The sequence below is a fragment of the Hesperophylax consimilis genome, chromosome 15 (assembly GCF_061612785.1).
Source record: "Hesperophylax consimilis isolate HC1 chromosome 15, BYU_Hcon_1.0, whole genome shotgun sequence".
NCBI lineage: Eukaryota > Metazoa > Arthropoda > Insecta > Trichoptera > Limnephilidae > Hesperophylax > Hesperophylax consimilis.
The window spans coordinates 11,068,266-12,221,698 of record NC_142850.1 but is presented as its reverse complement, the minus strand read 5'-3'; the positions used below and the strand labels follow the sequence as shown (position 1 = coordinate 12,221,698).

The 1,153,433-nt window shown below is 32.8% G+C and overlaps 6 protein-coding genes and 3 non-coding genes across 9 annotated transcripts; 5 read left to right on the top strand and 4 right to left on the bottom strand.

Moving 5' to 3' along the window:
* The first annotated feature begins 41,647 nt into the window (after positions 1 to 41,647).
* LOC149417299 (uncharacterized) lies at positions 41,648 to 137,045 on the top strand. Its single transcript, XM_089640573.1, has 7 exons — positions 41,648 to 41,818; positions 47,554 to 47,743; positions 125,808 to 125,991; positions 134,212 to 134,412; positions 134,945 to 135,156; positions 135,589 to 135,670; positions 136,820 to 137,045. The coding sequence occupies exons 1-7, from the start codon at positions 41,648 to 41,650 to the stop codon at positions 137,043 to 137,045; spliced, it is 1,266 nt and encodes a 421-aa protein (XP_089496699.1).
* Positions 137,046 to 212,673: 75,628 nt separating this feature from the next.
* On the top strand, positions 212,674 to 726,406 carry LOC149417296 (atrial natriuretic peptide receptor 1-like). Its single transcript, XM_089640190.1, has 20 exons — positions 212,674 to 213,043; positions 403,229 to 404,442; positions 443,348 to 443,538; positions 451,779 to 451,989; positions 513,785 to 513,899; positions 553,152 to 553,299; positions 559,372 to 559,570; positions 563,226 to 563,317; positions 594,811 to 594,949; positions 603,187 to 603,268; positions 630,878 to 631,004; positions 662,411 to 662,740; positions 663,546 to 663,714; positions 665,876 to 666,034; positions 666,782 to 666,977; positions 688,439 to 688,588; positions 692,873 to 693,065; positions 711,756 to 711,930; positions 718,966 to 719,156; positions 722,933 to 726,406. Exons 2-20 carry the CDS (start codon positions 403,308 to 403,310, stop codon positions 723,536 to 723,538), a joined length of 4,608 nt encoding a protein of 1,535 aa, XP_089496316.1. The 5' UTR covers positions 212,674 to 213,043; positions 403,229 to 403,307; the 3' UTR covers positions 723,539 to 726,406.
* LOC149417298 (U5 spliceosomal RNA) lies at positions 234,859 to 234,973 on the top strand. Its single transcript, XR_016303379.1, has one exon. It is a non-coding gene; the product is annotated as a U5 spliceosomal RNA (small nuclear RNA).
* Positions 288,937 to 289,009, bottom strand: TRNAY-GUA (transfer RNA tyrosine (anticodon GUA)). Its single transcript has one exon. It is a non-coding gene; the product is annotated as a tRNA-Tyr (tRNA).
* A 6,813-nt stretch (positions 726,407 to 733,219) lies between the features above and the next one.
* LOC149417295 (pancreatic triacylglycerol lipase-like) lies at positions 733,220 to 742,081 on the bottom strand. Its single transcript, XM_089639977.1, has 5 exons — positions 742,024 to 742,081; positions 738,675 to 738,759; positions 738,451 to 738,599; positions 737,193 to 737,435; positions 733,220 to 736,233 (listed from the first exon to the last, which is right to left on the bottom strand). Exons 1-5 carry the CDS (start codon positions 742,073 to 742,075, stop codon positions 735,845 to 735,847), a joined length of 918 nt encoding a protein of 305 aa, XP_089496103.1. The 5' UTR covers positions 742,076 to 742,081; the 3' UTR covers positions 733,220 to 735,844.
* Positions 742,082 to 782,213: 40,132 nt separating this feature from the next.
* LOC149417291 (atrial natriuretic peptide receptor 2-like) lies at positions 782,214 to 1,148,253 on the bottom strand. The gene is made up of 8 exons (XM_089640191.1): positions 1,147,785 to 1,148,253; positions 984,897 to 984,981; positions 984,672 to 984,734; positions 889,698 to 889,847; positions 837,279 to 837,471; positions 792,001 to 792,175; positions 787,240 to 787,430; positions 782,214 to 784,907 (listed from the first exon to the last, which is right to left on the bottom strand). Exons 1-8 carry the CDS (start codon positions 1,147,930 to 1,147,932, stop codon positions 784,290 to 784,292), a joined length of 1,623 nt encoding a protein of 540 aa, XP_089496317.1. The 5' UTR covers positions 1,147,933 to 1,148,253; the 3' UTR covers positions 782,214 to 784,289.
* Positions 955,833 to 972,962, top strand: LOC149417294 (protein D2-like). Its single transcript, XM_089639976.1, has 4 exons — positions 955,833 to 956,430; positions 956,797 to 956,889; positions 963,124 to 963,172; positions 972,648 to 972,962. Exons 1-4 carry the CDS (start codon positions 956,167 to 956,169, stop codon positions 972,839 to 972,841), a joined length of 600 nt encoding a protein of 199 aa, XP_089496102.1. The 5' UTR covers positions 955,833 to 956,166; the 3' UTR covers positions 972,842 to 972,962.
* On the bottom strand, positions 974,858 to 974,931 carry TRNAC-GCA (transfer RNA cysteine (anticodon GCA)). The gene has a single exon. It is a non-coding gene; the product is annotated as a tRNA-Cys (tRNA).
* Positions 1,088,496 to 1,107,008, top strand: LOC149417292 (uncharacterized). The gene is made up of 7 exons (XM_089640537.1): positions 1,088,496 to 1,088,547; positions 1,089,240 to 1,089,304; positions 1,091,856 to 1,091,976; positions 1,092,061 to 1,092,129; positions 1,092,227 to 1,092,761; positions 1,105,787 to 1,105,819; positions 1,106,920 to 1,107,008. The coding sequence occupies exons 2-7, from the start codon at positions 1,089,249 to 1,089,251 to the stop codon at positions 1,107,006 to 1,107,008; spliced, it is 903 nt and encodes a 300-aa protein (XP_089496663.1). The 5' UTR covers positions 1,088,496 to 1,088,547; positions 1,089,240 to 1,089,248.
* Positions 1,148,254 to 1,153,433: the final 5,180 nt, after the last annotated feature.

Below are 1,153,433 nucleotides of genomic sequence, written 5' to 3'. Positions count from 1 at the left end.
GATATTTTTTTTATTTGTACCAACTCGAATCTTAACTTTCACATTCTTTATACAGTTTGGTGGTTTTATTTAGTAAGGCTGTTGAAGTTTGTATTCGAGTTGGTACTTATAAAAAATATCTTTGACTAGGGTCCGAAAGAATTGGCAATGTTGGATTTTCCGCAGACTGGCACTTGAAATTACGCTCCTGAAAAGGTTATTTCGCACACATTATTCTGAGATTGACCAGAATTTAATAAGAATTCTATGAAAGTGATATTTTTTAATAACATATAAGCTTTGTGTATGTGTAAGTAAATATAAATCATAAAAATAACGTTTATATTGCGGTAAAAACGAATTCCTGATCTCATTTTAAATTTAAATTTATTGTCAATAATTATTGTAAATATACGATTAAATAAATAAAATACAGGAATGTGTTAAACATTTATGAAGTGGAATTTGTTTTTGATTTTATTTTTTATTTTCCTTATTATTTTTTTTTGGTAAACTAATGTTTTAAGACAAGATTTTTTTATGCATAGCACAAAGGGTAACAATTATTTTTTATAAGCAATAATTATTAGCCTGAAACACTCATCCACCATAAACATCATCATCTTTTATCAGGAGATTTTTCAACGTGGATGAGTGTTTCAGGCTAATAATTATTGCTGATAAAAAATAATTTTTATTTTCCTTCCTGTCCACTGTTTCAACTGTCCACAGCTAGTGGTAGGTATTGCTGGGTGCAGGCGCAATTGGAGCAGTCCGCTCCGAGCGCCGGCTTGCCAAGGAGCTGATAATACCTAACACCTAGCACAGCACCCTTGAGGTTTAATTAACGGCAGGAATTGTTATTTGCTGTATATTATAATATTTTTTTAAATATATTTTATTGCTTAAACGAGATTGGATGACAGTTTTCTTGCAGATTCCCAAAATAAAAGTTATTTGTTTTCTTAAATTTCGCATTCTCTTAATTTGTCGTCGTTTGGAGTAAACATTTAGGAGATTTAATTTATACAACAGATAAACAACCCCCTTTGGCTGTGTAAATAAAGTATATACCTTTCCATGAACTATTTTATGTCAGCTACACATACATGTTTTCACATACACGGTCGTTTATCAAATGAATTAAATAATCACCACGTTTTTAGTAGGACCGTTAGTATTTGTACCCACACAATATTAAATAACAATAACATATTTTAAGGAATCAATCAATTTGGTGAGCTGCATTTTATACGATTTTAAGTTACACTTCAAATTGTTTACACCTTGTAAAGCATTGTGAGTTTTACAGATACGCCCTTTTATATGGAAACCTACCTATACGGAAATGAAAAATATATGGTCAGTAAGTGGAATTACTACAGTTTGATGATGAATGCTTTCAGAAGGCAAAACAGCTGTCACGCGTAGTAATAATTACATAGCAGAACATGTTTATAAATAAACTGTTTTTTTGTGAAATTAAGGTTGCTAACAATAAAAAACTATTATTTTTGGCCTAGACAATGTCTTACGACCACCAAATTGTCTGCAAGAAAATCGATATATTTTTCCTTTGTACAATCAAATATGCAGAATTAATTATTTAAAATACTCACAGAGACCGGTATTACAAAATTACGAAACAAGATTTAACATTTTAACTTTAAAATTTACAAAGAAGGCTTAGGTACTTTGTAGAATTTAACCTTCCCACATAACCCGGTCAATAAAAAAATGGATAGTCCCGAATAGCTTTCCGTCATTGGATGATACAATTCAGCGAACTAGACATACGAATTTATACTACCCCATCTATACATTAGCAAAATAAATTCCCCAAAGAATTTGCCAATTACTCGCGCAATCAAAGCGTATGTCGATTACGAGAAACTACAATGTAGAAATTTTGTTAAAAAGATATTGTATATTCAATTGAATTTATATTACCATAATGAAGTTTGTTAACCCTTCAGGTTCTTAAATATTTTTACCAACAAGTCCTAACGACATGTGACTGTGAATCTTCTTAGAATTTACTTTACTTATTTTTGAAGTTGTCGTTAAAAAAATACTACTATTTTAGAAAAAAGATTAAATTATCTTTGAAATATTTGCATTTGAAAAAAAACATTGATCTTTTTAAAAAATAAGTTTTTAATATTAACATGAAAGTGTGAGCAAAAAACTTACAAGGACATTTTGACTCGGAATGTCCATAATTTTGAAAGAATTTGAAATTTATAAAACATATTCCTTTTGTATAGGTAATTATTATACTTCATTTTTATGCCGTTCATAGAATAAAAAAAGATATATAAATTTTTAACTTTCAACTGTCAATGAAAAATTGCTGCCAATTCGTAATGACGCACTTTTATCCATGTAATAATGTACAAATATTTGATACAAACTGTGAAGAATAATTATTTATCTTTCCAATCACGAACATTTCACATGGAAAAAAAAACTTTTGGCATAATGTATTGGCGCCCCGGTCAAATCTGTATAGGCTATAATGGATATGATGTTAGTGGCTAGAAATGTCCTTCCGAGGTCTGAAGGGTTAAAATTTTTACATAATCAGTGTTAGTATTCACTTTTAAATAAAATTTCTTAAGAACATATTTAATGAACATCCATATTAAAACTCTGGTAAGTACTGCTAAACACTCACCAGTGATTATGCAATGATATACTGTACAAATTTGAATTGAACTTAATTGGCTTCTTCATCTTCATTATTCATTCTTCCCGTATATTTCCAAACACAATAAACGTACTTGTCATATGTTGAGTGTTTAAAAAAAATCAACAAAGTTTTTAAAGTCATATTACAAATGTGGGCATTTTAACAAAGAAAACATTAACAAATCACTTACTTCAGTAAAATTACAAGGAGTCTTGATTTCCACATTTTTTGGTTGTAACACACATTCTGAATTTATTGGCATAATTAGCTGTACACTCTCTAGGTAAACGAATAATGAACGTCAACAAATCTGTAACACTAACAAAGATATTCGTAAGGTTCACTAATGGGAGGGTTGACGAGAAGAGATTTTTCTTGTTTGTCGCAAGACCGTTGCCTAGATTGGCTAATGAATAAAATGAAGCTGCGAGCTATTTTTAACATTGGGGTGTAAATGGTGATTGCAGGGTAAGAATTTGACACAACATGTTTACGTCAGCAATGGCGTTACTAGTCATCTGGTCTAGTGTCAGGGTGAAAACCATATTAACCACCTCACGTACCAGAATAAACAAATCTGGTACGTGTCTTTGTAATCCGTGGTAATGTTGTTTGTACTAATTTACGCCACCCGTTAAAGCATGTTTTCCGAATAAATCACAAACATCCTGTAAGGAAACAGGAGGTACACATCGTGATGAAGATATATAAGGATACAACAAAATGAAGTTTATTTTATTTTTAAAATTTTTCAATTCTTCATTACATTCAGTACCCGCTAAACTGCCAAAGCAATTTATCAGCAGGTCGATTTCACAGTATTAATTAAAAAACTAAAGCACACACATAACGAGAAGCCACAATGTGGAAAATAGATACAGAAGAATAACATTTCAAGTGACTACAATACAAAGATATAAAAATACTTAGATTTTTATTTTTATTTTTATTTTTTATTATTGTACAACAGAACATTCGTTCCAGTTACAGTACAATTTTACAAACAGTATAATTTAAAACAAATTCAATACAATTTTACAAACAATTCAATACAATTTTACAAACAGTATAATTTTACATCATATCAGCATTTGGGTACGTGACTCTTCAATAATTGTTTTAGGTCGTTTAAAGAACAGTCATTTACATCCAAATTCTTTGCTAGTTCGTTCAACAGCACCACTCCCCTCGTCATGCTATGCTTTCCCAGGACGTCGGTTTTGCCTTTTGGTACTCTAAATAAGTCATGGTATCGACTTCGGCTGTAGTGGTCTGGTACATATAAATCATAGCATCCCAAGAGGAATGGGCTATCAATAAAATTGTTCCAAATTTTGAAAGATATAGTGGCTAGGCTTGCTTTCCGCCTAGTTTCCAGACTCACAGAATTGGTTTCCTCAAGTAAGTCGATATGGTGCATGAACCTGGGATAGGTTCCATGCGTCCGCATATAGACATACCTGAGGAATTTCTTCCGGATTTGCTCTATCATTTCAATGTACTTCTGGTGGTACGGTGCCCAAACATCGCTCGCATACTCCAGCTTGCTTCTCAGTATGCCATCGAACAATGCTAACATAGCATCTTGGTTATTGAACTGCTTGCATGTCCTAATGACGAATCCAAGAAGTTTGTAGCAAGACTGAGTGAGCTGCGATATATGGCCAGAGAATTTCAGTTCGGGATCAAAGACGACACCGAGATCCTTTACAGAATTTACACGTGATAGTGTTTCGCCCTTTATCTTATAATCGTAAAGTATAGTGTTTAAAGAGCGAGTGTAAGACATAGTGACACATTTTTTTGTATTGAAATCTAATTTGTTTATCAACGACCATTCAGATAGTGCATCCAGATCAGCTTGCATTTTAAGACAGTCTTGTTGGGAGCTTATTTCCATTAGAATTTTAAGGTCATCTGCAAACAGTAGACATTTACTATTCTTAACATAGTTTTGGATGTCATTTATTAGTATTAGAAACAACAGCGGTCCGAGGTTAGACCCTTGAGGAATTCCAGATTTCGCTGAGAATTTTTTTGAATTATGTCCATTTACCGAAACAAATTGTTTTCTGGATTTTAAATATGATGAGAAAAAGTTTAGTGTTGGTAGGTCGAAGCCTAGTTTAAACATTTTCCTCAGTAAGATATCATGGTTAACACGGTCAAATGCTTTGGCAAAGTCGGTGTAAACTACATCTGTTTGGTGCCTTGAGTCTAAACCGGTGGCTACCAATCTCGAGAAAGTAAGCAGATTTGTGACTGTTGATTTCTTTGGAAGGAAACCGTGTTGATTTTCTCCAATGAATGGCATAATCTGGAGACTTAATTTGTCAAAAATCATTTTTTCAAATAGTTTTGGTAGCACTGATAATACGGCTACCGGTCTGTAGTTTTTGACGTCTGTCTTGTCACCAGCCTTGAAAATGGGACTGACTCGGGTCAGTTTCCATATCTGGGGGAAAGTAGAAGTCAAAATACTGGTATTAAATATATGACAAAGAGCTTCACTTATCATTGGCGCTATGCTAATGATAGTACTGGAAGGGATTCCATCCGGCCCTGTAGCCTTGTCAGTCTTCAGTTTACGGATATAAGCTTCTACCTCTGTCGGGCTCGTTAATCTTAGGGAAATGTTACCTACGTTCCATGGGACCTCTGTTCGCGTAAAATCTGTACTAAGATTAGGGGTTTCACTATCATACACAGATTGAAAGTAGTCTGCAAATTTCTGACAGATAGATTCTGAGTCTGTTATAAAATTGTCTCCACTATTCAGGCCGTTATGTGACCTGGAGTTAGCTTTCTGTGATTTTATAAAATCCCAGAAGCATTTGACATTGTATTTAATCCCGTCCTGAATTCTGTTTAAATATTGTCGTTTAGTTATGACAATATCTTTTTTGAGCTCGGATCGCATCGCAGAAAACAATAAGTAGTCTGATTGCTTTTTGTGTACTCTATATTTTCTGCGATGCGCTTCCTTGATTTTTATTTTGTCAATAATTGATTTTGTGAACCATACCGGGTAGGTTGCACTCACATTTATTGACTTCTTAATTGGAACACATAAATCAAAAACACTTGTTAAAACATTATAAAAATACTCTACCGCAACATCAACAGAATGTATACTTTTAAGAAATTTCCAGTCAAAATGTGACAGAATGTTTTGACACAGTTCTATATTAGCACGTTTAAAGTTATATTGCGAGTAGCAGTTGATATTGTGTGTAGACGAGGCGGGGCGGGCGCGGGCGCGGTGATGTTTGTGGCCGTTGCTATGTGATGGTGCGGCTCGCGTTAGACGCGCCGCGACGGCCAGTGTTGGATGATGATGGTCTTCCTTGACTAGCGGCTCTTCGCTTCTAGTCACTTCACACAGGGACAAGTTACTTAGGACGAGGTCCAGGATATTGTCATAACTGTTTAATACTTCACTGTGCTGAGTTAATCCATTTGAACCACAAAAATATTTAAAGTCGTTTAACACGTCCTCAGGTTTATTATGTTGGTTAAAATCACCCAGTATAATAATATTTTTATTCAATAATAAATTGGATTTAGTATCTAGATGCTCATAGAAGTTGCGTCTAATTTCAGTATCGTCTGAGCAATAAAAATACGTAACACATATGACTACGGTAAAGTTAGATTTAACTACCTTTACCCATAGATTCTCGCCGTCTGTTTCTAGTTCCTTTAAGCGCATCGATGCAAGTGGTTTGCGGACAGCAAGAAGTACCCCTCCCCCTCGTTGCCCGTCTCGATCCCGCCGATGTATTGTATACTGATCGGTAAACAGTTCCTTGTCAAAAACAGAGGTTTGCAACCATGTTTCTGTCAAAGCAATTACTTCTGAATTTTGTGAGATAACGTTTCTTGAAAATTCATCTATTTTCGTGTTTAGGCCACGAACATTTTGATATTTTAATTCTAGTATCGCCATAAAGTCAGCACGCTTTTTCCTAGGAATTTATATTTTGAAATTGAAATTCCTGCCGGCCAATTTGCTGCGTTTAAGAATGTGTCTTCTTTGTCTTGAGGAACGCCAATTTTAAAGGAACTGTAGTTCCCTTTCGCATTCAATTTGTCAATGTCAAAATCTATGTTTGCTTCTATAGACCTAAGAAAGGTATTTATATGCGCGATTTCGGTGTTCGGGCTAAAACGCCAAGCGTGAATGTAGAATTTACGTTCGACGGCGCGTAAAGAGGTGTCTTTCCTAGTACCCGTTATTGGTCGCGTGCGTGTCCGAGGTTTGCGGGCTTGTGTTTTCCAGTCTCCTTGGTCTTCCGGGTCGAGAGAAGGACGGTTTGGTTCTTCTTGATGTTGCGCAGCAGGCACCACTTTCCTCTTTCTCGGTTTTCTGTTTTTCTTCGGTTTTTCCGTTTCTTCAGGTTTATCTTCACCGTTGTGAAATATTTCGACAACCTCCGGAATTTTCGATGGTGTCGGGATATTGTCCGCAGGTAGGGCGGGCGGGGCGGTCTGGGCACCCGGATCGCTGGTTGCGCGCCCCTCCGTACGGTATGCCGCCTCTAGTGCTACTATCTTCGCCGATAGATTGGCGAAGGTAGAATTTTGAGTGACAATAATATTGGATTGCTCACCAATTTTGATGTTGAGCTCCTTCATATGATTTTTAAGTCCTCCTATTTGTTCCGTGAGGTCCTTTAGGGCCGTGGTACTTGTTTCCCAAGCTTGGGATGATCTGGTCGCCATATCAGATAGTTGCGATGTAGAGCACAGTCCGACACGTCCGACTCGAATTACGACAGTTACTGATATATGTATATGTATAACACCGTCGCCGATGTATTACACGCACACAATCAATGGATACTGATCTATTTATGAACAATAGCAATTAAAAAATATCTCTATCTATTAACAATTTTTTTAGATTTTTCGTAGTTTGGTGGTGCAGGTTGATTAAATTTTTACATCCACTATTAAATATAAAACGTACAAGGCAAGTGAATGTTTTTGGTCGTATTTATTAGTAATTTTTGTAATGAACATACCGTCATTTTGACTAAATCTTGTGTAGTGTGTGCGATATACCATGAAATTGAACTTTGGAGATAAAACCCTCATTAATGTGAATTTGCTGATTAAAGTGGTTTACCAAGTAGGGGGGGAAGAATATTATTTAAGGTTTTTTAGTTTATTGAATGAATTTTTCAATTTAAATGGTTTGGAGCTCTGATATTGTACCTCTGCTTACCATTGTTAGAGATTTTGCAAAAGTAACTTCTAATTTTTGAAGTTGGGTTGCTTTAAAAACTCGTCACATTTGATCTATCTTGATGAAATATCTACATTTGAACGGTCCCCGTTAAACGCCGATTGTGGGCCAATTTTAGCTTTTCATCAAAATTTTCTCAATCACAACTGTTCAATAATGCGAAATATTTTAACATCTGAAAATTAAGAATATGTGATTAAAAGTTTATTTTAATTATATTAATTTTCGCCTGACAAGTGAGATAAACGTCTGTGCTTAATATATTTAACTAGTGCATAGTTATAATTTTAATGAAAATGTTTAGGTTACATTGAAAATGTATAGGTATTGAAGGTACACCCACCCTGTCCCACCCCGGTATAGGTGACTTATGGTCACCCCTTCGGAGCTCTCGCATGAATCTAATTTTTTGAATAAAAGGCTCTACAATTTATATAAATGAAGCTAGGCCTTCAAAGTCCCCGCATACGGTGTTATGAAGCGGTATGCAAGCGCTTACAAGTACTAAACTAAGGACAACACAGAAAAATAAACAACAAAAAAAATCAAGATTAAGTGTCAGGCAGATAGTTGGTGGAGGGGACCCACACTCCAGTACCTGTAAACACATAAAAGTAAAATAAACAATAGAGTGAAGGGGGAGTTTCGCCGAACCACGACTGGCAGTCCTGTTGAGAAATTGGTGGTGGTTGGGGCGACTGGTGCAGGTCAGGACTTCCACACCCCTTAGCCGACCACCCGGTGGTGCCCTGAAGATAAGTATTGGAAAAAGAGGGATACAACCCTAAAGAACCTAGGGGAAAGAAGCGTCAGGAGGTCGGAGGCAGGGTGGAGGTTACCCCAGCCCGCACAGTCACCCCTCTGACCACCAACGCTCATCAGGGGTGGCGCAGGTGATTGGCGGAGTCCCCCGGTAAGAAAGAATAATAAGAAGCTCCAGTCGTGCATGCGGGGACGAGGCCCGTTATCCAACCCCTAATGGGGAAAATAAACAAAACAAAACAGACAACGGAGTTCAGTTCTCGCCTGTAAACTCGTTGCTGTTACTAAAAAAAAAGAAAAGAAAACCGGAAAAAATACATGTAAAAAGAAGAGAAAATAAGAGGAAAAGAGAAAAACAATAATCAATCCAAAAAGTGCCACATAAGGGCAACGGTAAATAAGTAAAAACAAAAGTAAAGGTGTAAAAATAAGATCTGCATGGTCTGTAAAGAGGACAGTAAGTATTGAATAAGATAACAAAGTAAAGTAAGAGAGATAATTAGTAAACACAGATATATAAGAGTGCTTACAGTGTCTGTAAAAAGAAAAACAGTGTGTTAACCTTAGACAGGGAAAAAGAAACATATGAAAAGAAAACAGAAAATAAGAATTAAAAAGTACAAGACAAGTTAATTAAAAAAAAAAAAAATATAAACGAATGGAAATCATCTGCAACAGCTGGTACAGTAAAAAAAAGAAATATGATAAGAATAATAAAATAAGAAAAACAGAATAGCATATACAATAATGAAAGAGTTGTAAAATAATAAGTCATGGAGCAGGAGCAGTACACCGGGGGTTCCCAATTATTACATTAGTCAACGACTCTAAGCACAGGCCATCTCTCAACCCAGATCCTAGTAAACTTCCTCAAACATTCGAAATTCACACTGTTAGAAACAAGATCGGTGTTCCACACCGGTCTAATGGGGACATTCAGACCGTCTATCATTTCGTCTCTGGCATCCTTCAAAATCTCACAGTGCCACAGAATGTGCTCGGCCGACTGGTAATTATTGCCACAAGCGCAATTGGGGTGGGTGGAGAGGGCAAGGCTGTGAAGCCTTCCCCTGAATTCCCCATGTCCTGAAAGGAGCTGCGTAACGTGATGGTCCAGTTTGAGGAAGGCCCCTTCCATTCTGAGTTTAACTGAAGGGAAGAAGGAGAAGGTCCATCTTCCCTTGCTCGACCTATCCCAACGGACCTGCCACTCTTTGAGCGACAGGTCCCTCATCGTTCGGAGCAGTCCTGGGAGAGTTCCTGGTCCACCCGGTGTCAGGACGACACCAAGGTGGTTGGCCGGGGATCCACGGATTAATCGCTGCTTCGTTAACACCTCCCTAATTTCTAGATCGATTGGTAATATACCAGCTAAAATTGGCAAAGCGTCCGAAGCAACGGTTCGATATGCCCCAGATAGTGCCAGCAGGGGAGTGCGCTGACCCCTAGTGAGAGCAAGAAGTATTAAACAGTTATCCAGGCGATGCTCCCAAACAGAGGCGGCATATGCGACTTGCGCAACATATACCCCCTTGTAGAGAGCGTGCAAAGCCGGTCTGCGAAGTCCCCACTCTGCCGTGGAGATTCTTCGAAGCTTCAGAAACAGCGACTGAGCCCTGCAGGATACATCTTTGACATGAGCCAGAAAGGAGGACGATCGATCTAGAGTGACACCTAAATATTTAACGTTATCCACAAATTTGATATTAGTGTCTCCCATACGGATGGTAGGGTTTCTTGTCTTATTGAAAGAACCCTTCATCAGGAGGCCCATAGTCTTCTGGGGAGCGAAGGTCATTTTATTCCTCTCCCCCCATTTAAGGAGGGTGTCCAAACCTTCACCAGCCTTACATTCGACTTCTCTGCTACTGTCCCCAGAGACAAGATACATTTTATCATCCGCATAGTCGATCATGATACATCCTTCAAGTAAGGGTAACCTAGAGGAGTCATCGAAGGTTATATTCCAAAATTTAGGAGCTAGGACGGAGCCTTGAGAACACCCCATATCGGTCTCGCGTTCAATAACAGTGTCACCATGAGAAATAATGACAGTTCGGCCCGATAAATAGTTGTCTACTGATTTAAATAGGGTTTTTGGGCAGTTCCTATTTTTAACCTTGATACGTATCATGTCCCACCATGCGTAGTCGAAGGCACCAGTAATATCGAGGAAGATTGCAACTACATACCTCTTTGTACAAACCTTCACCCAGTTAAGCGCAAACGAAATGGCGTGCACGGTGGATCTACCGGAGACGAAGCCAAATTGGAGATCACTAGACGGGGAGAGTGATTGTTGTAGCCTATGCCGGATAAGTTTTTCCAGGATCTTGCCAAGCACTGGAAGTAAGGTGATGGGCCGATAGGCCTTGACATCAGTTAGTGGCTTACCATTCCCCTTTGGTATGACCCTGAGCACGCCTCTCTTCCATTCAGAAGGGAAAATTCCTCTTCTCAAACACGTTTCCATCACTTGGAAGAGCTCCTCCCTAGCGTGGATCCAGACTTGCTTCGCTATCACGCCATTAAGTCTGTCATGCCCTGGTGCCTTCTTAGGACCCAAACCCTTAATTATTAGGTCGATTTCTGCTCTAGTGACTGGAATGACTCTATCCTCTTGGGCGAGGTCTCTAGGTGGAAGCCGTGCCAGGAGTCTAACCTGTTTATGGTGGTCACTTTCCCCAATTACTGATTCTACAGGAACTAACTTGCTCAAAAGTGTATTGAGAGTAGAGGCCACATCTATCGTCTCAGCATTCCTACCTTCTGTGATCCCAATGAGACTAGACAAAAACCGATCCGATCCTTTCCCGGATTTTTCAATTGCGCTGTGGATTTCCCACGGGTTGGCGTTTCCCACATTATTAACCCAGTCATGCCAAGCAGCTCGTTTCGCAAGGAGAACCGCCTGTTTGAAAGTTGCCCTGGATCTCCTGAGAGCTGCCTGAAGGGTGGCTGTCTCCTCCTCCGTACAGCATCCCCTCCTGGACAGTCCCAAGGCCCTATAGGCTCCTTTATAGGCCCCCTTTAGCGAAGTCAGCTCAGGTGACCACCACGGCGTTCTAATTTTCGTCTTTGGGTTTGATCTGCCCAGAGAGGAATCAGCCGCAGATACAACGGCAGAATTGAAAAAGTTCCCCAAATTGTCCGGATCACTAGCTGCTACGTGATGAAAATCCCTTAATGTATCTCGTAGCGCCTCCCCAAAGTTATCCCAATTCGCCCTAGAGGTTTTGAAATTCCAGGAGGATCTCGGAGTTTCAGTTTTCTTAACACCTATTGTAAATGTGATTAATCTATGATCCGAGACTATTGCGCATTCATGGACCCTCCATTTAGATATCCTGGCCGCAACTGATCCAGAGCAAAGAGTTAGATCAATGTTGCTCTCTCCCATTGTGTTTGAAAAGGTAAAGAACGAACTCTGTTCGTTAACGATACAAAGGCCTTGCGCAGCAATAAGGTCTTCAACGGCGTCAGTCCGTGATCGTTCTGAATGGTTTTTATTATTGTCAAACCAAAGAGGAGAGCGAGCGTTAAAGTCCCCTCCGATAACTACGTTACGACCTTTAAGCGCGTTTAGGGCGCGCGTCAGACTCAGGATATGTGGTTCTACCGGATTCCCCCATTTAAAATAGACTGAGATCAGATAGATCTCAGTGTCAGCAAATTTAATACATACACAGGTTTGGTACTCATTAGACAGCCCTGCCAGAAGGAGGGGGCAGATCAATGATGTATTGACCAGAAAACCCGCCCCCGGCGATGAGCCGACTTCGAGTACCGCTCCCGGAAATTCAATTGGTGTTTTACCTTCCCAGGTGTACTGCTCCTGAATAAGCAAGATGTCAATGTTGAGGTCAGACATGACCCGCTGCGCGTCCAGGGTGGCCATCCGGGATCGCTGCAAGTTAATCTGACCTAGGGAGAGGAGATTAGCAGGAGCCATAATCTGTCATTCTAACTTGTGCATTGATGGCTGCAAGCTGTGCAGGACAGTCTCTATCCCCAGTAGGATGATCAGCAGTCTTCCTAAAACGGGTGCAAGTGGCACAGACAGCGGGAAGTGCCTTCTTGGGGCAATCCTCATGTTTGTGTCCCACAGCGGCGCAGTGGCGACAAGTTTCTTTCTCCTGAGAGCAGGACTTACTAATATGACCATACTGTTGACACTTAAAGCATCTGGTCGCGCCTGTATAATCGCGAGTGCGACAGGCATTCCACCCAAGGAAGCACATTCCGCTGTCTAGTAAGACCTTTCGAGCAGCTGGATGACAGGTCACCACCATATTCATGGTGGGGATGTCCCGTTTTCCGAAGAGCGAAACTCGTCGCATGGTCCGAAAGTGATCCTCCAAAGACAAAGAAGTCTGGCCAGATAAATTACTTGCGTAGATCTCGGAGAAAAGCTCCTGGTCGGCAGATTGTTCACATTTAGGAACATTATAAATAACGATTTTCGGAAGACGGCCAAGAGGGTTGATCATCTTTAGACCACTTGCCACGAGTTTTGCCTCGGCCTTTTAAATATTTTCCAGTCCCTTGATGTCCTTGGCTTGAAACGCCATGCCAGCGCCTTTGATCTTCCTGGAGCGTACGATTTGGAAGTCGTCCTTCCTCGGGTTCAAAATTTTCTCCAGGGTCTTGAGGGTTTCCTCCGATGTTTTACCCTCTGGAGTTTGCGGATAAACCAAGACCGTTAGTGGCTTCTGTGGAATTGGACGCTCAAAGCCATTAACAACTATCTTTTTGGATGCTGGCATTCCAGCCGCAGCATTTGCGTAGGAAAGTGTTTCCCTGTGAATGGGAGTGTGAGAACTGACTGTGCGACTTTTAATAGCTTGATCCAGTTTTGTGGAGAGCGTCGACTGTGCACTAAGCATCTCATCAATGGTAGAAGACCTGGTGGAGAGCGTATTCAACTCAAGCATCAGTCTGGTGATATCCGACATCAAGTCGTCTAATGTGGTGTTGATAAGGCTTTTGTCCGCCTTATTTAACTTATTGGAGCCGTCCATCAAAACTGCTCTTATTTTCTGGCACTTATCCAAGGCTGGGATGGCCTTCCATTCCTGGTTACCCGGGGAGTCGCTATAACGAGTGCGTTTTTTGTTTTCCACATTAGGGGTGGTAGAGGGCACAATGGAAGGCATCTCATGATTATCCGACGAGAATGGATTGGGACGAGTGGGTGGTTGATTGGTTCCCAGTTCACTATCAGTGTCAATAACCGATTTGTCCCTCTGGGATTTTGTTTTGTACCTTTTCCGAACCCTAGAAGGCCCGGGTCTTGGTGATCCAGGATTAAGTAAGACTTTTATTTGTTCCATAATTTTTTCCCTTTCCCCCATAGGTAAAACTGGATTTTCAGAACCGCCATCTGAATCTACAGACGAAACTGTGCCTGACGGCATTTTTCACGAAAAAATGGGGTAAATGTAAATTTACCCCAGATTTTGAAAATTTTCCCCAAAAATTGGGAAAAAATGGGGAATTTTTTTTGTTCAAACTGCCTTTAGATGTGTAGAAATGTTAATTTTATGGGTACAAAATATTTTTTAGGGAATTTTGACTGAGAGTATAAAAATTTAGTATCCCTCCCCGAAAGGAAACAGAAATTTAGATTTAATGTTCAAATGTTCACACTTTACTAGACCTCCACTCCAGAATGATTATCGAAAATTTTAGAAAAAGAAATGTCACTGTCACTTTGAAAAAATTTATGCTTATCAATACAAAAAAGGAAAAATATTGTCTAAATTTCACGATGTTACAAAGCAAAGGATGCGTCCTCCTATAAGTTCTTTCATCACTTTACGTAAATTGTCGTGGAATGTTCCAGAATAAATGGACACGTGGCGCACACAAAAACACTACTAGCAGAAAAAGTATAACACCCACAGAAAAAACACGACGATCACTAGACGCAGAAAAAAATTCTGCGTCGAATAAAGTATGTGTCGTCGAGATTCACTTATAACTGTGCATTTAAATCGTATATCGATGAGGAACACCGCACATAAAAAGAAAATCACTATAGAAGCTCAGAAAAAAGTGTCAAAAGCACCGGGAATTTTAACAAGACGATTCAGATGGAAACTTTTCACCCAGTATCGGTAGTGGATACCGGGGATGTGGTAGAAACCACCACTAGGGCAGATTTTAGTTTTTTGACACTTAAATACTATTATAGAACTAAAGAAACACAATCACAGGAAAAAAAGTATTACAGGCGGATAGCCCGTAAAAAAATACACCTGGTGGCGCTTTAACGTTTGTAGAAATCTTGACCGGAACCGATTTTAGAATAATAGATTGCGGAGCAAAATTGTAGCATGTTCTAACCTCTTAGGCGAGAACTGAACTGTCATGTATAGGTATTGTAAATATTAATTGCTCATTAATGAGACTGTACATACAAACAGACATGCCAATTATTTCAAGTTCAACAGCTCAGTTCGATAAGCCACGCGCAGTCAATTAATTTATTCATTCGGAAATCTAATTATGTGGATGCAAATTCTACTCTTTTACGTACAGCAAAGCAATCACGTTAAACCAACTACTACATTTAGTTGTAAAATGCGTGTTTATGTATTATTCATAATATTGCATTAAAATTGTTAAATATGCACGTAAATGTGCACTATCAACGTGAACATATACACTAGAGAAATTTTGAAGGAAATAACTTGTTTTAAAAAAAATCATTCCTGGGGAGTGGCCGACAAAAATTCACAGCAATATCAAGTACAATCACTGTTCTTTCCAATAAAAAACTCTTGTTTCGGAGAATTTGAACAATTCATCAAAATTCAACGTTCATTTTCAAGTTCTGTGAAAGATTTTTTCAAGCTAACATCTAACACAGAATCTCAATTCTATACCCCCGTTCGCCGTATACAAAATTTGTGTAATGACTATAAAAATGTTGTTGATATATTCAACACATCATTAACCAAATATAAACAAGTCATTACCAAATTTATTTCAGAAAGAAGAATATCATATGTAATATAATTTAACTATAGAAACTACGTAGCTCTGTTTATCTTACCAAAGTTTTGAAAAATTTCCTAGTATTATATTTTTCCATCTTGCACGGCGGAGTGTCTAGTTTCCACTATATTTCGTTATGACATTGTTTTTGTTTAAGAGGTTGTATTTTATTATGTCTTCTATTTTCTTTTTGATTTTGTTTTTTGATTTTACTTTCATTTTGTTTTTTTTATGATTTTGATGTTTTTATTCAGATGTTCTTTGTAAAAAAATAAAAAAATAACATGTGAAAGCCCAGCCGGGCGTGAATTTAAACTAACTAACTAACTAACCATCACGCCGTTTCCTCGCAGGGGTAGGCAGAGAGGACGGACCGCCAAACAACTCGGTCTTGGCACACACTCCTTGCCTCATTCACATTCATACATCGTCTCATACATACTCTTCTTTTGTTCTGACTCTTGACATGGCCCGACTCAAGTATCTGATTCACTTGGTCGTGCCATGTCTTCCTCGGGCGTCCCCGACTTCTGCTACCATTCACATTATAAATAAATAAATAAATAAAGTTCAGTTTTTATTTCAGTTCTGTCAAACAACTAGCCTACAATTATATAATAACAGAACTTGAATAGGACTTTCACAGCACCTGAAAATGAACGTTGAAATTCGATGAATTGTTCAAATTCTCCGAAACAACCCAAGTACTCCGTTCTAAAAATAACCGGATCCTCGGGGAAAGACAAGAATATCGGAAGACGGAAAAAGAGTTAAATATGCACTGACGTATCTAAAAGGTCAAATATGCATTATGCGTAATATGCAAGAGCATATAACCCGGTGTCTACTTATAATTTTATTTTAAACATGTATGAATTAAAACTTTTTACCGTCTCTCCGGGATTTGAACTCCGAGACCTTTGATGCTGGGCGACTGCTCTTTGCAACTGTGCTATCAAGGTGGCATATAAACCCGCTGTAAACAGTTACTACATAAATTTTTTTGGGTGTTGTTTAATCTGCCAGAAGATTCACATTTGTGTACCATTTGGGTTTATCGCGAAGTGTCATGTTTTTTAAATACCGCCCAAACGATATTGGAGAATTAAATTTTAAACTTAAAAAAATATATATAATTCAGGTTTTGTTGTTCTGTTTTTTGAGGCTTCTCGCAGTAAAATAAGATTTTTCGTAGAATTGTATTCGTAGCTCTTCTTCTTGTTACTTATTATTTCCATAACATCATTTGCATAATGTATAGTGATAATCTTCCTAAATCATAAAGTAAGAGTGTCTACCGTCTGTATTTATTTTCCATTGAACAACCCACGTTCTCCCTTCTGAATTGCCAGTAATAAGTAAACTTACAGTCATTGACTGAGTGAACAAGCTCAAGCTCAGAGTATTTCACTATGACCTCAACAACTCTCCCAGCTTTACGAGAATATTTTATTTCACCATATATTGGATAATATGCTAGTACCTACCTCTGTCAAAGGTAGACCTCGTGTATTGTTGATTATTTAGATGATGGAGTAAAAAGTATGTATAATCCAACACAGCTACCATCTTGACAGGATTGACTGGACACGGAACACTCAGATATATTTACAGATAGACGAAATGTAAAGCACCCGAGTTAAAACAGGATAGTATATATATGTAAGTGCTACTGGCATCTGTTTTTTCTCCATCATATAATCCGGGTCTCTTCAAGACCCGCATTAATAACTCCCTTCTCAATGTCCCTATCATAACCTACCTCACAACGCTGCCAGACCAGATGGCGACATAGCTCCACTACTTCTACACTGTACAGTGAGGTGATTTTTTTGATAATGTAATATACGCATAGGAGGCATGAGATAAACAATTTTCCTCAGGGCTTGCATCATCTTTGAGGGTGGAGGGTTTTTTCGGGGCGAAGGAGGAGTGAACATGGGGTTTGAAACTCTCGAAGAGATCCGTATTTTTGGAGGGACAAAACAAGGGTTTTTTCATCTATTTTGGGGTTTCAGATCAGAGATTGCTTCCAAATTCAACAGAGGGGCACACTAGAATTAACGTATCCAATAATAAAGTAACGTTGGTTGTTAAGCAAACATTAAAAATTATTTAATATTCGTAATTAAAAACAGGATAAAATTATATTTGCTCAGTCAACAATTCAACGCAACTGAAAAAACATTTAGACGAGACCCGCAGTAGAGCGGAAAAATTTGCGCCAGCTAATTTTATTAAATTTATTTTTCACAATTAATAAATTCTGAACAGAATATTTGCAACTCATCTGAAAGTTAAATATACTCTCAACATTGACCATTTTAATTTACAGAGGGTGGGGGGAAAATATGAGCAGCTATATTATGGGAGATGTTCAAAGGCGGGTTAAGACAGGGAATTTAGGAAAATATATGTTAATACGCATCTTGAAGAGTACCAGATTATGTTTAGCTTTGTTTAGTTATCACAAATGAATATCTCGAAATACATACATTTTCTTTCTTTTCTCATTCCCACGCCCGTTTCACTCTGTCACGATTTGAATTCTTCAATTGAGGTTGCCGTTCTTCCAACGTTATTTTTCTAAATGCCAACGTAGCACACGTAGTAAAAATGTTTGCTTGCTTTTTATTGAAACGAATAAAACCAAATTTAGCCAGTAAATATAAAAACAACAAATTCTAATAATATTATGAACGTTTAATGTAAATGTTATCTTTACAGAACTGTGAATATTTGATATTCGTAGCGCGAATGATTTATTCATAGTAAAATATATGCGCGGATGTGTAGCAATAAATCATTATGGATTCATAAATAATTGAACTGACTTCTGCCACCGTATGTACCCATGGTACCGATTAGGAATTTTTACGCTGTTATTTTTGATTTTATGTTTTTATTATTTATATGTTCATTGGTAAACAAGTTGTAAATCTAAACAACTGCACGGCTGTGAGTCATAAGTCATATCTAATGTACGCATGTGCTTGTTCTGACTTTGTTGCTTTGTTTGATGTTGAGAGTGCGATTGAAAAAGTGCAATAAAAACGCAATAAAGGCTCTAGATTCCCGTACAGATGAGTTTTTGTAAATACGTTGAGAAGTACAAAATGAAAAAATGAGTTATCTCTATATCTAGCAGTGGAGTGGATTGATCTAAGCCAATGTAAGTGTTTAGTTTCTCAAGTTTGGGTAAAAATTGTGCATTGAATATTTGAAAAAACTTTTTTTTATATAATCATTGCTGTAGCCAACAAAAGTGTGGCGTACAAGTTCTTCACCATTTTAAATATTTTTTTTATTTTAAAAATTTCTAATAATGTGTTTTAATTTCTCTCTCCAGTCACTTATACTTAGACTATGGATCGTAAAAATGCTCATTTACGCATTTTAAATGTTTCATTAAGCTTTCAATACAATTTGAATTTATAAAAATAACAATAAAACACCAAAATAAATTAAAAATAATCATATAAATTTTCTTTATCGTTCGTTCTTTCGTCTATTTACAAGTTCTTTACCATTTCAAATATTTTTATATTAAAATTTTCTAATAATGTGTTTTAATATCTAATTATTTAGACAATATTAGCGAAACCTAAAGGAAAATCTGAAAAAACAGAATAAGATGTGACTGTATCTTTTTCTGATTTTTCTGTTTCAAATTTTCGTTAAGGAATCACTAATATTATCTCCAATAATCAAATATTACAATTTGAGGTTTTAATCAGAAGTTATTAAAAAAACAATGTTTTATTTTCTCTTAAAATTGTCATTTACGATTTTAATCCGACTTTATAAAAGCAACGATAAAACACCAACATAAATTAGTTATATATACGTTATGGAAACACTATTCGCCGAAGCATAGCTTGATAGAAAGGGATTTTCCATATCGTTGTTTTTACACGGTATTTTATTTTTGTTAAAACCACGTCAAAATAATTGTCCTTATTCGATCGATTGATTTGAAACGATAACGATTTTTTTGGATTTGGGTAATTGGTTCGTGATCATCATTTTAACTTATTACACATCCGACCCAATACGATCCACCAATACATCACAAAATATTGATGGTGTCAAGGATTTTTTTTCTCCCCTTTTTGATAATTTGCCCACTTTCCGTTACAATATTATTGCTCTAATGTCAAAACCTGCCCTGCAAATCCGCCTTTAAATAATCCGCTCAAAATGTTGATCTAATTCCTAAAAACAACACCAAATGGCCCAAGAGAGATTACGCAATGCGAGCTTGATTACCAGCCAAGAAAATAAACAGTCCTAGAAAATAATATTGAGCTAGCAGCAAGTCCTTAATGCCCAATAACCTTAAATATGACTTTCATAATAATAATAAAGATTCGCCCAGTTGTTATATTATGAATCAAATGTTGGGTGTTCGATTTTTAAACAACGCGATGTCACGAACCTTTATAAGAATTTCAATGACGAGTATCTCTTAAAGAATTTTAGTTTCCTTGCTGTTTGTTTATTTTTAAAAGAGTTTGTTTGTGTTTGCCCCTAGCCTAGTTTTATTATGTAGAAGATATATTTAAATAATAAATAAACATTTATAAAGACAAACAAGCGATCATGCTTCAGCACCATAGTGAAAATGTAAAATTTTAAAAATCGATAATCTATTTAGAGATGAATTTATTTTTTTTAAATTACTTCCATTAAAAACTATTTAATTAATATGTGATGTAATTAAACATTTTTATTATTTTTTAAAAATATTTGTAAAATCGTTAGGATGCAAATTCTCCAGTTAATTTTTTTTATTGTCATGTTAATTACTGCATTTTATTAGTTATTTCGTTGAAATTAAAATCGATTGTTCATTTTGCGGCCAATGTTATTGATGTGAAAGCTTAAGGTTGGTTTTTTTTTCTTCTATTATTTAACGCAAAATATGAACCCACGCTCCTAAAATATTAAAAGGTTCTTAGTTTGGGTTAAATTAAATAATATACAAAAAACTAGCCTAAAAATCTTTATTTTCATATAATTATGTCAAAACATGAGATGAAGAAAAGACTTCAAATTTTCCTTTTTTTAACGAAATAGTTACTGAAATGCATTATTTTCCATTTCAGAAAACTGAATACATACTTCTCATTATAAACTATTGATTCGTAGTGTTTTTAAAATAAAATTAGCACTTTGAGTATGTCCCTATATTCTGTATATTTACGAAGATTTGTTGAAATATAAGTCGATGAAAATCGTTCAAAATCGCTAAAACCCTGAAGTAAGAATACAATGAACTCTGATAAACATGTTTGGGTTTATACTAATTAAAAACTTTTGAAATACAGAGTTCTTCCTGTAAAATAAAACCATGAGGTACAACAGCGTTCAAACAACAAGAAAACAGATGATGTTTCTAACAGTAATTATATGCTTTGAGAAGGCAGCAAGGACATTAAAGAAAATAAATACGGCGAAGCAGAAAACTGAAACAAAACATTCCACGGAGGCTTGAAAAAATATGGATTATTCAGTTTTTAAGTAAAAAAAAAAGATTTTTCAAATCAGCAGAATTTTGACAAAAGTTTCCTGTGCAGGTAGCTTAAGATGAAAACTTTATGCAAGCACAAAATATTAATGAATAGAATTTCAACGTAGATGACGGGGCAAATATTTATCTAATATTGTGAATAACCATCAAAATCCATTGTAAATTATAGTAAATACCTGTAAGTAATATTAAACCATCAATATTTCATTGGAGAATGCTTATTAACACGTTTAGCCGCAAATCCTGCTATAATCGTGCGATGAGCAGCATGCGAATAATAATTATTATTACCTACGGCCAGTGCCGGATTAATCACTGTGGGGGGCAGTCAAAATTTTGGAGCCTTCACCAAACTATCGCTGATTCTGATCTTATTATTGAGTCGTTGCCTTATTATTGAGAATCGTGACTCTAATTTCTCTAACCAGGCTCCTCCACTTCTTGCGGTCCTGTGCTGCATGGTGAGCCAATGACACCGACGTTCCAGACTCCTGTGAAATTTGGTCACTCAAACGCTTCTGTAATCCTCTTCTGTTTCTTCTACCTTGCACGGTTCCAGTGACCATGAGTTTCTACAGGCTTAAAATAATAATTGTGTGGAGATTTTTTCTTGTAAAGGAAAAAGGTATGAGGGTAGGAATCTGGGTGGTCAGTGTGTTCAGGAGTAAGGGACGTATGAATCCAACCCTCTCTGTACAAGGCGATGGGTTGAAAGAGTCCAGCTCGAAAAGCCAAAGAGTCTTCCCCATGAACCCGGGCACTTCTACTAAGTCACCAAATTTTTTATGGCAGAAGTGTTGGTTATCCAATAAATACTTGCCGGGACTGTGGCGGTACCCAAAAATGTCCCAAATTAAATTAAGTTTTTTTGATAGTTTGACTTTTATCTGTTTCAAGGTTTTTTCCACAAGATGAAGCTGGCCCCTAGGCAATTTTCTACTTTGTTTTATGGTTAATCCGGCACTGGTAGCGGGGCGCGTGTACCACAATTTGTGGGAAAGATGATATGCTTTTAATGGAAAAGGATTTTCACTGCCGTATTTCAGATCCCAAATATTTTGGGATGTCAATCATAGTCGGAAAAACTCTTTATGGTGGAGTTTATGTTGAGTGGTCGCTGTAATTAACTGATATTACGATTTTTGGCAGAGGCCAAATTAATTTTCATATACATGCATTTATACGGCATGGGCGTGTCGTGATTTTTAACGATTTTTATTAATAATCCTAGGCGAAGAGCTTTTGGATGATAGATATATATATTTTTTTTTATAATAAGAAAGTCAAACATTCCCAGGTTACGAATAACCTGACAATATTTGAAAATCTCCTACTACCACCACAGTAAGCTGAAAATGTTGCTTGTGTTGTGATGGAGGACTTAGCCAGCCGAGGAATTGAACACACTACGCCTGGGTGGGACCCAAACGCGATGTCAACTCGGCCACCGACCGGTAAAAGTACTGAAAATATATTTTTCTTCCTGGAAAAATAATCTCTGGATTCTCTTTCTCATTAATCATTCTTAAATGTAAACAAGACAAGCCTTGAATCTGATATCATTTGTAAAACATATTAGAGTTCTATCGAACTAATGGAAAATAGGTAGTTTTTAATATTTCTGTTTATGATACGATGTGGTGGAAATCCATTAAAATTATAAATTGAAACAATTTTATACTTATTTCCACTTCTTTTATTTTTTGACCGTTACCGGTTTCAGCTTATGGCCAGTCTATTATTATGGCCATATTATTATGGCCATTAGACTGCTTCACTAATTCATTTTAATATGGTTTACAGCATTTATAAAAACGCCTGCTGGTAATGACAAACATGAGAAAATCCATATAATTATAATAAAATCATATTATACTACCCATCATAACCCCCCTCTTCCATATGTTGGATATGTAAACCATAGTTTAAGGAATAATTGTACCAGTCTAAAGTTGGCCACAATAGTTAGAAAAGAGTTTAAAATTGCAGTGATTTGTTTTTGGGGTATTGTGCCGTGTTGAGCTACCTCCTTTTTTAGCCAACGTTTCGGACAGCATTGCAGTGTTCATCATCAGGGTAGATGTGTAATTGTAATTACATGATGATGGATACTGCAATGCTGTCCAAAACGTTGGCTAAAGAAGGAGGTAGCGCAACACGGCATAATACCCATAATGCCCGTGAAAATCTCAAATCATACCTAGTTTAAAATTTTTCCATTATATCAGTATTTTGGCACTTAATTAAAATTGAAATAGAGTCGAGATGAATAATTTTGAGTCAAGGAAGATGGTTTGAAAAGTGTCAAACTGTTCAATATTTCTAAAACTACTTTAAAGCTTAAGGAATGATTTGAAAATTGAATTTTTAATCAAATTTCCTATAAACATATTTTTTCTATTTTACTTTATAATGGTAACAGAACATACACACATAAACCGAATTGAACAATATACGGGAATTTTCAGATGATGTTTTGGTGGATTTTTAGGGTTGTTCAGCTGTATTTCTCTTCAAGAATCAACATTTGAGAAGTCCGAAGATATAATATTTTTGTTGCCACTTGAAACAGATGGAGTCTACAAACTCAACTGCTCAGGATGTCACAAGACGTATATGTTGGGTCTAACATAACGGACAGTAAATAAATGATGTCTGAACAAATGTGTCATGTTCAGAGCTTTTTGTTACTGTTCATACCACGTTGGCAAATTACGTTTATGACTTTCTCGGTACCGGGCTTGGAATACCAGTGATTTCCGGGAGACAATCAAAATAGGCAACATCAACCGAGGGTTGACAAATATGCAGAGATGTGCAAAATGGGTACCCAAAACCATTTGAAATGCAAAATGGAAATGGGTCAAAACTTTTCCATTTCAAATGCAAAATTTCAAAATACCTATTTTCAAAATGCATTGAAAATGCAAAATGGTTTTTCAGGTCAAACAATAAAAATAATTACAGAATTTTTAAATAATTTTGTCATTTAATAATGGACATCAATGTAGAACAAACATATTACATGATGTAAATCCAAAAACACCACAACTACAGATCATGAAACCACAAAAATTTTGCGCGGGACTAATGTTGCCAACGTAAAAACATAGAAACTGCTATCTAACATTCAATATTACAGCGTCATGGCCCCATGTTCAGTATTTGAATCAGTATTTTTGTAATGGTATCACTCAATTGCCAGGGCTCCTACCAGGGAGCAACTTGACAAATGTAAATTATATCTCATAGCGAGGTTGAGGACCGACTGATATTTGGGGCTTATGAAAAAAAGATGAGTGGAGATAGTAGGAAGAATGTTGCAAAAAAGCATTTAAAATGGAAAATGCATTGAGAAAAGCATTGAAAATGCAAAATGCAAAATGGTTTTTTGAAAAGCATTTAAAATGCAAAATGGAAAATACCCATTTTGCATTTTGCATTTCCATTTCAAATGGATTTATTTGATATAAAGCACATCTCTGCATATATGTATACCACTCCTTATAATATACGCTACACGGTTATTCGAATAACTAACTCATGAAGCAAAAGGAAGGAAAACTAGTGTTAACAACTTAAAAGTTAACGAAATTATATTCAAATCCATTTGATAGATTCTTATCACCGCTTTTGAAAACTGTGACATCTTGATCTAGATTTTTTCATGGTACAATATGTTCTCAAAATCCAAAAATACGACAGACATTTCTTTGTAATATGACGGCCTCTGTGGTCGAGGAGTAAGGCTCTAGACTAGAAATCCAAATATCGCGGCTTCGAATTCCGGCGTGCGCAAGTAAAGTTTATTTGACTATTTTTTGTTATTTATTCGTTAAAAATAATATACTTGCGGCACGTTCCAGACTGGAAAACACTTTCAGTATCGCTCTGGTGTAAGACTTGCTTGAAATGGATTTAGCCGTGTTTGGTGACTAGTTTTGAATAGCCAAATACCTCCCCACCTTCCTCTTATCTATCTCCTTCCCCGCCCTACCTGCTTCACAACATATCCCAATTGGGGGTCTCATAGTCTCACTGGCTCCAGACGGTGGGGAGCAGTTTCACACAAAATACATCTTATGCGTTTACATGTATATATATATGGCTGCCTACATCAATCAAGTATGAGGAGTCGTTGAGTACCCGAGTAGCAAAAAGCAGACGGAAGTAGAAAATATATTTTTTTAGCAACTTTTAAAGTCAATGCCACGATACTTTCAATACAAGTTTTAAATTACTTTTAATTAAACTTTGGAAGCTTCTGAAAGAAGCGTTTAAGGGTGATATACGACCGGGCTCCATATTTTATAAAAGTATTTTTTATCTTTTTTTCTGAAATTCGGTTTTCTTAAAGATTCCCTAAAAAATGTCTCTCGGTGATTATAACTCTGATTCAAAGAGCTCGGATTTGTTTTTAATAAAATATTCATTTTCAAAATTGCAACTGATTGTGTCATGAATTCAGACAAGCGATAAAGTACATATACATATTTTAATTATCTAAGTGTTTTAAAATGTGTATTTCTTATGTTTAAATTTAGTCTAGTAAAGACAGATTTCGTAATTTTGCGTTTTTTCCATTTTCAAGAAAGCGTTATTTATGAACTCACCGTCTTCCAGTGATTTTTCACGGCTTTGTATTAAAATAATATGTATATCAACGGCGAGAGAAATTGGGTGTTCTGGGCTTATAAAAGGATACACCAAAAATACCCTGATTCTCTCTACTAAGGTTAAATTTCCTTGACTTCTTGTGAAAGTGATAAAACTTTTTTCAAATATTGAAATTCTTTCGGATTGGTTGTCGCAAGTTTTTTTCAAGTCTGTTCAGATCACTTCTAGGCTTTAGCTGTTCAGTGATAAATATTATTTCTCGTAATTGTTAACACGTTTGATATTTTCCTCACTGACTGATTTGAATTCCATGGTTTTTGACCACATTAATTCAACTCGTGTAATTTATCAAAGTTTCAATAGATTTTGGAGGTGTGCTAATTTAGATGAACATAATTTATTTCAAACATGTTGATATCGTGTTGTCAATATTACGCAGTGGATAGTGTCATGTTGTATTATTATATTCTGATTTAATACATGTTTGCTTCATCCCACGTGATTAAATTGCGTTTTGATTAATCAATTTAAAGGGTAACGTTGACACGTGTCATAATCTCATTACAATGATAATACAATATATATAGACGCACTATAGAAATCTAAAAATGGCAAGCCAAAAGCAAGACAATTGTATTGCTTTCGATTACGTAGTTTTAGTACTTAACTACCAGGTGTCGTGCGCTACCTCTAAGAAAATTGTATTAAAAAATGCCAAAGAATCTTATTAGTTAAAACAAACTAATAAGAAGTTGTTCGTAAAATACATACTAATTATTTTATTATTATTATAAAAAAATCAATTATTTCGATTGTTTTCCGAAGATTTTCAGCGCCATTAGAGAAAGTGAGAGAGCGAACGTTAATATTAAAAGGACAACCTAATAGCAGGAGGTTATCTCATTCATAAGCATAAGAGTGTTTTAAATGACTACATTTAACATATAAGTTTGTGAGACAATAACGAGTCTAGATGTATTTTATTGTCATTAGTATCAACACAATCGTTTTATGTAGATTCCCAAATGAAAAATAAATAATGCTTTATTTGTATAATAGGCCAGTGCAATTAGCGATTCGCGATCGAAGTAATTCCGGTAGTCCCAATTTTTTTATATGTTATATAAACTGATCCCCTGATGTAAAATCTGAGTTTCCGACCTTGGCGCACCTGTGCTCGCGCCGCCATTTTGAAAAAAACTGAAATCGGGCCAAAATCTAGTTTTTTCCCAAATATCTCATTTCAAATGCAAATTTCGGCTAAAGTATATTAACAAGTATAATAGAACATAAAATAACCTACAACTTTTGTTACAAAAAAATTTCTTCTATCTCTAATAGGTACCGAGGTAGAAAGTCGTAAAGGTACGTATATTTTTGAAAAACAAGGTTTTTGTGCGACCAGGTTTGGTTTTTTATAAATACCTCGTTTCCAGTACAATTTTGTGAAAAATTTATTGATAATAATTTTGTAGAAAATAAAATTTCGTTAAAGAAATAGGTATATAATTTATATTTTTTATCTCTATTACGTATCCAAACTCTAATCCACCAAAACCAGGCCAAAAATTGAAACAGAGGTTAGGTGTTTTAAACTTGGCATTCCTTGATTTTATTTTTCTTTGACAACTATTGTTCTAAGAACATATACGTTGACAACAATCGTCATGCCTGTGTCGGAGCTAGCTATAAATATAGTAGATAGACTATTTCAGCATATCGGTCGCCATACATTCCCAATGGGAAGACCACTAAAATAGGCCAAGCCACTACATTTGTGCTCGCAGCTTGGTCTGACATGCCTATCAACGTAATCACAACATACATTTAAGATTATTAATACAATTAAGATGATAAGGTACATAAAAAAGATAAAAAAATGGTATTTTCGTAAAATTAACATTTATTGACATTATTTTCTTCATTAGTTAAGTTGTCAGCATAACAAAAAATAAAATTAATGGTAGATCAGTTTAGACAGAAGTACGAGCCCTTGACTATAGTTTCTTACTTCTGGCCCTGAATAGCTTCTTCATCTGTCTTATCACCCAAATTTGTGGCGACTGGGTCATCATATTCCTCGTCATCGTCATCAACGAAGGCTTCTACAGCATTCTCGCGGGAGTTGCCATTGCAATTAATGCAGAGTAGGGAACATTTAAAACCCGACTTTCTGCAGGTGCACTTTCCATCGCAACCTTTTTTGCATTGACATGATATGAAGTTCAGAAAGGCCTGAGGTGCAGCTTCCTTCAACATTGTTACTGGAGAAAGTAACCCAACAGCATCCTTTTTCCACCCCCATTCAGTCGGATATTTATCGTTACCAAGCCAAGTCTGCACTTGCAAGTATGTTCTTGAAGCGTGTTGCTGGACTGAATCTTTGGTGGGTGGTAGCCTGGATAAATTGAATTTGTTATTTTTTACTCCTTTGACAAAAATGATGTATATTAAATTTTCCAAATTTGATTTCTCGTTGCCGCCATACAAAAGTGCAAATAGTTGTTCGGCAGCCAAAGTGATTGTTTTTGTCTTTGCTTTTGGGTCTTGAAATACACGAACAAGTTCATTCACTGAGTGGTTCTTGAGAAGAATATTACAAAATTTGTGTTTGTCTTGACCGAACGGAGCTCCAGTTGTATCGCAACCACTTATGGCATGAAGGAATAAAATGTTTTCAACTATTTCAATGTGTTTAAAACATTTGTTTGAGTACAACGCGTTAGGTGATTTACCTTTTCCAACTCTTTGTTAATATACGTTGGGAGGTGAGAGAGCTGTGAGGAGTACCAGCAGATCAATATCCTGACCAACGATTATGATTACATCATGTTGAGATGACAACGAATTTGCTGTGTTCACTATGAGAACGTCAGCATCCTCTTCAGCTTCTACTGTCGTTATGTGGGATCGTGCAAATGAGGTACTGAGTAGGGAAATAAAACGAGACTTGTTCTTCTCATTTCCCAGAAACTTTTCCTGTGGCACTTGTGGGTGCATGCTTTCAAAAAACATATATCCATCGAATACCACTACTGCATTGGATCCATAATGATTTTGTACATACCTGACATATTGCTGGAAAATTACTGAAAAAGGTTGAGCACGACCCCATACAACTTTGTGCAGTAAATATCCTCCATCAATTACGTTTATTTTACTGCTTCCCAGTTCTGCATTATTTGGTAGAGGGTTGAATGATGAATAAAATTTAGACTAGGCTATACTATACTATAATATATAATGTATAATATATAATAATACTATAATATAGGCTCAAGACGTGACACGCGGCAACTGAAGGGAACCGGAGGGGAGGAGTAGAAGGGGTAGCCCTCCCCATACCGAAGTGCCCTCTAGTAAATTTATAGATGTATGTATTTAAAAATGCAAACAAAAATCTAATAACGTGATAATAAACCGTGATAGATTTTCTGTGCGTACCTACCTAGATTTTTTTATTCTTTATATCGGTAAAAAAAACTATATAAACATAAAAACTGCACAGCTTTTTTTAAATTTTATGTTCTACATAATTGCAATCAATAAAATTTTCATGAATTTCCACTGGAAACGAGGTATTTATAAAAAATCAAACCTACGCGTAAAAAACTTGTTTTTTCAAAAATATACGCACCTTTACGACTTTCTACCTCGGTACCTATTAGAGATAGAAGAAATTTGTTTTTGCAAAAGTTGTAGGTTATTTTATGTTCTATTATACTTGTTAAAATACTTTAGAAGAAATTTGCATTGGAAATGAGATATTTGGGAAAAACTAGATTTTGGCCCGATTTCGGCCAGTTTTTTCAAAATGGCGGCGCGAGCACAGGTGCGCCAAGGTCGGAAACTCAGATTTTACATCAGGGGATCAGTTTATATAACATATAAAAAAATTGCGACTACCGGAATTACTTCGATCGCGACCCCCTTTTTAGCGCTAATTGCACTGGCCTATAAATATTGTGAAGGTTTTTAATATTAGTTATCATCATCAATTCGTGTAAATTATGTATGGATTACAAACATTGTTTTCCGATATGACAGCTTACCTCAGCATTTAATCTGTGAGTGAGTTTATCCATGTTTATGTTAAAAAATAATGGAGATTTCCTCCATACATCCTCCCTGTCTAACACCACTTTTTAAAATGGTTCAGACAGTCCGTCTTTCCATTGTACATTTGCTACATATTGTTGCCGGTGCCAAATTCAAGTCTAGAATTTGTAAGACCTTTGACTGAATCCCACTTTTTAAAGTTCAGAGTATAATAAAGGATTAGAAATTCTGTCAAAGCCTTGCCGATGTCCAAAAAAAGGAGTATGTTGTGGATTCCAACGTTCTTTTCACACATAATGTCACTGTGTTAGTTGAGCACTGCTTTTTAAATCCCATTTGATTATAAGTAGTTGTTAGGTGGGGCACAACCCGATCTAGTATCAGGCGTTCAAATATAGATGCAAAAGTTTTGGCAATAGATATTGGAAGGTAATTTTCTTGCAAGGTAATGTCTGCCAATTTAGAATCTACAATTGGTATAATTATGGTTTTTGTCATGTCTTTAGGTGAATATCCATTTTTTTATCATTCCTGTAAAGAACGTCACCTACTGTCGCATATAGCTCCCCTGGCGTGTTTGACGTGCTCAATGCTCAATCCATTATGTCTTGCTATTGTTCCAGCTTTAACGTGGCCTCCTGCGCGTAGAACCACGTTTTCGGTAATCCAGAGGTCGATATCTTCGTATGTGGTTGATGGTATTTCGTTTGAAGAAGTGAACGGTGCTGGAATAGAGGAGTGCATCTTGAAGATATTAGCAATGGGCTACAGGGTTCTTCTCTCCATTTATGTTACTCGATATTTTACATCGCACATTAATCTGATTGTTCATCTTGTTCTTCAAAAGTCCCGATTTTCAAAACTCACTGTCGATTTTGTCCATTTAAAATTGTTGCATTATTCAGTGTTATTTTTAAGGCAGCATGTTCAACTTTCTAATTTTTGATCCAAATCATCATTGCATATTTTTCTTTTTGCTACTAAGTCATTCCAACATCAAATTTGATTATAATGTTGGATTAGGTTAGGTTATTTGCACACTATTTTGGAGTCCATCAATTGTTAGATCGTTTATGTTTGCATCTGCAAGGTTATTACCGTCCTGATGGTAATTTGTGGTTCGATTTCATGTAACAAGACTTGCCACCACTTATTATATGTTTCATTTTCATGTACATTTTAAGGATTTCTCTTTGATGGGTCATTTGTCATTGATGTATAAACTTCAGTTTTTGGCATTCCTTCTATATACGAGTATGTATATTTTCATATCTAGAATTTGTTTGAATGTTTTTTTTGTGACTAGGTAATGGTCTAACCATCTGGTTGTATGTATATACATCACTACGCACGTGTAGAAATCGTGCGGTAGAATTTCAGTGTCAGCACAAAAATATTCTTTATCTTGACAAAAATATTTTAGCTCTTAGCCGAAGAGCGAGTGTATTAAAGTCGCTAATGATAATTATGTTGATATAATCGTTTTTTAATAACTAATTGTAAAGTAACAAGATAGTTGTAATTCTCTTCGAAATTATCTGTTGCTCAAGTCGAAATATAAATTGAAAAGATGCTTAGTATTTCCGTATTTAAACTCACCTCAAATCCCATCCTACGACAATTATCAATCGGGATTGGGTAACCTTTAAATTGTGTCCGTAGATTATTCTCACTCCTCCGTGCGGTCTGCCAATTAATGATCCATCAGCGATATTGACGGCAGAGGTGCCCAAGCTGTTAAACTCCGGGTGAATATGTGATAGAAAGTCGACATCTGTTGGGAGTAACCACGTTTCTTGGATCACTATGACGTCATATAATTCACAAAGATCATATATGATTTTTTATATCACAGAAATATTTTTATTTTTATTACTCGACATTTTGATCTTTAGTTGATGCTCACGTTTCTATAAATCTTCGGAATACAATGCCTTCTGGTCACAGTTCTTCCACCAGGTATTTCGTTACTAATATATGCTACGCGCGCCCCTGGTGTATTGGATAAACCTGCGGTTGAGTTCGCCCTTTCAAATCTCTAAAATAAAGTGGGAATATAAGTGATGAAGTCGTGCAAAAACAATATTTGGCGCGCGGTCCGGCGTAATGGATGGATCTACGGTCGACTTTGCCCTAGCACGCCTAGAAAAACGATCTTTCCGTGGGGTTTATTTAAATTATTTCTGATGAACGTATTACTAAAATCTCAAATGTTTCTAAAGGTATCCCTCGGGAAATTACTAATTCATTGCAGGGAAAAATAAAATCTGGTGCTTACCGCGAATTTTATAGTTGAAAAACGTTTTACAAAATTTTCAACCCGTTTTACATAAAATATTTTATTAATCTTAAATATAAATAACTTAAATCGGAAGATGAAATAAAAATTGAAATTTTAAAGTAAAAAGGAAAATTTTAAAGTTTTTTTGTAATACGTTTATCAGAAATACTTAAAATATGAGCGTCGAGCAAATCCAGCTATTAGAGTCTTATGTCGCCTTAACAGAAAGTTTAAAGGTGAAACGACGCTGGACGAAAGGCTTAATCCTTTCGTTCCCAATACCTTCTAGCCCTTTTACTTACTTTTTTATATTTGAGCGTTCTTGTTTGATTTGGGTGAATGTTTCTTTGATCTGTCTGAGCTCCTGCTCAAAAGCGTTAGTGTCGATTATTTTTACCTTTACGGCCATTTCGGCTTTCAGCAATATCAAGTCTTTGATAAATTTTGTGACGTCGATGTGGTCAAAAGTAACTGGTAACGATCCCTTTTTGAGAACACGGGCTACAGAAGTTGGTAATTTATGGTCATTATGATACGTTATTTGGAAACTAGAAGAGCATATTTGTATAGTAATCATTTTGTCTAAAAAATTCACTTTATTTTGTACGAGTGTTAGTAACTTGTTCATTACTACGCGACAGGCGCATTTCGTTGACATTTTTTGAAGTTGACGTTGACATAAACGCTAAGGTAACAAATATGGATTTATGTGTTTTTTAGTTAATGTTACATGTTTTTAAACCAAGCGCAAAATCTAAACATATTTTTTTTGAATAAACGTAAGGAAATTGTAAAAATATTATTTTGGTACCCGATAGCAAATTCAATATAAGATGCAAATAACATATAATAGTAGGTATGATTTGTGATATGATTACACATCTGCCCTGATGATAGACAATGCTATGCTGTCCGAAACGTTGGCTAAAAAAGGAGGTAGCGCAACACGGCATAATACCCCAAAAACAAATCACTGTAATATATACGATTAGTTTTCACGAGACAAATCATAACTTTGAAATAGATATCTGTTTTTATGTTTCCCTAAAAATTTTTACGAAATTTATTTATTTTATATAATTTCCCTGCTAGACGATATAATAACAATAAGTATATTTTAATTGTAAATATAATCAGTAAGAAAACAGATAAAATTAAAAATATTTCTGAAACTTTAGGGTAGGGTAAGGCCGGGCAGTAACCACTCGTCACATTTTGCAAATGAAAATAATTTACAACATGTTAACCAACTCAATAAAAAGCTGTGAATTGATTCTCAGAAGGAAATGTATGTTAAAAAAATGGTTATGTGAAATAATTTTATTGTTCTAATGTAATTTTATGTATATTTTATGTACTTGTTAAAATTGCAAAAGTATTTAAAAAAAATAATTGTTAAAAGAACCCGTTGACAAAATAATGTCAATCAGTTTAACGGGACTTAATAGTAAAACTGTATTTTTGAAAGTTAATAAATAAAAATAAAAAATTGACAGCAACAATTAACAAATTATAAAAAAAGGCTCACAAGACAAACAGCGTACAACAATGAATATGAAGTTAATGTGTAACGTTTGCGTTTATGTTTACGTCGCGTCGTTGTGATTGTCCTAGTCTCCGGAAATTGCAAACAGGTTTACATTTGTCACATCAGCTGTCCTACGCGTTCGTGTTTGTGTTTACATAGTATATTATGTTCCGTATTCAGAAATTGCGATCAGTTTGTACGTGAACTGGTTCTAAAGCAAACATACGTGATGGCACCAGAGTTCCCACTGCGCCATAGCCTCGGTACTATGGTATACCCTTCGGTACTATGGTATACCCAAAGGGAGTATATTGTGAGAATGGAAGTAAGAATCTAATTGGGAGGCTAAAGAGATTGACTCTACAAATCTGATAATACCATTTGATTTACCCCACTGTTCTCTTCCCCATCTCCTCATTCTTATGCGGTATTAATAAAAAAATGAGAAAAAACCTGGCGTTGGATCACCAGATTTTGTGTATGAAGAATTTCATGAAATCCGTGTGGCGAACGGCCAAACTGAAAATTCCTGAAAATCTTTATACAAAAAACAGATTTTCGAAAAAAAAAAAAAAAAGTTTTCACCTACAAAAACATCAATAATGGCGCTATTGTAATAATAGCACTCTAGAGCACCCAAAAGTTACGAGCCGCCACTGGTCAGAAGGGATGTACATATTCTTCTGACTGATTCGTAGATGGTTCATTTTTATGTTCCCGATGGTTATCTCCGTCACCGATAGCATAGACTGTTCTCGCAGCCTGCAGGACTAACTTGCCAATGATCACATTGAACATGCCTGTGGGGAAAGCAATCTTGCCGTTGAACGCTCTATTCAGCTATTAAACAATCAATTCAACAATAACTAATAACAAATTGGATGATCCGATGCTCTGTAGGGAATCCGCTTACACAGCGCGGGTGCAAACTGTGCACCCTAAAGTTTAAGTTTAGACTTACGGAATTCAATACTTCGTTTGTGTGAAAGCACTATGAAACAATCATTTCGGATATCGACATATTTATCATCAATGAAGTTGTCTTTAAACTGAAAACTCTGTTACTACTAGTGTATATGATACATCCGCTGTTTATTTTGATGTATTTCTTCTTTACAAATGAATTTAAAAAACGTAATAAAAATGACAAGTATATGACGTTTTGAAAGAAAATAAATGATTTGAATTGAATAATAATCATAAATAATGAAATAGTTCGGATTTTCTCATTGGAATGCTAGGAATATATCATCTAGAGGTTAGTAAAAAAATTGCAATGGTGTTCGTAGCATATAATCTTCGCAATGGGCACATTTGTAATCCTGATGTTCTGGAACGTATCGTTATGTCCCCAATAACTTCACTAGAGCTAGGCAGTACAGGCTTTATATTTTTCCAAGAAGCAGGATCAACTTTCCACTGATAACGCATTTGGGGAGAATGAAAACACTCTTTTCAGTTAAACTATAGTTGCTTCAAAATACCAATAAATATTTTTTAACACGGTACTGCACAAAGATATTAGAAGAACGAGATGTGCTATGAGCAGTTCATACTGTGTGGAATTGTTTTGCCCAGTGTCGCCGGTTTTGTTCACCAATACTACTGCACACCTTCGCTTACGCTAAGGACGTATCGTTTCAGTTGGCACTAATACATAGAACAGATTTCTGTGCGTACACGTCCCGATAGTATTCAAAGTACCCTAATTAGGTAGTACTCCGCCTACGGTCCAGCGGACAACATAGCATATCTCGTTCTTCTAATATCTTTGGTACTGCATCTCAACTGATACAATACGAGTAAACGTTATTTTTACTAACTGTAAATTTTGTGAAATGGAATTGGATTTACTGTTTTCACATTCTATATAAGTAAAAATGTAAATGTTCGTTTTGTCAAAATTTTAAATCTCCGAAAGTTCTTCACCAATTGCTTGGAAATTTTGTGAAATTTCACAGCAATGCGTGGCAAAGGGTACAGATAGTAAACAATGCGTGGCAAAGGGTACAGATAGTAAACAATGCGTGGCAAAGAGTACAGATAATAAACAATGCGTGGCAAAGGGTACAGATAGTAAACAAATAAATAATTTAACACGGCTTAAACCATTTCAAGCAATGTTTCTAATCAGAGTGGCGGTCTTCAAAATCGGCAGGACCTTAAATTGAATGTGTGGCTCTTTCTTAAAATAATCCTACACCTACATTGACAGATCCTATATACTACAGATCCTTAATATATTATGCAAAATAGACTTCAGAACTTGCTCAAATTATGGTCACCTTACCCCCCAACCCTATTAAAAGCCATGTTCTCAAAAGCTTGCTCAGTTGTACTTCAGGACCTTAAAAAAAAAATAATAATAAAACAGTAAACCTACAAGCGGACACCAAACTCGATAAAATTACACAAACACCGTGTGACAAGAGAATTTTTCCATTATTTAAACACATCATTGTGTGCATGTGTGCAAGTAATTCACGGTTATGCCGATTACCTAGTCTGTTTTAATTTCAAAACCTCGTGAAATCTAGAATTGCTGCCATCAATATCACATCACTACAGAATATTTAATCCTGATTATTGCTGCATAAGGACTACTGGCATAATATTGATTTACAATGAGTATGAATTACTTTTGATGATTGTCGATACATGGACATTACGATATCTATCTAACATTTTATCAATTTTAAAATTGTAATAATATTCTAATTTAAAATAAAATAGTTACTTAGTAAACACGAAATCCTAAATGCAACCGAATCTTTTTCTGTTTAAAAATATTGTCATTAATAATTTAATAGTGTTAATATTCGATACAAAGAGGTAAAAGTAGTTATTTTTGAAGCTGAGATTGAGTACAAACTAAGCATTATATATTATAAAAGGGAAATAATATGTAAGTAATAATAAAGTAACTATATATTCTAAGTGTGTTTACTGTAATAGCTTCTAGCCACCATTATAACGCTTTTAAGCATTTAAAAGATACAGAAATCAAAATGAGATAATGTTTCATAGCTCTCGTGCAACGTTTAAAAGTTTAAACATAAATTTTAAATTTAATAGAAAGTTCAAGATATCCCAGGAAATATGACGACGGGCTAGAATTCGCGTATTTTAAAGTTGTTGTCAGATTCTGGAGCAAGCACACCAAGAAGAAGAATAGTTTCATTTTGGCTGTAGTATATTAGCCAAGAGACAAGAGATGAAAGTAACTCACATTAAAGTTTGTTTTCTCAGCTTCCTGACTGCTAAATTTAATCTAAAATAGTAAAAAACACAGCGAAATTTTAATTAAGATGTATTATCAAATTTAACATAACTTGAAAATTTGAAAATAGGTAAAGGTTATTGCCGTAACTAGAATTTGATTTCCGTGGCTTTCCACCAACCCATATGGTTTTCTACACCACAGAGCTACCTAAGCTATATTTAGCTTAACCCCTATGACACTGGCAATAAATATCTTGAAACCAAATTTAATATTGAAAATATGATACAAACTAATAGAAACGCTTCTACAAAATTAGCTTTTTCATGTTGGAATACTCTTGGACAATAATTAAATGCGTTAAAAACTTCTAAAACCTAGCTCTATACACTGCACACTGCAGTGTACCTCAGTGCAAGGTAGTCTTCATTTCACTGGACTGCAAATGTAACCAGCCACGCGGTAGGGATTAAACTTAGGCTTTAGTTTAGCAAAAGTCAAAGACTTGTTGCTAGCAACGACCTCTTTAGTTTATTACAAACATGATTCATGAATTCAAAGAAACTGGGCGTCTTTTTTAAGGCTTGCAGATTCTTCACTAATGACCAGCTGTTAACCTTGTACAAATCTGTTTTTCCTCCTTCATATAATTCGGGACTCTTCGAAAGGGATTTATTAAGACCCGTCTTAATAAATCCCTTTCTACGATCCCTACCTTAACGCACATCGCAACCCTGCCCAACCCGGCAACGATATAGTTCCCCTTGTCTTTGCAATGTATAGATAGGAGCGCTCTTGCGCGAGGTGTCACATAAAAAATAGATTTCTAACAAACTGATATTGCGCATCCAATTTATCGCCCTACGCTAGAAAATGAATCTTGAATGAACCCCATATTCGATATTCTATTTGAGCGTGAAACAAACGTTGTTTTCGGTATGTTCGAAAGATTGAGATGGGCTGGCCATATGGAAAGAATTCCAAGAGTTGTCAAAAACACAGAGAGAATAAAACATAAGACAACGAACAAAAATTAACTTTTCCCGGAAATCGAATCACGGTCGTAGAAGTATGTGACGGTTTCTGTGGTCGAGGGGTAAGGTTTTCGACTAGTAAGCCAGAGGTCACGGGTTCAAAATTTTATTTGATTAATTTGCGTTATTTCCCAATCTACTTATTAAAAATAATATAAAGCATATTCCAGCATGATCGATAGTGGAAGATGCCCTCAGTATCGCCCTGGTGTAAGACCTCCATTCAGAATTGAAAAGTTGCTGTAAATGGCTCTGGCCGTGTTTTGTGACCAGATCTGAATAGCCAGGTAATTCACCACCTTCCTCTGCACCATCTACTTCCCCTTCCCACTGCCTTTGGTCTCACAGCATACCCCGATTGGGGATGCCATAGTATCACTGGCCCCAGACGGTTGAGAGCAGTTGGAACTCTTGTGCGGCATTTCACAAAAAAAAAAATTGCGTGATTTTATCTAGAAAATAATTTGCCATAATTTCGTGTAAAGGGTTGAAATAATTTCTGAAACAACCGGTTTGTCTGATAGCTTATTCAGAATTTCGGGTCTGTTAACAGACCTTCGCGAGATACAGCCTTGATATATGTAAAGCTGTGATTTATACTACAAGCATCAAGAGATTACAAACATAGTTTCCTAAATTAATCATGGTTGTAATATTCGTGCTGGCTCAGCAGTATTCATGTACGGTAGCAGTAACAAGCGTAGAAACTTATATATAATAGTTATATTACTTACTTTAATATGCGCATTCAGAGCGGTCCCTGTGGCTTTGTTTTCCGTACTGTTGCAGAAGTTGCGATTGTTATGAATCCTTCTATACATTCAGAACTTCTATAGTCTATATGTATGGAAGAGTCTTAGCGTATTTTTAAGATATTCAAAGCAAATAGATCTATTATATGAAAATAAAATACTTTTTATACACCACTTTTAATCAATAATAATGTACATGTTTTAAAGGCAATGGCTTCTGCGTCTGGATTATTATAATGAACGAAATAAAAATTCTTAATGTTAATTATCCTAAGTAAGAAGCCATTGATTTTTTTGTGTTCCCACAATTTTTTTTTTAAAAGACAAACATTGAATAACCTGACAATATTTGAAAATCTCCAACTACCACCACAGTAAGCTAAAAATGTTGCTTGTGTTGTGATGGAGGACTTGGAGGAATTGAACACACTACGCCTGGGTGGGACCCAAACGCGATGTCAACTCGGCCACCGACCGTTCTCCAACTCGTCGTGGAAGGAGATTATAAATAATTGGTTCTTTGTGATAAATCAGGGATTTTTAATACTCCTCGTATTACAATGGTGACTCGATAGTCGACCTAACTAGAAGCTGGCTAATTGAGATCTGAGACACTAAGTTTGTTTGGGAGCATTCTAACTGGCCCTGGCGACTACTGGCTACTGGCTACTAGCTGCCATCTTACGGACTTCCACGCAAGCTCTATGCACTGCCCTCTATGAGTGCATCTGTGAAGCTCTTACTTCCCAACAGTTTTGAAACATGTAGATTATTATTGATTAAAAGTGATGTATGCAAAGTATTTCATTTTCATATAATTAAAATGACGCCACAAAGTCGGGGTTTAGGATAACAGGGGCCTAATGACAAAAACTAGTGTTTTGAGTTAAGATTGGTTTCAGTAATGCAATAATCATATTTATTAGTGACACGAATCTCTATCTAGTACATACAGCCGTTTAATATACAGTTGGTCATATCAGTCGGGCGTACAGGTGGGCATACGGACATTATGAGCATTCCAATCTTTATTTGCATTTATCTCAAAACTATGTTTTTTGAGATAGGCCCATGTGATCCTAAACCGCCGAAGTAATATTGCAATATTGAAATTTTTTAATGTTTATTGTTTTACCGGGTGTCGAGCTGTCTTTCACTCCCTCCTTCTACTCAGTAAACTTAGTTTTGTAACTTTTAGGTAGGTACAGACGATGACTCGATTATTTCGATAAGTTCATTCAATTAGCTAATTCATTTCATATTTCATACAAATTAATCACACTCAATTGGTCACCATGAAACACGCAGCCGCCTAGTATGGTGATTCATTATATCTACTTTATGTAAATTTCATAATAATGTAACATGTATTAAATAAATAAATAAAATAAATAAATAAATAGACAAGTAGTGCTTTTCAAAACGTCAGTTCCTAAAAGAGAACTATGGTTTTACAACTAAAAAATACAAAAGTAACTATAAATAAGACTATTTTAAATTTGTTTAGAGATAGAAAGGTTTAATATGCCAACGGGAAAATCAAAAATTCTCCCCCGAAGTTATTGTAGCTTTAAAATACTTGTTATTAATATGAAATATATTTCCTGCTTTGATGAATGTAAGGTAAAAGTACCACATTTTAGGTAAAGTGTATGAATTTAAAGTAAAAGTATCACTTTTAAAATATATTTTATGAATGTAAAGTAAAGGTACCACATTTGAGGTATATTTTATGAATGTAAATGTAAAGGTAAAAAATATGAGGTATATTTTATGAATGTGAAGTAAAAGTACCACATTTAAGGTATGTTTTATGAATTTAAAGTAAAAGTAACACATTTAAGTTATATTTTATGAATGTAAAATAAAAGCACCACATTAGAGGTATATTTTATGAATTTAAAGTAAAATTACCACATTTGAGGTAAATTTTATGAATGAAAAGTAAAAGTACCACATTTCAGGCATATTTTATGCCCCTAATCGGTAAGACAAAACAATCAAAATTTTCCGAAAATTTTCTTGTCTCGAAGAAAATATTAAATGGTTTCTTTATTCACATATTCATTTACATTATTTATAAAATGTACTAAAAAGCAGTGCTGTAGGTATGCCCGATATAAACAGATTTTCATTTTTTAAATATTGTAAACCAAAGAAAAATTGCAATTTTATAGGTTACATGGTACAAAGTAATATAAAAGTAACACCTTTAGCTACCGAAGCAACGCCCTTTTGCACATGCGGAGATTTAAACACTTACACCAAATAAATCAGCTCAACAGGAACAAGTAAAATATATAAGAGTCAGCTTAAAATGCAATATTGATGAACTAAATATATATTATTAACAACATCGGAGTAAATGTTTCCCAAATTTTGAATTTGTTTTATACAAGACTCGAAATATCCAAAAACAATACATTTAAATTTAAAAAATATTATTCCATTATTTAACATTTTTTTTCCTAGAGTTATTTCCAATATTAGTAGTGCCTTTTTTACTAATTTACTCTTTATATTTTAAGCATTTCAATTTTGTTATTTGTTTCAGAAAAAAGCACAAAAGGCATAACAAAAAATAATAAACGAACATTACCAGTGGAAGAGCAAAACTAAAAAGAAAAATATATCAAATACTAACATAAAATAGTGCCAACGGACGATTTAAAAAAAGTTTTCAGGTGTTTTACAAACTATTTTGAGTGATAATACTCGTACATGTGTTAAAGTGATAAAATGTGTTAAAAATAAGTTAAAAAAAAAATAGTGATTTAAATTCGTGTTACGTCAACTTAATTGAAAACTTTCTTCGAAATGTAAAAACTTTTAAATTGTAAACTTTCATTGAGCAATTTAATAAGGGGCAAAAATATGGCTTTTTCTTTTGAAAATTGTGGAGGTTGTTTTAGGGGTGTTTCCGCAAGGGGCGGGTGGATGGTGATCGGTATCCTGATGATGAACTACCTCGCGGTGTCTGCAACGTCCTGCAGAGACGAGAAGGAAGTGAAGTCCTGCGAGTCTTTGTGCGATGCGAGTGGAAAATGCGAGATCAGAGCAGCTGTTATTCTATCTAAGAATACATCCACGAAGGCTTCACTGTCAACTGTAAGTATTCAATTGTTTTGTTGTTGTTGATATTCTTATCATACTCTTTAAGAATATTATTTTAAAGAGTGTCAACATTTTTTTACGTTAATTAATCTAATGCTGAATTCGATGGACTCAAAATACAACTGGAATATTTCACAAGAACCACGGATTGAGTAGAAACTTGTGGTTTAGCGAAATAGTGAAATTGCTATATAATTAACATTTAAACCAAAAAGATTCTCAGTAATGATAAAAACTTCGAGAACACTTAAAATACTTAAAAACCTGGGCATTTCGTCATTGGTGTTTTAGTAAGTAAGTAAGTACCTTCTAATTTCTCTATTTAATACCGTGTTTAGTTTAACAAATATATCCGAAATTAGCCTGGCGTTTTTTTGATAATTCTTTAAAAAATGGTGTTGTACTTATTTATTAGAAAACTCTTAAAGCATTCAGATAGTTTATTTAAACTTAAATATTTATTACTTTTTTTAATTTTTATTTTTTTTAATGTTTTTAAAATGCTTTTAGGCGATTAATTATGCAAAATATAGAAATTATTTGAAGGGCAAATGATTTTGATTGCAAAGCAGAAAATATAGAAAGTATTTGAACGGAAAATGATTTAGATTGTACAGCAGAAAAACCGTTAGAGGTAAACACTTGAATTGTGTTCTGTCGTAAAGGAGAATTTTCACTTTGAAATTTCAATGTCTATTTTCAGTTTGCAACATTAATAGAGGGGCTTTGAAATATCCACGTATCTGTCTAAAAAGAAAAATATGAAATTAACCGATAGAAGATTATAGAAAATCTGGCAGTAAGTAAGCTGGGTACTACTAGGATTTATTAAAAGGGAAATTGAATAGTTTTGGAATGTAAAGATTAGGTTTATTTGCTGAGAGATATTAATATTTAAGGTGTTATTATTTTGCCAGTCTAAAGTTCTAGGAAGGACAACAATGTTAAAAAAGGTACTGTCGATATACTTTACGTTTGTTTTGTCTCTGCCAAAGATATTAGAAGAACCTGCAAATATTAGTTTTACTAAGAAATAAAATATGTATTTTCTTGGGAACTGTTAATTAAATATGTGATTATTTTCTGCAGTATGAGCTTCAAAACGTAAAAATAATGTTAAGATAAGGAAAATAACACCAGGGATATATTATTATAAACAATAATTAGTTGCCTGAAATATCCGTACAAATTGAAAATATCTCCAGAGTAAAAATAAATGCTGCTGACGGGAATTGAACCAGCACCTTCTGATGTCCGGTCAGGTGCTCTGTACCACTGAGCTCGTCGGCTTATTTCCAACACGCCAAATAATTCAATATGTACTAGTACTTAAATCAACAATTACTGCTTATTATATTTTTTCACCTGTAAACAACTGACTTTATTTTTGTAGGAAAGGCTTTGTTAGTGCTAAGTTTCCCACTAGATGGCGTCGAGACATATTTTATCTACATTTGTTGGTGATATATTTTTACGTGTCCAATATTATTCTTTTTTTTTAATGATAAACTAATGTTTGTAAGATAATGTTTTTTATGCATAGAATAAAGGATTACAAACCTTGTCTCATAAAAATTATTTATCATTAAAAAATTGAAAAAAACACCGATTATGTAACAGTTTTGATTCAAATGATACAATATAAAATTGTCGCTTTTATTTATCTCTTGCATTCAGTGGACAATAAGATATTGGGAAAATTTAGAAAACAAACTTTTTTTTTGACAGTTAAAAAAAACAGTCGAGTTTCTTGGGGTAGAAAATAAAATCATTTCTCCTGCCACATTTCTAAAATCATTTCTTTACTAGAATCAAAGAAATCTGTTTTACCACTTTTTGATAAGTGGAAACTATTTGTTGGGCTAGTTTTTTTCGTATTTCCATTTGCAGTATTGTTCAGATATCTTAGACAGTTAAGATCTATTTTTGTTTTATTGAACAGTTAAATTGTGAAATAAACCCATAAGCCTTTACTGTATAGTATTTGTTTTATCACTGTAAATGGCTTGAATTTTGAAGAATACTTGTACTACTTATGAATAATTTTAATGACTTTTAAGAAGCCTAAGAAGTTATATTTCACAAAAATGGCGTTACATTAAATAATATTATTATGTCAAGCAATGGCCAAAGGAATGGGAATTTTTACCGTAAAATAGACCTTTTTCCTTTGTTCGGCTCGGTGATTAGGACAGCCTAAAGTGTTGAGAGTTTAGTTGGTAGTTTCAGTCAGTTAGTCGTCCCACCCCCAACACGTGGAAAGTGCATTTGGTTGATTAACGAGATGGTCCATTTGAGGATCACAAAATGCTAAAATGTAATTCCTGAGTGGCAGTTACATTATGGTAAAGAGTTAGCAACCCCATATTTCCCCAAGCCCTTGGCATTAAATCTCTGCCACTGAAATATCCTAGATGATAATATATGATGTCGTGAAAACGATATCCGGTCGTACGTTAACGGCATTGAATACAAGCGATCCAAATTCAGTCAATATTTAGAGATGGATTTAGATGACTTTACCTCCCGGATGCACGTTTAAATTTGTTATGCCGATTTTTCCGTGAAGTCTTCACGCGATACTCGTATTTAACGCTATGCGTAGGTGCGTTCTGAACTGTGCACATTCAAAATTATTACCATTATTTTAAATCTAGTAAGGAAATAATGCAATTTCTAAAATGAAAAAAAGGTGGAGACCGTTACAACATAACGAAATATGACTTCACTTATCAAGAGTACCCCTATATATTTTAAACAAAATAAATATTTCAAATATAGAATTAAAATAATTTACTAGTAGTAAAAATATTATTTTAAAGGTAGGTACTTTATCCCTTATCTGAAATCTTGATACATCATAATTAGTTTTTGAAATGGTAATTAAATAATTTTATTTTAAAATATTTTAAGAAAAAAGTTTATTCAAAAATTTACAGAAAATATAATAATTATTTCAAATATTTTTATACTTAAGAACATAATTAAGCTAGGCTTGTGTGTATGGAGGATGTGTAATTTTGTTCGTTATTTTTTTTTATATATATATAGTAGTGTTTTTAAACGTGATGTTTAAAATCTTTATTATTATTTATATTTCGGATACTTTCTAGTAATAAATTAAAAAATACATATATTCCAAGATATATTATAAGTATAAGTTATACTATAGGAAGGTAAATTATCGCTTGTCTGAATTCTTAATACATCATAATCAGTACTTTTACACATTTGTCTTGATGATGGACACTGCAAAGCTGTCCGAAAAGTTGGCGTAATTAATCACCATAATACTTTTAGCGGTAAAAAGTTACTTTACTCAGTAATTTTAAAAAAATCTATTTGAATTTTGTTTTTGTTTTCTTGAATGCATGAATAAATGAATGAATGAATTGATGAAATGGAATCTTGAAATCGGAAATTAATCAACTTCCCGCCATTTGATCTAAAATCGGCAGATAGTCTTGCTGTCATAATGCTCGTTGTCGATGAAAATGCATTCATTCAACTTTTAGTGACACACACACGAGCACACATGCATTTTTTGAAATTGGATAACTTTAAATTAAAAAAAAATTACATCAGTTAATAGCAATAAACGATGTAAATGTCAGATCTATCCAATTGGATTTTGGCTTAGGAGTTAGCGGTATTGTCTCCAGTCCCTTGGGAGGAAGGTTCAGTCTTCAGTCAAACCAAAAAAATGAATATATTAAAATACATCTATATTAATTTTTTATAAAAAAATAGATTGTATTATAGTGGAAAAGTTGTTTTTTACGGGTTATTTTTTTATTGAGAGAGAAATCAGTATGTAATGGTGAATGTCTCCTGTTTTTACCTATTTCGCAAAATAAATAAAATATTTTAATTTGGGACGGAGACTAAGGACTGAAGGCGAATGACAAGCGACCGCAGCCATTGGATGATATCATTTGTCGAGGCCAAATCTCATACTGAATTGAATTTTTGACTTTATCGGATTTTCGGGAAGTCATCTTAATAATTAATATACACACTTATCATACCCACCGAGATTGATGGAGGACGTTGAACGATTATCGTTTATTGCCTTTTAACGACACACTTTATAATGTGAAGGTAATCTACATCATACATAATATACGTCAATCAGCAACTTCAGATTATTCAAATCATCATTGTAGTATGTATATGAAATTTCAGTTTGGAATTATAAGGGCAACAAAGAGCCATAAAGTTCAAGAAACCAAAATACAAACGCGTCAGAACTATGGGTAGATTATACTGAATCCAAAGTCACCATTAAAATTAATATCGCCAATTATTCCACCTACCGAGATACTGCAGCGCCAGTGGCCGTTCGTAGTTCGTCGTGCGTGCGCTAAAAAATGGAGAAGAAACGGCGAAAAAGTTACACTTATCCTCACATCCAAAATATAGAAAAACTTTAATTTAAATGTCACCAATGCATAAATTCCACAAGTCTTAAAATTACTTCAATATAAATATTACGTATGAATATTTTCGTATTTCACTAGAACTGGTTGTCTTTATACTATGTAATTCATAACAGTGTAACGTAGCCGGCCTATCCTATATAATATGTGGATTTCCGCCGAGCTCAGATATACACAACGCAGTACAATATTACGCTAGTGAGGCAGATATATGGCCCGCCTCCGCTGATTTTATGTAGGCGGATGGAAGTGGGGAAGTTACATGGAATCGAAATGACCGGTAGCTGATATGATCGCGCGTGGTTTAGTTTGAGGCGCGCCTCAAAAAACGAACACTCTGAAGTAGAATCGATCATTTACGATTAGCTCTAGGGCTCTAGTGACCGAGTTTGTGTTGTGTCTCCCCAGTTTTCAACCCCGCGAACCGCCATTGCGCAGCGCACCTGAAATGTTCCTGGAGGGTCGAGTCGACTCTTTCATAGCACTTCTCCGCCACCGTGTGGGAATTACACCACGAGAACTACACAGCTAGAAGAAAATACCACAAATTGAATCCTGAGGCCTACTTGGCCTAAACGATTCAAACGGCGAATTAAATACATTCTGGAATAGTAATTTACATTAAAAACCGGTCTATCATAATTTTTCCTAGGGCTCAATTTATTTAAAAAATAAAATAATTATCGTGGTTCAATAAAATCAAATTTTTAAATTACTTCCATCAAAACCCTTTTGAACGGAAACGAAAAGATACGCAAAAAACCTTTGAACTGTGGTATAATTGCTAAAACAACTTGTTAAAAATCCATAGAGTTTTGCTTTAAAAAAAATCTTTGGAAAAGGTGAAAGCGTAATCGAAATAAATACCTTTTAATGGAATTAAAGGGCGTTTAAAAAAAAGCAATATCAGCATTACGTAGCGTAGCAATAAACATTAAATTCAAACATCAGAGAAAGATTTAGAGTTTCAAGGGAAATTTTTTAAGCCGAAAATTAGTACGGTAGATTTTTTTCTTCTAAATATGACTCTAGACAGCGAGGAAATGTGACAAGGGACAACTGGCAACGGTACAACGGGACAAAAGGATAAAGTAACCATAAACGGGACATATGGCCACGTTCTTTAAATGTACACTAAAATATTAAAGACAAATTTTAAACTGAACTTATACGTGGTCCATCGCATAGAGGATTAGTAATTTGACAGTATTTGGTGGTACCGAGGTGTTGTGTAGAAACACCCCGGTACTGAGACAGAGTATATCTCCTAACTTGACGTTTTCCTTGCAGGTGATGCCCGTACTAGATCTCGCAGAAATTGAGATAAGGAGGCTACAGCTGATTCCGGACCATTTTGAGATAAAGTGGATTCCCAAGGACGACCATTGCGATGCTTCCTACGCGCTCATATCCGCTATTGACAGTTATGCTGATGATTGCGTCCATGTCTTTTTGGGTCCAGTCTGCGAATACGCTCTGGGTAAGAAACTTACACAAGAAAGATTTTTTAAAATTATATCTATATTTATTTATTAAAAAACAAACGGCACAACATGTGCCATTAACATAGGTATAAAGTTACAACTACAAAGTATAAAGTGTAAGAAAATATAAAAATACAAAAGGTAAGAGAAAAAAAAAAAAAATTATTTATTAAACTAACATAATTAATTATTTTCCATTGATGCCAATCTGTACAAACACATAAATAACTGTTATTATCAAATTCTACGTGACTTAAGTATCGTAGCTATCTGTTTGTTGTCAGGATAACCACTTATTTTTTATGGATCAAGAAAAGACAAAAAAAAAATTCTAAGAAAATCAATAATCTCAACACAGTGACTATTCAACACACCTTTAAAATATGATATAAAGTCATTAAAAATGATGAATTTTTATTTTTTACCTAACCTAACCTATCCTAACCTAACCTAACCTAAACTAACCTACTTAACACAGTTAAAAAAGTTTTTGTTTCATCACTTTCCATGAATTTATATAACTTTTTAAAGATATGATGAATTATCATTTTGATGATTTATCAGGTCACCAATTAAAATACCTGGATCAAAATAAGACATACACAAGGCTTCACAAACATTATTGTCATATCAAACAAATACACTTTGCATATGCATGAATTAAGAGTTTGCATCGACTTTGTGGGTTTCATTTATGCATTGCATATTAAAATAATATAAAAAAATACAACATATAATATAAATAAAATTGAATCTAATCAGAAAATAAATCATGAAATACATTTCTTATAAATCGCACAATCGATCTTGTAATTAATTATCTTGTAATTATCTTGTTGCAACTCTGTTTTTCAAAATTTGATTCATTGAGTGTACGTAAACAGTTTTGCAGATATTATTGTATAAACTCGTAAACAACTTTACCTTACTGAATGTTCTAAATTATTAGATGGAATTGAATTGAAAATATTTACGTGGCAAGCTCAGTTGTGATTTTTTTTAACGAAAAACATTGTAGACGAATTCGAATCAAAATACTTAGATTGTGTTCAACATAATATAATAACATTCTTTTTGAAGTAGATATCTTTAATTGCAAGTTAAATAAACGTATAATCTCTGTTGAAAATGTATTCTTATCCGAAATAAACCAAAGTACGTATACAATATTGGGTAACTCTTGCAATTTTAAATTAAATGTAGTAGCTGTAATGTGTAATTATTAAATACATAATGTATGAGTAATGAAATCAATAATTAATTTCTCTGGTAAATTTCATATGTACCTACATCTATAAACCTAAAATATTATAAAATGTTGTTTTCGAAATAAAAAAGTTAAGGTGATTTAATCAACTATCATAAAATACAGTTAGTGAATATAGTATGCTTAATTAAGAGGCAAACCTAACAGTGACATACATATAAAAGTACATTTAAATGACACCTGTACCCCAGGAACACAAATATCTTACTCATGCGCATGTCAAGACCTTGAAAAGGTGCAATTAGTCAAATATCTGGGTATTTTAATAGATGACTCTTTGACCTGGAGAGCGCATATTAAAAATACGGCCAAACGAATAAGCAAACTAATTTTCTTCTTGAAAGATATACGCAACATTGTTGATAAGAAAACCATTAAAATTGTAGACTATGCTTTGTGCCATTCAATTATCAGGTATGGCATACGATCCGTTAGCCAAGGCACAAAAAGCTGTTATAAGAGTGATGGATAAAAAACCTTATATGTATCCATCGACACCCTTATTTAAGGAAACAAAATTATTAGATGTAAGACAGATTTATATACATGCACTCATAATGTACTATACAAACAATCCCAAGCTTCATAGTCTTGTTGATCACAGCTACACAACAAGACTAAGATCAGAACAAAGGATGATAGTACCAAAAATGAACACATCGTTTGGACAACGTTTCCATGTATTTCTGGCTCCTAAGGTGTATAATGGGTTCAAGCAGCAATGCAGTAAGATTAAAACAGGCCCTCTTCAAAAGAAAATAACCGTATGGCTCATAGAATGTGGCAGAATTAAATCAGAAAGCTTCCTGAATGAAATTATTGTCTGACTGAAGAAAGACCATTAAGTGATTTCATTCCGACTTTATCCATATTATCGCATATATATTTATTATTTTTGTTTTTGTTTTACCATTTGTATAACGATATATGGACAACATTGTATAATTGTGTTTTTATTTTATTTTATATGTTTTTTATATTTTCTTATGATTTCTTTTTTATATTTTCTTATTTATTTCCACCATAATACGGGCATTTGCCTAGTTTGGGGTATTAATAAAAAAATAAAAAAATAAATTACTTATCTTTTGATACTTTCATCATTGATATCAAAGTATTCATTTGATAATCTATGCAGGTAATATATTACAAATTTTTGTTCTGTATTAGTGGCAGTATTGTTACAATAATATGGAGATATGACTCAAGTTGGTCTACTAGATATATGATAATTTATCAGTGAGACTAGTTCAGGGGAGTATATGAAGTATATGAAGAAAAAATATCCCGGCTACAGTATGTAATAGCGTGATAATAATTAAATCATCTTACATCTACTATCAAAATATGCGGATAGTGATACCTATGCAATGATGCATTGAACACGCGACGCCTGCTTGGAAATCCGACGTTTTGTGCCACTCGATAAACTAACCGACTAGTGGGTCTAGTATAGGTAGTAAAATCAATAACTTTAAATATCGGAAGGATGGGTGTAACCATTGATGATTTTATACCGATTTCTCGAGCACGGTCACGCTGTTGACAGGCAACATATTGATAGTGCAATACATACGAAATCGACATATCCTGGCCACACTGGAGGTATTTTCTATAAATTCACATGTCAGACAGCTACGTAAAGTTGAAAATATTGATACAAAAAAAAATAAAGTGTGTGGCAAGCCTACGCACGACGGAAGTGAAACTTTTAGTATTCTTCTCTCTCTCTTTTCATTTTATTCTTTATTTTTTTCTGTCTATTGACATATTTATAAGTAGCATGTGATAAAAAAATTAAAAGTTATAAAAATATGGGATTCAAACCCGAGTCCTGCATAACGAGTGTCGAACGCTCTGCCTCTAGACTCTAGAGAACCGCGTATACAACGTGTACTCCTCAGTTGACTTGTCCCGCGCAAATTTTCGTTTTCAAACACGGCAAATGAATAATATCACATAACGTCTCGTTAACGCTTTATATAGGGTCAAATCTTAGATATATCGGCAGTGTGAAGTCATATCTGTCGTTTTTCAAAATATTTCCGTATATTTGTCCGTTTTGGAAAAGGTCTATCGTGTTTTAACAGTCTCATACCCGTATGGAGTCTGAATTTGAAAAAATTTCTAAATTTTGAAAAACTCACTTACGGCTGTGTTTTTTACTAAAAAAACTTGTCACGCACGTCTGCGAGGGTAATTAGTTGCGTTATCGGCCTTGATTAGTAATTTTAATGATTCGAAATAAAAATAATTATTCAAAATACCGAGCGACTCTACCGGCTCGATTTGTAAGCTATATTTCGACCAAAATATCATATAGTCAAAATATCTAAAAGTCGCAGCACGAGAGCATTTTATCACTTTTACTCGTATTAAAAAAATCACATAAAGAAAAAAAAAAATTTGTCAAAGCGGGAATCGAACCTCGGTTCTTCACGACGACAGTCGGGCGCTCTGCATCTAGACCGCGAAGCTGAGTTTGGAGAGTGACCTAAACTAGGTATATAATATTAGCTGGGCTCCTATAGCGAAATGATCACGGTTTTTCGTGACGGTCATGAGTCGGTTTTACTCCGGTCCTCGAAAATGCATGACGCGCGTAAAAAAGTTTCACTTCAAAATTTATATACATTAACAGTCAGCATATTTTTCGGACACTAAAAAGAGAATTAATTAGTTCAGTAAGTCTTTAGTCCTATCTAACAACTTTTGTTTCTCCAGGCTGGAACGGAATCGATATATCGCATCAATGAATTAATTTAGTCTATGGAACGTGTACCTGATTTCGTTTAATTCTTAGTGCTTAGTTCAACTCCATTAATTAATAAGCCAGTTATTTTGCATAACGAATGACGTTATCAAAAAAGTTGTCCATATTTGATATGACAGCATATCTGACACCTTCGAGACAGCACTAAAAGTAGCTGCTTTTGTCTACCGACTGTCAGAATTTTATTTTGACCATGCTCGCAAATATCGCTAACTGACAATAGATGGCGAATTTTGTCAGTATCGTAATATTGGGTTAAAAATCATCAATATTGGGTTTTATCAATCTACCGTGCAAGATTACAAGGAAAGGACACGACTGCTCCATAAAATAAATTGCCGCTTGCATGGGCTTTTTTAGGTTCATGAAGGGTTTCTGAGGAATTTTTGGCAAAAGAAATAAAAAAATAAATAATATTAGGTACATAAATAATTCAAAAATATGTTGCTTAAAATGGATTGTGAAATTTTATGATAACTCTGAATGGTGTACTTAGAAGAATTCATAATCTATCTTTCATAAATGGCTAAAAGTAAAGGTAAATATGTATTTTTTCAAAAAATAATTAAATTAGCCCCATCTATAATAGGTTCTTATAAGAACACCCAACAAATATACACATTGTCTAGTAATGTTTAAGCCTTAATTTCCCTATTGCTGTGTTCACGTCTGTTCACGTATACTGTATCTTTTATTTCACGTAAAGCAAATCTGCTTAATAAGGAATTCAGTAATTTCAGTAAAGGACTATTTATTTCCTTTGTAGCAAACCTTTCTAAACCGGCAGGACATACCAGAGTTCCAAAATAGCCTCGCACCCAGGGCATGTTCACGAGGACGGGGACTTACAATTTTGTAGCTGTACATTCTCTTGAGTACAGATACCATGGTTATATTCTCCAGGCATTGTGCGGTATTTTTTCTTTGAAATTATCTCGGAATATACACCGCTTTTATGTTACAATGAGAAGAAACTGTGGCAATTATAGTGCTGTTTGGGTTTGGAATCTGCACTACCCATTTGTCACAAATCCAGGTATTCTGATGGCTAAATTTATAAATGGAGTTATCGAACCCACAAAGGTGTTTTATATAGATTTTCGAGATTTATTTTTCGAGTATTATGCCAGGTTGCAATTCCTTCTTCTTTAGCCATGATTCGGGAAAGTTTGGACAGCGTTAATGGTCCAAAACGCATCGAGCACGCCTAATTACGGAGGTTATTGAAATCCACAAAAACCCCATAAATATTAACTACTTAATAGTTCTTGGTACTCGGCCGATATTAGGCGTCTACACCAAAACAAAACGCATAAAACCACACTTTGATAATCACATCTAATCTTATCATATCTACATACATAAATGCACATTTCACCACAAACTACACATCTGCCCTGACGATGAAAACTGTAACGCAGTCCGAACCGTTGGCTAAATAACGAAGAAGTGAAACACGGCATAATAACCCTAAAATTAGTCACGATAGTAAGTAAGGTAATTCTATGAAGGGGTTCCTAACCCATTTGATGGAAATGGTACACAAATCTATCTTGGCTCCATTTGCCTAAATACATCGTGTTATTTGAATTCCATACTCTCTCTAGTTTTTACTCGGCTCAAGTAATTTTGTCAGCTCTTCATCTATTTACAGCGCCATGTCTTAATTAGGGATCCCCGATATCAATCTTCATACATTTACTAATCATAACATCACCTGACAACTAATTTATCCTTTCAAACGCACTTTTCTCAGTTCATCACGCTCGTAATGGAGTTGTTTGTAGTTTTACTCACTTCCACAAATTTGACTTTTATAATGCCTCATTTAATCTAGTAATGTTCCTATTTTCGTTAATTTCAAGTTAATATTTAATTAATTCTAGCAGACAACAGCACTTTAATTTGAAAATTTGTCGAATTCCGCTGCATACAAAGTGAAAAAACGAAGTGCTTTTTATGTATTTTTGTGCGTGCTTCGAAAAGTAATTAATTTTCCGTTTCGTCAAATTCCGCTGTTAGGAATTAAAAAAAAACCTATTTTGTGCATTTGACTTAAACCCCCGACTTAAATAGTTGTCTCTATTTGATATTTAAGTTGAAAGCAAGTGATAGAGTTAAAGAGACTTTGCATGCAGCTGAAATCGAAGACTTTTTTTTAATATCTGGCAACATTACTAACGTCATTAATTCCAAATTCCATCATAGGTGTGTGCGGATAAATGTCACGCCATTATTTGCCTTTATTTGAAAAGAGTTAAGGAAATAACACAATTTTCAACGTAAATGTTAATTTACTGTTTTTTATGGGTCCTTTGCTAAAAATGAGAGCTAATAGAACCCTTTTACATAATTTAAAGTGGGTGAAAATAATCAGTTTCATCAAATTTAGACTTCTGTTTGTGACATTGAAAAAAATGATTGAAATCGCACCCGACAACCAAAATTCGAGTAATTCTTAATTTAAATTGAAATTTCTTTGCGGAAAATCTGTCTCAAATTAAATTGGGTAGCTACCTACTGAAATAAAAAAAAGGAAACTGTGCTGCTCAACAGTAGGCACAAACAAAATATTAGTATATTTATTTGCCAAAAGAGTTTTAAAGTTCCCATTATGTCCTTGAAAATTTTGCAAGAACTCGCGTGTACCTTTCATTATTCCGAGATGTAAAACTTATCTACCACTCGAAAAGCCTCTCGGAAAAAATAATAATGCTCTCGAATGAGTTTACGCCACGTGTCGACATTCCCCACGTGAATATGATTAAATTCAAAATAATAAGTAACTAGGCGTTGCGAAGACCTGTTTTAACTCCATTTAGCATTTTATTTATATGTAAATTTGTTTTTTTACGTTCCTGTTCCACTTTCAAGGGAGTGGTCATTTTAACCTGATAGGCACGACAAAAAATATTTATAAGCAATAATTAGTCGCCTGAAATATCAATACAAATTGAAAATCTCCCGAGTAAAAATAAATGCCGCCAACAGGAATCCGTGCCTTCTGATGTCCGGTCAGGTGCTCTGAAACTACTGAGTTATGTCGGCTTATTTACAACTCGCCAAATTATTCAATATGTACTAGTACCTCAATTAACAATTACAGCTTATTGAATTTTTCCACCTGTAAACAACCAACTTTATTTTTGTAGGAAAGGCTTCGTTAGTGCTAAATTTCTCACTAGATGGCGTCGAGACATATTATATCTTATTATTGGTGAAATATTTTTGACTTGTCAAATATTATTATTTTTAATTTTTATTATTAGTTTATCATTAAAAAAAAAAAAAAAAAATATATATATATATATATATACATACCTATATATATATTTATCTATATGAAAAAGCCATTCTTGCTTATGTAAGATTAAATACTACTTTTATAAAAAATACATTAGCACATTATCTAGAATCTAGATGGTAAAATTTCTTCGGATAAATTATATAATTATTTCGTATTTGAAATATAAAAAAAGGTTACGTGAAGTATGTGGTTTATAATTAATATAAGGATAGTTATTTAAGTACCTACTTACAAATCTTATGATATCAGAGAAAATTTTAGATTTAGATTTATAACACGAGAAAATTACAAACATACTTTTTTGGACGCGAAGTCTTACATACTGTTCACAGAAAGTAATTAAGTAACGAGTGTCGACTAATAATATAGTGTATAATATTGTTATTGGAATGTAATTCTGTAATTGTACATGTCATATAAAATAAATCAGACAAGTGATGTTGGGAATGGGAAGGTGATAAAAGCAGTATACGTCTGACTTCGTTATGCGTTTCTGGCTTCCAACGATGACCGTTTTCCTGGAAATAGGTCATCTCGATTTCTAGTTTTATTCCGACACGAGTAACCACAACTTCCAGGATTTCTATGGTATTGAGGCCATCCCACACTTGGTGATCGCGAAATCATTCACTAAGGATTAGGTAAGGTTCAATGGTTGTACATGTACACTGTGTTTCAGGGTGGTACGGTAAATCTCGAGGGGGCGATTGATTATAGATGAAAATCCAAGGAAATATGATTATTTATCAATGGTGATGTATTTTCGATTCTCTTATGGCTGATTTTTCAGTAAAATAATCATTATGTTAATGAGGTTTACGGCATTTAGTTTTGATGTAGCCGTCAATACCGGATACAAATAAATTATTTAAAAAATTTGTTTAAGGAATTTTGAACAAAACAGTTGTGTTTTCGTTCGATAAATTAAGTTTTCGTATAACCGATCTAAACATCACCCACTACAAATGGACAGCTATTGAATGGCCAAACGTTTATTTAACCGACCGTATCCTAATTGGTTATGAAAATACCTATGAATTATTTCTTTTGACACCCGATCATATGCATTGCATTTAAAATTCTTACACATTTTTTTTCCAATTAACTACTGAGAATTTTCACAGATATTTTTAAATCACTGTGATAAATAATTTACACTAAAAGTATATACATAATTTACACTATAAATGTTGAAAAGTTTTCGTTGCCACTGGGAAATGTCATAAATTATTTAATGGGGTATCTTTACTTTTGCCGCATAATTAATTAAACAAATGAATACAGATTTCTTATTAAGTCCAATTACAAACAGAATTTTTTTACCAACGTTTTTTGTCACTATGGATTTGTTTGCTAATTTGTGTACACTGACACCCTCTCTGCTCCCGTTAAAGCCAACGAATAAGCAATTCCGGGAACGATTTGTGTGACAAACCAAAAAATTGAGTGGGCATAGCGCTTGGGTCTCACCCGAGCGTCGCGTGTTCGATGCCTCGGCTGGCTAAGTCCTCCATCACAACACAAGCAACATTTTCGGCTTTCTGTGGTGGTAGTAGGAGATTTTCAAACATTGTTGGGTTATTCGTAACCTGGGAATGTTTGTCTTTCTTTAAAAAAAAAAAAAAATATATTGGAAAAAGATTTTTCAACGCACAGTGATTTGTAAATATGGTTACATGATAAATCAACACAGTGACAATTCAACACACGTTTTAAAAAGTAATATAAAATTATTAGAAAAGATGAAAAAAAATTAAACCTAACCTAACCTACTTAACCCAGTTTTTTTTCAAAATTTTTCTTTTATCACTTTCTATGGCTTATATAACTTTTTAAAGATGCGATGAATTATCATTTTGATGAGTTATCCGGTCACCGTAAATATAAACTACGTCATACGATTACTGTGTAGTAATGTCTGGCCATTTAATAAATAAAGATTCGAAATTTTAAAATTGGAAATTCATATGTCATACGGCATATATTCTGGTCTAGTAATGTGTAATTACTATCACCTAAGAAATTCTAAAAATATAGTACTATAGGTTTCATATGTCTTATACTGATTTATAAATGTGGAAAATCTAACTATACAATTGTAAATGATCTCCAAAATTTTATTTATTTATTAATCTTAAGTAAGCTCACATCTTCGTGTGTGCTAATAGTTTTATAAACATATAAACATGTACATTGTTTGGCAAACATAATCTTTCTTTAAATATTTCAATAAAGTCACAAAAAAAGAAACATTAATAATTGAGATAGATATTTTCTTAATTCATTTTTGAACTTATTATTAATATTTTCTATCACAGCAATTTCCTTCGGGATTTTGTTATAGAGTTGAACGGCCTGGTACATCAGAGATTTTTGGGTGCTTGTTTTTTTTCTTGTTGGCATTCTAATTTGCTTAGAATTTCTCGTCCCGTGTCCGTGTATCTCGTTATTGTAATTTATTTTTCTTTCAGTTCCTTGGACATCATCCCTATGTTAATTTTATGTATAAAAATAAGTACATTCAAATACACAGTTTGCTTCACCGTCAAAATATTCAGCTCCTTTAACATGTCTCTTATCCGTGTGTATATGTTGCGCCTAAGTATTATTCGGAAAATGCCCTAGAAAGAATCTCAGACTTGTGATGTCCCGAAAGAAACCATTCATCTGTTCTGAATGCAATTACTAATGTTGAAACAATCCTGTCACTTCGAATGCAATGAACAATGTTCTCAAAATTTGTTTTGATAGCATCGCCATTCCATTGTAAGAATATTATGAACTAAATACACAATTTGGCTGTCCTGAAACGGGAATCCTTCCTAGTTGGACAGACAAAGGTTCATTTTGTTTTGTAATTTATAAATACATAAAAATAAATCAATAAATAAATATAATCTTATTAGATTATTCCAATTATCCTATTATTAGACCTTAAGATTTCATTGTGTACTTAATTTAAGTTTCAATGCCGGTGTTAAGGCATAAAGCTAATTGTTATAATAATTTACTTCCTACCTTCCCGTCCTATAACCTTGTCACCAGGGGACGGGAAGTATCTTCAGTACAATTTCTGCAGCACCTCTGATAACAAGTTGTTAGGTTGCAATTCCATGTAAGTGCAATACGCCACAGAGTTTTTTCGTGCTGGCAGAAAGAGGGAACATTGAGGACACCAAGACCAAGGGTAGGAATTTCATTATTCTAGTGGAATCCTCTCATAGTTTCATTCCGTTCCCCTTTCTTTATTTCATACACAAGAAACTCGCGGTCGCAAATATTTCCGGTATATTTCAAGAGCTATCGAAACATCCGGAAAACCGGGCGTTTATTTTATTTTAATATTTATTTACAAAATATATTTATCCATCTTCTGGACAAAGTTCATTCCGTTTCCTGAAATCCTGTTTTAATTTAATAATTTATATTTAATAATTTATGAAAATTCATAAATTTTATAAGTAGGTACTTCATAATAAATATTTCAAACAAGCAGTAAACTGGGTATTTTATTATTTCGAAAAATTATATAATTTCGTCAGAAATTGTATAACATTAAAATATAAATATAAAAAAATATAAAGTTAAAATATTTATTTAATATGATTTAACCTTAACATATTGTTTCAATCAAATTCCAAAACTTGGTATGTTTTTTTAAGAATACTGTTTCGGGCCGCGACCCCACAGAAAACCCTTCACGATCCCATTTGAGGTCCCATGGGATATAGGAATTTAAAAATAAAAAATAATAATTTTGAGGAATGTAGGATTGTGCATTATACTTATAAATAGTCTGAAAGTTCTACTAATTACATATTTACTGTATATTTATGTAAAAAGTGATTGCAATAAAATTTGCAATAAATAATATATCTACCAGTACATTCATCAATCACATACATTTATTATGTCAGTTGCGATGCAGAATCGTGTTGAAAATACTTATTCTTAACATGAATTCATTGAGGTTTGACTGAAACATGTCAATATCGAGGAACGCTCATTGGTAGGTTGGTCTTCCCTCTTGGAAAAATTAAGAGCCTGTGCTGCCTAGCTCTGGTGAAGTTATCGGGAATATAAAACCTATTACGCTCCAGAACATCAGGATTGTAAATGTGTCCGCGGAGCAACTTATGTGCCACAAACACAATTGAAAATTTTCTCCTAACGTCTAGAAGATAGTCTTTTCACTTCAGCGAGAAGCAGTCATACTAGAGTAGTAGTGAAAGGCCAACATTCTGATTTGAAAATATGCTTGTAATGTTATTGGTTTAAATAATTAATAGTATATATAGTCTGTCCCATTGTTAAATTTTCATAAATCTCTAGTCTGGAGCCCCAAAATACTTGAAACCGTGATTATGTGCAGAAACGGAAGGTCCGTTTAATAGATTTCCCTATCATAACAAACAGATTGCAATCTTTAGAGCACTAGCATCATGTAGGGATGCTGTCCTGCTCCGAGGAACTAGTGTCATCGATCCCTTCGGCGCCAGTGCACAGTCGGGATCTGAATTTGTCATGTGAGAACGGATCGTTTTCATGATCCATTCTTGAGTTCCACAGTTCGGGTGTGGAAACATTTACCAGCCTCTGTGATTCCTATTTCCTGCAACATATCCAAATATGACACAGGACCCGAGGGAATTTTTTATTGTTGAAAGCCAGGTACTTCTCTCACAACATATCCAATCTGCCAATGCCAATGGTTGCGAACAGATGGGATTCTTGTGCGATGTTTACAAAAAAACACGTGAACTCTATAGTCTTTAATTATTGAAGATGATATTAGCGATTACTAAACAAAAATTTGAAACAGAAAAATCAGTGCCCCGGCAAGACAAGGGTCCTGGGTTCGAGTCCTAGATGTGACCGTATCTTTTTCTGTTTAAAATTTTCGTTTAAGAATCGCTAATATTGTCTTCAATAATTAAATATTACAATTTGAGATTTTACTCATTAAGTTATTACAAAAATAAAATATCTATTACTCTTGTTCAATGACTGCTTTTGACTAGAAGACTACAAATGGAACACATTGATGGAATTTTTTTCTCATAAATGTTGACATTTACTCTTATTAATTGTTTATTTTTTACCTAATCCAAATACGTATCATTGAGACTAAAATCATTGCGAAGGCTTCGTCATAACGTACCAACACTAATTTAAGTAGAAAAGAAACACAATTGACTCATGCGCGAGTGCTTTCTTTGGCGGCATTATTTTTCCCTAAAGGTTGAGAAAAAAATCCCCCGTCAAAGGGATAGCAAGGAAAATGCGGACAGAAAGATAAAACTCCTAAATTATTTTCTGAACTGAAAGGAGAAATTGGACAGAGGGAATAAACAATATTCTCCAGTTGTTTTAGTTCTTGACCCCTCTTGTTCAGAAAGCAATCAAAATGGATAAAAGCATTTTTTCACTGAGAAACAAAAAGGTTAACATGTTTATTGTTTGGTTAGCCACTTAATTCTAATTTAGGCAAAGAGCTTCATTGAAAAACCAATTCGTTATAAAATTGATAATAAAAGTGAGAATTCGACGCAATGCTTCTCATTTCTAAACATAAGTTTTTTGTAGAATCTATTATTTATATCATAATTAATATAATAATCAATTATACTGTACTGATAAAAAATTTAAACCCAAAAGCTCAATATTTAAGCATAATTCTCAATTATCAATAATTATCATTACTTATTACCAATAATCATTTATCAATTTTCAATTATCAGTCACCAATTATGTATTGCCAATTATCGATTATCAATCTACACTTATTGTCAATCACACATTTCTAAATTATCAATTGACAATATTATTGTTAATAACACATCTCTAAATTACCAAAAAAATATGCAAGCATGTCTGTTACTTATAAAAATATCACAACACCCATTATGTTATAAAAATGTTATTAGAAAATGTCGAATGCTTAACAAATTATCAGCTTGTATTTCCCAAGAATCCAAGTCTGTTATTTCAAGAAATGAAATGAAGCGTAAAGATTAATTTAGAGATAATGTATTCCCCCGACTCTCGTAACAAAATCATAAGCACTGCGGTCTAACTCTGGAAGCTGAAAGAAAATAAATATACACATATCGATGTTTCTTCTAATAGCAGCAACATTACTTGTTTGTATTTTTGTAAGGTCTAACAAACTCAATCAGAATAAGAACACCAATATCTGCAACATCCATGAAAATAAAACAAAAAATTTAAATTTATTTACATCATAGTTGTAGATCTCATATTTCAAGTTCAGATTTAACAACACCATCTTGCAACTAATTTTTCTCATATTTTTGGCAGCTGTTTATATGTTCACAACGGTCCAATGAACTGGTGTGTAACCTAGATAGTGTCTCGGATAAACAAATTAGAATTTTATTTATATGGGATATCTATTGATTTTTTATAAAATAAATATTCCGGAACAACTTTTTTTAAGGTTATACCCATCAATATAATATATCATTGAAGAAGAAGATAGTACTAATAAATTTAAACGAAAGTTTAATTTTTACTGAAAATATACTCGACAAGAAAGTTAATAATATTTTAGGTAAATTAGTGAAGAGTGGTTGATAATACTATATTCGGTATATACGTGAGTCGGGCCATGTCAAGAGTCAGAATAATAGAAGAGTATGTATGAATGTGAATGTCCGTCGTATCTGCCTCCCCCTGGTATCCTGAAATAAAGCTCCATAATTTAGGCCCCTTCTAAACAAAACCGTATCCTAGAAAGAGTAAAGGTACAAAAGGGATTTGTTTAACTTACCGTACATGGAATTTGGTCACTATTCAAATAGTAAGTACTTGAAATACACGTATTCCTTTCCACAAGATCCTTTATTAAAATCCACAGAGAACTTTGCTCTCAAACTTTGGTTTTCAGAATAAGATGGAAAAGAGCGTAAATGTGGGTTGGGACACTTTTTGATTAAATAATAACTTGTAATAAGACATCAGTTACGACATAATATTTATTTACCGGAAGTCTGTATTCCAATTTTAGTGGAATTTTTTTTTTACTATACATTTACGAAAAAATATTTTTTTAATATTTAATATTCTTGATTGATTCATTCGGTCTGTTTTAACATTCGGGACATTATTTGAAATTTGACCATGATTTTATGCGAGTTAAAAACGTTGTTTTCCTTGAATCGAAATTGATTAAAAAATTGATTTGTTGGTTTTATTTTTTCTTTACATTCACATAGATTTAAATAAATTTAAGTCAGGACCGAACATACCAAAGGTGACTAACTTCTGACCAGGGCGGGAAATTCCTTAAGGCACGAGGAATCATTTAAATTGTTTTAGGGGTTTGGGCACCGCAGATTTATTCTTATTTTATTAAACACCTACATCCCACTTCACCCCTTTGTTACGTGGAGAAGTAATAATGCCAGTAATTAGCAAAATTTCAAATGTTCAATGAGCAGGTTACAAATTCAACATAGCGTAAAAGAAGTAGCAATCCGGATTCGTTGTGGAGGATATTTACAAAAAGGTAGGCCTATTTCAATATTCAGGTGGCATCCTCCCAGCTGGACCATTATTCTATTTGTTCTAAATATCTTAATATCTTTACCGAAATCAGATTAACCTTGCTGCCCAGATTGCAGTTTTCAAAAGCTATCGAAATAACAGGAATTAAATTTTCGACATCGACCCATGTGTTTTACTTCGTCAGGTCAGATCACACTATTGCAGAGTCTGCCGACAATCATCCTGATTTTTTTGTATTTAAAAAAAAACGTAAGCACTTTAGCAGACTAGTTTTATGAAGCCATTGACTTTGAAACATGTGGATTATTATTAAATAAAAGTGTTTAATTTATAAATAGTTTTAAAAAGCTTACCATGCGTCCGTTTTTGCCACAAATGCAATCTTAGTTTATTAATTTCACAATTATCCATAATTCTTCACCTGTAATAGTTCTGCAGCTTAGTTTTAGATTAGTCTCGTTTTCCAAAATAAAATTAATGAAATTAATACTGCTTAAGAAATTTAATTTTCCAAGAGAAATTTTGTGGAAAAGCGTGAATATTTATTTAAAGTGATTGTGGGAAGGGCATATTTACACTTTACAATTAGTCAAAATATCGTTGGTTCGGCCCTGTTACAAGGCAAGTACAACGAAATAACTTTTAGCGTAGTATGCAGCACCATCATCCATTTCAGTTGACTATGAATTTTGCATTTCGCATGGTGCTAATTGCGCCCTATTAATTATTCCGCTACAAGTCACAATCAAATTATGATGAAAATAAACAGAAACAGCTTGCGTCTACGTTTACAAGATGAGGATTTAATGATGCGTTCAGATGAGGGGGATTTATTGATGCGTTTAGATGAGGAGGATTTATTGATTCGTTTAGATGAGGAGGATTTGTTGATTCGTTTAAATGAGGAGGATTTATTGATTCGTTTAGATGAGGAGGATTTATCGATGCGTTAAGATAAGGAAGATTTATTGATTCGTTTAGATGAGGTGGATTTGTTGATTCGTTTAAATGAGGAGGATTTATTGATTCGTTTAGATGAGGAGGATTTATTGATTCGTTTAAATGAGGAGGATTTATTGATTCGTTTAGATGAGGAGGATTTGTTGATTCGTTTAGATGAGGAGGATTTATTGATGCGTTTAGATAAAGAGGATTTATTGATGCCTTTAGATGCAGAGGATTTATTGGTGCGTTTAGATGCAGAGGATTTATTGATGCGTTTAGATGAATCCGTGCTGTTTCTAGTGTATTAATATTATTAGGTTGCGCGTGGATGATTCTAGTCATAAAAGAAGCTTTTTTACCCTGCCAGTTTTTGATCAATCAGAACATAGGAACATACTATGCAATGAAGATTGTTATAATGTTGTGCTATATACGTCACATTTTCAAACCCATCGATGTTTATTTGCTTTCGTGTTCGAGAGGTAAGGCTCTCGACTAGCAAGCCGAAGGTCGCAAGATCACAGTAATTTTTGTTTGTTGATTTGTGTTATTTCACATTTTAATCATTAAAATAATATAAGGTATATTTGCGATACGGTGTAAGATCACCATTCTGAAACGTTGCTTGAAATGGCTTTAGCCGTGAATGGTGACCAGATCTGAATAGTCAGGTACTTCCTCGCCATCCTCTTCCCCATCTTATTCCTCTCCCCACTACCTTCAGCCACACAACATATGCCAATTGGGGATGTCATAGTCTCACCGGCTCCAGATGGTTGGAAGCAAGTGGGAATCTAGTACGGTATTCATATACAAAATCAGATTCGATTATAAAATACCATTGCGGCCAAAATAATATATTGGATTTGATTTATTTCCATAAACCATGCAAAATCTGCTTTCCAACAGTACACTGATTTGTTTGACAAAGAAGTATCGTTGCTTGCGTATATATATATATATATATATATTAATATACTTTAAATACTTATTTATGGACGGTAAAATTTATCCCCTTATAAAAAAAATACTTAACAAAGCGTTCCATGGGCATAAAATGTCAAAAGCAATTTTCTTTTCTTGCAAATTCCATTCATAAATAAATTACAAAAGTGAACATTTTATAAATCAAAAAGAATGAACAAAACTTGAATTTTGTCGAATTTGTTTAATAAAATTATCTGCTACCTACCCTAACATGGCCTTATTATTTCAAGCTGAAAATGCAAGAACATTAATGTAACGTAAATCGACTTTGTCAAAGCGCGTCTGAACATTGTTGGTGAACATGCTTACCTTTGAACTAAGTTTTTCTGTTCTTGGTTTATTAAACGTCTTTGTGAAAGCTGTTTTACAAAGTCCCTGTCTTTCATAAGATTAAAATTTCATTTAATATGTTTGTTTTTGCATGTAGGATTGTATGTGGAATTGGCAGAGGAAAAATTAAAGTTTTTTGAGATTGTATGAGGCAGACAGGAGTTCCCTTTCGCGCATTTGACATTTATTGTAAATCCACATTGGTATGATTGTATTACAAATAGAGATATCCAAAAAGATGAAGAAGATAAAGATAGTAGGTAATCTTTAGATTACCAGAGCATTTGAAGAACGTAAAGTAAGTAGCAAAATTTTTGACAATGATAGCGATTTTCATGTAGAAAAAGCTTATAATTATTGCGTCTCAATCAACTTTCCATAAGAAATTGATTTAACTAAAACTTGTTCTTTAAAGCTGTACATGTAAAGGTTCCTAGATTACTTATCGTAGTTTATGTATTTCTATGTTTATTTCACAAAGATGTTGAAAACACATTGGTAAAAAATCACTTCCATCTCGTAAAAAAATATTTCTGGAGGCGTTTAAACGAAATCTGTCAATTAAAACTACCCAAAATATTAACATTTTCTTCAGAATCCCTATTATAATACTAAAAATTAAAATACATAATATCCATCTCAGATTTTTTTGCACATTTAACGTCATTTGCGAGGCTAAACTAAACTACCTGAAAATTTTACCATTTACATAAAATACACTAGATTGTTATTAGCTTAGTCATAAATTATTTTTTAAAGTATGAATTGTGCAAAATTACCGCTTGATTATTATTTTTTTCTGCATATTTACAGCGTTCAGTCAATATTATTTCACCAGTTGAACAATTTAACATAATGATAATTTTTTTTTAATAAAAAATAAAACATTTCAATAAATATATCAATATAACTCACTTGGATCTCTCGTGCTGGGGATTTCATTAATATATTATTTAAATGTAGTGGTATGGAAAATGAAGTAATTATAAATATATGGCATGGTTTTTTTCTGATATTATTATAATTATATGTTATAGTACGTTGGGTTTTTTAGTGCGGTTGAGTGATTTCCGTTTCAGTCGGTATTTGATGCATATTTTATATTTCTGATCTCCTTATGTTATGTATCCAGCTTTTAATTTGAGATTTAAATATAATAATAATTTTGTGAGTTTTGAATGAGAGTGTAAAACCTATTTTTTATCGAGATGAATGTGTGCATAGACCAAAAAATTTTAACCTGTAATATTGCATATAACATTCGTAATTGTTTTAAATTAAGTGCAAAAGAATACAAAAACAATAAAAAAAGTGTAATGACATTGGGAATCTTTCACATGAGATTGATTAATAGTTTATTGATCACGTAATAACTGGTGTCCTTTGGCGATAGTGTTGCGTCCCTCGGAACTGACTAGCTCGTCAATAACGCTTCGTCATTGACACTGCGCTGTTACTTTGCTCGGAACTAGAAATAAAGGGCTACCTAGTGCATTTCATATCAAAGGTTATATGGCATTTTCATTTAACAAGTGAACAGAAAAACTGGTGGAGAATTAATTTGTGTAAAGCTTTTGCTGTATCCTTTCACCAGCGGTAGCTTTGTGGTAACCTAATTAAGTAATCTTTTTGAAAATGTTTCCAACGGCCTCCGTGGTCAAGAGTCAAGGCTCTTGACCTAAACTAGTAATTCGAAGGTCGCGGATACAAATCCTAGTGTGCGCTAATAAATTTTATTTAATTAATTTGTAAATCAGAAATAATTAATAAAATATAATAAATGTAAGGTATTTATTGTATTATCGAGTGGAAAATACTCTCAGTAGGTGTATCGCTCTGATGAAAGACAATAATTCAGAATTGAGACGTTGCTTGAGATGGCTTTAGCCGTGTTTGGTGACCTTCCTCTCCCACAATATTTTGTCCCCTCCCTATTACTACCTTCAGCCTCACAACATATGCCAATTGATGGGATGTCATAGTTTAGCTGGCTATAGACGGTTGGGAGCAGTTGAGACTCTTGTGCGGTATTTACATAGAACAGATTTTCTAGATAAATTAATTAGATTAAGGTACTTGTAGGTATATAGAAACACAGAAAAAAAATTTTTTGTCATAATTTTATAAAAAGTTAAAGAAAACTTATTTTGTAAATTCCACAAGAAAATCAGATACTAAATAAAATAGTACCTATTCCTGAAAAAAAGTTCATGCCTACTCAAAGGTATTTCAATTACTTTGTAAGAAAATAAATAAGTTCTTTCCCTCTTCGGTATTAGTGATTGAAGTAGTCTTATAATTGAAGAAATTTGTGAAGTTTTTAAAGAAGATTTATTTTATTAATTATTCTATTCTCTTCCAAAGTTACATAATACAACTGATTACACTTTTTTCTAACATTGCATTAATATAACAACGAGAGTAAAAATAAGATCGATGACTGAAATTTTGTTTCGACATTGGAGGTACATAATTCAATGCATGCATGAGATAAGTATTGCCATGGGGATGGCTTAAATAGAATTTGGAAATTGAGACGTCACACGTCTAAATACATGACTTGTTTATTTAGATTTTAGATATTCTAAAAATAACTACAGCTTAATAATAAGCTCTTTAGCGGGTGAATTAGGTTTGAGTGAAATTCTTTGCTTTATAGTAAAGAAAAGGTTGAACAAATGATCACAGAATGCACGAAAAAACTTATGTTTTTTCTGTTACGCCTTTAACACGGGAAATTATTTTAGTTCTGTGAACAGTAGACTTTGCTTAATGTTGATTACTCCTACTCGATAGCTTGCAATAGTCACAACAACGCCCATGCGCTCTTGCGAAATAAAAGAGTACTATCCGACACTGCTACCACTTTGACAGGATTTACCCGACACAGAACACCCAAACAAATTTACAGAGAGATGAAATGCAAAGCGGTCAAGTAAAAATAGGACTTCGCTATACCCGCTAAGTCAATTATGGATTCAAAATCATAGAAGTAAAAATTTAAAATAAGAATTAAAATGGCTTTTTATAATTAAAAATCACTTGTTAACTTTATGCTTCATTGTGATATTAATGAAGCAAGTCTTAAATATATTAACATATTAAAATTAACATAATAATAATGGTTCATTCCCAGATAGCTTGGCGTATATGTGCAGTTAAATTATCATTATGTTTCTTTCATACTAGCTGTGCCCCGCTACGCATTGCTCCGGCTCAGTCTGTCTGTGCAGATATAGAAACAATAACGCGTGTTGCTTGTTGAAGACGCTGTTTTTAAAAATAGCAGGTTTTTTCCAGAGATGGCGCTGTTTTTCAAAAAGCATGTTTTTACCTGTCGCAGGTTATATACTGATTAGGATTAACCCATGCTTCCCATTAGTTTTATTTTTGTTTTTACTCTAAAATTATTCTATTAATTTTAAAGAATGTTAAAAAGTATTAAACCTCATAATTTATTTACATATTATGTGTGTACGCATTCATGTACATCTGTCTACATCCTACGTCTATCTTGATCTCATCCTAGTGAGACAGGCATTGAAAAATATTTATACAGGTGTCCCAAAAAAAAATGCCAAGCAAAAGTATAGAAGTTAAGCACCTATAGGGCTACCCAAATCATCCCTCATGAATGTTCCATGAGTTTTTGTAGTTTTTTAAGTTATGATTTTTTTTCGTATATTTTGTGAAACCTTAAAAGAAATTTTTGATTACAGAGACATGAAATATTAATATACATGATTGATTTTTTTTCTTATTAGGTGAATAGTATGTTTTTTAGACAGTCGCGGGTAGATCTGATACCATTGCGCCATAAAAAAAATTAATCCCAAAGTTAGTTGAAAATCTTAACTTTCAAATTTCTAGGACGATTAAAAAAAAAGGTTCTAAAAAAAAATTCGCCTAAACCTTTTTTAAAAACTTGTCGACTTTCAACTATTTACCCTTTAAATATCATTGAGTTATATCTACGGCTTTATACTTGAAAATTGTCAGAAAGCAAAATAAGTCCAAAAAAACCCGTTGAAAGGGCGAGATTAAAAAAACTAAATAATAATTGTCATTGATTTAACATTAGTTTTCAAAATGTCGACGTTCGTGCTCAAAATAAACCCTATATCTTCTTAAAAAGTTTTGTTTTAGTCGCATGAACGCCACTCTGTTAGTTTTTATAGTTTTTTCTGCCCACCAAGATATTATAAACTTGAGAAAGAAAATTGAAAAAAGTTTCAAAAAGGTTTGGGCACAACTTTTTCAGTGACTTATTTTTTAAGGAACCTCGAAAATTTTAAAAGTTTATAATTTCAATTTTTAGATTCAGCATTTTTTATAGCGCAATGTTATCGGATCTGCCCACAAATGTTTTTGTAGAAAAGACATTCTATACACCCAATAAAAAAAAATCAAGCATGTTTCTCAATAATTCAGAAGTATAAAAAATGTGTAACCTTTTTTGAAATTCCATTATTAATTTCTATGGAAAAAATATTTTAAAGTAAACATTGGTATGACGAAATTTTTTTTTCTTTTTTCAATTCTACCATCATGTAGAATCACCTCCCGAAGTTAGAGCATTTTACCCCCGGACATCCTGTATATTGTAACGTCATTATGTGTTATACATTAGTCAATAGGCCCTGACGAAATTGGAGCTAAGTGAAGCTTGCTTGGCTGTCATGTATTGATTCAATAAGAGTGGTGCATTACAAAGGGTGTACTTTTTGGGTGTTTTCATTTAAAATTGTTTTTAATAATAATAATATTTTAAACCACTTGAATTGAAAAAAAGACAGAGAAAAGAAGAAACATAGTTGGTTACAAAAAATACTAACTCGGAACTATTCATTTTAAATATTAAATTTTACCCTTTCTCATTCTAATAAAACTTGTATTAGCTACTTTTAAAGAACATATTATTATAAACAAATAATGGTTTGTTTAGGTCTTGGCGGCAGTTTTTACTCCATCTTCAATCTTTGTAATGCATGGTGGGCTGGATTGGAAGAGACTGCTTGAAGGAGTCCTTTTGACCTCTCCAGCCGGACTCCCTCGACCTACCGCCTTACACCGCAGTGGGTGGGATGGATTCATACGTCCGTCACCCCTAGACAAATTGACCCCTAGATTGCTACCCACCCCTCGTATTTTTTCCTTCTCAGAACTTCATCTCCTTCCTTTTATTAAAAACACCCTCCACACAGAATCAGGCTCTGAAGAATTTTTTATTCTCAAGGCTTCGTGTAAAAAAAATACATTGCCTGGAAAGAGATACGCTTGTAACATCAATTTATCAAATTTTACTTTAGTCGTTAAACCTTCGAAACTTTAAAACATGTTTAATCGATGCAAAAAACGCACGAAAATACCATAAAAGTTTGTCCATATGTCAGCTACAGCAGTATTGCTTTTGTGTGTTACGATATATTCTTATATTATCCTTAATACTGTTTTCAGCACGTTTCCATGCAATATTTTTATTTTATTATAGAAATTTCCGACAGCTAAATATATTGTGGAACCATTCTGCTTCACCTACCGAGCTATTACTGTGATTATAACATACTTTCGTTAATTATTCTTAATTGCTTTATTAAAGTACCACCCTAAAGTTTTAAAGTAATTTGACTAACCTGAAGCCTGAATGCTTTTAGAACCCTCTAAAGTAAGGTGATCAATCACCTAGGAACATGTTATGAAAGTTTTCTTTGAAATTAAACCAATTTTTTATTATAAATTTACGGCACAGTGTTTTGAAAATAAAGCAATTTAAAACAAAGCAACGGTAACGAAACGAAATATATATGTATTTTCCCTTAGAAAATTTAAAAAAAATATTGTCTCTATTAAAATAACCTCAAACAACCTCTCAAATACATTTTTTAATGACACTATTGATTAAAATTTCTGCAATTTTTTTTTACATTTAACACGTTTTCATAATGCATTTAATCGCAAAATACAGCGTTGAGAATTAATTATAAACAACGAGGGAGAAATAGGTTTTTCAGATTTATTTATTTATTTATTCATTTTTGGGAAATTGACAGTTTACATTTAATCAGTTTATACATAAGTGTTATTTAGTAAAATAAAACCAATTATGGATTTCCTCCTTGTGAATTTAACTGAGACAGCATAATTTAAATTTGTGAGAAAGGAATATTAATTAAAAAAATTAAATAAAGAAAATATTATATGAAACGAAAAATTTACAAAACAATACATTTATAGCCATGTAGAGAGGTTGTAGATATAAATCAAATCATAATAGAGATATAAACAATAGAGACATAAACATTATTCACAAATCATCAGAGAAATATTTTTTTACGGACCTCTTGTATTTGGTAAGTTCAAAACTGAAAATATCAACCTTTATATGTAGTTCACTGTAACGACTCTGCATTTTGTCAGTCTGTACTCAAATTGCAAATAGAGATGGTGTAAGGTAGATACATAAATATTTTGCAGTATGGTAACAGCACCCCCGTTACAGTAGGCCTGTAATCCAGCTGGCTTTGGGTTTTTGCTAAAAGCTTGTAACAGAACACGCTATAAGCGCGCTTTATTTGCATGGCTTTGCCTATTTCAGCATATCGCTCACCATACATTCCCATTGGTAGTGTTTGGCGAGCGGTGCGCTGAAATAGGCCAATTCATGATGCTTATTGCGTAATGTGTCGCCTACGTAATGAAATTTTAAATTGAAGATATTACTGTGTTTGGATTGTGCGAAAATAGACAGTAATTAACACATAATATTATTAGCTCGGTGACAGTTCAACCAAAAGACCCTGAATAACCTTGCACGCCAATACCTACATTGTTGTCTCTCTCATACAACATCCAGTCGCACTTTAATCAGTCGTTTTTGTGCAGACTCACCTTTAGGGCGCTGTAGAAATAAAAAGCTTATGTCTACAATGATCCTTTTCTCAAACTACGAGTATCATCAACTTATTGCATCCACAGGTTCGTTGATCAACAAAACACCCGTATCACCCATCCCCATAGATGGCAGTTAGTAATATTCTCAAGGTTATCCTACAGTAATAAGGTATTTCAATATTAATATATTTTCAAAGAATGTTGCCTTTCTAACCTTAATGAAAACACTGGTATAGACCATTGTAGATATATATTTTTTACAAATGTCCATTTCACGGTTAAAATAATGAAAGTTTGCAATTTTCAAAGCAACTATCTGGCGGGTTACGCGTGACATCATACTTACCTCGGTTTTGTCGGTTAACAGTAAGGTAAATCCCACTCGATTCGGTATGAAATCAGCAAATCTCAATTTAATTATTTGGCAAGGTTTCCCAAAAACACGATTAAAAAAAATGTATACCGCGGTGACAAACCGAATCTACGCAGCGCAACTTGGTACAAAATTGTCCACATTCTTAATTCAGGCGGCGTAAGTTCTGTTAGAACCTGCCGACCAATCACAGGGCGTTTAAGTCTTTTACGGTTTCGATCGTTTTTAAATAACGATGTATTAATTCCAAGCACAATTAATTATGAACAATAAAACTTATATATTCTGAATCAGAGTATGTTGATTTATATGAATATATCTTTTTTAATCAACAATATTTTTCACTCAAGTTCTATGTTCTCATATTATGTATCTCAATCTGCTTTTGTTAGTCGTCAAACTCATACGATAACTTGTGAGTAGGTATTTACTACTCAATGTTTATAAAATTTCTTGTACTACGTTCGTAATATCATTGGTAAAACCTACTTCACTTTGACTACTGTTTTAATCACTTTCAATTCTGCTCTGTTCGGCTATGTCAGGTTCTTTAGAACTTTTATGTAATATTATTACTGTAAAAGTTCCGCTCGATTTTTCTTGTACAATTACGCTCAAATTAAAAAGGTGAAGTCATATTTATGAAAGTTTTTAAATTTTGATTTCTTTTCCAACATTAATTGAAACGCCTCAAAAGCAAAACAAACAACAAATTTCCAAGTAATAATTACCGGGAATTTGTTCGGCATTTAATCTATAAGTGAGAACATAAGTGTATTTCAAGATGGCTCCTGTCTTTTTTTTCTTTTTTTATTTTGTTAGCATTCTTTTATGTATTTAGTACTTGAATTTTTATGTAGTTTAATTTAATCTTATCTATACATACTGAAGTAACTACATGCATTTCTGTTCTTGCATTCAGTGTATTGCATCGGAGTACTTAGATGCCTACATAATTGATATTGCAAACATTTATTATGCATTACTAGTCTGTTAAGAAAACCTATGCAGTGTACACGTTAAGTGTTCCCTCACAGCGTTTAATTCGAGTCAATTACGGAGACTTGTACAGTGATAAACAGCATTGTCCTTCACGGCCATAATATCGATCGAAAAGATCAGGGTAAGTTAGAATCGCTTTTCAATTCTAACCGTTAACCACAGCACCCCAATAGTGCTTTCAAATATTGATTACAGTGTACAATAAAACCTCAAAGTGATTTGCTCTTCACATTTGCGATGCCCATATATAAATTGCATGTTTATTTTATCCTTTTTATCTCTCAATTCCACTATCAACTATCACGACAGGCGGAATCCTTTGCCATTTGCTACGGATTAGAGCAACTGGTTCAGGAGCCTACAAGGGTTCCTGATGTCCAGACTCACCGCTCCAATCTGTTAGACCTATTCTTAACTACTGTGCCACACGGTTATAAGATTGACGTCACAGCGCCTCTGGGATCATCCGACCACTGCCTAGTGACGACATCAATCCCCGTTAACCTCAGACCAACCAATGAGAGGCTGAGGAGAAAAGTGTGGTACTATAGGTCAGCAGATTGGTTCGGTATGCGGGCCCATTTCAACGCTTTTCCGTGGTCAGCTGTTTGTTTTCGGACTTTGGACCCTTCAAGATGTGCCCAAGAGATTGGTGAAGTCATCAAATTGGCGATGGATGGCTTCATACAATCGATTACTAAAGAAACTGGTGTGGGCTCAAAGCCATGGTTCAGTCGACAATGCTCCGAAGCAGTTTGACAAAAAAACGCGGCTTACCGAGCCTACAACACATCTCGAACGCCCGAAAGCAGATCAGCCTACAACAAATCGGCAAAGGAATGCAAGAGAATCATTAATAGGTCAAAATTCGAACACGACCTGCAGATCAGCAAAAAGCTGGCTGCCTGCCCGCATGGCAGCAGAGCATTCTGGTCGCTTGCGGGCTCAATAGGTCAGAATTTTTGCAAAACCAGTTTGCCACTTCTTACCAGACCTGACGGCTCACTAGCAAACACCGCCACCGAAAAGGCTAACCTATTAGGGAAAATGTTTGCGGAAAACTCGACCCTCGACGACGGAGGTGGAGGACGGAGGCCGTCGGTTCCTCACTGCGGCTTCTATATGAAAAAGCTGAGGATCCGGCATCGGGATGTACTCCACGTCATACGGAGGCTCGATGTTAACAAAGCTAGTGGACCTGATGGAATACCTGCCCTGGTATTGCAGAGGTGTGCTGCGGAAATAGTTCCAGTTTTGACAAAGCTCTTCAAAATGTCCCTGAAGTGTGGCACTGTGCCCTCTGGTTGGAAAAAAGCGGTAAATAAAATAATTTAACGGAGTGTCCGCCAATCAGACATGTTGTCATTTTATTTTCTTATTATCTTCAAGATTGCTAACTGATACAATCCACGTGCCAATTATAAAATACTAAGTCACTAGTTAATATTCAAATATTATACATTGTCCACAAATAAGTATGACACGTTTTATACTTAAGATATTGACGATGTTCTTAATCCGACATGAATATGCAAAATTCGATGTAAAACGATATAAATTATTTATGAGTTAATTTAAAAAAAAATTATCTTATCTATCAGATATAAAAAATTGACATTTTAATTGATTATTTCTCATCTAATTGGTTTATTAAAAATACATTGATACTGATTTTATTCAAAATAATGGTGTCTTACCGATTGAGCATGAAAAAAAAGAATGACATCTTGTGGATTTCATACACACCCTATTCCTTACATGCATCGTAGTGTGAGTCTGTCTGCAAAGAAAATGCTTGCGTTAGTGTTAGTATTCCGCTGTGGCACATGATTGGCCAAGCGGCAGAATCGGAAGCAAGGTATAGGGTGATCGCTAAGTAAAAACTTTTAATATATTTGTTACAATGCATTATGCAATGAGACAAAAACTAGGTTCTGTTAGGTCTTATATAAAATATTTATATTTAAATCACTTTTATTGATATTCGAACTATCTATAACACAAAAAGCTTGTGTCATCGTGATTAATAAAATTAACATTTTTACGATTGTCACCAGTAAACCGCTTAGTTGACAGAACCTCTTTTAAATTCAATAATATTACTTTTGAAAACTTTTTTCATAATAATATACATTACATGATGTTTATTACCCTTGAAATAATAACTCCTACCTCTCAAACAAGTCTGCGTGTCTTTTTTTTAGTACTAATACCTACATTGTTGTCTCTCTCATACAAAGATATTAGAAGAACGAGATATGCTATGTTGGCCGCCGGACCGTAGCCGGAGTACTACCTAATTAGGGTACTTTGAACGGTATCGGGACGCGTACGCACAGAAATCTGTTGTATGTATTAGTGCGGATACCTTAGCGTAAGCGAAGGTGTGCAGTAGTATTGGTGAACAAAACCGGCGACACTCGGCAACACAATTCCACACAGTATGAACTGCTCATAGCACATCTCGTTCTTCTAATATCTTTGCTCTCATACAACAGCCAGTCGCACTTTAATCAGTCGTTTTTGTGCAAACTCACATTTAGGGCGCTGTACAATAAAACTCCTATAATAATAAACGAGTGGGTAAGACGGCCTGGAAACCAACGTCCACTTTACTATCCTCAAAAAATCTATCTGACTCTCGAAACCTTGATGCTTCTCGTACTTTGGTACTCACCATCGAGGGGCCACCCTATAATATATTACTGACATCTGTCGGATAGCCCTTTAAACTTTTCGATCCGTATACACTAGAGCCATCTATGTATCGTTGCTCGAACTATTACATATCAGATCTTAATTACTTCAGAATAGGATATATTTTTACTACTTGCAACTTTACGTATATGTTTATAAATACTCAAAACTTGCTCTTGGAGTATTGGAGTTACTCGGAACATTTCTCCTAACCAAAACGTGTGTTGACTGCCGTATTGACTTGTTGAGATACTGTGCGAAATATGAACAGCATTTCCTTTTGATGATAGCTTCTAAATGTCATCGTAGAATATGGGTCACATCGAAACCCTTGTAAGTTTCATGCTAAACAAATTCCTGAATATAAAATTGAATACATTGGAACGTGTATATTGTAGTTTACTTGTATTTCTGTTGAATCAATTGCATTGACAAGTGAATTTATCGCTCCTGTAAAATATATTTTACTTTAACAATTATTTTATAAGCAATAATTATTAGCCTGAAACACTCATCCACATTGAAAAATCTCCTGATAAAAGATACATGACGCCAACGGGACTTGAACCCGTGTCTTTTCGATTTCCGGTCGACAGCTCTGACCACTGAGCTATGGCGGCTTATCTCTTATCCGCGAAATAATTCAATATATACTAGTGTTTCATTCAACAATTACTGCTTGTTACATTTTTCACCTGAAACAACCAACTTTATTTTATATGAGAAAGGCATTGTAAGTGCTAACTCTCTCACTAGATGGCGTCGAGACAAATCGTCTGCATTTTTTGGTGAGAATATTAGAACTTGTCAAATATTAATTATTATTTTTTTGGTAAACTAATGTTTAAGACAAAATTTTTCAATGTGGATGAGTGTTTCAGGCTAATAATTATTGCTTATAAAATAATTGTTAACCTTTGTGCTATGCATAAAATCGAAAGGACATGGGTTCAAGTCCCGTTGGCGTCATGTATCTTTTATCAGGAGATTTTTCAATGTGGATGAGTGTTTCAGGCTAATAAATATTGCTTATAAAATAATTGTTACCCTTTGTGCTATGCATAAAAAATCTTGTCTTAAACATCAGTTTACCAAAAAAATAATAATTAATATTTTATTTTATTCAAAAAGACTCTTTTATTGCTGAATGTTGAATAACGTATAAATGTGTACATATACTTAAAAAAATAGTACTGCACAACAGTTCCAACCGCCTGTAGAGCATCCACCACTCTCAGTGAGAAAGAATGGAATACGATATTGGAATTGCAGTCCATCATATCAGGCAGACTCGTGAAAAATCAAGGGATAGTCTGAATCAGTTCAATTTTTAAAAATGGAAATTAAATTAATAATATGTTAAAATATCACCTTGGGCACCTACTTTATCGCTTGTCACAAAATTAGTACCTACCAATTTTTAAAATGAAACTGTAGTTCGCTGAACCAGATTTCACGTAGGACTACCGCTCAGCCAACCGTATTTAGTATTTTTGATAATTTTTTTATTTTTATATAAATATTATTATAGTATACATATACATACAAATACAAATGTCAAATATTATTATAATATATTCTTTAAATACACTCTTCTATGTACCAACTAGAAATACTAGATCAAAAATTCTTTTTAATAGCAACAAAAATATTAGGACTGAGTCATATATATACTCGCTTGTACCCAGATTACATATAGTTGGCAATACTTTCTCAGAAAAATTAGATGTACAATTGCACGGAGCTTACTTACAAGAAGGCAATAATAACATATCCCATAAATACTAATAAATATTAAGACCAACACAATTATTTAAGCCCTTTTCTGTCTGAAATATCAAGAACAACGCAACTACTTTCAGCACTTTCTGTCTGAAATATCAAGATCTTTTTTATTTAATATATATAAAGTGGGTACAGGATATAATATGAGTACATAAAAAATATATTTACATTACAAAATATATTTATGTTCGCAATCTCACCAATGAAGAAACTGGTTCTTGTGCTTGGCGAGAGAGTTACACTAATTATAAGAAAAAATAGAATCATTATATTATAGACAAAATTGACCGACTGGAGTACCTAAACCAAATATGCAATATCGATATAAGAGGTATTCCAGAATCAAACACTGAAAATCATATTGAAACACTAAAAAAAATATCCAAAATTATTAACTATGGAGATACCGCACTACCCTTACAATCTGAAATTACGAAAATACATAGGCTAGGACCAAAACTGTCCGAGAAGAATCCCAGATCATTAATAGTGTCTTTCAATAATATTAAATCACGTGATGATTTTCTTAACAAAATTAAAGCATATAAAAAATCCACTGCGACCACCACAAATAAACTAAACACAGCGGACCTAGGACTGTCACAAGAAGCCAAACGTATTTATGTGTCCGAACACCTGACACAAAAAGGAAAATATCTACTTTCGCAAACAAAAAAATTTTCAAAAGAAAACGATTATAAACACTCCTGGACGGCTTCGGGGCGTATTCTGCTGAGAAAAACGGACACCTCCAAAATCATCACAATAAAAAATGTCCTTGATCTCGATCGACAAAAACGTCAATCACTGTGACGGTTGATAAAAGGTATTTCATTCTTTACTGTGCTACATAATAATAATAATCATTCGGCTGATATCTTTTTTTTCGCAAGTTTTTATATGTGCCGGATCTCTAGTAACAAAGTATATACAAAAAATAATGCATCTTTACTGTCTTTAGTATTTTTATCTTGTAACAGAACGATTATTGTAATAATTGCTAATCTTGCTACTTACTATTCTTACTATATTTTATCTCCTTTGTTTGAAACTCGAGTTTTTTCAGTACCCTATAAGGAAAAATTTGTTCATTCCGTAAATATTATTTTCCTTGCAAGTTTCTCTTTGTCTCGTATCACTCTTAACAATTTAAATACTCTAAATAATGTATTCTTACCTTCTTTAGTAGATTTCTCTTGTATGAACATAATTTTTGTAATCACTGCTAATATTGTTGTTAAACATTTTCACCATATTTTACTTCTTATCATCCAAACACATTATTTTTTAACATTATTCAAGAAAAAAATAGATCATTCTGTAAATATTTTTTTCCTAACATGTTTTTGTATGATCCATACAACTATTTTCCATTTATTAACCATTCAAATGAACATATTCGTACTTTCTTGTAACAGCATAACTACTGCAAAAATTGCTAATCTATCTTGTAATTACTCTTACCATAGTTTATTAATTTTGATAAAAACTAAAGACTCTTTAATATTCTATAAGAAAACAGTAGATAATTCCATACGTATTGTCCTACTCACATGTTTTTATATGATTTACACCATCATCAATAATGTATTTACCCAAAATAATGTGTTCATACCTTCCTTAACAGATTCCTCTAGTTTTGACATAACTACTGTCACAAATTCTAATGTTTTACCCTATCTTTCGACATTCTCACCATATAAACAAATAATACCACTTTTATTAACACGAATATTTCTCACCAGTATTAATATTTGCGGTTGTTTCTTGACAACACTTAATACATTTACCTCAATACTATTTAAATCTTGGAAAGAAAGTTACTGGAAATGCTCTAACTCTGTTTTAATTACATCTTTGTTCACTAACCTTGTTCTTATCTATTCATCACACTTACCCATACTCTTCATACATGCTCGTGATACAATTAGCTGGTACTAGCCAAACGAAATGATTGATATTAATCTACAAATAGAAAACCACGGTAACGTGATTTCTCCTGAAACCAATGATGCCTCAAAGTGCATAAATATTCTAAAACCCTATAAACGATTAAAAATATTCTCAACAAACATTCGAAGCATTGATAAGAACTATAATGACCTTCTTGTAACACTTGCCGATTTGAATAATATTTTTGACATAATAATTTTAACTGAATGTTGGATCAAATCAAATTGCACTCACAAAAACATTACAGGATTTACAGTTTTCAATACACAAAATAATAAGACACAGTCAGATGGAGTAATTGTCTATGTAAAATCTGAGCTGGACCCGATTATCTCTGAATTAATCATTGATTATGCCAACTGCCTTAAAATAAAAACCATCCAAACCACAATTCTTGCACTATACAGGTCACCTAAACACCAAAATATTTCATCCTTCCTTAAATCCTTAGACTTGGCCTTATTTAACTGTACACCAAATGAAGAGCTAATGGTGATCGGTGACATTAACATAGATTTACTTAAACCAAAAGCATCACAAACTCTCGACTATAAAAATCTCATGACTCAACACGGGCTTATTTCTTATATTAATGCTCCTACTAGAGTAACTGATACTAGTAACTCATGTATTGATCACATATTTCTACGAACAAAAAAAAATGCAAAGGGAATTATATATCAATCAACCATAACGGACCATTTCTCAATAGCAATTGGTCTTATGCATAATAAACCCACTACCGGAACGTCACGTAGTAATATAAAAAAGAAACACATTAATCTCGAGAAACTAACTTCTAAAATTATTTTAGAAAATTGGCTCTCCACTCTAAACTCCACAGACGTAGACATTGCTTTTAATACCTTCTCTGAAACTCTCTTGCAACATATTGAGGATGTCACTGAAGAATCCCATGTGAATAATTCAAAAAATAAAAAACTGAAACCATGGATAACAGATGGCCTAATTTTTTGTATTAAAAAACGGGACAAGCTTCACAAAAACTTACTCAATAATCCAGACATTCAAGCCCAAATATTTTATAAAAAGTACAGAAATATATGTAATAATATCATTAAAACCACAAAAGAAAACTACTACAAAGAAAAACTGTCCAGAGTCGGTAATAATAACAAACAAATTTGGAATATCGTCAAAGAAATATCTAACACTGATCACCCAGTACAACCAATCAATAAATTAAACATCAACGGCCAAGACACCTCCCTAAATGACCATCCAGACACTGTGACCAATCACATAAATGAATACTTCTGCAATATCGGTAAAAATCTAGCATCAAAGATTTTAAATAAGACATCAACCGATGAAAATGCCCTTGCCGACATTATCAACCAATGTGCCAGTGAAACAGATAATATACTCACCTTAAACCCGACCAACTACGATGAAATTTCTCAAACTATTAGACAGTTAAAGCCCTCTCATTCGTGCAATCATGACAAAATTTCCTCAACTATACTAAAAACAGTTGAACCCTTTATAATCCATCCATTAGTACATATCATAAACCTCAGTCTCACTAAAGGTGAATTCCCAAACAAACTCAAACTTGCCCTAGTTCAACCAATTTTTAAGTCCGGAAATCCTACTGACATAACAAACTACAGACCAATTTCTATATTATCATCACTATCAAAAATTATTGAAAAAATAGTTAAAAAAAGACTTATCGACCATCTTACAAAATATAACATACTCTCGTCAAACCAGTATGGCTTTAGAGAAGGACTCAATACAGATTCAGCTATTTTAGAACTAACATCACATATAACACAAGCCTTAGACAAAGGTGATAAATGTCTGGCAATATTTCTGGATTTAGCTAAGGCATTTGATACAGTATCTCATCCAATCCTTCTAGCCAAGCTCAAAAAAATCGGAATAAAGAATAAGGCTTTTGATTGGTTCAAATCATACCTCACAGACAGAAAGCAATGTGTTAAGCTACCATCGCATAAACCATCCCATTCAACTAGCATTAACTTTGGTGTGCCACAGGGCAGTGTACTCGGTCCCACACTTTTTCTCATTTATATCAATGACTTATGTAAACTATCTATTATTGATGGCAATATAATCACTTTCGCCGATGACACTGCCCTAGTACTAAAAAGTAAGACATGGGAAGAAACATTTCACAGAGCGGATCTAACATTGCAAATTATTAAACAGTGGTTGGATGATAATCTACTCACCTTAAACATAACTAAAACGAAATATATAACGTTTAGTCTTAATATTCCGAGTCAGCCTTCAATTAATCATACACTAAAAATACATTCTTGTAGAGATAACTCTAGTTGTCTGTGCAATCCACTAGAACGAGTAGATTCCATTAAATATTTGGGTGTAATAATTGACAATAAACTACGATGGGAAGATCACGTAATAAATGTTACAAACCGTATACGGAAACTGGCATATATCTTCAGGTCATTACGAAATATTCTAAATAAAAATACACTAAAAACGGTATACTTTTCTTTATGCCAATCAATTATATCTAACGGTATAATAGTCTGGGGAGGATGCTCTAACACGATATTAGATCCATTAATTAAAGCTCAAAAATTGATAATGCGGACTATTTACAAAGTACACTATATTCACCCCACGAAGGACTTATTTAACGACTTCAAAGTACTCAACATAAAATCCTTATACGTCAAAAACATATCCTCCTACTATAAATTCAAACATACGAAAAAAAATATTTTTGAATCGACCCATAATACAAGATATTCCAACAAATCGAATTATACTATTCCCCCAATAAAAACCTCAATGGCACAAAGACAATTTAACTTTCTTGCTCCAAAAATATTCAATAATTTAACATTAGAAATAAAATCAATAGCCAAATACGACAGTTTCAAGAAAGCGCTCGGGGATTTTTTGATGTGTGATTGTTATAGTGTTAGTAGCCTATTCCAAGTACTCAGATAGAGGTGTATATATTGTTTATATGCGTGAGGATGCGTCATATGGGTGTATGTATACATGTGCTGTTATATGTATATAGGTATGTCTGCTGCTATATACACATGTGTGCTTGCATGCACACATATTAAAAATTATATATATAATTATGTACATTTTTACAATCTAATGCTAATTTACTTCTTTCTCCTTTCTAATTTCTATCTTCTACTTTTTATTACAATTTTTCCAAAATTTTAGCTTCATCTTTAGTTACTAATTTCATATGTTTACACTAGATTTCATATTTCATACAAATTAATTACACTCAATTGGTCACCATGAAACAGGCAGCCGCCTAGTATGGTGATTCATTATATCTACTTTATGTAAATTTCATAATAATGTAACATGTATTAAATAAATAAATAAATAAAAATTATGCTATAAGTAAGTATATATATGATAAGAATAATATATAAAGAGACAAAATCTAAATACAGTGGAGATGAGTATAGACTGATGAGAAATATCAATGAAGGGAAAAACAGGCAATTATTTAGTTCTTTATTTCTGAAAGTGTAACTTCAGTTTTAGTTTAAGTATGTTAATATCCTTTAATTTCTTTATTTCAATCGAAAGGTTGTTGAAATACTTTATTCCTAAATATTTATAGTTATTTTGCATTTGTTTGGTTTTACATTTTGGAATTTTGATATTGTATTTATATCTTTTAGATAAGTGGGTTTCAAATTTGTTGATTATATTATCTTTATAAATTTGGATAATTGCATTTTTCTTGAATATATCTTCTACTCAGGGCACCCCGAAATCTGTGAATAGTGTTACTGTTGGATACGTGGAGGGTTTCTTGAGGATTACTTTGAGGATTAGCTTCTGGACCACTTTGATCGGGGTTAGAATCTTATTGTATGACCCCCCCCCATCCAATAATTCCGTATTGAACCTACGTAACTATTTTAAGCATTTTTCTGTCTGAAATATCAAGACCGAATCAACTACTTTAAGCCCTTTTTTGTCTGGGATATAAAGACAATCTCATCCATTTTAAGTCTTTGTCTGAAATATGAAGACCAGCTCAACTATTTTAACTCCTCTACTATCTGAAATATCAAAACGAATTCAACTTTTTAGTCCTTTTCTGTCACATAGATAAATTCAACTATTTTAAGCCCGCAAAGTCATTAATATCAAATTACAATAAAAAATAGACGAAACCAATTATTTTTTCAAATATTACAATAAAATTTTACGAAACTGGGGACCAAAGGCGTGAAATATGTCTCCATTGAAATCAGATCATCATTATTTCCGCTCTTTTTTGCCTTTTTTATTCTCTCACAGTAGATAAAAACTACCTGCCAATTTCCTAAAATAGATGCCCTATGAGTTCACGTTTTCAGCTTACTTCCTCCGGAAAAGCGCCTACAGCAAAAATTTAAAAGCTCCCTTTTTCATCGCACCTTCCTCAAAGCACTAAAACTCTTATCCCTGACTATCTTTGAAGAAAAAAATCAAACATTCTTTGTTTACGAATGAAAACCTGACTATATTTTGAAATTTCCTGCTACCATAATCATTAGCAGAAGATGTCGCTTGTGCAAAAATGGACTTAGAATTGGAATGGACTTGAACCTAGAATTTAGAATCAGCCGAAAAATTGAATGGTGTTCTGCCTATTAGTAAAATCATCTCCAGACAAGATTCCTCTTTAACAGTCAACTCGAATCTCTTACTACCATTATTATAAGCGTAAGATATCGCTTGTGTAATTATTGAATTAGGACTTAGCCAGCCGAGGAACTAAATGGAGTCATGCCTATTAGTACGGTCATCTCCAGACAAGTTTCCATTAAAACACTAGTTCCAAGAACAAAAATTGTTTAGTGAAATCTTTACTTTAGCGAGTCGTATAACAAAATGGTCTCCATCACATTTCAAATTTTATACACAACAGTAACCGAGCGCGATGAAATAATAATTATGAAGGTGTGTTTATACGAACTCTCTGTAAACCACAAAAATATGGAATTTTTCGTTGTCATAGAAACAATTTTTATTTGGGCAGTAATGAAAAAAAAAACATTTTTTATGAATTCACACCCTGAAAGTTTTAAGGTATGAGCTTGGAAAGTGGTGTAATAATTTTCCTAAATATTACTGCATGTTTCCACGTAACATTAAACAAATATATAATCGATATAAAACTTACAATATATAAGCCCTCTTACATCTAATTCAAATCTAAAAATAACACAACGTAAGATTAATTTCATAATTCAACTCGCCATCGAATTTCGAGGTCTCGCTTCGAAAGTCTAGAAATAAATGCAGTATTCTTATAATTTATTTATTGATTTTCGGGAAATCGACAGTTTACATTTAATCAGTTTGAACATAAGTATTATATAATAAAATAATACCAATTAAGAATTTCCTCCTCGTGACTTTACCTCTACTGAGACAGCATAATATGGAATAAGTAAATTTCTGAGAAAGGAATATGAATTGAAAAATTTAAACAAAACAATAATATATATAAAATAAAACACAGAACAAATTATCGCTCAATAAATAACCAAATTACAACATGGGATAGAGCGATAATTTCTGCTGTATTTTATATTATAAGAAACTTCGAAAACCTATATATAAATGCTTTCTAAAAAGTTTCTTAATATAATATACAAAAATTTGATTTTTAAGTCCATGAGAGTTCCTACCAATAATATTGCTAACTGCTTCAAATTCGTCTTTGAACATTTTACACAATAATCGCAGGAAAAACTGCAGACCAAACTGTGGTTGTATGTATTTTTGGATGTATCTTGTCCAAAGCTATCTTTTATTTAAACTAGAAACCAACCAAACACATTCACAAAATTTAATTGAAATCGGTTGGGCAGTTTCAGAGATCAGCGTGTACGAACACAATGAACCTTGGTTTTTATATTTTATTGATTTTTATTTTTATTGATTATTTTTATATTTAATTGAAATCGGTTGGGCATTTTCAGATATTAGCGCGTACGAACACAATGAACCTTGATTTTTATATGTTTTAGATAAAGTTCACAAATATTATTACATGTACTTTAGATATTGTTAATTTAGTTAGCTGTAAGAAATAAAATGCACCTAATAAATAATATATACCCTTTGTAATTGATTTATTGTGTACAAGTTGGTATCCCGATGCAATAATCAACTTAGCCACCGACCAGTTTACTTATGTGTGTGTTATGAAATCATCATACATACGTTTGTGTGGCGTGATTTATTCGGTTTCAACCGGCATGAAAACCAATTGTTATTATTTTCAAATATTACGTCATCGCTTAGGGCTAATACATCACAATTCAAAAGGCTCTGACAGGCTGTTGTTTGTTTGCACAAAAAACAACACTTTAACCCAGTCCAATAGAAAGGCGACACCCCGGCCTATCCCAAACAACAGGCGTTCATTCAACAAATGGTGTTTGCTCGGGGCGTCGCGACGCTTCGGGCATATTAGGGACTACGGCTCCATTTCCGAATCTCACACGTACGTAATTTCATATATTAGTACGTGGAAAGGTAAATTGAATAATTGGCATTTTTTTTGCCTAAATAATTAGGATTATTGGATATGATTACGAAAGAGAATTTTAATTTATCCCCAGAGCGATTTTAGGATATTTCTCCCAGAAGCAGACACTGTTTGTGGGAGATGGTCAAGGTTAGAAATTTTTTTTCATAAATATTTTTCATAAAAAAACGAAGAAAAAATGTAGCGACAACATCTTTTAAAATACCTTTGTCCAATTAAATATGTTTTTTTAAGTTTCGTGTAAAGTGGTTACAGTTTACATATCATAAAACCATCGGGAAACTTTAATAAATTTATCTATGGTTGCGCTCTAAATTTTTAATTTCACTTGTTGATGTATAGTACAAAAATTCGAAAGAATACTTTTCTGGAATCAAATGAAATGCAAATATATTAGGCTCAATTTGCATTTTGACAGTTTGCTGAAATTGCAAAATATTAAGGGGTAAAATATAAGGGGTTAAAAAAGAAAGATCAAGAAAAACAAAAGAATCAATGACACATCATACATATTACCTGTAGATGGTAGTGGAAATACAACATGATGAAAGGACGATGCAAGTGAAACAGGTTTAATTACACACATTATGTGTAGGAAATACGTATTTATGGCTGATACGAATCTCTTAATTGATGAAATAATGAAAGAAATTCAAGCGGTTTCAAAAATTTCAATATTTCACCATTAGCCGCATCTTTCTCAATTATTACACAAGTCACGATTTAAGACAAGATCACTTTTGGTGAATAGAAAATTCACCCTACATTACGGGTTTGGTCAGGAAACCATTTTGTTGGAATTTTTCAACATTATTTTAGAGACCGAACAAATTAATTTAGGTTAATTCAGACGAGGAAGTCGACAGCGCTAACTCAAGTGGAAAGTTTTATCAGAAAATGTCAAAATGTTAGAATTTCAAAACTTCTATAACTATCGCAGAATTCAGGTAACAATAATAATCAGTCGGGAATAATAATTTGAATTAATTCACAGGCAAAATGTCTATTTACTAATTTACAAAAGATTGCTTTTGGAATTTTAATGGCATTTGTTTAGTTACATTAGATATCACAAATGACATTGGTCTAGATAGTAAGTTGACATATAATTTTTTCTCATACATAGTTTTTCGTATATTCCTTGAAAATTTTCGGAAAAAACGGTTAGTAAGAAAATAAAAGTGCCACCAAAATGCTAATTTATGAGGATTATCTTTTTGAATTTAAATAATATTTATTCTACCCAAACAAACAACTATTTTGAATTTGAATACTAAAAAAATTAACCCGTAAAACACAAAGCATAATATGATAACATCTATTTTAAAGACTTTTAAAATTAAAAAACTTTTTTTTGGTGTATGACCGACGATTGAAACATCCAATCAAGGACGTATTTGATAACAAAATATATACATTTTTTTGATAATAATAATAATTGATAAATAAATTTGGAAACTTTACCAATCTCGCTAAATGCCGATCGGGTGAAACCGACATTTATTTCGTGTATTATGATGTAATGTCATGCGATTTAAGAGAAATGCGGATGTGTCTGCGTGTGACTGCCACCAAAAATTGATATAATCCATTGTCATCGACAGCGAGTCTGCCGAGTTTCAGCCGAGTGTCAGGAAGTGAGTTAATTTCCGCTTCTAATATTTGCATTCATTCATTATACAAAAAAGTGAAATTCAAATACATATATTTAAAAATATATACGATCGGTTAACCCTTCAGTACTTTCAACAATTTTGTTCAGTTTGCAATGTTTTCTGTTCATTTCTAACTAACTAACTAACTAACTAACCATCACGCCGTTTCCCCGCAGGGGTAGGCAGAGAGGACGGACCGCCAAACAACTCGGTCTTGGCACACACTCCTTGCCTCATTCACATTCATACATCGTCTCATACATACTCTTCTATTATTCTGACTCTTGACATGGCCCGACTCGAGTATCTGATTCACTTGATCGTGCCATGTCTTCCTCGGGCGTCCCCGACTTCTGCTACCATTCACATTTGCATCATATATCCTCCTTACACTCCTATCTTCGCTCATTCGCTCTACATGCCCAAACCATCTAAGCGTCCCTTTCTTAATCTTACTCATTACGCTTACATCAGCCTTGCACTCTTTGCGGATCTCCACATTCCTCACACGATCAAACATGGTTTTACCACACATACGCCTCAGGGATCTCATTTCAACAGCATTTAATCTACTTTCATCCTTTCTTTGCCAGTTCCATGCCTCACTTCCATACATCAAGGTAGGTACCAGCACTCCGTTGTGGACTGCTAACTTCGCTTCTTTGGACAATTTTTTGTTAGCGCCTACGGCGTTTAGTCCTCCATTAACGGAATTACCTGCATTTACCCTTCTTTCGATATCTCTGTCAGCCTTCCCATCTCTCGTAAACATACTTCCTAAATACACAAACTCATCCACCTGCTCCAAGTATTCCCCATTCACAATTATATTGCACACTGTTTTCGTACTCTCTCTTTCAAACACCATTACTTTAGACTTACTTACATTCATCATTAACTCATTCTTCATGCATACTTCGTTCATCCTAGACACGAGAGACTGTAGATCATCTATACTATTAGCAATCAGCACCGCATCATCAGCATACAACAGGCAACATACTTTAAAATTATTCAAATTCGCGCCCAATCCCACCTCTTTCAATTCTTGCATACAATTATCCATGTATAGATTGAATAACCACGGTGACATTACGCAGCCTTGTTTAACACCTTTTGTGATATCAAACCACCCCGTAAAACCACCGTTTACCCTAACACATGCAACGCTTCCCTCATACAGAGACGCAATTGCCTGAATCAGATTCGTATTCACTCCATACTTGGACAACACCTTCCATAACTTTTTCCTGTCGACTCGGTCGTATGCTTTTTGTAAATCTACAAAGGCACAGAAAAGTTTCTGGTTTTTTGCCAGAAACTTCTCAGTGAGCATACGCAATGAGAAGATCTGGTCCATGCACCCCCTTCCACTCATGAAAGCACCTTGCACATCCCATATTTTATCCTTTGTTTCCTTTCTTACTCTTTCAATCAAAATTCTACCATACAGCTTGCCAACTGAACTAAGCAGGCTAATAGCCCTATGATTCCCACATTCCATACGTGACCCTTTACCTTTGTATAATGGCATGATCACAGCCCTTCTCCAATCTAAAGGCGTGTAACCTTCCTTTAAACATTGGTTAAAAAGATTGCACAACCATGTGAGAATTACACGGCTACCTCCTTTAAAATATTCAGCAGCAATATTGTCAAACCCAACAGCCTTACCATTCTTCATACATTTAATCGAGCTTTCTATCTCATCCATGCTAATTTCGGTAACATTCACTCCATCGTCATTCATATCTGATTCGCCACTGGAATCACTGTCATTCACTTCGCTTTCGAAGACTTCCTCGAAATAATTCATCCATCTCTCTTTTATTTTTTCCTCATTCGTCAACATTTTTCCATCTTTTGATTTTATCACTTTCATGCTTCCGTTTTCTGGGCCACTCCGGGACCTTTTGACTTCTTTCCAAAACAACTTAATGTTTTCTTGGAAATGGTTTGTCATTTTCATTCCTTCTTCCTCTTCCAGGCGTTTCTTTCGTTCTTTCACTCCAACTCTTACTTTTTTCTTACATTCCTTATATACTTCTTTCGCTCGATACTTCTCTTCGCTGGAAGCACTGCCAGCCGCAATCAGACACAACCATGCTTTCTTCTTTTCTGAGACCAGTGCTTTAATCTCATCATCCCACCATGCATCACCTTTCTTCCTACCTTGCGTACTTATTCCACAAACCTCCCTAGCAGATTCACAAAGACACACTTTTATGTGGTTCCATGTTTCGTCTATGCTTAGACCATCCATTTCCTTCGCATTCAATCTTATCTCTGCACAATTCACATACTTACTTCTCACATTATCGTTTTGCAGTTTTTCTATTTTGACTCTTGTCGGAGCTGGTACCGTTTTCACTTTAGAGCGCCAACCGCGAAAGAGGTTTACTCTCGACACTACAAGAAAGTGGTCAGTTTCGACCTCAGCCCCTCTGAAAACTCTTGTGTCCTCGGTAACAGCTCTCAACCTAGAGTCAATTACTACAAAATCAATAATTGACCTCTCATTTCCTCTTTCCCACGTATATTGGTGGATACCTTTATGATCGAAGAAAGTATTCGACACAAACAGGTTCCACTCTAAACATACTTCAAGCATTCTGTTCCCGTTGTCATTCGTTCTTTTATCCCCAAACATACCTAAGACCGAATCAAATCCGTCACGTCTAATTCCCACCCACCCATTCAAATCGCCTGCCATTATAATCCTTTCGTTCATATTTTTTAGTCTCATTACAACATTCACACCAGTCCAAAAATCATCTTTCACTTCATCGCTTTCAGAATTAACAGGGGCGTAGCAAATAACAAGAAACACCCTTGTCAAACCGATTTTAAATCTGATCCACATTATTCTCGGACTTACACATTCATACTGCAACATACATTCAATCATTCTGGGAGACAGTAGCGCTGCAACACCTTGACAAGCCCTCTCCGTATCTGGTCTCCCAGACCAAATGACGAGCCTATCATTATGCTGCATTGTACCGCTACCTTTTTTCATACTCTCTGTTATACAAAGTACGTCCAAACATTTGCTCACCATAGTATCACACAGTTCGTTCATCTTTCTTTCCATTCCTCCTCTAATGTTCCATGTACCAATTCGACATTGATCACGTTCCGTCCTCCTCTTTGCGCCACCGAAGGGTTGGCGATGTGATGGATAGCGAACCTCATCGACATCTTTGTCGGCCATTCCCTTCCAAGTACTACTTAAACATCTTAATTATACAACTTATCATATCGTTACACACATAAAACAAATAATACATATTTATACGCTTAATATAACATTTAACTTAACAAATAAACTACCACTAAAAATAGTTATTTTATCACTATATAATTGTTTTAAAACACTCCATGTAGACAGCAAACCAAAGAGCGCGGGTTCATTCCGATTTCATCCTTCATTTCCGATGTCATTATTCCACGCGCGGAAGGGCACGAGCGGTGGGGAGCGGAGGTTGCGGCAGGGGTTGCATGAGTCGCCAAATGACTCTTTTCTTGTGCGGGTTCAGGGTAGATTCCGAGAAACGATGATTCTGTGGCCTAAGCAATGTCATATGGCCCACATTCTATAACGGCACTGAATAAGCACTGTATGCGTCGGACAGCGGGGTTTGCAGTATTGGTGCGGGTGGACGAGGGGCAAGGGGCAAGGGCCGAAGGGATGATCACATCTGGTGAATGTTCAAAGCACTGATCTCGTATTATAGGCACAGGAATTCACACATCTTAGGATTAACAAAATTATTTGTCACCTTTTCTTAAAGTCGTTATACGTCCACACTGGTCACAGTAAAATTAGTTTTTAGTACACTTAAGCAACTTAAATACAGTAAGGAACATTTATTGACACTTTTAAGGGCGGAATATATGAAATTTCACTTGTAATTGTCGAAGAAAGACGAGACCGACCAAAACGCGTCAGGCTGCTCCGAGAGCCCGACCTGAAACTAAATAAAATTATCTTTTTGGTTTACGCATTTAAAACAAAATACTACTCTTTCTAAATAATACAATTTTAATATCAAATGTGAAAAATGTTGTCAAAAGCGCCAACCACATAAAAGAATATAATGATTTAGTAATATATTTAATTTCATTAGATAAAATATCAAAACATTTATACGTAGTACAATACCATAACAATACATATTTTACTTTACAGGATGTCCGGGGCTAAAGTGAGCTAACTTCTAGAGGCGTATCTATCTATTTACAAGAAGTAAATAAGATGAATAACTTTTTTAGAAATCCAATGTTTACATACAAAAATATTTTTTTGTTGAAGGATATTTATTTTCCCAAACCAATTTTTTAAACTTTTTTTCCTAAAAAGTACCTTAAAATTTTAGAGTTTCGAAAAAAGTTATACATAAATTTTACTTGTACCATGATATAGAATCACTTCCCGAAGTTAGACACGGCCATTCTGTATACAAACGTACCTCATAAAATTTGCTGGTTTTTTTCATTACCGATTTTACTGTTGTATTTTATTTTATTACATCTCAGTTGTATTTTTTTTATTTCTATTTATTATTTCATATTATCTTTTAATTAAATTGTAAAATGGGGGCCTCGGCAAGGGAAAAGCACCCAGTGAGGCCCACATAAATAATGTTTTAAAATATCTAAATTTAGTGTTATCAAAAAAACTAGAATTTCAGTGTTTTTGATTGACTTTAAACGTCAGTGTTTAAATTGCACACACACAGAAAAAATTTTGGTTTGGAGGCGAAAAATCATAAAAAATAAAATTTTTACTTTTTCACTCTAGAGTTTGTGCCGATTCATACAAACAGATAAAAAATACAATAAAGATACAAAAAATAAATCGAAGTATAACTATATAAATAGTTCTGTGTATCGATTCCATATTATGTAATTATTTTCATAAATATTCTATTGATAAAGGAATCCAAAAGAGTCTTGAAAAAATTGCTTCTTACCTCGGGCTAATGGAAATCTAAGGGTGAGTATAAACACGCGTGCTCCACTGCCGAGCTGAACAACGACGTATGGGAAAGTAACGAGCCAACTTAACTGCAAATGCTGCTTGCGGTTGCTTCGTTCATTTCCCGTAATCGTGGCTCGGCTAGAGCGTGTTTACTGATGTTTATACGCAGCATAAAATATTTCATAATAACTCGTGAGGCATCAATTTTATTAGGGATAAGCTATTTTTATTGTAATACTCTTAAATGTTAGATCGATGCTTATTTCAACCAGCGTTCTATTTGGAAAATTATAAATATTATCATTATTTCTCTATAAATAAACAAGATCTTATAAACAGACTTTGACCTTCGTCCAGGGACGTCGCATCCATACATGCAGTATATGCAGTGCACAGGGGCGGCAAATCTTAGAAGCGGCCTAGGTCGCACTTCGATTTGGCTGTCTTATTAAAACAAAAAAATAGCCTTAGATAGATCGAATTTTATGAGGAATCCGCTTAAACTGACCTTATAATCTTTGCATACAGATAATTTTTTTTAATATGTCACCATATACTTAATCTCTAAATACGCAAGTATTGCGTCATAGATTTTAGGTGTAGGTACCTTCTCAATGATCTTGGTTGTGGTGGGAAACGGGACGTTGTTAATTTTTTGCCATACAACTCGATTTTATTTTGCATAAGCTTCACGCAGTATGCCCTGAGGAAAATAATTAATCATTGATGATGCTGTACGGAGGATCTTTTTAGGAAAGGAAGAAAAGGAAGTTCTCGGAAGGAAAAGGTATGAGGGTAGGAAGGGGTCAATATATCTTGGCGTAATGGGTGTACAAACCCACCCCTTTCGGTGTAAGGAGATATTCCGAGAGAATCCTGCTGGAGAGGTCAAAATGTCTCACTCAACTAGTCTCGCACGATCCGACTTGCCATGCAGTTGGTGGGCATACGCATACGCAAGACCAGGATGCACCTCACCCCCATGAACCCTAGGACCCGTGCTTACTCACCAAACGTAGCAAGCCACATGGGGTGACCTATGTCAGTGGTGGTTGTACAAGTATTTGCGCATAAAGAATAGCATTACATTATAAAAGCTTATGATTTATGACAATAGCTTATAATTTATGACAATAGCTTGTGATTTATGACAAAAGCTTATGATTTATGAAAACAGTTTGGGATATATGACAATAGCTCAGCAAAAATAATGGGCATATTATTATCAAAATATTACAAAACTTTCGTTCTATATTTTAAATAAAATTTTACAGGTCACCCTTAAATAAAAATGAGAACATTGTGTACTTTTTTATTAATATTATATTATATGGAATTTGGCAGTATTTTTGATTTTAAACACAAGCAAAGGTACCTCTAGCACCGGCCCTGGTTTCATCTCTAAATGTGGATTAACGAATTCAACATGTGTGTGACACGCTCACAAGTGAGCAACTATTTGTTCTTTGACAGATGAAATGTTGTGACAAAAGTGAAGGGAGAAGTAAGAGAATGAGGTTGGGGAAGTATTTGGCTATTTATATTTGATCACCAAAAACGGCTAGTACCAATTTTTTTAAATGTGAAACCGCACAAGAGTCCCAACTGCTCCCAACAGTTTGGAGTCAGTGAGACTATGGCATCCCCAATTGCAGAATGTTGTGATTGTAAGAGTGATTGAAGGTAGAGGGGAGAGGAAAGAGATGGGAAAAAGGAAGGTGTGGAAGTACCTGGCTATTCAGATCTGGTCTCCAAACACAGCCAAAGCCATTTCAAGCAATGTTTTCATTTCTGAATGGTTGTCTTACAACAGGGCGATACTGAGAGTAGCTTCCACTCTAGAACGTGCCACAAAAATACTATATATTATTTTATATGAGTAATTTGTGAAATTAAAAAAAAAAAATCATATACAATTTACTTGCGCACGCCAGGATTTGAACCCTAGACCTCCAGCTTGCTAGTAGTGAATCTTACCCTTCAACCATGTAGGCAATGCTAAGAGTATCTACTACTAAAAATTCAAATGGTTATTTCAGATTATTATTTCCACACAAGAGTCCCCCAGGAAGATAGTTTCTCCAAGGGTCTATGTCATCTTTACGTATACCTGCTTACACCCCCGCTAATTCACTAAACGTAGCAAACCAGTTGGGCTGATCAATGACAGAAGTGTTGGTTATTTACTGGATGGTTCACGGGGCGTCTGTTTCCACCTCCCAAATTGAAATTAATTCCTAATATTGTGCTGTGATAAAGAAAGGTTACCGTACCTGATACGGGCATCAAATTTGTACAGTAATTAACGACATGCGTTCTACAGTAATTGATGTGAGATTAAGGTCGAGGTTCATGAAAGCGATACTTGAAATGGGTTGCTCCAGTCGCAACACGAATTTCAAACACACTTGGCATCGACATTTTATGGAAAACTTATGTAGCTTGTAAATATGCCAAACGAACGACTACCGAACAAAATTCTATCAACAATTCCAGAGAAACGAAGAGTTGGCCGCCTTCGTGGAAAACTATAGAAAATAAATTTGAACGAGGTAGGTAAATTAAGGAAAAATTAGGTTTGCAATGGAAGATAAGGATGCCTTTAAAAATTAATAGGTCGCATCATGGCATCTAGAAGAAGAAACGAATCGACAGCCCCTAGGTTGCAGGTTCAAATGCCGGCGTGCCCATGAAAATTTTAACCGATGAATTTGTGTTATTTCACAAATTACTTATTTAAAATCATATACAGTTTATTTGCTGCAAATTCCAGAGTGGAAGATGCTCTCAGGGTGGCTCTGATTAAGACCACCATTCAGAATTGAAACGTTTGCTTGAAATGGCTTTGGCCCTGTTTGGTAACCATATCGTAATAGCCAAGTACTTTCTCATCTTCCTCTTTCCAATCTTCTTCTTCTCCTCACTACCCTCAGCCCCACAACATCCCTTTATTGGGGATGCAATAGTCTCACTGGCTCCATAAGGTTGGGAGCATTTAGGACTCTTTTGAGGTTTCACATAAAAAAATGACTAGGGATAAATTTGTAAAAAGTCTTAATTTAATAAATATATAAAATATGTATAAAGGTATAGAAATTTGACACCGTATCAAAACATCTAATATTATATGTCAATTAGGCAAATTTCGAATGTAGAACTTTCTTCCAATTTACTCCAGTGAATAAGGTAATTTGAAAGCGTTTGATTTCACTGATTACTGACGCATCTGAATAATATATACAGGGAGCGTTGGAAGCCTAATATATTATATAAATTTAATATATCGTCGCCTAGTGATTTATAATTCTCCAAACTTCCAATTAGAAAATTTTACAAGAGATTTTCTCTCTTTATTTCAATGAATTATTATAATAGATGTTTTAGAAGAAGCTATTTAAAGTAAAGGTTACGCCAGCTTATGTAATTCTTAGTAAAGTGACTAATTATCGGTTTTGTTACTTTATTTTTCGTTTAAAAATGGAGATCAAACAATTTGTTAATTAGTCGTTTGGACAATTAAGTAATGAAGCGACGATATGATGTTCAATGGACATTTGTGTTTACAAAAAAAACTAAATCTGCTATTCTCACGTAAACAATATCTACTTACCAATTTTAAAAAAGGTTAACAGGATGTATTCGTTACGCCTTTACTACCACGCATTTTACATTGAGCCTAAAACCCTTCGTACACGGATATACTTACAAGGTACGTGACTGTGACGCAACCACAAGTAAGTAACTTAAAGATATAATTCTCTTTAATGCTGTTTTCCGCATACGGCACTACCCTAAATATACTGAAAATTATCATTTTTCGCGTGCAGCCATCGAATCAATACGATGTCAAGTGACTCTAGTGACGAAGACAATGATATTAGTCTATTTTATATTCACAAGCATAAAAAACGATCTTCGAGATTGGTTCATATAAGGTTCACCCATACAACAAAACAAATGTTAAATGTACGGCGTTCGTCAACGCGAAAGAACTATATGAGAATGACGTAAAAATGAATTTTCTTTCCAACCAACTTTTCTTTCAATCCACGACTCCTATGCTTTTTTTTAATTTTTTTTTTATTTAGTTACTTTTTTAAATAATTAGGTACATTTTTGTATGGCACATGAAATAAAATATATATATAAAATTAAAACAGATCCATGAAGTCCTCTTCACTAGGAGATCCTGTGCTGAGGGGGACTACATATGTTAGTATACGTTTTCAGCAACTAAGATGATGTTTTAAATATATTAGCTAGTTCTTCTTCCGATATTTCCTTAAGCCAAGATTTGATGTCCTTAATGTAGTTATTTTTCGTTTTCCTTTGTTTGATGTTGAGAGGGAGTTTATTATATAATTTAATTGCTACAAATTCAGAGTTTCTTTGTCCAAAGGTAGAATTACATTTAGGAATATTTAGCATGTCTGTTTGCTTGGCTTTGGTTTTATGATCGTGAGAGGGGTTTGCCTCTGGTTTATTTTTTAAGTGATGAACTAGAATATTTTTAGCATAGATTTTTTGTAAACTTGGAACATCAAACAGATTAAAAATATCAGTAGTTGGCGTCCTTACGGGGAGCTTTAATATGGTCTTTATGATCCAATTTTGAGTTTTCTTTAGTAGTTTAATATGGTTTGAAGATACTCAGCCCCATCCTATTATTCCATATTACAGTAGAGAGTGGCATAGAGCATAATATACTCTCTTTAGATCTGTAGTTGACAAGATATTTCGTAATTTTTTGAAGAAATAGATGAGTTTAGTTAGCTTTTTTGAGGTTCCTTCGATGTGTGCATCCCAATGAAGTTTGTCGTCAATTACGATCCCAAGATATTTAATTGTTTTAGTTTGGACTATATGCGGGCAAGAACATTGCGGATGTTTGTTTAGACATTCATGTAATTAGAGTGTATGCTCATTCGTTGGTTGACCTCTTTTGGTTTTAGAGAAAGTTAGATATTTAGTTTTACTCACATTTAATGTAAGGGAGTTTGCTTTTAACCAGTTTTGGAGTACAATCAGACCTTGCTCCGCTTTTTTATGTGTGCTTGTCCAATTTCGTTCATAGAATATAATGACAGTGTCATCTGCAAAGCTCATTATGTCTCCTTCAATGGGAAGACTCATAAATGCTAAATCCTTTCTTTTGTATTCCGGTAAATTATTGTTAAACTAAATATATATTTTTTCACCTTCAGAACAAGTTTAACATTAAAATCATGTTCGGACGAGTAGACCCGAATGCAACTCGCGTAGCGTGCCACCAGCACTGTCAGAAGCGTGCAACTGATATCAAACCCGTAGTCGACGCGTAGCGTCATGTACAAAAACTGCCAAAATAAGAAAGTCGAATTCTATTGTAAGTATCTCCATGTACGAATGGCCTAAAGGTTGTGGGGTTCTATTTATAAATTTCTAAAATTATGGTGATATTTTATTTTTCACATTTTTTCATTGCAAGTGTGGGTGAATGTAGTGATTTTTATATTGAGTTGTAATAACCATCTTGGAATAGCTTTGGTAATATAGGTCAATAGTGTAGGTAAATAGTCAATGTTGTAAGATTTACACTAGTAGTTTTGTAAAAAATACAACTTACGTAAAAAAAAGTGAGTTCTTTATTTTCTCTGAAATCACAAAATGTGTAAAGTAGGTACTTAAATACCCACATACTTAATTAATAAATTTGAGAATTTCACATTTGAAAATTTCAAAATTTGAGAAAATTTGAGAATTTCACATTTGAACAAAGAATCTTTATTGAACCATTAAAACGGCCACCACCTTGAAACCGGAACGTAACAAATTAATTTAAATACAGATGAAATGTTAAATGGTCGAGTTGAAATAAGACTCCTTTGCACTCAGCACAAAAAACACTTATTAAAAAGGGTTATGGTTTATGACCCCCAGCAAGAGTATTTTCTGTATTGAAGGCACAGTTAAACAGCATTTGCCAGTGAATTTATGTTCATTCACTGCAAAAAAAAACGGAAGAAATACAGATTATTTTTGTAATGGCTCACTACCATTATTAAATTGTAAATTTAAAAAATCTTAAAATCTTTTCCGTGAGTTCAATTCCATTTAGGTTTTGAACATTTTGAGTCACTAGCTATCACTGTCTGTAACATAAAGAATAATAACCCACCATGAGATGAGTGACACCGACATTTCCTTTCAGCCTCCGCGGGTGTCTGAAAGTATTGTAAAAAGTAATTTGATACGGACTGATACAAATTTAAATTTAGAATGTAAACGTGATTGAAAGTACCGAAATATTTCAGACGTAATTGAATAACGGTATTTTCTTCAGCAGAGACTTGGTTTTTTTGGTAGTGGTTGGGGTAAAGAAGTAAAAGGGATGATCCCCACTTTATTTTTACAAGAAAAGGAAAATAACAAAAAGTAAAATAACCGAATGGTGGCCTGAGTGAATGGTGTAAACAAATTATAATGCTACTACTTGACGTATACCGGCTTTGCTCGGATATTTTCCTCTACTGTATGTACATATAAACCTTCCTTAAAAAGAAAGTCTCTAAATGATAGTGCGAACCCTTACGTTACGTAGCTTAGAAAAACTAAGAGCATAACCAGACAAACGCTTATAGCGACTTTGTTTTACACTATTAATTAGGATATTGATGGTAAATTCAAAGTTCTTAATTATTTGTACTTTTTGGTATAAATGGTTAAAATGACTGCACTAGATATCTCTGCACTAGAATGAGATATGGAATCGAATAAACGTCAATATAAAACAGTTTTCTAACAGTAACAACATGGTGAACATTAGTGAATGGTATAAACAGTTGGAGATGCCGAGAAAGACTAAACGCATTATTATCTATGCAATGAAATGAGATACAGAGTCGAATTAAAGCCAATGTAATGTATAAATTATTAATTATTTAACTTATTTTTTTAATGACAAATTAATGTTTTAATTATTATAAGCAATATAGTCGCCTGTAATATCAATACAAATTGAAAATAACTCTCGAGTAAATTAAATGTCGCCGACGGGAATTGAACCCGCGCCTTCTGATGTCCAGTCAGACGCTCTGGACCACTGAGCCACGTCGGTTTATTTCCAACACGCCAAATAATTCAATATGTACTAGTACTTCAATCAACAAATACTGCTTATTTTATTTTTTTCACCTGTAAACAACCAACTTGTAGGAAAGTCTTTGTAAGTGCTAAATTTCCTACTAGATGGCGTGTCGATATAGTATATCTACATTTGTTGGTGAAATATTTTGACTTGTCAAATATTATTATTTTTTTAATGATAAACTAATGTTTATAAGACAAGGAGTTTATGCATAGCACAAAGAATAATAAATTATTATAAACAATAATTATTTTTACTCGGCAGATATTTTCAATTTGCATTGATATTACAGGCTACTAATTATTGCTTATAATAATTTAGTGTTTTAACAGTAACAATTTCGTGATACTACATGAAGTTAATGGTAGATTAACATAATCAAGTTAAAAGCAGAAACCAAGAAACATTTACTTATCAACTTTTAGGACACGAGAAATATTTGTTCGTGAGGTTAGTGTGAAAGAAATATGTTACGCACATCAAAATTCAATTTGCTTTTCACTTCTCCATGCCCTATAAATGAAAGTGATTTTTCACACAATAATAAAGCAGTGAAAGTAAAAGTGTTTTAAGGTCTCACTGATATTGTTAATTGTTTCATTATATTGTATCAGTGTCTACCAAAGAATTTTTAACCTCACTAGGACAAGCTTGCGTTGATATGATTGTCAGAAGTCACCAATACAATAACATAAGCAGCACTTGAACACAGTACATTTTATGACAGTCGTTACAATTATTCACTTCTTACAAAAAACGAGAAAAAAATGAGTACATAATTTATTCGTTAGGTTCATTTCATTGTAAACGCTCTGAGGGGATTTAAAAAAATAAAAACTAACCAAAGTGTTTTGAAAATCATTGTAAGCGTTACTGAATGGTTGCATATTTAAAGTCCTGCATTACGTTATTACATATGTAAGTAATAAATACCAAGTGAGATCTCCCATAAACCACTACTCTTTCCCCGTATATTAGCTTTAGCTCTCATACCCATGGCCCATATTTACGACAAATTGTAACATATTTTGGACGGAAATTTTGCCAACGACAACTGGATATTTTAATCCTATGTAATTTGTATAAACAATGCGTGTGTAAGTGTGTGTGTGTGTGTTTATGTAAGAGGGTGTGTATGTGTGTGCGAGAGAGAGAGAGTGTGTGTGTGATGTTTTGTCTGCCACTGCAGCGCTATCAAATTTTGATATGAATACTGCTGACGCATTTTCTAGAGACATTTATATATGTATAGTAATATTTTTTGTATTACCTAGTACGATGTTTTATAATTATCTTGTTTGTGTCTCTAATAAACTCGCCTGCTCATCTGAATTTTATTTTCACTATCCATTTAATCATTGTCTTTCCCTTCGAGTAGAACCCTTGAAAAGCCGACCTTCCACTCTAAATCAATTACAGATCGAAACAAGTTTCCTTTTGATATACGTAGTTCTCTCTCAAAGTTTTAACCGCCACCTTCAGAGCAAAATAAAACAAGCACATTCTTTTCGCACCTGCACGATGCTCCACGTCTATCGACCTCAATTAATTTACTTTCCCTATCCCATCCTTTCACCACATGAAACAATTTGTTTTATTTAAAAATACATTCTAACTATTCGGAAAAATCACTACATAAATCTATTCCCGCTGTTAATTTGGGTTGTGGTGATAAATTGGCAATGCCAATAAGCTCACATTTACACAACATCCGATATGTTTGCATATAAATTGAAAATAAATAAATTCACCTATTTCAAAGGATTGTACCAATGATCAGATGACGGGTTTTGAGAGATAATCACTGTGGAAAATGGTCGATCTATCGGAATCGAAACATCGTTGCTTGAAGTGATGTTAACCGTGTTTAGTGACCAAATCTGAATAGCTAGATACTTTCAAATATTTCTATTCTGCATAGAATAAAATATGAGTACAATTGAGGATTAAACGGTCTCACTTACTTCGGACACTTAATATAATACATTATAAAGGAGAGAGGCTCTTTTTGTTGAAAGGAACGACTGAACCTGGGTCTTGAAGATATCCTTGTTGTGAGGAGGGGGGAAACACAGATGATGTTAAATTGTTCCAAGTTGAGCTGTTGAACTCAAGAAAAAACGACGTAGAAACGAGCTGGTCTCATGTGACAAATCTCAACTGTGTGGTGCTGAATGAATCAATAACGCTAGTTCCTCGGAGCATCATTGAAATGCTGGTAGAAAAGCGAGCATTCTCACCTGCTGTGTTCTAAATATTGCAATAGGTTTGTTAAGACGGGAGAATCCATCAAACGGACCGACCATTTCTGCACAAGTTTAAGGGTTTTTTTCAGGTACTTTGCGATAATTCCAATGGGCAACTGTTTGGTTGTAAGTGAGATTATGAAAGCATTCTAGCTTTGACGTTTCGAGAATTCAAGAATGATTGGTGACGATGCGAATCTCATGATTTCAGCAGCGACGTATACGGAATGTGCGCTATAAGTTACTTATATTCATGAGTATCAGATTCTTGCATATCCCCGTGGGAAAAGGGTCTTAATACGGGCTCACAAACTACCAAATCGGATATGCCAGAGTCCCATAAACTACGTGCAATAATTGGTGTTCTTTTACAGAAATCGACAATTTTTTTCCCCTTTAATCTGGCGCCGTTGACCACTAGACTTCTAGCCATTAATGAAAGGCGACCTTTAGGTACCATTACTTTAACGGACATGTTAAAACTAACTCTCACAATTAACTGGGTTTATTGAAGCCTCGCTGATCCATTACCGTTAACTCTCCACGGAAATTAGACTCGTAAATAGGACGGTTTATGGGGCCACAGTTCTAAATAAAAATAATGAAAATGTGTTTATTGAATAATAACATGAAAACAACATATTTAATATTATTATCTTAGTTACGTTACTGACTAATTTAACAAACAACGCATTACAAATAATTTGTTTTAATAATTAGAATAAAATAACTTTGTTTTTTGATACCACGTGTATATTTTTTATATGTACAACCAACCGGTTTCGGTTCACCCTGAACCTTCGTCATGGTTATATTAACAGAGTTACAGTGTATTTATAGGTAAGATAGAAGAGGGAGAAAGAACATCAAATTTTTGGCAGGGGGAGTGGGGAGGGGGGGGGGGGGGGGGGGGGGGGAGGGGGAAAGTAGAAGTAAAAGTTAGTGGAGAGAAAAGGAATATATTTAAAACGGGGCTATATGAAAAGTCTAGTTTTTTATTTAGTAAATTAGTTTTATTTATTTTCAGGATTTTTTTTATTTCCAGAACTTCAGATATTCCTATTATGTATATTACACATGTGAAAACTTATTTCAATTTCATTCAAAATGTATTTAGAGCTTAACCGTTAGAGAGTCTGAAGTTAAGTTTTTTTTAAATATCGAACCGCACAAAAGTCCCAACTGCTACCAACCGTCTAGAGCCAGTTATACTGAAGTTGTGAGGCTGAAGGTAGTGAGGAGGGGAAAGAAGTGGAGAAGAGGAAGGTGGGGAAGTACCTGGCTATTAAGATACACGGCCAAAGCCATTTAAAGTAACGCTTCAATTTTTAATGGCGGTCTTACACCAGGGCGATACTGAGAGTATCTTCCACCCTGGAACAAATATATTAAATATTATTTTAACTCTAAATTTAAATCGTAAAATAGCACAAACAAAGTAATATTTTACCTGCGCACGCCGGGATTTGAACTCACGATCTTTAGATTGCTAGTCGAGAGCCTTACCTCTCGACCACGAAGGCCGTTAGTTAAATGTACTGTCAAGTTTTTTTTTGGTTATACATTTGGCTATGATCTTGGGATGATCTTAGCCATGATTTTTTCTTAAAATTAGTTCTTCGTAATTCATGGCTCTGACGTCATAGATAACCGTCGGAAGCGTCGCCGCCGCTGAGATTGACAACTACGTGACGTCATGTGGCATTAAAATTCTTGGTGCCACTAAACGTCTTGAAAAAAAGTTAAAAAAGTTATTTTCATGATAAATTAAAATGTTGGCAAACACTGTAAAAACCAAAAGACCGTATTTCCCCAAAACGGAAGTAAATCCACATGAAAGAGTTATATACAAATTCAGTACATTATATAGATCAAAACAACGAGAAATGACAGCGCTGACAGACTGATAGAAACATGGTTGGGGATAATATTATTATTTCGCATTTATTTCAAAATTAAATGTCAAAAGCTGCTTTAAAAGGAATTGGGGATGTGGGAGCCCTTTGTGAAATCTAATAGTGATATTTGAGACCAAACATTTTTTTTGTTTTCAAAGGAATCTTCGTTGAAGTTGACATGAATCGAACTGATCGATTCTGAAGGATTCGTTCACAAATTCAAATTAAAAAGTCTTATTAAAATAATTCCACATCGGTTAACATTACAGGTGAAAATGAGTGTTAGAATAATTATTCCATTAGCGGAGATATAAAGGGTCATCGAAACAGGAGTCTCCAATAGCTGTGCGGATGTTGCAGAACCCGGATTTTTTCTCAAGAAAAAAAGACAATATGGCTTCTAGGTGGCCATTATTTCGTAATTCAAACAATGTTTTCTACTACAACTACTTTGAGGTCATTTTTGCAAACAAAAAAATAACTTAATTTATTTATTATGTGCATCTATATAAAAAGGTTTACATATATTTTTTTGGCTTTGCTTGTCTCACTAAGAAATCCTGTATCGAGAGAGACTAGTTAAAAAATATTTATAATATTAACACATTTTTCAATAAGGCAAAATATTTGACAAAAGTTTTCAGGTTGGTAGGTAGTGGTAAAAATAATGCGATAGAGGATTTTATTTGGGTGAGGTGACTAATTATTACACGTCCTTTTTCGATGATCCATTGTTTGATCAGGATTTTGTATTTGTTAAAATTATTCGATTGTCTTGTTTTTTCAGGTAGTTTATTGTATATTTTAGACGCAATGTATTTGAAATTTCTTTGACCAAATGTTGTGTTTGTTTTAGGTGTTTGTATGAGTTCTTTGGTTTTGTGCCTCGTGTTTACAATATTTTGGGTATTTTCATAAAATTGATTTTTAAACGGATGAGTTAAGATAGTTTTTGTGTAAATTCGTCAAATATCTAATACATTGAATTTGTAGAATATATCTGCAGTACTTGTTATAGTATATGTATACAAAATAAAAGATATTGGAAGAAATTCGGGGTTGTATTTGTAAATAAGTTATGAAGTTTGAATTTTATATGAATGCAACAACATTCATGGGAAACTTTTGGTTAAAAAATTAAATTGCAAAATACTAAAATCTAACAGAATAATATCAAGAGAATGGAGGGAATTTAAAAGAACCTCTAAACTGGGCCGATAATTGAGAGCATTTTAATGTTTTTCTTCTAAAATCTCAAACGTAGTTCTAGTTCTTATACTTTGTTTGTTAAAATAAAAAAAAAGTATACTCATTTTTATATATTTTTCTACTAGACACGACACTTTATTTGGACAAAAAATTTCACAATAAAAACTTCAAGGCGTTTTAACTAAAAATTAAGTAAAAAAACGCTGCGATGTTATGAATTTATTCAATTTCTTTCAAATAAATGAATGTAATCAAAGTATCGATTCACTGTAATATTCTTCATAATATTTAGATTTTTTTCTTCACATTTATTAAATTTTCCGAATAACATAAACTCCAAATGTGAATTGGGAATTTAATTTGAAGTATGATAGTGGGAAATTGCTTTCTATTCAGAGATATTAGCCAAGTCAAGGGTATACCTCTAGCATCATAATATTATTGACAATGATGGCAGTCTCTCAACCATCTCCTATTTCTTTTCTAAGGAAAATAATATTCTCTCGCAGGATCCTACAATTAAATTATGAAATTATGGCCCCGAAGAGTGGGACTCTTGTTCAGTATTATACAGAAAATACAATTCGTTTGTAGAAGAGAAATAATCCAGTAATATGCCCAGTTTCAAGTGATTTCATAATAATAATTGCTTTTCGGAATAACGATAACAAACCTTTTATACCAACGACCTACCATGACACGCAGGGTATATTTTTCTAAATTAAACTAAACTAGACGTATTAACAATAGTGATTTTACTTTAAAATAGTGATACTTAACCTCACTTTTGCGTACATCTATACAACCATTTACTTAGACGATTAATTTGGGAGGTGGGTTTGGGTACGTAGTTCCGGGAACCATTTATAAGACAACCAACACCTTCTGCCATTGGTCACCCCTGATGGTTCGCTACGTTTGGTGATTTAGTAGGGGTGCCGGGTTTCATCGGGTGAGTTGGGTTCAGGATGCATCTGCGTGGCGTACTGGATCGGGAGAAGCTTTGTGTTTGGGGAGACCCTTTGACCTCTCTAACTGGTCTCTCTTGAGCAATGGCCTTGCGCCTCAGCGGGAGGAAAATATCATTCAATCGTCACTCACTTACTGATCCATAAATTGCTAACCATCCCTCATACTTTTTTCCATCCCTAAACCTCCTCTCCTTCCTTTCCTTAAAAATACTCTTTACACAGCATCCCCAAAGATGAATTAAAAAAACGAAATAAATTATTTTGCTCATGGCGTCCTGTTTGGGTTAGTGTAAAAAAACTCTATTTACTGATGACCTTTTTACAAAAATTACTCACATAGTAGTGTGTACGTAGGACGTTCCACCGTTCAGTCATAGTAATCATAAATATACAAAATAAGCTTAAACATAAATTCTTTTGAAGCCATTTTGAATTAAAATTTTCTATCTGTATTGATAAAGTGATAAGTCTTCCTTATTGTGATAAATTTACTTAACTACCTTGTATTAATGTTTTGAATACAGTTTCCGCATTAGCTTTATAACTGGATTGAGAATTATCGTCTCAGTTGCTTAAAAGTTAATTAAAACGCTGCTTCTTTCGGACTAGTTGTCAAGAATTTTGAATATTTGAGAGTAAAGTATCATGATAAAAATATATTACGCTTTTTCTAGATACTATTTTCAGCTAATGTTTAAAAGAAATCAGATGGTTACATAAAAATATTCTCCCCCATACACCTAAGCATCCAAAATATGTGTTTTAAGTTTATAATGTAAAATACTTTTAACATAATATTATGTGACTGATTTTTGGTTATATATATATACTTTCATTCCTTTATGCACTGAACAAGAAATTTTGAATTCCAAAACTGAATTAAAAGAGTAATGGGGTTCTAAATTCGTATGGCAAAACAAACAAAAAAACCCTTCAGCTCATAGTAAGCTGTTTTTGGTCTGAAAATGTTCCAATGAATTCATAATAAACATATGTTTGGCCTTTGTTCCTAAAAAACACTGTACTCATTTGGTAGCTATGTGTAAATATTGCGAAGTCCCGAGTTAAATTGTAGAACAAAAACTGCAACAGAGCCTTGCGCACTAATGTGAAAAGAGATTATAATTCAATCTACCAAATCTTCTGACCGAAAAGTCTGTTGTTTATCAAATGACAATACCTTCATAGAAGTATGCAATGAAAAAGATTTAGAGACAATCTTCGAATATTATAATTATGTTGTGTTCCCACAAACAGTTCTCCAACTCGTCGTGGAAGGACATTATAAATAATAGGTTCTTTGTGTTAAATCAGGGATTTATTAATAATTCACGTATCACAATGGTGACTCGATAGTCGACCTAACTAGAAGCTGGCTAATTGAGATCTGAGACACTAAGTTTGTCTGGGAGCATTCTAACTGGTCCTGGCGACTACTGGCCACTGGCTGCCATCTTGCGGACTTCCACGCAAGCTCTATGCACTGCCCCCTATGAGTGCATCTGTGAAGCTCTTACTTCCCAACAAATTATAAATGATAACATGAAATTACACAGGCGTGAATATCACACACCAATATTCAAAATTTTAGAAATTACACATGGACGAAAACACACACCACAGAATTATATCAAGGTGCTTAAGTTACACCTACTAGAATTACACATGTTATTCAATCCAAATTTTTTCATATTTTTATAACATACCTAAATATATATTTTTTTTAACCTTTTAACTGATTTTTTATGACCTGTTTAATTCTACAATTGAGGTTCTACGCGTTCTGTGTAATTCTCGCATACATTATTGACACTAAAACTCTTAAAGTTTTCTGGCCTCCACTCTTGTAAGTTTCCTGCTGTTTCCCTCCAGTGAGTTATATCTAAGGTTCTGTGTTGGCTTTCATAACAACAAGCCATCTATAGTTACACTTTCGTTAATGTTTAGCCTTAAGCCTTAGTACACCCCTTCGTCCTGCAGGTTGATTGGATCGAAGCCCTGATCCTTTCTTGTAATATATACCACTGGGTTTTCTTTACTGCATTTTTACATGATACCGAGGACCTCACTGACCACCTGAAAAAGTATGACTAAGGTATCTCAATTTTGGATATGTTTGGGAAAGAAGTTACAAAGAATTTGCATAAATTAGATCTGTTTACCAAAATACATAACTTAAATCATTACAATCAAAGTTTTGATCCTAAATGGCTCTCTCGAGATGTAAATAGTATAACTACTTGTTTGAAATTAGCTCATAATTTCATTTTATTAAAGTTTGAAATAAAATGAATATCATTTAAAATGATTTGAACACAATAAAGCAATCAAAACAGTTTTAAATTCCAATTTTAAATTAGTTCCGTAGCACCAATTTGCAGGATGACTCTTTTCTCAATTTTTTCTATAATTTCACAGATTCGAGTGTCCACAAAACTGCCTTCAAAATATATTAAAAAGAGCGAAAATAATCATTGCTACCATGTAAACAGATTGTGAAAAGAAACAGAAGTGTGTTTTGGCCGTTTCCGGTCCCGAGGTAGGATCAAATTTTGCTTATTTCTAGAAATTGTTGAAACTTTTTCAGTTAACGAAATTCTTTCACAGATAATCAATTCCATTGGCCGGTTTGGGTTCTAGGAATCAAAAAGTTTCGTGAAATTTGGAAACAATAGTTTTTTTTGCAAATTAGTCTAAATTGGTGCGGCCAAACTGAATTTTCTGAAAATCTTCATAAGAATTTTCGAAAAAAAAACAATCATTTTGGACTAAACAACATCAATATTGTCGAACTTTTCAAAATTACAACTCTATTACACTAAAAAGTCACGAGCCACCACTGCGAGGGAGTAATCTGTTGGTACAATTATATCCGTCTGCACTTTTTGTGTCCTGTATTTTGTATTCCAACATTTCACAATATTCCATATTTCTATTGTAATTATTATTATCTTCCTTAGTTTTGTAGCAAATTTCAGCTCTTAGCAAAATTAACTTGTTGAGTTTATAGGTAATACTGCAAAATTCTCCGACGATGAGTTCTGGCCTAGTGAAAATGGAATAGTTTTTTTAGTCTTGAACTCATCAGTAAATAATGCATACCTAGTTCGGAAAGTTATGTCTATCTGAGATTTACAAATTGGAGCTGTTCAATGGTGCGCAAAGTTTGTTAACTTAGCAGGGGTGCTGGGGCGACGTTTGTTCAGGTCTTTGCGGTGAATGTGTCTGCCCACGAACCAAATTGGAGAAGGCCGTTTGAGGGATACCTTTTGAGCTCTCCAAGTTGTCGGCACTTTGTGGGGCAGTGGTGGGTGGCTGGGTGATAGACTTACCCATACATTTCCACCCATCCCACACACGAGTTCTTGAAAAATAGATTCGCCGATTTGAAATATAAAATTTATCTACCGTATAAATATATTTTATAAGACTACCTAATTTTATTATTATATTGTTTGTTCAGTTGTTAAATTTTTAATCCCAATATAAAGTACTCCTATATAAGTGTGAATAATTTTATGGTTAATATATAATTGTTAACTTACTGAAATAGTTGTAAAGCTTCATCTTTAAGTTATCTTCAAATAAACCATTTTTTATGCTAAATATTCAGGAATACTTTTAACATTTCGATTCCAACGCAAATATATACAATGGATTGAGCACGAATCGTTTCGGTTCGATGAATAAAGGACCGATCATTGAGCTAACCAAAATATTATGGTGACTTTTTTTTTAACCTGAGATCTTTATATTTTTACTTGGGCTTAAGGGAAATGTTAAGAATTTAACCCCCCATGCTAAAAAAACACCCGACGCTTGGCTAAGCAATACGCATTGAAAAAGCTTGTGACGTATTTTATTGGTATTGTTATGATAGAAAACCATATACGCTTTCAAACGTGTACAGAATATATTGTATTGCCTTGATATCAGGGGGTCTAGCACAGTGAATTCGATAAATTTACAATATCAGACCGATTGGCGTAACTATAGATGATTTTATATACATTTTCCGAGCATGGTCGTGCTGTAGATAACCAGATCGATATTGATAATGAAATAAATAAGACTTCTTAATACATTTTTTTAATTCTGAATGCGTTTCTTTCATTCTTAATTCTTTCAAGAATGGCTTACAAACACAATATTTGCTTGAATCACCGCTTACCGATACAATTTAGTATTTGTATGCCTGTATTGTAAGCGCCTAAAGATACTCGTCGCATCGCCCAGATATAAGACCACCCTTCAGAATTGAAGCGTTGCTTGAAATGACATTGGCCGTGTTTGGTGACAGGATCTGAATAGGTACTTCCCCACCTTCCTCTTTCCCATTTCCTTCCTCTCCCCACTACCTTCAGCCTTACTTCATATCTCAATTGGGGATGTCATAATCTCACTGGCTTCAGACAGTTGCGAGCAGTTGGAATTCTTGTGTGGTATTCACATACCGCGCTTTATAATATGACCATATATATTTTTTAAATAATTCAGTTTGTTTTAGTAGTTTCGTAAATCAAATGCAACATTAACCCATTGGCGGCTGCGGATACCAAATGGTATCCGAAATAGTGTTGTTACTTTTGTCGTCGCCATTTTGAAAAATCTGATGGGAGGTATGTTATGATTGGTTACATAAACATATTAGAGATATGTGAAGATATAAAACTCAATGGGCAGTTCATTTATGACGCCGATACAAGTATGAGCGAGGGTAAAATTCCCTTAAAAAAAATTGACTGATAACCATATGGTATCAGCGGGTGGTAAGGTTAGCAAAAAATATTTGCTCGGTAAATGTAAAAATTTTATTTCCGGACCTATATTTTCACTATCTGAAGCATTTTGGCAAACTAAATGAAAACACCGATATAGCTAATAATGCCGGTTATATTCTTCCAACCACCCGACTCAAATATTTTATCGCATTAATTAATAACTCAAATTTCTTCTCTAGGAAGGAGAAGTTTTTGTATCCAGTCAATACTGGATCGTATTGTATTGACTGGATACAAAAACGGAGTAGATAATTCTAACAAGTTGGGTTGATAACCCTGTTGTCACGATTGCATGTACAAGTCATGGAATTTTTCCTACCGGAATCGTAAAACGGTTTTCTCTAAAAAAATATATGTACTCTGTTTTCAGGTGTAGCGTCCAGATTGTATTGATCAATACGGTGAAAATATGGGTGGAGCTGATCTAACGGACAAGGTGTCTCAAATTCTAGATTAAGCCTCCGCAGTTAAAGATAATATATATATATATATATATATATATATATATATATATATATATATATATATATATATATATATATATACATATATATTAAATGTTGCACACGATTAGTGGTTTTTATACTGAAAACATAACAATTAAGTATTAAATCTGAAATTTCGAAGAGAAAACGGTTTTACGCGTTTTGTTACACCTTCCATGGTTCCCAAAAGAAAGAGATTGGGAGTTCGTACAGACATAAGATTCGACCAAATGGACCACTTTGTCGTTCCATTTAATAGACGTCGACGTGCTAGAAAATCTTGCAAAACGATTGTTTGACCGATATACAAAAATATGTGTCGTGGATTCCTTGTTTTGCCAAGTATCATACAAAACCATTATACGTTATAATAATAATAATAGCTATTTTTAAAGCGGTTATAATATAAATTATTGAGATTATTACGCTTTTTACTTGTTACCATATTTTTGTACCAATTGCACCCATATCCGCCCTTCGATTCCGTATGGTAGCACCTATTATTTCAGTGAAAAATTTTTTTTAAGAAGAAAATATTAAATTGTATATTTTCGTTTGGTCTCATTAAACCAAAAAAATAAATAAAGGGAATACGTAGCGTAGATTCAATAAAACATTAATCTGGGCATTAATGGGTTAAAAACAATATCTTTTTACACTATTGAAGACATAAAATAATTAGCAGAAAATTAATTTAATTTTGAGTCAGTTTTAAATTAGTTTATTTGAAGGCTTCTCATGTTTTCGTCAGATCCTCAATTCATTTTGAAACCCACCTACATTTGTTAACATATCCTTGTAAAAGTTCTAACGTAACTTTTGGGATAAATAGCTCCCGTACAAACTTAACTTTTGAAGTCTTTCAACGTTTAAAAGTTGTATTTGATCTGGTAATGAATATTTCATTGAAAACCACATGAAATTTATACAAACACTTTTAATAGATTTAAATATACAATTTAAACTACTTGCTACGTAATATTTTTTCATAGAATGAAAATCACCTACGTGCTAAAACAATTGAAAAATGAATGGAATCCACTGTATGTAGTTCACCTTTCAACAAAAAGTTGTGGATATTGCATTATCTATAAAACTTCCTTGATATGAAATTGTTGATTAAAAAAAATTTAGCGGTTTAATTTTTTTTTAGTGAAACTGCACAAGAGTCCCAACTGATCCGAACCGTCTAGAGCAAGTGAAATTATGGAATCCTCAATCGGGGTACGTTGTTAGGCTGAAGGTAGCGGGGAGGGGAAGAAGATGACAGAGCGGAATGTGGGGAAGTACCTGGCTATGCATATCTTGTGACCAAACGCGGCCAAAGCCATTTCAAGCAACGTTTCAATTATGAATGGTGATCTTACATCAGGGTGATACTGAGAGTATCTTCCACTCTATTTTATTATATTATTTTATATTAGTAAATTGTGAAATTAATTTAATAAAATTTACTTACGCACGCCGGGATTTTAACCCGCCGCGACTTTCAGCTTGCTGAGGCCGTCCAATATTAATATTTGCACATAAAAATTATTACCTACACATGACATAAACCTGTTTATTTTGATTTCGAAAGTAAAAATATTGGGCAGTTAGGAATTTCATATAAGTAAAAAAGTTTTTTGAATCACCCTTTAAATCAGTCTCGCCAAATCTAATTAAGGCTTCGAAAGTGTTAATCAATACATTTCTATAAATAACACCTTTATTAATGTCAGCCATATTTGTATTGACTTTGAATTAATATTGAAGATAACATTTCTATTTATAGGTCACCTTATCAGTCAAAGTGTGCAACAATAAATTCTATGATTAAATTACATTAAAAAGGAACATTTTAAAATAATCACATTCCATCTTATCGAGATACGGGAAAATATTTAATTGTGTAATTAATTTAATTTATTGTAAGAATCAGATAGAAAATATATTTTTTTAGAAATTTGTCATTGCGATATAAAAATCTGACAAGTTCTAATTAACTTTTAAAAGTGGAACAATAAATTAGATAATTATTCTATTCGTTATTATTTTTTTGATAAATTAATGTTTTTAAGACAAGATTTTATTTATGCATAGCACAAAGGATAACAATTATTTTTATAAGCAATAATTGTTCGCCTGAAACACTCATCCACATTGAAAAAATCTCCTGATAAAAAATACATGACGCCAACGAGACTCGAACCCGTGTCCATTCATGTAACAAGCAGTAATTGTTGAATGAAACACTAGCATATATTGAATAATTTCGCGGGTAAGAGATAAGCCATAGCTCAGTGGTCAGAGCTTTCGACCGGAAATCGAATGGACACGGGTTCGAGTCCCGTTGGCGTCATGTATTTTTTATCAGGAGATTTTTTCAATGTGGATGAGTGTTTCAGGCGAACAATTATTGCTTATAAAAATAATTATTCTATTCGTATTCGTACAACTAAATTGTTTTAACGCTGTTACTATATATAATCTAGTGATCGTTTTGTTTTAAAAAAATTCTACTAATTTTGGAAAAATCTGTTTTGTTAAATAACGAAAAATGCCCACTGTTATTGTACACAGGTTCCTATTATTATAATTTTGTAATTACCTGTTGTTACCAGCTCTGTGCCGTTTATGTTAAGTATGTTATGTAATGTTTATGTAAGGTTGATTGATGTTACGTTATACATAAGTTCATATTGTATAATCATCTGTATAATTTCTGTCATTTTATGTATTTGTTTATAAGAAAAAAATGTTAATTGTCTATGGCCAAGATTTTCCTTAAGGCTTCCCTTAATCTTTATAACGAATTGGTGTACATTATGAATACCAAAAAGTATGCTTTAGATAAATTGTAGAATACAAATAAAACAATAATTACTCAATGAAAATGTAAATATAAACTACTAAAAAATTATTTTTTTTTCAATAGAAATGTATGAACGCATAAAGGAAACAACTTAAAAAAAAAAAAGTATTATAGCTACGATTATCTGTGACAGTATCACTTGATTAACTTTTTTGCTTTCTTATGAAATTATTTACAAAATAAATAAAAACCAGTTTTGTGCTTGAAATCGAACGTTTATGGACTCCGTTTATCAAGCGATTGTAATGCCTATTACCTACGATATAAGATAAACCAATAATATATACATTTTGGCTTGTAGCTTCCTCTTAATGAGTGAAAGCCAAAATGAATGATTTAAAAAAAAAGTTACAAAAATCGTTCGTGACAGAAGATTGACATAAATAATTAATTTAAGCAGAAAAGTGTGTAAAGCGTGAAGAAGGATTGCTTTAAAATTGCTTACTTTTTATTTACCTTGACTAAAGAGCTCACAATTTTTTTATCATAAATAGTTTCAGAACATAGGATAAGCCTCTTTTTATCTCGTCATTTCTCTCTGATTAAGGCCACAATATTGTGCCAGTTAATGTGAAATCAGTGAAAATTTCACTAAACTTACAAAGTTTCTCTCACCCATAAAACTTAATTGGTAATTAAAAATTAATAAATTTTTAAATGAATTATTTCTTAATTGCTCATCTTTGTATTTATTTACAGCTTGTTCTTAAACCATTAAGAAATGCTAGAATTAAATAGTATTACACTTTTAGAATTTAATTTAATGTCAATTTTAATCCAGGCTTAAAAACAACCTAAAGAACTTAAAAAGAAACGTTGTTATACAGAATCTTAAATAATTTAAGGGGATTCGAACTTGCGAAATTCAATTTATTTGAAAATTTGTCTATTGTCCCATCTTTTCTATAAAACTCCACGATAAGAAAAAGGATTTCAGAATAAGAGGGTGAACTATTTTGATAAATTTCTGCTTTCTAAGAAGAAAGCTGATGAAGCACTGATGTGCACTGATGAAATTACTGAAAGGGGTTTATTTATAATTGCGCAATAGTGCGTTGTATTGTTTTTACGTGGAATATCACTTGATTGCTTAATACCACCAAATGATACCTCAAACTGTCATTAGTAATATGCAAGAAAAAAAAGTGTAAATATTATGAAAATATTATAAGCACCAATATAATAATATATAGGTAATACGACATAGTCTCATGATTAACTTAGATTTTATCATCTAGATTCCATGTATACTAACTGACGTGTACTCGGCGTTGATCGACATTTATGTACTTTCTGTAATTATAATATCCATGTATTCTATGTACTATAAACCTTCCGGAAGAAAACCCTATCAAAATCCGTTGTGAGGTTTAGAAGAAATAAGCGCACAAACAGACAAATGCGGAAAGCGACTTTAATTTAGTACAATAGAGAAGATATGATTTTTAAAGGAATTACTATATTTCATTTGTGTTTTTACAATTTTTAAAAGGGAACTTTACGTAACAACCTTATAATATGCAATTTGGTTGATAATAGGCGACAATTTTCATGTAAATAATAGGCGACAAAAGAGCATTTTACTATCAATTTTTCATTGCCATCGTTAAATAGTTATGAAACATTCTGATTAGAATTATTCCCGAGCATGACATTACAAACTATCGTCGTTAGACGCTAGAGAATTTCTCTACCAGAATAGCAAATCATTTGTCAATTCCTCAACAAAGCTTTTGACAACCATTACTTCTTGACAGCATTCATTTCCATTGTCCTTTTCAAAATATCCTCAAACAAACTGTTGTAATCTTGAAAGAAATATATTATTCCTCCAATATTAGAATGGAAAAAGAATTTTATTTATCTATGATATACATATTATAACTGATAGGTACATAATATAATAATTGAAAATGTTCTGCAGAGAGTGGAGTTATACAAAAAAAATTCTTGCAATTACCTGATTAAAATAGAAAAAAGTCTACTTACCTAAGCGTAACGAAGTCCTGTTTTAAGTCGGAAAGCTCAACTATTTGACATTTCGTTCTTCTGTAGATTTCGTTATTCGTTCCGGTTCCGGTTAAATATGGCGGCCGTTTTAACCTCTCGATGCCTAGCCGATGAGGTCAACGTGTTAATTTTTCTGCATATAAGTAGCTATTCTGAGAAAATACCTGAAATGACAGATTTACATAAAAATTATAAGTACGAAAATTGACGCATGAAATTTTTTTTTTGTTACCACCCACGAGTTAATGGTTCGGTAAATATTATTTTTAGTGAGTGAAATTGTCGTATTCATTAATTAAGTAGGTAGGTAATTAAGTACCTACTTACAATTCTTATAATTTCAGAAGAAAATTAAAACGAGAGAAAATTATAAAAATCCTATTTTTGAACGCGAGGTCTACTGTTCACAGAAATACGTTAAGTAAATTCTTATTTAATTTTTATTTTTAAATAAGTTAAGTATATTATTATTTAATTTTTAATGGAACAACTTTTTAAGAATTCGTCTTTTGAAAGTTATACCCATTAATGTAATACATAAAAAAGACCTAATTATTAAACTAGATATTTGTCGATCTCACAGTTTTAATGAAAAATAAAAAAATTTATTTCGAAAGCAATTTGTGCCACATAAAGGCGTTGTCCCGGTTAGATTCCCACTTGAGACCGTTACCTTTTCCGTGTCTTGTTTTATTTCATGTTTCATTTAGATTTGTTAGTATTACCTTCTTCATCAATGTTATAATCGTATTTATTTACTAACTTCTTTAAGCAGGTACTAAGTAAATCAATTTTTCAAACGACCTATTGATATTGGATAGATAGACAAAGAATATCTGGTTATTTAAAAAAATATGTTGACGCCTTTCATTGAAAATCCGTCGTAATTTCACGCTATTTTTTTAATAAACGACGCTTGAAATAAAAACAGATGTCGCAACGAAACTCAGTGCGACACCATCATTCAAAATTCAATATATTTTGTATTGTAATATCCCACGCTTGTTCCACCTACCCGAAGCCAAAATAACTGTGGCATCACAATGTGTAAAATGTTGAGGGTTGGTGGAAAAATAAAGGATAGATGATGGGAAGAAATGAGTGAACTGACCCGGAGTCATTGAGTTGATGATGCCAAGAATAGAGTGAACTGACCCGGTGTCATTGAATTGATGATGCCAAGAATAGAGTGAACTGACCCGGTGTCATTGAATTGATGATGCCAAGAATAGAGTGAACTGACCCGGTGTCATTGAGGCGATGATGCCAAGAATAGAGTGAACTGACCCGGTGTCATTGAGGCGATGATGCCAAGAATAGAGTGAACTGACCCGGTGTCATTGAGGCGATGATGCCAAGAATAGAGTGAACTGACCCGGTGTCATTGAATTGATGATGCCAAGAATAGAGTGAACTGACCCGGTGTCATTGAGGCGATGATGCCAAGAATAGAGTGAACTGACCCGGTGTCATTGAGGCGATGATGCCAAGAATAGAGTGAACTGACCCGGTGTCATTGAGTTGATGATGCCAAGAATAGAGTGAACTGACCCGGTGTCATTGAATTGATGATGCCAAGAATAGAGTGAACTGACCCGGTGTCATTGAGGTGATGATGCCAAGAATAGAATGACCTTTTTACTTCATCTCGTCCTCCAAAATGACTACGCAAATTAGTGTACCAATTTTTTTATCGAATGTCTTCCACGGATATTTTCTAGGATAATTTTCGAAAAATGTTAAAAAATATGTTTTTTTTACCAGATTTCGTAACATTTCCAAGCATCATAAAAAGCATCGAAGTTTTAAAATGTCGAGTCTTTAAATAGCCGTTAACAGTCGTTTGAAAATTTTTCCCTTCTTTTAAAATGAAACGAAACGTGTATTGTTTAGGTGATCCAGTCACACAGAAACTAGGGGTATTTTCTAATAAACAATGTTAAAAAACACGAGTCAAACGTCATACCTTTTTTACCCATGTGAAAAATTTGAACGTGTAATAAATTTGAAGGTATCATGAATTCTATTCACGTTTGGAGAAATGTCTGAAATTTGGTGAAATCGTAGGTCACTTTATTTTTTAAGCCTTTATGATAAAAATCAAGCATCATGATTTTCGGAATTCTGTTTGAATCGAAGATAAATTTTTTTTATAACAGTTTTTTTATCTAAGAAAAACTCTTAAACCGTGAGCTCTAAAATAATAAGATTTATGTCGTTTTTTGGTCTTGAATTTGTAAATAAACATGACACGACAACCCAATATTCGATTCAGTTTTGTCAAAACTTTTTTAGTAAATAATCTTTTTTGAAAATAACCACATCGAATTACCATAAGTTAGATGTAATCTGATTAAAATAATATCAATATCAATTTTTTTTTCGATAATTTAAAAAATATACATATATTTTCTTTTCACTTTTTTTGACATCCGATTGAGCTGAAACTCGTCAGATAGACTTGTTCTCAATAACATTGCAGTCTATCAACTTTTGGATGACGTTAGCAGTACTACCCTGTCGGGATTTGGCTCAGTTGTTAGAGCGGTTGACTCCAGTCCCTGTAGAGCACACCCGTGCCCAACCCGCGGCCCGCTGGGTGTATACTTGTGGCCCGCGGAACATATGCACACATTTTTTTTTAGTGTTCATAAAAGTACCAAAAGAACATTCCAACGTGCGTAGTTCGTATCAAATCTCATATACGGAAATATCTCAGAGTACATTGATTCAACTATCGTGACAATTTCATCTATGGTATATTCGTGTTAAAAACTATTACTAGGTGTGTCAACGACATTGGAAAACATATTGAAGATAATCTGAAAAATCGTGTATCCAAGTTCATATTTTATGCCCTAGCATTGAATGAAAGCACATACCTAACAGATTTTTATCAGGGGTAATTAGCGGGACTGTTTCCACTTATGGATACTACTTGCTCACGAGAGTTGAAGAATTTGTTAAGAGCTGTTACATCGGCATTGAATCGCTTTTTGTTACAAAACAACCTATCGGGTTTAACAACAGATGGTGCTCTAGGAATGGTTGGAAAACACAAAGGTTTAGTAAAATTGATTGAAAATGAGGCCTGCAAAGTTGATGATAATTCGATGTTAAATTTTCATTGCATTATTCATCAGGGGAGTTTATGTTCCATGTCCCTTAAAATGGATCATTTCATGAAGGTGGTCATCAAAACAGTGAACTTTATAAAGTCGAAGGGTCAACCACTTCGCCATCAGTTTCAAGAGTTTCTGACGTCTTTGGATTCATAGTATAATGACATATTACATTTTATGCAAAAGTAATATGGCTGACCCAGGTCAAAATGTTGAAAAGAGTGTTTGATTTGAAGCAAGAAATACAATCATTCTTCGCAAGACAAGGAGTGGGTTAGCGACTTTGCATTTCTGATAGATATAGTTAGCCATCTAAATGTTGTTAATACTCGTCTAGAGAGAAATATCAACAAATTAATAACATGTATGATATTATTTCCGCATTCTAAATGAAACTTGGGCTTTGGGAACAACAGTTAAGGACAAAAATCTTTAGTTACTTTCCTACATTGTTATTGCAGCCAGACGTCACACAAATGGCGGCGGATAAATACGCTTCTTTGATATCCGACTTAAACCTAGAATTGTAAAACCGATTTCAAGATTTTAAAAAGCATTGCGTGCTTTTTGATGTATTTGCAACGCCATTCTCGGTAGACGTGTATTTACTGCCAGGAATTTTACAAATGGAACATTGTGAAATGTGTTGTGATACGCAGTTAAAGGAGAAATTCAATCAGGTTGGTTTGGAAGAGTTTTACAAAACATATTTTGACAAGGAGAAATATCTTTATTATTTTTCGGAATAACTTATTGAGTAAAACCTCAAATTATAATATTTAAATATTGAAGACAATATTAGTGATTCTTAAACGCAAATCTGAAACAGAAAAATCAGAAAAGGAAACGGTCACATCTGGGACTCGAACCCAGGACCCTTGTCTTTCCGGGACAATGCTCTACCAACTGCGCTAATGGGACCCTATCCTATTCGGTCACTTTTAACTGTATCATACTTCGAATAAGAACTACCAACGTTGTCTTCATTTTTGTCGTTGTCTTCGTTTGTCTTCCTGGGTTCGAGTCCCAGATGTGACCGTTTCCTTTTCTGATTTTTCTGTTTCAGATTTGCGTTTAAGAATCACTAATATTGTCTTCAATATTTAAATATTATAATTTGAGGTTTTACTCAATAAGTTATTCCGAAAAATAATAATTCATTTCTAGACTTGCAGAAAAAGTCAATAGATGTCGCACATTAAAAATAAAAACAATAAGATAGGTTTATCTATAAGACGCTGTCTAGGATTGCATTTAGTTCGGGTTGAATCTTGCGATAACACATAAAGATAGTTGCCAATAAAAATGTGCGGTGAAAAAAATGAAGACAACGTTGGTAGTTCTTATTCGAAGTATGATACAGTTAAAAGTGACCGAATAGGATAGGGTCCCATTAGCGCAGTTGGTAGAGCATTGTCCCGGAAAGACAAGGGTCCTGGGTTCGAGTCCCAGATGTGACCGTTTCCTTTTCTGATTTTTCTGTTTCAGATTTGCGTTTAAGAATCACTAATATTGTCTTCAATAGAAATATCTTTAATTTTACAAACATGCTCATATCATATTTGGAAATACTTATGAAGCATATTAAAACCCAAATGAGAACACGAATCACTGACGAGCATTTGGAAAAGTAATTTCGTGTAGCAAAAACATTAATCATTATCAACATTAATGCAATTAGTTCTGACAAAACAAAAACAGACGTCTCACTAAAATTTATTGTATTTTGTTTATTTTCAATTATTATGTTTTGTATTGTCTCTTATTTAATAAATATGTTTGATTCTCATTTTTGTTATGTCTTCTAGAAATAACAATATATTTTTTATTTGATTTGAATAATAAAAGAAATGTTTTGTACGGCCCGGTAGGAAATCTCATTTTTAAAATCTGGCTCGGCTGCTGAAAAGGTTGGCCAGCCATGCTGTAGAGGAAGGTTCAATAAAACAGTAAAACCAATTTTTTATATTTTTAAAATTTTTAAAATACACTCTAAAAGTTCATGGCAGGTTAGAGCCAAAGAGGTTCAATACCCCTGGGAAGGAAGCTTCAATCCTCAGCTAAACCATTTTTTTTCGGTTTAAAGACATTTTTAAAGCTCACAGCAGTTAAGAGGCAGTCCCTGGGGAGGGTGGTTTAACTCCGAGACAAAAAAATTTAAAAAATACATCTATTAATACAAATAGATGTATTATAATAAAAAAACTTAGTTTTCACGGGTTGAAAAATTTAAACTAATCCCAAAAATTTATTACAATCACGTTTTCAGCACTTAATAAAAGTGAAAATAATGAATTGATGGCTTATGTAAAAGTCTTCTTAATATTCTTCGTAAGCTTCACATATCTCGTTAGGTTTTCTATTAGTGGTTGTCTTCTGCTTCTCTACACTCCAATCAATGATATCGGAATTCCATTTCACGCATTATTCGTGCTACGCTTCTAACACAATTCCACCATAGAGTGAAAATGTGTCGCTTAATTTTATGTATCGAAAATAATTTGCACGTTAACAGTTAGTCTTTGCAAGAAATTAATTGCTTTGCATTTGTTTTGTTTGTGAACCTTTATTTAGTGTAAGCAAATATTTTGCACCAAAACGATTGTGTAGTTGATATAATTTGACATAGGGTAAACACCGAAATGCTCTCAAAAATTATAAAAGGATTAACCCAGAATCAGTATTTGATTAAAATTTTAATATTTTTTCCCGTTGATTTGTATTCGACAATGTGATATGTCAGTTTACATTTTCAAATTAACTCATAAATATACAAATCCATTTACAAAATACGTCGGATAAAAAATGTTTTCATCAATCTATAATAAGTTTATTTCATGATTCAAAATACGTTTTGTATTAAAGATGTTTAGCATTTAAAATAGAAGTTTTATGAAAACATAAATCGTTAAAAAAAGTCTTTCTCCCGCTTCTAATCTGTTTCATTTCTCAAAGTATTTGATATATTGTGAGATACATTGAGATAACTATAGTGAACTATTTTGTTTATTATATTTATTTCGTCTTAAGTATGATATTATATTTGAAAACTTTCGCTCTTCTTCTTTACCTTTAAAATTTTAACCTGACAGGTTTCATACTAGTACTAGCATCTTTAGACGGTAGCATTTTATACTAAAAATAGGTAATTAATAATATCTTCATCGAGCTTAAAAGCGCCGCTGTTTTAAGAAACTTGGAAGCTCGCTGTTGAAATAAGTGAAGTGGTTTATTTTCTAAATTTGTATTATTCACATTTAAAATTGGATTTGTGCGTAAAGTAGCTGGAATACCGAAGGGATGATGCGAAGTTCCGTGGGGAACCCGTATAAACAGCGCGGATTTACACTTCGAAACCATTCAATTATTAATCTTTTCAAAAGGCTTATTTAATAATGAGGTGAAACAGTCCTTAAAATACGGGTCTTAAGTTGATTTCGTATTGTAATTATTAAAATGGTCAAGTTCCAGAAAAAAATTCGTAGCGTGTTAACATTTAAAAAAATCTTTTTTATAAGAGGGCCAACATGGAATCCTTGGGGTATGACTTGATACCCACATGCGCACAAATTTATAAAATATAGCGACAACTTTTAAATTTATGTTCTTGTATTGAAATTAATACGTTCCGTAAATAAATCTGTGACGTGTTAAAATTTGACAATTTTTTTTCATAAGAGGGCTAATATGGAATCCTTGGGCACTACCTGAATATTAAAAAACTATTTTGTATATGAGAAGAGATTACCTGCTATGAAATTTAAAATGAAAACAACATAACAAAAAACGAAGTTCCTCCAGAGGTTATGGCGGGCTGTTTTCCGCTAAAACAAAAATAATGTGCTTTTCAATTTAAATAACATGTTAGCAAGACATTACCATAAGAGAAAAGCAGTTATTTTGTTACCGGACCTTAAATTGGTTGTTAATCTAAACTCTTTACAATAAAATAGTATTTTTAATTATTTTAGCAGACTATTTGGCCCACTTTGCAAATTAAATTGCGTCGTGGTAATATAGAACCTAGAGTAATTTAGACAAAGGTTTTGAGGATAAGGTAATGGGACAATTGCGTCATTTTAGTTAAGGTCGCCGAGGGTGTAAAGTGACACGCTATTAAACTATACGCTTCTAAGTGTGTAATAGTATATATTCGTCATACGAACCTTCATTATATTACCTAACTAGCATAGGGCAAAGCATAGGGCAAAGGTCACTGTTGCTGATTTAGAAAGCACAGTATGAATATTGGGTATCAGGTCGTTCAATATACTTAGAAACTGAAATCTATGATTTTTGTCTTGTCACAACTGCGATATTTCTCGATCTTTGGTATTAAATAAATCTGCTAAAATCGTATCACAATGAATAACGAAATTAAGTTTGCATGATAACTCAACACAATGACAATTCAACATACCTTTAAAAAGTGATAAATAAATTCATTAAAGCAATGAAAAAAAGTTAAAAAACTACGTAACCTATTTAACCTAGTTTTTTCTTTTATTGCTTTTCATGACTGTTTATCACTTTGGTGTGTTGAATTGTCATTGTGTTGAGTTGTCCGAAAACCCGATGTTACATATTTGTACCTGCTGTAGAAATGAGAAATATTTATTGCATAAAACATGTCATCGTATGAAAAATGTGGAGATTCGCAAAGAATGCAATGCTGATGTTAGCGTAATAAGTAAAAATGATGCGTAGATGGTTGGGGCATGTAGAGCGAATAAACGAGGAAACGAGTGTAAGGAGAATATTTGACGTAAATGTAAATGTTAGAAGAAGTTGTGGACGCCCGAGGAAGATATGGCACAATCAAGTGAATCAAATACTCTAGTTGGGGCATGTCACGAGTCAGAATGATAGTAGAGTATGTGTGAGAAGACGTATGAACGTGAATGAGGCAAGGAGTGTGTGCCAAGACCGAGTTTTTTGGCAGTCCGTTTTCTATGCCTACACCTACGGGAAACGGCGCGACGGTTGGTTAGTTAGTTAGTTAAAAAACATGAAATATTATTATTTTTGCAATGGTTTTGCCTCATATCGAAAATATTAAAAAAAGAAAAAGTTTTAACTACGAAATAAATTGACAGATTTTTTTCTGTGCCTTACAAGTAGGGTAATGCCACTGCTTATATAATAAGATGATGAATATTTTCAAAATAAACGTTTTTCCCATCTTTCTGTACGGTGACAATAATATGAAAATACAAACTAAAGTAAGAAGCCAGTCGACTATAATAGAATCTCAGAAGGTTGCCAACTAACTTTTTGCACTTCCTATGCAGGTAAGAAAACACTTTAAAGTTGCTTGCGCGGTAGCTACGCTACAAAGCGCATTACCTTTCTTCTGCAGGCTGTGTATGTTTGTGAACAAACACACAGATATTTATGAACTATACAATGTTTAGGGAGAGCTAAACAGTACTTCTGCGAAAGTAAAGTTCATACGGAACTTGAGAGACGTAAACAGACAAACTATTGTGCGATTGCTTGAGATGAACTTACACTTAATACACTCCTTCAGACCAGAGTTATTTGATAAGTATTAAATAAGTATTTAATAAGTATTTAATAATAATTAATTTATAAATATTAAATAACTCTAGTCAAAAAATGATTTGATTGGAGTTATTTCGATTATTTGATATACCCTTACAAAAAAATTGTCCCTGGCTGGGGCCTTAGATTGTAGCCCTAGGGCCTAGGCGGAAGCCCTGACCGAGACGAAGCGTTACTTATTAATTTATTATAAAAGATATAAGATTACTAATATAACACTTAATTTTCTTAAAGTCTGGATTCGTTTGGGCTCGTTCCTACTGTTGGTGTATATAATAAACTAAAAAAAATTCAACTTAACACATTTTGATCTGTATGAAATATATAGACAATATTTTTGAAGTAGTCTATTTTTGAAATCAATCAAAATTTTCTATTTTATGAAGTTGATAAAGTGGGATGGTACTGTAAGCCTCTCGTAACTGAATTACAAAAATGCAAAATATGGTACTTTGGTATGGCAACATTTGGGTAGGTACTCGTAGTTGCGAATTTTTCGAAAAATGGTCAAAAGCAATTTTTTCTTGCAGGTTGGTGACTGTCATAACATGTTCATTGTTTACTAGTATAAAGCAACATTATATCATTATAACGCTATGTCCCAATCTATTGACATGCCTGTTTTCTATGCTATTATTTAATGACTACGAATTTGAATGCGTTTCTGAATAATATCTTTGAACCACCTCCACCTATTACTACGTGTTAATATTCACATAAAGTTTCTTTAAATAATTTCAACCACTTTCCTTTTGCAGCCTCAATAGCGCGGATAGTAAAGTTCCTGGGACAGTCGGGCACCCCTCTCTTGACCGTTGGGGGGCTCTCGTTCGACTTTGTCGGTCCAAAGACAGATTGCTCTCACGAATATCACATGCTGACTAGAACTGGCAGTGTGGGTTTTCGAGACATCGCCTACTTCATCATCGATCTTATGCACAAGTAAGTATTTAATCAGTAAAATTATACAATCACTTAATTTTTAATAAAAAAAATGTTGGTAAATTAAATTTAACTGAATAAGTCTGAAATGTAAAAAGATTTATATCAAATTCCTAGTTTAATGAAGATTTAAAAATACGTACCTAATTAATAATGATGAAACAACAATGACTAATTAAACGGTACACACATTCTGTTACATCTGAAAAATTCTAATTTGTTTAAAATATTTGAAACATGATACATGTTTAAAACTTATTCTTAAAAATATGTACAAATAGTGTTTTTAAAAATATTACTTATGTAAAAATGCTTGTAAAACTGCCTGTGTATCGTCAATGCACTGTTTTCATATAATTTATATTTTTTTGTGGGTTTTATATAACATTATGCTTATTTGCTGGTTTCATTTTTCATAAATATTTTGAATTGTATCTGTTTGACAAAATTTTTAAACTCAAAGTAATCATTTATAATGCCATTATTAATAAAATATTTGAGTCCATTTCAACGGAGGGAATTAAAATATTCCGAGTTTTAAGAGGAGAATTAAAAACCGTCCCCATTTTCTCAAACTGATTTTGAAAAGAAGATGTTTAAATTGGTGTTAGTAAACTAAAATTCATTTATTTTTGGAATAACTTAATGAGTAAAACCTCAAATTGTAATATTTGATCATTAAAGACAATATTAAAGACGCTCAAACAACGTATGTAAAGAAGAAAATACAGAAAAGATTCAGACGCACCTAGGATTAAGTTGATATGGTCAAATTAATTCTGTGGTCAGAGAACTTCCCTGGCAAGGAAGAGGTTTTTGGTTCAATTACTAGGAACCTTTTCCATTTTCTTATTCACATTTTTCATTTGAAAGGCATTAACATTATCTTCGGTGATTGAACTTTTTAAAACTTTTTTAACATTGATCAAAACGTTCTTAGTTTCAGACTATTAAGAACTATTTATTTCCCGTTATTCAATCTGTATTGCAATATGGTATTTTTGACCGAGGTGATGAATTCAAAATTCTCTCCTGTCATTATGAAACATACAAAAAAATATTAAAAATAATTTTTAATAAATTACACCACTATCAGACAATTGCAAAAATTTAAAGTCTGTTTAGTGCAAATTATTAACAAAAAATAAATCTTTTAAATGTTCACAACGTTTGTTTCAATAATGAAAAAAACGATAAAATATACAAACAGCAATAGACCAAATATTATTGACTCAATAACTATCGCATTCTGTAACACTACAAAGCCAAAATTTTATAAATACTAGTATATTGGAGTTAAATGGTTTAACCAATTGTCTGTTAACATTAGATTAGAAACAAATTATTCAAAACTTAAAATTTTTGTAAAAATTTTGGTATTATTAAAAAACTTTTTCAATAATATTTCTCAATATGTATTATGATATATTATAATATTTCTCAATATGTATTATGATAAATTATAATATCTTTCATTACGTATTATGATATATTATAATATTTATTCATTATTTACCCTCGTTTTATAGTTATAAAAGATTTCCGTGGCTTATTTACTTTGCAAGTGGATATTATTACGAGTTCTATAGTAATATAATTTTAATAATAATCTACAGGGAAGGTAAATTTGTAGAAAATTATACCATGGAAAAATAAATAAATAACATCTATGCTTTTCACATTAAAAATATGATAGAATCAAAAAAAATAAAATATTTTGTTATTTATCGCATTTTATCCTATTTCTCGCATCCTTCAAACATTCAACTCAATTCAAACAAGCACAAATACCGATATATTTTTTGATTCTCTCCCTCTATTTAAGAAAAACTTTTTTAGCACACTGAATTCGCCCACATAACACATACAACCACACACAGACACACATGCACACGTACACACACACACACAAACACTCACACACACCTCTCTCCTTCCCCAGCACACTAATTTAACTTAACTTAAAAATGTAACTTAACCGTAAAATGTATAATATACCTCATATGCATATATGTCAGCGACATGTCATTGGTACCAATTATTTTACTAACTTTTATAATTTTGTAACTATTGTCATCTATGTAATTATGTACTGTTTGTTTCTGCAATAAACAAAAATAAAATAAAATAAATAAAATTAGAGTGAACTAAAATAATACATTACAATAATTAGATACATCCATGGAACTTAAGAAGATTTGACCTTTTCGAGGGCTGTTTATCTGAATTAGATCAATGACCCTATGTAAATCAACAGGTTTATTCCCAGACTATTTTTTTTAATTTTAAGTTTTTTCATATTTAATATTAACATTATTTAAATCATAAAAAAGTTGTTAATAAACACGCTCTGATGTGTAATTATTATTTCGCGAAATAGCTGTTTCGCCTTCCGGAGGCATTATCAAACTGTGGTTCGCCATATCACTTCCACACGATCCATTTATATTACTTGACAAATTAACAATTAATATTGCTTTTATTTTAATTATCGCCCCCTTAACGATTTCCGAGTAAATTGTCAGAAATTATCAATGGTTCCTGTAAAGTTTCCCCGCTTATTGTATTGTTTAAGTTTGATTAAAGGTCATTAAAGTTATGTATTTCCGAATTAATAATTTGAATGGCATTGGGTTTTTCGATAATTCGTTTTAAACAAAATGTAAATTAAATAATAATATTTAATTATTGAACACTATATTAGCGATTTTTAAAAGTAAATCAGAAAATGATTTACTTTAAAAAATCAGAAAAAGATACGGTCGCATCTAGAACTTGAACCTAGAACCTTCGCCTTACGGGGCGCTGCTCTACCAACTGAGCTAATGGGACCCTATTTCCTTCGGGTCATATTTTAACTGCATCATTCTTCGAATAAGAACTACCGGTAGTATTTTCATTTTTCTCACGGTAGATTTTTATTTGCTGCTATTTTTACGTATGATAGCAATATTCAACTCAAACTAATTGCAATCTAGTTAGTGTCTTGGATAAATATATCCCATTTTCATTTTAATGTGCGACATCTATTGACTTTTCTGCAAGTCTAGGGTGAATATTTATTTTTGGAGGTGAATGAATTTAGTATGAACCCATGATCCTCGCATGTAAATATTCACAGACGTGCAGAAAAGTCAATAGATGTAGCACATTAAAATTAAAGTAGGATATATTTATCAAAGACACTATCTAGATTGCATTTAGTTCTTTGTCAAAAAATCGCAAAACACTGTTTTCAAAAGTTAAGTATTACAATTTGGGGTTTTACTAATTAAGTTATTCTGAAAATAAATAAATAATAATAATATTAATATGAAAAAAATTGAAATGGAGTTCTACAAATTAAACTTGATAAAAATAAATATAAATTTAACATTTTTCATAAGTATAAGCAGTTTATGGATTAAACAAAAATTAAAACTCTAAGCTTTTAAAGTATCGTTTGTTAAAAAAAATGTTGTCGCGATTTTAAAAGTTCTCCGATTCATTAAATTCAGGAAAAAGTTTTGAAAGAAAAGAAAACTTTTTTTTTAAATACTCCTCGCTCTTTTTGTGACAACATTAATTTGAAGAAGAGCTTTTAAATTGAATTAATAGCTTCTTTCAGTTTTCATTTTTGTCAAACGATATTTTACAATGTTCCATGTGATTATACTGTAAACATTTATTAAATTATAGCGCGTGATAATATTACCTTTACGTGAATATTTCTGCTAGTTAGTGATAATATCTTTCGTGTTCGTGTAATTTTGAAGGAAACAATAATTATACTCTTTACATTAAGGTTAAACGCAACGCTCGTTGTATTCTACGTGTTCACAGATGGCGTTAATTAATTAATTTTGTTTAAATACGCTTTTGCAAGGTATTGCTTTACAGTATTAAGACAAATTATTTGTTTGCGCCCGTATATACGCAATATGAATATGAATCAATAGTTTTCTTCGTTTAAAGACTTAATTCTTTCGAGAAAGGCACACAAATACAATATTTTACCGATGATTCAATCCAATATTGTATTTGTATGCCTTTCTCAATAGAATTGAGTTTTTATATGGACAAAACTATTTATTCATATTCATATTGCGCATATGAGGGCGCAAACAAATAATTTGTCTGAATACTTTAAAGCAATACCTTGCAAAAGCGTATTTAAACAAAATTAATTAATTAACGCCATCTGTGAACACGTAGAATACAACGAGCGTTGCGTTTAACCTTAAGGATTAAGTTACGTGAACTTGCGAGTGTCTTTAACACCCATTAAAGCATAACTTACTAATTAGCATTGACAATCTCCTACTCGAATTATCGTAGTAAACTTTTCAAACTGTGTCTCATTAGGTTTATTACAAAATATTACTCCATCAGGGCCGGACTGGGCTTAGTGGCATTATGACTTAAGGGGATTATAATTCTTTTTATGATATCATTTCCATACTCATATGGTGAAGGGAAAATGGAAACCTTTAAAACATACCAGCTTAACCGGCTAGTAACCGAGTGGAAAATTATTTATTTTTTTATAAAAGAAAGACAAACATTCCCGGGTTACGAATAACCTGAAAATATTTGAATATCTCCGACTACCACCATAGTAAGCTGAAAATCTTGCTGGGTGGGACCCAAACGCAATGTCAACTCAGCCACCGACCGGTCTATGTACAATACAAATGTATCGAATTCCCATCAAGGCGTCGCGAGTTGAATCTATTAATGTGAAGCTTAATGCTAAATCACTATTTTGATTAATCTTTATAACGAATTGGTGTACATTATGAATACAAAAAAATATGCTTTAGATATATTGAAGGTTTTACTATTAATTGTTTCGCTTGAGTAGAATAGAAATAAAAAATTAATTACTCAATAAAATATAGATAATAGAAATGTATAAACGCATAAATGAAACAACTTTTTAAAAATACAGTATTATAGCTTAAATTATTTGTGACAGTTTAACTTGATTAACTTTTTTGCTTTCTTATAAAATTATTTACAAAATAAATATAAACCAGTTTTGCGCTTGAAATCGAATGTTTCTAGACTCCATTTGTCAAGCGATTTTAATGACTATTACCTACAATATAAGGTATACCAAGAATATACACATTTTTGGCTTGTAGCTTCCTCAACTGAGTTCAGCATATTTCTATAGGCGAATGTGTGGATGCACGGTTCGGTAGGAAACTGTGCAGGTGTTGGGGTCGAGCTCGATTCGGCAATCCTCGGCAATGCATTGATGTGAGTCATTCCGTATCGAATCGCGCGCTCGCGAACATCATAAAACTTACGCTCATGTAAAAACACTAAACATGTTTCATTAAAAATATATATTAATTAATTATCCAATCCATCCTCTTAATCCTGCTGAAACAGAATCCGCTAGGGGGAGCCACACTGGCCAGTCCGACTCTGATTACAATTATGGTAATATTATATTCATAAAATTTTTAATATTTCTAAAAATATCTTTCAACTTATAATGATAAAATATTAAAGCTTATTCCATTAAGTTTAAAAATAGTTTTTAGTTATCGGATACGTTCAGAAAAAATTAATTAATTTGGATTTTATTGCAAAGCGAAAAAATTCAGACCTTTTCACAAAATATGGCTGAGGCCTCAGAAGTAAAAAAAAATCTCATTACTGTGACATTAGTATTTTTTCAAGTAGTATACCTTTCCCACTGTGCGAAAAAGTACCCGCGCTTTTTTTCCAACCCCCAAAATCTAGTGGAGTGAAATTCTTAGAAATAGAAATAGGTAGTAATAATTCGGTTCGACCTCGCAACTAGTAGCATAAACGTATTGAAATACTCTTAAACTTATTCATATACAGTGTGTCTCTGGGTAAAGTGCGCCAACTTCTGCAGCTGATTCTATGGCAAACACATGACACAGGCACTTGGAATAATATTACGAATTTGTAATTTTCTGCAACCATAAATTATCATCGTAAAGGAAGCACCATCTACTCATTATAATACAGGATTTTCCAATAAGAGGTGTTTTGATATTCAAGCGTAAAAGATCAATGGTTTTGTTGCTTGTGTGGCACGTAGCGCAGTTTTGTTGAAATTAAACGTATCAATACTATCCAATTCCGGCCATAAAAAATCATTAATCACATCTCGATAGCGATCCATTCTCCGTAACCGTTGCTCCAGCCTCATTTTCGAAAAAGTAAGGTCCAATAACTCCGCCGGACCATAAACCGCACCAAACAGTCACATGTTGAGGATAGAGAGGCTTTTCAACAATAACTCTTGGGTTTTCCGAGCCCCAGATGCGACAATTTTGCTTGTTGACGAAGCCACCGAGGTGGAAATGGGCCTCATCCCTTAAGATGATTTGCATTTGATTCACTCAAGTGAATTTTAGTAATTTCAATGCGTTGTTGAAGCGTGTGTCGTTCCATTTTTATCAATGGCGTAGTTTTTACTTGTCAAATGTCAAAAAATGATAGCTTCAAAAGTAACATCTACTGAAATAGCGGGCTTTTCAAAATAACACCTCTTATTGGAAAACCCTGTAGTATAATATGAATCTTCGCGCAGTTGCGTGTCTCACTAAAACACCCGCAAACGGTGAACTCTGAACTGGATTCACTAGGTCAACGCAAATGTGTTCTTATCGCAATGATTTTCATTGCGAGTTAAAGAGTTTTTAATGTTATTGTTTGTTCCTTATTTTCAATTTAAACATCCACTGAAGCCAGGTACTAAAACCGGATACGGTTATGTACCTATATAAAGAAATACACGTTGGTGTAAATAGAAATACAATTAATTAAATACGCCCGAATACGGCCTCTGGCACACGGAGAAAAATGAATATTGCTAATTTATTAAGAATCTCTTAAAATTATTGGTAATCCGGTAACAAACGGGATTGTAGGCCCTTAACGAATGAATTGATGTGTTTCCTGATAAACTTTTAGTAAAATACGAATGTATTATCATTTATAATGATGTTGTAACACGTGTTCATAAAAATCCTATCATTTTCGAATTTCGTCATTATTGTTATTTATGCACAATGGAGTGCTGGTAACTACCCTGATGTATGGAAGTGAGGCATGGAACTGGCAAAGAAAGGATGAAAGTAGATTGAATGCTGTTGAAATGAGATCCCTGAGGCGTATGTGTGGTAAAACCATGTATGATCGTGTGAGGAATGTGGATATCCGCAAAGAGTGCAAGCGTAATGAGTAAGATCAAGAAAGGGACGCTTAGATGGTTTGGGCATGTAGAGCGAATGAGCGAAGAAAGGAGTGTAAGGAGAATATACGATGCAAATGTGAATGGTAGCAGAAATCGGGGACGCCCGAGGAAGACATGGCACGACCAAGTGAATCAGATACTTGAGTCGGGCCATGTCAAGAGTCAGAACAATAGAAGAGTATGTATGAGACGTATGAATGTGAATGAGGCAAGGAGTGTGTGCCAAGACCGAGTTGTTTGGCGGTCCGTCCTCTCTGCCTACCCCTGCGGGGAAACAGCGTGATGGTTAGTTAATTAGTTAGTTGTTATTTATTAGGAATTTTAAAAGTTTATCAGGAAACGGCCTGCAATCCCGTTTTTCAGCCGGATTACAAATAATTTGAAGAGATTCTTAATAAATTAGCCATACTCAATTTTCTCCGTCGATTATTAAATCTATCCGTCTGCAATGGTAGAAGTAAAAAAGATTTTTTTAAATTCCATTTTTCATTTTCTCAAAAAAAAAAAATTCAATAGAGAATATATATTTTTCCATGCAAATAATTCATATTTTTAACCTGAAAACATCATTAATACATTAGAAAGTAATTATTTTCATGTGAATCATCCCACGAAGTTAGCGCACATTACCCCCGGACACCTGTATTACAACTAGCTTAATATAAATAAGTATATATGTAATCATTGAAAAAAAACTCTCCAACGTTACCTGAAAACATTCCTACATCATACAAGCGACCGAATCTTTTTATGATTTTTCTGTTTCACATTTTTCGTTAAAGAGTTGTTTATATTTCCTTCAATAATTTGAGGTTTTACGCAATAAGTTATTCCACTATAAAATTATTATACATCTTAATATTAACACTATGTACATCTGAATATTTACTATGTATTTGTCACCACAGTTATCTTCCGTGTAGCATATAATTTCACGCTTATTTTCACGCTTTTCGCACAACACTGGGATTAACCGGCACATTACCGCCATCTAGGTACAAGTGGCGGAAGATCTTGATCGTAAACGAGCCGCAGGGTCAGTACGATGTGGCGGGAAAGACCACGTGCCACCTCATGATGAAGACCATGGCACAGTACATCAAGAAGGACCCCGACCTTATGTACTCCTCATGGGATACCACGCAGAACATTATGCAAAACTTCAGCGATAATCTGCGGCTCGAGATGGCCATGACGTATACAAGTAAGTAAGTTTTCACTTGTACATAAGGTTTGACTATTCACCCATAGATGGCAGTAACTCGGGAAATGTGAAATTACGGACAATAATATTTTGTTTATTAGCAACACGGTTTTCCCTTTGCACGATTTTCAGAATGCGTTTATTTTTTAATTAAAACCCTTCAGGCTTACATTTAAGTGCATTTAAATTTACGTATCAATAATAAAAGAAATGATTTTATTTTTATTCCCAGCTGCATGAATCGGATTTGCAAATCAGTTATGGCAATAAGTATAGCAACAAAATACTATAACAAATATGATAGGAACAAAATAAATTAACATAATACACATTAGTCCAACAAATACAAAAAAAAGTTTATAATCAATATTTTGTCCGTTTTTTCCCTACATAAGAATTTAACTGAAATGTAAAATAGTGTTTTCGTTGAATGGTGAGGTATTCGTATGTACAAACTGGAATTTATTGCACCTTCGCTTTGTGGTAAAAAATCGCTACAGGCTGGACGACTTTTGCCATTTCAGATACAATTGGCTAAAGGTTTTCCTCATGTACGAGACACAGGGTCACTACGAAGTGATTGGTTTGGACACCTGCTACCTTAATACCAAAACACTGGCTCAGATGCTCAAAGAAGACCCGCTTCTAATGAGTTCCTATAGATCAGTGGAGTTTGTCAATGATGGAAGGAGTATAAACGACAAACTAGTAGAGCAAATCGGAAACGACTTCGGCAGTGAGTCATTGCTAGATTAATACTCACTCTTACCGCCGTCGCTAGATGGCAGTAATGTAAATAACACGTTGAGTTTGATTCGATAAAGTTTTCTTAAAACTTTTAGACTAATTTGGGCTTTTTTCATAATTATTTAAATTTTCGTTATTGCAATACCGCGTGGGTGTAAAGGTTGTTGCGTGAAACTTTTATTTATAATGATTTTAAGTGAACATCGTTTCGAATCTTGGATACAACTGGCAAAATAAAGGTAAGTGTATAAACATTAAAATATTTTTTGAATTAGAAATACAGATACACAAAATTTAAAATTTGTACCCATATTTTACTAATAATAGAACATGAGTCAAATCAATACAAAGTCCTCACTCGTTTCCGAGGATATGTTTATAAATATATGTTTGACGATGTGTGTCCTGCTTCTGTGTATAGTTTCACAGTCTTTGGAAACATCCGAGTGGCAGCAAATCCAAGAAGTGCAACGACCATTTTTCTGGATGGTTCAACTCAGAACGTAAGTACCTACATGGGAAGTTTTATAAAACAGGTACATTTTTAAAGGTTGTCATATTTTTCCGCGTGAAAAAATACGTTTTTTTCTGGAAAATCACAATATGCCATTGTATAAATCGTTCGGAGACCGACGTGGTGTTATTCTTATACAAGGAACAGAATAAACAATATCCAACATACCTTTAAACATTTTAAAGTGCGAGATTTTTTTTAGTTATAAAGTTTGCCATTACATGTTCAAGTCATTTATTCTAAAATGAAAGCGAGAGATATATTCGACATAATATCATCAATATTATCTCAACCTTATAAAACATCTGATATTTTAGAAATTTAGACTTTGATATTTTGCAATGTTCTCATAATATGTGAATTGTCAGAATGCAGATGAATTCGCTGTTATTAAACTATTCAAAAATAAAATACTTTGTGAGAGCAGATGAGAGACTTTCAGATTTTGATTTTACAAACAACACATGGACACATGCAATTAAAAATACTGTTTTTTTCCCGCAAACATGGATAAAGTTTTTACCATGGTTGTATTACGTTAGCTGTAATTCCTACTTAGCACAAAACTAAACACATATATAATTATAAAAGTCATTTTCACTTAATTTTTTCGGTTTAAATAAAAATAATTAATTTGCAAGCCTTGACGAATATTTTTCAAATGCTAAATGTTGTTGCTAAGATTTATTTTTATTTTTTCGGGAGCGTGTATGTGTGCAAACTAAAAGCACGGTATTTCTCTTTCTAACACTGTTTAAAACACATTTCTCAACGTTATACAAACTGAGATATTTTGCATATTTTTTGTGAGACCGTGTCAGGCTAGGAGATATATCTCCCAAAAAGACTATGACTGTTTTGTTAAAATGCCCAATGGGTTATGTTCGTACGTAAGTACACCTGAAAAATCTTTATATTTTCTTTGCAGGTTTTCCAGTTTGTGTGTTTTCTTCTTCTATTTTTTTGAATGAAATGTACAGAAGAATTTTGGTTTTTTTAATGGTGAGGTTTTCGTATGTAAATAATGGAGTTTTTCGCACAGTTTTAGAGTTATGTAAAAAATCACGTTGTATAATTATGTTCCCGTGATAGATTTTGTGCAGGTTCGTTACAATCTGGTCGACTTTTACATTTTCAGATATGAATGGCTAAAGGTATTCCTCATGTACGAGAGGAAAGGTCGCTACGAGGTTATCGGGCCGGACACTTGCTACCTTCAGACCAGCACACTTGCCCAGATGCTCAAAGAAGACCCGATCCTGAAGAGTTCCTATAGGGCCTGGGAGTTTATCGACGACGGCCGCAGTATAAGCGACAAACTCGAACAGCAAATCGGCAATAATTTTGGAAGTGAGTCAATTTAATTCTCACTCGTACCGTTGTCGCTAGATGGCGGTAATGTAAATATCACCAAACATTAAATTTTCTGAACAGTTGTTTTCTCTCGTAATTTATTTGATTATAATAAGTACCAACATATGTGAATAGATTGTTTAGGTACACATTTGTGATTTTTGAAGAATTTCAGTGAATTTCGTCTTGGAAAGACAGCCGCAAAGTGGGATGATAGCAATAATTATTTTTATAAAGGTAAGTGCATACAAATTAATAAGTGTTAGGACATGATATTACTTCCAGTATCTTAATAAATAGAAAGCAAATTTATTCGTCAGCATATAATAAAATAAAAATAGTGCTAATGCTAAATAAAGTTTTCTAATTATAGTAAATCAGCGTAAAAGTCGCCATTATTTTAACCCATGTATTTTTGCACTGCTCGTTCATAGATAGTACTAATTTTATTATTTTATAAAAAAACACATTTTGCAAAGTATATTTCGAAATTTGCGAATGTATTGAATCAGGTTCCAGAGTGGAATATACTATCAGTATCGCTCTGGTGTATGAACACAATTCAGAATTGAAACGTTGGTCACCGTGTTTGGTGACCAGATCTGAACAGCCATGTATTTCTACACCTTCCATCTCCTTCTCCTCCCCACTACCTTCACCCAATTGGATAGGCCATAGTCTCACTGGCTCCAAACGGTTAGGAGCAGTTGAGACTGCTTTGCGGTATTAACATTAAAAAAATGTACAGGTGAAAACAAACCAGTCTAGTGTTTTTACCTAGAACAATGAAATTAGTGTTATATGTGAACGAGCATGAATTATTTTCATTTTTTTCTATCTGCGATTATAATAGGTCTAAACATGAATTTTTATAAAATTCCGCGGTTACAAAGTTATTTTTAAAACATCGTTTTATGTTGGGAAGTAAGAGCTTCATAGATGCACGCACAGATGGCAGTGCATAGAGCTTGCGTGGAAGTCCGCAAGATGGAGCCAGTGGCCAGTAGTCGCCAGGGCCAGTGGTAAGGCTCTCAGAGAAACTTACTGTTTCAGATTCCAATTAGCAAGCTTCTAGTTAGGTCGACTATCGAGTCATCATTATAATACGTGGAGTATTAATAAATCCCTGATTAATCTAAAAGAACTTTTTATTTATAAACTCCTTCCAAGACGAGTTGGAGACCTGTTTGTACGAACACAACATTTTATTATAAAGGTATCGACTTGCTGACGCAAATGATTGATCGGCATCTGAAACAATCCATCTATTTTTAGATGGGCATGTTGGTATTTGGACGTGATGATAATAGCATTTATTACTTATCAACGCACCAGAGAGATATTCGTCGAATGCAGGAACGTACATAAATCAAAGGCCACCGTTCAGTAACACAGCACTTAGTACAGCAAGCAATTAGCATAATGGTAAATGGAATGGTGGTTTAGATAACATGCCAAGAATTATTTGAAATCCATGTTTTTTCATCAATGACTGACTGGGGACTAAGTAGTCATAACACAAAGACAGTAAATAACATACACGGACATGAGGAAGGACTTAATAATTAATTATGAAAAAGTGGGGGAAAAAGTGAAGATATGTGGTAAAAAGAAGATATTTATGTACATAGTTACAAGCATTACGCATTCAATATTGAAGGTGTTTTATAGTAATTTTTTGTAATAATGTTGTACAGCTTAGCCTTTAATTATAGAAAAAAAAACACCGACAATATTCGATTTTATTGCTCGTTGTCAGAAATCTAAGGTACACATAAAATTATCCATAAACTGCTGGTTCGTACATGGCGCTAATTTGATTTTTTAAGGAAAAAGAATTTTTGCAAGTTACGCATTAAAATATTGAATTGTTTGTTTGCGACTGTGCATACGAAATATGCACATGAATAAATAGTTTTATAGGAATAAAAACTCAATTCTTTCAAGAAAGGCACGAAAATACAATATTAGATTGAATCACCGGTACCTACCCTTGTACTGCGACTTTTCATACTAAATTTGGGGAATAAAAAACCAAAATATTCTAATGGATAGTGTACACTGTACATGTAGGTACTTTAATTCTAATGGATAGTGTTCACTGTACATGTAATTAATTTAATTCTAATGGATAATGTTCACTGTACATGTAAGTAATTTAATTCTAATGGATGTAGGTAATTTAATTTTAATGAACAGTGTACACTTTGCATTTAGGTAGTTTAATTCTAATGGATAGTGTACACTGTACATGTAGGGAGTTTAATTCTAATGGATAGATTACACTGTACATGTAAATAATTAAATTCTAATGGATAGTGTACACTGTACATGTAGGTTTTTTTAATTCTAATGGATAGTGGACACTGTACATGTAGGTAATTTTGGGTTCTTTGTGAGTGTCTTCACTTTTATTAATGCCCTTAAATAAATATATACGAGTATTAAAGCTCCCTACCAACCAACATTACAAGTACAAATCAAAAACCACCCTAATGTTTTATTGTTTATGGTGAAGTATACTTCTAATCGATAATACAAACTGGATCTTTAGCCAGTTAGTGGGTTCAATGTGTTATTTTCTCCCACTGTAGGAATGACTAAATATTCAATTTTTAAACACATTTTGTACGTTTTGTTTTATCCCTGACTGACATTCCCAACTAAAAACATAACGAGCAAAACGTATTCTGTCGTATAATAATTAAATTAAAGCCAACTATGAACGCGCAGTTTACAAATAATTGAAAGTATATCCTTTATTTATTATTTATGAATTTATAAAGATAATAATTCGATAACACAGTGGAACCAGGGCTGCGTATTTCAGCGTTCTTTAACTTTTTTGAGCGACGAAGCTCGTGTCCAACTCAAAATGGACCGTTGAAATTTTTTATTTTTATGTTTTATTTTTTATTTTATATTATTGAAACAAACAGTACATGATTTACAGAGATGAAACAATATACAGGAATAAGATACTTCATGTTGTGTACCTATGATATGTTTCCTTGTAATGTCTGCTAAGTGGTATGTTTATTCCTTAATTACCAGGTGACTTGTATAGTTTATAGGTGTGTGTGTGACGTGTGTAATGTATGTGTGTTTGTGTGTGTGTGTGTCTGTATGTATGCGCATTGAATTCTTTAAATTATTGACATGATGCGACGTTTGAATTTGGGCAGTGAATCCGAAAAAATGTCAATGTTAGAGTTAAGACCAATATTATTTAGAGTATGAAGAGCTCGGTTAATTGTCGAATTAGATGCTGCATTTGTTTTATAATTTAGCGTGTGGAATAGCACTGTATGTCGTGTACGTCTCAAAGGTATGTTAAAGTTAATAAGGGACAAAAGTTCAGTACAGTCAAATTCAGTACATTGTTTAAAATTCTGTGTATAAATATTGAGTCAGCTCGTCTTCGCTGCAAAGTTTCAAATGTACACTCAAAATTATTGTTGAATCTGTGGGTAATATATTTTATAAATTTGTTTTGGATTCGTTCTATACTATCTATGTAAAGTTTATATTGCGGATTCCAAATAGGCGATGCATATTCCAGTGTACTTCTGACTAATGCAAAATATAACATTACAATTGTACGCGGATTACTGAAAATTTTACTTACACGTAGCACGAAACCAAGCATTTTATATGTCCTATTGACGATTGAGTCAATGTGCTGATTAAATATAAGTTTGCTATCAAGGTAAACGCCGAGGTCTTTACATTCCGTTTTAGATCAACCTGCTATTTGTCATCCATCTTGCTATGCAAGAAGTTAATGAAAAGGGCCAGGTTGGATGTCGTAGACCGACCTCTCATGAATTCGTGCTGATTCGGTGTAATTATTGTGGAAATAGCCGAGTATAATTGATCAAAGACAATTTTTTCTAGAACTTTGCTTAAAATAGGAAGTTGGGAAATTGGACGGTGGTTTTTAACGTCATGCTTATCACCGGTTTTATAGATGGGTGTGATAACAGCTGATTTCCACTTGAGGGGAAACGTTCCTTCTGTCAATGATTTTTTATAGATGGCGCAAACCGGAAGACAGATATACTTACTACAGTTGCGTATAAAAACTCCGGGTAGCCTATCAATTCCTGGTCCTTTTTTAATATCTATGTTTGAAAGGTATTTCAAGGTGATTTCTTCATTTATTTTAATTGAGGATATTAACGTGTTGTTCAGAGGATCTTCCTTATTATTAACATTGCGTGTTGGAAGTTCATTTCTAAAGACCGTTGAGAAGTAATCAGCGAACAAGTCTGTAACTTTTTTGCATTCGTGTGCCGTTGTCGAATGATAGGTCATATGTTCTGGTATAGTGGGAGATTTTCTTTGCGTCTTAACATAATTCCATATTTTTTTAACATTATTTTGTATATCTGATTCCAATAGAGCAATGTAGGCGTTATGAGTATGACTAGAAATTTTCTTTTGTCTTTTGCGAAGTATTGAGAAAGATAGGTAATCTAGAGGATTCTTGTACCGTTTCCAGGCACGAAAAAACTTTAATTTTTCTTTAGTTATGTTAATTAAGGCCGCCGAATACCATGTTGGGAATTTGGTTGATTTGATTACTTTATTTGGAACCAGATCATCTATCAGGGCATCAATAATACCATAAAAATAATGTACTGCAGCATCTACGTCCTGTGCATTAACGACAGAGGAGCAATCACTGTTTCTGAGAGCATCATTAACTACTTCGTAGTTAACTTTATTGAACATTTTGACTATCTGGGGTTTTAGGGTGGTAGCAGGGAGAGGAATATTTAGTTCAACTATAATAGATTTATGATGTGCATCTTCGATTACTAGTGGCGAGTCAGCCGCGGAGACAATGACTGCAGTGTTACAAAGCACGAGATCTAAAATTCGTCCGTGAGTATTATAAATTTCGTTATACTGTGTTAAATTGGAAAACTAAAGGCAGCTAAGGAGGGTAGAGGTACAGAGGTCAATACTACGTGGCTGATACGTAGAGTTCCAGCTCACATTTGGCACATTATAATCGCCTATTAATAGAAAAATGTCATTTGGAAATTCAGTCGTTAAGTCAGATATGGTAGTTGTATGACTATTGATAATAGAGAAACGCTGTGCATTAGACAACTTAGAACTAACTCCTGGTAAGTAAGAGCAACAAATATGAATATTTGAAATGCAATGTTTTGAATGTCGTAGTAATAGTGAAATCCATATATACTCGGCTTCTGATGTCCATGACTTTTGAGATCGAACTTTAAAGTCTTTTTTTATACCTATAACAACGCCACCCCCTTTAGTTTTACGCGTTCGATTAGTATCTCTGTCATTTCTATATACGTTATACCGGCAATCAAACAGCTCATCATCGGATATGCTGTCAACTAACCACGTCTCGCTAATTAATATTATGTCGAATTCATTGATCAGGACGTTTTGATAGAATTCTTTCGTCTTGGATCGGAGGCCACGTGCGTTTTGATAAAAAATTATAATGTTGCTATGCATCATGTAAAAGAAGAACTACTATCCAATTTTGATTCGAAGTAAATAGAATAATATGTAAAAAAAAAAAAAAAAACATATTATGTTCACTCAACAGCCAAAAGTCCACTGGGGTGAGCATGGTTTTCGATTTGCGCAGATGTGAGTGTATTATGTTGTAGTGTTTTGAGTAAGTTGAGTAGTGTGTATATATAATTAGAGTTGAGTACAAAAGTGGTATAAGTTGAAAGCAAAAATTAAATAAAATCAAATAAAAATTAAGTTTAGAAGAAATCATTGAGTTAAGTTGTTCAATACGGTTTGACCAGAGACGAGGATAGCAGGAGAGGTAACATTCTTTCTTTTATACATTTTTGAGTTTCGTACCCATAAAAAATCATATTTGTTTATATTTTTAAATTCTTTAGCTGATCTTAGTATCAATTGGTTTTTTCTGGTGAGGTGATCATTTATAAAAATTTTACCTCCTGCAACACCTACGCTCTCGCAGTCGACCCCCTTCTTCTTTTTAATGGCCGCAAGTAGTTCGTACTTCTTCCTTTTGGAGATGAATTTAGCCACCACGTTTCGAAGGCAGGCGTCACGGGGAGCTGCTGCTATTCCGTCTTGAGAATGTTGGCGAGGTTTGGCTCGACTAATGAATTCAATGTCCTCTTCTTTAATGATTTGTCCAACGTTAGATGCGATTTTTATTAGACTGTCTGCTAGGTTTTCATCCTTATTTTCGGGGAGACCAAAGATTTCAATATTATTGAGGAGCAGCTGCTGTTCTCTTTCGTTGTTTGTTTTGTCCAGATAGGTTACGAATTTTTTAAATTCTATTACTTCGGCTTCAAGCTTATCCATTTTTTTTAGTTTTTCTTCTAAAACCAAAATTTTGTTCGTGTAGTCTTCGATTGTGCTATTATTATGAACGATTGTCTGTTCAAAGGAAGATAGTTTCGAATTCATTGAGTGGAGCTGGGAGGAGAGTTTCTTGATTTCGCTAAGAAGAATTGAAGAGTCGACGGAGTTGAGATAACTGGTCATATCAGTTAATGAACTTATTTTTACACTGTAATGCTATCTGAAACGTTGACTAAAGAAGGAGGAAGTGCAACATGGCACAAGGCCACAAAAATGAATCACTATAATATTTTTATGAATTTATGCCTATTTTGAAACAAATAATAGCCATGTTTTAGATTTGAGGTTACGTTCCATATTCGAGTGTGACAGTGTATTTGGTAAACAAGTTATAACGTTTTATTTTATTTAATTTAATTTATAATTTTGATACTGGGATTTGATTTTATTTATTTAACATCACGCAATTTAATACATTGTTATTTTGATACCCACATTTCAGAAATACCAAAAAATTGCCTATCGATGTAATTAAGTATCTTCAGTGCATTTCTTAGTACATGATGTACCTCCTTTTAGAAAGTATGTATTACAAATTTCTGGATGACTTTTGGCTAAAGAGAAGAATTTGCACTTGAACCATTGATTGGGCTTTTTTAATCTTACTTTCAACTTGGTATGACCCATCGTGGTGCTGCGGTTTAAAACCCCTTAAAAAATCGTATCGCCGCCTTTACTTTTTATTACTTAAAAAAATTTCATTTTCGTTCCAACGTTATTATTTTTGTGATATTGTTGACGGTGAACTGATTTCGCTTGTAGACTTGCCTTTTCAGAACAGTTATAAAGTTGTATAGGTGAGATTATAGGCTTATACAACTATGGAGGTGTTAAAGGTGGGACATTATATCAAATAAGAACGCCACCAAAGTTACTAACAGGTATATTTACAATCAGTTAACACCCTTATAATTTAATATTAATATTTAAACGAGAAGCAAATAAGGAAGCACCTCGCAAGCTGTGGTTAACCGATACATTCAGTCAGGAATAGAATGTATCTGTTTGGGCTAGCTCGGCCCTTCGTGGTGCTGGTGTCAGTCATCACGACCTCTATGATAGACGAGTCTCCAATAGAAGGTACTCAATCCTAAAAAACAGGGACGCCTGGGGAAGACAAGTCATGATCAAATGACAAGAGTAAAATTATTAACAGAATTCGAATCAAGCAAGGAGCATATGTCAGACTGTATAACTGTTAGTTAGTAAGATTTAACCCTAGATAACTAAACTGTATTCATTGTTTCATTGTAACTATACTTTCTTCGAGAGGACTACGCAATAAAACACTAGAAATAAATCAAAAATATTTAATTAAGATAGGAACTTTTTACATGGCACAAAAGTGAGGTTTATAATGAATAAATTAATATCAAAATATCAGTCAAATAAAAAAATGTTGTTATAACTAAAATTTCGTCCAGCGGACGACGAGAGGGTCATAGGGCACATCCTAGTATGCGTGTGGCCGCAATCACGTCACGTGATGCACTGTTTACTCAAATTAGGAAGGTAATGAAAGAGTCAAGGTCGAAGAGCGGGGGAAAGTAGGTGATTTCGAATTTCACCTAGTAGCGCGTCGTCGCCTCGACGAGCGATTAGTTATCTAGGGTTAAATAATATATAACAGAAATTTCCCACCATCGGCTTTTACAAGGGCCCAAGTAATAATAATTTATGCATATTAAACAAACACCCTAGTAAACAACGTTTTCATCTCCATCCTAAAACGTATAATTTAACTTCCATCTAAATTCAAAGCAGCTACATATTTCCAATATGTACCATCATCAGACAGCTCATAGGCTTACATTACGGAAACATCGAGACCTTTTACTTCGTCTGGTATAGTTAGGTTAGTAGGTGGTACGTATGACATCACATGTAGGCAGAGGTACACTACGGTGACCTTGCCGGCGTAATATTATGTATATGTTTCTAGGTAGGTTATGTTCTAGATTGCCTGTCAACTATCGACTACCATACGTTTGCTAGAATATCAATAAAAATACACTGGTGTTGATATAATAGGTAATTAAAAATTGTGTTTATAATCATGGTTTTTAGTTTGTTTTATAAGCGCCTCGTAGACGATCAAATTACGTAGATGGCGATAAGATTTAAATTCCCGCTTAACACCATCCGCCTGTTTTGATTTATGCAAGAAAAAAACATGGCTAAAAAGTGCCTTTTATTTTATTTTGTGGATGTTAAGGTATAAATATTAATTTGTTTTCCGATCATTTTATAAATAACTTAATTTGCCACATTATACAATAAAATCATAACCGAAAATGGGTTCTTAAGTAGAAAATTTTGAACTTTAAAGCCGTTTTCATAGGCCTATACATTATTTTTTTCTGGGCTTATAAAAAGACTTTTATAAAAAATACTCGATTATTTCATAGGTCAAGATGTATTCTACACGCAGTATTTAATTAAAGCATCTGAAACATTTCTAGGCGACCAAATTTTCAAACCAAAAACACATGATTTTGCATTACTAGGAATGGCATCGCCTTAACCAGCAAACTTACTAATGGTACATTACAAAGACGGCCAGTGACATTTCTTCACATTTTCAGAAGAAAAATGAAGATTTTTGGAATTGCATTGTAAGTATAAAAAAAGCCTGGTTTTTACCTACTATATCAAGGATGCCATTACTTTTGAAAATTTCGTTTTTGATTTATGAAGTGACCGATGAGTAAAAAGTAAAATAGCCACACATAAAATATTTTATTCAATAGACTATTCTATACTTATTCACACTACAGTATGTAATGTGTTATCGTACCAACCATACAAGACGTTCGTCGTTTTACTAGGGCTTGTACTTATGGTAATCGTGTACCTACTAATCCATAAAGTAAGTCATTGTTAAAACGAAATTTAGTCATTCCGGCAAATAAGAACGCTGTACCCATTCCGTGAAATTGACACAAGGCATGAAATGTATTTTTGTTCGAAAAATAATAATACAAATCTGACTGCGCTTGTTGTCAGCATTCATTGTAATTTAATCTTATACTTAGTTAGAATCATATTTTCTCCTGTAAAATAAATCTTTCGGGTTTGTTTATATTTATTTCTGTCCGATGTTTTCATATTTTTAAATGAACAGGTACGCGTTTTACAAAATAATTTCCGAAAATGTTAAAGTAATACCACGATATAAACCACAAGACGCAAAGTTCGACGCATCACTAAGCGAGCCATCCTATAAAATACATAAAAAAATTGTTGAATTGAACATCTCTTGTTGAATTGTATATAAAAAGTCCTATACCATTGTTTATGAATACATTAAAATAATACACCTTATAATAAACGATCTCTTTACATAAATAAAATTCTAAGTATACATTGGTGTTACAAACAATTTCTCTGCAATGGGTGTCTCAGCAAATAAAATATAAAAATTTTACAAAATTCACTGAAATTTGGAAACTGCTGTAGTTTTCAAAGCCTCCGGCAAGTAGTGTAAGCGAGATGATGCTATCTCGTCTGAATGCAGTTCAATCTCCATGATGACTCTTTTAGAAACGAAGTTGGATTGCATTTGCAAAGAGAGGAGTGGTGTGATCTTCTTTTAAAAACCTATTAACACAAAATTATTTTTCACTTCAAACTTTTGACACTAAACTCCTAAAACAGGTAATCTCCTAGTTGGACAGCCAAAGATCACTGTAATATGTAATATGTCATGTTTTTTAAAAATTAATAAATAAACTCTGGATAATCTAACAGAATCATATCTTGTCTGTCTTTTTACACCATCCGAAAAACAGAAAAATCGTTTTATAAATCTAAGTGATAATACTTGTTAATTTCAAATCAAATAACACGATGCCGAAGGCAAATTTATATTGAATTCTTCAAATATTATTTCCAATCCTCGTCAAAATCTTTAACAACGAATATAAAAACGAATCGAAAAATAAATATAACACTTTATAATGTACAGCTGAGCAGTGACTAATAACTTGCGTCCCAATATTTATTGAAAAATATACCCAGATACATTTTATGAATTTTTTACTGCACAGTGTTGGTTGGTGTTGTCAGCTCCGATTATGTTCTGAATCATTCTACAACGGTTCAAAAATATCCGAAAATTACCGATGTGCTATTATACCGCAAACTGAAAATGAATCAAAGATATGATGTACTGTAGTTTAAAAAATAAAATATGTGAAAGACTCACTCTTGTTCAAGGTACATCTTAAAATGAGAATGGTAAATTTTACAATATTTTACATAATTTTCATATGACGATTCCAGCATAATGCAGCCATGTAAGATGAATGATTTTCTATGAATAAATTATCTGGTATTCCAATCTACGCTTATGTTAACAACAAATTGTTCAGGCAGGGACACGCGTCGACCACAGAGCCATTCAACATCGAGTCACACGTACTGAGAAATTTTCCTCAGACCTGTAAGTAAACTCGCCTCTCAATGAGTCATACCAGATATCGTCGGCAGAACCATATTAACATTGAATGAATGGTTTATTCTCGGTCATATTCACCGGCACGATGCAGCCTACATTCAGAAGTATTGACCTCAATATGCAATGAATTGCCCTTTAGTTTGTCATATAACAGATTTTAGGCGCAAAGATCCTACAGTTGCCAACTTGAGTAGCGGGAATTATCAGGCTAGTTGCTGGGTCAAACGTAACGTGCAAAAGATCCGCTACAGTTCCCCCCACCCCCGGCGACCGAGCTCCTCGTTCCTCCTTCTTACGCGCCGACCTCTGACCTAGCTGGACGTGTGTTCGTTTCGGCGCCCGCGTTCCAATTCGCACCGCTCGGTCGAGAAGCCAAATGTACGACAATGTCGCGCTTTGAACATCGACAGGCTGGCACCGTTTGTTTGAAACACGGCGCACCGTCCTGCAATCAACAGGATACCCCGACAACACCATGCTGTGAGTCTCTTACATTTCCTATTACCCTTGAATGTGTCCGCTAATAACCTAAATTCGTCCACGCTGCCTGTCGGTCTAGAGAGAGCTGTTAATTATTTCCCAGAGAGAGATTAGGGAACCCTTTGATGATAATTCTAGTTAGGATGTAACAACCTGTATTCTATTGTCATTCACCCATGTAATGTCCATTTTGCCGCTCAAATACAATGTTGATTTATAAAAACCTAACCTCTTTCATTTGGGGATAGCGGTTGTATGGGAGTGTTTTGTGTAGACGGTGGGATATGGATTCTTGAGCCCCGCGCTGACCCCGAACCCTGACTATGAGAGAGACGTCTCATGCCCCGCTTCTGAGCTGGCCGAGGGTAAGTCAGGGCCCCCCCAGGTCCGACGCGCGACACTGGCGACCAACTTAGGGCAGAATTTTTTTTTAAACATATCCTTCCCGACTGCACAGAATTGCCTTTACGATTGCCCCCAATTTGAAAACATGTACTATGCAATTTTGTTGCCAAGCGCATTTTCGCCGCGAGAACTTTTGTTTGTTGTCAAGCGCATTTTGCCGCGAAAAAATAACGGTAGGAACCCTCTCGAACGAATAAAAGAGACGCACGAAATTCCCGCCAAAACGCTGTGATAACGAAAGTTTGAACATAATGTTTCTTCAATAACATAGATTCTGTGTTCTTTGTTTAAACAAAACAAACCCACTGTTTTAATTTCGGCATAAATTGCACCGTAATAATAACAGTCAGGATTTAGAACTGTGAAGCCAATTTTTACACCGGAAGTGATTTTTTTAAAAAAAAAAGCACAATACACCCAACGGCCCATCGAAGCTGATTTCTAAAAAGTATATCAGCTACAACCTGTAAAACACAAATAATTCTTTATCCCGATTAATTATATAGGTACGGTGTTCGTCCATTTTCTTGTTTTTTTTCAGCTTTTGACTGTTATAAAAGTGATTTTAAGTGAATTGTTTCAAATTAACTTCAGAAGTGCAGTGTTTTTTTGCAAAGAAGTGCTTTCTCGACGCAATAATAAGAACGTGTGTTCAATCTCACGATTTAGTGCCAGTAAATGAAGCAAATATAAAATCTTTCCATCAAAAGTGTTTTTTCGCTTCTAAAGTGCTGTTTTTTGTGCCTTTTTCGTGCCTTTCCTCGAGTGCAGTGAATATAAGTGCGAATAGTGCCCACAAAATTAAATAATGCAAATCCTAAAGTGTCCCCCTGGCCAAATTTTCTTCAAAAAGACTTAGAAAAATTTCGGAGTTTTTTTCCTTTTTTTTAAACCATTTTTTAACAATGAATTCCAATCAAATGGCTACATCTTTGGACATGGGTGTCATTCCCAATGTACACAACTTATCCAAAGTGCACCTACAAGCCGTCTTAAAAGACAGAGGAATATCGCCACTAAACAAATCAAAGTCAGCATTGAAAGCATACGCTTTGTTATTCAACAAGAAGTTCATCAGGAAAATAAACCTATCCGTTGCAAGTGAAGACAAGGCACCCAATACCCCAGTTTTGGAAATCCCCGTTTCTAACAAAGAAACCAGGACACATGTTACAGTAAAACAAGACAATGCACCCATCACGGCACAAGAAAAAACATACGATCTCACTCCTTGGAAGATCAAATATAACGGTGTTTCTGATGTACTGGATTTCATTGACCGAATCGAAGAAACGGCCTCAATTAAAAATGTTCCATTTGACGTACTGCAGAAAAACTTTATAGAACTAATATCTCCAGAATTAATCCCGTGGCACCGAATACAAAAATCAAAATGCAAGGACTGGAATAAACTCAGATCAGCCCTGATCACTAGCTTCGGCAAATCAGAGGCCCAACACAGAATTAAATTATCGTTACTATCCATTAAACAATTAGTAAACGAAACTGTGGCAACATTCATAGAGAGGGCCGAATCCATCAACATCAAACTTTCCCACCCTGTCTCGGAAGCCGAATTATTACCAGTCATAACTGATGGCCTCCTACAAAGATATGAAAACATTATCACCTCACAGAAAATTGTGTCGTTGGCCCATTTAAACGAAGTTTGCCTCATTTTGGAATCCCACCAAGACAGGAAAAACAACAAAACCACCACGGACAATATCACTGTACCAAGCCGTCCTTCTGGATTAAAACCAGAATTTGACAACAAAAAAGTTTGCTCCTTTTGCAAAAAAGTAGGTCACCTAGCTACCACTTGTTTCAAGCAGGCCAAATTTCTGGAAGCTAAAGAACCCAGAACCTTAAAGAGACATCGCTCCAGGGATCGTTCTCCTCCACGCGACGAACTGCGTGAAATTTTCAAAAAATCAAGAAATAACATGGAAAGGTTGCAAGACCCTCACTTTGTTAAACCTCAAGTGGATTTCTCTAAACCCCCACCGAATTTTCACGCAAGAAAACCAAAAAACTAAATAATAACCTCTCAGGTATTCATTCTGTACCAAGGTCTAAGGAATGGACTGATTGGTTATCACACATTAAATATTTTAACCAGACCTTAAATGTTTCTTCGGTTTGTTGCAAACAAGCTAAAGATGGAAGACCTTATGCCCTTTTCTCCGTTAACAATGTCCCCTTCTCTGGACTACTAGATAGTGGTGCATCTGTTAGTTGCCTTGGCAACAATGCCCACCTGCCTTTTGTTAACAACGGTTTTAAAGTTTTTTCCAAACCTACACTCGTGACAACTGCGGACAATGCTCCCCAGACAGTCATCGGTACTCTGCAATTACCAATTAAATGTAACAATAACACAGTTACAATTAACTTTCTAATAGTACCCTCTATATCCCAGAATTTCATCCTTGGCGTTGACTTCTGGAAGGCTTTTAACGTTGCTCCACAAGTATTTAATACTCTTGGCCAAAAACCTCCGGTCGCTCAAGTTGGTGAGATTCGCACTATAATTCCTCACGAAAACCTAAGCACTGACCAGGCTCTCCAATTAAAGGAAATGATCAACAAATTTGAATCAATATCTTTCGAAAAATGCGGACTGGGTTTAACTAATTTGGTAAAACACCACATCAAAACCAACGGCCCACCAATCAAGCAACGCTACTACAATTTAGCCCCCCAAAAATTGAAACTTTTAGAAAATGAACTTGATGAAATGTTGAAAATGGGAGTGGTAGTTCCCAGCAGAAGTGCTTGGACCAACCCAACCCTTTTGGTTTCAAAAAAAGACGGCTCTGCACGCTTTTGCCTCGACAGTAGACGATTGAACTCTTGCACTGAAGCCGACGCGTACCCACTGCCTTTCGTTCACGCAACTTTAGACAAATTACGCAATGCCAAATTCATTTCTTCCATTGATCTAAGCAAAGCTTTCTGGCAAATACCTTTAGATGCGGAATCCTGCGAAAAAACTGCTTTTGTTGTACCTGGTAGGGGAATGTTCCACTTTAAAAGGCTACCTTTTGGTCTAAAAAATAGCCCCGCCGAACTACAGAGGCTGATGGACAAACTATTCGGCCCTGAAGTTGACAACAACCTATTCTGCTACCTTGATGATCTCATCATCGTTAGTGACACCTTCGAAAAACACCTGTTAATGCTGGAAAAAGTTTTTCAACAACTTAAATTTGCTGGTTTAACCATCAATTTAAAGAAGTCTGAATTTTGTAAGTCTCGCCTGCGTTATTTGGGATTCATCGTCGACGAAAAAGGTCTGAGAACAGATCCTACTAAGGTGGAAGCAATGGCAAATTTCCCCCGACCCAAAAACGCGAAAGAAGTCAAAGGTTTCCTTGGACTTACAGGTTACTATAGGAGATTCATTAAAGACTTTTCCACTATTTCGGCCCCATTAAACAAAATTACTGGTATCCGTAAAGGTATCAGCAACTTTCGTTGGTCTACTGTAGCCGAAGAAGCTTTTACGACTTTAAAAAATGCTCTTCAAACAGCCCCTGTCCTGAATTGTCCTAATTTTGAACTACCTTTTACCCTCCACACGGATGCTTCTAACGTAGGGATCGGTGGAGTCCTAACTCAGGAATTCCCCGATGGCGAACACCCGGTAGCCTATTTTTCCCGCACCTTGAATAAACACGAGAAAAATTACGGAATCACCGAAAAAGAGTTACTGGCAGTATTGGATTCTGTTCACCATTTTCGCGGTTACATAGACGGTAGCAAATTTACTGTAGTCACAGACCATAGTAGTTTGAAATGGTTGATCTCTCTAAGTAATCCCTCCGGCAGACTCGCTCGCTGGGCTTCTCGCTTGTCCCAATACACTTTCGATGTCATCCACCGTAAAGGTGCGGACAACATTGTCCCAGATGCCCTGTCAAGAATTGAACTTGCCACATTAAACATCGATACAATTGCCTCTACCCCATCCACAAAAGATGAATGGTATCTCAAAATCTATGAAGGATGCAAAAACAATCAACAAAAGTTTCCCAATTTTATTATAAAAGAAGGACAACTATATCGCAATTGTAAGGCCCCACTGTCCATCCTTGAAGATTACTCTTGGAAACTCGTTGTGCCCCTCGAAAAAAGAAAACAAGTAATCATCAACAATCATAGTGCCCCCGACTCTATACACCCAGGAACCTTCAAGACGTATAAAAAGATTTCCTTGAAGTATTACTGGCCTGGTCTTTTCAAGCAAGTTCGCAACTACATCTCCAAATGTGAAACATGTAAAGCTTACAAACATAGTACGGCACCCCCTGCCGGCCTAATGGGAAAACCCAAACGTGCTGATAGACCCCTCCAATCGTTATCTATGGACCTCGTCGGACCTTTTCCCAGGAGTTATTCTGGACACATGCATATACTCAGCATTGTGGATATCTTTACCAAATTTTGTTGGATCTTCCCCTTAAAAAGAGCCAACGCCGCCGCCATTGTCAAACTTGTGGAAAAACACATTTTCATACCCTACGGAACACCCAAAACCGTAATAGTTGACAACGGAAAACAGTTTATAGCACAAGAATTTAAAGATTTCCTTGCTAAATACGGGATTAAAGATATTTATTATAATACCTTGTACACTCCCCAAAATAACACTGTCGAAAGGTATAACCAGACTATTAACACAGCTCTGGCCATTTTGGTTGACAAAGACCAACGTAATTGGTGTAAGAATTTAGATAAAATTCAAGCTGCCATGAATAACACTGTTAACCTATCCACTGGTTACACCCCCTTCTTTTTAAAACACGGTATGGAACAGGTGGTACATGGTTCATTGCACTGGAACACGAATTTCCCCACGTCAACCACCTCCACAAGCAATCCTGCCGTTGATTACGCTCATCGTTTGGAAGAACTTACTGCCATTTATAGTGAAGTTACTGATGCCCTATTGCTGGCCCACCAAAAAAGTGCGGACAGATATAACCTACGTAGGAAACACATCACTTTTAATGTAGGCGATGTTGTCTGGAGAAGGAATAACACCCTCTCTCAAGGAGCCCTGTACTTCTCTGCCAAGCTGGCACCCCGTTTTGTCAAGGCCAAGGTTGTAAGAAAAATATCGGACTTAGTTTACTACCTGTCCGACTCCTCTGGCAAACATACTGGTAATTACCATATTAAGGACATTGTAAAGTCTGGAAGTGAGGAGACAGTTGAAACTGCCCCACCACCCCAGCAACTTTAAACTAACCCATTGTGTATTATCACAAACTATTGTAAGCTTATGAAGTCTTACCATAATTAGGCGTGTAAAGTGTCAACTACATGTCAACCTATTCGTCAAAAACGAGTTTAACCTACCTTTGTAAATAAATGTATATTAACATATTATGACCATGAAGTATTATTCCTGTAATAACGTTCTTTCCCTCACGACAATCGTTTTCTCTCTTTTTTACGTTTTATTTTCTCACCTGTTCTGAAACTGATCATTTTAGAATAGAGACACGTTTTCGAGTTACAATCGCCGGGAAGTCGCGAACCCGCTTTTGCTTCTCAACTTCTACACTATGCAATGTTTATGTCATGTCACCCCATTTTCGTTTCATTTTGTTCCCTTCGTCGTGTTAGAAAGAACCACCCCACTTTTGTTTTTGTTCCTTGTAAAATAACGATTGGAAATCACTCATAAGAGTGCCATCCAAAAGAGTTCGGATTTTGTAAATTCCAAAGTGTTAAATACCGACCCCTTTTTTTAAAAAAAAGAAAACCTGTCAAGTACAGCCATTAATTCTTTCTTGTCCAATTCAACGTTACCTTGAGTATGTAAAACCCTATAGTGGTCTCAAAGGCAAGAACCAAGTAGCAATTAATCACATAATTGTCTTCTTTGTATGTATATAATTTTTTTCATTTTTTTCAATTTTTTCCTTTCAAAAATTGATGGCGTCCTACCCAAGCTCACATTTACCAAAAATCGGATTTTGACACATCCATTTTGGGAAATTGTATTTATAAAAGAAAACCAAATGTCGGTCCTATAAAACCACATACCATAACTGGATTCGCTTCAACTAAAAGTATGTAAAACCCATTAAGGTCTTTTATTGTATGACGAGATCTCGATTTCTTTTCTCTACTGTTACGTCACGTATGTCTCGTACCTCACGTTTCAACCCTACGGGACAGGTTAGTAAAACCTTACGGTTATCCTGATCTTCGAACGCAAATAATTATATCACAACGTAAATCAACAGGACTTTGTTCGATCATCGTTGCATAATATAAACACCCAACCTTTGTCTCACCATTTAACCAAGTGTTTGCAACCCAATTGCACGCTACAATGAACAGTATGTAAAGCCATTATGGGCCTGTTCTCACCCATCGCACGATGTAAGTAGAAATACCTCCTACCATCATCTCGCACCTTGTAACAAATGAAGTAGCATTGAAATTGTTTATCTTCTCTATTGTTCCATCGTACGCCTCTCCAGGCTACGGAGTTAGTCAATCTAACAAATCTTTGCAAACAGTATCAAATGATACTGCTAGCTTTTGTTGAATTATATTTAAATGTAAAATTTGTCACGCGATAGGAGAGATCCTTAAAAAATCCACCACTACACGAGAAGTTCGTTACAATTACTTAATACTTATAACCATGTGTTATAATTTGGTCGTGTGACATTAACTTGCCATGAGTACCGCCTTTGTGTATAATTTGGTCGTGTGACATTAATTTGCCATGAGTACCGCCTTTGTGTATAATTTGGTCGTGTGACATTAACTTGCCATGAGTACCGCCCTTGTGTATAATTTGGTCGTGTGTCATTAACATGTCATGAGAACCGCTTTTGTGTATAATTGTGTACAACCCTGTACACGAGACGTGGAGACGTAATAATAATACTTACCGTGATTCGTGTGAACGACATAATATCGACATCGTCATCTCCTTTAAGGAACTGTTTTTACACTCTTTGACTTCTGTCTATAATTGAGTTGTACCTTGCATATACTGCATACTCGTACACTATACGTGAAGACGTTACAATACTCACCATGAATCGTGCGAACGAAATAATATCAAACCTTTATATGTGAACTACGTAAGTATTTCACAGAAACCTCTTTGTTCAACGCCAATGCCCGTGGACTTCCTGTTTTTGCTGCTTTCCAAAAAGAAAAGAAGCCCAGGAATATCTACTATCCCAAAAGGACTAGTTTTCAGCTTCACTGTCAATTATGGGGCATAGTGCCGCAGGAGTTAATCGATGGGCACAAAACCACTAAACTCGTCGTCTGGGAAACGAATAAGAAGAATCCCAGGTTTGTGAAATTGGAACTAGGGTCTGTCTTTTCTCACAATCATGTAGAAGTTTAAAACGACCCCTAATCTTTTGCCAAATACACGCAAAAGATTAGCCTCTTTAGTACAATGTGTATTCAAATACTGTTTAAAATTAATCCACTTTATTAAAATGTAAAGAGTCAGGAAATCTGCTGGTTGAATATGTTTCACTCTCACATAGAGGTTGAATTGGAAATTAGTCCAGTCTCTAGCAAATTTCGTAACTCAATTCCCGTCCTTTTCCTCCCACTCCCTACCCCCATGCCCTCAGGCATATGTATGAAGTGGAAATTCTGTTGTCGACCATATTTCGCCCTCACTTCGAGTTCGAATCGGTAATTGTTCCGGTCACCAACAGGCTTCCTACCTCACCTTTCACGTATGTTGTCATTTTTTTTCTCTCCTCAACGAAACACATTCATGAATTTTGAATATGTATGATACGCACTTGGCGTATCGTCTGTCTTTTCTGACAACCTTTATTCATGAATTAGTTTCCCTGCTGTTGCCGTGACTCGTTCACGAATTTTTTTGTCTTGTTCTTTGAAATCCTACGAAAATGTTACCACCTGTATGTTAACATAGGCCAAAGAAGGCCGGTTGTTTTTTCAACCAAGACAGTTTGTCATTCGGCAAACGCCAAGTCATCCTAATAAAGGATAATGTTTATGTAATCAAAACTAGTTAGGAACCTCTCTCTACCTCTCTCTCACACTCTTCGTCACTCTCTGGACCGGCAGTTAAACCTCGTTTGTTTATTTTTTCTGGACACATTTTGTTTCTCTCCAAACTTTTCTTCATTGGTCCCTAGGCAGGTAAACTTCAAGAAATTTGCTTTAATAATAATTCCCCCCGGATTTAAAAAGAAGCCCAGGCGGATGCCATCTCCAGCAGCCAAGCTGAGCCTCACCTCCTAGCAGCCTGCGCTGTGGTTACAAAGGCCCCTCGACTACTACTCGCTACACACTTGTTCCATCTTGTTCCATCTTGTTCCTGAAACCACAGACCATACCACTCATATGTATGACGTTTGTCACACCACTGCAAGCCGAGTTGTCCCACTATACTTTATGACACTCTGAACTACCTTTCGGACACGCTAGTCCCGGAGTTCAAATTTCTTGCCCTCAATGCCAATGCCAGTTATACCGTCTCTTGCTCTGTCATGCAGTGACACATACCAGGTCATGGGTGAAACATAATTACCCTTTGCCCCTCCAGTAAACACAAACTGCGCATCTCTAAAAAGTTATCCTGAGCTACATTATGCTCCGATAACCAACACATACGATCCGTGCCCACCATAATAGCACATAGGACTCGTACTGGCATAACTACGGAACCTGGACTACTCTCTCCAATAACCACTGTAACCATAGCCGCAGCCCCGCAAACCACAGCCCCACTTCGCAAACATCAACGCCCACAACGAAGCAAAGTGTTCTTTCCAAGGCCTAAGTGTACTCCTGAGTGTTATCTCAATGGGTCAGATTACAGTGATAATGTAATCTTTTAGAGTCAGTGAAATCTCGTTTCCTTCGCAACTCTTCGAAACCAAAAAACCAACGCAACGCAAACTTAGCTTCCAGACCAATGAAACCCTAGAATCACACCTTAACATTCCGTCTTTTGTTTTTTTTTCAATTGTATAATGTTGTCTATTGTTTTTTCAATTGCATAACCATGCCCTTTTGTCTTTCAATTGTATAATTTTGTCTTTTGTCTTTCAATTGCATAACCATGTCTTTTGTTTTCTAATTGCATAATTTTACTTGTTGTTTCCACACCTGCTCTCTCCCCAAAATTATTTGCTCCAAACATGCTATGTACCCTTCCTCATTTCTCCCCACAAATATTGTTACCTAGCCTATGGCATAAGCTAGTCATTATGTTTTAGCTAGGCATCTCTCTGGCCATCCAAGTCTCTCAAACTAAGGGCAACTCTTGTTTTGTCAAAAAACCCCAAGGGAGGCACATAGAGGATCTTTTAACCCTGATGCTCCATTACCACGTCGCCCTTTTTACGAGCGCGGGGGGAGGTGTCATATAACAGATTTTAGGCGCAAAGATCCTACAGTTGCCAACTTGAGTAGCGGGAATTATCAGGCTAGTTGCTGGGTCAAACGTAACGCGCAAAAGATCCGCTACAGTTCCCCCCACCCCCGGCGACCGAGCTCCTCGTTCCTCCTTCTTACGCGCCGACCTCTGACCTAGCTGGACGTGTGTTCGTTTCGGCGCCCGCGTTCCAATTCGCACCGCTCGGTCGAGAAGCCAAATGTACGACAATGTCGCGCTTTGAACATCGACAGGCTGGCACCGTTTGTTTGAAACACGGCGCACCGTCCTGCAATCAACAGGATACCCCGACAACACCATGCTGTGAGTCTCTTACATTTCCTATTACCCTTGAATGTGTCCGCTAATAACCTAAATTCGTCCACGCTGCCTGTCGGTCTAGAGAGAGCTGTTAATTATTTCCCAGAGAGAGATTAGGGAACCCTTTGATGATAATTCTAGTTAGGATGTAACAACCTGTATTCTATTGTCATTCACCCATGTAATGTCCATTTTGCCGCTCAAATACAATGTTGATTTATAAAAACCTAACCTCTTTCATTTGGGGATAGCGGTTGTATGGGAGTGTTTTGTGTAGACGGTGGGATATGGATTCTTGAGCCCCGCGCTGACCCCGAACCCTGACTATGAGAGAGACGTCTCATGCCCCGCTTCTGAGCTGGCCGAGGGTAAGTCAGGGCCCCCCCAGGTCCGACGCGCGACAAGTTCTACAGTCGAATATCTCAAGATCAAAGCAATTTCATTTGGACTGGGGGCATTTGAATGGTGTCTGTTTAATGCCTAGCCATGGCTGGATATAATTGAAGGGCTATTGATGTTTCCCCGAAGGGCGGAACTTATGTCACGTATACGAATAATAATCTAGAAGAACTAATTGGCGATGAATTATTAGAAATCGCTTCACTTTTATATTAACCCTGATTACAAAGTGAGGCAGAATAAATAATTTGTTTGGTTTTATTTAGTTCTAGTTTTGGGCGAAACCAAAACCAAAACATACTTAAGACCCCGTAGTAAGCGTTCAAAGATGGTTTGAAAGGGAGATATGTAAATACGAATGTTAGAGGGAGCGCGCTAATATTAAAAAAAACGATAACAATTAAGCGAAAATGGCTAAAATATTTAATAAAACACGACTCGTTTGAAATAGAGCAAAAATTTCTCGACAAATGATTTAGTTGTATTAAAGAGAAATTTCAATTTTTTTCATGCCTGTGACATATAACAGAACAAAAAGTGTTTTTTAATAATTTTCAGAGCCTACTTTAAGATTTTTTTCTATCCAGGGATTCCAAATAATTAAGGTTTCCGCATTGAACTCCTGCAACTTATAAACATACATACACCCACAGTAACAACACGACAAAATACAATATTCTACAGCAGCACACATAAGCGTAACTACATTGCCCACTCTCCGATACAACGACTTCACACCATGGGAAATCATTACTTGGGTGATGTTGACATATTCAATACCAACTTGGCAAGTTTTGTGGATCATTTAAAACATTTATTTCAACAATATAACTCATAAACACATCATGTAAACCTACAAATAGCTGTAATTTTCTGTTTTTGTTTCTTGTGTTTGTATGACTTGTTGCATAGCTTTTATCAAATGTAATTTTATTCTTAGTTTTTACGTTTCAAAGTATCTGTCAAATTAAAATTATACTACCAACCATGTAAAAGCCCTCTGGGCGTTAAATAAATAAATAATAAATGTATAGATATTGTCTTGTCACACGAGGACCACTAACTATTGTAATTGCCACCAAAAGTTGATAAAATGCATTGTCACTGACAACGTGTCTATTTACCGAGTCTCAGATAATACATGCCGAAAATGCAATACGTTGTGAAAAATACATGCCGCCGACGGGAATTGAACCCGTAGTCTTCTGACTGCCGGACAGTTGGTCTACTAATTGCGCTACGTCGGGCAAGTATGGATCTGCCTTGATAATGAGGTATGCAAGGTTATGAATAAGTTGAATGGTATTTTAAATAACTCTTCTGCAACGTGATTTATTTTGGGGGTATTATGCCGTTTGCGCTACCTCCTTATTTAGTCAACTTTCGGAAAGCGTTACAGTTCATTATCAGGGCAGATGTGTGATTGAATTTACATTTATTAGATGGATTTGGGTAACACATCTGCCAAATAACAGACACTGTAACGCTGTTCGAAACGTTGAATAAAGACAGAGGAAGAGGAACAAGACATAATAACCCAAAAATAAATCAGGATCATACTTTTAGTTGTGAAAATTTTAATTCATATCTCCTTAAATGTCTCAGAAAAAGCAAGACAATCGGATTGAAACAATTTTTTTTTTGAAAGAATCTATTTAAGACAATCGGAACGAATCGAATTCATCTAATTTGTATAATATTCAATTTAGATTGGTTAAACTGAAAATTGACCAAAAAACCTAAAGCTTGACAATAAAAGTCGAGGTATAAATTGACGATACTACCAGTATGTACGTCTAGTATCATGGCTGCTTAGAGCACTTCAAAGAACCCGACACAAAGCTTTATTTTAGTTTGTAACAAAACTGGCACTTAATGCCGTTAAAAATGTATGCTACACAATTACATTGAGAGCTCCATTCCATTAAATTGTTCATTTGTTTCCTTGCTTTAATATTTAAAATACTAGAAAAGCAGTCTGTTCCAAAGATACGAAGCATATTATTGTGTCGGACGAAAAGTTTATTGTATTTGAAGATTGTGGATAGTATAAAGTGCGTTATCATGGTTATTCAAATAAAAATCTTTGAACATCAACAGTGAAAAATAGTTATTTTTTACTGTTGCCCAAATTCTTGTAAAATTACATCGACAGCTCAGATTTTATCGAATATCTAAACGTAGGTACGCAGTAAATAAAACACTAGACTCCATGCTCAATTTCATGTAGTTGCTTCTCGCTCTAATTTTATTTATAGTTCTTGTTCACATTTAATTTTAATAAAATTGCTTAATTTTAAAAACAAATTTAAAGACAAAAATTCAAAAATCAAAAAAAACTGTTTCAGTTTGAATTAAGATATTATTATTATGTTATTGGTGGTCTGATCATTATTGCATGCTTACATTTTTTTATATTTTTTAGATCAAATCTAATCTAATCTAATCTGATCAAATCTGTGAATTTTGAAGAGCTTAATAGGTGTATAAATAAATAAACCAGAAAAAAAATTCCCTACATAATGTGAAAACGCTATTCCCAGTGGATTTATGTTTCAATTTAATATATATATTCAAAAAAATATAGATTATACTCAATAGCGTTAAGAATAATAGAAATAGAAATGCGATGTGGGCGTGCTTCGTAATCTAAAAATTTGTCCAATATTGCCATAATTTCGAATACAGAAGTGCGTTTCAATATCATTATGACATTTTCATATAGATACATAAATGGGATGGCGATATATGATGTCAGGCAAGCGTAAAAGAGAATGTACTAGAAACAAAAGGTACAAAGTCTGTAACCACATTGGTTTCTATTCAAATCTAAAAGGAGGGCATGCATTGATTCGTCGTCTTTCCGCGTAAGTCAAAAAATGTTAAAATTATTATTTTATGGTATTTAGCGAATACTTGCTGACATGTACCTGGCGTTGTTTGACTTTTCCATACTTTATACAAATATAATATGTATGTTTTAAATATCTAAGACTTACGGAAGAAATTCTCTAAATGATAGTGAAAACCCTATCAAAATCCGTTGCGTAGATTAAAAGAACAAAACGCACAAAGAACAGCGACGTTATTTGAGTATAATTTTAGCAACTAATAATTGCAAATTTCAAAATGAAAATCGTAAGGAAATTTAGTCGGAACACGTTTTCATTTATATATTATCACGATAAACACAGGTGCAAGAACACTTGTTCCGATATTATTACGAATTTACTAAAAGTTTATTAGAAAACGGCCCGCAATCCCATTTCTAACCATATTATCAATAATTTGGAGAGATTCTTAATAAATTAGCAATTGATATATTTCTTTGTAATTATTCAGATTATATATTGTGGATTTTGTCGCTAATGTGGAATATCCAATAAATACCCAACGGTTATGTAAGTGGTAAATAATGCTGTAATAACCAACAAGTCAAGCAAGTAGGTAGATACCTACTTAATATTGATAGAAACTCATAGAATGAGCAAGTAGGAATATTAACAGGACACTGCCATCTCACACACACCAGCTTCCTGACATGTATGTGGCGGTTGGAGGTGGAAAGCACACAGCTGTACAAAATGACATACCTGGTATACCCGAGAATCCTTGTTGTAAATCTTTACTTAATTTTATTAAAGGGTCTGGGTTACTGTCAAAAGATAGCAATACGGTAGAGACAATTGACACAAGATTATGGCTTGAGTTTTTAAGGGAGTTATGCGGAGTGTCTCCGAATATACACTAAAAAACTTAAAAACGATGTGAAAATTTTTATTTAATTGACAAACGGCCTTGTATATAAAAACTTTACTAATATAGGAACTGACATGAAATAGTTCATGTAAAATTTTAAATAATAATAATTTCTCATCGAATTTCGAACATCGGAAATTTTCCAAGGTATTTTAAAAATTCTATATTTATTTTAAATTTTGTCGAAAAAATGAATAGACTATAACTAGATAATATTTAATAATATGTTTCAACTATGATTTTTTTAAACTGAAATATTAAATTTCAAAAACGAAAAAAGTTAACAAAAATATAACTTTGATTTAAGATTTTCACGGCCAAAAGTATTTTTGTTATTTGTTTTTGGGGTATTATGCCGTGTTGCGCTAACTCCTTCTTTAGCCAACGTTTCGGACAGCATTGCAGTGTCCATCATCAGGGCAGATGTGTTATTATATTATATTAAATCAAATGTACATGTAATCTGTCTCATACATACTCTTCTTTTATTCTGACTCTTAACATGGCCCAACACAAGTATTTAATACACTTGGTCATGCCATACCTTCCTCGGGCGTCCCCGACTTCTGCTACCATTCACATTTGCATCGTATATTCATCGTATATTCTCCTTACAAATATAACTGTGAAATAATCTATAGAATAGAAATTATTAACGAAAAATTACGCATTACAAATCAGTGCTGTATATTCCGGGAAAAATGCATTAATGCGCCAGTCTGCTAAATGGCTTTATTGCCAGATCTTTCGCAGCCAGATAAAGACATTTTTTTAATAGTAATAATGCAAAAACAGAAATTATACATTTATAGCACAATGCGTATCAAAAACACCGCTTAACGGTTGTGACGTGTTTTTTTTTAGTAAGACCGTAAGTAGTTATTATGTAGTAGTTTGATTTAAAAAAATATATGTCAATAATATTTAATTCACCATTAGGGCGATGCCATACATAGTAATGCAAAATCATGGGTTTTTTGTTTGAAAATTTGGTCGCCTAGAAATGTTTCAGATGATTTAATTAAATACTGCGAGTAGAATACATCTTGGCCTTTGAAATAATCGAGTACTTTTTAGATAAGTCTTTTAATAAGCCCAGAAAAAATACTGTAAAGGCCTATGAAAACTGCTTTAAAGTTCAAAATCTCCTACTTACGAACCCATTATCGGTTATGGTTTTAATGTATAATGTGGAAAATTAAGTTATTTATAAAATGATCGAAAAAAAAAAATATTTATGCCTCAACATCCACAAAATAAAATAAAAGGCACTTTTTGGCCATGTTTTTTTCTTGCATAAATCAAAACAGGTGGATGGTGTTAAACGGTAATTTAAACCTTATCGCCATATACGCAAGGGTTGTTATTGATAGCGGCTCAATTTAAAATATTACACGACGTATTGCATCGCCTTAACGCTTTTTCCTAATTTCTAAAATATAAAATTCATCTAATAATTGTAATCGCATTGTTTTCGTAGTAATGAATTAATTATTAAGTAAATAGTTATAAAACTTGTTTAATGTTAATTAAATTTATTGTTGTGTAAAATACGAGGTTTATCAAGTTCGGCCTTTGTTGGAATTTCTCCGCATAGTGATCGAGGGAACCACGGGAACCTTATCAATTGGATTTAAGGATGTCAATAAATAACTTCCTTATCATTATTCACTATTTACTGTGCTCTTCATGTGCTTAATGCCACAGACAAATATGATGAAGGCAGTTAAGCATGTATCAATTCAATAAAATTAAAAAAATAATAATTTTACTCCGTCACTTCTTGCAACCTCTGGCTTCTAAAGGGTCATGGGTTAAACTAAAAATAAATCTATAAATACACAGCGTTTAGTCCAATAAAGGAATAATTTACCGGGAACCACTAAGATTGCAATTCTTCGTGAGCCTTCTGGCGACGTGCCTTTAGGGTTGCCAGATGTGCGGTTTTCGACCGGACAGTAAGGTTTTTTGAACGGCTGTCCGGTTTACAAAATTTTGGAAAACTGAACAATAGAATTTCCGTTTTTTTTTTAAATACGCGATATATGTTCCTCACTCACGAGAAAATTTACAGAGACAAGACTTGCGGGGAGATTTTTATGAGGAACTGGCTGTACTTCAATGTATTTTTCTTTCACTTGATGGAAAATCCATTGATATGTGGTGTAGGTTTTTCAACGATGAATCAGAACCCCATCTGTTAAAATGGTACAATATGTGTGCAGTGTTCCCATCTCCAATGCTTTTGTAGAAAGAGTTTTTAGTGTAATGGGCAATGTATTGACTGACGAAAGAAATCAACTAGGTGTGAATACCGTAATAAGCGAATTATGTGTTTTCTTCAATTTAAATGTCAATTGCACTGAATTTAAAGATACAATTTCAGGCAAAATGATTTTTAAAAGCAGTAACATCTAGTGCCACATATGTTAAAAAGTGATTTTTTGCTTACTAATAGCAATAATAAATATAAGTTTTAATGTTTACTAAGTATTTCATTGTGTTCATCCTAAGTAATTTTCGGTATTTTTTTTTGTTTGATCTGGCGAAAATCAAACGGGTTTATAATTATCAAAGGACCCTTTGAGTTTTCGGCAAATTGTACCAAAAAAATCAAAGGGGGACCCTTTGATAAAAAAATGTTCGGGTCTCGACCATCTGGTAACCCTACGTGTCTTGGACATGTCAAATATCTCCGCTTTTTTTCAACGTACATCTTCTGTAAGTATTGCAATGTGTCTAGCATAGTTTCACTTAGAGATGGAGATTGTGATGAAATTTTCGCAATTGTTTCTTCCTGTTTTATTCCATATATGAAGTCTGAACCTTAAAACTTGAAACTTACGGTTTGTTAAATACGAGCAAAATACATTGTTTACAAATATATAAAGACAATCTTTCAAGCAGCCCAGTCTGATTTCCTTAATTTAAGACTTAACTTATACTTAGGACTAGTTGTTTTACGTAAATTGAACAATTCATCCATTATATAATAACAGAACTTGGATAGAATCTTCACAGGACTTAAATTGTATGAATTATTCAAATTCTGTGAAATAATCCGTTCTTAGTATTTTACTGTACAAAAATATAATTTAAAATTTAAATTAATATCGGTTAGGTTAGGTTAGGTTGGTGAATGCTGCCTTCGTTAGTGGCATAGAAATATAGAACAGATAGCACTATCTCACCTGAATACCTTCGGTGGTTGGTTTTTGCAATTACACCATTGCAGCGCGAGGCTCAAACAGATTAAATGCTTCTCGTGCTGATTATATTAATTCCCCACAAGTTACTGATGGTCCTACAAACCAACGACGTGTTAAACTTTGTGAAAATGAAAAATATAACATTTTATCATTATGAATATAGCTCCATTGTATCATACAACCAATCTGCATCAGATGAAAGATTTGAAAAAGGTTGAAACGTTAATCAACAATTTTTTTATTATTTATTTATACAGTAACTAAAATTATTACTAAACTACATTACAATCCAACCCTGCCCCACGTAATCTTTAGAAAATAATGTTTTACAAATAGAAATGATAATGACCACTGGCCTCCATTTTCGATTACTAAACCTAAAATTAACCTAACTTAGTCTCATCTTATTTGTAACATGATTTTTATAATCTTACAAAAAATCGTGTTTCATTTATAATTGGATACATTAGTGACCTCTGACCCCCATTATCTGTATGAATATCCTGTTGACTGTTGTTGAAGATTATAATTAGAAGACTGATTATAAATAACAATTACTTAATCTTGTAATTATTGGTTGGCAGACCGTGACTAATTACCCAAGGTCGTACGTATGTCATCGAAGATCATCCTTTTCGTTCTCAAACGTCTGTTATAAAACGAAAAAGAAGATACTAGAACGATGATGTCACGTACAAACTCTCTCTGTGATACTGTATAATACACTAACTACGCATAAAAATATTACTTTTCTTCTGTGCTCGACTAAAATTTTACGTTTTCATTTTTTTATCTATGTTTTAATAAGTTGCGTCGTCTTACCTATAATGTTTTGGCTATGACACACATAATAATATTTTTTTATTGGTGCCCTTTTTTACTCATTTAAAGTACGCTCTAGCGTGTTTAAATCGCACTTTATGGAACGCGCGTTTTTTAAAGTTACCATGGCAACATCAACAAATCAACAAAATGTGAAGTCGGACGGGTTGTTTCGGAGAATCTGAACAATTCATCAAATTTCAACGTTCATTTTCAAGTTCTGTGAAAGATTTTTTCAAATTCTGTTTTTATTTCAGTTTTGTCAAGCAACTAGCCTACAATGATATAAAAACAGAACTTGAATAAGTCTTTCACAGAACCCGAAAATGAACGTTGAAATTTGATGAATTGTTCAAATTCTCCGAAACAACCCGTTAAATGTCAACTTTTAACTATAAATCTGACAGGAATATTTTAAACGTCAAATAAAACATTACTGCTTTGGTATTTAAATTATGAATGTTCGAACTCATTTTACAACACACAATAACTAGTAAAAACTGTGATGTCAACTATTAATCTTATGTGACAGATTGCAAATTAATGTTTGTGTTTTTCATTTCCATGACAACAAGATATTGTGATGTCACATCACGAATTCATTAATAGTTCTTATTTCCAAATTTTTAATAATAATATCAATATTTATGTTTTCAAAGTGTACCAATAGAAAAAAATAGCGTATAGTATTCGTGGATAACTGGTCTTTAAAACACTTGCTTTAGTGCTCGAAAAATCGCGCGTGTTTTAAAGACCTGTTTATCCACTTATACTTTAATATACTATTTTATCTATGTTTTAATAAGTTGCGTCATCTTACCTATAATGTTTTGGCTATGACACAAATAAAAATATATTTTTTTAAAGAAAGGCATTCCGTTTTACAACCTGACAATGTTTGAAAAAACTCCTACTGCAAAAATAATAATCTGAAAATGTTAGCAGCACCTAACACATTTGCTAATTCAACTTCTGACGGGTCGTAAATGCATAATTTTAGTAACTACGACATGTTTTTGCTATTGCAATAAAAAACTATACATTAATAGCATTACCAGTAAGGGATTACAAATGCTTGGATTTATTCTCAGAATCGCTAAAGACTTAAATATCATAAAAACTATAAAATTACTATACACGTCTCTGATTAGAAGTCAGGTTGAATACAATTCAACCATTTGGTGTACTCATTTCAACTCTCATTGTTTACAAATTGAAAAAATTAAAAATAAATTTTTACGTTTTATTAATTTCAAAATTTGTATTCCTATTATTGAAATCAATTATGTCAATTTACGCAGTAAACTTAATTTATAGAAATTATCTGAAAGGCGAAAAATATTTGATCTCCTTTTATTATATAAAATTATTCATTCAAGGTTGGTCTGCCCTGACACTATAAATTTGCTATCTTTACATATACCTCCAAAGTATATTAGACTGAATATTTTATTCTACAATAATAACTTCGCTACGAATTCTGTGTTAGAAATAATACATAGGTTGGGCAATGAACTAAGTGCTGTCGCTGACATATTTAATTTAAACTTCAATACATTTAAAGCCAAATTAGTCCACCATTTTTTAAATGCAAATAATGTATGAGAAATCATTATATTTTATTTAGATTTTCTATTATTTGTTTTATACTGTTGTTAAAAGGGAAATTTGTAATTGTTATGTACTTAAAAGCCCAATAGAGCATCAATAAATAGATAAATCTTGTAAAAAGAAAAATCCTTAAATTTGTTGCGAATCAGTTTTTGCTCGTCACTTGTCAATTAAATGTTTTAATACTTGGCTATTTTGTATAGCCCCATTTTAGTGAAATATCACCTCAGGGTGAATATATCAGTTGATGATTTGTCCTGCACGGATCATCACACTTATACATTTTTAACTTTTCAAGTTTGTTTTTTTTTTCTCCTCTGCTCTGGAATTCCTGTGTCGAGATGAGCAGTTTTACAATTATATTTAATCAAATAAATAATATATCACATACACAGATATATCATATCGAATATGGAATATATATGATGTATCTTATGATAACCTTGCTGTTATCTGTTGTCAAACCTTCCACTTTTAATGGATTAGTTGCGGCTTTAAATTATTTTCTGATGGGATATAAAAAAAAAAACTAACTAACAGCAATACAGGTTACTATGAAAAACAAAATACCACAAAAAGTTGATAATTTATCGAATCGTGACTGTTTTTGAAAGTGGCATTCAAATATTAATTAAGATATTTAGTTTCGAGAAATCGACAGTTTATATTTTATCAGTTTTTACATGTGTAGTATAGCCAAAATAGAACCGTTTATGCATTTCCTCCTTGTGACTTTACTTCTGATAAGAAAACACAATAAGAATAAAAAAAATTGAATATTATAAAAAAAAAAAAAATAAAAAAAATATATTGCTGGTGAAAAGTAAGAAAACATTTTTGTAGAGTAATTAAAGGTTTCATATTGAGATAAGATATCATATTATAATAAATATAAGACAGGATGCATAATTAATTAAGTTTAATTCAGAATTATATAAAACTACCTTGACGGTAGAGTGTGTATAAAACAAAGCCAATTCAAAACAAAATTATAAATATAAACAACACAACAGTTACTTCCTCATGAAATATCTCTTTTATAGACTTTTTAAATTTGTTAAGCTCGCAATTGAAAATGTGCACTTTTTGATATTACGTTATTGTAATTAAGAGGAAGCTACAAACCAAAAATGTATATATTCGTGGTATCCCTTATATTGTAGGTAATACGCATTAAAATCGCTTGACAAACGAAGTCTAGAATCGTTCGATTTCAAGCACAAAACTGGTTTTTATTTATTTTGTAAATAATTTTATAAGAAAGCGCAAAAGTTAATCAAAGAAACTGTCACAGATATTCTTTGCCATAACACTGTATTTTTTCCTTGTTGTTGTTTCCTTTATGCGTCGATAAATTTCCATTTTTTTTAGTAGTTTGCAGTTATATTTTTTTTTGACTAATTAATTTTTTATTTGTATTTTACTAAAACGAAACGATAGGAAAACCTTCAATTTATCTAAAGCAAATTTTTTTGTATGCATAATGTACACCAATTCGTTATAAAGATTAATAGAAATAGTGATTTGGCGTTATGTTTCGCCTTAATACGTAGTCTGTTCAAACAATAATTTTGTTTACAATTTGTTTTACATTTTCTCCGAACAGTATAGAAGAGCGTGTAGAGCGTGAAGATAGATTACATTGAATCTTATTTAGCAACTCTAGTAATGAATATTATTTTTCATTAATTTACACAGGAACTAGCTGACGTGTACCGGCGATATGAAATAAACGGTAACCGGATAAATCATCACAATGATAATTCAACACATTTAAAAAAAGTTATATAAAGTCATAGAAAGTGATGAAACAAAAACTTTATTAACTGGGTTATGTAGGTTAGGTTAGGTTAAAAAAAATACTTTTTTTCATCGTTTCTAATGACTTTATATCACTTTTTAAAAGTGTGTTGAATTGTCACAGTGTTGAGTTATCATCGAACCGAAATAAACATCTACCATCCCGGACTTTTCTGTAGGCCTTTGTACGATATAAAATTACGTAGTACATTATTTTGATGTACATATCTCATAAGGTTTAGCCAGCGTTAGCAATGTAAGCCAGAAATTTTTTTTACGACTGTGTTACAAAACATCAATATTTGTATACTTTTTAGCAATGTAAGCCAGAAATTTTTTTTACGACTGTGTTACAAAACATCAATATTTGTATACTTTTTAGCAATGTAAGCCAGAAATTTTTTTTACGACTGTGTTACAAAACATCAATATTTGTATACTTTTTATAATAAATTATATATGTAAGCCTTCCGGAAAAAAATCTCTAAATGATAGTAAAACCCTATCACAATCCGTTGCGTAGTTTAAAAGAACTAAGCGTTTAGTCAGACAGACGCGGATAGCGACTTTATTTTATACTATTTAATTAATAATAATATTAAAGATAATGAGATAAATACAGGGTTTTCCAATAAGTGGTGTTATTTTGAATAGCCCGCTATTTCAGTAGATGTTACTTTTGAAGCTGTAATTTTTTAACATTTGACAAGTAAAAACTACGCCATTCATAAAAACGGAACGATACACGCTTCATAAAATGCAAATCATCTTGGGTGATGAGGCCCATTTCCACCTCGGTGGCTTCGTCAACAAGCAAAATTGTCGCATCTGGGGCTCGGAAAACCCAAGAGTTATTGTTGAAAAGCCTCTCTATCCTCAACGTGTGACTGTTTGGTACGGTTTATGGTCCGGCGGAGTCATTAGACCTTACTTTTGAAAATGAGGCTGGAGCAACAGTTACAGTGAATGGATTGCGCTATCGAGAGATAATTAATGATTTTTTATGGCCGAAATTGGATGGTATTGATTTGGACAACGTTTACTTTCAACAAAACGGCGCTACGTGCCACACAAGCAACGAAACCATTGATTTTTTACGATTGAATATCAAGATAACACCTCTTATTGGAAAACACTGTATTTGAATTGAATTAAAGATAAATAATTTCTTTAGCACTTAATTAATATCAGTAACTTGTCTGGGGCCTACGAGTAGGGAGGTCTTTTGTAAAATGATGACATCAATTTTCTTACAGTATAATTATTATATTCTATAGGTATCCATATTTTTTTAAATCGGTTGGTATTTATTTAAAGGGCCAGTTTTCCATAAAATAACACAGTTGACTGTTAAATTTTTGCAAAAAAAATAATGTTTATTTTTCGTCAAGTTAAACTATGGTAGTTTCTGCGCTTCGTAAACTACAGGTGAGTTAACATGACTGTCTGTTTAATAAGGTATCACAATCCAGCGCTTAGCTGACTTACTAAAACGATACGGTTATTTCAAGGTGATAATAACTTTAGTGGGAGGTGTGTTAGGTACCTGCCTATCTAACTGGGTAATACTCGTATAATGAGTGTTGCAACTCTATTTTTAGACTAGATAAGTTATTCGGTTTTTTTACGTAGTAATCGGAACCACGTGTTTTCATTATGTCATTATCATGAGAAAATAAATAAGTCGTGTTTGTTGATAATCTATTTATACAAGGAAAAGTGCCTGTGGCGGGCGGCTTGGATTTAATTTTCATACGAATCTACAGTTTTATTACGAGGAAGATTTTTTTTTTACATTTGACATTTGGCATCGCTAAGGACTTTAGCTAGTCTATTTATCTATTTATATAAAGAGGAATGTTTCTCGGACACCGGGCGGGTGAGGTGGATTTGATTTTTATACAAATCAACAGTTTTATTCCAAGGTTAATGAATTTTTTCACACTCAACCTTAGAAATACCTACCCAACAAGCTGAATTTTTGTACTTTTTGTGTCCTATTCAAGTTCTGTTATTATAACGATATAGGCTGGTTACTTAAGAGAACTAATAACAGAACTAGAATTTTTTTTTCACAGAACTTGAAAATTAATTTTGAAATTTGAAGAATTGTTCAAATTGTCTGAAGCAACCCGTCCTTAATGTTCAAAATTAGATGAAAATTACTTTCCATATATGATTTCGAAAAAAGTCTTCGTAATGCCCGAGTAACGCCGGGGACTTATGGTACAAAGTGAAATTAATAAGAATAACTTATTTTTATTTAACCCATTTACATTATTTCTTTGTACTTACTAGTTAAAGATGTTGTAAGGTTAGGTTAGGTTGAATTATATAAGGTTTGGTGAGAAATGCTTGGGTTAGGTTGAACTTACATATGATTTGGAAACAACAAGCTTTTGTAAGTATAATTTTGGTTAGATTACACAAACTTAGGTGAGGAAGGAGAAAAGTTAGGTTAGGCGGTTTTCCAGAAACTTTTTGAAAATCTAACCTAACCTAAACTAAAAGAATAATTCAAAGTAAAGCGAGTAGCTAACCTACTTACTAATTTTATTATTTATGATGTCGTCCTGTATTTTGAAGTCGCATCTATGCTAGGTAAGTAAGTAAGGTTTTTTAAACTAATCTTAGCATTTGCATAATTTTAATTGGTTAGCGGCCATTTGTTTAATATTTTTCAATTGATTTGACTAAACGAAAATCTATCGACGATCAATGTAATTATACTGAATTGACCTTCAAGCGAGCTATAAATAATAATAGTTTGTTGTTATTGAATTTTTCTTTTAAGATGTGTACAAGTTCACTTTTCACGGGTTCTCAATATTTTTATCAGAAAACAACGATGTTTTAAGATTCCTCAGGAAAAATCACTGGGTGTAACTTGACTTCGTCAATATGAAAAAATGAGTTTTTTCTGAATAATAAAAAAAATATTACGCTCTTTAAAGTAAGAAAATAATATTCATGTTTTGAAACATGTCAAAGGTATGCAAGTACTTTTAATTTTTGTTGATTGGAAAAGAATATTTTTTTAAATTCACATAACAAATCCGGAACATTATTTATAATTTTGAAGTAGCACACCTACGCAGGAAATTGTTTTGTTAGGAAACATGCACTTTTAAGTTTTATCTTAAGGGTAACTACTAAAAACGTATAAAATTTTATTGTTTATATGTATATATTAAAAGAAAGCATTTATTTTTTAAATATCAATTTAGTTTTGTGTTCACAGTTTTTTTTAGTTATTGCGAAGGGTGGGGGTACATTAAGCACTGTGTTGAGAACCTCTGGTTATATTAGCATAACCTTTTCCTACTGTGATAATAAAAACTAAGTGTGTTTATAAATAGACATTACATTATAATAAAACAGTGTCTTTATGAAAATATTGCGGTAAACAAATTGTACGGGAAAAACCTTTTTGGGATAGTATTTATATTTGCACAGATACAAGTACAAAACTGTGCATTATTTTAATATAATTTGAATCACTGAAGAGCTAAACAGATAGCATTGAATTGTGGACTTTGTATTTGTGTCCAAATAAAGTTCAGGTTTTGTTTACTTCTGGTTAAATTGTTCTTTGAGTTAGTTGAGATGTTACAGTTCTTTTTATATAGAAATTTAATTTTAATAATTAACATTATTTTAAAATGTATTAATTAAAAATAGTATGCAGTATATTTGCAGTTAGTTCCATAAAGGTAGATTCTTTCAGAATCCAATCACCATTTAGAATCGAAATGTTGCTTGAAATAGATTTAGCAGTGTTTGTTGACCAGATTTCAATAGCCCGGCACATCCTTACCTTCCTCTTCCTCGTTTCCTTTCTCTATCCACTACCTGCAGCCTCACAAAATTTCTACCCGAATCGGGGATACTGTAGTCGCAATGGCTTAAGACTGTCTGGGAGAAGTTGGAACTCATATAAAAACATTTTAAAATACTGATTTTCTTGTTTAAGCAGGTGATTAATTTCGGAGGACTGTCGTGAGCTTACGATTTGAGTTTTTTGTGTAATAATTTGGCGACATAAGTTTTCTTTCAAATTGGTATAGTTAGGTAGTAGGTATTTATTTTAGATTTTTTTTTTTTTTTTTTATTCATTCATTTAAATTTACACACAGTACAATATGTTATATACAAGATATAATGAAAATATATTTTGTGATTATTGATTATTGTACCTTATCAGGTCGAAATTATTGGTTCCTAACTAGGCAAATTGCCCGTTCCAAGAAACCAAAAAATATGTGAAAGTAAGTGTGTGATTTGTCTATGTCTATAATATATCTCATTAATGTTTTAATTTGTGATGTTTAATCGTTACAATCTTATGATAGAGTCGAACTTGAGCTGTTGTGTATGTTTCGAATGTGTATGAGCAATAATTAGAATAATGGGAGATATATATAGTGTGTGATTAGTCTATTTATTACGTGACGTTTTTTAACATTTTTTCACATTCTCCTCTGCCCAGTCCAATCAACCATTTAGTTATTATTGGGCCTATGTATGAAATATTACAAGTTTTTATGTTTAATTCAGGGGGGATTTTGTTGTACAATTTAGGTCCCAAGTATGTGTGTGTCTTTTGGTACTTTGCCGTATTGCTCGTTGGGATCATAAGGTCATTTCTAGTGTGGCTTCTTGTGATGTGTTTATGGTCAATTTTATTAAAATTGTCTAGATTTTTATGTACATGGATAATAATCTTTTTTATATAGTTTTGACGAACATCAAGTACATTAAATTGTTTAAAGAGCTCATCGCTAGAGAACCTATATGGTTTGCGCATTATGACTTTAATTATTGATTTCTGGGCCTTCATAAGCGGATCTAGAATTGTTCTTCCTGATGCTCCCCAGCCAATGCAACCATACATTAAGAGGGGGTTGCACAGTCCGAAATATATTTTTCTTAGATCTACTTGTCTAATTATGTTTCGCACTGCAAAGAAAATGTGAGTAAGTTTTCTTACCCTAGTTGTAAGATTGTCGATGTGATAATTCCACTTAAGATGATTGTCTATTATGACACCTAGGTACTTGATGTTTTTCACACATTCAAGATCTTCACAATTGCAGTTAGGTTCAGTATTATAGGAGTTACAGTCATGATTATGTGTTTTTATTGTGTGTGTTGTACTAGGTTGTCCCTTTATGGTTGAGCTGAATCTCATGTATTTGGTTTTAGAAGTGTTCAGTGTTAGTAGATTTTTGTTGAGCCATTGTTTTATCACGTTAATTCCACTTTCAGCAAGTTTGTGTGTGTCAGTCCAGTCATCTCCTTCAAAGATAGCTACCGTATCATCTGCGAATGTAATAATTTTACCACCGATTGGTAGCTCGCACAACTCATTGATATAGATTATAAATAGAAGGGGTCCCAATGTGCTTCCTTGTGGTACACCAAAGTTAGTGCCTAGTGAGTTACTCAAAGTTTTACCAGTTTTGAGTTGCTGGCTTCTACCTGCTAGGTAATTCTTTAGCCATTCGTATGGCATACCTACAATTCCAATATTTTGTAGTCTTTTGAGGAGTATTTTGTGAGAAATCGTGTCAAAAGCCTTGGCTAGGTCTAAGAATATTGCGATGTTTTTCTTTCCACGATCTATATTATTAGAAATATGTTCTGTGAGTTGTGCTATGGCGTCGTCCGTACCTCTCCCCGATCGAAAGCCGAACTGATTTTTGCTTAAAAGTTTTCTGTTCTCTATGTAATTACTTAATCTATTTTTAAAGATTTTTTCAATAATTTTTGAGATAGCGCTCAACAGAGATATTGGTCTATAATTGTTAACTTGGTTTTTGGGTCCACTTTTGTGGATTGGTACTACTATAGATTTTTTAAGATGATCGGGAAAAATCCCAGAGGAAAAGCTTTTATTGATAATGTTTGAAAGAGGCGTTGCTACATTGTGCTTAATGATTTTAAGTATAAATGTGTTTAGATTGTCAGGACCTTTAGAGTGTGTAGTGTTAAGACTGTCAATGATTTTTAAAACCTCTTCGTTTGTCGTAGGTGTGAGTTTAAATGAAAAAGGATTTTGTTTTGATTCTATTGACAATGCCAGTGAGTCTTCAGTTTCCTTGGTGACACTTAAGATGTTTTCTGCAAGCTTAGACCCAACCATCGTAAAGTATTGGTTTGTGTGGCACGCAATTATGTCCGAATCAATGATGGATGTATTCCCAATTTGTAATTCGTTAATATTGAGTTCAGTTTTATGTTTAGTGTATGTAATTTGTTTAACGATTTTCCACATATTTTTGCTAGATGTATCTCGGTCGAGTTGTTGCTTATAGTACCGTTCTTTAGCATTACGCATAACATTTTTACAAATGTTACGGTACCTACGGTAAATCTGTTGTTTGAGAGTATCCTGTGGGTCTTTTGTCGCCAGTCTGTGTAAGTGATTTCTTTTGTGTATGGCTTTTACAATACCCCTGCTGATCCAAGGAGTAAGTTGTTTTTTTTTATGTGCAGTGAGATTATCTGTTGAATTTTTAGTTATGTACTTGTCGATTTTGTTAATAAATAAATTGAGTGCACTGTTAACTTCAGTCATTTCACACAAATCTTGCCATGTTTCACCATTCAGATCTTTAATTAGTCCCTCATAACAGATAGTTGATATACAGTGGTTAGTTTTTACTTGGTTTTTATGGGATGTGTCCGGAATGCTTATTGCTGTTGTGTAGTGATCGGTTATTGTATTGTGGATAATAAATGCGGTGGAGTCCGTAATATTTCTGGTATTTATGTGGTCTAAACATGACCTGCTATTACCTTGAATCCTGGTAGGAGCTTTAATATTTAATGCGAAGTTGTTTTCTGCCATGGCGCATAGGTAATCGTGACATTGTCTGTGTATATTTCCGTAGGTGTTGATGTTTATATCCCCCATTACTATTTGTTGTTTGAATTCGCTACATTTTTTAAGTTCAGATACGAGATTATCCAGAAATTCCTGAATGTCAGTGAATGATGGTGATCTGTAAATGGCTAAAATACATAGATGTCCATTAATTACTATTTTTAGACAGTTTGATTGACTGATATGAATTTCTTGAACTTGAGAGTGAATATCATCGCTAATGTAGGCTACCACTCCACTGTTTTGATTCAAATGTTGTGTTGTGTGGTATTCATGATAACCTGTAATTTGTTTTGCGAGATATGAATCATTCAACCTGCATTCCGACAGTATTATTATATGAAATCTCACAGTCATCTTAGTACTATCTAAGAATAGAAGAAAATCGTCAAGATTTTCCATTGTGCGGATATTCTGATGTACAATATTAAATTTATTATTTCTCCAGTTAAATTCTTTGAGTTCATCAGTATCTTCTAGGATAGTTTCAGTATTTGGGTCCCCAATATTATCTAACTCCGAGTAGGCGTTTAAGATCATTTTAATTTAGATTTAGGAGGTGCTGTCATAAGATCACTGAGAATTAGGCCTGTATTTATACTTGCATGGCGGGAGTTTGAGCATATTATAAAACAAACATTAGTGTAAATACTTGAGAGATGAGAGAAGAATAAATTATATCTAGTGTACAATATCATGGTGGTGGTAAGACTCATAGAACAAAAAGAAGAAACAGTCGATCTAGATAATAATAATAATGATAAGTAGAGAGAGGGTACATTATTTTGAGTTTGTGTTATCTTGTCGAAATTAGCCAATAGGGAAAGTAAGAATACATATTGAGTGTTATAAAATAACGGATAAAAGCATATTATAAAGCAAACATTTCTGTAAATAGTTGATAGATGAGAGGAGAATAATTTATATCTCGTGTACAGTATCATGGTGGTGTTATGACTCATAAAACAAAAGTAAAAAACAGTCGATCTAGATAATAATAATAATGATAAGTAGAGAGAGAGTACATTATTTTGAGTATGTGTTTTCTTGTCGAATGTAGCTAATAGGGAAAGAAAGAATACATATATAGTGTTATAAAATAGTGAATAAAAGCATATTATAAAACAAACATCAATGTATATACTTGATAGATAATAGAAGAATAATTTAAATCTCGTGTACAGTATCATGGTGGTGTTACGACTCATAAAACGAAAATAAAAAACTTTCGATCTAGATAATAATAATATTAGGTAGAGAGCGAGTACATTATATTGAATATGTGTTTTTTTTTTAAAGTAGCTAATAGGGAAAGTAAGAAAACATGTGTAGTGTTAAAAAATATTGGATAGAAGCATATTATAAAGTAAAAATTAATGTATATACTCGATAGATTATAGAAGAATAATTTAAATCTCGTGTACAGTATCATGGTGGTGTTATGACTCATAAGACGAAAATTAAAAACTTTCGATCTAGATAATAATAATATTAGGTAGAGAGCGAGTACATTATATTGAATATGTGTTTTCTTTTTGAAATTAGCTAATAGGGAAAGTAAGAAAACATATGTAGTGTTATAAAATATTGGATAAAAGCATATTATAAAGCAAACATTAATGTATATACTTGATATATTATAGATGAATAATTTAAATCTCGTGTACAGTATCATGGTGGTGTTATGACTCATAAAACGAAAATTAAAAACTTTCGATCTAGATAATAATAATATTAGGTAGAGAGCGATTACATTATATTGAGTATGTTTTTTCTTGTCGAAAGTAGCCAATAGGGAAAGTGAGAATACATATTGACTATTATTGAATAACGGATAAAAACATATTATAAAACAAACATTAATGTCTAATATAGTGGAGTTGTATAGCAGCACAGTAATTTGTATCATTAGTCACAGTAATTGACGTTTTTCACTGTCCAAATCAGCAATATTATTTACTGGAATTGTCTTGGATGTATCAGATTTCCTCAACAGAATGCGCCCTCCTCTGGACCAAGCATGTTTATAATTATGGTCTCTAGCAAATTTTTTTGTTTGTGATAGCAAAAATTTTCCTTTCTGAGTTAATTGGTCGGATATATAAATGTGATTGGCGGTTTGCGATAATCCTAGGTCCCTTGTATTTATTTTGTTTGTCACATTAGTAGTGGATTTCTTGTAAGATAAGAATTTGGATAGGAACTCGTCCCGCGATGTTATGGTATTGAATGTCGCCACGATAGATCTTGGATTTTTGTCGGAGAACTTCGGTCCAATCCTGTTTATTTTTGTTATTACAGAATGCACGTCGGTATTTTCGTAGTTGATGATATTACAGATTTTTTTGAGAACTTCTGCATTATTTTCAATGTTAGACTCCGGGACCCCTCTTATCTCGATGTTACAGATTTGGCTTAAATACTCCAATTTATCAATTTTTTCCTCTTGCTTAGAAATAGTATTGAGTAGTATATTATTATGATTTTTTTGTGCATTTAATTCATCATTGACTATTTCTTGTGCTTTTTCGATAACATTTATCCGTTTTTTTAAGTCTTCTTGTTGATCTGCCATAAATTGGATAGTTTTTATTAATTCGATATTTTGTGACATGAGAGCTTCATATTTATTTACATATGAATCAAATTTGTCTTCTACGAATTTCATTATGGTTGATTTGAATTCAGTGAGCTCATTTAAAAATAGTTGCGAGGTTAATGGACCATTAGCTCCATCTATATTTGAGGTTGGTAAGCTTTCTGTGTTTGTTTGAATTGCGAGTTCAGGTTTTGGCGCTTGAGAAAACTGTTTTGCTTGTATGGCGATAGATGGCGGTTCTTTTTCGTTGTTCAATGTTATTTCATTATTCGCCTGCTTTGATTTGATATTTTTATTATTTTTAATACATTTTTTGCATTTCCACTGCAGACTCCTTGCACTACGGCGTGTCGTTTCAGTAATGTCAGCACAGCCAAGATGGTAGCTTTTTTCACAGACACTACAGCTTATGAAGTCCGATGGAGTGTCAATGTCTTTTTCACAAATAATGCACTTTGTATTCATGGTAATATTGTTTGACACAGTCTGTACGTAAAAGTGATTTTTAATGGCTAATAATATTTTAAGATAGTACTCGTTAATCACTATAGCGTCACAACCGATGATTTTTTTCAATAGGTAGAGATAACACTTCAGGGCAGTTTGACACTTCGAGGTAGTTTAGAAATGTGGGTAAAAAAGCACTAAAACAAGCCACTTCACGCGATAAAAATTTACTGGTTTGACGCGCGGTCTACAATTTAGAAGAATTGGGCACTTTAAACTCAGTTCACTAATGGTTTGTTTGGTGATTATTAATAAAATTATGTAGACATAAAAATACGTCACACTGGATGAATGGGTAGGTAGGTAATATTTGGTATCTAATATAGGTATCTAATCAATCATGGAAAAATTTGAAAAAAACATGTTGAAAGCAAAAAACTCATGGAAAGATTATCACTTTTTTACAAGCTTTGTAAAAGTTCAATTAAAATTCCAGGAAACAGTTTTGTGTTTAAAAAATTGAATTTTTTTTTTGAAGAGTGTTTGCTTGAACGTGACATGCCCGTTCAAGCAAACACTCGCTGGTGTCCAATCTTACCCTGCAGAACTCCAATGATACAGCATACTACCATACAAGCAAGAATCTGCTAAAAATTATTTTAATATAAAATTATAGAAAATCTCGTAGTTTACTGGAAAAATAAAGAATTTCAAAAAAAAAATAATTAAAAAAGTGAACTTTTCCGGTAGGTATGGTAATTTCAAAGTAAATTATGATAAAGTGATTTTTTTTATTTATTTTTATTTTATTTTTATTTTTATTTTTTATATTTTAAAAACAAAAAAGTCAAACATTCCGGGGTTACGAATAACCTGACAATATTTGAAAATCTCCTACTACCACCACAGAAAGCCGAAAATTTTGCTTGTGTTGTGATGGAGAACTTAGTGGTTGTGGTGGTTTTATCGGAAACCAGTGGAAATAGTGAACTAAATAAATTGAATTACTTCCAGGCATAGTAAAAATATAATTTTTAAATATTAAATTATAGATGTAACCAGTAATGATGATAAATTAAATTTTTTCTTCATGAAGAAATTAAATAGGTACTTATTTACACTAAACAGATAACTACCAGTAATGTGATTTGTACAGATTTTAAAGAAAATTAATGTCGTAAACTCAACGCAAATTTACGTTATTACTACTAGGCCCTAGAGAGGTCAAATTAAATTGATCGAAAAAAAGTGGGTGTGTCAAGCCTACGCAAGACAGAAGTGAAACTTCTAGTATTCCTCTCTCTCTATTTTCATTTCATCAAAAATTAAATGAATTAATTAAATGAACTACAACTATAAATGTAAATGTAAACGCAACACAAAACGCGAACACAACTTATCACAGCGGGAGCACGCTGCTAACTGATTCACTGGCCGTGGTGGGCGTGGCCGCGCAAGTGCGCTACCGGCCGACCTGCTAAACCGAACTCGTATCTCGCTCGTAACTCAAAGCAAAACGTTCGTGAGCGGCTCCCCCACCTCAACAAGCGCATATGGTGAGAGAGGGACAGTGAACGGTGAGCGGTGGTGGGGGTACCCGCATTTTCGTGTCGATCCTGACTCGGTTTTACTCCGTCCCCGAATTACGCGCCTAAAGAAGTTTCACTTCAAAAACTTTTTTGCGTAATTCGGATACACGGACTAACACTCAACATACTTCTACATAAGGGGCCGAAGAACGGCAAGTCTCCCAGTCAAGGGAAACCACTAATCTAGACGTTCCCCTCCGACCCCTCGTCAGTCGAATGAAGAAGAAGAATTGTGCCTAAAAAAGGAAATAGTAACCGTTCGTTTGTAAAAAATTCAGGCTTAAAAATCTTCTTCTCTTTGACTGACCACAAATCGGTATCCAATAATACAATTAAATAACGATATAACTAACATAATATCAAAATTTTATACCATAGAGTAATGAACTCACTTTTAACAAATTTTATCAATACTGATGCCTATTTCACAGGAGAACAGGGCAATATTGTATTTTCCCAGCTCCAGACCCATTGTCCTGGTGTGAACAGAAGTATAGAGGACAAGACAGTGATAACAAGATAGACTGGTTATCTCCGCAGGACAATATTTTACCACCACCACCGTGCTGTCTGCGTGAATAAGACAAGACAGTAGGACAATAGCCAGTGGCTCCATGCGTACGTATCTCGACTCTCGGCGCTTTGATCTCGCACTTCGGCTTAAAAATGTCGCGCAAATGAAATTACAATACATCTCGGTATAAAAGACCTAATATTTTGCATCCATTTTTTCATGTCCTGCGTGGTCGAGACTTTTCAAAATGTCACTTGTGAAAGCATGGACAGGGTATGAATATTTAATGAAACAAGACTCGGAACATTCTCATCAGTCGTAGGTTCGGCTAGCATTATTCTTCCACCGCCCTTAGAAGTCATCCAACTAATACATGTAGGTACGTGACATCTTGAAATGGAGTCTTGGTTCACGGAGCTGGGACAGGACAATATTGTATTGTCTTTTGTATTATCCTCGTGTGAACTCGGCATAAATACGGTTAGTGTGCACAAAGGCGAGATGATAGGTGTTACCTGATTTTTTAAAGCATCAGACCGAGGTGACTCCAATGCCAATAAAAGGATCACTGCTGAAATCACTAAGGATGTCATAAAAAAGTATCCCAACTAAAATTTGAGTTGCGGAATATAACCAACCAACCAACAAATAAAAAACGTTTTCTGGATTTTGTGAAAATATTTTTTTTTATATTACAATATTATGCCTGAAACGGGCTGAAAAGAATTTACAATTTTAACGAGTTATTTGTACAACTATTTAATATTTATTCAGAATAATATTTTTTTCATAAAAAAACGATTTCCATAATTATTTTTTACGAGTGACAGCTATATCGCCTTTCGAGAGCGTTGTTTAACTGTCGTGAAACCACTGTAGATTATCTTATATTTTATAATATTGGATTATAAAAATCTTTGAAAAAAATTACTTACAAAAAATAGATAAACAATATGATATTAATAAATGATTATGGGAATGACGTGAAGAGCTGAAAATTGAGTTAATTTATAAATTAAGGTAGAACAAGTTGTTCTGTTGCAGAAAACAGTTTTAGTTAAAAAATCTAAATATTTTATATTATAAGTGTTTCTAACTTTGGTTGTGTGGTGTTTTGCCGCATTCTGCAAAACTAACTTTAGTTGTGTGGTGATTAGCCGCATTCTGTAGAACTAACTTCAGTTGTGTGGTGATTAGCCGCATTCTGCAAAAATAACTTCAGTTGTGTGATGATTAGCCGCATTCTGCAGAACTAACTTCAGTTGTGTGGTGATTAGCCGCATACTGCAAAACTAAGATTGGTTGTGTGGTGATTAGCCGCATTCTGCAGAACTAACTTCAATTTATCACCTACCGTTGCGTTCGTTTTCTTATTTTGAAGATATTGCTTATGACTTAAAAAACTCAACGAAAAATACAAATTTCTTAGCAAGCAACTTTTTGGATCAAAAATTACTAGAAAAAAAATTGTATTCAGCATGTGGAATATTTAAGAAGACAAATATTTATTACAGTTAAAGCGATTCGGTATACATTTCAGAAAACAAAGCAGTTTATTTATTTGCAAATGGCAAAGATTACGAAGCAGAAAACGCAGAAAATTAAAAATTTCTGAGATAAAAACGTTACTAATTGAGGTAAGATGAATCGTAATGAAGTGGCACAAGAAGAGGATGTTAGAATGAGAAGAAAAATACTAATTAAAGAGAACTCTTGGTGGAAGGAGATAAGGTAATTGAAACACGAAACTTTTTCTTTTAAAAGAATTTGTTTCCTTCGTCTTACGATTTACAAACTTAGTTTTTTTCTTTGAGTGGGGTGCTTTATATTATTTTTATTAAAAACTCAATTGAATTAAGAGACTTTGAGGCGATTTCATTTTTTAATTCGTAATTATTTAGTTTTTTTTCCAAGAACTTTACCTTCCTTCTTGGTTTACTGAAGTAAAAGTAATTTAGCAACAATTTGTACGGCCGAAACGTTTTTACTTTGGGAACTTGTTCTTTTCTTTGGAAGTTTCGGACAAAAGCAGCAGCATTTTCGGACGAAGTTTGGATTTTCTTTCACTTTACCTTTGTATATTTTACAAGCCAGCAAATAAGTCAATGAAAGTGATCATGTATTTATAATAGTAATAACTTCCGAAGTATCGCAAGATAAACTGATTGCTAAAGTTTTGACTTCTTTTCCTTTATCTTCTAGAAATAAAATTACGCGATGTTAACCTTTTACTTGGCTGGTTTATTTCTGGCCTTTTATTTGTCAATCTAGGATTGCCAGCATCATTTTTATTTAAATAATACATTTGATGTCTATCAATAGTGTGTGGAATGTGCTGAATTAGCGGCAGCCTGCCGGCTGCCGCCTCAGCGTCGATGAGTACGAATGGCAAAACGACTGTTGGCGGTTAGTCAGGGGAGTGGGTGTTTAGATAGTGGTAATATCATCATCGGCTCCATTAGCAGTCCACGAAAAACTATTTTACCTCTAGCAAGCGTCTCCTGCCCTCTCTCTTCCTCCAGTTTCTTTTCTAGGAGCGTGGTTCCCTACCGTCTACCAATCAAAATTAAAGTCTTCCAGCAATCGTTTGTACTTCAGAATTTTTATAAAGAAGCCTCTTCAACAGTTTGATATTTTCGATCCTTGATAAAGAAGACATCTTACATTATGGCGCCCAGCGGAGCTGTCCTAGTTTGGAAGAATATTTTATATGGCGATGTTTAAAAAAAATGTAGAGGTCCTTGTTGTACCTTATCAACCTGGCACACTTTCTTTTATGGCTACAAATGTGTTCTCTGCTCATCAAAATATACCCTTTATCCTTTTTCTGACGGCTCAGCATTCTGTGCCTTAGGCTATCACCGGTGTGATCAGTGTTTTATGGTTTTCCTCGAGACGGGTTTCAATTTATGTATATAGTTAACAAATATCTATAGAAAATAGAAAGTATTGGCCAAGGAGATCTCTAATTTTCAGACACCTAGATATACATTTTACCCTATAATTTACAATGAATACATTTCTATGAAAGGGCGTATGCTGTTAAACTATTGCTGGTAGAAAGTAGATTTGTTAATGCCGTGTAGTCATTTAAATGAAGTTTAAGTTTAAAGTTACGGAATTCAATACTTCGTTTTTGTGAAAGCGCCATGAAATAATACGGCAAATTCAATTCAATACTTCGTTTATGCGAAAGCACCATGAAACAATACGGCCGATTCAATTCAATTCTTCGTTTATATGAAAGTACAATGAAAAAATACGGCCATTTCAATTCAATACTTCGTTTGTGTGAAAGCACCATGACACAATACGGTCGATTAAATAAATACACTTTTCCTTTAAAAACCAGTTAATAATCTAATAGTTTTACGAATAGGAATTATTTTTATGAATAATGTTTAGTTTTTATATTTATATGAATGATCAAATTGGTTTTTCTACTATTATCACAGTAAATTAAAAGCCAGTAAATTAAAAGTCACGGAGTTGAATAAATTTACTGATTAAAAAAATGTTAATATGCACCTAAAATATGCTAAAGATGATTTATTTACCAAATAAATTTTCCACAGAACAGAGCGTAACAGCATAGCAAATAATATCCCAGGCGGACAAACTAAGTTTGAATTATTGTGAGCAGAATGAGAAAATATGAGAAAGCTGAGAGCTACTCTCTCTAGATACTCTCAGTATCGTCCTGGCGAGACTTTAGAAATTATGATTGAAAAGACAAGCTGAATGTAAATGGTTGAAATGATATTTTCCGTGTTTGGTGACACTAAATCCGAGTAGTTGGGATAATTGTTTGGTATTGACGCAAAAACAAACAAGACTACGATTCCAAACTTAATTTTATTAACTTAAAAAGACAAAAGTTACTTTTTAGCACAGAATAAAGAATAACACAAGAAGTGCCTTGTGGGCATGTTTTGTAATCCAACCATTTGCCAAGTTGAGGCTAAAATTTCCAATAAAAAACAGTGTTTACGAAATTTAAATGGGATGGAGATCTACGATTTCAGGAGAGTGTAAGTTAGTGTGAAAGCGCTGGGATATTGGGCTATATGAAACATTTATTTCCAATTAAGACATTAAGGCAATAAAGCAATGGCCGTCTTTTTAGACTTGTCTAAGGCATTTGATACCGTATCCCACGGTTTACTCTTAAAAAAACTCAGTTCAATGGGTATTGGTAATAAATCTTTAGATTGGTTCAGATCATATCTTGAAAATAGAACACAGAGAGTAATAATTAATTATCACATTAGCTCAAATAAATCAATTGTATATGGTGTTCCTCAAGGTAGTGTTCTGGGTCCAATTCTATTTTTGTTATATATTAACGACCTCTGTAAACTGAAATTTTCTGGATCTTCAATTGTATTTGCAGATGACACTGTCTTGGTGTTTGCTGCTGACACATGGAACGAAACGTATGCTAAGTGCGAGGCAGGATTAAGGGCAGTCAAAAATTGGCTTGATCAAAACTTGTTAACCTTAAACATGAACAAAACTAAATATATTACTTTTAGCATTTCCTCTGTAAATCAACCATCTTTGGAACGTTCATTAAAATTACATTGTTGTGTGCAGGAGTGTAACTGTCAATCTTTGGAAAGAGTAGACAACATCAAATACCTGGGTTTAATTATTGATAAAAATTTAAAATGGAACAATCACATTACTATATTAAGAAACAAAATAAGAAGGCTAGCCTACATTTTCAAAAATCTAAGAAACATATTGGACAAAGTTACATTAAAAACTGTATATTATGCTCTTGTTCAATCAATGCTTTCATATAATGTTGTCTGTTGGGGTTCTTGTAACAAGACTACCTTAGAGCCTTTGAATGTTGCACAAAAATTAATTTTAAAAATAATGTATAAGAGAAATTTTATGTATCCATCAAATTTATTATACAGTGAAAGCAAAATTATGACAATAAGGCAGTTGTACATAATACAGGCTCTCTGTAAATTTTTCAACAACACTATTACTGCTAAAAGATCTCAACAAGTGCGCAGCACTAGAATGGGTTCTTCTTTAATGTATCAGCCGGTGTATACCAGAACATCCTTCGGACAAAGGAGTTTTTCATATAAAGCTCCGTTGCTATATAATATGCTTGGAGAAAATATAAAAACTATAGGTACGTTAAATTCATTCAAGAAAATGGTCAAAATCTCCGTACTAGCTGAGAATGATGATTTGGATCACCCATGTTGTCGCTTATATCATAATTCCTTGTGGAAGCTCTGTTTCGATACAATCCTTATTTACTTACTGCGCATGTACTTATTTACTTCTAAAATAACTTTTGGTTATTTATTATTATGTTACTTATTATTATTATTATCTACTTAATTATCGTATTAATATTTACTTTAATTATTTTCTAGCTAAATTATTTACTTACTTACTTTTTATTATAATATTATCTACTTACCTATCGGTTATTATTTACCTTTTTTATTAAGTTATTTTTATTTTTTCTTATAATCTATTATTCATACTATCCATGTTGTAATTTTTAGTATGGTTACCCTATGCTTGTGTCTGATAAGCCAGCACAGGTACCTTGTACTTTAGTTAACAGAAGAATATTATTGTTGCCAACTTACTTAATAATGCTTCTTTTGTTGACTTTTTTGTTTTTTATTTTATTCATACATTTGTTACTAAAATTTTGTTTTTTTTTGTCTACCGGTCTCGAAACGTCCGTGTCATAAACTTTTCTTTTTTGGTTTAAATTTAATTTAATGTTGTTATTATTTTAAATTTACATATATGTATTTTTTTAAATGATATTATTGTAAAGCTGCACATCTTGATACAGGAATGCCCTAGTGAGATGTGCAGAGTATGCCTTTTATGTAAAAACTGTTTTTTGAATGAAATAAATAAAAAAAAAATAAAAAAATCCAAAAAAAAAAAAAAAAACAATAATTTTTTGTATAGAAGGCACTTCTCAGTGTTATTCTTTATTTTATAGTTTGTATGGAAGGCACTTATAGTGTTATTCGTTATTCTATAGTTTTTATGGAAGACACTTCTAGTGGTCTTATTTATTGTACAGTGTTTATGGAAGGCACTTCTAGTGTTATTCTTTATTCTATAGTTTTTATGGAAGGCACTTCTAGCATTATTCTTTATTCTATAGTTTATATGGAAGGCACTTCTAGTGTTATTATTTATTGTATAGTGTTTATGGAAGGCACTTCTAGTGTTATTCGTTATTCTATAGTTTTTATGGAAGACACTTCTAGTGGTCTTATTTATTGTACAGTGTTTATGGAAGGCACTTCTAGTGTTATTCTTTATTCTATAGTTTTAATGGAAGGTACTTTTAGTATTATTCTTTATTCTATAGTTTTTATGGAAGGCACTTCTAGTATTATTCTTTATTCTAAAGTTTTTATGGAAGGCACTTCTAGTGTTATTCTCTAATTTATAGTTTTTATGGAAGGCACTTTTAGTGTTATTCTTTATTCTGTAGTTTTTAGTTACACAAATGTTAAGAAAGTATTAAGTATTACTTTATGTGAAAGTTCGTCTTGAAAACATAATACTTTTTTTTGGGCTGAGTAGCTTCGTTTAACTTTTTTTTTAAATTGTTGTTTTGTATATTCCGACGACATTCGATTATTGTGTAAAGCCTAAATTCAAGTGCAAGAACGAACATTATTATGTGTAAAGTGTAATGATTGCTTTAGATCTGATACAAAACTATTTCTAAATTAATTTTAGGAGCCTACTCCAAACCTTCCTCTCACACTTTTCTTTTATGTTGCCAATTTACCTACTCTTATAATATTCTTCAATTACGGGTATCAGTCTGGTTCAAAATATAAATTCATAAATCTTTCATAGATAACATGAAGCGTGTGAACTTTTGTTTAAGCTTATTAGAACATCATATTATTTCATGTCCGCAAATAAGAAAACGCAAGTGTGTATTGCTAGCATTCAATAACAATTTATTCGAAGACAAATTCTAATTAAAACTTCGAAACAATTTTTTTTCTCCGTTACAGTGTTGATATTATTATTATACTTATAAACATCCCTACTATATTAGTATACTTATCCCTCCCTTAACACTTATTTTTAATTGGAGTGTTATTAATTACGTTAGCAAGAAACATACATTATATATTTACCCTTATGCAGATCGTTTGAAAAAACATATTTTGTTGAACACCGTTATTGAACGAATGTTATATATACTTCGTAATTTTCTCAACGTCAACCCTCTGTCTGTATGTACTGACATTATATAGTAAATAAAATTATAGTGAATGTTTTCATGCTTTTAAGACAAGCGATTATTTCATGGTTACAAAGAGAAGATCTTATTAAACGTACGCTTAGCTCATCTGGATGACAAAACCGTTCTTTATATATAATTAAAAAAAATAGTTTGCAGTTTTTCATTGCTTGAAAATGCGCTCAAATGCTCTTGGAAAGAAAAGGTAATTAAGTTTAATTAAACCTGTATTTGTAAATTAAAAATAGTTCCAAATTATAATTGTCAAAATCTTGCATCAATTATGATCATTTTATTCAGGAAATGATAGATTTTACTAATATTAAATACAAATAAACCACCATACTGGCGAGGTTAAAGAAAACACCTAAATATTAATTTATCAAGATTTTGAGGTCAAAAAAGCAGAAATATAGCAGACTAAATTTTTAAAAATATTACAAAATTCTTAAGTTTTCTTGTATTAAAAAAAATCAAGTACGTGCGAGTACGTATGTAACGCCAACCCACTCGTTAAAAAATCTTAGTAAATTAATAGACCTTCCAATCTCTTTGATGCGGAAAATGCTTTCAGGATTTTTACAATTTTCATAAGGTTTCGGGAAAAATGACTTGAATAGTAGAACTGCAGAGATTTTTCTGTATTTGAATTACAAAGCTATTTTCAGTTAATTCGTAGAAAAAAAATATACATCCGATCTTTGTTTTTTTTTTATAAAAGAAAGAAAAATATACAGTTTCTACAATTTTTGTGGCAGCATAATTAATTTCTTTGGTTCTGAGCTTAGAAGTCGTTATTTTAAAACCCGGTGTAGCGGGTATGGAACAAATTTTTCAACATTTAGATTTTTCTCAAGCAAAATTAAATAAAAACCGTACAGTAGAAGTTACATTCAATATAGCCCAAAATAGCTATGTATAAGAAATCTATCAAGTGTTTTCTAACCTTTCACATCTGGACTCATAAATGGTAATGTATTGCAATTAAAATTAAGTCACATACGTACATTATTTACAAAACTCCTTAAAATAAGAAGAATTAATTCTACAACATAAAGTTCAAGCAAAAGTTTATAAGAAAAGTACTTTCGTGACAAAATAAAAGACGCTTGTCAAGACAGCAAAAAATTCTGGAAGATCGTCAGCACAATAACCAACAAAAGCACAAATCGAAAAGTACCAAAGAAAATATCATATCAGAGAATTACCAATGACACCGAAAAAACCCAAATGTCGGTACAAACCTTGCTCGTAATATTATCCTTGACAATAAACAAAGTAACCAACCAGATTAAAACTCATTTTTGGAGGAAGGTTTTCACACCTTTGTTTCAGGAACTAACAAAGATGTTGAAAATACTATAATAAGTTTAAGAGCATCAGCAAGCCCTGGATATATTTTCTCTTTGATATAATACATATATTACGTCAAAGAGAAAATAAAATAACCTTATTATTTAGCTACGAAATAATCGTCAACACATAAAAATATCACATAAAATAAAATTTGTTGACACGAAATACTCTTTGTATAGTGATCGACATATTAAGTTGTTCAAAGGAGTTTTGTCAATAAATAATATTATCGATAATTAGCTAAAGTGCGGTGCACGGGCTTTACATAGATTTTTAAAAATCAGACGTAGGCAGAAGCCTTTTTCTTGTTTTGTTGTCAAGTTGAGGCAAAATTTCATCAACCTTGAAATAAAACTGTAGATTTGTAAAATCATATCCACTTTGTCCGCACGGTGTCTGCTTCAGAATCTCTTCTTTATAGCAATTGATCGATGATATTGGAGTAATTGTGAGTCAAGGCCAATGAATTACTCAGATTTAATCTTTCAGATAATAATGACACGTAGGTACTTTATACGTTCGTTTATTCTGCAAGTACAATGCATGCTTATTGAAATGGTTATTACCGTTGAAATCCAAGACAAGAGAGCGACATGGACAACGTACGTCCTTTTTATACTGCCATTCATGCTGTCTCCCTCAGGCATGCATTCTCTACCATATTCGAAAACACACGATCACAACAAAGTTCAGAAAGAAAAAAATGCCTTTTCGAAAGATCACAAGAACAGAATCGAAACATTTAAATTACTTTAGTTTTACTTTGCTGAAGAGCAGATACTTCATAACCTTCCTCTTGATCTTCTCCTTCTCCTAGCTTAGTAAAGCTGGAAATATTTTCCGTTTTCGGAATGCCAAAATTACAGCTCGAGCTTTTGGGTGTCTAGCCATATAATAAAAAAATCTCTCAAATTGTTATATATTTATTCTATTAATAAACCTTTTACGTAAGTGATAGTAATATAATCACATGTCCTATCTATAATCAAGGTCTGTTTAACATTGGGTCTCCTTTTAAAAATCCCTACTTTTCTCTTAAATATCACGTTGTTTCTCCGCAAGAGTAGGCGGAGAGGACTACCAATATCTATCTTGGTACACATTTGCCTCATTAAAATTCATACATACTTTTCTATAATTCTGACTCTTGACGCGTCCCGACCCAATATCTGATTGACTTGATCATGCCATGTCTTTACGGGTGGACCCCAAATTTTTGTACCATTCAAATTTACGTCATATATTTTCCTTCCACTCTCTCTTCCGATAGTCATAAGGTAATATTATAACTTTATTGAAAAAAAAACGTTTTCACCGAACAATATTTTTTTCTCTTTCTTGCAACAGCGCATTGAATCGATGTCTAACAGTCTTCAAGGGTGGAAGTCTAAAAATTATAATGCAAATAATACAAATATATAATATAAGTGGTCACGTGGATTTGCTAAATCAGTTGATGAATTTTTTCCGTGAATTATCATTTTTATTTTGGTTGAAAGCAATTATTTTTTTTTTTTAATTAAGGGAAATTTAAGTATTCATGCAATTTGTGTACCTTATATTACGTTGCGTCACGGACGCTGTGTAAAGGATAATCATTTATCAAATATTGAATTGTAATTAGTTTGGCAACCCGCTAATCAAAAATACGTATTTTTTTAATAATTGGCTCACGTGTAATGTCAGACGAACCACAAGTAGCTTTTCAATGCTGAAATAAATGTTAACCCCATTGCTGCTGCGTGGGGTTATTGAGTTACCCCAAAATTAATGTTTTTTCTCTGGCGAGAATAAATAAATCATTGATGTATGTAATTCCATAGTGTTTTATTTTTGCATAAACCCCTTAGCACTAAATCGACAGGATTAAAGACTTATTTCAAAATATATTAAAATCAGAACAATAGTATACATAAAAGTAATTACTAATAATGGTTTACAAAATTACTTCACCAAAGAGAGTTTCAATTCATTTGTCTCCTGGATAGCAAAATAGTAAGCATTCATGAAACAACTGAGGTTGATATATCTATGGGTACAAATTACAACGCAGGAAGTGTACATTGAAGGGCGGCGGCTATGTGATGTTTTTCATTGCATTTACGCTATATCTGTTGTTTAATTTAAAGTAAAAAAAAATAAATGATAGTGCAGTTTATATCAATCACGCAATATGAGGTGGTAGATTACTTCGATTTATCGACGTTTGAAAATAGTATTCTTTAAAAAAAACCTAAAATCATTCAGTGGCGTACTCAGCTAACTTGGTAGCCAGAATTAAACAAATTGTTCTTTACTGATATATCTATAGATGCATTTGGGAATTTTTCATTTGAGGCAAAAAATGTAAAAAAATATTTAGAATATTATTTCATCCGCTAGGCTAGGACATGCATTACAAAGGTAGTACTTTCACCCGCCATGCTAAGACAGGCATTACAAAATTAGTACTTTCACCCTCTACTCTAGGACATGCATTAGAAAAGTAGTACATTCACCCGCCATGCTAGGACATGCATTACAAAAGTAGTACTTTCACCCGCCATGCTAGGACATGCATTCCAAAAGTAGTACTTTCACCCGGGATTGCAGGACATGCATTACAAAAGTAGTACATTCACCCGCTATGCTAGAACATGAAATACAAAAGTAGTACTTTATTGGTGTGAAGAATAATTAAATGAGTAATAAAATGTTAATCAGGGTATCAAATATAGAAACTAAATTAAGAAAAATATTTCGAAAATATTAGAAAAAGTATGCGTTAATAGGTATAAGTAAATAAAATAGCATCGGTAAGAATAATCCGAGCATTTAATTTAATATTTATTTATATCGGTATAATACGTCGGATACCCCACATAGCGATACTATTCTACAATTTAGGCTTGTGGAAGGTTAATAAATCACCTTACTAACAAACGTGTTTTAAATTTTAAACAACTGATAAATACCAAAGCCGGGTAAATAGTTGTTTATCCGTTGTGTAAAATAAAGATTTAACAGTAAGGGAGTTTACCGTTTTATTTTTGTTTTATTCATCAGCAAGTCTCCGATGGAGTACAATGGGAAGATATTTTATACTGCAAGGTTTTGAACGTCTTTACGATTTTATTATTTATTTATGAAAGTGAATTATGTTCCTCGAGCATTGATATTTACTGCGCAAAACTGAGTCATAAATTTATTTTCTTGCTACGTCGTCATTTCGTCAATTGTTAAGTCCCATAAGTTCTCATAAATTATGTATCGCAATTTAATTATTTCGCAATTTTTGGAAAGTAAAAAGTATTCTGAAAAACTTGCACTGATTCCGTTCATTTTTATCTTCACTGCGCACTATTTATTTTTGGAAGCAAGCAGGGAATTGTAAGTTTTGAGGTATCTGTCAAAAAAATTACTAATCAACTTTTTTTATTTCTACATACCAATTTATTATAAGCACAATTGCTTGCTCCATAATCATTGAGAAAAAATGGTAACCAACTTGCATAAAACTTTGTCTTTTAAACATTAGTTTATCATTAAAAAATAATAATATTTTGCGTCAAAAAATATTTCACCAATAAATGAAGATATTATACGTCTCAAAGCCATCTAGTGAGAAATTTAGCACTAACAAAGCTTTTCGTAGAAAAATAAAGTTGGTTGTTTAAAGGTGTAAAAAATATAATAAGCAGTAAATGTTGATTGAGGTACTAGTACATATTGAATCATTTGGCGGGTTGGAAATAAGCCGACATAGCTCAGTGGTTTCAGAGCACCTGACCGGACATCAGATGGCACGGGTTCAATTCCCGTTGGTGGCATTTATGTTTACTCGGGAGATATTTTCAATTTGTATTGATATTTCAGGCGACTAATTATTCCTTATAATTATTTGAAATACATTTCACCCCAAATGTACGTAATCGTTTAAATACAACTACAGGACTGCATGTCATTTTGGTGAAAAATAAAATGTCACCTTTATCAAGCCCAGTTCACATGATAACGTAGAGTAGTGGACATTTTATACGTATATCTTATCCATGTCATAAAACGGAGAGAGATCGTCACAGTCTAAACGATTGCCCATATTTCACATGATATGAAAATGGTTTTGGTATTAGAATGACCCCGTGCGGGTTCTTTCAAGGTCAGGTGTTCCTTCCAGGTACTCGATATTGAATAATGAATAATGAATAACGAACTTAAGGCCTTGGTCCTTCACATGAGGTCATTATCAAACTCAGATGTTATTTTTAGATTCTTGTCCGTTGTCACGTGATTTTTTTGCGTCAGGTGATACATTTTTGGTCAACTACGAATATAATATTTTACTGGCGGTTCTGTGAACAGTAGACCCCGCGTGCAAGAGAGATTTTTTCTAATTTTCTCTCTTTTTAAATCAAAACCAAAATGTTCTCTAAAATCATAAGAATTGTAAGTAGGTACTTAAATACTTACCTATTTATTTAATTAATAAACACGACAGGGAGATGTTGAACAACGAAATTTATTATTATTAAAGGAAGTTAAAATGAAAGTAAACAAGGATTTTTGACGATAAAACAATGCTTTTATTATTATTTACATAAATTACATATTTAAAAAAAACATTTAAATAATGCGATTAAGTTGTATCATCAGTTGTTAATTCCAATATTTCAGTAATAGTGGCAGATATGCTGTTTGTGTTGGTAATAAATTGACAATTGGTCGAGTCTGGTCGAATGATGTGTCGTTCCATCACGCCACGCAAGAATCGGCCTTCCCCATACAGAGTTTTGGAGGCCGGGAGGAAAGAACCAACGAGTCACGAGGGTGGCCAAATGAGAGCGTCGTCCCGTCTTGCCACGCTTGCTATAAAGAATCAGTTTTAACACTCTAGGCGCGCCAAAAGATGTTTCACATGTATAGAAAATATTTTGTACTGAACCAAAAACGGCCACCATCTTCAACCAGAACCGGAACATAACAAACAAAATTGCGTGGAAAAATAAAATTTATTTAATTTATATACATATATTTGAACAGTGTTCTAGAAAATGAAGTATAGCAATTACCTCGTCCGGTCAGTGGCTGAGTTGGCGTCCCACCCAGGCGTATGTTCAATTCCTTGGCTGTTCAAGTCCTCCATCACAACACAAACAACATTTTCCGTTTACTGTGATGGTAGTAGGAGATTGTGTTATTCGTAACACGGAAATGTTTGTCTTGCGTTTTAAAAAAAACCCTTGTTAAAGACAACCATGCAGATTTGAAATATTTCTTAAAATGGCTTTAGTTTTCTTAAGTGACAAAATCAGATCACTAGGATATTATGCGCCTACACAAAAATGTATTGAATTTAGTTGTCTTTTACTATAAAATTTTTCTAAATTAACAATAAAAAAATTGTACTCGAAATGACTTTGGTCGTTTTTTGTTTTAAATTTATTTAAAAAAAATGCCAAAGAAATGACTTTTCTCGTCGTTTTTATGCAGTTGAAATAACTTTAGTGATACATAGCAGATTGGCATTGTTGGTGGACGCGGTGGACTCTCTCGCTGCAGCAGCTTGTCCAGTTTCTTCAACACCTAGGATTCTTGCTGCAGAGTCTCCATTTTCTACCTTCGTCGAACGTCATAGCGGTGCTGCCAAGGTCTGGTATCTGTGAGAGGATATTGTGTCAGCTCTTTATTAGCAGCAGACACATACCTGGACGGATGACGAACCTCGTGCTGGCACTGTTGGTTGACGTGGTGGACTCAGCTCGCTGCATCAGCTGGTTCAGATTCTTCGCCACCTAGGATTATTGCTGCAGAGTCTTCATTTTCTATCTTCATGTCACTTGTTGCTGTACTTCATTTTACTTAACTTAACTTCACTTTATTTTGTAATATTTATATTTTTTGTAATACCTGCATGAACTGCAAAGCGCCCCTGAGGTGATATCTCACAAAAGCGGTGCTATACAAATAGTCCAATGAATAAATACATTATCTTTGCCTCCCAATATTTATACTACGGAGGTGTCGTTTTTTTTAATAATTAATTTTTTAATAATATCCAAATTATGGGGAAAAATAAGTGGGCAAAATCAATAAGACTTATTTTAAAAGTATTAGATTAACAATTCATCTACCGAAAACCTTTGATGACAAACCATAGGACTAGATATAGAAGGCTATTTTTAAATATTAGAAAAAAATTAATAGCTCTATAATCACGGTTTTATTTATTTTAAAACACGCCGCTCGCCGTAGGTCTATTTTTATTCCACGGTTGGTCTATTTTTCAAGTAGGGTTAAATCTATTTTGGTAAATAAATCTGCCGTCTATAACTTACTGCTTATTGGATATTTATAAAACACGAAGCAACAGGTAGTAAAAATAGAAAACGCTTAATTTAATGAAATTACGCGCAACTTGGCTGGAAAACCACAATTCTTGATGAGCGAATAAGATTTATTAATACTCATTCTACATCATTGTTTTACTAGCACAGACCCGTGAAAAAACACGGGATTAATTACTGAAAGAATATATAAAAAAAAATTTGCTTCAGGATACATGACTTTCAAAAGCAAATATTGTCATTTTTATTTTTAATACATAATAATAATTGTTTGTTGAAAATGAATGGGAAGACGATGGGAGATCAAAAAAACACCCTCGTTAAGTTTAGTTAACTACTTAGTAAATAACGCTATCTTGAAAATAGAAAAAGCTTGAAGAAAAAAGCAATCTGACTTAACTTGTTAAGATTAATGCAAAAAATTTTAACAAAAGAAATACACATTTTTAAATGTAGTATAGAAATGATTTTTTTAATAAAAAAATAGGTTATAATGTAGGTAGGCGGTTGTGTGAATTCTTCACAAAATCGGTTTAATTTTTTTTAAATGACACTTAAATTCAAAGCAAATTTGAGTTCTTTGAACAAGATTTCATGCAGGTCTAAAGCACGGACAGCCAATATTTGGATTTTTGATATTTGTTGGTAATAGTCAAATTTTAAGCATATAAATAAAACATGTCTTGTGTTCAAAATGTTATTGTCACGATTTGGATTTGTTACTAAGGCTACCACAGCAAGCCGTCTTGATACCCAAATTCCAAATGTTCTTAAACTTCATTATTTACTAGCTGTACCCCGCCACGCGTTTCAATGGCTCATTCTGGGTGTGCAAATAGAGAAACAATAGCGCGTGTTGCTTTTACGTCCAACAAATGGCGCTTTCAAAAAAATAGTATGTTTTTACCTGTCACAGGTAACATTCATAAAATGTAGGTATATAAAAAGACACGCATATAAATGTAACCTTGAGTCAAAATTTCAAAGCAATCTGTAAAGAACTTTCGGAGATTTAAGATTTTGAACAAACGAACATTTACATTAATTAATATTATTTATTTTTTTGGTACATATTTTACATTCGATAGTACTATTCAGTATACTCGTGCTGAGGCCTTAATTTTAAAAAACAAAAAATAAGAATAATACCTATATTTAAAGCAAAAACATATAATAGAAGAAAAAAAAACATAAGATTAAGATAAATTTAAACTAAAAATTTAGATTTAAAATTAAAGTAAAATATGATTTAAATAAAAAGAAATAAAGTTAAAATCGGTATATTTATATTACATGTTGTGTGTTTGTTATTTATGGTTCAATGATAACTCAACAGTGACAATTCAACACACTTTCAAAAAGTGATATAAAGTCATTAGAAACGATAAAAAAAAAATTTAACCTAACCTAACCTAACCTAACCTACTTAACCCAGTTAATGAAGTTTTTGTTTCATCACTTTCCATGACTTTATATTACTTTTTAAAGATGTGATGAATTATCATTGTGATGATTTATCCGGTCACCGGTATTTATATACATAAAAGATACTTTTTAAATCCACCATATTATTATTAGTCGTCGGTAAAACGGGTTCCTTAAATTTTAGAATCTTATTGTTAGTAGTGTATTTTTAAGTAAATGTAACATAAAAATTTAAAGAATAAAAATATTTTTAAATAAAATTAGTAAAGACAAGAAAAAAACTTAAAACCAACGAACGTATGCCCAACTAAAAATGATTTTCAAATGAATTTTGATGTTAATCATAAGGAAATTTTTTAACTAACTTTATAGGTACTTTTTGGCACTTAACTCAGAACAGCTTACACCTTGTGAGGTAGGTAAAGTAAAGCACATAAATAAAATATACAAATTAATTGTTGTATCCACTAACATTGTTTCTTTTGTACGAAAATTTAAAAATGATATTTCAGAAACATCGATTGGAGGCACCGAACTGAACAGAAAAACAAGTGTCAGCCCAGATTTGATTTAGCAAAAGTATTAGTAACTAAAGGCGGTGATAAATTTAATGCGTCAATGTTAGCATTTACCGTAGTATCATACCTCAGTGCCAAATACACATAAAAACCCTACTTCAATGCCAAATCGACTTTTAATAAGATGATTCTAATGGATGATTCTGACCCAACCCGGAAGTGTTTCTTCATTCGAAATGGCTATGTTTATAACCGAATTCGCATCAGGAATATTCCTTTAGATTTACACACATTACAATATGATACAAGTTATAATTAAAATATTTTTAATGATTATACATTATTGTACCTTATCAGGTCGAAATTAATGGTTCCTAACTAGGCAAATTGCCCGTTCCAAGGAACCAAAATATGTGAAAGTTAGTCTGTGATTTGTCTATATCTATAATATATCTCATTAATGTTTTATTTTGTGATGTTTAATCGTTACAATTTTATGATAGAATCGAACTTGAGCTGTTGTGTATGTTTCAATTGTGTATGAGCAATAATTAGAATAGTGGAAGATATATATAGTGTGTGATTAGTCTATACTATGTCTATTTATTATGTGACGTTTTTTAACATTTTTTCAGATTCTCCTCTACCCAGTCCAATCAACCATTTAGTTATTATTGGGCCTATGTAGGATATTAGGTAGAGAGCGAGTACATTATTTTGAGTATGTGTTATCTTGTCTAAATTATCCATCAGGGAGAGTAAGAATACATATTGACTATTATTGAATAACGGATAAAAACATATTATAAAACAAACAGTTTATATGTAAATGTAATATGTAAGTTAATGTTCTTTTTGTCGATGTACGGGCTCCCATAGGATATGGTATCTACAGAGTATATGCATGTCAATACTGAGAAGTTTATTTTTCAGCAGAAAAAAAAACAGTTTTATGCCGTGAGGTTATTAGAATATGTTTAAATGACATAGGGGCTAAGAAAATACATATTTTTACGAAACATGATGTTTGAAAAGTTTTCAGGTGTTAACCTACAAATATGACGTCTAATCATTGAAGATAATATTAGCGACTTTGGAACAGAAATATAGACAAAGATTCAGTCGCATTTAGAAATTGAACCGAGGACCTTAGACTTGCAGGGGCATTGCTCCCCTGTGCAACCGAATATTTTTTTGTTGAAAATTTTCGTTTTACTAGTCGCTAATATTGTCTTCAATGTTTAGATACGTATTGAGGTTTTACTCATTAAGTTATTCCAAAAATATAATTTCACGTGTAGAAATGTAAGAATAGCAAATAAATACTTTTGTCAAATCAAAGAATCCTCATTTTGAAACATTATTAAGGTAATGAATTTTATCCTAAAAAAGGCTACGTTTAACGAAATCCTAGCTATATCTTACCTCCCCGTTCTTTTGGTGGTCGGTTTATTATTGAAGTAAGATGAACATTTAGTATTGATAAACACCATTAATCATTTTCAAAATGCATGCAAAATTTCAAAATGGTGATGCATTTTACGGTCAATTAAATTTAAAAGATGACCCAAATAAGTGTAAATGGTTGTATGAGTCGTAAATTAACATAATTAGGAAAATTTGTGAGGTGATTTATTACATGGAATTCTTTAATGATTTCCTAATATTTCTTATTATTCGAAAGCGCGATCTTAGTAAATTATATAGTATTTATAAATAATTAAATATTTAAAAATAACATTATCTTTTTAACTTATTTTGACGCCCATACTAATGATGTAATATATCATTGAAGAAGAATATAATACAAATAAATCTCAAAGAAACAGTACAAGACGCAGAAATATAAAAAAGATAACGGTCACAATTAGGAATCGAACCCAGGATCTTCCTGTCTTACCGGGAATGGCGTCTTAACCAACCTGACCACTGGGACCCAATTATCAAACGTCATATTTCAAATTCTTGTGGCAAAATCTTTTCAATAATTGCGTCCGTGTCAGGATGAAATTACACATCCGTAAATTTTAAGCGGCAACATTATGCTGCCAGAATTACACACGGATTGAATTACATAAAAAGAGAGATACACGTACTTAAACGACACCTACTGGAATTACACAGAACAACAAAAATATTTTTTTCAATTGGCTTAAATTTAAGAGTTTATAGTTTTGTGTTTTAAATAAATTATATATTGAAAAAAAAAACAAAAGTGAGGTAATGTTAAAATAAGTTAGATATTTTTGAAGTGCGTAATTAGGTGTAATTTTCTCCAAATTAAATTTGATCAATGTGTAATTAGGTCGGAATATCATTCTGGCAGTATGTATTATCTTTCGTACGCGAAATTAACTTCTGTGTAATTTCGTCACGTAATCAATTTTCACCATAGATTGCGCAATACGTTTCTTACAAGAATTGGATTGCTACTGAAAGTCGTTTGTAGATAGTCGTTAGTAAAAATAATGAGCTTAAATAAACCTTGTGAATTTATTATGCATAGTATTATTTTTTAAAGTGTAATCATCTATCGTTGTTTTCAAGTTAAATATCTTCGAATATGCGCACGGCAATGAAATTAAAATGTAAGTGGGAGATTAATCTTTGCAAATTTTACTTTTAAAGTGTAATGCTGACGTTGATAATTGCTTGGTTGAGCATATGTTGACTTCACAAGCGTAGAAAAATTCAATATTTTAAAATTAATCTGTTATTTTGGTTTTTTGAAATGGTGCGGGGATGGATTATTAAATTTATGATGGAAGAAATGGATAAAAAAGTACTTGAAGGATGTTGGGAGAAAACAATGAAAGTCATTTTTGAAGTGAAACTTCTTTACGCGCGTCATGCAATTTCGAGGACCGGAGTAAAACCGACTCATGACCGTCACGAAAAACCGTGATCATTTCGCTATAGGAGCCTAGCTAATATTATATACCTAGTTTAGGTCACTCTCCAAACTCAGCTTCGCGGTCTAGAGGCAAAGCGTCCGATTGTCGTCGTGAAGAACCGAGGTTCGATCCCCGCTTTAACTATTTTTTTTTTCTTTTTGTGATTTTTTTAATACGAATAAAAGTGATAAAATGCTCTCGTGTTGCGACTTTTAGATATTTTGACTATATGATATTTTGGTCGAATACGTAATAACCGCGGTCTAGAGGCAGAGCGTTCGACACTCGTTATGCAGGACCCGGGTTCGAATCCCATATTTTTATAACTTTTAATTTTTTTTATCACTTTCTACTTATAAATAGGTATGTCAATAGACAGAAAAAAAGAGAGAATGAAATGAAAAGAGAGAGAGAGAAGAATACAAAAAGTTTCACTCCGTCGTGCGTAGGCTTGCCACACACTGTATTTTATTTATTTATTTTTGAGTTAACCGTGCAATCTGTGTTTCATTTTACATTTCCAGACTGAGAACCATGAGATTAAATGTTAATAAATTACAAGTAACATAAAAAAAAACAATATATGTGCAATGCATTATGATAGAGAACATTGTTTGTCTATTCTTAGTAATGCTTTAGTTTTTTTTCTACACATATTTGTCGGTTATTATCATGGCTTTCGTACCATCTTTGACTTTGAACAATGATCATGACTTGTCTATTGTTTTATGTTAATTAATATAAAAATGAATTTTAAAAAATATATATGAAGATGGGGCGAGTAAAGTAAGTAATGAAGAAATTGAGACTACAGTCTCAATATTTTTTAAATTCCTGTGATATATACATATAGATACAATTAGAGGCGCTGATTCGGACTAATATCTTATGAAATAGCGATAAGCGGTGCGTGTACATCGGATTAAATAGTTAAGTTAGAGCGTTGAGAGAGTTGGAGGTCAGTTGGAGGTATAAAAGGGGAATATATTTTTCGCTTCATGTCTCACCTAATGAATATATAGTGCACTAATAAAGGGAGTGACATTAAAAAGCTACATAATATATAGAACTATTTATGTTAAATGCTGTTATTAATAATCCTGATAAGACATAAAAAAACTCGTACAAATTTGATTAAAATAAAATAAAACCTATTTTACACGATATTTATATTTGCGTTGGATTTCATTAAATAAAAAAAATCATAATTTGTTAATTTAAAATACATTTTTATTTATAATATTGTTACAACAATACATGACATGAAGCCGAAAGACGTCCGAATGGTGAGCTGTGGCATCATGAAATTTGCACAAATTTTTGTATCTTAAATTTCTTGGTAAACCGTTTTATGGATATATTTTTAATGTGAACACAGCACATGAGTCCCAACTGCCCAAAGCCAGTGGGGATAAGGGATCTCAAATTTGTTGTTTTGTGCAGTTTTCGAACGAATTAGGTTAAGGAGGTAACGCGATCCAGATCTGTTCACCAAACAATTAAAGCAATGTTTTGAGTCTGACTTGTGGTCTTTCACTGGGCCAATAATGAGAGCATCTATCACTTGTGATGTTATTTCAGGTATGCGCTACGGAGCTTTGAAATATCTTTTTAACTGTAAAAAACCAGACGGGCTGTCAATACCTAGTTAGTTATATTTTTTTAACTTTTAATTTTTCAATTATTCATTCGCAAAAATATTCTACAACGTTGGGCGTAAAAACCATATAACTAAAGGCCAAATTATAAACTTTTTTTATATAATGTTCTCCCGAGATAATTATAGTTATACTATTTGTTTAGTTTGATGGACATTGGATAATGGCTCTTCCAACTCTGGTAACTAATGGATAAATAAATAGAGCAACAGTTCCACAAAATAATTTTTTTCGCTTGAATTTAATGTATTTATACTTGCAATAAATTGGTGGATTTTTGCCAACTTTGCGAATTAAACGATATCAAACGTGCCAATTTTTTTTCTTATACTTATTTCTGACAGAGGTATGCGACTGTGTTACAAGAAGTTCCATGATTTTAGTATTTTAGTATCGGGAGATCGTTCGATAATTATTCATCTTATATTATAGTTGAAATATAAATAACAACGTTAAGAGCGACATAAGACTATAAAAACGGGGGTTTGCTCGACGCTCACATTTTAATTATTTTTGATGAACGTATTACAAAATTCTATAATATTTCTAGAGGGATCCCTACGGATTTAAGTTATTTATTTATTTTTCGGAATAACTTTATTGAGTAAAACCTCATTGTAATATTAAAATATTGAAGACAATATTAGTGATTTCTAAACGAAAATCTGAAACAGAAAAATCAGATAAGGAAACGTTCACATCTGGGACTCGAACCCAGGAATGATGTTGATAATGAGTCCTCACATCTGGGACTCGAACCCAGGAATGATGTTGATAATGAGTCCTAGATGTGACCGTTTCCTTTTCTGATTTTTCTGTTTCAGATTTTCGTTTAGAAATCACTAATATTGTCTTCAATATTTAAGTTATTTATATTTATGATTAATAAAAACAGGGCCTTAACATTAAGATATTTTATATAAAACCAGCGGTAAGCACCATATTTTATTTTTATAGACGATGAATTAAAAACTTCCCGAGAGATTCCTCTGGAAACATTTGAGATTTAAATAATACGTTCATCAGAAGTAATGAAAATAAATCGATTTTCTAGTCCTGCTTGGCCGAAGTCGACCGTAGGTCCGTCCATTAGGCAGAGAATATTACAGAATATTGTTTTTACTCGACTTTATCACTTATGTCGTTAAGATTCCCACTTTATTTTAGAAATGTGATAGGTCAAGTACAAGCGCAAGTCTGTCCAAATGGCAAGTTTATAATTTTGATTTACTAAACATTGATGTATTATACTAGATTAGCCCTGTCTAGTTAAATTCATTTTAAAAATAACGCCACGTAGCGTACGTCACAAATATGGAGATGAACTTAACAACCCAACTCTGTTTAAACGCCTTGTACAAGTGTTCAAACTCGTAAGCGAAACCACGGAGAATTTGTTGTCAGAGGTGTTGTAATATGGACATAATTCAAATTTAAATATTTGGAACTCGGTTATTTTTGTGATTGAAAAAAATGAACTTGCCCAGCATAGCTGAGAAGCAAAATAGACCAACAAAAGGTAAAACGCAATGCACAGTGCCCATTTCGCATTGCTACATAACGCGTGGGCCTTTTCATAAATGTGCTTGTGAACCAAACCAAAATTGTGTTGGGGTTATTTTTAAATGAATATGCCGTGTCTAGTCTAATTTAGTCTATGGTTCTAAAGTATCAAATTATTGCGTTGTATTTTTTTCACTTTTCACTGGTGCTGAAAAATATAAAATTTCCACAATTTTTTAACATTATCATAACTTCTTCGGATGGTAGACGCCCTGGTGAAATATTCAATTCAATTCAATTCAATTTGTTTATTCCTTTAAAAACATTACAAAATTACATTTTATTTCGTTTTTAAGTATATTTGTAAAATTGTATTACATAATAGTTAGCGGTGTATAAACTATACCAGCATCAATAGAGCTTGCCTTTTAAAGGCAGCTTCACCGATGCTAAATATGTCGATATCCGAATTAATTCTGTTCAACAGCAAGACTGCTCTCCCCACTGGCATGACCATTGGCAAGTTAGTCCTATCACCATTCGGAATCGAAAAATGACTTTGGTCATGTTTGGTGACCAGTCTTACAACACCTTCCCTTTCCCACTCCTATCAGCTGAACAGCGAAAGCCATACGCCATAGACCCATTCGCTTAAGAGCGATTTTCTAATCTATTTAAATGAAAATGTAAATTTTCTTTCGTTTAAATTCTTTAATCTCAGAAAGTTCTTCACCAATTGCTTTGAAATTTTGACACAACGTTCCATTTAAATTCGCATGTATTTTATAACTACATATTAAAGATGTCACCTGAGATCTCTTAAGGTATTTTCTTTAGTATTTGCCTATGACTGGTAAAAACATACTTTTATTGAATAGTAGCTTCATCTGTAGGGCAACGACGCTATTTTGAAAAAACAGCGCCATCTATTAAGAATGATGAAATTTTATAACTTATAACAATATGAATAACATTATTCATGAAGAAAATTATTCGAACAATTTTTAATATTTTGTGTTCAAATTTAATAACATATTAATGTTACACAGATGACTGGGAAATTGTTTATGGTCGATGAAGAAAATAAAATGTGTTATTTTATAGATATATTACGCTACATGGTTTGTTCACTACGTTGATTACTAAGAAAATATTTAATATATACTGATTGTGAATTCAGATAAAATGTCACAAAACTTGAAAAACCGTAGTCACCGCAGGAACTATGAATGCAAAAAGTTATTGCATTCAACACGAACAGTAATAATATTATGATCATCATGTAAAATCTACAAAGTAAGATACCTATATTTAAAAAAGACATTTGTGAATTTATTGTGATTGTAATGTCTGTCGCTAGCATTAAAGTATATAGATAGAGTCGACATTCCTTGTAAAATCAGTGTAAAATGTTGTTCTCGTGCGAGAAGCAGGAAGGGGTGTATGGCGACTGCCAATGAAATCCGCCCGCCACGCCACCCCCTGGAACGTTTGGGTTATCATTCATTTTTCTATCTTTTTCATTACGACTTGTACACTCAGCGTTTAAGTTAGCGATTGTAACCGACTGAAGCCCGTGGTATCGCACAGCGGACAATGAACCAATGTTAGTGGCCTAAACATCGAATATCAATGTTAGCTCTGTCTATACATGGTGTATCGGCACGTACCCGACAAACTTTAACCAGCTATTTCCTTAGCATATTTGGAGTAAAAATCTTATGTGCACTTTGCTGTCCGGTAACGTTTTTTTTTAGTAAAAAAACTATTATTCATATTTTCACCACACGTCACCACTGTTTTATCCTTTGTCAAAGTTTGAAAACCCATCTGGCAATATTTTATTCGAATTCCATTGAATAATGTACGTGTGCGCGCTTTTACAATCACAACGAAATGGCACGGCACCATTCGTCTCATTTTTAACTATTATTATTTAGTGTGTGCGAAAGAGCGAAGACGCTTTTCGACATACTTGCTTATAACAGCTGTTGAACACGAAAAGCAATGCCAATGACAGTGATGTGGTGTGGAAATTTTTAATTTTTTTGTTTTTGATTGAGAAAAAAATGCTACCGGACAGCCAAGTGCCCATAACATTTTTTACTCCAAATGTGCTAAAGAATAGCTGGTTAAAGTTTGTCGGGTTAGTACCGATACACCCTGTATACATCAATGGTCGCTTGTTTTCGAGCTCACGAGTATTACTGAGCAAGAACACCTACCAGAGTACAAGTACCGACCAGACGAATTTTAGTACTGATATAGGGCGGCCGTATTGTGGCTTGTAGTTATTCACTCTTGTATTGAGAAAAAAATAAATATCACTGTAAATACGGAGTTACGCGTCTTCCCTATTATAAGAGATTACCTGTCACACATCCGAAGACAAGTACAACGCTTTGTATGTTGGATAAACTGATTTTTATTTTTTTTACCAAAAACCGTAAAAAAAAAATAAAAAAAATAATATTTAGGAAACACCAATGCCTTTTAAGAACTTAAAATATTCATAATCTGTAGATGGCAATAATTTAATTAATTTACAAAAAAAAAACTTTTTGCTAGTTATGGTTTTAAATATTTAGATGAATTATTTGTTTGCGACTGCACGTATGTAATACGTATATGAACAAATAGTTTTGGTCCGTATAAAAATTCAATTCTTTCATGAAAGGCAAACAAATACAATATTGGATAGAATTACCTACACAATATTGTATTTGAATGACTTTCTGAAATTGAGGACGGACTACTAAACTATTCTTTCATATTGCGTATTAACGGGTGCAAACAAATAATTCATATTTAAATGCAAAACCATTTTAAAAAATGCTAATGGAGTCCAAAGAAAAAAAAACAATCAAATAAAATTAATAAAAAAGGGAATACATACTGGAATTTTTTTTTAAAGTATTAAAAATTCATTGTTCTTTATGACCTGTTCACTACATTGATTATTAAAAGGAATTAAAATACATATTGATTATAGTTCTAGTTAAAATACTGCATAACTTAAAGAATATCGCAACAGTAATGGTTTTTACTACCAGAAATTTAAATTATAATTAAGAATACCTGTACCTAAGAAAATTCAATGTAAATAGTTGTATGCAGATCCGGGGAGAGATGATAATGGTATTGTAAATTATTTACCTGCCACGGGCAGCGCTGTTCAGATATATGTACTTTAGCGCATTACTATGAGTACAGAAAATGAATACATAGATATATTCGGAACAAATTGCACCAATGTATTCAATTTCAGAGTCTTGTAGGTATAATATCGATTTCGAAAAGGTAAAAGAGCTTAAGCGACAATTCAGTAAAAAATGAGTTCAATATACAGTTTCGACTAGACAATAGTTCTAATGAAAACTGTACGATATACACATTGTGACAAAATTGTCGCTTACGCCTTTTTGCGCTTTCGGTTTCGATAATCTAGTCTAGTAGGATATAATATCGATGCTGAAAAGGTAAAAGAGCTTAAGCGACAATTCAGTAAAAAAATAGTTTAATATACAGTTGCGACCAGACAATAATTCTAATCAAAGCTGTACGATTAACACAGTTTGACAAAAATTGTCGCTTACGCCCTTTTGCCTTTACGGCATCGATAATCTAGTCTAGTAGGATATAATATCGACGCCAAAAAGGTGAAAGAGCTTAAGCGACAATTCAGCAAAAAAATAGTTTAATATACAGTTTCGAACAAACAATAATTCTAATCATAACTGTACGATTAACACAGTTTGACAAAAACGTCGCTTACGCCCTTTTGCCTTCCCGGCATCGATAAAACATGAGGTGTTACAAATACATAAATTCGTGAACACCGTCAACGATAAAGCGTTCGATTCCAAATTACTATCGGATTTCACTTCTTTTCTTTTATTTTTTGTTAGGAAAGAATTTAATAAATCTGTTTTATTCTTCTATTTTTTTCCGTCTGCGCAGCGTAATTATATCAGTGATAGCGCGTATATTCAAAGCAACTTTTCAGAAGTTTGTTTGTTATGCCATCAATTTCGTGGAACGCAAAACTTTTCCGTTTACCTGACAACAATTTCCGTAACGTTCGTCAAAGGTAATGTCATAAATTTAAGCCGAAATGACCGCGAAAAGCAGCGAAAGAAAACATTCTAAACGAATTTGAAATTAAAATTTCAATGTCGTCTTTCATAAATTGTTATTTAAGAAGTTTTTTTTCACATTAACCCCACACAGAAGGTTGGTATGAAAACAGTTTCCAAAATATCATCTTTGGGGATGATGTATGGATGGTCTTTTTGATGAAATGGAATTACAACAGGGTTTTCCAATAAGAGGTGTTATTTTGATATTCAATCGTAAAGATCAATGGTTTCGTTGCTTGTGTGGCACATAGCATTGTCTTGTTGAAAGTAAACGTTGTCCAGATCAATACCATCCAATTTCGGCCATAAAAAATCATTAATCATCTCTCGATAGCGCAATCCATTCACCGTAACTGTTGCTCCAGCCTCATTTTTGAAAAGGTAAGGTCCAATGACTCCGCCGGACCATAAACCGCACCAAACAGTCACACGTTGAGGATAGAGAGGCTTTTCAACAATACTTCTTGGGTTTTCCGAGCCCCAGATGCGACAATTTTGCTTGTTGACGAAGCCACCGAGGTGGAAATGGGTCTCATCACTCAAGATGATTTGCATTTGATTCACTCAAGTGAATTTTAATAATTTCAATGCGTTGTTAAAGCGTATATCATTCCATTTTTATAAATGGCGTAGTTTCAACTAGTCAAATGTCAAAAAATGACAGCTTCAAAAGTAACATATACCGAAATAGCGGGCTATTCAAAATAACATCTCTTATTGAAAAACCCTGTATAATATGGGTTTTGGAAAGACCCATGGTTTCTTTATATTATTATTATTTTTATGAGAAACCGCACAAGAGTAACAACAGCTCCCGAACTCCCAACCGTCTGAAGCCAGTGAGACTATGGCATCCTCAATTGAGGTTATGTTGTGAGGCTGAAGGTAGTGAGGAAGGTATGGAAATTGGATAAAGGAAAGAAAGAAAAAAAAAAATTAAATCAAATAAAATTTACTTGCACAAGTTGGGATTTGAACCTGCGACCTCCAGCTTGCTAGTCTTGTAGAGGACGGAAAATTGTTCCACGCTTCGTAAAATGATAACCAATTTATTGATCCACGAACATCTGAATTTAAAAAAATGTTTTTGATGCAGGTAATGTTATAATACAAAAGACCGCAGTATTGTCAAAACATCCACCAAATAGCATTGTCAAACCACACGACATGACTGGCAACAATATTATATTTGAGCAAACCACAATTTTGAGGTAAACTCGACTAAAAAATTGTTTGTGGAAATCTGAAAACTCGATAACATTCTTCAATAGTTGCGCAATATTATTTCGTCAATAGTTGCAAACTATTATTTCTTCAATAGTTGGAAAATATTATGTCCTAAATAGTTGGAAAATAATATTTCTTCAATAGTTGGAAAATATTATTTCTTCAATAGTTGCAAAATATTATTTCTTCAATAGTTGCAAACTATTATTTCTTCAATAGTTGCAAAATATTATTTCTTCAATAGTTGCAAAATATTACTTCTTCAATAGTTAAAATTAATTTGTGGTGTCATTTTAATTATATGAAAATTAAATTCTTTTTATACACCACTTATCAATAATAATCTACATGTTTCAAAGACAATGGCTTCTTCTTCAGGATAATGAAAATAAACAAATTTAAAAAATAACTATAGACAAATATGTAAATATAGAAGAAATTAAAAATATGAGAGTTTATTAAATAGTTATTATTACAATAAAAAAATACATAAAATAAATTAAATTATCATAAAATAGTTAATTGCTACATTTATTTTTATAGCGAAATTTTATATAAACTACACTATTATTTAAGAAATAAAAACTTTTAAAATTCTACAGAAAACAATCAAAGAGTAACTTTAAGAATTAGCTGACGTGTACCCGGATTTGAACGGGGATTCATGAACGGTTTGGGATAAAGTTTTGAGGTTGTGATGATCTCATAAGATTTAGCTAGCGTTCGGTAAGAGCACGAAAATATTTTTTTACGACTTGATTATAAAACATAAACTTTTATATAGACTTTTACATAGACTTTTATTAAAATAATAGGCATGCATTTTATTTAGAAATCTTCCTGAAAAAAATTTCTAAATGATATTGAAAACCCTATCAAAATCCCTTGCGTAATTTAGAAGAACTAACAGACAGACCCGGATGGCAATTTTGTTTTATACTATTTAGAGATAATAATTATTAATTTATTACTAACATGGGAAAAGTAGAAAGATAGCTTGTTAATTTATAGCATTGGGTATGCTAAAACATTTTCTTTTATCAAGGTGAATTATCATTAAGCCAGTGTAAAAATATAATAAATCAAATTCGGTTTTCAATAGCAGTACACCTAAACCCTTGTTTATGTTGTTTTATGACTGCCGCTCTCTACATTAATAATACATTAGGTAGGTATTGTTAAATATTTTTATCATTTAACATAGAATAAAGAAGAACACAATAAATAGGATGTGGGCGCTATTAAAAAGTCTCGTAACTCAGGCATTAAATTTCAAATAGAAAACTGTATTTCATCCTTTGACGAATTGTTCCATGATCATGACGTTATACAATATAAGACAAGTGTGAGAGAGACAAAGCGAAGATACCAAGAAGCATAATCAAAACCGATTTAAATAAAGAATTAATGACGCCAGTTTTTTACAAGGCCTGTAGATTTCTATGCTCCAGACAGAAGAATTTGAATTTATTCTAGAAATAAATTCAAATGTTTGTTTTTTCACTCTTGAGTTTTTTGAAAATATTAATTTTTTCCTTATTTTGAACGGCGAGAGTGTAAAGATCAAAATTATGCTTTGAGGGGTGGAAAAGGGGGTTGGGAAGAGATCTCGTGTAAACAGTGATCTTCCTTGTTTTGAAGGCCAAGTGTGCAAAATTTCATCAATATCAGAAATAAACCGTAGATTTGTATAATAAACAAAGTTACGCCGCTCGCTTGCCAGCACTCCAAAGACATTCAGATAGATTATGTAAAAGGTATTAAATAATTACAAAAAACATAAATTTTACAAATTAAATTGATTTTTTTTGGATTCGTAGAGAAAGATACGAGTAAATCAGTCTGCCAAAATGTTTGCTAGTTAAGAAATATTTTCAATATTTGGAAATTAATGATCAATTTCACACAAAGTAAGATAACATTGACTTTATTGCATGCACAGATAAGCCCACAACACACTTCCATCAGTTTATGTCTTTAGTGTTGTTCGCATTCCATACAGCAAGGAATGTCAATATAATTTATATTTTAAATAACATAAAACCAATAAGGTTTATAGAAGATTCTAGAAGGAAAAAAATATATTCGGGTTCTCGCGCGCAGTTTGTTGAATTTCCGTTCCAAGTTTGAATTTGAAAAGCGAATCTGTTGGTCGCGTGGAGTTTAGCCTTTTGCTTCAGTTTTCGTGCGTCCGCCGAAGCGATTGGCCGTGTCGCGTAACCCGCTCCGCGAATAGCTCACGAAGTATTATTTGTGCGGAAGAAATATCCAAGTTCACATTATACCAAAATAAATAAATTGTTGAAATCTAAAATCAGTGCAAAGTGACAGTGTACAGATTATGTGATTCTGTTTTTCACAAAGTTAGAAGAGTTACAGTTTTTACAGAGTGTTTTAATATTGTGAGTTTTTGTGTGTGATTTGTAATAGATATATTTATTCTGCTGTTTCTGCGACCCTGATCTGGCATTGAATAATATTTAAATAATATTCTAACATCAGAAAGTGATCAACTTCTTCTATTGACGACTCGAGGTATTTTTATCTCCAAACAAGAAAGTTTCACAAAGGTATTTATCAAGTTTGACAAACTAGTTTTCATATTTTTATTTATGTTATTTGATATATGCATTTCGCAATATTATTATATTTGCCCAATAGGCGACACCAGTTATAAACATCGAAAAATTACCAAACAATCAAAATTGCCTTTAAAAAGCAAGTTTTTGTAAGTGATTTCAACAAAAACTACACCATATTTTATAATTCTTGAAAAGTTTAGGTTACTGGACATACTTAGTAAGAACACTTGGATTCAACTTAATAATTGTAAACGACGACTATTTTTTACGTTGTATTTTAATAAATATTTCGTTTATCTTTAAATTGTTTGTTCACTTGGCGGCCATTATTTTTGTAGTGACAGTTTAGTTTTGGTAAATGTGCATATAATAGGGACTCGGTCAATACGCACTTTTAATAGAAAAACCACTATGTATCAGTTAGATAACATTAGGAAGTAAGTATTTCTGGTTCAGAAAATTTAAAATAATTAATTTTAGTAGCTATTTCTTTAAAAAATGCATTTTCTTCACGCCATTTTGATCTAATAATTTAAATTGTTTTTTGTGTTGCTAGTTCTTATATATTTTTGGTTTGATTAAATCCAAATTGACAAATTCAGAACCTTTTTTAGTGTCATAGACTAATATTTAATTTAAAAATAAGAGAAGAAAAAACTAACCTATATAATTTGATATCAATAACAATGGCCGCCAAGTAATAATCAGTTTTTAATTTTAAGGAAATAACTATTAAAATGCATTATTTTACATTTCCGAAAACTGAAATACTTCTCAATATTATCTAACCACCATAAAGTTATTGAAAAATAAAATGTGTTTATTAAGCGTGTCCCCATTTTTTGTGTATTTACCGTAAAATTATCCGTATTTTGAATGAAAATTTTCCATCTCAAGTTGTAATTAAGTTGAGTCAAAATGTATATGCACGTTCAGCTAATAATTTGTCAATATTTCTTGTCTTTCCACCGATAATTTCAGGCTAAAAAGATGTATACAAGTATTTCTAAATGATTTTTAACAATACCTACATAACATTATTTAATATATCCGATGATGAATTCTTTGCTAAAATTATTATTGTTTATTTAGCAAAAAAATGGCAGAATGTACCAGGAATTTGAGCAAACGAAAAATAAAATCTCGTATATTTAAGAATAAGTTTTTTAAATTTTTTAATAAGAAACGGAGTGATAAGGAAATATTCAAATTTATTGAACTTATATCGAATAATTATGATGAATTTTATTTTTAAATTTATGATTGTTTACGCAATAGTGTTGTACGATCATTTAAATTACAAATGATTAAGCGATACGCCATTTTTCACATTAGTTGAAATGAAAAAATGTCAAAAAATGACAACAGACTGCTGAGCTTTATTATACGCTGATAAAATACGGATACCAACACGATTCACATGAATGGCTGTCGATATGCTGTTAGGTTAGTTTAAAGTTATTGGTTTATGTCATGTTTGGTTTTGTATCAGTTTCGGTGCTTGATTTTTTTTATTCACTTATTTTTAGCTGTCAGATCAATTATTCATTTACAGTACAAAATTTCATACACACGATAGGTAGGTATTCATAAACATGTGAACCTCTATTTACTAAAATAAAGTCACTGTCCGCGTCTGTCTGTTTGTGCTCTTAGATCTTCTAAACTACTCAACGGATTTGATAGGGTTTTCACTATCATTTAGAGAAAGGCTTATGTACAATAATACATTATTTATGGAAAGTAGAGAAAAATCGATCAACGCCGGGTACACGTCAGCTAGTGATATTTAAAAAAATAAATAAATATAATTACTGTTTTAAAATATTTATTCGATATCACCATTCTTCCTGTCGTGCTATGTTGTGCTAAAACACCTATTCTGCCGTGTGGTATCTTTAACAAGTGGTAGCAATGGCTATTGCTTGAGTTTTCAGGCACGATGAAAAAAAAGTTGAAAATTATCGAATTGTATATTTCAATCGAACAATCGAGCAAATTTTTGTCGATTGAAATTTATATATTTTAAAATGATCAATTGATTTCCTCAGAAGTAAGGAAAAATGATCTTACCTCGGCCACACAGAAACGTCCCTAACACATTTCTATGATTGATCTCGTCAGTGTGGTTAATATTAATGCCCAATGTCGAAAAGAATATTCGCTGAACTATCAAACTACTTAAAAAGGTAAAATATATTATTTTTATTCATATATTTTTGGTAAAATAAATAGTTTACCTAACTGACAATCAATAAATTGTAGATTAAGGAATATATTTATGAATCAAAAACTTGATCTGTTTTCAACGGCTTAACGTTAATTTTCAACAAGCAATGACTCACTATTATAAATGAATACAAATTAACAAGTGATCTATGTAGCGATCATGTTAAATAGAATATTTAGGTAGGTGCTTAACTGTTGTGATATGAAATAATTCAAGTATCTAGGTACCAAGGACGGTTTGTTTCACAGAATTTGAACAGTTCAGTTTCAGTTTCAAGTTCTGTGAAAGTCACATTTATTTTCTGTTATTATCATAGTACTGTGAAACAACCGACCCATGATTAAATATAATCAGAACTTGAATAAAACTTTCACGGAACATGAATTTTTTCTTTGGAATTTGATGAATTGTTCCAATTCTGTGAAAAAAACCAAGTTTGAGTGAACTTCCCACCACATTAATTATATCACTGTCAAAAACGCTGAAATACTGGATTTGTACCATTTTGATTTTTTTTTTGTATTTTGAACCGTTCTGTAGTTATTTCATCTTTGGTCGGTTGTTTGACAGTACTTGGATTATAACATAACTTTGATGGGACTTTCACAGAACTTGAATATTACTCTGAAATTTTATGAATTAATTTTCTTATTTTATGTAACAACCTTTTCTTAGTTTTTGATCAAATTGTGAACAGCTGACAAGCTTAACAATATTAACGCTATGCTTGAAAGCTGACAACAATTTGTTAACTGCCAAAACGGGCCAAGATTTGGCGTCAAAACTTAAAAATGATGCCAATCGTCAATGATAGATAAAATCTCCTCAATTTGAATTGAAATTTCTTTCAAAATATGCTCAGTAATCTAATGAATGCTTTGAGACAGGCGATGCTAATGTCAGATCATTCGGTCAATGTGAACAAGACATGTGAGCCAGTTACTAACTACTCTACGCTATCTTAGCTTCTCAGCGCAATGTCAATACCAAGCCTCTTCGCAGCTTTAAGTCCTTGAACCAATAATACGTTGACAGAAATGCGACTGAAATAAATGTTATCCGCACATGTTGTGTTGTTATCACACCGTCGCGCTATACCGACTCGCTCATATTTATAGCACATCTACAAATTCTTGATATTAACATACAATGTACAGAGTTGAGCCAAATTATTAGAACAAGTCACGGAAAAACAGCAAAATTGAAAAGATATACAAGTGTTTTTGCCTCTTTCTGTAAAACATTCATATGTTTTGGGTTTAAAAGTGACAAACTTATGACAGTTTTCAATTAAGTTTGCAATTTTCAACGTCAAACTTGTTTTTAAATATCTATATTCTGTAAATGTACATGTTTTTCACGGTGCTCAAAACCTTTGACCAGCAAACTTGGCCCGTGTTGTGGCGGTTAGTGTAAATCGAAATATAATTGGTTTATTTTTGTAAAATATAGAGTTATCTAAATATATATAAAGTTACATATATTTATATATAATGGAAGAGGAAACGAAACGTTTTAACATTATTTAACAAGTATCACAAAACCGTAATTTTTGCCATACAGATGTACCCATTTAAACATTAGTTTTATATGCAAATTCATGGTAATTTTTGTGAAAGATTTTTTTCGAAGGAATATAAATTTGTTTTAAGTAAAAATTTTACAATGCACCCATTTACTTATTATTTAACCCCTTTAGCTCTCTTGGGGAAACAGTCACCATAAAATAAAAATTTCACAGTTTTTTTTATTTACTAACCAATATACATATAATACATAATTAACCAATATATATAATATATAATATTAGTGGTAACAATACCTCCCTAATTGAGAAATTCTCGTGTTTAGGGAGGGAGCACTATCAAATTGACAGTACTATACATACTTATCAGTTGTTACAATTTGGATGCATGAAGGACTACTTTTTTTATACATAATGAAAATAAAAGTTGCATTTTTTTTTGTACATAATGAATTTTTTTTTATACATAATGAAAAATATAAGATGGCATTTGTTTTGTACATAATGGAAATATAGGTTGGCACATCGTAACACATACTTAAAAATTATTTAATTGTAAAATGTTTTTTGAGTTTTAGTTTAAAAATTTCATAATTCCTCTCGGATTGTATTTCTATAGGGAGTTCGTTAAAGCATTTTATTGCTGAGTATGTGTAATGATGTTGAGGTGTTGTAGTATTAAGTTTAGGGATTATTATTTGTCCTAAGGTTCTCTACAGTTGATATATTTCATTGATTTTGGGGCTTGACTAGTTATTTTTTTCCACAATTTTCAGTTTCCCAATATTGTCACAGCCATGAAAACACCATACGTTTTATCCATTCTAAGAGTTTTTATTGTGTATTATTATTTGTATTGTTTTTAAATTATGTAGTACTATGTGACTGGTAATATCTTATCTCGTGTTTTAAATATTCACGACTTACAAATAATCTCTAAAGTTTTTTAATCAAACGTATGCAAAATATGAACAATAGTATCTCATAACTTATAACCACTATTTGGAATTGTTCATATTTGGTATATTTATCATTTGCCAACTATAAACCCTGCACCCATTGGTGGAAAGGGTGTAAATGGAGCTCAAATCAAAGTTTTTCTACAAATCTATCAAATGCTTTTACAAAAGCTCTCTGATTTTCATAAAATTGATGTAGGTATTTTTGGAAATAAGTGCAATTTTATTACCAGGCCGAAGTTTTACGTAATTCTTGGCTAAATAATTGTATTTTTTCACAGGATGTTGGGAATGGGAGATAAAATCTAATTTTCTTCCCACTGTTCTAGAAAAGCACTTACGTCTTGTTTACGAGAAAATTTCATTAAATAAGAGAAAATTATTTTCCTCTCCTATGTGCTTACTCTAGATTCAGATATACCATATAGTATAATGTAGGTACTTAGATAGATAATTAAATATCGAAAAACTTTTAAATGTTTCAACATCAACGCATTTTTTCTCAGATTTTCTTGTATTTATGGTGTTTCATTTTCAAACGTCATGCAACGTATTACTTTGGGACAAATAATGGAAAAATTAAGAAAAATAAAAGACGTTTTAATATATTTATATCGCATTAAACTACAATTAAGCAGTTTGTCTACGGGATGTACATGTTCAATTCCAATGTAAATATATGTTTATAAATACATTATATTATTAATAATAAATATTTGTACATAATATTATAAAATTTAATATTCATGCTTATGAACTACCTATTGAGTTAAATTGATGACTATTTTAAAAATAGTATTGTAAATTGTACCTACAAAATTTATCATAAAAAATTGAAAAGGTACTAAAGATATCGTGAAATTCACAAATAATGTGAAAATTAACGATGGTACCGAATAAAAAAAATAGAACTTATTCTTTCATTTTTCGATTAAAAAGGACGGCCTAAAAAAACACTTTATTAAAAATACAAAAAGACTTTATTACAAAATTTACAACATTAAGGCTTTACACAAAATCATAAATTACAATCTAAATTACTTCTCGCAAAAAGGGAACACACAGAGGAACCAACAAATTTTCGTTTTCGTGTAACAGATTAGATGATTTCTTTAAATTTTCTTAACCCTACGTTTTCTAAACATCATCAAGTAAGATATACTGACAGCACTGTCTATTCTAGTTTAGAATTTGCTATCGTCCGCTTCGTGACACTACTGACTGCTGTTATTCAATGTATTTTTGCTGATACGTCGCGCATTTGACATGTCGTAACGCAGCGGGTACCCAAAACCTAACGACCGCGACCCGCGACTGGCGGAACTCGTTTTTGAGACAGCACATTATTTGCGCCACGAACCGGACAATTATTTTGAGATGACATTCGTATTTCACACATTCCTAAAACACAACTAAAAAAACGAATCTATTTTCGTTCAAATATCTACGCTGCTTCTTAGATTACTGGTATCTTCTCCCATCGAAGATTGGCTTTCATTAAAAATCTAAATTTCATTAAAATTCTAAAAATCAGCTTTAGTAAAATTATCAACGTTTTTCTCTTGACTACAAAAAAGTTGTAATTTTATATAACCCATTTTATCAGTTGGTTCGTTAGTCATGACACTGTTTTTAATACGTACAAACAAGTAGTAGTAGAAAAGACAATTAAAAGTGAGTTATTATAGTTAGGTACTTAATCGCTTGTCTGAATTTGTTCAAATTCAATTCAACATAAAAACATTTCCTATTTTGAAAATTACACTTAAATTCGAAGCAAATCTGAGTTCTAGAGTTCATCTAACCGAAGTTACAGATACAATCGAAATTGGTATTTTTATTATAATTCGTAAAAGCATTTCCTTTTAACAATTACAATTTAAACACAACTTTCTTTTAAACCACTTTTTTGTTTTTGTACGTTTTTTTTCTCAAGCGGCGGGGAGGGGGGATGAAATGCCATATTACTTTTTAAATGTTCTTATTGTTGTTGTATTTTATTCCAATTATCGACGTAACCCCATATACGTTTTTGATTCACTTCATTATGCCGTGAGTAAGATGTCCCCGTTCCCTTTGTATAATTCTGAGTCAGACGTTACGCACTGCGTCGCTCTTGTTTCTGTTATTAATCTTATTCAATACTCGAGCATTTATCTATTCTATTTAGATGAGACGTGAAGCGAAAAAAATTGGTTCCAAGTTTTTACCTCCAACTCTCCCAACGTTCTAACTAAAACTACCGAATTTTGCCTTAGAGCACCGCTTATCGCTTTCTAATAGTGGAACAAGTTTCGACGGCATGTTAGTTAGCAGTAGCACCTCTAATTGTAGTTCTATGTTCGCTATACCTATTTTGTAACACATAAACAAAAAACTTATAAAACCGAAAAAGATTTCCACAAAATTTCACACGCATCACTTTATATTGGAGTCAGTAAAATTATTTCATAGCTTCAAATAAACTGTGACATAATTTTGGCGGCGGTAACCTTACAAATTTACGTAACATTAAAAATAACAATATTATTCTATATAAATAAAAATATAAATGTTAATTTGTTCAAAATCTTAAATCTCTTTAGGACGGGTTGTTTCGGAGAATTTGAACAATTCATCAAATTTCAACGTTCATTTTCAAGTTCTGTGAAAGATTTTTTCAAGTTCTGTTTTTATTTCAGTTTTGTCAAGCAACTAGCCTACAATGATATAATAACAAAACTTGAATAAGTTTTTCACAGAACCCGAAAATAAACGTTGAAATTTGATGAATTGTTCAAATTCTCCGAAACGATTGCTTTGAAATTTTGACACAACATTGCATTGGAATATGAGTGTGTTTTTAGATATATTGGTGTCACCTGTGACAGGTGACATCTGTTGTATGTAAACAGCTATTTTTAATAAAAAAATAATATAAATCTTTATAATTGTTTTCCGATGTTCCGAAAAATATTCATTACTACGGAAGCAATTTAATATATTTTGGTTTTGCGAATGAAATTTTTCTTGTTTTTCATATGTCCGTATTACCATTATATTATTTAAACATTGTTGAAACAATACAATTATGCAGAGTTTTTAGTTCAGTCACGTTAGCTGGCTAAACAGCTGTTAACACAATCAATCTTTTTTAAATATGAAAATCAGCATTCATAGCCAGCATGAAATCATTTTTAATTAAGTAAATCATGGGAGCACATGTTTTGATACGGAAAATTTATACAGAAATTAAAATCAACCTGAAACGAGGCGCATAGTTTCATATGCGTTCGGTGAATTTATTAAAATGATGATATCTTACCTACATCCGTGAAATATTATTTTTGTAGATAAATCAATTTTTTTATTAAAAAATACGACTTCTTAACAAATTTTCCCAAAGAATGTTCATAGGACTTTTACTAAAATGTGAAATGAATACAAATTCAAAATTCGTTATAAATTTTATTTCTGAATCGAAACTGAATGAAATTATTGTTTCGACAATACCTATCCGAAAAGTAGTAGACCCATAGAGCCGCAGAAAATCTAATTGGAGTATGCAAATGATCACATATGATCACATAATATATGTGGTCAGAGAAGATACAACCTATTGTAATCGAAGTATGCATATTTGACAGCTCTCTCATTATGCTTTTATTTCCTTACAATAACAAGCGTTTATAGAAAAGTTTGCGTTGACTCAAGGTCACTCAATGGATGGCCCAACACATACATCAATAAATTATAAGTTTGCGTTATATCAAGGTCACTCAATGGATGAACCTACACACACATCAATAAATTATAAGTTTGCGTTGACTCAAGGTCATTCAATGGATGGACCTACACAAAAATCAATAAATTATAAGTTTGCGTTGACTCGAGGTCATTCAATGGATGGACCTACACAAAAATCAATAAATTATAAGTTTGCGTTATATCAAGATCACTCAATGGATGGACCTACACACACATCAATAAATTATAAGTTTTCGTTGACTCGAGGTCACTCAATGGATGGACCTACACACATATCAATAAATTTTATACTGAAATTTTTTTTTACAGCAACCCTTTTAAAATTATTTTACAATCAATATATTAAGAACGAAATGTCTTTGTACAGCTGAAATAAAAAAAATATCATTAGCAAATTATGAGCGTAACCCAACCGACTCTAAATCAACAAGTATATTATTTATAGGTTTGTTTTACACAAATATTTTATCAACTATAATAATCCAGTTTATATTTAAACATATTTTTTGCAATTGCATCGAATACACAAATAACACGCGCTACAAGTGAACAGGAAATAAATGGCACGATACACCTACATAATTTCGTCTAATAGTTGCTATTTGAGTCATTTGAGTCATTTTTGTTACCATAATATTATTTAACTTGTTTGTTTTTTCACCGCACCTCTTTCTCACAATGCTAAATCCTTATCAAAAAGTGTTATCGACTCAGTTCATTCCCGATAACATTATTTGTTTGTGATCCTGACATTTGCGTTTGACAGCTGTTTACAATTAATTAGTCAATGTTGAACCTAAATGTAGTCTTTACCGTCGGGTAAGGTTGAAAAAGGTGAAAAATATGTGGAAGATTTCAAGTTTATTATTCTGATTATGATTATCATACTAAGAATATGTAGTAAAGGGTTCTCCAATAAGTGGTGTTACTTTGAATAGCCCACTATTTCAGTAGATGTTACTTTTGGAGCTGTTATTTTTTGACACTTGAAAAGTGAAAAGTACGTCATTGATAAAAATGGAACGATACACGCTTCAACAAGGCATTGAAATTATTAAAATTCACTTGAGTGAATCAAATGCAAAGCATCTTGGGTGATGAGGCCCATTTCCACCGCGGTGGCTTCGTCAATAAGAAAAATTGTCGCATCTGGGGCTCGGAAAACCCAAGAATTATTGTTGAAAAGCCTCTTTATCTTCAACGTGTGACTGTATGGTGCGGTTTATGGTCCTTCGGAGTCATTAGACCTTACTTTTTCAAAAATGAGGCTGGAGCAACAGCTACGGTGAATGGATTGCACTATTGAGAGATGATTAATGATTTTTTATGGCTGGAATTGGATGGTATTGATCTGGATAACGTTTACTTTCAACAAGACGGCGCTACATGCCACACAAGCAACGAAACTATTGATCTTTTACGATTGAATTTCAAAATAACACCTCTTATTGGAAAACCTGTATTAACATTTTCATTAGTAATAGCATTACCCCCGACGCGTTGCTATGGATCAGATGATGCTGTTTTAAAAAAGGTTGTTTTTACCTGTCTCGGGTGACTATGTAATATACGTATATATAAACACACGTGTGTTCGAATTTAACGTTGTTTTAAAATTGTAAGCATATCATATTATAAGCAATTGTGCAGAACTTTCGAAAAATTTAGGATTTTGCAAAAACGAACATTTATATATATGTAGTATTAATAGGTAAGTTTTTAGATTCTCACGGCCAAAAGCATTTTTGTTGTTTGTTTTTGGGGTGTTATGCCGTGTTGCGCTAGCTCCTTCTTTAGCCGACGTTTCGGACAGCGTTGCAGTGTCCATCATCAGGGCAGATCCGGTAGATCCGAAGATGTGTCGGCTAAAGAAGGAGTTAGCGCAACACGGCATAACACCCCAAAAACAAACAACAAAAAAAAGTAGTATTAATATTTTTATTAGTAACAGCTTTGCTTTCTGTGCAGTTAGAGAAACGATAGCACATGTTGATTTTACGTCCAACAGATGATACTGTTTTTAAAATAGCTTCTTTTTACCCGTTTCAGGTGACATCTATGTAATATACGTATATATAAACAAACGTGTATTCAAAGTTTACGTTGCGTTAAAATTGTAAGCGTTTCATATTATAAGCAATCAGTGAAGAACTTTTTGGAAATTTATGAATTTATTTATTTAGATAAAACGATCTTAAGCCGTACACTCTGCACCGGTTCCAACTGGCTACAACGTCATTTTGACGTAGAGACCGTCAATGTCTGGTAAGACAGCTGTCACTCGATGTGACGTCAGGGCAGCTGAATTCAAATTTCAAAAACAAACATATCGTTTTGGAGGCAAATCGAAAATAGCATATCTTAAGTCGCATTAGAAAATCTATTCGTCAACATAAAAATGTACTTCGGTATCGTAATTTTTTTCACTTCGTTCTATTTTCTCTTTTATATTGTGTTAAGATTATTTTTCTACTTATTTATATAAGTCACCACCAGTTCAACCCAGGATACCTGCTGTATCAGGAAATAACAATTCATAAAATAAAACAAATAAAAAAAATTTCCCAAGAAAAATATCACTGTCAATCAATAAAATCAGATAAATAAGTGTAGTTGTAATAACACAATAAATGAGTTAATAATCATTTTTTTATACAATATTGTTATTATGGGTATTAAATATATTTATTTTTATGACAAAAATGCATGTAATAATTTAAAATATAATATGAATCGTTTTGCGAACAACAGACCTTCAACCAGTATTCAATTATTTATCTAACCGACAACAACAGTTTCATGTAATGCCACCATATGGCCATAAAAAATTATATGTTTTATTTTTATCCGATATTTGTTATTTTCTTAGCAATGTTCGATCGCAAACGCAAATCTACTTGCCAAACATCAATACACTGTTCCATTGGTATCGTAAAGAAAACAGATGTTTATTGCTAGAAGTACACAAAAATACACAATTATGTAATCAAGGCTACTGATTTACGAACATGAGAATTATTCACGAGAATGTTGGCATTATTTTTTGCAATCACTGATTCTTTTTTAATATTTTAATTTTTTTCGTAAGATTATTGTTGTAGTTCGTATATTTTTACGTCTTACGTTTGAGGAAATAATAATTTTGTAAAATTTTCGTAAAATATTTTTCGAATTTCTTAAAAATAATCACAATAATGATAAATATAGACAGTTATTTATTTATTTATTTATTTATACATTTTAGGAAAAGTTGACAGCAAATCTTTAATTATAAAATGATACAATAATAATATAGTTAATTATGCCAATTATGAACTTTCCACTGATGAATAGTTAATGGTAAGGTATACAATGTCATAGAGATGTTCTCTTAAATTAATTTCTTCTTTAGTTAGAAAATATTAAAATAGAGGAGGGTGAGGGGTGAGGAGGAGGAAATATAGGATAAGGATTAAGGACGGGAATATACAGGAATTGAACTTCTAGTTTGAGTTTTGTTGATTATTGAGTTTTTGTTTTATGTCGCGTAAAGTAGAGTTAAAAATGTCAATATGGTAATAATTTAAGTTAAATTAATGTGTGGATCTGTAGATAAATGAGTTTTGTTTGGAATTGGTCTTACAATGAGGGAGATTAAAAGTAAGCGACTGTCTGCTGTTGCGATTGGGAACATGGAATAATAGGCGTTGAAGAAGATCAGGACTATCGATTAAATTGTGTGTAATTTTAAATAACATTACCGAATCTGCTATATTTCTTCGGAAAGTTAACTTCTGTATATTGAAGAACTTTGCAGAGTCTTCATTACTAATATGAGATCGAAAAGAGCGGAAATTAAGGTATTTTAGAAATCTATTTTGAACACTTTCAATTCTATTTTTATGTATTGCATAGCCTGGGTTCCACACTTGTGATGCGTATTCAAGGATACTACGAACGTATGAGAAATACAGTGTTTTGAAGGTAGTAATATCTTTGAATTGTTTACAGGAACGGATTATGAAACCCAGACAAACAAACCGGGATAATGAAAGTATTCCGGTGCAGAGTTATTGTTTTAAGTATTACTCGGACGTTTCCGACTATTTCTACCATTCAAACCACTCCTGGCACTAATAAGAACAAACTTTGAAAATTTTAACGATATCGTTCGACTACTTTTCGAATGTGCGAGCACAGGCATACGCAGTATGAATTTTTATATATTACTAGCTGACGTGATCCGACTTTTCTCTACTTTATATTTATACAATATGCATCTCTTATATTTATAAACTTTTTGGAAAAAATCTCTATATGATGGTGAAAACCCTATCATAATCCGTTGCATAGTTTATTTATTTATTATTATTACACGCCCTAATGGGCTTTTACACACTACAAAGTTTAATAGTTGAGTATCACAGTTATTATAGATTCTACAAAATTAAAACAATAAAGGAAACATAAAGCAACGAAAAAAGAAAAAATATTAAATGTTAGTAAAAATGATAAGAAGTCTCACATAAATAGATATTCAAAATAAAAATAAAAATAAATATATTGCGGAAATTATAGATGTCTATTTGTATCTCGATCTATAAAAGAATTGAAATAAACAATATTTATATTGATTATTTTTAAGATGAAATATATCTCCCAGATCAGAGTATTTATTTCCGAGACTGTGAAGTCTTGGAATTGGAGAATTTTGATAAGACAGTGTCCTGGTGTTGTAAAAATAAAAGGGTAGTAAATTTCGGCAAGATCTTTTGGGTATGTGGATGCTGATTAATTGGAGTAACTCAGGACAGTCAATTTTGTAATGAAGTATTTTATGTAGTACTATTAAATCTGTGTTTATTCTTCTTTCAGAAAGTTTTAATAGGGACAATTTATCTAGTAAGTAGTTATAATCAATGTTTTCTACAGGAATATGCAATTTATAGTTTATATACTTCAAGAACTTATGTTGAATCTTTTCAATATTATCGGAATGAATATTGTAAAAGGGAGACCATAATGTAGAGTTATACTCAAGTTGGCATCTAACAAGGGTTTTGTACTACATGATAAATGTATAAGCAGACAGACGCGGATATTGACTTTATTTTACACTTTTTCGAGATAAACATGAATCACAATTTTTTCATAAGCAACCATAAATTTGAATGCATGACAAATAATGTTATCTAGTGTTGAGAGCCCGAAATAACTGTCCACTGTCTGTTCATCAGAATTCAATTATAAAACTTAATCTAAAAATACGTTTGATTATTGCAGTAATCCTGTGGGGATAAACAAAATTTCTGTGTATTTACTGAGATGAACGTAAATTTATAATATATTGACTTTTAAATTAACAATTTTACAGCATGGTGGCAGTTTATTATTTCCATGAGGGCCTTCTAACGAGAATATTACGTGAGTAAATTTAGCTGTGAATATTTGCAGAAAATTTCACGTAGAATAGTAGTATTTTCAACAATTTATTTTCATTACAGGATTTTTCTATACAGTTTTAATGATAACATTGTAATTAGACATAGACATTTTCTATACAGTTTTAATGATAACATTGTAATTAGACATTTGACGGCCGGCATAGTCCAGTGGTAACGCATTGGACTGCCATTCCGAAGGTCGCGGGTTCGAACCCGGCGTGCGCAAATAAATTTTATTTGATTAATTTGTGTTATTTCACAATTAATTAATTAAAATAGTATATAGTATATTTGCGGCACGTTCCAGAGTGGAAGATACTACCAGTATCGCCCTGGTGTAAGACCACCATTCAGAATTGAAACGTTGCTCCAAATGGCTTTAGCCGTGTTTAGTGACTAGATCTGAATAGCCAGGTACTTCCCCACCTTCCTCTTTCCCTTCCCCACTTACCTTCAGCCTCACAACATCCCCCAATTGGGGATGCCATAGTCTCACTGGCTCCAGACGGGAGCAGTTGGGACTCTTGTGAGGTATTCACTATAAAAAAAAAAAAATCAAAAATGGCGTCTATAAGGTCACAAATGCAGATTATTGGAGAAGAAAATAAATGGTAAAAAGGTGTGATGGCAATCGGTGATTTGAAAACATTGCTAAAAACTGAATGTTTAAATCTTTTTTATCTACTTTATTTCTTCTTGGTAATAATTATTAATAATTAGTCACGGTTCAAATATTGTTACAATATACTGTCAAATTAATTTCGTAACTCATCTAATACACATTTTTGCGTATTTTTTAAAATATTTTTTATTTGTACTCGTATGTAGTATTACTTCATGTTTGTGATTACTCTAATTTTGCTTCACTTAAATATAAATTGTTAACCTCGATATAGTATTACCCCTAGTGAGGTTGATTTTTATGAGAAAAAAAACATTATTTATATATGGCGAGATGCAATAAATAACTAATAAGCAATCCATAAAATTAAATTATAACTAAAATGATAAAAATGAACTAAAATCTGTAATACTTTATTTGTTCATTGAAAAGAAAAATTAAATATCTAAATTTTTTTTGTATGTTTTAATAAAAAGTTCTAAAAATGGACGAAATTGTCTGAAACCGTTCGGATAAGTGAGAAATAGATATGGAATAAAACTTTATAAAATGTTTTTTTTTTATTGATTATCCGTAGATTTATTATTTTTAAGCTGAATATTCCAATTCAATATATCATTGATATCATTCTGATTAAACAACTAAAATTGATTACGTTGTCTTATAGGTATGTGGTCTGTGACTTTGTTTTTTATAAAATTATTAATGATGGTATTTACAGCCCTAAAATTCTCGCCTTAATAAACTTACATGTAAGTAAGAGACGAAATGCTACCTTTCCTGCTACAATTTTTTTCCCTTGACTTATATAAAGACTTGTCGAAACATTGTTCGACTGTAACAAATGCCTAAATGTGTACTGGTACTACCAGTATATAATTAACACATCTATAATACAGGGTTTTCCAATAAGAGGTGTTATTTTGAATAGCCCGCTGTTTCGGTAGATGTTACTTTTGAAGCTGTCTTTTTTGACATTTGACAAGTAGAAACTGCGTCATTAATAAACGATACACGCTTCAAAAACGCATTGAAATTATTAAAATTCACTTGAGTGAATCAAATGCAAATCATCTTGAGTGATGAGTCCCATTTCCACCGCGGTGGCTTCGTCAATAAGCAAAATTGTCGCATCTGGGGCTTGGAAAACCCAAGAGTTATTGTTGAAAAGCCTCTCTATCCTCTACGTGTGAATGTTTGGTGCGGTTTATGGTCCGGCGGAGTCATTGGACCTTACTTTTTCGAAAATGAGGCTGGAGCAACAGTTACGGTGAATGGATTGCGCTATTGAGAGATGATTAATGATTTTTTGTGGCCGGAATTGAATGGTATTGATCTAGACAATGTTTACTTTCATCAAGACAGCGCTACGTGCCACACAAGCAACGAAACCATTGATCTTTTACGATTGAATATCAAAATAACACCTCTTATTGGAAAACCCTGTATGTCTAAGCGATTAAATTTTCAGGGCAAAAACATAATTTTGCACAACTTCGCAGTGCATCACCTCAAGTATTTTCTACATGTGGCGTGGGTATGCTAGTATGTGTGACCGACTCAAAACATTTTTTCCCAATCGACAATATCAGTACTTGCTCCATGTGGCACAATTCTATAAATAACTTTTTTCATACCTGCCTTGGAGACATTTCTAGAATATTAAACAAAAAATTGAACACAACACACATCGAAGTGCGCATATTAGTTGCTAATTAAGAAAAATCTGTCTCCGAAATGCTAATCGAAGTCAGCTAAGAGTTACTGTTAGTTCAAAAACGGTTTAAAGAGAATATAACAGTTTTATCAGGTATAAAATTGATAATCTTATGCACTTTTATGCTATGTACATTGGTGAACTTTTTCTGTTTTATCCATAACAATAATCATCATCACCAAACTTATTAATTTCGGTTATAAATTCTTGCGAAATGTACATAATGTAATGTAAAATTATTTACCTTCATTGAACTCAATTTTCTTAGCAATAAAGAAGGTACAAAATTTTATTTTATTCTACATTAGAAATTTGTATTTATTTTGTTAAAATATTTGACGGATCTAATCTGAATCAGTAATTATTTAAAACTTACCAATAGTGTTCATTTGAAAGTTAAATAATTATCTCGAATAATTTTTTAATCCTGAAGCATTTTTTATAAATAATTTTCAACTAATCACAATTCACAAATGCTACCGTTAATTTTTCACTGTTCTACTATATTAATAATAATAACAATAAAAAAAATATAACTTAAAAATTTGCAGAAAAATCGAATATTTTGAATCTATCACGGCAGTCTGTAATTAATAATTAATTAGTGTTACATCCTTTCCTCTAAATTTGAGAATATTCTTGAATATTTTTATCATAATTCTGAGACAACTATAACATTTTGTATTATAAATAATATATGACAGGTCGATTGGTCAGAGTTGATGAGGTCAGTCTGTAAAAATGTGAAAATAAAATAAGCTTTCCACCGTCGCGGTGCTACGTCCCATGGTGAGATTCCACCTCCACCACAGATAGTCTTTACTGGCTAGAATTCCTCACCATTCACCTAGTTTTCAGTCCATCCCATCCTCCTCCAATCTTTTTTCAAGCAGTCTATCCACCTTCACATACAAAAATGCGCTCCGCTGGCTGCCGTCCTTTGCCATTCGCCTAGTCTTCAGTTCTTCCCGTCCCGCTTTAATCTTCTTCTACGCAGTCTATCCACCTTCACATCCACATAAAAATGCTCTCCACTGGTTGTGGTCACTCGTCTTTCACCTAGTCTTCAGTCCTTCCCGTCCTGCTCCAATCTTCTACGCAGTCTGTCCACCTTCACATTCACATAAAAATGCTCTCCACTTGCTGTGGTCATTCGCCTTTCACCTAGTCTTCAGTCCTTCCCGTCCTGCTCCAATCTTCTTACACGCAGTTTATCCTCCTTCATATCCACATAAAAATGCTCTCCACTGGCTGCCTTCACTCGCCATTTGCCTAGTATTTAGTCCTTCCCTTCTGCTCCAATCTCCTTCCACGCAGTCTTTTCCACCTTTTCCTTGCCTTAAGGTTGCTTCTACTGAAACACCCACACAGAAACTACTATCAATCCGTTATTTCCGTATTTGTAACATAATTATAATAACATATTCAGTTTGTGTTATAAATATCATTACGTTGCACGATTTTGATAACGTTACTAATAATAATAATAATAACATTAACATAAACAGCGAACTGCCCAACTGCCGATAAGTACGTCGAGACGCGATAATAACACATGTTGATACGCGTTCAGAATAACGTGACCTTCTTTTCATTCGCTATTTATGTTATTTTTACGCTCAACGTGGGTTAAGTACAACTGCAGGGATTGAAAAAAGATCAAACATTTTGTTCAATAGCAACAGTTGGCAAATGTTCTGGGGCTAAATTTATACGGTTATCTTCAGAACTTTAGCAGATTTATTATGCTTTACCTCTAATTTTTTTGAAAAGTTTGTCAGCTCTGTCTGTTTTGATTTTAGATTTATTTCAAATATAATAATTCTATTTGAACTGTCAACAATAATTTTATATTAAAATAAGTATATAGCATACCAATATTTATTTATTTATTTATTTATTTACGCCCTAATGGGCTTTTACAAAAGTAGTTAACGAGTAATACAGTTGTGTTACATAATTTACAGTAAATTATGATTTTTGATTAAATTAAGGTAAATTCAAATTAATAGTGTGGATTGCGGAAAGCTAAATATGTATTAAGGAACATATAAATATAAAAACAAAAGTGTATTCACTACGGAGTTGTGAATTCATATATCTCAGTAAAATGATTAAAAAGATTTCGTTTTATAACTAATACGGAATCTTTAAGCATGTCTACAATATTCCCAAATTTATTGCCAAAATGATGTAGTCTATTTATAGGTGTATGAGCTTCATAGTTGGTTTTAAAATTGTTACAGAAAAATGTAGCACTTTGCCTCGTATTTCTAGTCGGTACGTAAAATTTTATTTTGGCAATTCAATATGTATTTTTATAAAAATATAATTAGTTATAAAACTCAGTAAGTCGGTGGGATTAAGCCAGTGTCAGACCACGCTATAAGTGCGTTATATTTACGTGGCTAAGCGTATTTTAGCATATCGCTCGCTTCCCATTTGTAGTATATGGCGGGCGATACGCTGAAATAGGCCAAGCCATGATGCGTATAGCGTAATGTGACGCCTACCTTATGGTATCATGAATTATTTGTTGGTCTTTGTAAGGTAGAAACGGTTAAGGGAAGGGAAGGTAGATGGGAAGAGTGTATGTAGGTTAGTACCTACCTGGCTTTTTGAGCCTAGTTATTATTATTAAAGCGATGCACTGCAAATAATGCACGTGTTTTTAGTTAGAAAATTACACTTCTTGGCCTTTGAAATTATTGATAATTTTTCTCAAAAGCCTAGGGAAAAGATAAAGTATCAGGCTGAAAAATTGCTTTAAAGTGAAAACTCTTCTACTTACGAACCCCTTTTCGGATATGGTTTTATTGCATAGTTCAGAAAATTAGGTTCTTTGAAAAATGGTTAAAAAAATGTTGTAGCTGAAATTCACAAAATAAAATAAAATTAACTTTCAAAAATCAAAACTGGTGGCTGGTGTTAAGCGGGAATTTTAACCTTATCACCATCTATATAAGAGGTGTTATTGTTAGTGGCCCGATTCCATATGTTGCACAAGGTCGCTTTAATACTTATTAGAGTTCATGCGATTTATAGCAACGTGTCTGTTCTGAATGGTTGTCTCTTTTCAATACAATTATAAAAACATTTTCTTATATGGAAAAAAATACAACACAATACACTATCTTTATGTTAATTTCAATTATATACACTGTATTTATAAATAAAAAATACACAAAATGCATTCAAAATTGGCTAAAAATTCCTTCCCATTACAAATATGCCCAGTGAACGAGGTGACATGCTTTAATGATCTTTTCAAACAATTCTTTTCTATTTATGTTATTATTTAAACAAAAAAGTAAAATTTCATAGATAATTTATTTCGAAGCCGTCAGAGAAGCTGCATTCGTCAAATAAAGTTGTTTCTAAACATATATTTAGTGCAAGCTTTCCGACCTTATCCTTCATACATTTTCTTTTAAATCGTTTAAAAAATCGTGGATTTTTGTATGGAGTATATCGGTGTCCAAGCACGCTTGATTGATGTCATAAATTTGTTATTGTAATATCTATCATTCTAATGTGTTAAATGTTGTACAATAAGTGTGTACAACACATTCCTGTTTTTTTTGTAAAAAAATAAGTATTTGCCATTAAAAAAATTAACACCATATAAACTAATCAAGTTTGCTGGCACATACATACATCATAAATGAAACTTTGTTTTAGAAAAAAAACCCATGATATTCTATCTGGGTTTGGAATCAAAGATGTCTTTTTACACTTTGGTACAGTCATCGTCAAGTTTTAAAGAAGTTTAAACAAAAAGAGTTTCGCTTTCGCAACCCCTGGTCTATTGTTTTTGACTAGAGTTGTGACGTCACGCTTCGAACAGATTATATTTCGTTAGGTCATAAATTCGCACAGCGACGTCTTCATTCCTTAAGCGATCGTTATTTTGACTCCGTTTTGGTCATTTTGCTTCTACCTATTTATTACTGAATTGCAATGGCGTATGTATTCCATTTTTCTGGAAACCGCACGTTCGGCAAAATAAATGTTCGTTCGCTTGTGATACTTAGCTACTGTACTGCTCACTGTATACGTCAATTTATTTAAATTACTACATAGTCTATTTTTAAACATAAATTTGGTAATGTGAAGACACGAAAGAAACCCAAAATAACACGTGTAGAGAAAATATAAAACTGTCGTGTGGCGTCGCTTTGATTTTTTTTACAAATCTAGTTTTCTTCCGAGTTTATGAAACTTTGTCCCCTTGCCGAAGGTCACATGATATTTCGTAAGACAATCCCAACCCCCTTTTCCACCTATTTGAGCAGATTTTTTATACTTAACGAAATTTTGCACATTTGACATTCAAAATGAGGAAAATAACTGACCACATTATTTTAAACTAATCAAGGCCGTGGACCTCGCTTAGTTTATAATAAACCACGTTTTAAACTGTGAATATGTAATATTTATTGAGAAAAAATACAAATCATTTTAAATCAATTATATTATAAAATAAGTGTTTAATGTGCATACAGCTAAAACTCAGAAACGAGTCCCGGTACGATCAAGGGAGTTATATGGTGTGGTAGCCCCATACACCCCACAACCAAGAAGAGGGTTACCGTCTTTACCTGCATTCCAGAACATCCCGAAACATTCTGGAATGTTCGGGAAATAGTCTGGAACGTTCGGGAACATCCCGGAACATCCCATATCATAATTTACTAAAAACGGGAATACAGGCCATTTCTTAATAAACTTTTACTAGATTCGTAATTGTGACAGTACATTGATATCTCTTATCTAAATAGTATAAAACAAAGTTACTAGCCGCGTCTGTTTGTGTGTTTAGTTCTTCTTAACTATGTAACGGAGTTTGATATGGTTTTCACTATCATTTAGAGAATTTCTTCCGGAAGGTTTTTATACATTATGTGTATACAAACCTTCCGGATGGACTTAAATGGATATTAAACTTATTGAAAGTAGAGAAAAGTTGAGAAAAGCCGGGTACACGTCAGCTAGTAATAAATAAAAAAATATGGTTATCTCCCATATGTATCACAGCTACAAAGTTACTGAATCGTGTGAATATCCAATAAGCTTTTATCTGAAGCTTAAAACCTTTTTTTAGGAAAATTACAGCATAGTGGAAAAAACTAATCAAAGGAACAAAAACTTAATTAACTTATTTTGCGTTTGATTTCTGAGTAAACGGAGATTAATCATTCTTACACAAAATAGCAATTGCTATGGGTATAATTCGATGGTCTTGCATCGAAAATAGGAGAAGTTTTATATCGTGTTTATTAATTGATGTATCTATGCTAGTTTATGTTGATCAGGAGATCTTTTCGATCCATCGCCATCGGGAAAGATGTTTTGCAGCAAAAAACGACCTTAAAGTGAAGTTAGCGTAAGTATTGCCTTCCGAGTAATCGATTCATTCAGATTTGGTTCGTTTGCTAGGGCGTTCGAGCATGTCCGTTGCTTTCAAAGATTTGCTACTAAGAACTGCTATCAGACTTTTTATCAATTAAAAATAATCACTTTGAGATTTTTCATGATATATTTTTTCTGCATACTAATCATCTCGACGCATTGGGGAATTCCACAAATATTCCTTTCAATAACCAATAAATCTTTCGCCTTTTACTAAAGATTTCCGTGGAGGGGAGCGCTCAAATGAGTATATAAATTTAAAAAAATATTTTGGAAAACTTTTAATGAATGTGGAATGATTTAAAAACTTTAAGAAATTGGAACATAAACACAACACTAGGTTCACGAAGATGAAGACATGCTTTTTCCAAAATATAACAATAAATACGGACAACGAACCCTGGAAATTTAAAAATTGTAAATTCTCAAATAGATTCAGGCCCGCACTGAAAACATAGCTCGTAAGTAAAAATACTTTATACTTGTCATCACTATCAATCAAAAGTTGTTATTTATTAGCTTGTAGATTTAGTGTTATTTTAGATTAAGTATTATTATTATGTATATTTATAATTAGTAATAATATTATGTTCACATATTTACATTGTAATTGAACAAGTACATCTTGTTGACAAACTACTTAATTGTAGTTTAAGGAGATGATACTTAATTTTTAAAAATTTATTTTCTACTTCTAAATTTTTTTACTGAATCACAGATTTTCCACTTTCATACATTGCATTATTATTTATTTACTGTACATAAGTACCTTTAAATACAGAATAAAATATTTTAAAAAAGGATTGTTACATAAAGGAATAGTGTGGTTCCTTCTAAGTGATTTATATCTATGATTTCGATTACCGAACCTCCAGTATTTACTCAAGTAATCATTATGCATTGGTAAGATTGCCAACCCTGCGATATTTTTAACTCTTAGGTTTGCCACACCTGCGCTCTGAACAAACACTGAAAAACTGTGCAAAAAGCAAGCACTGCCATTCATTGAACGAAAGCCAGAAAGAATTTAACATTTCAATTAATTTTATTTGTTGCCAACAAAATATACAGTGTAAACATACTTATATCATTACTAATTTCTACAACTAAAATTAACAATCAAGTTATAGAAAACAAAATTTAAACTATCTATTTTTTTTCAAATACTCGTATATGAAATCCTTTTTGTAAGTTCTTTTGGTGCTGTTAAAATATCTGTTACTTCTGTAAATTGGTTATCTAAGCTGAGTATATATGCTTTTAGGGAGTAACAAACGAATTGGTAATGACATTATTGTTGCACTAAAAGACAATTTTAGTTCATGTGACTCTATTAAGAAAATGAAATCTAATCAATTGAAATAATGCAGGGATAACGTAATTAATGCTTTTAAAAAGAAAAATGACATGACACATTAATCTTCTGTCGGAAAGCTTTATTAATTTTACAGTTTTCACTAGACAGATAAAGTTTATATTTTCAACGGGATATTAAATTTATGTTTTGTACGTGTTAAAAATTAGTGTTGTATTTTTTCACGTCATGATATAAATCGATTCAAATTGCTTGAATTTGACAACAATACAATAATCCCACCTACGTTTTGTGCTATTTTTAGCATCTAACTCGCATTAAAATAATTGTTTGAAACAATGGAATACGAATTGGAAATGACGAGGAGTTTTGAAATTCAATAATATTTGTGTTTGACGTATTGAAAGTGCTTTGATCGCAATTTGAAACCTTGAGCATCATTTCGGTTAATGCAACACGTTGAAATAGTGCACTGTCACTTCTCCAAATATTGAGTATGTTTATACTAATCAGTTGATGTTGCATACAATTTATTTTAAGCATCAGCAACTACTATCGATTATTGATATTTGACGTGAAACTATCCAGTACACGCGTTCTCTCACTTTTGGACCTAGAGAGACTATGGCATTTATGACTGAGTAGCTTTTTTTCAAAACTCAACAAAGTGCCCTACATAAACATTCCATATTTTTTTGCCGTTAAAAATCAACTGGTCATCAAAATTTGTTCTTATTTTTATGTTAATTTATTTTTAACAATAAAATCTTATTTTATAAACTTTACTCACTTAGATACAAAGTAATTGAAAAAACAAATAGGCCAGCGCCACACTTGACGGAAATTCCGTCGCGTAACTTCCGCGGGAGTCAATCCGTTACCATACGTTGCAGCCACACTGAATATTCCGTGGCGGATTATCAGTCGACTGCCAACGCTTATACGGTGTGGTCGTAATGGATCCAATAGAAGTGATAGCTATTTATGAGGCATTAGAAGAAGAAAGAAAAATAAATCGTAAATATTGGGTTCATCCCATAAATACTCTTCGACTAGAAATTGGGCAATTTCATACCTTGTATATGCAACTAAGACATTATCCAGATAAAACATTCGAATATTATCGAATGTCCATACAATCATTTGATGTAGGTATTGCTGAATTTAACGAAGGACTATATTACCAAGCAAAATACAAAACTTAGAACGGCTATATCTCTAGAGTCCAATAAATCGTTCAGTGTCGAACATCCTGTGCGTTCGTCGTCGCCGCGTTTTATCCGCCGAATGTAGCGCGATGCATACAAATACTTGGAATGCGACGTTGATGCCGATCTTCCGCCGACGGAAGATCGCTGCGCGGAGGACGTAGCAGGCGCGAGAGTCGGCGGTCAGCCACGGAGCGACCGATCGTCCGCGACGGAACGACCGATCTTCCGCGTAGTGTGCCCGCTATTTGTAATTTATATGCAATTACATGTATTGGCGTTCCGTCGCGAAAGATCCGCGACGGAATTTCCGTCAAGTGTGGCGCTGGCCATAGGCGCGAAAAAAAAATGTTCTACGACATATGTTGATTTTTGAAAAAAAAAAAAATCATTAATCGGGATATGTTGTGGGGCTGAAAGGAGTGGGAGAAGGAAGGAGATGTAAAGATGATGGATAGGAAGTACCTGGATGTTCAGATTTAGGCACTAAGCATGGTCAAAGCCATTTCAGAGAACGTTTCGATTCTGAATGGAGATTTTTCACCAGGGCGCCCAGTTTTTTTACAATTTGTTCAAAAGCTGTAACGGACTAAGGATGGATTGTTTGACAGAATTTATCAAATTTTAAAATTATAATACAAGTTCAGTGAAAGTTCTCTTCAAGTTCTGTTATTATTTTATCATGGTCCGGCTGCTTCACAAAACTTGGATAATAGCAGAACGTGAATTTTAATTGTGTAATTTGATGAATTATTCAAATACTGTGAAACTACCCGTCCTTGGAATCGGCATTTAACGGGAGCTGTTAAAAAAACAAAATGGCGGTGAGTGGCCATTTTATGACTAGGGTCAATTTCTGCGGGTCTTGGAGTATCTACAACACTATGTTTTTGGCAGACACATGGAGATAACTTAGGACTGGTTGTTTCACGGAATTTGAATAATTTATCAAATTTCAAAGTTGTTTTTTAAGTTCTATGAAGGTTCTATTCAAGTTATATTTATATATCCTTATTGGCCAGGGTCTTCATAAAACTGAAATAATAACAGAACTTGAATGGAACCTTCATAGAACTTGAAAATCAACTTTGATATTTGATGGATTGTTAAAATTTTGTGAAACAACCCGTCCTAAGTTTTCTCCATGTGTCTGCCACACAACAATCTATCCATCCAAGCCGAACTCAACCAATGTTAGGCAAGTGGCGCTGCCAGTAAGAGCTCCATTGTAATCACTTTTCTCTTCATTTACATCAATTTAAGACAAATATGAACCTTCATAGAACTTGAAAATCAACTTTGATGGATTGTTAAAATTTTGTGAAACAATCCATCCTTACTGATATGGAACACTGTTAATCTATTTAAAATCCAGTAAAATTATTCCCTTTCCAGTAAAAAACGGGACTGCAGGCCTGTAATGAATGAAATGAGAGTTCCTAACAAAGTATCAGTCAAAAACAAATGTTTTATGAGGACGGCGGATTACGTGTTCATACAAATATTGATACTGAAAAACTGATATTGTACCATAACGTCATGGTATTGATTGGGAAAGGAAAATGTATTCCCGATATATTCTCAATGACTAATGTTATATCAGGAAATTGGCATGCTATAATTTTTTTTAATTTGACAATATTTCTTCGTGCATTAAATTTTATATAAAAGATATAGATACATAGATAAGATATATCCATTAATGGAGGGCTGAACGCAGTTGGCGCTAACAAAAAAATTGTCCAAAGAAGCGAAGTTAGCAGTCCACAATAGAGTGCTGGTACCTACCCTGATGTATGGAAGTGAGGCATGGAGCTGGCAAAGAAAGTAGATTGAATGCTGTTGAAATGAGATCCCTGAGGCGTATGTGTGTATGATCGTGTGAGGAATGTGGAGATCCGCAAAGAGTGCAAGGCTGATGTAAGCGTAGTGAGTAAGATCAGGAAAGGGACGCTTAGATGGTTTGGGCATGTAGAGCAAATGATCGAAGAAAGGAGTGTAAGGAGAATATACAATGCAAATGTGAATGGTAGCAGAAGTCGGGGACGCCCGAGGAAGACATGGCACGACCAAGTGAATCAGATACTTGAGTCGGGCCATGTCAAGAGTCAGAACAATAGAAGAGTATGTATGAGACGATGTATGAATGTGAATGAGGCAAGGAGTGTGTGCCAAAACCGAGTTGTTTGGCGGTCCGTTCTCTCTGCCTACCCCTGCGGGAAAACGGCGTGATGGTTAGTTAGTTAGTTACTTAAAAGATATAGATAAAAATGTAGTTTTTTTTAAAGATGAAAACATTATTATGCTTCGGATGTGGGAGTCGGTTGATTGGCACTTGTCCGGGACTTGCGCGAAAAACCTTTTTTTTTCTTTCTTACCGAAATTGAATCGTGAAATTATTCTCTTGAATTCACCGCTCTGCCAAATACCCAGCAAAGAAGCACTAATAACATAATTTTGGTTTAAAAACTTGTTGTTCACGAATACGTTAGTAGAAACATTCTCTACAGACAATCATCAATTTTACTTAGGTAATTTATTGTTGATAACAGACATATATTGTATGTAAGAGAACTATTATAAATACATAGGTTACGGGTCAACTAAAAAATATTTGGCTAACAAAAACGAGTTGAAGAAACGAGCCGTTTGTAAGAAGCCAATATCACCTGTGAATAGGTGTTTCGTTCGTGTCCGTCGAGTTTCAATTATGTGCACTGATTCACAGGGATTGAATGCTGCTAGCTCGTTAGATTGCATTAAAATACCTGTAGAACAGCATGCCTGCATTACGTCTGTGCATTAGATATCATATAACTTGTGGGCATTTTATATCAATTAAATTTTCTATGCATTTATCAAATAATTGAAACCCTGAATAGGCAACAGAACATAATAAAATTAATTTGTACCAGATTCAGAGAGAAGATATACAATTATTTTTGGTTTAAATTTTGTTAAAAAACATATTTATTTTTAATAATAAAACCTCACAGACAGAAAAAAAACACAAATGCATGAACAACAAAATATCTGCTATAATGTGATTTCTGGAAGTATGATTTTGGATAATCCAGCTAAAACCCGGATTACCACCATTTTTGGGGATTCGATATCGAATGTTATCAAAAATGTCTAAATATGGATAATCCAGCTGAAACCCGGATTACCAACACTTTTGAGAACTCGACATTAAATGTTGTCTAAATTTTGGTGTTAAAATAAAAAAAAAATATTGTAAAATATAAATATTCAGGTATCAAATCACTATTTAATTCAATGCTAATTTTTGAAAATATTTATTATAATTATAAATATTTACCACCTAAACCACATTGATCTTCAACGAAAACTCAAAGGCCTTGGAGTATTACTTGACTTTAAATTGCTATTTAAATATCACTTTGAACACATCTTAGAAAAAGCCTACAAACAAATGGGCTTCAGGTAAGTTTTAAGATTCTCACGGCCAAAAGCATTTTTGTTGTTTGTTTTTGGGGTGTTATGCCGTGTTGCGCTAACTCCTTCTTTAGCCGACGTTTCGGACAGCGTTGCAGTGTCCATCATCAGGGCAAATCCGGTAGATCCGAAGATGTGTCTTGACATCTTCCGAAGATGTGTTTTGACATCTTCGGATCTACCGGATCTGCCCTGATGATGGACACTGCAACGCTGTCCGAAACGTCGGCTAAAGAAGGAGTTAGCGCAACACGGCATAACACCCCAAAAACAAACAACAAAAATGGGCTTCATTCTACGCATCACAAAACCATTCAATAAACCTTTTACACTTGAACTACCATATATGGCTTACGTAAGATCTCATCTCGAATTTGCATCTGTTATCTGGAATTCCCTATACCAAACTTATATTAACCGAATTGAAAATATTATAGTATTTTTTTTTTGGAAAATCTATCTAAAATGTCATTTAAGCGTGGTTAAAAATTTACATTTGTATTTAAAATACTGATAATGTGTTTATTATTTATTGATTGTAAACGTGTACAGCTTGTCGTTATTGTGAATTTCGCGTGTATTTTGGTAATTTGTTGACGGCAACGGCAAAGGCAAATGACAGATGCTTTCATATGATATGTGTGAAAGTATGTTACTACCGTTCCAATCTATTATTTCTTCTCTAATGGCAGATGACAGATCAGCACTTTATTGCCTACACACTCTATAACTCTCTTCGAAATGTTCTTATAAATTCCTACCTTGGCTTTGTGCTTATGTGTATATCCATGTCTGTTTAATTTTTCGTTGATTCTTGTTTGTTCTACTTATAACCTCTATTTTTCCATTATTGTACTGTTTTGTATGTGAAACTAATAATTTTGATATCAAAATACCTATGTAAAAATGTACCTATTAACTCCCACATCTATATTGTGAATTCCTCTCGTCCTACAATAAGTTTTGTAACTCATCGGCATTGCTCTAACAAGAAATAAAAAAATATGCTAAGTATTTTTGATTAGGTCCAGATATAATTTACATATGGGGATCGGTATCAATAAATACCATTTTCGACCATTTCTAAAATGTTCATTTTCAATGTGTAACACCGGTCACCCAACCAACATTTTTAGTTTCTCATTGTTCATTTATTTGCATCACAACTTTTCCCAATATTGAAGTTTTCGTAGCTCCTGGCAGTTGCCACTTTTGTGTGGCGGAAAAATTGAATGACGGCAATTATAATAAGAAGACACCCCGAAAATAGAATAGTTGAAGGAAATTGATGACAGTGTTCAAAGCAAAAATGTTTTCACTCCGGAACATATTTTGGCCCATCTCCAAACAGTCAATGCTTCATTTGTACTTCCACTATGCATGAACAGCGCAGAAGTGGGCTTATTGTAATGGAAATGAGTTATTTGGCTTTCTATCAGCCATAACATGGTTTGTCAGTCATTTTCTTCAGTTGTAAACTAGCCATGATAACCAGATTCACGTAGTTTTCTGAAAAATTATTTGTATACTGGTTTGTTTTGTTTTAGTATAAAAAAATACTGGTGGACTATGATTTTTTTTTGCGTAAGTGGTCTTGAATGGATTGAATAGTAAATTATTTATTTATTTTTGTTACAAATCGTAACTCCCCTAACTACATAAATTGATGAAGTAGGTAAATGTTTTTTATGGTAACAGTTTTATGGTAATCACATTATTTTACTAATGCTGTGTAGGTTTTAGAAGGGTTGATGGGAAGGAGACTGGAACGTATCTGGCTATCCAGAATGCGTCAGTGATTCGGCTAAAGTCATTAAAATTATTTTTTGTTTTGAATAGGGTATTTTCAAAAACTACGAATATCGTTAAAATGTGTGGAAGATTTAAATAGACATAGTATAGATAATAAATAGACATAGTATAGACATAGACTAATCACACACTATATATATCTTCCATTATTCTAATTATTGCTCATACACAATTGAAACATACACAACAGCTCAAGTTCGACTCTATCATAAGATTGTAACAATTAAACATCACAAATTAAAACATTAATGAGATATATTATAGACATAAACAAATCACACACTTACTTTCACATATTTTTGGTTCCTTGGAACGGGCAATTTGCCTAGTTAGGAACCAATAATTTTGACCTGATAAGGTACAATAATCTATAATCACAAAAAGTATTTTAATTATATCTTGTATCACATTGTACTGTGTGTAAATCTAAATGAATAAATAAATAAATTAAAAAAAATCGTTCTGATAGTGATCATTATACTAAAAATGTATAATTTTAATATTTCCATTCATAATGACTGATTTTAAAAAGATCTAAAACCGCATATCCGAAACGGTTTCAACTGGCTATAACGTCATGATGACATCAAAAACGCCCCTTGACGGTTAGACGGCTCGCACCAACGTTGCCCGGCGTGATGTCAATGCCGCCATATTCTAAAATAAAAACGAACATGTTTTTTTGGTTGCAATTCGAAAATGGCACATATTAAAACTTTATAGACAATTTATTCGTCTACATAAAAAAAATACCTTCACTATCGTTACCTTTTCCGAGAGTAAAAAATTCAAAATTGTGAAAATTCTCTAATTTTCCCAGGGCAACACTGAAATTATTTAGCAGTCTGGAATTATCCTTCGCCACCCACCAAGTTCTAAGGGAAGAGATTAAGTAGGCAAAGTAACTCTATGGCACTCAAATTAAATACATTTTTGATTTATTGGAATAATTTTCGGAAGCCTAAAAAAAATACAGAAAATAAAATTAATGTTAACGGTCGCAACCGGGATTTAACCCAGGATCGGTCTTTCAAAGAAAAATCTTTAACTGCTGAGCTATTGAGACCTTGCATAATTTTTTATCGATATAATATTAAAATTTATGTTTAGCCAATGTTTTCCTCAGTTAATTCCAATGAAATGATACTTTTCTCTTTTCCTGTATTATTTATTTCTTGTTTGTATTGTATTATTACCGTTTTTTTTAATGAAAAAAAAAATTAAATATAAATATTACAATAATTTTACAGTCGATGATACGCTCGTATAATTGGCAAATTTGTTTTTGTTTGTTAAAACTGTTTATAATTAATATTTATTCACCACACTATTTTCTCAGCCCGCATTGCAGCGTATTTTAGCGGTAATATTGGTTTGTTGTGAAAATAAAACTAATTGTATCAAAATAACCGATAATCGCGTTATATTACAGTGTACATCGCGTATCTATAATTCCGATATTTGTAATGTGGGGTTATCGGCTAAAAATAAATTGATAAAGTTTCCATTCACTAAACAACTATCGAACTATTTCTGTAGATATGTAGCAAATAATTCACATAAAACTCGACAAACAGATAATATAAGTAGGTAGGTATATCGTAATATAATATGACAAACTTGAAACATTTTACGGCCCGCTATATTTGTAAAAACTAGATATTGTTTGATAATAATTTATATTATTGCTTTCCTATGTAACATACGGACATTTTTTATTGCTCGTGTAGATACTACAAAATACATTTTTATAGTGAGGTGATATTTTCACAAAAATGTTTCTGTACAGTTTATTTATTTATTGACAGAAAATATTTGATTTTTATTTGAACAAAATAATATTATATACCAAAACTTACATAATATAAAAGTTGACGGTTACCCGGCGTAGCTCGGGGACTTAAAACCACCAATAAACACTCCTGGCACTAATAAAAACAAACTTTTAAATTTCCGGTGAAATTGGAAGAATGGCATACAAAAAAAAACAGAGAAACATAAATTTTATACATAGATAATATTGCACAGTAAACACAATTGAAGTAGTCTTGAATACAAACTGTACAAAAGGAACACATGGAGTAAACAGAAGAAAACACAATGTTTTTTTGTGTTAAACAGACAGTTAAAGAGCAGAGAAACACTTGTTAATATGGCAAATATTATAATTACTTTGTGAAATGTTGAACTTTAAAATGTACCGAATTTAGATTCCAAGTGAAAATTCTCGCCTCTTTTCAAAGCAGGCTATCCTTTTGATGGATTCACCTGGCTAAACGAAAGGTTTTGCAGACTTAGGTATGATAGGTAGGTATTCTGTGTTTGTTCTACCTGCATTTAAATGAAATGTGCTCCTAAGAACTAATGCCATTGATCTCTTTGGCGTCGATGCACGGCCGGGATACATGCCAAAAATTCATACATGGCTGACATTTTCCGCTTTGGAACGGATCTTTTACAGTGTTTATACGACTTGTTGTTGTGCCCAATTAATAGATCATCTCTTCAAGATAATCAAAACATGTAAGTACAATTAATTTTGTTCCCAGACTGTAAAAATAGGAATTGACAAATGAACTTATTTTATGAAGTCTGTGGATTGCTTTATTATATCCATATCAAGCGATGCTATATCTTTGATTGCGAAGAGAATTATGTCGACCTGTACGACCTTTCTTTTGCAAACATTATTTTCTTTCGACTGTTCGAATTTTGAATCGAAAGAATTTCAAGAACATAATAATGTTTGAGTTTAGTTACCTAACGAATTTAAATATTTATTCGAATTTTAAATTTATATTGCTTTTGAAGCTACACCCTTGATTGCGTAGATTATTATGTCGACCTGTACCACCTTTCTTTTGCAAACATAATTTTCTTTTAACTGTTCGAATTTTGAATTGAAAGAATTTCAAGAACATAATAATGATTGAGTGTAGGTACCTAACGAATTTCAATATTTATTCGAAATTTAAATTGCATTTCTTTTTAAATTTTGAAATGATTTGGGGACAAATTGTAAGAATATTATTGGCAACCCGTTTGAGTAAATACAATGGCGTATCCCCTGGTGAATTCAAACTCTTTATTTGTTGGTGTAATAGAATCAAAGAAGATAAAAACATTTCTAAAATATACTTCAAGCAAACTCCGTAAGGTATTCGTGGTATACAAGAACCATCTTTCAGTTCGCAAAGTTATGAAACAGATTCTTTGATAAACCTTCACAAAACGATAACTTAAAACAAAAAACCACGGTAAAATTTTACTTAAATTAATAAAGATATTTCACATAATTTTAAGCAAGATTTAAAAATATTTCCACGGAACCTTTTTATAGGAAATCTTACATATTATAAATTTTACGTAGGTATGAATCTTTCACTAAGGTTTTGCTCTGAGCCAAACAGCGTCTGGTGCTAAGATAAAATAAATTCAATTGTTGGATGTGCTTGAAGTTTATAACTTGTATTATATATTTTTCGATGTATTAAACAATGCGTGAATAAAAAATAGTAGAAAAAAGTATTGAAACTTGGACGGAGCTGGGTGGTTACTAGACACTAGTGTGGAATAATTCAGTTCCTTGCGCAATGAATTTATATTTATTTTCAAGTTTTTAAACAAATTGTCGCTTTGTTTTAAAAACAATGCCCGATTACCTTGCCGTGACCAATGGGTTTATATTATCAACTGAACAATGGTTTGTAACTCCATACACATATTCATGGGCAATAACCATTACTAAAAAAATAATGCTTAATTTCATTATCTGAATTTAATTTTTCAATTTCCGTATTAAAATTCAGAAAACACTTTAAAATAAAGTTGCTTGAAGTCGGTCATTAATTTAAAAAAAAATTATTTGATCATTTTATAAATTTGAATTAAGATTTAGTAAGTCTGGTTGATTGGTTCACTTCATGACATTTGATATATCAAATAAAAAGTTTTATGGTAATTTGACTATTGTATTTCCAGCACGGGTTTTTGTGATTCAGCAAACAATTAATAATTAAAACTAATAATTTCGGTGATGTGTCTCTGTGTAGCTTAGGTTCAATGAACTCTAGAACTGCGATTTGCTTTGATTTTCAAAATTGTAACTAACTGTTGGAACAATTCAGACAAGCGATACAGTAGATACATTATATATTGTTAAACAATAATTCTTTATTTGAGATGTGTATTTCACTTGTTTATATTTTTGACAGATGTCCGATGTAATTTTGCATGTTTATTAACGCTGTTTATTTGAAATGTTAATTTCTGTCTTTTGGCCATGATCCTGATGCAAATATTTTTTTAATGAATACTCATAGTATTTCAAATCCTACACTTATAATATCCCGTGATTTTTTACGGGTATGCATTAGGATGATTTTAATGGTAATTTGACTATGGTACTTTGAGCAGAGGTTGTTGTGATTCAGCAAATAATAAAGAACACAAGAAATGCGATGTGGGCGTGTTTCGTGATCCAAAAGTCTGGCCATTCGGGCCTTAATTTAAAATCAAAAAAATCGTTCTCTCAGTAAGAATTACGAATTTATTTACGAACGGAATGTAACATACGATATCAGGCAGTGTAAAAGGGACAAAGTGCTGCATGTTCATTGGCTCTCTCGGGGCTGTAATCAAATTATACTTAGTAGCTACATCGGTTTCCATTCAAATCTACTTGGATTATTTGAAGGTGTGTGTGTGTTATGTATTCAGCTTGTTATAGAATAATGTGGCCCCAAACATCACTACTCCTATAGTTTGTACCGAAAATTCGATTTTGAATAGAGGAGACCTAAAAAGGGTGAAAATGGGTTTTTTTTTATTATTAGCGAGGTTGAAATTAGACCTTTGAAAATCTATTCAATTTTTAATATATACACATAATAAAAAATATACATATATTTGAAGTCAATTTTATTGAAATTCACCCTATTTATTTCTGGATTAAAGTCTCACTTGAACTCGACCTCTTCTCACGCCAAACCCTTTAATATTTTCTTTTTATAAAAGTTAGTATTTTTATTTAGAGTACGTAACTTTTATAAACTAGTAAAGATGTTTTCATAATTTTTTTTGCCTTATTTTTCCATTTTAGAATTTTTCACGATTACCATACATAAATATTGATGACATATTTAGACTGGAAAATTGGATGTAAAACGTATATAAGAATCATCTATGATAAACGAGTACATCTGACTGACTAAATACTATGCGTCCTCCGCATTCGCCTAGAAGAGATCCATAGAACACTTGAGCAATCGAAGTGATTTTGTCTGCCATAGTAGGTGGTGCCCCGCGTTCTAATTTCACTTCCGATTGCATTCACGAAGTCGTTTTAGTAAGCCTCCCAATTTGTTCTCACGACGATATGCATTTGTTTTTATAATAAATAAATGTAAAACTAACGTCACCAATTGCATCATTTTGATGATGAATTCATCGGAGATGGGAGGAGAAGTTCTTCTGACGTATCTCCTTACTTACATCGGGTCACATCGTCTGCACAATTCAATAATTTTTGAACCTGTATATGCTGAAAAGGAATAATCGCTCAATAATACGAGTATCTACTAGCAAATGCAATACATCCTATCTGGATTTTTCATTAAATTAGTAGCACGGGAAAAGCACCATAATATTGATTATATTAAGACGTTTTATTAACTTCAAACATATTTATCTATCTATCAATCTGAATGGTAGTATAAGTCGGGGACCTCCGAGGAAGACATTGAATGATCGAGTGAATCAGATACTTGAGTCGGACCATGTCAAGAGTCACAATAATATAAGAGTATGTACGAATGTAAATGAGGCAAAGAGTGTGTGCCAAGACCGAGCTACTTGTAGGTTCGTCTTATCTGCCTACCCATGCGGAGAAACGGCGTGATGGTTAGTTAGTTATCAATCTATACATATCTATTTATATAAATTAAAGCTTTTGTGGCGGGAGGCAATTGAATTTAATACACAATTAATATTTCTATTTTTGAGACCGATAATTCGTGGTGGAATTCCATTATAATATATTATAATAAAACAAATAAAAAACTTTATTCCACTTAATTTTATTTTGACCGTAACCGGTTTCAGCTCGTCAAAGCCATCTTCATCTTCATGAAGATGGCTTTGACGAGCTGAAACCGGTTACGGTCAAAATAAAATTAAGTGGAATAAAGTTTTTTATTTGTTTTATTATAATATATTATAATACACAATTGTAGTGTAATTACAAGTTTGATGAAATTTTGCACACTAGACCATCAAAACAAGATGACATTGACTATCTCATGAGATTTAAAAAAACGCTCCTTTAAATTAAATTTAAATCATCACTAAAATTTTTTTTTTAAATGTCACTACACCTTAAATGAATACCTTACATAAATAAAAAAACCTCTGTTATTTTATTTATTATTTAAATACATTTGTTAACATGTAATTGTTTGGTTATGTAATATAATTTGTATTTGTTGGGTTATCTGGAAGAAATAGGATTTAACCTATAAGCTTTACCCTTTGTACTCTGTATTTTTATGCAATAAATTTTTTTTTTTGAATTTTGAAAATAAGAGGAAATCTACAACTGATTTGGGAAAACTCTGCATAAAGCACGGGCAACGCTTGGGATTTCAGCTAGTCAAAATAAAAAAAATTTCAAACGTCACCTCTTTGGCAGCAGATACATGTACAACATTCTGTTTGGGTTCAATTACATAGGCAGGTATCTAATGTCATGACTTAAGAATATACGAAGTGGCCACTTTCGCCAGCCTACAGGGAAACAACTTTAAACAAAAATAAAGTGGAGAGCTTCGATACAAGAATAAGCGGTAAGACGTCGCTGGTCGCCAGTGAGACGCCTGTAAAAGTCTTCAGTGTGAGCCTACTCGCCTTTTGTGATCACTCCTTAACACGATCCATCTGTTCTTTGTCTTCATTCGTTTGTGCTTTGCATGTTTACATCACTCCTATTACGTTTTATGCGTGCGTAAGACGTAAATCTTTAATAGACGTGTTTTTACAACCTTCTTTAGATTTTAGATGGTACCCCCATTTAAGTTTCGTGTTAAAGTAATTTAAATAAAAAACAACGGTAGTGCTATCTACTAAATTTTGCTTAGATTTATCATCACATTGACACGGTGACCGGATAAATCATCAAAATGATAATTCATCACAACTTTAAAAAGTCATATAAAGTCATGGAAAGTGATGAAACAAAAACTTTATTAACTGGGTTAAGTAGGTTAGGTTAATTTAGGTTAAAAAAAAATTTCATCGTTTTTAATGATTTTATATCACTTTTTAAAAGTGTGTTGAATAGTCACTGTGTTGAGTTATCATGGAACCCATTGACACATATCATTGTCATTAATCTGCACGGAGAAAACTTAACTGATTTGAAATGTTGTTACTTTATTAAAAATATGGTCAAATTATTCGTTTTCCTGTTAAAAACGGGACTGGAGGGCTTAACGATTAATTGACAAATTTCATAACAAACTTTTGGTAAAGCACGAATATGTTATACATAAATCGGAACTTGTGTACTTAAAAATAACAATAATATTGTCGCATCTCTTTCATTAAACAGGGTATCCGGGGGTTAAGTGAGGTAACTTCGGCAGGTGATTTTACATGATTTTAGAAGTAAAAAATATAATTTTACATGTAAAAAAATTTGAATTGCTTGTATATAAAAATAAATATTCTGATGATGGAAAAACATGTTTGTATGGAGAAATAAACATTGAAGTTTCGAAAAAAATTATTTATCGTTTTTACTTCTACCATCATTGTAAAAGCACCTCCCAAAGTTAGCGCACTTTACCCCCAGACACCATGTATTTATTCGGACATGTCGATCAGATATATTCTGAATGACTGAATATTTTACTAGGAAATGGTCATGCAGTCACATTTTTAACACTATCTTAATGTGAAAAGCCGTACTCTTTTGTCACTTGTATTGTGAGAATAATTGGGACAGTTAAGAGATCACATGATTTTGTAATTTGGCAGCATCTTAAATACATGTTGGTTATTTTAACCTGTTGGGACTGCTTTATATCAATAACCAGTGAATTAATGCTCTACTTCTTCTAACATATACATAATCAAGTTATCTCGCTGTGGCCATTATAGATTTCTTCAACAGCTCTTTATTCTCATCTTCGTCGATATTAGTTTCGGTTAGTGAATTGTCAGAAAACATATAGAAGTTTAGGCATCACCCATAAAAGTGTTGACTGAAGTTTTATCAGTTAATAATACCTGGGCATCATCCAACAACCAAAGAAATTTTTGATTACTGTTCATTATGCCGTTTTACCATCCGAATTCATCCAAAAATACATAAATATGTATTTTATCTCTCAGAAGATCGATTAAAACATTCTTAAAAATTCTATTTTCTTACGAAACGAGTAAAATCAGTGAATACCGCACAAGAGTTCAAACTGCTCTTAACTATCTGGAGCCAGTGATACCATAGCATCCCCGATTGTGGCACGTTGTGAGGTAGTGGGAAGAGGAAAAAGATGTAGAAAACAAATGTGGGAATGTTCCTGGCTATTCAGATCTGGTCACTAAACTCGTCTAAAGCCATTTAAATCAACGTTTAAAATTAATGTTTGTCTTACACCAGGGCGATACTAAGAGTATCTTCCACTCTGGAGCGCACCGCAAGTGTACCTTATTTTATTTTAACTGATTTAATCGCCAAATAATACATATTGATCAAATAGGGATTAGAACTCGCGTCCTCTAGATTGAATGCTGAGAGTATTACCCCTCGACCACGGAGGCCATCATATATACATTGAGTTATATATAAATAGAGTCTATATTCCTTGCAATATCAGTGTGAAATATTGTTTCCTTGTGGAAAGTAGGAAGGGGGTGTGGCGGCTGTCGATGTCGCCCTAATCCTTTCGACCGCGAACGAACTCAACAAACGAGTCGAAAGGTTACTGGCGGCCGCCCGCCGCACAATGGGCTGAAAATCGCCTTTCATAGACATAGAGACTTGAATTTTCAAGGGTATTTTTTTGGCTAGAAATGGATTCTGCTGATCATTACTGTGCTATAAAATGTCGTACGAAGCAATTGCGTGTACAAATGAAGGAGTAATAATTTTTTTAAGAAAAATTTGTATGGCGCTGACATTAAAAATGAGGCTATCTCTGGAATCATAAGGTTGGCCGTTCTATCCTTACACACAGATAATACTATTATTTATTTGTATTTTTTTGACATAGATACTTCATATTGTGGCGCAAGGTGCGATTTTTTTTTTTAAATCCTAAAGTGGAAAAAAAATCTTTTTTTGTTGATGATTCATTTTAATGCTTAAATGAAACATTAATGTCTATGAAAGGCGATTTTCAGCCCACTGTGCGCCGCATCGCAAATACTCCACGACGTTACAACATAAATAAGTCAATTTACACGGCTACTGATTATAGTAAAGCGGTACTTACCGATGAAAGGTTATACTAATGCTTTCCCTATATTTTCCAGTACTAATTGTAACCGACCGATGCCCGTCAAATCTCACATCGGACAATGATTCGATTTGCGTGGATCATACTGCAAACGTCGTAGCTGGCTCTAGCTATATGAGTATACCTCAATACATAGATTGGTTATAAGCGTTTCTTAAATTTTTATTTCGTGTGGGTACATTTTTTATTACGAGTAGGTATAATATTATATTGTGTCATTAGCGACAGTCTGTAATGACCTACCGCACAAAACATCGTTAAGTCATAATATCCCAACGAGCCAGCGGACAATTCATCTTCGTCTCGTGCCGAAAATATTATCCCTGAACTACACTGGCACGAAACTTCAAAATTTGTAACGAGTTTTTTTAAAGTTTCATTTCATAAAATGTTAAAAATAGCCCAGTTTATAACGGCCGGGCCAACGAATATAATTAATTAGTCTTTTCAAGCGAAGACTTGCACGCGTCTGAGATGTAAGTTCTGAAGCGCGTTGGTGGAAGAACTAAAAAATATGTAACGTTATACTGCTTATTGATGAGCTACATGGCATAGCGGTAAGCTCTTTAGCTTTGAACCATGATGCAGCCAGTTTAAAATGATTGATAGTTATTTGACATGAAGCTACTTATGATTGATCTGATGAAATCTACTTTTTTGAATATTTTTTGTTTTAGTGTGAAACTGCAATAGAGTCCAATCGGATCATGTAAGAATATAGTACCTATCCCCAGTCTGGGTGTGTTGAGAGGCTGAAGGTAGTGAGTAGGGTAAGGAGATAGGGATGAGGACGGTGGGAAGAAAATGCTGCAGTCCTACATGCTCTGGGCAATTGAACCTTAGCGAAACTTTTATAACGTAAGGTACCTTAGCGCAACTATTTTCAGGTTAAAAACAAAATAATGTTAAATGTAGGTAACAGCCAAAGACGAATTATCACATTTAAAGCTTTTACCTGCGGCTTCAATCGCTTGGTATTAGGGAGAAATTAGCGTACAAAGAGTTTTACCGCGGGGATTTTTCCGAGATGAAACATAGCCTTGTATCACTACCCAGTCCACCAACCATCCCTATGCAAAACTCACGTCGATCGGTCGCATCGTTGCCACGTCAAAGAATACTTAACAAACATAAGTAAATAAGTAAATAAGCAAGTAGTTGGTGGGTTCTTTTTAAATCTACAATTTTATTCCAAAATCGATGAAACTTTGTACACTCTCTATCTACGTGAGATTTCGGAAACCATCCTCACCCCTTTTCACATCATTTGATTTAAAAACAAAGTGTTAAGCTAAAACTTTTTTCCGATTTTTTTTAATATGTGAATATTAAATTATACACATTAAAATCGGAAGATATTATTTATAAAACTTTTTGTAGTATCCACAATTCCACATTTACCAATCGTACGATGTGCCACACAGTACGGCCTACCTTGAATGGGACAAAGACCGCATAGAATAAACTGGTTTGACTTATTTGGCAACTCGGCTGCCTGGTGAACAAAAATAGATACAAACATGTGCACAAAAAATGATCAACGAAGCGTCTAAGTCGTGAGTGGGTAAACCGGTACAAACACTTGTCTTACGTGGATTCTAATACCATTTTTTGCACGTGCGCAAAAATAGTTATAATTTATTTTGATTTTTATGCTCATAGTAGCATCAACCGTGAGTATAATCTCAATTTAAAAATACAACGGTAATGAAAAGCATAATGATTGGTATGCAATGTTCTAGAGTGTAAGGTAAGCGTTTGAAGGAATTTCTATGAAATTATATCACTGAATTCTGCCGTGGTAAGTAAAAACACACTAATTACCACGAGAGAATGAATTTTAATAGTCCCTAATTTTTTTAATCTCTGTTGGCAATCAAACGTATCATTTAAAAGAATGCACAATTTCTATGCATTAAAACGACGCAACTGAGTGTGTTTGTAGCTTAACAGTACAATAGTTTGAACCTTCAATTTACCTTATTAAATCTTATTACACGTCTTTTAACGTTATTTCTGAGAAATTTTTTCCAAGTCAAAATCACAACTTTATTTTGAAATGTGTATTTTATACGTTTAGGCATTTTATCATGTAAAATTATGCAGGTATCTAATATACTTCGCCATTTTTTATAATATTTATTTATCTGTTTTGTTTTGTGGTGTTTGAAATAGGTACTTAGATGTCCTAATAAAATCCTTATACACATGTATTATTAATAAAACATTTGTTAGAATAAATCCATCGTATAATTTTATTTTTTCTAATAATTCGCCAAATATCTTCATTGCTATGTACATCAACAATTTTTTACTCTGTTTTTTTCTGAAGTGGAATCTTATTTACTTTATTTTGTTAGTCTCATGGGTGTGTTTGTACTGCAGGTATTCATGTAATCTAAGACATTCAATTGCTGTGTGGTCATTAATTATTTGTGGATGAAAATGAAGTATTAATAAAAAAAAAATATCTTCATGTCAAATGGAATTTTGCAAAAGTTCAATCAAAAGATGTAGAAAAGTCTTTAAGGTAACGTTAAATCAGTCTTTCACTGCAGGTTATGAGTTTATAGGGGTTATTTTTTAGTGTATTTCACTTAGTTTAGGATTTATTTTATCTCAGAAACGTAATTTATTCAAATCCTTGATAGTCCATGTTCTATATTATGATTTAGTTTTAATTTTCTTGTTTTGTCCATACTTGCTGTTATTGTTATTCTATGTTTTGTCATTCCTTTTTATAAACAGTATATTTAGTTTTTTTAATATTAAATCTGTATTGGGTAAGGCACACTGTAGTAATAATTTTAAAAACATGACCAATAATACTAAATTACCGTTTTTAAGTTTGTTATAGTAAAGCGCACTTGAAGTGAAATGACACTAAACTGCGATATATAAATGCCATTTTTTTACTTTTTTTCCCACTTTATGTCCGGGTTAAATCTTCCCCGTGGGAAAAACTAAACCCTTCTACACACTTTTCCACAGATGATCATCTAGTCAATCCACATTATGCAAGTGCATTATATAAGCAAAATAAAACAATACAAGAATAACACGTCAACTCACCAGAGATCAAATGGGAAAATAATTCACCGACTCCAGATATTTTCATATCAGAGGGTTCGGCTCGGTAGAACTTCTAACAGGGCCTATAAATCCTACTGATCCCTCAGCATAAATATTTAAAAATCTTTCGTTATCCTACATGTATTCAAAATGACCGACTTTTGCATCTTTATATATAAATTTTTTGATAGATCTAATACGCCTAAATTTTTAATGAGAGAGCTAGGTATAATGCCAGTAGCCGAAATAACGAATGGTAATATTTTTTTAGTCTGAGAATGCCAAATTCTTTTTATTTCATTTCCTAAATCTGTGTATTTTCTTATTTTTTCACTAACAGATTTTTGAATATTACAGGAATTCGGAATAGCGACATCAATGATATAAGTTATTTTTTTTTTAATTTTGTCATGTAAAACTATATCGGGTCTATTATGACTAATCGTTCGGTCTGTTAGTATAGTTTTATCATATCATATATTTCATAAAATTCGTTTCCTAAAAATGAATTTGGTTCGTATTCATAATATGGTACTATATTACGGCAGTCAATCAAGTTATGTTTAATTATCAAACTTGGTGAATTATTTTTAAAACTTGATTGTGCCTAAATGTATACTCGGACGGTGCTAATATAGAACATCCCGATATAATATGTTCTATAGTTTCCGGAAAAGCCAAAAATTTTCAACACAAATCATCAATTTGATTTGTATCTTTGATTATATGCTTCCCATAATTTTTAGTATTAATGACTCTATCCTGAATGGCAAGCATAAATCCTTCTATTTCTGCGCTCAACTCTCCAATATTCAAACATTTGTTTGACGAAAATTTGTCAACATACGTTTGGTTGAGGTAATTGAAGTGTTTTGCGTGTTAAATTTTATTTGACCAGGAATTTAATAATTCCTGGTTGGGATTTATAAAAATGTAGGCATGCTCATCGTATAAATTTAAAGGTGTAATATTTCTATCTGCCTTGCAAATTATTATTATCATCTCAAAACTAATTTGTGTGATTTGATATGGCGTTCCCACGGCAATTTGTTTATTTTGCTAAAATGCATTCTAACATGATGCATAATAAGGTTATGGCTTGTCAACACAGTGTGGGTGTTGTATCGTTCACCATAAAAGGGACAAATGATAAGGTTGTCTGAAAAATGTTACACATTTGTTACTCCAAACGACTTCTCGTTACTTTTATGACAGACTGTGGTGTAAGTAATAAACTTTTATGAAAGTGCCTTGAATTTTACATTCTACATAATATTATTTGATATACGCGACCCTAATGTGTTATCGTTCCAACCGCCTATATTAGTAATATAGTTTAAGTTTGAGTCATGTTTCATAAATATAAAATACAAACGAAAATATACCTGCAAGATTGCGCTTGGCTGTTTGAAATGCTCACGAATGCATTTCGCATACTCACAAGTTATGCGTCATTACCTAACTTAAACCCATAAGCAAGACCGTATGTGGGGATTTTGTCTAATGTAACAAACAGAATATAGGCACGATCTTGAGCTAGGTTAGGTTTGGTTAAGACGGGTACGCGCTGCACAATTAAACAATTCGATATACTTGTCCCAGAGAGAGGTCATACGTCATTGTTCTAGTATCTTTTTCTAGGTCTATGTGTGAGAAGGAAGAAGATGATCGTCGATGACGTACGTATGAACTCTCTCTGGGACTGCTTTAAAGAACATGTTAAGAGGAAGCTACAAGTCAAAAATGTATATGTTCTTTGTATACCTTATATTGTAGGTAATAGGCATTAAAATCGCTTGACAAAAGGAGTCTAGAAACGTTCAATTTCAAGCACAAAACTGGTTTTTATTTATTTTGAAAATAATTTTATAAGAAAGCAAACAAGTTAATCAAGTGAAACTGTCACAGATAATCTTAGCTATAACACTGTAATTTTTAAAAGTTGTTTCCTTTACGAGTTCATACAGTTCTATTGAAAAATTGTTTTTTTTAGTAGTTTACATTTATATTTTTTATCGAATAATTTTTATTTATTTGTATTCTACTCAAGCGAAACGATAGGAAAACCTTCAATTTATCTAAAACATATTTTTTGGTATTCATAATGTACACCAATCCGTTATAAATATTAATCAAAATATGGATTTAGCATTAAGCTTCGCCTTAATAGAGCAACACTAAGACGTGAAGGTTTAAAAAAATTTATATATATTTTCTCAGAACCGTAATTATTTTTCGAAGCGGTATAGGCATAAATATTTATCCTTCATCTTAAAAAAAACATTAATAAGGCTGCGCTTTGTCTATTTTTAGCCGAATTATTGAAGTTTTACATCATTACGCTGATAGAAATTCACAAACCCGGCATCAATTTTAAAGACTTTTTCAATTCAAAACGTAAAGTTTTTACTTGATGATAATGTTCGAATCAACTAAATTTGTGATAAATAACATTTTTATCTAAGGTCAACAGACTTTTGGCGTTTCCTTGAAATCGTTGACCTCCAAAAAAGCATGGATTTTATAATGAATTGGTTTGCCTAAATTGGGTAATGCTCATTGTTGGCATGCACATTAAGAAATAACGTGGAAGCGAGTTATATGGACATTATGTATTAAGACCGTGAAGTCTGGCACTTTATCATGTCGTTGGTTCATTTCAATTTCTTTAAATGTGTCAATTACGTGCTAAACACATATTTCCTTTTATTGATCTAATAAAGAATATTGTAAGGTATTGTTGATCCAAAATAATTCACTTAAAAACAATTATTCATGTTATGGTAATACTTCTATCGAAAATTAAAAGTTCATAAAAAATACATCTTACTATGATGAAGCATCAATATCTTTTCAGCTATGAGTTTTGGTGTCAAGAAATTAGTACAGTTTTTTCTGTGCAGAATTTCTAGGTCATTTTTCTAGGGAATTTTAGGTTATTATTTTAACGAAACTTATGGAAATGCGGCTGTATAAATAAATATTAATATAAGTGTTGGATCTATTTATTATTTGAGTTACATTACTGTAATGTACTGGTATATTATTAATTTTCTTCATAGTATGAAATGCACTTAATATCGGGAGTTTTCAATAAATATTTCGGTCTATCAAAGATTACTAGTTATGAACTGTATCGTAAGATAATTACAATTGATACTTTAGAGGACGTCAATTCGTTCTATTGGAAAATATGATATATTCCAACGAGGGAAGCAACTGGAACTGGAGTTTCTTTTGTAGGGATCAGCTTGAATCGAAAAAAATCTGGTACAGCCGGCATGTTGTCTCTGTCATGGGGTACCGCCACCTATGCAAATATATTAAAATACACAAACTGAAAAATAATAACTTCGATTTACACACTCTGCCGACACTTGGTTGGCGGTATTGAAACTACAACCAAATAACAACACAACAACTACCAATGCGTATTTTTTGTGATTTAATGTATGTTGAACGACTTTAAAAGATTTTACACGTAAAAGGATGAGTATTACAAGCTAAGGGTATGGATATTAGTTTCATACCCTTAGCTTGTAATACTATAGTACAATACAATACATAGTACAAGAGAGGAAAAAAATAGTGGGATACATAATATAATATAATTTTAGTGGTAAAAACAAACACCTAAAAATCCATACACTTTTACAAAATACGTTGAAATTTTTTATACTTTTATAGAGCAATAACAAGGATAATCCTATTCTGATAATTTTAGAAACATGACTAAAACCGAAAATCCCTGCATAAATAGCAATAAAAAAAACAACCATCAGGTGCATAAGTATTTAGAAACAAATATTCAATCAATGTGTTTTTTAATTGAATTACCTACAAAAATACATCTCGTGACCTGGGGCTTATAAAATATCCCAAAACCTTACTGCATTTTTATAAATAGCAAAATACAAAAAAGCAGACAACCAGTCAGACAAACGGCATTCCAAATAAAAAAGAAACGTCTTCTTATGAATAAATATAAACACATATAAAATATTCATATGAAGGACCTTGTAAAAGGCCATAACAGGTTGTTTCTCGCCACAAATTAGTTTATAAAAATGTTAATTTGATGCCACAACTAGTAAAGAACGAAGTCTTATTTAACAGCATTTTTCTGCAAACATGTTTGTCGTTAATTTTAACATTATTCGTTGTTTTTTCCAAAACTAACACTTTTTAGGATTTTTTTAACTGTCTGTATCGCTCAAGAGTCTCAACCGCTTCCAATCGTGTGCTGCTAGTTACGAGGCTAGAGCTAGTTGGAAGTGGAATGAGATGGGGATCAGGAAAGTGGGGAAGTGCTATTCAGATCTGGTCACCAAACATGGCTTAAATCATTGAAAGCAACGTTTCGTTAGGATGGGACAGCATTTTTCCACGAACAAAAAAAAATAGCCAGAAAAAAAACGCAATTTCGTAAAGCAAGCAATCTCATGTAGTTCATGTGGGTAAATATTATATTTTGTATGACGGTACTCAGGGAAGAAATAAAGGATTTTAATGCAATCACTTTTGACATTAAAAAAAATTGTGTGTTACATAACGGATCTTTACGATGGTATTAGGTTTTTTTTTTATTCAGGTGCTAAAATCACAACGAAAGGCTTTTAATTTGCTGATTCCTAACAGCATTTGAAATAATATTTTTTAATTTTAACATTTGGATGTCATGAACTTTCAAAGAGGTAATTTAAAAATTTGGTGTCAAAACGGCGCAGTCGATTTGATGCTCATGATATTATAAATGTCTTTACTGTCAACGAAGAGCCGGTTATAACAGGTATTAAAAAAATGAAAAAAATTACTGTTTAGATTTTTGTATTGTTTATTATTAACTTTTCATGCCTCAGACACATTCTGTCAGACGATCGGAGTATTTCCGCTTTGCAATAAAATCCACATAAATAGAATATTCCTGAACGCTTCCAAAAACTAATAACAGTTTTAAAAAGGTGTTTAAATACACTCTCGTATTTTATTATCAGAAATAAACATATAATTTTCCAAATATAAATTTTTGACTGCAAACTTAAAACATAAAATGAAAAGGCTCGAATGTATAATGTACGTTAAAGACACCTCATTTTACTGTCGTTTCATATAAGAAAATATTTTATGAAAAATTCTGGTCGGTACCTTTGGTTTCATTAAAGTGCACGTTTTAATTCGTCTTTTGTTAATTTTTTTAAACTTTTGGATAAAAAAGCATGGTGCTTTCTCTTTCTATCACCGTTTAGATCACATTTTTTATCACAACAGTAAGAAAGTTACAACGATTTCTGTGCATGAGTTGTTCCCGAAAGAGATTTTTTTTTCCTGATAGGTTAAATGAATCTTCGTAAGTTTCTGTACGTATGTAAAACACTTTATCTATACAAATATGCCAACCAGTTTCATGAAGGTGTTTAATTTAATTTTGTTTTTCATGTGAATACTTCACAAAAGTCTCCACTGCTCCCAACCGTCTGGGGCCAATGAGACTGGCATCCCAATATTGTAATAATGTAGTGAAGGGGGAATGGATGAAGAAAAGAAAGTCATGGAAGTACATGGCTAAATTTGCCCTAAATGAAAAAATTACACTTGGTTTTAGTATAATATTTTTATATTTGTCAGTGGGTGAGAACCCTTTTCAAAGGTTGCCCAATGACCTCGAAGTCTACCGAAGCGCTACTGACGGGAAAAGGGTGCCTTCCCTACGAATTAAAAATGTTCACTGGATATGACCATTATTACTAACATATTATTAGAGAAATTAGCAACGATATTCTACAAATACGATAGTTTGAGTGGGAGTTGGTTTCCAATATAATGGTCAAGCGAATTGATGAGGAGTCATATAAGATGAATATATTAAGAAGTTAATTATTCATTACGTGTCGGTACCGTTGTGATGTATTAATAGATTTCACCTTTGAAATATAATGTATATTTTGCACTTAGTGTGGAGGGGGAGGGGTATTTCATATTATTTATTATACTATATATTATCTCTTCAGCACACCTACACGTAACAGCAAGTATCGAATCCAGTGGTGTTCGACAATGTTTTTTAGACTTTGGACTTCACTGAATGTAAAAAAAACATTTGTGATGTGTTGTTTAGGTCTAATAAGCCAAAGCAGGCACCAAATATTTTACGATTATATTTTATGAAGATTTTTTTTTACCAAAAGTGAAACGTGTCAAAATATTCTTGTCGATAGTAAATATTTGAAAAAAAAAGTAAAATAAATAAAACTTTTTAATTTCAACACAATAATGAAATGGTTTTACAAAAAAATCCAAGATTCATAAAAATACTGATTTCGGTAATATGTGCGTCCTGCGTAACTCTGGTACAATGACCTAAAATTTGTTTTGAATTTAAGCGTAATTTCCAAATGAAAAATAAAAAAAACTAATTTGGGCTTTCTTTGCTTTTTGCGTTACTCTTATTCAATGAACTCAACTTTACTTTGAATTTAAGTGCGAAGATTTCAGACAAGTGAAAAAGTACCTACTGATAATACAATATGGAACAGTTTTGTCAATAATTACTATCCCGTGATTTCTCGTGGGTCTGCGCTAGTGCGTAAATAAAAGCCGATTGTGTTTTCAATCGTTCGCCTTGAAAATGCTAAATAATGTTATTCAAAGCTTGTCAAGACGTGTTTCGTATCCCTAGTAAATAAACTAAATCAATTTATATATGTATGAAGACAAATATGTAATGGTACTGACTCCTCTGAGACTAAGACCCAAGGCGACTACCCATATTAGCTAAACAGTCTCTCTCTACGTTATTCTCTCATTCTCTAAGATAAATCGGCCGAATTAAATGCTTATGCAGACTATGTCTGTGTGAACTTTGTGTTATAAAAAAATATGCCAACTGCCAATACTTGATTATTTTCTTTCTTATGATGGAAAAGCAAAAATGACTCTCGTTTTGATTCTGATTTGTTCAAACTCACGTATTTTTATCAACCAAATGGTTTTTAAGTTATTTCTAAATTTATTGTGCACTGTCGGTCAAGGTGTTTGTCAATGATTCTTATCAATATAGCCTAAATATCGCAAGAAACCGTTTTTCTGGTGGAATCTAGGATGTATTTATTACTGCGAAAATATTTTACTATCTTGCACCGCTTCAATAGCCTCTGCATTTTTGCTTTTAAAAAAGTAAAAACTATTATGGATTTAATATACAATCACATAGATCAACAAACGCTGAACCGAAATATATTAGTTTTATTATATATAAATAATTCACGGAATAAGTAAATCGTCATTTGAAAACGATTAAGACCGTAAGAGACGTCCTATGCTTGGTCGGTGGGTTCTGACAAATCTTACACCGCTACCTCAAGGGTTAATTTTCAAAGTTGCGCTGCATAGACTTGCAGACGGGTTACCACTGTGGTAGACAAATTATGTCAAAAGAATTTCCTGTATTAAATTATTTACATTGGGATTTTTTGATTTCATTCCGACTCGAGTGGGATTGACTTTTCTGTTAACCGACAAAACCAATGTATGACGTCATGCGTACCCCGTCGGATTTCGATCGTTTTGGCGGGCTTTGTAAATAAAAAATTCTTGTATTTAGGTAAGAAGGTGAAATTTCATTAAAAAATTAATGGAATTCGTAATAAGACGTGCTTCCCCTAGAATTGTATTTTATAAAATGTTGCTTGGTAGTGGTGGATCTGTTGGTAATCTGAAGTGAATACATGTCTTAACCACAAAATCTAGGATTTTTGTTTAAAGTAGTAATTCCGGATAAGACCCTAAAACATTTTATCTTTATTCATTGTTTCGAATGTTATGTCATAGAAGCCACTCTACCCAAATGGCAGTTCCCTTTATAATAGTTAATTATTTGAACCCTCGCGGGAACCTAAACAGTAAACATCCCCAACTGTTTATCATATTGAATTATGTATAAGGTCTCCCTCTGAATGAGTGGTGAGGTCCTGTAAAACGCCTGAGTTTTGATGATACCGTATATTAATATATACCATAAAGTGATGTGAAAACAGTAAACCAACCGAAAACACGATATCGATTTTAATTATTATAGAAATATTGCCTGAAAAACAGAAGCCTTAACCCCAGGATATGGTTTAATATAAACAACTTTAAAGAAATAATCCTTCTTGAATACCACTTTAAACAGTATACTGAAATATCTACACCTTACAGGTATATTTTTATATCCAATGAATTGTATTAGGTTTTAAATTCAAAATGGTTTCAGGGGAAACACATTGCACCTCACATCAGAGTTGATTGTAATAACATTATTGCTCTACAGAGACAACCGGTCAGAAATAAAACTTTGCCGAAAGTGGCTTTAAACATGTTTAGTAAACAGATCTGTATTATTGAGTACTTTCCAACCTTCATATTCTATTAATTCTTTACCTGTTCCACTTCTCGAAGCCTCACAGCAATCGTAAATTTCGTATATCGTAATTTCACACGATCCTGACAGTATCAGTTTTGGTGTAATATTAAAATTTCTCGAAGAATTTTTGACTGTAAAATTCATTGTAGGACCGGAGGAAATGATAATATATAGTTAGGAGTTAATAGGTACAATTTTACATTGGTATTCTGATATCAAAATTATAAGTTTCACAAACGACACAGCACAAAATGATAAGTTTTACATACTGTACATAAATAGAAAAATGGAGGTTAAATAAAAAAAAACAATAAAAAACAAAAAAGGAAACAGACAGGGATATACACTAGGGTGTCCCAAAAAAATTAAAGTTGTTATTTTTGAACGCATACCCTCTAATTTTGTTTTAATAATAAAAAAAAACTTGTAAAAAAAATTTCGTTTACTTTGGACAACTGCAACCCGTGCCGACTTGCATCGAAAGATGTTAGTACTTGTACATTAAGACGCCAGCGAGCAAACGTGTTGATGAGCTTGTAGTAACTTGCTTTTTTGTTAGTAAACGAAAATCACTGGTTCAGGCAAGATGTGGTTAGATTTACGCACTTCTAAAAAGAGTATATTTTTAATAGGAGTCGTAAAACACCAAATATCGGGTTCTAAACTACCATCTAATGGACAAGTTCTTGAAATTTTGTTCTACAATATCCGGAAAGTGAATTTAACTGTCAATTTATACCAAATATAGCCATAGTTGGTATTAAAAGCTGTGTTTGAAGTAAAAATCAGTCAAGTGACTACAAGCCCTGACATACCACTCTTCAAAAAGTTTCGAGATAACTGTAAAAATGTTGATCCCGATAAAATTCAGTGCTACAGAGAAAATCTCACATTGCACCTAACCGCTTCCGAAATCGATGATTTGCCTGACTTTTACCGTACTGCATTGACAACAAAAATACTTGGAGATGACTATTGAGAGTTTTTAGAGCTCTGTGTGATAGTTTTAGGAGGAGATACAGCGAGAAAATTTAAGATTCGGCCTCCAGGTGCTCGATGGATGGCAAAGGCGCTTTATTCCTTGAAAATATCATTAATTTGTGCGCAATTTAAAATTACCGGTAAGTATAAGGCGGCACTTTTAGACGTTTGCCTGTTCATAGTAACATCTTATGTCAAGCCATGGTTACAATGTATTATAGCAGTTAAACCACCTTACCAGGACTTGTGCTTTTTGAAATCGATGAAGGCTTACGAAAAAATTGATGAAAACATCTCAATGGCAGCTTTATTTCTGTTCACTAAGCAGTTATGGTATTTGACCGATGAAGGATCTATTTTATCGCTGTTTGAAGACGCTGTGGATCAAACTAAAATAAAAATGCTCGAAATATCAAAAAAATAATTTATCAACCCATGACAAACGTTATATCCCATCGAAGGAAGATCTTGATGGTAAATTGTATGGTAAGTTTATTAAGTAGTTTAAATTATGTTTTGTATTGAGGTGTTTGTTCATATCATAATTTAGTGACTTTTGTTTCAGAGAAAAATATTTACGACTTCATTTCAGTCAAGAGCAAGTATTTGTTTGATCGTCTGAAAACAGATGCCAGTTTTCTTAACGAATTCCCTACGATGTGGTCAAATAATGCTTCGTTTCAAAAAGTCAGAAAGAAGGTGTTGCCGCTGAGGGTAGTGAATGATACAGCTGAAAGAACTGTTAAGTTAATGCAAGATTTTCATGGCTTAATCTCACGGTCGAAGAGGAACAAAAATAATTTTTGTTACGATGCGTTCAGGAACACCGGAAGATTTATCCTGACTGTAAAAAACAAACTATGAAGACCAAATTGAATCAATAAACCATTTTTAAATATAAAATACTACATAATTGAACATTTGTGCATTTTTAAATTTTATTTATCCATCAAAAATGAATGTTGAAAATCCTTCCATATTAACTCTGTACCATATGTTTGGCATCAAGTCGGCACGGGTTGCCGGTGTTTAATCAAAATAATATTTATTAAATGAGTTATTCGGATCAAATGAAATAAAATAAGAGGGTATGCATATTTAAATTCATGAAAAAAAAATTCTTCCTTATGTCCTGGGACACCCTAATATACACATAAACACAAAGCCAAGGTAGGAATATATAAGTAGGTACTTAACCACTGATAAATTTGTAAAAATAGATTATGCTCGATTACAAATAGAGGGGATAGGAAAGGAGAGAAAGAAACAAAAATATGCCTTTAAAGCATTATTTTGAATTTTTCTAATACGCTGGCTGTTTTTATACATATCTAATTCAATTTAATTTAATTACTAACCTCACTAGGACTAACCTGTATTGTGACTACAATATTGTTGCATGAATATCGATACCCAATAAGCTGAAGGAACCTATTTCGAAATTTTAGGGTGACGATGTGAAATAACATATTTTGCTGTTAATTAAAAAGAACAAAGATGAAAATTAGAAGAAAAAATTCAATATTTTATGCGATTATTTATTTAGGAAGTAGACGAGAAAAAATACACATAAAAAAATAAATTTACATAACTACCACGAATAAGTACGTAGATTAAGTAGAATAGAAGCCAACAAATAACTTACCTCGCATTTGTAATTATTACTCATTTACTATTATATAACATGTTTTTAAACATATTAATTAGTAAAGATTAATACTTATTCTTATCTCAGACGAAAATACTGATATATTGTATGAAAATACGTAATCGGTACACTAACCATGTAAAATTCAATATTCCACCCACCTTATCACTTGCAATTAAATGTATTCTGTATGTTTAAATAAATAATATATACATTTTTCGAAGTGCCCGGAGCGAATGGAACTATAGAAAACGCAATACTGCTGAATTTGTTAACCGGAAGCTAGAGAAGGAGAAATGAATGAAAGTGGTAGGAAGGAAGTACGTCATGAAGCGGTGGGATTAGTATATGACGCTGTATACTTCTCTCTTTACTCCCACGAGCATTACGTGGCATGATAAATCCTAAAGTTAAACAAATAAATTTTAAGGCAAATACCTTTCAGCAAACCGTAAGAAATATTATCAATAATTCTCTTTTTAAGTCTTCAGTAAATCATCTGAAATCCTTTTTCCATTTCGAACGCCCAAATCTTTTATGCTTTGTAACAGAAAAAAATAAATACTAACCTACGTAGTATCCATCTTTCAAAGTAAATTGATGACTTCAAGGGGCAGTTTTTCATGGGACTAATTCAGAAATATGTTTGCGACGGGAATACATATTTTAAAGTTACTCTTTGCTTTCGATATCTCTTGATCTTCTGACATCTTACCTTCCGTATTGAGCGGCTTTGAGCTCTGTAAGGTTGTAAATATCTATGCTAATATTGTCGTCAGAATGGTAGTGATTCTATTTCGTTCGTATCATTTGGAAAAAGCTTTGAGATCTTACAAAATCCTTAAATCCTCTTAAAAAAAATAGTAAATACTATATTATCTAGTATTTCGGAAACCCGTTAAACCATTTTTAGGTTTATTTTTATATTTATTTTGTGTTTAGTGTCTTAAAAAACATGGGCACCTAAACATATGAAGTAAAATGCCACGTAGATTGCTCTGTTTTGGCACGGAGTTAATCCTTGCTTTATCCATAATCCTACATCATTGGTGTCTGATATTAACTAGTTCGCTTTGACCAATCATTCCACGTCTACTTACGTAGTGTTGGGAAGGATGCACTACAGAACATATTACAGAATGATTTTGTAAGAGGTACTCAAATACTTAAATGAGGTATGGAATGTTGAGGTGTCCCACCTCAAATGAGGTGTGAATAATGTCCCAACTCCTTTTATTTGTATTGATTAATACAAACAAAAAGAGTTAGGACAAATAATACATATGTGATTTGTTTTTTTTTTTTAATCCACATGCGCGGCATATATTCTTCCTACTCATCGTTTTTCTGTAAGCCCAACTGTCACTATGAAATAGTGAATCTATTAGGACAGATAGATAGGTAGATAAATTCTCCAGTAGCGAGTAATCAGACATATATTCCGACCCACTGATTTTGCCAAGCAACTGTGTTTTTTGTATCAAATAATGACTCATATTACTAGAACAGAATGGCCTACCACAGTGGCAACGGCCATTGAACTCGGGTAGTTCAGTTATCATTATAAATATGGGTTTGGTTACGTTTCTTTTATATGTGCATACACTGTTTCGAACAAAACTGTCGGCAGTATATCCAGTTAACAGGTTTGATGAACAGATCAAAGAACTAAGAAATTAGAAACCTACTTATTAGACCCCTATTAAGAGGATAGACTTTACTTCTTAGAGCTGTACCACAGTTAAACCATATAGAACTACTTTATATTTTTTAACAGTTGAATAATTATATTGTATAATTTATTATTGGCATAACCCCGCTGGCAAGCGTTGTCGCTTTCATTTGCGAAAAATCTTACATACCTATGTGTATAATAATAAATGAATGCTTTCTCCCATCATCTCGACTAATAATAATTGCAAATATATTGCAAGTTGTGGTCGTAAAAATAAAATAAATCGCTAAGATTATTGTACGAATTTAGCTAAAAAATACCCTCGGAAGGCGAAACAGTGGTCAAGCGTTAAAAAACTATATAGCAGAACATTTTTTAAAACCTTCCTAAAAATTATATTAAAACATATAAGTTGTGTAAAAATATATTTTTTTAAAAAACGAACCAGCGTGTTAGATCTAGGATATATTATTAAACTGGCTGTATATGGATGGCGAGTGTTTTTCGAAAAAAAAAGAATTACCTGTCACAGATAAAAACACACGCGTATTCAAAATAAATGCAACTTGGGTCGAAATTTCAAAGCAATCGGTAAAGAACTTTTAGATATGATTTTGAAAAAACGAACATTAACATTTTTATTTATATAGATTTAATATTCCTTAGCAAAATCATTTATCTAGAATACATTCAGAAATATTCCATATATTCGGATTTTATTTTATATTCATACAAATACACACAAATTCTCCGACTTTCTTATAAAAAATTCTTATTAAACCTGCAATACGAGTACATTATTTTACAAAGAAGTATTACTGTACTAAGACCGCAATAGAGATTATCGTATTATCTGCTTATAATTTTATAAGATTTAAATAACGGTGTTTTGAATCCCTTTTGACTACAACATAAAAAAGAGTGATTTCAAGTTTATTTTGTTTTAAAATAGCTCTTGACATATAAACCTAAAATTTTTGTTATAAAATATTGATAAGAGAGCAAATAAAAAATATCTTTGTTTACGATTTGAGTATTTTGAAATTAAAAATAAATTTTACGGCAACTAAAGGTTTTAGAAACTAGTAAAGGGTTAACAACTTTTGGGGCCGGCTCTACATTTCGATGCATCTTAACCAATCGAGCGACTTTTGGCACGTTATGAAATATTTGCAAAAACGTTTTGAGTGATCACTTGCCAAATTTGTAGAACCTAAACATAAGGGGAAAACGGCAAAATCTAGGGGATTAATTGGTTTTAAACCACATTTAGCAGTTCATTGGTTCACATTTTTTTTTGTTTTTCTTTATTCCTAAAAATTTATATGATTACAATTATTTTGTTTTCTACAACCCCCATACTAGGCGATTATTGAATGATATTAATTAAATAATATGATAAATGTATAAATATACAACTAACAACGGTTAAAAGACAACACATAACGGATATTAACCCTATAGCGGACGATTTTTATCACACTTGATGGAAAAAATTCCAACTCACCTCAAAAAAGTTAAATTATAAAATCGACTCTAAATTCAATCGTCTATTAAAGAGTATTAAAATCATGAAAAGTGATGAAACAAAAACTGGAAGTAGGTTAAATAGTTACCCTCGTAAAGTATAACCTAGTTTTTGTTTCATCTCGGCATGGATTTATATTATTTCTATGTAGCATGTGTACTTTTATTAGATTGTAACAAGCACGTCAAATGAAAACGCACCCTAAAAATTGACATACGACGTAAACGAGCAAAAATATCGTACGCAAAAGATCGTAAGCAAAAAGATCGTATGCAAAAGACCGTTTAGCAAAAAATATCGTATGCAAAAGATCGTATGCAAAAGATCGTAAGCAAAAAGATCGTACACAAAAGACCGTTTAGCAAAAAAGATCGTATGCAAAAGATCGTAAGCAAAAAGATTGTATGCAAAAGATTGTATGCAAAAAATATGTTCATTATCATAAGCGCATTTGATCGTAAATTTCCATTTGATCGTAAATTTAAAAATGATCTTAAATACGACAATGATGATAAATACTCGTAATTACAATGTAAATTATGTTTACAAATGTTAACTTCAGGAGCAAACAAGCTGTTTACATACTGTGTGTGCATTATTTTATTGACATAATATTACCTGGATATATTTATTGTTAAGTGTTATTTAGATTTGTTAATAACTACTAATAACAACTCTGTAAAACCAGCATTCAAGATGATGACAAGTATTAAAATGTATCGTTTTGTATGTTGTGTAATACAACAATTGAGCAGTTACCAGCTGTCAAAGTATCTTCCGATATTTTTTTGAAATCTTTGAGAATTTGAAGTGAAATAGTAACAGAAAACTGTTCTAGTGAATTAATCCTAAATTGATACACAAGTTAGTGAATCCTAAATAAAAATAAACCCAATAGAACAAACTTTATCTGACAAATTCTAACTATCTTTGAATAGAATTTGTCAACACTATATTTTTCAGTATCCAATAAGTGCAAATGTAAAGTGAACAAAACAGTGGCTTTCCATAGCAATTAAATAATAATAATCAGCTGATTAGTTCAACATAAAGCAAAAGAATATCAGTTAAAAACTTTTATCAACTTAACCTAGAAATTGGCAATAACAATTTGGACAATTAATAGTGGATACAAAAAGTGATACTCAAAACAATCAATTTGACATTAAATCATCTGCGGTTTTACTCATCATACATAAAAATTAATAATTAAGTATAAAAATAAATCTCAAATGCAATAAATAATACTAAAGTTGATATTGATTATTTATTTTTATCTTATCACATCTATCGACCAACAGACGAAGCTTAATCTGCTGCCAAAAACACCATAAATAGTTGCTGCCAATAGATGTCACTCTAGCCCAAAATTGAAATTTTATAATATCCAAAATAATATAAAAATCATTTAAAAATGGCTCCCAAAAGTGATTCAATGGAACAAAAATTAGAATGTTTCAAAGAACAATTGTTACTAACAATGAGTGACAGAATTGACCTTCAACTAAAAAATTTTCTAAAAAAAGATGTCAATAAAATATTCTTAGACATTAAAAAAGAAATTCAGGATATAGTTAAGAGCGTAGAATTCTGCTCTAACAAAATTGATGATTTCGAAAATGAATTAAAAAAAACCAATGAACATCAAAAAAAAAATGAATCGAAAATTGAAGAACTACAAAAAGAAATAAAAAATCTTAAACAGTCAGTAAACCATATCCAACAGAGCTCACTAGAAACATCCATTGAAATTCAAGGAATCACACTGAAAAAAAATGACGACATCAGAAAACCAGTAGAAATGCTGATGTCGACACTAGACTGTAGTGACCTCCTAAAAAATAACTCATTGGTGAATTACTATAACAACCCGGTGAAACAAATTATTACTATTCAATTTGATACAAAGGAAACGAAGGATAAGGTCATCAAACAAAAAAAAAATAAAGGAATCTTCACTCCCAAGGACATCAGGTACTCAGAATCAACTGAAAAAATATTCATAAATGATAAACTTACCCCAAAGAATAAACAACTTCTTTGGTTAACAAAATCTACCAAATCTTTGGGATATAAATACGTTTGGACGAAGGATGGAAATGTATTACTGAGAAAGAACGAAGAATCCCCTATAATAAGAATAAATGATGTTAACGACATTCCAACCCAATAACCATGTACCTACTAGAGTAAGAAATTTATATAATTAAATTTGAAAATGGATTACTATGACGATTTTTCGGTCCCAGACACTAAGGTTTATGAAAATATGACAGAACTAAATAACTACATAATTGAGGGAAATACAGATTTCAATTTAATAAATTTAAATATAAGAAGCATACGCAAACATTTTGATGATTTCTGTATTTTCCTCAATTCTCTAGATTTTCGTCCAAATGTAATCATACTTACCGAAACGCAAATGCGTGACTCAATACCCTACCACATCTCCGATTATGAGACTTACTCACTACCCTGTAAACATACTTCTCACGATGGTCTCTCAATATTTTACAGTTCAAATAAAATAACTAACGTAATAATTAATATCCCCAAATTTAAGTATTCTAATGCCATACATTTATCCTTCACACATAACAGTAAAACATACTCTATACTTGCTATATATCGCTCCCCTTCCTTAGACTCTAAATCCTTTATTACAGAACTTAAATATTTTATAAATGAAAATAATTGCAATCAATCCGATTTCTCATTTATTGTAGGTGATATAAACATCAACATTGATAATTCGATCCTAAACCCTATTGCAAACGAATATCTAAATGTAATATATAGCGAGGGTTATCTGTCTTACATAAATAAACCCACTAGATATGGCCATCACGCTGATTCTTGCCTCGATCATATATTACTCAAAACTAATAAAAATTTTATACCCAGATCAGCTGTCCTAAAATTCGATATCACAGACCACTACCCAACCTTTTTCGGTCACAGTAAATTAAATTTTCATCATACAACTAAAGAACAACAAGTGGAAAAAAATAAAATTAACTACCAAACACTAAACAATTCTCTAAAAAAAGAAACTTGGAACCAAGTTTTATCCAATGATGACCCAAATCAATCACTGAATACATTCTATTATATATTAAATAATAATATCAAAAATAGTCTAGAATTAACACGAACACCTAAAAGAAAACATAAAAAAATTAAACCATGGATCACGCGTGGACTGATAATTGCAAGTCAACACAGGAACAAACTGTACAAAACTTACAAAAACCATGAGAATTACTGTATGGTAAAAGGTGTACCATCTAATGGAAATTTACGTCAGCAATACATAATCTATAGAAATTTTTTTAATATTCTTATGAAGAAATGTAAACAAGAATACTATGCAAACCAATTGCAAAAAGCTGATAATGATTCTAAAAAAACATGGCAAGTCATAAATGAAATAACGAATAGAACACACAAAATAAAAAGATTTCCCGAAAAAATTGTAACAGACGATAAAATAGTCATAACGGATGTAGGAAAAATCGCAAATAAATTCAATGATTTCTTTACAAACGTTGCCGCAGATTTAATAAATAATAATCCCTCATTTCAAAACAGTATACATAAATCAACCCAAATAGACATACCCACCCCCGAATATACTCCTAATTTATCTCAATTTAAACGGATAACTGAATCTGAAATTATAAAACACATTGACAATCTTAAAACAAATACAGCCAATGGTCCAGATGAATTAAGCTGTATCACAATCAAGTCTATTAAACAACACATTTCTATGCCCTTACAACACATTTTTAATTCCTGCCTTGAAAAAAACATTTTCCCAAATGCATTTAAACTCTCAATTATTGTACCCATACATAAATCTGGATCGATCTCTAAACTTGACAACTACAGACCAATATCGCTGATATCCCAACTTGCAAAGATATTAGAAAAAATCATAAAGATACAAGTACTAGAGTTTCTAGAATCTAATGCACTCTTGTCACCACACCAATATGGTTTCAGATCAGGTCTTAGTACTGATGATGCTTTATTTAATCTAACAAAAAAATTATACACCAATCTAGATTCAAATATGAAAAGTTTAACAATATTCTTAGACCTAAAAAAGGCTTTTGATACCGTCAATCATAATAAACTGCTTGGAAAACTTAATAATATGGGAATCAAAAACAATTGTCTGTCACTTTTAACAAATTATTTACTTGATCGCAGACAATCCACAAAAATTGGCGTAAATATTAGTAAACCAGCATCTATGAGACATGGGGTTCCACAAGGAACAGTTATAGGTCCGCTTTTGTTTCTAATTTATATTAATGACCTATGTAATATTAGTATTCCGGGAAAACTTTTCTCGTATGCTGATGATACTGCAATCACAGTTCATGGTAAATCCTGGGACGAGGTCTCTAAAAATGCAAATAAGTGCACAATTATTGTCAAAGAATGGCTCAATCAAAACCTTCTAACTCTGAACTGTGAAAAAACTATATATATTCCTTTTTATAATACCAAAAAAGCGGCACCCTTAACTCATCTAAGTATAAGGTTTCACAAAAATACTTGCAATCCTGTCCTATGCACTAACTGTACAGAAATGAAATCGGGGAATACAGTTAAATATTTAGGAATTATAATAGACAGCCAACTCAAATGGACAAATCATGTAGAAAAGCTTGTTAATAAACTTAGATATTTAACTTATATTTTTAAACGTTTAAATAACATAGTAGATATCAAAAGAATCAAATTGGTGTATCATGCATTGGTGCAATCATCAGTATCTTATGGAATAATTGCATGGGGGGGGATTTATAACACCCATATTAAGCCACTAGAAATAACACAAAAACTAATACTAAAAATAATGTTGCATAAAGATATGACCTACCCCTCCTTGCAATTATTCGAAGAGGCTAAATTGTTAGAGATAAGAAAAATTTACTGTACACAATGTTTAAAATATATATTTGCTCGAAATTTTCTTTTTATAAAAAATGAAAATCGGTCTAGTAATAGGGTAAATAATGTATTTAAAGTTCCACTGTGCAAAACAAGGCTTGCGCAAAGACATGCTTATTTTATTACACCAAAAATTTATAATGCACTCTATACCAATACAGAAATCAAATGTGAAAATATATCATCCTACAGGAAACATAAAAATGTAATAAAGTCTTGGATAAATACCATAGATATTAATATTTACCTGCTGTAACATCTGATCTTAATCTCTATTAACTTTTAACAAATCCTTATTAACTTTTATTTTTCATATTTAATCCCGTAAATACAGTAAATAATGATTTTACTATAAATATTTTCATTCTTTTCTTTTCAATTTTCTACAAAGATAAAATATGTATATTTAGAGTAATTTTAACTGAACTGCCTTAAAGAAACACAAGTATACCCACGAACTGGCGATGCCTATGTGGGATTTTTTTGCTATCATACATTTATGCATATTATTATTTTTATGTATATGCTGTTTATGAACTCGTGTGTGTGTACGTGTATTGTGTGTGTATGTTATGTATGGTGTGTAATACACTATATATGTATACATATGTGCATGTGTACATATACTTTTCTGTAATTCGCATTGTTTCTTTCTTTTTTTTAATATGTATGTAAAAAACATAATTTGTATTTTAAAACCATGTATGTAACAAAAAAAAAAAAAAAAAAAAAAAAAAAAAAAAAAAAAAAAAAAAAAAATTTAATGTAGATCCTAGGAAACAAATTGTACAGCGCCCTTGAGGTGATTTTTCACAAAAACGGCGCTCTACAAATTATCCAATTATTATTATTATTATTATTATTTGCATATAATTTGCCTACGATTATTTGAAAGTTACGATCATTTGATCACGATCATTTTACCTACAACGGTAAACATCACCGTCGAACTCACAACATTTTGTATTATTATTCAGCGATGTTCGAAAGCGACAGAGAAGATTAATAATATCCGGGAAGTGTTTCCAGTTGATACTGTTAATACTCCGATAACAATTATTGGGAGTATGTTGTACTAATAATTAACGTAAATTATTGCAATTTTCCATCGTGTAATCGTGCTGCACATTTAAGTGTAAAGCAAGCCCGTTTAAAGTGCTTGCAGTGCAGATACGTACAGTAATTGGTTTTTGAATGTTTAATTCATCTATTACCAAACAAAAAAATTAACGAATAAAATATTACTTTTATTTCTAAGTACATCTATTTTAAAACTTTAAAAAAAAAGGTTCTGCTGAAAATTGTAATTACCTTCCCTGGGACTGCAGTCAACCGCGCAACAGACCTTGCCAAATGTAATGTCATCCGATTTCAGAGAAATTAGTAAATATCCGCGTCCGTGTACGTGATTGACCCCAAACGTTTTCTTGAATGTCTGACATAACAGCCATTCTAACAATATAATACTTTACCTGCTTGTCACCAATACCTTTAATGAGTAATATAAAGATGTCATGAATGTCATTACCATTTTAACAATATAATACTTTAACTGATTATATGCAATACCTTTAATGAGTAAAATAACATGTTCATAAAAGTCTGACATAACCAATTTTTTTATTAACCCTTCGGGTTCAAGTCTCATAAACTTTGCCGGAATTTCGGAATGCTTCCGAGGTATCTAAAGTGTATACTATATATTGCTTATTTTTGAAGTTGTTAAAAAAACATTATTTTAGAAACTTGATAAAATTATCTTTGCAATGTTTTTATTTGAAATAAACATTGATAATTATAAAAAATATTTTTTGAATATCAAACATGAAAATGTTAACAAAAAAACTCACCGAGACATTTTGACTCGGAACGTCAAAAATTTTGTAAGAATTCAATATTTACAGAAAACATTCCTTTTGTGTTGGTAATTATTAAGAAAACTGACACTTCACTTTTTACGCCGTTTATACAATAAAAATAATATTTTAACTTTCAACTGTCAATACAGAAAAAATCCTGCCGATTCGTAATCATCCATTTTGACATTATTTATTTATTTTATACTAAAATACTTGTATAATGTATGGACGCCCCGGTCAGATCTGTCATTCAGAGTCTCTAATGGATTATGATGTTTGTGGCTAGTAATGTATGGACGCCCCGGTCAGATCTGTCATTCAGAGTCTCTAATGGATTATTATGTTTGTGGCTAGTAATATATGGACGCCCCGGTCAGATCTGTCATTCAGAGTCTCTAATAGATTATGATGTTTGTGGCTAGTAATGTATGGACGCCCCGGTCAGATCTGTCATTCAGAGTCTCTAATGGATTATGATGTTTGTGGTTAGTAATGTATGGACGCCCCGGTCAGATCTGTCATTCAGAGTCTCTAATGGATTATGATGTTTGTGGCTAGTAATGTATGGACGCCCCGGTCAGATCTGTCATTCAGAGTCTCTAATGGATTATGATGTTTGTGGCTAGTAATGTATGGACGCCCCGGTCAGATCTGTCATTCAGAGTCTCTAATGGATTATGATGTTTGTGGCTAGTAATGTATGGACGCCCCGGTCAGATCTGTCATTCAGAGTCTCTAATGGATTATGATGTTTGTGGCTAGTAATGTATGGACGCCCCGGTCAGATCTGTCATTCAGAGTCTCTAATGGATTATGATGTTTGTGGCTAGTAATGTATGGACACCCCGATCAGATCTGTCATTCAGAGTCTCTAATGGAATATGATGTTTGTGGCTAGTAATGTATGGACGCCCCGGTCAGATCTGTCATTCAGAGTCTCTAATGGATTATGATGTTTGTGGCTAGTAATGTATGGACGCCCCGGTCAGATCTGTCCTCCAGAGGCTCTAATGGAATATGATGTTTGTGGCTAGTAATGTCCTTCCGAGGTCTGAAGGGTTAACAGAGTGATTACATATTGCTAGAAGTAAGTAAGAACACCAATAATTGTACATCAGATATGAAATTAATATTAAAAAATTTACTGAGTAATAATAAAAGCTTGTATACCAACCGTCCAATGACGGTCTACAACAGTATATTATTTCAAATAATCTGAATAAGGGTAAGCATTTAATATATGTTCCAACTGTTAATTAATACCTCCCTAATTGAGAATAACTCGTTTTAAGGAGGAGATGTGGTCTTAAGTTTTAAAGAAATAGTTTATATAAACATTAAAATTGTGAACATATTTGGACAGAATAACATATTTCCAATACGCTAAACATTGCCAATTAGAAAAAAAATTACAGAGAATATTCCTGTGTCTATATATACTCGTATAATAATATATCGTACCACACAAGCAAATTAGTTTGAAGTAAAGTGTATTTTAAGTTTATTCTTAAAATTTTCATATTTTTTCAGCTTGTATTTCTTATTAAAATATTTAATGGCTGAGTATGAATAATGGTGTTGTGCCGTTGTTGTGTAGAGTTTAGGGATTATTATTTGTCCCGTGGTTCTCGGTCTGGTACTCAATGACTCTATTATTAATTACCTTCTAACAATAAAATACTTAGGACGGGTTATTTACACAGAGTTTGAACAATTCATCAAATTTCAAAGTTGATTTTTAAGATGGTTCTATTCAAGTTCTCTTATTATTTTTTTTAATATCATATCAGTCGGTCATATTGTCAGGGTACTTGGAAACCTACTAAACTAAAGGGTACTTGGTTTGTCTTTCTTTCTTTCTTTGAGATAATTATATATAAATAAATAAAGTCATTCATTTTAAATGGTAGGTACAAAATGAGAACATCGTAGATATTTACCAATACTGAATTTAAAATTATTTTCAAATTATCTGTTTGTTTTCAACTTATTATCTTCATAGTTGTCAAGAACCTTTCGGTGACTGAGTTGGCATCGCTAGTTTAATTTGTCAATTTCTCGGCTGGTTAGGTACTCATCACACAAGCAACATTTTAAGCTCACTGTGGTGGTAGAAAAAGATTTTCAAATATTGTCAGGTTATTCGTAACCGGGAATGTGTCTTCCTTAAAAAAATAGATCCGTTATCAAAACGGTACCAAGCTAATGGATAAATATAAACAAAACCGTTGTTTGGACAAAAAAATAGCGGGAAACATATTTTATGGAAAGGGAAATAATGGAAATGATTTTATAATAAAAACTTCAAATAATTTAGCACTCAGGATGGGTTGTTTCAGAGAATTTGAACAATTCATCAAATTTAAAAGTTAATTTTAAAGTTCTGTGAAGGTTCAATTTAAGTTCTGTTATTATTTAAGTTTTGTGAAACATCTGGTTAATAACGATATAATAATAGAACTTCAATATCAGCTTTGAAATTTGATGAATTGTTAAAACAAACCGTATTACGTTACGTAATTAAATGCAAAATATCAATTTTTTGAAAAACTTTCAATTGAAAAATTTTAATATTTTCACGAATTCGTAAACTAGCGTGATGTAAAATCATATTATCAATAACAAATAAAAACATTAAATGTGTTATTTTTTGCTTTGTTTGCCTTTTGTTTTGCACTGAGAGGAATTGAAAACAAATCAAATTTTGATTAAAATCTGTATTATATTCGATGTATTGACCGTCAAACAACCGACAACGCTTATAAACCAACAAAGTCGATGAATTTGTATTTCGTACATTATTGACTGTTTTTTACAATTTTTTTAATAACAGAAAAGTTAACAACCATATTATTGACAGCTTAGTTCTTAGGTTCTGCTTTAACTCGACCGTTTGGCATTTCATCTGGCTGGAAATTTGTTTGTACGTACCTTTTCCGGTTTCAAAAATCTTCTACATCCACTAATATAATCATTCAAGCAAGCCTTACTTTGACTAGATGGCTAGCTTCTACTATGTGACTAACTTTGACTAGATGGTCCACTGTTTATTATTATTCTAGTAAACCTTATTTTGACTCACTTTACTAGGTGTATAAACGTAACTGGAGTATTAAATGATATGGCACCAGTTTTTTGAATAAAGTTTGAAAACAGGATAAATTGTCATTGAGATGGTGACGTTTCTTTGGAAAAAATTGATAATGTTCCTTATTTAAAGTTTAAAAAAAAAATACTTTAAACTATGTAATGGTTTATAATTAAGTAGGTTAATACTTACAAATCTTGTGATTTCATAGGAAATTTTGGTTTTGATTTATTAAATAAGAGAAAATTAGAAACATACTTTTTTGGACGCGAGGTCTACTGTTCACAGAACTACTAGTAATTATAAATTTTATTAAAATTGGTATAATTATTCTACCAGCATAACAAATATTTTGTAACAATTCAAAAACAAAATGTGATACAAAATAATAATCTAGTTATCTAATAATCTATTAATCTAGTTATCTAATAATCTATTAATCTAGTTATCTAAGTATAAATAAATTTAACCGGACATCGAAAAACCTTTTTCTACGCAATTAATTATGATGGCAGAGTATGCAATAATGATTATTTTTGGAACTACCAAAAAAATAGGTTTTCTAAAATTATTGAATTACATTTTTAATGCATTTAGTGAGTTTATATTGGTCGAAAATTCAGTTCAAAAAGGACGTAAATAAAAAATATTGCATTATGAAAGCCAGTCATATATTATCTTTATTTTTTGTGCAATGTCAACGTTAACATTCACGCCAGGTTTGCTCCTTCCTTTCCCCAATAATTCCGTCTACACAGCATCCCCAAACTTGACATACGATTTGAGGGAATTTTTCCTGGGGACCTCCTATGTGGAGTTGATATAATTTTTTTTTCAAATATGTGCATTCTGAGCTATGGAGTTTGAAGTATCCATTTAACATGGCACCATATTGATAACGCCACGTACGAGAATATATCAATAAAATTGTACATCTCACCACGGACCCTAATCAATCTTAGACAAGTTCGACATTTTACCTTAGACATATTCGAAATTTCACCTTAGACATGTTGGACATTTTACCTTAGACATATTCGAAATTTCACCTTAGACATGTTCGACATTTGACTTTAGACATGTTCGGCATTTCACCTTAGACATGTTCGAAATTTATTATTTTTGTAAAAGATACGATGATGATATTTTTTGTATATGGACTGGTATTTAATAATCAACAATTTAAATTTTTCCCATTACCTTGGAAATTAGAAAATAAAATGTGTCATAACTTTTTAGGATTTGAGTATTTCTATTGTCAAAAAAAAGAATTTAACGTCAAAGCGTCAGCTACACTACTCGCTTCGACGCTTCGACGAAGTCCTCGACGAAGTTAGCCGAAGTTCGAAGTGCGTACCCACACAATCGTGCAACTTCGCGAGTAACTCAGTCCAGTCCTATAGCGTTAGCTACACTACTCGCTTCGACACTTCGACGAAGTCCTCGACGAAGTTAGCCGAAGTTCGAAGTGCGTGCCCACACTCGTGCAACTTCGCGAGTAACTCAGTCCAGTCCTTTGACTCGGGCGCATTTACCGACAACAATCGGAAGTCGGGCGAAGCGAAGCGAAGTTGCCCGAAGCGAAGTGAAGTTCGTGCCCACACTATCGTATTCGGTCAACTTCGATCAACTTCGCGAGTAGTGTAGCTGGGCTTTAAAAAACACGTTTGTAAAGATATTGTTCAAATTGTCCATTTCTTCAAACTTTTTGACTGTTTTTTGCCTTCAGGGCGAATTGATATAAATAGATACTGACATTATAAAAGAGACAAGCCACCGATGTAATTCTCAATCAAATAAAAACTGATAATCCTGTGCTATAACCTGGCCGACAGTTTGTGTGTTGAACTTTGTACAATCGATTTAATAGATAAAAAAAACCATTCCACACGAAGGTAAAAAACCACGTTTGAGAGGAACGAAAAAAACACGATAGTGAATCATAAACTTTTGTTGTTCGAGTTCTTGTTGCAGATTTGTATTATAAAGGCTTGCGAAGCTATTGTCGGGTTGATATAAACTGGGTGTATTGTATGACGATAAATGCATAGTCTATATAACGTTTGCATTAAGTATTTATTGTACTGATTTATTTTTAATTTTAATGAAAAACTTGATTTGTATACACACTGCTCATTTATCTAAGCGCACAACAGACGCGGATAGTGCAGATAGCCACTGCCACCCAACGGTGGTTATGGTTGTAGATAGTCTTTGGTGTCACATCGAAAGTAAGAGAGTTTGGTGGGGCGGCTGAGCGTGGGTGGGAGTCGGTGACGAAAATGTGCTTTGTTATGGGAAGACCACAAATGCTTCAGATTATTTCAGAATGGGCCCGCCGACTATGTCGGTGAGTCTCGATGGTTCCAGAAAGTTCATAAAGGTTCTCGAATGCTCTAGAAGGTTCTGAAAGGTAAAAGTTCAAAAAGGGGTTTTAAGGTTATAAACTGAGTGGCGGAGTGTTTCGGTGATTCTAGAAGGTTCCGGAATGTTCTAGAATGCTCTTGAAAGTTCTGAAAGGAGCCAAAACAACGCGTGGCGAGGTACAGCTAGTTTAACAAAAGTTAAGCTTCTTCAGTGCTAAAATATTAATTGAATAAAATAATATACAGATACAGATAATATGTATTATTAAACATTTACGAGTACCTAAATTTCTGTTGACGGTGCGTGGGTGCGTGATTTGTAAAAATGATTAAAATTAAAAGTATTTTTTCTCCTCTTTTAATTATTTGTTTTGCTCAATAATTTACAACATATTACACAAAATAAATTTGTAGAAAATAATGTTTAGGTACGTATAAAATGTAAAACAAAAGTAAGTAAAAGGAACCCACTAATGCACTGCCTGCGTGCGGGTAACATAACCAAAAGATAACAATAAAATGAGAAAAACAGAAATTTATTTTAAATTTTAAAAGCAAGTTATAATGTAAATGTCATTTTAATTTAAAATAAATGGAACTGTTACGTATACATCATATCAGATAAGTGATATGTACGTAATAAATTAATTTTATTTTTATATGTTTTTATTTTGTTTAAATGTTTGACTAATGCGATAGATGTCGTAGTTTTCTGACATTTGAAAGGCAAATTTCTTGTTTTGAAAGGCTTACTTCGGCTTCAAAAAGCCTACAATTATAGTATCCCGTGATTTTTCACGGTTCTGCGCGATTACATACTTATAATAAAAAAGAATTGCACAACAGTAGCAGTAGATTTATTTAAAAGAGATATATATTATTTTATTTTAATTATTGGGTGGTAAATTTGGTTTGTACTTTCATCCTTCGAGTGACGAAAGAGCATTATTTTCAGTAAACTAGGCAAAGTTTGTAGAATTCAATGAATCTTCGTACCCAATCCTTTGACGCCAGTAAAATCCTTTCGTTATTTGAGCCTCATTCGCAGGATAGTATAAAAGCAGCACTGGCTCTTTTCCTATCACATATATCTAATGAACAACAGAAAAAGTTAACTATTTGGTCTGCTTTTATTAACCGAAAAAAACGCTAGGCTCATTTTTTGTTCGCTCGCAAAGGCGGTTTCATGCTTCTTGACCTCGCCAATGAAAATTTAGTAGTACCTCGATTGTTGGATATGAAAAAAATATGTAAAGAACTAATTAGCTGCCATGAATTCCATTCCCTATTTTATGACGAATTCACAAAGTGGTGGAAAAGTTTTTTTCTGTTATTTTTTTGTCACGTAATATGTTGAAAATTTTTGTACGAAAGTAAGTCGGATGTTTAATTAATATTTTTTTAAATCTCTCCCAAACAATTTCAACAATAGCCGTGTTTTAATATTTATTCAGTCTCAAAACCATACTGACATCCCACGACTTTTAATTCGATTGTCGAATTCGCGGTATCATTGCTACATGCCTTTACAAAACAATAGAGAAATAAAATATGGTTGTTGTTTATTTGGAACAATAAGATTTTAATCGTGTATAATAACACAAGCCAGATTCATCACTTAACTTAAAAATGGTGACCGGATAACTCATAAAAATGACAAATCAACACACCTTTAAAAAAAGTTTTAAAGTCATGAAAAGTGATAAACTGAACTAAACAAAAACTAGGTTAAAGATGTTAGGTTTATGCTTAACCTTTTTTTCATCGCTTTTAATGACATAATATCAACTTTTTGTTGAATTTTCACTGTGTTGAGTAATCTTGGAAACCTCTAAAATATACCGGTATATATACCGATCGGTGGCTGAGTTGACATCGCGTTTGAGCCTCACCCAGGCGTAGTGTGTTCAATCCCTCGGCTAGCTAAGTCCTCCATCACAACACAAGCAAAATTTTCCGTTTTCTGTGGTGGTAGTAGAGATTTGTTTGTTTGATTTGTTTGTCTTTCTTAAAAAAATACCAATTTAATTCCTTTTGTCGATTCGCGCAGCTCTCGGAAAAAAGTCTCATATATGTGCCAATAATACATTAAATATTGGTTAGCTAAAAGTAAAGCGACGCAACAAATGTTGCGTCGATTGTAAGAACATTTTTCAGCTAGAAAATTAATTTCAATCGTGAGGTTTCATGGACCCATTTAATTGTCAAAAAAATAAGACAAAACACCGTAATGTAAGTTCTATCATTTTTAGGTGATCATGTAAGGGTCCCTTCAATTTGATTAAACGGTTACTAATCGGGACCGCTAAAATTCTGTCTTTTGAAAATGGGGGCTAATCGATGATTTTTTGATGGTCAATCAAATGTGACAGGCAAGTCAACATCCCAACCTATAAATAAATCAATGTCAAGTTCATTCTTCATATAAGTAACACAATAAACATGAATCATAAATAAACACTTTGTATAATCCGCACTGAAAAATATTGATATTGAATTAGTGTCCATTCCTTAGGCTTTGTTTGCGTGATCGATTTCCAAATATTATCTTAAATATCTCAAATCCAGTTCAACTTCATCAATCATTATATTACTTCTAATTCCATTTATAATGTGACATACCGGGATTATGTATGTGGGTATTACGTCCAGCCTTGAATGTCGTGTACAAAGTCATTAATAAACAAATGGCCCTACAATCCTTGACACTTTTGAACTTAATTTGAATATTGATGTCTATGTAATAATAGTAGTTGTGTGTGCAATTAAACCCCGCAGTGTATTGTTGTGATTTGTGTGAGAAAATATGAGACGTGATAAAGGCAAAGCGTCGTACTCAACTGCTCACAGAAATAACAGGGAGAAATAAGTATTGCTAATTTATAAAGAATCTCTTAAAATTATTGGTAATTCGTTTTAAATTGGCATTATTTCATGACGAAATGCAAAAATATCCGTACTTCATCCTTCATCATTTATTAAAAGTTTATCAAGGAACCTGTTAGTTCATTTGTAATTCCTGCAATCTGATTTTGAAGAGATTCTTAAAAAAATAGTAATACTCATTTTTCTCCATGGGTGCTCGTGCAATGCCACTTCAACCCCTGGGGTCTTTTGAGATTTTGTCTTTTAAAGCAGATGAAAAAAAGAAAAGAAAATGCAAATTATATGAATAAAACGGAATTCTGTGATAACGATCGATACAAACGATTGCAAACTGTAAAAGTAGGTACCACTTTATATTTAAGAAGAAAAACAAATTATATATGTATATATATATATATATATAAACCTATTATACAGATTATACGTCACTTGATACTTTTTTAAAATTTCATATACCTAGAAGTAATTAAAAAAAAACCAATGACGGTCGGTGACTTTTTGTAATTTTAAATCAATGGTCAATTTTAAAATGTAATTATAATGTACGACGTTGCCAAATTCTAACATATATTCTAAATCATATATCTTACCGTAATACAACAATTGGATTACATATCTGCCCTGACGATGGATACTGTAACGCTGTCCGAAGCATTGGCTAAATAAGAAGTTGGCACAACACGGCATAATACCCCAGAAATAAATCAAATTGCAGAATCGTATTTTACACCATTTAATTTATTCATAACCTTGTAAACCTATGTCTTTTATTTGAAGATCTCGTTAACAACAGCTCATTATAATTGAAGACACGCCCCCATGAGCGGAATAATCGCTTATTGTAACTCATTAATTATTTATGTAAAGAGTTTGTAGAATGTTTTATATTAAATTTGTATTATCTCAAGGCTGAGCTTTGACACTGATGTAGCTAAAAATAATAACATGCTTATCACAAAATTTACCAATATTTTTGTATTTTTTTAATGTTGATATTTGTAAGGTTGGTAAAACTTGAGAATGATCATTGCAAGAATCAGAGTGTTTTCACAAAATTATTATAAAATAAAAATGTTGTTCGAGGAACGAACAAGGGTTGGGATAGCCGTATTTTAAAGGGCTATTTATTCCACACAGATAAAGCATGGATGAAGCCTATGGCTTATGACAGGCGAATGCAAAAACACAATTTGTAAGGTTAATTCACAGTCAGCTTACCGGGTGGCGAACGAAATCTGCATCTCGAGAATCATCTGTCAGCACTGGAACGGTGATCGTTGTACGGTAGCACTCGTTATTTTGAATAGGATTGGGATAACATACCTTTAAATCATAATTTCTCACACAGATCACGTTTCTGGACTGATATTGAAAATCAGCTTTAAAATAAGATTTGTTTTAAAAAGATTTTTTGACAGATGTTTACAATTAATTGATAATTAAATATATTTCAATTATTATTGAACTCGTAAACATTTTTTAACCTTTTGCCGTACCAAATAATACTTATAATCTCTTTTAAACGAATGTCAGAAAATGTAAGCTATCGTTCTAGTTCGCTAAAGTATGCTAATATCGGTTTGTTCCTGAATAAATTACTTAGTCTATGTCAACACCACCTATAGCTGGTGGCCATCTTTGAGGGTCTGATTTGCAGAAGCAAACACTTCCTAGTCTGAATAATTCATCTCGAGGGATGAGTAATACATTAATTGAGTCCGGAATGTGTAAAACGACTGTGTTATAAAGTGATAAGGGTAGCAATGTGTCCTGTCAGACAAGGGTTGCAAGTATGTAGTAGATTTGGGAATCTTGTAAAGAGACGCGAATGAAAAATGTGTGAGGTATTCTAGCAGCGTCTTTATTGAAGTAGGCGATTTACAGAGTCCAAATAGAGTAGCCAACAATGATGTCCTCAGTAATTAATGTGCATCACGATGGGATGCATGTTGTTCACATCACGGTGTAATGTAAATCCGTGGTCCATGATCACGGCGATGAAGTCGGTGTCTCGACACCGCATCGGCGGAGACCGGACTTTCTGACGACGAACGACGATGTTGTCAGTTGATGTGAAGGCCTTGAGTCTACCTGGTACTCCAGTGTGAATTAAGCCAGTAGTAAGTTGGACCTAGTTGGCCAATGGTTGAACCGCGGGCGAAGCCGGATACGCTGGTAAGTGTGGAACGTTGCGGGAGCGGGAAGCGCGGCGCGGAGCGTTGGCGGAGTGGCCGCCCGTCATCGGTTGGGCACTTGAACGAGATTCATCGACTGAGTACTAAAGATTGACTCTAGGTACCGCGATGTGGTATTAAAACAGTAGTCTCACGCGCACAAGTCTAGAACCTTTCACCATTATTCTATATAGGTAAATGTAGCGTACATTTGCCGTCTTACTCGTAGGTTCCAATGTGATGCGCGTTGCATATGTTGAATTTCTAAAATCTACTAGTAGCTGTCGTTTCAGTTAAAGAATACCCAATAGGTAATTGAGTGTGAATTAGGGTGATCAGGAGTTAGAAAAAGGGTATAGGGTGTGATAACTACCGACATACGCGACGGTTATTGGAAACCTTCATCCAATAGTATACTTAAAATAAATACAGATTTTCTTCAAGCTCAGCAAACTTATTTTGTGGCACCATTTTAATTAAAAATTAATAAAATACTTCGTTTTAACCACTTTTTAATAAAAGTGGTTAAAACGAAGTATTTTATTAATTTTTAATTTTTAAATAAATACAGATTTATACGATAAAGACGTTGATTTTTCGTACAATAAAACCCAAAGTCAGTAACATTCCCATTTAAAACCTATTGATGAACGTACTAAAAAGAATCGATTTTTGTTCAGTGGAATTAATTAGTGGTCTAAAATAGGTTCATTTTGTTATGTTTATGCTTTATTTACAAGTATGGTCTATTTCCTAAATATTTTTAATATGTATGTAATAACGCTTTACTCATTTAAAAACATATAATTTAGTTAGTATATTTGAAGTTTACAAATGTTTCTAGGTTTAAATGCCGATCAGTTGGAGCTAAAACGGTGATCATCTGTAAAGATAATTGAGTTTCGTAACGCTTCATTATGTAATGAGATGCAATATTAGATTTTCCAATAACCTATTTGTTGTTTAAATATATTATAATTTCCTAAAGTATCGCAAATATTATTTCTCCAAAACATTTAATTTACGCGGGATTCGAAAAAACAACACCGGCAATAAATTGTTTTTCAACATATTTCAAAACCAATTTCAGTTTAAAACCAGCAGCTCCGATTGACAGGGCAAAGGATTCGCGTCGTTCCATCATTCGTCGATCTGGAATATAAGAGTACCTATACAGGGGTACTTACTGATGACAGTTTGAGGACGGTTTACTTCAATTTGCACTTATAAAGGTTCACATACTTGACCCACAAATTCATGAGAGAATTACAACAGCTAGGGTGGTAATAAAATTTTCGTCACTGAACAAAAATAACACCTACCTCCGCCGCCACGTCGTCTTTAAAAGCGTTAGGCACCCATTTTCAAAGTTTATTTTGATTCCGGCTTAACGAAAAAAGATTTACTTGACTAAAAGACAATGATGGCACTTTGCTATATTTTCCTAATTTAAGGGTTTTTGCATTTGTGTCTTTATGGTTAAACTCTGCTTTAAGGTCCACTAAGCCTGAGCTATATTATGTTACAACCATTTGGTTTTTTTATGGGAATACCGCACCAGATTCCCAACTGTTACCAACTGTCTAGAGCCAGTTTATGGCATCCTCAATTGGGGTATGTTCGGGTAGGCTAAAGTTGATGTGGAGGGAAGGAGATACATTATATAATAAAACATGTTTCATTATTTTTTTGTCCCAATGATATCTTCACTGATATCTCCTGTGTTGAGGATTTCATTTTAATTTTATGGTGTGGATAATATGAAGAATTTATAAATAAATTAAATAGTGTTTTTCTAAAATAATAACAAATATATAACACGATGTTTTTAATGAAGTTAGGTGGTTTCGGTTTCAGTCTATATTTTGTGTCAGTATTTTTCTCTTTCTGATCTCCCTATGTTTAGTATCCAGATTTAAATGTAATAATATTTTTTTGAATTTTGAATAAGAGTGAGATTTTGTTGTAGAGATTAGTAGCATAGTACCTACATGATGCTTTTTGTGCAAAAAATGTTGTATTATTTTGCTTGTTGAGGATGAGTTAGAGGAATAAAAGTGGAAGAGGAAGGTGGGGAAGCACACGGCTATTCAGATATGGTCACCAAACACAATATTTGGTGGTCTTTGGCTAGTTTTTTACGACTTTCGTTTCTACGCCGATAAGCAGACAGTCAAGTAAAATTATCAATTTTTCGAATCGAAATGTGTTTAATTATTTTACAAGCAATAATTATTCGCCTGAAACACTCATCCACATTGAAAAATCTCCTGATAAAAGATACATGACGCCAACGGGACTCGAACCCGTGTCCCTTCGATTTACGGTCGACTGCTCTGACCACTGAGCTATGGCGGCTTATCTCTTATCCGCGAAATAATTCAATATATACTAGTGTTTCATTCAACAATTACTGCTTGTTACATTTTTTCACCTGAAAACAACCAACTTTATTATATATGAGAAAGGCATTGTAAGTGCTAACTCTCTCACTAGATGGCGTCGAGACAAATTGTCTACATTTTTAGGTGAAATACTAGATCCTTTATCAGGAGATTTTTCAATGTGGATGAGTGTTTCAGGCGAATAATTATTGCTTGTAAAATAATTGTTACTCTTTGTTCTATGCATAAAAAAATCTTGTCTTAAACATTAGTTTACTAAAAAAATAATAATTAATATTTGACAAGTTCTAGTATTTCACCTCAAAATGTAGACAATTTGTCTCGACGCCATCTAGTGAGAGAGTTAGCACTCGAGTCCCTTTGGCGTCATGTATCTTTTATCAGGAGATTTTTCAATGTGTATGAGTGTTTCAGGCGAATAATTATTGCTTGTAAAATAATTGTTACCCTTTGTGCTATGCATAAAAAAATCTTGTCTAAAACATTAGTTTACCAACAAAAATAATAAGAAATATGTTTGGCTGGCTATTATTTCTGGCACTCATAAAAAACATTAACGAATTTCGTTTTTTTAAAGAACTTCGTCAATTTTCATATTTGTAAAATGATTCAAAAATAATAAATTTGCTGAGAAACTCCCTTAAAGGACTAACAAATATAAAATAAGTTTTTTAAATAAGCCTTTTTGATTGTATTTTTACCCTGAAAGCTAATAACAACAATATTGTTTTCTTTATAACTCTCTTCGGCGAAAATACATTATTACAATAATGTGAGTTCTTAGAAGGGGAACAACATAATTTTTCCTTTGATATTATAAAGTGTTTCAAAATTAAAACCACTCCCAGTCAGACCTCTCATCGTTGAACAGAAAAACTGATAGAAGTTTGTTGTGGGCGTGTAAGTGTGCCAAGTAAACTACATTCCTTCTAGTTCTGATAAAATTGATGTAAAAATTCTTTCTTGAACAAATAATCAAGTTCACTAGCTTTTTTCAACTTTAACTTGGCATCTCCTCAACATGGCATCTCCCTCAAGGATGCCTTGAGAGAGATGGATGCCATGTGGAGGGTCTTTTTGAGGAGAGGAAGGAGTAATGAGATCCACGTTGAAGGAGGAGGAAAACACGAGGATGCCATGTGGAGGGTCTTTTTGAGGAGAGGAAGGAGTAATGAGATCCACGTTGAAGGAGGAGGAAAACACGAGGATGCCATGTGGAGGGTCTTTTTGAGGAGAGGAAGGAGTAATGAGATCCACGTTGAAGGAGGAGGAAAACACGAGGATGCCATGTGGAGGGTCTTTTTGAGGAGAGGAAGGAGTAATGAGATCCACGTTGAAGGAGGAGGAAAATACAGACGCCGGCAAATCGTTCTACAACCGATCTGTTGAACTCAAACGACCTGTTCTCATGTGACCAATGTCAACCGTGTGCAAATGTTGGTTGCTCGTTTGGTATGTTTCCCGGCTGCAGCGGTGCTGATCATTTATGCCAGTTCCTCGGAACATCTTCCATTGAAATACCTGTAGAAAAACAGCATTCCTACCTATGCTCTAAAGATTGCAATCCGTTTGTTAAGATAGGGGAATTTATCAAACGGACCGCTTGTTTCTGCTATGATTCCAGTTTTTTTTACAAGCACTTTGGGGCTCCAGACCTGAGGTGGCTGCCCGATATCTAGGAGTTGAAAGGTTTTTCGTAAATTGTCAATGATTGTTTTGATTCAAATCTGTTTCGATAGGTATAGGTACTTCTAGGGATTTTCTTTTCAGTTCCTCTCATATATTGCCTCATTTCGCCATTATAACAGGTTTTATGTTTGTCTGAATAATTCATTTCAAAATTAGAATACCCACGCGGAGATGATTATTTCTTGCTTCATTTCAGTATAATTATCAAATTTTACATGGTGTCCGGAAACTAGTAATACAAGTTGGAAACTGGTTAATATACATCACACAGAGAACCGCAATTTTTTCGATCTGAACATCTCAATATATACACATAAAAACTTTGTTCTGTTTTTTAAAAATAAAATTCTTCCCAGAAAATTGACTCCAAATGTGTTGCAGTTTCCCAGTTTCTCGCTTATTCCACTAGTTTCTGGACACCATGTAATAATACCATAATCTTTTCTATACGCCTCTTCACATGCTCGAGAGCGTAGAATAAAATAAAGAAGAACACAAGAAATGTTACGTGGGCGTGTTTCGCGGTTCAAAAGTCTGACCATTTAAATATAAAATTCAGAAATTCGGTCTCATAGTACAAATTCAATATGAAATAGAATGGCGAATACGATGTCAGTGGTGTAAAAGAGACAGATTGAGCCAAGTTGTTTAGCTGTCTCGTTGTAATAGATATTTCTATTTGAAGTGTGTATTATCTATTCAGTGCTTGAAAGTAATAGTCGTCGGTTTTTGGGACAGATTAAATATGCATTTAAAAACGTCATTGCCAAGTGAGGTTTAAACATTCGTTTCTTACTTATGTTACGTAGCCTCTGTTTGGCGTATTTTTTTTTCAAATTTGTAATTAGCGAATGTATATTTTTGACTTCTGTTGTCTTTGCAACTGTAGTCACAGATTTTGTTATTGTTATTCATAAAAATGAATGTAATTAATAATTACAACTTTTCAAAAAGACAGAACAATTTATTCTAGCTGATTAACAATTGAAGTTGGGAAAGGATATAAAATTTATCCCTATACACGGCTTGGTGTGAATCGATATTACGGCACTGAGTGACACCGTGGGTGGTAATCGCTGCACAAATGTCAGTCATATATTCGATATTAAACATACTGAGGGAGCATTTAACATTAACAGGCCCTCTTAACAGAGTGGTTTGTACAATTGTTGCAATGTCACTAGCGTAGGTATGTATTTCAAACTTTCAGACTGGGACAAGTAATTGGATGGAGGAATGCAGGAACATATTTTAAAGGGAGATGTATATATATTTGCGTCAACAGCAACGTTTGAAAATCAAAATGGTAGTTTTAAACGCCATTTGTGGTTCCACGCCATTTAGCAAAATTGAATGAAAAGTGTGACAAATGCGAATGTTTTATGTAATATTTAGAACAAAAACTAACAGTTTAACATAGTTTGTTCGAACACGTAAATAAATCATTCACAGTTATAAAAAAAGAATAGCTTTTAGTTATTGACTACGCTATGTAATTAAAAAATTACACAATTAAAGTGACCAAAAAAAAGGTTAATATAAAGTTTTCTGGTTATTTTCTAACACTAGCCTGGTATTTTTTTATTTCTGTAAGCATTACATGTTTTATGTAATACCTTTTGATGTTTCATGTTAAAATTTGGTTTTCACTACCCTCTTGTCCATTTTGAAGTATTAAAATCACATCGCGTTGCCTCAAGGGTACTTTAAACACGTACCGTTTGCCTTTCAAACTATTCCAATGCTTGCCGAATACGTCACGTATGTATGTTTGGCCATCTCGTTTTCCAAAGGGTTGATTTTCCCATTCTATTAAAGAAATGTGATTCCTATCACGTTCGAATCCATGCGTGAAAATTTATTGAGGTGAATCTTGTCATTGACCTAACCACGGTCACGCAAATGGCACACTAAAGTCGGCCTTAACGACGAATCCTGGCTTAAAGCAAAACCTCCTAGATCACAAGGCCGGGACACTCATTCAAATCAGCCTCCTAACTTGTATGTGATCCTCCAAAAAAATTTTGTTATAAAATTAACTTAAATATTCGAAGATGTTTTAATAAATAAGAATAAATTGAAAAAAATATTTAAAACGATTTTTTTACTAAAATCCCATACAAGTTAGGAGGCTGCTTTCAATGAGTGTCCCGGCCTTGTGATCTAGGAGGTTTTGCTTAAAGTGAGCTCGCTTCTTTAAAGTTATTGAAAAATTATGACCCAATATGATTCCAGATTTGCTATAAGAGGGTAGTAAAAAATATTCGAGGGGTAGTTTGATTTGCAAAATTCAGGGTTGAGTGAAAGGAAATATGGATTAGGAAGGAAAAATGAAAAATTTATAAGGTTTTAAACAATAAGTATAAGTTCTACAAAAAGCGCAATACCTCTACACGAAGATGTCGTCTCCCACCCGGCATGCCGCTTGAAGTCCCGAAAGCCCTTCTGGGCGGAAGGAGAGAGGCTCCTCCGACTACCTCTCACCCCAGAAGATAGGTGGAAACTTGAGTGGCAAACGGCCAACGTGGGAAATGCCCATCTCATACAGGACCCCACCGAGAGACAGCCTGGGTTCTCACTGCCTCGCAAAACCTGGTCCGCCATCAATAGGTTAAGGTGCTCCCATAGCCGCTGTGCCCACATGATGCACAGATGGGGCCTTAAAGAGTCGGCGATGTGTGAATGTGGTGCGGTGCAGACTACCGAACATGTTGTCAACGAATGCCCGCTCCATTCATTCCCCGGCGGGATTGATGAGGTCCACATGGCGACGCCTGAGGCCCTAAAATGGCTCGCAGATCTAGATGTCCCCCTCTGACCCCCCACCATACGAAAGAAGAAGAATAAGTTCTACAGTCACTGTCATAAAATTCAATTAAAAATTGAAAGTAAAGAAAATATTATTTAAATGGTGGAAAAATATGAAACAAATAATTTAACCACCAAAAATGTAACAATATTCTCATTTATCACTTTTAAATGTAAACGCGTTGTATTTTGTTAATTTTATTTGAATAAAATATTTATCCGTTAGTCAATTCAAATCGAAGTTCTAAATATTTTTTCAACACCAATGTTATTTTAGGACAAAATCAACAATGAAAATAATTCACACGGAATCCATTTGGTTGTTTATCCACGTGATTTGAAATACGGGAAAGGGTTTGCAATAATTTTTACAATCATTTTTCATCAGTAAATATACACCTACTTAATTTTCGCTGTTTACAATCTAGGAAAAATAATATTATTAGTTTTATGAGTTATATTGCAGTGTGATTTCATTCAAGGAAGAAATTTACAAAATACATGAAAATTGATGAATTATTGATTCCAATTTTGAATAAAATGTCATATTATCCGTAGGTACTTTATCGCTTGTCCGAATTCTTCAATCTGTTCCAAATTTGAAAAGATACTTACATAAATTCAAAGTAAAATTTGAGTTCATTGAGAACAATATTTTACGCAGGAATAACGAACGCGCATCACAGACAACCGTAATTAGTTTGATTAAATGTTAAATATATACTTATACAGGTAAGATATTTATTTATTACAATTGGAACAGTTGTTATTGGAATTCACACGAACCGAAAATCTAGTAGTTAAATGGAATGAAATTAACAAGTTTTTGCTAAATCTTATTTAATTGAGTGATATCAAAAACAAATATCAAGCACGTTAAATTATTTCAATCATTAATTTGAATAAACCAAAGCTGTTGTTTAGAACGTAAATAAATAATAATCAATAAACATAGTCGGGATGGAAGTACCAGTAACAGTATGTATTATTTGATGAGTAAATATTGTCGTGTGAAAACATTTGTATTACCAAGGCTTAGAGTGTGGTGGGTATACCCACACACGTATTTTCGAAATTCTCAATCAAACAAAGCTGCTTTTCTGTGTTGTGCTGAACATCTTAAATTTCAAGAGATAGGCAACTGAAACCAAGTTCTTAAGTCATACTTTGACTAAACAATAGATCTGTGAAGGTAACTGAATAATAAATTTAATCTTACATAATCAAATTAAATTTTAGCGATTTTTCGCTCAAACAGGCAGGTTCTTACTTTAAACATGTGAATAATTAATATTTACTCGGATAATACTAAATTCAAGGGTGTTTCTTTTTACGATACTTTTTAAATTACTTCCACATTGCTTGTGACATGATGTAAACTATTTTAAATACATTTTTTGTTGTTGTTATATTGACAAACTAATATGCTATATTTTCAAACATTATATGATAATGTGGGCCTTACTGGGTACTTTGCCGTGCTGAGGCTCTTTAAAATTTAATAAAAATAAAATCTAATTTAATTTGTAGAACTCCATTTTAATTTTAATTTTTAATTTTTTTATTTTTTTTAATTTTTTATTTTTTTTTTAATTTTTTTTTTAAATAAAAAAAAATAAAAAAAATAAAAAAATTTAAAAATCTCTCTATATAAATGAAAAAGTAATTGTTCGTTTGTTCAAAATCATAAATCTCCAAAAGTTCTACAAGATTGCATTGAAATTTTGACACAACGTTGCTTTCGAATACGCGTGTATTTTTTTCCATATAGATTAAATAGCTGTCGCCGTGACAGGTAATATGTTTTTTTTTTAAATAGTGCCATCTGTTAGATGTAAATACAATACGCGCTATTGTTTTTCTTTCTGCACAGACAGATTGAAGCTCGGAAATGCGTGGCGGGGAACAGCTTGTATGGAATAAAACTGAGATGAAATAAAATTAAATACAATAATAAAGGAGGTAAAGAAAAAAAATCAGTTGGTATCGGGAGGTAAGGGACGGGTTGAGGGGTTGTACGTTTACTCCGCAGAGTGACCAGTGATGACACGTGGAAGATTGTTTTGTTGTTTGGTTTTAAAGAAAAAAAATGATCAAGTCACCGAAGACCAAAATTTAATTGACATTTTTTACACCAAATAATGTCAGGAATCACAAGTTAAATACGTCACTCTATATTTCCTTTACACCTCATACATTCGCCCGCACCTGGAACACTGTACACCGATCTGGACTCCTTTATACCAAGCCCATATCGAAAGAATAGAAAGAATTAAAAAAATTTTAAACCCATAAATTATAAACTAAACTTACACTTCTCAAATTATACCGAATGTTTTAAATTTCATAATTTTAACTCCCTCCAAACACGACGTCTAATTTTTGATCAAATCTTATTATTTAAAATCCTAAATAATGGTCTGCACTCACCAGTACTTACCAATTTAATAAATCTTCATATTCTGTCTAGATCAACCCGATAATCTGATTTATTTTATTTACCCTCTTGTAGAACAAACATTCGAAAAAATTCCCCAATTCCTCGTATATGTACGCAATATAATACAAAATTTTACAGCATTGACATTTTTGGTAATAACCTAAAGAAATATCGATATGATGTAATGCGTACGATCGATTATTAATATAAGAGTATGGAATGTATCGGGAGCATCTCCTATCCTCTTCCTATTTTCCCCTTTCTCTCCCTTTCCTAGCACCAAATTAATTTTAAGATACTAAAACTTCATTTTTAATATACTTTAACATAAGAAACTTCTGTGGCTTGACTTCAGTTAACTTGTATATTTATATCTATAATTGTATATTATACAAAAGCTGTTTGTTTCTTACAAAATAAATAAATAAACAACCTGTTCAATGACGTGTATTTTGTATAAAGTACATTATATATAGTCCAGCTTAGATATAAAGTACAGGGTTTTCCAATAAGAGGTGTTATTTTGAAATTCAATCGTAAAAGATCAATGGTTTCGTTGCTTGTGTGGCACGTAGCGCCGTTTTGTTGAAATTGAACGTTGTCCAGATTAATACTATCCAATTCCGGCCATAAAAAATCATTAATCATCTCTCAGTATAGCGATCCATCCACCGTAACTGTTGCTCAAGCCTCATTTTAGAAAAAGTAAGGTCCAATGACGCCGGACCATAAGCCGCAGCAAAAAGTCACACGTTTAGGATAGAGAGGCTTTTCAACTACAACTCTTGGGTTTTCAGAGCCCCAGATGCGAAAATTTTGCTTGTTGACGAAGCTACCGAGGTGGAAATGGGCCTCATCACTCAAAATGATTTTTCGATGGAATTCCGGATGATTTTCACGCATTTCAAGGACCCGTTGTTGAAGCGTGTATCGTTTCATTTTTATTAATGGCGTAGTTTTTACTTGTCAAATGTCGAAAAATGACAGCTTCAAAGTAACATCTACGGAAATAGCGGGCTATTCAAAATAACAGCTCTTATTGGAAAACCCTGTATATTAATGATTTCCGTTGCAAATATTACATTCATTCGATTTTAACTGTGACATGTTATCATTGTTTATGGTATATTTATACCGTTGTTTAAATAAATAAATAAGTAATTTTGATCATTAGAATTTCTCGCTTCCAAAAAAGTGTATGTTATTTTCTCTTCTCTAAATAGTATAAAATAAAGTCACCATCCGCGTCTGTCTGTTTGTACGCTCAGTTCTTCTAAATTAAATATAAGATACATGTATATTATATATATATAAAGTAGAGAAATGTCGATGTTTTATAATCAAGTGAAAATATATTATCGGGCACTACATTGTTAACGCTGGATAAACCTAATGATATAGATCAAAATAATTTACTACGGAATTGTATACATTAAAAAGACCTATAGAAAAGTCAATCAATCTCATAAGGATAACCCCCAACAACGCCAGGTACACATCAGCTAGTATTTAACAAATCAAAACTATAATTTCCTAAGAATCACATAAGATTTGTACGTAGGTAGATATTACTATAAGCAATGTAATTCATGTAATTTAAAAAAAAAATTATACAATTTGTTCAAAGAAACCATAGACATATGAATATTAGTAGACCTGCCCTAAGTGATTAAAAGCGTATTATCCGCACTCCCCATACCGGTTCCATTGGAGCCGGCTGGGCTCGCGTATGGCCTCAAGTGAAATTTGAAAACGTGACGTCATCATTCTTGTGCGAACTATGGTCGAGGAATCATCGGTTCATTTTACGAAATAACACGGCAAAATGTTGACTTGTGATATGAAAACTTGTAAAAATAGACGTGAAAAAGAGAATAAACCCAATTGTCGTATTACATTCCATAAGTAAGCATTATTTTACTTTATTTTAAGCTTATTCACACCGTATTATATGGATCAGTTTTAGAAACATATACTATCACATCACAATGTAGCGATTCTCAAGTGTGCTCATCGTTGTTTACTGGGGTAAGTAAATTATGAAACATTTGTAAAAGTGTCTTAACTTAATACTCTGAAACTAACTACGACTCTGCAAACAGAAGAAATTTACTTTGCTGAATTTGGACTTCGCAAATTAGTTCATAACGTGGCGAGTAATTTGCGCTCCCATGTAAAAATGTCTATTCATTCAAAAGCAGATTTTACTTTTAAGAAGTAAATGGTGATATTATAATGCGAGATGCCTATTTACTGTCAGATTGATTTATTGACGAATCACAGTCAGCTTAACCCCCTTCGTTCTTCAACAGTTGATTTTACCCCTCGCCATTATCTTCTCGTCTATTAATTCCTATGTCTGTGAAAGAAACACTTCTGGCAGGTAGGAACCAGTTTAATGAAAAAAATGCAAATGAGAGTGTCCATAAAAAAGGACGATTTAAATTATGAAAAAATAATTATTGCTGAACGGAAACGGAATGAACAAAAATAGTTACAGACGGACGAAATAAAAAAAAAGTTTAAAATGTTTTAACGTGGTTCCAAGTAGAATTCTTTATTATTATATTGAGGGCGGACCTTTTACTTTATCATGATCCTAATCAATCAATAGTCCATTATTGTATTAGAACAATAAAAAACAACCTTAAATTTTGACTTCAGTTTTGACGTGCTTTTGTCGAGTCATAAATATTGCAGTTTTTTTGGTTTTTCTTCAATTCTACAATCAACTTTAGATTATTTTATGATTACAATATGGTCGTCCCACGAAAACTAAACAGTTACTTCGACAGTTCTTTGCTTAGCAAATATTTACCCAGATGTCTTTTCTTTAAGTGTGCCGCACAGCAAAAATGACATTCAGTCAACGATTAAATCAATATCTAAACAAAGCGGTCGTTCAGTAAGATAAGAAAGTTAATTAGAAAAAAAGTTAAATTAATAATTATAAGGATAGGTTGTTTCGCAGAATTTAAGTAATTCACAGATTCCAAAGTAAAAATTCAAGTACTGTGAAAGTTGCAATCAAGTTATGTTATTATTACATCTTGGGCCGGTTGTTTTACATTAGATACTTGGATAATAGTAGAACTTAAATAGAACTTTGACTTCCACAGAACTTGAATTTTAACTTGAAATTCGATGGATTAATCAAATTCTGTGAAGCAATCCGTCTTAATCAATAATTACACTTTAAATAAATAAAAAAAACAGTTTTTTTTCTCTTGAAGTTCTGATAAGACCCAAAACGCATCGAGCACACCTAATTACGGAAGCAATTGAAATCCACACAACTACATTACTATTAATAGAGATAACGTGGCTAAGCTTAATAGTTAACGGTATCGTTACTTGAAGGCTACACCAATCCTAAACTCCAAAACAGTACATTAATTATTATAATGAAATACGAGTCATAAGAGTATTAACGCGAGCAATACGGTATTACACAATCTAAACATCTTCCTCGATGATGGACACTGTAACGCTGTCCAAAACGGTGGCTATAGAGGGATAAAGCGCATACGGCGTCGTAACCCAAAAATGAATATCGATAGGCATTATTAAAGTTTTCATATAATATCAACTTATTGAAGTACCTTTAACTAAAAAAAAACATCACTCCGCCGCATACCAGGGCGAGTTTAAACTTTCAGAAAGTAGATTCTCTTCACCAACTCCTATTCTCAGATATTCTTCTTTAGTTTCCAGGACTTCCTTTTCTATTCCACCGTCAGCGTACTTCTTACTCGGTTAGCTTTGAAGACTTTCCATCGAGGAAATAGCTTCTTCCTGCCCTTTATTGCCTTGTCACCTGGCATTCTTTCGCAGCTTTTGAGACCTACAGAATTTCACAATGTCTTCACGCACACCTCGGTAAATCAAAACACGAAGGTATGTTATTATAAATACTATACAGCTCAGAAATATTAATTCAATCCAAATTAAAACTGAGAAAGCACAATTCAATTCGGAGCATATTCGATATTGTGTCAAATATTGAACATATTTTTGTACTCGCGTCATTATAACATAAACATATACGTGATTAGATAAGAGACAATGGAGTGCATTTATATAAACACAAACTGGATTATGATAGCGGTAAGAAACAAGATAATAAATTAGATTGTAAGCGTAGGTGATTGGAAGGTTTAAAGAATTAAGATAAATAATTATTCTGTTTTCAATCATGGTGGGATTCCAAAGTTGTTCAGCACGGCACCATACATGAGACCCAGCTGCTCGTAGGCAGTGAAACTATGGCATATAATTTGAATTTTGTGAAGATGCAGGACAGGAGTAAGAAAGATATCCGCAAAAGGAAAATTGCGAAGTATCTAACTCTTCAGATCAAGCTACATGTGTCAATTTCAAGCAACGCCTTCCTTGCGTTTGATATTATTTGAATTGGGTATTTTGGATAGCTTGAAATGGATGTGTGTCATTTGAAGTTCAGCTTAAAATGTTTCGCAACGTTTCGAATCTGAATAGTAGTTTCAAGCTTTGAAAATATAATATCTTCAATTCTGGAATGTATCTAGTTCAATAAAATCCATTATACCCTTCGGTGACTATTTGCCCCGATGAGTTTTAAACCCGCGGCTCCTCGAAGTATCCATTATAAGAACTTTGCATATTTACATAAATTCAAAACAATCCAACTTTAACTGATAGTAATAATTTGGTAAATATGGGTAATTTGGGTAACCAGAGAGTATAGTCTACTATTTCCGTAACTCCTACGTAATAATATGGTAATGATATATTCGAAGACCTCACCTGACCTAACCTTTCAAGATGCTTTTCCGTTTAAGACCACATAAGTTACTTAAATACTTATTTAATTGAAGTGAAATATCCAATATTACTATGAGTACGATCATAAATTTCTCAGTTTACCTTTAGTTTTAGTGTAAATGACATGTCATGGTTAATTATATGCGGTTGGGGTTAGGTAAGGAAATGTTTAGTATTACTCAAACATGTTTTTTCAAATAATACCTAGTGATAAATGTAATTGAAAAATTTTATTACTGCAGTGTAAATGTTCCAGTAGACTCTAGATAAAATTAAAGTTGTAGTTAAATATGTATTTCTTTAAGGTTTTAAGGTCATTTTCAAACTGTGGTTATAACCACGTTTAGACGACTTGTTTATAAAATTCTATTTTACCCCCTCCCAATTTAAAATGATTTATTACCGGTTAAACCGATTTACTGATAAAATAATTGTGACAATATTTTATCAGTAAATATTGATGCCTATCGATGGCTTAAAGCCCAATATTATATCCACACTTTTTGGAAAGTAGATCAGTTTTTTTGAAGTAGACTCTACAGAACCGAACTTTGTGTTAAAATGTGACGCCTAACTAACTAAATAAGTTAACTTACATACCTAAATCTTAAAACAATAGAATTCTATCTGAAATTTTGACATAAATTGTCGTTTTTTAATAAAAACTCTTGATTTTTTTTCTCCTTTAAAACTCTATCAAACAAAGTTCTATTTAAAATACTTTATATTTATTTTTTACAATAATTTAATTTATGGGCATCTTAATATTTTTTCTCCATTTTACACTAGCCATATGTACATCCAATTATATACATGTCTAATTTATAATAACTTAAATACATAATTAATAACATTTTATTTTGATTAATATTGCTTCTGCAATCCAGCTTGAATCTATCATTAAGTGCAGACTTTATGGTTTCGGGAAGCACATTTTAATTTAAATTTTTTTTTATTTATTTGGTACAATATTTTTTACATTTCAAAGTTTTCCAGTAATGTTGGCTTCACTGGGTGGCTTGCCCGTGCTGAAGCTTTCATTAAATTGTATTCCTTTGTATAGTAAACTCTTTTGTGTATTTACTTGGTCCTTTTTTGGAAGCATAATTTCATTTCACATTCTTGTGTTGATTTTTTATTTTTTATTTATTTATTTGTTTATTATTTGTGTTTTTTTACAATAAATATACAATGTTTACAATTCATACTGTTTTAATTTATACTACACTTTCGTTAAAAGCATTTGCTTGTGGATGGAAGAGTAGTGTACGTTACAAAAATTACAAAATTAAAATCCATACAAATTATTGTATTTGGAAGGAAGAAAAAATTTAAATTATGGAGGGTAAATAGAGTATAGTAGGATAATTTGTGAGATTTTCAAGTGAAACTAGAGGAATCAGTTTTTTGTTAACGATTTCCCTAAAATATTTTTTTTATTTAGTTCATAATTTGTTTTTTATCATTAATGCTTCTGGTAATTTATTAAAGAAATGTTTTCCTTGCTGGGTATAATGGTGCTGGGCAAAAGAAGTGTGTAGTTTAGGGCATGCAAATATATATTTACGTCTGGTTTGATTTTCAGCTATGAAAGAGTATTTATCTTTTTCTTCTACAATTTCAATAATTGAATTTTTCATAAAGAAGTGTTTAAATGTAGGAACTTTGAATTCAGAATATGAATGAGTGAATGTTCTTGTTGTATATAATTTGAGTGAAAAGAATTTTGGTGAGAGGTTATTTATTATTTTATGTATAAATATCATCGGGTTCAAGATCAGCATCTGTTTCACTGTTACCCAATTTAGTTTCATTAAGGTCTACCATAGATAAAATATTTTGGAACAACGTGGGACAGCAGACGGCAAATGAAAAAATAAATATAACAATTATAAAAATTTACAATTTAAAAAAATGAATAGGTATGCGGAATGTAGTTACTAATTGTATTGATTTACCTAAAAAACATTCTGTGCAAAAACATGGCATTTACCCAAAAAACAATTCGACAGAATCTGCTGCTGTTGCTTTAGAGTTTAGCTGATTTTCAAAGCAACAAGGCTATATCTGTTTTTTTTATTTAATTAATTGTTCGGCTAAACAATTTTTTTTATGTAGAAAATTAAGAAACAGAGAAAATTAAATCACATTTTTTATAATAAAGGCTTCAGCAACACCCACTGAGGCTCACTTTACTAAACCTTAATTTATTAAAAAATAATTAAATATATCAATTTTTTTTTTATTCGTGATTTAAACTTGGACCTCAAGTTTAACGCAAACGGCAGATATAACCTCGTTGTTCCAAGGGAACAATACTTCAAAGCGTTAAAATCAAATGGTTCATGAGATTGGCTTTTTTATCTTCGTTGTAATTGAAATAATTGTTTACGTAGATAAAGTATATTGGCTTTAAAACATCGAGATTATGTTTGTTCGTCCAATAGACCGGACGTTGTAATGTAACGTTCCTAGTAGACGCTATGAATGTACCTAATGATTGTATTTAAATTTATGTTTGCATTAGTCGGTCTGCACTTAAGTAGAGTGCCCATGCGCAACCTCCTTAACAATATCTGGTTTGTTTTTCTCTCCCCTACTTGTTACTCGTCGCAATAAACCGTATCACTGGGGGGTGTAATAGAATGAAACCACCCTTAACCTGGAGAATTTTTCACATAAATAAATACTTGTTTTTATTAGAAATCGCATCAAGCTAGAGGAAGAATAAATAATATTAAAATAATACACGACTAACTTTGTTTACAACACTTTAATATATATAACCTCTACATGTTTCATGAACAACGTTCACCTCATCAGGAGCAAGTATATATGTATATAAAAGTATAAATATATATAAAAAGTTATTTGTGTATTATTCTAATAAATAATGAAATCACAAAGTGATAAGCTTTCAGAAAAAATTTTCTTCGAAAAAATTAGTAAATAATATGAACAATATTTTTTACTAAAAATGTTACTGTGTAAAATGTGTCATCCATATTTAAACCAATTGTTTTAGGTCTTTTTTTCTTTAATAAATAATGGTTTAGGAGAATATTAATTATTGTGTTATTTTGGTCAGCCTAACAGCACGACCAATATCAATTTTTTATTTCATTATCATAATTTATAAAATAATTCCAAACATTGTTTATCTTCTGTTTATTTTACGCATATTACACTTTTGTTATTCAATGTAACATGTTTTCAAAACACACTACTCTAACTCCAAAGTAATCTCTAACCATCTCGTTTGAAAACTCGTTTTCCCTACCGAAATGTGTTTTACCACCAATATTAGGTACATTTGTCTAAATAACTGCTTCGGTTTTGTTAAGTACATAGTATTTAAGAAAGGAAACATACGTATTGAAATGTAAGGAATATTAAAATAGGATAAAGCACCCACCATATTAAAGCACCTGTCAAAATAATCCCCTGTTTCATTTGAAAATATTTTGTCGTAATTAATTATGATAAATTGTTTAAATATATCTTAAAATAGTTTTTTCTGGAACTCAATACCTTTTAAAAATAATCCATTGAATTCTGGTTTTCATAACAAACTTCCAGCATGAACTGTTCTCGTCAATACGAAATATTGAATTTCATACAAATCTGTCAAACAATCCACCAGGCGTTTCAAGCAGAGTGGCAAGTGCCAAGAAGTTTTTTTCCCTTTCAGAAATTGCGGTTGAAATATTTCAAGAAAGAAATAAATTTTACTTTTGCTAACGTCTTTTAAAAACTTTTTCTTTGACAAAATTTTTGCACAGTTGTAATAAATGTAAGCCTTATATTGCAAAATTCTTAAAAATTATATTTTTGTAGATCTTTTGGAATGTATACCTACTGATATCATCAAGTTCGATGGATTATCAGTTACTGATTAGTCACTAATATAATGCTTTGTAAATTTATACATAAATGAACCTACCAAATCCAAATTAATAAACTTGCCCTATCATTGGGTATCTTTTCGTCGAACTGGAGGCAATAAACATGACAATATTTTTGGCACCAGAAGGGTTCGAGAATTATTTGAATAAACTATGACATCAGTCGTATATTGACCATTGAAGAGCGTACTTTGAAATAACCAGACCATTCGCAGAAAAGTAAAGTTAGCTAAAGTAAGGCAAATGCTTGCAGCTATTTTCCATGGCTGGACTTTTCTGCGCAGGATATGAATTTTCACTCTTAAACAAATCGCCTTGCGTAGCGACGCTAAAAGTGAGTGAGGTGGGTAAATTATAACACATTTGTAAAAGTGTCTTAATTGTGTAACAAATATGACATAATTATTGGAAAACCTTGAATTTTTGTTTAGCTGATTTCGGATATGTACTTAAGTTTTTTGCGCAGCCTGAAATTTACGCGCTATTGTAAAAAGGACTAATAGATTTTGTTTTTGTGGACCGAATGGTGATATTACAATGCTAGTTGCCTGTATAGTGTTTACTGTCAGATTCATTTATTGACAAATTACCGAAAGTGAGTCGATCACGCCGCCTCCCGCACTCCTCGCAATTGGGTTTGTTTCCCTTCCCTTCTCCTGATTCTCTCGTCTATTCATTTGAATGTCTGTGTTCAATGACATCAGTTTTGCGGAGTATCTTCCATTGAAATACTGGTAGAACAAGGACAGTATTCCTGTCTGACGCCTGTGCGCTAGATATTGAAATCCGTTTTTTAAGATAGGGGAATCTATTGAACACACTGCTCATTTCTGAACGGAGTAAAGAGTTTTTACGAGTATTTTTTAGCCAAATTTGACAGTGGGATGCATTTGCGATTTGTACAGGGTCAGCAGTTGTGCACTATAAAAGTATCTGCAGGCGCTCCCTGTACAATAAGCTCAGCTTCAGCAGTTTACAGCTTGTCAGTACTACGAGTGTCCGGACACCGTTTATATTATTTCAATTGAACACAGCACCTATTCCACAGTAATGAGTAATTTCTCTGACTGAACAGTACCTCTACAGCCTACAGTCACCCTTGTGAGGTGTCACAGAAAATAAATACGCAGTCTAGGTTTTTTGCAACCCTTTGATTTGATAAAAAGAGCACGCGGGTATCTAAGCATTGCTATATTCTGTTTTGTACATTTTCAATTTAATATCGCCAGCTAAATAAGTCGGTTAGAGTACTTATTGCGCTACATTGACTTTTCAATTTCACAGCAGACGGCGGCCTGGAACATTCATGTTCGAATTCATCTGATCGTTGGATTTTTTTATTATTTAAAGGGTACGATATAAATAATGGTCTTTTATATTGGTTGGTATTTCTTGGAAGAGTTCTGTGAGAGTTATTTTTCTTTAAAAAATTGAAAGAAAATCGATGTCGCCAATTTACGCTCACAATAGACCTTTTGACTCCTAGGCCCCAGAGGGACAGATGGAATTGATTATCTCTTAATAGCGATTCTATGATGTACGAAAATATATATATATTTTTTTTTTTTTTTTTTTGGTTTGAAAATTTGGTCGCCTAGAAATGGTTTTTTTTTAAATTTTTTTTTATTAAATATCAAAAAAATATACAAAAAAATCAAAAAGTCCCAATAAACTACTTTAAAGTAGTTTGTCATTAGGTGCTTTTAACTTAAACAGATTATATCAAATGTATACATTCATATCATGAGAGGTGTAATACAATAAAAATAAAAACAAAAAACAATTAAAGCGTATGCAGTTAGAAATAGTTTGTATTAGAGTCTAGTACAAACTATTTCTTTCAGCTAGCCAATTTTTCAACAAAAAATTTCTTTTTATATTTGTACATTTTTTGATTTCTGCAGGTAACATATTTAAACAATTTGGTATCATGTAGTCTAGCGTTCTTTGTCCATATTTGTTTACATGCTTTGGTACGATTAGTCCTTCATTTAATGTAAAACGAGTATTGTAAGTGTGTTCCAGTCTATTTATGTACATAGGGCTATTTATGTGTTGAAAAATTATTTTATACCACATAATTGCTCTTACCGAGAGGATTTTCAGATTTTGATAAAGGTATGGAACATTATGCCTTTGTTCATATAAACTTTTATGAGCTAATAATTTAACAAGAGAATTTTGAACTGATTGAACATGATTCATATTTGTTTTAGAGGAAAATCCCCAAGCTGTAATTCCATACCTCATGATAGATTCAGCCAGTGATAAATAGATTATTCGAAGTGTGCATATTGGAACATAAAATTTTAATTTATATAATCTACTAACAATAGATCTCAGTCGTTCACAGACTTTATTTATCTGTAAATCCCATTTGAAAAAACAATCAATAATAACACCCAAATAAACATATTTTTTAACCAGTTCAATAATTAATAAAAATTAAATAATTAATAAAAAAATATACATTTTTGGTGTTCTTTTAGGGTTTTGTGATGCTTTTTTTTTGATACTACATGTTGCATAGCCTTGGTTTGTTAAAAACTGCATGACTATGAACCGTTGTTAAACTATTGGCCATGATAATTAGGTAAAACACAAGTTTAAAGTAACTTAGAGTATACCACAATACATTTCTACTATATAAAGACATTTTGTTATTTTAATAACACATAAAAAAATGAATTGTTCTTGTGTCTATTTATGAACCCGTGACCTCTGCTTCCGGGGCCAAGGATTTGAACCATAGATATACAATGTCTATGATCTGAGGACATAACCATAGATGTTGTCAACTTATTACTACACAATTATCCAAATAATTTCGCACAACGTTGTAAGCACATCATTCTATCGCACTCACCAAACTTGTTTGCTTCTTTCTCATTTCCAATGCCTCTTACATTTTGCAGCTGTCCATACAATAAAACAAATAATTAATTGCTGTTGTTCATTTGCAATTCGTCAAATTGTCCATACGTTAAAGAGCAATTAGTCACAGAGGAATTTATTCTAATTAAAAGAGACTATTTTAGGCCGCGACTCGAATATCGCAAGCTCTCGTTTTGCAGCTAATTAAATGAACGCCTCTACTTTTTTGTTCTTGGAAAGAAACATAATTTCAAATACGCAATTGATTTCTGGTAGTCAAAATATGTCGTCGCGTGGGATTTGTAACTAAGCAAAGTTAGCAGAATGGTAATAAAACGTACACAAATTGATGATTTGATATTGTAACTATTTAATCTTAACAGTTGATTTTGAGTTCACAATGAAACATTTTTGTACTATATTTGTCAACCATATCTTTTGTGTTCTGTTTTTTTTTTATGTTTTACATTTATTTTATTTTATCATTTAATGCTTGTATTTTATTCTATTATTTAATACTTGTATTTTATTCTATTATTTAATACTTGTATTTTATACAATAAATATACAATGTTTACATGTCACACATTATTATAATGCAAAACAAAAATAGCCTTCCATTTAGCCTTTTTATTTAATAATAATAATAATAATAATAATGTTTATTTCAGCTGGACAGAGCGGTGTGTGCAATGCTCTGCCTGCCATAAAAGTTTACATTTAAGTTAATACATAAAAATAAAATGAATGAAGATATAAATAAAAATAATAAATAAAAAATCAATACATTGATGTGCACATTAGGACTTTATGGTGGCTTGAGTGAAATTCTCCATCTCCGGTGTAGAGGCGCTCCCTGCCACTGGGCAACGGCCTGGACAAGAGTGTTGTCCGATCTCTGGTAGCGCTGACTCGTCCCGGCTATTCTGTGGCGCATCAAAGCAGCGAACCCATGCACCCTTCCTTCGGTGAACATCTGTGAAGCGCTGCATCGCCAGGGGAGGCCAAATAGGGCTCTGTATGCGTGGTTGTACTGTACTCGGAGTGTGTTCATGACGCCTTGTATGTATGTCGTCCATAGCTCGCTAGTGTAGAAGCTCATACAATATGTTTGGAAAAGTTGCTTCTTCACCGGAGGACTGCATTTGTTGAATCTCCTGGCAAGCATGTTAGCTCTCACACTCAGTACTCTTCTTTGACGTTCTATGTCTTTTTTATCATTTAGGTCATCGGTGATGACATGCCCCAAATATTTGATTTCGCTGCAAATTGTCAGGTTGGCCCCGCCGAGACGTATGGGTGGAATGACAGTGGGACCAGTATTTGCTTTAAATATCAGCAGGGATGACTTTTTAGCATTGTACATCAGCCCATGACTGTCAACGTAAGCTTCGCATATTGCCAGAAGTTTTCTCATCGCTCTTATCGATGGAGCTAGTATGACCATGTCGTCTGCATAGCTAATATTGTTCATACATACCCCGGCAATATGGCATCCGATTCTTGTCGTATTTAGTGTTTTACTAAGTTCATCCATATACACGTTGAAAAGCACTGGGGACATTGAGCCTCCTTGTCTAACGCCGCACTTTAATTTGGCTGCTTCTGATAGGCTTTCATTCCATCTGACAAAGTTTTCCTGTTGGTTGTACCATGTTCTCAATATATTAACAATTTGTGGTGGAACTTGTCGTTCGGTCAGTTTTTTCCACAACGCATTATGACAAACCCTGTCAAAGGCTTTGCTTAAGTCTAGGAAGCATGTGTACACCGTTGTTTTTCTGGCTTTATAGTATTCGATTGTTTGTTTCATGCTATATATGGCCGTATCAGTAGAGCATCCAGCTTTGAAGCCCATTTGAGAGTCCTCTGTATTGAGCTTGTCTTCCGTTAAATTTAAGATGACCTTTTCGAAGATTCTTGCAATTAAATATTTAGGAGATCTTTGAATGTGCCAGGCCCATTATATTAGGTATTTTATTCTCTATTTATTAATGTATCACTCACCCGACATATATCAATTTGAAAGGTTGATGTGCAAGAGTATAAATAGTACAAGGACCTAAGATGTCATATTTGTACAGCGTCCTTGACGTGAGTTTCCACAAAAATGGCGCTACATAAATTATCCAATAATAATAATTATTATTTGTGTTACCTATCTCAAAAAAAACACTACAAAATTCTTCTAATAGTATATAAGAGTATATTGTATAACAGTATTTTTGAAACGATAATGTGCGTTTAAAAATGATTTCTTTATCAGTTATCTGTCTGTATTACTGCTTATATTATTAGCGCAGACCCGTGAAAAATTACGGGATTCAATTATTATATTATAGGTGGGTATAATTTTGAAAATGACACCAAAATTCCAGGCAAATTTGAGTTCGTTCAACATTAATAGTTTTAGTCATGAATAACGTATATCACAGACAACCGATATTAGTGTGTTTGATCATTACGCAATTATTTATGAGTCAAAGTAATCTATTTTATAACATGACGTAGTTATTTTAAACCGCATAATATTATTGAAACTAACATCATTATGTGATATTTCATTCATTATTATTATTCACAGGTTTTATGACTGTTATTGTGAAAACTATTTTTATAATTTTTGTAATGATTTTATTGATTAATGTTTTCACTGTCAATATTGACATTTATTCAATAATATTATGATTATTCATTTACAGCATCCGATTTAAATTATAATTAAATTTTCTTCAGTTAACAATAAATAATAAAAAAAATAATTTTAATTTAATCAGTTTTTATGTGACACTTCATAAGAACTCCACTGCCTGTAAGACGTGGGTACGTGTTACTACCAGGGGAAGTAAATCACAACTCAAAGGGTTTAGGTTAAGTTAGGTGCAAATATAATTATTAACCGGTGACCAACGGATCAGTGATTATAGTTTCTCCATTAAAACGCAGATCACTCTTATGGGTAAATTTCGGGCTTCGCTATATTAATTTATAAAATAATTGAGCCATTGCCATTGTAATAAGATTGGAGATTTTGTGAAAAACACATGATTTGAAATTTTCACAGAGATGTCTCAGGTTGTGAAAAGGTTAGGAATCGTGGGAGAATCTAGAAAGACGTAGTACGAGTGGATTATAAGGAGTCCTTTCGAGTTTAATTCACTTATAAAGAGTAATATCGAGTTTATTTATATGTTAAGTCACTTGTAAGGAGTCATGCCGAGTTTAATTATCTGTTAAGTCACTTGTAAGGAGTCATGCCGGATTTAATTATATGTTAAGTCACTTGTAAGGAGTCATGTCGAGTTTAATTGTAAGTTAAGTCACTTGTAAGGAGTCACGTCAAGGAGTTTAATTTCACACACAGTAAATTCTTTAGTCTCCGCTTACCCAATTTCAACAAGTTTCTCGTTAAATCTTTAAGTGTTTAAGTTCAAAAAATTCTATTAATTGAATGCATAGATCCTTGGAGATTGTGAACTTAGGAAGTATATTAACGAGAGGTGTGAGAAAAAATGAGGACCCGTATCTGTGCAGTGTAAAGACGGAAGAGGATTTAAAGAAGGGGAGATATCTATCCGGTTGGGAAGGGTGTTGAGGCGGGTTATGGTAGGGGCTTCAGCCCCGCATACTCAATTTCTACCGTTTTATGACGACTTTATTTTAACTATTTAAGTTTTTTAAGTTCCAAAAAAAAAAGTTATTTTTGAAGATAATATCTATAGATATATTTGTTAGGCCGAAACATTGATTATACGAAATTTCCTCGATAGAAAAAAATCCGTAAAGTAAGCTTCGAAAATTATTGAAAACCCGTTTTTTCTGTTATTGAATATGTTATAGGCATGAAAAAATACTCAATGCAACTAAAGAACTTGTCGAGAGTTTCAAACGAGTCGTGTTTTATTAAATATTTTCACCATTTTCGCTTAATTATTATCGTTTTTTTATATTAGCGAGCTTCTTCTAACATTCGTATTTACATATCTCCCTTTTAAGCCATATTTGAACGCTTACTACGGGGCCTTTAGTTAATATATTATAATGTAAGAACACCCTAATCATGAAGCTATTCAATTAAAATCAATTTTTTTCATCTAGTCGAGCTAATTTATTTGATTTATCTCTGGATAGTTCGATGTATTGGTACTTTTACATTAAATATGTTATGTAGGTACTTTCTTTTACAATAATTTTATGTTTGTTTATACTTATCTCTTGCACTGTTTACGTGTATATTATCAGGATCTCGAAACACGTGATCATGAATATCCAAAAATTACAATACGAAATGCGAAAATGTGTCCCGAGATCATGATAATATATTCGTAATTTACAAAAAAATTGTAAAGAAACCTGTTACTTCAATCATTAATTACCAATAATTTGAAAAGGTTCTAAATAAATTAGCAGTAATAATTTTACTCCATGTGTTAAAAAAGACTGTACGAGCGTAAATACTTATTTAATTGAAGGTACCACGTAATGAAATCAATTCATTATCTATTTATAAATAATACTTTCCGAAGAGATGAAAAGAAAACAATAAGTTATTAACCTGTCCAGTATTTATTTATAGGTGAGTACTAAAGTCATAATATATCATAGACATTTACAACAATTGTTGTCTATCGCCAATGGCTGATTTATTGCGCCTAAGTGTTGGACGTTTAGATTCTATGGTGTCTCCAGTCTTTAGCGATAATTTATTTGTGCAGCTGTTGCCAAGTGTTTAGCATAATAAACGCAGCCGCACGTGCATTAATTTGTTGTATTGTGTTAGTGCATTCTGTATTCATGGTGTGGTACAATTTTCTAGTCGAAAGAAGTATACCTGCCTATGTAACTACCATCGATCGGATGAAAATACACGTTAGATTTCTTACATTGTCAGCTGTATGTGTTGGAGGCAAGAGTTTGTTAGCTAACACACGTAAATAAAACTGTTCATATTTAGTGACAATCGCGTTTTTGTATTAAAGCCATAATAGATGTTACTCCTCTAATGAATGTTAAACAGCGTGTAATACGTATATATTGATTCTAGGGTACCGAATTGTAAATGGGTTAGGTTTGGTACGATACCAGTATGTTCGTTCATTAGGAACATTATAGATTACTAGCTACAGACCCGGCGTTGCTCGTCTTTCTCTACATTCTATAAATATATATTTTATTGCGTATACGGTATACATATAGTTACCGTGAGCAATTAGGCTATAAGCCCATTGTGCTATCTCTTATTTTCCCTCATTATTTTAACAGTAACCCAGTCCTTTTGGTAAAGTTCACCAGGATTATCTTTGAATTCTGGTTCCACAATGTGTCTTCCTAGGTTTTATCATTCCTATCTAATCCCCCTTGGTTCCCTGAAGGCCCCACAATGAAAGAATTCATGCGGGTGGCCTCATCTCTTCTTTTAACTCCTTCTTGGTTCCCTGAAAGCCCCACAAGGGAAGAATTCTTAAAAAAGGCCTCATCTGTTCTTTACACACCTCTTTGGTTCCACGAAGGCCTCACGACAGAAGAGTCCACTCTCACAAGGGAAAAATTCACGTATGTGGCCTCATCTCTCCTCACCACTCCTCCTTTGTTCCCTAAAGGCACCACGATGGAAGAGTCCACTCCCCCTTAGTTCCCTGAAGGCCACAAGATGGATGAGTCCATTCCCTCCTGGTTGTTTGAAAAACCCATGAGGGAAGAGAATCTCGTCTCTCCTCTCCACTCCTCCTTGGTTCCCCGATGGTCCCACGAGGGAAGAGGGAGTTTTCAAATGGTCCAATTTTCGTTCCACGAGTATACAGAGAAATAGAAGGTCCACTACACAGAGCCCCGAGTGATAAGGTAATGTCTAAATACTCCCTGTTCCCACTCCCTGCGCTATGGGTTCGCCACACTTCCTAAGCTCAATTCTATAAATATAATACGCATGTATTATATTTATATAGTAAACCGTCTGGAAGAAATTTAGAAGAATTAAGCTCACAAACAGACAGACCCGGATAGCGAATTTGTTTTAAACTATTTAAAGATATGGTTGACATGGGTTGGATTATGTCACGTTAGGTGCGATTATGTACAATTATATAAAGGTATATTTTATTTGCTTAGGATGCCAATATATAGGTAAATTTCTGCTAGTATGTTGGGTTATGGTCAAATCGGTAGTTTATGTAAAGTTGATAAGTTTTATTTGTTTGGTCTGGTTAAATTGGATTATTGTAAGTTAGGTTCGACAACATTCTAAATTTTAAAATTATACATCGTATATACAGATTATATGGTGGTTTGAACGGATCATAATCTATGAATCTATATGGCTTGCTTCTAAAAGGTCCAATGTCAGTTTTTAATATATTATTTTTTGTAGGATTTCGCGTGAAAATTAATCCTTTGAATTCTAAAATCACCTTTGGATTTCAATAAAGGATTTTTAGATTTTCTCAGATTAATGTAAAACTAGAAAATCGCCTTTAATAAAATTAAAACTTGAAATTCTACAAAGCATTCGTGAAATTTGAAAAAAAAAAACATTAGCCCTTATTAGCAGTAAGCCACAGAAATACATAGTAGTTAAAATAATAACCTAACCTAACCTGACTAAACCTGACTTCGCAGCAGGGTTAGGCAGAGAAGATGAACAGCCAAACAACTACTCGGTTTGGCCGACAAGTTCTCGACTTCTTCCACTATTTACATTAATTAGTTTTGCACGCAAAAACTTGTTTCTAGAATATTCCTTAATAGTCTCTAATTATATATTACATGAAGATTAAAACATCAACTTGATTTATTTGCAAGCTCAGCCTGACAATTAAATGTTAATTTATACTAATGATATGACTAGTCCATACTATATATTTTCTTTGGGTTTCTGAATTTCATTGAGTGATCCAACATGTCTTCACGATGTCTGCGATTTGATATAGCCAGGCCTATTGGTCGTAATTCACGATTCGTTGAATCACTATTTTTCTGGATGATTAATAATCACTAGTAAGATGATGAATTATAATCACTAGTAAGATGATGAATTATAATCACTAGTAAGATGATGAATTATTAAGATGATGAATTATAATCACTAGTAAGATGATGAATTATAATCACTAGTAAGATGATGAATTATAATCACTAGTAAGATGATGAATTATAATCACTAGTAAGATGATGAATTATAATCACTAGTAAGATGATGAATAATAATCACTAGTTTCTAGATGATATTTTGTATAGCACCGTTCTTGTGATAAATCATCCCAGGGGCTTCGATTATATCAATTAAAAAACCTACTCAAATTTTGAACTTTAAACATCTTTAAGGTACAAAATATATACCATCGTTACAAGTTCTTCTCTTGTAGGTATAATGTACTGAAGAATGCTGCGCGGTCATTTTCATACAAAGATTAAATTTGGATTTCAGGCCAAAATACCAAACCAAAAACTGGATAATACATATATTTTTTTTATCAAAAACTACAGAAAATGTACTATTTTATTTGTTTATGGATTAATTTCTGATATGTGGTCCATTAAAAAAATAAACTTGTTATAATTTCAGGGGCATCTTTTGAATTTTTTCGTAAGTTTACTGTATTAAAAAAAAGTATTCTTGACTTGCCTTCGATGTTAATGAAATGAAAAATTAAATAAAAGCATATTTTTTTTGTTAAAATATATTTTTTTAATTAAAATAAATTAGAACTACTTTTTGATTAATTAAAATATTTATTGAGTTTTGTTGGGTAATTTAAGGTTTGAAAAAAAATGCCGTGCAGCCGTCCCTCTAAAGGAAGAACGTGCTAAGTACTGCAAATATCTCTCTGATAACGGCCAATCAATTAATTTATTTAATCGTGGTATATAAGTCTGCTGTTTATTAAATACTTATTCAAAATATCGTTCCGCTGCTTGCTTCTATGCGTTTGCTGCTTTCTTTGCATGTACCTTAGGGTGTCCCAAAAAAATTAAAGTTTTTATTTTTGAACGCATACCCTCTAATTTTGTTTTAATAATGACAAAACACTTATGAAAAAAATTTAGTTTACTTTGGACAACTGCAACCCGTGCCGACTTGCATCGAAAGATGTCAGTACTTGTACATTAAGACGCCAGCGAGCAAACGTGTTGATGAGCTTGTAGTAACTTGCTATTTTGTTAGTAAACGAAAATCACTTGTTCAGGGAAGATGTTGATAGATTTACGCACTTCTAAAAAAGAGTATATTTTTAATAGGAGTCGTAAAACACCAAATATCGGGTTCTAAACTGCCATCTAATGGATAAGTTCTTGAAGTTTTGTTCTACAATATCCGGAAAGTGAATTTAACTGTCAATATATACCAAATATTGCCATAGTAGGTATTAAAAGCTGTGTTTGAAGTAAAAATCAGTCAAGTGACTACAAGCCCTGACATACCACTCTTCAAAAAGTTTCGAGATAACTGTAAAAATGTTGATCCCGATAAAATTCAGTGCTACAGAGAAAATCTCACATTGCACCTAACCGCTTCCGAAATCGATGATTTGCTTGACTTTTACCATACTGCACTGACAACAAAAATACTTGGAGATTACTATTGAGAGTTTTTAGAGCTCTGTGTGATAGTTTTAGGAGAAGATACAGCGAGAAAATTTAAGATTCGGCCTCCAGGTGCTCGATGGATGGCAAAGGCGCTTTATTCCTTGAAATTATCATTAATTTGTGCGCAATTTAAAATTACCGGTAAGGATAAGGCCTCACTTTTAGACGTTTGCCTGTTCATAGTAACATCCTATGTCAAGCCATGGTTACAATGTATTATAGCAGTTAAAGCACCTTACCAGGACTTGTGCTTTTTGATCGATGAAGGCCTAAGAAAAAATTGATGAAAACATATCAATAGCAGCTTTATTTCTGTTCAGTAAGGAGTTATTGTATTTGACCGATGAAGGATCTATTTTATCGCTGTTTGACGACGCTGTGGATCAAACAACTAAAATAAAAATGCTCGAAATATCAAAAAAAATAATTTATCAACCCATGGCAAACGTTACATCCCATCGAAGGAAGATCTTGATGGTAAATTGTATGGTAAGTTTATTAAGTAGTTTAAATTATGTTTTGTTTTGAGGTTTTTGTTCATATCATAATTTAGTGACTTTTGTTTCAGAGAAAAATATTTACGACTTCATTTCAGTCAAGAACAAGTATTTGTTTGATCGTCTGAAAACATGACAGTTTTCTTAACGAATTCCCTACGATGTGGTCAAATATTGCTTCGTATCAAGAAGTCAGAAAGAAGGTGTCGACGCTGAGGGTAGTGAATGATACAGCTGAAAGAACTGTTAAGTTAATGCAAGATTTTCATGGCTTAATCTCACGGTCGAAGAGGAACAAAAATAATTTTTGTTACGATGCGTTCAAGAACACCGGAAGGTTTATCCTGACTGTAAAAAACAAACTATGAAGAAAAAATTTAATCAATAAACCATTTTTAAATATAAAATACTACATAATTGAACATTTGTGCATTTTTAATTTTATTTATCGGACAAAAATGAAAGTTGAAAATCCTTCCATATTAACTCTGTACCATATGTTTGGCATCAAGTCGGCACGGGTTGCCGGTGTTTAATCAAAATAATATTTATTATATGAGTTATTGGGATCAAATGGAATAAAATAAGAGGGTATGCATATTTAAATTCATGAAAAAAAATTCTTCCTTATGTCCTGGGACACCCTAATGTACCTACTATACAAACACTATTGTTCAGAAAACCCGTTAAAAGGAACATCAAAACGAAAGACTGCACCATTTAAATATTTTGACATTTGAACGGTGCCAGTAAAATTTCCCTGAATCTCAGCCCATTTCAGTTTTTGATCAAATAGCCCATCAGCTGTCAACCATAACGGTCAATTTGATATACTTGTCAGTAAAATTTGATCATTAGCTAAAACGGGCCTATGTTTAAAGGGAAGTTTAAAAAAATTAAATATTCAAAATTACGACGATTGTCATTGAACGTTAACTCAGTTTGAAACGGTTTTATGAAAATTCAGAGCTCAATTCACCGCTGAATTAATAATATACACATAGATTACTGTTTATTGCTTACAAATATTCTTATTAAATTCTTCAAATGTTATTTATTGACTGATTTGAATGCAGATGGAATGTCATTATATCTTGTGGATTTTGAATTTTTAAACAGCGCGAATTCAAGCGTTGTATTTGTTAAACACATAATGCTGGATTCGACAGCTCGGCTGTGGAATTATTTGCCGGCCTATTTGTTTCCTCCCTCGTAAAAAATGGGTTTATCTAAGACCCAAGATCATCTCTTGCTTTTCTTAAAAAGTCCCTTCACACAGCATCCCTAGACATACTAGAAAAACAAACTATTTTCATCAGGGCCTCCTACGGTGAGTTAATGTAAAAAAAAAGTGGGTGTGTCAAGCCTACGCAAGACAGAAGTGAAACTTCTAGTATTCCTCTCTCTCTATTTTCATTTCATCATCTCTATTTTCTCTCTTAGGTTAGTTTGAAAATTAGAGGTTAAATAATTCAACGACGAAGCATGGATTTGCTTTTTCTAATATTTTCTTATAGATGAATGACGTTCGATTAATGTATAGTTCCAAAAATTTTCAATTTATTCACAAGTATACAATATTACATAAATAACAATATTACAATTAAAAATTACAAAGAAATTACAATGACAATTTACCAATCATGTGCCATTTTCATTGTCAATTTCATGAATATCATTTCCTAATGTCGTGATAATTGGGTTATGGTAACTAAAGTGCGAGATATATACATGAGCACTTAAATCCTTAATGAATCGTGCAAAAACTGCATCGATTGTTGTCCCGTGTCGGGAGAGAACGTTCGTGAGCGGCTCCCCCACCTCAACAAGCGCATATGGTGAGAGAGGGACAGTGAACGGTGAGCGGTGGTGGGGGTACCCGCATTTTCGTGTCGATCCTGACTCGGTTTTACTCCGTCCCCGAATTACGCGCCTAAAGAAGTTTCACTTCAAAAATATTACGAAAACAATCATTAAAAAACTTAATTACCTTATTCCCAACCCTTAAATATTTTACAATTTTATTTTACTACGATTCCCAAATTCCAAATCTAATTCGATAGAAATAAATTGGAAAGCTTTTCCATATCGACCGAATGGAAAAGTAAATAAAATACATATTTTCGAACATTAAAAAACACATTCGAAATAGAAATTATTTATGTTCCCATATGGCTTATGTTAGTTGACGTTAGTTGAGATTAAGTAATTTACAAAATAATGTTTATATTATTAGGAAAAGTGTTGAAACATATTGAAATATTATAAACACATTATTTTATAATGCGGTCTCGAGGTCTTCATCATTGAAATATTTTTTGCCTAGCCGCAACCGGAATAGATTCAAGCTCGCGATATTTTTAACGACTTGTTTACTTTGAGCGCAGGATATTTTTAACCGCACAAATTGAAAAGTGGTTTACGTTCGGTAAAATGAGATGCTGTGTTTACCAACAAAACCTGATGATTTCTCAATGAATAAATGATGACTCAACGCTTATAATTTATAAATATTAGTTATTAGCTTTATCAACAGGCTTAAATATAGATTTCAACGCTATTTTCAATGTTTTTTAATGTATTTAACCACCAAGAGACGGTAACAGTGGATCCCGACACCCCTTAAGATGAATGTATTGAGGATAAAGTTAACGGAGAAGAAGAAAGAGCACAAGAGAAGTTGGAATTCTGTCTGTTCAGATCTATTTACCCAATAGACTAATAAAATACGCACAATGATTTGCATTGAAGAAGTCTTCTCTCATCAAGACCTTTCTGAGAATATTTTCTTTAAATTCGCAGTATCTATGTGAACAAATAATACCCAAGCTAATAAGATTTCTTTTTTATTTTCAATACGTTGGTTATGAAATATATTTCCTATTTTCCAATCGCTGTATGCTTTTTCTCAGTTCAATGAAAATTTTGTACTCAAACTTGATTATTTTTTCAACTATTATTTAATGATAAAATAGTTGAAAACTGTGATGTGAATAAAACTGACAAAACTTTTTAGCTTTCTCGAAATAAAATAAAATTATAAGTCGATTTGGAAAACGGAATCCTTTTATATGATCTATAATATTATTATAAAATAAACAAAAACTAATTTTTTAAACAAGTTCTGTTTTTAACAAGTGTTATTATTATTATTCGTGACAGCTGTTTTGCCTTTTGAAAACATCATCAAACTATCAATTATCAGTTTGATAATGCTTTCAGTGTGCGAAACTGCTGTCACGCGTAATAATAATTACTCAGCAATACTACTTTTGTATAAATAAAACTATTTTACTTAAATTTAATAGTAATATTATTGAAAATATAAAATTTTAATGGAGTTCTACAAATCAAACTTGGTAACAATAAATAATGCAATATTACCTGTTCATTGGTAAGTCTAATATGCAAGGAATATTATAAATTCAGAAATGAGAATGGGATTTTTTCCCCGCTGGGTATAAACCCGAGATATTTTTTAACCAGCTGGGTAATATTTGCACTTTGCATTTTCCAGCCGCTTAATTGTATACGTAATAAATGTATTTATGTCTTTAGTTAAGCAAAGTACAGCGTGCGAAATATATAAATATGGATGATTATATATCTGAAATTTAGTAAAGCATTGAATATTTTTTTTAGTAATTACATTACTAACATACTATCAGCAGAGAAATTTTGGTTCAACGGAATTCATTTTTCAAATCATGATTGTATTAGTACTGACATTTATTTCGTATATTAAATCTTTAAATATAATCAAATTTCACAAAAATGTACGTGATGAGAAGATAAGAGCTCGATCGGATGTCCATAAGTGCGTATAATAAATAGGCATATTTTAAACCCGCATTAATAAATCCCTTCCCTAAGGCCCGTAGTAAGCGTTCAAAGATGGTTTAAAAGGATGATATGTAAATACGAATGTTAGAGGGAGCGCGCTAATATTAAAAAAACGATAATAATTAGGCAAAATGGTGAAAATATTTAATAAAACAAGGGCAAAAATCTCGCGCCAAATGCTTTAGTTGCATTTAAAGATACACTTCGAATTTCGTCTTTCCTATAACATATAAAAAAGCTTAATTTGAGTTTTTTTCCATCGAGTTAATTTTATATAATAAATGTTTCGGCACCACAAATGTATAGATATTATTTTAAAAAATAACATAACTTTTGTGTAATTTAAGATTCAAATAGAAACTTGTTATCAGTATGTTATAATTGAGTATGCGGGGGCCGAAGCCCTTACCATAACCCGCCTCAACATGCTGCCCAACCGTGTGGTGACATATTTTCCCTGTATTTAACACTGCACAGATACGTCTTCAATTTTGTTCTCATACCTTTCGTGAATATACTTCCTAAGTTCACTAGCTCCAAGGATCCATTTATTCAATAAGTAGTATTATATCAATAAATCTTATATTATATTATTGCGTGTAACCAACGATTCGGATTGAAATCTATCACTAGGTTAAGTATTACGGTATCCGGGTAGCAGAATTATATAACCAACAACTAAACCACAATAATACCTTTTCACTGCCATTGTAATGCCCAATCATAACTTTACTTTGACAGAGTTCTAACTAATTCTTGATACAATAATTATAATATTATAATACATGGTATCCATTTATTTGACGGCAAATTTGAGTTATGTTACAATTTAGTCATTAATAATAAATAGTATATTTGTGGGAAATTCCAGAGTGGTAGATACTCTTAGTATCGGTCTGGTGAAGATAACCATTTAGAATTGAAACGTTGCATTAAATAGCTTTAATCGTGTTTAGTGACCAGATATGAATAGCCAGGTACTTCCCCACTTTCCTCTTGCCAAACTCCTTCCCCTCTACACTTCTTTCAGCCTTACAACCTACCCCAATTGGGGATGCCATAGTGTTACTAGCTCCATACGGTTGGGAACAATAAGGACTATTTAAATAAACAAACGTTTATGTAGTTTTAATAACCATTTGGAATCGTTCAATATGATTTTAGATGATCGCGGCCAAAAGCATCATCGTGAACTATTTTTGTGGTGTTGTGCATTGTTGCGTTTTCTCCTTCTTTTGCCTACGATTCGAATAGCACTCATCCATCATCAGAGCAGATGTGTCTTGGAAATGTTGGCTAAAGGAGGAAAAAGCGCAACACATCATAACACCTCTAAAAAAGATGAAATTGGCCGTGATAATCTCAAATCATATCCACTCTTTATCCAAGATTTAAAAAAAAACGGTTTATATGTGGTTGTTACGTCACAATTTTTTACGTCATAATTGCTATACATGTAGGAACGTTACTTTGAACAAGCCTGATTAAAATCTAGATCTAAAATTTCCTACAGGTAAAATTGTAGCATCAAATGCACAAAATAAATGAAAAATCCATGCATTCAGGAAAATTTTATAATTTTGCTTTACTAAAATTTAAAGATAATACTTACACACATTTTTTTGGCAATAAAAATGAAGATCTGCAGAGTGAGCCCAATACAAAGTGGTTGAACACCCCTCTACGATATTATCATTACTTTTTACGTCTCTATCGACTTGGGAATAGTCTCAAAAAGCAAACAAAACCTCACTCGGACTAGTTTGTTAATATTTATTTTTCGATAACTCTCCCCCACTCCTCCTCCCTCTCCCACAAGAGGTGTGTTCCTCCACTATATTTATGCGAACTGCAGATCTTCATTTTTACTGCCAAGACGAATGTCACAAAATAGCAAAAGTTTCATTAATGCACACATTTTGTCCTTTTTACCTTGTTTTACCTGTACTAGTGTGCCCTTCGCTATTTTTAACAATAATGTTTAAGTATTACCTATACGTATGTTGCTAACTACTGTATGAACTCTGTGTTTAGTATATTTACAGAGATATTTTATTAATTAGAGACGATGTTCACTCATTTGACAGCACCGGCAAGGAAAGATTAAACCACCAACTTACTGGTTTGTTGACCTGAAAGAAAAAGATTAGGCCCTTCATCCAAAATGATAATAATTAAAAACATTTATTTGGTTTTGATTGTCTGTAACGCCGGTTCAATGAACTCTAGAACTTTTGCTTCTAATTTAAGTTTCATTTTCAAAGTGAAAATGTTTGTTTGGTATATTAAATGTATAATCAAAGTTTGATATAAAATTTTTATTGGATAAATATTTGAATTGCGATTTTCAAAATTGCAACTGATTTGTCGAGAATTCTGACTATCCCCCATGTATAACTTGGAGATAGAAAATGGTCGAAATGCTCAATTAGCTATTATCTTTTTGCAGTTAGAACTATATAACAGTAGATTCGCTTGTATCTAATATTTTGCATACATTATTTAAAATGTTTTTTTACGAACAAGGTCGACTTGATAATGTTAACCACTGTTAATTTAACCACACCGGAATGATAACGCTATGAAGGAAATCAACATGTTTTATTACTCGTGTGTAAAAATAAACCATTCGAAACCAACATAAAAGTGATTGATATTTGAATAAACAAGTGTTTTTTTTTGTAAATGACCCGTGAATACATTTTGGTGGCTCGTAAATTATGTCAGCTATTTTTTTGGATAGTTTTTAGTCACTAGTAATGTAACAAACGTCACTATAATAATATATTATTATTACGTTTGCCGTATTTTCATTGTTTCTCATGACAGCTGTAAAAGTGTTTTCAAAATACTATATTTATTTAACAGTTAACATTACATAGAATGGCTAAGCTATAATAAACCGTACACGGTGTACGGAAACTCGTCGTACAAGAGGGAAACTGTCAAAAGATGTTTGAAGACATTAGTAAAGAAAATAAAATTATTTCCCTTTTTAAACGTAACCTGTTTCAAAACGATACATATTAGTTGGTGGTATATGATAAATCTTATGGTGCTTAATCAATGTTTCTATGAATATAAATATCAAGGTTTTCTAGTAAATATTATCATTGATTTTTTTTTTTATATATTCAATAATATTGTTATTGGGTTTATAAAAACAGTTTATTTTTAAACAAGTTCTGCTGTGAGAGGGCGAGCCCTTCAGAGGGCGAAACAGCTGTCACGCGTAATAATAATTACACAGCAGAACTTGTTTAAAAATAAACTGTTTTTATAAACCCAATAACAATATTATTGAATATATAAAAAATTAAAAATTAAAATGGAGTTCTACAAATTAAACTTAATAACAATAAAAAATAAAAAAATAAAATAAAAATAAAAAAAATTATCATTGATATATATAAAAATGAATTACAAAACTAAAATATATGAGCTCCAGGTGTTTTTATTGTGGAATGTAAATATTTGTGTGACGGCTGCTTTTTTAATTAATGAAATATATAATTTAGACTGTATTATTGTAAATACAGTTTTAATTAACAACTTAAATATCGTACGATAAAAAATGTATAAATTTTCAAATAAACTGATAAAAATTTCTACATATTTATTTCTGTAACTTCCATTTACCTGAAAAATGATATTCCTTTTGTTTTTTTTCTATCAAAATAATTTTATACTTGTTGGTTGTAAACTTACGTGGCATCATAAATGTTTATTTAACAAACTTTAGATTGTTTTTAAGCTAATATTTTATAACTCACCGTTCAAAACAAATGGACTGTCAACAGTAGCTTCACACGTAATGCTGGACAAATGATTTGAATTAGACAACGTAGTTTTAAAAAAAGAACGGAGGAGTTGAAAATATTCTCGTATCTAACATTCCCTATGTGAAAGTAGAGTACAAATATGCGATGCCAATAAGTAACTTATTGTTTTCTCTATTCATATTTTTAATGCACTTCCTCTGTTTATTCCCAATTTAATAAATAGATCCATCTTAAGAAAATATTTTTATGAACTCATTATCCATGTTAAAATTGCTATAGACATAGACTAAATTAGACTAGACACGGCATATTCATTTAAAAATAACCCCAACACAATTTTGGTTTGGTTCACATGCACATTTATGAAAATGCCCACGCATTATGACGCAATGCGAAATGGGCACTGTGCATTGCGTTTTACCTTTTGTTGGTCTATTTTGCTTCTCAGCTATGCTGGGCAAGTTCATTTTTTCAATCACAAAAATAACCGAGTTCCAAATATTTAAATTTGAATTATGTTCATATTACAACACCTCTGACAACAAATTCTCCGTGGTTTCGCTTACGAGTTTGGGTTGTTAAGTTCATCTCCATATTTGTGACATACGCTACGTGGCGTTATTTTTAAAATGAATTTAACTAGACAGGGCTAATCTAGTATAATACATCAATGGTTATAGATCTTTCTTTTATATTATTGATAACATCATTTTTATGTGCACCATACATCTAGCGTGATTGATCCCATCGGCATCCTCAACATACCAGTATTTGAACATGGTTTTCACGAGATACGGTGTTTTTAATGCTTTTTTGCTTAGGGCGACATAACACGCCCACATTTTTATTGTTTCTGATGAACGTATTACTAAAATCTCAAATGTTTCTGAAAGGATCTCAACGAATGTAAATTATTTATATTTAAAATTATTAAAAACAGGACCTTACCATAAACATATTTTATGTAAAACGGTTTGAAAATTTTATAAAACGTTTTTAACTAAACTATAAAATTAGAGGTAAGCACAAGTGAAAATGAATTAGTAACTACCCAAGAGATTCTTCTACAAACAATTGAGATTTTAGTAATATACTCATCAAACGTACCTAATTGAAATAAACACCATTTAAATATCGATTTTCTAGGCCTTCCCACTTCATTTTAGAGATTTGATAGGGAAAATTCAATCTCAGGTCTGTCCAATACAACAGTGCCGCGAGTTGTATATTATTGTGCACGGCTGCTTCACTTACGTCGTTAAGATTCTGGTTTTATTCTAAGGTATTATCTTAACAGCCCGACACTACCACGGTGGAATTTTTGAATGGCTTTTATGCTTTCTCCATTCTGTATAATGGTTCTTTATAAGACCCAGAATTTCTATATTTTTCTTAAATCCCCGTAGTAAGCAGTGTTGCCAACTCAACTACTTCAAAATATGCTAGAGTGATGGGAAAAATATGCCAGAAATATGCTAAATTCCTTTAAAAAATGCAAAAAAAAACCAACATAAATTTAACTTAGTATTTATTGAGAAATAGAGTGATGGGAAAAATATGCCAGAAAAATGCTAAATTACTTTAAAAAATGCCAAAAAAAGCTAACATAAATTTAACTTAGAAATAAAATCAGTGAAAAAAAATATCAATATCTTCATCTTCTTCTTCTTCATTAACAGCAGCTGATGTGGAAGGCTGAGAGACGGAGTCGTAACTTTCTTTGGTCCCAATGCAGCGTAGTACTTTGTCAGGAACAGTGTAAGAGTAACAGCACTTTCCTGCTCTCTTTAGGCCAAATCTCACGTACAAAATGGCATTCAGGGTTCTCACCGCCAAACGATTTCGGAGTTTTGTTTTGACCAGTCACATTTGGCTAAATACACGTTCAATGTCCGCATTTGAATACGGCTTAAAAATAGACATTGCAAACTGTTAGTTAAAAAATTGGTTTTTATTATTTTCATCTTTCTGTAAAAATAAGCCAAATAAATATGCTACATGCTAAAAGCATAATAGTTATGCTGAACATGGAGTAATTATGCCAAATTTAGCATATAATATGCTAACTTGGCAACACTGGTAGTAAGCGTTAAAAGAGAAGAATAAGCTGGTTTGAAATGGATAAATGTAAAATATGAATGCTAGAGGGAGCGCACTTATATTAAATAAAGAATAATAAGTAAGCGAGAACCGTGAAAAATTTAATAAAACATAACTCGTTTACAATAGGGTAAAAATCACTTAACAAATGCCTACGTTGCATTGAAAGATGTATTATACCTATGACATGTTAAATGACAAAAGAAAATGTGTTTTTAATATTTTTCGGAGGTAATATTGCGATATTTTTTTCCATCGACAGAAATTCATACAATTACCGTTTCGGCTCTACAAATTTATAGATACTTTTTTCAAAAACAACACATATGTATACATATTTAGGAACTTAAAGTGTTCAAGACAAATATGTTATAAATTAGTCAAAATTCGGAATGCCTACAAGTACATACATATGGCATACTTTTGTGCGTAGTTAATATATTTCATATAAATAATTTTGTTTAATATGAATTATATACTTCTTCTCAAAGTATCAATGTATGAAGTGATCAGCATGGAGAATAATTTTGTATTATGTGTCACCGTGGTATGCGGAATACTTAATTCTTTTCTATGTCCCCACAGCTATATTATGATTCAACTATTAATTGGTGATGCACAGACGTGTTCTCGGTGAAGGTTTCTTACAGATTGTAGAACAAAGATCAGCTGGATAAGGACTGACCTTTTGTGATTCTTATATAAACATCACAAATAATACGTTGTTATGTTATCTAATTTATACTACTCTTGTGATTTAGGTATTCGTTAATATAATATTTACTTATAACATTATGATTATTACTACATATTTTCTGTCATATTGTCATAACATAATGTATAAGTCAACAGACCGTTATAAAATAATTGTCTGTTGACGAAACCCGTGGTTTGCTAAAAATCTACCTTGGATTTGGTAGTAGCTTACTGCACATCTTACTACTGTGATGTATGGAGTATTGTAGCGGGTGAAGTTCATACATAATAATTATACTCTTAGGTGATCTATATACCCGTATTTATTGGGGAGCTGCTTGTAAAAAAAGAGGAACAATCCTAGTATGCATCGCCTTTTATAGCATCTCGCAAGCATGCTATCTCGCTTACACTTACACACATTCATACAGACATCACATGTATTTTGAAACTCATAAATTTCTCTTAGCAAACTAAAATATATTTTATTCTCTTGGCAAGGATGTCCCTATATTATAAAAATTATTCTAACTTCTCATTTTGTTACTTGCAAATATACCTTTCTTTTGCGAAAATGTGCGTCGCAAAAAATCAATGTCAATCTTTCGAGCACGACGGCGTAGCCGAGTGCTCGAAATAAAGCAAGTGTTTTAAAGACCAGTTATCCACGAATACTTTACGCTATTTTTTTTTATTGGTACACTTTGAAAACATAAATATTGATATTATTATTAAAAATTTGGAAATAAGAACTATGAATTCGTGATGTGACATCACAATATCTTGTTGTCATGGAAATGAAAAACACAAACATTTGACATTTAAAATATTCCTGTCAGATTTATAGTTATTAGTTGACATTTAGACTTCACATTTTGATTTGTTGATGTTGCCATGGTAACTTTAAAAAAACGCGCGTTCCATAAAGTGCGATTTAAACACGCTAGAGCGTACTTTAAATGTGTAAAAAAGGGCACCAATAAAAAAATATATTTTAGCTCGTCTTCATCATATAATATGTTTCAAGAATATTTTAGCTCGTCTTTATAATATTTATTTTACGCTTATTAAGACTTTTACATACATATATAACAATATTAAAGAAATTATAAAAATTATCAAAATATTCCCCTACTTGATAAAAAAAACTTCAATGAGGTATGCTTATATACTGAAATAGATGTACTAAATATATCAACAACATCGGAGTATTTGTTTCCTAGCTGTTGAATCCGTCGCATAGGATTAATATAATATTTTTGCTCGTCATCATTAGATAATGTTTAATGTATAATGATAATGTTTTGTATTTTCAAAGTTGTGCATGTTTATAAATATTTAAAAATAATAATAATACTTTATTTACTTTAAATAAGTATGAATACATATTTACGTTTTTGTTTGCGTAAATGTACCTACTATCAACCTGTTTTGGTGTATAAACTAATAACATTGTATAATTATATAAAATGATGTCATTATGACAATACACATCATAATTAATCTGATATTATTTTTGTTATGTATAATTCAAAAGTCATATTCACTTACTGATTTTTCTTAATGATATAGTTTATATCTAATTTATATCTAGTTTATATTCTAGTACTTTAATGTGCGATTTATAGATTAAATTAAATACTTGCATACTGATTCTCCGGGAATAAAATAGATTCCGTTCGTTTGAATTACAAATCCGTAATACGTTACATTAATAAAACAATATTGACATTGCTGATAAATATTATGATAGAAGAAAATTTTACAGAATTATTGCAATAATTCTTGATTGCCTTTCATTATACGTAGGAAGTTTATCAATGGCACCAAGAAGCATGCGATACCAATATGTCACAATTATAAACATGTTAATTAATTGTCAGAAAACAGATTGGCAACATCTGATTTTGTTTTTCGCAGACGTGACTTGTTTAAGTCGAGATTTTTGTAGAATGAAATATAAATAAACAAAATAAATGATAAAGGTTTTAATTCTGAGCATATGACATTATCTCTAATGAAAATTTCTGATGCAAATGCATTATATTCCTGCTTAATTATTATAATTATTTTGTCATTCAAACTGTTGAAAATTTTGAAAAATAAAACTCAACGAGTTTTTATTATTTTTTCGTTCATTGTAAAGTCATGATTAATTTTCCCTTGGTTGAGGTTATTTTTAAAAAGTTGAAAAAGATATAATCCACATGTGATATGATTCACAATCTTTTGAAAACATTGGTGCAAATATTGAATTGTTTTATCCAATAAGAGTAATTTAAAATACATGAATATCCTGTCGAGAATTTCCCACAACATTAATAAAATGCAATATAATTTTATGCAAAATTGAACCATAGCACACGTTTGACGAGATCTTTCAAGAACACGTATGTAATTAAATATAAGGCATATACTCAAATAAATATTACATTAATGTTACGAGTTTTAGAAAATATCCGTCTGTCAGTCTTTCTACATACACATATTATTTATTTTACCAGACACAAGTTTCAACTATTCCCATCTTTTTGAAGTGAGGAAGACTGAAAGTAGTTTGGAGGGGAAGAGGAAAATAATTAGTTATCTGGTCACCAAACGTGGTTAAATTCAATCTCCGAGATTATTAAACTTTACGTGAAATATTTTAAATACGGTGAGTGATAATGAGTGAAAATAAATATTTATTAACTTGATCTTCTAGCCACGGACTTGACGAATTATCATTGTCATTTGTTTTCGAAAATATTTATTTCGTATGACAGGCGATTTGTGTGAAGATAAAATGGTTCAAAACAAAAATTTTCAGCCAAGTATACCTTCTTATTTGCCGCAATAAAACTCCCATCAACATAGCCGCAATTCTTTGAAAATATCTCGTGGCAAATTTGGGCTGATTGTTCAGATATTGGCCATTTTCTCTACATTCTACATACCAGAGGTCCAGACTGTGGACTGTGACAGGCTGTGTTCGAATAATTCGTGGCATAGAGAGCTTATAAGAAATTTTGAACAAATTCTATGTATTTTTATTTTCTGTTCAAATTTGGAATATCAGTCAATTTACAGTCCGGACAAAGAAAATAATTACAACTCGAAGTGGTGTTTTCTATAAGTCTAAATAAGGAGTAAGATTTTTAAATTATTAGTATTATTAATTGATAGATTAATAGATTTTTTGACAACTATTTATCAATGGAATATCATCAACAGTTCTCCTACTCTCCAAACGCAAATTTAAACTACCGAATCCGGTCTACGCGCACCGCTTATCGCGTTCTATTAGTGGAACAAGTTCGACGAGATATTAGTACGCAATAGCGCCTCTAAAGCGTACGTATGAAATACGACAAGAGGACGAACAAAACTAACAAGTTCTGTGCGTAAGTAAAAAAATGTGGAATTATACTGCAAAATCTGGAGGAATACTTAATTCTTTTCTATGTCCCCACAGCTATATTATGATTCAAATATTAATTAGTGATGCACAGACGTGTTCTCGGTGAAGGTTCCTTACAGATTGTAGAACAAAGATCAGCTGGATAAGGACTGACCTTTTGTGATTCTTATATAAACATCATAAATAATACGTTGTTATGTTATCTACTTTATACTACTCGAGTGATTTAGGTATTCGTTAATATAATATTTACTTATAACATTATGATCATTACTACATATTTTCTGTCATATTGTCATAACAAAATGTATAAGTCAAAAGACCATTATAAAATAAATGTCTCTTGACTTAACCCGTAGTTTGCTAAAAAATCTACCTTGCATTTGGTAGTAGCTTACTAATACTACGTATTTTGAAACTTATAAATTTCTCTTAGCAAACTAAAATATATTTTATCCTCTTGGCAAGGATGTCCCTATATTATAAACATTATTCTAACTTCTCGTTTTGTCACTTGCACATATACCTTTCTTTTGTGAAAATGTGCGACGCAAAAAACCAATGTCAAATGTCATAATTCCGAATTTCAGAAATCATAGTACTGTATTATATTTTTCAAGAATATTTTCGCTCGATATCATTTAAAATATTTTAGCTCGTCTTCATCATATAATATGTTTCAAGAATATTTTCGCTCGCCTTTATAATATTTATTTTACGCTTATTAAGACTTTTACATACATATATAAGAATATTTAAAAAATTATACTCGTAAATAGTGCAGGAAATGAGTGTTTAAAACACATATAAAAAAAAAATATTTTTGAATTTGATCCATACAGTATGTTCGTACAAAAATAAATATAAAAATTCAAAAATATTTTTTTCTTTCAGCCGACAAAATACTGTAATACTGTTTAATTTAATTTTAATAGCTTTATCAAAATATTCCCCTACTTGATGAAAAAAACTTCAATGAGGTATGCTTATATACTGAAATAGATGTACTAAATATATCAACAACATCGGAGTATTTGTTTCCTAGCTGTTGAATCCGTCGCATAGGATTAATATAATATTTTTCAAGAATGTTTTCGCTCGTCATCATTAGATAATTTTCAAAGTAGTGCATGTTTATAAATATTTAAAAATAATAATAATACTTTATTTACTTTAAATAAGTATGAATACATATTTACGTTTTTGTTTGCGTAAATGTACCTACTATCAACCTGTTTTGGTGTGTAAACTAATAACATTGTATAATTTGCAATCGCGCAGAACAAACTTACTGTGATTATTTTTATGTAAAATGATGTCATTATGACAATACACATCATAATTAATCTGATATTATTTTTGTTATGTATAATTCAAAAGTCATATTCACTTACTGATTTTTCTTAATGATATAGTTTATATCTAATTTATATCTAGTTTATATTCTAGTACTTTAATGTGCGATTTATAGATTAAATTAAATACTTGCATACTGATTCTCCGGGAATAAAATAGATTCAGTTCGTTTGAATTACAAATCCGTAATACGTTACATTCATACAACAATATTGACATTGCTGATAAATATTATGATAGAAGAAAATTTTACAGAATTATTGCAATAATTCTTGATTGCCTTTCATTATACGTAGGAAGTTTATCAATGGCACCAAGAAGCATGCGATACCATTATGTCACAATTATAAACATGTTAATTAATTGTCAGAAAACAGATTGGCAACATCTGATTTTGTTTTTCGCAGACGTGACTTGTTTAAGTCGAGATTTTTGTAGAATGAAATATAAATAAACAAAATAAATGATAAAGGTTTTAATTCTGAGAACATGACATTATCTCTAATGAAAATTTCTGATGCAAATGCATTATATTCCTGCTTAATTATTATAATTATTTTGTCATTCAAACTGTTGAAAATTTTGAAAAATAAAACTCAACAAGTTTTTATTATTTTTTCGTTCATTGTAAAGTCATGATTAATTTTCCCTTGGTTGAGGTTATTTTTAAAAAGTTGAAAAAGATATAATCCATATGTGATATGATTCACAATCTTTTGAAAACATTGGTGCAAATATTGAATTGTTTTATCCAATAAGAGTAAATTAAAATACATGAATATCCTGTCGAGAATTTCCCACAACATTAATAAAATGCAATATAATGTTATGCAAAATTGAACCATAGCACACGTTTGACGAGATCTTTCAAGAACACGTATGTAATTAAATATAAGGCATATACTCAAATAAATATTACATTAATGTTACGAGTTTTAGAAAATATCCGTCTGTCAGTCTTTCTACATACACATATTATTTATTTTACCAGACACAAGTTTCAACTATTCCCATCTTTTTGAAGTGAGGAAGACTGAAAGTAGTTTGGAGGGGAAGAGGAAAATAATTAGTTATCTGGTCACCAAACGTGGTTAAATTCAATCTCCGAGATTATTAAACTTTACGTGAAATATTTTAAATACGATGAGTGATAATGAGTGAAAATAAATATTTATTAACTTGATCTTCTAGCCACGGACTTGACGAATTATCATTGTCATTTGTTTTCGAAAATATTTATTTCGTATGACAGGCGATTTGTGAGAAGATAAAATGGTTCAAAACAAAAATTTTCAGCCAAGTACACCTTCTTATTTGCCGCAATAAAACTCCCATCAACATAGCCGCAATTCTTTGAAAATATCTCGTGGCAAATTTGGGCTGATTGTTCAGATATTGGCCATTTTCTCTACATTCTACATACCAGAGGTCCAGACAATAGGCTGTGTTCGAATAATTCGTGGCATAGAGAGCTTACAAGAAATTTTGAACAAATTCTATGTATTTTTATTTTCTGTTCAAATTTGGAATATCAGTCAATTTACAGTCCGGACAAAGAAAATAATTACAACTCGAAGTGGTGTTTTCTATAAGTCTAAATAAGGAGTAAGATTTTTAAATTATTAGTATTATTAATTGATAGATTAATAGATTTTTTGACAACTATTTATCAATGGAATATCATCAACAGTTCTCCTACTCTCCAAACGCAAATTTAAACTACCGAATCCGGTCTACGCGCACCGCTTATCGCGTTCTATTAGTGGAACAAGTTCGACGAGATATTAGTACGCAAAAGCGCCTGTAAAGCGTACGTATGAAATACGACAAGAGGACGAACAAAACTAACAAGTTCTGTGCGTAAGTAAAAAAATGTGGAATTATACTGCAAAATCTATAATAACGAAATATATATAAATACATACATATTAAAATAAAAAGATATTAACACACTGATAAAATTCACTCAGGTGCGGCTTTTATTGAGCCAAAATGACTCAATGTTTAAGCTGATTTATCTGTTTGCATAAAGTCATTAAAAAGTGCTTTGTTAGTCATAAATAAAGAAGGATAACTGTTTATATTTGTCACTAATACATCTGACGAAAAATCACTTATTTCATAAGCTATTTTGATGTTGACACAAAAAATCTTGTTAAAAATTGTCATTTTTTTAATGAAAGACTAACGTTCCCGGGTTACGAACAACAATCTTTGAAAATCTCTAATACAATAGAGTAAACGGAAAAAAATGATTTGTGCTGTGATGGAGGGCTTAGCCGGTCGACGATTTGTACTCACGTACTTTGTGTCTGGATGCCAACTAGACGCGATGCCAACTCAGTCACTAATTTATCTATGGTGGATCTTGATTCTCTAGCTAAATAAAAATATTAGTTCCGTGAACAGTTAGTAGACCTCGTGTCCAAAAATGTTCCTAATTTTCTCTTGTTTAATACGAAGTAAATCAAAACCGAATTTTCCCGACAAATCGTAAGATTTTTAAGTGGGTAAGTAAATACCTACCTAATTAATTACAAAGTATAAACATTTTACTTTAATTTGTAAAATTTCTCAAAAAAAATGTCACCATAACAAAAACAATTCCTTTTTCTAAACTTTCTGCAGACCGGCAGGCACTTGTATAATAATATTGTTTATTCCGATTAGACAGTTCGTAGTGGGAACCGCAATCACGCGAACCTAGCGGGATAAAAATAACCTTAACGGAGAACAAAAATGTATTTATAAAAAAAAACTTTTTAATCTTAAGTTATCAGAACAAAATAGAAAAATGTAGTACCTATCCAATTAGGCCACCACCTTGAATCGGAACGTAACAATGAAATTAAAAGATAAATAAAATGCAATGCAACACATGGCCGCAGTCAATAATTAATTCGTATAATATATTTATTTACTAACCCCTTATTGGGCTTTTACGATAAGATTATAAATTAAATTAAAAATGACAATAACTCAAAAATAAGTTAAAAATAACAAAAATATAACATAAAAAATGAACGGGAAATAAAGTACTGTAGGGTTAAGAAAATGACGCTTATATAACCAGCTACATGCCACGAAGATAGCCTTTTTGTGTCCCTAAACCTGGTTTCTTTAACCAAGATCAAATTGGTTTACTATTAAGTAAAACTATCAAATTACACATTATAAATTTACAATATTTGTCGAAGCAACACTTACGTACTTTTTTTTAGGTCAAGCTTGCAAAAAAAAATTATTCATAGAAAGTTCGGTTTAATCCTGCTCGTATAATTAGAAATTCCAGTTATTTTTTAAATATCGTTTTTCTCCTTCTAAATTTAATTTCAGTTTTTTTTTTACAAATTTCAATTTCATAAATTCAGTTTGAAATTTGCATTTTTCAAAGTCTTCCAAAATGATCACAATCTGACGGGGCACGCGTTACTACGCGTACCTCGGTTTTGTCGGTTAGATATGAAAAAAATGGGATATTTCCAAAAACATGAAGTCTTTCGAAATAGTTTGTAAACAACAGTATATTGTGAAAATATAGACAACGCAATAAAATATGAACATATGTTTTTAAGCCATAATTTTTTTTCACTCAAGTTCCTTATTCCGTGTCACATAATTTTATTGCACAGTTGGAATTCCTGTCAGAAAGAAGAAGAAGGACCAAAATGACCAAAACGGAAAAAAAATTAATAAGATATTATGAATACTTAAGCATGTACAAGGTTTTCCAATAAAAGGTGTTATTTTGATATTTTTACCGTAAAAGATCAATGGTTTCGTTGCTTGTGTGGCACGTAGCGCCGTCTTATTGAAAGTAAACGTTGTCCAGATCAATACCATCTAATTCCGGCCATAAAAAAATATTAATCATCTCTCGATAGCGTAATCCATTCACCGTAACTGTTGCTCCAGCCTCATTTTCGAAAAAGTAAGGTCCGATGACTCCGCCGGACCATAAACCGCACCAAACAGTTACACGTTGAGGATAGAGAGGCTTTTCAACAATAACTCTTGGGTTTTCCGAGCCCCAGATGCGACAATTTTGCTTGTTGACGAAGCCACCGAGGTGGAAATGGGCCTCATCACTCAAAAATGATTTTTCGATGGAATTCCGGATCATTTTCACGCATTTCAAGGACCCAATCAGCAAAGACACGACGTTGTTGATGATCGGTCGCCTTGAGTTCTTGTGTTAACTGAATTTTATAAGCCTTAAGACACAAACTTTTATGCAAAATACGGTGTAATGACGTTTGTGGAATGCCTAATTCCAAAGAACGACGAGGAATGGACAAACCTGGGTTTTCTTCAACACTTTCGGCTACAGCAGCAATATTCTCGGCTGTTCTTGAGCGACGAGCCCGTTTTTTTATTTTTCACATCACTAAATTGTCCCAACAGTTCGAATTTTTCCACCAAATTCTGTATTGCGATCCGACAAGGTGCTTCATGACGACCCAAAAATGTTCGAGTTTTACGAACCGTCTCTGCCAAATTTTCACCATTTTTGTAGTTTATTTTAATAATTTCAATGCGTTGTTGAAGCGTATATCGTTCCATTTTTATTAATAACGTAGTTTTTACTTGCTAAATATCAAAAATTGACAGCTTCAAAAGTAACATCTACCGAAATAGCGGGCTATTCAATTAAAACCTCTTATTGGAAAACCCTGTACATAGATTATGATACGTCATTATTAACTTTACTGAAAACTGATGAAATAATTTACTGTATCAAAATTGAAAACGAAAATATCAGCGACAGCTATTAATTCATTGCTAAGTCTGTAAATCCTTTCCATGACAGAATTCAACATGAAGTTATTTTGGGAACAATATTTTCCATCTAGTATGGCTTCGGAGGTACATGTTATATTAACAAATTAATGGCCAGGGCAGTTCAATCTTGAATTAACATTTTTATACAGTAAAAGAAGATCAAATATTTTTCGCCTTTCAGATAACGTATGTAATAATGCGAATAGGTAGGATTATCATATAACAGTCAAATTGCTGCTAGATTCCATAAACAAAAGAAAAATATTAATTTTGTTTGTATCAGTAAAAATGTGATATTATTTTTAAAATTTCAGCAATCAGCATCTCTAAATAGTATAAAATAAAGTCGCTATACGCGTCTGTCTGTTTGTGCGCTTAGTTCTAAACTACGCAACAGATTTTGACTATCATTTAGAAAACTTCTTCCGAAAGGTTTATATATAAATATATAATACATATATATTATGTTTAAAGAAACTAGAGAAAAAATAATGTTTTGTAATCAAATCGCAATAAAAATATTTTCGGGGGCTTACATCACTGGCTGAACCTTATGAGAAACATCGAAATAACGTACTATGGGAATATGTATCATAAAAAGGCATACGGAAAATTCATCTCCTTAGGTTTATCCGCAGCAACGTCGGTACACGTCAGTTATTTATTATAATATGTATTCACTGTACAAAGTTTGAGTTGAGTTTGCAAGGTGTACTTACTGTTCCAAGTGTACTTATTACACTAAGCGTTCCGAGAACGGATTATACAGAGTACTGAGTTAGTTGTAAGTAGGCTTCTAGTAAGCTTATTGTGCTAAGTGTACTTACGGATGCATGTGTCCAACTTATTTGTTGCAAATAGTGTACAAGTGAATAATAAATAGTTCTCTAATTGAACATAGGCCCGGTTGTTTCGCAGAAATTCACGTGTGACATCAAACGGCCACTCAGCGCCGTACTGCTTTTTGACACTTGAAAGGTCCCCGTTAAATGCCAATTCTAGGTGCGTTTCAGCTTTATATCAAAATGAAAAAGGATGACAAGCTTAACAGAATTATGGTTGTTCTCTTCCGCTGATCACAATTATAGAATAGAATTTCTGTGAAATGAGTGCATTCAGTAAATACATACGATAAACAATCTGCGCTACCCTGGAACGGTTCCTACTGTTATACTATGGTGTATTATACAAATTTTATAATTTAAGGCGATGCCATACGTAGTAATTCAAAATCAAGTGTTTTTAGTTTGAAAATTTGGTCGCCTAGAAATGTTTCAGATGCTTTAATTAAATACTGCGAGTAGAATACATCTTATATTTTTATAAGCCCAGAAAAAAATAGTGTAATGGCCTGTGAAAACTGCTTTAAAGTTCAAAATCTCCTACTTACGAAACATTTTTGATTATGATTTTATTGTTTAATGTGGCAAATTAAGTTATTTATAAAATGATCGAAAAAAAAAAATATTTATGCCTGAACATCCACAAAATAAAATAAAAGACACTTTTTTGCTATGTTTTTTTCTTGCATAAATCAAAACAGGCGGATGGTGTTAAGCGGGAATTTAAACCTTATCGCCATCTACGTAAGGGTTGTTATTTATATTGACTCAATTTAAAATATTACACGACGTAGTGCATCGCCTTAATGTCAACATCATACTAAAACACACGTAGCACACAAAGGTTGTTGATAGGTCATTTTTTGACAAGGAAGGGATCTTAGTGCTCTATATTTCTCTGGTTATTATTCACTACAGCTTCAGCTTTGGCTTGGTTAAGAGATGGCATACAAAGATTTCTCGGTTGATTCGTATTTTTTTTAATTAAACGGGTGAACTACTTTATATCTCCTCTTCGTCTGCTCAGTATGGTTCGGGTTCGTGAGATGCATTTTTAGAGTGTTCCACGTTCCCCCAAGTTCTTGTGAATTCACAAGGTTTATTTGAATTTTAAACACGATTCGTATGAATTTATCTGCGTGAAAAGTACCTTCTCATTTGCATTTAAATATTTTTTGCTACCTGATCTCTTCAACGTGAGTATATTATTTTATTTTATTTGTAAAAACACAAAATTTTTTCATACTCATTTTGACATATTGTATATTTATTTCGTTGCACCTGTTTTTGCGCGAATTTTACTAAAAAATATAAAATAGAAAAATATAAAGATTTTTTTTTAAACTTTTATACGGATGTTTTCAATTTTCTTGCCACTTCTTGGGCCGGCACGTAGCCAATTTCTGATAAATACGTGTGTCGGCGTGAGTGCCACAATAAGTTGACAGAATGCATTGTCATCGAAAAAGAGTCTATCTGCCGTGTTTCAGCTCGATCGAATGTCGAGAAATGAGTTTATTTCCACTTCTAAGATTTGCATTCAATCATTAATTTTATTCACGAAAAAGTGAAATGTACATAGATAAGAAATTTAAAATATTTTTCGAATGAATTCAAATCAATGTGGTCACCGTAATATTCAATAACAACCATTTCATTTAAAATTCAACCATCATAAAATATATAACTTTATTTGCATATCGGTACGTGTCAAAAATCATGCTACTACGAATAACATCCGATTTTTTCTTCTATTCCTTAGTATTATGTTATTCATATGAACCTTCGCCGAGCTGATAAATATGTAAAAAAATGTTTAATCTATCTAGATTAGATACGATTTGAGATATTTAGGGTAAAACGTATTATTGTGTTTAAATTTAGGGTTATTATGCCGTGTCATTCTTCCTCTTTCTTCAGCCAACGTTTTGGATAGCGTTACAGTACTATCATCAAGGGAGATGTGTAGATTATCGTGAAGTGTGTGATTATGTATGTAGAAGTGATATTGTGTTATTCCTCTTAGGACCGATATTTCGGAACAACAATTACATAAATTATTGTGAATTTTTGCGTTTTGTTTTTCTGTAGCCGTCCATTACTGAATACCAAGAAATATTTAGCTTAGCCCCATCGTCCCATTAATATTAATGGTTTTTTTTGCCGGCTTGATGTGTTTTGGGCCTTCCGAGGAAATTGCCAATTTGTCTGGATGGCCGAGTTTGCATGCTTTGAATATTTATCTAGGCTAAATATCAAGAAAAATACAATGATAAGATTTTTCTTATTTCAAATTACAATATGAACTATTATTTATGATAGTTACGTTATTTTTAATTATTCATTTATTGACACATTAAACAACATTGTTTTTTTTTAAAGAAATCTTCATTAAGATTATTGATTTTACCACGAATTAAAATGATTTTGAATACTTACTACTTTTTTATCATATCAACATAACTCTTTTATATGGCAAGTAAACGTTCATTATAATTTGTGGGCTAACAACCTGAGTATGTTAAATTGAATAAATTGCCAACACTGAAGTGGAAATGAAAATGTTTTGAATGCAAATATAAAAAAAAAATTATATTTAAAAATGTATTAATAATATATTAAGATGGTTAACCTTTAGGGTCATCGGTGAGTGTAAAAATACTGTTGTCCGATGTTTATAAATATATTGTGATTTTTTTTAGTGTGTGTTTTATTAATAATTACTGTCGTTAAGTTCAGTTTTTTTCTTGCTAGAGCAGTCCCGATGAGTTACAAAACTCATTGTAGGACGAAAGGAACTTACGATACAAGTAGGGTTTAGACCAATGATACTCAACCTTTTTCTTCTGCGGGCCACATTCATATATTTGTAAAGCTACGCGGGCCGCAACACTATACTGCTATGACAAAATATATCATGAAACCCACCACCCCCGTTTAAAAAAATTCAAAATGAGTGCTCCCACAAAATATTTGAAATCCATGGGGGGGGGGGTTGTTACAGTACTTCGCTGAAAAAAAAATTCCGCACAGCCAAAATCGTCATATGAAATTCCCCCCCCCCCACAACAATTTTTCGAAATCCATGGGGGGGGGGGTAGCTACGGAATTCCATTTCGAATTTTTTTTTCGCCGATTCTCGTTCTGAGTAGCCTAAATGGCGATAAATCGCCTTCGGTTGGCAGCACTGGTAACCATTTAACTTTGGAGCTGTCAAAAATGTATGTGTTGCCACGAGCAAAATTATTTGCGTGCATATTTGTCTGTCAAATCTTTGTTTTTTGGAGATAGATCTAGCGTGTGCAGTAGCAACACTCTTATACCAGATCTGATGTTGACACGACAACGGCTATCCTCTTCGGGTTTCAATATCTGTAAGTCAAAGTCACAATTAATCTCAAATTAACGTGATATAGAATGCCAGATTTTGTAAATCATCTTCCTGATATTAAATGTATTGAGGGCCGCACAAAATAGCTTGGCGGGCCGCATACGGCCCGCGGGCCGCAGGTTGAGTATGACTGGTTTAGACAGAGGGTCGCGCAATAGTTTTTGCGTGAAAAACTTTTGATGTCATTATTTATAATTTTTTTTCCTACTTCTAAGTACTTAATCATTTTTATTTAGTAAAAATGCTGCATGAATACTAAATCGTGAAAAAAATGATATTTTCAACAATGTCCACCACAAATGTCAAATTTTTCAAAATTCGAATTAATTTTTTAACGGTTTTCAAATCAGTATGCGGTACACGTGTAGGTATTATTAAATGTAATAATTTCTATTGTGGGTACATGAATTTCTTGCGTGAAGTTATCGGCATTGGAAAATTGGAACTGATAGGTATATAAATCATATCATAAGTAGGTGGGTACAAAAATTATTTTATTAATGAATATATCACTCAAACGTGTATTTCTTTCTTTTAAATGTTTGATAGATTTTTCCTAATTTTTCAAATTTACTAATATAATAAAGGTAAATTAATTCTTATTTTGAAAGGCATTGTTTCTGAGGCAATTTTTTATGAATACCTTTAGTTTCAGCTAGTTTATTCAAAGTTCAAAAAATATGTGTCTGAATCCAGTATAATTTATATACCTAAAAAATGGTGTACAGTTTGTCATATTTAACATGGGTGGGAGTTAGTTGGTACAATTTTACATTGGTGTTTTGGTTATAAGTTTAATTACGGAAACACTAGTTGCCCACAGAATGTTGTGGCTTTTTAAATATTTTTGCCGCTTGATGATTCAATAAGTTATTATTAAAAAACGGATGGAAGGCGGGAAGTTTCTTAATACATTTTCTGGTTTGTTACTTCTATTAAAAATATGTGTTAAGGCACATACTTGACTTACTTGAACTAGTGATTTCTGACATTATTTGGAGTGAGAATGAAATTTTGGAATTAATTCAATTTTTCACACCAAGTAATGTCAGTAATCACGGATTAAACTAAATCAAGTACTTCTGTGGTTATCATTTTCCAACTTCTTGTATAAAAATATATATTTTTAAATGAAATTAATTGTTTTAATATGGGACATTTGAATGAAAATATTTATTCCATCTTTTATTTAGTCAGATTAATTAATATACCATATTTAAGGGCAACAGTTTGTGGCATTTTCTCCTTTAAAATTCATCTATTTCGAGTTTGTCTTGATCGAGTGAATGAATGAATGTAATGGAAAAACTCGGAAAGGGAAATGAACTCACATTACGACATCTGGACGAGATGAAACTCAAATGATCTGACTCTTTGTGTAAGCCAACACATTCTGCCATATTTTGGTGGCATTCACGCAATAAAAATTTACACCAGTCAATATACGAAATAAATGTCGGTATATATCCAATAACAAAAAATAAATAAATTAGAATTTGGCTTAGATGTTAGCCTTATTGACTCCAGTCCTTGGGGAAGATGGTTGAATCCTCAGTTAAACCAATGTATGTACATATGTATATATATAAATATATGTATATAAATCTATATTTATATCGATTAATAAAAATAGATGGATGTATTTTTATGATATTTTATATCTACCTCTCTTTTTCGTTAAAAAAATATTTGAGATTTGCATTATTTTTTAATTAATGTGGTACGTCGCACGAATGGGCATTAGAACGCAGTATGTTTAAATTAATATATTGTGTTACTTCTCTCACCCACTTGAATATTTCCTGAATACAATGTTTGTTTAGTCAATCTACTTGTTATATTCAATGGAAACCTCAAATAATAATCATAGATGGACACGATAAGAATAATCTAAAAACAGTTACGGTGACATGAAAACTTGCAGTGAACATTTACATAAACGTATAAGTCTTTCCGTTTACAATTTTTTAGTATGGTAATATTATAATTACTTTGCGATAATGTGGTTGTACAAAAAAAAGAAACACTCACCTGCGTAGTTCAATTTTAAGTTAACCTTACAATATAAGATTTAGACTATATTACGGTGTATATAGACTAATTCCGTAGTCTTTAATTTAGTTTATTCGAGAAATTTAATTTATTTGAAATTATCTTTGAATAGAATGGCAAAATGTAGAGGTTTTGAATATCATTTACCTCATTTTGACGATATTCCGAACTCTTTTTAATTAGCCTATGACACATTACCTGATAACGTCATTCTAATAAAGTATGCAGATAATTTTGAACGTTTTTAATTTGATTTTTATCTATTCGTTTAAAATATCTTCCTTATTTGAAGCTTTTCCAATAAGAAAACCAATCTCTCGGAAGCCAGCTTTATGAAAACATTTTCTCGTTGATGTGTTTTGTGGACGATAAACCGATAGTTTTTGATTCAATATTATTTATGAGTACTCCTTTCTCCCCGCTGACGTGAAGGTTTTCCTAGGGGATATTAGAGCTCTTTCTTCTGAAAATCGTATATCATATATATTGCCAAAAAAACATCAATGCAGGTTTCTATTTGTATTTCTCGAAGTATTTCCGTACTAATAAAATAGTAAAAGGAATTTAGTTCATAACGCAAAATATATGCCAAATAATATTTTGTTCCCCCCTCAGTAGAAAATGCATGCATCTTGTCATACGTTTAGGAATATTGATATATTTCTAAATGAAAATCATGGATTATTTATCAAATAAAATATTTAGTATTTTTTACGTATTGTACCTTCAGCCTAGTCAAATATCTGAAAAAAGTCAGCTTGGAGTTTTTGAGGCAGAAAACGCCTAATTAGCCATCAGGTAGGCATCTTATTTATAAATTATTATACCTATATTAATGATAATATTTGAGAATTCTTAGCTTAAAGCAGACTATCTGTGTTTTTAAACAGCAAAATGCATTAAATTATGAGTTCTGACATCATGAAATTTAAATAAACTTCGGTTAAAATGTTCTCATCCTTTTATATAAGTTGTATTATTGACGTTTGTAATAAAACTCACAACATATTGAGGCATTAATGATACTAATAACTTTGATACTAATTGAAGTGAAACTTTTTTACGCGCGTCATGCATTTTCGAGGACCGGAGTAAAACCGACTCATGACCGTCACGAAAAACCGTGATCATTACAGTGGGGGTACGGGACCCCCACCACCGCTCACCGTTTACTGTCGCTCTCTCACCGTAGTCGCTTACTGAGGTGAGGGAGCCACTGACGAACGTTCTCTCTCTCTCTTCTCTCTTTTCCTCTCTCTCTAGCCAACGACGCCACGCCAGGCATCAGCTGCTTGATTCGTGTACTGCGCAGTGAGTGTAATACGAGTGAAATACGTAATTGATTGTGGTTTATTCGATTTGGAACAGAGTTTTAGTGTCAAAAATGAGTAGTGACGAGATAGAAGTGAGAAAAACATTCGTGGCACAAGAGGAAATATCCCCTGAAAATCACCAAAGAAGAAGAGAGTCTGATTCATACAGTGATGACATTAACTTTAGGTAAACATAACCAAGAAGAGTGAATAAATATTTCACAAAATAGTATTGTTGTTTTAATAGCATGATAGGATTTTTTAACACATTGGCGAGATTATACTAACAGTGAAATATGATGTAATGATCTATAATAATAATGCAAAGTATGTTAATGATTATAATATTGATAATAAATAATGGACATGTACACACAAACAGTGTGTACAAAAACTTATTAATACATAGAAATGAAAAGAGAGAGAGAGAAGAATACTAAAAGTTTCACTTCCGTCGTGCGTAGGCTTGCCACACACTGTATTTTTTTTTATTAACCTTTGACGCTTCCGCCTCTTTTGAGGTATTAAATATTATAAGAAAAACACTTAAGGCGATGCACTACGTCGTTTAATATTTTAAATTGAGCTGCTATCAATAACAAATCTTACGTAGATGGCGATAAGGTTTAAATTCCCGCTTAACACCATCCACCTGTTTTGATTTATGCAAGAAAAAAACATGGCCAAAAAGTGCCTTTTATTTTATTTTGTGGATTTTATAAATAAATTAATTTGCCACATTAAACAATAAAATCATAACCGAAAATGGGTTCGTAAGTAGGAGATTTTGAACTTTAAAGCAGTTTACATAGGCCTTATACATTATTTTTTTCTGGGCGTATGAAAAGACTTATCTAAAAAATACTCGATGATTTCAAAGGCCAGGATGTATTCTACTCGCAGTATTTAATTAAAGCATCTGAAACATTTTTAGGGGACCAAATTTTCAAACCAAAAACACATGATTTTACATTACAAACATAAAACAGACAACATTTTAATTACGGGGCTTTCAGGTTTTTGCGCAATGGTCGGAAGGCTTTGTGCGATGATACCTTTTTGGTTTATATAAAAATGAATGTCTGTGGCAATGTGGCATTGTTTTATAAAAATCTACAATTTTATTCCAAAATTGATGAAAATTTGCACGTTTAACCTTAAAAAAACAAGAGAAAGCTGACTGTCTACATGGATTTTGGGAATACCACCCCTTTCTCCGTTTCCTACCGCTTAGCAGAATATTAATACTGTTTCATGAAAATTTGCAAACTTGAAGTTCAAATTAGAGGAAAATGACGTTCTTCTTCTGATTTCAAAAAATTCTGCTGAAAACCTTGGCAATTCTGGGGACTTCGGGCAGTTCAATAAATGTTAAAAATATTAAATTATGATATGTATAAAAATATTTTTTATATTGGTGTACTGATACCCCAGTAATAAATAATGAATTTTAATGGGTGCTATAAAAAAGCTTTCAGTCGGATTCATTTTCGCATTATTTACGGCATAACTCATTTAAACAACCCGAAATGCGTTTGTTTTCTTATTATTTGCCAGCGAGATTCTTGTTGAGAGACGCCGTATTTAATTATTAAGTTGAAGAATTCTCTTACGTAACGATCAGCGCTGTAAAAGTGTAGGATTTACAATACTTGTTCATTAGGCGCTTCGTTTAACTGATTTAGTTAAAGAAACACGATTTAATGGTACTGGAAACGAACTACGCTTTGAAGAACAGGGTCAAGTTACCTGAAAGATGTAAACCCGTCACTTGTGCGGAAACGCGTTTGTCCGATATTTTCGGACTGACAAAATAAAAGGCCTATTCTGCTAAACTAGCCTCGGTGTATTGGATGGATCTACAGTCGAATTCACCCTAGGAAATGCTCTAGTAATAGAACTACACTTGCAATCTATAAGCGAAGAAGGCGTGTACAAATATGTTCGGCGGTGACCGGATAAATCATCACAATGATAATTCATCACATCTTTAAAAAGTTATATAAAGTCATGGAAAGTGATGAAACAACAACTTTATTAACTGGGTTAAGTAGGTTAGGTTAGGTTAGATTAAAAAAAATTTCATCGTTTTTTAACGACTTTATATCATTTTTTAAAAGTGTTTTGAATTGTCACTGTGTTGAGTTATCATGCAACCCAAATTGAGCATTTTGTGAACCCATGTTATTATCTTGTGTTTTTGTTTTAAAATTATCAGGTTGCTAGTTTTGTTTAAAAATATTAATTTAGATGTATGCACATTTGTTCATAGTAGGAAACATTCACACATTCTAGTAGGAAAATATATAAAATACAAGTAAAACATACAATAAAAATAATAAATAACATTGGTTTACAAAATAAGTAAAAAATACTCAAATAATCATAAAAATGATAATTCATCACATATTTAAAAAGTTATATAAAGTCATGGAAAGTGATGAAACAAAAACTTTATTAACTGGGTTAAGTAGGTTAGGTTAGGTTAGAAAAAATTTTTTTTCATCTGTTTTAATGACTTTATATCACTTTTTAAAAGTGTGTTGAATAGTCACTGTGTTGAGTTATCATGGAACCGTAGCACATACCTTACGAAAAGTGGCTGATGTACGATTTACGAACCGCTTATCTTAGCGTACACATTTCAACAATATATGTATTTTTCATAGTTTCTTCATAATTATTTCACTCTGAAGTCAATCGTTTATCAACACATAAAATGAAATTTATTTAAAGTTTATAGAGTTTAAACTAAATTTATTACTAAATTCATTGAAATTGCTTATAAATCGAAAGTGACAAATTTTAATCATAGTTTTATTTATAGCAATTGTTTTTTTTATTCAAAGATAATACTAGTTGTTCGTCTAAGCGAATTGTGCACAGTGTTTGTCGGATGACAATAATTGACACGCGACCATCTCGCAGCGTCTGGACCCGCGCCAAGGCACGGAATTATCTTCAGCATGGGATTTATTTGTAGATATTATTACTTTTGGCGAGGTCTCTAAACGACTGCACAAAAAATCGAAAGTTTTTTTTTTTAAATTTAGAATGTTTTCAATTTTTTTAGCGTTAAGTTTACATTATTAATGACAGAGTTTGGAATATTTACAAAATATTAAATTAACCTTCACTGGCATTGAATTACAATTTTTTTTTAGTTTTTCTCCTTAATTTTTATAAACCATAATATTGAAGTTTTTATGATTTTATTATTTATGCCACCCGGCTTTGCTCTAGTTCTCCGACTCTTTCGTCGACTTTTCTTTTTAAACTATTATGCATCTTATTGTACACCAGGAATACATTTTTTTCTATTCCATTTTGTTCAATAATTGGAATACAATATAGTGTATTTCATATTGTTTAATAATATGAAATAAACTTGTGTGTATTCCACATTATAATGGTTTTTTAGCCATTTATTGTTTTTTTTTATTATTATTATTAGCATGATTTAAAGCTTCAAATCTTGTGAACCCTTGATGGATATGAGTTTTGCAAAATTTTAAAGTATGCAGTTATAAAGTGGGTAAATCATTATTATATTATTTAATAAGCTAATTTAAAAAATAAAGCATTTATTGCAATTCCTGGAACCGCATTATTATTATGACATTGTTACAGCCAAATACCAAAAAAGTTTATTGTAGCCGTAGGATTAATTTTTAATTGACAGTTTGATCGATGAAAAGCTTTGCAAATATGAAGAACTTTTTTTTAAGAACGGATTTTAAAAAAAATTTCCAGATTTTCTTTGTAAAAAAAATATACCTATTTGATTTTTGAAAAATAGGACATATTGACACAAATAAATAATAAAGAAAATAACCACCTGAGACCAACTTTTCAACATTTTATAACGAGAAATATTTCCGCTTGTTACCTTAGACATGGGATTAGAGGCTCCGTACGGAGCAATATGGCACAATTTGTGATGAGATTTTTGAAAGATTTTCAAAAAATTGATTTTATTTTGTAAAAACAGTTTTCAAAAATTTACTTCAAAAATATGAGTACCAGGATTATTATAAATATCTAATGTAACTAGACAATATACGGAGGCGATTCTAGCGTAAAGAATTCATAAATACATAGGTTTAATTTTGGGGTCGAAGAAGATGAATTAATTTGTGAAAATATAATCGCAAAGTTATTTAAAATATTACGGAATATATAAACACATTGCTTCTCTATACCGATCTTATAAAAAATCATTATGGCAGAAAATAAAAATGTTAAGTGTAACGAATTTCGCGAAAATAAAATAGGATTTAAAAGTGGAAATGAAAAGCAAAATGTATTCCTTTTGGTAGCAGGGCTGAATAATATGAAATAAGTTTTAAATGAAATAACGTATGCATGGTTTAACACATTGTTATAAATATGAAAAATGATATTCTGTCAATTACCATATTGCTAACGTTATATTCTTGCAGAAATCTTTAAAGATAATTCAACAGAATGTGGTATAATGCAGTTTTCTCGTACCTAAGTGCCCTAATTCACAAAATCCATAAATTAATTTAAATCTAAACGATAATAATATGCCGTAATATCTTATCATCGATAACAATATTTCTCAGTTGCCAAGTAGTCTGTGGGAACAAGACTCCTAGAAATACGTCTTAAAAAATATGTATGAAGCTCAGATTCCAGGATAAAATGTTAGAGATAATAACATCATATGTTATCTCTATGAAATATGTATGAAGAACAGATTTCTGGAAAAATTATTACAGATAATACCAATAAGCTAATGCTTAAAATGCTCGTATCCTTTGTTCAGAGAAACGAGAACTTTATTCATTGGAATACGACTGGAAGTAATCGAATTCACACGTCTTATGAGTATTAAATGATAATATCCGACTTCATAGTGTTTTTTGTCTCGAAATTGTGGCATTGTATTTCATATATTCGATAAATATTGTTTGTTTCCCTTCTTTTTTGTTTTCTTAATAGATTGAATGATACGTATTGGCTAGAGTAAGAAGATATAGACATTTTGAAAATGCTTCATTTATAGTGCGTCCATATAGTGTAATATCTCCTTTTTGCTTATAACGAATCTAGAAGATGTAGTTAAACTCTGCTAAGTAGTCTTCCAGACTTAAAATAAGAGTGATAAATACATATTCACTCGGCTCTGAAAAAATTCAAATTGTTGGAAAAATGTGACAAAAATGAAAGAAAACGGAAAGAGCAAAATTTATTGGCTGAGCGTAGCAACATCGTGTTTTATCTCTCCAATTTGGCAGTTAATATGTCTGTTAATTTAACTTTTACATTTTAAACTTCTTCGAATGAGACACAGAGTCGAATTTATGTCGAAGTTCGATGTAATGTAATTTTTTAATGGTAACGACGTAGTATACAGTAGTTAATAGCAGATAAGTCGCCGACACCTGAATAAGATTGTATATCTCGCCATTGGAACGAGACACAGAGTCGAATTAAGAGGAAGCTACAAGCCAAAAATGTGTATATTCTTGGTATATCGTAGGTAATAGGCATTAAAATCGCTTGATAAACGGAGTCTAGAAACGTTCGATTTCCAGCAAAAAACTGGTTTTTACTTATTTTTAAAATAGTTTTCTAAGAAAGCAAAAAGTTAATCAAGTGTCACAGATAATCTTAGCTATAAAACTGTATCTTTTAAAGTAGTTTCCTTTATGCGTTCATACATTTCTATTGAAAAAAATATGTTTTAGTAATTTGCGTTTATATTTTTTATTGAGTAATTTTTTATTTATTTATATTCTACTCAAGCGAAGCTATAGGAAAACCTTCAATTTAACTAAAGCATATTTTTTGGGTTTCATAATGTACACCAATTCGTTAAAAAGATTAATCAAAATAGTGGTTTGGCATTAAGTTTCGCATTAACGTCGATTTAATGTAGTTATTTAACGATAACAATATGAATTTCATGATACATGAAATGAAAACATGAATCAAATTATTCTTTGTTGTAAAATGAGGCGTATGTAAAATGATTGGTAGAGGAAGTCGGGGATATCTGAGGAAGAAATGGCAATTCAAGTGAAACAAACACTTAAAAAAAGAAATTTCGTACTTAACCAATATGAGAAAATAAAAGTAACACGAATATAACTCGCGAAGGTCGCGAGTTTAAATCCCGGCGTGCGTAAGTAAATTCTAAATGATTAATTTGTTTTATTTCACATTTTTTTTCATTAAAAATAATACATTTTGCGTCAAGTTCCGGAGTGGTGGATACACTCAGTATCTCCCTTGTGTAAAACCACCATTCAAATTCAAACCTTGCTTGAAATGGTTTAGCCGTATTTGGTGACCATATCTGAATAACTAGGTTCTTCCCCACGTTCCTCCTTCTCATCTTCTTCCCTCACAACATACCGCAATTGGAGATGACGTAGTCTCACTGGCTCTAGATGGTTATGAGCAGTGAAGTTTCACATAAAAAACGGTTAATTTGATCAAGTTTCTATCATCCTCCTTTTGCCTTATAATTAATACTCATGCTTTAAGATCCTACAAATAGGTGGCTCATCTCGTATCGAGTTTAATCAGTGTCCGCAGTATTATATATTATAATGACGGTTAAAATCTGTGAGCACTTAATAAAGCTCGTGTGAGAGTCTGCCGGAGCGTGTATGGTAGGGCGTGCAGTGTTCATGCAAGGATAAAGCTCTGGTTACGGAGCTTATGAGACATTACGCATGCTGCAGTTTGTCGTTAACCGAGCGCCAAACATAAGGCACAAGCGACAACCATTATCACTTGTTGAATTTTCGTACTAAATTATAATAAATCTTCTATTCTTTTTTTCAATCACTTTGTGGCATCATTTTAATTAATTAAAAATAATTATCTTTATTACCAGTATTTTAATAAAAAATGATTTTTGATTATGTTGTTGAAATTTATACAAATTTTTATTTTATAAATAATACAATATTTAATGAAATAATTAAAAATTCATTATTTTTACCGCGATAATCTTTATTTTTAAAAAATAAACAAGATTCGAGAACGATGTTCACGTGTTGATTTTTTTAAAAATAAAGATTATCGTGGTAAAAACAAAGTGTTTTAAATTATTTCATTAGCAGAATGGTGCCACAAAGTGAATTGCAAAAAAAATTAAGATTCAATTTTTTATCATTAATTGCAGTAACTCTGCTACATTATTAATCAAAAAAAATATTATTATTTTTACAATAAACAAATTACCTTTTTAAGCTTATTATTATTTAACCCTGCTACATTATTGAACAACGAAATTATCATTATTTTTAAAATAAACTCATTACCTTCTTGGATTGTTTTTGTTTAAGCCAATTTGTCTATTATTATTTCTTAATACATTTTCAGTATTCTTTGTTTTCTTAAGTAAGGATGTTTGATTCTGAAACATATAGATAATGATTGAATAAGAAGAAGATAAAACTAACAAAACTTAAGGAAACATGAAACAGAACAAGACACAGAAAATAAAAAGATAACTGTTACAACTGGGAATGGAACCCAGGATCTTTGTCTTTATCCACTTGACCATTGAGACCTAATTATTATACGTCATATATTTGGATGTCATATATTATAATGATAATGTTTTATCGTTTAGCTATTTAAAAAAGATAATTAATTGAAGTTACTTTGTTTTTTATTTGATTCGTACATATTTACTATTTTTGAACTGGTACATGTTTAGGTTAGGTTTGGTTTAGAATATCCTAACCTATTATAAATCTTTTAAAGTGTTATTGTGGGCAGCGAGTGGTAAACAGGTTTTAATTTAAAAAATATATTTATAAAACTGATTCAATAGTATCTTCCCGTACCATGAAACAGCAGAATATCTAATTAAACATATACGAGAAACACAATTTAGTTATGTATAGAGACTGTTAAAAAAATTGGTACTAAAATGTTTAAGCATAAGCAATAAAAAAGTTCCATTGCAATAATTATGAGCATACCTTTTACAATATCATTAATTGATAAACAGTATTTTTCAGGGAACATTTATTGCACTTTAAGATTGAACAATATTTCTTTTGGATCATCGCAATACGTCATTTGACGGTTTCCGTGGTAGAGGAGTAAGGCTCTCGACTAGCAAGCTGGAGGTCGTCAATTCAAATCCCGGCGTGCGCAAGAAAATTTTATTTGATTAATTTATACTTTTTCACGATTTACTGATTTAAAATATATTTGCCGGACGTTCCATAGTGGAATATACTCTCAGTATCGCCCTGGTGTAAGACTACTATGCAGAACTGAAACATTGCTTGAAACGACTTTGGCCTTGTTTGTTGATCAGATTTGAATAGCCAGGTTCTTTCCCACTTTCTTCTTACCCATCTCCTTCCTCTTCCCACTTCCTTCAGCCTAACAACATAACCTATTCGGGATGCCATAGTCTCAGTGGCTCCAGGTGGTTAGGAGCAGTTGCGATTGTTGTGCGGTTTCATATAAAAAAGTCCAGCTGTTGTAATACTGGTTTCTAAATAAAAATCATTAACACATAACCTCAATGCTACTAATTATATTGATATTTATATAAAATTTTGACACTGTCCGTTACCTTCGATGTATTAACGAGATGTAATACAGCAGCAGTTGTGTTATTGACATTTCTAATAATACTCACAATATAATGAGGCATTAATGATACTAATAACTTTGATTTTAATTTGTATTAACCTTTGACGCTTGCGCCTCCTTTGAGGTATTAAATATAACGAGAAAAACACTTAACAGGTGCAATGCAAACATAAAACAGGCAATATGTTAATTACGCGGCTTACAGGCTTTTGCGCAATGGTCGGAAGGCTTTGTGCGATAATGCCGCTTTGGTTTTTATTTATAAAAGAGATAACTTGAGACATTTCAACAAAATAAGAAAATTAATATTGCGATTATCTAAAGTAATGCACAGTATTTATAATTTAAATAGAGCAAAACCGTGAAAGAAAATTAAGATTACGATTATCAGTAGAGTATTACTACAACAAACCCGTGAAATTACGTCATAAATTACTGTAATTGTCAAATTACTGTAATACTTGTGATGCTGAAAGTATTTAAAAAATATATTTTTGTCTCAGGATCATTTTCCTGATCATTTGGGTGGCGGGTTTGGCTACCGCCACCCCGGGAACTATTTATCGGATAACCAACACCTATGCAATAGGTAACCTTGACTCGGTTGCTACCTTTGGTGACTTAGCAGGGGTGCCCGGGTTCATCGGGTGAGGTGTGTTCAGAATGCACCCGCCCACCAGCTGCGTTTTATGCCAGAACGGAGAGGATGGTTTGAGGAGACCCTTCGAACTCTCCATCTGGTCTCCCTTGACCTTGCGCCACAGTGGGATAGATTAATACGTCGATTACTCCTGGACCCCCTGATCTTTTGATTCCTACACATACCTCACACCTTTTTCCTTACCAGAACATCCTCTCCTTCCTTTTATTAAAAAGACTCCACCACACAGCATCCCCAAAGATTACACAGGCCCTGAGGGAACTGTTTTCCTCAGGGCCTGCTGTGTGGGGTAAATATAAAAAATGCCTCTAAAAGACGATCAGAAATTTAGCTTTCGAATTTTAGTAAACTAAAGAAATTACCACATCTATTAAAAATTCGATCTCTTTATTCATAAATTTGACAGTTTTATTAAATAAAAATTACGCAACCCTCTTTGCATTGGCGTCTTAATTGATTTTAATTGAATTTTTCCGATAATCGACTGAAGTTACTTAACACACTGATACTTAAATGCTAGATGAGCCCTCACCTTCGACGAAAAGATAATAGGGTTTTTGTTAAAATTTATTTTAATATGAAATTTATTCATAGACATTTATAAATTTATTATTTTGTGGATAGAGAACAAATATATTATAATTCTATTATTTTTTATTGCAACTGATGACACTTTATATTTATAATGTACGTCCGATGAAATTTGAAGATTCTTGTATTTTAGTTTTATAAGTAAAACAAAATTTTAAGGATCTTCGTCTTCAAAAAAATTAAAATAGCTCTACGTTATCATTTTGGGTGGGTTTCACGAAAGTGGCATTGTAGAAATAATTTTTTAATTTTAATAATTTTAATTATTGTTGATATGGAACAAACGAATTATCAGCACAGAAAGCTCCACAGCTCAGAATGGAAAAAGTAAATACGTTAACTTAAAAATTCACGGAAAGTGATATATGGTTCGTATGAATATGATTTTGCTTAGCGCTATATAATTTTTTTGCCAATTTCTACCGAAATAAAACATACTTTCATTGAACCCTTAAGTATTTAAGCTCTTAAAAATATGTTTTAAGATCATCGCTATTCACTACTCACTAGCCGAATTGAAAAAGTAATATTATATTATGAAATTTCCTAGATAGAAAAATCGCATAGTATCTCCTGAAAATCATAAAAAATATTATTACTTGACTATTATGTTATTGGTGTAAAAAATTAAAAAAACAACAATATTATTTGCAGATATGGTAAGATTTTGGCTCTATTTTATAAATAAATCGTGTTTTATTAAATATTTCCACTACAGTGGCTTACGCGAATTAATAATAATAGTTTTTTACATTGTTGCACTCTCTTTAACATTCATATTTACATATCTCCCTTTCAAACCACCTTCAGCAATCTTCATGTAATGATACGTATACATACGCAAGCTGAACTGCCAAACTGAATCTCAACTTACGGGAAAGAAATGATAAACCGCAAATGACGCAAAAGGCCGCTTGCAGTTGCTTCGTTCCTTTCCCGTAATTTGTGGCTCGGTTCGCGTTTCGGTTCGCAAATGTATACGTACTATTAGGTATACATTAAAGGGGATGAGTGCAAGCGAGAGAGAATGCCTGCAAATGTTGTATAAAGTTATGGATGCGTGTCTCGTCCTCTCTGGTCATAAGTCTGTTTCGAATAAACACCTATACAAATCTACCTGCACGATTTTCATTTCGATATATTACATTTGGCGCAGCCGGTAGGATATTATATATATTATTTTTGAACGCTTAATACTTAGCCTTTATCCTTCAGGCCTATTGACCGTTATATTTCGAAAATGCTGTCAGAAATCCAAATAAACGGGATATTTCAAAAAGTTTCCGAAAACTAAAAACTATTTCTTAAAGGTGATAAAATACATCTTCAAATTATATTAATAAAAATAATCATACAGTTTTGGAAATATTGAAATTAAGAAAAAAACAAAAAAAGTTTCTCCCCTCAATTTTTTTCGTCTAAAAATTAATCTAAAATTCCTGACAACAAAAAATGCATAATTTATCAAACAAATGTATTATAAACATTACTGCCACCTAACTTTTTTGTCGTTTCGTATGAAAATAATTCATAAAAAATTCACAAATATTAATGCATTTTTCCCAAATTACGGTCGGAGCTGTTAGTTTTAAAGAGGTGTACATTTGAATTATTAACTTTTATACTAAAATACAAGATTTCCGGGAGTAAAGCGCGCCTACTTCGAAAGGTGGATTCTACATGATGGTTGAAGTAAAAAAAGATAAATAACTTTTTTCGAAATCCCAACTTTATTTTCCCATACAAAAATATTTCTCCATTATGAAGAAGATTATTTATTTTTCCATAAAAAACAGTCAACTTTTTTTAACCTAAAAACTCCCTTAGAATATCGTAAAAGTTATGTCTTTTTTTCTTGAACTATCATGTAAAATCATCTCCCGAAGTTTACGCACTTTACTCACGGACACATGTAGGTATAATTCTTAATGTTTTCTCTTTTAACACCTTCAAGTTTATATTTCTAACTATGAAGGTAAGGGAGACAAAAAAAAATTATGAGACAATAAGAGCTGTTGCGATAAACGAACAAATTTAATCTACGGGTATTAGCTGTTGTTCCGAAAACCTACCAAATTGGGCTGAGGAGTGAATCAATCTATGTAGGTACAATAAGATTGTTGCTGTCTGATAGGGAAGTTCCCTGTGCTACAGTGACCAATCTAATATACTCTTAGTCGCTGGTTAACACACCCATTTGTATAAGTTTGCACTTATCGCCTAGTTCGCACCATATATGCGTATATGTCGCCGGTTTGCATGGTTAATTTATGTGCAATTCCACGCCTCCCGCCCGGCGATAACTTTATATTGCATTCGCCCCTCGCTACTAAAGTGTGGAAATGAATCATAAAATGGACGCCGCAAGGCTGTGGTTAAATTGCGAGCTTTATAAAGGCAACCGTAGTAGTTTAATTTATTCGGAAGATACATTTACAATATTGTCGATGGTGATTTAACCTTTTGCACTACCTAGCGAACTAGGTTTACGCCAATGAACAGATTACTCCCACAAAACAAACATGCAAATAATTGCCATATTTTGAAAATTTTCAAATGCATTATATTATAATTTTGTGGGTTTTTGTGCCCTATTATGCTTCTTCCTTCTTAAACCAACGGTTCGGACAGTTTACAGCGTCTATCATCCAATAGGATCTCAGCACACTGTATAGCGTGCAGAGAATTACCTACATACTGTAATAAAACAATGTACACTCCATTTTCAGCCACAAGCTAATGCTTCTATGGAAGAGGGGTCTTGAAATATTTGATCATATTCTGTAACAAATAAACAAAAATGTACTTATATAATAAAAAAATAAAAAAATAAATAAAATAAAATAATAAAAAAAGAAGGCCATCTGGACAAATTACAGATGTATGTTATACTATAATAATACACATGTAATAATTTAAATAATTTGAAAATTTTATGAATATAAATAGTATATTTAACTATTAGTACTTCGGTAAAAAAAAATTATATCGTTGTGCTGATCCGTTGTACCAGATTCTTAAACTGTAAAGTTAATTTAAAAATAAATATTATGAACCTTCCTCGTAGAGAAATTAGTTTCAAATTTAATCAAAAGTTTGCTCTGATTTACCTCACCGCTGAATGATTGTTCTAATTAAGTTTAATGCAGTTGGAAATATTAATTAATTGAATGAGTTCGCTTAACTAACGAGCACGTCAAATGGTTTATTATTTAAGCGAGCGTCGAAATGTCAGAAAGTTAAACTGAGAACTCAATTACAGAGGTCGAAAAGGCCATTGCCGTGTTTAAGTTTTAATCTTTGATTATTTTATTAAATCAATCCTCTTCAAATAGCAATTTGAATAAGGTTCACCCAGTCTTTCAGGAGGTCAGAAACTTGGCGAAACCCAAAGTTACTTGGGATAGTTAACTTGCTAAGTATCTTGGACAGTTGCGTCAAAGTTAAACGAGTATTAACTCAAACTTCCAACAACAAACTCAGCCTAAATTTTTACTTGCTGGCATGTACGTATACGCCTTTTACATGCATATCTGCAGCATTTTGAATAGAAATTTACTCAGCACTAACTATTAAACAGAAAAATATGTATCATTTTTTTTCTTATAATGTACACAACAGACAAGACAAATAATAAATACTAGCCATCTACATAACAACTGCCTTCCTAAAAGGTTTATTTTTACTGAACACACTGATAAAGAACCATTAATGTATGTTAAATTATTTTTATCAGTTGTGTAAAATTTAAAACACGTCTCAGGGGCTCAGCACGGAAAACAATAATAACAACAAAAACACAAGAGACAGCAATAATGTTTAAGTCACGTGAAGTCAAGTTAAAACGACTAATTCGAGAAATTTTGCTTATTTCTGTTAGGTTGTAGGAGGGAGTAAACACAGAAACCGACAAATCGTTCACAGCCGGGCTGTTGAACTGCAAAAGGAGTTGAACAAACGACCCGTTCTCATGTGACAAACGTCAACATGAGAATATCGGATGCTCGTTTAGCGTGTTTCCCGACTGTTTACTGGTGCCAAATGGATCAATTACGATAGTGTTCCTCAGAGCATCTTCAGTTGAAATACCTGTAGAAGAAGAACAGCAATCGCACCTAATTTTATGATTTCAGAGGAAAATTTGGCTTAATATTAATATATAAATTTAGGTTAGGTTAGGTTAGGTTAGGTTAGGTGAGGTTAGGTTAGGTTAGGTTAGGTTTATTATTTATACCGATTTATGTTGGAACAAATTTTTCATACATTATATTTAAATTTTTTCACACAAAAAAACGCTTTTCTAACGATGTTTTATTTAAAAAAAATTATTGTTCATTATATTAACAATAGGGTTGGATTAATTTTTTTTTATAATTACAATTAATAAATAAACGTGCCAAAGTTCCCTCTAAAATCACGAATAATTTGGCCTGTAGATCATAATTTGAAACACAAATAAATAAAATTGCACATTTCCATTTTTATTATTTTTGTTAAATGGTTTTGCCTCAAATCCAAATTAAAGTTATGCATGAAAACGGAGGCGCAGACGTTAGTCTTAATGATCTAACTTCCATCCTTAACATGACATTCGATTATTAGTCAATGTCATAAATGTCTCGGTGAATAACCCTTGTTTCATTATGATCCATTAATCTCCCTGTTTGTATCCTTTAACATCGAATTTTATTCAGACAACTGACAAGTCTAGTCTTCCGCAAATATTTGGTTAGGTTACTCTCCCCAAGATGTCCATTCGCTGGTTTTTAATTAATCATTTTAAATAAAGTAAATTTAAAGAGTATTAATAACTTAATTGAAATAGTTATACAGTGAATAAATTATATTAAGAAGAAGCTACAAGCCAAAAATTTGTATATTCTTGGTATACCTTTATCGTAGGTAATATTCATTAAAATCACTTGAAAAAGAGAGTCTAGTAACGTTCGATTTCAAGCACAAAACTGGTTTTTATTTATTTTGTAAATAATTTTGTAAGAAAGAAAAAAAGTTAATCAAGTGAAACTGTCACAGATAATCTTAGCTTTAATACTGTGTTTTTTCTGTTTGCGTTCATACATTTCTATTGAATTTTTTTTAGTAGTTTGCATTTACATTTTTTATTGAGTAATTTATTTTTTATTTGTATTCTACTCAAGCGAAGCGATATGAAAACCTTAAATTTATCTAAAACATGTTTTTTGGTATTCATAAATTACACCAATTCGTTATAAAGATAAATCAAAATTATGATTTGGCATTAAGCTTCGCCTTAAAGAAAATACTACCAGGCCGGATCAATTAAAAAATTCCTCTCAAACTAAACAATCCAACAGACGTGAAATAATCGTGTTATTGGTGTGTCCGAAGTTAGATCAATTTTACCCTTTACTGATGATTAAATTAATATGTTACGCATAAACCATCCAACCTCCAAATCGACAAGCTGAGATAATTACATATTGGGAGAATTTAATTAAATTGCTTTAACAATATTATTTCGGTTATATAAACCTTCTGAAATGCGTACATCCCGAATTAAAAAACTCTAATTCTCGTATTTTCATTATCTCTATCTTTATTATGCTAAAATAAAGTCGCTTATCGAGTCTGTCTATTTGTGCGCTTAGTTCTTCAAATGGTAGGTATACATTTGCGAACCTACCCAGAAATACTGGAACGAAGCAACTGAAAGTTGAAAGTTGCTTTGTTCCATTCACATAAGTTTAAGTTCAGCTCGACAGTTTGGCTCTCGTATGTATACGTACCATTAGGTATGCAACGGATGGTTTTCAATATCACTTAACCTTTAAATGCATACTGTTGCAAAACGGCAACATACCGTTCAAACCACCTTTAACTCTTTGGTGTATACTTAATGCATGCCGTTTTAGAATTATCAAGTTCACGGTAATATATTTTATCGAGTGGCATCACCTTTTTTTTTCTTTCGCGAATGTCAAATGTCACTTTTTCTTTAACAAAGTGAAGATTCTCGAAAATTGGTTGGAGGTTAGAATTTCAGTTTGGTTTTGCTGTTATTATTTTGATTTTCTGAGGTAAGTAGATACAATAATACAATACTTATATGTAATAACTCGTATTTTTCCGGTACACTTATTAGTTTTGAGAAATTTTTTTAGGTTTTTAATTTTTTTTCATACGTAAATTGTTCATATAATTTTTTATTAAATACATGGTGTTGTAAATCTGCAACAAAAAAAAAATTATATTTCCTTGCATATGCATGTAAATATCTACAAAATATATTTTTTTCAGAAATATTAATAAATAATGCATTTAAGGGTCAAGGAATTTATTCCGAAAGGCTTATGTATATAATACATACATATTATATTTATAGAAAATAGAGAAAAGTCGAGATACGCCGGGTACACGTCAGCTAGAATATTTTATAATGAATTTATTCCGCCGTTCTTACGATAGTTAGTGGTGAAATGGTCAGCATAGCTACTTTACAAGCTATTGATTGGTGTTCGATTCTCAGCCGTAATTTTATTTTTACCTTTGTTAGGCTGGCCGCATACATACGTTTTCCGTATTCGATTTCCGAATTCGTTTTCCGTATTCGGAATACCGTGAGACTAGCGCAAACGTTCGTTTTTCTTCATTCGGAATGTATAAACGTCAGTACCAGTGTTGCCAACAAGGGCGATATATCGTCATTTAGGCTACTCAGAGCGAGAATCGGCACCGAAAAAATCTAAAAGGCGACTGGTCGCCAATTAAGCTACTTCAAAAACATCAATTTTAAACATGTCCCGAAATTCTCTAGCCACTCCCCCCCCCATGAAATTTATTTTTCTGGGGACAAATTTTATATTTTCTTGAAATTCTCTAGCCTCCCCCCCCATGATTTTTTTTTTATTTTCTGGGTACAAATTTTATTTTTTTGAAATTCTCTATCCACCCCCCCCCCCCACGAAATTTTTATTTTCACGTAAAAACATCAATTTTAAACATGTCCCACCTAACAGCAAATTCGGCTACTTTACGCTACCTTATGTATGAGAAACGGCGATATTAGGTCGAGATCCGTTGGCAACACTGAATTACTGAACAGAAATTTCCGAACGTTTACGTCGGCACAAACAAACTGTATGCAATAGCTGCGTTCCACATGACGTCATTAGGTTTTTTCCATTCGGTTTCTCCGAACGCGCCGGCTCGCATTCGGAACGTGCGTGAGGAATTTGTTCCGTTCGGAACTAAAACGAACGTGTGCGGCAGTTAATGTATTTTCTACTGATTCCGTGCATTCGGATGTCCGAATACGGAAAACGAATTCGGAAATCGAATACGGAAAACGTATGTATGCTGCCAGCCTTATACAACACATTTTGTTGTTTTTTTTTTATTTTACTCGTATTCCAAAAAATTACTATACATAGTATTACAAAAAAGAAGCATTTTTTATTGTATCATATCAAAAAACTTAATTATTTTTTCTATAAGGATACATTTCATAGATTAGATAGCTTCAGAAAACTTGAAACATGATGTTTTTCAAAGTTTTTGTATGGTTTAAGCGAAAAGGTTTTTTTGTTTCTGGTTCAAAGTCGAGCACATACAAAGAAACTACATGTATATTTTCTCAAATATTTTATTTGTGAACATAAATTTTATTGCAAAAAAGTTAAAAGCTGTCAATACCCATGAATTTTTCTAATGATGCACTTTTCTGTTGGGTTTAGCGGTACACACCGTTCAAGATAATTTTTGTTATGAAATGCAGCGTTATTGTTGATTCGAGGTTTACAATGCTTGGGTGTAAATTGAATTAAAAAATGCCTGTGTCTCTAATTTAACTAATTAACCATCACGAGTTTTCCCGGCAGGGAGACAGAGAAGACGGACCACCAAACGACTCGGTCTTGGCAGACACTCCTTGACTCATTCACATTCTCTTGACATGGCCGGACTCGAGTATCTGGTTCATTTGATCGTACCATGTATTCGAAGACTTCTTCTGCCATTCACATTTGCGTCATATATTGTCTTAACACTGTTTCTCCTTCTACTTCTTCGTTCATCTGCTCTTCTTCTTCGATGGCGCTACAGCCCATATCGAGCTTTGGCCTCCTGCAACAGTCGCCTCCAACTCCTCCTGTCCTCAGTGACTTCCAGTTTGTCACCTGGAGAAGCTGTGCTGCATCCCCTCTTACCTCATCTTCCCACCTCAGTCTGGGTCTTCCCACTTTTCTCTTTCCACCTGGGTGACCAGTCAGAATTCTTTTTGGGACGCGTGTATCCGGCATCTGCTCTACATGCCCAAACCATATGACCGTCGTTTTTTAAGCCTCGCATACCCAATTTCTACCGATTTATAAAAAGTTTCTCGTTAAATCTTCAAGTTTTTAAGTTCCAAAAAATAAAATAGTTTTGAAGATAAAATCTATACATTTGTTATGCCGAAACGTTAATTATAAAAAAATCCCTCAATATTTTATAAGCATGGAAAAATCACAGTGTATCTTTAATTGCAACTAAAGAATTATTATTATTTTTTAATGATAAACTAATGTTTATAAGACAAGGTTTTATGCATAGCATAAATGATAACAAATAATTGTAAGCAATAATTAGTCGCCTGAAATACTAATACAAATTGAACATATCTCCCGAGTAAAAATAAATGCCACCAACGGGAATTGAACCCGTGCTTTCTGATATACGGTCATGTGCTCTGTAACCACTGAGCTATGTCGGCTTATTTCCAACCCGCCAAATGATTCAATATGTACTAGTACCTTAATCAAAAATTGTATCACGTGAATAATCACTTGTAAACAACCAACTTTATTTTTGTAGGAAAGGCTTTGTTAGTGCTAAATTTCTCACTAGATGGCGTCGAGACATATGATATCTTAATTTATTGGTGAAATATTTTTGACTTACTTAACATGTACTAGTACCTCAATCAACAATTACTGCTTATCATATTTATATTATAATTATTATTTATTTAACGAATTATTGATAAAATTTTGGTCCATTTCAAACGAGTCGTGTTTTACTTAATATTTTCACCATTTTCACTCAATTATTCTGGTTTTTTTTCATATTAGCGAGCTCCCTCTAATATAAGTATTTACATATCTCCCTTTCAACCCATCTTTGAACGCTTACTACGGGGCCTTAATCTTACTCATTACGCTTACAACAGTCTTAAATTCTTTGCGAATCTCCGAATTTCTCACACGATCATACATGGTTTTACCACATACCCCAGGGATCTCATTTTTATAGAATTCAGTTTCAACATAGAAAATTGTTCTCTAATCATGTTGATTGTTTATATCATCCATAAATTATTGTAAAAACCAATTGTTTATCTTGAAGAAGTATTTTCGTCTTTTATCAAAAGGCTTGACACTGAAAAAAAATGCTCAATTAGTTTTCGGTTATATATTTTGTGTAAATCGACCAACATTTTTCACCTTTGAAAAGCTTTTAAGGGGATTTCACGGTGAAATGAGCTTTTGCTTAATGGTGATTTATTCATGAAGAATTTGTGCGATATTTCTGTTTCGCGGATTGGCACTGACACATTGCCTTACAATAAGATGAATCGACGAAAGCGCTTTCCAAACCAATTTAGCGATTTTTCCATAAAGAGATAATGGTTAGTGATTTACATAATTGATTTGACATGTTTATTAAGCAGTAGTCTGAATTCTGTAGCACTTCCTTAAAAAAATAACGATTGTATTAAATTTATTTTTTACTCAATAGTCCTAAAACCGGAAAATCATTTTACTTGGACTGGACGCTCGATTTTTATTATCGATAAGTGTAGGTATGGCTTTCTATCAAAAATTAAATCATCGAAGAAAACAATCACTCTGTAGCTTGAAATTATAACTAAATGGGTTTTGAATAAGCTGGTTAGAGCAGCTGACACGCAATAAGAAGGCTGCGGGTTTGATTCCCGTCAGCGGCATTTATTTTTTCTCAGCAGATTTTTTAAATTTGTGTGGGTATTACAAGCGAATAATTATTGCTTAAAATAATTTTTAAAATGAAAAATAAGAGCATTTTCAACCACTTTGAAATAAAATAAAATAAATCACAACAAATCATAATAAAGTGCGGTTGTAAAAAAACTTTACATTATAATTAGAATAAAATATTTTTGTTTTTTATACCTCTTTATTATTATATGCAAAACCAACCGGTTTTAGTGAAGCCTCGATCATCAGGGTTATATAAAAATATATTTAATAAATAACAGAGTTACAGTGTATTTATAGGTAAGATAGAAGAGGGAAAAAGAACATCCAGTAGGGGTCAGGGGGAGGAAGGGGTTAAAGTAGGTTTAAGGGAGGGGATTATGTTTAAAATGGGAATATTTGACAAGTCTTATTGTTTATGTAGTAATTGATTTTTAATTTTTTTTGTAGATTTTTTTTTATTTCCAGACCTTCTAGATTGTTTAAACGTAAACCTATCCCGTTTCTGTGCAGCACTTCTGTGCCCGAGGATTTATTAAAAAAGTGATCTTTATCTACTATGTGTATTGTGAATTCTGAAAAATTTAATTATATGTATCCACAAAGTGTTTGCTACATCTGAAAAAACAAACTTTCATTTAATCAATATGAAATCCACTGTTTTTCAGTGTAGCTTACGCATAATACAAATTTATACCAATACAAAACATTTTGTTTAGTGTGAAAACCCTGTCTTCATTTTATTTTATAAGAAAAATCACAGTCAGCAGAAAAAAAAATCCCTTCAGTATGTCACTAAGGCGATTGAAATAATTTATAATTTTTTTATCTAATGTGATTTTTATTTTAGAATTTGAGTAAGATCCCTAGAGATGATTCCACCGAGTGGCTGATTCAAATTCTAGTTGAATAAAAATTCGCAGATGGAAATATTTTTCCGTAACTTCAAGCAATAGATTCAAGGAAAAATAGCGCAGATAATGTACATATGAAAACAACTTTTCTCCTTCGTCGTCGAAGTTTATCAGTTAAATAATTAGCTGCATGTCCATTGTTGTTGTATGTAGGTACTGGATGCAAATGTAATATCGGTTGGAATTTAATTTTGTATCTTTTTAGTTTACTCTAGGAACTATCATATACACCACAACATTATACTAAAATTAAATCACTAATAATATAACTTTCACAGACTAAAAACTGAAATAAACAAACGGCCATCCTTACCGCTGACAAATATGATGTAAAAGTTTTGGGTATAATTCAATAATGGAAAATAAAAAATAGTCAAATAAAACTTGGTTACGCTAATAAATGTAAACATATTTAAGTGTTCGGAAAGTCACAGTACAAACGAGAAACTATGGGTGATTCTATATCATATTTTAGTCGATTTTGAAGATTTTTTTGGGAAGCTCATTTGTAAAAATTCCATTACAAAAAGTTTTTTGAATTTCTGTATATGATGTAGATTCACCTGTTTTCCGCTTACGATTTTCCGAATGCTGTGTATATAATTTTCTACGTTGTAAGTTTAATATTTATATTCTCTAAATGCTTTGTAATATACTAAATTAGGCGAAAGTGAAGATGTAATTTTTAGGGTGTTTGAATTAAAATATTACTTTAAATGGCTTTAGCTGTATTTGGTAATCCGATCGGAAAATCCAGGTACTTCTTTTCCTTCTTTTTCCTCATCACCTACCTCTCCTTACTAACTTCAGCCTCACAGCATTCCCCAATTAGGATTCCATAGTCTCGTTGGTTCCAGACGGCTTGGAGTAGTTGAAATTCTTGTGAGATATTCACTTAAAAATAGCAAACCTAAATCAGAAAATAGAAACGAAAGAAAGAAGAAAGTGAATTATACTATCGTTAGGGTGACGGGGTTGTATAGATTTTTTTACGATTTATTGTATAACTTCATATGACAGGACAGCCGTTCGCATAGAACATAGTCTAGTAATAAAATATTCTAACGCATTCAATATAAATTGATTATACGTTCAATTATCGCCTGCAGGGCTTGCGAGGGATTTAATAAAGCCTTGTGACCAGTGCGGCCGACCTGCCTCCACGGGGATGAGCCACCCTTTCACCATATATCCACCCTTGGGCTTAATGCGCAAAGCCGGGATATTTAATTTTGACAGATTCCATAATAGAGTGCAGGCTTCATTGGCAGGAAATCCTTTGTAATATGACGTCATCACTCACAGCGCTGACGTTATTATGAAAATAATAATTTGATAAAAATGTTCAACTCCGTTGAGGCTTTGCCCACTTCCAAGTTTGTCATTTTTTTACTATGGTCTTTGTTTTATTATATAGAGAGGTTGGCCATTAATTACTGGTTTTATTTAATTTAAATTTTTAAAACAAATCTTTCAAAAATTAGCAATACATACTGTATATTTAGAGCATATTTTAATGTAACAAATACATGCAAAAAACATTTATAGAAATATTCTGCTGTGGATGTCTTATACAAACATTTACATTTATTTTGCTATTTTACTATAATTTTTGTTTCTGTACTTCAAGTGCTGATAATAATAATATTTGGCTAATTTATATAGCGCCGTTTTGTCAAAAATCACCTCAAGGGCGCTGTACAAATATATTAATTTATTGTTTCTTTACATTATATCTTTTTTTACGTTCAAAGTTTTAACCTCACTAGGACAAGCCTGTGTTGACATTTTTAACATTTAATTATTATGGATATTTATTTTTATTTTTTGTATTTTTTAAAATATTAATTAATTAAATAATTAATCGATTTAGAGTACAATAGTTTTACCGAGTATAATCAATAATGTTAACTAAAAGAATTTATACAATTAGTTTTCACTGCTTTTGATTTTTTAATGTTTCTCTTCTATAGAAGCTGGCGCTTGTGTCTAGAAGAGTGGTGAGCATCAAGATTAAGAATATTGTTTGTAATTGTGAATATTAAAAGATAGTTTCATCATTTTGGTACTGTCACATTTAACTTTTAATTGCTTTTAGTAGGTTTTTATCGTTTATTAAATATCAATAATATTATTTATTAAATCCCTGACAATTTATTTTTTTTAAAAGAAAGACAAACATTCCTGGGTTACGAATAACCTGACAATATTTATTGTTTTGGTGTATAATTCGTAGAACTCCATTTAATTTTTAAAATAATTTAAAATAAATCAAATTTAATAATGTTATAATAATTATTAAGTAGGTAGGTACTGCAAGTATTTCTGTTATTTTTACAGTTTTAATGTTAAAATAATAAATTTAGTTTTTAATGTTATAACATTAAAAACTGTAAAAATATCAGAAATACTTGCAGAACTTAATAATTATTATAACATTATTAAATTTGATTTATTTTAAATTTATTTGAAAAAAAAAAAACCTTACAATATTTGAAAATCTTCTACTACCACCACAGTAAGCGGAAAATGTTGCTTGTGTTCTGATGGAGGACTTAGCCGGCCGAGGAATTGAACACACTGCGCCTGGGTGAGACCCAAGCGCGATGCGACTCGGCCACCGACCAGTCTAAACAACAGTATAATCTGCGCATTATTTGTGGATCACTAATTTCCTCAATCATCGTAGCTTCCTATATTCAATGAAATGAGTCAATGTAAATAATCTGTTCCTTATTCTAACGCGTTTCCTTTGTTCTAACGTCATAGCTAAAGATTCTTTGCGTCACATTTAGATGCAAATGAGAATAATACGATCTGTATATTTATCATATTTCAGTAATTCAATTATAATTACAACGAACGAGCGATAAAAACGTCTAAAACATGTCTGCGCATTGTGTTGTTTATTTGGTCCGTTTGTGCTTTGTATATCTATTACAAAGGTAGGATTATTTCTTTGTTAGAATTTAGCAAATTGTACTTGTAGAACGCCTAGTAAGAATTTAAACAGCTTCTTTGCGGAAAAGTTGGCAACGCCAAAAAATATATGTTTTTCATTTGATTTTCTTTATTTTTATGTTTTCACTTTCTACGGTTTTCTAGGTACACGGGAAATTATTTATCTCTTTTCCTAATTCTTAGATTGTTTTACGTTCTTTATGTAGAAACATTTTAACCGGAAATATGAATTATTTTCTGTTTTCCTATTTCTTAGATTGTTATACGTTCCTTATGTAGAAAAATTTTAACGGGAATAATGAAATATTTTATGTTTTCCTAATTTTTAGATAGTTTTACGTTCCTTATGTAGAAAAATATTAGCAGGAAATATGAATTATTTTCTCTTTTCCTAATTCTTAAACGAATATTTTTAAAACATCAAGAAATATAATCACGAATATCTAATCTAAAAAATAAAAATTGCGAGAGATAGAGAGAGAGAGATGACACAAAACGTGCTTCTATTTTAATGCGCATATTTAGTCACAATAAGCAACACGTTGGTAATTTTTTTCATACAATTATGACATAACCTAATATTTTGTTCAAGCACGTTGACATTGGCATAATGCAAATGAATTGTAAACAGTCATTAAATATTAAGTTAAATTCGATACATTATTTCTTTTTATTTATTACTTTTCTTTGAAAAGGAATGTAACCTTTCTCTTGTTCGACACACGGGAAACATGTGCGTATTACTCAAAGGCAATTTGTCTAACGCCTTCGCTCAAAAGTCCGTAAGGCTTTGTGATCGATGTTCTTTTGTTCAGAAAGTGACATTTTGGAGAGGTGTAGAATTATCTTTTCCCGCGTTGTTTGTTTTGCTTCAACGTTTGAATCTTATTCGTTAAAGGTCATTTTTGTTATCGATATGTTTGAGTGCTTTGCGACTTTGTTTGCATTGAAATTTAATATTTACGCAATTTTACGTCATATATATTTTTACAAAACATGTCTAGACGTCCGATAAAGTACCATAAAATGGAGTGACTTTGATAACATTTTCACTTTGAAACTAAAAAACTTTATTTATAAAATTGTGCCTGAAAGTTTGTGTTTATTTAATTAATAATGACTGTACACGAAATAAAAATAATTATAATTGTTATGTCGATTAAAAAAAAACAGCGTGATCAAAGTCAACTTTTGGAGTTGAACTTCTTCGATAAGTAGTTTATCGATGGTTACTGATATACCTACTCTACAATGTAAGTGACACAAAGCTATTGAAATCCCTTAAGAAATTATAAAAAATAATAAAATTTCTGTCTGTCTGAAAATATCTAAAAAAACTGCTTCACAATTCTACCAACAATATGTTTGAATATAACAAGAAACCAAAAAAAAAAAATTATTTTTTAATATGATTATTTATTTTATTTACTCATTTTACACTCCCATGGGGCTTTTCTTATATCCATGTTGTCTGAAAAAAAATTATAAAAAGAATTTCTAGATATCCGCGATAGTCAAAGAATCGCCCCCGATTTAAAAGTCGCCCGTATTACGATATTACCATTTTAAGGTATTTCCTTTCCTGAAACATGTCGTAGCTAAAGTAAGTTAAAACAAAATATACACTATCAGGTATTGATATATTTTATACCTACCGATTTTTTAAACAGCAGCATCCGTGACTCCATATCTTCTAAGCCTGAACTCAGTGACACGCCCATTCCACAAGTTACACTTACCTTCAGTGCTTCTGGAAAAAACTCTTAGAACATAAACCTATCTTACGCTGAAAACAGGCTTCAGATTTCACTTAGTAAAGCTGCTAAAACCGAAAGCATGAGCCTTGGCGGACAAAAGGGTCAGGAAATATTTTCTTTAAATTTTTTATAAGGAAAACAGCCTTTTCAATTTTTTATCTTTTGTGTTTTTTGATTTCTTTTAAGAATTTTTCTTCAAAAATTGAAGAATTATTCTTCCTTTAACAAGTATTAAATGTACTTGTAATTGTCGATTCTAAATTTTGAAAGTAAATAACTCTTTAAATGTTTGGTCATTTGTTTGAAATATCGAAAGATATTAAAAATAAAAATTGTGTTTGATTAGTAAAAAAAATATATGGCAATCAAATCCACATTTCAGAGTGGGCGATTTTGGTACACCATGATTTTAAATGCTATTATTGATACGCCGATCGAATAGAAATTTGTGGTACGAATTTTCAAGCAGTTAAATATTTATGTAACGTTAACATTGATAAAGCTCAAGCAGTTATTATTACAGACAATTATTGCAGATATTCGAGATGATCAAGGTCGTGATTCAAAAGTTCAATCAATACTAAGGTAGGTTATTAAAATAGTTACAATTGATTTGTCATATATTACTGTAGGTACTTGAAATGTTAGGTACTTAAAATCGCTAAAATTGATTTGTCCAATATCATGGTAGGTACTTAAAATTAATTTGTTCTATATTACGGTAGGTGCTTAAAATCGTTAAAATTGATTTGTCCCATATTACGGTAGGTACTTGAAACCGTTAAAATTGATTTTTCCCATATTACGGTAGGTACTTAAAATCGTTAAAGTTGATTTGTAGTATATCACGGATAGTAATTCTAAGTAATGCGTTTACTTTTTAACAAATTAAAATCTCTCCAGTTAGGTAAACGAGGTAAAATAAGGTAGAGAAGAAAAACAACCTTCTGTATCCATTAAATATTATTTGTTTCATTCGAAAAACGTTGTCGAATAAACAAAACTGTTGCTAGGTAGAACACAACGGACGAAAATATAACGCAATACACAAAACATTCACAGTTATTCAAACTTTTTGTATCGTGGTTTTCGCATACTTCAGCTTTGTCCAGTTTTCAGTTTGTTCCAGGACCGGTCAAAACGTTCGGAAAATTTATTACGGTCCGTAAAATTATTTTATTTGTTCCTAACACACATCTAATTACGTGCTGTTAGATGGAACCGAAGTGAGTTTGACTAATTTTCATACAGGTTCATACAAAACTTTATGCAGAAGGTTTGACCTCCATCAACAAAACGTGTCAATGTAGATGTAAAACTTTGGCTAAAAAAAAAAAGATGGCCCACACGGAGACCAATTACTGATACAAAGAAGTGCTAATTTATTAATCTCTTCAAATATTTTGGTACCTCGGTTAAAAATAAGATTGCAGTCTTTTAATGAATGAATTGATAGGTTTCTTGATAAACTTTTAGTAAATTACCAATGTATTATCGCGATGTAGGAGGATAATAAAAATATATAATTAAAATACTTACATTTTCGCATTTTGTCATTATATATTATCAAGACAAACGCAGGTGCCTGAATACGTGTTCCGATATTATTACGAATCTAAAAGTTTGAAAATCAGGAAACTGACTGCAATCCCGTTTTTAACTGTATTAACAATAATTTCAAGAGATTTTCAATAAATTAGCAGTACTATTTTTTTCTGTGCGACGCGAAATAATTAATATCCCAAAAATATAACATGATAAATTGAGGATATTCTGAGTTAAAAAAAAATAGGAACCTGCTACGTTAATTCTGCCTTGTTGAGGCTCTCAAGGAAAACACTGTGTTTTTACTAACCACGGCAGAATTATTACCCGCTGTCATTGGCAATGTTGAGTATGCCCAAGAGCTGTGTGTGTGACTGAGGGGAGTGGGGTAGGAAATAATAAGTGGAGAGGAAGGTTCAGACGTACCTGACTATACAGATCTGGTCACCAAATACGGATATAGCCATTTTTAGCGTAGTTTCGATTCTGAATATTGCTCTTCCACCAAAACGATGATGAAATCATCAATCTCTCTGGAATGTGCCGCAAAGGTACAAACATAAATTTTATATTTTTATAAATAAAAATATATAACATATATTTTCATAATATTAGAAATAAAAATAAATTCACACACAAAATTACAAAATGGATTAAAGAACAAAAAAGACAATATTACCAAAATGTCACAGCATAAAATAAAAATAAAACCTACACGAACCACACAAAACCAATATAAACACACATTACACAACACGCAAGATTATTTTTTTTTAATGTATTTTTTTTTAATTTTAAATATATTATTATGTTTTATGTATTTTTAATTTTAAATGTATTATTTTCTATTTAAATGTATTATGTAGACTATATTTTCATATTTTAAAATGAAGGCCTCAGCACGGGCAAGCCACCCAGTGAGGCCTACATTACTGGAAAACTTAAAATGTAAAAAATATTGTACCAAATAAAAAAAATTTGAAATGCCACATATAATTTAAAATGGCTAGTTTTGCCTCGGATTATTTTAAAATATTAATTAATTTAAAAATCTGTAAATTTTCCAAAAAAATAAAATGTAAACACAATAAAACACCAATTTACCTGTTTAGGTTGAAGACTGTGAACTATATTCTTGAATCACTATCTCTATTAGAAGAGATTGTATTTCATTGCCCTGAACACAATATCAGATTGAATACCTTATTTTGTAAACATAAAACATTTCAAATCAAAATACGCAGAAAACTTTTTGCTTGGACGTATCTATAGATATTTTCCACTGTACGTTTAAAATCATGTTAACCTTAAAATGTACTTAAATTAAAACCATTATTTCTTTATTGTTTACTACCCGGCATTGCTCGGAGACATTTCTTTTCTTTCTATAAATGTAATATTCATGTATTATATATATAAATAAATATTCCGAAAGAAATTCTCCTAATGATAGTGAAAACCCTATCAAAATCCGTTGCGTAGTTTAGAAGAATTAAGCGCATAAACAGGCAGACGCGGATAGCGACTTTGCATTATACTATTTAGAACTTTATTATTTTTTTACTGAAGAAAACTAACTGATATAGAATATTGCTATATTATTAAGAATCTTCTTCAATATTTGCAAAATTACTTTGTGGTGTCATTTTAATTATACACAACTGTTTAATTTTCATATTATTAAGAATCTCTTAAAATTATTCCTTATCCGGTTAAAAACGGGTTTGCAGGCCTTTAACGAATCAATTAATAGGTTTCCTAATAAATTTCCAGTAAAACACGAATGTGTTATCGCGATCTCGGAACCCGTGTTCATAAAAATTGTAATATATTTGCATTTCATCTTGTATATTACCAGGACAAATGCAGGTGTATGAACACCTTTTCCGAATTATTAGGAATATACTAAAAGTTTAACAGGAAATATTATGACTAAATGTATGTATAATTATATATTGTATTTCTGAAATAATTAAACATTTTGATCAGGTTGTTTTAATTCCTGGCTGTTGTATTTATTAATCAAATTTACCAACTTTTCATAGTTCAACAAATAGACAATACCAAATGGCATTACTTGCCTATTTTCAAGGCAACTTTTATTTGTTTTAAGACCGCTTCCATAACAGCCGCTTAAAATCCTTTATTTTATTATTTCAATATAGCAAACATTGACCTTAACAAACCAACTAAAAAAATAAATGCATTTTTGATTAATTGATTTTTTTTTTCATCCATTTTAAATTATTTTCGTTTAAAAATAACAGGCAGTAGATAAATGCCTTTCTACTTGTTTGGTTAGTTTTCAGCAGTTATTATTCATATTTCAGTGTTATATATTCGTCTGCTTTCCACCAAGTATAATTTTACTCCTTGTACGGAAGACTTGTTGAAGAATAAGATTTTCTGAGCTAAAAATACAATATTCAGTTAGTTTAGTAACATAAATAGCTTTGGTAAACTGTAACCGGTAGAGAAATATAACTTGAAATATAAAAACAAAAGAATTAAATTATTTATTTTTATCACAAAAATGACTCATTTTGACATCCATTAAACTAGCCACCGCACTTCAGATGAAATGAACTCTGTGCTTTATGTTTTTAATATCTTGGGTATAGAACCCGCATCCTCGCAACTTGAAATTGGTAGGCCTTACGTTATGGATATTTCCAACATAGTTGAATTGTTTGTTTGGGAAAACAAACATTCTTCTATGGAAAAATACTTTTCAGAATCACTTCCCGAATTAAACGCACTTTACCTTCGGACACCCTATATTTCGTGGCGTGGTTAATTAAAGCTCTCCGAAATAATATATTATTAACACTGAAGCCTCCTTCAAAATTTTAACTATCTAAATGCGACACAATTATCAAGGAAAAGTCCTCATAAAAGATTTATATTCTGCTTATGGTTATTTTGAAGTCTGTATTGTAATATTAAGATTAAAAATCCCCTTTTCGCGTATTGATTATTAACAGTTTTATTCCGGTACAGACAATCGACATATTCATATTGAGTATCAGTGTTGTCTGTAGTTTTTCAATATCATGATAATAGACTTCTTTATGATAACTTACACGTTATCTTTTTAATATTTCTGTTTTTGATACTCACAATTAGTGGTGGAATTTTATTAAATTATTTCAATGTATCATTATATAATTTTAAATAATGTTTCATTCATCTAGTCGGAATTTAAGATATGATTAATACTTGTAGAATTCCGTTCATGAATCTATACTGTTATTTACAATTTTATATTTTATATTATAACATTGTTGGAGGTTTTTCTTTCATGCCAGAGTAAGCCTGACAGATTTAATTTATTCTCTCATATTGTACCACGTGAATACTCAGAAATGTAATACAATCAGCGGAAAATATACGCGAATTGACAAGAGAAAAAAATCTACAGTTTTATGAAACTGTAGATTTTCTACTAGTAAAGAATGGTAAGCCTTTGAAGTTATTTCACTGCAAAATATGTATTAAAAATGTGTTTTTTTGTAAAATAGTTGTTCATCTGGAATTAAATCGGTTGTGCATCGAATTAAAAATTATTTATTTCATTTTTCTAATCTTAATCATCTTAACCAGTTATGGTAAATCACAACCAATGTAGAATTTTGATCGGTTAGTAAACTAGTCAACCAATCTACTAAAATAGTTAATCTCACCTTTAACGTTATGTTTATCGTGTTCCGTTAAAAGTTTTTATATACCTACCTTACTTTACCTACGATTTATATCTGTCTTTTAATATTATATGGCCAGACCAGAAGACCGTAAAACAGAATAAAAAATGTCGAATCTTACAACAAAGGCGGTATTTATTTCGAAGAATAGATCAAATTTGTATAAATTTCTCGTTTTGTTTACTTTTGCTTATGTCAACCGAACCAATTCTTGGAAGGGTCAAAATGACATACCTTCTGGAGGATTTCCTGGGAAAGGTCAAATTGACATACGCCGCTCCCTGCCGTCAGGATTCGGGATTTGCGTGACCTGTCTTGAATATCCCTGACAAAGGTTCTATTTCAAGGGTTGATCACAGAACCACGAAGAAAAAAGAATATAATGTAATTTTGGTTACCGGAACTACAAACGTAAAAATCTTTTTTTTCGCAGAATTTTTTGTGAATTTTTGTTTAAGAAATTTTATACATTTTTAATTAATTTCATCCATAATGAATTCCTTAGAATATAACAGTTATGTTACAGGTATATTGCCTTTTTGAAATTTTGATTTGGTGATGATTTTCTAGTACTGGTTAGGTATCCAGGATCGTAGTCTTTTAGAGCGATTTTTGCCTGGATAGATAGATAGATATTGAAGACTTTCGGTCTTTCATGTTGTTTAAATTTACACATTATTTCGTTTATGATTATTTTTTTTTACATAACTACATTATAATTATGTGATTTATATATATATATTGGATATTTTTAAAAAAAAACTTTTCCTTCCTATCCACCAAACGACTTTCCACTCAACATCCCCTAAGATGATATAAGCCCCGAGGGAAAACTCTTTTCCTCAGATCCAACTGTGAGAAGTTAGTTAAAATTTATATCATGTGTGTTGTGGTTAAGGTTTTATATATATAACCTTATATATCTTAGGGGATGGTGAGTGGAAAGTCGGTTTGTGTAAAGGAAGGAGTGAATATGTGTCTTGAAGAGACGCCATACAAATACGACTTTCAGTATTTTTAATTATGTTTTCTAACAAGATATGAATAACCGAGTATTTTTAACCTTCCTTTCCACCTCTTCCCCCAACTTTAATATGCATTCCATTTTCCATTGACTCCGTCCAGAGAGGGTTAATATGGAATTTACTTAAAAAAAGGATTATTTTATAACCTAAACGTATTTACTTCATCCCTGATACAGGGTCACACCATTCTCATGTTCTATCTCTTGAGACAGATTAGTAACGATACGAAGACTCGTATTTAATTAATTTATACCTAGCAAGTAAAGATATCCAAGGACCAAAGATTTCCAATTGCTAATCAAATGTTGAAATGCTCGGAAAGCTCGCCCGAACCGTCCATCAATACTTAATCACTAATTACAAATAAACCTTCGTATTATTATACAATTCGTGGGCCTTTTGCTCTAACCAGTCAAATGAAATTGAACTCTCTAATCTATTATTATAATAAATATTGTGAAATACTAATTATTCAAAGTTTTGTCAAATTTCATTTTGTAAAATCTATAGTACCTACCTTCAGTACCTACCTTAGAAGTAAAAGGTCAGCTGTCCACGTATTTGTTTCACGAAAATGTTTTATGCTTAATATATAAAAGGTCTTTTTAGTTTTTTTGTGTCTAAATAGAGGTACAAATACACCAGACTTATCCTATGACAACATCTAATAGTATGTATATATTTGCGAACCGAAACGCGAACCAAACCACGAGTTACGGGAAAGGAACGAAGCAACTGCAAGCGGCGTTTCGCGCCCTTTGCGGTTGCTTTATTCCTTTCTCATAACAAAATAAGAACATCCATGACCGTTTATCAAGCACCTACTAATAAATAATATGCTCTGTGGAAAACCCTTGTTGTTCTTTGTCTCTTCTTTGTTTAAAATCTCGGACAATCTTTTTTATTTTTTCGTAAAACTGGAAACATTGTTAATATTTCCAAACACAACACAAGAATGCCAGTCAATACAGACAATATTATTTTATATGTTCCTCTCTAGATTTTATTTTTACAGATTTCACTTTGATAATGCAGAAATTCAATTCCAAGATTTTATTGTTATATTTGCAGTTTGTGTCCTCTACTAAAAATGCATTCCAAAGAATTAATGCAAAACATAAAAGAATAGCGGTTGGGGCTTCTATTTTGCGAGTGATTTTGATTTTAAGGTTACTTTTTCTAATGTTGTATGACCTATTGGAGGTTGATTTAAGTCTTGTGGTTCATCCTTTAGTAGTGCGTTCGGTAGCTTGAAAGAAAATATTGGAATCCATTTCAGTTATGTTTCTGAGATACATAAAATTGCTTTTCTTTTTATTATTATTATGAACATAAAATACGATTTGCTAAATACATTTTTATTTCCGTGTTGCAACTGTTCAATTATTGTGAACTAAGTTTTTTCCATAAATTTATTATCGTTTGCATTACCTATATATCTGTCTATGAAGAAATATCCATAAAACACGGCTAAATCCAATTCAATTTTTTTTTTATTTAACAATTTTTTATATAAGATAATGTGTCCTTACTGGGGTACCCCGTTCTAAGGTCACATTGTACATGGTTATATGTTTGAAATAGTATAAGTACATATGTTAAAATACTACATAGAAAATTAAAAAACAATATTTAGAGAAAAAATAAAACATAATACGAGCTTTAGTCTTTGTTGGGTTGCAAAATTATATCTATATTCTTCCTTCCCTTATCCATAATCCATTTCTTAATGTTTCTTTTGAAGTCAGTTATTTTTTTAATGTTTTTTATTTCAAAAGGGAGGACATTAAATAATTTTATAGAATAATACTGCATATTTCTTTGTCCAAAAGTTGTTTTAGTTGTAGGTTGGTGTAACATGTGTTGTAATGTGGATCTTGTGAGTCTGTCTGAGTTTGTCTGTGTAAAGTTGTCCTGGTTTTTGAATGCGTAAATTAGTATATCTTTTGCGTATAATTGTTTTGGTGTCATTACATTCAGGGTTTTAAAAACATAGTCGGTAGGAGTTCTGATGGGGATCCTAAGTATAATTTTGAGAATTGCCTTTTGTGTTATGAGGACTGGTTTTATAGTGGAATCGCATGAGCTTCCCCATCCGATAAGACCATATTGTAGTTGAGATTGGGCTAATGCGTAGTAGATTTGAATTAATTGTTCTTTGTCTAAAATGTTTCTTATTGTTTTGAAGAAATAGGTTAGTTTTTTTAATTTGTTGCTCACATTTTCTATTTGGGAGTTCCAATTTAAGTTTTGATCAATAATTATCCCAAGGTATTTTATTGTTTGAATTTCAATCAATTTTGGGCAGTTGCAAGGAATTTTATGGTTCGCGGTTAAACAATGGTAATTTACGATTAGATTCTGAAAGTTTGTAAATCTTTATAACGAATTGGTGTACATTATGGACACCAAAAATATGCTTTAGATAAATTGAAGGTTTTCCTATCGTTTCGCTTGAGTAGAATACAAAAAAAAAATTACTCAATAAAAAATATAAATGTAAACTAGTAAAAAATTTTATTTTCAATAATGAACGTATAAAGGAAACAACTTTAAAAAATACAGTATTATAGCTAAGGTTATCTGTGACAGTTTCACTTGGTTAACTTTTTTGCTTTCTTATAAAATTATTTATAAAATAAATAAAACCAGTTTTATGCTTGAAATCGAACGTTTCTAGATTCCGTTTGTCAAGCGGTTTTAATGCATATTACCTACGATATAAGGTATACCAAGAATATGAACATTTTTGGCTTGTAGATTCCTCTTAAACCGTTATGAATCACTTTGGCTCTCGCCTTACCAAATTAACATTTTTCTTCAAAGAAATCTAGAATTCTATTAATCTACCCATTTATAGATTTAATAAAAAACAACGAAATATATATTGGACAATATTCTTTGAGAAACAAAATAATTAAATTGAGACCTGTAAGTTGAAAATTTAATTTAATTCGAATTGTTATTATTTTCATTCTGAAAGCCGAGTTTCTTTGTAGCTATTTATAATAAAAAAAATAAAACAAATTCTTAACATTTTAGTGTTTTCAACATAGAATTCAATGATATTATGTAAAAATTGACACATACAGATGGGACAGCTTTTGGTAATAATTATATACCGCAAAGGTAAAAAAAAGCATCTCGGGAGCAAGATTACGTCGGACATAATTAATAATGATCTCACCACTAATGTGTTTATTTACTTTTAAAAAAGGAAATGTTTTTCAAAACCAGATTTTTCCAGTTTTACATCTCGTCTGTCGTGTTTTTTTGTGAAATTAATGCATTTCATATATCAATTACGATAATGAATTCAAACAAGTACTCACAGAACTGGTCTTAACGGAGGATCAACGAGTTGACTGTTTCAATCTGAGTTAAGTTTGATTTATTGCTGTGAAGTTGACACAAATATTAATTATCTGTAGAATTCATTATCATTTTGTTACGAATAAAATAAATGGCAAGCAATCAAAGTGAGAAACTTTTTCGCCCTACTGTTGTACTTGGTAGCTACAAGTAACTTATTAAGAGCCTCAAGACACACCTAGAAAAATGTTAATTTTTTTTGAATATGTGATAACGTACCGTATAGTACCACTTGCTACCAACCGTCAGTGAAACAGTGAGACCATGGCATCCCCAATCGGGGTATATTGTAAGGTTGGACTGTGTCAAAAATAAGGTGTTGGCTGTGATTCAAAAACTTTTCTAGGTCCTTCTTTTATCCACAAAGTCACTTCTCACAGAACGTAGATACATATAAAACGATAATTGTCTTTCAACACAGATATTGTCAAACGCTGAGAAGATAATAATATCCAATCTGCGACGAGTTTCTGAGCTAGTTCACTATCGCAATAATTGCGATTGTGAGTTAAAAAAATCTTGAAGTAGCGTTCGAGTGAATAACAAATTAGACTGAGATTTTATTCTTTGGTGGGGTTTCAGGAATAGAAAGAGTAAATTAAATAAGTAATGCATTTTTAGACCATTCAGTCACAGTTATCTTAACCAGTTTAGTCGGCGCGACCATCAGACATTCCGTCTAATAAATCCCCATTTCTTAACGGACAACCTTTGGAAAATCAATAACTGTTTATTACACCGGTATTTTAATGGATTTTCCCCAAATAATAAGTGTCAAAATAAATTTTTCGGCATAGTTACTACAAACAAGTTATTTTCATGATAATTTTGCAATAAAAACTTCGTTAGCATCACATCCCGATTTTGTTAATCGTTCCTCCAACATCATGGGTCTCTTAAAGGCTCCGTAGTAAACTTTAAAATAATAAGAAGATGGTTTGAACGGGAGTTATGTAAATAAGAATGTTAGAGCAAGCGCGCTTATATCACAAAACGATAATGGTATTTAATAAAACACGACCAGTTTAAAATAGAGCAAAAATCTTTCGACTAAAGTTATATTTAAATATACACTGTGAATTTTTTCATTACGAATTAAATAACAGAACAAAATATTTTTAATAACAGAAGAAAATGTGTTTTTAATATTTTTCATACATATAACGTATTCAATAACAGGACAAAATATTTTTCTAATATTTTTCGGAGCACACATGAATTTTTTGCTATCGATTGATTTTCAAATATAACAAATGTTTACAATGAATCTTATAAAATAATAAATTTTTAAAATATGTTATGAATAGAAATTCGGAATGTGCGGCACTTCTTCATAAAAAAACTTCCACAAAAGGAAAAAAGATGCTATTGATTTGTATTAATTTATCAACCAAGTCTTACAATATACCTTCTCAATAAAGGTAGGTATACTTGCTAAACAAAAATCCGCCTTTAAAATTTGATTCTTAAGAAGATCGTAATAATTTAATACACATTTCGACGATAATAAGTATAGCGAATTTTCCCTTTAACTTTGAGCGTTATTGACAAGCCAGCCTTAAGAGTTTCTCAAACTTTTATAAATAATTATTAACAGCATGATGTGTCAGATTGACGTCAGAACAATATTAATTTTTCAACGTGATATAATTACAAACTTAGTTTCTAGAACATTCCCAGTTTGATGCTATTGCTTTCGGTAATTGTAATCAACCAGCTTTCAACATAAACTTGGAAAACGAAAAATTAAAACATTTATGTTAATAAACCAGGATATAAACATTCATTCCTAGTTGGTTTGTAATTGATTCTGAGAATTTTTATTTTGTGTCCAAACTGATACTTTTTATAAAATAAGTTTACAGTGCCTGGAGGTTCTTACAAATTTTGCGTCTTCTTGGGAATAGTACCTAATTGAAATATACCCTTTCCTTGAATAGGTAAAAAATTGTTACATTGAATCTTTACGATTGTAAATAATTTATTTATTTACTCTTTTTATTTGCCCATGAGGCATTTACATTAGTACACTGAAATGCTTACAATTTTGTAAGTAAGGGTTATGAACAATGGTTATATTTAAAATATCTTTTATGTGAAATGAGTTTCAAATTCAATTGAAATCGGAGGAAAACTCTTGTCCCGTTGTAACACTTGTCCCGTTTTGTTAAACTAATATTATGAACAATTTGTTAATAAAAAATCTAAATATTAATCATTTTCCTTATAGTAATATTTTTTTTTTCAGCGATCACATAAAATAAATATGTGAATTGATTTATTTAATTGACTGATTTTTTTTTTTAATTTGTGGACTCAAATTATGCACGTTATCTTTATAACAAATATTGCGACAGTCTTGTGTCCTTGACAGATGATTATTGTTTCCTTTAGTCGATGGATTACGTTGCTTTTACGGCAACACAAGGCTAAGATTTTAATTAGTTTTGATGCATTAAGATATTTAAAATTACTAAAACATTAAAATATTTTATATACAACTCTTTGAAAATTTTATAAAATGTTTTAACTATAAAATGAGCGGTAAGCACTACATTTTTTTTCAGACGTTGTTTTAGTAACTTCCCGAGAAATTCCTCTAGAAACACCTAATAATACTTTCATCCGAAATAATAAAAATATACCCCACGGAAAGATCAACTTTTAGGCCTGCTAGAACAAATTCCACTGTAGGTCCATCCATTGAGCCGCGGGCCGAATATTATTTGTAAAGACCGCAGTATGTCGTTAACATTTCCACTTTATTTTAGAGATTAGCTAGGGCAAATTCATCCGTAGAGTCTGTCCAATGTACCAGGGTCACGCGTCACATATTTTCGTATTTTTTTCTCGTTTTAAAGCAGACCAGAGAAGATGTTAATCTGCTTACGTCATAAGACAATGTACATTAAAGTGCGATTGACGGAACTTTAATCGATCTCTAAATACTTTCGCCCCAGTTGCTTTATGGACGTTTGCGGAAACATTACCTATTGTAAGTGCAAATACATTAATAATATTTGCATTTTCCGCTCGGTAACTGTCGACAATCGCGATATAATGCAATCATAAGTAAAACCAAATTCTTTCCGCAATAAATCTCAATTCCAAAAGGCTCTATAGATAAATAAATTCAACTTAATGTTGTCAATCGCACAGCCAAATGATCATTGTGCTGCGTCAATATCGCTTACCTACGCGCTAAATCAAAATACAAGTCATTCACCCCGTCGATGGAAAGTTTCAATTATCAATCTCTTCAATTGCCTCTGTAAACTGTTGTTAATTGGATTGATTTTGATTGTCTCAACTTATATGTACAGTAAATATATGACCACCGTTTTAGAATTTAGTTGCATTGTTCAAGGACCTCTGTCAATATTTCTTAATGTTTATTGGAATAATATTTACTACATCGTTTTCATTGATGTGAGTTGTGAATAAATCACATTGCACAATATGGTATATTTATAAACTAAAATAAAAATTTAAGTCTTATTTCATGGTAATGGAGGACCAAGTATGGTGCTAATGAAATTGGTGCGTCAGCGTCTGTTCACTCCGAGAAGCAATCATTGGGTCAGTCCGTATTTCTCAGTATCAATTAATATTTCATTAATTGGATTGATGTGAGTTCATTAGGAGAAACGAACAAAAAAGAAGAATGAGAAGGCATACGGGATGTTAATACCGACCATATATCCAGAAAAATATAATGTAAGTAAAAAAGGAAACAATTCAGAAGAATAAATCCAGATTGATTGGAGAAATAAAGTACGGGGGACTTGTGTTGAGAAATTGTTTTATTTATTATGTTGCACTTAATTGTAATACTAAAGTTTACTCAAGCCCCATTTATTACGAGAACTTAAAACAGTATGTAAGATCGCTAATCGGGCCCGGCATTTTATTAAAATGTTATAATTTAATTTTTTTCAATGTTTTAAATGACATTTTAAAAGTTCATTACAAGTCTGTTGCCAGGGAGGAAGATTCAATCCTCACTAAAATAAAAAATAAAATGTATTTTTCAACACATCTTATAATAAAATATGTGTAATAGTAAAAAAACTTTGATTTTTACGTGTTTATTTTTTTATACAAGTCAAATACCTATATCGGAACTCGCTTGGAAGAAAGTTTTTTCTCACGCTTTACCTACAATAACAGGAAGAAGCTGCGGACAACGTTTTCCTGTTAGGAAAACACAATATTTGCTTTTGTGATTTTTATTTCCAAATCATTTATTTCAGAGAAACGATTCACATTGTCTAAATCTAAATCACGGAACATTTGGAAAAATATTATTCTGACTTTCAGACTGTGAAATACTGCAAAAATAGCTTTAAGAATATGTATCTACCCGTTTCAATGATATGAACTTATCTCCGGAATTCGGCTGATTTTAAACGGGCTTTAAAAATAAAATTATTAAAAAAAATCCTACCATTCATAAATCTAAACTTCTTTTCAATATTTTATAATAAGCCATATTCTCAAACTTTCGGCAATTGTTTGGCTTCGGTTGCTTTGTATTGCACCTTTTTTAAATGTCTGCTCAGAAGATTCTCATTTCTGAACACAAACTGCCTCCTGTTTTATAATATATATATATATTTTTTTTAAATTTTTTTTATTAGTAAAAAAAGATACACGAATTACATAATATAACAATTACATAATATAATTACACAATATAGTAGGTTATTAATTACATAATATAAGTATTCGATGTACCCCCATAAATAAGCAGGGCTTGTGTGTATCCCCCCATATGTGTTGTTATATTTGTTTATATTTGGTACGATTCAGTTCAACTGTTCGGAATACTTTTTAAGGTGGCTTTTGAATTCGTTTATATTTGCATTCACGTTCCTAATTTTTTCTGGTAATGAGTTGAAAAATTTAACTCCGAGATATTCATGGTTGAACTGTCCTATTGTTTTTTTACATTTAGGAGTAGGAAGTATTGATGTTTGTCTAAGATTTCTGTTATTTTTAAAGGGTGCAATTTTATTTTGAATATAGTTTTTATAAATTTGTAATGTTGCATGGTAGATATATTTTAGTTTTAATGTTCTTGCTTTGTCCTCCTGTCCTGCTTTTATTCTTTGTTTTGCTATTGCTTTGTTCAAACTGTACAATTAGTACATTTTTAAATTATTAGATCTAAATCGTGTAAGGCGCACTGTAGGAATAGTTTGAAGAACATGACCATTAATAGTAAATTACCATTTTTAGGTTTGTTATAGTAAAGCGCACTTGATGTGAAATTACACTAATTTGTGCTTTTTTAAATAAAATATTATTGCTATTATTATTATGATGATGAAACATTTTCGAAGAAAATAATGACTTTTTAGTGTGATATTGCAGAGTAAATAAAGTAACATTGTTTACCACTATTAATTGATATTTTGGAGACACTAGCATCTCAAGGATTGTATAATATTAAGTGCTATTTTAGTCACCCTTACTTTAGAGGTAAACAGTAGCTCCTTAATTCTTTATCATAATATTTTCCCTTTCGCTATTAGGTATGCAAATATATTTTTTTTTACCTTTTGTCTTGAATTTTTATCTCACTAACCTGAACCACCCCACAAGCTGTCACATTTTATCTGTGTAAATATGTAAATTCAAGTTTTATTATTGTATGTCCAAAATTAAGATTTTCTTAGGTAGTTTATTTTTACAACCCTTTCAGTTAACTTCTAGGTTTGTACAATACCCTTGAGGTAACATTTTTTAGAAAATTTCAATGTGTTATAAGTTAATTTGCCGTACAAGAATAAACATAACTGTAGGGACAATAAATTTTTCCCAATCTATGGGGATATTTTTTATATTTTTGTTAAACAATATAAAAGTCCTGTTAAAGTTTAAATATATACTAAATAGAAATATATTTAAAACATGCATTATTTTCTTAGGGATGATAATGAACTACAACTTTCTGGTTCATTTTTTGAAATTTCGATTCCAGAACATTGTTTTCCCAAATAAAAATGATTATTTCATAACACTATTGAGTCTTCTCTTCTCTTGTTAAATAGATAATTTACATCTTCTTAGGTCACTTAGGTCGATAGAGATCACAATTTTTATAAATATATTGGATTGAGATGGTTTAAATAATCAAATACGAGATTGAAAAAATTACAAATTCGTTTTTAGACATCTTCAAAAAGAAAAAATATATAGCACACATAAAATATCTTGGAAATATTTCAAAATTGGATGAGAAATTTCATGTTTATATAGTAGATAAACAACCACCTTTGGCCGTGTAAACTATGCATATATCTTTCCATGAACTGTTTTATGTAAGTTTCTGTATAGGTAATGTTTTCAGATACATGGTCATTTATCAATTGAATAAGAATTTCACCACGTTTTTTAGTAAGACTGAATATGTTTACTTTAAAATCTCAAAAACACATTAATCAAGAGTACCTAACTATTTTAAAAAAATTATGTGTTATTGAACATTAGGTACCTATTTATCTAACTAAGCCAGCCATGAAAACATCCACAATTCGAATGTTAGATCACGTGACCCAACATGGCGGCCCGGTGTATGATTTAAACAGATGTTCAAAATGTAGTTTGTCTATTTGTAAGAAAACAAACATTACATTGCTCAATTTACGTTTGATTTAAAATAGTGTATGATTCACAGTGTTTGATGGATACTAGTGATCAATAATTGTTTACAATTACTGCAGTTTGGCCCAAAGCCATGTTTATTGAGAGATTAATTCCTTATCTTGTCGTTTATTTTCAGAACAACGTTTCTGTTCACCATAATCACCTGTTTATACTCTAGAGACTTTTTTATAATACAAATAAATTTTATTAACGAAATGTACATTGTAAAAACCCACCGTGATCTTTTGGGCTGTCGCAGTGATTCAGAGTTTAAGTCAAGTCGCCAGGTTAGCGAAAGTTCCCTGCTTTCAAGTACTGATCACATTGTCGTACTTTCAACATGGCTGGTAAGCATGAACCTGATGTACATAACCCTAAAAGTAATACTACATTCCATCTCTTATCCTCATTTACCTGCCACACTTATTAATAATTTAAATTAAATAAATAACTTTGTATACACCACAATTCAATCAACATGTTTCGAAGCCAACGATTTCTTTGTAACGATGAAAATTAATAAATATAAGAATAGATAAATAAGAACAGACAAATGTGTACATAAAGGCACTACATATATTACAATGAGCGGTGAAATGGAGTGTGAAGAAATAATTTAAATTATTGAAGAAAATATAAGCGATTTCTAAACGAAAATCTGAAACAGTAAAATCAGAAAAGGATACGGTCACATCTATGACTCGAACCCAGGATTGAAAAGACGCTATCTAGATTGCATTTAGTTCGGGTCGAATCTTGCGATCATACATAAAGATAGTTGCCAATAAAAATGTGCATTGAAAAAATGAAGACAATGTTGGTAGTTCTTATTCGAAGTATGATACAATCAAAAGTGACCGAGGGGGATAGGGTCCCATTAGCTCAGTTGGTAGAGCGGTGTCCCGGAAAGACAAGGGTCCTGGGTTTGAGTCCTAGATGTGACCGTATCCTTTTCTGATTTTTCTGTTTGAGATTTTCGTTTAGAAATCGCTTATATAATCTTCAATAATTAAATATTACAATTTGAGGTTTTACTCAATAAAGTTAGTCCGAAAAATAAAAATTATTTAAATATTTAATTTGTCATAGTCCCACTGATTCCGGACGGTTGATTTCAGTCATTACATAAATAAAACCTTTTCCCATTCGTTACCTGAATTGATGACGGTTTATTTTAATTCTGAGAGAACGACCAACTAATTTTCCCTGGAGTTCACGCTACATAAAAAAATCTTATTCAACTTAATGCAATCATGTCACTGCCCCACCATAAAACACTCCAGAAACATAAAATATCTCGGCTTTGAAATCGATGAAAATCTTCGATGGGACACTCACATAAGTAGCATTACAAAGAAACTTACAAAGTTCATGTACTTCTTTAGAAACGTACGCAATATACTGTATAAAAATGATCTATATAAAGTCTACCATGCTCTTTGCCAATCACGCATAGAATGTGGAATTATTGGATGGGGATCTGTCTCAAACCTTCACATGAAGCAGCTCGCTAAAACACAAAAATCAATAATAAAAAAATCCTGAAAGTACCCATAAAAACTCCGTCCAAGGAAATTAAAAAAAAATTTAACATGTTCAGTATTATAAAACTGTGCTTAAAAAATGCACTTCTCAATTTTAAAGAAAAAATATGAGTACCTTTCTGAACAACACACCTATACTACAAGGACAAAATCCTCAAATCTACTAAATATTCCGAAATTTAATTCATCTTTCGGCCAGAAAAACCACTATTTCCATGCTATAAAATCATATAATGCCCTTCCTATTAAAATTAAAAACCCCATGGATGTAGAAAAATTAAAAAATACATTAAATTATGGCTAACTAAACATGAAGATGAGGAAATCATTAAATTTATGAAGTCAACCCAACGCAACCTACAGACAACAAACATAAATACTTTTTGCTTAATTTATTTTATATTTTGTGGGAACCAACAAATTAGAAGATTAGGAAATCATGATCAACACACATACAACAATCTACAGTCCGCCTCGGAACAGTAATACCTAGTGAGGAGGACTGAGAACAAACTACATCACTTTATATTTTTATTTTACTTAATATTGTATCTTTTTTTAGTTTACTTTATATTGCAGTTTAAAAAAATGTCATTCAAAAACTTGTTGATTTTTAGATCTACAACGATAACTTTCTCTCTCTCTGCAATCGGTCAAACCAAAACGATATAACTTAATATTTATACTAACTTATTATTAATATTTATATTAATAATTTAATTTAAATATTTTATAACTTTTGAAGGTTACCTATCAATGTAAAATTTAATTTATGAAGAAGAATGTAAAAAACTCGAACGAAACAAGTCGAAGAGTGTCCTAAATAAATAAAACTGGATGGGTATATCTGTGACACTATCCGGGTTATAAATAAAGCGTAGAACTTTGTAATCATAGAGAAAAATAGCAGCCAAAAATATGGAAAATTATTGTTGACGAAAATATACTTCATTCTGACTATAACTTTAACTATTTTCTTCATCCATTGTTTGTATCCAAATATTAACGACTACATAGATACGTATGTTGATCCGTAAGCTGATTCCACTGCAGCATTCCTACCAACTTGCTTTGCTAATAATTCAATAATAACTCTGCTGCCAAATCGATCAGTTGCTATTTGTATCAACATTCGATAAAGCTGGTAAAGTACAGACGTAGGTAATTTGTGATGACGTGTCTTTGTGGTGTCGGCGTAAGGGGCCTGGAGATGAAAAAGATTTTTCTTACAGTTATTGGTTCTTTTTTTATTAAATCCATAAATAAATGTATGTGAAGGAGCACAATTTTGAAATTTAATATATTTCACTGATTTGTTTTCTTTTCTTTTCCCTTCAATGAGCATAAAACTTAAAATTTTAAAACCCATTTTATACAATATTGTATACTCTCTATGAATGTTCTCATTGTTGATCAACTGGTTTCATATATCTCACGCCACCTTATGAAATCCCATTTCTCTCACCCTGATTTAGAAATATTTGCTCCCCCGTGGTTATTCTATTCTGTTTGAGTTAATAGTGTAACGAACAACATAAATTAATTTTATAATTTAATCACAAATTAAAGAAAAGGATGGGGTAAAGTTAGAAAAGCAAATTTAGGGGTGAGCAAAATCTGGCGTGACTCGAAAAACTGAAAGGAAACTTTAGGTCTAACATTTAAATGATTATTTCTTGTCAGAATCTTTAGAATATTTAAATATTGAAGACAATATTAGTGATTTCTAAACGAAAATCTGAAACAGAAAAATCAGAAAAGGAAACGGTCACATCTGGGACTCGAACCCAGGAAATATTATTATTATTTAGAAATCACTAATATTGTCTTCAATATTTAAATATTACAATTTGAGGTTTTACTCAATAAAGTTATTCCGAAAAATAAATTTAGAATATTTCGCTAAAAATACTGTATTCACCTACCCAGCGAGCGTTTTTATTGAAACAAGTTGAGAGTAACTATCTGTATAACAATAAAAGGTTTTGGATGACAAATGAGGTATTAAAAAATATACGATATAATTAAAATATTTGACTTAAAAAATACATATTAATAACATATATGTACTATCGATAATTAACATAAAAAGAATGCCATTTAAGTAAAAATCATCATTCATTTAACAAATTTATCTGCTTTTTCAACAATTTCTATAATGTTCGTTATTCTGAGAATTCAATAAAAACCACAGATAAATTTTTTTATTGAAAAATTTGCAAATCACGTACACTAAAAGTGGGCGGTAATCGATTATTTCGTCGTTACTTAAATCTGCAAATTTCATTGTTTTGACCTTCAGAAAAAATTGATGAAAATCGGAACATTTATTATAAAATGATTTAAAAATGTATCATAATCCATGAAATTCTACATAAATTTCAAAATTCTTAAATCGATAATTTCAGAAATGTGTTTTCTTTAAATTTTCAGTAATCCAATTCCAATGAATTTTTATATGAAAAAAATAAATATTTTGTTCAAAACATTATAAACGTTTTCACAATCCACACAAACTATATACAAGATAAAAGCAATCAGTTATATGAGTAGTTGAAAATCAAAAGGTACTTAACCACCATTTTGACTTATTTTGAGATTTAAATGCCAACACGTTCTCCTGGATCATAGCCATGTTTGAAATATTATTTCAGTGCCAAAAAATGGTTAAATCCTTAGTTATAGCTTGTTAAAAATCGTCTTCAATTTCAAAACGTACTTAAATCCAAAATCGTTTGTTTTCAAAACGTACTCAAATCCAACAACCAATAAGGGCCATGGAATTGGCAGCCATATTGGTTTTTTAACCAATCAATGGGCTGCTTTCTGTGCAACGGACACCATAACAAGAAACACGTTTTTGGTGAGTGGTTTTGAAGTTGATTTGGTCGTGATTTTTTTGAGTTATTAACGGTAATTTTGAAAATTAAACAAAAATGAGTGAATCAATTTGTTCTCCAGTTGTACCAGCACGCACTGGAAAAGGCAGAAAGCGTTTAAGGCGACCGGAAGAGTAGACAATCAATAAACAAAAAGTTATAAGATGAGTTCCATCATGCTACTAAGACATCAGTGGTGTATTCAAAATTTTATGGTTTTTGTCAAAAAAAAAATTGTTTATATAATAATTACCTATCTTTTCTATATTTTATACTTCAGTGGAGTATTTTTGTACTACCGAAGTAGGAATATTTCCTGTAGGAATATTTTCCGTGCCATATATATTTTCCTTCATTTGTGTCACTTGAAAGTACTAGTTTTTTTGGCGGTATTTTTATTATAAGCTTGAAAATCAGTAAATATGTTCATAATGATCCATTTATACCATAGTGTTATCATAATGTAAATACATTAGTGGATGTTTGATCATTACAAAAAGGCAATTATCTATCTACAACACTTGAATTAGGATCTAAAGTCAATGATTTATTTACTAATTTGAAATTTATGCAGAGTTTCCTTTCTCTTAGGACCATATATTGGGTTCAAACAAATATTTTCTGTACACATATTTCTAAATAATATCCTTCTCTTATTTTTATATATTCTGCTACTGAGCCTCCTAGATATCCGTTACTCTGCAATCATCAGACAAAAGCACTCAACTGTCGCGCTTTGAGAATGGTGAATCTCAAGTAGAAGTATCAGGATTTAATGTATGAATCAATTTACAGTCATTTTGCATGCAAGGATTTCTGCATTGCATTGTTATTTTTTAAATATAGTGCTTTCCATTTCATAGAATCTAAAATTTGTTTTTGTTTAATGTATACACGTTAATCTAACCTTTATAATATTATCATTTATTAAACCTTTTTGCAAAAGTTTTTTACCCACGTATTTAAGGTATTCGCTTGCAAGGATTTCTGCATTGCGTTTTTTTTTAAATGTAGTGGTCTCCATTATATAGAATCTAAAAATTGGGATATTATCTTTTTCTATTTTCCTGTGTCTTGTTCTCTTTCATATTTTCGTTTAGATTATTATTATTATCTTCTTCTTCAATGATAGACAAATTGGTCTATTTTTATTATCCGCAGGTAATACTGTATTTTAAAATAAATAATATTTGGCTTTAAAAAGACATTTATTTTTTTGTTAATATGAATTATGTTTCATCTATGCATATACAAATGATGTAATTTCTTCACTACACCCCTGGCAGAGAAGTATTATCAAACACAGTTTATGAGTTTCAAAATGTGACTAAATCCAAAGACTTCACTTTCAAAATGTATCTAAATCCATGGTTCAATATCAAAATGTATCTAAGTCCATTTTTAAATATTAAATAACTAATTAATTATCTATCAGATTTTTATTTCAAAAACGCATTTAAAATGTTTTATCTTACCTTCATTTTTACAAAACATTTAATTTTACTTTATTATACTTAAATGCTATGAAACAGTTTTCTTGCTTTTGCCAAAAATTTGGTTCGTGGAGATAAGTACGTTTTGATATTATACTACTCATATCATCAATAAAAAAATATTTCCTAAACAATTTAATTTCATAATTCCTCTCTTCTACAATATTTTTCAATACACACAAAATCTAATAACTCCAAAAAAAGGTCAAGTCAAAACACAACAAGCGCGTTAGAATAAACATTATTTCCTTTACAACCCTTTGTTAAGGGGATGTTCTGTAATCCCGAGCAAACATACTCCAGCATATTATTATAAACACGATTTGCTCCTTGGTCTGCTGATCCCCTGGTGCCGTGATAAGGTACGTACGAGGGAGATAACTCATTACTGTTTATCTTTATTCATGTTTCAAGCGGGATTTCAAACCGATTTATTTTATATTATTTTATCGCAGACCTCTGAAAAATTAGCGTATATAAATATTTTTTTTATTTCATTGCAAATTTTTGAGGCGGGATTGGGTACCGCCACCCCGGTAACCATTTATTGGATAACCAACACCTCTGCTATAGGTCACCCCAAGTGGTCAGCTACGTTTTGTGATTAAGTGGTGGTTTAGTGATATATTTATATGTCCGTCACTTCTGGACACGTTGTTAACTACCCAACCCTCATACTTTTTACCTTCCCAGAACTTCTTTTCCTTACTTTTTTTAACTCGCCTATGGTGACAGAAATGTCTATAAGACCGGGTGATTAAAAAAGTGTATGACATCACAATTTGGGGATTATTCTTAGGCAAAATAAGGTAATGTATGGGGAAGATTTCATTATACCTCTTTAGATATCATTTTAAGTTTCTATACTGAATTACCCCCTTGCCAGAGCGACACTGCGAGTATCTTTTAATCCTCGATTAAAACAAAACTCAGCTTGTTTAAAACTCATTTAATTTCTGGAAGAGGAAAGATTTTTTAAACCACAAATAATTTTATAAACGAATTTCAAAGTATTAATTTCCCGTGTTTCCATAAAAAAACACACAATTTTTCATTGCTCTAATGTGATATTTCGCTGGTTTTAGACCGGGAATATAAAAATGTAGTTACATGCGACGTTCGTATTTTCGATACACAAGTTTGTAGGTTTCTACTGAATAAACATTTCCTGAACATAAATAAACCATTTCCGTTTTAAGAGAGACGACTCTGACTGTGGAAGTCTTCGAAGGAAGAAGGCGGTTGATTCCTCTTATCATTAACACACGACAGGCTTCAGGGGTCATAAAAAATGAGATGGCGTGAATTTCGAAAAGAAAATTTTGAAAGTTGTTCGTACTAAAATCTTTAAAACAGTTTTCTTCTCAACTTCCGGTGTAAGAGCTTGAACAAATAGGATTACTGTTGAATAATCATTTTTAAGTCGACTTGAATAAAGAATTCAAATAAAATTGGATTAATTCAGCTCTTTCGTGATTTTAATAAGGTTATCTCAATGCAAATGATTTTTTTTGTAGTAAAATACAAAACGAAACAATCTTTGAAGACTGATTCTAAATCAGGGCAGCACTGGTTGTTCAATCAACACAAAAATCACAATCGCCACACCACAGGAAAGGGTGTATTTTCTTTTCCTTGTGTTATCTTTCTGCAATATTTTATTTTTTAAATTTTAATCCATGCATTTGTGCAAGGTTGACATTTGTCACATGAGAACGGTTTAAATGCGGATTCTAAGTCCTTTTCAACTTTTGAACACATTGTGATTTGCAGAAGAGGTCATGTTTTTAAACATATCTGAGGTCATTTTTTTAACATATCTGCTTTTAACAATTTTATGGAATGCTGAAACGCACCTAGAATCAACGTTTAACGCGGACCTTTGAGATGTATGATAAAACAATCAAAATATCGCTGATCTGAAGGCATTGTTACATTTGAATTTCTACGAAACAACTGAGCCTTATTAATTCTCTTTAGCGACGATTTAAAAATGGTTATGGTGAAAGCTTAATACTTTCCTCTTTAAAAACCATTGATCACTACTAATCATACGCCAATATCATGGTATATGCGGGTCGATAAATACCAGATTATTTAGCTGATAATTCAGAGGAAGAAGGGTGAATGACGTATACGAGAAAGAGACCGCACTCAATAGCTTCTAAGCATATATTACTGGTACTAGTGTGGTTCCATTGAGTTCTTTCGGGTTGCTGTCTGCGGGATGAAGATTGCTTAGGAGGTATAGGAAGGCATTGAAAGTATATTTTTTAATTGTGACCCTCATTGAAACCGAAGTTTATAAAAATTTAGTCGGGTTTGGGTACCGCCGTCCCGGGAACCATTTATTAGATAACCAACCCCTCTGCCATAGTAGGTTGTAGGGTTCACGTGGTGAGGTTTTGGCGGCGTATGCATCTGCCCACCAACTGCGTGGTGAGTTAGATCGGGAGAGACTAGATAAAAAAGATCTTTTGACCTCTCCTGCACGAGGCTCTTGGAACGACGTCCTGCGCCTCCTAGATACATCGAACCCCAGATTCCTACATACCCATTATAACTTTTTCCTTAAATTCTCATTTATCTTCTGAAAAGACCCTCCACACAGCCCCCAAGATGAAATAGACCCTAACAGAAATTATTTTCCTCATGACCTCTTGTGTGGATCTAATTTAAAAAAAATTGAATTCTCAGTATTGCCCAGCTTCTAATGTTTAATGTCACCTAGTCAAAACTGTTGGTATAAGTCTATATCGTCCAAACGGATAATCTGCTAAAACTATTGTGTGTGTAGGAATTACGTACGTCGGTCGCTTGAATCGATAGCTGTTGTAGTGCAACGCGATTATCGTACGTCGCCGGTCGACCGACGGATCGCGAGGCATTTACTATTTTGAGCCTAAATTAATGACTTGATGAAAATCTCATGGTGCTTAAATGCTCACTTACAAATGACGTTAATGAGAACTCACCCAAGAACTTATCTTTACTTTACGGTTACTCTACAAATTTAGTACCCTTTTAAGAGAAGTTATACGAATTTTTAATGCTTTGGTCTAAAAATTAGAACCATACTTGTATAACTTATTAGTTTTATTTTCCACTCACAAAAAAGTATGTGTTTTATGGCCTCCCAAACTAACTTATAAATTTAGGTTAAATTATTGTAAAATTATAAATCGTACGAACTTTTGAGCAATAAATCGACATTGACCAAAAATCCAGCCGTAGCACTCACTTAAATTATATTATTATTATTATCACTCACTTTTATTATTATTATTGCTTATTTTATTAACCTTTGACCCATGAAAATCACCGAAACAGAAGTATGATTTTTAGCAAACACTGCCAACGAACAAAAAAGTTTAAAAAAAATAAAAAACCGTATCAAATTTCTGTGCTCCTGGCATTTTGTTCTTGTCGCCAGGTTCACGTTTTGACATTCACTATTATTTTGTGTAGTATATGCTTGTGACAGTCACTGCGGAAAATAATACAAATTATCCTAAGACATTTGACCGGTCAGTGGTTGAGTGGGCATAGCGCTTGGGTCTCACCCGAGCGTCGCGTGTTCGATTCCTCGGCTAGCTAAGTCCTCCATCACAACACAAGCAACATTTTCGGCTTTCTGTGGTGGTAGTAGGAGATTTTCAAACATTGTTGGTTATTCGTAACCTGGGAATGTTTGTCTTTCTTTAAAAAAAAAAAAAAATTTCTGTGTTCCTTGTATTTTTTTCCTGTCGACAGGTTCATGTTGTAACGTTTATTATTTATACATAGCGCAGACTCAAAATTTATGGATAGTCATTCTAGTCGAAATTGTTACAATTTTGAAAATGGCAGTTAAAATAATTTTCATCATAAGACAACAGGTAGGTATTTTTGATGAAGTTAACGAGCATCGAATTTTCGGTAAATGTCGTTTTACTTAAAGAACCTACATAACATCTTCTCTCTTGCATGAAACAGCCTCAGAGCCCGACTCAAGTCTATTCTTCTGCTAAGTGGAACAATTCCACTCTGAAGTGACGGCACGTGACTCCGGAGTATCGGAGCTACTCTTGTTAACTGATGCTGTTGCAAAGGATGCTGACGCTAGAGAAGGTTGTAGGAAAGGGTGGGCGTTTAAGACCAACTGAACGGTAGACTATGCACATTGAACATAAAAAAAACTTCACTCTTCAGATACAGCTGTGGTGAATTACCACTATTTACAATTGAAACGTTGGAAGAAATACTTTGAAAAAAAAAATGAAAAAAGTACTCTTTTTAAAACATTTTTTAACAATAATTAAAAAAAAATTTTAAACGTCAAGTAACGTTTTTAGAATTGTATAAATATTATATTTGTTTCCATTATAATATTTTGAGGAATGATATTGACTTAACCGAATGGCCAAATCGAAAAACGAACACAAACGCTCGAGTGGCTACCATCCTTTGAGATGACATTTACTATACCGTTGTGTAGTATTTACACGTATATCAGGCTATTGGACGTACTATTACACAAAGGATCGAGATAAAATTGTGGAGTTGGAAGATTCATCCATATAGGGGGAGGGGAGATGCGGTAAAATTAAAGGGTAATAGATGTAGAAAGTTAGAATATTGTACACACACGTATTTTTAAAGACTAAGTAATAGTTAACAGAAACAATATTTTTTACCGTATCGCTGTTATCAAGATTTTCATCTTACTAATTGGATGTCATGTAAAACTTAAATAAATTACATAAACTAACTAGGCATACTATATAATTTCATACTAAGTAATTTCTGTAGACAATATTGGCATAAATGCGAAGGTACTTTTTTATGATTTCTCCGTTTAAAACTTTCGTTTTGGAAAACGCTAAAATTGTTTTAAACAATTTAATATTACAACTCGAGATTTTACTCATTAATTCATGACTTTTTTAACACAAGCTATATATTTGAAACATTATCCATCTTGCTCATAATAAATAATACGGGGGATAAGAACGGGTTAGTAGAAAATGACACTCATAATCACAAGCATGCATACTACGAATACCGGCCGTAATACGACAGTATTAGAAGTTCACAGATTCTTAAACCGCCCGATCCCCAGGTATAGAAACGTATTAAGACAGAGATCGCGGAATCTGTTAAAAATCTGGTCGATTTGACAAATATCGATCGGTCGCGCAATGAAAATGAAAAGAAAACAGTAATACCCATTTGCGTTACTACTAGAGGAATATTTTGAATCGAAATATCGATTTACCAAATCAATACGAAACTCAAAACCGGCCGAATTTCGAAGTAATTTAAAACATACTTGGTCAATGACATCGCAAATGTCATTTTAAGAAACGTGAAGTTAGGAACTAAACGCGAAATGCGAAAATGACCGTGTTTTTGAGGGTTGGAAGTTTTTGGGAGTCTAAAAAATCTTAGATCAATATTATTCCGAGTGAAGATTATAACCCTAGCAGTATACGGCCCTCATCACCATCTAGCTATCTATACCAACACTGCAGCGGCATATAAGGGAATCTTTATAAAATAAAGTATTTACAATTTTATTATCAAATTACTCTCTCGATGACAACATTTATTAGACCAGAGTAGATACTTAGTATTTAGTATTTTATTTTTATTTTAAATTCATTTGGTTTTACACCCTGCCGGGCTTTTACGTTGATTTTAAGAACAGAATATACCTAGTGAGCTATCGAATACCATACAATTTTTTTAAAGCTTGATACGACTTGTTTTATTATTTTGTTTGTACTGTATATTTAATCAACCACCATAACACGGGCATGTGCCTAGCATGGCGGTTTTAACACACCTTAAAATGTAAAAACCAATAAAAACACTGAATAAAGAAAAAACAAAAAAAAATAAAATTTATAAACTGAATATAACACAATATCAGTGAAACGTGTAACAGTTACATAAAATAATATAGAAACTAGAACAATACTACATTACAGCGCCCTTAAAACGGTGCTATATAAACCATTGAAATATTATTATTATTATTATTTAAAAGATAAATCACTTAAACTACATTAAAAACGCTACTATAATTTGTAGTATTCAACAAAGTGCTTGTATACATTACGCTTAGTTCTATAAATGTAGTCAATAAATATATCTATTTTTCGGAATAACTTTATAGAGTAAAACCTCAAACCTCACCTGTGGTGACCGTATCCTTTTCTGATTTTGCTGTTTCAGATTTTCGTTTAGAAATCGCTAATATTGTCTTCAATAATAAAATAAATATATCAATAGTAACCCCAAAATTGGTGCTCAGATCATGGATTCCTTTGGTTAATGAGTGTGCCTGATTATTGGTTGTATATTGCAGAAAAATGTTACATTTTGTCTTGTGTTCCTAGTCATATTATTGACACAGATATCAGTCTAGGGGACAAACGTATACATGAGTCGTGTAATTTCTATACCCGCTATATCAACTTTCATTGATTTGGAGAAAACCGCAAAAAACTGTCACATCTCTAGCGTACATAAGTAAATGCATTACAATTTTTTATATAATGAATTGGAGTAATAAAATTTCGAAAAGCATTTATTTTTCTATATATGTCTAGCAATAATTAAGTAATTTCGATAAATAAAATGGATATAGCGGATTTTGATACTCACTTCGTGATTTTGAAAGTCAACTGAGCCGACATGGCGGGTTTAGAAACTCACGCGTAGATCATTTTGACACACGAGCGTGGCGTCAGCGCGGTGGCCATATTGTATTTTGGCAAAATAACTGCTTGTGATTCGTTGAATCCGATATAGCGGGTTTTGATAGTAACTTTCTGTATGATATAGCGGATTTGATTTCTCACTCGCAGTTTAAACATGGTTTTTGGTCGCGATAAGGAGGGTTTTGAAACTCAATTTTAGGCTCCTCTTGTTGCTCGCAAAAATGTGAACAAGATGTCATACTCAGATCATTTTGTCAAAAAATCGGATATAGCGGGTATAGAAATTATAGGATTCACATACGGATTGAGATAAGATTAGGGGTGGACGTGATTCTGATGGTGTTGGGGTTGTGGAACTAGGGCATATAGCGGATTTAGATACTCACTTCATGGGCGGAGGGCGTAGATAGGCAAAGGGGTGATGCTGGGAGGCTGCCCCCAGATTGAGTGCGCCCGCTTGTGCTTTGCTGTCACTGAATACATAAAACGCACTAGAAAAATTGATGTATTATATTAAGATGAGACATTAAGCAAAAAATAGGTTCCACTTATTTACCTCCAGCTGACACCAACTCTCCCAACGCTCCAACTAAAACTACCGAATCTGATCTTCGCGCACCTCTTATCACGATCTAATAGTGGAACAAGTTTAGAAAATATATTAGTACGCTGTTGCGCCTCTAATTGTACTAGAAATGCTTTCCAAGTAGATTCGAGTGGAAATCAATGTCGCTACTTACTATCAACCTTTTGCTTTTCTTACTCTTGATTTGACTTTGACGGCCCCCGTTGTTATGGGGTAAGGCTCTCGACTAGCAAGCAAAATCAGGCACGCGCAAGTAAATTTCAATGGATTAATTTGTGTTATTACATCATTTTTTATTTAGAATAATATGTAGTATATTTGCGGTACGTTCCTGAGTGGAAGATACTCCGAATATGCCGTATTTGATAACCAAATCTGAATAGCCTGGTAATTCTCCACCTTATTTTTATACTTTTTACCCATCTTGTTCCCATCCCTACTACTTTCAGCCTAACAGTATACCCTGTATAGTATAGTCTCAATAGCTCTAGACGATTGGGAACAGTTGAAATTCTTGTGCGATTTCACATGAAAAATGAAAAAAAAACGCCTACCTGATATTGCATCCCATCGCCGTCCCATTTGAACTTTATAATTATGGTTAAACACAGTTCTGTATTACTTGAAATTTAAGGCCCGATCGACCAGACTTTTAAATCACGATATACTCCCCCACCGCTTTTCTTGTGTTCTTCTTTATTCTGTGCGCACCGGCGCGGGCATCAAGTGGATTATGTAGACGTACATTATGCATTTTGTGGTGCATTTCACTATGCAATTAGTTCAATTACACCAATCATTCATTAGTATGTGTGAAGCTCTGAAAATATGGTTCTGAAAATACCTTTGGATTAGCGAGTGAGGTAGGAAGTGATAAAAGTCTTTGGTGTAATTTTATTTATTTACTAAACTTATGTTTTATACCTCTGCAGCACTGTTAAATAATATTGTTGAAACTTTTGAAACCAACCTGGTTTCGCTTTGACTCTAGCTTAATCGGGATATTAAGACTAAGCTCGAATTAAAGTATAAGCTAGTCTACAGCAGTATGATTTGAATAGTGTTGTAGCAATATTAAATAACACAAAATTGCTTTGTTAATTTTTATGACTCTTTTTTAATTTTATATCGCACAAAGGTTCCAACTGCTCCCAACTGAGAGAGCGGAATAATTTCACGACCAATTGTGTATGATGTGAGAATAAGCGGTGGGGTTTGGAAGAAGATCGGAAAAGGGAAGAGGAATTTTGTGAAGTACCTGGCTATTCATATCTGATCACCAAACACGGCTAAAATCAATTCATGATACTAGCGTTTCAATTCTGAATGGTAATCTGGTGCCATTAATAGTAATTGACAGTCTTTTATAAACTGTTTTTCTGAAGCCACCTAAATTGTTGAATGTTGAGGTCACGAAATTTGTTATATGAATTCCACTACAAAACTTTAAAATCTTGAAAATCAGGATGACGACAAATTGTTTCTAAGACCAAACATTTTTCGAGTAATTAATCATTGGACCAAAATAATGATCAGTTTTTGCTAAAACACAATTTGATTTTTGTTTAGTTTATTTTATTATACAAATAAGCATATTTTTCGTATCAAATAATATTTTTTCGTCTTGAACACTTTAAATCATTCCGTATACTAGTAGTTCTGTGAACAGCTTATTAACTTGTTATTAACGACTTATTCCATCTTAACCGGACGCGCACAAATGCTGGTGTCAGGGATCCAATCAGAAGAATGTGCGAATTGTTAATAAAAACCAAAACCTGAAGGATTCCGATATATTTTTTGATACATATGGTTTTTTTGGTAGGAAATTGAAGTCTGTTTTCCTATAAAAAAAAGGAAATATATACTTACTTCATTCACTATACTCTTTAAGTACTTTTTTATGATTTATCTCTAAACTTGTATAAAAAAATATTTGTACACTTTTATTTGACACTGAGCATTATCTATATACAAAATAATTTTCTTTTATACTTTTTTCCTTATTTACATGTAAAAAAATATTTAAATGTATTATCTACTAGTCAATCTGTGAGAAATAGTTAGGATGCAGGCGAATTCTCAAGTTATTGTTATACAAAATTATCTTTTAATTACTGTCTGTATCTGTGTTTTCTCCTTAAATAAATAAAAAAAATGCAAAAAACAACAGACCTCACGTTCAAAAAGTATGTTTATAATTTTCTCTTGTTTAATAAGTTAAAACCAAAAGTTTCCCTGAAATCATATGATTTGTTAGTAGGTAGGTACTAATAACTACCTACTTAATTGATAAAAAACACCGATACGATGATCGATTGCATTTAAAAAATATGTTTGCTCAACCAAACAGCTACCATTTTTAACCGGAACCGTAACCTAACAAAAAAAAATTACAGAAAGATGTAATAAAACGAGTTAAAACTGGACAATTATACGAAATTAATTTTTCAAATGTAAAATTGAATTAAAATTAAACAACAAATTCCTAAAAATAAAATAATTTTCCAGCGATTTATTTTTATTTAAGCCTTATAATTAATAACACATTTTTAATATTTATATTAAAAAGATCTATTTAACAATTTTATTTATGATCTACAGTTGTTAGACACTAAACGAATATTTCCCCCCGATTTATTTAATAAATTGAGTTCCTATCCATGTCTATGGTTCCTATCTCTGGCTCGTTCTCTTCGTGGTTGAAAACGATAATTTTATCAGTGTGTTTTAATTACGCAGATTTACTAAAGTAACACAGCAATTCTCTCTCTCGGGTAGTTGGCAGTTATCACCCCCTGAGCCACCCACTGGCAAACAATACAGAACCTTCTACTGACTAGATAAAGTTAAGAATTCTCCAATGAATAAACAAAACTCGTGAAATTAACTGCCACCATCTACTGTTTATTTTATTTACTCCCGAGAAACTTCATTTTCTAATTATTTTATGAAATAATTAATACGCAATTGTATTTACTAAATAGGTACTACTAATTACTGTATTTTAAAGTATTAAAATAATTTATTTATTTGTATTTAATATAGCTTTATCTATCCTGATGAAGACACGGTTATGCTGAAACCAGTTGGCGTGTTTGTTTACACCAAGTATTTGATTGAATATTCATTACTTAATTCACCTTCATACTCGTTCCAGTTAAAGTTCCAATTTATACATTTTTATAGTAGTGACTCACATAAGCACTTCGCATTTAAAATTAATTTGACGAACAACATCATAATCTTTCCAAATGCTAAAATAGATATTATACTGCTCTTTTGACTTTTGACGGCAACATAAAAAGTACATTTATAGACTGAATCCCTTGCCTACGTCGAATGATCTTGTTTAATATCATATTTCATATTGACACACCACTTTGAAAGCTTTCTGGTGAGCTTTATCGGCATTCACCGGAGCGTAGGCGCTTTGAAGGGGACACATGTCACAACTTCAAAGAAAAGCAGCTCGTCGTGCCCTTTCAATCTTTATTTTTTCTTTATAAAGCAGAGGTAAAGTACCTTAAGATTCTATGGATATTGGAGGAACTGAAGGGATTGAAGGTTACTCATCACCGTTTTCCGCAAAGTTCGTCCGCAATTTAACCGTGTGTCAATCATGGCCGTATTGATATTAAAAGTAGCCAGCTTCTAAGAAAAGCTCCCCTTTCATCGATTTTATGGTTCGCAGGGTCCATTTTGGTTTCTTAAGATGATTTTTAACGACTGTTATATACATAACATTGGTTTAAATGTCGTTTGAAGAGTTCCGTTTAAGAATTAGGTCAGACAAAACCGAAAATAAATATTGTCATACTTCGTTAAATATTTTACCAGTCCGTATTATTATGCTTTTAAAAACTCACAGAAAATGATTTCTTTACTTAAACTAAAGGATTAAAGGTACGTATTGATATTTAGGTAATATATAAAAAAAGTTTTAAAATATGGTTAAAAATCAAAAAAACGCTTATAACTGGTGTCGCCTATTATTGAATTAGAATAAATTTTTAACAAACATAAAATAACACATGTTTCTTTTTTTTAACAGGACAAGAAATGGATTCCTTAAAAATACTGGTGTAGAAAGTGCTTGGTTTAGTATCAAACCATGATTAAGTGAAACCAGTATGAAAACAAAAGACAGGATAGAAACAATGATTAAGTTACCCAACAAGTCTACTTGCACCCCTCATCCTAAAAGTGTTAGACTCAAAAGTCACAAAATTGACCTAAGTAACTGCAAAACGAACTTAACTAATAAATTACTAGGCATACTTTTTTGTAAAGCTTCTCATAGAACGTTAAATATGTTTAATTCTAAGTGCTGCAAAGTAATAGATCTGATAAACTGTTTCGATCCCGATAAAGTTCAGAGTAAGATTAAATGTGTATGGCGGCACAAACTTGCATTGATTATTTACCTACTGCTTTCTCACTGGGCTGCGGTAGTGGTTGGCTCACACTCTAAATTAACTCCGAGTGGTGTGGGAAAGTACAGTGTGTTACCTCTACCTCTCGACAGCGCGATAAAAGCAAACGAGGGTAACCGGTACAGGGATTTTAATGGTAACTATCCCGACTCCCCTTCTCCAGCGAACTACAAAACTTTAGATCCTGGCCACAATTCTAAAACTGTTTCCGAGAAGTTGGAGTTGAGACCTTCAGCTGATAATCAGATCGACAAGATAATATCTGACGCACCGACTACAGGAGACGATTTAGACAATGATAAATACGACAGCTTAAGTGAAAACCAAAACGCTCAATTCGAAGACGACCTCCTAGAGTATGATAACTCAGCCCCTAGCCTATACTTCGATCAACATACCAAAGTTAATTATTTTAATGATAGAGAAAAAAATGTGAACGATAACCCGTTTAGCGAAATGGGAGTCATGCGTGACGAAGATTCCCCATTCAGCAGGCAAACGCGCGATATTTCACACAATGAATTCGGTGGTAAGAATGGAGAAGTTATTCCCTTCTTTGTAAAGAACATTTCTATGATGCAGCCGAGACCTAATCCCCACCCCTTTAAGGATAAGATCGTTAAACTCGCAGTGATTCTTCCCAACGATGCGAAAGCTGAGTTTTCGTTGAGGAAGATCCTGCCTCTGATCGAGCTAGCCTCCAAGGCTGTCACAGATCCTGAGAAAGGCATTCTGCCTTCCTGGGACATTCAGGTCGACTACAGGGATTCCAACTGCTCTTCTATACAAGGACCTCTGGCGGCGTTTGATTTCTACGTCAATGGAACTGCAGGTGAGAACTTTATTAATTATTTACTGTAAACACGATATCATGCTCGATGATAAATGTACAAAATTAAAAACAAAAATTTGTTTTATAATTACGATCTCCGACAAAAAATATAAGAATTAAATTTAGATGAACATATGTGGCGGTTTTTTTTTATTCTTTGCATCGAGCATGATTTCATACTATATCTCTATTTAACAGTATTTCACTATCAAATTAGTGGCAGAATAAATCGTATCCATTTAAAAATGGTGATTAGTTGAAATATGTTATTAATAAAATCAAATATTTGATAAAATAATACTTGAAGACGCCGTAACCGCGAATTGCCAGAACTTCAGATCATATTTCTATTATCTCTGGCCACAATTGACCAAAAAAGGATATCACTTTACGTGAATTATTCTTTCTTTGAATTTCAATATACCTATAAATTATATTCATCGCTAAATCTCACTTGTAATACTGAAAAAAAAATCTGAGGCAATTCAATCATTTTTCTTGAGTTTGCAAATATTAATTTAGCCTACTTATATTTCTAGTTTAATATAAAGCCTAGGAAAGCAAACACATCCATTTCGACATTTTTAGGGGAATACTCGATAGTAGAAAATAAATAGAAACATGATAATATTATGATTTTAAGAGAATTGTGTAGACACGCATAAACAAATCGCCTTTCAGACCGGTCAGTGGTTGAGTTAGCATTGCGTTTGTGTCCCACCCAGGCGTAGTGTGTTCAATTCCTCGGATGGCTAAGTTCTCAATCACAAAAGAAGCAACATTTTTTACTAACAATAGTGGTAGTAGTAGGAGATTGTCAAATATTGTCAGGTTATTCGTAACCCGGGAATGTTTGATTTTCTTTAAAAAAATAATAAACAGATAAAAAAACTCAAAATAGGATTTTTCTTTAATAAGTAAATAAGTAAGCAAAAAAACAGATTTTATGACAATTTCATTGTTCAAATTTCGATTGAAATATGTTTTTTTCTAGCTGGTGGAAACATAATCTCATAATATTTGAAATCTCAACCTCAACGTATCATGTAAAAAAAGTCTTGTTTTAATTTTGGTTTAAATTTCCAACAAGAAATTATTTATTCATCAAAAAATCGATTGTGCTTGATCAAGTTGGTGATATGATGTGTGAATATATTTGTATAAATTAAACTTATAAAAAACTAACAAAAAAATTCCGTGGCTCGTGGGGTAGGTAATTAATTGCCCTGGTAAAATTTGAATAAACAGTGTTAAAATCCACTTTTACTAAATAAATTTTCTATGAAACAAAATGTTCTTTGGTTTTATTAGTATATTCTGAGCATAAATATTACGCAATATGATAAACAATTCCAGGATAATTTGCGTGTTGGGCCATTTATATAGATTATCACCTCATGGGGTATTTTCCATGTACTCTTTAATTACCTTAATTTTACTCAAACATGGCATAACTAAATAATGATCATCCCCCATAGGGAAATTTTCTGAAGAGAAAGTGTACTGTCTCAAAACCATTGACAACCACTTCAAATTTGTACATCACCTCAAACAAATTCCTTCAGTTTTTTTGACTTTTGACACGACTGAACCATTTGAGTCACTTGATCTTGTCATGTCTGTTTGTGACTTACTTGAGTGTCATTAATGGAAAAATACTATACGTTCATTGAAAGCAAGTGCCTTTGTTTAGTGACATTATTGACTTTGTCTAGTGACATTACTGACCAAGTACTATTTTCGTCTGTCTGAAAATTTGTTTGTGCGTTCCGTGTCCGGGTAATCCTGTCAAAATGGAAGCCTTGATGTCTTATATCTTTTTACTCCACCAGAATTTGTATGAGTCGTCAAAACGGAATAATCAACATTATGTTAGATCTACTTTACTATTTACAGAAGTAAATAAAATAAAAAAAAAAACATAACTTTTCATTACCAATATTGTACCAATGCTTTAGACATCAAACGGTTTTATCTTTAATAGAAATTAATAATTAGGAACGAGTAATGTGAGAAACTTTCTGCAGATGAATTAAGTTTTTTATTAAACTTGGGTTTCAGCGTTTTTAAAATTGAACAGAACTGTTATTTTCCATGCCACATGACAGGCTATTAATCGCAAATATTATGTCGTAACAAAATGAAAATACAACCAACAGTTCTACAGCATTACACAAAGTACTTTTTCGCTCAGAGTGTCATAATAATCCTCCCAATATAGGCAGTTCGCAATCCTCAAAAGCCTTTGCTATTGTGCCTTTAATCCTTGGTGAACATCCAGACGCTACGAGTATAATATTATTCCTAACATCTACGAGTACAACCATTCCCACGAAGGGAAGATATGTATTTTTCTTCTGCTCCGTTTAAAGTTTAGTGCTATCCCCGTATACTCTTTACGCTGAAAATGTCCCGTTAACTTACTTTTACTGCTAAACATTGTTAACTTATTTGTTGAACGCGAACACAGATGGAGGAATACTACCCGACGTGTTGTGGGCGGCAGCTAAAAGCGAAAACAATGTAGAAAGAAAGTCCAATAATTAAGTCCGTGCGGTGTACATTTTTAAAATTAAATCGTAATTGGCGTTAGGGGACCAGATTTATAGACTTTTTACTTAATTCAGCTTAAATGTTGTAATTTAAAGAGTCAGTGGAATTAAGGAATTGCAATTTGGGAAAACTCATGGGCTGAAGGAGGTAAGGAGGGTTGTGATTTTCCTTTTCATTCAAAGCTTGTTATAGTTCAGTATAACTAACTTTGTCAAATCAAAATTTATTTTTCAATAATGCAATTTTAAAAGTATTTTATTTTCGTATAAAAACATTTGTGTTTCGTGTTTGCTTTTTTCTTTCAAAGTACCAAATTCAACAAAAAAATACATTATTATTTTTTTTTGTAAGCTAATGTTTTAAGACAAGATTTTTTTATGCATAGCACAAAGGGTAACAATTATTTTTACAAACAATAATTATTAGCCTGAAACACTCATCCACATTGAAAAATCTCCTGATAAAAGATACATGACGCCAACGGAACTTGAACCCGTGTCCTTCGGGTTCAAGTCCCGTTGGCGTCATAAGCAATAATTATTAGCCTGAAACACTCATCCACATTGAAAAATCTCCTGATAAAAGATACATGACGCCAACGGGACTTGAACCCGTGTCCTTCAGGTTCAAGTCCCGTTGGCGTAATGTATCTTTTATCAGGAGATTTTTCAATGTGGATGAGTGTTTCAGGCTAATAATTATTGCTTATAAAAATAAAAAAATTGTATTATAAAAAATCTTTAACACTTACCGTCGATACGTCCACACAAAAATTGTGTTAGTAAATCCGTGGCAAAAAATCGTAGCAAAATTTAAAAAAAATTCAAAATCCAAATCCGGTAATCCAAAAACGTCAATATTGAATTTTACAAATTTAATTAAAATTCTTAAAATTTGTCACATATACGGAGAATTTCTAAAATAACGCTAGAAAATTAGAAAAAAAAAATTGAAAAAAAATGATTCACTGAACCGAATAATGTCGTAAAACTTATTCGTGTAAATTTTCACATTTTGATCAGTGGCGGCTCGTGACTTTTGGGTGAAGAAGGGTGCTAATATTACAAAAATAGCATTATTAATGTTTTTGTAACTGAAAACGATTTGTTATTTTTTTTAAATTCGATTTTTTTGAAGGTAATCAGAAAAAAAAAGATTTTCAGTTTGGTCGTGCGCTGCACGGAAAAATTTCATTTAAAAATTAAATTCTCAAAAAAAAAAATTATTTTCAGCTACAAAATCAAAAATGCCATTTTTGTTATATTAGCACTCTTATACAACCAAAAGTCACGAGCCGTCATTGATTTTGATATGGCAATAAACCTTTCCAGTATAAATAGTTTTTAATTTTTCAATGGAAAATTGAGAGAAGTTTACTGAACGGTATTCGGGGCTCCTGACACTTTTCACTTTACATACTATTTGGAAAAACCTACCGACCATTTGTGAAAACTGAACGAAACCTTTGATGAAAAACAACTTCAGGGAGTACTCGTCTGTCAATAGGTTATCCTGAATGAATGCTTAATGTTGTGGGAAATTTGAGGGAAAATAAGGAAATTGGAATTCATTTATTGGTGCCAAGCGCCACTTGGCTTTGTTTGCGAGGAAATATTATTTTTCGTGGTACTTTTTGTGATTTAATTTGATATCGTCGCACATTAATTTTGAATGTGCAATCTAGAATTTTTATTCATATGTAATGCGAAAATATTTGCAGTCAATTTTTGCATTACATTAATGATTTAATGATGAATTGACAGTTAAAAATCATTGAACCATAAAATTTTTTTATTAAAATATTCCACAAAAAAGCGTTCGTTGAAATTATTTTTTTTAATATTTGAAATATAATATAAACTTTCTTTCGATAAGGTCGTGAAGAGAGAAGGGTTAAAGATTTAATACTTACCTTCTTTGAGGTAGATACACGGATAAAATATACTGATATAAATTATTGTTAATTTATTAAAAATCTGGATAAATAATTCGTTTTTCTATTAATAATGGGAATGCACGTCTTTAACCCTAGAAGCCTAATCTATTTTATAGGTACATAAAGCCTTAACATACGTCTCAGAAGCGTACACATGTAAATGACAGCCAGTAGGCCAAAATATACCTACTTGTGCCCTATTTTTCAATTGAAAGTTAAGGTCGGTATGTAAACTAATAATAAAACACAGTTTTATCAATGAAAAATGCTATCACAGGTATTTATTACAATGAATCAAAACATTATGCTTATATTCAAACAAAAACATTATCTTCTTAAAAATCAACTTGAACATTTGTTTTTTTTTAAATAATTATATATTTTTTTAAGATTAATTTCTTATTCTTAGAGCAAAAATTAAAAGTAATCATGCTTTTAATTACTAGATTTAATTTTAGAGCAATCTACACAGACATCAACTTTGTGCTCAGAAAATATTGACTTTTCGCACTTACAGCACACTAATTTCGACATTCTCTTTTTTTTAGCAGCAAAAAGGGCATTATTTATGATTTTCGGGCTCTGGTTCTCCTGCCTGAATTTTATTACCTGAATCAGTAGGTTTAGCGAGAATTTGGCTTATATTTTTAAGTCGGAGCTTCAAGTCTGAATCCAAGGCTTGACCGAATCTGTGCTGAGTTGTTTAATGATTCTCTTTTGTTTTGAGAGTTTATTTGATCATTTTATGGTCATAAATTACAGCAGAATTGACAAAAGCCATATTTAAGATGACAAAGAATACACCCATTGACCATCTATTAGTTTTGCGGCTGCACGTCATTGAGGAGCACATTTGATCAAATAAATCTACTCTTCCTTTTGTTTGGTTGTAGAAATGAATCATGTCTGGTTTGCCACTTGAATTATTAAGTATTGCATTTTCATCACAAGAAGATAAACGCTAAAACATACTTGCAGGTTATGGCTTGTACGATAGTAGTGGCCATCATAGGGCCATCAAAACAAAACGTAGAACTGCCAACAGGTCGAGATCTCGAATTCTTCGATTAATCGTGGATTTCCCGCCTATTTGATCGGAAAGTGCCCACTAGATTTAATTTGTAATTTGAGCTGGTCCTCGAGAGGTGCGAAATTTATTCATAGCTGAAGTTCTGTGACATTATTGACCCTTATTAGTTGACCAAACATCCCGCGTCCATACTTACTGCGAAGAGTATTTCCAGGAACATGATAAGTTCGCCCTGAGTTGGCAGATTGCGAAACATGAGCAGAATCAGATGCTAGGTCAGCTTCTGCAATTTTGAGTCGGCTTTTTCAGTGGAAGCAGATTCTTGTTAAGGGAAAACCTCTTCAGTTACATAGTTATTCCCATCTTATTTGAATGTCATCCACAAACTGGCTGTCCTCGTCTTCAGAAGCTGATTCTCCCAGAGAAAGACCATCTTCTTGGTATAAGATTTTCAAAATATCGTTATTGTTTAATACATTAGACCATGAAATGTTGGTATCTGAAACAATGCCAAAATAAACATAAAATGGACGAAAAATTATCGAAAGTATAAACACATAATCTTAGTTAAAAGTTACACAAAGCCTAAACACACGTCTCGCAGGCGTACTATACCTCAAAAACTCAGAAATGGTTGGAATTACCTTAGTGATACAGGTACCATCGGCGAGCTCCCGTCGGCCACTGGGTTGGTTAAAGAGCACGAGGCGCTAACTTCAACCGTTAGAAAGAGAAATAGAATTTAAGATTTTGTGTACGCCTCGCAGGCGTAGATAAGGCTTCTAGGGTTAAGGAATAAATTAATAGAATTCATAATAAACTTACAGTAAAGCACGAATATGTTATGAGGAAATCGAAACACGTGTTCTTAAAAATAATACTATTGGCGCCTTTAGTCCATTATATTTATAAAGACAAGGCCGCCTGCGTGAACACGTGTTCAGATGTGTTCTGAATGACTTATAAGGAAATGGGCATGCATTCACATTTTTAACAGTATTTTGTTTAATTATCCGTTCTCATTTTTTTCCGTGTAGAGGTATCTTATGACAGGGTGTAAAAAATTTTTTTTTTCAAATATTATTGATGGTTTTTTTATTTAGCTTTTCCGGGGTTTTACAGATATAAATGCAATGTTGAGCAATGATCCCACTCCTTGATCTATCCACAATTTTAATTCCTTAGAGTGCTTTTCTGTTATATTAATCTGTAAATATATCCCATTTTATTTTCACTAACCAACTCTTAAATAAATTTCAAAAATCTCTTAAAGATGGCCCATAATTAACATTTGCTTAAAAATACCACTCTCTTAGCAGTAGTTTTAAAACCCGTGACTTCCCAATTCAAGTCAAATGCGTCGTGTTTGTTAAATTTTACACATCCTATCTTTTTTGACTTTATTGAAAAAACGTTAGCTTTTTAGCAGAAGCGATTTTTTCGTCGCGATTCGGTGCAAAATTAGATAGATTCTGGTTACGCTCAAAGTTAATTTTTCCATTTTTAGTAGCTTTTTTTACATCGCCCCGGGAAACTAACCTCATGTCTGTTAACTTTGCTTCTGAAATAGCGGCATTGTTTTGAATGTTTTCACATTTATTTTTGAATGTTTTATTTGTGATGTTAAAAATTTGAGTATTTTTCTTATAACGATATTATAAATTGTAAAGCAGTATGTTGCTTTAAACTTATCGAACGATTCCACAAATTCCTTTTGAAATACTGAAGTCACTAAAGTGTTGTTAAAGGGAAACAAAAAAAAATAAACTGCCATTCAAACTCTCGTTTCAACTCTGGCCACTCGCAATGAATTTTCGATATTTGTGGTAAAACCATTGTTTAAAAAAAAACAAAATTGTTTTTTTAAAGACCAATTTTGTAGAAAGACAACAAATGATAATGTATTGTTGTCATTTCTTTTCACAATATCCTCGACTGAGATGTCACATCACGTCTTTAAAAGAGACGTGTAAAAACAATATTATCGACTAAGCATATTTAAAGTGAAACCTTTTTATGTTTTATGATACACGTTTTTATGCATTTTTTAAAATTTAAAATTTTTTTAAAGTTGACATGGATTTTACTTAATATTGTCCTCTTGTAAAACAACCGAAATTGAAGCGTTGTTTTTAAAACGTTACAATGCCCTAAAATAAAGCCAGAATCTTCACGACAGTGAAGCATCCGTGAACAAAAATATGCGACGCGAGGTTCAGGTATATTGTACAGACCTGCAGTTGAATTTTCCCTATCAAATCTCTAAAATAAGATGGGATTCTTACGACATAAGTGATGAAGTCATGTAAAATCAATGTTCGGCACGCGGCCCGGCTTAATGGCCAGACATACGGTTGACTTTACCCTAGCAGGCCTAGAAAGTCGATCTTTCCGTGGGGATTATTTTAATTATTTTTGATGAACGTATCACTAAAAACCCAAATGTTTTTAAAGGGATCTCACGAGGAGTTACTTATTCTTTGTCTACAAAAATAAAATCTAATTTAGTAGTTGAAAATGTTTCGTAAAATTTTAAAACTGTTTTACACAAAATATTTTGATAGTGAGGTCTCGTTTTTATTAATCTTAAATGAAAATAACTTACATCTGTAGGAATTCCACTAGAAATATTTGAGATTAAGTAAATACTTTTATCAATAATAATTAATAATTAATAATGTCAGCGTCAAACAAAATCCCGTTATTAGAGTCTAATATTATTATTATTTTTATTTATTATTTATTTATTTACGGACAAATAGTCCATTAACAACATATTAATTACACGAATAAGTTTTATAAACAGAGATGACAGTGAAAGGAGAGCATATATAAATGAGGAGCGAAGACAATAACAATGACAATAATAATATAAAAGTAAGAATGGGAGATAATAATAAGTCAAAGCATGAAGATGGTTCAAAGGGCATTAGAAATTAGACATTGCGTATAGACTGTCGAAAGTCATTTAGGCATATACCACAAAATTCAATGCTTTGACTTGACAGTGAGTTGACAAGTCTCGACATTCTGGACAAAGGAGAATGGTATCCATAATTGGTAGAATGTTGATTGACGAACAGCAATTCATTATTTCGGAGTCTACGGGAAGGGATGTTGAATTGGATAAGTTGCAACAAAGCAGGTAAGTCTGTAATACCATTGATAATCTTGAATATGCAAATCAGATCAGTGTCCCTTCTACGTTTCTCCAAAGAAGAAATGTTTAAAGTTTGTTCAACTTCATCATATGAGTACTCTCCTCTTTCAAGACCCAACCTCCAAGCGATTCCTCGTAGGAAGCGATGTTGTACGGATTCTATGTGACAGATGTGGACAGCATAGAAAGGAGACCAAATAACACTAGCGTATTCAAGGTGAGGGCGAACTAACGAGCAGTAAAGAGTTTTAAGGGTACTTATATGTTTAAAGTCAGAGGTTATTCTATGAACGAAGCCAAGTAGTTTAAGTGATTTGTTAACAATGTTGTTAATGTGCTCACGGAAAGAAAGTTTGCAGTCTAGAGTGACCCCAAGATCCTAATGTCGCTTTAATGGTCTTTTCTATATTCTGTTATAGGATTTCTTTGCCGAATACTGACAAAATATCTTTATTTAAAAAAAATTTGTAATGAATTTTGTTGGTTATTTATTTATTATTTCCATTAATCACCCTGGCTCTGATATTCAATAAACTTTAGTTAAAAAAATATTTTTAAACACTGATAATTTTGTAAAACTTTGTTTGAAAGTTCCTATAAGTTTCAAAACCTCCACAGCGCCAGCGGTTTAGAGCACATGGAAGTGACTGGAGTCTTAAAAAGCTTATTACCGCTTTCCTGAAGTCTCAATTGAATCCCTCCGTTGACGGAGTCCCTCAGAACAGATAAAAGACATCTGTTTCAGTACTTAGCCCAGAGCTCAGGGTATGTTTTCCGCCCTGGGCCAACATCCCCTTGCATTACACAAAGGTGGTAATCTAAGTAGCCTTCGAAAGACATTATGGTAACTACTTTCACCCTGTGCAAGTATTTCTTCGTTAAGTTTTACCACACGGACACATATACATATTATACATAGGCGTGTAAGAGGACTATTTTTGCCGTATTCATTTTGATCAAAAGTAAATGTAGGTGCTTGAAATAATCTTGTTTATTTTACATCAAGACGATAAGTGGTCTGCAGGTATGAGTTCGGTATGGAATATCTACAGGCTTTTGATAATTTAAATTAAGATTTTTTATCAAGATAAATGTGAATCTTTAAAATGTATTCCGGGAAATAGGCAAAGAAAATTTATCATTGACACGTTGTGAACTGAAAGGTTTAAAAAAATATTTGGGTATTTTAGGATCCGACATCATTAAATGTCAAAGATATCGTCCATTTTGTTATATTTGTAGCATTTCTGGCGAAAAGATGTGATTTGATGGAAATATTTATTTCACTTAGATGATTTATTTTATTTTGGAGGCTTTCATTTGTGTAGCGATTGCCGCCCGGCTGGCATACGAATTCTAGTGTTGGACAGGAATGGCCGTACTATGGCTAAGCAGTCATTCACCCTCGTAATTGAGAGCTAAATAGACATTATTGTAATTAAGGATCTACGCATCTTCTTAAGAGATCCTTTTACTACAAACGCTTAATTCAATCCTGTGTGCACATCCAATGCTTAACACTTCATTAGCGATTATTTAAGTAATCTTAAAATATTTTAAATAAATTTCATACATTGTAAATATTTATGTGAAGCGGTATGATTCATATCTGAGCCGGAATGTCGAAAGTTTTTTCAGGAATATTTTATATTGTTACATTGGATTTCGTCAGAGTTTCTTCACTTTAAAAAAACTTTGTTAATTTAATAAAATGCAAAGACAGTTCGAATACTTAAAAGATATTCACATGTCGAATGTTTTAACAAGTGAGTTATTCCATGATAATATTAACGTAACAACTTTACCAAACTCAATGTTGTTGTAAGTTTTGTCTTATGTTCTGCTCAATGTTGAAATGTGTAACTTTGATACAGTCGTTAGTTGTTAGTTCTTGGTACAGAAAGCAGATTGCATAGAAACATCCGAACTGGGATTAATTTAGTTTCAAGTTAATTAACAGCAACAAGAAGAGCAGTTATGATACTAAGAAATATTATTGTGTACGAAACTGATGACATGACATTTCGGATGGTATTATGATGAGTCTGGTCTATGCCACAAGTAAGTTAGAAGGTATGCTATGTAACAAAATTTTGACATAACTTTATTAGCTATAAACAGTTATAATAATTTTAATTACCTAGAGTAAAAGTGATTGCAGAGAAGCAACTGGCAACTGTTGCTATTGGCCTGTTTTAATTTTGTTCTGTTTTTTTTTGCTGCATTTCTAACCGGCCGGTTGAACTATACTAACGCTGAACCGGTGCCTAAGAATGTAATGAGTAAGACGACTTATTTTTACAAAGACGAGGCTATTTTAATAACGCCTAGAATTAATGGGGAAGTGCTCTGACCACTGAGTTAATTCGACCATGTCATCCAGTGTCATTTTTAACTCTTTCATATTTCGACTGAGAGCTACTAATATTGTCTTCATTTACATAACGCATATTTTTTGGCTGCAAAGAAGATTAAGGCGACATTAAACTAATAACGGGGGCTTGCTCGATGCTCACAATTTATTTATTTCTGATGAGCGTATTATTATTCAAGTCTCAAATATTTCTAGAAGGATCCCTACAGATTAAAGTTATTTATATTTAAGATTAATCAAAACCGGGCCTAACCTTTCCATCAAGATATTTGAACGGTTTGAAAATTTTATAAAACGTTTTTCTACTTTAAAATAATCGGTATTAAGGAGTGAGGAGGACTAAAAATACAATTACAAATACAATTACTTTACATAAATATTTCGGTGAATTATTTTCCCATTTGATCTCTGGTGATTTGACATGTTGCTTTTGTATTGTTTTGTATTTATTATGCTTATATATTGCACTTGCATAATTTGGATTGACTAGATGATCATTTGTGGAAAAGTGTGTGGAAGTGTTTAGTTTTTCCTGTGGGAAAGATTTAACCCGGACATAAAGTCGGAGAATAAAACTAAAATATTCCATTTGTAGTATGTTTAAATAGTTGTTAAAATAAAAGAATTAAAAAAATAACAAATTATTATTAGCGATAATTATTAGCCTGAAACACTCACATAAATTGAAAAAATATATATCGCCGACGGGAATCGATACCAAGCTACATTTATGTGTGTTTCAGGGTAGTCATTATTGCTTAAAATATATTTTTTTTCTTTTGTGCTTTGCATAAAAACCTTGTCCTAGTTTTTATGGAAGTTGAGGATTCGATTCTCATATGAAAGCACATTTGGTGTCTTTCAGTTGAGCTACTGTGATGTTAATACCGAACTTTTATTGTAAAATTACAAAAATGGATTCACATCTTGCTTTGGGAAATTTGAACTGAAAAAGAGTATTACCGTTTTCAGCATTGGCAGCTAGTTCGTGATCCGCTTTCTCTAATGGGTCGCAAACACTTCGTCATGAGGCATTCTCATGGAAAACAGAACAGTCGCCACCCGAGAAAACTTCACAAAGCAAAGTTATGTTAGGGGAGCTTTGTTTGCCAATTAAAAAGGACTAAGCAGTCTAAACAGGCTCGAAACAGCAACTCAGGGACGAACGAAATAACCATAAAACTTGTTGTTCTGTAGTTAAATGTATTTATGGTTATGCTTTTTGTAATGTTCAATAGTCGTACATTATAAGCACTTTACTGGACACGTTTGTTTGTAGTTCTTGGGTCAAGTTTTATTAGACGCAAATAAATTTATTTAATTAATTTTGATTTTTGGAATACCTTAACATATGTTAATCATAATTATAATTATTATGATTGAAGGCAATATTATCGATTCTTAAACGATAATTTTAAACATAACAAAATTCGTTTAAAATATTACAATTTAAGATTTTACTCATTAAGTTATTCCAAAAATAAATATTAATCCTAGACTCTCAGAAAAATCAATAGATGTCGCACATTAAAATAAAAATAGTAGAATATATTAATTCAAGATACTGTCTAGATTGCATTTAGTTGATCTAAGAGTTGAGTTATCTTGCGATCATATATAAAGATAGCAGCCAATAAGAATGTGCTGTGAGAAAATGAAAATAATGTTGGTGGTTCTTATTTGAAGTATGAAACCTGTGACTGTATCTTTTTCTGGTGTCAAATTTTCGTTTAAGAATCGCTTATATTGTCGACAATAATTAAATATTTAATTAATCTTAAAATGCGGTTTCATAGAGTCTTCAAATGTGCATGGTGAACCGATATTAAACATCCTAATTTCATTTGTTGCTTACTACAAATGTACATTCAAAAACCAAACTCTCTAAAAACAAAAATGTCTAGAAATTGTTACATAGTTATTGATGAAGAAATACTAAAAATACTAAATTAAGTTATTTGTGATGATGTCTGTTAGTTATTCCTGTGTGAAATTTTTGACGTTCAATCTACACAAATTTGCTTTGAATTCAAGCGTCACTTTCAACATTTAAATCATAATTTTACTAAGAACGAGTTGTTTCGCAGAATTTAAATAATTAATAAAATTCAAGTGCTGTGATAGTTCTATTCTAGTTCTTTTTTAAATTTTTTTTTATATTAACTCCACACAGGAGGCCCTGAAGAAAATAATTTCCCTCAGGGCCTATGTCATCTTTGGGGATGCTGTGTGGAGGGTCTTTTTGTGGAGAGGAAGGAGTGAACATGAGTCTTGAAGAGTCCCATGTTGTAGGAGGGAGGAAACACAGAGGCCGGCAGTTCGTTCCACAGCCGAGCTGTTGAACCTAAGAACGAATCGTAGAAACAACCCGTTCTCATGTGACAAATGTCAACCGTGTACAAATGTTGGGCGCGCGTTTGGCGTGTATCCCGACTACGCACCGGTGCCAAAGGGATCAATGACGCTAGTTCCTCAGAGCATCTTCCATTGTAATACCGATAGAACAAGGACAGCATACCTACCTGACGCCTGTGCTCTAAAGATTGCAGTCCGTTTGTTAAGATTGGGGAATCTATCAAACGGACCGCCCGTTTTTGCACAGAGTCAAGGGTTTTTTTCAGGTATTTAGGGGCTCCGGACCAGAGATGGCTGCCAAATTCGACAGTAGGGCGCACTATTATTGTTTCATGTTATTATTTCATCATGGACCAGTTGTTTCTCATAACTTGGATAATAGCGGAACTTAAATAGGACTTATGATGACTTCACTGAAAAATGTGAAATTTAATGAATTGTTAAAATTCTTTGAAACAATCCGTCCTAACTGTGTTCATTTGGAAATTAAATTTCTGATTGTCTTCTTTCTGATTTATAAAAAAAATGTTATTATATTGTATAAAAAATTGATCATTTTTGTTTTTAAAAGGCGGCGATTTTAAGGAAAATACTATAATTACTTTTATCATAACAAATCCTACAAAGCCAGCAAAAAAAATAACATGAATACGTTTTCACTTCGTTCCTGAGTGGTATCAATAAATCTCGCTCTGTATCGCCCCGGTGAAAGACCAATAATCGGAAACAAAACATCGGCTTGAGGAGGATTTTAGCCTATATTCTTACACACTTTTCGACTACCAAACTAGACACATGCCCGTATTATTTTAGTCGGAATTTGATAAGTACTAATCATCTATAATACATGTTGGTATTTATAGGTACAAATACAAAGATATTTTTTTGTTTAGGGAAAATTTTCATGCCGTGCTGTAGGAATAATTTTAAGAAGGTGACCGCTAATACTAATTTACCATTCTTAAGTTTTCTATCTTGAAGTTAAATAACACAAAACTGCACTATATAAATTATATGTTATTATTATTATTATAAATAAAACAGTTCTCTAAATAAGTAATAATAAGGATAAAATTATAAATGAGAACGGAGAGTAATCGAGTTACAAATCCCATTTTTAACCGGAATTACCAACAATTTAAAGACAGAGATTCTTAATAAATTAACATTAGTCATTTTTCTCCGTGAGTAGAGGTATTGCTTAGTTATACTCATATTTAACTTCGTGTTAAAGAAAAAATGAAAAAAAAGTTAAAAAAAGCATACTAAATATCCCGCAGCCAAGTGGGGAGTAGGTAGTACCTAAAATTACTATCTTCCTTATATTAGCTTAAATATTTGACATATAATTACGTATTTCTGCGCAAATACATAAGTAACCCCGAATAATTGACTGAATAATTGGGATTTCTATAGTTTAAAAGCCCATAATACAAAAATGCACGGGGTCGTCGGAAGACCCACCTGGTTACAGACGTTTTGTTTGGCATCTTGGCTTGTCAAGAGTTAAGTAGGATGTTAATTTATAATGGAATAATTAAGTATGCTGAAATGGTATGTATTTATCATTATTGTAACAGTAAATAAGTATATAAGTATAATTATTAGCCTGAAACACTAACATAAATAGGAAAAATATATTTCGCTGACAGGAATTGATTTGAAACTACATATATATATATATATATATATATTTTTTTTTTTTATATATGTATCAAGGTAGTCATTATTGCTAAAAATATTTTTTTTGTCTTTTGTGCTTTGCATAAAAACATTGTCCTAGTTTTTCTGGAAGTTGAGGATTCGATTCTCATATGAAAGCACATTTGGTGTCTTACAGTTGAGCTACTGTGATGTTAATACCGAACTTTTATTGTAAAATTACAAAAATAGATTCACATCTTGCAAAAAGAGTATTACCGTTTTCAGCATTGGCAGCTAGTTCGTGATCCGCTTTCTCTAATGGGTCGCAAACACTTCGTCATGAGGCATTCTCATGGAAAACAGAACAGTCGCCACCCGAGAAAACTTCACAAAGCAAAGTTATGTTAGCGGAGCTTTGTTTGCCAATTAAAAAGGACTAAGCAGTCTAAACAGGCTCGAAACAGCAACTCAGGGACGAACTTCAATGAAATAACCATAAAACTTGTTGTTCTGTAGTTAAATGTATTTATGGTTATGCTTTTTGTAATGTTCAATAGTCGTACATTATACGCACTTTGCTGGACACGTTTATTTGTAGTTCTTGGGTCAAGTTTTATTTGACGCGAATAAAATTATTTAATTAATTTTGATTTTTGGAATACCTTAACATATGTTAATCATAATTATAATTATTATGATTGAAGGCAATATTATCGATTCTTCAACGATAATTTTAAACATAACAAAATTCGTTTAAAATATTACAATTTAAGATTTTACTCATTAAGTTATTCCAAAAATAAATATTAATCCTAGACTCTCAGAAAAATCAATAGATGTCGCACATTAAAATAAAAGAAGAATATGTTTATTGAAGATACTGTCTAGATTGCATTTAGTTGATCTAAGAGTTGAGTTATCTTGCGATCATATATAAAGATAGCAGCCAATAAGAATGTGCGGTGAGAAAATGAAAATAATGTTGGTGGTTCTTATTTGAAGTATGATTCCAGTGACTGTATCTTTTTATGAATTATCGTTTAAGAATCGCTTATATTGTCGAAAGTAATTAAATATTTAATTAATCTTAAAATGCGGTTTCATAGAGTCTTCAAGTATGCATGGTGAACCGATATTTAACATCCTAATTTCATTTGTTGCTTACTACAAATGTACATTCAAAAACCAAACTCTCTAAAAACAAAAATGTCTAGAAATTGTTACATAGTTATTGACGAAGAAATACTAAAAATACTAAATTAAGTTATTTGTGATGATGTCTGTTAGTTATTCCCAAAGATATTAGAAGAACGAGATGTGCTATGAGCAGTTTGTATTGAGTGGAATTGTTTTGCCGAGTGTCGCCGGTTTTGTTCACTAATACTACTGCTCACCTTCGCTTACGCTAAGGTATCCGCACTAATACATAGAACAGATTTCTGTGCGTACACGTCCCGATACCGTTCAAAGTACCCTAATTAGGTAGTACTCCGGCTACGGTCCGGCGGCCAACATAGCATATCTCGTTCTTCTAATATCTTTGGTTATTTCTGTGTGAAATTTTTGACGTTCAATCTACACAAATTTGCTTTGAATTCAAACGTCACTTTCAACATTTAAATCAAAATTTTACTAAGAACGAGTTGTTTCGCAGAATTTAAATAATTAATAAGTTAAAATTCAAGTGCTGTGATAGTTCTATTCTAGTTCTTTTTTTTTATATTAACTCCACACAGGAGGCCCTGAAGAAAATAATTTCCCTCAGGGCCTATGTCATCTTTGGGGATGCTGTGTGGAGGGTCTTTTTGTGGAGAGGAAGGAGTGAACATGAGTCTTGAAGAGTCCCATGTTGTAGGAGGGAGGAAACACAGAGGCCGGCAGTTCGTTCTACAGCCGAGCTGTTGAACCTAAGAACGAATCGTAGAAACGACCCGTTCTCATGTGACAAATGTCAACCGTGTACAAATGTTGGGCGCGCGTTTGGCGTGTATCCCGACTACGCACCGGTGCCGAAGGGATCAATGACGCTAGTTCCTCAGAGCATCTTCCATTGTAATACCGATAGAACAAGGACAGCATACCTATCTGACGCCTGTGCTCTAAAGATTGCAGTCCGTTTGTTAAGATTGGGGAATCTATCAAACGGACCGCCCGTTTTTGCACTTTTTGAGTCAAGGGTTTTTTTAGGTATTTAGGGGCTCCGGACCAGAGATGGCTGCCAAATTCGACAGTAGGGCGCACTATTATTGTTTCATGTTATTATTTCATCATGGACCAGTTGTTTCTCATAACTTGGATAATAGCGGAACTTAAATAGGACTTATGATGACTTCACTGAAAAATGTGAAATTTAATGAATTGTTAAAATTCTTTGAAACTATCCGTCCTAACTGTGTTCATTTGGAAATTAAATTTCTGATTGTCTTCTTTCTGATTTATAAAAAAAAATGTTATTATATTGTATAAAAAAATGATCATTTTTGTTTTTAAAAGGCGGCGATTTTAAGGAAAATACTATAAATACTTTTATCATAACAAATCCTACAAAGCCAGCAAAGCACACATTAAAAAAATAACATGAATACGTTTTCACTTCGTTCCTGAGTGGTATCAATAAATCTCGCTCAGTATCGCCCCGGTGAAAGACCAATAATCGGAAACAAAACATCGGCTTGAGGAGGATTTAAGCCTATATTCTTACACACTTTTCGACTACCAAACTAGGCACATGCCAAACTAGGCATTGTTTAGGGAAAATTTTCATGCCGTGCTGTAGGAATAATTTTAAGAAGGTGACCGCTAATACTAATTTACCATTCTTAAGTTTTCTATCTTGAAGTTAAATAACACAAAACTGCACTATATAAATTATATATTTTTTTATTTTTTTATTTTTTTTATAGTGAATACCTCACAAGAGTCCCAACTGCTCCCGTCTGGAGCCAGTGAGACTATGGCATCCCCAATTGGGGGATGTTGTGAGGCTGAAGGTAAGTGGGGAAGGGAAAGAGGAAGGTGGGGAAGTACCTGGCTATTCAGATCTAGTCACTAAACACGGCTAAAGCCATTTGGAGCAACGTTTCAATTCTGAATGATGGTCTTACACCAGGGTGATACTGGTAGTATCTTCCAGTCTGGAACGTGCCGCAAATATACTATATATTATTTTAATTAATTAATTGTGAAATAACACAAATTAATCAAATAAAATTTATTTGCGCACGCCGGGTTCGAACCCGCGACCTTCGGAATGGCAGTCCAATGCGTTACCACTGGACTATGCCGGCCGTCAAACTATGTTATTATTATTATTATAAATAAAACAGTTCTCTAAATAAGGATAAAATTATAAATGAGAACGGAGAGTAATCGAGTTACAAATCCCATTTTTAACCGGAATTACCAACAATTTAAATACAGAGATTTTTAATAAATTAACATTAGTCATTTTTCTCCGTGAGTAGACGTATTGCTTAGTTATACTCATATTTAACTTCGTGTTAAAGAAAAAATGAAAAAAAAGTTAAAAAAAGCATACTAAATATCCCGCAGCCAAGTGGGGAGTAGGTAGTACCTAAAATTACTATCTTCCTTATATTAGCTTAAATATTTGACATATAATTACGTATTTCTGAGCAAATACATAAGTAACCCCGAATAATTGACTGAATAATTGGGATTTCTATAGTTTAAAAGCCCATAAAACAAAAATGCACGGGGTCGTCGGAAGACCCACCTGGTTACAGACGTTTTGTTTGGCATCTTGGCTTGTCAAGAGTTAAGTAGGATGTTAATTTATAACGGAATAATTAAGTATGCTGAAATGGTATGTATTTATCATTATTGTAACAGTAAATAAGTATATCTTTTGAAGGTAAAGCTCCTTCGAGTGTACATCGTATCGCTAGAGTGTAAGCCCCTAAATAATACTCTTAGAAGATGATTATTATTAATTTGGGAATATTCGTAACAAGAATTGTTAATGTTAAAACATACACGGTATATTACCAAAAACCTCTGAGTAATAATTCTGCGCTCGTAATATTAATAACTGTTTGTAATGTCTTTACACAAAGTATATTGGTCTTCACCTTTCTACCAACTACCAACCAAGGCCAATAAGTACGTACCTACATACACAGTTACTGATCGGTTTGCCTCGAATTTTAATACGTCTTTTTATTTTCCGAAACTACTCAAAAACTAAAGTAATACTAAAATAATATTAATATAAACGATATTATTTCGATATGTTCGGATATTGATTCAGCGTTTTGATATAGTTGATAAGAATATTTAACCTTCGGCATTCCAAGATGCAAAAAAAAAACTTTAGGTGCCATGAGGGGTGACTCTGTGACCCTATAAATTTTGTCATTGCAATTTATTCCTGTGACTTATACTAAAAAACGTGGTGAAAGTTCAATTCAATTAATACACGAACGTGTATGTGAAAATTTTACTAATTGAAACGTAAAATAAAAAGTGATATAAAATAGTTCACGAAAAGATGCATACATTGCTTATCCAGTCGAAGAGGGTTGTTTATTTGTAGTATAAACTTCAAATAACAATAATTTCTCATCGAATTTCGGACTTTTTCCAAGGTATTTTAAATGTTCTAAATTTTTCTTCATTTTTAATATGACGTAAAAAAATAACATTTTAGAAACTAGATTCCAATACTATTTAAATTTATGTATTTGAAATATATTTTTATAATTAAAAAGTACTTTATTTTAATTTCAAACGTGAAAAAAAATCTTACCACAAATATTTTTCACAGAAAATGAAATAATTTTTTTTTATAATTTAAATAATAATCTTGCCAATACTCAAAATAAACAGTACATTTATTTTAAGTATTGGCAAGAAAATTATCACTTCACTTTTTATCTCGTTTATACAATAAAATATATATATATATGTGTATAATAATAATTTCCGGAGGATAAACAAAAAAAATCAGACATTTTAAATTCATTTTTGCACAAAATAAATGTTGATTTTTTAAAAATCTGTATTTACTTATTTATGCAAAAAATGTTTGTTTTTTAAAAACAAACTCTAATGGACATTTTATAAATTTCACACGGTTAAAGACAATTAAAAAAAATAGTACAAAATAAGCTCTCTTTTCCGGTGACATATCACAAATAATAGTAAATATATTGAAATATACGAATATAATAGTGAATTCGTAGTTATAGTAGAAATTATTTACGAAAACATGTTTTAAATTACACATTAAAAATCATTAATCAAGTGAAAAATTGCCGAATCTTACACAGCCAGTTAAAGACATTTTTACTAGTGATAATTCGAAATAAAAATTGTACAGTGATTGTACAACGTATGAAAAAACACACATTAACGGTTGTGAAGTGATTTTTTATTAATAAGGATGTTAATGTGCTATCATGAAATAATATACTTAATTTTGTAAATGATTTATTTTTTCATCAACGAACCGGCCGTGACGGCTTGGGTTAAACTGACTTATAACTAGTTGGTACTTTGGTAGCAGTCAGTCCGAGGCACGTAATTTTACTATTACTTTTCAGATTTGCTAATAGTGCGAGCGAGTGACATGGCACGTCTCATCCAAAAATTACTGCGCGAGTATATTGGTCCATAGGCAAACTAATGCGTGAGTTAGATAGCGAATTAGTTTTTATTTTTTAATGTGAAACAGCAGAGTCCCAACTGCTCTCAACCATCTGGAGCCAGTGAGACTATGGTATCCCCAATTGGGGTTTGTTGTTGGGCTGAAGATAGTGGAGAGGGAAAGGAGATGGGAATTATCTGACTATTCAGATCTGGTCACCAAACACGGCCGAGGCCATTCAAGCAAATGTTGAATTCTGAACGGTGGTCTTACTCCAAGGCGGAAACGAGTAATTCTCACTCTGGAACGTGTGGCAAATATACTATATATTATTTTAATGAGTAATTTGTGAACCAACAAAGATTAAACAAAATAAATGTATGTTTTCCGGATTTGTACCCGCAACCTCCAGCTTGCTAGTCGAGAGCATTATGCCTTAGGAGTGCCGCATGAATCCATCCCTCCCACTGTTGTACAAGGCGATGGGTCGACAGAGTCCAGCTGGAGAGGTCAAAGGTTTTCTTTTATGTAGTTGATGGGCTGACGCATCTGCCACCAAGACCTATATAAACAAACCCTGGTACCCCTGCTATATCACCAAACATAGAAACAGAAATGGCAGAAATGTTGGCTATCGAATGAATGGTTTCCAGGGCGGCGGTACCCATACCTGCCTCCCAAAGCGAATATGCTAGAAGTACGGTAAATTTTACCTTATTTTTAATGCATTGATCAACATCTAGAGATTATCTATTCATTGGTCCATTTACTTCCTATTTATAGAATACCGACATCCCTTCAAATATAATCTGTGTATTTATTGGCTTAGAATTTATTTTAATCATACCAATCTGAACATTTAATTCCATCTCCTTAAAAAAATATTTAAATCAGTTTTTTGCTGTATTATTTCAAATTCAACCCTCGCTGGCTTATTTGCGAGTAAAAACATTAAAACCATGAGATAAAGTCCCAAAATAATATAATTCATGGTAATTCGGGGGGTTGACAAATTTAGGAATTAAGTCCTAGCCTTTTCCAAAGCTTTTTAGGGAAAAATGAGACTTCAGAACATGATAACCATTGAAATGCATTGCACGAGATGCACAGTTCGCTGCATAACATAAAAAAGTAGTTTATTGTGACTGGGCTCACACGGTGTTTTATAATATCATTTAGATCTTTTACGTCATCAAATGTGGTAATAGGTGTTAATAAATAATATTTTATCTTTTAAAAAAATACAAATAATGAACTTTTTAAATTTAAATTAGCACTCGAATGTTTTACCGAAAACCATAACGAAGAACTTACTTTTAAATGATATACTAATGTTTATAAGACAAGGTTTTTATGCATAGCACAGAGGATAACAAATTATCATAAGCATTAATTACTCGTATGAAATATCCATACAAATTGAATATTTCTCCCGAGTAAAAATAAATGCCGCCTTAATTTATTTTTGCTCTGCAAATATTTTCAATTTGTATGGATATTTCAGCCGAGTAATTAATGCTCACAATAATTTGATAAAGAAGAACGGTTGCATGACCTTTTTCATACAAAACCAACATTTAAATTTGAGGTAAAAACATAATTTTTTTTATGTCTACTTTATTTATTTGTGATTTAAATGATTAATCTGGGCCATTAAATAATAAAATTTATCGTGATTTTTGAGGCAATTTTTTTGTGCTTTAATAGATAATTTTATTTATTTTTATTTGGTACAATATTTTTTACATTTTAAGTTTTCCAGTAATGTTGGCCTCACTGGGTGGCTTGCCCGTTCTGAGGCCTTCATTTTATAATATGAAAATATATTCCACATAATACATTTAAAAAGAAAATAATACATTTAAAATTAAAAATACATAATAATAATTATTAACGTTATCCTGCCCAACAATGTTAATATAATGGCGTTTTATGAGTCAAATTTTAAATTTATATTCGTGTTCCCATGTAAATCGGTCATTTGTAAGTTAGATTTATTTCCATGAATGTTTTTTTTTATATATTTTATTTTTATAATTCATTACATTGACAAAGAAGGTAGACAAAGTAGGTTTTTTAAACAATTTATCATTAATTCGCAAAAATCGCCAAAGTTTTCTCTAAAATTAACAATTATCTACTCTTTTTTATACAGTATTAGTAAATAAACCAAAATATAAAAAATGTTCTGCCCATCTCTGTCTGGGCGGTATCATTCTATGTGCCGCCCTCTGGCACTCATTCTGTGTCCTCGAGGTTTCTCCGGAGATAATTACTTCTAAAATAATATTACAAAAAATATCCACACAAGAATTTCTTCTCCGTTTTATGAATTTCGCCCGGCACTACTTCAAATATTTTCTTGATGATACGACGAATGGAGTTACATGTCGTATGAGTCATTTCAGGTTCTGCTAGGCTATGCTTTAAGTATTTATATCAATGGTTGAGACCCACCAAGTTACTCATAAATTACTCTCAGTGAGATACCGAAAATCATGATAAGTCGGCCAAACAATGAAACAAACCTGAAAGCTCCTCAAAAAATTCAGAGCTAATTAATATGTTGGATTCTTTTTTTCGTTTCATTTCGTGAGTAAGTTATTCAGTCAGACACTTATGCATATTTTTGTTATATTTTGTATATTGTTGTTATTATATGTGTATTGTAATAGGATTGCATCAATCTGTAATGCACAAAAAATGTAACTACAATGAACTTTTTTTAAATGAATTTTCGAAAAGGTATACAAAACTTTTCTAAGAATTCACATTTCGTTCAGGCGTATGTTCATCTTTCTGGTTAATATACGCCTGAACGAAATGTAAAATCACCAAAAACCACCTTATAAACCACTACGTCATGAACATGGGATAGTTAGAGAAAGAAACGTCAAGACAGTGAGATATAAACACGCAATATATGCGATCATTGTAGATCATTGTAAGAGTCTATTAATATTTGTACACCGCCCTTGAAGTGATTTTGCACAAAAACGACGCTATATAAATCATCAAAATATTATTATTAAGTGGATAGAAGAAAGAAACGCGAACGCCCAGAAAGACAAAGGGAATCGAATACGTTGACCAGAGTCTGGAAAGAGAAAATGATGTGTATTTGTAAATAAAAAAAGAATTATTTATTTCCATCATTTCTGTCTATTTATAAAGGGAAATGGTATGATTACTAGTTAGTAACTTTATTTACAAAATAATTTATTTGAATAATACATCATTACTTTATAAATAATCAAAAACCCACCTTCGTTCCCTTAACATAAATTTATGTTTGAATCCATAAATACTCATTATTTGTAAAGGCCAAGTAATAAGGTAAATAATATTGCCTATTTTATTTGTTCACGGGTTCTAAATATGTTTTGTTCTATTTATTGAGCTTTAATATCGTCTCATAATCATTCATCCCTTTTATTTGCACGGCGTTTCGTGTTCAAATGTTTTCTCTGTTTTCTAAGAGTATATTCATTGGGTGTTTGTTTAAAACTAATTCGTTGTAATAACACTAGGAATTATATTTGTAAGTAGGATATAAACTGAATAACACCTAAAGACTGGAATACTGTGTATAATATAGCGAAATTAGGAATCACGAAAGTGAAAACATGGTTAAACACAAACATACTACTTAAGCTAAGCAAATCGAAAAAAAAAATCGCAAATTAAATAGTGAATATCAGGTGACAGCCAACAAATTAGACAAACACTATAAAAATACGCATATGTTTAAAGACTAACATTTGCAATTACCTTTTTTAGAAAAAAATTACCGAATAAAATTTCTAAGAATTATGTTCGACCGTAACCTCACATAGATGGTCACATCATATCAAACAAATCACAAATATATTTTTCGCTACAACGTATTAAAACAATAAATTTTGTCAATTCATAAAAGAAAACGGTATCATTGCTTGGAAGGAACGACAAACTCAGGAATTGGTCACATGGAAATTGCACAGAAAACTATCTTGAAGGTAATACTTAAAAACACAGGATGACTGACACTGACGAAATATTAAAAATGTTTGATTTGTTCAAATATGCCAAATAAACATAAAGTTTATTACTAAAGTACATTTTTTATCAAAAAATCAATTTTAAATAAACGAAAACACTAACATTAACAAATCGGTTAGACTAGCGTACATACACAACTTCGTCAAGCACAACCTTTGGACAAAGTCACCACAAATACCAGGCAATAAAAGCATTCAACAATCTTAACCTACAAAATGAGGGAAACAAAACAAAATTTTCAATAATAAGACAAATACGTAGGTCACATGTGATACACAATTTTACATTATTAATACGTACTTATTGCCTATTTTCTTTATTACTTAATTTCTTTATTTTATTTCTTAATATTTCGTTAATAGTTCATTTGATTTACATACCTTATAAACGAGATGTCCGGGGAGTGTTATAAGGTAGTTTTTAGGTTAAATAGTTGAATTGTTTTTATGGGAAAATTTCCATGGAAAAAATGTTTTTGTATGGTAAAAAAAAAATGAATTTCGAAAAAAAGTTATTCATAGTTTTTACTTCAACCATCATGTAGAATCACCTCTCGAAGTTAGCGCACTTTACCCCCGGACACCCTGTATATTATATTATATCTTAAACGTTTGAAAACTCTTTCTGCTCTGCTCAAATCATTTCTGTTCTATGATTATAAATTTGTATACAAGAATATTGCACAGTATTTAAACTCGCTAAAAACGTATTATTTTTGTACATAGTGAAAAAACAATCATTGTCACAATGGATTTAACTAATAATCAGGTAATCTGAGTGTTTATTATCTGGTTTACAAAGAAAAGTTTCTATTTTGTAAATTTTCGTCGATTCCGTCCATAAAGAGCCCACGGATCGCTCAGAGCCGCTCCTATCTATCAAAAAGGTAAAAATAAATTGTACTGCCTTCCCATCTATGTATTTATTTACTTACTTACTTCATGGCTCAGCGCGTTGTGCGGGCATCAGAAGAAATGTAAAGATGAAAATCGAAAAATACATTGAATAAAATTTACCGAAAAAGAGTAACTTTAACGACAAATAAATATCCTACCTTTCGTCACGTAATGTATTCTCTTTGATATCTCCTTGGGATCGTAACGCGGTGCGGTGACACCACATCTGTGTGAGGAAACTTGAACGCCAACGCGGAATTCCAAGAAAGTACAAGTTAAATTTGAAGGAGGGTGCAAATTACTTCTCCAATTACTCCCGAACTAACCGAGATGAAGAACCATGTGCCGAGGGTGTGAATTGTGAATTGAGATTCATAGGCCAAACTTCGGTGAACTTTGATGGGAAAGTCATGTTTAATGGACGCATTAAGGTTGGGAAATTCAATTACAGGTGATATTCACGGTATTATCTAAACCTTAATGAGAACCTTTTGTAACTTATTCAAGAATTGTAACTACATAGATTATAATATGCAAATCTTAAATATAACACAGAAATCGTGAATGTCAGATGTCAAACAAATTTAACGTGCATATTTATGTGATTTTTTTTACAATTAAATTTATACAATTTAAAAAATATTTTTTACAATTTTAATTTACGGATTTTGATACAATTCACTGTCGCTTGGAATTTTTTTCTGGAAGGTTTAATATGATACATGCATATTATATTAGAGAAAAGTCGAACGACGTCGGGTACACTTCAGCCAGCTAAGGCTGGCCGCATACATACGTTTTCCGTATTCGATTTCCGAATTCGTTTTCCGTATTCGGACATCCGAATGCACGGAATCAGTTGAAAATACATTAACTGCCGCACACGTTCGTTTTAGTTCCGAACGGAACAAATTCCTTACGCACGTTCCGAATGCGAGCCGGCGCGTTCGGAGAAAACAAATGGAAAAAACCTAATGACGTCATGTGGAACGCAGCTATTGCATACAGTTTGTTTGTGCCGACGCAAACGTACAGAAATTTCCATTCGTAATTCAGTGTTGCCAACGGATCTTGACCTAATATCGCCGTTTCTCATACATAAGGTAGCGTAAAGTAGCCGGATTTGCTGTTAGGTGGGACATGTTTAAAATTGATGTTTTTACGTGAAAATAAAAAAATTTTGTGGGGGGGGTGGCTAGAGAATTTCAAGAAAATATAAAATTTGTCCCCAGAAAAATAAATTTCATGGGGGGGGGAGGGGTTGGCTAGAGAATTTCGGGACATGTTTAAAATTGATGTTTTTGAAGTAGTTTAATTGGCGACCAGTAGCCTTTTAGATTTTTTCGGCGCCGATTCTCGCTCTGAGTAGCCTAAATGGCGATATATCGCCCTCGTTGGCAACACTGGTTCTGACGTTTATACATTCCGAATGAAGAAAAACGAACGTTTGCGCTAGTCTCACGGAATTCCGAATACGGAAAACGAATTCGGAAATCGAATACGGAAAACGTATGTATGCGGCCAGCCTAAATCTAAGATTATCACTTTTTAAAAACAATGTTTTTCAGTTTGTTAAAAACACATATATATATATACATGCACGTACCCGACAAACTTTAACCAGCTATTCCTTAGCACATTTGGAGTAAAAAATGTTATGGGCACTTTGCTGTCCGGTAACATTTTTTTTTAATAAAAAATTTATCATTCATATTTTCACCACATGTCACCAATGTTTTATCCTTTGTCAAAGTTTAAAAACACATCTGGCAATATTTTGTTCGAGTTTCGTTGAATAATGTACGTACGTACCTACGTTGGCGCCTTTTTACAATCACAACGAAATGGCACGGCACCATTCGTCTCATTTTTAGCTATTATTATTTAGTGTGTACGAAAGAACGAGGACACTTTTTGACACACTTGCTAATAACAGCTGTTGAACACGAGAAACCATGCAAACGACAGTGACGGAGTGTGGATTTTTTTATTTATTTTTTGTTTTTAATGAAAAAAAAATGTTACCGTACAGCAAAGCGCCCATAACATTTTTTACTCCAAATGTGCTGAGGAATAGCTGGTTAAAGTTTGTCGGGTACTGTATATATAAAAAAAATCGTTTTTTAGTTTAACCGATGAAGCAATAACTCTTGAAGAATGTGCCTTGGCATTTTTGAATGTCTTGGTATAATGACATTATTTTTACGATTTTTTTCTCTAGAATTTTAAGATCAACGTAACTGTTTTCAGCTAGTAACATTATTTCCATGATGAGGTACGGAGCTGTACGATATCATTTCAACTGTAGAAATAGCCATATTATTCGTTCCATATTTTTCAAGAATACATAAAAAAACATGTAGAAATTAGGGAAAAATCTGCAATTTTTAAATCAAATTTTTAATCTGCAATGAATCTCGTAACCCGTAAAAGAATCTGAAATAGTGTAGTACTGTGAATTTCTACTAAAAAAACAGTGTATTGCATTTTTGGAAGCCTATCATTTGCTCAAAATAAAATACAACGTTTTTAAAGCCATCTAAGGTTAATAAACTCTTATAAAATTAACCCTGACCTCCGGCAACATGAAGTATACAAAATTTTCAGCAAATTAAGCCCATTTGCAAATGAGAAAGCTGTCTAGGCGAAGCTTAGAGGTGGTGATTAAATAAGGGGCCCTGCGTCCGTGAAAGCTCCCTGCGATAACTTAATATAAACTTAAATTAAACAACTCTGATTAAAACGGCGAGCTTTCGTTGTGAGCCATAAATTTTCTAACGGGCGTTAGGAGCTTTAATGTTTTTAAAATAACAATTAAAACAATGTAAGGAACTGGGAATTTCGACGTAAATGTTTTGAAATAAGTAAATTACATCGTTAAATATTTATAGAATCCTGCTTTACAATTCATTATTGCCATTAAATGAACATCTCTCGTTTTAATATTATCATGGTTCTGAAATAAGTTTATTTTCTTAAACATCTCATTAATTTGCCCGAATCGGTACGACTCTGACATTTTTAATTTTGGGGAGCGTTGTAAGGCTGAAGGAAGTGAGAGGGGGTAAAATATGTGGGAGGGGAAGGTTTGGAAATTTGAGATCTCTCGCCAGGAAGATACTGAGAGTATCTACCACTTTAGAATGAGGTGTAAATGCATCTGCCTTTTCGTTGAAAATTTTATTTATTAATATCAAAATCTTGAATGAAAATTATTAAGGCGATGCCATACGTAGTAATGCAAAATCATGTGTTTTTGGTTTGAAAATTTGGTCGCCTACAAATCTTTCAGACGCTTTAATTAAATACTGCGAGTAGAATACATCTTGGCCTTTGAAAAAATCGAGTATTTTTTAGATGAGTCTTTTTATAAGCCCAGAAAGAAATAATGTAAAGGCCTATGAAAACTGCTTTAAAGTTAAAAACCTCCTCCTTACGAACCCATTTTCGGTTATGATTTTATTGTATAATGTGACAAATTAAGTTATTTATAAAATGATCAAAAAGAATTAAATATTTATCAACATCCACATCCACATCATTTTACCAACATCCACAAAATAAAATAAAAGGCACTTTTTGACCATGTTTTTTTCTTGGATAAATCAAAACAGACGGATGGTGTTAAGCGGGAATTCTAACCTTATCGCCATCTACGTAAGGGTTGTTATTGATAGCGGTTCAATTTAAAATATTACACGACGTAGTTCATTGCCTTAAACGCTTTACCATTTTTAAATACATATATAAAATACAGTTAAAAAAGAAATCATTGCTAGTAGTTCTGTAAAACAGTAGAATTCGCATTCGTAAAAGCATTTTTTTAATTTTCTTTGATTTAATAAATCAAAACAGAAATTTCCTGTAAAATCATGACATTCGTAAGTAGATACCTACCTAATTTATTATAAATCATACACTTTTTAATGATAATAAGGAATGATTGTGCCAATTGTCTAATTAAACTTCACTATCACAAAACAATTTTTTTACAAACATTCTTCAGGCCGTCAGGTACCATCATAATATTAAACAAACACAAATAAGAGAGTTGAAACAAACACAACTATTTCACGTTTGAAAAATGATCTTAACCAGACATTGTTAAAGTTAACTACCTAGTCAAAGTGAGGCTTTCTTGAATAATAAAGTGGATGCAGCAGATTTCAGAAAAAAAACGGAACGCACAAACAAATTTACAGACAAAAAGCAAATTGTTCTAGTTAAAACAGTACTTCACCACGCTCAGTCAAAAAGCAATTAAAAATAGTTTAATTTTACTGAACTAAAAACTTTACCTAGCAACGAACTTTTTCAGCTTCTGAAGGCTTCGTCAGAAACTGTCTCAACAGGTGGTTGAAAAATAAGCTAAATCTTTCCATTAGTTGGATGTAGATGTTCTTAGCAACATTACGATCTCTGTTTATTTCGTTCACTCTGTCAACTGGGAGAGTTTATTTTGGAAACTTTGCAAATAACTCTCAAATCTAGGCAGACTTTGAAAGTTTCTAACTCTGACTGGAATGAATAATTCTTAACAACGCAGAAACTGAACAAATGATCTTTATTATTATTTTGTTCGTATTTTTTTTAATCTGTTAAGTTTGTCCGCATATTTATTTGAAGTTATTACATCACTCTTTATACTTAGGGCTTAGATATCATCCTGTTTCCTACAAGGACAGTCAAATTAGTCGATCTCTAGAAATTAAATTAATATAATTTTATATGTACGGATTGTATTAGGACATACATAGAACTCTGTGTATAATTTTAAAGCAATATACAAATTACCACCTATTCGTATTATATTCATATTGACTTGACTGCATAGACTAAATACAATACATCAATGCTTGACTGCCTTTGTTTTAACAGAGTGCTTGTTTCAAGAAGTAAATAATCGAATTATACAGACTATAATGTATTCCTTTTTCTTTGTTTTGTTTTAAATTTTTCTACATCGCAATCCCGGTGAGTGATGAAAACTGAGTTTTCTTTTATTTTATTAAATACATATATTTGAATTTAGGTTTTATTTATTTTTTTAATGTATATTTATTTAGTTATAAGAGTTTACATCTTATACCTAATATATTATTTTCTATGACTACTACAATATTATTTACTTCTTACATACTAAAATTTAGATTTAACAACATTGAGACATAATCCACGAAAAACTGCAAGACTTTTAGCTTCCTTAACAATTACCGGGAGTTCATTGAACATTTTAAAACCTTTATAATAAATATTGTTTTGTGTTTCTGATAAGTGTGTTTTAGGAAGCCTAAAATCGTTGCAGTTTCTCGTAGGATATAAATGAACTGCACTATTAATTCTAACATTCTTTGACATATAGTCAGGTAACATTTTATTTTTTAGCTTATAAATAAACACTAAGGTATTATAAACTAATCGTTGCCACACACTTAAAATATTGAGTTGACGTTGCATGGTTTTTATTCTGGTGTACCTGCTACAACACAGTATTGACCTCATGCCTCTGTTCTGGATTACTTCCATTCTCTTAATTTGGGTTTTGTTACTTAGAAATATTACACTTGTACAATAATTTAGATGGGATGCTACAGTGGTATTGTAGACCAATATCCTTGTTTTAATGTCCAATTTTCCTTTTATCCTACTTAAGAAATTAACCTTTTTCGCCATTTTTTTATTTAAAATTTCAAAGTTAGTGTTAAATTTTAACTTGTTATCTATTATGATTCCCAGGTATTTAATTTCTTTTACTTCTTCCATATTTTGATTGTCTATATTTAGGACAGTATGTACGTTTAGTTTTTTCCCTAATACCATAAATTTACTTTTAGTTACATTTAATTTCAATTTATTTATGTTTAACCACTTAGATAATTCATTAAGTTCATTTTGTATTTTTGACAACGCATCTTCAATATTATTTGCTATAATATATAAAAGTGTGTCATCTGCAAAAAGTTTGATGGAACAGTACTTTAAGCACTTCACTATATCATTAATATATAAAATAAATAGGAGCGGTCCCAAAACAGATCCTTGAGGAACTCCAATGTTGATTTCTTGTTCTTCAGAGATAGTATCTCCAATTTTGGTTTTTTGTTTTCTATTTTTTAAGTAATCAATAAACCACTGCAATTCATTAGCACGGATTCCTATGTCCTTCAATTTCATTATTAGTCTTTCTCTGTCTATCGTTTCAAAAGCACGTCTAAAATCCAAGAACACTGCTATTGTGATTTTCTTCTGATCCATAGCTGTTTTCCATTCATTTATCACATAATTTATTGCTGTTTCACAGGAATATTTATTTCTAAACCCAGATTGTTCTTTTACTAGGATGTTATTTTTTTCTATAAATTTAGTCATCTGTTCTTTCACAATGCATTCTAGTAATTGTTCATATTTAGGCAATCCATTTATTGGTCTGAAGTCTTCGAAATTTTTAGCATTTATTATTTTGGGCACTGGTGTTATTATGGAGGTTTTCCATGACTGCGGAAAAATTCCCTTAGTCAGAGATTCATTTATTAGTGCAACTAATCTGTCTCCTATAGCTGGCAGTGCATCTTTGATTATGCTTATAGTAATTCCATCCGGCGATGATTTTGGTTTCATTGTTTTAATGATTTTCATTAAATACTCATTGTCAATTTTATTAAACCTGAAAATATTTTTATTCTCTCTTTTTTCCGATGATTGAGAAGAGGTATCTGCGACTAATGGAATACTCTTATTTATGTTTTCGACACTAAGTACAAAATTTGTGTTAAATTTTTGGGCTATTTTAAGTGTATCATCTTCAACTCCATCTGGAAACCGAACTTCCTTAATGTTTTCCCTCTGTTTGCCGCTTATAATTTCTTTAAGTGTAGTCCACATTTTTCTTGAGTCACTTTGAGAGGTAATTATTTTTTGCCTGATATACGAATTTTTGGTATGTTTTATTTCTGTACTGTACATGTTTCTAAGTTTCTTATAAGTTTCCCACCTTTCTTCAGTGAATTGTATTTTACAGGCTTTATAGGCTGTATCCCTTTGTTTTTGTAGAATATGTAGGGATTTTGTATACCATTTATTTGTATCTTTTAATATAATATTAGTTAAAGGCATTAGCTCATTTACTACTGTTTTCAGATGTCCTACTAGTTCATCGGCTTTTCCGTCTAAATTTCCTTGGGTATCGCAGATCCATTTTTTGTTTTGTAATGCTGTGCATAATGTATCCTTATTATAGTTATTTTTTTTCTATACGTTATATTTCGTATTCCCTGTGGCTTCGGACTTGTGGTCGTTTCAAATATTGTTAATATATTTTCGTGGTCAGATATTTTTGGAGTATCCATAACATTAACATTCAAGTAAAAATGATTTGTTATGACTAAAGTGGAAATTAACCCACTTCCCGACATCCAATCGTGCTGAAACTCGGCAGACAGGCTCGCTGTTGATGAAAATGCATTTTTTTTAAATTTAATCACATTATATTTGATAAATAAAATGTTTACACGTAACAAATGTCGGTACTATCCAATTGAAATTTGGCTTAGTTGTTAGCGTTGTGACTCCAATCCCTGGAGAGGAAGGTTTGATATCATATCATTTTTTAAAAAGTATTTATGGATATTTTAAAAGTTCACAGCCTTAAAGAGCCATTCTTTGGGGAGGAATGTTCAATCTTCAATCAAACTGCTTTCAATTGTTTATTTTTAATACACCTGTTATAAAAAACAAATGTAAGTAAACAAAAGCATTGCTTTTTACGAGTTGTTTTTATGATGCACAGAAAAAAAGCTAAAACAAAAATTACAAGGAAATAGTTAAAAATTAATTTCAAGCGTTCAATAATGGTGCATTATACGAAATCTTAAATAAACCAAAGAAAACAAAGTTTGGGAAAATTGAAGATTTGTATCTCATAACATAAAAGCACTGAATTTTGTCTCCTGAACGACCACCGCCATTCGTCATTTTTTGACAAATGTCTTGATCAGAGAACAACATTTTAGAATTTTCAAATGAATAACATTTTTATATCAACTTATCATTTTTAATTACGTATCGATGTCAACTAATATACGCATAAAATCATCAATCTTCATTAGTGTAAGACACAGACTTGTAAAATAATTAGTCAAGATAGATACAAACAAATTAATCTTACATAAAACGGTCTAAAAATAATTTAGGTAGTCAGTAAGTACAATGAATTCATATAAAATATATAGAAAATAATACAATTGTTCAACCTAATTTTTAACTGCTAAACTTTAAGTTCTGACAATAAATTCTAATGACCATAAATTTACACGAGTTCTTGCCTTTGTTGTGGTGGATAGTTTACCAGCATTAATATCCATGAACTTTGAACAGAGTTGTGCTTTGTTACCGCGAGTAGTTTTGGTGCTCTCATATCGACGATTGCGCATCGTGCCGGCTAATATACTGTAATATGGTGTAAGCCCCGGGGTATTAAGTTATTCCGCGTGTATGCAGACTTAATACCAATTAGCACTTATACAGACGTTACATTAGGTTTATATGGAGCTAGGAAAGTAAGAAAGATTTACATGAAGCAGAATTTGCAGTATTTGGTTAGTTTGTTGAACACGTTTTTATTTCCTTAATTAACCTTAATGCGTTGAAACAGCCCAAAAATTTCATTTTAAGATTCAAATAAAATATTCAATCAATATTTTATAATACATACACGGTGTCCGGAAACTCGTAGTACAAGCGGAAAACTGGTAAATCTATTCCATTTTGTGATTAGAGCTTTTGTTGTAAATCGCTAAATCGAGTTCGCTGTAAATCGAGTCCGAAATTGGATTTTTTTATACCAAATTAAAAAAAAAAAAACAGTGAAAGGGGTTAACATCAGTTTTTTAATGTATTTATATACTTCTAAGCATGAACCCGACTTACATGGGTTTTAAAGCTCAAAGAATTGAAAAAAAGTGGGAAATTGAAATGTTCAGATCGCATAAAAAAGGTTTACGTGATGTTGTTCACCAGTTTTCCGCTTGTACTACGACTATCCATACACTGTGTAAACACGGCGTATCAGTGGGTACTGGGCACACCAACCAGAGATTACTGAACTTATTAGGAACTAGCTGTACCCCGCCACGCGTTGCTGTGGCTCAGTCTATCTGTGTAGATAGAGAAACATGTTTGTCCAACAGAAGACGCTTTTTTTTAAATAGCATGTATACAAGGTGTATCGGCACTAACCCGACAAACTTTAACCAGCTATTCCTTAGCACATTTGGAGTAAAAAATGTTATGGGCACTTTGCTGTCCGGTAACATTTTTTTTTCAATTAAAACCAAAAAAAAAAAAAAAATTTCCACACTACATCACTGTCATTGGCATTGCTTTTCGTGTTCAAAGGCTGTTATTAGCAAGTATGTCGAAAGGCGTCTTTGCTCTTTCGTACACACAAAATAATAGTAGTTAAAAATGAGACGAATGGTGCCGTGCCATTTCTTTGTGATTGTAAAAGTGCGGCAATGTAGGTACATACGTACTTTATTCAACGGAATTCGAATAAAATATTGCCAGATGGGTTTTCAAACTTTGACAAAGGATAAAACAGTGGTGACATGTGATGAAAATATGAATGGTAATTTTTTTTATAAAAAAATCGTTACTGAACAGCAGAGTGGCTTTAACATTTTTTACTCCATATATGCTCAGGAATCGCTGGTTAAAATTTGTCGGATACGTGCCGATACACCCTGTATATATAATGTAGGTATATATAAAAAATACACGTGTATTTGAATGAAACTTTGTGTCAAAATTTCAAAGCAATCGGTGAAGAACTTTTTAAGAAAGAAAGAAGATTTTGAAAATCGAACGTTCAAATTTTTATTTAAATAAATTACGAATGTAGACAGCATTTTATACACTGATTACATAATATATTGGTCAGTGTATTTTTTTATGTTTACTTAACGGCAAACATATTTTTACTTTCATGTGTCATCCCTGTTCACTCAACCGAGTAACCGCCCACCCCCCCGCCCGACCCTTACAGTCCAATACCTAATAATTTTGTTTACTTTTAATTATTTTGGTAATACAGCTGCCTGTTTTTTGGCATCGAAATTCCGATCAGCTGTTGAACGTACAACGTTTAAATTGATTAATTACAACGTAGACCAAGATAGAAAAAAAAGAAAGACTAAAAAACCACTAAAATAAGCTTTCTTATTTAAAAAATTAAAAAATTAAAAAAAAACTTTCGCATTAAAAATAACAGTTAAAATTGCCACAAAGAAATCAGACAAAGACTCTGAAACGTTCCCATTTGGAAGTCTATTATTTTTTTGAAAACTTAAATTTCAACCAGGTAGATTGTTTGTCTAAATTATTTCCACAAACAAATTTGTAAAGGGCTCGCAGAGTAACATTTTGCGGCAAAATATTTACCAACAACATGGAATAAGTCAAAAAGTATAAAGGAAGTATTTAACCATACACTGGTGAAAGTTTAAAGTATTTCTCAATTCTGTTTATAACTAAAGCGATAACAATATATTGTTGCAGGAAATAAATAAAGGTGTTGTCAGATATTCTGTTTCATAAGACGACCTTTTTAGAGCACATTTAAAAAAAAATTTATTCGTAAAGGTCCATTACCTTCATTGCTCAGTTTATCTATCAGTATTTATATAAAAGATTTATATCTACTACCAATATGTTATTCGTACAATTATAACACACTAACGTATGACATATGTTCATGTATCTCAAATTAATAAAATAAAGCTTAGACCATTTGGCCTCCGAGTCTTTGCTCTACGAATCTTTTATAATTACTTTTTGTCTGTAAAATTGACAAATTAAAAAAAGATTCAAAATAGTATCGCCTGGTGAAAAACCACAATTCGTAATCGAAATGTTGTTTGAAATGGCTTTATCTGTGTTTGGTGACCAGATCTGAATAGCTAGGTACCTCCCATCTTCCTCTTCTCCATCTCTTCACGATTCCATTCAGTTTTATAAAATGCCAAAAGCTTATCACGCACTGCGATTAAACGTAGTTTAATTAAATAATAATACGCGGTTTAATTAAATAATAATAATTCTATTTTTTGGTGGTACTGAAATAAAATTTTGTAAAAACGCAAGCCGGAGTGCGAATTTGTACGCGGTTTGGCGTTTTCAGCTATTCAAAAACCGCTGCTCTTAATCGCAGTGCGTGCGCCTTCTTAGTCCTACTGGCTCCAGACGGTTAACCTTTCCTCATCTGTGGTGTGTATTTACTACACATTGCTTCTAATAACTTTAATAACTCTTTGAATATAATGAATTATGGGTTCAGATTTAAGTTATTCCTCCGTTATACATTTATGCACTGAATTAAAAAAATAATATTTTAGATAGTTTTCAAATTTAATTAAAAATCAGAGATTTTTGTTAAAAATCGGAAACAAATACACCAATACAATCAACCGTGTGATACTAATACTCGAAGAGTGTGCGAGGAAATGATACGCTATTGATGTCCCGCTTTAATTTGCTATGCGGGAACATGAGACATCCACACGTCTGCAGTTGTATTTTGATTTAGACCATCGATACCTACCGACCGCACAGCTGCGTTTGTGCTAGCCGCCAGCCGCTAGCAAGTCGGCCGCAAACCGTCGTTAGATGTGGACTCCTCACAAGTTTCTTTAGCATCTGCCGATGATTTTTTCATGTTTTCAGCAATTAAATTACAATTATTATCACTTTTGATATAAAATATAATAAAAATAATCGATTAGCTATGAATATTCATATTTTTCCGAAATTAAATCGCTTATTTTGAGATGTGTATTGACTACACAGCACCGGAACGCGTGGATTTTTTAGCACAGTAAGGGAAAGGTTAAGAGCTGTAGAGACTCTTATGCGGTATTTACATTATTTTTTAAAATATTTTTTATTTTAGTTTATGAATATTGTTTTTTTTTGTCTAAGAGAAATAACTGGTTTAGGTTTCCTTACGCTATTTTAGCTTCCCAATTAAAAATTCACTTCTGTCTCAATTCAATATAATTTTAAAATGTTATTTTCCGGAAACGTCCTTCAAATATGAATTCACTTTACCCCAAATTCTTTTATACTAAGTAATTCAAATTGATACTCGAATAAATACATTAAAAAGCTGAAATCACTTTTAAAGTATTCCTACAAGGTTATAAGGTTTAAGCATACATTAGACAGTGAAAAATAATTTTAACATCACGAAAACAAATTATTTAATGCTTTGGCAACCCTTAATGCAAATAATTACCACTGTATAATGAAACATGGAGCGTAAAGTCCTACTCTAATCCTGCAAAAGGGTTGTTCAACTTTACTGTTCAGTAAAAGTACATTGTAAACACGAAGTAATTTTATTTGTTCTAAAATTAGTGCCAAAATAAATTTTCCATATATTTCTGGCTTTCACCCTTCAAGGGAGTTCAAGCAAAACCTTCTAGATCACAAGGCCGGGACACTGAATCAAATCAGCCTCCTAACTTGTATAAGAATCACCAAAAATGTATTTTTATTATTTTTTTTAAATCAACTTAAACATTTTAAGATGTTTTAATAAAGAAGAATAAATAAAAAAAAATCAAAACAGAATCTTTTGTAAAATCCCATTCAAGTTAGGAGACTGCTTTGAATGAGTGTCCCGGCCTTGTGATCTAGGAGGTTTTGGTTTAAGGCTATCATTTAAAATTATGGAATGAGGGAATAAAAATATATAAAAGTTATATAATTATATATAACTTTTGTTTAAATTGGAAAACTTCAAAATCATTTGAAAGCTTTTCGAATTCAGACTTAGAAGAGATGAGTTGTTAATTATTTATTCGAATTCATGCAATCTCAATGGTGCGGCATCTTCAAGTATTGATTTTTCATAGTTTTGTCTCAAATTATCACAAAATATTTGAATTTATTGTTATGTGATTATTAATTTTATAAAGTTCTTTTTATGAAACTCTTAGGTCAAAGAACCATTTTTTTTGTTTGAGTTATATCTTTTATGTGATATTATTATACTTTTTATACCTGCGTTTTAAATCGTTCGAGTTTCATAAAAAATCATACACTAGTGTATTAATAAAATAAACTATTTAAAAAACCGGAAAGTAACAACACTGATTTAAAAAAAAATCAATATAAAACTATGAAATAAATTCAAAGTTCGGAATGTTTCAACTTCCGTCATAATAATTGATTGTTAATCAAAGTTGATGAAGTTAGATAAATTTATTAACTTTTAATTTGTTCCTAATTTGAATTTGGTTCTTTTCTCAGACGCCTTCATAGGTCCTGGTTGCGAATACGTCATTGCCCCTGTAGCCCGATACGCAGGGGTGTGGAAAATCCCCGTTTTAACGGCCGGAGCCCACGCTGAAGCCTTTGAGAACAAGCCTGATTACCCAACCCTGACCAGGATGATGGGAGGCTATAAAATGGTCGGGCAGGCTGTGAAAGACATTCTAAAGGTAAGGATGAGAAACGAAATGACAGATTATAAATTTGTTAGTAAGTATTGTTAATATCTAATAAGTGCAATGGAAGTCACTGAATTAAAAATGGATATTACCTACAGTGCTATATGAATTTCGACTAATTAATGTCGACTAAGTAATTTTTTGCAGCACAAAGAGAATTGACACCAAGTAAATGACAAGTTTTCAATTAATTGAGGCTGCAAAGTGAAAGTCATAAGAATTTCATTTGATTTCAAAATAATTGAATCTTGTAAGTTTACGTAGTACCATTTTGACGTGAAATTATTTGATTTGTCAATGAAAATGAAGGTTTATTGCTGGCGGCGTGCGCCGAGATTATACATACGAAAAATGTTATAATTTTTCGGATATAATCAGTGACATCAAAAAAAAAATTGTGTGGCATTAAAAAAATAAATAAATTGTTTAATCGTATTCGTTGAATATCATGAAATCAAATTATTTATAAAATTTTACAAATTAATTAGTGTTTTTCCATTTTATAATTCTGCTTCCACTTTACTTACAACGTTTATTTATTTTATGTATAAAATTAAGCCTAGATTTTTTTATAAACTCATTTTATATATTTACTAGACAGATGAGTAATTATGGAATATTTAACCACATTAGCAGAAATTTATTTGTTTAAAAATGGTCCCACAATTTTTGGTTGAACCGTTTATTTTTAAAACATATTTTGTTATTCAGAGAATATTAATGAACATTTTTCGATTTTAACTTCTTCCTTTTCTTGATGTTATGTTTTTGATTGGCTATTTTAATGAAAACCATTACTTCCATTTGACAAACAACAGTTATTATTCCGGACATATTTTTATTTTAAAAAATCTATTATTACATTAAAAATTAAATGAGAATTACACTGTAATGAGAGCTGGGGAAGACATGTTTATGTGTTGAATCATACTATTCAATATCGGTTTTACTTCCTAAACCAATTTGTTGAAACGTGATGTACTTAAAATGAGAGATTTAAATGAGGACTTGCTTGCGAATATTATTTAATTAAGTGACGTTAAATTGGATTGGTTATTTTCTCGTAAGTGCTCCGCTGAGTGACTGTTAGTGACAGTCATGTTAAAGTAATCAAACAAATAGAAATTTACCCTGAAAAATCTTCATACAACCTGACAGAGTAGCTAAAAAAAATTATTTTATCACAAGCACAGTAATGGAATTTATTCTAATGAAATGTTTTACTTCTGCGATTGACATTATTTGGAAAGACGAACATAAAGGAATCTGGATTTTTACTCCATTTTAATAAATTACGACACAGATGCAGTTAAACTACATTTTTTTGATTAAATTCTTATTTGATCGTTTATCAATAATATATTATAACTATCGACATGTAACAATTGTGGCATATACAATATGTGGGTGTAACGTGTAGCAATGTAAATAAACTATTTGTTCAGGAAACATTCAGAAAATAATTTTTTTCAGGGCCTCCTGGGTGGAGCTATTATAAAGGAAAAAAAACTAGCATATATATATTTTTTTTTTTTTTTACAGTAATACCGCACAAGAGTCCCAACTGCTCCCGTCTGGAGCGAGTGAGACTATGGCATCCCCAATTGGGGTATGTTGTGAGGCTGAGGGTATTGGGGAGGGGAGGGAGATGGGGAAGAGGAAGGTGGGGAAGTACCTGGCTATTCAGATCTGGTCACCAAACACGGCTAAAGCCATTTCAAGCAACGTTTCAATTCTGAATGGTGGTCTTACACCAGGGCGATACTGAGAGTATCTTCCACTCTGGAACGTGCCGCAAATATACTATATATTATTTTAAATTATTAATTGTGAAATAACACAAATTAATCAAATAAAATTTATTTGCGCACGCCGGGTTCGAACCCGCGACCTTCGGATCTGTAGTCAAAAGCGTATACCACTAGACCACGCCGGCCGATTGAATGTAGTGGTTAATTGAAAAAATGTTGACGGGTTTCTGATTTTAAAGAGAATGAGTTAAATACAGGGTAACGCAAAAGTCATCATTCGTTTTAAAAAAAACAGTAAAATTGTAAATAAAATAATTGTTTTAACACAATAATTATTCCTCGTTCTAGAGGAGTGTAGCGGTTTATGGTTTTGTCAACATGTATTCTGTTTCTATTAACTTCGTAAAGTCGTGACGTCTTTTGCAAAAATGAGAACATCTTCCGATAGGGGATCACTGCGCCACCTGGTATAAAATCATTTACATGCTAATATTTTCTTAGTTTTCGTGTGCCTGACGTCTAGTATGAAAAAGACAGCATGATAGGGCGACATAAAATAATGTCCGATATATTTTCTTCATCTCATGTTACTCGAGATAACATTGGGTTTTACAGTCTATTGACTATTATCCCGCCATCCCAATTCGAAGTATAATTGTAATATTATAAAGAGTATATACTAGCATTTTGGTTTGTAAACGTACCTATCTAGTATAATATGAAATTGGAAATATAAAAAAATAATTAATTTGTTAATTAAATATGTTGAAATTGTAAAAAGAACTTTCTCCCATAGTCCAACAATGTTTCATTTCAACGTCAAATAGCTGATACAAAGTTTAAAAGGATTGCATGGATCAGTACGCCCAAAGTGTTTGCGATTCCTTACTAACAAAGGATTTAGATTTTCAACAGTTTGGGCCCTGGAATTAAAGTTTAAACATTGATAATTTAATATTCCGCAAGCAGAAGCATCTAATCCAAGCAACACGGTGTGATCGTGGATTATCTCTTGTTACGTGTTGCAAAACGTTACGATAAAACATTTTATCAAAACACTGGGAGGTTTGACTTGAATATCATATTCCGGGATTAAAGGCGTTTTGACAGATTTGGAATCCGTGCTTAGTCATTTTTTAAAAGGATTTAAAATAAAACATATCATAATCGGATAATCTTAAAAAAATGCTTGAGGAATTTATTGATAAACATTTTTTTTTTTTTTTTATAAACCGAGTGCTGTATAAAAAAGATTACCGAGGGCAATCATGTTTGGTATAACAATGAATGATTGTAATAAAAATGGGGAGATCTGGATAGAACGCTACTACAATAAAAGTATTTCAATATTAAAAATGCCCCCAGTTGTCAGACACTTCTATTCAAACCTCAAAACTTTACCCCAAACCATTTATAAGTCCCCGAGCAACGCCGGGTGTATATCAGCTAGTTATTGATAAAATTTATTAAAAAAAAAACAAGTCGATCAAAGTACCTATTCCCCAGCAATATTTCCTATGGATCCATTATTGTATGACAAAATAATATTCCATTACAGTAGAATTATTGTATTTCACTACAAAATTATAATTTAACATTCTTAACATTTGGCATGACAAAATATATGCAAAAAAAGTTTAAAGGTTATTTAAAGAGTAGTTAAAAGTATATACCGTTTTAGAAATTTTATTTAATGGCACCGTTCCTCCCGTTATTCTAGTCTGTGCGAGAACAAGTGTTCTGCCGTGTTGTATCTTTAACAAGTCGTGGTGTCGACTGCTGAAGTTTCAATCTAAAAATAAGCCATACTATTTTAATAGGAATGAGCTATCACTAGAGTTACACACTATATTAAAAAGTACAGGAATGGAAGAAAAGATTAGGAGTTGAATGAAAGAATGCCTGGAAGAATGCGAAGGAATCGAAATGACTTTCACTTCCATGAAAACTTTAAGTTGTTTTGGAAGTCAAAAGGTTCCGTAGTGGTCCAGAAAACGGAAGCATGAAAGTGATAAAATCTTAAGATAGAAAAATAAGTAGATGAATAATGAAGAAATAAATAAGAGATGGATAAAGTATTTTGAAGAAGTCTTTGAAAGCGACCTGACTGACAGTGATTCCAGCGGTGAATCAGATATGAATGATGATGTGGTGAATGTTTAACTCGAAGATATTTCAATTACGATAGGTACTGTGGGAAAATTATTCACTTTTTTAAAAGTGTTTTTTTCTGAATTTTATAGAATCAGAAGTTGGAAAATTATTGATGAAAAAAAGTTTTTTTAATGCAACTAAATTACTCGTAAATTGCAAATAAAACCCTGTCGTTTAAAAAAAATAAATATAAGGTTTTTATATAAAGAACTTTGTTACATAATTATCTGCAAACTTACATAAAACTTGTACATGTTTTAGAGAAGATTATGAAGAGAACAAAAACTTGGTATAATTTTGAAAAGTCAAAAGTCAATGGATGGAACCTTGTTGTTCCAAGGTAATGATATTTCAGAAATTTTTTCCAAAGCTCTGTTGTTGTTACTGAAAACACACACACACGTTTAATATCTCGGTGAACATCATTTATAATTTCTCTTGTACGTAGAAATTTAATATTACTATCCTAGTTCAGTTTCAAAACATACATCCATTTTCCAGATATTAAAAATGTGATAAACAACCAATGTTCTATGCGTTGTGTTCTAAAACTGCAACATTATTTTGATAAAAGTTGCACATCGCAAAACGAAGTGCAAAGCTTGAAAGAAAATATTTGAAACTCTTTTCCCGGCGCAATTTCACAATACAATCGCACCATTGTCGATGTTCATGGAGCATATCGCGTTTTCCTTTACAACTTTACGGAAAAGATTTTGCGAAGACGAGTTTTTTCATTACTCAAACTGTTAGTTTTACAATGCTGCAACGAAGCAAACTACTCCTTTGTTGCTAATTAAAAAAAAATATATATATGTATCGCTTCAGGAAGATTTTACAACAAACAAAAACATTAAAATGCGGTTGGTATTAATGCCTAGATTTCTTCGTTAATTAATTTGTTTGTTTTATGTATTCATCTATGCCATAATGCAAACCTTCTACATATAAAGCCTCACTAAAACGTAATTTTATTCCATTGATAAACGTCCGTGTACTAAAAAACCTTGCTAATATAGAAGCTGATATAAAATACTTCATGGAAATATATATATTGCTTATCCAGCTAAAGAGAATTGATTATCTATTGTGGCAATAATAATTGAAATAACAAAAAAAGCTTACCAAAATTTTGACAAAAAATTTCACAGAATTCAACAATAAAAAAACCACAGTCCTTTTATTTCAGGAATTTGGAATAAAAATGTGCTTTCAATTTTTAGCTTGTCAATAAAATATTTTTTTTGTATATAATTTAATTTAATTCCCATAAAACAAGTTTTTATTTTAATTTTTAACGCATTGCTTGAAAATTTTTAAACATTTATTTCTACGATACACTGTTACCAACACGTGAGTTAAGCATCTATATTTAAAAAAAAACATCACTTTAATTAAGTTATTATAAAATATAAACCATTAATTTCAATATAAATATTGGTAAAAAAAGCGTTAAATAACTTTATGAAATTCAATGAAAGTACATTTTGAATAAAACTGAAATAACACAAATAAGTTGGAAATATATTGGAATTATCCGAATATAATAGTAAATTGACCATTTTATGAACAGAAAAACGATTTATGAATGATATACAAGAATACATATAAATAGCTGTCTCCTTCGGTTTCGGTGAATAATCTGATGACGCGTATGCGTGGAGTCATTGCTAGTTCCAAAAAACAATGCTGCAAGACTTAAAAAAAACAGAGTTAAAGATTTTTTATTAGTACTAACTAGAATCTAAACTTTAACAGTCTTTATACAATGTGTAACAAAAACACCGTTTAACGGTTGTGAAGATATTTTTTTTAGTAAGGCAGATATTATTTAAAAATGCAGTTTTTAGAATAAATCAATCACATATTTTCGTAATTTAAGTGTAAATTTTGTTTTCTTCTAGTATTATTTCTTCTGGTAATTCGTCATTTTTTAGGATAGGAGTCATATTTTTTTCTAGTCTCATGTGTGTGTTTATGCCACAGTTTTTCAATTTTTCTTAGAAAGGCGATTAATGCATTGTAAATATTGATGTTTTTTATGAGCTTTTTTATCATTGCACGGGGTCATGAGTTTTCCGGTAATTTTGTTAATCATCAACGATTCCTGTCAAACTGTTATAAATACTAGTTTAATATCGGCTAAATTAATGTAACTTATGTAGGTGCATTACTTTGCATAATAAAATAAGAATAACTCGGCAATGATTGATATACTCGTAGGAAAACAAAGTAATACAGTTTCATATAATAATTGAACAAATTGGTAAAACATTTGATATTCGCTCAGGTATGAAAATATAAAAAATGATATACAAATACACATAATAATTCATGATTTTCCAAAAAACATTTGATGTCAATTTAGTTGTTCAGCTCTTTACTGCACAAACAACTTAACATTATTTTAGTTTAATTTAACCTTTTAGAAAATTTTTACTACTTATTCTAAATATAATCATAAGGCATCGGATTTATGATTTGTTTACAGAAACGAAGGAATTTTGTAAAGTGGACCAATTATGCGCCAATTCTTCAAATATGTCAGAACTGATAAAGTGTTTCATAACTGTGATATATAATACTCGTATTATGATTTTTCGCTCTTTCTTTTGGATACAATTATAATACGGGTACAAGTGTGACATTTTAATAGATCTCGAGTGTTTAACCTGTTTGAGCTAATAACCTTTAGCGTACGGTGAAATAGGACCCCACGTGAAGGATTTCACGTGACGTTTACTAGGCGAGATTAATGGGACACCCTGAAACTGTAGCTGGGGTCCTTTTAGTTGGAAAACTGTTGTTACTTTTTAAACACTGTGTTGTTTTACCAGGGAAGGATTTATGGGTGGGACGAACCGAATTTTCTTTAAAAAATCAGTATTTGGAAATATACCTACAGTTTTGTTTTTAATGAATTGTTTAAAATAATCACTTAAAGAGCTTTTTGAAACTAATAAAACAGGGTACCTAGAAAGTAGATAGGGACCTAAAAAATCGTTTTTTTTTTTATTTCTATATTATGTCTAAAATCTAATGATTTTGATTAACAACATAAAAAAAACAAAAGACGTAATCAAATAAGCAATCTTTTATAGAGATTTGTCAACAAAAACACCCTTTCTTCGCTATTCTTTGAACAGAAAAATACAATGAATACTGTTTACCCAAAATCAATTGCTTTCTCCAGATAAATATTATTTTCTGATAAAGAAAAATCTGTTCTTGAAATATTTGGGTTTCGTACAAAAATAATTTATTTCAGTTATCAGTTATTCTTGTATTATTTTTGCTCTTGAAGATTGTTGAAAGAAAAAACACAAAAAATACCTTTTATAAAATGACATTTTATTATGTTTATTAATATGCGAAACATTTCAAATGAAATAAATGCTTTCATAAAGGGAAAAACAGTAAAATTTATTTCGTGTTTTTTCGCTAATTTCCCTTGAGGAAGAAAATAAACCAAGTATGGTTAAGAAAGGGCATATTATAATTTTTTTAAAGAAATACAAGGAAAACCACTCACAAGAAAAGTGTTTTTAATTAACTTCCTTTAGTTATATAACCCAGGCAGGAGGAAAAAAAATAAACCTACATCAAATTGTTGCCAATGAGAAAAATGCTGTAAAGAATTTGATTCCTGTTAGTCGAACTTCCATATGTCAATCAATCGAACATTTGAAAATTTCATCGTACCTGTATTGAACGTTATTTTAAAGAAATTTGCTTGTTTATTAGTTGAGTCTTATGTTTATTATTTCATTTTAATTAATAACATTTATTAACCAAATCATCACTAACAACCCTTATGAGTATTATATTCATGAAATGATGTAGGAAAATATCTAAAAATAATTTAATATAACAGATTTTTTAATTCAGTGCATTACCTGTAAAACACAATGATCTACAATGTGTTCTCACATTTTTATATAGGACATTGAGCTCTGAGGTTGCAGATCAATTAGTCTAATTAAAGATAAAATCAATTGTTACCACATATTAAAACGTTCTCCAACAGATTTGACAATGCCTTGTATTGAACAAAGTGTTGTTGTATTCATTTTACTATTTTGTTTTTTTTTCTATTTTATTTTACTCAAAATTGCAAATGTTTTTACATGGTTATGATACCATTTGTTTGATTTTTAGGTGGTTCTTATAAATATTTAAGTTGATTTTAATAATTTCATTTTTTTTTTTAGTTTAACAGAAAAAAAAATTATTTGACATATTCATGTATTTTGTTGACTGGCCTAACTCACTAACCATCACCTCCTCCCGTGTAATTAATGTGACCAGGATTTTCCTCCCCCCAAGGGTTTTGGCTGGGACATCTGCGGCATGATGTTCCACAACTTCGGCTCCAGCACTGGCAAAGGGAACAGTCTCTGCTACCTCACCGTGGGAGCCATCTTCAGCGTCCTCGATGGCAAGAAGAAAGACCTCAAAGTCATGTCCTTCGATGAGACCAACACTACCAAAGTCGAGTACATTGACATGCTTAGGAACATATCCAAGAAAGCCAGAAGTAAGTACAATTACCCAATAAATGACACTGTAGTATTTTTGTAATGTCTTTTTTTCTAGGATTTTTATTACTGCGTCTACTTAATTTTTCTAACCATTTATCGCACGAATATTTTGTTTGAATAAAATTCTGAGTAAAAATGGGAAATCTAAGTGATTTTTATTTTGTGTGTTACTCCATGTGTGCTCTGTGTTTTATGTGTTTCCCCCGTGTTTTTTCTAGGGTATTTTTTACGCATTTTCTTTCAATTATCTTTTTGTTGTATTTTTTCAGCACGAAGTTTTTGTGTTAATAAGAAATGTAAGGTGGAGTATGCATTACGTATATAATATTACGTAATGTTACATCTTGGTTAATCATATAGTAAAAGTTCTGTTGCGTATTGAACGCCGATTTTATTTTGTAGTAAGGCGACAGGAAAATAGAAAAAAAACACTTGGGTAGGCTAACCATTTATTGGATAACTAACACCTTTGCCGTAGGTAACCCCAAATGGTTCGCTACGTTTGGCGATTTAGCAGGGGTGCTCGGGTTCATCGGATGAGCTCACCAGCTGCGTGGCGTGCCAGATTGGGAGAGGCTGGTTTGTGAAGACCGTTTGACCTCTCTAACTGGTCTTTCGACCCAGCGGGAGGAATATATTAATACGTCCGTCACTCCTAAATTTATTATTGCTAAATCCATTTGTCTTGCAATTGATTTATTTTTTGTTATTTTATTTTATTCAGATTCCACGTATTCGTACTTACCTCTTTCCACGGATAATGTACTATTTTTTTCACATTAAGTGTCAACAGTTACTACGTTAATGTGTGCTTATAAGCCCACGGTTTTTATTTGTGGGAAGAACTCAATAAATCAAACCAATATTGTTTGCTCTTCCCTTGCGATGATTTAAAAATAATTAATTCACTTTCGAAACCATTCAAGGCTTCAAATAAAACAATCATTATTTGAATCTTTTAGGCAACCACCCTTAAAAATACAAATTCTAAGCGATTTTTCGTGTCTTTTTCCTTATCTTTCCCAGTCAAGTGTATTAATGTCATTGCTAAGAGATTGATTCCGGGAAAATAAAGTTGCCTGAAAATATTCTTTCTCACGGAAGATCAAAAAGCCGCCAGAGGGTGACACTTAAAATATATAATACTAGATTCTTCTTATATATATACCTTTTATTGTTATATATATTACATCTAGTATGTAAACCGTGAATTGATATTAATTGAACAAGATTTTCTCTCATTTTTTATGAAAAAAACATTACAACGTAATTAATATAGTGGTTTTACACAATTATTTTTTTAAATTATCGAAGAAAACGATCACTTTGTGATTATATTACAATTACATTAAAATTGACTTTGTTTATAACCACTTCAAATTTATGCATTGTGTCATCTAGTTGCAGTTGTTATATTCTTATATATTTAGGATAGTATTATTATAAACTATTGACATAGTTAACTTTTATAAGAGCCCCCGAGAGTCAAAAGTGGCAGTGTCCGCCACCAGTCAAACATGAGTTGAATATGTAGTTTTATAGAGAAAGATGCATTGTTTCGCAATAATATATCTGTTTGTAACGTAAGAATCATCAATCCACACTATTTTGGCTTTGAAGTCTTGCTGTTATAGCAAAAAGTGTCAACTTTTGAAAAAAAGTTGTAGTGTCAACTTCCGTCCGAAACAATGGCGGCAGTTTTTTCAGTAACCAATCAGGACGCTCCATTCGGCCGCCATGCTTTTATTCACACCTGCAGCACTGTCAAGTGAATCGTGCTTGTTTGTGGTTGTGTTGAAATAAAAATTTATTTCTAGTTAACGAAAGATTTTCGAAGAATTTTCTTTAAAAAAACTTTCCACGATATTTTGCCACCAGAATCAACAAGGAAATGTGAACAATAATCTCATAAAACTATCACAACCAAACTTATTAAGTTTATAGTAATATTGTCCGAAATAAATTTATAGTAGATTAAATGCTGTTGAAATGAGATTCCTGAGGCGTATGTGTGGTAAAACCATGTTTGATCGTGTGAGGAATGTGGAGATCCGCAAAGAGTGCAAGGCTGATCTTAGCGTAATGAGTAAGATTAAGAAAGGGACGCTTAGATGGGCATGTAGAACGAATAAGCGAAGATAGGAGTGTAAGGAGGATAAATGATGCAAATGTGTATGGTAGGAAAAGTCGGGGACGCCCGAGGAAGACATGGCACGATCAAGTGAATCAGATACTCGAGTCGGTCCATGTCAAGAGGCAGAATAATAGAATAGTATGTATGAGACGATGTATGAATGTGAATGAGGCAAGAAGTGTGTGCCAAGACCGAGTTGTTTGGCGGTCCGTCCTCTCTGCCTACCCCTGCGGGGAAACGGCGTGATGGTTAGTTAGTTAGTTAGTTTTTTGTCCTAAAAAAGGTTAGGATATAACCATAAACAGTTGACACAATTTGTAAATTATAATAAAGTGTTAAAAAACTTCTGTTGATGTTTTGTGTTTTGTTAAAAAAATTTCAAATTTTTAAATTTTAACATATTTTTAACATCAAAGTCAAATCACAAAGTAATTTGGTCTCACCCTCACTACTGAAAATTGAATGAGGTTAATAATATTAAGTTGGTTTTTTGAAAGATAGCAAATATCACTTTTCTTTCGTGGTCGGATCTTTTTAATTCAATGTAAATATTTTTTTTTACAATCTGTCATTGAAGATAACAATGGTCTAAAGATTTCGGTTACGGGAGTATATGGAAATATTAAACTAACTTTCTGGGCTTGAATATATCGAATATTTAAATTTGGCCACTTATTGAACACTCTTTTTCGTAATACGATATAGCGCAAAGTTTTCGTTTTCCTTGAAATAATTTGGAGTATTTTTTACAAAGCCATTAACAGTGTAGATAAAAGGCTAGTTTTTCTTATTTTACTTTCTTTATGTTATCATATTAAGTATCTTAGAAAATGGATTATGATCGTTTTGGCGCAGATAGTCAGAAATGCTAATTATTTTATCGGCGTTTTAATGTATTTTAGATTTCTTTTCTTTAAGGAGACGTGGACATATTGTATTTCATAAATAAGAAATCGTGGACATATTGTATTTCGTGGACATATCGTATTGACGTGGACATATTGCATTTCTTCCACCATCAAGATTCAGGCTTATTTTTTCATCTTTAAAACTCTTTTTTCATAAAATTGGCAGATTTATTAGAGATATTGATTGTGCTTCCTGGATTATCATTCCATGTAAATGATTTTTACATTTTCAGCTCTAGACGCTATTTGTCCATTAAAAAAAATTCTTCAACGAGTTCCAAACCTAAATGAGCTTTTACTATGCAGTAAGATGGGGCGACTTTTGAATCGGGATTTATTTAATTTATTTTTAATCATCGCGGATATCTGCATAGTTCTTGCTACCACTCGCGACATTGAAAATAAAAATCGAATTAGTTGGTTTCTAGCTACATCCAAACATATTGTTTATTGAATTGTGAAGCTGTTTTTTTTAGATATTTTCGAGCAAAGAAAAATTTAAATACATTTTTTTGTATTCCTCAGCGATTCAAAATGTTTTATATTATTTATATCATAAAGAATATCAGTGTCCATCAAAATATTATACACACACTCGTATTTTTATCGTTGTGATATTAGTTTGTAAAAGTGGTATATGAAAGCCTCTCCCCTCCGTAAGGAGATTTTCATCGCCATGTTGTTTTTACTATACAATTTTCATCTATTTAGATAGTTTAAACGTGTGCATTAAAATATCAGAAGAAGTAATTCCACACAAATGATTTTATAAAAAAGTTATCAAATTTCGTTGAAAATTGATCAAAGTCACCCCATTTTATATCGTTGTAGAAAACAAAAAATAAGATATTTTTTCAGAAAATTCGATTTTGTTGAAAAATTACCAGTAAAGCATAGTTAATTCTACCCGGCCACGAAGGAAAGCCAGTAATTAAGTTGTCATTAGAATTTGCATTCATTTGTGGCGTCTAACCAATCTTTTCTTTTCATACGATGAATTTAAAAGGTTTGAATGCAACATTATTCCCTTTTCTGTGGTTCTCTTTTATTAAATAAAACGTGCGTTACCTAACTCATTTTTCTCAACGAGAATAATTTATTGAAAGTGCTATATCATTTCGACCCTCGGAATATTCATAATGAAATATTACGTATGTGAGAGTATCTTTACGTTTTAAAATCAAGTACTTTATTTAAATACTTTAATAAGGCATGTTGCTTGGTGACTGGTGCAGCAAAATTTTTCACAAATTTCAACAGGGAACTTTGGCAACATGAAAATAGCAGAGCAATTTTAACGCAACTGTTTTCGGATTGTTGTGTCGTTTCCACCGTGAACTATAGAACTTTAAAACATGCCACATCGTTCGTGATTTAAAAACAGTCTAAAACTTGGCGAAACTGGGAATTATTGGTTATTTTTCTAAAAATAATATACGTTTTTAAAAATAATATTATTATTGTGTTACAATTCGTAGAACACCATTAATTAGAAAAAATAGGGTATAAAAAATATAATATTGTTATTTTAAAAAATCTGAGAGCATTTTAGTTTTTTTTATTGTATATTACATTATTGTGTTCATTAACTACCACAATTGATTTTAAAGTAAAAAGGTTTTTCCGAAAATATTAATTAAGTGTTAAATTATAATAACTAAATGTTAAATTATAATTAAATATTAGTTAGCTAGCGCCTCCCCGTGAAAAATCACCGAATATTTTAATTTTAATTACAATTATTTATTTTTAATTTTGGCATAAGTTAGCGAGTCAAACCTCAAATTTTAATATTTAGATGCGATCAAATCTTTTTCTGATATTTATATTTCAAATTTTCGTTTAAATACTGCAAATGGATATCGTTTTTAATTTTTAATAATTAAAAGTATTTAAAAAAAAAGTAAAAATAATTTTCGGAACTTTTACATAATTATATATTCATAAACGTAGTATAAATTAGTACCTACATCGATGATTAAGATACATAATATTTCATTCGTACGCATCTACGAGTATATAAATAAAAATTTAAGACGGGTTGTTTCGGAGAATTTGAACAATTCATCAAGTTTCAACGTTCATTTTCACGTTCTATGAAAGATTTTTCTGTTTTAATTTCAGTTTTTTCAAGCAACTAGCCTTTAATGATATAATAACAGAACTTGAATAGGACTTTCACCGACCCGGAAATGAACGTTGAAATTTGATGAATGGTTCAAATTCTCCGAAACAACCCGTCCTAAATGTTCATTTGTTCAAAATCATAAATCTCTATGAAATATGGACCCAACATTGCATTCGAATACGCATTTGTTTTTTAAACCAATATTTTATAGATGTCACCTTAAAACATGTCACAGGTAAAAACTGGCTATTTTTAGAAAACAATGCATTCTGAAATGAAATTTAAAGAAAAACAATACGAATAAACTAACTATACGAAATAATTACTAAAATAAATTTGTACCGAAATAAAATTTTACTACTTACGTTTTACGAAATAATAAACAAAAAATCGTCAAATAACGTTATCACAAAAAAACAACAGGTCTATCTATTAATGAATACATTTTTTCAAGTATCCTAAAAATTACAATATTCGAAATTGGGGGGTCACATTATCATTTCATTACTGACCAGATAACTAATCGAAACGACAATTCAACACACCTTTAAAAAGTGATATTACGTCATGAAGGTGGTGAAACAAAAACTAAGTTAAATAGATTACACAGGTTAGGTTTATAGGTTAGTTTTTTCGATCGCATTTTATGACTTTATTACTTTTTAAAGACACTTTAAAAAGTTTATGTTTTAACTTAGCTTGTAAATTAATTAAATAAATTTATATAATACTAAATTATTAGGTTAAGCTTTAAAATCTTAAGTCATGGAAATCTGTAAAAAATATATATTTTTATTCCTACGCACGGGCTTTGCCTTTGTTAGTTTTTTTTTATTAACACTTTGGTTCTTTATATTTCCCAGTGTTATGTTTTTTTTATTGTAATTTTTTCTGTATTTTAAAACTGTTCCAACGTAACCGATAATTAAATAAAAATAAATATTTGGAATCACTAGCGAATTATATGTTATGTTTGACCGATCGGTGACTGAGTTGACAAATTCGTCGAATTCCAGCCCACGCTTCGCAACGTGGGTTCAATTCCCCTGCTGCCTAAACCTTTCATCATTACACTCACAATATCTTACACATTGTATGATTTAAATAATTTGTACGAGCTACTAGTAAATATCAACGATAAGGTTACAAAAACATAGAAGAAATGCAAAAAAAAAAAAACAATTCTATGTTGTTAATTTAATAATGATTCTATAATGATGGTTATAGAATGTTTTCAAATATTGCAAGGTTATTCGTAAATTGAAAATGTTTGTCTTTCTTAATAAAAAACAGTGTGTTATTATTGTTGGTTTCATTTTAGACATATATAGATATTTCAATGACAGATGTCTTGTTCTATGTTCTATACAACTCCTTAACGTACATATGTTTTTAGTATACCTGGAGATTAAATAAACCCTTGTCGAGCAGATTTATCACACTTCTTTATGTACAACATGAAACAAAGCCCTTATAAAAGACTACACATTATCTAAAAGGGTTTACACGGTATAATTCAGTTTACAAGGAACAAACTAGTGCGGTTTCGGTGTGGGTGGCACTCTATTAATCCTCCAAGAAGACATCCATCATACTTTTCGCAGCGATCTTTTAAACCGATGGTGACAGCGACAAAGTGACTCCGCTCATGAACACGATACAGGGATTGAACGGGGTTTTACGGAAAAAAGTTCCATAACCACTCAGTACTCGCGTCAATAACTGGAATATGAGTTGAGTGATTGGTGTTCGAGTTGGAAAGTTTTCTCCTTCATTTAAAAAATTTAATCATTTAAATCATATTTATATAGCCAATGCACTCACCTACATTTCAAAGTTTGTCCTATATGTTTAAGATCAATAAAAAAAATATAAAAAAATCGTAAATGCGCGAATTCTGCGAGTCAAAAGTGGCATATTATGGCGTGCGATCACTCAAGACGTTTTGCAAACTCGGCATAGTATGCCAAAAATCACTCGAACGGATATCCTAAGTTTTGTAAAATATTAAGGTTTTTGTGGGTAAGGGGTAGAAAAATTTATTTGTGACGCATAAGTAATTGGTTACAATATTTAATGTAGATGTGGTTTTTATTTTGTGACGTAGAATTTTAATGTAAACCATCACGAACAAAAATCATATAAAATATAATAAAAGTAAATACTTATTTATTTCTGTTCAAATCAATTATTTTTTACATAATATTTAATTTTGCTCGTAAAATTACTATCGTTATATATTAAAATGACGTTCGTTATTCCAAAAAGAACTCCATTAATTTTTTAATAAAATACCAGTTTTTTAAATGTCGTTTCCATTGTCGAAATCAAAGCACGCCAAAACGATGTAAGCTGGAAAGGCACGCGTGACGTTATATGAACCCCATATGAACAGTAGGCCATTCTCACTTGGGTCCGAATGAAATCAACTAATCTTTATCTTAATCATTATCAACAATTAAAAAAGATCATGAATTCTTTAATAATAATTTAATATAACCCGTGTGCGAGTCCACGCAGCACATGGCGCGAGCTGTTAGCACCCGCCGACTAATCACAGAGCGCTTTAATCGTTTTTATAAAAAGATGTATTAATTCCACGTTTGTAAAAAAAAATATTTATGTAGAATAAATATTTGTTGATCTATATGAATATACAAAGGGGCAAAGTTAACTAACTTCGAAAAATATTTTAGTATGAGAAAAAAAAGATTAAATTCGAAAAAAGTTATTTTTATTTTTTACTTCTACCATCATGTAGAATCTGCTCCCGGAGTAAGTGCACTTTACCGTATAAATATTTTTGAGCCATAATATTTTTCACTGGAATTTCCTATTTGAAAATCAATATTGTGAATTACAACAAATAAATTTAATTTTGTAACCGATTGCGTAAGTACATTTGCGGAAAGTAATACGTAATAGATGATTTATTTTAACAGTGAAATATTTACGGTGTACGAAAATATTATTTTAAAGGATTATATTTCACTGGAGTAAGTAAGTAATAATGCATCACATTTTTAATATGTATTTTCTAAAATTATTCCAACCATTGTCTATTTATTTTTCAATAATAATAATTTTGTAATAAACATAATTTCAATATCACTATTACAAATAAATATTCTATGCTTACAGCATTAAATGTAATGCACACAATTTTGAGTAATCTAAAGCTATTACAACTTAGACGAAAATAATTCGCCTTACTGCTACAAATCTTCCCAAAACATCCCAAGCGTCTCTACAATAAAATTAAAGTTTGCTTTTATTGCTCGTTTATAAACACAATTCTTTCTTCAAGTGTTTGATTTGCTTAATCGCGCTGTGTTTTCGTATATTTCAAAGTTAAACCTTCACATATGAGGGAGTACCGGGATAGTTTGTTTCTGTAAATAACCTACCCACTTCACATAACAAATACTTTAGCGCACTTCAATTTACAGAAATCTGATTGTATTTAATCTAATACGATTAAATTTACCTCAAAGATTTATTCTAAAGTTTTTTTTCTTCTAGAGAGCTTAAGGCTCCATTAAGAGTTTTAAAAACGAAGAAGACTGTACGAAAGGAAAGTACCACATGTAAATACAAATGTTATAGGAAGCGCTCTAATATTAAATTAAACAGTAAATTGTGAAAACATTTAATAAAAAAGAACTGGTTTAAAATAGAGCAAAAATGTATCGACGAATGCCTAAGTTTGCAAATATACACTGTATAGTTTTCCATTCCTATAACATTTCAAATAACCTAACAAATATATTTTTGATATTTAGATTTTTTCACATTTTGCGATTTTTTTTCTATCGAGGGAATATGATATAATTACCGTTTCGGCTCGAAAAATGTTCAGATAATGTCTTTAATTTTTTTAAACAGCTTAAAAACACAAAGTGTACAAAAGAAATATGTTGTAGTTAAAATGTTGTAGTAGAAATTCCGAATACCGGGGCTTAAAACGAGCAATATAAATGGCCTATTATTGCCTATTGCCGGCGAACAATTGTCTTAGCCATGAATAATCTCGTACTCCCGTCAAGATTGCCGGGACATTTTAGTACAGTTTTGGTAGCGGGTAGGTGGCGAATAGAGACGCACGTATTATGTAACAAAGAGAGAAGTAAATAGGTTTGGCCATGCAATATTTTTTGTAATATCGGTAACCATCGAAAGACAGTATTGCCCTGTCTCCTATAAGAATAGGCAATACACGACGATATTATGCAGTATTGACAGATATCTACGGAAATACCTCGCTGACAACGTAAGAATGAAGTATGTGCTTTGTTTCTAGAGTCGTCAGTTAATGATTAAGTGACAACATCCTCGCCAAATTTTACCTCCTGTGAACAAAGCTTAACTACTGTTTTCCTAATAGCAACATTATAAATGTGACAAAAGGAAGTTTTTAAAACATGAAACGCTTACTTTTCTCTATATTCATTAAATGATTTTGAAAATAAACAGCTCACAGAATTTTGATGATTAATTTGAAGTCTAACGGAATATTTCCGCTATCATTAATAAAGAACAAATGACTTCCGAAAGTCAATTACACTAAATTTACTCGAATAATCGTTAAATCCTAAATTAGACTTCACATTGATAAATAAACCATTTTCAACTTGAGCGTAAACAATGGCAGTAAAATGCTTTAGTAATGCTGTTTCAATTTTCTTATTTGATTAGTTTTTGCGTCAGAAGCAAAGGAAATTTCGCTCAAGTTCGACCCTATATGCTGTATGTATTCGTATTATGTTATTACTCGAGAACTTAAAATAAAATTCATAAAATTAATCAGTAAATTAGCAAACCGTATGTGAATGACGTATTAAAATAAACATATATATTTATTACGGGGATAGTTTGGCTTTTATAAGAAGCACAAGTTTCTTCAGCCATGTAAGCTACAGGAAATCATTTTGAGCTTAATCTCTAAATTTGCTTCAGTTTGTATACGTCCTTGATGTCCAAGAAGGCGGAACATTAGCAAACATATGAAGTAATGATCGTGCTCCCTGTTGTGGACTGAACTATCAAACTTCCAAGAAGCTGTCTGCGAATTTCATTGAACCACTTCCGACGCAGTCACTGCTACTGAGCTTACGTGATGCACAAATGGTCTCTTATGGATACTGCCTTTTGTGAAAGCTCTCTGCACGTAGATGGGTAATGTAAGTTACGGTTTCCAGGTTGTATTTCTGAAACTCAACTGATATCCACTGCCTTAAGGCTACTTCCATCAATCTGAATTACAATGAGAATTATATATGATTACTTTGCTCAAAACTCGGACATCAGACAGAGAGTTGGATGGGATGTACTAGTATATGTATAGTGGATACGTCCAGTAAAGGCTGCTGCTCAGTCGAAATAGAGAGGTTTATATGAAACGTGCATCATCTAGAATCTTTTCAAAAGAGTTTTTTTTTAAAGTGATCAGCTGTCAACAGAAATTCTGTGGCTAAAATCAATGAAGTTGGTTATTTTGTAAATACAATTATGTTAAGCCATTAGGATAACCAATTTTTAAGAACATTAATAACATACTGGGATCGTTTTGTAATTTTAACTCCTGGTATCTCTATTCTAACGGATAATTTAGTTCATTTGGCATAAATTAGATATCTATTAGTTCAAACATTATTTAATTCGTGAAAATTGTTTATTATTCCGACTTACACGTAAAAATTTACTCAATTAATTATTTATTGTCTTTTGTTGCCCTCATAGATATTTCGTCTTCATTTATCGTTGTTTCGTACTTCAAACTCACACAATTTTGCAATCTCAGATTTCCACGATGTTCCAAAGGCTATAGATGTATGTTGGGTGGAAGCAGTACAAGATAAATATGGTTACGTCAGGTGGGATTCAGTGTACGTATACACAGTACACATTTGCCAAACATATCAAACCTATTTAATGTTATACTGTGTGTATCTTAATATTGCGATGTTTGCGATACGGTTGGCGAGCGATTGCCATAGAGTTGTACGCTATGAACTCCTTGCAGGCGAATTATACAAGATGTCCGGAAGTAAAGTGCGTGATTCTACATGATAGTGCAATTAAAAAAGATTAAAAACTTATTAAGAAATTTAAACGTTTGATGGTAGTTTTAGGTAAAAAAAGTTAAGTTTGTATTGGAAAATAAATATTCTTCTATGGCAAAATATTTTTGTATGCGAAATAAAAAAAAATGGAATTTCCGAAAATTCCATCTTCTTTTCCTCCATCATTTAGAATCACCTCCCGAAGTAAACTCACTTTACTCCCCGGAAACTCTGTATATATCGTTCCAATTCGAATTAAACCGTATTCGATAAGTTTGTTTTCAAAAAAGCATTTTCATGTACCTATACAAGTGAGTGACTCACAGAAATATTAATAGAATTTGAACTTTTTTTATCTTTCGTTCTTATATCAAAAATATATTTTTTAATATTAAACTCTATTTATTATATGCAATTTTTTTAATTGTTGCATAAATATTTTCATGCAATTTTGGTAAAAAAACAAGAATTTGTGCATAATGGTCTGAGTGTCCTCAATATTTTATTCCACCCCTAAACCAAACCGAATCCATATTATTTGGATCATGCATCAATCTGCAATGAATTATTTATTATATTGATACAGTAAAACCTAATCTTGGAAAAAAAAATCCATTCATTTTGCCAATTATTTATATTAATATCAAAGTTTCAAAGTTCACAGTGAAAGTAAATTGAATGTCTCCAACCACGTACCTAATATCACGGTTTATCTTATATTTATGATAATATATTGTTTTTTATTAGAAGCTAGACTTTCTAACATTACTGTTGCTAACTAGATTAACTACTACATTTCGCGCCCTATGCACTCTGAAAACGTATTTCCCAAAGTGTAATTACCTGCAAACATCCTCGAGGAACTAATCCAACTAAAATCTAATTACCCTGTTCTTAGAAACTGCACTAATCTCACTACAGTGAAAAGCCGTCCTTGCATTCTTGAAGAAAGTGTCGCTCCGGATACTCAATAAACATAACTTATTGAATTAATTACTTAAATTGACTCGTTTCTGTTAAACATTACAAATGTATATACATGTAATTTTACGGTGATATTGGGATGGCGAAATTGTAGTCTAATTAAGAGACGGTAAATAACATAATGCATTACTTCGTATGACAGATGATTACAAAGATAGGCCGGACAACCATAATCACACTTTCTATACCTTCTCTCTCATAGAAGTCTCCAGTCGCACGTTCATTGCAATAAACGAGTCTCCACATAAAATTGTAGGAAACGTTTTTAAGCTCGAATGTTATTTTTTTATCGTGAGCTTTGATACTTATAACAAGTGTATTGAAACTAGGATAAAGACAGCGTTGTTACTTTCATTTAAATTTATATAACAAAATACAGTTAATTAATTTATGAAGAGTTTTTATTCCATCTCCGAGTAACTGCTTTGAGTACTTTCAAGGGAAATTAAAGTGTTATTAAGCTTGTCACGGTAGCTGGCAGTTCTAATACGAGGTCTGCTCAAGTCTGGCAAGGTTTTAGACCCGGAATTTTCGGCTGGATAGTATAATTTGTAATTACTGAGAGCGTTCGTGAAACATTGTTGTGCTTCGAATTTAATAACGCCTGTTAAAGTGCAAGTTTAAAACTGTCTAGTAACCCTGAAAACGTACCAAAAATCATCTATGTTTGGTCATATTTTGTGCCATTATGACCCTGTGACAGTTTTAGAATAATACATTTTTGAAGAATAATAGAAATATAAGTATATCTTAAAATACATTTATTTTGTTTAAAATTTACGCGGATTCTGATGTGATTGGCTGGGAATACCAGAAGTACCTGCTGTGTGCGGTCTTGGGGGCACTCTCTTGTTTTCTAAGAATACCGCTATTTATCCGCTTGACTTGGCCTAGAGAGGCCGTCTCTATTGTGTAGAGTTGATTAAACATAAGCGCAACCCGCGTAGAGCCCCCCGACATGAAAATGATAATTTGTATAAAATGAGATGTTTTTTTCCGTGCTTTAGGGGTAACTTATCGCAACACGAATTACAGAGTTGCCAGATGGTCAATTCTATTGTCATTATATTTATTATAACGAGAGAAATTATTAAATTTTCGGAAAATAATGGTGAACCGAAATGGTCGTTGTCTTTCCGACTATTGTCAGTAGAACAATCCCATCAAACTTAAGTATAGTTGATTATTGTGTAGATATAAACTTAACGAGTAGATTTCCATCAAAAGCTCAGCCTTAGCTCTAATCTCAGCCTTTTCGATGTTGTTCAAGATGCCTTAAAAGCCATAATGCCTTTGTCTGCGAAGGCTGTAGTAATTACTCCATTATCCTGGGTATGATTGCGAACTCCGACGCCTTTGAAGGTCATGGGTTTATCTGAAAACTGAGAAATAAGGCTATAATGCCATTGGGATATTGGATATCCCTTTATGGCTGCAAACCTGAGCAATTAATGTTCTTTACTCAAGCGAATGTGTCTTGCTACGAGGAAGAAATGATTTGTTATTGGGCGTGAGCATTGTAAGGGAAGTAGACATAAATTTTAGATTAGTCATGGACGTATTCATTGCTTAATTATACGGAACTAAGATAGTAAAGGACACTTCACTTAACTATCTTAGAGTGGACTGACATAAAAAAAAATCGTTATCATATCGACTCGAAATTCAAAATTCTTCTGATTTTTAAAAGATTGATAAAACAAAGATCGGAAAGTTTTTTTTATCAAGAGCCATTTATTTTCTGCAAGAAAAAAGGTTTGAAAATTTTGTATGGGTATTAGAAAATTATATTTTTTTTATAAATAAGAAAGACAAACATTTACGGTTAACGAATAATCTGCGAATATTTGAAAAACTCTTAACTACCATTATTAAATTCGGAAGATGATGCTTTTGCAATGATGGAAGACTTAGCTAGCTGAGGTATTGAAGCCACAACGCCTGTTTGGGAACCTGACGCAATTGTAAACTTAGTCACCGATAATCTCGCTAAATATGCAAGAAAAAAAAATCGTTATGTCAAATAAAATTTTGCTTAGGTTAAGTTCATTTCACAGGATACAAAAGAATAATAAATTATTTCCGAATTCGGAATTAGGTTGAAGTAATTTACAATTTAGCGAACCTGTTACTTTGTTTTAATATTAAATATATATTTGCATGTTTAATTAAAAATTTAAAAACTTTTACTAATTTTTTTGAAGCAGGCCTAAAATTCCCGAGTTACAAATAACCTGGCTCTATTTGAAATCTACCACAGTAAGCGGAAAAAAAAAGTTTAGTTTGTATTGTAAATTGGGGACTTAGCCAGTGAAGGAATTGAACTCACGATGCATTGAGTAAGACCCAGGCGCAGCGTGACCCCCATCAAATCAGCCACTGACCGGTTTATTGGAATAACTATTTTCAATTTTTGGAGATTTTACCCATTGATGTAATATATCATTGAAAAAGAAGATAAATACTAATAAATCTAAAAAAAACACTAAACAGAACAAGACACGGAAAAAATTAAAAAAAGATCACTGAAGAAATGTGTACTTGAAGATAAAATTGTTAAATTTTCATATACGAGATCGACAACAATTACGTAAAATAATAAGGTACCCATGGCCGAGTTAGTACTGGATACCGCTTTTGGGAAACGGCATGATGGTTAATTAGTTAGTTAGTTGCGGTCTCAGAAAAACTCATCAAGTTTAACTTACATACTTAATAACACCAACAAAAAATACCCTTCTGCCATTCCTGTCAAGATACCACAGTTACATCGTGTTATTCAAAAAAATCAGCGGTTGTTGATATCAAAGATAAAAAGTCATAACATAAAAAAATGGTTCAAAAAACCTCCATCCGAAAGTATTTGAAAATAAATAAAATGAACGAATCTCTGATTCCAGTTAATTTTAAAACAATCCCTTTGTTACCTTGGAAATGTTGGAACGATTCTCCTCGCAGTAAGAATAAATACACACTTTTTGTGAAAGTCTACATCAAAAGCGGAAGGACATGTTAACGTGTCGGTATTATTTGTCCAAGCCTTCACACGTCTGTGACGATCCAATCACGTTACAATATTTTACTGAGGTAACCGGATTGTTTCTTCATAAAATGTAAATACGGGACGTAGAGAATTTAGTTAGCCGTACAATCTCTGCTGTTCTTGTAGAAATTAAACAGGAACTTTTGAAGCGCTTCCACGTAATGTATAGAATAACATATTTAAATAATTCTAAATGAAGGTAAAGTACAATATATACATTATTAAATGAAAAGTGCCCAATATATTGTTAATCACGTAAGATGAAAAAAGAAATGAAGACAATATTTAACTGTGATTCTTCTTAAATGTATCTTGGTTTTAAGTCTTATTGTAATGGAACGACGGCATTTTGAGATGTTATTGTAATAATTGATCTAATTTAAATCTTTTTAAATACTTTTAGAACAAAAACTAAATAACGTTGATGAATTTATCATTCAACTGTTCAATTAGTACAATATTTGTGTTTTCATTATTCACCTACAGCTTTGCTTACAATATTTTAACATGTCGATGCCGCGTCCGTTTACCTTTCGAATATTTTGCATACATGGGGAAATTTAAAAAAAAATGTTATTAATTTTAAACAATTATACAAAAAAAATAATCATAACATTAAAATATGCACTAGCTAATATTATGTTTGATATAATCTACCTACGCTAATAGTAGAGTAGATAACGGTTGCTATATAATATTATATTTTATTCAAGGTGTCAATGTAATAATTTTTTCGTTATATTGCTACAAAAAGGGGTTCTCATTTCCATCCTATAATTTGTTCCATGGCTGAATTCACAATTTTCGCCCCCATACTAACCTGAAAAATAGAGTGTACTACTGGATGAGCTATTTAATTAATAAAGTATGTTTTCTCTCCACAAAAAGTAGAGTAGAGGTTACCTTTTGTTTCCTTCTGAATACCTAGAATTGTTATTACTAAATAGCAAAATTTTCTTGAACATAATTCTAGGGGAATCCAAAACTGCGCAATCAACCACTGTTCCGAGTTAAGTAAGAACTAACTAAGCTCAGTTTCAGTGCCGATAAATCGGCTTTTATAAAAATATTTCACTTTTCAGATAATTTAATTTTCCTCACTAAGTGTAAACTGTTCTGAAGTTTTTACATTTACATTCTTTTTTGTTATATTTCCCTACTTGCTACGCTAGCTTCGCCGTGTTGTACAAGTAATATGAATTTATTTTGAGTACGATGAAAATAAAAATTAAACATGCATTTTTTATAAAAAAAACAATACAGGAATAATCTCAAAATAGTATAAAACAAAGTCGTCTCCAGCGTCGGTCTGTTTGTGGGCTTAATTCTTCTAAACCATTTAGAGATTTTCTTCCTGGAGGTTTATATATATATAAACCTCCTGGATATATATAGTACATGCAAAGAAGGAGCGCAATTTTTTTTTTTTTTTTTTTTTTTTTTTTTTTTTTTTTTTTTTTTTTTTTTTTTTTTTTTTTTTTTTTTTTTTTTTTTTTTTTTTTTTTTTTTTTTTTTGTAATGATAGTTTGATAATGGCCTCAAAAGCCGAAACAGCTGTCAAATTAAAAACTGTAAAAATAACAGAAATACTTGCAGAACTTATTAATTATTATAACATTATTAAATTTGATTTATTTTAAATTTATTTAAAAAAAAATAAATGGAGTTCTACGAATTAAACACCAAAACAATAAATAAAACAGTAGAGGTAAACAAAATAAAGACAAAACAATTGGATTTACGCGTAATGTTATACCAAGTCATTTTAAATTATTGATTGGATGTCTTACTTTATAATTAACTTGAATATAATTAGAAATGAATAAGTAGTACAAAAATAATAATTTATCAAAATATAAGAATACTTATCTGTTCAGAGTTGAAAAAAAATTAAATAAATTTACGTGATGGAATGTATGATAATGCAGTCGTGAGATTTCTAATTATAAGGTTTTCTCTTAAATATTGTATTGAATACCTTTTGAAATCAAGATGTTTTAGGTTAGGGTTGTAGCATGTTGTATATGGAGGGACCATGGAAAGTGTGCGATCTACGTCTAAAACTATACGATATACTTGGATGTTACAGTTTGAAGTTTTGTGGTTTTCGACTTGAGCTTTAAGCTTTTATCGAAATTGCGCTTTGCGAGAAGTTTTAATTGTTTTGACATTTGAGTCAGACGAGTTCGAATTGAATTTGCCGTTAAATATATATTTTTTTTCCATCAAGAAGCTTATGAAAGTTAAATAATTAGTTTAGACTTAACTTTCTGCTGTGAAAAGAATAAAAACAACACCCAAGACAATTCAGAAGATTGTCGGAGATTTTATTAAATGTTTGCCTTTTATGAACATTTTCGTGATAAAATAAAATTCGTGGCTTACAAAAATATGTGTGAAAAAAGCTGAACTTGTAAAAGGTAGGATTTATAGTACCTAACGATATTTTTATAAATAGTTTGTAAAGTAATGCCTTGTTCAGATTGCGAGTAAAAATCACCTGATATGTTTATTTTAGTTGCTGCCTTTAGCGGCACGTTTTACTTGCTGACCGTCATGGACTGAAAAAATATTTCTCGGAGCTATTAATATCCAATCTGATTGCAGATTTACCAGCGTTAAGAAGAGATTACCTTCTGCTACTATTCTAGAGGGATTTAATTTCGATACTTCTTAAACTATAAACATACCACTCCATAAAATGCATACCAAAAGTGTTAACGCAAACGTCTCGGTATTTGATTAGCTATATATTTACTAAACAAGGACCAAGTTATGATATGATATTAAGGTTTTTTTCATCAGATAGATATGTTCCTCTTTTCTACTTGGCGTGTAATAAATAACATAAGCTGAGGATATTGCAGACAATCTGTTGAAATGTGCTGAGATAAAGCATTTATTTTAAAATTTTAGTTTTATCCTTTCATTTTCTTTTCTGAAATTTTGGATGAATCGATATGTACATATACATATCTCTAGATTAAAAAACGCGTTAATTAATAAAATCTATAGAACGGTAGTTATAAACAAGTAGGTACTTACTCCAGGTGGTACGTTAAATAAAATTGGGAGTCAAAGATCTTTCTTTTGGACGTGCTTTCTATCTATTCGAATTGTATATTTCCCTTTTTTTCTACATATGGAAAAGGATTCAATTTAAGAGGTTTATTTTATCATGCCTATATAACGCGACATATGCTCCCTTACCTTGGTATTGGAATGAAGGTCATTAAGATTATTATCTTCTGATTTCAAGCTCTGAGAAACTAAGAGAGCTTATCATACAATTATGAATTAAATTTTTTCAGAGATTGTAGAAAAAATATTCACAATCTGCCGAATTAAACCATTCGACACAGATTTTACTCAAAGTGACTGACAATTTGTGAAAACTCGTCTAAGAATTTTATCTACAGTAAAAGTGTAATAATAATTATTGTAAGTTACAAAAGTCGCCGGTAGGATGGTAAAATTTATTTTCTGAAATTTTTTATTTAAATAAGGGTTGTACGCTGAATAACTTCATTCCACAGATCGATAATCGATTATATAATTTTATATCCCAAATTATTATTTTAGAATTCTTTCCATTTTACCGGTTGATCAAATTCCGTAAAATTGAAAAATGGAAGGTTTAGCGTCCTATCTACAAAACTTAAATCATTTGCGTTTTCCTTAATTATTTTTGGAAGTAATTACTGTCGAAGGGAAGATATGATTAGGAAGGGGAGATATTTGCCTCCAAAGGGTAATTATTACGTCTCTACAGCAGAAACAGCTCGATAGGAATACAGGAAATACTACACGAGACTTGGAATTGTTTTAGGAATCCTGAAGGGTTAACTATTTTCATTTCCCGGAACGTGAAATGCAAAACTTTAGATTCTTGGCGAAATTCCTGTGAACAATAAAGGTACATGGTTTAAAGAATTTATGGTAATTTTAATTACAAAATCATATTTGTATTGCATTGATTGATCTCTTACAATAAATGGCCACTTTCAAAGAAACCTTAATACAAACATTATGGACATGATAAACCTGTGCATCCCTTAAATCTCATGATTGTACCTTTAATATAATAATTGTATTGACCTACATAGGATTAGATACAAAGTTAAATTATAATAAATTATCATATTTATTATGTACAACGATGTTATAGTGACATTAATTTCAACCATTTGGATTTCAGAGGAACAATAATTTATTTGACTTGGCGAGTAAAGTCCTGTTGTAACTCAACTATTTGGCATTTCATCTATCTGTAAATTTGTTTGTCGCATTCCGGTTCCGTTTCAAGATGGTGGGCTTATTAGATACTACCTTTTTATCCCGCATCAGTTCAAATCGTGGTTTCATCTACCAGCTGTTAAACGGTATAATCAATATTATGGTCCTCACCGTCCTGAAAAAAGTTTCAAAAAAGAATCATCAAATATATTTCAAAGAAAAAATCCTGTAAATGTTTTCCACTTTTTAATGGCATTATTTATTTAATAAAAGACAAACATCTTTGTTTATTTCACTTTACTCACTGTCAACAAAGTTATTTGCCTAAAATTTTATAATATCTTATTTGAAATATGTTACGTAAAATATTCATGGTATATAATCAAGTAGGTAGGTATTTCAGTACCTATTCGTAAATCATAAGATTTAAAATGAAATTTTAGTTTTGATACCTTTTTGGATGCGAGGTCTATCTTATGTTCTCAGAGGTAATATTCCTAATTGTGATTCAGGGAAAGAAGTCGTTTTTTAAAACTTACATTTTATTAGGATAATTACACATCTGAAAACCAATGACTATTGTTTTATCAAAAAATATAAGGTGTTCATTTTATAAATCTGTGGCATTTAAACATATTTTTTACACAATAACACGAAATTCCTCGGAATCTTTTCTTAAGCTTCCTCGATACGGTTTCCCTAGCTAGCTTATATCCAATAGGGTGTATCGATTTTTAACTTTTTTTTTTGTTTTCAAATTCCAAGTTAAAATAAAGTTGCTACTAGGTACCACAACTTACCACAAAAAGTTTTGGATTTTTTAAAAAATGTTTAGGTCTCCCGCACAAGGCCTAAAGTTTTAATTTTTTTCAAAAAATATCAAATTTTTTTAAAATTTAAAAAATAAAAACGTAACTTTTGTATTTATTCCAAGTTAAAAAACAGTAATATTATGGCATAAAAATAAGTGAGAAAGATTTTTTTTATAAAAAAATGATTTTAGGTCTCCCGCACAAGCCCTAAAGTTTGTTAATTTTGATGAAATTTTATAATTTTGTGTACATATAAGAACCATGTTTTTTTTTAAGTTTAAACCACCGGAATTAATTGTACATTTCTAAATTTTCAATTGTTATAACCTTATTTTAAAATAAAAAAGAACATCCACTGCAGGCAGTTGTATGTCTACTACATTTGAACGAATTACCATTGAGAAAAGTTATGGTTGCTCTTGATGGACCAACTTCTGGATCGAACACATTTAGTGGGACTATTGGTAAACAACTTTTAAGCTGCCAAAATCTGGAAGTTGTAAATTTTGTTGCAATTGAAAGCGATATACCAAAGGTTGATCTTAAACAGTTGAGTATAGACCAAAAGTATCTGTACGAAATATCCAAAGCTGTATCAACAGGCACATGAAGAGAAGAGTTGGCCAAACGAAACCCTGACAACATCTCGCACGCCAGGTGGCTTACTCTGGCAAATCAAGTCCTTCGTTTGTATGTAGCCACCGATGATCCGACCCATCAGCTAAGAAAGCTTGCAGAGTTCATAATGAAGGTCTACATACCATCATGGTTCTCAATTAAGTGCAATCCCCAAATCCCGCAAGCTTCCATTCATTTTTTTAAAATGATTCTTTTCAGCAATTACTTGGAAGATGAGCTAAGAAACGTCGTCCATGCAACGTTACAGAGAAATGCTTTCTTGGCTCACCCAGAGCATGTTTTGATAGCTATGCTGTTCGATGAACGAAAACATATCAGAGCCTTGGCTTTTAAGAGAATCCAGAAAGCTCGCGCAACCGAAAGGAAAGGGGTAAGGGTATTTAAACCCCCTCAGAGCAATTTTGATACCAAAGACTATATAGATATGATTGACTGGCAATCCACTTCAGTAACCAAACCCCCTCTTGTTACTGATATGAGCCTAGAAGAGTTGGAGTCAATTGCGGGAACTGGCAAAAGTGGAAGGGTTGAATTTAGAATTCCTTCTCACACTCAAGCGGTGGAACGAATTGTCAAGGAAGTCACAGAAGCTTCGAAGCGAGTATGTGGGCTGATCGAAAGAGATAGTACTATCCGTGCCAGACTGGAAGACCGTAAAGAGCTACCTACGTTCGAGACCAAGAGCCAGTACAAAACCTCTGCAAAGGATTAGAATTTAAGTAAGTTTTTTTCGACTATTTTGTAGTTATAATGTTTTTAAATAACATCTTTATCATACTGTCTTCCATATTAAATTGAAATTTCATTTGGGAACTGTAATAACATTTATAAAATTTTCACTAGGCCTATGTAAATACTATACATAACTTTGATTTAAGGTTTTGAAGCCAAGATGAAAGGACGAATACTTAAACAAGTCAGTAAATTTGCAGTAGAACAAGAAAACTGCCACTCATGTCGTATGGAAAGTAATCAGCAACATTTTGTACTTAGTTATTAGATATTATACTACATTTTATGACATGTTATAACCTTTTATACTTTTGTAATAAACAACAGTAATAGCAAATAACATTAGTTTCTTTCGACACCTTTCTCATACAATTTACACAGTCCAACTATCTTTTTTCAGGTATAAAACATATTATATATATAGTATATATGTGGTATATATTTTTACTGTATGTATATATAAATTATGTATATATATATATATTGTCTCATTTTATGCCTTCTGTAAGAAAAGTATAATTAATTCCGGTGCTTTAAACTTTAAAAAAACATGGTTTATATATGTACACAAAATTACAAAATTTCATAAAAATTAACAAACTTTAGGGCTTGTGCGCGAAACCTAAAATCCATTTTTTATAAAAAAAAATCGTTTCTTACTTATTTTTATGCCCTAATGTTACTGTTTTTTAACTTGGAATAAACACAAAAGTTACGATTTTATTTTTTAAAATTTTAAAAAAATTTGATATTTTTTGAACAAAAATATAACTTTAGGCCTTGTGCGGGAGACCTAAACATTTTTTTAAAAATCCAAAACTTTTTGTGGTAAGTTGTGGTACCTAGTAGCAACTTTATTTTAACTTGGAATTTGAAAACAAAAAAAAAGTTAAAAATCGATACACCCTAATATCCAATCAAAAGAAATTGAATTAAAAAAGTAAACATTTTGGAACTTTTGTGTTTCTCCACAGCTGTGAGAAACTATATCGCAGGCTGCCTTTCGAGGACTTTCGAGTAACAGGGTTTGGTTTTCAAAACTTGCTTTTTTGTCACGTATGCCAATGTCTTCATGGAAAACAGTAGGACCAAGATTTCTTAAATTCGCTGTTCGTATGCTAGATAGGTTTCAACATTTACATACAAATGTGGATCTGAACCTCAAAGTTTTAAAATGGCAATATTTGTATTTTATCGTTGTTTTTATTTTAACGAAAATCAAAATATTTTTTCACTATTCTAGCGTGCCTGTAATAGCTGTCATATTTATAGGCAGTTAACAAATTCTGAAAGCTTGCTATAACTTGTCTCACAGCTGGGGGTAAACCGTTACTTTTTTATTCTTCGTCGACCCTCTTTTTTCCTGACATGGTAGGTTCAAGACCTCGATCATATTGTATAACTGTATTACACCGTTTTCAGTAAGTAGTTAACCTACGAATGTTCATTTTTTTCTTGAACTGTGAATAAAAAATATATTTTATCGTGGAAAAAGTATTCACTCACATTTTACTACTTACGTGTTCCAACTTCTGTTTGGAATCAGTGAAACTGTTAGGTTTGTGAAAAAAATGTAAAAACTTAAGGAAATGGGACACAGTGTCATTGAAAGTAGGAAGGTTGGGCAACCATTAAATTTATAACCGATGTTTTTTATTACTACCTTACATGGTATAGCAACCATTAAATGCTTTATTTTAAACTAATGGAGTCACCCATCCATGCACCATCTTACGGGCGTTTCACACAATGCTTTTCATATGAATTCGGGATGAAAAAAGGACATCTTATATTTTTGTTCTGATTTTCGTACAGTTTAAGATGGCGGTCATTATTAGATATCTGATTGTTTTACATTCTGAAACATTAAGTGTTTATTTCTTTTTAAATTTAAAATATCGATAAAAAGGCTATAGTACATGTAAATTACTGATTTTACATATATTAGTGTTCGATATTGTGGATTTCACATTTAATTTTGATAATCTGACGGCAACGGCAAAGGCAAATTACAAAAGCTTTCGTATGTTATTTTCAAAAAATGATTATTCTCCAATGGAAACTATATATGTGAAATCATAGGCATGAAAATAATGATCGTGTTAAACAAAGTCCCAAAAGTACGAAAAAGGCTTACCGACCCTTCAAGATGTAATGTTTTCGCCTTTTCACCATTTTCTTTTACTTGTTTAAAACAATATAAAAGTTTCTTCTCTCTTGGCTATGACCGATATTTAATTTTTTCTCTAAGGCTTTGCAAATGTGTTCGCAGGGATGGAAAATTCCTCCCCTACAACACATAAGCCTCCATGAAAATTGGACCCTTTTCTTTGATATCTACAGAAACCTACTTAAAGCTCTCTTGTACTATATATCTTTATAGACATATGTACTTAACTAATTAATACGTTATTTACGAACTTGAACGCAAATATTTCCGTATTTATATTGTAATTAAATTCCATCAAACGTTGTGTAATTTTTTTGATTTATGATATAGGATTTTAATTACCTTCATTTTTGTGGTAACCCCCTTGGTTCTGATCGAGGTGTTGAGTTTCACAATTTTATTGGTCTTTCCATTGCAAACCTAGGCTTAAATGAATTCTCTGGATGAGCTAACTTTCCTATTGTAATTTTCTGATTCCCTGCACCCTAACAAAATCGTAGTTAAACGCTGATAAAAGATATTATACATGTTTATTTGGACAGGTAATTAAATATAACTCAAATGGTTAATTGTTAGTAAATTTGATTTTGGTAAACTCTTGTGTCTGTCTGGCGCCACTCCTTTATGATTCTGCTGCTATAACGTACATGTAAGGATTGATTTAGTAGGTTAATGTAATTAGTTAATTGCATATTTGACGAACTCGGAATAGCCCATTTGCTGGCATAATTTGGCTCCAAATCCTCCTGCAAGTAAACGAGATGATCGTGAGTCAACAAGAAATTTGCACAATCCTTTGACACGGCTCTTTGATTGATACCTAAGTTATCGCGTCCCAAAAAGCCTTCCACGTCATCATGTACTGCATTCAAGTTTCCCCTCGAGTCCCGATACCCCCAAATTCCGACTCCTCCTTGGACTACAATTTACTTAGGGCGAACCGGTTTCGTCCTATATACAATCATATACTCACGGTTGGTGTGGACTTACGGGTCGTGAATCCTCATTCCACGTTTAAAAGAGAATGCGAGGGTGGTCTACCGACCTAAATGCAAGCTGTATGCAGGTCCGCATTCTCCAGTAAACAGTACATACGAATAAATATATGTATACATACAGTTTGGGAAAGGTTTATAACTCGCAATACGAGGCTATCTACCTCGCATTCCAAGCTCGGATCTCGCGCCAAGAACTCTGCGAAGTTCTAGGTCTGGTAACCGAATATATACGTACTAATAAGGTGATACTAATAAATACTAGTAGAATAAGATATTATTTGATAGTTTGTTTTGGAGAGCTATCGAACTCCAGGCTTTTTGTTTGGTTTTGACGTTTTTATTTAAGAGAATCGCCATCTCTATTGGATTTGGTTAATGGTCTTGTTATAGGAGCGACCACTGCCTCCTATTGATGAACTGTATTTGTTTTAAATTTTACCTCCAGGGTTCAACATTAATTTTTGTTCATCCTATCCCGTGATTTTCCAATTCTTTCAAGTAGTTGATTGCCACATTAGAGAGTACTCGACTCTCAAATGTCTCAGGCAACTGATGGGGTTTTGTATGAGCACCCAATCAATAAAATTCAAATGTTTCGTATAATTATTCGATATAAATCTGGCTAACCCGTGATTTTCAATTGTCGATTGTGAATGATAAGTATTTGTAAGCACGCAGCTTCCAGCTGTTTCAGGTAACTAATAAAAACTGTGCGATTATCTAATCAATGGTATTCAAATGTTTCATGTAATTTTTTGATATAAATCTGGCTAACCCGTGATTTCTCAATTGTCGTTTGTGATTGATAAGTATTTGAGAACACGCATCTTCCAGCTGTTTCGGGTAATTAATAAAATCCTTTGTGACTAACTAATTATGGCCAAGGTCATTTTCAAACTATGCGGTTGACCCAATTCTCCAGTGATCCTTTGTTTTGTAAACAAATAATATAAACATCTCGTGACACACTAACCTAAATGTGAGATTTGTTTATTTTAAAATTCCTTAGAAGTCATTTGTGCCTCTTTACTTTTATTGTGCACTATTAATTAAAATATTTTTAAATCCTTTATTGAAGTTAAACTATTTATTTCATTTCCCGAATTTAGTAAATTTACTAGAAGTTAGGTGAAAATAATATAAATATATATATATATGTACACATATCTCGATTGTCAAAATACGTTAAATACGATTACATATATTAATAAATAAATATAAGGTATATGATTCTACATGGTCTTGAATATTAATAAATACATATTTTCTTTTTCAATAATATAGATATGTCCTCGGGTAGGTATTAAAAATCGCTACCATTTCGATGTTTCGATTAATAAATAAAATACATATATATAATTACATTACTCATATATATATTCTTTATATACAATATTTTATTTTATATTTATAAATATATATACAAATATACAATATACATATATTAATGTGTAATTCTTTGTTTTGTTGTTTTAATTTAATATTCAATTGATATACTTCCACTTCACAGCCCTTCTGTGTCTCCTGGGACCTGAAAATTATTTATAAAAGGAAAACTCACCCCAATCAAGGTATTTCCGGTTGGGTGTACGCAACAACCTTGATGAAGAAATCCCACCTAATTAATTGTATTTTTCAACTAATTTCAAAATAAATCTTTTCGACTATTTATTCCTATTTAATATTTTATTCTCGCTTGAATCGTATAAATTAGCTGATATTTAATTTTTCTTCCGAACGAAATCCTAATCCAGAAAACCCGTTGATTTAATAACACCTTTCTAGTTTAGGCTTTTGAATGATAGCTGTTTCAAATTCTTTTTCGAAATGATAGACTGATGATTAAAATTCCGGTTAAAACGACAAACACTTTTAACACTGTCGCTATACGCACGATGTATTTTAATTGAACAATTTATTAATTCTAAATTTCTTTTTATATAAATTGATAAGAAAATTTATTCCAAATTGTGCAAACTTTTAATTTACTCGACTATTAATAAATTAATTTTTTTCTAACTGTTAATTTTAGAACAAAGATTTAAACGTTTATTATTATCGAATCCTTTTTTTTTTGTTTTTGTGTTTCTTTTAACCTAAGATGAAGTATTTGTTACTATTATTATTATTTTTTTAACCAAATTGACGTTAAATTATAATCTATTTTTAAATATCAATACGCGATCACGTTCACTTTAGATTAACGATAACAAACTCTTAAATTTAATTTGAATGTTTTCACTTTGAATGAAATAATTATTTTTAAATTTTTAATTAATTCACAATTCACTTTTTAGCACTTCTCACTTTACTTTTAAAGCACTGAGTTTAAACTGTATTTATTTTCACTGTTTGATTTAATTTAACTGACTTATTAAATTTCACTGACTCTAGCACTTGTATTTTTCACAAAATTTTCCTAAGTCCAGGGCTTATTTAAAATTTAACACTTAAAGATTTTTCACTGTTAATCCTACCAAAGACGTAGTACTGCCACGTAACAACTTTTCGAATCCTCGGCGCGACTGTCTCCTGACTGATGTGTTCCATCTTTTATACCCCTCTCAGGTTCCAAAAGACGTATCTGAATTTCTCTTGATGCTTAATTCTATCTCCTATCAACTCGTAAATCCAAACACCCCTTCCATCAATATCGATTGTGCTTCCATAAGATGTTCTGCTTTCCGGCTCAAGGCGGTGGTCAGTTTCCATCTCACAAATTTAAATCGATAGGGTCCGAATCGGGTAAGTCTGTGTTAATCGCCCAGGCTCCCTTTGTCCTCTGTTCATACAAAAATGTAGTTAAAATCTCATGATTTTGCGTTCCTTTTTTTTTCTCAATCCGCGATAGGTCCGTCCTCAATAACATATATACAGATCTCAATTTTATGCATCTCGTGCGAAAATTGTTTAAATCCATGTCGAAATCTTTACTACGCATTTTTGAATTTCGATTTGTTTAAATTCTACTTAATTTTATTGTTACTTATATGAGCTTTTCCATTTCCACCCGTACTTTCTATCTCCCTGTCGCAGATTTGAGTTTTTCCTTATCTTCTTGGATTTTCTTTTATCCGCGACGTTTTCTTGCACAATTTCTTCTTGATTCTTATGTCATTTCTCATAACTCTTATAATTACTCATTTTCCAAGTCGTATTTATTAATTTCACGGATAAATTCGAATTGTATCGCTTTTCTCCACATGGATCATTTCCTATCTCCGTTCTTTACCCTTCCTTTTATCTTTTCTTCACTTTTCCCGATGTGTGTGGTCTCCTGGGAAATTTCATACTTCATTTATTATTAATTAATATATAATTTTCCACACTTCTATGGGAGATATACCTAATTAGACTCTGGGATATCTGTCATTTTTATCGTTTTATTCAATCTCCGCCCAATTCTCTATCTTTCTCATACCAGGATTCACATAAAACATATGCACTGACATCTGTTTACGTTTAAAATTTTGGTACTAGACTCGTAAATTTAGTTTAATTTCAAACCTATTAATTTTAATCTCTTTTGTCTAATCTAAATACTTCCATAAGGTCCACGTTAAAGTTAATCGTCTCTCCAATCGTTTATTACCTTAACGTAAATAAAAATCATGCTCAAATTCCGATTGTTTATCCTTCAAAATATACATGAGACCGCCAACCTTTTATCTTGTTTCGATCCCTCCGTAATATTGAGTAACTCTAATATATATCTAACCTAATAATTATGTAAAATGTCTACTTTTCCTGAATCTAATCTATCGCCATATGTTTAGTTTTACTGTCTTCTTCTGATACTCGATTTTCACGTCCCTAGGACCTTCGTAGCAATTCAAAATCTCTGTATTATCCTTCCATTCGGTCGCCGCACTTTTCTAAAATGTGTATTTTTTTGCGAGATTTTTCATTCAAAATTGATTTACCAATATGTCCGTTTCATCTTAAATTGATAACGATTAATTTCCATTGTTTCCAACACTCACTCCTCTCTTTAGTAAGATTTTTATCGAACATGACACCCTCCTTCTATCATAAATAATTGCACTACAGTTGAAATTCCGCCAGTGATTTTCCTTCGCTTTTCCCGTCCTTTTTTATACTATCACGTTTATAGTTTTTCCATTGCATTTTCGTGTGTGTGTTTTTCAACTTGTAAAATCTTCAAAGCACTCGATTTCAATGGTTCGCCATCACCTAAATGTCTCAGTTATTGTAAACATTTCCAGGAGTTTGTCACCTTGAAAGTCGATTTTGACCCTAAAGTGCGTTCACCTCTAATTTCTGTGGGAAAGAAGAAGCCATTAATTATCTATTTCATTGCCCGATCCAAAGTTTATTCCTTTGTCTGTATTTGGTGTACGCCTCTCCGTTCACTGATTGGTTACTCAAAATTTTATAGCTCTTTGTTCAGATCTATTGGTTGACAAAATTCAATATTTATTTATAGGCCTAGGAAAGGGGAAGTACCAGTCGTCCTAGACGATTTTACGACCTCTCTGCTTTCGTCCCGGAACCTTGATTTAATTTCAACTATTACAGGAGTCTACTGCAAGCAAGCTGGATCAATTCTTTCTCCGCCAGATGTCGTTAGCATGTCCGTTTTCATAAATAATTTGCATATTTTCTTGCAGCTATGGTTTATCTGTTTTTTTCTTTCACTGTGATTTAAAGCCTTTCATCACAAAGACTATCGCCATATATTTTGTTTATATTGCTGAAGAAGTGTATAAATGTGAACTTTGACTGAGCACATCATATTATTTACGAAGTGCTATTAAGAAGTACGAGATTTATTGACTGAAGTCTCGTTAAAACTACGTTTGTTTTTCAGATTAAATTGAATGGGTATTTTTTTATTATGAGGACCAATCTGATGTACTAAGAATCGTAGTAACTACGAAATCTCAAATTGGCTTCTCAAATTAGCCGACAGATGCTGTGTCGAGCTACGATAAGTTATTGGCAAAGATCAGAAGGCGCGTAATCCAAATTTCCTTGTGATCTATTATAATCTACAAAGGGGCTATAAATACCAATTCCCCAAGATTCGTCTTTATTACGCAAGAAACTGTCAAATTGCTGTGTTACGTTATTAGTTATGTCTTATGCTAGTTAACATTACTAGTAACGAAGTAGTTAATTTACTAATTTATTTAAATATATATCTTGATGTCCTTTGAAGTAAGCATCAGCAAAATTCAGTAAAAGCCTTAGCATGGTATTATGTAATAGATTACTTACGATGAATATACGAACTCATATTGGTATTCAAAATACCAATTTTGGAAACAAAATATATTAATGCTAGTAAATTTGTTTTTAATATCATCTAAGTCCAAGTACACACGAAGTTGTTGTTTCGTTTTTATACACTTTTAAAATGAGTATTAATTTTCAGCACAAAGTTGACATTATAAAAAAAACAAAGCAAATTATCATATCATTTTGTTAAAATGTTTTTTTCTGGTTCTTTATTTTCTTCGTTTTTCATTATAAAGATAAAATAAACAGTAGATGCCTAGTGATTAGTTAATTAATTAACTGTCAGATTAAATAACAAATATTTATTACATACCTACTGTGTCTTGCAAGATAATTGTTGTTTCCGTAAAGCATACACAAACAAAGATGAATTATTGTTTTCATTATTAACAAAGGAATAAACAATACGATTCGAAGAAATAAACTCCGTTTCTAAAATATTATGGGATCAGTTTAATGCCAAGTTAAATTGGAAATTCTGTCTATTATTATTTGTATAAATAAATGCCTGATATTTTCTAAGGCAAATAATACTTGAAACCTAAACCAACAATAAGCGTTTGGAAATCTGTATTAAAAGCCATTAAATTTCTCGGCAGTACTGAATTAATTGCTCATCCAGGGGCAGAAAAAAACGGGTTAGATAACCACTATATCATTCAGAGACCCTAGAGCAGAACGCGCAAGGGTTCGGTGGGTGTTCCTTACCCTTGTATTCAGTGCCAACCCCATCATATAGGGGTTAAATGGAGAAATCATTGCCACAAACACGCTAGGCGGCGGGGGAGGGAACTAATTGAGTGGTTTAAGGCCAAATCGACTGAATGAAGAATATAGTATATTCTATGATAGAAAAACTTTTATTACGGCAATTATTCGATTAAAACTTTGAATAATTAATATTCTGAAGGTAGGTAAAACCAAAACAAAAAAACTTACTTGTCACAAAAATCGGCGACTATCATTTAGAAACTTTATAAGTTATTTAAATAATTATAAACTAATCTACAAAAAAGTATTTACAAATATTATTGTTAACATGAAGTGAAAACAAGTTTAATATTACTGTGGAAATTTAACAATCGCTAAGGGAATGTTAAAATGAAAACTGACAATAAATTAAGATGAATTAAAATATTTTGAATTATATTAATGCCATGCATTTCCCCACAGAGTCACCTGTTTTAATAAAGCATGCATTTGTAAAATCGCTATATTTTGAGGAAGATTTAAAAGCTGCCAGGGATTTTACAAATAGGAAATTGGGATATTCCCACAAACCAGAAAACAGATCGATGTAAGCATGGTTTGGAATATGTTGAACCCTTTTTTAATACATAAAGATAGATGGAAATATTCATTTTAATAATTATTATATAGGTTAGTACATTTCGTGAAAAAAAATACGGGAGACTTTTTAATTAGGAGGTAACTTTGATCATCGCGGATATTTGCATATTTCTTGCCACCACTCTTTTTTCAGACAGTGTATATAAACGCTTAGAAAATAAGTGTCAAAGTAGTTGGTTTCTAGTTATATTCAAACATATTGATGGTTGAATTGTGAAGGAGTTGGTCGAAAATAATATAAATATACAATTTCGTTCAGACAAAAATTATAATCAAAACTGTACAATTTTCGGCGTCGATACAATATACATATATATGTAAATACTTGAATGTTCGAATTCGCATTTTTTTCTGAATTGGCGTATCGTTTTAATAAGCTTATTGAAAATGGTAAATCAAAGTCACCCTATTTCGAAAAGTGATTTTGCTTTCCATGTGACTCCAAAAACACGTATTTTTTTGTTTTACATATGATTCCATAGTTCAAAAATTTTCCGATTCAAATCATTTTATAAAAAAAATTAGTTTCATTGTTGATAAATGTTCAAAGTCACATCATTTAACGGTACATTTTTTTTATAATGGGAATATATTGAATTTCTCACAAAAATAATTTGTGTAAGATTGATAATATGATATTTATAATATTTTTGAAAAAATAATCAATTTCATTCGACTATCTGGACTTAAATACTTATGTTAATTGGCAACATTAGTTCTCTTTCAGATTGTTAAATAGATGATACTTCAATTAATTGTATTTTTAGAAGCATGTGTTGCGTTTTTTCATTCCTCTGTTTGGGGCCTAGCAATCAAAAAATCGCTGTAAATAATTATTTATGACGTTTTTGTTCTTTCAAATCGGTAGGTACAGATCACAGCAAGATGACGGCCTCCGTGGTCGAGTGGTAAGGCTCGAAGAAGAAGAAGTAGTGGCAATTCGGAGGCTGCGGATTCAAATTCCAGCAAGTCAAGTAAATTTTATTTGATTGATCATTAAAAATATATAAGTTAAATTTGCGACGCGTTCCAGAGAGGAATATATTATCGCCGCTGTATCACCCTGGTGTAAGACCAACCTTCAGTTTTGAAACGTTGCTTGAAATGGTTTAGCCGTCTTTGGTGATCAGATCTGAATAGCCAGGTACTTCCCCATCTTCCTCTCCCTCACCTTCCTCTTCCCCACCTTCCTCTTCCCCATCTCCCTCCCCACCCAACTACCTTCAGCCTCACAACATACCCCGATTGGGGATGCCATAGCCTCACTGGCTCCATACCGTTGGAAAAAGCTTGACACACTTATGTGGTATTCAGATAAAAAAATATTACACTTCTCGGAATTTTGCGATCAATTTTAAAATTTTACGCATAAAAAAATTTTCTGGTCTTCAATTCCTTTGTATGGGTGTTATTTAAATAACGAATCGATATTTCTTCTTCATATGGAGTCTCTAAGGTCGTAAAACTTGGTTTTATTTGTGTCAGTATTGACATTATCGCCTAACACGACAGTTCAAAGATCAAACAACAATCATTGACAATTTCCAAAGTTATTCTGAATGTTGAATACTCTAACTTTTAGACTTACGGCAACTTTAGCCCCTAAAGGAACCCCGTAAAGAGACACAATCACGCCGTGCCAATTATCTTCGTCTTCTTGATGTACATGGAGTTAGCAATATAATATAAAATAGATTTACGTATTGAGAGTTCAACGTAACTTCCGTATTCAACATGTAAGCCTGAGTGATAATCAAGAGCTGCAGACTAATTTATTCCAATTATTACTAGGTAGACACCCACCTATCTGTTTCAGAAAAGACTTCATATATTCTATCCACGTGCGTTTTCCTCTAAAATGCGTTTGTGCAGTGAACTCAAATAAAAAGATTACGAAGTAATGCAAACTTGTATACACTTATTTTGCGACACTTTGAACAGTGCGCTATTCAAATCCCGGTCTAAACAAATCACTTATCCATATTAATACTGCCCGTAAACCAGTATTAAATGAATCCCATACGTGCGTTTTAAAAGCAGCACCTATCGAGTTTTTGTTCTAAGAAATAGTTCATATATAAAAAATTTGTGGCGCTTCAGCGATAAACCGAGCAAGTGTGCAAACCATCGGTTAGCCGCACGGTAACAGCGGCTCTGAGGTTTGCCTCAATCTTTTATCGAATAAGTATTTTGCAAGAATCAATTCATTATTTCAATGATTCTCGTACCTTAGCTTGTAATGAAAATGAGATAATTATTGAAGATGTTCCTTTTTACATAAAAAAGAAACAGTTTCTTGCGCAACTAGTGATTTTCAAAATAAGTTTACATAATTGACGCCGTTATAATCTTGTTGATAGGTCGCTAATCTCTGGTACAGTGATATTATGAAATTATTTTAGATCTAAAAAGAAATATGTATTAATATAGAAACTACCAATGTTGGATTTATATGTGTGTGGTTTTTTTTCTCCCTTTCTTAATCTCGGATTGAACTCCCAATGCAATATGCCAAGAGCTTGAGAGTGCTTCTACCATCATTATTGTAGTATAAGTAATGATATTTTGGATCCTAATTTTGAATTTATACAAATATAAGATCCCTCTTATAGAAAGTTTTATTAGATACTTTGTTTTTTAGATGTTTCAGAAATTTTATTCGCTTGTGAAATGATCAATAAAAATATCGATCCAAAGTTTCGTGTCGAAGAAGAAGAGAAATTTTGCCATTCAAATTATGTACATCAAACTCTGAAAAGTAAAATTCATAATACCATTCAATTTTATGCGGAATCTTCATTTTGTAGATTGACAACCGATCTCTAATTAAAATGTCGTCTATGGTTAGTAAAATTAAATTTGGAGGCCTAAAAACACGACAAAAGTTAAATATTCATGTTTTAATTAAATAATAATCGCAACCCTCGGAAGAGGTCTAAGGAATATAATAATGCCTTAAAAGCTCCGTTTACTCGCCTTATACTGATGTTTTTTTCGTTTATAACGAAATTCTTAAGTTAACTAAAGGAGATTTTCTCGACTAGAATGGGGTCTATCTTTTTCTAACACAAATCGATAAAGCGTTTGATTTTTTTTTGGTCATCGGTTTTGTTATTTCAATCCAACAAATTAAATAATTCAGCCACTGTAGGTACGAACAGATTATTAGATTGGAGAAATGTCAAAATTATGTATATACATACACCAATGACAAAAATTAAACTCAAAACCATAAATAAAAAAAAAAATAAAAAAATCAATCACTTTTAACAAGTTTATGACATTGTTAGATATATATTATAATTATAAAAATATAACTCGTAATCACATACCGTATTTTTAGTTGGTCTCACTTCTTTGTAATTTAAATTAATAATTTACTTTTAAATTAATAATATATTAAGATTGGTTTATATTTTTATGTATTTTTCGCATTGACCGGATAACTCATCAAAATAACAGTTCAACATACCTACCTCATTCGCAATATAAATTGTCCAATAAATAAATTTGTCCTGTTCAAATAAATGTGTTGTCCGAACCAAACGATGGTAACGAATGAAAACAGCACGATCCTCCCGACGTAGTGAGACATCTCTTAGGTTCCTACCGCCAGTGATATAATGTCACGTCTTTTCATGAAAAGTGATGAAATGAAAACTAGGTTTCAAAGGTTACGTAGGTTTTGGGTAAGTTTTTTCATGGCTCTTAATTACTTTATATCACGTTTTAAAGGTGTGTTGAATTGTTATTGTGTTAAGTTATCATGGAACCATTGTTTGCCTGTCATATCATGATATGTTTAATGTTGTGTAATATTATCAGTGTTGACCTAAAATTCTTGAAACCCCTTTGTAAAAGTGCATAACCCCTGTTTTTGTATATTTTTTGACCTAAAATTCTTGCAACCGCTTTGTAAAAGTGCATAACCCCTGTTTTTGTATATTTTTTGTCCTAAAATTCTTGCAACCCCTTTGTAAAAGTGCGTAACCCCTGTTTTTGTATATTTTTTTACCTAAAATTCCTGCAAACCCTTTTTAAAAGTGCGTAACCCCTGTTTTTGTATTTTTTTTTACCTAAAATTCTTGCAACCCCTTTGTAAAAGTGCATAACCCCTGTTGTTGTATATTTTTTCGATGAGTTTTTACTTTGATTTTTAATCTCGAAATTCGATCAATCACAAGCCGAACGTACTGTAAAGTTAAACAATAGATAAAATAAGGCCTACAGACATAATTTTAGAACTAACAGTAAGTCCCTTGAATTATAATTAATTTAGTAAAGACAAAGTCGTTCAAAAGTATTTACATTTACTGGTAATTTTATTCATTACCGTGAGCAGGAAAATCTTATTTCTGATTTTATTATCTCAGTGGTTTTTGTATCTATTTAAGACGAAATTTAATAAAACGCCATTTCCTCAATAAATACTTTTAGAGAAGTGGTTTAAAAAAAAATACACTATCAGTTCTAAATAGCTTTTAAACGAACTTCTTCTGTTTCGAAACTCTGGCATTATTTTTAAATAAGGAGGTATTTTCTTTTTAAATCCCCATTCGGATTTTCAAATCTTCATTCGGGTTACGGATGGAATGGTAGAGAAAAATATGGGTTAATCTAGACTTTAAAGGCCCCGGATTTGAAAGCGAGACTGAATGAATTTCAACCATTATAAATTTAAATTTTTCATACTGAATTTAAGAAGAATACCATTTATTTAATTGGTAATCAAGATTTCACGAATGTTTGATTTTGATTTAATTAGCTATTTAAATTAGAGAAAGCTTAATCGTTGAAATTATTAATTAAATTGGCTTATTAATATTCCTTATCACAATCACCGAGTTATTTTTAAGTCTACAAAATTTCAAACTCAAATTGTAAAAAACATAATTATTCTGATGTGTTCTTTACATAAACTTTCTACTTCAAAAATCATTCAATAATTGAAATATTCCGCAATTTTGCTCTAGTAGATACTTTAAATAAAAAAGGTTTTGACTACTATGCTACAGATACAATTATACAAACATCGATGTATAAAAATTAAAAAAAATAATGATTTTTATTCTTTGTGAATACCGCATAAGATTCGCCTTTAAACTTGGTGGGACTATGGCATCTCCTGTTGAGGTATGCTGTGAGACTGAATGGAGTAGGAAGGAGAAGGTGAGGAAGTCCACAGGGAAGTTTTAATGCGTAAGTAATATTAAAATTCGCATTATTTTAGGAAACAATCGCCTCCTTGGATGGCAACGAAAATTTCTGTCAACAACGTGAAGACATCGCAATGAATAGTTTATGTATAATCTTTAGAAAATAAATAGTTCAAATTCATCTCATCACTTTTTTTTACATTGAACCAAAAATACAACAAATAATATATAGCATCCTTTGTTATAAGAAATGAACTCAAGAAAATTAAATAAATAAAAACCATAATATTGCCTTTTTTGGTTTTCGTTTTGCCCCGGCGCGGCTTTGCCCTTGCTGTACGCAGAGTTTTCGTTTTGCCCCGGCGTGGCTTTTACCCTTCCTTTACGCAGAGTTTTTGTTTCGCCCCGGCCGCGGCGTGACTTTGCCCTTGCTATGCTAAAAGCCAAGCTACACTACTCGCGAAGTTGATCGAAGTTGACCGAATACGATAGTGTGGGCACGAACTTCACTTCGCTTCGCTTCGCTTCGCTTCGCCCGACTTCCGATTGCTGTCGGTAAATGCGCCCGAGTCAAAGGACTCGAGTCCGAGAGACTGAGTTGGACTGAGTTACTCGCGAAGTTGCACGAGTGTGTGGGCACGCACTTCGAACTTCGGCTAACTTCGTCGAGGACTTCGTCAAAGCGTCGAAGCGAGTAGTGTAGCTGACACTTGAGAGTTTTCGTTTTGCCCCGGCGTGGCTTTTGCCCTTCCTTTACGCAGGGTTTTTGTTTCGCCCAGGCGAGACTTTGCCCTTGCTATGCGAAGAGTTTTTGTTTTTCCCCGGCCCGCTTTACCTTTACTTTTTTGATTTGCCCTTGCTATACGCAGAGTTTTTCAAAATCAGATATAGACACCTTTTGTGCGTCAGGATTGCAAAATTTCATCAAAAACTGTGAAAATTTCGTTTAATGGGTGGAAAAAGAGGAAGGAGTTGGTTTTTCGAAGTAACAGTGACATTCTTATTATTTTGAAGGTCAAGGGACCAAACTGTAGATTTGTATAAAAATAAAATCCATGCCGTCCACACCATAAATATTCTTCTTTATATTGTGATGGACTCGCCCTGGGATAAATTTTTTTTATTGTTGATTTATTATGGTGGGAAAGAAATTTTCAGTTGGTCTCACGACATAGGAGATTACCAGATGTTGGACAACTGATTTTAAAACAAGTGTTTAGATTTATTAGGGTAGAGAAAAAAAAATAGGAACATACACTGTATCGGCAGAGACCTCCGTGATGGTGGTTGATAATAGTAAGCCGAGCTAAAATGCTGGTGGGCCAACACGCCACTGGACTGGGGGTAGTCAAGTTTCATCCTTTGAACGAAGAATTAGACATTTTACTGGAGAAGTAACAATTTATTGGTTTTGAAACGATTTAAAATTAATGTGACAGGTTCTAGGGCCATAATTGATGTGTTCCTTTAGTGCATTTCTGTCTTTTGAAAACAAAAAGCATTCAGAATTCAAAAGAACATAAATTAGAAATCGCATATGGTGATTTGGGGGGTTGGTTTGAGAAGGGGGAGTCTGGATTTGAAAGCGCGGGGAGACGGTTCAAGAGAGTTAGCGTTGAAGATCGGAAGGAGGAAGTCGATAGTCGTGGTTAAAGAGCCCGGGCGGATAGACAGTTAGCGTTGAAGAACGGAAGAAGAAAGTCGATAGTCGAGGGTGAAAAAAGCGGTTCAAGAGAGTCAGGTTTTGAAAACGTTGGGAGGCGGGAAATAAAGTCAAGGGGGTCAGAGTTTCAAGGTCTGGGAGACGGTCAGGAATAATCAGGATCGGTCAGCGTTTTAAGATAGTCGAGTTAGTAAAAACTAGGAAGCGCGTCAACAAGAATTAATCGTCGGGACGCGAACACGGCTAAAATCATTTAGTGTAGAAGGTGCGGTTTTCTAACAGCATGAGTATCTTACTGCATGAGACTGTGTTTGTTTTTTTATAATTATTTGGATTGTTGACACAAAGATGTATCGGTAAGTCTATTATAATCTAATTACTAACACTTATTTCCCTAATGTAAACCAAATAATCCAATTGTATTTTGAAGTAAGGGTATTTAACTTGAGCACTATAGGTACCCGTTAGCGAAGGAGGTCATAAATTACGAGACCTGGCCATTAAAAAAGGGACGAAGAACGGTTACCCTGAAACCGCTTTAGATCATCCAACAATAGACATTGTTTATGAGTTTAAAATGATTTAATAATTCTCTAGTAGTTATATTTAGCGCCAAAATTTATAGAACACAAACCATTGTATTTATGCAGTGTTTTTATAGTAACGGATAGAACGGTAAATTAAATGCTTCAATGCCTGTTATTTGAAAATGAGTTGTCGTATCCTCCTTGGGAATTCAACTTATTCTATACGGAATTCATAAAATATATTTAATTAAATATAATTTATTCAAACATCGCTCTTTTAATTCATTTTTGAATCGGAATAACGCAGCGGATCGAGGCTAGTCGCCGAGAGAGTGCATCTGTCTGGCATTCCTATTCTATCAAGCGAGATTTTAATTTTTCATAGGTTTGACGGGGACGAAGTAAACGAATTTTCCGTAGGCTGTCCTATCTTACCAAAGCGACAAAAGCGAAGGGAACGAAATTTGTAATTTGGCTTGCCTAATAGGGACTTTTGTGTTAGCAAAGTCGATAACCCTGGATACCGAGATAACGTCTATTTTAGTATAGCAGCGCCGGCTTTTTCCCCTGCTATTGGTGTGGTTGAGTTATTCCCGTAAAAAGCACCGGTTTCTGTCGAAGGTGTTGGCGAACCAGCTTTAGATAGTCACCCTGAATGGACCCCTGTTTCGAGTATTTTCAGCTGGTGAGAGGACGCTTTCACGGAGTTCAAATCGAAGGGAACGAAAATTGCTAATGGGCTTTCCTACTTGAGTTAGCTGGTAGACGAAGGAACAAAGCGGATAAGGGCTATGCTATTCTTGGCTGGCGTGTGAGGAGGATTTTCTCGCTGACAGAACGAAGGGATCGTGACGAATATGAAGTTGTTTTGGCGCTTTCTGACGTCCTTCCTGTTAAATTCAATAAGTACTTACCCCACTATAGGAGGAGAAGTCATCCAGAATTAGGTTGGAAATTGACTCCTACTGAAACCGTTTGAGCTGACGGAGATCGGATGATTTCAGATTCACGACCTGATGACTCCAGTATCCCTGATCCTTAGCGCCGGAAGTCGAGGATATCAATTTCTACCATTCTTTGATATTTGAAGCGAACGGAGGGTAACAAACGATAGAGCGAATGACCATGACTTTGAAGTGGGGTAAAATCTCCCGTCTAGGGAACATTCGTTATGTCGGATGGACGCCCTCATCCAAATTAAATATTGACATGACTATTTTGAGTGTGGACGAAAGACTTGAAGTATGTTCTGTATTGTACATATGATAAATATGTGTCATTACCTCTACTGGAACGAGAAGCTGTATAGACTGGAGCCAGGAGCTATTTGGAGTAGCGTGACTGCAGAGGCGAAGTCGAACAAACTGAAGCTGAATTCATCATTATCCTTACGAGCGTAAACCAGAGGGGTGTTCACGGGACTCCCGAACTCCTGACGTTGCTGATGCAAACCACTTCAGTATATGTTTATGTTTGAGGTTAGTAGAGTGGACTCCTAATTTTCGGCATGCTGGCAAAGCTCAACTCATCATCGATTTGGGGGAGGTTGACGCGACCTAAACCTCGCGCTACCCACGTGGCCCAAATGGTTCCTGACACCAGGCTATCATGCCACCGGACCAGAGCAGCTCCTTGTACCTAACGGTATAAGATGAATCTTCATCATTCATCATCAACATCAACATCAACAGCTACCACCAAGGACCCACATTCCACCTTCATCACCCTCCGGCAGGAGGCAAAACATGTCATTATCTCATCTGTCGCTGAGCGATATTCAATTCATTTCTGGAGGTGTTGGGATTGGACCATCAACTTGGCTGCTCTCGAGCTGGTCACGTTGATGGATGGGATTTGGACGGAGACCAATCGAAAGCAACACATGTTTTGTCTCTAGCTATTCCCGAAAATACCTACTCATAGAAATAACTCACAAAACTAACAAACCATAGTCAGATCATTAACATAGAATTTTGTGCATCTTGAATTGAATTGTCTATAGCGAATTTCATGTACTTGTAATTAATTTTCTCATTATATTAGCACATTATTGACTGCAGCAACCGGAAACGTTTGGGCGAGCAAACAAGGTAGGAAAAGGTAGTTAAAATCAGGGTAGTCGGTCATTGTCTTATTTTCAAACCATACAGAATGTAACACGCCTCATCTAAAAAGAACCAAAGTTACCACAACCAATTAAAAGGATCCTTCAATGAATTAATCCCTGTCGAAACAAAAAATTGACACAACGTGACATATTAATTCGTTAAGATTGAAGGGTTGATAAACCGCGAGAAGAGCCAAATCAAACGAGCAAAATGTTAATCCGTTAACAAGAACTGAGGTAAGAAGATCTATCTGGCTTCTCTCCTTTGGTTTTGACCAAAGGAACGTTAAAAACATTACAATATAAATCGAAAGATAAAGATGTGAAAAAAATCTTAGCATGATAATTATATTAACAGCAGAAAAATTTTCCATGACATGTCAAAAAAACACTCTTGTAATGAGTTTTTATATTTATTGAGCTTACAATTGAAGATTTTCATTTTCGATATTATGTTATTGTAATTATAACATAGTCGGTTCAAGCAAGAATTTACATATCACTTTGTTTCACATTGATTCCCTTAGAATGGGAAGAGCGTGTGGAGCGCGCAGGTATATTAATCTGAATTATATTTAACTCCAGGAATTTAATATTGCGATGTATGGTAAGAGTATTTAAGCGTTAGATGGCGCTAGTCCTAAAGCTTACTCCAGAGTCCGTCAGATGTCGCTAGAGTGTAACAAGTACTTGTGAGATGATATTGACAGGGAACAAGCTTCTCGAACCAGAGAATTACCAATCCTCGTGTAATGAACAGTGTAGCTAAATCCAGACCTATTATTTGTAACGTAAGTAAACACAATTATAAGTAGAACCTTTTACTTTTTACAAAGAGTTCCCAACAATTAAATCTGCAAAGTAAGGCAGATATAACAAATATTAATGCGAAATAATATAATTCAAGGTAAAATACCTCAAAATACATCGCAAGTTAAATAACTTATGGTTTGATTTATTAACCATTGAAACGTGATGTACATTGTACATACTTTGCATATATAAATAATAGCAACATTTATTACAAGACATGTCGTGTACTTTGCCATGCACGCAACGGTCTATCTTAGGGGACCAAAACACGTGAAAAGTCTTGTTGAGCGATTCATCTCATCTCCATCAAAGAGCCTTTAATGTCGCGATACTGATGAGGTACTAAAGGCACCGTTGAACCTTCAAAGCAAACACTTAAAAGAGTTGACGTCATCCCTCGCAAAGAGAATATTAATTCCATCTTACCAAGGACGTGTTCTTCAGAAAGTGAAAAGGAAAAAGCAAAATAAAGTTTATTAAATTGTAAGGTGTGTGCTGATGAATTTAGGGTTACACCACTTCTTTTGCAGTTGTATAAGCTAAAATTGGTTTTCTATAGTGTAAAATAGTAATACTAATAATTTATGCCATAAGGCTTGCAGGGGTGATGCAATTCAATACATTCCATACTTTAGCGTAAAATAAAAACTGAAATGAGTTTATAAATATTGATTAGGTAAATGGTCGTTAAACATGGATGTTTGACCGTCTCCCATCTCCGCAGAGCCTTCAGAGGGACTCCATCCAGGCAGCCACGAGAATGGTGATGATATTGGAATAGCCTGCGTCAAAAGTTTTCCATGTTGTGACGGAGAATTGCTCTGAAATGAGATGGAATTGTTGATTACATGCATTTTTATTGAAGGTGACTTTTAGCTTATGCCATTTTGATACAGTTTAACCTCCCAACAGGTGTACACATTATATACACACAGTTCTGACTTACCACAGTTTCATACGTAAAATGCAGTAAAATTAAGATTTTAAATGGAATTTAAATCTCTAGGAAAATACCTAGAAGATTAGATGCCCTTTTTAATTTTTAATGAGTCTTCTTGCGTTTAGTTTTGAACCTGCCTTCATTAATTGTTTTCCCGATTTACCAAATCTTGGCGGTGACTTCCATCTGAGTTTTGAATATTGGTGATTGTAAAATTGCTATTTAATTATACGATTATACAACTTACATGTTTTAATAGAATTTATTTCTAGACCTGCAATAAAATTGTGCTTCCTACCTTCTGACAATCTTGGCATCTCAATTTGAGTTAGAAAGATGCTGGTTCAATTTCTACATAGCCCAAAATCTGGATGTTTTAAAGTCGAATTTGTGATTTTTTGCACCTAACTAAGAATGTTTTCTCAGCATTCGTTAGAAAAATGAACAAAGTAGTATGTTGAAGAGCTGTTAAAAAAAACTGATTTTGACCAACAACAAGCATGTTTAAAGACGAATCAAATGATAAAAATATCGTCGTATACGCCATTTCTGAAAAACTTAATTTTAAAAACTCATTCGATGGAACGTTATAAGCAGCACCGTCTGGCAATAAAATCACCCCAAGGAAGCTTAATTTTTTTGATTGTGATAATAATGTTCGCGTTCTTTTCTATTTTTGATCGAATGGCCATGCGAATTGCAGCTGAAAATTAGGTCGCACGCTTCGATTTCGTTTTAAAGACGAAATAAACTAACATCGTAAAATGTTGTTGATCGTCAATATGACCCGTTTTCTGATTCGAGCTACTTTAAATTCTAAAATATAAATTTGGCCGATATTGGGTGACGCATGACACGCTTTCTGCTTTGTTTAACCCTCTGATCAATCTAAATAATAAAATGTTGAAAAATAATGGAGTTTGAAAAATTTTACATGTTAAAAAAAACAACGTTTTGTACTTTACTATATGGTAAAATCGAAAGATGATGTTCATTTAATAATGTTCTATTATTTTTATGCTATCGGCACTTTTAAAAATGGTTTATTTATTTTTGCTCTTTTCTTATATTATGTGCATGGAAAATTTTATGTACCATGTATTATGTTAACTTTTTTAGTTTTTGGTTATTTGTTTTGTTGTTGTTGTTTTAAAAATAAAAACCTTCTGTTGGCATTGTATTATGCAGTAAATCATATAAAAGCCCATCAGGGCGTTTATGTTAGTAAATAAATTGTAATGTTATTAATTCTAAAATCATTTCAAAGAGCGGAAATGGGAGGGGAGAAGAGATGGGGATGATGAAGATTGGTAAGTACCTAGCTATTAAGATCTCACTAGCTTTGACAGCCTCCGTGGTCGAGGGGTAAGGCTTTCGTCTAGCAAGCCAGAGGTCGCGAATTTAAGTCCCGGCGTGCGCAAGTAAATTTCATTTGATTTATTTATTTTATTTCACAAATTACTCCTTAAAAATAATATATATTATAATTGCAACACGTTCCAGAATGGAAAATACTCTCAGTATCGCCTTGGTGTAAGACCACTATTAATAATTCAAACGTTACTTAAAATGGCTTGGGCTATGTTTGTTGACCAGATCTAAATAGCCAGGTAATTTCCCACCTTACTCTTCTCCATTTCTTTCCTCTGCCCACTACCTTCAGCCTCACAAAGTGCTCCAATTGGAGATGCCATAGTCTCCCGGGCTCCAGACGGTCGTTAGCAGTTGGGAATCTTATGTGGTATTAATTTTAAAAAAGCTTTCAGCATTAAATGAAAACCATGTTTGGAGTTTCTGAAACAAAGTTACAACTTTTAATGGTAATATATTTAGTTAAATATTTTACTTGTCTTTTATGGCAGCATTTAAATTATTAAATCCTATTAAATATTATCACATGCGTAATTTATCATATTATCACATCCCTGGGGGGTATTGGTGGTAAAACCATGTACGATCCTGGGAGAAATGTGGAGATTTAAGGTTTATGTAAACAGTTTGAGGGTTTGGTTATGTAGAGCGAATGAACAAATAAAGGAGTGTAAGCAGAATATACGGAGAACATACGGAGAACATACGATGAACTTGTTCGTGGAATCTTGGAATATAGCTAAATTATTTGGGCCCCTGCTAAAGAAAACCAGATTCTAGAAATAATAAGAGTACAGACAAGTTATAATTTGAGATCTTACGTCCAAAATACCCCAAAAATAAAATCACTATAAGTACAAAAGAGGTTAATGCATTACCTCTATATGAGGCAATATACGTACTATCCACTGCTGTATCCATCCTTGTTAAACAGGAATACTTGATTTCAAAACGTTAGCAGCCCGCCGATAAATAGTTTTCAGTCAATATACTTTTAAAGTAAACATTTGAAATTATATTCCATGAATTTTGAAAGAGATTAGCTTAGATGTGCTAAACAAGTACACCTGTGGGAGATCCCATGCACTTTTTATGCTCCGAAAGCGAGGACTCCTATCTTTCAGAACGCGCCAATCAACAGAGCTACTCAACTGCTAATGATTCTTCATTGACCATCGTCATTTTCAACGTCACTTACAGACAGTTCAGAAACTATATCTTGACGCATGTCACGAAATAATAAAACTGGCCATACAAATTTGTAATATTCTTCATAACATATTGGTGCTTAACCATTTTTTGGAGAACATGAAGAAATAAATAAATAAATATGACGCGAATGTGAATGGCATAAGAAGTCGGGGACCCTCGAAGTAGACGTGGAACGATCAAGTGAACCAGATTCTTAAGTTGGCCATGTCACGAGAATAATAAAAGATATAGGATATAATAAGGAGTGTGTGCAAGACCGAATTGTTTAGCAGTTCGTCCCCTCAGAAACGACGTGACTGTTAGTTAGTTCAAATTATTTTGGTGTGGTCCATCAAACGTGCAAATGAATACTTATGAGAAAACGCTTAACATTTTCTGCTTGCAAACTGGTCGTTTTCGCTTTCCTTCAACTTGAAAATTAATATTTCACTCACTCCTTTCCTAAACAATATGTTTTTATAGCATTCTAACGATGACGATCAATAATTTTTTGATGATTTTGTCACATAAAAAGTTCGTTTTATTTACTCTTATAGCCTAACCTATAAATAAAATAGATTTGAAACTTTTCATTGAAATTAATAGTCTATGTTACAGCTTTCAAATTAAAACGAATTATAAAAATAATATCAAATAAATAATTTTAGAGATGCGCAAGCGGTTAGAATCGAATCCACAAAATCTAAAATCAGGCAGAAAATCAAATAATTTATTTCATGGATTTACTATTCAAAGATCAGAGTTAGTAATTTCCATCAAAGTTTTAACCACTGTGCCACCGAGGTTTTCTTTGATTACGCCTTCTTAAATTATTTGCTTGTTCCGTGTGGTGGAAACCAAATGATTTCTCCAATAAATTAAAGATCATGTTCTAGGGTATTTCTAAAACGTGGGATTTTCCTGTTAATATTGCCATATCCGTTTTCCAGGCCACTGACTTTGCAGGCAATCCGAGAGCCTTTTCTTTTCCTTTTCAAAGGGCAAAGTATAATACCTATATACATTTGTCGTAGGCACACATTCAATATATTTTAATAGAAACCTGGCAATGAATTGAACCTGAAATGTGCCTTCATAATATATCACGTAGACTAAAGGTTGGAATACTCACATATCACCATGGTACAAGATTAGCATCGCCTCAGCTCGAGCCGTTTAGAATTCTTTGTATGAAACTCCATATCACATCTAACACTAATCAGCATCATAACGGCATCATCTTGCCTTGGACAAGCTAGCGAGATGAGGCTAGGTGGTGCCGATCCTATGCCAAGCTGTTATTTGTGTGATAACCTACAAACAGAGTCTCGAAAATGGTAATTTTTTGTAGCTCAAAATTTTTAAATGAGAAATTCGATGCATTGGAAACTTTACGATATATTTTAACGGATCACAACAAAATTTTGTATTTCTTCACTACAGTTTTCACTCTCCAAACTAATGTGAATCGTCGTACTTTGCACGCTTAATGCGTATAGCTAATGTATTTAGAACCTCTTCAAATTATTGGTAATCCGGTTTAAAACGGAATTCCCTTACGAATGGATTAACAGGTTTCCTGTAAAGCTTTTAGTGAATTATGAATGTGTTATCACGAGGTCGAAATGCAAAAATAATCGAACCTAATGAACACGTATTCCGCATCGTGATAATACATTCGTATTTTATAAAAAGTTTAATAGGAAACCTGTTCATTCATTTGTAATGCCTTTAATCCCATTGTAACCGGATTTCTCACATTTCGATGCAGGTTACAACCCTTTTTCTGCTGTATTTACTTTCCTTAATATATTTATGATTTAATATATTATATATGTCTGCACTACCATTATATGTCGTTGTGTTAAAATTTTGATTGATTAGTTTGATGTTCCTTAGACAAAAACCCATGAAATGGTTTTAAAATCCTTTAAAATGAACGATAAACATCAAACTTTACAAAAAAATACAATAAAATCCAATGATTTGTTTAGCCGTGCAAAGGGTTGACAATAATTTTGTAATAAACAAACTCCCGCTAACAGAGGCTCTCTCGAAGGATTAAATAAAGTAACCGAAAACTCAGCTTATAAAGCGGAAAATTTTATGTGATTTTGACCGTTCGGGCTTTTACGTATGATGGATACTGGGGGATGAAAATATCGGAAACGGATATTAAATTGAAAATAAGATAAATTTTGCGTACAAAATCTCAAATGTTTATTTTCGAATAAAGGTATTTTAATACATTTTTAGAACGGAAGTTTGACCATAAAATAATATGGTAGGTTGATAAAGGTTACACGGCAACATTTTTGATAAAATTTGAGAAAATAAGTTGTACTCTGATACAAAAATGCACCCAATTCAATTGGTTTATTGAAATTATATTTTCATACTTTTTCAGAAATTTTTGCGGACAGAATTTAGCATTATAAACAGAAGGTTGAAGTAGAAGGTTGGATATTGGCAGGTTTTAGAAAATACGATCAGTAAACACGGCGAAAGCTATTATTAGCTAATTATTATTTTTATCAAGCAACGCCAACGTTTCGATCCCGATGTTAATCTCACCAAAGCGTTAAGTAAATTACCGTCCTATCTATTTAAAATAAATGTAACTTTTATCAATACATTTGTAGTGTTGATTAATTTGTTCCAAAAATATTGATGTTATTTTAACTACATTTAAAAATAAATCTACACCATTTTTGTACACTTCGTTACGCGATTTTCATTTAAAGTTTTCGTGCTTTTACTTGAATATCGTATATCGACCAACCATTCGTTTATTGTCCAGAAAATGCAGGTCATAATAATCTGATTACTTGACCGATTTTAGGTTGGAAACAAGAAAGGTTTATGATGATATCTTCTGACTATTTTAGGCCCTCGTAAACGGTAGGTTATGGGCACTAAACCCTCAAGTGTTGCAGGCAAAAATAGCCAAAAACACTCAACTTGCCTAAGATGGAAAAGAAATCGTAAAAAATAAGAGGAAAAGTCGCAATAAAATAGCAATCAGCGCTACGGGGATAATCAAACGCACATTGTTACACCCGTGCCGTTACTTTGCTACTCTCTTTGACTGACTTAGAACGGGTTGTTTCACGAAATTTGAAAAATTCATCAAATTTCAACATTAATTTTCATGTTCTGTGAATGTCCTGTTTATATTTATTTATTTATTTTACGCCTATTAAGGCTTTTACATACATATATAACAATATTTAAGAAATTATACTCGTAAATAGTGCAGGAAATGACTGTTTAAAACACATATAAAAATAATATTGTTGAATTTTAGCCACACAGTATTTAGGAACAAAATATAAATATAAAAATAAAAAATCCAAAATAATATTTTCTTTCAGCCGACGAAATACTGAAATACTGTCAATTTAAATAGCTTTATCAAAATATTCCCCTATTTGATGACAAAAACTTCAATAAAGTATGCTTATATAACGAAATTGATGTATTAAATATAACATCGGAGTATTTGTTTCCTAGCTATTGAATCCGTCACATATAAGTGTAATATTGTGACGTTGATATAGAATTGCTACGATAATATGGTAGGTACTGTCTTTTGTTATCACTATGGGCCAGTTGCTTCAGAAAATAATAACAGAACTCGGATAGAACTTTCACAACATGAAAATGAACCTTTGAAAATTGATGAATCTTTCCAATTCTATTAAATAACCCATCCTTAATATCTCCCTAATCCCATTACTTTTACTTTGGCTATAAATGTCATATTGTTTTAGGATTGAACATGTTATGCTAGTGCTTACCTACATATTTCTATATTGAATCAGAGTTTTAGAGCATTAATATTATTTAACTTATTTAGTTCAGTTTATTTAGGTCTCCGTGGTTAAGTGGTTATGATATTATGAATCCGGAGGTCGCGGGTTTAAATCACGGCATTCACAGTATTATTTTAGTAATTTAAAATAATACAATATTCTAGTACATTTGCGGTATGTTCCAGAGCAGCAGATACTCAGTATCAGTATAACCCTGGAAAAACCACATTTTAAAATTGAAACTTTGCTTGAAATACTTTTAGCCTTGTTTGGTGACTAGATCTGAATAGTCAGGTACTTCTTCTTTCCATATCATTTACCTCCCCTTCAGCCTCACAACATACCCGAATTTGAGATGCTATATTGTCACTGGTTCCAGGCGGTTAAGAACATTTGGTACACACATAAAAAAAAATTATGTGTATCAAATATTGAATATTGGTAAAGCCGGGTTCCTGTTAACTCTTCTCGTAAATGCGTTAGCTTAAATTGATGTGGAATCCTAATTAGCTGGTACCGGTGGAACTTCGGCATCCCTCATTTGCTGGAGTTGATTGACAGACTTTACGAAATAGGGGAGAAGAAGAAAGAAATGTTCAATGTTTTAAAAATATCGGGCCATTTATATCTCAAGCGAAGATTTTTTGCAATACAAGGATTTAAAAAAAATAAAAGTTTTGTAAAACAAAGCAAAGACAATGATTTTAAGGTGAAACAAATATTCCAACTTCAAAACAACGTATGCAGCGGCGTGAATTAAATGAGTATTTAAAATATTTAACAAACAATACAAAATTATTATATTATGTTCAAAACTAAAAAATTTTATAATTTAAATAAATTTTTATATTTATTATAATATATTTTATGTTTTATAATACATTCCCATACTATGTTTTCAAAGTCGGTGACCAATATAATTCAAAAACCAGTCCACGGATTTGAATAACATTTATCCAGTTTATTGAAAGCAAAAAAAACTAGTGCCAGATCGAGGGATTTAAAAAAAAAAAAAACTTTAATTTTCCACTTCTGACTTCTTTCTTATAAACAAAGAAATAGCGTTTTTTTCCTTTAAAATCCGCGAGTAAACTACCAGAGGCCAATATTTTCTTTATTTTCAACCAAACAAAAGCTTCGATCAGGCATTAAATTTTTATATTTTATTATTTATTTATCTATCAATATAAAATTTTTTATCTGTATTTATCGACATCTGTGTCACTAGGGTACACCTGTGTCAAAACAGACGTATTCAGATACTTAAAGAATATTTACATGCATGACTAAATCAAAATACAAATTACAAAGTTGTATACATTTTAAACTATGGAGTCAATAGATAGATAATACAAAGAGTAGGTACAGGTACGACAATATTGTAAATATATATGCAAAATAAATGCATTTAGTTGGAGGACGTAGTTACAAAGGGGTTTTTAAAAAATTATTGATTTTCATATTTTATTTTGTATTTGAATTGTTGTTATTGTTTACGTGTAATTTGGTTTACAGATGTTTGCGATTAACTATTAAGCTGATGATTTTTTGTTTGATTGATTTTAATTTCCATTTGGGAGGCGGATTTGGGTACCGCCGCGCCGAGAAGCATTTATTGGATTGCCAACACCTCTGCCATAGGTCACCCCGAGTGGTTCGCTACTTTTGGTGACTAAGCGTGGGTTCCCGGGTTTATCGGGTGCGGTATGTTTAAGATGTACCTGCCCACCAGCTACGTGGCATGCCAGATCGAGAGGGGTTGGTTTTGAGAGACCCTTTGACCTTTCCAACTGGTCTCTCGCCCCTTGTTTTTCTCAGGACCACCTGCGTGGGATTAATTTAAAACATATATTTTTTTAGATGAACCATAAAAATGTTAGCGTGGTCACCGCAATGACAACTTGTGGGACGGTCCAACAAATTTGGCAATAACTTGGTCTAAAAAAAAAATTAATATTTTTTCACGCCACTGACTACCCCTTAACGTGTTGAAAAACAAATTTTGTAATTAAATGACATCTGACCGATCAGTGGCTGAGTTGGCATCGCGTTTGGGTCCCATCCAGGCGTCGTAATTTCAATTCCTCGGCTAGCTAAGTCCTCCACCACGACACAAACAATATTTTTCGCTTCTGTGGTGGTAGTAGGTGATTTTCAAATAACGTCAGGTTATTAGTAACACGGGAATGTCTCCCTCTTTAAAAAAAATGTTACACTTTTTCTTTTTGACATATTAAACGGCTAACAAACTTTAGACTTTATACGAAAACTTAATTAAAATAAACACAAACGTAATGACTACAATATACAGGAAGATAAAATTAATGTAATTGTAATTCCATTTCAAAAAATTTCAAAATCATTAAACTCATAGTAATGAGTTACATCGAGCGATGAATATCTTTTAAAAATACCGACCATTATGAAATTAACGTAAAGCATGTTTAAATTTTAAAAAGTAGTAACGAAATACATATTTATATTAACTACCCAACTAACTAACTAACCATTACGCCGTTTGACCGAAGGGTTAGGCAGAGAGGTCGGATCGCCCAACAACTCTGTCTTGGCACACACTTTTTATTCTGACTCTTGACATGGCCTGACTCGAGTATCTGATTCACTTGATCGTGCCAGGTCTTCCTCAGGCATCCCCGACTTCTGCTACCATTCACATTTGCCTCATATATTCTCCTTGCACTCCATTCTTTTCTCATTCGCTGTACATGCGCAAATCGTCTCTTTCTTACTCATCAGCTTCGCACTCTTTGCGGATCTTCACATTTCTCAGACGATCATACATGGTTTTCCCATACATTCGTCTCAGGAATCTCATTTCTACAACATTCAGTATACTTTCATCCTTTCTCTGCCAGTTCCATGCCTCACTTCCAAACATCATTATATTAAGTGTAATTTTTTATTTTTCTGAATTCTTAAGTTAATCTGCAACATGTCACTTTGATTTCTTTATATTCAGTTATGTTAAAATTAACACATGTAATTATTGTACATATGACCTGTTTTAATGTTATTTAACCCAGTTAGGCCTTGTTAACCTTATTTGATATTGACTTACGCAAAACTTCCAGCAACGAACAAAAATACATTGGCAAAAGCTCTTAAAAGCTATTTCCTCAGCAGTTTTATTAATGAGTGACACATTCTTTATTTTGAACTCCAAAATAATGACTGTGTTTATTTATTTTAATGTATTTATAAAATATTTTCCATTTAACTGTGTTAAATCTGTCTAGTCTTTTCTAAAATCTATGTACACTGTTCATTGAACTTTTAAATATCATTTTCTTTTGTGAAAATAAGTTTCTTTTATTTTATTTATGTTGTCTTTCACGAAATTATTTAAAATCACTGGGAATTATATATTTTAAATATTGTTGTTTTTATTTTGTAATTCACTATATAATCTAAATAAAGAATAACAAAAATCCATTAAAAAAATCTTTCATTTTGATCCAGTGAACTTCATCTAAAACGTGTATTTATGTTGCCATACTAATGTGACATCCTAAAATTTTATTCTTCAATTGTAAAACGGGCTGTCTGTTAGAAAATTTAAAAAAAGTTTGAATTTTACAGTACCTCAAGCACGATCCAACGAGATAAAGGTATTTCAAGGATGCTTTTATTGCAGACCTGCCAAGGGAGCTTATTAAAAATACCAAAGTGCATTTTCATCAAACAAACAAAAAATATGCAATGAAAATGCGGACACTCAAGCTGTTGAAATATGCAGAATATTCATGATGGTTTGGACTAGGAATTTGTGAAGTAAAATAAGGATAATATTCAACAATATTATGAGAGCCAGGCACTTAAAAATTGCACATTGTAATATTAGTTTTACACTCACTTAAGAATGTATATATATTTATTAAAATTCTCTTGTCTATTTTTTAAATTTGAAATGCTAGCAAAAATATGGAAAAAAGATTAGTTGGATGTGAGGGGAATGAACAATGATGTTGGAATAACATAAAAATGATTGTGGACAGAGCGTTCAACTCGCTGGGCCTCCATTTTCGAAATGACCTGCCAGTTAGCATGAGGTCAGAAACTAGTTGTGAAAACTTTACGAGTCAATTAATTTGACATGGTACCTATCTGTAGGTAGCATGTCACAAACTTGAACAATTGAATCACTGAAGCGTTAAAACGTTATTATTATTTACTTTCTAATAAAATGCTATAGTATCTCATACTTATTATGTTGTGTTTTCGATAAGTTCATCCAAAATATACATTTTGTTTCAAAAACGCTACTTTTACAATACATTTTTTTTTTTTTTATATTTACTCCACACAGGAGGCCCTGAAGAAAATAATTTCCCTCAGGGCCTATGTCATCTTTGGGGATGCTGTGTGGAGGGTCTTTTTGTGGAGAGGAAGGAGTGAACATGGGTCTTGAAGAGTCCCATGTTGTAGGAGGGAGGAAACACAGAGGCCGGCAGTTCGTTCCACAGCCGAGCTGTTGAACTTAAGAACGAATCGTAGAAGCGACCCGTTCTCATGTGACAAGTGTCAACTGTGTACAAATGTTGGGCGCGCGTTTGGCGTGTATCCTGACTACGCACCGGTGCCGAAGGGATCAATGACGCTAGTTCCTCAGAGCATCTTCCATTGTAATACCGATAGAACAAGGACAGCATACCTACCTGACGCCTGTGCTCTAAAGATTGCAGTCCGTTTGTTAAGATTGGGGAATCTATCAAACGGACCGCCCGTTTCTGCACAGAGTCAAGGGTTTTTTTCAGGTATTTTAGGGCTCCAGACCAGAGATGGCTGCCAAAGTCGACAGTAGGGCGCACTTGCGATTTGTACAGGGTGAGCAGTTGTGTACTATTAAAGTATCTGCGGGCCCTGTACAGTACGCCCAGCTTCTGAGAGGCCAACTTTACTCTGGCTTCGATGGAGCCCCCGTACCTGAGCTGGTCACTTATAGTTACACCAAGCATATCAATGGAAGGCCTGTTCGGAAGATTGCTTCCGTTGAAGGAGACTAGATTATCATTTGGATCCCTTTTAGACGTAATCAGACAGGATTGGGTCTTTGAAACATTAAATTCGACGAGATTATTTTTACCCCAGGAGGAAATACTCTCGAGATAACCGTCCATTCTCTGCTTCAAAGCCCTCCGAGCCGTTGGAGTTTGTGTGCCCTTTGGGGGCTTGTCAAACAAAAAGCTATCATGAACTGTACTGTCATCCGCGTAACAATGAATCGGTGCACATGTCAAAAGGTCATTGATGTGCAACAAAAACAAAGTCGGAGACAGAACCGATCCCTGTGGGACGCCAGCATTTATGGAGTGCGAGGAAAAGGTGAAACCGTCAGCAACCGCCTGAATCGACCTATCCCTTAAAAAGTCAGCAATCCACGTACACAGGGATGCGGGAAGTCCGTAAGAATGCAATTTGTTGACAAGTCCTCGGTGCCAGACCCGGTCAAACATAACCACTAACCACCGAATTCTCTAAAAGCAATTTTACTTTTTAAAATAAAACAATTTAGTTAGCATTAATTTTTTATACCTATTGCCGACTAGGCTGCGTTACAACCGTAGAATCTTCGAAGAAAAGAAGAAAAAAAGAAAAAAAGAGGAAAAGAAGAAAGAGGAAAAAACAACAATCTTTTATCGTTTTAAATTACAATGTCACATCACAAAACAGCTGCTTAGTAGTAAAATAATAATAATAGTACAATTATTAATGTCTTTGGAAGATGAAAAAAAATAGCAGAGCTTAAAGCTTTACGAACCAAAACGTAGATTATTACTTTTACCTAACGTAAGTGTAGGGTAAACTGTCTTATTCGAGGTAGCATTTTATTTATTACATTGTTCAATAAACAAAGTGGTGGGTTCAGGTTAAATAAATGTTGGTTTGCCCATTTATTTAACCACTCACTAATATTCAAGCCACCAGCTCTAATGAGCAATTTCCTGTCTCATCTCCGCTTCCTCTCTCTCTCTCTCTCTCTCTCTCTTTCTCCCCTCCAACATAACCCTTATCGGGTCATTGTCTTGGAATATACGGAGTGAGGTGAATTTCTCACCGTTCTAGGGTGAATAAATAAGGAATATATTATAAGGGGTTGAAATTACACTGTGAAAAACGAAAGTCCCAAATTTGTATGCAAGCGTATAGAAAAATAATACACAAATATTACAACATATTTGATTATGATTAAGTAATTTTTAAAATAAACGGATATGTGTTTTACTTTTTTTAATTTTTTTTTCTCTCGGCTTAGCCTAAGTTTCAACACATTTTTTATTTTCATTATTTTTGGTAACTTAATGAGTAAAACTTCAAATTGTATTAGTTATTTATTGAAGACAATATATGCGATTTTTAAACGAAAGTTTGAAACAGTAATCACAAAAAGATACGGTCGCATCTAGAACTTGAACCCAGGACCTCGATGGGTGCTGCTCTACCAACTGAGCTAAAGGGACCCTATTTCTATTAATAAAAAAATAATATTTGAATGATTTGCATAGCGCCGTTTTTGTGCAAAATCACATCAAGGGCACTGTACAAATATATAATACATTTCTACATTGATCTATGTTGTAACTAACCATAGATTAGTGAAACTATTATCAATTTATGTCTTTATGTAACAGATTGCATTCACTGGTTCATCGATCACTATACAAAGCTATATTTACTATGCATTTGATTGACGAACGTGACGCTGGAATGTACATATTTTGTACATATACTTTATACTTGTACATATACTTTTTACATTTACACATACTGTGTACATGTGCAAATGCTTTTGTCGTATTTAACCGTAACATACTTAACCGTAACATATTCTCTCGTCATACCAGTATGGCTTCAGAGAAGGGCTAAATACAGATTCAGCTATTCCAGAACTTACATCACATATAACAAAAGCACTTGACAATGGTAATAAATGTTTGGCAATATTTCTAGATTTAGCTAAGGCATTTGACACTGTCTCTCATAAAGTCCTTCTGGTTAAACTTCATAAAATTGGAATAAAAAATACGGCATTTGATTCGTTCAAATCATACCTAATAGTTAGAAATAATAGTTACCATCACTTAAACCATCTCATCACATCAGCATCAATTTTGGTGTACCACAGGGCAGTGTACTCGGTCCCACACTTTTCCTCATTTATATTAATGACTTTTGTTGATTATCTATTGATGGCAACATAATCACTTTCGCCGATGAAACGGCCCTAGTAATAAAAAGTAAAACATGGGAAGAAACATTTCATAGAGCCGATCTAACATTGAAAATTATCAAACAATGGTTAGATAATGATCTACTAACATTAAATATAACCAAAACGAAATATCTAACCCACAGTTTTAACATTCATGGTCAACCTTCAACCAATCATATTCTAAAAATACACTCTCAATGCAACCCACTGGAACGAGTAGATTCCATTAAATATTTGGGTGTAATAATTGACAATAAATTTCGGTGGGAAGATCACGTAATCAATATAACAAACCGTATACGGAAATGGGCGTATATCTTCAGATAATTACGAAATATTCTAAATAAAAACACACTTAAGACGGTATACTTTTCCCTTTGTCAATCAATCATATCTAACGGTATAGTAATCTGGGGTAGATGCTCTAAAACTATTTTAGATACATTAATTAAAGCTCAAAAATTGATTATGCGGACAATCTACAAAGTACACTACATTCACCCCACGAAGGACTTATTTAAGGACTTCAAAGTACTCAATATAAAATCCCTATACATCGAATTTTTATCCTCCTACTACGAATTCAAACATACGAAAAAAAACATTTTTGAATCAACTTATAACACAAGATATTCCAACCAATCCAACTATACTATTCCAGCAACAAGAACCTCAATGGCGCAGGCACAATTTAATTTTCTGGCTCCTAAAATCTTCAACAATTTACCGATAAAAAAAAGGGAATTGCCAAATACGACAGTTTCAGGAAGGCGCTTGGGGATTTCTTGATGATTGAGTGGGATAGAGGTGTATATATTGTTTACATGTGTGAGGAATAAGATACATGTATGTAAGTATATGTATGTTTATGTATATGCCCATATTTATTTATTTATTTATTGACGCCCTAATGGGCTTTTACAAAAGTAGTTAACAAGTGATACAGTTGTGTTACATAGTTTACAATAAATTATGATTTTTGATTTAATTAAGGTAAATTCAAATTAAAAGTGTGGATTACGGAAAGCAAAATATGTATTAAGGAACATATAAACATAAAAACAAAAGTGTATTCACTACGGAGTTGTGAATTAATACATTTCAGTAAAATGATTAAAAAGATTTCGTTTTATAACTAATGCGGAATCTTTAAACATGTCTACAATATTCCCAAATTTATTGCCAAAATGATGTAGTCTATTTATAGGTGTATGAGCTTCATAGTTGGTTTTAAAATTGTCACAGAAAAATGTAGCACTTTGCCTCGTATTTCTAGTCGGTGCGTAAAATTTTATTTTGGCGAGAATTTCAGGGTTGTCAATGGAATTATTAATAATTTTATTTAAAAGTACAAGGTCAGAGATGATCCGCCTATCTGATAGCGTTATTAAGTTAATTTGTTTCATAAAAAGAGCATAGTTAATATTTTGAATTGGAATATTCAGTTTAAAGTTAATAAATCTTAGAAATTTGTGCTGTACCCTTTCAATATTGATATTGTCATGAATATATATGAATATTGTCAGAATGCGTTTTATACAATGGGGACCAAATACGCGAATTATACTCTACCTGCCTTCTTACTAAAGAAGTGTACAATGTTTTCAAACATTCAAGTGACTTGAAATCACTGGCCGTTCTGCATATGAAACCAAGCATTTTTATAGCTCTCTTTGTTATATCATTTACATGCAGAGTGAATGTTAACTTTTCATCAAATATAACACCTAAGTCCCTGATCTGAGCGACTGATGTCAATAGTACTTATTATTATATTATGATATTATTTAAAGAGTATTCATAAGTAACATGACTTTGGATTTTACGAAAACGAATAACTTGGCACTTTTGAATATTACGAAATAATGAGTTGATCACACACCAATGATACAATTTATCCAAATTAGATTGTAAAATATGGCAATCCTCTATACTACGTATCATTCTATATATTTTCAAATCATCAGAGAAGAGCAGAACTTGTACATCTTTAAATACACTAACAATGTCATTTATAAATAATAAAAACAGAATTGGTCCGAGGTGAGATCCTTGGGGAACCCCACTTGTGGCTTCGAAGATGTAAGATTCTACAGAATTTATTTTCACGCAAAGCTTTCTTTTACTAAGATATGTATGTATATATACTTTCGTGTTCATGTGTATGTATGTATGTACTTATGTGTACTACGTTATATATTTGTGTTTATTTTATAGAAAACTTTGTAAATTATAAAAAACATTTTTTTAACAATTTTCAAATTTTTTTATAATTATACCTACATATTTTTACACTAGACTTAAATTCAAACTAACCATTCCTCCATTGGGCACTATGGAACAGGCAGCTGCCTTGTGTGGTGCTCTAATGTATCTTCTCTAAATAAATGTATTCATCATGTCACATGTACTTATAAATAAAAATAAATAAATACTTCAAATAAGAACTACCAAAATTATCTTAATTTAATAAATACATAATTTAATGGTAAGGTCCTGTTTTCTGTCCTGGAATCTCTCTAGAAACATTTGCGATTTTGGTAATACATTCACCAGAAATAATTAAAATGTGAGCGTCGAGCAAACCCCCGTTAATAGAGTATTTTGTCGCCTTGAAGAACTTGTAGAGTCTGCAGAAAAGCTGTCTTGTGGCAACACAACGTGACTTTTTGTTGTTGTTGTTATTCTTAAAATTTTAGTAGTATCACTGTTTTATAATAAAAATAGTTAATACATAAATGTTGATATGTCCAATACAAAATTTTATCATGCATTACAATTATTACAAAGCCTCGTAAATAATGGTGGACAAATTGAAAAAAAATATGGCTAAAGAAGGAGGTGGAGAGAACGGCATAATACCCCAAAAAAATAATTACTATAATACTTTCGGCCGTGAAAATCTCAAATCATACCAAATCGATAGAAGTTCTTGAAAAACGTAAGCAAATTTTATGACGCAGGGATCACGGGTTTATAGTTTTTGCGGCTTGAGTAATAATATGTTTTAGTAAATAGTGTAGTATAAATGTATTCGGAGGATTAAAAATAATTAAATTTAATAATACATTTTTTTAGGAAGCGGAAGAATGAAATTAAATAAAATGGCGTTTAAATTTAAATGGAATTGATAAACGTCGATACCCAGCAGGCATCTTTGTTATTTTGCAGGGTAAGAGGGGACTGCTGGAATATTTTTGATTTACTTATCGGTGATATTATTGGTGTTCACAAATACATTCGAAATGTGTCCTCTTTAAAATGATTTGCCAACAGAATGTTAACAATTCATCGAATTTTTATTTGTATTAATATTCTTGTTTTCTTTCCAGGATTAAAAACAAACAAAAAATTGTACTTCCTGCAAATTGGATTACAAAGGTTATATGAAATATCCACGATAATAAAATGATGTAACTTGTGTAATACACCTCGATAAACCTATGTGAAAATAATAAATAAAATATAGTATAAACCTATACCCCGAATAAAAGCGTGTGATGTTTCGATTTATTTTCCATTACACTGTTTCTGTTCAACAATCGTATTTAAAAAATAAGGACGGGTTGTTTCACAGAATTTGAACAATTCATCAAACTTCAAAGTTTATTTTCAAGTTCTGTTACGTTTCAATTCATGTTCTATTACTACATAATTATTGACCAGTTGCTTCACAAAACTGAAATAGTAACAAAACAGTTACAGAACCTTCACAGAACTTGAAAATCGATTTTGAAATTTAATGGATTGTTCAAATTCTGTGAAACAACCCGTCAAATTTAAATAAATGAAATAATGTAACTTAATAAAAAAGTTGATAATTTTTCAATGGTTTCATTTATGAATAATATCTGTTGTTTTGTTTTGTAAATCGATATCAAATGTTTCTTAGTGATATAAAGTTTAATAATCAGAAGATGTGGAAAAAGGTATTTAAAACGTATGGTTATTAAAATTACTGAATACATAGGTATTTAAAGGTATTTAAAAAGGAATTTTATAATTTTAAAATATCGAAAACTATAAGTTGAAAACAGTGTTATTTTATTAGTGAAAAATGTAGGGTGACTGCGTGAAACATGACGAGTAACTGAAAAGTTTATCTGGGAATTCCGAGACTATAATATAGAGTGAATTGTTTGGAATTCTCAACTGGTAATTGAAATTTTTCCTAGGATGTTGGCTATGAGATATTTTCCACAAATGCAAACTTTCCAACGATCTGATATGCAATTTTTACTAGACAAAGTTTCATTAAAAATGTGACACTATTTCGCAAAAATGATTAAACTGTTTTAACAGTTCTCAAACAAATAACTACTAAAGTCTATTTACCTAACCAACCATCACGCCGTTTCTTCGCAGGAATAGGCAGAGAGGATGGACGGCCAAATAACTTGGTATTGGCACACACATCTTGCCTCATTCACATTCACACATCGTCTCATGCATACTCTCTTATTATTCTGACTCTTGATATGGCCTGACTCAAGTATCTGGTTCGATTGATCGTACCATGTCTTCTTTGGGCGTCCCTGACTTATATTACCCTTCACTCCTTACACTCCTTTCTCCTACTAAAGTCAATCATAATACAGTACTTTAAAGAATAAAGACGGTGTTCAGAAACTCGTAGTTTAAGCGGAACATGTGAATTTAGATCAGAAAGACAAATAAATTTTTCTTTTTTTTCCATTTTATCGCAACTGAAAGATTAAAACATTTTTGACTCCAGTTATACCTTTCTAAGCATTAAAATACAATCATCAGCCATTGCGACCGATTTTTTTTTAAATTTGTCAAAAAATAAAATTTCAAACATGATTTACTATAGTAAATGTTATTCCTCAAACTCTAAACCAAATTTGGTGTATAATATGGATTCATCAGTGTTTAGCTTGTACTTCATGTTACCGGATACCGTGTAAAAAAATCTTTTAAAATAATCAATAATTGCAAAGAAATCTTTAACAAGGCAAGTTATACCAAATACCTAATGATTTGGCAATGGATTTTTCACATTAACACGCTTATTTTTATAGCAGTTTTTTGGGATAAGGTAAGTATGAGGTGTTGATTTTGACAAAAAAAAAACGATCTCAAAATAAAACCACCTTCTTAAATAGGTTTCCTCTAAAAGATTTACCACATTTTTCGTGTACCTTTACAGTTTTTGTGCAAGGTGGAATAAAACCTACACGTAACACACAAAACGAATATAAACACACAAGATTATATTTTTAATGTATTATTTTCTCTTTAAATGTATTATGTAGATTATATTTTCATATTATAAAATGAAGGCCTCAGCACGGGCAAGCCACCCAGTGAGGCCAACATTACTGGAAAACTTGAAATGTAAAAAAATATTGTACCAAATAAAAAAATAAAAAACACTATTTCCTAGTGGAAAACTCCAACAGAGTGTCATGGATAAATTTCAAATGTTGGATCTTCTTTTTGGTGATAAAAATGACTGCTAAAAATTTTATAATTGAAACGTTTATTATTTTTTTCAGTCGTTGTGGTCTGTGCCAATCCTCTGACGGTTCGAGAGATAATGCTGGCTGCTGAGGAACTAAACATGGTTTCGTCTGGAGAGTACGTCTTCTTCAATATTGAGCTGTTTTCAAGGTAATTTTATTATTTTCTTTGGTAAACTTTGATACTTGGTGATGAAAACAAATACTTTCATTAAAAACCACTTTATTGAGTATATAAAGAAATATAAACCTTTGTCAGGGCTGTATAAATGCATCTATTATGTACCAGACCACTACAGTATGTACCAGACCACTACACCCGAAGTCGATACCATGACCTATTTAGAGTACCAAAAGGCAAAACCGACGTCCCGAAAAAGCATAACATGACAAAATAAAAAAATTTTAAACAATTATTTTGATTCAAACCATGATTTTTTATTAATTTACTGACCAACCGGTTTCGTTTAGCTCAAACATTATTAGGGTGCAAATTAATACTCTATTCTTTCTACAATAATATCATGTATTTTTAATGAAAATTTAATTACTTTTGACGGGAAAGAGATGAAAAAAAAAATAATACAAGGATTAATCCGAAAAGGTAGTAATTTATATACACGCCTAATAATTTTTTTGACTATTGTTACTTTTACCACCTCAACTGGTTTATTGGACATATATTATTAATTATTTTATTTATTTATTTATTCAAAAAACAGTTTTTAATATAAAAAACATACTCTGCACATCTAACTAGGGCATTCCTTTATCAAGATGTGCAGCAAGCAATAATTAACTGGTTGTAAACACAATTCTACTATTTCTTCTGCAAGCCATATGTCCAAGCTAACTCAGTCGGTTTAAAATACACCTAAAATTAGGATTAATTAACTACTTGTGAATGCAATTAGTTCTTCTGCTATCTATATTGTAAAGCTACCGCAACCCGTTTATAGGACACCTAAAATTATTAAGTAATTAACTGGTTGTAAACACAAGTTTTTCTACTGCTAGCCATATGTTCAAGCTACCGCGTCCCGTTTATAGGACACCTAAAACTATGATAATTAACTGGTTGAGAACACATTTAGTTCAACTTCTACCCGTAGATCCATGTCACCGCAACCCCCAGATGCCCAAGTCACCGTAACCCGTTTATAGGACATCTAAAATTATTCAGTAATTAAGTGATTATGAACACAAGTTTTTCTAATGCTAGCCATATGTTCAAGCTACCGCGACCCGTTTATAGGACACCTAAAACTATGATTATTAACTGGATGAGAATAAAATTAGTTCAAATTCTTTCCATATGTCCAATTTACCGTAACCCGCTTATAAAACACCTAAAATTATGATCAATTAACTGGTTGTGAACACAATTTGTTCTACTACTAGCCATATGTTCAAGCCACCGGGACCGATTTATAGGACACCTTAAAATATTATTTACCAATTGATAATGAACACAATTAGTTATTTTGCTAAGTATATGTCCAAGCCACCGGTTAGTAGGACAAACAAAAATAAATTACTAACCAAATGGTTGTGAACATACTTCCAGCCATTTTTTTGCAAAGGGCACTGGTTTATAGGACATTTTTCTTCTATTTATTTTAGTGTTACAAAATCAAAGGTAAGTTTTGTTACTATCATTAGCCTTGCTCTATAGTCTCACCAACACAATATGTACATTGAATCAATTTACTCTCAAATCTCGAAACAATAGTTAATGGTAACAACTAAATTCCGCCTATAAACTATTGTTAATCGAGTGCTGAAATCGGCTCTCAAATGACCACTTTGGTTCACCTACAATTTCCACAAAGGGATACAAATGGGTTTCAGTTACAATGGATAATGGAAATACTTAGACAACAAACTTCATAGTGAGGAACAATAGGAAACTGATATAATTTTTATTTCTAATTGACGTTACTTGGAGTATTCAAGATTGAGAAATCGAAATCGTAAATTGTTTTGACTATCGATTTGAAAATCGATAAACATTACGCACGTTAAGGTCTTATATCATGATAATTGCATTGAAATTGATTCAACAGGTAAAAAAAGGATATTTATTTCAACCCCAAAAAAGGCTTTCTTGCATGAAATCATAATTATTCAGTTAACACAGGATTACCGGATATAATGAAAAAAACAAAAATAATAGGATTAAAATTTATCTTAAGGCGATGCACTAAGTCGTGTAATATTTTAAATTTTGCCGCTATCAATAACAACCCTTATGTAGATGGCGATAAGGTTTAAATTCCCGCTTAACACCATCCGCCTATTTTGATTTATGCAAGAAAAAAACATGGCCAAAAAGTGCTTTTTATTTTATTTTGTGGATGTTCAGGCATAAATATTATTTTTTTTCCATCATTTTATAAATAACTTAATTTGCCACATTATACAATAAAATTATAACCGAAAATGGGTTCGTAAGTAGGAGATTTTGAACTTTAAAGCAGTTTTCATAGGCCTTTACATTATTTTTTTCTGGGCTTATAAAAAGATTTATCTAAAAAATACTCGATTATTTCAAAGGCCAAGATGTATTCTACTTGCAGTATTTAATTAAAGCATCTGAACCAAAAACACATGATTTTGCATTACTACGTATGGCATCGCCTTAATGAACCAATGTAACAAACGTTATGTATTTTTTAAATGTCAGCGAATATAACAAAGCTCCATAGCTCATGATAGAAGAAAGATTCTTGATGTTAGAGCTCGTCATTGGAATGTTTTTGTGGTGACATCAGATGTTCACAGTATAATTATAAGAACAAGATAAGTACTGGTTAATCATTCCGAATTCCAGCCTTGCTTATGGAGTAGTGTACGGATATATTAATAAAAAACCAATTGACGTAAGTAATCTTCATTGTAGAAATAATAATATAAAATACAATAACATAGCTTATGGGTTACTTCACATTTCTTACAGGTAACCCAAAAAAAATCCACCCGAAAAACCAAAGATTTTTTTATAACACGTCTTTTTTTTATTAAAAGATGCATTTAAAAATAATTTTTTTCGTTATGTCTGAGGATTCAAACTTCCTCCCAAGGGACGGACTCTTACTATTATGAACTTTTTTATTTATTTTTCTTTTGGTTTGATTGAGGATTGAACCTTTCTCCCCGGGGACTGGAGTCAACTTTGGTAACACCTCAGCAAAATTCTAATTAGATAGTACCGATATATATTTCGTGTATTAACTGCTGCAAATGTTTATTTATTAAATTTAATGTCATCCAATTTTAGAAAAAAAACGTTTGTTCATCGTGTGTGTGTGCATGAGTGCCACATAAAGTAAAGAGAATGCATTTTCATTAGTAACTAATTTATTTGCGGAATTTCAGCTCGATCGGATGTCGGGAAATGGGTTAAATTTCACTTCCAAAATTCCACTTCATTCATTTATTCATATATCAAACGAAATCGAAATTCAAATAAATGGTTTAAAAAAAATAAATACTATATAATTTAAATTTAAATCCTAGAATCATAATGTGTTTCATTGCTGTAATGTAATTGATTACCTATTACTTAAACTTTATCCCTTGTTATTAATTTTATGTAAAATCCTTAATTCTACTACTATTCGACTACTTAACCACCTGCATTGGTTATTTTCATTATATGTTTAACCTCGCAACATCTTTTAAGGACCTGATATTTCTTCATTAATTTCTTGTTTTATTAATTCTCCTTGTCTCGAATAATTCTGGTGCTTGTGTAAACAAATTAAGAAGATGAGAAGTAAATTTTTCAACCAATTTTTGTTCTCTATTTTCTATAAATACAGGGTTTTCCAATAAGAGGTGTTATTTTGATATTCAATCGTAAAAGATCAATGGTTTCGTTGCTTGTGTGGCACGTAGCGTCGTTTTGTTGGAAATAAACGTTGTCCAAATCAATCCTATTCAATTCTGGCCATAAAAAAATCATTAATAATCTCTCGATAGCGCAATCCATTCACCGTAACTGTTGCTCCAGCCTCATTTTCAAAAAAGTAAGGTCCAATGACTCCGCCGGACTAAAAACCGCACCAAACAGTCACACGTTGAAGATAAAGAGGCTTTTTAACAATAACTCTGGGTTTTCCGAGCCCCAGATGCGACAATTTTGCTTGTTGACGAAGCCACCGAGGTGGAAATGGGCCTCATCACTAAAGATAATATTATTAAAATTCACTCAAGTGAATTTTAATAATATAAATGCGTTGTCCATTTTTATGAATGGCGTAGTTTCTACTTGTCAAATAACAAAAAATGACAGCTTCAAAAGTAACATCTACTGAAATAGCGGGCTATTCAAAATAACACCTCTTATTGGAAAACCCTGTAGTATAAAATAAAGTCGTTATCCGCACCTGTCTCTGCGCTTAGTTCTTAGAAACTACGCAAAGTATTTTGATAGGGTTTTCACTATCAATTAGATAATTTTTTCCGGAACTTTTATAGATGTATGGTATATGCATATTATATTTATAGAAATTAATATACATATATTATACATCAGTACATGTCAGAAAGTAATAATTAAAGTTGTAAACTGTCAAACTGTTGTAATAAATAATCATTGAAGCTACTTTTAATTTGTAAATATTGTAATATTAAATAAATATCAACCAAAATCATTTATAACTGGTACAAATAGAACGGTATCGTAAGCATTTTTTTAAACATAATCTACACTCAGGGAAAATAATTCACTCAGGGCTTATGTCATCTTTGGGCATGCTATGAGGAGAGTCTTTTTGTGAAGGGAAATGAGTGAACATAGGCATTGAATAGACCGTAGAAATTATCCGTTCTCTTCTGATAGTTTTCAACCGTATACTAATGTTGGGCTTGCGTATTTCCCGACTGTGCAACGGTGCAAGCAACAATGAGGCTAGTTTTTCGGAGCATCTTAAATTGAAATACCAATTAAAATTGCCAATCCCAATTAGCATATGGCATCATAATTTGGGGCGGTTGTGCACATTATCTTATTGATCCATTACAAAAAGCCCAAAAAAACGATAATACGTGCTATCAACAAGCGACCGACAAGATACTCCTCCACTCGACTCTTCGCTGAATACAATGTCTTAAACATACGGCAACTCCACATAAAATTTACTCTAATGCATTTTTTCTACAAATATAAGAAAAAACCCTCGTACACCACAATTACACCACCAGAACAATAACCAACCGACACTACAACGTATCTACACTACATAACACGTCAGCTCGAAGACATTTCATGTACCTAGCTCCCAAAATATTTAACCTTCTCCCTTTAAAAACCGAAACCCAACCCCTTAAATTTAAAAAAACTAATATCAAAATGGATAAGTTCACTTGGAGACCACAATATTAAAAAATTGGTACATAAATTAAATAATATTATAATTTTATCAACTAATTATCAATTATTATTAATATTTAATACTATTTTTATTACAATAAATACACTTAGAAACCATGATTTTAATCAAATATGATTTAAGATTTTCACGGCCAAAAGTATTTTTGTTATTTTTTTTTGGGGTATTATGCCGTGTTGCGCTAACTCCTTCTTTAGCCAACGTTTTGGACAGCATTGCAGTGTCCATCATCAGGGCAGATGTGTTATTTGAGGTTGTGTTAAAAATGTGAGCTTATGTATGAGGTTGTGATACCGTGTTGCCAGCTCCAACCCTCTGAGCTAAACATTAACGTATCATTTTTATTTAAAGTGGTTTTCTTCGTTTAGCCCTGGTGTATCCGTCAATTACCGGATACCAAGAACTATTAAGCTTAGCTCCATCGTCTCTATTAATGTTTACGGGATTTTTATGAATTTCAATGGCCTCCGTAATCAGCCGTGCTCTATAAGTTTTCGGTCTCCCCAGGATTTCTGGAACAAATCCAAAGTAATGCCCGGTGTCAATCTTAATTCTCTCCATAGCAAAATTAAATTTACAATGGAACTGGAAAACGAAGATAAAATCCTGCCCTTTCTAGATGTGGAGGTGATGCGGAAACACGATGGTAGCCTAGGGCATACTGTATATAGGAAACCAACCCATACGAATCGGTACTTACACGCTGATTCGCACCACCACCCAGCGCAGAAGAGAGGACTTATCCATACATTGGTGACCCGAGCGACCAGAATATGTGAAGAACATAAAATCGGAGCGGAACTTACGAAGCTGACCGATGCACTGGAGCGTAACGGCTACCCAGCAAGTCAGACAAGGCAAATCATAAGAGCCAAATCTGCACCAAACGAAGACAGAATTGAACAAGAGTCGAAAGGCTGCGCCTTCCTGCCTTATGTGCACAATGTGACAGACAAAATTGCCAGGCTATTGAGAAAGGAAAATATCAAGACTGTCTTCGGAACAACAACAAAGATACAGGACTTACTGAGGTCTGCAAAGACTAAGTTTCCTCTGGAAACAGATGGAGTGTATAAACTCAGCTGTTACGGATGTGACAAGGTCTATGTAGGCCAGACAGAGCGGACTATCTCCAAAAGGATTTCAGAACACTTCAGAGCTTGTAAACTCGGCCACCCTGACAAATCGGCAATTGCCGAGCATTTGATTGACACCGGGCATTACTTTGGATTTGTTCCAGAAATCCTGGGGAGACCGAAAACTTATAGAGCACGGCTGATTACGGAGGCCATTGAAATTCATAAAAATCCCGTAAACATTAATAGAGACGATGGAGCTAAGCTTAATAGTTCTTGGTATCCGGTAATTGATGGATGCACCAGGGCTAAACGAAGAAAACTACTTTAAATAAAAATGATACGTTAATGTTTAGCTCAGAGGGTTGGAGCTGGCAACACGGTATCACAACCTCATACATAAGCTCACATTTTTAACACAACCTCAAATAACACATCTGCCCTGATGATGGACACTGCAATGCTGTCCGAAACGTTGGCTAAAGAAGGAGTTAGCGCAACACGGCATAATACCCCAAAAACAAATAACAAAAAAACATGATTTTAATATTTGTAATGCAATTAAATTTGTATAATTTAATAACTTTTAATTTAATTTAATTTGTATAGTTTTATTACTTACTTATTATTTAATTTAATTGTATAATCTTTGAAGGTACACCCACCCTGTCCCACCCCGGTATAGGTGACTTATGGTCACCCCTTCGGAGCTCTCGCATGAATCTAATTTTTTTGAATAAACGGCTCTACAATTTATATAAATGAAGCTAGGCCTTCAAAGTCCCCGCATACGGTGTTATGAAGCGGTATGCAAGCGCTTACAAGTACTAAACTAAGGACAACACAGAAAAATAAACAACAAAACAATCAAGTTCAAGTGTCAGGCAGATAGTTGGTGGAGGGGACCCACACTCCAGTACCTGTAAACACATAAAAGTAAAGTAAACAATAGAGTGACGGGAGAGTTTCGCCGAACCACGACTGGCAGTCCTGTTGAGAAATTGGTGGTGGTTGGGGCGACTGGTGCAGGTCAGGACTTCCACACCCCTTAGCCGACCACCCGGTGGTGCCCTGAAGATAAGTATTGGAAAAAGAGGGATAAAACCCTAAAAAACCTAGGGAAAAGAAGCGTCAGGAGGTCGGAGGCAGGGTGGAGGTTACCCCAGCCCGCACAGTCACCCCTCTGACCACCAACGCTCATCAGGGGTGGCGCAGGTGATTGGCGGAGTCCCCCGGTAAGAAAGAATAATAAGAAGCTCCAGTCGTGCATGCGGGGACGAGGCCCGTTATCCAACCCCTAATGGGAAAAATAAACAAAACAAAACAGACAACGGAGTTCAGTTCTCGCCTGTAAACTCGTTGCTGTTACTAAAAAAAAAAAGAAAAGAAAACTGGAAAAAATACATGTAAAAAGAAGAGAAAATAAGAGGAAAAATGAAAAACAATAATCAATCCAAAAAGTGCCACATAAGGGCAACGGTAAATAAGTAAAAACAAAAGTAAAAGTGTAAAAATAAGATCTGCATGGTCTGTAAAGAGGACAGTAAGTATTGAATAAGATAACAAAGTAAAGTAAGAGAGATAATTAGTAAACACAAATATATAAGAGTGCTTACAGTGTCTGTAAAAAGAAAAACAGTGTGTTAACCTTGACAGGGAAAAAGAAACATATGAAGAGAAAACAGAAAATAAGAATTAAAAAGTACAAGACAAGTTAATTAAAAAAACAAAATATAAACGAATGGAAATCATCTGCAACAGCTGGTACAGTAAGAAAAAGAAATAAGATAAGAATAATAAAATAAGAAAAACAGAATAGCATATACAATAATGAAAGAGTTGCAAAAGAATAAGTCATGGCGCAGGAGCAGTACACCGGGAGTTCCCAATTATTACACTAGTCAACGACTCTAAGCACAGGCCATCTCTCAACCCAGATCCTAGTAAACTTCCTCAAACATTCGAAATTCACACTGTTAGAAACAAGATCGGTGTTCCACACCGGTCTAATGGGGACATTCAGACCTTCTATCATTTCGTCTCTGGCATCCTTCAAAATCTCACAGTGCCACAGAATGTGCTCGGCCGACTGGTAATTATTGCCACAAGCGCAATTGGGGTGGGTGGACAGGGCAAAGCTGTGAAGCCTTCCCCTGAATTCCCCATGTCCTGAAAGGAGCTGCGTAACGTGATGGTCCAGTTTGAGGAAGGCCCCTTCCATTCTGAGTTTAACTGAAGGGAAGAAGGAGAAGGTCCATCTTCCCTTGCTCGACCTATCCCAACGGACCTGCCACTCTTTGAGCGACAGGTCCCTCATCGTTCGGAGCAGTCCTGGGAGAGTTCCTGGTCCACCCGGTGTCAGGACGACACCAAGGTGGTTGGCCGGGGATCCACGGATTAATCGCTGCTTCGCTAACACCTCCCTAATTTCTAGATCGATTGGTAATATACCAGCCAAAATTGGCAAAGCGTCCGAAGCAACGGTTTGATATGCCCCAGATAGTGCCAGCAGGGGAGTGCGCTGACCCCCAGTGAGAGCAAGAAGTATTAAGCAGTTATCCAGGCGATGCTCCCAAACAGAGGCGGCATATGCGACTTGCGCAACATATACCCCCTTGTAGAGAGCGTGCAAAGCCGGTCTGCGAAGTCCCCACTCTGCCGTGGAGATTCTTCGAAGCTTCAGGAACAGCGACTGAGCCCTGCAGGATACATCTTTGACATGAGCCAGAAAGGAGGACGATCGATCTAGAGTGACACCTAAATATTTAACGTTATCCACAAATTTGATATTAGTGTCTCCCATACGGATGGTAGGGTTTCTTGTCTTATTGAAAGAACCCTTCATCAGGAGGCCCATAGTCTTCTGGGGAGCGAAGGTCATTTTATTCCTCTCCCCCCATTTAAGGAGGGTGTCCAAACCTTCACCAGCCTTACGTTCGACTTCTCTTCTACTGTCCCCAGAGACAAGATACATTTTATCATCCGCATAGTCGATCATGATACATCCTTCAGGTAAGGGTAACCTAGAGGAGTCATCGAAGGTTATGTTCCAAAATTTAGGACCTAGTGCGGAGCCTTGAGGACACCCCATATCGGTTTCGCGTTCAATAACAGTGTCACCATGAGAAATGATAACAGTTCGGCCCGATAAATAGTTGTCTACTGACTTAAATAGGGTTTTTGGGCAGTTCCTATTTTTAACCTTGATACGTATCATGTCCCACCATGCGAAGTCGAAGGCACCAGTTATATCGAGGAAGATTGCAACTACATACTTCTTTGTACAAACCTTCACCCAGTTAAGCGCAAACGAAATGGCGTGCACGGTGGATCTACCGGAGACGAAGCCAAATTGGAGATCACTAGACGGGGAGAGTGATTGTTCTAGCCTATGCCGGATAAGTTTTTCCAGGATCTTGCCAAGCACTGGAAGTAAGGTGATGGGCCGATAGGCCTTGACATCAGTTAGTGACTTACCGTTCCCCTTTGGTATGACCCTGAGCACGCCTCTCTTCCATTCAGAAGGGAAAATTCCTCTTCTCAAACACGTTTCCATCACTTGGAAGAGCTCCTCCCTAGCGTGGATCCAGACTTGCTTCGCTATCACGCCATTAAGTCTGTCATGCCCTGGTGCCTTCTTAGGACCCAAACCCTTAATTATTAGGTCGATTTCTGCTCTAGTGACTGGAATGACTCTATCCTCTTGGGCGAGGTCTCTAGGTGGAAGCCGTGCCAGGAGTCTAACCTGTTTATGGTGGTCACTTTCCCCAATTACTGATTCTACAGGAACTAACTTGCCCAAAAGGGTATTGAGAGTAGAGGCCACATCTATCGTCTCAGCGTTCCTACCTTCTGTGATCCCAATGAGACTAGACAAAAACCGATCCGATCCTTTTCCGGATTTTTCAATTGCGCTGTGGATTTCCCACGGGTTGGCGTTTCCCACATTATTAACCCAGTCATGCCAAGCAGCTCGTTTCGCAAGGAGAACCGCCTGTTTGAAAGTTGCCCTGGACCTCCTGAGAGCTGCCTGAAGGGTAGCTGTCTCCTCCTCCGTACAGCATCCCCTCCTGGACAGTCCCAAGGCCCTGTAGGCTCCTTTATAGGCCCCCTTCAGCGAAGTCAGCTCAGGTGACCACCACGGCGTTCTAATTTTCGTCTTTGGGTTTGATCTGCCCAGAGAGGAGTCAGCCGCAGATACAACGGCAGAATTGAAAAAGTTCCCCAAATTGTCCGGATCACTAGCTGCTACGTGGTGAAAATCCCTTAATGTATCTCGTAGCGCCTCCCCAAAGTTATCCCAATTCGCCCTAGAGGTGTTGAAATTCCAGGAGGATCTCGGAGTTTCAGTTTTCTTAACACCTATTGTAAATGTGATTAATCTATGATCCGAAACTATTGCGCATTCATGGACCCTCCATTTAGATATCCTGGCCGCAACTGATCCAGAGCAAAGAGTTAGATCAATGTTGCTCTCTCCCATTGTGTTTGAAAAGGTAAAGAACGAACTCTGTTCGTTAACGATACAAAGGCCTTGCGCAGCAATAAGGTCTTCAACGGCGTCAGTCCGTGATCGTACTGAATGGTTTTTATTATTGTCAAACCAAAGAGGAGAGCGAGCGTTAAAGTCCCCTCCGATAACTACGTTACGACCTTTAAGCGCGTTTAGGGCGCGCGTCAGACTCAGGATATGTGGTCCTACCGGATTCCCCCATTTAAAATAGACTGAGATCAGATAGATCTCAGTATCAGAAAATTTAATACATACACAGGTTTGGTACTCATTAGACAGCCCTGCCAGAAGGAGGGGGCTGATCAATGATGTATTGACCAGAACACCCGCCCCCGGCGATGAGCCGACTTCGAGTACCGCTCCCGGAAATTCAATTGGTGTTTTACCTTCCCAGGTGTATTGCTCCTGTATAAGCATTATGTCAATATTCAGGTCAGACATGACCCGCTGCACATCCAGTGTGGCCAACCGGGATCGCTGCAGATTGATCTGACCTAAGGAGAGAAGATTAACAGGAGCCATAGTCAGTCATTCTGACTTGGGCGTTAATAGCGGCCAGTTGGGCAGGGCAATCCCTATCCCCAGTGGGGTGGTCAGTTGACTTCCTGAAACGGGTACAAGTAGCACAGACAGCGGGAAGTGCCTTCTTGGGGCAATCCTCATGAGAATGACCCACAGCGGCGCAGTGGCGACATGTTTCCTTTTCCTGAGAGCAGGATTTACTAATGTGTCCGTACTGTTGACACTTGAAGCATCTAGTAGCTCCAGTATAATCCCGGGTGCGGCAGGCGTTCCACCCAAGGAAGCACATTCCGCTGTCTAGAAGGACTTTGCGAGCGGCAGGATGACATGTCACCACCATGTTCATGGTGGGGATGTCGCGCTTGCCAAAAAGGGAGACTCGCCGCATGGTACGAAGATGATCTTCCAAAGACAGTGTTGTCTGGCCTGCAAGGTTGTTTGAATAGATCTCAGTAAATAATTCTGGGTCAGCGGATTGTTCATTCTTTGGCACATTGTATATAACTATTTTGGGAAGGCGGCCCAAGGGGTTGATCATCTTTAAACCACCTGCTGCGAGCCTCGCTTCTGCCTTCTTAATGTTGTCCAAACCCTTCACGTCCTTGGCTTGGAAAGCCATACCAGCCCCTTTAATCTTTCTGGATCGGACGATCTGGAAGTCATCCTTCCTGGGATTCAGGATTTTCTCCAGGGCCTTCAGTGTTTGCTCCGAAGTTTTGCCTTCAGGGGCATCTGGGTAGACCAGTACGGTCAGAGGCTTCTTGGGGATCGGGCGTTCAAAGTCGTTAATCAAGATCTTCTTGGAGGCAGGCAGGTTTGCCGCCGCATTAGCGTAGGACATAGACTCTCTGGTGGGAGCAGTACTCGAAGAAGCAGGACGCGTTTTGATGGCTTGGTCGAGTTTGGTGGACAGAGCTGATTGGGCGGACAGCATCTCGTCAATCGTCGTGCTTCTCGTAGACAGGGTGTTTAGTTCCAACATCATCCTAGTGATGTCTGACATTAGATCATCAAGTGTGGTGTTTATCAGGCTTTTATCGGCCTTGTTTAGTTTGTTAAGGCCATCCATACAAACAGACCGGATTTTCTGACATTTAATCAAGGCTGGAATTGCCTTCCACTCCTGGTTGGTCGGCGAGTCGCTATAGCGGACCCGTTTTTTGTTTTCCGCATTCGGGGTGGTAGATGGAGCAATCGAGGGCATCTCACACGCGGATGAGTCGCTGTCGGAGTCAACCGACTGTGGTTCCCTTTGTGTCTTTGGTTTCAGCCTTTTTTTAGTCTGCGACAGTGCAGAGGTGGAAGCAGTGGGGCTCAAGAGGTCTTGGATCTGCTTAACAATTTTTTCCGCGTCCCCTGGTGGTTCCACTGGGTTGCCAGTGGGACCACGCGACTCGCCCGACAATTCTGAGTCGAGCGGCATTTTTTTCGAAAAAGTGGGGAAAATGCAAAAATTTACCCCAGATTTTCAATTTTCCCCAAAAATGGGGAAAAAAATGGGGAAAATTTTATACCTAAACTTCGATCAAAAGTCCAAAAAAGTGAATAATAAGAAAGTTGGTCAATTTACCACTGAATTTAAAAAATTCCAAAAAGGGTATCAAAATAACTGTGTTCTCAAGGAGTGGACACGTCCTCCTAAAAGTTCTTTCGTCACTTTACAAGAAATCGACGTGGAATGTTCTAGAATTATTACGCACGTGGCGAGCACTTGAACACTAATAACTAGAAAAGTATTACACCCACAGAAAAAGTAAAACGGACACTAGACGCAGAAAAAATTTCTGCGTCGAGTGGTCTAGGTTTTGTTATCACTAACACTATGGATCACTCAGAATTGGGGCGATCCTCGGGTAACACCGCACAACAAAAACTTAAACTCTCAGTTTTATGCTCATAGAAAGAGTCAATCAAACTGAAAATTCGCACTAAGGGTGCGGAACCACAAACTACGCCCTGTATCAATAGTAGATACAGGGATTTTTCTTTAGCACAGCCAAGATGGCAATTAAACGTAAAAAACACCAATTTGTTTTATAATGGAATGGGTTAACACTTTTAAACACAAAAAACAATACAAGCGGATAGCCCGTAAAAAATGGCACCGACTGGCACTATTTGAGGTTTGAAAACTTTGTTCCGTAACCGGTTTGTAGAGACTTGTTGCGGAGCAAAAATTTCGCTGCGTTCTCACACGGAGGCGAGAACTGAACTTAATTGTATAATCTAATTAACTTATATTTTAATCTAATTTGCATAACTTTATAACTTATAATTAACTTATTTTATAAATCCAATCTGTAAACATCACCCGCCATAACACAGGGACATCCCTAGCATGGCGGATGAATTATCACAAATATGTATAAATGTTCAACAAGTTCTTATAATAAAATAAATAAATAAAATACCGGTAGAACAAGTACAGTATTGAAACCTAACGCCTTTGCTCTAATTATTGCAATCCGTTTGTTAAGATAAAGGAATCTGTCACACTAACCGGATGTTTCGGAACAAAGTCAAGGGTTTTTTAAAGTATTTGGGGTTCCACCAGACAACAGCTGGCTGCCATATTCAATAAGCTCACATGCGGTTTGTACCGGAACAGATGTTTATTATCAAATTCTCGAGTTAAATTTTTCTATGGGTCACCCAATTAGAGTTGAGGCGACAAACGCGTCATACTTGCATATAAAGTGCTTTGGAAGGTCCCCACCACTTTCTCAATGACAAGGAAAGGAATCTGACGTTTACCTCCCTCGTCTTACACGTCAAAATTCTAATGTTTTCAATAAAACTAATCTAAATTCAAATATTATGAACGACTCTAGACCCTTCAGTGTCCCTGCATATAACGTTTGTAGTACATATTCATAGTTACACACAATAACAAATATCCAGTAGATAAAAAATAGAAACAATTTGAAAAAAAATTCCTCGTTGTTTATTGCCTGGTTCTAAAGAGAAACAACAGTAAACAGTTTATAATTAAATTTTAAAATAAATAATTAGATAGCCAGGGCAGCTAAATTCACTATCACAGGGTTGTCCCATCATGAATATGCGTTATAATTATATAATTAGCCCGGTAAATAAAAAAATCGAATGCTTACTCCCTAAAACCTGTTCACCAAGGGTTTTTATTAAGAAATCTGAATTGAGGACTCTACGGCGCTATATAGGATATATAAATATTAAAATATATAGGACTGCATGTAATGTGCATAAACTTTCGACAGGGATGTCCTTGCGATACGTCACTGACACACTGTATACTATATAATTTGAATATGGTATCATTAGTTGGGGATCCACATACAAAACTAACCTTACTCCAATAGAAGTGGTACAAAGGTTAATAATTAAAAAAAATATTACGAAAACCTTCCGATTACCCAACGGATAGATTATTCGAAGAATTTCAAGTTCCTTCATTTAAAGATCTTTATACTAAAAATGCATTAATTCAAATCATAAAAGAAAAAGACAAGTTAGTATCAATTTCTAACTGAAAACCGTACTCGACTTAAATATATTTTTCCATGCCCAAAATTAAACACTTCCTTTGCACAAAATTATTACACTTACTGGGCAAGAATTTTTTTCAATCGACTACCTGAAGAAATTAGAAACATTAATGATAATATCCAAATAATAAACACTGTGAAAAAATATTTTAAAGACAAACTTACAAAAAATAAAAATGTTTCCAATTGAATTAATCTTAAGAATACCTCACTTCAAATAAGTTTAAAATCATTTTATTTTTAATTACTTACTTATTGTAATAAAAAAATGTACACTCCTCTTCCAGCCACAAGCTAATGCTTCTATGGAAGAGGGGTCTTGAAATATTTGAACATGTAGTGTAACAAATAAACAAAAATGTACTTATATAATAAATATAATAATAAATAAAAAAATAATCGGAATTTTTTGCAGTTCTTCGAAATCGTTTTGGGCTCCCCCTTTTTGAAATTTATGTAACTTTTTTCTTCAATTTCACTCACAGAGTGGCACATACTTTCAGTATCACCGTGGTGAGGACAACCATTCAGATTCGAAACGTTGCTAGGAATAGCTTTAGCCGTATTTGGTGATTAGGTGTGAATAGCCAGGTACTTTAGAATCTTTCTCTTCCTTACCTTCCTCCTCACCATCTCATTCCCTTTCCCTCTACATTCAGCCTCACGATATACACCAAATTAAGGATGCCATTGTGTAACTGGCTGCAGACGATTAGGAGCAGCTGGGACCCTTTTGCTGTAGGTAGGTATTCACATAAAAAATCTTTCTTGAAGTTCATAAATAAGCTAAAAATCAGCTGTATACAAGCAATGCATCTTGAGCACTGTGTTTGCATCAACTTTACATTTACAATTAACATTTACTCGTAATAAAAATAAAATATCCTTTGTATACACACTAAACGCACACACATCAAAGAAGTAAAATATATCAGGGACCTTGGGGTAACACTGGATGTTAAATTAAACTTTATCCAACACACTGATGACATCATTAACAAAGCCAATAAAATACTGGGATTTATAATTCGCATAGCAAAACCCTTCCACAACATAAACATTCTATATTCCCTTTACACCTTATATATTCGCCCGCTCCTGGAACACTGTACACCGATCTGGACTCCTTTATACCAAGCCCATATCAAAAGAATACAAATAATTCAAAAAAAAATTTTAAACACATAAATTATAAACTAAACTTACACTTCTCAAATTATACCGAATCCATTAAATTTCATAATTTTAACTCCCTCCAAACACGACGTCTAATTTTTGATCAAATCCTATTATTTAAAATCCTAAATAATGGTCTGGACTCACCAGAACTTACCAATTTAATAAATTTTCATATTCCGTCTAGATCAACCCGACAATCTGATTTATTTTATCTACCCTCGTGTAGAACAAACATTCGAAAAAATTCTCCAATTCGTCGTATATGTGCAAAATATAATAAAAAATTTTACAGCATTGACATTTTTGGTAATAACCTAAAGAAATATCGATATGAAGTAATGCGTACGATCGATTATTAATATGAGAGTATGGAATGTATCGGCAGCATCTCCTATCCTCTTCCTATTTTCCTCTTCCTCTCCCCTTCCTTTAACACCAAATTAATTTTAAGAAACTAAAACTTCATTTCTAATGCACTTTAACATAAGAAACTTCTGTGGCTTGACTTCAATTAACTTGTATATTTATACCTATCACTGCATATTATATAAAAGCTATTTGTTTCTTACAAAAAAAATAATAAATAAATAAAAATAAACTTTCATTGCGATAAAAAAACACGGTGTTTAGTAAAGCTGTCAACATGTTATTGTAAAACGTAACAAATCATTATCATTATAGTAATCTTAGATTGAGTATTTATCGGTTTGATTTTCTACTTTTATTTGTTCGTCTATGTTTAGCATCTGATTAACATTTACTAGCTTTTTATTCCCCTGACACAGTCGCCCGTTTTCGCAAATTGCTTCACCCGATCGTGAAACTTCACAAATAAACTAAATAACTTTCTTGTATATTCGAAAAATTCACAACGTAACCTATATTTCGTTTGGCTTCGTTGGGTTTATACGATTGAGATATCGTAAATATCTGTTAGGGATAAATTCGTATATTTTCCACTTAGTAAAATTATGAGGGAAGTTTAGTCATAAGACATAATACACATGGCTCGTTTTTTCCGCATAGAGTTATCGTAAGCTGGATAACATTAAGGAGAAATAATGGTACTGTCAAATTTATTTATTTTCAAATCTTCTTTTTATCGGTATAATTTCCAGTCTCTACGTTTAACGGTCGATCCTCTTTCACCTCTATAAAGTACTTACTTTGACCTTCATTGTTCCTTCGAAACAAGGGTTTGTTGAACTCAAGGGTTGAATTTTGTACATGGCTGGTATACGAATCGAAAGAGAACTGGAAAATAATATTTATTCGTGCATAACTGAAGATGCCACGATCAAGTTAATCAAATATGAGTATTGCTATTTTATTTAAAAGTACGCAAATTTGATAATATAAAGACCAAATGAGAAAAATATTAGGATTTTAGTGAACACATGTTCCGACGTGATAATATATTCATAATTTACTTAAAGTTTATCAAGAAACCTGTTAATTTATTCGTTAAGGTCAGCAATCCCGTGTTTACCCAGATTACCTATAATTTAAATATAATGTTAATCAATTAGCAATAATTATTTTTCTCTGTGTATAATTCAGCATGCCAGGAAAAAATTACTAAGGTGTAAATATAAAATACATATGGACGAAATTACGCACGGATGAAATAATTACACCTACTAAAATTACAAATGTAAAAATTTCTTAAGCAATATTTGTACACCACCGAAAATTGATTGTATAAAATTTAAACAAAATTTAAATAAAATAAAAACTTATCACACATTGAGGCGATACACCTCGGTTTATAACATTAGGAATCAAACAAAATCACACATTTCTTATGCAAATAGCGAAAAAGTTGAAATTTACGCTTAAAACAACCGCCTGTTTCTCACCATTGTACAATACAAACATTTTCGGAAAGGAGTTTGGTAAAAATAAATCCGAAAAAACATTTTTTTTTACTATTTATAATTATATATTTTTAATTTTCGATTTAGTGCGCCATTTCTTGGGCCTGCTAGTAGCCAATTTCAAAGATTTTTTCGGCTAAGCCTTCCTCTACAGGAACTGTCTCTAGAATCCTGATTGGGTAGGACCGTCATTTATTTTGTGTGTTAAGCGCTGTAATATCATCTAATTTTAGAGAAATGCGTTTATGTTCGCGTGTGATTGCGTGATTGCCACTATTTTATTGCTCTTAACTGCTGAGAACTTTAAAAATATCATAGAAACTTTTTTTTTTGTTTGGACTAAGGATTGATCCTTCCTCCCCAAAGACTGGAGTCAACCACTCTAACAACTGAGCCAAATCCCAATTAGGTAGGACCGACGTTTATGTCGTGTGTTAATTGCTGTAATGTCACCATTTTTAGAGAAATGCGTATATGTCTACCTGCGTGGTTGCCACATTTTTTTTAATATTTAAAAAAAATGTATGTTCTTTTTTGCTGTTGACAAAATGCATTGTCATAGACAACGAGACTGTCTGCCGAGTTTCAGCTCCATCGGATCTGAGAATGTGGGTTAATTTCAGCTTACAAGATTTGCATTAATTCATTCACAAAAAATAGATATATTTAAAAAGAACATTTTACATATCACCCAATTTTTAATTGGGTTAATACTTTATGTGTTTCTAGGGTCATAAAAATATTTATATAAAAAAACGCTATATCATAGCAAAGCTGAAGAAGTGTTCTGCGCGCAATATTTATGAAACATCTATAGTATTTCTCAGGGATCACATTGTCAAACCAAACTCTTAATATTTTGTATTATTTTTGTAGTTATTTTCTCCATGATTAATTTAGTGTAATGCTGGTAAGAGAAATTTATGTGTAATTTATCATATAACCCAATTCGATTCAAAACCATTGTCCATCACCAAGACGATATTGAGATAAGATATTATTACCCACTAAAAAGAATCACGAAATTATATAGTTCACATATTATATACTCTTTTTTAGGAGCTTAATTTATTGTTTTCGGCGAAGAGCAACGATTCATTAGACAAAACAATACAATTTACGATAGGACAGAAAAGCTATATCTCGACATTTATTATTTTGAACAAGAGATAAACAGCTTCATCTATCTATAAAAAATTTTCTTCTCTAACAATCGACTATCATTTCAGACAGGAGCATAAATAAACATTGTGATTTTATTACGCCGAGAGTCTTTGGGTTTTTTAAACGTTATTTTTGGTAGTATTTCAATGGTAAATACATATTTTTATAAATATATAAGTTTTATTTTTATTTTTATACGAATGTAAATATAAAACTAAAAACTGTCAAAATATAACGAAAAAATAGAAACGCATTAACCCACATAGACAAGGTACATATGTACTTTAAAAAGAGCTGCCTCTGAAATTGTTGCTTGAAATAACTATAGATGCAAAAAATGGATCGCCTCATTCTTCTTTTCTAGAACACACTTCTTACCTCTTCCACGTTCATCATCCAGAGTGGAAGATACTCTCAATTTCTCCCTCAACCACAGACGATGGTGTCGTCTTTCACCCTGCGTCTCGACTAGTCTCGAAAACGTTATCTGTTTATTTTTCGGTGTCTTATTTTACTTTCATATTTTCATTTGGAGTTTTTAATATTAATTTCGTTATTTAAAAAAAAACTCCTCTACATATATAGAATTGAACGTTTCTGATTAGCTTAGCCCGTCTTGTTGCCGAATTCTTAGGGCCACACTGTCTGCTATTGGTGAACGAGAGAACAAGAAACTCTGTATGAAAAAAAGAACAGGAAAGAAGTGACGAAATTCTGTATCAATTTTTACCATTAATCGTGTAATCGATTAAACATAACGTACATTTAATTTGATAGCCTTTGTTTGGCATGTAAATATGAAAGTAATTAATGCTGCCTTACACATGGCGTTCTTGGTAAACGACCAAAACTCTACCACCACGTAGCTTGTAACAGTATTATATTCAAGCTAACCACAGCCTACGGTGGAACTTGATTTAAATTTTACGACAAATATAATATTTGAAATTTCACTTTGTATCCGTTATTACAATATTGGAGTTGTTCTTGTTTATGTTTTGAAAAGCATTCAAATTGGTTAACCTCCTATAATTATAATTAGAAATACACCAACAATGTTGAAAATTCTATTTTAACAAATATTAATAAATTTTGGAATTACGCTAACTCCTTTCGGAATAATAACTCTAACTTTCCCGGTACAATGTTTTACGGGAAAAAGTGGGTCATAACAAAAACGATATTGTAAATTTATTTGCAGATTTCTTCAAGAGTGTATATGTTGAAGACAATGACAACATATTATCTGATTTACAAAAAGCTCACTCAACTTGCATAACATCCATGTGGTAGTAAATGATGTTGTGACTTTTATCAAACAGCTGGATACCAGGTCGAATTCGGGGCCAGATATGATTCCCTCAATATTATTAAAAACTGTATTCATGTTTTAGCTCTTCCTATTACTATAATTTTCAATTTATTCTTATCTACAGGTTGTGTTCCTGAAATTTGGAAAAGTAGCTTTATAACACGTTTTTTTGAAAAAGGAGATAAATGTCAAATTGAAAATTATAGACCCATATGTATTATGTCATCACTACCTAAACTTTTAGAAAAGATTATATTAAGTAAAATCATGCATCACATTAAACCAATTATATCAAAATTTCAACATGGTTTTATGCCGGCCGGCATAGTCCAGTGGTAACGCATTGGACTGCCATTCCGAAGGTCGCGGGTTCGAACCCGGCGTGCGCAAATAAATTTTATTTGATTAATTTGTGTTATTTTACAATTAATTAATTAAAATAATATATAGTATATTTGCGGCACGTTCCAGAGTGGAAGATACTACCAGTATCGCCCTGGTGTAAGACTACCATTCAGAATTGAAACGTTGCTCCAAATGGCTTTAGCCGTGTTTAGTGACTAGATCTGAATAGCCAGGTACTTCCCCACCTTCCTCTTTCCCTTCCCCACTTACCTTCAGCCTCACAACATCTCCATAGTCTGGATGCCATAGTCTCACTGGCTCCAGACGGGAGCAGTTGGGACTCTTGTGAGGTATTCACTATAAAAAAAAAATGCCAGAAAGATCTACGTCATCTAACTTATTGCTTTACGAAAATTTTATTTCTAATTCACTGTCCAAGAGTCTTCAAGTTGATACAATTAATACATACTAGCTTTAGCAAAGCCTTTGATACTGTTTCTCATCGCATTTTAATGGAAAAATTAGAACACTTGGGAATAAGCGGCAACTTTTTCGAATGGCTTGGAAGTTACTTATCATACAGAAAATTATCTGTGAAAATTCCTTCCACAACTTCTTACACTTTTTTTGCCTTAAGTGGGGTCCCCCAAGGTTCCCACCTAGGACCAATTCTTTTCCTACTATTTATTAATGACATTTCACTAATTTTCGATAATATTCACTTTCTTCTATTCGCCGACGATCTAAAGATGTTTAAATCGATTGGTAATTTTTCTGATTTTTATACTCTACAAATGAACTTAAATAAACTTTATGAATGGTGCATCGTAAACAAATTACATCTTAATATCAACAAATGCCAAACGATCAGTTTCCATAGATCTAAAACCCCTTAATTATTCTACTACTCAATTAACAATGCCAATCTAAAAACAATCTTTGAATTCAATGACCTTGGAGTTATTTTTGACTCCAAATTACGCTTCTTGAATCACATTAATAGCATTACCAGTAAGGGATTACAAATGCTTGGATATATTCTCTGAATCGCTAAAGACTTTAATAACATAAAAACTATAAAGTTACTATACACGTCTCCGGTAAGAAGTCAGGTTGAATACAATTCAACCATTTGGTGTCCTCATTTCAACTCTCATTGTTTACAAATTGAAAAAATTCAAAATATTTTTTTACGTTTTATTAAATTCAAAATTGGTATTCCTATTATTGAAATCAATTATGTCAATTTACGCAGTAAACTTAACTTATCGAAATTATCTGAAAGGCGAAAAATATTTGATCTCCTTTTATTACATAAAATTGTTAATTCAAGGTTGGACTGCCCTGACACTATAAATTTGCTATCTTTACCTCCAAAATATACTAGACGGAATATTTTATTCTACAACAATAACTTCGCTTCGAATTCTGTGTTAGAAAGTATACATAGGTTGGGCAATGAACTAAGTAATGTCGCTGACATATTTAATTTGAACTTCAATACATTTAAAGCCAAATTAGTCCACCATTTTTTCAATGTAAATAATGTATGAGAAATCATTTTATTTTATTTTGATTTTCTATTGTTTGTAATTATTTAAGTTTGTATAAATTTGTATTTCTAATGTACCTAAAAGCCCAATAGTGCGTCAATAAATAAATAAATAAATAATAAATATAATTTCACAGTGAATGTTTCATGTATGATAATGATAATAGTTCATTCAACAACAAACACAAAATCAATGTATAGATGAGTAAATTCCGATAATTGAAGCTTCCTGCTAAGTTCTCAGAAAGGATAAATTGATACGGGTCTCTTTTCTTAACCGTTGTTTGATTTTTACAAATGCTTAGTGATTTTTTAAAAGGCTTTGCCAAGGAATTAATTTTTCTCATTCGATTTCAACATATTCCATGATACACAATTTTACATACTTACTCTCTTATTGTCTATAGCTAAACGGATAATTAAAAACTCCATAGTTCGTGATAATTTTTGCCTGCAGAAAAGTATTGCTTAATTTGCTAATCAATGACATACAGATATGTACAAATGAGTACACGAGTATTTTTATGCCATATTGATATTTTCAGTTTTATCAAAGATTTCATGAAATATTTTTGAACATTGTTGAAACCTGGTTTAACAGCACTGTTTCTATTATTCTATTCTGTGCCGAACATCTGTTCTACCAAAACCGTGCTATCGAGTGCCGAGAATGTGGTCCAAATAATGTTCAGGCACAAATAAGCTGTAGCAAACCAAATGGATTGGGCTCACAATTATTTAATTAAGTATTATGAATTCCATGATTACTAAGACCGCATTTCTCGTAGCTAGTCCTAAAGTAAATTCAGTTGGCTGTTATTGTGTACATTCGATAAATTCCACAAGACCGCATGAAGTCGAACCGGAATATTTTTGTTCGATTACGTTCGTTTTATCAAAACCTATTTTGTCTTTATTCTATTTGTTTATTTTTACTAACCGCAACGGTTTCAAATAATCACGTATATATTGAGAATGATGCGTCACATCAATTTAGATAAAAATAATTCATCATTTAAAAAGTTGACTTTCATTGAATAACAACACAATCCCTGCTAATATATTCGTAAAAAAATTACTACCATTTCAAATATCCCGTTATTCATATAAATTCCTACAAAATGTCAATTCAGTGGGATAAGAACATTTTTCACTAAACTAATAAAAATGGAATTTCACAATAAAGAAAACCTTTGAAAAAGCACAATTCAAATGAAATTTTTACTTATTTTTCAAGTAAAAATTTAATGCCGGGATTTATTCTGATTTAGATTTAAAAAAATACTCTCTCTATGCATGTACGCTGTATTTTTAATTAAAATTGAGCAAAAAAAATGTGGCATTGGAGAGAAGTTGTGGTTTAAGACGGGCCTTTAGCATCTTATGAAAACAAATTGTTGTTAATATATTAATATTATTTATTTCTTTAATGATATATTACATTGATTTTCTAAAGCCATTACAAAGTTATTTAAAAAAAAAAGAAAAATCGTTGAGACTTTTAAAATGTCAATAGGTGTCCTACATAAATAAAAATTGGATATGTTTATCCGAGACACTCTCCAGGTTACACATAATTTCGTCATAAATCACTAAAAAAATATTGAATAAATTAGTTAAAGATAATATATCTGAAAATGAAATATAAGATCGACAAAGATGACGTAAGATGATTAGGTGTCAATCTCCGAGTTGGTTGATGCGTTATCCAGTAAGACAGAGATCATGGGTTCGATTCCCAGTTGTGACGGTCTTCTTTTTATTTTTATGTGTCTTGTTAAGATTTTTTAGCAATACGCTCTTCTTTAATACGATAAAAAATCACGAAACTGAGATACTACTACCCCTTCCACCCGACTATTTGTGAAACGGCTTCGAGAGGAGTACAAGTGGAGAGCGTCGATACAACAATAAGCGGAAGGGCGTTAGCGTCGCCATTAAGACGCCCATAAACTTTGGTAATCCGCGGTGTACAGACGTTGTCTTTAACACAACCCATCTGTTCTTCGTCTTTCGTTTGTTCTTCGTACGGTTTCCACTGTTTTTTTTTATTTGTGAGTAACACATACATTGTTATCTGACATATTTATACATCTATTTTTAGTTTATAGGTCTCAACTCATACCTCCACACACATCCTGTTGAGAGTGTTCATATTTACTAGCAGTCAAAAACCCGCTCCGCGGGTTTTTTTCTGCTAGGCCCTGCGGGCGGCTCTTACTTGGGCTTCGCCCATTTTCAGTGATATTAACAACAGTTACATTTAATAGATAAATATTAGAACATTCACAGAGAGAGGGTGAGTATATATATTGTTAAAAAAGGGAACAGGAAGGAGTTAATTAATAATAACATTCTAAATTTACGCATAATAAGAATGACAGTTGTTTGAATAAATGAAATTTTACGTATTTGTGATGGATTATTTCAAATGAAACACTATTATTGACTACATGTCTACAACTGATATTAACTGTTATCGTACCTAATATAATTAGCTCATAGGAGACTTGCAGTGCTTAAATATGTGTTACAACCGTCAATGTCTATAAGTTGAATCAATATCGTTTAGTTTGTCACAATTAAAGATAGTTTAAACAAAGTTGACTTAAATAATAGATTATTACATATTGATTAATTGTACCCGTGTTTATGAATAAAATGAGGGTAATTGTGCGATGACATTAGCAGTCGGTTTAATTAAAAGTTGTTAATTTTACTCCAACTGGTGGTAATTCTTTACCTACAACTGTTACTGTATCTAATAAAGTTTAAAGCTAGATTATATATACACCTTCATCAGGAGAGTAAAAATCTATATATAAAGGTAAATTATTACAATATAGCGCCCCTGAGGTGATATCTCACAAAAGCAGCGCTATGCAAATTGTCCAATAAATAAATAAATATAATGTTTACATTTTATTGTGAATACACCGAAGTCAAAAATTAAATATAGATTGCAATTGGGAAAGAAGAAGTGGAAGGAGGGGGGAGGAGTAAGAGTAGGCTGGGTTTATAATAATTAGGAATTACAATATCGTTAGACGGGAAAGACCAGTTGAGTGGGAAAATATTTAAAAGAGAGTTTATAAAAAAATTCTTGTTAATTATATCTGCTTTTATATTAATATGTTTCCTCATTTCTAAAATTTCAAAATTATTTATAGTGAAGTATTTTAAGACCTGAAAAAAACAAATAGCATATAAGCATAAAACAATATATTCATAAGACAAATAGCATTTAATAACGGTTATTCTAATAAATTGAAAGTTGAAATAATAAATAAAAAAATTAAACACATTCTCTTCAAACGGTCTTTCTAAAGATAAAAATAAACAATGGCGTAGAATTCTGTTTGTGGATAACGATACTTCTAAAATTATATATATCAACAATCCTGGTACCATTCAACTGGCGTTTTACACTAATAACAATGAAGAAATATATTCTTAATAATAATGATAGCAAAATTCAAACAAAAAAAAACAGGAGTTTAAAAACTCAATTGAGATGATTGTAATTTCTTTTACAAAGGTAGAACCAATAGAAACTTTGAAGTCAGAACTAAAGAATATCGCAGGGCTATAAATGGAAATAGTGAATCTGAGTTTGCAAATAATCTTTTAAATAATGATCACACTTTCGATAAAAATTCAGGTCTTAAAATACTTCACTCAGGATATAAAGCATCGCAAATAAATAATTTTGAAATTTTAGAAATTAGAAAACATGCCAATATAAAATCAGATATAATTAATATGAAAAAAAAATATAAAAAATAATGATAAATGCCATTACAAAGTGATAAGCTTCCAGAAGAAATCTTCTTATAAAACGCTCGTTAGTGGTAAGTAGTCAAGTATTGTTAGTGTAATGTTTTTACCGTCTACCCTAAGTTCTTATTAACGGATTAACATTTCGTTAGGTTTGATTTACAACTTCTCGTGGTTTATCAACCCTTCAATCTTAACGAATTAATATGTCACGTTGTGTCAATTTTTTGTTTCGACAGGGATTAATTCATTGAAGGATCCTTTTAATTGGTTGTGGTAACTTTGGTTCTTTTTAGATGAGGCGTGTTACATTCTGTATGGTTTGAAAATAAGACAATGACCGACTACCCTGATTTTAACTACCTTTTCCTACCTTGTTTGCTCGCCCAAACGTTTCAGGATGCTGCAGTCGATAAAGTGCTAATATAATGAGACAATTAATTACAAATTAAGTACATGAAATTCACTATAGACAATTCAATTCAAGATGCACAAGATTCTAAGTTAATGATTTGACTATGGATTGTTAGTTTTGTGAGTTATTTCTATGAGTAGGTATTTTCGGGAATAGCTAGAGACAAAACATGTGTTGTTTTCGATTGGTCTCCGTCCAAATCCCATCCATCAACGTGACCAGCTCAAGAGCAGCCAAGTTGATGGTCCAATCCCAACACCTCCAGAAATGAATTGAATATCGCTCAGCGACAGATGAAATAATGACATGTTTTGCCTCCTGCCGGAGGGTGATGAAGGTGGAATGTGGGTCCTTGGTGGTAACTGTTGATGTTGATGTTGATGATGAATGATGAAGATTCATCTTATACCGTTAGGTACAAGGGGCTGCTCCGGTCCGGTGGCATGATAGCCTGGTGTCAGGAACCATTTGGGTCACGTGGGTAGCGCGAGGTCTAGGTCGCGTCAACCTCCCCCAAATCGATGATGAGTTAAGCTTCGCCAGCATGCCGAAAATTAGGAGTCCACTCTACTAACCTCAAACATAAACATATACTGAAGTGGTTTGCATCAGCAACGTCAGGAGTTCGGGAGTCCCGTGAACACCCCTCTGGTTTACGCTCGTAAGGATAATGATGAATTCAGCTTCAGTTTGTTCGACTTCGCCTCTGCAGTCACGCTACTCCAAATAGCTCCTGGCTCCAGTCTATACAGCTTCTCGTTCCAGTAGAGGTAATGACACATATTTATCATATGTACAATACAGAACATACTTCAAGTCTTTCGTCCACACTCAAAATAGTCATGTCAATATTTAATTTGGATGAGGGCGTCCATCCGACATAACGAATGTTTCCTAGACGGGAGATTTTACCCCACTTCAAAGTCATGGTCATTCGCTCTATCGTTTGTTACCCTCCGTTCGCTTCAAATATCAAAGAATGGTAGAAATTGATATCCTCGACTTCCGGCGCTAAGGATCAGGGATACTGGAATCATCAGGTCGTGAATCTGAAATCATCCGATCTCCGTCAGCTCAAACGGTTTCAGTCGGAGTCAATTTCCAACCTAATTCTGGATGACTTCTCCTCCTATAGTGGGGTAAGTACTTATTGAATTTAACAGGAAGGACGTCAGAAATCGCCGAAACAACTTCATATTCGTCACGATCCCTTCGTTCTGTCAGCGAGAAAATCCTCTCCATACGCCAGACAAGAATAGCATAGCCCTTATCCGCTTTGTTCCTTCGTCTACCAGCTAACTCAAGTAGGAAAGCCCATTAGCAATTTTCGTTCCCTTCGATTTGAACTCCGTGAAAGCGTCCTCTCACCAGCTGAAAATACTCGAAACAGGGGTCTATTCAGGGTGACTATCTAAGGCTGGTCCGCCAACACCTTCGACAGAAACCGGTGCTTTTACGGGAATAACTCAACCACACCAATAGCAGGGGAAAAAGCCGGCGCTGCTATACTAAAATAGACGTAATCTCGGTATCCAGGGTTATCGACTTTGCTAACACAAAAGTCCCTATTAGGCAAGCCAATTATAAATTTCGTTCCCTTCGCTTTTGTCGCTTTGGTAAGATAGGACAGCCTACGGAAAATTCGTACACTCCGTCCCCGCCAAACTTATGAAAAATTAAAATCTCACTTGATAGAATAGGAATGCCAGACAGATGCATTCTCTCGGCGGCTAGCTTCCATCCGCTGCGTTATCCCGATTCAAAAATGAATGAAAAGAGTGATGTTTGAATAAATTATATTTAATTAAATATATACTATGAATTCCGTGAAGAATAAGTTGAATTCCCAAGGAGGATACGACAACTCATTGTCAAATAACAGGCATTGAAACATTTAATTAACCGTTCTATCCGTTACTATTCCGCCCATAGGTATCTGATTGTTTCGACTAATAACCGTTCTATCCGTTACTATTCCGCCCATAGGTATCTGATTGTTTCGACTAATAACCGTTCGCCGGACTTAAAAACACTGCATAAATACAATGGTTTGTGTTCTATAAATTTTGGCGCTAAATATAACTTCTGGAGAATTATTAAATCATTTTAAATTGCATAAAATAGTCTAACTCATAAACAATGTCTATTATTGAATGATCCAAGCGGCTTCAGGGTAACCGCTCTTCGTCCTTTTTTTATAGCCGAGACCCGGTCGCTTCCATGCAATAGGTGATTTATGGCCTCCCTTGCTAACAGGTCCGGACCTATAGTACTCAAGTTAAATACCCCTACTTCAAAATACAATTGAATTATTTGGTTTACATTAGGGAAATAAGTGTTAATAATTAGATTATAATAGACTTACCGATACATCTTAGTGTCAACAATCCAAATAATTATAAAAAACCAACACAGTCACATGCAATAAAATACTCATGCTGTTAGAAAACCGCACCTTCTACACTAAATGATTTTAGCCGTGTTCGCGTCCCGACGATTAATTCTTGTTGACGCGCTTCCTAGTTTTTACTAACTCGACTATCTTAAAACGCTGACCGATCCTGATTATTCCTGACCGTCTCCCAGACCTTGAAACTCTCACCCCCCTTGACTGTATTTGATCGTCTCCCAACGCTTTCAAACTGACTATCTTGAACCGCTTTTTCTAACCACCGACTATCGACTTCCTTCTTCCGTTCTTCAACGCTCACTGTCTATCCGCCCGGGCTCCTTAACCACGACTATTGACTTCCTCCTTCCGATCTTCAACGCTCACTCTCTATCCGCCCGCGCTCCCTAACCACGACTCCCTTCTCCCGTTCTTCAACGCTGACTGTCTATCCGCCCGCGCTCATTAACCACGACCATCGACTTCCTCCTTCCGATCTTCAACGCTGACTGTCTCGACCGTCTCCCCGCGCTTTCAAATCCAGACTCCCCCTCCCCAAACCAACCCCCCCAAATCACCATATGCGATTTTTAATTTATGTTCTTTTGAATTCTGAATGCTTTTTGTTTTCAAAAGACAGAAATGCACTAAAGGAACACATCAATTATGGCCCTAGAACCTGTCACATTAATTTTAAATCGTTTCAAAACCAATAAATTGTTACTTCTCCAGTAAAATGTCTAACTCTTTGTTCAAAGGATGAAACTTGACTACCCCCAGTCCAGTTTCCCAGCCCAAATTCGCTCTCCACTGAATAAAATCTAAGAATTCAAACCACATCCCGGAGGTCTCTGACGATACAGTGCATGTTCCCATTTTTTTCTCTACCCTAATAAATCTAAACACTTGTTTCTAAAACAGCTTTAAGGCCAACATCTGGTAAACCCTTACTTCGTGAAATCAACTGAAAAATTCTTTCTAACCATAATAAATCAACAATAAAAAAAATTTATCCCAGGGCGAGTCCATCACATTAGCTGCATATTTAAATATTCGCGCCAGGCATTTGGTTCGTTTTTAAACCGCCAGAGGTGCGCTCTGTCGGCCATCTTGAAGAAACGCGTGAATTTTTATAAACGTCAAACATAATCACGTAACTGTGGAGAATTTTCATTGTAATGTAATTAATCCAATGGATTATGAACTTTCTAAAACATATTTTCTTCGATATTATCCAAAAATTATATGAGCAGAAACGATGCTTATGAAGAAATCTCGTATTATTATGAGGCGATCCTATTTTAGTATGGAATCGTGTCTTAATATTCAAGTTACCCGAAACAGACAATTTAAGTTTGACCAATCAGAGGGCCTACACCGTCCAGACGCTGGGACAATAATATTCATATTTATACGGATCAAAAATTAGCTTAAAGAAGTCCTGTTTTAACTCGAAAGTATTTCATTTCATCTGTCTGTAAGTTTGTTTTTACGTTCGGTTTCCGCTTTCAAAATCTGCTGCATCCACTTTATAATTCCAAAAAGCCTTATTTTGACTAGATGGCTAACTTAAACTGACTTATTTTGACTAAGGTGCGCATAATATTATTCCAAATAATTGAAGAAGTTCTCTATTTTTAAAAGTTTTTTTTCACTTGATCGTGCCACGTCTTTCTCCTGCGTGATTAACTTACACCATTACTACTGTATACCACACTGGTAATAAAAAACTACATTTGATCGACTTTCAATCGACTCCGTATCTCAACCAGTGCAGAGTTAATGCAAAGTCATCCCGGACGTCTTCGACTTCTTCGGAGTTAATACTCCTGGCAATAATAATAATCAACTTCAGCGAAATTAGTACAGTAGTTCATTAGTCTGCAGGAGACAAATAAAAACGATTTTTTATATAAAAATTGAAGAAGAAAATAAGAAAATTAGAAACATACTTTTATGGACGCGAGGTCTACTATTCTAGTAGTATTTTTTAAAATTTGATGCTGTACTCTTTTTAACTACTACGTTTTCTAAAAAAAATATTTTTAAAATATCATAAATTATAAACAATTTCTTTTCTTCCATTATTTTCTAGTGAATGTGTTTTTTTAATGTACGTTTTTAATGTATTATACTGTTTCGTTATAGAAAGGTCTTTTTTCATGTAGTAGAAATTATGAGGGTGCCTCATTGCCATAGAAATGCCACTTCAGAAGCATCCTATTGTACATATTATAACACACACGCAAAGCTTACATATTACAATGAAGATAAATAATAATTTATTGTTCTTCCTCGCTTATTTTTTCGTACGTTTAATCTTAAAGTATTCGGAGAACAAAGTCTTACGATGTGCTTTCGATTTCGATAACATACTTTCAGAACTTCCGCCAAAGGTAAATATTTATAACATGGTGGTGAAAATAGTTGAAAACGAGTATTTTTCGTAAGAAAACTTCATAACACTTTGGTTTATGAAAAATCTTTCAGAATTTTTAGAACTGCTGTTGATTTTATTTTATACCATAAACTTGTAAAAGAATAGTAAAAGAATGCCCGCTGCATTTATTCCCCGGCGTTGCTGATGAGGTCCACAGGACGACGCCCTAGGCTCTAGACTAGCTCACTAACCTAGATGTTCACCTCTGTTTCCCCCCAAGGAGACGAAGAACCACAAACTTATATTAACATCCCTAGTTGCCTCCTTGATGTGATTTTGTCATGAAAACAGAGGTAGAAAAATAATTTTTAAAAACGATTGTCACTATCATTCTTTCCGAATATCATTTTCATTTTATAAATATTTTATTTAAGAAAGTGACCATTTTAGGAGTATATCCGAACTTTTCATTACACACTTTGGGCTTTACTAATAAAGTATTTTAAATTTAACACTATCGATAAAAAAATATTCATTTGTTATTTATTTTATTTTATACTAGAGACAATGTAACAAAATATAAATATTAAAGTGTATTTTAAATTATAAATTTTATCTCTTAGTCCTTCGCATGGGGGGTCCTGTCCCGAGGTGGACTAAAATAATTTAATTCCATTTAATTAGGTGCGTCTTTTAAATCGCTTTTTGTGTTTTTTAATTTTTTTTCATTGACCTCTTTCAGCTATATTTTAATTGTTGATTGTACTTATTAAAAATTTCTATTCGTTTAAATTTGGGGGAAGGATGTTGTAGAGTTTAGTTGAAAAATAAAATCATTTTCTCATGAATTTGTAATATCCATTTCACTTTGCATATTTCAAAACCTTCAAAAACAGCAACCTACACTGAGAACTACTTTGCTTTGACTTCTACACAAACATGACACTTTCTAAAGCTCAAGTGAAAAAAAAAGCTTTTTGAAATCCGACGTTTAAAAACTCACACACTCTGATACTTAAGTGTCTACACGACCATGGAACCGTATTTTAATGGTATATTTCATGAAACAATTTTTTTATTTAATTGTTTATTGTTTGCGGTACTACAGGGTTTTCCAATAAGAGGTGTTTTTTTTTTAATTTTTTTTTTTTTTTTTTTTTTTTTTTTTTTTTTTTTTTTTTTTTTTTTTTATTGCACAACAGAACATTCGTTCCAGTTACAGTACAATTTTACAAACAGTATAATTTTACATCATATCAGCATTTGGGTAAGTGACTCTTCAATAATTGTTTTAGGTCGTTTAAAGAACAGTCATTTACATCCAAATTCTTTTCTAGTTCGTTCAACAGCACCACTCCCCTCGTCATGCTATGCTTTGCCAGGACGTCGGTTTTGCCTTTTGGTACTCTAAATAAGTCATGGTATCGACTTCGGCTGTAGTGGTCTGGTACATATAAATCATAGCATCCCAAGAGGAATGGGCTATCAATAAAATTGTTCCAAATTTTGAAAGATATAGTGGCTAGGCTTGCTTTCCGCCTAGTTTCCAGACTCACAGAATTGGTTTCCTCAAGTAAGTCGATATGGTGCATGAATCTGGGATAGGTTCCATGCGTCCGCATATAGACATACCTGAGGATTTTCTTCTGGATTTGCTCTATAATTTCAATGTACTTCTGGTGGTACGGTGCAAAAACATCGCTCGCATACTCCAGCTTGCTTCTCAGTATGCCATCGAACAATGCTAACATAGCATCTTGGTTATTGAACTGCTTGCATGTCCTAATGACGAACCCAAGAAGTTTGTAGCAAGACTGAGTGAGCTGCGATATATGGCCAGAGAATTTCAGTTCGGGATCAAAGACGACACCGAGATCCTTTACGGAATTTACACGTGATAGTGTTTCGCCCTTTATCTTATAATCGTAAAGTATAGTGTTTAAAGAGCGAGTGTAAGACATAGTGACACATTTTTTTGTATTGAAATCTAATTTGTTTATCAACGACCATTCAGATAGTGCATCCAGATCAGCTTGCATTTTAAGACAATCTTGTTGGGAGCTTATTTCCATTAGAATTTTAAGGTCATCTGCAAACAGTAGACATTTACTATTCTTAACATAGTTTTGGATGTCATTTATTAGTATTAGAAACAACAGCGGTCCGAGGTTAGACCCTTGTGGAATTCCAGATTTCGCTGAGAATTTTTTTGAATTATGTCCATTTACCGAAACAAATTGTTTTCTGGATTTTAAATATGATGAGAAAAAGTTTAGTGTTGGTAGGTCGAAGCCTAGTTTAAACATTTTCCTCATTGTTATTTTGAATAGCCCGCTATTTCGGTAGATGTTACTTTTACTTCAGTTTTTGAAATTTGACAAGTAGAAACTACGTCATTAATTAAAATGGAACGATACACGCTTCAAAAACGCATTGAAATTATTAAAATTCACTTGAGTGAATCAAATGCAAATCATCTTGAGTGATGAGCCCATTTCCACCTCTGTGGCTTCGTCAACAAGCAAAATTGTCGCATCTGGGGCCCGGAAAACCCAAGAGTTATTATTGAAAAGCTTTTCTTTCCTCAACGTATGACTGTTTGGTGCGGTTTATGGTCCGGCGGAGTCATTGGACCTTATTTTTTTGGAAAATGAGGCTGGAGCAATAGTTACGGTGAATGGATTGCGCTATTGAGAGATGATAAATGATTTTTTATGGCCGGAATTCAATGGTATTAATCTGGACAGTGTAAACTTTCAACAAGACGGCGCTACGTGCCACACAAGCAACAAAACCATTGATCTTTTACGATTGAATATCAAAATAACACCTCTTATTGGAAAACCCTGTATAATTTTCTTGTGACAATTTTGAGTTTTTTAGCCACACTATTCGTACAAAAATGATCCTGTTAAAAAGTGAAATTATGCCAACTTCCTGATAAAATATTAGTCATTCAGAATATATAGAGGACTCATGTTATTTTTGTAAAAGATATCGTGACGGAACGTACCAATATCATTTTTCAATATCAATATCCGCATTTGTATGAACACGTGTTCCGCTGTCCCCATAAAACAATCGCTTTTGAGTGATACTTTGTAAACTCTTTCAATTAATTCGTTATAGGCCTGCAGTCCCATGTTTAACAAATAAATCTTCGTTACCAACATCACCAACCGGAGATCGCGGGTTCAAATCCCGGCGTGCGTATTTTTTTTATTATTTATATGATTTTATAATTTAAAATAATACTTAGGCCGGGTTGTTTAAAAAAAATTGAACAATTCTTCAAATTTCAAAGTTCATTTTCAAGTTATGTGAACGTTAAGTTGTGTTATTATTTCAGTTCGATGATGCAATTGGCCTACGATATTAAAATAACAGAACTTGAATATGACTATATACTTTCATAGAACTTCCGAATTACATGTAAAATTTGATGAATGAATTTTTCGCAGAGGCGAAACATATCATTATTGTATCGGAACTTGACTGTCTTACCGGTACAGGCCTTATTATGGCACAAAATATTGATTCAGCATATATCTGACTCTGAATATAAGAGGAAAGTCGAACATGAACATAATACTAGGTTCACAAAAAATGAAGGAATGCTTGTACCAAAACATAACAATAAATACGGACAGCGAATCCTGGAATACAACGTGCCCAAAATATTCAACATGTTATCAAGCAATATAACAAAATGCGAATTACCTCAGAGTTTCAGATATATGCTGAAACATGGCTACTAAGCAGAGATACTCTGTATTAGTAATACTTTTGATTTGGCAGTGGTTGGTGATAAATATGATGTATAAGTTGTATTGTAATAAGTAATAATATTATGAAAATATGTTATATTGTAATTGAACATGAACATCCTGTTGACAAACTGCTTTATTGCGGTTTAATGGGATAGTACTTTTTTTTTTTTTATGTGACACCTCACAAGAGCGTCCCTGCCTGTGCAGTGTACAGACAGCTGAACTATGTCACCACCCGGTTGGGCGGCGTTGTGAGGCGGAATAAGGTAGGGGCTGTAGGAAGGGATTTGTTAATGCGGGCCTTGAAGAGGCTCGGATTATAGGAGGGAGGAAAAACAGATGCCGGTAGCTCGTTCCACATACGAGCAGACTTACACAAAAACGAGTCGTAAAAACGGCCCGTTCTCATGAAGCCAACGTCAACCGTGAACGGGTGTTCAGTTCGTGTCCGTCGAGTTTCACGCACGTGCACCGGTGCATCAGGAATCAATGCTGCTAGCTCTTAGGAGCAGGCTCCATTGAAATACCTGTAGAACAGACACAGCATGCCTACATTGCGTCTATGCATTAGAGAAGGCAATCGGTCTGTTAACAACGGATTGTCAATCAGACGGATCGCTCTCCTTTGCACAGATTCAAGCAGGTTTTTCAAGTATTTTAGGGCACCAGCCCAAAGGTGGCTCCCAAATTCAATAGTTGGGCGGACTTGAGACTTGTACAGGGTCAGCAGCTGGTCACTGTTGAAGAATCTCCTAGCCCTGTACAAGACGCCCAACTTTTTAACAGCCTGATTTACTCGGGCTTCTATGGAAGAAGTAATGTAAACTTTGAAGAACAATAAAAAAATAAAATAAAATGAATTGTTCAAATGTCGTGTCGCTCTGGTGTGAGACCACTATTCAGAATAGAAACGTTGCTTGAAATGGCTGCAGCAGTGTTTGATGACCAGATCTGAATAGCCAGGTACTCCCTCACCTTCCTCTTCTTCGTCTCCTTTCCCTACCCACTTCAGCCACACAACATACCCCAGTTGGGGATACCATAGTCTCACTGACTCCAGAGAGTTAGGACTCTTGTTCGGTATTCACAAACGATAAACGAGTAATTTGACCAGATTTTTGATAAATTAACAGTATTTCATATCAGTTAATTTTCTCCGTGTATGAGTATCGCAAATGTCCCTTTAACATTATTACTTAATTTCACGCAATTTAACCTTTTGGTTTATTTAATAAATTAAACCTTATGCGCATTAAAATCCATTCGAAGGTGAAATACTCGTCAAAATATATTATTTTAATTTGATGTTACAAAATTGTTTGAAATAATCTCACTTACTCTCTTACAGGAAACATTTTCAAAATTATTGAATCAAAGTATAACTATGTCCTGAATAATGGTAAAATAAAAGTGCAAATTCAACTACGTTGCGATTACAAACTTTTTAGCCTTGTAATATTCCTAACTCTAACATATTTGTGTTTTTAATCATTAAATTTTAATTTCTTTTTGTATTTTTATTGAACCACGTCTCGATTGCTTCCAACCGTTTGGAGCTAGTGAGACTATGGCATCCCCAATCGGGGTAGATTGTGAGGTTTAAGATAGTGGGAAGAGGAATAAGATGGGGAAGTACCCGGCTATTCAGATCTGGTTACCAAACATTGCCAAAACCATTATATGCAACGTTTCGATTCTGAATGGTGAGCATACATCAGGGTGTTACTGAGATTATCTTCCACTCCGGAGCGTGTCACAAATCAATCAATTAAAATTTACTTGCGCACGCCGGGATGTAAACTCCGGTTTGTTAGTCGAGAATCTTTCCGCTCGACCGTGAAAGCCATCAATAATAATAGTTTTGTTAAAAAAATTACAAATTCCAGTGTGAATTAAAAACAAGGTTTACTATCAAAAACATATTTTCATATTCTCCAACACTACCTTTGATACTGCTGGTCCCGACTATTTTATTATAAACTAGCCCAGATAGGTAAAAAAACGGTAGAGTCTGAATTCTTAAAAAAATCAATTAAAATTTTGAAAATGAAAGTTAAAATAATTTTTCGTTGAAATATGATCTTATAATAAGTGCTTTTAACCTGTCTGAATTCTTCACCCAGTCAGTTCCACTTTTGAAAATGGCCCTTAAATTCCAAATAAATCCCAGTTCATTCAACCAGAATTACAATCACGGACGCACAACCAAAAACAGTTTTATGATTATAAAATATTTTTGATTGGAGATTTCCAACAGCAGACCAATGTTTTCATCCTTGGTCCGACCAACTGGGAACAAATTCTCCGAGGGTTTTGTACTACGACACGTTCGAAACGGTGTACTCCTTTATGCCTCAGGCTCTGTGTAGGAGCTATTTCATCCCTTCATTCGCAAGTACAGTTGTTATCCCCTCGAGGGAGTCAGGCAAATAATCTTGTTTTGCAACATGTTAAGTAATAAAACTTCTCGTTGGTAAGAGAAATGCTTCATATTTTCTAATGTGAAAATTAAATTTTCCGAGCTAAATCGAAAATTAATTGCATGAAAATGATTTCACAATAATACAAAATAAAATGATTTCACATTTGAAATAACAATTAGCTTTTTGATTAACATGTCTATGTTTAATTATCATGGATGGGATGATCTGTAGGTAGATTTTTGGTTTGGGTTCAATTATTCTAATAAAAAAGTGTCGACTTACCCATTTTTCAAAAAATTTAGTTAACAGCTTCTGGAAAAATATTTTAATTTAATTAAGCAGATAGAAATACGTCGGAAAATGTCATTATTATGTGTGTTAAAAGCAAGAACGCCAATTTATTTTGTGCACTTAATTTAAATCGATATTCCAAATGCTTCTTGGAAACTCAAACAGGCAAGAAGAAAATACTGAAATCTGAAAGACTCAGTATATGGAAATGTAATTACCCTGGTCATACGATGGAATATGTAGATGAACAGTCGTTTATTCAGTCATGTAAACGCTGGTGTAGTAAAATGTACCCAACATAATAGGGGATGTACATTCATGCGCATATACGAAAACACGTTGATTATCGATACGTTTTCATGTATGATGTTAAACATTTGCTTATGGAAGATTGAACAAGTTATTTTCATAGCAAATAAATTTCACGTTCGTTTTCGAATGTCAGATTGTTAGAATTTCAAAGATCTACAAGTTGGTGAACACACTGATTTGAAACCAACATACTTAATACTAACTTCGTCTGTGTATGATCTTGATCAAAATACAAAAATTACAACATGTTATGCTCGCATTATGATGAAATATCATAACACATTATATGATATCTCGGGTATCGAATATTACTACTTATCACAGCCTTGCAAAAAACGACCACACGGAGTGAAAACTATCATCAGGAATAATCTATCAAACCGCGTGCGATTAATAGCTTTGATTGAAAAGATATTGAAGCCACGGAACAGATTTTTCATCTCCATATAGTAATAATATTGATGTATTTTTTCCAGGATGTGGATTGTTTAGTGCTTTACCACACATATTATATTTGATAATATGTACCTTATAGAGTATGGTATTGTATACGAATAAAATAAATAGAACGAATAAAATAAATATTTATGTCGAGTGTGGTCCCGGGTAAGCTCGGGCCCACCGAGTTGCACTTGTCCATTATACGCATCTTGGCTCCAATGACAATTCTGTTTCTTCGGTTTGACTGATTCCCACGGGCTATACAATTTGTATGACACCTTGCACAAGCTAACAAATTAGAAATTGTCCCACTCTTCCCCATCAAACCATAATAAGAATGACTCCGAGACGAAAATTATTAAAATATTAATAATTATGAAAAATATTCGGTGGCATCTAGGAATTGAACCCATGACCTCAACCTTGCCTGGAATTTGCTCTACTACTGAGCTAATTCCGCTCCATCTCCTTCGGTCTAACATAGTCTTCATTTTAATTGGTATTTGATTAATGTATTATTGCAAGACTCTCCCGAACTAAACGCAATCCAGACAGTGTTTGGATTAATTTGTCAATTTTTAATTGAATTCGCGAAACTTTTCTATAAACAAAACTTGAATTAGGTCTTACTCATTAAGTTATTTAAAAAAATATAATCTGTTCGGTATATTTTTTCAGTAAGTTCCCAACAAACCTAATAAATCTCAAAGAATATCTTAGTAACGTATTAATTTATTTCTAGTCTCTCTTCCCCGTCGTCCCTGGAGCCATGGAGGAAGGAAGGTGACTCTGAAGAAAGGAACATGAAAGCCAAGAAGGCCTACACTGCCATGCTGACCGTCACCACCAGGACCCCGGACGATGATGAATACCTGCAGTTTTCTGCGAAGGTAAGAGTCATCAATACTTACTAATAAAAAGTTAACTGTTTTTTCTTTTCAAAAATTAACATTACATTTCAAACATTAATTAATATCCGTTGAAATATGTTAGGTATACGCGTACCGTGTTTTAATAGCGGAATTAATAATTATAACGCCTCTAATTGTATAGCTATATGCCAAATTAGACTTGTGTAAAACATGATAACTGTAATAATAAGAAAAATGTAACATTTCTGTTTTAAGATACTGACAATTCGTGGTGTAATTCCATTAGAATGACCTATTGAAACAGTTTAACAGTTGTTTCTTATTATTTTATTTTTTTACCGTCACCGGTTTCAACATATTGTAGCCATCTTCAGACTGGTGATATTATTCCTTAAAAATGGTTAAATACATAACATGGTATTTTGCACAAAAAAGATGCTATATAAATCATCCAAATATCATTATACCGAGATTTTTTTCGTTTATTTATCTCGCCGGATAAATAAACGTTTGTCATATATCTTAATTCAATCAAAACATTGAAATTCACTTTGGCCTGGGGCCAAATTGAGTTTACGGATGAAATTCAATTTCAGATAACCGTGTATATAATTGAATATCAAATATCAATTATAGTGAAAAAGTAAGAAAAACCTTCGGGTTTTGGAAGCGAGGAATATTATTTAAATTCAGGAGTCTCATAAAATCTGTCCGAAATTGGGTTTGAACATCTGTTTTGCCTAGGGTAATAAAACGGTCCGCTGATTTTCCAGCATTTATTAAAATCTCTGGTTCGTGAAGTTTAACTTAATTCGTAATGATTTTTTAAAGCATTCAGAGCGTAAAAATAATTTGTGCGTAAGTTGGCATTATATTTGCTGAGGTTAAACTTGACGCTCGTTATATTATACGTGTTTCATGGCGTTAATTAATTTATTTTAGTAAAATACACTTTTTGCAAAGTATTGTTTTACAATATTAAGACAAACTAATTGTTTGCGCGAGTATACACGCAATATGAATATAAATAAATAACTTTGTTCGTTTAAAAACTCAATTCTTTCGGGAAAGGCATACAAATGCAATACTGGATTGAATAATCGACACAATCGAAACGCGTATTCGAATGCAACATTGTGTCAATTTCAAAGCAATCGGTGAAGAACTTTTGGAGATTTTGAACAATCGAGCATTAAATTTTTTATTTATATAGATAAAATAAGATATACGGGTCTAAGTTCTTCCCTCATTTCTCGGTAAATACATTAAATGGAAGTGCATTGTAAAATATTAAGGAGTTGTTGAATGATTATGGAATAAAACTTCACGACAATTTTTTCCTTTGAACAAACGTGTTTCAAACACAAAAATACTTAAAATATTTGTTATTTTCATCTTTGAGCGATACTGAAATTTAACCAAATCGTTGAAACGTGTTAAAATCACCGTTTTCGTTGATACGAAGTACTTTAGCACATGAAACTTATAACACGTGTTAAATCCCCTTCCGCTTAAATTAACGCATCGTGTGAAGTTATTTTCTTGGTAAACAAAATTGCAACATAATGAAGCTTCGGTAATTTTGTTTGAAAATAAAGTGAGTTTTCATCCGGCTGTTCCAATAAATTTCTTCCAGTCCCACCTACCTTAATACAGTTTTTTCAAAATTTGAATAATATCTAAAGTTCAGAATTATAATATATTTTTTTAATGCACGGATTTTTTTCGTTTTTTATATTTCTTATGCATTAGCTTATTTGTTCCGCTTAAACAAAATAATTCACAATTGAGATACTCCAAACTGATATATGTAGGTTTTTTGGATTAAGAAAAATATTTTTATCTCCGTGAATAGGTCATTATTATTTATTATAAAGGAATCAAGGAATAATGAATGAAGGAGGACTCCATTACTTCTTTTTTATCTTTTATAATTCAATTGTGTTTTTTCTTCTCTGAATATATTAAATCCGTATTATTCTTAAAAGATTATGTCTGGAATCTCGTAACTTCGGCAACTCCGTGTGGAGCAAATTAATTTTAAGGGTGGATTTTTCAAAGCTTATCGCGGTGAGGAGAGATTGTCAAATTAAATTCGTTTCGCAGAGTCTCTGGGATTATTTTGACCTATGGGCTAAGGGAAACTTTCAGGCTTAGTGAATTTGGGCGATTTTATTTTGACGATGTCAAAAAGGCAAACATTAATAAAATCCAATGTGTTATGTATTTCGGCTGTCTTTCAAATATTTTAAAATTAAATTTAAAAAAATTTAACATCCTATTTAATAAAACTTTTGAATGCTTCTTTTTCATTGAATTATCAAAATATTACACTGATTATAATTTATATAAAGGCTTCAAGCAAAGTGTGATTTAAAAGGTTTATACGTTCTTCTGTTTTGTAAAAATTTCCATGAAATGCAAATATAGTTTTAGTTAATATATATATTTTTTTAAATATCGTATTTTTTGTGGACTGTCTTAAACAATACATATTTAAGAATGTTCCGTATTGGTTAAAAAGGGTTTCCGGGGGGAAAGTGCACTAAAGTGCTTCGGGATGATTATGGTTGATGTAAAAAATATAAATAACTTTTTTTAAATTCCAAATCTATTTTCCCATTCAAACAATTCAACTGTTTTTAACCTTAAACTACCTTAAAACGTTGGAATTTCTAAAACAGTTAATATAATTTTCTACTTCTAGGATCATGAAAAATCACCCCCCGAAGTAAGTGCACTTTACCCCCGGACACCCTGTATATTTAGTTAGTATACAGTCGAAAGTGGTGTGTAATGGTTTTGAGTTTGTTATATTTCAAATTTTTATTCCCACGATCAACCAGTATCTTCAATAACACCCTCAAAATCACACTTTAAAACAACATTCTATTTTGAAATTATTGAACACATGTCGTGTACTTGTATTAGTAACATATATTAGAACATAATTTTTTTCAGCCGTATTTACAACCGTTCTATTTTCCACGCATTGCGTAACTGCCTTCGCTATTTAAGGTAACGTTTTAATTAAATTCTTCTGTGTCTGATTAATATCCAATTGTCAATCACCACATAGTGAAAATGGCATAGAAAACCTGTAATTATATTGAGTAGCGAACAAAATATACACCGGTCAATATTACGTAAATCTAAATAGTTAATGTTGAATTCACGATTACTTGGATGACCCTAAAACCCGATAATTTATATTTGAAATACATTGAGTACTTAAAGGATTCGTAAAATGGGTAAATTCCTCTGTAAAAATAAGACAGCAAGGCTCTTATCGAATTAAATAAACCAATCTTACTTAGCAGTGTAATTTGTTTCATCAATCCATGGAATAAGAACATACAAGATTTTCTTTTGCCACAAAAAATGACCAAAATTACCAAGTATTTCTCGCAATAAAAAATAGCTGTTTTTGCTTCTCAAATTTACCTAAAAATATTTATTATAGTGTAAGTTCCAATATAACGCTTTCCGAATGTCAGACCTAAAAGCTTTGAAAAGACGTTCACGCAATACATGATTGATAAAAATATTCATATTTCAGAACAACATCCTTTAGAATAGTTTAAAACCGTAATTGAAAGCTAGCCGGTAGGATTTAATTCTAGGAAACTTTTTAATTTTGTTTTTTTCTGAAAGTTAATCTTCTAAGTTTGAGCATTTTCACAGCCCCGTGACATCTTCAAGTGCAAAACTTTATAAAACCTCTTGCAATTTAAATGGCGTGAATAAGTATTTTATGGGTAGCTTTTACATGAATTTTGAGTTAAAATCTTGCTTTGCCAAGCGCTTTTGGCAAAAGATAGTCACTTTTATTAGATGCTACCCGAACCCGAAATTGCTCGGGGACTTATGAATGGCTTGGGGTAAAGTTTTGAGGTTATGAATTCTAGTGTACATCTTATCTTGGTGCATTTCAAAAACGGAAATACTATAACTGTATTATAATAAGTATTTGTTTTACTTCATTGTGCCATGTCTTTCTTGGGGGTCCTTAATTTCTTCAACCATTCATTCTGTGGCGGCTTCTAATTCCATATCTATAGTCACATATATATATGGTTCCCAATGCATAACAATGTGTCGGATAGTACCTACCTGCTTACAGCGGATCTCGCCGAAGTACCTACGCTAGTACTTTGCGTGAGTTTGGATTCGGCGGCGTTCACCAAAAGTATCTAGTCTATCGCTTAGACATTATTACAACACCGCCGAACAATCTGGATTATGTGAAGGTTCGTCAATTTACCGGTAGTTTCTCGAACCTTCCATCGCCGTCAGCCGTGTTATTTAAAGCGACCCGGCATGGACCAGTACACAGTACAGTACCAGCAACCTTGACACCGATACCGAGTTAATTGCCTACGTTCCGCCCGTGAAATTATATCTCAAACTTTCCTTAGTAAAACGTTCTGCTTGTGTTTCTAAGTTTATTTTTGGATGTATTATAATAAACCGCTCCAACCAAATTGAGGCGTAATTAATTAATATTTAAGAACGAGAACTATAACGACAATTCCATGTCAAACATAATCCTCACACCTCTTTCTTCGTTCATCACGTAAGCCTCATTTTACCACATATATTTAATTGATTTGTGTCTTTTCTACCATTCATTTCATGTAAAATCATGAAATCCATATTTTTACCGTTAAAAACTAATCCAATATAATTCGATTCCGTATAACATTCCAGTACCAAAATAAGTGTTAACTCTTCTTTGGGCGTCTAGGACTTTTTCTACCATTCGATCGGTGTCTAATTCCTAATTAAAACCAATTTCTGAACATTTCTGGCACTAATGAGAACAAACTCTGAAATTATTAGCAAAATCCGTCCATTTTTGAATTTAAAGGGAACAAACAAAGAAACTATATATAATTTATATATATATATATATATATTGAAGATTATAAACCTCTTCGTAATATTAAATAATTGGATTTTTCATATTTTCATTGAGAATTGTTCATAATTTTTTCGTCAATATTTAAAAATTAGAAAAGTATAATATTTTCTTCAGGCGACTTCTTCTCGTGTTTTATATTTCAAGGCATAAAAAGCCCACAATCTTGCTTCCTCGTCCTGACTCGTAATTGAAATTGAAATATTCTCTTTAAACTGTAGATTCACAATTGAAATACAAAATGAATTCTTCAAGCATCACTTTGGAATCTGGACAGCTCTTTAATTTGAAGGCTAAACGATGAATTTTTCCACGTTGAGACGACGTTCTTAACTTATAATAAACGACCCGTTTATCCGCTGAGGAAAACAGGCTTTAAATTAATATTGTTAAATCTCGTTTGGTGAAATGGGAGAAAATGTTGACACCTTACTTGAACGGCGTAATTTGGTGAAATGTTTGTCTGGTGTTATAGTACCTATATATCTCTTTGGGACGTCTACCCTACATCGTCTGCGCTCTGTTGAAAAATTAACGTAGGTACTGGGACTTTTAGGTTCAATATATCATTTTTTACTGAAGTTAGCTTAATTATAATAATTTAATTATTTGTTAACTTTTTTGTGCTAAAACTCGTTTACAAGTTGGTCCCAATATCTCAGAACAGATTTTTCGAGATGTCTGTCGTTTTGTGGTAACCAAAATGCATTATTTTTTTTGAAAATAATTGTTCCTCCTTGTTCTAGAAAAAAATCGCTGAACCTTAATGGCGGGTATATAATTGCGAGCCAAACCACGAATTTTGGGAAAAGGACCAGCCAACGTATTCGTGGTACGGTTCGTGGTTCGGCTTGCAAATGTATACGTGGCGTAAAATACGGTCTGTTGTTTAATCTTTGAATGGGGTTGAAGATAAAACATCAATCTAAATGCTCCAAGCTCTATGTTGACCATTAATAACTATTTTTATGTTGTCCGGGTTCTAAGATTTACCATGTTTATGATTTCGATTTTTTAATCAAATAATAAGTTGTATAATATATAATATAAAATAGTAATTTTCTGCCATAAATGAATGACTGATTTATTTATAGTAGAAAGGATAAAAGATATAACTTAGAAGTACTTCCACCCTTTTTTCTCATTTAAAACATAGTTTTTTGTTATAGGTCAAAGATCTCGCTTCCTCTAAATACAACTACACGTTCGGCAATGAGAGCGTGACGGCCTTCGTGACTGCGTTCTATGACGCAGTGATCTTGTATGCCTTAGCTCTCAACGAAACCTTGAAGAGTCATGAGGGGAACGTCAACGTCAGCCTGGACAGCAGCGAAATCATAAGCAGGATGTGGGGACGTACTTTCAAAGGTTAGTTAATATTTTAAGGATTTGTTGCGCAGAACTTATATTATGACACCTGAAGAATTTATACAAAAAGCTACACAACATTGGCAGTACACTACAATCTTGACCAACAATCTGAAAATCTTGATGAAAAGACCTTGAAGGGAAAAAGTTGCTTGTTTTTCAAAGCCTTTAAACCCATTTTTCCTAATTTATTTATTTTATAATTTGTCAATGTGAAATCGCACTAACGTCCCAACTGCTTCCAATCGTCTGGAGTCAATGATACTATAGCACCCTCAATTGGGGTATGTTGTGATGCTGAAGGTAGTGGGGAGGGGAAGGAGATGGGGAAGAGGAGAAACACCTGGCCAGTAAGATGTGATCAACAAACACGGCCAAAGTCATTTCAAGCAATGTTTCAATTCTGAATGGTGGTACTAGGTACACCAGGAGAATGCTGAGAGTATCTTCCACTCTGAAACATGCCGTAAATATAGTATGTATCATTTTAAAGAGTAAATTGTGAATTAATCAAATAAACATTACTTGTGCACCCCGGTATTTAACACCCCCCAACTTCAGCTTGCTAGTCGAGAGCTTTATCCCTAGACAAAGGAGGCCGTCGTGTTTTCTTTTCAATCTGTAGTTGTGTACTATGGATGGTTTGAAAAAACTTAACCTTTTTTCCTACGCGCACTCAGGTATAAGGGAGTGACTTCACGTCCCTTTAAGAGTAGGTGACTGTAAATGGTTTTCAATGGGTTTGTTTGGTCAAAAAGGGTTTATACATTAGAAAAAACTACGTCGACTTAATCCAAGATTACAAATGCTATTCAGTTTTCTGCAGTCGGGACTATTTACGGGAGATTGGTGGAGTGAATATTCCTAGTGTTAAATAATTTGATGTTTTTTTTTGCGGATTTGAGTTTTTTGATTTTTTCTCACAGAATTTGAACAAATATTTTACCACATTCATTCTTCAAACATTATAACTCGATACTTGTTCACGTACGTGAATTGACTAGCAAAAAACATCACATCAACTCAATATTATTAGTTAAATAATGTAGGTTACTATATTTTAATAATTTACTCGAAAAGAAATTGTAAAATATTTTACTGAACCAATGTCCTTAAATATAAAAACAAATCATTTTTTTTAATTTTTATAATTAGAATTAAATAACTTAAATACCACTATATTTGAGTATTACAAATAAAAAAAACCGGAGAGAGAAAGAGAGAGAGCGAGAGTTGGAGGTGCAATTGGTTAAAAAATAAGGGTTAAAAGTGGGGTTGGAAAAGAGAACTTCTTTAAAATTAGGCGATTTTATAAATCTAACTGTTAATAATTTATTTTTATTTTTTGAATAACTTACTGAGTAAAATTTATAAGTCCAATATTAAATTATTGAAGCTAATATTAACGATTTTTAAACGAAAATTTAAAACAGAAAAATCTGAAAAAAATACAGTTGCATCTAGTACTTGAAGACAGAACCTTTGTCTTGTCGGGGCGAGAGCACCATCCCGGCTAGGCGAAGGTATCTTTTTCCGATTTTTAAATTTTAAAATTAGCGCGTCAAGATTGCTTATCATATTATTATCTTCAACAATTAATCAATGTTTATTTTATAAATTTGTTTTACAAATTTTTGGGAATTTATGTATTTTAAGAATTTATATAAATAAGATAGTAAAACCGCTGATCTGAGAGGATCACGTTTGTTATTCACGGTTGTGATCAAAAATTAAAAACTGGACCGTTTGTTGACGGCTGGCACCAACGTTGCCCGGCATGACGTCAACGCCGCCATTTTAACGAATAAAAGCGAACATGTTGTTTTGGCGGCAAAGGGAAATTTTTTAATGGTTTTTGAAAATTTATTCGTCAACATAAAAATAAATTTAGTATCGAGAATAAAAAAAAAACATTGTAAGTACCATAGTCTCTATAAGCAATTGTTTTATTATTTGTATTATTAAATATTAATATGACTAGAATTTTATAAATTATGATAAAAAGTAGTCACAAAGCAGTTTGTCTGCAGGTTTTTTTTCTTTAATTTAATAAAATGTAAATTTAATTTTACGACAATGTCTACCCACGGTCTGGTTTTGGTATATTCTTCTGATTGTAGCTGATTCCTATATCACGTTTCCAGTATTCCTCCACTGGATTATCACTTTGGGTAAATTTTGTAGATAGGTATCTCAAATTTAAGCAGACTTGGGCAAATTCATTTTTATAAATCATTTTTGAATAACACTGGTTCAGTTTGGTAAATTTTGTATCCCGAATTTTAAAACAAACAATTAATTACAGTGTGACTAAACATTTCATAACTATCGTAGATAACACAGCATCCATCATCTCTTATGTCTCACTGTATGAATACAAACGACTGAGAACCCATGATTGGTGAATTCGTAATCATTATTATTTGTTACCTCATCTACTCAGCTCGAGGTTTTAATATCAGTGGGACTGAAATTAGACAGGAAACTGGGCGACACTGAAAAATTATTCAGATATTCTATTTAAATACAATAATCCATATGTCATATTTACTTGTAGCAGCGGTGGTTTTCTCTAAGGAGCGTGTGTGCAGTGAAGCTCCAAACAGTAGTAAAGACGAATAAGAAAAGCATTTAAACTCTACTCATAAATTCGACCGATGTGAAAATCCGTTCATAGGAGCGGAATCCAGAACGCACCTATATAGACAGATTATTCCCATAAAATATATTTAATACGAAAACTATTGTGTCTTGTAGAGTAGGAGGTAGGTACGTACATCTTGAGCCAAAATATTTGTATTTTGACGCGGCGCACGACCACAAGCTTTAATAAAATTCGACTGATATTATATGTATTTGTATATAAAAATAAATTATTATTAATTTTTTTTTAAATATATATATAGAAAAAATGAAAATTATGCTCCTAATATACTGTGTGGGGTTAATGTAAAAGAATTAAGATTTCTGTGCCACGTGAATTTATTTTTACAAGAATGTAACACGTTTTCTTTGTCATGGATATAAATGTTTTTCCAATTTTCTCAATTAAAAAAAATATCTAGCAGTCACTGGACGCCTGTCAGATGTGAAATTGATTTATATTTAAGGAAGTGAAAATGAAAGTAAACAAGTTTTTTTGGTAGTAAAACAATTATTTTCTTATTATTGAAATATAGACTAAGAAATACACAATTAAAAATTCATCATCATTTAAAATGGATCCATTGCCGATTTTAGTTAGTATAAAACAAATAAACTGCACAAAATTGGCCGCCTGGGCGGAAAGAGCCGATGAGTTTCGAGACTGGCCAAATGAAGCGTCGCGTCGTTCCGTGCAATAGCGTCGTCCCGTCTAGCCACGAGTAAGAGTCACTTTTGCCGCCTAGTCGCACTAAAATGTTTCACGTTAAAAATGACTTTTTTTTGGTTGAAAACTACGTTTCTCTTACGAATACAATTTGTATTAGATATATGTAGGTTTGAATAATCCAGCAAATAGCCTTTGCTGAAAGTGAACAGACCAAGGAACGTTCCTGCATAATTCAGTAGCCTCATCTCCATTGCGATAACTTGATATCGTAGAAGACGAGGAGATAAGTTATGATGACTAGCTATTACCTATTCAACGTATTCATTCGTATTAATCTTGCAGGTATAACTGGAGACGTGACTATAGATAGCAATGGGGACCGGATCGCTTCCTACATTCTTCTTGATATGCATCCTGTTACTGGAAAATTTGAGGTAAGGAAATGAAAAATCATCAAACTACCTTCATATTATATTTGTAAGTAAATATTTTTTATGTTAATTTTGTATTATGACTAGGGGCAGACAATATAAAAATGATATTCCAATGGAGATCGGCGTGAGATAAGTGACCTATGCTTATTTTTCTAAACTGTATAATCAGAGCTATTCAGACTGTTGCGAACTTCTGAGTCTGGTCAATTTAAGAGTACTTAATCGACACACTAGGCATATTGACCTATGTCACTATGTTTACAAGCATATTATGTAACAAACAAATAGTTTAGCAAATTAAAATGCTAATGATATCGACATTTTTAATGTAACAACAAATTTGATGCTTAAAACAAATACGAATGATTTTTGGTCTAATGATTTCAGTTAATAATTGTAAACCACTAATAAAAAAAAATTGCCACTTTTTATGTATACAAATTGTTAACATTTTGAAGTACGATATTTCAATGTACGACTTTTCAATGTACGACATTGCAATGTAAAAGCTCCATGGGCTTATGAAGAGGAAATACATAGATTAGTTAAATGCATTTTACCCCCGGCCTCCTTACATAATCAAGTATTTGATTATTATTTATCGTATTTAGTTAACTTTAAATATATAGCAGATATTATTTCCTGAAGGAGAAAAAACTCTCCATTTCTGAGCTCTGACATTCTTGTGTGGGGAATTTTAAAGTGTGCGCAACTCTTTATATCTCGCAAAATCATACTGCCGATAAAAATATCGGCAGTAACAAAGCTCGGAAATATTGTTTTTTAATTTTTTTTTATTATCGTATGAATTATAGATTAAAACAAATTATTCAAAAATAATAAATGGTTGTATAACTCGAGTACCTATTAATAATGTTACTGCCTAGAATATGTTAGGTATAAAATTTCGCTTTTTAATAATATTAATGAAATTTTCATAATCCCACATTATTCACAAGCTGTTGATTTTCGAAAACAAGTCTCGTTTGAAACCGGTCCATAAACGTTTAATTTCTTAAAGTAATTTGAATTAGGTTGGTATATTTTTTTTATACTTTATTGTAAGGCCATAAATTTTACATTGGAGTTTTGGGTCTTTCTTCTGGGGGGAAAACCAAAAACACATAGAGCTTGCCTCGCTCGAAGGCAATTGAAATTCATAAAAATCCCATTAAATTATTAAAGATGACGGGGCTGAGCTCAATAGTTCGTGGTTTTACACAATTGACAGCTTAACATTAAATAAATAAAAGTTCTTAAATTATTATTTATTTACTGTTTATTTATTAAACAGTAATTTCAATAACATTTCACAACATTTACAGTTGAAATTAATCATATACCTACGAGTACATTAATTTGTTATAAATAAAAGTAGTCGTGTTAAAAAAAAAATATTCTAATCTTGAATTCATCAGGTTTGACTGAAAAATATCTTGAAAGAAGTTGGTTTAAAAACGTAGTCATGTTCCCCAGAGGCATGGGCATTGAGAGGTTGGACCTGCCTCTTGAAAAAATAAAAAAGCTTGTGCTGCCTAGTTCTGGTGAAGTCATCGGAGACGTAAAACGTAATACGCTCCAGAACATCAGGATTGCGAATGTGTTCGCTAAGCAGCTTATGTGCTACTACTACCATTTTAATTCTCTTAACGTCTAGACCTAGACAATCTAGTCTTGCATTCCAGTGAGAAAGTCAGAGGGATATAACAAAGGGTAGTACCCAAACTTTTCTATCTGAATGTATCGTATAAACTTTTTTTGCATCTGTTCTACCTCATTTGAGTGTATGGTATTTCTGGGCATGTATTACCAGTTCTTAAATGATTGAAGTTGGCGACACGGTATTACATCTACATACATGTTAACTTTACCACAAAAAATCAGTCAATACAAGGCCTCTAAGTAATAGTAATAAGGCCAAATGAGCCACAGTACTAGTTAATTAGATACATGAGAAGGTATTATTATAAGCCCTAGCTAGATAGAGGATTGCGAAAGAATCCATTAAAAAAAATCATTGCGCGTGCATTTGAGAAATTACGAATGAAAACGAAAGGTTCGGTAGCAAAATTCACGATTTCAATGTCTTCAAATCAGACCCATGTCCGTCGCGTTTTTAAGTGTTTCGATTTATAGCCTATCCAAGTTGTAACCACGATCTTTAGCAGTGTATTATCAGTCGAACATCTTCAAAGTTATCTTAACCTATCAATTCAGAAGTTCGAAAATATTTTCATCATCATTAATTTTTAAATTAATTGACTAAATTCAATTCAAGAACCAGCGTTTTCTTTTTAACGGCAACAGTAACGTGTTACAAATGTTTCCTGCTATCTGAAGTCAATGAGACTATGGCATACCCAATTTGGGTGTGCTGAGAGGCTTAAGGGAGAGTGGAGAAGAGAAAGGTTGGAAAGTACATATTTATTCATATCTGGTCACATTCAAAGCTGAAGTCACTTCTAGCTGTCTTTTTTCTTGATGGCGGTCATCGACCAGATTGATACTGAGAATATGTGCCACTTTGTACTTATAATTATGACATAAAACCGTGTCGTTTATTATATTTGAAAAAATAACTGTATACGTAAAAAAAAAAATTATTTAAAAAGGCTATCCGCGAGTTGCCTTTATTTTGTATTCACCTCGTTACAGTTTATTTTAAAGGATCAACCGACCTCTCGACTTTTAAAGGTAAGATAAAAGCTTAGGTTTCCCTGTTCACCAGAAAACAAGGCAACTACTTAACACTCCTCCTCATTGAGCAATTATCGCAGGAGTGGTTCCTAACAAAAGACCTCGACCCTCGAAACGAAACTGACAAAGCTTGGCAAGGAGATAATAGACACCAAGAAACGTAATTACAGGAAGCCTTTTATATCGGGAACATAAAACAGGCCAAAAGGACATTATTTTTGCCATATTGCTTCATGCTGTCTGTGGTTTTCTAACTGTTCTTTTAAAAATAAATAAATTTTATTTTTATGGTCTCTGATTAGCAGAGTAGTATTGAAAATTTATTAAAAAAAAATACGGACCTACGTCAATACTTCATAAAAAAGATTTTATAAATAAAAAAAATTTTAATATTGACGAATATTGAAATAGAAAAAGAGACGGCCACATCTGGGTTTTGAACACAGGTCTTTTTGTTATTTGTTTTTGGGGTATTATGCCGTGTTGCGCTAACTCCTTCTTTAGCCAACGTTTCGGACAGCATTGCAGTGTCCATCATCAGGGCAGATGTCTTATTTGAGGTTGTGTTAAAATGTGAGCTTAAGTATGAGGTTGTGATACCGTGTTGCCAGCTCCAACCCTCTGAGCTAACATTAACGTATCATTTTTTTTATTTAAAGTGGTTTTCTTCGTTTAGCTTTGGTGTATCCGTCAATTACCGGATACCAAGAACTATTAAGCTTAGCTCCATCGTCTCTATTGATAAATAAGACATCTGCCCTGATGATGGACACTGCAATGCTGTCCGAAACGTTGGCTAAAGAAGGAGTTAGCGCAACACGGCATAATACCCCAAAAACAAATAACAAAAATACTTTTGGCCGTGAAAATCTTAAATCATACAGGTCTTTTTCTTTGCTGGGGCGCTGTTCTATCAACTGCGTTGTATCATATTTCGAATAAGAACTACCAACATTTTCTGCAGTTTTCAAACCGCGCACTTTAATGACTCGAACTAAACTCAATCTAGATAGTGTTTCGTATAAACATTTACTATATTTATTTTAAATTTTAAATATATCAGGTTTTACTCATTAAAGTATCATAATAGAAATATATAACATAATAAAGGTATAAATAAAAATATCCCATAAAATATATTATGGGAAACTTTATAACGTAATGAATTTACGTTCGTTAATGCAACTCTAGAAAATATCTCAATAACAGAAAAAATTAACTTTAAAATTAAGTTAATAAAATTAGCACGCGTGATCCATTTGCCATAACAAATAATTTTGATATCCTAGTAAAAATTTTCAACACTGTTCTTATATTTCCAGGAGGAAATATACTGGTGGTATATCGAGTTGTTATCGAAACAAAGAAAAACACGTGCCTTCGCGTTCATATGAAATTATTTGGAACATAATATATAACATGTGCATTCTAAAACATTAGACTAATACAGCTGTGGTCATAATTTGAATGACGTTATTCTTTTATTACGTATTCAATTATATTATTATTAAAATTATGGATATTAATTGAATAATATTGAATACTTAAAAAAAACTTAACCCTTAAATGCATACTGTTGCAAAACTGCAACATACCGTTCAAACCACCTTTAACTCTTTGGTGTATAAATAATGCATGCCGTTTTAGAATTATCAAGTTCACGGTAATATATTTTATCGAGTGGCACCTTTTTTTTCTTTCGCGAATGTCAAATGTCACTTTTTCTTTAACAAAGTGAAGATTCTTGAAAATTGGTTGGAGGTTAGAATTACAGTTTAGTTTTGCTGTTATTATTTTGATTTTCTTAGGTAAGTAGATACAATAATACAATACTTATATGTAAAAACTCGTATTTTTCCGGTATACTTATTAGTTTTGAGAATTTTTTTTAGGTTTTTTTATTTTTTTTTCATACGTAAATTGTTCATATTAATTTTTATTAAATACATGGTGTTGTAAACCTGCAACAATTTTTTTTAATCAAATATCATTAAAAAATTACAAAAAAATAAAATTCTTTATATTTCCATGCATATGCATGTAAATATCTACAAAATATATTTTTTTCCAGAAAAATAAATAAATCATGCATTTAAGGGTTAAAAATTTAAATGTAGTTCTACTATTTAAACTTGACGATAAATAAACTACTTATTTTTTTCATTGTATTCTTTAACCAAATTGAAGTTTGAGAAGCGCTGGTCTTCAATGTTCTTAGGAATTTGATCTTATCGCAATGGCAAACACAACCAACAGAACATCTTAAACTGTCGAGATATGAAGGAAATATCTTTTTTATTACACCTTATTCCACTAGATTCTTCGTAATTCGAACCATATCGTTTTCATACCAATCTTAGTCATATAAAAAAATCAAATTTAATATTATTTTTTGTTAGAAGTACATCGAATGAGGCATCAACTTATATAATTAAACGAAAACATTATCTTGTTTTTAGAAAAGCGGGGGAAATTATGAGGATATGATAAATATGTTTCTTTATATAGAATGAAATCATTTCAATGGTGTTGTGTTTATCGCGTTTGCAATGGTGTTGTTTCAACATATCTCATAAGATATTCAGAATATTCTCCAAATTATTATAAGCAATAATTACTCGCCTGAAATATCAATGGAGATTGAAAATATCTCCGGACCAAAAATAATGCCGCCGACAGGAATTTAACCTGACCGGTAATCAGAAGGTGGGGGTTTTAGACAATTTATGAATATTTCCAAGGTTTTATGGGCTGTATATTTCTTTTTCAAAACAAAAACCATTTTAAAAACTACAAAAAATTTTAGATTTTTATAAATTTTGTAAACTTTAATATTTATAAGATGAAACTTAAACATGAAAAAATTGAAAAAAAACAAAAATTTTGTTTTGATTATTTACGACAAAAAATGTACAGAATGCGAAATTTGCAATAAATTGTCCTTTCACTTTTTAATTCGTTTTTTCAACAAAAAATATGATAAATTTTCTTGGAATTAGAATAACCAAAATATCCGATTTTTTTGACTCAAATATAAACGTTAATATTGTGGGTTTACATATTTACCTATACAAAGAGCATTTATGTTATTAAAAAATATAACTTTCATCTTATTGTTATTAAGGTCAGGCGGTAGAAGTCAATTTAAGAATAATATGAAAGAAATAACCTTTAAAAATTAAATTACTTTTTAAAAACATGAATCTCATGGCTTAAACTGATAAAATGTCATGTTGCCATTTCTTTTGAAGCACAGTTAAATTCATTTTTACCAATACGAATTAAAAACAGAGGTTGTACAGTATTTATCCAATGTATACCTAAAACGCCGTTTAACGGTTGGGAAGAGTTTTATTTATTAGTAAAGCGTTTATTGTTTAACGCGTACAATTGGGTCACTTAAGTATATGACAACTGTCACCATATGAAACGTCCTCATAAACCGTGTTTTATATCGTTTTCTATTATGGTCAGACATAATATTATGACTTGTCCAGAGCTAGGCAGCATAGATATTTTGTTTTTCCAAGAGGCAGGACCAAACTACTAATGATCATGCCTTTGATGATTTTATTGTTATTTCAATGACTACTCTTTTAAACCACTTTTCTTTTTAGGCAGACATTTTTCAAATAAACTTCTAGATTGAAGTAAATATTTTTATTTGACACAAGACTTCGTCTCATCCGATATCATAATTCCAATGTTATTAATTAGTTTTTTTCTATTTCAAACACATGTAGCAAACACTTTGAGGGCTTGAATAATTATAATAATTAGAATAAAATAACTTTGTTTTTAACACCACTTTATTGTATGTATTTTTAATACATAAAATCAACCGCTTTCGGTTAACCCTGAACCTTTATCAGGGTTATATGAAATATAATTTCTTATATAACTTTATGTTGGTTTTATGTTTTGAAAATATAAACAAAAAAGTGGTGTAAAAAACAAAGTTATTTTATTCTAATTAGTTAATTAGCCAGTTAGACACGAGAATATTTATCTACTAACCGAGTAATTACATAAGTTAATTAAGAATGAATTATTTATTTATTTACTTTATAATTTTACTTAAAAATAAATTAAATCAAATAATTTCTAAATTTTTGAAATGTTTTTGGGTTCAAAGTTTTTCCACGTAAGCAGGTAGATGTCGCCTGTTTACGTAAAACCATTCTAATCCTAGTACCCAGATCAGTAAAAATTATTAATCTCTTTTCAATATTTTTAAATTACTCGTAACTAAGCGAGGCACAATTAAGCTTACTTTAGGCATAAGGATTAAGCACACACCATATTTCTCTTCAGTGGAGCACAAGGATGCAATTAAGTTGTTGGGCAGTTAATTTTTAGGCAATCGTACTTGTCGACAGTTAATGTTTATGGGGCAATAAATTGTGTGTTTATATCCGCGATTAACCTAGCGATTACTTAATAAATTAATGTTTTAGAAACAGTTATGAAAATCCGCTTTCGTGCCTTTATAAATATTAGAAAGGATTGGTACATTAAATTAACCGATGCTGTAAATAAAAGATTATGGAAGCGGCAATTTACCAGCATAATGTAAAAATGAACCTTAACTTCCAAACCATGGAATATCATAGAGGGGATCTGGGAACTAAGTACGTTAACTTAATGAGGTAATTTTACACGACGCTGGATCAAATAAAAACTTTTTTTGACATTTCGTAGCAAAAATATTAAGTACATAAAATACGTGTATGGAATAAAGTTTCCGCAAGCAACTGATTTTTGAAAATGTAAACTCGATTGAAGCTGGGTCATAAACGTACTATTTCTCAAGATTCTTTGAACTAGGTGGGTGTACTATTTTATAAATAAAAACGCAAAAAAAAATTAAATAATATATTATAATATACAATAGAAATTATTTATATCAGGCACCACTTATGTTTAATAAGCTTCCAAATCATATTAAGCCTACCAATTCCTTAGTTAAATTTAAAAAGTAAATTAAGGTTTTTGTATTGACACACGATTTTCTTAATATTTTTTCATCCTTGTGCTTTCTTTAATAATAAGATTTTATACAAGTCCCATTTGCTAAAAACTGAATGCCATCCTATCTGTCTTTATTATCTACTTTGCTTCTTCTTTCGAATAATGATTAATGATTAGCTATGGTTAAAATATTTTTACAATATATTGTCAAATTACCCATCTGGTAACACATCTAATACTTATTTTTTCTTTAATTTTGAAATATTTTGTGTTTGTATGTAGAATTACTTTATGTTTGTGATTACTTTTATGTTTGCTTCACTCAAATGTAAATTGTTAACCTCGATACAGGCTTACTCCTAGTGAGCTAGATTTTTATTTGAAAAAAAAATGTTTTATGTATGTGAGATGCAATAAATAAATACACCATAGTTAATTTTGTACACGCAACCGTAATGTGCAGACAAAATGAGATATATCTCACGTATCCTATCCATCAAATAAACCCGACAGAATTAAGGAAAAGCTTCCCATCGTTCTCAACCGCTACAGAAAATAGAGTTCAAGGACCAACAAAGAGTAAACCATCTTCGGTTAAACCAGCTATGTTATTTAACTCTTGCTGGTTTTTTAATCAAAACCAAACAATAAAGAAAGTTAAACAAAAGTTTAGTAAAGATAAAGTTAGGCTTAAGATTTAGGCTGTTAAGATTTAGTTTGGCTTTAAATTAATTATTTATTAACATAATTAATTTAAAGCCTAACTAAAGTTTTAAATTAATTATTTATTAACATAACTAATTTAAAGCCTAATAACATCATCGTTTAATTGTTAGAAGTGGTGAGCTTCGCGATAAATAGCGAGATTTGCTTTGTACCGCCTTATGTTACATCGTATTCACCAATTGTACACTCATATCAAAGAAATAGTGTAAAAATTGGCTTAATTCTACGTATCACAAAACCATTTATTTAACTTTTTACATTTAAACTACTATATATGGCATTTGTAAGATCTCATCTCACATTTGCATTTGTCATTTAGAATACTCAATACCAAACGTACATATACTAACCTTTATTATACACATCTGCACTGATGATGGACAATGTAATTCTATCTGAAACGTTGGCTAAAGAAAGGGATAGCACAACTATGTTAAATATAAAATTAATTTACATGCACATATTCTAAAATAAACGTAAATAATTTTAAAAAATACAAAATCTTTATTTATTTTATATGGGTACGTTCAAACATGCTTAAGTCAATTAACTAATTTATAACCTAATTACATTAGTACATAATATCCTAGAAGTGTTCAACAGCCATAAAAAGTAGGATAAATTTTTTTTTACTTTAAAGTTTCAATAAAATATCACAATCCACTGCATTTCGGATTGAAGTAGGATGAAAAACGATTTTTCATACTTTCTTAAAATAACAAAACTGACGAAAAACATGTGTTAGTTTCTTTTGACAGCGCTTATTTGAAGAGATAATTTCTAGTAATGGTTAGTTAAATTGGTGAATAGAGGGTAAATTAAAGAATATTTATAAAACATTCAGCAAAGTTGCATGTACCGACCCTTATTGTAATTTTTCAGCGAATTTTGTTTTGCACCCTTAGTAATATTCTACTAATTTCGTCCGGCGCGGCGTCTATCTGGTTACGACAGCAATTTGAATTATTAGTGGAAACTTTATTCATAAAATATGGCGAGTGATTTATACGACCTGCAAGTGGTTTTATTACAAGTCCATAAATTTCTTTAAGTTCTAAATGATAAGTACGGCTTGACATACTTATCTCTCAGGCAGCAGCCAAAAAGGGAACTAACGATAATAATAACTGTTTTTCAAATTCATTGATTTTTGTGTCGACAGTGGCCCTTCACTTCATTGAGAAGTGTGTATATCTATATGGAGGTTTAAAAAAGAACTCAATATTACTATTTCGAAGGAAGCAAATACTCTGGGGTGTGATATTATATAAAATGAAAAAACACACTTTGTACTCCAACACTATTTGAACTGACAGCCAACCTGGTATCGCTTATCTCAAAGTTCACCAATCAAACTTCTAGAATATTAAACGAGTTAATATAATTTCATACGAACTTTAATTTTCTTTCTCTCAGCGACAACTCTCGAACAATGAGCTTTAGGGTTATGAAAATTTTCAAAATTTTATCAATTTCCATCATTAGCTATGGAACCTTAAGATTTTATTTACTACACAAAAAGGTTCATTGTGTTTTCGCTCCTCATTTTTCAAATTTTCATTTACGTTTTTTTATTTGTAAAAAACGCCAATGTATAGGTATCATAACTTATTTAAGTTTCATTATCGTGACCCAAAGATATTAGAAGAACGAGATGTGCTATGCGCAGTTTGTACTGAGTGGAATTGTTTTGCCGAGTGTCGCCGGTTTTGTTCACCAATACTACTGCACACCTTCGCTTGCGCCAAGGTATCCGCACTAATACATAGAACAGATTTCTGTGCGTACACGTCCCGATACCGTTCAAAGTACCCTAATTAGGTAGTACTCCGGCTACGGTCCGGCGGCCAACATAGCATATCTCGTTCTTCTAATATCTTTGTCGTGACCTGATTATTGTGACTGTTGGAGAGAAAGTTCATTGATTTCCTGCACTGACCGGGCAACAAAACCTAGTATGTCTATACTAAAACATATGAAATTAACAATGCCGCTTTATTAAATACAACTTCAATTAAAGACTTGAGCGTGACATTTGACTCATCACTTAGCTTCAATAAACATATAGAAACAATTTCAAAAAGTTCATCATAAATTTTAGGATTAATAATGTAGAAAAGCAAATTATTTTAAAATTGCAGAATTTCATTTTATTAGATGTCCGGGGGTGAATTGCGCTAACTTCAGGGTGTGATTCTACACGTAGAATCACATCCTGAAGTTAAGGTAGAAGCAAAAAAGACAAATAACTTTTTTCGAAATTCCAATGTTTATTTTCCCATACAAAAATATTTTTTCATGGATGAATATTTATTTTAGCATACAAACTATTCAACTTTAAACCTAAAACTGCCTTAAAACTGCGTTGAAATTTCCAAAAATATTATTTTTTACTTCTACCATCATGTAGAATCACTTCCTAAAGTTAGCGCACTTTACTACCCCTGGATACCCTGTATAAATCAATTGTGCGAAGTATTCTAGAAAACGCATCAACTATTTGGTCTCCCAATTATGAGGTTCAAAATTTTGGGATATAATCCATACAAAGAAAATTAAATCGTATAATCCCTTATCGTGAAGGTTTATCTGATCAATTTTGAACTTATAATGACCAAATTTTACAGTATAAACTATATTCTGACACCCAGACGCAAACTTTCTGATTTATTGCTTCTACGTAAAATTATACAATCATCAGTTAATACACCAAACATTTTACACAATGGAAGATGCTCTGAGGAACTAGCGTCATTGATCCCTTCGGCACCGGTGCGTAGTCGGGATACACGCCAAACGCGCGCCCAACATTTGTACACAGTTGACACTTGTCACATGAGAACGGGTCGCTTCTACGATTCGTTCTTAAGTTCAACAGCTCGGCTGTGGAACGAACTGCCGGCCTCTGTGTTTCCTCCCTCCTACAACATGGGACTCTTCAAGACCCATGTTCACTCCTTCCTCTCCAAAAAAAGACCCTCCACACAGCATCCCCAAAGATGACATAGGCCCCGAGGGAAATTATTTTCTTCAGGGCCTCCTGTGTGGAGTAAATATAAAAAAAAAATAAAAAAAACACAAATTTAACATCAAAAAACCGTTGGGAAAATCAACAAGGTGGATGAAATAAATTTTCGATATTTTAGCCTACCAATCAGATACCATTAAGAAATTATAACACAATACGCTGCTCTAATAATAATCAAATTGTAATTTGTAATAACCCGATTTAAACACTTGGAAAGTCAGGCAATATTCGTGGATTAGGTACATTAACCACAAAAACGGGTGTATTGAGTTAAGATTAGTCTTTCATATTTATTAGTGACGTGAAGCTCTATCTCGTACTTAAAGCCGTTTAAAAGATACAGCTGGACATATCAGTAGATCATACAGATAGGCATATGAGAGGATTCCAATCTTTATTTGCGTTTATCTCAAAACTATGTTTTTGAAGATAGGCCCTTGTGATCCCCCGTACTGAATCTACCATATTACTGCCTCATCAGTACAGGTGACAATAAAACATTGTTTATGGACATATTTGTATTCTATCTTTTACCCATTTTTGTTTGTTATTTACTTTTGCATATTTAAGCTAACTATTTTTGATATTAATGTCATTTTTGTTATGACTATGTAATAAAACAAATACATGCATGTATTTTTTTGGGCATCATGCCTGGACGGGACGTGTTTGCCTGCACAAGAAAAGACTGTTAATAATAAGCACCGGCACACATCAGTCCTCAACCTGGGTAATGATTTAAGTAAAACACCGTGGGGTGTTCTATCCAAACCATCATAAAAGAAAGACGATTCGAATCAAAATTCACATTTTAATTGCAGATATTTTACTGGAATACAGAACGTACAAAGGGGTGTAGCTTACAGGTATTTCCTATTTTTACAGCCAGCCCAATTTACAAGAAAAAGTTATATGTATTTCAATACAACTGGGATTTAAAACACAGATAGAAAACTGATACAATCGGAACCCTTTCAGCGATAATTTCAGATTGGATCACATTGTGCATCATCGCGCCATACGATACAGCAAATGGCGTAGGCGACTGCTGGAGCAGTGGCCAGTTCAATTGGTAGCCAGCAGGAATCCGCCAGCCTCTAGGCTTCAGCATCAAAGGCTAATTCAGTTGGCAGCTAAAAAGAATTGGCCGGCTTCTAGGTTTTCAGCATCAATGGCTAATTCAGTTGGTAGCCAGGAAGAATTGGCCGGTTTCTAGGTTTTCAGCATCAATGGCTAATTCAGTCGGTAGCCAGGAAGAATTGGCCGGCTTCTAGGTTTTCAGCATCAATGGTCAGTCGGTAGCCAGGAAGAATTGGCCGGCTTCTAGGTTTTCAGCATCAATGGCTAATTTAGTTGGTAGCCAGGAAGAATTAGCCGGCTTCTAGGTTTTCAGCATCAATGGCTAATTCAGTTGGTAGCCAGGAAGAATTAGCCGGCTTCTAGGTTTTCAGCATCAATGGCTAATTCAGTTGGTAGCCAGGAAGAATTGGCCGGCTTCTAGGTTTTCAGCATCAATGGCTAATTTAGTTGGTAGCCAGGAAGAATTAGCCGGCTTCTAGGTTTTCAGCATCAATGGCTAATTCAGTTGGTAGCCAGGAAGAATTAATCAGCCTCTAGGTTGTCAGCATACATGCAGCAGGGATTGGCCAGCCTCTAGGTAATCACCGGCAGTGGGCAGTTCAGTCGGTTGATTATAAGAGCTGGCACACGGAGACGCCCCATTATTGTAATGATTACAGATGCGTCTGACTCAGCTGATAGAGTGCCGGCCGTAAAGAGCTCGTTAAAAATAGTTGTAATCTTTAAAATGATTGTGCCGTGATGGAGGAACAGAAGTAACTACAGATTTCAGTTGACACTCAGGAATTTATAATTATAATTAACAGATCGCCTTTTAACTGGAGGTGTTCCGTCCACTCATGTTAATTTTTGAAATTTGACTGACAATATTTTATTTTAAAATGGCCTATTTATAATGTCTTTCTACCAGCGTTTGTGTGGCGTCAGCTTGCAAAAACATGTTTACGTTTCTTTAAAAGGCAGGTATGTTTAGTTGCCACAATAAAAATCTCGCCCAGCGACTGGTTTTGTAAAAATAGGGTTATCGAACTGTTTCAGGTAAGATTCAGACTTTTTGCGGCCTGGTAACAGATTGATAGATATTTTTCAATATTCTTTTTTTTTCTCCGGCTTGAATCGCCTAGTAACCGATTATTTTTATGCATTTTTCGACTAGCAAGTTTAATAATATTAAATGCAATAAATCGTGTTTTCATGTTCGATACAATTCCTGTTTTATGTATTAAAATAATAACATGGTCAATTAAAAAAATAATTTTGTCACTATCCTCCATGAGATTCCGAACTCCGTTACGTCATTTCTGTTTTATATTTTGACCTGTCTCTCATATTGATCATCTCAAAGATTTCTTATTCTATTCCCCTCACGTTTTATGTGTGGGGAAAAATAAATTTGCGTTTTCTAAAGGTGGAAATTGGAATTTTTGCGCGAGTTCATATTGCTGTATAGATTTCGCATTTCACATATTTTTTTCTTAAATTGTTGTCCCGGTGAAGACTCGTATATCGTTCTCGTTTTAAAAATGCGACGAACTTTTAATAGCCTTCTTTTGCACGAAAAAAGATTGTTTTTTTCCAAAGCTAATTTATTTGTGTAGTAGAAGTTCGTTTATAAATAATTTTTATTTTCCTTTAAGTCATTTTGCTAACAATTTTTAGATCTACAATAAGCGACTAGCATTCTTATTGCCTATTTTGAAGATATGCTTTAATAACTGGGGTAAGTTTTCGCTGAGCGAATTTTTTTTCTTCTAGAGACAATTTGTGATTAACCACTCGGGCGTTATTTTATGACAATCAACTGATCAATACTAAGAAAACTCAATATATTTGTGAAAAGCTTTTACTACAGTCTTCCGACAGCCCCTTCCTTAATCCGTCCCATAACGTCGGTTGATGATATTATTTTACCATTTTGAAGATTCATGTAAAGAAATGGTCTAGTAGAGAGGTGAGGCGTATTTATCGTACCCAGTAAAAGTACCGGATATTCCTATTTTATTTTATTTTATTTATTTATTCGAGACACAAACAGGATATTTATAAAAACATTAATTATGGATTACAAATTAAAGAAAATACAATTATAAATATCCCTAGACTAATGTGTCTGCAGCAATCACATTTGCACATTTACATAAGCAAACATGTAAAACAATGACAGTATTTATATACAAAACTTAAAACTTAATAACAAAGATTGAAGCACATAATAAGGAGAAAAATTAAAAGACAACATATTAAAAAAAAATTCTAAGCCACTAAACAATTTTTTTTATTTATTTATTTTTCTTTTATTTTATTTTTTTTTTTTTATCTAATTACAGAAATCGTGGAGATATTTCTTGAAACAAGTTATATTATTTGAAAAAATATCTACGACAGTGTGTGTTTTAGCAAGATCATTGTATGATCGAGACATTCTAGACATAGGATTAAAATATCCAGTGTTATTGGCAAAGATTTCGGTCCAAAATATGTTCATATTTCTGGTATATTTGGGCCTGGCGTAAAAATTGATTTGATTGACTAAGTTACTATTTACACGATTATTCACAATTTTGGAAAGCATTAAGAGGTCATTTATATTTCGTCTTTTAACTAAACTCTCTAGTTTGAAATATGTAAGTCTTTGTTCATACCCATTTAGAAGATGGTAGACACCTGATCGATAGGACAAAATCCGTGTAAATTTTCTTTGGACAGATTCAAGTCTGGATACCTGTGTAATGTAATGTGGATTCCAGACTGTTGACCCGTACTCAAAAACACTACGGATTAACGAATTGAATAGAATTATTAGGCTATTAGAGTTCTTGAACAGTTTAGTTGATCTTACAATAAAACCTAGTACTTTATTTTATTTATTTACAATGTATTCTATGTGTTGGTTGAACGTTGGTTTGTTGTCGAATATAATTCCTAAATCTTTGATCGATTCAACTGTTTCCAGATTATGACCACATATATGCTATATGAGTATAGAGTTTTATTGGTGTTCTTGGTGAAATTTATAACTTTGCACTTAGCTATATTCAATTCCATTTCATTGTCAATACACCAGGCAGATAATGTGTTAAGGTCTTGTTGTAAGAGTTCACAATCTTCCATAGATTTAATTGCTTTATATATCTTGAGGTCGTCAGCGTATAGAGAAAAATTACAGTGGAGTTTACATGTAAGGTCGTTAATGAAGATTAAGAAAAGCAAGGGTCCAAGGTGTAATCCTTGTGGAACGCCCGACGTGACTAATATTGGTGAAGAGTTAAATGTAGAGCGATACTTTGTACTTGTGACAGATCTCTAAAATACCTGGTTCCAAAATACTCATGAGTATTTTATACCGGGACTAAATATTTTTAATAGGTACTTTTACCAGGTAAAAGTACCTATTAAGTATTTTTGACGGGTATTTTTAGTAGGTATTTTCGATGGGTATTTTTAGTAGGTATTTTTGACGGGCATATTTTACCTGAGTATTGACTGGTATGTGATCTGATATTTAGTGACGGGAAAAACGTGGGGAATTTTTTTTCGAAATGGAATTCCGTAGCTACCCCCCCCATGGTTTTCGAAAAATTATTGTGGGGAGTCACATATCAGATTACTTTGCTTGTGCGGATCTTTTTTTCAGTGAAGTTCTGTAACAACCCCTCTCCCCATGGATTTCAAATATTTTGTGGGGAGTATTCATTTTGATTTTTTTTTGTGGGGAATAATGTTTTTCAGAAATTCTCTTACAACCCCCCCCCCCCCATGGATTTAGAATAATAAAACGGGGAATCAAGCTCCCGTAGAATATTTGTGCGGAATATGTGTGCAGAATTTATGCGAGTTCATTAGAATTCTGAATCAATTCTCAGGTCGGTATTAAATACTTTTGAGTATTTTGTCACCGGTATTTTTACCAGGTATTTTTTTGTACCGGTACTCATTGTACCCAGTAACGAAAAGTACTCATAGGACCTACTTCTAGTCCAGTATAAAAAGCAGTTTTTATATTTTTATTTTAGAAAGGTTCACAATCAAACAAGATATTCCTATATCAAATAGTTTAGTTCTTGTGAGAGTGTGTTAAAGGTTTTAAACCGAATTTTTTTTTTATAGAAGTGTCGTTCTTATTCGTGAATAATGCTCTCAATTATTCTGTCACCCTCCCTTATTTATTAACTGTGCTAGAAAAGATCTACGAGCTGTATTTCTAAATCAATAGCGTGAAAAGAAGAATAGTAAACCAATTTCAGTACCCCATTTCTCAAAAGGATGGAGGCACGACAAAGGCAGATTGCACCCTTAAAAGTTCCTGGACCGATTTGTTCGGATTTTGGATTTTTATTACCCTTTTTATTGCCTTTGTCAGTGTGTTTTTAGCACTTTGGAATACGGATTATAAAAAGTTAAAAAAAACACCCTAATTTAATGAAACGGATTAATTTGAATTCAAAATAATAATAATTAATGACAACATCCGTGTAATGGAATGGAACCTCGTTAGCTCTGAACCCGAAGTTCTCGAGTTCAAATCACGGTGTTTCTGGAGGTAAGTACGCTCGTCTTGAAGTTGGCCGGGCCGAGTTCGATGCTTACAGCGGCTTTTCAACTTATTTCCTTTAAGACACAAGTAAATTTTTTTTTTTTACTTTTACAAAATATTTGCTTGGTTTGAATTTTCCTTAAATTTTAGAGTTTAATATCTTTTGTAATGTTAAAAAATAATAATTTTGTAAAATTGCATTTCGTTCGTGACTGGAAAATTTTCTCAATGTGGACTAAGTTTGAGACCAAATTTCATAATGTTTGTTCAAAATGCTATATTAGGTAACTAGATCTAAAATGTTAGTCATCTACTTACTCTTTACGCCATCCCCTGAGACATATCTTGTAGCTTCAAAAAGTCACTCAAATATGGTGTACTTTTGAGGAATCATTTATTAAAAAAACCAACGAAAAAAAGGATTTTGTGAAATTTTGAGTACTTTTTTATTTTGATAAATCATGCAAATATGATTGATATGCGCGTATTCAATTTCGCCTACTTTACTATACTATAAAACATAATAGATATGCGTGTATTCAATGTACGAGTATATACTATGAAACATGATAGATACGCGTGTATTCAATGCGTGTACTGAAAAACGACACAAGAAACAACAATGAAAAGTTCTATTTTTCACGACAAGACGTAAACAATTGTATTTTGAAGTATCCGACCATTATGTAGAATGTAGACAGATCGTAAATTCTTTAACCCTTCTCAAGCAAAAGTCATACATTATCGAGATATCAGAATACATGAATAATGGTGATATTATTGGAAGTGCTGTGCATTTTCAGTTAGAATTTTGATTAAAAGGTTCAGATGTGTTCGCAAGGGAGTAATATTTACTATGAAACTTTTTTGATGGAAATACTTAGATAATATCACACATTAGTAATTTTGCTGTTAGAATTTTGATTAAAAGGTTCATAGTTGTTCGCGACGGAGTAATATTTACTATGAAACTTTTTGGCTGGAAATACTTAGATGATATCACACAGTAGTAACTTTGCTGTTTTTCGTACTGTCAGTGCGATATTTTACACATCTTGTAGAAGACTGCAGTACGTTTGTGTTTATAATTTTTGGATTTCGACAGGGCCAAATAACTATACTTTTACATGCTTATATATGTAGCTGCAACAAAGATGTAGCTATGTCCTAAACACCCAGGAAGTTATAAACATATATATCGGTATCATACCTAATTATACTTTTATTTTTTGTTTTTAATATTTTTTTAGAAAAACCCTTGTAAATGTTATTGTTGTTTGTCTTCGATCACTCCATATTCAGCACTAAAAATGTATTATCAAATTGTTCACTGAATTATATTTTGTTTATACAAAGAATTTTTTCTAAAAAAAATATGATTAATTAATAGTGACTCTGTTGTAAGCTCTCCTGCAAAACCCAAAATTATCATATAACGCTATCAATACTCTGTTTAGAAATAAAACGTATGGAGATAAACTTGAGATGCACTGGTTTCGATATCCGTAGTTTTAAGCTTAGATGGAATAAAAAAAGATAAATTACGATAGCTTACTGGGACAACACGCATCGTTTTACTGAACTAGGTACAGTGGACAAAATTGAAATATACTGCGTTTTGTATCGCGTACAAGTCCGTTCATCAGATGAGCTCTCACCAATTGCCATTAAAACGTTGTTCAGGACTATTTTAATGTGAAAAAATTCCTTCCTATGCTTTCGAGACGTGCAAAAAAAAATCACTCTTTCATTCTCAAATACGCACGAATATTTATTAATTCCTAAATTAAATTATTAACAAAGCTTTTAGCTACCCGAAAACGGCAAATTTTGAAATGAAAGAAAGTGAGATAGGGTAGGTAGCAACACACAAGTACAAGATTTTTTTAACGTACTGGCAGAGTTCCGAATTCTTACGAAACTTTTAGTACGTAAACGCTGCCCGGTCCTATATATACTTTTTTTTAACACACATATATCATACATAAACAACATTTGAATTGAGCATTTGGAAACATGAGAGCGTGTGTTACTTGACTTATTTTTGATTAATTTTGTAAGTCAATAAATAACGTGTGTTTTTGTATCGTAATGTCATTGGTTTAATGTTTTCAGTATTAAATAATGAAAATAGTTAAAATTTGTATGGTACTGAAAAAGTCCTTTCACGGGCGATACTTTAATAAGTGCTAATTATACAAACGTGGCACGGATGAAAATATCTATTTAAAATATTTTATTTGCCTTGTGTTATCGATGGTAATAATGTTTGCAATCTATATCTCGTAACCTACCAACTATGTTGAATACCCATATTTTGGAGAAAACCATAAAATAATCCGTTAATATTTTAGAGTTAAGATTTTAAGAGAAAGTTATTTTTCCACCTGACATAACTTTCATAAAAATAAACAAGCTTTTACTTACATAAGTCATAATATAAAATTGGTTTTGATTGATTTGAATTGAATTAATGCAACATTTCTCTATACAGATACTGTTATATTATTTAATAATATTATTATATGCTACATCAAGCTACGACGAAAACAGGATTGTATCTTTGTCACATGATTAGAATATTATTATAATATGTTTGTCTTTCACGTAAAAGTCTATAACTCATGTATTTTCCAGATTTTATATTTTATGAAACACGATTAAGAATGGCTTTAATTATTGCCTTGTAGATTTATGATGAGTTTTAAATTCAATTCAAATAGATTTATTGTAGATAAAAAATTGTGATATTTAAATTTTCAAATGGCACTCATAAGATTTGCCTATCTTTTACAGCTAATCCAATGAAAGTTCTGGGCTTTGTTACTCACATTTTCTTTAAAGCGTTACACAATAAGTCATTTTCTTCATTTTATTACTGTTTAAAAGAGTGATTTAAAAATGGAAATTATATTTTCAAACTTTCATATCGATAGTTTATGTATGTGACTATATTTTTTTTATTTCTTGCTAGTGCAATCCCGACGAGTAACAAAACTCATTTTAGGAAGGTAAGAACTTATAATACATAAGTGTGCGTTAATAGGAACAACTTTAAATGGGTATTTTGATATCACAAATATAAGTTTTACTTAAAATACAGTACGTAAATATAAAAGACATATTAAGTGTAACAAACAAAACACAAAGTTACACACAATGTAAGCACAAAGCCTTAATAGGACTTTACTGAAAGGTATATTATGAATTGTTACAAATACAGGGAAAAGAAAAGGAGATAGAAAGGAAACAAGACAAAACAAAACAAGTCAAGAAAATGATTTGAAATGTACCTAATAAATATTCTTTTAAAGCATTACTTTGAATTTTTTCGCTATGCTGGCTGTTTTTATAAAAATCTGTAGAGTTATATAGTGTTCATTATTTTCGTTGGTATGTATTTACAAAGTTACGGATTCAACAAAGTTTTTTATGATGAGAAAATGAAAGTTGAAGGAAATGTAAATTCTTTCTAAAATGTTAAAGTTTTGTTAACAAACATTCTATTTAAGTAATAATTAACTAAACAACAGCAAAAATTTATGAAAACATGACCTTTAAATGTCTTTATTATCTCTATTATAACAAAATGATGACAGCTACCTAAAGGGACAATGATATACAAGTTATACTTTTTCTTACCCTGCGAAATTTTTTTTATGCACATTTTTTATGTCATTTGTGACACTATAGTTATTGACGGAAACCTTACAGGCTGTCGGTAGGAGGATTACTTCGAGTTTTTATCATCTAGCATTATACAAGATTATTTATTTTATGTAACGGTAAAATATGATGGTGAAACTTCATATTGTTAGAAGCCTGCTCCTTCCCTGCAGACTATATCGGTTTTACCGTGGAATGTATAAAGTGGAAAATTACGTTGACTATTCGCATAGAGACTGGCACCGCATCGCATTCACAAACACGAGTTTATTAGGTTTAACATTTAAATATCGGTATTGAAAACGTAATCCTGTTAACCCTTACATGGTAGGTGAGAATTTCAGAAGTCAACATTCATATCGAATTATAACAATTATGTTTGGATCATTTCTATAGGGCGGTTTTTGTGAGGAAATCACCTCAGGGGGGCTTAAAAATTTAATTTATACATTTAACCTTTTACCTACCACTAGCTTCGATTTATAACTAGTGACTTATAGCTAAGATTAACAACTGAGACTTATAATTAGTGACTTAAAACGGTGCGTGCAGATAAACTAGCTACAAATAAAATTTGTAGGCCATTGAAATTATTTTCAGCTTGCTACATTATTAACATCATTCACATGGTTAGATTTTTTTTTTTTGGTTTAGTATGTATTTTTTTTTTAAATAACACACTTGTCTAAAATCAGGCGAAGCCAACTAGTAGCCATTTGTATTTAAAAAAAAAATTATCCGGTGAGGTATTTATTTTGATAGTAGATTTAATACTTTATATTACCCCATAATGTTCTTTTACCATTTGAGTTGAAAACGCTAATGGGGGTTTGTTTTGTGAATAATGAAGCCCAATTATTTACTATGCAAAGCCATATTAAGCTAAAGGCCACCAAAAAGTTGATCCTAAATATGACATTGCTACAGGGGTTGAAGACTGATAGATCTGGCGGTAGAAAGGTTATAAAAAAGTGGTCATTTTCGATTTTTTAAACCTTTATTAAATACATTTATTTTTTTTAATTTTTATTTATTGTTATACAGAAAATTTATAAGTAGCATATAAGGCCGTAGAATGTAAAAGGATATTGGAAATGTACAGAAAACACGTAATAAAATTAAGTACAATGTACGTCGATAGTATAATCGTAGATAATATGATAGATAATATGTCGATATATAGACCGGTATAGACCGGTCGGTGGCCGAGTTGACATCGCGTTTGGGTCCCACCCGGGCGTAGTGTGTTCAATTCCTCAGCTGGCTAAGTCCTCCATCACAACACAAGAAACATTTTCAGCTTACTGTGGTGGTAGTAGGAGATTTTCAAATACTTAAAGTTTATTCCTAACCCGGGAGGTTTCTTTTAAAAACAAAAAATATATAATCTGTAATACAGGGAACACACTATGGCCCAATCTCAACATTAGTTTCTAACTAGACAGTACCTATTCTAACAAACTGATAATGGAATTCATTTTTGTTATTTTGTACGTAATACCCATTAAATTATAAATATTAAAAACTATTAAAATAATACACCAAAAGCAAATAATGGAAGCAATGAAAGAAAATAATTAAAAGCGAAGATGCAACGTAATATACTATCAGATGCCTTTTTTTTTATTTTTTATTTATTTTTATTTTTATTTTTTTTTTTATTTTTTTTATTTTTTTTTTTTTTATGTGACACCTCACAAGAGTGCCCCTGCCTGTGCAGTGTACAGACAGGGGAACTATGTCACCACCCGGTTGGGCGGCGTTGTGAGGCGGAATAAGGTAGGGGCTGTAGGAAGGGATTTGTTAATGCGGGCCTTGAAGAGGCTCGGATTATAGGAGGGAGGAAAAACAAATGCCGGTAGCTCGTTCCACATACGAGCCGACTTACACAAAAACGAGTCGTAATAATATTTCAGAATCTCTCTTGCATAAATCTAATAACCATGTTGCTGTTTTTGACCTGATGATGACAATTCACACAGTTTCAGTTGTGAGTGGATTTTTTTAATAAATTTTTGGTCCGAGGTACGAGAATACTTTTTGACATGTCGCTGTGTTGCTTGTTGGAACGGAAAGGTCATTTCTGCCCTTAATTCTAGTCTGATGTTTGTGTTCGACAATTTTCATGTTGTTTTTATTTTTATTAATATGCATTATATCTTTTTTATAACAAAACACTGTTGAATATCACGTACATACGTTGAATTCCGTGAAGAGAGAGTTACTCGAATATCTGAAAGGTTTTTTCATAATAACACATTAAATAGATATCGGTGCCTTCAATAACGGGTTTAATGTTGTTTTCTCCTGTTTTTCCTTACCTGTATAATACCTAGTATAAAATATTTATAAAGCTTACCTACATAATATCAAAAAAAATATATTTAAATCATTTACAATCATCAGAACTTCTGTTAACAAAAAAATATATGAGAAAACTATATTAATTATACTTCTACCACGCAACATTACAAATTTACAGAAATTTCCTACTCAAAAATGTAAAAAAAAACAATGTTAAAATTCACCTATCAGAGTTTTTTAATACTTTACCAGAAAGTCGGAAAGCTAAATAACAATAAAGATTTTGAATTTCATTTTAAAAGATACCCTAAAAAATAAAACAAAGAAATAAACGAACATAATAACACATCCCCCATACACACAAGCCTGGCTTCATTATTGTAGTACGTCTTAGGTTTAACATTATGTGAAATAATTACCATATTCTGTATTATAACATATCTACATATTCTGTATTATAACATATTTAATATATAATAATTTTTTTAATAAAAATACATTTAGCCATTTAATATCGTTCACAAATACTTGTAACGAGTTAATTTTTAATTATTAATCGATGGCAGTACTTTTAACGCCCGAAAACTAATAGTTTACCCCTGACGGAACGTTAATCAAACTCATTAAAATGGAAAATTCGAAAATATATATATTTTTTTAAATTTATTATTTAATAAATGTTTACATGTTACATTTTTTGACATTTTTTTAGTATCTTCTTCTTCTTTATGTGCCGTATCAGGTCCCCCCGACGTTGGCGATCACTCTTGAAAATATCTCTTTGTCTTGCGCTGCCCGGAATAGCTCCTCCACACTTCTAATGCAGGTCCACTCTCGTATGTTTCGCAGCCAAGACATTTGTCTCCTACCAGGCCCTCTGCTACCCTCTATCTTGCCTTTCAATATTAACTGGAGCAAGTGATATTATAATAATAGTATAATTTTTTTAGAATACTAGGCTAATGCCCAAAGATATTAGAAGAACGAGATGTGCTTTGAGCAGTTCATACTGTGTGGAATTGTTTTGCCCAGTGTCGCCGGTTTTGTTCACCAATACTACTGCACACCTTCGCTTACTCTAAGGTATCCGCACTAATACATTGAACAGATTTCTGTGCGTACACGTCCCGATAGTATTCAAAGTACCCTAATTAGGTAGTACTCCGCCTACGGTCCGGCGGCCAACATAGCATATATCTCGTTATTCTAATATCTTTGCTAATGCCCGTGTTGTGGTAGTTATTATCTTATTTTATCTCTATGTTTACGATATTCCGCGTAATAGTAGGTACTTAAATTGTCTACCTACCAAGATTTTTTACGATTATCTGTATAAATGAAAAATGAAAATTATCAACATCTTAAATCTCCGAAAATTCTTCACCGATTGCTTTGAAATTTTGACATAACGTTGCATTAGAATACGCCAGTATTTTAATGTATATAAATGTCACCTGTGACAGGAAATATAACGCTTTAAAAAAAAGCCATCTGTTGGACGTAAAAGCAACACGCGCTATTGTTTCTCTATCTGCAAAGTCAGACTGAGCCACAGCAACGCGTGGCGGGATACAGCTAATTGAAAGTAAATTTCATTCCATTAATAAAACAAAGATTATTACGTAATTGTAAAAAGTATTCACTTTGTGGCTCATCATAATTTATAATAAAAGCACATAAATTTGTTTTTGACCACGATAGTTTTATTTTCACTCTACCGGTTTCGGAAGATCCCTTCCTTCGTCAGGAGAATATTTAAAACTAATCTACTACACAAAATATTGACACATAAATACAAAAATGTTAAGTGTTTGAGAGAGATGTCGACAAAGTGGAAGGGGTAATTACGGGAATTCCAGGAAGAACAGAGCGGTTAACTGGAAATATGTCAAGAATAGGACTATAAGACAGATTAATTTGGTTATTTATTATACTGGAGTTATTATTGATGGCTTTTCTGATTTCAAGTGCTTCTAAATTATCTAATTTTTTGCCTTTATTATTACGGTGAAGAATTTTAACCCCTGTATCTTTACTAAAAGTATGATCGGTGGAAATGAGATGATTGGCAAACTCCGAAAAATTATTGTTATTTAAACATCTTAAATGTTCGGTGATTCGAATATTTATATTTCTAGTTGTCTTACCTATGTAGAACGATTGACAATCATTGCAACATAGTTGGTAAATGCCTGAGTGGCTAAATTTGTGATCTTTATCTTTAGTATTTTTAAGTAATTTTCCCAAGTTGTTATCAGTATAGAACGCGGGTTTAATGTGGGTAGGCAAATTTTTTGTACTAAGTGAAGAAAAATTGGATATGTATAAGATTTTACGCCATTGAAAGGGATTTATGATTTTATTATTAGTTTCAGGTGTACCAAATAAAAATGTATTCGTCGAAATGAGTTTAAGTTTCTTATTCAGGATTTTATCAATTAAGTGTGTCGAGTAACCATTATTTAGAGCAATTTGTTTTATTTTTGACAGTTCAATTTCGAAATTAACAGCTGATAGTGGGATTTTTACTAAGCGGTGTACCATTGAATGATAGGCAGAATGTTTGTGTGATATCGGGTGGTTTAACGTGTTATGTATAGTTATATCCGTGAATGTCGGTTTACGATAGGAAGGAAGGGATTCTGATTCCTGACGAAGGAAGGGATCTTCCGAAACCGGTAGAGTGAAAATAAAACTATCGTGGTCAAAAACAAATTTATGTGTTTTTATTACAAAGATTATTAGTTGTACGGTATTTAAATTTAAAAAATATATTTATTTGTTTTTCAAGCCCTTTTGACTTGGAACAGGTGACATTATGCGGTAGCAAGATCAATAGGCAAGGATCTTCCATTGGTTCCTGAAAGGTTGTCGGAACAAATAATAGATTTTATTATATTATCAGTGAATGATGAATAGAATTATGAAGTCAGATTCGCATTTCCGGGATGCTGGATTGATGACATGTCAGTTTATTTCCCCATTTTATATCTGCCTGATATCAAACTATGTAGCTGCTGATTGATTGATTGTGGTGTAGTATTCATTATTCATGTCGGCAGTTGATCAGTACAATAAAACCAACGAAAACGATTAATATCAATCGGTTTTAATCAATTATCATATTCAGCGTTGTGTTATACAAATGCTTAATGATAATTTTGTTAACGTTTCTATCAATATATTCACGTTTTTTTGTTAAATATATAATAAATAAATATTATAACATTTAGTACAATATTATCTTATTCATTCATCGACATTAAAAATAATTATGCTTTTTTGATTTACCCCTTATAAATCAGTTCATATATATATTTGAATAATTCAATTAAAATTATTTTTATTACAATGTGATTAATATCATATTATATACATCTAATTGAATTAAGATTTTTGAATGAATGACGCTCGAATAAAATTGTATTTTTAGGTGGAAATTAACCCACTTTCTAACATCTGATAGTGCTGAAACTCGGTGGCAATCACGTATACACATGCAGATATGTACGCATTTATCAAATATATCATACAAATTTACCGCATTTATTATACGAAATAAATTTGATCCTATTCAATTGGGATTTGGCTTAGTTGTAAGCGTGGTTAACGGTGTTCGCCTATTTTATTCAGTCCTTAGGGAGGAGTTTTATTCAGTCCTTTGGCTACTAGCTGGCCCAAGAGATGACGCAACTAGGTCAAACATTGAAAATAGATGAACGTATTATAGTGAAAAAGATTTTTTACGCGTTGACTTTTTTAAGCATTATCACCAATAGCCCAAAATTTTACAAGCCGCTACTGCATGGGTCTAAATAATATTCTATAGGCACGAGCACATAGAAAGAACCGAAAATATATCCGAGTATAATAAAGAAACCTTTGCAATCTAACGTTCACATTGTAATAAAATGATTGTATTTTTTTGCTTTTCTGTTCCTATAACTACCAAAAATTTATTTAAGGTTTCCACGTCTTTTCCCCTAGAGTTAATTCGAAGAATTCAATGGGTACTTTCAGAATATTTACCTTTGGTAAAGTTATTCAATAAGTCAAGTATATATTAATGAAAAAGTATTTTATTTTCTTTGAAACAGTAAACTGTTTTCCTTTTTCGATTCAGAAAAGCGCGAAACCTCTAAAAACTGGAAAACTATTGATAAAAAAACACGAGTACCAGGAACATAGAATTTTATCTTTCCACCTTCTTTGACGCTTATAATAATCTTAATTTGTAAAAATGACGAAAATAGGTAAAGGATTTATTAATGAAGATAATTTTAACAACAAATAAAGTATTTAAAGGACGTTGACGGATAAATTATGAGCCGGACTATTATAATATCTAGGTATTTCAAATACAACATTCATATAATTTTACAAAATTCTAGCAATTGAGAAGCATTTTTAATAAACCAGAAATTAATTTTAAAATATTGAAGTCACCCAAATTTACAAACCAAAGCTTTATTTAATGTGATTTCGATGCGAATGACAAAATTAAGTTATCTTATACAGGGTGTCCGGAAACTCGTAGTACAAGCGGGAAACTGGTAAATCTACATCACATTTGATTTGAGTCGATATTTTAGTATATTTTTATTTTATTTGAGCTTTCGTTATCGAGTAAATCGAGTTAGAAGTTGATTTTTTTAATCAAATTCTTATAAATTATTACTGAAGATCAAAGTACCCAACTAATTGAAACTATTTGAAAGTAAAACAAATGAAGAAACTCGGATTTGAAGCATTATTTTGAAATTACCCTTCATTTAATCCGGTGTAATCATAAAATATTTCTGCTCTGCAGGGTTAAAACATCTGTTGTGCAACCCTAAACACCAGAAAAAACTTTAACCATAAAATAGCCGAAAAATACATTTTTTTTTTTTGTGAAAATGTTCAAATCAAAAAACTTTATGTTTATTTGGGTTCCCCATGTGGTGTAGATTCTCCAGTTTCCCGCTTGTACTACGAGTTTCCGGACACCGTGTATAATACAAACATTTCTTTTTATCAAATTCAATTCTTTCATTTATTTTGATGCCGAAGATTCCTTAACCTTTTATTGTGGAAGTCAAATTGAATCAGTCATTGATCGCCCTACCCACAAAAAGATGTCTTTGGCTATCAGGGAATTTTATTTCCTTCAATATTATTGAATTCTGGATTCCATCCAATATGTTATTTCTCCGTGACTGGGGTTTTTTTTTTATCTGTACAGGTGAAATACTACGTATCAAGCCATTTATATTCTGGCGAACGCAAATTTAAACATGTTTTATTTTCTCCCTAGAGCAGTTACAAATAATACTATAAAAATAATATTCCTTCGTAGCCATATGCGCATGTTAAATAAGATACTTTAAACCAATATGCCCTGTTTGAAGTAAGTAAAATACGTATGGCATTGAAGTAAGGAATGCGAACGAAATTTTAGCCCCTGTGACTTTCTTGATGTTTTTTTTTAAATTTTTTTTTTTCATAAACATTACAAATAAAAATAAATCTTCCACATAAAGTCACTTTTCACTCAGCTGAGACTAACCTAACTTAACCCAACCCCTCACATCAGCCCTAGTTGTCGATTCCTAATGATTTTTGTTGAAAAAAACAAAACTTCATAAATCGCACTGGAGACCAACATTTGATTTATTTTTTTTACTCCAAACAATGCCTGGAATCACTGGTTAAAGTAAGTCGAGTAAGTCAAGTACGTCCCTTAACGTTTGAAGAGCTTCAATTTTAAGGCCATTGTTTCAAATATTAGTGTGGAAATAGGTTTCCATAGCACAACTGGAAAGAGCATGCTTTGATCAAGAGAAAGAGTGCGAATTTTGGTCGCAACATATTATATATATATATTTTTTTTTGTTCATGATTTTCTACTTTACTTTTTTTAATGATATTAAAATCAAAATCGTACAATATTTAAATGTTTTCGGCTAAAGTATAATCCTTGTAGTGGGTCATCTGTTTTATAAGCTTTATTGAAATTCTCAGGCAAAGTCAAACCCGGTTTCAACCAAAATATACATTTTTTTAAAATTGTAGAATAAAGTGTGTTTAGTTCTAAAAGTTATTAATTTTCCTTACGAAAGAATAAATAATTTATTCCCGCTTTTTATTCAACCTAAATACTACCGGAACTACTGTAATATAGTTATATAAATGGCCCTTATTTTTTTCTACAATCTAAATTGTATTACAATTCGTAATGTTTATGCTACAACTCTTCAAATTCAATAACATTTTCCATTGATGAATTATTCATTGATTTGAAATTTATTGAATAGTAAATGACAAAATTACATTATATCTTAAAGCCATCAATCAAAATAAAATATTTTTCTAAGCACCCAACACAAGCTGCGACAAGGAAACTAGTGTTCAATCCTTTCAATTGGATATTTTTACTAATAGTTCTGATTAATTTTGTTGGTCTCCATCGATCTGTAACTGATTTTTCACCTGCATAAAAAAATACAGTCATTGTGATTTGGGAAGTATGTTTACGAGAGATGGAAAGGCTGACAGAGATATTGAAAGAAGGGTAAATGCAGGTAACTCCATTAATGGAGGACTGAACGTGATTGGCACTAACATAAAAATTCCAAAGAAGCGAAGCTAGCAGTCCGTAAGGGAGTGCTGGAACCTACCTCGATTTATGGCAATAAGGCAGACAAACGATGAAAGTAGATTGAATTCTGTAGAAATGAGATTCGTGAGACGTGTGTATGGTAAAACCATGTATGATCGTGTTAGAAATATGGATATTTGCAAACAATGCATGGCTTATGTAAGCGTAATAAGAAAGGTTTAGAAAGGTATGGGCATGTAGAGCGAATGAACGAAGATAGGATAATATATGACATGAATGTAAATGGTTGAAGAACTTAGGAATTCCCGAGAAAGAAACAATCAAGCGAACTAGATACTTAAGTCGGGCGAGGTATGAATGCGAATGAGGCAAGGAGTATGTGCCAAGACCGAGTTTTTTGTTATTCCGTCCTCTCTGCCTACCCCTGTGAAAAACGGCGTGATGGTTAGTAAGTTAATGAAGTTTTGCTTCCCATTCTAGAAAGTCAACCTATTTTAGAAAATTTACTCATTATCATCATTATAATTATGTTTTTAAATTAAAATATTTTTTCAAAAATAAACATTATAATTTTATTACAAAATAGTATATATATAGTAGCCCTTGAGTTTGGTGTAGAAGTTAAAAATCATATTATTAGCACGCTACTTCTAGTACGAAAGTATTCCAATGTGGAACATTGAAACAAATAAAAATTGTTTGAATTAATTAAATTAATGTTCTTTCTTGATGATACAACAGATATTCATTTTTTTAAAAAAGGAATTCATTTTTATAAATAAAATCTTAATTTTATCTGTTTTTTTTTTTACTTTTTCTGAAAGACTATTAAAATATATTTTTGATCCTTTTGTACATATAATTGTTTAGAAAATAAAGGAGTTCTTCAGTCATACTTATGACTTCATCAAAAATTTAATTTTTGTTGTTATCTTTGAATTTTTGCAATCTTGAGCCTTTTTTATAAATGTCTTCAATTTTGCAAACATTGACATTTTTTTTAACAATGTTGGTGATAGGAATGATTATAAATTATTCCTTTACCCTGTCTATTGGCATATAAATGATACAATAGTTATCTTTGACTCCAAATTACGCTTCTTGAATCACATTGATAGTATTATCAGTAAGGGATTACAAATGCTTGGATTTATTCTCAGAATCGCTAAAGACTTTAATAACATAAAAACTATAAAATTACTATACATGTCTCTGGTTAGAAGTCAGGTTGAATACAATGCAACCATTTGGTGTCCTCATTAAAAATCTCATTGTTTACAAATTGAAAAAATTCAAAATAAATTTTTGCGTTTTATTAATTTCAAAATTGGTTTTCCTATTATTGAAATCAATTATGTCAATTTACGCAGTAAACTTAACTTATCGAAATTATCGGAAAGGCGAAAAATATTTGATCTTGTTTTATTATATAAAATTGTTCATTCAAGGTTAGACTGCGCTGACACTATAAACTTGCTATCTTTACATATACCTCCAAAATATACTAGACGGAATATTTTATTCTACAACAATAACTTCGCTACGAATTCTGTGTTAGAAATAATACATAGGTTGGGCAATGAACTAAGTGATGTCGCTGACATATTTAATTTAAACTTCAATACATTTAATGTCAAATTAGTCCACCACTTTTTAAATGTAAATAATGTATGAGAAATCATTATATTTTATTTCGATTTTCTATTGTTTGTTTTATACTGTTGCTAAAAATGAAATTTGTAATTTTTATGTATTTAAAAGCCCAATAGGGCGTCAATAAATAAATAAATTATATTCTAATAAAAGTCTAATATATTACCATAAGCTACAGAGACCAATAAATAATTTATAATGAAGTCCTCATGAATCCTTGTATTATTCCACAGCTCGTCGCGAACTATATAGCAGCTAACCGCAGCCTCGAGTACGTGCCTGACCGCCCTATCTACTGGGCGGGAGGGCGCGATAAACCGCCCTTGGACACGCCCGTATGCGGCTTTGATGGCTCGCTGTGCCCTGACAAATGTAAGTCAACTAAAAGATTCATTCATTTAAATGTATTATGATTTCATTACAAAATAAAAAATAAAAATGTGACAATAGAGCATTACGGAAAAGTAAAACATTTTTTTTTTTTTTTTTTTTACAATTTTGACTGTCGCAAATAACATTGTGGTTATGAATTATAAATAAATATTATCTTTCATTCCCATCTTAGATATTATGTTCCCTTTCATCGTCCATTCTATTTCCCACCCCTACTCCAACACTTAATAACATATATCCACCCATTATTTAATGATGCTATGTTAGTTTACATTTTGACCTGGTGAAGAAAGGATTGTTCCGAAACGGTCGGCTATGATATAATAAATATTTGGTGGTTAAAACAAAGTAGTAATATTGTTTCATATATTTTTTGCATAAGTCGTACAATTCAATATAATACTGAGTATTATTCAATTTGATTATAAGAAATGGTTCCATGCTAACTCAACACACCTTTAAAAAGTGATATAGTCATTAAAAACGATGAAAAAAAATTTAACCTAACCTACTTAACCCAGTTAATAAAGTTTTTGTTTCATCACTTTCCATGTCTTTATATAACTTTTTAAAGATGTGATGAATTATCATTTTGATGATTTATCCGGTCACCATAAGAAATATCTCGTTCTTTCAAATTTATCTATTTTTAATCCTTAACATTGCTTCTAATACTTAATCTAACCTAACCCCAAGTAAACATAAACTATTCTATTTTGTTTGGTAACTGTTCTAATTTTTCCGGAAAACCCTTTAAAAGTAGTCAATATTTTCTGCGTTTGTTGTTTATTATTTTCATTTCACATCTAATAGTCCTCTTGCCAACGTATCATTATGCAGGATATGGTTGAGGAAGGACTGAGGTCGCCTCCTCATTTTTCTAAAATGAATATTTAATAAATAAAGAGTTATTATCGACAGGAAATACATATTTTCCGATTTCTCAAAAAATGACGAACGAGCTATCAAAGTGAACGTTGGTAAAATATGTCAAGTGAAAACTCACGCATAATAATAATATTCATATTCGAATGGCAGTGCTGTATGTCCCGTGATATCCTACGATTTTCGGCCGACTGCAAAAATCACGATTTTGACAGCTTATGTCTTCGGCACCATTGGGAATTTTCCAAAAATTATTAAAATCCTTATTAATTCTCTCCTAATAAAAAAACATGTGACAAATATAGTATATATTTCCTTATTGTAACGATTGTTGCTTCATCAAAACCTTTCAGAAACCAGGTACAGTGTTCTGAACTCTCAAATAATATAAGAACACAATTTGGATGTATTTGGTTATTTAGAGGTAGTATGTAGATGAATGGAAAAAACCTTTGTCTTCTTTAAACTGGGTAATCTGTCAACTTATCAATACGCTTTGTTCTAACGAACGGTTAGAAACTTTTGTTACACAGACAACTTAGGTGCAATTGTGTTTTTTCAACAGTTTTATAAAAAAGACTTTTACAAAAACATAATTTTTTTAATGTATGTGAATGCCGCACTATAGTCCTAACTGCTCCTCTGGAGCCAGTGAGACTATGGGATCCCCAATGATTGGGGTATGTTATGAGGGTGATGATAGTGGAGAGGCGAAGGAGATGGGGAAAATGAAAGTAGGGGAGTACCTTGTTATTCAGATTTGGTCACCAAACATGGCTTAAGCTTTTTCAAGTAACGTTTAAATTCTGAATTGTGGCCTTACACCAGGGCAATACTGAAAGTATCTTCCACTCGTAAACGTGCCACAAATATAGTATATGTTTTTTTAAATGAGTAATTTGTGAAATAACACAAATTAATTAACCCTTCGACCACGGAGGCCGTCCTTACAAAATATATATTTGCAACGTTTCAATTCTGAATGGTGGTCTTACACCAAGGCGATATTATCTTTCATTTTGGAACGTGCCGCAAGAGTACTATAGATTATTTTAAACGAATAAATTGTGAAATAACACAAACTCATCAAATAAAGTTTTCTTGCGCACCCCGGGATTTGAACCGCGACCTTCAGGTTGCTGATCGAGAGCCTCACCCTTCGAGTACAGAGGCCGTCAATGGCATCAATGATCTATTCGATTTCTGTATAGGCAATAGATAATAGGCATATTTAATATGTTTTAACAAATTCGAACACGGTCTATATTTTCGCACGGGAATGGGTTGTTTTTAACAGCTCGGCCGTAGAAAGATTTTTCGGGTATTAATTATATTTCCTTCCACAATATGTGTTTCTGGAATAATTATTTCTCTTCTAAACACCCTCGTGTTTGCGGGATCTGTGCGTCATTCGTACGGGTTCTGTGCGGGATTTGTGCGTCATTCGTATGGGTTGTGTGCGGGATTTGTGTGGATTCTGTGTGGGATCTGTGCGTTGATTACTTGAATGCTCCTGGCTTTGAGAATGCTATGAGAGTCTGAGCGTATCCTTTGAGATACTGTGCGAACACTTGGAGAATGTTATGTGGTTTCTATGCAGATGCTTTGAAAGTAGTAATTTCTGAAGTCAGTGTTAAATATGCATAAATGATGTTTGAAATTGTTGTAAATTATGTGCTAGTTCGATAAGATTTGTCAGCAAAAGGAGTTTTGATGTGAACTCAAAGAAAGTTACAATTAGATTTTTTTATAATTTTTTTAATTAATGGTTTGTTATACATGCTCATTAATACAGACTTAAAATATTACTAATATAACTAGGTGTAATTTATCATTATTTCGGACAAAATAAAGGAAACATAAAATAGGTACCATAGCTATGTAAATACAATATAATATATACCTTATAATTTCTAAAAATATACTGTTATAGCGTTAATGTTTAAATTTTAAAAAATTCAATGGGTTAAATTAAAGTAAGTAATGCCAATGCTTTCATTAGCGTAACCTAACAGTATTAAATCTATGTCTACTTTAAAGGATTGACGTTTATCTTCAACCAATATTGAAAATTATCAACGAAAACTACATATTTATATTCCACCCAGATCATATAAAAAAAAATAATTTTTACACATTACACTTTCGAGTAATAAAAAATTGGAGTAATGAGTGTGAAAAAAATGACACAGTTGAAATAATTCCATCCCACTATTTATTAAAAAACCATTTAGAGTATCAAAATTCACACAATGCTTAAAAAAATCTGTCGGCTATTAATTAAAATGCTCTAAAAACGTGACAAACAATGAATGATCACCCATTAAAAATTCATGTACAAAATTAATGATATTTAGTTTTCAAAGCCTTCGCTTCATTAATGGCTTCCAATATTTTAGGATGATGAATTAGAAGCCTCGAAGGCACTTTTAAAAGCCTGAAACATTTTTATAAAATTAATTCGGCACAGGGGAAATGATTTTCTCCAACCAGGGAAAAAGGACACATAAATATAACCGGGAAAAATAAATACAACTTTTAAAGTAATTGAATGGTCGTAATGGGTTTTGGAATGAGAGTCATTTATGGGCGCGTGGTATTTAATTAGGTAATTAGTCGATCCATTAGGGTTTTGATTGCGCCTTTGAACATCCGGCAAAATGCATACCAGCTATTATTTCGTACATGTTATGTGTGCCAACAAAATAAAAGAACGAGTCTAACACATCTATTTGGTCACCGCATTATAAGGTTCACTCAGATTCTGTTGAAAAAATTCAACACAAATTTTTTAAACATAAATTACAAACTTACTATTCCTATCTATGTAAATAAAAATTTAAATGTACCTTTGTTCAAAATATTCAATCTCCTAATGGTCTTCACTGATTACTTTGAAATTTTGACACAATTCGAATACGCGTGTGTTTTTATATGTCTATATGATATAGATGCAGGACAAACATTAATTTAAAAAAACATCGCCATCTAAGAATACGCGCTATCGTTTTTCTATCTGCACAGACAGACTGAGCCATAGCAATGCGTGGCAGGTTACAGCTAGTAGAAAATATAAAAATATAACCGTCTCATTTATTAGATTACTACACGCTCGTTCAACGATTGTGTGATAAAGCCAGCATTCAGCCTGGTTTAAGTCCGTTTTAACAAAACAAATAAGTCATTTACACTGTTCTGATCTTACGCCCTGCGTAATATTTACACCACGTTTAAGGTTAATAAGGCTGTAACTGTCTTATGAAAAATAGTTAATAAAGTTGTTTTATATTGACAGCCCGGCATTACTGCAATTAATTTTATTCCATGTCCCTAATAGAGTCACGCCAACTAAACATATCTTACACCAACCATTATGTTAACACCAATTCGTATATAAACTCTCAAACGCCACTCTAACACAAGCTTATGAACCAGTGTGCAGAAGAACCAGACATTTTAATAGCGCTAAAAAACCAAACCACATTGACTAAGGAAATCATTGTTTACGCCAAAAAATCTTCTATTAAACATTTGAAAATATTTTTGTTTATTTGAGTGATATTTTTGGTACACAAAAAAGTGTGGAAAAGTAGCAAATATTTTTAATAGCACTGAAAAACCAAACCAAATTGTCTTTGGGAAGAAAAATAATGTTTCCGACAAAGAATATTAAATGAAACATCTAAATTTTGTTTATTTTTGTTATTATTACGTACTCCTTAGGTAAACGAATTGTTGCAATATATACAATGACAAAAATTGTACCTATGCTTTATCTTGTTATTATAAGAATGGAATTTTTTTAAAATGATGTTATATATCGTTTCAATTAATGACATGATGAGTTTAACCTATCCAGAGAACACAAAGATATTTAGCCATAAACCAGATCATTTTTTAATAAAACTGATACCTTCCGATTATTTTGACAGCATACCATTACATCTATCACCGTTAATATCCTTAAATATGTTTTCCACCTAAAAATAGCGCTTGTAAAGCACTCGAGCCAAATTGAATTTCCAATAAATCATTTGGACATTTTAAAACCAACAGGATTTTCAATGGTCTAACTTAGTATTTTTCAATTCAGATTGGTTTTATTTCTGGGAACATTACTCGTATCTACTTTGCGGTTAGTTTTCACATGGATTCAAATGCAATTTTCTAACAACGTTCACAGAATCGTAATGTGTAGGTACATATACACACATGTTGAAAAATCCTTGAAGGATTGAATTTAAAGGAGTTAAAATGTGAATAATGCTGGTGACAATATGAATAGATATAAAGTATATCATTATATTTCTCGACTAAAATAGGTAATTTCTCAAAGTTCCTTCTTTCCAAATACACGTTTAACGGCAACATAATTTAGGAAATGCATTTTTTTTTTACTTATACCCATCAATGTAATATATCATTGAAGAAGAATATAATACTTATAAATCTACAAAAAAACATGAAACAGAACCCGAAAAGATTTTATTTTATTTTTGATGATTTTGTGATTATATTTTACAAAATAATAAACAGTATATTAATAATATATATATCCCAGTGGGCTTAAAAAAAATATTTCGGGAAAAATAACATTAAAATAATACAATAAAATTTATTTTTACGTAAGAAAACGAATTTTAAAGGGAGTTAAATGAACAGTGTACATAGATTTTAAAACTGACTAGACAGACTTGACACAGTTAAATGGAAAATATTTCATAAAGAAATTAAAAGACATAAGCACAGAAGTTCTTTTGGAGTTACAAAAAACAATGAGTCAATCATTAATAAAACTGCCTAGGAATTAGCTTTTAAGAGCTTTGGTCAATTATATTTTGTTCATTTTTTTATTTTTCGGAATAACTTTATTGAGTAAAACCTCAAATTGTAATATTTAAATATTGAAGACAATATTAATGATTTCTAAACGAAAATCTGAAACAGAAAAATCATAAAAGGAAACGGTCACATCTGGGACTCGAACCCAGGACCCTTGTCTTTCCGGGACAGTCACTATAAAATCACTTATATTGTCTTCAATATTTAAATATTACAATTTGAGGTTTTACTCAATAAAGTTATTCCGAAAAATAAATATTCATTCTAGACTTGCAGAAAAGTCAACAGATGTCGCACATTAAAAATAAAAAATATGATAGGTTTATCTAAAAAGACGCTGTCTGGATTGCATTTAGTTCGGGTTTAATCTTAAAAATCTTTAATCTTTAATCTTTAATCTTGCGATCATACATAAAGATAGTTGCCAATAAAAATGTGCGGTGAAAAAATGAAGACAATGTTAGTAGTTCTTATTCGAAGTATGATACAGTTAAAAGTCACCGAGGGGAATAGGGTCCCATTAGCTCAGTTGGTAGAGCACTGTCCCGGAAAGACAAGGGTCCTGGGTTTCCTTTTCTGATTTTTCTGTTTCAGATTTTCGTTTAGAAATCACTAATATTGTCTTCAATATTTATTTATATATTTTGTTCGTTGCTGAAAGCTTTAGGTTACAAGGTAATGCGTTGTATTGCTTATATGCGATATATTTTAAGAAAAAAGTGTTCTACACCACTCGACCTATGGGACCTAACAGTAACTATCATTTAAAAATAATGTAGCTACCAAAAATATGGGAAAAATTATTTCCAAGTTGATTTTGTTAATTCTGAATTTGAAATATGAGATCGACAAATATGACGTTTAATAATAGGTCCCAATGGTTGAGTGGTTTAGTTATATATAGTTGATAGTTAAAAAAATTTAGGATTCATTTTCCTAATTGTGATTTAACAAATTTGTTTTATATTAGTCAATTCCACAAGCGTTGTTTAAAAATATTTACTTAGGTAAAGAATTTTATTTCGATAATTGCTACCAACATACGCAATTATTAATTATTAAATTACATCTACAAACGTGAAAGCTTCAACGTTGACATGATTTATACTAAATACGATAACATTAATTTTGAGCGTTGCGACTGCACTGAAAACATTACCGTATGCTTTGTTAAAATTACCATCGAAACACCTAATCATAATAATTATTAATGTCATCTATGCGGTCTTTGATGTGCATTGTTTCATGTTATGGTATGAATAATATTGTGTTTGATAGGTTTGATGATGTGGAATTTATCAGGATTCAATTGAATTATAGTGGTTTTATTGTGACGGCATTCCAAAGCTAACTGAATATCTCTGAAAGGATATCTCTTTGCAAATATATTAGATATGAATATGTTTAATTAAATTTTCGGACTTCGGACACCCAAAGGCGAGCCGAGGTATTTACAGCATGCATTCAAATAAAATAGCATACTGGTTGGAAATTCCTCATATCCCAGATGTTGGGTGTTCGCATGAAGCTACGTATGAACGAAATAAATGTATTAATGTAACTTGTTATCATTTTAGAAAAATAATAACAAAATTGTCTGTTCACAAATTCTAAACTCTTCAAATTTCGACGACCTGTATTCTACATCAAGTATAATACATCTGTTGGTATTTATGACATTTGCCAATTCCAATTCAAATTATTTTACTTTGATAATTCGTACAGCCTTTTTTTACTTCATAATATTCTTTCTTATTTCAACTTATATTTATTTATTTTTAAATTTCACACCCAGCGAGCCTTTAAAATGTTTACTATTTTTCTCACAAAACTAACATCTAAATGATAATAACATCTCATATTCAAAATACTCCCTAATGTAAGATGGAAAAAATATAGTACATTAAATAATTTTCTTAATTTGATTTTTACCTCTACTTTCCGATATAGACCTGTAATTTTTTTATATTCATTAACCAAATTCTGTATACGGCAAACGGAAGTATACAATTGGGATTCAATACAATTGTATTGGAGTAGTCACAATAAAACAGCAGATATTGCCTCGATATTGGTTTGCAAGATATATGGAGAGAATTCAAGTATAATAGATCAGGGCTGTCAATGATTGAATAAATAATTATATACAATCACAATTTATAATGGTAGGCACAGTTAAAAATTCATTGCGATTTCTACATTTTATTCATCTTAGGTTTAAGAAGAAACTTCCTAATGGGTGCCAACATCTTAAATATGCATGAGAATAATTAAATTAGAGATTTCTTTGAAATGTAAAACCTGTTCCTCACCAAAGAATCAGCACAAAACTTAAAAGCTTATTTCTTAGAAATGTTCCTCGTACGCTCATACCACTAAACCACAACAAATAATACCCACATACATTTCCAAGCAACTTAGCAATTGTTTCAGTCGGGAGCTTTTCTGAAATAATGTTATTGTTTTAATAATTTTCATGTTTGTTTCAGCTGTGCCAGGATATGCCATTCTCAGCATAGTGCTCAGTATTGTGGTCGTTATCGTGGCTATTATTTCCGGAATATTTTACAGGTAAGTCAGTTGGATTTAATTTCATAAATTAGCTTACATTTGACCTTTCCTAACCAGTTGACCCCTTTCTGAATTATGAAAATTCAGTTAAAAGACTTTGTTTATTTATTTATTTACGCCCTCAGGGCTTTCACATGAAACGCGTTTTAATAAATTGTATAAGTGAATTAAACTTGACATAATAATTTTAAAAAAAGTTAAATATTTTTATTCCCTGCTAAAAAAATGTAATGTACAATTCAATATATCCATATTGGCACTATGGAAAACAATAAAATATTAAAAAATATAAGAATAAGTAAAAAATATTCAAAGAAAAGTGAAAAAAAAATCCTAATGTTTTCCTGTTTTCGAGCCAGACTTTTATGATAAACCATGTTTTTTATTTCAATTTTCTAAATTTTTTTTGTCGATTTTTAAATACGCGGCCACGAAACATGAACATACTAAATCTTTATATAATCTATAATTATCAATTACGCAAATTACACTTCTGCGCCGGTCTCCTTCAGGTCTGAGCCATATAAAACACGCAAAGAATATACAAACATCAAATTATTATTTTGGTGCCTATAATCCTTGTCAGATCTAATTAATTATACAAAATATAAAAATAATTATTTTTCACTACAATAAATCGATTTTTATTTATGCAAACATTTTTTTTGTATTTTGATGTCTGTGTATGTTACCCAGGGACTGACTAAACTGAGTTAACCACGCTTGATCACTTAAGCCAAATCTAATTTGATAATACCGATTCATTTCGCTTAACTGCGGTAAATTTTTATAATGTCATCCAATATCAGAGAAATGCATGTGTGTGCCCACGTGTGTGTACGCGAGTGCTGCCAAAATCGAGTCTATATGCTGAGTGTAAGCTCGATCGGATGTCGAAAAGTGAGTTAATTTTCACCTCCAAGATTCCATTTTATTCATTCGTGTATCTATTAATTTCATTAAAGAAAACGAAATCGAAACGGATATAACAAATGAAAAATGAACCAACATAATATCTCTTTACAAATTAATATAAAAAAATTGAAAAAAATAGCATGCCAAAAGGAAATATGAAAATATTTTACAATACGGCTTAAAAGCTGTATTTTTTTGTAAAGTAAACATATTTCGTGACGGATTAAATAGTTAAAAATGTTGATGTACGTTGGGAACGCTAATGTGTATGAACAACGGAAATTTTATATGTACGTTTTTGACGTAAATTTTTTGTCAGCATTTTTTCGTTTGTTCTGTACGGAAGAAAAATGGTTTAATTTGTTGTTTGTATATCTTAACCAATTAAGATAATTTTTAAGAATATTTTCATGTAAATCAAAGTTTATATATCATATTTTATGAAGATAAGATTATACGAGATTATTTTATTGAAATTAAAACTTTGCAATCAAAAACTTACAATCTTTTAGCCAAGATAATATTAATACAGTTATTCCCGGCATCAGAACATTTCAAAATGATCTCCAAAATATTTCAAATAAACTATTTACTTTCCCAAAACGATGGGATGTTTTTAATGGATGTTCGAAATAGACCAGTAGCAAATGGGTTGTAAAGTATACCGCCATTTTGTAATAACACCAACTCAAGGATGGATTCCTGTAATTGTTTTATTTTTGGATACTAACACATTATGAAACAAGTGAATGTACCGTATCTACTGAATTAAATTTATTGTTTTTTTGTTTCTTTGACGAGTGTTACCAACAGTCAACGATATTTGAAGTGTGTTTATTTTACGGTAGCATTTAACATTTTAGGGCGTAATTCGTAAAAGAGATCTCTTGAGCTTGTAAAAAAATGGGGCCTTACTTCCAAAAAACAATTTATTAATAGTCTATAAAAACATTTAATTTACATGATGAACACTGCAAAGCAACATGATTTTGTCATAAATAAGATATTTTATGATAATATTTGACATGAATCATAATAACTTTTTGTTATTAGTCTGGAAAAATTAGCTGAATCAAAATAAAATGTACTATTATTATTTGAGACTAGCTGTACCCCGCCACGCGTTGCTGTAACTCAGTCTGTCTGCGCAGATAGATAAATAAAAGCGCCTGTTTCTTATACGTCCAACAGATGGCGCTGTTAAAAAAATCACAGGTGACATCTATAACATATGGTATATATGGTGTATACAAGTGTATAAAAACACACGCGTATTCAAATGCACCGTTGCGCGTTGTTTCAAAACTTCAAAGCAATCGGTGAAGAACTATCGGAGATTAAAGATTTTGAACAAACGAACATTTGCATTTTTATTTATAAATATAGAAGATAAATAGATAGATTTACGTCAACTATGCAAATATGAGGTATTATTAAACCAATGAATATGCTTCATATATTTTTCCCCTTCCCTAAAAAGCTTGTTCTATCTTCTAGCAATATCCGCTGAACAGGAAATTGAACCGTAAGCTTTTTTCGATAGTCTGTTTAGCAATACGAACTTTTTTCATTTACAAACAATGCGATGTGAATGTTATTTTTTCTGTTGAATAATGCATCTTCTTTTCTTTTACCGACTTTTTGTAGGTTTTGTTTTCACGATAATTGATATCATTTTGTGACCAATTAAAGTTATTTTTGTCCACAATAAATGCAAAGTTTCGCCCACAGTAAATGCATAAGTTTTCACCCACATTAATGCCAAGTTTTCGTCCACATAAATGCAAAGATTTCACCCACATAAATGGAAAGTTTTCGCCCACGATAAATGCAAAGTTTTTGCCCACAATAAATGCAAAGTTTTCGCCCACATAAATGTAAAATTTTCACCCACAATAGTTTTTACTTCAATTGTTTTCCATCTTAAACTAATTTTAGTCGTAAAAAGTAACTTTTTGCTATATAAAAACTTTTGTGAAATGTTAAAATAAATGCATTGAGTTTAACAGCATTGTTGACAGATAAACATGAGGTCGATATTTAATATTTTCGTCACTGGGCAATCTCGGTGTCCCATTTTTTTATCTGATAACGTATACGTTAGGCTTGTGTATGTGTGTATCGGATTCTAATTTAAGGAAGCTAAATGTCTTGCAGTTGTTAGTGGGTTATGTCTCAATCTAGTGAATTCCAAATTTTCATATGTATATTGGAATGTAACAGAATAAAAAAAATAATAATTTCCATAATCGTATTTTAAGATGTGAAAACCTGTCATTTAACCTGTTTTTATTTTTTTTCGAAGAAAACTTCTTCTAACTGCTTTTCACTTTGTGATGGCATTATTTATTTTTTATTAAAACACAAATAACTTTGTTTACATCACTTTATTTCGATACAAAATCTCAACATATTTCATGAACCAAGTTCACTTCATCAGGAGCACAAGTATACTGTTTTTATTTTTACAAAAACAGATTTGCGGCTCTCAAAAACTACCTATTTGAATTTGATTTTTTGCATTAACCCCACACAGGAGGCACTAAAGAAAATAATTTCCCTCAGGGCTTTTGTCATCTTATGGGATCCTGTTTGGAAGTTCTGTTTTAAGGAAATGATGGAGAAGAAACTATGGGAAATTAAAAGGTATGAGGCTTGGGTAGGAATCTAGGTGTCATTGATCAGTGTGTCCAGGAGTGAAAGACATATGAATATATCCCCCCCACTGCGGCGCAAGGCGAAGGCTTGAGAGAACAGTTGGAGAGGTCAAAGGGTCTCCCCAAGCCAGCCTCTCCCGATCTGGCATTCCACGCAGATGGTGGGCAGGCGCGTCCTGAACACATCTTACCCGATGCACCCCTGTTGAATCACCAAACGTAGCGAACCACTTGAGGTGACCTTTGCAGAGGTTTTGGTTATCCAATAAATGGTTCCGGGGCGGAGGTACCCAAAATCGCCCCCCAAATTGATTATTTGACTAATTATTTTGAGATCTTTTATCGTTAGCTTTCATGTAAAAGTTATCCTATTAGTAGATTTAAAACTACCGTCTCCTCGTTTCAAAGTGTAAGGTATCTATTGATAGGATATCAGAAGTACGTATTTTAGTACTTCAGTCACGATCTTACCAGAAATACTGCAAATTGGTATTGCTAACTGGAGTCGTTCACTTGAAAGAAACGAGAAAGCTTCGTGCAAGTTACTGGAAATAGAATCTATATGGCTAAACGTGTTAATGCAATCTTTCACCTTTACCTTCGAATAGTTCAATCGTGCAAAGTATAGTGAAAATTTTACTTTTACGAGTGCGTATAGAAAAATATGTGTAAAGCATAGATATTAAAATTAATAGATGAGTCATTAGGGAAAAGGGGAACAAACCGAATTGACGTGGCCGAATTGAAATGGCCGTGTGACCGGCGCGTTTTTGTGTGATTTTTCAATGAATGAAGCAACTCGCATTGTAATATCATCATTCGGTCCTCGAAAATATAACCTGCTTACTAATTATCAATTCTTTTTACAATGGAGCCCAATTTTCCGGCTGTGTAGAAAACTTAACTACAAATCCCAAATGGGGTAAAGAAAAAGGCTTGTTTCCTAAATTTAATATTTTGTTACACCACTTAGTTAGACACTTCAAAAAATGTGTTGTTATTTACCTACTCGTCTCGACGCCAGGCAGTTCGTTTAAGGACAATGGTTAGCGCTAAAAGCCTTTGCATTACTTTAACAAACTTAACTTTTCTGCGCATGGTCTGGTTATTTCAATGTGTCGTCTTCGGTGGTCAATGTGCGACTGATGTTATAGTTTATTCAAAGCATTCTCAAACCTTTCTGGTGCCAAAAATATGGTCACGTGGTTAGCTTGTCGAAATGATGCCAAGATTTTATGTTAGGGTAGGTCTATTAAATTGAATGTCTGTGGTATAAAGGATTAACGCGCGGAAATCGGAGTAAATAGCTACTATAAATTTGAATAGCATTCATGTAGATAGCATAAATTGAGAGAAATAAATACTTACATAAAAACGTCTGTTGGAATTTACCGAAATATTTTAGAACGTTATAAAATAGGTAATACCTATGTATATTGTGAACTAAATATTAATTTTCTCCCTTTAACGACATGATTAAAAGTAATAAACATTACAGCATGCTGTTGGTTTACTGTGAGAAGTCATTAAATCACATTTCTGTCAAAATATAGTGAGAAGTCACAATCTATCTATTTTGTCATGCTTTATCTAGTAAATAAGTCATTACATCAAATAACACATTGTTTACATCTAAATTGAGAACCCAAGAGCCACAAGCATATTTTACATAATTGGTTTTACAAAAAAAAACATCGTGTTCCTCTATTGATATTTATATAAATAACAATGTTATGTAAGTTAATACAAAATCATTAAAAAAATACCTTGAAAATGGGAGAATGTATAGAAATTGACACAAAATACGCATAAAAATTACAAAAACGTTTTAATGATTTCATACGAGACAGAAAAACATTAACATACCTTTTGGCATATGTTTGCAAAAAGGACTATTTTTAAAATTATTCTTAAGGATGAATACCGCACAAGACTCCCAGCTGCTCCGAACCGTATGGGGCCAGTGAGACTATGGCATCCCAATTGGGCTCTGTTGTGAAGCTGAAGGTAGTGCGGAGGAGAAGGAGAAGGGAAAAAGTGTGATGTATGGTAATAAGTTGAGTACTTAAGTGATAGATGGCGCTAGTCATAAAGCTTACTCCAGAGTCCGACAGATGTGGCTAGAGTGTAACAATTACTTGTGAGATGAGATTGACAGGGAACAAGCTTCTCGAACCAGAGAATTTCTAACCCTCGGGTAATAGTGTAGCTAAATCCAGACCTATTATTTGTAGCGTAAATAAATACAATTATATGTAGAACCTTTTACTTTTTACAAAGAGTTCCCAACACCGAAATCTGCAAAGTAAGGCAGATATAACAAAATTAGGAAATACCTGGCTCTTCAGATCTGGCCACCAAACACTGCTTAAGCCATCTCAAGCAACGTTCCAATTCTTAATGGTGGTCTTATTCCAGAACGATACTGAGAGTATCTTCCCGTGCCGCAAGCATACTTTACGTGATTTTTAAGCGAATAAATTGTGAAATAACACAAATTAATCACATTTAATTTACTTGCGCTTTTGGGGATTTGAACAAGTGATGTCTTTATTGCTAGTCGAGACCTTACCTGTCGACCACAAAGGCCATCGAATGTCACTAAGTGCATATTTAAAAAAAAATCCCCATTAATTTGAATTAACCAAAAATGTTCAAATTCTACGTAAATCAGTTGTAATGCCCGAATTTACGTTTAAAAACATCGACTTCTCATTATTTTCGCTAAATCTTTAAAATTGATTATTTTGCCAATAATTTTATTTCAGTATTCTTACTGTGAAAACTAAACGATAAGTTGTTAGTTTATTCAAATAAATTCGTTGAAAATACTTCGAATTTGTAACTAAACACTGCTCACGTCTTGCTCAACCAAATTTAATGATTTATAAGTTCGTCGGATTTCAATCAATATCTTATTGTTGAACTTTTCCGAACATAAAAGTGGGTACTTTATATCACCCGTATAACATTTCAGATGGAATTTTACTGAAAATTTCAAATGACATAAGAACTACATTTTAATCTTGACATTTCGTTTCATAATTTTTGGTTTCCAGTTTTGTCTTGAACATGACAAGGATTACAATCAATATAGTCGACTTAAAATTAGAGGGCATAGGTATTGATAAAAATAATGTAATCAATAATAGAACAAAGTAGAAAAAAGTAATATACTACTATCAATGAAAATATACGTACATAAAAATGTAAATATTTGTTTGTTCAAAATGTTAAATCTCCGAAAGTTCTTCACAGATTGCATTGAAATTTCGACACAACGTTGCGTTCGTGTTTTTATATACCTATATTATATAGTCACCTGTGCCAGGAAAAAACACGTTTTTTTAAACAGCGCTATCTATTGGAGGTAAAAGCAACACGTGATATTGTTTCTCTATCTGCACAGATAGACTGAGCCACAGTAACGTGGCAGGTACAGCTAGTATTAAATAAGCAATGAAAGTAAGGTGTGAAAAAGTAAGGGTGTCAACTAAGACTCGAACACAGTTCCTATTTTTTATGAATGATGTGAAAAAGAAAGGGTCTCAACTGAGACTCGAACACAATCAGCTTTTTTATGTATCAAGTGAAAAAGTAAGGGTCTCAACTAAGACTCGAACACAGTTCCTATTTTTTATGAATGATGTGAAAAAGAAAGGGTCTCAACTGAGACTCGAACACAATCAGCTTTCTTATGTATCAAGTGAAAAAGTAAGGGTCTCAACTAAGACTCGAACACAGTTCCTATTTTTTATGAATAAAGTGAAAAAGTAAGGGTCTCAACTGAGACTCGAACACAATCAACTTTTTTATGTATGAAGTGAAAAAGTAAGGGTCTCAACTGAGACTCGAACACAATCAGCTTTTTTATATATGAAGTGAAAAAGTAAGGGTCTCAACTGAGACTCGAACACAGACCCTCTTTTTTATGTATGAAGTGAAAAAGTAAGGTTCTCAACTGAGACTCGAACACAGACCCGCTTTTTTATGTATGAAGTGAAAAAGTAAGGGTCTCAACTGGACTCGAACACAGATCCCCTTTTTATCGGAACTGGCAACTGTTGCAATTGAGCTTTTACCACTTTATTACATTAAATACTTTCATTTTTGAAATACTTACATCAATCACCCTTTTAAAATATTTTCTAATATATTTTTTTGAAAAATATTTCATGAAAAATAAGAAGATAATAAATAGATTTTCAGGATTGATAGTCGTTTTAAAATAAATTATTAGAATTTCACTTATGTGTTCTTGAATGAATGTTTGAGTGAAGTGGAAATTGAAGTATAAATTGACCCACTTTCCGACATCCAATTACTATTCCGGGATACGAAAACAATTAACTGGTTTCACTACGCAATTGACATATTTTAAGACAGATAAGTAAAAAGTTGGGCAAAGAATGTAGATACCGTATTATACTACGTTAATTTGGGGTTCAGTTCAAATAATGATAAACGATGACACTTGTGGAAAATCTCGGCAGATAGATTCGTTGTCAATGACAATGCATTTTATAAACTATTTAGTGACAATCAAGCCTACACACGTGAATATATATATACGCATTTCTTAAAAATAAATGACGGTCCTATCCAAGCAGGATTTGACTCAGTTGTTAGCGCTGTTGACTGCAGTCGTTGGGAAGATACGTTCAATTCTAACATTTAAAAAAAAAATCTACTAATATAACTAGTTGTTATTTTTATAAGCAATAATTGTTCGCCTGAAACACTCATCCACATTGAAAAAATCTCCTGATAAAAGATACATGACGCCAACGGGACTCGAACCCGTGTCCATTCGATTTCCGGTCGAAAGCTCTGACCACTGAGCTATGGAGGCTTATCTCTTACCCGCGAAATTATTCAATATACGCCATCTAGTGAGAGAGTTAGCACTTACAATGCCTTTCTCATATAAAATAAAGTTGGTTGTTCTCAGGTGAATAAAAATGTAACAAGCAGTAATTGTTGAATGAAACACTAGCATATATTGAATAATTTCGCGGGTAAGAGATAAGCCTCCATAGCTCAGTGGTCAGAGCTTTCGACCGGAAATCGAATGGACACGGGTTCGAGTCCCGTTGGCGTCATGTATCTTTTATCAGGAGATTTTTTCAATGTGGATGAGTGTTTCAGGCGAACAATTATTGCTTATAAAAATAATTGTTATCCTTTGTGCTATGCATAAATAAAATCTTGTCTTAAAAAAACATTAATTTATCAAAAAAATAATAATTAATATTTGACAAGTTCAAGTATTTCACCTAAAAATGTAGACAATTTGTCTCAACGCCATCTAGTGAGAGAGTTAGCACTTACAATGCCTTTCTCATATAAAATAAAGTTGGTTGTTCTCAGGTGAAAAAAAAAATGTAACAAGCAGTAATTGTTGAATGAAACACTAGCATATATTGAATAATTTCGCGGGTAAGAGATAAGCCTCTATAGCTCAGTGGTCAGAGCTTTCGACCGGAAATCGAATGGACACGGGTTCGAGTCCCGTTGGCGTCATGTATCTTTTATCAGGAGATTTTTTCAATGTGGATGAGTGTTTCAGGCGAACAATTATTGCTTATAAAAATAATTGTTATCCTTTGTGCTATGCATAAATAAAATCTTGTCTTAAAAAAACATTAAGTTATCAAAAAAATAATAATAACTAGTTGTATTATAGTAGAAAAACTTTTTTTAAGGGGTGATATTTTAAATTTATTTATTTATTTATGCACGATACATTTTACTACAAGTGATAAGGCAGGCACATTGAATCATACTATTAAAGTGCTTTTTACGAAAAATATCTCATTAATTTCTTCTGGCGTGAGATGGTTCATATCAGATAGTTCTACAGCAGATTTCTTCTACCACCTGCAATGAAGAAAATAATTAGAGAAACTACGTTTCATGTTTGAGATAGGAAGAGAGAATAGACCGCCACATGATTCTCTCTTCGCTTAAGACACGATCATTGATGTACCTTCTCGTACATACTGTTCTGTTATTTTACTCTACACTCGTATTTGTATTTGATTCTCTTGAACGTGTTATGTCTTACTTGTGTCTTACTAGGTGTCACCGACTCATATATTCTCCTTAAACTCCTTTCGTCGTTTGTTCACTCTACATGCCCAAATTAATGAATCCTACCTTTCTTGATCTTTTCCATCAATATTTCATAAATTTACATACATTTTGTGGATATTTCCAGAATTTTTTTTTCTGTATTTTGATAAACTATAGATTTTTCGAGATTTTCTCTGATGATGCGTTCTTCAATGTTGAACCAAGCATTGTTAACTTTGGCTGGCCAACACCCTCTTGCGTGTCACTAGTATGCATACCTTTTGTCAAAATATTATCACATCATCCCTTATCTGTAAAGCTTCTGTACAGTTTATAATCGAAGGAAACTCAAGTAGGGATATATTATGCGGAACGTTGGAGAAAGTTTTCTTTCACGAGAATTTAAAATCACAAGAGACTCGTAAATGGGAATAAAAGGGAAGAATTTTAAATTTCTTATTACGTGTGCAACGTGCACTTCCTGATGGAGGCAAGAAAACAAAGAATCGTAAAGTTTCGGAGAATAGTTTTTTTTAAAGAGCATTGTAATAAATGGTTCCGGCTTATTTATCAGTATTTATCCATTCCTGAAATTTTAAATTCTTGAAAGTCAACTCTTAGATCAGTAACATCATTATAGGTTGAAGGAATCAAATCGCACGCCAGCTATTTAGATCGGTGAGTTGTCAGGTCCTAAAGCTGAAATAAATTGTCTTATTTTTGCCTTTGACGGCTTCTGTGGTCGAGGGGTGAGGCTATCGACTCGCATACCGGAGGTCGCGGGGTCAAATCCCGGCGTGCGCGATTCAATTTTATTTGATTAATTTGTATAATTTAACAATAAAATAATATGTAGTATATTTGTGGCACGTTCTAGAGTGGAAGATGTTCTCAGTATCGCCCTGGTATAAGAGCACCGTTCAGAATTGAAACGTTGCTTAAAATGGCTTTGTCCGTACCAGATATAAATAGCCAGGTACTTCCTCAATTTAAATTTTACCATCTCATTCGCATACCCACTACCTTCAGCCTAAGAACATACCTTGATTGGGGATGCCATAGTCTCATTGGCTCCAGACGGTTGGGAGCAGTTGGGACTCTTGTGAGGTATTCACTAAAAATATATATCTATATCGGTTATTTTTAAGATAAATTAAGGCAACTTCAATTCAGGCATGTATCTAGAGTAGTCGAAAAGTATGTAAATAACTATGTACAAAAACCCTATACTATGAATAAAGAAAAGAAAATTCAGGTCGGAAAATTTTTGTTGGTAAAATTTGTTTATACTTTTAGTGGCCTAATTGGTGTTAATGAAGAAATGAACAAGGTTTGAACAAACTTTGTTAAGCAAATTTAAAGAATGTTTGAAAAACCTCTTTTCTTACAAATTTGAACAAGTTTTGCAAAAACATTTTTTCTAATAAATTTGAACACGGTTTGAAAAACATTTTCTAACAAATTTTACCAAGGATTTTTTTGCATTAACTTGATACAGAAGGCTCTGAAGATAATTTCCCTCAGGGCCTATGTCATGTCTAGGGATGCTATCTGGAGGGTCTTTTTGAGGAGAGGAAGGAGTGAACACGGGTTTTGAAGAGACCCATGTTGTAGGAGGGAGGAAACACAGAGGCCGGCAGATCGTTCCACAGCCGAGCAACAGCTGAAGAAAGAGTCTTAGAAGCCAACCGTTCGCATGTGAAAAATGTCACCCGTGTACGTATGTTCCCGAGCTGGCACCGGTGCCGAAGGGATCAATGACGCTAGTTCTAATTCATTTATTGACCTTGGTATTCAATAAACATTGAACGCCAACAATAAGTTATGTAACTATACATTTTATGTTTGCGAAACGGGTAAACTTTCGTGAGTTTTCATGTTTCGTTCCCAATAAAACATGGAATGATGAAGTTAATCAAAAGCATCGGTTTGTCAAACCACAGATAAGCGTTTGTTGACTGAGTATAGCGAAGTCCTGTTTTAAGTCGACCATTTGGCATTTCATTTGTATACAAATTTTAATTCGTATCCATTTTAGAAAATATGCTGCATCCACGTTATTATAAAAGCAAGACCTATGTTGACTATGGTTTCAGTCAAAATTATGTTTTAATGTGAAATCGTCATGATTTTTTTGGACATTCTTACTTGCGTTTTTTTAATATGATGAAAATGATCACTGCCTGCCTGAAGAAAGTTTGAAAAAAGAATATTGATTGAAATAGTGATGTTTCCTTGAACGGACAAATTGTAACTCCCTATTTGAAATATTTTTTAAAAAAATTTCGTGAAATACGTATTTTTTATAAGTCATCATGGAGGTATTTAAGAATCATGTGATTTTAGTCAAAATTTTGGTTTTGATTTTTCAAAAAACAGAAAATTAGAAATATGCTTTTTGGACTCTTTTGGTCTACTGATCACAGAACTAAAGAACTACTGAATAAAACGTAGCAAGGGCGTGTGAAAAATTATTGTTATCATAAATAATTGAACTGTAGTATATATTCCTTGTTCGGCTTGCGCGATATTTTATGATATTGTTGAGATTTTATAATAATTTGGAAGCGTACCGTAAAATATCCTCGCACTTTAACCACCAAATAATAATGCGGTGAAAATTCTGGAGGATTTTAAACTAATTATATTAAATCACAAATCTCATTAGACGGTTCAGAATGAGATGGCTTCTACCCTAATTGATTCCACCATAAATTAGCTGCCTGCGAGTGGCTGATGGAAATAAACGGAATGTAGAATCTGAACGCACCGCGTGAACTAACTTCATTCAAGTTTTGCCAAATTTGAGGGGAGAAAATAAATTAGGTACTGAAAGGAATGTGGGTTCTACTCACAGGGCGTACCGTGACTGGTTATATAAAAATACTAATACTTTGAGCAATTTAATTAAACATCATTTAGAGGTGACTTGCTTGTACTGTCAAACTGTGCCGAAAGCCGTTAGTTCGTTAAGGCTTGAAGGTTTAAATTTATAATTAAATTTTCCACTTTGTACTCATATTCATATTTCCTTATACGATGAGAAAATGGAATAAAAAAATTCTGTACTATATTCATGTTACTGAAATCAAGTAACTCATACTATTTAAAAAAAGCATTAAGTTATTATTGGTGATAGAGTTATAAGGATCCTTGGTTATATTAAGGTTTTTATGTTTTATGAAAAACAAAGGTCTGCAAACCCCACTTATATCTAAATATTGTGGCCGAACGATGGAATATTGTGTAGCAGTGATTTTTCATAAACTTAATTTGAAGAAAATGAGAAACTCGACAGTTAAATCGTAAAAAGATGGATAGTGAACGAAAAATCCAAGTATCTGTAAAATAATTTTTATAATCACGCAGTCTAAAACATTACTACATAATTTTTAGTCCGCAGACTATTAATTCTTTTGATAAAGACACTTTACAACAATATTCACCACTTTCTATACTTTGCTAGACTACCCTTTTTCAAACATAACACTGTATTATAACCATAGTTTATAACTTCCAAAATATTCTAATTGCAGATGACATAAATAAATATGGCATCCCCAAACAGGATATTTAGGAAATTTGTTTATTATTTATAAATTTGATGAATTGGACCATTTTTTTCTAAATAATCTAGTTCTGCGATTTCTCTAGAATAAAGTTAATCAAGACTCGGCTCGTATCAACTTCAAAACATTGATATCTCGACAGGTGCTCACTTTCCTGTTAGCAACAGACTCTCAGATGTCTCTAAATTAGAGAAAGTGCAGGTATTGTACTCGCGCAGCTTCTATATTACATTACTATTGCCTACCTCACTGTGACGTCGAGAGTTAACTTTTAGTTAACGACTATATAGGTAATTATTCCTACCAATATTTTTTATTTATTTTTTGTGACCGCTGTAAAAACTATGGGCTGGAAAAATACTTTTTCAGTCAATGAAAAATAAAATACCAATATGCTGCATCAAAACAACATTGCGTAGTTTGTTCATTCTAGCTTGTTCCCTGTTTTTCCCAACCTAGCTCTGTTTTCTATCATTAAATGCACCTCGTAAATATATATTTTTTTAAATTTACTCTACACAGATAGAAAAATAATTTTTGGAAAATAATTTCCTACGGGTCCTTTTTCATCTTTGGGGAGGAGATTCTTTTTGCGGAAAATATTGAAAGAAACTGAGTCTTGTTAAGGCCCATGTTGTAGGAGGGAGAAAACAAAAAGTCTCGCAAATCGTTCCACAGCCGAGCTGTTGAACTTGAGAGTGAGTCGTTGAAACGACCCGTTCGAAAGCAAATAATGCCTCCTTCAAATTTGTTCTGTTTTTATCATTCTTGGCGGCTCTCATATATTACAACCCAACAGTTCTGATCGGTTGTCATCCTATCTTAACTTTAAGTGTATTTGCCTTTCATCTGTCATTAGCATTTATAAACTATCATCTATTAGAACCCAACAGTTCTCATCGGTTGTCATCCTATATTACCTATAAGTGTATTTGCCTTCCATCTATCATTTGCATTTATAAACTCTCATCTATTAGAACTCAACAGTTCTCATCGGTTGTCATCTTATTCTTAAATATAAGTTTATCTGCCCTCCATCTGTCATTTGCATTTATAAACAAATATACGTTATTTTCCACAGTTATGAAATAAGTTTATTTATGAAACATTAGTTATTAATTCTTTAAGTTTTTTTAAGCTAAATAACTTCTCTGTTTACGAATAATTTCATATTTATTGTCTGGTAAAATATCCTTGATTTTAATCTACTCGTATGTAAAGAAATATCTTCTTTGATTACCGTCAAAAGTGCTGATGCGTACATATTGCCCTTCGGAGATAAACCTGCTCTTGATTGTAGATAGAATAAAAGCATTACGTTTTTAGAAGACTGGTATAACCTTACCTCCCTTAATACCGAATTAAATATTTATGTAGACAATGTTCTCTCCTCTGTATTATTCCACTTTCGTACAAACTATAGCAATGATCATTACAACGCGCTTGAGGTGATTTTTTTCATAAAAGCGGAGCTATGGTAATTTATTATTTAATAAGAATCATTATTGTTAATAACAGCGAAACAAAACCTAAATTATCTTTAAAATGTGATTTTTTTTCTTTTGGAAAAAACTGATTTGATGTACCTATCAATCTTTTTCAATCAACAATATTTATTTTTTATGTGAATAACGCAACAAGAGTCCCAACTGATCCCAACCGTCTGGAAACATGGATACTAAGATATATCCAATATTGTGATCAAAGATATTATACTTATATTCTATTATCATTGTTTGCGATGCTAAAGGGAGTAAAGAGGTGAAGGAGGTGGGAAGAGGGAGGTGGGAAATACCTGGCTATTTAGATCTGGCTAACAAACGTGGCTAAAACTATTTCAAGCAATGTTTCAATTCTGAATGTCTAACACAAATACGATTGTGAGAGTGTAAATTTTATGATTTTACTATTTTATCACCGTGGAAAAATAAACTTTTCTTTCACACTGATATAATCATAATATATTTTTAGAGTAGTAGCTTCTCTTCTTCTTCGATGGCGCTACAGCCCATATCGAGCTTTGGCCTCCTGCAACAGTCGCCTCCAACTCCTCCTGTCCTCAGCGGCTGACTTCCAGTTTGTCACCTGGAGAAACTGTGCTGCATCCCCTCTTACCTCATCTTCCCACTACTTCTACTTCTAGAGTAGTAGCTAGTTCTACTATAATTTTAAAATAAGGATTTTTTTTAATTATCATTCGTATTAAAGTACCTATATTGAGAATTAACTCAGATTTTTTTAAAAACACATTGCATACATGGGAAAATAAACCGGCTGATTTCCAGTGAGAAATTTCTTTCAATCAGTTATTTCAATAAGTTATCCATAATATAAATAATCTTTTACTTTGAAACGAAGACACAAAGCTAGTTTGATCTTTATAATATTAATATCTAAATCTAAATGTATTTGAAACAAGAGCAGCCTTTATAGTAAAAGGGTGTGTTGTTTATTTTAGTAAAGTACACACTTTCTGTCGATGAGTTCTCGAACAAATCGTTTAACCCTCTCTCCCCGAAGGCTGTGTTGCCAGATTTACAAAATTGGATGTGTTTGTGGAACATTCAACATAAATATCTGAATTTGTAAAAGTTTTATGATAATACGATTTGAGAGTCGTTCTATTTTAGGTAGGTATATTTTTTATGTTATATTTGTGTATAATACACATTGAACAAAACACAAACATCTTTTATCCCTTTAATCTCAAATCTAATCAATGTATAAATGCCACGGGAAGATATAAGTTACAATCAAAAAGTGTATATTTAAGTTTAAGGCAGTAAAAAATTACAATTATTCACCATATTGGCTGATTCACTAATGCCAAACGTACATGAAAACTTAAAACTGTTATTGAAATGTGATAAATACGCTTTCAAATTTAATTACTAGAAAAAACTTAAACCTTTTCAGGTATTAAAAATTTTATGCAAATATAAAAATAATAATAATATTTTGACCGGTCGGTGGCCGAGTTGACATCGCGTTTGGGTCCAACCCAGGCGTAGTGTGTTCAATTCCTCGGCTGGCTAAGTCCTCCATCACAACACAAGCAACATTTTCAGCTTACTAGTTACGTGGTAGTAGTAGATTTTCAAATATTGTCAGGTTATTCGTACCCGGGAATGTTGGTCTTTCTTTTAAAAAAAATAAACAAATAAAAATAAATAAATGGCTCACTTTTCGTTTTTTCGTCTAAACACTGAACCAAAATTACAGAACATAAAAAAACACATATTTTATGAAAAATAAACACATATTTTTTTTTACAAATAATATTACAAACAAAATGTATATAAACATTATTAGTACGCCAATGTTTGTCGTTTCATATAAAAATTTACGAAATTTTATAATTTTTTTTCAATTTACGGATTAAAAGATGTGTAAATTTTAATAGGTCTGTGGTCAACTTCTAGATTTAAATATATGTTTATTTATTTATTTCTAACACATCTTAGTTAATATTTCTCACCATAACAGAAAGTGAGACACGGCGATTTCTATAAGACCATATGAACAGTTCCTAAAAGCGAAAAAGCGAACAAATTAGCCTGGGGGGGGGGGGGTTAATGTTATATACGATCGTTTTAAGTGAGTTTATTCACATATATTATGAGTACCGATTTTATTCTTTGTACTATTTAACCAGTCTATTAGAAATACTGTTTAATAACTTTATCGTTCTGGTATTATTACATGGGCATATTTTTAATGTTGAATCCATTCAAATGTACTATTTGTTGGATGACATTTAAATATGTACATAATTGCTTGTTATCTTTGTACGGGTAAAATTAGTTCGTAAATTCGCTAAACAACTATGCATGTATTTCACACATGAAGCGAGATTGAAGGTTTCAGAAGCATTATTTTCATAATAAACACCAAAAATTGGCAGACAGAGATAATGAGCTAAGATTACATAAAAAACTATCACACTATGTCATATTTACTCATGTCAGTGATGCTTTAAACAACTGAAATCTGTAGACATATATTTTCACCGTGGGCGTAGAAACATTAATTTAACTTGTCTACGCCGTAGATTATTACGCAACGAAGGTCGTATATTTTTTTCCTAAATCTTTAAATTCAACTGACCCGGATTTTAAAGAACCCTAAATCCAGGGCTGCCCCCTATTCCTGAATACCCACGTAAATCTCGGATTCGGTGGATTGAAATCCATTTCTGCACGCTTAGATATGCAAACGACCGTCGCATTCCCTTAACCCTCCAGAACAAGGGTGGGGAAATGTTATCCCACCATCGGATAATGATAAAAGTAGGGAATATAGCCCAGCCTTGGAAAATAAATATTAAAAGTTTCTCACCAATATATTGAAATTTTAATGCACTTTCAAAACACCATTATTCTTAATGCTTTTAGTTCTTTCGTATTATAATTATTACTGTTTTCAAGAATTAATTCATGGCTGTTTGCTGAAATCATTGTTTAAAAAATAAAAATAAATAATTTACGAAAAAATGGTTTTAATAATTTGGACTTCATTGATATAACATTCACGGTGACCGGATAAATCATCACAATGATAATTCATCACATCTTTCATCAAGTCATGGAAAGTGATGAAACAGAAACTTTACTGGGTTAAGTACGATAGGTTAGGTTAAAAATAATTTTTTCATCGTTTCTAATGACTTATCACTTTTTAAAAGTGTGTTGAATTGTCACTGTGTTGAATTATCATGGAACCAAAATTCGCTATTACTTTTATGTGTTTACCGCACAATCGTCCCAACTGTTCCAAACCATCTGGAACCAGTGAGACACTATTGCATCCCCTATTGGGGTATGTTGTGAGGCTAAAATTTAGGACCGCTCTTCTTTCTAATTTTTATTAACGATATTACAGAAAATATTCTGCATTCCAGGTCACTTCTTTTTGCTGATGACCTAAAACTATTCTTGGAAATTAAAACTTTAGAAGACTGCATTCGACTCCAATCGGACATTAATAGAATTGTTGACTGGAGTAAACGGAATCGGATCGAATTCAATATTTCTAAATGTTTCATTCTTTCTTTCACAAGGGCACGTCATACTTGGTTTTACCGGTATAACATGAATGCCCGAAGTTTAAAACGTGTCTCCACTATGAAAGATCTTGGCATCATGTTTGATAGTAGGCTGACATTTCATGCTCATATCGAAATGACGTGTAGTGCTTCACTGAAAATGCTGGGCTTCGTCCTACGCACTGCGATGAATTTTAGAGACACCCGGGTTCTCCAAGTGCTATACATTGCGTTGGTTAGGAGTAGGCTTGAGAGTGGGTCGGTGGTTTGGAGCCCACATCAGGTGAAGTATTCCCTCATGTTGGAGAGAGTGCAGAAGAAATTTCTGAGATTCCTCTACCTGAGGGAGTATGGCTACTACCCGTGGCTCTATCCTACTGACTTTCTCTTGGGCATGCTCGGTATGAACCATCTACGGGTCAGAAGAGATGTGCATATTGTATCACACTTCTTCAAACTGATTCGTGGATGGTTAGTAAATCCGACTATCATGGAGAGTATTAGTCTCTATGTTCCTGATGGTTATCTCCGTCACCGACAGCATAGACTGTTTTATCTCCCGGCCTGCAGGACTAACTTGCCAATGGTCATGCCGGTGGGGAGAGCAGTCTTGCTGTTGAACAGAATTAATTCGGATATCGACATATTTAGCATCGGTGAAACTGCCTTCAAAAGGCAAGCTCTATTGATGCTGGTATAGTTTATACACCGCTAACTATTATGTAATACCATTTTACAAATATACTTAAAAACGAAATAAAATGTAATTTTGTAATGTTTTTAAAGGAATAAACAAATTGAATTGAAAAAATTGAATTGAATTAAAAAATTGAATTGAATTAAAGGTAGAGGGGAGGGGAAGGAGACGGGGAAGAGAAGGAGGTTAGATCTTGTCACCAAATACGGCTAAAGCCATTTCGAGCAACGTTTCAATTCCGAATGGTGGTCTTACATCAGGGCAATACTGAAAGTATCTTCCACTCTGGAACATGACGCATATATACCTTATAAAATTCAAATGATTAAATTGTGAAATAATACAAATCAATCAATTGATCTTGCTAACTTCGATTTATTTGTTGAGTGCCTTACCCCTCAACCATGAAAAAAATACGTATAACAAATTATTTACTACTGCCAAACTATGTGACGTGTTCTTACATAATACAAAATGTATATAGAGTGATGCCTTCTGGCTGTAAGACAGGGAATTAGTTAGGTTACGAAGCCCCTCTTATTCTTTACCTAAGCCCTTTACTACCTACTACAAAAATGTATGTACCACAAAAAACTATTACATGTTTATTATTAATTTAATAAAAATAATTCACCGACTCCACATATTTACATATCAAAGGGTTCGGCTCGGTAGAACTTCTAATTGGACCTATAAATCCTACTGATCCCTCAGTGTAAATATTTTTAAAAAAATCTTTCGTAATCCTACATGTATTTAAAATGATTGATTTTTGCATTTTTATGAATAAATTCTTTGACAGATCTAATACGCCTAAATTTTGAATGAGAGAGCTAGGTATAATGCCAGTAGCAGAAATAACAAATAGTAATATTTTTATAGTCTGAGAATGCCAATTTATTTTATTTTCATTTCCTAAATCTGTGTTTTTTCTTATTTTCTCAGAAAAAGATTTTTGAATATTATACGAATTCTGAATAGCGACATCAATGTTATAAGTTATTTTTAAATATATATTATTTATATGTGTTATAATTAAAGAAGTATCGATATTTCTCTTTCTAACAACATAATTCAAAGCCATAAATGATGTTAAGGGAATTACTCTATTGACTCCTGAAATTATTGGGGGTACAAAATGAAATTGAATCTTGGTCTCCGGCGACAGTTTTAAAGATTTTTTTCTCCAAAAAACGTAGAAAATCAGTAGGAATTGCATAGGAAGGGTCAATGTGAGGGGTTGGGCAATTTCTCAACTGAGACAGAGATTTTGAAAAAAAAATTGTACAATTTGTACAATCTTAAAGGTAACCGGAGACCAAATAATGTCAGAAGTACGTGTATCTAACACCCTGTACAACGTTATAACAATAATAGTTTTACAAAAAATATAAGAATAATACACAATTTCTTATCTTAAAAATTATAACACATAAAAGTATATATTTTTCTTAATTTACCTGCCTGTGACAGACCACGCTATAAGCGCGCTATATTTTCGTGGCTTGGCTTATTTCAGCATATCACTCGCCATTAATTCCCATTGGTAGTGCATGACGAGCAATATGCTGAAATAGGTCAAGCAATGGTGCTTATAGCGTAATGTGTCACCTACCTCGACAGTTTTTATTATTATTTATTTAATTAATTATCTGTTTTCAGGCTTCGTGAAAGAGATTGTAAATGTCTACCTTCACGGCCTATGCTTTTTTACCATCTTCACTGTTTACAGTATTAGTTCATAATTTATTATGTTGTCTTGAATAGTTTTTGTCTGCTTGGGACGTTTTTTTAAAATTAATGTTGTATCCGTTTGTATTAGTAAAATAAATTACAGTCAGACGAACAATCGAGTTAAAACAGTATATCGCAACGCTCAGTCAATAAAGGTTGAATAAATTGATAGTTTCCGACTCAGTGAAAGTGTAGCTAGTATAATGATGCCCCTGGTTTGGTATAATGAAACATGTTAGCAGGTGTCTATCATCCCCATGGGGTGGCTCCAATTGCATTCTGCTTTCGTGTGGGACGTTAATTGACTAGATTCTCCGTTTAGCTTTAGAGGCAAAGCGAATGTTCTGTGTGCACGCAAATTGTCGATAAATTTAAGTCGATTAACGTAATAATGATGCTGTTAAATGGTTTCAGTGGTTAGATATTTAATATATTTTTGAATAAATGAAGCAGAACAGTTTTGTTATTTATTTTTTTAATTTGAATACCACACAAGAGTTCCAACTGCTTCTAACAGTTGTAATCTAGTGTGAATACAGCATCCACAATTATTGAACGTTATGATGTTCAAGGGAGTGGGGAGGGAAGGAGATGTGAAGGAGGATGGTTAGGAAGAACCATGATATTCTTATATAGTCAACAAACACGGTCAAAGCCAAGGTCTTGATATTTTCACGGCCAAAGATATTATCGTTATAATTTTGGGGTTATTAAATTGTGTTGCACTTTCTTCTTTAGCCAACGTTTCGGTCAGCGTTACTGTGCCCATTATCAGTGCAGATGTGTAAATTGTGGTGAGGTGAGGTGTGTAGTTATTTATTTAGATGAACTTTGTTCTCTTTGGACGATATTTCAGTTTCATAAGTAATTAGGGTTATGTGGTTTACGGTGTTTAGTTTTGGTATAGCCACCAAGTATCGGACACCAAGAACTATTAAGATATGTTCTGTCGCCTCTATTAATATTGGTGGGGTTTTTGTGAATTGCAATCGCCTTTGAGTTATGCTGAAAAACGGCTGAAGCCATTTCGAGCAACACTTCCTTTCTGAATACTCGTCTTTTAGTAGAGGCATTGACAGATTGTATATATATACAGATTACACACACACACAGATTAATGGGATTAAGGTACTTGAAAATGAATTGTAGCGATGTTGGTTGGTGACTGGCAACTGACACACTGTATCTTAGTTGGATGTTGTTGTTGCAATGATTAATGTTGTTATACCAATAATTAATAATGTCGCAGCTGTTTGCCCCATAACTGTCCAGTTGTTACCTAAAACCCGTCAGTGCCCTGGACTCAATACTCTTGTTTAACAAGTGAAATATAAGGCAACAAATCACATGGCATCTTGTGTTGCTCTTCTACAGTTCCATTGAATAATTATTTACTAAAAGCGTTTGTATACATATTTTTAACTACGTAACGAATTCAATAATGTAGAGTCAAAATTGTTGTGTAATTTTTATTTTATTAATTTTCTTATTTATGCATTAGAAGTATTTTTTTAATAAATTATGATTTGGTAATGTGAGCGTCACTGAGTGCTTTATCCGTCCGTTATCAGGCCCCATTTTACAATTTTATCTGAAAATTGAATAAAAAAAAATTATTCAATAATTTGATTATTCACACAATTGAACACGGGTGTTCAGGAATATACCCTTTTATTGACATGGACTCATTAATTTATTATTTTTCTAATAAAATATTTTAAATTCAAAATAAAACTTCTCTTCTAAACTAAAATTAGGGAATCACGAAAAATAAAATCACTAATTTTAAATCAAGATAAAATTAATGATTTAAAATAACCTTAAGCTTCCGATTCCATTAATGTTATTATATATTTTTTTAAATCTTTTTGCTATGTTTTCGATAGATTTTGCGATATCTTATATATTTTTATTACTTATTTGATATTTAATTCCCTTACCAAACTCAAGAGCCATATCTCTTTAGGTTGAGGATAAGCTAAAGTGATTGATGTATTTATTTTACACCGTCAAAATGTTATTAAAATATTGAAAAATACGTGTATGAAATAAAAATAATAAATTAAACTTCATTTTCTCGGTTCTTTGTTCCCCCTAATTTAATTACCAATCCTACTAAAAAACTGCAGTGGTTGCGTAAGACTAATTCTATTTAACGTATTAATGGGAAAAATAAGTGGTTCACGGATTTAGGTTTTTGTTTGGACGAGTGAAAATTTGATATAGATTTCCTAAAATGAAAGTTTTTAAGAACCAGTAGTATTCAAAATAACCCCTATGTACTTTAAACAGTATCTTTTTTCAGTTGATTTTTATATTTTTATACCATTCAAATTTCGAAATCCTAAAAAAAGTATGATGTTATCTTCACAATAGCTTTGAAATGTAATTTTACGCTGATTATCTCCTGAAGTTAAGATTTCATCCACAAATGTTGATCCTGATATCTTCGGAGACCTTCTGTCTCGAAATCCTTGCTTTGTGTTCAGCGAGTTGAACAATAAAACCCTCAGAATTTTTCAAAATCCAACGAACGGAAAATTAGAAAAATCCTCCAACCATATTTGAATTACCCTCTTGGTTTGTTGGTAGCATTGTAGAAAATTAACAAGGTCAATGAAAATAGCCGGAGATAAAATAAATTGAGAGGTTATATAATATAGAATAATACAAAAAGTGACTTGTGAGCGATCCAAATTTTTTTATATGAATTCAAATGAAATGGAGATGTACGATGCCAGGTTAGTATAACCGAGACAAAACGCTGGTCTATTTACAATTTACAACAAATCAAGCAAGAATGGATACTTCAATTAATTTTTAACATCGTTTTTTATATTTGTTTTTTTTTTCGAGCAATATAACATTTTTTCGGTATTAATTACATTACACACTTTCCCTATCTTCGTCATAACCATCGGTGAATTAAAATAGCAACTCGTTAAAACAAAGCTTTTTACTTCAAAATATCTATTTTTATTAATAAATAATAAATGTAATAAAACAAATATCGGTTTGACTGAATATTGAACCAGCCTTCCCATGAACTTTCAACCGCGCCAAACTAAAAACTGAGCCATATCCTGATTGTGTAGGACTGACAGTTATTCCATATGTTAACTGCTACGATGTCATCCAATTTCAGAGAAATACGCATAATCACACATACGTGTGTAAGTGTGATTTCATTGAATGCATTGTCATCGACAACGATTCTACCTGTCGAGTTCCAGCTCGATCGCATGTCGAGAAGTTGGTTAATTTCCACAAGTGTCATCGTTTATTATTACTTGAACCGAACCCCAAATAAGCCTAATACGGTACCTACTTTCTTTTGCATAACTTTTTGCTTATCTGTCTTCAAATATGTCAATTACTTCGTGAAAATACTTGATTGTTTTCGAATCCCAAATTATTTTCGTAAGGTTTGTGTAACATGAAAACCATTACCATTAAAAACATTTAAGGTTTTTATAATGGTTTTTATCTAGTAATCCCTGCAAGTAGTTAAACGTGAAGAACTGACATTGCAAAAGTCTTAGCAATTGTAAAAGATTTTCATCTTGGTGGCCATTATAGTGGGCATTTTTTCCCTTAAGATTCAGTAACGGTTGTCTTTTTTTGTTTTATTAGAGCGACTCTTTTTGTTTGTCAGTGGAGATTGTTACTGAAGAAAATCTTTTGTAAAATTAACAAATACCTAAATTCATAAAAAAAACTTTATATCCTTTTCACACAGCTCAAGGTATTTCATCAAACCTTTTCCGATATTTTCATTATTTACGAACTTCCCAACCAAACCGGAATAAACAACTTTATTTTGTCGTAAACTTCTTTTTAGTCTGGATCTTAACAAAAACAAGCCTGCAGATATAACGGAGGGGCAAAATAGTTAATCCGATGAGATAATGTAGCTATTACTAAAATAAACGATTTATTAGCATATCCTTAAAATAACCTTTTTTCTTTTCTCTGCATTTTTACGATTTCTTGTGAAGATTATTAATGTTTGGATGATTTTTTTTATCAAAAACATAAATAACTGCGTTAGTCCGGGGGTAAATTGCACAATCGGGAGACGATTTTACATGATGGTAGAAGTAAAAAATACCTTTATACGAAATTCCGTCGTTTTTTCCCATTAAAGAAATTCATCTTTTTAGCTGAAAACTTAAGTCTAAGAGTTTGAATTAATTTTTTTTTTTCATTTTTACTTATACCATCATGTAGAATCTCCCGAAGTTTATGCACTTTATCCAAGGACACCCTGTATATTTGATATTTTTTTCCTCACCAGGCTGGGAATATACAAGTTAAATTATACGTGAATTATAATGCCACATTGAAGCGCTGTGATTTTAACATACGGAAAATTTTTTAATTACTTTGTTGTGATATTTGGCTGCAACGTTGTTTTGTTTGTTCGGCTATCTGTACTAGCTGACGTGTACCCGGCGTTGCTAACTTTTCTTTAAATACTACTCTTAATAAATATAATATCCATAGACATATGAATATGAGTAGACCTGCCCTAAGTGATTAAAAGCGTATTATCCCCACTCCCCATACCGGTTCCATTGGAGCCGGCTGTGCTCGCGTATGGCCTCAAGTGAAATTTGAAAACGTGACGTCATCATTCTTGTGCGAACTATGGTCGAGGCATCATCGGTTCATTTTACGAAATAACACGGCAAAATGTTGACTTGTGCTATGAAAACTTGTAAAAATAGATGTGAAAAAGAGAATAAACCCAATTGTCGTATTACATTCCATAAGTTTTATTATAAGCATTATTTTACTTTATTTTAAGCTTATTCACACCGTATTATATGGATCAGTTTTAGAAACATATACTATCACATCACAATGTAGCGATTCTCAAGTGTGCTCATCGTTGTTTACTGGGGTAAGTAAATTATGAAACATTTGTAAAAGTGTCTTAACTAAATACTCTGAAACTAACTACGACTCTGAAAATAGAAGCTGCCTTACTTTGCCGAATTTGGACTTCGCAAATTAGTTCATAACGTGGCGAGTAATTTGCGCTCCCATGTAAAAATTTCTATTCATTCAAAAGCAGATTTTACTATTAAGAACTAAATGGTGATATTATAATGCGAGATGCCTATTTACTGTCAGATTGATTTATTGACGAATCACAGTCAGCCTTACCCCCTTCGTTCTTCAACAGTTGATTTTACCCCTCGCCATTATCTTCTCGTCTATTAATTCCTATGTCTGTGATAATATCCATGTTTATATAAACCTTACGAAAGAAATTCTCTAAATGATAGTGAAAACCCCATCAAACTCCGTTGCATAGTTTAAAAAAACTAAGCGCACAAACAGACGGACGCGGTTAGTGACTTTGTTTTATACTATTTAGAGACAAGATGCACCCCGCCACGCATTGCTGCGGCTCATTCATTTGCTGTGGAGCAACAAAAGCGCGTGTTGTTTTTACGTCCAAGAGATGTCGCTGTTTAAAAAAAACATGTTTTTTCCTGTCACAGGTGATATCCATATAATATAGGTAAATGAAAACACACGCATATTCGAATGCAAGGGTTTATCAAAATATCAGAGCAATCGGCGAAGAACTTTTAGAAATTTAAGATTTTGAACAAACGAACATTTTTATTTATATAGATTTACCGCATCGTTGTACTTGTCAAGTTTCAGTAAACTCAGGGTTGATAGTAATATAAACTATATACTGTTTGCTTAGGGGCAAGCTGTGTCATTAGACAGCCTAGTATCATCCTCACGTTAGTGCAGCGAACCCTTGCGCGCTTTCATCCGCAAACATTTGCGACGTGCTGTATCACCATGGAAGTCCAAACCACATCCTTTACGCGCTGTTGAAGTAAATTAAATTGAATGTTACCTAGTACTTTATCCCTTCATCAAAACTGGTTCTTATTTTTTTTGTTTGTTGTTCTACCCGCATTCATAGTGATATTGCATGGACATACGTAATATACCTTATCAGTTATCACTTGTAATAAAATGAATTTGTGGATGGCTGAATAAATAAAATAAAATATTTTTATCGAAGGAAGCAAACACTTTGTGATGTGACATTATATATCAAAGGAAAAATACACTTTGTAAAACACCACTTTTATTTTGAATTAATATTAACAGCCAACCAGGTTTCGCTTAGCTCAAGCTTCATCAGGGCTTATTATGCTTAATAACTTAGGTAAATACTTAATTAACACTAAAGATATTGATGATAAACTTAGCCACTCGGGCATATATAAACTTAATTGTAATGATTGTTCTGCTTTTTATATCGGAAAACGGCCCGGAACGTAAACATAAGAATAAAAGAACACCTGAGGTGTTTAAATAATAATGCTTTTTCAGAATTCGCGAATCATCTACTAGAAACTAACCATTCATTTGATAAAACCTCTGGGACTACAATATTACATAAAAATGGAATTGGAATTAGGTTAAACAATTTAGAAGCCCTTGAAATTAAAAAAGCCGTCAATAATAAATCAAATATAATCAACAATCAATTTAACTAATAGTCCAATATTTAATTTATTCCGTTAACCTCTGATAAAACTGTTTCCTCCCTTCCCCCTCCCTTCCTACCCATCCTGTAATCAGTATACATCCTTTCTCGTTCTAGCACTAATAAGGTGTCTGCTCTTTTATTTCTATCTCTTTCACTTGTGTATTTTATTTCTATCTCTTTCACTCATTGTTTTATTTTCTTCTATATATATATGCGTCTGTATGAAAATAACTTTAGTTGATATAATAAGCCCTGGTGAAGCTTGAGCTAAGCGAAACCTGGTTGGCTGTTAATATTAATTCAAAATAAAAGTGGTGTTTTACAAAGTGTAAAATAAAATATCTTCCAATTGAGCTCAACTTTATAGATAATACATTTTTTCGCAGGCGCTACAAACTGGATGCTGAGATCAACATCATGACTTGGAGGATCTACCCCAATGAAGTACCGAGTCCTCAGGGAGCTAAACACAGAGGAAGCGTCTACTCTTTAGTCCGGAGAGGAAGTCAGATTGTGAGTAGAAAGTTTCATAAATTAAAAAAAAAATGTAGAGAGAAGTTGAAATTTAGTAATAATTTTTTTTTATGGCTTATTGCATCTTCTAATAATATATTGTTAAAAATGGAGTTGAGTATTCTAGGAAATAAGTTTTTTTTTAATTGTAACATGTATACTTTAATTTATCGAGTTTTTTCATGATTTTTTAATGCACATGGGAGATACTCATGTCGAAAATGCCAGAGAGTTTGTTAATAATTGGCAACATGAGATTCTAGTGTTTTTTGTTTAAAAATATCACTAATTCCATATAAAAAAATTTTGACAGCAAAATAGCTGGCTATTTTTCGCAAAATTCATTGAAAGCATTCATTTTCCCCATACATATTAGGGTAGATCTGATTACCAATTAACGCTAGAATTATCGTTTTTATATTTTAAAAAAACCCGTGAACCATAACAACCCTACCAGGTACAAATAAGTATATTATGTATTATCAATAAATCACAAAATCTTTCCGGAGAACAAAACAAAACAAAGATATCGGGTTATTTTACTACCTTCGAACATGAAAACAAATACCAAAATAAATAATGTATGTTTATTATGGTGACCGGATAAATCATCACATCTTTAAAAAGTTATATAAAGTCATAGAAAGTGATGAAACAAAAACTTTAATAACTGGGTTAAGTAGGTTATGTTAGGTTTGGTTAGGTTAGGTTCAATTTTTTCCATCGTTTTTAATGACTTTATATCACTTTTTAAAGGTGTGTTTTCACTGTGTTGAGTTATCATGGAACCGATTATTATAGTTATGTTTGTTTTATACATATAATTTGTAAGAATCAGAGATTTCTTACAATCAAACTGAACGATATTAAAAATAAATGAATAATCAACACTTTATTTTTAAGCAGTAATTATTAGCCTGAAAAAACTATAAATTGAAAAAAATCTTCCGTGAGAAAATAAAGCACTATGAAACAATACATTAATATGTACTTATTATTTCCTTAAAAAATATTGTTTATTAGATTTTTTTTCATAATAATAAATAATCAACGTTTATTGAAACTATACAAACACGACACTGCCACAATACTTATGTATCTATTTATTAGCCATCAATCATTTAAAAACCCATTTTGGTAAATGGTAAGCGCAAATTCGTTTATTTAGATTTAGTTTATTTATAAACTCTTATTTCCTCTTTTCAACAAGAGAGTCCTTTTCATTGTTTCGAAAAGGAACCGTCGTCATCTGGAAGGAGGAGGTATCTCTCAACTAAGTATCTTTACTTGAAGCGAAGAGTATTTATTCAAGTTGTATTGCTTTTTAGTGGTTAAAATTTCATTCAGTCCTTACTGATCTTCAAGGAATGTTTTCAGTTACCAACACGTAATCAAATTAGTTCGGAGCTGAATAGGCATTTTTTGAGAAAGTATTAAATAAACAACTTCAAAAGAGTCGGTCAGATTGGAATTTGTTCAATAGGTTTGAATAAATTGTAACTGTTAATTATTTTCTTTGGGAAAAAAATCAATCCAAAACATAGTTTTTTTTACAATAGTACATCAGTATTAAAATGTGTCTTAAAACTTAAAAATAAATGGGTTAACTGAGGATTGAACTTTCTTACCCAGGAACTGGAGTCGACAACTCTACGAACCTCGCTAAATTCCGATCGGGTAGGTTTGACATTTATTTCGGATATTAACTAATTTATATTAATAATTTACTGTAATGTCATCAGATTTCAGAAATAATCGTATATTTTCCGTGTGTGTATGTGATTTCCACCAACAGTTGACAGAACGCATTGTCATTGACAACGAGTCTATCTGCCGAGTTACAGCTCGATCTGAGTTATTTTCCGCTTCCATAATTTGCATTAATTTATTACCGAAAAAAATGAAATTAAAACAGACGTTCTTAAACATTAGTTGATGGGTTTTCTATAACCACGGATATCCGGGTTATGGTTCCATTCCACAGTTTTGCTCTGTTTTACAGATTGTTCACACATGAGTGAGAACTTACCAAAGATATTAGACGAACGAGATATGCTATGTTGGCCGCCGGACCGTAGGCGGAGTACTACCTAATAAGGGTACTTTGAATACTATCGGGACGTGTACGCATAGAAATCTGTTCTATGTATTAGTGCGGATACCTTAGCGTAAGCGAAGGTGTGCAGTAGTATTGGTGAACAAAACCGGCACAACTGGGCAAAACAATTCCACACAGTATGAACTGCTCATAGCACATCTCGTTCTTCTAATATCTTTGGAACTTACTGATACAAGTACTTCTAGTTAAGCAGATATTTCTCAGGCTAATTTGATCGTTTTTGCCAAAAATTTGTTCGGTTTTGGGAATAGCTCATGGTATATGATCTTAACGGCGGTAGAAAGAGAAAAAACGGCGCTTTATGTTAAATTATAAAAGGTTTTAAATGTATCCCAAGATTCAGACCGCAATTTGAGAAAAAAGATTGAAACTTTATGAGTTATTTATTCATTAATTTTTGTATGAAATGACAAATAGTGAGGTGGCGATAATGCTTATAATACATGTGTTTAATAAAATGTATTTTTTAATAACAGTAATTTTAGTTCAGTGTTTAGTTGAAATATTTTTTTTATATTTGCATTCAAAATTATGATATTTCAAAAACCATACGTTTTCTTATAATAAAATTTGATAGCTTATTTGTTCAACTTTAAAAAAAGAAATCGTTTTGGATACGTTATTATTTTTTTGATCTATTTGGATTTTATCGCAAAACGAAAATACACTCAAATTCTCTGACCTTCTTTAAGACATATAACGGTCAATATGCCAGAGGCCTGAGGGGTTAAGTAGCTTGTGGGGCGACCAAAAGTTAAAAATGCTTTTCGTGTGATTTAATTATTTTTTTACATTAACCCCACACATGAGGCCGCGAGGAAAATAATTTCCCTCAGGGCCTATTTCATCTTTTGGGATGCTGTGTGGAGGGTTCTTTAAAGTAAAGGATAATGAAAATGTTCTGGTAATATAAAAGCTATGAGAGTTGGGTAGGAATCTAGGGATCAGTGTGTCCAGGTGTGATGGACATATGAATATATCCCTTCCACTGTGGCGCAAGGCGATGTGTCGAGAGACCAGTTGGGGAAGTCAAAGAGTTTCCTCAAACCTGTCTCTCACGATTTGGCACGCCACGCAGCTGGTGGGCAGGTGCACTCTGAACCCGGGCACCCTTGCTAAGTCACCAAACGTAGCCAACCACTTGGTGTGACCTATGGCAGAGGTGTTGGTTATCCAATAAATGGTTGGCGGGACGGCGGTACTCAAACCTGTCTCCCAAACTGTTAAATGATTTGATTGGTGATGGGCAAGCATACTTTGTGTATTTAATTTTAAAACTGTATATGATTATTCAGCGCGTTTTTTGTTGAAATTTACTATTTATGTAATTTAAAGGTTTCCATTTCATAAAATTCCAAAATTTTTTTTTTATTGAATATACAAACACATTACAATAATTTACAAATGTAGATATTTCGAGGCTGATTGCGAAAAAAATTAGAAATTTTTAACAAAAAATTGCCCAACTCAATTGAGAAATTATTTCTCGTTTTTGAGTTGGGGAGTGTTGTGAGTCATTATGGTTTATAGGTTGTAAAATTTCACTAGTTGATGTAGCTAAAAATTAACAAATAGCTATAAAACTAGATGATAAATTTGATAACACTATACTATACAGGGTGTCCGGAAACTCGTAGTACAAGCGGGAAACTGGTGAATCTACATCACATTTGGAGTCGATTTTGTAGTATATATTTTTTTATTTGAGCTTTCGTTATCGAGTAAATCGAGTTTGAAGTTGATTTTTTTTTTTTTTTTTAATCAAATTCTTATAAATTATTACTGAAGATCAAAGTACCCAACTAATTAAAACTATTTGAAAGTAAAACAAATGAAGAAACTCGGATTTGAAGCATTATTTTGAAATCACCCTTCATTTAACCCGGTGTAATCATAAAATATTTCTGCTCTGCAGGGTTAAAACATCTGTTATTCAACCCTAAACACCAGAAAAAACTTTAACCCTAAAATAGCCGAAAAATATTTTTTTTTGGTTTTTTTTTTTTTTTTGAAAATGCTCAAATCAAAAAACTTTATGTTGTTTTGGGTTCCCCATGTGGTGTAGATTCTCCAGATTCCCGCTTGTACTACGAGTTTCCGGACACCGTGTATAATTAAGAAAATAAGAAATTTAATCACAAACTAAAAAATAAAAAATATAACTTAAATAATATAATAGTTATTAAACTTAGAAAAAATAAGATATAAAAATAAAAATGTACTTATTAGGTACGAAATAATAGTAGGTAGGTACAGTACTGGTAGTAAATTGTTCAAAGACCGAGCTGGCAATCTTGTATGAAATGGGTACTTAATAAAATGCAACAACAATAAACGCGTATTAGCACATATTGGGAAGCGGATAATATAAGTTTAGAGGATATGTATTTTTTTTTAAATATTAAATTTTGTTTATATATATATATATTTTTTTTATTAATCATTAATCAATTTTCCTAAATTCATAACGTGAATTTTAGGAAAATTTAATCAATAAAAATTACGAATGGGTTCATATAAACAATTATTTGAAAAATGTATCCAATGAAATTAAAACTTGTGATTACCGTTGGGTTTATCTAAAAGTTGTTTGATTTGTGATTTGAAAGTTTTGTAATTTTTTTCAGTTTTAATTTTATCCGGAAGGGCATTAAACAATTTTATACATTGATAATTATAATGGTGTTGACCAGCACTAGTATTACATTTAGGAATTTCTAAGTTACCTCGTGATCTAGATCGGTTACTTATTTTTGTAGAAATTGTTGAATTGAATTGGTCTTTATGAATTTGTAACAGTGCATTCTTTTTAAAAAAATTGTTTAAGCTAAGAACCCTAAACGAGTCAAACAGCTCCGTGGTTGGAAATATCGATGGTTTTCTTAGGATGACTTTCAAAATTAACCTCTGAACCTAAATATTTTACCTAATATTTCGTTAACATTTGTATCAACCGCATTTATTGGTTTTGCTTTAGGCCTTGTAATTTTTTTGGGGTGCGGTGGGCACAAAAAAGCTGGGAATCTCTGTGCGAGATGATTGCGCAACATAAATCATATTTCGTTTGCAACGTAAATACATAGACGGTGTGATTAACATATTATTTTTTTCGTCTAATCAAAATTCCAAACAAACTTTATCCATTCATTATTCAGTTTCTAGCAATATCAAAAAAGCAACCGGAAAGCTGAAACTTTTTGCAATTTGCAAAGTTTCCTGAACAACTTTCACCACTTTTGTTAAGTTTGGTGAGATCATTGCTTATTCATTAATATCAAAGCTTTGAATGAAAACATACAAGAATAATATATTTTAGTCATTAATGAATGTGACTTTACGTGAAATCGAACATTAATCAATCTTACTTTAATGCTTTGAAATATTATCTTAGCGTAAAGTTTTTAGGTAAATATTTTTTCCGTGTTGTATTATAAAATGTATTATTTAAGTACTCGTCATAATTTATTTAGTGTTGAATCTTGAAAGTGTCATGTAGTTATGTTTTTTACAAAATGAATCTTAACTTTACTATGAGTAACAAAGTCTGTTCGTGTGAAGTCTGGTAAGGCAGTAAAAATGTTGAAGAAAAAAAACCTCTGGCGTTTTGAGATAAAATTAATTTGGAATTGAACTCACACTGATGATGGACACTTATTGCTGTTTGAAATGTTGGATAAAGAAAAAGGTGGCCCAATACCTTGAACCATACATCAGTTCTACCATAAAATAGAATTAAGTAAAAACGTCATCCGCAGTGCGTGTTTGTACGCGGTTTGGCGTTTTCAGTTATTCCAAAACCGCTGCATTTAATCGCAGCGCATTTTTAGCCTAATACCCCATAAATAAATCACCGTATCAGTAATGTTTTTACAGCTTTTTGTTTCTGGAGTTTCTTGGTCAAGGATAATATTTTCAGCTATTAAAGTTTCCCATCTTGAGCTATGTATTGTCGCGAAGCAGATCTCTCAAACGCATTTAAAAACCCCCGAGAAACTCAATTCAACGTGCGATTTGCAACTCCAAAACCGGTCTGGTCCCGCAACATTACCATTACAACAGTTTTGCGCGTGTAGACGATCACAACCTTGGTTACCACTCCACAATGACTGGGAGTAACACAAAAATATTTCCTTCAATAAAAATAATGTTAAAATCTCGGAAAAGTTTTGTAGTGAATCTTGTTTCTTATAAAGTGAGTCAAGTACCTTTCAGCTAGTTGATGTTTTTTATTATAAACTGTGCCCGAAAACAATTTTCTTTATAAAAGTAGGTTTTGACGGCTATTCCCCATACAGGCATGCCAACTTTTTTTCTCTTAAACAAGTTACCCGGCAAAGACAGAACAGTTTACGGGTAAAGTAGGAAGCATAGACCAAGTTTTCACATTCAATTTCTTGTAACGGAAAACACTTCAGAAAAATAACTTTCCTGTGTTCCACCATTCCAGCCCACTACCTAAATATACACTCGTGATTTGTTGATTGATTTATGGTACAAATGATTGTTTCGAGAATTCCAATCTGAAATCTCTAATTCATAAAGCTGGGAGTCTATCCGAAAAGGACTAGATGGATTGGTACAGAATTTGGGTAAATCTCAGACATACGTTTTCATATAGCTCGTCAATTTATTAGAATAGTAAAGAGGAACATTTTTACGACGCATGCAAAATCCGATAATAGATTTGAACGCCTAGCATTTGTCTCAATAATAAAATAAAATAAAAACTTGCGGAATTTAATGAAAGTATTGTTACATTTGATTTACCATCAATTTTAAAAAAAATTAAAGAATAATTAAACACAATAATAATAAAATGGCTTTTATCATAAACCAAAAAATACGGACTTAAACTGGTGTAGATAAATAATTAATTTTACAAATCAAAAAATTGTGTACCCACCAAGCAATTAACTTTTCAAACAAAATTATATCTATGCAGCAAGAAAGCTCACAGACAAATTAGTCTAACATAAAATAGACAAAACCAGTACACAAAATTATCTACTATATAAAGGAGTTCAATGTTATAATGCGCTGCCGGAATCTATAGTCTGCGCTAATTGATAGATTCAATCTGAATTGTGGGAGCCATATTAATCAACAGAAAATGTAGTACGTAATTAAAATGTAAAAATATATTTATGTAAGTTATAATAAATTAGATATTTGCAAACGTTGATGTACTTGAATTTTATTTATGTCGCTTGTTCTTGGTGGTGATTGGACAACTCATCAAAATGATAATTCAACACCCCTTTATAAGCTCATGAAAAGTTATGAAACAAGCACTAGATTATATAGGTTACGTAGGTTAGATTTATATACAGAGTTTTCTAATAAGAGGTGTTATTTTGAATAGCCCGCTATTTCGGTAGATGTTACTTTTGAAGCTGTCATTTTTTGACATTTGACAAGTAAAAACTACGTTTTTAATAAAAATGGAACGATACACGCTTCAACAACGCATTGAAATTATTAAAATTCACTTGAGTGAATCAAATGCAAATCATCTTGAGTGATGAGGCCCATTTCCACCTCGGTGGCTTCATCAACAAGCAAAATTGTCGCATCTGGGGCTCGGAAAACCCAAGAGTCATTGTTGAAAAGCCTCTCTATCCTTAACGTGTGACTGTTTGGTGCGGTTTATGGTCCGGCGGAGTCATTGGACCTTACTTTTTCGAAAATTAGGCTGGAGCAACAGTTACGGTGAATGGATTGCGCTATCGAGAGATGATAAATGATTTTTTATGACCAAAATTGGATAGTATTGATATGGACAACGTTTACTTTCAACAAGACGGCGCTACGTGCCACACAAGCAACGAAACCATTGATCTTTTACGATTGAATATCAAAATAACACCTCTGATTGGAAAACCCTGTATTATTCTTCTTAATCGCATATTGACTTTATATAACTTTTTAAAGGTGTGTTGTATTGTCATTGTGTTGAGTAAACTTATAACCCTTTTTGACAAACGCGACAATAACGATTTGATAGTTTCATTACACACATGTTAGAGCAAACAGTACCAACTTAAATCAAAAATTTAATTAGTTTAACTTGGTAACATTAAAATCTGAAAAAAATTACTATCTACGTAATAAATTTTCTTAAATTGTAGGCTGATCATTCATTACATTTGCCAAACACGAGTAATTTCTTCATCCAAGTAATAATGATAGATTCCATTCAATAAATGAATTCCCCTTTGTTATTCGATAAAAGCGACTATTTCCAATTTGGGAGTCCTTCTCTCAAACTCAAACACAATCATTCTTCACATCTTTAGTCAGATGAATTCCAGTTGGCAAGAATGAAATGGCTAGAAAAAGGGGAAGGTACAATTATTATTATTATTTAATCATTATATCGAACTTTAAAATCCAAGGACTTGTAATGTGTCAAAGACCGATAATTTTTATAGATTTCAAAATATATGGAATTATAATAATACCTTCCGTGATCTCCGTGATCGAGGGATAAGATTCTCACAAGCAAGCTGGAGGTCGCGGGTTCATATCCCGGCGTGCGCAAGTAAATTTTATGCAAAATAATATATACTCGTAGTACGTTTGTGTCAAGTTCCAGAGTGGAAGATAATCTCATTATCGGCTTGGTGTAAGACCACCATTTAAAATTGAAACGTTGCTTGAAATGAATTTGGCTGTGTTTGGTGATTTATCTGAATAGCCAGAAACTTCCCCACCTTCCTCTTTCTAATATCTTCAGCATCACAACGTACCCCCGATTTGGGATGCTTTAGTCTCGCTGGCTTTAGACGGATGGTAGCTGTTGGGACTCTTTTGCGGTTTCACATAAAACAAACACTAAGATGTTTATATAACATATTATTATTTTGTAGTACATAACATACTATGCTTTAAAATTTCAACTAAGAAATTAATTAAAATAAATAAAACAACCAATAAAATATGGCTTATATTTCAACGTATTCCCTTTTTTTCGATTCACAACAATTTTTTATAATCGAGCAATATATTAAAACAGGACAAACTCGATTATAAAAAATATTTAAAAATTATGTATGATGCTCATTTGATATTGTAAATTGTAATTTGTTGTTTTGTTATTAGTATTTATTGTTTGGTAATGTCAATATTTATTATAAATATTATCATTTAAGATTTTCACGACCAAAAGTATTTTTGTTATTTGTTTTTGGGGTGTTATGCCGTGTTGCGCTAACTCCTTCTTTAGCCAACGTTTCGGACAACGTTACAATGTCCATCATCACATACACATCTGCCCTGATGATGGACACTGGAAAGTTGTCCGAAACGTTGGCTAAAGAACGAGTTAGCGCAACATGGCATAACACCCCAAAAACAAATAACAAAAATTATAAATATTGTTTTCATAAGTACGAAGACTTCATTGTATCACACGGAAGTTAATATTTGAAAAGTGTAAACATTATATAATTTGAGTTTTTACCACATCGCTAGTGTTATTAATAAAGTTGTTCAAGCAAAATACACAGCAAGTGAAGAAACTACGAGCTTAACAATTAACAACGGTGTTCTGATACTTACACTGATGTTTGAGGATGACGAAAGTCAACTAATACACCACATAAAAAAACAATACAAAATTAAATAAAATTGTTTAAAATAATTTTTTTTAATTAACTGAACAGTGTGTAGCAAAAAAACTTTAAATTAAATTAATCATACCATACCATTCTCACAAGCATAGCTTTTTTATTTGGGTTACATCTCTAAATTAAATTCTAGATATATTATTATAAAAATGAAATATATTACAATTACATTTTTATTTTTATTGATAGATAATGTTTTATAACACAAGGTGTTTTGTGCATAACACAAAAGATAACTTTGCTATTCATAACAACCTTGCCTTATAAGATATTAGTTCATCATATAAAAGAAAATTATATTTGATAACTCAAAATATTTCACCAATAAATGTAGATATAAAGTATCTCTACGTCAACCAGTGGAGGATTCAGAACTAACAAAGCCTTTCCTACAAATATAATGCTGGTGGTTTGCAGGTGAAAAAATGTAATAAGCAATAATTGCTGAACGAAAAATACAAGTACATATTGAAATATTTGGCGGGTTTGTAATAAGCCGGCGTAGCTATTGTAAGAACAGCTGAGCGGAAGTCAGAAGCCTGCGAGATCAATTCCCGTTGGCATCATTTATTCTCTTGCGGAAGATTTTTTCAATTTTATGGGTATTTCAGACTAATCATTATTTTTTTATTTAATTTTTATTTTTATTTTTTTACTTTATTTATTTTCATTTCTTAACATATATTATACATATTAATAGACAGTAAATAATAACATAATATATATTACCAAATTTTATACACAAGAAATGAAAACCCACTAAGGCACTGCCTGAGTGTGGATAATATAAAACCATTACTATATTTCAAGTACCTAAGTATAATATATATGAGTAGAAAAAGTTTTTTTTGTTTATAGTTTTTATAAAAGTAAAGAGAAAACATTATGTACAATAGTTTATAAAGTTTCAGCAAGTGAGTTGTAGAAAGGATCAATACATTTATATAAAAAGCGTTTCAATATCTGCGTCATTCAGCCATAATTTCACCTCCTTAACATATTCTATTGTTTTTTTAATCATTTGAGTTTGTAGTGGTAGAAGGTTAAATGTACGAGGACCAATGAAACTGCTATGTGTCTGCATTAATTTAGTATTTGTTTGGGGGTTGTAAAATATATTATTTGTTCTTTTGCTCATTCTGTTTTCATTTATTTTGAAATTATTTTTGTTTTTAAATAAATATTTCATAGTTTGTAATATAAATAATTTACAAATGTTAAATAATTTTGATTCTTCGTATAATAGGTCGGTCGAGAATGTTTTATTTTTGTTATATATGTTATATATTATTGTTAATTGTATTTTTTATTTAGAAATATAGACATGTGTTCATGCGTTCTGAGTTTTATATGTGTGCGAAAGTTTTAATAAGCGGCCATTACTAATTTGAGATGACTGTTCATAAACATAAATTTAAAAAAATATAAACTTACACTCGTAGATACATATTCATTATAAAATTTATTTTATTTTTCTTATATTAACGAGTTTTCGAAGGTTTTCACGGGGTTTTCATAGTTGTCACAGTTCACAGTAACCGTGATATTTCTGATTTAGTGCATTTACTGTCGTTCTATGTATTGGTAAATATTTGACATACAAATTATTATTTTACAAGTTCCAGTATTTTCACTAAAAATGTATACAATTTTGTCTCGACGCCATCTAGTGAGAGAGTTAGCACTTACAATGCGTTTCTCATATAAAATAAAGTTGGTTGTTTCAGGTGAAAAAATGTAACAATCAGTAATTGTTGAATGAAACACTAGTATATATTGAATTATTTCGCGGATAAGAGATAAGCCGCCATAGCTCAGTGGTCAGAGCTGTTGACCGGAAATTGAAAGGACATGGATTCAAGTCCCGTTGGCGTCATGTATCTTTTATCAGGAGATTTTTCAATGTGGATGAGTGTTTAAGGCTAATAATTTTTGCTTATAAAATAATTGTTACCATTTGACATATAATTAATTATAAAGTATAATAACCACTCTCATTCTAAAATAACGACAGATTACCACTTGTAGCATTTTGGAACTAGTGGATATCAGTATTCTAAGCATTTCCTCATATTAAACTCAACACATTTTTTTAGTTGTTACTTTTTGCAACTGAATTATCGATTTTTATCTTAAAGGAACGCTTTAATGGTTAACACGAAGCGAATGGTCACTGAAGATGAGAATGTATGATGTCCAGTGGATGAAATAAATACAATATCTCGGATGACCTGGAACGATCAAGCGAATCAAATACACTATAAAACGACAAATAATTTGGTTATGTGTGTTCTAATTTGCACTTTAATCAATTATTTTAACATATTCAGCAAATTTCAATAAACGTTTTCAATCAAGATTGATTTTGATAAAATTGAATACGATATCTGAAGCCACACTTACAAAAGTCTTTGATGAGAAATAAACTAATAAAATGAAAACTTTTGTTTGAAGTGCGTTATTGTTAGCAAAGGTTTTAAAATTATGGTTTGATCCCTCTGAAATTATAGCCTCCCTTTACTATGTGAAATTCAACGTCCTTTGAAATTCAGCCCTTTGTCGAACATTGCGATATTGGTTTCATTGTTGCTGGCTTCCAAATATCCCATTTTCTTATGTCCGCCCGTTGTTGTTCTTTTCACCCACCCTTATCTGATAATTATTATTTTTTCCCATGGGGGCTTTGCCAGATGTGATCAGACTTATATTCACAATGACATCATAGTATTATTCATGTTATAAGACTTGAAAATAAATCAAATAAATGTTGCTTGTTACACACAATTTGGTAGCCGGTCTTGGGTACCGCCGCCCCGGGAAAATTTTATTGAATAACCAACACCTGTTTATTTTTCTGGTTTTTGGACTTTACTGGAAGCACTTTTGTCGTATTTTAACTTTTTTTATTTCGTATCACAAAACATGCTTTTTATAATATCTACGTTGACAATAAAAATTTATTGATAACGGGCCCGACTCTTGTACAGCTAAACACTGTTTGCTGTAATAAATTTCTGAAGGAAAGAACACCTTTTCACTGGGAACAATCCCTTTATAGGTTAAAAATACTAATCCATTGACACTTGTTGATATACACAATGAAAAAAAAGGCAACTGCTTATCGACATATTAGAGCTCTAAAATGTTAGCACAGATTCACACCATTTCTAATAATCAACTATTCAAACAATCCATAGATGGCGACTGTATCCAGAATTATTAAAAACTTATCTTTTACAAAATTAAACAACACCTCTGCTATAGGTCACCCTAAGTGGTTCGCTACGTTTGATTAATTAGCAGGGATTCCCGGGTTCATCGAGTGGGGTATGTGCAGGATGCGCCTTCCCACCAGATACGTGACGTGCCAGATCGGGAGAGGCTGGTTTGGGGAAACTAAATTCATATGTCTGTCACTCCTGGGTACACTTATGTCTAGATTCCTTACCCAACCCTACCTTACCTTTTACCTTCCCAGAACATCATCTCCTTCCTTTCTTTAAAAAGGACCCTCAACACAGCATCCTAAAAGATGATATAGGCCATGAAGGAAATTAGAGGGCCTCCTGAGTGGGGTTATGCAAAGTTAAAGAAAAGTTATTCCATTAAAAATTGAATATTAATTTAGACTTTTAGAAAAAGTCAAGAGTTTTCCAATATAAATAAAAATCTCCAAAATGTGTTTCCAGTTTACATTTTATTTAACTACAAAGGTTAGCATGTTGACGGAGATATTAAAATCGTATTCAATCACATAATTTCCATTGAACGTTAAACACGTTCATTGTGTTTCTTGATAAAAGCTTTTTTCTGCTTTTGAAGATATAATACAGCCAACATAATCGTAAAAGTTAGGCAGTCTTTATGTGTTGACTTTGCTCCTTTAAAAGTTTAATGATTTTATGTGCCTTTCCGTATTATTCTGCGGATATCAAAGTGTATTATAAAAACATTATTATGGCGTAGTTATATTATTATCTAAATAATTATTTTAATAATATAACCACGTATTCGTGTAAACATAAACATAAAATTATGTAGGTTGAATTTTATGGAATAATTTTTGATTGCGGAATGTTTATTACGTAAAGGCTTAAAGCTTCAACGGAGTTGATACTCGGCAAGTAAGAATTTGAATTTTTAATCGATGCTTAGACAAACTGTTTACAGATGTTGCTTGGTTATGTATGAATTAAGAACTTCTAAACTTTTATAAGCTTAATTCTTCCTACGGCCACAATAATCGTTGTGAATTATCAATGTAATTTTTTGGGCATTAACTGTCGTGTACATGTGTGTCTACTTCCTTCTGATCTGCGTAATATATGCGTGAAATATCTTCTCTGACGTATTTCAAAACACATTATTTTATTTATTAAAAAAACTCTCCATCGTCTTTCTTATGAATCAATCGTTTGACACAAACATGAGCTTTTCTAGATTATTAAAATCTTTACTAACTAACTAACTAACCATCTCGTCGTTTCCCCGCAAAGAAATGCAGAGAGGAAGGACCGCCAAAAAAACTTGGTTGTTATACACACTCTTTGCCTCATTCTTCCTCGGGCGTTCCCGACTTGTTTTATTCACAATTCCATCATGTGTATATTCTCCGTAAATTATTTCTTCGTTCATTCGCTCTACACGCACAGACCATCTGAGCGTCCCTTTCTTAATCTTACTCAGCCTTGCATTCTTCTAGAAATCTCCACATTTTTCATTCAATCATACATGGGTTTACCACACATACTCTTCGGGGATTTCAAATCTACAGCATTCAGTCTTTCATTTTTTTTCAAACCAATAAAATGCAAAGATATTTGGATGACTTTCAGACATTTCTAGTGTGTTTTAAAATTACTACTGTAGCGCTCGGTATATTACTGCCAATACACCATCTCTCTCTCCCCATATGGCATTGTCCCTGTCTTGCTGCACGCAGGCGACGAGATGCGCAGAACGCTTTCTACGCATCCCCCCACGCGGCTGACCATCTCCTACGCTGCTGACACGCGATGAAGCCCTTAAAAGCAGCAACTCGCCCTTACATAGTACTGTTCTCCTGTCTGCTCGCCTTGGCTAATACCCTTCCTCAGCTGGCTACCCGTGCCCCGCACGGCCCTCTGAGGACAGTTATCTACTACCATTGCTAAGCAACCGACTTGAAGACTACTAGACTCGCTAAAGGCGCGCTCCTCTTCTTGGTTACCTGTGCTGCGCACAGCCCTTGAGAGACAGTGATCCGCCCCAAGCAAACCTAGGCTAGTCCCGAACAGTTGTGCCGCGACTCGATTCTATTTTGTTGTTCCCAATTACTATCCCGCAAGAACCCTATATAAATCTATGCCTAGTCGATAAATGTTATTTTCAAAGTGTATTCATTCAAATTGTAAGCTGTGACTATTTTGCTATTGTAATCTGTGTAACCTGAACAATAAACTGTGTTTTAAGCCACCAAAAGTCTTATACTACTTTATAGCATATAAAATAAACCTGTTTAAAAAAATTATAATTTGAGAAAACCAAGAATCATAACAAGATCCCATTAAAATTTTACCACGCTTTTCCTTTGTTCTATTCGTATCAGAAACAGTTTATGGTTAAATGGCCTCATTTCTCAGAAATTCGACAACGAGTTATGTTCGGAATTTTTCCAAAAATTTATTACATGCCAAACATAAATTTAGAGACGGTTTTCTCGTGGAATTTCGTATTCAAAATGCGTTTCATATTGCATTAATATTTGATTAACCCTAAAATCATCCAATTATCATAAATAATACGAAATATGGTATGCTATTCCCTATATCAATTACCATTAATAAATTAAATGTACCTTTTTGACTGATAAAACCTGTATCAAATATCCAAGTTATTAAGTTTGAAACATGACACACAATTCATTTTGCAATATTATCTTTCATTTAAGAAATCATTTTGAAATAAATTATGATTTATATTATATATTATATTTAGTTTCAGTGTAAAGGAAGTAATGCAGAAATTTTGTTCTTTAAATTATTGGTTTGCGAATTGAATGTTACTAAAACTAAAACATGCAAATTCGAAATGATTTTCTTTTATCTTAATGTGTATAAAAAAACGTGATTATAAAATCAAATCGATTTTCTTAATGTTTTTGGAGAATATTATTGGGAGATATTGCATTAAAGCATGGCGACTAACACCGAACTACGACCAAATTACTTAGAATTTACAGCGCAACTATTGAAAGTTATGCCCTTGGTGTGCCACTGGAGCTTATTTGGCTACATTTTGGCTAATTTGCAAAACTTTCAAGGTTTCGCTGGACAAAATGTATCCAATTTGAATATATAAATACATAATAAAAAAACACTAGGGTTTTCGGTATTTTTTATATATCTTCCATCTCTATAAATGCCGTCTAATCGTTTAAATTTCCGTGAATGTTTATTTTATACAAATTCTTTCATGTATTTTAAAGTTATTTCAAATGTCATAAAATGAAAAATAAGATGCTAAGGTGAAATTTAATTTACACCCGTCAAAAATGTTTTTTTGCTACGGGTTTCATAAATTATCGTTAAAAAAGTTTAAAATGGTAACTTATCTGATTTTTAATACACATTCAGTTAAAGTGATTCATAACAAAGATAAGGATACAATTTTTATTATTTTGGGATAATGCTTAGTCTGATAAATTACGATTGACAAATTATTTGCGATGTGAAAAAACGAACCAGCGATTTTCGAAGTTTTAATGCGTAATGTTACTATTAATATCTCTTTAGAAACCTTCTGTTTAGTTTCATTGAACTTTAAATATATATGTTCACAAAATTTCGTATATTAAATACCATTTTTTCGTTGGTTTTAAACTGCAGTTAATAAATGCTTATCTGTATGATTTTTTTAACGAGCGCGGGCGAATTCAAAACCAAACGTCCGAAAATCTCCATCGCTGAACGCATTTTATCGTCAATGTCTTGGCGCTCTTTTGGGTAGAGAAAAATAAATGTTGCATACACTTACTTGCACGTGGTTTCATACTCATGAGGGTTATTGAACTATCTGTATTATTTCTACTATCCACTAGAGCGATTTTTGGCATATTATGCCAAGTTAAAAAACTTTTTGAGCGATCGCTTGCTTAATGTGCCAAATATATAGAATATAAAAATATTGTATTAACTGACTGTATTAGAAGTGATGTGTTTTCGTCGGTTTATTTGTATTTAACTTGTTTGGACAAATTCTTGATGGAAACTTAGGAGTTGTGTGATAATAATTTTGCATAATTTCAAGTCGTCTATTATTGGGCTTGTTTTGAGAAGTTCGTATATCAGGGACGCCCGACAAACTTAACGTCGCGAAACTTCTCCAAAGTTTGGTAGGATGGAATGTTCACACCCATGGGTATTGGGTGGTTTAAAAATTAATAATTGTTTTTACCGTCCGTTGAATTTAATAAAAAATTTTGTAAAAAATATATGTACAGATAAAAAGGTTATCAAATTTCATTTCCGACCTCTCCAATATCATATTTCTAACTCTATACAGGAATTCCTAAGGAAAATAATTTCTCTTGGGTCTATGCCATATTTCGGGATGCTTTGGTAAAATTCTTTTTGAAAAAACGTAGGAGTTAACATGGTCTAAAAATCTCATATTGTGGTAGAAAGGTAACACAGAGGACGATAAATCGTTCCACAGCTATGCAGGTGAACTCAAGAAAGATACGCAGAAATGTCCCTGCTCACCGTCAGTGCGTTGCTGCTTCAGAAAATAAACTAAATGCTGATTGAAAGATTCGAGTTTCATTTATTATTTGAACGGTGAGAAAAACACACATGTCTTCTTCCAATGACTTCAGAAACATCTCAAGGGCGCTTATTCAAATGATGATAGAAATTTCCTAGAAAGCACTTGAAAGCTCGTTCAACACCTAGCGGCAGTTCTCGGAAACAACGGTGGAAAACAGATTTGCTTGACAACGACAAAATGCTTGGCTGGTTACCGTAATGAATTTTAAATGCCCTCAATATTGCGCAATCAATTGGAAAATCACTTTGAAAGTTGTTTTTTAATCTAATGAGATGTAGTTGCGAATGGGCCATTAGCGACCTCATTAATTTATTTAGGCAGAAGCGTTTACTGCCTTTTTGTTTCTAAACATCAAACTATTAAGATACCTCGATCAAAAGAGAAGGTACTTAAACAGACTATGAAAGAGAATAAGTATAAACGATTCTTGGTGATCTGTTTCACACGAATTTCCGCAGTAAAGAATCCAAAGTTCCGCCAGTAGTTGGACTCATTACGGTATCATATATGATACCATCATTCTTCTGGTGCTGTATCAAGTAGTAATAATAATACATAGATTATCTGTATATGTACTGCCGTTTTTGTGAAAATTTACATCTTGGTCGCTGTACCTACCTTAAGAAAATGTTTTAAATTTGTTATAATTTTTTCTTAGACTCTATCCTACTGCTAACTCTAAATAATAATATGGTTTGGTCGCATTTAGACCACTCCACAAATGGCTCCGGTCTCTAGTATTCATTCAAAAGCCTTCCCACTTGTTCACTCGAACGATTATGGGCATATTAAAGCAAGTTTGCAAAACGTCTTGAGCGATAGTTTGCCGTGTGTCAAATTTATAGAACCTAAAAATATGGGATTGAGGGTGAAATCTAGGTGAATTCATTTGCTTCATGTAAACCGCAGTAAGCAGTATGCGAAAATTTCATTGGTTTATACAACCCAGTAGAAATTTTATAAAATTAAATGTGTATTTAATAACTTTTTGTTTCCCAAATAAAGTTTTAAAAAATCCATTCTTCTTCCACAACCTTTCCACGTCTTCTCCAATCTGCCATAATGACACGTAATGTGATTTTTTTGAACATATTATTATGATTTTTCATATTCTCAAAACTTTCATCAGCGAGTATAATCTCGCACCCAAAATCATACCCGAAATACACAACAAAGATGTTTTCTAATCACGATGTAATGACTGAATCCTTCTAAAACACACTGGAGTTCTGATCGAGTGTCTTTCTTTGTTGATGGTCGGATGTGGGTCAGACACAACAGTTTTGCAGAAGCGGGGATGACATGTAATTAAATTACACTTTACTAAGTAGCTTCTTGGTTACTCTGGATTAAGTTTAATGTTCTGAAGGGAACTGTATTAGCTTAATAAAGCGAATCGATATAGCCACATTCTTCTAGTAGTGAGTGAAAACCGGCAATCATTAAGGATACTGACTAATTAATTCATTAATATGCAAACAAACCCCAGTTGACAAACTACCTTTAAGTTTTAATCCTTTATTATTTAGTATATGTATGTACCTATCTATTACATTTATAAGTACGTTAAACTAACAGCAGTTAACTTTATTTTTTAATTTATGATTTTAAAATTTCTGTCCATTTTTAACTTTTTTTATATAAAAGTTTTGTATTGAGGACTATGAAATGCAATGCAAACACCAGTTACTCACCTTTATGTGTTATTGCTTTATTATTAAGTATTTGTATATACCTATTTTATAAGTATGCTAAGTAAACAGCAGTTGACTTTATGTTTTAATTTATTATTTTATTTTATTTTTTCTCTTCTCTTTTTTATTATTTTTTTACAAAATATGTGGGTCCGACTATATATATGAAATGAGAACACCAATTACCTACCTACCTACTTTTATCTTTAAATCTTTTTAGGGATATGTACCTATTATTATTATTTTAATAAGTGTGCTAAACAAACATGAGTTAACTTAATGTTTTAATTTTCTTTTACTCTTTTTTTCTTTCTTTTTTTTTGTAATTACAATGTTAAATCATACAAATTTTGTCTCTACTAAAATGAAAATTTCTCCTAGTTTATTTTCTATAGTTCATGTGTATATTCTGTACCAAATAAATAAATTTAATAAAATTTAATATGAAACTTCTCGTTCTTATAAAGACGACATCAACTGTGAACGGGTGTTTCGACTTTCGCTTGTGTGCACTAATTCACGAGGGATCAATTCTGCTAGATTCTTCGAGCAGGCTCCATTGAAATACCCGTAAAACAGGCTCAATATGCTATCATTACGTTTGAGCAATAGATATGGCAATTGGTCTGTCCAACGAATAGTAAAAAAACGGATTACCCCCGTTTACAGAATCAAATAGATATGATTGTTTTCATTTTCAAATAGTTATGTTTGTTTTTATAGTTGAAAATTAATAGAGGCCCAACGATGTATGTAAATATTTGTAATGATCGCATTTAGCACCGATTTTTTTTAAAGATTTAGATCTTACCTGAAGTAAATAGGACACACTAATATTTATACTAATTATAAATAGTTTTCATTAATTCACCTCTAAAACGAAATTAGAAGTGGGCTTGGAAAATTTAATTAATATATATGTTCGGCATAAATTTCACACACTGGTTTGTGAAATTTTTGGTTTTTAATTAGAGCAATTTTTTTATTATTTCCCCATAATTTGAGGTAAAAATAAATATAATTGGACAAAGTTGAAGTAAGTTATTAATATCAATGTGTATAAAAACGCGTTAAAACGTACACCATCGCAAGTTGAATTTGGACTGTCGTCGAAACAGTGTATCGCTCGCTCTAACCTTGGTAAAATATTTATTTTTTTAAACCGTTCCTTATATGAAAGATGTTATGGGTTAATATGGGAAATCGAATCAGATAATATTTAAAATTAAATGTATGGAAAGAAATTTATTTTAGGAGGGTCTATCTGCGCCAACAGTTTGCTGCGTTTGTGTTTGGTTTAGTATTTATTGTTTCGTATGGGTTGATTGTAAAATTTCACTTTTTTAACGGCGTATTTCGTTGACTGGTTGCAATTTATCGTGATTAATTTTTGAGTTATTATATCGTGTTGCTCTTCTTCCTGTAGACAACGTTTCGGACAGCGACTCATTAGGACCCATTGCGATTTTATATCCTATCATTGATTTTATCTATTTACGGCTTAAATACGTTTCAACTACACGCTATTTAGGTACTAAACTCATAAAAAAAAGAATAAATATCTTGAAATTCATTTATTTGAAAAATACATTTTTGGAATTAGCAAATAATGTCAAATCATTAGCGAGACCTTGTAACATCCACTCACGTTTTGAAAATTCCAATTCTTCCAAATAATCGAAATGCTGTTTTATAAATAACGTATCCAACTGATATTAGAATACATTTTTTATTGTTGTTCAAAAACGTATTTCATTTCGAATTCTACAGGGAATATTTCACATTTTTCAATTGCTTTATTTTTAGGGTAGTCAACCATTTGAAATCCTTTGAGAGAATTCGATTTTGGAAAAAACGGGACACAATCAATCAGACTGTAGAGATATGCCAAAAAAGTGAGTTATGGACGTGTCGGTCTGCCCAAAAAAAGCTCAGTACTTCCTCACTTGAGAAATTGACCAGACATTTTGAAATATCGAAAGTCTTTGTCGAGCAGATTATCAATTTTCTTGGTCTGTCTTGGACTCTAAGAGTTGAAAACATCGTTCGCAAATGGTGACATCAGTTTTCTTTCAAGTCATTTTTGATCACACTTCTAGGAATTGGCTGTTCAGAGATCAATCACCTTGGTTTAGTCGAATCTGTTTCTCGATTTTTTTTATTTCCTTTCCTGAAAGGCTCGTTATGTAGTTGGAAAGGATATTACAAATGAGAGCTTAACACGTTCTAGGCTGGTGAGTTAATTTACCATTGAAGTACATGCATAGACATTGCTACGTTATTTATGGTCCTTTGTTTAAAAGTTCGCGTTTACTAGTCCTAATAAGAGTTACCAAAGTTTTCACAAAGGTTTTAAGAAAGATGGGCGGAATGTAATATTTTGCCAAAAATTGAAAACGATTTTCCTCTTTATGTACCCCAAATATTGTGATTCTTAATATTATTACTTCCGCATTAAAACTTACTGCAGTTTTGAAAAGATAAAAGATGATAAGGAAAATATGATAAAAAAATAATAGGTGTGTAAATTAAATAGTGTCCACGAATAAGCTAATTTAATAATAATAAATGTGTTTAGTAACAAATAGAGAAAATGATATCCTCATTGAGGTCTCCCGTGCTAAAGATTTCATTATCATATGAAAATTTACTAATATGGATATTATGAAGTAATTATAAGTAAATAACATAGTGTTCTTTTCTGAAATAATAATAAATATATTAACATGGTGTTTTTTTGTTGAGTGGTTTCTGTTTCAGTCCTTATTTGGTGTCAGTATATTTATCTATTTCTAATCTCTCTGTGTTTTGTTTCCAGCTTTTATATTTAAGTTTTAAATGTTATATTATTGTTGTGAGTTTTGAATGAGAGTGGGATTTTGTTTTTGACTTTAGGAACATGGTTAAGGAAGTTTTTTTGACCAAATATTTATTTGTAGTTGCTTATTGGATATGTTTTGATCCTGAAATGTAGTGTTTCACTATACAAGTGTTGTTATTTCTTATGTTTTGCATTTATGGATGTAAAAGAATATTGTTTTGGAATAGAGTTGTTTAATTGATATGATGTTCAATTCGTTGAACATTGCGTCAGTGCTAGTTCTTACAGAGACTTTCAGAATAATTTTTATTATGTCTTTTTGGGTTTTAAAGATTGATTTTATGATATTGTCATTTACACTGCCCGATTCTATAGTACGGTATTCTAACAGTGATGCAGCAAATATTTTTTTTTTTAAAAGAAAGACAAACATTTCCGGGTTACGAATAACCTGACAATATTTGAAAATCTCCTACTACCACCACAGTAAGCTGAAAATGTTGCTTGTGTTGTGATGGAGGACTTAGCCAGCCGAGGAATTGAACACACTATACCTGAGTGGGACCCAAGCGCGATGTCAACTCGGCCACCGACCGGTAGACTTAAGATCTTCATATCCATGTAGATCTTAAGTCTTTTTTACCAAGGAGTACTGAATATGTTTTTGATGGTTTATTTTGCTGAGGAGAACTAAGAACGTTCCTGATGGTTTCGAAAAAATTACTTAAAAAAATATATATTTTATTATTTAGTTTATATTTATTTTATATTTTATTTCAATTTTTTTATATTTTTTTGCACCTAGATTAGTTTAATAGTCAACTTTCTCCAATGAGGAACATTGTCTATTTAACTAATCTTCAATTCTGATTTAAGTGATGGGAGCTATGAATATTCAAGTTTAGGTTTCTTTCCGATGTTTTGTACTTTTATTTTGAAAATGATAAATTTGGTTTTATTAGCATTAAGTGTATGTGAGTAATAGTCTAGGCATTTTTGATCTTGTTTTATATGTTTTCTGCTATCTTAAATGTTGTTGCCCAAATTATTCCCACTAATCGGAAGAACGGTATCATCCGCCAAAAATAGCTAATGGGTAAGTGTGTTACTACAGATTTAATAAATACTTACATTTTATTAGTTCATTTTTATCACACATTTGGGGTAATAATGAGGATTAAGGTAGCCAACATCCGATACGGGAGTAGATACTAAAAGAAGAAGAGAAACAATTTGCCGAATAAACTGAGTGGATAATACTAACAGTATTTACCTTCCATCACAAATATAATCTGTTATTAAAAAGACTTTATACTATTTTGTACATTCGAATAAAAAAAAGAATCACAGAAAATTTCAGTATTTATTTTTATGATATCTTCGGGGCGAACAATTTTATAATTTTTTTTTTTATGTTTATGAATTCCACAAAAATGATGTCAGAAAAATCAAGAAAATAATTATATTTTGAATTGTTCAATCTGTAGAGAACACAAAAGAATCATTTTTACGTTTAATTTTCATGTATTTTTCATCCCACGCATTGTAAAATAAATTAAACAGCATGAATAATGAATATGTGATATTTATGTTTTAGATTTTTTTAATCAACCTTTTTTCACTATTTCAGTCAAGCATGAAAAATTGGATGACGTATTTTATAAGATAAACACATACATTTGTTATAAACACATCCCTATTGGTTACAGAAGTGTTCCTCCTTCATCACGAGAGTATTAAAGCGAACATAATTTATTAAATACTGGCCGACATCAGCATACATAGTTAACTTTTTTGAGCGAACATAGATACTAAATACTGACCGACATACATAAATAGTTAACGTGTCTGTGCGAAAATTATATACTAAATGCTGACCGACATACATAAATAGTTAACGTGTTTGTGCGTAAATTAGATACTAAATGCTGGCCGACATACATAAATAGTTAACTTGTTTGTGCGAAAATTACATACTAAATGCTGACCGACATACATAAATAGTTAACGTGTTTGTGCGAAAATTAGATACTAAATGCTGACCGACATATATAAATATTTAACGTGTTTGAGCGAACGATAAATAATAAATACTGACAGACATACATAAAATTTTAACGTGTTTGAGCGAATATTAGATACTAAATACTGACAGACATACATAAATATCTAGGTGTTTGAGTTTTTCCTTTTATAGTGAATAATTTTAACCCCTGTGTCCTTATTAAGTTTTATGTTTTTATTTCCCATATGTGTTTAACGTTGTTTGACATTTTGAAACTTTATAAATACAAACGTGTACACTACACACCTGCACGGGTAACTTTAATCATGAAAACATTTTAATTGAACATATTTTTTTATATTACCATTCGTAATAATTTTAAATTACAACATAAAGCGAAATCATAACGGATTTCTCACTAGTTGGTCGATATAATATAAATATTCATACCTAAAATCATGAGATAATTTTTCGGATGTAAGAAACACATTTTTACAGTGCATATTTTGGTATATGAGCTTTGGTAGTTATGATTTTCCAGTGAAATTTACAATATTATTTTTAATGATATACAAATGTTGATAAGACAAAGTTTTTATCCTTAGCACAAAGGATAACAAATTAAATATTGAAAAATTTCCCGAGATAAAATAAATGCCGCCGACGGGAATTGAACCCGCAGTCTTCTGATTCTGATTCTGCCGGTCAACTGCTTTACTAGAAGTTAAATAATTACTAAATGGTAGAGTAGATGACTGGCAATCAGATGATGGCAGATTAAATTCCCGTCGGCGGCATGTATTTTATTTAATTAGATTTTTTCAATTTGTATAGTTGTTTCAGTTGTTATTGTTCATTATTATTGTTTGTTTCAATAATTATTGCTTACGATAATTTGTTATTAATTATATTTTAATGACAAAGGGAGTCATTTTGATCTATCTATAATAATATTAAAAATAACCTTCAAGTAAAATGTCAGGGTGAAAAGGGCAAACGGGAGAGGTATATTGCTCCCGAAAAAGACAAAGCAATGAATAGTAAAAGCAATGAAATAAATAAATTCATTAAACTTAATTTGTTTTACGTACATCGAAACTTTGTACTAGCGTTTTATTTTATGAAATTTTTTGACATTTTACAATCGGCAAAAAATATTTTCACAGGCGTAAGCTAGTTTGAGGAACAATTTTGCAAATTTACTTTTAATGAGAAAGATGTTGAACGATGTAACTTTAAAAACAAAATCCCATGTCTCAGCAACATGTTGTCACTGACATTAAACAAAATACTTGAAAACTTTTCTGAATTCTTACCGATATCATTATAATATATTGTTCAACCAAACAATAACCACAAAATCTAATATATATGTAAGAGGAGTAAAAAAACACACATGAAAGAATATTTTAAATACAACATCAACCTTGTTTATTAAATTATTGAAGACAATATTAGTGATTCCTAAACAAAATTTTGAAACAGAAACATCAGAAAAATATACGGTCACATCTAAGACTCAAATTCAGGACCCTTGCCTTGCCGAGGCACCGCTCTAACATCGCAAATATTGTCTTCAATAGTTAAATATTACAATTTGAGGTTTTACTCATAAAGTTATTAAAAAAACGGTTTATGATAATTGATAAATAATGATTATAAATATTATTGTGCCGTTTCTTTGCAGCTTCCAAAAAAATTATATTAAATTTAATGTTAAATTTATTTTATAAAAAATGTATTTATATATTTTTAAAATAAGTATTATTATTTCACTTTATAAACGGTTTATTTAGTTATTATTATTATAGGTGTCAGCTGTTCCACCTTCCGAAAACATTCTGAAGGTGAAACAGCTGATAATGCCCTTGGAATAATTACCTATAGAACTTTTTATGTAATTAAACCATTTTTTTAAATTGAAAAATAATTTTAATATATCTTCTAAAGATCAATTTTATAATTTATTTATACTTGTCTATTTTGAAATTTGTTAATTTTCATTATTTTATGTTTATCCTGATGAAGAAACCATTACTTTCCAAACATGGCATTTTTTTGATAAAATAGTGCTTAATTCAAAGTTTTTTTTTCATGAAAAAATAATAATAAAAAAAAAACTTCAAATTTAAAGAAAGTTCTAGAAACTTAAACTGTGTATCCGATTGCCACCAATAGTTAAAGATATAATGTCGAGTATATCTGCCAAGTTGCAGCTCGATCCAATGTCGGGAAGTAGATTATTTGCCATTTCCTGGATTTGCATTCATTTACGAAAACAAAAGTGAATATTTAATAAAAAATGATATTACCTAATTTTCTGCTATATTTTGAATATTTTTGAATAAAATTTCATAATATGAAGAACGGAAAGTTTTCATAATAAGAACCTTGTAAGCTTCTTTGCCTTTGAAGTTTTAATTTTATTCTAACATCTTTCCTCACTTTTATGGTTCAGTAAATAGAGTTTTATCGTAAAAGCATTGGATTTTTACTGTTTTCAATCTAGTTTCTGTGTTATTTTGCCTTTAACGGGTGCCGTAATATGACTAATACTAATATTGGCACTGAAATAGAAGTGTATCATCAACTTAATAGGACTAACAAAAAATACGGAGGCAGAAGATTAAAGGAAGATTAACTATTGACATTATAAGCGATTCTTATTATCAGTTTACTCTAAGTACTTACGTCACACGTAATATTTGCGAATTGCAAGACACGATTATGTTCAAAAGAAAATAATTTCGAGAGAAAAAAATCAAGAAACTTCATTTTTTTAATTTTTGCTTGCAAGTCTTTACAGTTCTGATACAAACTAAATCGATGGGTGATATATTTGTTTAAATTTAAAAAAACTATTGTTTTACTTTGAAAATTCGAAGAAGGAAAGACAAAACCTCCAGAAGCTGAAATAGTTTTAAAAATGCGTATTTAGAACACGAATATATTCAAACTTTGTTAACAATTATTTTTATCCGCTATAATCCACCCTTTCCACAATCCGTAACAAAAATTAAAATATGTAGAAGTTTTATATTTTCGTATAAAACAATCACTTTGTGGTTTGTTATAATATTTGTGGTGAAATATTTCAATATTTGACGTAATATTTTTTTATAAAACAACCATCGATAAACATTTTAATATATTGACTCATATAAGGTTATTGTTTTATTTCAAACTGGATATTATTTTTCATTTATATTTATCTTTTCTCGCATGGTGAAAACACTGGCTGAAGTAGTTGGTAAACGGAAACTTGCAGTTCAAACCTTAGGCCACCATTGGGGAAACGGAACACTATAATGATAACCATTAATTGTGGTAGGTTTAATTGCACAATCTCCTTTGCCGGTCTTCTTAATCTGAGTCTTTGAAAAGTGAAATGTTTACAACAACTACTGACTGAAGTTGCAAAACAACTTTTCACAAACTCAGTTTACCAATTGAATTGCAATGATTTTAACCATTTTTACATAGGTAAAACTTGCAGAAATTTTGAAACAAGGATTAAGGAACATTTGAGATGTCTAAATAGCAATAATTATTTGGAATTTGCTAACCATCTAATTGAATTCAACCATTCATTTGACATAAATACTGGTTTTAAAATATTACACACTAATGTTAGTGGTTTTCAGTTAGATCTTTTAGAAATATTAGAAATTAGAAAAAATGTCAATAGAAATTTAAATATTATAAATAATCAAACTAATTTTGTGAATAACCCTGTCTTTAACATATTTCCATTGTAATGTTTGTCTTTGATCTTCTAAGCACCTCCCCTTTCCACCTCTCACCCCTCCCCTCAACCCCCCCCCCACACTACTTCCTTTTCTACCCACACCTGTCTCTATATACTTGACAATTTAGTTTTTAGTACATTAATTGTCCTGATGAAGAGAACATCGTTCTCGAAACATGTTGACTTTATATAAAAAATAAAGATTATCGTGGTAAAAACAAAGTGTTTTAATTATTTTATTAATAAAATGGTGCCACAAAGTGAATTTGCAAAATTTGAAGAAAAAAACATTGTATTTGGGTTATTTTCTCATTCTAGAATTCAAGATACTTCGAAACCATATTGATCAGAGAACCCTTCATTATCTTATTTCTTCATAACAATCTTTTTTTTCCTTTTGCACACTTAATTCCACCTCACAAACCAATAAACCGAGACGCCATAGATAGTTCTAATGCCTTTGGACAGCTAAGACTGGATTCGTGGCATAAAAATGGTGTTTAAAATTTGCTTCCACAAAGTTACAGCACATGTTTTTTGCACTCTGATTTGTTTTCTATGACTGTTATGCGGAAATGTAGAGTTTGCCCTCCACAATTTAACGTTTTTATTTACACTGTTAAAATTACCTTTAAAAAATATTAAGAGTTCTACATACACTACAAAATTTAAAATCTCCTTACAATCATCCTAGAACCCTTTTTGTTATTGCCTGAAATAAATTTTCTCTTTAATCCCAGTCCAATCTTTGCGGTGTTGCAATAAAAGCAGCGCTGCAAAAGTAGATGGACTCGGTTTATGTGAACCATTTTACCTACATAGTTGCTTTAGATAAAAATAGTGGATTCACAAAGGGTAAGGGGAACGTAGATGACCCAAGGGATTGGAAGAACTAAAGTCAAGCGAGAGTATCATAATAATGCTTTTGTTTCAAACGATTGTTGACGAAGAATTCACCAGAGAAATTCTTTGCTCCTTGTTTTGCATTGGTTGTATCCAAGCCGAATCACTTCAAAGTTTTTATATGATGAAAAGACGCAGATCTGAGTATTCTTAGTTCAATTGAGAGTTTGTTAAACGCACGCCAACCGGTCCAGACCGACCGGTCGGTGGCTGAGTTGATATCGAGTTTGGGTCCTTCAATTTCTCGGCTGACTAAGTACTCCATCACAACACAAGCAATATTTTCCGCTTACTGTGGTGGTAGTAGGAGGTTTTAAAATATTGTCAGGTTATTCGTAACCCGGTAATGTTTTTCTTTCTTAAAAAAAAAAAAAAATTTCGCACGATTTTCAAAATCCCAAAACTATTATTTTTTAAGTTAGTATCCCGCGTTGCGATTCCTCTTTCTTTATCCAACTTTTGGAACAGCATAACAATGTCGTTAGTTGTTTTTAAATAAGTTTTTGTGTATCCATCCAATGTCGGGATACCAAGAATATTAAGCCGTCGCGTTGTCTCTATTAATAATAATAGAGTTGACTAATAGATTTTAGTTCAAACCTCTAAAACCAGTCTCCACAAAATTTAACGATTGTCAGTAAAAATATAATCATTAAAAGGAGATAAAAGGAAGTGAATTATTTTTATGCAGTTTTAATGGGAAAATATTTTATATGCAGACTTTTGGGGTGAAAAGTTTTGGGGCGCTGCAGGAAAACGACGACAGCAAAAAAGAATTGTTTTTTCTTTTTATTTCACTCCACTAAATAATATCTCACTTAGCAAATCGTTATCGTAAAACGTTTGTTAAATAATTTCATACTTCTCCGCAAGAATGTTTGTGAAAATCAGTTATTATCTATGAACACTGTTCAATCAATTTCATAATATACCAATGACAATGATCATGATCATTAGATATACAATTCAGAAGTTCTGGTTACCTCTTAGAAAAGGCTTAATTTAAGATATCTATCCAGTTACTTCTCCCGTTAAGCAGTGTTTGTCCACCAGGCGCACAAAACTCCTTTTAACTTAATGAAATAAATAATTAAAAATAATCATTTATTAAAATATTTAAAAAAAAATCAAAATTAATAAATTATTAATTATTTAAGATTATTAATTTGAAAATTAAGAATTAACAATTTTTTATCTTAAATATTAATGATTTAAATTGAATAAAAATAATTACTTAAAAAAAAAACAATTTAAAATTCAAAATTGATAAAGGGAAGCTGATTGAACTTTTAATATCTAAATGAAAGCAAAATTGAAGATAATTATCATAAAGATTTCTGGTCCGTAGGGGAAAGACGCTTATCAAGCTCCTACCTAAAAAAAGCTTGTCGTTTTTATGACGGTTATTAGACAAGAATCTATTTTAACTTTCACAGAGACAGGTGATCAACGTTTTTGTATTATAAATTTATGTTTAAAAATTGTTACTTATTTTTTTTTATTCAGGTCTTCTACACAGTACTTACCTCCTATTAATTATAATATTTTTTATTTATTTTCAGATAAATTAACCTATTTAAAATAATGTAAAATAGTAAAGTTAAAATACATAATTATTTTTCATTAAAATAAATTTTGAAGGATAGTTAGTTGTGTTTGCGCTTTTTGGCAGAAATATGTTTTTTGATCGTTCAAAGTTTTTCTGAATTTGCCTTGCGAAATTTGTGATACTGTTTGGGCAAACGTTAAATTTAATGGATGGATTAGAAAGATGGGTTAGTAGAAATTTGCTTCAGTGAAATCAGTAATCTTTCAATAGTGTTGCAATTTATATGTACATATAAATGCGACAAATTAAGCAAACCAATAATAACATTATTTAAACCAATATGTTCCCTTAAATTATCTATGCTTATATTTTAGTTATGTTTATTAGTCTATCCTTACATGTCATACTTTTTAGTACACTTTGTATCTCGATGAAAAAACCTTTGGTTCTGAGACCTATAAATATTTTTTCTCACAATATTGGTTTAAACAAAGTTAATTATTTCTATTCAATTAATATTAATATTCATTTATCAAACTGGTGAATTTATCAAAATTATTATTAAGCGTCTTTGAGGTGATATTTTTTGTGAAGATTTTAAGAATTCTTTTAGTTTGGGGCAGCGTTGCTTCCCTGAACAAAAAAATCTTTTTACAAAAAATTAAAATTATTGAAAAAAAATTTTTTTAACCAGCAACAACATCATAAATGTTGTATTTTATGAGTACATTCATTTAACAGACATAATATTCACGATTTCGACCACTGTGATACGGGCATGTGCCTAGTGTAGTAGTCGAAATGCTTGCAAAAACTTTGTAAGAATAACTTAAAATATCATAAACGAAAATAAAAAATAACCGTTTATTGTAATATTTTTGTCAGTGGGTACCTATTCTCTATACTTGTTTTTCTATTCTTATATTGTATTTTAATTTTCAGTATACTTTGTATCCTAATGAAGGAACCTTTGGTTTTTAAACGTATTGATATTGTTTTATAAACAAAGTTCATACAGCCACTAAATTTTTAAAAAAATTAACAAATTTATTTTGAATTACACCCATTTTTAAACTACCATTACTAGAGGGTTTACGTCTTCAAAGTTTTATTTGAAATCATTTTTTTTTCAGACGATGTACTCGGAAGACAACCTCTCCCTTGGCCCTGGAGAACGCCAGGTCTTCGTGCCATGGGGCTTCTTCAAAGGCTGCAAAGTAGCTATCAAGAAACTGGACAAGTCCCGCGTGGAGCTGAGCAGACCCCTGCTGCTGGAGTTGAAGAAGATGAAGGACCTCCAGCACGACCACCTCGTCAGGTTCTACGGGGCCTGTGTGGACCCGCCACAGTGCTGCATACTGACTGAATACTGCCCCAAAGGATCTCTGCAGGACATACTGGAGAATGAGTCATTCAAATTGGATTGGATGTTTAAAGTCAGCTTGATGCATGATATTATTAGAGTAAGTTTCTTAGAAATGTCTACAATATTATTTTAAAATTTCTTAAAAGCTCATGGTCATTGGCAACGTGGAAGGTGGACCGTTAGATAGTTTCGCGATCTTAACACAAAGAATGCAATATTTAAGCAATCTTCCCAACATCCTTTTCATTGATATGCTTGGCGTATCTCTGAGAAACCAGCTCAGGCGTGGGGGCTCCGTCGAAGACAGTGTCAAACTTACCTCTCAGAAGCTGGATGTACTGTACATGGCCCGCCGATAATTTAATACTAAACAACTGATGATCCGGTACATATCCCAAGTGCGTCCCACTGTTGAATTTGGAAGACACCTCTGGTCTGGATCCCCTAAATACTTGGAAAAACCCTTGCCTCTCCAGAAACGGGCGGTCCGTTTGATAAATTCCCCTAGTATATTAACAAACAGATTGCAAGTGGCAGGTAGGAATGCTATCCTTTTTCTATCGGTATTTCAATGGAAGATGCTTCGAGGAACTAGCGTCATTGATCCCTTTGACACCGGTGCATATTCGTAAAACATGTCAAACGCACGCTCAATATTTTTGTACATGGTTGACATTAAAAAAATAAGAACGGGTAGTTTTTCAGTTCAATAGCTTGGCTGTGTGCTTTCTCTCCCCTTCAACATGTTCATTCACAAATACACAACATTAATTCCGGAAAAAATCTCTAAATGACAGTAAAAAAGCTCCAGTACTAAGCGCACAAACAGACAGACGCCTATAGCAACTTTATTTTATACTATTTTTAGATTCGAGATAATGATGGTTTTTGTTTTGCTTCAGGGTTTGTCGCATCTCCATGGCACTGATATTAAGTCACACGGATCTCTAAAGTCATCCAACTGCGTAGTAGACAGCAGATTTGTTCTGAAGATTACGGACTTTGGTCTTCACGGCCTCAGAACTGTGGGAGAGGAACATGACGATGAAGAATCACATGCTTATTGGAGACGTAAGTAGAAACATAATCAAATATACGTATCCCGAAAAAAGTAGGTAGGTTCCTACTCGTTGACAAACTTTATTTACACGATTATTTTTCGTTGCCTTGTCGTGTGGATTTAGGATTAAAAAAAGTAGGTGTTCTAATTTGATACTGACATAAATGACATGAAACGTGTTAATAGTATTTATTGTTTCCTATTTTATATCAATTTATTTTTTAAATAAAAATAAAACACTTTGTTTAAAAACCACGAGTTATTGAATTTTTTCAAGACCGACGTTTCGCTTCGTAGAAGCTTCAGGGTTCAAAATGAACTAATTTTGAACATTGAAGATGCTTCTACGAAGGGAAACCAGTTGGTCTTAATAAAATTTATTTTGACAAAGTGTTTTATTTTTATTTAATAATATGTCAAACCACAAAGTGACTGCTTTTTAACGAAATATCAATTTATTTACTTCATAGATCACTTCAATCAGTTACAAGAAGACGTTAAAAAGTTAAGCAATATTGCAAAAACAATTAACACTATGTAAATATAGATTTTACATGTAAAAACATCCAATTAATTATACTTACAAATTAAACCATCTACCCACCTTCGAGTAGAAACAATGAGATTTTGGAGTATTACTAGATTCTAAAATGTTATAAGGCTCCTATAAAAAATGACAAGCTTATACGCAATCGGGCTTTATTATAAGCATTACAAAGCTTTTTACTGTAGCACACACACTAATTCTGCTATGTATCAGTCTCTCTTCAGTCATTTGGAATACTCTATATCAAACATACCCAACATATATACCATCGTATGTTAAAGTACTTGCCATATTTGACGATTTAATATCGTCTCAAAATATTATTTCTTTTCTAATAGCAACTATCTGTAGGAAATTTTATGTATAAACATAATAATCGTGCATGGAGAAAAATGAGTGTAACTGATTTATTAAAATCCTATAAAAACGTGATTTAGTCTATTTTATATTTACATTTTATGATAAAATATCAGTCCATTCAGAATATATCGGAGCACGCGTTCATGCAAGTGTCCTTTTCCTAATAAATATAATGAAGAAATGCCACAATATTAGAGTTTTTATGAATACTTGTTCCGCCGTTCTTATAACACATTCGCGTTTTACTGATTGTAAGATAATTTGTTAATTCATTCTTTAAAGGCCTGCAGTCCCGTTTTCTACAGTAATATGAATAATTTTACTATATTTTTTTTAAATGAGCAGTATTTTATATCAATTCGTTTTCTACTTGTGAAAAGCAAAAATTTTTCATCTTATAGTCTCCACACGGGAATTGTTATGAAAAAAGTATCTTATAAAACTCCGTATTTTTTTCGGCAAAACAATTGATCAAAAAATCTCATATACTCGTACGTACGCTACAGCAAAAAACTTCCCCTACGTGGAATTGTTTGGAACTGCGATCCAATCGATTATGCAATCGGTAATTGGATTTCTAGCTATGGGTGTAATGAATAAAGTGTGTTGGGAAATAAAATGTGCCTTCCATTGAGTTAAATGGTATAAATATACCCATATTGTATTCCAAATAACTGTATACATGGTATACAGTTAATTGGTTTACATTTTTTTTTGAGGGTGCTAAATTATATATGACTATTGTTAATCGTACGCAATGTAAGTATGCAATGTACCTACTTAATGTTATATCTCGCACTATCTTGAGAAGTGTGTTCATAAAACGTAAAAATTCAGGTAAAAACCTTTAGTAACTGAGGCTGGCTTTTTACCCACATGAATATAAATGGGGCCAAGTAAATGCGTTTATTTTAAAAAACGCTAAGGGGTTGAACGTAGTAATATCTCGTTACACATGCATCATTTTACTCTACTTTTGTCTATAATATCAGCCTTTTTAACGGTGGTAAATGTGCTTTTCATATTCTATTTGTTTGTGTGACTTTGAGTGTGTATGTATGCCTATGAATATGTTGACTGAGTTATATCTATACGAGTATGTCTATGCATTTAATGCAATTGTAATGTGGTCAATTGAAATTTTATTCTTCTTTATTTATTTTCTATTTTGTGGCTTCTTGTTGTTTGTGTGCTTTTAGTATTATAATTAACTACGTGAAATCGACCTGCTAACAAATTTAATGATTAACAAACAATTGGTTTAGGTCAACTCTGGACAGCTCCAGAACTTATGAGGATGGAGAATCGACCTCCAGAAGGAACACAGAAAGGAGACGTATATTCATTTGGCATCATAGTTCATGAGATCGTCCTGAGAAATGGAGCTTTCTGGCTTGGAAAGGACTTATGCCAATCACCCAAAGGTATAATATTCAGAACTGTTTCATACAAAAAAAACAAACATCTTAATATATACCGAAATTATCAACAAAACCATAGATTTACCACTTTCAAGGTACCTTTGTTCAAGCCAATCGAATAAAAAAGTTATGTGTGCAGTTCGACTAATATAAATTGTTAGCCATTTAAACGTGTACGCAAAGTGCGTGTACCGTTCAACGATTCATCCTGACTTCCAACCGCAACATTCTGAAAGTGTTGAAGTGTGAAGAAGGGTGAAATGTCGAAAGATTTATTTGAGTCAGTGAGTTTGATTCATCATTGCTGACATATAGTAGAAAACATGTTTGTATTTAAGTGAATACGATATTTTAGGTTAAATTTTGTTGACTGTGAAAGGATATTTAAAGGATTTCTTTCTGCACCACTACAAACATACGACTATTTAAATTGTAAAGATTTTAGGTAAATTAATGTTGAATACTTTCCGCTGCGTCTTTTTTAGCATGTTCTTCTGTTTTTCATGAAGTTGGAACTATATGATGGGTATAATAAATAAACACATAAAATAAATTACCGTTCGAGTACGCACATTACGAAAATACCATAAAAAACCTTAAACGCAATTTGAGAAAGAATTACTTTAAAATTTGTGCATTAAAATACCGAAAAATGGAATGTTTTTAATTTGTGAAATTATTGAAAGTTGGCGGTCAGAACGCCAACTAATATTTTCATATAGTTGGACATTTTTCGATTTTTTTTTTTAGAAATCGTGGAGGCAGTGCATGCAGGGATAACTACCCCTGGCGCAGGCCCTAAGGGAGAGGTGCTCCGTCCTTACATCGAACCAATGGACTGCGAAAACGAAGGAGTGGCAGACCTCATGAAGAGGTGCTGGGCTGAGGAACCGACCGACAGGCCGGACTTTGGGGCGCTCAAGTCGGCCATCAGAAAACTCAACAAGTAAGAATTTCATTATTTAACGACGTTCAAAATTAGGTAAGATCTTTCAGTCACGCTCAAATTTCACCCACGAAATTAAATCGTTATTGTCTTCTTCATATAGATGAGATTTGATAATGTCTTCTTGTGATGATAGTTTCTTGGTGTAATGTTCTTAAATTTGAAAACGGTTCTTATTTTTTTTTAAATGTAAATACTGCAGAAGGGTCTGGAACCAGTAAGACTATGTCATCTTCATTCGGGGTATGTTGTAAGGCTGAAGGTATTGAGGAGGGAAGCAAGACAGGGAATAGGAAGGTGAGGAAGTACCTGGTAATTCAGATCTAGTAACCAAACACGGCTAAAGCTATTTCAAGCATTGTTTCAATTCTGAATCGTGGTCTTACACTAGGGCGATACTAAGAGTAACTTCCACTCCGAAACGTGCCGCCAGTATACTTTATATTATTTTTTATTAATCAAACAAATGTCTCTTTCGCACGTCGGTATTTGAACCCGTGACTTCCGGATTGCTAGTCGATTGCTGTATCCATTGATCACGGAGGCCTTTTAATATATTTATTTTTATTGGAAGCTTAAAAAAATAATAAGAAATATATTTATATTTTCTGTTTCTCATTACGAAGACAGTTTCAAATGGTTTTTCCAAAAAATAAAATTGTTTATTGGAGGTCCAAAATTTAATCACGAACGCAATTTAAAAATGAACACATGTTTTAAGGTCACAAAACTAACACGAGTTGGTCTTCATATCGCTTTTCGCTGGCCAAATTCAATACTCGCGGTGGAACCCACGATATTAAATTAAAAATAAGTAAGTTCCCTAGTTACCAGCGGTGGAAGAAAACCTAGAACCAGAGAAAAATAAAAGTACGCACCACATTTTCTTACGATACTGCGAGTAATACCTTTATGCATGGCTGTAATTATGAGTTACGCTCCGTGCATTAGTGGTTATGTTTTTTGAAATTATCTTTCGGCGTATTATTCATGGCTAGCTGCTTTGTGATTCAACGCGCCAAACCAAATGTGATTTTTAATCAATCCCTGGACTGAATGTTCCCAAAAAATAGAGGAACCGTCATTTGCACATTATTTGATAGTTGTTACACCCTTGCGTAAATATAGTCTATCATTATATCAAATCTATATTTAAAAGTATATATTTATAATTAATATTGTCTTTTAATATTATCATCGGGAATATATGTTTTTATGTTTCCTACAGCCCAAAGCTAGTGAGACTATGCCCTACTTAAATGGGGAATGTTCCACAATGAAGCAGTAAGTAGTTGAATAAGAATAAGCTTTTATAGTACCGCATTATTCAGAATATTAGTGCAATAAACATGAACTAATGACGATGTTTTATTTTTTACACGTTTTTAAATAGTTTTTTGAAAGTTTAGAGGGTCTTACTTACCGAATTTTCATGTAGGTTGTCAATATCATTTTTGTTTTAGTGGCTAGTGATAAAAAAATCGTTTTAGTGGCCTAATTAATAAAAAATCACTTAACAACCGTTAAACTGTGTTTTATCACATATTGTACAAAAACTGTTAAAATTTTATTTCGAATTATTACTAATAAAACATATACCTATCTGCGCTGCGAAAGAACTGGCATAATTGAATTTTAGCAGTCTGGCGCATGCGTCTAATGCGACATGCTGGTGTTTTTACCGTTAAAATGACTTTTTTGAATGTTTTTGTTGGCAATTTCTGTTCTAATGACCAATTATATATTATATTTGAATAATTCAATTATTACTTCTTACTGTCATAAATTTACGTCAGTTTTAATCAATTTATAATGTCATATTATGAATATAATTTCATGTTATAGGAAATAAACGAAGATATTTTGGAATTATTCTTAGGTTATTTTTTTTATATTGACTTTTACGGCCAGAATTTAATAAAACCTCCGTGAAAGTAATAATTTTTTTAATACACATTAAAAAAAATAAACGCTCATATTGTGGCAAAATGGATCCAAAATGTTTTATATTATTGTTTACTCTACGAGAATTATCATAATAATTTTTAATTATATGAACAGTTATCTGGCAAATTCGATAAATAAAAATGTCAAGTTGTAATGTTGTGTTTTGGTTGAATTTAAAATAATGTAGTTTTTAAGTATAGTTAAAATAAAAATATTTAAAAGGTGATTTTATCTTATTTATAAAAAGTTTCTTTTTTTAAAGACATCTTTAAATGAAGTAATATAAAGAAAATTTCTGATGCCTTTCTTCAAACAACAGATAAACAACCCTCTTTGGCTAGATAAGAAATGTACATTCTTATATACCTTTCCATGAACAATTTTATGTCAGTTTCTATTTTACGTTTCAATAAAGATTATTTTCACATACAAGGTCGTTTATAAATTGAATAACATTTTCAACACGATTTCTAATAAGGCTGTTTGTATCTAGTATGGGAGAATATCAATTAGCAAATATAAATAATTAGTATGTAGTCCAGGAAAAACGTGATTAATGATCCAGAGGGTTAATTTTACGTTCCACGTTCATATCACTTTTATTTCCGAATCTTTGGAGCATGATAAATTGACTTGCAAAGGTGCCTTTCGCTAACATGTAAACGTCACTAATCGGGTGATGATTTATTTGCTCGACGATGATAAGATATTTATTTTGTCGGTTACTTGGAAAAATGGTCTGATACATTTTCGTAATTTTATTAACTGATATCAACAACAAAAAAAATTATGTGCGGTGAGGGTTCATCCAGATTATAAATGAAAATATGTTAATTAATTAAAATTATCAATCATGTCGTATTCATTCATTAGAAAGTTTTTTGCAAATTTCCGCAGTTACACATTTTCATCACAATAGTATCATGATGATTTGTGATGAATTGATTCTTTTCCGGGGCGCTATATTATAAAAGCGGTGAATATCGGCACGAAGGAATTAAAACCTTTTTTGTTATAAAGAACACTTAGATACATTCAGATGTAAATTTAGTATAGCCGAAGCCAGGTACCTTCACAATAACGATTATATATCAAACTTATATTTAATAAGCACACCGACTCAATCGTTAATAGGTCGTATAAAATGCTTGGTTTCGTGCTTCGTATAAGTAAAGTATTCAATAATCTGCGTACAACTGTAATGTTATATATCGCATTAGTCAGAAGTACCTACACTGGAATATCCATCGCCAATTTGGAACCAACAATATAAACCTTACATAGATAGTATAGAACGTATCCAAAACAAATTTATAAAATATATTACATACAAATTCAACAATAACTTTGAGTGTACATTTGAAACTTTGCAGCAAATACGAGCAGTAGCTCACTCAATATTTATACACAGAATTTTAAACAATGACATTGACTGTACCAGACTTCTGTCCCTTATTAACTTTAACATACCCTTGAGACGTACACGACATACAGTGCTATTCCACACGCTTGATTATAAAACAAATGCAGCAACTAATTCGCCAATCAACCAAGTTCTTCATACTCTAAATAATATTTGTCTTAACTTTAACATTGACATTTTTTCGAATTCACTGCCCAAATTCAAACGTGGCCTCATGTCAATAATTTAAAATCTTCAATGCGCATACATACATCCACACACACACAAACACTCACCCTTACATTACACACACACAGCTATATTCTACACACGTCACCTGGTAATTAAGGAATAAACATACAAAATAGCAGACATTACAAGGAAACATATCATGCACATTTTGATAGATCGAGTCTCGTCGTACTTCTTCCGTCATACGGGTCCTATTTCCGCACATCAACTTCAAATACTTAATTTATGTTGTAATGTGCATCAGTATCCTTCATAAACCTCAATGCATATAATTAAAGTGAACGTGTTTTACTAAGCACGCATCTTTTCATCTAATAATTAATTGTATACATATTTATACTATACTTTGTTCCATAGTTATACCACGGCGATCCCATATGTTTGAAATTTCAAAATTGTCCTCCAAATAATAAAATATTTTCAGGTATTTAAAGGTAACAAAATTCCTCAATAATTTGTGTTTCCATAATGGCCACATAAATCCATCACATAGCTCTATTTATACATTATTCATGATTATTATTATAGCACAGGGTTATTAAAAATGATGGACTCAATTTTTCAACTCTATATTATAAACATACACAACCAACTATCAGACACACTCACTGACCATTGATTGATGTATTTATCGACTCAATTTATAGAATTAAACGTAATATATACCAGCACTTTGTTGAATCCTACAAAATTGAGGAGCGTTACTAATGTAGTTTAAGTGATTTGTGAAATAAAAATTTTCTTATATGTCGTATTGTTCAAGTTTTTATATTATTTTACTAATATTATTTTATATTCGTCAGCTTAAATTTGTTTTTTTGTAAAATTTTCGAAATCTGCCTATTTTAAAAAGCACGTAAAAGCCCGGCTGGGCGTAAAACCAAATAAAATAAATTATTTCAAACAACAAATATGAAATAATTTTCATTTGGTAAATGTTCAATATTACCCCTCGTTGGCTGCACGGCAAACATCTAATCGGTAGTTGAACTCCTTCCACACCATAATGTGTTATTGAGGTCATTGAAGCTGTAATACGGTTCCACAGGTCGTTTGGCTAGATTTGTTGTTAGTGGTGATACATAAACTGCTTCTTTTACGAATCCTCATAAGAAAAGACAGGTCTTCTTACCCTCAACAGCTTATTGGCACCAGAGTATTAGAGGTTTTCTGAATGAATATCTACCTCAACGATGGATAGCAGCAACATTTGGAATGAAGACCTTCTTCATCAGATATCCTGATCTCGTTCCTTGCGACTTTTTTGTGGGGTTCGCACTACTACCTCTACTAATATCTGTATTTGTTAACAATATTGTTTGTATTAATGAAAATTACTTCATATTTGTCATTAGTTCAGAGTTTGAAATATAGAGTCATGAAATTTAGTTCATTTTGAATAAAACTGGTAACTTCTTTCATTTGATTTGTGTAGAGTTTGAAGGGTTGGATAAAACAATTTCAGGCTATTTTCATCAAAGCATAGTTACAAATATATTAATTTGGAGCAGAATTGCTTACAAGGCTTTATATACGAGCCAATAAAGAAACTAAGTGAAACTTCCATTATTTATGAGATGGGGGAACTTTGGAAATATTGCTTGTTGAAATTTAAATGATAGTAAAGGAATTTAGGGAAAGCCAACCTATTGAACCCAATAAAGACTTACAGCTTATTTCGTTGAGGAAAATGGAAAGTTATTGGTTTTTACCAAATAACTTTTTCCACGTGTTTCGTGATCCAAGTCTGTCCGATCGATGTTCGGTCTCTCGGTGCATATTCAAAATCAAATTAATGGAATGGTGATATACGATGTCAGGCAGTGTAAGAGAGACAGAATACGCAATGTATTATGTATTTCAATATAAGATTTCAATTACGAGGTTTTTCAATTGAGCCTGCGTTTCAGCGTTGATCCCCTGTGCACCGGTGCGATACTCGACGGATACGAGCGGGACACCCGTTCAAATTTGATGTTGGCTTAATGAGAATGAGTCGTTTCTCCGACTCGTTTTTGTGTTTTTGGCTCATACTTCTTATAATTCGGGCTTCTTTGAGAATTCTTCTTCCCACCATACATTCCCTGCCACAACCCGCCTAACAACCCAGCCCAACAGGACTGCGATATAGTTCACCTGTCTTTAGACTGAATATATAGGGGCACATACAAAAATAATTAAAAAAAAATTCTTAGCTTTTTTGTGAACTAATCTAGGTGGGCATATTTCCGAGGAGACAGACATGTGCTATGATCATAAATTTTATTAAAAAAATATCCTGTCACTTTTTGTTTTCGTGGAATAATAAAATTTAAATAATAAAAAATAAATTATTGAGAATAACATATTTTTCGCTATACTTAAAAAACCGAAGTCAAATGTTAAAATGAAATTCTTTATGTTTAGAACGAAAGAACAAAGGTACTTTAATTTATAAATGTTATTCGCATAGTTTGCCCTCGCATGAAATATACTCCAGCAAAGAAGGGAGAAAGGGTCCCCTTATAAATATAATAAAAACGCACAATATCGAAGAGCAAGTTTAAGCTAAAATAAAGAGAAAAAAACCTGTTTTTAGCAAAATGTTTATTTAGGGTTAAAAGTAACGTTAGTTATAGTCAACGCGTTCATAAACAGCGCTAACTTAATTATTTTATGAAAATACACTTTTTTCAAATTATCCTTTAAAATATTACGTTCGTAAATACGGAATATGAATATGGATAGATAGTTTTGTCTGTACAAAAACTCAATTCTTTCAAGGAAAGCAAACAAATACAATATCTGTGATTCTATCAAAATATTTTATTTGTATGCCTTTCTAAGAATCATATCACGAAAAACAAAATTTTGTACACATTTTGCGCGCCAGTCGATCGAAAAGTCACACTATTTTGGTGAAAGAATTATTATTTTGGACGTCATTTCGTCTGGTTTACTGTTGACCTATGTGAAAATCATAAATCATTCCGCTGCTCTCGTTCCGAATCCGCTATGTATTATTCATGTCCTAATAAAATCCTCAACCGAGATGTATATCTGATATATCCACGACGGGAATTATCTGTGAGCGATATTGGGACGGAGGCTCACGGACTTAAAAGCTCTGATAACCGCTCTGAAATAATATTACATCGCCTGGAAAAATGCGGAAGGAAACATATAACATTTTTTTATTATATTTTGAAAATATTTATGAGGGGTTGTATTCTTTATTAGAAAGTATATGTACCTACCTATTATTTTAAAAAGTATGATAAACAAACAGCAGTTAACTTAATATAAGCAATAATTATTAACCTGAAACACAAATACAAATAACGGGAATTGAACACGCACCTTTTGACTGCTGGTCAGGTGAACGGAACCACTGTGCTTCATCATCTTATTTTTGTTTATTTATTTTAATATCAACGGTATAAAATATACCATATACATTAGATTATAAACAGTGACATCAGAAAATATACAATCAACAGAAATTCTAAATGGATATAAAAAGTTAGAGATACAAAAACACGCAAAACTTATAGGTAGACTAGGTTAGATTAGTATTGATTGAAATATATGACAGTATAGATACATGATATAATATATTACATTAGCTAAAATGTATGCATTTATTTTCAGGTTTTGGTTGAAAGTAGGTAAGTGCCAATCAAGCTATTGGTTCACCGTATTGACTTTTATTATTGACCAATGTTTCCTCATTTGCCTCAGGCAGTTCATTTTATATATATTTATTTGTTTAGCGGCCAAATAGTTCAATAAATACTAATATTTCACCCAACAATCATTGATTTTTTTTACTTACTTCTTAAATATTATTAATATTTATTAAAGGTGTACAATACTAGGTTTTATGCAAAGCACAAAGGATTAAAAATTATTTTAAGCAATTATTATTAGTCTAAAACACGAATATAAACATCAGTTAACTCAATGTTTTAATCTATATTTATTTTTTATTCTGTCTTTCTCTTTCTTTTTTTTCTCAAAATATATGCTAATTCTACCAAATTTGACTATCCTAAAACGGGAATTCTTCTTAGTTAAACCAACTTTTAGAATTAAACCTACTCCGTTAAAAATACATGTATAGTTTCATGGCACAAATCTCTTTGTTTATACATTCTATGTGTAAATAACATGTGGGCCCATTTTTGAATGGATTTCATTATTTTCAGAGCTCAAACCTACTTTTCAGGGATTTCATTCATAACCCACTCGTTTTACATCCATTGTAATGATAATAATACACAGTTTCCTGAAATTCGAAGTACAAGCGGGACACTGGAGAATCTATTTCTATATAACATAGAGAACCCAATAAAACTTTTATTTTTGGCCTCGCATATCGATTTTTATTTTTTGGCAACTAAAGGGTTAACAAAAATTCGAGCTGACCCACTTACCACCGATTGTTTCAAATTTGACCCGAATAATTTGGAATAGATTTATATTAAAAGCAAAAATATTTATTTGATCGATTTGTGATCGATTATTTCACAATGCATTCATTTTTTTATATTTGCGATACGTTCCAGAGTTGAAGATACTCTCAGTGTCGCCTTGGTGTAAGACCACCATTCACATTCGAAACATTGTTTGAAATGGCTTTAGCCGTGTTTGGTTACAATGTGTGAATATCCATGTGCTTTCCCACCTCCCTACTCCTCATCTCATTTCCATTCTCACTACCCTCAGATTAACAACATACCCCTAGTGGGGATTGTTTGGAAGTAGTTGGGACTCTTGTGCGGTATTCGAATTAAAAAAGAAACACAAAATCGACTCCAAATGTGATTAAGACCACTTGTACTACAAGTTTCCGGATACCGTATAGGTATGTATTTTCAATATGAGCAAAACAAATAACTCTCAGACTGTTATACTTATTCAAATGAATTGATTAAATTATCGTTCAGTTTTCTAAGATTGTAGTGAGATATATCGAATAGTTAATTTATTTGTCCTGTTCAACCAACAAAACTATTTTTTTTACGCTACATATTTAGACAGCGAGAATAGAATAACCTATAAAAACACCCAGTCGCCGCGGTGAAAGATCATCATTTAGATAAGAAAAGATGCTTCAAATGACTGTAGCCGTGTTTGATGTCCAGATCTAAATAGCCAAGGACTTCCCCATCTTATTTTCCCCATCTACTTCCCCTCCCCGCTATCTTCAGCCCCACACAATACCCCTATTGGGTATGCCATAGTCTCACTATCTTCACATGGTTGGAACCGCATTTGAGACACTTTTGCAGGTACTCATATAAAAACGGATTAAAAACTTGTACATGATTTAAAGTGCATATTATGCATTAAAACATTTATAACCTTTTTGCCTGAAAATTTTTAAAATGAACTATGTAATTTCTTTTATATTATCTTCTTATTTTTTTATAATCATAAACTAATTTTTATAAATTATTGAAGACAAAATTAGCGATTTCTAAACGAAAATCTGTAACAGAAAAATCAGAAAAGTATACGGTCACATCTAGGATTTGAACCCAGGACCTTTGCCTTACCGGGGCACCGCTCTACTAACTGAGCTAATGGGACCCTATCTCCTTCATTCATATTCAACTGTACAATACTTCGAACGTTCTTCTTGTGACCGTATCCTTTTCTGATTTTTCTGTTTCAGATTTTCGTTTAGAAATTGCTAATATATCGTCTTCAATAATAAAATATTACAATATTTGAGGGTTTACTCAATTAAGTTATTCCAAAAAATAAGTAATGTTTATAAGACAAGTTTTTTATGCATAGCACAAAGGATAAAAAAATATAATAAGCAATAATTAGTAGTTATTAGTTATTTTTAGATATTTTCAATTTGTATGGATATTTCAGGGGGCTAATTATTGCTTATAATAATATATTATCTTCTATAACGTCCTATAATATTTCAGCATCAAATAAGAGCTACCCTGTATGTGGATATTGGTAGAAACGAAGCAATTTCATCTTCAGTAGGTACTTTAGTTTAGCTGCCATCGAAAACGTGCAATTCTCTCCTTACAATATTATCTCGAAAGCTCCTACACCTAGCACACGTTCTGTTATAATAGTATTATCATGCTCTGCTTAGGGGTTTCCACGTTTAGATGTAAGTCACGTGTGATTTTAAGACTTAAACTCAAGTTTATATAGAGAAAAATAATCTTTTCCCTTTCCACGAACTTTTTCCATAAAAAGTAATGATAATTTACGTCATTTTTAAACCATCTTTTGCATAATAAATAATGATTATTTCTTATCGGAATGTATTACAAAGAAAAATCATACCTAGGTTCGTATGATAGTGAACCGAAACTAAAAAATAAACCGAATCTATTTAACAGCGTTTGCAGAAAAAAATCATTTTCAATGTAAAGTATACAGTAATTTCCATATGAGACAATTTTAATTAATTTTTCGTAATTTGTTTTATGAAAGAAATGTCTGTAATCTTGAAAAATTTATTGTAACTTTAATTTGTAAAAAATAAATATTATTTATTGTGTGTGATACCGGTGTTCAAATACCTAGACAAAATATGTGAATTTTTTTACAATTGTTAGTTTTTATAAATATGATCGACAGTCGTGTCGTTGGATCGTTCTGTGTAGTTAGGAAAAGCTAGGAAAAAAACATTTTCGTTTTACTAACCGACGAAAATAAAATGTGTTTAACAGTAAGTATCATATATCTATATACATATTTATGTAAATTTATTTTGTAAGAAATAAACAGCTTTTATATAATATGCAGTGATAGATTTAAATATACAAGTTAATTGAAGTCAAGCCACAGAAGCTTCTTATGTTAAAGTGCATTAGAAATGAAGTAGAAATGTAAAGACAAGTGTCTGTTGTAGACACCGTTCGTTAACAAATCTTTAATTTTATTCCCAGACTGATCATATTTTATTCCCAGACTGATCATATTTTATTCCCAGACTGATCATATTTTATTCCCAGACTGCATATTTTATTCCCAGACTGATCATATTTTATTCCCAGACTGATCATATTTTTCACACTTGGCCTTCAAAACAAAAGAAAGGTCATTGTCTACATTGAATTTTTTTAAAACTCTGTTTAAAACCCGGGCAACGTCGGAGACTTCTACTAATATATCAAAAAAAAAATAAAAAAAAAAACAAAAAAACTTATTCTCTTTGTATTTATAATTCGTAACAATTTCCAATTGAAAGAAGAGTAAAATAACACAATCTGGCTGATGATCGTAAAAAAAAACTTTTATCATAGTTTATGTCCACGGGAACATTATATCAGCCTAGTGAAACTTTCCAAAACGACATTAAATCAGATTTTTTACATTTAATTTACCAATCTAAAAACAAATTGTCGAAGAGATATAAGGATTTTACATCGATAAGGATTAGAAGTGTATCTGATAGAGTAGTCTAAAAATATTATCCCATATTTCGATGTCCGCTCTTGGTGGAGAACCTCATTACGCGACGAAAATCCAATCATGTACGTCAGCGCAAACGTAAATAGATTTCCGTAATTTTTTTCCTGTAACGAAGTCAGCTTTGATGGAATGCGTGTGGTTTGGGTTGTCTTTGAAACGAACGAGGCCCGACTCTGTAAGTGTTTGATGGAAGCAAACAGGAAATCCTTCGATTTGACGTACAGGTTGCGTTTTGAGCAATTTGTATAGCTTCCAAATTTACTAGAATACAATAGGTAGGTAAAAGTTATTTCTTGTTTCGAAACCGTTATAATATTCGTGTTGGATTTCCATTTAAATACGTAATAATTCTAGTACATTTGTAACTATAATTTTCGTCCACTTATTATCGAAACCTTTTTTACTTATCATAATTATGTGAAACAAACAATCCTCGCCACATGACTCGCTTCATTTTTGACAGTTCTACAGTGTAAGTTCTTCAATGCTCCTTAGCTTATGATAGAAATTTGTATTCTTGATTATAAGATGCGGAGAATTCAATCGTGAAAATTTCCATTTTTTAGTAGGTTGAAAGTAATATAGTATCTAATGGATAAAACGCGTTTCAAAGTTTTTCGTCAAGAGCGCTACAATTTAAAAATAAACGGTATGCTGTAATCAACTTATCGAAACCTTTAAGAAACTGTATTATTCGTTAAAAAAAACTCGTTATATTTATATATATATATATATATATATATATATATATATATATATATATATATATATATATATGTAGAATAATGTTCTCGGTTTACCCGCGTAAAGTAGTCCTTAAAAGGACTTTTTAAAATTAAAAAGTCCTTTTAAGGACTACTTTACGCGGGTAAACCGAGAACATTATTCTACATCTTACACCCGTGAAAACCTTAACCATAACATATATATATATATATATATTTATCCCCTCTCGTACTATGTTGATCTCGCGCGACGGTACGCCAGGTATATGTTGATCCGTTTGCATTTGTTGATCCACCCCGGATATGTTGATCCACTACCCAAGCTGGCATACATATGTAAATCCCTACAGATCAACTTGTGTCATCGAGATTTTGCTGTAAGCCACGCCCATTTTTCGATCGCATATACATTTTACACGATTTATTTTGTTGATCTATATATTTCTGACAAACTTGACCGCTTGCATGTGTTGTAACTTGTAACCGCCAATTTCGCGCGCGTTGTGGTACTTTTTAGATTCCGTTAGAACATCCATATTCTATGAAAATGACTCTGTACTTAAAGAGGATAGACTGCCTCACGCGTATTTATATTGAAATGGAACTTTCAAAAACGTCAAATCCATGCTTAAAAAATCTTTTGAACTTGATTAAACAAAAATGTAACTTTAATGCATCATTTACTACGTTTCGTGACTTAGCAGGGGTGCCCGGGTTCATGGGGTGAGATTTGTCTAAGTCATTTTATAAGAGAAATTTTGAACATTGATTGAATAAAATTTTATTTTAATGTATCTTTTACCATCTCTCCCGACGTGAGTTTCTTGTAATGATTAAGTTGAAACAAAGCGTAATATCCATAATATGTGCCTATTAAAATTGCGGTGATTAGATTGGTGAGAATTTAATTTTTCAAATTTTAAATTGAAATTGCTGAAAAATTTATTCCAATTTGTTTTTTACTAAACATGGCTAAAGTCATTTCAAGCACCGATTCCAACCAACGATGTTTTAGTAAATGTTCGTCAATCAACAGGAGCCATAATGTCTGTACATCAGAGCCCTCGAGAATTATTACAATTATGTGTACCGACGCCCCGGGAGCCATTTATTAGATAACCAATACACCTACCATTAGTCACCGCCAACGATTTAGCGAGATAGTTGTTTATTTTTTGTATTTTTTTACATCGTCTCCACACAGGAGGCCCTAAGGAAAATCGTAACCCTCAAGGCCTATGTCATCTTTGTGAATGCTGTGTTGGGGGTATTTTGAAAGAAAGGAAGGTCAGTGAGTTCTGGGAAGGAAATAGGTATGGATGGGTGGGTAGTATTCTGGGGGTCAGTGTGTTCGAGTGATAAACATAAGATTCCAACTCTCCTACTGCGTTGCAAGGCGATGCGTTGAAAGAGGATTAATCGATCCGGCCCACCACGCATTTGGTAGGCAAGCGCATCCGCCGCCAAGAACCGAACAAACCTCACCCCATAAACCCGGGCACTGCTGCTAAGTCACCAAACATATCAAACTACTTGAGGTGGCTCTCGACTAGCAATCCGAAGGTCGCCGGTTCAAATAAATTTTATTAAAATTAATTTGCACTATTTTACAATTAGTGTTTGGTTATATCTGAATAGCCAGGTACTCTCCCACCTTCCTCCTCGTCATCTCCTTTGAGGTCTCCTTTGAGGATGCCATAGTCTCACTGGCTCCAGACGGAAGTTTTTGTAAGTCTCCATATTCAAATTCGGCGGTATGATTTTTTTATGTGACACCTCTCACTAGAGCGCCACTGTCTTTACACGTTAAATACATAGAAACTATGTCGCCAACCGGTTGGGCAGCGTTATGAGGCGGGTTAAGGTAGGGGCTGTAGGAATGAATTTATTAATGCTGGTCTTAAAGAGGCGCGAATTATATGGACGAGGAAAAACAGATGCTGATAGCTCGTTCCACATGCGAGCCGACTTACGGTAAAACGAGTCGGAGAAACGACCCGTTCATATATAGATAACATCAACTTTACTGTGAACCTGTGTTCCGCTCGTGTCTGTCGAGTATCACGCACGTGCACGGTGCACCGGGGATCAATGCTGCTAGCTTCTTTTAACAGGCTCTTATAAAATACCTGTAGAATAGACACAGCATACGCACATTTCGTCATACATGATTTTACTGCACATATGCCTCAGGGATTTCATTTCTACAGTATTCTGTCTACTTTCAGCCTTCTTCTGCCAATTCCATGCCTCATTTCCATATATTAGGGTAGGTACCAGCACTACATTGTGGACTGCTAGCTTCGCTTCTTTGGACAGTTTTTAGTTAGCTCCAACCGCGTCCAATCATCCATTAATTACCCATTATAACCAAGAACCCGGCCTCCCCTACTAAGTCACGAAGCGTAATCAGGAGAGATGGTAAAAGATACAGGTTCAAAATTTCCTACATAACATTATTCCTTTTGCCGCCATTTTGGATTTTTATGGTCGAAAGGTATCCCTCAACCAGTTTCTTTCGATCCGGCCCGCCACGCAGTAGATGGGCAAACGCATCCGCCGCCAGGACTTAGACAAACCTCACCCTAATTAACCCGTGTACCCCTGCTAAGTTATGATTTTTTTATGGATTTGTTTTTGCGAAATTTTCGTTTCAATCTAAATACGCATACATTTCTTATAAACAATTCAAGAAACACACGTCATTTTGATTTGAAACGGTACCATCTCACAGTCATTTCATGCGATATTCGACTCTAGAGACTAATACTTTGAGTTCAATATCACAAAAAAAAAGGAATCACATAAAACCTTGTGATGAACAGTCCACCGATTGCCCCCTTGATTGGTTCATTTAGTAAAACCATATATAGGGACACAGATCAACTTTGTCTAATAACTTCTTACCTGGATCAACATACTACGGGAATAGATCAATATATATGAGATCAACAAAATCTTTTGAACATCCATATTCTATGAAAATGACTCTGTACTTAAAGAGGATAGACTGCCTCACGCGTATTTATATTGAAATGGAACTTTCAAAAACGTCAAATCCATGCTTAAAAAATCTTTTGAACTTGATTAAACAAAAATGTAACTTTAATGCATCATACTACGTTTCGTGACTTAGCAGGGGTGCCCGGGTTCATGGGGTGAGATTTGTCTAAGTCATTTTATAAGAGAAATTTTGAACATTGATTGAATAAAATTTTATTTTAATGTATCTTTTACCATTTCTCCCGACGTAAGTTTCTTGTAATGATTAAGTTGAAACAAAGCGTAATATCCATAATATGTACCTATTAAAATTGCGGCGATTAGATTGGTGAGAATTAAATTTTTCAAATTTTAAATTATGATTGCTAAAAAATTTATTCTAATTTGTTTATTACTAAACATGGCTAAAGTCATTTCAAGCTACGATTCCAACCAACGATATTTTAGTATATGTTCGTCAATCAACAGGAGCCATAATGTATGTACATCAGAGCCCTCGAGAACTATTACAATTATGTGTACCGCCGCCCCGGGAACCATTTATTAGATAACCAACACCCCTACCATAGGTCACCGCCAACGTTTAGCGAGATTGTTGTTTATTTCTTATATTTTTTACAACATATCCACTCAGGAGGCCCTGAGGAAAATCGTAACCCTCAGGGCCTATGTCATCTTTGTGAATGCTGTGCTGGGGGAATTTTGAAGGAAAGGAAGGAGAGTGAGTTCTGGGAAGTAAATAGGTTTGATGGGTGGGTAGTAATCTGGGGTTCAGTGTGTTCGAGTGATATACATAAGAATCTAACTCTCCTACTGCGTTGCAAGGCGATGCGTTGAAAGAAGACTAATCGATCCGGCCCACCACGCAGTTATTAGGCAGGCGCATCCGCCGCCAAGCCCCTCACATACCTCACCCCATAAACTCGGGCACTCCTGATAAGTCACCAAACATATCAAACAACTTGGGGAGACCTATGGCAGAAGTGTGGGTTATCAAATAAATGGTTCCCGGGGCGGCGGTACACATACCCTCCTCCCAAATTGTGAAAAACTTCTACTTTCAAATGTAAAACATAATTTAAAACGTACCTAAATGACGGCCTCCGTTATCGAGGGGTAAGGCTATCGACTAGCAATCCGAAGGTCGCGGGCTCAAATAAATTTTACTAAAATAAATTTTTACTAAAAGTTGGGCAGCGTTATGGGGCGGGTTAAGATAGGGTCTGTAGGAATGAATTTATTAATGCGGGTCTTAAAGAGGCCCGGATTATATTGATAGCTCGTTCCACATGCGAGCCGACTTACGATAAAACGAGTCGGAGAAACGACCCGTTCATATATGTATAGATAACATCAACTTAACTGTGAACGTGTATTCCGCTCGGTCCGTCGAGTATCAAGCACGTGCACGGTGCACCGGGGATCAATGCTGCTAGCTCCTTTTAACAGGCTCTAATAAAATATCTGTAGAATAGACACAGCATACGCACATTTCGTCATACATGATTTTACCGTACATATGCCCCAGGGATCTCATTTCTACAGTATTCAGTCTACTTTCAGCCTTCTTCTGCCAGTTCCATGCCTCACTTCCGTATATTAGGGTAGGTACCAGCACTCCATTGTGGAGTGCTAGCTTCGCTTCTTTGAACAGTTTTTGTTAGCTCCAACCTCGTCCAATCATCCTTTAATTACCCATTATAACCAAGAACCCGGCCACCCCTACTAAGTCACGAAGCGTAATCAGGAGAGATGGTAATAGATGCAAGTTCAAAATTTCCCATATAACATTATGCCTTTTGCCGCCATTTTGGATTTTGATGGTCAAAAGGTATCCCTCAACCAGTCTCTTTCGATCCGGCCCGCCACGCAGTAGGTATTTTTTATGGATTTGATTTTTGCGAAAGTTTCGTTTCAATCTAAATACGCATACATTTCTTATAAACAATTCAAGCAACAAATATTAGGGTAGGTACCAGCACTCCATTGTGGACTGCTAGCTTCGCTTCTTTGGACAGTTTTTAGTTAGCTCCAACCGCGTCCAATCATCCATTAATTACCCATTATAACCAAGAACCCGGCCTCCCCTACTAAGTCACGAAGCGTAATCAGGAGAGATGGTAAAAGATACAGGTTCAAAATTTCCTACATAACATTATTCCTTTTGCCGCCATTTTGGATTTTTATGGTGGAAAGGTATCCCTCAAACAGTTTATTTCGATCCGGCCCGCCACGCAGTAGATGGGAAAACGCATCCGCCGCCAGGACCTAGACAAACCTCACCCTATGAACCCGTGTACCCCTGCTAAGTTATGATTTTTTTATGGATTTGTTTTTGCGAAATTTTCGTTTCAATCTAAATACGCATACATTTCTTATAAACAATTCAAGAAACACACGTCATTTTGATTTGAAACGGTACCATCTCACAGTCATTTCATGCGATATTCGACTCTAGAGACTAATACTTTGAGTTCAATATCACAAAAAAAAAGGAATCACATAAAACCTTGTGATGAACAGTCCACCGATTGCCCCTTGATTGGTTCATTTAGTAAAACCATATATAGGGACACAGATCAACTTTGTCTAATAACTTCTTACCTGGATCAACATACTACGGGAATAGATCAATATATATGAGATCAACATAAGTATGCCAATTTGGGTAGATCAACATACTACGGGAATAGATCAATATATATGAGATCAACATAAGTATGCCAATTTGGGTAGATCAACATAAATTATGCATCCGATTTCCATACAAATTTTGAAAATTTTACTAACAGTATATCAAATGGTTTTTCTGGCAAACTGGCAACATTGATAATTATTGTACCACTGTTGTCAATTCCTTCAGATGTATTCCATAATAGCCAAGTTATATGGTGTTAAAGGTGGATCAACTTAGTCTAACAACTTCTTACTGGATCAACATAATACGGGAAGAGGACAATATATATGTATATATATATATATATATATATATATATATATATATATATATATATAGATGACGTGTAATAATAATTTAAGAAAGTAAATTAAAATATTCATATATACCAAAAACTTATTTGTTCAAAAATGTTGCTTTAATTTAAATAATAAATTAATGCTTCAGCCAAGTTTTCAATAATGATTTTCGTCTTTTAATACAAATACAGGGTGTATCGGCACGTACCCGACAAACTTTAACCAGCTATTCCTTATCATATTTGGAGTAAAAAATCTTATGTGCACTTTGCTGTCCGGTAACGTTTTTTTTTTAATAAAAAATTTACTATTCATATTTTCACCACATGTCACCACTGTTTTATCCTTTTGTCAAAGTTTGAAAACCCATCTGGCAAATATTTTATTCGAATTCCGTTGAATAATGCACGTGTGTACCTATATTGGCGCACGCTTACAATCACAACGAAATGGCACGGCACCATTCGTCTCATTTTTAACTATTATTATTTAGTGTGTGTTTTTGACATACTTGCTTATAACAGCTGTTGAACACGAAACGCAATGCCAATGACAGTGATGTAGTGTGAAATTTTAATTTTTTTTTGTTTTTAATTGAAAAAAAATGCTACCGGACAGCAAAGTGCCCATAACATTTTTTAATCCAAATGTGCTAAGGAATAGCTGGTTAAAGTTTGTCGGGTTAGTGCCGATGCACCCTGTATATTATCGGACTCGTTACGCCTTTTGGCGGGCAACCGTCGCGTTGCTCTTTTCAAAGAGAAGAAAGTCCTTTATTGCTGTGGGAAAAAAAACCCTTTGAATGGTTAAACGATTGTTCTGGTCATCCAGTTGAGAGGACTTAACATTTTCCGGAGTACGGATTCTGAAATCCTTTCGTTAAAGTAACAAACACGGATTTTCTAAAAGTGAAAGACACTTAATGTCGACATTTTTGGGTTAGTAACAAGGCTTCTCTGATTTTGTCGGTTAGCGTAACAAAGTCACTTAACGATGTTTCCCAAAATAAAACTGAATCATTTACTGTACCTAAAATTTTTAAGGGTTAAAAATTATTTTATATACCTTAGTATAATGTTTCAATACTAAACATAAGTACTTATGTATTTTTATGTGTTTTTAATGTATTTCTGCGCCAATGAAGAGAACTGGCTCTTGAGCTTGGTGCAAGAACTAAATATGATAATATATTATAGGACAGTGCAATTAGTGTACTAGGATGATGAAACATAAATAAAATATTATGGTTTGAATTAATTAAGGTCCTGCTTTTTGTTGACAATTTTACGAGTGTTAAGATATTATTTTTTTTTATATTTTTTTTATAGTGAATACCTCACAAGAGTCCCAACTGCTCCCGTCTGGAGCCAGTGAGACTATGGCATCCCCTATTTACAAAGGGATAAAATTTTTTTATCCCTTTGTAAATAGGTGTAATTATCGTGCATTTTTCATGTGGAAAAACTAAAAAAACAGCTCATATGGTTTTGATTGTTTTAACGTGTTTATTTATGAAAATTTGTAATGCTGTGCTTTTTATAGATGTCTTAATATTTTAAACAATATTATCAACGCAAATCTTATAAGTTTCATGAAGAATGGTAAAATGTCGTCTAAGTAACGATTAAATGTTAAGCCCCTAGTCGATAAATGTAAACTAGTTATCCCGTGATCGATTAGTAGCCGATCGAGAGGAATTATTTTCTCGGGCGTTGCGGATTCAGTCTTCTGCTAGCTAAGTTCTCCAACAATTTCTAACCTGGGGACGTTTGTCTTTCATTAAAATAAAGGAATCTGTAATAAGTATTATTATCAAATAATTATTAAAATATAGGATACAGCGAAATATACTTTTGGCGGCGGTTTCGTGTTTAAATCTTTAGTTTGGTGGTTCAGAGCAACAATTGTCCGATTAAAAATAGTACAGTTTAAATCTCGGTCGTGTTATTAATAGTTACCAAAATACAAAGAAATATTATGCTATTAGGAATTCTGATTATTAGAGCTAATTATTGGTTGAGAAAAGTAGAACACGAAGGAAAATATCAACGAAATGCTTTCTAATCTTTTACGAACTACATATTTTAAGAATTATATAAACTAAAAGAGTTCTTTGATCAAACAGCTATTGACCTTTATGTCAGAGAACTTTGTGTCGGTCTGAGGTTGTCATTTGGGTGAACATTTTCCAGACGGGAAATGTCTCATTTTCTCTTTGATTAACTAGTACAAAATTCACGTCCTTAGGGGTGGATTTGCTTTTAATAACCCTGTACAAAAGATTCCTATATACGTACTGAGGTGTAAATTTTAATCAACGAAAGATATTAGGTAGGTATAATATGATGTAAATAACTTCTTAACTTATAGCCTGCTTAATAATAAATTATAACATTCCCAGGTTATAAATAAACTGACAACATTTGAAAATCTACTACTAAAATCACAGCAAATAAAAAATATTGCTTGTGTTGTGATGGGGTACATAGCCAGCCGAGGAATTGAACGCACGACGCCTGTATGAGAACCAAACACGAAGTCAACTCAGCCACTGACTGGTCTATGAATGAATTAGAAGAATATGACAATTTGTCTTGATCCGAGCGATTTAACAACCTAACCTATGTTTTTTTTTCTTCCAGTTGCTGTTTATGATTTTCCTCTTGTAATTTTTTAACATACTTTCAAAAAAGAACATCAGTACCTACAAAAAAGTAATTTTATTTATAATTCAAACACAAAACCATTAGTTGACAATGTGACCTTAGAACGGCGTACCACAATAAGGTCAGATACTTTTCAACAATTGTAAATACGTAAAAAACAAGTAAAAGTAAATAAGTATCACTTCAAAATTATTTCGTCCAGGAACTAACCACTGAAGAGGTAAACTGATAGAAATGAGTCTGTTGGCTTCAACTTTCATTACTTTTTCAAGATTATAGACACATCTCTATTAATCTTCTTTGGCAACTTTTTTTAATAAATCTATTCATTAACAAAGTTATTCCAACTCATTATTACCGACTACAGAAAAAAACATCAAACATCGCTTTTGATGGCTATAAATCAATTGACTTTATTATTTTCATGGTGATTTCACTAATAAACTACAAACAGATAAGCCGGCGTAGCTTACATAAGTTACCTAAGCGTCATTTTATCGGTCCACAAATAAATGCAAATATTTCTTAGATTTTATGCAATCGAATTATGATCATTGGTTTCCATCACATACACATACAATTTTATGACTGCAAAATCTTAAGAAATTGACGCATATCTCTTATTCCTTCTAGCTTTTTATTTATTTAACGTCCAGAGATCTTTTACAAATTCGTTTTACATAATGTAAATAAATTTAAGATAAGAAAGGATTTTGAACATGAAAAATATATAATATAAATAAAATAGCAATATACAAAAAAATTAAGAAACAAACAAAAAAATACAGTGATCTAGTTTAAGAATAGGGTTGAAATAAGTATTTTATATGGTCCACAAAATTAAATATCAATATCACCTCAGAAAATCTTGTTTTTTTAATTGGTTCCCTTAATGTGAAACCAATTAAACCAGTTGCCTTAGGCTTAGGTATGCTGCAATATAATAGTATATTTGTCGCATTGTTCTCTTGGATGTGCCTAGATTTATGAGTTGCAGGAGTTGGGAACAGTCGAATTGGGGAGTTTTTAACATTATGATTTACGTTTGTCCAGAGCCCACGAGACTGGCAACATCCTGGACAATCTCCTGTCCCGTATGGAACAATATGCAGACAATCTGGAGGCCCAGGTTCAAGAGAGGACGGCCGCCTACTTCGAGGAGAAGAGAAAATGCGAAGAGCTGCTGTACCAACTGCTACCAAAGTAAGACATTTCATCATTTTTGTTATCAGATTTAGTTATAACAGACCTATGCTTAATATACAAATCTGAATTATATAATGTAGAGGGATTTCCAATAAGAGGTGTTATTTTGAATATCCCGCTATTTTGGTAGATTTTACTTTTGAAGCTATCATTTTTTGACATTTGACACGTAGAAACTACGCCGTTGGTAAAAATGGAACGATACACGCTTCAACAACGCATTGAAATTATTAAAATTCACTTGAGTGAATGAAATGCAAATCATCTTGAGTGATGAGGCCAATTTGCACCTCGGTGGCTTCGTCAACAAGCAAAATTGTTGCATCTGGGGCTCGAAAAACCCAAGAGTTATTGTTGAAAAGCCTTTTTATCCTCAACGTGTGACTGTTTGGTGCGGTTTATGGTCCGGCGGAGTCATTGAACCTTAATTTATCGAAAATGAGGCTGGAACAACAGTTACGGTGAATGGATCGCTATCGAGAGATGATTAATAATTTTTTATGGCCGGAATTGAATGGTATTTATCTAGACAACGTTTACTTTCAACAAGACGGCGCTAAGTGCCATACAAGCAACGAAACCATTGATCTTTTACGATTGAATATCAAAATAACACCTCTTATTGGAAAAACCTGTATAAGAAAAACAAATTGAATTGTTTTTTATCGCTTGATTAATTACATTTACATTTATTAAATTACGCTTTATTTATTTTTTTCATTACATTTTATTATCTACTGGCTGATATGTACCCCGCGTTTCTCGACTTTTTCTACTTTCAATAAATGTAATATCCATGAATTATATATGTAAACATTTTGGAAGACATTCTCTAAATTATATGAAATCCTATCAAACACGGTTTATTTATTTATTTTGTAAGAAACAAACTGCTTTTATATAATATACGAGATAAATATACAAGTTAACTGAAGTCAAGCCACAGAAGTTTCTTATGTTAAAGTGCATTAGAAATGAAGTTTTAGTATCTTAAAATTAATTTGGTGTTAAAGGAAGGGGAAAATAAGAAGAGGATAGGAGATGCTGCCGATACATTCCACACTCTCATATTAATAATCGATCGTACGCATAACTTCATATCGATATTTCTTTAGGTTATTACCAAAAATGTCAATGCTGTAAAATTTTGTATTATATTGTATTTAGAAAAACTAAGCGCACAAACAGACAGACGCGGATAGTGACTTTGTTTTATACTATTTAGAGATACCAATGTATTGTCACGATTTCGAATTTACTAAAAGTTAATCAGAAACCGGTCTGTAATCCCGTTATTAGTTCCCGAACGTTCTAGACTATCCACGAATATTCCAGAATGTTCTGGGATGTTCTGGAATGTTGTGGAATGCTCTCAAATACTCTCGAATGTTCTGGACTGTTCTATAATTTTCTAGAGGGCGAAACTTCCAACCCTTGTATCTTTAAAAGCACGCCCTTCACATAGTAACGGAAACCTTCTTCGTAGACTGGGGATATAGAACTACCACACCATATAACTCTCTTGATCATACCCGTACTCTGAGTTTTAGCGGCACGCACGTTGTACACTTACTTTTATAATAATTTTGATTTCTCTACTTGCTACGCTAGTTTGCGCCGTGCTGTAGCAAGTAGTCTACGACTTCATTATGAGTATGAAAAAAAATTTAACATGAATATTATAATAATAATAAAAGCTGTAAAGCTGTAAAAAATTCAAAATAAAAGAGGTAAATAAAATAAAGACGGGTAAAATTTAAATTTACGAATTAAGTATTATCTAGTGATTTTAAATAATTATTTGAATGGCAAGCTATAAAATTAATTTCAGTATAATAAGAAAAAATATTTAAAAAAAAAAGTTTAGTAAAAATACATTTGTGATGGAATGCATTATATTTTCATCAGCCGAGATCACTAATAATAAGGTTTTATTTTAATCTTGTGTCTTTCTTAAACAAGATGTTTTTAGTTGGGGATCTAGCCTATTGTATATGAAGGGACCATGGAAAGTTGGGATCTCTGTATGAATTCAGTATGAGTGTAGGGTTCTTGCGGAAGATTCGTCGTCGCGCCTAGTACCTACTGCTGTCATGGGAGACTGATTTGTCGAGGTTGGGGTGGTCTCTACAGTATTTCATTGAAAAGTAAATTAATAATTAGTGCACCAAGAGGAGTTGAAATTTATTTATATATCTCTTAACTGGGATATCTGTTAGATGTGTTTATTATAACCTTTAGTACTGCGCACTACGCTCTTTCGAGAGGCAATAAGATTGAGGATGCTGCACCTCCCCAGATATCATATGAAATTATGGATTCACAAAGAGCATAGGATATGGTTTTAATTATTTCTTTACCAAGGATAGATCTTAATATTATAAAAAAATACGTACCCTATTATTTAGATTTACGCCTAACATCCATTTTAATCTTCAGAAACTTTGAACTGTGACTCGGTCATATAATAATATTTACCGTCAGTTTGTGTTAACTTTTAGTATTTTTATTGCTCGCCCTTTTTTATATTGATTTTAGGTAATACACGCATTTTGGTATTTTCACAAAAGCTATGGTGGTGATACAATACACATTTTAAAATATAATCGTATATTGTTTTATAAATTAAACGCATTAGGGATTGATAAAAATACTGGTACCTAAATAATGTTAAAGGTTTCTTTCACATCAAACGGTTCCCAATTGGATATGCTGTTGTTTCATAGACGTGAGAAAAGTGCATGTCAACAAAATTTATAAGCTACCTCGCAAGGTACTTGACTATTTTTTTAACTCGTTTAACAATGCATTGCATAAAAATTTTAACTTAAGATTGACTTTTTTAATTAAAAATATTGGGTACATATCTCAGGAACTAGAAAACATCATAACAATATGATGATGAAAGAGAAATTCTTAAAAGCTTTTAAATCAAACAAAAAACAGACGTACCACCACTCCGTTGAAAGCAGAACCTCAAAGAACATAAAGAAGTAGCATAAGTGTTGCCATATTTCACCCTCTTTGCGAAGTTTTCAACCCCAGGGTTGCTAATGCACATAAAAATATAGCCCCAAAATACCTTTCAACAACATAGCATCCCAAATTGAAGATGATTTTGGAAAACATGACGGGTGTTTTTTTGATGCCTCTCCTTTTATTATTATTTCTTCTAAAATTGAGTTTCAGTTGGTTTCTTGATTAAGTACTGAGTGGAAATATTTTTAAATAGGAATTCGCTTTTTAATAAACTTTATTATATTCACAGAAAATATATTAATTAATTAATTGGCATTTCTAAAACATACTTTTGCGAATTGAAACAAATAAAGTTGGTTGTTTTCAGGTGAAAAATGTAACAAGCAGTAATTGTTGAATGAAACACTAGTATATATTGAATAATTTCGCGGGTAAGAGATAAGCCGCCATAGCTCAGTGGTCAGAGCTGTCGACCGGAAATCGAAGGGACACAGGTTCGAGTCCCGTTGGCGTCATGTATCTTTTATCAGGAGATTTTTCAATGTGGATGAGTGTTTCAGGCGAATAATTATTGCTTGTAAAATAATTTTTACCCTTTGTGCTATGCATAAAAAGTCTTGTCTTAAAAACATTAGTTTACCAAAAAATAATAAATAACATTACTGAACTCCTGTCCCTTATTAACTTTCACATACCTTTGGGACGTACACGACATACAGTGCTATTCCACCCGCTAAATTATAAAACAAATGCAGCATCTAATTCGACAATTAACCGAGCTCTTAATACTCTAAATAATATTTGTCTTAACTCTAACATTGACATTTTTTTCGGATTCACTGCCCAAATTCAAACGTGTCATCATGTCAATAATTTAAAGTATTCAATGCGCATACATACAGACACGCACACACACAAACACTCACACATACATTACACACGTCACACACACACCTATAAACTACACAAGTCACCTGGTAATTAAGGAATAAACATACCACTTAGCAGACATTACAAGGAAACATATCATAGGTACACAACATGATGTATCTTATTCCTGTATATTGTTTCATCTCTGTATATCATGTACTGTTTGTTTCTACAATATAAAATAAATAAATAAATAACATGCATGAATAATTCTCTAAGTAATTTTGAAAACTCTATCAATATCCGTTGCCTAGATTAGAAGAACTATGCCCACAAACAGACAGACGTGGTTGGCGAGTTTATTTTATACTATTTATTAAAACTTAAAGAATATTATGGTAACCTATTAAACAACTGTGCGTTTTGTTGCAGATCCGTCGCAGCTCAGCTGATCAGGGGTATGTCAGTAGCGGCAGAGACCTACGACCAGGTGACCATCTATTTCAGCGACATCGTGGGCTTTACCAGTCTATCCGCACAGTCTACGCCACTACAGGTCGTAGACCTGCTCAACGATCTATACACCTGCTTCGATTCCATTATTGGAAACTTCGATGTTTATAAGGTAAGAATGAAAACAGATTTTTCTATCACAATAAAGTTCTTCGATTGTCGTATGGATGTTAATTCCGTGTTTTTTTTTTAATAAGGGTAGGATTTTGTATGTAGAACGAAGCTTTCACAAACCTTAAACCTTAACCGTAGGGTCAAATTTACCCGGGGCCCGACGTCCATTTTTATCATTTATTAAGTATTTTATCTTTTTTTCTATCAAGCGGAAACATGTGATTTTTTTCAGAGACTTCTTCTCAGTTTGTTTCAAATATCACTAGATTCGACGAATAAAATAGACGATAATTTTGTTGCGAATTCCCTCGATATTTATGTTCGTTATTAAAATTTTATTATTTAAAAATTGAAATGATCATTATAAATACACACAACTGAAATATAATTTTATTTGAATTATAAAACAATATATTTTTACGAGAAAATACAACAAAATAAATATATGGCCTTTTAAAAGTACATCGGAAAAATTTGAGTAAAAACATTGAAAAGCCTGCCCGGCATATATTATCAACCGGGATTTCCTAAAGAATTCTCACGCTGTGGCTTAAATCTATGTGAATAAATATATCCAAAGATTATTAGTTTCACCAGAAACCAAAAATAATAACTTACATAGATTAAAACATTTTAGTTATGTGAAATATCGATTTTTTTCTTTAGCTATATTAAGGGTAGACAAGATATAGTGATAAGCGACACATTTTGTATCACATATTGAATTTGAATGTAGGCATCTTTCATCTGTTTTAACTAAATCCACAGCAACGGATTATATAATTCAATATAATTAATTTGTGCGAAAATAATTTCTAATGAAGTAAGACAATACATCCAATTGTTTTTACAGTTACCTCATTTATGAACGGTTGAACTAAGATGACGTAATAGTTGAGTTATCGGATACAGTTGGCACGTGTATTACAAAACACAACTAATTATTGCCTGTCGATGTTGAACATAATGCGTGGTAATTGTGGTATATCAAATATTATGATAGAGTAAGACCCAAGTCAGGGTCGGCCTTATGCGGGAGTAATTGGAGCGTTACGCTCCGGGCGCCGAATCGCTAAGGCGCTGATAATACCCAACACCTAACATTCCTAACAAATCGCCCCTGAAATTTTTTTCATAACAGAAGCGCTACACAAAAATAGAAATCATCCGAATATTATTGATTACATTGGAGGGACCCACTCTTTCCCAACCACTGTGTGAGAAAACTTACTGTTTAACGTCCTTAGTCGCATACTTCAAAACTCTATTTTTTTGTAAAAAGAAGCTACATTTATTTTTAAAACGATTCTAGACCCACCAATGTCCATGCATGCACGATTGTTAGAACAAAATAATGTATGCATACTTGCATTAATAGCAACTCAAAATAAGGACAAATGATGGTTTGGCATCTAAAGTAAAATAATAAAGAAAGATAACAATATTTACAGGTGTAAGTATGATGAAAACGTGAATCGTGAAACATGAAACATATCGAGGGCAGTTTACCCCACTATCACGGGGCAGTCTCGGCAAGAATGAGCATAGCGAGAGGCCTGGCCACAATGAGCCCAAGCACCCGCGTTCCTTAGCCTATTATTGATTACAGTAATCTCCCACCTAGGCGCCTACTGGTTTTGAAAAGAGGCGCCAAAATTTTACTCATGCCACTGTTTGGCTCAGGGCCGGCCCTGATATTAGTAACTGGATCCTGAGAAACATAACATCAAATGGATGAACTATTTAATAACTGAATTACTAGCAAAATACTCTTAGTTGTGAGAAATACTTACGCTTCGTGTGGTTGGAAATCCTCGATATCATCGTATAATGTTTACCCTCGGTGGGCCAGGTTATTTTACTGTATCTATCTAACCATCTTATTATATAGCCTCAGGTCCCGAATATCGTTATTTCTTTCATCTACATTTATATATTCTTCTGGTATCCCTGCTTAATAAATATATCCTCCTGACACATCTATCTAAATAAATGGATACTCTCAGTGTTGACCGACCACCATTCAGAATCTAAGCGTTGCTTGCTTGACCAGATCTGAATATATTTATTTATACGCCTAAAATGACTTTCACATAAAAGTGATACATGGTGCAAGGTACATTTGAGAATATCTGTATTATATAGGAAATAATAACAGTATGTAGATGTAATCCATTATAAAGTAGGTAAAAAATAGAAATATAGAAACTTAACGCGAAACAGGATTAGTAAAACGTAACAAAAACGTTAAATAAAATAAAAACAAAAGATGAATACTACCTATAAAACAAATCGGTAAAACTACATTAACAACGCTACCATAATTTGTAGGATTCAACAAAGTGCAGGTATACATTGTCGCGACAGAAGACCGTATCGCATCGCTATGTCGTGTAACTCATGTAATATAATTATAAACGAGTGTCTTACGTTTATTCAAAACAAGGCAGACACTCTGGATGAGATTGCAATTACACAATTATGCATCTCTACTTACTCCGAAGAGGAAATAAAGGAGGCGAAAACTATCCTGTTTGAAAAGCTTCCGGATAAACGTACTTTGCGAAAAGGAGATAGCAGAATCAGCCGAGACCTCCAGGACATCCTGAGAGCATTGAAGGAGACCGATCCTGATAAGCTACCAGTACCTATTCGCTGCTAAACAATTGCATAAATTACCTCCCATCAACTTCGACAGCATAGATGTGTCCAAACTCCTTAAGGAACTCAATGCACTGAAAACGGAAATAACTCATATAAAAACCGAACTAAAAGATTCATCAACCACAAAAAATGAAGACATAAAACAAGAACTGGCACTAATAAGAGAGCAAATTGCAAATATTCAGGTCCCAAACAAACAAAGTGACTTAACTGGGAATTCGGAAGTAATTATTAACCACTTAACTGAGGGTAAGCCACGATTTCCAAATAGTAAACAAATACCGACGGGCGGCGCATCCTGCTTATCGACTGGTTCTAGCAATGCATTGTCAACCACACACACAAAGACAATGAACGAACACACTCCAAATAGTCCAGTGCAGCCGGGAATGAACTTTGCACATGCTTTAAAACAAAATAATAAACAGGCATCGCGCGACCACGGCCCGCGGCCTCGGCCTCCTGCGGAAGATGAGAGAGGATTTACATTAGTAACTAGAAAACCCAAACGCAACTTGAGAGGAAAAGCAACCTCAACTACACTGAAGTCGGCAGATTTAATAACGTCTATTTATATTTCAAGGTTTACCTTGGAAACTACCGAGGACGACGTAAAGACCTACCTTGTAGATAATGGTTTCGAAAATACTATGATTGAAAAAATTAAGCCTTACCGTCCCACACCATTTAACACCTTTAAACTTTCTGTAAAAGCAACTGAGGGACCGAAATACCTGGTGGAAGAACTATGGCCGGAAGGAATTGTATTCCGTAAATATATAGAATCGCGTGCATCAACCAAAGTTCAAAATGACAACCGATAAATTAAGAATTATTTCGATTAATTGCAGATCGGTCCGTAGCTCCGAAAAATTTATTCACGATCTCTGCGAATCATATGACATTATACTACTCCAAGAAACATGGCTACTCACAGCCGAGATTGAATTTTTGTCAAATATTCACCCGCACTTCAACCGGTTCACCCGGGCCTCAAAGGTATAAAATTATTAAAAGAAGAGAATGAAAAAAAAACACAAGAATCTCATCCCTAGAAAGCCGTCTTGCAGATCTAGAGCAAGTGAAGCTCTCCGACAGCTTGGAAATGGCGGGCGTGGAATTGCGGCCGGGAGAACAAGCCTCGGAAGCAGTACTTCGAGTAGCCAACTCACTGGGACTGCCCTTGCAACCACAAGATATACGCATGGTGACCAAGACTCAAGATCGAAGACAAAACACCCCAGACAAACTCCACATCACCTTCTATAATCAAAATACAAGGGAATCTATGCTCTCAAAAAAAAATGCGGCCAAAACCATTAACTCAAATTCTCCCATTTTCATCAGCGAGGTGCTCTCACCGTACTTTAAGGAACTTCTGTGGAAAACTAAGCAGACGGCTAAAGAAACCCACTACCAATACGTGTGGTTTAAATCAAATAAATTGCTTGTCCGCAAAGCAACTGGCGATAAAATCTTCCAAATAAAACACGAAAATGACCTAAAAAAATGGGGAAACAAACTTAGACGACTTATCCACCTAAAGTAAATTAAATACATTGCTAATAATTTAATATGGCCGAATTACTAAATACTATCCACTCAATTAGCACTCACTCACATTATTCAACCAATAATACAAAACTATGCGATTCAATATTTAGCACCCCAGGCACCCTTACTCTATTAAACCAAAACATAAGATCCCTTAACAAAAACTACGAAGAACTAGACATACTCTTGTCCTCCTTTAAAATAGACTTCAATATTATTATACTAACAGAATGCTGGATCCCAACCTCTTTTACTGTAAAACACAAAAATAACTACTCCTCATATTTCACAACAAAATACCAAAACCAAAATGATGGAGTTGTCGTTTACATAAAAGATAATCTTAACGTATCTATCTCAGAATTCACCCTAGAAAACTCAAATTGTTTACAAATAATCGCTGACCCAGATACGTGCATACTCGCTATTTACAGATCACCTTCATCACACAACATTACGCCCTTTCTAACAGCTCTCGACACTCATATAAAAAAAATTACTTACTTCAAAAACATCATCGTAACTGGTGACCTCAACATAAATATACTTCCACAAGGCCATCCCCAGAATATCGAATACCAACTGATGCTCCTGGAACATGGCATAATAAGCGCCATCAATACTCCAACCAGAGTTACCAGAGACTCGGAATCATGCTTAGACCACATAATGATCAAATCCAAAAACAAATTCTGTAGCGTAGTATTCGAATCCACAATCACAGACCACTACACAACAATGATAGGACTGACCACACAGACATTGAACCCAACAATTCAAAACAATATCACAAAATTTGAAACTGACTACGTGAACCTAAAAAATTGCCTAGAAAAACAAACGTGGGAACACCTTAAAAAAATTAACAACACTGAAGAAGCCTGGAATTACTTAATAACATACCTACAAACGCTCATCACTCAAAACACCACAAAAACATTCAAATCTTTCACGCACCGCAAAATAAGACTAAAAAAATGGATTACTCAAAGCATAATAAATTGCATTAAAAAACGGGATAAACTACACAAACAAGTCACACGCAACCCAAATGATACTTTTCTGAACTCTTTCTATAAAAGGTACAGAAATACTTGTTCTCTAATTATACGAAAAGCCAAAGAATTATATTACAGAAACAAACTGATTACTGCTAACTTTGACCCGAAAAGCGTTTGGTCTATTCTGAGGGAAAGTACAAATACACAAAAAAACAAAGATGATGGAATAAAAAAATTACTTATCAACGACGAAGAAGTCGACTTCCACAAAAATCCTACACTTATCCTTAATTACATAAACAGACATTACACAAATATCGGAGCAAGCCTAGCCGAAAATATAAAACAAAAGTCGTCTAGTAACGATAATCAAGAACCTCAAAAAATTCCGACTCAGTGCAAACACAAAAACAGTGTCAGTCTTTTCAAATTACATAGAGTAACTCTGGAAGACACCAAAAAATTAATACATTCCCTAAAGAATAACACAACATCAGGTCCTGACGGAATAGACTCTAAAACAATAATAACACTAAGCCAACAACTACTTACTCCACTAACATACGTTATTAATCTTAGCCTGAAAGAAGGAATTTTTCCGAGCATCCTAAAAAAGGGTCTGGTTATTCCTATTCATAAATCAGGACCTAAAAATAATGTAAACAACTTCAGACCTATTACACTATTAAACACGTTGTCAAAAATTCTTGAAAAAGCAATAAAAGAACAGCTGCAACATTATCTGGAAAACATGCAAATACTCTCAGTTAACCAACACGGCTTTAGAAAAAATAGGAATACAGAAAACGCAATTGCCACTGTAACCGAGTTTATTACACATAATTTAGATGCCAAAAAAAAAGTAATTTCAATCTATTTGGACTTATCTAAAGCCTTCGATACAATTTCGCACAAACAACTTTTCAAGAAGCTAAAAAACATTGGCATTAATGGAGTAGAATTGGAATTAATGAAAAGTTTCATGTCTAACAGAACACAACAAGTCAAAATTGACAACAAGACAAGTGAACCACTTTTAATCACGTACGGAGTCCCACAGGGGAGTGTACTTGGCCCACTAATATTCCTCATATACATTAACGAATTATGTGACATTGAAATTGATGGTAAAATCGTGACCTTCGCTGACGATACAGTTCTTCTGTGTCAAGCAGCCACATGGAAAGATTTATTCACAACAGCTGAAAAAAGTTTGTCAATTGTCATAAAATGGCTAAACAGAAATACTCTTACCGTTAACACAGTCAAAACAAAATACATCACACATAGTATAACACAAAGAGGTCAACCTCCTTCTAACTTGAACTTGTTTTTGCATGACTGTAAACAAACATCATCCTATTGCCAATGCGAACACATCGAAAGGGTAAAACAAATAAAATACCTAGGAGTTATTATTGATACACACTTACAATGGACTGAACACATTAATTTTATCACTAATAAACTAAAACGAGTCTTGCACCTAATAAAATCCATCAAAAACATTTTTCCACTAACAATACTCAGATCAATATATTTTGCACTGTGTCAATCCATTGCCACTTATGGAATATTAGCTTGGGGAAGCGCTACAAACATAACAATTGACCCAATTCAAAAAGTTCAGAAGGCAATAATAAAACTCATACTGCAAGTACCATTCTACACAGACTCAAACAAAATCTTCAAAACTCTAGAAGTCATGTCAATAAGACAACTTTACGCCAAAACTGCTCTCCTACATCTCATCCATAATAATCTTCATATTACAAATCAACCAAAAGCCATAATAAAAACCAGGTCATCAACAAATAAAACACTGAACATTCCGATAACACACACCACACACGGACAAAGACACTTTCAATACTACGCAACCAAACTTTTTAACAGTATGCCCATTACATTGAAACAACTAATGACTACAAATACATCTACAAACTTTCTCAAAAAACATATCGTAACCTGGATAAAAAATCAAGATATTCACTTTATTCAAAAGATTATAATTCCAAACCAAACATAACCAAAATATGATAAATAAAATTAAATATTATACACGTTCTTTAAGAATTATCCAAAAATTACATGCACGCACATATATATGTGTGTTTTCATGTTTCAATATGTCTGTGAAAAAAAAAATAAATAAATAACTTTCTACTACAACACATAAATACCTGTCACACTTAATCACAAACACGTAAACACCTCAGCACAGGTTCTCCTAGTGAGGTGTTCACGTAACATACAATATCAACCACACACAGTTTTACCTACATCAACCTATGTTCTTTATTTTTTATACCTATTTTTATGTACTTTTTTCTCTGTACTACAATATAAACCACTGTAAAAAATTGTAAAATGTGTATTCAAGAATAGACATAAATAAATAAAATAAAATTAACTTCAATAGCTTGGGCACCTCTGCCGTCAATATAGCTAACGGTCCCCTGCTAGGTAGACCGTACGGCGGAGTTGGAATAATTTACAAGCAAAATTTAAGGGTTACCACAATCCCGATGGACAATTGTCGTATGGCCGGAATCGAGGTGAGTCTGAATACTGAAAATTTAACCATCTTCACAATCTATATGCCGACTTGCTTAACTGACAACTTTGAGGAGTTTACCAACTGCCTGGCCTCCTTACAAACGATCATTGACGACAAAGATTATATCAATTCAATTATTATCGGAGACTTCAACGCTAATCCCGACTCACTCTTTGGAATAGAGCTAAAATCTTTTTGTCAAGAATTCGAATACATTTTTGCCGACACCGAAATTTTACCTGAGAATTCTTACACATACGTCAGTGACGCGCATAGTACTACCAGGTGGTTAGACCACTGTCTAGTTACGAAAAATATTTACAAACAAATTATCGAGATTAAAATACATTACCATGTTGATTGGACTGACCACCGACCCCTCGAACTAACGTTAAATACGAATGGAATAGTAACATCGGAAGTATTTTCATCTACATTAAGGGATCCAGCATTATGGAATCCGAAAAATAGACGTGATATCGGAATTTATAACTCATGTTCGCAAACTTATCTAGCTAAAATCAAACCAAAAAATACATTTCATGAGGACGGTGGCAACCCTGAACGTGCCAAAATAAAACACCTCTACGGATGTATAGTACAAGCATTACGATATAGTGCCGCTTGTATATTTAGAAATACTACTACACCAAAATATAAGCAAGTCTGTGGGTGGAATGAATTTGTTGCAGACAAATACGAAAAATCAAGACAAGCAATGCTCACCTGGATTGATAATGGGAGACCGCACAATGGTCCCATAGCGGAGGATAGAAGGACAAAGCGTGCCGCTTTCAAAACAGCTTTAAAACAATGCCAAAGGAATTCGACACAACTCCAGATGGATAAAATAGCAGCGGACTTAGACAATCGGGACTTCAAATCATTTTGGAATAAATCTAATAAAATGTTGAACATGCGTTCCAAAGTCTCTTGCAACATAAACGGAGAAACGAATCCTGAAGTAATCGCCAATATTTTCAAAAAACATTTCGCGACTACCACGCCGACCATCTCCTCAAACGAAACGCATTTGAATGCCTATGATGACATTGACCCTATAGTCACTGCAAACATGGTGAAAACCGCCATTAAAAACATGAAATCCGGAACATCAGCAGGACATGACGGCTTAAGTACCGAACACGTCAAACATGCAGGGGTAGCGATTCTGAAACTACTGGCAACATTGTTCACCGATATCATAAAGAGTGGTTATCTACCCAAAGACATGACAAAGACAATCATAATACCGATAGTAAAATCTAAACTGACAGACATAACTTTACAGGAAAATTACAGACCGATATCCATCGCCACCGCCACCGCCAGAATATTTGAACGAGTTCTCTTAGATTAAGTCGGACTCCAATTGAAAACGAAAGACAATCAGATGGGTTTTAAAACAGGATGCTCCACGGACTCAGCCATATTCTGCGTAAAACGGACATTGGAATACTACAGGAAGAGAAAAACAACAACTTACGCATGCTTTCTGGACCTTAGTAAGGCCTTCGACAGAGTCTACCATCCATTATTGTGGACCAAACTAAAAGAAAGAGGTCTACCATGGAAAGTAGTACGAATTCTCGACACATGGCACCGTCAACAAGAAAACTTCGTTAAATGGAAAGATGGTTTCTCAGAACCCTTTTTCTTAAAGAGTGGGGTCAGACAAGGAGGTTGTTTGTCCCCAGTACTGTTCAACATATATATGGATGAATTAACTCACAGGTTAAATAACGCTGGGGTAGGCTGCCATATTGGAGGAGAATGCATCAACAACGTGAGCTACGCAGACGATATGGTGCTGATGGCACCGTCAATAAGGGGACTAAGAATTCTCTTGAAGATCTGCGAAGAATACGCACTCGAAACAAACATGTTATATAACGCGAAAAAAACAGCACTGCTGGTCGTCAAATACAGAGAAGGACCAAAAAAGATTCCCCCAGCGTTTTTAAATGGAGAACCTCTCATAATAGTAGAAACAACGAAATATTTAGGGCATATCATCACCAACAACTTAACGGATGACGACGACATCGATAGGCAGAGGCGAGCACTGAGCATAAAAAGTAACATGCTCAGTCGAAGATTTCGACTCTGCAGCCCGCAGGTGAAAAGGACGCTATTCTCAGCTTTCTGCACTACCTTGTATACTTGCGAGCTGTGGGCCAATTTCAAAAAGCGAACCATGGAAAGGCTTCGGATTCAATACAATAATGCCTACCGCATAATGTTCGGACTTCCAAGGCACTGCAGTGCCTCCTCGATGTTCATGGAGGGAAGAGTTCCCGGCTTTGCTGCCCTAATGAGATCCAGGGTAGCCGGAACGAGGGGAAGGATCAATAACTCCAGAAACATCCTCATCATCGAATCCCGCCAGACCTCAGGATCGAGCATCGAAAAACATTGGAGAAAAATATTGGCCCCCATAATTATCGCTCCGATGATAAGCTTACAAGATATTTAAATGTTTTATTTTCCTTTTACTTTTTCTTATATTTTATTTGCTCTATCAAACTTACATTTTAAATTATTTGTACTTAATTGTATCTCTGTATATAACATTGTAGTTATATTTTATGGATTGTGTGGGATTGCACTAACCTCCCCACATTCTGGAATAAACAATTATTTATTTATTTATTTATTTATTACGCTCAATTCTATAAATGGTGTCATTAAATATATCAATAGTACCCCCAAACTTGTTGCCTAGATCATGCATCTTATTGGCAAGTGAGTGTGTCTGATAGTTGGTTGTGAATGTATTACATAAGAATGTTACATTTTGTCTTCTGTTCCTAGTCGGTACGTGGAATTTTATAATGGCGACGATTACTTTCAAAGTAATTAACAAATAATTCCCTCGTACTTCACAACATTCCACTTCCCATTTCCATCCATTCTCTTCCCTTTCAGTCTAAAAAAATACTCCCTTTGGTGATGTTATATAACTTCTGGCTCAGGGCTGTCAATTTATTGTATGGTATTTCACAAAAAAAACTACTTACATAATTTTACTCAAGGGTACCAGAGATTTTATTTCTACTTCATTCGCCTATTACGTTTTTCCTCTGTCTAATTACAATAGGTAGAAGTACGTCAGAGGTGCTAGTATAAAAACTATACTCCATTGTGAAGTGCAGTAACCCCACTCTTTTTGCAAAGTTAGGCGGCTCCCTCGTGGGCCGGTAAGGAATTGAAATAAACTGTACTGCAAGATCCTGTGCAGAAAAGTAATGTTCGCTAATCTAAGGTAACTTTTTGCAGTGAAGTACATTGTGGGATCTTTCTGCGCAGGATCTTACATCATTCGGTTACCGGTCCATGAGGGGGAGGCCTTATTATTAGATCATTATCGGCTATCTAACCCGCTGTCCCTATTTAAACAATATTGTAAAATGTGACAAAAGTAATAAAATAATATCATAATGATTAAATTTTTATTCAATAAAGCTGTTGCGTACCGAATCGATTGGTACTCAACGGATGGACTCTAGTTTTTTACAAGAAAATAAGATAAAGCAATCGTGTTTATCACAAAGAAAAATAGGAGTGGGAAAGGAGGTCTTTACCTTGTGAATGTTGTGGTTTCAATTGGAAGTTCTGTTATTGGTTTTGACCGTTCTGTGGGCACTATAGTTTACAGATGTATATTTACTATTGTTTCACAACACGAACGGTTTTTATATCACTAATATTTATTGTTCCACAACATGAACGGTTTTTTTTAACACTTTCGATAATATTTGTTTAATGTTTGATGATTGGGACTAATAATTTATCCTGTTTTTCTTTAATTATTACGAGGGGGCGAAAAATATGCTACGATATGCAACGAAAATCACATAATTTTTTTTTTTTTTGTAAAACTGTAAAGCGAAATAATAGAAGAAAAATATAACATTATAAAATATAAATTTATAGTTGAAAAAAATATATAAGAAATACATAACATAACGCTAATCTTTGTTAGGTTGCAACATGTTATTTATATTCTTCCTACCCACATCCTTAATCCATAAATTAATATTTCTTTTGAAGTCGGTTATTTTTTTAATGATATTTATATTTTAAGAAGGATGGTATTAAATAGTTTGATAGAGATATATTGCAATTTTTTTTGCCCAGTTAACAAATAACACTTGCTTTTTTGGCCTTCTATTTTTTAAATTTTCTTGCTTCTTTTTTCGAAGTGTAGATATTTAGGAAAATGGAATAAAATCAAGAGAGAGGGCGATTGAGGTAGGCACCGGATTGTTGGAATAACCATAAAAGTGTTTCAATATTAAACAAAAGCCTTCGTGTAATTTATCTTGGTCTTATCCATAGACTATGTTCGTATTGTAAGTTTGTTCCATTGATAAAGCATGCACAGTGAGCTTACGGGAAACATTAATATGTAAATTCAATTGCGAGCATAGTAGAAATGCCTTTTAGTAATGGTGCACAAAAAAAGTCTTATGCGATCGATGCGTTCGTACACATTTCGAAGTGGATTATTTATAAATAAAATTTATTTGTACATTCCTTCAGCAAAACTTTTTTACGGATAATTAAAGTTTATTCGTTCTCCTTTGATAAAATACAGTAATTTCAGAAAACCTTTCAAACCAGTCTTTGAACCAAATATTTTTTTTATCAATTTTGATTTTTTTGTTTCTCCCAAATTATAATTCCTTTTGTAAGCAATGAACCAAAAAACTCTCTTTTTAGGAACTTTAAGACTCACTGCCCGACTTCACTCTTTTTTCTAAACCAACTTTTTTCAATAACAAAATCAACAATTCAACTATAGGTAAGGCACATACAATACGGCTAATTGTTTTATTCTGTGATGGGTTTGGATATTTCAATCTCTGGTTTGAAATATTGATAAAAAAAAAAAAAAATTACTCTCTTTGTAACTACGATTTTTTTTATTTAATTTTCTATAACCGGACGGTTTTGCTTAGTACAAGCATCTTCAGGGTATAAAATTAAACTAATCTAAAATATAATGTGTGTGTTTATGTGTACATATAAAGTGGGATAACACATAACGTAAGATAGCAAGAACGTAAAAATCTAATATAGTAACAGAGAGAAAGAAAGCAAACAGATAATGTCATATACATAATGGGATAAATATTATATCTAAAGGGACAAATCGCTTAAACAGGTGATTAAAGGATAATGGGAGTTTTATTAGTTATGGGGAATATACCTAATGTTGGGCTATTCGATACATTTCATTGATTTTTGAAAATGTTTGTACTAAGCAAAACCGGAAGGTTATAGAAAATTAAAATTCGTGGTTATAAACGTAACTATACAATATGTACTATAGTTGTAACTATACAATATGTACTAAACATTCCAGACGAATAAAATGGTGTTCAAATTTTACGACTTTTTCCCTTTGAAAGTTTTGCCTTCTTCCGCACACACATTTTCTGCTTTATTAACAAAAGTTTATTGAGAAAACGTTTTAAAATCATGTAATAGGTATGAGAAATATGATTTAATAACCATTTAACAATCCGTAAAATCTGTAACTGCCTTACCAGATGTTTTTTATGTATACCTCCGAAAACTAAAGTTGGTTCGAGTTATATATCAATAGAATTTTTAAATAATCTTTTATAACCACCCATTGAAACAAACTCGGTATTTAATTGAATAATTTGTCAACCAACAGGAAGCATTCTCTATTTAATAATGTCGTTATAGATTTCGCCAATAAATCAAAGCTATATAACTTTTTTCAATCACCTAGAAAACTGAATTCAGGATACTCGGTAAATATGTTCTGAGAACATCGTGAGATTCAGTGCGCTCAGCAGGTTTGGGAGATGAGATTCTGAATCATCGATCCTTAATAATAACCGACTAGGAGCGCTACTCTACAATTTCTACCAGATGTGATGTCACAGTCAGCCCTGGCGAAGAATTCTATCGAATTTCACATCAGTTAGAGTACCTTCATGACGTTTGTAAAATGCTAAAGTGGGTTCCATTTGAAAAATCCATTTATAACTCGCTTACATCTGCTGATCTATTTTCAACTGATGTATTTATATGAGTGACGTTAACAGAAACATACGTACTTATTGATGATCGATGAGCATGATTGATATCAATTTGTGTTCGGTATTATTAGCAGTTTGCAATCCAAATATTTTTTTAAATGGTATACCATCTACTCCATGTAATGTAAAAATATGAGGAAAAATTACTATATTATTATATTGTCGATATTATTATAGTATCGATATTGTTTTTTGGTCTGGTAATGAAATGAAATAGTTATGTTAAGAAATATATATTTACTATCATAATTAGATTGTTAATTAAATAAAAATTTCATATTCTGAACTTAATAATTTTTTAATGTGTGGTATTTTTATTATTCTTATGTATTATTCTTCGCCCGAACGCAAACGTGGCTCGTTAGGACACGTGTCACACTACTTATTGGTTTCCCGTCTGCTACCTTTTACTGCCCTTTTCGAGCAGATCACACAGTCCTGCTTGGAACTTTTTCTTAAAATATAATGTTTTCCATTGAGCCTGGTCTGATCTTTCCGGTCTCTGATGGAGTGAGAATATTTAGTGCGCAGTAAAAATATACAAATAAAATGAATGCGTAGTTGTTGTTATGTATGACAAACAGAGCACAAAGCACAACCAATCGTAAGTGTGTACTGTATAACTTAATATAATCATTTGTGTACCTGTAAAAGGACCCATTTATTTTTTAAACAATAAAATGTATACCCATTGTTTATGTCGCCGCTACGGTGCCATCGGAGTTGTTAGAATGTTTCGTATGTCGCCATGGCGGCGACAACGGAGTACAAAGAGTTAGATTACCAAAATTGTTTACATCCTATTAAATAATTTTAATTCTAAGCTTGCGTTGGGCTTTTTCTAACCATCAGGAACCGTTTTTGTGGACAGAATTAATCACAAAGATCTTTTTAAAACACTATTCAAAAGGCCGTATTCCTCTGATCTTTTTGGATGCTGTGTAGAATATATTTTAATGGGACAGTTATTTTGGATAACGAAGGGGTCCATATTGGATGAGGGAGGAAACACAAAATCAAAGAAACCATTCCAAAATTATTACTGTCTCGTTCTGAGATCATACAAAAACAACCAGCAAACTGAAGGCCGCGGGTTCAAATCCCGGCGTGCGCAAGTAAATTTTACATGATTCATTTGTGTTATTCAAAAAGTATTCATTAAAAATAATACATAGTATATTTACGCACGTTTCGGAGTGGAAAATACTCTCAGTATCGCTCTGGTGTAAGATCACAATTCTGAATTGAAACGTTGCTTGAAATGGCATTGGCCATGTTTGGCGACCAAATCTGAATAGCCAGGTTCTTCCCCAACTTCAAATTCCCCATCTAATTCCCCTCTCCAATTCCGTCTGCATCACAAAATAGAATAGTGACTCGGGATTACTATGACATTGAAATAGTGGTTAAACAAACACAGCTTTGGCATATTTTTACACTATGGTAAGGCGGACCATCAAAACCGCAGTTTTTGGCGCATTTAAATAAATCAGCTAGTTTAACTACCATAACGTGTGCCATCAAATTATATAACAATATTGTTACTAAAAAGATGTTATAGTACGTATACATTTGCGAACCGAAACGCGAACCGAGCCACGATTTACGTGAAAGTAACGAAGCAACTCTAAGCGGCGCGGCGTTTTGTGCCATTTGCGGTTGCTTCGTTCCTCTTCCATAAGTTGAGGTTCAGTTTGGCAGTTCGGCTCGCGTATGTATACATAGCATTATTAGTAACGTAGCAAAAGCTGCTCTAAGCACTATTTAGCAAGCTCCAGTAAATAAGCGTTGAATTTTAAGCGGATCATGGAAACCACCGCTTATAATAACAATTATTATAATTGTTTCTGCCTGCCCCAGTTTATCGTTAACACTGCTTTAATATGTTGTTTGGAGTACAGGAGTACTTGCAGGTAATACATAATCCTTTGATAATATTTTAATGGTTGGGAAACCTGTGCTTAGTCTCGTGTGGTATATTTGCATACGCTTAAATTTGACTGGTAAACAAGGTAAAAAAAACAACCAAATATTTATTTTTACTAACTTTCATCCCTTGGTGTAGATTTTCTTGGAAACAAATATAAGAAGTGTTAATGTTATCAGTATAACTACCTTCGTGGTCGAGGGGTAAGGCTTTAAAAAATCCGGATTATTTTTTTTTTTCACGAAATTACTCATTTTTTAATGATAAATAGTATATTTACCGCTCGTTCCAGGGTGGAACATACTCTTGGTATCGTCCTTGTTTTGTAGGACCACCATTCAGAATTGAAAAGTTGCTTAATATGACTTTGGCTGTGTTTGGTGACCAGATTTTAATAGCCCGGTACGTTCCCTCCTTCCTCTTCCCCGTCTACATTCAACCTCACAACATACCCCAATTGGGGTTGCCATATTCTCATTAGCTGTTGAGAGCAGTCGGGACTCTTTTGCGGTTGCACATAAAAAAATTAAAGTTACGTGATGATTTAGTAAACAAATAATTTTTAAATTATTGGAATAACTGTTGAAGTTTATTGCCATCAATTTTATATGCAATCATGGAATATGAAGTTATATTAATTAATCTAAATGAAACAGAGCAAGACCAAGAAAATTAAAAGAAAACGGTTGCAGCTGGGAATCGAACCTACTATATCTTTCTTACCGGAACAATGCCTTTCACTCGACCATGGAGACTTAATTATTTTACATCATTTTCTTCATCTCATCTCAATCTTAGAATTACCAACACCATCCTCAACTAGTTCCCATTTCTTTGTTTGCTTTCTGTGTATGATTACAAATAACCATGAAAATATATTTGTAATCAAGATGGTGTCAAGGATATTATAGCTTTCCGGTTTTTATTAAATAAATTCAGGTGGAACAAAAATCACTTAAAATAATCAGGTATCAATGGTTGAGTGGTTTAAGGAGTTGTTTCGGTAAAACAGAGCTATTCGAGATCGAAAGGGTTCGATTACCAGTTGCGACCGTTACCTTTTTTTTATTTTCTGTTCATGTTTCGTTTGGTTTTACTAATATAACCTTCTTATTTAATGTCTCAGCAAGTAATTACAATCTCTTACTATCTTCTTACGTACTGACTTTGGTGGATCGTTTATTAATCTTCAGCTTTTGTGAATAATTAATGGCTCTTGTGGGAATCTTCAATTATATTTTCCTCAGCAAATAATGGTATTTTTTTAAAGCGGGATAACTAACTATGCTTTACAGGTTAAATTACAAATACAAATTCTCACGGTGGCCATAGATTGACTTGTAATAGAAAGGTATTTACACTATTTTTTTACTCTCGAAAACTGATTTACCGCCAAAACCAAGTGCTCGTGAATTCGGCTGCATGTCGTCATTATGAGTATATTGGTTCTAGTTATTCTACTTTTTTAATTAAGGCGATGCAATACGTCGTGTAATATTTTAAATGGAGCCGCTATCAATAACAGCCCTTACGTAGATGGCGATAAGGTTTAAATTCCCGCTTAACACCATCCACCTGTTTTGATTTATGCATGAAAAAAACATGGCCAAAAAGTGCCTTTTTTATTTTGTGGATATTCAGGCATAAATATTTAATTTTTTTCCGATCATTTTATAAATAACTTAATTTGCTACATTATACAATAAAATCATAACCGAAAATGGGTATGTTAGTGAGAGATTTTGAACTTTAAAGCAGTTTTCATAGGCCTTATACATTATTTTTTTCTGGGTAAATAAAAAGTCTCCGTTCAATCAACCTCGGTTTCTGTTAAATGCGGCGTTTATGAAAAATAAGCACTAATTAAAATACAGCTACACCAACAGCTCTTTTTTAGTTTGTTTAGCTTTCCACGAAGAGAGCATGTTTTTGTTTACGGGATCTGGCTTTGTTTTCGCTTTTAAGATTTAAATCTGCGTTCTTATGTAGCGAAAAGAATCCTTAAATAAAATGACGGGAAAATATTTCATCATTTTTTCCACTTCGGAAAGTGCGCGTTTGATAATATTGACACCTTAAAGTAGGACGCATTTTGAAATATCTGCCGGGAGCATCTAAACGCACTTATTGGTGAGACATGTTTGTAAACATCGCATGAACTTACAACTAAGCGAGGATGTGTCAGAATTATTAGCGTGCGATTATATCGTACATGTATTGTTACGTTGTTAATATTACGAAAATCCCCCTTTTAACCGGATAAGCAATAACTGGAAGAGATTCTTAGTAAATAAGCAATATACGCAATGCCATTCTCACAATTGGAAATGTTTTTAAACCACACATATATAGTGGGTATTTTAATTGTACGTAATCTGTATTTAATTACATTTTTACCTATATGTATGTAGTTCATAAGTAAATTAATTGAGTTTTTGTAACTGCATAGTTCTCCCAGTATAAATAAAAAATATTTTTAACAGAAAATTATTTTAATTGACAATTCTAAAATTTAAACTGTTTCATTGAGAATTCAAACTTTTGATTTTTCACTGGTCTGCAGTAGTATTATTATAAATCTGGTTTGAAAAGACAGTGATTCATTTCTCATTGCGTTATAAGTGATATTATAATTAAAAGTAGCATTAATGATATGATATTCTGGATACGCATAATTTTTTTGTGTAAATAAATTTGTGCTGATATTAAATTTTAAACTGTTGATTTTTTTCCTGTTTGCGAACACAGCTAAATTTTTTACCTTAAATCCAGCAAAAATTGGGGACTTACATATTTTTTTACCAAATAACAAATAAACAAAATAAACCAAATAATAAAGACAAATCTTTATAAGAACATTTTTAAAGCATCCTATTTCATTGACATATTTAATTTTTTCCAGGTGGAAACAATAGGTGACGCCTATATGGTGGTGTCGGGTCTGCCAATGAGGAATGGTAACAGACATGCGCGAGAGGTAGCCAGGATGTCTCTCGCCTTATTGGATGACGTGCGCAAGTTCGTTATCCGACACAGGCCGCAAGATCAACTTAAGCTGAGAATCGGCATTCATTCTGGTAAGTTAAATATGTGTTTTTTATTTTTTTTTATTTGAGACACAAACAGGACATTTAAAGTACATTCATGTCTAGTGTAAAATAAATTTACATACAAATATAAATGTCGATAGACTAATGTGTCTGCAGCAATCACATTTGCACATTCACTATCAAAACAATATCATTATTTTTTTATATAAAGCTTAAAAATTACAGAAATAACAAGACATAATAATTTTGAAAATATGTTTAAATTAGGTATATAATAGAAAATATCAAACCATCAAAAATCAATAAACAATATTTGTTTATTGTTTTTTTTAGGTACAGATATCGTGGAGATATCTCGTGAAACAAGTTATATTATTAACAAAAATATCTATGCAAGCATGTGTTTTAGCAATATCGTTATATGATCGAGACATTCTAGACATAGGATTAAAATAACCAAATTGGTAATTACAATTGGTAAAAATGTCGGTCCAAAATATGTTAAGGTTTCTAGTGAATTTGGGCCTGGCGTTTAACTTGATTAGATGGACTGTGATACTATCTACTTGATTATTCACAATTTTGCAAAGTATTAAGAGGTCATTTATGTTTCGTCTTTTAACTAGACTCTCTAATTTCAAATGTGTAAGTCTTTGTTCGTAACCGTCGTTACGGGATAGCCAGTTAGTAGGAGAGGAATGTAACGGAAAGATAAAGGTGGGGCAGTACTTGGCTATTCAATTCTGGTCACCATACATGGTGTAAGGCGCCAGTGTAAGAAGGGGCAGTTTTACTAACGTGGGCGACAGTGTGAAAAGGTGCTTTTGTACGGAGACTTACCAGTGTACATTTCGGTTTTAGCTCAGGTGGTAGAGAATTGAGTTCCGTATCTTCAGGTGTTAGGTCAGCCAATGGGCTTTTACACGGGGGACAAATGCTAATTCGACCACTGCATATTCGTCAAAAGAAACACAAAATGGGAGTATGAGAGTATATTCACAAAGCACAGTTACATTACGGATATACACAGATGAAAAGGGTTATTATCATCCTAAATATTTCTAGCTGTTTGTTAGGAACAATCTCTCTATGTATTTAAGGTTCTGGCTGGCAAGCCTGAATGTTAACACGATTCAAATCATAAAAGGCACATTAGGAGAAATGGTTATTAATCAGCTTACATGAATTTGCAGGAGGAACAACCGTGCATGTTGAATCTCTAATATGGCGGGATATCTTCTGTACTGCACGCGCCAATGCGCGAGCAGTTCTCTATTGTAAATTGGCACTGAATTAGATATTGGTTATTTAAAGTATTAGCACAAAAATAGCCGTTAATTTAGGCGCGCTACAGGGAGCGTCTTTGTTAATTGCAAGGCACACATGTTGTCAAGGCCGAGGTTGAATTGTGAGTGGCCGTTGATTTCGTCAGCCAGCGTGCGCGCGCATTGTGCAGTGCCAACTTGACCCTGCGCAATGCGACGCATGCGTACAGCGAACAAAGGTGACAACTGATAGCTAGGTAATTTGAATTCGCGGGAGTTTTGAACGTGTCGATTCGTTACGTGACAATGCCTAAAGCCATTTCAAGTAAAATTTTAACTCTGATTGGTTCATTTTCACTAGGGCAATTCTGTGTATATTTCAATCTGGAACGCCACGCAAATACACCTTATATTATTTAGAATTATTAAATTATGTAATAATACAAATCAATCATATATACTCATTATGGCAAGCAATCCATTGGTTACGAGGGAAGCAACATATACAATTGCCTCCCAGACGAAATTAAAAATGAAAAAAGTATAGGTACATTTAAAAAAAAATTGCTCAGTTTTATGCTCAATCAACAAAACAATGAAAGTGAATAATATCAGTGTGTAATATATTTATGTGTAATATATATGTTATTTCTAGTTAAATAAGTGAAAAATGTAATTTTCTTTTATCTAGAATAAAAAAAAAAAAAAAAAAAAAAAAAAAAAAATTAATTTAATTGCGCCCGCAGGAATTCGAACGCGCGACCTCCAGATTGCTAGTCGAGAGCCTTACCCCTCGACCACGGAGGCCCTTTTTAATAAAATGTTTATACGGTTACCTTTAGTGAAATGGAAGGACGCGTGTAAATAAAACTATTCATTTTGAATATACCTGGAATTATTTTGGAGATAACTATAACAAATTACTAAATTTATTAATTATTTCAAATTAAACTCGGTAGTCATATGCTGAAGCCAGGGTTCGCGTTACGCACTGTGTGGTGTTACGGAAGAATTGCCGGAGAAACTTTTTGCCTTTTTGACGTTGTCTCAATGTTAATATTAATCACTATTCTAATTGTGGCTGGCTACACGGGAATAAAAATATTTTTGTTAATTTCACATTCGCCCGATGTGCTTTTACACTACGTAACATGGTTAGATAAAAATACACTATTATTTTCTTTTATATTATATCTCCTTCTCATATTTACCCTTTGAAATTCGAAGGTATTTATTTTTTTTCAACCCTCAGAAATCACTGTCGCTCGACTCGTTCAATTAATAATCCGATCGCTCGAGTACAACTATTTTTGTTAATAGATATAATTAAAAATCTATAATATAATGATTGTTTCCTCCTCCCCAGGGACCGGTTCCTAACTGCTGTTAATTTTAAAATAAATTATTGTTTCACATATTTTTGTTATATTTATTCTATACTTTGATCCAAAATATTGTCTGACAAATTTCAGCGACTATTAGTTTCAAAGTTCCGCTCGTCAGCTCGATCATAATCTCAGAATTCGTGTTTTCATTTTGAAACAAATAATAAAACACGGTTTTACTACATTTCGTGAGAAAAACTTCACTCCAAAGAATAGGAGTAAGTAAAAACTCAATTTGATAGAAGAAAAAACTTTATCTTGAGGATCCTTCAAACCGACATCTGTATTTTCACGCTGGTTTGTTTTTCTCACATCTCTCTTCGGTTTCACAGTTGAAGTTCGTCATAAGATTTTAATTCTAAAAGGAAAATAAACTTTTATGATTCAAAAGTTTTCCGATAGGCGACTTGGATATACAATTTTATTTCTGGTGAAAGATTTTTTTTTAATTCGATAACATGATTTTTACTTTTATTCAAAGTTTTTCATTAGAAAACTTCATGTTTTCATATTTTAAGACTGATTTATGGCATAAGAAATATTGAGGGAAAGAAAAAACACAATTTTGCTTACCTCCTCGGATCAAGTCAATAGGGAAGGAACAGATTGATTTATAAAATATTAATATATTACTTCTCAAAATTGTATAACATCTTCACTAAAATATGTAATCTACATTTTTTTGATCTTGTTAATGACCACCTCAAGGTCGCTTTAAAATTAATAACATGAATTAGGAACCTTAATTCAATAAATATACTATAATTAAATGCGATGTTTATTACAACGACTTCACAGGAATAAAATGAATTTGTCTGTTAACTAGTTTAATCCGGCTTGAAGGACCAAACAATATACTCGCAAATATTGTATGCGAATCAGTTTGTGCTTTTATAGTGGACTGTAATCAATGTTTGACACAACTGTTGGGGTAACCATGGTTAACAACTAGAATTGGAAAAGTAGTCTGACTTACCTTTGGCGTTTTCAATCGATATTATGGCATTGAGGGCCACTTACTGCTGGTGATCACTGCATAAAATTTTCTCAATAGATTCGAAATAAACGTTCTGAGAGAGCATTTAACATGTTTACTGCACAGATTTTCTTAACAGACTAGTAATACGTAATAAATTGTTGCAATTCAACTGATTTAGGTATGTAGGTACTCCACAATGTGAGACAGGGACAGGTAATTGGGTGGAGGAATGCAGGAACATAATATGTTAAAAGGAGATGCATTTGCAAAGCATGTTACAGAAACACGTGTTTCTTTTTTACTATAAGTACCTTCAAATTTCATCTACCAAATTATCAAAAAAAAAATCATCCCAAAATTTTATATGCACTATTTTTATATGTTAAATGATCTATGCGAATATTTTCAGCATTGTAACACTTTTATGAAATATTTTTACATCATATAACTTCGTTATGCTCCTCGCCAGACACGACGTCTGTTCTGAAACGGAGTGGAATATGACAATGTTAAAACACTACCCTGATAAATGATTGGTTGTTTCCGAAATAATTATGAATTTTGCTATAAAAAGTTGTGTACACAACTTGCACAAAACTGCGGATACTCATTTAATATTATGTAAATTATTGACGAAATTCAAATTTTATAAAAAAATTATTCAAAGCACAAAGGGGCAGAAAATATATATATGTATTCATCCATTGTAGGGAATACTCAACGGCGTGAAAATACCAAATAGAAGTGTATAATGAAAACATCTCAAGGGTTTTCCTTTGAATGCCTCAAGGAATCATATAATCATGATTATACGTGAAAAGGAAATCTCGTGATGTCTACTGATTCTAACGTCTTTTCTTGTTCGTTTTCTTTGGCTTTGAGTCCAGCTTTGGGCATGAGTCTCATTAGAACGAATATTCTAACTTTAGGAAATCTTTGAAACTCTCACCCGAAAAGAGGACTTCAAGAAGCAAAGTATTCAACCCATTAACTTTGTGGTGGACGTCTCTTTCGCTTTTCCAAGTAAAGGTTTCATTGGATGACATTAAATCTTGTCCTCACAATTCTGCCACCTGCTAGTTGAACCACATTTCCAACATATTGTTTTATGAATGTGGTGATAAGATAATAATTTCAACTGACAAAATGATTGCAAACATATTTATTATTTCGTATCGTACAAATATTGAGGCTTGTTGTTTAAAATTAATTTGAGGTTTTGAAAGAAGTGTTCATTTTAACGGAAGTAGCAAACAAAACTGTTTTTACGAACATACACATATTTAATTATGTGTACTTATTATTCGCCTTTCTTTTTATTTAAGTACTGATCACAATTGTAAATTAACGTTAAATATAGTACATTGCAGGCTTATAATAAAGATTCAAATAATAAAAATTAAAATTATCCTTAGGAAACCATAAGACTTCCCTTACTTTATGTTTCAGGAATTCAATTTACCACCTATGACAGAATTGTATAAAAAACTCCTTATATCTAATTTATAAAGAATGTTTCATAGATAAAATTACACCCTTATATAGCATAAGCAATAGAGTCACAACAAATGGCTTATTAGCCATCCCAATGCTAAGAACAACCACGGCTCAGCACCTTTATTTGTAATATTTAATTATTGAAGACAGTATTAGCGATTCCTAAACGAAAATCTGAAACAGAAAAATCAGAAAAAGATACGGTCACATCTAGGACTGTGACCGCAATATAGTTTCGTTGTCTTCTTTTTTTTATGCTTCCGATTTTGTTGTCCGGGTTAAATCTTCCCCATAGGAAAAACTAAACCCTTCCACTCACTTTTCCACAAATGATAAGCTAGTCAATCAACACTATGCAAGTGCATTATATTGGTAAAATAAATACAAAACAATACAAGAACAACAACACGTCAACTCACCAGAGATCAAATGGGAAAAAAAATTCACCGACTTCAGATATTTTCATATCAGAGGGTTCGGCTCGGTAGAACTTCTAACAGGGCCTTTAAATCCTACTGATCCCTCAACATAAATATTTGAAAAATCTTTCGTTATCCTACATGTATTCAAAATGACCGACTTTTGCATCTTTATATATAATTTTTTTGATAGATCTAATACGCCTAAATTTTTAATGAGAGAGCTAGGTATAATGCCAGTAGCCGAAATAACGAATGGTAATATTTTTATAGTCTGAGAATGCCAAATTCTTTTTATTTTGTGTCCTAAATCTGTGTATTTTCTTATTTTTTCATTAACAGATTTTTGAATGTTACAGGAATTTGGAATAGCGACATCAATGATATAAATATTACTATTTGAGGTTTTACTCACTAAGTTATTTCAAAAAAAGAAATAAAAAACCTTTATTTGTATTTGTATTTAGGTATTAAATGGTGCTAGTTAAATGGTATTATGTATTATTATCCAAAAACAAAGTTAAAGTAACCGAAACTTTGAAATATTATGAACAAATCAAAAAGCAAATGAACTCCCTGAAATTGGATAATGAAATGTTGTTCCCGATACGTTTACTTGATTCAGAGAATTTGAACAATCTTTCAAATTTCATACTTAATTTTCAAGTTCTGTGAAAGTTCTTTTCGATTTCTATTATTATTTCAGTTCTGTAAAGTAACTGGCCTATAATGATACAATAACAATACTTGAATAAGACGTTTGTAGAACTTACAAATTAATGTTGAAATGTGATGAATTGTTCAAATTCTATGACACAACCCATCCGTAATCTATACTACCTATCAATTTAAAAACTTTTTCCATCGTGATATTTTTTCTAAAACTAATTCTGTAAATTGTGAATATCAAATCACGTTTTTAGTTAATTAGAATATTGAATTATGTTAATTTGTATGTTGAATTACGTTTGTAGTTATTTAAAAAGTCTTTGAATATTTTTCACACATCGCTTTTTAAGCATTATTTTCGTTTCGTATGTAAATACTGCTCCCATTAACACGAGCTCCTGGGGCTCACCTAACGGAGTAGTAGAATAATTAAGAAAAAAAATGCATGCTGTTATATTTTGAAAAGTTATATTATTTTGTAATAAATAAATTCAAGATAAATAAAAATTACCTCAATGGTGTTTTGATGTGTATTGTCTGATGTTTGTTTGTATTAGATGATCTGCAATGACCTTTATCATAATATTTACATCCCGGCGGAGAGAACCAATGAAATCTCTAGTTCTGAAAAGTTCTGCCATTTGTCCATAAATTGTTGTTGAATTCTACATATGAAAGATGCGTATAGGTTAAAATAAAAATGGCGTTGTCCCAGCAAGACAGAAATCCAGGTTTCGATTCCCAGTAAACACCGTTACCTTTTTTTCAGTGTCTTGTTCTGTTTCACGTCAGTTTAGATTAATTAGTATTATCTTCGTTTTCAATAAAATAAAAATGCTTACTTGCAGGTCCTTGCGTGGCAGGTGTCGTTGGTCTGAAGATGCCCCGGTACTGCTTGTTTGGGGACACCGTGAACACAGCCAGTAGGATGGAGTCCAATGGAGAGGCTCTCAGGATCCACGTCAGTCCAAAGACCAAAGCTATCCTGGATACCTTCGGAACATTTGACCTCGAGTGCAGGGGAGAAGTTTCAATGAAGGTAATAAATCGTAGTTCTATACTTAATCTTTAATACTATATGGATTTCAAATCGAGAATTACTTCACCAAAATATTGACGCCAACTCGTTTCAATTCAAACATATTAATAAAAATTTACATGATAATTTATCATAAGCAAAGTCGACAGGTGATATTTATTTATCGATTTACTGAACCCCGAAGAAAATAATATTTTTAACTGCATTGCATTGGGTGAAAATGTTACAATTCTAACAACATCACTGAATCAAATTTACTGGTTATATGAACTGTAAACACCTCAACAATAGAAGACACCGTTCGTCTGGGATATTCATCGTATTTTGATGTTACGAAAGAAGATAAAGGTCTCGTACATAAAACGATAAAACCCTTAACGCGATTTCACACAAAAAACTCCGATTCTATCAAAAATCTCCGATTCAAAGTAACAATGTGGCTGACAAGATTTATTGATATATTTACCAATATAATCGTACGTTACGTTTGGACGATATTTGCTTTGCGTATGCCGCCCAGTAAACGAGTCTTTGATATGACGAGAAGGATTATTCCTCGGGTTCTATTGAATTTCTCGAAGCCCCCGAATCGAATGTACACTGATAATGCTTTTTATGACCTAATAACGATGTCTTTTTATACTAGCATAATCTCGTAAAGGGACAAAATCAATACATCCATTAATTATTGGCATTTCTGACACTAGTACCTACAAGGCTTGCCCTATACGCAATTAAAAAATATAAAAGCTTTTTACCCGTTTCTCTGGAGGCAAATTTGAAAGGAATTTCATGCTAGTTAATGAATTGAATTATTTTCTATTTCCTTCTTTTTTTCTGGTTACATTAAAAACTTTTGGTTTTGGCCTACTTGAAGTATTTCTTCAATGTTTAGGTATCTAGAAAATGTATTTCAATAAAATCTATTTGCATGATATAGAGGTTGCTTACATTTTAAAATTATGCCCACCTACCAATATTCTTGAATTGTCAAAAATCATTAACTTTGATTATTTCGTAATTTTTCACGAGTCTGGGGTCTAATAGTTTCTATAAAACAACTTCAAACCACATGAAGGTTTCCTTAAACAATTTTTAAACGAAATCAACAAGGCAATACAATCCCAGGGTGGTTTTTAGCATCTTCCAAAAATATTGTCCTACAAGCCATTTGCCTCCAGTCCTCCGTTCTTCCCGTCCTGCTCCATTCTTCCTCGATGCTGTCTAGCCTCCTCTTCCTCGGTGTGCCTCTGGGTGGCTCGTCCTTTCATCTGGAATTCTTTCCACGTGACCATGTCATCGCAGTATTTGGGACCTACCGAACAACACAATATGGTGTCACGATCTTATTGGTTTTTAAGTTCATGATTAGCTTTATCCTGTAAGATCCATTTTCTAGTTTAGGTCCAAAGATTTTTCTTAGAATTTTAAGCGCAAAGGCTGCTAGCTTAGCTTCATTTAAAACAAATACATTTTGAAAATGAAAAGTAAATTTCTTATAAGAAATGTATATATTTATTTAACGCCCAGAAGGCTTTTACATGTAGGTGGTACAATTTTGAAACATGAGAAAGAAATAATACAAATAAAATTACATTAAAAAATAATGTATGCAAGAAACAAAAATAAAAGAACAAGAATATAAATTTAAAAAATACAGCGATTTGACTGGTTTACAAAAATACAACTTCCATTTAGGAATAGTATTGAAATAAATCTTTTACGTGAACCACAAAATTCGCAAAGTAAATATTAAATATATCGACATCACCTAAGTATTGGTTTACCATAGTGTGAAACGGTTGTATTGGGGAGTTCGTAATGTAATTGCGTTTATGTGTGTTGCAGTGGAATAGTGTAGTTTTTCGTGTTGTTATTGTAGATATTCGTAAGTTTATGAGTTGCAGAAATTTGCGACAGTCGAATTTAGAGTTTAGAATTTTGAATAAAAAAGTATTTAATAAGAAATTTTTTATTAAAACACAAATAACATTGTTTACATCACTTTATTTCGATACAAAATCTCAACATGTTTCATGAACCAAGTTCACTTCATCAGGAGCACAAGTATACTAAAGTTATAATTAAAATTAGGTCTAGAAAGAAGAGGTAGAAGGAGCGGGGAGGGGTAAGAGTGGGGGAGGGTTATTCAAAGTAGGAATTAAAATGTCATTAGACGGGAAAGACCGGGTAATTGGGAAAATATTTAAAATGGGGTTTATAAAAAATTTTTGTTTATTAATAATATCTGCTTTCATATTCACGTGTTTTCTTATTTCTAGGATTTTAAAATTATTGATTTGAGATACCTTGTAACCAGAATGTAGTATTTTAAAACCTGAATTAATCTCATTTCTGAATTAAATTCATCTAACTTACAGAAAGACCTTATCCATGACCTTATTTTATTTTTCGAAGTTATTTTTAACTTACTTAACTTACTTACTTTACCTAACTTACTTACTTACTTACTTTTAACTTATTATTAACTTACAGAAAGACCTTATCCATGACCTTATTTTATTTTTCGAAGTTATTTTTAAACAAAATTATTTTCAATTTAACAATACAATTTTTAAACAAAAGGATGGCTTGGCCATGGGGAACAGTACGAGTCCTTTGATTGCAGATATTTTTATTAATAATTTAGAAAATAAGATTTTTAATAGCGGTGCCTTGTTACTTGAAAATGTATATTGTTGGAAGAGATATGTGGACGACATTTTTTGCATTTGGTTAGGAACAGAAAGACAATTGAACATGTTCTTAAACTTTTTAAATAAAATACACAGAAATATTCAATTTACATTAGAAATAGGTATAGATAAGAGTTTAAATTTCTTAGATTTAAATTTAACAATAATAGGTAATAAAATAGATTTTAATATTTTCCGTAAAGATACGTACACTGATATTGTCATTCATAATTCATCTAATCATCCCTTTTCTCAAAAAGTCGCAGCTTTCCATTCTATGCTTAATAGATTAATTTCTATTCCTTTGTCGGATCCTAATTATATCTCAGAATTAAATATCATAAAACAAATAGCATCTAATAACGGCTATCCTAATAAATTGATAGATGAAATACTAAATAAAAAAATTAAACATAAATTCTTTAAACTTTATATTTATCCTATTTATAAAGATACAAACAAACAATGGCGTATAATTCTATTTGTAGATAATTATCACATGTCCAAACTAAGTCAATTCAATCAGCTGTCAATTTAGGATCGATCAATTTGATTCGGACATATAGACAGTTAATGGCCATCGGCTTGCCCTGTAAAGTTAGCAAGTTAATCAGATAAACTGTTCATTTTACCACATAGGTCATTTCCATGAATTTGAGGTGCTCACCAAGTGTTAAATATTTTGCTAAATGTAGGCGCGTACTTCGGCAATGCTCTTATGGTAAATTATTGATTAACCTTGGTTAAAATGTTTTTTTTTTTTTTACGAATTGGCAAACAGCAAAAAATACCACGACATGGAATTATGGAGTGTTTTTAAAACCATGTTCGAAAGTATTATTTGTCATCAGAAATGAGGAATCACAGAGTGAATGCCAATACTCAGTTGTGTGGCGTTCTATCTTATCTACCTACACATGTGGGGAATCGGCATTGGGTCCCATATTTAAAGTCATAACTGCTGCGTTATAAATGTGAATTTAACTGATTTAATGATAAATAGTAAGATGCCATGTTAGTAAAAACTGTACGTAAAATTTAAAAAATTCATTGATTGTTTACTTTCCTTTGTTTTTATAGGGCAAAGGGACGATGACAACTTACTGGCTTAACGGAGAGAAGCCTAACCCGGGTGACACAGTCAATCTACCACCAGATTACCAATACAATAAAGCTAACACATTGAACATCGCAGATCAAGGGAATCTGTCTCTCACCCCTTTCAGGCAGAGAAGAGAAAATTCCAAACCAAACAGTAGAAGAGGCTCCGCCAGTTTCCTCCCAACGCAGAAATCAAAGGATTCTAGCAAATATTCAGAGAACCAACTTCTCTTAGATAATAACTCAGTCCAGCCAGTAACAAATAATGGCATACCTAGTAGAGAATCCAACTCGTCAAACCATAGCTTATCAAACAACATTGTTGCTGCTGCTAAAATACTAGCGGCAAATCAAGCAGCAACTAATGTCCAACCAGTCAAAACTAAAGAAATCACTACTTCCCCATCAGTCCCAAATTCTAACTCTAAAAACAACCTCAAAATTGGTAATAATAATTGGATTCCAAAATTGGTTTGCGCGGAAGATATTGAGTTGGGTAAAAAGACGAATGAAAGTTCAATTAACTGCAGCAGCAGTGTTCCTTTATTAGCAAGATCTCATGAAGCAAATGATTCGATGGTTTAGAAATTAAATATATAATTATTTATGTGGTCATATTTAAAGCTTGTTTGTGATTTCGTGGCAATTTATTTTACCATAGTGTTTTATATTATGTTCTTTTGCAACTTTGACACTATTTCTTCAAAGTTCTTTAGCATTAATAAAGTATATATATTTTTTTTATTTGTGTACATGTTCAATATATTATTATAATAATTTATATCGTCAACATGCTAGTTTTAATTATTGCGTTTTAAAAATAATATTTCGACATCTTGCCATTTTTGTATGAAAATTCATCAGAACTGAAAAAATCATGACGAATCTGTTAATATTTCCATAAAAAGCTTCAGGATTTTTAATTTGTATGTTTGTGTTTGGAGCATTTTAGGAGAAATGAACGTTGAGTTGTTTATGTCAAACACTAAAGCCACAAAAAAGTACATCGATACGTTTTTTTCCAATTATACAGTTTTGTGACTTATGCATCGCCATGTCATTTTTAAATATCACTATGCTTATGTTTTTTTATGGGCATTGTACTGTATATTACGCAGTAAACTTGTATTTTATTAATTATTGTATAAGATATATTGTATATAAATTACTATTTATGTAGAACGTTATAATTTCCTTTTGAATTTATATTTTTCTCCTTTCGTGAAAGTGTACGGATTCTAAATCACATATTAATATGTAGCAATTTATTTGCGTATTGAATTACCAAATAATAATGCGTTTATAAGAAGTTTGTCGTGACTATGTTTATTGATATATAAAACAAATCTCCAGACTAAAATTTGAATCACGTAAAGTAAATAATTAATTCACATAACAAAGGTTAAAAAATTGAAATTACATTTCAACTTTAAAAACTGTCAATTTTGGTTCTAAAAAATATTAATATCGTAATCATTTATAAATCTGAAAAAGTCACGTCACTCCGCTGGTGTGTATCTTTTAATCGTAGGTTATTCACTGCTCTGTAAAAATATATTCTAAATGTCGTAAGTAGGGGCCTACTTAAGATATAAAGTTATCGTATCTTTCAAGATACGATATTTAAAATTTTATATAAAATTTAGTGTTTCGAAAAAGAAATCATTTTAAATTCAATTCTGAAATTTTAGTTTAAAACTTATAAAAATTAAATTTATTTTTCATTTGTTTTAAGAGGCCTGAAATTTTTGCGTTCATGATAATTGTATTATAATGTTAACGATTTTTTCATAGTAAATAATTTATTAAACAAATAATGCATTTTGTAACGCAGGTGATATTTATGCTTGTAAAATAGATTATGCGCTTCTTACACTTTTGTTTATAAAAAAAAAACAGATGTAAATATTGTGTACACTTATTTTCAACGCATTACTAGCAGTAGCAATTTTAATCATAAAATGATTTTTTTTTGTATTTTTTGGGCATTAACTATGTAACAATTTCTAGACATTTTTGTTTTATTGGGTTTTATTTTTCAATGTACATTGGTTACTTATTTCGTTTACTTTGCTAGTAAGATAATATTTTTCTCCTTGTTGTGCTATGTTTTAAATTGGATATAGAAAAGTAAATATTAGTAATATATCCAGGAAAATAACGACATTTCATTTAATTTATTTACGTTTTTTTTTCAAAAATAAAATACAACTCAGTAAAGGCCTCTTATAAATTGTCTATATTATTCATACTTGAGGTAAAATTCACACATTTTTGTTAAATGTGAAAAATTTATTTAAGTTTATTTTTTTACTTTAAATGTATTTTGAGACTGAATGATTGAATTGCATTTACACTTAATTTCACCAATTCATTTTAATTACGTTTAAACATTAAAATGTAAATTTAAAAAATAACATTACTAGTGTGGCACTATATTTCACTGCATGCTTCTCCAGAGATACAATTTTACTATCTCTCATTGAAGAAAGAATCCAACTCTTTATTGAACATAAATATTATTATGTAGAAATATAAGCATCTTTGTAAGTATGTAAATTTAAATAACTAGAAGATGTCCCTTACGTGCAAGCAATGAATTGGAAAGAAAAACGTTGTATCAATTTAATTTTCGTCTAAGAACTTTCCTATCAAATGAAGTTTTGACAATCTAAGAACTAAGGTTATAAAATTTGTGATAAATGTGTAGTTAATATAAAATAAATGTATTCAGTCAGTAAAAATAGTAAATTTCATTATATTGTTAAAATTAATTTTAGATAGGCACTTTCCTTGGATTCATTTTCGCGTATAACAATAAACAACATGAAAAATAAATTCTCTTGTTTTTGTCGGTACATAATTTTATTATTGTTATATTGTTTTGGGGTTGTATCTATATATATATTTCTTTTACTAATTATTTATTGATGTTTATTTTTTGATATAGAATTTTTTTTTGTATTTAAAAAAATTGAAATAATAAATGATAATTATAAGCATTTATCATCATGTAAAATATTATAAAACGAGATCAAGCTACAATCTACGAAAATAAATTGTTTTGAATGTTGTAAACAGATTCCATGAATAAAAAATGTTAAAAAAATAAACGAAAAAGAATTGAGGGGGTGTGCTTCTCTTCGACGACTTACATATTATATTTTTATTTATTTGAAAGTGTTTCTTAATATATTGATGTACATGATAAAATAATTCAACTTTTAAAATCATGGTTGAAGTTCATGAGATAATTTACTGTATGTTTTATTAGAAATACAATTATATAAGTTTACATTATACGCACATAATTACTTCAGTCGTACCATTTTTATTGTACATATGTATATCTAGTAAATTAATTTAGTGGACTCCTGTACTTTGCTAAAAGGTTTAATTATAGGTTTTTATATTTATTTTGTATGTTTTTTTTTTAATTTATGAAAAAGTGTTTTCCCTGAAAAATTATTTTAATTATTTCGCTTGGCTTAAAATTTATTTATTTGTTCTTATGGCCTAATAAAATTTATCACTTTCATTTAAAATCAGGATGCACACTACTTTGTGAATATATTATAATGATGTACTTAGGTTATAAAATAAAAATACAAGCTGTGTCTAAATAAAGTTTGAGTTTAATTATAAATTAGTATTCCTATTTAACTTTTACTCCATTCAAAGAATATCAGACGGTCGAAGTATTTCCGCTTTGAAATAAAATCCAAATAAATGGATTATTCCTGAACATATCCGAAGACTGATTTTGAAAGGTGTTAAAATACGTTCTTACATTCTAATTTTAAAAATATATTATTTCATTTTAAAAATTTGAATGCCTCTATTAAAAATATTTAAAATGGCTCACTTTACGTTTTACTAAAATTATTGATAACGAAATAATATATAAGAACACAATTATTTAAAAAAAAACAAATGTATTACAAATGATTTCGTCAACTCACTTTTTTGTCGTTTTATATAAAAAAAAAAAAATTGTTGTGTGGCTGATTTATAGATTTGAAGCGTGATGCTTTCCCTTTCTTACACCGTTTATATCATATTTCGAACTCCAACGATAAAGAAGACACCACGATTTCTGTGATACTATATGAGTTGTTCCCAACTGTTGTTCCCAACTTGTTTCCCAAAAGCGAACAAATTAGTCAAGAGTCAAGACTATATTCACTGAACAATGGAATGCGTTCTGTGGACTGAACGAACTCATTTTCAAAATCTAGAAGAAAAGAACACAATATTATTTCCATTTTTAAAAATTATTTTAACACATCTATAAATATAATACAGAGTTCATATTTTAGGTGTAGCTATACATTGATTTGCTTGAAAGATAAAATGTGTAAGTATTTATCGAATGCAACAGAAAAAAAATTTACTGTCTACAAATCGTTTAATGTACGTATTTATGTCTGCGTAGGTACGTAGAGTGGTGTGATAGTGCGCTCACGCTCTCGCTAGAGGAGGACTTCAGTAGTAATTGGCGGTTTTTCGCCTATATTGTACGTATCATGCGTTTTAAGCGTGGCCGATGTTTTTGAAGTGTTCATTTTTATTCAACTTAAACATGTAAAATTCTAACAGCTTACATAGGTACTGCGATTAAACGCAGCAGTTTTGGAATATCTGAAAACTTTATTCTATTTCAGGGTACTAAAATAGAAAACCCCACCCTCACTGCGTGTTTGTAAGTGGTTTGGCGTTTTCAGCTTTTCCAAAAAAGCTGCGATTAATCGCGTGCTTGTGTAATAATTGACACTAGCCAAAAGATGCCCACTACTCTGGGCTATTGAACAAGTAATACATAAATAAACCGAATTAATGAACCCTGCTAAGATTAACTCATCAGATTTTGACATTCGATCGCAGGTGTGGCAACCGATGTGTCCCAAAAATTTCCAAGATTGGCAATCTAACCAATGCACAATGGTTTATGCGTAAATACTGGAGGTGAAGGGGCCACACATCGAAATCATAGATATATCATGAGCAGAAGGATCCACACACCTTGTTACAAATCGTTTACGTAACAAAATTATTAAATCAGTATTATCTACAGTAGTTTAAGCATAAAAAAAGAGAGACTCCTCTGTACGTGAAGTTTTATTTCTACCAAATAAATGGTGCACTTCAGCATACTCAAACTTATTCTGGTCTCAATAGTAAATTGTGTCGATTTAACATTCGTAAATTTAACCATCTATAACTCTTGAACAAGGAATATGGTTGAACAACACACGCCCATGTTGTTTGGAATGTAGAATTCTACGAATATTACCTTCCGGAGAATCTTTTTACACCTGAAACCAAAGGGTCGAAGGGTTGGAAAAGGTTTATCTTTTGGGGGCGTTATATTACTCTCCTGTTTCTTGGTCAGATGGTTATATGGATGCTTCGAATAAATACAAAGAAATATACAAGCCTTCTTAACCCTAGAAGCCTTATCTACGCCTGCGAGGCGTACACAAAATCTAAAATTCTCCTTCTCTTTCTAACGGTTGAAGTTAGCACCTCTTGCTCTTTATCGAACCTAGTGGCCGACGGGAGCTTGCCAATGGTACCTTTATCACTATGGTAAGTCCAGCTATTTTTGAGTTTTTGAGGTAAAGTACGCCTGCGAGACGTGTGTTTAGGCTTTGTGTAACTTTTAAATAATATTATGTATTTTTACTTTTGTCAATTTTTCGTATATTTTTTGTTTATTTTGGCATTGTATCAAATACCAATATGTTCTAATATATTAAACAATGAGGATATTTTGAAAATCTTAGACCTAGAAAATAGTCTTTCTCTGGGAGAATCAGCCTTTGAAGACGAGGACAGCCAGTTTGTGGACGACATTCAAAGTGAAGATGAGAATAACTATGTAACTAAAGAGGCTTTCCCTTTACAAGAATCTGGTCTTACTGAAGAAGCTGACTCAAAATCGCAGAAGCTGACCTAGCATCTGATTCGCAAGCTGCCAATTCAGGGCAATTTCATCCTGTTCCTGGAAATACTCTTCGCGGTAAAAATGGACGCGGGATGTTTGGTCAACTAATAAGGGTCAATCATCTCACAGAACTTCTGCTATGAATATAGTCCGCACCTCTCGAGGACCAGTTCAAATTACAAATTAAATCTAGCGGGCACTATTCGATCAAATAAGCGGGAAATCCACGAATAATTGAAGAACTTGAGATCTCGACCTGTTGGCAGTTCTACGTTTTGTTTTGATGGCCCTCTGACACTTCTATCATACAATCCAAAACCTGCAAAGATGGTTTACCTTTTATCTTCTAGCGATGAAAATGCAATAATTAATAATTTAAGTGGCAAACCAGATATGATTCATTTCTACTACCAAACAAAATGAGGAGTAAATTCATTTGATCGAATGTGCTCCTCAATGCCGTGCAGCCGCAAAACTAAAAGACGGTATATGGCTGTATTCTATGGAATCTTGAAAATAGCTCTTGTTAATTCTGCTGTAATTTATGGCCACATTATGATCAAATAAACCCTCAAAGCAACTCAGCACAGATTCGGTCAAAAGTTGGATGGAGATGAGACTTGAAGCTGCGACTTAAAAATACTGACCAAATTCTCTCAAAATCTACTGATTCAGATAATAAACTTCAGACAGGAGTACCAGAGCCCAAAAAACGTAAATACTGCGGTTTTTGCTTCGATAAAAAAAAAGAATGTCGAAATTTAAGTGCAAAAAGTCAGTAGGTTCTAAGCACAAAGTTGATATCTGTGTAGATTGCTCTAAAATTATAGTAAGTAATTAAAAGCATGATTACTTTTAATGTTTGCCCTAAGAATAAGTAATTAATGTTAAAAAAATATTAGATTAATTAAAAAAAAACATATGTTCAAGTTGATTTTTTCGTTTGAATAAAAGCATAATGTTTTGTATAGTTGTAATAAATATTTGTGATAGTAGTTTTTATTGAAAAAACTGTATTTAATTATTAGTTTATATACCAACCTTAACTTTCCAACAAACAATTGGGTACAAGTAGGTATATTTTGCCCTATAGGCTGTCTTTTACATGTGTACGCCTCTGAGACGTATGTTAAGGCTTTATGTACATATAAAATAGATAAGACTTCTAGGGTTAATAACAGTACTGCATATAAATTACGTAAGTATAATAGTTGTGATCAAAAAGCATTATCATTTCGTTATATGATCAGCGGTTTCAAAAGTCACGGAAAGTTATCGCCGAACGCAAATTCAGAAACTTCTCAGATTTCCCTTAAGTGTTAAGGTTGCAATATAGACAAAAAGAGTAAAACAACGAATGTTTACTATTTATTACAAATATCTTTAAAATAATTTCCCTTTGTTATCCGTCAGGAGTGAAAATAAGAAAAAGTTTTCTCAATTTTCTCTCTAATTTGTTACTGGTTTTCCAGTAACAAATAAAAATAATAACTAATAACGCCGGTTCTTCTCACGACTTGACTGTTGTTGTTGCTGTAATAAGTTATCAAATCCATTTTATTCACTAACCTTTTCTTGTAAGGATAAGAAAAAGAATATAGGCTGTATGTGTAATCCGCAATGTACGTGTAAAACAGGGATCTCCAAGGTTTAAACTACTCTCAAACAGAAGTAAAGTGTACGATCATGAAAGTATCCCATTTACCTAATAATTGGTATAATTATAATAAAACTTTTCTCTTAGCAACTTTAGCATTATGAACTTTTTGACTTAACATTTAGATTTTTAGATTACAATATTAATTTTGTTATAAATGAACACACATTCACCGAAGTCAGAGCTTGGATAAACGAGAGAAGAAACGGTTATATGGTGATTCACAAACTTTTGAAAACTGACACAGTTATTAAAAATTACGAAAAAAAGTCTCACAACATAACACTACGTAACCTGTATAACCAAGATTATAAAAAAATTTCATGATTTTGTATCAATTTTAAAAGGTGTGTTGTATTGCTACTTTCCTGAGTTGCCCAGTTACTATTGTTATATATTCATTATTGTTGTTTATTTATTTTTTAATGGGCTGTTTCAGTATTTTTACCATCCACAGGAAGAAATTTTGAAAATATCCATTCGCTTTTTGCTTACATTAGTAAAAAATATACCAGAAACACATGCTAAAGTGGTTATTTAAAAATATATGTATTAAATAAACAATCATGCAGAATTGGTTAATATATAATTAAAAAAAGAAGAGGAAACACCTCGATGGATTAAATTATTCGATTATATTAACACAAGATGTACCAGGAGCACAGAAAGCAGCTAGAGGTAACCCAAAAGCTAAATAATAATAATTAAATTTCTTCTAAGTGTCAAGCTGTCAAACCAGTTCTTATCAATAAATGTGTATTAAAAACAGCACGTTACCATTAAAATATTTTATGTTAAACAGTTTAAAAATTTTATAAAACTTTTTTCAACTATAAAATTAGCGGCAAGCACCAGGTTTTTATTTTTCTAGACGATGTAACGTCCCGAGGGATCTCTCCAGTAACAGTTGAGGTTTTGGTAATACTACGTTCATCAGAAATAACAAAATATACCCCGCGGAAAAAAAGATTTTCCAGGCATGATAGGGCAAGGTCGACCGAATATTGTTTTTTCCTCGACTTCATCACTTCATGTCGTTAAGATTCTCAGTTTATTTGAGAGATTTGATAGGGCAAATTCAACCGCAGATCTGTCTAATACACCAAACCGCGCGTCGCATATTTTTGTGCACAACTGCTTCACTTACGTCGTTAAGATAACTCTATTTTAGGGTATTTTACTGGCATTGTCGGAGGGGTACACGAAATCTAAATTAACATTTTGTTCAGTGTTCAAACGTTTAAATACGCTTTTTTATACAATCTATCGGAAGCACAGGAGCTTGAACAATTAAATCAGTTTTATGAACTCGAATTTGTGAAGCTCTGATTCAGTTTTGATAACGGAATATGAGACAGCCGGTCTATAAGATTTTAAAATTGAACATTGCAATTTTAGTTCTCTCTGAGCTTTGACCTGAACATTGAGCTGAGCTTTGAATTTCAAGATATTAGCTACAAGATTCTAGCTTCGAGCTATACGACTAATCGTATAGCTCGAAGCTATACATATTGATAAACTAACTCTCTAAAGATTGATAACCCCTTTTCACTCGGTAGGTATATGTGAAATAGGAACTAGTTCTGTGAACTGAAGATCTCGAGTCCAAAAAATATGTTTCTATTTTTTTGGTAATTTAATAAATTAATCACAACAAAAATTGCGTCTTAAATAATAAGATTTTTCAGTGGGCAGTTTTAATTGACTATTTTTAATTTATTAATTATTTTTCTCAGTCTCACTTCGGGATTTTCTGTGAAGGTAAAAGGTTTGAGAACGTTTTTTCAAACGTTCTCAGGCGGGTAGGTACCATAATATTATAAAGCTCAACTAGTCAAAGTAAGGTTTGAATAATAAAGTGGAAGCAATTCTAAACCAGAAACGGAACATACAAACGGATGAAATGCCAAATGTTAAACATCCATTCACAATGAGTTTTTTATAAAATCTACTCACGTTATGTATTTTGCAGACTCGTATATGAAAGGTTCCATATTTCTGTGCGCCGTGTGCAAGAGACTAATAGACTATTGACATCTATGATGGAAAACTGAAACAAGTTTTTAAAATACTTTCGATCTGAGAGAGCGATGTTAAGCCACAGTATATGAGAAAACACCGGATTTATTGCCATCTGTGGGCAAAGCTAAAAAGCTTTTAAGAAACCGCTTGCTACTTTGAATTGGTTATTGAGACAGAACACAGGGTTACCATAAAATATTAAATAATTCGATAAAATAGAGAAAAAAATTTACCAGTAAATAGAATTCTGATAAAAATGATTCATTTCGCAAAACACTCAATTTTGTCACCGATATGAAGAGATAACAATAATTTAATTTGAAAATGTGATTGGCCCAATAGATATCTGATACGCGCTCATAAGAGTTGATAATAGAATACAATAATATATATGATTATAATATATTTCTACGGTTATCGAAACTCACAACTAAATTTAAGTTTTGTTGGATTTTAGAAAGAATTTTTGTCTGGTTTAAAGTTACAATAGGTTAGTGGTAGGGTAAAAAAAAATGAATTTCAGTAAAAAAAACTTTTATTTCCGACAAATTTTAGTAAAATAAACAGTTGTGAATTTTCGATTCATTGCTGTTTTATCTTATTTTTACATCAAAATTGTATAACGTTTTTTTCCTAATTATTCTACTACTCCATAAGTTGACCTCCAGTAGCTCGTCTTTATGTGGAGAAGTATTTACAAACATATATAATATAGTGCTTAAAAGGCGATGTGTAAACAATATTCAAATAACTACAACGTAATTAATAAGAAATACAAATAAACATAAAGTAATATTAAAATTAAATACAAACGCGATTCAATATACACAATATTAGAGAATTCATTTTAGAAAAATAATAACACAATAATAGCCAATTTTGTATTTTTTAATATGCTAGATAGTATAGATTATGGAAACGCACATTAAGGGTACAATATATTCTATTCTAGGAGTAAGTTTGCTTTTTCAATTGTTCAATTTTTCAAGGGATAGGTCACATTAGTTTTGCAATAAAATACATAAATTTGTTTTCGACCACTTTAATTTTAATTGTACTCTACCGGTTTCGGAATCACCCTTCCTTCGTCAGGAGAATATTAAAACCCTATGATTCAAAATATTGACAGATATATACACAAAAAATATAATTTAGGTGTACTTGTATATAGTGTATAGTATAAAGTATATTGAATAACCAAATTAATTTATCGTTTAGTCCCATTCTAGATATATTTCCAGTAAACCGCTCTGTTATTGCCGGAATTCCCGCAATTACCCGTCCCCCTATGTTAACCTCCCACTCAAACACCTACATTATATTTTTTGTGTATATATCTGTCAATATTTTGTATCATCGGTTAGTTTTAATATTCCCCTGACGAAGGAAGGGTGCTTCCGAAAACGGTAGAGTACAATTAAAATTAAAGTGGTCTAAAACAAATTTATTTCTTTTATTGTAAATTATGACGAGCCACTAAGTAAATGCTTATTACAAATACATTAGTTTTGCTTTGAACAATAATACATTGTTCAATTTCACACCTAAGTACAAGTAGTGGTAGTTATTAGCATTGGGAAGACTAGCCATTTCTTTTGAACCTTTTATTTATGTTATCTAAGTGGTGAATATTATTGATGAAATAGTATTTTTAAATTTAATATAACACCTTTCTTTTACACAATTCTGTAAAAGATGGACCATTAATTTCCCGAAATTTCTCTAAAGTAAGTCGTTTGGTTTCCTAAGGATAATTAAAATTATAATTCTTTGAATTGTAATTTAAAAGCAGCTTTAAAAGCCCCACGTTACCCAATAATGCCATATTGGAATTGGGACTGGATGCATAATAGACAATTTTGATAGTTCTAAATTTATTGATTATAGTTAAACTTAACGAATTATAAGCTTAACGAATGAATTCATAAGTTTTATGATAAACTTTTAGTAAAATACTAACGTTTTATTATGATGGCTGAACACACGTTCATAAAAATCTTAACATTTTCGCATTTCATCATTATATATTATCAAGGCAAATGCAGATGCATGAACATGTGTTTTAGAAACTTACTTTTATATTTAGATGAAACATGAAGAGAAAAAAATCTGTTCCACTTTTTTATCTCCAACTGACCTCCAATGCTCTCAGTTGAGTTATTACTAAGCTCCTAAATGTATCGATTCCGATCTACGCGCACCGCTAATCGTGTTATAATAGTGGAACACGTTACGCCGAGATATTATTATGCAATAGCTTCTCTAATTGTATAGTTCTATGTTGTAATAATTTTTCTCCGTGTACCTACCTACACAATGGATGAAAGAGTCTATGGAAAGGAAATCATCCGAATCATATTTCAGAAGTTTATTATCATTACTTAAAGTTATTTCCACAGTTTGCACTGTGAGATCGGACCTGTTCGGACTTGTTTGTTGTAGGTTAGGTACCAATATTATTTTATAAAATATCAAACTATTATCCACTCTATACTGTTAAACGTTCATCTATATTCGAACTGTTTATCGAAGTTCTGAACAGATTGTCACTCCATAGATTCATTTCCATAAGCCCTCAAATGCTGTAACACATTGATTTTAGTTCATTATTTACCTACTCTAATTTCTAACTAAACTAATTAACTAACTACCACGTAAAGGAAGAGAGAACGGACCACCAAACAACACAATGTTGGCGCACACTTCTTGCTTTATTCTCATTCATACATAGTCTCAAATCATACATACTCTTCAGTTATTCTAACTATTAACATACCCAGACTCAAGTGTCTCAAGGGTTGATTGTGCCATGCCTTCCTCGGACGTCCCTGATTTCTTCTACCATTCACATTCGCGTCCCTTTCTAAATCTTCCTTGTTACGCTTACGCCTTACATTCATGGTGAATCTCCACATTTATCCTACGATCAAATATGATTTTATTACACTGACGCCATTCCATTTACTTTCATCCTCTCTCTGCCAGATCCATGACTAAATGCCGTACATCAGGGTAGGTATCAACACTCTATAGCGGACGGCTAGCCTCGCTTCTTTGGTCAATTTTTTGTTAACACCAATGGAGTTTTAGCATCAATGGAGTTTCCTGCATTTACCCTTCATTCAATATCTTTTATCAGCCATACCATCTCACGTAAACACACTTCCCAATTACACTAATTTCAATATCGTTAATTTCAACAGGGCTTGGATAATAATTCAGGAATGAGAATCCTCCAACGGTTTAGTTACAATGATGATATTATTTAACCTTTTGCGAAGGGAGAACTTGGGTTCGTTTCCAAGTATAAAATTCCTACATGTTTTTTAGGTTCAAATTCTCCCATAGCAAGTTGGATAGAGCCATTACAACTTCCTTTTATTGCTTCTTCAACACTCGTACAAGATTGTCCAATAAACCTGCTACCACCTGTCCTCAAGGACTCCGCCAGATATTGGTAGGATCTAAAGCGGTTGCATCGATACTCTGTGCACCCTGTTTGGTTCCTGCCTCCGTTAGGATAGAAGTCATTGTGACCACCCTGTCGTGAGATTCCCGTGGGAGAAGTGTGAATTATTTCAACGTAGTCTGCATCTTTTGCAGTCAGTGAGGTTTTGATGCTGTCTTCGAACAGTCGGGATGCTGGATCCAATGCTGGAAACAATTGTTTTATTATGATTGTATAGTAGTGTTATTCATTAAAAAAAATAGTTCCTTGTAGTTTAAAAAACAAATATTATCAAACAATAAAAAAATTCTGCAGGGTTAACAGATGTTCAATGTTAGGATGTTGAATATCTAAAAGCAGTTAAACTTTTCCATTAGGTTCATGAGAAGATATGTTTTTTTTAATTAATGAAATGCAGAGAACTCTAAAAATTCATCAATAAACTAAGAATTTTGAAAAACAAAGTAATTTTGTCATTTCTAACGAAATAATATTCCTTACACTGTAAATAATTAATTCATACAATACAAGTACATTATGTTTGTCGACGTTGTAAGAATGAAAGATATATCAAGTTTTGCAAACCTGTCCATGACGTAAGAACGTTTGGACACAAATATACTTATGACATAAGGACATTTTGAATTTGAACCTACATACCCATCACACGAGGAAGTTTCAAATATACATACCTACCATATACCTATTTAAGGTAGTTTTGAATAAGACAAAAGGAAGTTATAAAAATTATGAACACTTACAAAACATACGGAAGTTTTGAGATGTCCAATACAACCATGACGTAATGAAGTTTTGTACATGTTATAAATATGCTCAAAATACCATGTCTTTGGGTACTTAACTTGTCTATGATAAACTTCTATATGATATGTAATAAACTCTCTTCCGTTTTGACAGCCTAGCCAAGCACCAAATTTATTTCATTTCCGAACTCTAAATAATGTCATATTACTAACACAACAACATAAAAGGAAGTTATGAAAATTATAAGCACAATTAAAACATATGGAAGTTTTGAGATGTCCCCAATACACCCATGACGTAAGGAAAGTTTTGAACATTAACAGTGAACACGCCCCTCACATAACTTGGTTTTGAATGTGGACAAAATAAAGACACAATGAGCTTTTGAATTAGAACATACCCATGATATAAGGAGGCTTTTGGTCCATACTCCTTGCGACAAAGCCCACTAGCTGCGCCCCCATACTAAATCCCACGAGGCGCAGGTCGCTGTTCTTAACTCCCAGACTCTTGAGCCAATTGATGAACACGACAATCTCCGCGGCTGTGGAGGGAACGTTTTCAAAACTTTCCTCGTAACAGTCAATTGTACCAACACACCAATCGACGCTTATAACGTTGATGTCCATCGTATCGAAAATTGCTGAAACAATTAAAAGAAATTAGAAATATATATTCTTCACATTTTACAAAAAAACACTTTTTATATTTTTAGTCAACAAAAATACACAATTTACTTTTTTTACTGCAAAAAATGATTGACATAAATGCATTTATTTCATTTCTTCTTCACTAATTGCAGATTCACTCAGTGACGTTATGTGAATCTAACGAAAATAAATCACTTTGTATAAACCACTATTTACTCAAAGTAATCGATATTATAAACCATAAACCAATATTATAAACCATTGGTTTCTTCGTTCGGATAAACATACAATGAAAATTTGTAAATATAAGAATAGAAAAATAAGTACACGTAGACAAAAATATCACGATTAGCGGTTATCAAATAGTCATGATTATATTACAAAAATTATATAAAATAAATTAAATCATTGTAAAATAGGTAAATATTGTATTGATGAATGTATCAAAAACTTTGATAAATTAACACAAGAGATTTTTATTTATTTTTAATATTATTAATAATATTATATTAAATAATTATTAAATAAACCACAATAAATAATCGTTACTCGATGTTATTTATTTGAAAGAGATGTCTTATTATCACTCGAGAAATTTTTGGCATACTATGCCAACTTTGCAAAAACGTTTTGTGCAATTGTTTGGCATAAAAGGCGTAATTTAGATAGCGGTGAAACGGTGAAATCATCGAAGGTGAAATGAAATGAGGGTTAAATCATTGGCTTTAAACCGCAGTTGGCAGTTTCATATTAACATTTTGAGGAATGATATTAATTAAATGATATGGAAAATCCATATATATGACCAATACAGTGATTAAAACCAAAAAAAACGTGGGTTCTTCAAAAAAATCCATATCGTAACTCATTTTCAAATATGACATTAAAAGTTTAAGTTATTTATTTTTAAATATGAATTACATTATATGGAAGGAAGCTTTTGACTGTCCAACTAGGAAGGTTTTAGAACAATCAAAACATAAATATAAATAATAATTAAAAGATTACCTTTTCTGACATGTTTATTAAATTCGTCTTCGGCATCGCCATTGAATCCATGGACTAGGATAACAACTGGTTTATTCATCATATAATCGGAGTTCATCAAAATTGAATCAAATCCAACCGATAAAACATGTGCAAATTCTTGGTTTTTTCTGTAAAAAAATATTTTTTGTTAGTTTTTACATAATTAATAACTTTAAAAAACTTATACTGAAGAAAAAACGTACCGAGAATAAAAATTAAAAACGACATCAATGGATGCATCGAATGGATACAATGACTCATAGGAGTAATTGCCGCAGACTGCAGGAGCTGAAATCATTGAATTGATTAATCGTGATTGTAAGGGTAAGTTTGTTTAATTGTATGAAAGAGACAACCGAGTATTAATGAGAGAGCTTGATAATAAAAAAAATACAGTGTGTGGCAAGCCTACGCACGACTGAAGTGAAACTTTTAGTATTCTTCTCTCTCTCTTTTCATTTCATATTATTATTATTCAGAATGCTGTACATTATAGTTTTAAAAAGCATAAATTTATTTATAGGCGTGTTTTTAACAAATGAACGTTTAACTAGATTCCTAATATTGACATATTTATAAGTAGCATGTGATAAAAAAAAATTAAAAGTTATAAAAATATGGGATTCGAACCCGGGTCCTGCATAACGAGTGTCGAACGCTCTGCCTCTAGACCGCGAGGAGAAATATCTCGCGCGACGAGAACCGCGTATAACGTGTACTCCTCAATTGACTTGTCCCGCGCTTATTTTTATACCGGAGTTTGTATAATATGATATTATATTACGATACAAAATTCGCTTCCTTCAATCGATCGTTTCAAACAGAATTAGAAGGTTCGATCGCAAAAATTCTAAAAATAAATTACTCAATAAAAAAACATAAATGTGCATTTTTGACAACAATCATGTAGATATCTTCTTATATGTATGCCTGAAAAAGTCGCAGCACGAGAGCATTTTATCACTTTTCCTCGTATTAAAAAAATCACAAAAAGAAAAAAAAAATAGTTAAAGCGGGGATCGAACCTCGGTTCTTCACGACGAGAGTCGGGCGCTCTGCCTCTAGACCGCGAAGCTGAGTTTGAAGAGCGACCTAAACTAGGTATATAATATTAGCTAGGCTCCTATAGCGAAATGATCATGGTTTTTCGTGACGGTCATGAGTCGGTTTTACTCCGGTCCTCGAAAATGAATAACGCGCGTAAAGAAGTTTCACTTCAATAAAATAGTATGCTTGTTGATAACTCGTCTTTATTAACCCACCTTCCAATAGTTTAAATTCTCATAGACATTCGAGTTATACCAGTTAAAATCTAATATTATTATTGGACTACCCGTCAATATTTACTTGGTATTGATCGATTTATTTCAAGACGAACAACCACAACAATAATTGAGAGGAATAATGTTTTATCCAAAATAATTATCAATATTGCGTTATGGGATAATATTGAGTATGTTTGGATGTATCGTTTAAAATAGGTACGACGGCAAGGACAAAATGTTTCGGCTTGTAGCAGCATTTTGAAGTTGGTTGAACGTTGTCTGTTTTGCTGTTAAAATGGCGTCGCCGTCACCCAATATCGCAGAGCGTGGCTTAATTCATGTAAATAAAAGGAGTTAAAACGGACCTCAAATATTTTAAACTGGAAATATATCAAAGCCAAGAAGTTGAAGGATGCAAGAAAAGAGTATTTATCCAAGAATAATACTATTATTATGCCTGCAAATGACCCGTTTGTGTGTTTTTGATTAAAATCCAAACTTAATTGCCTTACTCTGCCACTTTACATACGACACTTAATAATCGTACGTTTATCGTATTTAAAATATTAAAATGTAAATCAACATAACTTAGGTTTAAGTTTTTTGCATTTTTCTCCAATCTTAGAGCTCAACATTATACGTATGTACAAAATCTTGGATTGCTTCTATATTGTGGATAGAAGTATTTATCTCATAAGGGTTTTCTCACTTGAAAAAAATCCTTAATTGGGTTATCTTTTTACTCAAAACTACTAAAATGTGGTGTTCATGTAAATAAATAATCCAGCTGATAATATTTTTTATTTTGAAACTGTCAAAATTTTCGTGGTAGAATTCATATATTAATCCACAATAAGATCCCCATAAATTCACGTTAATCCAACAATTGGTAGTAATATTTCCTTATCAAACTACACAGCAAAGAGAACAGATTTATTTTTATCTATCCCAGATAACGATTTCAATTAAAAGTTAAAGGATTGCTCAGTGAGATATACAGGATGTCCGGAGTAAAATACGCTAACTTCGGTAGGTGATTCTACATGACGTTAGATAAACAAAAAAATCCCCATAAAAAATATTTATCCATGGAAGAATATTTATTTTTCGTACGATACAATAACCTTGTGGTTAGTCATTATATTTATAAATGAATCTATAACCACGAACTTTATTAATTATCTTGCTCAACCCCCCGTTTCGCTTAAATCAAGGTTTTCACACCAAGCTTGGTTTAAACGAAACCGGTTGATGTACAAAATAATAAATAAAGTTCGTTGTTACATACAAAGTTTTTTTCATTTAAAAAATAGAAGAAAATTTATTTTCCTTTGCAAACAATTCATCTTTTTAACAAAAAACTACCTTTAAACGTTGTAATTTCGAAAGTTATGTATCATTTTTACTTTTTATATCATGTAGAATCACCTAGTGAAGTTAGCGCACTTTACCCCCGGACACACTGTATGAGGAAGATGTTTATATGATTTTTAAGGACTGCCTAAAAATCGGATATTTTGCATTCAAAGGTCAACTTCTCGAGCAAATGGAAGCAGTTTCAATGGTCAGCCCTATATCGCTAGTATCTACTGCTAATATTTTTACAAAGAAGGTTGAAGAAGAGGCTCTTGACATAAGTTCGAAAAGTATACTTGTCTGGGGTACACCGTGTATAAAAAAGCATCCCGTTACGATAAGGTGGTGGCCCGAGCGACCATAATATGCGAACAACGCAACATTAGAACGGAGTCTATAACGCTAACCAATGTATTGTAATAAAACGAAACAGATAAATATAACACAAACGAAGACAGAATTATTGAACGACAGTCAATACACTGCGCTTCCTTGCCATTTTTTCCATTATTTTTCCGACAGATTTACCAGGATTCAGAATAAAGAAATAATTAAGACTAGATTCTAGGCAATCTGAAATGTAGTCTAAAGGGCAGCACTGTACGGCAAATACCCCGAAAATGAATCACAATATTGAAATTGGACTTAAGTACAAGGTTATCCAAAATATATTTGTGTCTTACAAGAATAAGAACACGAAAAAAATAACTAAATCTAAAACCTCTGTTCAACTTTGTAACTAAATGACATTTACGAATGTGCGGCACATGCGCACATTTAAAAATGTTGTTTATTATTTCTCAACATTATGTGCCGCAGTATAATTTACAATTCTTGCATTTTTACATCTGAAATAACTATTAAAATTGTATTTTTTTCGAATAACTATTAAAATAGACACATTTTTATGAATTTATTAGTTATTACTTACCAGCTACTGCGACAGCAAGAGCACTTAACACGTACAAAGTTAACACAGTCATGTAGAATCGACTTCAAATACTAAATGAACAAATACTTTCGATAGCTAGAATGTTTATCTGTAGGGATAATATCTACCTATAATGTCAATAATGTTGTAGATATAGATAAGAAATTGTATTTTCAATAGATAAATAAAAGTCGTAATAATTTTATATCGCTGATTGTGACAATGCACAACATTCAAAGTTTGTACTATATTTCAACGAATTATCTTTTTAACGTTTGAAGAGATGATTTCGCTTATCATTCCATACAAATCGTTTTATCGTTAAACATAATTTAAATGGAACAACTACCGCCAAGGTCTACATCAAGACTTGCTATGTATTCCACATGGCATTCTGGCTGTATGACAAGAGGTATGGTGCTGCTAAATGAAATCTCCAGGTCTCTGGACATTTTCAATATTGGCCTTGATTTATTTTGGGCAATGACTCTAAAATGTATAATAAATAGATTTATGAAAAACTGTAGTTTCCATTATTAAAAAAAAATATATATATTATACATTATTTTATTTCATACCTATAAAATAATATAAAAAGCAACTTTTATTATTAAATTTAACCCACTCTTTGAAAGTAATATTGTAATGTCAACAACAATGAATTAATGATTTATTAGATAATTAACTATTGATTTTGTATTATTTATGTTTATTGCTGCGTTTTGTAACGGTAATAAGTCATGAAATAATGAAGATTTGCCCCAATGATAGACAACCTCCAATAGGAGAAGGCTGCAAAAAAGGCTAAATAATAAAAGATGGGAGAATAACATTATTTTATACGTGTTATGACTGTTTTACACTTATAATATATACGTACTAGCTAAATTGTTAAAAAACATTTGGAACAAAAATAAAAATAAACAAATAATAAAACAGAACGATGTGTGGTTTTTTCAAACCTTAGTAAAGTGTCATTTTCTTATTTTCAGTCACTGGAAGTACAATAGTACCTATCTCTGGAACCCTTAAATTATTATTATTGTTGATTTACAAAAAATAATAATTTGATTTACGTTTTCAAATAGTTCATGACAGTAATTAGGTGCTAAGCAATGTATTATATATTTCAAACCAGATTATATTTAGTTTATTTATATATATATACGCCTAGAAAGGCTTTTACATAGAAGTGATACATGATGCAGTGTACATAGGAGTATATGTTTTATACAGGAGATATTGACAGTAAATAGATGTAATACATTTTAAAGAAGGTACAAAATACACATTTGTGAAATTGTGATTACAAGTATAATGAGAAAATATTAAAAAAATATGAAGCAATAAAACGTAAGAGTAACATAAAGTTAAAAAAAAGAATTAAAACAACACTACATATAAGACAAATCATTAAAACTAATTTACCAACGCTACTCTAATTTGAAGGATTCAACAAAGTGTTGGTGTAGATTATACTTAATTCTATATATGGAGTCAATAAATAAATCAATAGCACCCCCATACTTGTTGCCCAGATCATGCATCCTATTGGTCAGTGAGTGTGTCTGATAGTTGGTCGAGTATGTATTACAGAAGAATGTTATATTTTGTCTTGTATTCCTAGTCGGCACATGTAGTTTAATAGTGGCAAGGATGGCAGGACTATCAATTAAGTTGTTAATGACTCTGTTTAACACAACCAGGTCTGAAATAATTCTCCTGTCAGACAGTGTTATTAGATGCAATTGATTCATCACACTGACATAATTAATGTAATCAATAGGAATTCCGAGCTTAAAATTTACGTACTTAAGAAATTTGTGCTGAACTCTTTCTATATTATTGGAGTGAACTTTAGATAAAGGGGACCAAATAGGTGAATTATACTCCAATTGACTTTTGACTAATGAAATATAGAGGGTTCTCATACAATCTATGGACTCAAAATCAGTTAAAGTTCTGCAAAGGAAGCCAAGCATCTTTAAAGCCTTATTAGTTATATAGTTGATGTGTTCAATGAATGACAAGTTTTCATCGAATATTACACCCAAGTCACGAATATGTGTTACTGGTATTAATTTAATATTATTTAATGTATATTCATGTAATATATTATAACGAGTTTTGGAAAATCGTATTACTTGACATTTCTGAATGTTCGAAAATAAAGCATTTTCTTCACACGATTGATGAAGTTGTTCTAAATTACTCTGTAAAATTTGACAATCGTATGCATTTCGTATTATTTTATATATTTTTAGGTCGTCAGCAAATAGCAGAACTTCTACATCATTAAATTGGTCAACAATGTCATTGATGAATAGTAAGAAAAATATTGGGCCGAGGTGGGACCCTTGAGGAACCCCACTTGTGGCCTCGAATATATAAGATTGGACAGAATTAATCTTTACACTAAGCACCCTATGGCTAAGATAACTAACAATTGTAATGATCTGCCCTTTCTACTTCAAACCTTTCCTTCTCTTCTTTCTACGATAAATTTTCCTTTAAGTCCCATAGGTAACTTTTCCATAAGGCTTTGGTTATGTATATATCCGGGGTAGGAAGGTCCTCCCTGCCGTCTTTCAATCCCTTGCCTCTCTCTTTATTACACACCCCTTCAAGTGTGTACATCCTAGTTTGTCTACGCGACGTACGACCTTGAACGTACTCATTTCACGTGACGGTTCAGTATAAAAAGGCTTCACCGAACGTTGTGTTGGGTTTTTGTTTCTCGGTTTAGAAACCTAGTTATCTATATATGTGTGGTATCCCTTGGTTCTTTTGAGATAGAGTGAGTTGAATTCATTACTGCTGTGTTTTAAAACCATTTCATAAACCTTATCTTCTAAGTCGCCTGCTCTCCCCCCACTAGCTACTCGATTCTACCTATCGTAGGGTAATGTGAATATAATAAAGTGTTAGATTTTATATATGTGATATACATACGATAAGTTTATGGTGTTAGTTGTCGGCGCCATCCATGTATATATTTTGGGAGGGGAAGGAGAGGAAAGGAAATGAATTTTTTCAAGTTAAGACTGGCTCCTCCGCTTACCAAACAAAACTGATGGATGATAATTCGAACAAGGCAATCGATATCTGCGTGTCTGGATATCACAACCGGCCGGGTCTCCCCTTGTTCCAAATCGGCAACCTTCACGCCAGAATAAAGAAAACCAGGTCTCATCACCAATTTCAGAATTGCCCCAATCTCAAACACCTCCAGGATAACCTACTTTACTGAGTGTAGAAGGGGAAAGCCATGACATCCCTTGTCACGAATCTAGTCGCGAAAGTGTGACACGTAAGGTCCTAAGTTACGAGCCACCTCCAGAAAACGTTGTAACTCCCACGCCGTCGGGGATTTACATCCCTTTCTAGGTCAATACACATATAACACACGACGATCTTGTCGACATTCTGCCTGCTTATTAACGATAGGTTGTGTGCCTACCCATTCAGCCAATTATCATGTGAGATATATGTAAGGTCTACTCGATATGCCAAATTTGGGATGAGGACTGTCTGTATTTTAATATTTGGTTCCAGTATTTATTTTATGAGGTTACTAGCATCCTCGTGTATTAGGTATGGGTAACTTCTACTGAATACCTATCCTCTCAGGTAAGGTATAAACGGATAATTGGTTTGATTTTTTGCATTTAATTTAAAGAGGCTGCCTACCTCTCGAAAGATACCTGTTGAGAAAAGTTGTTCGGTTGGTAGTTTTATTTCGGAGATTACCATCTCCCTCTTTCGACTTTAGATTTGTTTTTGTGCATCCCAATTCGTAACTTAGAAAGTCAAACAATAGATGAAAGTATTAAATTAGAAGGTCAAATAACAGAAGAAAAGTTTTCATTTTGTTCCGTCTGGTTGTATCCGATCGCTTTCAATTTGGGACGGCATACGCTAGCAAAACTTCCCCTTTGACTGACTGTACTCCGCGCCTCTCGGCCTATATATGAAAAGGTCGTTGACTCGTCTCTCGCTCACAGCTGATTGACAATGCGTCTAGCGTATCCCTTCTCATGGGAAGATTATTTGGGTTGCAGGCGTTGCAAACTCGGTTCCTGTACCTCAGTTGTATCCTATTATTAAAAAGGTCCTCTGAAATTTAATAAATAATATAAAAAAACTCACCCTGTTAGTCACCTCCAAATCCTCGTGTGAAACTTACCTGGTTACACTATATAGCTAAATCACTTTAATTTTCGACCTCCTCCCTACGCTTGTAAAAGGGTAATTAAATATTCCTGTAAATAAAATTGTACCTCCCTAATCTGTTAGGATTCGAACCCACAGTTAATAATCTATTTGATTCTCTGGTTTTCGGTCTCCGTGGATAGAATGCCATCTCGCCAAATCAATAACTTAGCCCGATTAAACACTTCCTGCCTTTAAGTACATTCACTCTATTTTAAAACGCAATCAATATTTTTATTATTTTCATGTTTTTAAGACAAGCAATCTAGTTCGAACTGTATACGAAATCACGTTTAAATCAACACAACTTTATAACACAATCGCGATTGCACAACACCTGGCGCCCCTGAGGTGGGTTTTTACAAAACGGCGCTCTACAAATTATCCAATTTTTATTATTGTCATTATTATTAATTGTTTTCCCACTGAGTCGAATCACTTTCACTTCACACAAACACCGGATCAATAATCTTTCACTTTAATTCAATATTCCGCAATATTCTCTAATACCATTTGAATTCAATAATTAACTGCAATTTCAAACAACACTTCTGATTTGTATCCCTTTCTCGGGACTGTCAATCCACCCAAGTTCCAAACTCGACTGTCCTCCGGTCTCTCCTTTCCCGTGGGAATCTGTTTACTCAAGGCCTGTCTGTCAATAAATCTTCCGTCGTTGTTTAAACAAAAAATTTTTAGAGCACGTTATTTTATTATTTATCGTTTATTTTTGTGGATGTCCAAAACATCACACAATCCAACTCAATAATTTACCTTTGATGCCCAACAATCGAAGTTTATAAATAAGTATGTGATGTCGAACCTTATCAAAAGCTTTACTAAAGTCAGTGTTTATACTGTCCACTTGTTGTTTGAGACCCAGAGATTCAGATATGTAATTTTCATAAATCATTAAATTACTTAAGGTAGAGCGACCTGTGATGAAGCCATGTTGGTTAGGAACAATAATGTTGTTGATAGGTTTTACAATGATATCTAGGACTAATTTCTCAAAAACTTTCGGTAAAGCAGACACTATACAAATTGGTCTATAGTTTGATATATCGCTTTTATCTCCTTTTTTATGAATAGGGGTTAAATAACTCTTTTTACACTGAGCTGGAAAAGAACCAGAACTAAAAGCTGAAAAAAAACAGAACAGTGCTATCATACTATCTTTTCTACAGTATGAGGCCCTGAGGAAATTAATGTTCCTATCTAATCTTTGAGGATGCTGTGTGGAGGGTCTTTTAAAGGAAAGAAAGTTCATGGAATGAAAAAGGTGTGATGGGTGGGTAGAAATCTGGGAGGTCAGTGGGCCAGGAATGATGGAATAATCCTCCCTCCAAGGTGCATGTGATTGGGTCGGGAGAGTCCTGCTGTAGAGGTCAAATGGTCCACTAACCAGTCTCTCCCGATCCGACCCGCCACGAAGTAAGTGGCTTCGCCAAGACATCCTAAACCTCACCCCCTGAATCCGGACACCCCTGTCATCAAAAAACAAAAGTCACCAAACGTAGTGAACTACTTGAGGCTACCAATGGCAGAGGTGTTGGCTATCCAATAAATGGTTCCCGGGGCGGCGCTACCCATACCCACCTCCCGAATTGAAATCCCTTCTATTCACAAAGTAAAGAGCTACTAATGTACATATTGAAACAACGACTATAAGGTTTCATCTCGAAAACGTAATAGGATATAGAATAATATTACATTATCTTGTAGTGACGCACATTGCCCCAAAACTCCAAAAACAGGCCATTTCACCAAACCATTTCAGTTGCAAAGAGCCTGCATTGTATTTTATAATTATAACATCTTGAATCTCCCGCTTTATGCTTGAATAAATCATATTTTACTTAGAACAATACAAGGCGAATACATTTACCTGAACATTATTACCGACGTGTTAGGTTAATGTACACAAAATCTTAACCAACTAGTACTTGAATCAAATCGGTATTTATTTCTGTGTTGGAAAATTATTGTACCTAATGGGAAAATTTAAAAAATTTAAACAATTTAATACGGGATGATTTGTTCTTATTACGAGATATAAGGGTATTACACTACAAATAATTTTAAAAATACATATCTTTTTTCTTCTATCAATTTATATCGGACTTATAAACTAGACTAGACTTTAAACAAACCAGATAAAAATAATAATAAATGATAAGAAAAAATAATCAGATAAATTTTATACCTACATCGTAAAAACCATACCTTACACCTAGGCGTAATAATAATATTAATTGCGTATAGCGCCGCTTTGTAAAAAATCACCTTAAGGGTGCTGAACGATTTATTACGAATTCCTACTGTCTATATAATTTTATTATTTACAAACAGATTCAGAAAAACATACTTACGTGGCATTTCACTTCAGATGAACACACTTTTATTAAAAAAAAGTTTACGACTTTGTACCCAGAGGACACTTTAGTAAAAACACTAAACATTGGTTTTACTTTTGCTATTTATATTTTATAGACAGAAAATTAATAAAAAATATACATTTTTTAATTATCATATAGATGTGCATGTGCTTTCGATAGTTATTAAAACCATTGTAAAATCAAATGTTGCCTTTTATCGTTTCGTACAATGGACACGATCACCTACATTAATCCCAAGACACATTACGCGATACGCATCAACGCATAATTGGGCTAGTTATTATAATTACTATTATATGTTGAGTATTCACCGCAATAATTTCCCTCTCCCCACCACAGAAGAGGAGTTCAGATCAGTTGCGGAGCTGCCGCTAAATATCATTTCTGTGTACTGGATCTATCACCCTGATTGCTGACAGCCGCGTGATCATGGCGCTCTCTAAATTTATCTCACCCCCTCTCCTGCGGTAGGCAGAAAAGGGGGTCGCATCATTTGCAAATATCGCCTGACTAGCAGATCACGGCATATCATCGTTGCCACTCCTACACTTATAACACATCAAAAGTCAGGTGTAACAGGTCCTTACGGGATTGTATGGCGGGCGATATGGTGTTATAAAAAACGCTTTAATGCGTGTAGCGTCGTGTATCGGCACCCTTACAAACATGTGTTTGATAACACAAAAAACCCACGTGATCCCAGGTTCACCCTCCTTATAAAAAGTTATATTGGCAGTCGGAAGTACTTATTATTCTTATCGGCGCCACCGTCACATATATAGATAATAGATTATTTATTTCGCTTATCACTTGCAATACAATACGGACCCTCCACTAAGCTACTGAGTTCAATAAAAAATAATCTCGTATATATTCAATAATTAATATGGATTTATATAAGGCGCCAATTAAAGCACGTGTTATGCTGACGAATTGAATAAGTCTTTTTTTCCTTATGAAATATTCATCAGACTTCATTCACCGGATGAAATTTTTCAAACTACTTTTTAGCTTGTTGCATTATTAACAATTATAAAAAAATAAAGGTCTCGATGTATAAATTTGCTTACAACTTAAAGCAAAACGTATAAATTTAATTCTTGGAAAGGGTTTTGTACCTTCTTTAATCGTTATTTATAATCTTTATCTTTTATTTTTAGTTTATTTTAGGTACCTACCTACCAACATACCAGTACAGCATTGTTAATACGTACATATGTTTTACAACGCCCAAGGAAGGTATGTTGGTAGGTAGGTACCTAAAATAAACAAAAAATTAAAGATAATGATTAACAAATCCGTTTAGTAATAATTAATAAGTTAATATTGTTATTTTATTTTAAATATTAGATATATTGCTTGAAAAAAAATTGCGAACTTTTTACTCAACACATAGTCGTAAATTGCAAGTAAAATTGTTTGCGGGGATAAAGAATAATTAATCCCTGATCACAGAACATTATTCAATATCCTGGTAAGTCAAGCAAACCGCCATAAATGTACTTTGTACATACATAGTGGTGAAAGCAGTACGAATAACTCAATTTTTTACATACCGTTCCAACTGCTCTGAACCGTCTGGAGACAGTGAGACTATGGCACTCCCAATAATTGGGGTATGTTGTAAAGTAGTAGTGAGGTGAAACAGATGAGTAAAAAGAAAGTCCTGATTAATCCTGAATCAACAAGCACGGCTAAAGCCACTTCGAGCAAATTTTCGATTCTGAACACGGTATATGCTACAGTAAACCTTAAAGTTTTTTACATTTTACTTTTATAAACTTTAAATATTCCACTGTAGCATCAAAAAGAATCTAGATTAATTCATTAATAATAAGCAGCTCGACGCTACTTAGGTACGTACTTGCAGGTACTTACTTGCGGCCGAAATCAAAACAAAGCAACCTACCTGCTTCAAGTATCTACTCGCGACAATACTATCGCGCAGTCAGTCTGGCATATTACGAAAACTCGCCAGAAGGTTCGAGTCTACCGCCTATACATAATTGCCGTTCTGTCGAAGATTCCCGAAACACACAGACTGTGCGAGTGCCTCGGATTTAGTTGCAATTCATCTACCTACTGTTGCCACCGGCCGAACAGTATAAATAAGCCCGACGCAGCGAGTCAGTCAGTCAGTCAACAATCTGCCGTCCGTGGACAAATCTCACGAGTGATAATCCGCGCACCTTTGCGCGAAGGACAACACACCCGGCTTCGCCCGTACAATCATGGACTCTATCGGGACATCATCTTAGCGCTTTGGCCCAAATCGCCGTCCCTGGCCAGCGCTACACGGATTACAGCACCCTGGTTCCAGCGTCTCTGACCAGCGCTTCATCCACGCATCATGACCACCAAGAGGATACGCAGCATCCTCACTAGTCTACGCAGCTCCCGCTCAACCGCCTACAAGGTCCGCCGCACCTTCGGCCTTTCCCGTCAGCACTGGAGTATTGATTCCCCAGATCGCCAGTGCCTGACAGTCATCGAGTCCGGTCTCAGCGCGCCGTCGGCAACTACCGCCTAGACCACATCATCGCAGCACCGGAGTATTCAACTTCTGTCCTACTTCATCTCCTCTTCACGGCAACTGACTCAATAAACACAATGACCTTGACCAGCCATCACAGCCAGCATCCGGTGAATACATCTGTTCAACGTCAACTCTCGTTGGTTACTCTGACTCATCAATAAACACAGTGACCTTCACGACACCGACTTTCATTTCGTGCCTCACTCCATGATCCCCAAATCACTATAAACTTTAAAGCTGCCTACATACAATGAAGGTAGTGTTAGATTATGGCGTTTCCACGGGGTGGAACCGTGTGCTATAAGTATACAGTATTCACAATAGAAAACAGACGTCTCGTATAGGTCGATAGAACAAGGGATTTTTCGGAAATAAAACAATCTAAGTATGGTGCTTTAAAAATGTCGTCTTTAATCTACGCGTAGGAAAAACTTAAATCTCTTTTTGGACGGTTAAAAGAATGGAAAATGATATTAAATTTATCGGAAGAAAGAAGAAACAGAAACAAACGGAACAAAATTGGAACGATATCATAGAGCGATGCTACTGTGGACGTCCAAGATTGCAGCAGTGGGACCCGGCTGGCGATAGCGGCAATTACTGACTCGTAATTACTATACTTCTACTTTATTTTTGGTGGTAAACACTTTCAAATGTTTTGCAAAGCAAATCTCGAATTCCAAGCGAAGAAGCGAAACTACGATCTGTCCTGTTGAAAGCTGGGAACCGAGAGAGCTCTGCCCTCCCTCGGACCTGGGGACCGGTAGCCTAGCCCCGCCTCCCCTCGGTCCTGGTTATCACCCCGTTTGAACACAACAACGGGATTACCCTATGAAAATATTTAAATATACAAAGTACTTGATTTCAACAAAATATTACGGGTTTGAATTTTTTAATTTTGAGAAAGTTCATTTCATAACAGTAGGTGAAGTTAATAATTTGAAAATTTGAAAAGAAGCTTCTTTGAGAAAAAAAGCCAGTAGTTAATTATCTGTTAAGTACTTTCCAAATACAATTTCATTTTAATTAGTGTAGACAATATTAGCGATTCTTAAACAAAAATTTAGAACAGAAAAAATCAAAAAAAGTTAGGTCAAATTTAGGATTTGAACCCAGTACCCTTGTCTTACCGGGACAATAGTCAAATATTATAATGTGAGGTTTTACTCAATAAGTGTTTCCAATAAAAAAAAAAAACAATTTGTATAATTAAAGGCTTGCAATGTTTTTAACCGGATTTCCAATAATGTGAAGAGATTATTAATTAATGAATATAACTCATTTTTTTCCGTGTGCAAAAGCCCCATGGGTGTAATTTTACAAATAAATAAATAAATTAAAGATTTAATAAAGTAACTATTTGCTCTCTTTATTTTAAAATGGAACTGATTGGATGTACGATACACGTAATGGATTTCACTTTATCTATAAAATTTTCAACCAGAAATGTTTGACACTAGTGAATAAATTGGTCCTTGGAGTGAAGACTTAGAGAAATCTTTTAGTGACGCACTCAGATGTCACCTGCAGGTGGATGATTTTCATCGTCTTATCCCATCTCATGGAAGAAATAAAACCATTTTCCATTTTTCGTCTCGCATTTCATTTTTCTTATTTTCACGTTATTGATTGGATCCCTGTTTCTTAAGGCGATGCCATACGAAGTAATCCAAAATAATGTGTTTTTGGTTTGAAAATTTGTTCGCCTAGAAATGTTTCAGATGCTTTAATTAAGGTGAAATAGGTAGACTTGACCTGAAATTTGGCATTTTTGAGGCCAGTTTTAGACGTATGAACACTTTTTTAGAAAAAAAACACAAATTGATTTTGAAAGATCGTTATGTTATCTAGTAAAGTAAGATGTTAAATTTTGAAAAATAATATTATTTTCATATCATAATAAGTGTTACCGTTGGACGTTGGGCAGATTTGTTGTATTTTAAAATGTGAATTTGTATTATACAACAAATATTTCAAATCATATAATAATACAGTATAAACAATCAATAAATTATCTATCATAAGTATGTATAAGAATTTTGGATTTGGATTTTTATTTCAAATAAAATTACTAATAAATAAATCTGAACACGCGTTTTGTGACGAAAATCCCTCAATTTGACTATTTATTTATGGTCTTACAAATTGGTATAGTTCAGATTTTTTTCCAAAAATAATTTACCAAGACATTATTGAAACATTAGAAATAATTTATGACGAAAAAATATATTCTTACAGTATATAATAGTAATTAATTTCGATTCGCGTTTGTGCATTTTTATTAACTCGGCAGAAGGGATAATTTTGTCACTCTATGCAGCGACCGGGCGGCAAGCGGACATGTAGTCCACGCCGGTCTAGTTAATAACATTTTATAGAAATTCCTCGCTTAAAAATGGGGAGGAAAATATCCTTGGAACATAAGTTTTATTAGAAAACACAAATTACGAAATCAAAAACGTACGTGGAAGATATATTTTCAAAAAAACAAAGGTAAGTGATATTTAATTATCCGTATACATTGTACGTACTTATATGCTACAGGGTCGTTCGAAAGAATCAGTCAGAATAAGCACATATTTTATATAACATTTGGCGATAATTTTGTGTTGTTTAATTTCCAGGGAAATGAATCAACTATGAACTATCAGGAGTTTATGTCTGTCATTGATGTTTTATATATAAATGTTAAAACTTATGCCAAAGTACGTCATACTGTTTGTGATTGCTGGTCAAAAAGTGCCACTAACCAAATGAATTTTGATTCATGATGTGCGATTCAAATCATTTTATTGTTCATAATTTCTATTTTATTGTCCAATTCACTATTACATTGGTATAATTCAACATATTTAATATTTTTTGTGTTACTTTTTGTCAGTTTCATAATGTCATATTGTGAATTGAGCTTCTTGTCTTAGGAAAAAAGACGAGGTTATTTTTGACATACTAACCTTTGATTTTTCAATCGAAATTTACCTCATGAATTTAATAACATTTCGAAAATTAGACGAGTCAGGTCGCTCCGTTAACCATGAAAACAAATACATGAAAGCGATACAATATTATGCAATCGCATAACTACATATGTAGGTAGGTACCGTAGAAAATAGTTGGAAATAAAACCTAGTTTTAATATATATACAACTTCAGTTGTAAGGAACAAACCCTCTTTTCAATGTCATACGTATCAAATCAAGTAATACTTTAAAGATAAGTATTAGAAGTAAAACTTACCGATAATACCTTTCGGACAAACTAATAAATATGTAAAACAAAAGATTTTTACTCACTTTTGGAAAACCTATGTAAAATAAATTTGAAAAAATCAAATTAAACAAATATTTGAATTTTTTTTATATCTACCATGTCAACGCGCTGCATTTGTATTTATTTATGTTTAGGCACTCCGACGTATAATTTACAAATATGTATGTAACTACTTAGTAGGAAGAAAACTACAACCGAGAATACAACAACAATAATTGTTATTTCATCGGAACCATGCTGTAGTTTTCATCAGCCGCGCAGATGTTCAGGTCGCAGTGGAATGAATTCGGTATTTCTGTCTCGTTCTAAAAAAACGTCCGATCGCGAGACCGTCTTTCAACGAAATTTGAATTCTCGTCCGCTGGTTAAGACGCCTTAAATACTGCGAGTAGAATACATCTTGGCCTTTGAAATAATCGAGTATTTTTTAAATATTCATTTTATAAACCCAGAAAAAAATAATGTAAGGGCCTATGAAAACTGCTTTAAAGTTCAAAATCTCCTACTCACGAACCCATTTTAGGTTATGATTTTATTGTATAATGTGGCAAATTAAGTTATTTATAAAATGATCGAAAAAAACAAATTATGCCTGAACATCCACAAAATAAATAAAAGGCACTTTTTGGCCATGTTTTTTTCTTGCATAAATCAAAACAGGCGGATGGTGTTAAGGCGAATATAAACGCTAAACATATTTGGGTTTCTACACCTTCCAACAGAATATAAAATGTGCACATTTTTTGTTGCTTATCTGCACGAGACAAGTAATTGCAGTAGCCGCGTACTATGTACCTGCTATACGTAGGAAGCGCCCGACCAGGCCACCCCGTTCGCCAAGGCTTCCGTATACCTACTAATACCTTTTTAACTGGTGGACGATTACTATCAATCTTATTTTGACAACAGCGGCAGAGCTATAGCTGCCGGATGGACTCAAACTGTGGGGATATTAGTGATTAATATAATAATGAATATTTTTTATTGATTTTTATTATTTGTATGCATTATTAATACATATAAAATATTTGTTAATAATACGTTACATTGAAATGTCACTTAAATATAGTATTTAAAAAAAAAATTAAATACACTTTTATCAAATTTATGTTGCTAATATATTTTTTAAATTCAATTTACAAATAATTTTTGAAGAACAATCAAATTACCAAACAAATATCCAGTATTAGAAATTATCAAGGAACAATTCTTAAGTTCTTTTTTTCTAAAAATAGTGCATGAGTATATAATTCTACATGCATGTTAATTGTAGCAACTACTAAATATATAATCTAATATCAACTTGTGATAGTACTCCCTCTCTAATCACGATCATTTCTCAACTAGGGAGGTATTATTACCACTAATTAGAACATATTAGCTTTACATGTATTAAAAAAATGTACTTATACCTGCTTTTATTATAATGTAAAAAAATTGGAAAACAAAAAATACTTATATTGTGAATTTATATAGCATATTTATAAACCAAAAATTTCTCAAATGATATAACATTCTCAATATCAATAGAGTTGAAATCAGGAACAATTGTTGATGACACATCGTCTGTAATTATGCAATTTTGTAACTCCATTGATGATGATTGCGTTATAGGCGTAATTTCTACAACATCACACGGATCTGGTATTTTTACTGAATATGTTAATTTACGCTTTGTTGGAGGTTGAGAGAGTGTTTTTTTTAGTTTGTCATTGATTGCATCGACTATAAAAGGAGGATTCCTAATTGGCATATTCCTGTTATTTCTTGGATCAATAATTTCAGGAAGTAAGCAATGTAAATAAAATCGGACCAATTTGGGTTCCATTTTTATTTTCCAGAAATTGTCGTCTTTATAAATATATTCAGTTTTTAAAGGATATTTCCGTCCACTCCATACAACAAATAAACAGACATTTTTTTCCGTAATGCGAAGTTGCCCTTGAACCTGAAAATACCAATCATGATTTGTATTTATGCTCATACTTCCATCTTTGTTTGTCCTCCAAAAAGTAACTTTCTTCTCTTGAATAGCTCTTTCTAAGCCAAGTTTGAAGGACGTCAAAGGACATTTTACTTCTACTAGCATATCGCCGCTAAAACCGTCCGGAGAAGCTCCTAGAAATGGAAATTCCTTGTCAATAAATAGCCCACACGGTTGAATTTCAATATCGTGTTCAACGCTAGCCTGATGTAAAGCTTCTTTCTCATATTTTCTTCCGTGACTTATTGAAGATACATGAGAGATATTGACTTTGTACAGCAACGATTTTACAAGAGCTGCACAGCTTATATTGTCTCTTCTACGTACAACTTTTCCAAATGAAGATGCTGTGATCATTTTACGTCGCAACTCCATCCATTCACTGCAGTTACTCTGTAAAATTGTTTCCCGTTCTATTTTATTCCTATCTTTTTGTTTTTCTCTCAACTCATCCAAAAGTATTTCTTTCTCCGCCTCGAAAATAGATTCAGGAATATCTGGTTTTATGCAGAACTCTCCATACTCAGCATCTTTTCGATTCATGTGTCGCTGAATTCGATTTTTCTTCCGAAAATATCGCAAAGTAAGACGACATTTTTTGTTTTATTCCCCATCTTCAATAAATTATGGACCTGTAAAAACGCATTATTGGTCAACATAAATGCAAACGGAAAGCATTTTTCCGTAAGAAGTAAATCATTAATTTTGTTAAATAATGAATAAAACTATACATTCAAAAGTATTTTGAGATAAAAAAGTATAATATTTGGGTGATGAATAATAACAATATAATAACAAAACTCCCTCACCGTTTGAGAACTAATAATACTCGTAACCTTAGAGTGTATATTATTACTCTAAGCTCGTAACCAAAATAATAACAAGAAAAAACCGTCGAAAAAACTGTCACCAACCGACTTCCGTTCCGTGCCACGTTCCGCGCACTTCTGTACAGATGCTAGAATGTTTGCGTCTTATATCACCACGAATAGAGGCGACAATTGCTTAACCAGTGGAGTCTGGATATATTTGACGTAAGCGCCAAAGTGAGTTTTATTTATTTGTTGAATATTTTTATATGAATGAAAAAAAGTTAGTCAATAATAATTATAAAAAATAATCTTAGCTATAAAACGGTATTTTTTTAAAGGTGTTTCTTATATGAGTTCTTAGTTACCTCAAGAAAAAACAAAATTATCAGTGGTTTACGTTTATATTTTTTGTAACGCAACCAATAATTTTATTCCAATTCCGATCAATAATAAAGAAAGAAAAAGCTTCAATTTATGCATAGTATATTTTTTGGCATTCATAGTGTATACCGATTCGTAGCAAAGATTAATCTAAATAGTGATTTAGCATTTACCTTCGCCTTAAGCGGGAATTTAAGCCGTACCGCCATCTACGTAAGGGTTGTTATTGATAGCGGCTCAATTTAAAATATTACACGGAGTAGTGCATCGCCTTAAGAAATACTGAAATTTTCAAACTCAAAATATTTATATATCTTCCTGGCCATTTCTTCAAATCCAGACATCTCCGCAAAGCTTCCTGATTGTATTCAATATAACTACAGCGTTACATGAAATATAATGTTTAAATGTAGCGTAAATAATATAAATGAAACCAAAAATGACAGGTCGATAAACTTAATCTTTTATTTGTTGTAAAACCGAAGAATAAAATAAATAAGAACACAAGTTTAGTGATCCAAAAGTCACACAAATCGAGTCTTTAATTTCCAACACAAAACTGTGTTTAATCATCATTACATTATTCTAGCTCAGACTCGTGGAAAATCACGGGATAATCTGTCAGTTTCAGCTTTGAAAATGAAAATTTAGTTTATTTTCCGTTAAAAAAAATAATAATTTTCCTTAAGTAGGTACCTACTTTATCGTTCGTCTGAATTCTTCACATAATCAGTTCAGATTTATAAAATTAGAGTTAAATTCAAGTGAATTTGAGTTCATTAAACCAGATTTCACGCAAGATTAACGCAAACACAACCGCAATTAGTATTTTTGAGGCGAGCGTAATTCTGGTCGCACACGAGAGCTGTATATACTCTCATAATATAAATATGGCATTGGCCTGTTTCACACTATATTACCAGAGTACAGCGCTTATTTTAGACTAAATGCACTAGAATCAATATATTTAGCCAGTGGCGACATTGGTTTACATTCAAATCTATTTCTAATGTGTATATTCATTCAGTGGTTTCTTAAAAAAAGAATCATGTGAAACCGCAAAAGAGTCCCAACCCAATACCCTATTGGGGTACGTTGTAAGGCTGAAGGTAGTTGGGAGGGGAAGGAGATGAGGAAGAGGAAGGTGGGGAAGTACCTGGCTATTCAGATCTGGTCACCAAATACGGCCAAAGCGATTTCAAGCAACGTTTCAAATTCTGAATGGTGGTCTTAGACTTTCCACTCTGGAACTTTCCGAAAATATACTGTTTATTTTTTTTTATCAAATACATTTTACTTGCTCACGCCGGGATTTTAATCCGCTAGTCAAGAGCCTAAATCTTCGACCACGGAGAACGTCAAAACCATGCACGACTGTGTTAAATACTTGGAGATCTGAATAGAAGATTTAAATAATGGCGCTTGGTTTTGACACAGATATACGGGAAACGAGTGATTATATAAAGAATATAATTATTGTACACGAAAATGTAAGAAGAAGTCGAAGACGCCCGAAAAATACCAGGGAGCAATTAACCCTAGGTAGCTAACATTGTTATTGTTTCTCAACAAGTTGGACTTATTGACGAACTTTTTTTGAAGTAATTCATGTTGATTATTTAAACTTTTTGTAGCAAAATACGGAAAGATGATGAATAAAATTTAAGAACATAATAACAAAAAACGTATTATTATTCAAGTTTTAAGTACTATAGCGCCCAGCGGCCACTGATACGAGATGGTAGAAGCATTAAAAGTACAGGTTGCATTTGAAGTTAGTCATTTTGATGCAAAGTTAGCTATGTAGTGTTAAACTCATGGTTCGTTCAAGAAGTGGTATGACAGAATAGTAGAGATTCATAAGACGATGGTAATTTATATGCAGCAAGAGTTTTCATATTGTTTTAAGATGAGTGTTTGAAGGTCCACCCTCACTGTCTACCCCTGCGAGAATCGGGGTGATGGTTAGTTAATAGCTAGTTGTACAATATGTATCTTTAAAAAACATAGATAAAAGCCTTAAATAAGAAAACAGATTAATTCCGTCTCCACAGTAAAATAAAGAATTAAGGGCAAGGAGATAAAAAAGGTGTCGAATTGGCTATTAGCCTCGAGGCTCTAAAGAAACTAATCGCGTGACATCCGAAGGCTTCTTTTAATTCTGCCAATTGGAAACGACAATGAAAATTCTTGCTAACGGTTGTTCTAAAAATACTTTATCAAGGTTCCATCCAACAACTTGGTGATTTAGAATTCTTATAAGGAGGTCAAAACAAAGTGGTAAGCTGTTAAGTATTTTTTTTCTTTAATTAAAATTGTAATAGGAACTAGTTTCGCCATTTCGAACCTTTCAATGAATAAAATCTATCATTGCTGACATGCCAACGCGCGTATCGTTGCGTTGTCGGTTAGTTCGTTCTATTTTACCTAAAAATATGAAGGTATTGTGAACAGAAAATTCAATAATAATTATTCATACTTCATTCATGTATTGCTTGGTGGATTGTCACCCAATATCCAAACAAAATTTGCTATTTTCATACAATATTAAGTATTTACGTACATTTTGCTCGTGAATATTTTCATACAATATTAAATAAAAACAAAATATGGGATATAATAGGTTAGGTTAGGATTTTTCCCCTCACTTTTTATCTAGTTTCTATATGTTCTCTTTTGTCTTAGAACCGCTGAAACCATGGTAAGCTTTAGAAAATGATATATATTCGTATTTTTTTTGTATATATACTAACTACATAGTGTACGGAAACTCTTAGTACTAGTGGGAATCTTGTAAATCGTCATCACTTGGAGAACCCAATAAACTGAGCATTTCGTTTTTTTAAACATTTGTCTTTTGGACCCTTTTGGAGCCGAGTCTACGCTTCGATGCATTTAAAAAAACATTTAACAGCTGATATGAAATCCGATTAGAGACTGCTTTACGTGACCTTTAAAATAAAAATTAACTTTAGAATCGATTTTCTGGAAAAATATGGCTCATTAAAAATTGTTGTACTTCAAAATCGACTTCACATGTAATGTAGATTATTATTTCCTGCTTGTACTACGAGTTATCTTCCGGGAACTGCGCAGGTATACCAATCTACAACATATGCGTTTGCGGTTAAAAAATGATAATGCTTATCTGCGAGATATTTTTTGAATGCTATTGACAAAGATAATACAAGGTTGCTCCTCAAGTTTGTACCTATAAATGCATTTATACGTGTCAAATAAAGATAATTTCTGCGTATTTTATCTTGTAGAGGAGAGCCAAAAGTTAATTTTTCGGCTAAAAATCAAATACAGGCACTTAAACGCGAAATATATCTTATTTGTTTACATACTCGATTACGGATTTACGTGTTTGCAAAAGTTATACCTAAATACACATACCGATGATAAGAATACACCTTTTCCACGTCTTTAGGTCCCATATTTACGTTTCTACCTATGTTATATTTACGACGTTCAGGTTTTAATCTATATATTTCAATGCTGATATTATAAGTTATTTTTTATACTAGACGTCATATAAAGAGCCGTTGGAATGTACACCGTGTTCCATGCTTATGTCGCAAAACTTTGAGGGGTGATTCATGATAACCTAAGAATAAGATTCTAATATTTTTTTCATAAAAAGCAATCCTTGTAATAAAAATTGTGTAATCGTAGTTTTACTTTTTGCTAGTCAAAATTTCAGTGTTCGTATGACATCTCAGAGGCTTTAGGTACATGCCTATTGCCTAGTAATAGCGGTTATTCATTTGGAAACATGTATCAATAATGGGGTATTTTTACTTTTTCACATAACTGTGATCATGATCGTCGTGCTAAAAATATGTGATTCTTATATTTCATTCAAATGTATTGATTTCAAAAATAATCTCAAGTTGCACATTCCGAAACGGTTCCAACTGGCTACGATATCATCATGACATAGAAAACGCCAATGGCGTATGGCGGCTGTCACCAACGTAACGTCAATACCGCCGAATTCACGAATAAAAGCAAATCGAAAATGGCACAATTTGATCGTTATAAAAAAATTATTCGAAAACATTAAAATGTCGTAATTTTTAGTTCTCCTTTTTTTCTAATAAAAAATCAGTGCACACACCGTAATATTGTTTAAAAGGTTATCAACTTTTTTTTTTTTATAGTGAATACCTCACAAGAGTCCCAACTGCTCCCGTCTGGAGCCAGTGAGACTATGGCATCCCCAATTGGGGGATGTTGTGAGGCTGAAGGTAAGTGGGGAAGGGAAAGAGGAAGGTGGGGAAGTACCTGGCTATTCAGATCTAGTCACTAAACACGGCTAAAGCCATTTGGAGCAACGTTTCAATTCTGAATGGTGGTCTTACACCAGGGCGATACTGGTAGTATCTTCCACTCTGGAACGTGCCGCAAATATGCTATATATTATTTTAATTAATTAATTGTGAAATAACACAAATTAATCAAATAAAATTTATTTGCGCACGCCGGGTTCGAACCCGCAACCTTCGGAATGGCAGTCCAATGCGTTACCACTGGACTATGCCGGCCGTCAAAGGAGTGTTAAACTCAAAATCAATGTAATTCATTTTCAACAACACAATAGAACAGCTGACCGAGCGCGGCTTTGCAAAACGCATAAAGATAAGATATTTATGATAACTTTTTTATTTGGATACTGATGAAAACAACACATTCCAATATTTTTTCATGAATCCCCCAAATTTTCGTGATATGAACCCTTAAACTACTGCTGTCTGATAAAGTGACATGTCATGGGTCTTGTGAGGCGGATGGAGGAATGGGAAGGAGTATCTACTGTCCCGAATGTGCCGCAAATATATTTATATATATATATATATATATATATATATATATATATATAATTAATACTCATTACTTATTTGATTTGCCTGTAAATTAATGTATATTTATTTGCGTGCGCTGGAAATTCATCCCACAGTCCTTAAATCTGAAGTCATTATCTTTCAATGTCAGTATCAAAATATACATGTTTTCAATATCTTCTTCACATTATGAAGGCTTTTACTAAGCCCTAACTACCTCTCTAACCATCGCATCATTACTCCGCATGGGTAGGCAGAGAGGATGGACCGCTAAACAACTTAATTTTAGCACACACTCCTTGCTTCATTCACATTCTTATATACCTTTCGGTTATTCTGACTCAATGCATGGCCCAACTCAAGCATTTGGTTCACTTGGTCGTGCCGTGTCTTTCTTCGTTAATTCATCTCATTTATTCAGCAATTAGGCTATAGTCATAAAAATCGTTTTAAATATTACAAATAAAAGAAAGAAACACATAGAAAAACACTGTATAGAGAGTAAAAAATATCTGGGCCTACATATTAGCAAAAATCTGATCTACAACTCATCAAACACATTAGTGTATTATCTTCTACCAACAGAAGTAAAGAGGAACTAGTACTTTATCTATATCCGGTCCCATCTAAATTATCTAATGGAAATATGTATAAACATACACATTACATATTTAAACGATTTACAAATAATACAGAATAAAAGACTCTTCAATTAAAACCTATATAACAACGCGAAAACTACATCAAATTGTGATGAACTTGCCCTGGGATAATTTTTTTTTATTATTGATTTATTATGGTGAGAAAGAAATTTTCAGTTAATCTCACGAAATAGAGACTTCCAGATGTTGGATAGCTGATTTAAATACAAGTGCTTGGATTTATTAGGGTAGGGAAAAAAACTTGGAACATGCACTGTATCGTCAGAGACCTCCGGGGTGGTTTGAATTCTTGGATTTTATTCAGTGGAGTAGCGACGAATTTAGTTTGGGGCGGATAGAAAAAAAACCCTAACAGAGCCAATAAGAAACAATTAAAATCCGCTAAGCAACGCTACTAAAGTGACTTTTTAGGTAGGAAATACGCCGTTAAATATAGTTACAAAAATTTTCTAAGGATTTAGACGAATTATAATTATGAATAGCGAGGTTAATAACATTTTAACAGGACGAGTTTGGAATTTGCCTAAGTAAATTAAAATCTCGCAAGAAGATTTAAAAATAAAATTATTACATCATAATTATTTACTACATCCTAGAATTAGGTTGGTAATTTGAAAAGAGGCTAAAAACTGGTAGGCCAACACGCCACTGGACTGAGGAGAGTCGTGTTTCATCCTTTGAATAAAGAATTGGACAGTTTACTTGAGAAGTAATAAGTTATTGGTTCTGAAACGATTTAAATTAATGTGACGGGTTCCAGAGCTTATAATCTATGTGTGGTCCTTTTAGTGCGTTTCTGTCCTTGAATACACGAAATTTCGAGAATTCAAAATACATAAATTAGATATCGCATATGGTGAAAGGCGGGGTTGGTTTGGGAAGGGAGTATGGATTTGGAAGCGCGGGGAGACGGTCGAGACAGTTAGCGTGGAAGAACGGGAGAAGGAAGTCGATAGTCGTGGTTAGAAAGAGCGGTTCAAGATAGTCAGGTTTTGAAAACGTTGGGAGGCGGTCAAATAGAATCAAGGGGGTCAGAGATTCAAGGTTTAGGAGACGGTCAAGGATAATCAGGATTGGTCAGCGTTTTAAGATAGTCGAGTCAGTAAAAACTAGGAAGCGCGTCAACAAGAATTAATCGTCGGAACGCAAACACGGCTAAAATCATTTAGTGTAGAAGGAGTGGTTTTTCTAACAGCATGGGTATTTTACTGCATGTGACTGTGTTTGTTGTTTGTAGTTATTTGGATTGTTGACACTAAGATGAATTGGTAAGTCTATTATAATCTAATTATTAACCCTTATATTCCTTTATGTAAACCAAATAATTCAATTGTATTTTGAAGTAAGAGTATTTTACTTGAATACTATAGGTAATTATGTTAAAATCTTCAACAGAAGAATTGAGTTCGGACCCTTTTAGCAAGAGGGGCCATAAATCACCTATTGTGTTAAGGCCGCCTGGGCACTGGTTAGTTTTAAAACTTTAGATTATCGAATAATGCGCATTATTTGGGTTATGAGTTAAACTAATTTTTGCAATTTAGAATGATTTAATAATTCTCCAGTAGTTATATTTAGCGTCAAAATTTATAAAATACAAACCATTGTATTTATGCGGTGTTTTTATAGTCCGGCAAACGGTTATAAGTCGAAGCAATCAGATACCAATAGGCGGAGTGGTAACGAATGGAACGGTTAATTATATGCTTCAATGCCTGTTATTTGACAATCAGTTATCGTATCCTCCTTGGGAATTCAACTTATTCTTCACGGAATTCATAGAATATATTTAATTAAATATAACTTATTCAAACATCACTCTCACTTAGCCGTGTGCGGCGAGCGCACCATTATTTCAACTATTAGAGCCACGTGCGTATACCTACGTACCACTAATACCTACTTCCAAGTCCGTTTTACGAACTTTGTGAAGGCTACGGTGTATTGTAGTTATTACAGGGGTTTCTCTGTTAGCATATAATTTTCATTCATTTTTGAATCGGGATAACGCAGCGGATTGAAGCTAGCCGCCGAGAAAATGCATCTGTCTGGCATTCTTATTCTATCAAGTGAGATTTTCATACACATAAGTTAGGCGGGGACGGAGTGTACGAATTTTCCGCAGGCTGTCCTATCTTACCAAAGCAACAAAAGCGAAGGGAACGAAATTTGTAATTGGCTTGCCTAATAGGGACTTTTGTGTTAGCAAAGTCGATAACCAAGGGTACCGAGATAACGTCTATTTCAGTAGAGCAGCGCCGGCTTTTCCCCTGCTCAGGTGTGGTTGAGTTATTCCCGTAAAAGCATCGGTTTCTGTCGAAGGTGTTGGAGGACCAGCCTTAGATAGTCACCCTGGATAGACCCCTGTTTTGAGTATTTTCAGCTGGTGAGAGGACGCTTTCACGGAGTTCCAATCAAAGGGAACGAAGATTGCTAATGGGTTTTCCTACTTGAGTTAGCTTGGTAGACGAAGGAACAAAGCGGATAAGGGCAATGCTATTCTTGTCTGGCGTATGGGGAGGATTTTCTCGTTGACAGAACGAAGGGATCGTGACGAATATGAAGTTGTTTTGGCGATTTCTGACGTCTTTCCTGTCAAATTCAATAAATACTTACCCCACTATAGGAGGAGAAGTCATCCAGAATTAGGTTGGGAATTGACTCCGACTGAAACCGTTTGAGCTGACGGAGATCGGATGATTTCAGATACACGACCTGATGATTCCAGTATCCCTGATCCTTAGCGCTGGAAGTCGAGGATATCATTTTCTACCATTCTTTGATATTTGAAGCGAACGGAGGGTAACAAACGATAGAGCGAATGACCATGACTTTGAAGTGGGGTAAAATCTCCCGTCTCGGAAACATTCGTTATGTCGGATGGACGCCCTCATTCAAATTAAATATTGAAATGACTATTTTGAGTGTGGACGAAAGGCTTGAAGTATGTTCTGTATTGTACATATGATAAATATGTGTCATTACCTCTACTGGAATGAGAAGCTGTATAGACTGGAGCCAGAAGCTATTTGGAATAACGTGACTGCAGAGGCGAAGACGAACAAACTGAAGCTGAATTCATCATTATTCTTACGAGCGTAAACCAGAGGGGTGTTCACGGGACTCCCGAACTCCTGACGTTGCTGATGCAAACCACTTCAGTATAATATGTTTATGTTTGAGGTTAGTAGAGTGGACTCCTAACTTTCGGCATACTGGCGAAGCTTAACTCATCATTGATTTGGGGGAGGTTGACGCGACCTAAACCTCGCGCTACCCACGTGACCCAAATGGTTCCTGACATCGGACTATCATGCCACCGGACCGGAGCAGCTCCTTATACCTAACGGTATAAGATGAATCTTCATCAATCATCATCATCATCAACATCATCATTTACCACCAAGGACCCACATCCCACTTTCATCACCCTCCGGCAGGAGGCAAAACATGACATTATTTCATCTGTCGCTGAGCGATATTCAATTAATTTCTGGAGGTGTTGGGATTGGACCATCAATTTGGCTGCTTTCGAGCTGGTCACGTTGATGGATGGGATTTGGACGGAGACCAATCGAAAGCAACACATGTTTTGTCTCTAGCTATTTCCGAAAATACCTACTCATAGAAATAACTCACAAAACTAACAATTCATAGTCAAATCATTAACTTAGAATTTTGTGCATCTTGAATTGAATTGTCTATAGCGAATTTCATGTACTTGTAATTAATTGTCTCATTATATTAGCACATTATCGACTGCAGCAACCGGAAACGTTTGGGCGAGCAAACAAGGTAGGAAAAGGTAGTTAAAATCAGGGTAGTCGGTCATTGTCTTATTTTCAAACCATACAGAATGTAACACGCCTCATCTTAAAGGAACCAAAGTTACCACAACCAATTAAAAGGATCCTTCAATGAATTAATCACTGTCGAAACAAAAAATGACACAACGTGACATATTAATTCGTTAAGATTGAAGGGTTGATGTACCGTGAGAAGTTGCAAATCAAACGTAACAAAATATTAGTTCGTTAAGATCTTAGGGCAGACGTTAAAAACATTACAAAGTAATGAACTTATTGAAAGTTAGAACATTGTACGAAATATCATATGCTTTTAAAACTACAAATTGAATACACGAACACAACATGTATAAAAATTTATAAGTATACGAACACTATACAAGACATCATAACAAACTGTAGACGAATACAGTAAAGACTGAAAGTGGCAAAAGAAGTTTAAGCCATGAGGGTATTCACATTTACGATCTCCTTCCCGATAGCCTCAAAATGGAGAATCGAGTAAATAAATTTAGAAAAAACTGTTCAGTTTTAAGATACATAAGTGAATAAAATAATAGTGTCATTTAAATGTAAAATAATTGTTATGTATTATTGTTATTTTATGTAAAATATTATTGTTATTTGTCTTGATATTTTTATATAGTTAGTTCGAAAGCGAAACATTTATATTTATTTAATAAAACTAAGTAATGTACATTTTTTCAATAATGACAGTTCCAAGCCTAATTGCCAAACATTGGGATAGGTACAAGCACTCCATTGCGACTGCTAACTATGCTTATTTGGAAAAAATTTTGTTAGTGCCAACTGAATTTACTTTACATTTACTTACATCGATTATTAACTACTCATATTTCTTTCACCCTAGACGCGAGAAACTAATGCAAGTAGGCAGACACAAGACTACCCAAACGATCATGCAGGGGACGATAAATATAATGAACTTCGAAAGTTACGTTATTGACTTGAATGAAGTTCTAAGGTGCTCTCTACCTGGTGATTTTTAACCTCGAATAGGAGAAGACCGTTATAAGAGAAATCTTTATAATTTTATTGATATTATTCTCCTCTTTCACGTGTTTTAGTTTGTTAATAATCTTACAATGACATGGTTGCATAAAATTAAAGTAACTTTTTAAATGATTATTTTACATGACAATATATTTTTTTAAATTTTTTATTTCAAAGAAAATTTACATTGGATGATACCTTTGGAATGTTATCTCAACACCCATGCTAGGGATGCCCCTGTGTTATGGAGGGTGAAGTTTACAGATTTAAGATTTTAATAATATTCATAATAGTTGGTAAATTATACAATTCAGATTCATTTAATATTTTATGTGATAAATTATTAATTTATTATTTAAAAATATTTTATTTATTAATTAAGTCGATTAAGGAATGTGAGAGATGAGTGGAGGGAGGTTACGGGGTTTAAGTGTAAAATGCATTGGTGTTGTAGTTGAAATTTAAATGTACATATTTATTTATGTATTAATTAACGCTCTTTTTCGGGCGTCTACATAAAATATTGTCATAAAATATTCATGAAAATAAATTTTACAAACAAATACTTTTTCTGAATATTTTTTCTGTAAAAGTGAGGAATATAAAGTGATAAAGCTTGACTATTTAACTGTTGTCTAGGGAAATTATTCACGCGAAGACTACTTATTTGAAAAAGGAGAGATCTAATTAAAACACATTATGACAACTAATATGTCGGAAGTTTCTACAGATATTACCATTTTTAATGAGAATCGGTAAATAGAAATAAAATGGAGATCTACAAATTTAGTCCCCTCTCCTTCAATAGTTTAAAAACATAAAACTTATAAATTATAACAAAATAATACACAAAAAAATGATAATGTGATACGGGTACAAATGAAATGATAAAATAGTGCAATAAAATACTTACAAAAATATTCCACAATTAAATCAAACATTTCACATTGCGCGTTATTATAAAATGTAAACATTTTTTAATCTTATTTACATCTCAATTCTGTCAAATACACAGGGTGTTAAAGGGACGCATTTCACTTACTTTAATCAATGATTCCTGACTTTATTCAGAGTAAATAAAGTAGAAATTTTGGTCTCCGGTGACTGAATTTTTTTTTAAAATATCTTTTTTAAATTCTTCCCATGTCGTCCCTGTAAGGTAATTCAAGTAACCACCCAACCCTTCACTTTGACCGTGGCTGTCCCTTACCTACCTATTTTCTATTTAAAAAAAACTTCAAAAGTGCCACCAGAGATCAAATTTTCATTTACAATTTAAACTCCAAATAATTTCAGGCATCAAGTAAAGTCAAGTACGTCCCTTAACACCCTGTATGTGTTCATCAGCAAAGGAAATACTATTGAATTTATTGCAAAAAAATATGAACCGTTATATAAACTAGGTTATAAATCAACTAATAAGTTTTTATCAACGATTTGAATGAAAGGCACGCAAATAAAAAAATTGCACAATATGCGCCATATAAATACGTTGTCTGATAGAAGATTTATAATTTTATTATATCCATGTGCGGTAGATCAATTTTTTAAACTTCCAAACCTAACAATACATTGCGTACACGACTTCCTCTTCTTTCACCAGCTTCTAAGCTCATTATATCTTGACGTAAGATGCACACCTTCTCACCACGTCTTGCCTGTTGGGGTGGCGATGTAGGAAGAGTGACGTCATTGACTCCCCCCTACGTCACGTTGCCTCGGCGGGATGACGTCATGCTATAAACCAGAACGTAGTCTGATTTTACCAATAATTAACAAGGCCTCTCCCCGCCGCATTGTGTGTAAGCCGAGGGTCAGTTTTATCGCTGGTTTATGGAGAGGTTTATTCCGGCACGATTAATTTGATTTGTTCTCATTAATGAGATCGTCAATATTAAGTGATTTGATGATGGAAATAGGGTGAATTATTCGTACAAATCTTATTGTTAGAAATATTTTAAACGTGAAATACTAGATGCATCCTGGCATTGTCCGGGCTTTACAGAGTTTTTTGAAATTAGACGTAGACATTTATTTTCCACTTATTTTGAACGTCAAGTGAAAAAAGAAAGAAAGTTCTGCTTTAAGGGGTAGGAAAAGGGGGTGAGGTGATTTATTTCAAAATATTTGTCTAATTTGTATTTCATACTTAATGAATTTTTCTATTTTTTTATATTAGCTACTAGACTGTCCGAAATATAGTAAACAATTGTTTGGAATTTAGAAATAATAGTCCTCCGGTTACTATTGTTTTTATTAACGTAGATAAACAAGTCCTTTTATCAAAATTTTGTCGAATTCTGAATAGAATACTTTTTTTTTGAAAAGCATTAAATATCAAAACATTTCTTGATAAAACCTGATAAAAAAGATTTGAACACTATGTTTAATTTTCAAAAACCAAAATATTTGATTAAATGCAGTAATGTCGTATTTTCATTCGAAAAAGGAAATGTCTGTTTCTGACAGATATGGTAATTGAATGGAAAAACGGTTTTTTATTTTTTATACATGGCTTTTTGAATAAAGGTAAATAAGGTAGGTAATAAGGTAATTAAAACATGGATAAATTCATGCTAATACTCTGCCATAAAGTTTTTTTTTAATTTATGCTTTTTAAAACCATATTTAATAATGTGAGCGTCACTGTGTGCTTTAATCGTTCTGAGGCCCTAATTTTACAATTTAATACATTTCAATTAAAAGATAAAAAGAAATAATAAATTGATATATTAAATTTATAAATTTGGTAATTAAACATAACTTGATTGACTGCTGTAATATGGTACCATATTATGAATACGAACCAAATTGATTTTAAGAAAACGAATTTTATAAAATATATTATGATAAAACTATACTAACAGACCGAACAATTAGTCATAATAGAACCGATATAGTTTTACATGACAAAATTTAAAAAAAATACTCATATCATTGATGTCGCTATTCCAAATTCCTGTAATATCCTTAAATCTGTTAATGAAAAAATAAGAAAATACACAGATTTAGGAAATGAAATAAAAAGAATTTGGCATTCTCAGACTATAAAATTATTACCATTCGTTATTTCGGCTACTGGCATTATACTTAGCACTCTCATTAAAAATTTAGGCGTATTAGATCTATCAAAAAAATTAAATAAAGATGCAAAAGTCGGTCATTTTGAATACATGTAGGATAACAAAAGATTTTTTAAATATTCATGTTGAGGGATCAGTAGGATTTATAGGCCCTGTTAGAAGTTCTACCGAACCGAACCCTCTGATATGAAAATATCTGGAGTCGGTGAATTATTTTCCCATTTGATCTTTGGTGAGTTGACGTGTTGTTCTTGTATTTTTTTGTAGTTATTTTGCTTATATAATGCACTTACATAATGTTGATTGACTAGATGATCATTTGTGGAAAAGTATGTGGAAGGGTTTAGTTTTTCCTATGGGGAAGATTTAACCCGGACAGTAAAATTGGAAGTATAAAAAATAAACAGAATTGAAATAAGATAATAAAATAATAGGCGGCAGTAAAAAATAGCCAAATATTATGAGGTACGGTTGTATATACATAATATACACTTTATTAATACTGTACGTAAGTAATTAAATGTATAATATTGTAATTGTCCAATCTATAAAAAATTAAATAATTTATCTGATAACCTGGTACTTTTATATCCTACAACCATGTCACGAATTCTAGGATTAAACATTCTCTATCATTGTAAAATGAATGTTAAGCGTTCGTTTGCATTAACCAATATCATCAAGTAACCACTTCCTCGAAGCCCTTAAGATCATCCAAAATATTTTAAAATCTCCCAAAATTTATTGTATTTTTTTTTTTTTTAAGTAAAATACCTATATGTAAGTTAGTAACGATGAAATTGTTGAAAAACTAATGTTACGATAATAGAACAGTTTCTATTAGAAGAAAAAGTAAATATGTATAAGTGTTATAAAAATTTGGCATAATATACTATATTTTGAGTTGTGCATAACCTGCCTCACTGGGCGAACCTTTAAGGCAAATTTTTTTAAAATTATTTCTCGCATCTTGCCTATTCAGCTCTAAACAAGAAAATGTCATACTTTATGGATCACTCGGGGTGAAATAATTGCATGTATGATTATGACCAAGTCAACACTAATATTGACCCATAATACAAAACCCAAATAAATTTTACAACGTCAAAATGTATTTCTAAGATACATGCATTCCTAAGATACACTATAAATAAATATCCATTGTTATGTCATGTCCTTTTTAAATGTTACTTTTAAGCAAAATAAATAGTTTTACACGCCAGGCAAAGCGTGGGAGAAAATGGTCCTACTAAAGGCAACTTTCTTAATGTGTTTATATTATTAATTAGTATCTTTTCGTTTAAAAGAGGAGATATCCTCATTAGCACGAGGAGTATTGGCAGGGGTGATAGGTAAAGCATTACCTACAGATTAAGGAAAATGAGACCCTTAATCTGAGTATATGATCGTGTAAGATCAAAGAGAAGTGTAGTAGAGATAATAGGTATAGAAGTACCTATTCACTAAGGACCCTTAGTCTGAGCTTAGTGATTTTGGATACCACAATACATTTCAGCTACGGCTGATAGTTAGTTTCTGTTGTACGCATTTATATTTTATTAAAATAAATTGATGTGAAAAATCTAAGAAAGTGTTTTCCTGCCCTCCATTGGGTGATCTCGTACCCAGATATTAGAAAAAGGTATTGTGTATTACGTATATTCTTTTTGTTATTTTGCGTTATTTTTTTAATTAAATGTCTTTTTTTTTATCCATCATTTAATATTGTATGTAAAAAAAAAAATCCTCACTTTTTGTATTCACGATTGTTGAATGCTTTTACTGTCTCGATTTGCTGTGTATTTCTCTAAAGCTTGTATTTTCCGTCGGAGTTTTATACTTTTTTTATACACTTTGTTTTCTAACTTGTCTTTTAATGATAGTTTGTGTTTGTTGAAATTTGTTTTCTTGGTCAAAAATGTAGTTTAGTAGTGTTTTTATATATTATAGGGGTATGTCTAGTAAGTCAACAAGTTGAATATTTGTTCTGGTACAATCATGTTTTTTAAGTATAACCTTAAAGATGGTTTTCTGTCATTAAATTGTGAATAACATAAGTAGGTACTTTTAAATATTTTGTGAGCATTTGTGACGAATCAAATTTCGTCACAAATAAATTTGAACGTTAAACTAAGTATGTCCCGCAGTGTGCGCCCAAAGACAAAGAAAGTGTTGACAGACGGGGGTTGTAAAGAAAGAAGTGAGAAGTGCGGGGTAGGGCGACAGGTCCTACGAGCTCAAGAAAGAAGGAGAGTCAAGATCGAGAGGCGGGAGAGAGAAGAGATCGAGACAGGAGTGGTGGTGAAGTACGCGCTCCCCGCCCAGCGGTGTGATGCTGGGCGGCGGACGAAGAAGTTACAGTCGAGTCAGAGAAAGTGATTTTCAAGTGTTATCCTCCGCCCAGCGACGTAATGTTGGGCGGGAGACGAAGAAAGTGCGGTGATCAGACGCGGCCGGGAGGGCCTGAGCTGCATAACTGCAGAAGCTGCCACCTAGGACTTCGGCCTTACTAAGGCCATCGAACAGAATCAACTCAGTGACAACAGTGTAGCTACAGTGAACAATGACAATGCGAATAGTGAAGAAGTGATCCAAACCATATGACAACTAGTTAAGTTATAGATGTAAGTAGATCTAAGTATAATTTAGATTTAGTATTAAGATTTGAAAAACTTAATTAAAATCGAGACTCATAATTAATAGAAGTTCTTAATTAAATTCACCTCCCTAGTCCCCACCCAAACAACCCGAATTGGTGAGAAGGCAGAGTATACGGCTGAAGAGGTAAGTATAAAACAGCAATATATTTAAGTAAGATTCTGAGCTAGCTGCGGACAATGTGTTAACATCAATTGTCACAATGGCGCCCAATGTGAAGCGGTTTTAGATATTTTATTATATCTATCACTAATGTTATTGACATTCCTAAAACCCATCCCTGAAAACAAGGTAAATATTTACATGTTCTTATTATATTTAATCTTCTGCACTGTTTCTCGCCCTTGTCATGTTTTGTCTCGAGTTACCTACCGTTGTTTGGGTGTTTTGTTTTTGTATAGCGTAAACAAATGTTCTGTAATGAATTCTCATTTCAAGTGCTATTTTTTTGTCGGGGGGCAGCTAAATCATTATAAAACAAACTCGGCGTTTTGACACATTTGGGACTGTAGGTACCTGGAGATCGTTAATTCTCTCGTCACCGATAGATATTTTCAGGAATGTTATATTTTTTAGAAAGCAAGTAAGGCGGGTGATGTTAAGTGGCTATTTTTTATTTGTTAAAATGTATTAAGGATAGTGATTTTAAGGTACCCATTGGAGTTTATTTTTTGTTGCGTTTTAGGCAGGGGTGTTTGACCCTGAGTAAGGACTATATATTTGTCCCGTTGACAAAGGTCATCAAATCAAAGATTGTGGTGAGCTGAGTCAGCAAATGAAAATTTGCTGTGTATGAACGGCATAAGAATAACAATGTATTTTCTATATGTCATTCGGAGAAATTCATTTTCATACCACAATTTCGATCAATTTTATGTGTTCGGTAAAAATCCGATAATTAAAAATTGATAGCAGAAGGCGACCGATAGAGAGGGGAGAGAAAGGGTTAGGCGCATTCACTTAACGCGATTAGAGAAAAAACAAATATCTTCGTTCGGCGAGACCGTACATTATCTTGTATCTAAAGTCTCGCAATGTTTCGGATAGTAGTCTGCGCAGATGAGAAAATAAAAGGGCGCGTGCGAATGTGATGACGAACTGCGATAGTTACGAATTGGAGCACTTACCACCGACACGATTTGTGAGGTACAAATACTTACGTTTGATGAACTAAGTATGAGAGTACCTAAATGTCTCCATATCTAAAAAGTAATCTGCGTGCGTGATAAAAGACCGGTGTTGGTAGAGGTGCGTCCACAAGTTAAAAAATGTGAAATGCGAACGGAAACGTAAAGGAGCACTGAACGTTCCACGATTTGAGTGGTACAAATATGCATGTTTGACGAAATTACTATGAGAGTACCTAAATGTCTCCATATCTGAATAGTCTGCATGCGTGATAAAAGACCGGTATTGGTAGAAGTGCGTCCACAAGCGAAAATGCGAAAACGAAAGCGAGCACTGAACGTTCCATGATTTGAGTGGAACAAATACGCGCGTTCGTTGAAATTAGTATGTGTGTACCTAAAAGTCTCCATATTTGAAAAAAATTCTGCGCGCGTGATAAAAGACCGTAAAATATGTAAAAGTGCGAAAAATTTAAATAAAATGGGATGATGCATTGAAGCATTGGCCAGCAGGGATGATAAAATGTGACATGTTGAGGTTGCATCTTAAAAGCGGTTGAATGAGAGACAGAGTATCCGGTTTTGGTGGTTTCTCCGTGTAATAGAAACTACCTGGCGCTCAATTTTCCATTGTGTATCACGTCGGGAGATACACTACAACTCTGTTACCATATATTGTTTAGTTTTTTATCATTCATTTCATTTCAGATGTACTATGTATGTACACCAGATTTTTTGTTTTTGTTATCGAAGATGTAGGCGTTAATAATAGATTAAGGTAAATGAGGAGTGAATAAAGATTAGTAACGGCCTCTTTTGCAAAGTACAACTAAGGTTTAGGTTTAAGTGATCAACGTGTATTGATAAGGAGTTATGCGTATGTAAGTATGGAATTCTATTATACTTCAGACATGCCAGCAGAACTGAGGGGAGATTAAACTGAAGTGGTAGGTATGAATTCACAACTCCTTCCCTATCCTGATTCTTTGAAAATTTTATGTTGTCATTAATAATATTGTCATTAATAATGTTGTCATTTCATGTTGTCATTTAAAATCTTGTCATTAGTTTTTGGTCACATGCTTGGGAAGAAATTTGTAAACAAAAATTGAAAGGTTTATATCCTCAAGTGTCTGGAGAGGATTAGATCGCTTGGTTAAAATAAAAAGTGTTTATGTTAGTCGAGGTGTTAGTATTCATCGTTGATTTTAATGTGTTTTATTGTCACTTTTATTGTTTTCATGTTATTTTATATTGATAGGCTAAATGTTTTGACTTGAGTTTTGTTGTGAGTTTAAAAGAGCGTGTAGCGAAAAGGATTGTCGTTGAAAATGAGATATGATGAAAAAGAGAAAAAAATGATGAGGATAAGTAATGATAAGAAATGTTAAATTTAGAATATTGAAATGTTTATAATTTAAGATTTACCATGTTTAGAGTTAAGAAGGTTGTCATATGGGAAAAGGGAAATAGAAAATTATGTTTGTAGGAAACCATAATTTTCTTTTGTAACGAAGGGGGTGTTGTGACGAATCAAATTTCGTCACAAATAAATTTGAACGTTAAACTAAGTATGTCCCGCAGTGTGCGCCCAAAGACAAAGAAAGTGTTGACAGACGGGGGTTGTAAAGAAAGAAGTGAGAAGTGCGGGGTAGGGCGACAGGTCCTACGAGCTCAAGAAAGAAGGAGAGTCAAGATCGAGAGGTGGGAGAGAGAAGAGATCGAGACAGGAGTGGTGGTGAAGTACGCGCTCCCCGCCCAGCGGTGTGATGCTGGGCGGCGGACGAAGAAGTTACAGTCGAGTCAGAGAAAGTGATTTTCAAGTGTTATCCTCCGCCCGGCGACGTAATGTTGGGCGGGAGACGAAGAAAGTGCGGTGATCAGACGCGGCCGGGAGGGCCTGAGCTGCAGAACTGCAGAAGCTGCCACCTAGGAATTCGGCCTTACTAAGGCCATCGAACAGAATCAACTCAGTGACAACAGTGTAGCTACAGTGAACAATGACAATGCGAATAGTGAAGAAGTAATCCGAACCATATGACAACTAGTTAAGTTATAGATGTAAGTAGATCTAAGTATAATTTAGATTAAGTATTAACACTTGACAAACCCTATTAAAATCGAGACTTATAATTATTAGATGTTCTTAATTAAATTCACCTCCCTAGTCCCCACCCAAGCGACACGAATTGGCGAGAAGGCTGAACATACGAATTGGTAAGTATAAGAACAGCAATATATTTAAGTATGATTCTGAGCTAGATGCCGGAGGAGATGTTAACGTGATTTATTGTCACACATTATAATAACGACAACTAAAATAATTTTCACCTATCAGAAATATTATGCATATTTGGAGTTGTACCGAGTATGTTTTACCTTCCCTATTTTCAAGTTAGTATTGAATTTGCCTAAAATTAATATTTTAGTTTTGGAAGTAAGTTAGTTACTTTGGAGATGAGGAGGAGGGCTTAAAAGCCTAATCGAGTTAGGTTTAAATACAAATTCAAATTGGTTTATTACTGTAATAAGATTATGCCATGATATTGCTCATATATAACCAAACGGATACCTAGATAATGTAATTTCTTACTGCCTATTTGTTATCACTACTACTTTTTAACTAGCGCAGAAGTGCGATAAATACCAAGATAGTCAAAGAAATGCTCTTGCGTATTAAAACATACTTATGGCACGTATACATTTGAGAACTTAAACGCGAACCAACCCATAATTTACGGAAAACGAATGAATCAAATGCAAGCGGTCTTTCGCGACATTTGCTGTTGATTCGTTCCTTTCCGAAGTTGAGGTTCAGTTCGGCAGTTTGGCTCGCGTATGTATACCTAGCATTATGAGACTTCTCAGGTGGCGAGGGACAGACAAGTTGATGCTCATTTCTTTAAGTGTATGAGGATTTCATTTCATTGATTAATGAAAAATTGACTTTATGGACAAAACTTTTAGTAGAGTCCAAATATCATTTTTGAGAGCGAACAGGAGTTTTGAAACTTCAGTTTTCTACATGACCGATCCGTTTCCAAGTAAGTACTTCTCTGGATCCTCATCAGCCACCGACTCTATAAGTCCCAGGTTCCGCCTGAAAGCTCTAACCAACACCCTCATCCTATTATAAAAGAGTTCTCCGTCCAGCAACGAGTTCTGACATCTGTATGATCAGGCACAACCAAAGATATTAGAAGAACGAGATGTGCTATGAGCAGTTCATACTGTGTGGAATTGTTTTGCCGAGTGTCGCCGGTTTTGTTCACCAATACTACTGCAAACCTTCGCTTACGCTAAGGTATCCGCACTAATACATAGAACGGATTTCTGTACGTACACGTCCCGATACCGTTCAAAGTACCCTAATTAGGTAGTACTCCGGCTACGGTCCGGCGGCCAACATAGCATATCTCGTTCTTCTAATATCTTTGGGCACAACCATTCCAATTAGCTCCTCAAGAGCACAAAAACCGAACCTACTGGCAACCATCAAAACGTGGACGAACCAGCTCAGAAATCTTGCCCCGCAAAATCGCGGACGAAAGAAAGAAAAACAATATTATTTATATGTTACAACTAATATTACAACTAAAGATTAGCAGTTTGCCAGTATCTGATTCGGTAGTTTTTATTCGTTCAGCGTTAGAGCGATTGAGGTCAAATTGAGGACTAAATGGAGTAGAAAAATAAAAGTCAATTTTTTCGCTTCGTGACTCATCTAAATACTTTTTGTCTCTCTCAACACTCCCCGTTGGGAGCAGTAGAGACTTTATTTATTACAGTTGGTATTCATTTTAAAAAGTTATTATCATGCATAGAATTTTACTAGTGGATAACACGGATAAAATAAAAATTAATATTCGATCCGTGGATTTGGTGTGATTTTTTAAAATATTTGATTTCATTTGATGGATTGTATAATTTTCCATACTTCTTCCAAATACATATAACATAAAAAGATTTGTAATTGTGAATCCACACTGAGGAAAATTTTTCCCTCAGGGCCCTTTTTTCGTTTAGGATGCTGTGGGTGGGGTCTTTTTAAGTTTACTTAAAGGATGGATGAAAAAGGTAGGAAGAGGTGTTGAAAAGTATCTGAGAGTTACTGTATTCAGAAGTGACGTATGAATACATCCCTCTCGCACTGCAAGGGGTGGGGTCGAGGGAGACTGGCTTGTGACGTAAAAAGGTCTCCTTCAACCGGCCTCTCCCTTTCTGGTCTACCATGCAGCTAAGACCTGGATAAACCTCACCCCATAAACCTCTTAACCCTTGCTTATAAACACACAAAACTAAAGTCAACTGAAGATTTATTTTGTTTTTTCTTGGACAAGAAATAATCCTTAAATGTAAAAAAATAATTTTTCATATTCTAAAACTATTTTTAATTTTATAACATTTTTTTTAGATTCAACCTTTTTCCTTTATTTTTTTAGAGGCAAGATATATTTCTAAAGACGTAAATTTCGTGTTGGAAACGTACAAACCGTGCTTACATCCACCATCGCTGTAATTTTACAAAATTTTTCATGCACTATGCAAAAGTTGTCCGTTGGGTACAAAATGCATTAGCTTTACGACGGCATTATCGGAAAGTTATCCACTCACATATAATAAATTATAATTTTTGCCAACCCCATCAAAGACGTTATATTTCAAATTAAATATAATAGAGTATTTCTGGAGCCATTCTTGGGCCCGCTCTTGGGCTAACCCTGGCTTTCTACAAAGTCTATTCTATTTCAGTTACGGTTCGGGTGACGATTGTGACTATGGATTGTTTCACATGGCAGACATTTCACCCCAAAAAAACCCAAAGGTTTCTAATTGTTATTTGGTCAAATGTACACCGAATAAAACAGTTTTGCAACACGATGCTATTCAGTTGATCAATTCTGCATGTTTAGGGTGTGGGATGACCAGTTGATACTAACATCGTTTTATCTAACTGTAGTACCTATGCATCGCCACATTCAACACATCACACATGAATTTGATTGCATCAGTTTATTACTCAGGTCGGTAAAGTACTATGTAGACTATGTACATCAGTGCTTCATTGATAAAAAAGTAATAGGAAAACTCATAAAATATTTTTAGTGTGTGGCCTTTTTTTCCATATTTGCGGAGGAGAGTATAGTAATGGAACTCATAGTGGGACAATAAGACATTCGACGGCACTAAGAGCTACGTGGTTCAGAACAACCGTGTCTCTGAGAAACAGATCAAGGGGATATTATTATTACTGATTTTGATGCTAACAATAAGTGGTGCAATTCTATTATAATGATATATTGAAACAACTTTACTCCCCCAAATGTTGTGTTTATGATGATGGCTACTATAAGCTTAAACTTAAATAAGTGGTAAGAATTTCAAATTGCTCAATATATTATTACAATGGAGATATTTTTGTAATATTCTATCCACATTCACACAATTCAGAAATTCTTAGGCCCCACTTGTGCATCATTTATGCATAGCTACTGCGACTGCACTGGATGCGGTTAAGTGAGGTTCACATCTTCCGAGGGCGAGAAATGCATTTGCAGTTTTATAGTTGAGTTCACAAGTTGTTATTCACGTCCGGGGGTTTGTTGAATTGGTCACGATTCAATAAACCTGTTAAAAAAGTATCGAATATCGTACGTAAAATAATGAGTAACGGGAAGTGTCCTACGGTGAATATGTGCAGGGGAAAAGTATGTGCGTTTGTGTTTTTTCTCGCCTGCATAAAGCGTTAGTTGTTGGCAGTTTACCTATGAGTGAAGTGTGTATGGTTTCCATGCACTTGGCTTTTGCAAAAATTTTTTTCAATATCCATGCTCAAATCGTTACGTCACCTCACAACTATTGAGAACCCGATGGGCGCTCAATACATGTCATTCATAGACTGTTTGCCAGTGACAGGCAAAAAAACCTCTTCAATGTCCTCAGCACATCTCCACCAAAGGACACTCACCGTGCTTAATTTGTTTAAAATATTAGAATCTGCAAGAAATAAAATACAATAAATAAAACACGTTTAGTAATAGTTTAAAACTTTATATCATATATTTATTTTTTTGATTTCATCAATAAATAATTATGACTATAAATTTGTATCACTCTATAACACAAGGTATTATTTATTACTTTCAATAGATATTTCAAATATACAAAATTTGGTAAACCTAGAATAAATACTAATTAAAGAGATATACCAAATTGTAAAAGTAAAAACTATATAAATATTTAGGAATAGGATTTAACATGGTTAGAAATCTAAATTGAATCATATTTATACCTTGGTATTGGGAAAACTGGTCAATGTTATCTTTTAGTCATGTTAGACTGTTGAATATCTACGGTATTGTGATTACCCATGAAGATCTAAGTAATGCAATATTCACGCAACCCAATATGTTTGTTCATACATTGGGTAGAATTAGCTTATAGTATAAAATCGTAAATTAATTTTTGACACCATCGTGCAGATAGGAAACGAAAGATTATTTTTGTGTATTCAATCCAATACGATAAATCTGACTTGGTCAATTCACTGTATTTTTTTTTGCTTTTTAATGAACGTAATCCAGATTAAAACAACAAAAATTGCGTGCTTTTGGACCACTCTGTATATTTTTTAATCTCTTTCATAGATAAATTCTATCAATAATATTAAGTACAATTCTTATTTACAATATCTCAAATCAAAATCAACATTTCATAAATATTTACTTTGAAATACTAACAATAATATTATTTTGATTTTAATCTTTTTTATAAAAATATTTATAAGAAAATCAATCATGAAAGACAAAAAAACTCAATACTATAAACCAAATCTTTGAGCTTAAATATGCCTTATTCAAATTAGGCATAAAACATTTTAATTATCATCGATAAATATCTTTTTCTTCTAAGTGTAGCATGTTTATTCTAATTTAATTTCGGTTAATATTTGGCATTTAATAATTTTATATTTGGAGATTTGGCTGAGAGGGTGAGGGTGCCTACGAATACTTGAAAACTTCAATACTGGAGCACTGGTATTTTGGTACAGGTTGCTAGGCATAAATAAAACACGTTAATATGATAAATTACCCATTAATTGCTTAGTATTACATACCACTAGTATTACGACTTAATTTATTACAAAAAATGTATTACATTCCTAAGTCACACAAATACTGAGTAGGCTGACAGTTTTCTATTACGCTGTTATATAGTATAGTTAATAAATGTGATGTTAGTGAATATATTAAAAAAAAACCTTTTTACAGTTTTCTATCAGATTGAATTACACTTGTCTTAATTGTTATAAAAGAAGCACCCTCATAAATTGTGTCATCAAAATAAATACCATGTAATATTAAATATCTTAAACATATTACTTTTTTCTAAGCTCTAAAATATTTTGAATTAAAAAACATACATTTCTATGTAATTTAAAAGTTAATACAATAACGCAACAATTAATGCAAAACTAATGAAGAAAGTGAAACGTTACATTAATTAAATATTATTACTGTGTTTAAGGGTTGGAGCAATTTATCTTTTGCGAGTAGATAATTTTTCAATGTCATCTCTAATACAGCTGTAAAATCTAAATATTTACAATGATACGCGTCATGTTTAGATGTAATTATTAAAAGCGTCGCTTAGTGCTAGTTCACATTGAACAACACAACGAAAATAATGTAAAATAAATAGCATAGTGAATTCAATTTGTATGGATTTGTTATAAAATAAAGTTTTATATTTGTCAAATAACACGACTTTTTCTATGGATGAAGGTAATATAAAAATAATAAAAAAAATATCTTTGATAATATCCATGGATGAGTGGTAAATCCCTTGTATCTAGACTCTAATAACAAAATTAACATTCCCCAACACTGAATTATTAAATTGTTACCCTGATGATGCTTAAGCCAAGCGAAACCTGTTGGTTAGTAAATTTAAATAAATTAGCCGCTAAACACAAAGCATTTTTTTCATTTTAATAATATCACAAACGACAAAGTCATTGATTTCTATATTTTTTATATATATTTTTGAAGCGACCAAATCTGAAGAGACACGAAAGCAGTTTCACCTCTTCTCTTCCACTTTCTTCTAGACAAAAACAAGGATGCAATCATTCCCATTGATTCTGTTGGTTAGGACTTTTGTGTGGTATAATAATAATATAATATATGTTTTTAAATATCTACACAAATATTTCATGGCACAACAAATGAATCACTGTTCAAGTTACTATAATAAGAAGTACAATTATTATTTTTAGAAACATAATTTTATTTTATCTACACATTTACTGAGTATTATCTTTACTTAGGTACTTCAGACAATATAGCTAATCTTCAACTTCTGCCCCAATCTTTTTCAATCTTAACAAATAAATACGTCTACTCACTTGAACATAATATTAAAAAGTATGCTTATATTAAAAGATAAAAATTAAAGAACTTTACCATAGACTTTTTGTAGGTATATCATTACATAATATTAACAAAATTTTATTGTTGTAGGTACTCTTATAACGAAATAATCTTATAGAGATATAATCCCACACAATACTAGATTGCAGCTATGCAAAACTACCGTGTTTGAGTTCCAATTTTATTTTATGACTACAAAAGCTCCCCAGACAACTCTCCCTAAAGAACAACATTTCCAACGATAGCCCCATTAGACAGCTGTCCTCAAAAGTGTTCTTGACACTTTAAAAAAATGACTTACCTATTTATATTAGGTTCCTATCTACTCAAAGTTTCCCGCTTCTCAGGTTTCAACTATTCAAATGGAATACTTCTAGATTATGAATTTTATAAAGAACAGTTACTTCAATATCTATGTTCAATAACGAATTTTCAGCACAAAACGTCGATTTTTTCCAGAGCTGTGCTCTTTTGAAGTTTTAAGTGAAAATATTTAAGTCTCTGTATAAAATTATTAAATATCTGTATTCTGCAGTCGGGAAAAAATATTTTATATCGGTAAGTTTTCTCCGTGGGTTGCATTAACTGATAGATAAGTTAGGTTAGAACAGGTTGGTTTTGGTTGCATTTTTTTGTCTTTAGTGGTGGAACATTACATGACGATATTGATTTTCTTATTTTCACCCGTAAATTATTTCACGTACTGGATAACAGATTTTTTATTAAAAAAATAATACGCTTAGTAGGTATATGGGAACTATTTATTACCTTTCCCGTCGCTTTACGTTTGATCTATGGGGAGCATTTAATTGTCCAGAAGAAGCTTTTCGGGAGCAATAGTTATTCGGGGTTGGTCTATTGGAAGTCATAACAATCAGGGACTAATTATCATAATGAGGAAATTATCCAGAGTATGGCAGTTATCCTAGAATCACGTGTCCTAGAACACCTACCTAAAACTGTGAGGCCAGCTCGAACACTGATTAATTCAATAGAAAGAGAATTTAATAATTCTTCACCAGATCAACATATACTTAGTTTTATTACTCTTTGCCTCTAGAAGAATTCAATATCTTTTTGCAGGTGTTTTTACCAGTTTCATTGTTAAGTGTGTGATTGAATTTGTTCACGACGTCCTTCACGTGAACGCTGGATACAATAATATCACCGTCGCTCCGCGTGGCGTATTTCACGTTGTTGATGGGCTCAATGATAACTCCTCGCGTGTTTGTTCCATTCTTCACTTGTGTTTCTTGGTTGCTGAACTCGAAGCTGCTTCTGTCGAAGCTCCTTGAAGAATCTTGTGGAAATTCCAGGGAACTGATGCTTCCGCTTGGGCTGCTCAAATCCACGGAACTGGCAGGTGTTTGGCTTAGCCTTTTGATCCTTGGAACGTCTCTTTGTTTACCGTTGTCTTCGCCGTCTTGGGAGATGGTGCGGAAGTTAGCAAGGCTTCTCGGAGGGTTGTTGTTATCAGGTAGGTTGGATACGTTAGAGGATTTCATGGCGAATCTTGGGCTGATAGGACTATCGGGAGGTTCGTCGTAGGTTATGGTGGGGTTCCTGGAGATGGCGTAAGAAGAGATTTCACGAACCTCGTTGTTACCAGAATCGGAGTTTTTCTCGCCGATTAGCCAATAAGTCACCATTTTACCCTTCCCCTGAAAAAGAAATAATGATTTAGATCGTCTTAATATGATTGCAGTTTAACACCGTGTAAAAACGTTTATGGAAACTAAAAAAATATTTTTTTATATTTGACTGGGGTAAACCAACAGCTAAAATAAAATTTAATTTCTGGTTGCAATATACGATTATATAGAAAAAAAAACATCAACAAGTTTGTTGACATTAAACAAAACTGATTTAATTTTCTGTATTGAAATAATGTAACGATGGATTATCATAATTGTTGTTGAATAAAAATTATAAATAACATCGACAAACAATTAAATTAATGATGTTTCTCTTTTCCACACTGATCAAATTATTTAAAACGTATCAAAATTGCACCAATCCTCGCACTCAAATCACATTATATGTGCATTAAACGACGATTTGACGGCCGGCATAGTCCAGTGGTAACGCATTGGACTGCCATTCCGAAGGTCGCGGGTTCGAACCCGGCGTGCGCAAATAAATTTTATTTGATTAATTTGTGTTATTTCACAATTAATTAATTAAAATAATATATAGTATATTTGCGGCACGTTCCAGAGTGGAAGATACTACCAGTATCGCCCTGGTGTAAGACCACCATTCAGAATTGAAACGTTGCTCCAAATGGCTTTAGCCGTGTTTAGTGACTAGATCTGAATAGCCAGGTACTTCCCCACCTTCCTCTTTCCCTTCCCCACTTACCTTCAGCCTCACAACATCCCCCAATTGGGGATGCCATAGTCTCACTGGCTCCAGACGGGAGCAGTTGGGACTCTTGTGAGGTATTCACTATAAAAATAAAAAAATAAAATTAAAAATATTGAAACATTCATCCTATAAGTAGATCTGTAGGTCATTAGTCATTACTAATTACATTTACAGATTTAAGAATACTGCACCAAGTTAAATGAATCACACCCAAGGGTAACAAAATTAATGTTTGAAAAAAATCATTATCGCTAATTCAAACCGGAGGTAAATTTTGTAATGCGTAATATTATGGTTTGATCTTTAAGGATGGGTTGTTTCGGAGAATTTGAACAATTCATCACATTTCAACGTTCATTTTCGGGATCTGTGAAAGTCCTATTCAAGTTCTGATATTATATCATTATAGACTAGTTGCTTTACAAAACTGAAATAAAAACGGAACTTCAAAAATCCTTCACAGAACTTGAAAATCAACATTTAAATTTGATGAATTGTTCAAATTCTCCGAAACAACCCGTCCTTAGTCATTACATTTAATATCTGAATTTTAAAATGGGATTGGGTAATGTAAGGTAAGGTTAATTTTATTTTCACAGTTATGCCTCATAAGTGTAATAATTTTCTATTTTTTATTCATGGCAAGGTTTTAATAAAAAAAGATAGGTTTGAACCAATAGTGGTTTCTATAATATATCAATAGTGATATTTTAAAAGAATCTCACTCAGCGCATGGAGTCTATTACACTGAGCTTGCTGTAAAGAAAGAAGTGGGAAAATATAACGGAAATGATAATCTTTGTAAGTGTAATCTATAACAAGTTTGAAAGTTGACTGATATCGCTAATAAGAAAACAGAATTTTTTTCGTCTTCTGGCTTACAGACATTACAAATAGATTGTTTGTTTGCTCAGGAAAATAAACAATTAATAAATTTTAAAAATAACTCCTGTGAGTAAAGTTTCCCTTCAGTTAATTTGTTTGCATTTGGAAATAGCTCATGAAATCGTTGTTAATTGTTATTTTTATTTGAAATGAAGAAAAATTAAATGACGATAATTCTTATAATATCTAACTAATAAAACCTGTGTTTTTTCGTTATCAGTAAATTTAGTTCAGTTTTTAGATCGAAAAACGTAAGTTGAGCCATTTTTTAAACTTTTTATGTTTGCATTTATAATTTAAATTTATAAAACATATTTATTTATTTCTTACAATAAAATTTCAAAAATTATTTTACCACCATTCGAAAACAGTATTTATTTATCAGACACGTTCAGAATTAATCCATTTATACTCATACGGAAATAATCTGAACTTCTGATTGAATATGCCAGACAACTGAGGGGTTAACTGGTATAATCTGTAAGACGAAAGGAGACGTAAGAAGTTACACGCTCTGAAGGTAGGGTAATAAACACGATGAAACACAACAGGGGTACCCTTTTATTAGCATATCAGTCATACTTTGTTGTCTCTTTCATACATCAAGATTAACCCTCGCACACATCTAGTTTATTTTTTTCATTGAAAAATAGGAAGTCGTGTAAAAAAATGTTTTTACTGCTGTCGGAGATATTTTTTTTAATCAAGAATACATATTTAGATCGGTAATGTTAGAGTTACCTTCATGGTAATCTCCCCCCTGCACTCGAGCTCGAAGCAGCCAAAGTCGTCGAGCACCTCCTTTGTGGTGGGGCTGACGTGTATCCGGAAAGCCTCCCCATGGGACTCCATGCGACTGGCCGTGTTCACCGTGTCCCCAAACAGGCAATATCGAGGCATCTTCAGGCCTACCACACCGGCTACGCAGGGGCCTGGAAGGGGAAAAACAATTACTTTTAGTTCACAATTTCAAGATAGAAGCACATTAAAATCCGTGAGATTAAGATTTAATTTTTTTAATAAAATTGAAAAATATAAGGACAGTTGCAATTATTACGTAAGTCGCAAACCCCACTGGTTTCACTAAGTGCACTTTTTTCTGGAGTTGATTCCAAATGTTAATATAAGTTAAGTAAAACGACATGTATATTTTTTCAAAATAACAAAGTTTTAATATAGTTTTTGCGTGAAGAAGATGAATTTATTATTTATTTGAAAAAAAATTCTACTCATGGAAAAATATTTATGTATGGGAAAAAAAACAATGGAATTTCTAAAAAGTAATATACTTTTTTTACTTCTACCATCATACTCTCGTAAAATGAGCTCCCGAAATTAATTTACTTTTCCCCGGACACATTGTATATATTTATACAAATGTATTTCCACGCACTTGAATGCCAATGCATTTTCGCCCAACTTATTTTCGTTTAGTTTACAATTTTACCCTAATGAAACTTGAATCTAGCGAAACCATTTTGGTAATAAAATAAAATAAATTATTGCTTAAGACAAAGTATTTGTTCTATTTTTCGACGGCCGGGGGGTAAAGCGCTCGACTAGTAAGCTGACAGTTGCGGATTCAAATCCCGGCGTGCGCAAGTAAATTTTGTTTGGTCAATGTGTGTTATTTAACAAACCACTCATTTAAATAATTTATAAGTAGTATATTTGCAGCACGTTCCTGAGAGAAAGATACTCTCAGTATTGCCCTGGTGTAAAACCACCACTAGAAATTGAAAAGGTGCCTGGAATGGCTTTGGCCGTGTTTGGTGACCAGATCTGAATAGCCAGGTACTTCCCCAACTTACTCTTTCCCTCCTTATTTTTCAGTCTCATAACATACCCTTATTGGGGTATAGTTTCGCTGACTCCAGACGGTTGTGAGCAGTAGGAACTCATGTGCAGTTTCCCATAAAAAATGACGCAATTGCACATTTTTATTGCTTTTTAGGAAAACAAAAAAAAAAGTTTCACAAAATACATTTACGATATATCAGTATATAAATCTTCCTTCGTTCAGCTTTTTTCGCACAAAATAATTCAACTTATTTTCAATTACTACGTTTTGACATTGGAAAGCAAAAGTCGTAAATACAATAAATATCATAAGGCGTCATAGCAAGGAAAGCTTGAAATACCATTTAAAAAAATGATAAATTCCAAATAATATTGTTCAATGACACGTATTTTACCAAAAACATTCGAAATTTTACCAATAATACTATTGGATACCTACTCCACATAAAATCTTATGTTTTCTGTTTCAGAAACATTCAGCATTCCTTTCCATTGTGCTCTTGAGCGATTTGGTATAGCTACCTATACAAAATAATTTTATTCCTATACGATAATGTAGACCCATTTATAAAAGCGATGTTCAATGGAGTTTTACAATCTGGTATTTTATTTTTAAGGATATTTAAAAGAAATTGTAAATACTTACTCACACTAACTAATTAAAAACATTGAATCTTTACAAATCATAAATCTATTGTACATATCCCTTGTTAGAAGCCTGATGGAGCATAACTCCATAGTTTGGTCGCCCTTCTACAATGTACATATTCATAATGTTGAAAGAATTCAAAGAAAATTTCTACGCTTCATCTAACATTCCTTTAGAACTCATAAATTACCTGTCATTATTGAATCTTTTAAATATTCCCACATTAGAAAACAGAAGAAAAATAAACGACCTAACCTTTTTATTAAAATTATTGAACTCTAAATTCGATTGTTGTGAACTCCTCCATTTAATAAATCTACACATACCTACACGAACAACTAGGCAAATATCAACATTTTACATACACACATCTCATTCTAACTATAGTTTTCATTATCCAATACAACGTTTACACAGTCTTGGTAACAAATACTTAAACAATATAAATGTATTTGACAATAATTTGAACTTGGAAAACTTTAAACGGAGTATGTGCGAACTCTTTTTACCTAATTTGTAAACTATTGTTATACTTTCTTATTATCATTATTGTTGATTTGGAGGATTTTGGCAGATTTTATATTTTTTGTCTCACTTATTTGTACTCTATCCATACCTATATTTTTTAAACTCTTATATTTTATGTAACATAATTTGTTAACTCTGATATTTTTTATGTAACCTATATTTTGTTAACACTGATTTTTTTTAATGTAATCTGTATAACTAAAAAAATAAAGATGTACATTATTAAAAGCCCTATGGGTGTTTATATAAAATAAAATAGATAAATAAATATACACAGGTATATTCAGAGGTATAGTTTTAAAAAAATCAACCCGTACAAAAGTGTCTTTTTTAAGATTAATGTGTCCATTTTCACTAAATAATGTATTTTTGGTTTAACTTATGCAGTCAACTGCGCTAAAATCTAAAATCCCACTTGGGTACGACCGATGTTTATTTCGCATGTTGCTGTAATGTCATCCCATTTCATAGAAATGTGTTGGTATATGTCCGCCCATGTATATGTGATTGCCAATAAAAGTTGATAGAATGCATTTTCATCGACATTGAGTCTATCTGCACAGTTTTAGTGATCGGATATCGGAAAGTGGGTTAATTTCCACTTTTTCAAGATTAAACTTCATTCATTCATTGAAAAAAACATGATTATAATTGATTTAAGATTTTCACGGTCATAGGTATTATAGTGATTTATTTTTGGGGCATTATACAGTGTTACGCTACCTCTTTCTTAAACGAACGTTTCACACATCTGCCATGATCATGGGACCCTTCAAGTAACAGCTTTTAAAATCATAAATAATTACATTGACAGCCCATACCTCTTAGAATGCTATAAATTGTTTGTACCGAACAACTACCATCAGGGTCGACGCCACTACAGTATTGCTCTGTATTTCACACGGAAGAACGGACGTTATGGCCCTGCATAGCATGACAAGAGGTATGGTTCTGCTAAATGATACCTCTAGGTCTCTTGACTTTTCCACATTGGCCTTAAACATTTCGAAAGTCATTTTAGGCAAAAACTCTAAAATATCGGTTATTGTAAAATGTTTCATTCAAAGCTTTGTATATTTCGTGTGTATTGTAATAGGATTGAATCAATCTGTAATACACAAAAAAAATCATGGACACTGTAATGCTGTCCAAAACTTTGGCTTTAAAACGAGGTATCGAAACACGGCATAATAACCCAAAAATAAATGACTATAATTATTATTATTTAATTATTGTATACCTTCACTTAATCCAAGGTTGCTAACTTAAAATGGTAGATAATTTCTTTACCGCCCTGGTGAAAAATTAACACACGGAAACGAAACGTTGAATGATATGGCTTTAGCCATATTTTATAGTATGTTTGGTAATGTCGCGGTAAGTAATTTTCTTTCCTTTCTGCGCATATGGCAAACCATGTTAGAGTGATATATTGTTATCTTCAATGGCCCGAAGATAACAACATGTAATAACGACGACTAATACGCAAACGCAAAATATGCACACAGATAAAAGACATGAGCTAAGTTTTATGACCGTAGAGCAAACTATATGATAGATTATGTATTAATTTTTAAATATACATTAGCATAGGGTTGATGTCTAAGGAACATCATTTCCTCAGTATGTTCGCACTGTTGATAGCAGCACGGACGATCAATAAACCCCTAAGTCAATACGATTTTTACGAAATCCGTCATCTGTGTTTGTTGACGCAACTATTAATCTTCCATTAACATTGTCCTTGCAATTTTTCCCATCCTATTCTACCTACAAAATTTCATTATCCGACTATACCACGTGTGTGTTTGACATTTTGCAACAATAAAAGCGACTGTCAAAGCAGTTTATTGATGAAGCCTGTTTGATGAACATCTATTTGTTATCAGTGCTGTTATTGATTTCAACTCAGGGTAGAAGCCTGTGCAGTGAATATATTCAGTTCCCTCAGTGTCTTTCGTATTCAATCTGGATGTTATGGAAGCTTGTGCATAAAATAAATCATATCTCTTGTGAGTGAAACCAACCATCAACATCTTTGAATAACATCAAAGGTGTAAGTCGGATTCCTTCCTTACTCTATGTTCACCATCTCTAACCATAGTTGTGTCAACTTCAAAGTTCACAATTAATTTTAACACTCCACTCTTGATTCTCCTATTGCGATCACAGTGTTCAATCAACGATATTTGCTAGCGCGGTCAGATTATGATTCCAACAGTGGGTATATATTTTTTGTAAATATATATATTTTTCAAATTATAAGCACACACGATAATGTGAGCTACGTTAACAAAAATAAAATAATAATAATATAGGTTAACTAAATAAAATAATGGATTTCCAACGACAAAATCAATCAATCATTTTGTTGTATTCGTTCATCAGCGTATTTTGATAAGATATTGATTGAGAGAGCTGGCGCGGGACCGAGATGAGTGGAGGAAGAATCTTGAGGAGGCCAAGACCCACCAGGGGTTGTAGAGCCAAAAGTGATGATGAAGTGATGATGATTGATTGATTACCTGTGTGCATTCCAATCCTCAGTCTAAGTTGTTCCTTGGGTCGGTGCGGGATGACGAATTTGTGTACGTTTTCCAGGAGTGCCAGAGACATGCGCGCCACTTCTCGTGCGTGCGTGTTGCCATTCCTCATCGGTAGGCCGGACACTACCATATAGGCGTCTCCGATCGTCTCCACCTGGGAACAAATCCAATTAATCATGTTGAAAACGTGTTACCAGAAAAAAAATTAATCACTTGGTTTTCAGCACTTTTATTGTTTCTTCCACGTCCATTGGTCAATCTTACTTGCACAAACTCTAATTTGCACAAGTCAGCATGTACGTTAAGACATAGGCTACTCAATTTTATCAAACATAATATAGAAATCATATCCAATAAAACATTAAAAATGTTGGGTTTTATTTTAATAGTAGGTATGATTTTCTTTTGTAGATGACTTTCATTATTTTATTATTTATTTTAGTGTATTGGGGAAACAAACAGTTTTACCATTTTATATAAATAATACAATTTTACATGTCGCATAAACCATCAAAATTTCCACATAAAATTCATGTTTCACACAGAAAAAAACATAAATAAACAGAAAAACATGAAAAAATATTATTTTATTTTGTGCATGTCATTCTGAAAAATGAATTTTGTGTTTAGTTAGCTTTTGAGTGTGGGATGTGGATTTGACCGTGTGTTTCGAACTGGACAGTGAAAATGAACATTTCCCTGAAGGTAGTCGTTGTCAACAGAATTGTGGATAATTTTGAATAAAAATTTTTGGTCAGATATATCTCTTCTATCTTTTAAAGTTGATAGTTTGTGGAATGCTAATAAATCTTTTAAATGTTGGGGTGGTTGGAAAGATTTAAACTATAAGTGTTTCAAAACATTTTTTTTTATTTCCCTCTAACCATTCTTATTGGGGATTCCATATAACTTATTCAATTTTACATTGAGCAAACGAAAGATACATGTGGTATTTTTTTTACATGAGTATTTTTTGGTATTTTTATTACATTATGTCAATACTATCAAAGCATAATATAATATGTCACGTATAAGGAGTCATATCGAGTGTCATTCTACATTTTGGTCTCTTATGAAGTTCATGGACACTTTACTGAAAGAATAACTAACTAACTAACTAACCATCACGCCGTTTCCCCGCAGGGGTAGGCAGAGAGGACGGACCGCCAAACAACTCGGTCTTGGCACACACTCCTTGCCTCATTCACATTCATACATCGTCTCATACATACTCTTCTATTGTTCTGACTCTTGACATGGCCCGACTCAAGTATCTGATTCACTTGGTCATGCCATGTCTTCCTCGGGCGTCCCCGACTTCTGCTACCATTCACATTTGCATCGTATATTCTCCTTACACTCCTTTCTTCGCTCATTCGCTCTACATGCCCAAACCATCTAAGCGTCCCTTTCTTGATCTTACTCATTACGCTTACATCAGCCTTGCACTCTTTGCGGATCCACTGAAAGAATCAAAAATAAATTCTTAAGATACGTAAATTTTAGATTACTTAAGTACGGAAACCTACTTTAGGTAATAATTGAATATATTTATAAAAAAATAAAGGTAGTAATTGAATATATTTATAAAAAAATATCGAAGGGAATAAATATTTGTTTTTTAATGCGTTGGTTTAAAAACATTAATTCGCCGTTGAATACACCTGCATCGCTATATTTAATTTCGTTCCAAGTTCCTAGCAGGACAGTAACAAGGCAATACCTACCATATTATTGTAGAAATGTATTCTTCTTCAATGTCGCTATATCGGACGAGTTTTATATTGTTTTTGTTTATAATGTTAATCCGTGGATGTGACATCAATAAACTATTTGAAATTGTCCACATTCACGGAACCTTCACTGCATTATGTACTTAGCTATAAGATTGAGACATTCCTCAAAATGTAAAAAATGTAACTTTTAAAAAATAAAAAAAATAAAAAATTGGCCGGCGGGCAACGGGTAGAAAGTGTGGGTAGTCCGAGGCTGGCTTGTACACTCCAACGGATATAGAAATCCGACCAATGAGAAGCCGTAAACGGGCCACCGGACCTTGGCCGACCTTTTTTTATGTGCCGTTGTAGAGTCGCAATTTTGACAAAAAGCAGCTATTTTCAATTTTAAACTCTCCTTCTCCATTGGGTCGCCATCGCCTCGGACATATCTTCGCATCTACCAGCTACCTGCCACAGCCCCCTTTCTGCTGAGTTCTGAGAATTTAATTGGTCCTTCTCCCTCATCGACTGAAGTATCCCGCATCGACTAGACTCCGGCGGGAACCACGAGGCTTAAGACCCTAACATACTTAACCGCCTTTTTAAAGGCGATTTTTCACTTATTTGCATTTTGCACAAAAGTCGTGTAGGTACCAGAAACGACATTTTCAGGACAAAAGTCAATTAATTTGCACTTTACAAAGTCGTTTGCGGCGTGTAACTAACCCCTATTTTACACTCTGTGTTCACATGACATTAAACTATACAGTCGCAATATTGTACTCAAGTAGAAGGAATTCAAAATTTGATAAGATATACATACTCCAATGTTTGTAATATATTTATTTCATAAATATTGCAACATAAGCTGTTGTGAATATGGTTTATTTCGTATAGTAGAGCTGATTTGTTTGGTGAAACTATTTAACTCTGATGATTTGCTCTGGATGAGAAAAATAACGTTTGATCGATGGCTGAAGGTATGAAATTGTTTTGATATTTTTATATTACAGAGAGAAGTCATCCAGTAAGCTTTCCTGGGCAAAATTTTGGCAAAAGCAACTCCTGAGGCAGTGATGTGGCCCAGGATGGAGATACTTGGACGCTCCTTGTCGGGGCGATGGGTTCTCTACCCTATTGGAATAAGTGGGGAAGAACATATGAGGGGAAAAAGAACATATTACCTGACAATACTACCATTGATGCAACTTTGTACTTTTCAACGATTACTCGCAAACCACTTACTGTGGGTTTCAATATACACCTATGGACAAAAATAATTATTGGTATTGTATTATGTACCACTAAATCGGTAACAGCTGTTAGTTATGCAAAGGTATATTGGAAAGCGAATTAGCATTAGAAGACGACTTTAACTAATTGAGGTATATTTAGGTATGTTGGTATGCTAATTAGCATTATAAGATGACTTTAACTTACTGAGATATACTTAGGTATGTTAGTATGCTAATTAGCATTAGAAGATGACATTTAACTGATTGAGGTTTATTTAGATTGGATGTTCGATGAAAAACATTTTCACAAATAAGTAAAACTAATAAGGTTTCGTGTATCGCCTTCATTGATATTAAATATTGATTGAATGCAATAAGAGGTTTTCTGGCTTCAATTTTTTTTAGGTGGAATCTTTCAAAAACTAATATTATACAGGTTTTGGAAGGATTTTTATTGATGTTAGTATTATTTGTTTAATGTCAAATAAATGTTCAGTCTGATGCATGCGAGAAAAATCAACACAGCGTTTTCATTAATGCTTCATTTATGAGGTTGTACACATTATTGGAATTCCTGAAAGCGCGTTTTGATCACTAAAATATTTACTAACAGATCACATCGACAAACATCGAGCTCTATAACCGATTCCGACATTAATGGGGCTGAAAGAGTTCCGGTTAACTCTCATGGCTTGGCCTATTTTCGCTGAAAGATTCCAAGCGCTTATTGCGTGATCTGTCACTGGCATAAACATCATTATGCCAAGGTTAAGAATCGACCATTCAAATTTAAAAAATAATCTTACTCGTTCATATTCTATTCCGTGTAAGTCCAATTAGAAAACTTGTTTAAATTGACAGTTATTTATATAAAATATGTCCTATCCTTAAATCATGGCGTCTAATAACACACTTTGACGTACGATCCGTACTTTCGTCAAACATTAACTTAGTTAAGTTAGAGTTTTGTTATGAATAATGAAATTGACAATGCGATCTAACTGAACAAAATGTTGAATAATTACTACTATCTGTAGTTAAGTTTACTAAGAAAAATTAAATTAATCTTACTTAATCCAATTTATGTCGGACCCAATGAAAACGATATTAGGTTCTCAGATAGGATCGAACCCTTATCTAAAGGTTGGTCGCTGATGAAATGTTCCAGTTAACTGGATCAATATTCTGCTAGTCGTATTTACCTTAAGTCCCTTACTGGGATTACGACCTTAATATTTACTATGTACTTGTACTATTTGTTTGTATATAACTACTTTGTAGTGTAGGTAATATAAGATATCAAATTAAGTACATACACAACACATTAAATACACGTTCTCATACTTCTCATAACCATTTAGAAACACAGAAGAATCACATATGTACGTACAAATATTGTTTTATATTTTAAATAAATTAAAATAATTCAGATTTCAATAATCTTTAATATAAATGTGATACCAACCAAGATATATGGCAGTGTGGCGTGGAATTGGTATTATTGTGAAAGTAGACTGAATGTTGAATAAAAGAGTTGCGGCGTTTGAGGCGTTTTTGCTTTAAAATCATGCATGACCGAATTACAACTATGGAGATTTTGAGAGAACGCCAGTCTGATGTAAGTCTGTTGGAAAAGATTAAGAAAGAGAGGAATAGTTGGTTTGGAAATGTAGAGCGGATCTGCTCACTTAACCGGAACATACCATGAGCATTCTATGAACGTATCAAGCACGAAAACAAACAAGACACGCACTACTATGCTCACTGCAACCGATGAACAGCGTCCTAATGTATGTATGTATGTACGGAGCGTATTGCTACCGGCAAAATATTCCGGCCGTGGATTTCTTGAAGGTCCGGTCATGACACGCTACGCTGTTAGTCGGTAACCAAACGGTCTAGTGAGCGTTGTTTCATATTAAAGGAGTCTGCTCACGTAACCAGAGCTTTCCATGACCTTGCAATTAACGTATCAGGTACGTAAATAAACACGACACAACTATGCCCATTGCAATGGATCGACAGCGTTTAATAGCCGTATGAACCTATGCACCGAGCCTATCGCCACCGGAAAAATATTGTCGGTGGCTTTATTGAAAGTCCAGTCATGGTGCGCTATGGTCTTGGTCAGTGAATATTATATTCATTCATTGAAATTATATTTTTTTAATGTGTCGATACGGTTACGGTCACGGGATACGTTGTAGTGTGCAGAGTCCGTAAATACAGAAATGATTTTAGAGGGAATACTTATATAGCTCAAAATTATCGCAGTCATTATTAGAAGCCATTCAATTCAGCGTTCATATACCCTCCCCACAAGTAAAAAAATAGGTAGTTTGTTTCATGATGCTACTAACTAGACTTACGTAGGTAGAGGTTATAGGTAGTCTTGAGGAGAAATTATTCTCATTGTTGCGGGTATTTAAGCGACTGGTTCAATACTTGACCCATGCTTTCTAGAGCATCTTGGGTATTGTGAGACGTTGGTGCCTATTATTTTGTTTTTATTTGCCTTTCTTTGTGTACTGCAAGTCCCTTGCGCTTTGTAGCGAGGTGTTGAGCACTACCATGCTACTATTGTTCATACTCTATAAATGACATGCTAAAATTATTTTCAAAATTCAAAGTATGACGAGGATGATACACTAATGTACATAGTTGGGGATAACTATGAAGAATTAATTAATATTTTTAACAATAAACTAAACAATTTTTCAAGATGGCTAAAATCGAATAAGCTTGAATTAAATACAAAAAGACAAAATATCTAATTATTGGACACAGTCATCATCAGTGCAGTAAAAAGCAAAATTATAATTAATTGTCAAATTAATGAAAATGTTATTGATATGAAACATGTAGCAGTTACATTCGATAACCAACTAACCTTTAACAAGCATGCATAATATATACAAATGAAAATTGGAAGAAAGAGTACGTAAAAAAAAATCCTGAAAACTACAATCACTGACATTATAAACAACTCTATTATTGCATCACATTTTAAACACTGCTGAAAGTTTTTTTCCTAACTGGAAAAAATTCTCCAAAATAGAGCAATGAGAACAATACTTACACTACATACATATTCAAAAGAAACTAAAATGTTCAAGGAACCAATTTAACAATGAGACATGCTGGCCTTGAATATAAACTCAACAAAATACTTTTCAAACAAAATTTTATACGACAAGGACATTAACAGACATAACACAAGAATGTTCAATGAAATTAGGCTACAGAAAAAGGACAAAGCCAATACACAAAACAGTTTACTTTACAAAAGAACGTTATATTATAATGCCCTGTATAAAACTATAAAGATTCAACCCCCTTTATAAGTATACCTTAGGTTGTTTTTGGTGCGTTCTAAAGGAGAAAAAAAATCCGTTTTCCAGGTAAACTGGCCAATTTTCTGGTCAAACATAGCTATCACCGGTTATAAATAAAATTGATTTAACTTCATGTCTTCCACTTGACCTGAATAATAATTGATTATATGAATGTATCATTGGTTATGACGTTCTAGGAATTTTTAGTACGGTGTGTCTTTGATGCATTATGAAGGCCATCGTCTTTAGGCAAAAACGAAGTGCATGCCGATTACTAGATAAAGAATTTTACGCTTTGTTGAATAACATAACAACATATCTTGTTCTAACAGAGTTCCATATCTAAAGTTTGATAATATCTAAGCCATTGTTGTAATATTCTAAGCCCCCACGATTTTGAATACCCAGCATTCTCTAACATTTGAAGTACCGTATAACAATTACTGAACCTAGGCAGTTGGACTCTAGTGTAGAGAAAACGTACAATAGTTAGAATTCCAGAAATGTTTCTAATTCTAGCTGTTTTATTCAGAATTACGCTAGCAAACGCAGAGCTTAACAGAGATTTGGGGGAATTTATGAACCACGTTTGTTAAATTCTTTGAAATAACAGCCGAAAGAATTTTCTTTTGATACAAAATATTTGTGACAAAATATCGGTTCTTTTGCAGAACCGAAGGAAGATATCCCTTTCCTTCTTTCCTCTCATGTAAAATTCAGGGCTACTTAAAAAAAATAATTAGACGAGTAGGTAGTCACGGTTTGCAAAGAGTATGGTGAAGATAATTTATAAAATACATAATAAGTATCAATCGTTCTCGTTTTATTTTGGAGAAGATGGTTGCATTATACTATGTGCATCGGTTGTGAGAAAATTTGTAAGCGTGTGCATATACGAATGCAATCAATACAAGAAAACTTTTTTATCATTGTAATACGGATAATATGAAGTGATTATAAATATATTTAGTAGCGTTTTTTTCTGAAATAATTATAAGTATATTACATGGTGTTTTTTGTACAAGTATTTGGTGTCAATATATTTTCATTTCTGATCTCGCTGTGTATTGTATTCAGCTTTTTATTTGAGATTAAAATGTAAAATACTATTGTTGTAAGTTTTGAATGACAGTTGAATTGTGTTGTAGAGTTTAGTACCTATCATATTATGGAAAGGTTTTTTGCCCAAATGTTATAATTGTATTTGCTTGTTGGATATGTTTTTGACCCTGAGATCTAGTGGTTCTAATATACGTGTTAGTTGTTATTTCTTGTATTTTGTATAGGATGCAAAGACGCATTGTTTTATAATAGAGTTGATAATGAATATTTTTAGGTACTATGCACTCTCCACAGTCATCCAGTAGAATTTTGTTTGGTCTTGTATACTAACGAGACTTTTGACTAACATAATTATAATATTAATATATTTTCATTATGCCTACTTTTTCTTAAAAGGCATGTAGGCTTTTTAGTAATGATATACTTTCTTATATTTTCCAATTTACATGATATAACGAATTTCATGATTCTTGATATGGCATAAAACTCTGTTGCCGTTATTAAATTCTGAATCCAATGGGTTTGAGGTCATCAATATTGCTACTCTGAACCTAGTACATGTTCTTGTAGATCTATATCATCCACATTTTAGGGATGTTGAAAGATTTAACAAATGGGAGATTATAGATAAAAGAGGAAAAATGAAGATAGAGCAGTGTAGGATTATTCAGAACCCGTCATTAAACAAAGCTAAAGCCATTTCAATTAAGAAAAATGATCTGTCACCTCAGTCTTACTGTGATTATCTTCTACCCTGGAACGAAGTTCAAACAAGATAATCGTACTATGTTTTAAAAATAAACTCTATTTGGAAGTGAACATAAGGTTTCAATCCTGCCCCCTTTTGTGTCCCGATATACGATACATACCGCTTCACCACATAGGTCATCAAAAGCTAGAACGCAATAACTGTGCTACAATCTAATGATTAATTCGTCAATGCCAATATCTATGGACACATCAAATCACACCATAAATTCCTCGAAAATTAGGACTACCGGAATTCCACTATGCCCCCCAGGTCCAAAAACCAATTTGCATCCCACCCACAACAAATACTCTGAGGTCTACCAGGAACACTTAACATGGATAAATCAGGATGTGAATATCTGAACATTCCGGTAATTTACCTACGGAATTTATGTGTGTGATGTTGAGGTGAAGCATTATTACATCAAAAATAATATACTTGATTAAATATTTATACAGACTTCAAGTCCTCCTTTTTAAACAATTTAACGAATTTTGGGTAATAATTGAATTCAGTAATTTTGTATTAATTATTTGATGAATTTTTTAAGTGATTTGGAAGAAATAATGGGTTTTATTTAATACTTTTGCATTTATTCACTATACAAGCAGTTCTTTCTCCACTTTCCACTGTTCCACAATCTTATTAAAAAAAATCTGGAAAGTTCTTCGTAAATAGTGAGAAATAGGCAGTAATGGCTCCTGTGTGGTGTAGGTACACATTTTGTGATTTTAACTATGCAGTATGCAGTCAGTGTGGTCAACCATAAAAACCGCGCCATTTTGTCTGTTCTGTACTTGGCCGAAGTAAATTCGTAAAAATATGTTATTTAATTTTAACACAAATCTCGCTTAGCACGGTGCTATCACGAAAATTATGTTGTAGGTAGGTAGCTACTTGTTATGAATTTGGCTTGCTAGTTGCTTTACTGGCCATGACTGCTCAGCTAGAAATTCAAATTTTGGAATCCCGAAAAACGATAGCATAGCAAAACATTATCAATATTCGTTCCTTTTCTCCTGCTCGTTAAGTTCACATAATTTATTTTGGTTATCTTCATAATTATCATTCTATTAATTTAATTAATAATATCGTAATTATAATCAGTTATATTACGCTGTGCATACTATAATAAACCACTACTATTAGGTAGGTGACTTGGCCTATTTCAGAATATTGCTCGCCATATACTACCAATGGTAATGTATGGCGAGCGATATGCTGAAATAGGTCAGGGCACGAAAATATAACACGCTTATAGCGTGGTCCTCCAGAGACTTTTCATTCTTCTTCAAACTATATACATATCTTTGGTCTTAATATTTTATGTAATTCAAAAATTTCCGAAGATTAACCTCATATATCTATAAATACAAATGACCATATACCTATACCATCTTACTCATAATATATAATACGGAGGGATTAGAAAGAGTTAGTAGAAAACGATACTCATAATCACGAGCTTGCATACTGCGAAACAGGCCGTAATAAGTCAGTATTAGAAGTTGACAGATCTTTAAACCACCCAATCCCCATGTATAGAAACATATTACGATCGCATTAAGACGAAGATCACAAACTTTGTTAATAATCTGGTCTATTTGAAAAATATCGATCGGTCGCGCATTGAAAATGTAAAAAAGCAGTATTACCCATTTTTAGCACTATCTAGGGACTATTTTATATTTAAATATTGATTTGCCGAAGCAAATACGGAACGTACAATCAAATTGGCCGAATATCAAACCAATTCAAAAGTGACTGGGTCATTGACAACGCAAAAGTCATCTGAAGAAACGTCAATTTATCAACTAAATACTAAATGCGAAAATAACCGTGTTTTCGAGGATTGGAACAAACTGGCGCTAGTCTAAATAAAACCTTCGTAAATATAATTATAAGTAAATATACTAACCGGAGCAGCATACGGCCCTCCAGCAATAACAACGCTGCAGCGGCTTGTTGGGGAATCTTTCTAAGTAAGACTGATAAGCCGTGAAAGACTTATTTGTTTCATTTAAAGATGCACCTCACTTTACTTAGCCCTCTCGAGTGTTCGGAAGATGCGTTGCATTCATCTTATGCACCTACTCGTATTATATCGCTTACCGCCCCGACCCGAATAACTTTATACGAATGGAACTGATTCAATACGACATTGATGTATGAGTCGCATCAAACAGGGTCCTCACAAATGCTGTGCTCTAAAATAAATCATAAAATATGTTAATTTACTAACCGATGTTTTTACGTCTCTAGTTTTAGTTGAAACAATATATCGCTTAAAGTTTTAAGAGATAAAATACGAGCGAGTAAATTGAAAAGTTGTGGAAAGTGGACCATTTATGGTGTTTGGTTTTGAAATGACAATATGCATAGTTCGTACTGGAATGTCATTTATCGAGTTCCTACCTTTCTCCAACCATAAACAAGACAGCAAGAAAACAGAAATATGTTTGGAAAAAGAAGAAGAAGAATTTTAGTACTAAAAACAAGTTGTTGCTGGTTATTGTGTAAATAATCTTTTAAAAGAAGTACTATTTTGAAAATGTTAATTTTCATTTAAGTATTCATTCATTGTGTTTTAGCGATAATAACGTCAAGTTATCGCAGTGAAACTCTTATAAATTATATCGTGTTGTGTGCTGCTTTTTGGTAAGTAATTTGTCATCTCTTTTTTCCTTCTTTCATATCTTGTTTCATGCCTACATGCATGATCTCCCAATTACGACAAACATCATTCATTTTGAATCGTTTTAAATTCATTCAAACTCCATAATTCATGTTCGTCTGAAGCTGTAGCAGTTTCGAATTCAACATATATTATGTAGTGAATACTTTGTACCAGGGAATGGTTGCATTATGTGGCAGTGAACAGAATCTTTATGAAGTAAAGAAATGCTGTGTTATATCTCCGTGGTCGTTCAATATGTGCGTGTTTAATGTTGGTGCATGAATAATTTAAAAATTAAAATCTTCATAACTTTATTCGATACGATTTGATATGTTCACGACCAGAAGTATATAAGTGATTAATTTTTGGGTCGCTATGCCGTGTTGCGCTTCCTTCTTTGAGGCGAAGCTTACCACCAAATAAATATTTTTTAAATTAAGTAAACTACTGTTAAATGATCTTTTTCATTAGAAGTGTGTGCATGCATATAAGAAAAAAACTTAAAATTAAACAATAAATTTATATTATCTATGACATTTACCTTGATTATTTTTTTCTTTCCTATAAAAGTATTCAGAAAATAAATTAAAACACTTTTAGGCTTGAAATCAAGGTTTCTATACTTCGTTTTCCATGCGATTGTTATGCCTATTATCCATATTTGCGGCGACAGACACACTAAGAATATATAAATTTTTGGTTTGTGGCTTCCCCTTAAACAACGTTTCGGTCCGAGTCCATTATCACAGCAGGTGTGTAAATTGTGGTGAAGTGTGTATGTATTTTATATTATTTTATTTATTGAATCATAGAGCATGTTATTAAGACTAAAGTTATAACTTGAAAGTACGAAAAATATTGATTTCAAAACAAAAACTATCTGAAAACTCTAATTTTTTTAACTTATAGCAGTAAGAAGCGGAATCGCACTATACGAGAAGTTCTTATAGTAGGTATGTAATGTAATCTGCCTACGATTTTTTTTAGATCTTTCAATTATTTTGTTTACTAAAATTCAATTTTAGAATGACAAAACTAGTTTTTTTCTTTCTGAATACCGCATAAAAGTCGCTACTGCTCCCAACCGCCTGTAGCCGATGAGACTGTGGTATTCCTGTTGGAAGGCTAAAGACAGTGGGGAGAGAAAGGAGATGGAATGTGAAAGGTGAGGAAGTACCTGGCTATTTATTCAGAGCTGGTCACTAAATACGGTTTTACCATTTCTACAAACTTTTAAATTCCTAATTGTGGTAATACACCAACGCGATACTGTACCTACCTTTAATGATAAGCTGTGGCCATGAACTGGCCTGAGGTACGGCCACGCGGACTCGGTGCCCTTCCGCCCTGCCTCTAGTGACCTGATGGTCACTTTTTCTTCAAGGTCTTTGGGTATCTTCCCGATCTTTTCCACTACATTTCGTCGACGGCTAATCGCAAAGCCGGCTAAGAGATGCGAAAACTGGGTCTGGCTTACGGTAAGGCTGACTGCCGAGTTCATTCTCAATGGGACTGCCCGGCGAAAGCAGCTTACCCGTCTTGGGTACGCGGTGATGCAAGTTCATAATCATGTTTACTGAAGTATTTGATTTTAAATCTCTTTTTGCGTCTTTTACATTATGTTTTGTCATTTTTCTATTTTCAGATTGCTGTAAAATTAAACTAAATATGTAAGTACTTACATACCGCTCGCTAACTCCGTATGCAAGGACATTGGAAGGTTTGAAGTCGTTAAAAAATGTAGCATCCTTTTATAAACAAAATGTTGAGTATTGACGTGTTCTGTGAAGGGGGAAACCAAATGTTACCTTATACAGACTTCTCTAAGGCTTTCGATCGCGTAATTCACTCAATTCTTTTGAAAAAGCTCGTCCTACTTGGTATACACGGATACCTGTTTAGATGGATCAAATCTTACATTAGTAACCGTAATCAAGTAATCTTAATCAACGGTGTCTTCTAAAAATCTATCGAGGTAAAATGTTCCCCTAAGGGTCCCACCTTGGTTCAATAATCTTCAAAATTTATATGTATGACATTGGATCACGTTTTAAATATTCCAAATATTAACTTTATGCCGATGACATGAAAATATTCAAAGTTATTCGTTCTCTTTCTGACTGCGAAGCGTTACAGAGTGACCTAGAAAGGCTTTGCAAGTATTGCAAAGTTAACTGTCTAGATATAAACGTTTCTAAATGTTACACTATGACATTCACCAGAAATAAACACATAATTAAGTGCTCATATTCACTAGGGTGTATCGATTTTTAACTTTTTTTTTGTTTTCAAATTCCAAGTTGAAAAAAAGTTGCTAGTAGGTACCACAACTTACCACAAAAAGTTTTGGATTTTAAAAAAAATGTTTAGGTCTCCCGCACAAGGCCTAAAGTTTTAATTTTTTTCAAAAAATATCAAATTTTTTTTAAATTTAAAAAAATAAAATCGTAACTTTTGTGTTTATTCCAAGTTAAAAAACAATAATATTAAGGCATAAAAATAAATAAGTAGTTTAAACTTTGAAAAAACATGTTTTGTATATGTACAGAAAATTACAATATTTCATCAAAATTAACAAAGTTTAGGGCTTGTGCGGGAGACCTTAAATCCATTTTTTATATAAAAAAATCGTTTTTTACTTATTTTTATGCCCTAATATTACTGTTTTTTAACTTGGAATAAGCACAAAAGTTGCGATTTTATTTTTTTAAATTAAAAAAAAAATTGATATTTTTTGAAAAAAATTAAAACTTTAGGCCTTGTGCGGGAGACCTAAACATTTTTTTAAAAATCCAAAATTTTTTGTGGTAAGTTGTGGTACCTAGTGGCAACTTTTTTTCAACTTGGAATTTGAAAATAAAAAAAAAGTTTAAAATCGATACACCCTAATATTCACTCAACAATGAACCTGTCATCTCTAAAACGGAATGTAAAAACCTCGGCGGTATACCTTGATAGCAAACTTATATTTAATAAGCACATTGGCGCAATCGTTAATAGGTCGTATAAATTGCTTGGTTTCGTGTTACGTGTAAGTAAAATATTCAGTAATCCGCGTAAGTTGTAGAAGGCCGTCTTACATGTTCTAAGGTTTTGGTATTATTTTTTCGAACCCATTAACTTTTTCAATCTGTGTTAGCACTATACTATATTTTCCTGATGACCCTGTTGATGGCATGAGTGGAAGCATATGACCCAGAAACTACTGCCTGCAGGCTGAAAATCGCAATTCCATTTCTGAGTGAACATTGATTACGTAGAGTTAGATTTGGAAAGGAATATTATCTACGTGCAATAACTATAAATACGTCTGAATTCAATAGTAGATCCCTAAAATTATTTAGCTGTTTGTGGGTGAGTTACAAAATTAGGTGAGAAATTGGAATTATTATTAAATTGACTTTCAAATTGATTAATTTCATGTTGTTATCAGTATTTTAAAGTGCAGTAGGTAACTGTTGTATTTTAAATTGTTGTAGAGTTTAACACTCTTTAACATTATAAAGTTAGTGTTTGACAAGCCACAGACGGTCCCAACACGCCACACGGAGGTATATAAGAAAACTGTTCTATATTTTTCAATGAAAATTTTTAGTCTTTCTGTATAAATGTAGCATTAGGACAAAAAATAGGTTCCTGAAATAAAGGTTAAGATACTGCAAAATATTCAAAAACAAGGAAATGTGTTATTTTTGTGATTTATCGGTGTATTACTATTTTTTTTTTGTTTCAAAGGTTTTCTTCATTTTTTATGAACGTTGGAAATGATTGTGGCACTAAGCAAAAGGTTTAAAATTGAGGTTAACATTCTGAAGAAAAAGCATTAAACAAATAGTGGTAAATGTGGAATTGAAATTTAAATGAATTTGTACAAGTAATAAATAAGTAATATTAATAATTATAGTAAATAAAAAAATAAGTGCATAGAAATAAAGTGTAGGTACTTAATTGAAACGGAAACATCTCTCTCGGAAACAAAGCTCTTGTAGGAATATTTTATTCATAAAAGGTGCTGGTTCCTACGTACTAAATGCAAATCATAATAAAAATAAAATTTGTTGGGTGAAAATTTTATTTTCGTTTGCAATATTTATTTTTTTCTTTTAAGGGTTTTTAACAGTACGAAAAATGTATAATTAGTATTCCGTGACAATTTCGAATCAATGTTTTATTATAATTATGGCAATTTTTTATACCTAAATTAAGTATTTTGAAGTTATTTTGGGTGAGAACTCTTAAATAAATAAGAGTATAATATGTTAAAAGAATATTAATAGGTGACCAATACTTAAATATATATTTTCGCTTACTGTGGTGGTAGTAGGAGATTTCCATATATTGTCAGGTTATTCGTAACCCGGGAATGTTTGTCTTTATTTTTTTTAAAACAAACAAAAAAAAATATAAGTTGCGAAAAATATTGAATGAATAAAAAAAATTTTGTAAAAATTAACGTTAGCTATTTAAGGAAATATAAGAATGTCGAGTTCCGTACATTGAATTTAGTGGGAAGAGATTTTTAGTTTCTTAAGTTAATTCATTAAGTAATTATTACTTTTAAAAAACCAATTTCATTATTTCTAACCAAGTCTCCGATTCACTCACTATTCCTCACTAAATAGAGTATAATTTTAAAAAACCTTCGAAAATATCCGCAGCTGAAATTTTGCACTATTTTTATAGGTTTCTTGGATGACCCAGGTAGACAAACTATATTTTAGAAACATATATAATATTTTTTACTCTTTATTTTCGAGACCGTAAAACACTCCTGATGATGATGATAGTAAAACACACCAATGATGTTTTTCATATAAAATAAACACTGATACAAGCCTTCGAAATCAACAAAAAACTATAAAAATTTAAATTACTTCAAAAAGATTCAAGTTTGATTAAATTCAAAAAAATATTTTTATTATTGCACAAAAATACAGAGTACAAAGGGTATAGCTTATAAGTTACATCCTATTTCTTCCAGCTAACCCAACACGATTCACGACTATCTATTTCCACGCTGGTTGCATAGAAGAAATTAACATTCAAATCTCATCAAGATAATCCTAAACAGTATTTTCAATCATTTAAAATGTTATTTCCAATATGTCGTCGAAATTCAATTTGTCCCATCGGTTGTGTGGGATGAAGATACGGTGCGCCGATCGTCTTTAAAAGGGAAATATCTCTTCCGGAATTGCCAAAATTACACACGAACGGAATAACACATCGAGAGAATTACACTTATTTTATTTTCATTTAAACGCCCATTGGGCATTTAAGGATTTTATATTTGATATATATATCAGGATGTATATTTATTTTTTAAAGAAAGCAATGTTTAGAAATTAGAATGGAAGCAAAGAAACAAACCAATTCCTGCCAATGTTTTAGTACCTTTAACAGATATTACATTTCAAACTAAGCTCAAAATGTCATAGTTTAAAATATACATTCAATTGCTTGAAATTGTTTACGCATATTTACAGAAGCAGATTGATGGATATTCCAGACAAACTTTTCCATCAATCCTTATTGCTCATAAATTCCACCTTTATATCTCACAGGACAATACACAAACCTCCAATCAACCTAAAACTCTCTGAAACCTGACTTTGTCCCTCCTAAGCTCTATTTTCCCGCAAATGATCCACCCGACAAAACCAGACAAAGCCGAAGTAAAGAAAACTTTGAGGATTATTACAAGAAATACCTTGAGCAATTTCGTAACGGTATTATATTCGTGTGTCGGTTAATTTATATTTATTATTTTAACGACATCAAAAGCTTGTCACGAACAATGAAATTTTGTAGGTCCAGTTGTTTGCAGAAATTTAAATGTAACATTTTGTCATAAAATACCATTGACCACCATTGTTTTTTGACATTGAATTTCTATTCGAGAGCCTTACCACTCGACCATGGAGGCAGTCAAGCAAGTAACAGCAGTTGTTAATTTGGAAATATGTCCCAGTAATAGGGTATTTTCACAAACAATCAATACCGTTAGAATTGTGTAAAAGATATAATGTTTATTTTTCTGATTGTATTTTCTGATATCCTACTAAAAATATGTAATTTTAATATTTTCATTCATAATAACTAATTTTTATCTCTACCTAAAACGGTTCCAATTGACCACAACGTCATAATGACACAGAAAACGCCAATGTCAGGTAAGACGGCTGTCACCAATGTCACCCGGCTTGACGTCAACGCCGTCGAATTCACTAATTAAAACGAACATGTCGTTTTGGCGGCAAATCGAAGATGGCACATTTTAAATCGCTCAAACATTTTAAATAAAGTTCATATTTCAAGCAACGTTTCAATTCGGAATGGTAATCTTACACCAGGGCGATACTGAGAGTATCTTCTACTCCGGAACGCACTGCAAATATACCATATATTTAATAATTGAAGAGAATATTAGCTATTCCTAAACGAAAATTTGAACCAGAACAATTAGAAAAAGATACGGTCACATGTAAGAAGGCAAAGGGTCTGGGTTCAAGTCCTAGATGTGATCGTATCTTTTTCCGATTTTTCTGTTTCAAATTTTCGTTTAGGAATCACTAATATTGTCTTCAGTACTTAAATATTACAATTTGAGGTTTTACTCATTAAGTTATTCCAATAATAAAATAATATATATTATTGTAAATGAGTTAATTGTATGATAAAACAACATTAATGAAATAAAATTTAGTTGCGCAAGCACGAATTTGAACCCGCGACCTCCAGCTTGCCAGCCTAATCGTCGTAAATATTTTCAATAATTCTCAATAATTTATATTTTTTCAATTATTCATTAATAAAATAAAAATAAGTATTATAAGCGTATTTATTTTAGAATGTCTTCAAATATATTTGATATTTACATTTGAAGACATTTTAGAATGTCTTCAAATTTATTTGATATTTACATTTGAAGAAATTTTAGAATGTCTTCAAATGTATTTAATATTTACATTTGAAGACATTTTAGAATGTCTTCAAATGTAAATATGCAAACGTTTTATATTCGTGGCAACCGTGTAAATATCAAATACGTTTGAAGACATTTTAAAATGTCTTCAAATGAAAAGAAAGTGAAAACATCATTTATTTACATATTGTGCCTTGAAAGTGAAGATATCTTGTTACGGACAAGTTGTGATTTTCAGTTAAATTAATTCACGCAATATGCCCATTATTATTAATCCGGCCACAAAGCCCTACTAACAATTATTTTGAATGCATGCTGCAAGCTATATCATAATTATTTTAAGTTAATGTCTTAACTATGTTCATGTACACACACTCTTGCTATCAATCTGGGTAAATTTCCCTAGAGCAACTGAGATTTATAACTAGATCGTTGAGCTAATCCCTAAATGACGGCGAGTTATTACAAAAATGGGTACATGTCTTTCGTCTATGATATTTTGAGTACGGTTGCAAAACACAATGAAATCAACAAATTTTATCGCTATGCCTAAGGGCTGTGATTGGGTTTGCGGGTTCAAATCCCGATAGGTGTTTGAGCACACCATATAAGGGGTGCTTACAAACACCCTATAGCCTCACAACAAACTCCAACATGTAAATGCAATAATGAACTTGTCGTGGCTTGGTTAAAAAAACATGTTGTGACGTTGAAAAATGTCACTCACATTTTTACGTGTGAGAAATATAACGAGAGCGTGAAGCATATTAAACTCAGGATTCGTGGATCAAGCCGATGCTGTTTTCAGTTAGAGGGCAAAGATTTCATCTCGTTAATTAATGGAAGTATAAAATAAGAAAAAAGCTTCTTACGTTTATCAATATATTTAGCATATAAAACCAGGGAGAGTGAGAAAAAGAAAGGATTTACAAACACATATTCTTTGGGTTGAAGGTAGTATTCCCTTCCGGGTGTGTTCTTCTAGATTGAAGATATTGAGGTCCACCTCTCGAAGTTTGGGCTCTACTTTAATCGTATCCGAGAAGCAAGCGTAAATCTATTTCCGATATTTTCTTAGTCATCTGCGTACATATTAGCGTGACGATGATAGCATGGCCCTAGGCATATTTTTCAGGACTTGTTTCCAACTCCGAATGCACACTAAACAAAGGACAAGCCCGCAACAACAATGGCAGCCATTTTATCATTCTATCAGAATTCTAGGCGAACGCAAGAGATCACGCCGTCAATGGAGGGATCGAAAAAACTATTTGGTAACTCTTCTAATTACACATTACTAGGTAGAAAATAACACACTTCTTTTGAACTGCATCAATATTCAAGGCAAAATCAGATTTCAGTGTCGCAGAAAGCAACCGCAATAACTGACACAAAAATCCACGTCGCCCGCCATCTTTACTTCACTCCCCCTGATTCTGATTGAGCTGTCACCCCTTGCACCACGCTCAATGTGTCATTGCATAAAAACAATGACCATCCTCATATCCTTCTTCTTGTAAAATAGGTACCATAAAACCTTACTTTATATTTTTCATAAATGAAATATAGATTTATGCATCTCGTTACGAAGTGCAATCAGAATCGCTCTGGTCAGAAAATTAAGTTCATAAAATTGGTTATAGTTTTGTTTAGTAGCCAGGTTTCAATTGCCAGGTATATCCTAACCCTTGGGTTGGGCTAGGTTACCTCTTTCCACATAAGTTTTGCAACATTCTATTGGCAACATATCTTTGCAAAATATCTTTACAACACTCTCCAAATTGTGGATCAATCAAAATCATGTCTCATTGGGGATTTTCATGAGATTAAAAATATTTTATAAAATAAGGTCAATAAATAATTAGTATGTAGATGACCGTAACCGATTTAATTCAATATTAATAAGTGGAGCTAAGTATTAAAGTTTTTAACACTCTTGACACCCGATTTTAGCATTCCTCTGAATGAAATTATCAATTCAAATTAATGTTAAGACTGTCTACTCAGCAACATCACCACGGCTATATCCACAAACCCACAGTTATTATTGTATTATTACCTGTGTGGTGAACTGTGAACACTGAACTTACCTGCCAATATTCTGTTAACTAAAATCCAACAATTTCTCAACCTTCTCACATTAATGAACGCCTTGGCGGCTAACCCTTGCTATTTTACTATTTACATAGCGAGGGAAGCCTCTACCTCAGGGTATTTTCAAATCAAAATTGTGATTCTTTGCAAAGGTTTCAATCTTTCTAACCATATTAATAAAAGTTAGATAGAAGAACGTATAAGAAAACGAAAGAATAGTAGATATCATTTGTAAACATCAGATAGTATGACATTTTGTGGAGGGAAGGCATTTTTTCTCATCTTCAAAAGTTAATTATTTACAGGTTACTGCAAAAGCGCAAACATTTATGTCGAAGCATAATTTAAATGAACCAGGCTAACAGAAATGAGATAAAAAAATTAGCTCTATTAAAACTGTTTTCTGGAGCAGAAATATCTCGAATAGTGAGTTCTGATACCACGAAATGTGAACAAGTCCACAATTTTCGCTCGCAATATAAATTCTTTCTTACTCATCGAGCTTTTATTTAACCGTCCGAAAAGAAACAAGTTGTTTACAACAAATTTTTTGTGTCATTTCATCAAAAAATAATTTAGAAAATTTAAAAAATTTTTAAGTTGGGTAGCAACAATACTTATACAAAGAACAAAAAGAGGTATATATTTTTTTTTAAACAATTCGTTCGAATTTTGATTTGTTTGTACAGACAACAAAGTCTGCAGGTGACAGCCATAATATAGTTCCTTGGAAAACCCTTTCAGGTCTCTACTTGAACAAGTATTAAACTTTCTAAGGCCTGCCAAGTTAGTCGGAACCTTGTTTAAATCAAATCCTCTGAAAATACATGATAACAGTAAAGTTGTTCCTTAAAAGTTTAATTTTAGTAAATCTCTTATCATTTTAGCATCCCGAAGTTGTTAATTAATTATGTAATAAATTTAATCCTCTGAAAGTATAAATAAGAACCTTCTCGTACCCAAAATAGCAACCTACGTTACCTGGAGACTTCGATCTTTAGTATCTTTCTAAACTTACTTCTACAACTAAATCATGAATGATAATATTAATTATAACAAGTCACGAAATAATTTTTAAAAATATTTTTGCGCCACTGACCCTCAACATAATTCTCAGGATACTATGAGGAATATGACATAATGTATATGAGATATATAAGTAATTCAATAAATGATTTTTAACCCTAGATAATTAATCGCTCGTCGAGGCGACGACGCGCTACTCGGCGAAATTTAAAATCACCTACTTCCCCCCGCTCCCCGACCTTGACTCTTTCATTACCTAATTTGAGTAAACAGTGCAGCACGTGACGCGATTGCGGCCACACGCATACTCGGATGTGCCCTATGACCATCTCGTCGTCCGCTGGACGAAAGTTTAGTTAAAACAACAATTTTTATTTTTAAGGTACAAACATTCATATATTTTTATATTTATTGTTAATGTTGGCGAATCTTCTACAATAGAAGCTCCAGTTCCATCTACGTCAAACGTGCCTAAAATTTGCTACCTGTGTCCATCCAAGGCCCGGAGGATAACCAAACACCGTTGCACCAGATGTAGAAAGGCTGTTTGTGGTCCACATAATGTTGACATGTGTGGTCACTGTGTAGACTGATATTTTGATATTAATTTGTACTTAATTTGTTCATTAACTTTACTTTTGTGCTATGTAACAAGTAATTATCTTAATTAAATATTTTTGATTTATTTATAGTGTTTTATTGCGTAGTCCACTCGACGAAAGTGTAGTTACAATGAAAAAATGAAAACAGTTTTGTTATCTAGGGTTAAATACTGAAACATGATTAAAAGTTTTCCCAAATAAAACGATTAATTGTAAATTATAACTAAAATGTTATAGAAATGCTTACGTGCCATCATGGATTTGAAAGAAAAAAATGAACTTTGTAACGGGAAGGTTAATGATTGGTTTCTTAAAAGTCTCATAAATTACTTTAGCGTCATGTTATTGTAAGATTAATTTTCAAAATCGCAGCTTTATTGTGATTGGATGTTCAAGGGGAGTTATAATCTCGTTAAGTGCAGACAGTACACCTATTTTTAATATATCATCATCGTAAATTATGTACCTATTTCCAGTGGTAAATATCTCAGAGGAACCGTGTCACGCGTCACGACTAATGAAATCAAGCGACTTAACGATGAAATGTCGTAAATCTATTTAGCTCGGTCTTTTAGTATTCTGTTGGGCTTTGCCGTCTTTTCATTATTTAACTTTGAGAAATGCGGAACAACCATTTTACCTTAATTACTTTCACATGATTCAATAGTAATGTTTTTTAAATTAAAAAACATTTTCGAGAAACTTGTAAAAAGTATATGGCGTTCTCCTTTTGAGACATTTTTAACTTGTATTAAAAAATGTGATAACCGCACAATAGTACTAAGTGCTTGGAGCAAGCGGAACTATGGCACCCTTAAATTAGGAGCTTCTGTGATGCTAGAGGGTGGAAAATTGTAGTTGAGAAGTACCTCGCTTTTCAGTTCTTGTCTATAAACACGGCATAATCAAATAAAGCGGCGATATCAAATAAAGATTTCATTCTGAACAGTTGTACCTCACCATGGTGATACGAACAGTTTTTTCCACGTTGAACGTAGTATAATATGTATTTCATTTCAAAAACATTCGAAGTAAGGAACTTCATTTATTAATCTAATTTTGAGACTATCATATGGCATGATGCTATTAGAATCTTTATATTGTGGGGCTGATGGTAGTGAGGATGGAAAGAAAATGGGGAAGAGAAAGACGGAAAATTACCTTTCAATTCAGATCTGGTCACCAAACACAGCTAAAGCCGTTTTAAGAAACGTTTCAATACTGAATGGTGTCCTACCCAAGGGCGAGAGTATCTTCCACTCTGCAACGTGCCGCAAGTATACTTGTCATTATTTTTAAATAATAAATTGTGAAATAATAAAAAATAATCAAATAAAATTTACTTTTGCACGCCGGGATGAATCTTTGACATTCGACTTGATATTCGAGCGCCTTATTCCTCAACCACGTTATTCTTAAGGTAAATAAAAATGCATATGATCAAATAAATATTAAAAATGAAAGATAAATTAAATAATATCAGGCTCTAAAACTGAAAGGATGGTTTTTTTCAAGGAATTAGAACAATTCATAAAATTTCAATGTTGATTTTCAAGTTTTATGAATGTTCTATTCGAGTTCATTTATTATTTCAGTTTTGTGAAACAACTGGCCAATAATGATGTAGAAACAAAACATTTGAAGAAGTACACACAACTTGAAAAACATTGAAATTTGATGAATTGTTCAAATTCTTTGAAATAACCCAACCTTGTTTACCACGGAGGTCATCAAAAAAACACTTTTTTATTCTGAAAAGTTACGAAAATATATTTTTTTTTTTACATTTGCTATCCTTCATCAAAATTTTAATTAATCGATTTTGAGTGTTTTTGAAACATCCGCTAACCTAGAACCTAAAACATATATTTTAAACGAAGTATTTTTAATTACGAGAAAACTTTACTTCAAATTTAAATTGCTTCGTGGACGTACTTTGATTTTTCTAAAAGGTCGCAACTCTGAAATTTAAATCAAAAAAACCTTGCTTACAACAAAATACAAAGAAAAATAATTATACAATATTCATTTAAAAGGGTATAAAACAATACAATAAAATCAGTACAAATTGAAACTCAAAGACACCTAGTTCATAAATATATCTGTAGTTTATGTGACCAAAAAAAATATTTTCTTTTATTTATGTAAATGTGAAAAAAAACATTCGAAAATAACAGACTAATGGTAATTCTATCCTATTTTTTTATTATCTTAGCGGTGAAAACTAATAATTTCTGCATTTTTTTACTCCGGCCTCTGAATGTCAAGACGATGATATTTTATTTTGATGTCTTTAAATTTCTCTTTTCTTGGTAGTAACGTTCCAACACTTATGCAGAAAGGACGTAGTTTATTTATTTATTTATTTATTTTTATTTATTATTATTACATTTATTACATACAAGATATACAAATATAAAAGGAAGCTTTGACTGTCCAACTAGGAAGATTCCCGTTTTAGGACAGTCAAATTGGCAGGTTGCGTGTACATAATTCCAGGTAGGTACATGTAAAATATAAAATAAAATTAAAATATAACATATAAATGTAAGAAAGAAAAATAGAAAGAAAACATTTTCTTAGGAAAATACAATTTAGCAGTAATAAACAATAAAATCCAGATAGGTACATGTAAAATATAAAATAAAAATATAATATATCAATGTAAGAAAGAAAAATAAAAAAATATTTTTAGGTAAATACAAAATACAAAATCGAAGAAATCAACTCAGACTACGTTTTTTAATAATTTTTCGGAATCTGTCCTACCTAAGTCTAATAACCATTTAGTAATTTTAGTACCGAAGGCTGATAATTCACACAGTTTAAATTGAGAGGGGATTTTGTTGTATATTTTTGGTCCCAGGTATGTGAAAACTTTTTGATAAGCCGCAGTATTGCTAGTTGGAATAGAAAGGTCGTTTCTGCTCTTACTTCTGGTTTGATGAATATGATCGACTGTTATCGTTTTGTTTTTATTTTTGTGGACGCAGATTGTTATTTTTTTTATGTAACACTGTCGAACATCAAGCACATTAAACTCCTTGAAGAGAGCGTCGCTCGAGTATCTGAAGGGTTTCTTCATAATGACGCGTAGAATGGATTTCTGTGCCTTCAGTAGCGGGTATAATATTGTTAATCCTGTTCCACCCCATCCAATGCAACCGTAGGTTATAACGGAGTTACAGAGCCCGTAGTATATTTTTTTAATGTCTTGAGTTTTTATAATTTCCCGCAATGCTATAAATATATAAATAAGCTTGCGCACTTTATTAGCTGTGTTTTCAATTTGTTGTTTCCATTTAAGATGGTTATCCACTATTATACCTAAATATTTAATAGATTTAACACATTCAAGGGTTTCGCATTTACAAGTATGGTTATTATTTCCAAGGCTACACTTAATATTATGTATTGTGAGGTGATGAGGTGTTTTGGGTTGACCTGCAAGGGTAGCGCTAAATGTGAGATATTTTGTTTTTTGTATGTTTAGTGTAAGCAAATTACTGTCCAGCCACTGTTTTACTCTGCTTATACCTGTGTTCGCAAGGTGGTGTGTTTCTTTCCAATCATCTCCTTCAAACAAAATAACTGTATCGTCAGCAAACGTGATAATTTTGCCACCAATGTGTTGGTTACAAAGTTCGTTTATGTATATAATAAAGAGAAGGGGCCCAAGTGTACTTCCTTGTGGTACCCCAAAAGTGTATTTTAGTGAAGTGCTAATAGCCTCGTTAATTCTGGTTTGTTGAAATCTATTAGATATATAACTTTCTATCCATTGAAAAGCTTTTCCCTTTATTCCTATATTTCTAAGTCTCTGTAAAAGAATTTTATGAGATATTGTGTCAAATGCCTTGGCCAGGTCCAGGAAAAGGGCAATAGTTTTCTTGCCACGGTTCATATTCCCTGCAATAGTTTCAGTGGGACATGCGATGGCATCATCCGTTCCCTTACCCGACCGAAAGCCGTATTGGTTAGGACTTAGAATGTTATGTATCTCCACATATTCGTTTAACCTAGTTTTGAAAAGCTTTTCAATGACTTTGGATATCGCGCTTAATAGTGATATTGGCCTATAGTTTTCTACAAGAGATTTAGGTCCACTTTTGTGGATTGGGAAAATTATTGATTTTTTGAAGTGATCAGGAAATATTCCTGATGCAAAACTTAAGTTGTAAATATATGATAGCGGAGCAGAAATCTGATTTTTAATTTTTTTTAGTATTTGTGTATTTAGACTATCTGGACCCTTTGCATGGTCCTAGGCTTCTTCTACTAGGCCAGTGCAATTAGCGACAAAAAGGGGGTCGCGATCGAAGTAATTCCGGTAGGCCCAATTTTTTTATATGTTATATAAACTGATCCCCTGATGTAAAATCTGAGTTTCCGACCTTGGCGCACCTGTGCTCGCGCCGCCATTTTGAAAAAACTGGCCGAAATCGGGCCAAAATCTAGTTTTTCTCAAATATCTCATTTCCAATGCAAATTTTGGCTAAAGTATTTGAACAAGTATAATAGAACATAAAATAACCTACAACTTTTGTTTCAATAAATGTCTTCTATCTTTAATAGGTACCGAGGTAGAAAGTCGTAAAGGTGCGTATATTTTTGAAAAAACAAGTTTTTTGCGCGACTAGGTTTGGTTTTTTATAAATACCTCGTTTCCAGTGGAATTTCATGAAAATTTTATTGATAATAATTATGTAGAACATAAAATTTCAAAAAAAGGTGTGCAGTTTTTATGTTTATATAGTTTTTTTTACCGATTTTTTTTATAGAATAAACAAATCTAGGTAGGTACGCACAGAAAATCTATCACGGTTTATTATCACGCTATTAGATTTTTGTTTGCATTTTTAAATACATACATCTATAAATTTACTAGAGGGCACTTCGGTATGAGGGGGACTACCCCCCCCACCCTTCTACTCCTCCCCTTCGGTTCCCTTCACAGACAGTTCCATCCTTCGTTGGACTGCTGGATTCGTTTATCTGCATAACATTTGTGAGGGTATCGAGTCATTCTGTGAGATTGAATCAGGAACGTCAGAGCAACATGTAGAGATGAGGCCTACAAGAATTAAGAGGGATGATTGAGACGTTCAAACTCTCATTGATTGGTTTGCTTGCCATGAACCATTTCCTAAAACAAACGTGATAATGTCTATTAGCAGTGGCACAATCGGGGATAGCAAAGTCACTTGTCACATGGCTTAAAAGATGGGGAAATTAGCTATGTCTAAAGTTATCAACCAGAACTGAGGAAAACTACACTTAAAACGTAATGATGCGATAGTTTCTCTTGCGGCGGTGACCAGCAGTGTCAAAAATCAGGGTGTGACTATGGCAGTAGATCCATTAATGCTATTCAATATGAACTCTCTCCGGTACCATTGTCTCTTTTCTCAGAGGAAGGTATGCGCAAAGGAACGAAGTCTATATTTTATTCATCATTCAACCCTCTACCAAATAATACAGAACTGGGAAGCACTAAAATACACGTAATTGATGGAGGATATTTACTGCACAAAGTTGTATGGGTTCGTGTTCAACCTTTTTCAGTAATTTTCCAGCAATATGTCAGGTATGTACAAAATCATTATGGATCCAATGCAGTAGTGGTATTCGATGGATACCCAGATTTTATGGAAAAGAAAAGCACTAAAGTTACAACTTCTGCTGAAGTTTTGTTTTTTGAAAGCATGCACCCACAAGTGCCACAGGAAAAGTTTCGGGGAAATGAGAAGAACAAGTCTCGTTTTATTTCCCTACTCGGAACCTCATTTGCACGATCCCACATAACGACAGTACAAGCTGAAGAGGATGCTGACGTTCTCATAGTGAACACAGCAAATTTGTTGTCATCTCAACATGATGTAGTCATAATCTTTGGTCAGGATATTGATCTGCTGGTACTCCTCACAGCTCTCTCACCTCCCAACGTATATTACCAAAAAGTTGGAAAAGGTAAATCACCTAACGCGTTGTACTGGAACAAATGTTTTAAACACATTGAAATAGTTGAAAACATTTTATTCCTTCATGCCATAAGTGGTTGCGATACAACTGGAGCTCCGTTCGGTCAAGGCAAACACAAATTTTGTAATATTCTTCTCAAGAACCACTCAGTAAATGAACTTGTTCGTGTATTTCAAGACCCAAAAGCAAAAGAAACAATCACTTTGGCTGCCGAACAACTATTTGCACTTTTGTATGGCGGCAACGAGAAATCAAATTTGGAAAATTTAAGGTACATCATTTTTGTCAAAGGAGTGAAAAAGAACAAATTCAATTTATCCAGGCTACCACCCACCAAAGATGCAGTCCAGCAACACGCTTCAAGAACATACTTGCAAGTGCAAACTTGGCTTGATCACGATAAAGATCCGACTGAATGGGGGTGGAAAAAGGATGCTGTTGGGTTACTTACTCCAGTAACAATGTTGAAGGAAGCTGCACCTCAGGCCTTGCTGAACTTCATATCATGTCAATGCAAAAAAGGTTGCGCTGGAAAGTGCACCTGCAGAAAGTCGGGTTTGAAATGTTCCCTACTCTGCATTCATTGCAATGGCAACTCCTGCGAGAATGCTGTAGAAGCCTTCGTTGATGACGATGACGAGGAATATGATGACCCAGTCGCCACAAATTTGGGTGATGAGACAGATGAAGAAGCTATTCAGGGCCAGAAGTAAGAAACTATAGTCAAGGGCTCGTACTTCTGTCTAAACTGATCTACCATTAATATTATTTTTTGTTATGCTGACAACTTAACTAATAAAGAAAAGAATGTCAATAAATGTTAATTTTACGAAAATGCCAATTTTTTATCTTTTTATGTACCTTATCATCTTAATTGTATTAATAATCTTAAATGTATGTTGTGATTACGTTGATAGGCATGTCAGACCAAGCTGCGAGCACAAATGTAGTGGCTTGGCCAATTTTAGTGGTCTTCCCATTGGGAATGTATGGCGACCGATATGCTGAAATAGTCTATCTACTATATTTATAGCTAGGTCTGACACAGGCATGACGATTGTTGTCAACGTATATGTTCTTAGAACAATAATTGTTAAAGAAAAATAAAATCAAGGAATGCCAAGTTTAAAACACCTAACCTCTGTTTCAATTTTTGGCCTGGTTTTGGTGGATTAGAGTTTGGATACGTAATAGAGATAAAAAAATATAAATTATATACCTATTTCTTTAACGAAATTTTATTTTCTACAAAATTATTATCAATAAATTTTTCACAAAATTGTACTGGAAACGAGGTATTTATAAAAAACCAAACCAAGTCGCGCAAAAAATTTGTTTTTTCAAAAATATACGCACCTTTACGACTTTCTACCTCGGCACCTATTAGAGATAGAAGAAATTTGATGTAACAAAAGTTGTAGATTATTTTATTTTCTATTATACCTATTAAGATATTTTAGCCGAAATTTGCATTGGAAATGAGATATTCGGGAAAAACTAGATTTTGGCCCGATTTCGGCCAGTTTTTTCAAAATGGCGGCGCGAGCACAGGTGCCCCAAGGTCGGAAAATCAGATTTTACATCAGGGGATCAGTTTATATAACATATAAAAAATTTGGGACTACCGGAATTACTTCGATCGCGAATCGCTAATTGCACTGGCCTATACAGTAGTTGGTTTAATATTAAATGAAAAAGATTGTTACTTTAAATATTGAAGACAATATTAGTGATTTTTAAACGAAAATCTGAAACAGAAAAATCAGAAAAGGAAACGGTCACATCTGGCCTTGCTGAACTTCATATCATGTCAATGCAAAAAAGGTTGCGCTGGAAAGTGCACCTGCAGAAATTGGCCAGATGTGACCGTTTCCTTTTCTGATTTTTCTGTTTCAGATTTTCGTTTAAAAATCACTAATATTGTCTTCAATATTTAAATATTACAATTTGAGGTTTTACTCAATAAGTTATTCCGAAAAATAATGATTGTTCCTTTGTTTCAATTGTCGATGCTAAAGTTTTCTGGGTTTCTAATAAAATTTTTTTGCTAGATTTGATCCAACAGATGCAAAATATTGATTAGTATGACATGCAATTGATTGATTGTCAGTTATAATCGAATTTCCGGTATTTAATTCAGTTACAGATGCATTGGTATTTCTTTTACTTTTAGTTATGTCTCTGACAACATTCCACATGTTTTTGCTGGAATTATCCTTATCAAGTAAGAATTTATAATAACGCTCTTTACATTTGCGAATAACGGTTTTGCAAATATTACGGTATCTGTAATAGTTTTGCTGTTTAGTATCGTTCAATGGGTCTCGTTTAGCTATTTTATGAAGGTGATTTCTTTTGTGTATAGATTTAACAATGCCGTTGGTAATCCATGGTGTGAGATGTATTTTACTATATGGAATGCGTTTAGTTATTGTGTGTTTTGTTATGAATGTATTGATTTCATTAATAAAATAGTTTAGAGCATTGTTAACTTCAGTCTCTTTATAAACATATTCCCAATTTTTATTATTAAGATCATTTAATAAAGCCTCATAATCGATAATCTGTTTGTGATTAATTTTATGTTTTTTGGGTGTTGAGTTTGGGATACTGATTGCAGTGGTGTAATGATCAGTGATTGTATTATGTATTACAAATGCATTTGAATTTGTTATATTTCTGGTATATATATGATCCAAACATGAGCTTGAGCTACCTTGTACCCTAGTTGGAGAATTAATATTGGAAATAAAGTTACTTTCAGCCATAGCACATAAGTAGTCGTCGGACTGCCTATGCAATACTTCTCCTATAGTATTTATATTCATGTCCCCGATCAGTACATATTGTGCATAATCCTTAGTTTTTTTCAACTCACCAATAAGATTTTCCAGGAAATCTTGGATGTCATTGAACGATGGTGATCGGTAGATAGCTAGGATACCTAAATTCTCGTGTTGATTTTTAAACAATTACACTGATTTATGTTTATTTCTTGTACTAAGGAATTTAATGTGTTGTCGATATATACTACTACTCCGCTATTTTGGTTAATATGCGATGTTGTATGGTATTCGTTATAGCCTGAAATTTTTTTGGCTATGTATGAATCATTTAACCTGCATTCAGTGAGAATTAGTACATGGAACTTTACCACAGCTTTTATTTCTTCCAAAAATATAAGAAAATCATCCAAGTTCCCCATCGTTCTAATATTTTGATGAACAATATTAATCCTATTAGATTCCCAATTAAATTGCATAATTTTGTTAATGTTTTCAAAAATTATTTCAGTATTTAGCACTAAGATACTATCGATTTCATGTTGAAGATCGTTTATTACCATTAGAATTCAAAAATTAATTGTTGTTTTCTGGGTAAAGTATTAAAACAGTATTTTATTATTATATAAATACTTGTAGTACGAAATATGTAGCGACAAAACTGTAAACAAAATGATGTAGTTAGTAAAAATAAAATATATCTGAGTAAGAAACAATATCTGAAATAAAATCCAGGAAATAAATAACGTATGAAGTTAGTGTGTGGCATTTTCTCTTTCAAAAGACAGTAAAAAGTAGTATAAGTATGAAAAATAAGTAATATCTGGGTTATATAAAATATGTTGATTAGAGTTCTCTTTTGCCGAATTATTAGTAATATTACTAATAAATCAAATAATAATCTTATAATAAGTGTAGTTACCATTCTAGAGAGAATAAAGATTAAAATAAAAGTTAAAATTAAAATTAGGATTAAAATTATTCCAGTACGAATTGGAGTTATGCAAAAACCTAGGTGTTCATATAATATAGTGCTGTTATGTAATAGAGTATGAAATGGCGATTTAAAGCGGTAGTCAGTAGTTTTATCACGATAATTAGAATAAAAAACAGGTAGTCAGAGCTTCGGTATAGCTTATTCTGAGTCTATTAATATAGGTCGAGAAGAGTCATCTTTTTTCATGTAGATTAGACCTGCTTTCGTCCAGACGTACCTACATTTACATTCAGTCGCACGTTGGCGAGCTAGATACCAAAGCCGTTTGCTTTTAGACGTGAGGAGTTCTGAGACGTATATGGGTGTAATGGGGCCAGAAAATCCGATTGTTCCCGTGTTTAGTTTGTCCCCCAATCTTTTCGCAAGACCTGTTATATTTTTTTATAGCATTAAAGAGCTCCTCTTTTAACGGTATTGAATTAAAATTAATTACCACTGACCTAGGTTTAACTGTTGGAGGAATATTTTTGTTTCTTTGTGATACTCTATATATATTATAAATATCATTTGTATTTAGTTGGCAGTCTACTGTTTAACTGGTGTTGAATATAATGTCTTTTAAGGTTTGTGATGTTTCCTCTTTGAATTCTGGAAGCCCTCGAAGTTCCAAACAAGTATTGTTAAATCGTCTGTTCCTGTTTTCTTGGTCAATCTCGATCGCTATTATTCTTTTTTCTAGGTCTTCATTTCGTTCTGTCAAGAGACAAATTTTTATTTCATTTTCTTTATTTTTTTTGCTTTTTTTTTCTAAGTCCTCAAGTCTTGAATTTAAGGCTGAGTTTACTTGTTCATGTAGTTTTTCCAAATTATTTATTCGATATTTTAAATCTTCTTGCTGTTGAGATATGTTTTGAATGGTTTTTAATATTTCATTATTTTGGAGCAGGATTGCATCGTATTTTTTTCCAACAGATTCATTAACTGAGTCTTTGAAATTTGCGAATTCAGTTAAAAATAGATCGATTGTCAGATTACTAGTGCCATCTGTGGTTGTTGGTGGTAATTTCACACTGGCGTATGATGAGGCGGCAATTGTAGATTTTGGTGTTGATGATGGTTGTTTATTAGGTTTCTCGATAGATGTCAGTTCTAGATTTTTATCAGACGTATTTTTTTTTGAGTTTTTTTGTGTTTTTGTGCAAAGTTTGCAGCGCCACTGTAAAATCTTAGTTCCTCGCCGTGAGGTCTCTTCGATATCGGCACAAATGAAATGGTAGTTATCGTCGCAGATACAACATGAGATGAAGTCTGACGGGGTGTCAATGTTTTTTTTACAGATGGAGCATAGTGTATTCATTTTAAAGGTAGTTTTTCAAAGTTTCACTCAAAAAGAAAAAAAACGACACAATGCTTGTTTCTTGTATGAGAGATGGCAGAGCCTTTGTGACGCTAAAAACGCCTTTGGGATAGGTTTTTTGTGTTTATATAATGATCGAGTCACTTTTGCACTGAGTTGTATTTTGTGGTACAAACACCAGAATAATGACGAGTATTCCGCCTTAGCGAGATAATTTATGGGATAAAAAATTCACTGTCCCAACGCGCACTCTCCTGATTAGACGAGTTAACCACTTTTTTAGTTTGATTTTCTAGTATTATGATTGTTAAAGCTAGGTAAATTGAAGCAGCTGTCAAAATACGTCAACACTGGTAGACAATATGTACAAAATGTACAGAAGAAAGTAGTATGCAGAAAATACTTGAAAGAAAAATACTTCTAACGGAATCGCAACTTTGTGCTTCAGAGTTTTTTTATAGAAAACATGTGATAGAAAAGTTAATGCACGGGAGAGAAATTCAATACCCTTTTACTTATTTTTTTTACCCTCATATAAAATCAACTAAAATCATAATAAAATAAGCTGACTAATGCGCACTCACACCTCTCTAATTCTATAGATCCTCACATCTCACACCAGTCTCACAGACAGACACACTTTCGAAACACTTACAACACGCGACACCCTGTAAATCTTGATCTACCTATCTGTTGTTTTTGTTTTTAATTCGTAGATCTTATTTATGAGTAGATGATTTTATATTAATTGTTTTTTTGTTAAGTTCGTAGCTCTCCATTATTTTTTTTTTAAATTAAATTAAGTTGTATCAAATTTAATAATAGAGTCATTTAGTTCTGCATTTTGGTTTTTTTATTATTATTTTTTTATTATTATTGTTAGATTAAGAAAGGGATGCTTAGATTGTTTGGGCATGTAGATCGAATGAGCGAAGATAGGAGTGTAAGGAGGATATATGATGCAAATGCGAATCTTAGCAGAAGTCGGGGACGCCCGAGGAAGGCATGGCACGATCAAGTGAATCAGATACTCTAGTCGGGCCATGTCAAGAGTCATAATAATAGAAAAGTATGTATGAGACGATGTATGAATCTGAATGAGGCAAGAAGTTTGTGCCAAGACCGAGTTGTTTGGCGGTCCGTCCTCTCTGCCTACCCTGCGGGGAAACGGCGTGATGGTTAGTTAATTCGTTACAATTCGGCTATCAAGTCCAAGGACAATTTGAAAATGGCCTTGAAAGCAAAAACATGTGTAATAATAATAAAAATCAAAAAACTTGCAGAACTTTATAAAAATATAATTCAATTTGATTTGTTCTAAATTAAAAAATATACCTTTCTATACTTTGATGAAATGTGAATAGAATTTTTTGTTGGTTTTATAAATTATAAAATATTATGAATTATATCTCACGCCCAGATGAAATATAACATATAATATGTTTTCTTGAGATATTTTGTGTTGAGCATATTAATAGTTTTATATTATTTGGTTTCCCATCCAGCTTTACCACACGTTTACTTGGATAGTAATAAGAACATAATTTACCTACTCAGTTATGAAAAATTATACGCAAAGTTTTTAAAGCATGAAATAACGTTAAGCTAAACTAAATATAAAACGATATTCGTTAAGCATGTAACAGTAACATAAAATAAAATAAAAACTCGTATAAAACTACATATAAGAAAAATCACTAAAAATACATTACAAACTCTACTAGAGTTTATAACCCACCCAATTTATTGTTAACGTACTTGTAATTTTTAAATTTATTTTTTATATGCAACTGCATAAGAGTCCAAGGTGTTCCCAACTGTCTGGAGCAAGTATGACTATGGCTTGACTAATTGGGGTATTTTGTGAGGCTGATTGTAGCGTGGAGGAGAAAGGAGATGCGAAAGAGGAAGGTGAGAAAGTAAATAATTGTTATTTGTGTCTCTGTATAAATGTAAGAACAAAGGAAAGCTAGGATTTTTTTTTAACTTGTTTTTCACGTTATACGTACAGCCTTTTCTTTATAATAAGCCATTTAGGTGATTTTTCGCAAAAACGGCGCTTTACAAATCATCCATATATTATTATTCAAATTACTTCTTTCCTGAAACACAAACACCAGCTGAAAAAAGAAATTATAATATAATGCATATAATTGTGTAGTGCATAATCGTATAGCTAAATTTAAAGATGACATAGGCCCTGGAGGAAATTATTTTCCTCAGGGCCTCCTGTGTGGGGTTAGTGTAAAAAAAGGTTAAATAAGGAGAAAAAAATCTTCATAATAAAGATGAAAAAAAATAATGGAATAGATACTATCGTTGGTACCCAATATGTACAACAGTATAAATCTGCACTTTGTCTTGCACCCTGTAATCAATATAGCTTGTTTCTTTAAAAAAAAAGAAAAAAAAAGAAATCTAATTAAATAAGTTTAATGTAAGACAGCAAATGTCTCCTCGTGTAGGCTTTAAACTTTTATAATTGTGATAAAAAACGGAAAAGTTTTATCGGAAACAATATTTTTACTTCAAATTTGAATAAGAATATCGCCCTTTTTTGTATCTAGTCAAACTCTTTTTATAAGTTTGAAGGTGTGATTAAATATTTTACGAATACGCACGTTGAATGTTTTATTGTGCCAACTTAACCTAACCTCGTAAGATTAAGAAAGTGAGAAAAGGGACGCTTAGATGGTTTGGGCATGTAGAGCGAATGGACGAAGGAAGTATCAGTATCGCCCTGGTGTAAGACCACCATTCATAATTGATACATTGCTTGAAAAGGATATTGTAGTATTTGGTGACCAGCTCTCAATTGCCCACCTTCCACTCCCCCTTCTCTTTCTTCTCCAACTACCTTCAGCTTCACAACATACCTCGATCGGGGATGCCATAGTCTCACTGGTTCCAGACGGATGGAAGCAGTTGAGACTTTTGTGCGGTTTCACATATAAAACAAAAAAAATCTAAGCGAAACGTATTAGAACAAAACACTGAAAATGAAAGGATGACGATTACAAATAGGAATCGATCTCAGTATCTCTTGTCTTTCCGCAAAAAGCATCTTAAACCACTCGACCAATAAAAACTATTTATTGAACGCCATATTTGCTGATATTATATTTTAAATTCAAAATTTAAAATATCATCTTGCAACTAATTTTTCCAGTATTTCATTTATTTATTCCTAGTTTTGACCGATATTTTTTTTCTGTATCCGGTTCTATTTCATGTTTCACGTAGATTCATTGATATTATATTCTTCTTCAATTATATATTACATTGATGGGTATAACCTTCAAAATAAGTTAAAGGAAAAGGATGTTCCTGAAAAAAAATATTCTTTGCACTTAGATATAAATAACCCAAATAAAAATTCGAATAGATACAAATTCTTGACATTTACCGACGATTGTAAAATTAAAAAAAAATGTATCTGTTATATTTAGATAGATGCTGCTGACTGTTTGCTTAATTCGTTTTAAACTTTATTTACTTCAAACGTTGGCTTCGATAATCTAATTTATATAACATCAACATTTTGAATAATTAACTATTTTTAAAATCTGATATCAAAAATAGCATACACATATTTGCTGAGTAATAAACTTGTCCTATATGGGTAACCAAAAAAAAAAAAATAAACCACAAATGATGATATCATTAGGACTCAGTGATGGCTTAAGGTACGTAAAAGGTTTGTGGTCAGTACATGGATGAAATCGTCCAAATATTTCCAAGTTGTCGTCATAAAACAGTGTAGTTTATTTATAATCTGGACCTGATGTAGGTTGGAGGTGGGAAGATTTGCGGTGGGAAGGCTTTTGGTTAAAGGGAAGTTTTGTAGGTAGGTACATTAAATACGCCCGTACCCTTTGCTCATCCATGCCAGCATCCGTGAAGGCGTGAAGTGCTATTTTTACCCTTGGTCTGTATCCGAAATTCGTTACAACTTGGAGTTAGCATGGTGTGAGATAAGTAATAATACGATTAAAACTCTACCAAAAATAATATTATTTTGAATTGCCAATAGGTTCACGCCACTCGAGAATTTTCAGGGGTTTTTTAAGATTTTTTTTGCACGGCAAAGCACTACGAGTTAATGTAAAATTATGTGTTTTTGGTTTGAGAATTTGATCGGTCAGAAATATTTTTATTTAATATCATCTTGGACTTTGAAATAATCTTTTTTTAATAAGTCTTTTTATAAACCCAGATTGAAATAAAGTATAAGGCATTTAAAAACTGCTTTAAAGTTCAAAATCGCCTACTTGCAAAAGACTTTTCGATTATGATTTTATTGTATAATGTGGAAAATTAGATTCTTTAAAAAATTATAATAAAACATTTAAATGGGTGCACTTTTTGGTGATGTTTTTTTCTTGTGTAAATCAGAACAGGCGGCTGGTATTAAAGGGGAATTTAAACCTTATTGCTTATACAAGGAGTTTTTTTGTTAGCAGCTGATTTTCTCTTCAATCGATTACAGGAAAAAACTAGAAGCATTAATGATTATAACATTGAATACTGTTGAAAAATATTTTAAAGAAAAACTTATCAAAAAAACTCCTTTCCCCCTAATTGCTCTTAAAAATAACGTATATCACCCATTTTCTGTATAAAATATATTGCATCTACCAAACATGCAATATAATTTTTTTTTTATTTTCTCACTGGAATTTCCCACTTTAGCATAAAATAATTATTATATTCTTAATTTCTTATAAATAACCATAGTAATGTACAGTACACTCCTCTTTCAAATACAAGCAAATGTTTCTATGGAAAACTTGTATTCAAATCTCTTAATATGTAGAAAACCAATTTAAATTCGAGTTTATATGTGATTACCTTATTTATTTAATAAAAAAATAGTAATGTGGGTTCCAGACGGGAGTATAGTACTCAAGTTGACTTCAAAGAAAAACAATGTTATCAAATATAATAACGCAAGAGGTGACATTATTATGTTATGTAACGTTGGTACAACAAGTTGGTAAAAAACGGTTGTTAGGAAATAAAGCAAATAGAATTATAAAAAGGACAAGGGGACGGTCTTATTATTTTGCGACACGTGTCAAAAATAATTAATATGGCTAAACTTTCTGCCATTGACTTTGAAAATGTCATTGGTTTGAGAAAATATTAATGAGGTATCTGATCTATTTTCTTACCGAGTCAAAATGTTTGAACCACATAAAATATTTATTAATCGGTTGTAGCATAAATAAATGCATTTAATTACAAGAAAGGTTACTTTAGTTACCTAGTTCTGTGATTTTTATGTTTGCAGATCTGTTTATGATCCATTAGTCTACCAACAACAACCAAGTAATGGCAGAGGTTGGACTTAATGATGGCCGCACCGCAATTCTTTGGGTCAGTCCTCTCTGTTTGGGTAGATTCAATGACTAATAAAACATTAGATAAAAGAAACAATGTTCTGAAACAGCCGAGCTAAATTTTGATGAATAAATACCTAGTTAATTTGAAAAATTATCATTCCTATGACACACTACAAAAATGTTATCACGATATTAATATTAAATTGAATAAGTAAAACATAATTATGCAGAAATAACACAACTAACTAACATATTTTGGTCAATTAAACAATTTTGATCAGGCTCCACTAATTTAACATTCTTTCAGACTAGTTCACCTATTCATTAGTAAAATTATAAATATTTGATAATATGTTTGGTTTCACAGGGGATTGTTTTAATATTTTTTTTATCATTATCCTTCCCTTGATAATAAGTTTTTGCTTAAGTTCCGTTTTTTTAAAAACAGAGATTCACCCCAATTATTTTTTTGCTTATTTTGTTTCTTTGAATTATGGTTCAAATATTGTTATAATGCATTCTCAAAGTTGCCAACTGGTCACTCATGTAACACGTTTTTTTTTTCCTTGTAATATTTTGTGTTTAGTATGTGGTGATTAAAATTATATTGCTTCACTCAAATGTGTAAATTGTCAACCTCGATAACTTAGTCTTAGTAAGGTAGATTATTATTTGAAAAAATATATTTTATATTCTGTGAGAAACTATAAATAAAACGTTTAAAAACCGTAGGATAAATAAGAAACAAGTTATTTTTTGGTTTAGACTAGGAACAACCGCTTGGTGCCGATTTTTGCAGCTTGTAAACGGGTAGTTTCTCCAACCCGTTATTTTGTTAAACCACACGTCTATACATTTTAATCTCCGCTTCGTCGAAACGCATATTAACATATTTCTTTCTATAGCCTCTTCCTTCATTTGCCTGCCAACGTCGCGTAACCGAGTGGTGATATACTCGTAGTTCGCACAGTAGAATACAATTTATTCAAGAAAGCCTTTGAAAGATGATAAAAAAGGAATTTAAAAATATTTTGTAGTTCTCGTAAGTTACGAGAACTACAAAATCCCCAACCCGAACTTTGGGGGATGGTATGAGGATCATATAAATCGATTATGAAAATGTTCGGATTGGCAACATGTAACGATTAACCAAAAAAAATCAGAAAAGGATACGGTCACATCTAGGACTCGAACCCAAGATTCTTGTCTAATATTGTCTTCAATAATTAAATATTAAAATTAGAGGTTTTACTCACTAAGTTATTCCAAAATAAAAGAAAAATAATTTGATCAAGATACCTATTCTAATAGGCGTGGTAAGATGGTTGTCAATCGTATATATATATATTTTTATAAATAACTATTACCTAATAACTATTAACTATAGATACATTATATACCTATATTTAAAAACAGTACATTCTCTTTTTGTATGTGACACCTCACAAGAGCGCCAGTGAATGTACAGTGTACAGGCAGGGAGGTATGTCGCCACCGGTTGGACAGGGTTGTGAGGCGGGTTAAGAAAGGGGCTGTATGGAGGGATTTATTAATGCGGGTCTTAAAGAGGCCCAGATTATATGAAGGAGGAAAAAACAGATGCCGATAACTTGTTCCACATACGAGCCGTCTTACACAAAAACGAGTCGAAGAAGCGACCCATTCTCGTTAAGCCAACATCAACTGTTTTATGAGACTGAAAGTAGTGTGGAGGAGAGATGGGGCAGAGGAAGGTGGGGAAGTATAAGGTTATTCAGATCTGGTCACCAAGCAAATGTTTTAATTCTGAATTGAGGTCTTTCACCTGAGCGATACTGAGACAGAAACCACTCGGTATAAGACAAGAGTAACGTATGAAACGACAAAAGAAGCAAAAGTGTTTTGACAGAGTTGCATGTTGGTCTATTATCTCTGCCCACTTCTATGAGAGAATGACGTTAAGATTATTAAATTTGTCGTACACATAACTAAATAACACCATCAGTACCTAACTCAAAAATACAGTTGTATTATATTTAGGGGTAGAGCGAAAATATATTGCTTAGTAATAAAACGACAAGCAGTAGCCTTGATTTCGTTTTGATTGGTACCTAATAATTTATTGAATTCTAAAAAGGAATGGCTTAATAAAACGAAAGTCTTCCAAAATGTTACGATATACCAATAAAATAACACCCACGAGCATTTATTAGACGATAGAAATGTTTATTCCAGGCAATTTTTAATTTTAAAATAAGTTAATCATACGAGTATCTTTTATTCATCAGACATACTTTTGTGAAAATGTTGTTAACATTTATCAAACGAAAAGATTTTTTTTTTTAGTCATAATTTTTTATTTATGTCGGTACGTAATATTTATACGATTCTATGAATTAAATACTTGGTCTCGTTTTTTTTCTTTTTTGACAGCCCCTATCCCTGTGCCCATTTTAGCAGTAGCGTACGGTGACTTGTAACCGAAAAATCAAGAATGTCTAGACCAAAAATGAATGCATATATAATGTCACTATATAAACATGATAGTTTTACAGCCGGATTTTAGCATTAAGCTCGGATTGAAAAATATGTAAAAAACAAAAGAGCGTCTTTTTAAAAACATCTACTTAATTTTCGATGTTCTTTTCGTGATTTAATGAATAAACGAATAAATTAATGAAATGGAATTTCGAAGTAGAAATTAACCTACTTTCCGATATCCGATCGAGCTAAAACCCAGCAAATAGACACGTTGTTGATGATAATTTATCATATAAACTTTTGGAGGCACTCATGTACGCACAAGCGCGCACATACCCATTTTTCTGAAATTGGATAGTTAAATAAAATTTGGATATTAACGATGTTGGTAGTAGTGCTACCATCCAACTATCATTTTTATGAGAGTTTAATGATTAAATTAAAAGCTTCATAGCTCATGATGGTGATGTCGTTGATGAAATTTGAATAAAAAATAAGAAGACCTACCCAGAAATTTCAGTTATTAATTTTTAATGAAACATAAAAATAACACCGTTTTAGAAATTTAGTTTCACTGTCATTAATTTTTCAGCTTTAAAAAGGTCGGATTGATGAAAATATTGTTTTCCAGCTTTTTTTTAAACAAAATGTTTTAAGGTAGCAGTATTTTGTTGAGACAAATAATTTTGAATATCATTAATAAGTCACTGCGCAGTGTATATGTACATCACTGATATCGTAGAATAAATGGCGACTCGTGTTTACACTTTGTATGCTATACGCCGAGACTGGCTCAGCGAGAACGGAATATTAGATTATCATATTCGTGGTCGCAATTCTTTAGGGACGCGTTTACGCACGAATATGGCATAATAAATCATACAGCGAGTAAAAACCTTCCATAACATACATGTCATGTCTGGTACTATTTTTTGTACATCAGTTTCTAAAGAAACGTGTCTCTTGTTATATTTATTGAGTACTTCATTCAAAGGATTTGAAGTGCGATTTAACTGAAACTAGCTGGGAGTTAGAATTAATTATAGATTAACGCAGGACTTGTAAATAAGTTGATAACGAGTTTTATAAATTAAAGTCAAGGGAGATATAAAAAAAGGTTTTTACATCGTGCAACGCACCGAAGATAGTAATTGCGATATAAATAATTCGTTCCTCAGGAACTATTTTATTCAGCTAATACTTTGTGGTTTTTTAAAATTACAAACATAAAATGATTTCACTAAGCAAAAACCACGTAATTTGCTAATTACATAATTTTGAACAACCGCGGTTTTATAAGGATACAGGTATCAATTTTTTGCATATTAACAGCAAAGGTGAATTATTGGACAAATTAGAGGCCTTAAATACTAAGAAATCCTATTTCCATTACAATTAAAAATATAAATATAATTTTCAAATGTTTCTGGCACTCACTCTTCAAGGGTGTTCTAGGCCATCATTTCAATAATTGTTTCATAGAGCGTTCACAAAAAAGCAGTATTGAATTCCGTAAGCCTAATCTTAAGCTTTCAGGCGCACAGTTAACACCCGCGCTGTGCAAGCGGGTTCCTTAAAAAGCATCAGACCATTGTGGAGAAAAGGAAGGTGAATTAATATGTTCAATATGACAAATTTAAAATTTAGATATAAGATTGGAGTCGAATTCAGACAGAAGAGATGAGATGTAGAATGGAGAGTAGACAATATTAGAAAAGTCTTGATAGAAGAGAGAATATTTGTTTAGAGGGGGAAAACCAACAAATATAAGATCTAAAATTGCCACTTCTAGACCACAGAATGTACAATCGAAGGAGTGAAGCACGTTAATTTTAAACAGGTAAGAAAGAACGGAAAAATGTCCAATCCTCATTCGAATAAGTGAGGATATTTCGGTTCAAGCCGATTTTCTGAGAGAGTCCTGCTGGAGAGGTCAAAGGATCTCCCTCGACCAGCCTCTCCTGAACCGGTCCGCCACACAGTTGGTGGGCAAACATATATCTCGTCAAGATCCGGAAAAACCTATACCCATGAACCCAGGCACCCCTGACAAGTTACCAAACGCAGCGAACTACTTGGGGTGACCTATAGCAGAGGTGTTGGTTATACAATACATGGCTCTCAAATTGAAATTATACTATATATTTAACCATTTCATTCCAACAAAAGAATTGTGGTTCCGAAACACGTCAAAAAATACTATAAATAATAAAGTGAAGTTTTTTTTATTAGTTCACAAAACCATTTTTGTTCAAAAGTTTCAAGATTGTTCTAATATGATGCATCCGTATTTCCAAAATAAAAAATGTTTGAATAACTTCATTTCTTCGATCTCAAGTGTCCTTTCGTTGGGAAGAAAATATGATATTCGTCCGTATTCACCTTTAAAAATATACAAAAAAACTGTTTTAATATTCTTGTGATGAACGTAGGAACGATTTACTTATGTAAAAATTAGTTAAAATCAAATATTTTGAAAAAATATGTATTCATATTATTGTAATAATATACGTGGTATCTTTGTTTCATTGAAGATAAGTGAGACGACAATTCTAAATATCAGATTTGAAACATTACTTATCATGACAGCTTTGTTTAACTTCTTTCAAATTACGAGGAGAATCCTAACCTCACAGTTACCATTTTCTATTTTCCCTTTCCTTTTTCTGACAAATTTGCAACTGGGAATACTGGCTTCGAGCAGTGAGACTCTCGCGTGGTATGCATAGAAAATTTAATAAATAAGACAAAAATTCACGAGGGAATAGTTCTCTTGTGCAGGAGCAAAACTAAAACCACACTAGCTCTAACCATATCTATCCCAGGAGCTTAGGGTCTCAACAGTTGACTTTGTCTGTTTGCTGACCAATAGAGAAAGCGTGCGGTACTCCTTCTAACAAACACGAGTTCAAAACATTAGCACTTTGTCACGATACCAACCCCTCAATCTTAATTCTACTCCACCAGTATTTACGTTCGCAAGTTACTTAGGCAAGTCTCAGAATACAGGAAAGGGAGAAATAATTAAAGCAAAGAGAAGGAAGGAAGGAAGGAAAAACTAGAGTGCCTCCAACCACTCTGCGTTACCGCTCAAAAAAGTGGTGCCTATGGCTAAAGGAAAATGAGAAAGAGTATTAATTATTCATAACTATACACAAAAATAAGGTGATACGTGATACAGAGGAATGCGTATTTTGCACACCAATAGATTATTATTCTATCAATGATTATCGATGGAAAAAGGGCATAGTGGAGCTACGATGAAGAATAATCAAAAGATAGTGTCTTTCAAAGTTTAGGAGAGTTTTAATTTTTAATTTAATTTTTATATTTTAATTCGGAAAATGAATTTCAACTACGTTAAATTAATTGACTTGCAGGCCACCAATTTAAAACTGAAACATCCGCCACTCCTGAATAGAATAAAGACGGACGAATTGTTAAAATAATTTAATGGAAATGTAAAAAAGTTCTGTTAACCTAAATTTCTCTGCCACACATGAATGTGCGTAGTTGAATGCAGAGGCATCATGTTCTGATGCTCGAAAAAAATATATTCGCGCCAAGCTACATTTCATAAATATATTGCCAAATTTGGATATTAGTAATTACTTAAGTAATAACTGTACTTTATACTGGAATAAAATTCAATTTGATGAAATCATTATTTATCATTTGTTGTATATAATTAAAAAATGTTGGTATCCGTTAATGTTTAATATCTTGATTTATCCAGAAGACGTATTATTTTTAACAAAAATATCATGTATATTTCTAAAAATATATTTTTTGTGTCCGTTGTACTGTAGTTATGGAGAAAAAAGTAAGTTTGATCGAAAATAAATCAAAACTTTAAGCCGTTTTAGCGATTCTATTTTTTTTTGTTTTCCAATAGCTACAGATTATACTTAACTTTTGAAACCTTGCCAGTTTTAAAACAGGTCACTTTTTTCCCTCTATGGAGAGTGACACATGTTACCTTAAAGTCCGGATTGGGGTGCTGATTATTTATATTCGGCATTGATGAACGGATACTGGCAGAATAAGGACTATAGAAGTGGAGTTTTCACTCATGTGGCGTAGTGTGTATGGAAAGTCCATGAAATATCATAATATTACATATGAATAATTCTGAAAAGGAAATCCATAAATATCTTTAAGAAATCGAGATTGAGGTTGAGAAAGAGGCGCGTAGATAGTTTGAACTATGTACGTTATAAGTGGATTGACGGAAGGAGTGCCAGGAGAAATAGATTATACTAGACGGACGTGAATGAACGGAGAAGACGGAAACGTCCCAGAAAGTAGGATTAGAAGATGCAGTTATACATGTAGTACCGTAGGAGTGACACTATAGTAAGAATTATGTTGACGTCAGTAGCTAGCTGGCTACCGCGTCAGCCTTTCCAAGGCGTGGAGAAATGACAATACGTCGATTACGTAGAGTGTTTATTGGAAGAATAATGTTAACCTTCAAGTACTGAATTACATAAGCTTAAATTACTCACTGTCTACCTCATCCTATTACCGCTGACGATTTTAACCTCCAAATTAAAATTCTATCGCCTTCTGTTGAACTCGATTGCTTCATCAGCGGTCTTGAAATATTCTTCCATCCATGATAAGCCAGCCACCGGTCGTTACCCAGTGAATTCTATAAATCAGCATATTGCTGGACATTGGCTTTTTTAGTCCGATGATTTTGGTAGAGCTCCGCATTAATGTAACAATGGTGCACGTGCACCAATATTAATTTATTAACCTTCTAACTTCTCAGATTCAATGACTTCTAATATGCAGCCTGTAGATTTGTTGAATTTTCCATGATGATAACCATGCTGTTACCGGAGATGGTATCAGAAGAAAAATAAACATATTATACTTGGATACGGTAATGATTGTGTACACAGACAGAGTTAAAAGGCTTGCTTATGGGAAATTGCTTATTGAATGGTTGATTAGTCTTACCTTATAAACATCAAAGTTCTCGATGATTGAGTCGAAGCACGTGTAGAGATCATTGAGCAGGTCCACAACCTGCAGTGGTGTGGACTCTGCAGATATCTGCGTGAAACCGATGATGTCGCTGAAGTAAATGGTCACCTGGTCGTAGGTCTCCGCCATGACGGACTGGCCCATGATTAGCTGAGATGCTACAGATCTGAAAAAAAAAATCAGTTTTCAAATAATGTTATTAAGAACCACCGTGGCTGAGTTGGCATCGCATCTGGTCCCACACAGGCGTCGTGAATTTCTCCTAGCCTTGCTCCAATTCTCCATCATGACACAGACCAAATTTCAGCCTACCGCGATGTTAATAAGAGATCTTAAAATATTGTCAGGCTATACTGAACCGGCGACCGTTTATCTTTCTTAAACAAAAGCGCATTGCAAAATAATAATAAATTGTAAAATTCTGATTAAATTACTTTATGGTTCTTATATCGTCTTAGAACCGACTAACCACAAGTGTTAGTATAATAATAACATTACGTCATTACCAAATAATTAATGTGTTCCATTGTTACGTAATTTGCAGTGGTAATTTATGCCTGCAAGTGCTTTGTTCGCCGTAATTTACCCCTGAAACAATAATTTAAATTCTTGTGTTATTCCATTATAATGGTCCTGAACACGGAACAGTTAATCCATAGAAGTGTGATCTACAGTCTACACCGATTTGAAATAATGTCTCCAATATTATGTAATACCCCTTGACTCCTAGGTTTCAGTCAAACCAATCCCTTAAATGCATACTGTTGCAAAACTGCAACATACCGTTCAAACCACCTTTAACTCTTTGGTGTATACTTAATGCACGCCGTTTTAGAATTATCAAGTTCACGGTAATATATTTTATCGAGTGGCATCACCTTTTTTTTCTTTCGCGAATGTCAAATGTCACTTTTTCTTTAACAAAGTGAAGATTCTCGAAAATTGGTTGGAGGTTAGAATTACAGTTTTGTTTTGCTGTTATTATTTTGATTTTTTTAGGTAAGTAGATACAATAATACAATACTTATATGTAATAACTCGTATTTTTCCGGTACACTTATTAGTTTTGAGAATTTTTTTTAGGTTTTTTATTTTTTTTTCCATATTAATTTTTATTAAATACATGGTGTTGTAAACCTGTAACAATTTTTTTTAATCAAATATCATTAAAAAATTACAAAAAAATAAAATTCTTTATATTTTCTTGCATATGCATGTAAATATCTACAAAATATATTTTTTTCCAGAAATATAAATAAATCATGCATTTAAGGGTTAAATTAATTATAAGTTAGTAGTGTAGCTGCGTAACGGTCGCCACTATGGATTTACTAGTTCTAGATTATTCCAAAATTAAAATGAGGGTGATAGGTATATTCCTTGGCTAAGGATGAAGAACGGGAATCCGCCTCCGGGAGTAACCTGGTGTCAGGATGAAATAAAACTGGTGTGAATTAAACAGTGCAAGAAGCACAGGTTTACTTAATTACACATGGAGAGAATTGCACCTTTTTAAATTACACCTACCTGCATTACACAAGGCAAAACAAAATGAAAAAATAATTGGTTTATATTTGAGTATGTTCTTATTGAAAAAAAAATGGATTAGTTTTTTTTTTACTTTACCAATACTTAGGTGGAATCATCCCTAAATTCGTTAATTTTAAGGTCAAGGACAATTCCTTCCTATAAGTAGAACTGGAATCGCTGGTTCATCAGAGTAATTAATTAGAGCGGGGTTGCGATCCTAAGTAATGAGGCCTAAAGAAGGAGAAAAATAAATAGAATTTAGGACACACAGCAAAACCTACATTACACTTCTACGGTTTTATATCTTCGGTGGTAATGAATAATTTCATTCATTTCAGCGGCATTGTCAACCCTGAGCCGTTATGCCCCCATGAAGCTGCCTATCCGAGCTTATCTGTAGACTATACCTAGTAAGTAGTCCGTAGTACTGATTTGGTTCTGAAATTCGGATAACTAAATCTCGTTGACATCTCATGTCTGGAGAAGATAACCTCATTCCGAGGAGATTGAAAATTACAAATAATTTTCAGAAATTTACTGTAAGGGTTGGAAAAATTGTGTTTTGAATTATGTTAACAAAAATCGAATTGAAAGCGCTTTTTGATTTAAAGAAGTTTTTAGCCACTAGGAAGATAAATACAAATAAAGATAACTTCAATATTATCAATAATTGAGGGTAGCACAATACACTTATTTGGAATTGAGTTTCTTCATAACTAATTGGAAATGTTTCTTTTTATTATGTTCCAATAAACTGTTATGTAATTCAAATATTTGTAAACGCCCGTACAATAAGGGTAATTTTAGTCATTTTTCTACATAAAATTTTCCTAAAAACCTGTTTTTTTTTCAATATTTTCTTATTTATGTTAGTTAGGTCTACCTACCATGTACCAATATTTGCTACGATTATTAATTTCCAAGTGGGTATTTTATCAGGATCAAGGCAGTATTAACACGTGTCACCGTAGATTTAAATTGGTTTTGAATTATTTACCTTCAATGAAAATCATGTAAATAATAACGCTTATTAAATATTTTTGAATAATCATCTACATGCGAAAACCCATTTTTACAACAGAAATGTTGTTCTACCATTTTCTTCCTTTGTATAATTTTATAATCCGATTTACGCGTGTAATTGTGTACATTTGGTATTATTTAAGCTCACGCGGTTTTGCGAGATTGGGGTGAATATTATTATTCAAGTACGTACCTACATATGCATGTAGGTTGTGTATATAATACGTTGGATTATTTACACAGGAATATAAGCTAACACAATATTATTATGATCAATTTGATTCTAGCGTAAATTATACTATGTAGGTACTCGTACAACTCCTTTAACCGTAAGATAATCATAAGTATGCAGATTATTACTCACTATTATATTTGGAAGGCGGGTATGTTTACCGTGGCCTCGGGAAGATCTCCTTGATTTTGCAGGATTGCCCGGGATTATGGGGTGAGGTTTGTCTAGGCTTTGGTAACGGGTGCATATGCCCATCTACTGCATGGCGGGCCGGATAGAGAGAGACACTTTGAAGGAGGCCTTTCGACCTCTCCAGCAGTTCTCTCTTGAACCAAGGATTCATACGTACTGGACACCTTTTTAAAAAATATGAAACCGCACAAAAGTTCCAACTTCTCCCAACCGCCTGGAGCCAGTGAGACTATGTCATCTAAAGTTGGAAGTATGTTGTGAGGCTGAATAAATGGAAAAGGGAAGGAGATTGGGAGAAGGAAGGCGGGGAAGTACTTGGCCATTCAGATCTGATCACTAAACGCGGCCAAAGCCATTTCAAGCAAAATTTAAATTCTGAATAATGGTCTTACACCATACTTACTATAACTATATATTCCTTATTTTCTTTTGTATATACTTTCCACATTATTTCTCTTAAATTCTTCTTTATTTCATATTTCATACTTGACATATTCTTTTAATTTACTTAATATTAATCAACCATTACAACACGGGGATGTGCCAAGCTTTGTCGTCTAAATATTCTTCATGACTAATAAACAATGCACTGAATAAAGAAAAATAAAAAAATTTAATATATATATATTAAAAAAAATTCCGTTCTAGAACGTGCTGCAAATGTACAATATATGATTTTAAATGAGTAATTTGTGAAATAATACAAATTAATCAAACACAACTCCATATACCTCTTTCTTTCCCAGGACTTCCTCTCCTTCCTTTCCTTAAAAATCCCCTCCACTCAGCATCCTCTAACTTAGCATAGACAAAGGCATAGGAAAACAATTTTCCTCAGGGCATCTTGTATGGAGCTAATTAAATAAATATATACCTGTTTAGTCATTTATGTCGCGTATATGTTGAGTATATTGCCTGTTAGGTATGAAGGTCGATCGATATATTGAGCAATTCGAGTTAGAATTGCACGGTTACAGTCTTACGGCAATTATTGCTCCTAATCTAACTTGACAATCATTGAGCTATAATTTTCTCAAACTCAAATACAAACGCAAACCTTCTCTGTATTCAACGCTGCCTAGCGTAACTTATTCAAATCGGAACCTAAGCTTACGTAAGTTAAGCAATCCATTTGCAAGTTACAAAAGCGGATAACCAACCGAGAAGTTTGTAAAACTGTCAGTAGTATTAGTGACGGTGTTTTTGCTTTTAGAAATATATAACTTATGCATTTAGATATATAAAACAATGTATTTAATCAAAATAAACTCAATAGTCAGAGTCGTTTCTTCATTTGGTGTCCATTAAATATAGCAGCATTCTGTGAGTTAATCCCCGGGGATAAAATATTGGGTTAATTTGACCAACTGGGAGTTAAGAAAATTATCGAAATCTCCAGTGTAACATCTTTTTGTATTTGTTGGTTGTGGAAAAAAGGACAGCTCACAAGTTATCAGCCTATTCGTGAAAAATCAATCCCTGGATTCCACCAGGGCTAGAATAGGGTAACAGATTGGTAGATATTTAGGTTGGGTAATTTACACAGTCATTTGAGCTTCATATTTAATTTACTAATCTTCGAAAGGCGATTAATTTCTGTCCTTTATAATAACTTAATTATTTATCTCCTTTTTTTAAATCTCGTATCTAATACTATTTTTTAACTTACGAGTACCTATTTTTTTAAAAGCGGAGACGGTTTACACGTAGTTCCCGTGAGCACTTAGGCCATAGGCCCATTGTTCTATCTCCCATTTTACCTCAATCCTTTAATAACAACCCAGTTCCTTTAATAAATTTCACCGTGGTTGTCATTGGGTATGTGGCTATGTCTTCTGGTTCTACTGTATGTTTCCCCAGGTATCTGAGCCTAGTTCCCATCAGGGCAGGACATTGGCAGTCTCTTCATCCTCTTAACATTTCCTGCATCTATTGATGTTTTCCACTCCCAATATCTGCATGTGTCTCCTGAGATGGCAGTGTCCCGTTAGTAGCCCTACCAGTTCCCTCAGCGAGTTTCTGTCCATATCGAGTAGTTTCTTGGTTCGTCTAGGGTCTGGTCCTTTTATGAGTACTTTGGATTGTCTCATTCCAGGTGCCCTCTCTCATTTTTTGCGATGCTGGGATTTGACCCACCTATCAATATGTAATTTTGTGTGGCAAGCTGCTACTCCTACGGCCGGCTCGGATCCTACAAGTGGTGCTTTCGCCCCTTTCCTTGCTAGTTCGTCAGACCGCTCGTTGCCCTCAATATCTTTATGTCCTGGTACCTCGATTAGGGCTATTTTATTGATGGTAGCGAGTTCTATAAGAAAAGTCCTGCATTTCATCACCAGTCTGGAGTCACATCGGTTACTTCCCAGTACCATTAGGGCTGCCTGGCTATCAGAACATATGCTTATGTTTTTATTCTTGTACCCAATACGTATATTCTCCTCTGTGCAGACCAAGATGGCTTCCATAGCTTCGATCTCAGCTTGAAACACAGTACAGTATATTCTTAGAGGTATACTGAGTTCCCTCTTGGATCCCTGCAGACAGACTCCGGCCCATACGAGTACCTAGGCATATTGTTTTTTTTTGCATTTATCCCATACAGAAGGCCCTGAGGAAAAAAAAACTCCCTCAGGACCTATGTCATCTTTTGAGGTGCTGTGTGAAGGATCTTTTTTAAGGAAGGAAGGAGAGGAAGTTATGGCAAGGTAAAAGGTATGAGAGTGGGGTAGGAATTAAGGAATCAGTGTGTCTATGAGTGACGGACATGTGCATATATCCATCCCACTGCGATGCAATGAATTAAAGCCTTGACATTCTAGGTTAACTCAGGGATCGAAAAGTTTCTTAATAATGGTCAATCACGGTGAGTAAACTTCAACTTATTCTATATACTTTGTTCTTTTTACTATTTGAAGACTTAAAATCAATATTTATCATAAAATATTGATTTTAAGTATTTTGCATATTTGTATTAGTTTTATTGAAGGTACCTTTGTATTATTATGATAAATGCACTAATCATCGATGTTGGTCGAAGGTACTACTATGATATTTAAACTTTTTAAATTTTTATATGGAGTGAATAAATAATCAAAATATACTGTTAACCATTCGAAAACTCAATAAATATGCAAATGTTGAATTTCAAACGGTTTTATTTCCATTTTGAAATTTCACGTATATACACAATGTTTCGTTTCGTACGTGCAAGGAAATTATTTTGTTCAATAGCATTATTTGGAATGTCTGCATGCCTGCCAATATTTAATCGAGTAATGGCAATATTTAATCGAGTAATGCTAATATGAAAATACAGCAATACGAATTTACCTAAGGTGAGAGAGAGAATAAGTCAACAGAGATAATGGAGAGAACTGAACCGAAGAAAGACAGTTGGAACATACCCCCCCAATGGACATCTGAAGACGGGAGACGATCAAATATCCTCCGCAAACTGCTATTACATTTTAAATTTTAATATTTTTAACTTCATTTCTCTTTTTATTATATGTGCTTATCGTTATTTCAACATTTTTTTGCTAATTATTAAAGACAATATTAGATATTGAGACGGAGTTCTACCTACTGCGCTAGTCCGTCTTTATTGCATTAGGACATATGTAACTGTATCATTCTTCGAGCAAGAACTCCCAACATTTTTTTCATTTGTTTAACACATATTTGTTTTGCCTGCTATCTTTATAATATTTATATTTCGATGATTTATATGACGCGATATATCTAGTACATATTGAATCATTTGTAGGATTGGAAATAAGCCGACATAGCTCAGTGGATACAGAGCACCTGACCGGACATCAGAAGGCACGGGTTCAATTCCCGTTGGCGGCATTTATTTTTACTCGGGAGATATTTTCAATTTGTATTAATATTTCAGATGACTAATTAATGCTTATAATTATTTGTTATCCTTTATGCTATGCATAAAACCTTGTCATATGAACGTTAGTTAATCATTTTAAAATAATAATAATATATGTTAATGATCGGCCATTAACTGGTCATGCAGAAAAAATCGACGATATTGAAGCAAACTAAATAATCAGAAATCAGAAATGGCAGCTATCTCAAAAGCGATGTGTCATTTGCGCCTATATAAGGGGCTATGCCATAGTACTTTGTCAGTCAGTAATTAGCAGATACAGAGAAGTAGGTCCCGAGCAAACTCCTACTGAGCGCGCGGTCCGGTGCGTCATCCTCGTTCCACGCACCAGCCCTCCACGCCACGCCCCGGCTCTTGGGGGCCTACATCATCCCTGGCTTGCGACTCACACGCGCTCACGCCCTGCGACATCTTCGCTGGTCTGCGCCCTGGACCTGCCATATCTTCGCAGGTCTGCATCTCCCGCGCAGTGAGCTCTTCCGCGCTGCATAATCTGCTGACCAGGTAAATTCTACCCTCGGCTCTCTTACTTCACACTGGAGTAATAAATCAGGGCTTTCTATACCACCATTCAAATTAAGTCGGATTTTATTCTTCAAACTCAGAGTTTTGTTAAATTTAATGATTTAATTGTTGTAGTTTCAGCTTAGCTTTGTCCTAGCTTTCAGTGGTATTTACAGTCAAAATTTTAGAAACAAGTTTGATCCAGTTTCCGCAGAAGGGCAACTATTTAAATAAAATATTTATTATTATTCATGGTGCCTTACATGTCGTCAGGTAGTTTAAAACTTGTAATTATTTATCAACGAGAACGTATTCTAGAAGCCGACCTGGGAACATCACCGAAAAAGCTATTTTTGGGAAGCTGTTAAATTATTTATAGAGGAGGGTGCGCGCGAGAATTTTGTTCCCCTATTAAATTTACGCACTTGCCCAAGAGAGAAAAAGCACTCACTATAACTCAACCTAGTTAAAGTGCAAAATTTACCAGATAAGTTTAAAGATCAAGATCAAAATAACTTTTAGCCTAGTAAAAAAATTGATATCAATATATTTTATTTTATTAACGAAATTATTAATTATTCTTTCAAATACATGTTGCTATTAATTTCTATACAAAAATTCCATTATCCTTTAAACCCTTGCTCTTTGTAATTCTGTCTCTTTCTTTTATATAATTGTTATACTAGCCTCTCTCTATTTCACAGTTTTATTGTTCCCTCCTTAACTATATCATGTTTGTATGCCATGTATTTATTTATGCCTTTGTATTTTTGTTTAATTTAAATTGCTACCCTGGAGAATGTTTAAGTCAAGTGAAACCGGTTGATGGATAAATTTATGAAAATTAGTGGTTTAAAAGAAAATGTTTGCTTCGTTAGAATTATAAGCAAAGTTATAAGCCTTAAAAATAATTCATAATAAATATTTGTCTTGGTCCTTCTCACAAGGGATTCCTGTGCCGAGGCGGACAAGGTTTTTCATAAAATAAAATTACAATCAACTGATTGTTACTCCCATAGTATTTTACCAAAATGTTTCGTTATCCTCTTCTTTGATTTCTTTAAGCCAGTTTTTAAAATTTGTTTGTTGAAATCATTGCTGGTGGATATGAATTATAAAACATAGTGGATAAGTTTTTATAGTTCCTTTGTCCATGAGCAATTTTAAATATGGGTAGGGTATATTCTAAATCTCATTTTGACTAGCTTTTGTTCTGTGAAAGTGCGGATAGTTTTTTTTAAAGTTTTTTAATGTTTAGTCAAAATATTCTTGGCATAGATTTTACTAAAAACTGCTAAAGGAAATTTATTTTGTCGACGTGGGAGCTTTTAGCATCTTCTTTATAATAAATACCCCTTTCGGCTCTAGATAGTTAATCTACAAATCCGTGAAAAATCACGGGATATCATTCTAGGATTTGTGAAGCTGTAAGCATTTATTGAATATTTGACTAAGAATTTATTGTTAATTTATTTTTTATTTAATTTGAATTTATTGTCTTGGGATACTTCGGTGGCTCCAGTCCATTGCTGGCTAACTCACTCCTCAATATTTGTGCTACGCAGTAAGTGGGATCAGTTTTTGACCTAGTTAATATATTATTTAACTTAGACTAAGTGGTAAAGCTTTCAATGCTTGTAAGATAAGAACGCTATAGAATTTATTGTAGAGTTAGTTTAACGAATAGGCTCAATTATCTAATTTCTTATCTATGTGGCACTTACGTACCGACAAACGGATTGAGGGGTGAAATAAATTCATGGTTTAATAGAACCTTCTTTATTAAGAAGAAATTCAAGAAAATACATATTTCGAATGAGTTTCGTTAAATTGACAAATGGAATTAATGTTTTTGAAATATATTATATTTTACCACGATAAAAGCAAACGTTAACTTCGCGGTGAGACACTGAACTAATGAAAGAAATTTTTGTTTACAAGCAATATATTTCTCTTCTAAATTAGCTTCTTTTTTACCACAAAATAGCCCGCAATGTTTTGTGACGATAAGCTAAAACCTTAAATCATGTTAACTAATGATGTTTTTCCAAAAGTTAGCTAAACACAGAATGGGGCATAAATACTTCCTTATTATAAAATAAATATTAAAAAAAACTGGAAAAGGTATTGCCGATAGTTAAGCATTATTGAAGGTAAATGAAACAACACAATTTTAAATTTTTAATCACAAAAATTAAGAGAAACGGTTGCGCGGAATTTTTCATACAAAACATACGTTTGGATTTGCGGTTAACATGCAGCACCAAACTGACTAGGTAATTATTTTTTTAATCAAAGGGTATAGCAAATTTCTAGTACGGATAGATGCTATTTTATTTTATTTAGTTTCCAATTGTGATATATAGACCATTAAAAATCAAATTCGGCATTTTTTTGTAAATCGTAATTTCTAAAAAAAATGTCGTACATTATCTACTGTTTTAATATAATTAGAAAACATTAAGGGGTTTTCTTGGGTAGAAATTTGAATTTATATCAGACAGATGTGTGTTCCAACATAAATCGGTCATTTGAAATTTAATTTTAACTCTATCGAAATACTTTTTTTAAATCTTAATTTATGTTATCTTATTTATGTAGTTGTTGAGATTTTTTTTTGTTTTTAAATTTTAATTGAGTCGCAAATAAATGCAAAAGTTGCGTCTAAAATTTTGAATAGTTGGTTTAGTTTTTTTTACTTATAATTTAAATATTATATTTATTTAAGGAGGCCTATTTTTATATTTAAAAAAATAATAAATACAATAGAACATATCCATACTAGATATTTGCTATGTATTCGTTTTTCAGTTTGGTTAAGTATTATAACCCTAAATCAATAAATTAAGTTTTGGATGGAAAAGGCCGAGGAAAACAACAATCTGTAAGGATGGTTTGTTTCACAATTTTATCAATTCATCAAATTTCAAAGATAATTTTTGAGTTTCGTGAAAGTTCCATTCAAGTTCTTTTAATATCTAAGTACTATGTACTGTGAGCCCATGACTCAATAATAATAATAATAATTTCACAGAACTTCAATTTATTTTAACTCAAACTCTATGAAACAACGCCTCCTGAGGTGGTGCCCACCGTTCTCTAAGCACTGATGCAACCGATTTCTCAAGATCCTTTACACGTTCCTACATGTTCAACGGAATTCGGGCTATTTCTTGTCGAATAAGATTCTACAGTTGAAGCATGGTTGAAGATCAGTGTTTGCAAACTTCTGCTTTGAAATTTCCCAATAAAAAATATCTTCTTTGTCAGGAAATAATTCCGGTGAACATGTTGGAACGTGTGGAGAAGAGTTTCACAAATCGGGTGCATTAATGCATAGATAACGGTGGGCACCCTGAGAAACGAGTGGTTTAAAACTGCTTAATTTGAACCTTTAAATTATGTTCTGCCATTACCAAAAAAAAGTTGTCCATTTGGGATGCGGGTACAGTTTATTGGATAACCAATACCTGTGTCACATGTCACCCCAAGTGGTTCGCTATGTTTGGTGACTTAGCTGGTTTGCCCGGGCTCATGGGGTGAGGTTTTATCTTGGTGTTAGCGCCGAATGCTTCTGCCCACTGTGACAAATCAAATTTCGTCACAAATAAATTTTAATGTTAAACTCAGTGTGACCCGCAGTGCGCCCAAAGACAAAGTAAGTGTTGACAGACGTGGGTTGTAAGGAAAGAAGTGAAAAGTGCGGGGAAAAAAGACAGGTCTTACGAGCTCAGGAAGGAACACAGTCAAGACCGAAGCGGGATAGAGAGGAGACCGAGATAGGAGTGGTGGTGATGTACGCGTTCCCCGCCCAGTGGTGTGATGCTGGGCGGTGGATGAAGAAAGTTACAGTCGAGTTTGAGAAAATGATTTGCAAGATATATTATCTTCTGCCCGGTGACGTAATGCTGGGTGTGAGGCGATGAAAGTGACCAGACGCGGCCGGGAGGCGAATAAAGCGCTGTTACCAGACGTGGCTGGGAGGGCAGAACTGGAGAAACTGCCACCTAAGACTTCGGCCTTAGTAAAGCCGACGCACAGAACCAACTCAGCAACAACAGGATAGTTACAATGAACAATGACGATGTGAATAGTGGAGAAGCAACCCGAGCCATATTACTAGTAGTTAAGTTATAGATGTAAGTATATCTAAGCATAATTTAGATTTTGTATTAAAACTTGCAAACCCAATTAAAATCGAGACTCATAATTAATAGAAATTCTTAATTAAATTCACCTCCCTAGTCCCTACCCAAGCGACCCGAATTGGTGAGAAGGCAGAAGAGAAGAGACTGAAGAGGTAAGTATGCAACAATATGTTTAAATATTATTCTGAGCTAGTTGCCGGAGGATATGCAAACAATATGTTACACCACCCAGTGTGTGGCGCGCCGAATTGGGAGACACTGGTTGAGGGAGACCCTTTGACCTCTCCAACAGAACTCTACGGAGGGATGGATTCCAACATCCGTTTATCTTGGACACACTTACTCCTAGATTTCTACCCATTTCTCATGCCTGTTTACATCCTCAGAACCTTTCCTTTATTTCCTCAAAAATAGCTTAGTTTTTGTAAAAAAAACTCTTTAAATTTTATTTATTTCAAAATAAGGAGGTTTCTAGGCCTTATCCTGTAGTAACCAATCACAAGTCTGTACGACGAGCATTACATAATAAAATAATATACGTTCATTTTGTTAACCTGGAAAATATAAAAACACGCTTAATAGAGTAATACTTAACAACAACAAAAAACGGAAACCATCTGACATAATGTAGAGGTAGAGGATGGGCTGTGTGCCCTTTTCACACTAAACTTAATTTTGGATTAAAGACTGAAATACCCAACTAAAATGAATAATATTTTTTGTAGTATTTATTTCTTTATTAATTAAATATAAATTGGAGATGTTTATTACGACGCCTATTTCAGACATTTGCTATTTTATTTATATTTCTTTTACTGTACAAAGCAATCACTTTGTGGTTTGACATATTTAATAAAATAAAACACTTTTTGTTTTAAAACCAAGAGTTTTTGATAATTTTTAGAACCGACCGGTTTCGCTTTACTTTACTTAAGCATCTTAAGGGTACAAATTATTACTATTAGTAATAACTTGTACCCTGAAGATGCTTGAGTAAAGCGAAACCGGTCGGTTCTAAAAAATATTAAAAACTCGTGGTTTTAAAACATAAACTATTTTACTTTATTCAAGAATATTTGGTTTAAAAACAAAAATATTTTACTTTACTCAAGCATCTTCTTTAGCATCATCTGAGTAAAGCAAAACCGGTCGGTTCTATAAATCATAAAAAACTCGTGGTTTTAAAATAAAAAGTATTTTATTTAATTATATATTTCTTTTGATTTACAATAAGTAAGCCATTAAAAAAATCGATTTTTCGTGATTTTCGAGACAACTTTTGCATTTTTTTTTTTTTGCAAGTTTTTCACATTGTTAAGTAATGCACTTTTTTATACTATCCCCATTTATTAGTCAAATCAATTTATTTCATTGTATTAAAACAGCAGAACGCTAGTATCAAGCTGTTTATTTTTTCAGAAAAATTCGAAGAGATAGAAAGCTAACAAAAGAACAATGATTTATTTGGAATATTAGGAACATACACAATTTAAATAAAATAAAATGGTTGCAATGGTAAAAAGGAATCTACAATTCTGGTTCTAATGATCAAGTAGGGAAACATATGAAATATATAGTTAATAATTTGGTGAGACCTTTCAAATTTATACAGATATTTATAAAAAATAATATTTTTGCCCTATCTACCACAAAAGTTTTATGAAATATAAATTATACACTAATTGTTGTACTTCTGAACAACTTATCTAAAACAATGTTTACATGTAAAAGCTTCCAAAGAGTCAATAAATAAATAAATAACCCTGAAAAAAAAATTGTGACTAAAAATAGCTTTTTGATTTCATCTTAAATTTAAATAATAAATTATCGATTTACCTTCACATACAAATTTGTCGAGTTTAAATAAATATTTCATTATATTAGCATATTAGTTAGGTTAGGTTAGGTAAGGTTGGGTAAGATTCAATTTTAATTATTATATACGAAAAAATGCCAATTTGGCCGTAAAATCAACAAAACTTCATTTTTTTTACCTATATTTTGTGTTTACACAAATATAACACAAATAAATAAAAAAGCTTGGTTTGGTATTTGGGCCTTAAATTCCTCAAATTGCCGTCCCCCTTAATCGATTCCGGTACATTATATAAATAATGTACAACATAGATTAATTTCCTTCTCGTCTTTTACTTAATTTTTCTCCTATTAACATTATTTTATGCCTATAGTCTATTACTAGTACCTACATTCGACGCAGTTAATTTAAATAAAAAAAATGGTTTATTGTATACCTAGTTAATATTCCGCCATGGTGTAACACACAATAAAACTTAATAATTTACATCAATATATCATGTTATTTTGTATGAATATCGCACAATAGTAAAAATGTTCCTTGCCAACCAGAGCCAGTGAGACTACGGCATCGCGAATTGGGGTATGCTGTGAGATTGAAGGTACTAGTAAGGGGAAGGAGATGAGGAGAGGAAGGTGGGGAAGTACCTAGGTATAATGATCTGGTCACTAAACACGGCATAATTCATTTAAAGTAACGTTTAAATTCTAAATGATGGTCGTTCACCAGGGCAAGATTGAAAATATATTTCACTGTTGAAATAAATGCTAGTGTCAAATAAAGTAAAATTATATTATTATCAGGTATCCTGTCTTACACGTGCTACTTTAAAAATAATATAATGCTACGTTTACAAAATATTGTTTATCTGTGTCAAAATGGGAGTGGGAAGATATTTACTCGATTATAAATAAGAATTCTTTCCCATGAATCGCATGGATGCGGTTACCTATGACAAAACACATTTATAGTTGTGGATTCTACATTTCAAACACAGATTTATGAGCAGGTGTTATTGGTTTTACCTGGAAAACGGTATTGAAAAATTTTCTGGAGCACTTACAAAAAAAATATACCGTTGTAAGATTCTGACCTTTTCAGTATTCGGTATAATCCAATTCAATTTAACAGTTTTTGTTTCGTTTTTTCCACATCAATGGAATCCCCTTGTAGACGAGTTTATTAGATAGGTTTGTTAAAATTGTAGCGTGCTTGCCAGTAAATTGAATTATTTGTTTCAAATTTGTTTGCGGAGTGAATGAAGATTTAGGTTTTCTCAATTATTGGGAAAAAGCTTTTTACTTTGAAAGCGAAAACCTTGTAATAGATTTCAGAATAAATCCCTATATTGTCTGGAATACAACGTGTAAAGTTATGTGTCAAAAACAAGCCAATAAGCTTTTACAAAACAATTTTCAGCAAGATGACCCACATTTAGTATCTTACTGTGATTTATTTTGAATAATAACACATTTCTTGTTTAAACATTTCATTATACTTTATTTAGTTTTATTTTGTCGTCAGAAATATAAATCAAACTAAACTTTAATGTTATAAATCCTGTAATTGATTGAAGATTAGAACCGAAGAAAAGTCACGATTATCTCCATGGTTTATGACGTCACATGATAAGCTTTCACATAAGTTTTTAGAAATGTTCTTGTTTTTCATGGGACATACATGTCAAGGACATCCATTCAATTTCCGGTACCCTTCCAATCACATTTATTATTGAAATTACGAGCACCATCCTACAAATTATCCAACAATCAACCTACACTAACATCAAGCTACTTTACAATCAAGACATCCACAAACACAATACTCGGAATAACAATAAAATCCGCATTCTTCTAACACACACTACAAAATATAGGATAAAAACTATATTGCCTACAAACTCTATAAATCTCTTCCAGATATGTATACAAGCAGCCAGCATATACAAAAAAATCAAAATAAGACTTTAAAAGAATATTTCATAAAATCGAAAATACGTAATTCTTGTCGTGTTGTATTTTGTCTTGTTTTCCGTACCCTGTATGTTGTAATTGAGCATAATTTATTTTTACCAATGTATTAGTGGGTACTTTCTTATAAATTCCTATCTTGGTTTTGTGCTTATGTGGATATCACTGGGAATAAAAATATCATCTGGGAATAAAAAATGGGAATAAAATCTCAAAATAAAAATAAGATAGGTTTATCTAAAAAAACGCTGTCTGGATTGCATTTAGTTCGGGTTGAATCTTGCGATCATACATAAAGATAGTTGCCAATAAAAATGTGCGGTGAAAAAATGAAGACAATGTTAGTAGTTCTTATTCGAAGTATGATACAGTTAAAAGTGACCGAGGGGAATAGGGTCCCATTAGCTCAGTCGGTAGAGCACTGTCCCGGAAAGACAAGGGTCCTGGGTTTGAGTCCCAGATGTGACCGTTTCTTTTTCTGATTTTTCTGTTTCAGATTTTCGTTTAGAAATCACTAATATGGTCTTCAATATTTAAAATGGTTATTGTTGTCGCGAAGATTTCGTAGATTACAATTTATTGTTTTCTGATATCAGTTTGTGGCTCTCATTTCTCACTAAAAAGCAAAAGGCTGAGTGGTTTATTAAGAAAGTACGCGTTGCCAAAGCTTATTCTTCTCGATTTGAATTGAACATAAAATAGAACTTCTGATTATAACCATAATCAGGTGCTTTATCATTTTGGGAGGCGGCTATGGATTCCGCCGCCCGGGAATTATTTATTGGATAAAAAACATCTCTGTAATAGGTCACCCCAAGTGGTTCGCTATGTTAGGTGACTTAGCAGGGGTACCCAGGTTAATAGGAGGATGGGGGGTGAGATTTGTCTAGGTTTTGGCGGCAGATGCGTTTGACCACGTTTGAATCGGCAGAGACTGATCTGATGAAGGGAGATCTTTTTACTTCTCGAGCCGCACTCTCTCGACCCATCGCCTTGCACCGCAGTGGGATGTATATATTCACATGTCCGTCACTCCTGGACACTTAATCCCCAGATTTCTACCCAATACTCATACCTTTTTTCTTCCTAGGTCTTTCTCTCCTTCTTTTCCATAAAAAGCCTCTTCAAAAGCTTCCCCAAAGATGACATAGCCCCTAAGTGATTTTTTTATCAGTTATTTCTGTGTGGATCTAATGTAAAAATGTGCGTATGTTTCTTTGTTTGTTTCTTATTTGTAAAAGCCTTAACATTACTTCACCACAGAATTGAATCTGTTTTATTTTTCAAATCTTATCCCGCGTTGCCCCCAGGATTGTGCTCATTGTGATGTTGTACTAGATCATGATTATATCATTCAATAATATAATTCCATCGTTCTACCTCATTGACTAGTAATTTTAGCTGTTATCTGTATTTAATTTTCTTTCTGAAATAAAAATACTTAATACCTCGATACCGTCGAAGAAAAGAACAATCACATTTGAAAATGTTCTTTCTTAGTAAGTAATTTAAGTTTTCTTTGTTATTTTCACAACAGCTCGATTTTTGGTCAACAAGACAACAGGTTTCTATCTGACAAATCGGTGTCTTAAGTAAATGAGATGTAAAGAAAGATACTTTAGAACTAGTTTTTTCAGGATAGTACTTTGTCAGATAGAACTTTGTTGTCGTGAGGAAACATTTTGACATTTCAAACACTTTTTTTAAGAAATTTTTAATGACAAAAAAAATAAAATGATTTTTTTAGTCTTATGAATGAGCAGGCTCAGAATGAGAATAACATTGTCTATGGTCGCCGCCTTTTTTTTTAAATTCCCTCTATCCACGAAGATGGTGTGTGACGTAGAAAAATCGCAAAATCTTAAAAATGTGTCAAAATATTGGCATATCTATGGTTAAATATTGGAACAACTTTTTTCATACCAAAGCACGGAGTTATCAATTTAGTGAGTGGTTTATTTATGGTGTAAATTGATACCTCGGCCCAGACGGATTGATGTGTTTTATAAAAGAGACGCGGAATATAACTTATTGTGGATTCAGTAATCATCTCCTTCCTTTTCCTCCTATATTCCAAACAAGGTTTGTCTTGTGTTCCAGAAGCCCAGATTTTTAAATATTGATAATTACTGTCCATTGAGTTTAGCGGATACGTAGTAATTATTTGTTCTATTATAATTTCTGAGTATAAACTTTTTTATTATTATTATAGCATTTGACATAGTTTTGGGACTTCAAGTATGTGGCAAAGAGCTTATTCTAGCAGTATTTTCAAACGCCAGCTTATACAGTGGAGTCACGATTTCGCGACACCAATTGATTTTGTAATAATTACGGTCTTCGCATAGTTTAATAAAAGTTGGATTATTTTATAAAATCGATTTTCAGATAAAACAGGACAATTAATATTAATATAGCCTAACAATACAAGGCAAAAGTGATCTCTTCACTATTAATGTGGGTGTTCAAACAAGATGGTTGTTTTGATAGGTTGTTAAGGTATGTAAATTATTCACATAAACTCTCAGAGGAATTAATTTTACTTTACGTTCTAATTTTCTCATTGAGAGCTTAGAATAACTAAATTAATTTTATCTACTCAAATTTGTACTAGCTCCTATGGGCTACAGAACGTGTGAGTTTATCATATTTGCGATACCTACTGTTAAAAGGTGTTGTTTAATATTACATAATTAATAACCGAGGAAGATCTTAAAGAATAACATGCTTTTTGTATGTGGTTCAGTGTCAATGGTCAGGCAATTTTTTATTTTTTTATTCAATAACTATGAGTAAATATTCCCGGTTAGTCTGACGCGATTGAACAAAAATGTTGTAGCGGTGGTCTCTCTACCAAACAAAGGTTAGATTGAAAATTAAATTTATTGAAAAAAAAAAAACATATAGAAATCAAACCGTATTACTACCCAACAATAAATGTATTCCAAGAATTCGCTGTTCCCCCACTTACAAAAATTTACGACACAATTGTACTATTTCAGCTGCACAAAAATATCTTCAATAAAAATAATACACCAATGGTAAATATTAGCATAAGGAATACCTACTTTATATGTTGGTGGACTAACTGTACCTTTTGACGGCCGGCATAGTCCAGTGGTAACGCATTGGACTCCCATTCCGAAGGTCGCGGGTTCGAACCCGGCGTGCGCAAATAAATTTTATTTGATTAATTTGTGTTATTTCACAATTAATTAATTAAAATAATATATAGTATATTTGCGGCACGTTCCAGAGTGGAAGATACTACCAGTATCGCCCTGGTGTAAGACCACCATTCAGAATTGAAACGTTGCTCCAAATGGCTTTAGCCGTGTTTAGTGACTAGATCTTAATAGCCAGGTATTTCCCCACCTTCCTCTTTCCCTTCCCCACTTACCTTCAGCCTCACAATATCCCCCAATTGGGGATGCCATAGTCTCACTGGCTCCAGACGGGAGCAGTTGGGAGTTGGGACTCTTGTGAGGTATTCACTATAAAAAAAAATAAAATAAAAACCACCCGTACGAACCACAATGTATATAAAAAATAAAATTATTCAATCAATTACCCGCTGATATGCAAACATAAAAAAAATACTACAAATATAAAAATAAAATCATATTTTTGTAGTACCACTATATAACTTTAACTTTCTCTTAGATATATTCTTGACTGTTTTGTTATTACTAATGTTTTATGTACATCCTTTATACATTTCTTATTTTAATTATCTTTATAATCAATAAAAAAAGTATTAATCTCTAAGATGTTAAATTCTTAAGTTACTGATAAGGATTTTAAAGTTATTAATAAGTTTTTCTCTCCTAACCACAAGCGTCAGATTTTGTAGGAAAGTGAATAAAATATGAAAGCTGTAATATGTTTTATTTTGTAAAAAAAGAAATATATATATATACACACAGCAACAGCACGAAAAGAAGGCTGTCAACTATACTGAATCTTATCCAGAAATGTGACTCACTGAAAGAGGCGCCCAGACGTTTGCGCCTCTAAATCCACATTATCAACGATGCGGGTATGTTCTAACTCCAACGTTTTGGCCTATCTCATATTAGAGCCAATCATGTAAAGTGGTATTAATGTTTCTTTAAATAAGTGGAAAATATTTCGGTTCAACAAAATGCTGAGATTCATTTTAATATGTACATTTTATTTAACATATGAAGTTTCCATCAACTTAAATTAGATTTGACCTCAATTTTGCAGCAACATTACTTATGCGTATATGTAGGTACAAATAAATCACTAAAGCAAATCATTTAAAAAACTTTGGTTATCATGAATAGTGGTTTTCTTGTTTACGCTATAAGAATTGAGAGCCTTAAAATAGTATCACGGGTGTTATTAATATTTTAATAGAAAATTTCAACGTTTTAACAAATAAGGGTCTTGGAAGAATATAGATAATCTCTTGATAAGAGCTTGTAAGATCAGGCGCACAAAAACAACTTTAGTTGTTAGCAACATTGGCATCGTAACAGCTGTGTGCACCAAAATCCGGTACGGTATTATCAAGGCGACGCGTCACTAGGGGTACTTTTTTTGAATTTGTTTGTTTTAGATTTGGAAATAGCTGCCAACAACTACTGTCGCCACAAATAAAATTGCTTGAGTGCGCCTGGACTAAGTTGGGTTGAAAATGTATGATTTGATTAAAGATTAGTAGTTTTCTGTCTTAGAATCAGGCTTAATGTGCCAACCCCAAAAAAATTATACAATAATAACAGTTTGTACGATTTCCGTCAAATAAAGTCCTAAAAAATTCTAAACGGAAATTTTCAAGAGGTATTGACACTCTACGGGACTAGAATTGGAAATAACTTAGGCATCAAACTTCTTCTGATCTTTATAGATATGATAAAATACCCAATTGAGGCTTGGGTAATGGACATGGAGAACTAAAAGCCTATGAACTGAGTTATCTCGTTAACTCGAGGACTAAGCATCCATTTTAAAGGTATCCGGTTGTGCGACGGCATAGCTAAGGCAATAAGAGAAACTGGACCTGCTCGAATGCGGTGGAATCGAATGAAATTAATAAAAACGTTGCTTCATCTATAAATTGATATACTCCAAAAAATCTACTTCTAGCACTTGCAAATTGAGTTTGTCTAAAAACTGGTCATAAAAATGTTGCAGAAATTGATATTTAAATGATTTCCTTTATTTTTTAGTTTTCTTTTATTAACAGATAAAATATCTGTGTTTTAAAAACATTTTAATTCATTGTAAACAACTTCCTTTTTTTTTGGTTATTAATATTTTTTTACATTTTATAGTTATACAGTAATGTTGGCCTCACTGGGTGGCTTACCCGTGCTAAGGCCTGCATTTTATAATATAAAAAAATATATACATAATACATTTAAAGAGAAATATATATAATGTTGTGTGTTTGAGAGTGATTTGTGTTTTATATTGGTTTTGTGTGTTATGTGTAGGTTTTATTATTTTATGTTATGAAATTTTGGTAATATTGCCTTATTTGTCCTTTATTCCGTTTTATAATTTTGCGTTGGAATTTATTTTTGTTTTGCTCAATTTTATTTTCAAGTGTTAGACTATTGGATGCTTTTATAGCGTGGTATTGATAGTGTCTTTGTCCAAAGCTTGTATATACTGTCGTATTGTTTATAGTTTTCTTTGTACGCTTGTCTAGCTGGTCCCTAAGTAATATTTTGTTTATGTTGAAATTTGTTTTTTGGTCGAAAATGTAATTTAGTAGTGTTTTAAGGTATAATTGGCGTATATCTAGTGCGTCACAACTGTTGAATATTTGGTATGTGTCAGTCAGTCTATGTTTTTTAAGTATTACCTTTAAGGCGATGCACTACGTCGTGTAATATTTTAAATTGAGCCGCTACAAATAGCAACCCTTACGCAGATGGCGATAAGGTTTAAATTCCCACTTAACACCATCCGCCTGTTTTGATTTATTCAAGAAAAAAACATGGCCAAAAAGTGCCTTTTATTTTATTTTGTAGATGTTTAGGCATAAATATTTAATTTTTTTTCGATTGTTTTATAAATAACTTAATTTTCCACATTATAAAATAAAATTATAACCGAAAATGGGTTCGTTAGTAGGATATTTTGAACTTTAAAGCTGTTTTCATAGGCCTTTACACTATTTTTTTCTGGGCTTATAAAAAGACTTATCTAAAAAATACTCAATTATTTCAAAGGCCAAGATTTATTCAACTTGCAGTATTTAATTAAAGCATCTGAAACATTTATAGGCGACAAAATTTTCAAACCAAAAACACATGATTTTGCATTACTACGTATGGCATCGCCTTAAAGTCGTTTTCTGTGCGATTTATATATAATCGATTGTTGAGTTTGTTTGTTTTATTTTAAAGGATAAATAAATAGGTGAAAAATGTCAATTAAAGCACTTTTAGAAAAAATAAGGTTTTATTTGTAAGGGTGTTTAACACACATTTCTCAGCCGTTTGGTCTTTCGAAGGCTTTAAAAATAAAATGAAAACAAACAGAACAAATGAAATATCCAAACGCATTTTACAACCAGATCACCTAACAGTTGGTTTTGTTTCGTATTTTATATTTTTCAATTCCTTTATAAATAATATGCATTGTATCCTTGTCCTAGATTTTTTCGTGGCTCGAGGCAATATCAGTCAAATAAGTATACTGATTTCTTATATCCGTAGACAAAGCCTTTTTATTATATATCACTTGAATTTTGCCCCAGATAGTCTTTGTAGACAATCCATTTTTGCCATGGAAATAGAACAATTTATTATTTGAATCAATTTATTTCACATTGAGCATTCTCGGAAATGACGAATTTCATACCCCGGGGCTCGCCCATTGCCGAAATTGCGGGCTTGAAGTAAAATACCCCAAAATAAATACCTTTATCGAAATTGCCCTGGGATTTTTATTATCAGAAGTGACGAAAATTTTGAGGACAATGTAATTTCATAAAGAAAATGATATTCCACAGAGAAAGGCTACCTACTTAAATTTTATTTAAAAAAATCGAAATATTCGATAATTTTTTATCACAAGCTATTTAAATTTACTGCCAAAATTTCGTCGTTTTTCAGATTTACCTACTCATAACTTTTTCAATAAAATTAATTTTTAGATTTGATTATTTTCTTTGAAATGTTTTTTAAACATAATATATGTAAATGCTAGGTGTCATTATTATATAGTGACCGTACTAATATTCAGAACAGAAATTCCAAAAAAAACATCTTTGTGACCAGAATCTTTAATTTTTCCTTCCTCATTATTTCTATATGAATATATATATAAATGGCATAAAAATGGTTGAAATCACCGAATATTTTCAAAAACTACATATGAAATGAATTGTCAAAATTTTTACTTAGGCCCTAAGCTATTCAACGATTTACAAGAAATAATAAAAAGTGAAAAAAACTGTATAAAATTTAAAAAACAACTGACATTACTTTTGTTTGCAGAAAACCTACACAATGATCGACGATTTCCAGATATTTATTTATATTCATTTATATTATATTCATACACTGTTGCAATTTATTTATGTACTGTATTTTTTTTTTTTACTTTTGTCTTTTTAATACTTAGATACTGTATTTTTGTTGTAATAACGATGCCTACTATTTATGACCACCTTAACTATTTATAAATATTATGAATTTAATTATTAAAGAGACAAGCTCCCCAGTTAGACCCAAGATTTTTCTACTAACTGGGTAATTGAAATTTTCAATAAATATCATGTATAATATAGTATTTAATTTATATATACAAATAAAAAAATTAAAAAAACCAATTGCAAACATCGTATTATGTCTATCCGCCTACAGATGCTTATATGATTTTTTATTTGTATTTCAAAAGCAGTAGATAATCTTTTTCTATTTCAGTTAACTACCAGATGCAATCAGTTTTAATAATGAGTTTTTATTTAAACCTTTCCAAGCGGAAAATACTTCGGAGACAAGAGTTGTCTCTACGTTTCTCCTTCGTTTTAAAACTAAGTGTAATTAGAAACAAATCTCAAGTAATTTAAAACCAAGTCCTTTGTTAAACTCAGTGCTTACAGTTTATTCAATTTCCAGATCAATCAACGCAATTTATTTGACAAACATCAATATAAGTATCAAATTTTAAATGTTTCTGAAACAGATCATGTAAAAAATATCCATTAACTTACTAACAAACTGGAAAACCATTTCCCTGCAGAGGTAGGCATAGAGGACGGATAGCCAAACAACTCTGTCTTTTTTAATTATTGAAGACAATATTAGCGATTTCTAAACGAACATCTGAAACAGAAAAATCAGAAAAGTATACGGTCACATCTAGGACTCGAACCCAGGGCCCTTGTCTTTCCGGGACACCGCTCTACCAACTGAGATCTTATTCGAAGTATGATACAGTTAAAAGTGACCGAAGGGGTGTGATGGACTCGCCCTGGGATAAAATTTTTTTATTGTTGATTTATTATGGTTAGAAAGAATTTTTCAGTTGATTTCACGAAGTAAGGGTTTACCAGATGTTGGCCTTAAAGCTGTTTTAGAAACAAGTGTTTAGATTTATTAGGGTAGAGAAAAAAATGGGAACATGCACTGTATCGTCAGAGACCTCCGGGATGTGGTTTGAATTCTTAGATTTTATTCAGTGGAGAGCGAATTTGGGCTGGGAAACTGGACTGGGGGTAGTCAAGTTTCATCCTTTGAACAAAGAATTAGACATTTTACTGGAGAAGTAACAATTTATTGGTTTTGAAACGATTTAAAATTAATGTGACAGGTTCTAGGGCCATAATTGATGTGTTCCTTTAGTGTATTTCTGTCTTTTGAAAACAAAAAGCATTCAGAATTCAAAAGAACATAAATTAGAAATCGCATATGGTGATTTGGGGGGGTTGGTTTGGGGAGGGGGAGTCTGGATTTGAAAGCGCGGGGAGACAGACGGATAGACAGTTAGCGTTGAAGAACGGAAGAAGGAAGTCGATAGTCGGTGGTTAGAAAAAGCGGTTCAAGATAGTCAGTTTGAAAGCGTTGGAAGACGATCAAATACAGTCAAGGGGGGTGAGAGTTTCAAGGTCTGGGAGACGGTCAGGAATAATCAGGATCGGTCAGCGTTTTAAGATAGTCGAGTTAGTAAAAACTAGGAAGCGCGTCAACAAGAATTAATCGTCGGGACGCGAACACGGCTAAAATCATTTAGTGTAGAAGGTGCGGTTTTCTAACAGCATGAGTATTTTACTGCATGTGACTGTGTTGGTTTTTTATAATTATTTGGATTGTTGACACTAAGATGTATCGGTAAGTCTATTATAATCTAATTATTAACACTTATTTCCCTAATGTAAACCAAATAATTCAATTGTATTTTGAAGTAGGGGTATTTAACTTGAGTACTATAGGTCCGGACCTGTTAGCAAGGGAGGCCATAAATCACCTATTGCATGGAAGCGACCGGGTCTCGGCTATAAAAAAAAGGACGAAGAGCGGTTACCCTGAAGCCGCTTGGATCATTCAATAATAGACATTGTTTATGAGTTAGACTATTTTATGCAATTTAAAATGATTTAATAATTCTCCAGAAGTTATATTTAGCGCCAAAATTTATAGAACACAAACCATTGTATTTATGCAGTGTTTTTAAGTCCGGCGAACGGTTATTAGTCGAAACAATCAGATACCTATGGGCGGAATAGTAACGGATAGAACGGTTATTAGTCGAAACAATCAGATACCTATGGGCGGAATAGTAACGGTTGAACGGTTAATTAAATGTTTCAATGCCTGTTATTTGACAATGAGTTGTCGTATCCTCCTTGGGCATTCAACTTATTCTTCACGGAATTCATAGTATATATTTAATTAAATATAATTTATTCAAACATCACTCTTTTCATTCATTTTTGAATCGGGATAACGCAGCGGATGGAAGCTAGCCGCCGAGAGAATGCATCTGTCTGGCATTCCTATTCTATCAAGTGAGATTTTAATTTTTCATAAGTTTGGCGGGGACGGAGTGTACGAATTTTCCGTAGGCTGTCCTATCTTACCAAAGCGACAAAAGCGAAGGGAACGAAATTTGTAATTGGCTTGCCTAATAGGGACTTTTGTGTTAGCAAAGTCGATAACCCTGGATACCGAGATAAAGTCTATTTTAGTATAGCAGCGCCGGCTTTTTCCCCTGCTATTGGTGTGGTTGAGTTATTCCCGTAAAAGCACCGGTTTCTGTCGAAGGTGTTGGCGGACCAGCCTTAGATAGTCACCCTGAATAGACCCCTGTTTCGAGTATTTTCAGCTGGTGAGAGGACGCTTGCACTGAGTTCAGATCGAAGGGAACGAAAATTGCTAATGGGCTTTCCTACTTGAGTTAGCTGGTAGACGAAGGAACAAAGCGGATAAGGGCTATGCTATTCTTGTCTGGCCTATGGGGAAGATTTTCTCGCTGACAGAACGAAGGGATCGTGACGAATATGAAGTTGTTTCGGCGATTTCTGACGTCTTTCCTGCCAAATTCAATAAGTACTTACCCCACTATAGGAGGAGAAGTCATCCAGAATTAGGTTGGAAATTGACTCCGACTGAAACCGTTTGAGCTGACGGAGATCGGATGATTTCAGATTCACGACCTGATGATTCCAGTATCCCTGATCCTTAGCGCCGAAAGTCGAGGATATCAATTTCTACCATTCTTTGATATTTGAAGCGAACGGAGGGTAACCAACGATAGAGCGAATGACCATGACTTTGAAGTGGGGTAAAATCTCCCGTCTAGGAAACATTCGTTATGTCGGATGGACGCCCTCATCCAAATTAAATATTGACATGACTATTTTGAGTGTGGACGAAAGACTTGAAGTATGTTCTGTATTGTACATATGATAAATATGTGTCATTACCTCTACTGGAACGAGAAGCTGTATAGACTGGAGCCAGGAGCTATTTGGAGTAGCGTGACTGCAGAGGCGAAGTCGAACAAACTGAAGCTGAATTCATCATTATCCTTACGAGCGTAAACCAGAGGGGTGTTCACGGGACTCCCGAACTCCTGACGTTGCTGATGCAAACCACTTCAGTATATGTTTATGTTTGAGGTTAGTAGAGTGGACTCCTAATTTTCGGCATGCTGGCGAAGCTCAACTCATCATCGATTTGGGGGAGGTTGACGCGACCTAAACCTCGCGCTACCCACGTGACCCAAATGGTTCCCGACACCAGGCTATCATGCCACCGGACCGGAGCAGCCCCTTGTACCTAACGGTATAAGATGAATCTTCATCATTCATCATCAACATCAACATCAACAGTTACCACCAAGGACTCACATTCCACCTTCATCACCCTCCGGCAGGAGGCAAAACATGTCATTATTTCATCTGTCGCTGAGCGATATTCAATTCATTTCTGGAGGTGTTGGGATTGGACCATCAACTTGGCTGCTCTCGAGCTGGTCACGTTGATGGATGGGATTTGGACGGAGACCAATCGAAAGCAACACATGTTTTGTCTCTAGCTGTTCCCGAAAATACCTACTCATAGAAATAACTCACAAACTAACAATCCCTAGTCAAATCATTAACTTAGAATTTTGTGCATCTTGAATTGAATTGTCTATAGTGAATTTCATGTACTTAACTTGTAATTAATTGTCTCATTATATTAGCACTTTATCGACTGCAGCAACCGGAAACGTTTGGACGAGCAAACAAGGTAGGAAAAGGTAGTTAAAATCAGGGTAGTCGGTCATTGTCTTATTTTCGAACCATACAGAATGTAACACGCCTCATCTAAAAAGAACCAAAGTTACCACAACCAATTAAAAGGATCCTTCAATGAATTAATCCCTGTCGAAACAAAAAATTGACACAACGTGACATATTAATTCGTTAAGATTGAAGGGTTGATAAACCGCGAGAAGTTGAAAATCAAACCTAACGAAATGTTAATCCGTTAACAAGAACAAAAGGGAGACGGGAAAACATTACAGGGGATAGGGTCCCATTAGCTCAGTTGGTAGAGCGGTGTCCTGGGTTTGAGTCCTAGATGTGACCGTATCTTTTTCTGATTTTTTTGTTCAGATTTTCGTTTAGAAATCGCTAATATTGTCTTCAATAATTAAATATTACAATTTGAGGTATTACTCAATAATGTTATTCCGAAAAATAAAAACTATGTCTTTGCACACACTCCTTGCCGCATCCACATTCATACATACTATTCTACCCTGACTCCAACATCTGATTCACTTGATAGTGCCATGTCTTCTTCGGGCGTCCTCAATTTCTTCTACCATTCACATTTACGTCATATAATCTCTTTACACTCCTTTATTCGTTCATTCGTTCTACATGCCTAAACCATCTGAGTGTCCCTTTATCAATCATACTCATTACGCTTACATCAGCCTTTCATTCTTTGCGGATCTCCATATTTTGCACACGATCATACATTTTTTAACCACAAATACGCATCAAGGATTTCATATTTCGATAGAAATTCAGTATTTTTTCATTCTTCCATTGCCAGTTCCATGCCTCACTGCCATACATCAAGGTATGTACCAGCAATCTATTGTGGACTGCTAGCTTCGCTACTTTGGACAATTTCTTGCTACCGCTGACCGCGTTCTCCGTTTGCGTTTTCTTGGTACCGCGACCGCGTTCGAGTCCTCCAAAATGAAGTTATCTACCTTATCCTTTCAATAACCAACCTTCTCGTTTTTCATTATCATACTTCCCAAATACACAAACTCATTCACCTGCTCAATGTTTTAAATATTCCCAACTATATTGCACACTTTTTTGTACTCTCTCTTTCTTTATAATAAATATTTACGTGACAGATTGTTTCGGAATTCGTGGAATAGCAAAATTTGAGAAAAGTATGAATTTTCCATATTTGAAGGATTTTTTGTCGATTTACTCACTTTGACTTGAAATTAATCGAATACAATTTATGAGCGCACGCTGGGATTTAAGCCCGCAAACTCCGGATTAATAGCCAAGGATCGTAACCACTCAAAATATTGTGTTTGAAAAGTGCAATGCTGACGAAAGCGCATTGAACAGGATTAAAAAGGACACTTAGATTACTGGATAAAGGAATCTAAGAAGAATAAAGAAGGCCGGATGCCCGAAGAAATCAAGAGTCTAATAAAGGAAAGAGTGTAGCATGTATTCGATGATTTTGAATATGAATAAAGCAAAAGAAGATCTGTAGTAATAGATTATCATATGATTTTAATGATAAATTTAATAGATTATCATTATCACTATCACTCCTACAATATAGAAAGACTACAGTATAAAATTTCTTTGTTACGTAAATTTTAACCTCAGGATTCCAATTGACTTCAATTAGAGTAGCTTTGGTAATGTAGTTTTAGTGATTTGTTTTATATGTAGTATTTTTCTAATCTATATAATATTTTATGTTACTATTACATGTTTTACTAATATAATTTTTATTCATTAGCTTTAAATTTTTTTGTATAATTTTCGATAGCTTACTAGATATATCCTGTTTTAAAATGCATGTAAAAGCCCGGCTGGGAGTAAAACCTAATAAATTAAAATTAAATTAAATTAGTATGAAAGTAAATATCTCTGCCTTCTTCTTCTTCGATGGCGCTACAGCCCATATCGAGCTTTGGCCTCCTGCAACAGTCGCCTCCAACTCCTCCTGTCCTCAGCGGCTGACTTCCAGTTTGTCACCTGGAGAAGCTGTGCTGCATCCCCTCTTACCTCATCTTCCCACCTCAGTCTGGGTCTTCCCACTTTTCTCTTTCCACCTGGGTGACCAGTCAGAATTCTTTTTGGGACGCGTGTATCCGGCATTCTCTGTACATGCCCAGCCCATCTCAGCCTGAGGAGTCTCATGTGTGCAGAGATGCTAGGGGCCTTATATATATCGTACAATTCTATATTGTGCCGGATACGCCACTGTTCGCCCTCTTTCACGGGTCCACATATTCTTCTCAGCACCTTTCTTTCAAAAGTATCCAGCATTTCAGCCATCTTTACCGTCAGTGTCAGCGCCTCACATCCATATGCCAATACAGTTCTTACAATGGTCTTATATATGGTTATTTTGGTTTTTCTGTGGACACTACGTGACTTAAACACTGGCAGCAAAGAGAAGTATGTTTTGTTGGCTGCTGTGATTCTCCTTCTGATTTCTGCTGGATCCTCATTGTTCTCTGTCAGGCTGGAGCCCAGGTAGGTGAATTGGTCGACCACTTCGTATGAGTAGTTGTCTTTAAATGGTGCACTACTTCTTCTTCTGTGTGAGGGGTTCCTGCTCTGTACCATCATTTTTGTTTTGTCAACATTAACTCGCAGTCCTACTTCCCGCGCCGCTGTTTCTAAAGGGTCGAAGACCTCCTTAATGGCTGAAATTGATCTTCCGACAATGTTGATGTCATCCGCATATCCGACAACTTGACTGCTCTTGAAACAAATATTGGAGCCAGTGTCTATTAGTGTTTTTCGTATTACATGTTCGAGCACAATGTTGAAGAGAGTGGGAGCCAGACTGTCCCCCTGTTTAAGTCCCTGTGATACTGTAAATTCTTCCGACAATTCTCCGTCTATTTTGACCTGACATCTTGAGTCTGACATTGTGGCTTTTATGAGCCTAACCAATTTAGGTGGAATCTGGAATTGTAGTAGTATGTCATATAGACACTCCCGATCTATGCTATCATATGCTTGCTTGAAATCAATGAATAGTTGGTGTATGTCTATGTCAAATTCCCAGCACTTTGCCAAGATCTGTCTGACGGTGAACAGTTGGTCTGTTGTGGATCTACCGGTGCAGAAGCCTGCCTGATACTCTCCCAGTAGGTTTTCTGCATATTTATCAATTCTTTGTTTCAGTATCATGGTGTAGATTTTATATGCTGTGCATAGAAGTGATATTCCTCTATGATTTTCGCATTTTAATTTGTCACCTTTCTTGTGAATTGGGCATATTATGCTTATTTGCCATTCCTCTGGGATTTTTTCCAGTGTCCATATTTTAGTTATTAAATTGAGTAGCAGATTTCTCAGATGCTCATTTCCATATTTGAACAACTCTGCCGGGAGGTTGTCTTTCCCAGGTGATTTGTTGTTTTTAAGTTTCTTTAGTGCAGCATTTATTTCTTGCATTGTTGGTGGATTCGCTGATTCTTCATTACTTGATTCAGTGGGGATGTTGGTAGGGTGACTTCTCAGGTCGCTATTAGGGTTGAGAAGTTTATAGAAGTAGTTTTTCCACACTGTTTTTATTCGTTCCTTATCTGATATAATTGATCCATCAGCGTCTTTGCATAGTGTTGTATTCGGTTTGAAACCCTTCTTGAAGAAGTTTACTCCCCTATATGCTTCTCTAGGATTATTATTGACAAAGTCCTGTTCCATTTTTAGCAGTATATCATTCAAGAATTTTCTTTTCTTTCCCCGTATCAGCTTACTCGTTTCTTTTCTCGCTTGTTCGTACGCCTGTCTTTTGTTTCTTGTTGACGTTTCCAAGTACTTCTTTCTGAGTATATTCTTTTCAGCTATCTTTCTTTCACACTCTTCATCAAACCACGGGTTCCTGGGCTGTCTGGGCATGTTTCCGACACTTGATTCCACTGCTCTTACAATTGCTTCTTTTATATCATTCCAATCTTTTTCTATAAATATCTCTGCCTACCTTGTGGGAAATGGCCTGTTGGTTGATAAGTTAGCCGGTGTTTTATATTTTCCGTTACGAAAGTACGTAGGTATTCTTTGGGGGGATATAAACCTGACGGCGGTCATTTGTAATTCTAATTTGGGTTACTGGGTTAAGGGGGATTTTGCCTTACATGAATGAAACAAATTCCCCAGTGAAAAGTTTCGTACAATGTCACGCCATCATTTAAATTTTTTTTATGGCTAACGTCATAATTATTTGCATTGCTAATTATTGCGGATACCTGATCAAATCTTTCAGATTAGGATAAAACGCAAACGTAGTTTTTTTTTTTAAATAAACGACAACGATAAATATTTGACGGCAACGACAAAGCATTTAAAATGAAATCTTATTTATTAAAGTATCTGTAATTTATTTATTATTTAAAAATCGATTTCTATTCTTCCAACAAGTTAATCACAGATATTTCCAATTATCAGTGAAGTTTCCACTCTTTCAACCGTACGCGCCGCACGACACTCATAGAGTGCTTATACAAAGATGACTCCCACATAAACCAAGTTTAAAAAAAAATTACATTGACTCCCCACAGAAAAGTGAATGTTATTTGAAATCCCACAAATTATTTTCCCTCAGAGCATATATCCTCTTTGGGGATACTATGTGGAGGGCCTTTTTATCGAAAGATTCTTACACCTTATGTCGATTTCTTAAGGGGAAATTAACGGTATTAGTTATAGTTAACGTTATTTTCAAATAAAATTAATTTTTTCCCCGTTTTCACTTTTGATCAAATTGTGATCATAACGGTTCCTTGTTGTTTATGCTGGACAGCTGATCACCCTTTTTGGGTCACTTATGTACTCCATTCCCCATCCGCTAACCTAATATGAAACCTTCACAAAAAAACTATTTTTATTTGAGGTTTTTCACCCGGAAAATGAATTGGTTAGGAAAACAAAAACTCTATTTTGGTAGGCATTTCCATTTGCATTTTGATTGGCTTACCCAATATTGAATAGAATTTTCATTTGTGTGACGCTGAAACTTTTTCGCGTGTGCCGGGAATTAAAGAATGTACGTTTTAATTTAATAGCTTTATGAAATCATTTTAGTTCGTTTGAAACTGAGTATAATGGATTGTTAACTTCAATATTAAAGTAAAAAAAATAAGAATATTTGTGCAACCGTAAAAATAAACATGTCATTTGATTTCAATTCACCAAGGCCGCACGTCACATTTTTTGTGCACGTCTGCTTCACTTACGTCATTAAGTTTCTGGCGTTATTTTATAGTATTGTCTCGTCTTAACACGGAAAACAAAAGCATTTGAAATGTGTACGTATAGGCAAAATTGAAGTCTGATCACCGAACAAAGCTAGCACGATTTCATCAGGGCAACGCGACGCTGTGATTATCTACCCCTGTGCCAACACTATATAAAATAAAACAATATGTTTTAAAAATATCAAGAATTTTTTAACTTTGTCGGTAACTTACTTCGAGCAAAAAGTTTACCACATTTTTTTCACAGTTCTGAAGCTAGCATTATTATTATTTGGAATTCAAGAAAATTCAAATGAGAAAGGCCCGGAGAAGAATTTTCTCATTTCTGCTCGTAAAATGAAGGTAAAGTTTAAGTGGCGGTTATTAAATATGAGTATTTGGCTGAATCTCTTCCATTCGTCTCTAATTGACTTATAAAGTGGTGGAGCCATTATTTATTTAAAGGTGTATTATGGTACCAACCAAAATTAATAATGAAAAAGTTTATAACTTTTTTAAATAAAGCAAACTATTTTTTTACCATTTTCATCATAAATAAATAGTTTCATTCAAAATATGAAAAAATAGAAGTTAGCATTTCTTACGAAACATGTCGGTATCCTAGACAATAAAAAAATGGTTAAAACTAAGTGATTATTTATTTTGAATAAATTAACTGTAATGGGGCGATGCTACAAAAACAACTAAGAGAATCTTAAATAAATATTTATGTTTCGGTTCAGTAAAAACATTCAAATTTATGCGAAATTAAATCAAAATGATTTACGAGAATTTTCAGTTATGTTTTTACTCTTTTTGTGTTATTTTTTATAAAAGAAAAAATTAAATAAAACATTTTGTAAGGCCAGACTTAATTATATTATGCAGTGTAGAAAACATAATTAGTTTCAGCTCTGCAGAACAATACAAAGAATCTCGTAAAATTTATTTATTGTTTTGGTGTTTAATTCGTAGAACTCCATTTAATTTTTTTAAATAAATTTAAAATAAATCAAATTTAATAATGTTATAATAATTATTAAGTTCTGCAAGTATTTCTATTATTTTTACAGTTTGTTTTTTTTATGTTTCTTTATTCAATGAAATTATTAGTTACATGCATTGAGGAATTTTTCGACCACCATGCTAGGCACATGCCCGTGTTATGGTGGTCGGTTTACTGTGACAGTTTGATAATGGCCTCAAAAGCCAAAACAGCTGTCACATTAAAAACTGTTAAAATAACAGAAATACTTGCAGAACTTAATAATTATTATAACATTATTAAATTTGATTTATTTTAAATTTATTAAAAAAAATAAAAAATCATAAAATTTAGATGAAAAACACTTCAATATTATTCATAAATTAGTGTAGCTATTAAAACAAGCCAAAAATGAACTAATGTTGTGCGACCAATTAACAAAATAATTTATTTAAAAAATTTGCAAAGAAAACTAATTTCCTTTTCAATAATTGCCAATTCACTTTGTTTGCTTAATTTTAAATTTAAATACAATAATAACCCCGTGTAAACCACTATTCCTTTAAAAAAGATGAATGTGTTTCATAACCAAAGCTTTTGAGATCGTCGATCCTCAAAGGTCAGGATAAACCTATATTAGATTGATTTTTTTATTGAATAGTTGTGTATTTTATATCAATCTAAAACAAACAACGACGAATTATATTACCATAAACTTCTGACGTTCTAAGATACTACAGAACTCTTAAAATTATACTTCACGTGACTGACACAAAACACTTTTACAAGAAATTCAATGCTATTACTTGTTTATTTGTTCTTTACCTTTGCTTTTTGTAGCCAAGAGGGTATGTAGGTATTCAAATTAAGATGTTCCAACCTAACAAACAATATATTTATTATGTATATGTATTATAAAAAACCTCAACAATCAGGAAATTAACAAGCATTTGTACAGCGACGCTTTACTTTGAATTCGAATAGGCCATAAGGAGTGGAGTACACAACGTAGATATATAGAATTAAATTTTATTTAGCAATCCCGAGCATGTTTTTAAGGCTTCAATAGTAAACTACAAAGACGTGCGTTTCAGCGCTGCATCTGTTCGAGTTCCTTACCAAGGTTAGCTACTAGTTTGTGTTCACTGTAAAAATGTAATAGTTCCTACTGCATTTGAGAACGAAAAGTTTCCCTTGTCTTCCAGATTGTAAGTTCTGAGATCATACTGCAGGTGCATTTTTTTATGTGTGAGCTTGAACTACTTGTAATAAGCATTCTTGAAATCTTTGCTGCCTTGTTAATATAAACTCATCGTTGTTTTGAAACCTTACTCGTGAAATATTAAACTGCCTTCTGCATTCCATGATTAATTCAAAAGTATATTTTTCCCATGTTATATTATGAACATAGAAACCATTAGTAATCATATTTTCTCAGAGAAAAAACATAATGCATCTAATTGTTCAATTGAAAAAACTGGTGTAATCTTTCTCACAAATAAAAGAAACAACACGTAAAAAAATGACGGGTAAAATTTAATGTCGCACGCCGGAATTTGAACTTGCGACCTCAGGATTGTTAGTCGAGAGCCTTAACACATCTTTAATGTTTCCACTCTGCTTGGCTACCAGTGAGCGCTATATTCTTTACGGTATCAAACGCTGGACCAAAGATCAGCTCAATAATTATATTTAAGTTATTTGTGTAGTGCTATTTCTGTACACCAAGGCAATTGTGATATTTTTTCAGGGTTAAAAGGCTTAATTAATTGTTGATCTCACAGTAGACAATTGATGAGCATTGGTATTAAAAATATACGTATTACAAATTATGCTAAAACTCTCGGACCATTTCCCTCGACCACGAATTATTGTCAAGTGAATAAGGCGTAATATTTCTTACCTTCTCCGTGTCAATTAATTAAAATAATATTTCCTAGATTTGTCAACTGTGTAATCAGTAATCTACAAAACAGTCGAAATTCCTACGAATTTTCCAAACAATGACCGCCGCTCACAAGCGGTGGTCTTCGACATATGAAAATGCGGAAATTTTATTGTCAAGAGCCTACAACCGGCATCCAAAATTCCCAAATAATTTGCTTTCACACTTCGCCCACAAACTAATCGATCATTTAAGACCCATTCTCCTACTGTCCTTATATCCAAACATAATTTATTCTGAATACGTCTTTCTCCAAAAAATGTACCCTTTGAACCAGGCTGAAACTTTCACCGTGTAATTTTTTTGCGCTTTCCTTCTCATTTATATTCCACGAACAAAGGGCAAATGTTAATTTTTTCACAAAACTTGGAATATTATTCATCACTCTTCTGAACTGTTCAAACTACTCTGAATATTCGCTAAGATTTTTTACTGAAAAGGGATGAAGGTTGCAAGAATATTTTATCTAAAAATCAAAAAAGAATATTTTCCTTTGAAAAACTGTGAATGATGAAATTTATAATTAATGAAATAGAGTTTAAGCATAATTTGTAATATGTATATTTTTAATGCCAATGCTCATCATTATTATTTGGAGCAGTCAATTGTCTACTGAGGGATCAACAATTAATTTAGCGTTCTAACCCTGAAAAAATATCACAATTGCCTTGGTATGATTGTTAACAAAAATTGCGCTACACAAATAACTTAAATGTAAATATTGAGCTGATCTTTGGTCCAGCGTTTGATACCGTAAAGAATATAGCGGTCACTGGTAGCCAGGCAGAGGTGAAACATTAAGGATGTGTTAATTTTTGAGAAGCAGTGAATTTATTTATTTTAAATTGTCACTGTCACTGACACTATCAATGTCACTGTCACTCTGCACTCTGCTCAAAATGACAAACTCGAATCGAAAGATCAGTTTGATATACACAATGAAGCGGTGAGCGTATTGTAGAAGAACATAAATTATAGGCGGATAAAGTAGAGCACCAAATCTTGACGGCGAGGAGGAAGTCGGCGTCGTTCCTTGCAAAGGCGTCGTCCCATCTTGCTTCGCTTCCTACGTAAGAAAAATACATTATGTCGACTTTTATTCGACTCGGTATATCATTCCAGTGCAGAGATACTAAGTCTTCCTAGGACTTCCTTGATTCTTCTAACATTTAAACTACTATCTAAACACTTCTGACACTAATAAGAACATACTCACTTGTTTTTGAGTATATAAGGGACAAACAAAGAAATATCCATTTTAATATATATATATTTTTTATATTACCTCCACACAGGAGGCCCTGAAGAAAATAATTTCCCTCAGGGCCTATGTCATCTTTGGGGATGCTGTGTGGAGGGTCTTTTTGTGGAGAGGAAGGAGTGAACATGGGTCTTGAAGAGTCCCATGTTGTAGGAGGGAGGAAACACAGAGGCCGGCAGTTCGTTCCACAGCCGAGCTTATAGATTGATAAATAAATAAATTGAGGGATAGTGAGCAGTATCTCATTAGGTATGTTAACCCTAGAACCGTACCCTGGGGTACAAATTTAAAAAAAAATTGAAAATTTGCGATAACTTTTTCGTTTCACAACGGATCTTTTCTTGCCGCCGCGTATTTGCAAGTGGGGGGGAGTCGCTTCGAAGCATCAGTCGAGCGGGAGTCCTGCTAGTGTGTGGTCGTGGCAAAACGTGCGTGGGGCGCTCCAGAACCCCAGGGTACGGTTAAGGTAATTATTTTCATTACTATGATTTTAATGTTTTTGCGAAATAAAGCATGTTATTGTGCTATTTGATACGTGTTTCTTTATTTGAATGTTATTTTTGTCTTATCGGAATCAATTCTATGATATTACTGCATTCATCTAACGCTACCGGAAAACAAGTTTTCAAGAATAGACGAACTTATCTGAAGACTTAAGCTTTTGACCTTATAAAACCTCACTTGGAGGATCGATTTTTATACAAGACATTGTCGATGCATCTCCAAGAAAGTATTAGCGGAATATTAGGAAAAAAGCGGTCTTATGATGCTACAACCCCTTCAAAATCAAAATCTGGAAGATGTTCATTTTGTCCCAGGTCAAAAGATCGTAAGTCACGCGCTCAATGTCAGAAATGTAAACGTTTCATATGTTTAGAGCACCAAACAAAGATTTGCCAAAATTGTTAAGAAAAGTTACTTTTAATTAAGCCTTATTGTATGATTTAAGACTGAAATAAGTGCCATAACAGTCTATGTAAGTTTATTTTGAATAAATGTTTTTTCTCACGTAAAAAAGATGTTTTATTTAACGGGGTACTCCAGTACCCCTGGGTACTGTTAGTGTATGATCTATGATGGGTACGGTTCTAGGGTTAAAAAGAGTAAAATACTTTTTAAGGCAACATGAAAAGTATTTTTATTCGCTCGACGCTCACAGTTTAATTATATTTGATGAACGTATTACTAAAACCTCAAATGTTTCTAGACGGATCCCTACGGATTAGAGCTATCAATCCCGCACTTTCGTCGGCACCGTAATCCCGGTGCAACATTTATCCTAGTACCGAGATTACGGGTTTTTGTTGGTTCCACGACCTTGTTTCAACCACGGGAATATTTTAATTTTTTACTGACGGAATGTAGTTTATTGTGCAATATTTTTGAGAGGATCATAAAGATAAAAGTTTAGGTTATATATTTATTGCGGTGTTTTTGAGAAAAAAGGAAAAATTTTCAATATTCAGTATTCAATCTTGTGACATCACCCCACCAACCGGGCAGTATTGTTGATTTATTGCAGTATTTTTCAGGCAGACAAGCTTTCACTTCTCAATTTTGAGTTTTGTTTGCACATAAAAAAGGCAAGTACAATTTATTCATATTACCCTCGTAAACCACATTCCCTTATCTGACATTTTTTCCATCATCAAAGAAAGATCCCGCAATGTTTGGTCAGAGTATTGGCACATTGCTAGTCAATCCAAGGGAGCCTGCTATGCCTCAATACAAAGGACTATACCATCAAAACCGTGGTTTCAGCAATTCCCTCATTTTTCCAAAAAAGAAATTTCTTCACTCATTCGGATGAGGATCGGTCATTGTTCCGTTCCTTCCCATCTTTTTAAAATTCACGTCCTTGACTCCCCAGATTGTACATTCTGTGGTCTAGAAGTGGGAACTTTAGATCACATATTTTTTGGTTGTCCCTCTCTAAACAAATATCCTCTCTTCTATCAAGCCTTAACTAAAATTGCCTCCCCTCCATTCAACATTTCATCTCTTTTAAGTCTGAACTCGACTCCAATTTTCATTATAATTTTGAAATTTGCCTATTTAAATAAAATTAATATTTAAATTCACCTTTCAATACACCTTTCTCAATAATTTTAAATGATGGCCAAGAACACCCTTGAAGGGTGAAAGCCAGAAATAATGGAAAAAAAAAAATTTATTCATAAATCCATATTATTTATTCACTTATTCAGTTACTGTCAACATTTAGGACTAACACTAAGGCGTATATTCAATCTATAGTGTTAAAGAGAACTCTTTTTAGAGTACTTTTTTCACTTGATTTCAGAAGAACCAACATCTTAGGAGAAAACACCAGAAATATTATCAATTCAGCTGCAGTCGAAGGACTTTAGCTTGATGACAATAGAGAGCAGACTTGAAGTATGAAATCTCTAAAGTGATCATTTCGATTGAAATAAGAAAATATTTCATTAATAATTTTTTTCCTGCATGTTTTGCAGTTTGGTAATTTCTAACTTTTTGTTATTTCACTATATTGACAATAATGTTTTTCTATTTTATTTTACAGAAAACCGTGGGTGCAATGATGTATATAATGTGAAATTTCGGAAGTTTATTGTAAAAACACCATTATGGTAGTTTTTTTACGAAGTGTTTGAACACGTGTTGCAACATCGTGTTAAGGTTTTCGAACTTTGCTAAAAGTTTATAGGGAAACCTGTTAATTCATTCGTTAAAGGCTTGCAATCCCTTTTTTTAGCAGGATTACCTATAATTATTTTACATGATATCATCACTTGTCGTTAAGATTTCCACTTTATTTTAGAGATTTAATAGGGCAAATTCAATCGCAGGTCTGTCCAATACATCAGGGCCGTGAATCGCAATTTTTGTTCACGGCAGCTTCACGTATGTCGTAAGATTCTGGCATTTTTTTAGGGTACCTATTTCTTTCGTCCTTAACATTATTTATTGTTTAAAACTAAAAAGGATTCACATTTTCAATGTTAACTAAACATGCTTTCTGTTAATTATGTTCTAGATTAATTATTTTCGTTCATAATACCAGGTAAATTAGACGGGTCTTAAAATAACCTTTACCTTAAACAGTAGTCCGCCTTTAATGTTATATATTTCGCATAATGTTTTCTAAGAGAATATTATTTCTCAGTATTTCATCTTGTTCGCATAATGTATGCGTGGAGAAAATTATAATTTCAAAATAATATACTATTTTATCGGTATTTGAACTTGTTTGTGAGATTAAAGTGTTAAACAGCTGAGGTACCCGTTTCGAGAAAGTAGAAAATCGTAGAAAAATAGGGTTGAATACAGGGTGTCCGGTGTAAAGTGCACTAACTTCGGGGGGTGATTTTACATGATTTTAGAAATTGAAAAGACAAATAACCTTTTTTGAAATTCCAACGGTTCAATGTAGTTTTTAGGTAAAAATATTGAATTTTTTTATGGGAAAATAAATATTCTTCTATGGGAAAATTTTTTAATATGGGAAAAAAAAGTTAGAATATCAAAAAAAAAAAATTTTTTTTTTTCTTCTACCACCATGAAGAATCAACTCCCAAAGTTAGTGCATTTTATATTCAATGAAACGTAATTTTCACATATGAAAAAGTTAAAAAAAAAACAATCGAGAATATATAAATATACTATTTATATCATCATTTCAATTAAATAGTTTTTGAAATAGCACAAATATGAATAAATGTATGCAAAAATGGTGATATTTTTGGAACTAGGTTCAATGGTAGCTGGTTCATAACTTGGCAATGGCAGTAGGGGCAAATGGAACTGTCTTAAAACTATTTAAGTGTTGTCAGAATGGAGGATTCTTTCAGCAAACTTCGAAATAATATAGCGTAAAAATTGGTAGCATACAAACAGTATACAGTATCAGAACGCTAAGAGCTAATCATCGGATTAAAAAAGAATAAGGAACAAGGGAGTATTTCTATCTCACCAAACGCAGGCTTAACATTTGTACAGGTTCGACGCTATACATGTGAGAATGGGTCGTTTTTACGACTCGTTGGAGTTCAACAGCTCGGCTGTCGAATGATTTGCCGGCGTCTGTGTTTTATCTCTACTACAACATGGGTCTCATCAAGACCCTCCTTCCTTTCCTCAAAATGACCCTCCACACAGCATTCCCAAACATGACATAGGCCCTGAGAGAAATTATATTCCTCGGGCCTCTTGTGTGGAGTTAAATAACTATAGAGCTTCATACTATTGCTCTAGGCACTAGATAACGAAAACCAGATTTTCTGGATAAGCATTCTTATATCGTATCATAGTGTGATGGAAGTATTATATTTATATGTATCCACACAACTTTTCTACGTTCAAAATAGCATAATAGCAAGCACTAATTTTTCTCGTTTGCTAATTGGGAACGACTCAGTGCATTGTGAGGGCTTCGTGTGTACGGAACCATTCGCTATTTTGAGAAATCACTGTTCAGAACCTAGAAGCAATAAGGTTCTTGATCTGAATAACTGGGTAATTTCAAACCTTCCTCTTTCTCATTATCTTCTCCTTCCCACTTGATCCAGCCTCACAATATTCTCCCTAGCATTTTTAAACGTGAATACCGCAAAAGAGTCCCAACTTCTCTCAACCATCAGGAACCAGTGAAACTATAGCATCCCAAATTGAGGTTCCCTCTAAGACTGATGATAGTATAAAGGGGAAGTAGAGGGGAAAAATGAAGGTAAGAAAGTACCCGGCTATTCAGATTTGGTCAACAAACACGGCTAACGCTACACCAGTTACACCAGTTTTTCACCAGGGCGATACTGATAGTATCTAAAACTAGTAGTATCTGGAACGTGCAGCAAATATACCATACAAAATAATAACAGTATAATAATAAATACATACAAATTAATAAGAATGATAGGTATTTGTAATTCATTGGGAATAATGAGTATAATAACTGATTTCGGAAGAGACAACGTTATAATTTTTTTTTACTTAAGAATACGAATTTAAAAGCGAGTTCAATGAAGAGCGTACATAGATTTAAAAGCAGACTTGACAGACTTAATACATTAAATTGAAAAAAATTCCATAAATATATTATAAAAAATGTACAAAAGTTAGAGAATTTCAAAGAAAGATTGTGTCACCGATTAAAAAAGCTGATGATAAAATAACTTTTAAGTGTTTTAGCTAATGTTTTTGTTATTTGTTAGGTACTGGAAGTTTTAACTTATTAGGTAATGCATTGTATTGCGTGAATTGTAATGATTGTTAACTATGTTTTCGTGTTTTGAATATTTATTTATATAAGTACAATTAAGTTAGTATTAAGAAAGCTAGATAATGATACGAATGTATGAAAACCCGTAGCAAAACATAAAAAAATCACTAACATGAAAATGGATCTAAAACATAGTTTTACTAGATGAGCCCTGTAAATAAGATAAAACAAATTATTTATACGTTTTACAAATCTATTTGAAAAATTGCTTGTCTGGTTATGAATCGCCGTTGTAATCAATTCGTTGTCCGAGTATTATGTATTTTACGTTTTTAAGGTTGTGTTTTTTTTGTCATTCAAGGCATTTATTTACTCTGGTATTTTGTTGATAATATGTACAATTTAAGATTATTTAACAACCGACAAGATAAGAGTAGTAGTTTGATGAAAAATACACTTAAGATAAAGTATTTTCCAATTTTTCTTATGATTATTTCTTATAATAAGCTCGATAATAGGATTTTCAAATCCAAATGGATTGCCTTTCGAAGTGGAAGTGTGAGGCAAAAAAGAGACGGACGAGAAGTTGTGAAGTGGGAGTTTCCGTTTATCCATTAGCGAAAAGCGTAAGACAGGAATATGAACGAAGCTATGCCTAGTACCGTACCTAATAAAAGGAGAAAAGGAATCTGATGACAAATGGCTTTTTTAAAAAAGGTCGTAGGCGGTGGCTGGGTTGATTAAGAAATATTTTAACTTACTACGCATAAAAAAATTACCCTACACCAAAACCAATGTGACAGATAACCTTTCCGTTAATAAGTTCATAAAATTTCCTTAGATGATAGGACAACTCATTTCCTTGGAAAATTAGTACCCACATAAGTTTTAAAATAAACAAATTAATTATTTCTACACGCTGCTACCAGAAGTAGGTATAAAAAACACATATATCTGTTAAATATTTTTCCTCTTTATCTTACCAATCTTCAGTTCTTCTGAAGATGCTTCTGTGAAATTTTGTTTTGGATGGATATAAAAGTTAAAGTTAATCAATAATCAGAAAAGGGAATTATAAGTGTAACAAAAAGTAATATAATGTCTCTAATAATAGTTACGGTTTTAACAATATAATTATCAAGGAAAAGAGAACTCAAGGTCGAACATTATGCGAAATTTCGCTTCATTGGGCAACATTTCTGGCGAAGAAAAATGTGCTATTCCACCAAAACAATGGTGCGCAGTCGCAATGACAAAACATTTTTTGCCCTACGAATTGGTTCTTCATCCACGATATTCTCCAGATCTTGCCACCTGCAATTTTTCTTAATTTACATTATTTAAGACATGGCTTGGTGGTAAGAGATTTTGGCCGACTGATGAGTTCATCGCTGAAATAGGGGCTTATTTTTAGAGCTTCGAGAAATCGTATTAGTTGGAAGGCATCGAAATTGAATTGGAGAATTGTTGGACAAAGTGTATAAGTCTAAAAGATTGAAATATTAGCAGTTATTGTGTTATCAATCTATATTACGTGGTTATGATAGAAATTCATCATTTATTAGTTTTTTCTAGTGTAAGCAAATACATCAGTTGGAGTAATCTAAAAAAATCAAATTCAAAGTTACTGTAGTGATTTGTAAGCTGTTTGATAGTATGCACTCACTTAAGGGACCTTAAGTGCTAAGTGCTATTTATACCAGTTTCATTCGGGATCAATTAGCCGGTACCAAAATACTACCTACTAAATTCATGTTGCATTTCCGTGCCGTTCATTAGAGCTATTCGGTATGCAAATAATATAAAGAATACCAATATCCTTTGATTTGGGTGAAATGTTTGTAAGCTGGAGAAATATTTATGATGCTTTACTTAATTCAGGGAATATTATTAAACTGGTCAGCCTGGTAATGAATCAAAACCATTTCTTTAATCAATCTATAATTAAAAACGCTGCTCATTAATATTAGGTAAGCCATTTTAATCATTTTTCTGATTTTTTCCGTATGAAAACTTAACTAACACATAATCGAACATTATTATTTTTTTGACTGAGCGTAGCGAAGTCCTATTATTACCCGACCACTTTGCATTATTTCATCGGTGTGTAAATTTGTTTGTGTATTCCGTGTCAGGTTAATCCCGTCAAGATGGTAGCCGTATTTGATGGTATATTTTTATTCCGTTAGAGTGTATGAGCGAGCTGTCAAACTGAGTAATCAACACCACGTGAAGTCTACTGTTCACAGAACTACAAGTAAAACAATTGATGACCGTAACACATTGAAACCGGCCCGGTCTAATACTAGTATTTCGTTCCTCAAAATGAATAAATAAGTTTTTTTGTTTGAGGAATACTTTCGTGTTTAATTCCGTAAACAGTGTATTTTAATCAAGCTTTTATTGAGTTCTCATAGAATTGCCATTGCTATCGCTTTATTAGCGATCAACTGCATTTGATCTACATACAATGTTTATTTTTCATTAACCCAGTTTTAGTCCCCGCCTTTGTATGCGAATACTGGGACATATTGGGACCGTTCAAGCTAAGGTCAATAAGAGTACTTTTTAATTAAAACGGTTGGATACTAAACTATTTCATTAAAACAGCTTATCAATGCCAACAATCCATTGTGAAGCATTAGTGCCTACTAAAACTTTCAGATTAATTTTAAACATTGTTTTTTGTAGGAGTGGTATGTTTTTGACATTGCTCCGAATTGGAATACTCTTAGAGCTAGTTATAAAATATTCCGGTGAATGAATATAACTTATTTTATTCACATTTCTACAAATACGGCTTCATTTCATAGGATACGAGTGCTCTGGAGTAATATTGACTATTCCTACTAAGAAATATGTTAAACAATCCTCGAGGATAATCCTTTTTTAAGATTACTCCAACTTATGTATTACTCCAACTTATGTACTTATGTATTTACTCAAAAACAGAGTTTACAAATATTTTCGAGATGTAATGTTCACCAACTCTGTTAAATCTCCCTTAGCCTTTTGGTTTAATCATTGATTCAACTAGTCAAATGATAATGATGTTAATAAATTCCAAATGTTGTTTTTATATTTTTGAACCGGACCGGTTTTAACGTGTTACAGTAACGTGAACAGTAGTCTTAGTACTAGTATACCCTTAAAACTAGTATACATGGTAGATAAAAAACATACCATTATTATAAATTTATTGAAAATATAGAGTATCACTTTGTTTATATATTTATTTAATTAAACCAGTCAAGTTCATTAGTTACAATTGCCAGAATATCTTATAACTGGCTCTCTTAGAACTTCAGTTTAATTTCAGGATCTCGAAGATTGAATCTCTATTATATACTCTCTATTATATACTAAAATAAAGTCGGTTTTCGCGTTTGTCTGTTTGTGCGCTTAGTTTTTCTAAACTAGGCAACGAAATGTGGTAGGGTTTTCACTAGAATTCAGAATTTTTTTACAGAGTATATACATGTATATTATATTTATAGAAAATAGAGAGAAGCCGAACTTAGCCCGCCCCGGCTTCGCGCAGGTGAAATGCACAACAGTGGCATCATAAGAGTCCGAGCGACACATATGTACAATCCTATCCAGTTTTAGTGCTTTAACATTGATTGACATTTTGTAGTTCGAAAAAGTAAATTTAGCAATAATTTTACTTCTCGTAATGTGCTTTATTTTTTTTTAACATTTGATTGGAAACATATATTTTTACACAGTTTTTTTAGTTTAATTAGCTGTAAATATCAATTTATTATCTTGAATCAGAATATACTGCCAGTAACTACAGAATGTCTTCATGTACGATTTTTAAAGCTGTTCTTTCATTAGACAGCATAAACAGATTTTATCTCAGAAGTTACACGCAACAGGGCTACATATAGTTGTCCATGTGAAAAACACTCAACGATCAAATCTAAACCTGCAACATTGAATGTTTGAGCCCTGTGTGGTCATTGAAAATGACAGTTCTACTGAAAATTGCAGTCGTTTAAATTAAAACGTTAAATCCGTCGATATTTTCGGTTCCACATCCGGTTAGTTTTGTACAATCTATTAAAAATGTTTTTTAAGATTTTACCTGCAAACGTGTACCATTGCACAATTTGGTTGGATTAAGATTCGGTATAAAAATAATAGGACACCTTACTTTCAACAACAATTTATGTGGGGAGAGTCCAGATGGCTGCAAGGAATTCAGAAATTCCTTGAGAAAATGAATAGCCTCTTCAATATCGAGGACAGTGTCCACAAAGTAGCATGCTTGCGTCGGTGCATCAATCTTCGAGAGAATCAAATTCTCTCAACCTTCTCTACGTATTCATTTGTAGGTTAAATAATGTCTCTCTCCTTGAACCAAGGTATAGTCTTACAACTTATGTCATTAATTTCGGGATAAACATTGTCAACCAATTCTTGAAGGTCATTAACGAAAACGCAAAGGTTTCACTATTGAAATTAATTATCCTATTGTATTGTGGTAGCTGCCTAATCCCAATTTTAAGCAACAACTCTGCAAAAAGCAGTTTTAATTGTAAACAATGAGACTCTCAAGTTTGTTTAAGTTCCAATATATTTACTCATATGAGCCTAGTTTATGAGGTAAAGGAATTTCAGTACTTTTAAATAGAATACTCTATTAACTACATCGTATCTGTCTTGTAGATTTAAATTGTTGTTGATATTTTTCTTTATTTCTTTCCAGTTCGGATTACATGTTGAAGTTATAAAGAGATTAGATTTACCGTGATGTCTGGCATAAGTCATTGTGTCCTGCAATTTTCCATGCAAATATCGAGACCCATTCGTGAAGGTAGTATAACCAACTGTCCAATTTCGCTGCTGTGTTCATTAGACCGTAAAGCATCCTAAAAAACATGTTAGAATATAATAGGGTAAACTTCTGTAACGATAGAAATTAGCATTGAATATTTCTGCATGTACGTCTAAATTATTGCAAGTTTATTGTTTTATCAGATACAGGTCTTTTTCGCAAATTTCATTTTGGTTGCAATTATTGGTGCTGCTTCAATGTAGAAAATTGTGTTCTATTTGCCATGTCGAAGCGTTGAATGGAAATTTATTTTGTTTAACAACACCGGACAGTCAACTTGTGAATGAATAATTTATTTTATGCAAGAGCATAAATCAGGGACTAGCCTTCTGTTGGGGAGTTTTGTGATTCGAAAACATAGACCGATGTGGTTGTAAGAGTTATATAAGTTGAATGATTTAAAATCGAGGATTTTAAGAAAACGCTCCTAAGAAAAGAGTAGTAGTCGTATTCACATGATAATTTAAAACTGGTGAAAAACTTTTTTTAATATGTAATGTTGTCTTTGAGGACGTTACGTAACGTGCGATAAGCCTTTATTTGATCGTGAAACTTAATTAAAACCATATTGGACGTAGTGCAAAAGTATTAACCGTTCCATTGTTAACCAACAGGTAGGGAATTACGGAAGCTTTATGGATCAATTTCCTGAAATCTGTCTATTGTGCCGGACGCTCTGGAGAGGAAACACGGAGAACGGTATTAAAATAGAAAATATCTTCAGTTTTAATAAAATCTCGGGTGTTCATTTGGATTTCTTAATTGGAATTTATGCAAACTGATTCATACCAAGAGATGAAAAGGACAAAAGTTGGAGCGTAGTAATTCGATTATTAATATTTGATACTAAAGGGTATAGTTAAATCGATATACCAGTTTCCAGTATGATAAGAAGTACATTGGTTTTAACAAAAAAATAATTATCTAGCCTATACCATTGCGGCATGAATATATGTATTCTACCTATATATTCATGAATATATATATGTATATAATGGTTTGGGCTACATAATTAATTTTTATATATTTTTATTTATATTTATATATAAATAAAAATTATAACTATGTTTTTTACATTAGCTCCACATAGGAGGCCGAAGAAAAGAGAGCCTATATCATCTTTGGGGATGCTGTGTGGAGGGTCTTTTCAGGGAAAGGAAGGACTTGAAGTTCTGGGGAGGAATGTGAGGGGTGGGTAGGAATCTGAAGGTCAATGTGTCCAGGAATGACGGACGTATGGATCCATCCCTCCCACTGCGGTGCAAAATGATGGGTCAAAAGAGTCCAGATAGAGAAGTCAAAAGGTCTCCCTATACCAGTCTCTGTCGATCCCAACAGCCTCGCAGGGGACAAATGCATCCGCCGCCAAGACCTAAACTAACCCCATGAACCACGTGACCTACGGCAAGAGTTTGGTTATCCAATACATGGCTCCGGGGACGGCGGTACCCATACCCGCCTCCCAAATTGAAAAGATTGTCGTCTTCAGAGATTTCATACCGCGCCTGTTTTCCATGTTTTACAATTTAAAAAGAACTTTCAGATATTTCCTGGGTATCAGTCTTATAGGTACTTTGAGAATTAACTTCACACAGGAGACTCTGAGGAAAATAATTTTCGTCAGGGCCTATATCATCTTGATTTTATATGGAGAGTCGTTTTAAGTAATTGCATTGCCACCAAGTGGGACATGTTGTGAAGCGGGCTTATTGGATAACCAACACCTCCGTAACAGGTTTACCTCAAGTGGTTCGCCACGTATGGCAATTTAGCAGAGGTGCCCGGGTTTATTGGGTGAGATGTGTTCAGGTCTTGGCTGTGAACGCGCCTGCCTATCATCTGCTTGGCGGGACAAATCAGGAGGGGTTGGTTTGGGGATACCCTTTGACCAATTGGTCTATCTCTTTGCATCGCCTTGCACCACAGAGGGCGGATAGATTCATAAGTCCATCATTCCTGGTCATACTGATCCCTAGATTCCTACCAACCTTCATACCTTTTTCCTTCCCAAATCTTCTTTCCTTAACTATCTTGCAGCCAAGTGAGAGAGTAGGTGGTAGCCTAAATTACTATCCTCCTTATATTAGCTTAAATTCTTGACATACCATTTTAGTATTTTACGTATTTCTTAATGCATCTCTCGTTAACAGAGAGATGCATTTTCAACTGGTTAATATTATGATTTGGAAAAATGGGTCATCAAACTTGCAGTTGTGCATTTTAGCTGCAATTCATATCAAATGCAATAAAGTAATTTTTCATGTTCGATACAATATAAATGAAGAATTTATAAAAAAGTGGAAAAAATTAAATATCTAGGCGTCATTATAAACTCAAAGCTGAACTTTTCAAATAATGCAGACTAATACAATTGAGAAAACATATTTTCTTCAACTACTGATGTTTTTTTCTTTTTTTGTCACATATAATATATACTTACATTTAAATATTTAAACATCTATTATTTGCCAATCACTGTAATTTTTTATTTGTTTCTAAAACTATTAGTACACACGACGATGTGAGCTAACTTAAGATTAAAAAAATAAACAGTTTAATCATTTGAAATTATACAAATTTCAGAAATTACTTGTGATTCTACATAATTTATGCATAGCATAATAATAGATGCATAGCGCCCTTCGTGGCAGCCGGACGCGTCCTAACGCGTCCTCCAACCGCTTTGTGTTTTTTTTTGTATTTTCAAGGGAAATGAGGCAACATCCCTTTAATTTTTTTTTTAATCAATCAATCAACATTAAACTTAAATAAAAATAAATTTAACAACCAGTTATTAGAACTTTACAATTTGTGATCTAAGTGCATTGTTTTAAAAGTGAATATTCGGAAATTTCGCTAAAAAATATTCGCCATTCGAAACGAACGTTGATCGGTAGATGCACCCCAGATGTTTTCAACGGAGTTCTCGGAAACTCTGAAGGCCCTGGCAAGTGTTTTGCTAAGCCCATGGTAATTTATTATCCCGACCGTCGCTTTTTATTGCGGGCAGAATGCACCAGTTTAACAATCACCAGGAACAGGATTACATGGAGATGAATGATGGACTTGCCGAACGTCACAGCATTGCTGCCAGAGTCTCATATCAATGTGAAGTGTCAGCGCTTTATTAGTACCAGACAAATACCTGGACGGATAACGAACCTCGTGTTGGCACTGTTGGTGGACGCGGTGGCCTCTCTTGTTGCAGCAACTGGTCTAGTTTCTTCACCACCTAGGATTCTTGCTGCAGAGTCTCCATTTTCTATCTTCGTCGAACGTCACAGCGGTGCTGCTAAGGTCTGGTATCTGTGAGAAGATATTTTGTCAGCGCTTTGTTAGCAGCAGAAACATATCTGAACGTATGACGAACCTCGTGCTGGCACTGTTGGTGGACGCGGTGGACTCTTTCGCTGCAGCAGCTGGACCAGTTTCCTCACCACCTAGGATTCTTGCTGCAGAGCTCGGAATATTCTATCTTCTTGTCACCTGTTCTTGTACTTCATTTTACTCAGCTTAACTTCACTTTATTTTTTGTAATTTTTATATTTTTTGTAATACCTGCATCAACTGTAAAGCGCCCCTAAGGTGATATCTCACAAAAGCGGCGCTATACAAATTGTCCAATAAATAAATAAACAATATTTATTTATTTATTGTACAATTAAAAAATACTAATAACTTTTTCGACATTCCAAGGTTTTATGGTAGTGTTTTGGTTAAGAAGTTGAATTGTTTTATGCGTAATAAATATTCTTATATGGAAAAATATTTTAGTATGTAAAAAAAAAGTTGGACTTTCTAAAAGTTATTTTTAATTTTTACTTCTACCATCATGTAGATTCCACTTATCTATAGAAATACATTTGTGAGGAAGGTGCATCTTTGACAAAATAGTCCTACTTAATCTACTCGTCCTACAAATAAAGTTCTGTTACGGTTTTTGCCAATCACCTGACAAACACAGCAAAACACTTACACACAAATCAAAGATATCTCCAAAAAACAGTTTCACTAAAGCTTGTTCACATAACCGAAAAATAAATTTGGGAGCTCTTTGTGCGAATGATATTGAAAAAAAATGCCTCGTTTTGCTGAATTTCACTTTCGCAAGCCCCATGTTTTTTTCGTATTTTTCGAAAAGAAATTGAAATTTTTATTTTTCTTTCATTGTTGTTTTACTTAAAAGTTTATTTTTTACCGATCCGAACGTGGGAAATGTTGTTTGTTCTATTTCATCAAAGGACTTGGGTTTTTTTCTATAAATCTATTTATATAAAAACGAGTGTGGCGGGCGTGTGTGAGTGTGTAATCTAAAGTTTTATTCCGGGATTGACAACATTTTCCACAAAATGTTACATACTTGACCAATTTAGAAAAACTTCGTGTAAAGCCCGGTAAAGCCTTTTTTACAAGAAATATACATAAATATTGGATTTGAGGGTAAAAATATGCTACCGAATCGAATAATATTTTTTTTATGCAAAAGTTACAGCAAATTTCTATTGAGAATATGTGCTTCTTTTTAATTGTATTTCTAATTATAAAATATTAACGATTCAAAAAATATTTTTTTCAGAATTATAGAGGCAACTTTCAATTTTTTTTGTGAGTTAATGGTAAGGACTAAAAAATATATACTCGATTACCTACTTGACACAAATGGCAAAATGAATTTCACCAATTCCTTGCTTACGTAGAGAAGCAGGACGAATATACGAGTGATATTAAAAAAATCGTTTTAAAATATTACTTCTGATAATTTTAAATATAATTAAAATGTACATATTAAGATGCATGAAAATGCTTATTTGACACAACAAGTTAACATCTTACAATATAAGTGGATTCAATTATAGTTCCAGAGGTTAGTATAAACAAATGTTTACCTAAAAATAATTTTCGGCGTAAGGTGTGGAAGTCGAGCATTTCTATGGAATTTGCAAGAACAATTCCTTTGCATTTATGGTTGGTACGTACATTCTCTCATGTGCAGGTACCGCATAAACCTGTTTTGTACTTTTTCTACTTCTAGCATATGGTTTTGTTCTGACGGGCCCAATTAATGTAGCTATATTCCAGGGTACTACCAACAAGGGCTTCGTAATATGTTCTCCATATAGCGATTGCGTTAGTAAATTATCTCGCATTACGAAAAGCGAATCAAAGCATTTTATTGGCGGGGGATAGTATGTGAGATATTTGGTATTTGAAAGAGAGATTTGCATCGAAAATCGCACTAAGTATCCCGCTAAGTTTTCCGATAAGTGTTCAGCTTTAGTAAAGTTTTATTTTAAATACAGAAAACCTTAAATATTTTTACTCTCTGCGTTATATCAAATGAATTCCATATCCAATAAAAAAGATATTCAACCTTCATCAAGATATTAAGGAAATGTACTTTTCAAAATACGTTACTTCGAACTCCAATGGTTTTCCACCCTTCCAAACGTTACGTTTGCGTCAATAATCCACCTGTCACAACCAACTGCCTACGTTTAAAAGTGGAATACTTTAAAATACAAAGGAAAATATTTAACTTCAACCTCCAATTGTACGTCAATATGAAGTAAATGAAGAATTTACATAATAATGGCGTAAGCTTTAAATAACATTAGAGAGATTCTAGAATTAATAATAGAAATAGAAATACAATTCGCCAGATTTCTCGGTCAATTAAAAATAGAATTTGTAAAAGAAAATGTTGTTTTCACGTGAAAATTGACATTATTGTTATGTATTCAGAGGAATCGCTGTAAATTTATTCTAGCAGTGTTAACATTTAGTTACATAATTAATTCTCCTTTTGTCCGACACATTTATATTTCAGTAAGTTTAACTAATTTAAGTTCGAAGTTTTTATTTTAAAATGGCAAGTATGCATTATGGCAAGTTGCTTACTTGGGTAGCAGCTGGTAGAGAAGTTCCTCGCATTTCCTCTTCTCCTCCAAGTAGTCTGAAGTTCTCTCCTCTACCAAAGTCTCTAAGTTGTTGGCGTATTGCTCCATTCGTGACAGGAGCTCATCAAGGATGGAAGATGATTCATAGTCCCTGCGAAAATAAAAAAGAGGAAATTAAGATATTTCTGAACCGCTTAAAACAAATTTTTGTTTTTAAATTATTTCGGCGTACCTACATATCTTTAATATGCATTATTTATAATCCAACTTACTTCGAACAAACATCTTCAGGGCAGCTAAAACACTTCATTTTATTACAAATTTTTGTGGATACATATAAACTTTAAATATTTTTTGTGAAAATGTTATTAGTATATTTACATCTTTGAAAAAAACTTTCTTCGGGGAAGGTATATCATCTCATTTTGTTAAAAACCCTAAAAAAATTTTTTTATTATCACAAAATACACATTCAGAATATTCATCGTTAAAATCACATCGAAATGCCAGCAAATAACTGCAATCATTTTTAGAAGAAAAAAAAACAACTACTGTTTTAAAAAAGATGAATACATAATTTTGTTGGGTGTGTATGAAAGAAGATAATTACAAAAGGAGATTGGAAGGAAGGAAATGGAGAAACTCGAGATTTTACCCGGAAAAATGATAATAATGTAGGCTACGAAGGTTATTAGTAATTTTTTTCCTTATATTATGCATAGTGAAAACATAACATTTCAAAAATCTTTTTTCGTCTAGAGTGAATACTAGAAAGTGCTAACTGAAAATCAATAAAACATCTTGTTTTTAATTTGACAGACCCAAAAAAATTGTCGCACGTGCAATAAGAAGCTTATATGTATATAAATAACTTCCTAAAAACAAATTTACAAAACTTCCTAAATAACAAAAAAAAAAACAAAAAATACAAATAAAGTTTTTTTTTACCTTGTGGAAAATTAACGATACTACAAGTACAATATAATGCAGCACATAAGACGTAAGCAGTTTATAAATACTGTATTAATATTTGTCTCCTGCATTATAAATTGCTTTATTTATGGCCAAGTGTATGCAGACTAATCGCCCACTCATCATCTGACTGCCGTGTCAGTGCAAATCCTTCCCGGATTAAGCTGGGTATTAAGTTTATCACAATTTATTACTATGTTTTTAATTCCAGTGGAATTAGAATTAATTTCAGCAGATTTTTTCAAAGTAGTATAAAGCTAGGAAAAATTTTCAGAGAATTCGAACGAGGGTGTGGAAAGTAAACATGAAAATGGCTGCAAAAAATATAGGAGAAATAAGTTGCAGGATAATATTTTTAATTCTGAATTTGAAATATGTGATCGATTTAAACGACGCACGTATAATAATTAGTTCCTAATGGTCTAGTGGATAAAGACGTTGTCCTGGTAAGACAGAGATTTTTCGGAGGGTTCGGTTTAGAGAGGGTTTATTAATCTTTTTATTTTTTTGTGTCTTGTTCTGTTTTATGTTTCGCTTGGATTTATTAGTATCATCTTCTTCTTCAATTATACGAGTATATTTTTTTTAATAATACAAAAAATTTGTATTAATAACTACTTCCTGGTATAAGAGTGCATTCAACAGAAAATTATAAAAAAAAAGTTTCAACTTTTATAATATAATAAGGAACACCAGTCCATTTTTTCATTACCTGATTAAAATAACCGTTTTTTCATGTTCTTTTTCGTAGCAAAATTAACATTCAAAGTTTGAACTGATAACCGATAACTGATTTTGTTATACAAATTCAATACTTACTTGATTTTTCATTAAATTTAACCGCTTTTAATTAAAGAACACAATGCAAAGTTTCAGAATCTCTTTACTATTGTTTTGACAGTACACCAAAGAGTAAAAAGTCAACCATATCCACACTGCTACGAACACAAATTATTTTCGTAGTATAATGATATTTAAAGTTGTAAAGAAAACACATAGAAAATAGATGTTTAAATAAAATTAAAATTTGAAATATTTTGGCCACTAACTAAGTTACCATCACGCTGTTTCCCCGTAGGGGTAGGCAGAGAGGACGGACCGCCAAACAACTCGATCTTAGCACACACTCCTTGCCTCATTCACATTCATACATCGTGACATTGATACTGTTATATTATTCTGACTCTTAAAATAGCCCGACTTATGGTTTCTGATTCACTTGATCATGCCATGTCTTCCTCTGGCGTCCCCGACCTCTTCTTCTATTCACATTTGCGTCATATATTCTCCATATACTCCTTTCTTCGTTCATTTGCTCTAAATTCCCAAACCATCTTAGCGTTCCTTTCTTAATCTCACTCATTATTCTTTGAATATAATAAAAATTGGACATATATTTTGTAAAACTTAAATTGATTTAATGTAAACCTTTTTTAATGTACGTTTCTTATTTTACCCTTTAAACGAGCTTTAAAATAGGTAAATAACAGGGTATATTCGCATATAGTTAAAAAAAATATTATGCTTTTCAAAAACTTCAAGACACACCGCCATAAAATGAATATTATTATTAAAAAATCTTAATTTTCACAGAAAACCCTTCATTAATTTGTTGGGAACCTATTATTTACAATTTATTTAAATACCGCAAATGCTCATTAGTTATTTATTTATTTATTTTTATAAGCAATAATTGTTCGCCTGAAACACTCATCCACATTGAAAAAATCTCCTGATAAAAAAATACATGACGCCAACGGGACTCGAACCCGTGTCCATTCGATTTCCGGTCGAAAGCTCTGACCACTGAGCTATGGGGGCTTATTTCTTACCCGAGAAAATATTCAATATATGCTAGTGTTTCATTCAACAATTACTGCTTTTTTTACATTTTTTCACCTGAGAACAACCAACTTTATTTTTTATATGAGAAAGGCATTGTAAGTGCTAAATCTCTCACTAGATGGCGTTGATACAAATTGTATACATTTTTTAGGTGAAATACTTGGACTTGTCAAATATTATTTATTATTTTTTTGATAAATTAATGTTTTTTAAAGACAAGATTTTTATTTATGCATAGCACAAAGGATAACAATTATTTTTATAAGCAATTTTTTTCAGGCGAACAATTATTGCTTATAAAAATAATTGTTATCCTTTGTGCTATGCATAAATAAAAATCTTGTCTTTAAAAAACATTAATTTATTTATTTATTTATTGGCTCGCCAACAGAATACATCACATAATTTTAACAGTAATTTAAATTTATTCATGGTTATAATGATGTTTTTAATTAAAGGTGAGCACAACATTCATCTCAGTATTCTTTGTGTAATAGTAATTGGTTAGTTACAGTAATAATAAATTTAATTACAAAAATGTAAATAAAAACACGGAGGATCGAAATCAATTACTAGGAAGAAACTTACATACTTATTAAAATATGCATACATACATGCATACATCTAAATACACATATAAATACACATACATATATATATATATACACACATACATAGATGCATACATACTCATTCAAATATAAACACACACATAAGTATGTGTTATATTAGTTATATTCCATTAACTCATGGTACTAGAAGACAGAACAGTACTACGAGAAATTTATGTACAAAATCCTCGACAAAGTTGTAGACAACCTCTAAGAGATAATTAATTTCCACTGTACCCACGCTCAGACAAACTTTTCTACAACCCACACAAAAGTCAACTACACACAAAATTTTGTTTTCAAAAGTACACACACCAACACGTCATGATCATTTTTCCACCGAATTTCTACTTATTTTCGAGTTAATTTAATTACAACAAATCGTAAAGTTAAATCTTAAATGGTTTCCTTTGCATTTGAGACAAGGGCCCCTTTTGGATTAGCCCCTTTATGGATTTTTTTTCACACAAGCTGTCAAACAAATTTTTAATATTCAAATGACTTAAACTTTTGGTGGCCGTCAGCGCCGAAATAGCGTAAACCAAAAAAATCTAGACTAACGTAGCAAACTAACTAACCATCACGCCGTTTCCCCGTAGGGGTAGGCAGAGAGGATGGACCGCCAAACAACTTGGTCTTGGCACACACTTCTTGCCTCATTCATATTCATACATACTCTTCTATTATTCTGACTCTTGACATGCCCCAACTCAAGTTTCTGATTCACTTGATCGTTCCGTGTCTTCCTCGGGGATCCCCAAATTCTGATACCATTCAAATTTGCTTCATATATTCTTATTACACTCCTTTCTTCGTTCATTTTCTCTACATCCTCAAATAATCTAAGAGTGCATTTTTTGTGACATTACCCACATTTCTCACATGATCATACATGGTTTTACCACAAATACGGCTCAGGGATTTGAAATTCTACTTTCATCCTTCTTCTGCCAGTTCCATGCCTCACTGCCATTCGTCAGGGTAGGTACAAGCACTTTATTGTCGACTGCTAGCTTCGCTTCCTTGAACATGTTTTTGGCAACGCCAACTGCGTTCAGTCCTCCATTAAAGAAGTTACCTGCATTTGCCCTGCTTTCAATATATCTGTCAGCCTTCCCTTCACTCGTACGCATACTTCCTAAATACATAAACTCATCCATCTGCTCTAAGTATTCCTTATTCACAGTTATATTGCACACTGTTTTCGTTCTCTCTCTTTCAAATAACATGACTTATTTATATTCATTATTAACTCATTCTTCATACATACTTTGTTCATTCTAGACACGAGAGACACTAGATCTTCCATACTGTTAGCAATCAGCAACGCATCATCAGCACGCAACAAGCAACATACTTTCAGACTACTCAAATTCGCGCCCAATCCCACCTCTTTCAATTCTTGCATAAAATGAACATAACATAATATAGTTCTTATCCCTAAATGTAAATATTGATACTATAACAAAACAGATTTCTAATCCCTTCTAATAATTGTACATTATTTTTAACTAGCTGACGTGTACCCATCGTTGTTTGACTTTTCCCTACTTTCTATAAATGTAATATACATTTACTATATATGAATATAATATAAATAAATATATAAAACATTACGTTTTGAAATAAATTTTCTAAATTACAGTGAAGCTAAGTAAGCTAACTAAGCGCGCAAAGAGACAGATGCGAATAACGAATTTATTTTAGTATTATATATTGAAAGAAAGTTTCTAAATGCTAGTTTTTTAATTTTTTTTAAATGTTGTATTTTTTTATTTTTTTAAATATTTTTTGTTATTTACACCCGCCAAAGAAGTTAAGCGGGTATAAATAAATATAAAAATATATAAAACATTATCAAAATCTTTTGCGTAGTTTAGAAGAACATCTTTGTTTTATACTATGTAAAGACTTAATTTTTATGCGCTTCTATGTTTGATTTATTAAAATTTTTTTGTAATATTTTATTCATAATATTTATCACAATATTTTGTTGAAGTGGAAACTTGTGAGACGTTAAATGCAAGTTTAGAATGAAACCGCTTTCAGAATATAAACGAATTATATTTATGATCGTTCAGATGGGGGTTTAAAAGAAACACGGAAAACTTTATGTCCTTCATTATATCTTTTCCCTGAATACGTTTGTACGACTTTTAACATTTCAGCTTATTTTTATAGTTTTGTAATCAGTTCAAATGTTCATGAAATACATTCGAAAGTTCGTATTTTATGTATTTATATATTAAAAGTATTCTTTCAAAAGTTGAAATTTTTAAAAGTTTTCATAAATATATCGTATTCTTCATAGTATTAGAATTTTGTCTGTACATGTGTGTGTGTTTAAAATTAAATTCCTTCGTGTGTTTTTCAATATACATATTTAACTGTATTTTTTGTGTGTAATTAGTTGCAAGGCGAAAGGATTCATGGGTTATCAATTAAATATAAATCCCTAAAAATTGGTTTTAATTGAACTGATTTAAATTTATCAAATTAAATTGAACTTTTAACAACTTTTTGAAATTAAAGCTAAATTCAGCTAAAATTTATAAATAATTATTTCAATTCAAGTTTCAGTAATTATTTACAGCAAAGCTGGTTCAATGTATATTATGGTGTCACCAACTCGATTCAATGTGAACTTAACAGAAGCTCTTACAAATGGTTTTGTTAGAGCTTTTGCAGTAGTGATCACGATATAGGTACACGGAGAAAATGAGTATTACTGATTTGTTAGAAATATCTTTAAATTGTTCGTAGTTTGGGTAAAAACGGGATTGCAGGCCGTTTCCTGAAAAAGTTTTGCCAATTTGTAATACATCTGAACACGTGTTTATGCACCTGCATTTGCCTTGATAATATATAATTATTATTTTATTTTATTTATTTATATATACGCCTAAAAATACTTTTACATGATGCAGTGTACATAGGAGAATATCTGTATTATACATTTTCGTGGTAAATGACCTTACTAACTGATTAAAAAAGGAGTTCTAAAAACTCAAACACGCTTTCAATTTTACAAAGACAAATTACCAAATTTTCAGTTACCTCCAAAATTTGTTGGGATACATGGCTTGATACACCAGCTATATTTTATGCTAACAATTACTTGCACGCTCTGCCTAGTTACAGCGCATTAAATTTGATAATCACAAGGTGTTGGTAAAACACGAATAACAAAAAGTTTATCCCCTAATCTTGCTCTTTATTTTTATTTTAAATTAGTGATTCGATGTTTAGTAATATTGTTTTTTATTTAGTTTATTGCGTTAAAAATCCAATTTTTTCTGTTTTTAGAACGAAAACATTTATGTATTTATTTGCAAGCTTTGTGCGAGTATTGCGCTATAGAGGAGACATTACATAATATGAGAACATTCAAGATAATCCTAAAGCATTAATCATGATTCTTACAAAAAAAATATCTTTTCAAATCTGTATATTTCTGTCCTTTAGAAATATTAAATTCAAACCTGCAATATGATACGAGTATCTCTGGCATAGAAACGCCGGTTGCTGATTTTGAAACTTCGGCACAATCATGTAAAATTTCGACGGAAATTGTAAAATTATTACTATTGGTTATTTTTATTTTTTTATTTATTTATTTAAACGCCCATTGGGCTTTTACATACATTGTTATTAGTGTTATTACATTAACTATGTGACATTTAAAAGTTTACGTACATATATAAATAAAATAGTTATTATATCTGTAGTACATAAATGTTTTACAAATAATACAGAATACCATTATGGAGAACAGTTTTTTTTTTTTACTTACTTAGAAAAATAAATGGATTGAAATTAATCAGCATTTATAGGGACTTAAAATCATATTCGAATTGTTATTTAAATTACAATATTAATTTGTAAAGTTGAAACATATATATTAAAGTTAAAAAGTCATAAAAGAAAAGAGTGAAAAAACAGAAGCTAAAAAATGGGTTTTTCACTATGGAGTGGATAAGTCATACATTTCAGCAAAGTGTTTATGTAGATTTCGTTTAAGCACTGCTACGGAATCTCTAAATATATCAACAACATTACCAAATTTATTACCAAAATTTTGTATTCGATTTAACGATATGTGCGCTTGATAATTAGATTTGAAATTGTCACAGAAAAAGGTGGAATTTTGTCTCGTATTTTTGGAAGGTACAAATAATTTTATTGTGGCAAGAATTTCAGGGCTGTCGATTCTATAATTAATAATTTTATTTAGTAGAACAAAGTCGGAGATAATTCGCCTATCTGACAGCGTAATCAAATTTAGTTGATGCATGAGTTGGATATAATTTATATTTTGGATTGGAATATTCAGTTTAAAGTTAATAAATCTTAAAAATTTGTGTTGTACCCTTTCAATATTGTTGGAATGTACTTTATAAAACGGGGACCAAATAGGCGAATTATACTCTACTTGACTTCTTACTAAAGGTGTGTACAGTGTGTTCAAACATTCTAGTGACTTGAAGTCACATGCGGTTCTACATATAAAACCAAGCATTTTTAGGGCTTTATTTGTGATTTCATTTATATGCGGATTGAATGTTAACTGTTCATCAAATATAACACCCAAGTCCCTGATTTGAGTGACAGCTGTCAATTTTACATTATTAAGCGAATATTCATAAATTGTATGATTTCGTATTTTACAAAAACGAATGACCTCTCATTTTTTAATATTAAGAAACAGAGAGTTGATGATGCACCAACGATATAGTTTATTTAAATTAAGTTGCAAAGTATAACAATCGTCTAGACTGCGTATTGTTTTATATATTTTCAAATCATCTGCGAAAAGAAGAACTTCTACATCTTTAAATATGCTAACAATATCATTAATAAATAACAAAAAAAGAATTGGTCCCAGGTGAGACCCCTGAGGGACCCCACTTGTGGCTTCGAAAATGTAAGATTCCACAGATTTTATTTTGACACATAGCTCTCTTTTACTAAGATAACTATCAATCCAACTTAACAGATTACCCTTGATACCCAACATACTTAATTTTTGTACAAGGATATGTCGCCTAACTTTGTCAAAAGCTTTGGAAAAATCAGTATATATTGAATCCACTTGATGCTTCAAGGCAAGAGAATCAGTTATGTAATTTTCGTATATGATCAAGTTACTTAGGGTGGATTTACCTGTGATACAGCCATGCTGGTTGGGTACAATAATATTATTAATTTGTTTACATATTACATCTAGGACTAACGATTCAAATAGTTTGGGAATAGCGGACAATATACATATTGGTCTGTAGTTTGATATATCGCTTTTATCTCCCTTTTTATGAATAGGCGTAAGATAGCTTTTCTTCCACTGTTTTGGAAAACACCCTGACGACAAAGACTTATTAAATAGTAAAAATAATGGATAAATCAAACTGCGAACACAAGATTTTAAATATATTGGAGGGAAACCATCCGGTCCAGCGGATTTATTAGTATCTAATGCTTTTATAGCCTTTTCTATAGCGTTTATTTCAATAAAACAATGGTTTAGGTTAAGTGATTCTTCAAGTGATATATCATTTGGGATTTCATTATCAGTAATATTATCATCATAAACACTTTTGAATAAATCTGCAAAAAGATTGACAATGCCTTCGGTATTATCCGCACAATTGTTATTCAGATACATAATATTTGGTAAACTACAATCATTTTTTCGCTGAGCATTAGAAAAGTTCCACAATTTTTTAACATTATCATGAACCTCCATTTCTATTAAACTAATATAATCATTATAACATTTTTTAGACAATTCTTTGCACTGCTTTCTTATGTTAGTAAACATTATATAATCATCGACGTTTCTAGATTGCTTATATATTCGGTGAGTTTGTTTTTTAGTATAAATCAATTCTTTTAATTCTTTTGAAAACCATGTAGGGTAAAGGGATGCAATAAAATTAACTTTTGGAACATGACGTTCTTTTGAAGTGTTTAGGATTGAATAAAATTGTTGGACTTGATTCACAATATTGTTTTCATCTTCTAGAAATGACCAGTCTATATGGTCAAGATAATCAATTATATTTGGGTAGTCAGCTTTTATAAAATTGTACGATGAAGTTTTTAATTTCTGCAATTTTCTAGACTCATTTGTGATAATAATATCTAACGCGGGATGGTGTTGGTCTAAAGGTAACAACAATTCATCCGATTGTTTTACCACTGTCCTTAAGTCACTAGAAAATACTAGGTCAAGCATTCGGTTATAAGAATTATGCACTTTATTTAACTGTTTTAGTCCTAGGAAAAAAGACATATCAAGCATTTCCTTAGATTTGACACACTGCACTTCTGTTTCGTTAATAATCACTTCATTGTTCTTATCGAAAGACCAGTCAATTTTCGGAAGATTTTAGTCGCCTACAATTATAAATTTGGCTTAAGGATATTTATATTTTAGTGTTTCTACATCCTCGATGTGGTTCTTGTATATTTGCAGATCTGACATTGGTGGAATATAAGTACAAGCGATAATGATTTTTGTGGATGAAATATTTAGCATTACAAACATCTGTTCAACGCTTTTGTGTTTAACTGGCAATTTTTTAGATGAAATGTTTTTAGATATGCACACCATTACACCTCCTCCTTTTGATTTGTTGCTTGTAATGGGGTCACGGTCAAGACGATAGATGTTGTATTTATTGAGACCTAATTCCGATGAATTGATGTCCTCATTTAACCATGTTTCTGTTAATAACAAAATATCATGTGGGAATGTGGGAGAAGTTATTTTGAGATGTTGTAATTTGGTTCTCATTCCGCGAACATTTTGGTAGTACCCAAACAATTTTAGGTGCTGTTTAAGTTTTTTGGCACGTTTTTTATTATTTTTGGAACAGAGTTTATGTACTTAATTGTTATGTTTGTTTCCCCATCCGCTTTTCTCGTTTCAAACTCTTTCCAAACATCCGTCATTTGTTTCCTTTGCAGCTCCGTGAGATCTTGTTTAACTTTGATGCCATTTTTCAGTTTATATTTATTTATGATTATTTGCTTAGCTTGATATGAATCTTGGAGTTCTACTTTTATGGGTCTGATCTTGTCAGTTTTTCTTACGCCAAGCCTATATATTTTAGAAATATTTATCTGTAATGTATCATCGATAATTTTTAACGTTGAACATACTTTGTTGTTGTCATCAGATATCCTGTTGGTTTGATTCTCGTCTCTACTTTCAGGTACGTTCAGCAGAATTAGATTTTTCGAACGTAAATTCCTTTCTGTTATCTCGGTAATTGCGTCACGTATTTCCATTGAAGTAGATTGAGTAGTTCCAGTTATTGCAGGTTGGTTATTAATAATATTTTTGTATGCGGATAGTTCACCCTCCATAGTCCCCATCTTCACTGCCATCTGTCCCGCGACGCCCAGTAACTCGGTAGTTTTTGGCATTATTTTTGCAAGTTGTTCTTTATTGAACTTATTAGATGAGTCGGTAATTATTAAATGTATTTGGTTAATAATTTCCTGAGCCTTCGCCATACATTGATTAGCATCCATTTTTATTTTAGAGGTTCGTAATATATTGTTATGCGAGGTGTGCATATCTAAAAGTCTTAATTATTCTTATTCGATGATCAATTTTACTATCATTAAACAAAAAGTGAATTTACCTACGATTAAGTAGGTTTTATTAAAGAATGGAATAGACCGCGTATGTATTGTTCATAACAATCTATTGAATGAATTTTGTAACGCTAAATAATTTATTTTCTTTTATTACAAGGAAGCACTCTACGTAAAACAATTTTTTTATACAAATACTGCGTGCTTTGACAAATAATTCTTTATAATTTTTGGCAAATATTTGAGATTATTATTTCAATTATACAAATACTGCGTGCTTTGACAAATAATTCTTTATAATTTTTGGCAAATATTTGAGATTATTATTTCAATTATTTTTACATGAACGTATTCAATTGTTAAATTGAAATAATTTTTGGTATTTATCATCAAATTAGTATGAAAATAAATTTGCCAGGTGCTTTACATTTACTTAAAGATATTAAAAAATTAGTATTAATTACTAAATTATTAAAAATTAAATTAATTATTCCACAGCCTTTTTCAACAACTTTCATTGTTTATTTTTGTGTACCTACCTACAAAAAATTATATTCAATTGTTATTCTTTCTTTTTCTCTATAATTATCCTTACTCAGTTAGTACTTATAATATTTATTTTTCCTGTTAATATTTGTTTTCACTTTAAGAATATTGTTTTCTAAAAAAAAATATCGTTAAAGAGCACTCATCAGGAAAGAAAATAATATTTCATAAACCTATGTTTTGGAAACTGTTATTCACGAAAACAAACGTAGGTACAACGATAATAAGAATTTTTATAAATTAATCTACCTACTGAAAGGAAAACTGGATAGCGCTGAATGAATTTCTGTTATTTTTCTTTTCACTTTTCATTAAAGGCAAAGTTTAAACTTCCAACTTATCACCATTTGGCGCATTTATTTTTTCCGCTCTCAATTCTCTAAGAATGCCTTTCTTAGTGATGAACAAGATTGTGGTCCCAATCCGAAAGAATTTCAGGAAGATGGAGGAATTACAAACGGTTGATTCGAGGTACTTTAACTTATTTTTATCGCTGTTTGTAGAAAATTTATGACTAGTGTATTATTTGATGTTTGGATTCGTATATAAAGGTTGTTTTCTTAAAATGTTCTGGTGGGAATAATAATAAAAATTCTATTCATTTACCAGTTAATAAGTACGAGGACTCTCGCGTCAACGGTGATATTCAAATATTATTTTTGTTCAACAACTTTGTGGCTTTATTTGAAAAATAAATATAATTAGTCCTACATTAATTTACTGTGTGTTCCTGCTTACACTAAAAGTTGTCGACATAGATTAATTTTAATCCCATTATTGGTATTACTCAACATTTTGGTATTTTAATAATAATAAGAGTATGCATAATGTATGCAGGGGTAGTGCAATGCAATGCATTCCATATTTTAAAATAACAAAAGAGAAATCAGATAAATTGTAAGAAGAATAATAAATAAGACAAAATAACAATACATAGATAGGCACAAAAAATAAAAGTGAAAAAAAAATAGATAAAAAATGTGTGTTAAAAATTAAAAAAAATTAATATCTCCCGTATCCAGAGAATCATTAGAGAGGGGGCTCCATCCAAGCAACCATGGTAATGATGATTGTGTTTTTTGATTTGCGTAGTCTGTGCCGTAAGCTTCCCATGTGGTGGTGAGAAGCACTCTGTAAGAGTGCACTCGTCCCTCCAGGAAGATTTCCGTAGCGCTGTATTATCTCGGTAGGCGGAATCGATATGCATTATTGTAAGTGACTTTTAGCTTATGCCATCGGGATGCAGTGTAAACTACCCAGAGTTCTGACGTGTACAGCGAAGTGCAGAATGCGTTGAATAGTAACCTTTCGACGTTTGTACTGCAAAAGTGAAAACGCATTGACAGCATAACTACTCTAACGGTCATTGCTCTTCTTTGTCTTTCTATATACTCCATGTCTTTCAGTTCGTCTGTGATAATATGTCCCAGATATTTGACGCAACGACTAATATCAATTTTCCTTCCTAGCCATACTAAAGGTGTTTGTATGAATTCGTTTTTACATTTAAAAACCATAACAATTGATTCATAACTCAGTATTCCCATTGAAAGTATAATAAACTATAATTACTTAGTGAAAAAATTAAATTTATTAAAACTCTCAGATCGAAGAATTATATCCGATTTAATATTTATGTTCAAAATTGTACATGGTAGTGTAGACAGCCTTGATTTAATTAACCTCATTGAATTTCATGTACCCATAAGAGCTACTCGTTCTAAAACCCTGTTTAATTGTAACAATTCCAAGACTGAGCATTTCAAACACTCGCTTGTACCTAGATTATATTAATAATAATAATAATAATATTTGGCTAATTTATATAGCGCCGTTTCCGTGAGAAATCACCTCAAGGGCGATGTACAAATTTATTTCTTAAATAGTTAATACTTCAACTACTGACTTATCTCTAAGACTTATATCTAGTGACTTACGACCTATAACTACTATCTTAACGACATATATACGAGTATTTACATATTTAGCAACTTACAACTAAAATTAATATTAACAATCTAATCTTACTAACGCCAGAAGATGAAGGAAGTTCTATTATATTAGGGTGTTTTTATTGTTAGCTGGATATATATGTAAAATGAATGAAATTAATGAATAAAATCAATCGTCAATCGTCGTACATTAAGTTAGTTATAGGTACGCAGATGTAGCGGATCTGTTTAACTGCACAGAAGCTAGGTACAAAAAGACTTTACTATTATATCTTCTAAATAATTACTTATATAATGTAAGTCTAATCATAGTTGTTCATAATATTTTATATGTACTTGTATCTCCTTCTAGTATTAATTTTATACTTTTTTTCCTCATTTTATGATCAAATGCCACAGTTAAATGTTATTCTGTGACATGAATTATGGTGTATGGTAAATTTATACCGTTGATATTAAATAAATTTTAACGTATTATATTCAAGGTTTTTATTTATTGCAAAATTTTCATATATTTGGAATAGTTCAATTAGTGCACTAAGTGACGGTACTGTACGTTAGAACCATATCATTTGCGAAGTTAATATTATTTACACAAACTCCTTGAACTTGCCAACATATTTTTGTTTAATTAAATTTTTGAATTGGTTCATGAGTGTTTATATTGAAGAGTGCTGGTGACATGCTTTCTCCTTGCCTTACGCCAAATAAAATGGGTTGGAAAACTCGCCAGGCCATTTCACTATATTTCCTTGCTGCGTTTGACAATTCGAAATAATCGCCATTAATCTCCTAAGTTTTTCCCACAGTTTATTGTGACAAACACGATAAAATGAATACTTAGATCTAGAAAGCAGGTGTAGATTGGCGGTATCCTATATAAGCTGGTAGTTTCTTTTAAGGCATTTATTGCCATAGATGTTGAAAATGCAGATTTAAATCCAAACTGGTTATTCTTTATCTTCAGATGGTCTGTTACGACCGTCGATAAAGTTTTTTCTAATACTGTTGTGAAAATCAAGAGTGAAATTGGTCGGTAGTTATTGATCACGGATGGATCCAGTTTTTTTGATTTAACTATGGAAATAATGACCGTCTTCGACATTTCGGGATGTACCTATAACGCTTAATATTTGCAAACAGATTTTCTAGGATAATATGAATCGCTGGGCCAGCATACATAATATGCTCAAGAGTTATTGAGTCATGTCCTGTGGCTTTTCCTGTTGCCATTTTTCTAACAGCTACTACCGTAGTGGTAATATAATCTTAAATTTTCAAACTAAAATTTATATTCATAGATTTTTTCTGCTGCTTCTTTACCCACCATAGAGAGGAAGTTACTAAATTCATTTGCTATTTTTTTTTCCTCTTACTCCATTGACTCGAGAAGAGTTATTGTTAGTGAGGTGGCAATACCATCCATTCGCTGTTCAATTTTTCTGTCTTGACTTTTTTCAGTGTTACTTTGAAAATCGTTCGGCACTTCTTCCTGTCTTCGACCACCTGCCCTGAGAGTGGTTTTCCGACCTCAATCCACAAAATAAAGGCGCGTCATGGTTCTGCACATTTGGCTGCAACCATATGATTCCATCCCGGAATGATTATATTTTTTCGATACGTGTTAATGGTAGAAGCAGCACTTCGTAGTGCGTCTACAACATTGTTTTAAACTTTATTTGATGTTTAGATGATTTTTCGGTTTAATTTTTATCAAGTTCTGATTGGTTGAAACCTTGGAGAATATTTGAAAGTTTTTGTTAATAGTTTCAGTATATTTAACTATTCAACTTAAGATTTCGGATTCCATCACAGGATCAATCATCTTTTGGAGTCATCAAATGAAATCCACAAAGGCTGATTGAAATTAAAGGATGAGATTTATTTTCATTGCCAACCTATGGACACCTTTGCTAGTTATAGCGTTATCCAGTGATTTTGTGATGACACAGTGATTTAACCAGCTAGTGGTACTATGGACATCACTCAGCTATTTCATTTCAAACCTAGAACATCAACAAAAAAATTAAATATGGAAACAAAACCATTAAAATTAAGAAAATTATATGAACATAATACATGTCTCCTTATTTACAAAATAAATAATAAACTCATACATACAAATTACATTCGACCGGTCAGTGGTTGAGTGGGCATAGCGCTTGGGTCTCACCCGAGCGTCGCGTGTTCGATTCCTCGGCTGGCTAAGTCCTCCATCACAACACAAGCAACATTTTCGGCTTTCTGTGGTGGTAGTAGGAGATTTTCAAACATTGTTGGGTTATTCGTAACCTGGGAATGTTTGTCTTTCTTTATTAAAAAAAAAAAAAAAAAAAAAAAAATACAGAACTAAAACGTCCCAAACACACACACAGTTTACACGGCAACACGATAAAATACATTTAAACACCATACATACTCATTATGACAAGCAATCCATTGGTTACGAGGGGAGCAACATAATAATTGCCTCCCAGACGAAATTAAAAATGAAAAAAGTGTAGTTACATTTAAAAAAAAAAAATCAGTTTTATGCTCAATCAACAAAACAATGAAAGTGAATAATATCGTTGTGTAATATATTTATGTGTAATGTTTTCGTTATTTCTAGTTAAATAAGTGAAAATTGTAATTTTCTTTTATCTAGAATAAAATGAAAAAAAAATGTAAAAGCATCAACACACACAGTTCATCAACTTCATGACAGTGCAAACGCAGCAAACTCTTTGCAAAACTTTTCTAATTCTCGAATTCCTTTCATTGACTATTTCATTTACCTTACTCAGTTTGTAAAATCCTGAAGATTTTCCGGTTTATTTATCGGCATATAAAATAAAAATATTTATTAATTAATTAATATTTTTCAACTTGTATCACACTATGTCGATATAAAGTGAATCCCGCAATGAGATGGCAACTCCGCAATGGTCGTCCAGTTAGAAGGCTAACAGCTAGATTTACGGCTGAAGTTCCATATTCTGAAAATTGAGGATGAATTTTTAAAAATATGTTTCTGTTGGTAGAACCTATGTTTTCTGGAGCAGTATAATGAGATTTTGCATAAATCTTTTATAAAATGCTTGGTACGTCGAATCGACCTACAGTTCTGAGATACGATCGTAGATTATTTTTATTTTTATGTGGATCCATTTGTAGAAGTTCTATCTTTTCTGTTCAGCGTTGTGATCGGTTTTAAAAAAATAAAGTTTCTGACTATGATACCTGGTGGCTAAATTTTCTACTAAAAATATCTTAGAATTTTTCTCTGTTTATTCAGATTTTAAAAGTGGTAAACTCGCCTGATTTTGTTTTTGTTTCCGGATCGAATTGGGATGCAATTATATATCTCTATTTTGGGAAGAACTTTTAACCCGGGGCTCTCTTTTTTTCCTTTTGTTACACATTGTTATTTTTGGTGGGTAAACAATTAAAATTGTTTGCAACGTTATCGGTATATGGCGTTGTTTGCGTGTTGATTGCTTGTTGATTTAATTTGTTTCAAGTAAGCTCGAACTTTGGACTTTCAAAAGATGTCTTTGAATCACCTCTGATTACATGCAATGAAGTTGTTTTTGAATTCATACAGTTTTTTTAGAATTTTTATAACGTCTTCAAAGGTTGCGAAGTTATCGTTAAGGGCATTTAGTTTTAGACTACGTATGTCGTTCATCAACATTGTTATTTATTTTAATAGAGTAATTATATATATATTTTTTTTTTTTTGTAATTATTTTTTATTTTTAATAATATGTTTACATGGTACATAATTCATTTTACATCTTGGGTATTTTTACTACTCTTCCATTGAAAGCATTTGCTTGTGTATGGAAGGGGAGTGTACATAAATGTTGTTGTTAGTTAGTACTTAAATAGTTCATTGTACATAAATGTATGTTTGCTGTAGTATTTTTTTTTTGATAATAGTGAAGGATAATATATGAATATAATAAATTTAAAAAAAGAAAGGAAGTTATGGAAAACTAAGGATATTTGTGAGATTAATTAAGTGACAGTAGTTTTTTTTTCAGAATATTTTTAAAGTGTCTCTTTACAGAGAGCAGTATTTGGGTTTTATCATTAATGCTTCTGATTTCTTCTGGTAGACGATTGAAAAAGGTTCTTCCCTGGTAAGTATAATGATGTTGTGCAAAAGACGTATTTAGTTTTGGGCATAGAAAAACATGTCTAAGTCGCGTTCTGTTTTCATTTAAAAATTGATATTTATCTTTTTCTTTTATAATTTGGATTAGTGAGTTTTTAATATATAGGTCTTTAAATGTAGGTACTTGAAATTCTTCAAACAGGCGTTCTGTTGGGTAGTCAAAGGGTTTTTTTAATATAATTTTAATAATTGTTCTTTGTATAATTTCAATTGGAAGAAGGTTACATTTATACGCGGATCCCCAACTAATAATAGCGTATTGTAAAGTGGATTGAACTAAGGCATAGTAAATTAAATATAGATTTTTTATCGACAGAAAGTTTCTAATTCTTAAAAATATATATATTAATTTTCTAATTTTGTTTACTATTTGACATATTTGTTCCTTCCATTTCAGATTTTTATCAATAATTACTCATAGATATTTAATTTTATTTGTTGTTTTTAGTACTGTACAGTTTGATTTGCAATAGTTTTGGCTGTGAATTTTAGTATTATTATGTATGACAATGTTAAAATTTTTAGGAGTATCATTTGTATGGATTGCAAATGGAATTACAAATGTCTTTTCATTATTAAGTGACAGTAAATTAGTGTCGAAAAAATTCTTGAGCGTGTTGATGTCTTCTGTGGCCTTTAACTCTACTTTTTCCCAAGTCTTATCACTTATTATTAATACTGTATCATCAGCGTATGATGTAATTTGACCATGTAAAGGTTGAAAAAAAATATCGTTTACATATATAGTAAATAGAATTGGTCCAAGCACTGTACCTTGGGGGATTCCAAAGCTTGTAATCTCTTGATCACTATTAATACGATTGATTTTTACTACTTGAGGACGGTTTTTTAAGTAGTCGGTGATCCATTTAATCGCGTTGCCTTTTATGCCGATATTATTCAATTTTTTTAATAGCATCTCATGGGATATGCTATCGAATGCCTTTCTAAGGTCAATAAATATACCCGCACATTTTTTACCTTTATCTAATGATTCGTAAATGTATGAAGTTACGTTAGCAATAGCATCTTGTGTGCTGAGAGATTTTATAAAGCCAAACTGGTTTTTGTGTAATATTTTATTATTATCTAGAAAATTTACCAATTGTTTTTTTACTATTTTTTCAAAGATCTTTCCTATATTAGAAATTAGACATATTGGGCGATAATTCGTTGCTTGATGTGGATCTCCAGATTTGTAAATAGGTGAGATTATTGTGGTTTTGTAGTTCATTGGAAAAATTCCAGTTGTTAAACTTAAATTTATTAAATGAGTGATAGGTTTTATTAAGTGAGGTTTCATAGTTTTTAACATGTGTGTTGTAATAGAATCAAAACCGGGAGACGAACCTCCTTTCATATTTTCTATTATTTTCAAAATTTCACATTCTGTTGTTGTTTCAAACATTGAAAGTATATTACGTTTCTGTATATTTTTATAATTATGGTTTTCTTGGTTTGAAGGCTTATGAATATTTTTCGCAAGATTTTTCCCAACATTTGCAAAGAAGGAATTAAATATGTTTGCGCATTGTTTAGGCTGTATATTGACATCTATAATTTTTATATCATGTTCAATGTACTTAATGTTTTGTGTTTTTTTTGTATTTTCTATGGCGAAATTAACAGTTTTCCACATTTGTTTATGGTTATTTTCTGAAGATAATATTTTATTTTTAAAATACTCTTCTTTACTTTTTTTAATATAAGATGTTAATTTATTTTTATATTTTTTATAGAAAATATATGCTTTTTCATCTTGGGGATTTTTTAAAGTTATTTTGTAAAGTTTTTCTTTATTTCTGATAGATATAATAAGTCCTTTGGTAATCCAAGGCTTTAAACATCTTAATTTTGATTTTATGTGTGTTATTATCTCAGTTGTCGAATTTTTAATGTGTTGTGACATAATATTTTCGAAGTTAGTTGAACAAATTTCAGTATCATCACTGTTTAAAACATTATTCCAACCCTCCTTTTTTAATTTTTCAGAGAGAATAGTCATATCTATTGTTGATTTTTTGGTTATTAAATTATGTTTTTTAAGTTTAATATTATTATTATACAGAAGTAAGCATGAGTGATGATCAGTTATGTTAGTTTTCCAAACAATTGATTTTATTTTGTGAAGATCTTTAATGTTTACATTTGTCCAAATGTGGTCTAAACAAGATGGAGTATGTTCTTTTATTTCCCTTGTATTTTTATTTATGCAAGATATAAAATTTTGTTCAGTCATACAATTGATGTATTCATTTTTGTTATTATTTTCTATTTTTTCATTAATATTAACGTTAAAATCTCCTACGATGAAGCAAAGTTTATTTTTTAATTTTAATAATATGTATTTGAGGTCATTTATAAACGTAATAATACTCGAGCCATGCCTTCTATAGATAGCTATTAGATAGTATATTGATTTGCCGAGTTTGAATTGTACTTCGATGCAGTTTACTAAGTGTATTGGATGTTCTATTATGTTAACAATACTAAATTTACTGCTTGCAAATATTATTATTCCCGAATTTTTATTGATGTCTACTTTGGTAGAAATATAGTTGTACTCCGGTAAGTGATAAGACGGTGAGTCAGCGTTCGTAAATGTTTCGGATAACACTATAAAGTCCGGTTTTTTAATTAAACTATTTATTTTTAGAATTAATTCATCTAAATTTTTTTGAACGCTACGGATGTTTATGTGCATAATAATTATATCATTGATGTTTTTAGAAATAATTTTGTTACACGAATCGGTACATATACATTCGTATTCTTGAATTTTAATATTTAACTCTAATTCGTTACTTAAGAAATCATCCATTTAATGCATTTTCGGTTGTATTTTACAAAATTATTTATAAGATTTTTATTCAATGTCGTAGTTAATTCTTTCTTTGGCTAATTTAAGCATGTAAGATCGGAACTTACATGTTTCGCTGTTTGTTCGTTGGTCTACTTCATTCATTTTACTGTTCAAGGAGTTTATTTCTTTCTTCTTGTTAGCTGAGTTGCAGTTAGCGCATTTGGGTGGCAGTTCCAGGGATTTACACTCGGAGATGGGATGATCTTCTGAACAGTGCTTGCATGTTGGTTTATTCATTCTATTGTAGCATTTTTGTGCTGTGTGTCCAAATCTTTGACAGTGGAAACATTGGGTAAGAGGACTGCAGTCTTCTACATAGATTCTCATGAATCCTAGATGATTTTTTTTTTTATTAATAAGATGTAGTCTCATTTCGGGATTTGTTTGTAGAATTAAGTTTTTGCTGTTAGTTTTTTTGTTTGTAATGATGGCCTTAACTTGTAATATTTCTTTGTCTTGGTATTTTTCACATATCATTTTGATGTCGTTGTTTTGTTCAATGATGTCTTCTAAGAATTCTTTTTCGGTATAGTCTTTGTCAAGACCTTTGAATATTACGCATGGATCCGTTTTCAGAAGTACCTCCGCTATTATGGTTTTGTCGACTTCATTTATCTTATCTTTTAATTTTTTTGCGTCTTCTTTTTCTGGGCATGTTATTATAAGGTTTTTTTTTGTTTTTTTTAATTTCGCATACTCGAATTCCCAACTGCGATATTTTAATCTTTTGTATTTTCTCTTTTATTTTTTTAGTGTCTTCTTCTTTTAAGCTTTTAATTATTATGGGAAATTGTTTTTCTTGCGTTTGTGATATTAAGTTTTTTACTGCAGAAGAGTATGAAAATGGGTATTTTTGTGCTTGGTTTTTTTCTTGAATATCACACTTTTCTTGTAATTTAGCTAATTCTATTGCCATGTGCGATATCATTTCCATGATGTTATTTATTTCTTTCATCATTTTTGATTTGGTTTCTTTAGTAAGTTTATTTTCTTCTATGATTGTATGTAAGTCACTTATGTTTTGTTTCGCCTTTGTTATGAAGGCATGCGGATCAACCGCTTCCTCCATTTTTCCAGGTTAAAAAAAATGTATTTTCCGTAAATTTATGTATTTATATAATTTGTCTTGGATTGAAGGTGTTATTTTATTTATTCACCGCTTACGGCGCTCACTCGCGTCCAACACCGTTGGAGGTTTGGGCGACACTGTAATCAACCTAATCAAACGTGACTGGCGGTAGTTTAATAATGTCTAAACAATAAATTTAGGTATTAGTTTACCGTTGGTTTCTAGCATGTATTTAATCAAATCCGTGAGGATCTTTTATTTTTTTTCTTCCCCGATTCTCCTCGTCCAGGGGGCCTAGAGGTTGGCCTAGAATTCTCGTGAGCATTGTCAAAATCTTGTTACGAAAACATATCACATATTTGTACTAGACTCATGTCATCCATCAGTTCAACTTTTTTGTTGTATGAAAGCCAGAGCTTCGTTTATGACGAATTCCCAATTACAGAAGTTAGCCATGTTTGTGATCTCTTGAGTGCCGCCGACATTACGAGTACGACAGTAAACTAATACTAACAAAAATAACTATCTGACAACTTGCTTTTCTTACTCCGATTTTTTTATTGTTATTAACATCCTTACAATCTATTTATGCATAGATATAGTTTATGTGAAGGTATTAAAACTCTCAAGAAAACAAAAGAAGGTTAATTGAAACAAAAATTATAATTGCCAAAATCCTGCAGAACGATTTTTCGTGAATGGGCCGTGAGAAAAGAAATGAGGATTCGTTAAGTAATAAACATCATAAAGTTTTTTTGTTGAATTAGCCACCAATATTTTGTTATGGGTGATACAGCATTTACGAACTTTCAGAATATTCAATCAATCCTTAGGATATTCCATTGAATCACATAATTTAAAATAAGTAATGCTGCAAATATACTTAAACACAATAAAATAAACACAATCATCAGTTTTCTTTAGCTCTTTTGTTCGCTTATATGGAAAACTTTATTCTTTATACACTGCATGAAATAAAAATGCAACTTCATTTGCATTAAATCAACACAAAATTAACAAAGAAACTTAACGCCATTCTGGCAGCTATTCAAACGAACTTCAAACAAATGTTTGTTTTCGCTGTTCCTGTCCTGTCAGCGACAAAAGTGTTACATTATTTTCACGTGTAAAATAGATTCATACGACGTAACAGAACATTATGAGCGTCAACACTTTTTCAAATCGAAATAAAACACCTGACACGAGTGAAGCTGAAAAATTACCCTCCAACTAAAATTTATAACCCAAAGATTTTGTTAATATATACTTTCGTAGTTTTGTCTAGTTTGAATTTACAACACGGCTACAAAAATCTTACTTTGAAACAAAAATAAGAATACCCACGAATAGGGACCATAATTTATTTGTAATGCTGAAATAAAGTCTTTGCTGTTCATCCTTGCTAAAGATTTTTCTTGTTTCACATCCACGAATAAAAGCTTTATTTTAAACCATTTAAACACTTGTGATAGATCTTAGATCGTAACACAAACGCTACAAAGAACTTTTCTTCAACGGACGAATTCTCTAGAAAAATATTCAGATTAATTATTTATTATATTTTAACTAACTAACTAACCAGTCATATGTGGTGACTAAAAAATGTCAGTTTTTTCTAACCTTCATTTTCTCCATCTCGTTACCCTCCCCATTGTTTAAAGGCTCACAGCTTACTGCAAATATATGGTGGGCTGACATGGAACAGGATAGTAATATAGATAGCAATTTGGAGTATCATGCGGTATTCATATTAAAAAGTGTACATAGGTATATATTATTATGTTTTATTGACTAGTTTATGGGTTTTACTTGAACATCATCTAAGTAAGCACTTATCTAGAACTGAAATAATAAACATCATCTAAAATTATTCCTAGCGAGGTATTATTTTATTATTTAATACCAAGCGTAGGCCACCTCAGGTTTCTTTCGCCTATCTTAACTACGAGAGATATTTGATACAACTGAAGTTATTACCCTGCCTACGCGGGTGGTAAAATTACGTTCATGCCATCCGTAATATTATATTTATTTACTCAAATAAATCACAAGCGAGTAACATAAAATCTTATTTATTACACGCGTTTATTATTTACTCGTATTTATCACCCGAAGCTGTAATTGAATGTTTCGGTTCAATAACGTGTCGTGTATTTATTTTACGGCTATTTTCGCACGTTCGGTCCGGGACATGTTCGAGTATTTTGTTGATTTGAGGGTATGTGGCACGGTGCTTGCGAGGGAACCTATGCGAAGGTTAGATTTTTCCACGTTCCTAAACGTACGACTTTAGTTACAACTATAAATAGTTTTATTCGTGTATTTCTATGCATTGAACGTTTTTTTTATTTAATTATTGAAATTTATTACAAAATGTATCAATTTTGGTAGTTTTACATTTTTAAGTATAAAATTTAAAAAAATTATAACATCTTTGGTTAATCAACATAATTATAGTACCTTATAATTATAAAAATAATAATCACTATCTTAATCTAAAAATAAATAAAAGAACACTGTAACTAATTATTACAATAATATTAAAACACCGACTGCGAGGTCGGATGTCGCGTACCCCAGCCAATTTGCACGTGTTTCTCCCGCTAACGAAGACGCGACATTAAACTCTACACTGGCTTTTGCCCCCCACTCCCTTATCTCCAGCTACTGTGACGACAGGATTTTGCATGGCACTAATAATATTATGATCTGCGTTTATAAACTTCAAGGGTCTGACTTACCCGACCTCACTCCCACTTCGTTAAGAACTGTCTCCTTTCATCCTTTTGTAATAATTTTATTTTTTTTACAAAATATCACAATAAGTAATTTCACAATACTTCAGTTTTCAAACGAATAACAATCTTTAAAAAAATGCGGATTGATGTGTTTATCCTATCCGCTGTCGATAGCATTGTATCAATGTACGTTTGCTTGTTAAATAAGTGCATTGTACACAGAGTTTTAAGAGATGTAGCTGATATAGAACCAGTGATTACAGGCATTATTTGGAGTAAAAAACCAACCCGTTAAAAACATTTTTTTTTTTACCATACCTATTTTCAATTTTCGACAGTTAAATAGTTGCACCATATCATGGGCCAGCTATTAACCACTTTCGAAGATTTTTCATTTGACTGATGATTGAACCTTCCTTACTAGGGACTAGCTGTTAAACTGCTGTGAAGTTTTAAAATGTCTTTTAATGATTAAAATAAAGCAATTAGTTTGACATAGGATTAAACCCTCCTCCCCAGGAACTGGAGTTAACCACCCTTAGAACTGCGACAAACCCCGATTGGGTAGGACAGAAATTTTTTTTCGCATGTTAACAGCTATAAAGTCATTAATTTCAGAAAATTAATCATATAAATATCATTATAAAAACTCAAATTTGTATTCATTAATGAGTGCATATTTTTATATGTCATGATTAATTTGTGTTATTACACAATTTATTAATTTAAAAATAATATATAATATATTTGGGGCACGTTCCAGTATACCCCGGTGTAAAACCACCAGTGACATTTGTTAAAAATCCAAAAGTCAAAATGTTGCATTGTCATCGACAAATAGTAAATAACCAATACAATTGAAATTCAAATATATGTATTTTAAATTTTTAAATTTTGGGTTCCGGTGATATTTTTGCTGTGGGTATTTATAATTTTACGATTGTTTTTTTCAAAAGCGCACTTTAAAAAAATGGCTTACATATCGTCGCCAAGTTACGGTCGAAATATATTTATATGTTTCTTAAAATGACATTTTTTTTCCTCTCAATAAGGTCAGAAATCACTGGTTAACGTAAGTGAGTTACGTCTAACACCCTGTTTATTATAATGTAAATGTTAATTTGTTAAGACTATTTTTTACGTTTAGAATGTAAATGTAAATTTGTTAAACTATTTTTTCAACAAAAGGGTAAAGTGAAATTGCCTTTTAGTTTCTGAAATTATATCAAAAGTTGTGGTTTAACTTCAGTAACAACTGTGGAAAATTACAAACATTTCATTAAGCCTCGTGATGATTTGTTTGCGCAAATGACTTTCAGCTTTGTCTACCTACATACCAACTACTAATAAAGTTTCTAATTAATTTTACTCATGTTTCATGTAGTGTGTAAGGTTTTCAGTAGCACGTAAAAACAATTTCCCATTTTTTCTACGTCTACCTACTCTTAACTTCACCGGAATGTGTTTTAAGGTGAAGCACTACCAAGTAATGCAAAGTCACGTGTATTTGGATTAAAAATTGAAATGCTTAGAAATATTTAAGATACTTATATTAAATATTTCGAAAAGAATGCATCTTGGTCTTTTTATCATCCCCATAAAAAAAATTAGGCCTGTAAAAATTGCTTTAAAGTTCAGAATCGCCATCTTACGAACCCCTTCTCGGTTATGGTTTTGTCGTGATCTAGTAAAGCACCCGACCGAAGCCGGCGACCGAAGCGCCATTATGTTCTTGAGCGTCGTATAACCAACACGTTGTTATCCATTCAAATCACTTTTGCTCTTAAATGTTATTCGTAACCTTCTGATTAATAAATTATTAAATGTGGAAGTTTGTTTCATTACTCCGAATCAATGACCCCGCAGCACCGAGTAAGTATCCTGGCGAACCACAACTCCTGCAACATGAAACTTCCACAGTTTTATTGCATAATATGGAATAACAATAATAAAAAAATTATATAATTACTTTTAGGCGATCATTTTTAATTTTATAAATTAAAAAAGGCGTCTAACCTCATCGCCATCTACATAAGGAGTATTATTGTTCACGGCACGATTCTAAATGTTACGCGACATTCAAAAACAAAAAAATTACCTAAGAAACATTGAAATACGTATATAGAGCCTATATTCCTAATAAAATCAAAATAAAATATTTTTCCTGTGCAGGGGGGTGTGGCGGCTGTCGATGTCGCACGAATCCTCAACGAACGAAATCGCCGGAGATCGGCGGCCGCGCGCCAACTTAGAGTGCTCTTCGTGTTCAAACATGAAAAAGCTATTTTACAAAGACCAATTATTATGGTAAAACCCAACTCGTATTTACTGATGAAAGTATATACCAATGCTTTCCCTATCTTTTCTAGTACTACCTACTAGTACAATATTTTAGCTATATGTCGGCATTTTGAAGTTATTGCCCGGCGAGCGCCTGTAACCGACTAAAGCCCGAGATATCTATCAGTGGACAATTAACCAACGTAATTAGCCCGTACTTTGAACGCCAACGTTGGCTCTATCTATATACCTCCATGCTTAGAAAGATCTTATATCTACATAAAATCTGTCAAAACCAACTCCTTGGTTTTACGTACACCCTAAAATGGAATAAAACCAAACAATGAGGAAAATTTACTGAACTAGTAGGTATCTTACGCGACTTGTTATACGAATAATATTGCTTGAGAATTTAATTCAATATTTACATAAATCCAAACGGAGTTAGTCACTTATTAGTATTTTGAAGAATAAAAGTATGATTGATTAATATATGACGGTTTGTCTTAATCAAGTCAATACAGCAATCATTCTGGTCACAAGTAGTGATCCTTGAGGAATGATACTGTAGAAATTAGGTATTATTATTTAATAAAGAAGTAAAAATGCAATGTGGGCGTACATCGTGATTCAAAAGTCTGGAAAGTTAAACTTTATGTAGGCATAAAACTGTTTGTCGTGCTTTGGTGTATTATATTTAAATGAGACATGAAACGAAAATATAGTTTCCACTTTTTACCTCCAACTCTCCCAACGCTCTATTTGTAGCTCTATGGTGTCGTTATCATTATTAAATTAAAAAATGATGGCGATATACAATGAGAGGCAAATTTAGGAGAGACAAAGCGCATTCTGAGCGGACTAGTATCAAAGTTATTTAGTCAGTGGCGAGATTGGTTTCTATTTAAATCTGCAGTTATGTACATATTCAGTGTCATTAGCACTTGTGCCAATAACAAATTGTTCTGTGGGTAGGTATGTTTTCTACCTTTTATCATAGAGCTATACAATTGGAGGCGCTATTGCGTACTAATATCTTTTCGAAACGTGTTCCAATATCAGAACGCGATAATCTGTGCAAGTATACTCGATTTCGTACGTTCCGGTCATTGGATGTTAACACTTTAGGAGCATTTGCCAAATCGGACTAATTGGACGTACAGAAGTGGAACCTATTTTTTTTGCTTCAAGTCTCATCTAAACACAAAATGTTAATTATTCCTTTTACCCATTTCTCTGACATTTACTTTGCTGACTATTGTTTAATTAATCTTATTAATAATGCATTAGGCATCATTCCTGTACTAAATAAAATAATATAACTATCTTTTCAGAGATATTAGGTTATAAATAACGTTCAATTATTAATGATAAAACTGCAGAAGAATATTATCCAATATTTGATGGGTAAACGAATTGTTATTATCGGTCTATAATATATATATATATATATATATTTATGAGACTGTTTACGTGTTAATTTTAACTTATTTGCTATATAACACCTATGCTGCTATATATTTATACTTTTGCCTATAATTTATCATATTAAGAATAACCTCATCGAATGTAATGGTACGTATACAACGTGAGCCAAGCCACGAGATACGGGAAAGGCACGAAGCAACTGCAATCGGCGTATCGCAACAATTGCGGTTGTTAGGTTCTTTTCCCATAAGTTGAGTTTCAGCTCGGATCGCTTATGTATACGTAGAAAAAAAATCCAGGTCTGAGCATTCAATCACTCGCTTGTACCTAGATAACATGAAGTTAGTAATAGATACCCAAAAAGTGGCGGACCTGTTTAACTAAGCGGAAGGTAGGTACAAGAAGGCTATAATAACATATCTTTTCAATCAATTTTATTTAAACCTAAGTCTAATTGTACATTTTTATTACATTTTGCACTTACTTGTATCTTTTTGTATTAATTTTATACTTTCTGTGGTAATTTTATGAACAATTGCCACAGTTAATTAATATTTTATTAAAATTATTTATAGTATTTGATTGTGCATGTATACTGTAACATGCAATTAGGATATTAAATAAATAAATAACGTAATATTGATCAGCACCTTTAAAAACCAACATTTAAAAAATAAATTGTGCCAAATTAATTCCGCGGCAAGTAAATTCTATTGAAGAAGACATTATGAGAAAATATCCTTTCTCTATCTATTTGATTTTGGTTTTCGTGCTTTTTTGAAGTAGTCGAAGTTGAAATTTATTAAAAATTTAAATCCGTTACTTTAATCGTAAAAACCATACAATAAGTTACATAAAACAATACTTCCGTTCCACAATACCTAAAGCACATTATGTATTGAAATGTTAAGCTCCCCAAGGAAAGCTAAATAAACGTTAACAATTATAACCATACGCTGGAATTTTATGATATGGCAGAAGTTAAATCCACAAATTAATGTTAGAATAGTGTTTGCCATTACAACTGTAAATAGCTTATACGATTGTTTCCAGAGTAAATGGGTTTTATTGTTGAGTTTAAACAACTAGATAATTTGTTTGGGATAACACTAAACTATAATTATGAGATTTAGAAGGTCTAAGTACTCAAAAGCTACTAGGGTGGTAGTGGAAACGATCAATTATTACTTTTGGGGCAGGTCCCCAGCGTTGCACGGGCTTTAAGATTTACACAACCTCTTCGAAATCAGAAGAAGACATTAATTTTCCTCAGAGCAAAAAGTACAAATTTCTGCTTTAAATTGTGAGAATAGGGAATGGGGTGGTTTTTCGCAATCCCATATAGACAGTGACCTTTCTCTGATTTTTAAATTCAGTGTCCAAAATCTTTAAGTCAAATCTGTGACGCCCACCATAGAAAATCTTCTTTATATACATGGAATACTCCATTTAATAGACTAGTCTATATATAAATAGATAAACAACGATGGAAAATTGCAAAATGCTCAAAGAGCATTTTTGTGCGAAGATTTCTGTTTTTATTTAAATTAGATTGTTTTTAATTCATCACTTATTTTATTATTGAAGATAAATTAGAAGTTTAAAATAAAAAAAAACCTAAGATAAAAATGGTCTAGATAGCAGTTTATTCAACAGTGTCTAACCGTATAAAAATCTCATGTGCGCACAACAATTCAATTTGGGAGTCACCTCTGGGCTAGAACCCCACACTTCTTTATAAACCTACTCGAATTTGTGAAACGGAGGCGGTCCGTCTTATTGACACCAAACAAACCTAGAATACAAAACTCTTGTGTAGTGTCGCATAAAAAATGTTGGATCAGAATTGGAAGGTAAGGTAAAATGTACGGTAAACAACAGAACAAACCTAAATATTCAAAAGAACCATGAACAGCGTGCAACACTGAGAACAGATTCTTTCAACGTGTACGCATATGGAACATTAATGAACAGCTTGAAACATATATTATATATATTTACCCCTTTGCAGATCATTCGAAATAATAAACTGTTGTACACCGTCATTGGACGGTTGGTAGATATACTTTGTTATTAGTTTATAATTTTCTAAATATTAACCCTCTGTCTGCTGTACACATACTGATGATCTTACTTACTTCTATCGATACGTATTATTTGCTATAACTAATAAAATTAAAATACACAGGATTTGTCTTTTAAAAAGGCGTTAAATTTTTTTTAAAGGAAGGCCTAACCTAAAACACGTATAAGTCAAGCTGTGAAATAAAATTTATTTAGCATTGAAATACACCATTGATGCCTGACCAACTAGAAAACAACCTGAGATTTTTGGTCACTGAAATTTTTTTTAGTTTTTTTTTATATATATTTAAAGAACTAGTGTGTAATTGTTTCTTTTTATTGTGTTGTATCGTCCACCATACTAGGATAATGACGGTATCGTGATAGTCGTAAATCAGCCACACAGTCGTCGTACCGAGAGAGATGACACATTATACTTGTGACTTCAATCAACATTGAACTCGGTCGCGACGTGTCTTATACACTGGCCGTCTAGACGAAACTATTCTACGTTGTTAAGAAACAGTTATCGTAAATTCGGCTTGAATTTTTCGTCACATGTATAAATGGAAATTACTGTCGACATTCTAGAATCCTTGAAGGACCACGCATTCTCTGAAAATCAAAGTCTAAAGTCGACCATTTTAGGCGAGATCACCAATGTTTTACCAGCCCTACTATGCTATGCAAAGGTCATTATAGAACTCGACACAAACATTCGAGAACGTAGCGAGAAAATTCGACTAATTAGAGAGCCGCACGGAAATGTATTTTGTCACATCGCCAACGTAGATCCTAACCTAGTACCTTGTATGCAAAACCTCATTCCCAGTCTGGGTTTTATGCCAGAAACTGTATTTTTTGTTTCCTCATGAAATTTCCAACTATTTTGTCATTATTTGAAATAATTTAACCATCAATAATTGTTCATTAACCCTTCAAGTCTCGGAAGGACATTATTAGCCACAAACATCACATTCATCGTAAAAGTTTTTTTTCCATTTTGGAGGATATGTGATATTTTCGCAGTTTAAAAGAGATAGAATTATTCTTCATTATTTGACTCAAATATTTATACTTGTATACTTGTATTTAAAATATTTTTTTATAGTGTATGATTACAAATTAGCGAGATATTTCCGTTGAAATTTTAAAGCTTAAAAATTATATATTTTATATTGTACAAATGGCATACAGATTAAAGTATTTTTTTTTACCAACTTCCTAAACAAAAGAAATGTGTGCTCTAAATTTTGAAATGTCTCAAAATTTGAAAGTTTTGAGTCAAAATGTTTCGGTAAGTTTGCGTTTACGTTTGATACCAAAATTTTATTATTTAGAAATGTTGAACTTAATTTCCGAAATTTGAAAGACAATTTCATCTCATTTAAAATACCCCGGAAGCATTCGTTGGGAATCGTAGGTTAAAATATTTAAGTGCCTGGGCGTTAAACTAAATACAATAAAATTTGTCAACTAAACCTTTTTTCTGACAGGACAATTTCTTTATACAAACAAAAATTATATCAATATTGGAATGTGCTTATTTTATTCTACCAATGGTGTGATTATTTCTTTTAAATTTGCCATTTCACCATGACAGATCAGATACAAACTTGTTGAAGAAAAACACGAGACATTTCTTGTAAGTCTTGCTAAACTATTGTGACTAACGACTGTGCAACTGTCATTACATTTTGTATGAAAGAGACATGACTATAAATTAGTATGAACGGCTGTCCATTTATTCAATGTCTCTTCTTCATGGCCGGTTATTCGAGATAATACGCTTTTTACATTAAATCCACACGGGAGGCCCTACATAATTTCCCTAAGGGCCTATGATACTTCTGTGAGGGAAGTTTTTTTGAGGAGAGACCTTTCTCTCCTTGTTCATTCCTTAGTGAGCATGGGTCTTATAAAGAGGCCGATAAATCGTTCAACAGTAGAGCTTTTTGGTAAAAACGATCCGTTCTCATGTGACAAATATAAACCGTGTACAAATGAAGAGCGCGCGTTTGGCGTGTTGGTGCGTTTGGGTGCTGAAGGGATCAACGACGCTATTTCCTCGGTGCATCTTCCATTAAAATACCTTTTGAACAAGGAACGCAATTCCACCTGATTCTTATGCGCTAAACATTTCAATCCGTTTGTGAAGAGAGAAAAAATTTTTAAAAATATTTTGGGGCTCCAGATCAGAAATGGATGTTAAATTTAACAGTTGGGCACACTAGCGATTTTTACAGGGTCACCAGGTCAGTGTAAGTTTCTTATCTATTTTTCCACTATCCCAATTCACCACATAAAATAATGTTAAAAATGCATCAAACAGCCATTACACCAAATTTTCAATTTTCATTGGTATTGGGTTCACGTTGCATTCTATGTCAGTGGTTTGGAAACACTAAATTCTTCATTTAACTACCACAACGGTGTAACTCGGTACAGCAAAGTTTCGTTCTTTCCCAGGACTCGTTCAGAATAGATATTGAGCACTTTCCTGGGAACGGAAATTCTTGGATTACATAAATTGGCAGTTTTCAAAGAGAACCAATGAAGAATGCATATTTATTTGTTAGTTTGGAAAATATCTGTGCAAGTACTGACACAATTTATTACGGTTAGGCATAACATATTTACATTGCTCTAGGGGGATTTGTACAACTTTTAGTAACTTAGCTAAGAAAAAAAAATTCTTCAGTAATAAGAAAGTTTAAAAAATGTATGCACATTAAAGCAAACTTTTCACATTCTAGTTTGCATATTTTGAAGTTGTCACGTAAAACAATACGTTGTATTATAATGATTTCAAAAATCGCTATGAAGGGGACTCCATATTTTTTTAAGTTTCAGTTTTTACCCATGAATATAAAACTAAAGTTTACTGTAAAAACATGAGTTTTTACAGTAAACTTTAGTTCAGAAACTTACGTATGACAATGCTCATATAACATTGAAAAATAAAATGTAATTTAACAACTAAGTATGCAGTTAAATTACTTGTGTGAATTCACTTTCTACCCGGTACTAAATTTAAAATTTTAATTAATCGCTACACACATTTTAAAAACATCACCGTGTTAAGGAACTGACGGCCATTACTAAACATTTTTAAAGGGAGGATAAAATGCTTTATTAATGTTCATTCCACACTTCCTTTTAACGTATATAACATCCCAAAACATATCTTATTTTCTATTCGTCTGATTAAAACACTGTTCGAATTTCAAATGAAGATGTGCAATATAGTGGATATTTTTGTTGGTACAGCTTGACACGCTTAATTTTGCAGAAAGTTGCATTGCTAGTTTTAACGTGATCATTCATTTATTCCTTCTCTAGATCACTGTTTAATTAAACATGTCAAGCTGAATTTTTGTGGTTTTAATATTGCACGATGCATAGGTGTTGAACGTTTTGCCTTTCATAAAGTTCTTTTAAAACTAAACGTGCAAAATTTAAAGAAAAAATAATTCGCATTTCAGTAGAACTGTAAGCTCGTAAATTTTATTATTTTTACTCACGAAAATGAGTTCTTACTTACGAGCTCTGCAACTCACTACCTCTTATTTGAATTCTACTTGAGAAATGAAAAGAGCGTTGAAAAATGAATCTAAAAAGACGTTAAACCTTGGAAACGTTTTTTATAACGTGTTTTTCTTTTATAAACCACCCACGGGTTGTGTGGATGTTTGAATAGAGATTTCCTGTAATGTTGAGTTTTTAAAACATCGTGTCATGAAATCAGTTAATGAAATAGCCTGGTAAAAACTTTTCACAAAGGATTGTAATAATAATATCTTTGAAAGTTTATAATAGGAATTGTTTAAATTCAATACAAGTTAGCATGTTTCAGGAAGTAACCGAATGTATTTATTATTACCTTCGCTGAAACAGATTCAAATAAAACATTTATTGTTATTAGAACGTTTTCAATATGTTTTATAATTCTAATTCTTCACATTTAAAAAAAAACAACTATTAAAATTTTATAAAGCCACCTTAACTTAACTTCAGTTAACTACGTTAAAACAATAAATGGTCGAATTCGAATCTTATTTACAACAACGGTATCTAAATCTATCTTGGGGTATGCCCTTGAAAGACATCGCAGGACCAAGTTAATCATTTCATTGAATAAAGTCATGTCAAAAGTCAGAATAAAAGAATAGTGTAATATATAATATGACAAGATGCATGAATGTGCATGAAGTCAGACGTGTGCCAAGACAGAGTTGAGCCTATCTTATCTACCTAACACTTGAATAAAACGGAGTGATTGTAAGTTGTTCACTTTAGATGTAAAGTCATAAACCAATTTAACAGTTAAATATGACAGTTTTACTCTTAAAACATCATTACTTGCGCACGCCGGGATTTGAAACCGCGACCTTCAAATTGCACGGAGGTTATCAAATTATATTTTGATGAGTTTATGTTATTTCACAAATTGTTAATTAAAAATAATATATATTATACTTGCGGCACGTTGTAGAGTACAAGATACACTCAGTATTTCTTCAGTGTAAGAACAGCATTCAGAATTAAAAAGTTGCTTAAAATGGCTTTAGCCGTATTTGGAGAACAGATCTGAATAGCCAAATACTCCTCCACTTTTATCTTCCCTATCGCCTTCCCATAATAATATTTGGCCGATTTATATAGCGCCGTTTTCGTTAAAAATCCGTATCCGCCATCCCCACGACCTCATAACATACCACAATTGGGGATGTTATAGTCTCACTGGCTCTAAAAGGCTTGGAGCAGTTGGAATTTCTTTTGTTGAGTCTAGTGATCACAAATATTCGCTCATAAGCAAACAAGGAGAATTTTATAGTCACTCTTAAAACCGCACCTTATCCGATTTAAAATCTTTTATAGTTATAACAGCTCTTCTAGGGATAGAGAGCCAATAACGAGCCACTCCATGCAGGGGCAGTTTCGAATTAGAGATAACTATACCAAATATCTAGCTGGATACTACCAACCTAATGACTCCACGGATATGCAAGGTTTGCATGGGTTTGGCGTGTAGCGAACCACTCAGGGTAATTAGGAAATCGGGTGTTACAACTAGACTCACGATAGATGCATATAGAATAGGTACAGAGTTGTAATTTACTGGTACGCGCAGAAAGGAACAACCACATTATTAAGGTGTGGCATATTTTTAATTAATGTGGTATGGATGAAACGACATCACTACTTTAGGAGTTTAGAAGAAAAAAAGATTATATTATGTATATTTTTTTACGTTAACGTTGAAAGAGATATAAATTAGACCAAAGCTATTCATTTTTCTGAACTATTACGAAAAAAATGTTAATTATTGCAAAACCTTCAAAGAAAGAAAAAAACGAGAATAAAATAAAAATGTTTTCGTGAAAAACTTTTGTTTTGTAATTAAAACTCCAAATTTGATTTTAATATTTTTCTTCGTAAGAAAAAGTTTTACAATACTTTTACGGCTTTTTGTATCGTTTTAATTGAATAACAATAAAGAATAAACATAATTTTTGTATACTTTTTGTTTGAAGAAACAATTGCATTGGTTTTTCTATGCTGGTAATATTAAATTAATTTAATACAAAGCAGTGGCATGCTCAATTGCTCAAACAAGGTTATGAAAAAGAATTAATGATTTTTTACATTTTTGTGGATCACAAGAAATGTGGATGGAGCTTGTTTTTGTGCAATGGCAAGAAGAGCCTGGTGGAAGTGGAGAAAACGGAAGCCGGAGGTGGCAAGAGAGGCAACAAGGCAAGTGACGTCAATTTGGGCTTGCTTTTTGCGAGATTGAAATCTGGATTTTGCCTTAAATATCAACGCAGTTTAAAAGGAATGTGTTATTTCTACCCATAAGTGTGTAATTAGAGGAGTTTCAAACGAGTTCGTCGATTCTTTCATTGATGACTTGATCTCCGGCCTTCGTTTTCTACCAAAATGTTGAAAATGGCTGACGTGGTTGGTGCGGACGTCTCTTTTGTTTGAGTTGAAAACAAGCCCTGGAAAATATGCCATAAGCCAGAAGATGCCAGTCATTATCATTCTCATATGTACGCAGTTGGCTGAGAAAAGATCGGACACAAATTGCCGTTTGATTCTTGGACACGATTGAAGAGGAGCCTAAACGTCGAGGGATGGACCTCGTTACCTTCAATCAAGAAGAACACGCCCGAAAGAGGATGCTACCTTCAAACAGGAGGACATTCGTTTGTAAATTTACTTCTTCTTCTCCCTCCTTGGTTTTATATATTAAATCTATCGATGAATGAAAAAAAAATTTGTTCTTATTTTATACTTTCATTATAATATCAAGGAGATAATCTGGTCGATCCACGAAATCTGAGTTTAATTTGTTTCATGCTCTCGTTAAATTTGTCAGGGTCAAAAAGGTGAATGACATTTTTTTACGCCACAAGAATATACGTGTCACACACAGAGTAACAATTATAAATATTAATACTGGCGCATTGTTGGATCGATAATTTTGTGTTAGCTAAGAATAGAAGAATAAAAAATATTTAAGTTATCTAAAAACAAAATATCGCTCGTGAAAAGTAAAAAAAAACGTTTATTTTATGGAGTTTATTCTGGTAAAATTGAAGTTTTTGTATTAAGACATATTTACAAAAACAAAAACACTCTCATTATAATAAATGACCGATCGGTGGTTGAGTTGACATCGCGTTTGGGTTCCACCCAGGCGTTGTGTGTTCAAATCCTTCATCACAACACAGGCAACATTTTCCGCTTACTGTAGTGGTAGTTGGAATTTTTGAAATATTGTCAGGTTATTTGTAACCCAGCAATGCCTGTATTTCTTTTTAAAAGTTAATATAAAAATTAAAAGAAATTAGTAATTAATAGTTTAAGAAAAACGTTTATTTTCAATGTGCATACTTATAGTCGCGGTTGTCATTTATTGGTTACTATAAGAAGATAATATTAGGTACATAAAAAAAATTCAATTTATAACAGAATTAAAAATATAAACGAGAGAAAAATTACATACCTACAGAAGTTAAGAGAAATACTCTTTTATGGACTTTATAGGTATATATGTGTATCTCGGTTCAAGCAAGAATTTTGTTTATCGTTTGTTTTGCATTGATCTGGACAGAAGAGCGTATGAAGCGCGCAGGTACATTAAATTGATTCTTATTTAGCAACTCTGGGAAATGAATATTGTTGCTAACAATTTTATACAGGAATAATACAATGATAATATTTACTGCATTAAAAAAAACCTAATAATTAGTATGAAAAGCCAAACATCCAACTCAGTAATCCTATAATTCACTAAGATCACGTCAAATAAATATTAAATTTATAGTGATTATTTGCTCTCCACAATATCGTTAAAATTACCGTCATATTGTGTTTACTTCACTGAATTACAGAGCTCCATACAATGACAACTGCATTACGCATAGCAGTGATTTGAACGTGACATTTCTGCTTTGGCGTTGGGAAAATATACTTCAATTAAATTTTTATGCGTACTTACGAGTACTACGTTATTATTCTCATCCTTTTCACACCCGGCAAACTTGAAATGTTAAATAAAATTTCAGACGCAAAATACGAAATAAAAACGGATAATAACAACCAAACTGGCGTTATTGAAAACATGTTCTCGGCATGGTCTATTTAGATGTAGCTATTTTAGTAAGACGTCTAATATTATGAGATATAATTAATTATTCTAAAAAAACGATTCGTCAAAACTGCGGTGGTTAAACTTTTTTTGAATATCTCACAAAGAGAAAAAATCATACTTATAGGTAAGTCTACAGGAGTTTACCTAAATAGCGTACTATTTCACCGTAGGGAATCAGCAGATATTAAGAAGCGCCAAGCATATCGGTTTTAGCACAGATTTCTATATTGATTTAAATCTCACTTTAACGCGTTCTTTTTAAGATTATTCATCTGGGCAACAAGTTTGGGGGTTCTATTGATTTATTTATTAACTCCATATATAGAATTAAGCACAATCTACACCAACACTTTCTCGAATCCTACAAATTAGAGTAGCGTTGGTAAATTAGTTTTAATGATTTGTCTTATATGTAGTGGTGCTGTAATTTCTTTTTACTTAATGTTACTCTTACGTTTTATTAAAATTGCTTCATATTTTTTTAATTATTTCTTAATATTTTCTCATTATACTTGTAATCACAATTTTACAATTGTGTATTTTGTACCTTCTTTAAAATGGATTACATCTACTTACTGTCAGTATCTCCTGTATAATACAGATATTCTCCTATGTACACTGCATCATGTATCACTTCTATGTAAAAGCCTTTTGAGGTGTTTATACATATAAATAAATAAATAAATAAATCTGCTGCTCATGCTTGGCGTCATATATATATGTATACATTAACCATATTATTGAATTAATACCACTCCTCAAAATATTTATAGAAAACTGCATACTGTGGTTTAAAGCCAGTAAATCTACGTAGTTTTTTTTAGTTAATCCAAAATGTTTTGTTTCTATAAATGTGTCACATAATGACAAGTGATCTCTAAAAAAATTTTGCAACATTGCAAAATATGTCAAAAAATTACTCAATGGTTATGTCTGTCCCGGGCGTTTTTTTAATTTTTTTTTTACAAAATTATAAAAAATAATACAAATTGATAGAAATTAGTGCGAACATCAGTAAGTATGCAGCAGACAGAGGTTGATTAAGAAAATTACAAAGAAATAACAAAGTAATTATACTAACTGTCCAATGACAGTATATAACAGTATCTTATTTTAAATTATCTGCTAAGGGTAAATATATGATATATGTTTCAAGATATTAATTATTACCTCCCTAACTGAGAATAACTCATGTTTGGTAGGGAGGGAGTGTGGTCTTATGTTTTTAAAATTGAATAATTTCAGGAATACTACCATACATTTAAACTTTAAATTGTGAATATATCGGTTAGTGGCCGAGTTGACATCGCGTTTGGGTCCCACCCAGGCGTAGTGTGTTCAATTCCTCGGCTGGCTAAGTCCTAAATCACAACACAAGCAACATTTTCAGCTTACTGTGGTGGTAGTAGGAGATTTTAAAATATCGTCAGGTTATTCGTAACCCGAGAATGTTTGTCTTTCTTTATAAAAAAAGAAAAGAAATGTGTTCAAAATAATGGCTAAATTTTACAAAAATATAAATATTTTCATTTTTTATAATACCTTTGTGTATAAATACATTTATTCTGAACAGTGATTTTTTATACAATAATATACTACACAACCAAATTAGTTTGAGTTCAATTTTCAAGTTTTGAACTCAATGATTCTATTACTAGTTGATCTTTGTGGATTTTTTTAAGTATGCATTTTTTTTGATAGATTCATTTTATTTTTAAAACTTTAAATTCTTGGAATAATTCACGATTCGAATATTCTGACGTTTTTTTGGAATTTTTCTATATGGTCCTCACCAGTCTGTTATTCCATTTTAGAGAATTGATTGGGTTATTACATAATGCAACTTCTGTAGCATTTGTTTTTGAAGAATGTTTCTCAGTTTGAGGAAAATGTAGTACAGTTTACGTATTATTTTAATAGTTTGTCCAATAATGAATCTAAGTAAGAATCGTGGCTCCCTTATCAGGCACAAGAGCTCCTCTTTTCTGATAAGGTATACATGACCAATATTATGAACCTTAATATTATATCTTGCAAAATATGTATGTATTAATGTAACCCATATCATGTATATTAAAATAATAAAAAAAAATAAAAAATAAATGTTCATTTAACGTGTTAATCTATTATTATTCCTAAATATCTAATAAAATTCTTTTTTGTTAGTGCTGAGCATTTTGGTGAGTTGCAATTATCAGAATATTTTTTACACGAGTTACGAATAATAATTTTCCAATTTATTGTTTTTATCCGTTGACGTAACTGTTAAAATTTAAGTTTAAGGTAATGTAATTCTCATCCAACTATTGTTAAAACCTGTTTATTTCTATATTCGCGCTTCTATACACTTCTTCCCAGTTTTTTTTTTATCAATCCTGTGTCGTCGGCGAGAGACATTATTTTACCAGTTTTCGAAAAAGATAGATTTCATTTACATAAATGATGAAAAATATGGATTTTTTGCTCTTTGCCCGGGTTTTTCATAAAGTTTTCTCTAAATCTGATGCAGACAATAATTTTCCTCTTCATTCACAATTCATTACAAATTTCTAGTCTCTATCTAATTTTATTATTTACAAACAGATACCGAAAAACGTACTTACCTGGCTGGTAACTTAAAAAAATACACTTTTATTTAAAAATTAACGAATTTGCACATTTTGCACACCTCATAAATTTTTATATTAGTTTTATTAGAAGATTAGTGGGAAGAGCAGAGTTGATATTTATTTTAAGACTGGAGAATTTATGACTCTCTAGGACTAGAGAATTTTTATAAAATGATCATAAAAAGGATACAAAGCTTACAAAAAAAAAAATTTTTTTAATAAAATATTTATTTTCAATATCGCGGACTGCGAAGGTGAAAGTGTATAAATATATTTATAAAAAAGTGAGTTCTCAGCTTAGCTCTGAACTCTGTCGAGTTTGTAATCATTCTTAAATCATGTGACGGTCTATTCCAGGCTTTAGATCCTGACACTCTCACTAAACATGGTATTTGGGGTGTGTATTTCTTCAACTTTCCGATAGCTGATGACGATGCTGACCTTGAAGGTTGAGGTCCTTAAATTGGTATATTCCGGAAGACACATTTCCTATAAGTAATTAATTTCCGATTAATTGATTTAAATACTATCGAGGAAAGCTTGAACTGGATTCTTTCAGGACATTTGAGCCGGTCAAGATTTTTGAGATGCTCTTAAGTTTGAGAATATTTAGATACGACGGTGAAGTTTTGCCGCATCGTTAAAAATTTGATATGTGTGAGGAGACTTGTATTTATTGCATATCAATAATCTAGAGGTGAAAAAACATAGGAATTGACTTACAATTTAGTCGTGTCTGTTGAGAGGTTTCTCTTCACTGCTTTAATTTGCGTTAATTAAAAAAAACATCGTGTTCACGTGAGTTTTAAGAGAAAAATCAGCGTCCATTTTGACACCCAGTAGTTTGATACATGTTTTTGGAGTGATGTCGCTTACTGAAATGCTTGGAAGTTATCAATGTCTGCATGTAGCCGTCCAGAGAAACTCTAACAGGCAATAATAACACGATAAGCCAACATTAGTAAGTAAATAAATATAAGAAAATTAAGTACGTAATAATAAGAAAATATTTTTCTTTAGCAATTACTGTTTGTAGGTATTTATAGTTATTATTTTATTTGTCTGTAGACAGAGAAGAAAATGTGATCAGAATATTTACCTAACTAAAGTACACACTCGTAATTATCCATTTATTATAAACGCGGTTATGGAGCTTCTCGAATTTTTTTGTTTGTTTGTAATATACAATATATCCATATCCCTAAAAAGTGATTCAGAGCCAAGAGAGAATAGTTTTAACCGATCGTTTTTAGTAAGTTATATTACTATGGTCCAGAAGTCAAATAGCAAAAATCTTGAAATCGGTATCAGGAGACGAACCATGGGACCATGTTATTTTTAGAGAAGCTCTTCGAACACACACTACTCTTTTTATAAAATTCTAGATGTTTTGTTATGAAAAGAGCATAAAATGTCAGTAGAATGACTTCAGAACAGAATTCTATTCTCAATTCCAGAGGGAATTTGACCAGATGCAGTAAGTAGTTGGTCGCCCACACAAAACTGGGTATTACACAATACACATGCAGAGGATATACGAGGAAAGGCAAGGCCTGCAGTGGAACGAGGCTTTAGAAGTAATACAAGATAATGATTGCTGGTATACTGGTGCCATCATAATATATGGCGGCAATCTCTAAGTTAAGGCGATGCCATACGTAGTAATGCAAAATCATGTGTTTCTGGTTTGAAAATTGGGTCGCCTAAAAATGTTTCAGATGCTTTAAATACTGCGAGTAGAATACATCTTGGCCTTTGAAATTATCAAGTATTTTTTAGATAAGTCTTTTTATAAGCCCAGAAAAATATAATGTATAAGACCTATGAAAACTGCTTTAAAGTTCAAAATCTCCTACTTACGAACCCATTTTCGGTTATGATTTTATTGTATAATGTGGCAAATTAAGTTATTTATAAAATGATTGAAAAAAATTTAAATATTTATGCCTGAACAACCAGAAAATAAAATAAGAGGCACTTTTTGGCCATGTTTTTTTCTTGCATAAATCAAAACAGGCGGATGGTGTTATGCGGGAATTTAAACCTTATCGCCACCTACGTATGGGTTGTTATTGATAGCGGCTCAATTTAAAATATTACACGATGCAGTGCATAGCCTTAATTTGAAAAAAAAAATTAACCGGTAAAAATATTTTTCTAAGCTATAATACATCTATTTTTATTCAAAGAAGATGAACTTAAAATACATTTGTTTGGTTTGACTGAGGATTGAACGTTCCTCGCCAGAGACGGGCTCTTTACTGGTATGAACTTTTGAAATGTCTTTTAAAACAAAACAAAAAATGGTATGACTAAAAAATGAACCTTCCTCTCTAGGGACTGGAGCTAACACTACTAACAACTGCGCCAAATCCCGATTGAGTAGGACCAACAATTATTTCGAATGTTAACTGTTGTAATGTCATCCAATTTCAGGAAATAACGGGTCTACCTGCAGAGTTTCAGCTAGATCGGATATCGGAAAGTGGGTTAATTTCCGCTTCCAAGATTTGAAAAAAAAAGTGAATTTAAATTGATCATTAATTTCATTGGTTGCATTTACACCAATTTTCGCGAATTTAAATGGTTATTCAAAATAATTTACTCAATTTCGTAACTCTATATTTCAAACTGCGAACTAGTAACAAAAATAAAGTAAATTACATTGAATAAAATCAACAATAAACAATAAAAATAACAAAAACACACATCTTCGGATCTACCGGATCTGCCCTGATGATGGACACTGCAACGCTGTCCGAAACGTCGGCTAAAGAAGGAGTTAGCGCAACACGGCATAATACCCCAAAAACAAACAACAAAAAAAACAATAAACAATAATTACAGTTCATAAATGTTTTATTTGACTCTCGTTGTCTGCACGCCAAACATCTAATGGCCACTTCGAGCAATGCTTCAATTCTGAATGATGGTCTTACACCAAGACGATACTAAAAGTATTTTTTTAAATATAATAATTTGAACTATATACTATTTTAGTTTAATCAAATGTGAAAAAACAGAAATTGATCACATGACACTGATTTGATAAATATTTTCTTAATCTCAAAACCGTTTCTTGAAGATTGAATCATTTTAATTTACCGGTCCTTATAACACAAATGGGAATTTTAAAAATTATACTTTAAGTCCCCATCAGAATCCCACAGACTATGTTTTCAATGGCCTGAATTTAATGTCTTAATGAAACAATTATATTCAAAAGATATTTTAATTTACGCATTAAAAAAAGAATTACTTTGCACATACAAAATCGGGACAATCACCAGAACCTCATTACAACATACATTCCACTAACCTACAACTAAAACGACTTTTGGACGAAGAAAATGCAATTCCATATTAAAAAGAAGTTCAACTTCAAAAGAAGTATTAAGATATGATTTATTGACACAGGAAGGAAAAATATGGTTACAATGTTGAAACCTAACTAAGATTAAAACGAACACTAAATATCTGGGGCTGATTGTAGATTCCCAACTATCGTAGGATCTTCACATAAATCATGGGAAGGAGAAAATTACCCCCATAACTGGCGTTCTATATAGGCTTCAAGAATAACTACTCATTCATATACTAACTTCGGTGTATTATGCCATGGTACATTCACATCTATCCTATCACTGTAGTATCTGGGGCTTAGCCTCAAAAAAACTGATATCTGACCATATATATGGTATGGATATCGTCACCTTAAAGCAATAGTGGGATATCTTCGAAAAATACACTTTTGAGATAAGTATGCAGTTCGATGTAAAATTTTGAGCTCTACATGATGCATTACTGGGATATTTTGTAAAAAAAAATTGCCAGTGTTACAAGTAAAATCTCAGTATTGAAATGTTCGGTCACTCAGAGCAACACTGAGATATTGATGTTGTCCCACTGTTGCTTTCAAAAGGTCGTTTAAAATACTGAAATAAATTTATTGTCTCACTGTAGCTCTATAGTTTTCAACAAGTTGGGTGATCTTGGAAGAGAAACATAAATAAACTGAAGGTGAATACTGGTCAGGAGTATGTAGCAAAGTCAGGAAAAATACGCAGAGCAAAACAAATTAAGCCTGTACTGTGTACTAATTGTAAATACAAATGTTCTGAATCTGTTTTGGAAGTTGATCGATTAACATATTTTAATATTTATGATTCCATGAATGCTAGCTAATAGTGGTTATTATTTTGGGAGAGATGGACATAACATACGTATGTGTAAGATTTTTTTATGGCAACCTTAGATATAAGCAATAATACCATAAGCACTGCATTAAAAAAGAAAACAGACAGCTTCCTGCAAAAGGATGATTTAGTTGATGGTGTTATGAATCACATCAACAGCTTTAGTAGAGTGGAATCACACTATTATCGTGCAGGATCATCTCGGATCTCCAAATATCCAAAAGATGTACAATTTGTACAAATAGAAGTGTGTCTCGGTAGGTCTATCTCTATGTTACACACTCTACATACAATTCAATACCAAATTCAATATATATTTTTTTTAACCAAAAAAGAACCTTTGTGGATTTTGTGTATAATACAACTATAGTACTGCAAATGAGATATTAGAAAAAATAATAATATTCTGAACACATTCAGAATGTAAAGCTATCTCGACAAGAAAAAGATAAAAACATTACCAAGACCACTGATGATACTGTAGTTGCCATTTATGACTTTCAAGCTGTTATGCCGTTGCCAAATGGCAATATATCTATTTTTTTATAAGAGCAAGTTAAACGTTATAACTTCTGTATTTACAATACCAAACACGACAGGGCCATTGTTACATGCGGCATGAGGGTGTAGCTAAAAGATGCGCAGTTGAAATATCTACCTGCTTGTACACATTTTTGAAAGACCTTTGCCAAGGGAAACGGGAAGTGATCTTTTATTCTGATAACTGTGTGGCACAGAATAAAAACAATTTTATTTATTTTCTATGTACATGCATGCACTATGAACACTTGATATTCAAATCATTACCCATATATACCTAATTGTTGGGCACTCAGAGAACAAAGGAGACTCCATTAATTTTTTGCATCGACAGAGAAAAGGTCAGGATTTTAAAACAAGGCCTAATATTTATTCCAACGGAGTTAGCGATGATCATAAAGTGTTCCAAGAAGAATGAACCTCGTTATAAGTTAACCCTTAAATGCATGACTTTTTTATTTAAAAAAAATATATATTTTTGCATTCTTTTTATAAATTAAAAATAGGGAAAAATAATAAAAAAAATATTTATCCATAAATTCTGTTTATTTTGAGAAAAACGTTATTATATCATATGTGAAACACTATGCATCCATATCTTAAAAAATGCTCTTACCTAATGTTACAAAAATAATTATCAGTGAATAAAGCGAACTAATTTATGACTTATAAAATGAAGACAAATAAAAACAGGGGAAAGTATTAATTTAAATGAAATGCCGTAAAACAGTTTTTGTTCTTATTAAAACATAGAGGGACTTTTTACTTTTGGCAGTGGCAGTACGTCAGACCATTGCAGGTAGGAAGTCGACACCTCTGCCTCTTTTCGTGCCATGTTGGCCAATGAGATACCTCATCTCTCCTTATGTCTTTTGGTGGGACATTTAATTTTGGGCCTTTTTTCTTCTTTTGTGAAACGGGCTCTAAACTTCCACTTGGCCGACCAGTTCGTTTGTTGGTAAAGTTAGAGTCAACGGTGCATAAAGATCGAGCAATTAGGGTTTTAAATTGGGCGAGAAGCATAATATTTTTTGTATTGGCATTTTTTTGATCTTGTACTCTTCTATATAGAAACCAAGAATTTACTATAGTCATATCAACTAAGTGGTAAAGCACCCTCATATACCATCTATTGCTTCTCATCGCAATTTTATATCTTCCCATGACACTGTCTAGTAAGACCTCCCATATGTCTGTTGTACTCTATTATAGCAAATGGACAGTTAACTGTGACCTTAGTTTTCTTTTTTTTGTCATAACGTTCAATAGTTTTCATTGGAAGTTCCCCTGCAAAAGACGATAGTAATGTGACCACCTTGTTATCCTTCCAAACAATATTAGACATTTCAACGCTTTGATACGATCCATTAAATTCCGAGCTTGTTACATTCAGGGATTCTATTCCTCCTAACTGTCCCAAGAGATTGAATGCCTATGCAAGCCAAATGGCTTAAAAGTTGAATTGAGGTGTAATAATTGTCAAAATAAAGTCTGTGGTTCAAGTTTTTTGGTACTACGCGACAGGCTCCCAAGTCTGGTTCACTTTCAAGTCTTGGCAAGCAATTCTCTTGTCCAGAATAAAATTCAAAATTATAAGCGTAACCAGATACGCCACTCAATACAAAAAGTTTAGAACCCCATTTGTGGGGTTTCATGGGCATGTACTGTTTCATATAACTTCTTGCTTTAGTTGAACACATTTGTTCATCAACGAAAATATATTTTTCAATTGGAATTTATGCAAATCTTTGATTTAAGTCCGTGAGTAGAGGTCTGATTTTAAAAAGACGATTATGAGCTGAATTTTCTCTCGGTAAGTCTTTTGTCGTTGAAATGGCTAAATTGACGTATTTTATCAAATCGGTTGACAGTCATTGTTGATGCTATTGGTTCAAAATACAAATCACTGGACCAGTGGGACCGAATATTTGGTCCATGCATCAAAGAGGAATAAATACATATTCCGATAAATCTATGCAAATCAGTCGTAGTAATATTTGCAGGTCTTGAAACATCTTTTTGCAGAGCGTAGAGATTTGACTGTTCTAGTATTTTATTGATAGTAGCATCTGTAAAAAAATATTTAAAAAATCGAATGGGGTTTCCAATTCCATCACATCCAAGGGCAATTGCCTGTTTCCTGTAAATTCCATGTCGGAGTCTTCAAGCTGCAGGTTTTTTTTTCTCCACAAAATTCGATTTCAAAACTTTTGAAGTCGACGAAACGGGCGTTGTCGTTGTAATATCAGTTTGGCCACTAGATAAAACATTATGTAGATTATCACCGTCAACATTATTTTGTAGATGATTCTCAACGTCTCCATCTCCCAAGTGGATATCTTCAGGTTCACTTTGATCATCTGAATCGTAATTTTCTACGGCGCAATAATTTTCATCAGCTATACTGTCATCATCCGTAAAATCCATTCCATCGTCACTGTCAGATGAGCGATTAATTATTTCATCCAACTCATTTTCGGATAAACCCCTCTTTGCCATTTTGAAACTACGTCATGCTATAATTAGTAACGACTAAATACAAATATCAGAATATGGTCTCAGTGCATGGTGTTACATATATGATATAATAACGTTTTGTCAAATTTAGACTGTCAAAATACAAAATACACATAAAATTTATATTTAAAACACATAAACGTACCTTATTATTTATGAAATAATATAATTACGATCCAACACGTCGAAAAAATACTAAATTTTGATATAATACTGGACATCAAAATGCACACAATCTGTAACCTCCAACTCTCAAGTTTAAAATCAAAATTTCAAATTATTGTGTGTAATCTATTGTAATTTTTCGACAACATTATTATGCAGAAATAATGTAAAAACAATACTGTAATACCAAAACCCACCAACAGATGACAAAATGAAAAAAAAATTAAAAAAAGCTAATTATATCAGATGTGTTACACTATGCAGTTAAGGGTTAACAGAAATGGAAACAACGGACTTCATTGACTGGAAGAAGGTATGTGAGAATACTGGAAAAAATTTCTCAATAAACATGGACAAAAATAAATGTATTTGGAATAAAGTTAAGATTTTACAGATCACTAAAGGCGAATCATTAGTTATCAAATACAAAAGCAACTACACCGAGGATCCATTTAATCAGAGCATCAATGTGAGAGAGCGACTAAAGAATGTTCGGAATGAGAATAGTATAATTCTAGGACCAGCTTATACAGTTCCACCTACAATTCCACCGAATGAAAATCGTGATTTCTTATTTGTTTGCCAAAGTGGTGTTATACCAAAAAAACCTCATAATTTGTTTTGAATTAATTAATACTGCTAATACAGACTGCGATGTACAAGAAGAAAATAACGATGAAGGTTCATTGTAGGTTTCCAGGGAATCAACACATATTTGTTTTATTTTTTTGTTCTTAAAGTTTTCTGTAAAAAAAATTACATACCTTTATTCTAAAGGTTTTCTGTTATTTTTGATACATACCTACTTTTTATTCTTGGTTTTCTGTTCATTTTGTTACATACTTTTATCCTTAAGGTTTTTCTGTTATTTTTGTTACATACATTATATAACGCTTCTCATAAATAAATTTATAAGCACAAATATATATTTTTTCATTTTTATTCCACCTTACTATCGTCAATTGTCGTATTGACAAACTATAGGAGTAGGTGGGTGTGTACTGTTGAAAATGTATTTATGATTATAAACATCATGGAAAAACATGCAGAAATAAGAATTATTAATTATTTTAAGCAATTATTAATTATTTAAAGCAATTACTAGCCTGAAACAGTCGTACACATTGAAAAAATCTCGAGGAACAATTATTAATTCATTTATCCATCTAAACTCGTAATATTATTACTATGCTACACTGAGATAATTTGAGATGATTACCAAACACTCCACGCAACAGTGAGATATTTCCAGATTTACGTATACTTTGTCAAAATTAGTATGAAAAAATTAATTATTTTTCTATTATTACAATTTTGTGTTGATGTTAAATAATTTACCTCTCTTATACTATATCATTAATCTGCAAGATTAGTTAATTTGATGCTGCTAGAGCTCACGCAAACCTAAAAGTCCTATTATCTCAGAACAGCATTTTTCAAGATATCCCACTATTGCTTTAAGGTGACGATATGGTGGATATGGATATGGTGGATATATCTGATATGGTGGTCCAAAACCGAGCTCTCAGAAATGTTCTTGGTCTTCCATGGGACACACGTGTTATCATTAACATCTATTCAATTTCCGGTATCCTTCCAATCACAGTTCTTCCTAAACACGAAATCACGACCACCATTCTACAAATTACCCACCAATCAACCCACACTCACATCAAGCTACTTTACAATCAAGAAATCCACAACCAAAATACTCGGAATAACAATAAAATCCGCATTTCTCTAACACACACTACGAAATATGGAATAAAATCTCTAAACTATATTGCCTACACACTCTATAACTCTCTTCTAGATTTGTATAAAAACAAAAATTCAAAGTAAGGCTTTAATAGAACTTTTTTTTTTAACAAATAAAAACGAAAATACGTAATTCTTGTTGTGTTGTACTTTGTTTTTGTTTCTTTCTCTCTCTTTTTCTATCTCTTGTATTTGTAATCGAGCATAATCTATTTTTTCCAATGTATTTGTGGAAAAGTACCTTCTTCTTAATTCCTACCTTGGCTTTGTGCTTATGTGTTATGCTTATCCCTGTCTGTTTATTTTTTTTGTTTCTTCTCGTTTGTTCTACTCAACCTTCCTTTTTCAATTGTATACTGTTGTGTATGTGAAACTTATAATAATGACATTTTTCTATTTGTGTACTGTTTTTTATGTGAAACTTATTACTGATATCTAAATACTAATTTAAAATTGTACTTTTTAACTCCCATCTATGTATTTTAAGTTCCTCTCGTCCTACAATGAGTTTTGTAACTCATCGGGATTACTCTAGCAAGAAATGAAAAAAATAATAAAAAAATGAACTCTTATGTTATGTTTTTCTTCTAGATACTATTTTATAATTTTTCTTTTACAATATTTTTACAAAAATCCATAAAAAATTAACATACTTATAAATTAATCTATTTTATAATTCGCACACAAAACCATCAACAACACCACACCTTAGATCGGGGTACCCTAGTAAAGTCACATTCTTTTCGATATTTGTAAAAAAAATGTGAAATAAATAAATGTTAAAGACTTGTGAAGGTCCTAGGAGTTAAAAAACTAAAAGATCGTATGTGGAAAGTCATTACTTTTCATATTTCTTCCAAATCTGTACAGTATGATTTGTACGCATTGTAGGATATATGGTTAATTGGTGATGCCAATTAATTGGTGGATTTCATTTCATATGTAGATAGAATTTTAAGCGTACATAATTTTGATGTTAGAAGAATCACTTTATTGCTTTTTTGCAAAGATTGACTACACACATTGTCTAAAAATTAATACAATCTTTTTATCATGCTTTTACACATCGAAATTAACTCATCTTGTAAATAATACAAGTACATTATTATTTTCCCATGTTTTGTCAATAATAAAAAAAGATGTCAAAATGCTTTTTCCATATTTTATTCACTGCTTAAAAAGATGGAAATACAAAAAAAATATATCTCCAGATGCTGGGTAATGAAACGGAACATTTAATCCTATAAAGAGAATTGAAAATATTTTCAAAATTCGTAAAATATGTCGCGAATCAATTTAATAAATTTGACTGATATAAATCTTCTGAATTTATTTTCGTTTCTGATTGAATACAATAAGAGAATTGATTACAGAGATTTCTTGCCTCACCGATCTCATTTTTCTCAGTTCACAATTTTTAACAAACTTTTTCTCTTTTGCCTTTTTTTGCTTCTTGCTCCATTAAATAGAAGATGGTTTGCCATTACTTTGGACTGAGGCTACAGTGATTGAGCATTCAATTTTATAATACTTAAGAATTTTAAAATTCTTTCTTAGGATTACTTGACACTTGACAGATTGCAGCCGATTTGGTTCAGCGGTTAAGTTAATCGTGTAAAAGCGGAAAGGAACCGAGGAATCGTTTGCCTAGTCTTTCCGAGACGTGAATTGATTTACGCGTCTGCAATGTTAAAATAAAACTAGTTGAATCTAGGCATTGTCCGGGCTTTATGCAGAGTTTTTCTAAAAACAGTTAAAAAAACAGTAATTTTTCTATTATCAAGTGAGCAAAACTTCATAAAACTCTGAACAAAACTCGGTGTCTGCCCGCCCGCCCGACAGGCACCATTCCATATATAAATAATAATATAGATAGATTGCGCCCTTCATGTGATTTCTCACAAAAACGGCGCTTTACAAATCATCCATATATTATTATTATTGAATAATAAAAGTGGATAGTAGATTCACAATCGCTTTCACAAATCAAGACTGAGCAAATTTATAAAATTACTCATTCTGAGTGACCAAATTCGGATTTAATCATTATTCATTTGACTGTACCCATAGACATATGAATATTAGTAGACCTGCCCTAAGTGATTAAAAGCGTATTATTCCCCACTCCCCATACCGGTTCCATTGGAGCCGGCTGTGCTCGCTTATGGCCTCAAGTGAATTTAGAAAAGGTGACGTCATCATTCTTGTGCGAACTATGGTCGAGGCATCATCGGTTCATTTTACGAAATAACACGGCAAAATGGTGACTTGTACTATGAAAACTTGTAAAAATAGATGTGAAAAAGAGAATAAACCCAATTTTCGTATTACATTCCATATATAAGCATTATTTTACTTTATTTTAAGCATATTCACATCGTATAATATGGATCAGTTGTAGAAACATAATTATACTATCACATCGAGACACGTATGGACGTGAAACACAAAGCTGGTTGGTTGCTGGGAAGTAAATTATGAACATTTATAAAAGTGTCTTAACTAAATACATAAACGAAATATTCGACTCTGAAAATAGAAGAAATTTATTTTGCCGAATTTGGACTTCGCAAATTTGTTCATAACGTGGCGAGTAATTTGCGCTCCCATGTAAAAATGTCTATTCATTCAAAAGCAGATTTTACTTTTAAGAACTAAATGGTGATATTATAAGGCGAGATGCCTATATACTATCAGATTGATTTATTGACGAATCACAGTCAGCTTTACCCTCTTCGTTCTTCAACAGTTGATTTTACCCCTCATCCTTAATTTCTAGTCTATTAATATTCATATGTCTGTGGACTGTACCAGAGTTTTAAGAGACGTTTTCGTAAGCGGTTTTGGGTACCGCCGCCACAGTAACCATTTATTGGAGACCCTTTGACCTCTCCAACTCTTCTATGGACCCATTGCCTTGCGCCGCAGTCGGAGGGATATATTTATATGTCCGTCACTCCTGGACCCACTTATTCCTAGATTCATATCCAATCCCAATACTTTTTACCTTCCCAGAACTTCATCTCTTCTCTTTCTTTAGAAGAAACCTTCCGTACAGCATTCCAAAAGATGATACGGCTCCGAGGGAAATTGTTTTCCTAGTTATTTTCAACAAGATTTTTTCATTTTTCTTGATAAGTAATAATATTCCAATAGAAAAGTCAAGATTTTTACGTTATGGAGGAGTTATCCATTCTAAAATACTGTTTTATTTTGTAAAAGTATCTCTCGAGTAAAACAAATGACTCAGTTGCTTTTATGACAAATAGATCGTCCATTTGAGCAATCGTTCAGTTTGACTTACTAACGGAATTGAGATCGTTAAGGAGAACGTGCGTATGAATTAAACACGATGAAATGCAAGCATAATATAAAGGGTAAGACAAGAGGCGTAATTGGCTCTGACTCGTATAGTGGCTAAACGTAAATAGAGATACGGGAACAGAAAAATTCACAAAATTTTTCGATAAAACATCCTGCTAGGGCAGTGGTTCTGAACCTTTTTGGAGGTACTGACCCCCACGAGTTTCATATGCGCATTCACCGAACCCTTCTTAATTGAAAAAATAAAATATGATGCTTGTTAATTCAAAACATAGGTATATAATAATTATAGATTTGTGCAAAAATGAATAAAACCACTAAAGAACAAAACCACAAAAATAATATATGTTATTGTTATATCTGTCTTACTTTGCAGATTTAAGGGTTGGGAACTCTTCGTTAAAAAGAAAAAGGTTCTACTTATAATTGCGTTTATTTACGTTACAAATAATTAGTCTGGATTGAAATACACTGTTCGTTACCCGAGGGTTGGTAATTCTCTGTTTTGAGAAGCTTGTTCCCTGTCAATCTCATCTCATAGGTAATTGTTACACTCTAGCGACAACTGTCGGACTCTGGAGTAAGCTTTATGACTAGCGCCATCTATTGCTTAAATACTCAACTTATTACAATACATCACAGTTATACACGTGTATCTACATTGTACATATTCGTTCGACCACTTTATTTTTTGCTCGACATAGTTAGTATGAAGTGATTAAAATATTAAGAAAGGAATCACACCATCACGACAGTTACACCAGGCGCACCAAATTCCCTGCAGCACAGATAGGCCAAACCATGTTGCGTGATCATCTGCAGCTAATGATGGACTGTCATCACGAATCATATGAGTCGGTGGTAAGTCTTGACCTCCGCCGAATCCACGAGACTGACTCACCGAACCCCTGGGGTTCGATCGAACCCAGGTTGAGAACCACTGTGCTAGGGTATCAAGCATGTCAAATATTGTCGATCGGCAAAACCCTTCGTCATTGGAGGTTGCTCACCACTTTCCCACGGCGTTCTAAGGAAACGGATGGTTTCTTTCTTCACCGTACACGAAAAGAGTATTTTTTATTTATTAAGAAAGCTCCTCTTTATGAAAAATGATTCTAGACCACCAATGTTCAGGCATATAGTGTTAGTAAGCAGTGTGCGAGTACGTACATGTTGTTAGTTATATAATTGGATTGCAGTTATATAACTAGCAATTGGTGTTGCTGATTAAATTATTAAGATAAGGAGAAAAAAATTACAAAAATAATAAGTTAAATTGTAGTTTTAGTCGTCTGGCAGTCCTACCAAGAATGAACGGAGCGATCGGAGAGTCGCAAGCGAGCCTCGGCGCCCTTGCCACTTAGCCAGCTTCCCGGTAGGCCTTCGAAGAATGTATTGGGATTGAGGGGGAAAGAACCCAAAGACCTTAGGGTCAAAAATTAAGCATCTGATAACCAGAGGCAGGATGGAAGGGCTCCGGTCTTCCACAAGCCTACATCAATGCGATATTGACTAAATCCGTCATTTATGGTCAGTTAGCAATGCTTGCGAGCGCGGTCAACAGTTGATAGGAAATATTCCAACCGCCTGTGGACAAATTTTAGCACGGCCTCCATAGTATCAGATAAGCTTAACAATATATTGATACAAGTTTTTAATAATGTCATTCGTTATGCAAAATTACTGGCTTATTAATGAATGGAGTTGACCTAACAAAACTCTTGGATAGGTTGAATCAGCTCGGGCCAATGACGTTACATTGTTTCGGGCTTGAAGAAACGAAAGTTGTTCTCATAACAAGTTGTGGATAAAGATAAGGATATACCTTATTAACTAACTAGCTTTAACTTGCTGTGGCTCAGTCTGTCTGTGCAGGTAAAGAAACAATAGCGCGTGTTGTGTTTACGTCCAACAAATGGCGCTGTTTAAAACAAAAAAAATTACTTCTCAGATGAAAAAAAGAGCACGATTTTACCTGTCATAGGTTCCAGCTTGAAATGTAAGATTTTTTGGACCAGATAAGTGGCGCTGTTGTTGATTTCACACCAAAAATACATACAACTACACATTTTAACTACCCTTCATAGAAGGCAGTTTGTGGCAGGACAACATCTTATATTATAAAATGCATTCGAAATGGTTGAGTTAAATTCTAACTGTTTTCTAAACTATATTTAAAAATTCAGCCTGTGTCCACCGATATCGCTGAAAATTTCAAAGTTTGTTATTATTAGTGCCAGGAGTGGTGTTGGAATACATACAACATTATCAATTTAATAATATTTTACGTAGCCGTTCGACAATTTTTACATAGCCGTCGAAACGTAAGTCTACCGATCCGATATTGTTGTTTTCAATTTTATGTGTTACTCATCCATCAACAATAAAAAAGAAATTTTAAGAAATTATACTGTGCTTATAACAGCCTTCAAAATAAGATGATCACTCATCACATCACCCATCAGGCTCGAGAGGAAAAAAAATGAAAGGACACACACATATATCCTGCCTAAATATAAAATTCTTGTGTATGTTTTATTACTTCGACAGTTATAAAAATAGCTTCTAAACTAGAATATAGAGCAGAGGTTCCCAAACTTTTTTGCCCCGTAGACCACTTGCCAAAAACATTTTTTTCCATAGACCCACTGCCTGCCGAATATTGATTTTTTCTAAAACTATTAACGCCCCATGTGATAATCATTTCTCTTTTTAGCTTTTTGTAGCTGGCCCTACAGAACTGCCCCTTAAGTTCTTTGTCAGTGTCAGTTCCGGTCAGTTCTTTTTGTCACATGGTATTCGATTCTTCAACGTTCCATTTCCATAGTCAAAATGTCCTCAAACTTAGTTTTGAAGTCTGTGTGAAGTGCATTTAAATGTTTAACGTCATTATTACACTTTGAAAAAAAAAGTTGGGGAACTAGGAAAATTCGCAGCTTCCAATGTGGAATGTTTTGCTTGAATATATTAATTCAGACCAAAAAAAGAACATAGAATCTATTTATGTACCTCAATTAACAACTTTACGAAATATAAAAATACAAACATCAAATAAGTAATATATCAGTCTATTATATTTGTGTTAGGTCTATTATGTCATTTACGGTTATATTATGTCATTAACTCCTAAATGTTGACTTAAGGTAAATAGGGGTCCGCTCGTATGTACCAAATTTTTACCTCGCATTTGGACCCCCAAATTTTTATCTCGCTAACATAGACCCCCAGCAAGCCGATATCGATCCCTGGTGTAATGTTTTTAAACGTTCCTTTGATCAAAACAAAGGACAGAAGCCAGATAGATCTTCTTAACGGATTAATATTCTGTTCGTTTGGTTTTATTTACAACTTCCCGCGGTTTATCAACCCTTCAATCTTAACGAATTAATATGTCACGTTGTGTCAATTTTTTGTTTCGACAGGGATTAATTCATTGAAGGATCCTTTCAATTGGTTGTGGTAACTTTGGTTCTTTTTAGATGAGGCGTGTTACATTCTGTATGGTTTGAAAATAAGACAATGACCGACTACCCTGATTTTAACTACCTTTTCCTACCTTGTTTGCTCGCCCAAACGTTTCCGGTTGCTGCAGTTGATAATGTGCTAATATAATGAGACAATTAATTACAAATTAAGTACATGAAATTCACTATAGACAATTCAATTCAAGATGCACAAGATTCTAAGTTAATGATTTGACTATGGATTGTTAGTTTTGTGAGTTATTTCTATGAGTAAGTATTTTCGGGAATAGCTAGAGACAAAACATGTGTTGCTTTCGATTGGTCTCCGTCCAAATCCCACCCATCAACGTGACCAGCTCGAGAGCAGCCAAGTTGATGGTCCAATCCCAACACCTCCAGAAATGAATTGAATATCGCTCAGCGACAGATGAGATAATGACATGTTTTGCCTCCTGCCGGAGGGTGATGAAGGTGGAATGTGGGTCCTTGGTGGTAGCTGTTGATGTTGATGTTGATGATGAATGATGAAGATTCATCTTATACCGTTAGGTACAAGGAACTGCTCCGGTCCGGTGGCATGATAGCCTGGTGTCAGGAACCATTTGGGCCACGTGGGTAGCGCGAGGTTTAGGTCGCGTCAACCTCCCCCAAATCGATGATGAGTTGAGCTTCGCCAGCATGCCGAAAATTAGGAGTCCACTCTACTAACCTCAAACATAAACATATACTGAAGTGGTTTGCATCAGCAACGTCAGGAGTTCGGGAGTCCCGTGAACACCCCTCTGGTTTACGCTCGTAAGGATAATGATGAATTCAGCTTCAGTTTGTTCGACTTCGCCTCTGCAGTCACGCTACTCCAAATAGCTCCTGGCTCCAGTCTATACAGCTTCTCGTTCCAGTAGAGGTAATGACACATATTTATCATATGTACAATACAGAACATACTTCAAGTCTTTCGTCCACACTCAAAATAGTCATGTCAATATTTAATTTGAATGAGGGCGTCCATCCGACATAACGAATGTTTCCTAGACGGGAGATTTTACCCCACTTCAAAGTCATGGTCATTCGCTCTATCGTTTGTTACCCTCCGTTCGCTTCAAATATCAAAGAATGGTAGAAATTGATATCCTCGACTTCCGGCGCTAAGGATCAGGGATACTGGAATCATCAGGTCGTGAATCTGAAATCATCCGATCTCCGTCAGCTCAAACGGTTTCAGTCGGAGTCAATTTCCAACCTAATTCTGGATGACTTCTCCTCCTATAGTGGGGTAAGTACTTATTGAATTTGACAGGAAGGACGTCAGAAATCGCCGAGACAACTTCATATTCGTCACGATCCCTTCGTTCTGTCAGCGAGAAAATCCTCACCATACGCCAGACAAGAATAGCATAGCCCTTATCCGCTTTGTTCCTTCGTCTACCAGCTAACTCAAGTAGGAAAGCCCATTAGCAATTTTCGTTCCCTTCGATCTGAACTCAGTGAAAGCGTCCTCTCACCAGCTGAAAATACTCGAAACAGAGGTCTATTCCAGGTGACTATCTAAGGCTGGTCCGCCAACACCTTCGACAGAAACCGGTGCTTTTACGGGAATAACTCAACCACACCAATAGCAGGGGAAAAAGCCGGCGCTGCTATACTAAAATAGACGTTATATCGGTATCCAGGGTTATCGACTTTGCTAACACAAGAGTCCCTATTAGGCAAGCCAAATTACAAATTTCGTTCCCTTCGCTTTTGTCGCTTTGGTAAGATAGGACAGCCTACGGAAAATTCGTATACTTCGTCCCCGTCAAACCCATGAAAAATTAAAATCTCGCTTGATAGAATAGGAATGCCAGACAGATGCACTCTCTCGGCGACTAGCCTCGATCCGCTGCGTTATTCCGATTCAAAAATGAATTAAAAGAGCGATGTTTGAATAAATTATATTTAATTAAATATATTTTATGAATTCCGTATAGAATAAGTTGAATTCCCAAGGAGGATACGACAACTCATTTTCAAATAACAGGCATTGAAGATTTAATTTACCGTTCTATCCGTTACTATAAAAACACTGCATAAATACAATGGTTTGTGTTCTATAAATTTTGGCGCTAAATATAACTACTAGAGAATTATTAAATCATTTTAAACTCATAAACAATGTCTATTGTTGGATGATCTAAAGCGGTTTCAGGGTAACCGTTCTTCGTCCCTTTTTTAATGGCCAGGTCTCGTAATTTATGACCTCCTTCGCTAACGGGTACCTATAGTGCTCAAGTTGAATACCCTTACTTCAAAATACAATTGGATTATTTGGTTTACATTAAGGAAATAAGTGTTAATAATTAGATTATAATAGACTTACCGATACATCTTAGTGTCAACAATCCAAATAATTAAAAAAAAACAAACACAGTCACATGCAGAAAACTCATGCTGTTAGAAAACCGCACCTTCTACACTAAATGATTTTAGCCGTGTTCGCGTCCCGACGATTAATTCTTGTTGACGCGCTTCCTAGTTTTTTACTAACTCGACTATCTTAAAACGCTGACCGATCCTGATTATTCCTGACCGTCTCCCAGACCTTGAAACTCTGACCCCCTTGACTTTATTTCCCGCCTCCCAAAGTTTTCAAACTGACTATCTTGAACCGCTTTTTCTAACCACCGACTATCGACTTCCTTCCCCCGTTCTTCAACGCTGACCGTCTCCCCGCCCGGGCTCATTAACCACGACTATCGACTTGCTTCTTCCGACCTTCAACGCTAACTGTCTTGAACCGCTTTTTCTAACCACGACTATCGACTTCCTCCTTCCGATCTTCAACGCTAACTGTCTCCCCGCCCGGGCTCATTAACCACGACTATCGACTTGCTTCTTCCGACCTTCAACGCTGACTGTCTTGACCGTCTCCCCGCGCTTTCAAATCCAGACTCCCCCTTCTCAAACCAACCCCCCAAATCACCATATGCGATTTCTAATTTATGTTCTTTTGAATTCTGAATGCTTTTTGTTTTCAAAAGACAGAAATGCACTAAAGGAACACATCAATTATGGCCCTAGAACCTGTCACATTAATTTTAAATCGTCTCAAAACCAATAAATTGTTACTCCTCCAGTGAAATGTCTAATTCTTTGCAAAAGAATGAAACACGACCCCCCTAGATCCAGTTTCCAGCCCAAATTCGCTCTCCACTGAATAAAATCTAAGAATTCAAACCACATCCCGGAGGTCTCTGACGATACAGTGCACGTTCCCATTTTTTTTTCTCTACCCTAATAAATCTAAACACTTGTTTCTAAAACAGCTCTAAGGCCAACATCTGGAAGTCTCCATCTCGTGAGATCAACTGAAAAATTCCTTTCCCACCATAATAAATCAATACTTAAAAAAAAATGTCCCAGGGCAAGTTCATCACACTGGGGGTCCATATAAACTACTTTGGGAACCTCTGATATAGAGGAATGTGTCATGATTGTTTATTTAATTAATTAAATAATATTCTGATTTAGTAAAAAATTAAAGATACATAGCTCATAGTTAAAAAATTACGTTGACCTTAATTTTTTTTATTTAACCATTTGTACTGTTGCTTCTTCAAAACTGTGATTTTTTGATTTATGGTTAAGATAGGTGATATATTAACGAATGCATTACTACGTATAAATATGGTAACCGATAACCAATCCTTCGCGTACCACTCTAATATTACAGTTGCAGTGACCTAGAAATTCCAGAAATATAAATAAACCTATCCAATTTACATACCTCCATACCTCACCGTTCAAGAGTTTTTACTGTGTTTTTCAACAAAAATTCTGTGCCAAAGGTACACCATTTCATTATTTCTTAAATGTCTTATTTATTTATACCCTTTTTCTGCAGAGCGACGCTTTATTTCACACGACTGTAATAATCCATTATATTCGACGTAACGTAATATTATTAAGTACATGGGTGACTATTCTCTTATATCAAGATCTTCCAGAAACTTCCCAACAACTCTCATATAAAGATGTTATCTTATAGCTATTTTTGCGTAGAGATAGTAAAACTAAGAATGTACCTCGGCTTTTGTTCCCGCGTCCTTCTCTTTAAGCTTGTTTATTTGTGCGAGAGAGCGAAAAAGCTAGTGTCTAGTTAAATAAACCTTTCTTAGTAAGCATTTAGGCTAACCTACCAAGTAAACTGTGAATTTTACCCTAAAAAAACATCAAAGTCGGGAAAATTAAAGTTTTTGCGCGTTTCGCACAGGTTTTCTCCGGTGAAATTATGAACTGGTTAAAGTCCAGATTTATATCCAAAGACTTTTCACTTTGCACACTTACAAAACTACAAGGATAATCTACTTTAGGAAAACCTTGACCTTGAGAAAAATTTTCATTTTCAATCTGTAAACCTTGAACCTTCAAAAAAACTTATTAATGAAGTATTTTGTACTGTAGAAATAAATAATAATAACCAAAATATTATTATCTCAGGTTGATATCGTTTTTCATAAAATATTAAAATAGTTGTGAAAAATCGTATTTGTGAACCTGAAAGTATTTATTACAAGGACATTTGCATCAGGATCATTGCCTTTCAAGAGAAACCTATCGAATTTAAGTAAATTTTCAAAATTATGACATCTCTCTAATGACATTGTAAAAAAGTATAACATTATGAAAAGTATAACAAATCAAAGAAAATGTGTGTAAGAATAAAATAGGTATATGAACGTTGTCTCAGTAACGTGGGTATCATCACTCTATTAACCCGTCGAGCGCTGATGGTAGCTGACTTTATTTTCATAATTAGTGTATACGTAGGTAATCTGGCATAATTATTTTCCCCAGAATAGCTACTTATTGCGGCTTGCAATGAGTTGATTCACATGAGCATATGTTAAACATTAAAAAATAAATACTCGTTAGAAAGCAATAATTTTTATTTATTAAAAAAATTGTTTCGTTAGCTACTTTGGTATGACTTCGCTGTATACGATAGGTAGTTCCAATTTCGAATTATAAGTTCATTGAACTTGAATAATGATACGCATTACGCATGAATATTTCACATCACTAATCAAAGTGCCCAGTGCCCATGTCACCGATAGACGAAATTAGTATGTTAATTTTTAACCTGGGCATAAATTATATTTATTTATTGGTAAAGGTAAGAGACAAACAGCTTATACATAAAATATAAATATATACATGTTAAATACAGTCAAGCCAAAAAAGTCTCCTATATTAAAATTGATTGGAGATGGAGTTTTATTGGATAAAAAAAATATATTTATATATTTTTTAGTGTCTATTTTATATAAGTTTTAAAATGTCTATGTTTTGAAATTAAGTATTATATTGGGCACATATACGTGGAATTGGTGAATTTTTTCTAAAGTTAGTTCTATTTGTAGGTAAATGAAACAAATGGGATTGCCGTGTTGATCTTGTTGGAATATGAATATTTATTAAATTGGTTAGCTCTGGTGAGTCGAGGCCATTTAAAGAATTTTAAATAATAAGATTTGGTCAAAAATCAAACGTCGTGTATGAAGGGAGTTGAAGATGTGGTAATTAATAGAATCGGTGTAATTTGAGAAATGTAAGTTTTGTTTATAATTAATGTGTTTAAATTTTTTTTTTTGAATTCTTTCAATCTGAGCTTGGTAAAAAGGAGTCCAGATCGGTGTGCAGTGTTCTAGGTGGGGACGGATGAACGCTGTGTAAAGGGAATATAGAGTCTTAAGGTTGCGGAAAGGTTTCGTTAAACGTATTATTAATCCTAGCATTTGTTGGCTTTGTTGATGATTGCATCAGTGTGTTGAATGAAGTTTAATTTCACATCCAGTATTACCCCAAGGTCTTTGATAGATTCTACTTCTTTGATGTGTACCGTTTAATGTATAATCAAAGGAAATTTTATTTTTGTTACTTGTAAATGATAATTTATTGCACTTTGAGGTATTTACTACAAGTTTATTCGATTCACAGTAGTCAAAAAGACGATTGAGATCCTCTTGAAGTTTAATGCAATCAAATAAAATAAATGCAATAATAATATACTACGCTCATAGATGAAAAAATGCTGGGAACATCATAAAACCTTATTTTTTTATTAATTTGTATGTATTTGAGGTATTTTTTAATAAACAACTGCCACCATTATCGTACGGTTACCTCTATTTTTTGTAGGAAATTTGTATGTTCAAAGCATTTTTCCAGCTGTGTAGCACGGAGCTCTGAAAACTTATTTCACTCTGCTCTGTTTGTTTAGTATTTTTTATATTTTAGTATACATTTTTTCACAAATAGTTTATTTTCGATCAAGGTAAATATGTCATAGGACCTAAAAATGCATCTAGTAGTTACCCGCTGTTTCTAACATTGCGATTTTCCAATCCAGGCCGCTCGTAATCGCAATCTGTCCGAATGTACATACATTGGTCGACTTTATTTTTCTCAAGTTTCGTCAAATGTACCTACATACATAAACGCCAAACGACAAAAGTCATTCCACTTGAACAACTAGTGGGTCGAAATGCTGTCAAAATATGGTTTATTGTATACTAACCTAAAATCGTTTCCCGGGTGCTCTTTGAAGGACAAGCATCGTGTATTTTGTAAGGAACAAGTATTAATTAGTTTTACGCACCTATCGTTAAGAATTATACTATCATCTAACTAGCATTAAATAAATAATTACAAATTTATTCTTATGATATCTAGGAAGGCACAGTAATTAATAGATTTCACTGCGATTAGCAAAGTTTTAATGATTATTTTTGACGATGAAAAAATCGTCAGTTTTGTAATGTAATAACTTTCTATTACATAATTTGGCAATGACTTACATAAAATACGTGAATGGAATCGGACCATTTTGAAATCCATGAAGCGCGAATGGCATATTATGCCTGCTTAAATATCAATGGAAACAGATCGTCAACATCTGGTTGTTACTTTAAAAAATACGTTATTACAACCTAGGTACAAAAAAAATAATGGTACAGTACTAAACAGTGTTTTAGGTGCAATTTAACAATCAGTTGAGGACGTTGGTATCGAATCGATGATTTTGAATTAGAATCAAATAATTTTACCTAAAGACGTTGTAAAAGTAAAAAAGGTACAAATTTAAAAAAAAAATTGCCGCTACGGGACGCCTAGCAGATGTGAAATATGTAAATTATTTTTTATTGAAGGAAGTTAAAATGAAAGTAAACAAGACTTCATATTTTTGATAATTATATTATTATTACTAAAATATACAAAAAGAAATATGTTACAAATTAAAAATTCATTGTCATTTAGAACAGTTGCATTGCCAATTTTAATTAGAAAAGAAACAAATAATATACTTCTAGTAGTTTTGGTGGTAAGCAGAAAGAGCCGACGAGTCACGAGGCTGGCTAAATAAAGCGTCGCTTTTTATGCAAAAGCGTCGTCCCGTCTTGCCACGTTTGTTATGCAAGAGTTGGTTTTAGCCCCAAGGCGCGTCTTATACCGAGGGACGAATCACATTTAGGAAAGTGAATTCTGAACAAAACATTGTACTGTATGTAGTACCGCCCAGCTAAAAATTTGCTTTTCATTTCATAAACACGCTCATTACTGAACATAAATATATATTATTAAAAATATACAGGAAAGTTCAATTATGTTCAATTCTGTTCTAATTATTTTCTAGATCTATTACATACAACGACGTTCTATACACCTCGGCAAGAAATTTACAGCTTATAAATTTGCACGAAGAAAAAGGAGGGAACATATTATTTAAATAAAGTTACAATGACCATCATCGATGAACCAGTTTATCGCAGTAAAACCTTGCCATGGTAACCTTGCGTTTCTCATAAATACCATCACTCATTTTAAGTGAGTACTTCTTCAAATATCACTCTGTAACTAAGCCTCCTACAATAATTTAAAATAATAGGTGCAGCTATGTAAACTATACATTTCACCTATGAGAATGAAAGTTAAGTCTAATTATAATTAAAATGTTCCTATTTATTGTATACTATATAACTTGCTTATAATATTGTTCATTGTTTAACACTATCAACATAAGACAATATACGTGAGCTGTTCCTAACTAACAAATAAACAATAAAGCAGTCAAAAGGGCATAATAAAGTGCATGATAATCAATTGTGACTATAATAATGTATTTGGCCCCCCGATCAGTGTTCATATATTTATTGACTTAATTGCTAGTTGGGAGAGCCTCACGTGCTTTGTGTGGTGTGACTGGACGAAGCTAAGGATTTGAAAATAAACGTATTTTCACATCGTTTAATGACCATAGATAAACTCGTATAAGAATACGGCTTCGCTATACCTTCATTATTTTAATGTACACTTTTGTAATCACTTTAAAAAAAATTATTTTCGACTTGTCGAAATGAAAAGTACACATAATGTGACTTATTTTAATATTGTAGTTTAAAATTATTTTAATAATAATTAAGACTTATATATTCCTGCAGTGCCTACATTTACATTACATTCATATATATATATATATAATAAATTATGTTCATTCATATATATATATATATAAAGTGCTAAATTATGATATGAACTAAACTTGTCAATTTGACTGGCCTAAATCAGGATCCATTCCTAGTTGGCTAGTCAAAGTTTCCACATGTTTTATTGTATGATTTTTAAGTGAAATAAATTTATTATTATTATTATTAATAAACATACCTATGAATAATAAAATACGCGCATATATTTTTTTGAAATACTCCAACATATTTAATAAATCTGTGCTCATTCAGGGTCGTGAAACCAGGTAGATTTTCCAATGGCCAATAATTCTCTAACAGCAAGGTTGCCGGATTGAACGTAAACAAAAATTAGGTTGCTGATATTAAATTATCACGGGTGCTTACGTAGTTAATTTGCCCAAACGCCAATAACCAATCCTCTGCAAACAAACTCATCCATTAAGGCACAAATATTTATACAGCCTCGTAAAGGTATTACTGAATATAATTTAGTTAAAGTTTTAATGAGACCCATACAAAAATAGGAATGTTTTATGTTTGAATTTTGTGGAATTATATTTTGTCAGTAAACAGGCAATTATTACGTATGCTCTGTTAATAAAGACGGCAAAGCTGAAAACTGTGGAAATGCCAAGCGGCTTAGTAATTCAAGAGCCACACACCATAATATTTTCCACCCATACGTTTTGCACTAAATTTCCGTTACGCCGTGAGGTGTGATATTTTTTAAATTGTGTTTGATGGTTTTCGTGAATTACATTGTGTGACATTATTCAGGGACTTCATCATGATAATTTCTGAGATTTCTCTGCCTGAGGGAGTATAGCTACTACCCATGGCTCTATCCTACTGACTTTCTCTTGGGCAATACTTGCATATTGTATCACATTTCTAAAGACTGATGGTTGGTTCCACAACTCAACTATCACGCTGAGCATTAATTTCTATGTTCCTGATGGTTATCTCCGTCACTGACAGCGTTGACTGTTTTATCTTCCGGCCTGCAAGACTAATTTGTCAATGACGAACATCGACAAATTAGTCGTTGGCGCGGTGAGCTATCTTATTAAATACAATCCCTTAGGATATTGATAAATTTAACATCAACGAAGCAGAATTTAGATGGCGTGCCTTGTTGCTACTGGTATAACATTTGGTTTTTTTTGTTTTCAATATATTCACTCAAACCGCTATTACAATAAATGAATGGTTATCAGTTGTGTAGAGTTAGGAGCGTTTATCAGTAGGGCACTTATTGTTTTCGTTATGTATCTTAAAAAAAGAATAAAAGGTTTCCAGCCTCTGCCTTGATAACCGTTCGTTATATCACCATATAAATACGGTACTAAACCATGTCGCAATAATTGAAATCATTATTTTGTAACGTTAGCCTCAGACACTGGAGTCGACAGCTGTTGCACGACTGTCATTTAGTCTGTTGAAAAATCAAGAGCGTGTAGCGTGCTGTAACACAAATCTCTTCTGAGATTTGTGTTAAAGTCTGTACTAAATAAAATAAATGCAATTCAAATTATTCTTTTAAAGTTTGTACAGTTTAATTTTTTTTGTTCCGGAATATTGTCAAAGGAAGAAAAATGTTTGCAGTACAGAAAATACTTGTGATTTTATGTTTGTTTTTTTGCTTGCTCGGTAAAAGTAACTTTGTGAGTGGTAAGGCGATTGTGGAGAATTGCAAATCCTCAGAAGCTGAAAAGATTCTAGAAGGATGCTCGTCTTTCAAAGGGTTGTCCATTAAATCCCGAGGAGGCACTGTTGTGAATGCTACTAACTGCGACGTCCTGCTGCCGAAAAAAGTGTTTGAAAAAGAGCCCGAAATAAATTTACCTTCCGCTGAAGATGTGAGTTTTTGTAAAAGCTTTTAATTTTTTATAGTTCTTTTATCTTCAGGAATACGATACATATTATTCAATGCGACACTTGAATAGAACTTGAAGAAAGAGTTTATGTGTATTTTGTGTACGAAATGTTGCTGAATTTATAAATCATTTCGGTGGAAAATTTTCATTTTCATTTTAAGATATTTTTTTTTAACATTGTATAAAATTGATATTGAATCGTAAAACGAAATTGATAGCTAACATAATATATTTAATGGGAGTACAGACTTTTTTCAAAAGCATGTATTATATACATTGCATATCATAATTTTTTCATAATTTACTGTTTTTAAGGAACCGAGGATACTAAATTTTTGTGTGTTTCAGGGGAAATTTTACACACTCATTGTTGTGGACCCAGACGTCAAGGATCACCTTCCTGGAATCGCTTTCCTTCATGGACTTAAATCAAACATAAAGGTAAGCCTATGCCATAAACTGAAGTTAATTTTTAAAATAGGTATCTACACTGTTTGATAAAATGTAGGTTACAAGTGCCTACATTTTTCAAAATTATAACAACATCCTACGAAGTTGTCATTTTGACATTGCTAGCAAGTATCGTTTCATGTAGGCATAATTCACAAATTCATATTTTATAGTTTTACATTATTCGTAAAATTTAAAGATAATTTATAAAAAAAAATAATTTGAAATACATGATTTTTTTAATTACTAGTCACCGATATTTACTACCCGGCGTCCCCGTGCATTAAAACGTATTAATTAAAAAAATATCTCAAATACATAGAACCATGCGTGTGTCTATTTTGAATGGATATTTAACAGCTCTTGATAAAAATGATGTGGTGTGCTTAAGATAAATTCATGTTAATTTAAAAACAAAATGAAAGAAAAAAATTGCTCAATCCTTGCGACACCAGACCCCACCTTCCAAGAGTTTTTACTCCTTTACACATTAGATAAACCGATTACAAACGTTATTGTAGATGATGTTGACATATACACCACTATACAGTGTTTTTTTATGTTTTATTTTTGCATATTCAATAAAATTATTATTAAATTTAGAAAACAAACATAAACAAAAAAACATTTTTAAGAAAATTGACAATCGTGTTTCTTCCCAGATTTTTAAAAAGCATTTGCTTAAGTTCAATTAATAATAACCATTTAGTATTGTTTTTATTGTAAGTCATCGTGATAACCCATATTCATAATCAAATCTGAAAAAAAACTATGTACGTTTGGTTTCAGAGAAAAAAATAATTAAGGATTCCACTTTCATAGAGCCTCAATTGGTTTTTGATTAAATTTTTTATTAAGTCAAGATTTAATTGCTTCAAAGAAAACATTTCTAGGATTTCATTTTTAATATTATGAGAGAAGTTTCAAAGGATTTACTAACTTTTAGATCAAATTGCAAGAGATCAATCTTTTAGAATATACTGATTTTATTCAAAATAAAATTACAATTTGTTTAATCGTAAGATCCAATTATTTTTTTCCATTTATTATATAAAGGTAAGGCATTGCAATAAATGCAAGTAAGTAGTAAGTTGGGGTAAGATTGAAAACTACTCTAATAAAACAAATAATTTTTCAAAGCCCATCTTGATGCATGCTCTTGGAAAGCGAAACGGTTGGCATGCGTCATAAAATAAATGCTAAACAAAATAAATCAATAATGGTTGTTCAGTATTATGTAAATTTACATTAATGCCTACGTTGTTTTACCGAATTTATTTAATTGATGGCTTGAATAGCCAATTAGGTATTTTAGATAGAGTCAGCTTTGGGGTTCGAGTATGGGCCACGCATATCGGATCATTGTCTGATGTGATATACCTTTCGTCGGAAGGATTCGGGCGTCATCGATAGCCGCCACACCCCGCTTCCTCACTTCCCGCGCGGGAATAATATTTAACAGGGATATTGTAAGGAACATAGACTCTATGTATTTATAACTCAATGGGAATAGCTAGATAAGTTCTCAAAATGTATTTAGAGGTTTTCAATTTTTCATTTTGTGGGGGAATTTAAGTGATAAACAATATTGAATGAGAGAAATTTTGAAAATCATCAGATGATTCGGCAAAATTCTTTCCATCGTTAAATAACGTTTTAAAAAATATTGTTTATGACATCTGGTTATTTTCAACAATATGGTAATTTTAATATATTATGAGAAAAATATGATTTAAAATCAAAAAAACATTATGAAATATGGGAGGTGTGTAAGGAGTTTTAAGAGAGTAAAATTAAAATACATTTTACGGTAACGAAATGTTAAAAATTAAGGGGAATGACATAAAATGACGAATAAAATTATGAAAAAAATAGGTAAATCCTGCATACAAGCAGGCTGCTGCCATGTGGAGGCAACGCTTAATTTTTTTAGTTTAGTTTAGTTTACACTAGAGTAAACACCAGTGTATAGAGGCAATGGTCTCCAACCTTTTTGTAGCCGCGGACCGGTCGACGTCTGAAAAATTTACCGCGGCCCGCTGAGGTTGGTTAAATTAAATGTTAATATTCTAGAACGTTCTTAATATTTTTTATTGAACTGTGTTCAACGGTATTGTGTCGGTGGTTACTTAGCGTAAAGATGTTTTCAACAGAATAAGTTTTTTTCGCGGGCCGGTAACATTTGCTTCACGGACCGGTACCGGTCCGCGGACCAGGGGTCGGGGACCACTGTACTTAGGTGTTGTGGTGTTTACAGTAATGATTAAGATTTACGAATACATTTTCGAATCGAAACGAGAACCGAGCCTCAAACATGGGAAAGGAACAAAGCAACAGCAAATGGGGTAAAACGCCTCTAGAACTATACTTTATCCACCTTAATATGTTGAAATCGGTTAACTTAACAGGTCCCTAACAACTTTACTCGAGGGAGATCCCAAGCACTTTTTTATGCAACTAAGCTGCTAAACAATTTTGCATTAACCATCGACATTTTCAATGTCACTTAGAGACGGTTCAGTAATTATCTTTACGTCTGTCACAAAATAGTGTAAAATTGCCCCTTTGGCCTTTTCACACTTAAATTAACTTAAAATTAATCTCAAAGTAATATATCGGATCATAACTGTAATAAAGAGAAAACGACTAAATAAATATCTTGTCTCTGTAAGGCTTAGTGATTAAAAAAAACATTTTATACGTGTTTTGAGATAAAAGCAATTCGTATATCAAAATATTTAACAAAAAAAATACGCACAATTTATTTATAAAAATCAGTATATATTTTCTCCACTTTTACTTAATTCCTTCTTCCGGAACAAAATCACCACTAAAACGACCCAAATATGTTTGGTGTTTACCAAACAGTGTGTGTTCACATACTTAATTTTAATGACCTGAACAAACCCACGGGCCTAAAATGCAAAGTTCTCCTTTTTGCGGGTTAAATTATGATATAAAAACATGATGTTATACTTGATAAATTTGCGGAGCTCATTTTCGGGCCCTTGGTTTTTGTTATCTGGCACCTTCACTTAAAACCCCTGCATTGTTTATAGACCAGCTGCTACACCTTTGTCGTAAAGCTAGCGCTATAATGTCAGCTGACTAGAGCCAGTCCGAATAATCATAAAAACTTGAAACGGATTTAGACAACTTTCTCTCGCATATGCCATTCGTTCATTATTATTTTATTATGACTTAACCGGCCGACAATGTTACAGCAATCCCGTTGTACCGAATGACTATAAAATACCATTAAGTACGTTACTTTTTATAGTCATTATAGCCGCCTTTGTATACTGCCGTCATAAGCAAAAAAGTAGTTGGAAAATTTCAATGGTCACATTCTGATAATTTTTTATATTACAATGGGTTGATAGACATGAAAGGTATCTACAACTGAATGTGACTATTGAAAATTTCCAGCTGCTTTTTTGCTAATGACGACAGCTTACTAACTCGTGCATTAAAATGAGGAAATCAAATTCTACCAAGACATTTTACTTATGCGTTTAGAAAACGAAGTTAAAACAACTACGTTAAAGAATATTCATTCAAGTTTAACGATCCGGAACAATGGTAATACTTTGTTTGTAATAAATATTCTAAGAAATAATGAGAGTTTGTTTATATTATTTCATTTGATGTAAATTACAGTTTCTCTTTATTTTTTTTTCTACAAAACGGCAATAACATAAATAGTACTTTAGTTTAAAAAAATTTTTAACTCAAAACTCTTCGCGAGAAGGACCAATTTAAATTATCTATTAATTTCTGAACTGCGGCTGAAAACCAAACACCAGCCAAAGACTAAACCAAATATTTTAGAAAGCCAATTACAAAACTGATAAATAATTGTATAAGCTTGGTTAGGCAGAGCTCGAAGCATTTTTTCAATGGTCGTAATGTAAATACCACCGAGGCTCCAATAAATAAATCCTGCAGGACGAAGGAGTGATTTCAAAAAACTTAGGTGGCTGTGGAGGTAATTACAGCGCATCCCTGGGATTGAAAGCATTTAGTTTCACAAGAAACTGAGGGACAAAGGTACCATATCGGCAATACTCAAGACAGCCAAGACTAATAAAAGGTTGCAAAAATATACGCTAGTAGTTGTATGAACAGTAGACCTTGCGTACAAAAAATCATGTTTCTAATATTTGCTTACTAAATCAAAGCTAAATTTTCTTCTGTAATCATAAGATTTGTAAGTTAGTATTTAAATACTTACTTAATTAATTGATAAACACGACGATTTTACATTTGAAAAGGGAATCTTTACTGAATCAGTAAAACGGCGACCGTCTAAAACCAATTAATTTATAAAACAATATTTCTTATTTTATCCTAGTAAACATTTCGGACGTTAGGTATATAAAAAAAGTTAAAAAATATGTTTCAATGTTTTGGAAGTTTCATTCAACAGTATTATTCCTTTTATCATGATGTGCTAGAACATGTGTTTGTCTGAATGGTATCTGAAACAATTCGTTGACACAACCAGAGATGAAGTTTTCAGGTATGTACATGTACAGTGTATATACAGAATGTTAAGGGACGTACTTTAACAAGTGATTTCTGACATTCTTTGGAGTAAACATGTTATTAATTTTTTGTCTTCGGTGACTCTTGAAATGAAATTGTTTTTTTTAACAGAACATTTTTTTCTTTCATATGTGGTCACTGATCATTGAGACGGGTAACCGCCCAAGCCCTCAAGTAAGTAAGTCGAAAATAAAAGTCGGAAATTTCATTTAATTTTATTTTTACTGCAAATAATGTCAAGAATCACTGGTCCCTTAACCCCCTGTACATTGTATTTCTGACAATAGATCAATTGCTGAAATTTTTTTTTGAGTGGTAAAAGAACATTAAATGTTTCATATTTACATATCCCTGGAGCCTTCGACCCACGTAATACTAATGAATATTTATATGTTTTTTTTAGTTATGAGAAGGTATATTAAAAAGTTTTTATTTTGCAAATGTTCTTAGGATATTACGTTCTTATTTTAAAATGCTTATACTCAAAAAATGATCTTATTTAATTCTTTTTGCATAATATTAACAAAGGTATTCTATTATCGTTGTGATTAAAAATTATACAATATACATACAAACACAAAATAACAATGCACAGCAATACATAATACCTGCATTATCATAATAATTACATATTATTACGTTGCAGTCACCCATTAGGCTATGGAGGTACTCGTGTGGTGTATAATGTCAAAGAAACGAGTTAAAGTAATTGAAAGCAAAAAATTAATTTGAATTGCCTTAAATCCTGTTTTAATTATCATCTATAAATAGGTACAACCTTCCTACGCTGAATCAAATTTACGTTTCTGTACTCTGATTAAAAAACACATTGCCTGCAGCCATACATCGACAACAAAACCAGAAGCAAATTATGTTTTTAATTTGAAATTTCCATGATCGTAAAATTTGTTTGTTAAAAAAAGTTTTTCATGATAATTTCTTTCCAATAAAATAATAAGTTTCAAAGGGAAGGGTTTCAAATTTTAGTTAAGCCATGATTAATTAGCCAGTTCCGTACTTTGTTTTCTCATACTTTATGTTTTTATGAAACCAATACTATATTTGTGTTTTTATTGGAATTTTTTAAATTATTCACGACCCTCATATAATCAATACATATATTTAAAAAGATCTGTATGTAATCTTAAGCTTCAAAATCTCTCGATCAGTGAACTCCGGCACAGAGTGCACCGTTGTTTTCTGTCCAGAACTTCTAAGAGTATTTCAAGATATAATTTTCAGCTCGCAACATAATCTTAGTTGGTACTTTTACGTTTGTTTGATTCACCATAGAACCCTCAAACGGTGAGCTATGGTGTTATAAAATTTTTCTTGCAAACTTATTTATAGGTAAACGTATCTTTTAATAACCTTTCAACATTGTGAACTAAAGTAGATTGAATTTTTCATTGTCTCTATAAGGAGACATAAAATTGATCAATAAGAAAAAAATAGTGCTGTAACTAGGTGGATCCGGAGAGTTTTTTGAATCCTATAAAAAAGAATACGGATTCGGGTAAATATAGAAAAGGACCTTTAATAAAAGGGTATTTTAGAATTCATTTACTTTGAAATAAATGAGTCCCTTACCCTTCAAAGCTGACCTTTCAACTGAACTATTCAAATAATCCCCTAAGGTCCATGTTTACTTCCCTTCTCATATTTTTATTTTTCCAGGGATCTGACCTTAAAAAAGGATGTGCCTGCACTGGGACCGGGATTCAGCGTAAGTAAATAAAATCCGTATTGTTCCGGATGTAACTTGTATACTTAGTAATAATACTAATAAGATAAAAATAGTATTTTATAACAACTGTTGCTTTGAAAAATATCTATACGAGGTACATCAACACATCCCCGAAAGACCAACGATTTCTGAGTAAAAACGTAGATGTAATTTTTCTATCCGATAAAAAAAATGCATTTATAAACAAAACAATTTTTTTAATAACACAGTGGGTTAAACCTAGCGCATGACACTTCGTCTCTTACTAGCAGCACCCTGCAGATGCAGAGCGTATATCGTGTAACACGTGATCCGTTGCGACGTGTAGTAGCAGTGTGATCAGCGGCGACGGGTGATAGATTTTTTTTTTAATTGAAAAAAATATCTTTGGACAGCCAAATGACATCTACATTTTTACTCAAAATATGCCCAGAAAAAGCTTGCAACATCGTTTATACATTTTTAATGATTCAAATCAAAAAATTATGTAATCTATTTTAAATAATATCGTGGAGATCCGTAAAGAATGCAATGAATGAATATAAGTAGAACGAAGGACGATTAGATGGTTTGGTCAGGTAGAGTGGAGGGACAAAGGAAGGAGCGCAACGGCAATAATATATTAAGTGAAAGTAATTGATAAAGGAAGTCAGTGACGCTCGAGGAAGTTATCACATGTGATTAAATCAATCAAATACATGGGTCGAGTCATGAAAAGAATACAAAATATGTACGAGACGACGCATGCAAAAGAAAGAAGAAAAGCTAGAGTTGTATGGCTGTCTACATGATATTTTATATTTAACCCACCACATACCCGGTGAAATTTTACTACTCTTTAGACCTAGTAGGGTCTGTAGGAGCCGGCAATACTTAATCGTTTTTTTTAATATTTGTATTCATTTAAGTTTTTTTTCTTTTTCTTTCGTTTTAAGATTTATTTTTTAAACAATAAATACATAACTCATTTTTCAACCCAAAAACAAACCCTTTTTTTTGGTTGCGTAAAACATAAAATATAATAATATCATTAACAAAATGACGTTTTGTTTGTTGTAGGTGAACAATTTTTCAATATTTAACTTTAAAAATAGATTTTTTTTTGTTTTCTGGCAAAAAAAAAGTGTAGTGTGTTGTGCCTTGAGGTTTCTTCTCCCTCCTGATCTTCCAGGAGTCACTTTTCGGTGCTGATTTCCAGATATTTATAACCTTTTTTTACTTCTGTCATTTTCCATACTATTATTGTAGTTGTTTACTGTTGTGAATAATGGAGGAAGATTTCCCTCCTGGACCCCCTACAAAGCCCCCAGATCCCTCTCCAGACCCCCCAGACGGGGAAAATGGAGAAATTTCTGACAATGATTCTGTCATTTTGACTTCTACCAAAAAAAGGAAATTTACTCCTTCTTCCCCAATAAAACTTGACTCTCCTCCAACTTCACAATCCCCACCAGCACTTTCTCAACTTCCTCCAACAAACTTTTATTCTCCTCATTCCCGTGGCCCATTCATAGTATACGCCCAAAAAACTGAGCAAGGAAAAACCATCCACCCTCTTGAATTTGGCAAATTCCTATCAAATAGCAAGAACCTTTCAATCAAGCCTGTAGGTGTAAAAGCCGAGGAATTCCTCTCAGGGTCAGCTGCCAACAGTTTCATCAAAAATATCTTCATTTCATCTAATTCAAAGTTCAAGGCATATATCCCTACTTTCAATGTCACTCGCATGGGCCTGGTCAGAGGTATCTCGACCGATCTGTCCATCGAAGAAATTCTGTGTGAAACACAACTCACTGCTCTTAAATCCCAATGGTTCACCTCTTTCAAATGCCACAAATGGGTGTGCAAATAATTATAATCCGTCCTCAATGAACTCTCTAAAACTTTTTGAAAAACTCTCCCAAGACAATTCTTCATTTATCCAAACTCTCATTATGCTTCTAATTGACCTTATTTCTTCTCAAACTAATCTACCGTCCAACGCTGCTACTATTATTTCAACATTAAAATCATTTATTCAAAATGACTCTTCAAGATTTCAAAATACTTCAGTGGAATAGCCGAAGTGCTATTTCTAACAAATCTGATCTCCTTAACCTATTGAATTCCAACTTTATTTCTTTGGCTGCTATCTCGGAGACTTGGTTTACTCCATCCACCCACTTTAATGTGGGAGGGTATTCCTGTCTCCGCGACGACCGCCCGGAAGGTTCGGGCGGCGGTGCTGCCCTTTTTATTAAGAAATCCATATCATTTTCCCCAATAAATAATATCAAACCCCCCAATGCTGACTCCCAAATGATTGCAGCTAAAATAAAGGACACATCCTTTATTTCAGTCTATCTTCCCCCAACAGCCCACTTCAAAAAACAAATTTGGTTGCAAATTGTAAGTCAACTAAGCCCTCCTTTCTTTATATTAGGCGATTTTAATGCCCATTCCCTCGTCTGGGGTTCTGCTTTCTCCGACCGAGATGGTCGAAGTGTGATGGATTTCCTAGATCAATCCAACCTTTTCCTTTTGAATGACGGATCTCCTACTAGGATCTCTCGCCCCAGAACAAACCCCAGGGCAGTGGATCTCTCGATATGTTCTACTAGTCTGGGTTCTCTCTCTTCTTGGGTGGTGTCCCCCGACCCTTGCTCCAGTGATCATTTCCCGATCACCATTACTTATCAAACTTCTTTCCAATCGGACAAGTCTCATATTTCGACAAAGATTAAAACGAAACACACCAAATGCGATGAATTTAACTCTCATATGGACAAGTTCCTACTAAGTTTACCCGAAACCAATATATTTTCCGTCAAAGATGACTATAATAACTTCAAATCAATGCTCATAACTGCAATAAATAAATCAAATCCTCCCCCTAAAACTAAATCTCTTTTAAAAAAACTCCCTCCAACTCCCTGGTGGGATGAGGAATGTTCCAAAGTAGTAAGAATTCGGAAAGTTAAATCTCTTTCCTATCGTTACAATATGACTATGGAGAACTATCTTATATACAAAAACGCTAAATCCAATGCCAAAAGGGTATTGAGGTCAAAAAAAAGATCTGGGTGGTACAACTTCTGCAGTTCAGTATCTCTGAACACTCCAATTTCGGAAGTTTGGTCTATGATCCGAAGATTTCGATCCTCCTTCAGTTCACCATCTCCTCGAGCGTCTCATTCTAAATGGATAGATGAATTCTTGGACAAAATTGCCCCCCCTTCTGTACCTAACTTAGATGAAATAACGCCTATCTATAATACTCCTATGTCTCATCATTGACTAGACTCTCCATTCACCTTAATTGAGCTAAAAAATTGTTTATCAATAGTCAAGGACTCATCTCCAGGCAGAGATGGTATACCTTACAGCATAATCAAAAATAGTAATGATAATGTTCTAAACCACTTCTTAAGCATCTTAAACAAAATCTTCCAGACTGGTATAATGCCTGATGTCTGGAGTTGTCAAATAATCATCCCTATTTTAAAAACAAACAAATCACCAAATTCTGGATCCAACTACAGGCCGATCGCTCTTTCATCCACCCTCAGTAAACTTTATGAAAAATTAATTAAAAACCGATTAGAATTTTTTGTCGAGAGTAAACAGCTTCTCTCTCCATCTCAATTTGGATTTAGGAAAAAAAATCCACTCAAGATAACCTTGCCATCATCAGCACTGATATTAATTTATCAATTTCTAAACAGGAAGTTTGTCTTGCCGTCTTTATAGATATAGAAGGCGCCTTTGACAATGTTTCCATCCCAATCCTGAAAAAAAAACTTCTAGGCCTTGGCCTTCTACCCATGTTTGTCCAATCTATTATTAATCTATTTCTAGATAGAAAAAATTTCATTGAACTTCCAGATATTTCTCCTCAAAGTAGGTCTGTTTGGAAGGGTTTACCACAAGGCGATGTATTGTCCCCCTTACTGTATAATATATACACATATGATATGCATGTCACTATTCCCCCACAAGTAAAAGTTATTGAGTTCGCAGATGACATAGCTTTCTTCTTATCATCCAAAATCATCCCTCTCGCCGTCAAATATCTTAACGAAGCCATGAATGCCCTTTGCACATGGCTCACCTTAAATGGTTTTGAACTTTCAATCCAAAAGACTCAGTGTGTCACCTTCTCAAACCGCCATAAAAACCCCCCCGTTCAAATTTTATTTAAAAATTCTCCAATCCCCAACGCTTCTGAAGTAAAATTTTTGGGAGTAACATTTGATAGGAAACTTAAATGGTCTTCCCATATAAATAATTTAGTTACTAAATGCGAAAAAAATTTAAATATCATCAGATCCTTATCTGGCGTTTGGTGGGGAGCTCACCCTACTTGCATTAAGTTGCTTTACAACGCACTTATTCGAAGCCATCTCGATTATGCCTGCCCACTTTTTAGTACTGCCTCAAAAAATGTACTTGATAAATTAGACAAAATTCAATCTAAATCTTTGCGAATTATAACTGGAGCGATGCAATCGTCACCCATCAATTCCCTTCAAGTAGAATGTTCTGATCCTCCTCTTTATTTAAGGCGTCAACTATTTGCTGACAAATTTGTTCTTAAATGTTTAAATTCTAAATGTCATCAGGTTATCCCCAGCGTCTCGTTGTTCATTGACTCAACCCATTCATCTACAATCAGAGCTTCAACTAAACCTCTTCCTGACATCTGTAAAAATTTTAAGCCTCTCTCAGAGCTTCACATCATCCAAAATGATCTACTTCCCTTAAACAAATTAAAATATAGTCACTTCACCCTATCCCCAACAATATTTGAAGGGATCGGAATCCTAAAAAGTCATTCCAATCTCCCGGCCCGAACTGTCAATAATATTTTCAATGACATTATTTCATCTAAATGGCCCAACTTTTCTCTTTTATTTACTGATGGATCCAAATCTCCCGACTCTCCTAACTGTGGTATAGGTATTAACGTTTACCACAATAATTCTAATGACAGAATATTTCATTCAATTTCAAATCAATTTTCAATATTTTCAGCCAAGTGCATTGCAATAATAGAATCTCTCAAATATATAATCAAAAATAATTTCGAACATTCCTTCGTTCTCTCTGACTCTCTCAGTTCCCTCCAAAAACTTAAATCCAGTCCTCTTCTTCATCCTGATGATCACTTTGTATGCCTTATTCGAGAGATGATAGCCTCCATTCAAAGCTCTGGTAAAACTATAACTCTGATTTGGATTCCTGGACATGTTGGTATCATGGGTAATGATATTGCGGATGCCTTGGCAAAACAAGGAGCGTCCAACCCTGTTGTTACCCTCGTAAACCACATTCCCCTATCTGACATTTTTTCCATCATCAAAGATAGATCCCGCAATGTTTGGGCAGAGTATTGGCACATTGCTAGTCAATCCAAGGGAGCCTGCTATGCCTCAATACAAAGAACTATTCCATCAAAACCGTGGTTTCAGCAATTCCCTCATTTTTCCAAAAAAATAATTTCTTCACTCATTCGAATGAGGATCGGACATTGTTCCGTTCCTTCCCGTCTTTTTAAAATTCACGTTGTTCACTCCCCAGATTGTACATTCTGTGGTCTAGAAGTGGGAACTTTAGATCACATATTTTTTGGTTGTCCCTCTCTAAACAAATATCCTCTCTTCTATCAAGCCTTATCTAAAATTGCCTCCCCTCCATTCAACATCTCATCTCTTCTAAGTCTGAACTCGACTCCAATTTTCATTATAATTTTGAAATTTGCCCATTTAAATAAAATTAATATTCAAATTCACCTTTCATTTCTCAATAATTTTAAATGATGGCCAAGAACACCCTTGAAGGGTGAAAGCCAGAAATAATGTTAAAAAAAAAAAAAACTTGAAAAATAATATTTGCAAATAACCCTCCCTAGAATTTTTCGCAGAAGAAAATTGAGTGCTCTACTAAAATATTAGTACTGCAAGAGTGATATGATACATACTTTGTCTTGCAAAATTTTATGTCAGGATATTGTACACCTATGTTTTATATCAAGGAAGTGGATGATAATAATCATCACGAAATGTTAATATTAAAATAAATTAGTATCGGAATGTAAGCGAATCAAACATAAAAATTAATTCAGAATTATGGTTTTATTTAAATAATAATACTTCAATATCCTCTGCGGTTAGTCCCAATGAAATTGTGAATACAAAACTGTTTAAATAAAATAAACCATAAAATTATAGGTACTTACAAAATAAGTATTTTGCATGCCTGGTAGGTTACATGAGATGACTACAAAACATAACATTTGCGCACAATAGTTACAGTTATTTTAAAATGCGCTTGGTCTGTCAGACCCTACCAGGCGTGCGGAGGGTTAGTGAATTTCATTTTCAGATTTCAAAATCCTAACAACAATAATAATAGCGTTTTAATAGCGGAGAGTACATAATTCCCAAAGTGTGTTTAGTTAAAAGCTTTTTCTAAAATTAAAATACCACGCAAGAATTACAATATGAAATGAAACTATGTATGGCACCCCAATTAGTGAGGTTATTTTGAGGGAAAATAGGGTGGTAATGATATAACGGTTAGAAAGTGGATGTTTGAGAAGAACAAAATTGTTTGCAGAAACATTAATTTCTTCTATTTAAATGGGTACCTCAACAAAGTAATAGTGTGTACGAGAATCTTCCATGCTAGAAATGAAATATAATTAATTTAATATATTATATATGATATTTAATTAACTGTTTTTTGCAATTTACCAGAAATTAAAATATCAGACTATTGAGATTCATTGGACTTTTTGAAGATCGTAATAAAAAAAAATTTTTTTTTTTTATATTTTGGTTTGTATGCACAAGCATATTTATAATATCCTCCGATATTAAGTCAATATTTTTGTGTGTTTTTGAAATTATGTTAAAACAATCCGTCGAATTGATGTTTATATGTATGGCAGAGAAAAAAAACTTTACTACACTGGTGCAACATTTATTATAATTTTAACCTATTCATTCCGCTTCATTTAACATTCCCCTGTTATAAATAATGAATAACCTAACAGTATTTGAAAATCTCCTACTTCCTTCAAGGTTAAAGAAAAATGTGGCCTTTGTCTTAGCAAGTCAAGGAATTGTACTCATGATGCCTGGGCGGGAACCAGAAGCGATACTAACTCAGCCACTAACCGGTCATGAAAAGTAGAATGCGTCTTTCTCCTTATGTCATAATTTTATAAATTGTCACTTTTATAGAAAAATTGAAGATAACTTATCAAATTTATGCTAAGTATCTGTATTAGGCTAAAATGCAGTCGTTATCCGCGTCTGCCTATTTGTACGCTCAGTTCTTCTTAACTACGCAACTGATTTTCATAGGATTTACGCTATCATTTACAAAAAAATTTCCGAATTTTTTTTATATTTAATACATGCATATTATATTTTTAGAAAATAAACAAAATTCGGACAACGCCGGGTACACCTCAACTTGAATATATATATATATATATATATTTCAAAAACGAATTTTATTGATTTAAACGTTACAAGTATAATCGTTTGATATAACAAAAAAGAACCCTAACAATAAAACCTTTAATTATTATTTTTTTGATAAATTAATGTTTTTAAAGACAAGATTTTATTTATGCATAGCACAAAGGATAACAATTATTTTTATAAGCAATAATTGTTCGCCTGAAACACTCATCCACATTGAAAAAATCTCCTGATAAAAAAATTTCAATGTGGATGAGTGTTTCAGGCGAACAATTATTGCTTATAAAAATAATAAAACCTTTGTTATATTCAAGGCCTTAATCACAATGAAAACCAAACATTTTATAACAACTATTGGATCTTAATGAATAATTTATAACAATCTGGTTTGGTTAGGTTAGGTTAACTATTAATAAGTTAGTTAAGATTTATATCAAGATGAGGTTATCTTTATTCTGTGCACTCTTTGATAATATTTGTCTATTTGCTCAACTTCACTCAAAGTGACAAGAACAAAAGATTTACGTTAGCGTCCATTAAAACTGGTTCATATTGCCGAACCGCAATAAAAAATGCATTAGAAATTATTGAAACAGATAAAAGTAATTGGTATGCACGCTTATGCACAGTATTTATCCGTATATTGCAATGTTTATTAGCTTTAGAATCGTGGTGGTCTACAGTATCTACACATTATTTGCAAATGAATCGGAATATTGCAAGTTTAATTTCCGCCACTGCCCAGTGATATTGACATACTGGCTTAAATACATAAATACGGAGTGGGGCAGAAATTAAATTCCTGAGTAGTGTTTGGTAAAACCATGAATGACACACGGAAGGCCTTAAGGAAAATAATTTTCTCAGGGCCTACGTCATCTCTAGGGATGCTGTGTGGAGGGTCTTTTTGAGTAGAGAAAGGAGTGAACACGGATCATAAAAAGACTAATGTTGTGTGATCATTGCATTGGAATCTGCTGGTTAAGATAAGGTAATCTACCAAACGGACAGCCAGTTTCTGCACAGAATCAAGCATTTTTGATGTATTTTATGTATTTAGGGGCTTCAATCCAGATGTGGCTGCCAAATTCATTAGTGGGACACACTTGCAATTTGTACAGTATATGTAAAATGCAATAAACTAATTAGAAAGGGACAGTTAGATTATTTGATGCAAAGCGGACCGAGAAATAAGCGTGGGGAGTAGGGGCGGCTGCTTCATTAGGTCAACGAGACACTGACTCCCCTAAATTATAAGGCAACAATTTTAAGGTTCAGGTAAAATATTGAACAAAACAAAAAAAAAATAGTAACACATATTTATTCAAAATATCTGCTTTTGAACCGCTAGAGCCACCGCTGATGAGAAGAATGAATATTTAATTTTTCGGAATAACTTTATTGAGTAAAACCTTAAATTGTAATATTTAATTATTGAAGACAATATTAGCGATTTCCAAACGAAAATCTGAAACAGAAAAATCAGAAAAGGATACGGTCACATCTAGGACTCGAACCCAGGACCCTTGTCTTTACACATTAAAAATAAAAAATAAGATAGGTTTATCTAAAAAAAATAAAAAAAGACGCTGTCTAGATTGCATTTAGTTCGGGTTGAATCTTGCGATCATACATAAAGATAGTTGCCAATAAAAATGTGTGGTGAAAAAATGAAGACAATGTTTGTAGTTCTTATTCGAAGTATGATACAGTTAAAAGTGACCGAGGGGGATAGGGTCCCATTAGCTCAGTGGTAGAGCGGTGTCCCGGAAAGACAAGGGTCCTGGGTTCGAGTCCAAGATGTGACCGTATCCTTTTCTGATTTTTCTGTTTCAGATTTTTGTTTAGAAATCGCTAATATTGTCTTCAATAATTAGAAAAATGAATGATGATAATGTTGAGAAAAACATATCACGATGAATTGAAACATTTATATTGGATAATGTTAAATTGTTACCATATTAAAAATACAAAAATACTAATGGATTTTTCTTTTGTTTCAGCATACCTAGGACCAAGTCCGCCAAAAGCATCAGGAATCCATCGTTATATGTTTTTGGTATACGAGCAAGAAAAAGAAATTCTTGAATCAAAGGCAACAAAACGGATGAAGTTCAACTATGTACAGTGGGCTAAGGACAATCACCTTTGTGGACCCAAAGGAGAAGTTCAATTCCGGGCTTTGTTTGATATTTGAAAAAAAAAGGATCAGACAATTTTTTTTTCGATGATTTATTATTTTTATGACTGAAATATAAAGGGAACATTTTATAACAAACCCCCTAGTCTAGTTTAATTACTTTATACATTTTTTTGTACCTACTATACGAATAAAAATATTTCCTTTTTTTATAGCTTGTTTTTTTCACTTAGAGTGTTTATTTAGTAATTAACGTCCTTTTTCGGGGCTTTTACGTATAAATATTATTAAAAATATTTTTTTATTGTACATAACTGAATTGCTTCATTAAGAACAATTTATATTTGTTTAAAGAAAAATTAAAGAAGATGTCCACTGACTCGGCATAATTGTTGACTTCAATAGTTTTCTGGGCAAAGAGGAATAAATATGGTAGTTAGTCCCAGAATTTCTTCACTGAAATAAATACTGACTTCTAGTATCAATTTTAGCGATACCGGACTATCAACTAAATCATTTAGAATTTTATATAAAAATACCAAGTCTGTGAAAATTCTTCTGTCTGACAATTTGAGCATATTCGTATAATTTAACAGAGTATTGTAGTTCAACATAATTGCTGGAATACCCATTTTAAAATTTATAAAACGTAAGAATTTGTTTTGTGTTATTTCAACAGCTTGTACATGTATATTATAATGTGGGTTCCAGACAGGAGAATTGTACTCAAGTTGACTTCTCACATAGGCAAAATATAAAAATTTAATACACTTTATATTGCAAAAATTTCTGGTTAGCCTAGTTATAAATCCCAACAATTTTAAGCCCCTATTAGAGATTTCTGTTATTTGGTTAACAAATGAAAGATTTGATTGAAAAGTGATGCCTAAGTCTTTGATTTGTGTTAATGTCTCAAGAGCATTGCTTACTATGTATAATGTGCCAAATATATATAGAACCCGAAAATATAAAAATAGACGGTGAAATCTAGGTGGATTTGTTTGCTTTAAGCCGCAGTTAGCAAAATTTTTCTACAATATTTTGAGAAATGATTTTAACCTTTGCTTATCTGTGGTGTGTATTTACTACACATTTCTTCTAATAACTTTAATAACTCTATAAATATAATAAATTCTGGGTTCAGATTTTAGATATTCTTCCGTTATACATTTATGCACTGAATTAAAAAATAATATTTTACATAGTTTTCAATTTCAATTAAAAATCAGAGATTTTTTTTAAAAATCGGGAACAAATTCACCAATTCAATCAACCGTGTGATACTAATACGCAAAGAGTGTGCGAAGAAATGACACGCTATTGATGTCCCGCTTTGATTCACTATGCGGGAACATGAGACACCCACACGTCTGCAGTTGTATTTTGATTTAGACCATCGATACCTAGGACCGCACAGCTGTGTTTCTACCAGCCGCCAGCCGCTAGCCAGTTGCCCGCGAACCGTCGTTAGATGTGGACCCCTCACACGTTTCTTTAGCATTTGCCGATGGGTTTTTCACGTTTTCATCAATTAAGTTACAATTATTATAACGTTTGATATAAAATATGATAAACATAATGGATTATCTATGAATAATCATATTTTTCCGATATTAAATCGCTTATTTTGAGATGTGTATTGACTACACAGCACCGGATTTTTTTAGCACCGTAAGGGAAAGGTTAATTAAATCAAAAGGCTGAATCGGAAACCGATCACTCATCGCTCAAGTGGATATAATTAAATGAAATATATAGCAAATTCTAACATAGTAAATCTTTTTTGCCTGTTTGACCAAAAACTAAGTGAAAATTGCTCTTCCACAGTAATGTTGAAAAATCACATAATTATTTCCAATATCTTATTTGAGAAAGCAATGAAATTATTAGAAAAATCATAAAGAAATAAAAAAAAATTACGTTCATTTTAATAATTATTATTTTTGGTAAACTAATGTTTAAGACAAGATTTTTTATGCATAGCACAAAGGGTAACAATTATTTTTATAAGCAATAATTTTATTAGCCTGAAACACTCATCCACATTGAAAAATCTCCTGATAATAGGATACATGACGCCAACGGGACTTGAACCCGTGTCTTTTCGATTTGCGGTCGACAGGTCTGACCACTGAGCTATGGCGGCCTATCTCTTATATAAAATAAAGTTGGTTGTTTTCAGGTGAAAAAAAAGTTTAAAAAAAAAAATGCAATAAGCAGTAATTGTTGAATGAAACACTAGAAAATATTGAATTATTTCGCGGATAAGAGATAAGCCGCCATAGCTCAGTGGTCAGAGCTGTCGACCGGAAATCGAAAGGACACGGGTTCAAGTCCCGTTGGCGTCATGTATCTTTTATCAGGAGATTTTTCAATGTGGATGAGTGTTTCAGGCTAGTAATTATTGCTTATAAAAATAATTCATTTTAATAATTATTGTTAAGTACCTAGGAATATAAATGAATAAATATTAGTAATGATTATTTTTAGTAAGTTGCAAATCAAACCAGCAAGCAAATAAAAAATTAAGCAATCAAAAGGGCAAAATAAAACGTATGTAACCAATTGTGACTATAATAGTGTCTTCGGGCCTTTCCATCAGTGTTCCGAGTATTAATCAAGTTACTTGATAGTTGGGAGCTGCTCAAATACGTAGATGCAGTGCTGTCCGGCTTGAGGCAACATTATTTACGAATAAACTTCTAAATTGTGGTATCACAAATTTCGTCCAAATAATTTTCAAAGTTGATGAGGCAAAGAAAAAAAAAACATTGTGGGTTTTGACGCTTTCTAAGTAGATTTTCTGAAAATAGGTATTATATTAAGGGTATAACGTATTAAATTTGCCATAAATATGTAAGTTTATTTGTGATCATAATGGTCATACTGTAATGTTTTCCCGTCTCCCCTTATTCTCGTTAACGGATTAATATTTTGTTACGTTTTATTTTTGCAACTTCTCGCGGTTTATCAACCCTTCAATCTTAACGAATTAATATGTCACGTTGTGTCAATTTTTTGTTTCGACAGGGATTAATTCATTGAAGGATCCTTTTAATTGGTTGTGGTAACTTTGGTTCTTTTTAGATGAGGCGTGTTACATTCTGTATGGTTTGAAAATAAGACAATGACCGACTACCCTGATTTTAACTACCTTTTCCTACCTTGTTTGCTCGCCCAAACGTTTCCGGTTGCTGCAGTTGATAATGTGCTAATATAATGAGACAATTAATTACAAGTACATGAAATTCGCTATAGACAATTCAATTCAAGATGCACAAAATTCTAAGTTAATGATTTGACTATGGATTGTTAGTTTTGTGAGTTATTTCTATGAGTAAGTATTTTCGGGAATAGCTAGAGACAAAACATGTGTTGCTTTCGATTGGTCTCCGTCCAAATCCCATCCATCAACGTGACCAGCTCGAGAGCAGCCAAGTTGATGGTCCAATCCCAACACCTCCAGAAATGAATTGAATATCGCTCAGCAACAGATGAGATAATGACATGTTTTGCCTCCTGCCGGAGGGTGATGAAGGTGGAATGTGGGCCCTTGGTGGTAGCTGTTGATGTTGATGTTGATGATGAATGATGAAGATTCATCTTATACCGTTAGGTACAAGGAGCTGCTCTGGTCCGGTGGCATGATAGCCTGGTGTCAGGAACCATTTGGGCCACGTGGGTAGCGCGAGGTTTAGGTCGCGTCAACCTCCCCCAAATCGATGATGAGTTGAGCTTCGCCAGCATGCCGAAAATTAGGAGTCCACTCTACTAACCTCAAACATAAACATATACTGAAGTGGTTTGCATCAGCAACGTCAGGAGTTCGGGAGTCCCGTGAACACCCCTCTGGTTTACGCTCGTAAAAATAATGATGAATTCAGCTTCAGTTTGTTCGACTTCGCCTCTGCAGTCACGCTACTCCAAATAGCTCCTGGCTCCAGTCTATACAGCTTCTCGTTCCAGTAGAGGTAATGACACATATTTATCATATGTACAATACAGAACATACTTCAAGTCTTTCGTCCACACTCAAAATAGTCATGTCAATATTTAATTTGGATGAGGGCGTCCATCCGACATAACGAATGTTCCCTAGACGGGAGATTTTACCCCACTTCAAAGTCATGGTCATTCGCTCTATCGTTTGTTACCCTCCGTTCGCTTCAAATATCAAAGAATGGTAGAAATTGATATCCTCGACTTCCGGCGCTAAGGATCAGGGATACTGGAATCATCAGGTCGTGAATCTGAAATCATCCGATCTCCGTCAGCTCAAACGGTTTCAGTCGGAGTCAATTTCCAACCTAATTCTGGATGACTTCTCCTCCTATAGTGGGGTAAGTACTTATTGAATTTGACAGGAAGGACGTCAGAAAGCGCCGAAACAACTTCATATTCGTCACGATTCCTTCGTTCTGTCAGCGAGAAAATTCTCCCCACACGCCAGACAAGAATAGCATAGCCATTACCCGCTTCGTTCCTTCGTCTACCAGCTAACTCAAGTAGGAAAGCCCATTAGCAATTTTCGTTCCCTTCGATCTGAACTCAGTGAAAGCGTCCTCTCACCAGCTGAAAATACTCGAAACAGGGGTCTATTCCGGGTGACTATCTAAGGCTGGTCCGCCAACACCTTCGACAGAAACCGGTGCTTTTACGGGAATAACTCAACCACACCAATAGCAGGGGAAAAAGCCGGCGCTGCTATACTAAAATAGACGTTATATCGGTATCCAGGGTTATCGACTTTGCTAACACAAGAGTCCCTATTAGGCAAGCCAATCACAAATTTCGTTCCCTTTGTTTTTGTCGCTTTGGTAAGATAGGACAGCCTACGGAAAATTCGTACACTCCGTCCCCGCCAAACTTATGAAAAATGAAAATCTCACTTCATAGAATAGGAATGCCAGACAGATGAATTCTCCCGGTGGCTAGCTGTAACCCGCTGCGTTATCCCGATTCAAAATGAATGAAAAGAGTGATGTTTGAATAAGTTATATTTAATTAAATATATTTTATGAATTCCGTATAACCTAATCGTTAAATATTATTACTGGTGAATTATTAAATCATTTTAAATTGCAGAAAAAAAATTGTCTAGCTCATAAACAATGTCTATTGTTGGATGATCTAAAGCGGTTTCAGGGTAACCGTTCTTCGTCCCTTTTTTAATGGCCAGGTCTCGTAATTTATGGCCTCCTTCGCTAACGGGTACCTATAGTGCTCAAGTTAAATACCCTTACTTCAAAATACAATTGGATTATTTGGTTTACATTAAGGAAATAAGTGTTAATAATTAGATTATAATAGACTTACCGATACATCTTAGTGTCAACAATCCAAATAATTATAAAAAAAACAAACACAGTCACATGCAGAAAAAACTCATGCTGTTAGAAAACCGCACCTTCTACACTAAATGATTTTAGCCGTGTTCGCGTCCCGACGATTAATTCTTGTTGACGCGCTTCCTAGTTTTTACTAACTCGACTATCTTAAAACGCTGACCGATCCTGATTATTCCTGACCGTCTCCCAGACCTTGAAACTCTGACCCCCTTGACTTTATTTCCCGCCTCTCAACGTTTTCAAAACCTGACTCTCTTGAACCGCTTTTTCACCCTCGACTATCGACTTTCTTCTTCCGTTCTTCAACGCTAACTGTCTTGAACCGCTTTTTCTAACCACCGACTATCGACTTCCTTCTTCCGTTCTTCAACGCTAACTGTCTCGACCGTCTCCCCGCACTTTCAAATCCAGACTCCCAAAAACTGACTACCCGCCCGCGCTCCTTAACCACGACTATCGACTTGCTTCTTCCGACCTTCAACGCTGACTGTCTTGAACCGCTTTTTCTAACCACGACTATCGACTTCCTCCTTCCGATCTTCAACGCTAACTGTCTCGACCGTCTCCCCGCACTTTCAAATCCAGACTCCCAAAAACTGACTACCCGCCCGCGCTCCTTAACCACGACTATCGACTTGCTTCTTCCGACCTTCAACGCTGACTGTCTTGAACCGCTTTTTCTAACCACGACTATCGACTTCCTCCTTCCGATCTTCAACGCTAACTGTCTCGACCGTCTCCCCGCGCTTTCAAATCCAGACTCCCCATCCCCAAACCAACCCCCCAAATCACCATATGCGATTTCTAATTTATGTTCTTTTGAATTGTGAATGCTTTTTGTTTTCAAAAGACAGAAATGCACTAAAGGAACACATCAATTATGGCCCTAAAACCTGTCACATTAATTTTAAATCGTTTCAAAACCAATAAATTGTTACTCCTCCAGTAAAATGTCTAACTCTTTGTTCAAAGGATGAAACTTGACTACTCCCAGTCCAGTGGCGTGTTGGCCCACCAGCATTTTAGCTCGGCTTACTATTATCAACCACCATCACGGAGGTCTCTGCCGATACAGTGCATGTTCCTATTTTTTTTTCTCTACCCTAATAAATCTAAACACTTGTTTTAAAATCAGTTGTCCAACATCTGGTAATCTCCTATGTCGTGAGACCAACTGAAAATTTCTTTCCCACCATAATAAATCAACAATAAAAAAAATTTATCCCAGGGCGAGTCCATCACAATACCTATTCATGTAATAAGAGTCATTCAGCTAAAAACTTCGTTGAAACTTTTCTTTCCGTTATGTGCGGCATGCATTAGACACATGAAGGGAGGAAGATGTTTGCGGCATAACATTAATTGATATGCCAGTTTCAGAGGAGTGAAAAGAAAAAACTTTTAAAATTTTGAAAAGAATCATGATTCTTCAAGTGTGTTCATAGAAAGTGTCTTATATAAAGATCATGACCACATTTTGTTGAGTACTGTACAAAACCGGTAGGTATATTTAATATGCTTGCTATTTATAATGCTTTTTTAGTCGTGTAGAATAAAATCTAGAAAGAAAAAAAATAAGTAAAAAAAAAGTTTTTAAAAGCATTTTTAAAACTTTATTTATTTTACGTGAGTTTTTATCGTTAAGAGGTTTGAACATAACATTTTTTTTTAAATTTAACTTTGGAACGTTTTGAATAATCAACAACATGAAACTATGGTTAATAAACATGAAAATTAGGATATCATAAACTAATAAATAATACATTCGACAAACAATCAATCATAAACTTTATGCAGCAACATCCACACAACAAGCAGTCCACAAAAAATCAATCATAAACTTTATGCAGCAACATCCACACAACAAGCAGTCCACAAAAAATCAATCATAAACTTTATGCAGTAACATCAACAAAATCATAAATAACAAACATATTGATGAGGAAATCATGAGTAAGGTCGTGTCTCCAGTGACAAAATATTTTCAAAACATCTGACAAAAATAAAAACATTCCTGTACAATATACAGCGATATAGCGTTTTACGCGATAACAAAAAAACAAAAATAACAACATATAAATAACAGATAAAAATAACCGGATTATTATAATGTCCAAACGGAGTTATAATTTCTGAAATGTTTTGTTTTTATTCATTTGAACATAAATTTTTAAAATAAAAAAGAAAAAAAAACGTTTAAGTATTGCCGGATCTCACAAACTCTACCAGGTCTTGTGGTGTGTATACGGCGGGTTAAATAGTCATGAATAAAGAAAAATAACGTAAAAGCCAATATAACCTCAAATTCCTGACATGTAAAAATCAGATAGAATCACCATTTAAATATTTTCATAATAATTAATTTGATATTAAATGTAGGCAACTTGAAATGCATACTATACATAATAAATAAAACGGCATTATGCGCAAATCACAATGCTGATTTGGGTATCGAATCAGAAAGTTAATCTACATCGTTAATAAATTCATCAAATCGTGTTATTTTTTAGACAGGATTAGATGTAGTTGCATTTTTAAGGATTGTCGAACTTATCTTGGCAAGTGAATATAAGTATATTATAACTAAAAGGTTATCTGTGCAACGACCAACGGCGAACGTTAGAAAGAAAGAGAATTTTTAATGCAATATCTACAATAGCAATGCCACCACTGTATAGATACGTAAGTCGAAAATTTAAAGGGCCTTCGCCAGAATTAAATTTAAAAAGCGCATAGCGATAGGCGAGAATAGCGACAGGGAGAATATACGATGCAAATGTGAATGGTAGCAAGAGGACGCCTGAGGAAGACATGGCATGACCAAGCGAATCAAATACTCGAGTCAGGCCATGTCAAGAGTCAGAGTAATAGAAAAGACGATGTATGAATGTGAATGTGACAAGGAGTGTGTGCCAAAACTGAGTTGTTTGGCGGTCCGTCATCTCTTTCTACCCTTGCGGGATAGCGGTGTGATGGTTAGTTAGTTAGTTAGTAGCCTAGCGACAGTAAAGAACTCTAGCACTAAAAACTTTAACAACAGGTTTTTTAAATATTCCGTCGGCGGGAAAGAAAATTATGGTCTCCATAATCAATCTACATTGTTCGCGTGTCACTCTTGTCTCGAGTTCCTAACTAAAAATAAAACCAAAACCGTACCTCAGGATGTAAAAAGACTGTAATCTTTAAGAAAGTACATATTTATGGATCAAAAATTAAATACAACATATACAAACGTATGTGTTTATATTGTAAATTATGGCGAGCCGCAAAGTTAAGATCCCGTAGTAAGGGTTCAAAGATTGTTTGAAAGGAAGATATGTAATACCAATGTTAGAGATGTTATAACATAAAATGGTTACGTTTTAATGTTATAGGTCAGTGATTCCCAAAAGGAGGGCGGTACCATCCCTGTTGGGGAGGTGGTTCAGGGCAGTGGTCATGTCACCGGAGACCAAAATTTCACTTAAATTTTTTCTTCTTAAAATGTCAGGAATCACCAGTTAAAATCTTAAGGCTGTCATTTAAACCACATCACTAATAGATATCACTATCAGTAAAGTAAAATAATTCTCATTAGCTGTCAAGTTTGTCTCAAAAATACGATTAATAAGGATCTATAGCACACATTTTACACCTAACGGAATAATTACCATTACTTTGTGCGTTTTCAAAGGCTAGGAAAATTAATATTGCAAGGTCTTACGGTTCGTGAACGTAGAGAACGTCTCAAGCCATTAACAATTGATGGCAAGGAAGCTGGAGATAAGCAAGATTACCTTGGGTGTGTTTGACGGAGAAGATCTACCCAGGTGGAATTCGAAATGCAAACTATTACATTTAGTACAGATTACGCTTGCCTTGAGTTTGGAGAAGAGGAATTCGTATTCATTACGGGGTGTGGTTCAATTTCACCAAACCTTATTACTTTTTTTTAATACATCATATTGTGGATAAGTGTGGAGAATATGATTTTGAAATAAATGCACCAAACACGTTTTTAGTACATTCACGGTGTTAAGAGACAATTCTGACTTATTAAACCATTAGAGAGCTTTAGAAATGAAACATTAATTGAGAGCATCACTAAAATATATGGCCTTATTATGATATGTTATTGTATCAAGTATTTAACAATGCCTTGTTAATAATTTCCCTATCAGAAATATCACTGAAAATGCCTGGTGGTTAAAGTTATGAAAATGACAGATACATTTATTATGTACATAAACAAACACAATAAACATCAATCAACTTTTACAACACAAGCAAAGAGTCGCAACTGCTCCTAACGGTCGGCAGCTTGTGGAACTATTAGCATTCCCAATGACTGAGGTGTGTTGCGAGGTGGAAACGAGTTAGTAAGGTATGTAGCTGGGGAAGATTATATTTGAAAAGTACTTTATGGTCACCAAACAGGGCCATTTAACGCAACGTTTCTATTCTAAATAGTGATTTACTTAGACATTCACCAGAGCAACAGAGATAATAACTACCACGATGAACTACGAAGATGATTTTCTCCAGCCAACATCGGTTTAAAAACTGTTAAATGATGTATTATTTTACAAGTCAGAGAAATTAAATCAACTACTCAATGAAAATATGAATGAAACAAAGAAACAGAAAGTAAAAAAGGTAATTGTGGCAATAGCTCAATTAGCAGACACGCCAGTTTCGATAAGGTGATAGTGTTTTTGTCTTCGTCATCTTTTCATTGGGTTTCGATGCAATGAGCTTGATTATTGGGTACACATAAAAAAAACGTAAAAAAATCCTTATAAATATGATTTATACAATTACCACATGATTGATGAACATGATTATTAGAGATTTCAACAGAAGAAAAAATTCAAAAGTTTCTCAAAAAAACAATGTGTTTGACGTTGAACCTTCTCCAGTAAATAATCATTCGGCCGCAACATTTGCATGGAATCAGCCTTCTTAAACCGGTTTCGCTAGTGTATTTGGAGTATCGTTTTCTTTTAGGGGGTGGGGGAATATTTTTCTTCTATCTGGGAAGGAGGACGAATCTTTTAATCCAGTTTTAGAGGCTGGTCGGCATTCCGATGATTTTCAAACGAGTTCCGGTGTAATGATCTTCTATGAGGAAATCTGAAACAACTTCCCTATTGAAGGTCAATGATAAACTAAGTGGGAAGGTTGCATAAAGCACATCAAATAAAGAGGCAGCTGCTGGCGACGGGGCGATGTGACAAAATGGCCGCCCAGTGCCTGTCAGATCAAATACGCTGTACGGAAGGTTTGCTTACAATAAGGTTTATCATCTTCAATAACACTGGTCAACACATTTTTTGTCCATTTAACGAAAATATCCAAATCTGACTGGAAATTTCACGCTGATTTCAGATATATGATTATTTTTTTTTCTATCACGTCAGGTTTTTATGGGTTTTAAGTTTTACTAAAATGTGTATTAATTCATATTTATTCGTGAGTTATCATTGATTTTTTGACCATCCATTCCACTTGGTCATGCTGCAAACATGAAAGAGAACTGTGAAAACAAGCTGCTGTTAACAAAAAATAAATATGTAAAATACGAATGGAAAATATGTGGTGATCTAAAAATAATAGGGCTCCTACTAGGACTGCAAGCGGGATACATAAAGGATTGTTGTTTTCTGTGTAAGTGGGACAGCAGAGACAGACAAACCATTATGCCAAGAAGGACTGGCCTACTAGAAAGCACCTTAAACCTGGCACGAAGAATGTTCAACATGCTCCCTTAGTAAAATCTAAAGATATCTTACTTACACCCGTACACGTTAAATTGGGTTTGATGAAAATTTTTGTAAAAGGCTTGTCTATGGAACGAAATGGCATGATTTACTTAAAGTAAAAGTTTCCTAAGTTCAGCGAGGCAAAAATTAAAGAAGGAATATTCGTGGGACCACAAATAAGGGAGGTCTTGACTGATCCGAATTTTATAACAGTGTTGAGACCAGTCGAGCTAGCCGCTTGGTCAGCCTTCAAGAATGTTGTCGAGAACTTTCTTGGAACTCATAAAAGTGAAGATCATATCAGCATTGTGGCCTTTAAAAATATGGGATGTAACACGTCACTAAAAATACACATCCTTCACTCTCATTTGAATTTTTTCCCCGAAAATATGGGAGATGTCAGTGGGGAGCACGGCGAACGATTTCACCAGGACATTGCGGCTATGGAAAAGTGATACCAAGGAAAGTGGAGTCCACCTATGCTAGCAGACTATTGCTGGACCCTGCAGAGAGACTTTCAAGATACTCACAAGCGCAAATCAGGATCAAAAAAAAATTAAATTGAATTAGTTTTGAAATTTTGTTTAGTAAGTACCCGTCATACTATGGAAGAATAATGTAAAAAAACTTTGTAAAATAATAAAAAAACCTGACCTCTCAAAATTTTTATTTTTATTCATTTCGTGTTTATGGATACTAAATACATATAAAAAAATAAGTTAAGCTTAAGGGACTGCACTTAAAAAAATAAATGTCGACCAGTGTAATTTAAACCTAATAAGTTGAAAACCGACATACTTGTTGATGCGTCGAATGTTCTCCTTGAGCGCGTGAAAGTCCGGCCTGTCCGCGTCGTCCGGTCCCAGCGGTGCGCAACAGCGGCGCACGAGCGCGTCGACGGCCGCTTCGGCCCAAGCAGTACCGGCCGCCCCAGCCGGTGACCCGCTCGCCGTGCCCAGTGCGCCCAAGGCCCCGCCCGCGGCCAAGTTGCCCGCGATGCTCGCCGCCAGCCCGGGCGGGTACAGACCGAGTTGACTGCGGTCGTCTATCGAGTGACGGGGAGAGATGGACAGCGGGGAAGTGCCGCGGTGACGGACGTCGGGAAGCCCTGGAAATAAATAAAATTTATTTATTGAATACATTTTTGACACAAGAAAGCTGACGAACTTTTGAACTGTCACATTTGGAAACAAACTTCAAATGCAGTGATATGTAATGGTGGTCAACAACGGAAGATAGATTCAAGAGGTTGCAATCACTTGGAAAACTAGATTATATCTGCCATTTGGATGAAACTGAGATAATCACCAATAAAATAATATAAATTAATTTTATGAAAAAGTAAATATGAAATGAAAAAAAACTAATATCTTTCTAATTATTTTTATAAGCAATAATTGTTCGCATGACGCCAACGGGACGTTGGCGTCATGTATTTTTTATCAAGAGATTTTTTCAATGTGGATGAGTGTTTCAGGCGAACAATTATTGCTTATAAAAATAATTGTTATCCTTTGTGCTATGCATAAATAAAATCTTGTCTTAAAAACATTAATTTATCAAAAAAATAATAATATCTTTCTAATTGAACATTTTTTATGTTTCGTAACGTTTTTTTAAAAGCGTGGCACTAGCCAAAAAAACTTATGTAACTAACAAACTTTGGTTACAAATTTATTTATTTATTATTCATTAATGCGCTATCGGGCTTTTAGAGAGCAAATTTACAATTTATGTATATATTAAGTGTATCATAATAAATGGATAATAATAACTATTTACAAAAAAAAATCAAATGCTAATACTTACTAAGATTAACATATGAAATGCCTAAAACCAAAAAAAAAAAGATTAACATTAATCCAAATAATTACACCTAATATTGTAAATAAAGCAAAGTTTCAAATATAGAGTAAGTATGTACATTTTACATTCGTATAAGCATATAATTTCATGTTTGTCGCAAACCAGTAATGTAAACTAAAAATAGGAAAATAATTTATTCTTAAGGTTAATAAAAAATGAAAATATATAATATACTGTTATATATTATAAAACAAAGGATTAAAAAAATAATGTCTGTTCTATCTATAGAAAAAAAAAAAAGTAATGGCAAAATACCAACGCCGTAATTAATATCGAATTTAAAGTACTTGAAATGGTAAAGTAAATCAAAGTATAATATACATATCAAGTATGACCGTACATGCAATGACATGCATACAGTCATTAATATGCGTCTTAAAAAAAACAAATAAACTAAGGAGTATGTGAGTTAAACGTTAGAAGGTATAGAGACAAGACTTTTTTTTTTAAAAAGCTAGTAAATAATACATGTTAATAACTAGCAAATAGGTAATAAATAGAGTAGTTAGTATTGAGGTTATTGTTACATCTAAAAGTGTCGTTGCTTTGAGTTTGTCTGGCAGATACATTCGTGTAAATTAATTTCAATAATTCAGGGCTGTCAATTAGAGATTTGATAATTTTAAATTTTGAACTCTGGTTTTGGTACATAAGTTATTATAATTTATAATTTCGATGGTAATATTAAATAGAAATATACAGATATAACCTTGTTGCCTTGAAAATCAGCCCAGAGCAACATGGTTCCACAATTTTTTTTTTCTAAATACTAATTTTTTTGCACTTTCAAAACTTGCAGAGATATAATATTACATTGAAATAGATATAAGTTGCATAATTATCTCCGAACTTGCATTTAACTTGAAAAGAATTTTAAAGAGAAAAAAAATAATGTAAAAAGGTAAATTTGATCAATATGTTATTTCAAATCTCACAAAGGCACTTGTTAATTTCTAACCTGAAATGTCGATGATACTGAATCTTTTGATCCAGAAACGGGCAGTATATATATTCATGGACACATAACTACAGGTAATAATAATATTTAACAAGACATTTATATCACAACAAAAGCGAATACGGATTATTGTAGCATTTGTTTCCCCAAAATAAATTTATAATTTCTATAATGTCCTCTGATGCGAAAAAACCTTCTCGCGATGAATACGGTCATCGTAAGAAAAAAAGAGTACTGGACATTACGCTTTCCCCTAATGCCAAAAAAACAGATCCAGAGATCATCACAGTTGACCCTCATTATGAAGATTCTGACTCGGATGATGAGGGATCCCGATGCTCAGATGAGCCTGACGTGTCTCCCAGTGCCTCTGGAGTAGAAGTCCTAAATGACGCCCAATCTCATCTGATGGCACTACAAGACGTCCTGTCAGAAAAAAGCTCAAAGGTATCAAAGGACCAGCAACTTCGAGTTTCAAGAAGCGTATCCGAAGTTCTCCGAGCCGTATCCCAATTGCTTCTGGAGCGCGAGGCTATGCGCGCTGATATGGCAACAGTTACTGCACAGCTTCACATCGCGAGAGAAGAAACAAGGAGCGAACGAGTAGAAAATAAGCACCTACAAGAAAAAATCCTTCAGCTGGAGTCTGACCTTGGTCCTGTCATGCATAGAGTCGCTATGGCAACGGAAGCCAGCCTTTCATTTGCAGACATTGCCCGAAATAGTTTTGCGGACGCTGTTCGGAATCGTCCTGAAAAAGCATCCAATCCCCCAATCACACGCACGAGGATTCAAGTGGGAAGCCCAAAGCCTTCGGTGTGCATTTTTCCCAAATTAAAGGCCAAAGATAGTGAACAAACAAAGCAGCTTATGAAGGACACTTTCCGACCATCAGATTTAGGTGTACGCGTGACGGGGATCCGGAAAATAAAAAATAATGGTGTGTTACTCCAGACGGCGACAAAAGAAGACTGTAAAAAAATTTTAAATGCCCCAGCTCTTGTCAATTCTTCAACCCTGAGTGCCCGACTGCCGACCAAAAGACTACCGAGAGTCATATTTTTTAATGTTCCCCGGGAGCTGACTGATGATGATTTCCTGCAGAGCGCTCTTACCGGCATCTCTGGGATAACTGACGTTGGGAGCACCATAGCGAGCTGCAGGCTCAGTCACCTAGCTGGTGCTCGCACAGGATCAACTTGCCACCGGGTCTACGAGGTGCCTGCTAACCTGCGACACATCCTAGTGGAACAGGGAAAGGTCTTTGTGGACTGGACAGTGTGCCGCGTACGTGATTTTATTGGCCTCACAGTATGTTCCAAGTGCCAAATGATCGGTCACTCTTTCAAGTTCTGTAAAGATCAAACAAGATGTGGTCACTGTGGCCAGGATGGTCACTCCCGCGAAAGTTGCCCAAATACTGCTGCGAAGGCAGTTTGCGCCACCTGCATCAGATTTGGAAAGCCCGCCACTCATCCTACCGGAGACAGGGAGAACTGCCCAGCATACCTAGCAGCGCTTTCGAGGGATTTCTCCACGATCAGCTATGGCGTCTAACTACATAGATGAAGACTATGATGTTGACTTTAAGAGAACTAATAGGTTAGACCAATGGACGGAAGAAATGGTAGAAAAAAACAGTGAAGTGGGAAGTTTTATATGTGTGCAAGTTAATATACGATCAATCTCTAAATATTGGGATGTTTTACATGCTAACCTCCAAAATTGTTGGAAAAATATAGATTTATTAATGTTATGTGAAACATCTATAAAAAGTGAACAAACTTGTCTTTTCGAAATTCCAGGTTATAATAGCATCAGTTACTGTCGCACATCCAAATCGGGAGGGGGTATAAGCTTATATATCCGGGATACTTTAATTTTTACACAAAATACATATGAAACAATGTTTTTCGAAAATATCTCATGCCTAATAACATTACCTAATAATACAACACTTAATGTTCTTGCTATTTATAGACCACCAAATCTTAGTAAACAATCTTTTATAAATGAGCTTTCTTCATTACTAACCAAACATTCGAACCGTAATGAAAATATGTTAATATTTGGTGATATAAATATTGATTTGCTAAATTATATTGACGCTATAACGATCAACTATGAAAACACTCTTTCAAATAATTATTTTACTAAATGTATCAGTGACGTTACGAGGGAAGCCATAGCTAAAGGTAAAGTGACACGTACGTGCCTGGATCATATATTTGTTAGGTATATTAATAAGCACAAAGACACGGACATGCTACGTGCTTGTGTATGTGATTTCATTATTGCTGATCACTTTACAACAGGTGTGAGCATTCCATATTATAAAATGAATAAACGTATTGTAAATGAAGTACGGCAGGTCTCAATTTTATCCCAAAAACGTATAGATTGCTCTATTAGAAATTATAACTGGAGTGCTTTACTACAGACAAACGATTGCACTAATTTATATAATCAAATAAAATCCAATTTTAACGAATTGTATGAAAATAGTAGATTAATTATAGATGTCAAACCTAAAGCTCGACCTTGGATAATAAAAGAATGGATGACCGAAGATATTTTATCACATATTAAAAAAAAAGATTTTTTATTTAAACGATGGAAAAATTCACCAACAAATACAATTTATGAAAAACAATATAAATCATTTCGTAATTATGTCACCAAATTAATAATCAAAAATAAAACGGCATTTTATAATGATAGATTTAAGCATCATTTTACAGACAGCAAAAAAACCTGGGATGAAATAAATAAAATTCTAGGACGTAACACAAAGAGTAACTGTGATGATGTTATATCTAGATATATGCTAAAAGATCAATCCGTGGAAATTGTGACAAACCAATTTGTAAACTATTTTTCAGACAGCATTTCTTCAATGGTACACAAATGTGATTTTAGGGCATCAAATATCGTCCCGCTAGAATTGCAACATAGCTTATATATACCACGAGCGTCACTCGCAGACATAGTGAGCATAGTGAAGCTCCTCAAAAATTCAAAGTCTCCTGGCATAGACAACATACGAATGTTTGACATAAAAAGACACATAGATATCCTAGGCCCTATATTAACACATCTAATTAACATAATTTTAACTCAGGCTGTAATACCGGATGAGCTGAAGTGTAGTATTGTCAGACCTATTTACAAAAGTGGAAAACATACCGATATAGGAAACTATAGACCGATTAGTATACTACCAGCTATAGAAAAGATTCTCGAAAAATACTTATCTTTAAAACTAACTAAATACTTGGACTTCTTTTCTATAATAGATCCCAATCAATATGGTTTCCAAAAAAAAAAAGTACCGAAATGTTACTACAGGATTTTTCTAATTTTATAAATAATGAATTGAATAACAAAAGACATGTTTTGGTACTGTTCATAGACAATTCTAAGGCATTTGATACTATAGATACGACGAAATTGTTAAATATTTTGGAGGCAATAGGGGTAAGAGGAAATACACTCAAACTATTCAAAAACTTTTTAACCAACCGCCAAATCAAGGTAAAAATATCAGATAAATTTAGTGAAATAAAAAATGTCAAAACTGGAGTTCCACAGGGGTCAATTTTGGGACCAACATTTTATATTATCTTTGTATCTCTTATGACAAAAATTTTTTCGTTTGTTAAATATTATGTATACGCTGATGATACTGCACTTGTCATATCCCATGAAAATTTATCTATTGCAATGAAATTGTTGCAGCAAGACTTTATTTCTTTATTAAGGTGGTCACATGATTATGGTTTACTAATTAATTCTAAAAAAACAAAACTGATGCATATAAGATCACCACATGCCAAGTATGGCGAGGCACCTCTAATCATATCTCACTCTTTTGACTGCATTCACAACAATATCACACAGCCCTGTGCGTGTACAAATATCGAACTGGTTAACCACTATGTCTATCTAGGAGTTACAGTAGATTGTAACATGAAGTGGGATGTACACATTTCAAAACTGTGTAAGCGCCTTCGGTCTATTGTAGGAAGACTGTATAAAATAAAATATTTTGTGCCTTTAAAAACTATGAAATTGATTTATCTGTCTCTTGCAGAATCTACCGTAAGATATGGGATAACTTCATGGGGTCAATCGTGCAAAACCAACATAAAACATGTACAAATGATTCAAAATGCCATGGTAAAGTTGTTAGTAAGCAAAACCGTTTATAACCAGAGGAGAGACATTAGTATTATGTATAAATCAATAAATGTATTACCGATTCGTGCCCTTATGTGGCAAAAAATTGTATTACAGCATATATCTGACAGTCCGTATAAAACAATGGTGGATCATGTACACAATACACGTTTCATACAAAATAAAGGAATGAAAGTACCTGTGTTTCAAAACAAATATGGTCAAAGAACTCTTGAATACACAATACCTTTAATTTTTAACAAATTGCCATATGAATTAAAAGAAAATTGCTCCATTAGTAAATTCTCTTTAATATTAAAATCATGGCTACTAAGGAGTAACCTCATGTATTAAGACTGTTTTTTTTCCCCACAACACTGTTTCTGTATTTTCAAATTTAAGGTATTACACAATTTTTTATTTATATTTTTTTTGGTTTTTTTGTAGAAATGTATGTATTACTACGCTAAAGCGTTGATGATTATTTTAATTGTATGTACTATACTATTATTATAGGTGCAACTAATCTCCTGCTGACAAGCTACTTGCAGTAGCTTAGCGGGTATAAATAATATTGTATGTAATCTTTATACAAAAAAAAAAAAAAAAAAAAAACATTTTTAAAACATTTTTTGTTTTAATTATTGAAGACAATATAAGCGATTTCTAAACGAAAATCTGAAACAGAAAAATCAGAAAAGGATACGGTCACATCTAGGACTAGTGTCCCGGAAAGACAAGGGTCCTGGGTTCGTGTCCTAGATGTGACCGTATCCTTTTTTGATTTTTCTGTTTCAGATTTTCGTTTTGAAATCGCTAATATTGTCTTCAATAATTAAATATTACAATTTGAGGTTTTACTCAATAAAGTTATTCCGAAAAATAAACATTTTTTGTTAACTGTTTGCTAAGTGTGAAAGAAAAACTTTCTATCTACCTCTCACAGATTCCATTTATCAGTTTGTTCGTCAATATAATTTCAGAGAATATTACAAGTTGTAATGTTTTCGCCTTTTCGCCATTCTTTTATTTTGTTTCAAACAATATAGAATTTTCTTCTCTCTTGGCTATGACCGATGTTTAATTTTTTTTTCTAAGGCTTTGCATATGTGTTCGCAGGGATGGAAAATTCCTCCCCTACAACACATAAGCCTCCATGAAAATTGGACCCTCTTCTTTGATATCTACAGAAAGCTACTTAAAGCTCTCTTGTACTATATATCTTTATAGACATATGTACTTAACTAATTAATACGTTATTTACGATCTTGAACGCAAATATACCCGTATTTATATTGTAATTAAATTCCATCAAACGTTGTGTAATTTTTTTGATTTATGATATAGGATTTTAATTACTTTCATTTTTGTGGTAACCCTCTTGGTTCTGATCGAGGTGTTGAGTTCAAAGTTGAATTAGTCTTTCTATTGCAAACCTAGACTTAAATGAATTTTCTGAATGAGCTAACTTTCCTATTGTAATTATTCTGATTCCCTGCACCCTAACAAAATCGTAGTTAAACGCTGATAAAAGATATTATACATGTTTATTTGGACAGGTAATTTAATATAACTCAAATGGTTAATTGTTAGTAAATTTGATTTTGGTGAACTTTTGTGTCTGTGTGGCACCACTCCTTTATGATTCTGCTGCTATAAGGTACATGTAAAGATTGATTTAGTAGGTTAATGTAATTAGTTAATTGCATATTTGACGAACTCGGAATAGCCCATTTGCTGGCATAATTTGGCTCCAATCCTCCATCAAGTAAACGAGATGATCGGGAGTGGACTAGAAATTTGCACAATCCTTTGACACGGCTCCTTGATTGATACCTAAGTTATCGTGTCCCAAGAAGCCTTCCACGTCATCATGTACTGCATTCAAGTTTCCCCCCGGGTCCCGTTACCCCCAAATTCCGACACCTCCTTGGACTACAATTTACTTAGGGCGAACCGGTTTCGTCCTATATACAATCATATACTCACGGTTGGTGTGGACTTACGGGTCGTGAATCCTCATTCCACGTTTAAGAGAAGATGCGATAGTGGTCTATTAGACCTAAAATGCAAGCTGTATGCAGGTCCGCATCCTCCAGTAAACAGTACATACGAATAAATATATGTATACATACAGTTTGGGAAAGGCTTATAACTCGCAATACGAGGCTATCTACCTCGCATCCCGAGCTCGGATCTCGCGCCAAGAACTCTGCGAAGCTCTAGGTCTGGTAACCGAATATATACGTACTAATAAGGTGATACTAATAAATACTAGTAAAATAAGATCATATTTGATAGTTTGTTTTGGAGAGCTATCGAACTCCAGGCTTTTGTTTGTTTGGTTTTGACGTTTTTATTTAAGAGAATCGCCATCTCTATTGGATTTGGTTAATGGTCTTGTTATAGGAGCGACCACTGCCTCCTATTGATGAACTGTATTTGTTTTAAATTTTACCTCCAGGGTTCAACATTAATTTTTGTTCATCCTATCCCGTGATTTTCCAATTGTTTCAAGTAGTTGATTGCCACATTAGAGAGTACTCGACCCTCAAATATCTCAGGCAACTGATGGGGTTTTGTATGAGCACCCAATCAATAATATTCAAATGTTTCGTATAATTATTCGATATAAATCTTCCTATCCCGTGATTTTTCAATTGTCGTTTGTGATTGATAGGTATTTGAGCGCACGCAGCTTCCAGCTGGTTCAGATAACTAATAAAAATCTATGCGACTATCTAATCAATGATATTTAAATGTTTCATGTAATTTTTTGATATAAATCTGGCTAACCCGTGATTTTTCAATTGTCGTTTGTGATTGATAAGTATTTGAGAACACGCATCTTCCAGCTGTTTCGGGTAATTAATAAAATCCTTTGTGACTAACTAATTATGGCCAAGGTCGCTTCCAAACTATGCGGTTGACCCAATTCTCCAGTGTCTTTATTTGTAAACAAATAATATAAACATCTCCTGACACACTAACCTAAATGTGAGATTTGTTTATTTTAAAATTCCTTAGAAGTCATTTGTGCCTCTTTACTTTTATTGCGCACTATTTATTAAAATATTTTTAAATCCTTTATAGAAGTTAAACTATTTATTTCATTTTCCGAATTTAGTAAATTTACTAGGTTAAATGAAGAATAAATATAAATATATATTTAAGTACACATATCTCTATTGTCAAAATATGTTAAATAAAAGTACATATATTAATAAATAAATATAAAATATATGATTCTACATAGTCTGGAATATTAATAAATACATATTTTCTTTTTCAATAATATAGATATGTCCTCGGGTAGGTATTAAAAATCGCTACCATTTCGATGCTTCGATTAATAAATAAAATACATATATATAATTACATTACTCATATATATATTCTTTATATACAATATTTTATTTTATATTTATAAATATATATACTAATATACAATATACATATATTAATGTGTAATTCTTTGTTTTGTTGTTTTAATTTAATATTCAATTGATATACTTCCACTTCACAGCCCTTCTGTGTCTCCTGGGACCTGAAAATTATTTATAAAAGGAAAACTCACCCACGTCAAGGTATTTCCGGTCGGGTAGTACACAACAACCTTGATGAAGAAATCCTACCTAATTAATTGTATTTTTCAACTAATTTCAAAATAATTCTTTTCGACTATTTATTCCTATTTAATATTTTATTCTCGCTTGAATCGTATAAATTAGCTGATATTTAATTTTTCTTCCGAACGAAATCCTAATTCAGAAAACCCGTTGATTTAATAACACCTTTCTAGTTTAGGCTTTTGAATGATAGCTGTTTCAGATTCTTTTTCGAAATGATAGACTGATGATTAAAATTCCGGTTAAAACGACAAACACTTTTAACACTGTCGCTATACGCACGATGGATTTTAATTGAACAATTTATTAATTCTAAATTTCTTTTTATATAAATTGATAAGAAAATTTATTCCAAATTGTGCAAACTTTTAATTTACTCGACTATTAATAAATTAAATTTTTTTCTAACTGTTAATTTTAGAACAAAGATTTAAACGTTTATTATTATCGAATCCTTTTTTTTTGTTTTTGTGTTTCTTTTAACCTAAGATGAAGTATTTATTACTATTATTATTATATATTAACCAAATTGACGTTAAATTATAATCTATTTTTAAATATCAATACGCGATCACGTTCACTTTAGATTAACGATAACAAACTCTTAAATTTAATTTGAATGTTTTCACTTTGAATGAAATAATTATTTTTAAATTTTTAATTAATTCACAATTCACTTTTTGCACTTCACTTAACACTTTTAAGCACTGAGTTTAAATTATATTTATTTTCACTGTTTAACCAAATTAAACTGATTTAACAAAACTTCACTGGTGGGGTTTTCAGAATTTAGAAACTGAATTTAAGACTTTTTTCAAAACTTTCTAAGTCCAGGGACTTGTTCAGAATTTAACACTTAGATTATTTCACTAGAATTTTACCAATAGACGTAGTACTGCCATGTAACAACTTTTCAAACCCTCGGCGCGACTGCCTCCTGACTGATGAGTTCCATCTTTTATACCCCTCTCAGGTTCCAAAAGACGTATCTGAATTTCCTTTGGTAATCAATTCTATCTTTTACCAACTCGCAAATCCGAACATCCCTCCCATCAATATCGATTGTGGTTCCATAAGATGTTCTGCTTTCCGGCTCAAGGCGGTGTTCAGTTTCCATCTCACAAATCTAAGTCGATAGGGTCCGAATCAGGTAAGTCTGTGTTAATCGCCCAAGCTCCCTTTGTCCTCTGTTCATACAAAAATGTAGTTAGAATCTCATGATTTTGCGTTCCTTTTTTTTTCTCAATTCGCGATAGGTCCGTCCTCAATAACATATATACAGATCTCAATTTTATGCATCTCGTGCGAAAATTGTTTAAATCCATGTCGAAATCTTTACTACGCATTTTTGAATTTCGATTTGTTTAAATTCTACTTAATTTTATTGTTACTTATATGAGCTTTTCCATTTCCACTCGTACTTTCTATCTCCATGACGCAGATTTGAGTTTTTCCTTTATCTTTGAATTTTATTTTTATCCGCGACGTTTTCTTGCACAAATTCTTCTTGATTCTTATGTCATTTCTCATAACTCTTATAATTACTCATTTTCCAAGTCGTATTTATTAATTTCACGGATAAATTCGAATTGTATCACTTTTTTCCACTTGGATTATTCTTTATCTCCGTTCTTTACCCTTCCTTTTATCTTTTCTCCACTTTTCCCGATGTGTGTAGTCTGCTGGGAAATTTCATACTTCATTTATTATTAATTAATATATAGTTTTCCACACTTCCATGGGAGATATGCCTAATTAGACTCTGGGATATCTGTCATTTTTATTGCCTGACCCAATCTCCGCCCAATTTTCTATCTTTCTCATACCAGGATTCACATAAAACATATGCATTGACATCTGTTTATGTTTAAAATTTTGGTACTAGACTCGTAAATTTAGTTTAATTTCAAACCTATTAATTTTAATCTCTTTTGTCTAATCTAAATACTTCCATAAGGTCCACGTTAAAGTTAATCGCTTTTCTAATCGTTTATTACCTTAACGTAAATAAAAATCATGTTCGGATTTTGATTGTTTATCCTTCAAAATATACATGAGACCGCCAACCTTTTATCTTGTTTCGATCCCTCCGTAATATTGGGTAACTCTAATATATATCTAACCTAATAATTATGTAAAATGTCTACTTTTCCTGAATCTAATCTATCGCTATTATGTTTAGTTTTACTGTCTTCTTCTGCTACTCGATTTTCACGTCCCTAGGACCTTCGTAGCAGTCCAAAATATCTGTATTAACCTTCCATTCGATCGCCGCACTTTTCTAAAATGTGTATTTTTTTTGCGAGATTTTCATTCAAGATTGATTTACCAATATGTCCGTTTCATCTTAAATTGATAACGATTAATTTCCATTGTTTCCAACACTCACTCCTCTCTTTAGTACGATTTTTATCGAACATGACACCCTCCTTCTATCATAACTAATTGTACTACAGTTGAAAATTCTGCCAGTGATTTTCCTTCGCTTTTCCCGTCCTTTTTTTATACTATCACGTTTATAATTTTTTTCATTGCATTTTTGTGTGTGCGCTTTACAACTTGTAAGACTTCCAAGCACCCGATTTCAATGGTTCGATACCCCATAAACGTCTCAGTTATTGTAAACATTTCCAGGAGTTTGTCACCTTGAAAGTCGATGTTGACCCTAAAGTGCGTTCACCTCTAATTTCTGTGGGAAAGAAGAAGCCATTAATTATCTTTTTTAATGTCGGGTCCAAGGTTCAATCCTTTGTCTTTCGTAGACACACCCCCCTTCGTTCACTGATTGGTTACTCAAAATTTTATAGCTCTTTGTTCAGATCTATTGGTTGACAAAATTCAATTTTTATTTATAGGCCTAGGAAAGGGGAAGTACCAGTCGTCCTAGACGATTTTACGACCTCTCTGCTTTCGTCCCGGAACCTAGATTTAATTTCAACTATTACAGGTGTCTACTGCAAGCAAGCTGGATCAATTCTTTCTAAGCCAGATGTCGTTAGCATGTCCGTTTTCATAAATAATTTGCATATTTTTTTGCAGCTATGGTTTATCTGTTTTTTTTCACTGTGATTTAAAGCCTTTCATCACAAAGTTTAGAACACATTATGTACAGTAAATGAAATACAATAAAAATATATATTAACGAGTATTAGCAGTAAGAAGTAGTAGAAGTAAGTGAATAACGTGCGTTATATTGAAGATTTAAAACAATATTAAAAAAATTGTAATATGTGACATTATTGTATTATGTTACGTTTGTACAACCAGAAAAGGTTAAAAAAAATAGAGCAAACAAAAGTTAAAAAATGTCATGGGGGTATTTTGTGACATGCACCAACTAGTTGCTAAACTGTCCGTAAGTGACGTTGAAAATGTCACTGGTAAAGGTCAATGCAGTTGAGTCGCTCTGTTGATTGGAGCGTTCTGATGTTGAATGTGATAATATTAGGTAGGTACTTAATTTGATTGTGATAACTTAGGTTTGCCTACTTTTGCTCTCTCTAAAGTAGGAAGAGTCAATCTATATTATTAGAAAAAGCGGGAATCTGCATAAAGAGAATGTTTTATATTTTTACACTAGCTCCACACAGGAAGCTCTAAGATAAATTATTCCTTTAAAAATAAAGACTTTCTCACCATGAAGAGATGCTGTGTGGAAGGTCTTTTTATGGAAAGGAAGGAAAAAAATATGAGGTTTGCGTCAGAATCTGGGTCAAAGTATCCCTGAGTATGATTTTATCACTCCCACTGCGGTGCAAGGCGATAGGCCGAAAGAGTGCGGCTAGAAAGGACAAAAGGTCTCCCTCAACCGGTCTCTCCCGATTTATCCCGTCACGTTCACCAAATGAACCCGTGCACCCCCGCTAAGTCACCAAACGTAGCGAACCACTTGGAGCGACCTATGGCAGGGGTGTCTGTTATCCATTAAATGTTGCCCATACTCGCCTCTCAAATAAAAAAATTGAAAAAATATATTTGTAATGCGGTACTGAAATATTTCTTTTTCTGTCCACTCTATCGGATGCTGGATTATCATCAAAACACTATTCACCACATTATTCCCTCAAAGCCTTGCAGGCCTTGCTGGTACCTATCTGAAACAGCCTTTAACGGACATCTCACATATTTAGGCTCCAGGCTATTTGTGACTAATAGACCCGTTCTCATTTATTTATGTGACATGTTAACCTGGGAGATTAAAAGGAAAAACATTTTTTGAAACTCAGGTAGTAAAGGTTTTGAGTAAGGTAAGGGATTTTTGAAAGCTTTTAAGTGGCATCTAACTAAAGAAAATAATTCAGTGGATTTTCAATAAACATATGTAAACTAGGTGAAGTTTCCGGCGTTGCACAAGCTTTACGCAGAGTATTTCAAATTCTAATGGAGACAGTGACATAAAATTTTTTCTCACAATAAAACTATAGATTTGTACAAAAATTAAATTCTCACATTCTTCTTTACATAAGTAGATATATTTGCAATATATTATAATTTTTAAGAAAACATGTCAAAACCTCCTCATAACTTATTTGCAGTTTACTTAGAGTATGTTATGATTTTTTTTAAATTAATTCGTTATCGTCCTGCAGTCCCGCTTTTAACAAGAACATGAATAATTTGACAAGGTATAAAAAAATGTTATATCAGCAAGTTTTCTGTGCGTACTTTTGCAATACTTTTTTGGAGCTCTCAATTTTCTTCTGTTAAAAATGTTCCATTTTTCAAGGCAAAAATTTTAACGAAGCTTATTTTAAAAAATTATTTTTCAAGTCAAATACTGAAAAATGGTTTTTATACAATACAGAACTTTTGTTTACGATTTTAACGTTATAATTTTTGTTTGATTTTATTATTAAGTTTTAGGCTTTTCTAAATAAAAGGGTTGAATTTTATGTAAGATATAAAATTTAGTTTTGCCACATGGTAAAATAATGTAATGGTAATAATGTAATGGAAAAGAGACCCAGATAAGCATAACTAGTGTGATTTAATCAGGCATGCTGAGGGTTAAGAGCCTTTACTTTGCAAATCAAGGTTGTTTGCACCTAAATAGACAGACGTTACTAATCCAAAGACAAAAACGTTCGTTAAATAGTCTTTTTATGGCAAGAACCTACTTAGACACCCGTCTGCGTCAAATGGCTTTTAAGCTTATGTATAAAACCATTTTAGGTCGACGGTAAACGCTATCGAGCTAAGTACACAAAAACCATCTGAGCTTTGATAAATAAAATGCGAGAAGAGCCCTCTTCTGGAAGGGTGTCAAATGGCGTAGCTGGCCTCAATTTTATAGTTTCTAAACTAGGAACTTATTGTCACATTACATGATCTATGCATATAATGAAATATTGTTAAAATGTATATTATAATCGAATTAATTGAATTAAATATAACTTATTTTTAAAATTATTTGTTTTAAAAACGCTTTATTTAGTATATAAACAAACATAAAACATCAAGAGGTTCGGTTGGTGTGCAGCAAAATTAAAAAAAGTTAAAACAGAATTACTTCTCAATTCTCTGTTATTCTGTATAACGGAGGCCGGTTGTTTATGTATTGAATAAAGTGGTTTAATAAAGTATATTTTTATAAAAATAATAATTGTGTCTAACCATTGAGTTATTGATATATTTCAACATAAACTATCGTAATTTCTTTACCCAGGTAAAATGAATGAAAAAATAATTTAGCTGTTAATCATTTTTAACACAATCAAAGACACAATTATTATTCTTAAAGAACCCTGACTATTTTTTGAAACACCTAAAAAGCTCGTTTGTAGATAATAAAAACTGTAAAAAAAATACAACAGCATTTTCGTAACAAAAGTAATATAATTAACAAAAGGCGTAATAATGCTGATTACTGTAGGTAAGGTAAGCCTTGAGTGTTCTATTGCCATGAAGAATTAAGCGTGTGTGCCTCATTACGGGACGGCGTGATATTTGACGCGATTCCACGGTGGACCTTGTTAAGAATACAAACGAGGATGTGACGGTGTCGTGTTGTCATCACTCATTTAGTTTGGTGTAAACAGCAATTAAGGGTGATGAAGGCGTAGGGTAAAGGTTGTCACAGTAAAAACAAGGCTAATTAACGAAGAAATGCTGATGAAAAACAACCAGACTAAAATTTTAGGTTGTCGTTTTTAGGCTTGTGGTCTTTTGGTAGAGGTGAAGAAGTGTTTTGGGGGGAACACAGAGGCTAGCAAAATCTTTCCATAACTCAAAAACAAGTCGAAGAAACGAGCCATTCTAATGTGAAAAGTGCCAATTTCGTACCAATTTTGGGAACGCAATTGGCGTTTTTCACTGGTGCCAAAGGGTTTAATGATGCTGGTTTCTCGGAGCTTCTTCCTTTGAAATTCCGGTACAACAAGGACTACATTCAAACCTGACGCCTGTATCTATCAATGAACCGCCCGCCCATATCTGCTGAATTTAAATTCGACGGGGTTATTCTTACCCCAAGAGGAAACCATTCTGGCGTGACCGTCCAATCTCTGCTTCAAAGCTCTCCGAGCCGTTGAAGTTTTATGTGCCCTTTGGGGGTTTGTCAAACTAAAAACTATAATGGACTAAACTATCATCCGTATAAAACTGAATTTGTCCATACAACAAAAGGTCATTTAGGTGCAACTAAAACACAATTGGAGAGAAAATAGATCCCTGTGGGATTCCAGAATTCATAGAATGTCCAGAAGATGTGAAAACGGTCAGAGACGGTTTAAATCTCACTGGCGAGGTCTAATTTTAAAAGTCAACGAATTAAAAATAATATTCAAAAATTCATCGCAAAATGTTATCACGTAATAAAATTACATTTAAGAAATTTATATACGATTTCCAAATCAATAATTTATGAATTCCTACGAAATATTTGGAGCATTTGAATAGCGCTGTTATCGTGTTTTCGTGCAAAATCACCTCAAGAGCGTTGGGTATATAAATATTATGTTGTTTCTGTAAATGTAACAAAGTCGGGATTCATTGAAGTCTTAGGACAGGTTGTTTCGGAGAATTTTAACAATTCATCAAATTTCAACGTTCATTTTCGGGTTCTGTGAAAGACCTATTCAAGTTCTGTTACTATATCATTGTAGGCTAGTTGCGTGACAAAACTGAAATAAAAACAGAACTTGAAAAAATCATTCACAGAACTTGAAAATGAACGTTGAAATTTGATGAATTGTTCAAATTCTCCGAAACACCTGAAACTTAATCTAAAAGAAGTATTAAACGTTTTTATCACCAGATTTTACACGATCGCCTATAAATGAATTTTAACAATTTATTGATTTTTTATTCTCCCCAATTCCAAGTTTTATCACGGGTGCAGTTTAGAACAAAACTAATAAAATATCAAGTCTACAAGCTTTGTAATGAAATTCTAGCTGTTTTAAGTTAATACTTCATTAACTTTTCCAATTAGCCATCGGAGCGAATTTCTCGCTGTCGAAATTTACGTCGGTGCGCGGACAGAATGAAGGGTGGAATCTTCTCCCTTTTAATTTATTTTTTCCCCAAATCGATGGCGAAGTTCGAGAATTCCCGGGAGGAATCACAAAACTTCCCTTCGTGTCTGCTCGCCTTTCTTCCAAGTTGCAAGAAGTTTACACGGACTTGTGTGTGAAAATCATTATCGGGAAAACTTCAGCTACAAATGATAGTCTGCGAGTCCGCTCATCCTAGACTAGGTGGCTGTATAAACAGGTCATTGAATATATTATTTTTAAAGCACTTTACAAATAATAATGTTCTGTTCTGAAAATCTCTTTGTATTTAATACAATGAACAACTTCTTAAATTAAATTGCTTCAGATAAAGCGCTTTTGATAAACGGTTTTCGTGATATTACGTCTGCTGAATTCTAAGTCTGTTACCACAAATATTACACACCTTCAAATTAATAGGAATTTCTTCAGAATAACTTTGAATGGCTACCAATTTCTATACTGGCATAGTACCTTTTGATACTGTGGCTAAAAACAAGTTTATGAAATCCCAGCAATAATATGAACTGCCTGCAAGCCACATAGTTAGTAATCAATCGAACTGTGATAAAGTTTTGTTTGTTCAGCCAGACTGTTTTGCTCGGGGGTGATTTTTTGGTACCGTTGAGACGGGTTTTGTGTTTTCTTTTATTTGTTTAGTGAACATAAAATACACATCGTTTTCTATGTGTAGTAAAGTATATCAATAACTGTATTTGACCACTCTTACTGTCATGGTTAGAAATGTGATCTAAATATTGTTGAAAAGAGAACACACCACGCTTTATATTAAAATAACCACAGACGAATTACCATGTACACCTCCATGAGACCAAAGGTTCCGACCGCAATTTGAGAAAATGTATAAATCGTCATGAAATTTGTATTTTTTACTAGCTGTACCCTGCTACGCGTTGCTGTGGCTCAATATGTCTGTGCAGATAGAGAAACAGTAGCGCGTGTTTCTTTTACGTCCAACAGATGGCGCTGTTTTTTAAAAAAAGCATTATTTCACCTTTCACAGGTGACACCTTTATAATATAGGTAAATAAAAACACACGTGTATTCTAATGCTATGTTCTGTAAAAATTTCAAAGCAATCGATGAATAACTTTCAGAGATTTTTGGTTTTGAACAAACCAACATTAATATTTTCGTTTAAAAATAAAATTAGTTACCTTCGTATTTTAATTTTGTTCAAGAATGTTAATTTTTAGCGAATTAGAGAAATTTTCGGTTATGATTTTATTGTATAATGTGGCAAATTAAGTTATTTATAAAAATTATCGAAAAAAAAATTAAATATTTATGCCTGAACATCCACAAAATAAAATAAAAGGCAGTTTTTGGCCATGATTTTTTCTTGTATAAATCAAAACAGGCGGATGGTGTTCGGCGGTAATTTTAACCTTATCGCCATCTACGTAAGGGTTGTTATTGATAGCGGCTCAATTTAAAATATTACACGACGTAGTGCATCGCTTTAACCTAATCATTCTTTTATTTGAATTCCACAGCTGGTTTATTCTAATGATGGGTTGGGCGATTTTTGTTATCTTTAGACACAAATTGGCGAACAACATGTAATTATTGTTGCACGTCCACAATTTTATTACAATGTCGCCCAATCGGCCTTTTAATTATTACAACGCCTCACGTTGGGCGGCATTTTAAAATTTCGAATAATTTGGTCGCTAGTATTTCCAATTAGTTGACGGTGAAGAAGTCACGTTAACACAAAGGCTAACAGTAGTTTTGGGAAGTTGAACATTTCAACATATTTCGCAACTGGTTGAGAGGTAACAAACCATCGAACCATAATCTTACCCCATAACAATATCATGGCATGCCAATCCTTGTGTGACGCATTATCTTATAAATTATTCCAAATTATTAAACTTTAATATATTTCCACTGTTTGTCGAAATTATCTTATTTTATTAGTTCGATTGGTTGTGTTTTACTGGACATCCCCGACTTTTTATTCTATCCAACGCTATTCTTGTTCCTAAAACAGCCATGAACATTTTTAGCACGTGCCTCAGTGCCAATTAAGTGACAGGTAATAAATATAAGTATAATAGATTACCAACAGAGGCGATGAGTTTACTGATTATTTTTTACAGTAAGCTACGACGAAATTGACAAAAAACGTAGGCGCTCGTGGGAAAAACTAATATGTCAGTCGAACAAGTACCGTCAAAGCTTTGTTATAAAAAGTTCGCCAATAGGACGGTTATTTGATCATATTTTCACAATACGTAATATCATTTCATAAAAAAGGACAAATTTATATCAGCCCTAGTCCATTACATGCCTTAATTCTTTAGAAATTCTTGGAACCTAATAAGAAGATGACAAAGCGTAATTCTATGTCCAGACCAAAATGTGAAATTGGTTGAAATATTCTCTTTCCAACCTTCTCTGATCTACTTAATTGTTGTATTTTATCAAAAATTTCAGTCAGTTTTTGAAAAATATTCTGAATTGTCAAAGATAATATGTATATTATGTACCGTTAACGAATTAGTTATTTATCTTGCAACATAAAAATTATTCCATTTTTCAAAGCGTCCGACAAATTCAAAAAGAACTATAACAATTAAGGTATTGTTTTATTTTTTATAATACTTGTATTATTAACAAGGCAAAGTGATTTATTTATCATTTAGAACAAGTGATTTATTTGTTCCATATTTCTATTATATTGATTGGTTTGTTCTATAGACCATTTGTAACTAAATGGTCTTTTTGTAGTATTGCTTTATTATACATTCAGTAAAAGAAACGAGAAACACATTGTGTGTGCTTATATGATCGATCAGTGCAACAAAGTCAATGACAGACGTCAAGTATAATTTTGCTCCGTATAAAATAGTGGAACAAAGCGCAAAAGTTTAATGTAAACATTATATAACTTGTGTATCTGTGCATCATAGTGCGGCGGAAATTCTGGAACTAATTTTATGTATGTACTGAACCGCATTCAAGAGAAACTCATTACAAAAATATTTAAAAACTGAGATTTTAACAAATTATTTGGATGCCCTACCTACATATGGCATATTTACTCTACTAGTCAATAGATGTCAGTAAATACCTACATCCATTAAAATTATAAAATAAATTGAGTTACGCCTACGAATCAATAGATGGCAATGCTTGCAAACTTGTGAAGGAAAATATTTTTAATTCAACTATTGCCCAATAGATGGTGACAGTGTTTATAAACATCAAAATTATATTTATTTTTTTTTATAAATAATAGAAATCAAAGTTTTTAGTGCACATTGGATCATTTACTAACCCAATATAAAAGTGAATTTAGTTCAGTTGCGGGCAGCGGTCTTCACTACTACTCAACTCTACTTTCCCAATACAATTATTCTGGAACAGATCGCCTAACAAAGACATCAAAACCAAAATTTATCACTCGCGTTACGAATTTTGCCTGCCAACAAGCGCAAGGACAACTTTACCACCTAACTAACCACAAAATCACAACATGAATAATTGCAAAGCCTGTTCAGAACCCACTCTCTCCGACGAGTCCGTATTTACCTGCGCCGTGTGCAAGGGAATATTCCATTTGCACTGCAGCGGAGTGGCAGAGACCTCATACCGTCGACTCACTAAGGAACGACGCGCCCAAATTAAATGCAAGAAATGCCTATCTGACACTCCCGCTTTCAATGTCACTGCCAGCGGTGCCTCAACTTTGGACAACGAACTACTATTAAAACAAAACGCAATACTCGACCAAAACACCCAAATTCTCGCCACAATCTCAGCAATGAGTAAACAATACGAGGATATTCTACTTCGAGTCCACGAACTCGAGAATATAAACAAAAAACTTGAAAAAAAAAACTGTGATCTTGAAGCGCGCTTAGAGCTAATAGAAGGACAATTTGAAAATTTAGACAGGGAAAACAGGTCGAAAAACGTAGAAATACGAGGAATCCCGGAAATAAGCGGAGAAGACTTAAAAAATGTTGTTTTCAATATCCAAAAAATTACAAATGCCGGAACAGAAGTGAAAAACGTGGAAGCAGCCTACCGTACTGGACAAAAAACCAACAAGGATTTACAACGGCCGATAATCCTCAGATTCAAAACAAACGATGACCGTGACATCTTCTTAAATGAAATAAAAACATTTAACAAGCGATCTGCAAATCGGGAGGATAAACTAAACACAAATATCATAGGAATGGCAGGAAAGAGCCCTCAGATTTATATCAATGAACACTTGACATTTCGAGCTAAACATCATTGGTTTCTTGCACGTAAGGCTACACGAGACAATATTTTTAAGTTTGCCTGGACCAGAGGGGGACAAGTATATGTACGCAAAGACGTTGGGACGCCCGTTATACTTATCAATGAAAAAACCAAAAACCTTTTATCTCCCTCACCAAATAACTTATAATCAATTTTCATCCTTTGGTATACTTTTATTTTACTTGATTCTCCTGTATACTATTATATATTCATCTATATATTACTTGATACTCTCTGTTACAAAAAACATATTATTGGATTCTTCTAGCCCAAAGACATTTAACAAAAGTATGTACCCCATCATTGTTTTTAATCGATCAAATAACTTAATACAATCACCTCTTTCCAGTAATCTACTTTTCTTATCATGTAGAAAATGTGTTATTGTAATTGCATCAAAACCATTACAACTTACTATGCTTTATACAATTATATACATTGCTTATTTTGTTATTGCTTTTAATAACTGGCGAACTCCTTCTCGACTATTGCCAACAACAGAAACCAGTGGTACAACTTATTTTAATAATATTCTACATATTGATACGATTACCCTTAAATGCAATATTACTTTAATTACTAACAAGAATGAAATTAACTTTTTAAATTTTATTGTTTTAGTTCTGCGAACAATAAGAATTTTCGGAAATATTTTTTTCTTACATTAATTAACCGTGCGTTATTTTTACCTACAAACAAGATTTTTATCTCAAAATCATTATTTCAAATCCCATGTATACCACATATTCATTATACCATTGCTTTCAATTCTTATTTCTATAATCTTCCTAATTTCAAATTGACCAAGTATAAATTATATTCTTATGTTACATCTTCACAACAAATCAATACCTATATTACTAATAAAGATATCACTGTCACTACATCTTTACTATTAATTATTAACGCAATGCAAAAAACCAAAAAATGGAAGACTTAGCAGATCTACTAGATAATACAACACCTATCCCATGTTCATCAACCAACGATTCTGAAGTTGTACGTCAATTATTATTAATTAATTCTACCCTTATGATATTTTCAATGAACATTAGAAGTATTAACAAAAATTTTGATGAATTATCCATTCTTCTTACTGACCTTGCCTTAGATTTCGATGTAATTGTCTTGACCGAATGCTGGATTCAAAAAAATTTCCTTCCTAAAACAATAAAAAACTCCAATCACTATAACACACTACATAACCAAACTCAAAACGATGGCGTTATTGTATACATCAAAAATCACATCCCACACTCAGTCAAAGAGATCAGAATTAAAAACGCCAACTGCCTTCAAATACAACTTGATAACCTCATAACAATCCTTACTATATACAGATCTCCGAATACACATAATATAACCCCATTCTTATACTCACTACAAGAAATATTAACAAACATAAAACACTGCCAAAACACTTACATAATTGGTGACCTTAACATAAATATAATCAACAAAACGCATCCTCAAGCCAACGAATACCTAAATGCACTAACTTTATTAGGATATTTGCCAGCTGTCACCTCTCCAACAAGAGAATCAGACATAAACAATAGTAGTTGTATAGATCATGTGTTCGTTAAGAGTAAACTGGACAACAAATCCATTGTATATCAATCAACTATAACAGACCACTATGCAATCATTACTTCCATTACCAAAAAAATTCACAAACCAACTCAAAATGCTCCACCCCAAGTAATGATTTCTTATGAAATTCTCCTAGATCATGTCTCGAAAGAAAATTGGGAACTCATCTATTCTTGTACTGATGCCAACTCTGCATGCGATTTATTTATAAATACTTTACATAACCACTTGGCCAAAGCAACATCATATTCAAAAACTAAAACAAACCGATCGCAAACAAAAATTAAACCATGGATCACTGCTGGTATTCTCCACTGTATCAGAAAGCGTGATAAGATCCATCACTTCTGTAGGAAAAACCCTAGCGACTATGCATCTCTCATATTCTACAAACGTTATAGAAATAACTGCAAAAAAATAATTGACACTGTTAAAAGGGATTATTACAAAAAAAAAATCAGTGAAGCTACCGATGATAAAAAAAAATTTGGAATATCATAAAAGATATAGCCAACATTAATAAAACCGACACACCTATTGTTAAAATTAATATCGAAGACAAAACAATACATGTAAATTCTGAACCTGAAAAAATATCCGATCATTTCAATCAATTTTTTTGCAATATCGGTCCCAACTTAGCAAAAAAAATTTTAGCCAGAAAAAACGTCTCAGAGAAAGATCTTGCAAATGGTATACCTATCAGTACTCTGACCTACAACCCGTTTCACTTCACTCCCACTACTGAATCAGAAATAATGGAAATAATAGCATCTCTCAAAAACAGTAACTCCACCGGAATAGATCACATCTCGGCAAAAATTATTAAACACCTCCAAAAATTTATCGCCCCCCCTCTTAAACACATAATCAACTCAAGCTTCAAAACTGGTACTTTTCCTAACTCCTTAAAACAGGCTACAATAATCCCAATCTTCAAAGCAGGTGACAAATTATCTGTAAATAACTACCGACCGATATCCTTACTAAGCACAATATCTAAAATTGTAGAAAAAGCTGTGAAACATAGACTGTGTAAGTTCCTCGAAGATAACAACATATTATCAGACAACCAATATGGCTTTCGCAAAGGTAGAAGTACATCTGATGCAATAGCTGCCCTCACGAAAATCGTTTCCTATAATCTTGACATTGGTCGCAAACCACTGGCTGTCTTTCTCGATCTTGCGAAAGCATTTGATACGGTCTCTCATTCCTTACTGCTAAAAAAACTACATCGGGTTGGAATAACAGGAGTAGCCTACACATGGTTTGAAAACTATCTAATGAACCGAACACAACAAACTCTCATCCACTCTGACAAAACACATATAAGCGAAAAATTACCTATGTCCTTTGGTGTACCTCAAGGCAGTATACTAGGACCAATTTTATTTCTTGTATACATAAACTCACTTTGTGCCATGAATATTGGAGGTAAAATATTATCATTTGCCGATGACACTGTTCTAATATTTGAAGATGTAACATGGGAATCAGTCACTAACAAAGCTAATAATGGTCTATTAAAAGTAAAACATTGGCTGGACACAAACCTCCTCACACTTAACATCGACAAAACCCAATATATGACATTTTCCATCCGCAAACATAATGTACCCAACAACTGCCCTAAACCTATTATTCACTCGTGTTCATTCAATTTACACACTCACGAAATCACAGCTAATATAAATTGCACGTGTTCTACCCTTAAATCATCAAATGCAGTTAAATATTTGGGAATAATCATAGACAACCAACTACGGTGGGAAGCCCATATCAGTGACACAGTAAACAAACTTCGTAAACTCTGCCATGTATTCTGCTCCCTTAGGTCCATCCTTGATTTACAGACTTTAAGAAGCGTATACTTTGCCCTTTTCCAATCTATAGCAACGTATGGTATAGTGGGATGGGGTGGTTGTGCTGAATCCATTATTAATCCTATTATTACAGTTCAAAAACTAATTTTGAGAATTATATTTAAATGCCAACCTACCCATCCCTCTAATGAACTCTTTGCTAAAATCAGGGTCTTAGATATACGACAGTTATTTACTAAGGTAAGCATTTGTTACATACGAAAAAATAACCTACTGTTGGCTCCACAACACCAAGCTCACACCCGCTTTTCATCAAACCTGGGTTGCGTGGTTCCTCAAACTAAAACCTCTTTCGCACAACGGCAATTCTGGTTCATCGCGCCTAAAATATACAATGCATTGAGTACCGACTTAAAGTCAAGTAATTCTATATCCATATTTACTGCTCGTGTACATCAATGGATATTTGAAAGGGGACGACCTTTCTTCAAAGATTATATGAGTTCCTAACACAAAAAAAAAATAAATTAAAAACTTCTTTTCCAACTTGTCTCATATCACGAAAATTAGAATTAAGTGTTGAACATAAACATGTTGTCTTATAGATAATACCTAAGTTATATAAACTTGCACACAAACAATTATATGCATTAAACAATCTACATTAATTATGTTTAAATTTTAATCTTAATGTTTAATATTTTTAATTTTTATTTGTATCTTTTTAATATACATATACTTTTTCTTTATTTTTCAGTTTACTATTAATTTTAATATACTTGTTTTTAGTTTTATTTATCATCAAATTTGTTTTTCTTTTTTTTTTTTTTTCTTCTCTAATTCTTTCTTATGTTTCTATAAAATAGTATTTTTTAGTTCTTCTAAGTTATTTTTATTATTATTACTTCATTATGATTTATACTTACATACTTATGTTACTATAAGTATTTTTTAGTTCTTTTATGTCATTGTTATTATTATTTCATGTATAACTACCACAACACGGGCATTAGCCTAGTATGGTAGTTAAAAAAATGTCTAAACATGTAACTTGTAAACATTTATTAAATAATAAATAAAAAAAAAAAAAAAAAAAAAATATATATACATGAAGAGGGAGACAACAAGATAAACACATGACAAAAAATACAAAGGCAATATAATAGAAACCGACATACAATTATATAGACTAATGGGTTATAATAATAGATCGAAAGCGACAAAGCATCAACTGACTCGGTGATTAAGAGCTAATATTGGGCTATTAGATACATCTAATTGATTATTTAGTATAAAACTTTTGGTTTTTACGGCTTTATTGATTTCCAAAGCTAAGTCGGAAGCTTAAAGTGTTTTATTTTTACTATGAAGATCTGTGTTTGATTCCTAGTTCAGACCCTCATTTTTTAAAATTTTCTGTGTCTTGTTCTGTTTCATGTTTCATTTAGATTTGTAAGAATTACCTCCAATGATAAAATATAATATTACCGGTCGGTGGCTGAGTTGACAACACGTTTGGGTCCCACCCAGGCGTAGTGTGTTAAGTTCCTCGGCTGGCTAAGTCCTCCATCATAACACAAATAACCTTTTTTCGCTTACTGTGGTGGTAGTAGGAGATTTTCAAATATTGTCAGGTTATTTGTAACTTGGGAATGTTTGTCTTTTTTTTAAATAATATTGTAAGTTTTTCCAATATCTGGATGTAAAATAAAACATTGCCAGTATTTCATCGAAAATTGCCATTCCCTGTTTGGTTTCAGAAAAACAAGGCAATACTCTGTTCTCGTCTCAAAAAAATATAAGAACGTTGATTATGTCCATAATTTGTTCTACGTCCACAAAAATGGAAAATGTTGTGGCGTTTTGTGAATGTATGTAGAACCCAAAATAACGAAATAAAATCAAAGCGGCTTACAAATGATAAGCAGAATTATAATTTAAATTATATAGTGCTGACTTTATTGGTACACCATCAGAGAATTATTTCTTTCTTGCAAGCGTAAGAGTGGTCATGGTCATTTACAGCAGCTTTTTCTGCAATGGTTTAAAGAACTAACCAATACCCTGGTGTCGATTTGTTAAAATTCATAAAAAAATAAACATGCTAATTTAATTGAACTTATAATAATTTAAAATTATTATCTTAAAATCCAATTACTGGAAGATATTATTTACATGCAGGTGATATTTGAATGGTATGTAACTTTTCTTTCCAGAATGAATGTGACAATACCCATTTCAAATGACTTAGACATAAGATTAATTTACTTACCATTTTTTATATTAACATAATCACAACATAATATTTTTTTCCCATATCTGCAATGTTAAATCCCAAATAAAATAAACATCTAACCGACCAGTATTTTATAATCACAATGTCCTTCTAGGATTACAAATTGTTTCTCTCTGTAAAATGTCTATTACAGTAGTTGGTAACAGTAGTCTATCAGAAGTGGTAGGTAGTGGAACACCACTACTGATTAAGGAAAATTAGACCCTTAATCTGGTAAACTAGTAAACTTCAGCTGCGGCTAATAGTTAGTAATGTTTGTGTTTATACTATGTTAAAATAAAACGGATGTGAAGAAAATGCAAATAAAATATTTTACTGCCTACCATTAGGTATTCTGGTACCAAAATAGTAGAAACAGTAAATATTAAATGAACAAAACATCGAGATTTTCAAATTTATTTCGATTTGCATACAAAAGCTATGCTCTGATCACGACAAACAAGGGTGTAAAATTATTTATCTGGGAGTACGAAGAAATTCCCTTAAATAAATACCACGTTAACCCTGATACGTCACCTGCAAAGTGTACTTGGGTAGGTACTGCTCAGCACGAGTAGAAACATTGTAATGCTAACTCAACATAAATCACAATTGCTGATGGTTATGAATATTGAATTATTTCAAATCCTTGCTAAGAACTGTGAAATCATTATTATTATCATTATTAATTTGTATATAGGTAGGTACTTTGATATATATTATTTTGTGATATTGTTTATTGTATAATTTTGTGTCATACATGTATTAAAAATTAAAAATGTTTTATATATATTATTTGTAGAACCTACAGACAAGCCGTCATGTGTGACAGCTTTGTGGGACTGCATATACCTGTATCTTTAAAAATTTATAATAAATAAAAAAAAATAAAAAAATTGAAAATCGCGTTTCGTTCAATGAATTATATATTTTGTTTCTATATTGTGTAACGTACACGCTGAAAACTTGCTGATATAATATATTGTTAATTTACTAAGAATCTGTTCATATTATTTGTAATCCTGTTTAAAACGGGATTGCATGCCTTTAACGAATGCATTGATAGGTTTTCTAGTAAACTTCCAGTAAAACTCGAATGTGTGAAAGGTGAAAACTCAATGATATAATATATTGTTAATTAACTAAGAATCTATTCAAATTATTTGTTATCCGGTTAAAAACGGGATTGCATGCCTTTAACGAATGAATTGATAGGTTTCCTAGTAAACTTCCAGTAAAACTCGAATGTGTTATCGCGATGTCAGAATACGTGTTTATAAAAATTCAAATATTTTCGCAATTCGTCATTTTAAATTTATTATCAGGAGAAATGCGGATGTATGAACACGTTTCCCGATTTATTAGAGTGTGCTAAATGTTCAATAGAAGACATCATGCGATCCCGTGTTTAACAGGATTTTAATAAATCAGTTTTTTTTTGTATTGAATTCGTAGAACTTCATTTAATTTTTTTTTAAATTTAATTAAAATCAAATTTTATAGTATAATTATTAAGTTCTGCAAGTATTTTTTGGTTTTTGTTATTGTTACAGCTCTTTCGGCTTTCGAGGCCATTTTGAATCCATTTTCATTTTCCATTTCCATTTTGATTTCCAATTCATTTCCATTATCAAGCTGTAACAATAGCGAAAACTAAAAAATACTTGCAGAACTTAATAATTATATTATTAAATTTGATTTTTAATAAATCAGCATAATTAAATAATATTGTCTTTTTGAGTTTCAGCTTTAGTTTAAAATATCGACGTTTATTGAAAAATCATAAAAAAAAATCATTTACAGTTTATAGAAAAATTTACAATAGTGTGTGGTAATACTTTTAAAGTAAATTTTTCAGTAGGTACAAAAATAAAGTGGACGGGCGTTTATTGATAATATAAAGAAAATATTCAAATAAACAACAGCAAAAAAATTTAACAATAATCTAAGAAATACAAACCCAAAGTAAGAATTTACAATAACAAAAAACACAAAACTTATTGAAAAGATAAACAATGAGTATTGAATCATGATATTGTAGTAACTAGTAAAGGAAAAGTTTATCATATTATAATTAATTGAAAATAATTCAAATTCAAATTTAACTTACACACACAGGTTAACAAAAGCAATGATATTTAATTATAATTTAACAACAAAATAGCAAACTTACAAAATAATAAGTCAATAATTATAATTATAAAGTTGCCTTAAAAACTGTTTTTACACCGACATAAAAGGAAAATATTCCTTCATCATAAAAGCATTTCAATAAATATTTGTGAATGACACAAAAAAAACAAAAAAAAAACATGTTTATATTATGTAAGATAAATGTAAATATTTTCTTTTTTAAATGAAAAAATGTTACTTATAGCATAACTTAGATTTGTTTATACTGCTGTATATACTATTTACCTTGTTCTCATCGAAACTATAAATTCAAAGTGTTCATTTCTTAGATTAGAGAAGTCAAACGTGATCCATTTTCTTTAAGAAGTATCACTCCACACGGACTTAAGCAGTATTTTTTGAGGTGTCATCAAAAAAGTCTGCAATTCTAATCATGATATGACTTTTCAAGTTTTCATCCAAGTGCATGAGAACAATTGCAGTCTCGTGTTTTTCAAATTGAACTCAAAGCTAGCAAATTTCTCGAACAATTGAACCGCATTTTAGGTTTCCTTTAGAATATCGTCGGAAATCAACCAGCTTAGATAATTTGCAAAAATCGGGTTGATTTTTTATAAATACATGTCATACTAAAAAATAAACCAATATTAATAAATGAGATAAATCAATCAATAAATCGGTGTTGGTCACATATCCTAACGAACCCTTGTGATGGAAATATAGTTATAAATAAGTAGATATCGTATGAAAAACATTTGTAACTACCAACCACCCAGCCATAAAAATATCAATTCTAGTATTTTATCATCAATCTATAAAACTAGTTTTGTGGGTATAAAAAAACTTTTTTAATGTGTTTGTAAGAAATTATGAACTTATTTTAATCCTTTATTACATTGTAAGGCTCTCAATAACGATCAAATATCATCGGCGTGCGCAAGTAAAAATTATTTAATTTATTTGTGTTATTTGACAATTATTACATACAGCACATTTCCGGTATATTCCAGAGTAGAAGATATTCTCGTTATCGCCCTGGTGAAAGATAACCATTCAGAATTGAAACGTTTCTTGAAATGGCTTTAACCATGTTTGGTTACCAGATTGGAATAGCCAGGTTCTTTCTCACTTTCCTCTTTTTCATATCCTATTCCTCCCTACTACCTTCAACCTCACAATATGGCCCAATAAATTGGAGATACTATGGTCTAATTGTGTCCAGTCGTGAGTTATTCATTTAAAAAATCAAAAAAAGAACGCTCGTTGGAAAAAATGCGAAGCGATTATTATTATTTCGAAAATATATTCAATTTATTCTGCATATTCTGAAGTTTTGAGAAAATATTCATCAAAATTTTCGATTATTCATTACTTTCCGGAGATGATTTGTGGTTCCCGGACTTAGTAATAGCACCGAAGTTGGTGCGCGGTTATGAATAAACAATGCACCACCAAAATCTCTGTTTCAACAGGAGTTTTCAAAGTCTAGTGAGCCTAGAAAAACTTTCTAACGAAACCCAATTTACCTCAAGGGCTGGTTGATATGATGGAGAACTATACATTATTTATTATTTTGGTGTTTAATTCGTAGAACTCCATTTAATTTTTTTGAATAAATTTAAAATAAATCAAATTTAATAATGTTATGATAATTATTAAGTTCTGCAAGTATTTCTGTTATTTTTACAGTTTTTAATGTGACCGCTGTTTCGGCTTTTGAGGCCATTATCAAACTGTGGATATGTCCACACGGCGACGACTTAGTTATATGATTTTATTTATCCCCACCCATTTAAATTTCTATAATGTTCAAAAATGATTCATTAAGAATTGGAATAACCAAAATATTTGGGAATCCAGCAGTGTTTGCACACCTGTTAAAATTAATGACCTAAGGGTTTTCTTAATTGTTGGTACGTGGGTGATTATGTTAAGGAATTATCTTTTTTGGGTTTTTTGAAAATATTAAGCAAGGGAGAATTGATCATTTTTGTTTGATTATCAATTAGGGTTATGTTTGGATCATTAGTTCTTTTATTTATCTCTAATTTTTCTAGTAAATTTAATCTAAAACCCTTTCTTTCTATGTGTAAAGATTTAGTATACAAATCACGTCTTTGTTATATTAACATTTCTTCAAAATAAACTATTCTAATACACACTTCCATAACTCCAAACTTTGACATGCCCCAACTCATTCGACTATGCGCTTGCGTGTACGAACGTGTTTGTTGCACAGTTTGGTGACTTAGCAGCGGTGCCCGGGTTCATGGGTTGAGGTTTGTCTAGTATATGACAGCGGATGCATTTGCCCACCAGCTGTGTAAAAGGTGGGATCGGGTGAGGCGGTTGATAGAGATTCAACCGGACTCTCTCAACCCATGACCTTGAATCGCATTGGGAGGGATGGATGATTTTGCACACAAACGGCGCTATACAAGTCATCCAATCATTATTATTATACATAAATTCTGGACGTACTGATCCTAGATTCCTACTCATCCCTCATACCCTTTTCCTTCCCAGAACTTCCTTTCCTTCTTTTCCTTAAAAAGTCCCTCCACACAACATCCCCAAAGATGAGCCTAAAAAAACAATATGCCATCATTTGATATTTATTTAAAAACTACAATACGAAGGCGAGAGTGAATTCTGTTTTCACCAGTGATTCCGTCCACCCGACGCCCGCACAACGCACTTAGCTGCTCCCAACTAGCAAGTTTCTATAGTATCCATACCTCATGAAATGCTATAAAATATTTGTAGTGAATTACCCCCACTTTATTCATAACTATGACCTATTATCATGTATTCATGTAGAACGGACTTTTTGGCCGATCATAGCATGACAGAGGGTATGGTGATGCTAAATGAAATCTCTCGGTCTCTTGACATTTTCGTTTGAAGAATCATTTTAAGCCAGGACTCTCATACAGATTATTGTTAAACTTTTAAGTTATAAAAGTAATATCATGTTCATTGTATTAGGAAAACATACTGTTCTAAAACATCTGTAATAAAAGTTATGAAAAAAACAATAATAAAACACTCATATGGAAAAAAATGAGGTGTGTGAAACCAACAAATTACGACTATAATCGTGTTTTCGGGCCATCTCATTAAGTTCAAGTAATAATTAACTTACATACAAGTTGAGAGCGGCTCATGGCATTGTGGGGTCGTCGTGTGGACGGTACCAATATATTTTACGCAAAAAAATTGCAAGCTTTATGACGAATGAAATCCCTGAATTAAGGTTTATACTAATTAATACAAACCGTTCATCAATTTGAAAGCAAGTGGATTCCCAAAATATATCAACGTTTTTCATCAACAAGAAGGAAACGCTTACTACTGTGTTTTGAGGGTACGTATACATTTGCGAACCAAAACGCGAACAGTACCACGAATTACGGGAAAGGAACGAATCAATTGCAAGTGGCGTTTAGCGCCATTTGCGGTTGCTTCGTTTCTTTCCCATAAGTCGAATTTCAGTTCGGCAGTTTGGCTCGCAGATGTATACGTAGCATAATATGAATAACCCACTGAAGCAGATCAAGATAAAATCAATTTTGTTCCATGGTAAGAATTTTGGATATAATTAATAATCTTGCCTGTGGAATCACTTTACAGTTGTTCCGACAAGAAGTCGTAGTTCTGAATTTGCAATGATTCACTAAAAACCTAGAAAATTCGCCTTTGCAAGGGTTTTCCAATAATTGCTTGATATTGTGAAACTTTTGCTATTGTTACGCTTTAACTAAACTCCGCGGGAAATATTTTTTGCAATAATATGAAAGTTTGGTTTTATTACCGCATGGAAATATTATATTACTACTTTTTTCAACTTATCGCAATAGTTTGTTTGAATATTTATATCGCTTTCTGGAAAAGTAATAATGGCGCATTCGTGGAAGCTTTTGGCTTCAGAACTTAGGTATTTACGTACACGTGTCATGGAAAGAATTAGAGAGGGAAAAGTAAATGGGGATTTTCAGACGAGATTCTATAAGATATATATTTATTTACCTAGAAAAAAATTACCCGTGTAGACGCGATTGTCTTAAAATGATCCGATCGGAAATAAATAAAAATGGATCGACGTTTAAAAAATATTTACTTCACTTAATTGATACGATGGAATTCCACCAAGCGTTCAGATTCAGACTTAAAACAAAGACAGAACAGACAAAAACTTATATAAATCGATTAATCGATTAATGTTCAGCCACCAGATCAGAACTAACCAGCCACCACATCAGAACTAATGTTCTTCTCAACCTTATCTCGCTCTTCCCATTTTCATCCCAACAATTCATATGAAAATTCTAAATTTAATTAAATTAAAGTTTTTAATCCATTGGGAGGTTGATGCAATCTCACTCTGCCATAAAGCATTCCCCTAATTTGGACTACTAATTCATTTTAACTTATATACTATATTTTCTCTTGCCTAATGTGACCTCCACAATACATACATTTTAAATCTATCAATTGGGGTAGACCTTAAAGATTCCGGCAGCGCATAATAATATTTCATTCCTTTTGTAAAGTCAACTATTTTGAGTATTCGCTTTAATTTTTTTTGGTAGTCTGATTTCATTACACGTCCTTGTATTATGTTTGTGAATGTGCTTGTTCTGTATAGTTTTGTTTGAAACGTATTTCGGCAGCAGGATATTTTTTTAATTTAGGTATAAATATCATCGCAGTCAAGGTCAACATCTGTTTCATTATCAGCCAATTTAGTTCCCTTAACATTTTAGGTTATTTCTTAGATAAAAAATGAGAAAATACACAAAACTTTGAAAATTAGTGAAATTTTCATGATCTCTACCGGAAAAGTTCGTATCGCGAAACAATTTTTATATATCTTTCAAGTTTTCCAACCATCCGTAAGTAATGTTTTGTTGTCGGAAGAAAATTTACATTTGCTCTACCGAGAGAAACAACGAGGAATTTCCTGCTTGTGTTTTACTCGGATGTTTCAAAAATACGTGCAGTTATAATTTCAAAGACATAATGTTTTCCTAAATATCGGTAACATTTAAAAGATCGTGAACAAGAAAGATTTTTTTAAAGAAACGTTTATGAAATGCTTATATCATTTTGTCACGTTGGAATATTTTGCGTTTTCGTACGAATTTATTTTTATTGCCAATATTGTAAAAATTGTTGTTTTTTATATGGTTGCATGATAAGTCAATACGAATGTGATACGTAAGATCTATGATGTATATTGTATAAGATTTATTAATTTATCCAAAAAATAGTTTTTAAAATAAAAAAAAAACACTATGTACACATCTCAATAGGGCATTCCTGTGACAAGATGTGAAGCTTTACAGTTACATCATTTAAAAAAAAATACACAAAAGTAAACTTAATATTTTAATAAAATTTAAATTAAACCCTCAAAAGAAAAGATATTAATGACCGGTAGCAAAAATAAACAAAATTTATGTAACTAATGTACGAAAAGTCTACATAAAAGATTACTCTTATCTAAAATACATTTAACCCATTAGCGTCCACAGATACCATATGGTATCTTACTATATTACTGGTATATTACTTATGCCGTTGCCATCTTGGAACATCTGATTGAAGGTATGTTGTGATTGGTTCCATTATTGTAAAGACATTTAATTCAATGGGCAGACGCTAGACACGTGTGAACGAAGTCAAATTCTACTGTTTTTATACTGAAAAATTCCCAATGAAATATGAAATCTGAAAACTCGCTCATATTTATCTTACGCATTTTGATACTCCTTTTATAGAACCCAGAGGAAAGAGTTTATGAGTTCTTACACAAATAATATTTGACCAAATGGACCACTTTGTCGCTCCGTGTAACATACGTCGATGTGCTAAAAAATCTTGAAAAGCGTTTGTTAGAACGATGTGCAGAAAATATGTGTTGCTTATTCCTTGTTTTGCCATGTATTACACAAAACAATTATAGGTTAATATAATTATAATAATTAATATCGATGTCTTATTAACACTTGATTTGAGATAATGCGCTTTTTACTTGTTACCATATTTTTGCATCAATTGCACCCATATCCGCCCAGCGATACCATATCTCAGTAAAAAATTAAAGCGTTTATTTTGACTTTGATCTCATTAATATAAAACATAATGAAATACCTAAATTCAATAAAAAATAATCTGTGTTATGGGTTAACACAGAAGCGGACGAGTCTCAGAATAATTTTTGATAGTTGGAAAATTTAAGACATTAATTATAATGGGCAAGCTTTGATTTGAAAGTACATTAGGTGACCAAATAATTGAAGAATTCACTGAAATATGACAGCTTCCGTGGTTGCGGGTAAAGCTATCAACTAGCAATCCAGAAAAATCCCGGTGGGCGCAAGTAAATTTAATTTGTTTAATTTGTGTTATTTCACAATAATTTAATCATTTAAAATAATACAATGTACGAGCTCAAAGTACTCTCCGTATTGTCATAATGTAAGAAAGTAATTCAGAATTTAAAAGTTGCTTGAAATGGCTTTATCCGTGTTTGGTGACCAGATATGAATAGCCAGGTTCCTTTCCTTCCCCACTATCTTAAGCCTCACAACAAACACCAATAGGGGATGCCGTAGTCTCACTAGCTCCAAGTGGTTGGGAGCATTGCAATTTTTTTATGTGTGGTTTTCACATAAAAATTTACTGTAAAGTTTAAAATAAAAAATTCAAAGATTTATGAAAATCATTTTTTTCCCTCGTGAGTCTAGGAAATGACAATACATTTATGTGATTCGTTTGGTTATCTTCAAAATTATAATTTATGGTTTTTTTATCCGAGCTTGTAATCGGTAATTGATGTATGCCCGGTCAATGGCCATCCACTGCGAGAATCCTTTGTCCGATCCTTTCACCGAAAGTTTCGTCGTTACCTAACGTTTTAACTTACAATAATAACATTTAAATTCTACCAGCATCTGAGATCATGAAATAAAAGCAATTGAAATACTTATGATTTCTGAATTTTGTATCGACGAGTTCAACCCTCATTGTATTCGAGAAATATATCAATAAACAGCTCGACGTTGCCAGATGTACCAATTCAAAACAATATTTTATTCTTGTCACGTTCCAGTAAAATGCTACGACCACGAGCAAGTGTCGCGCCGTTAACGTAGCGATTTAAAGACCTACGGTTGGCGTAGCACACCGATTGGTAATTCCGTTGAACAGAGGGTTTGGACATTACTTTTAGAGAGGCAGCTGAGTATGTACTACATCACTTTGGTAATTGACGACAAAGAGAAAATACTGAAAATTTCCGCTACAATATCCTGTGTATGTATTGGGTGAATACGTACGTATATACATGTATATAAACAGAAGATTCCTACATAGCCGTCATCAAAAAAATGCCAACTATACTGGACCTTTAGGCCTGCACAAGAAAAAAATGCCAACTGTACTGGACCTTTAGGCCTGCACAAGAAAAAAATGCCAACTGTACTGGACCTTTAGGCCTGCACAAGAAAAAAATGTAAAATACAAGCAAATTCACTTTTGTACTTTGTAATGATTCAAATAAAGCACTTGAGGTATTTCATTTGAATCGTCACAAAATTATTTAAGCCACCATGAAAATTAAGGGAATTTCGACACTTGTAGTGTAATATATTCTTATACGTCTTGAGAAAGACGATATATTCTAAATTTGTCGATTTTCATTAAATTTGTTGTGGGGTGACGTCAGCAGAAGAGGTGGAGGGGGTTGGATTGAAATCAAAGACAGCAAGTTGGATCTCAAGTGGCGAGGCGGGTTCGAACACAGAGAGCAGCGGTATATATTGACTGTTCCAGAGTTTGAGGCGAAAAGAGAGCGGGAACTAGTTTTTGCAGCGTATTTATAACAAGCTCTAAGACCGCTTCGCCGACCCCTGTTTGCAATTTCAAAATTCTCGTAAAAAGCTTTGTTTTCTTCGCTATGAAACTTGCAACACCGTAGTATAAACTCATTTTTTAGAATCTCAGAAACAAGTGAACATTTTATAATATCAGTACTTGTCTCCCTTTGTCACTCTGCCAAAACCACGCTGTCGAATTATTTTTTTATTTGGTCATTATACATCACAAATATAACTCGTAAAACCTCTTATTATTTTTTGAGTACATAAATATTTTATCTGAAAAATATTTTATTTTTAAGCCAGTTTATTTTACATGTAAGTATCTTTGTATAAAAGTAGTTAGCCAATTTTCAACAGGGAATGCTTTCAAAGGTTGATTTCTACAAATTTGATGAAAGCAGAACTATTCTCACTTCACTCGAGACAAAACGAGCCGTCTCTGTCGCATGGTTCGAAAGATAAGCAATCCCTTATAGGTAGGGCTGGTTTTTTAGCCTTGAATTTGTTTCTGTATCTAAGTGGAAGGACAGGTTATTAAACATTAGTTTTTTTATGGAAGATTTTACATAGTTTTTGAGCGGTAAATATGACGGCATTTTGTAGAATTTGTCATATTTGATGTGCATATTTGATGTGCATATTTGATGTGCATAATTGATGTGCAGAATTTGTCATATTGATGGTGATGCTGTTCTATTTGGACGTTCGATAACCAAATAATTGACAAAAATCACAAATTAAACTAAATACAATGTATTAATAATACTGTGTTCTTGCTTATGAAAACTAAACAAAACATCTTATATTACTCAAATATACTGTTTTGTTGCTTATTTAAAGAAATTTATAAAATAAATTTATATCAAATGAAAAATACACTTTGTAAAATTTGTTCCTTCGATAAAAAAAATAAATTTCGTTATTTTTTAAACGTGTTAAATTTTACTTTGTAAAAAACTATTTTCAAACAACAACATCCTAAATATTTTTCAGAAAAAGTGTACTTATTGTAGTACAAGGTTGCTGAACCTGAAATTTTTCAAATTCCACACTCCATATTTTGAAAATAGCTGTCTTTTGGAAATGACAGCTTTGTACTAATCGTGAAAATCTAAAAAGGGTAAGAAAAACTACATTGGTTGTTTGAAAAAAAATCAGCCACAATATCATGTTTTTGCGGTTGTGTGATGATGTGCTGCCCCCAGTTAATGATTACCATTATAAACACACCATAACCATTAACCAAACAGTTAATAAACTAACCATTTGCCAAACAGATGTATTGTCATTTTGTAAACCTTGAGACGCTGAGCCGGCAGCCGACACTTTCCGTAACCGAAATTTAGCCTAAATGTGGATGGCTGAATGGTTTTATAGGCAACCATATCTCGGGACATAAACATTTAATATCGAATAAACTGTATTCATTATTAATGAAAGTTTGTATTCGCAAAACAGTAAAAAGGAGCATGCTCTCGAGGAGAGCATTGCTTGAATAAGAAATATTCCTAGAAGACGAAAAGGTGGTAAATAGAATAGCAACTCAAATATAAAATAATTTTTTTGTGCAAACAGTGTTTTTCTCTTAATTTAACAGAATTTAGTTTCGTTTTGTAGCAGTTCATTAAAGTTAAGTTGAAAAAAAGGACTAATTAAATATGAAATAAAAATAGTAACTTAATTATTATAATGAACGGATTCATTTTTAATTATTTTAAAGAACACATGAAAGTTTATGATATTAAAATAGGTTAAACAAATGGTAACGTCTATAAAAAAATAACACAATTACAATAAAATTATTTTCTAACAGGAGTCGATTATCTATTTTGATAAATATAAAATGTCAGTCAGTGTATGTTTTTGAAAATACTATCGGTTTTTGTGCATCCAAAAAATGACTTACGTATTCAAGTTAAGGCGATGCACTACGTCGTGCAATATTTTAAATTGAGCCGCTATCAATAACAACCCTTACGTAGATGGCGATACGGTTTAAATTCCCGCTTAACACCATCCGCTGTTTCGATTTATGCAAGAAAAAAACATGGCCAAAAAGTGCCTTTTATTTTATTTTGTGGATGTTCAGGGATAAATATTTAATTTTTTCTCGATCATTTTATAAATAACTTAATATGCCACATTAAACAATAAAATCATAACCGAAAATGGGTTTGTAAGTAGGAGATTTTGAACTTTAAAGCAGTTTTCATAGGCCTTTACATATACTTTTTTCTGGGCTTGTAAAAAGACTTATCTAAAAAATACTCGATTATTTCAAAGGCCAAGATGTATTCTACTCGCAGTATTTAATTAAAGCATCTGAAACATTTCTAGGCGACCAAATTTTCAAACCAAAAACACATGATTTTGCATTACTATGTATGACATCGCCTTAATGGTAGTCTATCAACAATTTAAAAAATATTTTTTTTTTTGCATTTTGCCCCAATAGTTATTAACTATTCATAATAAAAATACATTTTAACAAGTTGAATAAAATATGTTCATCCTTTCAGATTCTTGGACAAAAGTGAAAAATGCATCTTCATTTTCGATATTTCCCAACAAGAAAACGAAACGAGCCACGTTTCGTTAATCCCTAAAGAGCCTCGGGAAGCTTACATTACCGTTATGAATAAACACGTGTCATCTAAAATAATAGAACAATCTTATGCTCGCACTCCGAGCTATTTATTCAAGACCACAAGTTAGTTGCACTACCTCTGTAAATTTAAACTTACTTTTTAAAATACTTTTCAAAATAACGTAATTTTTTAAAAATAGATTTGAAATATAACTTCAATAAACTCTTATCAAGGCAAAGAAACGGTTGAAAATTTGATCGCTCCTAAATATTTTAGAAGCTTCAATTAAATACTGCGAGTAGAAAACATTAATCATCTCGAACGCCCGAAAGCAGATCAGCATACAACAAATCGGCAAAGGAATGCAAGAGAATCATTAATAGGTCAAAATTCAAACACGACCTGCAGATCAGCAAATAGCTGGCTGCCTGCCCGCATGGCAACAGAGCATTCTGGTCGTTTGCGGGCTCAATTGGTCGGAATTTTTGCAAACCCAGTTACCAGACGTGACGGCTCACTAGCAAACACCACCACCGAAAAGGATAACTATTAGGGAAAATGTTTGCGGAAAACTCGACCCTCGACGACGGAGGTGCTGTTCCGCCGTCGGTTCCTCACTGCGGCTTCTATATGAAAAAACTGAGGATCCGGCATCGGGATGTACTCCACGTTATACGGGGGCTCGATGTTAACAAAACTAGTGGACCTGATGGAATACCTGCCTTGGTATTGCAGAGGTGTGCTGCGAAAATAGTTCCAGTTTTGACAAAGCTCTTCAAAATGTCCCTGAAGTGTGGCACTGTGCTCTCTGGTTGGAAAAAAGCGGTCATTTACCCTATTCCCAAGAAAAGTGACCGCTCCAACCCGGCCAACTACTGCCCCATAGCGATCACATCAGTTCTGTCCAAAGTAATGGAACGTGTGATCAACGACAAACTGCTCACATACCTCGAGAAGAACAAAATTATCAACGACCGTCAATACGGATTCCGGCGGAACCGCTCGTGCGGTGATCTTCTCGCGTATGTGACGCATGTTTGGGGGTGGTGCTTGAAACGTCAGGGTGAGACCCAAACGGTCGCACTAGACATATCCAAGGCCTTTGACCGGGTCTGGCACCGAGGACTTGTAAACAAATTGCCTTCTTACGGACTTTCCGCATCCCTGTGTACGTGGATTGCTGAATTTTAAAGGGAAAGGTCGATTCAGGCGGTTGCTGGCGGTTTCACCTCTTCCCCACACTCTATAAATGCTGGCGTCCCACAGGGATCGATTCTGTCTCCGACTTTGTTTTGTTGCACATTAATGACCTTTTGACATGTGCACCGATTCATTGCTACGCGGATGACAGTACAGTTCATGATAACTTTTTGTTTGACAAGCCCCCAAATGGCACACAAACTCCAACGGCTCGGAAAGCTTTGAAGCAGAAAATGGACGGTTATCTCGAGAGTATTTCCTCCTGGGGTAAAAATTATCTCGTCGAATTCAAAGTTTCAAAGACCCAATCCTGTCTGATTACGTCTAAAAGGGATCCAAATGATAATCTAGTCTCCTTCAACGGAAGCAATCTTCCGAACAGGCCTTCCATTGATATGCTAGGTGTAATTATAAGTGACTAGCTCAGGTACGGGGGCTCCATCGAAACCAGAGTATAGTTGGCCTCTCAGAAGCTGGGCGTACTGTACAGGGCCCACAGATACTTTAATAGTACACAACTGCTGACCCTGTACAAATCACAAGTGCGCCCTACTGTCGAATTTGGCAGCCATCTCTGGTCCGAAGCCCCAAAATACCTGAAAAAAACCCTTGACTCTGCGCAGAAACGGGCGGTCTGTTTGATAGATTCCCCAATCTTAACAAACGGACTGCAATCTTTAGAGCACAGGCGTCAGGTAAGTATGCTGTCCTTGTTCTATCGGTATTACAATGGAAGATGCTCTGAGGAACTAGCGTCAATGATCCCTTCGGCACCGGTGCGTAGTCGGGATACACGCCAAACGCGCGCCCAACATTTGTACACGGTTGACATTTGTCACATGAGAACGGGTCGCTTCTACGATTCGTTCTTAAGTTCAACAGCTCGGCTGTGGAACGAGCAGCCGGCCTCTGTGTTTCCTCCCTCCTACAACATGGGACTCTTCAAGACCCATGTTCACTCCTTCCGTTCCACAAAAAGACCCTCCACACAGCATCCCCAAAGATGACAAAGGCCCTGAGGGAAATTACTTTCTTCAGGGCCTCCTGTGTGGAGTTAATATATAAAAAAAAAAGTCTTTGAAATAACCGAGTTTTTTTTAATTCTTCTACTAACCCAAAAAAAGTATCAGGCCTATAAAATGTATCAGGCCTATAAAAAGTATCAGGCCTATAAAAAGTATCAGGCCTATAAAAAGTATCAGACCTATAAAATGTATCAGGCCTATAAAAAGTATCAGGCCTATAAAAAGTATCAGGCCTATAAAATGTATCAGGCCTATAAAATGTATCAGGCCTATAAAAAGTATATAGCCTGTAAAAAGTATCAGGCCTATAAAAAGTATCAGGCCTATAAAAAGTATCAGGCCTATAAAAAGTATCAGGCCTATAAAATGTGTCAGGCCTATAAAAAGTATATAGCCTATAAAATGTATCAGACATATAAAAGTATCAAAATCTCTTACTTACAAACCCTTTTTTGGTTATGGTTTTATTGTATAACTAGCTAACGTGTACCCGGCGTTTCTGGAAGTTATCCTTAGGAGATATACATATACTGCCGGGTACTATTCTGTAGACCTTTTTTGAATATCTTATATGCAATTCCGTAGTACATTATTTTGATTTATCTCATAAGGTTTAGCAAGAGTTGACAATGTAAGCGCCTGAAAAAATTTGTTTCTCGATTTGATTTCAAAACATCGACTTTTCTTTACTTTCTATAAATTTAATATGCGTGAATTAAATGTATAAACCTTTCGAAAGAAATTCTCTAAATGATAGTGAAAACCCTATTAAAATCCGTTGCTTAGTTAAGAAAAACTAAGAGCACAAACAGACAGGCGCGGAAAACGACCTTATTTTATACTATTTAGAGATGTGGCAAATAAGGTTTTTAAAAAGATGACTGCTAAATATATTAATATACTGAACTACCTATACCTGAACTTTGCCAAAAAAACTTTTGTCGATGTTTTTTTCATGCATAAATCAAAACAAGCGACTGGTTTAGGCAGGAATTTAAACTTTATCGCCATCTACATAAGAAATGTTATCGTTAACGGCTTGATTTTAAATGTTACTCAACGTGGTGCATAGCCTTAAAAAAAAATCACAAAATACTCGCAAATTTTGATATTTCAAATTGTGAAAGTTCATCTCACATCTCACAAATAAGGTTTTTGTACGAGTTCGCATGAGACGATGGCCATGAAAATGCTAAGAAGGATATACTGACAAGATTGAAAAAATAATGAATTCACATATATTCCTATTTTTTACAATAGCGCCAGTGCTATAGGGAAGTGATTTTTTTCAATAACCCAACATTTGAGCTGGGAGCTATTTTATATATTTTATTTTTCATGGCGATCAACTTCAAATCAAACCCTAAATTTTGTGGTTTTTTTATGTTCTTCAAAGTAAAAAAAAACCTATTCTTTCGACAGTTGAACAGGTTGAAATAATAACGAAGCGAAACTTATTATATTATACTATTGGTTCTACGACCCGAATGTTATATTTAGCCCATGGTTGTAATTATTAATAAATAATATTTAAAACACGTTAGGTATTATATTCAAAGTTTCCAATCGTAGTTTATTAGGATCAACCAAATTTGGCTTCCTGAACGACTGGTTATATAATATACCAAAATATTATGAACAGTGTCTGTGGCGGGCGCGAGACTTTTTTAAATTCAAATCTACAGTTTTATTCCGAGATTGATGATATTAAGCACACTTGATGTTCGAAGCAAGAGAAATGTGATTGTCTACACGAGATTTCAAAAAAACATCCTTATCGTTTTTTCCCACCCCTTAACCCTTCGGGCCTCTGGCATAGTGACCGATATATTTCTTAGAATAACGAAAAAAAACAACATATTATTAGGCAAATGTATTATAAACACTAATATTAATCCATCTTTTTTTTCGTTTCATATAAAAATAATTAGCAAAAAATCAACAAAAATTTTTTTTCAAATTTTCGTCGGAACATTTGGTTTTATAGAGATTTCCATTGAAATTATCCTGTGTTTAATATATAGATATACATTTGAATATAGCTTGCAATGTTTTTTCTTTCTAACATCGCTTAGTTCATATTTGTTTCTAAGAAGGTAAGGGGGACACAACGATTTCTATGAGCTGTTCCCAAAAGCGAACATTTTGACTCCATGGGTAATAACTGTTTGTTCCCAAAACCGAACAAATTAGCCCGTGGAGTTAAAGCAGAATTTTGATAATCCTCGATGAAAATTTTACGCACTTGAACTTAAAAATAGAAGGAAAATTACTGACTAGATCCAATTTCGACAAACTCTACGTAAAGCACCGACAACGCCGGGGACTAAGATAGTAATATAGTATAAAAACATAAACAAGTGAAAAAATATAAACGAAAAAAATCAAGTATAACCAACACTAATTTAAGTACCTTTACAGATAGATAAGTATTCGGGTAGGAAACCACAAAAAGTAATTTAAAATCTGTTTAAAAAGGGACTTTTTCCAAATAATTGTACAAATGAGATTTTCCCTTAGTTTAAGGTTACATACATAAACTACCATATGGAAACCATTTGTTGAAAACACATCTACTTATGTTATAATTTCCCACGAGTAGGTACAATATTGTATCGACGGCCAAAATCCAACCTTGAGGGCCCGTTCCCACTTCCGTTTTCAAATCGGGGGCGGGTCCCGTTTTAAAATCGGATGCCCTAGTGGCTGTAGTGGATGTATGGAGCTGTTCACACTTGTCCGACACGATTTGAAAACGGATCCGACATTTTTTGTCGGATGGCTCGCCTACGCAGCGCGTCCGTTTTCAAATCGTGTCGGCACACGCTCGCTCATAGTGTTGTATGGAGCTGTTCACACTTGTCGTCCAGTCGTTCCGGCAGAGTCCCCGCCAAACCCCGACCCCTCCCCGCCCGCTCCCTGTCGCAAGGAAGCAGGCACGCTGCGTGCTTGTATTTGGTTATTTTGTTAAGTAAATAAATCAAAACTACAATAATGGATAAGGAAATAAATCCCGAAAATTTAATACCACTGGTCGAAGAAAGAGTATGGTAATATTTTATCTTTAACTAAATAAAAACAAAACACTTGGTGTACACAACTTTTGTACATCAAAATTTTTATTTTATTTTATTTAAGTTTACTTTTTTTTAAATTTTAAAGCTTTAATGAGATGCACGGAAGAGCGTATTAGTTAAATAAACACATAATAAAAAATATTTGAGTGTTTATTGTTTTCTTACTTTAAAATATCGATAGCCTTTCTTCAGGACAAATGCACTTTCTCAATTTTGTATTTTGATATGTTAAGCTCTCTGAAACTCATTCCAGTAGATGGTTAAAGGAAGTGATAGACATTCTCTTAAGCCATTAAGCGCCCTTGAGGTGATTTTTCATGGTGAAAACGGCGCTATATAAATAATCCATTCATTATTATTCTAAAATAATTAAAGAACTTTAGTTCATCACTTCTTAACTCACCAATTAACACTTGGAAAATTCCTACAGAAAATCATTCGGCTATGATTGGGTGTACTCAAAATTTTCTTTTCACTTTTTTCCTTCTATTTAATAAGTACCACATGACAACAAGAGCTTCATCGTCGTCCATTGCGCACCATTACTGAATAATGAGCAAATAACATGTTTTTGTTGAATCGACAATTATTTTTTTTTCGTAGAGTATGGTCCGTTTTTAAAACGGATCCGTTTTTAAAACGGTAGTGTGAACAGGGCCATTGGCCGTCCGTTTTTAAAACGGGACCCGCCTCCGATTTGAAAACGGAAGTGGGAACGGGCCCTGATTCATTGCAACATCGGATTCCATGATTCTCATTTTATTTTAGTTTAGGTACACAACAGAGAGAGTTAACATAAAAAATTACAAAGAATATATACCAACCGTCAATAATGGCGTACAACAGTGTGGAAACATAAAACAAGTTACTCAGTATGTAAAATAACAAGAAAAAACAGGATAATAATATCAATAAAGTTTAGTGTGAAGTCAAGTTATAACATTAGATTCTGGGGACCATCGATAAATAGATTTGGAATATTGCCAGTACATGGGCCACTGTAGTAGTGGCTGTTATAATACATATAATCGACACATTTGGACAGGGGTTTGAAGAAGGTTTGTTTTTTGGAAAGGAATATGGAAAGTTTTGGGGTTTCTTAATTGACGGTGATTGATGTTGAATTTGATTTTGGCACGGAAGGAAGGTTCATAATTTTTAAAAGAAATTGATGCAATGAAACTAAAACAAAATTTAAAAATCGCCATAGTGTATAGTAAAAAAGTGAACATAATTCTAAAGAATGTAAATCAGCCGCAAAAGCTAAGGGGTAAAAAGTCCCAATTTTTTATAATACTATTTCTTCATTAATCGTAAATTCACTTTGTTTCGTCATTTTAATGTCATGAAAATAAATTACATTACTCACTTAACCTTTAATTGTTTGAAAGAGTGGCTTATTGGTTAATGCAACAAATATTGTAATGTTATAAACTTTAATTGCATAAACGTCATTGTATGTATTTCAAATAGGAGAAACTAGTTCCTACTTCTATAGAAAAATGATTACATTCTGAAATACCCTCAATATTCGACGTTGAACTTGTAGAAAATTCAAAGAAAAAAGAGAAAAAATCTATTCATTCAAACCCCAAGCGATGACCCCATTTCGCGTTTTGCCGAGTTGAATTTTTACCACAGGGGAGCTGCAGGGCCTGTAATGTAATGAACATTTGCAGAATCGATATTCTACGAAAATTACATTAATGTTATTGTTTCCCTTGGCGCAGTTACATTCGGAATATTCTTTTTACAATTCTTTGAATTCTTCCAGTTCAACATCCTTTTCCGTAGGCTTTGAAACAATAAACTCCTGTTGTTCAATCAATACTGTATTAATTATGGATACCTTTCTCCTTTGTCCAAAATGTCGAGACGTTTCAACTCCAGTCAAAGCATTGAATTTTTTGGTAAGTACAAAGGATTTTTGTCAGTCCTTACGCAAATAAATAGGCTTTTTTCTATTATAAGACTCGTTTCTTGGATGTTATCAAAATCTGGTTAAAGGTTTTTTTCTAATTTTTTTCATTAAATAAACAATGCAAATATGGAGGACATGAATTTAATCCACTAACAGTTCTATGTATTTCAAACTATGGCAAGCAACGTTTTGAAGCTTGGAGTTTTTTTGTTTTATTTTTTTTATTTTAGATATTCTTAACCACATGATACATAACAAATGAAAACTAGCCTGACCTCATTATCGTCGAATGACTAATACACATTGCATCACTGAATGGTCTGATGAGAAAAGATCATAATGATATTGAAGACCTTATGAAATAGAATTTGATATTCTTTATACATTGCTTATAGTACTTTCTTGCATTTTTACGCTATACTATTTTAATTATTTTCATATTACCAATTCTTTGTCTCATTAACGCTTTGCCTAAAATGTACGGTTTTTCTTATTTTATCACTATTTTTTACTTATTAAATCTTCTCCATCAATATTTGACCGGTCAGTGGCTGAGTTTGCATCGCGTTTAGGTCCCACCCAGGCGTTGTGAGTTCAATTCCTCTGCTGGCTCCACTCCATGTCAACACTAGTCCTCCATTACAACACAAGCAACATTTTCCGCTTACTATGGTGGTGCTATGAGGTTTACAAATATTTAAATTTTATTCGTAAACCGGCAATGTTTGTCTTTCTTAAAAAAATATTTAAATTTAATATTTTTTAAATCTGCAAATAATGTGGTAATGAAATATGTTAACTGTTAATTCCCGTCATCTACCTCAGAACAGGTTATTCCTAGTGAGGTAGGTAATGTAAAGCATACATAATTAATTTATAGTTACAAGAATTAAATAATATTTAATTATTGTAACTATAAATACTGTTGTTCTCTTTCCTTGGGTGAAAACGTAAAAAATATATTTCAATAATCGTCGATTAATTGGTACTGAACTGAATTATGTTATCCGTAGTTTTGCTGCGTCATTCACATCTGATAAAAATACCGACACAATAAACACAGCATTTTATTAAATTTCAAATTTATGCCGAGTAATCTTATCAAGTCTGACATTTCAAAGTCTCTTCCTTTTAGGGTAGTATTTTTAAATAGAATAAAGAATAACACAAGTAGTGCATCGTAGGCATGTTTCGTGATCAAAATTTAAGCCTGTTTTGGGCCTATATTTCCATACAAAACTTGGTTTCACAAAAAGTGTAAGAGAGACAGACCGCTTACTTAATGGTCTAGAACCAAAAGGTATTAAGTCAGTGGCACATTTTTTTTCCATAAAAAATTGTATTGAAGGCACCTATAGTTTTCTTCTTTATTCGTGTGTTTTATTTGATTACAAACTTTTACACAATGCAATTCATTCCATATTTTAAAATAACAAAAAAGAAATCAGGAAAATGATAAGAAAAAGACAAAATAAAAATATATACAGGGTTTTCCAATAAGAGGTGTTATTTTGATATTCAATCGTAAAAGATCAATGGTTTCGTTGCTTTTGTTTTCTTGTTGAAAGTAAACGTTGTTCAGATCAATACCATCCAATAACAGCCATAAAAAACATTAATCATCTCTCGATAGCGCAATACATTCACCGTAACTGTTGCAACAGCCTCATTTTCGAAAAAGTAAGGTCCAATGACTCCGCCGGACCATAAGCCGCGCCAAACAGTCACACGTTGAGGGTAGAGAGGCTTTTTCAACAATAACTCTTGGGTTTTCCGAGCCCCAGATGCGACAATTTTGCTTGTTGACGAAGCCATCGAGGTGTAAATGGGCCTCATCACTCAATGTGATTCACGTTTCGCATTTGATTCACTCAAGTGAATTTTAATAATTTCAATGCGTTGTTGAAGCGTGTATTGTTCCATTTGTATTAACCCTTGAGACGTTGTTGATTTGCACGGATCGAACCTTCTACAAGCTTCCATTTTTTCAAAGACAATAACAAGCACTATTTTTTTCTCTTTCTGAGATAAAAGAAATAATTAATTTTTAGATGAGAGGAAGAGAGATATATGCATTTTAACAATGTGCGGTTGTTCTGGGACAAATATGGTCTTAGGAGAGTATAATGCGCGCACGGCATTTGGGACTGTTTGGGTCTTAGAAGGTCCCAAGGGTTTGGCGTAGTTTCTACTTGTTAAATGTTAAAAAATGACAGCTTCAAAAGTAACATCTACTGAAATAGCGGGCTATCCAAAATATCACCTCTTATTGGAAAACCCTGTAGATAGGCACGTTAAGTGAAAAAAGTTAAGCATACAAATATGTGCAAGAAGTAGTTTATGGAGGATATTTGAACATCTCCCGTCTCCACAGGGCCATCAAGGGGGACTCCATCCAGGCAACCATGGCGAAGTGGCTTTCACCCTCTTTGGTGACCAGATTTGCATAACCAGGTACTGGCACCATCTCCCGCTTCTGCATATCCTTCCCCTCCCACTACCTTTATCCTCACAATATACCTCAACTGGGGACGCCTTAATCTTACTGGCTCCCGACAGTTTAGAGCTGTCGGGACTCAAGGATTAACCCGTTAAATATTAGGAAACCAAATTCATATGATGTTTTAAATTTGGTTTCCTTATTATTAATGGGTTAATGTAAATTAAAACACGATTTAACCATATAAACGCTAACATTTTACATATTATTATTGCTTAGGTATGATGACGTAAATATAGCTTTCACACGAATGACAAATTATAAATACATTACGGAATTAAAAATGTATGTCTATTAAATTTAACACGCATACACGATCAGTAGTGGGAATTGATAATCGCTTGCATTCAATGTAGTCTATTAAAAAATATGCTATTGGGGTTAAGGAGTATTTTGTGAGCATTGGTAATAAAATTCTGAAGGTATTGATCAAATTAATAAAACTAAGAACGAGTTGTTCATAAAATTTGCACAATTCATCAAATTACAAAATTAATTTGCGAGTTCTGTGAATTTAATTTATTATATCATTAAAGGCCAGTTATTTGACAGAACTCAAATAATAACAGAAACTTCACAGAATTTGAAAATTAACTTCGAAATTCAAATCCTCCGAAACAACCCGTCCTAAATATACGTTTTAAACCACACACTTTTCGGTGATTGGTTTAATTATTTCATAAATATATTCATTTTGAGATCATTATTTGATATATTTGTTCGGTCGCTATACGAAAATGTTACAATGCTGTTACAACCATAATTACAAAGCTAATCGTTTTCTTAAGATCAAGTCAGCTGAATAACTCACGTAAAATAAAGTTTAAATACTCATCTCACTATTTCAAATGATAAATAATTTTATTGGTAATTATCTAAATGTGCATTGAAAAGGAAATGCAAATGTTTTATTTTTTCTACTTTCCATAGGATGAAATTTAGATTCAAAATGCACTGAAGACTTGTATCAGTTAATTGGGGAATGCGCCGACCTACATTCCTGAAAATCTTTTCAACAAAATAAAAAAGTTATTTATACATCTAAGTGTCCACGCAAAGCCTCTAGCTCGAACATTATTATAAATAGCGTTGTTCTAAGAAAAAACTGGGGTAAATACTAAAAAGGAAATCAACGTAAAAAAAATCTCTCTAGAGGTCTATTCAATTATAAGCGACATTCGCTGCCGATAGGGCTATATTAAAAGTTGCCCACCACTCTCCCAAGGCGTTCTAAGGAAACAAATGGTTTCCTCCTTCACCGTACACGAAAATACTATAAAGGAAGCTACTTTTTATAAAAATGATTCTAGACTCCCATTGCAGTGTTAGTAGACAGTATGCAAGTGCGTTCATGTTGTTAGTTATATAACTGGATTACATCTCATGGTGTCAACAAGAGAACAAGAGAACAAGAAGTATAAGAGAAACATTAAGATGAGATTTTGACTTGACTTAACCTTAAATTTTAAAGTAATTATTATTTTTTTTTCTATATATAATTTACAGTTTCACATAATTATTTATATTTATACATGATACATTTCAAACTTATAACTATAATATGTTGTGTGTAAGGTAGGTTTGAGAAGGTGATACTGTATGTGAGTAATATTGTATGTTTCGTGAACACCTCACTAGGAGAACCTGTGCTGAGGTGTTTACGTGGTTATGTATAGGTGTGACAAGTATTTATGTGTTGTTGAAGTTTTTATTTTTTATAAGTTTTAATTTTTTTTTATATTTTTTGGTTTTTTGTAAATTGAATATTCATAAAATTTTAATTGTTTTTGTAAATTGAATATTCATAATAAATATGCAAAAAAAAATATGTTAACATATATTTAAGTGCATATATTTGTATTGTAAGTGTGAGTATAGTTGGTAAAATCTCGAAAAACGTGTTTATTTATTTTACACTTTTTATGGTTTAGTTATGTTTGGTTTGCAGTTATTATGTTTTGAAAAAATAAAATATCTTGGTTTTTGATCCAGGCTGTGATATGTTTTTTGTGAATGTTTGCGGATGTATTTGCAGTTAGTAGTTGCTTCAGAGTAATGGGCATACAATTAAACAGTTTTGTAGCGTAGTATTGAAAGTATCTTTGTCCGTGTGTGGTGTGTGTTATCGGTATGTTTAGTATTTTATTTGTTAAGGATCTGGTTTTTAACGAGGTTTTTGGTTGAATTGGAATATGGAGTTTGTGTTGGAGGAGGTGTAGTAATGCAGATTTGGCGTAAAGTTGTCTTATTGACAAGACTTCTAATGTTTTGTAAATTTCGCTTGATTCTGTGTCGAATGGTACTTTTAGGATTATTTTGATTATTGCCCTTTGAATTTTTTGAATTGGGTCAATTGTCATTCTTGTAGCACTTCCCCAAGCTACTATTCCATATGAGGCAATGGATTGACACAGTGCAAAATATATGGATCTGAGTATTGTTAGAGGGAAAATGTTTTTAATGGACTTCATTAGGTACATGACTCATCTGATAGTTCTAATAAGAATGAGCGGAGCAATCGGACCAACAGCAAGCGCCCGTGCCCCTTAGTCAGCTTCCCGATAGGCCCTTGAAGAATGTGTTGGGATTTAGGGGAAAAAAACCCGAAAACATTTAGGGATATATTCGATACCCAGGCCCACTGATGGCAACGGGGAAGGCGCAGGCAGGTTATGAAGCAGTCATTTTTGGAGTCATTTCCTCGGTTGATGTCGAGACTGGGTCTATTCCACCCCCTTGATGGGGTGAAGAACAAATGCAGATATGGCTAGCAAAAACATCAAGCTGGATTCCGCCGGGTATTTGTAGGAGCTTTGGCGGCTAGGGCGAAACAAGAACCTCGCCAATTTTGGTATCTTTTTTGCTTGTTTTGCGAAAAAAAAATGTTTTTTTCACTGGTTGAAAGTTCAATTACAGTGTATGCATTTATTCAAGGATAGCACAAACGTGACGTACGAGACAGGCAAAAATAAACAATGTTTTGCTATCCATAAAAGCGAAATCCGCCTAGGTTTTAATAGCGAGAATACCGCATACCTACTCGATTTTCGCTACCCACAGGGGCAAAGAAGATTGCCTTTATCTGAATAAATTGGCCTTAATAATAGTGCAGGTAAAACACCAGTACCAGTATGCCCCGTTGATACACTATTCAGAAATCTTATAATGATTGAAAATACACAATATTCTTCTTTATTATATTATTATGAAGAGAGCGTAGTAATTATAATACCACATAATTAATATCATGTAATTATAATTTAAAAAAAAAACGTTCAGAAGAACTGGTTTATTTATAAAGCGATACAATGAATATGGATATGACTGAGACTAGCGTCTATTCTAGCTGAGATCGATGAGGAGAGAGAAGGCATAACCAAGTGTAACAACTCAACTCATATACAATTAACTCCTTCTGTCTCACACTAATACTGCTGGAGTCATATTAGCATTTTAATAATCCGACATTAAGAAAAACAATCAAATCAATCTGAAAACCAATCATTTTACCTTTCTACGCTTGCTTAGGAGGAGAAAAAGATCTTCTTGACATGAGTGCGGCATTTGACACAGTAGATCATAGTATTTTACTAAATGTGCTTGAAACCGAATTTGGCGTTCGAGGTGATGCACTCCAATGGATGACATCGTACCTGTCTGGACGAGTAGCCTCAGTAACTTTCAATAAATGTACATCACCTGAAACTCCCATAGAATTTGGAGTTCCCCAGGGTTCTGTCCTAGGCCCCATTCTCTTCATTCTCTATACGAATCGTCTTGAACGACTAATTCACTCAGCTGGCTTTGAATCACAAGGCTACGCAGATGATCGTTTGATTTTCAAGTTTTGTTCTCCGGATGAAAAAGACGTCCTTAAAAACCAGGTGGTTAGCCTCATTAACACAATCTCAAGTTGGATGTCTGTCAATAAACTTAAACTAAATCCCACAAAGACAGAATTTATGTGGATAGCTTCCCCTGGAAGGCAAGCTCTCCTTGACTTCAGTCCAATCCGTATTCAGGATACGGATATAATCCCTTCTGCAGAAATAAAATTTCTAGGTTTCACTATGGACAATATTCTTTCTCTTGAATCGCAAATTTCAAAAGCTGTGAGTTCTGGTTTTTTCCATTTAAGGCAGATAAAATCAATCAGGAGATGCCTTCCCTCTGATGGAGCAAAGTCACTCATAAATTCGTTCGTCGTCTCACGTATGGACTATTGCAATAGTGCATATGCCGGCCTACCCCAGAAACAAATCAATAGAATCCAGTCAGTTTTTAATGCCGCGGCAAGAATGATTTTTGGTGAATCTAAGTATTGCCGTATAACCCCACTTCTAAGGGATCGCCTTCACTGGCTTCGATGCCCTGAAAGAATAGAGTTTAAGGTCTGCTTAATGACCTTCAAAGCATTGCAAGGAATGGCGCCAGCATATATATCGGAACTATGTATCCGACAAAACTTAAGCAATAGACAGCTTACTCTAAGGTCAGCAGATCTAGATATTAGTAATCGTCTAATCGAACTTTCTAGGTCAAATCGAGCTGTTTACTATGATCGTTCTTTTAGTGTAACAGGCCCTCTCATCTGGAATAGACTTCCCTCAGCTCTTACTAATCTCCAGAATTTGGCTGAATTTAAACGAGCTTTAAAAACAAAATTATTTAAAAAATCTTACCATTTATAAATTTTAACTTCTTTTCAATATTTTATAATAAGCCATATTCTAAAACTTTCGGTAATTGTTTGGTTTCGGTTGTCTCCTTATTGTACCTTTTTAGTGTCTGCTCAGAAAATTCTCATTTCTGAGCACAAACTGCCTCCTGTTTTATGTTATGTTTTAGTTTTAATATTCGTGTTCTGTCCTGTCCTACTGTTATTGTTATTCTAAGTTTTGTCATCACTTTGTATAAACAGTGTATTTAGTGTTATAATATTAGATCTGTATTGGGTAAGGCACACTGTAGGAATAATTTTAAGAACTATTAACACTGAATTACCATTTTTTTAAAGTTTGTTATACGAGTAGTTAAGCGCACTTGAAGTGAAATGACACTAAACTGCGCTATATAAATTCCATGTTATTATTATTATTATTATTATTGTTATATTATTCACTCATCACTTGGCTAAATCGGTAAATTTTATTTTTTATAAGATTTTTCTCGAGCGTCCTTGACTTCTTTTTGCATTCTTATCTTCCTTCACCTCTTTACCGTCCTTTCTATACGCCCAAATCATCTATCAGTCCCTTAATTTAACACGATCATTAGGCCTCCCTTAGTCTTGCATACATTTCGATTTCTTAATATTATACTCACACAAATTTGACTTAGGCAAACCTAAACTTTAGATATTACAATATCTGTTGCATTCAGAGCGCTTTTCGTTTTCCTCTAATAATAGAAATAATTTTAAATACAAGTAAGAACAATGTTCTATATTCAACTTAATAAAGATATTGTGGATTTGGAGTAACCGTTTTCACGTGTAAATAATATATTTGGCGAACAAAGATTTTTGAAACATTTTTAGCACAGGTTAAAACCTTATGAAACTCCTTAAACTTTCAGAACACTGAAAGAATTTCATGAAACGTAATAACGAGCATCTTCACGCATTCCATTCCGGAAATTACAGCCCATTGAAGTATACCCGGATCCAAATCAAGTTTTATAGCGACAATAAAATGTATTCTTCTCTTAAACTCGTGCTTCCACAGCACCATTTACTTCGAAAATTGTTCATTTTTGAACACTGTACAATGTGAAATGTTGTAATCACGATTTTTTTACTTGAAACACTCGGTCTTATGATGTTTTTAGAGTATAAAAACATATTCTTTTTTGAACGACATGATCAAACTTTTATTCAACTTTTTGATTAAAAAAAACTGTGAAAACCAAATACTCATCTTTATTTTTGATTATTATTTTTGCCGCTTGTATCCCCTCCTTATCGATGGTCGGCTATCATTAGGAAAGTCTCAGTACTGCAAGCAATAGCCTGGAACATCTTTCTGCAAAACTGCAAATGTACAAGATGAATTATAATGAATATTTCGTAAAAATTAAAATTTTGACTAATACGTCATGTTCACTTTGCGGCCATGTTGAATTTTCATACAATAATATCAGATACTTTCGATATAATATATGGAAGTAGTTATTTAGGCTAGTTTATTTTACAAAACAGAATCTCAGGTTTTTAATTCAGGTTAAATAAAAAAATAATAATATACATTTTTTGATACATAAAAGCTGTAGCGTAAAAACTTTTGTTCGTGTCACAAACATGGCGTGAACAAAAGTCATAAAATTATCCTCATATTAACTTAATTACATAATTAAATAAATGATTATCAATTTATTTCATTCCATTATTTTGGTTCTCCGGTGATTGAAATAGTAGTTATTCCTCATTGATATTCAACTGATAGGAAGTGTTTTTTTTTTTAAATAATAAGGATGAAGAGCTTTTCTGGAAAATTATGTTTGGGTTACCTGATCTTCTTTGTTCCTCACAATAATATGTCTAAGATATTAGGGTTGTCTTCTTTCGTAGTCAGTACAATTCCGCAATTCTTTCTCTCGACGAAGAACTTCAAAACTAGTTACTCCAACTATTCAGGGTATTTTGTGAACGCGGCTTTATAAAAGTTTCTGTCTTCCGTATTTATGTAGTCATAAGTGTATGTATTTTCATGCTGAGCCGAAAAAGAGAGAAAAAATATTTAATACAAATTACTATAACACTTAGTACTTATTTTCAGTACGACATTACACTCAAATAATAATACGGATCGTGCTTTTTTTGTTGATTTTGTAATATGCAATTAAGGGTAAGTATTAAATAGATTATCGGATCGCGCACAATTACCACAAAACGTGTTCGTTTTACGAAATAAGTTTGTGTCCGTAAATGCGTGCTAATTTTGTAGCTGTAAAATACAGAGCCACTAACTTCAGATTGTTCGACTTCTAAAAAAGTGGTAGCTCTATGAAGGAACATTCACCAAATGTGAACAGTAAGCAACTCGGATACAAATGATTCAATTTGAATAAAATTTTGTAGGGTGCCAGTCATTTTTTATTTGACGTTTAAAATCATAACCTCAAAAACGCGGAACGTGACATTCAGTACACGAAACAAATTAATCAAGTGCTGCAAGGTGTGATGAAAGGCTTTAAATCACAGTGAAAAAAAACAGATAAACCATAGCTGCAAAAAAATATGCAAATTATTTATGAAAAACGGACATGCTAACGACATCTGGCGGAGAAAGAATTGATCCAGCTTGCTTGCAGTAGACACCTGTAATAGTTGAAATTAAATCAAGATTCCGGGACGAAAGCAGAGAGGTCGTAAAATCGTCTAGGACGACTGGTACTTCCCCTTTCTAGGCCTAAAAATAAATATTGAAGGTTGTCAACCAATAGATCTGAACAAAGAGCTATAAAATTTTGAGTAACCAATCAGTGAACGGGGGGGGGCGTGTGTCTACGAAAGACAAAGGAATGAACTATGGACCCGACATTAAAATAGATAATTAACGACATTTCGATTCTCACAGAAATTAGAGGTGAACGCACTTTAGGGTCAACATCGACTTTCAAGGTGACAAACTCCTGGGAATGTTTACAATAACTGAGACATTTATGGGGTATCGAACCATTGAAATCGGGTGCTTGGAAGTTTTACAAGTTGTAAAGCGCACACACAAAAATGCAATGAAAAAAATTATAAACGTGATATATAAAAAAGGGCGGGAAAAGCGAAGGAAAGTTACTGGCGGAATTTCAACTGTAGTGCAATTATTTATGATAGAAGGAGGGTGTCATGTTCGATAAAAATCGTACTAAAGAGAGGAGTGAGTGTTGGAAACAATGGAAATTAATCGTTATCAATTTAAGATGAAACGGACATATTGGTAAATCAATTTTGAATGAAAAATCTCGCAAAAAAAATACACATTTTAGAAAAGTGCGGCGATCGAATGGAAGGATAATACAGAGATTTTGGACTGCTACGAAGGTCCTAGGGACGTGAAAATTGAGTATCAGAAGAAGACAGTAAAACTAAACATATAGCGATAGATTAGATTCAGGAAAAGTAGACATTTTACATGATTATTAGGTTAGATAGATATTAAAGTTACACAAGATTACAGAGGGATCGAAACAAGATAAAAGGTTGACGGTCTCATGTGTATTTTGGAATATAAACAATCGAAATCCGAACATGATTTTTATTTACGTTAAGGTAATAAACGATTGGAGAGACGATTAACTTTAACGTGGAGCTTATGAAGTATTTAGATTAGGCAAAAGAGATTAAAATTAATAGGTTTGAAATAAAATAAAATTTACGACCATAGTACATAAAATCTGAGGCGTAAACATATGTCCAGACGTATACTTTATGTGAAATCTTGTAAGTGAGGGATGGAGAATGGGCGGAGATTGGGTCAGGCAATAAAAATGACAGATATCCCAGAGTCTAATTAGGTATATCTCCCATAGAAGTGTGGAAAAATATATATTAACTAATAATAAATGAAGTATGAAATTTCCCAGGAGACCACACACATCGGGAAAAGTGAAGAAAAGATAAAAGGAAGGGTAAAGAACGGAGAAAGGAAATGATCCATGTGGAGAAAAGCGATACAATTCGAATTTATCCGTGAAATAAATAAATACGACTTGGAAAATGAGTAATTATAAGAGTTATGAGAAATGACATAAGAATCAAGAAGAATTTGTGCAAGAAAACGTCGCGGATAAAAATAAAATTCAAAGATAAAGGAAAAACTCAAATCTGCGACATGGAGATAGAAGGTACGGGTGGAAATGGAAAAGCTCATATAGTTGACAATAAAATTAAGTAGAATTTAGACAAATCGAAATTCAAAAATGCGTAATAAAGATTTCAGCATGGATTTAAACAATTTTCGCACGAGATGCATAAAATTGGGATCTACATATATGTTATTGAGGGTGGACCTATCGCGAATTGAGAAAAAAAAGGAACACAAAATCATGAGATTTTAACTACATATTGTATGGACCGTAGCACAAAGGGGAACCGGGCATTTAACGCAGGCTCACCCGATTTGGACCCTATTAAGTTAGCGACGTGAGATAAAAATTGACCGCCACCCAAAGCCGGACAACAGAAGATCGTATGTAGGAACGATCGAAATTAGGGGAAGGGATGTTCGGATTTGCGAGTTGTTAAAAGATAGAATTGATTACCAAAGGAAATTCAGATACGTCTTTTGGAATCTGAGAAGGGTATAAAGTGACGGTGCAGACCAGTTTTCAGGGAGTCCGCGCCGAGGATTTGAAAAGTTGTTACGTGGCAGTACTACGTTCTTTGGTAGGATTAACAGTGGAAAATCCTTAAGTGTTAAATTTTGAATAAGTCCCTGGATTTAGAGAATTTCGGAAAGAGTACAAGTGCTAAAATCAGTGAAATTTTAATAAGTCTGTTTAATTTAATTAAACAGTGTTAATAAATAAATATAATTTAAACTCAGTGCTTAAAAAGTAAAGTGAGAAGTGCAAAAAAGTGAATTGTGAATTAATTAAATTCTAAAAATAATTATTTCATTCAAAGTGAAAACATTCAAATTAAATTTAAGAGTTTGTTATCGTTAAATTAAAGTAGATGTGCTCGTGAATTGATATTTAAAAATAGATTATAATTTTGTTTAAAATTATTAATAGTAAATACTTCATCTTAGGTTAAAAGAAACACAAAAACAAAAAAAAGGATTCGATAATAATAAAAGTTTAAACCTTTGTTCTAAAATTAATAGTTAGAAAAAAATTTAATTTATTAAGAGTCGAGTTAATTAAAAGTTTGCACAATTCGGAATAAATTTTCTTATCAATTTATATAAAAAGAATTTAGAATTAATAAATTGTTCAATTAAAATCCATCGTGCGTATAGCGACAGTGTTAAAAGTGTTTGTCGTTTTAACCGGAATTTTAATCATCAGTCTATCATTTCGAAAAAGAATTTGAAACAGCTATCATTCAAAAGCCTAAACTAGAAAGGTGTTATTAAATCAACGGGTTTTCTGGATTAGGATTTCGTTCGGAAGAAAAATTAAATATCAGCTAATTTATATGATTCAAGCGAGAATAAAATATTATATAGGAATAAATAGTCGAAAAGATTTATTTTGAAATTAGTTGAAAAATACAATTAATTAGGTAGTTTTTCTTCATCAAGGTTGTTGCGTACACCCAACCGGAAATACCTTGATTGGGGTAAGTTTTCCTTTTATAAATAATTTTCAGGTCCCAGGAGACACAGAAGGGCTGTGAAGTGGAAGTTAGCCAATTGAATATTAAAGTAAAAAACAACAAAAAGGAATTACACATTGATATATATATATATATATATATATTGTGTATTTATCTATATAAAAGTAAAGTAAAATATTGTATATAAAGAATATATATATGAGTAATGTAATTATATATATGTATTTTATTTATTAATCGAAGCATCGAAATGGTAACGAATTTTAATACCTACCCGAGGACATATCTATATTATTGAAAAAGAAAATATGTATTTATTAATATTCCAGACTATGTAGAATCATATATTTTATATTTATTTATTAATATATGTACTCTTATTTAACATATTTTGACAATAGAGATATGTGTACTTAAATATATATTTATATTTGTTCTTCATTTAACCTAGTAAATTTACTAAATTCGGAAAATGAAAAATAGTTTAACTTCAATAAAGGAATTAAAAATATTTAAATTATTTATGCACAATAAACGGTATCATAACTGAATCATAAGGAGAGCGCGAGATATTTTAAAATAAACAATCTCACATCTGGGTTAGTGGGTCAGATGAGATGTTTACCTTGTTCAATTTGTTGATAAAACAAGGGTTCACTGGAGAATTGGGTCAACCGCATAGTTTGAAAACGACCTTGGCCATAATTAGTTAGTCACAAAGGATTTGATTAATTACCCGAAACAGCTGGAAGATGCGTGTTCTCAAATACTTATCAATCACAAACGACAATTGAAAAATCACGGGTTAGCCAGATTTATATCAAAAAATTACATGAAACATTGAAATATCATTGATTAGATAGTCGCATAGATTTTTATTAATTACCCGAAACAGCTGGAAGATGCGTGCTCTCAAATACCTATCATTCACAATCGACAATTGAAAAATCACGGGTTAGTAGGATTATATCGAATAATTATACGAAACATTTGAATATTACTGATTGGGTGCCCATACAGAACCCCATCAGTTGCCTGAGACATTTGAGAGTCGAGTACTCTCTAATGTGGTAACCAACTACTTGAAACAATTGGAAAATCACGGGATAGGATGAACAAAAATTAATGTTGAACCCTGGAGGTAAAATTTAAAACAAATACAGTTCATCAATAGGAGGCGGCCGGCATAGTCCAGTGGTAACGCATTGGACTGCCATTCCGAAGGTCGCGGGTTCGAACCCGGCGTGCGCAAATAAATTTTGTTTGATTTATTGATTAATTTGTGTTATTTCACAATTAATTAATTAAAATAATATATAGTTTATTTGCGGCACGTTCCAGAGTGAAAGATACTACCAGTATCGCCCTGGTGTAAGACCACCATTCAGAATTGAAACGTTGCTCCAAATGGCTTTAGCCGTGTTTAGTGACTAGATCTGAATAGCCAGGTACTTCCCCACCTTCCTCTTTCCCTTCCCCACTTACCTTCAGCCTCACAACATCCCCCAATTGGGGATGCCATAGTCTCACTGACTCCAGACGGGAGCAGTTGGGACTCTTGTGAGGTATTCACTGTAAAAAAAAAAAAAAAAAGGCAGTGGTCGCTCCTATAACAAGACCATTAACCAAATCAAATAGAGATGGCGATTCTCTTAAATAAAAACGTCAAAACCAAACAAACAAAAGCCTGGAGTTCGATAGCTCTCCAAAACAAACTATCAAATAAGACCTTATTCTACTAGTATTTATTAGTGTAACCTTATTCTTACGTATATATTCGGTTACCAATCCTAGAGTTTCGCAGAACTCTTCGTGCGAGATCCGAGCTCGGAATGCGAGGTAGATAGCCTCGTATTGCGAGTTATAAACCTTTCCCAAACTGTATGTATACATATATTTATTCGTATGTACTGTTTACTGGAGGATGCGGACCTGCATACAGCTTGCATTTTAGGTCTTCTGGCATCACTCTCGCATCTTCTTTTAAACGTGGAATGAGGATTCACGACCCGTAAGTCCACACCAACCGTGAGTATATGATTGTATATAGGACGAAACCGGTTCGCCCTAATAAATTGTAGTCCAAGGAGGGGTCGGAATTTGGGGGTATCGGGACTCGAGGGGAAACTTGAAGGCAGTACATGATGACGTGGAAGGCTTTTTGGGACGCGATAACTTAGGTATCAATCAAAGAGCCGTGTCAAAGGATTGTGCGAATTTCTCGTTGACTCAAGATCATCTCGTTTACTTGCAGGAGGATTTGGAGCCAAATTATGCCAGCAAATGGGCTATTCCGAGTTCGTCAAATATGCAATTAACTAATTACACTAACCTACTAAATCAATCTCTACATGTACCTTATAGCAGCAGAATGATAAAGGAGTGGCGCCACACAGACACAAGAGTTTACCAAAATCAAATTACTAACAATTAACCATTTGAGTTTATATTTAATCACCTGTTCAAATAAACATGTATAATATCTTTTATCAGCGTTTAACTACGATTTTGTTAGGGTGCAGGGAATCAGAATAATTACAATAGGAAAGTTAGCTCATTCAGGGAATTTATTTAAGTCTAGGTTTGCAATGGAAAGACCAATTAAATTGTGAAACTCAACACCTCGATCAGAACAAAGGGGGTTACCACAAAAATGAAGGTAATTAAAATCCTATATCATAAATCAAAAAAATTACACAACGTTTGATGGAATTTAATTACAATATAAATACGGAAATATTTGCGTTCAAGTTCGTAAATAACGTATTAATTAGTTAAGTACATATGTCTATAAAGATATATAGTACAAGAGAGCTTTAAGTAGCTTTCTGTAGATATCAAAGAAAAGGGTCCAATTTTCATGGAGGCTTATGTGTTGTAGGGGAGGAATTTTCCATCCCTGCGAACACATATGCAAAGCCTCAGAGAAAAAATTAAATATCGGTCATAGCCAAGAGAGAAGAAAATTTTATATTGTTTTAAACAAATAAAAGAAAATGGTGAAAAGAGGCAAAATATTACAAAGGATGTATTTCAACACCTAAAAAAACAATATCAACGAGATGCTGGCGTTTTACAATTTTTGTGTTCTTCTATTAAAAGCGGTTAAATTTAGAAATAAAAAAGTTTGGAATTTGGCTATTGAATTGTGTTCTTGTATCAAAAGCGGTTAAATTTAAAATTATAAAAGGTTTGCAATTTGGCAATTGAATTGTGTTCTTCCATTAAAAGCGGTTTTAAATTTAAAAATAAAAAAGATGTGGAATTTGACATGCAATATCCAGTACTGAGTTTCTATCAAACGACACATTCATTCACCACAACATCACACCCGACACGCCATGGATTTTGTTCGTTTTAGCGTGCCATGAAAAATTGCAACATTATTTTAAATATAAATAAAAACTTTAAAAAATATTAACATTTATAACATACTGTCAGAAATTAAAGTTCATATTGATAATTGTAAGTAACTGCTACTTAAAACAGTATTGGAATTTTGTCGGCACATGATAACTCAGTTTTATTTACTAGTCTTGTTTTTTTTTTTTTACTTTATGCGTCCTATAAGGTATTATTGTCAACTTTATAAATTTTACAGGGAAACTGTTATCTGCTATTTGCGGAACAAAAATAAGTGAAGAATTGTAAAGAGTTTCCTCGAAAATCTGACCCAATATTTTGTGTTTTGTTCACTATAAAAACTCGTTTGTTTGTTTCCTTGAAACCTGTGTGTTATTACAAAATTTATGATACCCATTAATAAAGATTTATTTTTACGAGAAATGGACAATTCAAAAGTGGTAATTTCTATAAGTGAAGGGTTTTTTATGGCTGAACTTTCCAACCAAAGTCAATATTTTATTGATCTGCTTTGTAATGGCGTGCATTAGATGAATTCGTGTCGAATTATTAGTTTTTCATGTCAAAAAGGTCATGGTGAAAAGGTAATATTGATTAACTATTGTAAGAATAGAATAACTTACAAAAATCGTACCTGTGCATTTGTTTTTATTGGTATCTAAACCCCTTTCATAAATAACTCTCAAAAATATCAGCCTTACCTCATTCCGGGTTTTATTTAAAGTTATATTTTATATCTCGGAGGATTCGAGTTCAACATGCATATCGCTCTTTTTACGGGCTTGCATAATATAATATTTGCAATACACGTACTGAAATTCTGCAATATTTTATTAATGGTAAAACATTTTTATATGAACCTGTCAATTATCGTCCCGAGTCAATCGATTGAATTTTAAAGGCCTACTAGACCCACAAATTATCTTAATAACGTGTTGAAAATATGTGTTTTTGCATTCGTTTCCAGAGCTGTAACTAAGTAACTAGTTACTGCAGCTCTTTTTTTATTTTGGCTCAGGATTGAACTACCCCAGGGACTGGAGTCAACAACGCTATTGTTAGTTGTCTAAGCCAAATTCCAAAAGAATAGTACTGACTATTATTTCGTATATTAACTACTGTAATGTTATCCAATTTCAGAGAAATGCGTATGTGTGCATGAGTCATTAACCACGAGTCTGTCTGCCGAGTTTAAGCTTGATCGGATATCAGGATGTGGGTTGATTTCTACTTTTAATATTCCGTTTCATTCATTCAATCAAGAAAACAATATCGAAATTCTAATAGCTGTATTTACAAAAGAGAAATATTTATCAAGAAAATAATATTAACATCTAATAGATGTATTTACCCAAGAGAAATATTTGACAAGAACATAATATTAACATCTAAAAGATGTATTTTCTCGAGAATAATATTCAACAATAACATTTTATTATTATCTAATAGATGTATTTTCCCAAAAGAAATATTCAACAAAACATAATAATGACATCTAATAGATGTATTTACCCAAAGAAATATTCAACAATAACACAATATTAACATCTAATAGATGTATTTTCCCAAGAGAAATATTCATCAAAAACTTAATATTAACATCTACAAGATTCATTTACCAAAGAGAAATATTCAACAAGAACATAAAATTACAACATAACAAGGTGCATAAAAAGTCGAAAAGAAAGAGAGCCTAACAAAGATATTAGAAGAACGAGATGTGCTATGAGCAGTTCATACTGTGTGGAATTGTTTTGCCCAGTGTCGCCGGTTTTGTTCACCAATACTACTGCACACCTTCGCTTACGCCAAGGTATCCGCACTAATACATAGAACAGATTTCTGTGCGTACACGTCCCGATAGTATTCAAAGTACCCTAATTAAGTAGTACTCCGCCTACGGTCCGACGGCCAACATAGCATATCTCGTTCTTCTAATATCTTTGGAGCCTACTGTTTTCTGTGAAATGCTAAAGAAAGTGGATAAATAAATCAATAAACTTTTGGTTTATAAACATTTTTGTTAATAAATATAACTTCAACGCTCAAAGTACCTGTACTTGTATCCACGAAAAAAATAATTGACTTCTTTGATGGAGTTTTTGTGATCATTAATTTCTGGGAAATATTTTCAGGATTGGCTTGATATTTAAAGTTAAACTGCTTTGATACGATCAAATTGATTTCATTTTTGGTTTTGGATTGAATAATTTAAGTGAAAATTTGACTGCGTGTCAGTAATAACTAATTAATGTTAGTTCTTTATTTTTAAACGAACCAACCTCAATCGAATCCCAAGGAGAATTTTAATTGAGATTCCAAAATATTCACAATGATTCGAACCCTTTATTGCCTCAATTAAGCCCAAATCGTTTATTATAATAGCATGTATTTGATAAAAAGAATTTTTCATTGAAATCGCTATTCGCACTCCTAGCGTTGAATAAGAAATGTATCGAACTCCCTAAACGCTTTGCGCAGGTAACCATACTTTTTGGTAGCTTGGGCCGTAATATAAATTTGATGAAAATTTTTGACCTTCATAATTAGATCATAGCTAGGAAGGTCATAGATAGTATTATTTTCTATACACCGTTTGTAGTGATTTTCGACCTTCCTCTCTCATATCCTTTCACTTCCCATTTCCTTCATATCTTTGTTTTTTTCATTAACGCTACGCAGATGGCTCTGAGAAAAATAATTTTGATCAGGGCCTAAGCCATCTTTGGGGATGCTGTGTGGTAAGTGTGTGTGGAGCCGTAAAAACGACTTGTTCTCATGTAACAAATGCGAGCTGGGTACAAATGTTAGGCGCGCGTTTAGCGTACTTCCCGACTATGCACCGATGCCAAAGGGATCAAGGACTATAGTCGCTATAAATGACGGCATTAACACCTGATGCCTGTGCTTTAAAAATTATAATCCGTTTAATAAGAATGGGTTATTTATCAAACCACCCATTTATTTCAGTTTTTTTTAAATATTTTGGGGCTCGGGACCAAATGTGTTTGCCAAATTCAACAGTGAGGCTATGTCATCTGAATCGGAGTAAATTGTGAGGCTGGGGGAGTGGCCAAGGAAAGAAAATTTGGATGAGGAAAGTTGGAAAGTGATATGATAAATAAATACGGTTAAAGTCATTTCAAGCAGAGCAATTCAATTCTAAATGGAGGTTTACATCATGACTATACGCGTTGCTTCTACTACTCTGAACCGTGCCACAATTTTATTGTCATAAATTGTAATATTTAATGATATTTTAATTTGTGACAATTATGGAAAAAATCGGAAATAAACAAATGTTTTTATTTTTTATGTTGATAAGATTGTGAAAAAGAAAGTTTAATACTCTATACTCGTATAAATTGGATTTCAGGCATCGTAAATGGTTATAAAATCGATGAAAAGAAACTTGAACTATATTTTATATATTGAATATCGAGGAATCATTTTTCATATTCAGTTAGGTTAGGTTAGGTAACTGCTAGACCTCTTATAATATAAAGTAAAAATATTTAATTGAAAACCTGATCACTCTAAAAAATAGAGTACTTTACTAATTAGTGGAGCTGTGAAACGCTAACGGAATTTGCCGAAAATTTCTGAAAAAATTAAATTTAATAATGTCGGAAAACTACCACCGCTTAAGCTAGCTTTTTAATCTGACTTTTTTTATTACCGCCCTTGACTTTTATATTGTTCAGTTGTGAATTATGCATTTTCATTTTTTCACTCAGAAATTCTACTGGACACTGTAAATAAACATTCACCAATTAAACACAATTTTTAATTGAACGTATTTGAATTTTACTTTTGTTTTCGGGAATGAATGAATCCAAATCTTGGAACTGGGAATTAACTCACTTCTCAACACCCAATCCATCTGAAATTCAGTAGACTCATTGACGAAGACAATGCATCATATCAACTTTTGGTGGCAATATACGCATTTCTCTGAGATCGGATGACATTACAGCAGTTAACAAACGAAATATGTGTGGGTCCTACACGATTTGACAAGGTTTTTTTTGTCATTGACTCAAGTCCCTGGGACGGAAGGTACCATCCTTACTCAAACCATTTCCTTAAAGTTTAAAAATACATTTTGAAATCGAGAGGGGGAGATTATCACATGATAGTAAATCTGAACGATGAACTGTCCTCTATTTTCCTCTCTCGTACAACATGAGTCTTTTCAAGACCTATATTCACTCCTTCCTCTCATCAAAAACAACCTTCACTTTGCATTCCCTAATAAGGAGAGTCCAAAATGGAGTGCCGGTACGTACCCTGATGTACGGTAGTGTGGCATGGAACTGGCAGAGGAAGGTTGAAATTAGAATAAATACTGTAGAAATGAGATCCCTTGGGAGTATGTCTGGTAAAACTATGTATGATCGGATGAGGAAAGTGGAGATCCTCAAAGAATGTATGGCTGATGTCATTGAAATGAGTAAGATTAAGAATGGGACGTTTAAATTATTTGGGTATGTATAGCGAATGGACTAATAAAGTAGTGTAAAGAGGATAAGGAAAACTTCCTGATAAAAACAAATACAGTGTGTGGCAAGCCTACGCACGACGGAAGTGAAACTTTTAGTATTCTTCTCTCTCTCTTTTCATTTCATTTTCTCTTTTTTTCTGTCTATTGACATATTTATAAGTAGCATGTGATAAAAAAAATTAAAAGTTATAAAAATATGGGATTCGAACCCGGGTCCTGCATAACGAGTGTCGAACGCTCTGCCTCTAGACCGCGAGGAGAAGTATCTCGCGCGACGGGAACCGCGTATACAACGTGTACTCCTCAATTGACTTCTCCGGCTGTGTTTTTTACTAAAAAAACTTGTCATGCACGTCTGCAAGGGTAATTAGTCGCGTTATCGGCCTTGATTAGTAATTTTAATGATTAAAAATAAAAATAATTAATCAAAATACCGAGCGACTCTACCGGCTCGATTTGTAAGCTATATTTTGACCAAAATATCATATAGTCAAAATATCTAAAAGTGGCAGCACGAGAGCATTTTATCACTTTTCCTCGTATTAAAAAAATTACAAAAAGAAAAAAAAATAATTAAAGCGGGGTTCGAACCTCGGTTCTTCACAACGAGAGTCAGGCGCTCTGCCTCTAGACCGCGAAGCTGAGTTTGGAGAGTGACCTAAACTAGGTATATAATATTAGCTAGGCTCCTATAGCGAAATGATCACGGTTTTTCGTGACGGTCATGAGTCGGTTTTACTCCGGTCCTCGAAAATGCATAACGCGCGTAAAGAAGTTTCACTTCAATAAATTGGGAACGCCCGAGTAAGATATATCACAATCGAGTGATTCAGATACTTGAATCGGGCTATCTCAGGAATCAGAATAAAAGAAGATTATGTACGGCGATGTATGAATGTGAATGAGGCAAGGAGTATATGCCAAGACCGAGTTGTTTGAAACGACGCGATATTAAGGTTTGTTAGTTTGTATGTAGTATTGGTACAAAACAATTGCAACATATCACACAACGGTTTAGTATTAGTCGACGTATCTATGAGTAGGTATTATCTAGGACATTACCACCATATCCTTCAAGAAGCCAGCTATAAAGTCAATTAATATTGCCTCTAAACAGTAACAAGTTTATCCTAAGGTATATTAAAGCGGGATTTGAGATAAGTTGCTCGGATTGTTGTAAAATAGAGTAATCCGCAGTAGTTATCCCAAGTAACCCGCTATTAATTTAGGTAGCATACCGATGTGCTACGACCAGATGTCAAAAAAAAAATTTCCAGCGAAATAATAGTAAATTAAATAGTTCCAGATAGTTAAATAATAGTAAATTAAATAGTTCCAGTTTCAATATACAAAGTTATAAGTACAAACAATAAGTACAGCTCATTATTTTATTTCGCTTAAGTTTTCATTCTTAACGGTAGTTTTTCAACAGGTCTAATTATATCTTATGATATTTTCAATTAATAAATTGTGAAAAAACACAAATTAATCAAATAAAATCGACTAGCGAACGCCGGGATTTAAGCCCGCAAACTCTAAAAACGTAACCGAGGATCGTTAATACATAAATGATCAATAACACAAAAAAATCAATCTAAAACTATTTCACTTCAAATCCAGAACATCCAAAAAAAATATATATGATAACCAACAACTATATGAATATAATACATGTATCCTTGTATACAAAGTTAATAATAAACTCATACATACAAACACAGAATTCATTTAAACGTCGTAAAAACACACACACTTATCTCAATTCTTAGAAAATTAAGAAATAAACTAAATGGAAACACTACAGAGCTGATTTATAAAACTATAGTTGCTCCACATTAAGATTATTGCTCTACTATGTTGTATTTGGCCAATGAAGGAAACTTGAACAAGCTAGATGTTATACAGAATAGAACTATGAGATGTATACTAGGAAAAGGAAAATACGCAAGCACAGATCAAATGAGAGAACAGCTAAATTGGATTTCTATAAAAAAGAGACTATTATTTAATGTGTTAATTTTTGTACATAAAATCATGAACAACCAAATGCCAAAATATTTTAAGGATGAAATTGTTTTTAATAGAGATGTTCATAATTACGAAACCAGAAATGTAAAAAGGATTAGATTGCCACGTATGAAAAAAACAAAATCACAGAACTGCCTAAAGTACAAAGGACTAAAAATGTATGATGAAATGCCTGAAAGTCTGAAGAATGAATGTATTTAAAAAGAAATTTTATATTTAATGCAAAAATATGTAAAATTACAAAATGAAATATGATCTTGTTTATATTAGTTTATATTCAAATGTATAAATTAACTCAATAAATAATAAAAAATAAAAAAAACCTATGGCAAGCAATCCATTGGTTACGAGAGGGGCAACATATAATTGCCTTCCAGACAACATTAAAAATGAAAAATAGATGACTCAATCATTTTATGCCCAATCAGGAAAACATTGAATGTGAATAATATTGTTATTTTATGAATTTATAGGTAATGTAATAAAAAATGTATTTATTTTAGTTAGTTCTAGTTAAGTGAGTGAAAATTTTCTTTTGTCCGGAATAAAAACCTCTCAACTACGGAGGCCGTCTATCTAGAAAATATTATGCTACATCAATTATTATTAATCATCAAGTTCCAACCTGCTACAAATTACCAAAATCGTACAACTGAACAATCTGAGCATTTCTACCAACCGTGCATACGACTAGTATTAATCATACCGACAAGGCAGTTTCAAAAAACGCTTTGTGATTATGATAAAGTAGGCATTACAAAATGATTTCCATAAATACTGCTCAATCAGAAATTCGTTTGCCAGCAGCCCCGAGTAAATGAAAATAGGGGTAGTCTTTAATCTTCCTTTACGGGGGTCTATTCAGTAAGTGACCCGTTAAGAGTCTTTTTAGAGGTTAGTTCATTTTTTATTAGGTAGGTACTATTTTTATTAAGGAATAAGACATTTATCATATTGTGTTACGTTATTAAGTAATAAATCATTATTAAGTCCGAATTCTTGACAAATCAGTTACTATTTTCAAAATAATTCTGAAAATATTTTTTCTCTCTTATGAATTCTTCACACAATCAGTTCCATTTTCGAAATTGAAACTTAAATACAAAGCGAAATATTTTTATATTCACAGTCCTGTCCTCCTCACTAGGCATTCTTGTTCCGAAGCGGACTGTTGGTGTTTATTTATTTATTTAGTTATTTGCAAAAACAGTACAAAAACCAATACATTGCAAAAGCGGTAAACAAATTATGGAAGATAATTTTATACATAAGTATACAGTTAAAACATATGCAAAAGCGGTAAACAAAATATGGAAACAAATTTATACATAAGTATACAGTTAAAACAAATACAATATTTCGCGCTTAAAGTCGTTGAAGGACATATGGAAAATATCCAAGTTAGCTGGAAGGGAGTTAATTAACCTAGTGAGTCTTCCCAGGGGCATCACCATTGGTAAGTTAGTTCTGGACCTGGGAAGAATTAAAAGCCTGTGTTGGCGGCCTCTCGTGAAATTATCCGGGACATAAAGTCCTATTTTTGACAGAATGTCTGGAATTAATAGTAAACCATTCAGAAGCTTGTAAGCCATCAACAATAATGCGACGTCCCGTCTGTTATGTTCATGATATCTTAATACTTTCTTTATCTTCATGTTTGAATTATTTTGGTGTTGTTTTTAGACATAACAACATAAAAGTGCCGCTTTCCGACCAATCTTTTTTTCAATGGTTAAAACGGACTGAGATTTGGCGTTTGATGGGAATTTTTCAAATGCCAAAATATAACAAAATGGTGCTGATTAGCCATTTGATGATGACCAATGTAACATTTGTTGTATTTGTTCTCCGTTATGTGAGGTCATTTATTAACAGAATCGCACTACGGAGAAAATATAAAGCACTTGTTCTCAGTATTCTGGAATATAACTTCAAGATTTGGGCCACTTTTGAACAAAACCACACCTTAGAAAGTGAAAAAATTCAAAAAAAGGTGTATGCGTTACCATTGGCGGTTCATGATCTTTTCTGAAAACTGGGCGTTCAGAAATTCAAGTAAAGATATATTTAATCAAAATGTACCAAATGTTGTTGTCGCTTTTTACTGGAGAATTCTCAGCATTAAAATAACTAAAAAATACAGCGTTTTATTCAAAAAGGGATGAATTGTAAAAAAAAACATAAGTATAGATACAATACAATTTTTTCATTTTACTTTTAGATTTACTCTTGGCATTAAGCAAACGGTTGGAAAAATGTAGGAACAAAAAAATAAAAATTTACTACAACTACTATGGAATGTTAAATACCAGAACATAACATAATAAATAACACTTTCATACTAATTGTGCCCAAAAACCGGCCGGTTGCGCCATCTGTCAATCTCCGGAGGTCATGTGGCATCAAACATCATGTTTCGCGGCGCACAAGGATAGTGTTAATTTTGGCACAAATTTGCAATAAGACCGTCAGGGTGATTGTGATGTTTTGATTGTATGTATGAAGCATTTTGTGCTGATTATATAACGCACAAAATGGGAATTCCGCGTTGATCTGTTGACTTCTTTTCGGTCGCGTGGATTTTAATAACGGCATTTTCATTTTATAATGTGCTGATAGTATAATAATGCAAGTAATATGAGAGAATATACGTACTTTATATTACTTATCTATTATGTTGGTAGCAGGAATGCTTGATTTCAACACATAGGAGCACGGCACTTTAAAAAATATCTGAAACTTTACTAAATCCACATACATTGAAAGACATTAACCTATTGTGCCTAACAAGTAGACTTACGGAAGATCCTATGTCCTTTTTTATACTCCGAAAGCAAGGATTTCTTCGAAAGATCAGAATACGTTAATCAAGACAGTGACTCATTGCGATTGCTTATGTGATTCTGCATTGATCACCGCCTTTTTTAACTTCACAGACAGTTATAGCAATTATATTTTGACGTTAGTCACAAAATAATAAAACTGCCACAATGAATTTTTATACTTTCATGTACCTTTTTTAATTTGTAATTTTCTCTGTAACATATTGGTGCATAACCGGTTTATAGAGAATATTAAAAAATAAATAAATTAAAGTTTCAGTAAAACACTCCAAATTAATTCTGTTCCGAGATCCCTGTGCGTGTCATTCACCCTTTTCACAACATAAGCAGAAGTGAAAGAAGAAAGCATAAAGGAAAAAGAAAAGGATGAAGAGTGAAAATAAATTAATGAAATTTAGTGAATTGGTGTCCGTGCGGTGGTGTTGGCGAGCAGCCATTACTCCTAAGACGTTTACCTCCGAGCTATCGAATTGAGACGGGGGAGGAGATTTATTGCGGTCCATTTAATGGGGAGATAAATAAAATACGAGTTGAGATCGCGTACCTACTTCAATTATTCGCTATCCTTGGATTGTGTTGCCTTCACCTTGCGTATTGAAACGGTTAAAACGTGACCTCGGATTGAATTGTGATGGATTATATACCTACTTAGATACCTGTTTAACTTTATCCAGTGATTTCTGAAATTATTTGGAGTAAAAAATGAAAATGAGATTTAGTTTTCCGGTGATTTTTTGTTTTTTTTTTTAAACTAACAAAAAAATCTTTCACTAAGAACCAAGGGTGGTTACTCGACCGAGTGACGAGTAACCGCTCTTGATTCTTAGTTGGCATTAATTTTAAAGAAGTCATATGTTTAGTAGTTGGTCGTCCAAGGTAAAGCGAAGAAAACAAATTGATCAAGAAAATAAACGATGATAGACTATAATCGTATTATACACAAAGCCCAAGATAAGACACGCCTGGAGGAACAGGTTGCAGCAAAACAGACATGGTGTAGTTTTGAAGGGCCGGTACATCCCGTGTGGTGGGGGTAAGAACCTGGGAGGGGACTCATTGTGCTGGGAGGGTCGTGTCGTTTTCAGTCGTTACCATGGCTTGGTCCGGACAACACCGTGACTTCGCCATCGCACATTTTGCTGCCGGAGGCCATCTTACTTACTTGATGCATAAAACAAGATGGTTTTCCGAATAAAATAAAATATTCATTACTATACGTTGCGCCGTTTTATTTTAATAGCCCTTCAAAACTGCACTGTCTGTTTTGCCGCATCCTGTATCATGTCGTCATAGAATCATATATCTTGTCTTTAATAATATCGGAAGACTCCTACAAAAGTAAGGTTTCAGATATAAAGTTTTCAAGCATATTTTTTTTAAATATCACACTAACGATGTAACCATCGTGCTTTTTTCTCAGATTTTTTCAGAAAAGATCAACCCCCACAAAAAGCCTGAAATAATATAATATATTTTGCGCTTTGCTTTATTCTGATTCGTTTATCGTCCACACACATCATTACACACTGTTAAACATTATCTCATGCCAAGACTTCCTCGGACATCCCCGACTTCTTCTGTCATTTAATATTGCATCATATCAGTATCTCCTCGCACTTTTATCTTATTAAAAAAAAACTGATAAATTTTTCATGTGTGTATAAAAGTACTTGAAAATATAACACTAATTGTACCGATAGCACAAATTTGTTTTTTTATCAAAATAGAATATTGCGCTAACTAACTAACTAACTAACCATCACGCCGTTTCCCCGCAGGGGTAGGCAGCGAAGACGGACCGCCAAACAACTCGGTCTTGGCACACACTCCTTGCCGCATTCACATTCATACATCGTCTCATACATACTCTTCTATTGTTCTGACTCTTGACATGGCCCGACTCAAGTATCTGATTCACTTGGTCGTGCCATGTCTTCCTCGGGCGTCCCCGACTTCTGCTACCATTCACATTTGCATCGTATATTCTCCTTACACTCCTTTCTTCGCTCATTCGCTCTACATGCCCAAACCATCTAAGCGTCCCTTTCTTGATCTTACTCATTACGCTTACATCAGCCTTGCACTCTTTGCGGATATCCACATTCCTCACACGATCATACATGGTTTTACCACACATACGCCTCAGGGATCTCATTTCAACAGCATTCAATCTACTTTCATCCTTTCTTTGCCAGTTCCATGCCTCACTTCCATACATCAGGGTAGGTACCAGCACTCCATTGTGGACTGCTAACTTCGCTTCTTTGGACAATTTTTTGTTAGCGCCAACTGCGTTCAGTCCTCCATTAATGGAGTTACCTGCATTTACTCTTCTTTCAATATCTCTGTCAGACTTCCCATCTCTCGTAAACAGAGAATATTGCGCAATACCAATATTATCAATACTTTCAGACACATTTATTGATTTATTTCATCTAACTATTTCAAAATCATGTTTTTCTCATAAAATCAACCCCACTAGGACTAAGCTTGTTCCGATAACAATTTACATTTGAGTGAAGCAAACATATTAATAATCACAAACATATAGTAATACTACATACAAAAACAAAATATTTAAAAAAAAAAAAAAATGTATTCGCTGAGTTACCAGATGGGTAATTTGACAGTATATTATAACAATATTTGAACCATAACGACTTATTAATCATCATTCCCAACAAAAAACGAGTAGATAATAAAGACGACAGCTAGGGTAACATTCAGTTTTTAACAATTGGGACTTATAATATAAAATCGTATTATTGAAAGAAGGACAAAAATGAAAATAATAAGGCAATCTTCTATAAATACAAACATATTAACAACCTTTAAAATTTAACTAAGGAATTGGTAAACTTAATATGATTTAGAAGAATATTAAACATAAGTGGTACATTTATGTTGCATTTTAAGCGTTATCGTTACGTAAATGATTACTTCCCCTTTTTATATTTAAATTAAGTAACCATAAAAAAGAATTGTATGGACATAAAGTAATAAAGATAAGGTGTCCATCAACATTATTTTTTAACGCATTTACATAACTCCTCAGGCTAATTTGTTTTCTTTTGGAAACAAACAGCTTGTATCTTTCTTACCATCATAGTTAGAAATATGAACTAAACGGTGACAGGATAAATCATCTAAATGATTATTCATCACATCTTTAAAAAGTTTTATAAAGTCATGGAAAGTGATGAAACAAAAACTTTATTAACTGGGTTAAGTAAGTTAGGTTAGGTTAGGTTAAAAAAAAAAATTTTTTCACCGTCTTTATAACACTTTTTAAAAGTGTGTTGAATAGTTACTGTGTTGAGTTAGCATGGAACCGAACTAAACGGTGTTAAAATGAAAAAAAAATACCTAGCTAAATATTTAAATACAAAAGTTAACCACAGAGTAATTCAAATGTACACCTCTATTAAACCAAAGGTTTCTAGCCGCAATTTTAGAAACTTTTATGAAATTTTGTGAATTTATAGTAAATATTTTTACATGAAACAAAAATAATGTGATGATCGTAATGTTAAAAATACATTTTTTTATTGTTATTAAGTTTAATTTGTAGAACTCCATTTTAATTTTTATTTTTTATATATTTAATAATATTGTTTTTATAAACCCAATAACAATATTATTGAATATATAAAAAAAAATTTATAAAAAACATTTATTTTTTAAAATATAAGTTTTTTTTTCTACCATTAGTATAAGTATTAGTTCAGTGTTAAGCGATCCATTTTTAAAAATTTATTATGTTTACACAAAAAAATTTAATATTTTTAAAATTTTATGTTTAATTCTAATAATAAAATTTTAAAGTGTATTTTGTTCCCATTCAAAAATAATTTTTAATTTTCGGATACGTTCTGAAATGTCCCATTTATTTGGATTTTATCTAGAAGCACAAATACACACATATTCTCCAATTTTAGCTTATTTAAAAAATATAATAATCTGTATGTCAGATGCTTGAAGGGTTAAGAAAGAAAAAAAACTCAATCATTTCATTATTTTTCGGGATAACTTATTGAGTAAAACCTCAAATTATAATATTTAAATATTGAAGACAATATTAGTGATTCTTAAACGCAAATCTGAAACAGAAAATCAGAAAAGGAAACGGTCACATCTGGGACCATTCACTCACTCACATTCTTATTCGAAGTATGATACAGTTAAAAGTGACCGATGAGGATAGGGTCCCATTAGCGCAGTTGGTAGAGCATTGTCCCGGAAAGACAAGGGTCCTGGGTTCGCGTCCCAGATGTGACCGTTTCCTTTTCTGATTTTTCTGTTTCAGATTTGCGTTTAAGAATCACTAATATTGTCTTCAATATTTAAATATTATAATTTGAGGTTTTACTCAATAAGTTATTCCGAAAAATAATAATTCATTTCTAGACTTGCAGAAAAAGTCAATAGATGTCGCACATTAAAAATAAAAAAAAACAATAAGATAGGTTTATCTATAAGACGCTGTCTAGGATTGCATTTAGTTCGGGTTGAATCTTGCGATCATACATAAAGATAGTTGCCAATAAAAATGTGCGGTGAAAAAATGAAGACAACGTTGGTAGTTCTTATTCGAAGTATGATACAGTTAAAAGTGACCGATGAGGATAGGGTCCCATTAGCGCAGTTGGTAGAGCATTGTCCCGGAAAGACAAGGGTCCTGGGTTCGTGTCCCAGATGTGACCGTTTCCTTTTCTGATTTTTCTGTTTCAGATTTGCGTTTAAGAATCACTAATATTGTCTTCAATATTTAAATTTTTCAATCATTTCACTTACGTTTTAGTGATAAACTAGCTGAAGTGTACCCGGCGTTGCTCGACTTTTCTCAACTTTCTATAAATATAATATACATTTACTATATATGAATATAATTATAATATAATATACATTTACTATATATTAATATAATTATAATATAATATACATTTACTATATATGAATATAATTATAATATAATATACATTTACTATATATGAATATAATTTTAATATAATATACATAAATATATTATACATTACGTTTTGGAAGAAATTCTATAAATTACAGTGAAAACCCTATCAAAATCCTTTGCGTAGTTATAAGAACAAAGCGCGGAAAGAGACAGATGCGAATTGTGACTTTATTTTAGTATATTACTAGCTGACGTGTACAAGACACATGTTATATGTTTTATGTACATAAACTTTTCGGAAAAAATGCTCCAAATGATGAAAACCCTGTGAAAATCCGTTGCGTAGTTTAAAAGAACTAGTCGCACAAAAATGCGGATAGTGACTTTATACGAACGGCTACTTTGTCTGTTTTTTTTTTTATTATACATTATTGGATTTTTGTCATTTCGGAAATAAATGCAAGTTTATAAGATTTCAATGTATATAAGAAATACAATACTTTTGCAGATATGTGATGAATCTTGTTTATATTGCAATCTAAAATCGTATACATCCAATCATATGCACTGCCAAGTCTGCAGAGAATTACATTTGTTTGAACGAGTCTGTGAATCCCCTGAGATACAATGCCAAGTTATTTGTTTTACGTACCTCCAATTTTTATTATTTACTTTTTAATTTTGAAATTAATAACACTTGTCTTCGGAATACACTATTATGTTGTATTATTACATGTCCCCAGACTCGCAAAATTGAAGAAATGCTCACTATAATACCAATGGTGGCAGCAGATTCAGAAATCAAAAGTGACAAAATTATTCTTCTTTAGTGCCTTTAACAAATTTTAGAACTTTATCCTATACAAGGAAGAAAGTATTGAATTAATTGCTCATGTTGCTGATCTTTCGACAAAAATCTTAAATATTACTAATCTAATCTAATTTATATAAAATTCTAATTTATCCAAAATCTAGTAATTATATATGTTGTTATATTTTGCATTAGTCAGAAGTACACTAAAATATGCATCGCCAATCGGATTCTACAATATGAACATTACGTAGATAGTATAGAACGTATCCAAAACAAATTTATAAAATATATTACTTACAAATTCCATCATTACATTACATTGCAAACATTACAAGGAAACATATCATAGGTACCAACATGAAGTATCTTATTCCTGTATATTGTTTCATCTCTGTAAATTATGTACTGTTTGTTTTCAAAATATAAAATAAATCCAAGACATTTTATAACCCTCTGTATTTTAACGCAAATCCCTAACTCCCCACTTCATTATTTAAACTCGAAAAGAAAATGCTTAGTACATGTATTTCCGAGAAGAATGCATACAGACCTCCGACGGCCTGTTAAATAGAAGCTAGGCAAATACTTTTGTTCCAGTTATTTTAAGCTTGATTCATACCCACCATGTTTCTGAAGGATCTGAGTTTTGAAAAGCTAATGTCAAAAACTAGTGGATAAAAATCCAGATTGGCTTAATATCCTTATTACTCATAAATTATATTAAATGCAATTCAGTTTAAATAAATTTCAATTAATATTAAAATATGGATAGTACGAACGTTTTTTATTCAACCCAACCTCCATGAATTCTTCCCTTGTGGGATCTTCAGGGAACCAAAAGGGAGTGGAGAGGATAGACGAAGCCCTTTTCCCTTGTGGAGTCTTCAGTGAACTAAAAAGGATTGGAGAGGAGAGATAAGGCTCTCTTCCTTCGTGGAGTCTTCAAGGAAAAGAGAGGAGTGAAGAGGAGAGATAAGGCCACCTCAGCGAACTCTTCTCTTGTGGGGTTTTCAGGGAACCAAATTGGAGTGAAGAGGATAGATGAGGCTCTGTTCCCTTGTGTGGCCTTCAGGGAACCAAGGGGAATTGGAGAGGAAAGATGAGACCTGGGAAACACATTGAGGAACCAGAATACATAGCCACATATCCAATGAAAATCCTGGTGAACTTTTTAAAAGGGTGACTGTTAAAGGAATGAGGTAAAATGGGAGATAGCACAATGTGCAACTATGGCCTTTGTGCTCACTATATGAAAACTGTCTCCGCTCTATAAAAAAATAAATATTCAAGACATGTTTTGACATAAAATGAAAATAGGTTTGTCGGGCAAGTTTTTCTTCTTATTTTTAATTTAATCCAAACTTAGAAACTAAGAACTTAAAATACGTTCTTAGGTTCTAAGATTGGTATAATTAAAAAAAAAACTTTCTAAAAAATTATTTTAACGAACTTACGAACACGGAATTTTAATTTTAATCTATCACGTAAAGCGGATAATTTTTCTTATCCGGAGAATGAAATAAATGCTTCTCATTATAATAACTGAACTAATGCAAGGTATTTAAAACAATGTTTTGTAATGTAATGTTTTGGAATTACAATACAAATTTTTAACTAACTATTAAATACGCAAATTAAATTTTAAATATTTTATACCACTTAGCTACACAGCCAAAAATCTGTTTTTTTATTCTGTTGGAGCTCTAGAGCCATGAAATTTGCACAGTTTTTTTCGTTCTAGATTAAATGGGATCTATTTATCTTCCAAAGATGTTATCATCGCAAACTGTCAAAAAGAAGAACGAAGCAGCATTGTTTATTGCGTATCGTTTGTTCGACATCGGAAAAAGTTCGTTGAAAGTCTTGCGAAACCGGCTAGTAAATATTGTTTATTGAACTCTTACACATAATTTTAAAAAATGAATGTTTTTTACCGTCTTAATCAGAGTACACGTCATATATTTACCGTCATTGAAATAGGGGTGTCAGTTTAATACATTTAATTCTCTTTTTATCCACCGAATGACTGAATTACCAACATTTTTTAATCTATTTATTTTATAATTATTAAAATACATTATACATTTACTTAATTATTTATATGTTTTTATGGCGAACCTAAAAGTGTTATCCTCCTACGCTAAATTATTCAAACACATATATATGTAGAACATTATTTAAAAAATTATAATATTGATTGATGAATAAAAATTGGTTTTGGTATCAGTTTGCCTTCCATACAAATTTGAATGGAAATAAATTCGTCACACCCTTAGTATCTTTTGGTTCTAGACCATTTCGCTGCAGCCTGTCTCTGTTACTCTTGCCTGAAATTGTATATCACCATCTCATTTGAGTTTTGTTATCATGGTGAACACAGTTTTGTATGAAAATATAGCCCCAAATTGGACTTATATTTGGATTACGGAACACGCTCACCTGTGTTATTTTTTTTTGTTCTATTTGTAAATATCTGAGAAAACTTTATCTACGTTTTGAACATGGAAATATTATTCAATGCAATTCACGCATTAATGAAAGGTAGTTAAGTTTAATAATATTAAAACAGCCAAAAAATTTTTTTACGGAGCCAGCGGGACTATGGTATCCCCAATTGGGATATGCTATGAGGCTGTAGGGAGTGAGTATAAGGTAAGAAAATGAGGGAGGATGTTAAGGAATATTAAAATCCTGTCACCGAATACAGCTAAAGCCAGTTCAAGTAACATTTCTATAATGAATTGTAGTCTTACCAGGGAGATACTAGCATTCTCAATTTACAAAACATGGACTATTTTTTGTTACAAGGAATGTTAAATCTTCCATTAAAGACTTTTTAATTTTTAAAAAACTATTTTTACGTTTTTTATGCATCGCTTTCACCACAAATATGAAGAATGTTTGAACTAAGATGGTAAAAAAATTTATAATTATCACAAATTTATATTTCTGGAGTTTTTGAAAGAAGCGGGTGATCGATCAATCGTAATAAAAATTTCTTTATCCTGACATTTTATATTCTGAAAAATAAATAATAAATTTCGTTAATGTAATGGTATGAACGATACCCGCGAAAAGTTTTAATGGATACTTTTAAAAGTAAATACAAATGGCACGTGCTATAATTCATTATGATAATTACCTACTCGTAATGTACATTGTCCTTATTTAAAATTAATATCAGAATAAAATTTTATCGCAAAATATGTACGGTGACAGCAAAGCGTGCCTCAGTTGAGAAGTCTTAGGATTAACTGCATATTTTACGTAAGAAATGCAAAAACATTTTGCATAATATTCAATTGTCTTTTTTACATCGATTCAGTTCAATTCGATTTTTAATGTCGGCAACCCGGTTATTTACTGTCGGCAACCCGGGCTATAATTGTCGGCAACCTAGGGAATTTATTATCGGGAACTCGGGCATTTACTGTCGGCAACCCGGGTATTTAATTTCGCCAACCTGGGCGTTTACTGTCGGGAACCCGGGCATTTATTATCATAAATTATCTTAAGATTAATCCGGTTATCCGCTATATTCTGGTGTCTTGGCCGATTTCATTGATGAAATGGGTGCAATATTCATGATCCGTATAGCGTTATCTGTCAGCCCTTTCACGCTTGCATTATTTGTAGTATGCCGGGATTAGAATTCGCTTTCTCTGAGGTCATCGCGCCGTGTTTGATTTTAATTCTTTGTTCTTAACCTTTCCCTTCCTGTGCTAAAAAAATCCACGCATTCTGGTAATGTGTAGTCAATACACATCTCAAAATAAGCGATTTAATATCGGAAAAATATGAATATTCATAGCTTATTGCTAATGTTTATTATATTTTATATCAAATGTGATAATAATTGTAATTTAATTGCTGAAAACATGAGGAAACCATCGGCAGATGCTAAAAAAACGTGCGAGGAGTCCACATCTAACGGTCCGCATCCGACTGGCTGGCTGTTAGGCGGCTGGCACACACACAGCTGTGTGGTCGTAGGTATCGATGATCTAAATCAAAATACAACTGCGGACTTGTAAATGTCTCATGTTCCCGCGTAGCGAACTAAAGCGGGACATCAATAGCGTGTCGTTTCCTCGCACACTCTTCGCGTAGCACTATCACACGGTTGATTGTATTGGTGTATTTGTTTCCGATTTTTGACAAAAATCTCTGATTTTCAATTGAATTTGAAAACTATGTAAATATTTCTTAATTCAGTGCATAAATGTATAACGGAGGAATACCTAAAATCTGAACCCAGAATTTATTATATTTATAGAGTTATTAAAGTTATTAGAAGCAAAATGTAGTAAAAACACACCACAGATAAAGAAAGGATTATCATTTGCATTCACTTTTAGAAACTGTTTGTTATTATTTTCTTTCAAATTTATAATACACTAGCGAAGACACGCATCATGGGGTATTTTTTTAGAGAAAATGCATGATTTATATAATTATTATTTAAAAAAAATATAAAAACAATTGCAAAAGTATTTTTTCCTTATCTCTAAAAATGTCAAGGTTACGACCTTTTAAAATAAATTTAGTTAGGTAAGTTTAGTTTTAGATGGTATCTCAAGTCGTCACAAGAGAAATGATTAATTATAATTCATCACTGCATATGTACCGTAATGTCTAAAGCTTTTCAGCCGGCCGCAAATATCAATATTTTGATGGTTATATCTTTGGTACTGTTCGGTAAATGTTTTATAAATAAAAAGGCTCTATTCCAGGCATGGTCTAATTAATATGATGCATTTGAAAAAAAAACCTAAAATTTTGCTGTAGAAGATGACATTATTCTCGACAAATCAGTTTCAATTTTGAGAATGGCATATTCAAGATTTTATTTTAAAATAAAAAGCAAAAGTTTTATTACGATTTCAATGAACCAGGGTTACAAACACACAACCGAAATTAAATTTTTAGTTATTATCATTGTACGAAACGACTCACACGATATTTACGTCACTAACCTAAATGTTAAATTTTACTATTCGTCTCTGATTCGTTTAGTTACCTTTAAATTCAAGACCGTAGAACGCACCCCCAACTAGGGGTAGTTTATGCTTGGACGGGTCCTGGATTAAGGCTTAGCTCCCAGCGATTACAGAATTGAACGGCGAGTCACGGACCAGTATTTTACTACGGGGAGGAGAAGTAACACGAAAACCGTTTCAAGATTTTCAGCAGCCGGGAATGCCAGTTCAGACATCGCGATCTTTAACAATCAGTTTATGAAGTATTTATAACGTAATTTTTAAATTTAGTTTTTGATTGAATATCGATTACGTTTATTGTTTAAAGTTTTGTTCTAATTTATAATAATTACCTTTAATTTGCCTTTGGAATAATCTGTGTTAGTGTCATGAAACCAGAGCTCGCTATTCGGGAGGTTTGTTTGCATTTGTTTGATTGATTTAAAAATATATATTATTACAATTTACAATTGTGTCGTGTTCTTCGTAAAGCAGGAACCCCCACAGAAAAAAAAATTATCCTTTGAATTAGCTTCATAAAAATGAGTTATTTTTTAAAGTTATTTTGACTGTCTATTATGCAATTTCTTAAGCAGCACTTTTATTGTAAAAATATTAAAAATTAACTTTAATTGTTTATTCCATTTTTTTTCTATGAAATAATGAGAGTGTTAAACTCAGTAGTTGGCGTTTTGTAAGAACTAAAAACAAATAATATGAATTTTCATGCGTAGACTACTTAGACATTTAACCATTTTTGATATTTTTCCTGAACAATGAAGTTGAAATAAATGATTTTTGAAAAATTTCAGAAAACATCTTCTTATGAAAATTATTTCTGCCAGAATCCCTTGTACACCACATCTTTTTGTAACAATCAAAAACATTTGTAATAAATATGAACAGCGCGAGAAAAATAAAGTGTGCTATTTACATCAGCACGTCTAACCACCCAGTTTTCATCTTGAACCCTGGTAAATAGGTCAACGAACTCCAATGCCGAACTATAACCCCCGTCTGAAGGGATGCGGGGCCAACTGGTTGTTGCATTGTACACTACAATACTATACTTTACCGTACTGTGCTATAATATACTATGTTCAATGTACTATACGTTCTGTAATATACTATACTGTACGTTGTATATTACAGGGATGCGCGTGCAGTCTGGACTCGCGGCGAGCACTGCTTAGAAGTATGGATTCGTTTATGTTTGGACTCGAATCTTATTTATATTATCGAAGAAAACAAACTCTTTGTGGCTTGACATTAATAAATGAAATGTTTTACTTTGTTTTAAAATATTTTTTTGAGTTATATAGGTCGACCGGTTACGGTTGCACTTTACTTTATCAGGACAAAGAAAATATAAACTCTTTCTCTTTATATCTTATTTATAATATGTACAACTAATTGTAATATATCATTGAAGAAGAAGATTATTAACTAATAAATCTAAATAAAACATGAAACAAAAATAGACACGGTCACAACTAGAAATCGAACCCAGGATCTCCAAAAACTAACCAACTCAACCATTGGGACGTATTTATTAAACGCCACATTTGTCGATCTCATATTTCAAATTTAGAATTAATAATAGCATTATAATTTTTAATATTTTTGCCATCTATTTTTTTAAATGGAAACAAAATTTTCAATGAATTCGATTTGTAACCTAGCCTGTATCTCGAATAAACACATCAGTTTTTTATTTATATGGGATCCCTTTACTTTTTTAAGAGTCTGATGAAAAGTCTGTGAAAAGTTGCCATCGACAAACTACTGAAAAGTAGTTTATTGGAACTTTTCTGTTTTTTTTTTCTGTATTTTATTTTATTATTTACTGTAAAATATATTTTTGTCTTGCTTTCTTTAAATAAAAAAAAAAAAAATAATAAAAAAATAAAATATATTCACAAACAACTTTCTCTTTTAAACTGATTTTGAAGATTATGCCCATCAATTAAAAACATTATTGAAGAAGAAGATTATACTAGTAAATCTAAATGAAAAATAAAACAGAACAAGACACAGAAAAAAAAGTCAAGATACACAAACAGAATAATTATTATAAACGCATCATTTACAAAATAGTAAAATTATTGTGTACAGTATTTTTTCGGTTAAACGTCGGGTTAATATTTATAATATTACTATATTGTTCCGTAAGTATAACAGAGTAAGAATAATTTTAATCTTATATTTTATAATTATTCTAAAATGTGTTATTTGCAATTATTAATGTACAAAATGTATAAATTCACATGTAGTAATATAAAAAAAAGGTAATAAAAAGGTGTAAAAATTGGAATTCAATATTCCATAGCTGCGTTGTCAAGAAAATTCTTCTGCGAGGGAGAAACGAATTCCTTCAGGCACTTACTTGATGGAGTTATTTTCTCAGGAGAGCAACTTTTAAAGTAAAAATATCTCCATTTTAAACGTTTACAGAATTTCGGTACCAGTTTGTTTAGTTTTTCTCCAGAATATGTTTACATTATTTAAAACTTAAAACATCCTTTTCCAACCGCAATATTTTTCTGCCGTCATACTTAAAAAATCAGTTTTCTAATAAAACAACTTTTTTTTATGAGAGTACCTTCACTTAAAATGTATATTTTTTTCCTTGACAGTTTGAATTCCTTTATTCTCACGAAATTCCTCGGTTATTTGATTTACATGGTCCCACTTTTTTTAAATTAACCCCACACAGGAGGCCCTGGGGAAAATAATTTCCCTACTTCATCTTTGGGGATGCTGTTTGGAGGGTCTTTTTAAGGAAAAGAAGTAAAGAAAATTCTGGTAAGAAAATAATTTTTTTTTTTTTTTTTACAGTAATACCGCACAAGAGTCCCAACTGCTCCCGTCTGGAGCCAGTGAGACTATGGCATCCCCAATTGGGGTATGTTGTGAGGCTGAGGGTATTGGGGAGGGGAGGGAGATGGGGAAGAGGAAGGTGGGGAAGTACCTGGCTATTCAGATCTGGTCACCAAACACGGCTAAAGCCATTTCAAGCAACGTTTCAATTCTGAATGGTGGTCTTACACCAGGGCGATACTGAGAGTATCTTCCACTCTGGAACGTGCCGCAAATATACTATATTACTATATATTATTTTAAATTAATTAATTGTGAAATAACACAAATTAATCAAATGAGGGATGAATAGGAATTTAGGGAACACTGAGTTCAGAAGTGACGAACGTATGAATCTATCAAACCATCCTCTTCACCAGTGTAAGCCACGTAGCTAGTAGGCAGGCGCATCTTCAACACAGTTAACCCAATGAAATGGATCATCCCTGCTAAGTCACCAAACGTAGTGAACCACTTGGAGTGACATGGCAGAGGCGATGGTTATCTAACAAATTGTTTCTCGGGGCGGCGGTCCCCAACCTGCCTCCCAGAATGCTGTCCCAAAAATGGCTCTAAAAAGTGATTATCTTATGTCGTGTTACAAAAACCAATAAGATATTTTTTACTAAATTAGTTAAGACAAATTTTTCTTCAATTTAATTTTCGTTTTTTCAATTTCGGGTACAGCTTTTGGAGTAACAGTATTTGAAGGCTCTGAAATGTTGGAGCTACTTTCTTATTAAAATTATACCCTACTCTGCGTTCTTCTTCGCAAATATAATTAGTTTTTCACCGACACCTATTTCTCAAACGTGACGTAAAAATGTTATCTTTCTACAGAAACAGAGCGAACTTTTGCGTTTCATGTTACATTTGAAGTAAAAAACTACAAATTGGACTATATTTAATATAAATCATTTTAGAAAAGGTATAAAAAATCTTATTCACCCTTATTGCGTGGAATACTACCATTTTGTTTTTATTTAATTTCATTTGTTATTTTTTCATTAACTTTCTTTGGATCTTTGCATTGAAAAAAAAGTCCATTAATATTAATGTTGTTCACTGTTATATTATGTACCTACTATGTTAAACTAGAACTCGTCAACGGTTGCTATGGCCGAAAAGTAAAATAAAATTTTACTTTATTTTTTTAATTTCATACGGCAAAGCGTTGTTTGTAAATGCCTTCTAACCTTCACGCTTGAATAGGTAAGGCAGGTGTAATGAAATTACGCTGATAAATATCAGAAGAACGTAACAGTTAATTGAAAAAAAATATGATTTCCCACAAATATTCTTAGAATCTCGAAGAAAAATCTATCAAGAAAGGTACATCATGTTTTTTCTCGCGTATGTATGTGAAACGATGAAGTTGATGTATGTAAGTAGTGAAAAATGAAATTTTATTTTTTCAATTTTAGTGTGTTAAAAATAAACATTACGAATCTCACTAATAAATACAGTAAAATTATAATGTAACATAGTACCTCCCTTCACTATAATACACCACTCTCACTTACCTCATAGATTTTAAAATGTGTACCTATAGATTTTTTTTAAATAATATATTTTAACCCTTTCAATACCGGTGTTCTTCCTCAGGAACATGAATAAAAAACTGATATTTGTTGATTTTGTGAATTGAATAGGTTAAACCAATTAAATCTGTTGTTTGTAATGATATCAATATACCACATGCCTGATTGTTTATGGCATCGTTATTTTAAATTTTATAACACTTTTTATGCCATCGTTGTTCACATTGAAAAATAAAAACCCTCTTATCCGTTTTAATTATTGTACCGACGTAACACTGAACCGTATGAAATATTTTTTCCATGACTTCATTATAATATGAATACTAAAAATTCCATCAGATCCACGCTTATATTAATATTTTTTTCATGAAAATGTTGTGCTTTTTAGAAAAAGCAAATAAAATGTCCATTAAATATGAGATTTTATACGAGAGCTGAAATTAATTATGCTCCAATATTTTTTCTCTTCTTCTTAAGGCGAGGCATCATTAAAATTCAAGTCAAATTCAGAGTATTTATTATAATATAGCCGTATTCGAATCAAAAGAATTTCCTGGAATATTTTGTTTACTTTTCTAAAAAAAAAACAACATTCAGAAGTTAAAAATTTACAACGTCAAAGCCCGCAAACGTTATTTAAAATAAAGGAGTAAAAGTAACTTTTTTTATTTTGATAATGAAGCATACAATTAAATTTAATCGCTGTGAATGTCTAAGTTTTAGTGTCTGATCTAGGCAATCTAGTTTTTGTAGCAATTAGATAGTTGATCTTTGAACATTTCACATTTCATTGTTAGTTCTTCAATATGTTCGTTTTTCGATAAATTAACTTTAAAATTGTAGTTACCAAGTATTTTGCGATTAAAGTTCCGTTATAAGCATTCAAAAAATACAAATTAAGTTTAAGTTTAGACTTTGCGAAATTCAATACTTCCTTTGTGTGAAAGCACTTTGAAACAACACGTTTTTTAACATTGTTTGAAAGGGAGATGTGATATCAATAAGAATGACAGAGAATGACTGGTCGGTGACTGAGTTGACATTGGGTTTGAGTCCCACTCAGGCGTAGTGTGTTCAATTCCTCGGCTGGCTAAGTCCTCCATCGCAACACAAACAACATTTTCCGCTTGATGTATTGGTAGTGGAAGATTTTTAAATATTGTCAGGATTTCGTATGTTTGTATTTCTTTGAAAAAAAAAGAAAAGTAAGAGGAAACGCGCTAATATTAAAAACGATCATAATTGATAGGTCTAAGCGAAAACAATATATTTAATACTTCACGGCTTATTTAAAATAGAGATAAAACTTTTTGATATCTGTGTTAAAGAAAAGCTGTTAATTTTCCCATACACGTGACATGTTAAATAACAGAACAACATGCATATTTTTCAATTTTTGGAGCATTATTTGAATTTTTTACTTTCGAAGGAATTTCATGTGATCACTTTTTCAACTTGGGACCCGAATGGATATTATTTTCAAAAATAGCTTATGTTTTTTTAAAGAGCTTAAAAACATGTTGGAAGAAATTCACGATACATATACAGAACATAGGTACACGTTTAATACGCAAATTTTGTTTAAAAAATCCTTTTTAGTAAAAAGAAAATATTGAGAAGTAAGTATTTCAGTTTCAGGAAATGGAAAATATCGCATTTTAATAGTTATTTTGTTAAATTTAAAAACGATTTTTACTTGGCGGCCATTGTTGTCGATGTCAAAGTTTTATGGTGAGTTTAATAATAGCTTTACTATTGCTTGTAGCCACCCCTCTCGGACGTTAACTAAATACGTGCATTACACGTGCTTGATATTTTTACCACAACTTTTTTTTTTTTTACTTAGAATTGCTTTGCAAAAACTTTATTTTTTTTTCTTAGATCATCTTCCAAAGTTTTGCGGTAAGAGCTTGGAACACGGTGTACATAAATAAACATTTTCCCAAAGAGACAATATCTTAAACATTATAATGTATTATTTCCATTAAATAATTTTAGAGACGTTATAACCACTAATAGCTACTTACTACTAATAACTAATTACTTTTTACGTTTAGCATAGAATTACCAAAAATACATGACAAATATTTTTACTTTCTCACTGCAATGTACTCACTACATCAATGTAGTGAGTACAGTGAGAACTGTAATTACCTGTAATTAACTGTAATTAACTGTAGTTACCTGTAATATTATTAATAACTGATAAATAACTACAATGGTGTTCTATACACTTCTCTTCCAACTACAAGCTTAAGATTGCACAGAAGAGTAGTATTCAAATCTAATATGTAAAATATTCGTGTCTAAAATGTAGATAGATTATTTATATGTAGAGTACATGAATCTAATATAACTATCATGAAATGTAGAAACCTAATGGAAATACTTTTTTTTCTTACTTACCTCAATTTTTTAATATATTTTTTTTATATATTTTGTGTTTTCATCATTTTACTTAACGTAATATTTTACTTGTTTTGGACTATATTAGTTCACTTAACGAGCTTCCTCGCAAAAACCGTTGTTCAATAAATAAATAAATTAATTAAAACAAAATTTCATGGCTTTCAAAGTGGAGAAGCTCTTTACATCCGTATAAAGCAAGAACGAATAGCTGTCCAATATTCCATTTTCTACTTTCAGTGGCTTTTAAGCTTAAAACAAAGTTGTAGGTGTTGAATGTCTCCATATTTTCTGAACATCTTCAATTACTAAAGAGCTTTATCGAAGAGCTTTGAAAATATTATTTTAAAATGTAGGTTTCAACATAATTTACAGAATAAGCATTTCCTAAAACTGCGCAATAATATGGCCAAAAATGTAAATCTTTCAGAGAGAAATCGGGTGTATTTTCAATCACTAAGTTATTAACTGTAAAAGCCTGAAGTGAATAAACCCCGACTTTGAGAAAAACAGTTAACATTTAACATAAAATCATAGTCAAAGAAAATAAACCATACAGTCCAATTTGAGCTGTTGGAAATCATTTTTATGGTAAAAAAAGTCAGAAACTTGTAAAAATCTCTTTTCATTCAAAATTGTTTGAATATATTTTATAAATTTATGATTTGAGATTTTCACGGCCAAAAGTATTATAGTGATTAATTTTTGAGGTGTTATGCCAAATACAGTGTCAATCATCGGGGAAATGTGTAAACTTTACACATTTACATATCGGCCCTTATGATGGACAATGTAATACCTCTTTCGCGATGATTCAAAAATATATCTATAATTATTATTTTGAGATCGAGAAATAATCAAAAACAATAATTTCGGATATGTGTCTTTCCTGCAAAACTCGGGTTCAATGAAATCTAGGTCTAAGATTTGCTTTTTTAAAATTTAAGTCTCATTTTAAAAACTGGATATTTTTCTTTGAAGAAGAGCGTTAAAGTATCTACCTTTTATATGATATTTTTAACAGAAAATTATTTTATTCTTTTTCACAAGTGGAATTATATAGCTCGTTATTTCTCATGGGTCTGTGCTTGTTGATTGATATTTTTTATGCGTGCCTAACTACTATATGTATTAAATTACAAAGATCCTACCTATCTAGTTTATAATAATTCACGCAAAGTGCTATAATAAATCAAGTCAGGTGTACATTTCGTATTTTTAAATATAGCCCTAAATTGGGCTTATATTTGGATTACGGAACACGCTCACCTGTGTTATTTTTTTTTGTTCTATTTGTAAATATCTGAGAAAACTTTATCTACGTTTTGAAGATGGAAATATTATTCAATGCAATTCACGCATCAATGAAAAGTAGTTTGGTTTAATAGTATCAAAACGGCCAACAATTTTTTTTATTTTTTTGCAGCCAGCGAGACTATGGCATCCCCAATTGGGATATGCTGTGAAGCTGTAGGGAGTGGGTATAAGGTAAAAAAATGAGGAAGGATGTTAAGGGTTATTAAAATCTTGTCACCGAACACAGCTAAAGCCAGTTCAAGTAACATTTCTGCAATGAATTGAAGTCTTACCAGGGAGATACTACCATTATCATTTACATAACATGGACTTTTTTTTGCTACACGGAATGTTAAATCTTTCATTAAAAATTTTTTAATTTTTAAAAAACTATTTTTACGTTTTTTATGCATCGCTTTCACCACAAATATGAAGAATGTTTGAACTAAGATGATAAAAAAATTTATAATTATCACAAATTTATATTTCTGGAGTTTTTGAAAGAGGCAGGTGATCGATCAATCGTAATAAAAATTTGTTTATCCTGACATTTTATATTCTGAAAAATAAATAATAAATTTCGTTAATGTAATGGTATGAACGATACCCGCGAAAAGCTTTAATGGATACTTTTAAAAGTAAATACAAATGGCACGTGCTATAATTTATTATGATAATTACCTACTCGTAATGTACATTGTCCTTATTTAAAATTAATATCAGAATAAAATTTTATCGCAAAATATGTACGGTGACAGCAAAGCGTGCCTCGGTTGAGAAGTTTTCGGATTAACTGTATATCTTACGTAAGAAATTCAAAAACATTTTGCATAATATTCAATTGTCTTTTTTACATCGATTCAGTTCAATTCGATTTTTAATGTCGGCAACCCGGTTATTTACTGTCGGCAACCCGGGCTTTAATTGTCGGCAACCTAGGGAATTTATTATCGGGAACTCGGACATTTACTGTCGACAACCCGGGTATTTAATTTCGCCAACCTGGGCGCTTACTGTCGGGAACCCGGGCATTTATTATCATAAATTATCTTAAGATTAATCCGGTTATCCGCTATATTCTGGTGTCTTGGCCGATTTCATTGATGAAATGGGTGCAATATTCATGATCCGTATAGCGTTATCTGTCAGCCCTTTCACGCTTGCATTATTTGTAGTATGCCGGGATTAGAATTCGCTTTCTCTGAGGTCATCGCGCCGTGTTTGATTTTAATTCTTTGTTTTTAACCTTTCCCTTACTGTGCTAAAAAAATCCACGCATTCTGGTGCTGTGTAGTCAATACACATCTCAAAATAAGCGATTTAATATCGGAAAAATATGAATATTCATAGCTTATTGCTAATGTTTATTATATTTTATATCAAATGTGATAATAATTGTAATTTAATTGCTGAAAACATGAGGAAACCATCGGCAGATGCTAAAAAACGTGCGAGGAGTCCACATCTAACGGTCCGCATCCGACTGGCTGGCTGTTAGGCGGCTGGCACACACACAGCTGTGTGGTCGTAGGTATCGATGATCTAAATCAAAATACAACTGCGGACTTGTAAATGTCTGATGTTCCCGCGTAGCGAACTAAAGCGGGACATCAATAGCGTGTCGTTTCCTCGCACACTCTTCGCGTAGCACTATCACACGGTTGATTGTATTGGTGTATTTGTTTCCGATTTTTGACAAAAATCTCTGATTTTCAATTGAATTTGAAAACTTTGTAAATATTTCTTAATTCAGTGCATAAATGTATAACGGAGGAATACCTAAAATCTGAACCCAGAATTTATTATATTTATAGAGTTATTAAAGTTATTAGAAGCAAAGTGTAGTAAATACACACCACAGATAAAGAAAGGATTATCATTTGCATTCACTTTTAGAAACTGTTTGTTATTATTTTCTTTCAAATTTATAATACACTAGCGAAGACACGCATCATGGGGTATTTTTTTAGAGAAAATGCATGATTTATATAATTATTATTTTAAAAAAATATAAAAACAATTGCAAAAGTATTTTTTCCTTATCTCTAAAAATGTCAAGGTTACGAGCTTTTAAAATAAATTTAGTTAGGTAAGTTTAGTTTTAGATGGTATCTCAAGTCGTCACAAGAGAAATGATTAATTATAATTCATCACTGCATATGTACCGTAATGTCTAAAGCTTTTCAGCCGGCCGCAAATATCAATATTTTGATGGTTATATCTTTGGTACTGTTCGGTAAATGTTTTATAAATAAAAAGGCTCTATTCCAGGCATGGTCTAATTAATATGATGCATTTGAAAAAAAAACATAAAATTTTGCTGTAGAAGATGACATTATTCTCGACAAATCAGTTTCAATTTTGAAAATGGCATATTCAAGATTTTATTTTAAAATAAAAAGCAAAAGTTTTATTACGATTTCAATGAACCAGGGTTACAAACACACAACCGAAATTAAATTTTTAGTTATTATCATTGTACGAAACGACTCACACGATATTTACGTCACTACCTAAATGTTAAAATTTACTATTCGTCTGTGATTCGTTTAGTTACTTTTAAATTCAAGACCGTAGAACGCACCCCCAACTAGGGGTAGTTTATGCTTGGACGGGTCCTGGATTAAGGCTTAGCTCCCAGCGATTACAGAATTGAACGGCGAGTCACGGACTAGTATTTTACTACGGGGAGGAGAAGTAACACGAAAACCGTTTCAAGATTTTCAGCAGCCGGGAATGCCAGTTCAGACATCGCGATCTTTAACAATCAGTTTATGAAGTATTTATAACGTAATTTTTAAATTTAGTTTTTGATTGAATATCGATTGCGTTTATTGTTTAAAGTTTTGTTCTAATTTATAATAATTACCTTTAATTTGCCTTTGGAATAAACTGTGTTAGTGACATGAAACCAGAGCTCGCTATTCGGGAGCTTTGTTTGCATTTGTTTGATTAATTAAAAAATATATATTATTACAATTTACAATTGTGTCGTGTTCTTCTTAAAGCAGGAACCCCCACAGAAGAAAAAAAAATTATCCTTTGAATTAGCTTCATAAAAATGAGTTATTTTTTAAAGTTATTTTGACTGTCTATTATGCAATTTCTTTAACAACATTTTTATTGAAAAAATATTAGAAATTAACTTTAATTGTTTATTCCATTTTTTTCGATGAAATAATTAGAGTGTTAAACTCAGTAGTTGGCGTTTTGTAAGAACTAAAAACAAATAATATGAATTTTCATGCGTAGACAACCTAGATATTAAACAATTTTTGATATTTTTCCTGAACAATAAATTGAAATAAATGATTTTTGAAAAATTTCAGAAAACATCTTCTTATAAAAATTATTTCTGCCAGAATCCCTTGTACTCCACATCTTTTTGTACCATTCAAAAACATTTGTAACAAATATGAACAGCGCGCGAAAATAAAGTGTGCTATTTACATCAGCACGTCTAACCACCCAGTTTTCATCTTGAACCCCGGTAAATAGGTCAACGAACTCCAATGCCGAACTATAACCCCCGTCTGAAGGGATGCGGGGCCAACTGGGTGTTGCATTGTATACTACAATACTATACTTTACCGTACTGTGCTATACTATACTATGTTCAATGTACTATACGTTCTGTACTATACTATACTGTACGTTGTATATTACAGGGATGCGCGTGCAGTCTGGACTCGCGGCGAGCACTGCTTAGAAGTATGGATTCGTTTATGTTTGGACTCGAATCATATTTTTATTATCGAAGAAAACAAACTCTTTGTGGCTTGACATTAATAAATGAAATGTTTTACTTTGTTTTAAAATATTTTTTTGAGTTATATAGGTCGACCGGTTACGGTTGCACTTAACTTTATCAGGACAAAGAAAATATAAACTCTTTCTCTTTATATCTTATTTATAATATGTACAACTAATTGTAATATATCATTGAAGAAGAAGATTATTAACTAATAAATCTAAATAAAACATGAAACAAAAATAGACACGGTCACAACTAGAAATCGAACCCAGGATCTCCAAAAACTAACCAACTCAACCATTGGGACGTATTTATTAAACGCCACATTTGTCGATCTCATATTTCAAATTTAGAATTAATAATAGCATAATAATTTTTAATATTTTTGCCATCTATTTTTTTAAATGGAAACAAAATTTTCAATGAATTCGATTTGTAACCTAGCCTGTATCTCGAATAAACACATCAGTTTTTTATTTATATGGGATCCCTTTACTTTTTTAAGAGTCTGATGAAAAGTCTGTGAAAAGTTGCCATCGACAAACTACTGAAAAGTAGTTTATTGGAACTTTTCTGTTTTTTTTTCTGTATTTTATTTTATTATTTACTGTAAAATATATTTTTGTCTTGCTTTCTTTAAATAAAAAAAAATAAAATAAAAAAATAAAATATATTCACAAACAACTTTCTCTTTTAAACTGATTTTGAAGATTATGCCCATCAATTAAAAACATTATTGAAGAAAAAGATTATACTAGTAAATCTAAATGAAAAATAAAACAGAACAAGACACAGAAAAAAAAGTCAAGATACACAAACAGAATAATTATTATAAACGCATCATTTACAAAATAGTAAAATTATTGTGTACAGTATTTTTTCGGTTAAACGTCGGGTTAAAATTTATAATATTACTATATTGTTCCGTAAGTATAACAGAGTAAGAATAATTTTAATCTTATATTTTATATTTTATAATTATTCTAAAATGTGTTATTTGCAATTATTAATGTACAAAATGTATAAATTCACATGTAGTAATATAAAAAAAAGGTAATAAAAAGGTGTAAAAATTGGAATTCAATATTCCATAGCTGCGTTGTCAAGAATATTCTTTTGCAAGGGAGAAACGAATTCCTTCAGGCACTTACTTGATGGAGTTATTTTCTCAGGAGAGCAACTTTTAAAGTAAAAATATCTCCATTTTAAACGTTTACAGAATTTCTGTTCCAGTTTGTTTAGTTTTTCTCCAGAATATGTTTACATTATTTAAAACTTAAAACATCCTTTTCCAACCGCAATATTTTTCTGCCGTCATACTTAAAAAATCACTTTTCTAATAAAACAACTTTTTGTTTATGAGAGTATTTTCACTTAAAATGTATATTTTTTTCCTTGACAGTTTAAATTCCTTTATTCTCACGAAATTCCTCGGTTATTTGATTTCCATGGTCCCACTTTTTTTTTAATTAACCCCACACAGGAGGCCCTGGGGAAAATAATTTCCCTACTTCATCTTTGGGGATGCTGTTTGGAGGGTCTTTTTAAGGAAAAGAAGTAAATAAAATTCTGGTAAGAAAATAATTTTTTTTTTTTTTTTTACAGTAATACCGCACAAGAGTCCCAACTGCTCCCGTCTGGAGCCAGTGAGACTATGGCATCCCCAATTGGGGTATGTTGTGAGGCTGAGGGTATTGGGGAGGGGAGGGAGATGGGGAAGAGGAAGGTGGGGAAGTACCTGGCTATTCAGATCTGGTCACCAAACACGGCTAAAGCCATTTCAAGCAACGTTTCAATTCTGAATGGTGGTCTTACACCAGGGCGATACTGAGAGTATCTTCCACTCTGGAACGTGCCGCAAATATACTATATTACTATATATTATTTTAAATTAATTAATTGTGAAATAACACAAATTAATCAAATGAGGGATGAATAGGAATTTAGGGAACACTGAGTTCAGAAGTGACGAACGTATGAATCTATCAAACCATCCTCTTCACCAGTGTAAGCCACGTAGCTAGTAGGCAGGCGCATCTTTAACACAGTTAACCCAATGATATGGATCATCCCTGCTAAGTCACCAAACGTAGTGAACCACTTGGAGTGACATGGCAGAGGCGATGGTTATCTAACAAATTGTTTTTCGGGGCGGCGGTCCCCAACCTGCTTCCCAGAATGCTGTCCCAAAAATGGCTCTAAAAAGTGATTATCTTATGTCGTGTTACAAAAACCAATAAGATATTTTTTACTACATTAGTTAAGACAAATTTTTCTTCAATTTAATTTTCGTTTTTTCAATTTCGGGTACAGCTTTTGAAGTAACAGTATTTGAAGGCTGTGAAATGTTGGAGCTACTTTCTTATTAAAATTATACCCTACTCTGCGTTCTTCTTCGCAAATATAATTAGTTTTCCACCAACACCCATTTCTCAAACGTGACGTAAAAATGTTATCTTTTTACAGAAACCGAGCGAATTTTTGCGTTTCATGTTACATTTGAAATAAAAAACTACAAATAGGACTATATTTAATATAAATCATTTTAGAAAAGGTATAAAAAATCTTATTCACCCTTATTGCATGGAATACTACCATTTTGTTTTTATTTAATTTCATTTGTTATTTTTTCATTAACTTTCTTTAGATCTTTGCATTGAAAAAAAAGTCTATTAATATTAATGTTGTTCACTGTTATATTATGTACCTACTATGTTAAACTAGAACTCGTCAACGGTTGCTATGGCCGAAAGGTAAAATAAAATTTTACTTTATTTTTTTAATTTCATACGGCAAAGCGTTGTTTGTAAATGCCTTCTAACCTTCACGCTTGAATAGGTAAGGCAGGTGTAATGAAATTACGCTGATAAATATCAGAAGAACGTAACAGTTAATTGAAAAGAAATATGAGTTCCCACAAATACCTTTAGAATCTCGAAGAAAAATCTATCAAGTAAGGGTACATCACGTTTTTTCTCAAGTATTTATGTGAAACGATGAAATTGATGTATGTAAGTAGAGAAAAATTAAATTTGATTTTTCATTTTAGTGTGTTAAAAATAAACATTACGACTATCACTAATAAATGGAGTAAAATTATAATGTAACATAGTACCTCCCTACACTATAATACACCACTCTCACTTAACTCATAGATTTTAAAATGTGTACCTATAGATTTTTTAAAAATAATATATTTTAACCCTTTCAATACCGGTGTTCTTCCTCAGGAACATGAATAAAAAACTGATATTTGTTGATTTTGTGAATTGAATAGGTTAAACCAATTAAATCTGTTGTTTGTAATGATATCAATATACCACATGCCTGATTGTTTATGGCATCGTTATTTTAAATTTTATAACACTTTTTATGCCATCGTTGTTCACATTGAAAAATAAAAACCCTCTTATCCGTTTTAATTATTGTACCGACGTAACACTGAACCGTATGAAATATTTTTTCTATGACTTCTTTATAATATGAATACTAAAAATTCCATCAGATCCACGCTTATATTAATATTTTTTTCATGAAAATGTTGTGCTTTTTAGAAAAAGCAAATAAAATGTCCATTAAACATGAGATTTTATACGAGAGCTGAAATTAATTATGCTCCAATATTTTTTCTCTTCTTCTTAAGGCGAGGCATCATTAAAATTCAAGTCAAATTCAGAGTATATATTATAATATAGCCGTATTCGAATCAAAAGAATTTCCTGGAATATTTTGTTTGCTTTTCTAAAAAAAAACAACATTCAGAATTTAAAAATTTACAACGTCAAAGCCCGCAAACGTTATTTAAAATAAAGGAGTAAAAGTAACTTTTTTTATTTTGATAATGAACATAAAATTAAATTTAATCACTGTGAATGTCTAAGTTTTAGTGTCTGATCTAGGCAATCTAGTTTTTTTAGCAATTAGATAGTTGATCTTTGAACATTTCACGTTTCATTGTTAGTTCTTCAATATTTTCGTTTTTTGATAAATTAACTTTAAAATTGTAGTTACCAAGTATTTTGCGATTAAAGTTCCGTTATAAGCATTCAAAAAATACAAATTAAGTTTAAGTTTAGACTTTACGAAATTCAATACTTCCTTTGTGTGAAAGCACTTTGAAACAACACGTTTTTGAACATTGTTTGCAAGGGAGATGTGATGTCAATAAGAATGACAGAGAATGACTGGTCGGTGACTGAGTTGACATTGGGTTTGAGTCCCACTCAGGCGTAGTGTGTTCAATTCCTCGGCTGGCTAAGTCCTCCATCGCAACACAAACAACATTTTCCGCTTGATGTATTGGTAGTGGAAGATTTTTAACTATTGTCAGGATTTCGTATGTTTGTATTTCTTTGAAAAAAAAGAAAAGTAAGAGGAAACGGGCTAATATTAAAAACGATCATAATTGATAGGTCTAAGCGAAAACAATATATTTAAAACCACACGGCTTATTTAAAAAAGAGATAAAACCTCTTGATATCTGTGTTAAAGAAAAGCTGTTAATTTTCCCATATACGCGAGATGTTAAATAACAGAACAACAAGCATATTTTTCAATTTTTGGAGCATTATTTGTATTTTTTACTTTCGAGGGAATTTCATGTGATCATTTTTTCAACTTGGCACCCAAATGGATATTATTTTCAAAAATAGCTTATGTTTTTTTAAAGAGCTTAAAACATGTTGGAAGAAATTCACGATACATATACAGAACATAGGTACACGTTTAATATGCAAATTTTGTTTAAAAAATCCTTTGTAGTACTAAGAAAATATTGAGAAGTAAGTATTTCAGTTTCAGGAAATGGAAAATATCGCATTTTAATAGTTAGTTTGTTAAATTTAAAAACGATTTTTACTTGGCGGCCATTGTTGTCGATATCAAAGTTTTATGGTGAGTTTAATCATAGCCTTACTATTGCTTGTAGCCACCCCTCTCGGACCTTAATTGAACACGTGCATTACACGTACTTGATAATTTTACCACAACTTTTTTTTGGTACTTAGAATTGCTTTGCAAAAACTTTATTATTTTTTCTTAGATCACCTTCCAAAGTTTCGCGGTAAGAGCTTGGAACACGGTGTACATAAATAAACATTTTCCCAAAGAGACAATATCTTAAACATTATAATGTATTATTTCCATTAAATTATTTTAGAGACGTTATAACCACTAATAGCTACTTACTACTAATAAATAATTAGTTTTTACGTTTAGCATAGAATTACCAAAAATATATGACAAATATTTTTACTTTCTCACTGCAATGTACTCACTACATCAATGTATATTATGGTAGTGAGTACATTGATGTAGTGAGTACAGTGAGAACTGTAATTAACTGTAATTAACTGTAGTTACCTGTAATATTATTAATAACTGATAAATAACTACAATGGTGTTCTATACACTCCTCTTCCAACTACAAGCTTAAGATTGCACAGAAGAGTAGTATTCAAATCTAATATGTAAAATATTCGTGTCTAAAATGTAGATAGATTATTTATATGTAGAGTACATGAATCTAATATAACTATCATGAAATGTAGAAATCTAATGGAAATACTTTTTTTTCTTACTTACCTCATTTTTTTAATATATTTTTTTTTATATAGTTTGTGTTTTCATCATTTTACTTAACGTAATATTTTACTTGTTTTGGACTATATTAGTTCACTTAACGAGCTTCCTCGCAAAAACCGTTGTTCAATAAATAAATAAATTAATTAAAACAAAATTTCATTGCTTTCAAAGTGGAGAAGCTCTTTACATCCGTATAAAGCAAGAACGAATAGCTGTCCAATATTCCATTTTCTACTTTCAGTGGCTTTTAAGCTTAAAACAAAGTTGTGGGTGTTGAATGTCTCCATATTTTCTGAACATCTTCAATTACTAAAGAGCTTTATCGAAGAGCTTTGAAAATATTATTTTAAAATGTAGGTTTCAACATAATTTATAGAATAAGCTTTTCCTAAAAGTGCGCAATAACATGGCCAAAAATGTAAATCAGACAGAAATCGGTGTATTTTCAATCACTTAGTTATTAACTATAAAAGCCTGAAGTGAATATATATAATAATAATAATAATATCTTTATTTAATAAATTTGCAACTATGAACATGTAAATATCTAGAATACATAAAAATTACAAAAAGTTGAGGGTTCTCATTATTATGTAAATAATAGAAATGTTAATGTAGTTATGTGTTAAGGTTTATCATAGCCCGCCTCACTAGGCTTAGCCTGTGTTGAGGCAGCTATCTACCAAGTTTATTTATAGTACTATAACGTACCTACAATAATATGAAAATACGAACACTCAATAGTTAGGTAGCATCAATATCAATACATCATTTACCAAGTTCGTTTATAGTCCTAATAATATACCTACATTTATATGAAAATACATACAATAATTATAAAAATAAACCCCGACTTTGAGAAAAACAGTAAAACATTTAACATAAAATCATAGTCAAAGAAAATAAACCTTACAGTCCAATTTGAGCTGTTGAAAATAATTTTTAAGGTAATTATATTTTACGTTAAAAAAAGTCAGAAACTTAAAAAAATCTCTTTTCATTCAAAATTGTTTGAATATATTTTATAAATTTACGATTTGAGATTTTCACGGCCAAAAGTATTATAGTGGTTAATTTTTGAGGTGTTATGCCAAATACAGTGTCAATCATCGGAGAAATGTGTAAACTTTTCACATTTACATGGCCCTTATGATGGACACTGTAATGAGCGAAAGAGGTAGCGCAACGCGGCAGAATACCCCAAAAATAAACCACTATAAATATATTTTTAATTTTGACTTTTGCAAGTGATTTTTAGGGCTACACAGTATCACACCGTCGAAGTGACATCGAAGAAAATAGGAGATCAGTAAATTTATTCATTTGATTTTACATAAGTTATGTGTGTAGTGTTTACGTTACAAAAAACAAATTGGTTAGTCGAAACGTTATGAAAATGGATTGATTCAAAATTTTCACGCGTCAAGATTTAGTATTTAAAAAAAAAAAAAAAAAAATTCTTTAATAAATAATTTATCAATTTGCAGGGTATAATTATTAATGGTATAATTAGTTTTCACTGCTTTTGATATTTGAATGTTTCTCTTCCATAGAAGTTGGCGCTTGTTGTTTGGAAGAGTGGTGAGCATTAAGATGAAGAATATTTAATGTTTGTAGTTATGATATAAGGAAATATTAATGTTAAAATTTATAATGAATTAAGAAGATTGTTTCATCATTTCGGTATTTTTACATTGAACTTCTCTTTAATCGCTTTTAGTAGGTGTTTGTCGTTTTCGATTGTTCTGACATTTTCGGTTAGGCTGTTCAAGTATTTTTCCCGAGATATGTTTAATGATGTTGAGCAAAAGAGGTGTTCCATTTTTGTATTGAAAATATATGTTTTTGACGAGTTCGACTTTCAGTTAAAAAGCTGTGTATTTGTTTTTCTTTTATTATTTGAATTATTATCTTGTTTTGGACAGTAATAATAATATTGTAAAATCACTTTGAGGCATGATTTCAACAAATAAAAATGTTAAGTTAAAAGGTATACGGTTTTATTCTGATAAAGAAATCTTGGTTATAAAACATGTACATATTTTTAAAATAAAAATAGGTGTTTGAACAAAAATAATTATTTTTAATTTTATTGGAATAACTTTATGAAGCAATAAATGAACATTGGAGATTTAACCCATCAATGTAACATATCACTGAAAAATAAAATAATGCTAATACACAGAACAAGACATAGAAAAAAAAGATAACATCTCTGCTGGGAATCGAACCCATGATTTCTGCCTTATCGAGACAACGGCTCAACTCGGCCATAAAAAATAACATTTAACTTGGGATAAAAGCTGCCCTTGTCAAGTAAAATTAGCTTAATATAAAACCTGTCAAAACATTTATTTAAAACGGCTGACTTCGTGAAAATTAGCTTTGCGTTACTTTTATAAAAATGCACGAAAACTTTGCTAATGCAATAACGCCCACGTCGTTAACAGTCCAAGAGGGCTTTTTCTATTTTTGCGGTTTTTTTCGTATTTTCGAAGTCACTTGTGTCCGTAACAGCATATTCAAAAAAATATTTATCGTATATGTTTTTTAGATACATGTATGTTTTATACAACCTGTTAAAAATAAATAATCTAAAAAAATATTTTTCTTACTTTACGGCTGTTTATAAAATAGTAGTTTTCAATAAATCGCCAATCGACCTCAAGATTACTTTCATCTGCTACTACATACAACATGACAAAAATATATAAAAAATATTTTGTAATAGAACATATCTCAACCTATAGGACCCAATTTTTATATTTTTATATAATAGCTAAATAACTGTGTGATATTATTTGGAAAAACTATGCAAATCAACTTACTTTGATGTCAATTTTATGTATTAAAAAACAGCAATTTGAACAAAAAAAAAACTGTGTAATTAAACAGTATTTATACTATCTTAATTGATAAATAAATTAAATTAATTTAAAGATTTAATTGGTAATATTCTATATTCATTTAAACGCAAACACATATAAATGTTGGCATTTTACATATTCAATCATAACGCGAATATCGTTCGCCACAAGAGGTTGTCTCGCGACGCTGTTTTCTGTGAAGTAGTATTAAAAAACGTAAGTGTATTAGTTTATTTTCGATATACGTATAATATTGTAGACATAAAATCAAAACGTAGAATTTGTTCATGTAATTTGAAGGGAGCGGGTCAAAGGTGAACAAGGATGTGAATCGCGTGGAGGCAAACGTTGTTGAGATGATTGTACTTTCTCATATATTACCATCCAGCTGAACAATATGTAGCAGGTCTTAATTATTGTAAATCATCTCATTTGCAAGCGCCCGCTGTGGATATGTACGAACGAGACAGCAGTATTATAATTGCTTCCAGCAGTATAGACGAACACACGTATCGTATTTCATGTGACTCGTGTTATAGGGCTGTGCAAATTTTTAATTATAATAATAATTTGATTATTTAATTTGGCTATTATAGCTCTTCATGAATTGAACAAATGAAAATATAATATAATTATATAATATAATATATGTATATATATATACATTTTTTTTTGTAACAGGTAAATATATGACTGTTTTAAGTGTTGACAATAATTTTTTGTCTATAACCATTATTATTATTTATGATTTGCTTAGTTAAATTAAGTTTTCTTGAAAAATTAATTAGAGGTGAAAAATATTGTTAAATTATATCTAACCCTAGTTATTCTTTGAATATATTTGTTAATTTAATTTAGAATTTGCCATTTTTGAAGAAATGAAAATTAGCTTATTAATTTTTTTTCAGTGTATAAATATGGGAAACAAATGGCATTCCAAAACTTTCCGTCAGCTCAACAGAAAGAAGAAAAAGTATGATTTTTTTAATATCTTTATAACATAAATACTTTAAATATATTAAGACTACTGTTAATAATTAATTAATAAATACCATATCAAGACCTAATAGTCCTGTCAGTGGGGAGTTTTACCTTGCAAAAGGTTAGGTAGTTGCGATTTTGATATATGTTGTTAAGATTGGGACTCTAAAGAAAAAAAAAAGTTTTCGACCTTGGGAGGGTCGAGCTCGACCCGCCATCTTGGATTGAAGGTGCCAAAATTTGTTTTTTTCAAAATAATTGTGAAGTGGTCGTTTTTACAACCAAATTGTTCAAGGCAAACTTAAAGTCAACTAAATTACCTACATTTTTTGTAGAAAGTTTTTTTTTGTAAGTCTAATATGTAACGAGTTACAGTGGCGGAAATGTGAATATTTTTCTAAAAAATGATGAAATTCTCAACTTTGTAATTTTTTCGGGTTATTCATTACATAGTTATAATAATTTTGCTCATTTCCACACCACCATGAGGTAGAGAACATGGCGCATTTTATTGTGGTATCCCCAGTAGGTCTACTCCACAGATATACCAGCGATGGTAGATTTCGAAATTATGTTACATTACTATGAATTATGTTACAATAAATTATCTTACTTAATAACAGTCTTCGTCATCAATGTCATCATCTAACTCATTGCCTGTGATACTGAGATTCTGGGCTTCCATTGACAAAATCTCTTCTTCTTCGTCCTCGACATGGATGTGATCCTCTGGCCAATTTCGGCATGTTTGACCATTACAGCACCCACATACAATAGAACACTTCAATCCAGCTTTCCTGCAGCTACATGCAACGCTGCATCCTTTTTTACAATTGCATGAAATAAATTTTAATAAAGTCTCGGGTGCTGGTTTCTTTGTCATTCTTACTGGAACAAGCCCGTTGGTGTCACGTTTCCAGCCCCAGTTTTCTGGATTTTTTTGGATTCCATACCATTTTTGGACTTAATGGTACGTTCTAAATGCATGGTACCGTGCAGCGTCGTTCGTTGGTGGCAAAGAGGCAAGATTGAATTTGCTTTTTGTTGTCGACTTTACGAAACGTTTGTAGCGGACTTCTTCCAAGGTATCCCTATCCATGTCACCCCCGTACAAAGCAACAAGAAAGCGTGTTCCTGCAACTGCTATGTCTTCTGGTGTTGCATCATGTTGTTTGAAGATTCCTATCATGGCATTGAGTCTTGTGTCGTTTTGCACAAGCGAACAAAATTTTGTTTTTCCTTGGTTGAAGAAGGACGATGTTGTATCGCAGCCGCTAAAGGCATGAAGAAACAGAATATTCTCAGCCGCCTCTTTGTATTTCACACTATTCGCGGAATACAGTCTTTCAAAAGTTTTGCCTCTCCCGGGTTTGCGAAGATATATACAACTTTTGGGTGGTGCTAATGCTGTCAGCAGAACTAAGAGATCAACGTCTTCACCAATAATGAAAACAGCGTCATATGATGAACACAAGGAAATCGCAGTATTGACAATCAACTCATCAGCATCTTCTTCAGCCTGCTTAACTGTAAAATCATCCTGTATAAATTGCTTTGTAAGCATCGAAATCAGACGGACTTTGTTATTTTCATTGGCTAAAAATGGTTCTTGTGAAACTTGAACTGGCATTGTTTCATCGAAAAGAACATCTGCAGACATGAGCATCCAGGCAACGTCCTGTAACCAGGACTCAATCAGTGTTGCCAAGTCAGCTGTAGACTAGGATCCCACTATAACAAATCAACGTCATCGAGCACACGGATGATGCCAAATAAGTATATTGTAACGCAGAAATACGTTAAAATGATATTGTGTAATATGTTCGTACAAAATTTATCAAGAAAACTGGAGTTTTACAATTTTTTGTCAAAATTTTCTTTTTTCAACTGCTGTAACTCGTTACCTATTAGACTTACAAAAAAAAACTCTCTACAAAAAATGTAGGTAATTTAGTTGTCTTTAAGTTTGCGTTTAACAATTTGGTTGTAAAATCAACCACTTCATAATTATTTTGAAAAAACCAAATTTTGGCACCTTCAATCCAAGATGGCGGGACGAGCTCGACCCTCCCAAGGTCGAAAACTTTTTTTTCTTCTTTAGAGTCCCAATCTTAACAACATATGTGAAAATCGCTACTACCTAACCTTTTGCAAGGTGGAGCCCTTTTTTATCCCCCACTGACTGGACTATAAGACTTTAAAAAGAAATTCTTGATATTATTTTACGTTAAAAATGTAGTTTTCATTTTGCTACCCGCTGACATGTTTTCAAATAAAAAACAAAATTCTTCAACTTGAAGCCACCAGTTTCAACCGTATGCATCACGTGGTATGCGCTTAGTCTATTTAGTATATAGTGCGTACCACTTGCATCAGTTTATAACCAGTGGTAACATGTGTTTTCATTGAAAAAAAAATGTCACCGATCCAAAGTGACATCAAAATTTTTCACTCCAAATAATCTCAGTAATTGTCTTGTTGGTTATGTCTGTTAACACACTGTTTATATATTCTTAGTTTAAATTTGACTGTTTTTTGTACAGACCAATTTTTCTGAGAACTCTGGAAATGGAGGTTTTGGTGGATAACAACTTTGAAAGTTTCAGTACTGAACTAACCACGAATATAGTTGCCACGGCTGCGGCTGGTATATCTGTTTTAGCGGTAAGCAACATCAACTAGTGATTATATGGGTTTTTTTTATCTAATTGAATGTATAAGTTGTTCACATAAGATTGTTTTTTTTAGGAACAAAGTGTGGATGACATTCACGAATCTACTACAGCCGCACAATCAATGGAATCCGGCAATGGTGAAGTAAGAGATACGATGAAGCTTTTTTTTCTTAGCACGCATTATGAATTATAAATTTATATATAATTACTAACTACTTTATATTTTCAATCTAATTTAGTATCAGCTCATGGATAGTGCAGATCACGACATTCCTGCAATGGAGCCACCAGAAAAACCATTTGCCATTGATGGAAGGAGGATTGTCGATTTCCAATACATGTTTGCGGAATTGCAGAAAATTAATAATCATTGCCCACTTTTAGGATGTACTCTGTCCAATATTTATATTTATAAGGAAAATAGAAAAGGATTCCAATCAACTTTTTTTTTCCAATGTAATATGTGCCACCTCAAAATGAATATTTCATCGTATGACAAAAACATACCTCTAGATGTAAACCATGCTGCTGTGTCTGGAGCTGTAACCGTTGGGATAGGTTTCGCGAACCTGCAGCAACTTGCTGAAACCATGGAAATTCCGTCCATGACTGGAACAACATTTTGTAAAATTCAAAATAAAGTTTCTTCGTGGTATGAATCCACAGCTATCATAAAAATGAGAGAAGCAGCACAGAGAGAGGCAGAATATGCAAGAGAAATAGGAAGTGTAGATTCGAGTGGTACTCCGTTGATAACGGTTGTTGCGGATGGATGTTGGTCCAAAAGATCGTATGGAACTAACTACTCTGCCCTTTCTGGGGCTGCGGCAATCGTTGGCCAAAAATTTGGTCAAGTCCTTTTTTACAAAGTAAAAAATAAGTTTTGCGTAATATGTACCAGGGCTGACAATAAAGGCGAACCTGCCAAAGAACACACGTGTTTCAAAAACCACACCGGCAGCTCTACAAGCATGGAGTCAGACATTTTGGTAGAAGGTTTCATGTCTTCTATGAGCACACACGGCATTATATACTCCAAACTCATCGCCGATGGAGATTCCAGCACGTACAAAAAAATTTTAAAATCAAGGCCTTATAAAAACCTTACAGTGGAAAAAATTGAATGCCGCAACCATCTTTTAAGAAACTTCTGTAATAAATTACGTAAGATTACAACAGAAACATTTTATCCTCTAGCTTCACGAAAAATTTTGTCAGCCAGAATTTTGCGGCTTCGCACTGCTGTGCGATGTGCCATCTCGCATAGGAAAGGAGAAATTGGAACAATGGCTGACAAAATTTTCAAATTAAATTCTGACATATTAAATGGACCCCGGCATGTGTTTGGAGATCACAAATCCTGCCACTTAGGCGGATATTTTTGCAAACGTGCTGAAAACGGTGAACCCAATTGGACACCCCTTTTAGAGAAATGCAAGATGTTTGATAAAATAATGCTGCATGTAAACACTCTAGCATCACATTCTCGAAGTTTGATTTGTGATGTTGACAGCAACGTGGTTGAAAGATTTAACCAAATAATTGCCAAAATGACTGGAGGTAAGCGAATAAATTATACGTCCCGAAATTCGTACCAGAGTCGATGTGCCGCAGCAGTGGTGTCGTTTAATTCCAGGAGAATTCATTATTCCGTGCATAAAGAGGTTTTTGGAAACAGCCCAGGTACGTGGTCAAAAAGAATGGAAGCGAAGCGTGCACATATTGCAAGGAAAAAAAAATCCCCAAAAAAAAAACTTTCTTCCGGGTTTAACCATATTATCGCAGATAGCGATTATGGTCAACATTTAAACTCACCCGATATGGATGACGAGCTTTTCACGGAATCCAAAAAAATATTTTTAGAGTCTCTGAATCTCTCAGACGCCGATCGTTCGCGTATTGAAAATGAAACCGTTTTGCAATCAAAGTCAGGAGAATGGATGGAACTCCGGAGAAAGCGGCTAACAGCATCTTGGTTCGGGAAAATTTGTAAAAGACGATTAAACATCAGCTGTGGACCGTTAGTTAAAAGTATAATGTACCAAAGTCCGCTAGGGGTGCCATCAGTGCGTTTTGGTAATGACAACGAGGCCCAGGCCTTAATGCAGCTTTCCATTCAATTAGGTTTGACATTTACTAAATGCGGTTTGTTTTTAGATGAATGTCATCCTTTCCTAGGTGCCACTCCCGATAGTAAAGGAGATAATTTTATAGTCGAGATTAAATGCTGTTTTAGCGCTCGAGGTATGGAGCCGTTAGCAGCAATTAAAGAAAAAAAAATTAAGTTTTGGCATATTGACAAAGACGGTGAAGTTAAAGTAAACCAAAAACATGATTGGTATTTCCAAATTCAAGGACAACTCCACATCACCAAGTCCGATATATGTATATTTGGTGTATGGACCTCGAATAACATTCCATTAAAGGTTGAAACCATAAGAAGAGATGACTCTTTCTTTCACTTTTCAATGTTAAAACGCCTTCAAAATTTCTACTTTGATTGTTACTTGCCAGAAATCATTGACCCGAGATACGAAAGAGGCATGGATATTAGAAATCCTCCTTACATAGAGCAAGCCATAAAAAAAACGTAAGAACATCGCGTCTGTGAGGTTATTGGCTATCTGATTTTATTTTCCTTATGCTTGCTACAACCTTAACTTGCGTTTTATTGAAATTATTTTCATTGTGCTTAGATATAAATGTCTTTTACTCGTGTCTTGTACCTGAACTATGTACCATTTTGTAACATTGCGCAAAACAAATACATTATATTCCAATTGCCCGCCATGCACATATTTTTTTTTTTTTTTTTTTTTTTTTTTTTTTTTTATTTGGTACATTATTTTGTTACAATTTATGTTTTCCAGTAATGTAGGCCTCACTGGGTGGTTTGCCCGTGCTGAGGCCTTCATTTTATAATATGAAAATCTTATCTACATATTACATTTAAAGAGAAGATAGTAAATTTGAAAAGAAAATAATAAATTTAAAATTAAAAATAAAAATACATAATAATACATTTAAAATTAAAAAAATAATACAATGAAAATAATCTTGTGTGTTTGTGAGTGATGTGTGTTTATGTTGGTTTTGTGTGTTACGTGTAGGTTTTATTTTTATTTTATGCTATGACATTTTGGTAATATTGTCTTTTTTGTTGTTTAATCCATTTTGTAATTTTGTGTGTGAATTTATTTTTATTTTCCTCAATTTTAATTTCAATTTTTAGACTGTTGAAAGCTTTTATAGCATGGTATTGGTAGTGTCTTTGTCCAAATGTTGAATTTACTGTTGGAGTTTTAATGTTTTCTTTGTACGCTTGTCTAACTGGTCTGTTAGTGTTATTTTGTGTATGTTGAAATTTATTTTTTTGTTAAAAATGTAGTTTAGTAGTGTTTTAACGTATAATTGGCGTATATCTAGTACGTCACAGCTGTTGAATATTTGGTCTGTATCGGTCAGATTTTTATATTGATACATTCTTTAAATTATGTTGTATTATGTTCCTTATGAAAAAAACTGTTGTTTCTATTGAAATTGGAAAACCCTACAATAACTGTACACCATTTATTTCATATCTTGAGAGCTTCACTTACATTCATGCATCGTATCGTATAGTATTATTTTATTGAGTAAAGTGGGGAATTACTAAGCTATTTACATCAGTTCATCAAACACGGCTAAAGCCATTTTAAGGATCGTTTTTTTTGTGGAAAGTACATTTCACTGTGGAAAGTACGGTAAATATACTACTGAACTGAGTTTTATGTTCATATGAAAAATGCGTGTATCTATTTGTGAAATAACACGAATTAATTCAATAAACGAAAGAGCTCAAATCACTTGTACCTTAGCAATTCAGCATACACATAAATGTGAATAAAGAACATTCAATTACAAGATTTCTAGTTCTTTAAATATTTAAGCAACTGAAGTTATAAACGGAATCAACATAATTGTTGGAGACATGCTAGCTGAAAGAAATTGTTTTTATTGGTTTAAGTTCTGAAATACTACTTTATGCAATGTTTTATTGTTGTTTTTATGTTTTATTTTATATGTTTATGTAGTACAAAGTTTACTAGTACTGTAGTACAATATATGGAATATTAATATCAGATTTTTTTTTAAAAAGACCCGTTAGTCAATCTGCCAAAAATTGGTTTATCGGGACGTTATAAAAATACATATATAAATATTGTAAAAAAATCGTAAATCATTTTACCGCCAAACTTTTTCACTATTACGATCTAGGCAAAAAAAGAATAGCACAAAAGTTCTATTATTTGGAATATTCCAATATCATATACATATCCTTTAAATTAATTTTCCCACATCAGAAACACCAGATAAAGCAAACAACACTGTTTTTTTATATGCCTACTCACTGTTAAAACCAAAACTTTTAATTAAATAAATGTATTCTCAACTGTGTTTTATATTTCAATGTTGTGACAGCCTACTCACTGTAAAAACCTAAACTTTTAATTAAATAAATGTATTCTCAACTGTGTTTTATATTTCAATGTTGTGACAGCCTACTCACTGTAAACACCTAAACATTTAATTAAATAAATGTATTCTCAACTGTGTTTTATATTTCAATGTTGTGACAGCCTACTCACTGTAAAAACCTAAACTTTTAATTAAATAAATGTATTCTCAACGGTGTTTTATATTTCAATGTTGTGACAGCCTACTCACTGTAAAAACCTAAACTTTTAATTAAATAAATGTATTCTCAACGGTGTTTTATATTTCAATGTTGTGACAGCCTACTCACTGTAAAAACCTAAACTTTTAATTAAATAAATGTATTCTCAACGGTGTTTTATATTTCAATGTTGTGACAGCCCTAACAGCCATAGCAGCAGTCGTAAGATTATTACTCGGTCACAAGAGAGCCGCCGTTGGCGAGTGTTTTCATCGAATTGAAATATATCCAATATTTGGGGAAAAAATATTTTTTCCTAAATTCTTACAATTTTATAGGGAATTTTAGTTTACATGTTAATTAAATCGATACCTCTCTAATAATTATATCATATGGAGAAGATGCAGATTTACATAAAACTTGGAGATCTCTTTCGACATTTATGTATTTTGAAACTAAAATAAGCATAAATAGTAGTGGTTAAACTCAGTAAAAAGCTCATAGTTTACTTATAAAATAAAATTATTTTAATCGTGGATATCTGCCAGTTTTTAAAAAGCCGTTCATATAATGTTTATCAATACATTAGGGAATCTCAAGGGAAAATTCCCACATTGTAGGGAAAAACTGAAAGCCAGCTACCACATAAACGGCTAAGATAAAACACGATATTTTTAATTTGTCATCGGGAATGTTCGTTGTTGTCGATCGGGAGACCTCGGGTGTTTATGCCCGGATAGTATAAACAAACCACTTGTTCAGTAACGTTTTGGCGGAATTGTCTACAAAATACGACAAAGGCGACACAGTTGACCAATTTTTTAACTATTTTAGTAAATTTCGACAAAATCGTTATCTCTGCTACCCTCTTAAGGTATAACTACATAATTGCAACTCATTAGTGTCAGACACGATCAAAGTAAAGCGGATTATTTGATTACTTTGCTTAAACCGCAAATAACATTTAAAGAGGTTGTTGATATTTTTGTTACTTAAAACAAATTTTCGAAATATTCCTACAGGGCTAGGGAATATCTAAAAATAACTCTTTGTGTTTATAATATTTGCTTGTTCCGTTACACTTCAAGTCCTCCGCCTTAAATATAAGCAGTCAAAGTGGCCATTAGAGGTTTTTACTGGCTAAGTTGTAATTGCGTCTTTCGTATTATTGTACTCATATTTTTAGAAAATTTGAATCTTGAAAGAATTTTCAGTGTAAAGCATCGCAAAATTTACAAGCACACCTGATTTTTCTGGTAAAAAAACTCTTTGTTTAAGTTGAAAAATACGAAAAGTACACCTGACTTGATTTATTGTAGCACTTTGCGTGAATTATTAAAAACTAGATAGGTAGGTACTTCGTAACTTAATACATATTGTTGTTAGACGCGCATAGAAAAATATTAATCAACAAGCACAGACCCATGGGAAATCACGGGATATTATAATTCCAATTGTGAAAAAGAATATAATAATAAGTCTGTTAAAAATATCATATAAAAGATAGATACTTTAATGCTCTTCTTCAAAGAAAAATATCCAGTTTTTAAAATGAGACTTAAATTTTAAAAAAGTAAATCTTAGACCTAGATTTCATTGAACCCGAGTTTCGCAGGACAGACACATATCCGAAATTATTGTTTTTGATTATTTCTCGATATCAAAATAATAATTATAGATATATTATTGAATCATCGCCTTGAAATGGTAATATTTGAAACGTATTTTGAAAATACGATTGTATTACTCCTTTGTTAAACTTTTTTTGAGTTAAATGTTGTAAAATATATATTTTGAAGCCAACAAAATCTCCTTGAAAACTAACATGCTTTGGCGCCCTTCAGTTAATCTACAATCGATAAAAATTCAACTGAAAGAAGGTCGAGAAAATCTAATTGTTAGAAGAAAATCTGTCCTTCACAGCTGTGATAAGTATTTAAAATTACTAACGAGAGAAGCTTAAACGAACGGAAAAACACTTATTAAGTAAAGTAGGTGGAATTAAAAAACAGATTGGTAGAGAAAATCTATAATGCTTAGCGAAAAAAAAAACAATAATTTTATTCGTTTTCTGCATTAGTAAACATACTAATTTTGGTTTCCGGTGCATGCGTGAGTGATTTCAATTCCTGCGTAATTCGTAATTTTTTTCAATTTCAGTAATCTTTTATTTATAAAAATTGGAACTGAAAATAACAAAGAAATTAGACAAGCCATAAAGTAGGTACCAAAATTTTATTAATTTAAAATAGTTGTTCATTTAAAATGTGTATTTCTTTTCTTTAAATGTTTGACAGATATTTAGATGAATTAATAAAGTGAGTATACCTAATAGTTTCACAGTAGTTCTATTGGACATATTTTAGTGGGCTGTTCATGTATCTATTGCATATGAACGTACATATTCTTTGAGCAGCTATCCTTTTTATAAGCTTTGCTCCATTTTTTTGTTCAATCAGTATGAATATTACGTCGTTTGTTGTTTTATGTCATTGGAAGGAAGTAGTATTTTTTAATGTTTACCTATAATTGAAACGTATTTTTTTTTCTTTTAAAGGGCAATAATCCGGAAGAAAATGTATATTTTTGCAAATATTTTTAGTTTCAGAAACTTATAAGTTTTTTTTCTTTTGAAAAACAATAATTCAGAGGCAAATCCATTTTTATGTAAATACTTACAGCTTTACAAATCCAACGATAATACATCACGTGATTTTTCAGGGATCTCAAAACCAGTACTGCTATTTTGTTCCCCATCTGAGAAACAATTTGTGTTCAAAAGTATAAAGTTACCTTGTTGTTTTTGCGATTGCGGGTTCAAACCCTGGTAGATATTAGCAAATAGAAGTAGATTTCAATTTGTAAGATTTTTTGTAATGCTGAATTAAAGATTATCTGATAATTGACAGTACATTCTCTTTTTTATAAGGTTTGGAAGAAACTCTCATTATTTTGCTGTTGAGAGGCAACCATTTGTATTGGAAACTTGGCTTCAAATGGCAATTTAGCGACCAGATTTGAAAACAAGTCATTTGTACCCATCCTTATCCCCTTTTATTTTTCCTCTCCTACATTTCAAATACTTTCAAATGCCAAAGATCAACTGGCTTTGGGCAGATGGTACTCAAATGGTGTATACATCACAATTAAACGTTTCTCGCAATTCTAAGCCGCTCAAAAGTAAAGTATTAACTTCTTAGAAAAACTTTAAGTGTAAACATAACGTATCTACGTTATAATCTGTGCGTTCATAGATGACGATAATTAAATTACTTCACTTAAATACACTTTTGCAATTTATGTTCTAAAACATTAGGAAAAAATATTTATTTGCGCCTGAACGTACGCAATATGAATATGAATAAATAGTATTTTCCCCATAAAAACACAATTATTTCAATACAAACACCATATTGGATTGAATCGCCGGTGCAATATCGTATTTGAAAGAGTGAGGTTTTTAAATGGAAAAAAACTATTTATTTACATTCATATTGCGTTTTTCCGGAGGCAAACATGTACATTTTTTTTAATATTTTAAAGCATAACTTGCAAAACGTGTATTTAAGTGAAATCTTCAATTTACCACCATCTATGAACGCGTAGATTATAATGTACATTACGTTCACCCGTTCGAAGATGAAAATACACCTTTTGAAAGTTATGCTTTAAAATATTAATTTTCAAATACGATATTGAATTATCGATACAATATTGTATTTGTTTGCCTTTCTTGAAAGAATTGATTTTTAAGAAAATCATGTATCCGTATTCATATTGCGCCAACAACAAATCAAAAAGGTAATTTTGACAAAATAATTTAATTAACGCCATCTATGAACGCACAGGTTAAAACGTACGTTATATTTTTAACCTTAAATTGTTTTTCACCGTAGCAGCTAAGCAGATTAAATCCATCATTATAAATTAATGAGCATTATAAAATACGTCTCAGTTTCTGAAATATGTTTTAAAATTTATTTCTTCTTCGTCGTAAAATACGCTCACGTGTAGTGTAAGTAATACCCTCCGCGTATTTTTAGATCTTTTTTCAGAAATCTTGCTTCACATAAGACGGCATTAAAAATAAAATAGAAACATTACTTATAATAAGGCATCGAATTACCATACAGAATAAACAAGCTTCGTAAAAGAGATCAAATACAGCAAACACGAGGTAAATATAATGCATGAGTGGAAAGCTTGCCTCAGTACTGCAACCCCTATTTATCAAGGCAGTAAAACCTAGAATTGCTTGACTGTGAACGGCAATAATGCACCCGTGTTGGAATTTTTCGCTTCGTCGGCGTTGCATCAACTTTACGAGAAAATCTCAAAACAACCATAAGAACGTGAAGAAAGATTTTTTTTATTTTTTTATTATTGAACTATAATATAAAATTATTAAAATATGTTTTGGTTTAATATTTAACAAAATATTAATACTCGATAAAGGCTTGTATTTTTAAATACATCTATTTGAATTTTACTTTTGTTTTCGTGAATAAATGCTAATCTTTGAAATTGATATTTATTATTATTATTATTTATATGGTACAATATTTTTTACATTTTAAGTTTTCCAGTAATGTAGTCCTCACTGGGTGGCTTGCCGTGCTGAGGCCTTCATTTTATAATGTGAAAATAAAATCTACATAATACCTACATTTAATGAGAAAATAATACATTTAAAATAAAAAAAAATACATAATAATATATTTAAAATTAAAAAACAATACACTGAAAATAATCTTGTGTGTTTGTGAGTGATGTGTGTTTATATTGGTTTCGTGTGTTACGTGTAGGTTTTGTTTTTATTTTATGCTATGACATTTTGGTAATATTGTCTTTTTTGTTCTTTAATCCATTTTGTAATTTTGTGTGTGAATTTATTTTTATTTTCCTCAATTTTAATTTCAAATTTTACACTGTTGAAAGCTTTTATAGCATGGTATTTGTAGTGTCTTTGTCCGAAGCTTGAATTTACTGTCGGAGTTTTAATGTTTTCTTTGTACGCTAGTCTAACTGGTCTGTTAGTGTTATTTTGTGTATGTTGAAATTTATTTTTTTTGTCAAAAATGGATTTTAGTAGTGTTTTAACGTATAATTGGCGTATATCTAGTACGTCACAGCTGTTGAATATTTGGTCTGTGTCAGTCAGTCTATGTTTTTTTACTATTTCCTTTAAGATCGTTTTCTGTGCGGTTTCTATGTAATTGATAGCCGAGTGTGTTGCTCCTCCCCAAGCAATAATTCCATATTCTTTTATTGATTGGCAAAGTGCAAAATATATTGTTTTCAATTCTTTTATTTTATACATGTTCCTTATGTTTAGGAAAATGTGTATTAAATGTATATTAAGGCGAGGCCATACGTAGTAATGCAAAATCATATGTTTTTGGTTTGAAAATTTGGTCGCCTAAAAATGTTTTAGATGCTTTAATTAAATACTGCGAGTAGAATACATCTTGGCCTTTGAAATAATCGAGTATTTTTTGGATAAGTCTTTTTATAAGCCCAGAAAAAAATAATGTATAAGGCCTATGAAAACTGCTTTAAAGTTCAAAATCTCCTACTTACGAACCCATTCTCGGTTATAATTTTATTGTATAATGTGGCAAATTAAGTTATTTATAAAATGATCGAAAAAAAAAATATATATTTATGCCTAAACATAGTGAACATCCACCAAATAAAATAAAAGGCACTTTTTGGCCATTTTTTTTTCTTGCAGAAATCAAAACAGGCGGATGGTGTCAAGTGGGAATTTAAACTTATCGCCATCTACGTTAGGGATGTTATTGATAGCGGCTCAATTTAAAATATTACACGACGTAGTGCATCGCCTTAACCCACTTCCTGAGATCTAATGGAGCTGAAACTCGGCAGAAAGAATCTTTGTCGATAACAATACATACTATCATTTTGGTTGCAATAACGCATACACATATGTCATGCGGAAATACACATTTCTCTGAAATTTGATGACATTACAGCAGTTGACATGCGAAATAAATGTCGACCTACCCAATCAGGACTTGGCTCAGTTGTAAGCGCGGTTGATTCCAGTTTCTGTGGAGGAAGGTTCAATCCTCATTCTAATGATTTTTTTTTTTTTTTTTTAACAGTATTTTGAACATTTAAAATGTTTATAACAGTTAAAAGCCAGTCCCTTGGGGGGGGGGGGGAATTTTTACTGGTTGGTTTCAAAAACAAATTAAATGCATAAAAAAATGCGAATCGCGATATCACGATTGTGATTACTATTCAATAACTAATTTACTTTCGTAAACTATTTTAAAACAAATATTTTGTCAACACCATGAGGTTGAAAAATTGACTAAATAAAGTTTTTTTTAGTGCTACACTCTTCAGATGCCATAAAAAAGTATTGCTAGTACAAGGCATGGCAAATGGGGAAGAATGCGAAAAAATTAAGTTTTTTAAATACCTCACTTTACAGATCTCATTGAATTGTTAATTAACTCATCCGAAAAGAAAAGCAATTTTAAGGATCATATTTCATCTTTGAATCCTGGTGTGCTAAAAACAATCTCCCGTTATGGAACAACACCGTACTGTGAAAAAACTAATTTAATAATATATAAACATAACTTATGCTAGACCCGTTTCTGAACTCGTGACCTCAAGGATTCGAGTCAAGGATCTTAACTATCTCCGGCGTGGTTATTTGTTTAACTTGTTTGCCAGTCTTTATGGAAGCCGAAATTGTTTAAAATAATATTGTTGGATCCATTCCCACTAAATTCAAATCGATAAATATTTATGGAATGTTTTGGACATCGAACAACTTGACCCCTGTCTTGGACAAACTGCATTTCTGTGAATATGGGGTTAACATCCTCAAAATGTGTTCAAAGGCCTTTTGGAAGGGATCCAAGTTTTGAATAATATGTTGAGTGCAATGAAGCATTTAACGACACATGTCTCGACCCTCTGGATGCCTGGTATCAATTTTATTTATTTGTTTTAATTATCAACGCCATCAAACAAAGGTTTGAAAGGTTTACATACCAAAAAAACAACATAATGGTAGGTATAAAGGCATGTTTAATTGCCTTTAATATAGTACTTATAATAAAATAATATTATATTATTATAATAATGTTATCTAATAAAATATTGAAAACAGAAAGTAAGAAAATCGTTTTTAATATTCAAATGGCATAATAATAATAATACAATTTAGGTTCACATTACATACATAATTTATAAGTGCATTTTTTATACATAACCAAGAACATTGTTCAAAAAAAAGAGAGGTATAAGTTTTTGTATAAAAATAATAATGAATTTAGTAACGTTCACAGATCAACGTTTAACCACAAGACCCGCTCAATTAAATAATAAAAAAAAACAACCAAAGAAAACTAAACTAAAACTAAAAAAATGTTTTTATTCTGTAATGTATAAGTATATATGTTTTTACTTATTTTTATTTTTTTCAAGAATTATCCAAAAATACATACACTCATAATATGAGTTTATGAATTTTTGGACATAATATTATGTCTGTGCTACAATATAAACCACTGTAATTATTTGTAAAATGTTTATTCAAGAATAGACATAAATAAATACATAATAAGTGCATTTTTTAAAATATTAATTTATAATTGTTTTTAAAAATATATTTTGTTTTGGTTTGACTGGGGATTGAACCACCATTGAACAGCGCTAACACCTGAGCCAAATCCCAATTGGATTGAAGCGACATTTTATCGTATTTTATTTGCTACAATGTCATCAGATTTCAGAGAATTGCGTGATATGCGTATATACGCGTGATTGCCACCAAAAATTAAAATAATGCATTGCCGTTGTACGGGACGTGTTCGCCTGCACAAGAAAAAACTGTAAAATATAAGCACCGGCACACATTTACCTTTGTCCTTTGTAATGATTCAAATGAAACACTTGAGGTATTTCATTTGAACCGTTACAGAGTTATTTAAAATACCATAAAAATGCAGGGAATATCGACCATTGTAATATGTTTGCATAAACAAAAGACGATATATTCGACATTTGTAATTTGCATATTGAAAAGAACGCCTTTATAAAAGCGGTTGGTTTTTATTGCGGGTAAAACTCCTTGTATTCGTCCAAGGTCAGTCAGTAACGGCTCTGTGATATCGGGGCCAGTGAGCAGGACCGCACGCTGGAGGGAAGGCTCTCCGGGACTGGCTGGCAGGCGGGCTGGCTCAGTCGGCAACGTTCAGTCCCCTCGATCCATGGAATATCGACTCTTGTATGTTTGCATAAATGAATGCGTCTTGAGAAAGACGATATATTCGACATTTGTAATTTGCATATTGAAAAGAACGCCTTTATAAAAGCGGTTGGTTTTTATTGCGGGTGCAACTTCTTGTATCCCTCCAGGCTCAGTCGGTAACGGCTCTGCGGGGCGCTGGCTGGTTCAGTAGGCAATGGCAGATCCCCTCTCCGAGGCTGGCTGTTGGGAAGGCTCAGTGGAGCCCGAGGCAGGGGCGCCGCGACGTCGGGGCGTCGTTGGCTTGTCGGTGAGCAGCGAGCTCAGCAGCATGCAGTTGCAGTAGACAGCGGAAGTGGAGCGGGGGGGGGGGGAACCGGGTTGAAATCAAACACAGTGTGTTGGTCCCAGGTAGCGAAGCGGGTCAGGCAGAGCGGACAGCAGGTGTAGATGGTTCCAGGGTCTGAAGCGAAAGAGGCCGGTACTTTTGACTTTGACTTTTGATTTACTTTATTTTACAGAGTTCCTAAACATGAGTTTACTGACTCTAACATAATAATAATTGATTATCTTTAGATACTTTACTGTTATTTTTATTATTATAGTGGTGTTGAAAAAGAGCTTAAAAACTATACTGCGGCTGTAGGCAGGTTATTATTCCTTCCGGAGGACTATCTTGGGTTTTTTAAATTTAAATTTATCGTTTTCGCTATATTTGGAAAGTGAATTTATTGTTGGATTAGTGTGGCTGGAAAAGCCGGCATAAAATTTGGTTGCTTGGGAAACAATTAAGTTTTTTATCAACGGAATGTTGGTGTCTTTATGGATAGAAGAAATTCTAATCCATTTGGGTGCATTTAAAGCAAGTTTAATGGCTTTATTTTGAAATAGTTGAATCTTTTGTATTAGACTTGGAGCGGCGTGCCCCCAAATGGGGCATCCGTAAGTGAAACCTGGTCTTATTGTTGTTTTATAAAGAAGTAATTTATTATCCGTTGATAAACGACTTTTCTTTCCCATCATTGGATAAAGTGATGCTAGACATTTATTTGCTGCTGTTATTTTACTAGTTATATGTTTCTTTCAGGCGAGCTTGGAGTCAAGCGTTACACCTAGGTATTTAATTGATTTTTCCCATGGAACCTTTTCCCCAAACAGTTTAATGAATGGGGGCCGTTTTGGCCGTGTCTTTGAGAAAACGGTCGCGGCGCTTTTAGTAGGATTTATTGAAATTCTCCACTTTTTGCACCACTCTTCAGTTAGAGTGGCCTGTCTCTGAACACGCTTTGTGGCGATGCTCTCGACTGTTGAACTAGACATGATGTTAGTGTCATCCGCAAATTGAGTGATTTGAATGTTATGGTCAATGGGTTTAGGAATGTCACTAGAGTAGATGTTATACAAGGATGGAGAGAGTTGACTGCCTTGAGGGACCCCAGATGATAATGGGCGGGTTGTGGAGAAGACGTTTTCTGACTTGACTTTAAAGCATCTATCTCTCAGGTAGCTAGCTATTAATTGCGTAAGTCTCAAAGGATACCCGAGAGCGTTTATTTTATATAAAAGGCCGTTGTGCCAGACTTTATCAAAGGCTTTACTTACGTCGAGTGAGAGGATTACTGTTTTTTTCCTAGTATTAAAACCCTCCGTGATGTGTTCCACAACACGCAGGAGTTGGTGAGAGGTGGAATGACCTGCTCTGAAACCATGTTGGAAGTCTGGCAAGAACTTACTGTCCTGAGTGAATGAGTTTAATCTTGATAGTATAACTTTTTCCAGGATTTTACCTAGGCAAGGAAGGAGCCTAATAGGCCGATGATTCTCCGTTAATAGTGGGTCCTTACCTGGTTTGAGAATTAAAATTACGTCAGCTTCTTTAAAATCCTTTGGAAAGCAACGTAATCTCAGCGATGCGTTGCAGATGGCTGTAAAAGCGCAGATGCCTTTCTTTGGCAGATATTTTAAGATTTTATTTGAGATGCCGTCAGGACCGGCTGCTTTTTTTTTCTTTAATTTTTTAATTATGTTGTTTATTTCCTTAGGAGTTGTGAACCTGATTGGAGGGTCTTCAGGATCTAGACTTAAGATTGATTCTACTTTTGAATCCACCTTTGCTACGAAGGCTGAGTAGTCGTAGTCTGTATTGGGAGAGAATTGACTTTGAAGGCTATCTGCAAAGGCTTCAGCCTTGTCTGCAGCGGAGTATACTAATCCGTTGGGGCCTTTAATCGGAGAGATTTTAGTTTTTGGGCGTCTGAGTGCTTCCAGTACGCTGCTCTATCGTCTTCAAGAGTTTAGATGAAGTCGTGCCATCGCTCGTTGCGGAATTTGCTGAGGGCCTCACGTACTTCTCTGTTTAGTCTATTAAAATGATGCTTTACTATTGGATTGCAAGATCTCTGCCACTCTTTCCTAACAAGATTTTTTTCCCTAATAAGATCTTTGATCTCTTCGGGTATTCCATGTCGTGTGGTGTCGGTAGGAATCTCAACGGACGCCTTGTTGATGCATGATTTTAATGTTTGAATTAAGGTGGAGGTAGCAGCGTTAAGAGTGGCTTCGTCGGGAATTGATGTGGGAATTGTTATATTTTTATTCATTAGTTCGTTAAGTTTATTCCATTTAATTTTAGTTGGTAGAGGATTAACGGGGACCAGAGGATTAGAGCCTCCTGTTAGAGAGAGGAGAACTGGATCGTGGTCAGATGAAAGTTCGTTAAGTACTCGGAGGGAGTGCAGATGGCTAGTATTTTTAAGAATGACGATGTCAATCACGTCCGGATTACCGGTATGGTGATGAATCGTTGGTCTATCTGGAGCATCGACTACGATAGGATGGGTACTCGCGTAATTTGCGAGTACGTTACCTTTGGTGTTATTTTTTAGTCTGTGCCACGATCCGTGCTTTGCGTTCATGTCCCCAGCTATTATAGTGGGGACATTTTCAGACAAGAGATTGTCTAATTCTGCTGGAATTAATTTGCGGGTAGGGGGTGAGTAGACAAAAATGAGTTTAAGTGGTCCGGAAGAGGTATTGATTATTACCGAGGTGGATTCAATGTTACTACTAGAGAATGAATGTGCTAGACGGTGGTCAATATTATTTTTAACCGAGATGGCGGTACCGCCTCCTCTGTTGGCTAGTCTGTTGTCACGGTAAGTTATGTAATTTGGTATTCTGAAGTTCCTGGAAGGCTTGAGCCAGATCTCGTTAATGAGGAATACTTCAATACTATAATCGTGAAGGAATTCAATTATTTCCTCCTTGTGAGCTAGGACTGAGCCATTGGCGTTCCAAAAGGCCGTCTGTAGGTTGATTAATTTAACATTTTGTCTAGACATTGTGATTTCTTATCAGGGCTTGAATTTTTGCCAGCTCTTTGGTGGCATGTTGAATGGTAAATTGAAGCGCCGTGGCTTGTTCAATAAGTGCCTGGACATGTACGGGGTCCAGGAGTCGTGGAGGAAAGTCGGGAGAGGAGTCTTGGGGAGTTGGTTTCGGATCGGGCTGGCGCTCTAACCTGTGTTGTTGGCTACTGCCCTGTGTGATGGGCGCCCTTTGTTCCCTCTGGGAATTTCAGGATTGTAATAGTGTGGCTCGGGCCACCTGCGGTGAGAGGGAGGTAGGGGAGGGAAAGCAGCTTGCGAGGCTGCGGGAACAATGGGAGTTTGAGTTTGATTTATCTGAGTTTGATTTATCTGAGTTTGATTTAACTGATTCCGCTTTTGCGGCTGACTTTGATGGCCCTGTCTCTCTTGGCGGTTAATATTTGATTTATTTACATTGTAATTGCGATTATAATTGTTATTTTTATTCCTATTGAAGTTATGATTTCTTTGGGGCCTGGCGGGGCACCCACCGTAATTAGCCGTGTGCGCTCCTTCGCACAGGGCACATTTAGCCGGGGTATCTCTCGGCTTTTTGCAGTCAGAAAACCTATGTGGTCCTCCGCATTTCACACATTTTTCGCTGCCATGGCAGCAAGTAGCCGAATGGCCGTGAGCCTGGCAACGGTAGCATTGCCCTATCCTTTCCTTGTTGCGAAGGGACTTTACTTGTATTTTTAGCCTGAATACCCCTTAATTATTAGGAGACCAAATTTGTCCCCAAACATCATAAGAATTTGGGTTCCTGATATTTAAAGGGTTAAGTTATTGAAAATATCTTTGCCCGCTTCGTTCTTAGTCAGCGTGACAAGAACTAAGGGGATGTGTTTTTTGTGCGTCCATCCTTCATCCTATGGACGGCAATAACAGGGAATTTTTTTATCAGCTCCTCCTTGATCTCCTCGGAGGAGATGTCCTCCGGAATGCCTCTGAGGACGACCCTCAGCGGCTTTTCTTCGGGGAGTCTAAAAGTGTGGAATTCTATGTTCCTTGCTAATAGATTTCTCGTGACGGCGTGATGGTCACGCGGCGATTTTGTCAAGATATGGAGACCAGTCCCCATATTCTTCGCCGAGAAATCTATCCTTTTATCTTCAAGTGAGCGAAGAAGGGATGTTGTTTCGCTTTTCTTGTGCAAAACTATCGGGGGAATACGCGCAAATTTGCGTGGCGCTGTCACTACTTCAGATGTCCCAATTTGTTGGGTAGCTGACGTAGGGGTCGGGGACGGCGATCTTAAGACTTCAAATTTATTATTAATGTTATTAATAGCCGCCTCGGCTCTAGGCGACTGAGAGCCAGTTTTTTTCTTAGGGAGTGGGGATGAGCGAGGGGAATTGACAGGAGTCAGTGACCCGCTAGAGTTGGTGTGCGATCTTTTTCGCCTGGCTACGAGTTCGTAGGCTGATTCATCAGACGATGAAGCGCAGTCCTCCATCTCAACAAGATTGTGGTGTTCCCAACCACGAGAACAACTCGGTTGAGATGGGGTTAGCTGTCTGGGAGAGGCTTCAACGGCCTCCTCTAGATAAGTTTTTAAAACAATGCTGGCGAGGTGATCTTTCTCCTCCGAAGAAAGATCACGCCCCAGGCGGTTTGCCATAAAAGACCTGACGTTAGGCCGTGAGGCCGGTACAAATGTGAGCGCTATATTTATAACGCGCTACAAGACCGCGTGGCCGGCGAGGTTCGTCGCTGGCTCGTTTTGTGTTTTAGGAACTTATTTTTCTGGCGTGAGTTTAGCCGTGTTATTACATGGACCAAGTTTATCTCAGAAACAAATGAATATTTTACAATATTATGCCTTATCTGCCTCTGTCGCCCTGCCAAAACCACGTCGTCGCAATATTCTTTATTTGGTTATAATAAGACATATTCTACAAGATAAGTGGCCAAATCTCTGTTACATTTTCAGAGTTTCGCTGAGTACATAATTATCTTACGTGTAACATATTTTAGTTCTATTCGAGCTTATTTAATTAACATGCAAGTATCTTTGTACAAAACTATTTAGTTAACATTGTTTCCTATTATTACAGGAAAGGCTTGCAAATTTGTATTTTTTACAAATCTCTTGGATACACGTGGGCCGCTCAAGCAGGTTTTGTGCTTAGCCAATCAGCGGCTGCCTAGCCAGAGTAAGATGGTTGCTTGAATTGAAGCGAGACAACTGCCTTTTAGGTCCGAGCGATAAAATTTACCGCTAAACGGCAGGGCAGGTTTTTAAACATGAGTTACCTATATGTAAGGCAGGTTTATCAACATTAGTTTTATGGAAGGTTTTACATAGTTTTCGACAGTGGTAAATATGATGACATTTTGTTGTGTTTTTTTATAATTGATGTACATTTTATATTGATGATGCTGATGACGTTCGATACAGCCGTCAACAAAGAGTCTATATGCAGAGTTTCAGCTCGGTGAGATGTAGGAAAGTTGGTTAATTTCCACTTCCAAGATTTGCATTCATTCAGTGATGAAAAAAAAATCGAAATTCAATAAATGTATTTGAAAAATTCAACATTTTTCATCCAATGGTCATAAACTGAATAACTTTAGTAGATATTAAAATAGAGCAATTTTTATACTGCGATCATCACTTATGTAGCAATAAATAATATTAAATTAACCAAAAGATGATTCAAAGGAACATTTACGAAAGGGGACAAATTTAACACAACTAGTAAAACTGCAGTTCTGAGTTTGCGAGTTATTCTGTGTTGCCTCCGAAATTAGAAAGAAGCTGAAGAAAAAATATGTCAATGTTTATCAAATGTGCAAAAAACAAAATCTGTAAAAAAGTCAATGGAGTAAAACTAATAGTTGTCATGATAATACAGCCAACGTCACAAAAAAGGCAAATATTCGAAAATAAGTTTCCCCGTGCCAATACATCCAATATTGATAACAATTGAAAGGACATTTAACGACCTCTTATCAAACGATAGTTTTATTTCATAAACAATACATATTTTCCGATTTGGTACGTTAAAAAACTGTGCGCGTGTAATCTTTACAGGTGCCACTTGTGTCATCTTCCTGGACTATAATTGGAGCAGTTTAAGTCAAATGTAGTTCATCCATTATCAGAACGTTGAAGAGGATACACGTCAATAATTAGAGCTAGAAAACATCCCCTTAAAATGGACACCACTGCTCACAAAGCCACTCAAGTGGTGGCACTACTGCAATCAGGGATGTGACAGTGTGATGTTGCTCTGTAACTAAGCTTTAGCTGGTTAGTTTGACAAGATTTTTAGCGATTTCAAGAGAATGGTGGCTTAATTTGGAGGCATAAGGGATAAGATAACATAAGTCGGAAGAGATGTTTGAAGCATGTCTTAAGACTAAAAGAAGTGGATAAGAGATGGAGACGGGGAAGAGAAAGGTTAAGACTTGCCTTAGATCTCGTCATAAAACGAAAAAAAACGTTTTAAGCAAATTTAAGGTTTAAATGACGCCCTTAGACTAGAACGATACAGAAAAAAACTACCACCTTATTAAAATTTCTCGTGAATTTTTCTATTTGATGAATAGAAAACATATATTTTATTTTTTATATTGAAAGCTAAAATATATTATAATTTATTTTCAAACGATTAGGGCGTTATAAATCAGGCTTGGCAGGGTTGAATACTTGAGGAGATGTGGTTGGTCCGTTTTCTGTCTGCTTGCAATAAGCCGTAAACCATCTCGTATGACCCCAGCTACGGAGACAGGGAAGCAGGTAGCTGAATTATGCGATTAACTTTCAAACAAACACATTGACCTTTGTAGGGTTTACGTACGCCTTGCGTCAAATCTGGAGGATTATATTGGACATTGTACATGTCTTTACTTACAAAGACGGGTGTAAACTTATTATTATTTTCGAATACCCAATTACTGTAATTCAGAGTACAACGTGTTATTAACTAAAAAACTTTCGTAAAAAGATGTTTTTACTCGCCTTGAAATTTTAATATCTTAGTGTGTAAAAAAGCTTTTCGTTGTCCTGGGAAATAGGTTTCGAGTAAAAAAAACGTTTTTTGATGGCGTCCAAGTTTGGAAGCGAGCCAATTTAACATGTGAAATGATGACATCCATCGTGTGTCTGAAGATTGCCTTTTACAGACACACTTGCAAAGGGGTGACCAATTTTAGTTTCCAAGAGAGATCCTGAAAAAAGGAGAATACCAGAAAGAGAATGTAGAAAATGGAAGTATGGCGGGTATGATGAAATGCGGAGGCAGAAACATATCGTAGTTAACGGAATACAAATGTTTTGAATTTAAGTGATGGCTAAAACCACACAAGGGAAGAATTAATTAAATTTTTACGAGAACCTTTGCCGGTCTTTGTAGTACACAGTTTGGTAAAAAAAGAGAATCGGACGATAATTAGATTTCAAGAATGGGTCGATCATTAGGGCTCCATGACAGTTGATCCCCTAACAGTTGACCCCCCCGACATTTAGTACGTCGAAAGTTGAACCCCTGGACACTTATCCCCCGTACAATTGATCCCCGTACAGTTGATCCCTCTGCCAGTTGACCCCTCGGACAGTTGATCTCTCTGACAGTTGATCCCCTAAAAGATTATTTATTCCGAATGTCCTCATCGGTAAAGTAAGTTTGTAGAGAGGATAGACGGCCGTATAACAAAAGTCGATACATTTATATCTATTACCGTCTTAGTGGAAATCCGTAATACAAATATATTTTCTAACAAGAATGCCATGTCCCCGAAAAAGTATGCAGAGAGGATATACATCAAAATATGACATTCTTATATATGAAATATGTTAAGGGAAATACGCTATTATGTACTTACGTATAATAAAACTTAATGCTCTTGAAGGGGTGTGAACAAAGAATTTGCGTGCCGGATAACATAATATGACATACTTACATATGCAGTCTGTTAGGAGAAATACGCTATTTCTACTAACATATAATACAACTAAATGTCCTTGAGTGGTATACAGAGAAGATGTAGGCCGAATAACAATAAATGACATACTTTATGTTAGAAGTCTGTTATAGTAAATACGATATATTTACTGCCATAGTTATAACAAAAGTCGATATACTTATATCTGAAGGTGTCTTGAGTGGAAATCTGCATTTCAAATGGTTTTACCGATAATTGTGCTGTGTCTCCGAAGGAGCATGCATTGAGAACATACGGCCGAATAACAAAATACGACATTTTTTTATCAGTCAGCATTGTTATTTTTTTTTATGTGATTTTGAAGTGTACAATTTTGTGTATTATTAAAGACTTTATATTACTTATACTACGCAGGCTGTTTAGGAAAATACGCTTTATCTACTTGCATATATTTAAAATATAACTTATTAAGTATCTCCGAAGGGTAATGCAGAGAGGATATACTTCTTAAGATATTTGCTTAAGATATTGACAAGCTTTTGTAATGGAAACAATCCACGGTTTTTTTTTTACTTCGGTGTGTGGAAGTATACATTTTTGAGATAGACCACATTAAACTAACGATCACGATAAATTCTCTAAGAGGGGCTCATTTTCTTGACGTAGAAAAGCTACTAGCGTAGAAGAACTATGATATATGTGAATTCACCTCTTCTGAAAATCCCCATTGAACATTATGGTTGGTAGGGTCGAGCAGAAACTTTTCTACAATGCGAGCACCAATTCCTGTCAGATAGATCGTGTTTGTCAAAAAGATGAAGAATAAAAACCACCCAGCTTTCAGAGGCTTTATTTGTCGTGGTCTGAGATCAACCTTGAAATCTGTAGCCAAATATGCTTTTTCAAGTAACGATGGGATGCAGAGTAAGTTACAAACGTTTGAAATACTATCTCAACTTTTTCTCCAATACAAATGGTGGTTTAAGAAGAAGGGGGGTTCATCTGCTGAAAACGTATCGCAAGTGACATGGCTTAATCACAAAAGCGCAATTCGATAGTATTGTGAAATTAGTCCGCATTTAGCCGCAAACTAACGACTTTACTGTTGTTTTAAAAAATAATATCTTAAAATGAAACCTTTAAGCACATAATACCCCAAAATACAAAATTAAGACAATTGTTTTTTTTTGTGAGAAATGATTTATAAGAGAATTATTCTAGATATTATTAACCTTAACAACACTGACCTTTTCAATATCTCCCAACATATAATCTCTCCCACCATGCAATATCTCCCACTATACAATTTTTCCCAACACGCAATCTCTCCCACCATGCCCTCTCTCTCTCACAACGCAATCTTTCCCACCATGCAATCTCTCCCACTACCCAATTTCTCCCACCACGCAATCTCTCCCGCCTCGAAATTTCTCCAACTACCCAATTTCTCCCAACGCAATCTCTCCCGCCTCGCAATCTCTTCCACCACGCAATAAGAACCATTCACAGCAAACTAGAGATTGAGCATTAAAGTATATTTAAAACGTATCTACATTCTACTAAACCCGTTATTTTTAAGAAATTTAATATTTCCACCCCAGTATAAAACCGTGAAATATAATATCATTGAACAATTTGTTTAAATTGAGGTCCCAAAAAGATTTCGATTTAAAGGGGCGCATTTTACGGCAACAATAAATTGATGTATGGATGCTCCTAACACCTCTGTAGGAATCAATACCTTCATTGTGTGAAGCCTAGAAAAGGCTGCCAGGGATTTCCTTTGGTGGAAATTCGAAAATTTTCAGCTACGTTTTAAATATTATTCAAGCGAATTTCACGGAGAAATTTGATACTTTTTGCCTTTGTTGGGAAGTAATTTTCGTTACAAAGGAAGTGATTTTATAATAATCTGTTTATTAAGTATTTTAACCGAGGCTTATTTTGTAGAGAGTTAAACCAAAATTAATGCCTATTTAAATTCTTGATGGAATATCCTGAAGCGGAATATACTATGTTTTAGATTTTTAGAAGGCATTAGAAACCCAGTGAATTGCAAAAAGATAAATGGTTTTAAATATTTTAATTTGCAATTATCTAAGGATCACAATATCTAAAAACGCATAGTATAATAAAAACACATTGTTGTCTGAAACTGCTTAAGTGATGTTTATTCATTAGACCTGTCAACAGCCACTGTACAGTAGGTAAATATATATTTTTTACCTTAGCTCCACACAACAGGCCCCGAGGAAAATAATTTACCATATACGAGAAATGAAAAGAAAGGATAAAGAAGAAAAGAAAAGAAAATAAAAGAAAAGAAAAGAAAAGAAAAAAAAAATATTTCTTCATATTTTCTCACTATACTTGTAATCACAATTTTACAATTGTGTATTTTGTACCTTCTTTACAATGGATTACATCTATTTACTGTGAGCATCTCCTGTATAATACTATATGATATTCTCCTATGCACACTGCATCATGTATCACTTCTATGTAAAAGCCTTTTTAGGCGTATATATATAAAAAAAATGTATTTTTTTAAGTGATGTAATTGTAAAGCTGATATCATATCTTGATACTGGAATGCCCTAATGCGATGTGAAGAGTATGTTTTTTTTATATTTAAAACTGTTTTTTGAATAAATAAATGAATTAGTTGGCTATTCATTTATTTATTTTTTATCTTTAATGTCCTTAAATTTAATTAAATTAATTGAATTGAAAAAAACTTAAAGCCAAATTGTGGTAATGTTTTTGTGCATAGATGGTATTTGTCTTCGAAGTCATGAAAATTCAAAAATAATAATTTTAGTTGCAGATTTGCGGCTTAAACTACAGCCCCAACTCAAAAAACTGCTACATCTAAGTTAATAAGTTTATATGTACGTACCTCAATTCAAAAAGGAATCATACTAAAAGGTATTTATAAAAACTAACAACGCCTTTGATTTAAATTTTCGATAGTTTTGACGTACCAAATGTACAAAATATACATGAATCTTCTACTAGACCGCATATATATCACATTAAATTGAATAAAAAAGACGTAAAAAACATTCCAATTATTAAAACCACAATCGGACAAAGAAAGTACATTTATATTGCAAAAAAAGTCTAGAACATCTTTCGCCCCGTTACAAAACAAATAGAAAATTAATTAGTACAAATAAAGAATAAAAATCTTGCTGAAAGAGATCAGTGAATAAACTCTAAAAACAACACCAAAAACGACATAGAAGACAAATAAAAATATAATAAAATAACTTTAGTCCTCTTCAGCACAGGTCACCCTAGTGAAGACGACTAAGAAATATAATTTACTATACCTGTATTAACTACCACATTTTGTATGTACAATGTCGTATACAGTAGCTAAAATTAAATATAAAATTTATTATTAAATAATTTTTCTTTCCTCTCGCAAGTTTTTTTAATTTCCGACATTTTCCATGTTCACAAGAGTGTACACTATTTAACTGTGTACCGATATAGAATAGAACAGAAATTTAAAAAAATGTGAGGAATGATATATTCCCTCTATTAGGGCTCTTTTCCAGCTGCTGATGAACTGATCTTATAGAATTTCCTCCATCTTTATCGGTCTATCTAACCAATATGTCCGAAAAGCCTAATCAATCACTTTCAAATGAATGAATGAGAAGGTTGTACTTAAACCTTCATTGAATAATGTTAATCTTTCGTAAAATTGAGTGTCTGTTAAAAGAGGAAAACATTTTGTTGGACTAGTCGGAGTTTCAGAAATATTTCTAAAACTTTTGCGTTTTGAAAACATTTTTACGGATCTGATTTGACTGGTACTTGTGTTGACTCGACCTCCTAATTGTCCTAACTCGCTTGAATGAGGTTTTTTTATACCTCTTTCTCTCCAGCGTTCAGTTTCGCTTTTGCAAAATGATATCGTGCTGAGCCTAGCTAACTCTGAATATCCCCCGCCCCTGTGATATTGCACATAGTAAAATAAGGCCTTCGCTTTGGGGTTGATCTACAATAAATCCCTTAACTTCACGTTGTGTGGTTTGTTAATTCGAAGCCCACCGTTATGAGGTGGTAGGTATTTAATGTCTCCTTTCCATGGTACCTCCCGGTTCTTTTTAGCCAAAGTGTGGGGAAAACGTCCAACGACCCTCAGCGAGTTCTACAATAAACGAGTACGTGTCTCACCTAACTTTCGAATACTGGACCCTATTACTAATTGACCTAACAGTTTCTATCATATCCCTACAATTGCCTTGTATCCCCGCCCTTATCTAATGTCCCCGTGTTTATAAATTCTAGATTGTGACATAGAACCGTACCCACCCCCCCCCCTTTGTGTACGCGCTATTAAACCCTTCGTTGAATAGGGTGTTGTTTCCGCATAAGTACTGGGACTCCCTCCTCGACCTCTGTAATGGTGTACTGAAACTAGATAGAAGGATTTAGCTGTGGTTAGTAAACTTTGGATGTTGCGGATGGGAGTGGAAACGAGAAAAAAGGAGATGGGAACGAATTGAATGACGAAAAAAGGGTTTTTTTGCAAACTGGGTCGGCACCTCACTGCCCCAAATGAAATGGTCGCTATTCTTCCAAATGCAAAACCCCAAGAACCAATACATGTCTGGCTTTCCCCGAGGTCTGGTCTAACTTCTTCTTATAGTCGCCCTGACATCTCCGGACCGCTCACGTCAGAGGGAGAGGTAATACACCTGTTGGAATATCCCAAATCACCCCGCCCCGCTTCCTCCGACGGACTACGTTACTGACTGAAAAAGGGGAATTTCATTGCGTCCCTTGTCATGATGCTAAACGCGTGCATGTTTCAAGTAGGTTTGTTCTGGTGGGGCTTTCAACGTCCACTAGCCGCCAGGCCTACTATCCACCTCACGAAGGCTGCTGCAAAGGATCTCGAGGGATTTCCAGTCGAGTTGCATCAACCTTCGGGTAAACCCCGCTTTAGTATGTGTTCGTCCTCCGATTTTGAACCCTCGTTCATCACGCTGACGTCCCCTCCACGCGATTTTGAAAGACTTGGAGCCCGTTCAATTAAACGCCTTCGCAGCGAACCAAGGCGCAAACATTCCAACTTGACATTAATTTTCATACTGCCTTTCGTGTCCTCTCACCCGACCCGGCTCCGCGAAAAGGGATGACGTTCCGAACTCTTCGTGATTCTCCATACAACGTTGACGCCCCGAAATCGCGTGATGAGGAAAGTAGAAAATCTTCTGAGCTGAGGAAGTTGTGTGCTTTCCCAAGACAGCTTACGGACAACATACTCCAACGGCGAGTCCTAAGCCGAGGTCAAAGGTATTTGGGAATTTGTTAGTGAACATATAAGGTTAAACAAATATTATTAATTTGCCCTTTTATTTGTTTTGAGCATGAGTTGGTTGCAACTAGTCGCTTCCATGTTGATTTGAGGTGCCTCTGCGCGGCTGCCAACTCGGTAGAATGTACGACTTTTGTCGTCAGACACGGTCGTCAAGTGATTTATGGGGGTCCCTTTTCTTCCTTTTTGGGTCGTGCGTCGACACTAACTGCTTACAAATAAGTAGGTCATTGGCGTCGTGCTAAACACAGCTGTTAGAAGCAAGTAAACAGTTCTAAATGTGATACTATCTTATCAGTATCGCAGCCCTGTCCGAGCTGCTGGTTGCAGCCCCATCTTCGTCGCAATTTTAACGTTCTGGAAATATATATTCATGCAAGGTCACTTACCCAGAATCGTAATATTACCAGTCCAGTCGGGATATCGACGACATGTACATTAATCCACGTCCAGGAACTCATAAGGTAGGAATGAGTAGAAGCCCCAAGTGGTACTCCTCGTAGCGCGACGCGTATACTTCCTTAAAAGGTCCTCGGCGATTTGTGACGAACTATCTCAAAATTCACGAAAAGACTCCAACCCGTGAATTTAGTATTGTCTAATTATGAGTTTACCCTTTTTTTTGGTTGAATCTAGTTAAATTTTAAAACACTTCAATTATTTTCATTAATATTAAAACCACTCTAACTTCGTGAAAATGCCTTGATTTTCTAAATACACAACTTCACTACCTTTAAAACTCTATCAGTTTAGTTTAATAATAGCACACAAAAGCTGTCGCGACGTAAGGATCTCGAAGACCGACTCCAACCAAGTTAAAACGAAAAAAACCCTGATTTCCTCCAAACAACGCTATTTAATAATGTTTTTCGAATAAATCGACATAAAATTTGTGCGACTTTCGTCTTTATGAATTCGAGGTTTCACTTCCCGTTAAGTTTAGAATTGCATAACCCCATTTCAGGTTTTTAGGTTCTCGCCTTCCGATTTGAGGTAAACACCTACCAACCTGTCGAGGCGGGTACAGGAGCGTACTCGGCGGCCTGACCTTCGGGCGCCCTCCCGTAAATGATATTCGGCGATGTAGACTATTGCGCAAAATTATTTGATTATTTTTTCTCGTACACGTGTTGTGTCCGTAATATTGGTTGATTTCCGGCCTATAGACTAGGTGTAGCTCATTTCTATATCGTTGTTTTTGAAATCTTTCCGAGAAATTCGCTATTGATATCGATAATATAATCGATAAATTATCCCAACTAACGGAAGCTTTTCACCTATTATGTCCAGCGCTTGTGCAATACAGTATCCTTCCTTGTGTGCTGCCTTCTAGCATTTGATTGGTGTCTACGCGATCCGTGGGTGATTCCAGGATACATATACCTTCCTCTCGGTGATGACATACGTAGGCGTTCGTTCCAAAATTTGATTCGACACGTTTTTGTAATTTCGCCTACCTGTTTTGACTCTTTTCGTGATGTCCGCCGCATATCTTCTGGTAATCTTTCGTAACCCATCGCTGTCCACTACTCGAGTCGTTGAAACCCCTTCCATCATGAGCTAAACTACCTTTTGGGTTTCTTTTTGATTCCCGGTCCTTTTTTTTTCGGTGATCTACGCCCAGTACATCCCTGTTTTTACAGTTTTTTGTGTCTAGTTTTAGCCCAACCCATATACTCTTTTCTCGCTTCATCAAGGAATTTCAATATATTATCCCCGTAACTTTGTTTACGCCCAAAAAATGTCGTAAAATTTTGATCGTTAATCAAAGACTTCGTGACCCATTAACTTTTATGTATTTTCTTAATTACCCAACTTGCATCTCCCCCGTGTTAATATAATTAGGCAATTTCGGCCAAACGTCTTATCTTAAGTTAAAATTCGTGTTCATTGTCACCACTTGAAACAGCACTCAGAATTTCAGCGAACGTAAACAATTCTCTCTATGAGGATCGCCTCGTGATATGTCTTCTGGACCAAAACATTTTAAAACACCCTCTTCTTCCACCAAACTGTCACCCCCTTTTTTCGTTATCGATGGTTGGGTATCGCTTCGTTTCTGCCTTAGAATGGAAATTTATCGTCGATTCCCAAGTACCTTTGCACGCGTCGTGAGACCGGATCCCAAGGTTAACTCAACAGTAAATCAACCTCGAGTGTATCGTGTCTTAGACCGCCCTTAATCTCCGTGATTGGCGAAAAATTATTTAATTGATTTTGGGAATGGTCTGATTCGTTGAAACCCATCACGCCCCTTTTCAATTATTACGTGGTTAACACCTATTACCGACGTAGGTTTCTATAATAAAGCTTCTAGAATGTCCCAAAGATGTCCATAGTCTGTTCGTTTCTCCCTATTCTCTGAACGTAATTTAATTTGAAAAAAAAAATCTTTACGTTCTTATACCCCAAACAGGTCCATTACATTCTGTCAATGACGCTCTGGTAAAAAACCACCTTTCAGAAATGAAATGTGGCTTGAAATGGTTTTAACTATGGGACAATACCTGAAGAGACATTTTCAAAACTTACTCATCAATATCACGTGCTTGATTTTGGCATGCCGTAATATTATAAGCTTCTGGCAGATGGGAATTTTTGTGGTGTTTATACGAAAAACGCAAAGTAATGACGTTTTCTTTTTCAACAACAAATAGCAGAACATAAGAATGTGCGAAATGTTCAATAAAAATCAACACTTCAGGGATTCCCATAATTTTTTTTATCCATGCAGTCCTTTAAGCAGACAATTGAAATATTCCCTATAAAAAAACAATAATCTTGATTTGCTTCCTTCATACATTATATATTATCTCATTTTTCTGTTTAACAAAGTTATAGAATGAATGAACATTTTATTTAGATCTCTTTATTCGCTATACGGTCGTACGTAGCTGGTTCTCATTTATTACACTTGTCTCAGTTTATTTAGGTTTTTTCTCTGCCATTTGTATGAACTAAAGTGATTAACCGAAGTATCGACTGCGGTTTTGCCTAGTTTTGGCCAATTAACAAGTTTCGTCCAAAAGAAATCGTTTCTTCAGCACAGCTGACAAGCTTACTTAAACATTATAAAATGAAGCTACTACTGATATAAAAGTTGTATTTTAGTTCAAAGTTTAAAGACTTTGAATTTTCTAATACTGTTTATATTTGTTAAAATTTATCGTTCAAATAATAATTACACTGTTGTTGTGTTCACATTGTCTGAGAAAAATACAACTTGATGGCCTCTTAAATAAAATACTACTTGGTCAACCTCTTGAATAGCAATCCAAACGTAGCGGGCTTAAATCTCGACGTGCGCAAGTAAATTATATTTGATGAATTTGTGTTATTTCAAAATTTATTCATTTAAAACATTATGCAATATTTTACTTTCGACACCTTTCAGAGTGAAAGATATTCTAAGTATACTACCATTCAGAATTGGAACGTTGGATTTAGCCGTGTTTGATGAACATACCTGAATAGCCAGGTACTCCCCCACTATCCCTACTACCTTCAGCCTCACAACATACCCAATCGCCATACGCTCTAGCTCCAAACGGTTAGGAGCAGTTGAGACTCTTGTGGAGTATTCACTTAAAAAGACTTGACTGATTTGTTTATTAATTGATTGTTCTAAGGTATTTTGTGTTTTGTAATTTCTTTAAGTTAAAGTACCTGTAGCGTTAAAGTACATTGAAGAATATAACAATGAACCAAAAACGACAAAGGAAAACCAATTTACTCATTAAATTGAAGTATTTCATTTCATCATACGTTTTATTTCAAAATGGCTGACGTATACCCAGCGTTCCTCGGAGTAATGAATAGTTTTTTGACCAAACATAAGTATTTGTTTCACTTGATCGTGACAAGCCTTCTTCGGGCGTCCCTGACTTATTCTACCATTTTCTTCCTCCACATCATAGTTTCTTCTAAAACCTGTTTTTCCTGTTATACGCCTCATTTTATCACAAATAATTATTTCCTCGGGCGTCCTTGACTTTTCCTACATTATTCCCATGCAGGGATAATGCTCAAGTGTTTCTCGGGCATCCACCACTACTTCTACCATTCAAACTACTCTTTAAAAATTTCTTGCACTAATAAAATCAAAAATTTGATATTTTCTGCAAAAAATAGCAGTTTTTAAGTCTATAGGTAGACCAACTCTACCAAATTCTTAAAAGTAATACAGCAAAAAACGCCTTATGCCGGAGTAAATTTATTTATTTATTGGACAATTTTTATAGCACCGCTTTTGTGAGATCACCTCAGAGGCGCTTTACAGTTGATGCAGGTATTACAAAAGAAAATATTACAAAAATAAAGTTAACTTAAGTAAAATGAAGTACAGGAACAGGTGACACGAAGATAGAAGATGGAGACTCTGTAGCAAGAATCCTAGGCGGTGAGGAAACTGGTCCAGCTGCTGCAGCGAAAGAGTCCACCGCGTCCACCAACAGTGCCAGCACGATGTTTGTCATCCGTCCAGGTATGTGTCTGCTGCTAATAAAACGCTGACACAATATCCTCTCACAGATACCAGACCTTGGCAGCACCGCTGTGACGTTCGACGAAGGTAGAAAATGGAGACTCTGCATCAAGAACCTTTGGTGGTGAAGAAACTGGACCAGCTGTTTTTTCGAAAACTTATTTAAATAGTTTTCGGTTTCGACCAAAACTAGAATGGAATCCGTAATTGGATTTCGGCTGAAAATCTGGTTTTAGTCGGCCAAGTTTCTTACGTATACTAGGGTCGGCTCCAACGCTCCTCTATAGACTAGTAGCCTCACTCTCTTTGACAACCTTTTAAAAAGACAACGACACATTACGTCAAGGGAAATGTTATTGACATTTAAGTTATGTACGTAAGTTATCTAGGTTTGACCCCATGCGAAGGGGGTGCGACTAAGTGTTGACGTCGGAAAATACACCTACTCTATTTGGTGTCCAACGTCACTAGATAATGGATTTTTTATGTCAACTTTATGTTTGGTATATACGGATAACCTGTGGCCTATTTTATATCAAATTTCTACACTAAGTTTTAAAGTAAATTACTTAAACGTCTTGTTAATAAATTATGTCCATATATCAAATCAATTTTTTTAATGTAATTACCGCATAATATTCCTAACTATCCAAACCCACTTACTGTGGGTTTGGATAGTTAGGTTGTGTACCCACTAGAAATGTAATTTACATTGCACTTTAAGATTCCTGAGCTTTTCCCAAACAGGCCAGTTAAATTGATTATTAAATTAATAAGAGTATGATCCGTACCTGCATATTTAGATCAGTTCACCTAACATGGCTAAAAAAAATTTGAGCAAAGTTTCGAATCTGAAATAGTATCTACAAACCTGCGTACAGCTTTTCATATATTCGCCTACTAAATGTTGTATATTTTATCGCCAAAGAGGAAGCCAGAACCAATTAAAAGTTTAATTTGCTGGCTGCTTCATTCCATACAACGTGTTTTTAATGAAAAGCGGCCAATCTTCAAAGTTGCAGTCCACATTATAAAAATAAGCTGTTTTGTCAGCTCGAGAGCTTTTCATTTATTAGAAAAGAGCCATCACGTTGCTTTAACAAGCTTTTTCTAGATTTAGTTAAGATAATTAAAAACTTAAAATCCTTCTTTTTATAATGTTAATGCAACCACAACTATGTTGTTTAAAAGCTTAAATCATTTAAGTCATATTTTGCTTCCCACCATTCTCTCTACTTGAGACATTCTGCACATTTATTTAAACACATGATTTTAAAAATAATAACACTAAAAATGTTTATTATTAAAGCTGCTTGCTATTGCGTCAAAGCAAAATATTACGATTTTATGTTATTTAGGCATGTTTATTTAGGATTGCTGTAAAATTTCCGAACCTTTTTAGTAATAGTGAATAAAAATACGATTTTTAGTGACAGACCGTTAAAACTTTGGCCCATAAAGCATGGTCCAAATTCCGACAAATTTTCAGTAAAATAACATACTTTTAAATTTAAAAATGTATTTTTTTATTTAAAAGAAGGTAAATGAAACAGTTTTAAGTCAATACTAAGTTCCCGAACCCAAAAGTAACATTTAGACCAAAAATGGATAGACATTTCATGCAACGTGTTAATAAAAAATATTTACATAAAATTTAAATATACATTTCGGATTTCAAATTCATGATCTCTGATTCGAAGCCAAATAAATCTTTACTGATCACTCACAGATGTCTTACTCTTACGCGGATAACTCAAAGCGAAAAAATCTACTTGTAAAAAGGTTTTTTAATAAAATCCATCTATTTTTAAAATATTTCGAAATTTTAAAAAGATAATATTTTTTCTGAGGATTGTACCTTTTTTCCCAAGGACTGGAGTCAAACGCACCAACAACCTCGCCAAATGCCAATTGGATAGGACCGACATTTATTTCGAATATTTAACTGCTGTTATTGTGCTGTCGCCAAGTTCAGATACATGTGTACATGTCCCCGGGTATGTAGCATGCATCGTCATCAAAAAAGAGTCTTATTTGCCGAGTTCCAGCTCGATCAGATGTCGGGAAGTGTGTTAATTTAGGCTTCAAAATTTGCATTCATTCATTTTCGAAAACAGAAATTAATTTAATTTAATTAATATTTAATGGATGTATTTAAAAAAAAAATTCCCCAGTTGAATATTTACCTATAATCTAACAAAACCAACAAAAATAATTGAAATAGTTAGTAAGAATTATTTTCGGTTAATTTATAAAAATAACCGTTGATAATTAATACCACCTTCAAATAAACACGTTGTTATACACTAAGGATTTGAGACATAAAATGCATGAAAATTTTTGTTGTTTGTTTTTGGGGTGTTATGCCGTGTTGCGCTAACTCCTTCTTTAGCCGACGTTTCTAGGTTCCGAAGATCTACATCTTCGGATCTACCGGATCTGCCCTGATGATGGACACTGCAACGCTGTCCGAAACGTCGGCTAAAGAAGGAGTTAGCGCAACACGGCATAACACCCCAAAAACAAACAACAAAAATGCTTTTGGCCGTGAGAATCTAAAAACTTACCTGCATGAAAATTGTGTACTATTCTTTTTGCCAATATCATAGGGAGGCGCAATACTATCAGCCATAGATTCAATATCGAAGGCTCAAAAATTAATCATTATTCGGAAAGTCCCCATAATAACAAGCACTGTAGATATATTCCACAGATTTCAAGTATAATCTTCGATAAAATTACACAACAACCATTCTTTACAAACAAAACAAGTCAATTTGACTTAAACACACAAAACACATGCTATAAAATCACAAATACCTAAAACAAACAATATTTCAAGATTTAATTAATTTACCTGACAAAACAAGAGAATTATAAAAATCTAAACAATTTTGAAATTAAATCATTGGATCATCAACAAAGGTCAAAAATTAAAAGTTATTTTTTATTATCACCAAATACCAATACCAAACAGAATCGAATAAATCTATCAAGTATTTTTGCTTCCAAATTTTTTTATTACATAACCCCACACAGGCCCTGAAAAAAATAATTTTCCTCAAGGCCAATGACATCTTTTGGGATGCGGTGGGGAGGGTCTCTTTTAAGTGGAGGAAGTTCTGCAAAGGCATCCAATTGTTAAAATAAAATATTTCCCCTTCCTTGAAATAGGATATCCTTGAGGAGTGAAGCAGGTGTAAAAATATGTGTAAACCCTACTTATATATATATGTGCTATAAACAACAATAAACGGTTAGATATTTCCCATCAATCAATAGTACGACAAAATTAGACGAGAGTTAATTCTATCTCCGGTTCATAACAACAGTTGGGGGTCAAATTGTACTCATTCAAGGTATAAGCCGATAGAAGTGTGTTGTGGGCGTGAATGTGTTACCGAAGTTAGCTCACATTTTCCTTACTTTTGCTTGTTATGGTAAAGAAGGTCAAACATCGAAAATATTAATTTCCACTGTCCAGTACGAAACACCCAAACGAGCAAACTATTCTACATTTCACACTAAAAAATAACTACATACAATATTCATTTTTCAGAACATGCCCTAACATCTTTAATTAGTGTTTAATTGGTTTTAATAGTTTTTTTTTTTAATTTTTCAGGTTTCCATAAAAACGAACCAAATCTACGGACGTGACTTGTGACGTCACCGATGACCAATCTCAAAATGCCTCAGTTATTTTTCAACCGGTGCCGTATTTTGTATGGGAGTCAAGATATTTTTTTATTTTTAAGTTTATCCACTTTTAACATCGAAGAACATTAGGTAAAACATTAAAATCTTGTCAGAAATGTTATCTTATTGAATCAAGGTGCAAACATGCATCTACGACCTCACCTAATAAACAATTTACCGGTGTTTAAAAACCTGGATAAAAATATTTTCATCGACTTAAATGTGAATATAAATCAGAGTTAAGTCAAAGCTAATATTGTTCTAAAATACCAATAAGAAATTAAAAGATTTTCATATTCTCCACAAAACCTGCACATGTTCCTTCACCTTCAAAATGAAACAAAATTACCATTTTTTTAAATTTAAAATAGTTTTTTTTGCGACAAAAAGGGTTTTAGCCGCAAAATATCCAATTAATGAAAATTTTCTCCGTAATTTGAGAAATTCTCCAGGAATTGGCAACCCTGATGTAGATGTTTTAGAACATGAATATATTATTCACGTAGACTGGTCGGGATGAAACAGTAGGTTATTCATACCAAAAAAACGTTTGGTGTGTTTTAATGGGATGGTGTTTTTTTCGTTTTTTAATGACAATTTATAAATTCAATGTAAAATAATATATATTAAAATTATAAATTCATAATCATCGTTGTTTGTTGATCTATATGATTTTTTCAGTCATGATATTTTCCATCGCAGTTCATCATAATTAGTAATTTCTTTTGGAGTTTTCATTCTCATTATGTTTTTTTTACTACCATTTTAATCATATTTATCACTTTCTTACATCATTTATGATGCATTAGTTTTAAATAATTTGACATTAAAAATGTTTACAATTTGTTTTATATAATTCAAAACTGGATACTGTGATCTTAGAAAACTAACAGACATGATTTTGAATTACTACAAAGTGCAATTAGCAACACTTAAACAAAAAGTTGCATCAGAAAATACAGAAAATGATTCGTGTTTCAAATTTTCATTTGAGAGTTGCTAATATTGTCTTGAATGATTTAATATTACATTTTGAGGTTTTACTAATAGAGTTATCCCAAAACAAAAATTGTTCGGAAAAATACTTACCTATAAAATAATTAATAATTAATTACAATCTCCTAACACACATTCCCTTGAGTCTTACAACGTACCCCAAATGGGTGTTTCCTCTTCCGAATACTCAGTCTCCCGTAAGTTGTGAGCAGTTGGGACTCATCTGCTATATTCACGATAAAAAAAGAACACAAGGCACTCAATTTTATTTTGCCTAGGAATCAGTTTTCTTTTGATCACACTTCTAAGTATGATCTCTTCAGTGCTTGTACGGGATATTTTTCCCAAGGTCCACTGGTCAAAGTCAATTAATTAACCCCGCCTGCTGATTGTGACTTTAATTGCTTTGACACAAATTATAAATGTGGGTGAAGGGTGGGAGCTTTTCGTTCGTTATCCCATGGCTTAACTTAATTTATGTTTTTGATGACAGCGCTGACATTGTAAGGAAAAATTAAATTGTCGTTGAAGGTAGTAAAATAATTTTTTTTTTAAATTAAAGGAAAAATACCAAGGTAAATTCTACAATGACGTGAGTTCAACCTTTTTCTTTCAATCAAACATTAGTACACAAGACCTGCGATATGGGTTTATTTTGTAGTCCAAAAGTACCACCATTCTTTGCTTAATATTCAGAATTTTGTTTCATCGTCACCTTAAAATTTTCATTTGATGAAATGGAATAGAAATAGACGATGTCAAGCAAGCGTAAGAGAGACACAGCGCGTACTAAATGGGTTAGAAGGTACTAAGTCGATGGTGACATTGGTTTTCTTTCAAATCTACACGGGTGTCATTTCTATTCATAGCTTTTAAGTTAATTATTTTAAAGTTTGAATTAAGATGGATGGCAAGTAATTTAGTTTGAACTACATATTTACGAAATCACGTTTAATTTAACACATTTTATATTATAATCGCGATCGCCCAACTCTTAGCGCCCCTGGGGTGATTTTTCACAAAACGGGGCTCTAAAAATTATCCAATTATTCCTATCCTCACTGAGTACAACCACTTTTACTTCACACAAACACCGGTTCAATAATATTTCACTTTAATTCAATATTCCACAATACTTTTAACACCATCTGAATTCACTAATTAACTGTAATTTCACACAACACTTCTGATTTGTATCGATTTCTCGGAGCTGTCAACGTACCCAAGTTCAAAACCCGACTATCCCATCGATCTCTGCTTTTCTTCCTTCCCGTGGGAACATGTTTACTTTAAGCCCGCCTGTCAATAAATCTTATGTTGTTGTTCCAACCAAAAATTTTTTGGAGCACGTTCGTTTCGTTTATTTATTTATGTGAGTATTCAAAACATCACACCACCTTATTCTTATTAAAAAAAAATGTACAACGGAATTAGAGGAAATTTATTACGTTAGTTTATCTAATATTTAACAAAAAGACAACAAGCCGTATCATTACGAGGAAACACTTCTACATGGGAACCATTTAATTCTGGCGTACCACAGGGGTCAATCCTGGGTCCGCTGTTGTTTATTCTTTTTATTAACATTGTTACTTAATGTTTCGTGCATTGCTTATATCTTTTGTACGCCGATAACATAAAAATATTTGCCATTGCTCGGAATTTAAACGATTGTCTGCTCATACAAAGCGACGTAGTAAGGTTCGAAACGTTTTTCAATGAAAAAAAAAATTACCTAAGTTACAATAAATGTAAACAAATAAGTTTTACTAAAAATCACAACGCTATCGAACACAATTATTGTATTGGTAATTATTTACTCGAGCGCGTTTACTGTATAAAAGATCAAGGCGTACTTTTTGATTCCAAACTCCACTTTGATGCGCACATTGATAATATTGTGAATAAAGCTTACAGCATGCTAGGATTTGTCATCAGAAACAGTCGTGAATTTCGAAAACCTGAAACACATCTTCTTATTTACTACATTCTGGTCCGTTCTAAACTTGAATACTGCACCTCCATATGGAATCCACTTTACGATATCTATAAAGAAAATATTGAAAGTATTCAAAAGAAATATCTGCGATGCCTCAATTGCAGAATGAGCGCACCTAAACGCGGGTACATAAATATGCTCTCGAGTTATAACGTCTCCACTCTATCTAACCGGCGAACATACCTTGATCTCATGACTCTGTATAAAATCTGTAACAACGTTATTGACTGTCCCGACTTAATGAAATTAATAAACTTCAAAGTACCACCCAGAGTAACAAGGCTTAACGACTTATTCCACATTAGCAGGACAAATGCTGGTGTCAGGGATCCAATCAGAAGAATGTGCGAATCACTTAATCAGAATCAAAACCTCAAGGATTCTGACTTATTTTTTGATACACGCACTACTTTTAGTAGAAAAATGAAGACTGTTTTCCTACAAAGTTCAAAGTAAACAACTTAGACATACTTCGTTTAAATATATATATTTTTTAAATTTCTGTTTAACATTGTTTATCTATTTATATATCTATATATTTTTTTTGTAAAATCTCTCCCTCTCTAAATTACTCCTCTAAATTTTTTCAAAAATAATTTGTAAATTCTTATAAGGATATTGCGCATTTCTTTCATATCTCTATTTGTATAATAATATTCTTAGGTAGGTATATATTTTTCCCCTATTTATAAGTTAAACTATTTGTATATGTTTTTAACTGCTGTTTAAGTCAACTCGTGAGAAATAGTTTAGATGCAGGTGAGTTCTCTAGTTGATGTTTTGTATATTCTTGTCAATTGATATCTGTATCTGTTTTTACTCCTAAATAAAAAAGGCCTACTATGTAGAGTAAGTATAAAAAAAATTTAAGATTTTTTTATGAAGTCTAGGAAAAGTGTGAGAATAATATACAGAGCCACTTTTTAGTTTTAGTATTCTTGGCATTGAAAAAAGAAACACAATACACTGTAGTAAGAGTTTTGTTTTGGATACTTGGAAAACAGTAATGATTTTGACATTTTTAAGAACAACTCCAAATTCAAATAAAAACTTCCAATGGATTACATTTTTTGATGTCTAAGGGCATATAAAATTACGAGAACAAACGCAGAAGTTTAATGATTCACGAAAATTCGAAAGCTTATTTTGCCTAATATTACATTCTCTTTAAAAGAAAATACTAAGAATACTTGTTAAAAGATAGAATAAAAAACAAAACAAGCAATGCGGTGTTGGCGTATTTCTTGATCCAAAATTTTGGGCCTTTGATTTCCAATACAAAAATTGTGTTACAAAAATAAAATAAATTAACACAAATGTATGTAATCGTAGTGAAATTTAATTCAGAATGCGATATAAGAGAGGCAGAGTGCATATTATGCGGTCCAGAATCAAAAGACATTAAATTATTGGCGATATTGGTTTCCATTAAAATCTATATGGTATGCATTTCGAGTGTGTATTGTAAATATATTCAGTGTGTTAAAAGATATAGCGAATTTCACGAAGACAATTTTATAAATGGAACAGACGAACCACAGAATTTCACTTGAATTTGAAGACCTTAATATAAAAATATAATTCTCCGAAGACTTAGCTTCATTTTTTAATCGTATTCTGGGAAAATTTATTTGAAAAATACCTCCTTTGACATTTAAAAGTATAGTTTACTTTTTCAAGTTCTTACTAGTTAAATACAATCTTGGCGGCAGACACTACGTTTCAGTGGAGGTAGTGCAATCCAATCTTCACCGCTTATTCAAAAACGTTTTTTATTTAGGCAGTAGTTATATTAAGACAAAAAATGAACTCAAAACTGATGTTTAACGCCCACTTAACGCCTCTGTTTTTAATATTTTTTGCTTGTTTTTTACTGCTCAGAAAAATCAAACTTATGCAGTTATTTAGTTGGGACGCAATAATGGTATTTTAGATCAATGTCCTTGTTTGAAGGTCTAAATTTCCCTAAATCTATTTATTTAGTCTTTCTTCGATCATTGCTGGGTATAAAGGGAATCATATTTGTCTTTCAAATGTATTACATTTTAGACTAAGGGTTGCCATTTCAATTATTGGCGTTTATTGATCATTTGTTCGGTCCACATGTGTTCAGGCTTTCCCTTAAATGTTTAAGTATTAATTAACTTATTTTCTAGTTGAGAGCGGCTCAGTACGTTGCGCGGGTTTCATTTTCGACTTTGATTGAAAGTGTTGTTTGTAAAAGTGGACGTGTTTTGTTTCCTAGAAAAGCATAAAAAGAAATAATGGAAAAGCTGGCCAAATCATTTGAAGTCTCAACTTTAAAAATACGGCAGCCGTAATAAAAATCCTTTGCGTAGCATAACATCCACAGATGATACGAAACCGAAAAATGACAAACGTTTGTGAATAAATAAATTTCATGTAAATTTATTTTCACGCTTTGTATGAACCGGGTAATGTATCTCGCAATAAAAAAATTCATGTAACAAAGTTCTACACCATTATTTATAAATGGTTGTGGTAAATACATAGTCTGTGTGTTTTATTTTATTTATAATGTCACACCACAAAGTGTTTGCTTGCAGACGATTAATTTTACTACATTAATGCTAGTATCGGAATTCGAATCCGGTCTGGCATTTTTTCTTCCAAATTATATAATATCCTCAAATAATTGACCGCAGACAATGCGATTTTTGGTGATTGTTTTATTGGCTATTGAATGTAGGAATTTTAAAGGGTAAAACCTTAGAAGAAATAAGGTTACAACATTGCGATATAAAACTGACCATTAGCATAACAATTCGATCAAGGACTATTAGGATTTCAGGTCACTTAAATAAAGATACACTTAGGGTATTTTTAAAATATTATTTTTAGTTTTGTTACACAGGTACAACTTGTACGATGATGCACTTTTTAATATCTACCCGATTTTAAATTACGGCTAGGTCCTCTGCTATTTCTGTGGCGGATTACTTTGTAACATTGTTCTAAATACATAAAGTGATTTTTAAAGCTACCCATATTTATAAAAAAAATTAATCAACTAACACAATGACGAAGCAATGACAGAAGGCTTTCTTAAGGTAATTTCTGAGTAGTGTCACCTTTTCAAAAAACACTGCCTTATTATATAATCAGTGAAGTCTAAGTAAGACGACAGGAGGTTCACCCGAGCTTTTAACCTGATTGCAACATAAAGGACAGTAGTAGTTACTTTGTAAACATGATTTTTAGCCATTTTTTACAAGTATTATTGCAACCTTTAAAATAATTTTCAGGGAATTAGAGATATGATATGAAGTTTTATTTAAATTTAACTATACGACTTAAAGAGGTGTATGTAATATATTATATTTAATCGATTAAAAAAATGAGAGCAATATTTTGAGATAAAAATATTTTCTCGAAAAATAATTTTCCGTAGGATATTTAAAAATGCGTATCTTTGTAATATCTATGACCATAATATCTCGGTTATAAGTTCTTAGAAGAACAGAAAATAAAAGAAATAAACAACCTTTCAGAAAAGGAAATGATAGCAAAATGACGAGTATTATGTTACATTATTATGATAGTAATTATTAATGTTATTTGCTTTATTTATTTTATTAATGTTATATAATATAATGTATTGCGCGTTAGATGTCAATATCAATATTATGTAACATAATCTCGTGAGAGCAATGTAATATAATATTATCACAATATTACCGATTCCATATGTCTTTGGTAAATACATGTATTTAATACACACACGAAAATGATTGAATTAGGAAATACACGATGAAACGGTTTGTTGGAAATTATGCCACATTTGATGAGGGCTATAATAATTTTACAGTTAAATGACGGGTAGGTCCGGTTAGTTACTTCATCTGGGTTGATATGGGTGGGCGTGTCAGTGTGTCCGAAATTACTTAAATGTTCCATTACTATCATTCTTATCTACTTATCCCTCCACCACGTATACCGAGGGGTAAGGCTCTCGACTAGCAAACTGGATGTCAAGGGTTCCAATCCAGGCGTGTACAAGTAAATTTTAATTAATTTGTATTATTTCTCAAATTACCCTTTTAAAATAATATATAGTATATTTGCGGCACGTTCCGGAGTGGAAATCGCCGTGGTGTAAGATCACCATTCAGAATCAACAATGTTGCTTGAAATAGCTTTGGCCGTATTTGATGGCCAGATCTGAATAGCCAGGTACTTCCCTTACATCCACATCATTCCCATCTCCATATCTTTTTCTTCCCTATCTCGTTTTTTTCCCCACTATCTTCAGTTTCATTACAAACTTCGATTGGGGATTCCATAGTCTCACTGACTCTATACGGTTGGGATCAGTTGGAATTCTTGTACATATTAAAAATTCTTGTACATATTATTGTTACACATTAAAAACAAAAAAATACTTCAGGCGAAATTGATAAAATATTTTGATATTTCGAAATTCTTTCTAGAACACATAAATAATTTCATTAGCTCATTTCATAAGTTTTCCATCAAATCTGTAAAGATCACACTTTTATTATTTTTTTCTCTTTTGTGGTTGATACGAACTTTGTCGAGCAATGCCCTTTTATTTACCGGTTTTTGTCTAAAGGCCGTATCGGTAATTTAATGTGTCAGTGTGAAATAAAAATCAACACATTACATTGTTTTTGTACTTTGATTATGTGGACACAAAACGTGGAAAAGAATTATTATCGTATAAAAGTAAATATTTATCAAGACCCCAATTTATAGCGGTCAGTGAACTTTTACAGGTGTTTACGGCCTGGATTCTTGTTAAAATTACATTTTATTATAATTAAAAAGTAAAGCGAACCCAGCTTCATTCTAGAAGAAGATAAAAAATTACCGAAATACTTCAACACAGTCGAGATATCCGCTTATGTAATAATTTCAAATGATACCATAGTGAATTCATAAAATTATTTGGTTGCTTTCAATACTGCACAAGATTTCCTAACTAACTGACATTTTTTTTTAAATAAGTCTATCACTTCCGGGTTACAAGTAACCTGACAATTTTTGGAGATCTCCTACTACCACCACATTAAGCGAAAATGTTGCTTGTGTTGTGATAGGGGAGATGTCAACTTAGCCGCCGACCGGTCTCATCACTCTGGGGTAGGCAGAGAAGACAAACCGACATACAATTCTGTCTTGGCATATACTCCTGGCCTCATTCACATTCATCGTCTCATACATAGTCTTCTATTATTCTGACTTTTGACATGGTCCGACTCCAGGATCTGATGGCTTCTCCTTACCATTCACATTTGCCTACGCTTGAACTATGCTTAAACCAGCTTGGCAATTTTTGCGGATCTCCACATTTCTCACACGATCATACATGGTTTTACCGCACCTATGCCTCAGGTATCTCATGTCTACAGCATTCAGTTTAATTTCATTCTTCCTTTGAAAATTTTATGCCTCACTAGCATACATCAGGGTAGGTACCAGCACTTCATTGTGGACCGCTGGCTTCGCTTTTTTGGACAGTTTTTTGCTAGCGCCAACCGCGATTAGTCCTTCATAAATGGAGTTACCTGCATTTACCCTTCTTTCAATATCTCCGTCAGCTTCAACAACTCTCGTAAAAATTCTTCTCGAATGGCTTCCCAATTGGCATAATATGGCATCCCGAAATCCAGAAATATTTAGAGACTAATGTAAAAAGGAAGACAAAGGCTATTTAAAAAAAAAATACCGCACAAGAGTCCCAACTGGCGCCAGGCGGCTGGGGGCAGTTGAATTAGGTTAGGTTAGGTGCGGTAGTTTCACGTGAGTTAAAAACTGCCCCCGATCGTCTAGAGCATGTTTATTGTTTATTGTTTTTTTACGTTGTATATTTTTTTACGTAAGAATTTTTAACCTCACTAAAACAAGCCTGTGTTGAGTTAAACTATGCTATTCTGAATTATTGGGGTGTGAAAGTATTGTGACGCTGAAAGTAGTGGAAAAGGTAAGGAGATGGAGAATAGAAAGATAAGGAAGATCAGCTGATTAGTCTTTCACTATAAGCTTACAGCGTACAGCTATTTAGATAAAATATGATAATTGAAAACTTTTTTCTTTTTCACCTCCCACTCGATAAAATTTATTTCATAATTTTAACCAAGAGGCAGAACCGATGAATAATGTATAGAAAGAGGTAGGTACCTACTTGGAACTCGAATGAATTTTTATTGGATATTTTCACTCAAAAACTTTAATCATTTTAAAGATAAAAGAGACGAAATAAAAATATATCGCCCAGACATAAAGAATACGTAGACATTTTTCTTGTGAACAGTATTATGATATCATTTTCAAAAGCTTACTTAAGTAAGCGTTTTTGGTATACACATATTTGAAGCTCGTATAAATTACTTTTAAAGGGCAATTATTGGATAAAACATTATTACAATAGAGATTGGGTAATACGCTTTAAGTAATAAAAAAAACTCATGGAAAAAAATATCACTCCTAGAAAATCATTAAATAGTAGTTACTTGATAAAAGCAGAAATATATTTTAGGCGCCCTGTGATTGCATACAATCACCTAAAGGTTACCAGGTCAACGTTGACGAACGGTCGATAGCTTCCGCTCGAACGACAACACTGGTAAAATATCTAAATGATATTACCGAAATTCCCTTGGATGTTCCATTCCGGAAATAATTTAGAATGAACAATGAACTCTTTTGACCAATTACACAGCTGGGTGATTGTAAAAAGTGTGAAAAAGGATGAAATCATTCATTGGCATACTATATCAGAATTTTTTTGTAGTATGTTTTTGTCAAAACGTCGAATCCTCAGCGGAGCCTGATGAAGGTTCTTTGGGCTTATTAGATTTCTGAGGCGTGTGTGCGCTAAAACCATGTGCACTACTGCCTACACCAAAGATAAAGAATTTTCTTTCAGTCACCGTGAGGCAAGTGTTAAATATGTTATAATTAATGTGCATTTTATATCCTACTATCTATATCGTGCCACGCGTTGCTTTGACTCAGTAAGTCTGTGCAGATTGAGAAACAATAGCGCATGTTGCTTTTACGTCCAACAGATGGCGCTGTTTTAAAAATAAACATTTTTTACCTGTCACTGGTGACATTTATAAATATATAAAAACACATACATGTATTCTTATGCAACGTTGTGTTAAAATTACGAACAATTGGTGTAGAACTTTCGGAGATTTAAGATTAAAAAAAAGGAACATTTACATTTTTATTTATATAGATAGATCGATATTCAATTTTATTTTATTTAATTAATTACAAACGCTTCAATGGGTTTACATGGTTTTATGTTTTACATAACTGACTTCCCGATACAGAGATAAAAAAAGAGTTTTTTTAATATTTTTCTCAAAAATATAAACATGGCACATTGTACATAAAAAGTTGTATTTAAATGTAAATAATGTAGAAGAAATTATAGAAAAGAGAAATAAAATAAACAGAAACCAGTTTTTGAATTGCAAATGGCATTAAAATAATAATATAGGTTTAGTTTACACGAGACCAATAAAATAATGCAATTGCTCGATGCTATGTGATGCTCCTAAATTATAATATTATGTGACGTAATAAATATTATTCATGTTTCTCTTAAATACGTATGTGTTTTGAATAAAAATGTGTAGTTTAGTAAATCGTAAAAATTTGTGCAGCACGCGTTCAATATTTCTTATTCGAATTTAATAGTATTCCGACCACACTATTTAATTGTATTTTAACAACCTGCGTACTAACGACAAATATACTTATTACTTCCTACGAATCAAAGTCTTGGATATTTCTGATTATAAATCCCAGTGTCTTAATGCCTTTGTTAGTTTTTTGTTGTATGTGATTTAAAAAAGTTGATTGTCAAACATAACTCCAAGATCCCTAATTTCGTTGACATCGTTTATTGAAATTCATTTATCCGAAAACGTCAAGTGTCTGCCTAATTTTCTATCAACTTACCCAGATATGTTAAATTTCATATTTCGCAATAAATATGATTTATTTTATTGAATTATAATATTAACTCAAAACGAAACGTGATATTATGCTTTCATTCTACCCAAGAACACACTCTTCTAATGCGGTAGAAACAAACATATTTCAGCAATAAAAGAACTTTATATTGTATTAAAATTGTATAACCCAAAGAAATGGAGGTGAAGTCCTTCAGAATGTGGTCTGTGCGGTGACAATACCTCCAGAATCGGCAAGCAATGTTTAATCCGTGAAAACACTTTGTAAAGGGTACTACTTTTACTAACTTTTTTTTATTTGTATTACTGACGTAATACGTAATATTTTTTAATGTTTTTCCTTCCTGTTTAAGCTGCATAATGGTTTGAAAGTAAAAAAGAGCCCCATATGCCTGATTTTTTTAAATAAAATCTTAAAAAATTGAGGCAGTTGATCTTACAAGAACACATATTTTTTAAACCATCGTAATATAAACCTCTTATTATTAAAACTTATTGAAACCTCAGATCTTTTCTTGGGAACAATACGCCCCTGTCGGAAAACTAAAGTCACAAATTAATCGCGCTTTTTAAGTTCCTCACAATTCTCGAGACTTCTGGTTGTAGGAACTCCACCTTCTGTTTTGTGAGTTATAAAATGTCATATTAAAGTCAGTGCCAATAAAAACCAATGTAAGAGCTTTTCTAATAAAATTTCTTGGCCATGAAAAAGCTTTAACCAAGGGCTTTTATAACGCAAGGAAGTAGAGGGCGATGTATTCAAATGTGAAATGTGAAAGTTATAGGTCATTTTCTAAAGCCGACGATAGATTTAAATACATCAAAACTTTACAAAAACGCGTGTTTGCTGTCGTTTAGTATTAATTAATTATTTGTGATCAACCAGATAAGATTTCATTTATAAGTGATAGAAACTTTATAATTTTTAAGTTCTTTTACAATATATATAAAAATTCAACTGATAATGAGAAAAAAAAACAAGAAAAATGTTATACAATTAAAAAAAGTTTTTTATTAAATTTATCAATTTGTAAATAGATACTTACCTGGTATCCTTTTTAAGGAAATTTTTTAGGATATATTTTAATAAAACACGTTTTAAGTAAGCATAAGGTTTTTTTAGTTTTCTAGCTAAAACACCACCACCACTGAAAAAACGTGAATAGAATAAATCATGTTTTGACGACTGACATTTATCATTAAAAAAAGAGTACTGCAAAATACATTACCATGTCTTTATGGAAATTAGATATTTGTTTATTCGGCATAACTTTGAAAATATTATAAAGCATTATACTAGTTGTGTACTACACTATTATCTAGGTTAGGATTTCTACTTTTTGAGTTTTTGAGGTTTGTTCCTTTGTTATTATTGGTTTTAAAAGCTATATTTAGACAGCATTTAAGGATGTTGGATCGATTAATTCGATACATGCAAATTTTTCTATATTTTTATTATTTGCCGGATATATTAAATTAATTTTATTTTTAAATTTCTTATTTTTTATAATTTTTTCAATGTTATTTATGTCATAGCCATTATTAACCCTCGACCCGTCGCGTGGGGTCTTTAAAAGTCCAGGTTTTACAGAAATGCTAATTATGTACATTTTAATTTTTACCATTGATTCCTTACTTTATGAAGCTTCCTAAATGGGACTATACTTGACGCTAGCGCCACCGAAATTCAGTCTGCGCATGTGCGTTGTGAGATACAGACGTGTGTTTCGGCGTGAGGCTGTGAGGGACCTCGCGCGACGAGTGACGTAAGTAAAATTGCACTCGTGCTTTGTTTTTATTTCTTGTTAAAATTTTGTTTTAGATTATTTTCTTATAACACGAGACAAAATCAACAAATTTTGAGATGGTTAGAAGAGGGAATTGTTGAAGAAGTTGGTGCTGAAGAGGATGAAGAAGAGAATGTGGATAACGCTGACGAAATTTGTGAGCACGACACAGAGTCAGAGTAAGAATGCAATGATGATCTTCCCCAAGATTCGTTTACTTCTTATACATTTGCTGCCTCGAGCGGAGTACCACAGGGATCTCACTTGGGCCCAATATTATTTTGTTTGTTTATCAATGATATTGTTAATATTTTTACTAATGTTAAAGTCCTGTTATTTGCCGACGATCTGAAGATATACAGAATAATCAAAGACGATGACGATCGCGCAATTTTGCAGTTGAACCTTAATAAACTATGTGCGTGGTGTTCTGTCAATGATTTGCAACTAAATTTAGGTAAATGCCAGATTATCAGTTTTTACAAAGGCAAAAATCCACTTAATTTTTCCTATTTTATGAATGGTGCTAATCTTCTTCGTGTATCACAGATTCGTGATCTTGGTGTTATATTCCACGAGAGTCTACAGTTTAACGAACACATCGATGAAATAACAAGCGATGCGATGAGAATACTAGGTTTTATTTTGAGAATGGGAGCAAATTTTAAAAGTATGTCAACATTAAAACATCTGTATTGCTCGTTAGTACGAAGCAAATTAGAATACAATTCCACCGTATGGTCACCGTACTACAAGGTCCATTCTCAATCATTAGAAAAGGTACAAAATAAATTCCTTCGGTACATTAATTTTAAAATGAAAATTCCAATCGAATTTATAAATTACAATAACTTGCTTGCTGAAACTAAACTTCTTAAATTATCTGATAGAAGAGTGTTAATTGATTTGCTATTTTTATTCAAAATTATTAAATCTTTAATTGACAGCCCTAATTTGTTGGAACTTATTTGCATTAATGTTCCTGCTAGGCAAACTCGCAGTAAAGATACTTTTAAATTTAACAAGAACCTCAACACTAATTATTCTATTTTTTCACCAATTCCTAGAATTCACAACCTTGCGAATAAATACTGTGAACTTATAGATATGTTTGGTTTTGACAATTTTGTGAGCTTTAAAAGGCAACTTATTTCGATTCTATCGGCTAATAATTAACTTTTATAGCTTTAATAATTTTATTACATCTTCTCCCATTCGAAACCTTTCAAGTAAATTATATCCATATTTGTTTGTTTTTTATTTGCTCTACTATACACTTATAATTGTATGCATATACCTACTAACTACTTTTTATACATAACACTATGTTCCATCTCAGATCGTATTATTTCTTATTCATGTCGATATTGCTAAATTCTATTAGTTTTTGCTTTTTACAGGTGCAACTCTTATTTTGTTATTTTTTTTTTTTTTTAAATCTCTGTTATAATGTTCTTTACCTCACGAGTAAGTTACACTCTAATTTATATTGGTTTATCGATTTGTTAAACTCACAATTAATACTGGGTTTAAACACACCCACTTACTTACTTTTTATGTTGAACTTTCTTTTACTTACTATTTCATGCTTGGGTATATTTTATATTGAATCCATCTTATTAGTGTTTTGCTAATTTGCACAAAATTTAATTATATGTGTTGCTTTCTTACAATTAACTCCATTTATCTTCTTATGTTCAATTATTGTAATCAATGTAAATGTATATTTTCATGTAAAAGCCCATTAGGGCGTAAATAAAAAAATAATAAATAAATAAAAGACGAGCTTCCAAAAATTATTAGTTTTTAGAATAAACCCAAAGGGGGCGTGATGTAGTGGACAAGCTTATTGGTACCTACTCTGTTGCGCGAGTTTGCCGACGATGGCCACTGCGTCTGTCATTTACTTTTTTGGATGTTGGTGCACTCAATGCACATATAATACTGGATACGGCTAATCATATAAACAATATGCAGCGAAAAATTTACTTGAAATCATTGGTATTTCCACTATGTGCACCTCAATTTCAATCACGAGCAACTATTTTGTCTTTGCCACGTGAATTCAAACATTTCATAAGACCGTTTGCACCTTCCCTTCAATATCAGCCACCTGATGATAATAATGAGGTCGTACCAATGAGAAAGCGCTGTATTCACTGTCCAGACGGCCGGCATAGTCCAGTGGTAACGCATTGGACTGCCATTCCGAAGGTCGCGGTTTCGAACCCGGCGTGCGCAAATAAATTTTATTTGATTAATTTGTGTTATTTCACAATTAATTAACTAAAATAATATATAGTATATTTGCGGCACGTTCCAGAGTGGAAGATACTACCAGTATCGCCCTGGTGTAAGACCACCATTCAGAATTGAAACGTTGCTCCAAATGGCTTTAGCCGTGTTTAGTGACTAGATCTGAATAGCCAGGTACTTCCCCACCTTCCTCTTTCCCTTCCCCACTTACCTTCAGCCTCACAACATCCCCCAATTGGGGATGCCATAGTCTCACTGGCTCCAGACGGGAGCAGTTGGGACTCTTGTGAGGTATTCACTATAAAAAAAAAAAAAAGATAAGCAGACAGAAAATTTAAATCTATTTGTCGCTTTTGTAAGGGCAACAATTGTCCGATTCATACCAAAACTATATGCACTGACTGCGTTCTAAGAGAAAACTAAGACTAATTCGATAAGGAAAAGTTTATATGTTTTTTTATTGTATTTTGTTGATTTTTTTTTGTTGAAATAGTAAGTATATATTGAACTGAAATAGTTATAAATAATATAGAAATTGTTAAGATTTGTTTAAAAAGTTTACTATTAAAGTAAGTACGATTCAAAATTATAAAAAATGTGCCTTCTTGATTTTTCGGCTTTCATATCAAAAATAAATATGTAATTTTTAATTATTTTTTTTTTCAATGCAGTCCCTATCACCTGACTATAATCAGTCAAAATAAAATATAAAATATATGCTATAAAAACAATTTTATCATATTTATTTCTGGGGTCCTTAGAGACCCCGCGCGACTCCTCGCGTTAGAAAAAAGGCGCGACGGGTGGAGGGTTGACCGCGATGGTTTGTATCGTTGCCTTTTCTTTCTCATAAGCTTTATTGCCCAAGCAAATGTTTATGAGTCTATGTACCATTGTAAGCTGATAATTTATGAGACCAAGAATGAGTTGAATTTGCATTTATTGTAGTGTAAAAGTTGGTTTTCTAAATATTTCAAAAGTATGTCTATTATTACTCTTTCAACTGCTAGATCTAAAAAAATACTTAATTGATAGTATACAGGGTATTAAGGGAAGTACTTGAATTTCTTTAACCAGCGATTACTGACATTATTTGGAGTAAATTAAAAAAAAATTACAATAATTTAATTTTTGTGACGTGTTGAGTAAAAATTTCAAATTTGCATTCACTCGAGTGAAAAAAATATGTATCATTAAAATTGAATAACTTCTGAAAACAAATCTTACCCCTTCTACGTTTACTTGAATGGGGGTTGGGTGATAATTCTACAACAAAGAAAATAATTCTCCTCAGAGACTGCTCGTCAAGTAATTAGTTAGAAAGCCTGGTTTATAAAATATTTTCGAGAGATAACACTAACTCTAAGTGCTCGAACTTTTTTAAGCGAATAAATCTTCGTGGTCTGCCCTTTGTCGGAACAACTCCATTGCCGGAAGCCGTGGATAAAGTTGACGCTTTTTTATGAGCTCTGGTAATTTTACTAGCACTTCTTTGATTAGTTTTAACTTTTTTTATCAAATTATTCGTCAAAGAAAATAAAACTACAAACAGGCAAATAGATTTGAACTCCTTGACCCTTTGCTAATAGGGTGACTGCTCTAAAGCAATTCTCAGGCATGTGGCCTCCATCGAAGCCAGTCAAGTTAGCTTATCAGAAGTTGGCTGTACTGTACAGGGCCCGCAGATACTTTAATTGTACTCAACTCTTGTGTACAAGTACCGGGGTATGTACACAACTCTTGTGTACTATGAGGATACGGTTGGTCCGTTTGATAGATTTCCCTATCCTAACAAACGGATTGCTTGATCTTTAGAGCTTAGGTGTCAGGTATTCTTGTTCTATCGGTATTACAATGGAAGATACTCCGAGAAACTAGCTATACTATGGTGTTTTACGTGTTCCGCTTGCTTTGCCATATTGGTTCAATTTCCGGCGACTTCGTCAATCAATCGCTCTGTACTTGTCGTGAACTGCTCGCTAGAGATCTTGTATAACCCTGGGCCATCCTGACGGCTAATCTATCGCTATCTTGTGAGATTTATATTTAGAAGCGGGAACTGAGGTTTCAACGGTCCAATTTGCTACATTGTGGGGTAAGAGGGGACTGCAAACAGTGTTCCAAAAGAATTTTTAATTTTTTTGATAATAACACAAAATACACTGAAACGTGCGATCTGTGTTGTGTAACTAAATTATAGTATAATTAATACCCTTCTTAATATTACATCAATGTAAATAGGTCTGACATTCAAGAAAGATAAGGTCAATATTACAAAGCAGCTTTCAAAAACCGCAGCACATAAAACGTTGCTTACTCTCTGGTCCTTTGATTGTTATTACGTTATTAGAGGTCAGTACAGGTTACTCAAGCTCATCAAAATATGATTAAAATAGAATCAAAGCGTATCCAATGCGGTCCAATTTCGTTGTATTGTTGTATCGTAAAATCTTGACTGAAATGCTACAAGTTTTGAAAATACGTAACTGACTATAAGTGATTGCTATACCTCTACGCCAAATCTAACCAGTGCAAAGGTGGAGATGATAAAACGCGACAAAGCTTTGAATCATTGGTATACACATATGTTTTCGAAAAATCTCGCCCACTGTACCAAATTTAAAGGTACGCTGAATTTTGATATAGAATTTTAATAATTAATACATCGTTTTCTTGCGACGTACTCGATTCTATAATTGATTCACTCAACACATTTTCTTTTGATGCTCCTCTGTCCACCAACGAGACAATCTTCCATTTTTATTATCTACCAGCCACTGCCACTGACCAGTTGATTTAGTGGTAAATAGCCCTTGGTGTCACATCGAAAGTAATAGAGTTTGGTGGGGGTGGCTGAGCATGGGTGGGAGTGAGTGATGAAAATTAGCTTTGTTACGAGACGGCCGCCAATTTTTCAGATTATTTCAGAATTGCCCCGCAGACTGTGTTGCAGAGTCTAGAAAGTTCCAAAAAGTTCATGAAGGTTCTTGAATGCTCTAGATGGTTCTCGAAGGAGAAAGTTAAAGAAGGTTCTATAAGGTTCCAAACTGAGTGGACAACGAAATCTCGTTGAATTAATTGGCTTTAAACCGCAGTAAGTAGTTTATATGTTTTAATGTTAATATTTTGAGGATTAATATTAATTAAATAAATATATATTACTTACAACCAATCCCTCGAGTGAATATAATAATAATACAAATTCTTGTTAGTTGAATTTCAATTCAATTTGCACCGGATTTATTTTAAAATTGGTTTGGGTTGACAGGCGTGGTTAGATCAACTGCAGGCGCAGGTTAGGTGTTAATACAACTTTCAGGCACAGTACAACAAGCTTTTGGTTGAGAGTTTGTGAAAATTAAATTAAATAACATTGTGCGAATGTATTTTCAGACAGCCATCATTTTTGACTTGGCAAGTAGATTTTATTCATCATAAAGAAGAAAACAAGACATGCGGTATTGAGCATGTTTCGTGATCCAAAAGACAGACCATTCTTTGCTAAAAAAAACTGTGTTTTATCATCATAATGAAGCAGACAGAGCGCATGCTTAGTGCGCTTGAACCAAAAGGTACTATGTCAGTGGCGACGTTGGTTCATATGAAACTTTCTAAAAGGCATTTGATATAAAAGAAATATTTTAACTTAACTGTGTGGATTGTACAAGGTAATATAATATTTAAAATATCTTCCATGCTAAGGCCTTCCCTGTATTTTGGAGGACATTTCAGATTTCTGGTGCATATTTTCTATTCAGTGTCAATCATGATGTTTTGTTACATATAATGTTTTACTGAAATCTAACCATTTATATTTGTTAGTATGCATGCTTCCGGGTAATATTTAAGGCAAAGGAATACATTAAATGTATAAACTAAGTTCTTAAGCGCCCTTGAGGTGATTTTCTCACGAAAACGGCGCTATGCAAATAATCCAAATATCATCATTATTCTTATAATAACAATTTTATGGATATATATTTAAAATAAACGGTATACTTTGCATGTATTTAATGGATGAAGTTCTCAGACACCAACATTTTAAGTAATAAACACAATAGTTTATGAAGTATCAACAGTTGGAAAAATGTATTGCAGCCAACGGAAAAAAATCAATGACATAAAGAAATTAGTCAAAAATTCGTTGCTGAATACATAATTTACGATAAAAAACAAACAAACCTAGCAATAAAACTAGCGTGTGCCTAGGTTGGTAGTCGAAAACCATTTAAATAAAAAAAATAACCTATATAAATAAATTTTAAAATAAAAAAAAGGTTTCTTGAATTTCAATACAAAACTCTGAATTTTAAAAACAAAAAGTCGTCTAAAACGTGGTGTTTGAAATTGCCTACACTTCAATGTTACAGTGGTACGAGTTGAGCGTGCAGTGGAGTTGGCGCACCTTGAATTGGGGACTACCTATGTTGTGTAGTAGGCGTTTCAACGTGGTATAGCATGCGGATCAAAGTAAATACCTTCGTTGTAAACAACTCATGTGAATGAGCCTATACTACCATGAAAGGTTGCGGTATGGTGCAATGGGTAAGGCACTTATTGAGTAGGGGGCTGACGGTTTTCTGAGCTAATAAGCCTAATACAACATGGCTAGCGGGGTATAGGTTGTACTTGCATTGTAATATAACTAATGTATAATATCCTTGAATTTTTTATTGCATTGGTCGCAGATAAGCGTGGCGCGACTTATAACAGAAAGGGGTTACTATCCACGCACGGTATGTACCTAGCATCATGTGTTTGAGATATCGTACGTGGGATAGACAAAATATATAATATATTATAATGCAATTCACTTATATGCTTGAATGTGTCCTCTAAGATGGTGTTGCAGTGGTTACAGATGAGCGTGTAGCCAGGATGGAATAAACTTAAAAGGTTTTAACAGTTCTGCACGGTATGTGTCTAGCATTGTATACCTTGGAGATCAAACGTAGGATAAACTAAATATGTAATAAAGTGTTATTCAACTCACTTATATGCTCGAATGTGTCCTTCAAGGTGGTTATGCAGCGTGGTTAGCGATGCAATAAAAATAGGCCAACAATTCTGAAGCGGATCATAGGACCATTTCTGTCTAGGAGATCATACACAGGATAGACGAAAGCCCTATGGTATAATGAAGCAAATACTGAAAGAAAAATTCAAGCACATAGCTTGAATCTTTCTTTCAGGATGGTGCTGCAGTGGTCGCAGTTAGGCGTGAAAAGGGACTAACAGCTCTTCACGGTATATATCTAACATAATATGCCTAGGAGATCATGCGTACGTAGGAAAGACGAAATACATAATTATTAAAAACATAATTCTATTCCCTTATCTCATTAATAAAAATATATTAACACGCAAAAACGAGATTCGTGACCTTGGGGTGATCTTCGAAGCAAATCTCTCTTTCAAATCCCACATGTATGACATTGTCTCCCGCGCCAACAAAATGCTTGGATTTGTTCTTCGTAATGCGAGATCATTTACTAATGGAATTGCAATACGGAGAACATATGAAGCGCTTGTCCGCAGTATCCTGGAATACAGCTCCATTATTTGGGCCCCTTCTGAACAAAACCATATCTTAGAAATAGAAAAAGTACAAAAAAGGTTTATGCGTTACCTGTATATGAGGGAATATACATACTATCCATTCCTGTATCCATCCTTGTTCTTAACAGGAATGCTCGATTTCAATACATTAGATGCCCGCAGAAAAATATTTTTAGGCAAACACTTTTTTAAGTTAATCTCTGGTACAATACATAATCCGCCTATGTTGAAAGAGGTTAACTTTTATGTCCCTAACAATTATACTCGAGGGAGATCCCATGCACTCTTATATGCTCCGAAAGCGAGGACTTCTGCCTATCAGAACGCGCCAATAAACAGAGCGACTCAACTGCTTAACGATTCTGTATTAGCCATCGACATTTTCAATGTCACCTACAGACAATTCAGTAACTATCTGATAACGCATGTGACAAAATAGTAAAACTGCCTGTGTAAACCTTTTAATTTGTAATCTTCTCCATGATATATTGGTGTATAACCGTTTCATGGAGAACATGAAAAAAAAAAATAATAAATAATATATTAAAATGCAACTCACGTATATGCTTGAATCTGTCCTCTAGGATGGTGTTGCAGTGGTCGCAGTTTAGCGTACAGTGGGGCCGGCGCACTTCGAGCAATGGACTGACTGCTCTGCGGGGAGAGGCATCTGCGCCCGCTCCCCCGCCGGGCAGGGCCAGGGACATGACGGGGCTGGCGGAGCAATTTTCAAAAATCACTGCTGACCCCGAAAGGTTAAGAACATATATTTAGCCTTAAAACTTTCAGCGAATTAATTTTTTATGGCTCCAGTTACCTGTAAGTTGGTTTGTTTGTTGAATATTATTTTTAAGCACATGTGATAAAACTGTGGTTTTACATCACAAATAAAAACAGTTTTTATCCGGCAATGTCAAAAGGACCACGAGGATTGAGTATCACACACATATATTATCTCTCTACTCCAGGAGAAAAATATTACGAGGTTCGCGACTATTATTTTATCGTACAAGTTATCTTCAGTTTAATTATTATTTAATCCAAATGACCCTGAAAAACAAAAACAAAAACAGTTAATATATGCATTGTGGTACAGTTAATTATGATGTCGGCAGGTACATATTAATAGCAAATTGTCATTTTTAACTTTATTTATTTTTCTATATATTTATACATACTTTAAAAAAATTAATAAAGTATGCGGCAGCTGTTCAAAGAGATTATAAAATATAAAGAAGATTTAATAATTCATTTTTCAACATGTTTCTTTAATATAATGTTTTGGTTAAGAACAGTCACTTGGCAGTTTGAAATGTTAATGAAATAAACGTTCATCTTTATCCAACGTTTCGGACGTCATGACAGTGTCCATCATCAGGGCAGATCTAAATGTGGGGTGAAAAGGGAGGTAGCGCAACACGGCATAATACCCCACACCAGTAAAATAATATCTTTGTTTTACACAACGATTTTCTTTAATGTATTACGACCGACCGATTTCGCTTAACCCGACCATCATTGGGGTACAAATTAAACTAATTTTCTTTTTATTCGATACTCTTCGGAGAAGTTAGGTCAACATTTTTATCAAGCAATACGCCTTCTTTCGTACAACCTTTATAAGTTGTGTTAATATTAAAAACATATTTTATCATGAAAGAGGAACGGAAATTTTTTTTTTTTTTCACGGCAACGACATTAGGAGCCGACAAACGTAAGATTTTCTGACCGATGGGAGGCTTACACTAAGTATTATTAGACTCCAATTCCGGACTGTACTACTCAGCAATTCTAACGTAAGACGAAAAATAAAAACAAAAGTTGAGTTCCATCACCACTGTGTTGTATTCCGTCGTAACAATAATGCTGCTGGGCTGAGACATCGTAATACAAAGATTAAGCTATAACCTCGCCAGTTCCTGCCATAACAAACGTAGTAAGCAATTACATTAAGGTTTTAATATAAAATCATCGACCATGTTTGGTCTTGCTATAATAAATAACAATATTTGGATGATTATCTGTACAAATGTATGATACATTTCTACAATTATCCATCTTATTACTAACTATAGACTGGTCAAACTATTATCAATTTATGGATGGCAGATTGCATCCAACGGTTTGTCGATCACCAATGTAAAGCCATATGTACAATGCATTTGATTGATGAACGTGATGCTAGAATGAACTATACTTACCTGTTAAGTCACTTGAGATTAACACCGTTTATTGTTTATTAGAGATATCTAGATATGGTTTGAACGCAAAGGACGTAATTGGACTTTCGGGTATTTATTTTAATAATATGTATTTATGTTCTGTAACCGGCAAAATATGGGTTGAGCGGGTTTAGGAAAAGAAAAATAAACTTTTTGCTGGGCGGTATTACAGTACGAGGTTTTGATCAGAATTCATCTTCCTAAATGTGATTCATCCCTTGGTATAGTACAGATTTCTAATAATATAAATCCAATTAGAACAATTTGATGAGGAGGGCAATCGCAGATGTTGGTGTTTAAACATTCGTGTATTTTTATGGTGTTTGTGTTGTTTTTTGTCTGTCCCGTGCTATTTATACTGTATGTTATGAACTTTGTTTTAGATATGTTTAGTGTAAGTATGTTTGAGTCTAGCCATGTTTCAACTTGCGAGATTTCCAAATTCGCTATGTTATATACATTATTCCAATCCTTACATTTTAAAAGAGTAAAACCTTAGAGTAAAACTAAGTCGTCAGCATAACTAACTATTTTACCGTCTATTTTCATGCTGCAAAGTTCATTTATGTAAATAGTATAAAGAACGGGCCCTAGTATGCTTCCTTGTGGAACTCTTTATGTAATCGGCAGTGATTTACTAGTATGGTTGTTAATTTTGACTTGTTGTGTTCTGTTACTCATATAACTAGTTCCTCGCCTTTGATACCCATGTTTTATAATCTTTTAAAAAGTGATTTGTGGCAGATTGAGTAAAAGGTTTTAGCTAAATCTAGATATATCGCTTTTAAAAGTAATTACCATAAATTTTAGATTTCTAAAATTCTTCTTAAATTATCAAAAATCAGCCATATTCTAACGTATAACAGATAAAACATATGTATTTACGAGTATATACAAATTGTTTATTACGAGTAGGTAGTAAATAATCAGTACACACTACTTATTCTTTTTGAGTTAGAAGATGTTAATTGGTCGGCCTCATGTGCAGAGTTTAAGTTTTTTTTGGCCCTCTTGACAAGAGGCCCGTTGATGGTGAAGTTTCCCTGCATTCATGAAAATTTGCAGCTGTCCTGAATGAACTAATTCTTTTTCTCTCTTTCTCTCACTTCTGAAACAATGTTTAATACTTTAAGAGGTGTTTATAATATTTTGTCTATTAAACTTTGTTCTTGAATACATTTTTTCATTTATCAAAAGATTTAAATTCATCTCATCTTTAATAGAAAACAGTTTTAGCAAGTCCCACGTATCCTGAGATTCATATGATTCCTGATCTCTTTATGTTACACGTAAGAAAGGCGAGTGACAGTCAATTATCGCGACATTTGGCACGCTACCTACATGTAGAAACATTGCGTTACAATATTTTTTAATAAATTATTTTACTTCAGAACGGTACTAGATATTATTTTTTATATGATTTTAAAAAGATCAATCTGCTTGATTAGGTATGCCACAGATAAAAAAAAATTAAAGCAAAGTTAAGATCTCAGCCGTTAGTAAGAAGTAACTTGAATATGATTTAAAAATTTGGCCTCAATACTGTGAAGTTCATGTGCAAAACAAATTTTCATAGTTCATTGATTTTATATTATCCCATAACCAATAAATACTGACTCTCAATGAATAATTAACTCAGTAATTGTATTTTAATGTAATTACTAACTTGACTTATCAAACTTGCCTTGTAGAAGCGCCAGCAGTAATTGATCGCAAATTAATAAATAGCCTACTATCTGGAAGCATCTGATTGAGCAGACTCCCAGTTTAATTTCACATTAATCGTAGTGAGGGAGTTACAATTTTTTTCATAAATATAAACATATGTTCCCTAATTGACCCACTCAACCTATAACTCAATTACGTGTCCCGTTCTGAAAGTGTTGGAACACATACCTGAGTGACCTTGCGTCAATTGTACCGGTCAGTCTATAACGGAAACTTGTAAAGTAATATATCCAAATAATATAACCAGTGATCCCTCAGTGCCATCTTATCGATCCTCAACGATATACTCAGTGATCCTTAAGTGCCATCATTTCCATCCTCAACAATATACTCAGTGATCCCTCAGTGCCATCATATCGATGCTCAACAATATACCCAGTGATCCCTCAGTGCCATCATATCGATGCTCAACAATATACCCAGTGATCCCTCAGTGCCATCATATCGATCCTCAACAATATACCCAGTGATTCCTAAGTACCATCATTTCCATCCTCAACAATATACCCAGTGATTCCTCAGTGCCATCATATCGTTTCTAATAATAAACCCTGTGATCCCTCTGTGCCATCATATCGATCCTCAAAAATATACCCAGTGATCCCTCAGTACCATCATATCGATCCTCAACAAAACTTTTGCCGAAATATACCCAGTAATCAATCAAAGTCATCTTATCGATCTTCTGCAAAATTATCTTAAACTTAATTGGATACCTGTTTTGAAATGATTGGCAAAGCGGTTTCCTCTTCATTTATTCTATAGCTGAATACAACAATTTCTAAATTCTGATTATTTATATGTAAATTTTCCATTCAAGTGATTGGTGTCATACATATACATTTACCATATTATTTAATTAATACCATTCCACAAAATATTAATACGGAAACATATGAAACTACTTACTGCGGTTTAAAGCCAATGAATCAATGAGATGTTATATTCATTAACTTGCTTCGTTATTAAAAAACTTTTTAAAAGAATTTTTGTTTGTATTTTGAGTATAAGTAAAAATGATCTAAAACAAATGCAGTTTTCGCGTTGATCTAAAAAAATCCGTATTAAAAAACAGTTTAAATTTCATCATGAGAAATAGCTAATCATTGGAGAATTTCTGCAGCTTCTTCATACAACTTTTACTTTTAGTTACAATACATCTGTAGGCAACATGTGCATTTTGCCATTTTTCGGTATATTTCAATATACCACATTAAAACGTACCGAAAAAAGTATGCGTGCCACCCTTCTTTATGAAAAAAGATATTAAGTATGTATATAGTTTAAGAAAAATTGGGTTACCCTTAGCCATTAGTGTTGGTTGGAACTAATTACTACCAGGCATTTACTCTACCCTTTATGCACTTAACTTGCGTATAACGAGCTGTTAAATAAATTAACTTTAGGTCCAAAAGCTTGGCGAAAAGGAAAACAAAACAGCAAAAAAATCTCTGACGAGGAACAGAAAAAGATTTTTGCTTTCAGCAAAACGAAGAAGCGCTTTTTTTAGATTCTTTTCAAAATGAATCAGTATGTACCTAAATTTTAAAAAAATAGTGCAATGTCACAAATAAAGGTTGATGGGTCTGAACCTTAAAGTAAAAGTGAATAAATTAAGGTAAATTAGTTAATTAATGTGGAGACCTTTCACTTTTTCTTCGATAGAAGTTTAGTACTACCAGACAAATTTGATAGCCTACATTAACGCAATTATCATATAAATAAAACATTAGTACATAAATAAGCTCTGATCAAACAAGATATATAAAAATAAAAGCAACAAGGCTCCCTTTTGCGAGAAAGAGAAAGTTGGCGCCTTTTCATTAAATTCAAAGAGAGAGTGACTTTTTCTTTAGGAAACTATCTTTAATAAAATAAATCCGGAGAAGGAAGATTCAAAGTAGCAGAAAAAATGGAACCATAAAAGCGGACCCTTTGGAGTTTAAGTATAAAATGGGAAAAGTTTCTTTGCACAATTGTACTTGGTGGGTAGCGAAGAATTCTCGAGGGTGGAATATTTCACTATCTGGAGATTTTAGGGGTTGATAAATATTATTGAATATTGAAAATATCAAAGAGTTTCATAGAAATGAATTAGAATTAAATTAATAATTCTACTGAGAATAAAACTCGAATTCGATTTTCAAAATATTTGAAAAAAAAAAATCTTTAAAGCAATTTTTTATCTCCATCCTGGGACTGGACCTATTTGATCAGATATAGAGTAGTGAGTCATAATTTAGAGTAGTTGTAATATT

Coding starts and splice junctions, on each gene's coding strand:
- LOC149417296 (XM_089640190.1), top strand. CDS start 403,308: ATGAAAACAAAAGACAGGATAGAAACAATGATTAAGTTACCCAACAAG. Junction 443,539..451,778: donor CTGTGAAAGACATTCTAAAG/GTAAGGATGAGA, acceptor CCTCCCCCCAAG/GGTTTTGGCTGGGACATCTG. Junction 662,741..663,545: donor TGATGCATGATATTATTAGA/GTAAGTTTCTTA, acceptor GTTTTGCTTCAG/GGTTTGTCGCATCTCCATGG.
- LOC149417291 (XM_089640191.1), bottom strand. CDS start 1,147,932: ATGTCCCTGGCCCTGCCCGGCGGGGGAGCGGGCGCAGATGCCTCTCCC. Junction 792,176..837,278: donor AGAACTTTGATGTTTATAAG/GTAAGACTAATC, acceptor ATTTGTTCCCAG/GTGGAGACGATCGGAGACGC. Junction 784,908..787,239: donor GGGGGGAGATTACCATGAAG/GTAACTCTAACA, acceptor TTTCTTTTTCAG/GGGAAGGGTAAAATGGTGAC.
- LOC149417292 (XM_089640537.1), top strand. CDS start 1,089,249: ATGGGAAACAAATGGCATTCCAAAACTTTCCGTCAGCTCAACAGAAAG. Junction 1,089,305..1,091,855: donor CTCAACAGAAAGAAGAAAAA/GTATGATTTTTT, acceptor TTTTTTGTACAG/ACCAATTTTTCTGAGAACTC. Junction 1,092,130..1,092,226: donor TGGAATCCGGCAATGGTGAA/GTAAGAGATACG, acceptor AATCTAATTTAG/TATCAGCTCATGGATAGTGC.
- LOC149417295 (XM_089639977.1), bottom strand. CDS start 742,075: ATGACTGTGTTAACTTTGTACGTGTTAAGTGCTCTTGCTGTCGCAGTA. Junction 737,436..738,450: donor TAATAAACATGTCAGAAAAG/GTAATCTTTTAA, acceptor TAATTGTTTCAG/CAATTTTCGATACGATGGAC. Junction 736,234..737,192: donor AAAGCCTCCTTATATCATGG/GTATGTTCTAAT, acceptor AATTGTTTCCAG/CATTGGATCCAGCATCCCGA.
- LOC149417299 (XM_089640573.1), top strand. CDS start 41,648: ATGGTGATCGGTATCCTGATGATGAACTACCTCGCGGTGTCTGCAACG. Junction 41,819..47,553: donor CGAAGGCTTCACTGTCAACT/GTAAGTATTCAA, acceptor TTTTCCTTGCAG/GTGATGCCCGTACTAGATCT. Junction 135,671..136,819: donor TGGATGGTTCAACTCAGAAC/GTAAGTACCTAC, acceptor TTACATTTTCAG/ATATGAATGGCTAAAGGTAT.
- LOC149417294 (XM_089639976.1), top strand. CDS start 956,167: ATGTTTGCAGTACAGAAAATACTTGTGATTTTATGTTTGTTTTTTTGC. Junction 956,890..963,123: donor GACTTAAATCAAACATAAAG/GTAAGCCTATGC, acceptor TTATTTTTCCAG/GGATCTGACCTTAAAAAAGG. Junction 963,173..972,647: donor CACTGGGACCGGGATTCAGC/GTAAGTAAATAA, acceptor CTTTTGTTTCAG/CATACCTAGGACCAAGTCCG.